We start from the raw sequence: 1,153,433 nt of genomic DNA, 5'->3' as shown, positions 1-1,153,433 counted from the left end.
CTTGGTGTTCCTCCCTTCTGCGCATCTTACTCCAAGCTTCACTCTGCATATCCTAATCAGGGGAGTTTCCTCTCCCAACTCGCTCACTTTGCGGATTTGTTTCAGGGCACTTGTGCCAGAATGCAGACGCCCATGCAAGGTTCTGAATAGCAGATTACTATTGTCAGAGACAATAAAATGAACATATCAGCTCTTCAGCTGTCCAGGGCACTGCTTCATTGCTTCCATGTGCTACTCTTGCTGTATTCATCTCTTGGCTCTTATGCTTATGCTTTTGGGAGCATGGATTGAAGTTGTTGTTTGTACAGAGTCCAGCACCGCACGCCTATGGACCATGGTGGTGATAGTTGCCTCACTGTAACGACTATAAGAGCGCAATCCTGTGCATGTTTGAACCAAAAAAAATATATCCCACCATGCCCCAGTCAGCATGGTTGGCTGAGGGAAGCTAGGAATTGTAGGACTTTTTCCATCTAAATATGTATAGGTTTGTACTTTAAACCAATTCCTAAGCAGATTTACCTGGAAGCAAGCATCACTTAATTCAGTGGTACACTTCCCAATAAGTATTCTAAGATTGCAGTCTTCATGTGCCACATGTACACACATATAAGTGTGTGTGCATACTGGGACTTTAAAAGTTATTCATATTTTAGCTTTCCAGAGTACACCCAGCAGACCCAAAATATTCATGGTTACAGTGCAAGATAACCCAATATATTAACTAGCATTCTGTTCCACAAATGGCAAGTCAGGACTCACAAGTAATTTATAGGCACTACATGAGTAAGTAGATTGCCAAGTGCCTGGCGGTTGCTTTGGAAAAAATATATATGGAAGGGCCTCCCATTTAGGACAAGAAGTGGGATTGATTCATTCCTCCTAAACAAAGGTGTAATTTGTTTATTTTGGGGATGCAGGCAGCTGAAGTCCTAGTTCAGACTGCATCTCTAAACTAAGTATCTGAGAAACAGCTTCCATGTGAGCAATTTGGTTGGTGGGCAGAAGGTAGAGCAGGTTCTACTATTAGTTTTCTGGTGATTTGCAGTGGATCTGCAAGGCATTCTGACTCCCAGTTGTTTGACAACAGCAACAACAAAATGATTGTTTCCACCTATATTGGCTCCTGAAATGAGGAGAGCTTGAGGTGACTAGGAAGAATCTTCTGTATGAAAGGATATTGAGCTCAGTTCAGTTCTAGTTCAGAAAATAAAACAATTCTTAGGCTCAGAATGTGCCCAGAGGCACCCTGGTCTTTCATTCTAAGTGTCTGTCTTTTGCAACTGGCTCTGGCTGGTAGATCTTGGGAGTTCTAGAAAAATAAAAAATGAAGTTGATCTCACCAGCCTGAAATTTGCCCACTCCTGCTCTAGGCTAGTAATAGAAAGTATATTAGTTGCTCCAGCACAGGGACATCTTAAGTCCCATTGTATCGGTGGTAGCCAAACCCTCTTGGGACACTCTTGATAAGTTTTTGTGCCATCAGCATCCTAGGAGATCAATAATGCTCTTGTAGTGAGCAAATTCACACAGTCCAATTCTATGATTCTATGGGTGGATTCCTGCATTGAGCAGGGGGCTGGACTCGATGGCCTTATAGGCCCCTTCCAACTCTACTATTCTATGATTCTATCCACCATCTAGCTAAGTTGAAGTACTTGGGTGTAAACTGATATAGTGCCACAAGAGTCACTGCCAGGAATTCAAGCTGCAAAACACATGAATGTCCACAGAAAAGAATGGTAGTGTCAAAATTCACACTCACAATACAGTGGGGAACACATGGGCAGGAGTGCAAGGAAACATCTGCTTTTAGTACAGTGGGGCCTACACATGGTAATGGGACATGTTCTGCTTATATTTTACAGGCTTGCTTAAGGATAGTAATTGATACCGGGCAAAAATTCTTTCCCCATCAATGACAAATGAAATCAGAACAGAAATGCACAGCGTTCAAATCCGCACCACTGACAACGCAATACTGCAATCCCAAGCACGCTTGAAGTTATATTCAGACCTGTTGAAGTTATTTGTGAGAGTTACTTAGCAAGCACAAGTCCATCATTTAACAATGTGCAGTGTAGCAAGGAGATTCACAAGCTTGCACTTAGGTGGACATTTGTGCCTATCTTTTGATGATTTGTTTGGGGCAAATAGGCTGAGCTATTCTGGCGCCTAGAATATTTAGACTATAATCCTAGCTTCAGAATGGAATGTTTCTTTCCAAGGGACCCTACTCCACAAATACCTTGCAATGGGATGCTGCAGTTGTGAATGGAGGCTGACCCCACCCTTCCCAATCCCACTTGCCAACAGGTAACACCATGCATCTGCAGAAAGTAGACTGGGATCTACTGGGAGATCTCGGGGAGATTAGAGGTTTTATTCACCACTTAGGGTTTTTATTATATGAAGCGGTACGTTAGTGTTATAAATAAATAGATTGGCAAGGATCTCTAACTACCAATTGTTTTAACAACAGCAACATTGGGATCTAAATTAGTATGTAGTAACTAAGATGTAGACCTGTATTAGTCTACCTAGGACATGCCAGTGCCTGTATGACTACATACAGTCATGGGTATGTAGTCATAGTCATATGTAGTCATGGGTTGCAGTAGATAATTGGCTCTAGCCCCAAAACACCATTCTCTACCTGGTTCCAGGGTGATAGACCTTGGGGTTCTAGCAAAAAAAAAAAAAAGGGGGGGGAACCTAGATACTGAAAGCCTGACACCTACACCCTCCTGTTCTAGCTCACAAAAGGTCATGCCATAATAAATGTGATAGTCTTCATGCTGCCCCTAAACCCTTTGCTGATTTACTTAGAACCACTGTCATCAATCACCCTTCAAAACTGTACAAGCCCTTTCTAGCTCTCCCAGGCCAGACCAGGGATTCCCAGTCATAGAAAAGTAGAATCTCCCCAAGTCAATTTTTAAGTGCTTGGATATCTTCTTTTAAGTGGAAGGCACTGCAAGACTCTAACAAGGAGGGGGTGAATGGGGAATTTCACCCACCTTCTGCTGTTCAGAAGCAGCTGAGTCCACAACAGGCTGGTGCAGGAAAAGTTGGTGGGGGGGGGAGGGGGAGGGAGACCTTGGGTGTCAACTCTGAACATGTGTCTGCATCAGGGGGTTACACACAAGACAGGGGCCAGATGTGTCCTGGTGATGGATGATGTGTTAGTGCAGGGGACAACGGGAGGTAGTGGTGGCTGGGAAACTCAGGGGAGTTGGAAGTGGGTTAATTAAATCAACTGGAGGTGGGGTGGAGAAAAACGGAATTTCAAGTTTGTGTGAGAATATGCGTGCAGGCTCCTGCCTAGGAAGAGATCAGGAGCAGCTTAGAGAGCGATGAGTTAGGCAGAAAGTGCCGGGATGGTCCAGGGAAGGAAAGTTTGGGTTTTCAGGAATGTGGAAGGTGGTGGGATAGAGTAGGAAAGAGGGAGATTAGGATGATCTCACCAGCGGCTAAAGCGGTGTGGGGAATCCTTCATTTGGGGGTGGAAGGCTCTTCTGAGGGGACCACAGCGACCAGAGCCCGGGAGGGGGGATCTAGAAGGCGGGGAGGGGGGTAATTTCTGGTCTGTGGACAAGCAGGATCCGTTTGGAGGAGAGGAGGCAGAATGAAAGTGGTCCATCCACCGTCCGAGGAGTGGATGGGTGGGGAGCTTTGCCCCAGGGTGGTGCCCATCCTCGCCGGCGTTGCCGCAACGCGGGGCGGGCAGAAGGTGGGTGGGTCGGGGGGGGTTGCTTGGGAGGGACCGAGGGAGAGGCGGGCGCGGGGCGTGGGGGGAGGCGGGGCGGAGGCTTGCTGCCGGAGAGCCCCCGGGATCAGATCGCCTTCCTCCGACGCGACCCCTCTGCGCTACACTCGGCGCCGTCTGTTGCTGCTGCTGCAGTCCAAACTCCGGCCCAAAGTTGTCTGGGGGTGCAGACTCTGTGCAGCAGCCAGAAAAGCGCGCGCAGACGCACGCAGGCACACACACACGCACGCACACACACACACGGTTCGCCAGTCGCCGCGGGCGGCAGCGCCGGCGAGTGCCTCTTGCTGCCCCTGTTGCTGCTGCCCTGGCCAGCCAGAAGCGCGGCGACGCCAGTGGCTCCGATACTGCCGTTTGGAGAGGCGCGACTAAGCAAGCGGAGGAGGAGGAGGAGACGTCGGCGGCGGCAGCAGCAGCAGCAGCGACGGGGCAGGTCCCCGGCGACTTCTGACTTGACCTTGCCTGGCCCGAGCGCCCTCCACGCCGCCAAAGGACGACTCACCTGCAGCCTTGCGCAGCGCCGGGACTAACTTGGGGGCGAGAGACCGAGAGGAACTTGCCGCCGTCTGCGTCGCGGGCTTGGGAGTCGCGCAGATGCAGGTAGGGGGCGCCCCTCGCTGGGCACGCGCCGGAGGGGGGCCGGTCGCCGGGCGGGCAGGTCCCCGCCGCGCTCCTGTCATCATGGGCCGGGCTTAGGGAAGGGGTGGCGGGGGGGGGAGCCCCGGCCTGGTCTCGAAGGTCCGTCGTGGTTGCGGGAAAGGGTCCGGGTCGTCGTGGCTTGAGGAACCCACGTCGCCTCAGCCTCCCCGCCTTCACGTGTTCTTGCCCCCCCCCACTTTCTGAACACCCTCCCCCCGCGAAATGAAACACGTGTGGCCGCTCGCTTGGGTGAAACGCCTCGTCCGGACAACGGGTGGATTTGTTGTGGAGAGTTGCAACAGTCTTCGGCGCAGGAGCTGCCGCCCATTTAACTTTTTTGCAGGGACTTATTCCTGAGTAAATATACGTAGTCGGCGTGTTATCCGGGGCCACAGAGTAGCTTCGGGATCTGCTTTCTGTGTGTGTGTGTGTGTGGTGGGCGGGGATTACCCTTTGAGTATTTGCGAGATGTAGTGGGGAAAGAGTGCCATGGAGGTTGTGCAGAGCGCCCTTCCTTTGTCGAGAACGAGGTGTCGCCACAACGAGTTGCGGAGGCTTTCCAGTAGCACCTCCCCCACCCCCCAGTTAAGGCTATAATCCTGTGCATGTTTCCTTGAGAGTAAGCCTCATTTCATTCAAAAGGGACTTTGTTCTGAGGAAACAAGCATGCATAAGAGTACACTGTGAATGTGTAAATCCTGGTACATTGTGAATGTGTTAATATTGGTGTGCTCTTGTATGGCCAGGAAGATTGGGCTTTTAGGGAGCAAGATACAAATCAGAAAGCAGTTGAGTGTGTGAGGGATCCTCTCTCCTCACAGCCTCTGGAGCAGCTAAGCGGGAGTTACCTCAGCATTCTCCAAAGATAAACTACTTAGTCATATCCACTTCACAGCCTTCAGCTGGTGTATGTACTATCTTAGGCTTTCAGGAGAGCTTTTCCTGTCACATTACTGCAGAGGTGGGCAGAAGGTAGTTCTCCAGATGTTTGGAACATCATCTTCCAGAAGCCCCTGCCAGCATGGTCAATGGTCAGGAATGCTGGGAGTGGAAGCCTAGAGATCTACTTTCTGCCTACCCCTAAAGTAGAGGAGAGCTGAGTAGGACTCGAAATAGATATTTTTCTGCCTGTCGTCCTCCTCACTGCAACTCAAGGGGCATAGTACCTGAGGCCAGCCAAGTTCTTTTGGTACCTCTAGCAGAGAATCTTATAAGTACCTCTTTCTCTCTGTGGCAGTAAAAATGCAACAATAAGGCATTAAATAACAAAGTGATGCCCTTTCATGACACCCCCAGAGCTTCAGCTATGGGGCGGTATATAAATGTAATAAATAATAATAATAAATCAGGTGCCTGAGGTTGTGCCGGTTCTGTGCTCCCTTCTGGCTGGTTGGTGGAGCTGTCTGCTGATGAACAGTTTTGCCCTGCTCAGCCCTTTCCCAAGACAGGACACTTTGGGTGGTCGCTGAGCAATTTCCAGGACTTTTAACATGGTGGTGACGTGAGTGCCTAATCGGATGGGTAGGAGCAGTGCACAACCTGGGAGGGAGGGCAGCTGTTTGCTTCCTATCCTGAAGGGATGCTCATGGTTCTGGTCATATCAAGGCATCATGGAAGGAGAGTGCTTTTAAATCTCTGCTGCCATCCCCCCCACCTCCACCCTGAACTTTAATACCTGATATTGGTGTGATAGCCCTGGAAAGTGGGGATCTCCATCAGCTTTTGATGGAACCTCTGATTTCCTGGCCTTGGAAGATGTATGGTGTGTTTGTTCAGAGTCCCAGAGATATCTCTCTGGCCACTGGTGAAGACAGAATGTTGGACTAGAATGAGCCTTTGCTCAGTTCAAGCAAAACAATGTATTGGGCTCTTAGGGATGAGTAGCTCTGGATTGTTTAATTGTTGGAAGGATGCCGTGGGAAAGTGGTGGTAGGGGAGATTCTCTGATGTGTCTAGTAATAGGATCCATGGTAAGGGCTGGGGAATACCCCTGGCCTGTGGTGTAGGCTGCTGATCAAATTGGGCGAGGGGAGCCAATGAGAGGTTAGTCCTCTTGCCCAGTTAGGCTCTCTGATATCATCTCTCAGATAACAGTCACCTCATTTAGAGTCGGAGGCTATATTGTTCAGTGAGGAGCATGTCCTTTGATTACAGTAGGTTCTTAGTTCATCCCTGGCATCTCTTGTTAAAAGCATCTCAGGTAACACAGCTGAGAAGAAAATCCATTCTTACAACATGCTGCTTTTGTTTTATCTGTACTTGCACACTTTTTTTTCATACAAATTAAAAAATAATATAATGCCTATATTGTGCCAGCTACGCTGGCTACCTGTGTGTTTCTGAGCCCAATTCAAAGTGCTGTTTTTGACCTTTAAAGCCCTAAATGGTTTGGGATCAAGCTACTTGAAGGACCACCTTCACCTGTATCAGCCTGCCCACACTTTAAGATCAAAAAGAGAGGCTCTTCTCACCTGCTCACAAGTGAGAGAAATTAGGTGGGTCTCCACATGGGAGAAAGCCTTCTCAGCAGTGGCCCCACACCTGTGGAACAAGCTCCCACTGGCGGTCCATCATGCACCATCCTTACAGGCTTTTAAGAAGGTCTTAAAATGATTTATTTTACAATGGCCTTCTCATAAATGAATACTATTTTGCTGCTACTACCTTTGTTGTTTTTATTGTTAGTTACCTTTTATTGTTTTCAACTCATATTTTATATTGCTTTTAATGTTTATACTGTTTTATGTATGGTTGTAAGCTGCCTTGGGAGGGATTCTGCCCTGAAAGGGGGCTATGAAATGTTTTAAATAAATAAACAATAAAAAATGCATATGTGCTAGTACTCTATGTGTATTCTTGACTGCATTGACCTAACTGTAAACACTGTGGTTAATGCCCCATGTAGGAATTCCTTTATAGGCGGCGCTTGCTGTGTGCTGTAGATGCAACAAACTTTCCTGACAGTGAATGAGAATAAAAAGTACCTATTGCTTCAAATGAAGTTATTGGAATAGTTTAAGTTGTTAGGGTCTTCAGTCCTCAGTTATATTCTACTTACACTCCTGGTTGACATAGGCCAGCCTTCCCCAACCTTGCACCCTCCAGATATGCTGGCTGGGGGATTCTGGGAGTTTGGAGGGCACCAGGTTGGGAACTGGTGTAGGCTCTTGCTACGAAAACTCAGACCACAATTAGTCAGTTGAGCCTAGTTCTCATGGAGGTGGTAAAACTGTGCTTGGGCTGCATCACATCTGACTGAAAGTGTTTACAGGACTGAATGACCCTCTTTACAAATATAGCTCCCTGCAAAACCGAGCTGCAGGTTTACCATGTCAGAGAGAACTAGGTCTAAACCTTTTTATGGTATCTCAATATTATTTGTCTTGCATTCATGAAATCTTTGTTTCCACTCAGTGTTGCATCTTCAGTGCTCCTGGTCTGCAGCCTGTTTCATAATATAGTTGATTGCCAGTGTGTGATGTTGGGGGAACTGTCTACACCTGTTTGATGGAGGAGTAAGGGTGAGGTTATTCCTTTGGAGGTTACATAAAGGCTAAGATGGCCAGGAACTCTGGAAGGATAGTAATCTTGGAGCTTTCTACCACCAGAGAAGTGTACGGTTAATGGCAGAGGACAGAATCAGGTTGCAACTTCTACATGGAGGGGAAACATCAGGGTAATTCCCTCAGGAAAACATCCAAGATCCTGCTATGCTTGAAGTTGCTCTTGTCTAGTGGTGTTCACTAGCACCTTTTCAAATGTTCAGCCCAGTCTCTGTTTATTGAGATGTTGCAAAGCCAGTTATGTGAATAATGACTGGAGCTATCTTTTTCTGGATATTCAAGTGCTTCAGGACCATACAAGCTACTAGAGTAATTGGCTCATTGGTCTGCTGGCTTCCTTATCCACACTCCAGGTTATAAGCAACCAGTTAAATACTTATACAATGGCTTTTACCTCTGAGCAGTGAGTGTATGGCTGTGATATTGTCTGGTGTGGTGATAATGTGTGTTTGGTGGAATCATACGGTTCCTTTTTCAATATCATATGACAAAATGAACAAGTACAGATGCTTGGCACAAGAGATGTGTATATGTCATCCATTTGTTTAATATAGTTCTATAGTGAAGTCCCAACTCTTTTGTATATTTCCCCCCAAAAAAGCCAATTAATACCCACACTTGCCAAAACTGACCTGATGCAACTTCAGCCATTTGATGGGATGAATTGTGAGCAATTATCATGTCATCTGCCTGCTCTTAGATGTGTTTGATTAGTGTTGTCTAATGCTCAGGATAATTCTCAGAATAAAAGTGTGAAAATCTGTATATCTTGCATCTCTCTGGAATTGGGATTTGCTTTCCCTTTTCCAATTTCTATTGCAGATGTGCTGTTTTATCAATTAAAATGCACATTGATGTTATCTGCCTCCCCAGCTTCCTCTTTCTGTGCATGTTGTATGCAAAAATATACTTAGCTCATATATTTGTGTTCTGATCGCCTTGTAATGGGGTGGAGGTGGGTCAGGTGACTAGCCATGCTCTTTTCCCCAAAAAAATATTGAAAAGGGGATGGGCGGGTACTGTAGTGCGTAAATAGATAATATATATCCATCAAAGAAATCTTGACTGTAGTAGTACATCAGGGGAGTACACAGAACTGAGGATATTTAAATAAAACAGACAAACACATAAAAGTTTGCAAAATATAAAACACAGGCTATCATTAATGATATTACACAAATAGTTTATAAGTGTATTATGATGATGATGATTACTACGATTACTACTACTACTACATTTATATCTTGTCTTTTTTTTCACCAAGGAACCCAAGGCGGCATACATAATCCTCCTCTTCCACTCCATTTTATCCTCACAACAACCTTGTGAGGTAGATTGGGCTGAGAATCTGTGAGCTTCCATGGCCGAGTGGGGACTAGAAGACGGATCTCCCGACTCTTAGTCCAACACTTTAGCCACTATACCACACTGGCTCTATAATGCTTGCACAATCATATTCCATATCAAAATAACAGTGGATAATGAAGAAGAATTGGATTTTCACTAGTATAGTGCACCAGTAATGAGAAAAATGTGATATGCCTGCCACAGAAATGCAACTGGTGGGAAGATATTTTGACTATGCACAATCAATGGATAACAGTCCTTTTAGTTGTACTAAAAATAAATGGTCTTGAAAGGCCCTTACACAAATTATATTCTTCTGTTTCCATGTTGGGGCACAAGGGTCCTGATACAACAGCCTGTGTGTGCAGTGGCTTGAACTATGTGTGTGTGTAGGCCTGTTTAGAAAAAAGTTGAAATCCTGTCAATCACCTGCTTGATTGGGAAGTGGGAGTTGAATCCAGCCCCTGCTCCCTCTACTGATCAGCTGATTGGCAGCATGCCAGCACTGTTTATCGGGCTACACATGTACACCTCTGGCTGTGGGCTTGGGAACCATATGCACAGCATTCAGTTACATATGATTCCTCATCCAGCTAGGGATATATGTACAGGGGCCTACGTGTAGCTCTTATTTGGATTGGAGCAATTCACTCTGTTATACACTTTCAGGGGCCATACTAAATTTCACTATGGGCCAGAACAGGCTCACAGGCTGCCAGTTGCCATCCATCTTTTTCAACATCGCATGAACTTCTCATCCAAACTAGGCTGTTCATATGAACAAGCCCTAAATATCTCCTTATGTAACAGATAAGCCCATGTGGTTCATGTCAAGCTGAAGTGTATAGAGTTACCAGGAGGTGAAATGCCCCCCCCCCCAAAAAAGAGGGAAAGCAAAGCTGTGCATGCAGAAATTTAAGGGTTTGGTACGGAGAGAGTATGATTTAAAAATATTTAAGTATGACCATATACGGAACATGGGAGTCAATGTGCCAGCAATTAATGAAAGCAGGTTTTCATTTCTTCTGTCAAAGAAATTGGAATAGTATACGAAGAGAGAAATTTTGTGAGATCCAAATGCCAATTCAGAGTAGGAGGCAGAATTGGACAGGCAGACTGGCCTTGCTCCAACCCCAGATTTCCTGCGTTCCCAGGCTTCATATCTCATGTTTCTGTGCCCAAGGGTGTCAGAAAGAGATTTCTCTCTATTAGAAAGGGGTGCCTTCCCAGTTCATCTGGTAGATGTAATAGTTCTGTTTTTTCATTTTATTATATTAACCCTTAACTACAATGTAGTTATAAAGGATTTGCTTATTGCTTCTCAGTGCCATTTTTGGGGCATTCTTTGCACTTTTGATCCCCCATTGTTTTTAGAAGATCCAAAGGCACTTCCTATTCTTAGTCAAGAATAGGATTTTGCAAGATGTGGGAGAAGTCTTACTGTCGAAATTACAAGGGTGGGCAGGCTTCAGGCTTGTGGGATCTACTATGTGTTTTACTGCAACCCCAAGATCCACCAACTGCAGCCTGGTGCAAAATAAACAGAATTAATGAGTTCCTGGCCGAATAATACATTTTGAGTACTGGAACTAAATGGAGCTCAGAGCCCTTATAAAAATCTACTCCTGGTAACCTCACATTTTCTTCATTTCGTCAGTATAATTTAGGCTGTGGGTGGGTGTGTTATTAAAACAATTAGGAGTCAAAAATCCTTGCATATCCAGAGGTTTAGTAGTAGATCCTAATCTACCTTCTGACTGTCTCTGAGATATTAAGCCAAGTTGGGCCCTTTCTGCATATCACTCTTCTGTTGCAACACATGCATTTCTACTTCACATTGAATGTGTGCACTGTTTGCATGTCTTCCTTTAATGCAGTGTTTTTGTAGCAGACATATTGCATTTTTCAGTAGTCACTATCCTAGCAACGTTAAACATTTGTAAGTCCTATTTATTTCAGTGGACAAATTAAAGTACAGTATATGCTTCAACTTCTCCCATTTAAATCAACAGGATTTTACAGTGCTTAAATTTTACAGTGCAATTGCACATCACTTTATTTTGTAACAATTCAATAGTCCTTCATCCAAGAGTGCATTTATTGCTATTGTGATGTCAAGGAGATCTGCTGGATATTCATTGTGATGCAATTACTAATTAGCAACTCTGAACCATTTTGTGAAATGTGTGCTTTTTTAAAAAAAACTTGCTGATTTTTCCAGGGTACAATAATTTTCTGGAATCTATATTCCCTAGTGTGCAGTTGCTATGTGGGAGTGCACATCTGGCCAGATGTTTCATCAATGGGGAACTGCAGGAAGGTGATTTCCTTCCCTTGTAAGAGTGCTCATAGAATTCACTAAACCTTTCGTTTTGGATGGGTAACTTTGATTAAATTCTCTCTACATCTCCATGTGGGAATATGTATGTATCTATCCAGATTGGGACCAAGAGAGCAGAGAAGTCCTTTGTCTCCACTGCAGTCCCAGTCCAGATCCCCCCTTTTCTCATGTGGCCGCTAAGCAAAAAACAATTGTCCCACTGCCAATTGTGTGATAACTGTCACATCTAGTTTAGTCCTACGTCTGTATTGCAGAAATACCCAGGGAAACAAAGCCATGCCCCTCCATACCAGAGGTGTCATCAAGTGTACTAACTATACCTCTCTATAGTGTTATAGGGCAGAGCTGTTGATATTAAATGTGGCTCATGTTTGCATACAGTACACAAAATGTGCATTGATTTTAACCTCTCTGCAGGTAGTGAGACTGTCCCTGCTTAGCACAATAAGTTCAGAAAGATATTCTCTAATATGGAATGATATTTTTTCATCCCAGAGCTTTCTTCAGGTTTAAGAATGACATGCTTTACACCTCTAAGCATCCTTGGAATTTATTTTGCTTTCTGGGAGGAGGGGGGAGCTTTTAAAAACAACAGTTATGTAGCAATATGATGCAAAGCAATTAAGGACGGAATATAAAATTCCATTCAAAAAAGCACAAGGACATAGTAAGGAAGAACTCATAAAACATTCTGGAAAGGATTAAATTGAGTTTGTACAGAAAACATTTCCCCCTCAAAGCAACCAGCTTTTATTGCTCATATAGAAAATGCTTCTAAAGGGGAGTGGAAGTGTAGCTTTATGTGGAAAAGGTCCTAGATTCAGCCTCCCCAGTCTCCAATTAAAAGGATCTCCAACAGCAAGATTGGGAAGGATCCCATTTGCAAAATAAGGGGAAGGGACCCAGGGCTCTGTGATCTTTTTAACATGTCAGCTTCGTCTTTAAGGGAGTCTCCAGGATGCCAGTATTTATTGCTTGCTTGAACTTCCACAGCTGAGGACCATTAGTTAATCTGACTACTGAAAAGGAGGAGAAAGTATTTTATGTTAAGCTTTGTAATGCCATTTACTCTTTCATTCTATGCTAAATCATGCTGCTGTATTCCCTGTTAAGATGCATGGAGGGCAAGAAAAAGAACAATTGATGTGGAAGCCCAGACAGTCAGACTCAGGCCTACTTAGACATTGTGGGGATCTGTTACTGCCACAGACCCACATGTTCCCCATGTGTCTGAGAGGAATCATTACTCACTGGCTGAACACGTTTTGCATTCCAGGTTTGGTCTCAGGCATCTGACAGGTTGGAGGTGATAGGAAAGACCTCTGCTGGAGCCCCTGAAGAGCCCCTGTTGTCAGAGTAGACAATATTGGATTAGATGGACAAATAGCCTGAGTTGGTAAAAATCAGCTTCCTAAGTTTCCCTCTGGCAATTGGGGCTAATTATAGGGAGCACATGACTCCAATTTTACAACAGCTTCACTGACTACTGGTCCATTTCCAGGCACAATGTAAAGGAAGTGCTGGTTACAGCCTATAATTTGAAGGACCACATTCTCCCATATGAGCTTGTCCAGGATCCTTGGAAGAGGTCCTTCTCTCCGTCCTCCCATCATCTGTGTCATGTTTGGGAGAAATGTGAGAGAGGGCCTTCTCAGTGGCTGCTCCCAGGCTTTGGAATTCCTTTCCAAGGGAGTTCCTTCCATCTTTGATGTCCTTACACAACACGTGATGATGTTTTTATTCAGACAGGCTTTTGGCCTTTAAGCTGACATCCAATTTGCTGAAGTAGGTTTTAACTGATGGATGCTGTTTATTTATTAATTTTTATCGATGTGTTTTAATTTATTGGCTTTTATGTTGTAATTATAATTTATCTTGTATTTTATTGTTATTAGCTGCCTTGAGGACTGTTTGTCAGGGAAAGACCGGATGAAAATGTAATAAATAAAGTCTTCTCAAAGAAATGCATGATGTTTTCTACTCAAAGAAATGCATGATGTTAAGCATTTTCTAACCTCACTTTAGTTTATCGGCTGCTGCTTGCAGTGGGTGGGGAAATCCAGAATGTGTAGGTGTCACATTTCTTTGAGTAGACATCACATCAATGTTTGTCCCTCAGTCCTACATCTTTCCTTCCCATCTCTTTGAACTCAGATGCGGGAGGGTGTAGGTTCTATTCTGTCAATAGCCTTGTTGATTAATTCCTCCCTACCACCCCGGTCTTGCTACCTGGCTAACCCTAAATAGATGCCAACTCTTCTTTCTTGCATGTTTACCTATCTAAATTTAAACTCTCCAGTCAGTATTCTGCGTCCCTGGCTGACATGTGGTGAGGCTTGGATTGTGGTTCTGGCTACTCCTGAAGCATTTCCTGATCTGTTTTGGGCAGACCATGGTTGGCTGCTATTCACACCTTTTCCACAACAGATGTAACTTAGATTTTGGTTCCCTTGAGAACTTTGGGAAGCCAGTTCTCCCACTCATGGTTGGGTTTGATTATCCTTTTAAAAAACCAAATGCCCTAGACTGTCCAAAAGAATGACTAAACATCTCTCTGGACTGTTCTCTGCCTCCAATTTGCTAACTCCATCTCTGAATAGAGACATCACAATAGGATCTGGAATCCTCCCACATGCTATTGGGGATCTATGGTAACTTGTGATCCAAGCATCTGATTATTCTAAAAGAATCTCTTGGGAAAATCCTCAAAGGGAGTAATGTCCTCTCTCCGCCATCCCCACCAGCACTTAAGAGATGAGGCTTGGCAGATGGTTGACTCCGTGCCTATCATTTTGTAACTTGAGATTTTGTTTCCTTCTGTTGATTGTAGCTTTTGAGTTTAATGGGCAAACCTTTACAGCTACTTCAAGGAAAATGTAAATGTTTCTCTGCTTAGATCTTCTGTTTCCTGGGGAACCTAGCAATTGTGCGGCTACTGCTGTGGTCTACTGTGTGGGATATGCTGTTTGATGCCCAAGTCTGGTCCATCATTTTGTTTTGGTGTTGTGGTTAATGTAACTTCAAGTTAATGAAATCAGCGTCCAGCTTTTGAAAATTACTTGTCATTATGTTAACTGTCTGAAGGTGGGTATTCATGTCATTTTTGTTTTTTGAAAATTAAGCTCCTTTCGGGATGTCTTAGATTGGATCAGTAATATCCCAATTGCAAACAGATTGCTTGGAAGTTAAGCCCCGTTGAAATCAGGAGAGAGGGTTAGTATCAGTTTGTAAAAGTGACTGTCTTTCCAAAAAAGTTTCATCCTAACAGTCTATTAAGAGAGCAACTAAATTAATCTAGACAACCAAGAAAGCTGAAGCAGTCTCTGTTGGAAGAGAGAAGCTAATAATTACTGTGCTGTGGGTCCGTTTAGCTCAGCATTCCGTCCACAAATAGCAGCCAGCCCGGTGCCACAGAGTAGTTCACAAGCAGGGCAGGCATGATGTTGGTTCAGATATACTGCTTCTGAGAATGGAGTGTTCACTTTTCAGCTTGGGTATCATGACCACTCGCCCATGGACCTGTCCTCCCATGTAATTCTGCAATAGCTTTTAATAAGCTACTCATGATGGTGACTATCACAACATCCTATGGCAGTACGTTCCCTCATTTCGCTATATCTTATATGAAGAAGGCCCTTCTTTTGCCTGCCTTAGACCTTCCCTTCAACCCTTTGGGTTTTGCTAGTGAATATTTGTTTTGCCTATAACTCAGTATGTTCTCTGTTGCAGGGGGAGGCTAAGTGGCATTCAAACCAGGGTCTTCCTGATTCACAGCTCAGTCTCTTGGGCCCTAAGCTACACCAGTTCTCAGCTGTTGTTTGACCTCTCTGCCTCCCTTTTTCAAACTTGTGGCTGCTTAAACAAATTCGCGTGAAGTTGTTTAAGCAGCACTTGCAACATCTAATCAGAACAATTCTACATACTACAATTGCTGTGGAAATACTTGTGGTTACACAGTCTTTCCCTGCAGCAAATATGTAAAGTATGGGCACCGTATATATTTGCATCCATTACTCTAAACATCCATATACATGTGACTGGGAACTTTAACAGGGGTCAGCTCCAGACATTACAATTACTGTGATATTACATAGATGTTTCCTGGTGTACACATGAAAGGTGAGGACATCATACATATGTATACACATCTTTTTAAAAAATGCCTGGGAACTCTGTTGACTACACTCAGTGGCTAATTCAGGTTTAGACAAATGAAGCCCGAAGTATTTAGAGGGAGTGAAAATAGCTGTTACAAAATTTAGGGAGGTCTTTTTCTGACTTTTTGTTCTAGATGTTTCATAGTTGTTCTGGATATGATCTATCTTATTATGATCTGTCATCAAACTTATTGGGGCTGCACAAGCTTCAGAGATGCATTGGTTTTCTCTTTCCAGATTTTCAGTTATTTCGTCTGTTTGTCATATTTTAATCATACTTTTTGGACAAATATCTTCCAATTAAAAAATGCCCCAGGTAGGCTTACAAACGGGGCATGGGGAGCAAAACACACAAGTGAATGGGTGGTAGAGGAAGGAGATGAATTTGATAATGCCATATTGTAGTAGTGGGTTGTAAACACCCATTTATATCTGTTTGGTGGGCAAGCTGATCTTCTCTGACTGGTGATCTTTCTTGGGTCACCACCACTTCCTGGTGGCCCTTACTCCTCTAGCCAATAGCAGAGTGTCCTTCCTCTTGATTCAGCAAAGGTCGCAGGGCAATTTGCAGTTAGAACACAGTTTTTCTGGCAGGGATGTGGCTAGTAAGTTCTCCAGCCTGGCTCTTGCTACCAGTTAGTCTTCTGCTTTCCAAAGCCAGAATTAAATATCATTTTCTCCAAAGTTCACTATCAAGATTCTGTTTTCAAGAGCACAAAGGGGATGAAAATCCAGATGCCCACAATTCCTCAAAGGAATTTTTCAGGGGAATCTAAGCAAATGAGTGACTTTGGACATTAAGAAGTATTGCTAGCCAAATCTGAATGTCGCTTCTGTATTTGTCCGACAGCACTCACGGCAACGTTTTGAAGGGGAGCTTATGCAGGCTCCGTCTGCATATGCAACCTGTACAAGTTCCCCTGTGAATGTTTCTGTAAGTACTGCCGAACAATTCAGAAGACGTTTGGCTGGTAGCATTTCTTAAGTGACATCTGGAGTTCTCTGGGCTTCATAATGTCTTCGTGCTGCTGGAGTATTGCAGCTGAATTGTGTGCCAACAATGGCAAGCATACAGAGAAATTTTTGCATCAGTAGCTTGACTCCCATCAGTTACTTTAAATTCTTTCAGGGAACAGAAATCTGTGACCTCTATGAGTTCAATCAAAACTATACAAACCAGGTGAAATTTCAGATAGCATATACTTGCACCATCACTTTTGTGAATAATGTATGGATCAGGAATTGCCAGACAAGAATGGAAACATTAGAGAAATCGTAGGGCAGGAAAAGTTACAACTAATCAGATAGCATGGGACAACAGTGTGCATGACCCTGCTGATGAGTGATCCTGGGTTAGGATAGTATTGTTTAGAAACTGCTGAGTATTTGCTTGCCTCTCTATTGGTGCCATGTATGATTAGGGCACTTGAGTCACATTCCTGAATGTTGTGACTTCAAAAGTCTGACTTTTGATCTGGTCCTAAAACCTGCTGTGCTTGCATATAAGGGCTTAGAACAGTGGGTATCACTTGCACCACAAAACATGGTGTTAGGTGCAGATATGCTCTTAGGAATCAGCTGCAGCTTTAGTTTTCTCTTTGTCCTTCCTCCCATATTTAGTTTGTAGCCAAATCCTTTTGCAGCTCTACAAAAATGGTCCGCTATGCACAGTCTAAGAGTGTCTGGCAGTCAAGAACATAAGAAGTTCCATGCTGGATCAGACCGAGGGTCCATCTAGTCCAGCACTCTGTTCACACAGTGGCCAACCAGCCGTCGACCAGGGACCAACAAAGCAGGGCATGGTGCACATAACCATCAGGGCTAGTAGCCATTGATAGCCTTCTCCTCCAGGAATTTATCCAACCCCTTTTTAAAGCCATCCAAGTTGGTGGCCATCACTACATTTTAATTAGTGAATTCCATAATTTAACTATGCGCTGTGTGAAGAAGTACTTGCTAATATTTGTCCTGGATCTCCCAACAATCAGCTTCATGGGATGACCCCGGGTTCTAGTATTTTGCGAGAGGGAGAAAAATGTCTCCCTATCCACAATCTCCATACCACGAATAGTTCTGATTCGTCCCTTGTTCTATCCTTCTTTGAAGAGCTCTTGAAGACATGTAAGGTGAAGGCAAGGCTTCATTTGTATCAGGATTCATCTATTTTGAACACTAAGGATTCACGCTGGAACATATGAAATTAGAATGGGTGAAAATATTCCTGAGTACGTGCAGAGTGCATTTCCCTTACCACTGAGAAACTGTAGAGAGTCCCAGCACACCTGGTATTAGGGGAAAGAGCTTCTGGAACAGAGGGTGGTATTTCCAGGTGGTCTTGAGTGGTATTTCCAGGTGGTCTTGAGTCTGTTGCTTAGAAAATAAGTATCAGGTCCACTTTGTTCTAAACAGCTGGCTGCAGGCTCTGTTCACACAACCCAAAAAGTCAGACAACTGGCTCTGCAAATGAGCACTGGTCTAATTTTTAATTGGCTTTATAATCTTATCATTCAGCATTCAAAACAAAAACCATATGATTGGCCAGTTTTTTCGAGTTGCTCAATCTGCTATGCCCCTCATTGCACTTTAGGAAAGCTGTGTGGTGCTAAATTTAGTAGAGCTTTCCCTGGACTGTAGCATGGATCAACATGTCGCTCAGCAAAATTTACATGGAAAGTAAGGTGAGCAGCCAGCTCTTTATTTTCAGCCTTGGGGTTGTGTGTGTCCTCCCACGATGTTGTATTTAGACCAGCAGCTTCCCTTCCAGGAAGAACATCCAAGCTGTTGTGTGTATACGCACACACAATGTTTACTATTGCTATGACAAAAATATAAATGAAGGACAGAGCTCTTCCCCTCTTCAATAGTAATGTCTGGGGGGGGGCAGGTGAACGTGACGCTTCAGTTGTTGGGCTATATAGAAATTTAATAAATTAAACATGACAGGTCAGACACATGGTTAAAATACACCTCTGCCTCCACATATTAAATGGAAGGAGAGGAGCGGTTTGTTCTTTATGTAAGAAGGAGCATAAAGTGTGTGTGCGGGGGAAGCCAGGCAATAGGGGTAGGCATGATTGGGCCCTGCCAAGGGCCCATAATCCAGCAGGTCCCACTGACAGCCCTTGGAGTTGCTCCTCCTCTTCACCATTGCGAACTGCTTTTTCACTTGCCTCTTGCTCTGGCCAAGACAATGGTGGTGGTGAGAAGAAGGAACAGTAGATGCCACTGACTTCTTGCCTGTCAGTCAAGCAAATGGTAGAAATGATGAGAAAAAGGAGGAGCAATAACACTGGTGACAATGGCGGTGAGAAGGTAGACTCACTGAGAGAGAGAGAGAGGCCCCACTGTGTCTTGTCCAAGGGCCTTCCAACACCTGGAGCCATCACTGGCAGGAGCAAAACTCAAGTTCTCCCCCATGGCCCTCCACAGCTTTAAGCAGTTTTCTTTCAATATCAGAGCTAGGCATGGAGAAAACTCCTTCAAGCAGCAGAGCGCAGGAAGCGAAGGGAAGGGAGGGGGTGGGTTTTGCTTGCTGCCCCCCTGCAAACTCCTCCAGTGTTCAGGTGCAGGGACTCTGGTGTGCCCTTGAAGCTTTGCATGGACAAGACCTACTTCATTCTTTTAAGGGCCTGAGAAGGCTTCATGCCCACGATGCTGTGCATGTGGATTTTTTCCTGGTATTAAAGAGAACGGGGCATCCTCGGCTTGCACAGAATTTCATGTGACAATTGAAGCCTTGCACTGAGGAATCAGTTGTGGGCCAATTTACACAACTGTTTTAGCTTGTGGTACCTGTGGTTTGCAGGCGGCGGGCGTGTGCTTTTGCCACATGCTGAACTCAGCCTGGATTGTCCTTTGGCATAACACTGCCAAACGCTTCTTCCAAAGCTATGTTTGTTGTACTTGCTAAGGGACAAACCACATCCTGAATGTACTGTATGAAAGTCCCAATTGTCTTCCCCCCCCCAAATGGAAAGGGAAGTTCTCTCTGTGTGTATGTGTGTGGGTGTTTTAGAGTACAGGAATGACAAGTGTTGGTGCTTATTTATTTCCCAGACAGCTGTTTTCTGCTCCAAATTGACCCTAGAAATGCACAGATTGAATGCTTCCCAACATCAAAAGGAAAATCAGCATTTCAGGGGGAATTGCCCTAGTCTTCTTCCAGAGGTACTAGGTTTCTATATGCAGGCAGATTTATATGCAAGAGTATTAAAACATACTCTATCCCCTGACCAAAGTCATATAGCCCAAGGAGGGCTGTACTACCTACCTTTTGGGGATGTACAGATTGTCTGTGTGTCTATATCACTGGGAGGTGAGAGGGATGCTTCTGTGCTTGCTGCAGAGCTCTGTTTTGATTTTAACTGGCAGTTGTTGTTTTAAAGAGCCAGGAAGAGGGCATGAAGAAGAGCTATGCTGTTTGCATGCATTCACAGTGGCAGCGGGATTGATGAGGCTAGGACTGTGTGGGACTCCTCTGAGTACACAACTTAGTGAAAAGTATTATGTACTTCACGGCCAAGCTGCTCTTGGGTAATCTCCCTTAAGTTGTTGGAGGCAAGCTAGTAAGCAGAGCTACACGCTCCTTTTGGACTTTCCCCTAACTTAACCCAATGCTTGTGTGTTTGTGCTAGGAGACAAAATATATCATCACAAGCAGGATCCGACCAAACCTCTCATAGCACCTCACCGTCTATAGTGGCATGGGACTACACAAGACTATGTGTAGTCTTGTAGGAAATCTGGAAGTAAGCAAGCAAAAGGGGCAACTTTTGCCATTTCCATATTTCCTATTCCTACATTCCAAGGGTGTTGGACTTCAGGGCCTGGGTTCCAATCCCACCCTCCAGGGTTCCCCAGATGCACATTACCTTTCTCCCAACCACCAATTATTCCTGGGTTTTGTCTCTCTCCTCCCCCCCCCTTCTAAAAGATTGAGATGCTTTTCCTAAGGGCTTTGTTTCTTGCAGTAAGAGCTTTAAGCTAAAATAGGAGGATATTTTTTGCATTTTAGGCCCTATGGGTGATGGGTGCTTTTGACCCCACCCATCATGGAAATATACCTCCTAATAGCTTTTCCAAAATGAAATTTGGTCCTCGGATGAAAGAGGTTTGACACCCATACTATATTCCTTTCCAAATTCTTATTCTCGTATAGACAAATTCATGAAAGGCAGATCTGTTACTCATAACAGCTAAATGGAAGATTTCTGTACAGAGGCAGTATATCTGCCCAAACCACAGGATGGTCTTACCTCCAGGCTTTGCTCCTACAGGCATCTGTCTGGTCACTGCTGGAAATAGAATAATGGACTAGACAGACCTGTGGTCTCATTCAATGGGCCAGTTCTTGCTGTCCATGTTTGGACTCAGGCATGTACCCTACGGCCCATGACTCTTCTCATGTGGACAGCTTCTGTTCGCATACATTAGTACCCATAATGAGCCCTTTCTTACGCTATCCAAACATACAGATGGTGGGAAAGCATTTCTGCTGCAGGGAAGGGCTATCCCAGGAGCATTTCTATTGTGGAAATTGCGTGTGCATGCGTGTGTGGTTGGACTGCACAACAGCAGTGGGATAGGCAGGCTTGGCAGGGTTAGCCCACACAATGCCATCACCCCCTCCTGTGTTCTTTCAATGGTGTGTATGAACTATCCTAAAGAAATTAACTAATGCCAAACAGGCACAAGTGTCCCATTCCAGGACTCTGTACAAAATGAAAATTGTTAAAATATAGCAAGAGTTTGATTCTGTGTGGAAATCAGTTTTGGAACACAAATGTGTGTGGGGGTTTTCTCTGGTGACCACCCCCCCATCCCTGCCCCAGCCTGCACATCCCCTTGCATTCACAGCAAACAGATAGAAAATAATTGAATTCATTAATAGTGTTGTGGGGCAGGGTGCGGGTTTTGATGCTTGAAGAGGCTTGTCTGGATTGTCAGCAAGTTTAGAATCTCCAAATTTCTTACTCTAAACTCGCTAAACCAGCCTCTGTCATTTGGAGCTGTAAAAGTATTAAAGTTACACAGATCACATAACCAAACTGAGACAACCACCAGGGAGCATGCCCTGCACAGAAACGCCGGTTGAAGAAAGGTTAGAAAAGCTCAGCTTAATAACCCATCAGTGTGAGCCCATCAGTGTGTTTAAAGGAATCTGTTTCTTTCCCTTGGGTATCAGTCTCTGACTGTGAAAGGGATGTGATGCTGTCCAAGTAGAACTCATCAGTTCAATGGGTGTGTGGCTTTTTGGTTCCCTGGGAGGCAAGCCCCTTTCACCAGTTGTAAACTGGAGATGTAGAGATCTACAATGCCTCTACCCCATCATCATGATCGATTTATTTGTATACTGGGTTTTTTTTTTATGGTAACCAAAGTGGCTCACAACATCAAAAAAGTTTTACATAATAAAATATAGCAACGTTACAAGAAAATCCATATTTTAAAGCCATAACGAAATATTAATATACAAATATTAATAGGCTAATCAAAACATCTCATATTTATAAATATACACTAAGATGAAAGAATCCTGTAAGAACATTAGAAGAGCTCTCCTGGCCCTATTCCTGCTAAGGCCGATCAACAGAAATATACAAACAGAGTCCACATAGCAGCAAAACTTCCTAAACAACCCCTAAACCCCAGCATCAACCCCTAAACAAGAAGCCCTAATGATCTCTGCCATCATCATCATCATCATCATCAGCAATCTTTGTAGCGGGAATCAGTCGGGTTCTTGCTCTTCCAGCCAGGTAGAGATGAGTCACACAGAGGAACGCCAACCAGGTCTTGCAGGAGTTACAGCTAGATGGAAAAAAGTTAATCCTTTCTCCATGTCAGAAATGTGCAAGTTAAGCACATCGCTGGAAGTCCGTAACTGGAGGGATTCATGGTCTGATCCAGCAGGGATTCCTTATATGTGCTGCCCCAAGTTCAGACAAAGCATTAAGGCCACAGTAGAAATGGAGAGACTGTAGCCTATTTCCTACGTTAGAACTTTTAAAAATGTGTAGTTGTAACCAACATGTTGTTCACCAATTAATTATATATTAACAGATGTTCAATAATGTATGCCTTTATTTTTGTTTGCTTGTTAGTACCTGTGATCCCTTTACATTCAAAAAAGACTTCTCTTTGTGATCAATGCATTATTCATAGAATCATAGAATACGGTAGTAGAGTTGGAAGTAGGGTAAGACAGTACCAGGTGTGGTATAACTTGAAAGTGTGCATATACATGTGTGAGTGCAGTTGATTTTAAAGGCAGAAAATCACAGCTAAGCACTGTTCTTTCTCAAAGATTCACCCCCCTTTCTGGATTTTGTTCCCTTTCTGACTCATTGGATTGCTTTAGTCAGTCGTCAGCAACGTCAGAATGGATGGAGCTACCCAATCTATGCGAGAAACTCCGAAGGAATGCCCATAAGACTGCAGGAAGTGGCTTTATGCCACTTGGGGGGTGACTCAGGCGGTGTGGCTTTTGCCCCCCCTGTGCTAATACTGACTCAGCATCCTCTTGTGGAATTGTATAGATTCTGCACTTCTGGAGCACCCCCTCCCCTCTATCAGATAGTAAATAAAACTAGAGATCAGGGCAATTAAAATTCCAAGGGTGTTTGGTGACCTGGCCAGATTCCAAGATGAATTATAGCTCTAAATGCTTTCTAAAGCTTTTAACAAGATAATAGTTTAAGGGGAGATCTTTTTGTTCTGCGTTGTAGGACACTGTGCAACAGCTGCTTTTTGACATCCCAATAAGAAGCAATGAATACAAATGTCCAGTATAACATGAAAATAGTTTGAAAATGGTTCATTGCAGGTTTTCCCATTTTATATGGACGGTATTAGCAAGAGATCAAGGTGTGTGATTTAGGTCTATGTGCCTCTTTTTTGGAATAGCTCCTATATTTCAGAAATACTAGGTAAAAGGCTTCTATAGTGAATAAAGAAGCCATGTCCTCTATAAAAGTGGTGAACAATTAAGAGAGAATGCCACATTTTGTATGATCCAGAAGGATATTCTGCAAAACAGAATGTCACTAAGATGTTTTGTAATAAACACAGTTAGATATTTGAAAGTATGTCTACATTCTATGGGGAGAATATATCTGGAGCCTGAACCATTGATTGTTTGAGGCTAGAACTTAACCTGGTGACCAGTTTTACATGTGTTTTTGAGCCTCTCCCCTGCTGTTGTTGTATGAATGATAGAAATGCAGTTTTAAATTCATCAGGGTTTTTTAAAATAGTCTTTATTTTAAGAAATTTCTGTATCATGTTTCTTTAAATGGGCTGATAACCACGCAGCAAGCTAGTTAGATTTACAATCACATTTCAACATTCCTGTCATCTTTATGTTGCCTGTGAACAGACCATTTTTGATCTGATGTGCATTTCTAGTCTTCCACTGATCATTTGTTCCATCAACATGTATGCACCTGTTTGGTGTGTTTTTTTTTAAAAAAAACCTTTTAAACGTTCTGTTTGGTCACTATTGACATGAATTACAATTTAGAAAATCAGGCTGCTACCTTTTTGCTTCTCTAACAATGGATTCTGGCTGCAACATCTTTAGTTTGCAAAACTCTTAAGGAGGGAAAGAGTGGGGGTGGGGTGGGGTGGGGTGGGGTGGGGTGGGGAGCAGATGTGGGGGGAAACACAACTGCATTGAGCAAAGGAGAAGGAAACACAGCAGCAGAGGCTGCAAAGTTTCCCTGATGTGGGTTTTGTCTTCCTGATAATACCCGCCCCTATACATGAGTCACACACACATACATATGGGTGTTGCTAGATCCAGACACAAGGGGTTACACCCCGAATCTATTTCCCCAGGACCCCGAATCTATCTCCCAGGGCCCCAAATCTATTTCCCCGGGCCCCAAATCCATTTCCCAGGGCTCTGAATCTAGTCCACATAGCCAAGGCTGCCCATTAATGCCAATGGAAGTTTTTTCTCCCCTCTCAACTTAATTGCCATGTAAGGCGCAATTTCCAAGGAGGATTACAGCTGAGAGGGAAGGCTTAACATTGCCCTTCCCACAACTTGCAAACAATCCTCCCCCTCTGAAATCTTCCCCTGTATGGCAATTAAGTATAGAAAAAAATGTTGTCCATTGGTTTGGAATAATCTCAGTCAGGGTGCAATTTGACGTAAGAATTTATTTTACTTGCGATGATCTGGATGAGGATTACTTGACCTTTCTATGAAATCTAAATAAACCCTAGTAATTAATTCTAAATTTGAATATCTAGATATAAATTAGCACATAAAGGTTTTATGCTAATTTGTTTCATATGGTTCTGGGGACTTAATCTATATTATGCAATATAATATAGCAGTGCTATATTATTATATTATATTATATCCTAGGAAGCAGCCTTATACCAGTTCAAGCTATTTGAAGAGGCAGCTGGACAACCATCTGACAGGGATGCTTTAGGGTGGATTCCTGCATTGAGCAGGGGGTTGGACTCGATGGCCCTTCCAACTCTGCTATTCTATGATTCTATGATTCCTCTAGCCTAGTATTGTCTGGTATGACCAGGATCTCAGGCAGGGCTCTTTCCCACCTATATGTTAATGACAGCCAGTTCTAAAGATGCTAGATTGAACCTAGAACCTTCTGCATGCAAAGCACTTTGGTCTGCCACTTTGGTCTATATAGTGACTCCCACCTCCCTCTGTATCCCAATCCTCAAGTACTTTTTAATTCTTACTTTTTAAAGACTTCTAATGTTCGAGTAGATAGCAGTATTCTGTTTTTCATTTTGTGGGCTATACTGACAAAGCACTGTGGTGCTGACATTGACAAGAATGTATGACTTCTTTAAAGGGAATTTACTTTGTGCCTGTTGGGGCAGATAACAATCAGGTAATGTGGACAAAATGGGAGAACAGGAAGTTATGGGCAGTGGACAAAGGACAGTTGTATATGTGTGTGCCAGATCTGTGTCTTCAAGGCAGGAGTAGGCAACCTTCCTTGGGCTCCTCGGCACATTTTTCAATTTGAGAAACAGCATTGGACACTACCACAAAATGACTGTCATGGGAATAGTCCCAAGGAATGAATAACCTGCCCAAAAGTCTGAATACAAGGGTCTGAACCCCAACACCCTAAACAACTCATTTGAACACACTATCTCTCTTTAATGCTGATTTATGTTGCTGCTTTTAAAAACAATATTTCTAATATATTTTATTATTTGCTTTTATTATGTATGTTGACCTGAGAGCTTCAGCTATAGTGCCATTCACAAATGGAATAAATGGAATAGATGAATGAATTAATAAAATGACACACAAGAAACCTATTTTACAGAAAACAAACACTTTTTCCTTTCTCATGCCCCACCCTCACACACACACACAATGGAAGTTGGTGGCTCCAATGTCGGGGTGGTGAATCCGCTCTGGGTTTTAGTCAAAACCAGCCAGAAAGGAGCTACTCAAGGTGCTTCTTGGATAGCTTCTTTGGAGTTTTGACCAGTTCTGACTGAAACCTGGAGTGGATGCACCACTCCACCAACATTGGAGCCACCAGCCTCCACTGGACACACACACACACACACACACACACACACAGGTCCTTCCCTTCCCCTCCTCACTGCAAGCAAAAGAAAGGTGGGAGTGCCTCACTGGTGCTTGCCTGCCCGGCTGGTTGCCTAACCCTGCTTTAAGTTACCACAAGTCTCCCTGCTTCTCTGTGTATCCTTACCTGTGTCCCTTATTTCTAGGCCTACCTAGAAGTAGGCTTGTGGATATCAAGGCATTTTTGTGGAGCTTGCAAGTTCTTTGTGGAGTTTGCAAGACACATTTTGTCTTTTTAAAAAAGTAATTGTAGGGGCACACTGAAAAATGTAATAAAAATAATAGTTATTTTCCATTTTCATCACTGTGTGTATTTTTTTGCTTGGACATTAGTTCCACTTAAATGATTGGGGCTTATTCCCAAATAAATATATTTAGGATTGGGCTGTAAATCAGGTTTTTCACACTGAAATTAACAACGGCTGAGAATATTGTAGAATGTATGCAACATACCCACCCATTGTCACTTAGCGCCCACCATGTTGATCACACGCTACTAAGATTCAAATTACCTGGGCCATGCAATTCATTGTATAATTTATGAGGCTGTCCTCCGTGGGAAAGAAGTTATCTACCATAATCTACTCCAATTGTTTGAGTCACCCCCTTGTTTTCTCGAGTTGTCTAGGGGGTAATAGTAGGCCCTGAGAGCTGAACTTCTCTATCGCCTTTAAGTGATCTATCTGGGTTGTTGTTGTTTTAAGAAATATAATTAGTTTAGCAAAACTGAAAAGTTGTGCATTTGAAACCAGTCCATAATGTCCTAAAATATAAGCAAGACATAGCTTTTAAAAAAAAAAGAAAAGAAAAAAGAAGTGAAGGCTGATGCATTTAAAATACTCATGTGTCAAAAAAACGCAATCGCCGTAATTCAATTAAAATCAGTTCTTGTTAAGAAGGTTCCTAGTTCTTGCATCAGGTTGCTTTGGGGATTGTATGGCTCTCCAAAATAATGATAATTTTTGGTGATCTATTTGGAAAGTTAACCATGGATCACAATTCAGCATAATCTTAGAACCAAACTAGGCATGACATTTGTCAGGTAGCTTTTCCTCGCATAATTGCAAATAATAATAATAATAATAATAATAATAATAATAATAATAATAATGATGGCTGCCTTGGGAGTGCGGCATAGAGGAAAGGAGACTAAACCCCACTATGGTCCCAGTCAGAATCATCCCTGCATTCCACACTTGCTATTTGCAATAAGAGTAAAGTTCCCACTAGTGCTTTCCTCCCATTGCGCCTAGCACGTATGCAGGGAAGCAATTTTGAACGGATTGTGGTTGTGCCAAAGGCTTCAAGCCCTCCTTTCCCAATGGCAAGGCCCCTTATCCAGTTCATCCTTCTGCACTTACCCTTTATTTTCTAAAATTCAACGATGCAAAGGCAAACCACAGCTGTGTGATGCGCATTGTAAAAATTCAGGGATAGTGGAGGAAAAAATTGTTTATAAGCACTTCTCAACAGTACTTGCCAGCTCTAATCTATTTAACACTAAAAAAAACAAAAAACTCACCAGGATTCATTGGCCTCAACATATCAAATGTTCTTGTGGACACCAGTAGAAAGACCAAATCATTAAATTTTCTAGAAAAATAGTTATCATAAGGAGTACATGTCACTTTGATTTAAAAGCTTTTACCCTAAAGGATTCCAGAATGTTTTGCCAACATACATTCAAAAGAGGCTATTAAACTTCTCAGATATCTGAAGCCTTAAAATGACAGCAATGACACTATCACTTTACTGGCAGAATACTGTCTTAAACTGGGTCAATCCCTCATTTCTAGCTAGTCTGGAGATACGCTACCTGCCATAGTCAAATAACCAATTCCAACTAGCGAATTATTATTATTATTATTATTATTATTATTATTATTATTGGTAATGCTTTGAATTTATCTCTCCCCCACTATGGGATGGGACCACCATTTGGATTTTCTATCTCCAGCCCCAAAATGTTCCACTGTGGTCAAACTAAAGTAAATTTGTCCACAGATTTGCATATAGGTCTCTGTGGTGTGGATTGTTCTGGATAGCTGCAAGTTAAGTAAGCTTCAGCTTGTTGCTAAACCATAGTAAATATCAGTGTCCTTGGAAATAAAGTGAAGAATAACTCTCTCCTCAATGCAAGTTTAGGAAAAACTTTGCAAGGAAAATATAATTACCAGTGCAGGCATTTGGCCTTGTTAATGATCAGCTCTATCTGTTCCTCCCGGCCATGAAAACTGACTCTAGTTCTTATGACCACAAGCGGTCAAGTGTCCTCATTTCTCTTTTGGAAGAGCGAGACCACTTCCTAGCATCATACCGTAGCACTGATTCAGGTCTGACTCAGAAAGGAAGCTCAGCCACTAGTTAAGTCACCTACGTCATCACTTCCTGTAAACCTCCCCCCCCCCACTTAAGTTTGACTTGGCTAGTTAGGAAGACCTTGATTTGAGACAGACCAATACAGCAAGGTAGGAAAGAGCAACTTACAATAGCGGTAAGAGTTTGTCGGGCTTTCTTGTTGTTGTTTTCTTTAACAATTGGGTCTCGGATTACACTTCAGTCAAATCTTCACAAAATTGGCAATGATTGCATAGTTTAAAAGCTCCTGTTTGGCCACTGCTGACTACATGCTTGCACAATTATCCCTGGCCTGGAAAAAGATCTAAACCACAATGGCTAAGTATAGAGGCTTCTAAAATATCTTCATATATACAGTGCCTGAATACACAAACATTACCAGTCTCTTTTCTGCCTACAAGAGCAATATTTTCCATAGGATTCATATTGACATAGGTTTTTGCCCCTGCAGTCTTGCTTATCTACAAAAATAAAGCCTCCGGCATTGCATGCCCCTGGTGAACCCAACTTCACCTTCACCTGAAACCCAATATAAGCAGTGGGTGGTTTCTGTCAGCCCCATCTAAGGTGTGAAAAGAAGCATTTTCCTCCTGGTTCAGTAGCTTCCAGTAGATGCTCATTTAAAGACAATGTGTGGTAGCTTCAAATTCATGGGCCAACTAAACCAATTACAGGATTCGCACATTAGGATTTACACTGCAAACAATATAAACTTGTATAAAAACCTTGATTTTATATCAATTTAATTGTCAGGTCTCCCTCAATGAATCCTGGGAGATGTAGTTTGTTGAGGGCACTTAGAATTTTCTCTAAGTTTTCCTAGGCCCACCTCTGCCACTGGTGTGCATCACCCCCTTCCAAAATGGGCTTACGTGCATGATAATGTAGGAATTCCAGTTGCGAGGCAGGGATCATGATTGGACTAGGATTATCCCTCAGGTGCAGGAGCCCTGTGTGCATACATTGGTGGGCACATAAAACCCTCCACATGGCTGATGGGGAGAGTGGCCAGTGCACAGCTCAGCAGTGGGGGCCAGGCAAAGCCAATGCAACCAGGCAAAGCGGGGGATCATGTGAACCCCCAATCATGACATGCCCTACTCCCATATGTGCAAATATGCTCTCAGCCATCAACTCTAGTTGTATTATTTGGATGGACTGCCTACAGAAATTGACCCTTATAAAATGCTGAATTCCAGACCTGTTAATGACCCTGTTCAGATGACACACTAAGCTACAGTGGTTAAGCATTTTGAGCTAAACATGGCTTAGTGTATCATGTGAACCATTCCTAACAATGGCGGCTACATAACCACGGTTTAAACACACTCACTAACCATCTGCTACAAAAGGGTTAGCGGCCTAACCATGGCTTAGCATGTTGTCTGTACAGGCCCAACCTATATTTATATTTGTAATGACAACTGCGCTCCTTTGGCCCTCTGCTCCTTTCCTGCATGACTGCTAGCTCTGAGAAAGTATAGGCACATAGGTCCTTTTGGGGTCAGTCAGTGGTGACACAATCATCCATAGGTGGTACAGTGGAACTGGGTTGCAGCTTGGCCAATGACACATGATTAGATCTCTGGCTCATTGTTGGTAGTGGGGTAGTGGAACCAGGGCTCACAGGGTCAAAGTGCTGGGACTTTTTTATCTGCAGAGATGATGGCATCATCTGCCACCTCGCTCAGGCTTCCCCATTCCTTTTGTACCCAGCTGCAATTTTCCCAGGAACAATAAATTGCTGTGAGTATTTTGTGGAGGTTTGGTCTTGAATGGGAAATTGAGACCCATGAGCTTTACAAAAGACCTGCTCCTGGTGGAGATAAGAACTACTAGAACTAGTTTGTTGAAATGCATCAACTCAGCTGCCTGAATTTTTGGACTCTCTTTGGGGGCATAATGGGGACTGTCATGATGAATGCCTGCACTTCAAACTTACCGCTAAACCACAGGTTGTTGGAGACCAAGGTTAACTTAGGCACCAAATCCCTTAGCTGTCAGCAAGCTCAAACTTTCATTCAGCCAGCAAGTGCTGCACCAAACCTGAACAGCTTGTGTGTATCATTTCCCTCGTGCTGTGACTTTTGCGCGACAGATATATAACCTATTCCAAGGTCTGTGAAATCCCTACCCTAGGGTCAGCGAAGCAGCCCTTTGTTTTGTGTGTGGCTGCATGGAGGAGGTGTGTAACGCACCGTCCCAGCACTAAGAATAGCATCTTGGCCCATCGGCAGTTCCTGTACTATGGGAGTGGTACTCTGAATGCAGGCCCAGGTTGTCTGCCTGAAGGAGCAACACCTGGGTTTGTACTTGGACTGTGGATTTTCCCATAGACGTAGGTGGTACTTGGATGTTTCTCCCTTCTGTGCTATTACAGTACTTCCCTCAGGAATGTCTGTTATGGCCATGAGTTATAAATACTGGCATAAAATCAGGACAGGGGGAGTCCACCCAGGTTTAGGATAATGAAGCCTTCTTCTCCCTCTTTTTGGGGCCAAGAAATGTCTGTGTATGTTTTCGTTCTTGTTAGGTATCTGAATATGGGAAATTTCTTATTTTCTACCCAGTTGCTCAATAAAGAGCAAAGCTGTTCTGGACAGTGAGTACAAAGGCAGTAGAACAGTTGAGAACTAGTGGGGTACTTGATAATATGTTTTGTTATTTTTAATTAATTAAATTGTTTAATAAATTAACGTAAACATATTGACTAACTTGTATTTAGGTTTTTGCTATTTCACATTGCCTTGCAATAACCTTCCCAGTATTCCCTTATCATCCCACCCCAATAACATCAACATTTTTGAGTACCCTTATATTGATCAGATCAAAGGGCTTCTTTCAACCCTAAGTAGTCTGTTGCTTTCAACATCTTCAGATATTCGTTCATCCTTGCCTCCATGTCTACAATTACTACTTGAAATATCTGAGAATATCAGCTTATGCTTCTAGCTCTCATGGCTGCTATTATAAGCCTGTATGGGCAATGCCTGCTGAAATACCTGAAGCCAGAGAAGTGTCTGAATCCAATGGTTGGGGATGTGGATGCAAATTGCCACTTTTCCCAATTGCCCTAGTAAGTGCTAGTTGTGTTGAGCAAGCATCGGTTTATGTTAGCACAATGTCCAGCTAGCACTGGAGCACAGTTGGATACTATCTGTGGGACTCCTTGCAAAGTCCCATCATTAGCAAAACCAGAATAATTTATGCAAAATAAATTTAATTTCTCGTTTTGTTGGTGCAGACATTGAATTTCCTGGATAGAGAATTTTATTTTATTTTTAGTGCAGCGTACCTATGAACTTGACTAGCTTTTCTGTGACATTTCTTGTTTACTTCTGTCTGGATCCAATTTAGTGGCTGTTCTCTCCCACTTTCTGCAGATGTCCTGGAGGACTATGTGCCTAGTCCTCAGCAGGCCTCATAATACTTGTGCTTGTCCAGTCATAGGCTTGCTGAAGTAGAGTGCCTGAGACCTGAATCCACATGGGTACTGTGTCTATTTATTTAAAACACTTCTATTCTGCCTTTCTACCAATATAAGCAAATGGTAAAAGAAAACACCACATCATAACAAAATATCAACAGAACAGGTACAATTTTTGGACTGATTGCTGCTGGTTGAAATGGATCAATCCCAGCAGCACAACAAGTGGGATGCAAATTGGTCTCTCTTCGTTGAGGTATCCTTCCTCCCCACCCTGCCTCCACTACAATTTTGTATTTAGCGCTGCTATCACAGAGGAAGAAGGCATTGAGATGTGCTCTAATGTTTCACTTTTTATTTCTCACCTCTCCAGGCTCTGTTGCTGTTGGATATCTTATTGCTATCTCAAATTGAACACGGTGAAAACAAACTCCTTCAGCATATGCACACCACAAATGCTAACTGATGTAATAGTCACTTTCTCTTCCCTAGGGAACCCTGGGAACAGTAGCTCTGTGGGGGGAGCCTAGGGAATCTTTGAGAGAATTCGAAGTGCCCTCAACAAATCATTTCCCAGGAGTCTTTGGGGAGACCTGACAATTAAATTGATATAAAATCAAGGTTTTATACCAGTTTATATTGTTTGCAGTGTAAATTATGGCCCATATCTTTGTCCCTTATAAGGATGAACCAGGCAGGTCTAAAAATGTTTTTATACGCGGCAGGAGCATCAAGGCCCCAGCCAGCTGAAACCCAACATGTCAATAGTGGTACAGTTGGAAAGAGTTCCTACAAAACCATTGGGGAACAGTCCAATGTATACTTCCATAGGAACGCATCGGTTGAAAAACCTTCTGGATAAATATGCATAGCTTTGGACTATGACACTATTAACTCCCTACTTCCTGGGTCTGAAACATGGGGATGTCTTCAGCTTTGCCTTTTCTTTCTTTTATATCCAAGTCCTTGACAAGTTGTCTACTTAAACACCTGCAAATTCAAGCTTTCAACTCACTCACTCATACTTAAGGATAACTCAACTGTTGTTTTTACCTCTATGGGCCACAACCTTAGACCAGCCAGGCACCACCTGGCTATGTGTTTTCTTCTTTTCCCCATTGCTTTGTCTCCATTCCCAACTTTACCTGTTAAATGTTTGCATGTCAAGTTGCTGTTAAAGCCCCAGGAACTCGCCAGTTAAAAAATCTGGCAACTTTCTCTCCAGCCATCTTTCTGTTCTTTGGAGAGGTGGGACAGTCGCGACTAGGATGCTCAGTTCCTCAGCTGCAGAGGTGGAGGGTTCTTGCTGAATCTGTTTAAAAGCAGCACAGAACAAAACTTGGAGAGAGACAAAAAGGAAGGGGAAGAGTGCTAAGCACCTCCCATTCTCTCCTGATAATCCCTTAAAAATAATTGCAGGCCCAAACTTCTGGCCTCCAGCAAATTTTCCAGTCGATTAGAGGCTTTTGTGAGGCTGGGGAAAGAGACCCGCAGACTCGCACATTGTGGTGTTGCCTGAAACTTCCAGCTGGGATTTCTTTCCATCAAAAGGGGATTTTAGTAAAACCATTATAAGGGGCTTAGCCACAGAAAAGCATCTGAGATGTGAGACAGGGGTAGATTAGCATCAATGGGCTTGTTTTTGGCACAGCGGACGAGAAGAGAAGTTGCACATTTGATTTCCCTGTAATGGTTTGCCTTCTTGATGGATGAGTGAGAAATATTCTGGTGCACTGACACGTATACCCAGCAGTGGAAGGCAAGGAAGGATGTGAGAAGGTTCGGGCTGGCAGGTTCTAATACAAACTGCCTGGAGATTAGACTGAAGTTATTCCTTTTTGGTATCCTGATTTACAGACCTGAATAAAAAGGATGGGCTGATATGTATACTTTGCTGGCAATTTTAGCCATATTGTGGGTAGAAAAATTAACTGATGGCTGAGTTTAAACCATGCAAGATAAAGTTAGGTCTTCAGTGGGAACACCCAAGTTCCCTTCTCATGTTACTTTTGCAGCATGAGACAGAAATGACAGATGCTCACAGACATGTGGGAGGAGCACAGGCTGCAAAGATCTGAGCAGAAGAGGCCAGCAGTTTGATGTTGCTGGTGTCATAACGTCTGTGTAGACTTTATTGCAACATCTAGGGCAACCTCCCCCAACCTACAGCCTTCCAGATGTTTTTGACTATAACACCCAGCATTCCTGACCATTGGCCATGCTGGCTGGAGTTGATGGCAGTTGAAGTCCAAAACATCTGGAGGGCATCCGGTTGATGAAGGCTGTCTCACGGAAAATGGTTCACAGTGTGTGTGTGTGTGTGTGTGTGTATTTTAAATGCATGCATGGTGTTCTAGCCAGGCCCTGTGTTTTATGATCAGGTTTCCCTACAAAAGAGCCAGAACTCTGATGTCACTCTACATATGCAAATAGAACTTGATTTAATGGGAGAAGTGAGGCCAGCAGGAGTGTGTGTGTGTGTGTGTGTGTGTGTATGTATGTGTACATTCTTGCTGTTTGTTGTGCCTGTTTCACAGCTGGGTTGCCAAAAAACAAAGTCCTTTGCTCATAGAAGTCAACATCTGAACTGGTTTCTCAGTGCTAGAACTGCACAAAGGAGTAGCTGGAAGCATTACTGACACATACTGAATATGTTGTCTTCAAAAATAGACTTTACAGTCCCTACAAGAGCTAATCCAGCACTAACTGCACCTTTTCTTTGTATTTGAAAAAATGCATTTCCTTTCCTCTCCCAAAAACTACACCTAATTCTATTGCCAGAGTGCTGTAGCAGTGATTTTGCCTGCATTTTTATCTGTCTGTGTCAAATCAGTTGTACTCAGTACTCCTGTCTCAATCTGTAAACTGAATATGGTTATATTATACCATATTGCCTTGCAAGTAATCGTGGAGTATGAAGGATGCATTATTTGCCAAGGATATTCTAAACAGCCATTGATGTTCTGAAATATTCTGAAGCTTTCTGGGGTCTTCCTTTAATGCTGATTTCCCTGGGATACAGAGCGATCATCCGGTAGAAGAAACTAAATTAGATTTGAAACCCAGCGACTACTAAGAAAGCACAAACTACGCAGTAAGGCACTTCCCAAGTTAGTTCCAGCAACGAAGTGCTAGCAAGAATGCAGTGTGTCATTTTAGACATACAATATGAAAGTATTTTATAACTTAGGAACACAAGAGAAATCCACCAGGTTTACAACCGCTTTGTGCATTGGTAAGGTAGCCTTGTCTGCCCTATGTTCCAATAATTGTGTTCATCTTTAAGATGCCACAAGACTCTGTATTATTTTTGCTTGCCACTACATTACAGAAGCGGTTAGAATGCTAGAAATCCTTTCATATCCTTATAGCTTGTTCATTTAAATTAAGACAACTTCTCAGGTATGCACATAACTGAGCTGTACTGGTTATATGGGTAGTGTTATTTTCATGTGTTGCATAAAATAAAAGCTATGCTGTCTGAAAGCCCAGGAGATTAAAACCTTGCTGTAGGGAAAGCAGCAGTTACATGTATTTGACCCTGCCTATAATGACTCCTGCTGGCAGAGGTTGAGCCTGGAAAAGCCTGAGGTTTCCCTTTACGGCAGTTAATCTCTTGCAGGTGTGGTTTACAGACAATGTGAGAGGCTAATGTGCAGTCTTTGGTGTTGGAAAGATGATGTTTGAACAGCAAAATACTAGAGTCTGTTCCAGGCACTGCTACAAACCTGCACTGCGACCTTAGGCAAGACTCCCTGTTTCTTTGGCCTTTGTATTGGCATCTTGCTACCTTCCTTTGAAAGCTAGCAAGGGAAAGTATTAGGTGGTTGGATGGTACTAATCCTTTACTAAAGGCTATATTCATCGTAGTTCTGCCATGTCAGAAATGTTAGGCTAACAGGGCTTTAGTGGCAGTGCTAATGCCCCTCACCAGAGGCTCCTAAGCAAGCTTAGCAGTCATCAGATAAGAAAACTCCTTTTATAGATCAGTAACTTGTTGAAGAACTGAAAGCAGAGAGCACGAATCAGTAGACAGTTCTTGAAATGGAAGGATGTACGGTCCCCAAATTATCTGGCTTGGGACCAATTCTTTTTGATTTGTTCAGAAATGATCTGGAATTACGGGTGAGCAATGAGATGGATGCCACCAGATTATTCAAGGTGGTAAAAACAAAAACGGATTGTGAAAAGGCACAAAAGGATTTCTCCAAATTGGGTGAAGGGGCATTAAAATAGCAAATACAGTTCAGTGTAAATAAGAGAAAATGCTGCATATTGGGGTACCAAAAATTGTACATATTTACGTATGGGATCTGCAATGGAGATGATTGACCAGGGAGGGGATCTTGGGGTCATGGTGGATGTCTCAATGTAAAAGTTGACGCAGTGCGCAGCAGCTGTGAAAAAGCAAATGTCATGTTAGGAAAGGAATTAGTTCTGGTCACCACATCACAGAAATGATATTGTAGAGCTGGAAAGGTCCAGAAAAAGGCAACCAAAATGATTGGGGTCTGGAGTACTTCCTTATGAGGAAAGGTTACAATGTTTGGGTCTTTTTAGTTAAAAAAATATAGTGATGTATAAAATATGTATCGTGCGGAAAATGTGGATAGAGAGACTTTTTCCTCCCTCTGTCATAATACTAGATCCTGACATCATCCAATGGAATTGAATGGTGGGAGATTCAGGACAGGCAAAAAGAAGTACTTCTTCACACAGGAGTGGACTAAATTATGGAATTCACTTCCATTAGATGCGGTGACGGCTACCTTCTTTGACTGCTGTAAAACAGGATTAGACAAATTCATGGAGAATAAAATTATCAATGGTTAAAGGAAGTAGTATGATGTGGGTGAATTCTGAATGTAACTTTTCTTAGGGCTAGATGTATTCCAGAGCTCTGGTAGTTAAGTGTATGAAGGTGCTTGGATCAGACATAAACTTGCCTGCTTGGTTTATGAAGCTAGAAATAAACATTGGTCCAAAATATCCCCCCTTCCCCCCCCCCCCCCGGTTTGGGCATGGAGATCTTGACTTGTCTTAAACCAGAATCCCCATTACATTCAGAATGGGGAACCGTAGTTTAATGTCTGTTAACTAAGCAGGATATTACGCTAGGATTTCATCTGATCATGTCCTGATTTATGAGGCCACAATGTGTACATACATTGAAGCACTCTCTGCCCACGTGTGCCCATGAACCAATTTCTGCCCACAAATGGTCGTTTGACAGGCAAACGTTTATGCAAGTGGTGCACTGCCCTAGGGAGCTCTTATTTATTTATTTGTTTTAGTACTTTTATCCCGACCTTTAGCCAAAAAGGCTCTCACGGCGGCTTACAAAAATATTTAAGACAGTCCCTGCCCACGGGCTTAATAACATCACCCCCACCAGTTATTTTTGGACTACCATCCCCATGATCCTCAATGGTCAGCCATGTTGGGGGCAATGGGACTAACAGCTAGCTTGAAAGGCCTGCCCTTATTTATTATATTCAAGATTAAATTTCTTTTGTGCAATGTATTTAAGAGCATTTTTGGCTGCTTTTTATACCTCTCTATTTAAAGAGATACATAGATGCTGCTCCAGAAGAATAGCCACAACCGGTTGTTGATGTGGTATGAAAATAGGAAACAAAAAAGCCAGGTGTGCGGCGTTGTTAGCGCGGCCTTTCAAGGCGAGAAACCGATTTGGGACGCCTCACTTGTGAACACCCCCCCCTCCCCGGTCCCTACCCTAACATCGTCTCTGCCGCCAACCCCCCCAATTGGCAGGCAATGCTGCCGCCCGCTGGCAAGGAAGGGTCCTTGCAACGGGCCGCCGAGCGCCAGAGAGGCTCCACCTCACGGGGCTTTCGAGCGCAAACCGCGCGAGGCGCAAGCAAAAGCCCCAAGAGCCGGTCACGCTGCGCTGGTGGCGCGGGGGAATTCTGGCGTGCAAAGAAGCAAGCAGCAGCAGCCGGCGCCGGCGCGGAAACCAAGATGCTGGGCTCACGCTTCTTCCTCGGTGCCGCTTGTTTTTCTTTCGTTTCAATTGCATTATGATCAGCCCTGATTGCCGTGGCTGCCGGGAGTGGGGAGGGCAACGGTTTCCTGGGGTTGCGGCTGTGATGTCGCGCCTCAGCCTTACAGGCGGGGGGGGGGGGCATCTGGTTCATTCTCTCTCCCCGCCTCTTTCTGGAAGAGCAGCGTCAATGATAGTGCAATGAAAAGCGCAATCCTACGCATGTTTAGACAGAAGCCCTACAAGTCATAGAATCACAGAATAGTAGAATTATCGAGTCCAACCCCCTCTGCTCATTGCAATGCATTCCCTAGCTAGCACAGCTGGCTTGAGGAATGCTGGGTGTTGTAGCAGGGCTGCAGCTGGGGGTGGGTGGGTTGACTCTCTAAAACACATTTTAAAAACTGTTTGCAATTTTGCCTTTAAAAGGCCTGCAAACCAGATGAACTGCCCCCCAAACTTTTTTGGCAGCCCTCCCAGAACCTTTAGGCTGGCTATGGGCCTGAATTGTAGGACTTTTTTTTTTTTTTTGTCTAAACATGCATAGGATTGTGCCCTCAGTAATTCCTTCCAGGATATACTATAGACACAGCCTTTCCCAAACTGGTACCCCCCAGGTGTGTTGAACTACAACTCCCAGCATCCCCCAGCCAGCCCTGCTTAGGAGTTATCGTCCAACACATCTGGAGGGCATCCGGTTGGGGAAGGCTGCTATAGAGAGCAGGGGTGGGCAGAAAGTAGATCTCCAGATGTTTTGGACTTCAACTCCCAGCATTCCTTGCCATTGACCATGTTGGCAGGGGTTTCTGGGAGTTGAAGTTAGAAACATCTGGGATCTACCTTGTGCCCAATAGACAATTTACATTTCCCAACTGGTAGACTCTCCTTAACATAGCCCAGTAAAAGATACTCTAGCCATTATCGCCTCTTTGGTGTGTGGGGTTTTTTTTTTTTCATCAGCATAGTAGCGAGTGATACATGCACTCAAAGTTGGGGTGCGTTTTACTCCCCCACAAGAATTTTAAAATAAAATAAAATGGAGTGCCCATGGAGTAAGAACATTCTTGGTGAATGGATCCAGAATAATAACAATCTTGGTGGCGGTGTCCCTACGTGCACATCAGTGTGGAAGTGAAATGGGACTACCCACAGAAAACATTTCTGCATACTCCTCTAAGGAATCCCTAGGTATGCAGAAGTATATTAAATTATTTTTTGAAAGCAGGGAGTGGGGGGCAAAACAACCAGTGAGAACTGGTATACTCAATAGTTTCCAGGAATGTTAAGCTTATTGTTGGGGTGGGGAGGGAATGGTGAGCCCCTAACAGCTTGTCTTAGTGTCGTCATGAGGAAATGTTGAACAAGCTTCCCTCCATGCAATATAGCAAAAGTCTTCAAGAGTGAAGAAGGATGGGGAAAATACATATTTTCATTAGGGGTGTGCACGGACCCCCCACTCTGCTTCACTTTCAGATCCGCCATTTTCGGATCGGGCCGCTCCGCCCTGCCCCGCCCCCAATCCGCCTGTGCCCACTCCGCTCCGCTCGGAGATCCGGATCGGAGATCCGTTCCCCCCCCCCCCATAGGGGGGTTACCGGGCCCTGCTGCCATAGCCGCCCATGCGGCGACGGCGGCAGAGCCCGGTAAGGGACCAAGGGAGAGGGGGACCTTACCTGCCTCCGTCCGTGGCCCGTCGCCGTCTTCAATTGAGCCCGCAGTTCCACCAGGAAGTCTGGGCTGCAAGCGGCCCAGACTTCCTGCTGGAACCACGGGCTCAATTGAAGACGCTGACGGACCGCGGACGGAGGCAGGTAAGGGAGAGGGGGGCGGGGGGACAGCGGCAGGGCCCGGTAAACCCCACTTACCTTTCTGGCGGAGCTCCGGATCAAGGCGAAGGATCCGCCTTCACCTCGATCCTCTTCGCCACGCTCCGCCAGCCCCCCAATCCTCTTCGCCTCCGCCTTAAGGGCAGGCGAAGCCCCCCGCTCCGCTCCTGCTTCTACGGTCCGATTAGAAGCGGAGCACATCCCTAATTTTCGTCTATCCGCTTTCCAGAAACACCCCTGCACCACATAACATAGCACCTCTGGGGGGACCAGGGGCGGGGGACTAGCAGCCAACTTTGGACTTGAGCCTTGTTTCTGAGAGGAAATTAACATTATAAAGGTCCCCATTTCCTTTATAATAGAAAAAGCACTAGTACCCTGAAGAAAAACCACTCGTATTAAACTCTTACTGAAACGTTTTGTTGTGGACCTCCATTACTTACAGTATAGTGATGAATAAATAGGACTAGCAAACAATTTGAGTCAATAATCTACCTTTGAAAGAAATCAAATTTGAGTATTGCCAAAAATTCTTTATAGGTGTCTTTTGGGGTGGTGGGGAGGAGATGTTTCAAGAATGCAAGATAATGTAACAATTTAATAAACAAAAGCTTCCATTTGTTATCATGAATGGCCACGAAGTCCCAATATAAAAGTTGTCTATAGCTGACTGAAATTGCCCCTGCAGATTGGGCTGGATGAAATTAAAGAACATTAAAGAAATTAAAGAAAAATAAAGAACATTAATTTCACATTAAAGAAATTAAAGCTCGTAGTCCTGGTTATTAATTTCTATAACACTTTCTGCATGCAAAAATGATTGACAAGTTTTAATCTCTAGCCCCCAAACCACAGCAAGAGATAAATGGAGGAGGTTGGAAGCCTTTCCAGCTGCTGGGAAACACCATTGTTTACTCTTCATACTATGCTATGCACCAGTAGTCCATATCCAATGTCAGTGGCTAGGGCTGATGCTACTGCCTAAGGTCATTTGGGGCATCCATATATTTAGAGGCATTTTTGAAGCTCCATGCAGTCTGGGAGGCATGGCAATGTCACAGAGGATCCTGGGGCACAGCTCTGGAATTGCAAGCAGCCATGCATAAACTGAGAGTTATATTTATTTATTTATTTATTTATTTATTTTATTTAAGGATTTTTATGCCGCCATTCAGCCAAAAAAGGCTCTCATGGCGGCTTACAAAAGTATTTCTTGACAGTCCCTGCCCACAGGCTTACAATCTAAAAGACATGACACAAAAGGAAAGGGGATTGGGAGGGAGGAGGAGGAGGGGGGAAAGGAAAGCAAATTCAGGCACTACAATCTTAGTTGGAAAGTTCAGCAGTTACAGGTGACAGCAGGAGGGAGGGGGCTCTCAGCTGGAGCTGGACCCAGGCACGGTGGAGAGGTGCCTGGCTGCTGCTTCCTCCCTCACTGGTGGCCTCTGCAGAGACAGTTGGTAGCAGGAGGGAGGGGGCTCTCAGCTGGAGCTGGACCCAGGCATGGTGGAGAGGTGCCTGGCTGCTGCTTCCTCCCTCACTGGTGGCCTCTCCAGAGACAGTTGGTGGCAGGAGGGAGGGGGCTCTCAGCTGGAGCTGGACCCAGGCATGGTGGAGAGGTGCCTGGCTGCTGCTTCCTCCCTCACTGATGGCCTCTCCAGAGACAGTTGGTGGCAGGAGGGAGGGGGCTCTCAGCTGGAGCTGGACCCAGGCACGGTGGAGAGGTGCCTGGCTGCTGCTTCCTCCCTCACTGGTGGCCTCTGCAGACAGTTGGTGGCAGGAGGGAGGGGGCTCTCAGCTGGAGCTGGACCCAGGCATGGTGGAGAGGTGCCTGGCTGCTGCTTCCTCCCTCACTGGTGGCCTCTGCAGAGACAGTTGGTAGCAGGAGGGAGGGGGCTCTCAGCTGGAGCTGGACCCAAGCCCGATGGAGAGGTGCCTGGCTGCTGCTTCCTCCCTCACTGGTAGCCTCTGCAGAGACAGTTGGTGGCAGGAGGGGGGGGCTCTCAGCTGGAGCTGGACCCAGGCACGGTGGAGAGGTGCCTGGCTGCTGCTTCCTCCCTCACTGGTGGCCTCTGCAGAGACAGTTGGTAGCAGGAGGGAGGGGGCTCTCAGCTGGAGCTGGACCCAAGCCCGATGGAGAGGTGCCTGGCTGCTGCTTCCTCCCTCACTGGTGGCCTCTGCAGACAGGACTTCTGTGACACTGCACAGAATCCAGGGTATCTGAGACTTTGGCCTTAGCTAGACCTAAGGATTATCCCAGACAAATAGAGGGGTCATCCCTGCCTGCTCCCGGGATCCCCTGTGTGTCATTTGGATGCACAGGGATGATCCCGGGACGATCCCGGGATATAGGCCTGGTCTAGCCATGGCCTGTGTAGTACAAGCATTTGGGGGCAGCAAGGTATCTTGTGCTATCTGTCCAATGGCACCAGATTCCTTCTCCATGTAATAATACATGGGGAAGATAGCTTTGCTGCAGGCAGGTAGATAAGTATATTGAAGCTCATGGCACAAAAGCAGCTAAGTCCTATAGCACCACACAACCACCTTGTTGCAAATGCAGGTCAGCTACAAAATAGAGAAGAGGATATATCCTTTTTTCTTTTTCTTTTACTGTTTTGTAAAATTTTCATGTATCACAGAAGCACTCAACATCTATGAGGGTGATGAACAGAAATAATAATAGACAATCATTTAAAATTGTTCAACACTCCTTTAAATCATGTATGTACAAGATAATCTATTGATACGTATAAAAGCCAGTTCCACTTCCCAATCTGTTGTCACACTCTAGCATCACCATCTAGCATGGTGGCTATGAAATAAGACCAGGCAGATGAAGGGAAGTGAGAGGCAGTGCAGTGAGGGGCTGTGGCTCAATGGGTAGAGCACCTATTTTGCATGCAGAAAGTCCCAGGTTCAAGCTCCGCCATCTCCAGGTAGGACAGGAAAAAACTCCTTCTTGAAACGAGCGCTGCTGCCAGTCAGTGTCAACAATATCTGGCTAGATGGAGCAATGGTCTTGTGTTCATATGACTCACTTCTCAGATATCTCCCATGGAGTTCTATGGGACATATTCCATCACTATAGAGTGATGGCCACAACTTTGGATGGCTTTAAAATGAGATTGGACAAATTGATGGAGGATAAGGCTACCTATGGCTACTAGTCCTGATGGCTATATGCTGCCTCCAGTATCAGAAACAGTGTGCCTGTGTACACCAGTTGCTGAGGAATTTGGGGGACAGGTGCTGTTGCAGTCATGTCCTGCTGATGGGTTTCCCATGGGCAGCTGGTTGGCCAGTCTGAACGGAATGCTGGACTAGATGGACCCTTGGTTTGATCCAGCAGGGCTCTTCTGTTCTTATGATTACAACTTTTCATCTCTCCCATCCTTGCAGGTCCATATCTGGGATACAGCAGCTTAGTATCTGAATTAAATTAGTAAACTAAATTACTTTAAACTTACCAGAAATAAATTTAGGTTTTGGAGTTTCTTTCACTTTAATTTATGATGGTGAGAGATGTAGGCCAAAAATTGGGAGCTGCAGGCCAAAAAATAGGGAAGGCCACAAGTTGCCCACCCCTGCTTTAGCTAGTCATATAGATAAAATCTAGTTTCTGTGATCTGCCATACCCTAGCATTACCAAGGGACAGAACCCAGGGCAGGCCTCAGTAAGTAGGATCAGGAGCAGTTTCAAAATGGCTTCCATCAAATTCTATGGTCCAGAGTAAATAGGTTGTAGTCAATGGGTTGGCTTCCTCTATCCATCACAGTGATGGCCATTTTGCTGGATATAGGACAGGACAATGTTTCTGAGGGAGAACAGGGTCCATGTGTCCCATTTCCTCTGTTCTGTAATTTGGGAAATAGCGTGAATATCAAAGCTTGCATACTTTTCCATGATAAAAAAAAATCATTAAATGCCAGAATTCTCTCAATTTCAAATGTTCAGGTGTAAGCGCTGTTGCGCTAAGAGCCAGAACAGAACCACCCATGCACAAGAAGGAGGTTTCAGCAGTGCCAGGGGAAGCCCCACTACTTGTAGAAATACAAAAAAGTTTTAGCAAAAATAAATAAATAAAAGTCCCTAAGTGTTTATGGGTGAGAGAGAACCTTCCCACTCCAAAAAAAACCAACAACCCAAGGAGAGGACGGAGCATGCTGAGTCCCCTAATATTAATTGACCATTGATTTGGGTGGGGGTAACAGAAAACCAGGTGGTAGGAGGTATGGAATGGAGTCCTGTGGAGGAGGTCATGGCTTGCATGCTGGAGCACTCCATGCTGCAGCATTCTGTTGCACGTGCCACTTGTATTTTGTATTTCATGTTCTTTCAGACCAAGCATAGCAATAACTCTTTGTTAATAGTAATCACTGTTAACAGAGAACATGGATTTTCCAGGCTAGGTTATGCTGACTTCGATCCTGCAAACTGCCTCTCCTTCCCCCTTACCACAAATCCAAGAATGTACCTTTGAGACAGGGAAAGTAGGGACAGAGGATACTCCCAGGCTTTGAGCAGAGCATCTTTTCTTGCAAGGGATTAGGGCTACCCATACCAGAATCTCAAGCAGGAAACTGACACTATCTTGTCATTTCTGCCAAGGATTCTGAAACTGGTAGCTTCTATCCGTAGCGGGAAAGGGCTCTCAACCAGGGAGAACATTGAGAGCATCCACCACTGCCTTCTCCTTCCTAAAGGAAAGTCCATGTGTTTGGGAGAGGGGTTGGTGAGTGCTTTGTGACTGCCTTTAAGCCTTTTGCAAGTGTCTGATTGAAAATGCTTGCAAAAACTCAAGCCCTTTTGGGGGCAATCCATGGGATGCTCCAGGCTTCCTTAGCAGGGGGGGATGATCTGGATGCAAGATGTTACCTGCTTTGTAGAGAGTCTGGCCATGGAATTTCTGACTGCAAACGGATTCTAAACTCAGCCCGTGCACAGCTAATTGTGGAAATAATGGAGAGTGAAGGGATGTCATCCCAGAGTCTGGACTGGGGTGCCTGGAAATACTTTCTTTCCATTTATCGGGTGAGCCCAGCTGGTGCTCTATGCGCATGTGCAATTATAAGAACTCCACAACAATTAGGCTCCCGCTTTTGAACGAGCGGCTCAGGGACTGTGGTCCATAAATCACTCAGCCCATTTCTCAGCTGCGCCCTTCCTGTCAATATCTGTTACCAGTGACTGCTGCCACCTGCTATCTTTCTGCTATTATCCCGTCCTGTACACCATCCTCCTGCAAGCTGCCCTATTACATGCAGGCTGCACGGTATGATTGTGCAGTTTGTGCTGCTTTCGGCATGTTTTAATTTGCATCACTTGCTCCTTCCTAGGCTCTTAAGAACATAAGAAGAGCCATGCTGGATCAGACCAAGGGTCCATCTAGTCAAGCACTCTGTTCACACAGTGGCTGACCAGCCATCGGCCAGGGATGAACAAGCAGGACATGGTGCAACAGCACCCTCCCACCCATGTTCCCCAGCAACTGGCTCCTTTATTAAATACATATTCTCTCTTCCTTTTTACTGTTTGCATATTTAGAGGTGTTAAAATCCTAAAGCAATAAAAGGTATTACCTTCCCTACTTAGAATCAGGCATGGCTGCAGTGCTGCCCCCAAAAGAATGAGTCGAATTGACAGTGCAATGTCCCAAACACAGCTGCAGAATTTGGGCCAGCTCTATCTTTAGGCAATCTGTGGCCCGCTTCAGATGACAGTTTCAGGGTACCACTAAAGCGCAGAAATGGCAAATTATTTAGTTTAGGATTGTATTTTTACACCTGAGGCATCAATTGGATTGTCTGCTTCAGGAACTTTAGTGAAATTTGGATCCATGACACAACTCTGTAGCCCAGACAAAGCTTTGGTTTGGGATTACAAAAAAGAATGTGTCTTGAGGGAATGTAGTCTCCATTTGAATGGTGAGACCTTTTTATTAGACGAACTACTAAAATCCTTATATCAGTAGGATATAATCAGGTGCAATTGTTTTGTAGACTCTAGCCTTAATGAGATTTACTCTAGTTCAGACTACTGCTCCTGCTGTCTTGACAGTATCTCTTAGACCTTGAAAAAATATAAAATGATTGTATTAGGAAAATGATAACAATGCCTCTTCAGATGATCCCCTTTAGGAATACAGGGAACTGGCTTATACCAGATTAGAGTAATGGCCCATCTAGTTCAATATATTCCACACTGACTAAGCAGCTTTCCAAGGTTTTGGACAGGATGCTTCCCAAGTCATAGAATCATAGAATAGTAGAGTTGGAAGGGGTCGATAAGGCCATCGAGTCCAACCCCCTGCTCAATGCCTCTTGAATGCCTTGAGTGTAGGAGAGCCCACAACCTCCCTAGGAACCTATAGGTGTCAGCAATTGAACCCGGATCCTTCTAGATATGAATCACAATCACTGAGCTATGGTCCCAGCCACCAATAATGGATACTCATATTTATAAATGCTAATTTCACTCTGTATGAAGATAACCATGTATTATAATACTTTCCCCTTTTTCTTACCATTTTCAAAGGAAAAAAAGAGACAGAAGTATTGATTTAAATTAGCATGAAATCTTAACAAAGCTATTTTAGGTTCAATTTGCACGAGGGCCTGTTTTTACCAGCTAGATTAAATGAAATGGGGAGAGGGAGAAGTGTGGGGAGAGAAATGCACTAGCTACATTGCAAACAAATGTGGGTTGAATCGAACCTTGCCAGAAAAGCTGAAGCTCCCCCTCTGCCTTTCCCCGCCTCTCTCTTTCCTTCCATGCAGTTTTAAGGCTAGAGAATTTGACAGGAAGAACTCTGGCTGGACACTGCAGGGAAGCATTATGCAATCCTGCCAGCAGCTTTGGCACAGCGCCTAGAAGACATCCTTAGGGGTCTTCAGACATAGCCTCAGCTCTTCCAGTAGAGTTTATCGATTATCTTTTCTTAACAGACAGCAGTATGAAAGAGCAGCTGCCTATAGAAGTAGGCTTTTGCTGGAGGGAGGGAGAGGGAAGAAAACACAAAGGCCCCACTTTGCTGGAACCAGACTGTGCCTGTTCCTGAGACCAGCAGATTTTACAGAACACATTCCTTTGAAATGCTAGCACTGAGGTGCATTGACTTCTATTTTCAATTCTTTACCCCCACCCCACCCCACCCGCTCCCAAATGCCTCCGACTTGTGGCGAACACGTGCCTCCGTAACTTCTCACTGCCTCTCTGAAGCATGAAGAAACTGCGCACATTACAGCCATTTTGCCTGTAGAATCACAAGGGTTGGCGTATGCTGAAAAGTAGCATCTGTGGGATGCCATTTCCCCTCTAATTTTGGACAGGTCGAAAAGATGGTACGATGCAGCATTATTCAGTTCTCTAAAGTTTTGCTCTCTACTTTGTGCATTGGGGTAATACAAATACTACTACTACTAATAATAAAAATAATATTTCGCATTTAAACTTCACTTCAGTGCCGCTGAACTGCGTTGAATTTTCTATCTCAGTAAACCTTACAACTACCCTATAAAGTAGGTCAGCTACATTATCCTCATGTTGCAGATGCAGGGTGGGGCAAAGAGATTGCAGTCTGCTTAAGTAAGGTGACTGTATGAAAAGGAGGACAGGGCTCCTGTATCTTTAACAGTTGTGAAGAAAAGGGGATTTCAGCAAGTGTCATTTAGATGCATGCAGCTCGTGGTGAAATTCCCTCTTCATCACCACAGTTAAAAGCTACTCTAGCTATACTAGATTGACCAGATACAAAAGATGACAGGGCTCCTGTAGCTTTAACTGTTTTGATAGAGGGAATTTGACCGGGTGCTGCATGCTTACAAATGACACCTGCTGAAATAACAATACAGGAGCCCTGTTCATGATAGCTTAAGGTCATTTTGTGGCTGTGGCAAGATTTGAACTGAGGATTTCCCAGCCCACACACTTAACTATTACACCACACCAGCTCCTAGCAAGCCCAAGTAAGATTGCACATTCTTGGACTTAGCCTATCAAACCCAGTGGTTCCACAGCCATTCATTTCAATAGGGCAGCTTACCTTGAAATCCGTTCACAAGCAAATGCTTGGATGTCCTTCTCATACTTCCCAGTCCCACACTGCAACAGTTCCTGGTTTTTCTGGGCATTGAACCATAGTTGGGGTATTTCTTCTAGAAACAGGTCTATGAAAACATTCTAGGTTTTCCTATACTCTACCGTGTAATTGCCAAACCGAGTCAATAGTTATGAATTCTGCACTGCCCCGCATGTCTGTTTAGTAGCAGCAGCTGGAGGGCAAATTCCCTCCCTTATTCAATTAGGAAATAATATAGTAAGAGCTTGTTCTCGTTCTGGCTGGAGGAGAGCCGAGGGAAATACAATATTTGTAGTAACATCTAATACAGAGATCAAAGAACACTATTTGGGCACCCTTGAAGACTATGTATGAACATAGCAATATTGGAACTACAATACTGTGTTTTTAAAATTATTCTTCCAAGAGTGGTCCTGTTCAGAAGACACCTTAAACCACGGCTTTAGCCATGGTGAATAAGGCTTTTTGCCTTATTCACCATGGGTAAAGCCGTGATTTAGTGTGTCATCTGAACAGGGCCAGTGAAATGCAAACACATTCTTTGCTGTATGCAAGTACCCCCTCTTTGACAGCTGTAAGAGGCAACCTCCAGGTAAATAAAGAGTCAATGCATTACGTTTGTACAACTTAAGGTGCAATCTTTTGCATGTTTAGACAGAGAAGAGTCCTACAGCTCCCAGCATTCCCTAGCTGGCTAGGGAATGCTGGGAGCAGTAGGATAGGGTGACCATATGAAAAGGAGAACAGGGCTCCTGTACAGTTGCATAGAAAAGGAAATTTCAGCAGGTGTCATTTGTATACATGCAGCACCTGGTGAAATTCCTTCTTTGTCACAAGTTAAAGCTGCAGGTCCCCTGCCTTCTTTTGTATCTGGTCACTCTAGTATAGCTAGAGCAGTTTTAACTGTTGTGATGAAGAGGGAATTTCGCCAGGTGCTGCATGTATACAAATGACACTTGCTGATACTCCCTTTTCTACACAACTGCTAAAGATACAGGAGCCCTGTTCTCCTTTTCATATGGATTTTTTTTGTCTAAACTTGCATAGGATTGCATCCTTAAACGCCAAAAGGCAAGGAAATTCAAAGTCCAGCATAGTGTCCACAGTGACCAGTTTTAATCTGAGCCTTAAAGTAAGAAATGCAAGAGAGTGTCTTTAAAGCAGCTCAAGCCCTTTGTTAATTGGATGCATCATTTAAAGTATGCAAATACACAATTAAATGAAATCATGGGTTAAGACTGCAATCCTCTCCACACTTACCTAGGAATAAGCTACATTGAACACAGTGGGACTTCCTTCTCTGAAAGTATGCATAGGCCTTTGCTATAAGGGTAGAAGCTTCACCACAAATATTTCAAAGATTTTAGTTCAGTTTGAATTGCCACATATCATGGCTTGTAGGTGTTCTCTTGAATTTATAGAAGGCTCAATTCCATGTGGCATAGACATTGTTAAGACTACCATGCTGGTCAAAAGCCACATCAGGAGCTGCTCAATTTCACATTTGACATTTAAATTCTTTTAACCTTATCCCAGCTTTCCCCAGCCTAGTGCCCTCCACATCTATTGCAGCTGACTGGGGATGCTGGGAGTTGTAATCGAACACATCTGGCAGCCTTCCCCTTGTCCTGTAACATTGCACTTAAGAAATATTCAGAGGATTAATTCCAAAGACTCAAAGAGTATCTAGTACTAATGACAAAGGTAATGATACAGATTTTTGCATGTTATCTGTCGTATTATGTTCCTGGCACTAGAACATGACATCAGTTAAGAAATGGCTTTTCCTTCAGGCTATTGTAATCTATTCCCCATGCTTTCACTGTCGCCTCACTCTTCTTTCCCCCCTTGGCTTCTACACTCCGCACTTCATTCTCAGCTCTTTCCCAGAGTGAATACAAGCAACTACATACCATGTGGCAATCCGGCATGCATGCAATCTCTTGGCAAGCAGTTTAACTTCTTGCCAATTGAATCCTCCGCTCTGGAGTTGGCGTTTAAAGTTTCTTCTGTGTATCATTTCCAAGTGAATATAGGCAGTACTGGGAAAAAGGCTGGATAATAATAATAATAAATAATAATAATAATAATAATAATAATAATAATATAATTTGCTGCTATGGGATAACCCACCCACCCCCAATTTAGGGTGTCCCAATTATAGTAGTAATTTTGCCATTCTTCCCATGCTTCAGGTGGGCTGTCAGCCTAAACTATTCCACCGACCCAATCATCTGGCATCTTTATCTGGCTAAACACTTATTCGCCACCTTTTTAAAAACATGAAACATTGTTCTGGATAAGGAGAAAGTGACTGACACAAGAACCAGCCAATCAACATTCTGCACAGCCAGCTTCTGCTTGAAACTGGAAGAACTGGTAGCTTGTGAGTGTGTTAGTTCGTATCTGACTAAAAAGGGTTGAACGCAGATCTACAGAGAGCTCATCACGCCTTTTAGTGATATCTATACACAATCTTGTTTTCAGAATAGAGTTTGTTTTGCTTCAGTTATTCAGAAAGATATTCTATTACTCTCAGGGGTACAAGGCATCTGTCTAGTGGATAGAAATGTTGTCCGTGGGCTTGTTAGACCTAGATACAAACTGCCGCTCAGCTATAACTCAGTGTGCCCTTGTGTATCCTGCATTGGTAAGAGACATTGTTCAAGCCTATGCGGCAGGGTCTTGCTATTTACTGTTTTACTCTGTACAGCACCATGTACACTGATGGTGCTATATAAATAAATAATAATAAATAATAATAATGTCACAGAATGAATGGAGGATTGAAACTGCTCTGTAAAAAGTGCTTTCTAGATAATTAACATAAAAAATCCCAATACATGCACACAAACTCCAAGACAGCTGATGTTTATTAATATTGACTCCTAAAAGTTCTTTGGTTTCAGTGTGTGTTTTTTAAAAAATCTGTTATCTGTTTGCTGTACCAAGCAAAATATTAGAGTGCTTTACACAAGTGCTGAATGAGATGAACACTGTTTTCAAATATTGTATGTGTGTGCTGCTTGGTTGGGTAGAAGGAAATGTATTTCTGGTTGCTGGGTATTTTAAGAGAACTTGGCCCCTGGATTGTCTACCACTCACTGAACTGTGCCAAATGGCCAAACATTCCTGTTTTAATAGGGTTCATATTCTTGTCAGTCATGAACCTATTATAAAAATTTAAAAAACAAAAGGCAAATGTGGGGGGAGAGAAGAAACATAGACGCAGACCTTACACCTCCCTCCGAAGTAAAAGAAGATGGATGTAGTGTCAGGCTCAATTAGATCCAATTGTGCTGGCTTTTGCCAATGAGAACAATGCAGCTTTTGTGACCAACTCCCAGCAGAAAGCATGAAAGGTTTTAAATAAAAGCAGCAATAACAGTCTAGGTGCTGGTTTCCTCTTGAGGGCACAGTGGAGGTCCAGTAAAACCTTACTCTGAACAGGAAATACAAGGGTAGCCCCCTCCCTTCTCCTAAAGCAGAAATACCCCCTTATTCTTTTCCCTATGTTAAAACATGAAGGGATTGCTTTTATTTTAGATATTGAGGAGAAAACTGCAATTGTTGGTTACACTACAGCTGAGCAAGAACTGTTATTTTGCTAGGAGTGCGTTGCGGGGTTATTTTACCTGGAGTACATGGGGGGAAGACACCAACCAGTAGAGAGAACAGTTTGAATGAACGGGAGTAAGGCTAAGGCTGCTACAGCCCTGGAAGTGCTTGAAATGCAAATGTAGAGGAACTCCGGACCATCCCCCCACCCCTGCCCTACACATGGAGGAAAAGCAGCTTAAATACAGCCAGGCCTGGAGAGGAATGTTAAAAAGAGGGGAAGAACCACCCCTCCTCCCTTCCATAGGGACCCTCACACAGCAAGATTCAGTATGCATGACTGAACAAGCAAGCAAGCAAGCAAGGACAGCTCCTCTTTTAACTTCCCTGAACAATGGCTTCGGCTCCTTCCACCATTTCACGTTCTCCCTACCCCCCACCCCTCCTTTAATAAGAAAAAGGGAGAGAAAGACATGCTGCATGACTTAGAGGGAGAAAAGCTTTGTTTTATGCCCTATAAGCACTGCTTAACCCCTCCCACCCATCCTGTCCCCAATTAAAAAAAAAAAAACTTCAGTGGAGAAGTTTTAAAAAAGATCACTGGCAGGGCAAAAGTCAAAGATGAATACAACAGGAAAAACTCCCACCACCACCGCTACTTCAGGCTATTTTTAACATTGAAGTTTGGCTTTCACTTTTATCCCAAAGCCTAGATGACCAAACTCAGTCTCTAACTATTCACTTAATTTGTAATGCACCAGTTCAGAACTGTAGCTTGGGCTACTAACTATTTTGGAAAATGAAAAACCACATATCGTTCCTAACATCTGTAAAAACTTTTTTAAAAAACTACTTCTGTTGCGCAGTAGAGACTTGCCCAACACTATATTGGAAGCTATTACTGGGCAGGTTCAACTACAAATCACACATAGAGAAGGATAAGCTAGGACTTCTAACAGATCCCTCCAATGAAACCAATTGCTCTGCTGTGAACTTCTAATTTTGGAGTTGCTCAGCCTTCTGCCTTGAAAGGACAAAGCCTTCCCATTCCTTTGATTCACTGGACCAAATTTCTCATTGGCAGAGAAAGGACACAACAGTTCTGTAATGTGTATCTTCTCAAATCTTTCGATCAAATATACACAAAGACAACACAGATGCAACTTTTTTCAAAAACATACTTCATATTTCCTCTTTTATTATATAAATATCAGTTTAACCTTTTACTGTAAGAATATAAAATGTTTTAAGAGGATCTTTAATTTTATACAAATTCACAAACAGTACATTTATTCCATGATGGGGTTGTGTGTCTGAGCTTGTCTGAATCCCATGACCTGCAACTGTGGAGGATTGGAAAATCTGCACAACTGCCCCTTCTCCCCTCCCCCCCATCATTTTTGCTTTCTTCAACGCTGTCTTATTCCTCCTTTTAAAGGCCAGCATCAAGAAGTGGCTTTACTTTAATGACAGAACAGAAACACCACATGAAATTGACTTTTCCTATTCATGTTGCAACCACAAGTCAGTCTGTTCTGCTTGCTCCTCTTTCTACTTCCACACAGGAAGCTTCTTACTTAACCTAGGTAATTTGAGAGAAGGGGAGGTGGGAATTTGCATATATTTAAAGAAACAGAGTTTCTACTTCACATTTCTTTTAACCATAGCCCAATTATCAGTTTGGACGTTCACACATGTTACACGTTTTTGTGCTACAAGAATAGAAATGCAAGAACACTGTCTCAAAAATAGAGAGGGAGAGGCACAACGATAATGTATTGGTGGGACATAAGGGAAAGAAACTCCAACCAGCCTTTCCTTTCCTTTCCTCACCCCGCCCCCCTCCAAATCATAAACCCAAGGGATATCTTTCCAGTCTAGGCACAAAAATATTTCAGTCTCTTATCTTTCTTGTAAAAATTCCAGAGCTGGGGGCGGGGGGGGGGGGAGAACAAATAAAAATCAAAAACCCGAGGTAGCCAAACATTTATATAGAGAGAATATATTCAGCAGAAAAAAAGTGTACTTAAAATCCACAAGAACAGCCACTTCAAATGTCTTTCAAAATTAAACCATGTACGAAGATGAGTATGGAAGAGAGAATGAATTAAAAAGCTGAGATCAGTCACAAGACTTTAGGAAAGAGTAAGGGAGGGGTGGTGTGTGGGTTATGCATTGCTAAATAAAAGCCAGTCACAGTATCTCTATTGAAACTACAAGTAAAGATTATTTCTATTGTTCCTGTCTCCAATCCTCCAAATGGAAGAGGCGTGTGGCTAGATATGTGTTTTGTTTAAAATCCCCAACTACGAGGGCCAAAAAGATGAAATAAGGAAGGGAATAAGCATATGGGAAATGATGGTAAAATATTTGACAAAGGTATCTTCAACCTCTGTAGAGGTTTTGGCAGCAAAGGAAAGATGGTGATGAAGTGGGTTGGATACAGCATAAAATAGGTCTCTGGGAGAAATACTGTGGTTTGATGCCCCCTCCCCAGTCTTCTCCAAGCAACAGTGAGCAAAATGAGTGCACTTCAGTTGACACTCCAATTACAGTGCCGTGTCAAAGGAACATCACCTGCTCAGGAGGGAAATATAAAAGGCTTTACGTTTCTAGCCTCAAGCACAGGAAAAAGGGTAGCAGGAAGGACAGAATGACAGAGGATTCTGGCCCAGAAGAGAGGTAGAAGGATAGAGCTGGGAAAGACTCCTGTTTGAGGGCCTGGAGAGCTGCTGCTAGTCAGTGTATACTAGAGGATACTGAGCTAGAATGATCACATCATCTGACAGTATAAAGCAGCTTCCTCTGTTATCTACAGGTTGTTTATATACTGCATAAAGGGTGACTGCCTACAAAAAGCATAGCAGGAATTGGTGGACAAGCGTAATGGAAACAGACTGGAAAAGGAAGAGACTTGTTTGCTCTAAAAAGAGCAGGTCTTCAGGGTTTGTTTTTTTAAAAAAAGATGATAATAATAACGGGCTAGGTTTTCTTCTTCCATCCCTAGTGCAGAAGGGGGTGGAATCAGATTTGGAGAAAGGGGCTGTATTCATCCCCAGTGCATAAAAGATTGAGAAGCTGCATTCCCAATAGAAAAGGTAAAGACAGTGATACTGTATCCATCCACAGTGAAGGCTGATATAGAGTGCAGTTCTCCCTCCAGTGCAAGGGAAGGAATTATGAAAGAATGGTGGATGTCCCCTTTTCCTCACCTCCACTGTCTGCAAGGACAGGCAGGCAAGTACTGGGGATACTTTCTCCTCCCCCCTCCCTCCCCTCTCTCTCTCACTCTCTAGTGTTGGAGGCATATCCTCCTTTCTTTCTTTCCTCCACTGCAGCAGTCAGTTGGCGAGTCCCTCCGGAGGGGTGGAGGTCTCCGGGTGTCCCCTCCTCTCACCTGACCTTTTCGCTCTCAGTCATTTGCCAGAGTCCCAGGTTGAGCACCTTGAGGCAGGGCAGTTGAGTGATGCGCTCCAGGCCCCTTTTAGTGATGCGGGTGCAGCCGTAGAGGTCAATGCCCGTGAGCTGACTGAGGTGCTCGGCGATGAGCTCCAGGCCTTTGTCGGTGATGCGGACACACTGGCCAATGTTGAGAGTGCGCAGTCCGTGCATCTGGCGCACCATGCGGTTGATGCCCTCATCGCTGATGTGGCAAGAGCAAAGGGAAAGTGAGCGCAACCCATCGAGGCCCTGTGCAATATAGGCCAGGCTTTGGTCCCCCACTTTGTCACAGAAGGAGACATCCAAGCCTGAGAGGCGTAAGCTGCCCATGGCCAGGTGCATGATGCCTGTGTCACTGATGTTGTCGCAGGAGCGCAGGTTCAGCGTGCGGAGGCTGCTCATGTGCGACAGGTGCAGCAGCCCCGCATCTGAGATCCCCCCACAAAAGCTGAGGTTGAGCTGGCGCAGGCGGGTGAGGCCGCGGGCCAGATGCTTGAGCGAGAGGTCACTGAGCTTCTGGCAGTCCTGCAACGTGAGCTGCTCCAGCCCCAGGCAGCCCTCGGCCGCGCTTCGGGTCATGCCCGCCAGGTGCCCGATGCCCACGTCAGAGAGGTGGCGGCAGGAGCGTAGGTTGAGGCTCTTGAGGCGCTGCAGGCCCCAAGCGATGAGCAGGAGGCCCGTGTTGGTTATGTTGCTGCAGCCCCCCAGCTCCAGCACCTCCAGGCCCTTGAGGTACTGGGCGATGCGGCCCAGGCTGCTGTCGGTGATCTGTTTGCACAGGCTCAGGTTGAGCGCCCGCAGCGAGCTGATCTCCGCCACGAAGGCGTGGCCCAGCCCGTTGTCGGTGAGGTTGTAGCAGCCGCTGAGGTTGAGGCTCTCGATCTCCGCCATGCCCTGAATCACGTAGCTCAGGCTGCGGCGCAGCGACAGGATCTGCACCCGCCGGATGCCCCGGGCAGCCAGGCTGGGAAAGAGCGACGGGTTGGCGCGGCGCAGGTGCAGCTTGGCCTCCACGCCCCGCCACACCGACCGGTGGTAGGCGGCGTCCCGCCAGGCCGTGCACACCTGCGCCACCCGGCCCTTGTCCCGCACCTCCAGGTACCCGAAGATCATGGCCAGCAGCTCCGGGAACAGGCACGAGATATGCGTCTCCATCGCCCGGGCCCGGCTCGCCTCTGCTGCGTAGCCACCCGGGCCCGGCGGCGGAGGGGGACGCCGCTCCCGCCGGGGCCCTGCCGCGGCGGCGGCGGCTAACGCGGCTCGACCCAGCCTCCGGGCCTCGGCACCCGCAGCAGCAGTGGCGGCGCCGGCGGCGGCGCCAGCCCCGGCCCGCTCGACGCGCTCCTCGTCGGCAGAAGTCTGTGGCGCCCGCCCGCCCGCTCTCTCGGCCGCCGCTTCCGGCTCGGGCCTCACATCGCCGCCGCTCCCGGGACAGGCAAGGAGGGCGGTTCGGCCTCTGACGCTCTGCCGAAGGAAGGTCTGCCGGAGCCCGGCCTGTGGGGCGCCGCCGCCGCCCTCCTCCTTTACCGGCTCCACGCCAGGCAGGCCGCGTTGCCGCCTCGCTTCTTTCCTCGGGCGGCCCCGCGCCGCATCGCGCTCAGTCCGGCGGGCGGGTTCTCGCTCCGCCACCGCCGCCGCCTGTTCCTCCTTTGTCTCGGAGCCGGCGCAGGCGAGGGCAGGGCGGCCCACACGGCCGAGTTTCTTCTGCCGCCGCCGCCGCCGCTCTGGAGATCCGCCTCCCCCCCTCCCCGCTCTGCTCGGCAGGCTCGTCCGACTCACTCCCTCGCGCGCTCGCTGGCTGCCGGGGCTCCGGCGCCACGCTCAGGCCGGGCGGGGGAGGGGAAGGAGGAGACGACGACGGAGGCGGCTGGGCCGGGCCTGGCTCTGGTGCGCCACACCTCCCCGCGCCGCCTGCGCAGTGGTACGATCCGGAACACTCGGAGCCGTCGCCTGGCAACAGTGCCCCCCCTCTATTCCCCCCTCCTCCTCTTCCTTTCGGCAGCCCAGTAGGATTAACCCTTTCGCCGTCGCGCTCCACCGAACGAGGCTCTCTGGGCCTTCCCTCGAGTGGCCGGATTCACACGCGGCACTGCCGCGGTCCGTCAGGGAGTTGTTCCGCTGGCACTCCGAGCAGGGGGGAGGGGGGATGTTAACTGTCCTCACCGCAATGGGACCTGTCAGGTTAGGATTAGCAGCATCGCCGTTGCTAAGGAGACTTCCCTGAAGGGATGGTGCTAAAAACATCCCCCCGGGGGAGGCGGGGAGAAGTGAAACCTAAGCCCCTTTCCCTCCCCCCACGCCTAGACCACCCTCAGTGGGGTTGCTTGGAAGAGGGTGAGAAATAGTTATTTTTAGTAAGGCTAAAAGGGGTCATTTCTCTTTCCACCCCCACCCCTCGCCGAATCTTCCTCAATGGATTGATAATGACGGACCTTGCTTTTGGATTAAGTGGTTTGAAAGAGAATATTAAATATAATCCCAACGAAGGATATATGTTTTTGGTGAAGGTATTTAATAAAGCAATTGACTATCATGGCCACCCCTCTGGAAATTAATAAAGGAAATAAACTATTTTTTCTTGTTTCCTTGAAGTGGTACTTAAATGTAAATTTGCAGCAGACAAAACCTTCCAGTAACATTTGAATGAAAACAACAACCTACAAATCATGTGTTGTCATTTGTTGATTAAATGAATGAAAGGCTGCCTGTGTGTAAAGTGCTCTTACATTGAGAATGGCACCAAATATTGTTTCACAGGGAGCACGGAGCACCTCTGAATAAAAACCCAGTCAAATAGTTAATGTAAATATTGGGGAAAACAATGCCATTTCAATCACAGCTGTTTTCAGCCCTACATGGATTTGTTGAAACTAAGGGGCTTGCTCTAGTGTTTGACTTGCCAGAGATCTCTGAACCCAAACTCTGATAGCATTCTCAGACTAATATAGACTTTTATGAGTAGACAAATGGCCCAAATCCAAATTGCCTGGGTCAAATTTAGATAGCACATCCTCTTGAGGTGGGGATTTTACCAACTTTTTGCCATCATATATGACTGTTTCACCAAGTCCTAATAGCCCCTAAAAATCAGATTGCATACAATTGCATTTCATTACGAGCTAGTTAGCAAGAAATGGCTTCCCCATTCTAGGCTTCTCTGCATTGCTAACTGAACCATTTTAATATATGTCAGTAATGTGTTTCACCAATGATAATATATATACACACACACACACACACACACCCTATTTCTTCGATTCTAAGGCACACTTTTTTCCCATATAAACATCTCTAAAAATGGGGTGCGTCTTAGAATTGCGGGTGTGTCTTAGGGTTTTTTTTTTCTGTTGGTGGTACTGAAATTAGTGTGCGTCTTATAATCGATGGCGTCTTAGAATCGAAGAAATACAGTATATATATATAATCACATTGGTAATCTGGGTACAGAGAGCCTCTCACTTAAAGGTGTCTGAAGCTCATGCTAAACTGCAGTGTGGAATATTCCATTAACTGGGTTCCTATATAGACAAATCATTTACCAAGCGGTAACTTATTTTGGTGAGCAAATAACAACTTCCTAAACTGGTTGGCCTGCCAAGTAGTGAGGAAAACCTCACCAGTCACCACACTTCTGCACCCAATCAGCAGGGGAATGTTAAGATTCCACTTGGCAAGACAATGTAGGCAACTAGCTTACCAAGTGGTTACATGCGGATTGCATTCATCCTGTGAATGAAACTAAACTGAAAATTGTTTCAAAAAGATGTTTCCATGAAGTGATATTGAAGGTAAAATGTTAATTGACATCACTGCTCCCCAATAGCATTTCAAGTAAAAGTGCTTGAGATGTACATTGAGAATTATTATTATTATTATTAGTAGTAGTAGTAGTAGTATCCCACCTTTTGCCCAATGCTGGGCCTCAAGGCGGTATTGCGAAGTTTAAAACATAGGGGAAAAATGTTTTTTAAAAAAGTTTAAAATACACATCAAAATTATAAGTCAGTAGGGGGAAACAACAAACAAACAAGGGGACAGGCCCTCATCTTGGTGTCGGCCCCTTCGGAGGCAACCCCACTGGTGGCGGACCCGTCTCCAAAGAAGCCTGCCTCTTAAGCAACCAGTCCCAAAAAGATGTTGCAGCTGGGGGTAAGATGGTTCTGTGCTGGGAGCCTGAGTCTGCTTGGAGGCAGTTGGAAGGTTCCGCAAACTAGGCAAACCCCCAAGGCATTCATTTACAATTATTCCTGCATTGACTAGGGGGTTGGATTGGATGTAGGCCCCTTCCAACTCTACTATTCTATGATTCTATGATTTTTCTCAGTGATTCAATGTTAGAAAGTAGGACCTGTAACAAAATGTTGTTGTGTGTCCTTACCTCCTAACAGGAATGCTCCTGTTCAGGGTTTCAGCCAGTCAGCTTGCAATGCCCTCCTCCTCTGTTTCTCTTTTCCAACTGACACTCAACATTCTGTGACTACTGAGTATGCTTAATCCTCATTGGAGTATTGGGGGGGCAGGGATGTGTGCATCTCCTTCAAGATTTTTTAAAGGTTCCTTGACCATACAAAATACCTCTTTGTTGTTTCTCATTGGTGGCATTTTGTATTAATTTTTGTTGAGTGGAGAGGACACCCACTGAAAAGTTCTTCTGCAGGAGCCCTAGAACTCTTGCAAAACTCCCATTAGTTTCAATGAACACAAGAGAACTTCCTGATGATCATGACCACTGAGAAGAGTGTGTATTTTATAGTCAGTGTCATTTCTTTTAAAATGATGAAAACTCTTTTGTGGGTTTTAGAACATTAATTACCTGTGTATATATGTAGTACATATTTTTGTAAAGACTATGATCTTGTTAAAGCACAGATGAAGCATTCTAAACACATTGTAAGAAACACTCATGAGTCTTCAATAAGCTGGAAAAAATTATCCCCAAATCCCTAGTTCATCCAAAAAGGAGGGCTAATTCAGATTTCAGTGGATTAACTGGAAGCATGACTAAGGCCCCGTCCAGACAACACGCTAAACCATACTGCTTAACCACAAAATGGTTAATCCATTAACCATTTTGTGGTTAAGCAGTATGGTTTAGCGTGTTGTCTGGATGGGGCCTAAGGGTTGTATCCAACTGTGTCATTCCACTAGCACAAATGATGTTGTGCCAATGTAAACCAAGTTCTGGATTTTGCATAAGGGGAGAATCAAACTAAAGTTCCATTGGCCCAACTGCGTTCAGACTACAAAGTTTACAAAGTGGTCAACTAGTACTTGTGCAACAGGAAAAGTTGCATTAAATTTAGGTCTACTTCTGGATTCAACTCATAGTATATTTTAAAGTTTGGTCTTATTGGGTTAGTTTTTCAACAAACTTTAACTTGCATACTTATTAAGGATCTCTGTGGGACTTCATTCCCATTCGTATGTATAAATAAATAAATAAATAAATAAACTTCTGAATAAATGTGCCTAGGATCAAACTAAATGGCTGTGCCTTGAATCAGGACTTTGGCTATTGGGCAGTATAGAAATGTAATAAATAAAAAATATCAGTGAAAGAGCCCTATGGAAGTTTTTTTTCTGAGGCTGCAGTCCTCAGAAAACTGATGGCAGCTGCATGATACAGATTTGCTGAAGTGAATCTTTCCATTCATTTCCATTTAACTCTGTGGTAGAAATTCCATATTTTTAATCTGTTTGGCTTGATCAAACATGCATTAAAAAACCTGTCTAAATATTCACTTTAGCTTAGCTCTCTGTAACACCAATATTCCTGTGTGATATCTGGGTTTGTGTGCAACTTTGTAATTGTTAGACAGTCTCTACCACATCCTTGTTCTTAAGAATTGGGCTATTAATACAACTAGTTACATTGATTTTAGTTGGGTTGGCCTCGTGCATATAGTGAAATGCAATGATATTTAAGGGAAGAGATTCCATGTGAAGTAGCATACTTGCATTTGAGCATGTTTTAATATCAAGTCAGTAGGATTTAAATTCTAGTACACTGTTTAAAGTTGGGATTGCAGCCTCAGGCTGCAAATTTACCACTAGGATTTGGAGCAGAGCCACTGATGTTGGAGGGTGAACAGTTTGGTTAGAGAGATGATTTATGGAATGCATGCTTTATGAGAGATCTGAAGTTAGATCAACTTGGGTGCACCCTAATGCCACTGTTTAGTACAAAAAAGGTAGTGATGGGCTAACTTCACTCATTACTCAGGATTGACATTGTATTAACATTACTCATAACTGGCACAAGATCAAGGAAAATTAAGCAAGTCAGGCTGAATGAAGGCCAAAAAAATCTTTATGTTGGACTAGTGTGTGTTGGCTCTTTGCAAATGGTGTGTGCGTGCATTACCTACCATACCCTAAATTTTTCTTCTATTAGTAAGCTTGATTGCTGGCAGTAGTTGCATTAAGAAGAGGGAAATGATCACTCTTGAAGGCCTGAAATTACTTTTAAGTTGTTATTAAAACAAAATTTCTATTGGTATATCCCATATTTACCATCCAGGGCTAGAAAAATGTATCCTCTTCTTAGAATCAGCCATTTGCATTGAGGTATGAATATTGAAATATTCATAGATGATTTATTTACAACAGGCACACGCAACAAAGCTGAAGCTACTAAGATGCACAGTGTGTGAAATGCAATGTCTACATATTGTAGGCTAGAGGGAAAGCGAAAAAACTGCACACACTCTTATACATGTCTACATGATGTGAAGAAAGTAGATAGGGAGAGGTTTTCTTCCTCTAATAATAGTAGAACCTGGAGTCATCCAATGAAGCTGTACTCCAACACACCAGCAGGTCCATTGCCACAGCAGTAAGCTGACTTGCAGCAGCGGGCAGTGCCATTGCAGTCAATGCTGAGACACTGTATGTTGCACATCATTTTAAATTCCCACAGTGCCCTCACATTACATTACTTGGGACATTAAGGGAAATTTAAAGTGGTAGGCAGCTTCTGAGACCCAGCTGCTACTGCCAGAGAAGCCCATGGCCAGTGGAACTTGCAGGCAGAAAGGCTAAAGTGGGCCTCACTAAGAATTGGCCTTGCAAGGCACTTGGGCCCTACAGATGCCTGAGAGTGTTGGGTACTGACACTGGCTCTGGAGATAGGGCATGCAAACTAATAATTAGCTTATGCTGATTCTATGTCATGGCCTGCATGGTCTTCCAGTCCATAGCAGAAGACTGATGAAGATAAGGCACAGGCTTCTACCTTGTGTGGAAAACAGTCAGTGCCTTATTCTGGTTCCTAGAGAACATAGCCCTGCCATTTCCCTCTGGCTCAGAAGATGAGTCCCTGGAAGAACCTCCATCTCCCCAGCCTCTCAGAAGTCTCAGGCTACAAAATCAGACAAGAGGCCTTTAACAATCCTGTCAGCTCTTCCAGGAGGGGTGAAGCAGACCACGCTATAGTTCTTGTCAGACTACACAAGGCTTCAGTTGTCTTTGGCTCCCTGCTGAGACATTATCCTCCTATTGTTCTAGCAGGAGAAAGTTCCAGCCAGCCAGCAGAACCCATTTACAGCTATCCAAGTTTCTCCTTCCTTCCTTCCTTCCTTCCTTCCTTCCTTCCTTCCTTCCTTCCTTGATCTTGCTACCAGCTTCTCCTGCTGTCCTCAAGGAACCACAGAACTGAACTCTCTATAGTTTTCTCAGGTTGGCTGTAACGAAAAGCACCCAGACTGTTGGGGCCCTTTGTTGCTTTTGGAGCCCTGGAGCCCTGCCATTGTCTTCTGTTGGAACTCCTTATTTTGAACTCCTCATCTCTACTGCTATACAGCAAATACAATAGGGCCATATTTATTTATCTAAATGCCTGCAGTGCTGCTAAATCATTCAGAGGACCAGATATTTGAATAAATGGATTCTGTAGTGCTTGAAAAAAGGCAGAGTGGTTTCATTTCAAAATAGGCCAAGCTCAATTACATCCAGTGAAAAGAAGTAGTGTGGATTTAGGTCTACCTGATGTGATGTGTGATTGGATTCTGTTTCTATACTATCACAATCACATAGACTGCATGGGCAAACATTCTGGATAACTAAAGTTCGCGTATTGAATTTTCTATGGAACAAAATATCTGCTCACAAGGTATCAAACAAGTTATCAAGGCTTAATAAGACAAATTGGACATGCATGTATTTTTCTCTACAAATTTTTATTTTCAATGAAAAGCATCCTCAAGAGGTGGTGGTCTTGATTATACCTGCATTTGTGCGTGTGAGCTTTAACCTTTGCTCTCCAACTGTTCTGCTCAAAATGCCATGACCATGTGGGGAAAAGTACATTGGTAAAGGCAATTTTGATCAGAAAACAAGCTGGTAGGGAAAGGGTTAAGTACCTTTTGCCCCACACTCCTCTTCTATTAAAATTTAGGCCCTCCAAAGACTGATACTCATTTTTAAAAAGTTGGGAGAAATTTGCATGCATTTGTGTGTAACATCTAGTTTGCCTAGAAGGCTAACTCCAGTGTGGAGATCTCTATATATTTTAGTCTTGTGTTTACCATATGTTTTATAGGAATAAGGAAAAATGATCTGTAATAGGATTTTGTTTTATCCAAATAGCAGCTGTTTGCAATTTTTATGAGCTTCCAAAAAGTTAGGATACAGATGGGGTAATCAAAATTTATATTATCAATGCCATTTATCATGGAGATGTTCATTTCGAAGGCCTTGTTCACCATGACCTGAGCAACATTTCCTAGGCTCCAGGGCAAGCTAGTAAGATTGGCATCTATCCCATTAGAAACACACCAGATAACGTAATAAAACTCACATTCATTCCAAAATTGTAGAATTTGATGGGACCAGATAGTCAGTACCACTTTACAGCTTCTTCAGGCCTAAGTTGTAAAGTTCATGTTGGAAGAGTGATTTGCAATCTGATCTTGAGCTTCAAACCTCCTAGTAGGGTTCCATATGTTTTGGCTGGGCTTAGCCAATCATTGGCTTGGTTCACATGTAACAATAGACCAGATTTATTTCACTTTTTTATTCTGGGTTATCCTGAACAAGGCAGCACACTGTTGCACGCTGCCCAACTGTTCACGCTGTTTACCCAAGTGGGAGTGGCTAAACTGCAGATCTTCCACCTCTGGTTTGGCTAGTTGTTATGTGCAAACCGGGAACTCTGGCTTTTGTCTCCCCTGACAAGCCAGACAAAAAACCCCAAGAACTAACGATGGGTTCTTTCTCTAGCTTGTCAGGGGAGAGACAAGCCAGAGTTCCTACTTCACATGTAATGCTAACCAAACCATGGACGCTGCTCCCACTTGTAGTGACTGGGCAGATTTTTTTAAAAAAAATTGGTGGTTGTTATGTGCAAATCAAACCATTGGCTCTAATAAGCCAGTCTGGCCTGACTTTCTAACTTCCTGCTCTACACAGGCAAAGTGGGTGAGTGGGTTTTACAGGGGAGAGGCAATGGGCACTGTATGTAACTGTTCAAATGTATTGCTAAACGATGGCTTGGCAGTATGTCAATGAGCCTGGAATGAGCCTCAAGTGTGTGCTTCTTCCTCTCTTTGAATGCTTTGATTTCCTTCCTCCCTCCCTTTCCAGTTTGTGACAAACCATAGTTTGCTGTTACATCAAACTGATAAACTGTGGTTTGTACTGCCCCTGCAAAACCAGGATTGTAAACCAGGGTTGCACAAGAACTGAGCCTGTATATGTTGGAAGGATCAATTCTTCTCGATCCCATGGTATTAATACTACATCCCTGGACAAGACACAACATGGTGCCATTTTGAAAGAGGCACTCATCATCTGCCTGAGTTGTTGATGGCTTTTATAGTATTTATATTCTTATAGTGGAATATAACATAGGTGTTTTCTTCTGGTCATCGGAATTACATTTCTGCTCACCAAATATTATTGCATTTGTGGACCCCTGCATCCTAGGTAACCTGAGAGACCAGACTAATGCATAAAAAGGCTGCTTCTGTTTTAATATTGGTTCTGACCCCTTTCTGTAAATTTCAGAAGATTTCATTATGTATTGGACAGTACATGATTTATTTATTTATTATTTATTTAGAATATTTATATACCGCTCCCCATTGAAAAATTTTGGAGCAGTGTACAAGGTAAAATGAAAATAAAAACAGAATAAAACAGTTAAAACAAAATTTAAAAAGAAGCAAAACAACAACAACACAGAAATCCAAGGCTGCATGTTAAAGAAAGGCTTCTTGGAATAAAGATGTTTTCAGGAGGCGCCGAAAGGAGTACAAGGTTGGAGCCTGTCTGACCTCCAGAGGCAGGGAATTCCACAGGAGGGGCGCCACCACGCTGAAGGCTCTTCCCCTGGTGGATTCCAATCGGAAGATGGATCTAGGTGGAACCACCAGGAGCAGGCCCTCGGATGACCTCAGTGACTGGGCAGGTTGGTAAGAGAGAAGGCGCTCTCTCAGGTATCCTGGTCCCAAGTTGTTTAGGGCTTTGTACACAAGTACAAGAACCTTAAACCTGGCCCGGTAGCAAATAGGCAGCCTCATATCTATGATGAGATAGAAACCTGCTCACTGAAATTATATCAAATACTCAAATGCTCATATTGTAGTGTGTTGTTTTTTCTGTGGCAAGGGGCCTATTTAGGCCTTTGGAATGCTGAATATACACATTCTGCCCCCAAAACCCTTTACTGGGAGATTACTTCATATAGTATTGATAATTATGGTACGCTATTCTGGATAGCAATAGCCATGTATGGAAGTGGTAAATTTATTTATTACATTTATATACCGCCCCATAGCCGAAGCTCTCTGGGTGGTTTACAAAAGTTGTACTTATCAAAAATTGTACTTATCACAACTCTGGTACTGATTTTCACCAGTCCAGGACTTGCCACACTAGCTGATGGAATGACCATCACTGGCCAGATCTACACCAAGCAAGATATAGCACTATGAAAGTGGTATATGGTATGTGTCAATGGGCCCCAACAGTTGTCAGTGCACTTCAGTACCGCTATAAAGCAGTAGTGTGGCTCCTGCCTCTTATATACTGCTTTCATACCACTTTCATAGTGCAATATCCTGCTTGATGTAGATCTGGCCACTGTCATTCCAATCCCCTGAATAATTTCCAAATGATAAAGTTGTTGTAAAGAGTTTATCGTTCCCATGTTTGTTCTTCCTGCCTCCCGCCCCTTATCCAAATAACACTACTCTTCAAGGGAATGGGATATTATTTATTGGCAGTTATAATCATCTTAGTTTACTTGTGAGTAGTTCAGGCGGATTGAATGATGCCTTCACACATACTCTATGACATATTGCTTGTGTGGTCATCATGAGGTAATAGATATTCACCTCATTTAGATTCAAAACTTCAAGCCAATTGTCATCAGTGAAACTACTTCTTCATAAGCTGTTTGAGTCTGTGGGTAAAACCCTCTTGCTCTCAACGATAGGTGCCTAAGGATGTGTTTTGAAGTATCTACAGCCGACATTCATTGGATGAGTTGTGAATTCCTAGCTTGTCCAACAACTGTTGACAATTGAATCAGTTGTGTTGGATCCCTTCCCTGTTAGAGCCAATTCATATGACCATTTTAAAACCTTATCTTTGTCATTGTAGTTTACATTCTTATGCAGCAACTGGTTGCACCTAGAGATACAAATTTTCAGAAATTTTGAAACCAAGGCGGGGGGCAGCATGTTTTTTCCCTGAGGATTTTCGTGGGAGGGAAACAGAAATTTTGGGGGAAATGGAAAAATAAGCAATTTTTTTAGTGCTCTTTATAGATCTAAACTCACTTTTTTCCTTTAGGACAGCCTTCCCTAAGCTGGGGCCCTCAGTTTGATTATTAACACAGTAATAGAAGCAAGACTTATATGGCTCCTTACAAAGTTGACATTAATTGGAACTTAACCAGTATAAATTATCTCCCTAAGATGAACTTGTCCAGCTTAAGAAGATATTCATCTAGCCCATGATTAAACTTAAACATATTAAAAAAGGGAGCAAACATGGACTTATTAGGAGATGCCATATCATTTTGAATTAAAAAAAAACACCACTTCACTGTTTATATAAAAATTGAAGTTTTTTAAAACATGATTTGGGCTTAATTGTAAGCCATGTGTAAAAGTGGACCTCAGGGGCAAACTGATGGTTTGTCCAGCACACCATACGCTATATTTGTAGAACTTCTTTCAGCTCAGAGGGCAAATTCCATTTCAAAGAAGCTCAGGGGGGGGGTGCACTTCACTGAGGGGCAGGGCAAAAGGGGTGGGGCTAAAGGCCAACCAGTAATGCTCTTACTGCCAGTAACCATTTTGAATGGGTGGTGGGGCCTAAGGAAAGATGGGTGGGGCCTTCTGAGGAATCCTGGAGAACTGGAAATGGAACACCTGGAGGACTGGATTTGGTAGGGTGACCATATGGAAAGGAGGACAGGGCTCCTGCATGTTTAACACTTGTATAGAAAAGGGAATTTCAGCAGGTGTCATTTGCATGCATGCAGCACTTGGTGAAATTCCCTCTTCATCACAGCAGTTAAACTGCAGGAGCCCTGCCCTCTTCACCAGATGCAAAAGACCTGAGGTTCTATGGTCCTGCAATACAGTGTCATATTAGCACTGGGGCCTACAACGTGGCATCTGCAGGTACCATTGCACCCACAAGGCCAGGTTGAGTTCTCAACCAAGCTGTTTCCCACTCCTACTGCAAATGAATGGACTGATTTCTCCATTTACTCTTATGGGAGGGGGAGGTTTCCTGTCAAAAAATGGCTGGATTGGGGAGTGAAAGCAACAGGGTCCTTGGCAGAGGATTGGCTACCCTTCCCCTACACACCTTCAGTATATTTTCAGTAGGGTTCCCCACTCCCTATTTAAGTGAATGGATCAATTCCTCCATTCACTTGAACAGGGAAGGGGGGAAAGCCCTCCATGTCAAATAAATAAATAAATTGCTGGAGGGTGGTGAATCCCACCACCACTACCAAGGACCCTTAAGGTGACAGGGTTTTTAGCGAGCTTCTCCCCCCACCCCCAATTGCTTTCCCCCTCCTAAAGCTGCTTTTCAGCAGGATTGCTTCTCCTTGTCCCATGAAAATGAATGGAGAAATTGTGCCATTCACTTGCATGGGGATAGGGGGAGGGAGGGACAAAGAGAGAGAGAGAGAAGCCAAAGTGGAGTGAGAAGCATGCACACAGGGTACGCATTGATGTGCACATACAAATACAAAGAAGGGGGAGTGCTCCCAACATTTTGTGATTGGCCACCCCACCTCCCAAGAAAACAGCCAATCTGTGGTGGTACCCAGGGCATTTTTTTTTCAAATTCAACAGACCCACAAAAGTTGGGGGACCCCTGTGCTAGCACTTGGCAGCAGATAGGCTGGTGCAAATGTTTAGGTTTGGAGTGTACATTTGGTGTTTTTTAAATTCATTTTTCCTTCTGGAACCACGTTACATGGTTTTGCTCTTTCTCGCTTCTTCCATCTACCTTCTCAGAGCAAGAGAGACACTTATTTTGTTGCAGCCTTGGGAACTATTTTGGGTAAGAAGTGGGATGAAAACATCAGAATAAAAGATGGTGCAATCCAACTCAAGTGGAACACTTTGAGATGTTATTGATCTCAGTGGGAGAGTTAGGTATTTGCATGTTTCCTTAGAACTAAATCCTACTGTATTCAGTGGAGGTTACTCCCAGGTAAATGTGCATACGATTGCAGCGTAAATCTCTTGCACTGGAACCACTAGGACGTTGGAGTACTTAACCTTGGCTGCATTGTATCTGTAGTGACTAGGCCAGCCTCTTCTCCTTCTCCCTGTTTGCCAATCAAACCATTTTCTTTCCCCAAAGAACTGCCGGGGGCGGTCAGGCGGGGGAGAGAATCCAACTTAATCGAATCAAAACTATCTTCCCAGCTGCTGTTACTGTCTGTCAGTATGGCTGTTAGCTGCTTGATTTCCAGGCAAATAATCGTATAGAGCTTACTGGGCTGTTTCAAAAGTTTCTTATCTGTTTTTCCTCTTATTTCCCCTGTTAACTGCAATTTAATGACAGCTTCAGTCCCTCGACTGTTCCAGTGCCCTTCCTCAGTACCCCAAACTGTAATCCAGTTGTTCCGATGATCCCTAGGAAAATGCTGATTTGAATGATAAGAAAATAAGAAGAGCCCTGCTAGTTCAGAGCAAAGGCCTATCTAGTCCAGTATTCTGTTCTCACTGTGACCAACCAGATGCCTACGGGAAGGCCTCCATCAGGACATGAGTGCAACAGTACACACACACACACCTGTTTTGTGTTCCGCAGCAACTGGTATTCAGAAGCAACTGCCTCTGATAGTGGAGAGAATATATAGCTGTCTTGACTCATAGCCATTGATAGCATTATCCACCATTCATTTATCTATGGTAGAATCCTATGCATATTTAGACAGAAAAAATGTCCTACAACTCCCAGAATTCCCCAGCCAGCAACACTGGCTTGGGAATGCTGGGAGTTTTAGGACTTTTCCTGTCTAAATATGCAGAGGATTGCACCCCTAAGCCCCTTTAAAATCTGTCTAAGTAGGTGGCTCTCACTATATCTTCAGATAGTGAATGTGATACTTTGAGTATCCACTGTGTGAAGAAGTAATTCCTTTTGTCTGTCCTGGTGACCATTCAGCTTCATCGGATGATCCCAGGTTCTAGTATTATTTGCTTTTTCCACACCAGGCATAATTTTAAATATCTCTAGCATGTCTCCCCCTTACATGTCTGTTCTGGAAGCTGTTGTTGTTTATTCGTTCAGTCCTTATAGGGGAATTAGAACATAAGAACATTAGAGCCATGCTGGATCAGACCAAGGGTCCATCTAATCCAGCATTCTGTTCACACAATAGCCAGCCAGCTGTTGACCAGGGACCCACAAACAGGACATGGTGTAACTGCACTCTCCCACCCATGTACCCCTGGAACTGTTATAGACATACGGCCTCTGCTATTTTGTCTTTTTCACAGCGCTGCATGCTGGGTTGACATTTTCATCAAGCCATCCAACATAATCCCAAGATTCTGACCAATCACTGCCAGTTCAGACCACATCAGCGTATATGTAAAGTTAGGATTTTGGGGGCAATTGTATATCACTTTACACTTGCTTATATTGAGCTGCATTGGCCATTTTAATGTCCACACCCCTCAGTTAGGAGAGGACCTTTCAACTGGCCAACCAGCTATTGACAAAGAAACAACAAACAGGACATGGGTGCAACAGCCTCTCCTGCCCATGTTCCCCAGCAACTGGTGGTGTACAGGCTTATGGTTTCCCTGTTTTTTTACATCTAAAACATGAACTCTCTTTCCTTCCATTTCCACACTCTCTAGTGTTCTGGCTTGGAATCAGTTTCACACAATCATCAGAATCAAGTGGTAATTTTTTGGGGTACTACATCACTTTAGGCTGCTACTAGGGAAGGTAGCATGTTATCTGAATGCTGTTCTACCAAAAAACTCTGCATGTAAAAACAACAACACACATCTTGTAGAATGCTAGTCTACTTCTTGCTGATATTCTAGTTTTTTGTATGCAGGGAGGTATTTATAGTGGAAGAGCAGTTGAGTCTATGTATTTTAAAAAATATGTAGGGGAGGTGGGAACGGGAAACTTTTCTTCTGTGAGCTTTGCTAAGTAAACGTCTTAGAATATATAAACTAATCATTGAGAGGGAACTAGATGAGTGGCTAAGACCTACCTTATTTGTGCTACCCTTAATCAGCCTAACTTACCAAGCGTTGGTTATGTCTCTGACTGATGGCAATGTCTATGATTCTATGATTCTATGATTCTCCCAAGCCAGTGCTTCTATCTGTGACTTTTCCTGACACTAATGCTGAAATGATGGGAATGGAGTTTGTTTGGGGCAATTCATTTGAAGGTCTGCTCTGCAGTGGAGAAATTAATCTGCCAAAATGTTAACTTCACTTTAAAAAGGGTTTAGTTAGGCCAATTCCTTTCCAAACACACATACATACATACACACACACACACACAGCAAGGTACAGTGAACAAAAAAATATATCTGGAGTAAATCTGTTCTAGATCAGAACCACCTCCAACAACATTTCATGGGATTCATTAAAAATGAATTCAGTTCTTAGACATTGCTTTGTGTTCAACGGCCGTGAATTCTGCCCAAGAAACAAAATAAATCTAAAAATTGGACAAGTAAAGCCAAATTTTGTGAGCATAACAGATTGTGCAGATGGAATTGACTGGGGTAATTTGTGAACTTGGGCCCTACATTCCCGTGTCGTGACTTCTTTTAGAAGATCTGAGCATATGCCAAATTATTTTTCCTCTTACAGAAAGCAGCTTTTTAAAGAGTTCAAAAAAGATTTTTTAAAAGTACAGGGTGCACCTGAGCACATGTGTAATGTCTCTCATTGATGGGTGCTCCTTCCCTTTTCTTTAAATTACAACACATAGAAGTTAAGGAAATAACAAGTAAAGCTCCTGAACATACAGATCTTTTGTGCTTCCCATCCTTCCATTCTTACTATTTATCAAGAGGATGACATTTTGACTGGGCCTAAAATTCGAGGTAGTTGGCATATTTGTCTGCAGTATATACTTAGGGATCTTTGCACCGTGGCAGAAAAGGTGAATGCAACACTGGACTGGACTGTGCTTACACTGAACTGTTTCTTTATCCAGAAGATGCAACTTTCTACTCAAGTATATAGGTTAAGAATCCTACCTTCAGTTGTATGGAGCCATAGTGATACAGAAGGATATGATCCCCCTGTTCCACGGACACAACTGGGCCTCACCAGAAGGAAATGACAAGCTAGGGCTGCAATCCTATACTCATGTACCTGGGGGTAAGTCCCATTGAACTCAGTGGGATTTATTTCCCAGTAGGCATGCATAGGATTGTACTGCAAAACAGCTGTTCAAAGGGATGGATTTCATGATACTTTACAAAATATTTTTAAAGCTCTTGCAATATATGTAGTTGTTCCTTTTAACTATTAACTCTGCCTTTCTGGAACAGACCCTTCAGTTTATTTTCAGTGATTAGGTCACGTTCTAAAATAGGCAGTGCACTAAAATTTGACAGAATTCTGTCTCTTGCCCTATAAATATCTACTCCAATATCTCTGAGGAACGCTTGAAACAAAACTTTACTTGGAAAACTTGCTGTGCTGATAGGAGTCCCAGTTGAACCCAGGGTGAGAGAAGAACGATTGCAAACTCCAGAGAAAGAAGGCCAAATAGAATTGGCAATCAGCTAGAGTTGTTGGCCAAGAGAAGCTACTTTAAGTAATAGTCCAGAGACTCTTGAGATGTAGTTGACTAGACCCATACAAAATACACAAGGTGTATTTTCTGATGTTTCTACTGTATACGAAAATATTTTGGAGGGGAAAATATTTCATGGAAAGCTGGCTCTTTGGCCTTTAAGTGTGGAAAGAGTTTAGCACATGGATGCCAACATGGTGTCAAAAAATGCCATCACTGTCTGTAAGCATTTATTTTAGGGAGTGTGGTAGACAGGGGTGGAATAGCTGGTTGGTTTTTTTGTTTTTTTATTTTAAAAGGAGGTGGCAGCTATGCCAGACAACCTTACTGTGCAGGCATGAATATTCCTAATGTCTCTGTGTGGGTTTGGTATGGTGCTGAACCCCCTTCCCCCACAAGTCCTGGTTGGAAACAGGATACTCAACTAGATATAAATCTTTGGTGTAATGCAGCAGTACATTTGGTATGTTCTTATCCTAACCCTTAGCTAGCCCAGATCCCATGCTCACATTCCTGGAGTCTTTTATGTGCTCCTAGCACCTCCACTGCTCTAGCTTCTGTAATCAGTGGGCCCATTCATCCTGCCTCCCATATCTTCTCTCCCAGTCTTACCTGGGCCAGCCAGCTAGGGCAAGGAGGAAGGCTTCTATCTCCTCTAGAATTGCCACCTCCCCTTTGCCACTTGTTAACAATTACATAGCATGACTATATTCAGCAGATGTAGCAGTTGAGGGAGAAACATGCATCAGTTGGATTTCTGTCTGCCATGCAGCTGAAAGCACAGAATCCCTATCAGGCTAAATTCTGGAGGGGCAGCCTTATTAATCTGTTGCAACAAAACCCACAAACACACCTTAAAGAAGGCACTTTGATGTGGTACCCGTGGGCACCTGCAAAAAAAACCCTCCCCCACCCCATTTTTAAAATATACTTACCTGGATTTATATATGTCCATAGCAATGAAGACATATGAAATGCATATATAGCTTTCTAACAATTATACATAAGCTCCAACAAGAGTGGACCAAATATTTATTTGAAGGTAGCATCTATATACCACCTATTCAAATATTGAAAGTATTGTACGTTGTAAGGCCCTCAGTCTGTTGCATTATAGGAGGCAAGTGTTTAGCCTTCCAATGTTGTAATATCAGTCCTTTAGCTGTCAAAAGGGTATGGAGAATCCATTTACGCTGTCCATCTCTTAATTTCCATGAAGCAGGTAAGTAATTTAAAAGAATGTGTACATCAGTGAATATTAAAGACTGTTCCAGTACAAAATTTATCTGTGTAATAATCTCCTCCCCAAAAGAAGCAACTATTGGACATTGCCAAAACGTATGTTTAAAAGAAGCATTTGCTGCATTGCACCACCAGCAATCAGCCAAATGAGACAATCTCTTATTAAAGAGACATTGCAGTGTCCAATAGATATGAAACAAATTTTTTTTGCTGAATAAGACACAGCCTAAGATCCATAGACACAATAGGGAGGAAAATGACATCATCACCAATTACTACTTTGATCAAAGTTGCGTGTTCTTATCTTGTAGAGCTTTTTATAAGAATGTCACAGATATGTGATGTGGGAGATCACATCGGATTAAGTCCATGGTGCTAGGGAATGAGCTGAAACCCTTTCCCCTTTTGAAGTTTTCCCAATTCACTCCTATTTGCCCTGTTCAGGAAAATATACAGGCATCAGATTTCTTTTTTATTTATTTATTTAATTTATTTTATTACATTTCTTTACTGCCCAACGAAGCTCTCTGGGTAGTTCACAACAATTAAAACCACACAATGCATCATAAAATACAACATAACATTTAAAAGCTTAAAACTCCGATACAAAAGTAAAAACCACAATAAAACCTAGCAGCAATATAGAGATTTAAAGTAGAATAACAGATTTAAAACAACAGTGTTTCCGCTGGGCTACTTATGCTATTGCCCAATTTCCCCTAAAATATCCTATTTTTTTTTTCATGGCAGCTTCAGCCCAGAGCTTCCTAGTCTTCCTTTTACAGCCTTGATATGGAGTTGCCCATGGCGGCCTTTCAAATGTTTTAAAATGGCTCTGCTGAGTTTGTCACTTGCAGCCCTTTGACCTCGTCCACCTCACTTAGTTTTCCTGTCTTTTACGTGCCTCGTGAGTAAAAGAAAACACAGATAGTATTTGCCCACTGTTCATAAAACACTTTTAAGTCAGCGTATGGAAGGCATTATATAAGTGCTAAGTATTTTTATGACTGGTTTATTACAGTCCATCTTCTCTGGCCCCAGCATGTCTGAGCTAGGTAACAACACTGCTGACTTTCTTGGTTTTCCTCCTCCTCCTCCTCTTTAACTGATCTTAGCCATCCTGCTTTTTACACTGTTGCCTTTGCTTTCTACTCTTCTGGCTGTATACCCCAGAGATAGCTGTCATAAAGCTGCTGAAGACCACCAGGTATATCTTGGCATTTCCTGCCGCACTACCTCTGACCTTAGTGACAGTGATCCCCAAACAGTGCTAGCTGCAGAAAGCCTGGAAAAGCAATATAATAAGACAGCGCTGAGATAACTGGGAAGGGCAATAATATGAAGTGTTGCTGACAGGTGGAAAGGATGCAAAAAAAGGGGGTCTCTGAGCTTTTCAGGAGAGCAGCTGCTACGTGCTTAAGGTTCCAATCCTATGCACACTTACGAGGGAGTCAGCTCCACTGAACTTGGTAAATGTGCATAAGATTAGGAAACAGCTAGATATGAAACAGCTCGATGAGTATCGCTGTAGTTTTAAAAAAATGAACATTAATGGCAGGTCTACTCAGGGCCACGGCACTGGTGGAAGTGGAGTTAACTCCCCTCTCCATAATGTTCCTCCAATTTTAATCCCCACCTGACATCTGTAGCTGCTCTTTGGTAACCTAACAGCTACCATCTCGAGTTTAAAAAGAGGATCAGGTAGCAAGAGATGTGATAGACCTCTGCCTGAAACCCTGGAGAGCCGTTGTCAGCCATAATAGGCAATATTGGGCTTGATGGGAAAATAGTCTAGCCTGGTCTAAGGCAGCTTCCTATATTCCCACAGTACCTAAATGGAAGATCTGTCTGGCTCGGGAATGCTGGGAATTGTAGGACTTCTTTCTAAGAACATAAGGAGAACCATGCTGGATCAGACCAAGGCTCCATTTAGTTCAGCACTCTGTTCATATGGTGACCAACCAGCTGTAGACCTAAACATGCATAGGATTCTGCCCTTAAAATACAATATGCTGGTAATATTGGCTTTGGCCCCATCCTCCACTGGAATGCAGCCCCTGAGTGCTTCTCCAAAATGGAATTCAGAGTGCTTGGGCTGAAAGGGGTTCATGGCTGGCTGGAGAATGCTGGAGGTTTTAGGACTCTTTTTCTGTCTAAACATGCATAGCATTGGGCCCTAGGCCAGGGCTATAGCTGCAGTGTCTAATAGGGCTGTGCAAATCTGTGCTTCAGATTCGAAAAATGAATCCCCACAGCCATTTCATGACGGATCTTCCTCTGCGAGTTCAGGCCGGCATCTGCGAGATCAGGCTGATTTCACAGAGGCCGGCTGATCTCGTGGAGGCCGGCCCGATCTCAAGGAGGCTGGCCTAGTCTCGCAGAGGCCGGGCTGGAGGAGCGGAAGACAGCCGGAGGAGGCTAATCTCAATGGCAGAGTGGGCAATGGTGCCAGAGAAGCAGGCGATGGCAGCAAGTAGACGTATGCCCATTGTTTCTGGGCCCCGGTAAGTACTTCCTTCCCAGGCACTGTATGCTGGGAGTTGTAGGCTGTATGGGGGCCTAGGACTGTGCATTGAAATTGTGGATCTGTCGTGAAATGGCCGTGGGGATTCGATTTTTTGAATCCGAAGCATGGATTTGCATAGGCCAGGTGTCTAAGCCTTAAGAGAGCCATTTCAACAATTTTAGAATGGGGGGGGGGGAACTGCACAAAAGCCACAAAACCACCAAATGAGTGTTGGTCTGAGAAAAGGAGGTGGGGGGAAGGGAAACCTGGATGAGGTTAATTGGGACCCAAGGTGGGCCAAATTGGGTAGCTGGGCCGAAGTCCTGCACCCCCGCTTAAAATGCTCTGAAGCAGTGGGAGAAGGTACAGCATGTTGCCTTGATCCTTGACTGTTTTCGTCATCCACCTTTATTCCCTGGCTCTTATGGAGTAGATCTGGAGTCCTTACTACAGCGAAGGAGGAGGGTGAGTTGCAAGGCGGAGGAAAGAATTGGGGCAAGGTGGCAGCATAGTCTCCTGCTGGTCACAATATGTTTCACCTGACTTTATTCTTTAATGTTTATAGTTCTATCGTCTCGGAAATAGTCTGTGCTAATCTTCAATCCAATTATCCAAACATGGCTAGACAAACTGGACCATATAGATCATAGTGCATGATACAAGCTTAAATAGTTTAAATAGTTTAGCACACTAGTGAGTTGTCCTTTTAATTGAATTAAAACTGCCATCAGGCAAATCTTGGAGGCAACTTTGAAAACAGATGGCATCAAGAAGGAGAAGTAGCAGCTGTTTTCAGACTACTGTTCAAGTGTTATCTAGATTACACAGTTTTGGTGGGTGGTTCTGGTTTAACTCTAGCTGAATTGCTCAGTAAAAAACCCTACCTGCCCTGAAGCCTTTATCTAAGCCCATAATGAAATCATAAATGAACTCATCTTGGGGGAGAATCACTTTTCAGATTTTAATTGGGTTAACCTCAGTACAGTAAGCTGTCTGTAACAAGCAACATCCTGGTGCTGGAATCCTACTGATGGATTTCTTGCAAACTCCTCTGAGTCATCTGCTGTTCGCTTTTGATAGAAATGAGAATCTGGAATGGAGCAGAGGCACAACTGGTCCAACCCATTGTGGTAATTCCTGTGTTCCTAAGCTTCTGGCATCCAATCCTAAACAGTTGCGCTGGCATGTCTTCCTACAATTCTCTTATACTATCCAGTGCCAAAAAAAGTGGTGTTATTAGGCATTCAGATGTTTTTAGTATAACACAAGGCTATTGTTGTTTCCTCTCATCCGTGAAGCCCTTGCTTAACTCCATCGACTTCATCCCCAACTACAATGACGACTAAGTACTTGTAAGAGCATTTGCTGACATCAATTCATAGCTATTATTCCACCACTCCCCTCTCCTTGTTATCTTCCCCTGCTTTCAAACTTTAGATTTTAAACTCCTTGGAGGCAGAGGCCTGAGTTTTTTGGGTTGGATGAGTTATACTGCCCTGTATAAACTGTTGCCTACAGAAATGACGCAGGAAACAGTTTACACAGAGCAGCATAACGCCCCCCAAAAACTCAGGCCTCTGCCTCCAAGGAGTTTATAATCTGTATGTATAGGATTGCAGAAGGCTGCAATCCTATACACATCCATAGACCTCTGGGATTAAAACAGCAGTATCTCGCTGCTGTTCCATGCTTTTAAACACTGTTAGCTTAAAAGAATCGGAGATATAAGTGAGCTCAAGTTTAAAAAGATGGCTCATCTAAATCTGTATTGTGTACCCATACTTTACTCTCAAGGGTTCAGCCGCCCAAACACACACATCATTGCCAAGGTCTGCCAGATACATCATTCCTGGATTGCTAACCAGAAATAACTACAGCAGAATGAATCCAGGTTAACAAAAGGGTGTTTTCACAGTAATATTTTCTTCTTTTGTAAATTGAATGAAAAAGACTTGATTAGAATAGAAGTTCAGATTTGTAACGACTCATTCCTGTTTTCTGTTCCGCATGAAAAAAATTCAGACGTGATGCAGTTGTAGACTAAGGCCCAATCCTAGACTCGCTTACCTAGGAGCAAGGTCCGCTTAACAAAGTGGCTCTTACTTCTGAGTACACATGCACAGGATGCAGTTGTAAGGCTGCCATCCTATACACACCTCTTTTTTTTTTTTTTTTGGAATAACTATCACAGGACACAGCAAGGCTTACTTCTGAAAAAACTTACGTAGGATTGCACTGCACAAACAATAAGATCCTGAGAAGACATTCTTAGGTTATAGTTTGAGGAATACTAACTTATGGGTATATCTCCTTAATGTTGGCAGCAGATGGGTCGGGGAATGAAATCTTCTTTGTTCATGGCAGGTGGCAGAGTCCAGGCAGGAGCAGAGGGTGTGAACTGATTACTTCAACATGATGTTCTCACAGTTGAATGTGTTTAGAACTTAATTTAGCCTGGTATTCCAATCCTAAACTCTTGTATATGCCACCATAGGTGCCAGCTAGAAGCCCATGCTCTGCATTGGCAGATTATTGCTTCTCAACAGCCCACCCTCGTTCACAGGATTGTTATGAGGCGAATGGCACAGGCAGGGAAAGGAAATCTAAATAATATGACTTAATAGTTGTGCCTGACATACTGGTGTAAACACCCTGCTTTGTGACATTGCGCTGCCATAAATGTTGGCACAAGTTAGGCTAAACACTTATGGGCTGGCTGGCACAGCCTGGCCTGCAACCTGATCCTAAGCATGTTTATTCAGCTATAAGCCTTTGCTGACTTTAATGAGACATGCATACAAGTAAATGTGTGCAGGGTTGCAGCCTTTTGATCAGGAACTCATTATGCTCAGCTCTGCATGTTTCCACCCCCCAGAGTGTCCCTTTCCAAGTGCTCTAGTTCGAGCCATGAACTCCAGTCTGATGTGTATCATATAAGCTTGTCCTGTTGGCAAGCAGTCCCACTAACTTCAGAGGTTCCTTGCTCCCAAACAAGTTGCTTGTGATCTGAAGATCTCCCAGCCTCCTTCCTGTGGTCTAAGAAGGCTCCGTTATGTATACAGTAGTCAGAATCTCACCCACTGTGTCTCTGAATATGTGCATGCGTACAGATGCCTATAGCCGGGACTGGCTGGCGATATTTTTCAGTGACGTTACACCATCTCCGAGCAGATGCAGCATTTATCATGGAAAAACCATCCATCCACACACAACTTCCTTCCTCCCTAGACAGGCAATCAGAATTTTCCATTCTACCCATCACTTCTTCAAAAAACTCACAGCAGAAAATGCACCGTTCGCCTCCTCCAGCACGTGCGCATGAACGCACACGTACGCACACACGCGCACATACATACACACAAACAACAAACGGTAGAAAGGAATGAGGAGGTACAGTATATATATATAAGATGGGGAATAATATAGCCCTGTTTTCTTCAGGTGTGGTTCCTGCTGTGCCTGAATAGTGTGCCTTGCCTTCCTTCAGGAGAGCTGGGCCATACAAGGCATGTTTTTTCCTGAGGCTCTGTCTGGTGCTGGAAAGGCTCACATCTGCTTGCCAGGTGTAACAGGCCACCAGGAGCAGCAGGTACACCACATTGGAGGCAGCGAAGGAAGTGAAGCGTTGGCGCAAGCCAACAGTGGCTTTGCTGCAGCAGCCTATAGGAACCTGAAAAGAAAAATGTTTCAGTGGCCTCTGAACCGCTGAGCTTGGTGATTGATGATCCCTGCTGGTGTTTATGAGCTTATCTATGAAAGGTGGTTACTTGCATACCTTGGAACATAAACAAATCGGTGGCAGAGCAAGAATCACTGGAGAGGAAAGTGGGGTGGCATGGGGTGGGGGGGTAGAGGGACGACGACCAGCAGGCTTGAACCTGCTGGGACCCAACTTGCTTTCACAGAACTATGGCCACATGTCCGACTGGAAGAGGGAGGAAATGGTGCAGAGGGAAGGAAGGAAAGAAAGAGTGCATAGAGGGCCTAGTTTGCAGTGTGTGTGTGTGTGTGTGTGTGTTGGCCTGACTTGTAAAGGCAATAATGGAGAGAAATGCCACTTAGGAGGAGCTATTGGTCTTCCATGTATCAGAATACCTGTGATGGAGCAGCAACATTTTGGCCAAATCATTGCTTCTGTACACCAAGAGCCAAACTAGACATGAAGTGAAAGAGCCATGCATGTCCAGTTTTAGTAAACAGCAGCCTTAGGGATGTGTCTCTCTGCATGTGTGTGTGATAAGTGCTTTGGGTCAGGAAGGACTGTAGAACTGGGCAAAGGAAGGGTTAACTCTCCTTCCTCCATGCTATTTCCCAATTAAAATCCTCCCCCAGCTCCTATTTGTTCCACAGAGCAAAACATACAGGTTTCCCTATGCTATCTGTATAGCATGTGGAGGAGGAGGATTAAATTGGGAAATTGGCACAGATGAAAGGGTTAGAAGAGGTTAGAAAAATGCCACAGGCACTATGGTCCCAGTCAAAATCTCCTCCCACCCACGGCAGGAGAGTTAAACCATTTTATGGCACTTTCTCTAAGCAATGTTGTCTTGTGATGTCATTGCTCTCCACCAGAATGCTCCATTTTGCTATTCTTCCGCATGGTGCTTCTGAAGTGGGCAAGTTGCTTCTTGTCCAGTTCCTCACCACTCTGGGTAATGCCAACAGGCTTGAACACCAACTCTGAAACCCTGATGTCTCCATTAGCTTGTGAGATGGAGATGATTTGGAAATAGTCCAATGGAGAACAGGCTGCTGCTAGGGAAAGTGGAAGGCAAAAGGAAGAGGGGCCGACCAAGGGCAAGATGGATGGATGATATTCTGGAGGTGACAGACTTGACCTTGGGGGAGCTGGGGGTGGCGACAGCCGACAGAAAGCTCTGGCGTGGGCTGGTCCATGAAGTCACGAAGAGTCGGAAACGACTGAACGAATAAACAACAACAATCCATATGAATGTAAGCAAACCCCACAGTTGATATCTGGCAGAAAACTTTGGCAAGAGCTTCATACTAGATCATATAAGGTGTGCATTTGGGAAGGAGTTTCATCAGAATGAACCTTTTTCAAAATCTTAGGTGTCCCAGAACTGGTTGCTCCTCCCATCTCTAAGTGCACATGTAGCTGTGGTAGAGTCCTGCAGTGATAGATTGGACTGTACCACTTCAAACTGCAAGTAGGAGAATCATATTACTGAACGATCTTCTACATTAGAAAAAAAATCCTCTCAAGTAGAAAGTTATCACAGCAAGGAATAGACTGATTTAGGACCTTGCGTCCTGGTGTGGAAATTGTTGTTGTAACTTGCAGGGAACATTAAAAATGTCACACCCACCCCCTGCAGCCTGAGATGGTAAAACGCTTTCTACTGCTTGAGGATTCTGCCATTTCATTCGGCTGCTGCAGGCCTTGGAGTGATCCAGAAACTTGGCTAAAATGCTAAATTAAAACTTGGCTATAAAGCTCACAAGGTGGCTTTGAGGAAGTCACTACCTCATAGGATTGTTGTGAGGAGAAAACATTGCTCTGTATTCCTTAGAGTAAGGGTGTGCCACAAATGTTGCAATCCACAATAAATACGGAAAAGCCGTTCATGCAGATTACATGCAGAAACACTCTTTAAGCATACTGTTTCTACAGAATTACTAACATGGGGTTGAAAATGTTAATTTCCCCCTACTCTTTCAGTGACCACTTATGGTGAAGTAGGGGTTTTAATACACATTGCTGACTGTGAATTCAGAACCAGAGGTTGTTAGTTATGATTTAATAAATAAGGATATGCTGCCAAATCTGGTTTCTTTCAATTATTATTTTTTCCAACCTTAAATTCAGTTTGCATGAGACGCGTATGCATTTTTGTGCGCACTTATTCTGATACATGCATTTTTGCAAGCAATCTCCCTAATATAATGCATTTTAATGCTATCTTCACTAATATACACATCCTTGTGTGCACTTTTCCTTAATATATACATTTTGATTGCAGAACTCCATTACAAAATTTGAAGAAGTGTGAATTGCAAAGGATATCTGTGTAGGTTGAAAAGAGTGAAATTTGATAAGTTTGTATTAAATTGCAAACCAAACACATTTCGCCCCCATCCCTAATATGACAGGTAGGCTGAAGCTTGGAGAGTGAAAACTCCTGTTCCCTGACTGTCCTGTTATTGTCACAAATGGAGCTTCAAATGTTTGGCTTGCAAAGTCATGAAGCTTGAGTCAGGGCCAATGTGCGTTGCCCTTTTGGAAGCTTGTCTCAGACTGGGTTTAGTTACTTTCTCTCTACCTCTCTCTTGCTCAGCTCAGGCCTAATCTACACCAATGAGGATATTGCACTATGAAAGCGGTATGAAAGCAGTATATAAAAGGCAGGAGCCACACCAAGCAGGATATAGTGGTATGAAAGCAGTATATGGTGGGTGTAAATGGGCCCCAATAGTTGTCAGTGCCCTTCAATACTGCTATAAAGCAGTAGTGTGGCTCCTGCCTTTTATATTCCACTTTCATACTGCTTACATAGTGCAATATCCTTCTTGGTGTAGATTAGGCCCGAGTTTAATTTAGCAGATCGTGACTAGCGATGTAAATTAATTAATTGAACCCACAGATTGTCAGAGTTTGTTTGACATTCTTTGTCATATGACTACTAATGAGTGTACTGGTGAACTTATTATCCACACTACCACCCGTCACTGAGCACCAATTCATAGAATAGTAGAGTTGGAAGGGGCCTACAAGGCCATCGAGTCCAAATTCAAACTGGAATGGCAAAGGAAAAGCCCTGAGCCTAAGAATGCAGTTTGCTGTAGTGTGGTGCAGAATTCTGCTCAACCATTTCTGTGGTTGCCATTGTGGTGTAATGGTTGGGGTATCAGACTAGGGCTCGGGAGACCCATCTTTGAATCCCACTTAGCCGTAAAGCTCACCGGGTGACTTTGGGCCAGTCACCAACCCAGTTCAGATGACACGCTAAACCATGGTGGTTAAGCATTTTGAGCTAAACATGATGGTTTAGCATGTTGTGTGAACCATTCCTAACCATGGTGACCACATAACCTCATTTACACATGTTCACTATTCATTTGCTGCAAAAGGGTTAGCGGCCTAATCATGGCTTAGCGTGTTGTCTGAACAGATCCAGTATCTTAACCTAACCTACCTCTCAGGATTGTTGTCAAGATAAAATTGGAGGTGGTGAGGAGACAGAACTTTGTATGTTAGAATAGGTGATGGTGATGACTACAGAACAATGGTTAATTTTGAAAAAGAAAAAGTGCTACAGCTGAAGTTTTCCTGGAAATCACAGCCTCTTACATGGAATCCTTCTCCTCTGGGTCCCTTTGGGCCCCTCTGTGTAAGCTTTTCTCAGTGTGACAGAAATGCATTCTGTGTATGTTCAGGTGTGCTGCCATCCCAATTATTAGATACCAAGTTGTAGGGCTGGCATTGAAAAGAGTCCCAGTGCTGGGGTTTGGAGATTCTACATCAAATTAAGCCCTGCTGTAAAAGTGGAATGTGCCATTCATACACTTTAAAAAAAAGAGAGTATAGCATTGGATCTACCTTTACTACGGGGCATTTGTAGCCCAGACATATGTCATTCCTCCTTCAGCAATGTTTACATAGAACAACACTTTCACAGATCAAACAATAAAAAATTGGCTTTCAGGGCTTAATTTGAGCTGAAGTTTACTGGAGTCAGGTCTTAGATGTTGTTTTATAACCCTGCAATGTTATCCTCTGGAATTTGAGTCTTTTGTATCATGCACTAGGCAGTGCTGTTTTTTCTCTGCACATGAACCATCTAGAGAAAAGAGAAAACTTGCAGAGAGTGCCTTCCCCAATTTCCGGAATCATCACAGACACCTTTGGTTAGGGGCACAGCTTTTTTCAATGCAAGCTTCTGCCTTGCTGTCACCTCCTAAACTATAAGATAAAACCCAAGAAAAATTGTGATTTTGGTAATGCTAGTAGTAAGAGTTTGGGGCTTTGACTTTTTTCTACATCATCCTTCCCCAACTTGGCACCCTGCAGATGTTTTGGACTACAGTTCCCAGCATGGCTGACTATTGACCAGGCTGGCTGGGGCTGATAGGAGTAGAAGTTCAAAGTATCTGGAGGGCGCCAAGGTGGGGAAAGCTTCCTTTACATGGTTGTTTTCTCTAAGCCAGAGCTCAAAGCAGGTTTGTGACTGTGGGTGCAACATTCAACCACTTGAAAATATGTGAACTGATTATTAAAAAGCATGGCGTTTTGAGGTTATGTAAGGCTTTAGCAATGTTGCTTGATCTTTGATGGCGTATTACCAAAGCCAGTGTGGTGTAGTGGCTAGCATGTTGGACTGAGAGTTGGGAGATCTGGGTTCTAGTCCTCGCTTGGCCATGGAGGCTCACTGGGTGACTTTGGGCCAGTCATAGACTTTCAGCCCAGCCTGCCTCACAGGGTTGTTGTTGTTGTTGTTGTTGTTGTGGTGAGGATAAAATGGAGAGGATGATGATTATGGGTTCCTTGGAGGAAAAAAAGTGAGATATAAATGTAACAAATAAATAATAAACTCATCACTTGATGCCACAATCATCAAGTGACGAATATTCAGGTATGAACCAACATTAAAGCTCAGCTCAGCCACAGGATCATTTCTTCTGTGCCACGGATCAGCCATGAAGATGAGAGCACCTTGGAGTATGTGCAAAGTGCAATTCCACTCAAGAATCACAATTGGTCCCTGTGCGTCTTAGATGGGACGTCTTTCAGATTCTCAAGCAGACCCTAGGACCTCTCTTTTTAGAAATTAACAGCAGGATCTGTGCCAGTTCAGAGAGCGGAGGCGACATTAGGAAACGGTGCAGCAGGATCGCTGGCTGCGCTGGCCTGCTCTGATGTTTGGACAAGAAAAGCCTTTGAAGTTTTCCTCTTCCCTGAGCCAGCTCTCCCCCTCCATAAAGCCATTAGACTCTGGTGGTGCCAGTCCTATCTCTGCTCCATCTTGGCTGCTTTCCCCACTGCCACTTACATACACAGACCTCCTGCCCTAAGGGATGGAAAGAGGGGCGGGGTTGCGAGTGAGGGGGGTTATTACAGGGAGTCCTTTTGAACAGAAGGTTTATTTTTGGGAGGAGTTGCAAGGGAGCTGTTAGTCTTCTGCCATAGAGGACGGCGAGGTCATTTCCGGGAAGGGTCTGCATGACAAAGGGTGATAGCTTCTCCCTTTGATCTGCCTTCACTGGACCCTAAGTTACACACCTGCTGGTGAGCCACGGTCCCCACCAGATACAGGAAACGGAGCAGGAGCGTCTCTGGGGCGCCCCCTGATGGGCTAACACCGAACGGCTTGAGTTAAGGGTTCCCCCTCAAGTGGGGGTTGCACACTGAAAAAATATTTGAATATGGAATATTTATTTATTACATTTATATATTCCATCCTTTTTCCTCCTTAAGGAGCTCAAGGCAGAATACACAATCCTCCTCCTCTCCATTTTATCCTCACAACAACAACCCTGTGAGGTCGGTTGGGCTGAGAGTCTGTGACAGGCCCAAAGTCACCCAAGTGAACTTCCATGGCCGAGTGGGGACTAGACCCCGGATCTCCCAACTCCCAGTCCAACACTCTAGCCACTACACCACATTGGCTCCCTTTAGGTAGATACTCCTTCGCCTACTTTTACCACCTTTTATAAATGTATGAAGCCATCTCATTCCTAATCAGACTATTAGTCTATGTGGCCCAGATCTATCCATTCTTTCTCTGGCAGTGGCTTTGCCAAGTCCTGCTTCTAGAGATCATTCTAACTGGGGTTGCCAGGATCCGAACCTGTATTCAGAGCATGTCTCTGTCACATAAGAACATAAGAGCCATGATGGATCAGACCAAGGATCCGTTTAGTCCTGAATTCTGTTCACAGTGGCCACAAGCGCAACAGCACCCTCTGGCCCACGTTCCCCAGCAACTGGTATACATAGGCTTACTGGCCTCTGCTACTGGAGGTAGCACATAGCTGTCAGGACTAGTAGCCATTGAGTTGCAGCCCCTCCTCCTTTACTATTCACACAGTGGAATGCTAGGGATGTTTACTGAGACTTTAGTCCCATTGAGTTCAGTGGGATTTACTCCTCAGTGTTTCTTTAATTTATTAAATGCCTCTTGAAATAAATTTAGCTAAATATTTTACAAAAATGATAAAAATACAAATAAAATCAACAATATAAAACTAATAGATGTGCCCACACAGCACAGAACACAATATCACATTGCAGAGACTAAAAAAACTACTAAAATATTTGAAAAGACTTTGAACATTATTTTAAAGCCTGGGAGAACAAAGAAATCTTAACCACCAGAAAGACAGCAGTGTAGGGGCCTTGCAAGCTTCTCTTGGGAGAGCATTCCATAGGTGCGGGGCCACTACTGAAAAAGCCCTCTCTTTCATTGCCACCCTCCAAGTCACAGGATGAGGGGGCACTTGAAGAAGGGCTTCTGTGGATGACCTTAAAGTATAGGCAGGTACATATGGGAGGAGGCGGTCCATGAGGTCCGAAGCCATGTAGAACTTTATAGATGTATGAGCTGACACCAGGTGATATGAAAGCTCCATGTGTAAGGCCTTGTTCACACATGCAAGTCATCATCACTCAGTGCTGCTGTCTATGAAGTAATGAATAGGCCCTTGGTCTCATATGAGTATGGGCGGAAGAATTGAGCAGCTCTTGGCTCCCTAACAGGCAGGCTCTTTGCCCTTCAACTCCCACTTCTGGAGGTGTTTTGCTTGCTGTTGAGGAAAGTCAGAGATCTCGTTGAATATTCTTTGAGAGCAAAAAGTAGTTAATGGCATTGTGGTTGTAATAGCCCAAGTCCAGAGTTAAGGAATGCATGAGGCTGCAGGTATATAAAGATAGATTACTTTTTGTTGGTCTAAGTTTTTTGTGATCTTAAAAACATGCAGACTCTTGCTCCTATTTATGTTGAACCAATTGAATATCTCTTGACACCTTTTGCATTCCATGTCTCTTGGGCTAATACAGCAACCATTATTGACTGAGGCTTGTGGGCTCACCAGTATTTTTGATCACCTGAATTGGGTTTAATTTATTTATTTATTTATTTATTTATTACATTTTTATACCGCCCAATAGCCGAAGCTCTCTGGGCGGTTCACAAAAATCCTAGTAAGGATGTCCATCACCAAGAAATCCAGCCCTTTTGCATCTTGTCAGATTTCCATGGCACTCCTGATAGATGAGCCGTGTTTTTCCCCAAAATCCAGGAACATTTCCCTTTTTAATTTTTTTTTTTTTTTTTTTTTTTTGCGTAAATAGAAATTTGTGCAAATTGCAGTCACAGTTATGGTAACGGGCACAAATTTCAGCCACAATTTGCATAATTTATGCAATTTACACAAATCACATCTGAAATTTGCACATATTAATGAAATTGTGGCTGCAATTTGCGCAAATTTCTATTTAAGCAAATAAAAAAATACTGGAAAATCCACAAACTGATCCAACTAGATGCAGATTGAGTTGGGCCAGATCATGGGATATGAGCCAAAGTCTGGGGGGCTGAGCTGATGAAAGCTTGGCGATCTCCATCCCCTGGATGGATTCTTTCGACATCCCTAATTCCTGGATGGAAAGGGTCTATTCTAGCCTGTGTTTTTTGCTTGATGATCGCAAAACATCACAAAGGATCCAGCGCCACCTGTTTTTGTTTGATTAAGAATGCACAGATCTTCAGCTTCCAGACAGATAGCCATGCTAGTCTGCTACAGCAAAAACAATGTAGGGTCTTCTGGCACCTTAAAGACTTAACAGATTTATTGTAGCATAAACTTTCGTGGACTAGAGGCTTTTTCATCAGATTCCTGCTGACAAAGGACAAGATTTTTAGAAATCTTCAGATACTTTTGAACAGGCCTGAGATAATTTACCAAGCTTTCAAATACAATTCTCAAGGTCCTTTTGCCAGGATGGCCTGTTTTTAATATATAGATGGTATAACCCTCAACACAAATGATAAGAGATGACAGCCGTACCAACAGATTGTTCTGCAGCATTCTTGACAAAAGGATGTGCCTTTCAGTATGGAACAATGGGGGTGGGGGGATGAAAGCCTGGTTAATTTTTAAACAGAGGGCTCATGAGTTCCTGGAACTTGTGTCACTGCCTTTTGAAAGGAAAAACCTACCCTTCTAATTTCAGCTGATCTGGCTGTGCTTACTAGTAGGGGGAGAAAAACACTTTGCTGATACTCAGACATGCTCTCTTCTTTATTACGAATTATTGTTTGTAATAAAGGGCTTTCTCTGCTGTGGAATGCCCTCCTCTTTGAGGCCCGACTAGCACCAGCGCTGACTTCACTTCAGCGACAAATAAAGACATGGCTTTTTAACAAAGCCCTTGATGGCTAAATTCACCAAGCTTGCACATTTATTTATTTATTTACTTCATTTTTATACCACCCAATAGCTGAAGCTCTCTGGGCGGTTCACAAAAATTAAAACCATAATAAAATAACTGTTTTAATTGTTGTTGTTGTTTTACTGCTTTTAAATTCTATACTGGTTTTAGCTTGATTAATGGTTTAATTTGCTTTTAGCTGTGTATATTTATTTTTTGTATAATTTTATCTGTATGCCGCTCTGAGATCCTAGTGATATAGGGCGGGATACAAACATTTTAATAAATAATAAACAAAACAATATTGCGTTCTAAGTTTTTGACTGTCCTGGCATTTTAAAATAGCTTTCAGGGTTGAGCCTTTGCCACAAATTTTAAGTCCTGACAGTAGCATATCTTTGAAAGGAAGTGAGCAAATTGTAGAGAGATCTGGTTTGGAAAGATGATACCTTTCCAGCTTCCCTCTCCTCCATATGTGTTTTGGGGATGGAGTTGATGATTAGCCTGAAAAGGAACAGGGGAAGTTTCCCTTCTCCCCTTCTCCATTTCAGAGTACTACTCTTCCTCCTCCACTTCCTCCTCCTTTCCTCTGTTGGTGGCCATCTGGGCAGCTCCAAGCATAACCCAAGAGGTGCAGTGCTGCAAAGCATGCTACTGGGGCACCCTCTCTCTTGCATCTCAGCATCTTCTGCAACACTGCAAGGGAGCCTGTGGTGCTTTTGAAGTACAACACTAAAGATGTTGCCATGCCGAGCCACTGCTTGGGCTTCTTTATGCAATCAGGCCAGAAACTGATTGTAGGATTTAATCCGACCTGGGACTAAACCCAGTGTCTGTTTGAATCTGATGAAGTGGACTCTGCTCCATAAAATCCCTTTCCCATCTTCTCTCTGGCTCTTATCTCTCCCCCCTCCTGGTGGCTCTATGCTATATACCTCCAGTATAGTATCAGAGGCTGTATGCCTATGTACACCAGTTGCTGGGGAACATGGGCTGGAGGGTGCTGTGGCTCTCTTGTCCTGTTTGGGGGTTTCCCTTGGGCTGGTGGTCAGCCACTGTGTGAATCGAATGCTGGACTAGATGAACCCGTAGTCTGATTCAGTGTGGCTCTTCTTGTGTCTTTATGTGTTAGACTTTTAAGGTGCTACAAGACTCTGATGTTTTCCCTACTGCCAGTGTTCAACTCTGTGATATCCATAGTGATGGTGGTCAAAAAAGTTCCAGGCAGGTTGAGGGATTTGTGGGTTTCAGGGCGTACTGAATCTGCTGGATACCCTCCCCCCTCCCCATTCCCCAAGTTTGGGACTGTGCTAACCAGCATGCCAATTTCTTAGAACAATAAGTGCTGGTGGCACAGCTCAAAAACTGATCTCTCTCCCCCCCACACACACACCCATTTCCCCTTCCTCAGTAGGTCTAGTCACTTGGAAAAAGAGCACTTTTGAAGTGTCCCGAGCAGCTAGCTCCAGGGGTAAAGAATCTGCAAAGCAAACGGCAATGAGTTATGTGTAACTCAAAAGTGGGCACTGAACATTTCAGCACCCGCGGCAAAAAAGAATGCTGTGTAACTTGAAGACTGTCTGGCTCTGAGACCATCCAGAAAGGAGGTCATGCTGGGAAAGGCCTCCTTTTAATCTTCCCCGTGTCACATATTTTTAACTAATATCAGATCTCTTTTTACCACACACAGAGAGACACCCTTTGATGTGGGTCATACTTTACAAATGAGCTCACCAGCCCTTGATCCGGATATGAGGAGTTGCCCCTTTTGCTCTCCGTCTCTAGTCATCACCAAAAGAGAGAGTGCCTCTGAGCACGTGCAGTGTGCGGGACCTTCTTTGTGGAGAAAGCCCCGCCACCCGCCCTCTCCCACCTCCCTTCCCGGGACGCTCTCGCGCGGTCGCTGGGGGAGAGAGGAGCGGGGAGGGGGCTCCCTTGGCCGGAGGGAGGGGAGGGGAGGGGAGGGGAGGGGAGGGGGCGCGCGCGGCCAGCTTCCCTGCTGAGCTCCCTCCTCCCCTCCCACCTCGCCGGACTCACGCTGCTGCCCCCTCCCTCCCTCCCTCTCTTCCCCTCCTCTCTCTGGTTCTCATCTCTCCCCCCCTCCCTTGTCTTGCAGGGAGTCCCGATGAGTCCCAGCCTGGCCGGGCAAAGGCGCGAGAGCCGCGGGAAGCGCACCATGCCAGGGACGCGGCTGCTCCTCAGCCTGGCTCTCCTCGGCGGCTGCACGCAGCTCCTGGCCGAGGCCAGCTCCTGGTGGTGAGTGACCCGGAGGGCTCTGCCTGCCTGTCCTCCTTTTCCTTTGTCTTTTTTTTTTTTTTGCCCCGGGTGGGGGGATTGGATCAAGACACAAAAAGGGACCCCCCCAATCCCCAGAAAGGCAGAAAACGCATGTGGGGGTTCCTTTGCGTGCGCCTTTCTCCTCTTCTCCCTCTCTCTCTGTCTTTGAGAATGTGTGTCTTACTTTTACAAGAAAACTCTCTACTTTCTCACTCGGAGAAAACCCAGAGCCCGTGGGGGTAGAATTGATGTCTTTTATGGACCGAAATTCTCTTTCTAGAAAGGATCCTTTAAAAGTACAGCTGAGGGAAATTAATAATAATAATAATAATAATAATAATAATAATACAATGGAGAAAAAGCTAACTGAAAAGTTACCCCCTCGTTATAGAAGAGATGCTTGCTAAGCCTACCTCTTTTTGCGTTTTTTCTCCTCTTTCTGTCCATCACTAATCGCCATCCCCAGTCCCACACGCAATGCCTAGAAGTCAGTTCCATTGAAACCGGAGGGATCTACTTCCAAGTTAAAAGGGACTCCCCGATTTACAGATGACTGGCTTGGAAGCAGGCTCAGTAGCTGCTGGAACAGGGATCATATCACTTTCTGTGCCGCACCCGGCACTTCTGTTATTAAATAAATTGTGGGCACAGAGACTGGATTTCCCAGAGAGACAAGGCAGGTTTTGCCAGAGTATCATGATGAGCGCCTAAATCATGGTGGGATGGGAGGGGGAGCCTAAATCGTGGTGGTGGGATGGGGGGGGGGGGGGCTCTCTTCCTGATAGTTTGTAGAAAACTGTTTGCTATCTTGGTATAATTAAGCCCAGAAGAGCGTCTGTGTTAGTTTATGCATCTGGTGGAGGAAATTGTTCTCCCCCCTCCCTCGGTCAAAAGGCAAACCAGTTAGCCACTTTTAGTCCTCTTCCCTAATTAAGGAAGTCTCAGCCTCTTTGAACCTGAGTGGTGTCTTTGTGGTTTATCCAGCCGGGGTCTCTCCCCTTCCAGAACACTCTTGGTTCCTGTTAGAGAGACAACGCTTCAGAAACCAAAAAGAGACAGGGCAAGAGAGAGAGAGGGGGCTTGAGGTCAGATCTCCTTGGGCTTTCTTGCTTCATGGTGTTTTTCTCCTTCCAGGTCCTTGGCTATGAACCCAATCCAGAGACCTGAGATGTACATCATCGGAGCCCAGCCGGTGTGCAGCCAGCTGCCAGGGCTGTCCCCGGGCCAAAGGAAGCTGTGCCAACTTTACCAGGAGCACATGATGTACATTGGTGAGGGGGCCAAGAATGCCATCAAAGAGTGCCAATACCAGTTCCGGCAGAGGCGGTGGAATTGCAGCACGGTAGACAACACGTCTGTGTTCGGCAGGGTCATGAGCATAGGTATGTAAGGGGTAAGGGTGGAGTGGAGTGGTGGCCCTGGTTCTGAGGATTGCGGAAGGAGACCACGGGGGCGGAGGAGGTAGGAAGGATTGAGAGCAGGGAGAAAATGGAACTTTCAGAGCAGGGATACCAGAATGAGAGGGTTGCATGGGAAACCTTAGAGCCAGGGGAAAGTGGTTGAAGTGGGTGGAAAGGGCTAAGACTGGAGTCAGTTTGAGGCTCTATGCACATGAGAATGGGAGGGCAGGAAGGCGGATTGTACACAGGTACAGGGATGATGAATCCCTAAGAAGAGGGAGAGAAACCAGGTGACAAGAGCATCATAGGAAGAATGGTGTGCCGATTAAAAAGTCAAGGGGAAACTATTTATTTGCTTTATTTGCCTTTCCACCAAGAAATAGAACTCAAAGTGGCTAACAAAGAAATAAAACAAAAAAATAAAATGAAACTTGTTTGAAACAATACTGAAATAAAGAAATTCTGTAGAAGAGCGGTTCCAGGAGTAGGGACCAGGGGAATCCTGCACATAGCAAGGGGACCCAACTGGTTTCTCAATGGTGTTGGTCTGTCAAAGGGAAGGAGGGAAAATAATAATAATAATAATAATAATAATAATAATAATAATAATAGCAGCAGCCAAGGGTTGGGTGGTAGAACCAGGGAAACCTGCATGGGAGAAAAGGATGACGCCTTCATGTAGAGCTCAAACAAGTGAGAAATGTCAAAGAGAAGAAGAATCATAGCAAGAGATGTTTTCAAAGGACAACTAATCCCTATTTTTTTTAATTTATTTATTTATTTATTACATTTCTATACCACCCAATAGCCTAAGCTCTCTATTAATTAGATCTCCAGTGCCAGGTTTAAAGCAGATCTGCCTGCCCACCCCCAGTATCTATCTAAGCATTACAGTGACCTCAGACTTTGCTTTTAAGGAAATCTGTATAGGATATACACTTGGAATTACAGTTTACCACTTGATGAATACAAAGGATAAATTGACCAAATTGAAACTGTGAGTCATTGCAACTGTCTGTAACCCCTTGCTGATCAATGTGTCATGTAGTGGAAGTGTTAAAGGTTTTCTGATTAGGGAGTGTCTTGTCTGAAGTGATGTGAACATTTGAATTGATAACCCCCTTTGTTCTCCCTAGTAGCCCAGAACATTTACATCTGCATTCTGCCTGATAAAGAGTTTAATCTAACTCAGGTGTTTCTTAAAGAAACTAGAAAGTTTTTGTAAGAAAGAAGCTCTCAGCAAAGCAGGACATGCTACAGCAGCACACATTACAGTGGAGACACCTTTCTTTCTGCACTGAGGAGATAATCTATGTCAGAAAATTCTGGATTCATTTAATGCATTTCTTAGCTGCCTTTCAAGATTGCAATCTTTCTAAATTGTATTGTGAGAAGTGGCCAATTACAAAATATCACTGCATGGGCTGCTTGCTGTCTTACTTCTGTGTCATATCACTTAGATGCTTATTGGTTGGTTAATATTTAAAAGCATATTCCTCACATTATTTAAAAAGAACTGTGCCAAGGCTCAAACTATGTAGAAGACATACCCTCTGCAGTCACATCTTATCTCTCATTCTAGATGGGTGGGGGAAATGCACTTTGCCTATGTTCAGAGGCATTCCTGCTTGATGTGTGCCAGGGCTTTGCTCTGGCATTGAAAATTGTTTCCAGGATTATACTTTGGCTTGTTTATTCGGTGTTAAAAGTTCCTGGAAAGGGGATCCTGGAACTTCCCTGGTTCCATTCTCCATCTGCCTAGAAGGTAAACATGCACCTGGAATTCAGCAGGGCAGGAACAGGTTTTGGGGTGGTGGTGGAGGAGGAAGTTGTAGGAGAAAAGCAGTGTATGGGGAAAGGGTTAAACATACAAAACCACCTTTTCGCTTCCCTGTTGAAAATCCACTCCTACCCCGCCTGCAACTTTCTGTAAAAAGCTTTATGGTGGTAAGAAACCCCTCAACTGCTCTTTAAGGGCCCAGAAGGAAGGAGGAAACTGGTCCAGAGATGAAGGTGTGCATCACACTGGCATGGTGGCCAGTTTCGGGAGTGGCATGCTGGCTGGCTGTGATGGAAGTTGTAGTCGAAAACATCTAGAGGATATCAGGTGGGGGAAGGCTGGGCTAATGAGCTGCCAAGGAGTGTGATCCCCACAAGTGAGGTCTGCGTCCAACAGTTCCCTGAGTTCCTTTCCTTTCAGGTGTCAGTCTAGCCAAGAAACACATCACGCTCTCCATAGGAGGCCTGCCCAGTTGAGAAATGCTGCCTCTTCGCTGTTGTGTTTTTTTAAAAAGAGCACCTGTGCTGTACCTGCCTCTTCCCCTCCCCTCTCCCAAATAGGACACACTCTGCCTTGCTTCACTTGGCAGGGAAGGAACAGAACCAGAGAATCACTTTTCTTTCTTTTCCCTGCCATGGAGGGAGTTTCTCATCCTGCCCACCACAGATGATAATACAGGGCTTTCCCCAGGGTCCCATCTGCTGAGCGGCAAAGAGGCTCATTGACAGGTCATTGCTGTACTTGAATTGAGGTGTGAGCTGGGAGACATTGTCCCAAATCCTTTTGAAATGCAATCTTCCACTGGCAAGAAATGGAGAAATCCGGCTCAGGTTTGATGTGCCCAACTGTGAGGATAATAAAGGCAAGGTGCTAAAACTGCAGCAACCTCCACAGCTCCCCTCCCTATTCCACCAAGGCCTGCAGAAGGCTCTTCCAAGGCAGTAACAGATTCCCTCAGAAATTCACCGTACTATTTAGCGATATTGAGGCACGTTTTGAGAAAGGCTTGTTTTAGTCTTTAGATTTTTTCTTCTTCTTTTAGATAAACTCTGTCGCTGTAATCCCTTTCCTGGTCCAGAGCCAGCCCTACTGTTAGGCAGAATGAGGCGTCAGTCATGAAAGGTCAACAAAAGTATACTTTCAAATTGATTATTATTGTATTTTTATTCCCAAAGAGAGTTGTTTATGGGATTTTCTGCCTCAGGGGCCACAATAATTTGGCCAGCCTTGAGCACTATGCACTTTGAGTTGGCAGTGGGGCAGGGTGGGGGAGGCATTTGATGTTCCAGCTCAGGTAACAAAATGTCTTGGACTTACTGTATATTGGATGGCTGGCTGCAAAGGGCCACGTTTCATTTTAGTGGATAGTTTAAGGAAACACCAGTTTAATATACTGTGTTATTCACCGTTATTGATTATTAATATTAAGGGTGCAATCCTGTATGTACATAACTGTGAGTAAGTCCCACTGAACTTGGTAGGACTTACTTCATAGGAGACATGATTAAGATTGTGCAGTTACTTCTGAGTCTACTCAGAAGTAAGTCACATTGAATTCAATGGGACTTCCTCCTAGGTAAGTTTGCGTAGGATTGTGGCCTTAATCACTTATATTCTCTATCATACAAGAGCCAAAAATGGATTACATTTACAATAAAAAAGACAACCAAACCAGTAAAACAAAACAATCCTATTATTTTAAAACATCAAAATATTTTGCAATTTGCAGTTCAAGCATTGTAAAATGGTACATTTAAAATGATTTGGTTTTGATTTTTAAAAAAAAGACATTTCAGTATATTTTAAGGGAGTTGTTTGTTTGTTTGTTTTTGAAATCAACTGTTCACACAGCTCATATTTTGCTTTCATTTGAACCATTGTGAAGGGATGAAGAATGTGGCTAGTTCAACAATACAGACACATTTGTTTATTCAAGACAAAAGAGAAGAAGCTGACTCCATGCCTTTTATGTAGTGAGCAATTCAGCATAGGTTGAGGATGACTTGAAAGGAGACATATTTAGTTTGGAGTTCTATGGTTAGTTAGGGTTCCCTTTTAATTGGAGACTAGGCTACAGTTTACATGAAAGCAAGCTTAAGACAGCTGCAGCATTGTTTATGGTGCGATCTATAAAGCCCTAGAGCTGGTGTACAATGGCTTGGCTCACCCTGCTCCAACCTGGTGCCCTCCAGATGTTTTGGACTTCAGCTCCCATCAGCCCCAGTCAGTATGACCAATGGTCAGCAATGCTGGGAGTTGCAGTCCACAACATCTAGTGGGTACTAAGCTGAGGAAAGAAATCCAGTTGAGCTTGATGGGATTCATGTCTGATTAAGCATGTTTAAGACTAGGCGGTTTTACAATGCACATTTAAATCTGTTTAATGTTATGTTGTTGTTAATGGATTTTTACTCAGATGTACTTCATTTTATGTCAGCCTAAAATAGGGTGGGGATCTTGTCGAGGGCTGCATTTCCTTGGGGGTAATCTGTTGTGGGTGGCGGTGAATGGGGTTGAAGCCAGCAGTGGGTTGGCCTACCCCTTTTCTCTCCCTCTTTCTACCACCCCTTTTCTCTCTCCCTCTTCCTCCTCACCTACATGACTGAGCTGATGGTTTGCAGTGGGCCTTTGATAGCTTTTGAAGCTAGGCTGAGGGCTGCAGGTTGCCCCCACCCCCCAAATATATGGTATAGCTATTTGTCCTTAATCCTTATTTGGAGATAAAATGACTAGGGCGATGATCCTAAGTGCATTTGCTGGAGGGGTAACTAGGGTGAGACTGAGGCACAAAAGGGATATCAGAGGTCATATAGATTAACAGTTACTACTACAATAACATTACATTACATAACATTTTCCTTTTAGCTTGGAATCATGAAACATGTTTACAGAGTAATAGATGAAAAATATCAGATTGTTTATTATTTTATTTATTGAAATGTTTATATATTGGGTTTTGGTTAAAACACGCCACATGTTTGACAATCAAAAGTCCCTCCGAACATAATATTTGAGTAGCAGTACCCACCAGAAACAGTCTAAAATCAGAAAAAATCAGAGAAACTACCCAATAACAGCAGCTACCAATCATTAAAGGGTGTTGTAAAGGCCTTTAAATAACACTTTAAAAGTTTTGAATGACAAGGTCTTAATCTGTTGTCTAAATGATAAAAGTATGGATGCCTGCCAATGTCTGCCTGGGAAGAGTATTCTGTTTACAGGTTGCCACCACTGAAAAGGCACTCTCCTTGATTAAGACTCACCTAACTTCTGCCCTGGAGTTTAGCCACCACCCCAATTTCTCTTCTACCCCCCACTGCTTTGGATGGTCTGTTGTTTCTCCCTACCTTGAGTACAGTCCACCCAAGAGAATCTTGTTCATGTCCCCATCTTTTCAGAAGAACACATCCTTGTGCAGATATCCTGCCTTTTTTGCATGAAATAAGATTGCAAAAAAAAAAAAAAAAGAGTTGCATGAAATAAGATATAGGTGGCTAACTATTCTTAAGAACATAAAACTATGAGTTCTGCTGGCATGGGCATCCACAGGATTTTTTCCAGTGGGAGGGGCAAAGTTGCACAGTGGTGTGTGGTTGTAATTTGCACACAAGCATGTGCTGCTACAACTCACCTGTGCATTTCCCTTGTGTGTCTATATGTGCTTCGTTACTTAGAGTCATATTTCAGGATATTTAGAAGCCTACACAGAGAATCAGTGGGAATTTGACATCACTAATGCAGAAGAGCACTCTAGTCAAGCTTCACAGAAGAGGCATCATGAATTCCAGCTAAACTTTATTTGGAAAAGCCCTAAGAGTAAGAGGGGGGGGGGAAACAAATGCACAGACACAGAACAGCAGTCTTAAGAATGTCATACTAGATATTTTATGGCATCACTGTCCTTATGTAGAATCATAGAGTTTGAAAGGACCTCAGAGATCATCTAGTCCAACCTCCTGCTCAATGCAGGCTCTACACTACAGGGAGAAGCTAAGTGGCATATTTTCTCCCAGAACTGCTCATTTTATATATGTAAAAACTCCACAAAATTGTACAAGCTTTTGAGGGCTCCAGAACTAGGTGGTATAAAAACCAGGGAACGGTAGAACCAAGTCCCAAAATTTGGCCAGTTGTTATGGCTATGAGGTCTGTAGTTTAGATAGACCCAGTCTCAAAATGGAGATTTGCAGTCTGAATGATTTAGTCATTGGTAGAGATGGAAACAGAGGAAGATTTTCTACTACCTAAAGAGAGACTGCACTAAGAGCTCCTAATGCACCATCTAAGATTAATCTCTGACTTTGTTAATACAAGCAAATGTAGATACAATTATGATGAACTTTATCTAGAGTAAAGGCAACCAGGATGATCAGGTGTCTGGAAACAAAGCCCTATGAAGAGAGACTGAAAGAACTGGGCATGTTTAGCCTGGAGAAGAGAAGATTGAGGGGAGACATGATAGCACTCTTCAAATACTTAAAAGGTTGTCACACAGAGGAGGGCCAGGATCTCTTCTCAATCCTCCCAGAGTGCAGGACACGGAATAACTGGCTCAAGTGAAAGGAAGCCAGATTCCAGCTGGACATCAGGAAAAACTTCCTGACTGTTAGAGCAGTGTGACGGTGGAATCAGTTACCTAGGGAGGTTGTGGCCTCTCCCACTCTAGAGGCCTTCAAGAGGCAGCTGGACAACCATCTGTCAGGGATGCTTTAGGGTGGATTCCTGCATTGAGCAGGGTATTGGACTCGATGGCCTTGTAGGCCCCTTCCAACTCTGCTATTCTATGATTCTATGATATGCTTATATCCGTACCCAAGACCAGCCTGATATACTTACATCTATACACAAATGATATATATTTATGGGTAATTTAGATAAGGGTAATTGTAAGGGTAATTTTTGAAATGTTTACAAACTCAGATTTATTTATTTTTTAAATAAGACCTGAGTTATAAAGATCTTTGTTTCTACATTTTCTTTTTGGGTAGGAAAACTACTGTCCTGTCTGACATATTCTAAAATCCTGGATTTCTGATTTGATTTTTGTTGAGGTAGCAATCACTTCCCACCTTCCTCCCACCCCCACCCCCCAAGCCTTTACAATGAACCTGGAAATCCTTTTTCCAGGCAGTGGTTGTGTCAAATGTTATTGGCTAAAACATTGGCTAAATAATAATAATAATAATAATAATAATAATAATAACAACAACAACAACAACAACAACAACAACAACAACAACTCTGAAAGGCAGGAACAGACTGTTTTTGGTTACAAAAATAATGAGCAGAATAGTGGCTGTGTATTTTGCTTCAAATCTCAGGTTCTACAATGACTAGATACTTGCTTTTAAAAAATAAATAAAAAAAAGAAATCAGGGAGATAATGGTTCATCCAAGGTGGTGCAACTCTCCCCCACCCCGCCACTTCTTGCAGACACCCATGTCTGTGTGCCATAGCCCAGTGTGATGTAGTGGCTAAAGTGTCAGCCTGGGAGTCAGGAGATCCGGGTTCTAGTCCCCATTCAGCCATGGAAACCCACTGGGTGACTTTGTGCCAGTGATGGACTCTCAGCCCAACCTACCTCACGGGGTTGTTGTTGTGAGGATAAAATGGAAAGGAGGAGGATTATGTACACTGGCTTGGGTTCCTTGGAGGGGGAAAAAGGCAGGATAAATAATAAATAAATAAATAATAAATATGAAAGCATTCTCTTTCTAGCAGCAGCCTTCTGGAAAACTGGCATGCACTGTATGAAGGCAACAACATTTCCCTGTTGGTTGCCCACCCCCCTCCGAATCTGTATTCAGAAGCTATTAGCCTTGATAGGAACTCTTTCAAATCCCTGAGCAACAATTTAAGTGTTTATTTTACTTCTGCATATCCTGCAGGACATACTCCCTCCCTATCTTTGCTCCTTGGGGCTGCTGAGAATGGGGCAAACCAGTAGGAGCCACAATAAAATTGCCATACGAATACACGCATTTGAGTGTGATGGAATCTTGATAGGAAGTCTCTTTCAGCCAGGGCTATGTACTGCGAATAATAACATAGATCTACGCAGCCCCCGGCATATATAGAGGGCCCAACCCACCCTTTGTTTGAATCCAAAGCATGGAGTCAATAAAAGTCCCAAGAGGAGTCAACTCAAAGGAACAAAGGATATGGGAGTGTCTAATGGAAGTAAAGGAATCATAAACCATCTGTCTGCTCACAGCCAATTCCACCCAAAGATTCCAAAACCATGAGTAATCCTGAAGCAAATTTGCGGGGCTGGGTTGCCACATTTTGGGTCAGTAAAACCAGTGCATTTTTAAAAACAGCTACGTTGAGATTGGGTGGACTCTGGCCTGATCTACACTGAACAGAATATTGCACTATGAAAGCAGTATATAAAAGGCAGGAGCCACACCAAGCAGGATATAGCACTATGAAAGCGGTATACGAGATGTGTCAGTGGGCCCCAATAGTTGCCAGTGCCCTTCAATACCTCTATAAAGCAGTGGTGTGGCTCCTTCCGCTTTCATAGTGCAATATCCTGCTTGGTGTAGCTTAGGCCTCTGCTAGTGAAAGAGACAGAACCCTGTTATGGTGTTCCTAGTGTGTGTTCTGAGGTTCCTGTGCACGTATGGGATTCCGTACCAGCTGGGGCTGTGTGGAGGGTAGCCCATGCACAAAAGTGGCTTCATATGTGGAACGTCTTCTGGCATTCACGTGAAGCTCTACGCTGATGCAAAGTTTTGGATTGGGTGCTAGTGTCGTCATTAAGATTTTGATGATGATCGTTATTGGATGTTTGTCAACTGGATACCTGCTAGGAGCAAAATATTCCTTTTCTTTTTTTTGGGGGGGGGAGCTGTACGGGAGGTGGAAGCAGAAGCTAGGACCTAGAGCCAAACTGGACATGGTGCTGTCAGATTTGTCACAAACCTTGTAGAAATTGAGGACGAGGTGTCTGATTTGAGGAGTAAAAGAGACATGAGGGCGGAGTGGACCCTCAACTCTCACATCTTTCTCACGTATTTGAGGGCCTGGCTGGGAGAAAAATGCCTGACTAAGAGAGGGGCACTGGGGAGAGGAAAGCCCCAGGAAGAGGGAGGGTTCTGCATTCATCTCCCATGCACCAGACTCAGACTGGAGAGCCTCAGGATCATGTCCCTGCACCCCCACAGCCCCCTTGGGCCAGTCACTGTGTCTCATCCTAACCTACCTCACAAGGTTGAAGATAAAATGGGAGGGAGAGAACCTTACAATATCACACGGGGGTACGCAATTCTTATGAATGTGTAACAATTCTTAAATTACAAATTACGTATATATTCACACATATTTATTCATACTGCTTTCAGAGCTTCGGCTATGGGGCGGTATATAAATGTAAATAATAATATCACTATGACAGTGAGAAAAAGTAATACAATTTTTATTACCAAGCTTCAACAGCAGAGTAAAAGATATATAAAACAATTAGTTAATCAAGCAATGAATAAAGAGCAATCAGATTTCAGAGTTAAACAAATTTCTTCAGTGTTATACACGACTTTTACAAAGGATGTTTTAATCATGTATGCTATGTTTTTAATCAGTTTTTAATGTGTTTTATATTCACTGTTGTTCCCTGCCTCGATCCAAGTGGAGAGGCGGGTAAGAAATAAATTGTTGTTGTTGTTGTTGTTAGCAAATTTCTTCAGTGTTATTAATGAATTTATATTAACAAGCACTTTTTCTTTTACTCTAGAATAGGCACAAGGGTCCCAATCTGGATTAGGACTCTAACATGGGAGGTAGAGGGGCTTTTATGATGTGGAGTGCCCCCCTGTGCCTACTCTCGAGTAAAAATTTAAAAAGATGGAGCTGTTAGATGCAGATTTACAGTAATGTCTTTTGGCCTTAGTTTAGTCCTTAGGGGAGACTGAGCAATCTTCTGATCTCAGAGTTGGATGGAGGGGAAGATATCTCATTATATATAAAGGGTTGTCTGTTTGTGGCGCTTTTGAGGTATAAAGCTTCAGCTAAAGGCTCTGCAAGGTGTGCCCATCAGCTCTTAGATGGCCCAATGAAGCAACCTCTATTCCCTGCCATTGAGGCCTGCCCCTTCTTGGGGCAGGTTAGGCAGGGAAGGGCTCTGTAGTATTTGTGGCTGTTGCTTTTAAAGACAACTCCCAAGGAATCTCTCACAAAAGGATCCTTAAGTGAGATGAGCTAGAAAGTGGGAAGGAGCCCTTTGCATCATGAGGCCTAGTTGAGGCCTGTTGTTAGTCTCTGTTATTAGGTTGTTACATTTCTGTTAAACATCACCTCTCCCCATTTAATGGAACTCACCACATGGAATCCTGCCATCTCAGTACCTTGTTTGTGACTACCAATGGGGAGGAGGGAAACTCAAATGTGAATAAATGTACCCACATGAGGTGTGGGCATGGGGATCTCACCAGTCCCCTTGGATTCTGTAATGATCAGTTTTCTTCAAAACAAATAGCTGCCCCTTGCCTTGATTCATGATCCTTTGTGTTCTTGGGTTCTTGCTCTACACTGCCGCCGGTCAATGTAGAGCAGTGATCTTGAACAGGTAGGTGCTCCATTGATTGCAACAGAGGAAGAAGGGTCATATCAGTGGTAGAGCTTTGTATGCAAAAGGTCCCAGGTTCAATCCCCCATATCTCCAAATAGAGCATGTCTGAATCCTTGGAATGCTGCTGCCGGTCAGTGTAGAGCAGTGATCTTCAACTAGTCTAGACCTGAGACCCACCTTGGATCCCTAACCTGCGACATGGGATCCACTTTCACAATTTCCTCCATGCCCAACATGGCAGCAACAGTTTTGCCGCAACACATCTGGACTGATCTCACAACCCACTTTTAGGTTGCGATCATAGAATCATGGAATCATAGAACAGTAGAGTTGGAGGGGGCCAATAAGACCACCGAGTCCAACCCCCTGCTCAATGCAGGAATCCACATCAAAGCATACCTGACAGATGGATGTCCAACTGCATCTTGAATGCCTCCCTAGGTAATTGCGATCTACCAGTTGAAGTCCACTGGTGTAGAGTTTAGACTGTAGACAATACTGAGTTAGATGGACCAGTGGTCTGATTTTGTATAAGCCAGTCGGCAGCTTGCCATATTCCTAACACATGGGCCAAATCCATATTTGAATTTTGTGGCCAGATCATGTCCCTCCATTGAATTTAATGAGGAAGTGCTTGTGGGTGGGAGAATTCTTTCTGAGCACCATTGCTCCCACACCCATAAGCAATCTCTGGATATACGTGTCTGATTTGGGGGTACAAAGGATGTGAGTGGGATTCCAGATGGTAATGAGCAGGGAATGTACCATATTTTTCAGTAGTACAGACTAAGGGAGTTCAGTCACCATGTATTTCCCCTTCTGCCTACACCTGGCACAGTCAGGACCTTTCTTGAATGAGAACATTTGACAGCCACTAGTAATGGTATGGAAGAAAAAAATCTTTCTGTAAAAGCATATCTCTGCATTTTTAAAGGGGAAGATAACATAACAGATGTAAAGTTTTAAAAAACGCTGATAGGGGAGTACAAGTGGGACCTGTAAGAAAATCTTGTGGTGTGGAATGCGTCTGTTCATGCCCACTTGCTGAAATTCCCTCTGCAACACAACTAATTGTTAAAGCTGCAGATGCCTGTCCTCTTTTGCATCTAGCCACCCTCTAGCAGGTTCAGCCCTTATTGGGTTGTTTTGGAAGGAGTCCCCTGCCTTAGGGTTTTTTTTTCTAAAGGCCTTTTTTATATATATACTTTTGCAAAACTTGGCTTTCCCCCCTCCCTGTTGTGGGTGGGTGATGCTGTTTTGGCTATATAAGGATAGGATAGGATAGGCACTTGGAGAATTGAATTCACTATTAGGGTTTATATTCTGATAGGACTACACAGTCAGTTCCTTTCCCCCTAATCCTTTCCAGACTTCCCTTGTATTTTCCAGCCCAACCCTGCAATCATGACAAAAAGACTCACAATTGAAAACATTTAAATATTTCAGCTATTAACATTAAACAGCAGTGTTTTTGTAGATTTTTTTTTTTTTTTTGGTAAGTGTATTCCCCCCCCCCCCCCCCCAGTTCATGTATTTTCCCTCCTGGTTCTTTGCCTTGTTTTTCGTCTTTCTCCAGAGAGGATCCTCAGCTGGGTGAATGTTTATACTAATCTTTTTAGCATCCTAAGTACCTTCGGTGTCATTTCTTTCAAGGAAATGTTTCTAGCCATCATGGTTGTAGTTACGGTACACATAGCTTGGATTTTTATTACAATATTATTTAGTAACTGATATCCTATTCTTTATTACAAGGTGTATTCAAAGGGTCTATAAAAATAAATACAATATAAAATTACATAGTAATAAAATAAAATACAACAAAACAACATCAATCATGGAGGTAATAGCGCTAAAACCTCAAAGTCTAAGAAAACTGGAACTTGGTAAACCTCCCTCAGGAGGACATCCCACAAAATGGCTGCCTGCCATGTCTCATTCAGCGGTGGTCCTAGGATCCAGGCCTTAGATGTTGAATGGAGCATGCAGGAAGGAACCTATGGAAGAAGGAAGTCTTTATGTATCCAGGCCCCCAGCCATTTAGGGCTTTAAAATTCGAAACCAACATCTTGAATTTATTTATTTATTAATAATATTTACATACTGCTTAATATATTTTTTAAAAAACCCTCTTAAGTGGTTCAGAAACAACCAACCAGAGGTAGCCAATGCAAATTGAACAAGATGGAAGTGATATGTTCTGAACATCTACCTCAGCCTTCCCCAACCTTGTGCCCTCTAGATGTTTTTGGACCACAATTCCCAGCATCCCTGACCATGATGACTGAGGCTGAGTTGAAGTCCAAAACATCTAGAGGCAGATGTTGGGGAAAGCTGATCTAATTCCAGCCAACCACATGACAGCAGTATTTTGCTCCAGTTGAAGTTTCTGAATGATTTCCAAGGGCAGCCCCACGTAGAGCATGCTACAGTAGTCTAGCTTTGCAGTAACTAGAGCATGAATGACTGTGGCGACTTCCAACTTTTAAAAACATATATTAGAAGCACATATGTTATGATTTCAACTCTCTATTAGTTTGCAGCCCAGTTTATGATTTGAGGAGCTATAGTAGGATTTTGACCATTTAATGTTTGCAATATTAGGGTTTAGAAAGATTCAATGAGTATGTCAGAGATATGTGCCTTATGTAGAGTTGCTGTCATAGGTGTTTACAGAAGTGCTCATCTTTTTTAAAGTAGGAATATCAAATTAACAACTGTTTGAGGATGCTGTATGCCACACTTAAAAGGAATGCAACTCTTAAATGTGAAACACTGCATTCAATGGACTGTAAATATTTCAGTATTTGTTACCTAAAGTTGTTGATGTTGCTTCATCTGGTCTTTCAGGCATCAGTTGTTGCTCTGCATAGTTTTAATAATAATGCTAATTTAAGCAGCTACCGAGTGGTGCATAGCAAATTTCTTTCCATGAACTCTTCCTAGATGGGGCTGCGGTTATGGGAGGCTGGATTTTAGCATCCCCAAAGACAGGACGTGCCTGCTATTTTTGACTGCCATTTTAATTTCACATCAGAAATGGAAAAACAACATTATAGAGGAAGTGTTACAGATAAACAAGCAGCGCTTAGATACACACATCACACTAATGTACATTTTATGGAAATTGTATTTATTGCGCATTTACAAATTATGAATTTGTTGCAGCCTTTCTGTTTCCAGCAAGCTCTAGTTGCTGAACAAATTGCCCAGTCCAGCTGTAAACCATAATTGAACTTAAATCACTACAAATTTAATTTTATAGCCATATGCAGTTCCCTAATTTCTGCTTAAATATTTCAAATTCCCTGTTGTACATAAATAAAAACCTTTGACCAAAACCAACTATACAAAGATGGCATATAACCCAAACCTATGCATGTTTACTCATATGTAAGGCCCACAGTGTTCAGTGGGACATACTCCCAGGTAATTGTGCATGATTACAGTCACATACATGTTTACTCCTCCTGTTTTACCAAGTACAAGGTTTGAAAGAAACAGGATTTTATTATGATTTCAGAAAGGAAAGAATAAATCATTGTGCTTGAAGAGCTTATAAATGTAAAATGGAATGGTTAGAAATAGGCATTTTTGGGATCTTCATGAGGCTTGAGGTGTGGGACATTTTTGGAGACTTGTGTAAAGATAGGGGGAGAAAGTCAAGAATTTCACCACTGGCAGAGAGCTCTCACTCATATCTCCTTCTGGTTCCTTAGAATGTAGAGCAAAAATGTTCAAGTATTTCTCCAGTTTTGTAGTTTGAATGCTGCTCTTTTTTTTAAGGAAGTTAAGATCCTTGAAATTCTGAATAGTCTATGAGGTTCTGAATAGTCTAGTGTGCGTAGCACCATGTGCCTAGAGAATGCCACCACAAAATACCCACAACTCTGCTGTGGGGTAGATTGGTGTCTCTGCTGGGCACTACATGATGATGTATGCAGACATGTGAAATACTGCATGGCAAGGATAACATGGCTACAGAAAGTAAGCTGGTTCAGCAATCTATGAGCATATCTCTGATCCCACCCTCAGGGAGGAGTTAAAGCCAGGAAGGAAGAGAATATGGGCTTCTCTTTGAAGTGGGTAATGACATGATGCCTGCACTGTTTCATTTGTGTGAACATTAAAGTAGCAGTGGGTGCTTCTCTTCCCAGAGTGCCCCTGTTTCACAGTGAACAGCTACATGCGCTGAAATTCCTGAACCAAGAAGAATTATATGATTTTCCCACACGGAATACAATCCTCTGGAGCAACCCTCCCCAACCTGGTGCCCTCCAGATGTATTTGGGCTACAATTCCAAGCAATGCATGCTGAGGCATGCTGGGAGTTACAGTCCAGCACATCTGGAGTGCACCAGGTTGGGGAAGTCTACTCTAGAGACATGATGGATGGAGAAATAAAGTATGTGTGAGCAATGCATAATGCTTGTGTTGCAGCATTGATTCCTAGACCTTCAGTGTCTGTATTAAATGAAAATTATGGTGCTATTGCACTCATGTCCTGCTTATGGGTTTCCTGTGGGTGGCTGGTTCACCACTGTGTGAACAGAATGCTGGACTAGATGGGCCGTTGGTCTCATCCAGCATGCCTCTTCTTAAGTTCTTTTGTATTCTGATCATCTCCCTGTTCTCTTGCCAGGTAGCCGAGAGACTGCATTCACCTATGCCATCAGCGCCGCAGGGGTGGTAAACGCCATCAGCCGTGCCTGCCGCGAGGGGGAGCTCTCCAGTTGTGGCTGCAGCCGGACAGCCCGTCCAAAGGACCTGCCTCGGGACTGGCTATGGGGTGGATGCGGTGACAATGTGGACTATGGCTACCGATTTGCCAAGGAGTTTGTGGATGCCAGGGAGAGGGAGAGGAACTATGCCAAGGGATCAGAGGAGCAGGCCCGCACACTCATGAACCTACAGAACAACGAGGCGGGTCGCAGGGTAAGATCATTGCTAAAACTTTCCCTTTGGGAGTTTAGACCAGGAGTCCCCAAACTCTATCAGTCGGTGGGCACATTTGAAACGCCGAGAGAGTGTCATGGGCACTCTCACAGAATGCTTGCCATGGAGAGGGCTTGCCCATTCATAAAATGGCTGTTAGGGTGGTAATAACTGGTCACAAAACATTCATTTTCCTGAAAATGAAAGAAAAATAAGTTGCTCAAGAACCTAAGTACATGAAAAAGGTGAGGACTGAGCTCCATAATACAAAACCACTCTTCTGAACCCAAATAAAGAGGGCACTGGAGGGCAGCCCCTTCCTTTGAAGTTCATCAGGCTCCCAGTTTTAAAATAATAATTTAAAAAATCTTCAGAAATAGAATAGAAATCAGGAGCCAAAAAAGGTATCTGTAGGCACACTGGGGACTATTAGCACCATGTTGGGGACCTCAGGTTTAGATTATAAGCAGTGCATTGTTGAATTAATAAAGAGGCCAATTTAAGACCAACGATTTGATCCTAACACTTCAGGATCCAAATCCCATTTATTTCAGTGGAATTAAACTACACCTGACACCTTCCAGGTTATGTCCTTTGCTTTTTCCAGTCATTGTGGGACCATTCCCAGTTAAGTACTCAGAGTGACTTCCAAATCAAGGAAAAAGCAATACATTTCCCACACATATAATTGTATGAATGTTCAGATGACATGCTAAGCCACGGTGGTTAAGCATTTTGAGCTAAACATTATGGCTTAGTGTGTCATGTGAACCATGACTTGGCATGTCGTGTGAACCATTCCTAACCATGCTGGCTACATAACCACGGTTTAAACATGCTCACTAACCATTTGCTGGAAAGGGGTTGGCAGCCTAACCATGGCTTAGTGTGTTGTTTGAACAGGCCCATTATTCTACACTTACCATTGGTCCCCTTGTTTTGTGAGTTCCTGTTCTTTTAGCAGCTGTATGGCAGGCAGAAAACCAACAGGCAAAGCTTTGTTCTTGACATGAAAATGAAGGTGTCACCAGTTGAATTTCTGTTGTGACATAGGGCTGTTAACATGTGAATACCACAGATGGATCAGGGCACCTGGGAAATGTTATGAGTGGTATGACTAGGCAATGTAACATATGAAGAGCTGAGGGGTCAGGTCTGTTGAATGATGGGTGTATGTGTGTATCTGCAGTGCACTTATACTTGGTTTCAGCTGCCTTGTTTCCTCAGAGGGTTTCACTTTTGCTTTGAGGTGGGAGTAACAATAAGAGAATATGTGCAAAACATATGCATATCCGTTTTCCATCCCCCCCTTTTCCAATTCCACAGTTGTTGCTTTATAGGCTCCAGACATCTCATAATACTAGAACCCAGGGTTAGCCATCTCTCATAATACTATAACGGGGGGTCATCCCATGAAGCTGATTGGTGGGAGATTCAGGACAGATAAAGGTACTTCTTCACACAGCGTATAGTTAAACTCTCTGCCAGTATAGAAAAAGGGCTATCAAGGGCTACTAGTCCTAATGGCTATATGCTACCTTCAGTACCAGAGGTAGTATGCCTATATACACCAGTTTCTGGGAAACACGGGCAGGAGGGTGCTGTTGTACTTGTGTCCTACTTGTGGGTCCCTGGTCAACAACTGGTTGGCCACTGCATGAACAGAATGCTGGATTAGATGGACCCTTTCTTATGACATATTTTCTTACAGAAGTTGTTCTGTTGCAGAGAAACAGCATTCCGCCAGTACAGAATGTCATTGGGCTAACGCAAATAGCGTTGCACTAGCATATGGGACCTCTAGCACATTACCAATAATATTAGCGTACTCAATAGGATTCTCGGATTCTCCCCCTGCCAGCTAGCATGTTCATTGCAATAGTGAGCGCTGCGTGGAATATGGTGGTACGGAGAACACGTGTAGATACGAGTCTGCTGCCTTATATTGAGACAAACGTCCATGTGCCCCAGTGCTGCCTGCTGGGACTGGCATCAGTTCCCCAGGGTCTGAAGATGGAACTAGTTGTATGGCAGGACCACCCCCACCCCCACTTGCTCCTGCATTGCTCCTTACCTCAGCAAGCGCATGTCTGCCAGTTATGCGTATTGCTGCTGTCAGATGGCAATATTTACTGCCTCTTCTGCCTGGGATCCTTTCAGGCAGAGGTGCTACAGACTGAACTTCTGTCTCCAAAGTATGAGCCATGCTCCTTTCACCCTCACCCCTCACATTCCATAATAACTTGACATCACTGCCTGAGCCATTTTTATCAGTTCCTTTTATTAATTTATTTTGAAAAGATTGACGGAGTTTTGCTCAAATCCCGCCTCATCCCACCTACCAGTAGTAGAGAGGGAGACGCGTGTTCTGCTTACCTGTGTCAATGTATTTGTGGATTTGCCTGTCTTGGTTCCTTCTGGTTCATGGACCAAGATCTGTTGCCATTGGCATCCTTCATTCTTGAGTCGTATTTGGCACCCAAGAGAGATCTCCCTTCCCCCTTCTTTGGTGTCTCTGCCGCCTCAGGACAGGGAATTCTGCCCAACTCCGGTTCTCAGGAAGAGCCGTCAATCGGTGGGAACAGAACTGTGTTTGCTTCAGTTTTAGACACGGTCCTGACCCCATCACTGCTCCACTGCACTCTCAAATTTTTCAGGACCCTGACGTTTAGCTTTATTGCCCCTATTTGTTTGTCTTTGACGGTTATCTCAGCTTGCCCTTTCCTTCCATCTGTCTCTTTCTTCACTCGGTCCCCATTTCCCCCTTCTTTCCCACCACCCTGGTTCTTGGGCTGAGGCGCCCTGCAACATTGTTTACCCATTCAACATGTAGCAGGCCTCCGTCATCAGTCACTCCACCCCGTACCAAGCGAAGCTGAGAGGAGGCTTTCTTAATTAACCACATAGGAATTCTCCATTATTTTCCTGTACATCCCACTTCTTACAAGGGAAGAAGAAGACAGGAGTTCCAGGTGGAGAGGATAGATTTTAAACAAATCCAACAATCAAATACTTGCCGTCTGAGCCAATGTACGGTCTATTTTCCAGGCACAGATGTCTTAGCTTACTCTGGAGTCTTTTACACTTGTCCATAGCTTTGCCAAATGCCCCTACTCATGGCTATTCCCATTTCACAAGGAAAATACACAAGGAAGCCATTTGTTGTGAATGCACTGCTATCCCTTTTAATATAGGCATACAGAGTTGTACACATGATTTGGAAGAAAACCCCATTGAATGCAGTTGGACTGGGATTCCAGGGCAGTATCCAGTGGTGTCATTCTGCAAAATCAAACAGCACCAGCAGAACTCTGCTGAATCTTTCTGTTGTGCAAGTGGTTGCTCATTACGTGTGCTCAAGCAGTTGCACAAGTGGAATGCGCAACCCGTCGCCCAGTGGTTTGCACAAACATCATGCACAACCGCTTGTGCAACTGCACTTGCACGAATGCAGCTTTAGTTGGATTCTTCTCTTGCTCATCGTTCAGAACCTAGTTTCCACAAGTCCAATGTCATTTGCACTAATGGAATGACACAGTTGGATACTGCCCCAAGTAATTTAGCAGCATGGCATAATCCCAATATAGCTGTCTCACTGAGGAGCCAATGTCTGCCATGCCAAATTTACTTCTTAAGTAATGTATTTGTTGTCCTGCAGCTCTTGGAGGGAGTCTAAATTCAGTCTGCAGCTGAATTGTTTAAAATTATTGCTAGGTCCAATTAGCTAGGACAGGGACAAGAATCCTCTTAGGGCCCTTCCACACGCCGTACTGAAGGCGCATGCATGCGCCCCAAGTACGACCCCCAAACGATAGTGTGTACTACAGCCAGAAGAGACGGAGGAGGAGGAGGCTGGGGAATCCGGGCGCGTCCTTGCCGCCGCCGCCTCCCCGCCGGCCTCCTGCTGCCTGGGTAAGAGCGACCCGGGTCGGAGAGCTCGGCTTCCACCTCTGCCGAGCTCTCCGACCCGGGTCGCTCTTACCCAGGCAGCAGGAGGCTGGCAGGGAGGTGGCGGCGGCAGCAAGGACGTGCCCGGATTCCCCAGCCTCCTCCTCCTCCGTCTCTTCTGGCTGTAGTACACACTATCGTTTTGGGGGCGCATGCATGCGCCTTCAGTACGGCGTGTAGAAGGGCCCTTACTCTTTGGAACTGGACCTCTGGGCCCTGCTTTATGCATGATTGGAGCAGACACTCATTTAAAGAGATGATCTGACACCATCACATCTAGGTTGGCCTCTAAATACCCTATGCCACCCTTCTCCAACCTGGTGCTCTCCAGATGTACTGGCCTACAACTCCCGGTATGCCCCACACGTCTGGAGGTCACCAGGTTGGGGAAGGCTGCCCTATGTCGTCAGGGTCCCAATATCACAAGAAGCTCTTATGGAAAACAGCTTATAGATTTTAAAGGTTACTCATTTTTTTATTTGTGACTGAAACTTATCCATCCAAAAATCTCATCACACAGTGTCTGTTTGAATATAGAATATAATTGTTGACAGATCTTATCCTGTACGTGTATTCTGCCAGTGAGCTATACAATGACATTTTTTTTTTATAGAACACAATATGGAAACTAGCGTAAATCTCACTTGCCTCTTAGTTGTGGTTTTTCATTTGGTGCTTAGGGCACCCATCTGCTCTTTGGGTGTTCCCTAAGCACCATATGGTTGGGATGCATAGAACTGCTTTGCTACCTAAGAGGGTCATTGTTAGCTTCTCTAGTGTCCTGCTCAGTGGAATGATAGGTTAATGAAATGCTGGATCTTAACATAAAAGGGTAAAATGCCTTTAATAGATGGCGCACTCCAAAGATTTTCCCCCATTAATAGGGCAAGACTTTTGTACTTGCTCAAGCAATAAGGGCCGGATTAGTTTATATTCATGTGTGATGGATCCCCTTTCCATCAATTCCCCATCTTCTCACTACAGCTCTTTTCTTGGCACTTTAGTTATTATTTTATTTCTTCATTGACTAAAAATATTATATGTTTGTCAATCTAGTGGTGAGGAGTGCTATTGTTGCTTAGGATGGATGAAGGGTTGGTGCGATCATCATTTAATTTGCTTATATGAAAAAGAGCCTGGGAGGTTTTTTCTTTTGCTGATAACCAAAATCGGTCAACTGAGGCTTCCAACCCCTTCAGTTAAAGGGAAGAGGCATCAGGCACAAGCCTCCCTGGAAGTGACATCCTTGCTTTTTGGTGCAGAACCCCTTCACCCTTATCTCAGACATGTATGGGCTGTTTATTGTGACACAGTGGTGAGGGAGTGGCACTCTGCACATGCTTATAGAAACTCAATCAGTCAAAATATTTATATCTTCCCTTTCTTTATATATATATATATATATAAAAACAAAGGCTGCTAACAATGCTTAATAAAAGCAATATATCAAACAACAAAAGAAAATCTAAATGATGACAACCCCTCCCCCTGCAGTATGAACAACAAACAAAATCCACAATCAGTATCAGTCTTCTAGAGTCCCCCAAAGCCCTCTGAAAAAGATGCATCTGAACCATGCAGTAAAATGAGAACAGTGATGGAGCCAGACGAGCTAAGAATGTCATTCGAGAGTAAAGGTGCCACAACTGAAAAGGCCCTGTCTTTAGTGCCCACTCCTGTCAAAACTCAGCTACTAGGATCCCAGATATTTATTTATTTATTACATTTTTAATCTGCCCAATAACTAATGTTCTCTGGTGACTTGAGTATTCAGGGGGGCACATGCCAAAGGAGGAAGTCTTTAAGGTATCTTGGTTCTAAGTTGTTGAAGGCTTTAAAAGCAAGAACCAACTTCTTGAGGCATGCTTAGAAATGAATGTTATCATTATTTTATATCTACTCTGGCACTGGAGAAAAGTCCCAAGGCAAAGCCGTGAGAGAGAGCTTGCTTAAATGATACCCTGAATTTAAAAAAAGCAAGAGGAAAATACGCTTGGGGTTCCTGGCTCTGACAGAGCTGCAGGATTGAAGAAGAAAAATCCAGAAAGAACAGCAGAATATTTACTAGTAAAAAAAAGAGAAAAGAAAGAAGTTCCAATGCTTTCTTAAAGCCAGAAGGTTCATTTTCAGGGCACATCGTATATTTCTTTATAGAGAGAAAGAATGCTTCCCAGAATGCCTGTAAAGCCAGAGTGCCACTCCATTTTTGGATGTGCCTCTTTCGTGTGTGCGTTACCAGTTCCAAGCCACCCAGCCCTACGTTGGATTGGGCCCCAAGTGTTTTATGCGCACCATTCACCTATCATTCCAAATGGATTTGAAGCCTGTTCTCATTATCACAATTCTGTTCGTGATGGATTTAAGCCACACATCACACCATAGTTAAATGGAGCAGACTGTAACTCTGCCAGAGAGAGATTGTTTCAATATAGCCAAGTCAGCTCTCCTCTTCCCTGAGGTGGGTTTAAAAAGCCTCCGTGGCATTTGCTCACATTTGGATTGATGTCAGTTTCTTTATTTAAAAGCAATCATAAGAATTCCAAATTGAAACACAGATTTTTGAAAAAGTTGTATGCCCACCATGAGGCTAATGGACTTTCTTAAACAGTAAGCATCCAGCAACTTACCACGAATATTTCATCTCTGATTTAAGTATCATTTAACACCAAGCAGTCGAGCTGAATTTTTTAAACACATTTTGTAGTTTTTGTATTAGAATGGTGTAACGTTGATACTAATTCTTGTATCTTGTGTTATTCCTTGGAAATGTTGTAGCATACAGTCCTATCCGATCCATCTTGGATACTCATAACCCTTCAAACTCGGAGGATTACAAATATCCAATGCACTCTGCATTTTAGCTAGACAGGTATTTTTGCCCATCTAGCAGAGGCTTCCAGGAGGGATGCTGGGGACGGCTGTAGATCCCTGCGCCTCCATTCTTCTCCCCTGTTTCTGGCCTTGGATCAAGGAATCCAAAATATCCTATGTCCCCCAGATGCTGTCTAGAGGCCATAGGATTGTTTTCTCCATCTACAAACACACACACACACACACACACACACACAGTTTCTATCTTGCCTTCCTTTCACAATGGAGATCAAGGTGGGATATGAAGGATTTCAGTGGGATCCCAACGAGGCACTGATTATTTTCCAGGCCCAGATGCCTTAGCTTCCTCTGGAGTCTCTTAGCCAAATGTCCCTACTCATGGCTATTCCCATTTCATAAGGAAGATACTCATGGAAGTCATTTGTTGTTAATGCACTGCTATCCCTTTTAATATAGCCAGGTACTGACCAGACCTAATCCTGCTTAGCTTCAGCAAGGTTGCTATACCCTGTGCCTTCAGACTACTAGCTTGGCTATTCATGCTTCACCTATACCAGGGGTGCAGAAGGTCCAAATTCCATTTCGGAGAAGTTCTTGGGGGCCACATTCCAGTGGTGGGCAGGGCCAAAGGCAAAAGAGATGGGGGCAAAAATGCCAGCATATTTTAAACTTAAAGATCTTTCTGTCTGTAACTAAGCTTTGGGGGAGGCATTTCAAACTCTTGAAGGAAGGAAAGGAACCTCTCGTGCAAGCACTGAGTCATTACTGACTCTTGGAGGGACGCCAGCTTTCGCTGACGTTTTCTTGGCAGGCCTTATAGCAAGGTGGTTTGCCCTTGCCTTCCCCGGCCGTGATTACCTTTCCCCCAGCTAGCTGGATACTCATTTTACCGACCTCGGGAGGATGGAAGGCTGAGTCGACCCGAGCCGGCTGCCTGAAACCAGTTTCCGCTGGGATTGAACTCAGGCCGTGGGGAGAGTTTCAGCTGCAGAAACTGCTGCTTTACCGCTCTGTGCCACACGAGGCTAATCCTTCAAACTCTTACAATGGGGAAATACTGCACAAAAGCTGGGAAGCCCCAAAACAATTGGTGGTTGAGAGGTAGGAGCTGCAGCCTTCTGGGAACTCCAGAGGGCCAGATTGAGATCTCTAGAGAGCTGAATTTGGCTGCCAGCTCTGTGTTCCTGCACTCTCTGCTCTATACCATTTAATAATTCGTTGCACATTCCAACAGCTTGGAGGGAAAGCATCAAGGCCCTTCCAGTTTGCAAAACCTTTCATGCCTAATTACCTGGACAGATTTTTTTTCTTCAACTCATGACAGGAGGTAAAGAAACTCGTTATTTTCAAGCCTAGTGTGCGTAATTATCACGGATGTGTATGGAAATGCATTTAATATAAGGAAACGTTCTGGCTTGATCCGTTTGGGTGTGCGTGTTTTTATCGGTGTTGAAAGTTGTATTTATTCTCAGGATGACTTCATATGTACAAAATCTCTCTTATGTAGCAACAAAACTGAGCTTGCATTGAGTGCACACTTGACAGGGAGCTGCAGCCAGTTCTGGATCTTTGATTAGTGTACCCATCTCACGCATATGTTTCCAAACATATATTTGTCTCATTCAAATATTACATGTTTAGACACATATTGTTGTTCTTTAAATTACACTAAAAATGTAATGTATGAAAAAGATACAACAGAGGAATAAATATCTTCCTTGCTTAGATCACTTGAACTGAATGAAACCCACATTTTCAACAGAAGGTTTTGGTCTTGGGCTTCTAACTTGCAGCACTTACTTTCAAATATTCAGTCCAAGTATGTTGATTCAAACTTCTTCTCAAATATTCAAAAACATATTTCAGTCTTGGATAGAATCTGAAGCTGTTGCTCGACTGGCATTCTGTAGCCACTGTTAACAAAATTCATAAGCTGATATTCTTTGCAAGACCTGAAAAAAGCAACAATGGGAAAATGAGTGTAGACAAATGATTGACCACCAGGTGGCGAACAAGAGGCAAATAGTTGCTGCATCCACGCACTTGTTGATTGTAACTATACAATTACACCCCCAAAACTAAATTAGACATGAAGGTGGCATGACCCAATCCGAGTTCTGCCAATTTCCTATAAAAACGTGTGCAGCAAGGGTGCCAAACCTTTCCTTTGTTCACATTCCCCACATGTACTACCTCCCATCCACACTGTTTTACTCCTAGTGGGAATTTCATTCATTATCAGAGTTCCACTAGGAGAAAAAAAGCTGTGGAAAGACAGTGTAATCTTGAAACCTTGGACTGTGAGTGCTGAAGAAATGCAGTTCTCAGAACAAGGGGTACTGGTTGCAGGATCAGTGCTAGGGCTCGGCATTGCTGGGTACCTGCCAATGTACCCAGCAATGTAGCTGGGAGTCCATTGATGACCATCAGAGCCCCTTGGCCCTGCTACAGCGCCTCCTCCTTGTTGTTGCTGCCTGTTCACCTGCCATCTCCAAGCAGGTGGAGATAAGAGCAAGGAAAAGGAGGAGAAGCCTCCACTGGCCAGCTCTCTTCTTTCTGGGCAACAGCTTGGATTGGACCCAGAGGGAAAGGGGGCAAGTGAATAACAGTCGTGACAGTGGCTAGGAGGTAGGTTCACTCAGGGTATCTTGGCTAAAGGCCCAACCAAAACCTGGAATCAACACGGGAAGTGGCTGAATCTGTCAAAACAAGTGGGCCAAAATGACACGTTCCCTGAGAAGTGGAAATCTTGTCTGAAAAGGTCCTCACCTTTCTGCTACCTCTGCTCCAGATATAATCACCTCCAAGCCATTCTAACAGTAAAAAGTAGAAGAGTCGCCCAGTAAAGCGGTGTACATCAGCTGCTGGAGAGCATGGGTGGGAAAGTGCTAATGCTTGTGGGTTCCAGATCAACAGCTGGTTGGCCACTGTGTGAACAGAGTGCTGGACTAGATGGACCCTTGGTCTGATCCAGCAGGGCTCTTATGTTATTAAGCTGGCCAGTCTTTGTACTGCAGTACAGATTCCCCAGGAAAATGCTTTGCTTCTTAGCAGTGGAGGCTTGCTTTGCACCTTGGATAGCTCTCTTAGAGTTCTGACTGGTTCTGTCTGAAACCTGGAGCAGATTCACTGCCCCACTGACATTGGAGCCACCAGCCTCCACTACTTATTAGTAGATGGGATACTTGACGCATTAAGCTCACCGGAGGCCTTTGGGTAAGCCTCTTCAGCCTCTCCCACCTCACAGTGACATAGTGAGGATGAGATGGAATAAGAATGTATACACTGAGTTTCTTTGACTCCCTGGGATAAGACCGTGTTGAAATCTACCAGGTAGCAGAGAATGGACAGAGAGCCAGCATAGCATGTAATACTCAGAATGACAGATCAGGACAGGGAACGTGAAGGTTCCTATCTCCACTGAGCCATGATGTTCAATAGATGGTCTTGGGCTAGAAATCCTCTCTCACCATCAACAGAACCACCTGGAGAGCAGAAGTTATATGGTGGCCATAGAAGTACAGTAAAGAAGAATAGTAAAATATAAATAAATAAAACCTATCTTATCAGATTGTTGTGAAGATTAAGTGTGGTGGCGGGGAACTACGTATGCTGCCCTGCGCCCCTTGGCGGAAGGGTGGGATAACATATAAACCTAATTATTTTTATTTTAAAAACTGCAGCAAATGGATGTAAGCTGCAAATCCTATGCCTGTTCACCCATTAAAAACAGTGGGACATGCTTCTGAGTGAACAATGTGTAAGAGTGCATTGTTAACTGGTTATGCCAGATTTTGATGCTGATGAAACCGTCGTCTGATCCCACCTTCGCCTTTCCCTTCCCTAGGCAGTGTATAAACTGGCTGACGTTTCCTGCAAGTGCCACGGTGTCTCTGGTTCCTGCAGCCTCAAGACCTGTTGGCTGCAGCTGGCCGACTTCCGTAAAGTGGGCGACCTCCTCAAAGAGAAGTACGACAGCGCCGCCGCCATGAGGATCAGTCGCAAGGGCAAGCTGGAGATGGTGAACAACCGCTTTAATCCGCCGACTCCGGAGGATCTGGTCTACGTCGATCCCAGCCCTGACTACTGCCTGCGCAACGAGACCACGGGCTCGCTGGGCACCCAGGGCCGGCTGTGTAATAAGACCTCGGAGGGCATGGACGGCTGCGAGCTGATGTGCTGTGGCCGGGGCTACGACCAGTTCAAGAGCGTGCAGGTGGAACGCTGCCACTGCAAATTCCACTGGTGCTGTTACGTCAAGTGTAAAAAGTGCACAGAGATTGTCGATCAGTATGTCTGTAAATGAAAGGCCTGCGAGAGCTAGAATTCTATATTATATAAATCTATATAAATATATTTTATATATTTGTATAAAAAATAGATGGTGATGTTGTTGTTGATGATGATGATGATAATAATAATTAAAGAAGCTTATTTAAGAGACTTTTGGGGGCGGGGATCTAAAATGTTTCCGTTAGAACAGCTGGCTGGTTGGGCCGCTCCTTTTTAAAAATTATTTAATTGGGGAGCGCCATATGAGGGGGAGGGAATGCGTATGCTGGCGATCTTGACACAATGCAGCCAGGATAAAAGGGGAACTTGAGGATGAGTAGTGAACGGGATCTGCCTACAGCTCCTGTATCGCAAGAGCAGGAAGATGGGATGTGTTCCCTCTGCTACCTTACAGCTGAAATTCACATTGGGAGTTATATGCTTCTTGGGCACAGCCTAGGAGAGTGCCTTGGACGCTCAGGTAGATTTCCAAAAGGACTCGGGGTCGTTTTCTGCTTCTTGTCAAAACACACTGTGGGATACCCAACCGCAAGGCAAATTACCTGTCTTTAAGGTTGAAGAATGGCTTCGAAGACAGAGTCAGGGCTCAGTGCGGTTGACGTGTGGATTGAAGAGAGACTGTTGCATGATGGCAGATGGTCCCCCTGCCTCACGTGGGTGAAGGAAAACATTACCTTTGACCTAAAAGTGCTGCTTTACCCTTCTATTCTGACTGAAACTCCAGCATCTGGTTCTTCTGGATTTTGTGGAATGCACGGGTGGGGGTGGGGGTGGGAAGGAATCTACAAAAGCTCTGAAAAGGCAAAGTGGAATTCTTTTCTTCTGCCATTTGGTCTGTTTTCTCCTTGTGGATGAAGAACTGGCTACTTGTCTCTTGGGCCTACACGGATTGTTTGGGGAAAGAGTCCATGTTCTATGCAAGTGTCTCTGGACTTGAGAGAAACGCAGACACCCACGGGATTCAACAAAAACACTACGCCTCAATCTCCACATGGATTTGGACGGTCACGTGTCCTGCGCTTTTCTCACCTTCCTTGCCCCTGCCATCGATGTACAGTTTCTTTTAAACATTAAATATCCCTTGTTCTCGCCCTTGCCCTCATTTTTGTGAGCACATTTGTCTTGTATTGCTGCTAATGTATTTCACAGCACAGGGACTTTTTGCCAAGTTGGATTCTTTCTTGGTTTATGGAAGTCAGACCTGATTCTCGTGTTACGTTTTGACATGGCAAAGTCACCAAGAGGTGATTTTTTAAAAGAAATGTCAATGTTGCCTGAAGTCTATTTGATTTGTATGCTTCTTCACATGGTGAGAGCTGGGTTGTTTTTTTTTTACCATCCTGAGTTAAATTTATAATGGTGAGGGAGCATGCCCATGAGATACTCATCACACAAAATGAGTGTATTAAAGTTACCTTGTGAGACTTAGATCTCAATAGGGATTCATTTAGAATAGAATAGATTAAAAATCACCATAAAATGCATTAAACGGATTAAAAACATATAAAACTGATACAATATTAAAATAACAATTGGACATGTTAAAAAACATCTGGGTAGGCCTGCCGGAAGAGATCAGTCTTTATGGCTTTCTTAAACTCGGCAAGGCTATTAAGTTGACGAATCTCTCCCGGCAGGCCATTCCACAGGCTGGAATTAAACCTTTTAAAAAACAGTATTTTAGAGGTGTCCTCTGAAGAGGTTCACTAATGAGACCCACTGGCTATTGCTGTGGGGTGATTGGTGAGGGGGCAAATTCCAATCCTTACCCGTAACCATTTGAAGGAGGAGGTGCAGTCAGCACCATGCAAGCATAGGGTTGCTGACTGGCTAGCCACCATCACTGACATCCACTGCCTGTGGCCAGTATCCAATGGGCTGCTTATGCCCCTTCTGATTCTTCTTCACCCTGCTGATTCCGTTGTGCAAGTGGCCCTTCGCCGTTTGTGCAGTAGTGATTTAGCACTTCCGTGGGCATAAAGGAGCTCCACCAACCTGCCTTCAGAAATGATCATTTCTGCTCATTTGGGGACTTCCTTTAGAAAGTGCTAAATCTCCTTTGCATACTATAAGTGTTGGGTCCCACTAGTGCAATGGAATCAGCAGGAATTGGTGGGGTGGAAGGGAAGCAGCGGGGGCATAAACACCCTGTTGGACACTTCCTAGTGTCTGTACCAGGAATGGATAGCCAGTTAGTAATCACATTCTTCTATGGTGTTGACTAATGTCACATTCCCCAACCTGGTGCCTTTCAGATATTTTGATCCAGCTCCTCTCAGCTCCACATACAATGGCCAATAGGAATGCTGTGAGTTGAGTTCTGAAACATCTGGAGGGCACCAGGCGGGAGAAAGCTGAATTAAGCTGTCTGCCGCCTCTTCACTGCTACTAGTAACAGCAGGAGTTCCTCTCTTTTTTTATTGTTCCAGTGACTGACAGTTCCCACCAGAGAAAATCTTTACCAGCCACGCTAATCTATTCTGTGCCCCCTGGACTTATAGACAACAGGGTTGGCCACTTGGGTTGAATATTAATATTGGCATTGCATTTGCCCCCTTTGGACAAATGTCATATCTTTTAGTGTTAAGCAATTAGATATATTTCATAACAGATTAAATGCTACAGTTTAGCTGATGCTAAAGACAGGCACTGATTTAAGACGTACAGGTCATAAGGCAAAAGATGAATCAGGTCATTCCTGAAATAATTGTCATTAGTTTTAAGGTATGGTACGAGGAATCTCAGAGAAAATTCTGGACTATAACTCAGACCCACAAACTGGCTAGAAAACTGGATGAAAATACAGCAGAGTGAATTTTGGTAAAGACAGAAGTGTGTGCAAAGGAGGCCTTAGAAACTTGGTATGGGAGATGAACAGCTGTATTGTTCAACTAGAGCAAACAGAGTGGTGCCAAGTGATGATTACAATGGGGATCCCCCCCAACAAACATTCTCTGTACATAATAAATTCGGAAGTCACGGGAAGACTAGGTTAGACTCCTTCTCCCTGACATAGTTTTCTATGTTCAAGGATTTATTATGGTGATGATTTTGGCATGGAGGAACATCCATTCAAATGAGCTCCCATCTGCATCCAGAAGTGTTTCTGTTTCTGCCCACACTAAGGTTCCTGACACCTCCTTTTTGTGAGAAATATGCTTGAGAACTGCTGAAGAAAAGCTGTATTCCTTAAATAGCACGAATCCTACATATAGTTTGCCACCATGACGAACATATACACGTGTGTTTTCCATGAAGTTTGAGATGTGTAGTGACTTCCTTCCATATGAACATGTGGGGAGATAGATGTATCTGCATTTATCACAAATTACATGTAGGATTAAATGTGATTTCCTATAAGGGAAATCTTACAGTGCCTTGGAAAGAGGCAATAGCAAAGCAGTGGAGGCTGGTGGCTCTGATGTCAGTGGGGTGCTGCTCCTTCAGAGTTCTGACTGGTTCTTACTGAAACCCAGAGTGGATTTAGCACTCCACTGACTTCAGAACCACCTTTCTCCACTAGGAGAGCCTGCTTTGCATTCAGAGGGTCCAAGTTTGAATCCTTGGCCTCTCCAGTTAAAAAAGGATCAGGCAATGGGAAAGTCCTCTGCCTGACACAATGGAGAGATGATGTGAGTTAGGGTAGACAATAGTGGGCTAAACCAGTGGTCTTCAACTGGTGGGTCACAACCCAAAAGTGGGTCACGAGATCAGTCCAGATGGGTTGCCACCATGTTAGGCATGGAGAAAATTGTGAAAGTGGGTCCCATGTTGCAGGTTGGGAGTTTGAGGTGGGTCTTGGGTCTGGACCAATTGAAGACCACTGAGGACAAATAATCTGACTTGGTATAGAGCAGCTTCCTATGTTCCATGTAGGAAATGTTATCATGAAATGTTATATGAAGTGGTCCTGACCCTGCCTTCAAGGTCAACTAAGGTTCTTTTTCTTCATCAATTAACTCATTAGCAAATATATGTAATAATCCTACTTCCAATAGGATTATTTTCTTAACTTTCTTGCTAGCGAATGGCGGTTGGAATATATTTTCAGTACATACAGGCCTAGAGATCACTTGCAGTCGAGCAATAACCAGAAGGCACAGCCCAAAACAGAAAATGTTTACTGACAGTATTCTTATTATTTGGAACACTTGCTTTATTAGACTTAAAACCGCCGTATGAATTTTTTTTTAAATTGCCAATGCATAGAAATGAGCAAGAAGAGCCCAGTAAAATACAATTCTGGATTTTTACAAGTTCCGTTTGTGTCCAAAGTTGTTGTTTTTTTAGCAATTTGTTACAGTTCCTGCAGCCAAAGGTATCAGTAATTCATATCTCATAGATAACAATTTGAAGGATTCAGAATACATAAGAGAAGAACAGAGTGCCTTCTTTAAAATACCACTTCATAATTTTTTTTAAAAAAAACACCCCATTATTGTAGGATTTTAAACAAATTATTAATCCATGCATTGCTTGGCATCCTAGGGAGAAATTTCTTGGACTATACTAAGTGAACTGGATTTATGTTCTTTTTATATAAAATCCAAAGCCAATGGTACAGTAATTCAATGCAATGAAAACTGTTTTCCACTCATGGAAAAATTGAGAGGATAATGGCCTTATCCAACTCCTTTAAAAACTCGCCAGTAATTGGAACTATACCCAAATCCCATGAAATCTATGAGCTACATATTCCTGGGAGGGATATAGGATAATTTATTCTAAAACAGAAAAATCATATTTTGGCTTCTTTTGAAGATCTCATATCTCACCTTTTCTTCTGCAATGACTGTACATTATATGATAATTAGTTATATTTGAACCATAGCCTCTTTCTAGATTTTTAATTATAAATGAATTTTTGATTGGGAATTAAAAGTTGGGTTTTAGATCAAGGAATAGAAATACCTGAAAGGCTGGGATATAGAGGAGTGGTTTAACATAGAGAATAATTATCCTTGGTTGAGGAAGGTATTTTCCCATTTCAACCAATAAGGAAACCACTACAAGTCTTCTGATAACCCCATTTATTGAGGTTCTTAATAAAAAGAGAAATGTTCCATAAAAATGTTGATGGGATTTTCAGTAGTCCTCTGAAAATGTTATCTTTTAATGTCTACCGCAACCTTCTTCCAAAATAAACTGAGTGGAATTTTTGCTTCAAAACAAATCTGTGAGATAGCTGAGTTTAAAAAAGTTACTGGGTTCATACGGTGCAGTTTATTGTGAATTATTTAACATAACTATGGTCTGTTCTAGGATTATGTGAAGATTGTTTAAACTCGTTGCATATCCAACCCCCACTTGGGGGTTGTACAACCCTCACATAACCCATACCTGCTGGGTTCACACGACACAAGACCTCCTGAATAGGGGTTGGATATGCAAAATGGCAGCCGCGTGTGTCATGTGAACCAGCAGTGCCTTGCTCAAGAACAGTCCATGAGCTTAACAGCAGAGCAGGGATCTAAACCTAGATTTTTCATATCCAACCCCAAACTCTAGGTATATGCTCTCTTTATTTAATGCCGATAGTCCATGAGGCACTGTACACAATGTACTATTGACACAAATTGTATCCAGATGGTCTACATTCAGTGTAAACATGGATGGGACAAAGGTAAAAAGTGAGAGGGAAGGCTGATGAATGAATAGCAAGGACGGAGGTGGGTGTTGGAAGTGTTAACAGGCAGTGTTGGGTGGGTGAATCATTCACTGGTAGATCAGAAAAGACTTTGTAGATGAAAAGGTTTTGAGGAACAGTCTAAAAGAGGAAGAAGATGGGGCTAGCCCAGATATACTCATAGGAATGGAATAGATGATGGCATGAATATCAAAGGGTGTGTGAACTCATGCTTCTCTTTTTATTTGTAAAAGAAGAAAGTAAATTGATCCCAAGTAACTGTATCTTTGACTTTGATCTTCATAATCTTTTCTCCGGTTCTTCCTTTATTCATGATGCATCAGCGTATTTGCAATGAAGGGAAAGGGTGTATTAAGCCAAAGGAGGCCACATAGCTAAAAGGAACAGGTAATTTCCAAAATGGATGAGAGAGATCACTGTGGAATTTAAATTGTGCTCAGTTAGGTACAATTGCACATGGCTGTGAATAAGTATTTTTGAGTTTTTCTGTTCAACTCTTATCCCTGCTGCTGCACTGCTATGCCACCTTGGCTGAGCATGTCAACCTTATTATGCAGTGAAGTGAGGGAAAGGGGCGGATCGTGTCACTATCCGTACCCACATGTACTGCAGAGGTAAGTGAGATATTATAAAAACTTTTTAATATACTGATAAGTTACACTAGTTCCCAAAGTTCAGGTGCACTTCCACTGTAAAGCTGTATATTATATCATTAAAAAAGCACAGACAAGTACTCAAAGACCATTTACAAAACACTTAAAGACCAAAACACTTAAAGACCATACGTGTTTCGACCCAACAGAGGTCTTCTTCAGTGGTCACATGAACTATATATGCACATGAAAAAGCTAAGAATTATTTTCAAATTGCCATTGCCTGAAAGTCAAGAAAAACATAGAATTAGCAACATTCATATCCATGCTAAAGCCTCTTGCCCATAAACATGTCCTTCAATTGGTTTACCTAAAAAGTTTTTTTAAAAAACCACTTACCACTAGATGTTACAATCACTTGCCTTTTGGAATGGATAGTGGGCTACTATATTTTAGCTAGTATCCAAAATTTGGAATGAGGCTGCATGTCCCAACTGCTAATATGGTATTTTGTTGGCAAGGAACCTCTTTTCTAAATTCAAATGTGCAAAAAGGCACATTTGAATTTTTTATTTATTTATTTATTTATTAAAAAATAAAAGTTGTTTTTATAAAGCCAAAATACGATAATATATATACAAAGCTAAAATACTTACCAGTAGCAAGGCTAGCACCATTTGCACTAGTATTCTCACATGTACTTCTGTTTGTTAACAGGAAGCTGGATGCTACTACCAGCCACCTGACACATTATATAGTACAAGAGGCTGAGCATGTCAACCTTTATTGTTTTACTCTGTACAGCACCATGTACATTGATGGTGCTATATAAATAAATAAATAAATAAATAATAATAATAATAATAATAATTATGCATAACATTCCCTATAACACATTGAGAATAAAGATATCTGCCTTTATTGCTGGTGTTTTATTCGACATACTCCAATGTTACGACTTTATATTCTAATTTTAAAGCTGCAATCTTATGCAGACTTACTTGGGAGAAAGACTTGTAGAACTCAGTAAGTCTTACTTTTGAATAAACAATAGCCTAGGCTCAAGTTGCAAAAGACCACATGTTTTCTCATGTGTCACAATCAGCATTACATTCCAACCCCATTGATTTTCTTTTCATCCTGACTACAATAAGGATATACAGGAGTGAACTGTATTCAGGGTTGGCTCAAGACATGTTGATGTCTCGAGTGGCTGCTCTGGATTGCACCATCCATGAAGTTTGCTCTCCATACTCTTGGAACATTCCAGATGATGAGGCGCAACCCTTGGACTATGCTAGTTCATTGGCACTCCAAAAAGAAATTGCTGCTGCAATGATCGCTTGAGCAATACAGTCAGTCTGCCCTGGCTGTATTTCTACTTGAACTTTGTCTTTGTTCTGGATTTTGTCTAGCAGCAGGCAGCCTGCTTTTACTGTTTGTGGTGAAAGGTCACGGGCACATGGAAGATTTGTTTGCTGGACTGCTGATGATACAACAGCTCACTGGTAGAGCCACATCTTTGCATGCAGAAGGTACTAGGTTCATTCCCCAGTATCTCCAGGTAGGGTACAGAAAGAATCCTGTGTGAAACCCTGGTAAGCCACTACAAGGTAGTGGACTGTTGTGGCAGCTCCCTATGTTCCAGTACAACAATGCTAGGAGTATTACAGGTTTAGACTTAATAAAAGCATCTCCTACACATTTAAAGCAAGGGTGCAGAACCACTTTCAGCCTGAAGGCCTAATTCAACTTCAGATGCGCTCTTGGGGGCCACATTCCAGTGGAGGGTGGGGCCAAAGACAAAGGAGGCAGGCCCAAGGCCAAAGCAGTGGAGCTCAAAATACAAAGAATCATATCATAGAATCATATCATAGAATAGCAGAGTTGGAAAGGGCCTACAAGGCCATCCAGTCCAACCCCCTGCTCAATGCAGGAATCCACCCTAAAGCATCCCTGACAGATGGTTGTCCAGCTGCCTCTTGAAGGCCTCTAGTGTGGGAGAGCCCACAACCTCCCCAGGTAACTGATTCCACCGTCGCACTGCTCTAACAGTCAGGAAGTTTTTCCTGATGTCCAGCCGGAATCTGGTTTCCTTTAACTTGAGCCCGTTATTCTGTGTCCTGCACTCTGGGAGGATCGAGAAGAGATCCTGGCCCTCCTCTGTGTGACAACCTTTTAAGTATTTGAAGAGTGCTATCATGTCTCCCCTCAATCTTCTCTTCTCCAGGCTAAACATGCCCAGTTCTTTCAGTCTCTCTTCATAGGGCTTTGTTTCCAGACCCCTGATCATCCTGGTTGCCCTCTTCTGAACACGCTCCAGCTTGTCTGCATCCTTCTTGAATTGTGGAGCCCAGACTGGACACAATACTCTAGATGAGGCCTAACCAGGGCCAAATAGAGAGGAACCAGTACCTCACGTGATTTGGAAGCTATACTTCTATTAATGCAGCCCAAAATAGCATTTGCCTTTCTTGCAGCCATATCGCACTGTTGGCTCATACTCAGCTTGCGATCTACAACAATTCCAAGATCTTTCTCGTTTGTAGTATTGCTGAGCCAAGTGTCCCCCATCTTGTAACTGTGCATTTGGTTTCTATTCCCTAAATGTAGAACTTGGCATTTATCCCTATTAATTTTCATTCTGTTGTTTTCAGCCCAGCACTCCAGCCTATCAAGATCACTTCGAAGTTTGTTTCTGTCTTCCAGGGTATTAGCTATCCCACCCAATTTTGTGTCATCTGCAAATTTGATCAGCGTTCCCTGCACCTCCTCATCCAAATCATTAATAAAAATGTTGAAGAGCACTGGGTCCAGGACTGAGCCCTGCGGCACCCCACTCGTTGCCTCTCCCCAGTTTGAGAAGGTTCCATTGATAAGTACTCTTTGAGTCCGATTCTGTAGCCAACTGTGAATCCACCTAATAGTTGTTCCATCTAGCCCACTTTTAGCTAGTTTGTTAATCAGAATATCATGGGGCACTTTGTCAAAAGCTTTGCTGAAGTCAAGATATATGACGTCCACAGCAGTCCCACAGTCCACAAGGGAGGTTATCCTACCAAAAAATGAGATCAAATTAGTCTGACAGGATTTGTTCCTGACAAATCCATGTTGGCTTCTAGTAATCACTGCATTGATTTCAAGGTGTTTACAGATTGACTTCTTTATAATCTGCTCCAGAATTTTCCCAGGGATGGATGTCAGACTGACTGGTCTGTAGTTCCCAGGTTCCTCCTTTTTGCCCTTTTTGAAGATAGGGACAACGTTAGCCCTCCTCCAGTCGTCCGGCACCTCACCCATCTTCCATGATTTTGCAAAGATAATAGACAAAGGTTCTGAGAGTTCTTCCGCTAACTCCTTCATTACTCTAGGATGCAGTTCATCGGGCCCTGGAGATTTAAACTCATTCAAGGAAATTAGGTGTTCTTTGACCATTTGTTTATCAATCTCAAACTGCAATCCTCCCCCCTCAACTTCTGCTTCACTTTTTCCAGGGGGTCATAGACCCGCTTTTGGGAGAAGACCGAGGCAAAGTAGGAATTGAGCACTTCAGCCTTTTGTTTGTCGTCTGTTATCAATTTGCCATCCTCATTAAGCAGTTGAACCACCATTTCTTTCCTCTGCCTTTTACTACTCACGTATCTGAAGAAAGCCTTTTTATTGCTTTTAGCATCCCTCGCTAATCTCAGCTCATTCACAGCTTTAGCCTTCCTGACGCCATTTCGGCACTTCTGCGCCACTTGTCTGTACTCTTCTTTTGTAGCCTGGCCTTCCTTCCACTTCCTATATGTATCCCTTTTTGTTTTCAGGTCATCTCTAAGCTTTTTGTGGAGCCACATTGGTTTCCTCTGTTGTCTTCTATCTTTTCTCCTTGTTGGAATTGTTTGTAACTGTGCCTTTACAATTTCATTTTTAAAATACTCCCACCCATCCTGCACTCCTTTTCTCATTAGGCTCCCTTGCCACGGGACCTTACTTATTATAGTTCTGAGTTTATTAAAATCAGCTTTCCTAAAATCCAGAGTACGTGTATGGCTACGCTCGACTTTTGTCTCCTTCATAATCAAGAATTCAAGTATGACGTGGTCACTTTCCCCCAGAGTTCCCGTAACTGCCACTTTATCCACTAAGTCATCCCTATTGGTCAATATCAAGTCAAGGATTGCCGATCCTCTAGTTCCTTCCACCACTTTCTGTAGGAGAAAGTTATCACCCATACATGTCAGGAATTTCTTGGAAGGGCCGCTTTTGGCAGTAATGGTCTCCCAACAGATATCAGGGTAATTGAAGTCCCCCATCACTACTACATCACACTTCCTTGAAACACTGGCAATTTGTTTCTCAAAAGTTTCGTCCTCGTCTTCTCCTTGATTGGGTGGTCGGTAGTAGACTCCGATTATCATATTCTTTTTATTCCTAGCCCCATTTATTTTAATCCAGATGCTCTCGACGGGGCTCCCAGTCTCATCCGCCTGTATTTCTGTGCAGGGATAGGTATTGTTAACATATAGTGCAACTCCACCTCCCTTTCTATTTCTTCTGTTCTTTTTGAACAAGTTATATCCTTCAATTGCTATATTCCAGTCATGGGAGTCCTCCCACCAAGTTTCAGTTATACCTATCAAGTCGTATTTGCCTTCATGTAATAAGAGTTCAAGTTCATTCTGTTTGTTTCCCATGCTCTGGGCATTAGTATATAGACATCGAAGACCATGTGTTTTATAGTCTGGCTTTGTTCCTACCTTGTTGCAGACACTATTTGGGGACACTGTTGGAGCTGTTCTCTGTACTGTGGTGCATTGGCCTTCATCCATTGTTGCCTCGAAATTTACGTCTCCCACCCCCGTAAGATTCAGTTTAAAGCCCTCCTGATCAAGTTCTTCATGCTGTGGCCGAACTCATTCTTTCCAGCCCTTGTGAGGTACAACCCATCCCTTGCCAGCAGTCCATGTTCCAAGTAGCGTAGCACGTGGTCCCAGAATCCAAAACTCTCATGACGGCACCACCTTCGAAGCCAGTCGTTCATCCGGAGTATTTTTCTTTCCCTTTCTAATCCTCTCCCAAGAACCGGGAGGATGGATGAGAAAACTACCTGGGCCCCAAAGTTTTTCAGTTTCCTTCCCAGAACTTCAAAGTCTGAAATGATTTCTTCGTAGCTCTGCTTGGCGACATCATTTTTTCCCACATGGATGAGAAGAAAGGGGTATGTGTCCGTGGGCTTTATGAGCTTCGGTAACCCTTCAGTCACATCTCTAATCTGTGCTCCAGGGAGACAGCACACCTGGCGAGTCCATGGGTCTTCACGACATACTTCGGTTTCAATCCCACGCAGCAGGGAGTCTCCCACAACGACTACTCTTCTCTTCTTCTTGGTTGACCTACCTTCTGCCTCTTGGTCACTGTTGCATGGTTTTGCCTATACTTCTTCCTCTGCAAACTGTCCTTCAGCCTCATTCTCCAGAAGCTGAAAGCGGTTGCTTAACTCTAATGGTTCCACCGGTGCAGAATGCCTTCTAATTCTTCTGCTCCTAACTGTCACTCTTTTCCAGGGAGTTTCCTCTTCATTGGCTTTCCTCCCCTCAGCATACTCCACTTCTGCTTCAGCTGGCTGTTGTTCCCTGATCCCTGGAAAAAGGCAGGTGTAGAAACGGCCATAGAAAGCTGCCTTATAGTATATTGACTGCACGCAGCTTTCTCTCTGCTCTCCAGGCCTCTTCCCTCCCCTGCACCTGAAGCTGTGCCCGTCTAGGCAAAAATGCAGGGCGACAGGAGCATGGAGGAGAGGATGCCTTCTGTGATCCAGTGGCTGGCGATTATCCAGAAAGGATTGCACCCTAAAATGATCAAGGGGAGGGAAGGTTGCAACAGCTGGGATTGTGTAGCTTGGAAAAAAGGAGGCTAAGGGGAGACCTGATAGGGATGTACACAATTATGCATGGTGTGGAGAACGTGGAAGGGAGACATTTTTCTTTGGCTGTTTCTACACCTGCCCTTTTCCCCGGGATCATCCCTGTGCATGCAAACGACACACAGCGCATCCTGGGAGCAGGCAGGGACGATCCCTCTATTTTCCTGGGATAATCCTTAGGTGTAGAAAGGGCCTTTCTCTCAAAATACTAGAACCTGGGATCATCCCATGAAGCTAATTGGCAGGAGATTCGACAGATAAAAGAATGTATTTCTTCACACAGCACATAGTTAAATTATGGAATTTGCTACCCCAAGATGTAGTGATGGCCGCCAATTTGGATGGCTTTAAAAAGGGGTTAGATAAATTCCTAGAGAAGGCTATCAGTGGCTACTAGTCATGATGGCTATGTGCTTCCTCAGAGTAGTAAGCCTATGTACACCCGTTGGTAGGAACAACGAGAGCCCCCTCCCTCCTGCTACCAACTGTCTCTGCAGAGGCCACCAGTGAGGGAGGAAGCAGGAGCCAGGCACCTCTCCACCGTGCCTGGGTCCAGCTCCAGCTGAGAGCCCCCTCCCTCCTGCCGTCAACTGTCTCTGGAGAGGCCACCAGTGAGGGAGGAAGCAGCAGCCAGGCACCTCTCCACCGTGGCTGGGTCCAGCTCCAGCTGAGAGCCCCCTCCCTCCTGCCGTCAACTGTCTCTGGAGAGGCCACCAGTGAGGGAGGAAGCAGCAGCCAGGCACCTCTCCACCGTGCCTGGGTCCAGCTCCAGCTGAGAGCCCCCTCCCTCCTGCTACCAACTGTCTCTGCAGAGGCCACCAGTGAGGGAGGAAGCAGCAGCCAGGCACCTCTCCACCGTGCCTGGGTCCAGCTCCAGCTGAGAGCCCCCTCCCTCCTGCTACTAACTGTCTCTGCAGAGGCCACCAGTGATGGAGGAAGCAGGAGCCAGGCACCTCTCCACCGTGCCTGGGTCCAGCTCCAGCTGAGAGCCCCCTCCCTCCTGCTGTCAACTGTCTCTGCAGAGGCCACCAGTGAGGGAGGAAGCAGCAGCCAGGCACCTCTCCACCGTGCCTGGGTCCAGCTCCAGCTGAGAGCCCCCTCCCTCCTGCTGTCAACTGTCTCTGCAGAGGCCACCACTGAGGGAGGAAGCAGCAGCCAGGCACCTCTCCACCGTGCCTGGGTCCAGCTCCAGCTGAGAGCCCCCTCCCTCCTGCTACCAACTGTCTCTGGAGAGGCCACCAGTGAGGGAGGAAGCAGCAGCCAGGCACCTCTCCACCGTGCCTGGGTCCAGCTCCAGCTGAGAGCCCCCTCCCTCCTGCTACCAACTGTCTCTGCAGAGGCCACCAGTGAGGGAGGAAGCAGCAGCCGGGCACCTCTCCACCGTGCCTGGGTACAGCTCCAGCTGAGAGCCCCCTCCCTCCTGCTACCAACTGTCTCTGCAGAGGCCACCAGTGAGGGAGGAAGCAGCAGCCAGACACCTCTCCACCGTGCCTGGGTCCAGCTCCAGCTGAGAGCCCCCTCCCTCCTGCTACCAACTGTCTCTGCAGAGGCCACCAGTGAGGGAGGAAGCAGCAGCCAGGCACCTCTCCACCGTGCCTGGGTCCAGCTCCAGCTGAGAGCCCCCTCCCTCCTGCTACCAACTGTCTCTGCAGAGGCCACCAGTGAGGGAGGAAGCAGCAGCCAGACACCTCTCCACCGTGCCTGGGTCCAGCTCCAGCTCCAGCTCAGAGCCCCCTCCCTCCTGCTACCAACTGTCTCTGCAGAGGCCACCAGTGAGGGAGGAAGCAGCAGCCAGGCACCTCTCCATCTTGCCTGGGTCCAGCTCCAGCTGAGAGCCCCCTCCCTCCTGCTACCAATTGTCTTTGGAGAGGCCACCAGTGAGGGAGGAAGCAGCAGCCAGGCACCTCTCCACCGTGCCTGGGTCCAGCTCCAGCTGAGAGCCCCCTCCCTCCTGCTGTCAACTGTAACTGCTGAACTTTGCAACTAAGATTGTAGTGCCTGAGTTTGCTTTCCTTTCCCCCCTCCTCCTCCTCCCTCCCAATCCCCTTTCCTTTTGTGTCATGTCTTTTTGATTGTAAGCCTGTGGGCAGGGACTGTCAAGAAATACTTTTGTAAGCCGCCATGAGAGCCTTTTTTGGCTGAATGGCGGCATAAACATCCTTAAATAAATAAAATAAATAAAAAAAATGGGTGGGAGGGTGCTGTTGCACTGGGGTCCTACTTGTGGGTTCCTGGTTGACAGCTGGTTGGACATTTATGAATACGTATGCTGGACTAGATGGACCCTTGTTCTGAACCCACAGGGATCTTATGTTCTTAACAACCTTTAAAGCCAGTTTGGTGTTGCTACATGAGGCATGGTGATTCATGTTTTCTAACTCAAAGTGCTTTGCCTGACAGGAGTGGGTGAGGAAAATGACGTTGTATACATCTGGCTGAGGCCATGGCTAGACCTACTGGGTCTAGCACGATGGAGGGGGAGGATCTTGCTATATGGTTATAGCGAGATCTCTCCCTCTGTCTGCATGCAGCGCGCAATGTCCCAGGTGGAAGAGGACGTCACACCTGCCATTTTTTAAAAAGGAGAAGGAGCGCACGAGCGTTCCTGCGCAAAAGGTAGGTCTTTTTATTTTTAAAAAAAAAATTCCTCGCTCCCAACACCCCACCCTTGATGGACACAGTTACTCGCGAGGAGATGGGACAACCCACAACAACCAGCAATGCCCGGCCACATGTTCTGTGAGACTGCAGAAAAAGCGGGTTAAAAGGGTAGGGTGATATCCCAGGCCAAGGTAGGGATCGTCCCTTCCTGCTCCCGGGATCCCGTGCATCATGTGAACGCACAGGGACGATCCCATGGTGATCCCCGGATATCGCCGCATCTAGCCATTTCCTGACAGCACAATTGTAAAGAAGGTTTTTTCAAAAGTAAGTCCCAGTCTATCGAGTCAATTCCATTCAGTCTAGTGAGACTTCTAGGTCTTCTTCTTCTTCTAAGCACAATCCCACCCATGTCTACTCCGAAGCAAGTTCTGAGTAGGAAGTAACAGATCTTTTTTCCAGGGAAATGGCAGAGAGTAACAGCAGAAAAGCTCCATCACAGGGGGGTTAACACGTTCCTACTTTCTTTTCTCAGCTGGTGTTTTCCTTCCTCTTTTCAAAAGTGGAAGTACAGAAGGAGCAGGAGACCCATTGAGGGAGGAAGCAGCAGCCAGGCACCTCTCCACCGTGCCTGGGTCCAGCTCTAGCTGAGAGCCCCCTCCCTCCTGCTGTCAACTGTAACTGCTGAACTTTGCAACTAAGATTGTAGTGCCTGAATTTGCTTTCCTTTTCCCCCTCCCCCTCCTCCTCCTCCCTCCCAATCCCCTTTCCTTTTGTGTCATGTCTTTTAGATTGTAAGCCTGTGGGCAGGGACTGTCAAGAAATACTTTTGTAAGCAGCCGTGAGAGCCTTTTTTGGCTGAATGGCGGCATAAAAATCCATAAATAAATAAATAAATAAATATTGAGTCTGGTGTTCTAATGGCGCTGCTTCTCCTGTACGCAGCAGGAGAGTGCAGCAATTCCGAGTTTAAAAAAAACCATCGGACTTAATGAGGGATTGTTTGTCGCCAGGCCAGAAGGGGCGGAAGGCGCGCGGGAGGCAGACGAAGGACCTGAGCAAACTCGTCGGATGGAGCTTTAAGCGTGCATTGGATTATAACGTTGCATCACAGCCTTATTTATGCCTGTCTTCTCAGAAGTGAGTCCCATTGAATTTCATGGGACTTACTCTAAGGTAACTGCGTAGGGCAGCAACCTTAAATCAAATGTGGGCCACGAGAGATTTCCGTGCCATTTATTGCTCATATTTTGAAATCTCTAAACCGCGCAACCGTCAGTTTAAAACCGCCATTCGTGGAACAGTTCTATAACCGTCTTCCGTCCGTCTGCAGCGTTCATCTTTACGCATTTTGCGTAAGTATCTCCACACAACAACTAACGCCTGGTAACGAGGGGCAAGCGGCGCGTCCTACTTTTCCACCAACGAGGTGGCGCCCTCATAACTAGAGCACGCCCTCTCAGCCCCCCAAACTACATTTCCCAGGGTGCCTTTGGCCGAGTATACCCCTCCTTCCTCCGAGTGCGTCTCCCCGGCGTGGCTGACGCGTGCGCCTCCTCCGACCGGGACGGTCCCCCATTGGCTTGTGGAGCCTCTTGCGATGATGACGCTCTAGGGCAAAGGGGAGGCGAAGAGGGAACTGGAGGAGGAGGAGTGAAGGCGGCCACCACGGCGGAAAGAAGGTGGAGGGGGCGGGATTCCCGGAGGCGCCGGCGGCACCGTGGGGACTCCCTCCCTCCCTCCGACCCCCCTCAGCGTCGGACACAGCTGGACGCCGGAGTGAGGAAGTCTCTGGTAAGGAGCAGCGGGGAGCTCCGGGCTGGGGTTGGCATTTGGCCCCCTGAGGAGCGGGTGGTGGGCCCTTGGCCGGCTGCCCTGACGTGACCTAGGCCTCTGTGCCTGACGGAGGTCCGCTTGCCTCAGAGTCTCTCTAGGCCACGAGGGTGTTCGCGTACGCGCTTCTCGGTGCCTTGACCTCGATCTCCTCCTCTTGGGCTCTTGCTGCTGACCTTGGGCAAGTCACTTATCTTCTCCAGGGGTAGTGATAAGTGCCTTTAAAACACGCGCACCCCAAGAGTATTTTTTTTAAAAAATGTTCTAACCGTCACTTTCAGTAACTAATACACCTGTATCACCTTAACTCTTCGAGTGTATTGAATTACCTTGATATAATAAACAAAAGAAGTAGGTAATGCCCTCCTTTGAATGAGTGTTTTTGTGCTTTAAAAACATAAAGCAGGAACAACCATGTCTTTATGGCACGTTTGAAAGACTTGACATGTTTACTTAGTATATATAATGCATATATAACTTAATATATTGCAGTTTCTAAGCGATTTACACTAAAATACATATATACGATACAATATAAAGAGAATACATTGTTACGGCATACATTTTTGTGGGCTCTAGTCTATCCCAATGGAAGTTAAAACAAAACAAACTTTAAAGCAAATAATTCTTCCTCCCTCCACCTCTAAAGTAACCAAGGCTACAATCCAAAACACATTTTCTCAGGAGTAATCTCCATTGGGCAGTGTGGCTTACATCTGAGTAAACATACTCACAAATGAGATGGAATAATGTATACATGAAATCCTGCAGGTGTTATTTTCCCCACTCATCAAGAAAGCCTTAATTGTGAATCATCTCCTTTGCCAAAGGGTGACAGCAGTTGGCAAAAAGCGCTAGTTATATTTGTGAAGTACTTCATAGTTATTAGCTTGTGGCTGCAATCTGTTTGTGTGCTTACTTGGGAGTAAGACCCATTAAATTCACTGTGACTTCTGTGTAAACATAGGGTTGTTATCAATTTTTGAGTTAAAACAGTTCTCGGGGTATGTCTTGCAAGGAATGTCCATCGCCCAGATACTTTTGTATACTTCATGTAACAGTGATAAAGTGAAGCAGCAGCAATACTGGATGGCTTGGGTAATAAATTGAAATTGTGTGAGAAAATGCTGATGTGACTAGAGAGCTGTTTTAGTGGATTAAGTGTTCAGAATTGGTTTAAAATTGAGCTCAGTTATGGATTCTTTGACTAGCTTTGGGCATGACTTAGTATCAACAATCTGGTATCTACTCATACGTCTGTCAGTAGCACAACTTATATACATGGGCACGATTTATAAATTTCAACTGCTCAGATATATTCCTAAATATGAAATACTACTTTGCCCAGAAACTAACACGTGTAGTGAGCCTAAGTGTCCCTTTTGTAAAGTTGGCATTATATTCTAAGTGTATAAACATTTTGGAGGAATAAATTTAACTCCATTGAACTTAATATGAGTAAGCATGTGTATCATAAACAATAAATTATCCCACCCAATTATAGGTAAGATTGCATATTTCATGATATTACTCAATTTAGGATGTAACAGTAGAAAGGCAGTGCTAGTGGGACACTTTTAAGGGATGAAGGCTTCAGTCCATTGTATACTTGTACAGTGGAACTTTGCATGTATAGGATTGCACTGTAGGTGGCTTATTAAAACATAAGATTTTAATGAGATTTGATGGGTTAATTTGGACAATACACAGGTGTAATAATTGTATTTAATTATACTGTGCCTTTCGTCCAAGGAGTTCAATTCAGTATATCCTCTTGCCAAACATTTGCCTGTAGTATAAGTTAAGTAATTCTCTCTAAGGCATAATTCTCATTGAGGTGACCCACATGGCTCTACCATGTCACATTGCAGAAGAGGGTTATCTTGATTGAATGTTCCTCTATTTAAAAATCAAAAACACCCTCCCCCCCCCAAAAGTAAATATTTACAGAGAGGTTATAGTCTAACCTTCTCTCTGAGATACTACCTTTTTATGCATTAGGATTTTTTGTTTGCAGGAGTATTCAAACATGAGAGTTTGCACCTGCAATGTGAAGTCTTTCTTTCTTTGTTGCATTTATATCCTGCTTTTCCTCTGAAGCGATTAAGGCAGTGTACATGATCCTTCTTCTCTCTATTTTATGCTCACAATAACCCTGTGAGGTAGGTTAGCCTGAGAGTCAGTGACTCTCCCAGAGTCACCCAGTGAGATTCATAGAAGAGTGGAGAGTAGAACCCGCATCACCCCAGTCCTAGTCCAACACTTTAACCACTATACCACACTGGCTCAGACCAGGCACAGGTTTACAAACTTAGTAAGAAGTAGGCAAAAAGCAGCCCTCCAGATGTGTTGGAATACAACTCATAGCATGTTCGAAGTTCTATTTCAACACATCTGAAGGGTACCAGGTTGGGGAACACTGGTGTAAAGTATTGTTAGGACAGAACAGACAGTTACTGGGGAGGTATAAACTCCTGCCAAGGTGCGCTCTGGTTGCATTTTCTTTCTCTTTCCTTCTGCTCCAGATCTCATAAGGAATGGCATATGTTCTGAGTTGTGTCAATAATTAATGCTGGAGACAGATGTGTGTGTTTCTCTACAGTAGGTTCTTCCCTTTAAATGTATGCGTCTTGGTGGTGCCTGTAACCAATCCCAAGATAAGAGTGAATGTTTCATCTGAATTAATCTGAACAAACAAAATTAATATAGTTATATATTTTATTAAAATATTTTATACTGTTCTTCTAAAGCCAAAAGCTGTGTATACCCAATTCCCCCAAACAAAATAAAACTATACTTAAAACCTCTATACAATCATACTTGAAAGAGTGGTCTCTTAAATACTTGACAAAACAAAAGTTATTACAACTCTTGTGAAATAATTTCTTCAACTATGTCTATGCAGTGGATTGCAGCATAGGTCTGGTGGCTTTTTCCACTGCATACATTTGGTGCAACTTGAATTTCCAGTATCTGTCGCTGATATTTGTGTGGATTGGGTCTTAGGTGCACAAGAGATGCCCAAAATATGGGTTGGTTCAGAATGTCTCACATGTTTTGAAGATCTCTGGTAAAAACTGGGCTAATGGAATCTAAGCCTTGTGCTTCAGTTTTGACATTTAACTGTATCAATACAACACTCTAATACCTAAAGATTGATATAAGTATGCAGTTTGTATACTAACACACTTACTGAAATGTAATTTCTACTTATTTCAATATAACTTCTTCCTGTTTATGTGAGATTCTCCCAAAGCTGGCATCCAATCATATGTGGCTCTATTACCAAGAAATAAACATAAGGAAGTTGCATAAATTATTATTAAATTAAATTAAAATAAATATTATTATTATTATAAAGGGTGGTATTGGATGTTACACAAAGTAATGGCAGGAAGTATGAATGATCCACGTCTTTCCCCTCTTCTCACAGTAGTTTAATAGCACTGATCATTTTCTTCTTTCTCTCCTGACTACCATGCCAAGTTGGTGACCAGGTAACTAGAATTTTTCAGCCCATATTATAATTTTAGTGTTTCTGTATTAGACATCTAATACAGAAGTGCAATGGATTTGTTTTTGTAGGTTTACTCCTGTTGAGTAAAAGCTAGTTGCTGTTGGCCATGACTTCTGGGATGTGCTGGCCATAATTGTAAAAGAAGGTGGTAGAGTAAGTTTGGAAGAAGTTCGAAAAGTATGAGAAGCTATTTGTCATAATGGTATCTTTACATATTTAAATTGCAAAACCCTAAATGTGTTAAAAGTGGTTTCAAGCCTGTGTGATTTTGTTGTCAGAGAATCCTGCTTTCTCCACTGCTGATAGGGTGAGTCAGTCTTAAAACTGAAAGAGATGAAGGATTTCATTATGCATCTTTTGATTAGCATTATGGTTTTAATGACAAAATTGTTGAGTCAAATGACCTACATTCTGTTGACTTGAAGGGGGGGGGGGGAAGTAAGATTGCTAAGGATTCCTGTGGTTTTGTTTCACAGTCATAGGGCTATATAAAGTGTTAATTCGTGAACCCTTTGTTTCCTTAGTGGCCTTGTTTGGCAAGTACTTGAGTATGTGCAGCCAGGAAAAGAGACTGCTGTGGCATGTATATAGAACAGCTTACCAGTAGTACTGAAGTCTAATTGGGGCAAAGTTTAGAAGGAACATTTGTTGAGTCTACTTCTAAAAAGTTTGCTTTCCATTGTACACTTGTGTTGCGTTCATTTTTAAATAGGCATTTCCATTTGCAAATGCTTTCTATAAAAATGTACGGGCAATCTTGTAGCTTTGGGAGAAAATTCTCACCCATTTTTTAAAAAGGCCGTATTGGCCCACTGTTATGTCCCACTAAGTAACCACTACTTAGCCATGTTAAAAGTTTATGGCTTTCTGAGCTGTTCAGTCTAGATTTTAGTTCCTTCTTTCCACTGTGAGATGTCTTTCGTTTCTGAAGGTGGCCAGTCTGCCTAATGTCCATCTCTTTATTTTTCTTAGATAAAGTTGAAATTAAAGACCTCAAAGTTCTTGTTTTATTTGAATTTGAAACTTATTTTGGCTTGGCCATCCCAAAGGCTTAGGGTCAAGTAACAAATCAGTTAAAGCAATAAGAACCCAATTACAGTGACTGACAGTGCAGTCTTGTGCCTGTCCATTTAGAAAAGTCCCATTAAGGTCAATTAGGACTTATTCCCAAGGAGGCTGAAATCCTTGATGCACTTAAACTAACTCCATCCCTCCCCCTTTCTGGCCATTGTCAATGTAGATAACCACTGTCTACTTTATATAGTTCTGAATTGGGCAACTATGACACCTAGCTCTATTGCTCTTTGTCATCTAACATCAAGGAAGCAGTCAAAACCTTGAATATTGCCTGGCTTCAATAATTAGCTGGATGAAGGTGAGCAATTTAAGGCTTCACAGGTATGAGACGAAGGTGTTGGTCAGTAAAAAGCCTGACTCAAGGATTGGGATTCAGCTTGTTCTGGAATGGGTTCTGCTTCCCCTGAAGGGTCAGGTCTGTGCCTTGGAAATACTCCTTGAAACAACATTGTATCTAGATCTTCAGGTGGCGGTGGTGGAAAGGAATATGTTGGCACAATTATGTTTGGCGTGGAAGTGGCAACCCTTCCTCAGTTGGTCTGACTTGGCAACAGTTACTCATGCCTTAGTTACATCATGCTTAGACTACAATGTTCTCTACGTGGGGCTACCCATGAAGAGAATCTGGAAGTTTCAATTGGTGTAAATTGTGGCAGCTTGGCTGCTGACTAGTGCACAGTATTGGGACCACATTATATCTGGTCTTGAAAGATCTGCTCTACTTGCCAATTGCTTTCTGGGTGTTGACCAATAACCATAAAAGCCCTAAGAGGTATGTGACCTGGCTATCTACGGGACTTCCTGTCTCATTGTGAATCTGTCCAGTTATTAAGGTCAGCAGGAGAAGCCATTTTGAAGGTATCACTACCCATAGAGGCCTATTTATGGGGCAAGTGTGAACGGATTTTCTTTGTGTGGCTTCCACACTCGAATGTGCTCTCTTATGAACTATGATTGGCCTCCATTCTCTTAGTTTTAAAAAAGGTGTGAAGACACATCCTTTAAATTTAGCCTTTTAAATTATGCAGCTAATGTTTAATGTCTGTTTCTAATGCTCCTGGTTTTACTGTTTAAATTGTACACCAGCCTTTTAGCAAATAAGGTGTATCTAATTCAACTACTTAGACCAGTGATGGCCAACTTTTACATTATTTGGAAACACTTGTAGATGATTTTTTTCAACCCTTAAATTTTCTCACGGGAGATCTGGCTAAAGCGGGGAATCATATAGAAATAAGGCTTCACAGGTATGAAACATATGAGCTTTGATGGTTGAAGTTCACAAATTGAGGATGCTGAAGAATACATGTGGTTCCTGAAAGGTATTCTCAAGAAGCAAGTTGGTAATAATCCTTTGCCTTCCTGGAACACAAATGAAACAAAAGAAATAGACTTACAGTTCAGCCCTCTGCATGGTTACTTGTAAGCCCCATTGTGTTCAGTGGGGCTTCTTTCTATTTATTTATTTATTTCATTTCTATACCGCCCAATAGCCGGAGCTCTCTGGCGGTTCACAAAAATTAAAACCATTCAAAGTATAAAACAACAGTATAAAACCATAGGTGGGACTTCATCAGCTTGCTTCAGGGACCTAGTCTCTAATTGGTCATCCTTGACAAACATTTCTAACGGCATATAGCAGTCATTCAGTGAGGAATAATAACCATAAATTTCAAAAATAATGCATATTTTTAAATTATTATTTAAAAATAATGCATTTTAACGGGGCCATTAAGTGTGCAAGAAATATTTCTTTTCTCCTTCCTCAGTCTCCAATGCTGAACACTAGCACGGAATTATATTATTATACTCGCTTGAAAACACACACACATACACACACACAGAGGTGTAGTTCAGTACTATAAGTGATCCATGCTGCAGAGCATTCCCTGTTGGGCTAGGACTGGAGAGACACAAGCTCAAAACCCCACTCCCCCACAAAGCTTGCTCAGTGACTCTTGGTTAGTCACACTTGTATCCTAGCCTACCTGATATGGATGTGGTAGGAATAAAATGTGAAGGAATGAACCATGTATGCAGTCTTCAGCTCACTGGCTTTCTAGTTCTAAATTGTTGAGTACATGTTAAATTTTGAAAAACAACATTCTCTAATTTCAAAAAGAAGAAAAACACTGGCTACAGCTTAAGAATGTATACTCATGACATGCTTCTTTTCATATTTGAAAATGTTTCCTGGCTTTAACTGGCCTTACATATTAAAATATACTTCATAAGTAGCTGGGCATCATTAGCTTACCTAGTCATGTGATAAAAAGATATGCAAACAAATACAGGTTTTACATCTCATCTCACTTAAACTATCCTGTTGGGCAAGTTCTACCTGTGTTCTTGGAGCAGAGTGAGCAAAACAGGATTTCTACAATGTTCACTTATATGACTGTTGTACATGTGCTTAGTTTTATAAGCTTATGCTTTAGGATAGTGTCACCTTTGGACTGACTAAACCCACATGTATTACATGTTTTGTAAGTGTCACTTTTAATGACTGTATAATGAATTATTTAGTAAGCATTGTAATAAAGCAAATAATTATTGGATTACACAAGTTTGACTTGGAGGTGTAGCTCTGTTTGAGGACTTTGATATTTAACAGGCGTGTTACAAATGGGTATTGTACAATATGTTGCAGGGAAAAGTCAGCTTGGCAGCCAAAAAGTCTTGATGAAGGTAGGCGGAGTTTTGGCTTGCATCTGGTGAAAAATTGAGTAATAATCTTGCCTACATAGTGAATGCCAAGCTCAGTTTTTCCTGAAGTGGGTTAAAGTCTGACATGTCGCTGGTGTTCCACTTTTCAAGGTAGTCACGGTAAGAACACCTGAAAATTCTACTTACTAGGATGTGTCTAGCAAATAATAGATGAACTCTTCTTTATCATGTCCTCTTTTGTCTTGTTTCACTGGAATTTAGTATTTAGTCTGATTTAATTTCTTAAACTACAGCCCTTGGTATCCTTACCATGAAGTCAGTTTTGTCGAACTTACTTCCTAGTTGATGTGGATAGGTTTGGATTGTTAGAACAATTTTACCTAACAAATAATTAAAACCACAGGATAGGTTTTAAAACCTGTTCACTTTACATACTTTGATGATGAAGTAATGGTTTTGTATTGCCATTTAGGATTTGACTAGAATCATAGAATCATAGAATAGCAGAGTTAGAAGGGGCCTACAAGGCCATCGAGTCCAACCCCCTGCTCAATGCAGGAATCCACCCTAAAGCATCCCTGACAGATGGTTGTCCAGCTGCATTGTCCAACTACATTGGTCTTTTGAATTATGAGGCTGCTGGGGTGGTATTTTTCCCTTCTCTCCACCATGAACTTTTATTCTGCACTCTTTGAACCATGCTGCTATTTGATATCCTTGCAAAGGAATCCTTTTATGGGGTATGTAGATAACATTTTGTTTGTATGTCCTTCAAGGCCACTCCTGCTATTTAAATGTTCACTAGGGAGTAAATGTGATCCTGTAGTGCTCTAATCTAGGTCAACTATCCTTATTTTTCTTTATTAGCAGCCTGAAATGCTCCCTACATCGTATAGTCAAAAACATCCTATTCTGAGATAGGCTATGCACTGTCCTAGCCCTGGTTCACACATAGTGGCAAATCTTGGATTAAATCATTTGTATGGAATACATGCTGTGTGCAAACCTTTTCCACTTTTTGTAAATGACCTGTGAACACCCCGATTGTAGGTTATGAGTGTGTCATCTGAACCCAGACACCCTGGATTGTAACACACAGTAAACTTACACTTAGGTTAGTGGTAAAAAGCTACTTCAGTTCTAATATTCTATGTTCACGGATAGATTTTTCAAACTGATCCCAGGAGTGCCTCCTTGTGAATTTTTTGTAGCGTTTGTAACATGGGATTTGTGAATTGGGTCCTCAGTGGTAGTTTGGCCCTGTTTACAGATGCATCGGAGGAAGCTTGGAGGATGGCAACAAGGGAGAGGGCCTTTTTGGTGGTGGCCCCCCTGACTGTGGAATGATCTCCCCGATGAGGCTCGCCTGGTGCCAACACTGTTATCTTTCAGGCGCCAGGTCAAGACTTTTCTCTTCTCCCAGGCATTTAACAGCATTTAACAACGCTAAGTTTGTTTTTTAACGGACCCCAGAACTGTTGTTTTTAAATGGATACTGTTGTTTTTATACTGCTGATTTTATGTTTCTGATGGTTTTTAAATTTTGTATATTTTTTAATGTTTACTGTTTTTAACTTTTGTAAACCGCCCAGAGAGCTTTGGCTATGGGGCGGTATATAAATGTAATGAATAAATAATAAATAAATTTCTTATATATGAATGAGACTGATTTTAATGAGGGAAGTGCTCACTTACTCAAGTCATGTGAATTACATCTGATACATCAGCAAAAATTCAGTGTCTGCTTTGAAACTCTGAGTGAATACAAGCTTTAACTATTAATTCTGGCACTCTGCTTGTCATATGTGAATGGTCAGAGTCTCACAACTGCCAACAGTGTGAGTATAAACATCTTGTTATATATCTGTGAGGAGTTTCTGGGGCTCATCGCCTCCTACAGTGCTCCTGCTAACCTGGACTGGGCATTTGGGGCGGGGGGGGGGCGGTTCATGGCTGGTGACAGCCCGATCTGATTAGGTGGATGACCATCGCATGTCTGAGGGCCGGTCTGGCTGCCTAAGACACAGCTGCTCAAGACAGAAGACCAAGATAAGAGGAAGGAACAGAGAAGGGGATGAAAAGAGCAAGAGAAATTAGAGGAGGAAGGAGGACAGATGGAAAGAGGATGGGAAGAAGATCAAGGGAGGAATGGAAATATAGAGAAAAGGAGGAGTGAAGAGGAAAGACAAGCCAGAGGGGAGGGATGCAACAAGGGAAAGAGATGCAGAAAGGGAGATAATTCCTGCATTCCCCACAGACTTGCACAGACTTGCACCTCCACTTGTGGGAACAAGGGGAAGAGATTTTTTTCTTGTCCTGCACAGGCTGATCCTGACTGGGCTTTTATCATAGTAGCTAGCACTGAGCAAACAACACAAACTAATGAGCCAAGCCCACTGTTGGACAGTGCAGACCTTAATCAAGGCTAGAGATACTAGCAACCAGACAGAGATTGGCTTCTCGAGAAGAAGCATCAAGGTGAACTCCAGGAGAAGGAACTAATTGCATATGGACTGACCCAGGGAGAGTCCCAGGGAGAGGAAAGGCCAGTCAGCTTCAGCGGTTAATGTTGAAGAGGTTCTATTCCTTAAACTCTGCAGGGTACTGAAGGGAAATACCTTTGCTGTGAACCTGACCTGTTGAATGTTTAAAAGCCAGTAACTTGTCAGAGTTTAATAAAACAGTTGTATTGATTACCAAAGTATTGATCACTGAATCCATGGGTTAGGCATATATTCTTCCCTAGTGACCAGGGCACAATATCTTTAAGCCATTTTGACAGACTAGCAAGACCAGTATGCTGCTTGAGGATCATAGATGATTGTCATTAGGGCTGTGCTCTGTTCGGGATCCCCGGATCTGGAGTGGATCAGGCTGATCTGGACCCCCTAAATTCAGATCTGAATTGTGTCGAGGGAGGTTCGGATTGATCTGGAGCTCCGGACACCATTTTGGATCAAACCGTGGTTTTTCCCCCCCATTGACATGCATTGGAAATGCCTATAATTTTTTTTCAAGATACACACATGTAACTGGGCACTATGATTAGCACTTCAAAGGCAACACAGTGCAAAGGGAACACTGTGTTTCCTTTGAAGTGCTGTTGTCATGAGATGCACTTTCATTACCCCTTCCAATACACATTTTATTTCTGAAGGATATTGTGGTTGAGGTTTAACTTTAAAAAATTGCTAAAAATCAGGGGATAATCCCATTTCTTTCAAAATGGCCATGCCTAAGGTCCTATGTGGAAGCTATCATGGTGTCCAGTTACATGTGTGTATCTTGAAAAATGACGGAGATCAATGCAGTTTTGTAAATAGGAGGAAGCTTTAAAAATTCCCTAAAAATCAGGGGATGATTCAATTTGCTTCAAAATTGGCATGACTAAGGATCTATTTCAAAGCTATCGGTGCCCAGTTACATGTGTGTATCTTGAAAAATAAAAAAGTTCTAGGCATTTTTCTTTTCCAATGGTAGTCTATGGGGGGAAATCCAGACCTCCGGATCTCGTTTCAGATCCAGATTGGTTTGGAAGAGGTCCAGATCTGTTCAGATCGGTTTGGACCTGATCCGGAAGGTCTGGATCAGGATCCAGAGCGGATTGGGGGTGGGTGGGTGGGTGGGTCCCTGCACAGCCCTAATTGTTATGCCTTACTACCCACAAAATGCCCAGGTAATGTGACATTAGAAATGATGGTTGACAACAGTTTTTCTCCTGTTTTTATTGTTTATGTGATTAGTTTTTGGGATTCCTTGAGCCAAGCTGTAATCTTTAAATTAAAGCCAATATATTTCCATGTGAAGACATTCTAGTTGCTTTTTCGAATGACCATGTATACACAATTAACAACTCCCACGTAACTCATGGTCTGTTGGATTTTTAACCTTCAGTCTCTGGATTTGCATTACATAACAAGCTGTGACCGGGTGTTGAATATGCAAATCCTGCCTGGCACTTGCCACAGCCCATTGTGGCTTAAATAAGCCATGGCGAACTGTATTGATTACGCGAACCAGTGCATTGTCTTTAGCAACATATAACAGTACCACTCTCTCTTCTTCTTTTAGACAACCTTGCATTCTTAAGGGTTCACTTTTCTCTGGTTTGTGGGACATTTCAGGCCCTGATCTCAAGGTGGCCATATTCTTCAACAGTTTAAATATGCCTGTGACCACAGTGCTATTCTTACTTAACCTTGACAACGCCTTCACTTTTAAACTCGTCACATAATCCATATCTGGAATTTTTTCATTTAGAAAACATGCAACAGTAATTGATTTCAATACATCTTTACATTCGTTTTGCTCTTGATGTAACATATTTCATGCTTACATTACAGTTATTACAATGTGAATTGCAGAATGTTATGCTTGACCTAATAGGAGGTGATGGCTCTAAATATTTTTGTATAGCTAAACAGAGTGGTAATACTGAACTTCAATCTCAATCTTTAATTGTTTGCCCAACTGAATTATAAGGCTTCTGTCTCTGTAAATCTCCAAATTTATTGATCATGCAGTTAAATAAGGACAAATGGGTAACATCCATTCAAAACAGTATTTCTATATCTAGATGTCTGCACATAACTGTTGACATACTGAAGCAGGAGTTTGGATAGGAGAGGAAGCAAAGGCTGTAAGATTTAGAGAGTTGAAACAACAAGCAAGATGTGTGATGAAGGCTAGATGTATTGTTAACTAAAGATTCTTTGTGTTTTCATTTTTAATAATTTGGAGAGCATAGCTGGTGTCTTCCTTGAAATGCTTGTAACGGAAAGGTAGGAGGTATATATTCTGACACACACAACAAACATAGAAATGTTTCTTGCGCAACTGCAAAGTTTGTGTATATAAAACTAGAGAGCTAGAAATTGTTGAGGAATATTGCTAGACCATGACTGATCATTTTCCCATAGTGTCATTTTATTCACAGCAATTACTGCTATATTTATGCTGGTTAAAGGGCATTTATTTTACTTTGCTCAGTGATGCTTACCTTGATATGGAAAGTGGGTATGGGGCTAAAGTTCAAATAGCATTACTTCTTAGCTGTTCAAGGATGTGCTAGTTAAAATGAGTATTTCATGACTCACTCTGAACTGGTGGACATGTTCTCCATTAACCTTTGCAAGCTTCTGCATTTGCCTTAGTAATTCAGTCCTCTTCTCTACAACCTTTTTAGCTATCTGAGAAATAGATTATATAAATCATGTATCTTTGGTTGTTGTGTGACTTTGGTGTGGTGCACTGTTTTTATGTAGCTTGTCCCGGGCAATGGTGAATTTGCAAGCCCTGTGAGAGCTCTTTCATTTCCCCACTTTACAGGGCTTCTTAAGTGAACAACTGGGTTCCTCCTATCCTTTAGTATTATTTCCTTTGCTTCCACCCCTGGGTCCTTATCAAATGTGGGCTGATTAGGCTATCTGCAGTCTCATCTTGTCAATGGCCTTGTATGTTATCTATTCCACTTTGCCATTCCCATTGACAGCTGCAACGTACAAGGACATTGACCAGGCAAGGCGACACATACCCCTCAGGTGAAAGTGCACTCTTGTGTACTTGTGTGAAGGAACAGTTTTTGTTCTAAAGGTGACAAATGACAAGGGCTAGTGATTGGAGCCACGAGGGGGCTGGGACAATGAGAGAAGCAGTAATGGGAGCTGCAAAAAGAGGGGGATGTAGATCTCTCTTGAAAGGACTTGTTGTTGACTCAGGGAACTGTGGGTGCTCTACTTCCATTCCACAAGTGGGGATAATTTTGTTTAGTAGCCTACTTATTATTGTCAATGGCTGTCAAAACAGCATATATGCAGTCTCATATTGTCAGTTTCCTTGTATGTTTTATACTGTACTTTGTTCCCTTTGACAGGTGAAACATACAAGCACATAAGGCAAGGCTATATAGATTTGACAGCTGCAAAGGCTAATAAAAACAAAATTACAAAGACATTTGCATGAATTCCTAGGGCTGAAAACTTAAGGCCCCATTTGTACAAAACTCCAGGGCCATTTTTAAAAAAAGGGGGGGAGAGACAAAAATAGGATTGCATGGGGAATGGGATGGGATGGACAGACAAGAGTGTTTCTTCCACGCAAGGGTTATCGGGTGGAGAACCAAGGGGGAAGGAGGGGGAGAACAACCCATGTGAGCTAATTGTCTGTTGTGTCCGCTGTGTTTTTTTCCTGAAGATAACCTATAGTGTGTATCTAATTTGGAGGGTGGGTTGTCATGTGGTGTGAACTCACCAAATAGCTTTTTAGCTTTCAAAAGAAACTTCAAACACTGTTAGCTGGTTTACTGTCCATATTGCCATAGCATTTAAAGAGGGGAGTCATGTTGCATGTGATTTCTCTGTGCTGTAGAAAACTGTGGAATTATAATCCCCAACTTGCTTTATATTGTGTCTAAATGCTTCATTGTCTGCCTGGAGAACCTGCTGTTGAAAAGCTTTGCTACTGTTCGCATGAACAGTTTACAGGTAACAAAAAGCAGCTGTTGGGGACAAGGATTCCCTCTGCTGGTGTCTCGGTGTTGCTGATTTCTTTTTGTTAGCAAAGTGTTTAATTTCCTCCTTTCCTGCTGATAAAACAGAAATGTACACACACCATCATTGTTAAACTATATTGACAGTGACCTCCAAAGGATTGTTAAATGTATGTGGTTCTTTCCACAAAGCAGAAAGACCTGGGAGTCCTTGCTTTTAGTATGTTGGGTGTGTGAAGAACATTATTCCCTGGCACTAAAGATTTCCAGAGGGGTCTGGTCAACAAACACTTTATTTGCTGAAGCAAGGCTGTTGGGTTTTAAAAAACAGTTAACTGTATTGGCATTAGCACACATTTCCCAAGGCTTGACTTCTGCTTTCAGAGCATGATGTTATTTTCCTTTGTCCTCTGGTTACAGAAGCTTCCTGCTGTTAGAACACTTTAAAATGTAACATAGAATGAAAGCAGAAATACTTTTGGGGGGGGAAAGTGTTGGCCCTCAGTTTAGACTACTGTGACAATAAAAAAACCAACAACCTCAACCCATCCAGAGCGCTCTTGCCTTCACACAACACAACTGATCAATTGTCCAGAGTTCCATCCATAGGACATGTGCATGTTTGTGTATATAACCAGCCAACAATTAAAATATTGAAATATACAGATAGGATCCCTTTAGCTTTCATAGGAAGTTTCAGAATTTGCTGCCATTCCATTTAAGTCCTTATATAAATATGCTTAGGATTCTAATTTTGGCTTTAAGGGTATGTGGACAGCCTGAGTGTTTTCCCCCTTGCTACAGAGATACAAAATGCAGTGTTTCCTGCTATGGAACAGTGAATGGTTTGACAATTGTGAGAATAGGAAATTTTAATCGTTAGTGCTTGTATAAAGACTTTCATGATATGGGGGAGGGATTAAATGTCTTGTCTAGTTTTAAAATCTGCTTGTGTACTTTCAAATTTCATTGAGAGATAACACAAAATAGGATATTGGCTACAAAATTTGCCAGCTGCTACTGTGTCAGCACTCAAATTTATGGGAAGTCTCTTGGGATTGATGGGCCCATTTTCTATCCACTCTTGAGTTAGCAACTCAAGGGCTGGGTTTGGCTCTATGGCCTCCAGTTGCTGACCCTTGAGATAATCATAACAGTTCTGCTTCACAGAAAACATTTCATAGCTTAGCTTTGTCTGCTACTCAGTTTAATACATCTTGAAAACAACAATGTACATGTGTTTCTCTACAGCAAAGAATCTAAATATGAATCAGGCAATAAGGGCAGTGCTGAATCCGTGAGGAAAGGCTTCTGTATTCAAGCTTTTAAAATGTGCTAGCCCTTGTGGTAATTGTTTGGAATGCAGTGGACCAAGCTAAATTTTGGTGTAGGATGTCACAATTGCATCATAAGATAAATATGAAGTCCTCCCTTAAGAGCTTTAGGGCACTGGTGAATATTCCTTTCCTGGGCAAAGTCTTTGAGTGGCTGGTTTGCCAATCAGTTTCAGATGCTCCTGGAAAAGTGTGTTTTTCTGGATCATTTTCAATTGGGGTTCAGGTCAAGTTTTGGCATGGAAACAGCTTTGATTGCCCTCTGTGATGACCTATGCCAGGAGAGAGATGGGGAGTGCAACCCTGTTGAATCTTCTTGATCTCTCAGCAGCTTTCAGCACCATTAACCATGGTATCATTCTGGGGTTAATGGGGCTGGGAGTGCATTGCAGTGGTTTTGCTCCTACTTGGATGGCTGGGTCCAGAAGCTGGTGCTTGGGGAATATAATCTTGGTCCTGTGGATTCTCCAGCATGGGATTCCACAGGACTTGGTTTGTTCCCCCTTGCTATTTAACATCTGCATGATACTATTGAGTGATGTCATCTAGAGTTTTGGAGTACATTGCCATCAGTATGTATGCTGACTCTGAGGCTGGGTTCGGACGACACGCTGATCAATGGTTGTTTCCCATTCTATTCCTATTACCCCCACCCTCCAGTTGATTAGCGTGTTGTCTGAACTCAGCCTATTTCTCCTTTTGATCCTAATCAGGTGAGGTTGTGGATGTCTTAAATCAGTGCCTGGTTGTAAAATAGACTGGGATGAGGGCTAATACACTGAAGTTTAATTCAGATAATACTGAGATGCTGTTAGTGGGTGGTTCTTTTGACCAGGTGGAGGGTATTCACTCTGTCCTGAATGAGATTGCGCTCTCCCTGAAGGAGCAGGCTCATATCTTGGGTTTTTTCCTGGAGTCCTTATTGTCACTTGAGGCTCAGGTGGCCTTAGTGGCACAGAGTGCCTTCTACCACTTATGGCCCTATCTATACAGGGATAATTTAGCTGTGTGTGCTGTGCTGATCATCTGAGCCAACCCAGTATCTTAAAGACAGATATTTGTTGGAAAAGTTTACACAATTATCTGCTGGCATGTTTATCAATGTCAACTTGGTTTGCTTTTTCAGAATTAGTCAACCTGTCACCACCTCTTATTGGAGAAAATAAGAGCCTTTCTCTGGAAGACCCCTGGTCTCATGAATGAATCAACGGATCTCGGGAATGCCAGCATTCTGGAGCCAGTGCTACGGCTCAGGAAGGGACACGTGCCCAAGCCTGCTGGGCAGGAAAACCATGAGAGTGACCAATCCAGTGAGCAGGGCCCCCTCTTAGTGGAGTCACCGACAACTTCTGAAAAGGAAAAGGTAAAAAATAGTTACCATGAAATGTAGCCAGTGAATTGCGTCAAACCTTGGTTGATGCGTTGGGCCCATGGGCACAGTTGGAATTCTGAGAAAGTGCTGTAGGTGCACCAGAGAGTGGCTGCCATTGGGTTATGTGGCACCACTAGAAATAAATAATAAAAAACATTCTCAATGTAACAAGGAGAGGAGGTTTTCAGGGCTCCAAAGTACCCTGCCCACTGGGTGCTAGATGGCAATAAAGGGCAAAGCTGAACACCAGCACCTGTTCCTTGAAAATTTATGGAGTTGTGCAAGTGGAAAAGGGGAAATGATTATATCTATGCTGTTTGCAAAGCCTTCTCAAGCTTATATGTTGCACAAGCTGGAGAGCAGAGGCTGTGGCAAGCCCTGTAATACAGGATTATAGCATGCCAGTTGTGTGATCCAAAGAATCTTGCTGCAGGGGTTTCTCCTTTCACCCCTGCAAACTTCATGGCCACTGACATGGTTGTAAATGGAACATCAAAGGTGTTGAAGCAGCAAAATTCAGGGGCTGGGTGAAGATTTTGAGATGCCAACGCTCATTGAAGGAAATGACAGGAGTGAATTGGGTATCTTGCATTAGCACAATGGGGTTTTGTTCTCTGTGAGGCTCAGCGGGGAGGTTGGTGTATTTGAGATGGAATCTAGGAGGCTCAAAGTTATGTCTTGGTGGGTGACACATCACTTGCAAGTGATATGTTGGGCAACGCAGGTAGTGACAATAAGAAGCTTATAAAATGTTTCTGGCTTTCTAACCAGTATAGGAAATAACTCAACTCCCATGCCCCCTGTCACTAATGATATTTTAAAACTTAGCTACTTGATCCAGAAGAGCAGGTTAGTGATAACTTGGAGATCACTCCTCTAAGTCTTGGACAGCGTATGGGCCCCTGATTCCCCCACGTCTGGCCTTATATGTTGGCAAAAATAAATATTGCATGGATATGGAATTTCATAAACTTTGCAAAAGCAAAAAGATAACATGCTACTGTTTCTGCTTCTGCCAAGCATCTAATGCCAGTGCCTTGAGTTAGCATTCATTAAAACCTTGTTCTTCTAGGAAAAATAAATAAATCACTTTTTGGCAAATGCGCTATTTTAAAAACTTCCTCTCCTTGGAAAAGTGTAAGAGGGTAAGTGTTCTCTGGCTAGCTTCAGCTTTGTAGCTTGTGCACAGAGTACATAAAACTTGCTAATGTCTGCTGCCTAAAATGAACACTACTAGCGTGATTGCAGTGCAGGCTGAGATGGCTGCTCTAAACAGAATTTGATCAGCCAAAACAATCCTGTCAGTATTTAGGCTGCTTACTTGCAAGATGTGGTGGCGTAAACGGAGTGGATGTGCCCATTCTTTCCAACAAATTGTACAGCTACAGAAAGAAATAAGTGGATTAAAGTACAGGAAATAAACACTGAATATAGCAAGCAAATTTTCAAGGAGGAAGGATGCTTCAGGGCATCAGCTACATTTCATAGAAATCCTTAACGTGAAATGCTATAAGTTTTGTGTCATTGCCACACTTGTTGTCGTTGCTCTTTTTTTAAACATAGTGATGAAAAGCTCTTTTATCAGAACCTTTCCATTAGCTTGTATAGTTGAGATTTTTTTCCATTAATATGCAGGCACCTTACAGAATGCTGTGAAAATGGAAATGACAGTTATCCACATTGGTGTCATGAAGTGCTATGATATGTATTTGCATTTGGCATAGCTTGCATGTTCAGTGTCCTTTTTAAGGGGAAATTATTTGGTAAGCCTTTATTTTGGAGTCTGTAGTACTCAGTATAATTGCTTAAGCTCTGTTCTGAAAGCAGTAAGACTTCTACGTATAAGACTGAAGGAAAAGGTAACTCTCTATTCGGGGGGTGGGAGAAACACATCCATATATTGTACAGAGAATGGCAGAATTATCTCTTTCACAAGGGATAATAAGAGTTGTAATGCTTGTAAGAAGAAAACACAAGAACTAGGCATAAGATGCCAGGTATAAATTGGACTATTCTTGTCAGGAACGCCAATAGTAGCTGAATCACTCCTTGTAGAAATGTTTACTTTCACCTTTTTTAAAAAAAACTTGTGTCCTCTAGTGAATATTCAAGTTTTCATCAGCCATTGCTATTTCTTTCTACCCTGTGCCGGACTGTCTGGCCTCCTTCATGGCATTTATCTCTCTCTGCCCTTTGCTATTTGAATGGTTAGAGTGTCTTTGTTCCCCCTGCTGTTCCTCAGTCACTGATATCTCCTAAAGAAATGCCTCTTACTGCGACTTTGTCAAACTGACACAATCAAATGCATGTGACTTTTATCACCTGATGAATGGGGTTTTTATGTACAGCCCTGAAAACCTGCACTTGACTCTCTGCTTCCCCCCCCCCCCCCCCAAACTATAATCCTCCAGTGACAGAGAAGGAACAAAAGACTGTTTTCTTCACATTTTTTTCCAGCTATTATTGCCCTGTGTTATTGATTGATGGTGGGTTTTGTCTAAAGTTCCTGCATCTGTGGTGCTCTGCACATTTGCAGTGTGTGGCCTAAAAGCGTGTCTGTGAAATTTTGGATCTCTTGCTCTGAAGCATTTGGTACTGTGCATAGAATAATGGAGCACAGCACTTGACTCTTCTTCATGGCAAAGGCCCAGCTGGAACATTTGTCAAGCAATCCAATCCTCAGTGACTCCTGAATTCAGCTGTTTGACCTTTTGGGAAGAGCCTGTCAGTGAGCTTGCTTTAAAGTGAAAAATTGTGCTTGTGAATTAAGTGCATAATAAAAATAGGAGGAAAAAGAGCTGAAACCAAAAATGCATACTGACTACCAAGTACTAATGAGCACATTATTCAGAGTTCATCTCTAAGGAAGGGCATGGACTATTTTACTTGTTTTAGAGTAGTGGTAAAGAAAATACAGCTCTACTTGCTGCATGTTAAGATGTAAGGGGTCTGTGCTTAGAAGCATCTCACTTTTGCATCTTAGCTTTTTGTACTTGTGTAACTGTCATGACCATATAGTTATCTTCATTCTCTGCTTCCACCCCCCAATCTCTACATAGCAATGCCTGCCACATTTGGGTTATAATTAAGAGAGCTTCTCCTTTTCCAAATCCCCATCTTGCATTATTTTAAAATAATACACTGTTCTGGACAGGCATACACTTTTTTTTCCTGTTTCTGCTGCCCCTCTGTTTTCCATTTTATTTGCTAACTGATAAGGACCTGCTTCTGCCTCCAATTGTCAAATATATTCTTTAGGATTCTTCTCTGAATGTTAAGATGGTTTTTAAAAGCCAGCACCTGAACAGTAACGGTGTAGACACAGTGTATGGTTATGTCAGTATCAGCCTCTTGAAGAAAGGAAGGTAGTTGACATTGCCAAGTCAGAGGTGGGAAACTTGTAGCCCTACAGATATTGGATGCAATTCCCATCATCCCTAACATTGGCTGTGCTGACTAGGGCTGATGAGAGTTGCAGTCCCAACAACATCTGGAGGGCAGTGACTTGCCCTGCCTTAAATAAAGAGACCTCTACCTGGTGAGGCAGGCTGCTGCTTTGGATACTCTTTGCCATCATGCTTACTGTCCTTGTTGTGCACTCCCATAAACCTTTTCACTTTATTTATAAAGCTGTGCTGTCTATTCCTACTTGTTGTGTAGCTTGGTCAAACTCTATCATTTCTGATTGCTGTACAAGGTTCCTGAGGCTGTCCTGCAAAGCCTGATCTCTGCCCATCAGCTGATTTTAAAAATAAACCCGCACTTGCTGAGATGCATGCGTGGCTCTTGGAGAATGACAAGAAAGGCTTTTGTTTGTTCACTCCTGCAGTGTTCAAAAAAGAAGGTCCCACTTCACTGAGCAATTCTTTTCTGAGATCACATTTCCCTTATCTGCCTATATGCAGGAGGAAGATGAACTAGCAAAGGTATTTCAATAACTACTGGGTGTTTGAACTGATGTTTCTCTTCTCTTTTTCTCTTCTCCTTCTCCCCCAACTTTTTCCCTTTGCACATGGAGCGTAGCTTTAGTTAGCAAGTCAAATGTCAGGCAGCCTGTCGCTCTCATGCACAGCTGCTTTTGGAATTAGCATATGGACAAAAGAAGTGGGGGAAGATCTTTTGAGAGCCTTCTGGGGCAGGTGCAGCTCCTCGGTCCGCCCAGTGTCAGAATGTCCAAATCATTCTCCGCATAAGATGCACACCCAGCCGGCTCTGGCACTGCTATTGAACTCCAGCAAGCAGAACGGCAGTGGTCAGTTATGTGTCTGGCTGAAAGCATAGAAGGGGGAAAATTGTAATAAAAGAACTTGAATTTGGCTTCTTAAAGCCCAAATGTGAAAGTTCATGTAGCTGGTGGTGTAACTTAAGAAAAGGAACTAAACCTCTGAAATTTGTAATAGTCTGCCCTTCTAAATTCTGTTACTTTGGAAACAAATTCTAGTGGTGTAACTTAAGAAAAGGAACTAAACCCCTGAAATTTGTAATAGTCTGCCCTTCTAAATTCTGTTACTTTGGAAACAAATTCTAGTGGTGTAGCTGAGTTCGTCTGTTACAACAAACACAAGTCCACAAAAGCTAATGTTACAATAAATCTATTAGCCTTTAAGGTGCCATAAGACTTTGTATTTGACATATTTTGAAGAGTAGATCCATTGTCAGCACCTTGCAGACCAGTGCTGCTTCCTTTTTCCTTTACCAATATGACTTCTGTTCAGTGGTATTTATATCTTACTGTTTAACAGGGAATCAAGCAGCATAAAAATCTAATTTAATGAGGTCAGGTAAAATGCAATATATATTAAATATAAAGATTCTATGACATCATGCTGCCCCTTGCTCCTGCCTTTGTCCTTCACTCTGCTGCTGTTCCTTTTTCTATCACAGCGATATGTTCATCCCATCAAGCCTCCTCTTCCCCACAGGTCCCTCATAGCCACATGATTTTGGTGCTTCTTTGTTCCTGGCTAACACTTTCACCCCATCTTTCTCTACCTTATGTGAGCCACCCAGAAAGCTTCGGCTATGGGGCGGTATACAAATGCAATAAATAATAATAATATTCCTTCCTTAAGCCTTGTTTTCTCACTTCTTTCCATTTTTCTTGGATTCTGAACCTTCAGGAGAAGGGCAGTATCTGTTCTCTATAGTGATGTTGGTGCTTGGTCCCATGGTGGCTGTTGTCATGGTCAGTTGTGTGTCTACTAATGGGACTACAATGCCCAAGTACACATCCCCAGGCTTTTATCATGTGAGGCAAAACAATCTTGATTGGTATGATAAATGTCCACTTTTGGACTGCCATTTCCCCCACACTTCATCTTTATGAACTATAAGCAATTGCAAGCACCAAGCCCTCTCTTCTTGTCAGTCCTGCAGCACAATAAAACTTATAAAGTTGATGTCTTTTTGAAACCTGTAAAACCTAACAAACCAGCAAGTGAAGTTTGGTGTATAGATTATTGTAACCTTGAACACTAACTCGGAAGGCAAAAAGTCTGCGCTTTATTGTGTGTGTTTGACTTCAGAATAGCAATTAACTGCATCCAGATGGCATGCTTGCAGAGGGTCATGTTGCCCACGTCACCTCTATTGTGATGAGGCTGCAGCGTCTCTGGAGCAAGAGCATGCCCATGTAGTCATTTGGCAGCCATTCAAAATATCCGTGTGATCAATTAGCTGAACAGCTTCCTCCCAGAGTTGCATTGCTGCAAGATAATGCCATCACTGTTGTAGCTTTGGAATGTTTCACTTCTCTTCTCCCACCTCTCTAAAAGTAAGCTACACTTCATTCCAATAATGTTTCTGGAAATTGCAATATTTGGCCAAGAGAACAAGCCATATATGAAATATCTGTCCATTGCTTTATGGCTCATCTAACCAAGTTGCCTCTCTAGTTTTACCTTGTGTTGCCTGTTGTGGATGAAAAGATGGAGCAGCATGTCAGATGTTGCCATGAAGACAAAGTTAGGTTTCTGAATTATAAATGTCCCTAGAATAGTAGGTCTCCAAATATGATCGCCTTTAATTAAAACTTGCATCTTGGTCAGGTTTTATTACTTAAATGTTTTGAGCTCCTTTATAGCCATAGCCATTTAAAAAAACACTACTAGAAGGATTAGTACAGTCTAATTCCATAGCTGAAGCCAGTAGAGCAGAGGTAAATCCTCCAAAATGGAGGTTGTGGAGTGGGTGTTCCTAAACTGACAAAAGGAATATGCTTACTGCTGAACTTGCAACATAGAGGTGCTTATTTAACATTGCTTAAAAATGCTGCTAGGTTCTTGGTAGATAAATTCACTGCAGTCTGCAACTTGTTAAAGGCTTTCCCATGCAAGATCGCTTGGGTTAGTTAACCTTTAACAAATGTTGACAGCTGGATCCAAGTGTGCAGGGTCAAAGAAACATCTTAATCTTATACACTGTAGATTACTGTAGCCGCTATATTGGCAGGTTTAATGTATATGGGGTCATGTTTCCATATACTGTAGAAATCCACTTACCATCAGCTGGGAAACATGCTTTTGTTCCATAGTGAGATAAAATATTATATATAATGAGACTTGAAACTTGTGATTTACTTAAAGTGCACAAGAGCTCAATTCATTTGTTCCCCCTCATGTGAACAGGGAGTGCTGGGATGCACCTGTTGGCCCCATCTCCTCAGTACGCTCCTAAAGGCCCGTCCCTGCAGCCTGTTATTCAATGGATTTTCACAGTGAGGAGCCTACCCTATGCATGGATTTCCAACCCTGCCTGATCAGTACAGTAAGCTTGCTGTTGCAGAATTTCAGCCCAAACACATGAAGGACTGCAGGGACAGGCCATTGGGAACACAGTGGAGGAGGCAGGGCCAATGAGCACATCTCCTCCACCCCCCTTGCACGCAGGAGAACAAATAGGGCTACAGAGTCTACTTTCTCAGAAAATGCTTGCAGGGTTTAACCATTCTGAAATAGACATATATTAAAATTAAAATTGCAGCCTTGGACAGCCTTCCTTTGTGCATTGGAGGAAATGGAAAGGGTATGGGAAATTGTAGGCAGGGCACTCCACCGTCTTGCAGACTTAAACCAACAAGCTTCTTAAATTGAGTAGATTGCTATAGTCAAACCATTACAGATGGCTTTTATAGAAAATCCGGATTGTAATTTTAGGACCCATAATGGTCTCAGGTTATTGTTTATGTATTTGCTACTAAACTCTGATACAGTAAATTGTATATTTTTTCCTCTGTAATAAGTATGTTTATTAAGTTCTTTATAGAGTTCCATGTGCGTTCTGTTGGGTCATTCGTGATTTTCTGGGGATGTCTTAAGGGATTATACTGGTTATGTGGAGATGAGTGGAATTCTGCATTCTAACGTGACTAACGTAATGGTGTCATGGCCCTATTAAAAGTACAGGTGGTACTGTTGCTGCTTTGGTGTGAGGCTTTGAATAATACAGAACCTGTAAGCTGAGTTAGTGACCTGTTCCAGTGTCCAATTTAAAAAACTGCTTGCATCACTTACACAGCTTCTGCGTTCATTCTAGCAGGAGACAAGAATGCAAAGGGAAGGAACTGTCCCTTCTCATTTATTTTTGAATGTGTTATTTTCACCCAGATCTTTAGTAAAACCAAAAGAAATATATTGACAGATGGGAAGATTGCCAGACTGATGTGAAGGCGCGAAGTCCTTAAAAATTGAAGCAATCTCTGTTTTTTTTAATCTAGGAACTTGCTTTAGTATGGTAATAACGTATCCTGCTAAGACCGCATGTGTTTGCTCTCAATTACCTGACATAATTTTTTATTGTAGCTCAAGGATGGTCAGCTTTGGAGGGTTTTTGAGGCCAATTCCCACCCAGCTAGTTTTCAGCAGCAATTTGGTGGTGAGCAAAAAGCCACGTTTCCCATTTAAAACAAAGCATGTGGAGGGGTATCAGCAGCTTGTTTTAATGCAAGATTGCACACCCAAAAACCCTGGGGGAATACAATTACGCATTAAAACAAAGTGCACACTCCATGCAGACCTTGTTTTAAAAGAAGTGGCTTTTTTCTCACTGCTGCTGTTTACCAGCAAAACTGGGCATCACGGTGGCAATTTGTGGTCACCAAAAAGGGACAGGGAGCACATGTCGCCTGTGGGCCACATATTGCCCTCTTGTGTTGTAGCCAATAACTGGATTCTCATAAGCACAAAAGGCATGAACAATTCTTTTGAGTTAATTAGTTGTTTGTTGCTGGATTTCATGTAAGCGCAGCAAATAGCAGAATCCATTCATGCTATGTTATCAGCCTCGTATTTTACCTTTTAAATAACTTTCAGGATTTTGTTTTCCTTTCCAAAAGATGTTGGTCCCAGATGGTGGGAGGGAGCTGTATCATAATATTCTCCTGCCTGCAACCCATTGCAAAGGGAGGGCTGTTACCTCCAGTGTATTTCTCCTAAACTATATCTGACAGAGCAGACATTTTTGGAGTATGAAGCCAGAGAACCTGCCCGTTGTGGACATGTGTGGGTGTTTATCTGCCTTCACATCTCACACGTACATTCTGTGTCCAGCCCCTGTTTTAAAGCATCTTTTTACTCACCCTTCTGCACTAATTTTCTCTTTCAGAGTTCTGACAATGATGGGGGCAATGGTTCAGCTCCGGAAGATGAAGGGTTTATGGGGATGCTGCCTCTCCTCCAAGCCCACCATGCCATGGAGAGGATGGAAGAGTTTGTATGTAAGGTAAGAGGCTGCAAAGCAAAGGGCCATCATGCACTAGTGACCTTCACACAGCTGGTGGGTTCTGTGGCTAGCAGTGCATGCACTTCTGGCAACAAAGAGCCAAGTCACAGTGGGTGGCCATCAAGGAATTCTGTCGTCTTGGGATGTGTGTGTTTGTGTGGGTGTTGGGATCCCATAATTGGATGAGTTAGAAAGTTTAGCACGATGAGGATTACATGTTGAAATGTGGGATTAAACATGATGGTACAACTGTTGAGTCTCTTTTTGGAAACATCTGTGGAAGTCCAAGCAGAATAATGCTCTCTGCTTCTAGTGTTTCTGGGTCAAAGAGCTTTAATTTACAAGGTCACCTTTTTTTCCACACTCTCTCTTTCAGGCCTTGCAGATCTTTGTTTTCAGATTACCATTTGTCTCCCTTGCGTAGCAGCCTCATTGTGTCCATCACCCAAGTGAAAAAAAGCAAGTTCTATTGAAATGCCACCCTGGGCAATTCCATTGTGGGCTGTGTAAATATTACCGGTCTTGACTTTCCATTTCTAATTTAAAGGGAAATGGTTTATACTGGTGTCTGACCACTGGGGCTAACAAGAATTAGAACTGAAAGTAGTCCTTCTAGCCTTGTTTTGCTGTTATTCATCCATCATTCGATGGAGAACTCTTGAAACCCAGGATATCCAACAAAATTTCTACTATTTCCATAAACCCCAATTTAGAAAAGTTGCCATTTAAGCATTTTTTTATTTTCATCCCTGAAGTTTAACAAAAGCATATATATAATGTGGTTTTTGGTAGTTCCTGTTTGGGGACGACGCAAGCCATCTGTAAGGGTGTAAGATCCGGTTATCCTTGCTGTCATAGTTAAGTATAGTGTGTACACTAGAGGGAGCTGCAGCCCTGCTGAGTGTACAGTGGTCGCATTCTCACTTCGTGTTTAGATTTTTAAATCCTAAAAAGAAGAAATGCCATCCTTTCCCCATAGAGATGTATTTCACATCAAGAAAATTGTAGCTATGTACAGCAGTAGATTGTTTGATCTTGGCAATATCATCGAGCATTTATTTATCAATTAAAGATATTTAATCAGTCAAAGTAGGTACAGTAGAGCAGGGATAGGCAGAAAGTAGGTAGAGATCTAACGGTAGATCTCTGGGTGATTTGCAGTAAACCATCAATGATTTTTGACCCCAAGCTGTTTAACAGTAGCAACAACCTTCTGCACCTTTCTGAATTAAGCTATTGAAAGAACGAAGGCTTGGGGAGAAACTAGGATTTTTTTTTTTTTCTGAACGGGATGTGAACAAGGTTCTGATACTGAAAAAAAGTTCTTGGATTGAGATGCACTGAGAGGTCCCTTGTTCCTTAATTCTAAGTGTATTTTTACCCATCTTTCTTAGCTGCTATTTTGCTCATGGCACCAGTTGGTAGATTTCAGGGTTTTAGAAAAATAGATCCAACAACAACAACAACAACAACAATAATAATAATAATAATAATAATAATAATAATATATTTATTTATTTATTTATTTGTTACCCACCTCTCCCTCTGGATCGAGGTGGTGTACAACACACATGCAAACACCATAAAATACATATAATTGATTAAAACATATAAAACTAATACATTATTAAAAGCAGCACATTATTAAAAGGCATCTTAAAATTCAACTGGGTAGGCTAGCTTGACATCAGCCCAGTCCATATGCCTGAAGTGCATGATTTGTGCCCTTCAGCATTATTAGATGATGGGAGTGTAGGCCTTGTTGAAGATGGCCCTGAATTTTATTGGCAGCTGTTTTCTTGCTCTACCTTTCTTCTGTGGAGAAGAAAGGTAGAGTTAAAAACTGTTTAATGTATCCTAACTAGAGAGGAAATTATGGTCAGGCAACTCTGCAGGTACATATGGGAGTTCAGATGCACATATGGAGCTCCAGCTTATGTGGAAATGTTTGATTCAATGGAGGGACTTCTCAGCATTCCATTGTCCATTCCATTCTACTGTGGAACTGTCCTACAGATGAGGTCCCACGTTCTCTCCTCAAACGCGCTGGACAATGAGCTTGGAATTGGAGATACCTTGCTTGGAGTATTCAGTTATCATGGAGGACTTGTAAAGCCAGTGTCGTGGCTAACATGTTATCAGGCTTACCTTGTACTTCGCATCCTTAAATGGTGCTAAATTGTGACTGCTTCTCAAATAAGTGGATTGCATCGGCATATAGATGGCTTTTGTCCCGTTAGAGTGATTTGGTTTCTTCAATTTCCTGGGGCCTATTTCAGGCGGATATCACAATGTTTTGTGGTGGTAATGTGGAACATATGGACAAGTGCAGTGTCTAAACCATTCTCTGAAATGCTTATTCCCCCTTTTAATTGTTTTAATTATGTCATGAATGTCTTTCCGGGAATGCTGCTAACGGAGAATCTAACAACCCCTTATTTCTCGCCTCAGGTGTGGGAGGGCCGATGGCGTGTCATCCCCTTTGACGTCTTGCCTGATTGGCTAAAGGACAATGACTACTTGTTGCATGGGCACCGGCCGCCCATGCCCTCTTTCCGGGCATGCTTCAAAAGCATTTTCAGAATACACACAGAGACTGGCAACATCTGGACACACCTATTAGGTATCAACTTTGATGTAAACATTAAATAGTAATTAACCTTTTATGACTAACATCAGGATGAGGAAATGGATTTTGGAACTTTGCTATTGCTCTTGAGCAGATTTCTTGGGAGAGAACTGATAGAGGACACCCTACTATATTTAGCACAGTGTGGGGTAGTTTTTGCCTTCCTTTGTTTTTGAGTTATACTGGCATAAACTGATCTGGAGAAATGGTGGCAATGGTATTTCAGTCTTCAACTATCTTATGAAAGTGATCTCTCCATTAGAATAATTTCCCTTGGTTCAACAATCAATTTGTTGTTTAAATCCATTAATCAGATGTGCAAATCCCTGCCTCTTTCTCACCTCTGGCTGGTAACTTTTTGAGAATTGCTAAAGTTGACTTGGCAGATCCATGTGAATGGTCACACTCCGCTTCATGTTGCCTCGAAGGAAAATTCGGATTTCTCTTCCAACCAGTACTCTTGCTCATTCCCAGCTTCTAGGATGGAGGTGCATCTTAACATTTCAGATGCATGTGCTGAAAATTGGGGACACCCCTTCTCTCTCTCCCCTCACTCCCCCCTTAACAAACAGAAGGAAAATCACCATGAGTAGAAGTGCCATTGTCACTTCATTGCAGCTATTACTGTTGTTGTCCATTGGAGGTGGCTTATTTATCTTCCCCGCATCGTAAGAGCGTGCTCCAAGGCATCCTGTGCTTGTCAAATGTTGTGTCAAGACTCTGGCTCAAGGCCTCAAGCTGGGACATCTGGATTACAGTGCTGCAGAAGAATTGCAAGCTTTGCACTTTTCTGGGGCTGAATTACTGCAGTGTTGCCCTTGAAAGAAGCTGAACAGCCTCTTGCTGGCCCTTGGGGCTAATGGTAGAACAGGTAAAAAAAGCTAGCATGATTTGGCATTGCAGTGTCTAAATCCATGTTGGTTCCCTGGGGAAGACTAGAATTAAACCTGCTGAGGTTTTTTTTTTAAGTATACAACTGTTTTGCTTGGCCGAACACTAGGGTCACAGTAGACCTTCCCCAAGCGATATGGCTCATTGGTTGTTCATGTTTGTGCCAGCCCAATTTCTGAATGCCACACTTCTATGCACACAGTTTGCTGTGCAGAATGCATAAATGTAACAAAGTGAACTTGGTTCCAGCTTTGCGTCAGGTCTCTCAGAATGCTGCTGCAGTTTTCAGCAGTGTCTTTGAAAGAGCTGAATGAGCAGCTAATTCCTGAGAGAGCAAGTGAGCTCCAGTGGGATCAGGTCAAACTTGAGAAGCTGCTTGAAAATGCAGAGTTAGGATCTTAGCACTGCTGTGAATTTTGTTAAATAGCTCTGGCAAGCCTTTCTGACTCGTCTGAAAACAAAGCCAGCTAGTGGTGAGTAATATTGAGAATATATAACCCAAAACAAAATCAACACAAAAAGTAGGTCATTTTGCGAGATGCAAATGTTACCTTGAAAGATTTAGATCACCCTTCCCCCAATTTGGACCCTCCAGATGTGTTGGACTGCAACCCCTAGCATCCCCCAGCGAGCACTGGCAGGGGATTGCTGGGAGTTGTATTCCAACACATCTGAAGGGCACCAGGTTGGAGGAAGGCTGATCTAGACTGATGTGGCAGATGCCTCTTCAGAGCTCTGAATGAGACGCAATGCTTGTTTTGAGTTCACTCTGCCCTCGCCTTGCCATTTGGTCGGTCTGATAACGTTGCTTTTCATTGCCTAGGTTGCGTGTTCTTCCTGTGCCTGGGAATCTTCTATATGTTCCGGCCGAACATGTCCTTTGTAGCACCTGTGCAGGAGAAGGTGGTGGTTGGATTGTTCTTCTTGGGAGCCATCCTCTGCCTCTCCTTCTCGTGGCTCTTCCATACGGTTTACTGCCATTCAGAAGGCGTCTCGAGGCTCTTCTCCAAGTAAGTCCCATAATGGCTCCATGTAAGCTCGGAGCCATAAAGCCCCAGGTTCAAAGCTCACCTTTGTTATGAACTTCTGGGTGGGTTTGAGGTTGAAAGAGTCACGGGTTGCCTTAACCTGCCCATCTTGCAGTGTGGTTGTAAGGATTGCTGAAGGAATGTATGTGAAGCGCTTTGAAAAGTGACAATGCCGGGGGTCAGAGTGGGAAACTGGGATTAGCTTGTCAGCCTTTCCCAACCTGATGCCCTCCAAGGGGCTGGGGATGATGGAAGTTGTAGTCCAACACATCATCTAGAAAGCATCGGATTGAGGCTGGCATAAGAGCTCTGCTTCAGGAATTGGTTGATTGATTACATTTATATACCACCCCATAACCGAAGCTCTCTGGGCGTTTTACAAAAGTTAAAAACAGTGAACGTTAAAAAGTATACAAAATTTAAAACCATCAAAAACATAAACAGTATAAAAACAATGGTATCCATTTAACTGGGTCCGCTTGTGAAATGACGGTGAGTCGGCCAAGCCTAAGTGTTTGGAGGCTTCGCTTTAGAGATGGGCTACCTTCTTACCTGTGCACAAAGAGACAGCCTTGGTCTTGTTAACCAGCAGAGTTATTTCAATAGGAGCCCAATGCATGTGCAACCAGAGCTGTGAAAGGTCTGCAGTCAGTGAGAAGGCTGTTTCTCATTGACAAGAGAGCTGGGACATGTGAGCTGTCAGAATCAGCTTTCCTTTCTCCCCCTACTTTAGGCTTGACTACTCTGGCATCGCCCTCCTCATTATGGGCAGCTTTGTCCCATGGCTCTACTACTCCTTCTACTGCAACCCTCAACCCTGTTTCATCTACTTGATTGTGATCTGTGTCCTGGGCATTGCAGCAATTATAGTTTCCCAGTGGGACAGGTTTGCGACCCCTCAGTATCGAGGAGTACGAGCAGGTAAGAAGCATTGGGTGGCTTTTGAAATGTTCTCCCACACACGTGCACATGAAGGGGGTTTGTCTGAAAATTCCAGTGATTGAATTGCAGCAATACCTAGTATTGGCAGTGATGATTTTAAAACGTAAGTCTTGAACAGAATTTGTATATATTCTCGAATCAAACTTTTGATATTACCAAATTTGTCACTCATACTTCGCATAATATCTAATTCCCGGAAGGTAGCTATGTCTGTCTCTATAGCAAAAAATCTTGTGGCACCTCGAAGAGAATAAACTTTATTATGACATACATTTTCTTGGATTAGAAGACCCTTCATCAGATGTATGAAGTGTTCCCTTCCAGTAGTAATATTTATTTATTTATTTATTATATATCTGTACCACCCAACAGCTGAAGCTCTGTGGGCAGTTCCCAAGTTGAAGTATAAAACTCTACAACATAATATGTAAAAAAATGTTTTAAAAAACCTTTTAAAGCTTAAAACAACAATAGAGTAAAACCAAAGTAAAGACCAGAAGCAAGGCAAAATCTAAAAAGTACTAACTCAGATTAAACCCTAATGTGGCACCAAAAAGGCAACATCACAGGCACCAGGTGAGTTTACCTGGGAAGAGCATTCCACAACCAGGATGCCACCAGTGAAAAAGCTCCCCCACAGCTCCCTATATTTTTATGTGTGCATAAATACAGAGGAAAACCATTGTGGCCATAAGGCAGTGAAAGCCTTGCTGTTTATACTCCTGAATGCCAGCTGTGGATAACACTTCATGCACTTGTCAAAGGTCTTATGCCTGAATAAATTCGTTAGTCTTCAAGATGCCACAAGTTTCTTTGTTCTTGCATCCTTTTTCTTAAGGTGAACTTGTAGCATTCATTATGTGGCATTTTGTGTGTGACAATAACCTAAGGAACTTGGCTATAAACGCCAAGCTTGTCTGATTCTCTAACTGCGTTCATGTCCTTAGCCTGTTTCCTTCTTTCATAATGCAAATAGGTATGAATTCTGGCAATGCCTGAGCAGGCCATTTATTTGAAAATAGAAATAGTTCACCTATTAGTGTAGTAATTCTCAAACTACCCTATTTCTTCGATTCTAAGATGCACTTTTTTCCCCATATAAACATCTCTAAAAATGGGGTGCGTCTTAGAATCGCGGGCGTGTCTTAGGTTTTTTTTTTCTGTTGGTGGTACTGAAATTAGTGTGCATCTTACAATCAATGGCGTCTTACAATCGAAGAAATACGGTTTGTGCTGTGAGAATCACTGACTTCTGAGGGTCAAAAACATTCATCTATCCATCCACAGGGGAAGCTGTTTGCTACCTCTCTGGGTGTTCCACTGCTCTAATCTGTATTGACAGTATTATGCAAATACTTAGCATTTTCATTGTCCCCTGAATTCTCAGTTCAGATTGTGGACTGAAACAACACCTTCAAAATGTATTTCCTCATGAATGGCCTGAGTGCTCCCCTTTCTCTGTTAGAGGCATGTGAAGGCCTCGGTTTCTTATAGCTCACTGGCTATTTTTTTTCAAGCTTGCAATCAGTGTGCTTAGAAAGTTAGCAGTAAATTAACATACTCTGAAGAATTCTTGGCTAGTGTACATTTTCAGGGCACTTGAAAATGAAATTACATTTGCTTCACTTGGAACAAATGGGGTGGGGGTTGTCTGATTAAAGAAATTGTAGCTGGTTGTTTTACTTTTAATAGATGTATAATAAAAGCATATGAACACAATAACTGTGTACTTCATTTTTAGACTATGCATATATGTGCTGCAGCAGGCACAGGCCTTGTCCACACATAATATTTAACCATGGTTTACCACTAGCTGCATAAGCAAGAAGAAGCTGCCACAAATCTTGGACTAGTATAATCTCTCCTTCCCTTTCCTCTTTCTCCACAGCCAGGAGGACAACTTTGGCAGAGCGTAGTTTTGCTTATGTACAAGCTTAGGGTAATAACACTCAACCACAAAGATCACTTAGAGATGTAAAATAGATGTAATATATTAGAGATATAGGTGATATATGCAACATATATATATACAGTTTGTAATCAATCTACAAAACAATTTCTCCTAGCTGGTACATGTTCTTAAACCCCTTTAAACAAATCCAACAGTGCAAAACCTCCACAATAAAAATTAATAAAGAAAAACAAAAACAGAAATAATGTCCAATGTCCCAGCACTGAAGTTCACAGTAGCAAAACTGTGCTTACAAAACTGCCTAAGAGCAAAACTTTTAGATAATAATAGTTCAGAAGTATATCACTGCACACATTCACAATGTCAAGCGTCTAAATGACATTCATAAGGCGTCTATTAAACATTCATAATAAGGCGTTTAATAAAACAGTTGTCCGGTATATATCCTGTTTCGAAGTATCTTCATCAGTTGGACGCTGTAAACAATACAAAAATATCTCTCTCAACATTGGTAACCAATCACATGAGTTGTCATATACTACATCCAGTACTAAAAACAATACAAAGAATCAGAATATATTGGCCTCACCAACTTGTTCATAAAGGGAGCCGTGGCTGTACATTTAGGGTGGAACCCTCCAACATTGTCTATGGGAGAACGTAGTAAAACTTGTAGTTATAATTATAAAATACCCCAAAACTTAAACTACTTGGCATTATCTGGCGTTCTGAAACATGAATAATGATATGGTGGTAAGCCCTAATAGTTTTCTGTACAGTTTTGTATAACCAATTTAGGTTTTGGGGTATTTTATCATTATAACTACAAGTTTTACTATGTTCTTCCATAGACAATGTTGGAGGGTTCCACCCTAAATGTACAGCCACGGCTCCCTTTATGAACAAGTTGGTGAGGCCAATATATTCTGATTCTTTGTATTGTTTTTAGTACTGGATGTAGTATATGACAACTCATGTGATTGGTTACCAATGTTGAGAGAGATATTTTTGTATTGTTTACAGCGTCCAACTGACGAAGATACTTCGAAACAGGATATATACCAGACAACTGTTTTATTAAACGCCTTATTATGAATGTTTAATAGACGCCTTATGACTGTCATTTAGACGCTTGACATTGTGAATGTGTGCAGTGATATACTTCTGAACTATTATTATCTAAAAGATTTGCTCTTAGGCAGTTTTGTAAGCACAATTTTGCTACTGTGAACTTCAGTGCTGGGACATTGGACATTATTTCTGTTTTTGTTTTTCTTTATTAATTTTTATTGTGGAGGTTTTGCACTGTTGGATTTGTTTAAAGGGGTTTAAGAACATGTACCAGCTAGGAGAAATTGTTCTGTAGATTGATTACAAACTGTATATATATGTTGTATATATCACCTATATCTCTAATATACTGCGTCTATTTTACATTTCTAAGTGAATCTTTGTGGTTGAGTGTTATCACCCTTATTGTGCTTTGTTAATTCAACCACAGCCTTCTATCTACTCTATTTCTAAACAAGACAACTTCAAACTACGGTTTATGAAGCTGAAAGCGAAACTAAATTCAGCCGAAGTCAATGACCTGGCCATGGGAGAAGAGAAGGGGGCTCCTTCCTGCTTATGCAAGTAGCGCTAATTTATGGCTTAGTATTGGTGTGCAAACCGAGCCAATGTCTTTAAGCATCTCTTGTCTCCTGCTTGTGACAAAAGGAAGAATGCCTCTTCTGAAATGATGCCTGCCACGAGATTGATCAGGGGCACCTCTTTCGTTTGTCAAAAGGGTTTTAGCGTGACCAATGAATGAAGTGTTGTGGCCTTAAAAGATAGAAGTCTTACTGCTCTGTTTTGAGATCTTGGGCTTTGGCAGTTTGTCCTCGTTTCTGCCACTGGTTCTCTTGTGTCCCAGGCTGAATCTGTCACACTTCCCTTATCTCCTAGGAGTGTTTCTGGCTCTGGGCCTTAGTGGGGTCATCCCCACCCTGCACTTTGTCATCTCGGAAGGGCTCCTCAAGGCTGCCACAATGGGGCAGATAGGCTGGCTGGCACTCATGGCCTGCCTCTATATCACTGGCGCCGCACTGTATGCTGCTCGCATCCCGGAGAGGTTCTTCCCGGGCAAGTGTGACATCTGGGTAAGTATGGCTAATAGCCGCCAGACACATGGCAGGGTGTGGGAGAAGCATTAATGCTACCCCTGCTGTATATCTGCAGTGACAAATTAAAACAGCTGCAGGTCTGTGGCAGGGAACCGAAGCAACAATGCAGCTCTCAAAATGCCTCGTATTGCTCAGTTCTGGGCTAAAACCGAGCCCTGCTGTGCAATTTAAAACCTAGCGGAACTCAGTAGCCTTCTCTTCATAGGCTTTACAAGAATGAAAAATATTTGCACAAAAACTGTCTTGGCATATCTGGTCCGCAAGAGAAGGAATGGCGCACAGCTGCAAAAATACAGTCATTCTGATTCAGGGCTGATAAGGCTGTGCTTGTGCATGTGCGCACACATCCTGTTCTCCAGCCATTTATGCCAAGTTGACTGGGGTTGGTGCTTGCAAAGCCAGGTCACACTGGGAAACCAGCATTGTTTCCTAACGAGCAAGTTGGTGGTTCATTCTTTGGCGAACTGGTCCTATGCACTTCTATTGCTAGCCTGTAGCACTGTCCTCCTGTAATGCTTGTTCTAGAGAAAGTGCCTGCTCTCTCTCTCTCTCTCTCTCTCTCTCTCTGATGATTTGATGTGATGTTTTGTTCTTTTTCCTCCCGCAGTTCCACTCCCATCAGCTGTTTCACATATTTGTAGTGGCTGGTGCATTTGTGCACTTCCATGGTGTTTCAAACCTTCAGGAGTTCCGTTTCACAGTTGGGGGAGGCTGTTCGGAAGATGAGATGCAGTAAAACTGGCCGCGTGTCAAGGATCGTAACCAAAACAGAACCGTGGGAGTAGCCAATCCATACCTTGCCCAGGATGGTGTGGAAGCTTCGCAGGGAATCTTAACTTAACGTGGAAGAGAAATTCATACCTCAAGCATTGGAGTGAATTGATTCTGAAGACCTGGAAGTTCTTAAATCCTAACTTATTCCTGGGATCTACCGCCTAAGCTACAGAAAGCCCTTTCTTAATCAGCTTCTGTTCAATGCCATATTTATTTGTAGAAAACAAGAGGGTTTGTCATGGGGAGGTGGCTTAGGATTTTTTTTCCTTTTTTTTTTTTAACAAAAAAAAATCTAGCTTAATTAAGATTTGTATCTTGTTCAGGTAAGTTGATTTTTAGATGCTCTTTTGGGAGAAAAAAATGTAAATAAGATTTCTAACTTTCTGTTTAATTAAAAAGTTTATATAAATGTTTTAAAAATCGGGGGAGGGGAGAGGGGGAGGGGTTTTGTATAGATTGCAACATGCAAGTACCACACACTGTTTCAATTTTGCACGAACTCTTTTAAGTGCAAGAAGGCCAGGCGAAACCCCTGCAGAGTTGGGCATCCGGGTCCTGCGGATTCTTCCTAGTGCTGGTGTATATTGGACAGCTAGATCCAGTAGGGCCAGTCTGCACACAAGGCTTGAGAGCAAACAAGCGCTTACAATGTTGTTCAAGCCCGCGGGTGTTCAACAGGTGAAGGCAGCAGGCCCTGTGCAGCTGAGCTCTGCTGCTTCCTTTGCAGGGTCCGCCTTCCATGCTCTCTGCCCTTTTGTGGACGGGTTTTTTTAGGAGGTCGTTCTTTCACCAGCCTTTTGCTGTGTTGGCATTTGATGGCTTAAGGCACAATGTGGTATGTATCTCGACCTTTTGGAGGTCTCTTTTCAGTGTTTCACTATTCAGTCGGGCCTGCCATCCTCTTTATCCAAGTGCAATTGTTAGTGTTGGGCACCTGCCCTCTCGGTGACTATCGAGAAACAATGGTCTCAAGGGGGCCGGGAGGAACACACAAGAAAGCACCTTTGTGCTTGAGGGAGGAAGACTGGCTGGCTAACTGATAATCTATTCTGGATTATTTTCTGTGCTACCGAACTACAGTAGCACTAAGGTTGCCTGTATTAAATCCACTGAACTCCACTTGGCTGTAATGTAACACTGCCGTCCCTTCTGGTATATAAGACAATGCTGTGCATTATTTTTAAAAGGGCAGGGATTGGGGAGAGGTAAACAGCCCACAGAATATACTTGGATGCAACAGCTTTTCCTTCCCTTGTTAAAGTAGTGCTTGGGGCCCAAGGGAAATTTGCTGGCTCCTTAAACTCTTCCTCAGATAACTTAACAGTGTGTGACAGCAGTGCATTTGGAGAAGGAAGACTTTTTACTAAGCAGAAAACTCAATTGGGTGAGTGAGGAGAAGCATAATTCCTTCTTCCTGGTTAGGATTGGTGGGGTCATGTTGGGTCTGGAGAGAAACCTTCGGGCAAAATGTAGAATTTGTGTTTAGGCAGAGCATTTCACAGTGAGGGTAGTTACTTTGGCCAATAGTGAATTAAATACAAGTGTCAAGAGTTTTATGGGATGGGTAGATTTGGTCACATTAAAAAAGAAATACTTTATAATAAAGAGCTTGGTCTTTGCCCCCCCCCCACCCCCATTTTCCTGGAGTTGATTCCTTGAACTTTACTCCTTCAAAACAGAATCTTCGAAGTGTTCAGACCTACAAGAGGTGCTTAACTGGTACTTGTAGGCAACTTCAAATGTGTGTGTTCTGAGTAGGATCATGATGTTGACTGCAGAAAGGCCAGAATGTCAGCCTAATGTGTTTGGGTAACACAGAACAGTATTAATTGAACCCCTTTAATAAAACAGGGAATTCAGTGATGATTGAAAACCTCCCAGTGGCATATATGGCCACCTGGCAGAGGGATGGCATATGGTGATACATATCAGACCTAGATCTACCTGTCTGAAAAAGCACTTTCGGGGGGTACCGCTGAATCTGTACCAGCAGAAGCTGCATCTCCCTGTTCTGGATCATCCCATGCTTACTCCTAGAATGGGGCAACCTGGTCTGACAGCACAGAACCTGTACAGAAACACAATACTCCACTTGCTGTTTTTAGCCCTCATTGGTCTCTGTTTAGGACATTTTAGGACATTTTGTGTCCTGATAAGATACTGCTTAGCTGTGCACTTTTCCGTGGTGCTTGCTGAGACTTCTTCCCAGGTTGGCACCTGAATGCCTTACTCTCAGCAATTGGAGGTTTGCTTGCTTTCTCTTTATGTGTGTGCAGGTTTTCAGCATAGTGTAGTTGAAATTTACAGCTTCTTTTCCCCCATTAACTAGTGGCCTTGTTCAGTATTTTCTTTTTAAAAATTGCTTACTGTTGGAGGCAACAAAGCACATCTTGGACTTTGGAGATTGGGGTCTCCGGGCAATGGGATCTCATTACATGTTGTATTCTTAACTTCTAATAAAAACAACAAAAGAATTGTAGGCTTGTTTTTTTGTTTGTTTGTTCCTGTTCCTATCAACGTGATTAACAAGATGTCGATGGATTTGTGCAAGGATGACTAATATGGGGAGTTTGGCCTATGAAATCTAGAAAGCGGTCTGTGTTTAACAGCAAAACTAAAATAATGAAAGCTCTAGAACGGGCTTTCATTGTTAGACTTTTTCAGCTGAAACGTTCTGTCATAGAATTAGAAACCTGAGCCGGTGGAATATTTGGATGTTCCATCATATGACAGCAGTTCAACCATGCCTGCACTGCAACATGAAATCTAATTTTTAGTGCAGAATTAGATGGCATTGGGAAAGTTCTTTCGAATCTATTTTGCCTTTTTAACTTTTTAAGCATTTAAGATATTATGACCAAGCTACACTGCAGCTTAACCCCATATAATGATGCCTCTTTTCTCAGTGTTGGTGTGGGATGGATGTATATATGTATATAAAATCCAGTGAATATCCAACACTGTAGCATTGCTGAAGACAAGTGATTGTGAACCTAGTTTCTCTACCTCCCTGTAGAGGCATTAGACTATATTCTCTCAACAATGGGTGAGGTGTGAAGAGGTTTATCCCAGACATGTTCAGGAGGAGCTATTTCACTGTCATGTGTAAAGAGTTGCAGTATATAAGCCGCTGCTTGAATCATAACTTAAGCATATCTGCTTAAGCAATATGTGAAGGCGTTAAAATGTTCCTCTTTCTTGTTTGGCATAGTTTAGCTATGGTTGTGACACATTGCACACAATAGCCAGGACCCAAGAAACACTTGAAACGTAGTAAAAATGCCATATTTTAAAAAGCGGCCATATGACACACAAATTTCACAAAAAGCAAAACAAAAACCTTTTCTTTATTCTCATACATTTCTTTTGAGGACTTGCTTACTGAAATACTAACATTGTCAAGAAAATGCATTCCAGCCATTCTGTTGTTGCACTGTAGGAATATGGCTTTCATCCTAACATCTTTCTGAGGGGGAATGTCCAACCTGACTCCAGTTTTGAGGGTCTTAAGGTAAGATTACCTACTGTTTGTCTGGGTTTTATCCTGTGGCCCCAAACTGGCATTTAGACTCCTAGGGACCAGACACATAAAAACTAAACCAAGGTATGGTGAAAATTTTGCCCATAACTTCTTTCATAAGGCAAAATGGTTTTCAAAAGTTGAGAGAAATTCCACATCTTATTAATGTATCTTTCTTTGGGAATTTGTAATCCCCTCCTTGTTAATTATTCAATACTTCATTATGCAGCTTGCCCATCCAACTATCAATTTGTCTGATAAAATGCACTTTAGAATAAATTGGCTACTGGAAGGTCACAATCTCTGACTTATTACCCTGCGTCATTCAATCTGGATTGCATTCTAATTTTTGTGCATCTATAGGCTCCAAAACAGTCTAGTTTTAAATTATAGTAACTGCCAAAGCTATTGCATAAGATCAGTCTGACCATGGTTAAAGTTGTTAATTTTGTAACCTACACCAGGAAAATAGGGCTCCTCCCCTTTTCTAAACTTTCTTCTCTGGCTTTATGAGACTGAGGAAGTTTGACAAATGTAGATGCAAGGAATATTGCTAAGCCCCGACTGGAAAATTCATAACTGAAAAAGAGAAAGGAGCCAAAGTAGTATGCCTCTTGAAACCAAGCACATCATTGAGATATTTTATACCAATCTAGCCCTTCTAACCATTGTCTTTATCAGCTGTTCCATAGCAAAGCTGTGTTAGTCAGTTACATTTTCAAGAGGTAGGGAGCCTGTGGCTCAAGCCCCACCTACCAATCACAGTGATGCAATGATTGGAGAAAAAGCACCTGCAACAACTTCCAAGGGGGAGCCTGACCTGGAAACCTTATTCTCCAGTTCCTTGATGACTATAAAGCAGAATTGGTGCTGGTGTCCCACTGGAACATTCAGTTCTGTTTCACAGGTAAAATCTGCCCAGTGCCTCCAACGGGCCAAGTTACTCCTCAGCAGTTCTGCGCTGGCTTCTAGTGTTACTTAGGAGACGGTAAAGAGAAGCTTACATTTCAGAGAGCACTGAAGAAGTCCGTGGGTCCCTTTCTGTGGTTGGGGAAGCTAGTGCATTATAGAGTATGTGATAAGATAATATCCATTCCAGCAAGTGTCATCAACCATCACTGGCTCCATGTAAACTCAGTACTGCTGAGGCAGGAAGAATCAGCTGTAAGACTGATCACACAGTTGGGCTATCCTGTTTGGGCCATATATACAGTGCCCCCCAATCTGAGTTGCAAACTCCTTGAGGAAAAGATGTTAGGACATTTTTGGGAAACAATGTAGTCCAAATAGTGACTGGGCCTCTGCCGTTTTGTCCACATGTGAAGTAGTTGACTGGGTGCCCAAGTAGTGTCCTCTTCAAAACACCTGGCCATGTGCCACTCTGGTTCAAAGTAAGGACTGTGATGGATTTTGTCACCGCAGGAGGAGAGCTGTGGTTCCCAAGGGAAGGAGGAGCAGTATCAATGAGGCTGAAATCTCTGCAGCTCCTCCACAGTCCTGGGCATTTTCCTGAAAAAAGGCAGAGTACATGAGTACAGAGTACAGAGTTAGCGAACCTGACATTAGAGCCACATCTGAATAATACTGTATAAGATAGCATTGCCAGAAGGTACCCAACAATATCAAGGCCAATGGAAATTGCCATGCATTGAGGAGAGGGAGTAGTATTTCAGAATTAAATTATCCAAAGCAAGGGTGCTTCCAAGTGAAGTTTTATTGTGCCTGATTCATAGAATTTGGTTTGGGGCTGGTGGAGGGGGATTCCATCATCAATTTTAACCTTCCAGTATTTTCCCATTGCTATCTTTTTTCTTTATCAGATAAAATCTTAAGGTAAAAGACCATAATGCATAATTGCATAATGCCCTCTGATTCTTCGTAATAGGAGCCCCCTGCCTGGAACAGTTACAGTGTACAAGGTATCCTTTGCAATGGCTGACCTACTACCGTAAGTTGGCAATTCTTACGAAGGGCTGGCTCCTTGGCAAGTTAATTCAGATAAGCAAGCAAAGTATTTTAAGAAGTCATGTACCAGGAACTTAAGGCCAGATTTTCGTAAAGAAATCCAGTTTCTTCTTAAAGTAGCGTTAAACTGGAATTTTTAAAGAGTTGTTACTTTTAATGTGATTTATAGAATGTAATATAAAAGGTAACAAAAATAAAAACATGCCATGGTTTCATTTTAAGCTGGGCCAGATAACAGAGTTCTTGATATACAGAAGTCTAAATCCACTTCTTGGCAACCATCACCAATTTATATGTTTACCAATGTAGAAATCTTGTATATGCAGAATGTGTGTCCCCCACCATGATAAAAGTAACACTGGACATTTGCATTATATGTACACTGATGCTGTATATGGACAGGCGTGAGCCTGTGTCCCACCTTCAGGGCTTCTACATTGATGAGCCACAAGTGAGGCAGCTAAGTGTTGGTTTCCACATGTAAAGTTTCCTATTTTTACTTAGGCTATTTTACTTGTGGCTGCTAGAAGACCGAGCCCACTTTGTCAGATGCAACAGATCCCTTCCTCCTTCCCTACCTCAGGATGGAACGCATGGCAGGTGTCTGGTCGTCGTCTCAGTTTCTGGGAGCGCATCCTGTCGCACTTCACTGAAGCATTATGTGCATGGTGGTTAAGGTTAATAGCTGTTTTGGGGAAATGGAGCTCTTCATTAAAATATGTCTCTCTGTGAGCAAGAGTTCTAATTTCCAACTAAGGATACACAAGTGCCTGCGAGGATACATTTCTGCTGCATGCACTAAAGCTAAGCAGGAAGCCTCTACTCACATGGAGCACGTGCACATGCATAGCAGCATGTATGCCCCAGAGGGAGAGGATTAGGACTACAAATTCAAGCAAAGTGGTCATAGACACAAGGTCTACCCAAAATTATGTCACATCTGTTACGCAAGTGGTCCCTACTAAGATCAGACAAAATAGTACTTAAGTCCCATGAGTTTCAATAGGATTTAAATTAGTCACAACAAATTTGCCCCTTTGATTACCACTGACTTTGGCTTGGAGCCATCATGGGGGGCTGCAAATCCTGGGTGCTCTCATGCCTAGTCATCACACTTCGTAAGCCCCAATCCGGCTGAAACAAGCCCTATTGGTGGAAAAAGAGCTTTTGTAGGTAAAATCTAGCTTTTACTTGGGGTGAGGTCTGCATGTTGCTTTCAGTATTGATGTCTTAGCTGCAGAGCTAAAGTTTGTTCATTCAGGACCAAACTTGCCATTAGATGAAATCTTCATATTTCCATATGTTGTTGTTTTTAAATTCAGGGCCAGGGGAGCTGATCCAGATAGGGAGTATAGTCAGGCTTATTCCTCCCCTGCCATAACACAATCTAAATTAGTCTTTCTCAAAGCTGTGCATCTTTGCCATAGTCCTTAATCAGAATGCCCCTCCCCCTGCAGATGCTAGTTAAAAACACACACACATACAGAAATGTGACGATGTAACATAACGAATAGTTTGGCCCTGACTGCGGAAATAAAAGGTGGAGTATCTTACTGTATCGTTTTAAAGTCATAGGAAGCTTCCTTATACAGAATCAGTCACTGGTCCAGTTTAACTTATCAAAAGCCACCTACCTGGAGTTGCCAGAGACTGAAGGTGGGCCTTTCTACATACAAGGCATGTACTCTATCACTGAGCTGTGGCTCTTTCCTTTGTAAGGCTTCCATCGTTGCAGGTGCTAATGCAACAAACTAAATCTGCACAGGCCCACAAGTTTAGAGACTTCAAAGAGCAGATTTAGAAAAGGGAAAAAATACAACAGGCTTTTGCAAAAAATAATAATTTTTTTTTTGGTAGACTAATAGGGTTGCGGTGAGCAAAACTGTTGATTAAAAAAGTAGGGCTGTACATGGACCCTCCAATTTGGTTCAAACCCCAACTTAGACCTTCCAAACTGGGCCCGATTCAGTTTGATTCAGACCTCCCCCAATTTGCTTCGGATCTGTTTTAGGGAGGTCCGAATCACCCCAATTCACTTTGGATTCAGGATTCATATCTGAAGCAGTGCACAGCCCGAGAAAAAAGGTTGAGTTGACACATGCTCAAACACCAATTAGAAAGAAAAAGCTTTGCTAAGGTGTTCATGTTTTGCACCTGCACTAATAAGGGATGCTACGAATGCTTTCACTCGATGCCTGTTGGTTTGGGAAGCCATAACAGTAAGCAGGAACCATGCATAGATGACCATACTTAAGTTCAAGGAATATGTATTAGGGAGGTATACGACAATCAAAATAACATGCCCAGATGGTACACCTTCAATGAAGTTTTAGAAAACTGTCAGATTAACCTGTTAATAATAGTGCCAGAGATGTTCCTAAAACACACGGCCCTAAAATGTGAGATAGTTGGGGAATAGATACATTACTTCTGATTGATGAGCGGGTGCTTTCACCATCCATCCACCCCATTTTTATCGAAAGATGGTTATCTCACCACTCATTTGGGCCCCCCATCTTTGACCATAACACATGGATAAAAGCACAGGTAGCAAAAACTCAGCATCATTTCACTCACTGGACCCAAACATGGGGAACTATGGGCCGTTTTAGACTCTTATACTTCAACTTGCAAATAATTTTAATGTTTACTTTTTGAAGATAGGTTTTCAAATATGTTCTGAACTTCGGTCTTTGTCTTATTTCTGAAGATGGGACTCAGAATCATTTCCAAACTTAAAACCATCTTAGAACCTCACTTGATTAACCCTTTTACTCCTAAATTCAATTAGTGACTTAAGTGCCATTAAGTTTTAGGTTTTAAAACTGGGTGCAAAATTTAGATTTAAGCTCTAATAGTTAGTGCAATAGTTCTAATGCTCAAACTACTAGAATTAACCCCTTAAATCCCAGAAACACAGGAACAAAGGATGCTTTAGCTTAGCTTTTTACATTCAAGTCAAGCGCAGGAGGATGCTGAGGAGAAGTTCCATTAGCCAAGCAAACAACATGAGGAGCTCACTTTGCTATCTTGTTTCTAGTGCCAGCTTTATCAATTGCAATCCTTTTACTTAACCTTAAAGTTACGTTACATTTTCTTTCACTGCTAATAATGTCATCATAAAGAAGCTTCCAAATTATTCTCATGTAACCATCATAATAATTTTCTTAAGGCATTTAATGTGTATCAATTTACTTTTGAGTGTTTAGTGATGTTTGCTTGCTTGGCTTGGCTAAATTGCCTTTTGGGGTGTCTCAACTGGTATAGGGTCTGAAGGTAAAAGAACCCAACTAACGTTTTCCATTATAAGGCAGGAAGTATTCCCCCTTCACCCCGCCCAGAGCTGAAAAAACAAACCCTCTGAATCTATACTAATTAACTATTGGAATATGTGACCAAGGAAGTGTGGAGTCCAGCATAGTCTTTGCCAGCAGAAAGATATATTTGACTTCTTTAGGTTGCAGTAGAACAGGTGGGAAGGTGCTGCAGTCACAGACGGCATCTGCAACCAGGAGCAGGAGGTTGCTGTTGGTAATTTGCTGCACCACAAACATCCTGTAGGGATGAGAAGATTCCCCCCCGCACACCACAAAAGAATCAATGCTCAAAACAAAATTATACATGTATTTTGTTTTTTAAAAAAAGTCCCCTCCCTTCACCACCCAACACGGATGACCTGGGTTCAAGGATTAGGAAGAGCAGGAAAGACAGCACAGGGAAAGGTGATAAAGGGTGAAAGGTGTTTAGTTAAGAAATGAATTCATTGCTGTTTCAGGTAACTCAGAACTGAGTTGAAGACTGCCAATCCTCGCAAATGCAAATATGTTTTCCTTTGTGGGCTGTACATTTGTGTGGTTATAAAGGGGGGGGGAAACCTGATGTATGATGAAGTAAGCTGTTACAACTCTTGTGTGCTTATAAATGAATTTATGTGACACCTGACTCTGGGAATGCAGCTTCATAAATTATGCATTTGTATGTGCATATAAGTAAGCATGACTACCTGAAATTCAGAGAATCATAGAATAGCAGAGTTGGAAGGGGCCTACAAGGCCATCGAGTCCAACCCCCTGCTCAGTGCAGGAATCCACCCTAAAGCATCCCCGACAGATGCTTGTCCAGCTGCCTCTTGAAGGCCTCTAGTGTGGGAGAGCCCACAACCTCCCTAGGTAACTGATTCCATTGTCGCACTGCTCTAACAGTCAGGAAGTTTTTCCTGATGTCCAGCTGGAATCTGGCTTCCTTTAACTTGAGTCCATTATTCTGTACATTATTTATTATTTATTTAGTCCATTATTCATCGGTTGTGGGTTTTAGTGTGTTTCTCTCCAAAGAGACTCTCTATTATAAGCATGATGATTTATGCACATACTAATGGGCAAAAAAATGTGCACATTTGTATGTGGAAGACCTAATTATGTGTCTGTGCATGGGACACCCATCCATTAAAGGCCATTGTCTTAATTATGCTGTAGTTAAGTGTGTCAAGGCAGCTTTGGATATTCTGGGTATGTGTCCCAAGATATTGTAAAGGGTGAATATGTGTATTACGTCATATGAATGCATGATGAGTCCTCTGTACAACTTTGCACAGGAGTTCTATCCAAATTCAAAGTATGATTATAAAGTCCCATGTACCTTGCAATTTCTAAAATTGCCTTCTGCAGCCAGAAATAGAGAACTATAGTACTCCACTGCCCTCTGCTGGGAGCTTGTGGGTGGTAACTACTTCACACACTGAAATATTCCCTCTTAATATTTAGCGCCTAGGATTTAGCTTTTGGATCAATGCCTTTCCCTGGGTGGAGAGTTCATTCAAACATTTTTGCAGCTTGTTTGAAGATCTTCCAGCCAATGTCATCTACCTGCGAACTGGGCCTGCGATAAATGGATTTTCTAAAAGCTACATGCAGAGATAATGTGTTTACAAGGAACATTTTCTAATAATATTTGATGTGCATAATGTCAGGGCTGGCCTGGTTCAAACATTACCTTCCCTACATGGGTGCTAACAAAAAGCACCGAGTCATACACTTGGAAGGTACTTTGAAGGTCGTCTAGTCCAACCCCCTAGTCAATGCAGAATCTGCAATGCAGCATCCCTGATAAATGGTCACCTAGCCTCTGCTGAAATGCCTCCAGTAAAGGAGAGCCCACCACCATCTGTTCCATTATCAGGACGTTTCTCCTAGACTCTATAAGAGGTTAGACAAAGTGTGTCTACACTTTGTCACACAGACAACACACTAAACCATAATGGTTAAGCATTTTGAGCTAAATATTATGGCTTAGTGTGTCATGTGAACCATTCCTAATCATGGTGGCTACAAAACCACGATTTAAAAATGTTCACTAACCACTTGCTACAAAAGGGTTAGCAACCTAACCATGGTTTAGTGTGTTGTCTGAACAGGGCCTACATTTGCTTTCCTGCCTTTTCCATCCATTAGTTCTGGTCCTGCCCTCTGGAGCAAATGAGAACATGTCTGCTCCATCTTCTGCGTGACAACATTTCAGATATTTGTAGACCATATTGTGCCTCTCCTTAATATTCTCTAGGCTCAACCTGTCCAGCTCTTTCAACAATTTCTTGTAGGATTTGGTTTCCAGACCCACCTCCAGTTTGTGAATGCCCTTCCAAACCTTTAGCCATCCAGAACTGGACACAGTAACTCCAGATCAGGCCTAAGCAGTGCAGAGTAGAGTGGAACTGTTACTTCTCATGATGTGGATGCTACATTTCTGTTTATGCAGCTAAGGATGCATTACCATTATTATCAGTCATATCATACTGTTGTGTCATGGTTGGCTTTATGATCTACTAAGAGCACAATCCTATGCATCTTTTGACAGAAAAAAAGTCCTAGAAGTCCCAGCATTCCTGATGCTGGCTGGGGAATGCTGGGAGTTGACACATGCATAGCATTGTGCCCAAAGACACCGATATCCTTTTCACATGTACTGCTGCCAAGCCACGTCTCTGTCATCCTGTACTTGTGCCTTTGATTTTTGTGTACCTGAATTCAGGACTTTATACTTTCTTGAATTTCATCTGGCTGGTTTTGGTTTTGTGTTTCAGCCTGTCAATATCATTTTGAATCTTGATTCTGTCTTCTGTGGTGTTAGCTTCTGCTTCCAGCTTCTTGTCATTTGCAAATGTGATAAGCTTCTCCTCTACTCCTTCATCTGAGTCATTTATAAAAATATGGAACAGCTCATGACCCAGGACAGGGCCCTGTGGAACTCCACTCAAGACCTCCCTCCCAGTTAATGCAGAGCCATTAAAAAGCACTTATTTGATATGGTTGTTCAAGTGAGCTGGGGATCCACCTAACAGTAGTACTGACCAGCCTATATTTCACCATATTCCACAAGACTTTATCAAATTCTTTGCTGGAATCAAGATATACTATGTTTTGACATACCACATGTTCTCATTATCTACCAAGCTAGTAATTCTATAAAAAAAGTAAATAAAATTAGTTGGGCATGATGTATTCTTGATAAACCATGCTCGATCCTAGTAAACAATGAATTCTTTCCTCAATGCTCACAAACTGCCTGCTTAATCATCTATTCTAGAAGTTTGCTCAATATCGACATCAGGCCGACCGGTCAGTATTTTCCCGGATCTGTCTTTCCCTCTATTTTGAAGACAGGGTCAGCATTTGCCCATCTCCAGTCTTCCAGCACCTCTTACCTTCTCCAGACTTACACAAAACTGCTCTGAAATAATGTCTGCAAGCTCCTTTAGGATCTTGGGATGTAATTCATCTGGCATAGGGAAGCTGAAATCCTTTAAAGTAACCAGATATTTCCAAACCATCTCTATACCTATCCTGGGCTGCACTTCCCTCCTTATATCATTCGTTCTACTTTCCCCAAGTTGAACACAATTCCCATTATGGGAGAAGACCAAGGCAAAATAGGAGTTAAGTGTCTCCACCTTCTCTCCCCCCTTCTCTCTCTGAAGCAGCAGAACACTTTCCGTTTGTTTTTCTTCTTGCTCTGAACACAGCCAAATGAGGGTTTTTTGTTTTTTGTGAGTATCCCTCACAGACTTTAGCTAATTCTGGGCTTCAGCCTTCTTGGTCGCATTCCTACAAGACTGGCATATACTCATTTTTGGTTATATGTTCCTCCTTACATCCCCTACACATATCCTTTTAAAGTTTTGGCTCCTCAGAGTGCTCCAAGAGCATTCACACTGACTTCTTTAGCTATCTCCCCCCACCTTTTCAAGGGGATAGTTTGTAATTATGCCTTCAGTATTTTCATTTTTCAGGACAGTATTGTTATCTATACATGCAGATTGCGCCGGGGTGGGGGCTGAGAAAGAGAAAATAGAATCATAGGATCGTAGAGTTGGAAGGGTCCTATAAGGCCATCGAGTCCAACCCCCTGCTCAGTCACTCACTGAGTTCCTGGCTGAGCTGAGAAATGAAGCCAGAACTTACTGTCTCGTTCTCTTAGCCCCTACACTGATAGCAGCACCCATGGAAAATGCTTCAGATTGCAACTTTATCTAGGCTAAATGCTACAATGGAAATTTTACTTTTTTGAATGGGGAAAAAAAGTCTTACTTCTGACAGTCTCCACATTCAATGATGCCGTTGGTCTCTTTGATGGCAGGCTCATACACAAACACCGGGTATTCTGTGTCACAGGGCTGCAGCATGTCATGCTTCTTATGCTTGTGAGCTGAGAGAAAATCAGTCAAGAGAAATCAGCAAGAAGGGTGGAGGGAGAGAGGAAAGATCAGCAGAAAGGCATTAGCCCCGAAACAAAGTGCATGGAAAGCAACAGCCACTAGGTGGTGTGGGAGGACCCAGCATATGAGGATGTCTGTGACAAGGTGTTCATTATTACAGAGTCACTACTATATATGGGGTTAATAACAAGAACAATTAGTAAGTAAGAATCCAGTGTCAATTATTCAGAAGTGCTCTTGGTCAGTCAAAAGGCAGATCAGGCAGTAGGGATTCAGCCTGTGCTAACTGGTGTTACATTTTCCTTGAAGAATTGGGTTCACAGTTTGGGTGTACCTTTGGATTCAACCCTGCACCTAGATGCCCAGGTTTTAATACGGGCGAAGAGTACTAGCTAAGGCTAGTGTACTAATTGCCAATTCCTGGAGATGATGCATCTTACCACAGTGACACATGCCTTTGTGCCCATTTGGACCACTATAAAGTGTTGCCTTTGAAAAGTGTTTGCAAAATTCTGCTAATCCAGAACACTCTGTTGAGCTAATCGACTACAGCTAGGCATAGGGAACTTATGACTCCCATCAGCTTCACTAGTGATCAGGCCATTTCCAGGAAGGATTAAAAGGTTAATGGTTATAAATCATAAAGCCCTACATTGCTTGGGGTTAGGCTATTTGAAAGACCACATTCTATCATTCTGTGCCTGCCTTGGTTTTAACAATCTCAAAAGAAGCCCTTCTCATGATCCCGCTACTTCTTAGTGGCTGTTTCCAGGCTGTAGGACCAACTTGAGAAAGAGAACTTTAATATTACTTCAGACGTGTTACAATGTCAAGCAGGTGCCTAAACTTTCATTAAAATCACAGTAAAAATTAAAGCAATAGATAAATGCAACCATAATTAATCTCCCATTCATTCAATGATGGAGAGAAAGCAAACTTTTTATGTTTAATGCACAAACAAAATACCCTAGAACGTTTTTTTAAAGTTGGCCAATCTGAAATCAAAACCTCCGCCACTTTCATTTGCAGGGAACAGGGTGAGCAATTCTTATTTTTGAAAAAGTGACATCCAAACCTTTAATTATGCACAAATAAAATGTTCCTTGATACAGTACGATATAGTACTACTAAACAATTTTTTAAACACGTTGCATGTCAACATAAAGATGTCACTGCAGCCTTCTGAAGGGCGACGTAAGTTGTTCGGACTTGGGAGTTGCTGAGATCATGCGTGGATTTGTTTGCTGGGAGTGAAATCACCTCTCAGACAGTGAGGGAACTGGTGGGTTGGGATCAGTCATCGATTGCAGCAGAAGCTCGTAATTTGATAATAATAACCATGGGGCTGCTATTCAGCAACCATCCTCTAAGAGTCTAAGGACTTCCCATAAGAGCTGATGAACAGAGGCTGCATGCTAGCCTCCTGGAGAAAGGCAGTGCCAGTGTTTGCTCTTTTTTATAATGACAGTCCAGAGGGTTGAAAGTATTGCAAAGGCCACATGGCATTTATTGTATTGACAGACCCTCACTGTGAGGTGAAGCAGAGAAAAAACTTTTTAAACCGGGATCTAATTTTTTATCCCCTCACCTTGGCCACTCTTTCCTCCAAGGAGCTGCAGGTAGCAGCATACACGGTCTCCCCATTTATCCTCAAAACAACCCTGTTGGGTTAAGGTCAGGCTGGGAGGAAGTGACTGACCAAAGGTCGCTCTCTGAGCTTTGGGAACAAGCAGGGAACTGGACCCATTTCTTCCCCAGTCTAGGTCCAACTGGCTGTAGATAAAACTAAGAATGGGCCTATCATAAAAAGTGGCCATGTTGCAATCATGATAATAACAACATCATGCAATGTCACCACTCACAAAATGAAAATTGTGTAGCAAGTGCTACTGGGGGGTGGGGAGATGCTCCCCTTTCCTTGTTCCTTCCTGTTGAGGCGCATGTATTAGAGCTGCCAACAGGGGTATGCGCACCTCCAGTGTGGGTTGCAAATGACTGATTTGCTGCTCAGTGCACCAGTCACAATCCCATTCCTCTGGAGGAGCCCCTACTCTTCTTTGTCTGTAATGCTCTTCATAAAGTCTCCCTAAAACATAACTATGTAGCAGATTCCCTGCTCTAATCTTTCAAATATGAAGGAAGCAGCAGGCTATTTTAACACAACCCCCCTAGACTGGGATTAAAACAGAAATAAATTTCTGCCAGATGGTGCAATGTGCATTGTAAACAGCACTCCCCCAAAAAAACTCTAGATTTCAATTAAGTCTTCCAGGCTATAAGGAAAGAATTTGTCCAGGCCTGCAAATCTCACCCTGATGTTTGCCATTACTCCCTTGCCCTAATTTGGTTTGGTTTTGCCTAAGCTCACCTACCGAGTTCATGGCTAGCCAAAATTTGAACCTGGACAATGCAGCTCACTAGATCAGTAGATATGAATAATGATGATAATTAAACAGCTGACAGTGTGTGTGTATCTTAGCTAGAAAGTAACATAAATAAGATAGACAGCACGGGGTCTCAACCACAGTGTAGTCTACTCAGGCAAGCCAGTAAGGGCACAATCCTATGCATGTTTAGACAGAAAAAAGGCCTACAACCCTGAGTATTCCCCATGCCCCTAGCATGCTCCAACTGTAGGCATTTTTTGTCTAAACATGCATAGGATTACACCTTAAGATAGGATGCAAGGATGCAATGGAGGTATTGCCTACTGCAAAAAAAGCAAACAAACCCCAACCCCCAGAAAATATCCCTGCGTGCAAAAACGGCTAGTTACAGAGTTATAAATCTAGGACCTGATCACCATCTCAATTTACAACTGCATTAATGCCATGTGAATGTAAGAGAAGAGAGAAGGGGCACAGGATGTTGTTGGGCATCTTATTAAAAAAGGGACACCTGTCCTTCAGTCTCCTAAGCACATATGGTGTCAAAGTCAGAGAGATTCATTTTATGCAGGATCATTTTCCTCTGTCTGTTAACTGTACTTTAAATTAGAACAGAGATTAATTTCCCCAAAACAGACTGGGCCTGTTCAGACGACACTTCAGGCTCTGTGGTTAGTGAAACAGGGGTTAGCACTAACCACAAGCCGTGCTGTCACACGCGACACTTTAAGCCACGGTTAGAGCCGCTAACCCTGCTGCAGGTGGTCTGACTGTGGTTAGTGAGTGAGCAGGGTGTAGCAAAACCCATCGCACAAGACACCTTTAACCCTGCTGCTTAACCAAAAGCTTTAACCAGCGGGGTTTAAGGTGTCTTCTGAACCAGCCCATAGAGTAGCTTCTTTTACACAATAGCAACAGTAATAAGACTACACATAGCAGAGCCTGAAGAGAGGGAAGAAATTCAAGTCAGCTGCTAATGATGGAGCAGGACACAGTGCAGCCAGCCTCATACCATGGATATCTCTAAATTTAATACTGGTGTAAGAGCAGCAAAAGTGAAACCCCCACCCTTTAAAAAAGCATCATATGCTGAAAAGGTGGAAATCACAGAAATGACATTGATGTGGAAATGACATTGATGTCGGTATCCTTTATGATATCAAGGCATGATTTTGAACCGAAGGAGGTTCAGTTCATTGTCAGCAGGGTGGCTCCAAGATGTTTTGCCAACCCCAGCAGATCTGAGATTTGCACCTCGGTATCCTTTTTGATATTGTAGGGGATATTGTGATATTATGATATTGTAGGGGATCCTGGCTTCATGCCCTTCTGATTGGACTCCATCAAAAAGGCTGCAAAGCCTCGTAGGTCTGAAATAATACTGTGGCCTTAAGAATAATTATAATTAAACAAGCTTTTGTAATTGTTATTTGGAATATGATGTAAAGAAAAATATAGCATCTTGTCGGGAAAGGTTTAGGTAGTTTTTCTTTCTGCCTAATGATGTGTTGGTAAACCAGATGACTTTGGATTCAAGTCCCACCATTCTGCAACTCTTTTTTGTCTAGTCTTTTAACTGCACACCATTTAGCTAGCTAATCGTGGTGATAAACTGTGTAAACCATGCAGAGAGTTAAAATAACATTTATCTTGGTTAGGCATATCACATTAACCAACTTAAAAGCACTCCCTTTATTTCTTCCTAATATAGACAATCCATGTATCATTGTAGTAGTTGTATGAATGGAGGAGGGAGGCAAAAGAGCCAGGGGTGGAGGGAGGGAGGGAGAGAACCATAGCTGCTTATTAAGAACATAAGAAGCACCATGCTGGATCAGACCAAGGGTCCATCTAGTCCCGCACTCTGTTCACACAGTGGCCAACCAGTTGTTGGCCAGGGACCAGCAAAGCAGGACATGGTGCAACAGCACCCTCCCACCCATGTTCCCCAGCAACTGGTGCACACAGGCTTACTGCCTTGGATACTGGAGGTAGCACATAACTATATTCCCTTTTCTATACAACTGTTAAAGATACATGAGCCCTCTCCTCCTTTTCATGTGGACACCCTAAGGATACCAACGTGAGATTGTAGATGTTGGTAGGTCCATACTTTCATGTGATGTGCAGATATATTTATAATGAATGGAAATATATAATGGATGGGACATTGGGAAATCCACCGAAAAACCTTTTTCAAATACTGGTTTGTTCCTTTTTATATTAGATTGAGTTTGTTGGAATATGATTATGACTCCAGGGTCAAGATTTGCAAAGATCAAAAAAGATTCATCGCCACCATGTTTAGCAGAATCCCCACCTTCCACCCCTTTCCCATTATCCAGTCATGAATTATTCGAATTGATATGGAGTCTATAGAGACTAATCCTCTGTTCTTGTACTACCTTTATTCATTTTAATAAGACTTGCACATTCTACATGTACATCCCTGCAGCTATGGATATTTTTATGTTCGAGGTCACAACTGGAATGACAACTATGGAAACATTGTCATGAAGTATACTACTCTTGCAGCAAGTGATAGCATGATATTTAAAAAAATAACTGCATGTCTGTTTCCATCTGCATATCTATAACTACAGAAATGTCTCTTTCCACCTGCACAGTCTTATAAACTGTTATTTATCTATCTGTGTTACTGTTCCTCATGTTGACTGTTCTATCAGTCAATGTTTGTATGATTTTATTGTGTTTTATTGGTTTTGTACCCTACTTTGCGGTTTTATATTTTATAATAAAAAGTAGGTAATACACTTCACAAATAATATAATAAACTAGAAACTAAACAGCTGTGATGTGGAAACTTCATTCCAGAGTTTCTGCATAAATCTGTCATGGATGTTCTCCTGTTTCTAAAAGAATGAGCTTTCCCCCCCCGTATTATGATGATTCTACTTACCATGATGGAAAACAGACTTGGCTGTGTAGGTCACATGGCATAAGATATGATGAAATGGATGGATCCATGATGGCACGTTCACAAGATGGTGGCACAATGTCATTGTGAAGACATATGAATGGGAGGGATAGTACATGAAGAAACAAAGAGAAAGAATGTGACATGATGGTGAAATTATGAAGGTATCTAGACTCTTCTCTCTTGATGATTGCAATGATGGGTGGAAGACTATTCATCCATTAAAGTTAAAAATTCAAAAGCTTTCCAGTTAACCAAGTGGCTGTTTCATGGGAGATATACTTGGTTGTCTATTTTCAGTGCTGTTTATGTTTTCCTTAGAGAAGGACTTTTGTAAGCCTTTGTGAAGTGTATGCGATACACTTCAAGAAGGCTGGAGGATTTGAGACTGAAAGCTTCGAGGTGCACAATCTTGCAGTTCAGAGGTGGGCAATGCTACAATGGAAGTACACACTGAACTAAAGGGACACAACTATTCTGCCTGTTTAAAACACAGGTAAATAAATTATGTGATTATTATGAGGGTTGCCAAACCCTAGAGGACAGTATCATGGGTTCTTTTGAAGTTGTTTTTGCCATTTGTTTAATGCACTTAGAATTAACGTTATGTGGGACATTCAATGGATATACTTCTTAAAAGTTAGCCTCTGGGTTTTCTAGTTTTAACTTAAATTGGCATTATGTTTTCACAATGATCGCTACAATCATGAGGACTAGCATTGTACCATTTTTTAAAAATGAAAGATGGGTTTTTCATAATATTAAGAGTCATAGACCAAGTGAAACCTGCTCAGACTACAATATTATCTCTAGATCACATGCATTAGGAAAATATATCCTGTTTTAGGCAAAATACCATCAACTTCAGGTGTCTTACCATTGACAACCTCCAGTCAAAATGCTGAGAGGTGGTAGGCAAATGGAATTGATGAATTGCTTCAGCAGACAGTTGTCAATGGTCTTTCATCCACCTTGTGTGACACCTTACTACAGACTATGAGTTGCCGCAGTAGCCAGTGACATTATACCTTGCCAGTAAATTCCAGTGCGTCTGTACACAGGTGATATGGAACTATGTTTTGAGTGTCAGCAGGGTGATGATGCCTTTGGACTGTACTAAATTGCATTACTATGTGAAACTCCTTCATCCAAGCCTGGTGGCTGTGTTCTGGCTATATTCCTGCATACTCACCAGCTGCCAAGTGGTCTGTGTGCCAGAAGCTAGATATATTAAACTCCAAAAGGAATCTGTCAAAAGAAGAAAAAGATGTATTTTTCGCTAGCCCAGAAGGACAGAGGTGTTACAGAGGCAGGCAGTTGTTGTGACTTGCTGTACTCTGATTTACTAGGCTATAGGAGCTGCCTACAGCTTAGCTTGCAGTTCCTTTTTGTTCATGCCTGATCCAGTTACTGAAAAGACTCTATGTGGATCCAGGAACTGCTTTCCTCAAGAGGAAGGGCTCTGCTTGAGGCAGATCTCTCCATATGATTTTTTTGGGGTGTGTGTGTTCCACTTCCTACCCCCACAGCTCACCCTATTCAGTCCTCTGACTCTCTTTGTAGTATTTTCAGGGGACTGGATGAGGTGCCATGGGAAGGGGATGCAGAGAAGTCCCTTTCCACCAGCAGAGTTGACCTAGCTTAAATCTGGATCCAACCCTTCTTTTGTTACTACAAATTCCTGTGGCAAAATGCTCATTAACACTGTGCTCTTTGTGGCTAGGAGGGAAGTGTATTCAGGCACCTTGAAAGCCATCTGCTCAGCAGCTGGCATTTGGTGTGCAGCAACAGCTGTGGTGGGTGCCAGTACGTTAATCTCTACAAAAGTCTTGGAATCTGGCTCTTCGATCAAGTTCAGAAGTGTTTGGATCCAGCACTTCAGTCTAGCCTAATATAATAACTGATCTCTGCTGTACCAGATGTACTCATGGATCTTTATTTCTTGCTGAAGTCCCCTTCTCTTCCATGATATATAGTTCAATCTGATAGAGATGGCTGGTACGGCCCACAGATTAATATATTTCCTAATAGGAAAAGGATTGCCTCTCCTCCATAATTTGTTTCCATTCAAATTACTCAAAATTCTTAATTTGAGACAGGAAGGTTAAGCCTAGTGATCCAGGGATACATCTTGCTCACACTTATACTTAAGAGGTATGTGCCATATGACATTGGGAATTTAACACACAAAGCTGATTCCACAAGGCATGGTCTCTGGAATAACCAGCAGATATTTAGTGAGTGTACATCTTTTCTAGACAAATGTGTGCTTGTGTCTGCCTTCTCATGTGAATGTATCAGAATTTCTCATTTCATGCCTTTAGGGCTCTTTTCCCACACTTATTTTACTCTTATTCAGGTTTCTCCACATGATGCTAATTCTGCGGAGAGAAAGTGGGGACGAATTGGAGAGGGACTGTCTGCAATGGGAGCCTGCTCCACTCATATAGGCTATACATGCACAATGCTGTGCATGGTCACTCTCCAACTCATTGACGGCCCCATGGATGGCAATGGAGATGGCAGAGTGGACACACTCCTTGTTGCTTCCTCTCCATGTGGTGTTGTTACCATGGAGAAAACAAAGACACCTGAATAGGACTATTATAAATGTAAACACCCATGCCTTAATATGTAGTTTTGCATATTAAGCATGGATGTTCACTCAAAGTCAGGAAGTCTGGACCCCATCTCTGGTTCCATCACAGATGTTGCATTGCTATGATTTTGGACAAATCATCTCACCATGTTTCCTCATCTGCAAGATAAAAAATAATTAAGCTGCCCATGTGGTAAGGCTCTTGGAAGCTTCTTGGATACTATTGGAATGAAGGCACCATAAAAATGCCTCTATTGTATAGTATAGCTGCATGGTTTCTCTCTCTCTCCCAGAGCTCAAATCCCATGTATGTGGTGCCTCCGCGTCACATGGCATGCATGCATAGACTGTACTCCTTCCCTAGTGGTCTGAGGCAAAGTGCGGAATTGTCAAGGTTAGCATGACTAGCATAGACCACTCTCGAAAAAGATGTCCAAACATGGTGGCATTTTCAGCAATGGGGAGGAGTGATGTCTCTTTCCGGTGCATTTGGCATTTCTGCTGAAGCACTGACTCAGAAGAGAAAGAGGAACAGGTGCAGTTATTTACTTACTAAAATAGGGCCCAGATGTTTTATTAAGCAGGCCCAGTGGCAGAATTGTGTCTTTGTTAATATGACTCTTCTGAGACTGAACCCAAAGCTGAAATGAACCAAAGCTCCCTTTTACCTGACTATTCCGTTGTCCTGCACTGTCCCTGGTGCTTATTGCTAGCAGCAGGGGGCTTAGGGCTTTTCTGCAGTACAAACATGTATCAGTTTCACTAGAATGGTTTCCCTAGAGATCCCTAACCTTCAAAGAATTACAGTTCCCAGGGTTCCCTGGGAAGGGGGAATTCGTTTGTACCAATAGTTTTTTGTCCTCAGTTTGCCTCGGTTTCATGGCCCTGGAAATCCATTAACATCTCTCAATTCTGTATTTTGGAATAGCTGGTTATATACATTGTGATTCCATAGTGTTTCTATTAGATCTCTCAACTGCTTCAAATCTGCTATATTTTCTCATTTATTAATTATTAAAGTAGAATACATGAATAAAAATAAAATTTAAAATGTGCCTTTGTTTTGAAGCCCCACCCGTTAACATTTGCCCACACATTAATAAACACAAACATTCATTGAGTAATGTACAGACTCAATCTACAAACATTTGCAGTCATAGTTCCTACTGATGTTGATTTCTTCCCAGAGCTCCAATATGTTTGTACTCACATGAGGAAATCAGTTATCAGCCACTTTAATGCTGCCAATAAGGCATACACTGGCTGTTAAAAAAGAAAGATGAAGTTTCAGAAGAAAAGTAGTATCTTACAGAATTCACAATTCCAGCCTTTCCCCCCAAAGCAATCAACAAACTAGGAGGCATTTTGCAGGAAGCTGGTCTACCTTGCTACCACTAATAATTATGAAACACCTATCTGGAAGGGCCAGGAAGTTTATCAGGAATAGGCAAGAGACTTTGAATATGTAATTACTTGACTAGCTCTCTCCAGTTGGAATAGCCTCATCCGATTTTAAAAAGAAAGAAGCTAAAGCTATTTCTGGAGCTAGACGTTTACAAACATTTCTGTTCTAATGATCGAAAGGAAACTGTGTTTGCTAATCTAAATGTAAGAAAAAGCAAAACACTACACGTGTATGGTGTGCAATATGACCTTTGGTAGCTACCGCACAATACAGAGAATTCCAGTTTTTAAAAATGGAATTTCTTGACCACCCAATTGTGTTAAAAATGCTGATAGTGTGGGCAGTTTCTTCTGAAGGCTTTTGGCAAGTCTGCTTTGAAGTAAACATAATCTTTTCTGTTGTGATGGGGATGTGATATGTAATGACCTTTTAGGACTTATAATAGCAATAGGCTTTATCATAAAAAAGCCCCGCTGGATCACATCAAATGCTGATTTACTCTAGCATTCTGTTTGCCCATTGGCCAACCAGATGCTGATGAGAAGCCCACAATAGGACATGAATGAAATAGCACCCTTCTACTTGCGTTCCCTAGCAACTAGCATACAGCTGCATACTGCCCTGATACAGAAGGTAATATATTGCCATCACAACTAGTAACATTTCATAGCCTTATCCTCCATAAATTTGTGTAATCCATTTTTAAAGCCATCCTAATCGGTGCCTGTCATTACATCTTGTGGTAGTGAATTCCATAGTTTAACAATCTATTGTATGAAGAAGTACTTCCTTTTATCTGTTCTGTATCTCCTACCATTTAGCTTCATGGGATTACGCCACTTACAAGTATTATAAGAGGGAGCGGGGGTGGGGAATCCCTATCTACTTTCTCCACACCATGCATAATTTCATACACCTCTATCATCTATCCCTTTACTCATTTTTTCTTAAGCTAAACAGGCCCAAATATTGAAACTTTTTCTCACAGGGAAGTTGCTCCAGCCCATTGATAATTTTAGCTGCCCTTTTATATATCTTTTCCAGCTTCACAACATTATGAGGTACAGTGACCAGAATTGTACACAGTATTCCAAGTGTGGTTATGCCATAGGTTTGTATAAGGGTGATGTAATATTGGCAGTTCTGTCTTCAATTCTTTTTATAGTTATGTTCACCATGTAATTTGCCTTTTTCACAGCAGCCACATACTGAGCTGGCATTTTCATCAAGCTATCAACCACAATCCCAAAAAATCTCTTTTGGTTAGCTCTGCCAGATTAGATCCCATCAGTGTAATGATTTTTTTTTTTGCCCCAAATGCATCACTTTACACTTGCTTATATTGAACAGCATTTGCCATTTTAATGCCCATTCCCCCAGTTTGGAGAGAGCCTTCTGGAGCTCTTTGCAATCCCATTATATTTAACCACCCTAAACAAAGTGGTGTCATCAGCAAACTTGGCCACTTATCCCTAACTCCAGAGCAGTCATATGAATGGTTTTGGCCTATTAGTGTTAAGGAAACTCTGATCAATCTACTTCATACAGTTTACTCCTTTAGCCGGAGCTTGCTGGTGGCAAATTGCTGCATATACATTAGGCTGTCCTTTAAAAGGAAAAGACTAAGGGCATGTCTACACCAGCCCTATATCCCGGGACTGTCCCAGGATTGTCCTTGTGCATCCAAATGCCACACAGAGGATCCCGGGAGCAGGCAGAGAGGATCCCTCCATTTTCCTGGGATAACCCTTAGGTGTAGAAAGGGCCTAAGCCTCCTTAAGAGACAAGAGAGCATGTATTAATGCTAAGACCTTCTGTTTACAGCAGTTTACAGTACAACTCTTAACTAGCGAGACCTTTCCATATTTAGCTAATACAACTTTAATTACGTAATCCGATTCCAATCACTCAGCCCCAACCAGATAAAGTTAATAAATTAATCCAACTCTAACAAGCAAATCTTATTCTGACCAATCAAAGGAACCCAACTGGAAACATTCTTGATGTTAAACAGTACTTTTTTAGGATACAGAGATAGCAGACTATAATGCAATATCTGGAATTCACATACAAAATTGGCTCCAGAGTGGTCCAATGTCAGGTGAATTGGGGGCTTATTTTGTGTATTAGCCAAAGATGCCACAGACCAATTTCAAGATGGAAGTGGGATAGAATGAACAAAAAGTTCACATAAACAGGTAGAATAAAAATTTCCCTGCATCTTCTCTCTCTCTCACTCTCACACTCACTCTCACTCTGTGTGTGTGTGTGTGGTTGTTGCTGCTGCTCTTCGTCCAATGCAAATAGCATGAAACAAAACCCAAGATCAACCTGGAATGCTTGGCCAATTTTATCTGAATAAAAATGCTCCCCCTCTCTTTTTGTTTTGTTTTGTTGCTGCTGCTATTACAGAATTAAAGTCTAGAACTGTTTTGCTTGGTCTTCCGAGTCCATCTAGGTATCTGTGTGAAGAGGAGTAGTGGTGACTAAATTAATTTTCACCATGCATGTGTCAACTTCCACCCACCACCCACATGAGCGTATGGACTGTGGGTGAAAAAGGGATAGAAAGTGAGGGTCAGGGACAGCCACACAGATGCATGTCCATGGTTTTATCCAGTCTTCATAACCACTTTCCCTGCTGAGTACAGGGTGGTGGTGGAAAGGACATGAGGGCAGAAGTGCCTTAGTGTCTTCTATCCTTACATAGCCCCCTAAGAGCACAGAAAAGCAATCAGGAACATTGTAGAGGAGAAAGTGGTAGGGATGATTCCACCCTCATTGAACTCAACAGAAGCAAAGGCATTTCTACCCTCATGTTGTTCTGTCTCCGCATGGCCAGGGATAGTCTAAGCAGAATAGCTTAGGAAGTAAATCACTGCTGTCATGTTATATTATATTATATTATATTATATTATATTATATTATATTCTTTCTTTCTTTCTTTCTTTCTTTCTTTCTTTCTTTCTTTCTTTCTTTCTTTCTTTCTTTCTTTCTTTCTTTCTTCCTTCCTTCCTTCCTTCCTTCCTTCCTTCCTTCCTTCCTTCCTTCCTTCCTTCCTTCCTCTTTTCCTTTTCCTTCTATTTATTACATTTATGTCCTGCCTTTTTTCTCTCCGTAAGGAACCCAACCCAGTTGTACACAGTCCTCCTCCTCTCTATTTTATCCTCACAGCAACAGCCCTGTGAGGTGGGTTGGGCTGAGAGTCTGTGACTGGCCCAAAGTCACCCAGTGAGTTTCCATGGCTGAGTGGAGACCAGAACTCATGACTACCAGTACAAAACTCTAACCACTACATGCTTCCAGATCAGTGAGGTTTTTAACTGTGATAGTAGGTACTGCTGACGTGATCCGGAGATACTTACACTGAGAAGAGGACGAGCACCGCTATGGTGGTGGTGGGGCATTTTACACATGGCTTGGTAATCAAACATTTTCACCCTGAAGAAACATGGAAGTGACAAATGAGCCCACAGGCAGAACAGACAAAGCTGCCTTATGTTGAGAAACCATCAGCCCACCTACCTCACTTGCCGTCTGCTCTGACTGACAGTGGCTTTTCAAGGTTTTAGTGGTCTTTCCCAGCTCTGCTACATGAGATGATTCCTTTTAGTGGAAATACCAGGGAGTGACCTCAGACTTTCTGCATACAAAGTGAGTTACGGCCCATTCCTCAACACAGGTGCAGACGTAGCCATTTCTCCCTGCATGGATGCTAGCCTTAATCTGATTTCACATGCAGAACAGCCAGACTTCCTTATCTGAACCATTTAGTTCAGTTTGTGCTTAATGTTGGATATTTCACAGCAAGTTCTAAGCCCACACAGACTATGATTGACTATGCTGTATTTGAGAAAGTAGTTTCTTACTGATTTCATAGAATGCCCCCACAATATGAAAACACTATATATGATTTACTTGAGTAATCCCAGCTGCTATTTTTATTCACGCCAAGGTCCTAAAAGCTGGTTTTCTGAGCAAAAACTGTCTTGTGCTAGCCAGATACAAAACTCAACTGCTGTATTTTGTTTCTCTGGCCAAATTCAAACTGCATGGACTGGTCCTTCCAGACATATCTCGCTAAGCTCCTGGGATCTCTGGTACTATTTGTATCCTTCATGTGCTCCATCAGCAGCATGGGAGGAACAGAGGAAGCTGCTTTTACGTCAGACCGCTGGTCCATCTAGCCCAGTATTGTCTGCACCAGAGCTGGGAGACAGGTCTCAGGTGTGTGTGTGTGTTGGTGGCGGGGTGAATGCTGCTGCTACTAAATAACATGGAACTGACTCACATGTCACTGCCCTAAAGTAGGAAAGGAAGCCTCACTTCTGAATCTCTGCATTAGAAAGACATGTCCCTGTACCCATTTTTCGACATCTATTTTTTTTTGGCCATCTTTCAATGTGCATTTTCAGAACATGAGCAGGAAAATATAATGACCTGTGGTCCACCCAACATGACAACCCACTATGGCTGATCACCCTTGGTGAGTTGTCATGTTGTGCAAACATGGCACAGTTTCTTCAGCGTGGCTTACTTTTCACTAACAATCCACCCTGAGAACCCACGGCTTGTTTTAAGGTTGGCTTATTGTGTTGTCTGAATACAATAAGCCACCATTGGTATAAACAACCCTAAAACTTCATTGTGAGTTGACTGAAACATAAAATCATAGAATAGCAGAGTTGGAAGGGGCCTACAAGGCCATCGAGTCCAACCCCCTGCTCAATGCAGGAATCCACCCTAAAGCATCCCTGACATCTATAGAGCAGGCTGGAATGTGGCAGGAAACAAGCCATGGCAAGCCCAACAGTTTGTCAGGTTAGCAAGTGAACAACCAACCCATGGTGTGTTAATCACAGGATGGCTTAGCATGGTGTGTGAACCCACCCTATATGTAATAATGGGTATTTGCTCACAAAATGCATGAACTGGGTGATCACAGATGTAGCAATAGTTCTTATGATCATGGCAAGACTCCCCCTCCCCAGCTGCTGCAATCATAGAATTACTGCTGACCCATACTCATGTTCATGCAGTTCACACATTACATCTTCCTGCAGACCACAAATGTGTTATGTGAACTAGCCATAACAACCGAGGCAATATTCCATACCCCACTGCCTTCATCCTCTCCTTTCATGTTTAGCTGTAATACTTCTCACTGGAGAGAAGGTATTTTGCTTCTACCAGCCTCCTCTCTGAAAGGAGATCAATGGAAAAGAGACGATGACACTTACTGTTTGAACATTCCCATATTTATGAGCTGGGTCATAATAGAGCCATCCACTTCCCCAAAAAATTTTCCGGTCTGCAAGCACAGGGAGACATAAAGAGAAAAGAGCAAAAGCTGTTAGTGATAAGCCTCCTCAGCTTTTTATCACTGTGGCTAATCCATCCCTGCTACAGGTCTGAAGTATTTACTGATTACCACTATTATAAAACAAACCCTTTAAGCAAATGATGTTCTGTTATGTCCTCAGGCTGTTTTGAAAAAGTGTTACAGAGCAGTGTGATGTAGACAATATCTCTCAGTCTGCCATCTGCATTATTGGGATAATAATACTAGCCTACTTCGAAAGGGTGTTCTAAGGATTATGGAGATAATGCATGCAAAGTATTATGAACACTTGAAATACAGCATGTAAATGTCGATACTGCTGCTGCTAGAAGGAACCTTTGCATTCAGAATTGTTGATCTGCTCAAACCTCCTTATATTTTAAAGTTACTTAGCCCAGGGAAACTTCTGCAGTTGGATTAGTCAACATGCTTCCTACTTAGTTTTATTCCATTTTGTGGTTCCCGATGTTGGGAAAGTAGTGCTGCCAGTTCCCTTTACTTTTAACTCTTTTTCTTTACTGAAACTTCCACTTTGTTTCAGGAAAACTTTGCCTGAACCTTATTTCAGCCATAATATATAGAAAATTGCTGCAAAGTGTTTGTATGTAGGGCTGCCTTCAAAGACTGTTCAGAAATTTCAGCTCATTTAAAATATGGCCACAAGACGTTTTACTTGGATCAGTCAGTGGAAATCCTGTTTTGGCTTTTTCATGGGACAGTTCTCATATTACACAGGTCATTTCATGTTGGGGAATGTATAATGTCATGTGAGAATAGGTATGGTAGGGGGGCTCTTTTCTTCTGATACATGGATCTGATAGCCAAGGATGTGGACTGGCTTCCCAGTGTGTGTGTCAGAAGTAAAACAGACATGGTGGGTTTTCTTAGTTAGAGGTTTTGCTGTTATGATAAAACGAGTAGCACCTTGTTGCACAATGACTGCATTAATTGCTTACAGACAATGTGCTGGATCCAGACAACTACAAGTGGGATTTGGTTTATAGAACAGGGGTTTTCCATGTAGAACTTTCCCACCACTCTTGAGGGTTGGGAGACCATCTGTGGGATGTGGGACTGCAGCTGAAGCAGAGCAGGGGCCATGGGAATTGAGGACTCATCCTTGCATGAATGGAAGTGCCTTCCTCAGCCCTTTGGATCCATCCCAGTCAGTGGGATAGAGAGGAGAAGCAAGTTGGCTCTTTGCTTTAAATGAGCCAAGTTGACCACAACGCCTGGTCCATAGGCCAGGATTTTTGAGGCATGTACAGAAAGGAGAAATTAGCATCCTAGGTTGAAATCTATAATAAGGAGATGCAGAGAAACAGATCTAAGATTCTAAATTAGAAAAGAAGCAGTCTAAACAGGCCAAGAGTCAGCAGGACTATCCATACAACTAGATGAACCTAACTAGATTCTGAAGGTACCAACTTGTAAGGGCCAACATGTTCATTACAACTGTGGATAGAAAAGAGTTTCTATTCCAATAGTCCATTGGAAGATGCACATCTGTTGCTCAGCTAAAGCACAAAGCACAGGAATGATTGAGGATTTGGTGCTATAGGAGGAAGGAAGGCCAGGGAATTAGGAAATTGATTTCAATATGGATGTAATTGAGCAGCAGTAGCACCAGCTTGTTAGGAGCAGTTTATAGCAGAGAAAGAGATAGGGAAGGAAAGTGCTGGGACTGGGTCAAATTGAAAGACACAGAAATACTACCCTCAGTCCAGAAGCCAAACTTTCTCAGCTGCAACATTAACATGCAAAGATAAAGTTTTCAATATAGGTACAGCTTAAGTTTGGGAATCCTGTATTCAAACCACTGCTCAGTCACATAGCTTGCAGAGTGGTCGTGGATGACACTTGTCTCTTGACCTAGCTTGGCTCACAAAGTTTCAATTCAGCTAAATCTCAACTCTGAACTTGTAGGAAGGGCAGGATGTAAGTTGAATGAATGAATGAATGAATGAATGTGTCTTTGGCAATTTTCACATCTGCACAAAGTCTAAAATGTGATTCTAGCATGTATTCACTGTCCCTCCGGGAAAAACTTGCAACTATGCTCATTTAAGACTTCTCCACTTTGCTCCTTCCACTTTTATCAAGTCCTTCCTCCACCCTCAGCTTTAGAAATGGGCTAGGCACAGAAAGCGGTGCTCTGCTCATTTATTAATTCATTCTTACCTGTTTGGTGACTTTAGAAACAAGTATGAATCCATTATTATCAATGAGGAAGCAATTCAGATTCTGAAGAGAAAATAAGACAAGAATTAAGAAGGAATTTCAGCTTTAACAGGTCAACATTGCCTAGTATACATGTTTCTGACCTGCTCAGTAAGATGTTTGGCTTTTGCTCCTATGCTTGTTTTTTTTTTTTTTGTACTTGACTTTGCTGTTTTGTGCTTCTAGTAACATGTTCCTTGGAACTGTCATCAGAGGGCCAGGATCTCTTCTCGATCATCCCAGAGTGAAGGACACGGAATAATGGGCTCAAGTTACAGGAAGCCAAATTCCAGCTGGACATCAGGAAAAACTTCCTGACTGTTAGAGGAGTACAGCAATGGAATCAGTTACCTAGGGAGGTTGTGGCCTCTCCCACACTAGAGGCATTCAAGAGGCAGCTGGACAACCATCTGTCAGGGATGCTTTAGGGTGGATTCCTGCATTGAGCGGGGGGTTGGACTCAATGGCCTTGTAGGCCTCTTCCAACTCTACTATTCTATGATTCTATGATTCTATGAGGATCAGTGGTACTATTGTAGGGCTACATTCTCTACTGTTCTGCCCACAGGGAGGATCATCTTAACTGAAGTCATGTGAGGATATTCCAGAATCCTCCTCTACTTGGCCTCCTAGAAAGGAAGTAGTTCTGTCTATAATAAAGATGGGCAACCTGCAGCCCCTGACTTAATTTCAAAACCTTTCTGAAAGTGATAAGTTCAGATGTTTGGCAAGAACAATCTGTGCATATGCAGGCAGCTTGCTGCTCACAGAGGAAAGTGGGGGGAGAAAATGCTTTGGCCTACAAATCCCATCATAATTATTGGTTATGCTGGCTAGGGCTGATGGGAGTTGTAGGCCAAAGATCTGGAGGGCCACAAGTTGCTCACTCCTGGAATAGACCCTTTCACTTTATATGTGAATGGAACTCACATGGGAATGGCTGCCCCACCACATCTACTTTAGGCAAAGGATTCATTGAATGGCTCGCAAAAGTAACCATCTCCTAGGCTCAATTTCCTCAGTGGTAAAAATAAAAATCATCTAAGCAAGCAAAAAACCATACAAGAATAATAGTGACCTTGTGCCACAGGTTTCGCATAGGGATAAATTTAATAAGTAATCATTACATATTCTGGTCTTGAACCACTGAGCTACAGATCTGAAAGAAAAAAAATCCTAACAACTTACATCATCCTGACAGTTCAAAGGACACAGCCCATCCACACCACTGCACTGGAATAGAAGAAAAAGAATTTAATAGTGTCACACTTTAGACTGAGTTTACCTGAACAGCATTAGGTACTTCTATAAGAGTTATGGAGTAGGTCTGTCTTATTCTGATACTACTCATACTCCACAGGATGGGATAAGGTGAGCTTTGGGTGAGGGGATAATATTCACATGAACAAACAGTTAAGGAATTAGAGTGCATATACTTGACGAATAAGGCAAGTCCTCCTTCTAACTAGAACAAGAGTTAAAGCTTGTTAAAGGTTTGTTAAATTTAAGTAATGCTCATATAAGCATGGTGTTATACTTAATCTTAAGTAGGCTTAGGTAACTTCAGACATTGCAAAAGCAATGTCTCTCCATTTTTCTATGGAGTGCTGACAATGTCTTTCCCATAACGTTTCAGACTGAGACATGAATATGCAAACATGCAGGAAACATAAGCCTGGGAGTTTAGGCCAATCACCACTCCCAATGGCCGATTTCCCATACGTTTGCATACATGTGCCTCTCCCTTCAAATGTTACAGAAAATACATTGTTGACATGCTATAGAATTCTGGCCTTAATGGATAAATGAAGACAACAATTGACCAAGTGGGATGCATATAGCCACTTGGTAAAATGGTTGTTTCTATTATCTTGTTAGGCGGTGAAGAGAATTTTATCACTCCTCTGCTTTTCCAGATTTCTGATCAGGTGTGGAAGTGCAGTCAAATTCTCCCCTCTAGGTAGGATGATACAGAGGCAACTAGCTCATGCACACTGTGATACATTGCCAGTGTTCACCCACTGTTAGTTTCTTCAATTAGTATGTTTAATGGGGAATGAAGATTATTAACAGCATCAAAGCAATTTTTGGTCCAGGTGAGCATGACAGAACCAGATTTCCTCATTCTTAGCAGCAAAGATTGCTACACAGTGGAGACAGTAGTGATAATACTGGCTGCTTTTCATTTTCTGGTAACATTTTGACACATAATATATGAACAGTGTACAGAGGCCTTGGGCACTGTCCATTTGCTTCAGTTAGAGATTTACAGTGAACCTAAGCTGACGTCTGTCGCAATGCTGAATGGAACAGGACACTGAAGAGTTAAATAGTGAATAAGAAAATCCTGCCAGTGCATGTGAGTTTCATAATTATCTTGCATTCTGTGTTTACTGCTGTAGGTCTGTCTCATTGTATTACTTTGCGATGCTATTTTAGTTTTTTCTTTAAATCAGAGCGCTGGTGGTATTTGAGATGCACAAGGGAAAAGATGACGCAAATCTTGTTTTTCCTAATTCAAGAATAATAATAGTGGAAGAAAACATGGAGATTGCTAATGTGGATCAGCCATGTAGTTTTTAAAGCATATATTAGCCTAGGACACATAAATCAGCTCTGTGGTTGACTCAACAGGTTGGGAAAATACAGTGGGAAGATGCATAGATAACTGAGTTATAATGAATGGGATAGAAAGGGACAGGCCCATATTCATTCTAAGTGGGTGGCTTAGTCAGGGCAGAGCTGTGCTAGGAAGAGGAATGGGCCATGAACAGCAGCCAAGGAGGCTTTTTTTAAGTGATAGAGAAAGAAAATAAGTAAGACCCCTAGCCACCTTGTCCTAAAAAGAAGGTCCACTCCAAAGATATGGCATATATATTTCAATGCAGGTGCTTCAGAAGGCAAGTGGGGAGGGGGAGGAGAATCTTGTTACAGCAGGAGTATAGATGAGTTGTGCCACAAAGGCCCCTGTGATATGTGCTGGGAGCAAGCGGGAGGGTGAAGGGAAAACAAACCATGACAAGTCGGCGAGTGCCAGATCATGGGTTAGTGAGCAATTAACCAACCAATCACAGCTTGTTTTCAATGTGGCTTAATGGGCTGTGTGAACTGGTCCATTATGTATAAAGCCAAAGTGTTATGGCACCCAGACAACTAATTTGAGATGTAGATTCAAAACAGTACTTCCTGTATCCCACTCCTTTGATTAAGCTGTGCTCTCCTTTCAAACAGGAATGCAAATATTTCCTGGAGACAAGAACTGATTGTGATAATCAGATTCCCACTAGTCTGTTTATGATTCCTGTGCCATCTGCATATTAATTAAAAAGCCTAGTGGGCTGCAGAAATTTCAGTAAACACTCCTGAGTGATTTTGCACCACATGGTTTGTCATATTTATCACATGGACAAACAAGACTATTACCCATATAAAAGCTGGTTTCCCTTAGCATAACTGTATTCAGTTGGGATTCGTTGTACCTATGCTTTCATTGGCACAAAAGAGGATAGCAGAAGGAGTAGATTATGTAAAAGCAGGCAGGCACCTTGCTTTTTAGAAGCCATGTACTAAGTAAAATATGGACTCAAGGGTATTCAGCCTTATTGTTTGCCTTCAACATCTAACCTAACATTCAGAGGGAGATTTGTTTAAATGTTTTGTTTCATTTTTTTAAAAAGGGTGTATGGATTTTACATTAGTTCCATGTGCATCTATATATGTTAAATAAGTATCTTAACCTACCTGGATATAAATATATGTTAATTAGAGTGACCATATGAAAAGGAGGACAGGGCTTCTGTATCTTTAACAGGTGTTTTGAAAAGGGAATTTCAGCAGGTGCCATTTGTATGCATGCAGCACCTGGTGAAATTCCCCCTTCATCACAACAGTTAAAGTGGCAGAAGCCCTGCCTAGCATGACTGAATACAAAAGAGGGCAGGGCTCCTGCCACTTTAACTGTTGTGATAAAGGGGGAGTTTCAGCAGGTGCTGCATGCATACAAATGACACCTGCTGAAATTCCCTTTTCGATACAACTGTTAAAGATACAGGAGCCCTGTCCTCCTTTCCATATGGTCATCCTAATGTTAATGTGGTGCTAGTGGTGTTTGGTCCTCTGCCGTTCCCTGTGTTAAATACTTATAAACGGACACAGTCCTAGTTGTTTGTGGAGAGCAGAAACTTCCAGGAAACATGGGAGCCATGTTTTTGTTTTTTAAAAAACTATTAGAGAACACCCCCAACCACACACACTTTTATTCAGGTTGTCAATGTGCCACAAATAATTATCACAGGTATGATTAGGTTAACAATGTTTGTGGACTTTTCTGCAGAACTAGTTAAAAGTCAACCAGGACTGAACCAGAATATGAGCTCAATTGCTTCAGCACATGGATCTAATAGAACACTTCATGTTATTGCTACAGCCAGAGGCCTGCTGGGTTTGGTAGCTTAAAGTTTACTTCTCCATGGAATATGTTAAAGCTCAACACTGTTAGGTTAGACCACAGCTGCACATTGGCTTAGCATTCAAGCCATTTCCGAATCTTACATCCTTTCCCATTATTCAAGTCACCTCCTTTGGCTGGTAAGGTTCCCAGTCCTCAGTAACATGTGGTCTGCTTTGTCTGCAGTATTTAGTTATACCCAGAAATGTATTCAAGTCAACACCTGACACACAAATAATGTATGACTATCAAAGCTTCATGAAGCACAAAGGCAAGGGATTCTAGGAAATATCCCGGCCTTCAGAGCTCTTTACTTACATCAGTGTCATTGGGCTGAGAGATGATAAATGGAAGAATCAGCACGTTGCAGCACATAGAAGGGAAATGGGGAAAAAGAGGCAAAATGTCCATTAGTGACTCCATATTGAACCACTATTGAGAGCCAGTGAGTTGAGAGATGGCTTCTTACACATGAGTGGGTGTTGGAAACAGAGCCTGACATATAAGCAAATGTTTCTTTTCAATGGCCTTAATCATCACTTCTTTACCCCAAGGTACATTTTATACAATATATGAATATATACATACAAGTTCAAAGTGATACATTTCTAAACTGTGGCTCTCAAGAGAGCTGTATAAACAGCACAGACACACCTCATTAATTAAACTACTCATTCATGACTATCTCCACCCTGTTTAATCTGCTCCCTCTTCTATAGGTCCAATGATATCAACAAATTGTCTCACACAACTTCCTCCTTCCAAGACTGCGCACTCAACCTGCTTATTGAGAAGATGTGCATGGAAACTGAAACTAGGGCCAGGTCTACACCAAGAGGATACAACACTTTGAAAACTGTATATGGAGTGTGTCCTGGACCCCAACAGTTGTCACTACTGTTATAAACCATTTTTAAGCAGTAGTGTAGATCCTGCCTAGCTAAGCTCAAGGCAGAATATAGAGAAGGAACTTCTGTAGACTCAGCTGTGAGACTACATTGTGGGGCAGTTCATACGACATGACAGTGCCACATGAGTCATTTTTCACAACCAAGCCCTACTTGGGGGTTGTTATGTTGTGCGAACCCAGCGAGCGTGGGTTATGCAAGTATTAAACAGTCCTCGCACAACCCTTGATCAGATCATGAGCCATGCCATATTGTGCGAACCAGGTTTGTGTGTGAGTTTTCATTTGAGTTTAAAGAAAGGAAGTAAGGAGAAGTGCCATAGCTCCAGGGTAGAGCACATGCTTTGCATGCAAAAGTTCCATCCAGGTTCAATCCCTGGAATTTCTGGGTAGAGCTAGGAAAGAGTAGCTACTACTGATACAGATTTTTTAAAGGTAATTTGTATTCAATTTTGAGCACGCTGAGTTCGACATGTGAATTATAATTTCATAAATAAATTGGATGGACTAATTGTCTATCTTAATACGGCAGCATTATATGTTCATTTTGTGTCAACAGGATATTATGCAATTGGCTTTGACTGAAAACTTTCTATTATTATTATTATTACAAAGCCCAAAACGAATTTGGGACACTTTGAGCTGACTGTTTGAGCTGACTGTTTGAATATCCCTTGCACCTGACTGTTAAAATATCCAAATCAATAAAAATAATCTGGGGTACTCCTGCTTTCCTTTGTAAATTTTGATCTGCCTGATAGCCGGAGTGTAACAATATATTATCATCACCATCATTATTAAATGCAAGCTACTAAATTATTCCTGTCAACTTCTGCCAGGGGCCAAACATGATGTGACATTAAGGCTGCAATCCGATACCCAATTACCTGGGACAAAGACCCACTGAACTAGATGATACTTACATCTGCAATGCATAGGATTGTACTGTAAATATGCGGGGGCATTTTATATGTGTTTTTGTAACATTCAGAATAAATGCTGTGTGGATGATTTTTTACCCTTTCCCTCAACACCATGGTCCTGGCAAAATTGTGTAAAGTTACTTTTTCCTCTGGGAGGGAAACTGCCATTGATGTTGAATGCAAACAGTAGCTTGGATGGGGGAGGGATTTAAAATGGGACCATGATGTGGAAACAAAGGGTTTACCTCCCCTGTCTATGTGCCGTGATCCTGACCTTTACTGACATAAATTTATGTCTCGTTTGCCCCTTGGTCTAAACTTTAGATTATAAAGCTCTATTTCAAACTACGATATTCAAGGTTTGTTTACTAGGGCTGTGCTCCGCTTCTCTTCAGTTCTTAGAAGTGATAGCGAAGTGGTGTCTTCGCCTTTGTTATAGGCGGAGGAGAAGCGAGTCAGGGGGCCAGCGAAGCATAGCAAAGAGAAGCGACCACGAGTGAATTGATCCGCTTTTCGGGAAGCGCTCCGCCAATTATTTTGGATATTTTTCTCCATAGGATTGCATTGTGGAAAAAGTTAGCGTATAACTTTTTGTTTTGAAACCCACATCCCTGAAACTCACTGTGCTTAGAGAGTGGTGGTTGGGGGTCATTTGTGGCGATTTTCAGACTCTTTCATCATGCGGTTTGCTTGCTATTAATTTGTTTAGAATGGCTAAAAGCGGGAGGGGGTAAGGTTTTTTTGAAGCAATGAGAGGCAGATTCAACTCCCAATCATGATCACCTGATGAAGCATCCTCCAATCCCCATGTTGGAGGGGGGGAATAAGCAAAACGGGATACTTAGTAACTTGGGATACTGGGTAACTTTTCTTTCTTTGTCTGAACAGATTTTTCCCAGTGTTTTTTGAAACAGTAGCCCCACCAAACGCACAAACACAACCTTAAATCATATACTACTAAGTAAATAAATAACAGATAGGAAACACAGCACTGCTACCCACCCAAACCTTGGTGAACAACTGAATAGATGTGGTGCAAGGGGATGATGTCCATAGGGCATGTGGACATGCCTAGTGCACACTCCTGCCCTTGGAGGGTCATCAGAACCCTCCAAAGGGTAGCCAGTGGAGAAGCCAAGGAGCGCCACAAGTTGAAGTGTGATGCAGCTCCTCAAAGATTGGTACCTAGACAGGACCAGTCAAATTGGCACAATAGTCCCCCTTCCCCCTGGGCACGCCCTCTTTCCTCTTACTGGTAAAAGACAGACATAGCCTTTTTTTAAAAAAAATCTTCTTGTTGTGTTTCAGCAACACTGCTGCTTTTAATTCCACCCCTCCTGTGTTTATTTATTTATTTTTAAATTTATATAACACCCCATAGCCAAAGCTTTCCTGACTTTCCCTCTTCAGTGAAGTCAGGCAGGCTTTAATTATGGTTCAACTTCTTATTGTTGTTGTGATTATTATTCTTATTATTCATAATAATAATAATAATAATAATAATAATAATAATAATAATGCCATTATTAACGTTATTATTGTTGTTGTTGTTTAATAATGGCTGTGAACACAGTGCAGTCAATTAACTCTGAAGCAAGGATCACAAAGCTTTACTCTTATCCTCCTACCCCCCTATTAGTTATGGGATGCGAAAGAAAAGGCATCTTTCTGTGCTGTTCCCGCCTCACAGGGATGGTTTGAAGCAATCCTTGCCTCACTTACTTGTGCCCCCAGAAATGTCCGCTGCATGCCTGCCTTCCCACCTCCACCTGGGTGCTGTTGTTGTGGGGTATCTGCTGGGACTTACTTCCCTATAGATTTATTTATTTATTTACTTATTTATTTATTTATTGCATGAAGCTCTCTGGGCGGTTTACAAATCTATGGCATAGTCATACATCTCTGCCTGCTTCTCTGCCCTCCTGGTGCTTGAGAGATGTACCAGATGATGGGCTTTGTCGTTCAACCCCATAAGCCTCTGGCATGCTTGCTCCCACTGCTACAGGGGCATGCTGCCAGTCCTCTGTGCCTGCCCCACAGGGATGGTTTGTGTGTGTCTTGCTTTGACTCAGGGTATCCTTCCTTGTGATAAAAGGCAGCTGCATTGCGCGCTCACCCTGTTTAAAATTTCTTGGTGTGTGTGTGCATTTTTGAAGTGTTTCACCTGAGATGAAGATCCTTATTTAGAAAAAATCTTTATTCCCCCAAATCATCTTTCCTATTGATTGCTATGGGCAAGCGCTTTGCATTGGATCCTTATGGGCAAGTATGGAAAGATGTCGGAACTATTCGCATTTCTGAAAATGGGATGTAGGATTTTCAAAAATTCCCCCAAAATCACTGGAGGCTCGGATTTCCTTCCAACTGGGCATGAATGTGGATACATGGATAAGCTCTCATGGTGCCGATTTTGAGGTTTGTAACGTGAAAACTGACTGAATTTTTGAAAGGGGTGTGAATTGGGGTTAGGGGGTGATGCTTAAAACAAACAAAAAAAATTGCTAAAAATCAGGGCATGCTCGGATTTGCTTGAAACAAGCCATGAATGTGGATCTAGGTGGCATCTGTGAGGTTGCCCATTTGCAAGTTTGTATCTGTAAAAATGTCGGAGTAAATCCCATTTCTGAAAATGGGGTGTAGGATTTTCAAAAATTCCCCCCAAATCACTGGAGGCTCGGATTTCCTTCCAACTGGGCATGAATGGATAAGCTCTCATGGTGCAGATTTTGAGGTTTGTAACATGAAAACTGATGGAGTTCTCAAAAGGGGTGTGAATTGGGGTTAGGGGGTGATGCTTAAAACAAAAACAATCGCTAAAAATCAGGGCATGCTCGGATTTGCTTGGAGTTTGGTATGAATGTGAATACATGGATAAGCTCTCATGGTACCGATTTTGAGGTTTGTAACGTTAACAGTAAAAAAGTTATAGGCATTTAAATTTCAATGCAAGTCTATTGGGGGGAAAACACGGAGCTCCAATTTGGATCTGGAGCTCCGCAGCGGAGTAGAGCAGACCATGGCAGATCGACGCGGGGCGGAGCGGACTTGATCCGGAAGTTGCGGATTGGGATCCGGAGCAGATCAGGGGGTCCGTGCATAGCCCTATTGTTTACAATGCACCATGAGTGCACTAGAATCCTGATTGCCATGTATGTGTAACCATGCACTTTTCTCATTATCTGAAATCTAATTGGATTTCGTTATCTTCAAGTAAACTAAGAAGAGGCAAATGCTAGAGGCAATAAGTTCTAAATGCTCCAGAATTCACAACGTTAGATTGTCTCAATAAGAGTGTTTTGAATGAAACCAAATGAAAATGGTCTGGGAAGAACAAATGGCCATCTAGATGAAGCTGAAGCAGTATAATGAAGTGAAGTCCAATCAGGTTGGTAGAGGGAACAGGTAGATATTCTGCCTGAAACTGAAGAGGATTTTGAATGGCTGAATCGGTACAAACATAATTCCACAAGTAAATGTGTCAGCTGCAGTGGATTTAATGCCATGTCGGGCTTGTGACTTTTAACAGGACATTCTGAGAACAGACTGGCAGCTGATGCAGCATTAAAGTTATCAAAGGATTAGCAAAATGTGTAATTTTAAAACTAATCTATTGCACGATTCTGTTGAATACACATTTCATGAAGGTTCTTGCAGAAATGTGGCAATGAAAATATTAGCTGTCCTATCAACATACATTTCATGAGACTAGTCAAGGGAAATGACCCCCCCCCTGGTTTTCACATTGTATCTCAGCATAAATCCCAGCATCCCTACCTGCTGTGTAGTCATCCACAACTTGCGTTGCAGTAATTCCAGTTTAATTTGCACACCTACAGCTATAGCAAAACAAAACAAGAAAGGAAGGAAGGAAGAAAAATAGAGATGTGTGTTAGGGACAGAAAATAAATATGTCCATGGAGCCACCAGAAAAAATCACACCATTTCCAAGTGTGAATGACAGGTAAGTGCTGAGTCATACCATAAGGTGAGAGTCAGGGGTTTAACAAGGTGGTGGAAACGGAAGCGTCAACTGCTGTGCTGAAATACTGACACCTGCCTCCCACTAAACACTACCAAGATACAAAAGGCTGCCAAAACGCTTTCCCCTTTGGTTGGTGTATAGGATTATAAAAGCCGTTTAATATCATCATGATTCAAAAATTAAATATAGGAGAATCTCGGGCTGGAGACAGACAATGGAGCTGAAAGTGGTTGAAAAGAGATATTACTTCCCAGACTCTATAAACATATTCCTTTTCCCACTGTTGCCTCTGGACTACAAAAAAGTGTTTCCCAGAGGCAAAAGTAGGATGAGAATATGCAGTATGTATAGTGATCTCATTTTCAAATTACTTTCAGGGGTATCTGCACGGCACAGCATTGAGAATCACTTTCAGCTTTTCCCCGCTTTTTCCTGAAAACGGCTCTGGTCCCTCAGCAACACACGAGGCAAAAGCAGCAGGTATACAGCACCTAAAAGTGATTTTCGATGCGTTGCGTGCTGTCACACAGGACTTGTAACATTAGGGTTGGGTGGGTGGAGTCTGGGTGGAGGGCTGAATGTCATCAAGACCTGAAGTGCGGCTCAGCAAATCCCGTCCCTGGCTTCCCTCTGCTATTGCGCTCTTTATGAATGTAGAAAGCAAGAAGTGCCCAGTCTTGATGGAGAGTAAAATCGCTGTGCTCTCCTCCTTCAGCTGAAAATCTCTTATCTCCGATCAGAGATAAGAGGTTTTCTTGAATCCTTGTTTCCCTGCCACACTGTACTTAGGCTTATTTAAAAAGCCTAATTGCAATGCGAGGGGGTATTTTCAGGGAGTTGATTTTTGGGAGGAAAGAACTAACTCTCCTCTCCCCAGTGCTGCACTCCCCCCCCCATTGAAAAATCACCCATCCTGCACTGCAATCAGGCTGTAAACTTAATTGAAGGGGGCATTTTCAGGAACGAGTAGTATGAAGTGGTGTGTGTGTGTGAGAGAGAGAGAGAGAGAGAGAAAGAGAGAGAGAGAGAGAGAGAGGGAATGGTTTGTTGGTAGAGTTATACTTTTGGGTGTAGCCATGACCACTGCTGGCATGCATCCACCTATGTGCTTGCTGGAAGCCAATTCAGACCTCTGTTTTAGAACCCCTTCCTTATAATAAGAACTCTGTAAGGTATGCCAGCATTATTACGCCCATAATGCAGCAGACATGGGCTGCATCAAGAGAGTTCAAAGATGGCCCCAGCCATAAATATGCTGCCCTTGCCCATTTCCTGTCCCTCCTCCCTCCACCTGGTGAAATTTCCAGTCATGCGGTTGGCTGCCTGGAACTCAGGCAGAATGTACTAAATGGTTTATGAGTAAGTGACTTACCTCTTTGCTAATAAACTACTTGGTATGTTCTACCTCGGTTCCAGTCAAAATGGCTTTCTCCAGGCAGTGCCAGCATTCAAAGAGAAGGTACTAAGTGGTATACTAGCAAAAGGACCAAACCACTTATTCTCATAAACCACTTGGTGCATTCTGCCTGAAGGGGAAAAGAAGCATGGATGGGTTTGATGTAATATGGAGAGAGGTACAGGGGGAAGTCTCAGGTGGCAATATTCCAGACTCAGGGGTGTAGACTTCTCAAGTTATTTGGGGAGAGCATGGGGCTAAACTTGGAAAAGTGGGGTAGGCTTATTTGTTTACATTTATGTGTATATTTCTATTTCTGGAAACCATCCTTCATCAACAATGGATCCTAGGGTGTTTAAAGCCAGTGTTCTTCAAACTCCCCCCCCCATGACCCAGTGCAATAATATCGTATACCCTCAATACCCTATTCCTGTACTTAGTCTGAAAATGTCTGACATGTAGTATGCTTTTGACTCATTAGTCAACACGTACTGTATTAATTAAGGAGATTCTTTATAATTAAGCAAGTCCCAGTGAGCTCTCTGGAAATTACTTCTAAGTAAATATGCATTAGTTTAGGTAGTTAAAAGACTTTAATAGTAGCTGGATTGTGCCATTATGTGTGTATATTATATATTGTTCAGACATATTTAAAAGGCAACTCCCCCCCCCCCCCCCGACACTGTAATTCCTAAATGGACAGACTTTTTCCCCACAAGGCTTGAGGGAGCAGGAGGAAATGAATCTGGGGAAGGCGAGTGGCTTTTGTCTTGCAAAGAAATCTGCTGGGCAGTTGAGGAGGAAGCAGGGTTTGCTTGGAGGTAATTTCGACTGACCCCCAAATACATAACAATACAGACAACTGTAGACTGAATGAGGAATCTGCCCAGTCAGGCTGTGAGCTTACTGATGTTACCTGGTTGATTGTTGGCCCCTCTGGGAAATCCCGGTGGGGGCTTGAGCCCTGCTGCCCTGTGGTTTACGCCCCTGTCCAGACTGACACCCACCTCTTGCTTCAACTTACTGCTACAAGCCTACCTTTGAGGCTGCAATATTTTGGAGCTCCTGCCACTCCAAGGCACTTTGGGGTCTCCAAAGGCTGAGAGACAGTTGCCTGCCTATATTAAGGCCACCTATTGTGTTCACGGAAGAGGTAAGAACGTAGTTCACAGCTCTTAAGACAACATGTCACACTAGCCTCTAAACTCATTGATTTTAATGCTAGAACAGAGCTTTGAAGAATCCAAAACCGTGGAGGAAATCTACTTCTGTGCTATCTGCGCATTGAATCTAGCAGCTGGCACCAGGGACACAGTACATCATTTCTGCTCTTAGAGCCTTGGTGTCAGTGTCCTTCATGTCATGTTTCTATTGCTGGTTCATCTTATAGCATCCTTATTACAAAATGAATCTGACTGCTATGAAAAGAGGAAGGGAATTATTTTCTACAGCTGCCTTCTCCCTGAACTCTGGAACATGTACAACCAGACAAGATGCAAGGTTCTTCTGGATTTAGCTTCTAAGAATGCAATGGAATTAAAAAAGATAGGAATTAATTTTGCTATGGCATTCTTTGGCTAAATATTCACTGAGTTACTTTGGGGATGCACTAAGGATCTTAACAGATAATCAAAGGCAGAATTCTGTCTGAGTGCTAAGCAACATCTAGCACTGACGGAGCACTAGCCTAGCCCCATGGGATGGAGCTGGGGAGCCGTACAGGAGGTGAGGATAGCTATGAGAAACAATTTCCTGCCATGTTTACAGTGCAAGCCTATGCATGTTTGTGAGGGGGGGCGGCGGATATTATAGGCTGCAAATGAGGCTGTTTGTTGATTTTGTCTGGAAGGCAGTTTGCCTTTGTACACAGAGTAAATTTCCTGTTATCCTTTCAAACCATTCCCTATCAGGGCCAGAGAACCTCATGGGAGTGAGTGTTAGTTGGGACTTGCAGTTTTCATAAGATTCTTGAGAAGTTAATGCCAGGACAACTAATCTTGGAAGCACAAGGAGTCACTAAACGTCTCATGTTTCCACCAGAAGTCTAAATCCCCACAAATTGTTCAAAGGGAATGAAAAATATGGTAAGAAATCCCATTTCTGTACATCCTACAGAAAGCACACGTAACTCCCATTGCATTTAGGAATTAGAAGGTGAGTCAAGCCAAGCCGTAACAGTTATGACAAAATGAAGATTACTTTGAAATTAATGTGTTCTATATCAACATATAGAGAAGCCAGATAAATGGGAAGAAAAACAAACAAACAGAAAGATACATTTGGGTAAAGAAAGGAAAGGGTAGTTCAGAGCCAACCATGGGGGTCTGTTCTCTCACTCAGCAATTTGTGCTCAGGCTGGAGATTGAAGATATTGCAGATATTGCATCTATCACTGTTTGGGGTGCATGCATCTATTATTTGCAGCTTGTCCCTTGAAATCCCTCTTTCCCAGTCGAAAGGAACAGATGGTACACAATACTGAACTCTTCAAAATGTTATTTAGACCCTAACAGCACTGCCAAATTTAAAACAAGATGTGGGAAAATGTTTGCCTAGGGTTTCACGGAGTGTTCTCCTGGATTCAGTCCTGAACCTGAATGCCCAGTACTGGCAGTGGATAGGAGTGCACCTGCACAGCTAAGGCTAATTCACCAAACTCTGCCCGTTCCTTGAGGTTTCAGATGTGGCCACTATAATACATGCCTTAGTTCCATCTCATTTTGGACTCCTGTGCTGTGTTTTATGCAGGGCTGCCCTTGAAAAGTATTCAGGAAACTTCACATGGTCTAAAATGCTGCAACTAGGCTACTGACCAGTGCCGGTTATATGGAGCATGTGATTCCCTTATTACAACAGCTTCACTGGTTACCAGTCTATTTCTGGGCACAATTCAAAGTGCTAGTTATACTAAGCTATAATAATAAAAGAGAATATGTATCTGTGTGACAATAACACATTGCTAAGACTGTGAAACAGTCACTCGAAACTTGGCATACCTACTATAGGTGTGCACCTCAGAGTTATTCTGTTTTAAAAATACATTAATTTTAATGCACTTAGGGGTTCATCAGACAAGCGTTTTATTGCCTGCCTGCTACTGCCCACTCACGGTTTTTCGTGCTTCCATGACACAACACTTTCTGCCTCTCATGCACCTCCCACTCCTTCTTGCCTTTTTTCTGTCACAAAATGGACCCCTTTTAATCTGACTTTTTTTTTTTTTGAAACAGAATGTGTTGCCATTTCCTGCTGTGTGCAGGAAAAGCGGCGTAATAAAAATGGCCCCTGAATGGGGTATGTAATCTTTGTTTACTTCCTCTTTCTTATCTGGGAAGAAAGAGGAAGTATTGTGGGACAGGAGTGGGGGTGGAGAAGCTACAGTAGGGAACTGAGATTCCCTCCACCCCCATCTGATGATGCTATTAAAGGTGTTGATGTGTTTGAAGCTTGCAGCAGCACCCCTAACCAGTGCATAGTTTTGCAGCTGATACAGTCTGAAGCCAAAGACACGTTTACATGGCTGCCCCCTCCCCACTGCTTTGGGGCACCCCCACCTTAGGGAAATAGAGTTCACAGATCCTTCCCTCAAGGGGCCATAGGAGTTTACCATTTCAGAGACTGTGCCTAGGAATTCACTGGGTTCACTCAGATGGGGAGACATAACGTGTCCAACACTGAGAGCTAGATAGATTTGCTTGGAGGCTTCAGGGTATCAAACTAAGGGCTATTCCAATCTGTGCAAATCTGGATCTGTTTGGTAGTTTTATTATGGTTTTAATTTTTGTGAACCGCCCAGAGAGCTTCGGCTATTGGGCGGTATAAAAATGTAATAAATAAATAAATAAATAAATAAATAAATAAAATAGTAATCTGTAAATCCCTACATGGCTGCAGACCAATCTATTTTAAAAATAATTAATTATATTGTTTTTTAAAAAACAAATAAAACATTAATAAACAATAAGACAACCTGGGAATACATTGACTACCATCTATCATCAATATCCTACACAGAATCATATAATAGTAGAGTTGGAAGAGGCCCATAAGGCCATTACAATACAGAGATTGCCTAGGCCTACATTCCATTCATTTATCCTCCTCCCTTCATATCCTACTATCCTCACACATCTTTCCATAATTGATTGTGAATATGTGGTGGTTTTAATGTTTCCAGAGACCAAGCTATCTGAAAGACCACACTCTCCTATATGAGTCTGCCTGGCTTTAATATCCTCAGGAGAGGCCTTTCTCTCTGTCCCACCATGAGAAGAGGCAAATTTAACAGGAACATGAGAGAGGATCTTCTTGGTGGTTGCTCTCAACCTTTGGAATTCCTTGCCAAGGGAGGCCAGGCTAGCTCCATCTCTGTTGTCTTTCCTCCAGCAATCAAAGCCATCTTTATTCCGATGTTTGGCATCTAGGCTGAATTGGGGTTTTAATCTGGTGGATGCTATTATTTATTTCTTACTGGTGTGCTTTTTATCTGTCGTTTATTTTTATTCAAGTTTTATTAGATGTGTTTTTATTGGATGTGTTTTTAATTGATTGGGACTCAGAGATCTTAAATGTTAATGTTTCATTAAAATATATCCCCATTGTACTTGTACTATCTTGAACACTCAGATGACATTTGAGGAATGTGAGCATATGGGATAGGAACATTTCATTTATAGTGCCCCAGCTGTAGAATGCCCTATTTGGGAAGACTCTACCTGTCTCCATCACTGTTTGACTTCTAGCAGATAGCAAAAACTTGATTAATTCAGACAGTCTTTGGGGAAAATACTGGGTGACTCACTTATTTCTGTCCCTGCTGCTGATTTTCTTTTCTTTTAATGGTATGTTTTCTTTTATATTGTTTTTAAAATTATGGTTAACTGCTTTGGGGGACTTTTAGATAGAAATGTGGGTTAAAATGTTTTTAATAAATAAAATAATAATAAATATCTCAGTTGGGTTTGTATGTAATAGCCCAGGCATGATTGTCTGCACATGCTCACTATCAGGAAAACCTTTACTGACAAGAGGCTCCATTTTTAAAGACCCTGACTACCACCTATTGTGAGAATGTTAATTCCTTCACTTTCTTTGGTTTCTTTCATTTATTATTATTATTATTATTATTATTAATAATAATAATAATAATAATAATAATAATAATAATAATTTATTTACCTGCCTCTCCCTCTGGATCGAGGTGGGGTACAACACAAATCCAATGCCATAAAAAACATATAATTGATTAAAACATTTAAAAATAATACATTATTAAAAGCAGCACAGTATTAAAAGGCATCTTAAAATTCAACTGGGTAGGCCTGCTGGAAGAGATCAGTCTTTATAGCTTTCTTAAAATCTGGAAGACTGTTAAGTTGACGACTCTCTCCCAGCAGGTCATTCCATAATCTGGGAGCAGTAGAAGAAAAGGTCCTCTGGGTAATAGTTGTCAGCCTTGTTTTTGTTGACTGGAGTAAATCCTTCCCAGAGGACCTGGGTGTGTGAGGCGGACTGTACAGGAGAAGGCAATCCCATAAGTAGCCTGGACCCAAACCATGTAGGGCTTTAAAGGTGATAACCAACACTTTATACTTTGCCCGGAAACTAATTGGCAACCAGTGAAGAGATTTTAAAACTGGTGTAATGTGGTCACCCCTAGGTGTACGAGTGACCAGCCTAGCTGCCATATTTTGAACTAGTTGAAGTTTCTGGACTAGGCAGAAAAGTAGCCCTATGTAAAGCACATTGCAGAAGTCGAGCCTCGAAGTTACCAGCGCGTGCACTACCGTCTTTAGGTCTTCCGACTCTAGGAATGGGCGCAGCTGGCGTATCAGCCGAAGCTGATAGTAGGGACTCCTGGGCCACCGCATCTATCTGGGCTGTCATTTGAAGCACCCCCAAGCTGCGAACGCAGTCTTTCAGAGGGAGTGTAACCCCATCGAGAACTGGTTGACACATCTCCAAACCCAGGTTATGGCCTTTGACAGCAATAAAACTAATTAAATAAAATACACTTCATATATTCAAAGGAAGGCACGTATATCATTCAATATAATTTATTATGTAGGTATACATTTCAATGATCTAACAGAACTAGAAATATTTTAGAATTTTTTTTATATAGAGAGAAAGATATATTAGAATGTAAGCCTATGCGGCAGGGTCTTGCTATTTACTGTTTTACTCTGTACAGCACCATGTACATTGATGGTGCTATATAAATAAATAATAATAATAATAATATGCACAATTTATGAATGTTTTAAAAGGTTCTACTGCATTTTGATAGAAATTGTTAGAATCTTTTTAGAAACAGTGAAAGTTTAATAGTTCCAATAGCAATTTGGAGTTGTATGATTTACATGTTTAGGGAATTTTCTTCTGTTAAGTTGTTATCTAAAGCTTCCAACGTTTCCCCCCAAATTAAGGACTAGTACATTTCGAAAGAGAGAGACAGATGAAGAAAGCCACAGTCTGTCGAAACTATTCTGCTTTACTGTTTGGTCTTTATATAACAACCCCACTAGTGGATTATTTCAAAATTCTGCTTCTAGCCAGACTTAAACACATTTTGATATTTGCTCCCCAAAAGGTTAAACTATATGGAGAACTTTAGCTGAACCAGCACCTAAACCTTTTCCTTAGCTGATATTGCTGCCAAATACTTACCTCATCCAAGCCATCTGCATTCTGTTCTGACCTCTTAAACCTTCCCTGCTTAAGAAATTTGCTTCTAGATGTTCTTTCTTTATCCTTAATATGGTATGCAATGATCATCTACCCATGTGTACATATCTTTAATTGACCTAAGTAAATATTAAAGCTTGCTAGCCTAACACTTATACTTAGGACTAGAAGGAGGGTCATTGCTTCCAGAATTTACCTCACAATGACAGGATTAACTAATCATGTTGGAAAGGAAGGCTTCATAGGTTACCTTCTAATTTGGGTAGGCTCCTATTGGGATGTTATGGAACAGAATGGACATATTATGGGAGATAATTCTTGATACTACTTCCCCATATTATGATATAGAACCTTGGGCTCTGTGACTGGAATATTTTTTTCATTCCATGGAAATTGTCCATCATCTCACTGTCCCAGACAGCTACACCCAGCTTCTGCCGTGCTGTTCTATCTTTTTGAAATAGGGAAAATGAAGCTCTGCCTCATAAGATGGTTCCTTTGCACCATAATGGCTGAGGCCTGGTCCGAGTTATTACAAGCTTATACTTCTAAATACATCAAAATCAGAATCCATATGCCTTCTTGAAGCACCACAACATTTCCTCATTTAGGCTGGCTTTTGAAAAGCCAGTGTTAAGCAGGAAGTGGTAACTTTAATAGAATTGGGTATTTTATTTTATTTTTTACTGTTTGGTTTTTAACAGTTGTTACCCATCTTAAGCCTTGTGAAAGTTAGGACAGAAATAAAATAAAATGAAATGAAAGAAGTCTTTCCTCAGCATATTGTTGTTCTAACTTTAATAAGCCTGGGAGATCCGAGACTATACTTGGCAAATAATTTTCACTTTGTCCATGCTGTGAATTCATTACATGCCCGGTCTCATTATACTGCTATGGCAGCTGGCTTGCCAATTTTTTTTTTTAAAAAAACATTCTTTCATAAAAGAGCACCTCAGAGTAGCAGAAAGACACCTCTGGTCTCTTTTATCCTTTTGTAAGTGAAATATGTCTGTCCATCAGCTCTCCTCCCTAAGCGCTTGCCCTATTGTTGCTGAATGTTTAAGAGCCATTTAGCTTAAAAAGTAACTTTCGGGCAGCCTAAAAATGATTAAAAAAAAAGGAATGAAAGCGAATTCAATCTGTCAAAAAAGAAGCGAGGAGGAGTTGGAGAGAAGGCAGTTAAAGTTGATAAGATGAAGAATAATTCTTGCAGGATTTAGCTTTGGGAGTGGAAATTAAGGGCGAGAGAGAGAGAGAGAGAAGAGTTTGATCAGAAAGTAACATTCGCAGAAAACAGAAAGGACACACCATATAAGAATTCTTAGAGGCAGCTGCCCAGTTCCTGGACTGAGAACCAACCTACACTTTATAAGGTGGCAGACTGGGGTAGCAGAATGATTGCAGGAACGTTTATGTGGAGATTGTATTTCTGCATAATGTGCAGGCTCAGCCCACAGCCAGGGCTGTTTCTTGGGGGAGGGGGGTGAACAGGGCAACCACCTTGTATGCCAAATTCTGGAGTTAACAAATAACTCTGTGGAGTTGGTGGCACCGACAGCAGTCATGTGGTGGCAGTGGTGGTGGTGGCTGGCAGTGGCACTCTAGGACCTCTAGCCAGTGCCAGAAGCTGCAGCCATACTCCCCTTTGACTGATGGGCCAATGAAGGGCTCTCAGAGCAGGGCATTGGACTGCCTGGGTGCTCCAGAGAGCTGTGCTGAATGCTCTTCTGCAGGAGCGTGCAAGGCACCGTGCTCTGTAGAGCAACCCTCCAATGGAGCAGGCTCTCTGGAGAACCTGCCAGGGCCTGCACGGCAGCAGTCCAAATGCCTCACTGAGAGGGGTCCTTCCTCATAACAAGGCATTCTGGAGGAGGTGGACTTAGCAATCACCTGTGCTTCATAGCATGTGAGGCAGTCTGGTAGTGGCAGCCAGGGGGGAAGTTGAAAGAGTGGAGAATGGTGGTAGCAGGGTGGGTGGATAGAAGGGAAACAGAAATGGAAGAGGAGGCAGCACTGGGTGGTGGTAGAAGCTGCTGTGGTTGGGGGAGGAGAAGGCAAGGAGGAGGGTGCTGGTGGGCAGCAGTTGCAGTGGGGTGAGCAAGACAGGGCAGCAGTCTTATTATTATTCCCTTGCTTAGGGCACCAAAATAGACTGATTACAAGCTCCATCAGACGAGCATTTTATTGCACACTTGTTACTGGGCAGTCGCAGATTTTCGCAAGTCCCTCTCACAACATTGTCTGCCTCCCATGTGTCTTCTGCCCCTTCTAGCCTTCTTTGCGCCACAAAAAACAAAACAAAACACCACCCCAGTAAGTCCGACTTATTTTTAAAGATGGGAGTTGCCGCTATCTCCTGCCGTGTGCAGGAGAAGCAGCGGGATCAAAACGGCCTACTGAATGGGCCACATGCAAGTTGTTTACTTCCTCTTTCAAAAGAGGAAGTCACGAGGGACAAACGTGCGGGTGGAGAAGTGATGGTAAGCAAACACAATTTTTCCCTGTGTGATGATGCTCATAGTCCTGCCTGCAGAAAAAAGAAAATCTCAGTCCATTTAAGGGTCACTCCTGTGTTAGCAGTGGTGTGAACGTCAAATTTAGCCTGAAACCTCTTTGTCCAAGTTTTTATTTATTTATTAATCTATAAATGCACGTTTTGGATAGCTACCTGTCCTTAGCCTTCAACCCTGAACTGCCTGGCATAATTTTCTTTGAAGCGTGCATACTTTGCTATCAATCTCTAAGCTTCACAGTAGCCAAAGGGACCCTCTTCCTATCAAACCAGTGTAGCTAGCCTTCTACCCAAAGTCCAGTGTTTCAGCCTCCCTTTGACACATTAACTGTATTGATTCTTTTCTGCATTCCAGGTTACCAAAGAAGCCGAAGCTGTCTTCCACTCTGGCACCCTGATCCTATTCGGTACTTGCCTCAAGCTCTGCTGAAAAACTAGCAGGCACACAAAGCTAACCCCTTCCTTTTTACTGTGGTTTTTATTGTGCACAGGGGGCCTCCTCCCCTCCACAACCCCACCCCACCTTCATAAAAGGGGAAGAAAGGAAAGGGGATACTTAAATCCCTCCTGATAATCTGCTGTTCCTTGACTCCAATAGGTCTGTTTCAAAAAGGGGTGAAGGCAGTTCAAGCAATACAAAAGCACCTGCTGTTTCTCTAGGAGGAGATGAGGTTAATTCTGAGCATTGAAGCTCCTGCCAGACTCTGAGAATGTAGATGTTTTGAGAGTGGATTCTGCCTGCTTGTCTGGATCGGTTCCTTCACAGTGGGTGAGCCTGTGTGTCTGAATGAGTGTGTGTGCTTGTGTGCGTGTGCGTGTGTGTACTGCTGTCATCACAGATGTACCCCCAGCTGTCACTCCACCCTGCTCAGTCTCGCTCTCGCTCTCTTCCCTACTTGGTGCTGTCTCGATTTTTCAGCAGACTGCCATCCTCTTTCACACAGCCATCTCGCCTTTGCTCCTTCTCTGTGCTTCCGATGGTTCTGGCGCCTAGGCACCATGCATGGTGAGGGGGGCTGATGTCAAGCGGCGTCCTGCGAGCGCTTGCCCGCCTGCCTGCCAACTGCTTGCGCGAGGACATTTGGATATCCATGAGGGGCTTTGGCAACTCTGAAGAGATTCCATCCCAGCCAAAGGATAACAGTAAGTGCTGGGTCTTATCTCTGTGAAGCCATCAGACTGCTGCAAAAATGCTTCCACTTGTGTTTGCCCTTTGCCATTCTATCCAGTGGGTACCCGCTGTCATAGGCAGGAACTTGCCAGGCTGACAGAACAGTGTGTGTATGTGTGAGAGAAAGAGAGAGAGAGAGAGGGAGGGAGGGAGGGAGGGAGGGAGACGGTGCTTCTGAGGGAAAGCCTAACTGGATGAGGACACAAGGCAGCTGTTTGATTGACAGAGTGACAGATGATGATGGGTTCAACACAGCCACTTGGGGCTAATCCAAGTCAGATGATGAGGGCTGGAAGAAACAACGCCTGCCGGCCATGGAGAAGGCACAATCCTTTCTCTGTGGCAGAGACACCTCGAGTTTGAGAGCGCAGCCACAAGCCTCAATAGTTTGTGTTTAGGTCAATATAATTATGAGAAGCTCACCCTTCCTTCACTCCCTGCCTCTTCCTCAGGGAACACGGGCTCTTCCTGCATCCCCATCAAGAACAATTTCATATGGTAAATTGCCCAGAAATGGAAGGGTAGGAAAAGAGTACCACTCTATTTATTTATTTATACATTTGTATCCCACCCTATATTACTAAGATCTCTCTCTAGTTAGTCACAGTTTTATGGGCACAGTTCCTTAAGTTATTTCTTTAAAAGGAAAAAAAAGCCACCTGGGTAAAATGAAAATGTGGATAAGGAAGATAATGGAAGAAAAGTGTGCATGCTTGTGGAGGACTAAGGGCCTGTCAATAGAAAGTTCATTTTCCAGCAAAGAGAATTGTAATGTGATAAGGCACTTTCTCTTTGGTTTGTTTTTTCATGCCTCTATTCCAGCGATGCACCACAGGAGGATCACGCCTCAAAACATAAACCCAGAGAGTTTGTGTCACAGGATGAGCCAGAAATAGTTGTCTAAAGAGACATCCTTCCCCCATTGTTGCCCTGGAGGGTGGTCCCTGAGATCAGTGAACCTTTGTGAAGGTGTCATGCTAGTGAAGGAAGCAGAAGGGGGGGGGAAGCCCTTTTGCCATTTTTGGTACTTAGGAAGGATTTGCTAAGGAGGGAGGATGCTCTGAGAAGAAAAGGGAGGAATATAAGGGAAGTAAATACTTCTTCTTTGTGTGCGTGTGTGCATGTGTGTGTGCGTGCGTGTGCGTGCATGTGTGTGTGTGTGTGTGTGTGTTTGTATATAACCATGTCTATGCTAGCAAAAACAATGTTTATGCTGAGTGAGGCAGAGTACATGTATACATGCCTTTCTAACAACAGTTCACCACAATGCAACCATGTCACTGTTTGCCTTTATTTATTTTTAATCAAACGTAAAAAGCATAGGCCTCAGCTGAATGCTGGGTTGAACAGTTGTAGTTTGGAAATGCACTTTGGCTTGGTAGAACTACTTCTACAATCATAAACAACAACAGCACTTTAGACCCTCACTTCGCAGTGCCTCATGCAATTTATTTATGTAATCATTACAAAAAACTGATGGGAAGGCTAGTCTTATTATATGGATGGGGTGGCTAAGGTTAAGCAATGGAGGCTTGTTTTAGTAAACTCATGTTTCAGGCAAGATTCGAACTGGAGCTTCCTAGCTCACAGCTCACATTCTTAGCCATACTGCCTCTCAGAAATCTAGATATGAACTTGCCCCATACTTTGAGAGTATTCTGATAATGGTTCCTGCCCCAGTAATAATAAACCAGGTAGCAAAGATAATGGTTCCTGCCCCATTAGTAATAAACCAGGTAGCAAACAACATCAGTGTTTCTTATCTTGAAAGACTGTTCTGCGACTCATACATTTCAGAAAAAGAAATAAGAATGGTTTTGATAAAAGCTAAGGTAGCTGCTGTCCAAGGTGCTGTTACACAATTCGCAAGGAAGGGTTTTTAAAAAAACCTTAAAATTTATGCACAAATTTGAAACAAAGGTCAGAAAACCGGGGGCTTTTTTTTTTTAAAAAAAAAATCAGCTGAGTTCATTCCAGATGCAGAAACTACTTTGCTCTGGAGCATTGCTGCTAGGGTCCATTTTGGGAGACTGGATTGTTCTGCAACTGCCAAGGGTGAGCAATGATTGCTAGTGAATTATTCCAAGTGAGTGAAGGGCCCGAGGGAATTTATCCCAGATTGACATTACTGCAGACATTATAAACAGATACCATTCACCCAAGGCAGTTAAAGATAAATCCAGGAAAAATATTTGCAGGCAGAAAAGCTCAAACAATTTCTTAGTCTCAAGTAGCACACCCTTGCTCTTCACCTGAGTGATGCCTCTTAGTGCGCTGAATTAGTTCTGATTCCTTAATATAAATATGTCTCCCATTCATCATTTCAGACCTTCGTTGTTATTTTCTAAGACCTCCACCACCCAGTTACTGTAGTAGGAGGTGTGAAGCTGTCAAACTCAAATATGGAATGGTAGCTGATGAGAAAGCTAGATGAAAGCATATGGTTTATGATGACAACACTGAAGGAACAGAGGAAGTCAGTTATTGCATGCGTGAAGCTGCAATGGCCCCATCAACACCAAGCAAGTCCCTCTGTTCCCTGAGACTAGCATGAGAGAGGCCCTCTTTTGCTTATGATGGTATTGCAGGTTCCACCCCCACTGTGTTAGAAGAATCTCCTCTTGGCTACAATCTGTCCTGCTTCAGTTTCTCTAAATCAAACAGTGAGCATAGTCAAAGTCTTAGCCCACCCTCAGTAGTTTCCAACAGAAACTCAGTGGTGGGGAAGTAAGACTCCATTTTTTGCTCCTCACGCTGCCTGCATCCATTTTGTCTCTTCAAAATGGACTCATTCATCAGAGTTGACAAAGTGTGACCATCCTGAGGATTCTCAAAATAGAATAGAAAGCCAGTTCACAAACTTTCTTTGAAGCTATGGGCTGCAATGAAAGAGAATCCCCTTCAATGCACCATATGGCACCATATGACAACACTTTCCATTTTCCTGATGGCCTCTCAAATTTCCTTCTAAAATAGTTTGGTTTGTATCACATGTGCTTTGCATGGGCATTTTAAGGAAGATCCTGGGAGCCAAGAATATCCCCTGTGGAAACTGCTGGAGATGCTTAAGGGCTTCTTCTGAGTTGTTGTATGCAGAACATTTATACACAGTGGTTAATCAAGTGAAGCAAATTCATGAAGCTAATTGAGGCAGAAAGAAATAAGCTGAGTTCTGTATAAATATAGTGCAGTTTAAGGAGGAGGGTGAGCCTTCCTCTGGGATTTTTGCTAGCAGATGTAAATGCAATTTCTTTTTGTTAAAAAATGAAACCTTAGGAATGAAGAGTGGTTCCCATATAACTGTTGACATATTTTGCTATTCCATATCCTTATGTCCATGATGACTTTATGCACAACAGTCCACACAAAACATAGAGGCAACAATTCAGCCTCAGCAATTCTTCAAATCCTATGTGTGCCCTTTCACTATTCCCACAACTTTCCCAAGCTTCCTGTCTCCCTGGCTGGCAAAGTGGCTCATAACAATTCAATCTGTTGATGCTCAGACAAAATGGAAGACAGAAGAGGCAGGGTCAATGGACATGGTCAAAATGCACTGGAATCATATTATAATAAATTAGATTGCTTATGAAAAGTGACAGGATTTCCCATCATACATTCTGCTCCCAGAAGTGAAAATGACATATATAATGAACAATCATTTGGGGCTCTCCATGTGATTGGGGTGGGTGGGGAGTAGGAACAATACTTGCTCAATTGTGCAAAAGTTAAGTATCTAGGTGCCTTTTTTAAAGAACATATTCTGCTTGTAGGGATATTCAGATTAAAATATTCTGTCACTGGGAAATTGTAATGTTCGTGTAAGCATAATTAATAAGTGGATGCATCATAAACATGGCATATTTTGGAATGGCTGCCTGACAATGCAATCCAATACATATCTACCAATATGAGTAGAAACCAATGAGTTCAATTGGGCTTTATCCCAGGTATAGGACTGCGGCCTAAATTTTACAATCAGAATTTGGAAATGATGAAATTGTAATATTTGATCTTAATTGGGGTGGGAAGAGGATTGCATTTCCACTATTATCCCAAGGCCAAGATTGGGGCACCACCGCTTTTTGATGCTTACTCCTCTGTTTGTTGTGATGACTTATGGTTCAGATGTAAGCAAATATTATTGGTTCTCTGATTTAGAGACCACAACTTCTTCTCTACAAGTTATCCCACACAGAGAGGGGCTGCACACATAGCCACATACTAATTCACCTCCAACTATTCCATCTCCTTCCATTCAAGTTTCCAGCAGTTGTCTGTCCTATGTTCCTGTCCTGCATCACAGTCAGTGTTCTGTATGTACTCTGCTGCACCCTATCAATAGGCTGGCATGAACTGCTGCTTTCATTTTGGGCACAGGTTAGAGGAGGCTTTCCTAACTCTAGAACTGCTTGGCCCCCTGAATGATTTATTAAGGTGTTGTCATGGAAATCCATTCATTTGCCTCTAGCTCAGGAACGGTGCCAACAGTCACAGTAGGAATGTTTTTTTGTATACAACAAATGTGAAACCGGGCAAAGGTATGGCCTAAGAGTGTGCATGCCAGGCAACAGAAACTAAAAGGGCAAGTATTCTAACCCAAAGCCTGATATCATCAAAGTTGTAGAGTGAGGCTGTGCTCCTTTTTCAAATCTATCCTCTCCATTCACCGCTTTCTACACGGGCCATTTTTCAGATCTCTGAGCACTTCTGTGGTACATTGGAAGCCTCTTTCCATTCTCTGTGTCCATGGTGGACATGACCCACCACATCCCCATCTGCACTGCAGGCAGGTATGACTGCAGTCCCAGTACAGCAGGTGCAGTATGCATTGTCATAGGAATACATAATTCCCGCTATTTCCCATATTCTGGTTAAGTTAGTGACACAGGAGAGTGAGGACACATGAATTGCTGTGGATCATATTACTTTTATATTCTGTATAGTCAAGAGCACACGGTTGAGTGCTAAATAAATGTCAAATTGTAGCAACACAAGTGAGACTCTATTTTTCATTCCTACATTTTCCAGCATTTGTCTGTTCTATCTTTCCCAATTTTTGAAGCTCAGAAAACTCTGCAAAGACATGGAATAAGCTGGGCTAACATCTCCTGTCAAGCACAAAAACCTCTACACCCACCTCCACTCCACACACTCCATCTCAAAACATTCAGCTTTTGTCTAGCATGAAAACTTCCATCCTGTATGTTAAACTCTTGTTAGTTCATCAAAAGGTTTCATCTCCCTTGCTTTGCATTTCTTGTTCTGTACAGCCCAAATTGCTAGAAAAATGCCTCTAAAACAGTAGCAGCAACAGTATACAGAAATATGTTACTGTCAGAAGTCTGGAGGCCTATTACTTTTTAGAAGCTTTATAGGCTGTTTCTACACCTGCCTTTCCCCCCAGGATTGTCCCGGGATCATCCCTGTGCATCCAAATGACACACAGGGGATCCCGGGAGCAGGCAGGGACGATCCCTCCATTTTCCTGGGATAATCCTTAGGTGTAGAAAGGGCCATAATCTGAAAATCGCAGTTGGTATTTACTCCACCACCCCTTCTCCCTGGTTTCCATTCATTTTCCTACTTAGTAGTAAGGAAATTATTCTTAGCATTTTCAGAGCTATGAACTGAATACAGTTCTGTGAGAAAATGGTATCACCACTGCCAGGATTCCCAAGCAACAGTCCTTTTGTCTAACTGCAATATATAACACCTACCTCATCCCCATAGGAAGAAATGTGGGCAGGAACTGTGTGTGTGCAGAGCCTTCCAGACAGATTCATAGGCAAAAATGGGAATGTGCAGTACAAAGAAAGCCAATATCTTCATCATTTTTGCTGAGCTCAGAACGGACACAAACCTTCTGTCAAGGGGCTAAATAAGAGGGGATTAGAGGCCTGAGCCACTACTGTCCATGAGATTAACCTCTGCAGGAAATTAAAGTGCCTGTGGAAAAGGCCTTTTCCTCTGCATTTGAAAGAGTCAAAAATTGGGATTTGGATTAGAATTGCCAAGGCTGGTGTGCTAAGCAGCCACCCACATGCAACTGTTCCTGGCTGGATCTGCATACGGTCTCTCCAGCTTCACAAGGAATCCCTCTCCTTGCCTCACACTGAGTTTTGATTTTTCTCCAAAACAAGGATGGAGAGAATTGTATTTATCTGCATTAAAGAGGAAGGCAAAGTGGTAACTTGCACAATCCAGCTGCCTCCGTTCTGCTCAGTTAAATACATATGATCTATATACTCAGGAGTAGTACTGTCTCCTTCATGCAACCCTGTAATGTTACTGTGAGTTTCAGTCACGGCAGAATCAGATATCCTCAGTGTGATCCCCCCTAGCACACCAGTGTGATCGCCCTTTTTGCCCTAGTAAAGAGGCTTCTTCTTCACCACTATTCCACATCTTCCTCATTAGGCTCTGTGGCATCCATCTCTTTCAATAACTCTGGGAAAAGTACTCGAGAATTTCTAGAACTGGAGTCCCAACATCTTGAGATACATTCAATGATAAACAGCCGAAGCTGGCCTTTTATAGAAAATGCCTGATGGGGTATACATTTTTGTGAACCGCCCAGAGAGCTTCGGCTATTGGGCGGTATAAAAATGTAATAAATAAAATAAAATAAAATAAATAAATAAATACTTTAGTGGGTTACTCCTTAGAGCACTTTCAGACTGCAGCTTCTCCAACAATGTGAGCACTAGAACAGAAAGCAAAACAGGAAGTACTCAGAAAAGAGGTACCATTTACACAGTAGGTTGGCGGTACTGTGATGCTTTACAGTTTGTTGTCAATTTATATAATGTAAGTATTTGTGATGTTTTAATGATAGTTGTCCTTTAAGAAGTGCTGTGCGGACTGCAAATACAAGGTTTGTAAGTAGTTAAATCTAGTGGGATTGAGTGGAGAAAATGCGAAGTGAATGATGATTGGCTGATGGTTCAAAGGTCTGGATTGGTTGTTAGTAGTGAGGGGGAGGAGTTAAGGAAGGAGTAGAATTGAATGAATGTGAATGAATGTTTGTTTATTTCGGTCATAGACCAGCACAACAGAAAACATCATCACAATAATATTAAAAATCCCAATATACAGGGTCTCGCTATTTACTGTTTTACTCTGTACAGCACCATGTACATTGATGGTGCTATATAAATAAATAATAATAATAATAAAATACATAAAACGTGGCAGTCTAAGGTGCAATAAAATTCTTCAACATCAATTTCCGTCGGCTTATGGCAGCCGCACAAAAACTGGCCACTTTTAGAGTAACCTGAGGATTCTGATCCGATAGAAGATGTTTTATGTAATATTCATCTGATCTACCGGGAGTTCGCTGCAAGATAGAGGTTATAAATGTTTGGCGCAAATCTTGATAAAAGGAACAATACAGTAGAACATATGTGTGACAGTGAGTAGCCCTGTTCAGAAGACACCTTAAACCATGGCATTAACCACGGTGGTTAAGTCAAAAAGCCGGGCAGTGTTCAGAAGTCACCATAAACCATGGTTTAACCATGGTGAATAAGGCTTTTTGCCTTAGTCACTTAATCCTAAACATTAAGGGTTAGAGATTTGTGTACTTTTGATTTTTTTTATTATCATAACCTGTCATACCCTTTAACGCACTGTAACATTCCTAAGGTTGGTGTATGCCAACTCTCCAAATCTGGGTAACCTAACTTGACGTTATGTAAGCTGCTTGCTAATTATGCAAGTCAAGTACATTCATTTGGGCATTTTCTATCAACTGTTGTACGTTTACTTCTGGCATATATCAGAAAAGTTGTGAAAATTGGTCCATGACAGGAAAAAGTGCTCTTTCTCATTTGTTCTGCCTACCTTTTGTTTCTGAATCAGCGAGTGTAACATAGGCTATTGGGAACAGAAATGGTAGGATGCCCATGTCCTACTGTCCCCTGCTTCTGCTGCTTCAACAGTACATGCACCTACGCATCAGTAATACACAAGCAGAAATTGTGAGAAGCGTCTTCATTTTCCTCCTGAATCATGAAGCCTTTGCAGTTGTGCTCTAACAACAAAGCAATCTTCTTTAGCTTTTAGTTTAGCCTGGTTAGGAGGAAACGTGATGGCTTCTTAATCAGCAGAAGTAATATTTAGGTTGTAACCCTATGCATGCTTAGCTGCGAGTAAGTCTAACAGATTTCTGGAGCTGATGTTGTTATCTTTTCGGCGCCAGGTCAAGACTTTTCTCTTCTCCCAGGCATTTAGCAATATGTAATTAGCTTGGGTTTGTTTTTGTATGTTTTTGTGGTTTTAAATTGTATGTTTTTGTGATTTTAAATTTTTGTATATTGTTTTTAAGTGTTTTTATCCTATGTAAACTGCCCAGAGAACTTCAGCTATGGGGCGGTATATAAATGTAATAAATATTATTATTATTAATTATTATTATTATTATTATTATTATTATTATTATTATTTCAACAATGATTCAAAATAATTACAAACCAAGGATCCCCAATTGCTTTTGATTGAGGGGCACATTTAGCATTTTGTAGGTGCTCTCACAAAATAACTGCTAGAGAGTGGTTTGCCCATTCATAATGGCCATGGCCAGTCACAAAATACTCATGTCCAGAGAGGAAAGGGGAGAATCCTAACCCTATCAAAAAGGCTTTATTGCTCCTTTGATAAAATTCGTACGGATCACAATAAAAAGGACATGGATGTGTCAATGAAGACTAGACTGCATTATGTATTATTTCTGCAAACATGAAACAGATAAATCTGGAAGGGTCATGAAGAAGCTTCACCTACTGAACTGCTTCCCTGCAGGTAATCACAACCCACAACAAACCCCCAGGTTCAAAAAATCAATTGAACTGTCTCCCTGCACTTCTTGACAGAAAGATATTACATGACTATAACTCCTACACAGAGTTGAAGGCCTAGAGTTGAATTTCCCCCCCTGACCAGACACCTATGCCTTTAACAGTTATTTGACAGTCAGAACTTAAGCAGCTGAGTTCTTCCAATCCACTTTTCTGTGAATATTATTCTGGTTTTGCTCAATCTGTGCTGGTTACCAGCTTGTTTCCAGGCACAATTCAAAGTGCTGATCATTACTGATAAAGCTTTATAAATGCTTTGGGACCAGGATATAGGAAGGATATTTGAAACTCTTCTCCTTTATTGGTCAGTTAATCAATCATAACAGCAGCATGCCCTCATAGTCTAGAAGGCAGGAAAAATGTTCTTATTGAACAATTGGCCAGAATACTATCTGAATATTTTTCCTAATATATTTGAAACTACAAAGATGTGTGTGTGTGAGAGAGAGAGAGGGGGGAGAGAGAGGGAGAGAGAGAAAGAGATATAAGACCCTAGGTAAGACATTTTATTTTTTTATTCATTAAATTTTCCAGCTGATGGCCTACACTGGCACCAGGTGGCATGCCTAGATTCAGGGGTGGGGGTGGGGAGGAGGAACCTGGATATCCAGCCATACTGCAATTCTAAATGCAGTGTGATGTATCAACATAACCTTTAACCGAATCACTGGAGGGTTTTTATTATTATTTCCCAGCTACTAATGTAAGTATGAAATAAATAACCACAAAGCAAGAAAGGGCTAAAACCAGACATTTTAAGATTTTAAAAAAAGACATTATTATTATTTGAGGCAATATTTGTCTGGGAAGATCTATGGGATTAATTCATTCCTGAGCCTCTTACCCACAGGGATTGGAAGGAGGTGTGTGTTGTAACATTTTTGTTATCACAGTGTTTCCGCTTTAGCAACCTAACTCCTCTAAGATTAGTGACATACTAGTGTTAACCTAACATGGAAAATAGGACTCATTTTAAATTTTCAATTTAATGTAGGGTGACCAACTGTCAGGATTTCCCCGGATTTGTTCTGGTTTTTGTTCTTTCCATGGTGTCAGGGGGGATTTTCAATAATTTTCAATAATGTCCTGGAATGACACACCTTCCCCTTTAAGGCTGCCATTAGCATGGCAGGAGTGAATGACATGCTTTCTTGAGGCACATCATTCCCCCACCCCGAGCTCCAATTGAGGTCTTAAAGGGGAAAGTGGGTCATTCGTGGACATTATAGAAAAGGCCCCAATTGGAGTGGATGGTGGTGGTGCAGAATGAAATCCTTTCCCCTCCTCCACTCCAATCGGGTTCTTTAAGGTGGCGGGGGAATAAAGTACTTTCTGCAGGACTCAGAAAGCTGCTTCCCCACACACACACTAGGTGTCCTCTTTTTTGGTTTCCCAAATATGGTCACCCTAATTTAATGTCTTATTGCTATTTTTATTAGATCAAGATCATCTCTTCTCTCTCTTCCCCTTTTCTCTCTCTGTTCATCTAATTCTTTCCCCACTCTCTTAGCTCAAGTTGTGACCCAAATTAGATCATGACCCACCAATTGAAGATTCATGTCTAGATGAATGGATAAAAAAACAGCCCCCAGTCCCTTTATGGAAAAACATGTCTGAACTTCCTAACTATAAAAGGACACTCCAAGGATTATTTTGAGGATCCATTCCGCAGGCTCACTTCATCATGTTGCCTGAAAACATGCTAAACCATCTCTGGGCATCCTAATAATGCCCTACGAAGGGCAAAGCACTTATTCTCATGTGCTGAAAAAGGACTTCACAAACCTACCCTGTCTCCTGTGAATGGATCTGGGGTTGTCTTGATGCAGAAAATGCAAGGAAGAGTATCCAAATACTCTTTTGCACACACATGGGGGGAGGGGGAGAAAGACACTGGGAGATAATCTCCTTAAAGCATTCTCTATCCCTTGCCTAACTCTGCTGGATTCTTGAAAAAAGACTAAAGCAACTGAGAAGGACTTTAGTGTTACTCTCTGATGTGTGTACATATGGTCTCATGTACTTAGTGTTATATTATTATGTGTGTGGGTGCCTGACTGTCTGAATACCATCTGAGTGGATGTCCTTATACTCATGTTTTATTTCACAGCATGATCATAGTTTTTTTTTTATTTTTTAAATCTAAAGTATGGAGAAAACCCATGTACCCATAAGTGCAATCCTGCAAAAGTGAAACACATTTATGACCTCAATCCTAAAAACATGGGCAGCACGTACTGAAAACTTTTACATATAAGCAAATCAGTTCAATCACTATGACTTACGCTCTAAGGATGGCAGCCTTAATTGGAAAAGATCTCACTGGACTCAACAGGACTTGCATCTGAGTAAACATGTTTAAAATCAGGCTATAAATCCCACTGAACCCACAGAACATTAAGGGCCCAAAGAGCCCTTAATCAAATTCCATGTCCAAAAAGCAAGCTCACACAACTACCAGTTCCCACACTGATAAACCTACGCATAATTGTATTTTAATTTCATTGATTTCAACAGGAAACTGATCTGACACACATTTATTCAGAAGTAAATCCCACTGATTTTAAGGGAGACTACTTCCACATAAATATGTTTACGACTGCAGCCTTATGTTGTACTTTCTTCAGATTTATACCCTATGTCTGTTCAGGGACATGTGACTACATATTTAAATGTCACTGCACAGCAATGCTTAACTACAACTTCAACCATTTGAGATGGCAGTGCAGGTTAGAGCTTTTAAGGCCAAAATCCACCCTGTGCCATGGTGTGTGGTTCATGCTGCTGTATCACTAGTCTTTATTGTATCATAATCTAACACCTAATCTAGACGCACATTTCCCAGAGGTAAGACACACCTCGATATGTGCCCAGCATGGTTTGATTTGAATTCTCACATTTGTGAAGGGAGAGGAAGGTTATACAGAGCAGCAGTGTTCAACCATTTCAGACCCAGGTTCTAGCTTTAATTGCAACATGGGACCCTGTTTTAATTTTTACATCCATTCCTGACCATCTTCCTACGTTTGCCTCTAGGGTTGCCAGATGTAAGAGGGGGACAGGGCTCCTGTACTTCTAATAGTTGGAAGAAGATGGAATTTTAGTAGATGCAATTAACCATAAGGGGGTGAAAAAAGTTGTGGCAGGATCTACACTACTGCTTTAAAATGGTTTATAACAGTTGTGACAACTGTTAGGGACCAGGACACACTCCATATACATTTTTCAAACTGTTTCCAAAGTGTCATATCCTGTTTGGTGTAGATCTGGCCTGTGTCTGTTGAAAAGCTGTGCCTCTTGGAACTATTTAAGGTACAGGAGATCTGTCCTCCTATACATATTGTCACGTTCTTGCTATCTTTCTCTTTTTTCGAAATAAAATGATAGAGACACCTCTGCTGCAACCCACCCTAGGTCAAGTCATGACCCACTTATGAGTCCTTTCTGACTCACCAACCAGAGACTTGTGCTCTGTTCCAGAAGTGGACAACACATGAGCCACATGAGGCCCTTGGGCTTGTTTTATGCACTCCCCAGGGTCACCTGTACCTTCCCATACCAGCTGCTGCCACAAGGCGAACAAGAAAGTAACTTGGCAGGCACATGTGTGAGCTTGGAGGTCCAACCATGAAATGTAGTTGCTACAGCAATGTGGTGTCATCCAGTTGCCACACTCCATGGATGTGCCTCCAAGCTCATGCTTGCACCTGCTTACTTCCCAATTTTGCTCTCCTTCTCCTTCTGTCAGTGGTGGCTGAATTGATATGCATCAGAAGCATGTGAGGAGTTGGCGAGTTTTTGGCAGGGGGTAGAAGCAAAAGTGCGGTGGCAGAGAGAGAATAGTTGAGAAGACAGAGAGAAAAGGAAAAGGGGGGAAGAGAGAAAGGGAAAACAAACCCTGTCCAAAGGAATTGTAGGCATTTTAAAGAGCACCAGCACAGCAGTGCAGAAGCTGTGTGTGTGCATGTGCGAGAGACAGACAGACAGACAGAGAGAGGATGGATGGAGTTTGAGTGAATGTGTGTGAGAGAGAAAGTCTGTGGGTGGTGATGATCTTAAGATGATCTTTCTTCCTTCCTCCCTCTCCCTCAAGATTCTTAAGACAGAAAATCAGTGTGGAGTGAAGTTATTTAGTGAGAAAAAGAACAAGACAATGAACTGGTTCACATGATTGTGGCTGGGCTTATTTCCCCCACTGTGGCTTATTTCTCCTGCTATGCATGTCGGGGGGATTAACATAATTATGCTCGGCAGCACAACTTGTCGTGTCATGTAAATCCAGGCAGAGTGGCTTGTTGCTGTGTATAACAAGCCACCAAGAAACCATGGACGATTGTAGGGTTCTGGCTGGCTTGTTTACCCATGGCAGCAAGCCACCCTGGCTGGGTTCACATGACACAACAAGCTCTACTGCCGAGAGTTATGCTAATCTCCCCGGCACGTGACTGGCATATGCACGGCACTCAAGATGCCACCGTGGCATATTAACCACCCTTTGATCATGCAAACCAGGTCACTGACCTGGTTCTCATGATATGAGAACTCGTGATGGGTTGTCATCCATGTTTGTTTCAAGGTGGCTTATTGTGACATCCAAACCTGGAGCAATTTCCTCAACATGGTTTGTTAATCATGCACAAGCCATCCTGAGAAGCTATGGCTTGTTGTTGTGTTGTTCAGGTTCACTTGTTTCCAGAGCTTGCTGTAATGTGCAAACCCAGTAGAACGGCTTATGCATGGCTTGTTGGAAAGCTGCCTCACAAGAGCAATGAAAAACCCTGGTATTCCTTGTAATCTTGCTAGTGCCACTTCCTGCCTCCCTCCTCCCTTACCGTCGGTGCCTCTTCTGATACAACATCACCTCCCTAGACAGTGACCCCTTCCCCCCCCCCCCCGCACTTTCTGGGAGACTTGCACATGTTTAACAGTTTTTTCCACCTTTGAGAAGATCTGCATATATTCAACGTTGTTTTTGTGCAGATTTAAAATTATTTTTTCCTTCTTTGGGGAGATTTGTACAAATGTAACTTTATTTTCTTTCTCACTTTTGGGGAAATTGCACTTATTTAATGTTATTTTTTCACCTTTGGGGAGATTTGTGCAAATGTATGTTTAAAAAAAACTTTAGGAGATTTGTGCAAATTCGCAGTAACTACTGCACTTTAGTGAAGTTGCACAAATTTCTCCAAAAGTTAAAAAAAACGTTAGTTATGCACAAATCTCCCCGAAGCTCAGGAACTTCTTTTTTTTAAATATTTTTTGCAGAAACCTCCATGAAGGTGGAAAAAATAATGGTAAATATGTGCAAAACTCCCTGAAGTTGAAAAAAAATCTATAAAGTAAACTCTACTCTGCTAATGAGGACATTTGCACTCATTAGCAGATTAGCGGATTAGGCTCCTGAGGCTGTAGCACAAAGACCCAAGAGATACATGCTGGGAGCAGGCAGGAGGACTAAGGGGGAAACACGCCATGGCAAGCTTCAGAGCACCTGATCATATATCGGGAGTAACATGGGTTAGCAATTTTCAAGGTAGCTTATCATGACATGCAAATTGGTCCAAAATAAAAAATGCGTTCCCACACCTGCTGTATTCCTTTAGCTTGCCTCCAGTGTAGGATGAGCAGGAATTCAACAGGTGCAGCTTTCCCTAGGATTGTATCTCAATCAAAAAAGGGATATACTTGTTGAATTCCTTCCTGTGCTGTTACTATTAAAGGCACAGAAACGTTCGTTTTCTGGAGAAAAGTAACTAGAATAATTACAGATACTTAGTTTCCTTTTTATCCATTTTGATGAGGCTTCCAAAAGTTGGAAAGCAAGAATATAAGAAATAGCTCTAACGCCCAAAGCACTACACAAATAGTCACTACACAGTTTTAGAAGCAAAAATTACTTCTTCAACTAGTAAAAAAGCATTGGTTATCTTTAGCATGATTTGAATTGCCTATCTGATCAAATTTAGAGATGGTAGAATTCTAATGCCTGATGGATTAAAAAGCTGGGATACATTTGTTGTTTTCTGATATATATGTTGGTCAAAAGATTGTCAGCCTAATTCTCTATGAATAATTTTAAGCAGCTGTATAATAATAGTATTATGAATGATAGATGAAATTGATGATGGATGTAAAGATCTATTAACCATAATGGAAATTTATCATTCCCAAATGATTGCTAATTAAGTATAATGTGCTCCAAATAAGCCATTATTCCCAAAAGCATCCTGATGTTTAAATAAATTCATACTTTTTTTATTTTTAAAAAGGCATAGAGGCACTTTCAGGAAAAGCATGCTAACCCTATAAAACACTATTTTAAATTTCTAGAAGGAAAGTTGATGGGGATCAGAGATGTCTGGAAGTCATACCCACCAGGCTGGAAGTCCTGCCATCCAATCAGAGAGATATTGGGGTGTGTGTGTGTGTGTGTGTGTGTGAGAGAGAGAGAGAGAGAGAGAGAGTATGTGTGTGTGTGTGTGTGAGAGAGAGAGAGGAATATATGTAATCCTGTGATGATGTAATAATGCAGGAAATGCACTTTGCACATACTCAGAAGCAGCTTCTTCGCTGTTATTTCTTCACTTGATTCATAACTAGCCCCTTGAGGTTGGGGGCAACATTCAGCCATGCTGGGGATTAATTTGAGCAAGGATTCATGAGAACTGACTCCTGGAATTTGTTTTTTAATGCCAAGGCACAGTCCTGGAACATATGAAGTAATTATGAAGACAGTGCCTTAGAAAACATGCAGGGTGCCTTCCTTCTGTTCATGTACATCATCAGCTTTTTCTGCACTTGATTCCTGAATAATTGATGGATGCTCTCCCCAGTGAGGTCCGCTTGGCTCCAATACTGTAATGTTTTCAGTGTCAGGTTGAGACTTTCCTATATTCCCAGGAATTTTACTGCATATGATGGGCTTTTTTATTTAATTGTTTTGATCAGAAAGTAGTATTTAATTTTTAATTGTTTTTAGCCATTTTAAATTGTTTTGCATTTTTGGTTGTTTTAATTTTTGTTGTAATATACAAGTCCCTTTTGAGACTTTTTTCTGAGGAAGTTTTCCTAAGAAATTTAAATAATAATAATAATAATAATAATAATAATAATAATAATAATAGCTGAATGTGTGAACTAACCCACTGAAAAGCACCATGTTCAATATAATGTGAGATCATACAAAATCTGCAACTCAGAGCGTCATCACACAGGAAAAAAAATCACATTTGCTTAATTGCTTCTCCGCCCAAGCATTTGTCCCTCATTACTTCCTCTTTTGAAAGAGTAAGTAAACAATGTGCATATGGCCCAGTCAGTGGGCCATTTTGATCCTGTTACTTCTGCACACAACAGGAGATAGCGGCAACTTCCATCTTTAAAATAAATTGGACTTACTGGGGTGTTTTTTTGTGGCGCAAAGAAGTCTAGAAGGGGTGGAAGGTGAGCAGGAGGCAGATGATGTTGTGAGAGGGACCCGCGAAAATCCGTGAGTGCCCAGTAACGAGTGTACAATAAAACACTTGACTGATGGAGCTCTGGGATATGCAATCTGTAACAGCCTATTAAAACAGGGTTCTTCCAAAGAAGGCTTTTATTGTGCAATTGCCCTGCCTCATTCATGGAATTTTACAGGGGGTCCAGATGTTGTTGTCTTCCAATTGTAGCCCTCCTGTGTTTTCCCACCACTGCTACTATCTCTTTTATTACTGGGGGTGGGGGGAATCTAGTAAAGAGAATAAGATGGAATAGCTGCACAATGCCTTTTGATTGGTAGTGCTAGGATCATCTGTTTGGAAGCACCCACTTGTAAATTACCATGATCCTGCAATCATCGAGAGATGAACATGGATGTACGAACCAGCCCTAAGTAACAATAACAGCCTATTTTCACAGAATTCAGGGAAAGAAGTTCCAGTTAGAGGCTGTCATGGTTTCCTGTCAGGCTTGAGTGGCAGCACCTTTCTTTTTTTTGGAAATACAGACACGTTCTGCCTTAAAGTTCTCAACACAAGCAGATTGGAGGGAGCCTTACGTTGTCCTTTTGAAAGGTGTATTTCTTTTGCTTGTACTTGAGCCCAGCCATACAGGTGCGTCGTCCACAGCATCAGAGCCAGCTGTAATAACAACAACCCAAGCAAAACCAGACTGAGTGATGCGGGTGGAAATGAAAGAGGCAAAGAGAGTGGCAGGCAGTTCCTAATACCTCAGGGAAAGGAGGACGGAATCATTCCACAACAGGATTTGAAACTGATCAACTCTGTCGCCCCAGCCAGCCAGAGCAGCCGGTTAAGTCTCTGTGGCTGTCAGCTTAACTCCGCCGCTGGTTCCTGTGGGGTAGGGGAGTTAAATAGGACACAGTCTCAGAGAGGAGCAAGCCTCTTTGCTGGGAATAAACGAGGCAGAGAAAGAGAGGAAAGAAGGTAGAATTTGGCAAGAGCCCAGGCGGGGAAGGAGAACAGCTCCAGGTAAGTGCTGCTGCCTTGGCTTAAGGAAGGGGAGGAGGTGGAAAGAGGATGACCGAAGGGTGCTTCAGGGGCTGGTTAAGAGTCCTGGGGTGGGAGCACTGCACTCTGGCTGGCAGAAAGGGGCTTGAGGCTTTGCCTTTTGCAAGAAGGTACAAGGACAGATTTCAACTCATTTTTATTTTTGAAGGTGGTGTGTGTGTGTGTGTGTATTGTGGCAGCGGCAGTGTGTGTGGGAGCAGATCTTTTATAAATATTCTTAATATCTTTCCCCTCTGCATCCTCGTGTCAGATTATCTCCCTCAACAGCTTTCACGAACCGCACCAAATCCTCTCGCCCTCTGTGCTGTGCAAATTTAAGAGCCTTTGGGGGGATTTGATTGCCCATCAAAATAAATGAATGAAGGGAAGTGGGGGGGGGGGGGGAAGGAGAAAGTGATAGATGTGGACCGCGCTTCGGGCACATTGTACAAATCTAAAAACGAAAGGAAAGGGGAGATATAACCTTTCCAAGGAGCGGACAGGGGAAGGGGGTGGGGGGGGGGAAGGGGGTCCGTTTCTAGTGGGCATTCTCACCCACCTGAGCCAATGGTGGGTGGGTGGGTTGCAAAACTGCCCCCTGAATGAACCTGAAAGAGCAAGAGGAGGAGCTGTAATGATGCTTACCAGAAACAGCGACCCCCTCCTTCCTCTGATTTTGGTAGCTGAAGGGCAGGGGGAGGACCTGTTGTCATGGTGTCTCATTATGATGATCAGGGGACAAAAACGATGGTCACGGAGGTTTCCAATTAAGATGCATGCATAGAAATGGACGCACACCGCCTTTAGCTTAAAATGAAATTCCTGCCATTCCCCCACCACTTCATAACCCTCTCCTTTCATTCTCCTGCTTTTCAGCTGCTGCATGATTAAGATTTCGATACTCCCCGCCCCCACTGGAGATGGGCATCCCCATTGCAGCCATGAAATCCACTCTACCATCCTGAAGGGATGAGGGGGGAAGGGAAGTTTGTCAGCACAAAAGATCCCCAAGCTTGTTCCTAAGGGAACGGCCACGCAAATTTTATTTACTTATTCCCCCCTTCCCCCCCCCCCAGGATCTGAAGTATGGATTTCAGTGCTTCTGGTCCCTGCAAGCCACATGACGTGAATGCGTCGCCACAACTGACCACGGGGAAATCGTTGGATTAGGTGGCACATTTGGGACTCACCAGTGTTTTTTTGTCAAACTTATTTTGAATGCTGGAGGCATGTGAAGCAGCCCAGGACCATGTGAAAGATTTATAGCATGTACATCCCTTGATTTTTGTACACTTGATTACTGTACGCTGCTTTAATGATTGAAGAACATTTTGTTTGAAGTGACACTGAAGTGTCTGTCCGTGATCATATAGAAGATCACTTGGTGTTGTAGTCATCAAAAAGGATGCTTATATGTAGTCGGACCATGGGTCCTCCTAACTCAGCATACCCTACACCAACTGGCAATGGCTCTCCAGAGATTCAGAAAGGAGTCATTCCCAGCCTTACCTGGAAATGACAAGAATTGAACCTAGGACTTCCTTCGTACAAAGCATGTGTTCGACCACTAAGCTACAGTGTGAACTTACTTCGAGAGTGCTACTAAGCATATGAAGAGTTATTTCCTCTTGCCAGTGAGTAGTGAACCACCCAGGGAGCTTCGGCTATTGGGGTGTGTGTGTATAAAAATGCAATAAATAAATAAATAAATAAATAATAAATACATAATAGTTGCGCACATCTCAGATTAGAGAGCTGGATGTTCAGGTCAGAAGGTTTAGCTTCCACACAGGCTCAAACCTGTCTGGGACTTCTCTTATTACTAATTAACTGAGGTACAAGGTGTTTGGATTGAACTAACAAGGCACCACTTACTCAGAGGTTGCTGTGTGTAAGCATGCACAGGAGTGGGGCACTCTTTGTGGTTAAAAAGATGAGTTTGGTTGGGTGGAAGATTCCTTCAATTGGGCTGGGGGAAAACTTCCAATCAGGAATGCCATAGTATCAGCCCTACTCTGAACTGAACACATAGAAAAACTACATGCAAGACAAGCACAGGACAGATTCAAATGCTCCCTAGAGTCTCCCCACACACCCTTCTGTATGATGTTGCCCATTGAGTGGACAGGTGACTGCCAACACTCCTCCCATTAAAAGTACCAGGGATAGAATGAGGAAGGGATGATTCAAGCCTTTCTGCACAATCAGTTGCCCCCTCCCAATGAATGTACATGTGTTTCTTTATTGCTGCATGTAATCCGCATATTTTCCCTCAAGGCTGCTCTTCTTTTGGCAAGGACATTGTATTTTTTCACCTCTCAAAACTGCTATTTTGTAAATGCAATACTTTCTCCAGGTAGCACATTTACTGCTATTGCAATTTTTGCATAGAATATAGGTACAGCCAGGGAATGACAGAGATACATACTGGATAGTGTTTGTTATATGTTTAGTTACCAACAATGCAATACAAACCCTGCCCACCCATTTCTATGCCTAAACTTCATTTTATTTTATATTTAAACTATTTGTAGGTGTCTTCCCTGCTGCAGGACTCCAGTACACCTGCACTGCTCAAGCAATGAACACTACTTGTTCAGTACACCTTGGCTATTTCTGCTTATTGTTTGTGGCACATTAGAATTTGGTTATCATATCCATGGATAGGCAGGGCTGGCATTAGACTTTTTGCTGCCCCTCCTACCACCTACCCCTCTTTTTCCTCCACCAATGATTGGGAGGCACTAAGGTGTTACCATACCTGCTCACTGCATACAGAATTCCTAGACTGATTGCTGGGACTGCTTTAGGAAACTTGCATTAAGTACATCAACCTAGCACCATTTCGGAGGCATTCCTACTGCCTGCAAATCCTCTGTGGGTACCTTTTAAACAAACTTATTAAAGTAGCCTCCCCTTTCCTATTAGTTTGCACAGCTAACTTCACTGAGGTCTCCTCCAGACCTAGGTATAATTCTGTTAGACACCTGACAGCCATATGCTTTTTGCTCTGCTTTTGTCTTCTAGATTGGCCAGATTGCTGTTCAGTCCTGCAAGAACGTGTGCCAGCCTGGCTGGCAGGCATAAGATACCGTGGGGAAAACAGCAACCATCATGTTGTCTCTGAGTGGAGGCTACTGGTGGAGCAACAGGCTTTCCCTGACATGGAGAGAAACTAGCTGTAAGTACTGTTCAGATTGCTTGCTAAACAGGAGGCCGGCCCCTCATTCTCAAAGGATGGGAAAGAAAAAACCCCAGAGTGTTTTATACTTTCAAAGGGAGGATCGTGATCTAGCTGTCAGATTTTTTTCTATGAGAGTGAGAGAAGGGCAGAAAGGTGGGTACTGTCTTGCTGCAAATGGCAAAAGGATACACAACGTGTATGAGAGGTTCTATCACCTTTCACAATCAATGCTTTTTAATAAATAAATAAATACCATGTCTGTATTTTAACATCACAACAACCTCCATTATACGTTTTCCAATGGCAACCCAACCCCCCACCATTCTGAAGTGTAGGGAAGGCTGCACACTCTGAGGTGTGTGCTGTGCTATGCTTTTCTTTGGAAATGACAGCTGACCAATAACACACACCTAGGAAACCACAACTGTTCATCAGAGCCATGTCCTATGTATTCAGTAGGCCGTCCAAACTAAATAGCCACATTTCTAAGGGCCGTGCCCACATTTTGCGAAGGTCAAAAGGAAAAGGACAGGTGGTGCCATTTGTGAACTGTTCTTTCTGGTGTTTCTGGCAGTGTGAGGGAAGCTGTGATGTGTGATGGGGTTAGGGAAATATATGTCATCAACAGTACTATACAGCAAAATACATGCATGGATACTCCAACTACTCTTTTCAACTAATCACTTCCAGTGGAATCTTGTTCACCTTCTCAGTAAAGAATAATTGCTGGAGCATCAGCTCCAAAATCTGGGAATGTAGAGACTCCAAAGCAGGAGCCGTGGAAGTAAAAGGCAGGCTAAGTGTACGGCAATGAACCACCAAGCAATCTCTGCTGTGCATTATGAAAAGAGTTTGTTAATGAGGATACATGCAGTTAAGCTAAGCAGGGGGCATAGGCTCTAACAAAAAAAGTGTGACTAGGGGTCAGAATACAAGATGTCCATGAAATTTGCTGGGGGATTTATTTCCTTTTGCCTAGGAGCCTTGCCTTTGTTATACACCCTTGCCTCTAGATTGCTATTATAAATTATTTATTCTAAATGCCACTGAGCCCAGGCCTAATCTTATATTCCTGGATCAATTTACTAAAGTTCTGAACATCCCACAAAGTAACATTACCTTTACTTGACATAAGAGCATACAGTATGTTGAATATTTCACTTAGACTATTGTTTAGTAGCTATTGCTGCTTTTCATGGGATGAAAACTATCTAGCTGCTCTGCTGAGCATCCACAAATAAAATGGCTTTTGAGATCTGAATACTCGTATCTGTATCCCCACTAAATCACACCATGGCATTACTATTGTTTTTGCAGAGTTATAAAATTGGGGTCTGTGCTTCCTCAGCCACTTAAGTAACAGGGATCCCCCCTCTCCTGGCCATTCTTCCAGCAGTAGAGTTTTGATGTAAATTAAATTCCTGAAAGAATCTAGATCTCTTCCAGCAGTAGAGTTTTGATGTAAATGAAATTCCTGAAAGAATCTAGATCTTTGGAAGAGACAGCAGTGTGCCATCACTAATGGTGATATCACACAAGTGCTCAGCCAGGGGCTAGCAGACCGGAAGGCATTTGATTAAACATAGAAGAGTGTCACCCATATAGCCTTACTTGATATATTCTCACCTTTCTCTGTACACAATGTAGCTAAATGTTCTCTCATCATCACAGATATCACTGTATTATTAATATGGTACTTCTGTCAAGCACCCAAGAAAGGCAGGATCACTTGAATGACTCATGTCACTTTTCCCTCACTCTTGTTCTTTCAAGCATCACCCTACATCCATAGACGGAGATGCCCCAGAGTGAAACTAAATACTTCTAGCCAGGCAAAAACACCAGTTACAATAGGATCTGCTTTCAGGGCACACAGCAACCATTGTAACATCTATGCTATTGACCCTGACCCCTGCTTGAATGGAAGGCAGCAAGAGACCTGTGGGTCCATAGCAAACCTCCCCTATTTTGGCTTCGCTACCTAGCCTGGGGTCTTCCAACATGACGCCCATGGCCTCAATGTGCCCATGGACACCTCCCTTGGTGCCATCCAGGCTCCTTGTCCCTCCTGATTGATTTTAACCATTTTTAATGTGTGAATGCTACCTCGTTTGTTTGTTTTGGTGTGGTGTGTCTTTTGCCTCAGTTTTGTGTGTGTGTGTGTGTGTCTTTTCCCTGGTTGGATGTTTGTTTGTTTTTTGCAATGTGTGTACGTGATGTTTACTTTGCCTAGGGTGTGTGTGTGTGTGTAGGGTATATGCAGCTTTTGCCTGTTTGGGGATAGGGTGTGTTTTACTGGGTGTGTTTCTCTAAACATCACATTTGCCTTCTATGCAATGGGTATTTTGTTGTGCGCTGTGTGAGCAAATATGTGATTTGGCATTTGCGGTTGAGATCCTACCTCTGCCTTATGCTAAGTTTCTTGGCCAAGTTACTTGTCTCTGAGCCTCATCAGTTTGTCTTCTGTGAAGTGGGTACAGGAACAGAAAACAGAGGATTCAAAGGCATGTTTTTGTGTTTTAGAACTCAGACCCTACCTCTGCCTTGTACTTAAGTCATAGGAACATTATTTTTCTTTTAGTCTCCCCAGTTTGCCTCCTAGGAAATGGGAGTTTTGTGACTGGGTACATCCACTATGGCAGCCATTTTGTGAGAGCACCCCACAACATTCTCAGAATTCCAAATGTACCTGCAGACCCCCAAAAGTTGGGGTACTTCAGTTAGGAGAGTTGGTGCAGAAGCACTAACCAGCATCTGCTGGACATATGCAGATGTGAATTCACTTAACTGAGAAGTAAGAAGATAATTAAGATCAGGTGGAACCCTCTTTTTCTTATGGTTCTGTTATTTCACTGTGGGAAGTTGATGGCAGGGCATTCATTCTCTTTAGGGGATTATATCTTTGGAACTTGGTGCTGCTGTGCTCCATCCTGTGAGTCCTTATTTGTTGACCTTCAGGAAATGGTGCAAGGCTTATCTGGTAGGCTGCCTCATCTCACTTTTTGACCTTAATTTAGGTGTTAGTTATTTAGTATGTATTTTGGTAATTTAGATGTCACCCTTTGGCTCTAATTAGCTGCATCTTAGAACTGAGAAACAAAACATACATTAAAATAAAGCAGCGGGAGTAAAAAAAACCCACCCGTTTATTAAAAATACTATTCTAAAAAAATACATTGAAAGGCTAATTTTTTTCTCTAAGAAGTTATCAAATTAAATATTACCAGAACTATTCCTTTTTTTATATACCACCCAATAGCCAAATCTTTTTGGGTGGTTTATAAAGATTAAAAACCTTAAAAATACAGTATTGTACATAACATAAAATCCATTTACATCCAAACGTATAAACTGACAACACACACACACACACACACACACACACACACACAGAGAGAGAGAGAGAGAGAGAGAGAGAGAGAGAGAGAGAGAGAGAGAGAGAGAGATTTAACCATCAACAAGTAATCCCAGGACCTGATTAAAAATCTTTATCATATGTTGCCAAATGCCTGAGATTAAAGGAAAGTCTTAACCGGGCACTGAAAAGATAATGTTGATGCCAGGTGGGCCTTGCTGAGGAGATCGTTCCATAATCAGGGGGCCACCATTGAAAAGGCCCTCTCCTTTGTTTCCAGCCTCCAAACCTCCCTCAGAGGTGACACCTGGAGAAGGGCCTTAGATGATGAGCATAGTAGATGGATAGCTCTGGATTATTCTCCAACCATTCTTGATGATATTGGAGCACTCTGGCATTAGGCAGCAAAGCCCTCTGGAGTACATTGATGTTTCTTCCCTATGATACTATAAGGATGTATATTCCTTAGCCCTGCTAACTCATAAAAGGCTGAAAGAAAGCTCTCAGTATGGGACTCCATCTGGCAGAACAAGGATTCATCTGTGGGAAAGCTCATTTGGCTACCAATCTGATCATACTTCCTTCTTTAAGAGGGAGAGGTGTTGTTGTTTTTAAAGTAGAAGCTTGGATGTCTATCTGAACAGATGGGGCTAAACATACATACATACATACATACATACATACATACATACAATCATGCAACTAGTGATGTAAAGCTAGAACTGAGTGTGTTGAAAGACAATCCTGTGGGCCAGGAGGTGGATTCTTTTTATTGGATACTGCTAAGATGATGACACTTCTGCATCAGGCTGCAATGTAAGGCAACATTCCTAAGTGAAACTGTGTGTACATCTAGTTACTGAGAATGATTTAATATGTGTTCATTTCCCCCTCTTCTCTTGTGTAGTGCTTGCCTATTGGCTTTCATTCTGTGCAGCAGAGTCCCTCCTTACTTGCCCTTCCTCTTGCAAATGCAACAGCGGTACTCTGGAGGTGGACTGTAGTGGCTTGGGCCTTTCATCCATACCCCTGGACATTCCTACAAATACCAGGACCTTTCTTTTCTTCAACAACCAGCTAAGTATCGTACCAGGGCAAGCCTTTTCCAACCTGTCTGCCCTCCAGAGACTGGATCTTTCCAACAACTTCTTAGACCAACTTCCTGAGAATGTTTTCAGAGACCTAGTGAACCTCACTGAGTTACAGCTGAGGAACAACAGCATCAGGAGTTTGGACAAAGACCTTCTGCAGAACACAGCTCTTTTGCGTCAGCTGGATCTCTCCATCAACGGACTTGCTCAAATCCCCTCAGGCATCTTTGATGACCTGCCCTCTCTCCGCTGGCTCTCCCTCAGGTCAAACCGCCTGCAGAATTTGGACAGGGTGACCTTTGAGCCATTAGTTAGTCTGCAGCAGTTGCAAGTCGGAGATAACCCCTGGGAATGTGATTGCAACCTGAGAGACTTCAAATACTGGATGGAATGGTTCTCTTACCGAGGTAGGTACCATTTGAAAAGGTCCAAATATCAGTACTTAAAGTAATTCAATGCTAGTTTTTGCTGGCTTTAGAGGGCTGAAAAAAGCAGCTAGATAGAAGAGACACGTTGGACAGATCAGATTGACCTAAATTTTTGTTCTTGAACCAGGAGAATAGTCACAATGCATTTTAATCCTGCTGTGTGTGTTGTAGTTTGGATTGCAAGTGCTTTCTCAGCCAAAGTACTTTTTGCAGATGCTGACAGCAATTCAGTCTCCCTGAAGTAAATACATTTTTGGGGGGGGGATCAAGAAGGGGAAGGTATCAAGTCCTTTAGATCATTTTACAGTTTCTGAACTCACTGATCGCAAATCACCACACTAGGAAAAATATCGCTAGAATGAAAAAATAATGTCACAGAGCAAATTCAAATATTTTTTTCACTGGTGCTGAAGACCAAATTACTCAGGGAAAAGACAGCATTTATTATGAGGTTTGGCTTTTGAACTTTTAAGATTTGAGCTCAGCTGTACCACTTTACTGTGCCCAGGGTAAACTTTGGTTTCCACTCTTTTAATGGTGATTCACTATTTACTTTAATGGAGCTAGGACACTGGCCAGGATCATTTTGTGTCCAAGTCCTCCCATCTGTAAAAATGGCTCAATAGTATACATCTCAAAGGTCACTGATAATGTGCTAATTGACAGTCACATTTGGCAATGTGTTTGATATTACTGGAGGGAAATGTTAAGCATTTCTAACTGCTAGTGCACCATCTCCTGCATTAAAATAAGACCTGTAATTTCTGCTACCATTTTTTTGGGTACTGGTTAATCTTCTTCATGTATGTGATTTTAATAATTAGAATTCAAGTTCTTCTTCTGAGTTACCTAGGGTGCCCACTTTTGAGTGAAAGGCAAATTAAAGATCTTTATAAATTGTTACTAGAGAGAAAAATCATGAGAATTTATGGGACATACACCCTGCATTGTGCTGGAATAGAAAGCAATGGATGGCTCAAAGTAAAGAGATTTCTTAGAGCAGCAAACAATATTTCTTAGCTGATGGATAGAGGGGTCTCCCATTTTAGCCACAGATTATTCAGGAGTTTCTGATCTGCTAAAGATCCCTGGCTTCTAAATTGAATGGGTTAAAATCTCAGTGCCATCAGAACTGAACTGTTGGCACCACTGATAGTTATAAGGCTGGGGAGGACAGCGGGGCGGGAGGAATATAAAGGCTAAGCTGCCATTTTCCATTTCCAGAGGCATACTTCACAAAGTCAACTTTCCTGATAACCTGAGATTGTCAGAAGTCTCACACCTAGGCCCTCATTCACCTAGATAAATGCCCTCTATCTTTGAAATACATTATCCTCTGTAATACCAAGTTTCTTTGTAATATTATGAATTGAGGGTTACCTGAACCCAAATATAACATTCGTTGTAGGTCTTCTAGTTGAGCCCCCAGGTTCTAGACACTGACATTTGGGCTGAGGTTTCTTCAGATACTCTAGCAAGGCAGTGCAAACCCTGAGAGCAGTGAGGAACTGTTTGTGGGTCAACAAAGTGAAATCAGTTAAGGCAGAAGTACTGTGAGATCAGTTGATCCAGGGAAAAGTGTAGAGTCTGCTTTAGATGGAGCTACTCGCCTTAAAACATAGGTTTTCATGTGGGGGATCCAGTGCTGCTTTTGGATGTTCATGTGGCAATGATTCCTTTTAACCTGCTTAAACTAGTATGCTGGCTGCACCCAGGAACCTCCAGGAAAGTATCTCCAGTATTCCTGGAGAAAACAGACCTAACCATGATGATAATAATAATAATAATAATAATAATAATAATAATAATAATAATTTTCTTACTCGCCTTTCCCTCTGGATTGAGGTGGGGTACAACACAAATACAAAACACCATAAACAACTTCCAGATGAGATTACTGTAATGTACTCTACATGGAAGCTACCCTTGAAAAGTGCCTGCAAACTTCAATTGGTCCAAAATGCTGCCAACAGATTATTAACTGGACTGAGTTAACAATAACTCTAATATTGTTCCACCTTCATTGATTGCCGTTTTGTTTCCAGACTGGTCTGAACCTTTAAGGCCCTAAACAGCCTTATATCAGATTACCTTAAGGACCATCCTTTCCCATATATATACTTAATTTGGTTTAATTTGTTTTTAGCTGTGCATATTTATTGTTTTATATTGTTTGTATGATTTTTTGTGAACCGCCCAGAGAGCTTCGGCTATTGGGCGGTAGAAAAATGTAATAAATAAATAAATAAATAAATAAATAAATAAATTTATCTGTACGCTGCCCTGAGATCCTAGTGATATAGGGAAGGATACAAATGTTGTAATAAATAAATGAATAAATAAGTAAATAACTTCTGAGGTTCAGTGGGTGGATAAAAAAGACAGGGGCTTTTTAGTTGTGGAATGTTTATGGAATGCCCCCCACAAGGAAGCTCACCTGGGACAATCATTGTTCACTTGTTATTTCTTGGTGAACACCTGGCTCTTTTGGAAGGCTTTTGATGCTAGTCTAAACTGAGAGTTTCTCCATCATTTTTGTTGCTGTTGCTGCGATTGTTGAATTTAAGTTTTTGTCCTTTGTTTTCATTTTTTATGCTTTTTATTTAATTGCTTTTTCTTTTAAAAAATGAGAGAAGCCTGGATGAACTTATTGAAGCGAATAGCAAATGTTCACTGTAACAATGATTCAGTCTATAATCCTGCATTTTTTGACCTATGATGGGTAAATATTTAACTAGAGACTACCCTATATTTCAGTATACAGCCGCAACAGCTGCATAGAAATGGATTATTGCAATGAACATGGTATAGTCCAACACCAAGATAAACTACTAAGTGCACTTCTTCTTCTTTCTTGTGGGATAGGAGGAAAGATAGACCAGCTGGCATGTACCCTGCCTAAGGAGCTGCGGGGGAAGGATATGCGCATGGTGCCCATGGAGATGTTTAACTACTGTTCCCAGCTGGAGGATGAGAACAGCTCTACTGTGCTGGACAATATTGGCCCTCCTTGCAATAAGGGAAGCCCAACAGCTCCCAAGCCTAAAACAAGCCCTGAAGTAGAAGAGGAGCCCAGCGTGGGTTGTCCCCAGAAGCAAAGATACCGGCCTGTCAGTGTGCGCCGGGCCATTGGCACAGTCATCATAGCTGGGGTGGTTTGTGGCATTGTGTGTATCATGATGGTAGTGGCAGCAGCTTATGGTTGTATCTATGCATCCCTCATGGCTAAGTACCATCGGGAGCTGAAGAAGAGGCAACCATTAATGGGTGACACAGAGGGTGAACATGAAGAACAAAAGCAGATCTCCTCTGTGGCATGAATACTGTTGGAAATTAATAGTAGAAGAGGACAGGATGCAACAGAGGCCTATGGCTGGGCCTTTCCACAACTTCCCAGATCTACAGGTGGACCGTGCTACTATTCGATTCATCCAATTAGTAAAATGTGCTTCTGGGTTCAAGACGCCTGGCTCTGGGTTTGGTTCCTCTCATTTCCCTCTGCCCTTATGTAGTTCCAAGCAAATAAACTGTAGTCAGACCTCAAGTGCTCATCATTTCTCCTCTTTGCACAAGATTCCCCACTAATGCTCTCATCTGGGGAAACTCAACCAACATGGCATCCTCCCGTCTCTGCTTCAGTTCCTGACTTCTTTGCAAATTCCTATAGAATCTCAAAATGAGCAGCCAAAGCCACCAAAACAACCCCTGTTAAAGTGTCTAAATTTCATAGGAGGGGTCACTGATAATACTGCACAACCATCTCTCCTTTCTCCATCATCTGTATTGGTTAGAGAAACCCAGTTCACAACCACTCTAGAACCAATGCAAGGTCTCTAACTGAGCCCAGATAACATGGTTTTCCTGCTTTTAACACTAGAAAGGAATGAATATTTTTTAGATAAAAAAGCAGCATGGTATGCACTTCATCTGGTATATACTGTAGTCTATATAATAGAGGGTGCACTGCAGATACAAACATATTAAGACAGGCTCATCATCTCCATACAAACCTATTCCTATACACATCTCATCTTTTCCTTTACATATCATCTGTACACTATTTGTAGAGAGCTTAAAAATGTACTAGCTACCTGCATCTCATATGGATAGTTTAGATCCTTACAATGAAGGGCATTTAAAGATATTTGAAAAAAGAAATAAAACGAGGGAGAGGCAGGATGGGCCATGACTATTAAAAGGGCGGTCACTTCAGAAAGGTGAATGTGCATCCTCCAAAATCTGCAATATTAGAGAATTAATCTGAACGGCTCTTATAGTCTTTGTGGCAGAAGTGGGCCTCTTGGAGGATTTAAGAGAACTGCCTTTCTGAGCACCTCAGAAAGAGTATTTTGGGGAGGAGCATGTAGATGGTTATAAGGAAATTACACAAACTGGAGGTCATAGCTACCATCACTGGCGTAGGCATGTGGCTGATCTCACATATGCAAGGTAACAGAGTGGATTAGATAGGGAGGATTAGGGAAATTTGTTTACACCCATGAATGAAACATTAAGGAGTCTCAGTGTAAAATGTGTAAGAAAGGAGATGCAGTTATGGATCTGAAAATGTTGATCAGCTTTTCATGTAAACACCTTGCTGATATAGGCATGTATGTATATATGCTGAGAATCCACATGAGGTTCCTACTATACATATGGATAGTATCATTTATGTTCTGAGAAGCATCCATGCATATAATGCATGCATATACTCAGACAAAGACATACATGAATACATACGTGTGTGTGCACACACATACACTGAATATATAAATTCTTACTCTGGGTATGTTTCCCAAGCCCACAGCAGGTCACATTAACCTCATCTTTTTTCAAATTGATGGTGGGGGTGGGAGCGGAGAGAGAGAACCAACCATAAGGACTCATTTTATATCACTGAAAGTGGGATAAAGTGCTGTCTCCAGGGGAGAGCACATATTGCCATGGTAACCTGCTCTAGCCCGTCACAGCGGGTATTCCTGGGATAGGAAAATGACACGAGAGGTCGTGCAGCCGCAGTTTTTGTGGATACTGTGATCCTTGCAGTCATGAAACATCCTGGCAGCTGGCCTAGATTTAGAGGTATCTCTCCAGCAAATCAGGAACAGAGCCAGCAATCACCTTAGCTGGGCATGGACCAGGTCATCAGAGTTCTTCCTTTCTTTGTTGTATTCAGATGCTTTTAAGATGATCCGCAGTCCTTTCCTTAGCTGCTGCTGCTGGTTTTGAATGGAAGCAATGCTCTCTTTCTTTTAATTTATCTCCAAATCTATCAGCAAACAGGAACACTGCGAAGGACTTGAGATTTCATCTTAGGAGCAGCAGTTCAATCCTCTTTCATTCTACTAGCAAAAAACTACTGGATCCATAAAGATGGAATAAGCTTCATGTAGAGGTGATGTGACAGAAAAAAATTCCTATGGAACATTAGGGAGGCCACTGTGGGAAATGGGATTTAACTGTGGCATCTTACTTCATGAGTTATTTGCATTAAGCTAGCATCAAGGCAAGGGGCAAATTCCAAGAATGGAGGATAGACTCTTTCTCACTATGTACCACGTATGTATTGCAGTTCCTCCAAGTACTAAACAAGTACCCAACTCCACTTCTACTTTTTCCCAGACTGATGTGGGGCAAAAGTAGGCTGCTAAAGACTCCAGCCAGTTGATGTGTATGTCTGTATTGCTCCTACTACATATAAACCCAGCAAATGACCACTAGTATTCCGCCTGCTGGATATACAATTCCAACCTTACTGGCTATATAATCTTCCCAAAGGAACTTACCTCTGTAACATACTGGGCAGCACAATCATACTTGAAATGGGACTTATGTCAGAGTTGTATATTTATAGATCTCTATTTTACGTGTTAGAAATAACGTTGACATGATTGCACAAAACAAATGATATGTGTATGTGTCTTTAGGGGATAAGAAGAACTGGGGAATGAAAATACAAAGAGGACGAAAGTGAAAGAACCCCCTTCTTCTTCTCATCCCCTATTATCACATTTGATGGGTTTCCCTTTGCCAATAACATTTTGTTTTCCATGTTGTGAGTTTAATTACAACTTAACCTTTATTCTGATTTCTCACTGATATAGCACAGGGTTGGCCCTGATACGTCCAGGTTTAGAAACCCACATCTGAAAAGGGGAAGTGAGTGAAGGGACAAAGAAGGAGCTTTGGAGAAAAGTAGAGGATAATGGATGGATATTGGTTAGTCCCAAAGAAAATGCAGCACTTTGGGATTACATTGAGCTACTGAAAAGCTGTTGAGTTGACTGAAGAATCCAATAAGCCTGTCTGGGCAATGTCTTTGTTAACTGACCGGGAAACTATGCCTTCAGCTGTGACAGGAAGGTCTGGAAAAATACATAATTTAGCAATCTTAAACTAAGATCCTGGAATTTCTAGCAACCCACAGAATGAATGTAACATGTTTTGGATCTCATCACCTTGTCACATAAAGCTGGCCAAAATCCACATGTTGAGAACACAGGGATTTAGAACACCCTTATTCTTGTATAGTTGCCAGTAGGTACTGTAGTTGTGGACAGCACAAAAAAAACTATAAGGAGAGAATTTTGGACTTACCAAATTCACATTACTTATTCAATTTGAGAAGGTCATGGGTAGAGCATTTCAGAACTGCAGTTCAAGTGGAACTAGGCAGATAAATACCTAAGCCATGGGGCCCTTCAGCAGAGTCAGTATACTCCTCCTAGTATGCATGGCTATACCAGACTACCTATGTATAAGACTGAAATACTACCAGACGTGCATGGATATGTAACATATATTAAGGAGATAATTTTGGAGTTCAGTGATATGACTCTACTGTTAGAACTGGTATACACAAGCACATAGGGTGTTTTCACAAATGGCATAAAGAGTGCATGTTTCTAATTAACATGATATTTCAGTACATTGTTTTTACAGGTCTAATATAGGAAATAACCCTGACAACTTTAAATCAGCAGTGGGCAACTTGTGACCATCCAGATATTTTGGCCCACAAGTTGCCTACCCCTGCTTTAAATAGATATCCCTAACTAACCAGCTATTAATTGTAATACTCTTACTGAAGCTTGTTTCCCATATGTATAAGTAAATCTTGTTTTAAAGACAGATGCCAATGTGACATCACTGAAAATGAAACAGCCTGGCTCTCCTTTGGTCTTGACCTGTCCCAATTAAAACTGAACAGAAGCTGATTAGAAATGTGAAAATGCTACAATGTGAACATCCATAATGCATGTGCATGTGACATCATTGCAAAAATATGCACGAATAAAATTTACGTAGAGATTTCTACATGATTTGTGAAAACTCCCTTTTTGTGCTTGTGGGTATCATCTATGGCCTGCAAACAGCTAAGGAGAAACTATGCTAACAAAAAATGTTCTTGGTTGTTGGCAAGAAGCCATCATGAAGGACAATCTATTCTACTAGGAAAGGTGGTATAGATAAGAAACGTGCTTTCCTGTACTGGTAGGTTAATATAGCAACCGAGGACATTTTATCTTATTTGGTACTGTCAGAATGACCCAGGAATACAGTTTCTGGTGGAAGGAGAAGGAGGGTGGATAGATGGCATATACAATTCTTTTTCTTTTTGTTAGAGTTTAAGGGAGAGCAACAAGGTTTTTAAAAATATATATATTAAAAAAACAGCTAAAGGTATATTATATTTCTGGCTTGTTGTTTTAGAATAATAATAAAGAATGTATTTTCCTATGTAACTCATGTTTTAAATTTTATTTGTGGAAATAACCCACTTTTGCTCCTCTGAAAATTTCCTACAGGAATTCCATGAGAGCAAGAGGTTCTCCAACACAGAGATAAATACAAAAGAAACAGAAAGAACCACAGATGGGTTTGAGACGATTATTTAATATGGATTAGATCATGCCCCTGTGAATACTGCAACAACCAAGAGAGATAGCCAGGTTAGCATATTGCAACAAAAACAACTAAAGAGCTTGTAGATCCTTAAAGACCAACAGATTTACCATGGCATCAGCTTTGACAGAGCGTCATTAGATGGGTGGATTTTCGCGTTCCCGTCAATATGGCCTCCTGCTGCTGCTGTCCCACAATAGCAAAGCTCTCTTTACACAGGGAGAAAAAGAGGAAGCAGCAATGACTACATGGCCCATTCATGGGTCATTTTTATCGTGGCACTTTTCCTGCACACAGCAGGAAATGGAAGCACATTCCGTAGGTTTTTTTTTTTTTAAGATGGACTAAAAGGGCTCTATTTTGCAATGGAATAATGAGCGGAAAGTGCACATTAGGCAGTCATCATCGTCTAAAGGACACCGAACATTCATAAGTGGGCAGTAGTGAGCATGCGATAAAACACTCATCTGGTGACGCTCACAGAATACACTTCATAAAATATATGGTTCTCCTCAGCTGGCATTCACATGAGAATAAAGCCACCACTGTATACAATTTCTCTCTCACTCTCTCTTTCTCTCTCTGCTGTATATGTCTGCCAAGTGAGGAGAACCATACATCTGATAAAGTGAACACTAGTCCACGAAAGCTATACCACACAATAAAAGTCTTTAAGGTGCTATAAGACTCTGTGCTATTTTTCTTTTAAATAATCCAAGACTTTATAACCATCTGAAAATCACTAGCTTAATTTAAATACAAGACCCTTCGTAAAACCATACTCCATCCTGACCTATGTGTCCATAGACATCTAGGCATTCTGAACCTGTCACATCATAGCTACATTACACCTGTCCTCCCATCCAAAAAAACCCTCTTATTTTAAAGGACGTTTTCTCATCATAATACTGCTGGAAATTCAGAGCTACAGCATCCTCTCCAGATGACTTTACTTCCAGCGAGGGAGAGCCCACCAGCCCTCTAGGTAATTGGTTCCATTGTGAAACTGCTCTTACCATCAAGATATTTCTCCTAATGATCAACTGAAATCTATCCTACTGTAATCTAAGCACATTCAATCTAGTCCTGCCTTCTGGAGAAACATGGAGCAATGCTCTGCTATTCTTTTCACATGTACTACTGTCAAGTCATGTGAAAAGGGCCCCAGGATTGCACTCAATCACCAGCTGAATGTGAGTCAAAAGTGTGATGTGGCTGCGAAAAAAGCTAATGTGATTTTAGGCTGCATTAATAGAAGCACAATTTCCAAGTCATGGAAGTAACAGACACACTTCATTCTGCACTAGTCAGGTCTCATCTGGAATACTGTGTCCAGTTCTGTGTGCCACACTTTAAGAAATATACAGATAAACTGGAACAGGTTCAAAAGAGGGCAATGAAGATGATCAGTGAGATCACACCTCACAAGTCCTTCTCCTACTTCCCACCACGTGAGAATGACAAGTTAAAAACGCATATGCAAAATGTGTCCCACTCCTGAGTGACTACAGAAATCATATTTCTAAATCTCTTCCAGAGTATGAGATTCTTCCTTTCTCGTTCTTTATTCTTCTTCTTCCTTTCATCATTATAATCTCTCTCTCTCGCCTCTCCATGAGCAACTGCTCCTCAGATATTCCTTTCTCTGATCTTCTCAACTGTCACTTTTCAGCCATCACAGATGATTCCAACCCCCACATTCCATCTGCTTTCTAAAAGGGTCGCTCTCCTACACAAGCAGTGGCTCTTCTTTCGCCATTCTTTTGCTTGACACAAATCCAGGTCACTTGAGACAGAGAGACACTATGGAGCCACTGCTGGGATCCAAATTTAGTTGCAGGATTGAATTTAAATTGGTTAGCCTTCAGGGATATTGTAAACCAGGGGTGTGAAGCATGTGAGGAAAACAACATGTATTGACCTAGGAATTGAAAATATGTTCATTGAGCCCTGTGGTCCTTAATATGAAAAAGTTGGAATCATTTCCAGCACTATAAAGAAGTATTACAGAGAACTTGAGCAGGATGCTTGGCACAGGAGAGCCTCTTACTGCTCTCCACTTCATTGTATATCACCTGGGAACAGCCAGAGCTCAGACTGCACAAGCTCTCCCACCCTCAGAATTGTGAACTACAGAATAGAGACAAAGGAGCGAGACTGATCAATCAGGATCTTTCAGCAGAATTCCCAAAATAGGAATTGTGAACGGTGTTGTTCACTCCTTTTTTTTAACATAGTGTTTGCCCCTGGTATCGTTTCCCTTGCTTCTGTCACCTGGACCACACATCCTGGTTCAGTCCCTGGTATCCCCAGCTAAAAGACTCTTAGGTAGCAGCACTTGGAAAGTCCTGTGACTGGGGACTTGGAGACCTGCTGCCAGTCAGAGCAGACAGTACTGGGCTGGGCTAGATGGACTGATGAATTTACAGAGCATAAGGCAGCTCCATATGTTCAGAGAACAGGTAGAAATGTCCTGCTTGATTCTAAGGCACTCCCACTTTCATACATTATTTCAAATACATATTTTTTTAAAAGCCCTGAGAATTGTGTCTTCTATGCACCTCATCAATCCTCACTAGCACATGAATATGTGATCTGCTCCTGTTTTCAGAGTTGAGAAGGGGATGCAATGTACACACTCCTCAAACACTACTACCACTATAAAGCCAACATTTTTTAAAAATAATAATAATACACTGCTATTTTAAAATAGCACAGGTTGGTTTCTGAGCAGAAATGAGAAAGCTGTCAGAGAGGGCGTGGAACTAATAAATATGTCCAGGGCTTACTAGCACAACCAAAAAACAAACCAACCCAAAACACCTCAACACAATGCACTATGAAAACATTCTTCTACATTTGAACCCTTCCCCAACCTAGCGCCCTCCAGCCAGCCCGGACTTTGGAAATTATGGGAGTTTTGATCCGATACATCCGAAGGGCATCAGATTGGGGAAGGCTTCACCATTGTACCAGTTTATGCATGTATAGACTGCCACTCTATTAGAATCCAGAACCCCAAATATGCCCATCACAAAAACACAACAGAGAAAGACTTAAAACAGATAGAGAATTAGATCCACAGACCCCTAACATTTCCAAGATGATGCACACTGCCCCTAACAATAACATGTTTACTGAGTCCCTGGTACGTGGCTCATGGGCTTTTTTCAGCATGGAGGTTCACAAGTTGTGCAGCAGGCCTGGCTCTGGCACAGGGCAAAACTCAGAAAACTGGAAAGGAGGAAAGGCTAGCACAAAGGAGTTGCATTTCTTCTGGAAACAGCTGTGCATGCTACCTTTTCAATCTTAAAGCAACTCCATGAATACTTGCTTTTTCTAGATGTAGCTCAGAAGTGGGCCTCTAGAAAAGAGTGAATATGGTGGGAAGTGCCAGGAAAGGGCTATCAGGAATTCCAGTTCAGGCCTAGACAACTTGTACTCAACAAAGCCAAAAGCAGTCCATTGTCTCTTTGGGTAGCCTACTACTTGATGAACCATTTTTGCTGTCTGCCTAGGACTGCATGAACAGTGTAGGCAGGCCACAATTCATGGCAGGTCAGCTGCATTTGGCTTGGGGATCTCATGCTGTGTGGGTCTGTTTTACTTTCTGAATATTAAGGTGGGTGGTAATATATGGGTCAACAGGACTTCTTTTTGGTTTTGACAGCCAAGCCATACATTCAGAGGACATAGATGTGTCAGTGAGTAAAAATGTGGAATCTAACTGAAATGCACACCTTTTTTCTGTTAAAATGAATACATACACATATTTCTTTCTCCCAAATGGCATTTGCAAAAAATATGTAACATTTAGACCAGCCATCTCAGAACATCCAGTCTGCATTCTGTGACTCAGCATTCAAATCTCTGTCCATTCACAGCATTTTCTCAGTAAGCAAATGTTCTCTCCAGTGACATATGACAGAGGAGACATATGACAGAGGGCAGGCTTTTCATTTATTTATTGTATTTATTGTATTTATATCCAGCCTTTTCCCTCCAAGGAACCCAAGGTGACATACACAATCCTCTTCCTCTCCTTTTTTATCCTCACAACAACAGCCCTGTGTGGTAGGTTGGGCTGAGAGTCTGTGACTGGCCCAAAGTCACCCAAGTGAGCTTCCATAGCCGAGTGGGGACTAGAACCCAAATTTCTCAACTCCCAGTCCAACAGTTTGACCACTATGCTACACTGGCTCTGGAGAACAGTATGGGCCTAATTGTATGGGCCTAAGTGTTAGAATCCCTCGGATTCTAAACAATGTATGGTTGGAGGAACTTTCCAGCAATACGCCCACTTGCCTCAGCAAAATATTCCCCCAAGTCCATGAGGGCTCCAAGCTCATATCAGACTTCAAGGACATCCATTGAAATGAAATGGCAGTAGATTCAAGATAGACTATATATACATTTCCAAACACTTTTTCGAATGCACTGCCACAGTAGTTAGTGATGACCATTAGCTTAGATGGCTTTGAAAGGTGATAACACAAATTCATGAAGATCTATCAATAGCTATTAGTTATTTGCTAAATGAAATTTACGTGTTCGGAGACACAACATACCCCTGAATGGGATGCTGAGCAGCAACAAAGCAAGAGGGTTATTGCCTGCATGCCCTACAGGTAGATCTGCAGTCCTATATTTCTCCATATATGATGACCAACATATAGTTTGCATTTACAGAAAATACAGACCTACACAAATACACGCCTTCACATTTGTGCACACAAAGAAAATGCACAATCTATATAACCAGAACATAGTATGTAGCTTCATGTGGTTGTCACTCATACCTAGATCTATGCCTTGAAATACACTAGGGACTCATCATACTGACAATGCTATGGATGTATAGTTGTGTTGTTGCTGTGTCCAATTGACGCTATTGATGTGACTTGCTTCTCAGGGGAAATGTACTTTCTATACACATTTCAATAGGATTGGTACTAAATGCGAGTTAATACCAGAAAGGAAGGAAAGGAAATTAAAAGTGAAAAGTTGAAAGCCCAGCACATGACTCTTCCTCTATCACATCTGTGAATCCTGGAGCGTGAGAGTAATTGTCTGAAATGAGTCAGACCAAAGGCACAAGGAAACAGTTGCCATAGCAACCACCCTCACTGCTCTAATTCCACTTAGAATTAAAACGATATCAAATAATTTGGGAGCAAAGGGAATTGGCAAAGTCTATGGACGCCCATCTCAAAATGTCCTACAGTACATGGGCTCCTCTGAGCCGTAGTCAAGGGCTCCTTTCTCTTCAAGCGCAATAACAGAAGCAATCAGAAGGCAAACTAGCAAGGACAGCAGTGAAGAGATAACTCCGAGCTAGACAGTGTCTGCTGCGTGGGAGATTAAACCAGCTCCCGGGCTGGAGTCCCAAATCTGGAATGGGCTTCAAGCCAGTGAACTGGAAATGTGGATTTCCCATGAAAATACCAAACAAATCCCAGGCAAATCCCAGAAGAACTCATTTTCAGTAAAGCAGCCACATTGGAAGAGTCCCATCCCAGGGAAGCACAGGAGCAAGACACAGCAATTAAAATCTAGAGTGAGCTCTTGCTCCTTTACACAAAGCAGCATTTTGATTTTTGGTTTGCCCTAAAAAAAAAGTCATATACGGTAACTAACAATGAACAGAGAAACAAAAATTTGCTTCATGATGACAAGGAACGATAAAGAATTCTAGCACAGTTATTTTTGAATAAATTTCTCAGCACAGACTGGAAGGACCACAGCAACCTACAACACGCCCACTCCCAACAGTTAACAATTAACCTACACATCTCAACAGCACAGGAAAGGGACGGCTCAGCAACTGGGCCCTGCTGGAATTCAGCTACGTTATCATGTAGCTACACTACCCCACACAGACTGTCTGCACTAATGGCTCCCAATGGCCCAGTGCAGAAGACAATAGGAGAAAAGGCAGCAACAAGGCCTTTAAATCAGGAACAGTGAATTTTCTGCACTTGTGGCATATTGTGGAATATATACAACGGTTTATATATATGAAAGAGGTCTTCTTCCTTACAGCACTTCCCTACACTTTGTCATAAACTACTTTTGAAACTCACCTGAGCTCAAAAGTAGGATGCCAAGTGCTATGCAAGGCTGCTGCTTGGGAGGAAAAAAATCTCAGAAGACCCTCGCACTGATTGTTGTTTTTATTGCTCAGTTAAGGGAAGGCACGACCTTTGGTGCAAAGAAAAAGGTGGTTTGCATAACGGCAAAACACAACATCTTCATCTCTAGAAATCCCTTGTATTGGGGAGGGAAGGCCTGTCCATGCTCTGGTTTATGAAGCCATGAAATAAAATAATAATAATAATAATAATAATAATAATAATAATAATAAAGAATAGTATTTGTTACCTGCCTCTCCCTCTGGATCGAGGCAGGGTACAACACCAACGAAAACTTGGTCCTATATGCAGCAGCAATCAAAAGCAACTCATTAAAACAAACACACATGTGTGAGTGCATGCACAGGGGTTTGTTCATGCTTTGAATTATGATTAGATTCCAAACAAATAACTCATCTGAGAAGGTCGTACAATAAGAGAGAGATCATATACACAGACCAGGAAGACAGCAGAACCCCAGCACAGATTCCAGCAGTTTCACTGGGACTTTAAATCTGTCAGCAGCTGCAATGTAACTACAGCAGTTTCTCCCGAGTGAAGAATAAAGCCCCAGGTTATTGACTCACATGAGAGAACAGTCAGTAACATTATTTGGGGCAGTGTTAGGAATTTCTGATATTATACAACTTCATGTTTGTCGTATGTTGAGAACTGATTTTCCTAGCAAAAGGCTCTAGGCTTATACCACTGGAGATAAAATAACCTCAATTAAACTATAATTAATAATTATGTCTTAGTTAATGTTTGAACAGTGATCAAAAGCTGTTAGATGCATGATAATAGCTAATGGAGTTCCTAATTCACTAGAAAAGGTACAGTATTGTCTTCGGCAGTGAAAGCTAGCCCCATGTGGTTTCCTCCACAATGAAAAGGGCACAACCTACTCAGAGCTAGCATTATGGGAATAATATTCAGTATTCAGGGAGATACACAGTCCCAAAGGAGAAGTGGTTCTCTTTTCTTTTCTATTCAAAACCCAAAGCAAATATTTGGCTAGATATTTCAGATCAATGTATATGGCATTTAATGTTCTCCACCTTCTTGACCATCCTGTTCCTTCAGTCTCTGTCTCTTCCAGCCCACTGCCTACACAGACCTAAGCAAGGCACAAGAAGGTCTCTCTCCACCTCCTTGGCCCCCTTCATTCCTCAACTCCTTGCTTTTCAAAGCAGCTTCGGATTTTACAATGAAATGCATTTAAGGCTGTATTGGTATCACCAGTCTGTGAATGTCTCCCATACAAATTCTGCTTTGGACAAATATGTGCCATCAATAAAACATGCAACTGTTCATTTAGCTGTTAGCACTTCCTTGAAATATCTAAGGTCAGCATCAGCTGCTATTTTTTCCTTTAGCCACCTCTTAGCTCTCACCCTCAAAGTCTCTTTTGTCTCTTGAGCTTTTGACCTGCCATTCGCCAATCCCTATGCTACCTTTACAAAACCTCTGATTTCAGCAAAGCCATTTTAATGGCGCGTACACACACACACACACACACACACAAATACAGTTATATGAATGTTCCCAAACCACACACAGCACAGTTTTTCCGACATACAATAAAATCTATGCCAGGTCACAGTTTCACAAACATCAAAGGCTGTAGACAGATCTGAGTTGAACATTTGTAGGTTTCAGTTTTTGCTCTGAAAATTGCCCTTCAGATAAGGTGAAACCTTTCATTGCTAAAGCAAAGAATGAAGGCTTTTGAGGGTTGATATTTATGTAGAGCAGCTTTTAGGCCTTTCTGCCTAGGCTATCCAGTTTCCCCTTTCAGAACTTCATGGTCCCAGATGTGAAATAACAGAGGTTTTTGTTTGGGGAAGGGGATGGCAGAGGGAATAGGACTGAAGAACTGGCAAAAAAATAATAACCCAGAAGAGGTTTGCTTAACACAAACATTACCCTGAAACTGTACATGTGACTTTATCTCAGGCCTAGTTTTAACAGGATGGGTTCATACAATAATTTTGCCCAGTCAAGTGAGGGGACCCTACCAGTTTCCACCAGAGATCATTTCATGCTGGGAAGAAAGTTTTCCCCATCCGTATCCCCAACATTATGCCTCAAGTGTATTGAAATAAGCACCTACCTGCAGCGATGCCTGTCTTCCCACCCACAGTCACAGCCACAGACGTGCTCACTGTGACCGCCTCAGGCAGACCGCCTTCTGTCAAAAGACAAATACAACAATTTCAGTACCTGATCCTGTATCTCCGTTATTCCCGGGGAAGAGGATTTCAGAATCAACTCTTTTTACAAATCACTCACAAAACTGGAGTACACAGTTGACGATGGCCTCACAAACAGCAGTTGAAGCAGTACACCTGTGTCTGGATTGCACCTCTTCAGGCTGCAGGTTCTTGAGGGGTTTCACCTGACTGAATGCTTCTTCAGAGAGAAAAATCCCTGTACTTAAAAAGCTAAGCTGTCAGGGAGACAGGTAGGCTGGGTCCTTTCTCCCTGACATCTATGTTAGGAATGTTTTCCAGGTGTAAGCTTTCATTCATATGTTGCCCCACCTATAGTCTGAAGTGATATAGCCCAGACACCGCTTTACTGCCTCAGCTGCTATTTGTGATATATATCTATATCTATATCTATATCTTCAGAAGTAGCTCCCTGCATTACTGATCATGAAGGAACATTACCTCATCACCTACAATTAACATAAAACGATTTCCTAATTTTCAAGACTAGAGAATTATATTTATGACTGAATTATGTCCCAAACCAAACAATCATTCCTACTGAAATATTGAAGCAGCAGGCCCATGCATGGTCTTTTGCTAGAAAATAAGGATGTGAGAGGTGGGAACGTTCTCACCTTCAGGAAATAGCACAAAGATATCCTCCTTGGTAACTAACATCTCTCTTTGCACATTTATGTATAGTGAACTCTCAGATTGGCTGTGGAAGCTTATGAGAAATAAACATTGTGAATGGCTTGAGATATTTATCATATGCACTGACATGGGACCCTAAATATTCTTAACAGAAAACTACTGTGAGTGTGAACTATTGTTACTAATGAAATTTCACAGTCATAAATACCACAGGCTTTAGCAGGGAGGGATGCCTATAGGTCCAAGTGGTTGCTAGGGACAACCATAGAATGTTCATTCAATTGACTGCAGCTTGTACGGTTACGGCCTGTACACCTTCCAGTGGTAGCAACTCCTCCCTTACTGCATGCGTGATCCAAGTCCTCCATATGAATATATTCAAGCTGGTGCTTACCTGCTTACTAAAAAAAGGGCTGCTGCTGCAATTGTGGCAAGTGTCACAAGGTATACATGTACTTCTCATTCACCCACTACTTTCAATATGGAAATATAAGTAAGCCTAAGGTTGTTCATATAAAGGACTTTTACTGGGAGGGGTTGCATCTGTTGAACCATTCCAGTGCATCAGACTGGTTCAATAGCCTCTCTATATTTTTCCCTGTCCCTCCAACAAAATGTTAATTGGTCAGGATTTCTCCCCATGTCTCCAGTGGTAGGATTAAATCAGTTTGAAAAATCCCTTTGTCGATCAATATTCAGTTTGTCAACAGAGGGCCAAAACAGTTTGAGCTCTGCAATGCACCTGACCCACCAGTGGAATGAACTGGCTCTGTGAGGGGTGATGGTTACAAATTAGTCAAATGACTGTTTTGTTTGGCCTAAAGGTTCATGAAAGTTTTTGATTAATTGGAGATTTTAGAGAAATTAATGACAACTCATCTGCAGCAGTCATCACATTTAACATGGAAGAGGGTTACAATTCCTGCCACGAATGAGTACACCAGAATATCTACATTATATTGGAGACTAGCAGACGAGTTATTAAACCTGATACTGCACTGTAGCAGTTCAAATTACAGGTGAGAGCTCACATGACTGAATACACAGAAAACTGTCAGGGAGAAGATTACGCTGGAACTCTTCTTCCTGCCATCTAGCTTTCTATGTGCAAGTTGTTGTTGTTGTTAGGTTCATTCAATCATATCACTACCTACCTACACTCTGAAGTGGTAGTTGAGAAACAAGTTCACCCCCTTATCTGCTATCTGGGAGAACTGGGCTTTGGAATCAAGTGGAGGCTAACTTGTTTATATTTCCTTGTACTGTGCAACTGTTCCATTTTCTGTGGGACATTCTGAAGGTCAGGATTTTTCAGATCATATTTGTTTTATGATTTTTATTCCTTCCCAGCATTTTGCCTTACTGAATGTTCTGTCCAAACCTAAGGGGGTTTCCTTTCTCTTCCATTGTCACTGCTTTTTATTCTTGGCTCAATCAGCAGCGCCCAGTGTGTCCTGAACATGACTTTGCAGCTTCGTTCAGTTTTAGCCTCAGGTCTTGTGCAGATTTCCCCCCCAAAAGAAAACCTTGAATTAAGTTGATTCCTGGAAGGGCATTGCACAGACCTAAGGGAGCACTTCTTCAATTCAAGGACTCTCTTTCTGCATAGCATTCATATGCCTCAACCATTATCCCTGTGGCATTAAAAAAATACCCCCTCCCCTTCTTTGTGCAACTTTGGAGACAGGCAAAGGACACCCAAACCCTACAGCAAGATGTCATGTGACTTCTTGGTGAGTTATACATATCCAGCACAAACCCTAAGGAAATGTGAGCTTTCAGTTCACTCACTGGACATAGTTCTAATTCCAACTTCTGACCTTACCTTTTGCATATAACCCTTCAGGGAAAATAATATAGTAAGAATAATGTGATTATTCTTAATATAATATATAGTAAGAATAATGTGACCCCATGGATATGTATTCTAATATACAGTATTTCTCATGATTACATGGAACAGGAGTTGAAAATACCCCCATGACCCTCACACCAAGATTGGAGGCAGACAAGAGTTTTAAAGAGAGTTCAAAGTGGTTTGAGGCAGGCAGCATTTCCACAGTGTAGCTAATATTTTATTTATTTCTTCCCAGTGTCAACTCTGGTCAATCATGTTTTGTAGGTTGAATTCAAAAACAAAAAACCCTGCAAAACCTGTTTGCCAGAGGTAAAAGAAACGCACATGTATACAACAACCACTGTTGCCTGCGGCATGCCTCTGCCCACAGTTTCTTCTGCTTCTCATCAATCTCCTCCTATGTGGATTTAATTCTTGCATCCAATATTCAAATTAAAGGATGTCCTGAAGATATTCTGTCCACAGCCTTCTTCAGAGGTTTCTGAAGAAATAAGCTGTGTGTGGTTTTTATTAAACCCCATGGACGATTATTCCAAGATAGCATTTTGTACTGAGTGGTGAAACCCGGTAGAAAATATTATGAAATGGATCCAGTCACTCAGCATACCTACGGTGATGTTCAGCGCTACTGGAGAATGAATGCAGGTGTGGATTTGGACACCCGCATGAATACCTGTCACTCAGGGCTGAACCAAACCTGCATACTCACCAATTTGGCTACAAAGTAGGAATGAGGGGTCTACTTTTATCACTAAATGGAATCTGTCCCTCTCCCGCAGCTTAGGAACGTAGGAACCTAGGAAGCTGCTTTATGCCATGTCAGCTCCTTGGCCTATCTAACCCATTACTGTTAGCAGTCATTGGCTCTGCAGGGTTTCAGGCAGGAGTTTTTCCAACCCTACCTGGAAATGCTGAAGACTGAACCTGTAACACATGTTCTTTTCCACTGAGCCACACTTCCTCCCTGCACCCACCCCTGCCCAACTCCAATACCCTCTGTGGAAAAAGTCTTCAAACAGTGGAATGTGGGGAAGTAAGGCCGGGGAGGGGAAGTTTCACTCCCATCTGACCCCCATGCTCCATCTTTGATAAAAAAAAACCCATAGCATGCACACACCTCCACTTTACAACTCACTGCTCCCTCTCACTCACTAATTAGGTTTGTTCACACCAAAAAATAAAATAAAATAAAATAAAAATGAAGGGCAAGTTGTTGCCCTGGAGTAACTATTCTGAGGTAAATTTTTAGCTAAAGAACAAAGAAGGCATGAAGTAGCAGCTGTCCTAAAAGCAGATACTAGGGTCCGTATGATTTAAGCATGTCCAGGCATCTCCTGAGGAATTATAAGGGCTTCCAGATCATCAGGAAGTGTGAACACATGAAGGGAGTCACTGATAAAGGATCAACAGCTACAGGAGCCCGATCAAAGCTCCTGAAGGTTAGAGAATAAGATTTCCAAGCCTTACACAGCTCCCTGCATCCTTTCATGGATACTAGCAGTTGTATACATTTTGGCCTCCCAGATTTTTCAGGGGCCAATTTGGTATGCCCTTATACTTCTAACACAGCTGAGTCTCCAGATTGATCCAAAGCAAATTCATGGGGGATGAACCTATCAACAGCTGTTAAGCATGCTAACACTAACTGTAACTCCTGTGTTCAGGGACAATATGCCACTAAATACCAGTTGTGGGAGAGAGAGAGGCAGCAGCAGAAGTGGGCTACTGGTCTCATGTTCTGCTTGTGGGCTTCCCACAGGTATGAATTGACCACTATAGGAAACAAGAAGCTATACCAGGTAGATCCTGGGTCTAATCCAGCAGACCTTATGTACTAACTCCTTGGGGGGATCCGCACGTTGCTCCCAGAGCGCTTCTATGCGACCCCAGAGCACCCCGAAAACGATAGTCTGACTTCCCTGTAAAAGAAACGAGGAAGAGCCGTCCATGCCGCCGCCGCCGGCGACGAGGAGAGCTCTCCGCCGGAGAGGAGAGCTCGGCAAAAGAAGGCGGGGTGGAGAACGGAAGAAGCTCTCTAACCCGCCTTCTTTTGCCGAGCTCTCTTCTCCGGCGGAGAGCTCTCCTCATTGTCGGCGGCGGCGGCGGCATGGACGGCTCTTCGTTTCTTTTACAGGGAAGTCAGACTATTGTTTTCGGGGTGCTCTGGGGTCGCATAGAAGCGCTCTGGGAGCAACGTGCGGATCCCCCCCTTGTCACAAATATTGCACACACACTCAGCAGGGCTGGAGTAATTCCATTAAATACTAGAAGCAAAGTAGGATGAAGATGGTAAAAGTGAGAGAAAGGGGCAGATAAAGCAGTAGTTAAAGGCATAAGGACTGAAGAGGGAGTGAGTAGACAGCCTAAGAGAAGAAGGCCAAGAGAAAGTGGGGGCATTATCCATGAGCATCCCTTCATTTTCAGGCCCATCTCCCCTCTGAAAGGGGTGCCCAAACTAACAGTTTAGGATATTGGCAGATTGGTTTTGGGAGTTGTTTGTATCATTATCACAAAGTGTGGGTGGTGAAAATAACCAACAAGCATGTTACGCAATTTACAGACAACCATAAAGTACAATGTTATGGGGGATGACGAGGGTGGAGGAAAAGTGATTCTTCCCATCCCTGCTGTATATTCTTTCTATTAAGGGATAGTTGGGTTAAGCAGACTTGACGATGTCTATTTGGAAATTAAAATACCATCCAGGAACAGCGCCAAGTTGGGACTTGCAATGTCAAGGTTGGAGCCTGGCAGAATCAATCTGGCTGCTCAGAGTGGGGAAAGGCTGGCAGGATTGGACAGGTCAGAGGTAGAGCCAGAATGGAACAGGGTAGGGTCAAGTGCACGCACGCACGCACGCACACACACACACACACACACTCCTTCATCTGGTTCATTCTTGTTTACAAGTTTTCCAGACCCAGCTGACAACTTTACAAGTAACATAAAAGGAAACAACAAGGGAAGGCTTTGACACATACATTTTTATATCCTGGTTCACCTTCTTCTCCTCCCCGCCCCGCCTGCCCCTCCTTCTTAGCTGTTGACTTCTCCACCCACCCACCCTCCTACTACAATGCCAAAAAAAGCTTGGCATCTAAAGCATTGTGCACCGTGACGACAGTGCCTACATGCAGATGGGTTGAGCAAGAAAGCAGAGACAAGAGTTTCAAAGTCATTTTTAGCCACCATGTAGTTTCCAGAATTTACATAGCCTTTTCTCTATTGTGTTGTTGATGTCGATTTCGCAACACAGTCTATTTCCCCCGGCCCTACAACCTTTATGAGAGTGACAAGGATTTCGAAGACTTTGTACCAAAAAACAGCGAAGACTGAAGTTACAAAAGTGACACCACTAACCCCCACCCCCTTCTATCACAGGCATTTGCATACGGTAAAACCAATTCCAAATTGAGGAAAGGAAAGAGGTTTTCTGATGGTTTCCTGCCTTGTACAACCTCGGGGTAAACTCATGACAAATTAGTAACTGATTGATAGACTGGCATGTGCCGTTCCTCTTCACAGAGCTAGGAGTGCCCTCTTGCACATCCATCAACTACCTTCGTGCAATTTCGACACACCTACTGTGTGATTAATGAAAGCATATGGCACAAATTGCCCTCAGAACGCTTCTGCGTTGGGCTAATTTTGGCTGCCTTAAAGTACCCTTCTGTGTGTCGTTTTTCATGGTGAACAGAGCCCGCAGTACTGCACTGCCATGGCAAAGGGCAAGATTTGATGGTGACCAATACAGCCTTTGTTTAGCAAGCGGGCTGAAATGGACGCTACCCAGTTTCTGAGCTACACCATGAAAAACCCAGTTCTTGTAAAACAAGTTAATAAAATCTTCCCCTCTACACAACATGCTGACTACTAATGACTACAAAATGATTTATAGGCATGCCCTCAGCTCTCCTCCATTTCTGCAGCTCCAACCCCTCATCTGACAGCCTTTATGCATACAAGTGTTCTCATTGGGGAGTGAATGGGATTGTGTCAACTGACTGTGCTTGACCTTCATGGGTTCCAAGGTTCTGGCTGCTCAAACCCCTCAGTACCAAACAGGCACATGTTCCCTAGGCATATGCTGTACCTCCTTGTTGTTGCAGGGTACAGATTGCATGACAGGCATCTGCACATGTAGGCTACTGTGCAGACAGGTTTGGAATGTGCGTAGACCAGGTGTGGTGACAGATCAGGGGGCCTGATCTTGATGCCTTTTCCCCTGCATTCGTTTGTATCCAAAAACACTGGCTGTACTAGGGATGCACATAAGCATTCCTTCATTCAGTCCAAAAGAGGCTTAAGCCTTTCCATGCACTCCAAATGTGCGCAAACTCTCAGGCTTTGGAGTTCCTGCCACTGACTCAGCTGCGTGCTCTGCCTATCCCAGCATCCCACAAACCTTATCTCAGTCAGGAGGTGAAAACTGATGTGGTCATTTTCCTAAGAGAGATACTGAGACGTATATTTCCAGTTCCTTTCCTGGTCTGGAAATAGACACTCCAAGCGGTTACAGAATCATAGAATAGCAGAGTTGGAAGGGGCCTACAAGGCCATCGAGTCCAACCCCCTGCTCAATGCAGGAATCCACCCTGTCAGTATCTGGGCCAGTGCTGCCTCTTCCTTCTGCCCCAGGTGATGCTTGTGGGTCTGGGTGAGCAATGGAATGGGGGACAGTGGTGGAGAAGGCAGATGTTTGAAGGTTCAGCCAAGTAGATCAAATTTGGCCTAAACTACTTTTGAGGGATCAAAGAAGGGTGTTTGCATGCACCCCAACATACCCCTGCCCCAGTTATGGGCCTCCAATTGTTACCCCCAGGACTGCAGGAGCAGAAGCAACAAAGGACCCATGCCAAAGCCCAACACCTGAGACACAACACCTATCTGGCAGCTGAAGGTCTCTGCTCCTTCATTCTTACTTGGTGGCCTGTGGCTGGGGTGCACACTCCAGCACATGCACAGGGTTTTCCTGAGCTCCAGGACAGTTAGGTTCATTATAAAACTCCTCAGTCTCTTCCTGATCGTGACTGATGGAACAGCTCTATGGGGACATCGCCCTTTCTGAATATCACAAACCCAACTCCTTGGCCCAGCCAGACCTCCTTGCTCATTTCCTGTTCCTGATGCTCAGATCCTGCTCAATAGGTACCCTGGCTGCTCCAGGACCCTTTGTTCACTATCTGTTCTGTTACTTGTGTCCTCCCACATCACTTGGGGTTGACAGACAAATGTGTGTCCCCGTTTTACCTATGCATTTCCTTTGAAGGCTTGCATACAGATGATGTGCTTTTTCAAGGTTTCTGACTTACGTGAACTAAGCCCTATAAACATACACAGGAAGTCTCTATGCAGACCTTCACATGAATGCATGTCGGTTGGGGGCAGGATTTATTACTGCATTTCCCCACTCCCAAGGTTCATTGTAGACAGACTGAAGATCCGAAAAAGTCTGTCAGTAAATTTGATATTTGTATAGCACCGCCAATATTTCCCTATTCTATTTTGTTATGGCACAACTGGGAGCTTAAACAAAACATTGCAGTGTGGAGTGCTCCAGCTCAGGGTGCCAGCCAGCCAGCTATGCCCACTCTCAGAATACTCTATTCCATTCTCCCTCCCTCAACTGGGGTGTGTGTGTCCCTCAACAGAAACTTAGCATTCTGTAGCCCTGGATATGCTCAGTACTCAATGGACAATTTTGGAATTACTTTTCCTAAAATAAGTACTTTTCCTGTATGTCTGCAAACCTTGGAATTACCTAAGCATGCTGATGCCTTCCTTTGGTGCACGGATGGTACTATTTTGGCCACATAAGGATCTGCACTCACCTCCAATCACCTATGAAAGTATTTGGGTGACTTTCCCATGTTTTGCTCCACCCAGTATATGCCCATCTGTGCTACATCAAGTTAAAGAATGTTTGAATGACTGCAAAAACAACATGGACTTTACCATTGAAGAATTTGGCGTGAAGCATTGCTATTGCTTTGCTGGGTTAGGTAGGGTAGTGAAGGTTTAAAACATCCTAACTTTCTGATCCTTCATTTGAACTAAGAAGCTGTCTTCTGACTGGCATAACATCCATTTTATTCAAAAACACGGGCTACATGGAATTACCTGCAATTTCTTCAAAAGAAATGCTATAAACAAAGCTCCCCGAGGGGTGTTCAGCTGCTCGGCGGTACCAAAGCGGGAAGTGGTCCATGGTGAAAATGCTCTCCTTATCGTCACTGGTCAAGAACTTCCTGAAAGAAGAAACACAAAGCATCTTTCCCCCCTTTATCTGGAAATCTAGCTATTACACTTTAGAGTGTTCTTCAAAACACTTCACACACACTTTTAAAAAATTGCCTGGATCTGATGGAGCACTTTGCTTGTGCACGCACACACACACACCTTCAGTTCCCAAGCTCCACAGCCTGTATCAAGTGCAGCAGCTTTTAACCAAAAAGAAATCAAGTTTGGCCCTTTCTTTTCTTTTCTCTTTTCTTTTCTGACTTTCATTTTCTGTTCCCATGATGCATTTCCCCTCATTTGCTCACTCTCTCTCTCTCTCAGTCTCCCCTGCACTGATGGTAGTTGATGGAAGTTGTAATACAACGCACTTGGATTGGGGAAGACTGCTCTAAGATTATTATTTTTTAAGGATTTGTTTATTTCTGATTGGAATTGGAGGCAAACCCTTAAAAAATGTGTTTTGCTTCCCAAATCTTTACTGCTGCATTGTTGCTCTCTTTTCTGTCTACATTCTCTCCTCTATGTATCTACCCATTGTTTCCTGCACTGTGCACATGGACCTCCACAAGCCACATTGTATACACTCGACTACTCCTATTCAGCTCCATTTTCAGGACTTGTCACCTCCTAGATCCTGAGTTTCATGGGGCACCTCAAAAGAGGGAGCACGCCACAGGTCACAGGAAATGTTGGGATGAGAAAAACTAGGTCCCTACTAGCAGAGATCCAGGAACAGCCACTGTGAAGGACATAGCACCCTTGAATCCGACTGAATCCAGGGGTGCTTGGGTTACCCTATGCCACATAGTCTGTCATGATCACTCCCAAGACCCCAAATCTTCTGGAAGGTAGATGGTGGTAAAAGCCTGGGCAGAAGCTACCATTGGACAGTGGAGAGGTTTTGAGACAGCAAAAGGTCTCATTTCACCAATTTCTACTCCAGAGGCTGATAAATCCTTTCAGGATCAGGGCTCACACTCACATACCAGGCTTCTGCTGGTGCATTGTGCCCACCCTACCTTAGCTACCTTGCAGACAGTTCCCTTGCTGTTTCGACAATTATGTCCTAGAGCCTGGTTCCAGTGCTAACCTGCCCTTCTTGCTGGACAGCTCCACCATTTTGCTTGGAAGTTCCAACACCTGGCCCACCAGCTCCTGTGTCGACAGGAACATGACAACCATTCTCAGCAAAGTATTATCTCAATATTCTAATGTTGACCCAAATATTAGCATGGGACCATGCTGGCTGGGAAAAATGGGAGTTGTAGTCCAAGATGTCTGGAGGGGATCAGATTGGGGAACACTGGTTTAGAAAATGTTATCCATTAACCCCTAAACCCACTCTGTTCAGCAGAGTGGTTTTCCTGCATTCCTACAGAAGAGAAACAATCTTGTCCTCTCCATCCATCTGTTTTTGTGTCCAACACATCCACACCCATTTGACTAATATAAGGAGTGACATTACAGATGTGAGTTTCATGGCAGAGACAAAATTTGTGCCAGACACACCCTGGTTTACAGTTCATTCTCTTAATGTTACCATCCCATGCACACTGACCTGGCAGTAAACTCCATTTGAACAAAGCACTACTTATGTATGGGTAAACATGCATAGGACTGCACCGTTAGTTGTTGTTTTTTGCAACCGAAATTCCTATTTATTACTGTTTACACCCCACTGCCTCCACCCCCAGAAGAAGGCTGCTTAATGAGCCACCACAAGTATAATGACAGCAGCTACAGGGTGAAACAAACCTCATTTGTAGAGCATGTCTTGCTTTAAAGGACTCCAAGGCATTTTGTTTACAAACTGTATACTTACTGTACACAGGTATGAGTGTGACTTTATCATCCGTCACAGAACCACTACAGAGAGGGACAGAGCTGTTGTTGGGTTGTTGTGTTTTACAGCTCACAGCTACGCTATACAAACATTTTAGGACATAACATGAATCGTGCCTACCATGGGAGCTTTAGAGAGATACATTAAGCTCTCAAGCAGGTCTTTGGCTGAGTAAAAACGTCTGCTTTCCTCTTCTTCCCAGAAATAGCCCTCTGCTATTTCAAAAGCACACAAAGCAATTAAGGTAAGAAATCCGAACCAAAATGTCCAAAATATTTTGTTTAAACAAAATGTTGATGTATGGACTATACAGTAGAAACTCCATTATCTAATTCTGAGTTATCAAAACTTCTAGTTAGCCAGGGTGGCAATGTTTATATAAACATGTAAATATACAGAACCTCTGTTTAGTTATACCCATAGTTATTTGAATGTCTGGAAGCCCTACAGACTCTTTGAAGCAATGAGAACTTACCATATTTACTTGCTCCTATCCTTATTGCAATAACGTGGTTTGGCAACAGAAGAAAAATAACCAGACCCATCCATCTCATCATACTATATTCATGCCCACCCAATTCTTGGGACATTCTTGAGCTTTATGTTGAGAACGATAAATGGAAACATCAACTGTGTGAATAAATTCTAGGAAATGCACGCTGAACATATGATGAGTAAATCATGAAGTGATTGCTTGCATGTGTGCATGGACTTTCAGATCTCCTCACATTCGTCTCCCAAAAAATGATTTTCAGTGGAGTTAATTCATCCTATCAGCCATCAACTAGTGTACGTTCAAGTGTGAACCAAGACAGGTTCCTCATGGAAAATGTATATTTATTTAAAAGATGTATAATTCGCCTAGTTAGATCTATAAGGTGACTCGCATTAAAATTTAGAGCCTATACAATAATCAAATATGAAGAAAACCAAATAGTCTAAAAACAGCAACAGACCACAAATCAGTTCAACGTGTAGCCTCTAAATACAACCAATTAAACTAGGACCTTCTCTGGGTCAGCATCCTGCCTAAAGCACTCTCTCCAAAAGGAAGTTAGTTTCGTTCCTTCTTCATTCAGTTTTAGGCAGGCTGTTGATGGTTTTTTATTTGCTTTTTAGTATTTCAAATGCATTATATGCACACTGTTTTAATATTCTCTCCTGCATATGGTGGTGTTTTAAAGCTTAGAAAGTCTCTGAGGGGCCATAAGACGCTGGAGATTCCCCCCTCTAAGGCCATATTCAAGGCTGCAACCTTGGAGGGGGAAATCGACAGGTCCACAGTGGCTTCCTCACCCATGGTCAGTGTCGTAACCTTGGGAAGGAGGAAACAAGCGGACAAGGAGGGGGGAGAGGCCATGGATCTGCTGGATCCACAACCCTCCCAGCTCCAATACCTGCCAACTGTAAGGTAGGTGAACTAGATAGGCTCAGAGGCTCATCTAGCTAAAGCAGCAAAGGGTGGAGAGGATCAGAAAATAAAAGCCTTCTACAATTATCCGTGCTGAAAGCTTGGGTAAACCAAACAAGGTTTGACCTGGTGCCTAAAAGATAATGATGTAAGTGTTAGGCAGGTATATTTGGGAAGAGCTTTCCATATTCAGGGTACAAAAAGTGTCCAGAGCAAGCCTTCCGCCAATGAACACGGGAAACATGATCTCAAGGCAGATCCATTTTAATCCAAGACCCTTGTTACAAGGTAGCTTCTGTGAGCAGTACTGACTCCATTTTAAAGTGACCCAAAAACCCACCTACAGACTGAGAGCATTCACAGAAGGCCTAGGTCAAGTAACCATTTCCTGATAGACTTCTTCAAATGCATTCCCCAGAGACAAAGGTAGGGGTAAAACTAAGCAGAATATGAATGCTGGATGGCAAGAGTTTTACCTGGTCATACACATGCTAACGTAGCCCTGTTGCTGGACTCCAGGCTGCATCAAGTACAGCCATCATCCCAAATCACCCTCTTTTGTTCCCCATAGCCAGTAGATCTTTAGATAAGATCATACAAAAACCCTCAAGTTGGAGAGAAGAAAAATAGGCTAGCTCTCTCTGTCTCTTGAACCAGAAACACAGGGCATACTACAGAAGCCAGCTTGCGAGAGCAAGCCACCAGGAGTGAGTGCTTTGCCTGGCTGTATTCTTTTCCTCTTCACCTAAGACCAAGAGTTGCAACTCTCCCCAGTTCTGGTCTACAGGAAAGGGCTGCAGCCCAAGGAAAGGTATACTGCCTTTAAAGATTCCCTCTACTCTTTCCCCTGTTGTCGTGTGTGTGTGTGTGTGTGTGTGTGTGTGTGTGTGTGTGTGTGTGTGTGAATGCTCTTAAGTCTCAAAAAGTCTATTTTTCAGTCTTGAAACTGCTTCTAAGCCTCTACTTGCTCAGCTAATTTCCCCAAAACTAGCTTGTACCTTTGTATTTGTTTCAAACTCAATAAATGTGCCATTGTGGCGTTATCCCCTTCAGTGCTGTAAATTTCTTGAGTAAGAATCACCTTACTTAGCCACAGACGCTCTATTGCCAATGTCAAAAGATTCCTTATAAGCGGGTGTAGGTCTCATTGGAACATGTGCAAGTTTGTACATGGGTCTAATGAGAGCACATCACGTAACACCCTTCTATTTTTTGTCCCTGTTGCAACTAAAGTTAGTCATGCTTGAGTGTCACTGAAATCAAGCAGAGAGTGTGATTGGATCAGACTTTCCCATCTTGCAGGAAAGCTCAGTAACTTGCTTCCATCAACAGAAATGCAAAAGATTTTCCCTTTAATTACGCCCAGAAAATAAATCCATGTCAGAACACAAGTGCTTGAGGGGCAGAAAGGGGAAAAATTAAAGGCTTGGGCTGAATGGTAGTAAATGTTTGTTAATTAGACATTTGTCAACAAGGAACAAAAGAAGAATTTATCTTTAGTATGAGAAAATGAAATGTTTATTGATGTCTCTGCACAGAGTTAGAATGGCCCTCCTGTATTTATACCTGCAGATTGTAAGTGCTTTCTGTTTGAGGAACATAAACTATCAGGCTATCATAGGAACACCAAGATGAAGCCACTGGGAGGTAGAGTCTACTGTAGGGTAAATTTTGGGTACAGACTGCTGCATACGGGTTATGCATGGGGTAATGTATGAAGAAACGCACTGGTTTCTGCATTGCTAGGTGTGGTCTGTGGTTCCTTACCTAGTAGCCATTCTTGTTTCTACATATAGATTGTGTTTATCCAGCAACAATGCAAGCAAACAGACTAGACTAAAAATAAAGCTTCTTCAGAAAAATAGAAAACCCAGCAAAACAGTTTTAAAAATCACTACGTATATCTACTGTTAGAAAAATAGAGGCACCATGCCTAAGCCTGCCAGAATCTAAGCCCCCGCTGGGCTGCAAGCCCAGTTTCTAGTACTTTTTCCCCACCAGGTGGAGCTGTTGTCCACACCAAACAAGGCAGCTTCTTCACATCCATCACGTAATGGGCAAGAGGTTTCAGATGGAATTGAGCCCAACACACACAAAGAAAACAGAAGCACGGAGACTGCAAAAACACAGCTCTATGGGGTGAGCCATTTGGGTATAAACGTTCACAGTGTGGATTTGGAGGTGTTTCCCACACCACTGTTAACCACTCCCCCAAAAGGAAGGCACTGAGGTGGCGCGGTGAAAACTGTTTGCATCCACATCACAAAGAGATGCACATAACATGGTTTGCAATGATGGAGCAGCCTCCAGACAGCGACATTTCAAGCGGCTGGCATGCTCACCGGCCAGGTTTGCAGTATCCTATCCATCCATGCACATAAATATGCCAGAGAGAGGCACACTGCTTTCACATCTGTCTCACCTGAGCAAACTTCAACTTTTTTTTAAAATGTCCTTTGCCAGCTTGCCAAGAATTGTGTGGATCGGCTCGCACACTGAAAAGTGGGACTCTATTGTCCAAGGCAGAATGCTTGGTCTTTTTTATGTGAAACTAGCTGTAGCAATATCTGTTACCCAAAGGGATTCTGTTACTAATGTCAGGCACCATGCATGCACGAACAGATGTTGGCACAACCAAGTGGAAGGGATCTGGGTCAGACTGCACTGTGCTATCAGCAGGTGTCACATTCTAGTTGAGGAAGATACAGTTTCTCCAGACAATGGCTGCAGCACGATGTCTGGACTGTCAGGCTCCATGGCTACTAGCCCTGATGACTGTGTGCTATCTCCAGTGTTTGAGGCAATAAGCCTGTGTGCACCAGTTGCTGGGGAACATGGGTGGGAGGGTGCTGTTGCACCATGTCCTGCTTGTTCATCCCTGGCCAATGGCTGTTTAGCCACTGTGTGAACAGAATGCTGGACTGGATTGACCCTTGGCCTGATCCAGCAGGGCACTTCTTATGTTCTTATGGTGCAGCTGAAAAGCATCCTTTTAGGCTGCTGATTCAAATAGCCAACCAACAGGTTGGCAATTATTTCCTTGCTGCCTCTAGCAAGGCAGTATTTGCAAAGAGAGACAGAGAGATCAAGCCTGCCTGGAAGACAAGCGCCTCGGCACAGTAACTCAGTTGCCCCCAGGACCGGATGTAGGTGATCCTTTTTGCCAAGGATGAGCCCTATTTTGTACTGCCAGTCACTGGGGAAACACTGCCTGGTTTTGTCCCTGTTTTGCCTTGTACAGTTGCCTTTAAAAATGTTGTTAGTGTGCAGAATTGCTATACTTTAGGCTTTTGCTCTGTCCCCAGGGTCTCTAGAAGCACATACGCGTGGAACAGACCCATCCTGATTCTAACTGTACACACACGTAAATGCACATGCATGGACACCGATGTGCCATGTACCATAGGCTGTCATTTCACAGGCTGCAGCTGGCAAGATTAATATTGCTGCTCAGTAGAATAATGTATTACAGGAGCAGGAAGACTCAGGTTCAAATCCCCACCAAGTGATGGAGCTTACTGGGTAACCTTGGGCCAGTCACCACCTTGCAAACTCTCCATGGTCCATGAAGCCATGGGACTCTCGAGCTTAACTTTGCCCAGTCACCATCTCTCAGTTGTTATGAGAATAAAATGGGGAGAGCTTGTACAATGCCCAGAACAGCAGCCGCACATCCTTATCCTTATTAAATGTTATTTGTTAAGAAAACTTTAATTTTTTAAAAAAATGCTCTTTCTGCTTTGAAATTAATGCAGGATGGGTTATTGCAGAATAAATGCACGCAAGGCTTAGAAAGGCACTTTCAACAACATGTAGTAGTGAATAGATCCTCAAGCAGAGATGTTTAGTAGGAGAAGAGGGGTGATACAAGTATATGGAAGCATCCATATATATTCATATGGATATATGCTTCCAAATGAGCTTTTATTATGCAATTGCCCAGCCTCACTCACAGAATTTTACAAAGGGTTCAGACAACATCGGGCCTGTTCAGACAGCTTGCTAAGCCATGGTTAGATCACGATCCGTTTTGCAGAAAATGGTTAGTGAACATGTTTAAACTGTGGTTATGTAGTCATCATGTTTAGGAATGGTTCACATGACATGCTAAGCCATAACATTTAGCTCAAAATGCTTAACCATCGTGGCTTAGCATGTTGTCTGAACAGGTTTATTATATACTCCTCTCATGGTTTCCCCTCCACTATGTCTCCATACTTTTTCTTACCAAAAAATATCTGCTAAGGAAAAAAAGATGGAATCACTACACAGTGGCTCAATTCAGACAACATGTTAGTCAACACAGTGTGAAAACTCCACTCAACCGTTGAGTTTTTAGGGGGTACTCCCCACACATCTTCTAATTCCACCCTTGTGAGAATGTGTGCTACTGTGGAGTTGAGTAAAAGTCAATGTGACATTTGATTGACATTTCCTCCACCCTCTCTCCTCACCCGGTCCTCCCGATGGTATCCCATCAGCCATTGCTGTGAAAAAACAATCCCGGCGGCTCTCCTAGAGCGGCACTCCCTCCTTTTGCCACTCTTGCCAGAGAACTCTGTACCCAGTGGGAAAAATCAACTTAAAGCAATGGAGCACTCCATGGAGCCTGCCACACAACATGCAACACAACGGTTGTGCAGGAATTCTCCTCTGCACTGCGTGGACATTCTGCGTGCAGTGTTTCCCGAAAAACCTCCACCATTGCATGGGGTTTTCCTGCCAGGCAACACGTCCCTCAACGGTGGTGTAAAAACTCCACCGTAGAGTTCTAAAACCACTGTTGGCTATCCTGTTGTCTGAATTGAACCAGTGCCTTTTGACTGGTAGTGCTATGAGTCACCCATCTGGGAGCACCCTCTGTGCCTTTATTTTTGCCTTAGAGAGGGGACACAGATGTGTAGGGGTAAGGATTAAGACACAATGTACTGTCTTGTACAGAGCTGTGATCTGAAATGGCTATAGGCTCCCTCACACAGCCCTGGGCATTGGACTGAAGGACAAAACCACAAGTGTAGCTGCTATTTGTGTGCATGGTCCCTCACCTAGCTAGAGATACCCATTTGGAAGCCCGACCATTAGCTAGATCAGGACAGATATATTTATGAGCCAAGACTACTTCTTCAGCTTTGGGGGAAGCCCTGACTTTTAAAACAGGTTCCGAAGTCAATCCTGACCTTTAAAATAGATTCTGAGGTCAAAGCAATAGTTAGTCCTAGGAGTCAGACAAAGTCTGGATCTTTGGGGACCTTTTACACATTCCATTAGTTCTCCCAGTCAATATGCTGCCGCATCAGCTCAAAAGCCTGCAGCACTGCTGCTACAAAGCTAAACCAATAAAGCTAGACGGGGACAGGAGGGAGCATGGCCTATCTGGCCGGAAAAGCCTGGCCCCTGCCCTGAGTTCCTGTGGTTTCCCAACCCAACAGCAACGAAAGACACCTTCTCTCTCCAGCTGATTGGAGCTTTTTCGCAAAGCCCACAGATAACCTGGAGCAGAGGCAAAAGTCACTGTAAATTGGCACTTTGAAACCTGCAGTTTAGGAGGGGAAATCCCAGTGTGGCTGTGAATTGACGGCGTCATTTAAACAACGCAGCACCACTGCACAGTCACTATGGGGTTAATAGTGTGTATAGACACCCACCCACTCCGATTCATATAAAGGGTCATGGGAGGGGTTTCTGGCACTGTTTTTGTAACAAGTAAAATCAATAAACATATGGTAAGGAAGATAGTGACTGGATGTTGTGGGTAGCTAAGTTGGCTCCTTGTTTTTCCAGAGAGACCATAACCACCTGCTACTACAGTCTACAACATTTGTGATATTTATTGGTTTAATGCTTCATGAAATCACCATCAGGGGTCCTGTGCTAATTTGGCATAAAGGCAACATTAGCCATTTGCAAAAATACCTTTCGCCCAGAATTCAGCATTTGCAACAGATTCAGTTGTAGGGTTTGACAATGATAGGAGGTGCTGTTTAGGAAAAAGTGCTGTCTGTGCTGCCTGTTCCTTTGCAGAATGATCACTCCGTTCTAGTCCATTCTGATCTCAGCCATCGTAAACTACACAGAGGGGCAATGGAGGTGGAAAGTGTCAGGATGGGCATTTAAAGGACTCACCAGTTGGAAAGTTTCTCCGAGCCCACATACAGAGCACTCCTCATGAGACCAGCCCGAGTTCCCATAAAGGCTATTTCCACTCCCCCTTCAGTTTCACTGTTGGACACAGTTGCAGAGAGAGAGAGAGGACAGGGAGAGGTGGAGAGAGAGAGAGAGAGAGAGAGAGAGAGAGAGAGAGAGAGAGAGAGGGATCAGCAGGGTCCATTCAATATTCTTTGCACCATATGAACTGACATTAGGGGAGAGACCATAACGTGGTGTGGTAGTGCACATGCTTTTCATGAGTAAGGTCCCAGCTTCAGCCCCCATCATCTCCAGATATGGCTGGGAAACACTCCTGTCTCAAACCCTGGAGAGCTTCTGCCAATCAATGTGAAGATAATGCTGAGCTAGATGGACCAGTGGTCTGAACTGGTACAAGGCAGCCTCCTCTGGGACACCCTGCTTGCACCTGGGATCCCTTTCAGTGTTGCAAAAGGCAATGAGATGCAACTCTCAGTTTGCACACAGCCATGACTGGCCCACAGATTGGCACCCTGCATCCTCCAAGTCTGCAAGAGGTTCTTCCCTATGAAGAGAGGCTAAACCACGGGTGCAGAACCTCAGGCCCATGGGTCAGATCCAGCCCTCCTGGGTTCCCCAATGACCATGCCCCTTCTCTTGGCCCCACCCCTTTCCCCCTAGCTGCCAATCATTTGGTGGCTTCCTGGCTGTTGTGTGTCCCCTCCCCCACCCCCAATTCTAAAAGGTTGAAATGGTTCTCCTAAGGCTTAATGACTCTCAGCAAGAGCTTTAAGCTAAAATAGGCTGGTATTTTCTGTATTTTGGCCCAGTCACCTTTGCCCCTGCCCTGTCTTGCCTTTGGCTACGCCCACCATTGGAACGCGGCTCCTTAGAGCTTCTCTGAAATTGAATTTAGCCCTCAGGCTGAAAGTGGTTCAACACCTCTGGGCTTTTTAGTTTAGGGTGTGGGGAGATTATTAATGAAAATGATAAATGTATAAATTTATGCACGGTGTGTAGAAAACAGATAAGCCTCTATCTCTCATAATATTAGAACTCGGGATAATGTGACAGCCACCAGATTATTATTATTATTATTATTATTATTATTATTATTATTATTATTCCGCCTTTTGCCCAATACTGGGCCTCAAGGCGGCCAAAGGAAAGGATTAGTCAAATTCATGGAGACGAGGTTTATAAGCGGCTAATAGACATGATGGCTCTATGGAATCTTTTTATTTAGGGGCTCCATGCCACCAAAGACCAACTGATGGGGCAACCCAGGGATAAAAGCTACTGCCTTCATGCTCTGCTCGTGGGCCTCCTGAAAGCGACTGATGAACCACTGTTGGATACAGGATGCTTACTAGAAGAAACTTTTTTTATTCTCCCAGAATGTCCTTTCCCTCACGCCTATCAACCACATCACAGATTTATTACATTCATTTGTTCATTTGTACAATTTCTACACTGCATCTTCGGCAGAACAAGTGCTCCCAGGGTGGGTTATAATAAAAGAAGAGAATAATGCAAGAAGTCTGGCCTCATAAACCCAATAAACAAAGCAGTGGGGCAGGGGGGAGGGGGAGGGGAAGACCCATAAACACAGAAGAGAAAAACATCCACAGAGACCTAAAAGGTTTTAAACATTTTAAAAAGCCTGGTCTTGTCTGGTGCTGAAAATATATCAAGCTAGATGCTAGAGAGAGCTTTACTGGGGACAGCATTTCAGAGGTGGGAGACATGACTGCAGATGCCCGCAGGACACACAGAACAGGGCCCCTTGATAGGCTGAAGACGGCAGGCAAGTTCTTATGGCCGGAGCAATATTGGTGTTATATTGCTATTAGAATTATTGGTGTTAAGTTTTCTAAACCACCCAGAGATTGCCCAGTACAGAAAGGGAAGGAAAGGAAAGGAACCTCTCGTGCAAGCACTGAGTCATTACTGACTCTTGGAGGGACGCCAGCTTTCGCTGACGTTTTCTTGGCAGGCCTTATAGCGGGGTGGTTTGCCATTGCCTTCCCCGGCCATTATTACCTTTCCCCCAGCTAACTGGGTACTCATTTTACCGACCTCGGGAGGATGGAAGGCTGAGTCGACCCGAGCCGGCTGCCTGAAACCAGCTTCCGCTGGGATCGAACTCAGGCCGTGGGGAGAGTTTCAGCTGCAGAAACTGCTGCTTTACCGCTCTGAGCCACACGAGGCTCATCAGTACAGAAAAGCAATAACTAAATAGAAAGGTAATAAATAAATAAAGTGAGACAATCACAAACGTGAACTCCTGTCAGGAAGCTCGCCCTTGCATCTTACACCAAATAAAGTTCTTGAACCTTTTTTAAAGGCCATCCCAAGGAGAGCACATTACAGTTGTCTAGCCTGGATGTAGCCAGGGCATGGGTGACTGTGACAAGGTCTGTTGTCGCTCATGAAGTTTGCACTTACTCAGACAGGTTGAGGGCCAGTGCTGTCCAGTAGGCTTCCATGGGTGCTGTTACTACAGCATCAAAGAGCACTTCTTGAACTAACTCTTCATCACCTGAGCATGATAAAGAATGAGGGGATAGAAAGTAAACCCTTGTACAAAGATTAAACACATTTTTTAAAAAAATTACAGAGCATCTTTTTAGCAGCCACTGCCTTGCATTTTTTAATTTTTAATTTTTTGCAGAGAGAGCAACCTAGCTCTGCAGATATGCACAGATAGCCCATAAAAGCTCAGGGAGTCCCACTTGCAGGAGAGCTATCAGCCATAAATGAAAGGAAAATGATGTTCCTTTGCTAACAGAATAATGAACAAACATTGGGGTAAGGGAAGGAAAGGAACCTCTCGTGCAAGCACTGAGTCATTACTGACTCTTGGAGGGATGCTAGCTTTCACTGACATTTTCTTGGCAGGCCTTATAGCGGGGTGGTTTGCCATTGCCATCCCCTCAGGGCCGGTGCCAGACTATTTTGCACCCTAGGCAGGTGAGCTGCTTTCACACACACACCACCCCCACCCCAGCGTACCTGGGTGCGGGGCGCCATCTCGCCTGCCCAGCCGAAGCGAAGCCAGGGCCCTGGGGTGAGGGTGGGTGGCTTCGGAACGGCGCACCCGGCAGGAAGCCACTCTGGAAGAGCGACTTCCAGGAGCGCCGTTCCGAAGCCGTCCCCCCAGTGTTCTGGCTTCGCTTTGGCGCCCACCCAGCTGAAGCGAAGCCAGGACGTTGGAGTGGGGCATGGCTCCGCTTTGGCTGGGTGGGTGCCCAGCCGAAGCAAAGCCAGGACACTGGGGTGGGCAGGTGGCTTTGGAACGGTGCGCCCAGAAGCTGCCCTCTCAGAGCCGCTGTGGGAGAGTGGCTTCCGGGTGTGGCGTTCGGCGCCCCCGTTACCTTGGTGCTCTAGGCGGCCGCCTGAGTGGCCTCTATGGTAGCACCGGCCCTGCTTCCCTGGCCATTATTACTTTTCCCCCAGCTAGCTGGGTACTCATTTTACCGACCTTGGGAGGATGGAAGGCTAAGTGGACCCGAGCCGGCTGCCTGAAACCAGCTTCTGCTGGGATCAAACTCAAGCCGTGAGGAGAATCAGCTGCAGAAACTGTTTATTGAAAACTGGTCTATTTTTTATTATATATTGCAACAACAAGGTGAAAGACAATGCACAACCATATATAAATTATTGGGATTACTATTAATATGTATTAATGATATATCAACAAAGGAAAATACTCTGAGTATGTGAAAAGTATCCTTCCTTCAAGTAACCATGAAGACATATAGCCACAAGGACCTAGTGAAGAGGCAGGTGGATGCTCCCTCCTCTATATGTTTACTGTAGAATAACTGTCTTGTTAGTGAGGCACATTTATGTCCCGTGTCCTTCTTCATTCATACCTTTGGAGACATTTGAGAAGGGAGATCTCTAGAACACCCCTGCCTAGAGAAGGGCCAGAAAGCTAGAGGAAGGAATCTTGAACTGCAGCAGCCATGAAAGCATGAGTTCCTGGTCTCTGTTTGGGATATTATTCTCTAGGCAACAGTTGGCATTTTCCATGTCAGTTCCCTGTTGCCTCAAAATCACCCGTGCTCTTTTCTCTCCCTCTCTCAGTGTGCTGAATGTACCAACCAAGCAGTTTATCAGCCGAGGGGGTGAAGCTCACAAATCTCTTAGTAGTACATTCCACCTGAGTTCCTGCCAATAGCTAAGGGCTTGTCTCGACGAGGGGTTTGCCCCAGGGTGGATTTGGAGTGGCAGCAGGTCATCTACATGATGCAGCTGCCATTGCCAAGCCATCCAGGGGCAAACCCCCAGAAACTCCCCCGATTGGTCACCATCAGCTGGGCTGAACAGGGAAGAGGGTGGACTGGGAGCTCCAAGTCAGGAGAGCCAGTTGGGAGAGCCAGTCAGGCACCACACAGCCCTGTAAATAAATAAATAAATAAATAAATACAGGGGGGAGGAGAGGAACAGGGCGGTCAGTGGGAGGAGAGCCTATTTGGGTGCTGCACATCCCTTTCTTCCTCCCCTTCTGGTTGCCCCATTGCTTCTCCACCCTTTTAAATTTATTTTTATTTTTTTAATCTGTAGATGCAAAGGTTCTCATCTACAGATTTTTAAAAAAACTGGGGGGGGGAGGAGTGTGGCAACCAGAGGGAGGTCAGAGGGAGGAGAGCTGGCTGCCCTATTCCTCCCCCTCCTCGGTGCTTGGCCTATCGGCAGCAACTTCTGATTAACGCTCCTTCCCATGCAGATGTGGCGCCATCAAGACAGCTAAGACAAGCAGCATGGCTGGGATTGACATTCTGCCATGGATTTCTGCCAGCTTGAGGTGGGGTGGAGAGGAAAAAGAGGCAGAAGCAAGTTTCCAAGCTGGCATTTCCTCACTAGCACTACCAAAGGAGAGCCAGAGAGGAGAAGGAGAGGGCAGTGAGGGACAGAAGAGCCACAAACAGTTTATTTATTTGCATTTCTCAGCTGTTTTTCAGGAGTCTTCCCAAGTTGGCTTACGGACTGGAACAGAGCAAGAAAGACGAGCTGTGGAGGGAAGTTAGAACATAAAGGAGGAAGAAGCCATGGCAGTGGGAAGTATGAGGTTAGAAAAAGGTTAAATTCAGACAGAGAGGAGAAACACCACAGCAGTAGTTGCTAGCCATCAAACCATGATAAGACAAAAGCTCAACTTTCATTCCCAGGAACAGCAGCATGAGTCTGACTAGCTGAACAAAGCTAGGACATTCATGATAAGAGCTGGATGTCACCATCTGCCTAGGAATGGGCTGAACCTGCCAGTTCCAATTTGCAATTAATTTAAAAACCAAGTCAGAGTCAGAATTAATTATGACTGGGCCATGGCAGCATGCTGATTACATAGTTCAGTACGTTTAACCCGGATGAGAGATGATTAAGAGGCAATATTACTGACACTTTCAAATATCTGAAAGGCTGTTACAGAGATGATGGAGCAAAGACCCCCCACCAATCAACAGGTCTATCTATCTATCTATCTATCTATCTATCTATCTATCTATCTGGGATTAGACTAAATATTAGGAAGAATGTCTGGACGGCATTGGCTGTTGAACAACGGAACAGACCATCTCAGAATGTGGTGGACTCTCCTTCATTAGAACTTTTGAAGTAGAGGGTGGGTGGTCACTTACGGGGCTATTGCATCTTCTCATCAGCAGGGGGTTTGACTAAGTTACCTTTGAGGTTCCTTTCGTTTTTATTTTTCTATATACTATGGCACATGGGGGTGGTGTGGCCTAGATATCAGGAATCATCATCATCATCATCATCATCATCATCATCATATTTATTTGTATCCCGCCTTTTGCCCAATACTGGGCCTCAAGGCGGCCTTACAAAATTTAAAACATATACATTTTAAACCTAGGAAAAGAAATGTACAAAAAAGTTACAATATCAAAACATTAAACATTTAAAACACACAACAATTTTACAAGACCTTAACATAGATGGAGGACCAGATTATTCTCCAAACAAGTTTTTGCCTGCTTCCAAAAGGGAGCCAGCCTAGCTTCCCCGGGAAGAAAGTTCCAAAGCATTGGAGCAACCACTGAGAAGGCCCTCTCTCATGTTCCCACCAAGCGCACCTGTGAAGATGGTGGGACTGAAAGAAGGGCTTCTCCAGAAGATCTCAAAGCATGGGCAGGCTCATAAGGGAGAATATTTGGAGATGAATAGGTGAGACATAAGCAAATATGTGGAAGAAGTGGCAGATTTGTTTATTATGGCTGGCAGTCATACTGGATATGGCATGCGGGTTAAGAACCTTGACTGCCGACAGTTTTATACCTTTGGATGTTAAGATCTGGAAGCAGAGGACTCCATTAAATTTGCTATTCTAACAAGGTTGTTCTTACGACTTATGTAAACGAGTCCAAGAGGACAGTAGCTAATATCTTCACACTTCAGTACTCACATTCTAAGTCAGCTTCTTCTCCTGTGAGGAAACGAATCACAGCTTCCAACTGGCTGAGCTTCCTGTGATCAGGATCAATATCAGTAATGCAGTAAATCCTAGAGGAAAGGGGGGGGGAGGGAGAGAGAGAGATATCTGTGAATCACAAGTTCCTCTGGGCTACTTTTCTGCACATACAGGAGCTGTCCTAGTAGACCTGCATGCTTGGGACCAAGCATAAACTCTACCAGGAGCAATATCCATGATGATCTATGTATATTTCAGGAATTAAGGAAGTTGCTGTGGTTGCGATCTGTGAGCTCTCAACTCACATGCTAACATCACTCACAGTAATGGATACCCTTGTGTAGGACATCTCCCCTAACTGAAAAAGTGTCCCAGACTAACATCTGAACCATCCATAGCACTCAAATCAGTGCACTAGGAACAAATGCAGGAGGGAGAATCATATGAACCTCTCCATAGCTTTGCTAAAAATAAGTTTTAAAAAGCCTTGAGAAAACAGTAACATGTACATTGATGGTGCTATATAAATAAATAATAATAATAATAATCTCCTAGGGGGTTGTCTAAACTTTTTCTAAAAATAAATAAATAGAAGTTCAGTTAATTTATTTAGCAACTAAATAAAAAGTGAAACGCATCACAGTGTAATTGTTGTCTGGGGTCAATATTGTTGGTTGGGATATGGATACACATGAACAGAACAGATGAAGCTGCTCTATACCAAGTCAAGCCGCTGATTTGTTGAACTGGCAGCAAGCTCTGCAAGGTCTTGGGCAAAATTCCTTTCCTCCAACTCTATTAAAATCTTCTAACTGGAGATTGCAATAACTGGAGATACATTCTGCATGCAAAATATGTGCTTCGCCACTGCACTACAGCTCTTTAGATGAAAGCACCCTGTTTTCTCAAGGTCTTCAATGGCGAGCATCCAGCAACTAGTTCCCATCCTTCCCAGATGTCCAGATGTCCAACAATTAGAAGAACTCCTGTTACGTACCACTCATTGGCTAAGGTCAAGTCTGGCTGCAGCAGATCATGCAAACCTGAAAGCGAAAGGCAAACCATACAGTAAAGGTTCATTTCTTCACAGGCTCAGGCTGGGAGTACATTCAAAGAATTTAGGGGGGCACAGGGCAATCCTTGTTTATACATTATCTTGTTCTACACACATAGAAGAGCAATGTCTGCTGTGGAAAGAAAGTCAAAAATTCCTGTAGGCCCAATGTGGTTTAGACCTGACATAAAGTCAGGGTTTCTAGAATTCTGAGTAACCAAACCCCTAATTCTGAGACTTAAGGGTCAGATAGTTGGAATAACTTCACTCCCCATCAGCCCCAATCGGATTTTGAAAGAATGAAGTGCAGGAAGAGGTGCTTCTTTGCTCTGACAAAAGCTTTCTGTATGTTTTTCGGTGGGAATCATATGTCCTGGTCTATTTCTCTTCTAATGGCTAACAAATTGGCTAAAGTAATTAGCTATTTGAACTACTACTCCACTTCACAGATCTTTTGATATGGAGGCACATTGTGAAGGAAATTCAGAAGCAGGAGCCCAGAAGGTTTATACTCAAAGAGATCCCCTGCAAAAAGTCCAATCCTTGTAGGGCCTTTCCAGCCAATTTTAATGGCTGAAGATTTGGGTAGAGGTGGAGATCATACAATTTTTGGGATGCTGGTTTAGAATTGCCATATTTTAAATTAATTAATTTATACATTTGTACCCACCCTTCAATATATACAAAATATATGTGAATCAGGTGTTTAGTTAATAGGTTTCTATTATCAAGCTATCGATTCAAGCAGGGAAATACTTAAGCGAGACAAGAAGGTAGTGTCAAGGAAAAAAATAATAATTTGAGATATCATTAAAGACCATCTGCGGCATAACAAGGGAAGTGCTCCATCAATTCCACATAATTGTTTGATAAGGAGTGCTATTCAACCTACCTTCTTCTACTGAAGTGTTCCCCAGTAGGATATATTCACCATATCCTCGTGATAGAACAACTCCCAGACTGTTGGAAGATGAAAAATGAAAAAATGTTTGCTAGCAAGAAGACTTATAAAGGTGATGCAGCTACTGCTGTGATAAATGTTAACCTCACATTCAAAATTCAGGCATTTCCTCCCATTTCCTCATTGCAGGATTCAAATTCCAAAATATATAAAGTCCCTCAAAATTGGAATTTTGATAGTATGAGTTGAATACTGCATTCTAAATTTCAAGTGTTGGTCATGAAAGCTCTGTTTTTAGTGGTGGGACCCAAAAATTCACCTCTGAAATTTCAGTTTCATCACAAAAATTGAACCCTCATTATTGAATCACTTAATTTTGTGAAGTTCCAAATTTCACAGTTTCTAAGGCTAAAAAGAAACCAATAATGAACAAATTCCTTAAAGGTGAGCAAATATCTCAAATATCACATGGTACAACTTCAACTATAGCTCTTCAGAATCAAGGTGGCAGATTAAATGAAGACGGGGGGCTGCAACTTAATATTGCAGTGTAGAGTGCTCCTATTCAAGGTTCCAGCTAACCAGCCATGCCCTTCTCCTAGGATATTCCCTTTCATTATCCTTCCTCCTTCTGTTTTTCATTTCGGCTCCACTACAGTCAGTGTTTTGTAGTCAGTGAGTGTGCCCTGTCCCCACTGGGCTCTTTGGGGTTTTTTCTACCTCCCCTTAAGGTTTTCCCTAAAGTGTTGTTGGGGGGGGGGGGAGTTGGGAGGGGAGGTGTACATCTGCAAATTTTGGAGTTTCCCTGAATCTGCCGATACTTCCCTCTTGAGTGTAGATTATGCCATTTTGGATACATAAAGATCCACACCCAGAGAACGAGGCTGTTATTAGTACACAGCACACATTTTCTCCAATGTCAAAAACTCCCTCTCATGAAAAGTTAGCCTCATCATTCTCCCTGATATCCAGGGGCTTTTGTTTGTTTATGGGAGATCATGGAATCTCCCACCTGCATTTTGAAACATATAGTCCAGGAAAGGCTGTATCACATGATATTTCTGAATATGTCATTCAGCTCAAAGGCAGGCCTCCAGACAACAGAGAGCAGGACATCATATTGAACAAGATGCCACATCCCAACATAGCAGCACAGCTCAGGAAGTAGCTTAGTCAAACAATCTAGGTGTCTCCCTATGTGGGCCGAGATGAGTTGACTGTGCCGATGGCTCCCAGTTGCTAGCTGACATAATCTGGGCAGTGCTTAATTTTTAAAATTAGAGATGCTGGATCTGTAACCTGCCAAGACAGCAAGCCTTCTACCTTAGGTGCCCTTTTCTCTAATCCCGAATGAAAGGAGGTAATTTGTGGCCACCTTTTTAAAGACTTGTTCCAAGTTAAGTCTTGGCTAAAACTGGTGAGCTCCAGTTTGAAATTAATGCACAGATTGGGGAGGTGGGGAAGAATGCTGCCACTTTTTTCACAGCAGAGACAATATCCCCCATCTTCCAGACCAATTGCCTGCATGCCAAATAAGTAAGCCCACTGTTTCAGCATGTGGGTGCAGAGCTGGCCCAAGACATAAGGGGAAAGGTGGCACCTCCTCACCCCCATTCCACATACAGAAGAAACTTATTTCAACAGTGGCAATGGGACAGCATCTAAGATCATCTTCCTGGCCTGCCGCTCTGACCATGTTACTCCGCTTCTGAAATCTCTTCATTGGCTCCCAATTCACTCCAGAATCCAATATAAACTTCTCCTGTTGACCTTCAAAGCTTTTCACGGTCTAGCTCCTGCCTATCTCTCCTCTCTCATCTCACACTATTGCCCCGCTCGTGCTCTTCGCTCCTCTGATGCCATGCTTCTTGCCTGCCCAAGGGTCTCTACTTCCCTTGCTCGGCTTCGTCCATTTTCCTCTGCTGCCCCTCATGCCTGGAATGCTCTTCCAGAACACCTGAGAACTACCAACTCAATCACAGCTTTCAAAACACAGCTAAAAACTTTTCTTTTCCCTATAGCTTTTAAACTTTGAGCTTGCTCTGACTCTATACTGTTAGCTTCACCCTTCCCGGTGCCTGTTTACACTTCCCTGTGCCTGTTTGTATTCTCTTTCCCTCCTTATTGTTTACTACAACTTTATTAGATTGTAAGCCTATGTGGCAGGGTCTTGCTATTTACTGTGTTATCTGTACAGCACCATGTACATCGATGGTGCTATATAAATAAATAATAATAATAATAAATAAGGGCAGTAGGCTAGGTTTGGGATGCCAGGCACACACCGTATGCCACACACTGCTCTGTCCTCCACACAACCTGATGCGGGTCCCAACCCCCCAGCATCTGCTGCCTTACTTTGCCTAATAGTAGGGCCAGCCTGGAGCAGGCACGGGAATAGAGCAGAGGCAGAAAGAGATACTTAGGGGAAATGGTGGAAATGAATCCCCATGGTAACACATGCCAGGGCTATCAACCATCATTCTTTTCTTTTGTCAGGCCTTTGGCTCTCGGATTCGTGCTATGTTGGTTATATGATGCAGCCACCGGGGCAAAGAGGTAAAGATGTGCAGCAGAAAAGCTGGGACTTACCCCAATTTTTCTTGGCTGAGCGAGGTCAGCGTGGCTCTTCTGCCATCTGTCCTTGCTCTGGTGCTGCACCAGGGATGTTCCCAGGCATAACACGTCCTCTCATTGGTTACTAGAAGCTGGAGGAGTGGGAGGGGGCAGGCTGGCAAGCCTAATGGTCGCCAAAAAGCAGTGCTGCTTCCTCCAGTGGAGATTATTGGCCGCCACTGTGCAGCAGCACTACCATGGTGTTTGGAGGCGGAGCAGCGCTAACTCGGTACTGTGAAGGCAGCCCCTCCAGGCAGTAACGGAAACGAACACTTTAGTCCTATTCCAGTGGTGCAGACCACTTGCTCTCTATAAATACACAGAAGAACAAGAAGCTACCTTATAGCAGCCTACTGGGTTATCTGCTCAGATAGGAAACAGCTCTCCAGGGTGACAGGCAAAAGAATTGCCCATCTTACCTGATGCAAAAGATTTAATCTTGCATACTATCTTCTGCATGCAAAGCAGGTACTCTGCCACTAAGTTATGGCTCTTCCCAAAGCCAAGGTCAACTTGATAAATACATAAGCACCCCCTGAAGGTGCACCCCCCCCAAAAAAAAGAATCTGCGCACTCACCTAAAGGGTGTGCCACTGATATCCGTGAAGAAGTAGTCATTTGTGAGGAACAGAACTCGTTTCTGGGAGGTGGCAGGGGAAAGAAACAAATGAATAAAAATCTGTAAGGTACTTCCTGAAAGGAACACTATATTGTAAATGCAGAGAAAGGCTAAACTCTATTACAGATAGATAGAGAGAGCTATATATAATACAAATGGAAGTGTGGTTCGCCTCTTAAATGGTAGCTGCATTTCTAAAGGGGCAGCTGACATCTCTCCAAAGGGCCTCCTTACACATCTACAGACTAGCATCATCTGATGGGAGTTGAAACCGGGTCATGGTACATGCGTTAAGAAATCTCATTACTAGCACAGACACGTGATTAAAGAAATCTTACAGTACAATCCTAAACATATTTACTCAGAAGTCAGCTCCACGGAGTTCAACAAGACTTACTCCCAACCAGCTAAGTGTGTATATGACTGCAGCCTTAGTCAATTAATTGCATGAATGTTAAGTGATTCCTTTGACTTGTTAATGATGTTAAGTGAATCCTATACCCACTTACCCAAGAATAAGTCCTATGGAACTCAATGTGACTTACCTCTGAACAGGCATGCAAAAAAGTGTGCTGTTAATTGACTGAATTTAAATAGCACTACTGAAGAAGGAAAGCATGCTTTCTTTGTTGCCTTGATGCATACATGTATCAAGCAGGCAGCATCTTAGAAGAAGCATTCTTGGGGGGGGGGGGGAGTGTGTGAGACAGAGAGGGGGAGAGGGAAAGTGTCTTCTAGGATGGTCTCTCTCTCCCCCTCCCTGTATCACACACTTCCCTACACCAGAATGCCTCTTCTAAGATGCTGCCTGCACAATTTTCGTAAGTTCTTGCATTATAATAAACTTAAAAAACACTGCTGCCGAATTAATTGGGATGCCTTTTTTGTCAGTCAAGAAGGTTCTTTTTTAATAATCCAGATGCATGTATTTTGTAATGTAATGAAAGATGGTTCCAGTTATCAATCTGGCTGCTGCATTTTGCACAAGCTGCAGCTTCCGAACCGTCTTCAAAGGCAGCCCCACGTAAAGCACATTGCAGTAATCTAATTTGGAGGTTACCAGAGCATGGACAACTGAAGCTAGGCTATCCCTGTCCAGATAGGGGCGTAGCTGGGCCACCAACCGAAGTTGGTAAACGGCACTCCGTGCCACCGAGGCCACCTGAGCCTCAAGGGACAGAGATGGTTTAATCCATGGCTTACTTGGCTTGTTCCTAAATCCAGTACTGACAACAGGAGAAAACTGAATGGACTGGCTGGATACTACACTATCAGCTCCCACCAGGAATGATTATTATTATTATTATTATTTATTTATTTATATAGCACCATCAATGTACATGGACAAGATACCTCTTGCCTATCTGGGCGTCTCCCATTGATGCAGGAGCCTTCTGCTGCCTGCTACTCTATCCCCCTTCTCCAAGGTGGTTTTTTTTGTGTCTGTCCCTGGGTTAAGGGTAGCAGGCAGCAGCAGGCAAAAGTACCGGCAGAATTGAGGAGAGGGACTCAATTCTGCTCCCATCAATTTGATCGGGGGTGCTTGCATAGTTGAGCATGCCCTGGAGAACGCTTATCCCATTGCTATCTTGCAGCTTGTGCTAAGGGGAACTTTTTCAAGCAGGGTTATGTGTGGCAACAAGGCCTCAAAACTATCTATGGTTGCCCCGCACTTCTGTTGTAGGTGGACAGGTATGTGGCTAGGGTGGCCACTTAACCGTCCTTTCTATCCTCCCAATGTTACGCATTCCTCTTGGGAAGAAATGTAATGCATTTCCTCCCAAAAGGAGGAAATGCATAACAAGGAAAGAGGATGCTGATTTGCATAAAATTTGCATGTGCTAATTCATACAAATAGATGCAAATTTAGTAACGATGGCTATAATTTAACCAAAAACACAGTACATCTCACCATAGCACAGAAGACTGTGACCAGCCAACCTTTGTGTCTGCCTGTTCAGTCTGAACTGGCAATGGGCAACAATTCTTTATCTTTAAACTGGAAATGAACAGAGCAGCCTTTCATATACCGGACCCCTTCGAATAGAGGGCGGTGCTCTGGCAGCCCATCAAACAGAAGACTGCCCTCTGGGAAAGAGGACACCTGGCCACCCCACCCTAGAGAGTGCCCTGCTTATAGGAGAAACAGAGAATTAGAAAGGAAAGACCACTGGCACCAATGTCACTGGGCAGAATGATCTGGTCTTCCTGGAACACATCTGAACGTTGCAAAACCCTGCCCAACCTTGGCTGTGGCAGATCTGCCCACTCAGCAGATGGGCTAAATGTAGTTACAGATGGGGTTGGGGTGGAGACGAGAGAGAGAGAGAGAGAGAGAGAGAGGGAGAAGGTGGCAGACAGAAGGGTAACGGTCTCCGTCCTAGTGGCTCATTCCCACTCCTGCTGCAGTCACATGAGAATCTCTCACTGCCCCTCCTCCTGCTGGTTAAGCACTAATCCTCAGCGTACTGGAGATCCATCTGGCACAGTGACAGCAGGCATCAAGGGGACTCGAGGCGAAACTGTCCATGCTTCACAAAGACAGCTTGGTGCTGTAGGGGAGTTTTGTAACCTGGCTGCCAGCTGAGCATTTCAAAAATATCTCGGCCAGCTTCGTTAACTGGCCAAGCGTGGCCAGCCCAATTGCCCCGAAGGGAGAACTCTATACATGCTGCCACTTAGCCCTGGTGGTTTCTCTGGTTCCACCCTCCTGTATAGCAGAAGGAAAAGACCAGGACTCAACCAACAGCCACAATACGTTCAAGGCTCCCCCACCCCCCTTAGGGGTTCTGGTTCCACCTTGATTGTTGTAAATATTTTATTTATTTTGAGATATCGACCCTGCTGAACGGCATATGGAATTACACAAACGCTGATAAAACCACAAGAGGAAACGATATATACTGAAATCCCACTCTAAAACTACATTAAAAGAGACCCAAGAACAGTAACAGCAGACAATATTGATTTACTATCACTATAATCTTTTCATCGGAATTGTAATGAAATGCCTGTAAAGGCTTGCTGGAATAAAACAATGTTTGTGAGTTTCCTAAAAGTAAAAACAGAGCTAGGACCATCAGTGGAGTGGAGTGGAGTAGATAACAGGCAGGATCCTAACAGGTCTTTTCCACCTCCTTCCTGCAACCCCTTGTGGTCTCTGAGAAACCAGTCAGTGGATCTTCTAGAACAGCCTTCCTCAACCTGGGGCGCTCCAGATGTGTTGGACTACAACTGGGGCATTCTGGGAGATGCAGTCCAACACATCTGGAGCGCCCCAGGTTGAGGAAGGCTGTTCTAGAATGTGGTGTGTGTGTGTGTGTGTGTTGTGTGTGTGTGTGTGTGTGTGTGTGAGAGAGAGAGAGAGAGAGAGAGAGAGAGAGAGAGAGAGAGAGAGAGAGAGAGAGAGAGAGAGAGAGAGTGTGTGTGTGTGTGTGTGTGTGTGTGTGTGTGAGAGAGAGAGAGAGAGAGAGAGAGAGAGAGAGAGAGAGAGAGAGAGAGAGAGAGAGAGAGAGAGAGAATCAGCAGAAAATCCACCTCCACACAAACGCACAGTATGTTAATAAAGCAGAAAATGACAGTTTGGAGCGGGAGGGAGAAAAGGGCCAGAAGTGATTTAGACGGCCGCTTAAGTTTTGTAAACTTAAAGGAATTGGATTGGGGGGCATTTTTATGTTTTAATGCTGCACATGAGCCAACTGTGGTGGGTATTTTTGCCTTGAAAGGCAGCATAGAAATCCTAGTAATAATTATATTAGATTGCTTTTAAAAGGAAAAATGACACTAGAAGAAACGGATGATGAACTCTGTTTTGCTAACAGTCTACGATTAAGGAAGATGTTTTAGAATTGCTCAGAGAACATTACACTGCAAAAAGTAATCTTTACACTATTTATGTTTATATTAAACATTTTTGAGTTTCTGAGTAAACTTTCTATCAGACACTAAAAGCTACAAGATACGCAAGACTATAAGCAAAACGTAATATAATATATATAAAAATATATTTAAAAAGAACTGCTTTCCCTAACTTGGTGCCCTCCCAAACAGTCCAGCACAGCAGGTAGACACAAGGTTTGAATTACTGTTCCCCACTCTGTCCTTTTCTGTTCTCTCTGTTGATTTTGTTTGAGTACTGATCTTAACTGTTGAAGCAAATGCAGCCTATATAATCTGCATGGATTTACACAGAGGATTTGATCTGTCTTCTCAATATCTCAGCTCCAATATTTAATTAATACAGGCTAAAAGGTATGATAGCTATTGAGTAAGTTAAAAAGGTTTGCAAGCACAAAGTAACAGCAAATGAAGTCTGAAGTGTGTGAGAGAGGTAATACAAGTAACGCATAATAAGGATCTCTGATGGGACCCTCCTTTGCTAGCTTTTAAAATAGTTTCCACTATGATCTGAGAGAGAAAAGGAATATACAGTTAGCTAATTAAATCCACAGCTCATCCAGAATTTGAAAGAACTGCATATGTCACCCAGGAGAAGAACAATTCATAGGAGTAAGAAAGACTACTAAGGCTGAAGACAGACCATTGTTCTTTTCAAGAGAATTGAAGGCACATTAGAAGAGGGTTGCTGTATAGGGCACATACAGTTTTCCAAAATTCACTTGTGGTTGAACAGGGTTTGCAGGTTTTTGTAAAAACAAAACAAAAAAACTGCAAAATCTCTTTAACCAGAGGAGGCAGTGAGGCACAGAAAAAAAGCATGCATAGGTTTGTGAGTGTGCACACCATGAGAAGCGATCTCTCTCATCAAACCACTTTCCGGCCCTTTAAAAAGCTGTCTGTCTCCAGCCCAAGATGGTCAGGAAAGAAGAAATGAGTTTGACCTTGGAAAACATGCAAGCTGGTGAAAAAATAATCCAAAACAGAGTTCATAATGAGAAAGAAAACCCTGAGGAGCAATCATGGGGGGAAGAGACATAAACATGATGGCCGGTGCAGGAGAGTTAATTAGTTACCTACAAACGTCATACGGCAATTAGAAATGAAACATTGTATTGTGCTTGGGGAGCCTCATGACAAATGACTCTAAACTACTGCAGTACAAATGTGCACAAAATGCTTCAGTTTTACAGGAAAATGGGTGGTAGTGTCATCTGAAGAATCCCAAATATTTATTCTTTTAAAAAAGAGACTCTCCAAACCACAAATGCAAGCTTAATAGGCGGGGGGGTGGGTGGGTGTCTTCATGTTGCCACAGCAATGCAGCTAAACCCTGCACTTTCGCTGCTGCGGGGTGATGACAGCTAATCTTGATGGCAGGAGGCAGTGTGTGCTTTTCTGGTGCCATTTAGCTCGCTGGGCCCCTGTCACTGACCAATCATTGGAATGCCCCCTGAGTGACACTGGAGCGAGGTTAGATGACAGAAGAGCCATGGTGATCTCATTCCATCATAAAAAGTTGGGGGACGTCCCCAACTTCTTCTCCGCATAGCTTCATCGATTTGTCCTGCGGTGTCACCGAATAGGCAGCTGTGTCATATAAAAACGCAGCGCCAATTTGGAGCCACCACAGGGCAAAGATGACGTATAGTCAGCCCCCAGTAGAAATAATGCAAAGCTGGAAGCACCCTTAAGATAATCCAGTTTGACTGATATAGTGGGGCAGGATTCATCTATGCCATTCGGCCCTGAGCATGCACACCCAAAGGAAACCTCCCACAGCCTATGCCTGCAAAACTTTAGAACAGATTTTCATTTTAGGTTACACGTTGTCCATCCACTACATAATAGTGCCCAGTTTGGCTTCTATTAACTCTGTCCCTGGGCACCATCTAGAATTGCTAATATAAAGTTTGCTATGTTTTTCTTTACTTCTGTTCTCCACCTCCTAAGGGACCTGGAGTCATGAACCAAGTTATTACTAGACTTTATTTTTTTCAAAAAGGGGGCACAGGAATGTGGTGGTCCTGCCCTAAGGTAAATAATATCTGGATATCAGTGTTCCAAGAGACTACTAGTTCCATAGGTTCCATGGGTGACAGTAGGTTCACCCATCTCCACACCTAGCCTTGCTAAATTTATATATAGGATTAGGGCCTTAGCTAGACCTAAGGTTTATCCCGGGATCATCCCGGGGTCATCCCTGTTAATGTAAATGACACACAGGGATTCCCGGGAGCAGGCAGGGACGACCCCAGGATAAACCTTAGGTCTAGCTAAGGCCTAGGTATCAACATTACTATCTTTTTGGCGTCAGGTTAAAACTTTTTTCTTTTCCCAGGCATTTAGCAATATGTGATGAGCTTCATTGATCCTGGATATGATTTTATAGTTGTTTATAAAGTTGTTTATAGTTGTTTTTAGATGTATGTTCCTGTGTATGTTGCATGTTTTTGTCGTTTTAAATTTTGTATATTGTTTTTAATTGTTTAAATCTTATGTAAACCGCCCAGAGAGCTTCGGCTATGGGGCAGTATAGAAATGTAATAAATATATATTTTTTAAATGTGGGGTTTTACTTTTTAAAATAACTACTGTATCATTTATCATTTTGCTTTATGAGAATTTGGTTTTATTCTGTGCAAGTTGATTTGATCCAAAGGGGTGTATAAAAACAAGCAAACATATAAATACTCACCCCTTTATCCATGGGCACCTTCACATCCATCGAGAGGTAACCTGTTTCTCCATTGATCATGGCTGTTCGCAGCTGCAGAACAGGACAGAATTGTGTTAGTGTCTCTAGGGAGGGTCATGGCTACCTGCTATGAGGTACCAGAATTTCTACTGGTAGCAGCATTTGATATAGCTATTGCTGGCGCATTTTTCCTCCCCATTCTCTAAGCATCTCTTCAGCTAAACATAACACACAGTGGACTGGCCTTAGAGGGCTTAATTGATTTCACTCCTCCAGGGATTATAATCCAGGGATTATTTCGATTAAGCATAGGAACTGTATCCATCAGGGCCAATTCATATTATAAGCAGCAGGTGTGTTTGCCACGTTCGTGTTTGCTGTGCTGAACGTGTAAGGCAGGATGGAAAAATGTTTGGCGGTGGCCAGAGCTGTGGAGGCAGGGCCTGAGCTGTGGAGGCAGGGCCAGTATCCCCCTCCCCATTCTCTCTCTCACACACACCCTCTTTCACATACACCCACAGTGTGTCACTGTCTCTGTGGGCTGTCTACCTGTTTTAAAAGCCCCGCAGTGGCATTGTGCCAGTTATACGATGCAGCAGCCACCGCAGGGCTTTCCCACGAAGCTGCATATTAAAAAAGTCGGGCACTTACCCTGACTTTTTACAATGGTGCGAGGTGACCGTGGCCCTTCTGCCATCCGACCTCGCTCTGTCATCACAGCAGATGCATTTCCGGGTGGTTAGAAACCCCTGATTGGTCGGCGGAAGCCTGGGCAGGGGGCAGGCCCAGCAAGCCAAATAGTCTCTTGGGTTGGGATTACCCGCAGTCATTCCACAGCAGCGAAAGCAGAAGGGTTTCCCCAAAGTGGTGGCAACATGACACCATCAAGGCAGCCGCCCTCTCTCTCTCTCTCTCTCTCTCTCTCACACACACACACACACACTCACTCACTCACACACACACACACACACACACACAAGTTTAACACTCCCTCCCTTCAATGCGTATTCCCCTCCCTCAGCCTACTGAACAGCTGTTTTGGCGGGTTAAGAAATAATAATTTTAAGGGGCAGGGCAGTGTGTAGGAGCAGCTCTCCATGTGTACAATCCTCTTGTCACAATGGCCTCATTCAGAAGACACCATAAACCACGGCTTTAACTTTAACTTTGACATGGGGGGATGTGGGGATGTGCTCTGAAATCCCAGTTGAGGCACTTACTGTTTCATCTGTGTCTTCCCATTCCACCTCAGAAAGATCAACACTGTTATAGTTCGGTTTGGGCTTCAGCTTCTTCCCTTCTTTATACTGGAGTTTAGAAGAGAAACAGAAACATGCCTGGCATTGCTGCTTACCAAGCCGCGTTCTAAAATAAATATTCTTCATTTCTCCTAGCTGGCTAGACAATGGCTGGGTTCACACAACATAACCAACCCAGTGTGGGTTGTTGTTGAACCGTGGCTTATTGGGTTGTCTGAACACAGCACTTCTTTTCTGCAGGGTGAATTATCGTGTTGTCTGGATACAGTGCTTTTTCCACAGGGTGGATTATTCTGTTGTTTGAACACAGCGTGTTTTCTATGGGGTTGCGCTTGTTAACCATGCAGCATAGCTTGTTGGATTGTTTAGGATGGTTTACAAGCTACACTGTGCAAAATAATAGTCCTTGAAAAGTCTTGATACTAGAAACATTGTGCCCAAATATTGGCTGAGTTCACACAACACACTAACCCATCATGGGTTATTGTATTGTCTGAACACAGTGCTTTTTCCGCAGGGTGGGTTAACTTGCTGTCTGAACACAGTGCATTTTCCGCATCTGATATTACATTGTATAGTTTTAATTGTTGTGAACTCCCCCAGAGAGCTTCAGCAATTGAGAGGTATAGAAATGTAACAAATAAATAAATAAATAAATAAAATAAAATAAAATAAGCATAGCAAGACAATTAATCGAAATCAGATCTGCACTGGAGCAAAGAGGAATATTCAACAGATTTATGAGGGTACACGGACAACGTTATAGTCGTATAGTCCCCTTAAAGTCAGCGTGATGGGCAGAGCAAGTCTAACCCCGTCAGCTAGGCAGCTAAGTGGGGGTTACCACATAGCAGAAATGCCGCTGGCGAAGAAGGGCTCCATCGGCAAGGCAATTTAACTGCCCTAGAAGCCCCTGGCTGGTTCACCTGCGGAAAGCTCAGTGGGCATGGGAGTGATTCCATGAGCAACATGTCCTGGAACAGGATGTTCTTGAGGTGGCCTTGGATCTACTGAATCTAAACCCCTCTCAACCCACTGACAGGCCCCCAGTTTGGAACTTCCACCCACGCCAGCCTGGATTTGGCATAGTTACTTTCACTCCCATTAGATTCAATGGGATGAAAAAGATTAAACAAGAATTGTTCAGAAGAAAAGGGAGTGGGGACACCCTTCACCTCCCACTCTGGCTATTGTGAGCCAACAGGGCTCTGCATGCAGCAGTGGCTCTACAGCAGATTCCCACCCGCAGTACATGATTGCTCTGCACATGTTTGAGTTGGAGGCTCTATGGAGGCACACAATATACAAGGATGCCTGAGAATTCAGTGAAAGAACAAGGAGACTCAATGTCTCCGGGTCACTTACCAATGGCCGGAGGTCCGGGTGAGATAGAATGTAGCCATTGTTAGTGTTTAGAAAGGCATATCCATGGACACCCAGCTTTAAACACAATGAATTAGAATAATTAGTTTTATTTCCCTTACATAAGTCTCTGTACAAAAGGAAAGATGACAGAATCCATTCCACAAAACTGGACACCTATTGGCTAGCAACCATATCATCATTCCTATTTACAGAATTCAGATACGAGCAGTTTTCAATTAGAGTGGTTGCCAGTATCCCCCCACCCATCCAAAATGGAATTTGAGTATAATATTGCAGCATTGTCACTTCTAAATCCTGGTGCAGACTTCTTTTATGGCTTCTCCTGAATCTGAAATGCTTTTGACCAAACACTGGACTAGAATTTCTCACGACATTTTTTATCCCCCAAAGCATGTCCTGTACTATGGTCCCACTCAGGGAACCACAAATAGAACTGAAAACACAAAACTCCCCCCAACAACTCCAATAATTTCTTCTTCAGTCCCCAAATACTTTAATGTTCTTGCTAACTGTAGGGAAAATAAGGTGAAGTATCAAGTTATCGAGTACATGCTCATGCACGAATGAATTTCTAGGGATGCAACGTATTTTCTACTTGACTTGCACAGGAATTCGAGCATACTCAGGCTGAGCCTAATGGTAGATCCTCTCATTTAGAGGCAGAACTGATTTTTCTCTCATGTTTGTGGACTTTCCATACAATAAAGTGGTGGGGGAGGAAGACCACTATTTTAATCATTGTACTGAAAAGGATTTAACCTGATAATTGCCTCTATTTCCTATAGCACCACCCCAGCCACTTAGTGGCTGCTTCCCTTCAATCTGTTTTCAGGGAAGCTTAACATAAGAATGTAAGAACAACCTTGTTGCTGTTGGGAAAATTGCAAACTCGTCTGCAAGTTACAAGTAGGAGGCAGTTTGGCATTTAGCTAGTTAATAATGGAATTCTGGGCATAGCTAGCCTTAGGATCTCTATAGCAGTAGTTTCCTGCTCCGCCCCTTTCTTCCCCTCCTCCTCTTCCTCCCTCTCTGCCTTCCTCCATTGCTGGGTACAGATGGCATGTTCTCTCTCTCGCCTGCCTGAACACAAAGAAATGGACTGAACAAACTCTTGTTTTGAAACTTGAAGCGGTGCCTGCATCTTAGGTGCAAGAATGTACGAGTGAAGCTGTTTTCTTAACTAAAGAAAGAATGTGGTCTCTTTTTATTAAGATAGCTTTGCGTGTGCACGTTGGCTGCTTGGCCTTTCTCTGCTAATTGCCTTTTAAGCAAGAGGCAGCAATACCATATAAAACCTATTACTTATGTCAGGTGAAGGCCCCATGGGATTCCCAACAAGACTGGTTGGCCTGACACCTCTGTGAAACTCAAAATATGTAGGGATGGCTTTAAAAGGGAGTTGGAAAAATTCCTGGAGGAGAAGGCCATCAATGGCTACTAGTCCTGATGGCTATGTGCTACCTCCAGTATCAGAGGCAGTAAGCCTGTATATACTAGTTGTTGGGGAACATGGGCAGGAAGGTGTTGCACCGTGTCCTGCCTGTGGCTCCCTGGTGAATAGCTAGTTGGCCACTGTATGAACAGAGTGCTGGACTAGATGGACCCTTAGTCTGATCCAGCATGGCTCTTCTTATGTTGTTACATTCTCATGGGGTGCCCAACCCTGGTTGTTTGTCCTTATGCTCAAAGTTATATTGCCTTGATACAAGGAGTTTCCTTTTAGGTCTAATGGCCAATAATTGTTGATAGAGCTATCTTCCATGAATTTGCCTACTCCAGGGATCTCCCAACATTTCCCAACATTGGACACGGTGCAACACCTTCCTGCCCATGTTCCCCAACAACAGTTGGTTGTTTTATGATGGTTTTAATTTTTGTGAACCGCCCAGAGAGCTTCGGCTATTGGGCGGTATAAAAATGTAATAAATAAATAAATAAATAAATAAACATTTCGGGAGCACATTTCAAATTTTGAGAAAGGGTATTGTGAGCAGCAACACCAAACAGCTGCCGCATAGGCTGTGGACAGTAATAAAAATTATCCTCATGCCCTCTGGCTATTAACATTCCCAGAGGAAATTGGCTAGGCACTACTACAGACAACCTGCTGGACTAGATGGAGACAAGTGAATGGCCAAAGACCACAACCAAGTACAAGGCAGAGGTTGGAGCTGAACGCCAAACACAGTTTTTAACTCTGCATATTTATTGTTTTATACTGTATGCTTTTATCTGTACACCGCCCTGAGATCTTAATGATATAGGGTGGGATACAAACGTTTTAAATAAATAAATAAACACACATATATCCATCCAAGTATGCAGGGGGCCTGAGGGAAATAGGTATAGAAGCAAACAGGTTCATTTGAAGATGGGAGGGAGGAGCAGTGAGCGTCAGAAGAACCATGTCATATCTCTGAAAGCGCCTCATTGGCGAATGGTGGCTTAATCTATCTAAATTCTGCCTTGAGTGCTATTTTTCTCGACAGAAATGCAGGGTACAACTCAAACTCATGAACACCTCCACATCTTGCAGCAGCTTGCAGTTGTACAAAAGGCAACACTCGGTAGGGTGGTTTTGTCATTGTAATGGGGCTTTCCTTTAAGGCTGCAAAACTTTGTAACAGTTGGATTGCATGATCCTGATTCTTACCTTGTATCGCGGAGCCAGTTTAAGGAGTTCTCTCAGAGGAACATCTGAGCCTACCACACCCAGGAGAATACCATGAGATCTCTGGAAAATAATAGAGAGAAATGAAAAATGGCAACATGCTACCCCATTCTCCATGGATTAAAGAAGCTGAACCTCTTTCAGGTCAAGGGCTGAATTCACTTTCAGAGGAACTCGCAGGGGCTGCATTCCAGTGGTGGGCGGGGCTGAAGGCAAAAGGGAGGCGGGGCCAAAAGCAAAAGAGGTGTGGCCAAAACACACACAAAACACAGCATATTGTAGCTTATGCTAAGCCTAAGGAGAGGCATTTCAACCTTTTAAAATGGGGGAGGGGAATCCATAAAATTAGGCCAAGAGGCACATGAAATTAGGCCAAGGGCTACAGGTTGCCCGTCCTTGCCATATATGTTAGATCAAGGGGCAAACTTTAGCCAGTCAGCTATCCCAGGAAAACTCACAAAAAGGGCAACAGCCATCCCGTTGTTTATCATCCATAATCAGAGCAATACTGCTTCTGAACATAGTGCTTTCACTTCTAGCCAATGGCCTCTGACAGATCTATCCTTTATGAAATCCTTTTTTAAAGCCATGGTAGCAACCACCACATGGCATGTATCTTTCTGGCGACCATATTAGAGCTTCCTAGGAGGCACACATTTCACTTACTGACAACACAATCCTATGGTTCCTCAAAACTAAGCCTCATCATGTGCAGCGGGGCTTTTACTCAGGTGAGTGTGCATTAAACTAACAAGGTCTTCTGTGAAGATGAGAAAAAAGTCATAGCATTGAATATAGTACCATCCACCCTGACTAGCAGCAGTCCCCTAGGGTATCAGACAGAGATTTGCTAGGCCTCTGGGGAGATTCTCACTCTCTATTCTGTACTAGGGTACCTCAGTTTAAGTGTGAAGGGCATGTGTGCATGTAAAATTTAGTCTATGCCCCTTTAAATATACAGAAGTTGTAGCCTGAAAAGCATTTTGAGAATCTGAATGGGACATATTCCAAATTTTAGAAAGGCACTTGATGAGCAATGTGTGCTTTATACTTTGGTATTCACCTGAGTGTATAAAATGTTAGTGAGAACCAACCCCTGGGAAAGTAGAAATGGAACATAATAATTCAAAGTATGCGCCATGCCACTGAGTTATGGCACATCACCAGTGTTCCTGGGCATCCCGAAGGACAGCTTAGCATAAGGCCGCCATAACTTTGAAAATGCTGTCAAGGATGGGATCCTTAAATCAGCAGCACTGAGAACTAGCAGCAGAACATGCAAAGAAAGGAACATCCATTTAAGAAATGTGGCAGTGCCTATGAGAGCCATTAAATGCTACCTAGCCTTTATCTGCTTTCCATTTTGCAAACCATAACATTATCCTTTTATCTACTCTTGCTCTAAGTCAGCCTTCCTCAACCTGGAGCGCTCCAGATGTGTTGGGCTACAACTCCCAGAATGCCCCAGCCGGCTGGCTGGGGCATTCTGGGAGGTGCAGTCCAACACATCTGGAGTGCCCCAGGTTGAGGAAGGCTGCTCTAAGTGAAGTTTAGCAGTTGCCTGAAAAGACCAGCCTCACCGTTTCGTTCTTCTTGCTGAAGACTGGCATCGCCACCGTTGTCATGAGCAAAAGGCTTTGAGCTTGAGAGGCAAAGAGCTACCAGGTAGAAAAAGAACAGCCCATTAGCAAGAGGAACAGCAGTAATAGAACAAGGGGCACCAACCACTGAAAATAAATAGCAGGAAAGCATATTGAAGAGCACACTTTAAACAATCTAGAGGATGCTAGAAACATGGGTGATGAAGCTGAGCAATGCTTCATCCAAGATGTCATGAAGAATTCCAGACTGAGGAATTTAAAGAGATAGGAAAGACCAGACCTATGCATGTTCAGGTTAACATGGCATAGTTAGATACACAAAGACATAGCAAAAAGTAGGTGACAAGCTTAATATATGTCAAACCTACATAAACGTCTACAAGGAACACCATGGGGACCCATGGAGAATGGGGTGGAAGGGAGAATACAAAGGGTTTATTCAAGTAGGGTACAGCATTTACATGAACATGGAACATCTATATTAGAATACCAGAAATTCAGATAAACAAACATTGCGATCCCACAAGGAAAAACTGACATGGAACTATAGAACAGGAAATGGGAGATTGCATGAAATGAACACAGACATTACAAATAACAAACAGATATCTTTATGTGTGTGTGTGTGTGTGTGTGTGTGTGTGTGTGTGTGTGTGTGTGAGAGAGAGAGATCTCCATATATATTCTGAGAGAAAAAAACAACCCATTTGGCTGGGTAAACAAGCTCTCCAACTATTTCAGGGTGTGGGGACCTTAGGAAACCAGTCATGCTAAAGATCAACCTGATAAACCAGTGCTGGAAATTTGCATCAGACAGCTGAGCAAACGTTGATATCTGTACTCTTCGTGATCAAATTTTGCACAGGAACAGATGAAACAAAAATGTGTATGTTACAGAGAAGTGGATGTAAGAATGCTTTATCTTAGGGGAAATTGCCTGCAAAAATGCATGCATCTTGAGAATTCCACATGGAAATACATACGCATTTTCATGTGGAGTTTTTCTTTTTTTAAAAAAAGCAAACTGATACAGAAATGGGACAGATTTAACTTAACTTTGGAAAAACAAGTGAAATGAAACGAATTCATACATCCCAACACAGTACTGATTAAGCTACTATATAATTCAGAGGCGTCCTGTATATTGTCTCAAACAATCAATACTACTATTACTTGAGAACCTGAGCCTTTTTAAAGTACTCATAGCACATCACATATATGATGTCTGTAATCCTTACAATTACTTTAAGTTGAAGCAGTACCATTATGGATACAGCTGAGAGATAATGGCTTGAATAGCAGCACAATCCTATAAATGTGTATTCAGAAGAAAGCTCCATTGATTTCAGTGAGACTACTCACATGTGAGTGGGTGTAAGATTGCAGACTAGGGCCATCCAGTGAGTCCATAATTGAGAAGAGATATGAACCAGGGACTCCCTGTCCAAGGGCCGTGCTTTCTACCTACTATGCTACAATACAGTAGTACAGCACAACTTCTCAAATACATCCAGAGGTATATGTTTCCTTCCCGTGCTGCACAGCTTTATCATGGCTGCACTGCCGCCTCTTTCCCACCCTGGATGTACAATTTAGCTACATCTAGATAAACTAGTACAGAACATAGAGACTGACACAAGAGAAATAGTTTGTGGTCACACAACACAGGGCAGGTTGTTACCTCCTCAGATTGTGGCAGCTAGTGAGAGAGGTGGATGACAAATGAATGTACACATTAGTGAACAGACGGATGGCTAAATGGATGAATGAATACACACACTAATGAAACATGCAGCAACCAACAGAGACAAATGCAAGCAGGAAATGTAGCAGGAACAAGCTGATCATTAGTGAGTAAAACCATTGCACAGTTACTTTTAAGATCCCAAAAAGTACAGAGCCAAGACACATAGAACAAAGAGCATGTTGCACAGTGGATAACCTCTGGTACATACTAGGCAGAGCAAAACAGAAGTCTACTGGAACTTAATGCCCAGAAATTCTCAAGTCTACTCTCTAGATTAGGGAATGGCTGCACACTTTGCAGGGTCAGCTCCAGGTCTGAGAGGGTCCTGGGCAAAGTGTGGTGGGCCCTCTTCCCCTACTAGTGGGCTTATCTTGTGAGCAACAGCCGCAGCAGAACCATTCAAAGCTCCAACCAGGGTCAGACAGTTGGATTTAGCTGCCATTTCAGCCATGCTAGAGACATTAAATGAGTCCTTGCATTTAGCATGCATATTAAAAATAAAAAAATGAAAATAGCTGCTGTGGAGGTGGGGGAGTGATATTTATTGGGATCATAGCAGGCGGAAAGGGGGAAATCTAACACTTTATGCCTCTACTGCAGTCTTGACAAAAAGTGCTTGTTTGGAGCTATTTGCACTGGAAGTCCTCCATTTGCTTCAGAGGAGTGTTTTTGGCCATGACTACAGGAGGGGAGAAAACCCCTCCTGTGGTCCCCCCCCCCGGCTTCCCACCTGCTGTGATCCTGATAATTGACCCCACTCCACCCCCAGCAGCTGCTATTTGCTTTAAAAAACAACAACACCAAAAACATGCACATTAAGTACAAAGACATTTGATGTCACCTTTAGTTCGGTTCTTAATCTCCCACAATGCCCCCATTGTAGCATTGCTCCAGTAAACTGGCTCCTGTAACTTTTATTGGGAAAGAGGCAATATCATCCACTAACAGGCTTAAAAAACTACCACAGTGTTTTGTGTAGTAGTGGCCACCAAGGAGAGGACTTGCACTCGTGTAAGTTGGGTTCAGATTCCAGTGACATCGCACACCTTTTGGCTTAGTAGAGACATACTTACAGCCAAGGTACCCATCACTTCGTCTACAGTGGACTCTTAGGCGGTACTATTCTGGCTTTACCACACAGTGACGGTGATAAAAATGTCTTAAGCACATTGACACTTATATACTTCAGCCAGTGTCAAATATGAACCTAAAGAAGGGACATGCATGTGCAGGAACTGCCATGCAAGAAGAACTTTGCTTTTTGCTAGAGATGAAAACATTTCGCTACTTTTATAACATATACTTCCAGGTTCACTCAAAATTCCTCTGATGTTTAGCCTGAGGAGAAACCTCTAAATTCAAATTGAATTTCACTTTAGTTTAAATTTCAGTGGCAACATTACTTTTATCACAGGTGTCCCATTACCAAAGAGACAAGCCACTGTTCAATTTTAGAAACAGCTTGTCTCTTCAGTAGCAAAAAAAACCTGCTGCAGTGAAACGAAAAGCAAATCTCTGGCTATATGTGTGGTTCTTAAACAAATACTGTCTTTGGATCCTGGCCTAGGTAATTAAGGACAATACTCAACACCTTAATTTATGTCAATTCTCCCTGTGTAACAGATAACAGACTGCCCTGCTGTAGCCCCACCCCCACCGCCTTGGCTGGAGGCTCAGTGACCCATTTCCTGAGCTAAAACTAATCTATTTTCCTGTGGGTAATCCTTTATAAAGTGTCTCTGCAGAGTTAACAGAGGACAGAGATACTACTTAAGTCATGCTATGTGATTCGCTTTAAGTCCCTGGATCATGGTGGAACCTCAAAGACATCACACAAAATCAAAGTGTGATAAAATGGTAGATATGGTTGCAAAAGGCAACAACAGCTGCTGCTGCTACCCACTTCCATACTATGTGCATATTTCAGAAAATACCCCTCACCCACCTTAATTTCTGGCAGCTAGAAGCTTATCTCAAAATACTTACTGCACTGTCCATGTAGGCTTCAGTCCATATGATGTCATGATCATGGTTGATAACCATTGGTCGACTGAGTACATGCAAGTATTCCATTACATTCTCCTGGACGTCAGCCAAAGTGGATATATGTGTATAGTAGCCTGACACAAAGAAATACCCCCACCCCAAAAAGAGAGTTAACATCACTGAATTGGCTTTCCAGCTCTGATGTATCCCAAATTGCACTGGATTCTGGAAAGGCTGTTCATAGCTCAAAAACAGGGTTCAGTCAATATAAACATGGTAAAGTCCTTGGTGTCTGTCTGCAGCTGAGGCCTAGCACAGCCTTGGGGGACAGTCCAGAAAACCTTTAAATAAATTCTGATAAGCCCAGGTTTTAGTTTACTTGGGAACCTATCAGGATGGAATCCCAAAGTCACAGCCAGGTTTTGGTGGTGTTCCTACGTTTTCCTAATTTCATGAGATAGGATGAATGTGTCCCCGTGTGGTGACAATCTACCACATCAGTGAAAGACTTGAGAACTATTCACCTCCCAGACATTGTACATGCCAGCTGTTGCCATACAGGAAAACGTTCATAAGAAATACTTTCTTTGAGAATTCGGCTAGATAAAACACTGTTTACTTTTACTATATCAAAAGGAAGTGTATGAAAGGGATGCAAAACAGAAAGCTAGCAATGCTTGATTGAAATCCATGGGAAGAATGCAACTGCAAACTTAAGTCCCATTGGAAACAATGGGACTTGGAGACAACTACCTTTCACTAGTTTACATGAAGGAACATTCTAGAAAATGTGAGGCATACCTCAGCTCCATAGTAATTGATTGGAACAGTTTCATTTGTTCTGCAATACCAGTAATTTTTACTCTTTTGTAAGCCATTGTGGGAATGCCAATTGGCACTGAAAGGGGGGATACATTTTAGGAAATAAATACATAATTGAGTGAAACCACAGTTTGTTTATTTCATGAGAAGTGGCAGATCTGGAGACATTATTAGAGTATTTCCTTTTCATGTATTTACCTCCACCATCCTTTATTCCATGCCTCATAGTGTTCCTCAAACATTTAATTTTGAAAATGGATTTAAGGAAAAACAAATCCCAATCAAAACTCCTTCCATCAACACTTGCTTCTTTCATTCCCTTGAGATGCAAAACTCTGCTAATTCACTCCCGTCTTGTATTCTCCCCAACATTCCCACTGTCACAGGCTAAAAAGTAGCAAGACCTGGGAATCCATTTTCTGACACTTCTTTGGAGCTTTTCAGGATTGAATCAGGCTTGCAGATTGCAAAGGCCACAGTCCAAGAATGGATGATTGCAGTTCGCTTATGTTAAATCACTTGCAACCATGGATGACGAAAAAGGATTGCTCTTTACCTTTGTTGTTACATGCTATCCATTTCACATTGCTTGCAAAGCTGACTTCCCTCCCAATAAGATATGTAAAAACTCGGACCTGTGAAATAAGGATGCAGACACTGGAATTAAGTGTTAAAACGGTAAATGCATGCTCCCTCTACAACATGGCTATTTCTCCCTGGGAACATGGTATTAAGCGTTGTTCTGGACTGACCTAGGAATCCATTATCACGAACTTTATATCTCAATTTTCATCATCACATGGAAAGGCCAATAGGAAGACTTCTCAATACATTAAGGGGTCACCCCATTCCCTGTGCTATTTGCACCTTTTCCATTCAGGAAAGAGACATTGCACATGATTGCTCTGCTTGTAGAAACACTTTTCCTTCTTGCGCATGAAGTTCTTATTGGTGGGAAAGAGTCATGTCAAAAACCCTTGTCTGGATTGTGCAGTGTTTTGCAAAATTGCCGGATCTGCCAGTGGTGAACAAGGGTGTAATCATATGCATATTTACACATACAAAAACTCCCACAACACCCAACATTCCCAAGCCAGCCAAACTTGCATAGGATTGCACCTTAAATTGGATACCTGCTCATCAGAAACATAAGTAGTCACTATGAGCAGAACAGTCATGGGCATCGTCAATTGATTAACAGAAACAAATCAGCATGGTTGCCTCTGAAAAATTGATTCTACATGATTGGATCTCCCCACAGCATGTCTGAATTAGATTTATTCATTTATTGCATTTTTATACTGTCCAATAGCCAAAGCTCTTGTTACACATGTTTGCCAGATTATGCAGGAAGTTCTCTGGCCATCACTGCTGGCCCTACGGAAATGTGGTGCTGATGCAATTCAGCTGATCAAAGTGGGAAGCTAAATCAAAACATCTTGTGAACATTTGGAGCTCCAGCCATATGGAGCTATTCTCAGCAGTAATCCCACTATGGTGGGACCACAGAATTGGCATTTATTCTGAAATCCCCTTGGGACTTTAGTGTTAGTTTGTAACACTTGCAGTCGCAATGCTTGAGATGCAAATACTCAGTGTATCCAACCCATTTTTTTAACCAGGAAACATAGACATAGATATATCCCTAGAACTTTGACTCTAGAAACTTCCACATTGCCCAGGCAAAGTATGTCAAGGAAAAGTTCAGCTGTGCAGTGCAATAAAGATGTATGTGGGCTGTCCTCTTTTGGTACACACAACAGATGGGGCTTCCACTTTTCTGCAACAAATAGAGGACCTCAGGATATATGTGAATGCCTCAATTTCTGCCTCACTCTTATTGTAACTATGCCATCCCAGGCACAGCCCTTTTAATTAACCTCCATTATGCAAAAAAGCATTAACACACAATAGCAAGTTTTAAATTTACGTATCCCCACCCAAGGTATCCACATGAAATCCCTCTTGCACACCATATACCTTTGCACTAGGCACTCATGTCAAGAAAGCTTAGGTCATCCAAGTACCCTAGATACTCCTTCATCCCTCTTTTGATCCTAGGGGAAAACCCTCAGTTTCCCAAGGTTTGAAAAAGGATTTATTTCCAGTAAATTTCCAGGATTTATTATTTTCAGCTTCATCTCCCATTGTTAGCTTTCCCCACATAGTCTAGGGGAGGTGGAAGTGAGGATTATCTTCCCCCTCCAGCTGTACTTTCATAATTTTGTACTCAGAAAGTTAGGGCATCACCAGCCCTCCGTCCTACATAATTACCTTTCTGTTCCTCAAGAGAGTGTGCTTTGAGGTCTAGGATACATAGGGATCCATAATTCATAAGGAGCAGTCCCTGTAATTCTGGTGTTCTGGTCCACAAAATGAACTCCTGAATCACAATAAGCCTCCACAGAAAAATATTCTTTTATACTCTGTGCCTTGCAATAAGTAATATTTGCATTTCAATCCCTTCTCGTTAATCTGTCCTTCCTTCTCCCCACTAATGCTAATGAGGTTTACAGGTCAAGGTATTTGCGTTCAGGTCCTTATCTCCACCCAGTTAGAGCCCTTATGTGTCCTTTTTGCACCCTGTCTTATTTGGAGGCAGCTTCTCCTTTTCCTCTCTCCCAAAACAATCACATGCTGCTCTATTCATTTCAGTCCTTCTCTCCATCCCAAGAATCTTCCATTTAGTTAACTAAATAGCTTTCGATCCCATTAGAATGTTCCCCACGTACTTACTTTCCCTATTTTTGTAAGAAACTATATTCGATTCCTCATCTTAGGGAGCCCAACTTCAGGTCTGTTGCTTGTCTGTCCCTGTCCCCCCTCCCCACTTCCCCTCGCTATCCCTGGGCCCCCTGATTCCTGACATGGCGCACTGTGGCTGTGTCCAAATACATGTCAAGTGGTACATGTGTATGCTTGCATAGGAGAACACATGGTAACAGTTCCATTTTGGTCTAAAGAATTATTTGGGAAATGTGTATTAATACGCTCTTTTTCTTTAGTGAGGAAGAGAGTTATAAAAGTGAACAAAAGAAAGAAATCTAGGATACAATACATCTTGTTGGTGTCTCTTTAAAAACTGCTTCCTCAAACTCTTTGTTTTATACTGTGTTTGTCCAAAAGACAAGCATAGTATAAAAGGATGACCCTCCCCTTTATCTTCAATCATGTAAAAGCAACTCTAGTGACATGTTGCTAAAACTCTGGGATCACTATCAACCTGACCTGGAGGAGAATTCCATCCAAATCTCAAGTACAGCTACTGGGTTCAGAGCATTCGCAAGACCCATCCAATTAGTCATCTCAAGGGAAAATTGGTTGGAGCATGAAAAACTGCATGCTACTCAGCATTCTGTCATTAGTTTTGCAGCTCATGATTCATATCACATCAGTCAGTCTTCTTCACCAGAGGCGGCTCTATGTTTGAGCAAAGGGAGCAGTGACTCCCTGCCTGTCCTCCTTGTGACAGAGAGATCCCCTCCACAACCAGGTACATTTGCTCCACTGCTTCCAAGTGCCACACATGGTCTTCACCTGGACTCCTCTGGCAATCTCAGTAGAATATTGACCATCTGCCCTGTCCTCTGTCCCACCAGCCCCAATGGGCACCAGCCAACACTGTTCTTCACTCTTTTCCATTTGTCAGTTTAGATACTAACCTTACGATCAGGCCAGTTGTACTTTTCAAAGACATATTCGTAGTCTTCCATAGCTCCATCAGTGATCAGCATGATGGCCTGGTTACAAAGGCCCCCTTGACCAGCACCTCTGAACTACAAACAGAATGGAGCCACAGTGATCAGTATATACAGAGCTCAACATTTCTCCGAAAAACACAAACAAGGATTAAATACGTTTAGATGGACAGGTACAGGCTTATTAAGCACATTTGCTAAATTATAGCCTTATCTAAAAGTCCTTAAGGCAAAATTCCCATCTGAGTGAGAGTTCTGCGCAGAAGCACAACCTTGAAAAGAACTTCATGATTCAGAATGCACTAGCAAAGGATCGAGACCAGAGGTTAATTTGCAAAATGAGAGGTGCTGGGATTCAAGCCTTTAAAAAAAAAAGCCCTTTCTCCAATACCAGTAATATGAGGTCTTCAGATGATTACTACTTGTGGTGAGAGGAAGGAACTCTCCACATGCTCAGAGGCATACTTCATAACTATTTCATATGACCCATATGTATTTACTTTGGCACAGAAAATAGATCCTGTGACACAGCCCTGATCCTGTGACACAGCCCTGATAAACTCTGGCTCAAATTAAGCCATGATCCAGAGCATCAAATTGTTACTCTTTTTTTTTTTTGTAGAAGGTCCACATGTCCTTTCTCAAGGTTGCGGTTCTACTTGAAGCACAATATTTTTATTTATTTATTTATTTATTTATTACATTTTTATACCGCCCAATAGCCGAAGCTCTCTGGGCGGTTCACAATTTTTGCTCGCACGACTTAGAAAAACAGCTTCCAAATAGTGCATATGTCATGTGTAACGTATTCGTGCAAGGGTAATAGGCACCTGTTCAGTATCCCAGTTAGCAATGAGCAAACTTTGACATGTTCACACAGCATTCTGTGAACTTTTTAAAGTTTTTACATATCACAAATAGTTCTCTAGATGGAGAATAGGATAGATGTACGTGACCACTAACTATCTTCCCAACAACTCAAGAACAGGAACAATAACCTTGCTGGGTTTCATCTATCAGTAGTCAAAAGAAAAGAAAAAAACTGAAACCAAAAAAATGTTTAAGTCTGAGGAAGACAAATGTTCTCCCTACCACATCTCTCCTCCCATCAAATACTGGAATATTATTATTCTTTAATATAATTATTTAATGGGTTTGCATTAATTTTCCTATTGTGGAGGCAGGCATTTTACTGATAATAAATTTATTGAAAATTGGACTTTCTGAAAATAAAAATAGGACTTTTGCCAATCCCAAATGTAAGGAATGTGTTGCTTTTGCATGGGTTTACGGCTTGCTGGTACTACCATCATTATCAACTCTGCATGTTTATTTGGGGTGGGGTTTTTTTTGGTCTTCATAGCTTCCCAGTAATGCAATTGTGCTGTATGGTGCTGATGAAATGTAATACCCCTGGCTTGTCTATTGCTAGCTGAAACACCACTTGCTAAGGCTACACATCATCCAATGGTGCAGAAGGATTGTATTTTACTGGTGCAAAGCAGAGCATTTCCAAGTTAACTCATTCCATTCACTCAATATGACTCCAAGGCTTCGGGTTTTATTTGTGTAATGAGTGAACTTGACTCAGGGAATATATTCAATTTAATTATGTCATTTTCGGGCTTCACATTAAAAGGCTCTCATTCTAATGCCTCCATTCTAACCCCTTTCACCTCTCCTGTCATTTGGAAAGCAGACACAATCAATCATGTTATACTCTCAAACCACGGAAAAAATTGGCATAATGCTGAAAGACGAAGGACAAAGTTCTGATTAGATGCAATACCCAACTCAACAGTATCACCACTGAGGAAACAGAGTTCTGCATGAGACAAGACCCTGATCTATTGGGGTCACCTCTCCTCACAGAACCTTAGCTACATATTTTACTTTTTGACTCCACAAGGCAGATCTGTAACCCATCGTTCTTTGTTGTAATGACATCACTGCTGTCTTGAGTCAAACACTTAATATATATGTGTATATAAATCAACATTCCTAAAATAACAGTGTCCAAACATGTCACTATCATCCGCTCTGTTGCAATTTCAGCCAACATGCTCATCAGCAGCTTTTGGCGCTGTCACAAAATGTTTTTGTCATCAGTATCTAGAGCATTTCCTTCCTTCTACTCCAATGAGTTGCCAGAATAGTCACAATGCTGCAGGACACAGAAGAGAGTATGCACTAAAAAAAGAGAGGGAACTCCTAGGCCCACAAAATGTCTTACCTCCCTCAGGATTCTGAAAGCTTCTGTCAGGGCTTTGCTCACCGTCCCAACCCCTTTTGGTTGTAATTCGTCCACCAGCTGCTTGAAGTGCTGAGCGAAGACAACAAGAACGATATTATCATAGCACCAATGGGAGCGTGAGGCAGAGAATAATGCAGGGATGACAACACACTGGAAAAGCCATCCAAAGAGCTCATGTACAAGTAGGTTTCCCCATTGACTTCAGCACTGGGACAGCTCCATGCTTGGAAATGGAGGAGTGCAATTCCTTTAAGGCTGGTGTTATGTGGTCTCTGTAAAATGTACCCACCAGCAGTCTAGCTGCTGCATTTTGCATTAGCTGCAACTTCCGAGTCATCTTCAAGGGCAGCCCCAAGTAGAGTGCATTGCAGTAGTCTAATCAGGAAGTTACCAGTGCTTGCACCACTGTGGCTAGGTTGACCCTGTCCAGGAAAGGCCGTAGCTGGCGGATCAGCCGAAGCTGACCCCAAGTACTCCGTGCCATGGAGTCTACCTGGGCCTCCAGTGACAATGATGGATCTAGGAGTACTCCCAAGCTACATACCTGCTCCTTCAGAGGGAGCACCACTTCATCCAGAACTGAAGATAGTAAGAATCTTTTGCTTTCATGGGAACTGCATGCAGACTGAAGCTCCCATAAGAAGTTGCTGTACCAGGCAACTGGTACAGGACCCAGTTTAAAGTAGAGACTTAGGTAATCTAAGTTAACCAGGACACTGCCTTAAACTATGTTATTTTATTTGTTTTAATGTATAAAACATCCCCCAGAATTGTTGTTTTTAAATGCATACTGTTGTTTTTATACTGTTTTTTATGTTTTTGATGGTTTTTAAATTTTGTATACTTTTAATGTTTACCATTTTTAATTGTTTTAAACCGCCCAGAGAGCTTCGGCTGTGGGGAGGTATATAAATGTAATAAAATTAATTAATTAATCCACTAGAGCAGTGCACGTAACATTTTAAAACCAAAGCAAATATAAAAGCCGTATAATTACAAATTAAAAGGCAAAAAAAGAAGAAGCAATGACAACTCTTCAATCAGCAAACAAATCAAAAACACAAACAATTCAATTTTTAAAATAAAATTACATTAAAAAATTAGATGTTAGAATTCTATACTGTTAACATGTTAAAATGCCTGGGCAAAAAGGAACAAAGAATACAAAGCCGGCACCAATCGTATCTCCTTTGGGAGGGCATTCCAAAGTCAGGGTGCCACCACAGAGAACACCCTATCATTTGTAAATACGTAGTGCATTTCCCCCCCACTGATGGCACCTGGCAAAGGGCCTCCTCTGAATTGCTTATAAAGCATGGGCAGAATATTATAGGAGGAAGCAGCTATTCAGGTGTTGGGGGCCAAACCCTTTAGGGCTTTAAAGGTGATAGCTAGCACCTTGAATTGCCCTGAGTAGCAAAGAGGGACTATTTTTCCTTCCAGCCCAGTATTGCCGACTTTGTCTGACAGCAGCTTTCCTGGGTTTCAGGCAGAGAAAGGTCTTTCCTGACCTGTTTCCCCCACTATGTGTCAAGTATTATTGCCAAGGTTTTAACTATTTTACCATAATCGGATTTTATTATGGTTTTATTGGTATTTGTATTATTGTCATGTGTAAGCGGCTTTGTGCTCCTGCTTTAGAGGAAGAGAGGAATATAAGGACTGTGAATAATAAAATTAAAAATAATTAAAATATTGCTGTTAATACATCTCTGATTTTGAAATGCACTATCACATCTATCAAGGAACAACAGAACAAACAGCAGTCTTCAGCTTTTCCAGATCTGGAAGTCATTCTGAACCCCAATCTCCAAGATGGAAGTTCATTTGCTTTTAGATCACCAGTCCCTATATGCCAGGATGCAATAAAGTTGTCCCTTCAAGCCTAGTACTTACTTCTCTGTTATCTCTGTCAGCTTGAACCAGGATCCCCTTAAAACAGGATTCAATGTAATGAACATAATCATTGTACTGCAAAGACAAAAGGGAGAAAATGTGGCAACTGTCAAAGGAACTTTTGAAAAGAGCTATAAAAGCATTAGCAGATATTGTCATGAATAAAGAACAGCCTCTACAGCTGCACAATGTCATCATGGCTTTGAGAGCTCAGCATAAATTTTAAAATGCAGGATTCAACAAAATACCTTCCCATGCTTTGGAGAAATAAATCTAGATAAGGATGCATACTAGGCATTTCTTTCACTAAAACTCCAACAATATGTAGTGGCAACAAAAAGCAATTTAGGACCTAGCTAACCCTGGCTAACAATGTCCCATTTCCTTCCCCAAGATTTGAAATTCATTTTGTTTTCCAAAAGGAATGTAAATCATGATTTGTCTTCCTCACCCATTCATGCCCCCTGTCCCTTGGCTGAACCAAGTAGCCTTGTTTACATTTGAAAAAGTTCAGAGTGGACATTTTCTTCCTCAACTGTTAGTGGCCCACATGTTGTTGCTGTTCCTGATAGTAATATGATTTTATACTGAGAATATTTTGCAAGCTGCATTGAGAACCTTTTGAGGCTATAAAGTGAGATATAAGGATTCTGGATAAATCAATAACCAAACATTGTGACAATGGTATAATCGCATTACCTAGTCCCATCAAATTAATTATTTGATAATCAAGTATAGAAATGGAAACCAAAGTGCTAATGGTTATTCTAGTCTTATAATTGTAGATAGAATACTCTGGCCACCCAACTCTTTCACGTAGGACCTGGAGCTGTTGGGTGCTGCCTGCTTGCTTGCATAAAAATCAGTAGCATCCCTAAACTGATGAGACAACAATCCAATTCTCTGATTTGGACCCAGAGATAAATAAATAAAATAAATAATTTGCTACAGACATTTCTTAACTCAAAGCATACTATTTATGTAGCAAATGTAGATCGTGCTGAAAAGTGACTCGCTTGAGAACAGAAGCTTGTAACATTTAGGAATGCCAGCAGAATCTGTTTGGGTGTGTGGGGAGCTCAACAAGTTGTCATCTGCTTGCCCCCCTCCCCAGACTTTGGTCCAAGTGGAGGAAAGAGAGGAAAAGCACCACAAAAGCACCCCCCGGACTTCGGTCCATTTGGACATCCCCACCATTCTCATTCCAGGTGTTTCTCCATCCCCACCCCTGAGTGATCAGTTAGCCGCTTTGCCCATTTGTATTCTACTCTTTTGGAAGGTGGGGGGATGCAAGGATTCTCTTGCCTTTTAATCCCATGAAAATTGCTCTTGAGGGCAAATACTCTGTCCAAGCCTGTTCAAATTCTTAATCTGATAGCGAGGACTATTTTTAGCAGCTGCCATCAGTTCCTGGTACAGATAACCAAAGCCAGAGATGCCTTAGGGTAAATACTCTAAAGTAATTTCTGTCTGAAACAAGCACAAGCCAAGGGAAAATTTTTGTCAAGACCAGATTCATCGCTGTCTCCCTGAGTTCTGGGGGTATGTGGGCATAAGGCCCTTTGCAAGAAAATGTGAAGCGAAAGCAATCAAGTTAGTCTCTTTCATAAAGCAAAAGGGCAATGTTAAATTACATCTGCTTAGGGGTTGAGTAAAAGCATCCAGCCCTGCCCTTCCTTAGACCAGCCTTCCTCAACCTGGTACCCTCCAGATGTGTCAGACTAAAATCCCCAACTTCTCCCAGCCAGATGGGGATACAGTCCACAGGATAGACTGAACAGCTCATGCAGTGTAGGAATTACACAGAAAGGTCAAAGGGCTATTTCTGCAACGACTTGGAACCAATCAGTGGAAGGAGGCTTTAAGAAGGCAGGTTGGCTGTCAGAGGTGCGAGGCAGCTGCCCAGCCAAAGCTCTTGACAGGATCAACTAAAAATCTAGTGGTGACTCCGAGGGAGAGGATGTTTGCAATGAGGAAAGGTGCATCACACTCACGGCAATGACATTGACAAAGTCATTCTCTCCGAGCGTGTCCAAAATGGTGATGATGGTGTGTTTGGCAATGGTCAGTCGCAGACCCTTCATGCTCCCACTGATGTCCACCACAATTACAATATCTTTGGGTGATGTAGCTGCCTGGATGTACCTTGACAGGAACAGAAAAGGAAAGCAGTAAGAATAAAGTAAATGGAAGAGTGGGCGAAAGGGAAGATTCTGGCCATATCACAGAACACCTCCCTAGGCTGAGAAAGTGATGAATACCTAAACATATGGTACAGTCTGGGGAAGATATATGTTCTTTTCCAATTTGACTTAACACTCCTAGAATTGTTTCCTGCTAAAAACATAACTGAAGCTGTGCTGCTAACAGACTGAAATCTTATATACACCACCCTGGAGATAGTCCCACTGAATTCAGTGTGACTGTCTTCTAAGTAAGATTGTACTGTTATTAGATTTTCTTTGTTGCTCCAAGAAACAGAAGCCGAGAGTGCTGCGGAGTTAACTAATGTGAAAGAAGAAATTGTAAATCTTGACTAACTGAAAGCTGAGATCTACTTTTAACAACTCTGATCTTGTCAAGATGCAGAAATAATGTATACATGCTTTTATAACCTTGACAATCCATGTCCACTTCTCATATCACACTGATGGCATAAAACCCATGGCAGGAGGGCTCCTTCCCATTGAAAATGGTAGTGCAAGAAGCCTTGTGGGAGGAGCTCATACTATGGGCCCTCCCAATACCAGCCTTACTTCTCATGAAACATCCATCACTATAAAGCACTTCATTATTATACATTTTTTTCTCCAGGGTAACTTGCATTCCCCTAATCTTTGTAGTACACGACTATGCTTTTATTTCTGGCTCCTGCAAGGAAGGTGACCAAAACATCAGACTTCAGGGGGGTGAAGGACCACCTGCCATGATAAGGAAAGGCTAAAACTTTTGGGCAAGACCAAATCTGATATGATCCCCTTATCTGAAAGCACAAGAGGAGCTAAACAGATAGAACAACTGAAGCTAACATGATTGTCAAGAAATTCTGCCATCAAAATGACTCCCCCCCCCCCCGCCCGAATTCCTCTTTTTAATTTTTTTTTCTGTTTAACATTGTTAGTGGATTACAGGGAGGTGAAAAGCTGACCTGATTGATAATTTCATCTGGAAAAATAAATGGCAAAGAATAGAAGCCTACATTATGCCGCTGCTTTACATAATGGAGGTTTACCTGTCCTTAATAGATTTTCAGGCTTTTCAGTTATCTTAGATGGCAATATGGTTCTCTGGGGATATTAATCCTATAGGGCTAAATCCAATGTTATGCATCGGGCATCCACTCACGCAACAGGAGTTTTCCTTTCCCTCCTCCAGCCTGAAGTGCCTGTATGCCCCCAAATCTTCTTCAGTGGGTCCCCAAACCCTCTGGAGCAGATCTGGGGCACACATGGTGTCGTAAATCACCAGCGTTAGCGAGATAAGCAAGCTGGAAACATCAGTAAATAGTCTGAGGTCGAAAACCAAAAGTATTCATCAGAAACTGCGTCAAACAATACTGGGTTCAGGAAAGCACCAAAGAGTAGTCAGACTCTGGTCCAAGATCAGGTTATGTTCAGGAGCTGGTATGCAAGGAACAAGGGCAAAGGCACAGAAGTACAACAATTGCTTCCAGCACCACTGAGGAGCAATGGCATGTCTTATATTGGGATGGTGGAGATTAGGAATTGTTGTCAGCTGCATTGGCCTGCAGCTGGCTTCTGCCTGTTCCTGTGAAGGGCCACTCTCCACACATTCCCAGGCTCAGCTGTTCCTCCTTCCCTCTTTATCCCGAGCTGAGGCACAACACACAGGAGGGTACAGGGGAAAGCGGAAACTCCATGTGCAAGTGTATGTGTGCATGCACGTATATAACACACACACACACACTTACTTTGAAGGGTTAATTTTAACATTATCCTTAGAAACAGTGACATGAAAAAGGAGAGAATAAAATAGAATGGAGAATTCCTTGAAAGCATTTAGGGCGTGGCTCAGATGGAAGTGAACAGTTGGAAGGCAGAACCATCTTAATCCAATGTGTTAAGAAGGCAACTTTAGCTACCTAAGCACTTAAATCCTGCATGCCAATGAGGAGAATTAACTACATCTCCACTGAAAAGATGCACGGCAAGGCTTGTACACTCACCATTCAGAGTTCCTTAAATCACATTAAAGGATGAAGAGGGGGCCACTGAGTGTAAGCTAAACAGCTACAGAATACTGCAGGACCAGGTTAAGCCAACGTTGACAGAATAAGGAAGAATCAACATTTAAGGACCAAGCACAAAAGCATGAAATCTTTTCAAAAACTCTCACCAGCCTCGATTTCTGCAGTCAAAGGAGAGGACTCCATTTTCATCAGGTGTCCATTTGATTCCTGAAGAGACACCAAAAGAATTTTGCTATTGGTCTGTTGCACAGATCAAAACAACAAGACCAACAATTGAATCATCAGAAATGGAGTCCTTGCTCAGAAGCTTCCACAGCATTATAATATCACTACAGTTCCATATTCTCAATATTCTTTTCAAGATGGAGCAACTGGAACTGTTCACAATATCCCATAGTGTGTTTTCAATTTTTGTTTTAGTCATTCCTAATGTTGAATGTGTTTTTCTTCACCACACTGGCACTTTTAGTGCAGCTAGCATCTCAATATCTCTTCCATGGGAAATCTAATTGCTATTATTGATGTCTTTATACACCACTGTCGATGCACATGGTGCTTTATGGAGTGACATATAGAAGAACAGGCCCTTGCACGAAAATAGTGTGTGATCTACCTTTAGGGGAGGGAGATGGAATGAGCGTAGTGGGGAGGAGAAGCAAAGATAATGTCTTCCACCATATGGAAAACCTGATGGCATCCTGGTAATTTAGGGGATACATGACAGGCTTCCTAAAGAAAGAAGGAGTAAGCTAAAGTCTTCATAGAAGCAGGGGATTTTGAGTAGGGACTTGGGGGGTGGAGGGAGTTACAGCCAATTGAAATCCTATTAGAATAGGATCCTATCAGGACCAGCTGAAGCCATTTTGCTGCGTGAAGAAGACAAGATGGTATTCCCCAACCCACCCCCACCTTCCATGTATAGAAACCAACTGGATTGGCAGCTGAAGCTTAGTTCAACACTGGCTATGGGACAATGTTCTCCACCACATAGTAAACTTAAGAAAAGCATGGTAGTTTAGGGGATGCAGGACAGGCTGTGTGGCATACCCAGCTCTGTCCTCCAATGGAAAGGAAAGGCCAGTGGGCTCAGGAGAAATGGTTACTCCTTCTGGCCTCTTTGCCTAATGGTAGGGCCAGCCCTGGTCATATGAGCATGGGAAACTACCTTATACCAAGTCAGACTATTTGTCCACCTAGCACAGTATTGTCAATTCCAAGTGGCAGCAGTTTATCTCATTACTTCTTACCCAATTCCTTTAACTGGAGAAGCTGGGACCTTCTGCATGTGTTCAATCATCAGCTATGTTTCTCCCCTCACTGGGCATGCCACCACAGAAAAGGAACAGTTCATTGTAGGGTTGGGCATGGGAGTCAGGGCCTTTTTCATGGAGGCCCGCAAATTAAAGAAAGTTCTCCCTGACAAGAAAGCCATCAAACACTTTCCTCTTTTGCATTTAAGTGGGGTCTTGATTATGTGCGTTTTAATTGTGATCTAATGGATTTTGAAGTTTTGTGTTTTTTATTTGTTCTATGTGTTGTCAGATGCTTTGAATATTTTACAGAAAGGTAGGATAGAAATGTATTAGATAAATAACCCAGATCCTGCAATGTAGAGCAGAACAAAATCTGTAAACCTTGAAGTCACTATTTATTGTCCAGAAAACAACGGGGGGGGGAATCATATTTGTAAAACAAAATACTGTTCTGAGGCTACTGCAATCCCATAACACTTATATGAGATGGGAGTAAGTCCAACTGACAAAGAGAAATAGATTAAAGGGTCATCAGCTATATGGGCAGGCTTATAATCTTATTAAATTACTATCTATGCTTCATATGCAGGAAACAAGTACAAAGAAAGGAAAGTGAAACACTTCTGGGTCCCATTTATTTTAGCAAGAAATACTTAGGCGTCCACTTAACTCTTCCATGAAAACCAGTAGGATTTGCAGCCATATCGTAGACAAGTTGCTAACAAGCTTCCCCACTGAGGTTAATATGCATAGTGCAGAGGTGGGTGGAGAACATGGAGCTTCCAGATGTTGGTGGACTGCAACTTCCATTAGTCCTAGTCAGCATAGCCAACAATGAGGGATGCTGGTAGTTGCAACCCAACAACACCTGGAGGGCCACACATTCCCTTTTGCTGGCACAGAGGATCACAGTCACAAAGGGGTTTGATACTGACTGATTCATCCACTTTGTGTGTGTCAATAGCAGCTACCAAAACCGATTCTGGTTTAGTGTGCTCGTTTTAGAATGTTTTTAGGATGTTTTAAGGATTTTTTAAATCATGTATACTATATTTTTAATCAGCTTTTTGTGTGTTTTATAATATTTACTGTTGTTCCCCACCTTGATCCAAGTGGAGAGGCGGGTAAGAAATATTATTATTATTATTATCATCATCATCATTATTCCTGGCATCATTTTTTTTTAAAAAAATCCTGAGTAAAGGCCAAGAAGGAATGAGACCTTTTACCTGGGTAAAGCCTGAAGAATCCTGTAGAGCTGCCAAAGTATTGCCAAGTGAGAGTTGGATCTCTTTCAAAATTTTCCACAAACACAGGATTCAGTGCTTCAGACATATAAACCCCATTCAAAATATCAGGGTCTGTGACAAAAAGAAGGAACAACAATTTTTAACAAAATGAATGAGGAAGAAGTAAAAGAACTGTAGAGGTTACAGATGCACCAACAAATTCTTCCCTCTGCAGTCATGATGGATAGATGCCTAAGATATACAAATATTATGAAGCTGCTTCATACCAACTAAAGCCTTTGATCCATCTACGGCAGCCTTTTCTATGACTGGCAGCTTCGTAGAAGATCTTTCTCAGTCTTGCTATCTGAGCTCATTTAATTAAAGACACTAGAGACTGACTCCAAGATCTAAAGCCAAACTGCACATTACACTGGGGGAACCTATGAGTGATCTTGCATTGTTGTGGTTAGTTGTTGTTGTTGTTATTTATTCTAAATGCAGCTATGGCCTAAAGCCAACATAAGGTTAGCAGGAAAACTTGCTGTGCTAGGGGAGCTCTGCTGCCTTTTCCTGCTACACAGGTGGTTGTGCAAGCAGTAGCAGGCCACTTTGTAAACCTACAATTCACAATCAGTTACACAACTGGTTGCACAGCTGGAACTTCGGTTAGATTCTCTGCTTGCACCTAGTTCAGAAATTGGTTTCTTTTAGCACATAAGTCACTTGTGCTAGTAGAATGACACTGATGGGGATACAACCCCAGTGTTTGTGTCTGTGCCCTAATTTGAACAGGGAAGTAGTGTAGCACTTGGAGGCTTTCTTGCCTGCTCTATTTACCTGATATAAATCATCAAATTCCTGCTGTCATTTGCAACATAGGAGGAAAATACAGGAGGCTATATACTAGTTGTATTTCATATACACACACACACACACACACACACACACTTCTAAGCAACAGCAGCTGGGGGATGGATTTAGATCAGGATAATGGAGTGGGGGGGGAAGGGTTAAATGTGCCATCTCAAGAGCTACTTCCCTGATTGAATTTGCAGCTCCTGCTGCCCCACAATAATACTGAACAGTCAGTTACAGATCTTTTGGCCCAGCCTGCCCAACCCGGTGTCCTTCAGATAGGCCGGACTGCAACTCCCATCATTCCCAGCCAATGGCCACGCTGGCTGGGAATTGTGGGAGTTGCGGTCCATCAGGACACTGAGCAAGAAACCATGCCACAGAGTAAATGCATACAACATGCAAGCCTATAGTCGAATCCGCTTCTCTTCCTCCGTTCCTAAGGTTGCCAGCTGGGTTTTGTTGCTTCAGCTGTGGTTTTGTTGCCACCTTAACAATAGAATCAAAGCTGTACCTTTGTTGTAGACATTCGTTGGAAGCTGTATATCACTGTATGTTGTGTTCACCAGCAGGTTGTTGAAGTGCTCATTTGGTTCCAGAATGAATTCATCACCAAGCTCCACATAATTATCTTTCTCATCCTTTTCGTTAATGCGAATAGCGTTGTAATAATCAAACTGGCAATGAATAAAAAATATACATGAATAAAGGATATTCAAAAAGGGGGAAAGTAGCAGGAAGCATATGAGATTTCAGCAGCTAAACCTCATGTTGGTCATTAGACAGGCTTTGGCCTGAGAGGGCCAAGATAGTTCCTGGATTCAGTTCAAATCAGGAATGTGACTGGCAATAATTGAATCACCATAAACACAAGGATTTCTATGTCAAATTACAATGCTGTTCTATGCAGGTCTATTCAGAAGTATGGGCCATTATGTTCAATGGTGCTTCCTCCCAGGAAAGTTTGTTTAGGGCTGCAGTCTGACAGTGCAATCCTATACATGTCTACCCAGATGTAAGGTAAGCGTGTTTAAGATTGCAGCTGAAATGTCCTGGCTTCACTTAGTGACTAGTTACATAACCATTCCATTGATAGATCAGACTACCAAGTCTAGTGCTGGAAAATGTCAGAATGGGGTCCTTCAAATGTGTATAGAAAGAGGGAGAGGGAGTCATGAGGCTTCAAAACTTGATTAGGTTATTCACAGGACTCACCTCGAAGAATGAATGAATTAATATCAGCCATTTCTTACAGACAGAAGCTCTTGTCAAGCTTCTGACCACGATACAAATGAACATACATAGGGGGCTGCCTGAGGCAGCTCCCACTGACTCTCACTTCCATGTATTCACTTGTACTGTTTGCACATAGATTATACACATATATCCAGGAGAGTCTCGTGGCTCCAATGTCAGTGGGGCAGTGAATCCACTCTGGGTTTCAGTCAGAACTTTAAAGGAGCTATCCAAGGTGCATCTCAGGACTTTAGAGTTCTGACTGAAACCCGGAGCAGATTCACCACCGCATTGACATCAGAGCCACCAGCCTCCACTGCATACAAGTGAAGCGCGTATTGTTGTGATCAATTTATATTTCTATCCCATCCTTCCTCCAGGGCCGCTACGCAGTTCTGCCCACATATTATTACAACAACCCTGCAAGTAGGTTAGGCTGAGCCATAATGAGTGTGTGCCGAATCAACTGGCAGATCCATGCACTCTGTTTCCCTGCCACTAAAGGCCCAACTGAAGTAAACACGAATGGGCTGCTAGGAAGGAGCACTACTTCTGAGTTCTCCCCACTGCTTTATAAGCAGCCAATGGAATGGCAAAGCAGGAGGAGCAGTCCTGGCAGCTTAACACCGTGAAGGCTCAGGAAAGAGCTCTGGGGAGCAGTAGAGGTGAGGGCACTCTGAAAACAAGGTCTTGGAGCTTTGGGAGAGGGACCCCTTTTCTCTATCCCCCATGATGAACAGGGCCTCTCTGCTCTGGTATGAAAGGGAGCTCAGTTCAGTCCTCCGCAACAAGAGGAAATGGACACACAGCTATGAGAGTATTACAGGCTGGCTGAAAATCACCCATGAACTTGAAGGTTGGGCAAGGATTTGAGCCTAGCTATCCCTGCTCCTAAGCCTGACACTACTAAATTCTGTAGGTTTATGAACATCTGATTTAAGATCCTCCTTTTTCTAGGGTCTGGATTGCACATAGTTACATATATGTAGGCACATCAATTCCATGCAAATAGTATACTTGAATGTATACTTGGGGAGGGGCCCAGGACATAGCCCTGATTAGCTCCATCCATGCATTCATGTTAACACAAATGAATAGGGCTTTACATATCAATAAACCATATAAATCCACTTTCCAAGTTATATGATTTGGTTGATAATAAAATGCATATAATATCTGTTCACCTGAATAGCCCAAGGACAGACTCAAGGATTTCAACCAAATTCCTAGATTCTGGATTCCTCAATTCCAATCAAACTGCTGGTTTTAACTGACCTGAAGTCAGTTTCAGATTACTACATAAAATTATGAGAGCAATAGGTCAACTTTTTAATGTAACGTATAAAATGACTGATATTAAACCTATAGATAGGGTGACCATATGGAAAGGAGGACAGGGCTCCTGGATCTTTAACAGTTGTATAGAAAAGAGAATTTCAGCAGGTGTCATTTGTAAGCATGCAGCACCTACTGAAATTCCCTCTACATCACAACAGCTAAAAGTGCAGGAGACCTGCCCTCTTTTGTAGAGTGACCAGATATAAAAGAGGGCAGGGCTCCTGCAGCTTTAACTGTTGTGATGAAGAGGGAATTTCAGTAGGTGCTGCATGCATACAAATGACACCTGCAGAAACTCCCTTTTCTATACAACTGTTAAAGAAACAGGAGCCCAATCCTCCTTTCCATATGGTCACCCTACTCATAGACAACACCTAACACCCTCTCTCCAACAGAGGTTGGATATTGTATTTGAGCTCAGGGATACTTCTTGGATTTTTGGCAGGTGTACCTTGTTTCATTCACAGATGAGATAACTTACTCCAGCTGAAATTTCCCCTTCTATATCACCGTTAAGGGTGCAAAAGCCCTATTCTTTTTTGAATCTATAAAAGTGGAATGAGCCACATGGTTTCTGCCTGTGCTGCACATTTCTTGCAGATAGGGGGATTCTGAATTACCTACATTCTAAGACCTATTTTATATTCTACTGGATTTACCGCTGATGACTGTCAAACGTATAGCTGAATTTCAATCCTCCAGACAGCCTTGGCAACACAGAATGCCTAGGTAATTGGCACTTCTGCTAACTGGCTATCTACAGTTGCAGAGTGGCATCCTGGGAGCTCATTAGATGCCACAGTTCAAATATCAGGACTATTGATAGCTGGGATGAACGATATATTGCATTTATTTGTAGATGCTCTTAAAAATGACCTCTACAACAGCTTCCTGCCTAGACTCTCCACATCCATGATTTGTACTCTTTGGTAACAAATTGAATCATCTATTTGCCACTGGCTCAGATATTAAACTAGTGAACAGGGGTCTGTATCAAAACAACTAAACTCAAAGGCCACCTTGGGATCCTGTTTAATAAATCAACTCATTACCTTGACAGTGTTATCCAGAGAGATCTGATTGGTGGGGGTTACCAAATTATTAGACAATTTCAAACATTTTTTTGTTGCATCTTTCATAAACGCACCATCGCTTACAGGGAATGGAGTTCATAGCCAAATAGCAGCTCAAAATAGAATTACGCCTTCCTTTTTCCACAGTCCTTCATTCTGAATTCTTTTGATTCTCCCAACCACCCAAAAACCTCACTTCCTTCCCCTACTCCCCAAACAAGTCCTTTTGTCAGGATTCTTCAATACTCAGTAATAATATCATATAATTAACGTTTATACAGAGCATTCAAAAATACTGGCAATTTGTACCCAACAAAAAGACTTTGACAAAAATAGGACAGTGTTGGTTGTTGTTTTTAGCAAATTGCACTGGAGCTAAGCTCAAGATTAATTTTATTCCACAATCATTTCACTGTAAAACGCAGGGCCCCAATCCACATATGTAAAGTATACGTGAATTCAGTCATAGATGCCTAGGCTCCATTCAGTCCTTCAGGTGAATGCCTGAAGAGCAGGAGAAGGGGCAATGAGCACATTCCAGACCCTTTATCCCAACATTTCACTGAACATGTGAACAGGCTAATTATGTAAACACAATTATGTTAAACTAGGAATATTATCCCTTGTATCCTGCTCTGCTGGTGCTTGAGGTTCACAACTCACAGGGTCATGTCAAAGTCATGGCCTGGCTCTCAAGCAGAAATCAGCACCCTGAAAAGCTCCCGGTGAGCCCGTGAAAAATATTCCAACAGGGAGCTGAAGCCACCTGAGGCCTTATGAAAGCAGGCAAGGCCTGTTCTGCATTGGGCCCCACCAGCTTGAAGAAGCCAGCGGTGTTGTAGCTTAAAGGGCCCTGGCTATATTTATTTATTGCATTTCTATTCCACCCAATAGCTGAAGCTCTCTGGGCAGTTCACAAAAATTAAAACCATGAAGACAATTCAAAGTATAAAACAAACAGTATAAAAACACAGTATAGAAGTACAATATAAAAGCACAACCAGGATAAAACCAAGCAGCAATGCAGAGATTAATACAGACTTAAAATGCAGATTTTAAATAGCAAAGTTTTAAAAACTATGATAAACTATTAAAATACTGGGAAAATACAAAGGTCTCCACCTGGCGTTGAAAAGAATATAACATAGGTGCCAGGCATAGGCCCTCCTCCTGGAAGCCACCTGCCTCACTTCCTTTGGCAGGGGCTCACAGAGAAGGACCCTTGAGGATGATCTTAGGGTCTGGGCAGGTACATATGGGAGGAGGCATTCCTTCAGATAACCAGGCCCCAAGCCGTTTAGGGCTTTGAATGTTAATACCAGCACTTTAAATCTGGCCCGGACCTGAACCGACATGATATGGTCTCGTTGGCCAGTCCCTGTTAACAAACGTGCTGCCCTGTTTTGCACCAGAAACATTTGGATTCTGCAAAGTCTAGAACAGGAGCAGGCAGATGGGTGTCCTCCAGATGTTTTTAACTATAGTTACCATAATCCTTAACACTGTCTATGTTGACTGTGGATGATGGGAACAGCAGCCCAAAATATCTGGAGGCAGAGGCCTAGAAAGCGGGGGGAGAGATGCTGGGCCTATCCTCTGAGTCCGAAGGTCAGAAGGTCATGGGAGAAGGGACCCATGGTTCTCCCTTGGGAAAAGTGACCTGAATCTTGTCTTCATCTGAGTTTTCCTCAGACCACTGTGGGACCCCAAGGTCAGGGGCCAAGACAACCAGTTAACCTTCAACAAAAATCAGTTTCATACTCAGCAATTTCTCTTACATCTTTTTGATATAGGGAGTTTGAGAAATGATAAATGCTGGAAATGTTTAAAAGCAACTCTGGTCCATGTGATTTGGAAGTGCACTATTACCAAATCGTTATGGAAAATATGACATTAACAGAATCAATTAATCCTGTACTCTAATTTAATCACCTCATTTTGGGATATATTCCAGCAAGCTAGAATGTTTCTGCCGTACTCTGGATTGTCAGAGCATTGCTTGTAGCAAAGCATATTATTTTACAGTTCTAGAAATCACATTCTGTGTCAATAATTGAAAATTGGATGGAACATTAACGTTTAGACCTGTCCATTAAAGAAGGAATCATGTACTACAGGAGAGATAAATCAGAGACACTTAAATACAATTTGGCAGCCTTTACTAGAATTGTTCACTAATTGAACATTATTCTTTGGCTGAATCAAAAAGTTCCCCTCCCCCATTTCCTTTAATTTAATATTTTCTCATTACTTTAGAACTCTTGTCTTTTAGAAAGCCAATGTTGACTGAGTAACAGAACTAAGGGGCAGAAATTTGCTAAATTGGGAGATAACTAAACACTCTCTCTGATTGTACTACTGAAATTTGTACTAATCTCTTAATGTTCAGTAAAATATTAACAAAATAGTGCTTTGGCTATATTTAGTGCCAAAATATTTTACTCCCAGTAGGTAGCTGCATATTATAGGTGGATATTGTATGTATATGCAAGTTTCCAAATCACGCAGGAGCCCCTGTCTTGTCCTACTCAGGCAAGTCCTACTCAGGTCGATAAATCCTACTCATAAACAAGTTACGAATATAAATTATGCAGGGATGCAGGTGCTGTGGGACTTGGCCAGTGCTGGGTTTGTGTCTTTATGGGAAAGACCATCAAACCTGTGACATTCACATGACAAATACACTCCATATTACTGTCCTGCCTGGCCTGTAGGATGCTCGAAGGTGCAGATCAGGTATAAACAGAGAGATGATCAATCCAAGGTCAGAACACATGCAGTCAATCAGTCCAGAGGGTCAGCCAATAATAGGAGTAGTCACAAAACAGGCAAAGGTCAAAACACAGGTAAACAGTCAGTACGTTACACAGTCCGGAGGCAGAGTCGGTAGGCAGTTCAAAGGTCAAGAAACAGGATATCAGGCAGAGTCACGGTACAGGAAACCCAATACAAGGTGGGTGGACCAAAGTTGTTCCAACACTGGCTGATTCCAAATGCAGGCTTTTAAGCCCAAAGCCTGTTGGACCCCACCCAGAGCTCAGCTGTAGTAATCAAAGCTCTCCTTTCAGAGCCCTGCTCCTGAGGAGACCCTTTCTCCCTGAGGAGACCTTTTCTGCAGGCGAGTACTCCATCGCACAGGAGCCTTACTCGCCTGTCGCTTGAGGCGACGTCACTCCCGGGGGTCAGGGGGGTGCTCAGCCTCTGCCTCAGAGCCAGAGTCCCTTTCTCCTGGCAGGGATGGTCCTGCAACTACCTCCCCTGAGGGCTCACGCTCCTGTGGGTCTGATGGTGGTCTTGGGTCTGGGGCTTCAGCTTCTGGGGTACCCTGGGCTTCTGGAGCCTCTAGCTCCTCCTTCAAGGAGGACTCCTCAAGTAGGGGCATGACAATTACACAGGAATGGCATTTGCTTTGCTCAACAGCACACCATGAAGCCTTAGTTCACAAGGCTACTTACTGATCTCCAGTGGAGGCTGGTGGCTCTGACGTCAGTGAGACAGAGAATCCACTCCCGGTTTCGGTCAGAACTCTAAAGGAGCTATCCAAGCTGTGAAGGTTTACCAGCTCAGAGAGAACTAGGCCATAAATCAAAGGTGGGAAAGCTGTGGCCCTCCAGATGTTTCTGGACTACAGCTCCCATCATCCCTGACCAATGGGCATGTTGAATGGTGCTGGTGTGAGTTGTAGGGCAGCAGCACCTGGGGGTCCATAGCTTCCCACCGCTGGCATAGAGGACTAGGTGCTTTAGAGGCAGGCCTTTCCCTTCCTGCTCGGCACGGCAGATCATATAAATTAAGTCCTTGTCATTAGAGGATATGAATAATAACATATTTATTTATTTATTACCTGCCTCTCCCTCTGGATCGAGGTGAGGAACAACACAGAATACAAAATATTATAAAATACATTAAACTGATTATACATAAAACACAATGAACTTGGAATGAACAGTTGAATAAATGAACTTACCACCAACGATGAGTTGAATTCATGATATAGATCTGCGTCTTCTGCTGCTTCAACCAACCGCTAGAAAACAATTTTTGAAAATCACAGAAGAAAAATGAAGAACCACAGTGGACATAAAGGACATGACTCTCTAAAAGCATTACTAAGAGAGGGAAAGAAAACTGAATTAAAAATAACGGGAGGCCAAGTGGCTCTTGTTTAGGGGAACCACATTTTCTCCCAAGGAAGGCTCTGTGCCTTTCACAGGTGCAAGAAAGGCACATGCCAGGTCCAGCTTTTCTCAACATGGAGATGTGGTGGTAAGGAAAGCCTCACCTGTTAAATTTCCATGGCAATTCTGCCTCTGCCCTCCATACCTTGCTCACCCCAAACTAAAGTGTTACAGAAGGGCAAAGAGTGCTTTATAATTCTATGCAAATCTTTCTTGCTAGATGGATAAATTTAGCAGGTTGCATTCTCGACCTCTCAGGGTTGGCTCCAGCAGTCCCTTTTCAGGCTTACCGAGCACGTGATTTACAGAGAGAAAATAAATATAACACAGAAGCAGCATCGAAAGTGCATTTTTCTGTTGAAATGGAACCCGGAGGAAAAACGTCTACTAAGTTTACCAATATGAAGGCATTAGGCTGTTAACACAATCACAGGTCCGCTGGGTAGGAAAGAGTCTGACTGAGTTCATTAAAGCAGCAAATAGCCATTTATAAACTTTGCCAACAGTACAAACGGAGCTACCACATGTGGAGGGGAAAATATTTTTTGTATCTGCACAGGTAATCCAAATCTTTCAAATGAAAGTAAATTACACACACAAACACACACACACAGCACAACACACTATTTTAATTCATAAATATGTCTAACTGATAACTGAGGGAGAGAGTACACATGCTGTGAGGAAGCAGTCTTTTCTTCCTAAAATGAAAGCCAACCACGGGGAACTACCAATATGAGAATAGTGGTGAGGACAGAGGAAGCTGGTGGCTCTAACGTCAGTGGGGCAATGAATCTGCTCCGGGTTTCAATCAGAAATCTAAAAGAACTATCCAAGGTGCAAACAGCTCCTTTAGAGTTCTGACTGGCTCTGACTGAAAGCTGGAACTGATATTGCAGCCACCTGCCTCCACTGGGTGGGGGAAGGGAAAGGCGTATTTAACCCTTTCCATCTGTACACTTTACAAAATTAAAACTGCCCCACCCATCAAAACTGCTGTTTTTGCCCTGCAAAGGGAGGGGAAATACCTGTGGGACCCTCTTGAGGTGGGGTGTACATGGCAGCCAATAAATAAGCACTGGGAACAGGCTTCTTGCACACATGTTCCTTTCCTGTTCCTGACTCCATGCATAGGCATGTGCTGGGGGTGTGCCTAGGCACACCCCAATGTCTCATGAGGATGCCATACATGCTCCCTGGCTAGGTAGGTGGCTCTTAGAAGCTCCCTGCTTGGCCTGGGCTCGTTCCTCCTGCAATATGAAGGAACAGAGACAAGCAGCAACAGCACTGAAATTCATACCACATTTGGGTCGCTTCCCGCGGGATTCATCGCTGCAGTGGTGAGCTTGGCCCTAGTCGAGCTGCAAGCGCTGTGACAGCAGTAGCTGCTGCTGTGTTGCTCCAGGTCCAGCCTCCCCACCACAATGGTGGGGAGGGGACCAAGCCCTGGCCCCTCTCAGGGAGGAGGATGGGTGAGGAGGATGGGGAGACTCGCTGGCGGTTTCACAAGAGGAGGTGGCGGGAGATCCCTTCTCTCTCTCCCCACATAACTCAAGACCAGCATCAGCTCGCTTGCTTGGAAACATGGCTTCCCTAGCAGCACTGCCACTCACGCCTCATCAGGGCCCGGGGGTTGCAGCAGCATCGCTAGGCACCGGTGGGGAGGAGAGGGCCAGGGGTCCTTCACTCTTGCAGCCTTCTCCCCCCACCCCACCCAAACTGCCCCTTGACTCTGTCAGAGTTAAACACGATGTGATCCGAGGAATTAAACACCTGATGAGCGACGTCTCATTCTCTAGGACAGGAAGATGAACAAACTTTAATCTGTTTTGGTCTATTTGGATTAGCTCATTATGTGGTTATAGTTAAAGGTTATGAAAATGGACTGTATCTTTGTATGCGCCTGGTTATCACTGCAGCAAAAATTTGGTATTTTGTGTCTCATTTTTTAAGCTTGTATTTTTAAAGTAAAGTTTAGCTGTTAATTTTTTAAAGAATAAGCTCAATTAAGTTTTAGCTTCTTTAGTTTGTTTGATGAATAATGTCCTTTATGATTTAGTATCCAATAAACATTCGCCTTTAAAAGACATAATATCCCTAGGTACATATCTTAATGAAATGTGCTGCGCATAGCTATGACTCCATGCTAGCATGGCAAAAGGGAAAGACTATTAACTCAGTAGGTCTGTACAGGGTTTGCATGAAAAAGGACCCAAGGTCACTCCATGGCATCTCCAGTAAAAAAAGAATCAGGAAGAAGGTGCAGTTAAAGGCCCTTGCCTAAGATCGCAGAGAGCTGCTCCCAGTCATAGCAGACCATCCTCGGCTGGAGGACCAGATAGTCTGACCTGAATTAAGGCAGCTTCCAATGCTCCTGGGTGCAGATAGGTAATAACGAGGGTAGGTGGGGTAGGAACTGGCCACATTCATGGTAACAAGAGCAGCAGGGGAAGGCAGGAGGCACAGCCTCAGAAGCCGCAGTGAATGCCATGAGACCAGACTGCAGAAACTACACACATTCGCTCTGAGCAGATCGGTGATTGAAAAGCCCACCTGATCTGTAGTTGTGTGGAAAGGGCTTGAATTACATCCAGATCTCTGGAATTTGGCTGATCTGTATACAGGGCGGCCAGAGGAAAAGGTAGCCAAGTCTCCTACACCGCCAATTGTTGGTGGAAGAAGGAATATTGGCAGGGGCAGCATGGTGTGTGGAGGGGAGAAATTCTGTGCAGCTGAAATTTCATCTTCTAGACAATGATTAAAGGCAAAGGATCTAATATACCACATTGTTTTGAGAAAACAGAGCATACGAATCATAGACCCATGGAAAGCTGCCTTATACCAGGTCAAACTAGAGCTGTGCACAAGCGGTGTCTCAAAATTCTCCACCCTATTATTGGGCAGAGAAATTTGAGGGACAATTTCACTGAATTTCTCCAGGGGGAGGAGAAATTCTCCAACCATTTCTCAAAGATAGGTATCACCATTAGCAAGGATCGAAGAACAGCTTCTTTCTCTTTCTTTCCTAAGGGTTTTTTTTTTGGGGGGGGGGTTGTTTCTCTGCACTGCCACTGTAAGTGGCAACAGCATTAACTGCATTGGCAGCCTGGCCCCCATTTTGCATCCTCCACAATGCCCCATAAACCTAGCACCACACCAGAGCATTGAGGCGAGGGAACACAGCCACCACAAAAAGATAATGGTGAAGAAAATATGGAGAAAATCCTGAAAATTGTCCTTTTATTTCTATGGGGTAAGAAAAAAAAAAACCTCAGGAATTTTCTGAAAGCTTTCTTTCCCCATGAAAGGGGCTTCCATTTTTCTGCCTCATTCACAAGGCATTTTATAATTTATTTTGAATGTGTGTTGGTGGTGTTTTTGACCTTAACTAATCACTGTGAGGTGGCTGAGGGCACTGTCTATATTTTTCTTTTTATTACACACCTCACCATTGCTCTACAGTCTCCCAGGCTGCCTGCACTTCCTGATTTGAAAAGGCCCTATTGGAGGAATAAATTCATGACATCTTCCCCTGGGCAGGAAGTGTGGGAACCAAGGAAGCTACAGGCTGTCAGAGAGATGAGTGTACAATGAAAGACAGGACACTCTCACACACTCCTTGGTCATTTCATAAGTGAGGTAAGCACAAGAAGCCTGAACCAAACCCATGAGAATTTCTCCAAAATTTCTCCACCTTTGAATTTTTTTTTTGAAGGCCATTTCTTTTCTATCAGATTGAATGAGAATGTTTGGAATTTTCATTGGTGAATTTTTCAGCACGGCGCTAGGTCAAACTAATTGTCCATCCAGGCCAGTATCATCTACTACGACTGGCCACAACAGTTCTCCAGGGCTGTTACCTGATTCTTTTAAGTCAGAGGTGAGGAACTTCAGGACCAGGAGCCAAATTCAACCCTCAAGGGGTCCACAGGTTGCCATGCCCCCTTCTTCTGCCCCCCCCCATCCCTTTTCCTACAACCACCAACCATTTGGCTGTTTATTCAGCTTTTCTGCAGTCCCCCCCCCCCCCATTCTAAAATGTTAAAATTACTCCTAAGGTTTAGTTGCTGGCAGTAAGAACTTTAAGGTGAAATCCTATGCTGTTTAAACAGAGAAGAGTCCTACAACTACCAGCATTGGGAATGCTGGGAGTTGTAGGATTTTCTCTGCACCCTAAAGCTACAGTATGCTGGTATTTTTTGATGTTTGGCCCCACCCATTTTGCCTTTCGCCCCACTCACCACTGGAATGCAGCCCCCCCCCCCCCGAAAGCTTCCCTGAAACTCAATTTGACCCATGGGAACAAAGAGATTCTCCACACTTGTTTTAAGTAGAGATACTAGGGGTTGAATCTGGGCCTTCTGCATACTCTGGGCTCATCTACACCAAGCAGGATATTGCACTATGGAAGTGGTATGAAAGCAGTATATAAAAGGCAGGAGTCACACCAAGCAGGGTATAGGACTATGAAAGCGGTATATGGTATGTGTCAATGGGCCCCAACAGTTGTCAGTGCACTTCCATACCTCTATAAAGCAGTTGTGTGGCTCCTGCCTTTTATATACTGCTTTCATACTGCTTTCATAGTGCAATATCGTGCTTGGCCCTCTGTTTTCATTACTCCTGTTTATTTCTTCTTCAGTTTTGGCCGGGAGAGAATTGGGAATGAAATAATGTTTACCTCAACAGCTTCTACTTTTCTCCGCAGCATGCTTTCCATCTCTTCAGAGAACTTCTTCACCAGCTCCAAGCCATCCACCACTTTGATCTTCAGAGTTGGTTCCACATCTTTATATTTCTGTCAAAAGAAACGAAGAAAATGATTGGTGAAGAAGCAATTTCACAAGGAATGTGATGGGTCAATTGTGACTAAAACTGGTTACCACAGCTGTTGTGTGGTTCAGATTTCAAGTGCAATCTTGTACAAGTAAAATGTTGGAATCTCAATTTGGTAAGCCGCCACCATCTAGTTCCAATGGTGGCCTTTCCCGTAGGGCATCTGAGGAAACATCTTGACATGGGGGGAATGGGAGAAGAAACATATTAAGCTTGAACTCAAAAGAAGAGAAATTGCAGTAGAGAAGAGGAGCAGGCCATCAAAGAACAGCCCAGCCCAGAAGGACACTAGATACAGTGCAAAACTGAGTACAACTTGTTCCAGAATAGGAACATTCTCATCCATCTGGACACCTGAATCACCAAATCCTTTTTCTTGTAGCTCATGGTGTATGTGTTTTACACACAGGGCTGTATTTTATTAGCTCTCATCCAGCCCATTACAGTCTCCAGGCACTAGTCCATCACCTTCACAGCCCCAGCTAACTCTGACAAGGAAAAGTAGAGCTGCGTATCATCAGCATACAACGTAAGAAGAGCCCTGCTGGATCAGACCAAGGGTCAATCCAGTCCAACACTCTGTTCACACAGGAGCCAACCAGCTGTCAACCCCTGCAAGATTGCCTCTATCTTGCAGGGTTCTACTTTCAAGCCTTCTGCTATTAGTATGTGTTGACATGTGACCTCTTTTTGCTTCAGCTGTATTTTTCTGTGTTTAATATTTCCATCAATTTAATATTTTTGTCTCCTTTATTGCTGTAGAATGGCCTGGAATTTCCTGTTATGGTCCTGCTCAGCTTCTGCATCATCACATCCCTCACCTACTATGAGGGTATTGTCTGCTATTATTTTCACTCCAGAAAGCCCTGCCTTCTCTGAAACATCTCTGGGGCCAGAATGATTCACGCTGGCATAGAAAGCCATCTGAAATGAAGAATGTTGCCAAGGCAGTAAGCATACTGAAGTTCGCATCCAGTCTTACATGCCAAAATCCATTCTTTAAATTACAGACTATAAAGCAGTAGTGGAAGACCTTTTTTTGAGCTCCATCTGACGAGCATTTTATTGCACGCTCGTTACCGGGCACTCACAGAGTTTGCCCAAGTCCCTCACATGATGTCATCTGCCTCCTGCATGCCTTCTGCCCCTTCTGGCCTTCCTTGTGCAACAAAAAAATCCCTCATTAAGTCCGATGTTTTTTTAAACTTGGAATTGCTGCTCTCTCCTGCTTTGTGCAGGAGAAGCAGCGCCATTAGAACAGCAGACTCAATGGGCCTCGTGCTCATTCGGTACTTCCTCTTTTGAAAAGAGGAAGTAACTGAGGAACGAAAACATCGGCTGAGAAGTGAAGGTAGGGAGCGTGTTAACCCCCAGTGTGATGGAGTTTTTTGAGGGCCAGGATGTCTGGGGCAACACTTCATCAATGGGCGGGACCACTGCCCAATGTGGGTGGAGCCACTGCTCACATGCACCCCTCCCTCACATTTTCTCACATAGACACAGACTCATCCAAACACACCCCATTTTTACACATACACGATCAGTCCCTACTATACACTTAATCTGTGATTGGGGCACACACAGATTTAAATAATTAGTCTGCCATCACTCTTAGTTTGGGCCTGAGAAATAGCTTAGCAACAGAGAACCCAGTCTGGCACTGTACTGGACATTCTTGTGCAAGAAATGAGTTAAATTCAATTGCTTCGGAAGGGAAGCATGCTAAGCTCCATAAGAAAACATACAAGCAAGCTCCGTAGCAAAAATGTTACGGGCTTCTCTATCAACCCCTCTGATAGTTACGGCAATAAAAGGATTTGCTATAAAACAACAATCTGATTTGTTGCTTGCAGCATCCAACTCTGATGATCACAAAGAAATGAGGACAACTGCAGAGATGATATATGTTGCTTCCCCCAAACCACCTACGTGGGATGCTTTAGTCCCATGATGAAATTTAGCAGCAAGATAATGGCAGAGAAAGTGAATGATTAGCTTAGGAAAGGCAGTTTAATAGAGCAATATTTCTACCTAAAGCCACTTTCATCTCCAAGCTGAAATAGACACAAGTATAGTACTGGAGGATTTTTGACAGGACTCACAGGCTCTTCAGCATTGATTCATACACAGATGGTCTAGCACCCCCCAGAAAGCTTCAAGCGCTTATCCCTTCTACAGAATATAATGTGTCAAAGGACAAACAACCTTTCTGGGACTTATGAAGCCCTTACAAAATTGAATCAAAAGCGAATCATTTTTAATAGAGCGCCATGGACCAATAGAAGCAGCAGCTAAGCGAAAATAAGCTTCCTTAAAACCAACCCCTGAAAGGGATAACATTCTGCCTCCTTGGTTGTGCCACAGTTAGCTGAGTAACGCAGTGGCTGGATAAGGACTACAACACTTCCATACACATCCCAGTAGGCATCCCTGCTCCACATGAGAAAGACTAATGAACTATATAAGTAATGAAGCGCCACAGCCATTTATCAGGCGAGTCCTACAGGAAAGGTACAAGGAGAATTTATGTTCTTGCTTCATACTAAAAAAAAGTATATGTCTGGAGAAGATGGACAGGTAGCTTTGGGGGCCTTGGCACTGCAGCACTAATAGTGCACCAAATATGCAATAAATAAAATTGAAGAGTGAGCTGAAATCGTTGTATTTCATGAAAATGTTTCCCTCCATTGAAATGTACCCAGCTGTTACAGTAATATTTCTCTCTCTCTCTCTCTCTCTCTCGCGTGTGTATTATATATAGTGACAAATATGTTCACCCGAAAAAGTCATCAGTGTTTACACAGTCTCTAATTGGTAACTACACTGATGTCATCTAATTGGCTGGATCATAGAGTGGCTCATATATTTATTTATTTATTTATTTATTTATTTATCATATGTATACCCCGCTCCTCAGCCAAAAAAGGCTCTCAGAGCAGCTATTTTGATATAGCAATCAAAAAGAAGTTTCTTTTAAAAACAAAATAGCATAGCTGCTTCCAAGAGGGGACATGAATGAAACAGTGTAAGAACGGTAGGCTTGTGTGTGTGGGGGGGGGGGTCTTTCAGAAAATATTTCACACACACCCCTAAAACTTCCTTTTTAAGTTGAATCATTTGGCAATGAACATTTGGTTCAGCCATCATAAAACCTACCATGTAAAAGAAGCAGGACACTAAATATAGAACTATCTCACCAGTGTTAAAACAGTACAAAGAATTTTAAATGTTGTCAACCATCCATTGTGTACGTTGTGCATTTGATTCTTCTTCTGCATTCTAGTCTACATTAATGAACATTGCTACTGAAAATGTCAAGAAGCTAATTACATTTGCATGTGGTGCCAGTGCAAAGCTGCACAGAGGTACTGAGCAATATTAACATCCTAAACTATCTAAAGTTTAAGCCTGTCAGTGCAACAAAAACAAAAACAAAAAAAAATTTGCAAAGAAATTAAAAATGTCAACTAAAATTGGGAACGTATAATGAAATATGGGGAGTTTTCTATCCAGTGGAAAAATAGCTAGTTCAATTGCAATTAAAAATGGCATTGCTACTGGGGATTCATTTAAGGATATTGGGATTTTCTCTCTCAAATATATTGGTATGGCTATAGGGTAGGGTTTTCTTAAACACAAACAAAATGACAAAAACACACTTTTCTGTATCACATGTCAAAATAGTTTTTTAAAATCTGCAAAATCCCAATTGCATCAGGCTATTCGACTTGTATATATCACTACAAAAATTTACCAAAAGGAGATAATTTCAATTTTTGGTGGTTGGGTTAAATTAACTCTTTATTTGCTCAAGAAAAAAAATCTCTGCCTGTCCACGCAACCAAAAGAATGCAAGTCTAAAAGGCCAGAATAATAATCCATCTGGTTTCATTTCACTAAAGATAAAATGTATAATGGGTTAACAGTGGGGGATAACTGGGTAATACTGATGCAGCCAGCATGACAGCATATATGAAAGAGACCAAAAGGATCCCCTGGGCAAACCAAGAAGGGAGACATTTAGGGATTTAACAATAAAAGCATGAACCTGGACCATCTTGGCACAACACAAGGAAAATGCCATGATTGTAATGGGGAAAGACTACACTTTGGGGGCATTTTGTTGATTTAATTTAGATTTGTATTCATTCCCAATCTTTTTTTCGTATGCTTTGTTCTGTCCTATCTTAATAAATGTAATGCTTCAATTCATTCTAATTGGCCACAATGAATTACGGGTAAGAAACTGGGGTAAGCTAGTGAACACTGGAGGATGTTCCATTCTCTGTAAGGCGTTGTTCCTTTTCTAATTCATCTCATGTGATGTGAACGGATGGGGTACTCCAGAGAATAAAGTTCAGGTTAGCCTGAAAGCCTGAGATGATCTGTCTTGGGCAGGAGCCACACTACTGCTTTATAGCGGTATTGAAGTGCACTGACAACTGTTGGGGCCCATTGACACATACCATATACCGCCTTCATAGTGCAATATCCTGCTTGGTGTAGATTAAGCCCTACATCTTGGAGAGGTAGGAGCACCAGTATAAGCTTGCTCATGCTGGTTTGAGAGCCAGCAGAGCTCACTCAATTTCAGGATTCCTATTTTCAAATTTGATAGGGGTACAGCTATGGGGAGTTTAATTTCATTTCTTCTAATTGAGGTATGAAAGCTTCTAAGGCTGACACTAGATACAAATCTTCCAAAAACTGATTGGGACAAAAGTTTTGAGGTTACATTTTTTAAAAAATATATGTGTGCAAAAGTAATGAGACCACCTCCCCCACAATATTTACAAATTCAAAATTGTGTATCAACAAAGAATCAAATTTTCACAGCAAGTAACAATTAAACAAATATTAAACACTGTAAAAGGGTGAAAACAAAGAAAATCATATTATCCTGATAATTGTTGCTCCAATAGTTGATAAATAAAATCCATTTTTCAAAACAAAAAAAAGGTAACCATTGTGGTTTTCTCTAATTTTGTGGTTGTTATTGTACATTGGTTTATACAGGCAGGCAATTAACAAAACTGACCCCATCAAACATTGGTGGTGGATTCTGAGATTTCCATTTAGACACTATACATTTCCTAGTTGCTAATAGAAAACGAATGACCATCTTCTGATAAAAGCAAACTTTTAACATAACCAAACAAGACCACTTTCAGGCTATAGAGTAACTCATAACTTGTAATGCTTGCAAGACCATCCTTCCAAGAAATGTGTGATCCAAAACACCCCCAAAAATGTGATAAATGAAAGCTTTGGGATGTTTTTTGTTGAACTAGCAATTACAGGAAATCACACCAAATAAAGGTCCAAGCTAACACCTTGTTCTTAGGGTTTTAAAAACAGTAGGTGCAGTGGTGGGTCACTCAAGACATAGAACTGATTAATAGCTCTGGATGCAGTGCCTCTTGTGTGCAAACAGGGGCAAGGGTTCACATGGGGGGAGGGGAATGTTGCCTTTCAGCCAGACAGAGAGAAACAAGTGTCCTTTTTAGTCTGAATTTCTTGTGTATAAAAATACTAGCATGTTCACTATATTTGATAGTGGTAGTGGTTTCATTCTGTTAGAAGCCTGGTCTGATTTGGTCTACTGATTCATACTTCTGGCTGCTTAGCCAGGGATCTATCTGTTTATAACTCAGTAGTGTTTGTCAACCCCTTCACTTTCTGGATCCAGTCTGCTTTATGCATCCGTTTTTGCTAACAGGTTATGGCCCAGAAAATGCTGCTGCTGCAGCCAGCCAGTAACTGAATCCATGAAGAAGGTTCAAAGAAGACCCCTAGGAAAATGGAAAAGGTACTTCAAACTGAGAAAAGCAAATCTGAATAATGGAGATTACCAGCTATGGAAGTTTAAGATAGAGATGATTTCTGTGAATTATTTTAGCATAGACCAGAAGAGAGACAGGAAACTGGGACAAAAGGAACAGGTAAGCAAAGGGCATGATCAGCCTGCTTGCAGAAAACCATAATAAGCTCATCCACATCAGAAGGAGAGAAACAGCGAGAGGAACGTGGGCCGCGTTGCAGAGACTGATTGAGTGTGCAAATTTAATCAGCAGGCTCCATAAGCTGTATGAAATGAGGCTGCATAGATGCCAGGAGATGCAGGAACATGTGGGATCACTGCTGGAAATTGTAAAGCAGTGACACGGAATAGGGAAGGAAATTCAAGACAACCATGGTGGAGTGCTGCTACTGCGCACTCTCCTCAAGTCATTTGGTGCCCTGATTAATCCCTTTGAGAGCAAACTAGAACCAGAACTGACACTAGAGTGTCAAAGGCAAACCGATGGATGAGTTACAGCCATTGGGGGGGGGGGCGGGGGAGGACCAGGGCAGGCAAAGAGACTGGAGACAGCTCTCAGGCAAAGACACCAGGCAGAGGAAAGAACCAAGGTTGTACTTTTGCTGCAAGAAACCTGAATACCTAAAGAAAGTCTGCTTGATCTGGAAAGCCAAGCAATGTAAATAAGGACCCAGTGTGGCCAAGGACAGGGCCAAGGCAGCCACAGACAAAGCTAAAGAGGGGGAGTAGACCAGCAGCTGCTTCTAAGTGATCCAGAGAAAATAGATCATCATGCTGGTACAGTGACTCAGGCAACAAGCCAGATGACCAGTGACCAAGATTTCTGCACAGAAATAGACTAGAGCACAAAAGGCAAAAGCTTCCTCACCCAGAGGAAGATTCTTACTATGGAGGGGGGCAGACAGCGATTTCTAAACTGCACACCACCACCCAGAGGTAGAAACAGGATCCTTGTGAAGGATGTATTGGCCTACTCTCAATGAAGCAGCTAATCAGCAATAGAAGACAGAATGGCCACCCAAACTATCCATGACAAGTGCACATATCCATAAGCAGAGGCCTTAGGGCACAGAAACTATGAGGCAATAAAAGAATTTGTGAAGAAGGACCTGACGCAGGATTTGAGACTATCAGCATATCCCGTACTGATGAAATGCGTATGTTGTTGCATCAAGGCCAAGGTGACAAGCGCTCCACTATCTCGCTGTGATATGTACTACATGGGTTAGGAGGCTCTCTAACAGTAATAAGTAACAAATTATACCCAAGATGTGCTCTGTTAGTATCTTTGCCATATTTCCCTGGCTCGGCTGAGAACACCCTTCATCTCTGTACATCTGAACACAGTATGCAGGGTCAAGGATAAGACGTCATGTGGGAGGTCTGTGAGGAAAGCATCTTTAAAAATACACCACAGAATCCACTGAATATTCAAAATGGGGCTTATTTACTCATAAGCAAAAAGGCAGATATTTCAGAGAAGAAACAAGGATTAACTGATATAGAACGTATACTCAGGAATAAAAGAATCAAACTTCTGCAATCCCTAGCTACATTAACTCTAATCTCAATTAATTTAGAAGGTAGTACAACTATATATGTCTGTGACAAAGAAAGGTTTAGATCAAATCCACCACCTTCTCTCTTTCAGGTTAACTGCCTTGGGATTTGACAAGGCCCAATTGTCAAATCCCCACTGTCAATTAGGCTGACTTTTGTCCTTCTCCTTCTTAATTCTGTCATGGAGGAGGGATCTCCTACTTAAAATACAGCTCCTCAGGCAAAGCTGATAAGTTTGCCAGATCACTTTGACCCTGTTCAGACAACACGCTAACCCACTGCATTTTGAACTAAACGTTGTCTTAGCATGTCATGTGAACCATTCCTAACCATCGTGGCTACATAACTACAGTTTAAACACACTCACTAACCATTTGCTACAAAAGGGTTAGCGGCCTAACCATGGCTTAGCATGTTGTCTGAATGGGCCCATTGTTACTCTAGCCAAAAACAGAGAGCTAGCCAAAAGAGGACGAAGCATCCATCGCTAAGCAAATATCTTTATTTTCCCATTCTTTTAAACTTTTGAGGAGATTATTGTATTTTATAATACTACTGTTCATCACCTCGAATAACCCATAGAAAGAGCAAGGTATAAATGTTCAAAATTATTATTGCCATCAGTAGCAGAGCACCCATAGGAAAGGCATTCATTATTTTCCTATGGGTGCTCTGTGTTCCCAAGTTTAGGGGGTAAGAATTTGAAAATAGATCTAAGGGGTAGTGAACACTAGATGAGTATCCTGATACCTCCTTTTTCTATAACAGGCCTTTAAAAAAGGAAGGAGGGGAAAAGTACTTATGTGGGGTGTGTACACGTGTGTGTATATTTACAAGTAATTGCAGCTATATGTCACTTACCTTCTGCAATAAGAGAGACCCAGAATACTTTGTGACAATGTAATACAGGTCTCCACCAAAGGCATCAGCCCAGGACTTCACTCTACATGGAAAGAAAGAAAGAAAGAAAGAAAGAAAGAAAGAAAGAAAGAAAGAAAGAAAGGTTAGTAACTCCAGGTTTGACACACAACTGAGTAGGAATGACCTATCTGGTCATTCCAGATGCTGCAATTTCCCTCTGCCAGTGTTGGCTCCAGATTTTGGGGTGCACTTGAGCAAGATACCCTAATTGGAGTCCTCCATTTATCATTGTCATTGGTGCCCATTTGCTTGCCCTCATGCTCTGCACCCAAACACAAACCGAGTTCAAGTACATTATCCAGCGCAAAGCAATGATGACCCCAGCCTGCTCAAATTGTTGTGTGTGTCATAGAATGCCAGTATATAGAAAGACAGTTATAAGATGGAAGTACAAGACCACAGACAGAGGAAATCTATGAACTCTCTGAGGGGAACTGCACAAGTACATAGGAATTAGCTTTCTGACTGGACAAGGCCCATAAGCATTCTGTTTCCAACAGTAGTCATGTAGATGCCTCTGGGAAGCTCACAAGCAAGACATGACTGTGGAGGCAAGGCCCTGTTGTGTACCTGTGTTTGCCTAATGACAGGGACAAACATTTCTGAACATAGAGAGCCCTTTTCGCTATCATAGCGAATGTCTTATCCACCATTAATTTTCTTGCCCTTTTCAGAACCATCTATGCTAGTCACCGCCACCATAAGTTTGAACAAATTGTCTATTGGTTTCATTGGATCATCTTGGATTCTAGCTTTGTACGCAAAAAAGAAAAGTACTCATTCACTCACATAGTTCATTATTTATCAAACCACTATCATATCCCCACCCAATGTCTTTCTCCATTCCCACAAAGGAAAAAGCTGCAGATTCCAACCTTTCCATGTAAAGATGAGGAAACTTCCTCAGCCATTTTAGTTGCCCTTTTCCAGTCCTTCTCCAGCTTTACTCTCCGAGATGGGTCAACTAGAACTGTGCATAGTATTCTGAATGTGGTTGTACCATTGATTATATAGTGACAACGGTTAGATAGTATGATGCTCCCTCTCCATGAAGAGCGCCCTTTTGCTTCCTCCCTCTGTGTCCCACATTTCCTTCCCTTTTTCCTAGTCTAATTTCTGCCTATCAGAAGAATTCCAGGTATGACGGGCAATTTTATTGGCTTTAAAAGGGGTTGGAAAAATTGATGGAGGCGAAGGCTATCAATGGCTACTAGCCCTGATGGTTGTGTGTTATCTCCAGTATTTGAGGCAATAAGCCTGTGTGCACCAGTTGCTGGGGAACATGGGTGGGAGGGTGCTGTTGCACCATGTCCTGCTTGTTCATCCCTGGCCGATAGCTGGTTGGCCACTGTGTGAACAGAGTGTGCTGGACTAGATGGACCATTGGTCTGATCCAGCAGGGCTCTTCTTATGTTCTTAATTTACAGTGCACAGAAGACCAGGAATAAGAGATTCAGGAGGAAAGGGATACTGGGAATACCTATGCAATTTTCTTTGCCATATACAATCTGCTTTGCCATATTTTCACATTGCTCAGTAATAACTGGAGAAGAAACAATAAAGTTTAAATAGGAGAAATCCACAGAGTGTATGGCTTAATGTTCTTATACTGCAGTCCTGCACACAAGTTGGCTGTTTAAATCCCTTGACTTCAGTAAGATTTAAGCAGCTTAACATTCTGTAGGATTGCAGCTGAATTCTTCCAAGCCTCATAGTTTTTGAGGCTAGGTTGTGCTTCTGTGCAATATTTATCCTTCAAGGCATAAATCTGTTCGTTAGTTTTAATCAGTCTCAGAATACAGCACTGTGAATTGTTCCTTTCTTCCCCTAACATACACCAACACACATATAAGATGTAGAAAGAAAGTGCTTATTTTTCTTACAAGATTCTTATCGATTGCACACTTACTGCAGACCCCTGGGACACTATACTGAGAGCAGTGGAAGGTTTAGTTGTAATAATGATTTCTTACCCAGATGTTTGGAATATAAATCAAAAAGGAAGAATGTCCATATGTTTAACAGTCATCAAACACTGGTCTGCCTCAATCACATCCAAAGCAGGGAATGGGGAATATGGGTTACCCTATTCAGTCGTCTTTCCCTCCCCACAATTACTATCACTTGAGGGGGAGAGCAGGGACAAACCTGTTGGCCCCACCCCCACCACACATCCCCATTGCATTCCTGCAACCTTCTATATATTGAGGGTTGAACATCTGCAGCAGGGAGGCCTTCAATTAGGCTCCCTGTGTGGCCGGATCTACACTACTGCTTTAAAGCGCTTATAACCGTTATAAAGCGCTTTAACTGCTTTAAAGCGCTATAAAACTGTTATAAAGCGCTTTAAAGCAATAATGTAGATCCGGTCAGAGTTGCTGATCTTCCAGGGTTCTCAGCCGCACAGGGAGCTTATTCCAGCAAAAGAGGCTCCCGGCTGCAGAACCTCAACCCCCAGCAAGTGGGGGCTGCAGCAATGATGACAGGGATCTGTGGGACAGGACAGGGCCCCAGCCCTTGTCTAAGGCTCACCTGGTATTGGAGCCCAGCTGGGGTCAAAATGGAGTTTGGGGGCTGAATGTGGGTGCTCCTTGCCTCTGGAGGTCAGGCAGGTGCCAACTTTGTATTCCTTTCGGCGCCTCCTGAAAACTTCATTATTCCAGGAGCCTTTCTTTAACGACCAGCCACAGTTCACTGTACATTTTGCTTCTTTTCAAATCTATTTTAAAGTGTTTTATTCTGCTTTTTAAAAAAAAATCTTGTACACCGCTCCGAAATTTTCAATGGGGAGCAGTATATAAATATTGTAAATAAAAATTATAAATAAAGAGCACAACATCTTCTCTACCTATCCCTCTGATGTACTAGATCGCACTAGACCCCTCCTTTAGATATAATTGGGGCATATGCACCCTGGCCTGGTCCCAGAGAATAAAATAGACAAAATGAGTAAGGGATACCTTTGAATGGGTCTGTTTGTCAAGGATGCACATGATGCTGAAGTCTGCTTGAATGGTTCAGGAATAGAACTAGAGCAGAAACTAACATTTGCAAGTATACAAGATTTGCCAGAATTCCCAATTTCACTACTCGAATTTTTAATTTGGAATTTTACCTCAGAGGTCAACATTTGTTGGCATCTCATCAAATGTGAAATACTTTATCCTGTTGGCTGGCGTATGCTGACAGATCCTAACTATCATTACATGCTAGTACTAGCAAATACTAAATATTGTTGCATGCTAATCCTCAGATACAGTCAACTGCTAAATATCACTGCATGCCCATTAGTAATTAATGTTAACAAATACTAAATTCCACTTTATAGTTGCAGTCCTTTGCAGAGGTGAATTTGAGGTGAATTTTTGGAACAAAATAGTTTTTCTCTTAAACACCCTGTACAAACTCACCAGCAGAGAAATCATTTTCTACATTTGATCAGTTTAGAATCATGTGGCCATTAGAAAAACTAGAAATAAGGATCCATAGATTCACAGAATAGTAGAGTTGGAAGGGGCCTACAAGGCCATTGAGTCCAACCCCTAGCCCTCTCCTTACACAAGTCATTTTCTCTGACCTGGTTCACACGATCACTGCTGCCCACCATGGCTTGTTTAAGCCACAGTGAGCTGGGGCATATGTCTGTGCATTTGGGGTGTTTTTTGGATATAGCTAGAGTGACCAGATACAAAAGAGGGCAGGACTGCTGCAGCTGTAACTCTTGTGATGAATAGGAAATTTCACCAGGTGCAGCATGCATATAAATGACACCTGCTGAAACTCCCTTTTCTATACAACTGTTAAAGATACAGGTGCCCTGTCCTCCTTTCCATTTGGTTGCCCTAGGGTTACAAGCAGATATTTTAACTGTCTATTAAGAACTATGGCTTCAGATTTAGTACCAGGTATTTGTTTGACTAAATCAAGTGTTTTGAGCTTGAAAGTTTTCTTACATTTATTTATGTTGACCTACAAGCTGACCAGGCTTCACCCCTTGACCCAACCCTGTGTCTTACTAGAGGGCAATATTTTTAAACGTAGCCTGAATGTAGTTTTTTTTTTTTTACAGTGCTCCCTTAATCCTCTTCTTCTATTATTCTGGTAGAGTAAGAACAGCAAGGGACTCTATATGCCACACAGAGAGACAAATTCTGGTCTACTCCTGGCATTGGCTGATGGCACAAGACTGGCACAGGACCCAAAAGGGATATTGCCAGGGAAGTTGCAAGCACACTAAAGGTTGCTGAAATTTCCTGCGCACTCCCCTATCCAAATACTCTTACTTCAGAAAATTGGTTTTTAATAAGATGTGAATTATTGTGAGTGAGGAAAATATGTAAATGTGTAAACAAGATGAACGGGGGTTGCCCAGTCATACCCAGCACCAGATTCAGAATGAGTGTGTGTGAGAGATTGCCTACAGCACACATATATGTGATTTACACTTATATCAAGCAATATAAAAAGTGGATGGTCGGGTGAGAAGACTGTTCCGTGAAAGGAGAGAGAGAGGGCCTGTTCATGAGAGGATGCACAGAATAGCAATAGAGGAGACAAAAGGCTAAGCCACATGGACAAGGGGGGCAAGGCAAGGGTAGGCCACTTACGTTTCGAGGGGTATCTTTGTCTGTGACCTGGTAAAGGGCAAGAAGCAGCTGAGTGAGAGAAAGAGCCGCAGGAGGCCACCTGGCAGCATCCTCCACACCAAAACTATCAGCAGCAAGATCAATTGCATAGACGCAGAGGCTACTGAGCAGCTTTCTCTTTCTTAGGAAGGTCCTGGGATCGGATAGGCAGGCCCCAGCATGGTGCTCTGCTGGGGTAAGGGTGAGAGAGCAAAAACCTGGAAACATCTATGCCTTCGTCCCGTTGTTCTTATGTTGCAGCTTCACTTCTTCCCACCTCTTTCCAAACAGGTCACAACTTCCCAAAGAGACAAACATCTGAAATTCCACAAAGAATTTGCTGGGTTCAGGTTGGTTTAGATGGGGAAACTCCAGGAAATCCACCAGCCCACAGCTGTGAAGGACAACAGAGCCCAGCTTCTGTGCCTTGCAGGAATGGCAGGCGAGGAGGGGGACTCTGCAAATAGCAGAAGCAGCAGTATCTACGTAATCCACTGCCGGCCCTTTAATCCCCTCGTAGAGCAGCAACAGCAGCAGATTTAGGGAACTGGAGTGGGATAAAATCAGCCAGGATTACTCTGATTTCGGAAGACAGGCGTCAGTCCGTCCAATCAGAGCTTGGAACTAGCCAACTCCGAGCCGACTTTAAAGGGACACGGCATCACGACTTCAAAAATAAAAAAAGCCTCCTGACCTTTGATCTCTAGGGAGCAGCACTAGCTCCTGATATCATAGAGGGCATCAGCACCAGCGTGCATGCCTACCCTCTTCCCTGCTCTGCCCTCCAAATCCAATTTACTTCTTTGTTTGTGGCAATTCCCCATCTCCTTGGGAGTATTAAATATACTGAGCCAAAAATCTTGTTCTCCATGAGATGCATGCAGTCCCAATGAGACCAAAGGAGAGAATTTAGATCATGGGGATAGAAATAGACCTCAGCTAGCCATTATATCAGAAGTATCATTTGCATATTATGTTGTGAATTATCAGCATCTAGACTCCAGTTCCTCTTCCAAGCCATGGGAAATAATGCTGCTCCTATTGTTTGCTTTATACAATTATATCCAAAGGCTTTCTAGATTAGAGACAGGCAAACTTCCATTTGACTCCAAGACCCAGACCAGTTATTTTTTGAAGCTGAGTTTCTTAAAAGGAACTCACCATAGGCTGCCAAATACCGGGAGCTGGTTGGGCCTGCTCTGCTACCAAGCAGTTTGACGACACTACGTAACCCTGAACCAGAGACACCTAAGCGGGTCCACAACTGAGTGTAACCCCCAACCAGACATGACAGAGGGACTAGCATATTCACCATCAACAGCCTTACGTGCCACCATATCTGCTCATCATTTTGGACAAGGTACATGGAGACAATAATGGAGAGGCAACAGAGTGGTGGGCTCGAGGCCAGAGGGTTGTCCCTTTAAGGCTCTCTATTTTCCATCAAGGAGGTGGTGACTGTGATGTGTAGGGGCTATATAAGGGTTCAGCACTCCATGGAGCATGTTATTGTCATGCCCCCACCTCAAGGAGTCCTCCTCTGAGCAGGAACTTGACTTACCTGAGTTCTAGGACTTATCTTCCCCTAAGAACATTCCAGAGGCAGTATCTCAGGAGGGAGTCCAGCTTGCAGCTGCTGAACAGGAGGCAGGCTGCTCTGGAATGCCCAGTAGAGCCCTCCCTCTTCCACCTCCTCTGAACGATTCAGACTCCAAGCCAGAGATAGTGTGACCTCCCAGTCCTAGCACTGAGTATGAAATGCACAGCTCAAATCCTAACCCTTTGGTGAAGCATCAGTCTGCAGTCAAGGAAGTTGGCCATGTCAGGCCTCTCCTTATAAAGCCTGCTTCACCAGAAATCTCCTTAATGAGTTGCAGCTGGGAGTTGGGTGTGGCCAGGCTAGTCCTGCTTAAAAGTCCTGCTAATAAGCAGTGGAAGTTTCTGGAACGCAACATCTTTTTTTGGTTTCTGGTGTCCATATAGTCCTTGTTCTTGATTTCTTGACCTGGGATTAAGCTTTACGTATGACTCTGGAATTAACTTGATTTTGTTTTGTTTAACCCTTGTTTGGGCAATTCACCCTGAGTTCTTGCTGATTTGAATTTTGGACTGTCCGACCATTCCTATCTGTCTTGCGCTATTGGCTACTGTAAGAGCAGCCTTATAACTGTTATCATAATTAGTTACTCAGCTGGCTGGGCTCCCAGCTAGAGAAAGTTGCTTGTGATTGGAAACAGGACAGTTATCTACTCTTTGGGACCTATCCAGGTCTCTGAAGAACTGTCTCTTGACTATCCTTATTTTCTGATCCTGTTGTTGACCTTTGAGTGGGAACACAGGTCCTGGTTGTCAGTTCCTCCAACTGGAAACAGATAAGGGATCCAGCTGTGGCCATGTCTCCTACTTTTCAGGGGTCAGCCCCCTATTTTAAGAGCTGTCTGTTCCAAGTCCAGTTTAAAGAAAAATGCTAAAGAAAAAGACCAGAATAAGCTGAGGTTGGTGAGGAATGTTAAGAACAACAAAAAGGGCTTCTTTAGATACGTTCAAAGTAAAAGGAGGACCAAAGTAATGATAGACCAGCTGTTCAGTGAAGATGGCAAAATGCTGACAGGTAACAAAGAAAAGGCAGAACTGAACTGCTATTTTGGCTCAGTCTTCTCCCAAAAGAGGATATGTGACACATCTTGTATATGTGACAAACAGGCTGAAAGGGTAGGAGTGCAGCTTGAGGTTGATAGAGTGATAGTCATGGCATATCAAAGCCCCTGAAATGGGTTCAAGTCCCCTGGTCAAGATGAATTGCGTTCTAGGGTATTGAAAAGGCTAATGGATGAACTCTCTGAACCTCTCTCTATTATCTTTGAAAAATCTGGAGGACTGGTGAGGTACCAGAAGAAGGGAAATGTTGTTCCTATATTCAAAAAGGGCAAAAAGGAAGATCTGGAGAATTATAGACCAGTCAGTCTGACATCAATGCCTTGGAAGATTCTAGAGCGGATTATAAAGCATTTGATCTATAGGTACCTTGACCTAAATGCAGCAGTCACTCAAAGCCAGCATGGATTTGTCAAGAGCAAGTCCTGCCAGACTAATATTATTTGATTTCTCCATTGGGTAACTTCCTTAATAGAATGTGGAAATGCTGTGGACATAATACAGTATATCTTGACTTCAGCAAGGCATTTGACAACGTGCCCATGATATTCTCACTAGTGAGCTAGTGAAGTGTGGGTTGCTTCCATCAGCCCAGTTGTGTCACCTAAGTCTATATCCAACACACTGATGTGTTTTGTAACCATGGGTTTGTTTTTTTAATGTTCTTAATTGTGATAATGTTTATTGTGAGCTGCCTTGGGCATAGTTTACAGCAGGAAAGGAAAGGAACCTCTCGTGCAAGCACTGAGTCATTACTGACTCTTGGAGGGACGCCAGCTTTCGCTGACATTTTCTTGGCAGGCCTTATAGCGGGGTGGTTTGCCGTTGCTTTCCCTGGCTGTGATTACCTTTCCCCCAGCTAACTGAAAGGTGGAATATAAATAAAGTAAACTCTTGCTATCTGCCCCCAGCCCATCACTACTACATTTTCCTCCTAATACCATCACGGGCTTATCCTAACCAGGACCTGACATATATAACTTTCCAGACCATTTCCTGCCTCTGATGAAATAGGCTGTAGCCTATAAATTTTGTTGATCTTTAAAGTGCCACAAGACACTTGTTTGACGGCATCAGGCTATATGGCTACTCATCTCTGATTGCTGCACAAAAGACAAGCTCTGTTTTGTTTGCTCCTCTGCTTGCGCTAGCTCATTTGCAGCCCAAAAGAAAATTAATTTTTTAAAATTGCCTCCACTGTAAGCCCTCTGTACTTTGAAGACTGTCTGAAAGGCAGACTGGAAGAGTAATAGTCCGCAGCAGGAAGTAGAGTTATTATTATTATTTATTTATATAGCACCATCAATGTACAGTGGGAAAGCATACAGGGAGGCACGGCAGTCATCAGTGTGAAATTCCTCTCATTTAACTTCCTCATCAGTCTTTTGGAACAGAGAAAGAAAAGGCATGTTAATGAAATTCAAATATAAGAGGAATTGAAAATACCATGCACAACAGAGAACACGGGTTAGAAGTGGGGGGGTGGGAAATACAAATGGATTTAGAATATGTGAATGCTTTTAATCCAATGTATGCATTTGTACATATTGGTGCAATTCTCAGTCTGAGCACCTTAGAAACAAAGCAAAATCCAGTTTAATGCAAGTAAATATGAAAAGGAATTCTGCACAGTGGAAAATGTATTGCTATTGTGTAATACATTCGCATCATAGAGCCAGTGTGGTGTAGTGGCTAGAGTGTCACACTGGGAGTTGGGAGAACTGGGTTCTAGTCCCCACTCAGCCATGGAAACACACTGGGTGACTTTGGACCAGTCACAGCCTCTCAGCCCAACCCACCTCACAGGGTTGTTGTTGTGAGGATAAAGTGGAGAGGAGGAGGATTATGTACGCCGCCTTGGGTTCCTTGCAGGAAAAACAGTGGGATATAAATGCAATAATAAATAACCATACTGCTCAATATATTGTGTAATATTGTGTCAGTGTGGCTTGAGGAGGCTCTAAATTCCTCCATTTCAAAAGGAACCACAATTAGCATTCTATCATGGATTGAAAATCTCTTCCTGTTGCTCACAAGTCATTCTGGCTTAGAGCTGATTCACATAACGCTATTTTTATGGGGTATGTTGAAAATGTAACACATAAGGAGGGACAGACCTGTGGATCATAATCGTTAGGAAACCAGAAGTGGCTGTGGCTCTCTCAGCCAAATAACACGCTATGGCACACATGAGGTTGCTGCCTAAAATGGCTGCCCTGTGTCACATTTTCCCTCCATCTCTGGCAGGCTTGTGGATGTGGCAGGACAGCAGCCTATAATGCGGAGTAGGGATTGAGACACACAAAATGACAATGTAATGGATGGGGTAGGTAAAACAATCTCATATCTGCAAGTGTGACAGTGCCAAATTTAAACCCATACTTACCATCGCTTATGTGTAATATATTAAAAGGCTCATAGCAGTGATAAACTGAAATAGATGAGCCACAGCAGCAGTCCAAATTTGAGGTGTGGGAACAATAAGGTTAAAATCATATCTAGAGATAAACTTGATTTATTTAGTTCAAGCAGGCCCACACAACTGGCCTCCTTACTGGATACATGGGACATTCCTCCTATATTCAATGGTGTACTAATTTATACTGAATTATATCCAAGATAATAGAGCTCCTAAGTCTAAAGAAAAATGGAATAAACATGGCAGGGATGTGGGGACAAGGGACTCAAGCAGATAGATGAGGAAAAAAATGGGAAGGAGAGGAAAAGGTTGTGTGTCTTTGGAAAGGAGAATCTGTTGATTTTCCATTTTCCATTTACTCATTTTCCTCCCCTACCAGATTTAACAACAAACAACAAATAAGAAATATTTCTGATTTATGTGCTTCATATCACTCACAAACTCTAAAACCAACTTTTTGCTATACCCTGCATCAGTGGAGGCTGGTGGCTTTAATGTCAGTGGGGTGATAATCTGCTCCGGGTTCTGACTGGTACTTGGAGTGGATTCACAGACCCAATGACTTCGGAGGCACCTGCCATCACTGTCCAGCATCTGCTTACTAAACAGGTTTGTGTCCCCACTTCCTACTTTTTAAATTGCTTTTGTTGTGATTTAAGAATCAGAGTATCTCCAGTATCAGATGCAGTATGTCTATGTATGCCAGTTGCTGAGGAACATGGGTGGGAGGATGCTGTTCCACTCATGTCCTGCTTGTTAGTTTCCCATTGACAGCTGGTTGGCCACTGTGTGAACAGAATGCTGGACTAGATAGATCTTGATCTGATCCAGTATGGCTCTTATGTTTTTAGGCTGTGAAGCTAATTGTGGACTGTCAAAATGTTTTCCCCTGATGGCTAGAAGCTGGTGTTGCAATAAAAGGTGAGTGATAATACAGATAGTGATACAACTTCCTTTTCAGGGTGTGAACCGCAATGGTCAGTTGGCACATCTTTATTCTATTTACATATGTTCTTTCCCTGTAATGCAGATGCCCAAGGATAGTACAATTTTTTTTAATGGAATATCAATAAAGAATCAATCCAAGAAGCTCTCCACCCATAGCTAACCCATAGCAAAGGAAAAAGAGAGTGAGAAAGAGAATAAAAACATAGGGGAAGAGACCTTGATTAAAGAAAAGAGATTGCCAGCTCTTCACTTGAAGGGCAAAGAAATAGCTAGACATCTTCCACACTTCATCAGTGCAATAGTTGGCTTAATGCCTCACTTCAATACATCCCTAAAGAGTTCTAATAGGTTTTGTAAAAACTCCTCACTTAACCCTCCTGATGTAGGCCATCTGCTTGTTTCTCTCCTCTTGTATAGCAGAAATATATTTAGGATTATATCTGCAATGGAACATATCCTTCTGGACCCATAAATGGTTTTGGTTGGCAGAAGAAGATTGGTAGCTGGGGAAGGAATAGATGTGGGGAGGGGATAATTTCTATTGGCGGGTGGAAAATGTTGAATCTTCAGCAATCAGTTAATTAAAACTAAACAAAACTCTCCAAATACATCCATCTATGTGGTTACCCTTTGTAATGATCATATGATCCTGATCATATGCTAAGCCACGCTGGTTAAGCATTTTGAGCTAAATATGATGGCTTAGCGTGTCACGTGAACCATTCTTAATCATGGTGGCTACACAACCATGGTTTAAACACATTCACTAACCATTTACTGCAAAGGGGTTTGCAGCCTGACTTAATGTGCTGTCTGTGATTCCAGTTACCCTATGAAACGTGTATAAAGACACTTAGGTGTGGGATAGGAGTGAGCACTTCTTGAATTGGTCACAGTGGCCAGCATTTGCAGTGACCCAAACCTCTGACAATGCAGAGAGCCAGTCCCTTAGCAACAGTTTTAGTCTGGTTTCCAGCACTGCTACTATACAAAATTCCACACAAGATAACAGTGGCCGTGTCATTTCCCACCTCATCAGGGTGGTAGAAGTGGCCACCAGGTTCTCTGGCATAACAAAATTTTGACCTCTTGGTAGTCTGGCCAATGAAAAGACCGTATGTTTTGCGTATAACCATAAGACTTGAGTTAGCGTAAATCGACCTTGGTTGATTTACGCTAACTCAAGATACAGGGATCAGAATAGGACAATGTGTCTTTCAAATTTTAACCTATCTAGCAGGGATCTAAGCAACACAACTGCATTTTCTTTCCAAAGATCTATTTTATTATCACAGAGCAGACATTAATCTGTATTTAAAAACACACACAAATAATTTCCCCTAAGCCATCAAATTCTCTTTTAGTTATGTTGACATGCAGTGAAAGAGATTGGGTTTCGCACTTTGCATGCATGGATAAGGAGAGCAAATTATTGGGTGGGGAGGAACGGGGGGGGGGGCTCTGCCTGACATAGCATGTAAAAAGGGTTTCTGTTTACCCAACCGAGGGTGGGGGTATGAAACATCTGCTCTCATTATTTATTAAATTTTAATTTTAATTCGGCTAATGATAAGAAATGCTTCTTTGCTCCCTCCGTACTGTGCTCACTGGGTGTCTCCCTCCCCCCTCCCCATGCATTTTGCTCTGGGCTTCCTGCTGCGGCTGCTAAGAATAACAGTGGATATCCTGGTTTGAAAATGCTGCGGGTGAGAAAATGCCTGCTTTATCCCAGACTGCTTCAGCAAAGCTAAATTTAGATCATAGTGGGGAGGGGGGAGCACCTGCCAATTGACATTAATTGGTCTGGATTCCTTGAGGCTTCTTTCAAAAACCTGGAGGAAAATCATGCAGTTTACCAGAAAACAATACACACAAAATAAGATGAACTCTTATTTGCAAGTTAGAAAAAAAAAGAAATGGTATGTTAGGGTAAGTCTCTTGCTTTAACTGCATTCAATTCCATATCTATTTCTCTGAATTTGCCATGAATAGGCAAGATGTAAACATTAGATCAAAACTTGCCTTCCATAGTGATATGTTTAGTCATGGGTAAATTACTGTGAAGGCTGTGGATTCACATTATTGAAATAAGAAAGTGCCCATTCTCAGCACACCCCTAATCTACACCAAGCAGGATATTGCACTATGAAAGCGGTATATGGTATGTGTCAATGGGCCCCAACAGTTGTCAGTGCACTTCAATACTGCTATAAAGCAGTAGTGTGGCTCCTGCCTTTTATATAGCGCTTTCATAGTGCAATATCCTGCTTGGTGTCAATTGGGCCCCAGTTGAAGCAAATCTTTAAAGGTCCAAACTGAGAATGGGTCTGAGGAATATATTAAAATGGAGACATGTGGGTAGCTTCCCAGTCAGAATTACCTGACATAAGCTCCTGAGAGAAGAAAAACTTCAGCTCTAATTCACAACATTATCAAGTAGTTTGGAAGAAATTCTGCGGTCCTTTACATTTTTTAAAATCCACCATAGATGGCTACCTGAAGCTGCTAACTAAACCCATGCCACAAAATTTAAAAAATAAAATTCAGGACTAAATGCCATTTATTATTAGCAGTCTGGCCTTTGTACCTGTGGATCATGATAAGAAATGGCAATAAATCACTAGGGGAAAATGCATAATTTCATTCCAGACTGTGCTATGCCTAAAGAAAATACACCCACATTTTTTTTCTTGATTTAGTAAATCACATGGAACCATATAATTAATGTATGAAGTAACAAGTAATTTATTATTTCCGAAGGAAGAGAGGAAGTAACTAAGAATCTTTATAGGTTGTATTTGACAACTAGTTAAAAGATACTACAAATGGCATCTACTGTATAAACCTGGGTTCAAGATTATCTCAGCTGCCACAGTAACTGTGGCAGCCATCTTTCACTCACCCAGTTCAGACACTGGCAGACATATAATTTAGCACAGGGTCTGAGTGGTGTTGTAGAGGGCTCCAGTTAAAGCTGCAGGAGCTATACTAGAGTGACCAGATTTAAAAGAGGGCAGGGCACCTGCAGGTTTAACTGTTGTGATGAAGAGAAAATTTCACCAGGTTCTCCATATATAACACCTGCTGAAATTCCCTTTTCAATACAACTGTTAAAGATACAGGAGCCCTGTCCTCCTTTTCATATGGTCACCCTATTGTCTACGACACCACTCAGACCCTGTGCTAAATTATATGTCTGCCCCATTCATATATAAAGATTAAGGTGGATTTAATTTTAACATCAAAGCGATATGTAGGGTGTGGAAGGTCTGCACCCTCTGTCACCATTCCCCACCCCCACCCCAGTCCATTAGTTCAGGCATCCCTCCCAGCCTGACTCATTTCCAGTGTCTGAACTGGGTGAGTGAAAGATGGCTGCCACAGTTACTGTGGCAGCTGAGATAATCTTGAACCCAGGTTTATACAGTAGATGCCATTTGTAATATCTTTTAACTAGTTGTCAAATACAAGCTATAAGGATTCTTAGTTACTTCCTCTCTTCCTTCGGAAATAATAAATTACTTGTTACTTCATACATTAATTATATGGTTCCATGTGATTTACTAAATCAAGAAAAAAAATGTGGGTGTATTCTCTTTAGGCATAGCACAGTCTGGAATGAAATTATACGTTTTCCCCTAGTGATTTATTGCCATTTCTTATCATGATCCACAGGTACAAAGGCCAGACTGCTAATAATAAATGGTATTTAGTCCTGAATTTTATTTTTAAAATTTTGTGGCATGGGTTTAGTTAGCAGCTTCAGGTAGCCATCTATGGTGGATTTTTAAAAAATGTAAAGGACCACAGATTTTCTTCCAAACTACTTGATAATGTTGTGAATTAGAGCTAAGGCTAGGACAGTCTCACAGACAGATGCAAAGTGATGGCTAGTCTGCCAACATAATTGCTGGTGTTGTTACTTGCATTGACAGCAAAACACAAATACATACCAGGGGGTGGAACTGTGCTTCTGCCACAGCTAATGGCTCTCCACCTCTGAAAAACTGATGGAAACATTATTTTCCAATGGAGAAATTTGGCAAAATGGTCATCCTAATTCTTTGCCTCCAGATGAGGTAGAGGCCATTTGTAAACAGCTCTATTGTAAATTGCTAATTATTGGATGCAAGGTTTGGTTCTTAATAGCTGTCAGCTCAGGACCAAGAAAGAATTCAGGAAGGGTTGCATCAGCATTTCTTCTTCTTGGGCTCTGATCACAAATTCTGTTTTTCACCAAGTCTCTTATTAGTTAAGTCACCTGCCAGCTTCCATACAGGACCCATGCTTTGGTCTGCAATTGACAATGTCTGTTTTGGAAGAAAACGTTCACATAGATTTACTCATCCTCTGCTTTTGAGTCTGACGAAGATGCCCTTAAGGATTAAAATACAGTATTGTGTTTTGGTGCTGTGCATTATGAAAAACATCGGATCACAAGGCTAAAAGCCCACCTGAAGCATGGAATTGCTTGCACTTGGGTTCACTAAACCTATACTCAGCTGGCTGGTGTCAATCCATCCTTTTCATAACAACTGCTAGAAAAATACTTAACTTTTGTTAACCTACACCATTCTTCCCCAACCTAGTGCCCTCCATGCTGGCTGGGAATGATGGAAGTTATAGTCCAACATGTCTAGAGGGCATCAGGTTAGGGAAGGATTTACTACATATTACCTTGGTAATACACAGTCCCAGGTCTGTGCTTGCTGACTATGTAATCAAATGCAAATGTGGAAATTAAGAGGCCAACGTATGGGAGAATTTGTGGGAAGGAGGACTAATTGCTTCCTGTTTCCTATGCCACTAATTCTAGCCATAGACAGATGTGTATCTTCAGCAATAAAAAATAAAATAAGAAAACATTGTATAGCCCTCTGGGGCTGTACCACTTCAAAACACAAAGAGAGGATGCATGTTTGAATTCCACAGAGAGTTGGTATGTCAGAGATGGTGGATCTAGCCTAACCTTCTTTCTGATGTGCTAGCTTTCTATGTGCAGAGTTGTTGTACATTCATGCAATTTCCCCCCGAAGGGCTATACTATCTGACTGTTCTGAACTTAACTCATAGTTCCAGGGCTTTCCCACTTAACCAGGAAAGGCATGAGCCACTTTTATTTTAGACTTTGTGTAATATTTCTGCAAGTGCTGTCTGTACATACTATGAGGGGGGCATACTTAGATAAACATACAAAGGTGCCTTATACATAGGCAGGCATTGATCTAGTTAGTCTATTCTGACTAGCAGCACCTCTCCAAGAGGGTTTCCCAGCTCTGATGCTTGAGAACTTTTAACTGAAGATGGAAAGGATTGAACTTGAGGCCTCATACATACAAAGCATGCACCCTATCGCTGTGTTATGGGCCCTCACCTTGCTCTGTGTGTGTGTGTGTGTGTGTGTGTGTGAGAGAGAGAGAGAGAGAGAGAGAGAGTCCTGCTCCGTGCAAGATACCTGTCTTAATGTTAGCTTGCCATTTAAAACACACACACACGTGATTGTACATAGTCTCCAATCACATTTTAAAGAACACCTAAAACTTTGTGGGAGGGCAGAGGAGGGTAAGTAACTTTCAAAAGTAATTCACAATCAAAGCCTTTGATTGCTGCTTTCATTACTTTCCATTTCCTCCAAACCTAGCACAAATAGTGGGAGCTATGCTGTCCTTGGCACAATGAAGGAGACCACATCCTTCTTCACTGAAGGAAAGAAAACAGTTTTACTCACAAATATTCTTGCATATACAATGCAGGTACAATGCAGTGTTTCAAAAGCATTTGTACAGTCCATTTTGTGATCCATTACACAGGTAGAAGTGAGAGAGCAAACACATGTAGTGGAAGTTGCAGGGAAGAAGAGAAGGAAGGGGAAAAGCAGAAGGAAGAAATCACAGGAAACCACATTGTAGGCTATAGAGATCCTGAAGCGAACTCTGGTCAAAATTCCCATGAACTAACTGCAACACTGCTCCTTTACAGTAACTTGCAGACGAGGTTGCAATATTCCCAACAGTTCTTAGGAGTGATTTGGTGAGAGGCATAAACCTCTCATCAAATGAGGAATGTTGTGATCCACAACAATAATCCTCTGATCCACTGTTGGACTGCTCCTGCTGATAAAGCACTGATCTTTTATTTAAAAGCATCTCTTAGATACCTCAGTCCTAAAGGATACGAGGAGTCAAATTTCACTACCACTTTATGGATAACAAAAGATCTCAAAGAAAGATTGTCCATATAACAGATAGTATATGAAGTCCTATATTTCTCAATGGTTTAGAGAGGTACCAGAATCCACCCTTCAAGAAGTTATGAACTTTAATCTAGAAATCTTTTTTCCACAATCCTAAACATGCAGCAAGCTAGCAGATGAGAGTAGCTATTCAAGTGGTGAAGGAAAGTGGCTGAGTGCAAGTTCAGAGGCATTTTCTTCAGTAGTAATACTTCACATTGCTCCAAAGAAGAGCCTTGTCTTTGAAAGTAGCTGCTAAGGGTATTAAACCTTGATGAGCTCAGGCACAAATAAATTCCTATACCCAAAGGAAATGTGGCCAATAGGAATCAATGAATCTCTGATTTTTATCTTAACCATTTCATAGATGTCTTAAACTAACAAGAGCAGTGTTTTGTTTTCCCTCAGAATTTGGCAGGGATGTCAAAGACCGACAGCTGCATAACCAAGAACAGAGGTTGAAGAGTATGCTCTAATCATTTATGTTGATTATGTGTCTCACCCCATCCAAAGGTACAATGTTTGGGTATTTTTTTCCATTCTCATAATCCCTGTGGCAGGCTGTCTCGCTCTGTCCAATGGTGGAGCCGGCACCAATTCTGATATTCAAAGCTATTGTGCTAACCATTGTACCACACTAATGCTTCCTCCTACTTGTGAGAAGTTAAACCCCAAACCCATCAATTCACCATAACTCAAAGCAAAAGAAACCAAATGGAATACCATTTAATTCTGGGACAAAGTCCAAAATAATTTTCCATGTGTGGTCCATCTGCTTGCCTTCTAGTTAACAAGTATGGCATTCATGGGTGGTGTTAACATAGATGTGGGCCAGATGCTTCTTTTAAACATCTAAATCTTAGTTTTAAATGGAAACCAAGCTATTGTGGCCACAAGGAATCCTTCATACCAATTCTGCTGTGCACAAGCATGCATAAAAGCAGCCTGTCCCAACCTGGGGAAGCCCTCTAAATATATTAGACTACACTTCCATCATCTCCATCAGGGAGTCAGTGTGGTGCAGTGGTTAGAGTGGTGGACATGGACTCAAGAGATCCAGGTTCTAGTCCTCACTCACCCATGAAGCTCACCGGGTGACTGTGAGCCAATCACTGACTCCCAGCCTCACCTACCTCAAAAAATGGTTATGAGAATAAAACAGAGAGGAGGAGGACCATGTAAGTCGCTTTGGGTTCCTTGCAAGAGGAAGAAAGGTGGGACATGAATGAAATAACAACAACAACAAATGTTGTTGAAAAGGAAGAGGAAAAGAGAGAAAAATATACACCACTGGTCATGGAAGTCAAAGAACTATGGCAACAAGAAAAGGTCACTATTATTCTATTAGTCACATCAGTAACTGGCATCACATAAAAAAACTATTCAGAAACTGGGCCTACTAAAATACATCCACACCACCATCCAGAAAGCAGTCATAATTAAAACATGCTCAATTCCTGAATTAATAAAAGACAGCATGACTTGGCAATGCCCGTCATGTCTGTCTAGAAACACTGCCATGAGTGAGAAAGAGACAACAACAACAACAACAATAACAACAACAACACAGTGAGCATGGCCATAGGTTGAGGAAGGCTGCCTAAGGCTCTGGCACAGAGTAATGGCTTTGCGTTCAACTCACATGTACAATATTAGGATTAATCAGTATAATCTATGATGAACCGTTCTTTGTCTTGCTGCTGACTGAAAAAAGAGGCGAAATCTGAAAATGAACAAGAAAGGAGAATGTCACCTGTCTCCCCAGGTGTATTTTGCTGAATGGGTATTATTTTCTGATGGCATCTAAGCGACTTTACATCTGTAGAGGAGCTGAGATGACAGGGCAGTAAACGAGAGAACGGTGGTGCTTTTCCCCTTTATGCTCAAATGTTAATTTGGATGGAACGCTGCTTGGGAGAGCTAAAAGGGAAGTTAAAACTCTTATCTTCTTTGTTCATTTTCAAAGCTGGCGTTCAAATAAGGAATGAGGAATAAAACAAGAAGAATGTGATGGCGGCTGAAAGCAGACAAGCTTTACCCCGCGGAGAGAGCTCTTGCCTGCATAATTTAGACAGGCAGCCCCCCTACTACTCAGCTTCCTTGGTAAATAAATTTAGAATAAGATGGATTCTGTTTCAGCCATTGGGCACAACCAAAGAGTACACATTTATGACAAGGCATTCAAACATTAAGATGTTAAAATCAGGACACGCAATATGATGGATGATAAATAAAATCAAACTCGTAAGAGACAATAAATGGCATCAAAGCCGTTTGGTGCAGGCTAAAAGAAGTAACCTGTCAAAGCAAGTCCATCTGGGTAACGTATACTAAGAAATGTGTAGCTTGATCTGACCAGGGCAAGAGCAAAGATTTCTACTTTCTGAATTACTCATTCGTTACAGTTTGCTAAGAGCCTGTTAAGGAAGCTTGTAACACCCCTTGGTGGAATATAGCTGTATGAGCATGTCATATCAACAGCATTATTATTTGTTACATTTGTGTCTGCCCCTTCCTCCAAGGAACAACCTTTCAGGGTAGATTGGGTTAAGAGGCATTATTATTATAATTATTATTATTATTATTATTATTATTATTATTATTATTACTCTTTTCTCACTCTTGGTATTTTTTCTAGATGGACATGACAGACTTTGCCAAGTCATGCTGTCTTTTACTGTTTTGGGAATTTCCTGACTATTGCACATGTTTTTATTATTGTTGTTGTTGTTGCTGTTATTTTTTATTATTATTATTATTATTATTATTATTATTATTATTATTATTATTTCCCTACATTTATAAGCCAGCCCATTACAAGAGTTCATGTGAGGAGTTCAAGAACTTTCCTTACATCTGAACCAGACATAGGGCATCTATACAGGAACGATTTATTGCATGCTCGTGATTGGCCGCTCATGAAAGTTTGTGGGACCATTACACAATGTCAACAACCTCTAGAACATCTCCCACCCTTCCCCCTATTTATCCTGCTTTCAAAGAGATCGAAGATAAGCAGGAATAATAATAATAATAATAATAATAATAATAATAATAATAATAGATATCGGCAGTGTGAAATGCTGGCATAGTGCTATAATTCGGTCACTAGATGGTAACTTTTCATTGAAAATATAGAAAGCCCTGGTAAGGCTGCTGAGAAAGGGCGTTTCCAATTCCATGTCAGGTGTTCAACTTCTAAAGGAGCCTACCCTAATCATGCTATGGAAACAGAGGCCTTCGCTAGACAGAGCGAAATCCGGGGGCGATCCTCACATGACTCACAGGAGATCCCGGGATCAGGGAGGGATGATTCCTCCCTTGCCCCAGGATCTTGCCCTATACTTTAGGTTCACTTTTTCCGTGTTCTCGGGATGATCTCGAGACCGCAGAACATGTGGGCAGGCATCGCAGGTTTTCCCAGTTCCTCGCGAGGAACCAGGACCTGCGCATGGGGCGCAGAACTCTTCAGGAGCTTTGCGCCCATCAGGGGTGGGGTGGGGGGAAATTAAGTATAAATTTTAAAAAAACCCTACTTTCCTGCACATGTTTGTGTGTTCTTCTTCTTTAAGAAAATTTTAAAAAATGGCAGCCGCGACATCGGCGCACGCCACATGTAAACAGAGGGAGAGACCTTGCGATCTTGTTTCTTAATCATAGTTTTGAGTAACCACAATTTATCCAAGTTCAGAAATAATGCTAACCTGTGGTTAATATAAACCATGAGTTAAAGCTTCCAATTCCTACTTATAGCTGTACCAGAGTAGAGGGGAAAGCATGCAAGCCTAATGCTCTGTCTGAACAAGGCCATGGTTATGCCTGACATGTGTCTTTTAGCAGCAGTAGTATTGCTGCCTGCTGATGGAGTGTTCTGTTGATTTAAAGATTTCATAAATTATAACATGTAGAGTTGTGCTAACACCCATGTGAGGATAGACACCATGACTTTATAGATTAGAACCTGAGGTCAGCAGCAATCAATAAAGCCAGATATACTGGTATTTGAATCCAGATGCCTCAGTCCAAAGTCTGGAATAGACATGTTCAAAAACAGAAAAGGAACAATGAGCAAACTGCACCAAATCAAAATAAAGCAAACACGGTATGAGCCACAAAACCTGGTTTAAAAATTTAAATTTATATGAGAACCGTGGGTAAGATCATAAAGCATTCACTAAGTATATTTGAATTGTAAATATACTGGCAGAAACAGAATTAAGATCAGAGATCTTTTAATACTTCACTGTCATTTTGGTACCATCTTCTGAGTCTCGTTTAATGCATGCAGAGCATTGCAGGAAATATGTCAGATAAGCACTGACACTATACGTGCCCGCGAACGTTAAGACTGAGACGTTAAGCAAATAAACATACCTGAATCATCCCTCTCAACTCAAACAGTAAACCTTATCATCTGAAATTAGACTAATCCCATGTCACCAGACCTCGGAGTTTTGAAAACTTCTTTGACAAGCATGAACAAAACTGTCTCAGGCATAGTGAAGTGATAGGTTGCAGATGGAGCTTGATTTCATCACGGATAAGCAAAAATAAAATAGACCAGAGGAAGGAGACAGTTGGACATAAGATCAGGAGCAAAGGAATCCGCATTTTTATTTAATGTACCAAATTGTTGTCTTGGAGTTGTCTTGGAAAGGGAGGTTTTACCTAGCCAAAATTCAGATGGCTGGAAGCCCTGGTTTGAGACACACATACCAGTGCTTCACTGAAAGCTAGTATGGTGAAGATGATGGAGTGCTGGTCTAGGATCCCTGTTTAGCCATTTCCTCTATGACCTGTTTGGATAATTATTTCTTAATATTCCAATAACTGTAACAATATACAAAAAGATATAGTATGGAGAATAGTATGGATAAAGTGTATATTGCTTTATTAGCTGTAAAATATAAAAATGGATACAAGAAAAATAAAACTGCTTTCTCTGAGCAACAAAGCATCTTCTGACATGATAACCTTCTTCCAGGAACCCATGTTTGTGTAATCAGGTATATTTGCCAATAGGCAAGACCATCGTAATCTATACATTCAACAAACACTTGAGTACCTCCCAAATGACCTTCACATTTGCCTCCATCGCTCCTTCCAAAACAGGAACTGACAGACAAGAATTCCTGAAAAAGAACTAGGTGTACAAAAAAAGAGCCCTTTTCATGTTTTATTGGCTTTATAGATACATTCTTGGACTTTTAGATATGTCCTTTTTAGTAGCATCTTAGCCACACCTTGCCAGGACCAATATTCCTGGCAAGGTGTGGCTAAGATGCTACTAAAAAGGAGAAGGTGGTGTTTCAGAGGTTCATGAAGGCCCTCTTACCATTTTCTCTAATCTAACAAGCACAATAATTATGCACAACAAAATACATGTTCCAAAATTAGGGAGGACAAGTTGCACGGAAGATTCTTCTCCTGATGCCTGGTAATTCTACTCTCCTAAGTTAAAGGGACCATGCTTCAGTGATAGCACATGTGCTTTGCATGCAGAAGATTCATTTTAATGACTGCTATTCCAGTTAAACAGATCAGGAAGCAATGATGGGAAAAATTCCTGCCGGACTCTGGAGAACTGCAGCTAGACAATAATGGCCTAGAGATCAATGGTTCCCAAAGTGGGTGGTATTGCCCCCTTGGGGGTGGTGGGATTGCACAGGGGGGCGTTAAGAGGCAAAGGGATGCTAACAGGCAAAGGGACGGCAGGGGGGGCGCTCAAGGTGGTCTCTCCAGAAGGTCCTAAAACCCAGGGACTGAGCAGGAAAGAGCGGCAAATTCAGCTGCTCTCCCCACACCGCTCCTGCTCAGGAAGGACTTTCTCACTCACGCAGCCGCTCTCTCCTCCTATCTCAAGCCCACAGCAGCCCCACCAGAAGTAGGGGGTGGGGGAAGCGCCCACAGGAGGCAGCAGAGCAGGAAACAGCGGCGAATTCAGCTGCTCTGCCCACTCTTCTCCTGCCTAGGAGGGCCCAGGGCTTCTCTCCTGCTGGAGCCGCCGCCGCCGCCTGCTCGCTCGCTCAGCCAGAGCTGCTTCCTCCTACAAGCTGCTCCAGCAGACCTCTCGGGATAGTTGCTGCACAAGGCGGGAGCAGCAACCATGTGGCGGAGAGGAAGGAGCATGTGGAGGACGGCAGGCGGCAGAGCAGCTGCCAAGAACAGCAGTCAGCCGGCAGGCTGGGTGGGGAGCAGGACTGCTTGTGCTGCTGCAAGGTATCACCAGGCTCCCTTCCCCTCTCAGGAGTTGCAGATTGGGGCCATCTCCCCTCTGAGCTGCTGCCCTCCTGTCGTAATCAGCCTGGCAGCTATTGTGAGGCTTGGGGGGAGGGGTGTTGGAGAGAGGGGGGGCTTGGAGGGAGGGGGTTGGATTGAGAGAGAGAGAGAGAGAGAGAGAGAGAGAGAGAGAGAGAGAGAGAGAGAGAGAGAGATGCTGTGTGTCTCTGTGTGTGCTCCCACCCCCAAAAAAATCTGGACTACAACAGGATTGGGAGAGAAAAGAAAATGGGGAGGGAGAGAGAATTGCAATTCCCCAGGTCCTTCCTGGCTAAAGAAGATTCAGCAGCACCTTTTTCCAGAGTGCTTGCTGAAACCATTCCTATCTGCCCTTGCTTATTTCAGGGTGTCCAACCCCCTTTTTTCAAGCGTTCTTTTGGTAAACATGGTATGTGTGTATCTTGTGTCACCATAAAAACAGAGCTGCAACACAATCCTAAGTATGTCTACTCAGAAGTAAGCCCCACTGAGATCAATAGAACTTACTCTGAGGTAAATGTGCATAGGATTCATCCTGAAAACGAAGACAGGGTGAAGAAAAGACAGGAGAAAATGAATTGTAGAAATAGAATAGCAAGGTAACTGTGGGATATTTAACCATATTTAAAGACAGTAAGTACAGTTAAATTAGTGCCCCTCTACTTCAGTCCCAGCCAGGTTTTCCATAGGAAAACTCTGTACCAGGTGGCAGATAATTAAAATACATTATCCTTTCCTATAACAAAATGGTGCTAAGTAAGTGTGTTCCACTGAAGAAGGAAATCCTATTTGATTCCTGTATTCATGCTAGTGTGACATGATAAGTTAAAGGCACAATTTTATGCATATTTAGACAGAAAAAAGTCCTTCAACTCCTAGAATCCCCTCTAAATGGGAAGCACCCGCCCCAGGCTTGCCGAGGGAGGGAGGGAAAAGAGAGCGAACGCCTCTGTTTGCAGCCAGCATGGCAGGGCACACCAATTGGATTTTGAATAAAGTATTCAATTAATTGTTACTGTTTTGAATTTTATTGTTATTATCTTCCTTGGTGGGTCGTTGAAAATCACTATTCTGAATAACAGTAGTAATAATGATTTTTATAGTGTAGGGTAGGGGGGCACTGGGCATGAGTTTGTGGAACCAAGGGGGGCGGTGACCTGAAAAAGTTTGGGAACCACTGGCCTAGATGGACAAATACTGACCTTGTATAAGGCAGCTTCATGTGTTACGAGCCTCCCCTCTGAACTGCTCTATGACTTCTTAAATTTCCACAGGCATTGCCAGAAATGTTCAGACTTTACAACTATATGGGTAGAAATTTGATTTTGCTTGTTAAAGAAAGTGAAGTTTCTCAGAAGGCTGAATTTTGTGACCTGTATAAAATGTTTGTGTAATGTTTTCATGGGATCACAGTTCTGTTTATAGCTAGTTCAGAAAGGGGTGAGTAGAGTATATAGGCAAGGGACATTTAAAGAAAGGAAAATATGAGGCAAAGAAGTGTTGGCTTGGGGGTAGAAGCACTGAATGTCACATACTGATTTGAAACGGTGACTCTTTGGCCTCATGTTTCTACAGGAAAATCAAACCAAGTCAGTAAACGAAATGGAATTAGCCTCTCCTCACTTAGGGCTGCTAAATACTGAATATATACAGTTGGCAAGCACAACATTATATTCCTCCCCCTTTTTTGTGAACACGTATTTCCTTTTGGGCCTAATGACAGTCGATTATACCCTCTGGGTTGTTGCAGAGATGAGTCAATGCTCTTGTCAGCCGCATCAAGCATTTGGAAATATGGAGGGTGCTGCATAAAGAAGGGTGCCTGGTGAAGCTCTCACAATGAGTTGTTCAGACTGAAAACTGAGGAAAAAATACAGTAAGCTTTAGAGGGAGGTTTGGCATATTATAGGTGTCTGTGGATCACCGGAGTTCCAGGCTCTGATGAGGCATGTCAACGTATTCCAGAAGTAACTCCTTGCAGGGCTGAAGTTCTTGCAGTTCCTCCTTGGACATATTCCCAGCTTTACACCTGCACTGGCCTTTACATTCCCTGCTGTAATCAAAGTTACTCAGGTCAGATTATCCCAAATACACCAAAAGATCCTTGTTTCAAAGCCCTCTGTAGTCTTGCCTCCCTTACCTCTCCACACTTATATGCCAAAGCACTCCTGCCTATGACCTTTGTTCTTCCTGCTCTATGCCCTCTGTGATCCAAATGTCTCTCCCCCTTCAAATAGCTCTGCCCTTTCATCCTTGCTGCCTCTTATTCCTGACACTGCCTCCCAGAATGCTTGTTGAGTTGCCACACCATTGACTTACTTCAAATCCCTCCTCAGAACCAATCTTTTCCATGAAGCTTTTGGCATGGCCTCTTAATCTCCATACCCTACTGTAGCTAATCCTAAATAAGTGTAACTGAAGTAAATGAACATTCTTCCCCTGTTTTCCCCCTGCCTTTATTTCCCTCTCCTTTGTTGAGAATCTGTTGTTAGTAGCAACACAAGTTCTCTTCTTAGAGCAGAACACTGTCCTAGACAGAATTCTTTTTCTTCAAGTAGGGTGATGAACTCTGTAGGCAAATAATCTACAACTGACAAAGCAGGCACAGAATTCTATTTCACAAATCTAAATGAAGAATGCTACATTTCAAATTGCTGCTTCTCAAGTGATTCCAAACTGTCTTGTACTAATGAAAGGAATACCTTGTGCTGTATTTCAATTGTATTCATGTTTGAAACAAGTTAAATTCAAATCTTAAAACCATAAAACCTGAAAAGCATCCATCCAAGCCCAAAATATTTAGTCCCTGTGGTAATAATTTGAATCTAAAGCACAATCTGTGTACTCCATTTTATTTTATTTACAAATGGATGAGTGAAACCACTGTCCATCTGCTCATGGAACAACACAGTAAAAATGAAACTATTTATTATTTTCGCTACTTTTAACAGAATAATTAAAAACAATGCAGCTACACAGAAGTATCACAGCTTGGTTCTGGCCTAAATCTACATCAAAAGGCAAGAACACCAAGGAACAAAATACCATCTTTTAAGGGCTGTAATTTTATCATCTGCTGGTATGAATATTCTGGTCACAAAATAGAAAAATATTTGCTTACAAAAAGAGGAGTTTTGTTTCTTTTAAAAAAGACAAAAATCTTACATCTCTCATAGTTAGCAGACAGTAGGTAAACTGTGTCTATGTGAGCATAATCCCGAGAGCAATAGAAACAGTGCCCATTGATTTTAATGGGAATTTTGTGTGCCTAACTTTCTCTGGCAAAACATAGTAGGGGAAGTACGAACAAGTGTCTGTTTCCAAGAAGGGATTAGGTATGCCAATTCCTCTCTGATTCTTGGCACGCACAAGACTTTTGCAGCAGCAGGGCCTTTGGTCTGACCCTTTCCACATTATCTTTTTAGGCATTGCTCTGATTTGTGTCAAAGCATGACATTATAAAAACTTACATGAAAAGCAGCCCCCTTGCTGGCATACTGCAATGGATGGAGACAGAATATAAATATATATATATATATATATATATATATATATATATATATATATATTCTCAGAATTGGAGATGATATGAAAGAGGCATCATTGCCATAGTGTATGCACAAATTTCTTTTGTCCAGCTGTCATCTCTGTTCAAACAGGTTTTGTAGGTTTCTGAGCAACTTGCAAAATCTGTGTACAGAGATGATAGTGGGCAAATAACAGGCACCAATGGCTCTCTCATGACATTTTCAACTCTCTGAAAAGCGGTCTGTCTCCAGCCAAAGCTTTCACATATTTCTAAACAACAGTCCTAGCTTGCCACCTGGTGGTCAGCAACAAGTACCATGTTTTGTAAATAGTACTAAGTAATACAAGGACTTCCACCTCTCAAATCCCAGCAAAGTGTCTAGGTAACTAATGTCCAATGTGTATTTCAAAAAAACAAAACATACACACCAAAGGATGAGAGAACCAAATAGAAAATATCAGGCTTTATACAAGCTGGCATATATTTTAATTTTGTCATTATACCCATCCCACACCCAGGAAGGCACTATCAATTCCCACCCACTATTCTCTTAGCACAGCACATATTTGCCAATGAACATTGCAGAAAGCCAAAGAATTTCTTTCATATGATTATTATTATTTTTTAAAAGGCAAGTTCATGACATCACATACATTTAATTTAAAAAAATATGCTTCACATCGGCTTTTTCAGGGCGGCTTTTCTCACGCTGACAAGGTAAGCATCATAAATGATGTTTAGGAAGTTGTCGTCATTCTGGAGAAAAATGTATATAATTGGTTAATGAAAAACAGCAACAGAGAAATTAAGATTCCATATGTTTTGAACTTTTCGGTATTAGGGTCTAAATTACTAGAAGTGGCGTGGTGCAGCAGCAGCTAGAGTGCTGGGACACCCAAATTCAAGTTTTTGCTGGTTTATGAAACTCGTTTAGTTGTCTCATACATGTCACATGCTGTCATCCTAACTCTCATAGTTTTTTTGTGGACTAAAGTGCTGTTCTGAGTATCTTAAAAGAAATGCAGGTAATATCACCACAATCAAAAGCAGGATCTGTATTGCTATTTCATCTGGTTGGCAGCATGAACAGCATTTGGGCATCAATCCAACTCCCAGCATTCAATATTCACAGGAGACTAATGGAGATGTTGATACACTGCATCTGACCTGTTGATAATCTGACCAAAGTGAAAGCTGTGGTCAATGCAACATGTCTAGGAACTTGCTGCTGGTGGGATATTTGTAGGATATAATTTGGGAATGGGGCACAACAGTCCACCCATTTCCAAAGTAATGATTACAATGCGGTTATCCAAGAGCAAGTACTTTCATAATATCCAAACTAGCCGAAGAACCAAATTAGCAAAATATTACCTTCTGTAATAAAATAAAACATCATGGACCATCTACACAACACTGCAAGATGCTTACTGGTGAAAAAAATCACTCCAAATCTTATAAAAAAAATCTTATCCCTCAGGCTTACAGATAGTTATTGAGAGAGAGAGAGAGAGAGAGAGAGAGAGAGAGAAGGAGAAGCAGATGAGAAATGTTGAAGTTCTACCTGGATCAGATGCAGTAATGTTTCCTGTAGCTGCAGCTTTGTTGGCGGGTTGCTGTTTGCCATGGGTGGTTCTGGGTTCTGCATAGGCAGGAGAAGATTAGCTGAACTTGGAACAGCTTCTTGGTTTACTACTGGCAACCATCCACTTTCATTTGGTTTTGGTGGTGCTGAGGCAGAATGACTGAACACCATTGGGGACATCAGTAGCGAGGGAGCCACTGTAGCAGGAATTCGCTGCGGTGAGATGACCTGCTCGTAACACACAAGAAATTGTATATTATATTTAATTACTACATGTATCCAAGTCAACAACACATATGCAAACCAACCCACCCCAAAACCTGAGGTTGCATAAGATGGCTTTCAGTATTAGAGATAGCCAGTGTTGCATAGTGGTTAAAGCATTGGCCTGGGACTCAGGAGATCTGGATTCTAGGGGGGATCTACACTACAGCTTTAAAGCGCTTTATAACAGTTTTGACAACTGTTGGAGCCCAGGACACACTGCATATACAGTTTTCAAAACGTTTTCAAAGTGCTTTAAAAGCAATAGTGTAGATCCCCCCTAGTCCCCGCTCAGCCATGATGCTCACTGGGTGACTTTGAGCCCGTCACTGACTCTCAGCTTAAACTACCTCACAGGGTTGTTGTGAAGATAAAATGGAGAGGAGGAGGACCATGTAAGCCGCCTTGGGTGCCTTGCAAGAGGAAAAAAGGCAGGCTCTAAATGTAATAATAAATAAATAAAAATAGGTATGAGGTGGCAAACAGCTTACTGCTTTGATAAAAGGCAGTCAACCCCACTCAAGATGGTGGTCATCCGGACATGGCAAACACATAATTCTACAGTAGCAAAGTTGATTTTGGATCATGGGGTCCCTTCTGGTTTGATGTGGTACCTACCAGAGGCCATGATGAAGATGGTGGGATGGTACCAAGGAATGGATCAAGAGCCAAAGAACCTATCTAGCTGCAGAAAGACTGCTTCTCAGTGACCAGAACATCTGAATATAGGTTGGATATATATGTGCAAGGAGCTGAACAGCTGGAACCCAGAGGAGGTTGAACCATTTATTGTCAGAATTGGGTTGCTACTGCAGTCTTGACAGGGAATTCTGCCAGTTGTGGCTCTACTGTTATTACAGTAGTGTGACCTGCCAACCCTAAAAAGGCCAAAGAAGGTGAAAATGCTGTGCTGGGGGTGGTTGGGACATAGAAGACTGAATCGCGCATACTGATTTGAACAAACCAGCAAAATCTTGGGCTTCAGGCTTGTAATCAGGAGTGTTGTTGGATTTTGGCTGGAAAAATCTAACAAAGTGCAAAGGCTCTGCAAGAACAAAGAGCCTCCCCATCTCAACTTCATCATGAGCCAGGCTACTGTTGTGATCCTCTTAATAAAGGCCACCTGTGCACTCTGTCCTAGAACATTTAAAATCCTGTGCCTAGGTGATCCAAATTACATGCCAGAAAAGCTGGACTCCAAGAACTGCATACATTTGCTAATTTTGTCATTTATTCTACATTTAAACACATTTGCCAATTATGCGGAAGGCTATGAGCACTGGCCTTCCCCCCCCCCCCAATACTTCTGTGACAGGTTTCTGCAAGCATCACCCCACCACTTTCGAGCACAGCTTCATAGCCATAAGAGCCCCAAACCCTGTTGTCATTTTGAAAACAATAAAAACTTGGTTCTCAGAAAGTGGAATTCTGCAAACAAAACCATATTCTCAATTGCAGCAGACACACAGCCCTGCTCTTATTCAGATATGACACTGATTTATATCAATACAGGAATTTTCTCTTGATTACATATAGGTATTTTTATATATCCATGTATACTTGCTGCTATTAAACAGTGGTGAAGGAATACCTGTGAAGTCTCAAGAACTGATTACAAAGTAGGTCTGAGGGCACATGATGCGGTCACCTTGCTGAAGGTAAGCAGGATGGGGTCTGGCCAGTGCCTGGATAAGAGATCACTTGGGAACCCCCTGTATACCACCTTAAAGTCCATGATGGAAGAAAAGAGGGATAAAAATGTACTCAATAAACTAATAAATCCCTGCATACAATAATTACAATACCCTTTCTGGATCTGGATTCACTCAGGGGATTCATTCTCTCTGCACTTCCTTTTAGCAATGCTGTGAGATTTTGCTTTGTCTGTAAAAGCCAGAATCTCTCAGATATAAGAGACTGGGGATTTACGCAGGGCTTGTGCTGCAAACAGGTGGAAGGTTGCTGCATTCAGTCTCTGAGTCTAAGATTCCAACCTTCAAGCTACATTAAATATATGTCAGCAAACAGAAAGAGAAGTTGCATTAAAGATATAGCTGCTGAATCTGGCCTTTGCTAAGCAGTGCAATTAATTAGAGAGCATTTATTCATTGTATCTAAGGCCCGGGTGAACTATATGTCACCTGTAGTTATACACTTTGGCAGCAACCATATATTATAACCTGTGGCCCATTTTAGAGCGCAGGCTGCACATCACACCACATTACCATGGTCAGAAAGATCTAGGGCGTCAGCCTCTAACGGCTGGGAATACTGCAGTTCAACACCAGACACATTTCCAACTCGCTGTGCTAGCCTCTCTATTGGCAATGCACATGCTTTTTATTAAAAGAAAGAAAAGCTGTTATGCAGCTTGAGTAGCCTTTCCCTCTATCCAAAGCCAGAGTTTTTAAATATTATTTTAGTGAAGAAAGGAAAATTATGCCTTAACTGTAGTCAAATATGCTGACAGATAAGAAATAACATAGTTTATTATGAGAATCTGGGTCGGAGGCAATAGTATTAAAGAGAGTGGAAAGAGTCTGAAGGGAGGTATGAATTCCAACAGTGTAGACACAAAGGTTAGGTGAAGGCATAATACTCCTGGCCCAACAAATGAGCACTCCTTCTTCCCACTTCAAAAAAGACATGCTGGCATGTTAAACCACAATTTCCCTGAACCAGGAATTTCTGAACCAGGAAACATTACTTTAAGCACTAGCTGCAGACCAGGATCAAGCCCATGATGAACTTCTCAGAAGCATCTGGTTGGCAGCTATGGGAAACACAATGCTGAGCTAGACAGGTCTTTGGTTTGATCCAGTAGGATTCTTTTATGTTAACAAAGCAGGACGTCTCCTCCGCAGCCAGGCATGAGAGGAGGAGAGAAGGGAAGGGATGAAGCAGGAACACTCTAGGGAGCTTGTTCCCATTTCAACAAACCATGGTTGTTGCCATTGGGAATATTATATCTGAACCTAAACACAGGCCTGGTTCACACGTAGATTGCTGGGAATGAGCCAGCATGCTAGTTCGTGCAGTTTGACTACTCTCGCTGCCAGTGGGAGTGGGAAAACAACCTAGGGAGGCTCCATCACTGGGTTGTTTAGCATGATGTATGAACTCAGGACTCTGGCTTGTCTCTTACCTGATAAGGGTTACCTGGGTCCCAACTCTTGCTTGTATTTGTGTGCACAGAGACAAACCAGAATTCTAAGGCCATGCTAGACAAGCCAGAGGGTTGTTCATTCACTCCAGCTGAAGGAGCCAACCAGGAGCAACCAAGGAGCATGAACTAGCACAGTGGCTCATTCACAGCAACCCCAAGTTTAAAAAATACTGGTTTGTCATTATGTGCAAACTGGGTTACAGGTTTGGATCAAAAGAGCCCTTTTGTGGGTGAGGAAGGCACTTCTGCTTGCACACATGGTGGCATCTCTCGGTTGCACTGACGCTCAGGACAAGCTTTTCAGGGGGGTGCAAGTGGCCACAACAGGAAAGGGGGAGGAAAGAGCACTGCACAGGTAGTGCAGACCCTTAACCTTCTATATATAGTTCTCTGCATCCAGGCCATATTTCTTTTATATGACACTCTAACAGATTTTGTAGGGTAATTGAGCATACCACAAGCAGCAATCCTACTTTCAAACTACCTTCAACTCTCTGATAGGGGAAAAACGCTATCATGTCTTTCCTACTATAAATGTCAAAGAGCCTTGCTGAAATGGGGATTTAATTAACAAACAAACAAAGTTCCTGCTTGTTTATTCTCTCTCTTCCTCTTCTTTTGGCTCTGTTTGTTACTTCGTTTGCAATTACCTCCATGCATTTGTGGGGAAGCCTTCCTACCATTCTGGAAGAGGTGCCCTTAATATTTTTGTGAAAGCCTATTTGTTCTGTGGATTATTGTTCTGAAAACAGCCTGCTGGAGTCTGCTCTTCAAACTGCCTCTGAACAGCTCAGGCTTGATCAGGCCTATGTGTTTTCTGGGTAGATTTAAATACAACTGTGTTCTACATTTGCTAATTGCTTTGGTAACAAGTATTTCCTCTCCACTGAACCTCATACTGCAGATTACAGCTTTAAGCCATATGGAGATGCATCAGAAGCCAACTAGACTGATAATAGGTCTTGTCTTAAGGAAGTGCAAATTGCAGAATCCAGTTACTGCAGGAACTTACGACGACCCTTTTTAATACATGTTTGTTCAAGTCTTCCCCAATATTCAAAATGTTGTCTAGGTGACAAGCTGTATCTGGTGGGGTCTTCTAAAATTTGGTCCACTGTCCTTTGTAAGATGGTGGGAGCAGATGCAATACCAAATGATAAGCAATTCTAGGGAACAGACTTTTGGGTGCGTTTATTATCAGGATCTTCTTTGATCTGGTTTGCCTGAACATCTGCAAGTGTGACTGTGCCAAGACTACTTGATTGAAATGTTTGTCCTTAGCTACTGTGACAAACAAGTCTTCAGCCGGCTGGCAGCACATTAGAGTACAGAGTAACAATAATACTTGTCCTGAATAGAGATGTAAAATTTCCATAAATTCCAAAGCCATGGGGGGATTTTTTTTTTCCAGATGGAGAGAATGTTGGAAAAAATGGAAATTTGGGGAACTTGAGAAATAAGCAATAGTCCTTTTTACATAACTAAAGTCATTTTGTTGTTTTAGGACAGTCTTCCATAACCTGGTGCCTTCCAGGTATTTTGAATTTGAACTTCCATCAGACTCGGGAAATATGGCCAATTGGCACTGTAGTCCAAAACATCTAGAGGGCACCAGATTGGGGAATATAACAAACATGATAATTGTCTGAGCAAACCAAGTAATACATCCCATCTTTTAGGTTCCTATTTTATGTTTGACCAGAGGAAACCTCAGCAAGTAGTCCCTGAAACATGTGGATCATCCTAGAAGCTAGAAGAAGCAGGAATAACTGGAGGCAAAGGAAGGTTTGTGTCTTATTACACTAATTTAGAAATCATTGTGGGGGGAATAAAACCGATCTTAAATTCTAAAATAAAATATTTCATAATCCAAGGCTGCTCATTTTTTTTCCAGTTTTTTTTTTTGGAAAAAACAAAAATAGTGCTTGGGGGGAAAATGGATAGGGGAAAAAACATCCCCCCTCCCTGAGTTTTTCCAGTTTACTTCCGGGCCTTCACACCTCTAGTTCTGAAATCTTTACAGATTTATATCTTTTTGTATAATGGGCACAAGTGATATAGCTGAAGTTTGGAAGTTGAGAGTTTCCAGTACAAACCTTCCCAGTTTGGAACTTTGGAGCTAATTAGGAGCTGAGCCCAAACCTCTTCAAAGTTAGAGCTCAGTTTGTAATTTGTTGAGCCTTCACATTAGCCCTCTCTGCAGCTGCAGCCCTCATTATATAGTAGCACTATGGGCATCAAGACACCTGGCAAATGTAGTTCCCTAGAGCTCCTAAGTTCTTACGCTCCAATGAGACCTATGGACATTATGCTAGGTAGATCTATACTAGAATGTGACAAAGAGACAAAGCTAGGAACTAGCTATTATTAACAGGAGACCTAGAAAACTATATCTGAGGAATCTTGGAACGAAGGACATTTTCATAAGCATACTCAGCAGTGTTCCAAGTCCCTGGGGACTGCAGTTTTCTAAGTACCCTGACAACTACAATGTAGGCTGGCAAGAAGACTGATGTTCAGGGAAAGCTGTCTGAGCATGCGGAAGGATTCGGGAGGGCAATCAGTAGCACAAGGGAAGAGAGCTTAGGTACTGCAGAGTTTAAAAGCTTCAGGGGGTACTCAGGCCTAAGAGAAAGGAACTGGAGGTTTATGGTGGTGGTGGTAATGAGATTTGGGATGTAAAATGTGTAAGGATGGCACATTTGGGATTAGATGATAAGTGGTAATATTTAAAATTAACCATTGTTTCTACCACTGTCTTCATCTAAACTGGTGTTTTTTCTCTAAAAGTGTTTTGAGCCCCTGGGCATATGCTGAATGGGAATCTGGACCTTTGACTCTGACATTACTGCGTGAATCTGACTCTAACACAGAGGTAGACAACATGTGGCCCTCCAGACATTTCGGCCTGCAAATTCCTCATCATTAGCTCAGCTGGCTAGGGCTGATGGAAGATGTAGGCCAAAATATCTGGAAGGCCACAACTTGACTACCTTTCCTCTAACACAACCATAAAACAGAACTCATGGGAGGGAGGACCTATGCAGACAGGCACAGGATAGTCCCTGGTGACTTCCATTATGTTCTGTGGAGCAAAGTAAACTGACTCAAATCAGCAACACTGTTCAAGAGAGAAAAACCCTGCTTCCAACAAGAAAATGGTATCATCAGGGGTAGGATTTAACTTCCACTCTCTGGTCTCCCTGAGTACACACCTTTACTTTCTCCTGTCAAAATGAATGGCTCCCACTGATTTCTATGGGGAAAAGTGCTGCATTTGGGGATGCAGCTGTGGTGGGAATAAAACCTGTCCCCTACCTCTGGGCAGCCCAGCTTCATTGAGTGGAATTCCATATGGTGTGAAAATGTCTCCTACAACCCCCTGCTAGTGATCCCTGAGCTATAAAGGCCTTCTCTAAGGATTGATTTTCCCCATCATAATTGTGGGCACATACTAGTTATGTAATAAAACAGCCAGCTATTTCAATCTACGCATGGGCTTTGCTGTCCATGTCGTGCATAACATCAACAATCTTATTAAAACTTCACATCACGAAGCGATTATCAATTTCTGTCCCAAACTGTTGTTTTCCCATCTCATTTTAATCCAAATGTCATAAGCGTCAATTTTTTTATTCCTCAAACGCAGGGCCAATGAGTCATCAATTCCAACTTTTCTTGTTTTGACATCTCTCGCATTTTCACGCTTTCTATTAGTTCAAATTATACAGCTTAACAATAGGCTTTACTTCCAGTTTTATTTAATAGTGTGCTTGGCAGAAGTCTGTTGAGGAGGAGCTGAGGAAATGGCAGTCTGTATGACAAAAGAAAAAGCCAGAGGCCAGGCCCTCCCAGCTGCACAAATCCAATTTGCTCAAGTGTGAGATTTCCGAGGATTATTAAAGAGATGATTTAACTTTGGTGGGAGGTGGGTGCAGAGGGAAAGCAATCCTGTTATAATTGAGAAATGCCTTTTAAAAAGATTCATGTGGATGCAATGTGACAGCAGCAAAGTATGCAACCCAAGAAAACTGTATAACTAATTATAAACCAGTTAAGAAACCAATGGGATAGCATAACTATATTCCATACATATAAGGCTACGAAAATCCGGATTTCCTTCTTTATGCCTATATATGCTTAAAGCAGTCTGAATTCACTAAGATGGCACATTGTTTTAACTGTTTTAATTGTTTTTACTGCTTTTAAATTATATATTGTTTTAACTTGGTTCATGGTTTAATTTGTTTTTAACTGTGCATATTTATTATTTTATTCTATATGCTTTTATCTGTATGCCACCCTGAGAACTTAATGATATAGAGCGGGATACAAATGTTTTAAATAAATAAATAAATAAATAAATATATCTTCCTTCCCCAAATTGGTGTCCTATAACTCCCATCAGCCCCAGTCAGCAAGGCCAATGATCAGGGATGATGGTAGATGTAGTCCAAAACATCTGGGGGCCTCAAGGTTGGGGAAGACTGACATATATGACATCTTTCACATAAGCCAAACAGGGACTGAAGGGGCCAGCAACCCACTTTAGACCTGTGAATGGCCATTATTGGGCATGGCCTAACGATGCTAATGAAGTTCAGCTCAAAATGTGTAGTTCTTCCACCTGAAAAACCATGCCCCATTTCTTTCAAGAACTCTAGATCTTTTGAATCAGGGGCTGATTTGAAATGGTGTTCGCCCACAGCCTTGCTGCTAAAAGCCCTTTCCTGCTTGTTCCCTCTCTTATTTTTTCCAAGGGGGGAAAACCCTTACTTGAAAGGAGGGGGCAGGAATCACAGCAGAGAAGGCACAAGGGCCACTGCCTGTCTGCGTTTAAGCATGCATAGGATAATTATTTTTGTAGTTTTCTCTGAAGCATGATTAGGGGACTTCATTCCTCAGGTTAGACTAAGACAGGCAAGTACAATGTTTTTGAAATCTTCTTTCTGAATACTTGAGGAGGGGGGGAACTAAAGCTTAGCCCAAATGGTTGCTGAGATGAACTGGGGAGGAGGATTCACAGATCAGTAGTATGGGCCAATATTTAAGCTATTGTCTTGCTACAGAAAGAGAAAGATGTAACTTTGGTTTTAAATACTGAAAGTAGACAAACAAATAGCCTGTTGATCAAGATTCTCGGATCCTACCAAATCTATTGTTGGTTTACCTGAAAAAGAGGAGGCTGCTTTTCTGTGCTTGAAACCTTGTCCATCCAGGAATCCAAAGGTTTCAGAGCAGTTGTGCTCTGAGTAACCACAGGAAACTTAGCTGCCAAGGTTGGCCGACTGGATACATGTAACTGTTGCTCCTGCTGCACTATCTGGAGTTTCTTTAATAACTCCTGCGGTGAAATTACTCCAGAGTTGCCAGGCTGGTTCCCAGAGAGAGGAAGCGACTGCCCAGGAAGTTTGGGTTGTTCTTTACCAAGGGCTGGAGGCCCCAGAGTCTGGCCAGGGAGGGAGCCATTGAAGTACATCATATGTGGCTGGGTGATGCTCTTGACCTGGGCCACTGAGGAGGCAGCGGGAGTCATGCTGAAGACTGATGCAATTGAACTTGCTGGCCCTACATTGCTGGATTCCATTTTTGTCATCTGTACCGACTGACCTTGCAGTTGCTGCAGTAAGCTCTGAGTGCAGGCTGCGTCCTGGACTGGATGAGATGTCCTCATGCTATGGGAAGTCACGGGCTGGAAGAGTCCAGTGAAAACTTCCCCCACAGAAGGGATGCTGCCATTCTCACACAGCCGGTGCTCAGGGAGTTCACAGACAGGGTGAAGCTCTGCCCCACGCACCATCAGTTTTTGAATGGCCGGACAAAGCTGCTTCTCTGCTGTGGGAGAAAGTCTCCCAGGTTCCTCATAGGACAAAGAGCGCACAACGCCCTGCCTCAGAGGAAAGTGTTCTGAGTGACGCTTCTGTGGCTGCTCTAAGGTATCTTGGTATATGCTAGATTTTTCCTGCTTTCCAAAGAGTGTTGTTAGGGATAGGTGCTGTGGTTCAGGGTCTATGTTCTGCGGAGGAGAAAAGAACACTTGTTTAATAATAGTGAAGGCAAAATAAGGCTTGGCTAGCAGCATCAAAGGAAAGGATAGAACAGCCGATACCACGGTCTGTTCTCCAAGAGCTAAACAAATGGATCTTCTACAGCCTTCCTGTCTGCAGCAAAAACATGAGTCTGGAACCCTGGAGGATTGAAAAGTGGTCAGAGGACAGTTGCAGGGGAGGTGGTGTGGATCGGGGGCAATTGCTCCTGCATCATCGTTCTTCATCACCAACTGCACCCACCTGACACTGTTTATAGAGGAGAAGCAGCGGCTGGGGTTTTGGTACTTGAGGTGGTGTGGTAAGGTATGCTTCTAGCTCTACTAGGAACTATTCTTAGCCATTCAGGAGCCACACACTTGCATGGTGCTGAGCTAGCGGCTCCTGTTCCTCTGTCATTGGGTATTGGTGCCCTCACTTACACAATCACCACCCAGCAGCAGCAGAAGCCCCTTTTTTAAAATCTCCAGTGAACCACCGTCAACAGCTGCCAGTGGTTTTGTTCAGTGCATTTCTCTTTATCTGGAGGTAGCTGAAGGCGTAAGATTAGACAGAGGTGTACAAAAGATCACTTAATATAGCACAGCTTTAAATAAGCATTAACCTAGTGTAAGGAGCTTCAGTTCAATAGCTTGGAAGCATCTTTACCCAAGCGTAGAGAATGTGCTCTGTCTTGCTTACTAAAATACTGAGGGTAGGGGTTGAATTCAGCCTGGTAGGGTTGAACTTTTTCAATGGTCTAGAGTCCCTGTGGTCGGCATTTGCTTTTTAACATTACAAAGCAAGAGTGCATACTCAGTAGACCGCTAAATTGTAACTAATCTGAGTTAGGTAATTCATCTGTCCTTGGGCTGTAAAGGAGAAGCTGAACTATAGATAGCCTGGTTATGATAAAAGTTTGCTTGGCATTCGGTTGGTAAGAGTTGTATGTTTTCTAAATAGTTATGTTTATGATTAAGAGAAATATATAGTGAAAATTGTATATTTTTGCAGAGGACTTTGATGATTGGGAGGATTCATATTATCACAGAATAAAGAAGGTTTGGACTTGGCAATGACACATTCAAAGTAGAACAGATTTTCCCCAGGGATTTAGAATGTGGACTTGGGAAAGACTTTGTGTAGTGGAAACAGTCATCTCCTGGTACTTCGTATCATCATCATTTCTGTACTGCTCAATAGCCAAAACTCTCTGGGCAGTTTACAACAATTCATGAGATAATAAAATACAGCATAAAATACAGCATTAAAATATAAATATACAAAATTTAAAACGATTTAGATATCTAAAAAGTAGAACCTTGAATTGGGCTCGGAAGCATACAGGTTGCCAATGCAAGTGTGCCAGAATTGGTCTTACACTGAAATATCATACACTGAAATATGTTCTCATTTGTGCATTGTTACTGGGTATACAAATATGTATGCTTGCATTCTAAAACACTAAGAGTAAATTCTATGTCTATGTATATGGAGTTTTGGCTGTGGTGATATTTTAAATTCAGACAGCCCACAACTGGCAGTTTTGAACATAAAGTGTACGGTTGAATTATAACAAGCTCTCTTCAAGCATTCACCAAAAGTTTTGCAGTAAGTATGGAGGGACCCAGGGATGTGTGGTCCAACCTTGCAACTCCACTCCTGACCTCGTGTTGACACATAAAGTCATCAAGGGGAAGTGTAATTGTCAGGTACCTTTCATTCTGTCATCCTCCCATCAACAGCATTGGAATTTATTTCAGTTTCCAAACTTGCACAAATGCGAATTTGTGCAAATTCACATGTGTACGAATTCCCCCAAAGTGCACATTTTCACACTTTACCCTATGGCAGAAATGCACATTTTTGGCTGGGTATTTTTTTTATTTTTGCATATTTTTTCTATGACAAAATTTGCACAAAATTCCCAAAGGTTAGGAAAATGGTCCACAAGTCCACAGACTCCACCTGAGACAGGGAAAAAGCAGGTCCATTGTGGAATCCCCAGGTTGGATTCATAAAAATCCAAACTCATTTGGTTCCATTGCAGATTTCTCCAACCTCCCTACTCTTGGTTGGTCCCCGCTAACCCAGATCCCATGAGGTTATACTTGAAGTTTGATTATTTTTTTTTGCTGCCCCCTCCCCCCTGGTAGTTCTTTGATTTCACCTGCCCATCCAAAAGTCACTGATATCACAGGGGATGATTTGCCTCACAGCAGAAACAGCTATATGACTATCTGTGGCAAAGATACCCACGACCACTAGGACATAGGAAACTGCTATCAGGCTGGTGTGAAAACAGAACTAGACATGATGACAGATATAGTTACCAAAGTAACTTTTTTTCATGGTGTGGAAAGGCTCTTATGCAGACTGTCTCGTAAGCCCTTTAAGTCCGCAGCAGTATGAGTCAAGAGCGCAAATAAACTAGCATACCTGGACGTGTTCGGATATACATTGGTGCGGAGTTTCACTTGGCTTCACTGGAATTGGTTTGATCAAGTTGGGGTTGCTATATATAGCAGAAGAGCTAGTTATCTGTTTTGGCTCTGAGCATGTCATACACTGCAATACACAAAAACAATACATTTTGTTTTCCAGAGCAATGATCCTTCCCAAGAACTCCGTTATCATGAAAACAAATATAGTTAAATGGGAAGAGAAAACACAACTGACAAATTGAAAAATGGCCATGAGGATCAAGGATGCTTGAAGCGAAGACAATTTGATTTTCTAGGAGCATGAGGCACATGCAACGTAAGTACAGAAAAGATATATGTGAGAAGCTTTTCATACACTATTTAAAAGCAAAAAAGTATGTTTTAACAATAGAGGCTTCAAATTCTAGGTTGTATTTGATATTAACAGTGGATTTTTTGTTTTGAACTTGCAATAAAGAAGAGTTGTGAATTACCTGAAATAACAAAATTTACAAACATACCACATGCTAACGATTACCACATTTCACAACTGCATGAATTGGACAAACAAAACAGTTACATAAATTGCTGAGATTTTCTATTATTGCCTTTACCAGAACGACACCTGCCCCTTTTATAAGCATCAGCAGCGGAAGATCCCACCAGTTCTGAGCCTACAGTTCTCAATGTCGTAAGCAAACTGCCAATGCCACTAGACCTAACCCAGGGTTTGATCAACTCTAGATCCAGGTCTACAGGTCTATCAGGAGGATACATTTCTTGGGATGTCCACTCCATTGTGGGTTCTTCAGCTGCCAACCAATGTAGGCATTGCATTTAAACAGGCAATGCGTACCATATTTGGAAAGAAAAAAAACATACCACTGGCCACTGTTTGATCACGCATTTGGAAGTTTATGTGAAGACCTCCTGATCACAGGTGTCTAAAGAATTATCTCAGGCATGAACTTGTTGTCTGAAATTGATGCATCTTCATGCACTTAATAAAAGGATAATTAAGCACAATCCTATACTTGTCTACTCAAAAGTACGTCCCATTGAATTCAATCAGTCTTATTCCCAGGTAAGAGACTGCAGCTTCACTGTCACTGTGGCTCTGGGCTTGTAGGTTATGAACATGCCTGAGACAAAACTCAACAAAGTTCTTTCTGCAAACAGAGAAAAGCGGTCATCAAAAGATTCTTGACTGAAAGTTGCCATTATGAATGGCCACCTGCTGAGGGGAAAGTGCAGATTGCTTGCAAATATCTGCAAGAGCAATTGGGGTCAAAATAACCCCAAAAGCCAAATTAATAAGTATTGTTCAATATGAAGTCTGCAAAGAAGATGGGGGGGGAATAAGTTTGCTGGGTCACAAAGGATGTTATGAGAGAAAACGATTTTTTTAAAAAATCAGGCTTGTAGAAGGAGTCTGCACACCTGTGGAGTTCTATTGACCCCTAAAACCATTTGTAGTGATATTAAGAAAAGTGAGTAATTTGTCTATTATACAATTGGACAAAATATTTTGTTTCCACCATCTGCGCCCCCTTCTCACAAGAAATGAAAGGAACAGGTCTAAGCATATACAGGCATAAAGAGTAACTAATAACTGCACAGCATTTTGTGAGGTCGCTTTGACCCATAGCATCTTCTGCATAGTTGTTTAGTTTCCTCAGTCATTCCAATAGGGGTAGAATTGACCCTAAAATCTGTAAGAATAAAAATGTATTTTTTCACTAGATTTTGGGCATGCTAGACCATTCGTTGTCCCGGGATCGTCCCTGTGCATCCAGATGATGCACAGGGGATCCCGAGAGCAGGGAGGGATGATCCTTCCATTTCTCCAGCCCTTTTAGCCGGATTCTTCTCGTGGTCTCAGGATCAACCTGAGACCGTGGGAGGTTTGGGCAACCGTCCCGGCTTCATCCCACATCCTTGTGAATAAACGCGAGGAGGCAGGAACAGAGCACAGGGCACACAGCTCTTCAGGCACTCCGTGCCCATTGGGGGTGGGGGGAACAGGAACGGGGATTTTTTAAAAACTCACATTAAGTTTGAGTGCACATGCACTCATCCTTCTGTAAAAAAAAGAGGGGGAAAGAAAATGGCGGGTGCGACATCCCGCCTTCCTCCCGGGAATCTCACGAGCAGAATATTGCGAGATCATCCCTCCCCTGGTCTAGACATGCCCTCAGGAAGGGTTCCTGAAAAACCACATGATGATTCACACCTCATCATACTTGAGGAACATCTGGAACACAGGGTTGTAGAAGACTGATACAAATGGTTTATTCCCTTTTCGCCCACCAGTGTCGTGGTACATGTACTCCCACCTATCACCTGAGGGCTTAAAAGCATAAAACAAATACAATAAAATATAAAATTAAAATAGCAAAAAGCATGATCATACCAACCATTAAAATTGAGCAGAACAATAAAATACCATTAAAAAAAACAGCTATACAAGTTTGAGCTAATAAAACGTCTTCAGCAGTCACCAAAACCCCCCGAAGTTGGCACTAGGTGAGCTTCTCTTGGGAGGGAATTCCATACATGGGTCATCACAAACAAAAAGGCCTTTCCTGGTCACCATCTGCAACCATCTAACATCAAATGATAGAAGAACGTGGAGAAGGGCCTCCAAAAATGAAGGTAAGATTTGGGTAGCCTCATACAGTAGAAGTTGGCCTTTCAGGCACTGAGGTCTCAAAACCACTGACAAGGGAATGCAAGGAATAGACTTTTCCAACTGATCCATTACAGTTCTCATCCATTTCACATTCAAGGGGCTACGTTACTTGATAAAATTAAGAACCTGAATACATAACTTCTTCTGTACATGGCAATCTGATACTCATCACCACCAGAGAGAAAAATGGAAAGATATTAAAGGATGCACTGAAGTTACTGAGCATGTCTCACAATCAAAGGGGTAAAGGAACAGACATATAAACAAGAACTATCATTCCCAGGGGTGCACAGAGGAGGAGGAAGAGCAACTGAAAGACAAAGAATGACAAAATAAAACTCCGGACTTGTCTCCTACTTCCTGCTGAAGAATCCACACTTGCATAACGTTTTAGGCTTTATAAGTTTCTATAGAGTGCTCATCCTCCAAATTCCCTCCTTATTTTTTGCTGACAAATAACAAATATCCCCTCAATGATCATGATGCACAGTTGAGTTTGAACTGAGCACAAGGGCAGTGGAACAACTCAAGAAGACACTTATGCTAAATCACTCATTCCAATCGTATTAAGATTTTCTATGTAGAAATGGCCATAGTTATAGAAGAGATATATGCTTTGTGAGATACCCTGGAGAAGATGCTGATGCTAGGGAAAGTGGAAGGCAAAAGGAAGAGGGGCCGACCAAGGGCAAGATGGATGGATGATATTCTGGAGGTGACAGACTTGACCTTGGGGGACCTAGGGGTGGCAACGGCCGACAGAAAGCTCTGGCATGGGCTGGTCCATGAAGTCACGAAGAGTCGGAAGCGACTGAACGAATAAACAACAACATGCTTTGTTAAAGATGAGACAAACACACCCACGCCCACACCGATCACTGCTTGTGCATTCAGGCTGCTCTCCAAGGTGGAGTGACAGTATACCAAGCAGGGCTGTCACGGTTACAAAAAACATAGCTGATTAATCATGTGAGCTTTAATTGATTGAATCTGCATAAACTTGCATATGAATACAATGGTTCTGAAGGAAAAAAAGCATCTTCTCTTTGTTTTTAGGTGATTTACACTTATGTCACAGCAGGCATAATCTTTTATGAGGCATTACCCTACCAGAAAGAAAAAGAAGGATGCCTCTTCTAAGAAGGTAACAATTACCCATGGATCTGTAAATACTTGCATTACAAATCATTAACCATCTTTTTTTTTTTAAAAAAAAAAGTGAATTAATCAGGGAGGGTGGGACCTTTTTAAAAGATCAAAAGCTTTTTAAATCAATCAATGTAAAATTGCAACCCTAATCCTGTGCGTAGGAAGCAGATCCTGGCAATATACAGGGCCATAGAGGGCCTTCCTGATCGTTTAACAGGTTCATCCTAAAAATCAACCATACCACAGAGGGCTTTGTTTTAACGGTAAAATCAAGGAAGGGAATGGATCTAGCTTAAAGTTCGCCTGATGGCTGTTACTTATTTATTAAAAGTATAAATGCTTTATACTTTTTCGCTGTTCTATTTAAAGTCTCTAGAGGAGGCAAAATCATTAAAAAAATCAAACTACTTATCAATACAAATTAAAACAATAAAAAACCAATGACACAACTGCAAAAGGTACAAGTAGCTGCAATAACAAGTTCAATTAACAAAAACAGTAAATTGTATTCCACAGTGGACTCACTCCTTTATTTCTCTGGTTTAACTTTTAATGTCTCTGTATCTTTTCTCTCTCTCTTTTCTTCACAATGAGAAGAGAGGCTAAGCAGGATAGACAAGCTGATTCCAGCACAAAGAATTTTGATTCAAATGTAAAACAGCTATTTTGAGGACCATAGTGGGCCGGGGGTACATAGGTATTTGATGCAAAAGAAACTGTAAAATGTGTCACCTCTGCTCAGCCTAATGCACATGATCTCCAGCTTTGAGAAGACAGCTGTTCTTGTACCTCATCGCAGCTTCGAAGATAAAATTCTCTGTGACATAGTATTTCCTTGGCAACAAATTATGATAAAGAAATGTAAGTGGCGGCGTGGAGGGGAACTAAGTAGCAGGAATGGCCTGACTCATCCTTCAAATATATTGTTTTCAAACAAATGTCTTAAATAGTAAAGACAGAAGAAGGGAAATCACTTTAGTATGTTTACATTCTTCTATACAATCTTCTGTGCAATAAAAAAGACAATTAAGTCTCTCTATAGAAGGCAACCACCCATCGTGAATTATTTGATCAGACATCAGTATTTTTCAAGACTTTCCCAAAAACTATGATTCACAGGTCTTTCAATAATGGCAGCTCAAATTAGTTAAATGGATTTTAATATGAATCAAACAACAAACACTAGTATTGTAAATCATTATGTCTGACTCTCTTAGCTTGTGATCCTAAGAATTCTTACCTGGAATGAAGCACTATTGATATCACTGGGATTTACTTCCAAGCAAACTAGTTTAGGTTGGAGATGTTCAGCAAGACAGGGATAAAGCACACCAGGCTTCAGAAGTAGTTTTGATCCCAACGAATCATTTCATTTTTAAGTGAGATTTATTTATTTATTTGGCTTATTCTTTGGGACTGCCAGCTTTGATTGGTTTTATTACTCAACTCAAAGCTTAATCAGTTGGCAGCCAATTTTAATCAGGGAGGGTACATTTTAAAATAGTCTGGCCAAGGATGCATCTTTTGTTTATTCAGGACATTTTGGTTCTGGTACCTTGTACAACAGAATGGAAAGGGAACTATTCAACTGCATGTAGATGGTAGTTCATTGCTTATATGGCATGGAAGTTAATTGCCTTGTTTCAATTTTCAAGCTTTTGGGCAAATTAGTTACATTTTTAAACACCTTGTCTTAAACCAAAGGTTCTTTTTATCAACACCTGCACCAGATAGCCAGGCGGCAAAGGGATTTGAAAGCTCCTCACTGTGGCGCAGAGCGGTAAAGCAGCAGTTTCTGCAGCTGAAACTCTCCCCACGGCCTGAGTTCGATCCCAACGGAAGCTGGTTTCATGCAGCCGGCTTGGGTCAACTCAGCCTTCCATCCTCCCGTGGTCGGTAAAATGAGTACCCAGTTAGCTGGGGGAAAGGTAATAACAGCCGGGGAAGGCAACGGCAAACCACCTCGCTATAAGGCCTGCCAAGAAAACGTCAGTGAACGCTGGCGTCCCTCCAAGAGTCAGTAATGAGTCAGTGCTTGCACGAGAGGTTCCTTTCCTTTCCTTCCACTCTTAAAGAATCTTAAGCTCTTGCTTTCAAGCATAAAGCTCTATAGGTCACAGTGCTATAAAGACAATGAAGCTAACTGAGGTAAATCACCAACGGCATTTTTATATTGTTGGCCATATAATCACTCTTGGTGTAGGCAAGCTTGATTTCTCGCAAGAAAACAACAAGAACTTAAGACGAGCCCTATTGGAGCAGAGCACTTACCCATCTAGTCCAACTTCTTGTTTCCAGTCATGGCCAGCAGTTGCCTCTGAGAGGCCTAGAAGCAGGGCATGGAGGCCACAGCCCTCCTCCAGGGCTTCTTTGTCCCCAGAATCTGGTATTTAAAGTTATATGCCTTTGAACATGGAGATTACATTCAGTTGACATGACTAATAGCCACTGACAGACCTATCCTTAATGAGTTTCTCTAATGCCATGTGGCACTTCCGCTCCTGGAACTGTCTCATGTAGTGACCACGGTACTTTAATTTGCTTATTATTCTCTTCTCTCTGTCCTTTTTTCCTTTTGTATTGTGGATATTAAAAGATAAGCCATTATTTTAAAATTCATTAGCAGAAAGATGGTATATAAAGATACTAAATAAATAATAGATATTTTTAAAGCCATCTAAGCAAACGGCCACCATCACCTTTTGATTCAAGTGCTTCTAGCATTAGGGTCCCCACTTAGGCACATGGAAGGATGGGGCTGCAAGGCTTGCTAAAGGAATCGCCAGTTGCTGCTTGTCAGGCACAACACCTACACCGCCCAGTTCTTTGCTTCTTACTGTGCCTCCGCTGTGGACAGCTCCTCTGCAGTTTCAATAGTTGTGTCCAAGCACCTGGCTCCAGCTTTGAGTCCTGCTTCCTTGCTAGAAAAACCCCAGATCTCATTCATAAACCCATGTTTCTAAGCCCATTGGCTCCTACATCAGCAGGAATGGGACCAGCATCAGCGGTCAGCATGGGCGGGCAACTGAGTCTAAGAAGCTCAGAAGGGCCATGATTGCCACAGCTACCACCATAGTTCTCCTCACCCACCCACCCACTCACCTACCTGACCGGCTCCACTGGCAAAAGGAAGAGACACCCCATTTTAAAAGATTCTTTTAATTTACATTTTGAGTAGTAGTGATCTGAACCAATCAGATGCTGCCTTTGGGTGAGACTTGGCCAATGAGGGCACAGGAAGGACTTGAAGACTACTCTGTGCCCTCAATGGCCAAGTTCCCCCCAAAGGCAGTGTCTGATTCACAATGGCAGCCACCTAGCGCTCACTGGAGTTTCAGAAAAGGGGGCCAAAGGCCCTCAGCCGCTTCCTGTTGATGCCAAGCTGGGCCCCACTGCTCCCGCATCCTGGGCGCTCTGGCTTGGTGCCAACGTGTGAATGTTATGGAAAAATAAGAAATTGACCTTTTAGATAGCTGCATAACTCAAGGAATGGTGGATCTAACAGACAAAAAGAGAGTATAGTATGGATTTATGCATGATAAGTCTCACCTTGGTATATTCATCTTTGGCTTTAGTGAGCATCCGTAGGATATCCACTTCTTTGCTGTCACCCAAATTCAGGGTTACTGGGGAAATTCCTATGCCGGCCCCCTGCTGCGCTTTCAGTTGTTCTTGCTGAGTTAAACTGGAAACGAAGGGTGAAGTCAGAAATGAATGAGAAAATAGAGCTTGTTCCCAAATTGCTTCAAATTATTTAGCAGACATTAGGAATGGTTTTAGTATTTCTTTCCCCATTCTATCCTAAATGAAAAAGTAAATTTTGCCTAAGGTTGATAATGTGTTTTCTCTCATTTTGAGCATGCTGAGCTGAAAAAGACTTGAATATCTCCAACTCAATCACAGCTCGTATGGCCAGGAGGTACATTAAATTGCAGTTCATTTTATGATTGTTGGTGATGGTAGCGTGGCAAACACACGCAAATAAGTCTTTAACTGCTAGTAAATGACCAATTTCTTGCCCCAACTGTTTTATAATTGCTGCAAACTGCTGAGTATTCTAACACATAGTATCTTGGCCGAACTACAGTGTAGTTTTAACTAGATAAAATGCTATTATAACTGACTAAACATGGTTTACTGTAATACAAACACCCTACAAATTAGTCTTTTAACTGAAATAAATTAGGAGTCTGAGAGTCATTTAATCACCAACAACTGCAGGGTGAGCTGAACAAAATTTAGCTGCCAAGAATGTATGGTTTCTGAGAGATGATTTCTCCCAAAATCTTATGTAAACTATTCCTTCTTCCTGATGTACAGTATCTATTGCAGTGTTGTTCATGGTAAAAAAAACAATACTAAAATATAAAGCAGTCCTCTTTTCCTTCCTCAGATATAATTCTATTGGACAAAGTGGATGGAATATGTTAAGAATATGGGTAAAAGCTTCTAGTAGAGTGGAAGGCACTCTCCAGCCCATGGGCCTGATTTGGCCTGTGGGATGGCCCAATCCGGTCTCTTCCCAAGTCCTGCCTACAGTCCTTGGGAAAGGAATCCCATGTTATCTCCAAACTCTGACCTGAGAAAACCAGAGGATTCCCCCTTGCGCTCTACCACTGGAAGAGTAAGTAGCGTGAAAAGGAATTCCTTTGCTATCTCTGAGCAGCATGAAGAGGATTCCCTTTGTTATCTCTTCAAACCCTAGCCAACTCTCTTCCTGCAGCACTCATGCCCCAATAAGGACATGAGCAGCACAGGAAGGTGGCAGGTGATTCAGACGGGGCTTCCAGACCAGGTCCTGCAAACACCAGCCAAGTCCCTTCTTAAGCCGCTTGTGCCTGTTTGGGACACGAGCGGCATGGGAAGGACTCAGCCAGCACTTGAAGGAACCAGTTTCTGCAAGTGCCAATCAAGTTGCTTGCTCCATGCCTCTCTCTACATGGAGAAAAGAAAAAGTAGGTCAGGCTGGTGTGATGATGTCATGGGAGACAGAAGGGCTTTGGGTGAAGCCCCACCCCTGTGCTGTCTTCTGGCCCACCAGCTTGGTGGGGGAGATCCATCACCTGGACCAAAATAGGTTGACTGCCCCTATCTAGTTCTGTAGTATCTTAAAGACTATATTGTGGCATCTTTATCATGTGGTACTATTTAACTTATTCATAAATGACCTGAAGTCAAGGGTGAGCAGTGAGATTGCCAAGTTTGTAGATGAAACTAAATTACTCAGGATGTGAAATTCAAAGCAGACTGTGAGGAACTCCAGCAGGCTCTCTCCAAACTGAGTGAATGGACAAGAAAATGGCAAATTACATTTAAGTAAGTGAGAGCAAAGTGTTACACATTGAGACAAGAAGTTCATATATGGGATGTGTTGAAATCCTTGAAGGCCTGCTATGCATTTTGAGGATAAAATCACTCATAATCACTCTGATACAGACACTTTCATTGATAGTTCCAGAAGTTGTGTGCAGAGCACCATTTGGTCTAAAACTTCCTGTTAGAGCAGTACGACAATGGAACCAATTACCTAGGCAGTTAGTGGGCTCTCCCACCCTAGAGGCATTCAAGATGCAGCTGGTCAGCCATCTGTCAGGTATGCTTTAAGATGGATTCCTGCATTGAGCAGGGGGTTGAACTCAATGTTCTTTTAGGCCCCTTCCCACTCTACTATTCTATGATTCTAGGGTCTGATTCAATGGGATCAGTTTTAGTTGCTGCAGTCTGAGGGTGTAGACAAGGTGCTTGGAGAAGTCAGTCCAAACCCTCTGTATTGTTGATTGTTGCCCATCTTGGCTTCTTACATCCAGCAGAAGGGGAGTGACTGGTGAGTCCAGGAGGTTATTAATGCCTCATTGAGAGGTCCTGCCTGGCTTGAAGCTGGCTGTTGTGAGGTCACTTCTTAAGAAAGCCTCGCTGCACCTAGAAGCTTGTAACAACTATCGCCTGGTCACAAATATCCCCCTTTTGGGTGGTCCAGGTCCAGGCTCTTTGAGATGAAACAGATTATCTGGATTTATTTCAATTGCGGTTTAGGCAGGGGGGTTGGCACTGAAATAGACATGGTCACCCTGACAGACAACCTCTGTCTGAAGAGTGACAAGGACAGCACAACCCTGTTGATTCTCCTTGAACTTTCAGTGGCTTTTGATATCATCGACCACGGCATCTTGCTGGACCAGCTTCAAGAGTTGGGGGTCATGGAGATATGGTGGTTCCCCTCTTATCTGCAAGGTCGATTTCAGAACGTAGTATTTGGGGACCTCTGCTCAATCTTATTTGAGTTGTGGAACACATGCTCCCAATGCTCTTTAACATATGAAGCTGCTGGGGAACTGGAGGAAGGTGTCATCAATATGCTGATAACACAAAGCTCTGTTTCTCATCTGAATCAGGTGAGGCTGTGGAGGTGATGAACCACTGTCTAGACTCAATGATGGGATGAATGAGGGCCAATAAACTGAAACTGAATCCTGAAAGATGGAGGCACTCAGGATTGATGGCGCGCAGCTTGGGAGTGCTTCTTGATCCAATATTGTCATTAGAGATCCAAGTGGCCTCAGTGGGTCAAAACACCTTTCAGCAGCTGCAGCCTTTCCTGGATAAGGATAGCTTTGCCATAGTGATTACTTGTTAACATCCAGGTTGGGTTAATGTAATGCATTATATGTGGAGCTGCACTCGAAAATGGTTTGGAAGCTTCAACTTGTGCAAAATTCAGAAGCCAGAATTCTGACTGGTTCATCTCAATGAAGCCACATTACCACAATTTTTGAGAAATTACATTGACTCCCTATTTGCTACCAAGCACAATTTAAGGTGCTGGTTAGCACTTTTAAAACCCTAAACAACTTGGGGCCCAAATACCTGAAGGGCCACCTCTTCCCATTCATTAAGATCTTCAAAGGAGGCCCTTCTCTGAGTATCATCAGTGGAAGAAATACACAATGCATTTTAAAAAGAGAGGGTCTTCTCTGAAGTAGTAGCACAACTTTGGAATGCCCTAACAAAGGAGGTATGATTGGCACCAACTTTTCTTGTCAGAGTCAAATGAAAATGTTCCTTCTGGCCCAGACATTTAAAAATGTAAAAGTTATATAAAGTTAAAATTTTCAAATGTTAATTTTAAAAAACGTAATTGAAAATTGTGTTTTTATTTGTTCTGTTGGCTGTTGCTGCTCTGTTTCCCCCCTTTTTTCCTTTTAATTTATAAGTGTATTAGGGGGGTTATATTGGATTTGTTTAAAATGTTGTGTACACAACCCTGGGATCCCTTGTGGACGAAAGATGGTTTATTTATTTCAAATATAAATAGCTAAATAAGGTGGGGTTTGAATTGGCTGTGACTAACCCAGGAAAGAGACCTTTGAAACATGGTAGATAGCTTACTGAAAATGTCAACTCAGTAAGCCATTGCAGTCAAAAGGCAACGGGGAGAGCAATCCTATGGCCAACAGACAGCGTCTGGGGGGCATAGGATATTTCAGGTTCCTGGATCGGAGGCTGGAGACAGCACTCCAACCTTGGGGGCCAAGAAACCAAGCTTCCCCCCTTGCAGCCAGGGGTGAAAAGGGGACTGTCAGTTGATGGGGAGGGGAGGAGACTAGGGAGTCGGGGATCTGAGCGCTGTCCCCAGCCTCCTTCCCTTCCCCGAAGCCTCCTCTAGATGGGCAAAAATGCCCATCTAGCTAAAACACAGAGCAGGAAGCACATGCATTGGCTACATGTAAGCCTCTGAGTTTGGAGGCTTATGAGTACCCAGAGCAGATCCAATAGGACTGTGCCATTAGTGTTGGAAATTATTAGGAAAGGACTTAAAACTATCAACATCATCATGACTTCATATAAACCTATGGTGTGGCTCCATTTGGAATACGGGGTACAGTATCTCTCAAAGAGGATATAATAGCAGTAGAAATGGAGAAACCAAAATGATCAAGAAGCAACTTCCCCATGAGGGTATTATTTGTGGCTTTTTAAATTGGGAAAAATACCACTTAAGGGGAGAGATGGCAGCGTTTTAAAAATTATGAATGCTTTATGGGGTGAGAGAAAAAATTTTTCCTTCTCATAATACCAGAACTCCGGTTCATCCAATCAAATTGATTGGTAGTAAATTCAGAACAGAAAAAGAACTTTTGTAAACCAAATATAATTAATTTATGCAATTAATCAAAAGATGTGGTGATGAACACTAACTCAGATGATCTTTTAAAAGGGTTAGAGAAATTCATGGAGAATTGGTCATGAGGAACATTTTTTTGATGGAAAGGTGGGGTATAAACATAAGGAATAAATAAGTAAAACAATTAGCCATGATAGTAAAATGATGCCCCATTGCTCAGAAGTAGTATGTCTCTGAAGGCCAAATATTTGGGGGTGGGAGGAGAGAGATGTTTCCTTCATGCACTACTTCTGGGCTTCCTGGACAGATCAGACTAATGGATGTTCAACTTTCTGAACAGTCATCATCTGTTGAAAGTACTTCAGGTGATTGTAAGCCTATGCGGCAGGGTATTGCTGTTTACTGTTTTACTCTGTACAGCACCATGTACATTGATGGTGCTATATAAATAATAATAATAATAATAATAATAATAATAATAATAATAACAACAACAGGGCACTGGACTAAATAGAACCTTGGAGTGATCCAGCAGGGTGCTTCATGTGTTCGTATCTCTGTGGGCCATTTCCCAAAGAAGTTGAGTAGAGACTTTGCTCAAACTTTGCATGCGGGAAATAGTGAGGCTGATTTGCTAAGGATTAGGATTTAGGATTTAGATCAACCTTCCCCAGCCTGGTGTTCTCCAGATATGTTGAACAGCAATTTTCATCAACCTCAGCTATAGGCAGCTGGTTGGGGATGGTGGGAATTGCAGTCCAACACATCTGGAGGCCACCAGGTTGGGAAAAGTTGATTTATTAGAACATAAACAGGGTATTATTTTGTGAGTATTTGGTTTTAATGTTTTTTAGAAATGTTTACTTTAATGTATTCTAATCAATTCTCTTTGTAAACCACTTAAAGATATTTTAATATGGTAGGTGGTATATAAATCTATTAAATAATAATAATAATTTACTGGACTTTACCTAAACAGCTTTAGAAAGTTATAGCCCAAACATGCTCTATCTGACCAACTGTAGAACATGACGTTAGATACAGAAAGAAACATGGGAATCAAAGTAACTGGAAGGCTCATGCACGTGGCCCAGTTTTCATTACCCCACACATATGGCAGCATGATTCCCTCTTCCCTTTCTTGTCAGTGCATTAAAACCAATCTCTATGTATGATATTAAGCACATATATAATCTTTATTGAAAATGTCTGGTCCGTGATTTGGTTGTATAATTCAATTTTTATTGAAGGTATTAAAGCATCTGTTTCAGCAGGTTAATTTAAAATCACCCCTATTTGAAACTGTTAGGAAATAAATGTGCCTGTTTTTGCATTTGCCAATCTAAGGAAGGGCAACAGCAATTCAAACCATGCAAAATAAAATGCCTAAAGAGATACAAAAAAATTAACATTTACCTAAATTTGTAAATACCTGGCATTTTTCCTCCCCAAAGTGATTAAAATAATTATGTTAAAGAAAATAAAGCTCTCCTCCTCCAATAAAGAAAACTTTCACTCAACTACTCCAAAATATATTTATAAAAATTAAAGAACGTATTACTGAAATCAATGAGACTTACTTCCATGTAGGACTTCAGTCTTAAGGCACAATCCTATACATGTTTACACAGGGGAGGAAAAACACTATAACTCCCACCAGTCCCCAGTCAGCATATCTGGCCCTTATTGTGCAATCCTAAGCATGTTTAGACAGAAAAAAATCCTACAAGTCCCAGCACAACCTAGCCATTGAGGGAATGCTGGGAGTTGTAGGACGTTTTTCTGTTTAAACATGCAAAGGACTGCAGCCTTAGTTGATTTTCTGTGTGATCTGAGAGTCTACGTTGGCAATTTTAACCTAGAGAGACTTAATGATAAAATGTTCACTACAGTAACAGTGATATAACATGCAAAATACAAACAAATAAAATCCCCAAAGGCCTTCTTTGCCCATCAACACTTACTTTTTCATGAGCTCTGCAATTCTTTGGCATTCTTCCTTATCATAAAACCAAATTCCATAAATGGACACTGTAAATGCACATCAAACACAAATGATGAAGAACACAGCATCATGCCTGCCAGCAGCCCTCTTTTGCAAGGATAGCCAAATATTATTTACAAAGGGTTTTCTAATGCTTTAAAAATATTTGTAAGACTGAAAACAGTTGCATTTTACCTTCCCTTTTACTTCTCCAACAATCACTTCCTATATGATGCAAATGTATAGCTAGGAAGTTTCCATCAGCCTGCTCTAGCTGTTCGGGTTAATGCTCCCCTCATTCAACAGCTCAAGATAAGCACATACACCCCTGATGTGTCTTGTGGCTTCACTGGTTTGCCAAACAGCCAGTATTTTACTGGTCTGATCAGTAAAACTATGTTTTCTATTTAACTAGTAAAGGGTTATATCTAATCTTGGTCCTACTTAGAGCAGACCAACTGAAATAAATAAGATGAGTTAGACTAAGATCGGATACAACACTGGATACAAAGCCAATAAACTCCAGGTTCTCCACCCATAGCTAACCATGTTTTGCTGTGGCTAAGTCCTTGCCCCTAGCCCCTCCCCTTACCTACTAGATACCTTGTTGGCTCTACCGTGACCAGTCAGGTATTGCCCAGGCTGTACTTGCCATAGCTTTGCTTCATAGCCTCAACAGAAAAGCCTGCATTTTTAAATCAACAACTGAAACTTTAAATAACTTCAACATTTGACTGCTGGAAACCATTCCCATCCCTTGCATGACTGGGCAATGTCCACCCAACAGCAAGACTGGGAGCTAGGGATACTTTCTGAACACTAAGCATTGTCTAAGAGATTGGAGTCTTATGTTTTCTTCTATGTCAGGGGGTGAGTAACTGGCGACCCTCCAGATGTTTTGGCTTACAACTCCCACCATCCCTCGCCATTGACTATGTTGACTAGGGCTGATGGGAGTTGTAGGCCAAAACACCTGGAGGGCTACAAGTTGCCCACCTTTGTTCTACATGATCATTGGGGTGGGGGTGAGGGAGTGCTGATAAGGAGAGCTAAGATGGAAATTGGAGATTCTCATATCACTGGAAAATGATGAAGTCTGCTAAGGGGTTACTTTTGAATATGGAGGCATGATCTTCACTACAACTGCACAAACAGCAGCAATGTTTAAAATGCTGTGCCCATTTTTTGTAGAACATTTTCTAATACCCTCCCAGATTTTTGTATTACTTGTCTAAATAAAGCATTTAACACAATAGGTTGCAATGGCTCCAGGATTCCTGTATACATAACTCAGGAGGTGCTGTTGGTTTTAGATTGTGCAAATATGTCCACATTTTATACAGAAAAAGGAAATTAAACCTTAAAGCATTGTGGATATAACACAAGCTAACAAACCCCACCCCAGAGACATTTAACAGAAAACCTATTGAAAGTGATGACGAGAGTAATTTTAGTTCTCATATTGTCTCTCTCTGTGTGTGTGTGTGTATCTATCTATCTATCTATCTATCTATCTCTGTGTGTGTTTTCAAGCAGAATATGAAAATATACTTCATTCTCAGTCCGCATGAAGACAGAATTTAATCCCACATCTTCAGTAATGGCATTTTAGGTGCTTTCCACAATTAAAGTTTGGTTTTTGGACACCCAGAGCCTAAACACATTAACTTGGATGTTAGTTCCACTGATGTCAATGGGACTTACTTCCAATTAGGAGGTTATAACGTTTATCAGGACGTTAAATGGCACTGAGTTCAAACGGCATTTTCTTGCCTGCACCTTGCTGCAGTTGCACACCATGCAAGTAACAATTCCACCCTCTCCAATGACCTCAAAATGGGATAGAAAGGGAATGTCTGCTGCCACATATCAGGGCTCTCCCTCCCCAACCCTTTCCAGTTTCCCAGTCCTCTGAAGGTATCACCTATAATTTAACCATGGCAATCTAATTCATGATAATTATTTAGCTCTCCTTCTAGGTGCTTTCTGTGTTTATTTTTAATGTTTCTACTGGTTTTATATGTTTTATTGATTTTATTTCTGTAAGTTACATTGAGTATCTGCTTCAAAGAAAAATGTAGATAGATAAATAGGATATATACATACACACACACACACACATATATATACACACACACACACATTTAAAAGGGCTGAAGATATTGTATACCAAGGAATTTAACAGGTTAAGAATGCAACCCACAGCCAGTCTTTTGTAGTGCAATCCCAGTAAAATCAATGAAACTATTCCTTAATCAATGGAAGTAAACTTGTCAATTACAGTAAACTTGTCAATTACAGCTAGAACCTCAAAATCTGTCTGAATGGGTCTCCTCAACAGAAACTTCAAAGATTTAAAAAAGAAGGAGCAATTACTTCTACGCCATCTTTATGGATATCAAAATGAGAGATCTCATCTCCTGAAAACATAACTGTGATGGATATAACTGTGATACATACTATTAATACAAGCATGATCTGACATTATCTGGTACATAACGTCCACGAAGGCATAGGGTTAGGGAGCAGGAAAGTATGTATTTTTGTTAGATCTCACTCCTGTGAAGGCAAAGACAGAGGCAAAGAAGGCAAAAGCAGCCTGCAGAAAGCAAGCGTAAGTTTCTTCATTGCTCATACAGCAAGAAAGCCTGACCCAGAAGCTTTTATCAGAGACAGAGAGTATCAGCTAAATCTGATACTATTGGCGCAGAGAGGTCTCTTTGGCTAATGAGGCTAGTCTCCCTGTAATTCTCCTTTGGCCTGAGTAGAGTAGACATGTACAGGCAAAATCCCCACCTTCCATCCCACAAGTCACTAGTATTCCATTCCTAACATCATACCTTATTTAAAAAGATAAGTAAAGTATACATTGTAAACTGCCAAAATAAAAAAAAATACTTCATCTTTTCTTTAAGAAACACCACATTCCCCAATATGGCACACTTCACCTCTATTTCACATAATGACAGACCATGTGACTTCACAAATGTGCACACACATGCATTGAGGCTGGTGATACCTGCACATGTGTAGGGTGTGGGACCTCAGTTGCCTACTTAAATATCTCAATCCAAAAAGAACTGCCTAAACCAGATGCCTCAAAGCAAATGAAATCCATCTCTATCCCAACATGACCAGTTATGGCTTAGTATTGGCAAGAGCAGAAAACTCTCTTTGGTCCAAGAAAACTGTGATTGATTTCGGGTTGAAAGCAAAAGGATTTATAACTCCATCGTAGTATTTATTACTGGTTCCTTTCATTAAATAAAAACAATGGTGCAAATGCCACAGGATCACCAACTCAGAAAAAGAAAAATGGCACTTTAAATGAGTACAGTAAAGACAGAAGCAAGTGGGAATTTCAACAGTACCTTGAGCAGTGTTATGACACAGTAAGGAATGTATGTTTACAAAAGGGGAAGTCTCCTGTCTGGAAGAGACTAGTAACCAGATAAATTGTATTAATCTGCATAAAGTCTGAATATAAAGTGAAGGAAACACAGCCATTAAAGCATGCTGCTCCTGAATGATTTACAATCCCAGACACAAAAAGTGAGCCTCTTCACCCATCTTCTGAGGCCAATCTGTGGAGCCATTGGCAATTTCAAGATTAATTTCACTGGAAAGGTTGCATAGTTACAGGGTAGACTGCATTCCTTTCCTTTTAAGGAGATGCTATCCTTCACTTATTTGTTGGAAAATATGTGAAGGCTAGTTTTAAGAACAGACACTTTACATGAGTCATATTATATGTAGATGAAAGGATCCAGACATGCATTGCATGATCTGTATTGCATTAGCTTCATGTGTTTATTACCATTTTGTAACTATATTAGACTTTTCTCTCTCCCCCCTCACATATATATATAGTTAATATCTCTGGAAAACAAAGTTTTCTTGTTGACTGAAGCCCAGAATGTCCAAGAACCCCTTTAGAAAGACATTTTCCTCCAAACACAAGAGTACGTTATCAGAGATGGTGGTGGTGATGATGTATGAAAACCAGAGACCTCCATGACTCAGGGAGGTGATGAACTGACAGGCAGATGGAGCCCATTATCTTCACTTCTCAGTCCAAGATTTCTGTAAAACTAACGGAGGAGGAGAGGGATTTTAAGCAAGCATAAGGCACAGACTGTAAGCAAAAGACTGGGAGGAAGAACTGAAAAAGAAAAGGGCAACACATGAGACATTGCTCAGATTTAAAGTGCTTTCCTAAAAACTCTGCATTATGGCCATTTAACGCACATTTGCTATCTTCACATATTTTGGGGTGATTAGGTTTGAATACTTCTAAGCTACAGTGCCACCGAGGAGAGAGTTTACTTTTGCTATTTATCTATTTGGGCTGTGAACATTCATTTGGAAGAACAGGATGTTTCAGACCATTGTTCGGCAAGCTACTTCAGCATATCGTCCACTCCCTAAACACCTGCCGGGGGAGCCCGGAGTGAAGTATACTGGCAAGATGGTCCATGAAACCCAACTCAGCTGCTTCTACATTCCGCCTGGAGGTAAGGAGATAATTCTTTGAAAAGAAACTCTATTTTATGGCATCTGAAATAACGTAGTGAAATGTGAAAACTGCAGATGAAGTATTCCAACATTCTGTTTCTAAATATATGAGAGAGAGAGAGAGAGAGAGAGTGCTATAGAATTTGCAGGGCCCTTAAAGAGATATATATGCAGGTTCAGCAAATAATGTTGTATCCTAAGCACCTAATTAACGTCAATGCTTTTCCATCTAGAAAGGTAAAATAGTGAAGGAGGCGGGGAGCAAGGGAGATATACAGTATCTAGAGTGCAGCACAAGATCTAGGAGCAGGGAATGTAGAACTGGAGAGAATATTGCAATGTACCAGAAGTCAAAAAGTGCTGTGCAGCACCTCCAAAAGATAATCTGTTGTACTAGAGACTAGCTTTTATAGGCTACAGCTCAATTCATCAGAGGCACCTTAATTTATGCATTTGTAAAATTTCATAAATCTCAACAGACATTTATCTACGCCACACCACACAACCTGGGCATTCTTTCGGAGTCTGTCACCCTCCAAGCCTCCCTTCCTCTTCCCTGTAGCCCCAATGAAATCAATGGGGCCTATGCATAAGTAACTTGGCAGAGGATAGATCTAGCCTTTTAAAACTCTGCTAACAATACTGATTTCCAAATGTTTAGCTTATGTGTAATTTGAGTTTTCCTATCCCTCATTATTCAAAGGTTAGTACACAGTCACACAGGATTTTGATTGACTTTATCTGTTTGCACAAAATCAGAATACAGAACCTCTGTCAGTGGGTATTCTGTAACAGGAAGTAACAGGAATAGAAAGCACTTGAAATGTCTCTCTTAAAAAAACACAACCAGTGTCCCAACTTTTAACTACTGTCTACTTGGTGTGGCTTATCTTATCTCGAAGAGATGTCCAGAATTTCCAGTTGGCAATGTGCTCTCAACAAGAAATGTCCAGACTAGTCTGTTGCCCATGTTCAGAACCCATAAAGGGAAACTCTGCTATTGTATGGTGAAATGAATTAGTTACTTTTATGAATTACACTCTCATCCTCAGAAAGCTCCAAAAGTGCCTTGAGTATCCCCTCTCAGATACATTTCCCCTCCCACTCCAAATTGGAGAACAACCCAATGTAAAATCAGCACTAGATGCTGACAGTCTACATAGCACTGCTATCTTAGGCACTTAAGTCCATCTCTTTTCACATACCATAGCTTTGCTTTGATATAATATTGAACATTAAAATGTAGACTGAACCTAATATAGTTGTGAATTACACATGTATTCATGTGGTGGTTGCAGTGAGAAACTGATGTTTACCTGTACACTTGCAGGAGAATTAGGCAGTCCCATTAGTTATGTGAATCATTTGAAGTAAAATTATTTTTACCATTATACAAACAGCCCAGCTAGCATATAAACTTAACAAAATTGCCTTACACTGAATCAGAGACCATTGGTTCATTTTGCCCAGTACTGTCTGCTCTGATTGGCAGCAGCTCTCCAACACCTGAAGCAGAAATCTTTCTGATCCCTGCTACACGAAATTCATTACTTTGTGATGCTGGTAACTGAACTTGGGACCTTCTCCACACAAAGCATGAGCTCCAGTACTGAGCTATGGCACCTGCCATGAAGGCTGCCACAAATGACAGGTGCTATTTGCCTTGAAAAAAGGGATACCGTAATGGAGGCAAAGCATACGCTGCGCTGCATGTTAAACTTTAGTTTATGCTTAACTTTAGAACTTTTGCTCAAAAGATATTCACAGCTAGCATTTTCATCAGTCACTATTCAGCGGTGTGTTTCCTGGCAGGAACGAAGGTATCTTGTGTATTCCACCTATTTTGCTTCTCTGGACTCTCAACTAGGATCACATGATAAAACTATCACATGTTCTGTTATAAAGTCACATGTTCTGACTTTATACTGCTAGTTTTACCCTACCCTGTGGCTGTTTGGTGCATTCTCTTCCCCTCCTTATTGCTTTATTATGATTTTATTAGAATGTAAGCCTATGCGGCAGGGTCTTGCTATTTACTGTTTTACTCTGTACAGCACCATGTACATTGATGGTGCTATATAAATAAATAAATAAATAATAATAATAATCTGGAATCTAGATGATATGTTTTTGAAATGATTCCATCTGTCACATGAACAACAATTCCCCACAATTACTTTTGTTACTCAAAAGGTCTGATCTGCCAATGAACTTTATTAATGGTTGATACTACACTACTTGGATTAATATTTTTGAGAGAAGGAAAGGTGAATCTGAAAAGTCCTTTGTAACAAATAAGAAAAGAGAGCAAATAAGAAAAGATTTTTACTATTATTATTATTATTATTATTATTATTATTATTAACTATATTTATATACCGCTCAACTTCCTAACACAGATTCCAGAGCGGTGAACATAGGTATAAACAGTAAAAGAAAAAAAGATTTAAAAAGCAAATTAAAATTGTTCAATTTAAAAACAAAGGAACCAGAAAAACAGTGGCTAGTCAGTTGAGGACGGCTTATCGAAACAGAGTTGTTTTCAGGAGGCGCAGCCTAGTGTTGGCAGTCTGTCAGTTGGTGTTAGCATTTTTATCTTGTTCTTTATCTCTTTACGTGTATGTTGGATGTGTATTGGTACAGCTAGGGCTTGACCTTGAGGCCAAAGTCCAGGACCTTGGAGCCCAGGAAACCCTTTCTTGCCTACCAGCAGGCAAGAGAGGGCATAGAATCATTGAATAGTACAGTTGGAAAAGACCTACAAAGCCATCAAAGCTAACCCCCTGCTGAATGCAGGAATCCACTTGAAAGCATAGAATGGTAGAGTTGGAAGGGGCCTATAAGGTAGCAGCTAACAGGCCCAGCATCTGGTTCACCATGGGTATACTGGGGTCCATTGGATTGATACTGGTCGCCTTAGCAGCCTTTCTTAATATTTTTAATATATATATAGTTAGGACAATCGATCAGGCATATACCTGATAACAGATGCTCATTTTATTATTTTTACTTTAAAATATACTATCCTTTTCTACAACAAAATGTTGCTAATTCCCAAGAAAATGTGTAGAGTGGCAGGACAGCAAATTCCATTTTAATCGCATAATCAAGATGGTGCTATAATTTAAGTTTAGTTAGTTTAGTTAAGTTAAGTAAGTTTAAAAGTCAAAACTGCACATGCTCAAGAATTTATTTATTTTTATTCAGTATTTTTGGCCCAGTATTGGGCAAAAGGCAGGATACAAATCATCATCATCATCATCATCATCATCAGGGCTGGCAAACAGGTTTTGTTGTTCTAGTAAAACATGAAATAATGCAGTGTGTGTGTGTGAGAGAGAGAGTGAGACTGGGAATGAATTGTGTTCTTCACAACTGAGGTAATACACAAGGCCATCAAAAAGGGCCCCCTGTAAGACCACTAAATCCAGGGTCTAGCATTATCTAGTTGTACCACTGTGTATGTGCATCACTACAACTGTTGTAGCAGCATGTGCTTTATGCATACACAACCCCACCAACTCCAAATTTTACCAGCTGCCAATGTAGGCGTTATCACAAAATTGCAGAATTGAAGATTTGTATCCAACATTAGTCCTACTTAGAGTAGACCCACTGAAAAAAAAGAAAACGTATGTTAGGCATGAAGCTGCATCACACCGGGGGTTAACATGCTCCCTACCTTTGCTTCTCTGCCCGTGTTTTTGTTCCTCAGTTACTTTTTCTTTTCAAAAGAGGAAGTACAGAACGAGCACGAGGCCCATTGAGTCCACTGTTCTAATGGCGCTGCTTCTCCTGCACACAGCAGGAGAGAGCAGCAATTCCAAGTTTTAAAAAAATTGGACTTAATGAGGGTTTATTTATTTATTTATTGCATTTCTATACCACCCAATAGCTAGAGCTCTCTGGGCGGTTCACAAAAATTAAAAACATTCAAAGCATAAAACAACAGTAGAAAACCATAATATAAAATACAATATAAAAGCTCAACCAGATAAAAACAGCAGCAATGCAAAATTACAAATTTAAAACACCAGTTAAAATTTATTTATAGGCTGTTAAAATGCTGGGAGAATAAAAAGGTCTTCACCTGGCATCTAAAGGCATATAATGTAGGTGCCAAGCGAACCTCCTTAGGGAGCTCATTCCACAGCTGGGATGCCACAGCAGAGAAGGCCCTCCTCACTTCCTTTGGCAGGGGCTCGCGAAGAAGGACCCCTGAGGATGACCTTAGGGTCCGGGCAGGTACATATGGGAGGAGGCGTTCCTTCAGATAGCCTGGCCCCAAGCCGTTTAGGGCTTTAAATGTTAATACCAGCACTTTGAATCGGGCCAGGGCCTGGACTGGCAGCCAATGAAGCTGGAAAAGGACTAGCGTGATGTCACGCAAGGAAGGCCAGAAGGGGCAGAAGGTGCGCGGAAGGCAGATGATGTCATGTGAGGAACTTGAGCAAACTCCGTGATTGCCCAGTAACGAGCGTGCAATAAAACACTTGTCAGATGGAGCTTTAACACTGGATACACGCAAAATATTCCAACCATTCTTCTAGATTAATACTTTTCAAACTCACTTCAGGGAACCCCTTCCTATGTGTGTACCACAGAACTCCAATATCTTGCAGATCGTTGTGGGATGTGTCTGGAGGCATGAACTTGGCCGGGCTTCATTATTTACCTTATGAGACTGCACCCTAAAACCCACCCAAGACTTTCTTGCGACTGCACAGTGTAGAAGACTGGTAATGGTTGTCAACCAATCTTGCAAAAAGTTTGTCCACTATTACTTATTCATTATTTATCAACAGTATTCATAGGCTATCCTACAGCAAGGGTTCTCAGGGCGTCTCACAACTTGAAGAACTTCCTGATAATCTTCTTTTTAAGGTGCATTCTCCTATCGAAGTTTAGCTATCATTATAGCTATTTTTGTTTTTGACACTGCTGCTTTAAATAATCGTGTAGAAGTACAGCTATACCATTCCCTCAATTCTTTAGCTATGATGTTCATCTTCTTCCCACTGATCTTTTTCCTTCAATTTTCCCTTGTAAAATACCTTTCCACTGATGTTTATCCCAGCTGTTTGTTCGGCGAGTACTTCGTTAAATAAAACTTCGGAATGCAATTTGAACAGTACAGGTGATATAACGCAACCCTGTCTCACTCCTCTTTGGATTTGAACTTCTTCAAATAATTCTCCATCTATACAAACTGAGGCTGTTTGATTCCAGTACAAATTTTCTATAATCCGAATACCCCGGCTGTCAATATCAGTTATTCTCAAATATGTCAATCAATCGCTCATGAAAACTTCATCAAATGCCTTCTTCTGAGGAACCCAGTTTTCCAAAACATATTTTGTAAATCATTGATATAGTACATTCTCCTGCTCTCAGGTGGAAGACTGCATATACATTAATTAATTCACGCCAGAAATACCATCTAAAGATTTTTTGGTGCTCCAGTACTAGTCCACCTCATACAATAATTTTGTCTATATTTGTGACAGATTTTGAGCCAGCATCTCGGCATTTATTGGAGAACAATGATATTTCCTTGTACAACATAGGAATGTTTTATCTCTCAAAAGCAAAACTTTTGAGTCCCTCGCTGTTACAAATAGATTTCAGTTTCTTTGGATACCTGCACCATGAAATCAAACTGGTTTCAAAGTTTGTTTAATAGAACGTTGCAATTATCAACACACTTCAAAGGTTTTCATTTAATTCTTCAGTCCTCCTACTTGACTTTCAAAATTATGATATTGCTAGAATTGTGTTTAATAATAGCAAGTGCTCATTTTTATATTGTACAAAATAGCTTAACCAGCATTAAAATACAGACAAAAATATGTTATTCAAAATCACACATAACAGAAAAATAGTTTATAGGTATTCAAGGAACTTAAGTAACAGCCAGTGTAATGACAATGCATAAAAAGGTAATTTTCTTACAGCAAGCACTAATTTTGCTTCCAAGCTATGGTTAGCTGGGCCAAGCAAATAGCTATTATTGAATTTACTCATGCATGTAGTTGGGGTCATGAAACGTATTTGCCCCTAGAATGGAGATGCTTTTGACTAAACATTTGAATTGAAGAGGGGATGGAAAAACATTCAGTTGAAGGACAAAAGCAAACAATGCATTCATTCAGATGATCATATCTGAGCTCATTAAGAAGAGATATGAATGAGCCTTTTGCCTTGTGAGCAATCAAACCCAGAAGTATCTAATCAATCATAGTTTCCCATTTCATCTAAACTGGTTACCAGGTTTGGAACAAACCGAGATCCAAAAACAAATTCTATCAGTGGTTTAGGATCCTGGGGCAGGATCAACAGGGGCATTCTGTGCATGGCCAGCCCCACCAGACCCAGTGCGCGCACAGCCCCTATCTCTGGCCACTGCAATGTAGCACTTCTGTGGGCAAGCCTCCAAAACGAGCAGAAAAGGTTGTTTCTGGAAGGGACGTGAACTGCCCCTTCCAGAAACGAGCATTTCCACTCCTTTCGGGGCTTGCCTGCAAAAGTGCTACGACATGGCCGCCAGTAGTAAGGGGCCAGTAGGGCTGGGCCAGTAGGGCTGGGCATGTGCAGAAGGCCCCCATTGGATCCTGCCCCTTGTTTGCTGGATTGCAATGTGAAGAGGCTGTTTGCATAGGGGAAAAGCTCATTTGTATTTCATCTTCATAAGCAATGATATAATGGTCTGAACCACTGTGTGAGGATGAACTAAAACAGTCAGCTTATTTTAGAAAGTATTAAAAGGAAGCGGAGAAGTGAATTGGGTCGATTGTCATACACATGCCACATTTTACACCTAGAGCACTTCCAATGCAAGTGCTAAACACATGCTTAGTTTCTCCTACTGAAATCAAAAGGGGACTTAAAAGTGCCTCACCTGAATTGGATGGTACTCTTATGTCAAACATTTCATTTCATTTCATTTCCTAGTTTGCAGTCTCCTATCTCATCATGATAAAATAATGTTGTAAAAACTATTCATAGTCCACCATCACCAAATCTAGCAAAGACTGAAGAGTTAGGAATAATAGGCAACAACATAATAGACAAAAGAATGCTGATGAATGCTGTATTGTTAAGGATGCCATCTTGCTCAGGCTTCCCAACTGGATGGCAAGCAAGAGAAGCAGAAATTAATTCTTTTTATGGAAAGGGGAGGGGAAGGAATGTCCTGCTTCCTGTTCTTTGTCAATTATAGCAGTGCTTTTGTTCTCATTGGCCATATTTTTATATAAACTCCAGAAGAGACACCAAGATTATTCAAGTGTCAGCAGAACAATTGCAACAAGCCAGTTATAATTATTCATGAAGCTATGGTAGCAGGCTTAATTCAAAGTATGTTTCATGTGACTTAGCCATGTGGCTTCAGTTCAAGGTAAGCCTTCACCATGCTTAGGGCCAGTGCTAATGTTTTCTTAACATTTATGGCTCCCAATCGCGACGATTATAAAGAGAAAGCCAATGTTACATGTGCATCAGTCCCAAATCCTAAAAGTGCCCTGATTCTCACAAAGAGGGTATCAATACTTTTAAAAGAGTACCTCGCTCTCTATATTTCCTTGAGCCCAACATGTAAACCTGAGGGGAAAATCAACTCTTGTGATATTACGTGAGCAATCAGTCTGTGTACAAACATTTATATCACAAAAAAACAATTCAGCTTTTCTCATCGCTTTCATGTGTTTGTTACGCCTACTAGTCTAATTTAATTTTAAAATATAGAGAACTCTGTAATATCTTAGGCAGATGGATTGTTTATTAATATACATTTGTGAAAGTCCTAGCATAATAGAGCTACAAGCTGTTCTGTCACTAGTTGCTACTGTTACATAAAAACTAAATAAGGGGCAATTGCACATGACATACAAATAAACCTCAATGCCACACTTAAAAAAAGCAGCTTCAGGAGAGGGAAATTTAGAATAGAGAAGGGGGCACTTAACCCTTTGTGTTCCTGTTGCTTCTCTGCCCAAAATGCCCCCTGGCTGTTTTTCCCACCATGGGGTTCTAAACCAGTATTTTCCTCATTCTTTTGGCAAGTCTGTTCTTGCTGTGGCCAGGCTGTTCTGTATTTTGGATCTCTGGATAGTTAGATGGCTAGGAGGAGGATGAACTTTCTTCCTAGGTTTGATTGTTGTCAAGATCAGCAGGGAGAAAAGTCAAACCAGCCATCATTAAGGGTGACTGAGCCCCCTAAGACGTTATTCAACATAGTTAAACCCTTGCTATTATACCAGTAACTTGTCTAAACATATAACTCAATGGGAGTTACTGGGAGAACTGAGCCCACTTGTCTGAACATAGCCTTGCCCTTGCATTTCATTTCTTGATCATGCTAGAGAACCTGGAAATTTGTGATATAATCTATGTAAAATGATGCATTAACTATATTTAATGTACTTCCTTAAGAAGGAAGAAACTTTAAACAACACTTTTTCATGTTTTGATGTACATAATACTGAAATTTCCTCCTTGATATGGAAGTTTCTGAAAAAGTTTCAGAACACATATTAGGGTGTGTTATTAACTAGATGAGATTTTCAGAAGGAGTCTACAAGAACCATAATGTTACCTCAAAAATAATTCTATCCCATGCATAAAAGAGTTACTCACATCTGGCATTTCTGTAAAGCAGAAAAGGGTCCTGTAACTGGAAATCCAGATCTTTTGTTATAGGTTCTGTCCGATTCTCCATGCTAAGCCTATTCATGATGGTGAATCCATACTTCGGTGAAGCTGACCTGCAAATTATCAAAGCCAAAACCACTGAATCAAATAAAAAAAATCTGTACTAGATTATGATAAATACATTAGAACACTTTGCTGCATAGCTAATGCTATAATTTTGTAAAAAGATACTGTACCTTCTGAAAGCCTTAGGAAATGCTTGTTTCTGGAGGAAGAGGGGTAATTTTCATTTTCTTTACAAACTTTACTTCAATTCAGTTTCTCCATGTTTACCTCTTTGGGTAGCAGCTTCCATTTGGATGTTATACATCATCTTTTAATTACTGCTTCTGCAGTTAACTTCATTCAACATGAAGTATTCTGTGAAAGTTACCCTGAATACTGTTACTGACTATTAAAAATACTATAGGGTGCAATCCTACACATTTAGACAGTAAAAAGTCCTACAGCTCCCAAGATTGTAGGACTTTTTCTGTCCAACTATACATATGATTGTGCTTTTAAAGACTTACTTTGTAAGAGTTTGGCAAGAATGCTCCTAGGAAGAGCTCAACTTCTCAGCAAATTAGCAACTAACATAAGTGAGAACAGTTTTACAAATGTACTTGAATGTTCCCAAATTTACACTTCAAGAATCAGAGGTCTGCTCCCACTTTATTAATATCATATTAGTTCGACTCTCCACAAATGCAGCATAATGCTATACATGTCATCTCAAATGTAAGATCCATTAACTTCAATAGGACTTACCCCCAGGTAAGTTTTTATAGAGTGCAGTCTATCGTGCTGAAACAAGGGCAAGCACTACACTAAAGAAATTCCATTTAGTGAAAAAACTCATTCCACAGAGGTTCTTCATTACCATTACCTCTCCCTTACCACTACAGAAAAGAGCAACTATGAAATGCAATCTCAAGCATGTTTAGACAGGAAAAAAAACCTCCTACAACTCCCAATCACCCTATCCTCCACATTATGCATAATTTTACACATCCCTATAATGTCTCCCCTTTCTTGCCTAGCATGGCTGGCTAGGGAATGCTGGGAGTTGTTCAGATTTTTTTCTGTCTAAACATGCATAGGACTGTGCCCTAAAATGTTCAAGGGGCTGGAAGAGCTAGGACTGCTTAGCTCAGAAAAAAACACAAGGAAGGGAAGACATGACAGAGGTGTATAAAATTATGCATGGTGTGGAGGAAGTGGAGAGGGAGAGTTTTTCTCCTTCTCTCACAATACTGGAACCTGGGATCCTTCCATACAGCTGATTGGTATGAGATTTGGAACAAATAAAAGGAAGTACTTAACTCAGTGCATAGTTAAACTATTTAATTTTCTACCACAAGATGTAGACCCAGCTCACACATAACAGCAGCAAGTCCTAGGTTAATTAACTCACGATTTGTTGTGGTGCATCCTGGGTTCATTCTACACCCATTTTAAATATTCAATCCCCAATTGGGTTGATCTGGAGTTATTATGCAAAGGCCAAACCCGGTGATTGTAGGTTAATCATGGGTTAAACAACAGTACACCTCATGGTAATAGGTAGATTAACTGTGGTGGCTTAACCAATGATTAACCTATAGTGTCCTGGTTCTGATGTCATGTAGCAATCTCTGATCAGCCTGATCAGCAGTTGACTATTCAAAAAGTATGGGGAATGAGACTGGCACACACTGCAACAAATTTTGGATTAATTAACCCATGATTTGCTACCGTTACAGGCAAACAGCACTGCAGTGATATCCACCAGGATGTAAAAGGGGATTAGACAAATGGGTTTAAAAGGGGATTACACAAATTCGTGGAGGATATCAATGGCTACTAATCATGATGGCTATAAGCTACCTCCATAATCAGAGGCCATTTGCCACTTCATACCAATCACTGAGGAACACAAGCAGGAGGGTGCTATTTCCCTCAGATCCTGTTTGAGGATTTCCTGCAGGCAACTGGTGGGCCACTGTGTGAACAGAATGTTGGACTAGAAGGTCCCTGAGTCTGGTCCAGCAGGGCTCTACTTAAGCTCAACATTTTCTTTGTTCTTGTTCAACACATGGTTATTGAAATTGATGCATATGGACCATTCAAAATTAGAACCTGGATGTCGAGGAAAGGACACTAGGTAAATTATCTTGGAGACAATCCAAATTTGGTAATCCTGAGAGGATGTCTCTGCACCCTGAGTTACTTACTAGAATGTGTATTACAGGAAGGGAGGTAACAGAAAATGAAACAAAAGATGGAAGTGAGAGAAAGCAAACATGATGACAATCAAAGAATTATCAGATGAAGAGCTTGTTCAATTCATTTTACTGTTAACTTCAAGAGGAGGCTTACTTTTGATATTTTTAAACACATTTATTTCCCCCTTAATAAAAGGCTATAAATAAACCAGTTTAAGTAAAAAATTGAAATAATAGAATCATAGAGTTGGACAGTTCCTCAAAGATCATGTAGTCCAACCTCCTGCTCAATACAGGCTCTGCACTGCAGGGTGCAGCTACAGCATTCCTGAGAGATGGCCACTCTGTTTAATACCTCCAGTGAAGGAGAACCCACCACCTTCCGAGGAAGTCTGTTCCACTGCTGAACAGCTCTCACTGTTAGGAAGTTTCTCCTAATATTTAGCTGAAATTTGCTTCCCTGCAATTTCCACCCATAGTCCTGCCCTCTTGAGCAACAGAGAACAAGTCTGCTCCATCTCCTGGCATGACAACCTTTCAGATATTTCAAGAGTGCTATCATGTCTCCTCTTGATCTTCTTTTCTCCAGTCTAGACATACCCAGCTCTTTCAACTGTTATTCGTCTTCAAATATTACAAAGTCACATATAAGTGAATCTGGAGGAGACACTCTCTAATTTCTGTTCCTCGTTTTACTTCTTAACAGTCTGAAGGAGTGATTTTTAAATATAACCTATGAATTTTACTAACATTTATATCAGTAACGAGCATTACAAAGATGCTAATGGAGAAATAAGAGTTGGCATAGCACAGTTGCTAAGAGACTGCCATGAACCAGAAAGACCCTGGTTCAAATCTCTGGAATAAACTCGCTAAGCAGTAGTCCTAGGCAAGCTACTGTTCTCTTATGATGGCCAAGGCAGAAAACGTGGGCGGGGAAAATATATTTACCAGGCTTTTATTTACCTACTTTCTCAGAATTCCTCCCCCGTCTGAAACCAGTTTGGCAGGGGGAGCTGGGAGAATCAATCCAGGCCCCACGCAGGAGAACAGAAGGGCTTTGTATGCAACAGATTCAAAGCCACCTCTGCCCACCCCAGGAAGCTCTGAAAACTGTGTGGCTGAGAAAGGAGAGGCCTAGGGGATGGGAAAACTAGGTGGCAAACCAAACATGTTTTCTAATCGTAGGCTGCAGAAGATCTGGTGAGTTTAGAAGAGAGTACAATTTCATAAGAACTAGTTTACATTTTATGCTGCAAACATATTTGCTGTGGACAACATCTCAACTGTGTCCATATTTACAGACATGGATCTTCCGGCCACACTTGGCGTTGATTCCAAGCAAGCACTATTGAGAATTTTTATCAAAGTACGAGAGGCTTTGCAGGGCATTTTGGGTTTACAGACAGGTGCACATATGAAGAGATATAAGCTGCCCAACATCTGCTAAAGGTGCTACAAACCATGCTGTAAATAGAAGCATGCTATATTGCTTTGTGTTTGTATGCATGGAAAGGGGCACTAGGCAAGGCAAAAGAGCAAAACACAGTAAATTAACACAATGTTATTATTAGAGGAGAAATAGGATACTGTCAGGAAGCAGCAGCAATGGATCAACTGGGATGAGACAGTGTAGAAACTATGTAGCTGTGAAGGAAGAGAACCAGGAGATACAGGAATTGGGTGGTAAACCTAACATGGCTTCTAATCCAGGAGCAGCAGATCTGGCAAATTTAGAAGAGGATGTAATTTAGTATGATCTGAGAAATGTTGATTTATCAGGATTCCTTGCTGGCAGACTGTTTCCACTTGCATTGCTATTTTGTTTAGTCTGCAAAGAAACATTTTCCTTACACCCTACTGAATTTTTTTCACCTTATTATCGTTGGGGAAGGGGAGGTAATAAGAAGCCTCTTAACCAAGACCCATCAATTTATAGTCCTTTTAAAAAACAAAATACTACTTTATCATGTTCACATCAGATTGGGCATCTTTTGTAGTATGTGCTTTGAACATTCACACCTATTCAAGATGTAGTTCAGAAATGTGCACCTGTTGATCCAAACCAAAGGTATCATTTCACTTGCTCTGTTTTTCTGTTCTTTGAGAGTGGCATAATTTTAAGGGGTTGATCTTAAAAATAATAATTTCTCACCTTGTGTAAACAAATAGCGTTCCTTCCACATCAGTCTTCTCCTAAAAAGACACAGATTGAAAGAGCGTCAGTGTTTTAGTGATAAAATAAAAGCCATCTAATCAAACTAACAGAAAGTATATGCAAGTGGATAAACTAAACTGCGGACTGCTTCAAGCACTGCATGAGATGACATGTATTTCTGGATCCTCAACTGATCACTGGCTTTCAGGTATGTACATATCTTTTACATCACTGTCCACACCTTTATAAAACATACATACCACACCCACCACCCACTAGTTTTATTATGTCATGTGAATTAACTCCTCACAAAGAATTAATTGTCAGCTCATTTGTGATAACATAGCCACCTCCCCATATTTTGGTGAAGCATATGTCTCTTTTACTGAATAACAATACTCGCATATTCGTTAGACACTCCACACAAGCTGCCGTTTTGTGCTGAAGCAAGAGCGAGCACCAAAGAGGCTCCACGGAAATGCTTCATTAATTTTTTTTAATCTTTTTTTCTTTTCAACACATGGCTTCTGAAACTGGTCATACAGGACATACTAGCTACCTACTGGAACTAGTTACATACTGGAACCAGTTACCTAGGGAGGTTGTGGGCTCTCCCACACTAGAGGCCTTCAAGAGGCAGCTGGACAACCACCTGTCAGGTATGCTTTAGGGTGGATTCCTGTATTGAGCAGGGAGTTGGACTCGATGGCCTTATAGTCCCCTTCCAACTCTACTATTCTATGATTCTACTACATTTGAAATGAATTTATAAAAATAATAAGTTATTTGACATTATTCATGTCAATTTGATAAAGCAAAGTTGCCCAGTATCAATAAAAATTGTGACAGGAATTTGCAGAAGCCACAGCAAAAGACACCACACTGCAGCAACTAATAAAGGTATTGCTCCAATCCAACCAAGAAATACAAACCTGCTCCATATTTTTAAATTTAAAACAAACCTATCTGTAATGGATTTGTTCACTGATTGAGAGAAGCAAAAGCACATATTTCAGAAAATATATGAGGGACACATGGGCATTGAAAATGTTAATAAAGAGCCGGAAATCTGATATATTGGCCACAAATAAATCTGCATAGTGATAAGATGGTTTAAAAAAGGCCACCTGCCCCCACCCCAAATACTAACCTAGGCAATAGAAAGAGCCATTGTGAAGAACTGATGGTAGATTAAAGACATTAGTAGAAAGTGGATGTTGATATCTTTATATATTCTAGCAAATTTGTTTATTTGTCTTAGATTACTATTCCCACTATCCTGAAATAGCCTTGTAAGAATATCTGACAGCATACTAAATCCATCTTTTTAAGATTTTATTTATTTATTTATTTATTTATTACATTTTTATACCGCCCAATAGCCGAAGCTCTCTGGGCGGTTCACAAAAATATGTGGCATACTATATGTTAATGTCTGATTCGGTTTACAATATGAATTCAAAATTTTTGCCAGTGACTATGGCTTTCAACATGTCACGTCCAGTTCAAATATCTGCAATCAAATGTTCTTGTGAGAAAAAGGTCAGGTTAGTCAAAATGTTGCCAAAGAAACTCACACATTGACAGACAAATCAGTATACGACAGTGCTGAACTTCAGAGCACTTTCTAGCACATGGAAAATCCAAAGCTGAAACATTGTTCCACAAAACACGGAAAACTCAGATTTCCAAACTTAGTAGATATGGATCACTGTCTAATGTATTGAGACATGCAAAAAGTGCAACCAATGTTGAAGAGCTCTGGAGAACTCAAAAGCCTGCTCACTATTTTGTGACATTTTGATTAGTCTTAATAATGTTATTGCCCAACCATGGACCAATGGAGCTTCATTTGTTTTTACGTCCATTGGAGTCCACCAAATGTAGCCACTGGGCTACACTATATCAGGGCTGCAGAGCCTCAGGCCTGGGAGCCAAATCTGGTCCTTCAAGGGACCCAATCCAGCTCTCAGGGATTCCCCAGAAGGCCATGCCCCTTTTCCCTAACCACAAATTGTTTATTGTTTCCTGGCTTCTTGTGCAGTTTCCCCCCATCCTATAAAGATAACATGCCTCTCCTACCACTTAGTTATAGGCAATAAGAGCTTAAAGGTGCAATCCTATGCATATTCACAGAAAAAAGTCAAGCAACTCCTAACACTCCCCAGCCCGCAGTGCTTTCTTCTCTCTAAACATGGATAGGATTGCTCCCTTACACTAAAATTTGGAATTGCAGCCTGCACTAGATAACGCTATGCAATTTGGTTTAACTGACTATTATATCCAGAACACTACCTAAAATTAATCTCCAGTCTTGTAAATATAAAGACTGTCATGTTTCTCATTACTTCTGCTATATGACTATCAAGGAACCTGCATGCTTTGGTTAAGGCTGATTTGGGTAACAGCTGAACTTTGTTTTCAAAATGGGGGTCAGCCATTGTCCCAGAATTCTAGGTGTAACCTCATACCTGCAGCATCTAGCAGAAATGCAATCAATCAGTAATCTCCATCTTGAGACCGAGTCTAGATGCAGACCTTATGGTTACAATATCAAGCCAACTTTTTGTTCTTTTTTGTTTCCTCCCCACCTTGCTTTGCGTAACATCCAGCCTGAAGAGTTCAGGAGAACTCAAAAGTTTGCTCATTCTTTGTGACATTTTGGTTGGTCCTAAGAAAAGTACAGCCCAACAGTGGATTTTGGAACAATAAAAATGTGTGTACATGCGCACGTATGCTAATGACAAAGGGCACAAGTAACTAGGTAAGTTGTTCCACAGCCATATAATGTGATAATATCCAATACTCATATTTTGGGATGTAATAGGTGACAGCTTTAAAGTGTTCAAGAAAGGGAAAGAAAATGAGGAAACTTAAGTTTGGCTTGGCACAAAGGAGGGGGCAGAAAGGTGTCAGGAAAGGACAGCCCGTGTAGTATAGTGGTTGAAGTGTTGAACTGGGATTAGGGAGGCCCAGGTTCTAGCCCCATTTGGCTATGTAGCTCATTGGTGACGTTAGGCTAGTCATTAACTTTCAGCCTAACCTACCTCACAGGGTTGTTGTAACAAAATGAGGATGATGATCATGTACACCATGTTGGATGGGATATAAAACTAACAAACAAATAAATAAGGAGCACTAGGCAGCAATCAATAGAAAAAAACTGCAACATCAGTCAGTGCCAAAACCACCTTCAGCATTATACATTAAAAAGTGATATATGAATAAAGTTGTTATTGACAAGAAATGTAAAAGGGGGTCCAGATATGCAGTATGTTAACTTTTGCGGAGCAAAGAACTCTGTAAAAACTAATGACATTTAGAATGTGGATACATTATTATTTGTTTAATACTAATTTATAATTGGTTTTCCTGGTTTGATGCAACAGCTGCAAGTCATTTCTTTGACAAGGCGTTGGGAATGTGGCAGAGTAATCCTAAATGGGGCCACTGGGGAGCAACGAAGTGGGTCTATTGCCTCATTCCCAGCCCTGCTGGCTCACCCCAGCCAGAGCAGAAGGTAGGGGCAGTTTCACTGGGCTGTTCAGCCTGGCAGATCCATGTATTTACAACCAGAACCCGAATTGACAGCAAGCAGAGATTAACTACGAACCCCATGACTGGCATAAGTAACAGGCCCAGATCAGACTTGCCTGGTCGAACAGGCTTTCTTCTTCTTTCAGGGGCTACTGCCACAGAAGAGCCCCACAATCTCAGCACTGGTCTCTGCTACCCTTTACCCAGCTACCATCCTAACCTCCTCCAACCATCTACAGGGGTTGGGATTGCACTCTTAAGTTTTCGCTCTAAAAACAAGTTTACTTGACTCACAGCAGAATTACCTTGTACATAGAATGGAAGTGATTTTAGTTTGAAGTCTAACCCATCCCGGTTAAGCAGAAATGATGGTATCAATAATTGCTTCTACCCAAAATGTATGTACAGACGAGGAATAAAGGGGCTGCGTGTAAAGCACTTTTATCTCTTCAAACCCTCCCTTTCACACGTTTGCTTTGGCTTCATCCTCCAGCTCGCCCTCCCCATTTGCTAGTGCTGAGGCTGGGTACGTGAGCGGAAGATCAAGTTAAAAGCAAAGGCGAAGAGTCTCCTACAGAGTACGGGAACCTCCCACTTAAATGTACGCAGACGCTTTTTTTCCCGATTGCCCTTGCACTACAGAATTTACGGCACGAGAATGACGTTGCACTTTTAAAGAGATAGCTACTTTATTTCATCCTCTCTCCCATTTCGACACCCCCACCACCACCACCCCGGGATTACACTCGCTCACGCACCCACTCGTTGGCGCGGTGCCCGAAAGTGTAGAGCGCCACCTGGCTGGCCACGTCCAGGATGCTGCAGATATAGGGGTCGTGCCGCTGCAGAGCCGCCAGACTGATGTCCAGCCCCTTGCCCAGTGGGGCGGCCCCGGCCACCGCCGCAGCCATCTTGCCTCCGAAAAACACAACACCTAGAACTCGGGACAGACGTGGCTAATCCAGAGCCGAGAGAAAGATAGAACGCAACGGCCTCTTTCCATTACTTCAAAGGAAAATTCAAAACCGGGCAAAAATCAGGCATGGTAATCGACCACCGAGACCGGGGAGCGCGGGATTGTTGCCATTGGCAACAGGTCCAGCTCAAAGAACCGGGGCCTGTGGTTTGTACCTCACTTGATGCAAAGTTAAAAATAAATGAGGAAACATAAAGTCTAAAACTTTCTGGCATGCAGTCCTCAAAATAATAATAAAAAAACACCCCATCAACATAAGCAGTCTAGGAAATAACAGATTCTGTATAAAATACCACAAAATAACTTTGTTCTTATACCACAGAGAATCTTGTTGCCAAATTTTTAAATTTAGCAATTCAGCCACAAGGAGATTTTGTGTCATAGTAAAACAGTCGACATTGTTACCACTTTTACTCAAACATTTTAAGAACTATGAAACAAGTTCCTAAAATCGTTTGAGTGTTGGCTTATTTTTTTTCTCCGTCAAGCCTCCAGTAATTGCATCATATGCACAACTTTCACAGGGAAAGCTTTTATTAGTATAGAAAAAGCTTTGTTGAAAGTCAACGTGTCATATAGTTGTTAAAGGCAGGGGAAACCTGCCTCACTCAGCTCCTTTAGTTTAAGAACTACTTTCAGTTTAAAGTATTTTAAAGGTACAGAGAATGTTACAGTTTGCTTAGTGAGTTTTGTGGGAAAGGGAATACATTGGAGCCACAATTTCAAACTTCCCTGTTGTGACAAGGCAAAAAGCTTGAATTCATAGTGCAGAAAATCCATAATCCAGTTGCTGAATGAAGTTTTAATTGGTTAACTTATATTTATTTTATTGTGGCATTTTAATTGGTTTCTTATGGATCTGTTTTCTTTTAATTAAGTTTTTTTTAACCTGTACTTTATTATTGTTCGCTGCCTTGAGCACCATTTTTGGTAGAAAAGCAATATATTATATTAATTTTCTATGCTAGCTTTATAGATTTCAGTGATCATAGCCAATACACCCTCCACATTTATTTATATTGACCAACATAGTTTTCCTGTTTTAATACCCAACCTCAATTTTCTCTAATTGTCTACCCACAATTTATTAAGAATATTAAAAACCCTAAAACATCAAGGAACATATATATTGATCTCAAATATCAGATTTTGGTACTTAAGGATGTAAGAGTGGTCATTTAATAGCTTTGGGGGGGAGTGGGGAGGGGGAGATGAAATCTCCAGGGTGCACAAAAATAAAGGTTCTATTGCCCCAACATTTTTTGAAATATGTTTCTTCTTCGGCGCCCTTAAAAGCAATTCATTGTGTTCTCTAGTGTGCTTTGTAATAAGAAAAATGACAAAAAATGCCCCTGTAGAAAAATATATTTCAAAACTCACTAGACCAGTAAAATCTTTGTGTGTGTGTGTGTGTGTGCATGTGCCCACACCGATGACATTTCATCTCTTCTTTTTCCCCTTGTTATTTGGGCCTTCCCTTTTCTGGTTTCTCATTTGTCTGCTTTGCCACTCACTGAGCTCATTGTGTGCAGAACAGTGGACAGAGTGACTGATAGAGCAATCAGATGACAGCTTAATCAATCATGCTACTTATTTTAGTAAAAATTGGCTCAAGTCACATGCTGGCATATGACAGTTGTAGGGTATATGGTCCTCTGCTTCAGCCTGAAAGCCTATTTTAAATTCAAGACCCTTCGTTTTCCTCTCTTCTGGTCCCTTGAATTAAACAGTCTATTGAGAATTTTCTAGTCAATCCAGTTACAGTTATTGAACAACTATTCTTGGAGACTAGAAAAAAGAAATTAAACAAAATACATATGTAAATGTGTAACAATGCCCTCTAGTGGAATACTGTTAACCACTCTGACTTAAAAAGAACTCTAGTACTTCTTGAAAACCTCTGCTTAAAGCCCTAGGAGAATGAGTATTTGTGTACTTTGATACTAGTGGCCACAGTTGCTTGCTGACTGATTATCTACATTCATCATAGCCATATGTTCTTTTATCCATGTGTTTATTATGCAAAGTTTTGGCCATACTGAAACCAAGAAATGAGACAGGAAATATTTTACAGTAATTTTAGTAATGTCAACCCAAATGCCTACAGAGTCCTGGACCCTCAAAGAATCCTCACACTCAACTAGCTCTGCAGAAATAGGAAGGCTTAGCTACCATTTTCCTCCCCTGCCCATGTTCTTTCTCCATTTTTTCTTTATTCCCCCACCCCAAACTTGCCATGAAGTTGCCATTCACGAAACCCTTGGATTTTAGTACCGAGTCAGACAGCAGATAATCAGCATATAGAATGAGGCAGAGTCTTCTGGATTGCACTGATTTTGAGGGGTTAGGCTGCTATAATTTTTGGCACAGTCAAGAGATGCATTAGAAAGAATCGGAAAATTTGCAGAATGGGAGGAAGGCATACCTCCCTTTGCATACCACAAAATAAATCTATCTTGTGCCCTTTGTCACAAACAAATTCTGGAAGGTTGTCCAAACATAGACTGTTATGGTCAGGGTTTTAACTGAGATCAGCAGATATGTGGTTGTTTAGAGTGTGGAAGTAGTGTATAGGGGTAAACCAAGGTCTGGAATAACTCTAGAAGTATACAGAGAAAATAGACTAAAATAAGAACAAGAAGTAGAAGGCAGGTGGACAAAATTCCACCAGAACTCCTAGACTTATAAAAATTATATAAAAATTCTAAAATAGTGCTGTTAACTGGCGGGGGTGGGGGTGGGGGAAGGTTAGATCTAAATGACCTTTCAAGGATCCCACACACAACTTTGGCATTTATTGTTGTGGAAACAGCCTAGAATAAGTCAAACCAATTGGGCAAATTGGCAGATTCCCTACTCTTATGAAGATTCTCTGAGTGATGGCTGTCTTAGAGATAGCCCTAGGTATACTGTTATGGAAGAGGACTCCTCCATCCCCCAGGATTATGCTGATGCAAAGATCTCTGACAACAATAGAAACAAGCTAAGTCTGTGGGTTTGGCTATCTGCGCTGGAACTGGATCTGACAAAGAGGTAGAGAGCAGACTTTACTCTCTGAAGGAAATCCTATGGAATGATGGGCACCCCTAGAGATTTGATGGGGGGAAAGAATCTATTGGGGTGCTAATGCTATGAACTATCATCTTATGCTCAGCCTGTAAATATACTTTATATCACAGAAACGCTATAAGTTGCCAATGACCTTCCAAGAAAACTGAACACTGGGTAAGTGCTGGAACCCCCGAAACTTCTCACCACTAAGAAGTGGTTGCACATGTGTGACAATATGTAAAGGATATATGAAGGCCACTATGCCTGAAGAAAAAATGCAGCTGCACTAGTCAAGTGTGCAGAAAAGGAAATGAAACAGACACACCATCATATCTGTTTCAGATAGCAAGGGGAATATATGCAGGCAAAAAGATAATCATTGCAATTTGCTTTCAATACTATGCTGAATTCATTATATTCCTTGACAAATTAAATATGATATTCAAGCAGTTAGGACTAAATTGTGACATTTCATTTGAAAAGTCTATTGCTTTTCAACATGGTTGATGTAGCTGTACTGGGATTAAATGAAACACCATAATATTGGCAAATCTGCCCCATCAGACCTTCTTCCTATTGCCAACCCCATAGTCAAAAAGGGGGTGTACATAAGCACCATTACTGTCACAGGATTTTGATCACAGGCCATTTGGTGTTTGAGATATAGGGCTTTGGGCTACTTTCCCTTGTCCTCTTTTAAGAGTGGCCCATCAGTCAAACAACCATGGCCCTAATTTTCAAAATGTGCAGGGTACATTCCATTCCATTCCAAGTTCTGACCTGGTTTTGGACCAGCAACTGCCTTAGTCACTCAACTGGATAACTTGCACTGTAGACTGGATGGTAGGAGGGCAATTCTTTTGGTTCTTCTGGAGCTCTCACTGGCATTTAACACCACCAGTCATTATATCCTTCTGATCCATCTGCCTGGCCAGGACTTAAAAGGCACAATATTATAGTGATTCCACTGATTCCTTGATGGTCAATACCAGACGGTCCTGATGGCTCATTTCACATCAGAATATGAAGGCTACATTATCCACCAACATCTATAGTTGGTTTGTCTTATATTTCAGCCCTAAATACTTGTATAAGTGTATTTTGCAACAATCTCATCATAATGTCCCCCACAATACTGGGGTAACATTACATTTTAAATGTTGTGCTGCCACAGGAGTTGATAAATTACCCGTCCTAAGCACCTCTTTGCTGGTGCGGCAGCCACTATTGCCTCTGCTCCCTTGATTTAGGAAGCCTCATGTTGTGACAATATGTGAGAACTTCCATCTTAGAGATACTTTAACTGATTCATTAGTCCGTCAAAGCGCCACAGTAAATCAACTAAAACAATCTTTAATTAATTGGCATCCTTACTAAAAATATCAGTAGGCTATTTTTTTTAGAGTGACTTCCTTTTCAAATTGACAATGGACACTCTGTTACATTTCAGTGAGCATCACAGCTATGATTCATAATTTTCTGTTTGCCATGAATACTGATTCAACATGTTGAAAGCCCTAGGATTGTTTTCACAGAGACCAGGCAGTAGAGACTGAACCACGACAGATCTACCTTTAAAAACATGATTTGCCTAAAATTCTGAACTTCCAACTATGGATGAATATTTTCAACATGAGTTGTGACATCTATTCAACCCTGTATTCCTTCATCTCTACAAAAAAATAAAATATACCACCTAATCACAAGATAAGGCAAGAGCAGGCATCCTCCCAAGAAATTAATGAAAGTAATCAATCAAAACTGGGTGATTTGCTGTACAAAATGTGTACTTTTCCTACTGTAATTGTGGTCCTCCTTAATTTCTCAAGGAGAAAAAAGTTGTGGAGCACCTCAAGGTTAATTTCAAACTTTTTTTAAACTTGTGTACATAAATGCTATATATGTACTAATAAAATGCAGTGTGTGCACATATCAAACATGTGTTATGAATCACATATATTTGCAACAGAGCTGTGGTCACCTACCGGACCATGCTATAAACTGGGACCCTTCAGTTCTGCGTATGGCTGCCCCATGTGGTGACCTGTGAGAACTGCAGTTTGGAATAACTGCTATGGCCTGGCTGTACTCACCCAGGCTGGCATTGGCCCCTCCTGGACAGGAAGGGCTATAAAAATCTTGCTGGGAAAAAAAAAGATCTTTCTGGCACTGGAATGTTGCTGTGTGTTCTCTGACTCCCGCACTGACCCTCAGCTCTATTTTTCTGGCTCACCTCTGACAGCTGTCTACTGCTCAGCCTTGACACACATTGGTAAATACATGCTTGCTATTGTATAATGGATGAAGTGGCCATGAACACTGTTTAGAGTTTGTACAGTGAGATGCTACAGTTCCAAATTGTACCATTTTACACTGCAGTTAGAGGAAGTCTTATATTCTTGAATGCCCCTCCCCCACATAAAAATAAACAAGTCTGGTTGCAATAAACTCACATATCGGGGACAAAGGTTTAGTGCAGGGGTGCACAACCCAGCAGCCACAAGTAGGCCCTTAAGTCATGTTGTGCACCCACCCTATGTTCTTCAGCTATTAGCATAAAAATCCCCACATTGCTGATAACCATGCACCATGTCCTGCTTGTGGTTCCCTGGTTGACAGCTGGATGGCCACTGTGTGAACAGAGTGCTAGACTAGATGGACCCTTTGTCTGATCCAGCATGGCTCTTCTTATGTTCTTATGTTAACCACGCTGCTGCTCCCACTGCCAATTTCACTGCAGCACTGCGTATTATTCCATGGTGCTGAACCTGACGTTTGCCCCCTCCTGCCACTACTACTGCCAGTTTGCTGTGTTTTCCAAACTCACCCCATCACACACACTGCTGAGCACTCTCTTCTCCTAGCTCACTTGCCAACTCTTTTCCTGAAAAGTATCTTTCCATGTTTTAGAGGACACTCTAAAATTTGGAGTCTGAGGAGAAGAACCATAGAGTTCTCTATGGGTGGCTGCCAGATGGTCTTCCGATCTCGCAGTTGCTGCGGCTTCTGCCAGAAGGCAGAGAGGGGCATAGTTTTCAAAAGCATGTGGATGCTGGTGGCTCCGATGTCAGTGGAGTGGTGAATCCGCTCCAGGTTCTGACTGAAATGGATTCACTGCCCCATTGGCATCGAGCCACCAGCCTCCAAAGTATATATGAAGGTATGTGTGTGTGAAAAGGGTATATCTATATGTGGGTGGGTGTGCATAAGTGTGTGCACTGATGTATGGCTCCCAGCTCTGCATCCAACACCAGATGCAGCCCTCAGAGTCAAAAGTTCTGTACCCGTGATTTAGTGTATCTGTTGTGCTAGATTACTACATGCAGGAAACATTTTTCTAGTAGTGCATTGAAAAATATGATCTTTCACCTGTAGTCTGGAGTGGTACAGTCCAGAATTCTACCATCTCCGTCTGCATAATCAGGACTGGCTTCAGAGGTAGGCATAGACAGGCACCTGCCAAGGCAAAAACTCCTGCAGAGGACACATTGGCAACCTTTGATGCCTCTGCGGCTGTTCCTCCTTGCTATCAATTTGTTCACCTGTCCTCTCCAAGCATGCAAGTTATGACAAGGGTGAGAAAATAGGGCAGCATTCTTTGTTTGCCTTGTGTTTTCCCTGCAGGCAGTTGTACAAATTGGGTCCAGGAGGAGCTGGCAAATGAATGGGCAGCATACATGGAAGCTAGAAGGAAGTGGACCCACTTAGGCAGTGGGCCTGTTGAGGGCATCTTGCCCAATCCTCCTCCTCCCCCACAAACACCCTGGAGCTGTCTTTGCATAACGTATAGGAATTTTTACAGCAAATTGCATGAAATCTCAGCTAGATTTGAGAGCTGCTTCAAACATGACATTTTGTTGCATGGATATAAGACAATATCTATATTTTGTGCACCCTATCTGTAATGTGTGTGCCCATATTTGGAAGCTGCCACATGCAGCTGCAGCGTCTAAACGCACATACACAAGGCAACAAAGATATTCAGGGTTTTCATTCATGATTGTGTTTCATAGGGTTTACATATTTGCCCTCTACGATGGGTACAAAAAAAGTCAAGTGTGAATTGGAGCTCAGTGAGCGAACAATGGGAGGATTGAAAACTTGCAGAAAGATTTTTTTTCAGATTAAAAGCTAAGGATATTAACAGCCCCCCAAACATCAATGGGCAGCTGACAGAAAAGTCTAGGCTTAATCTATTTGTGTGAATTTGTTTTCCCTGGTGCGCTTTGAGTGCCATTGGATTGTTTGGCAGTCACTCCTCCACTGTCTGATTTTTTTTGTCATTTTCAAGTGAGGCTGTTACTGTGATATGTTTGCTGTCAAAAGGAATTTACAGGCACATTGCCCTGCCTGATGGCTATAGCACAAGGATTTCCTAAGGAGAAACTTTCATTCAAAGTGCACAATGTTTCTCATCTTTCTTTTAGCTGTGCTCTGGCATATTCCCAACACTATTAGTTTCATTATCACTGCAATTTAATCTTGGAATAATAATAATAACTTTCCCTGAGAATGCAGAGAGCCTGGTGCAGTCTTTGGGCAACAGGATTGCAGACAAGAGCATGGACAGAAACACATCAGCCTCTACAATCACATGCTGAATTTTCAGGTGGTTAATTTTAACACCAAAAGGGTTTCTTAGTAGGTTCAATTGAAAAATGCCAATATTCAAGTTCCACTATTGTGGTCTCTGTGTGTGACTGATAGGCAACAGAGGCCCAGTGGGCTAAATCTGGCTACCATTTGGTCCATCCTTCAACTATGATTGGAGGATTTTAGCCTTCCCCAACCTCTTCTCAATTGAATTCAGGGAGAAATGGCAGCCTCTCAACCCAGGACAGGCAGGTAGCATATACTCACCCAGCTATGCAGATCCTGTGATAGAAAGAAGCAGAGAGGAGGAACTTGGACCAACACCCCTGTTTGATGGTCTATCTAATTGCCAACCACTGCTTTACCACTGCATGGTGTTTTGAAAAGTTTTTGTCCTTTGCAGTCCCCACCGTAGATAAGTAACACTACTGGCTCTGTGGTCTACGTGATCAAATCATAACCATAAGCAGGAAACCTAAGGAAAAATCGTTCCTGTTTTTCCTAGGGAAATCAAATATTACCCGTTTAAAGTACTTATGTGGGAACCACTGATGTTAAGTGGATAGAGTTGAACTTGAATCTGCAAGATTTGGGTTCAAATTTCACAGACTTGCTTCATAGCCACTGTGGACTTTTCCACCCATACATTCGCAAAAATAGTTTTAAAATACTTGACGACTATCAGCCAAATGTGTAAACCATCTCTATTGAAAACACCATGTTTTTACTGTGATAAACAAAAGTTCTATTTGTAGTGACTAATCTGTGATAGCTCGTTTACACATGCAAGCCATCACTTGATGTGGCAATCAATGAGTAATGAACATACGTGTGTAAACAGGCCCTCTTTCTAGCCTCAATTCCACATATGTAAATTGGATCGATATTAACCTAATTCAGAGGATTATTATTAAGAATTATCACAATTAAGTGTTTTAAGGTTTTTGCAAATTAAGAGTGCTGTATAAAAGATAACTAATCGCATTGAAAAGTGGTGTATGTGCTACCTCCAGTTTTTCTAGTGATACTTTTAAGCAGAGAGAAAATGGCCACATATGTGCATCTTTGTAATCGTCGACAAGACATGTGAATAGCAGAGAAAGATATGTTCAACATTTTACAGCTATCTGACCGCTCTCATGTGACAAAGATAAATGTATCTGTCCCTTTCTCCATTGGTTACTTAACAATGTTTTCAGAACAAGCAACCCAAACTCAAGTCAATGGGAAATTGTCTTTATTGCGATTTTAGTTCGTAAAAATTGATATCTTAATACCAGGTCCCACAATACTGTGCCACAGTATCATGATGAACTTGGTTGCCATGGAAATGGGTCTGGTAAAACAGCAATTCAAAGCTGTCCTCAAAGAACACTGAACGTAATGTACGGGAAGAAACATATTTAACGTACTGGATACATTGTGGAGGGTTTGTGATATATCATGTTGGTTAAGTGTGCAGGACTTGCTTACTCTACTAGGTTCATTGCTCTACTTCAGTTTTAGAAAAACAACATATCAGTTATGTTCAGAGAGCAACATTATTGATCAGCTAGCAGCTTTAGAGAATCAAAAGTCATTGGTTGCCCCAGGTGAAGATCCAAAGGAAACTTGCAGTGGCTCCCAAACGTTTTCTAAGGTAATTGTGTTTTGGTGTGAATCAAACTGGAATTAGTCCAATGCCTTGCATCCTGGGATTGAATGCTGGATCGTAAGGAAGGAGGGAAGAAACACAGATGAATACAATCATCTCACACATAAACAGGCAGGCAGAGGCTGGAAATTTTTCTTACCTATGCAGTACAATCCTGCTCTTGGGTGTAAAATCCCACTTGGTAGGAAAAAATGACAGGCAGCTAAAGTCTGATTTAGTATATTGACAGATGGTGCATTGCAGTCACATCCAATTTTAATGTTAACTGTATTCAAATAGGATATAGAGTACAGCTTTCAAAATGTTTTGGACTTCATAGTGCAACTTGGGTTATTACAGTAGTCACAAGCCAGCTCTCACACTTAAAGTGCATGGTCAGTTTTACTGCTTTGAACAGACCCATGCCCAGGCCTTCTTGCCCATTACACTGACTCCCACCTTCTGTTCAGTCTGGGGTCAGCAATGTGAGCCTCCGTGGTTCACGCCTACCATGCTGTTCCAGGCTGCATTTGAACGTAAGGGAAGGCAGGGAAAAGCAAAGATGTAGTGACGGCCCAAATAATTTTGATACCTGCAGTCAAAAAATCAAATGGCAACCCATGTGGGTAGTAAAAATATAATAATCAACTAAACAATGGATGTCCTTTAATGCTACCCCCATATTTGTCACCTGAAGTGGGTAGCCTCATGCTCTGTAATGGCAAGACTGGACAAGCCTTACAAGGAGGCTGGAGAACCTCAAGAAGGCTCCTTAAGCAGCATGGGCAGATGAATAAGGGCCTGTGTAGACCAGGGCAGGTTGTGTATGTGTGGGTGTGTGGGTATTCTTTGTCAGTACTGTATGTCTTAGGTTGGTAGCTTCACCTTTCTTCTTTTAAGCATGCAAATTTAGTGCCGTGCCCTTTGACCTATGTTTACTCACCTTCTTTTTAAAAACAACAACATAAGAACACGACTCTTCATATGTTCTTTAAAAATACACCAGGAGAGCATAGATGGTTCCTCTCAACAACAACAACAACAACAACAACACTTTATAGTCACCACAATCCTGTGAGTTAAGACAGGCTGAGAGAGAGAATGATCGACCCAAGGTCACCCAGTGAGCTTCATAGTTTAGGGGTTTGAGCCTGGATCTCAAACAACACCACTCTGGTTCGGGCACCTCCAATGGTGCCCATGAGTGGGTCCCAAATGTGGTGCCCATGGACACCACAAAATATATTTTTAAATATTTTTATTTATTAATCCTTCCTTTTTAGTATACATATATGGATTTGTATGACATGCATGCAGCTGTCTAGCAATTATACATGGGCTTCAACAAAAGTGAACAAAACATCCAAATGTGTCCATTTGAAAATGGCGTCTATATGCCACCCTTTCAAATATTGAAAATATCATAAGGTCCTCGATCCGTTGCATTATAGGAGTGTTTATCCTTCTAGTGTTGTAGTATCAGGCTTTTAACTGCCAAAAGAGTGCAGAGAATCCATTTATGCTTACCATTTGTTAATTTCCATAAAGTAGGTAAATAAGTTTTTAAAAGCATGTATATCAGTGAATATTAAAGAGTGTTCCAGTACAATTTTTTTCTATGTAATCACCTCTCCCCAAAAAGAAGCAACTACTGGACCTTGCCAAAACAAAAGTTTAAAAGAAGCATTAGTTGTATTGCACGCCAGCAATTAGATGAATTAGAAAATCCCTTATTAAAGAGATGTTGCCATGACCAATAGACACGAAGCAAATGTTCTTGCTGAATATAACGCAGCCTACGATCCATAGACATGACAGGTAGATGCCAAAGCAGAGATCCACTGATTAGGCATTTCGTGGTGGTGCTCACAACAGTATCTAAAATTCCTAAATGTGCCCTTGGGTCCAAAAAGGTTGAGGATGCCTGTTGTACATTGCACAGCAAGAGAAGACAACCTCTTGACTTGCATCATAACAGTTCCCTTTTTAGTTCTTCCAGGTAAGTCTGTAATGTTTAGTCACACAGTGAATCTGATTGTACTTCATAGCAACAGCTCTAACACCTTCAGCAATAGGTGGTGGGCCAGTTCACACAAAACAACAGCTCACCATGGGTTAATTAATCCACAGTGAGGTTGCGGCGTGCATGTGGCCACCATTTCGAATATGCAAGCCCCTCTCATAACAACCCTCACATAACCCATGCTCACAGGGTTCACATGATACGACAACACTCAAGCGGGAGGTGGATATGCAAACTGGTGACTGTGGGTGCCACAGCTTATCAAGGGTTAAATAACTCACAATGAGCTGAGCCATGTGGTGCAAACTAGGTCACTGTCTCAGGTAAACAGGAACAATCAGTATATGTTGTAATAACTGTATTACTATTTCAATACATTCGCATATTACCAAAACTTCAGTATAAAAGCCTTTGTGAACCCCCCAGAGAGCTCCGGCTATTGGGCGGTATAGAAATGTAATAAATAAATAAATAAATAAATAAATAAATTTGTGGAATATGGAAAGAAGGGTATAATTGCTCATAAACTGAGATGACATGGGATTTAATAACCTGTGTTATTAAATATATGGAATATATTTATATATATGGAAAAATGCATAGGGAGGCAATCTTATAATCAATGACTGTGAAACATTAATGTGCACCAGCTTAGAGTATTCTGGCTAATGAGTGCAAGCTATACTGTATTGACTGACAAGCTGAACACGACACAAGCATTGATGCTTATTCAAATGTATTTGGTTAAAAATATTTATTAAATAAGCTATAATGTGAACAGGGCAGTAAATAAAAAATTCAATCAACTGTTCAACATCAGTAAAAACAAGATAAAATCTAAACATAAGTATGATCAAATTGAGAGTCATAAAAACTATTTCAACCAGCAAAAGCATACAAATTGAAATTTGAAAAATAAAATGTCTGATTGAATAAAAAAGTGGCACCAGGAGTATCTCCTGCGGGAAGGTAATCCAAATTGGGGGGCCACTACGGAGAAGGCCCTCCATTTTGTTGCTGATGAATATACTTCTCTTATAGAAGGAATATGAAGAAGTTTCTGCTCTGATGTTCTGGGCAGGTTGATACAGGAGGAGCCACTCATTCAGATATTTGAGCCTTGAGCCATGGCTTGGTAGTGAGAAGTAAGCACTTAGTATATTTCCTCCTTGTGAAAGTGAGTGTAGTGGTTAGAGTGTTGGACAAGGACTGAGGAACTCCATGTTCAACTCCTGAATACCTACTACAGATAATAACAAATTTTGTTCAATTTAAGGAAAGTACTCTTTAATTCCTCTCCTCTCCCCATGCCAAAAACACTATGATGGTGTCTGAAGAAGCTTATAGCAAAACGGGTTTATTAAGCCGGCAGCCTGTTAAACAAGTTTCTTACTAAGCATCTTGCAACTATAAACAATTTTTTGTTTAACTGTGAACAACTTGATGTTTCATTGTTTATCAAGTGTCCCGCAATTATAAACTTCCTTTGTGGTTGTTATCACATGCCCGACATTGTCAACAACCTTCTGTTATATTGTAAATATATTGTGGTACTATTGTGACATTATATAAAAAAAGTTTCTTTAAATCATTTACCCCATTTCTGTTTATCATTCAGTATTGCAGTTTGTAAGCTGGTTAGTACTACTTTATGTTGTTCATTTCAACTGCTGCCTTCTATATTGAATAACAACTCCCCACTCTGCCATGAAGCTCACTGAGTGACCTTGGTCTAGGGATAAGCACTGCCCTTCTACATAACCTACCTCACAGGTTTGTGATGAGAATAAAAGGCAGGGAGAACAGGAGAATCATGAATGCCACTTGGAGGAAAGGCAGTATATAAATGGAATAAAATAAACACATGTACACCAGGGATCAGATAGTAATCCTTGCGGTAAGAATAGCAGTGGAGGCTAGTGGCTCAATGTCAGTGGGGCAGTGAATCTGTTCCGGATTGCAATAAGAACCAGTCAGAACTCTAAAGGAAATATCCAAGGGATTTCCTTGGATAGCTCCTTTATAGTTCTGAGTGAAACCAGAGCAGATTCAACACCCCATTGACATCAGAGCCACCAGCTTCCACTAAATAATGGGCATTATGAATCCATGTGGCCCTTATGTGAAATACTGAAAAGTATATTAAAGCTAGATGATTAATCCACTAAAAAAACTTTTCATGAATTGACAGCCCTAGTTTCTTTAAACCTGCTCTAGGGTAAAGGGGGGGGGGAAGCAGCATTGTCCTAGAAAATAAAATTGACAAGGAATAATCCTTTTTTGTGTGGCCTGATATACTTTGGCATTTTGTTAAATGTATTCTGTTATTATGGCCATTTAAAATGAATGAAATGACTTTTCTTCTGGAGTCTGACCTTCATTTAGCAAATCCATTTTGCTGTGTTTGAACGAAGAGCATTTGGAGCGTGCCAACTTTATACTTTTATCAATCTTGTGTCTGCTCTAAGAGTCAGGAATCATTATACAATAAGGAGAGATGCATAAACTACTTGGTTAAATGCTAACTTTTGCCTATTTCTTAGGTAATAAAAAACATCAAAACTTTTTACTGTTGAACAAAATTAGCTCATTCTTTATATCTGATGCACCTTGACATTTTCTATTTCCATATTATTCACACACACACAAATCTAGTTCATGCAGTAGAATGCATCAAAGCACTATCAGCTTCAAGGGAATTCCCACTTTAAATTTCAGAGAAAAGGGCCTTTGGATAAAGCATCCAATCATATGAATGATCATCTAAGCCAATTCTTTTGAGATTTTCCCACTCTTTATGTGACTATTAGGTATTGTAGCACCCTGGCTTGTAACGGAGGAGGGAATCAATATCTACAAAAGTATATCCAAATTGATTTATCTTACTCCTAATTTACTAAAAAATAGCAGGGCCACTATGTCTAAATTCAGAAATCCTCTTTTTGTAGATCTGCACTATTACGGGACAATCATGGAAAATTCTTGTGCAGAGTTGCTTGCTGCTGAAACGCTCAGCCATGATGTTTATTTGTGTAAATTTACATGTGTGTTTTGTCGGTATCACCATAGCACCTTGTCTAATAAGACTTTTGGTCTGGAAAAGGCTGCAAAGCACCTAAGATCAAAAAGATCATGATGCAGCTACCTCCCTTCATTGTAATTGAAGTTCATGTCCTATATATGGCCTCCCCTCATCTCACATCAGTCCGCTGGTCTCTGTCCACCACTCTGCCGCTAAGATCATCTTCCTGGCCCGCCGCTCTGACCATGTCACTCCGCTTCTGAAATCTCTTCATTGGCTCCCAATTCATTCCAGAATCCAATATAAACTTCTCCTGTTGACCTTCAAAGCTTTTCACGGTCTAGCTCCTGCCTATCTCTCCTCTCTCATCTCACACTATTGCCCCGCTCGTGCTCTTCGCTCCTCTGATGCCATGCTTCTTGCCTGCCCAAGGGTCTCTACTTCCCTTGCTCGGCTTCGTCCATTTTCCTCTGCTGCCCCTCATGCCTGGAATGCTCTTCCAGAACACCTGAGAACTACCAACTCAATCACAGCTTTTAAAACACAGCTAAAAACTTTTCTTTTCCCTATAGCTTTTAAACTTTGAGTTTGTTCTGACTCTATACTGTTAGCTTCACCCTTCCCGGTGCCTGTTTACACTTCCCTGTGCCTGTTTGCATTCTCTTTCCCTTCTTATTGTTTACTACAACTTTATTAGATTGTAAGCCTATGCGGCAGGGTCTTGCTATTTACTGTGTTATCTGTACAGCACCATGTACATCGATGGTGCTATATAAATAAATAATAATAATAATAATAATATATATCTTCTGTTGTAACGTATGAGTTGCCCTCATGTGACTGGAAAAACAATGGCAACTCAAGATAAAGCTCTGGATTGCCACCCTAGTCAAGCAACACAAGGGGCAACCTGCATTTACAGAGCAGTTACAGACCCTACTATTCTCTCCTTGCCTTTCTGCCTCCTCGTCCCCTTCATTCCTTTTTGAAATTCATCCTTTCTGCTACTCCTGGTTTGACTTCTGAGCTCCGTACATATTAACATTGTCGTCATCATCATCATCATCATCTTCTTCAGAGGCATTAGGGAGGCTATATGCAGAGACCTCCCCTCCTCCTTCCTCCCCCTTAGCTAAAATGCAGAGTGGGGGGGGAGCAGAGGTGGACATTGCCTCAGTGTTACTTCCACTCTGTGTAAAATTTCTGTCACTCTCCAAGTTTGGAGGCTAATGGGAATTGTGATAGACTTGCGCCCCTAATCAATCTTCTGACCTGGATGGTCTGTCCCCTAGTTACAGATTTATTTATTTATATGCTGCACCTTCATCCCAAAGATGATTTCAGGGTGGTGTACACATAGAAATTACATATTCAATACAATAAAACAATCAAAAATCAAGAGGCCAGCTTAAAAACACCCATTTCAAATTAAAAATAGAATGAGAATCATTTTAAATGTCTGTGCAGATAAAAAGGTTTGTTTTTACCAGGCATAGGGAGAATACACTGATTGCACCAGGCGTATCTCCAATGGGGAGACTTTTTATGGTTACCCAGCGATATAAGAAAATCACTCTGCCTATGTTCCCTGCTACTCTACTCTATTATTACTCATAGAATCATAGAATAGTAGAATTGGAAGGGGCCTATAAGGCCATCAAGTCCAACCTAGGCCGAAAGAATAAATATGTTCCTGTGCTGAAAAATAAGGGATAGACATATACTCTGTATAGGATCAATGGGTCACTTCACATTAGCAGTTGTATCTGTAATGCTACCAGAGCAGAAACAACAAGGGCAGATCGTATTCCCTTTTGGTACATGTATGTGCCATAATTAGAGTTGCTAAGTGATTAGAAATCAAGCAGCCCGTGCCCTATAGCCCCATGGGAAATGTAGCCCCTTTAAGCAGTTTCTCTTGATGTGAATATGATAGGGTGCTACATTTCACCACTACCACCATTTTTCCTTCCCATGGCATGAAGCATGTACAGTCACAAAAGAGGTAGAAACTCAGCTTTCCCACCTCCTGTTCTAACATCTGGGGCCCATCTCTGGATCCCGCACAGTGGGTTCACCTCTCTCCACTATCTGAGCCTCCGCCTTCAAGCCCTGCTTGTCCTGTGACTTTTTGTAGACACGTTATCTGGCCACTGGGATACAGACTGCTGTGGTTGTAGGGCCTTTGGTCAGATGCAGCGAGTCGGTTCTTACAATCTTAGAACACATGCATACAAAGGGTGTATTCCATCCACAGCTTCACGCAGGAGAAAAAAATATATGCTGCTTCAGTTGCGGTCATTTTTGCCAAGAAATTGCAGCTGTATTGGTGGAGACTCCAATTCATAAGAAATGCTCTTTGAGTACAAGTACATCCCTGAGGGCACTTGGACACTATCATGTGAACACCAAATTGATTGTGTGAATTATATAAAACACTGACAAGTTCTGTAAATGGTTGGGAACAACATTGCCAACGGGTTTTGGGGGGGCGGTTTGCCTGTGTACCCTCCTCCACCGCACAGATGCCTGCTGATGAATATTTCCTGCCTTCCGAATGCACGGAGTATGTTGCTTTCCAAAGGAAGGGCACTGACACAAAGTAGGACATTTGTTCATCCAAAGGACCGGAGGAAAACAGCAGCTTCCTGAAAATAACAGTTCAACTAATTGGGTCGCCCTGGGAGGGGGTGAGAAACCTGCAGGAACCTGGCGTGCCCGCTGAGCTTCTGATCCTCTGCAGCCGATCATTTATATTTTCAGACTGAGTTTTTAAGGAACGCCTTCTGAGTTTTTTGTTTCTTGATTGTTTCTTCCTGGACTTGAAAACTTAAGTCAAATAAGATGAGATGTTTCATATGTTGGCTCCCAGGAGCTCCAGACTAAGACAGGAATTCAGGTAGTGCTCCTGATGCCGTTAGTGCCGGATGAGATCCAGAAATGGAAGTGAAATATTAATATCTCATTCATAAATGATATATGAGTTTTTGTAAGTTAACCTTAAACCTTGTCTACAGGGCAGTCAGGAGGGAGTTTTGCTACTTATAAGCAACACCAGCGGCCTAGGAGGAATCGAGCAACCAAAGACAGAAACTTTCAGACTGGTAACCACTTTAAGTCTGTAGCTGCAAATCCAAAAAGTCTCTTGTAGCACTTTAAAGAACAACAATTCATTATAGAAAAGGTTTTCATGAAAAAGTTTTCGTTAAATGCATTAAGTGTATCCTTAGTTGGCAGGTGTTTATGTGTGTGTGTGTGTGTGTGTGTTTGTGCATGCATGTACACACACTGGTACACACACACACACATGTATATAGACAGATGTAGAAAAAAGAAAATTGTAAACAGTGGGATCACATTGCAATGAAATGCAAAAAGTACAGTCTGTGACAATTCAATTAAAGCTTAAATATATGCAAAATAAGCACCTTAGCATTAAATTAACACCTGTAGTAGAATATAAAACCATCTGTATGCCAACACAAATAAATAAAAGACAGAAAAGTTTATTTTGAGTACAGCTGACAACTGATTCAAGAATTTGTAGTTGATGCTGTGCCTCCAATCAATTAATCAGTAATCAATTAAATTTAAATTACCTACCTATTAACTACATCTCAATATGTCTTTTTAAGATATTGAAAAAGGTGGGATATAGCTTTTGTTTATTTGAAGTTAAGTTATCAGTCACTGTTGGAAGGGAAAGTAATGTCTAATATTTTCTATTTCATGCCTTATATAACATTCACACACCAGAACTAAATAGCCTCCTGTGCCTGACACAGGAGGTCCGAGGCAATGCAGGAGCTGTGGAGACAAGACATGCATCTCAAAGGACAGAAACTGGAAGGGGTTTCAGCAGGGTGACCTGGGTGGGGCCAAAGCGAAGCAATGGCAGGGTCTGAGAAGGGGTCAATCAAAGAGGAGGCCAGAGAAGAGGAGTGGCGTCAATGGCTCCTGGATATATCAGGGAGGTGTTGGAGAAGGAGGACATGGAGAAGTGAGAGAGGAAAGCAAGTTAGAGAAGGAAAGGGGCAAGGCGGCTTGCTGGGACATGTGAAAAAGGCAACAGCCACCGGGCTCAGGGGAGGAGAAGGAGGCTGGAGGAGGAATGCCACTTATAGCACCCTAAGAGTGGTTGGAGAAGCAAGATTCTACAGAGAGCAAGAACTACAGGCACGTATCTCCAAGAGCTTGAGGGGCTGGTACAATTCAGAACTATAAGGAAACTAGGATACAGTTGCCATGGTGAATGCAAGAACTGCTGCTGTATATAACCACTAAATAAACCATTTGTTTGCTGCACATGCCTGAGTGCACGTCCTGTTTGTTGGCCAAGAAAAACTCACATGGAACCATGTGATGTAGTACTGCTAGCTCCGAGTTGACACCTCGAAGGAAGATTTGCCCTTAGCTTACCTCCCTGCCCCACATCCCAATTTTTTTTTTTGAGAACTTGATTGAATTGGCCCATACTGATGAGTTAATGCAAGCTTTTAATGGATTGATCTAACAACTACATCTTTCTGCATTAATTCTGAGCAATGTGAAGTGATTATTTCAGTCTGTGGGTCTATATTTGACTGTGGAAAAGAGATACACATGCTAGAAATAATGTTGCCTAAAGGAAGTGGCCCTGAGTATGTGAATACCTTCCAATGGAGAAAATATAAGTATGTTTGGTGTGCCCACCTCTTCCCTTGTTGAACCTTTAAGCACAGGCCCTGAGTGTGAAGGAGAGGGGACGAATGCCTGTTCAGGCATCCTGAATGACAAGCACTGGTCCAGGCTGGTTCAGTGACTCACTGATACATCATAATGATCTCCAAGCAATAGCCAGCAGCACTGACAGCACATGTTTTTCATTAATAAGGCTCCAAGTTCACTCACATGTACCTCTGGAATGCTTCTACCTCTGGAATGCTGGAAACATCTGGCTGGCCACTGTGGGAAGCTAGATTGATGTTTGTTCTGATCCAGCAAGGCTGAATTGCCTTCATATCTCAACTAGCAGGGTGGGAAAGACCTCTGAGTCTGTCCAATGGCTTGTAGAACTGCTGCCAATCTGAGCAGTTAATGCACAGCCTGATGGGCCAACAGTTGGCACAAGACAGTTTCATAGATGAGAGTGGTTTGGGGTATTACAAAAGGGTGTGGGGAGGAAATGCGAATGACACCACTGCACTTTTGTAATGTCCAAAACCCGACTTTTGCATCTTCCACTGTAGTCAAATGCATAAGCCAGTTGGCTTTTGAACATTACAAAAAACCACAGTGAGCAGGATATGCAAGTGACTTGTACTTCCTGCCCCACCCCCAGGTTCCCTATAAGGCAGGAGTGGGCAGAAAGCAGATCTCCAACAGTTTTGGACATCAACTCCCAGCATTCCCAACCATTAGCAATGCTAACGGGCTTCCAGGACTTGAAGCCCAAAACATTTAGCAATCTGCCTTCTGCTCACTCCTGCTCTAAGGTTCCCTTCACATGGACTCTGTGCTGCATGAGAACCATTTCTCTGTGGAAATATCCCACATAATCACAGTATGTCTTCATGTGTGGATATTGCAAAATGTGTGCAGGACTTATCCCGCAGGTCTTCCTTACAAAGCTGGCCTCCTCCCTTGGCAGAAAGACTCTTACAATCAGCCCTCTCCATATAGTTTTAGTACTCGCACATCACAGTAGTGTGAAATATTCAGAGAAGCAGGCTCCCACACAGCCGTGAACAAAGTCTAATGGCCAAATTAGACATTAATTTAATGGTGTGTTTAAATCCTGCACTTGGGAGTCTTTACTTCTTTTTCTTTACAAATGCAGCCACATGGGTTACCAGTTCAGATTGTGAGCATGGTATGGAGGGAGGACGTTAATGGACCACCTGTGATTTTAAGGCTTGCCTGTGAAGCATTGTTTGTGGGCCCGCTATTAAATTGTATTATAATGCCAGGCACTAGAGATGCAGCCTTTTCAGTGTTGGCCCCATATTTATGGAAGTCTTTTTCTGGACTGGTGGTTTTTAAATGGGCTTTGAATACTTTTTGTTCCAAACTGCTTTTAATTTATATTTTAATGCCTGGTATCTAATTGCAGCTGCTTCACATTTTAGTCTGTTTCCTTCTGCCTATACTATTTTTAGCTGCAACTGCTGCTATTATATCTTTGTGATTTTATGGTTTGTAATTTGTTATGAATTTTGTGAGCCACCTTGGAAGGGGTAACCCTGAAAGACAGGCTGATAAATACTGTATTTATCAATGTATTTATCAGCCTGCAACAGATTTATTGTAGAAAGAAACATGTTGAGGACAGACTCAAAACTATATAAAAACTTTCAGGGACACCAGAGCACCCAGGCAGGCTAACCGATAAGACCAAAAACAGGAATTCATAGAAAGTAGCAGGCTCACAACTAAAGCTCACAAAAAGTTCAGGTAAAGCAAGAAGAAACAAAGGTTCAAAAGCAAGACAAATCGAGGGAATTGAAACATCCCTTAGGGGACAGTTAACTTCCTCTGAGTAAAAGACAAGCCAATCAGAAAACTTTTGCTGATCCCATTTGCACGGTTGGTTGAAGGCAGGTGCCAAAGAAGCAAAACAGCCGGACTAAGCCCAGTTGTTCATAAGAATCAGGTGAGACTCTTTGTCCATGTCACTCTGTATACACTGACCACCACCAGCTTTCCACAGTCTCAGGCAGAGACAGGTCTTTCCTCTCACCTGCTACATGATCCCTTAACTGTAGAGCAGACTGGGACAATCATGAGGAGCTTTTTCTGACATGGGTGTGGTGGAGATCCAGGAGCAGTGGAAACTGGTGGCTCCGATTTCAGTGGGGCTGTAAATCTATTCTGAGTTTCAATCAGAACCAGCTAAAACTCTAAAGGAGCTATCCAAGATGCTGATCCCTACTCCAAAATAGGTTCAGCACCTTGGATATTTCCTTTAGAATTCTGGTTGTTTCTCACTGAAATCCAGAATGGATTCACAGCCCCACTGAATCGAAGCGACCACCTCCGCTATCCAATAATTAGGCAACCCTAATTATTGAAAAGGTTTAACAGTAATTAAGGGCACAATCCTATGCCATTTAGAGAGAAAAACAACTCTGTCCGGGAGCCAGCCAGATATCCCTTCCCTATTAGATGTAATAAGTCATGACAGGCATGGGTCAAGCACACAGATGGTTGTCTGGACTGGGCCAAGCCCCTTGTCTGCATCCTTGGGCCTCAATAACTGAAACTCATCCCCAAAAAACCTGAACCAGATGGTGCTCTGGACACCTCTACAAATAGAACTGCATTAACCGTGGTGTTCAAGTCATGGTGAATGCGAGTGTCTCCATCTTCAAAGTGTCATGCAAACTCATCACAGTGTGTTACCAAGGTTTCCACCATCTCTCTTCCTGGCCCAGATTGCAAAAGGTCATGAACCACTGAGAAAAGCCCTGCTGAACGAATCTGAGAAGAGGCAATGCTGATGGAAAAGAACTCTCTCTTTCACACCCTCACTGCCACAAAGTAGGCTTGAGAATGAGCTCTATGGTTAGATTCAACACAAGTCTTCCACCACCTGGGGGGAATCCGCACGTCGTTCTCAGGCCGCTTCTAAGCGACCCCAGTGCGGCCCCAAAGCGATAATGTAACTTACCTGGAGAAGAGCTGAGCCATACCAGCAAGAAAATCCCCCAGAGCCTTCTGGAATTCATCATAATCCATTAGCCTCCGAGGGTAGACAAATAGCCCCCACACACACACCTTTGCAGAGGGAAAAGGCTGACAAGAGTCTAAACTTCAGTAGCAAGTAATCTGATCATGACATAAGAATAGATGGAAATTCCACGACTTTCAGGTCCTCCTCCTCCTTCTGCCCAATCCAGAAAACCAGATCAAATGTGTGTCCTCCTACATGCATTGGGGCAGCCCCATGGATGACAAGGTGGCCATGAAGTCCTGAGCTGCCCTGGATCTGATGGCCCTGGTATGGAAGTTGAGATACCCCAGAACCATCATCCTAGGGGTCCTCAACACCAAGTCCAAGACCACTTCAGTGAGGCAATACAATGGCAGAATCCCTAATCTGTCCTGGGTACTCAAGATAAGATACAAACATTCAAGATACAAACACCCATTAGTTGTCCACATATAGAGGCGATAGATCTGCTAAAAGAACATAACTGGAGAGAGGGGGGGATATATAGTTCTGTATGAGGCATTCATGTGCTAATTTCTGCATGTTTCAATAATAAATCACCCTGCACTCCATGAACCTCATTTCCCCCCAGCTGTGAACATATCAGCTTTCACAGTGTCTCACAGATGGAGGGGGGAAACATGGAGAGATATGAGCACAAAAGTCCTTATTTACTTTGCCTGTTGGCTTCAAAGTCGAAGGTGGAATAAAGAACAGATTTTATAAAACAGGGTATAAACAGTGCCTTTAAAGGAAGGTATTGATCTTTTGCTCTTTATGTGCTTTCAATGTTATTATCCTGGGCTTGTTTACTCAGAAGCAAATCCTACTGGGTTAAACGGGACTTAATGCAGCCTAAGGCTGCAATCATATGCAGTTACTTTGGAGTATGATGCATTTTTCTCAGTGGACATACTCTCAAGTAAATATGCATAGGATTTGGATGCTAGACAGCAATCCTAAACACACTAAGGACATAATCCCATGCATATTTAGACTGAAAAACATGTCTAAACATGCATAGGATTGCACCTTAAGGCTGGCTTCTGAATAAACATGCTTAGGATCGTGCTGTACCATAGCAACCTTCAGCACAATACAGGTTGCCTATACTAGGTTGCCTTTCAGCTGAAGCTTCTAAGGTGGCTCACTAACAATACAAAAACAAAAGATTTTTTAAAATAAGTAAACAACTAATAGCAAATTCAATTCTTAAAATGACAACACCAATAAAACAGTAGCTCAAAATTGAAGTAAAGGTACCAATAAAACTAGCAATAAAGTTCTGTTTTTTTTTAAAAAAAAAACAACAACCAGGAGAATAAAAACATCTTTACCTGGCCCTGAAAAGTCACAGATGGTGCCATCTGAGAGTCCCTGCAGAGATACTGAAGGAAATGTAAAATAACAAAGACAATCTAATTCTGAGTAGAGCAAGGTGCACCTTTGCTCATTCAAATCAGCATGGTTAAGAAGGCAAGCAATTTAGTTGACAATTTAATAAAAGCTACACACAAATGTGAAAAGGAAGGCAGTCTTTAATATTGTCATTTGCATTTCCTGTTATAACAACGCACTGGAATAGCCAGTGTAAAGAATGATGGAAATTGCAGTCCAATATCATTTGGAGGGCCAGACATTCCCATCCCTGAATGAAACCATTGAAACTTTTCAGCCTTATCGGTTAAGTGCGAGTGATTCAATAGCTCTTTCTGTGAAAACAATCACCAAATCCCAATTCGATTTGTGCAAGAAGCCTTCTGTATATTGTTAGGAGGCAGTACCAGTTCATACATACACAGAGGAAGAGCCAACTATCATGTTTGGGAGATTTTGGATTGGCCATGGAAAAGCAGCCTTTTTTTATCCATTCGTTTTAAGAGTGCTGAATGTGGGCACATTTTCTTCCGTTTACACTGTTTAGCCAAGGAGCTTCTGCAGGTTTTTGAAACAATCTGCAATCCTGCAATGCCCGTTTAGTGGAAGCAAGTATGGGATCCGATGAGGATACATCCCACAAGCAGCTTTCAAACAGATTTGTTTCTTTCAAGTAGCCTTCAACTTATCAAAAGCAGTCCAACTTCAGTCTTTGATGTCTTTGCTCCCTGATGTCATGTGGACGGCAGAGTTAGGCAAGGCAGGGGGTGCCAGCCAGAGTAGAAAGAAATTGCTCTGTATTATTCTTTCCCTGTAGCGTTCTGCTGGTTTTCTGATGGACATTTTAAGTACAAAGCCTGGACAGAATTTGGCTTGAAAATTACCTATGACATGTGTTTTATATCCCCAGCTATCCAGTTTAATTATCTTATAGTTTAACCAGAAAAACAGGATGTGATAGACTTAAATGCAGCAGTGGGGCTAATCAGATGTATCTCCATCGAATTAAGTGGAAATGTGCCCAGTTACCTGGGGCTCAGTATGGCCTGATGGCTATCAGAGCGTGCAGTGAAAGTGATAATCATGTAATCCCTACTGGTTAAATTACTAAGCATTTGGTTAGATCGCCCCCTTCACTTTTGTTGTTGTTGCAAAGTAAAGACCGAGTCAGAGCCTGCTCAAATAAAAGATCCGGTTAGCTTGTTTTGCGAGCTTGCGTCTGGTACGCACCACAGTCAGTGTAGTAGTCCGGTTTAAACTCAAGTGACAGGTCTGCCCCAATCATATAAAGCGGGGAGAGGACTGAGTTTTGTTTTGTTTTTAGAGCAAAAAGGGTGTGTGAATGCTAAACCTTCCCCAGGAAGCTGGGCCCTGGTACAGGAGCATAGGTGTCCATAGCACGTTTCATTAGGGTCTGCACCCAGGGATTCTTTTTTTTTTTTAAAGGCAAACATTTACTGAATCCCCAGTCATAAAGGACATTATTTTTATTCATTAATTTATTAAATTCTGTAGACACTGATGCCCTGCTCCACATTTGGCTTGCCTGACCATGGAAGGGCTGTTGCAGTTGCTCAAGCAGAGCCTAGTGGCCGAGGGGGTGCAGCTCCTGGCAGAGAGGCTCCCAGCAGAGCAATTGCTTTTCATTCCTGCTGCTGGGTGCTCTTTCGGAGGCAGCGTTTCTTCTGCGTGGCCTTTCCACTGTGTCTGGATCCTTACTCAACAACCCCCTCAATTCGGCACTTATTGCTTGAGACATTAGGGTGTGCCTCAGCACACCCAGCACACCCCTTGCGCACACCTATGTACAGGAAGAAGTGAAGTCAAGTGGGAGGGGAGAAAGCATTTGGCCTGGAAAGGGGTGAAGGAGAGGTTATGGAGAGGAATGGGTATGAGGAGGGTCAAGCTCCCTCATCTCTGCACCTCTTTTGCTCTAAAAATCTAATGTACATACAAATACACACACCTCACTCTAGGGCCCTTTCTATACCTAAGGATTATCCCAGGAAAATGGAGGGATCGTCCCTGCCTGCTCCCGGGATCCCCTGTGTGTCATTTGCATGCACAGGGATGATCCTGGGATGATCACTGGAAAAAAGACAGGTGTAGAAACAGCCTATATGTGATTGGGGCAGGCCTGGGTTTAAACAGACAGATCTGCCAATGTCCTGTTCCTCTTTTTATGCACAACTTGCAAAAGCAGGCACATTTCACCCCTGTTTATTAGCGACCTTGTCTTCTCCTCTGAATTATGGGCCGTCTGCTTTGATCATGAGGAAATGCTAGCATGATACGGTCATTTGGCTTTTGGTTTTGTTCATTTTTTATTTATTTTTTGGCAGGTGAGATAATGGTGAACATTTCCTGGGCCCTACTGCAGTCATAAATTTGAACAGAGAAAAAAGGAATTATGAGTGGCATTTATAGAAGCAGGTTGTTGTTTTTTAAATTTCAAAAATAGAATGTGTACACGAGAAGATCAGATGCATTACTCCAGTCTCAAAAACAAGTTTTAGCTGATATTAAAAACAGCAAGTGTGTGAAAATTGATAACATAATTGAATTGAGAAGACATTTAACCCTCTCTACTGAGAGGTACCTTGCTTAATTACAAGACTAAACACTTTAAAATATCATAAAACGGTTAAGTAGGTGGGAGGGTTTCTTTTGTCATATGTCTTAGGATTTATACACAACCAAATCTAATACACAACAAAGCACTGGCATACTTTTCCTCTATCAGTAAGAAAATATTCCTGAGCCAACAGGGGGAAAAAACCAGAATTCCTTATTCAAAATAACGTTGAATCACAAGCTAGACCTGCAATGTTGTTTTAGAAGTTATGCAAAGTGAACAATCATTTTTCCCTCTGAAAGACATGTGATTTTTAAAGTAAGGGAAGGCCTTGTAAAATTATGCTATTAGGAGCTCAAAGTGGGATGCTTATGGTTTTCTAATTTTATGCTTAGAACACTCCTTCAAGGTAGGTGAGGCTGAGAGACTGGCCTAAGAACACCCAGTTAGCTCCGTAGCTGAGTAGAGATGTGAGTACAGGTTCCAGCCCAACACACTTATGTGTTATGGGTTTTTTTTTACAGCGGACAGTCCTCTGTTTAAGAGCTGCAGTGTCCAAGTCCAGTTTAAAGATAAAGAACCATAAGAAGGGAGAGTAGGGTCCTAGACGTTGCCTGTTAACACCTGAACGGCAGACTGAGCAGGCACACACATTGTGTGTGGGATGTATTGTATTTTTATTTCAATTATAATAATTATTTCTAAATTTGCATCTATAGTTATGAATCAGAATATACCAATTTTATGCCAATCCTGTGTCCTGTTTTTTCCTCTTTTTTTGTGATGCATGAGTGGCCAACCAGTCCAACCATTTTCTGGAATCCCACCAAGAGCAGCCTTAGCCTTTTTGTTGCCCAAGGCAACAATCCTGTCAGTATTCCACTCCCTCTGCTCCCCAGACATTATCTGCTACCACTAATAGCACCCAAAATTGCTTCCCATCCATGTTCCTGCTCACTATGCCTCATGGTGCAGCTACCTCTGAATCCTATATCCCACCTGATGAAGAACATAAGAGACATGCTGAATCAGACCAAAGGCTTGTCTAGTCAACCATTCTGTTTGGACAATAGCCAACCAGATGCCTATGGGAAGCTCACAAGCAAGACAAGAGTGCAATAGCATTCTCCCACTCACATTCCCAGCAACTGGTCTTACTACCTCTGGTTCCGGAGGTTATATATAGCCATTGTGACAATCCCCACTTTATACGGCTCCTTTATTCCTTTCCTGAACCAAAGGACCCAGCGCAGGTGCAGGTGTCAAGCGGTTTGGAATGCTGCAACCGTCTCTGTGACATGCCTTTCACTTCTTAGGCTCCTCAGCTATACAGTTCAGCACCCCCACCCCAAATTCTTCCTTTTGCTGCCACCATAGACCTGTACCCTTCCCAGGTACTCCAAGGTCTACACCAGTTATAATGAAATATAATTTATTAACAAGTAGTTAGTGCAGGTACAAAAGCTTAACGGTTTCCTCAGTTCTCAAGTGTAATGGTTATAAAGTACAATGTATAATGGTTTCAGTCAGTTCTTTCTCTTAAATGTTTCACAATATATCTCCAGGTTCTCTTGCTTACTCCACACACTAATCTACTCAAACAACAAAGCACACAGACCCTTCCTATCTCTTGTCCCTCAATCAAACTCTCTTCCAAACTCCAATCCAAAACTCATAACTCTCATATCCATCATAACTCATCATACCTTCTGTCCTGTCAGCAGAAACATATATACTCACACAGTCCTCCCATTCTCTTGGGCCAATCCAGATGCTCCACACAAACATCTAATCAGCACTCGCCTTCCATCCGGCACTCACTCCCCTTCTAAGGCTTTATACTTACTGATCTGCTATAAATACATGGTGAGTACCTTCTTTAAACCTTTTCATCATTCTTATTGATTAATAAACTTTTATATCAAACTTAACATCACAGCCTAATGCAGTAGAACATCACAGCCATCACGACTAGTAGCCATTGATAGTCTTATCCTTCATGATTTTGTCTAATCCTCTTTTAAGTCATCCAAGATAGTGGCCATCAGTACATCTAGTGGTAGCAAATTTCATACTTTAACTATGAGCTGTGGTTGATAAAGAAGTTGATTTTGTATTAGTTTCGTGTGACTAATAGACATGGGCAAATAGTTTATCTCACTGCACTGTTAGCAGAGCCTGGGTCCTAGTGCTAAGCTCTTTGTATCCACACAAAGGGATACTTCATGCCCTAGCCCTCCAAAAATGCCCTAGCCCTCCAAAAATGTCCACTTGCTACAGCAGAGACTCTTGGAGGGGTGGGATGGAAGGGGGAAATGAGGTAGTCGGAGTTTCCGCTGAGTTGATAGGGGCTATTAAAGGCAAGTGAGGGCACAGCTGCATCAGGCTGCCCATCAGTCTTTGGCCCCATCATAACCAAGGTGTGAGCAAGCAGCATTTGAGTGAACCTGGTGTAGGGGTGGGCAGCTGTGTCCCTCCAGAAGTTTTGGCTTACAGCCCCATCATCCCTCAGCATTGACTTAGGGGCAGAGACATCCCAGAGCATTTTGACGCCCAAGGACAAAATTCAAGCGCTCTCCCCACCCATGGTGGTAAAGATAAAAGAGGAAAATTAAATAACTTTTCCCTCTTCCCTCCCCATTCATTTTTCCTTGTACGTTGTGTCTTTTTAGAATGTAAGCCTGTGGGCAAGGACTGATTATATATAAGCTGATCTGGAAGCCATTTTGGCTGAGGAGCGGGATAGAAGTATTAGAAATAAATAAAATAAATAATAAATCATGTACAATTGGCAAACATTTAATGCAATGCTGGGGCACCGCCAAGCCCGTGGGCCACATGCAAACCTCCACCAAGCCTCCCAATCTCTACCTTCAGACTCTCCCCAGGCCATGCCCTCTCATTGGCTCCGCTATGGGTTATTGATATTAATTTGCTCCCCACCCCTGACAAAGTAAGTGCATCAGAGGCCCATCTAAAGCAAAAGGGCTTTTTGGAGTACAGAGAGGCTAAAAAAGCCTCTGATGTTCCTCCTGCCCTTCTGGGCTCTTGCTAACAAGGTGTTGGATATCTGTAGTGCTCTGACATCAGAACTCTCGATCAGTCAGGTGTCCATCCTGTAGGACTGTGTCCTGAGCAATTTAAATTCTGTAAAAAGGGCATTAAACATTTGCCTTGAGAATTTGACTGCAAAGTGAGAGGAGTGTTTCAGAAGGTTCTGAATCCCCAGGCGTGTGGGTGCTTCTGCCACTAGTAGACAGTGGGGAAGTACCCACCCCTGTCCCATATTCGTTCCTTTTAGATACGTGGACTGGCAAGTTGCTGATGTGGGCTGAAGGTGGTGGTGGTGCATGCTGAGCTATGTGAGATATTACCTGACTAGTGTTGCTGAGAAGCATCTAAAACGGAAGAGGGATCTTCTTCACGTATCGGCATGGGCCACTGGCTTCTCCCCAGTCCCAGATAATGGGCAGGGCAGAAAGCTAACATCTGGGGAGTTTCAGCCAAAGACATTTTTCTGTCTGAAATGGAGCCCAAATGGTGCCCTTTACAACCCTCACTAAGGCAAACAGTTAAAAACTCCTGCTGCACCATTCAAACCCCAATCCCTGCCCTCCAATACTTATGGTTCCATCTGAAGCAGGGCACTTCACCTTGCTACATGGCAGGGCCTGCCCTGAGCCTTAAGAGGAAAGGAGGCAGGCAGTATTACAAGGGCAAATATAGGCAGAAAATTAGAAAAGCATGATAAACTATGTTAGTATTTACTACTTTGTACTAACAAATTATCATGCTTAATTATGCTTAAAATATATGCTTAGAATATTGTGCATCACCAGCACTTTGGAGGACAAGACTCTTAATCTTTCCATTTCAGACTGCATGACATACTACAGAGTTGATTTATTCATACTACATGAATTGAATGTGTCTGTCTTCACTACGACACCTAATTTTTAATGAAAATTATCCTCTCTTTTGTCAAACTGGCTGCAATTTTATATGTGTGGCCAAGTGCATGCTGTGTTAGATTTGACTCTTGCTTCAAAATTGCTTTGGAGACAATAGACATATTGTGTTCAATGGGGCTTACTTGCAGCCAAACAGTGACAATATTGGTGTTTTATTATTATGGCTAACTTTTCAGTGGCTATAATAATCCTACAGTGTGACCTACTTGTCAAGGTGATTATGAGTGATGAATCTAACAAAGACCGGATTGCAAGTTTTGTTGTGCCTGTGGTTTTTTAACCAGCCCTGCTACTGTTGCGCTTGTACCTTTGACAGCAGCCTGGCACACAGAAATTTAGCTGATAGGAAGAGCTTTATTTCCACGCTAAAAGTCTAGGAGCAGGGACAGTACAAAAGTGGTCAGCCCTTGATAAGGTCTGCATAGTTACAGCTATATATTAATTCAGGGGTGGCAAATCCTGTGTCGCCACAAGGACTAGTAGTTTAAAAAAAGGTTGGCTAAAAATACGTTTTCCCGTTTCCCTTGTGTCTGGAACAACTTTACACTTTTAAAATAAATGTACTACGAATAAACCAACAAAACAAAAAGGTGTGCTTTTTCAAAAGATCGCTAGCATTTCTTGACGGTTAAGATCGAAAACATTAGATGTAAGGTTTTTCTCTTTTTTCTCCTCAGCTTCTCTTCCTCCTACTCTCACCAACCGACTTGTCTTCAGCCCCTGTCCTTTCATTGGCCCAGCACTCTTAACAGCTAACAGGAGTAAGCATTATTACATGTACATACATACTGTGTCGCATGTTACATTACATGCACAGTATGGGGCATATGCAACATCTCATTTGCCTCATCCCTTCTCAGTTCCTGAGCTGCCTAAAGCTTGAGCTTTGAACTTTTTCAAAGTTTCAAAATTTTCTGCACATCTACACTTGGCACCCCAAAATCTGGAGCCAGCACTACAATTTTAGTAACTGCAGTAGGAGTTGAGTGTAGCCCCTCTCAAGTCAATGAGACTGGTTGATGCCAATGGCAGCTTTCTTCCCAGGGCAAATAGCAGATTGGGGGCAAGGTTTTTCATTGGAAACACAGTGCGGGGGGAAAGGGTTAACCTCCCCTCCACTGTACCATGCTCCTGATCTCCGCACCCTGTGGCTGCATTTCTATTTTAAAACATATATGTGAAATCTTGTGTTTTAAGTATCATCTAGTAGTGTTTGACCTTTGTTCTCCTAACTGCCCCTTCCCTAGGAACAAATGCTGGCCTTGACCCTCTGAGAAGCTCAGCCAATGATAGCCAGAGATTCTTCTACCCACCCTGCCTCTCCATTACATCCAATCACAGGGCTTGTCTGTATTCTCTAAATACCACATTGTAGCTGTGCAGTTGCACCCCATTTTTTAATGATGCAGCCGCCAACTCACAGCAACATCATGCTATTCCCTGCGAACTGCGCTTTTTCAATGTGTTGTTTTACCATGACTTTTTATATTGCTCTGATGTCACCATAGTTGTTTGTTGTCTGTCAGTGGTGCCTTCAGTTCGGATAAAGAGAGTGGACATAGTTAGGGGTGGATCCTAGCACAGGGCAGGCGCAGGAATGAAGGGCAGGGGGGGGGCCTAGTAATGGCTGCCATGGTGATAGTAAACTCTGGGGAACGAAAGTAAGGGCAGTTATGATTACTATCATATATATTCAATGAACTGTAGCAGTACAAATGCGCTGCTACAGGTTTCTAAGTTACGCAGAGTTGCCAGAAAACAAACAAACAAACAAAAGGGTTTTTGTGGTTTTCAGTCTTTTGATATTTGCTGCCCATTACCGCCATCTGACAAGTTTTCCTGGCTGGATAGCCTACACTCACTCCTCCCAGATTACCCTATTGAGGCCACTTCACAGCAGTGATCCTGCAGGGTTTGGGGGGAATGAGTAGGCAAAGTGGTGTCGTATAGATGGCCCCGCTGTTAAATACTTCAACAGCACCAAATCCCTTACTACGTTACAGCATGGATTGTTCTTATAATGAAATTTCCCCTTCTCTTGGGCTAAGAGTTCTTTTCTGAGACTTAAATTTAAAATGGGGTTCGTTTTGAGAATATATGGATTCATTAGCCTCTTTGACGAAATACTGCTCTCTCTCTCTCCTCTCGTGCCAAGAGATAATTCCTGCATTTATTTCTCACCATTTGTTCAATAGTTAGCTAACATTGTAGCATCTGCCTCCCTTCCATTTTGATGGCAGAAGTTTGTGATCCATTTTATTTTGTTTTCAACATTTTTTCCTGATGAATATTTTCTATGGGCCATTGAAACCTGAGTTTTAAATACTTCTCGTTGGCCCAGTAAATAGCATGCTTCCCCTTCCCTGAGCAGTGAGGAATTCAGAGCAACCTTCACAAAGTCAAAAGCCACAGTAGGATAATAGTAATCTTTGAATGAGGGATCAGCAAAGTCTTCTGGTACCTTTGTGAAAAATCTGTTTATCTACTTAGGCTGAGCAAAAACAGAAAGGAATGGATTCAGCACAGCGTTGTACCTAAGAGCCTGTGTGTGGCTCAGGGATGCATTCAAATTCCATCTCTGCCATAGTCTCGTCTTAGGCACGTCACCTCTCTCTCTCTCTTTCTCCATTCTCCATCTGTAAAATGGAGATTAATAAAGGTATCTGGTATGGCTGAAATGGTAATGGCAGGGTAATGGCTACCATTCCACGTAGTTGCATTAGTGAGAGAGATGAGACAACACAGCTCCCTCCATTGGCATGGATGGATCAATGGCCATTTGGCTTTTGGCCTCCAAGAACTGCCCCCCTGAGAAGCCATTCCATCTGGTCATTATAACATTTGTGTAAATTTATCAAGAACAAGCTCATGAATTTGCTTATTTTCCTCATTCCTTTCCTTCTCCTTTTGCCTTTTGTATCGGGGTTTATTAGATTGCAAGCCTGCAAGCAGCACTTCCTGTGCTTTTTAGGCCTTGAAGAGCACCTAGAACATGTTAGGTGCCTCATTATATATCATGGATAATCAGTGTTGCAGGATAGCTCTTTTCCTGGCCTCACCAGTCTCCTCCCCTTTCTGCCCATTGAAACACCCCCTTTCCCTCCTCTCTGAGGTTGCTTTTCCAACCCCAGAGAGCAGCCAGGGCAGTTATTTCTGTGCCAGCTGCAAGGAGGAGGGGGAAGGGGTGGAGCTCCAACTCCCCACTTCTGAGGTTGGAGCCCTGTCTCTGACCTCAGAAGGCGGATTCCGCATATTCCCATGGCCTCTCAGATGATATCTAGGGGCCATAGGATTGCTCCCTAAGGGAGTTGTCGGACTTTTCTCTGTCTAAACATGTGTAGGATTGTGACCTAAGTCCAGGGTGTAAAATTACCTAGCTGCCCCGCTGTAAATAATAATGATATCTTTTATTTTTCCACAACTGATTTGTGTATCAGGAAAAAGATTTACCTTCTAGTTTTCTGTGTGTTGGGCTAAAGGGATAGCAGCAAGAACTCTAATGAGAGGGGCTCATGAGGGTATAGCTTAGGGTGACCATATGGAAAGGAGGACAGGGCTCCTGTAATTTTAACCGTTGTATAGAAAGGAGAATTTCAGCAGGTGTCATTTGTATGCATGTAGCACTTGGTGAAATACCCTCTTCATCACAACAGTTATAGCTGCAGGAGCCCTGTTGTCTTTTGTATCTGGTCACTCTAGTGTACCTATGACCCCCTCTTTGCTGGCATTTAGGGGATTTTAAAAACATAGGGTGACCATATGGAAAGGAGGACAGGGCTCCTGGACCTTTAACAGTTGTATAAAAATGGGAATTTCAGCAGGTGTCATTTGTATGCATGCAGCACCTGGTGAAATTCCCTCTTCATCACAACAATTAAAGCTGCAGGAGCCCCGCCCTCTTTTGCATCTGGTTATGCTAGGCAGGGCTCCTACAAATGACACCTGCTGAAATTACCTTCTCTATGCAACTGTTAAATATACAGGAGCCCTGTTCTCCTTTCCGTATGGTCACCCTATATTTATTTCCAGTATGCACTTGGTTAACTTTAGTATATTGTGCTTTTAACCAAGGTTTAACTATTGCTTTTATGTTCATTGTTATTTTAATTATTTGTATATTTAATATTGTTTTTGTGGCTTGATTATTAATTTTGGATTTTAAAGTATATTGTAATCCGCTTTGTGAAGGGTTTTACCCTGAAAAGCAAATTATAAATCTATTAAATAAATAAAATAAAATGTACCCTTGCACAACTATATTTCTCTGCATCTGTAAGAAAAATGATGACCATTTAAAAACTGATTTGCACTAGTGGTACAGGTGAATCCTAGTTAAGCAAAACTGCTTGGAACATACTGTCATCTCAGAATTAGTATTCATAGGCCCAAACGATCATGTAATTTTTTTGTTAGCGCAATGCTAAGGCAACTTATTTTAAATAAATGGCTTGCAGGAGGGCCAGGATCTCTTCTCGATCCTCCCAGAATGCAGGACACGGAATAATGGGTTCCAGTTACAGGAATCCAGATTCCGGCTGGACATCAGGAAAAACTTCCTGACTGTTAGAGCAGTACGACAATGGAACCAATTGCCTAGGGAAGTTGTGGGCTCTCCCACACTAGAGGCCTTCAAGAGGAAGCTGGACAGCTACCTGTCAATTAGGCTTTAAGGTGGATTCCTGCAATGAGCAAGGGTTGGACTCAATTGCCTTATAGGCCCCTTCCAACTCTACTATTCTACAATTCTATGATGGTTTTGCATGCTATGTTTCAAGAGAATTTGAGTTTATTAATAAAATAAGAACATTTTTGGGTTGCCTTATTATATCATTTGAACAAAACATGTATTTTTCTTTATTGCATGCATGCTCTCAACATTTCTATAACACTTTTTTGGAAAGTCTCAGTAAATGGGGCATGAGATGTCCTCGGAGAATAATTATTCAAAGTAGCAGCATAATAAAATGTACACATTTACAGTCAATGGTTTAACCAGTCCAATTAGGGACTGTGTAGCAGTTGCTTGTGGTGTTTTGATGATGATTTTTTAATGGTAACAAAAAGAGTTATTCTGAGTAGTATTATCACAATTAATTTTATTTTAGTGAACAATTTAGAAAACAATAGCTTTAGGTAAAGCTTTCAGTACAGCAATGGTGAAATGCTGGAAATTGCTGGAAAGATACTGGAAAAACTGCTGGAAATATACATGTGATCTAGAAATCACGACTCAAGTCAGGTAATGACTGAAATAAAAACAATACATGGATCTTTTAACTGAGCTGCCTTGCATCACGAAAAGTTATATATAAAACTAAATAAAAGTTTAAATAACCAAACATTTATTCAAGTCTACTTGAATAAATAGACCAACTTGATTTATTCAGCCAAATCGACTAAGAAAACCTAGTCTGCTTGCTCTGATGTTACGCCAAGAATTGCTTCACCTGAAGATAAATCTTAAAATCAGGGTTGATGATTTACCAGGAATACATACCAGAAAACATGGCCTGTTCCTGATAAATACAGCCTTTTGAAACATATGCTTTCCTCACAACTACGTAACCATTATATCTGGGGTCAACATTATCTGGGAATAATTTAGAAAGTCCTCCACGGCTGAATGTTAGAAAGAAAGCACAGATGTCAGCCCCATAGGTTCAGAACACCGTGGCTGCAATCCTATACATTCTTACCTGGGTATAAGTCCTGTTGAACTCAATGGGACTTACTTCTGAGCAGACATGATACATGAAAGCCCTCTAGATGTGCCTTCATGGAAAGAGATTGGGAGCTGGCTCATGGACTCTTTCTCCCAGCCCTATTTACCATTCACTATGTGAGGTTTGGGGACAGGGGATTCCAAACAACTGTTACGGTCAACTGTGAGGAAGCTTATTTACAGTTAGTAATCAGATGTAGGTTACATGAAGTTGGGAAGAATCTCCTTTCGACTGAAGAATAAAATTGAAACCATTGCACCTTTTTTCCTTAGGAGAATCAACTGAAGTCAATAGAGTATGACTCATCTGAAGTAAATACCATGTGGTCACGCAAGCAAGAATAATCATAGGCATCAATGTAGAGGGAAGGAATACTGATTAGAGAATAGTATCACAGAGAAAAGCCCAAGGGGTATAGTAAATTATAGTAAATTATATACTAACCCTGAATTAACAGTGCTGTGTTGTCACAAAAAGGTGGCAAACATTACACTGAGCTGTGTTATGGGAACCGTACATTCACTTAGCATATTGGTAATTCTGATCCTGTATTCATTTCTAGTTAAGTAGGACTAGGTTAAATTCATGAAACCAGATCAGGTTTCTGCAGCACTGAACTGAGTATATTCAAAGGGCACAGATTGGGAATAACGTATTTAAGGCAATGGTGGACAACTGTTTGGGAAAGTCAAAGCATGACAGGGTGATATACGAATGCACTGCAATACCCTGTTCCTTGATGAGGTTTTATTCTCTGCCTGTATCATGGAACATGTTCAGCACAATGCAGGAATACATACCTAACTATGGCCATAGCTAGACCTAAGGTTTATCCCTGGATTGTCCAGGGGTCAAACCTGTTCATCTAGGTGACACACAGGGGATCCAGTGCTCAGGCAGGGGCGAACCCTGGATGATCCCAGGATAAACCTTAGGTCTAGCTGTGGCCTATGTCTGCAGGTGCGCTGTCTGTATGCTTTGAAAACCCCACACTGGCTTCGCGGTGGCGCTATGTCGGTTATATGATGCAACAGCCACCTCGCAGCCATCTTGGGGTTTTCCTGCGAAGCTGCAAATTTAAAAAGCTGGGGACTTCCCCCAACTTTTTCTCTGGAGCAAGGTGAATATGGCGCATCCGCCATCTGACCTTGCTTCAATGTTGCAGTGGAGGCATTCCTGGGAGAATGCAAATACTTTAAATAACTCTCTGTGCCAAATTAGAGCTGAGGTAAGGCTGTGAAGCAGGTAAGGAGAACTTTTCCTGGACCTGAACTGTGGGACTGGGATGTGGACGAAATTGTAGATAGAACCATTTGGGATGACTGTCTGGAAAAGCTGGGGGACCTATGCGAGATATTCTGAGACTTCTAAAGGAAATGGTGTGGACAGTGGAGGCTGGTGTCCCTGATATGAGTGGGCCAGAAAGAACCAATTAGAACTTTAAAGAAGCTATCCAAGGTGTGAAGCACCTTGGATAATTCCTTTAGAGTTCTGACTGAAAATCCTAGTGGATTCACCACCCCACTGAAATCACCACCCCACTGGGAGTTGGAAATAATATATGGCTGATATGAAGGGGCAGGGATTGTTTACATATCCAATGCACCTCTACCCCTCCAATCCTTACAGTGTCTGGGTTCCTTTGCCATTCCTCCACCTGTCTGTCTGACTGAGAACCAAACTGCTTGCACTTGACTCTAGGGTTGTTTTCAGGAATTACCAGCATGGGGCTTCCAGTCTGGATCAGGGTCCTAGCTTGAGGGTCCTTTAACCCATTGTCTCCCGTTGCACTCCTGATCCAAAAAAAGCTCCTATTACCCTCATGCAAGGGTCTTAATCGGGAACAGTCTTCTGTGTTGGCTATTTGTGAAAAACAGCACTGTACTCAAGAGCAGAACTTCTAGTTACATGTAGTTTGGCCATCTGGAAGAAATGTTCTAGCTCAGCCAATTCCCTAGTATGTTACTTTTGTACTTGCAGATCACTTTTTTATATGGGAGTATTAAAAATGTTATTCTCCCCACTCTTGTCTGTAGTGGCAAAATCCACACAACCACCTTACCACCTCAGTGTGGTGTAGTGGCTAAAGTGTTGGACTGGGAGTCAGGAGATCTGGGTTCTAGTCCCCCCTCAGCCATGGAAGCTCACTGGGTGACTTTGGGACAGTCACAGACTCTCAGCCCAACCTTCCTCACAGGGTTGTTGTTGTGAGGATAAAATGGAGCAGAGGAGGAGGATTATGTATGCTGCCTTGGGTTCCTTGGAGGAAAAAAGGTGGGATATAAATGCAATAAATAAATAAATGACTCTTATCACCTCATTCCCATCTCATTGTGCCGCTTGTATAGACCTAACCTGACACTTAAACTGAATGTGTGAATTGTTGATTCACCTGTGCACTTCAGTCCTTAAAACAAGATTCATTGGGATTATTATTATTATTAATTATTGTTATTATTAATATTTCTATAGCACCCAATAGCCAAAGCCCTCTGGGTGGTTTACAACAGGTTAAAACCTTAAAAATACAATATAAAACTCAGTGTAAAAATAATTTACATACAAAAACAATGAAAAACAATTAACAATAGAAATCCCAGGACTGGTTAAAACATTATCATATACCATCAAATGCCTGGGAGTATAGGAAAGTGTTAAGGATAACAATGAAAAGATCACAACGTTGGCACCAGGCAGACTTCACTGGGGAGAATGTTCCATAATTGGGTGCCATCCTCTAAACCTCCCTTGGAGGAGGCACTTGAAGGAGGACATCAGATGATTATCATAATATATGGGTGGGTTCATACTGGGAGAGTAACAGCACAATTTTATATTTGTCTAATTTCTAAACTGAGTTCACTGGGAATTACTCCCAGTTAAGTGGGTATAGCATGACTTCAGCCAAAGTCTCATTGAACTGAATGGGATTTACTTCTGATCAAATATGCTTAGGACCAGGCTGGGTTTTTTTTTTATGACCCTGAAAAAACTCATAACAACTTGGTATCTATATCCCAAGATACTTTGTTTTTCTTTTCTTGTGTGCGTGTGAAACATTTATCCTCTTGTGGTGTTATAATATAAAGAATAACTTCCCAACGAAGAGTGTGAAGATAATCTACTAAAAATAGACTTAGGAAGATTAAAATATGCAGTAGACATATGAAAAACTGCTGTGGGGGAAAATATTTAAGGAAGGGAAAAGATACTTACTTTAAAAATAATAATAATGGATCTTTACAAAAGAGCCTTCCCTGGCTTATTTATTTCCCCTTTTTCCAAGCCTTCCATTGGGGTGGTTTCACATATCACCTGGACTGATGATGAAAGCAGGAAAATTGGAGAAAGGGTTTAGACAGCTACTACTGACATTTTGGCACAATGCAATAGTAGCTCTGTCTATCATGCTGATCCTCTTAGTCCATGTGGAATAGCATATGAAACTATTATCATCCCTGCTCCAAATGTGCATTTGGGGTGGGGTGGGGTGTGTGAATGGCAGTGCATTGTGATTCTGAGTATAGTTTACCCAGAGACACATTTGTATGGAAGCAACCTTATGATGTCAGCTCAAGTATAAAAAGTTAGAACCATAATAGCTAACATGGAGAATGCTAGATGTAGTAGTCTTACCTCAAGTTGTCAGCCACACATGTCAGGAATTTCTTGGAGGGGGCAAATTTGGCAGATATCAGAGAAACTGAAGTCCCTCATAACTACGACATTGCACCTCCTTGAAACATTGGCAATTTGCTTTTCAAAAGTTCATCCTCTTCTTCTCCTTGATTGGGTGGTCGGTAGGAGACTCTGACTGCCATGTTCTTTTTATTCTTTGTCCCATTTATTTTAATCCAGATGTTCTTGATGGGGCTACTAGGCTCATCCTCCTGTATTTCTGTGCAGGGATAAGTATTTTAACATATAGTGTGACTCTGCCTTCCTTTTTATTTCTTCTGTTCTTTTTGAACAAGTTATACCCTTCAATTGCTGTATTACATTCATGGGAGTCATCCCACCAAGTTTCAGTTATACCTATCAAGTCGTATTTGCCTTCATGTATTAAGAGTTCAATTTCATTCTATTTGTTTCCCATAAGAAGCACCATGCTGGATCAGACCAAATGGTCCATCTAGTCCAGCACTCTGTTCACACAGTGGTCAACCAGGGACCAACAAAGCAGGGCATGGTGCAACAGCACCCTCCTACCCATGTTCCCCAGCAACTGGTGCACATGGGATTACTGCCTCAAATACTGGAGATAGCACACAACCATCAGGGCTAGTAGCCATTGATATCTGCCATATTCTGGGCATTAGAATATAGACATCGAAGACCATGTGCTTTATAGTCCGGCTTCCTTCCTACATTATTGTGAAGACTATTAATGGGTGCTATTAGAGCTGTTCTCTGTTATGGTGCATAAACCTTTGTCCATTGTTGCCTCCAAGTTTACATCTTCCTCCCCCGTAGGATTCTGTTTAAAGCCCTCCTGATGAAGTTCTTCATGCTGTGGCCCAACACATTTTTCCCAGTCCTTGTGAGGTGCAACCCATCACTTGCCAGCGGTCCATCTTCCAAGAAGTGTAGCCCATGGTCTCATAATCTGAATCTCTCACGTTGACACCACCTTCATAGTCAGTAGTTCATCCTGAGTATTTTTCTTTCCCTTTCGATTCCTCCTCTAAGTACTGGAAGGATGGATGAGAAAACTATCTGGGCCCCAAAGTTCTTGAATTTCCTTCCCAAAGCTACAAAGTCTGACATGATTTTTTCATAGCAACACTTGGCAGTATAATTTGTTCCCACATGGATGAGAAGAATGCGATATGTGTCAGTGGGTTTTATGAGCACTGGCAACCCTTCAGTCACATCTCTAATCAGTCCTCCAGGGAGACAACACACCAGGCGAGGCCATGGGTTGTCACGACATACTTGGGTTTCAATCCCACATAGCAGGGAGCCTCCCACAACAACTACTCTTCTCTTCTTCTTCTTGTAGGCCTTGGTATCATTGCTTCTGCTTGACTGACTTTCTGCTGTTTGCTCGCTTGTTTGTGTTTCATTATCGTGGGCCTTAGCTAGACCTAAGGTTTATCCCAGGATCGTCCCGGGGTCATCCCTGTTCACATAAATGACACACAGGATATCCCAGGAGCAGGCAGGCATGATCCCAGGATAAACCTTAGGTCTAGCTAAGGCCTTAGTCCCTGAAAGTGTGGTTTACCTCCTATACCTGATATTGCATTTTTGCTATATGGGCACATTTATTAGGTTTATATTGGTGATTTTATTTATAGCATTATTTATTTATTTATTTATTTATTTATTTATTTTTGTACACCTAGAAAAAGGTATTTATCAGGCATTTAATAAATTCAGTAAATAATCTCTCCCCCCCCTCTATATAAACATATTTGCAACAAACCAGTGGGAAGAGTAGGCTGACAGGGAGTGTATTCTACAAGCCCCTTCCCCGCCTGCCTCCCTGGTTTGTGCTGAAGCCACAACTTCCAGTCCTACACCACATTGACCTGGTTTGCACACAACAACAACCCATCGGTTAAGCAGGATAGAGAAAGCACGCTGCCTCCTATGCAACTGCCACTGCTTTTACTCCACCAACCCATGATCAGCTCCTTTGTAAGTTGTTGAGTGTGATGACTGAAACCAGACTGATGGGTTGTTGAGGGGTTAAATATACTACCCAGCTTAACCTATGGTTTGTTCTTGGGTTAACTGATGGATTGTTTAGCACCTAAAGAACCTGTGGGTTCAGGTTCAGACATCACGCTCAACAACCTATAAAGGAGCCAATTGTAGGCTGTTGAATAAAAGCAGAAGTGGAGCGTGTGCTGCAGGCAGAATTCCCATTTGTCCATGACAGTCATTGGTTCATTTAACCAATGGGCTGTCATTATGTGCGAACAAACTCATTGTCTTTACAATATTTGAATAGATTCAACTACTCCATCATAGTGAACATGACAAAGCAGTGTCAAAAACAGCAATTGCAATTGCACAGGTGTACATAATAATACTATTCCATAGAGTACAATATGGGATAACATCCAACTCCACGCACCTATTTCTATTATCAAGATTGGACATCGAATAACAATTAGCACCGTACAAATGAGGCTATAAGAGTGAAGGCCAATGTGAATAATTTCTTATGATTTCTGGTGGGGTTTCTTTTTTCTTTTTTGTTACTACATTATAAATGCACATTTGGCTCAACTTTGTAACTATTATAGTAGGTTACTGACAAGAAATGCTGAATCAGGCAATTTAATTTTATAATAAAAATGTCTTTGGGCTAAAGTAATTAGTGCCTACTTTAAAAAAATGCTTCCTGTGCTGTTTTTCTACCAAGTCTTATTTTCAGTAATTGGACCAAATTGTGTCCCATGGTGGGAATTTGGCAGGCAAGGAAGCATGAGGACAGGAGAGAGAGATTTGTAGGTGGTAGGGACAGCTTGTGTGTATGTGTCTATGTGTATGGGATTTGGCAGATAACAGTGCTATGGTGGCAGGTAGATGACATTTGACTAGTGCTGTCCATAAATTTGCTGGTTCTTGAGCACGTAGCCCCACTAGATATCAAAAGAGCTTTGTAGATGCCCTAAAAGGTAGCTAACTCCAGTGTAGTAATGATCAGTATTCTCTTATATGCTTCTTGAGTGAGCATATCTACGCAATGGACAGCTTTCTCGGTGAATCATACTTGGAATTCTCTGTTGACTCATCCTTTAAGACAAATGGAATTATACCAGCCCAAGAAGATGAAGAATTGTGTGTGCACAGAGAGAAAGTGAAACAAAAAAACAAGTTCCTATTATTACATTTTGTTTGTAATAAAGCTGACAGTCCGGAGGAGATAGTTTCTTTGAAGAGAGAGGTGTATTTTGGAGAGAAAGATCAGCATAATTCATCTTAAAGTTCTTACTGCCATTAACACAAAGCTCCATCCGATGAGCGTTTTATTGCACGCTCGTTACTGGGCACTCATAGAGTTTGCTCAGGTCCCTCACATGATGTCATCTGGCTCCTGTGTGCCTTCTGCTCCTTCTGGCCTTCCTTGCACAACAAAAAACCCTCTCCCGCTTCTGTCCCACAATACTTCCCCTTTCTTTACACCAGGAAGAAAGAGGAACTAAACAATGACCACATGCCCATTCAGTGGCCATTTTTATCCTGCTGCTTCTCTAGTCCATGTGTGAACAGAAATAATTGGAGTGAGATAAACTAACACACACACAGGGGTTTGAGCTAACAAACTTGGTAGACTAACAGCATCAGGTAGTGCTGGACTGTCTGTCTCTGGAGATCTAGTGCGTCATCAGAAGAGTGTTTTATCACACGTTCATTATTGGGCCCTCATGATTTTTCGTGGGTCTTTTGATGATGACGCCCACCTCTTGCACATCTCCCACCCCTTCTGCTCATTTTCCTGCCCCCAAAATAGACCCAGAAAATCCGACTTTCTTGGCTGTAGCGAAACGTCAAGATTACATCATCCTCATATGAGAAGGAGGTCTGCTTTCATCCCCATGGAAAACACTGAAGGAAGATAGTCTAACAATTAGCTCCCATAGAGAGACATCACTTGAATATCCTAGGCTATTAACACTTCTTTGTCAAGCCCAAGACGCTGACCAGCTATTGCCTGGTTTAAGGCAACAGATAATGACAGTCTAGTCACATAAATCTGACCAGAAGCCTATTAACTATATATATTGATTTGAAAATTCTTTGGCTGCAGGTTTTAGATCAGCTGGTAAAACAACTAATGCTTTAGGGCACAATTCTATGCATGTTTAGACATGTTGACTGAGGAATTCTGGGATTTGTAGGGCTTTTTGGGGGTGTGTGTGTCTAACTATGTATAGGATTGCCCCTTTAGTATCTCTTCCCCTCCTCATAAACTATCGAGAACACAATGCCTCTTTCGTTCTCCTCTTTCAAGAGCTACTTCCTGGCCAAACTCTGACATTCAGAAATGCTTTAAGACAATACTGCAGAGAAAATGTTGAGAAAGCATGTGTAATGGGATTAAAAATAACAAGTTGGGCAGAGAACGGGGGTGGGGGGATTTGGACAGTTAACCGTTGCTTTGCTTTTAATTGACCAGTTAATTTCCTATTGATTTTTTTTCCCATTTCCCAACCTGTTGTTGTTGTTGTTGTTTTGTGTCGCCGACTGTTCTGTGGAGTTGCGCCGTTTCACCCACCGCACTTCCCTAAATGGCTGGCGGGAAATGGTCATAGCGAGGGGACGTCGACGGGCAAACTTCGCCCAGCCGAGAGTTCACGTGTTGTTGTCATCATGTCTCCGAAATTCGTAGTTCTCCCGATTGCTGTTGCTTATATTCTCTCCAGCCCCGCATCTCGCAGTGGCCTAGAAAATGCCCCATTATAGCCCACATCCCGATTTGCAACCCCAACGTTAACTCCCCTTTCTTTAGTGCTGCACTAAAGGGTTTAGCCCCTGTCTACACAGTGTCAGCAGTTGCTATTTACAAAGGCGGACGCTTAGAATAAGCGCGCCTGTTTAGAATAAATCACGCCACACGCCTGATGTCTGTGAGTTAATCTGCGGTGTCCGGTTCCCCCGCCAAATAAAAAATATTCCTTAATCAGAACCTTATTCATTATTATGAAGCGAGCCCCATTACTCCTGAGTAAGTGTGCCTAGGAGTGCAGCCACGCAGACCCAATCCTATGCACTTCTACTCGAAAGGAAGGAAGACGGTGTTCAGCGGGACTTAAGTCCGAGTAAACATGGATAGGATCGGGGCCGAATGTGTTCGTCCGCGTTTTGGGAGACGCGTGGAGCTCCCTTGCTGACCCGAAGTGCGTAAACGACAGCAACTCGGATTAGCTTCTCAAATCGGTGCGATTGAGCGGTGGCATTGGGGGACGCGACATACACACATACATACGACGGGAGACACGACCCGCTCTGCATCGCTTGGTTAACATGGAAGCAGCCTTGCCAGAGCCCTAGATAAGGCGCGCCATACGCACTGACTGCTTGCTTCCCTTCCCACTGGGTTGGAAAGAAGCCACCATCGGGAAAGGTGGAGACGCCTAGCAGAGTGGCCCAAACGAGCGATGGATGGGTGGGGTAGGGAGGCATCCCCCCCATCTCCCCTTTTGGCGTGTCTACCGTGGATTTGGAAAATCTCAGCTCAAATAATCCGTTTCAACATCTGTGCCTCCTCTGCTAGTCGTGCGTGCGTGCGTGTGTGTGTATGTGTTCGTGTACATCCAGCCTCTCGCTAGGAATTGATTCAATTCCACACACCAGCAACGTTTTTTATTGTTATTGTTACTTTTTGGTATTGGAGGGGGGAGTCGTCCTTCTTTTTAAAATGCCGCTCTAATAAAACCAGTTTATGGATGCCCGCAAAATTATTTTCGCTCTTCTTTAACATGCAGATCACAGATGAATTTCAGTGGTGGAAAACTGCAGGCTCTCCCCCCTCCCCACTTTTTCTTGTGAGCGAGAACGAGAGAGCGAGTGAGCACAATATTGACAAATCAAACGGAGGGGGGATGTGTTCCCAGGGGAGGGGGCGACCTGCTTTGGGGAAATCTTCCAAAGCTTTTCGACTCCCCTCCCCCATATTTTCGGTACAACACCCCCTCCCCACTTTTCCAGGCAAGCCAGATCCAGCTTGCCTTCTTGACGTCATGTCTGTAGAAAACGTTTCAGCAGCAGCAGCAGCAAAACCCACCACCAGGCGCAGTGAGCAAAAGGGAGGGAGAGAGGGGAGGGGGGAGAGAGAGAAGAAGGCATGTTAGTTAAACTTTCAGATCAAGTCCGCCGGTTCCTAAAAGCGAAGGGAGGGGAGGGGTTTGCTGCTGCTGCTGCTGCTGCTGCCCCAGCTGGAACATCTGGAACTGTTCAGGGTGTCTGTCTGTCTAAGCGAGGAAGGAGGGAGGGAGAGCGAGTATTATGCTGAGGGAGGGGAGGGAGTGAGGGGCTGGGACTAGCGCTCTCTCCCTCTCTCTGCAGAAACAGCTCCCTGCCAACAGAACGCACGGAATTGGCTTTGAAGAAGAGAAGCAGCCGCCTTTGAACATCTCTTCTAGATTGCACCCCCCCTCTTGCTTTCCTCCTCCTGTTGGTGGATCTAAACAAGTCAAGAGAGACATTTGAACCCTCCTGAGATTTCCCTCCCCCATTTCCCACCCTTCTTGGATGCTTATCACTCTCCCTGCTCCATTTTCTCCCACTTCCCTTCCTTTCCTGATCTTCTCCCACCAGTCTCCTCTTTTAAAAATATAAAGATCTAAACGAGCCCCTTCTTTTTGTTGACGGCGTTAGCAGCAGGCAGCCAGCAGCAGCTAGCAGCCAGAGGTGCTGTGCTAAATTCTTTGGCAGGGGCCCGGATGTTCTCTGAGGATGCTTTGCAATTGTACTAAAGGAGGCAGTAGTGGAAAGGTTCAGTTTTTGGGCTTTGATGCAATCATGGGAATCAGGTAATAACCAAGCGGGGGAATTTAATCGCCGCAGCAGCTTCGGTTTCTTCCTTGAACTGCTCACCTCATCTGCTGATTTGTGTTTCGGTTCTTTTTGGATTTGGAGGAATTAAAATCTGAACTCCTGCTTGGGTGTTTTGTTTTTTGGTCCCTCGTCCCTCTACTTAAATGGTCAATGAAAACAAGAGGATGTACATTCCAGAAGAAAACCACCAAGGTAAGGCTGTAGGGAGCATCAGGATGGAGCGAACCTTCTTCCATCCTCTTCTCTCTCTCTCTCTCTCTCTCTCTCTCTCTCCCCACCTCCGCTCCATTTCTTTCCTTCTGAAGGTGCTAGAGAAGCTAACGTGAAGAGCAGGAGGAGACGGGTGGGAGTCTTGCTGCCACCATACAGATAGGACTGCTGATGGTATTAGGAAAGAACTGATGCAGTGATTTTGTTCATACGGGTGGTCGCTCAAAACAAAACAACTAATAAACCCCCAAACCCACCCGCCCTCAGCCTTGTTTTTGGCAGGCAATATTAATCCAGGCAAAGTTGCTTTTGATGGAAGAGAGTGTGAAGCTAATAGGGAGACGTCCACGAGTTTGGAAGAAGGAGGGTTGCTTCGGTGTCTTCATTACTTCTCCCAAAGCAAATTCATCTTCCTTCTACAAATTTCAAGTTCCTTTTGAAGGCATGGACAAGTTTGGGGCCATTTTATCCCTCTCTTCCCCCTCCCCATAATGCATACATGATTTTGCAGCATGTTTAATCAGAAGTAAGTTCCACCAAGTTCAAGGAGGAGTCGATATATGGTGCCGTCTTACATGGGAGAAAGCCCCATTGAACACAATGGGACTTACTTCCGAGTAAATACTATAGACTTGCGCTGTTAGTGGAGGAAACGAAATACTTCGGACAGTTGGAATAACCCCCCACCCCCACCCCCACCGTATGGAAGCAAAGCTCCGTTTTAACTATCGACCCCAGCACTCCAGATTAAAAAGAACTCGGTTTTATGATTGTTCTCAAAACCCTTGCCGAGAGGCAACGTCTGAGACTGCAATCCTATATCCACTGAACTCAATGGAACCTATTTCTGAGTAGCCATGTATAGGATCGCGCTGTTACAGCCTCTTCCTCCCCATGCTAAGCACTGCTACCCGCAAGTCAGAGGACTGTGATCTCCCTCTCATAACCAGAAGTGAGATCTTGAAGGCAAAGAAACATTGGGGTGTTGCTGGAGGTGTGCATATATTGAGATATCCAAAAGGCTGAGATTCTCATTTGGTGCTGCTGCTGCTGGTGGTGTGTGTGTGTGTGTGTGTGTGTGTGTGTGTGTGTGTGTGTGTGTTTAATTTAAAATGGGGAACTCGCAGGTCAGGCCAACCACATATAGATGTAGGTGCTTTTCTGAACAGTACACACACGTACACATTTTTTTTTTTACCTTGAACTCTTCCTATCCCGGCAATCCCCACTAAACAGGTTGCCCTTTGAACCCTGCGCGGTAGTTTCTGCTGCGTGGTTCCAACCCCGCCCCTCTTGCTTGGATGATCGTTTACCGAGGGACCATCATTGCCTTGGCTAAGGGAGAGAAATCTCCAGGCCGCCGCAAGTGTGTCTCTGTGTGTGTATGCGTGTGTGCGTGCGCACGCATCTTCCTGAGAGCCAAGTTCTTTTTCATCCCTACCAACTTTCTCTACTCTTATATTTCGGGGGGTCAGAGGGTAACTGGCTGGTCTTCCCTGAGAAGTCTGCCCCCTACCTTTCCTGTTGCTGCAGCCTGTCATTTCTCTCTCATCTCATCCACTAACATGGAACTTTGAGATTCTTGGTGCTGTATGTCATGGGGTGGGAAGCGAGCAATCTCTCTGTGTGAGGTCATTTGCCCTGGATTACTCAGGTTCAGTTTCTGACACCTCCAATTTTGTTGTGTTTTCAAGAAAAGAAAAGAAAGGATCTGAGGTAGCTGGGCTGGGAAAGACCTCTGCCTGAGAGCTCAGAGAGAATTTTTTCAGTCAGAGTTGACAGCAACCAACTAAATGGACCAATGGTTGAACTCCCTGCGCAAGGAAGGCTCATGTGTTCATTCCATTAGGATGGAAAGGACATGTACTTGACGTGTCTTCCCACATTTAATGGAAGAGGAAATCTAAGTATATATAAGGATGCACTTGATTGTGGCCACCATAAAAACATCAGTTCCAGTGGTCAAAACCTTCCTGTGAGACACAGAACTGAAAAGAAATGGTCGTAACACCCTCAGAAGTACCCTGGAGGAGGGCAAAAGCTGGAGCCGTTTTGCCTGTGGTGCACTGTTCCATTTCTGTCCTCTTAGCCATGTGCATCTGTCAGGCAAGATTGTGTGTGTTTCTCCTTCATTGCTGCCAACGCTACTGATAAGTGGACCAAAGCTCAGCTTCCATAGCAATATGCCAAATACTATGGCAACCTGAATCCAGCTCCCTGCTTACCAGCTGCAGTGATTATATAATATATACGGAGTATCTCGTGTCTCTCTCTCTCTCTCTCTGTGCAGATTAATTTCTTGTTCCTAGGCATAAGAACAACACTTCTAAAGCATGGGGGAAACGTAGAAAGAAAACATCGCTGTTTGCATTAATTGAGTATGTTTTCCTTCACGTGAAGTCGTGGCTAAAGCTGAAAAAGATTACAAAAAGAGACCATCCATAAAAATAAAAAAACATTCTTTGGTGAATTTAACAGACAAACAAACCTCCACCCTCACTTGCCATGCATTGTCCCATTTTAAGCAATATCTTCCTTTGTCGCAACTTTGCTACTGTAGGTTTTGTAGGGATTGTTCTTAGGTTTTCAAAACCTAGACATACTGGTTTGTGATGATGGTGATGAAGAGCAGAAGTTAAAACAAACTAATCCTGGGATATATTGGTGTAATTAGAAGGAAAGTGTTGAAAAGAAAGGATTAGAAAGATTAGAGGGAGAATCCAGATGCCATTAGAAAAGTCTGATTGGAGAGAACTACAGTACCTCTCAGGTTATATTTTCCACCAGTTTTTTGAGGGAGAAGTTATTCCTTAGATTGTCCATGAAAAGTTGTGTAATAACTTTGCATTAGAAGCAGAGTAGGCCTCACCACTCTTTTGTTTCTCTTCTCAGCCTCATATGTTCTGTCAGTCAATTTATGTGACTTTCTGTACTGGGATTTGGGGAGCCAAAATGCCACATCATAGAAACTACATCATATAAAGAGAAGTGTTTGTTGTGATCCATCTATACTACTTGTTTTCTTAATAACCAATATATACATTTAAATTGTTCTTCAGTAGCATATACAGTAGATGTGTGTGTGTATATATATAATTGTGAAAACTGCTTTTCATCCACTGGATTTAGCTGTGTTCAATACAATTTCCATGACTTGTTCTATTGCATAGAACAAAAAGCTAAGAGAAGCATCCCAATAATAAATAGCATTTTCTTCAAAATCAATAATTCATGTTTACTATTGAGCCTATATGGATTTAATGTGTGTGCAAGCGTGGGGAGGAATGACCCAAGATGCACAAGTAACTCTTTTAAAATTAGTTACAACATATTTAATATACATGTGTGGGTTTCAGAGTCATCTTAGTTGGGCATTTTATTATATTATTATGAACAGTTTGCACTGGTAAAGCTCTATGGAAGTTCACTTGGGGACAGGAGTTTGATTTGCAATCCTCTAAGTGTAACAAGGATGGTCTGCAAGTGAGCCATCCAATTTGGGCTGGAAACCACAATTTCAGAGTGATAGGTATGTGAAGTAACTTGTTGGTCCAAGAAGGAAAGCAACAAAACTTTCCCTTAATTCATGCCCTATTAGAATTATGAAGAGGGACGTGGTGATGCCTAGTGCTGTGTGAGTTCTGCCTCTGCCAAAAGGTGGCGCTACAGGGCTATGGCGTGAAGAAGTTATCAAAGTAATAGAGCATACGTATACCTCAAACTTAAATTGGTTAAGAGTCATGCCCTCATCCCCAGGGAATCCTGGGGAAAGTACTCAGGAAGGGGCTAGGGTTCTCTAATGGAATTCTCAATAGTCTACAGCTCCCAAGAATCCTTGATTATGATAGGGAGCCCACAATAATTGAAGTAGTATGAAGCCACTATAAGTTCATAATGTAGATGTGCCCTAATTGGTAGGAGGGGACACTCAAGGTTTATCACTCTGCCCTTTTCTTTCCAGCTGGAAGATCAGTTTTTCAATATGTAACTAAAAACAGCAAGATATATACCCATTCTAGATTAATAATGATTAATATAAAAAGGCTCCTGCAGCTAGGCCATCTATTCCTTGTAGACAGCATTTTCTAAGTGGCATACTGATTAATGCTAAAACATCCAACCCACTTTCTGTTCACTGTTGGGCATAATTTCAGCAGATTTTTACTGGCTCCTCATGCTATCAAAACTAGGTCTTCTTATGGCCTCTTTCTTCTTCAAATTGTTATTTATCAAGCTTTTCTTTCATATTTCATTATTAACCTTCTTAGCCATGTTACGTAAGGGAATTTAACCAGGATCCTACAGGACTGTGTGAGGGTCAGGTTACTTTCCTCTTTTATGTGAGGTTTACTGAATCAACTGATACATTCTTGACAGAAGATAAGTTAGCTATTCAAGCATGAATTATCTTTATCCTTAACTTCATATGTAAAATTGCTAGTGTTCATATTAAAGGTAATATTTTGTGACTGACTTGTTTTACTCTGTGTCACAACACAAGCTCATTAGAAATAAATCTGTCCATTAATTCACTGCGGCATTTTCTACTTTTAATTTGATGATGCCTGACATTTTTACAACCTAGTCTTAACATATGCTTCATTCCAGCATATAAATGCTTAGGGTGAGGCATACCTACAGCTAGTCATTGTCATGACATCACATAACATGTTATTCATATGCATCAATGCAGGTGTTTAGAACTTGGGGGTGACATGTTAGGCTGAAAATCTCTCATCCTAACGTCTTTTCTTCTTTCTTGCATTGCTGTAACTAAAAATCTTCACAGTGTGATATATTTTAGAAACCGCTTTTGTCCTTACCTCTAAATATTTGCTTGTTTGAAGCTGGTTACCATGTTCTCAAACTAGACAGTGTCTGGGTATCTTATTTTGGGAGAAATACATTTGAAGTGCTATTTTGTGTTTTAAGTTGCAATACGATAAACACTTATTCCTTAGAAATAAGCCCAATTGAATTGAATGGGAGTTACTCCTAAGTAAATATGTGTAGGATTGCATTGCATGTCCAAGCACAACCATATAGGGAGGGCAGCAGCACCTGTATTTCTCAGAAGTAGCCTATATCTCTAGTAATAATGAGGTGTTAAAAATAACCATGACAAATGCTTTTGAAACACACTATTTGGGGGCAATTAATCTTGACTAGACCTAGAACTAGGCCTTTGAACCTTCTTTGCTAATTGAATGGAGGGGTGCAGCTGTAATTTTATAGCTGACTATTACTTAATATTCAGCTCCAAACCATAACAGCATTTGGGTTGGGAGATTAAAAACTGATAGCATGCCTAGGAATCCCAGGAAGAGGGCTCAGGGGGTGGGATGGAAACTGAAGAACACAGAAAGGACAAAAGAGGTTGTGTATGTATTACGTTGATCTTTTGGTGATGGAGGATAACACCAGGAAAGGGTTAATATAGTTCTATCCTCTGCATTTGTAGTTTCAGCAACAGAGCCACTGGCCCAGTTTGCATGTAACAAGAAACCACCATGAGTGGATTTCCTCATGGGGCTTCTTCTTGTGGTAGTGACTGCCATTATGAATATTTGAGCTGCAGCACGGACACATTGTACCTTATTGTTACGTGCAGACTTGGTGATGGTGGGTTGTTGGGCTGTGTTATAGAGTTGTAGGTTGCTTGTCAACCACCCCAACCAACCACACTTGCTGGGTTTGCACATAATAATAAGGCTCGAATATTCAAAATGGTGTCCACAGCCCCTGGGGAAATTAACCCATGGTGGCATGCAAATCAGGTCAGTGTCAGTATCATCATCATTTAGCAGAACATAGTTTAAAGGAAAAAGTTTAGACATGAAAAATCAATGTTGTGGGATGGCAGCAGAAGTAAATGGTAAACCTGTGTCTAAACCAAAAGTGTCCTATGTAAGACAATTTGAAAAGAGAGTTGAAGTGTCAGAGTTCAAGTGAGCAGCAGCTGAATTTCTCTGATCCATCTGAAATCATGGATGTAAAATAACATTTATGCAGGCATAGGCTGACAGCCGTGAACAATCCAAGGGGTATTCAGGGACATTCTGCTGCCCACTAACCTTAAAAGGAATTTTTAAAAGATTGCCAGCTTAGAGATAGAATCTTTATTTAGGTTAGGCAACTGTCTAAGGGTTTCGTCTAATTGGTTCTAGCAGATTTTATCCTTTAGTGGCTATTCCCTTTAAATCCCTTAAGGCCTAATGAAGAGCTCTGTGATGCTAAAAAGCTGCACATAGGCAGACTTCCCAACAAAAGGTGATTACCTTCTGTGTTTTGTCTTTCAAACAGTAAAGGCCCTGGTTGTTTTGTAGAATAACTAATTGAATATTTGCTAACAGTTCAGGAGCAGATACAAGTACTTGTCTTTTAAAGGGAATCCACAGTTCTGTTCACTCCTGATTTTATTCCCCTTCTAGAATATCTGAATTCAGATATTCAGGAAAGACAGTATCTCAAATGTTAGTAGATTATTTATCAGCAGGATAGATCCTATGGATGATCTAGGATCACTTGATCCTGTAGAGTTCCTGAAACTAAGTGGAGATGGACCTCATACCATCGTTGGAAGACCATTGATAATTCCATGTCAGAGTATGCTATAAATATATTAAATACTCAGGGTATGTGGTGTGTGTTCGTGTGTGTAAGATTCACAGAAGAGGTTGTTTAGAGATTGTCTACACCAGAGCATCCCATAAATATAACCCATAATGTCTGTAATACTTGAAACACTTACTTAAAAAACCCTGTATTCTTCTAATCATTTATTTAGGTATAATTCAATTTAATAATTGTGTTGAATCATTTATAGAGTGCATTATGAGTATCCAAAAACCTTCACATACATTATTTGTGCCCATAGGAGGTTCTCTCCCAGGGCAAATAGCAGTTTTGGGGTGCAATTTTTATTAGGAAAACTGTGCAGGGGGGGGATAATTTTTAATTTTTCCCCACACTGTATTTCTAATCTAGATTGGAGGCCCCTACGAGTGCTGTCTTTTAAAAATAAAAGATATGCAAATACAATAATGTATTTAATATAATGTCTAGTTTGAACCTCTTTAATCCTTATAACAACCCAGGAAAGTAAGTCAGTATTCTTATCCCTAGTTTGCAGATGTGAGGGATGGTGCTTGAGGCTGAGAGAAAGTGGCCGGGCAAATCACATTATGGTAATATAAATTTTGTTTGGGAGTAGTAGGGGAGACTCCAAAGTAATATGAAGGCTGTGACTTTCCTGTATCCTCAAATACTACAGATATGGCAATATGAAATTCACCCCTTTCTCCTTCTTGATGAAGGTGGCTAAAAGATACATATTTTTTAAAAAGACTGAGTAAAAAGATTTCAAGTTTGGGACCCGAATATATGGCTGAGAGCAGACGCTGAACACAAGATTCTTTGGTTTTTTTCAGAAAAATCTTTTGACTGAACTCCAGCATTCTATCTTCTGTATTTATTATAGTGGCTCTCATTTACTGGCATTTGTGAAAAGTCTTTCTAAAATAGGAGCTGGAAATTGATGCCCCTGAGCCAAATCTGGCCTCTTCAGGGATGATGCCCAACTCCTAATTGCAAACCCAGAGGCAAAAGAAAGGGATGTAGAGAGGGTGGCAGCTGTAGCAATAGGATTTAATGTCAGGGCATTTCAAAGGAGTGGGAGATCCCCTTGCTAACCAGTACCATTTTCAAAATCCCCCTCACCAAATTCGCTGTTGTCCAAGACTCTCAGAGCAATCCTATGCATATTTATTTAGAAGTGTACAATCCACGTTACTCTCTAGTAAGTGTTCTACAGCATTAAATATGTTCAGAGACAGATTTCTAAACTCTTTAACTCCCGATATACAATGGCCACCTTTGAGTATTTTGAAAAATAAAACATTCAGAAGACTGAACATGACACCACAATTATAAAACAAATGTGGTCTAATAAAGTTATTAAGCCAACATTTCTTCCTGTGGGCATTACAGGGAACACGCTGCCGTCATGTTGCTGATCAAATTTCAGATAGTTTATTCAAGAGAAGAAGAAAAAGAGAGAGGAAAAGATGTCTGTATTTCTCAGAGGGATTTAAAAGGGCATTTAGAAAGCCTGCCTTTAAAAATGTGATGCTTTATTGGTGCACAAGTGATGTTCACTCCTGCAAATTTCATGTCCAATTTTGTCAGACAAAATAAGCTTTTAAGATGTATGAAGTAACTATTGGAGAATTTGTCTCTTCAAGGTAGTCTGGATATATCATACGAAGGCTGTATTCTCTCTCCTTCTTGCATTATTGACCACAATACTAGTTCTGAAATTGTAACCTGTCTTATATTATCTCATTACAAGCACCATAGTGCAATAATTGTAGATAAAGGGGTAGCTCTTTAAAGAGATGGAGTTCATGTGACTTCACATGAGGTTTAATTCAATACCAAGAGAGTCTCTGTGGTACAAGGTTTAAGTGCCTGAGTCGTAAGTGAGCTCCATTGTGGGACCCACTTATAGTTCTGTGGCTGCTATTCATGTGTTCAAATTCCAGACCCATATATGGGTGCAGCTTGAAGCTCATAAATGCGAACCAGAACATAAGAAATTGCTGTTCCAGAGACAGGAGCAGTAAATGGAGGGGAAAGAAAATGTTTCAGGGGTTGACGGGAAGGGGTATAGCTACTGGGAGAAGTGATTGTGTTGTAAATGGGAGGCTGGTGGTGGGAAGTACACACTGAATGTGGAAATCTTCCTTGCCCTTTCTGAGCACTGCGCCATCCCTGCCATTTCTCCCAGCTCTTCATTTTCTCTCTATCTCACATGTCTTCTGCATCTTTATTGATTCTCCCTACTTCTCCCCCTCTGAATCATACTAGTATTCCCCTTGTCAGTTCTCTCATTCTCATTTCCTGTTTTTCCTCATCCCTGCCCTCCTACCTTTCTTTCCTCTGTTCGTATGCGTTTAAATTTCCCCACTTTTTAGTTCTCACTTTTACTTTTGTTTCTTTCCCTACCCTTCTTTTCTTTGCTTCCTGATTATCCTGGTTTTGTTCACACCTTCTTCTTCTTCTTCTTCTTCTTCTTCTTCTTCTTCTTCTTCTTCTTCTTCTTCTTCTTGTTAACTATTGGATTGGAAGTAGAAGTAGTGTGGTGGCTGTTATCTGAAAAGGCCCTAATAATCTGAATGTCTTAGATATTTAAAAGGCCATTTTGAATAAAATGCTTAGTATTTATCTATCACTTTTTCTGGTATGTTATGTTATTTACTCTTGCAACAACCTCTAAGGTAGGCCAGTGTTGTTATCTCTATATTATACAGGGGAGAGTTGAGGCACAGTGGCTTGCTCAAAGCCATTCAGTGAGTTCATAGATGACACAACAGCTCTGTCTGAACAATCTCATTCTATACCACAGTAGCAATCATCTTCTGTTCATTCTATAACTAATTAAGCAGTACCTAATAAGAGCAAAACAGTTTAATAATATAAAATGTGGATAACCCTGACCCTCAAACTGAAAGAAATGGGCATTTCAGAATATTTTTAAGTGGCATGAGTGACCCCAATAATTATTACCTTGTCTAGTCATACTGATATTGATTTTGGACCAAATTAGGCAAATTACAATGGGACTTGGTCAGCAAAGGGCAGAAAATGATTAATGGTAATTAACAAGGTTACATATATGGCAAATCAGTATCACCAAAGAAATTTGATTTAGCTTTTTTAAAAAAATTAGATTACCTCTTTATTAAAGCTAGCTAGGTTTGATGCAATTTGCATAAAAAGTGATCCAGTGATCACTGCGAAGGGCCAGAGGCACTTAGGAGAGGAGTAAAAAATAAGCCAAAGGCAGAACCGCCCTTGCCTTTGGCTTATTTTTTACTCCCCTACGGGGTTTCCTTCTTTTCGCACTTAGGAGAGGTACACACACATCCGCGTTTGTTATAGAAGAGAAAAACTGCTTCGTTATTATACCAACTCCCTAGCACAAGGATTGGGTCTAATAAACCTAACTAAGAGATAGAGAAATTAGCTCTGGCCTACTAAAGAGCAGAAGATGGCACCATGGAAATGGCAAGTCAAGGATTGAGAGGTTATGTGACCAAAGAAGTTTGGATGCTAGTGACAGTGGTGGGCCGTGAGGGTGGAAATCGATAGATTTAAAAGGCAAAGAAAAGAAATAGAACATAAGCTGTTACAATTACCTGACGTCACTTCTTGGTTGGCTGCCAACAGTTAGGGAAATGCTGTGGGCTCAAACTCCAGTTTCTCAGCTTTTAGCTACAAATGTAAAAAAATTAATTTAGCTCAAAACTTTTAGTAGCTACTTCCAAGTGCCATGGGCTCTCTGCTTGACCACCTCCCTTGGACAGAGACAACCATTCCTATGAAGAGGCTGAGCTGAATTTCTGCATATGGAACCTGGCGACTCCATGGGGCCTTTATCCAGGGGGGTAGAGTTTACACTCAGGGTATGCAATGGAAATGGGTATTTCTGGTCAAATGTGGCAACAAGCTAGTTCAGTAGGAAACCTGAGGGAACTCTAGCCCTGGAAACATGGGAAAGTACTAGAATGGAATTGAGAATCATGTTATGAAGGACTCAAGTACAATTATATTAAAAGACAATCAGATCCCAGGTTACTCCTAGAGCTGAGACCCATAAGTGTGTGTTCTGCTTTGGCTGGGTAAGTCTCTATGCGAGGCAAATACAGGGATGAATCCAATAGGCAAGACAGTTGAGCACAATATTTCCAGACGAGTCGGTGGTTTCCAGATGAGAGGTTTGAGACAAATAAACCAAACAAAGGGACTGATCTCATGCAAGATATCAACTGACAATAGAGATCTTGGATTGAATTCTCTGTAAAGGCATGGGTTATAAAGCAGGGATGTTGAACCTTTGTTCTCCATTTGGAGAAGCTCTTAAGGGCAGCATTTCTAATGGTGGGCAGGTCCAAAGACAGAAGGGACAACTCAAAATACCAGCGTATTTTAGCTTAAAGCTCTTACTGCCAGTAACTAAGACTTAGGAGAGGCATTTCAACTTTTTAGAATGGGAAAAAAACTGCACAAAAGTCAGAAAACCATCAACAATCGGTGGTTGGAGAAAGTGGGGTGGATATAGGGGCCGTCTGGGGAATCCCAGCGGACTTAATTGAGACCACAGGAAGGCTAGATTTGGCTCCTATTCCTGAGGTTTTGCACCCCTATTATAAAGAGTTCTTTGCACCAAAATGCGCTCAAGTCAAAATATCTTCAGGAGAACCATAACCACGTCCAGGCTATCTCTGTCCAAGAGGAGTTGCAGATGTTGCACCAGCCACAGAAACTAGTTGGCCTACTGTGACAAAGGTGGATCTATCAGCACTTTGCTCCAGATTGTGAGGTATTCATCACTTACTAATTGCAGACACTTGATGCGACACTTCCATTGTCTCAAATGAATCAGGTTAATTTTTCCTTATCACATTACAGAAGAGCAGAACGTAGCTCCAGCAGAAGACCTACCAACTGCATAACCAACATAAAAGGCCAAGCACTTTCTGGATTGTAAAATTTTAAGGATGAGATAGGCTGGAGGCGAGGAGACTGTGTACACTTGTGAATATGAATATTTATCTCACCTGTATCCCACCCTTTCTCTAAGACATTCAGTGTGGTGTACATGAAGATTGTTCCATTTTATCCTCCTGAGAATCCTGTAAGAGATGTTAGGCTGAGATTTGAGTGACTGACCTAGTTTTAGCCCATGAACAAAGTGGTCTGAGTCTCTCCCGCTGATTCTCTACCCAGTACACCACACTAGCTTTTTGTGATAGCTGATAAAAGAATGTGTTTTACTGATCCAGGAAGGGCAGCTGTAAACTACTAATATTTGTTTAAAATAAATGTGAATATAATTATTTGTTTTATTTACAATTGGAGAGAGACCATAGCTCAGTGGTAGAGCACATGAGAAATCTGAATGAAGAAGAGGTCCTGGGCATCTCCAGTTAAGGGAGCAGTCCTACGCATACTTAGAAAGAAAAAAAGCCGACAATTCCCAGCATTATGCAGCCAGCCAACGGACAATGCATCTGACATGGTATTGGGCAGCCTTCCTATGATTTATTTTTAAAACACAGTGGCCTCACAGATGGCCTAAAAAGTGTTTCTGTTTGGCCTTGCCAGATACTGAACATATCATACAGTGTCTCATTCTGAGATTTCTTTATGTTCATCCAACATACAGTGTAGGTTTTGACTGTCCATTGACCTCAGGCCTTTCAGGTCTATATTCTATAATGTGTTGCAGACACTGCCATTATATTCCGTGTGTGTGTGTGTGTTCAGTAATGATCAATGAATTTGCTTTTGTATAAACAGGAATTTATATTTTTAGAAAAGATCTATAGAGCATGTCCTGTGCATTTGTGTTCGCCCAGTGCAGCAAAGGTCACAGAGAAACTGGTTAAAGAGTATGTTTGTATAGATTTCTTGTGACATTTTTCAAGATTGCACATTACAGCTCCCAAGCTAAAATACAGGACAGGCACAGACAATTTGATGCATAACAATGCTCCTGAAGAATCTTTTCTTACCATTACATTCTCCCACTTTTTTTATTGCCCTCAAATGTGCATGTTAGCAAACTCTCCTCCTCCTCCTTCTCCTCCTTCTCCTCCTCCTCCTGTTATTATTTAAACATACTTTATTTATTTATTATATTTATATTTTCCCAACTGTTGAAGCTCTCTGGGCAGTTCACAACAATTAAAACCATAAAATACCACACAACAGAATCCTCAAGGTAGTTTTCAAGTTAAGATTCTTTATCAATACAATGGGGCTGTCCTGACAACATGATAGCCCATCTCGCACTGTGACACGTGTGGGTGCAACTCCCGCTCAGGTGTTGTGGCTTTGTACAAACCCAATGAGTCTGGGATATGCGAGGGTAAAACAACCTTTGTGTAACCCATGGTCTGTTTTAGGGTTATGTGAAGGTTTTTTAATGTCACATAACTTATGCTCACTGGGTTTACATGACACAACAATCCCCAAGCGGGGGTTGAATATGCAAGATGGCACCTGCAGGTGCCATGGCTTGTCATGGGTTAAATAACCTATGACAAGCCACAGCATGTTGTCCAAACCCAGAACAAGTTAAATAGCACCAATCCCTAGACAGATGCTTGGGGGATCCCACTTCTCACCTCATTTCATTGTGAGAAGTGCCTGTTTACCCACTTAATCCTCAGTTTAGTAACTGGTTGAATAAGGAAGCAGAGAGAGAAAGTAAACAGATAATTCTTACAATGGAAGTAGATAAGAATTGCCCCCTGCCCAATTATCTGTATCCTTTCAGTCTCCCCAATGTTGTAGCCAAGTGCAGTACATCAAAACCTACTCCTGTATGCCAATTTTCAATGTGTCTTGCATCCTAATATGGTACCTTAAATTGACCTAATTTCCAGACAGTACTGAGCTTTAAAAATAAGCCTCTCTCATGCTGATGAGCATACAAAATCGTTAGTTGCCTCTGGGAAAATGTAAAATCAATCAATCATTCATTCACGATCATCTTAGTTGCTAAGGCTGATGAAGAGCTCTGACTTATTTATTGTAGGTGCTTTAATGATATTTGGTCTGAAGTATAGGGGCCATTGGAACTGAACATATTAGCTAACTTTAATTACTGTTGTCAGTGAACAAAAAATTATTGACTTGGTTTCCATAAAGATTTCCATGGGTTTTCTTGATAATGTTCTGGAATTCCAAGGTCATGTATGATTCTACTGTTGACTGCAATTGACTGCCGTTGATTTGGGGGAGGGGCGCTTCAAGCTAGGAGCCTTTAGTAGGTGTGCAAATGAAGAATGCTCTGACACTTCATCAGACCTTCCTGGGTGCTCAATGCAAAGTGAGAATGGTGGCACAATTAATGGGCTATTTAGATGGTGGCCCCATTGCTGGGACTTGGGGTCCTGGTAAAAAGATTTGGCAACTCTTGCAGTATTCAGTTATTGCATGTTCTGACAAATCTCCTTTCAACAAGCAGTACTTCTGATATCAGGGCCTCTAATGTCGCATAGTTGACTACAACTATGCCAGACTCAGAAAGCAGGAAGCTTACATTCAGAGCAGACCACTCAAGAAAATGAACCAAACAACAGACTTTAAATCAAACAATGGACACATATGCATTATATAAAAGAAGTAAGCATCATGTGGGAAATATACAAATATGTTCTGTCAAGGAATTAAACATGGTTGGACAGAAATTGTCAGGCTCAGATTGTGCCCGAGACCTCCCCACCTACACCTCAGGAGATGGCTCTGATCTGGACTGGTTGTTACATTAGAACTTCTCCCTAAGAAGAGATCAAGCAGAACTCTCCAGACTGTTGCTTCTTCTCTTCCTTGGACAAGTGAACAGGGAGGTAAATGTTGGGCTGGTGGTGGTCTCATCTTGCATAGGTGCCAGTCCTGCAGTGGGTTGAGAACTACAAAGGGAATAATTGGAAGTTCTACTTTTTCCTGGCCCTAAGCTATAAATTGCACCATCCTGGTTCTGTTCTGATCAGTGCTAAACAGTATTGTCAGAAAGGAATGGCCAAAGTGGAGCAGTGAAGCATTCTTCATCTGGACCAGACTGGATGTATTGTATGAGAAACATGATCATTCCCACAAACATTTGAAATGCTTATTTTGTCTGCTTATTCCATTGACTTTACTGACACTGGTCTTCTGCCCACTTCCTCTGAGAGAATTCATGCACTTGACTTCTTTGACTGCAAACAGTATCTTGTCCTTAATTGACTCCAATATCCTCTGCCAGGACATGCTCCACAGCATTCTTCAGGATTTGATAATGCACCTTCTATGTGGGAGCTGCTATAAGCGTGTTAGTTGCTATCATGTGGATCCCTGTGAGGCCTTCCAATGTCTCACTATTGTTGTTGTTGAAATATTTCACTAGCTGACCTAATTCCACATGGTAGATAAGAAAACCTGTGTATGTCCCATGATATGTATTGAAAGTACATAGTCTAGCAGCCTCTTCATTTAGGCTGAGTTACCAATATCCATCCATCAGACAGTTGCATCTTTCTATGACTTGGTATTTGTTTCAGATTGTATGCAGGTAAAACCAGCCATCAAGTGAGCTTTATAGTAATGTCCCTTATGGCTCCAGTCAATAATTCTACCATGGTCAAGTAGAATTCACACTTTGACCACCTGGTGAATTGTGTCTATGAAGAGGTAGTGTTCAAGCTTTGGACAAGGAAATTTAGCTATGTTTTCTTGGGTGGGTTGGTTACCCTATGTGCAAGAGGCAACCGAATGTAATTTTCTACATAGTATTTTGAAGGAAAGACAGGTTCTGGATGAATGTATCTTGCTCTTTGTGGGAGTACTGCTTGCTCCTTGAGCCTGATATGCTTCTCTGTGTTATAAGCCTGCACAAACGTGTCACCATGTGACTGAGGCATAAGCTCAATTTGTGCTTGTCTGACTTCAGAGGCATTGCAGATGTCTATTGCCTTTCATAAGCTCTGCCCCAATTCCCTTAGCAATTGCTCCTTTAGTGTTTTATCAGTCGCAATGAACAAAATAGTGTCCTGTAGCATGTAATCTTTAGTGTCCCCAAATTCCCAATTTCTTGCTTTCTTCCTCAACAATTATTAATCATATTTATTTGAGTTTCTGCTAAATTAGGATGAGATAAGAACCAGTATGTCTAAAAAAAACAACCACATTATTTTGAGAGTTACAAGAATTACTCATTGCTGGTATGCATCATGCTTTCTAGGTTCCTCTGTACTTTTGGGCTAGGGTTTTTGTAAATGTCTACATCCAGAATTGCTCCCATCATGTGACAATAAAATGACAACCTTTATATTTTCCTTCTCTCTCTCTCTCTTATGGATAACATAGCTTATTATAGAGAAGACGGAACTGACCACTTGGAAAATCTATTGTGGAAGGGTCTTTAGTACTCCCTTATCCCTCCACCAGTCTAGCTGTTGATTCTTGCTGTATCAAGGTCAGTATCCAACTGAGTCATTCTATTAGCACAAATGATGTTGCGCTAGCAGAAACTAGGTTCTGAACTATATACAAGAGGAAAATCCAACTAAAATAACATTTATGCAGTCCTTGTTATGCAAGCTGTGGTGCAACTAGTTGTGCATTACAGTTGTGCAATCAGTTGCATTACTGGTTTCACATTACACTTGTACAACCCATTGTGCAACAGGTTGCACATTAAGCTTGCATAACATGTTGCGCAACGGAAAGACTCAGCAGAACTCCGCTGGCACCATTTGAGTTTGCAGAATGACACTGCTGGATACTGCCCCAAGATGTATTTTCTGGTTTTAATTGTTCTGAACCACCCTGAGAGCTTCGGCTTTTGTGTGGTATAGAAATGTAATAAAATAAATAAATACGTACATAAGTCACTAAATCAATGGTTTATGGACAGATGACTTATCCCATCAAAAGATATAATAAATAAATAAATAAATGTAATACAATTCCCTTTTTATGGCTACATTTTATCATTTACATTAGTGCTAGCTTAAATTGAAGTTGCTGCTTTTGATCTTTTATTTCATTTCTAATATATATAATCACAGACTGAATGTTTTGCATTGAATTTCCCTTGGCCCATTCCCCTCACTGGCATATCATATGCATATATTATCATAGAAAGCCTAGAGGACATACTAAACAGGAAGTCAGACAAGAACTTCATTGTCTGTCTTAAACGAGAAGAGAACAGCAGCAGGAAATTCCTGACTACGTCTAGATATGACTCAGGGTGCTTCCAGGCAGATGGCTCCTAACACTACCAGTCAAAAGATATTGTGCAGCTATTCCATCTTTCCCTCCTTAACTGATTTGTTTGTGGTAAGAAAAACAAATAAACAGAAGAAGTGGTGAAAAAACACAGGACAGTTACATCTTCTGGACTCCTTGTAATATTCTGTGAATGAGTCAGGGCTATTGCATAACAAAAGACTAGTCTAGAAGCACCTTAAGTCTAGTGCCACATCGTTACTATACTGTAGGATAGCACTATTCTTACTTATGTACTTGCAAACTGAGGCTAACATTTCATGCTTCTGCCAAAGCACACTGCAGTGAGTATAATAAACAGATTTATTGTAGCATAAGCTTTCATGGACTAGAGTCTAGTCCATGAAAGCTTATGGTACAATAAATTTGTTTGTCTTTAAGATTCCAAAAGACTCCTCTTTGTTTTTGCTGTGACTGACTGACTGACTAGCACAGCTATGTCTCTGGAAATAGTTAATTCATATTCTGTCATACATGGAAAATCTAGATTTTGAATGATGAATGGCAAAGGCGAAGCTCCTGCACACCAGAGAGCTAATTTATGCATCATTACATGTGCAGACAGCTGCATATGTGAGCAGGATAGTGTAGGAGGAGTGAATTTGCATGAGATCACAGATCTTTTATCAGTGAAATTGATTTCCTGCAGTAAAGCAGAACAACTGGGTTGGGTGCACTGGTGACAATATATATGACAATAATAGCAATAGTGATGACAATAGTAATAAAACAATTAAAATTATTAATTTTTATGTGTAATATACATACACAAACAAACAATAGAAACAGATGTAGAATATATATTGAGCCAATAAAAACGAATAATATACCAAACGTGTTTCGAACTATGGTCTTCTTCAGGGGTAAAAAGAACATGCACAATTATGCAACATGATCATATGTTACACTGCTCACATAAGAAGATCTTTTACATGGGTAGATATTTTTTCAGCGAACATATGAATTGGCTCTTCAAAATTCTAGCTGTCTGTGGAATTATTTTCCCCACCCCAAACCCATGTGCCTTGTTTCACCTTCTCCTTCTTCTATTTGCCATTTGCTTTGTACTTTTTGCTTCTTAATTTCAATCTCCAGGTTACATTCCCTGGACACTGCTTGGAGAAAATCTCCCCCTAGATTTGTGCACTGCACCATGGTGGAGTTAATTTAATAGAACTTTAATTATTTCCTTCAGGAATGTGTTGCAGTACAACTTGTTGCTGGCATTGACTTTGTGTATCCTTAAAAAACACCTTTCTGTTTAATGTCACTAGGACTTAATATTGTCTTTAAAATTAGAATTTGTGGAGAAGAAAGCTCTACCAATATAGTTCACTGCCAAGTGATTTAGGAAGTGCATGCGAGTACTCCTTGGGATTACTAGGGGAGAGTGAGTTTGCAGTCAAATGCATGAGTACTATTTGTTTTTACTTTTTCAGCAATCAGTAAAGCATAATCAAGCCTAGGATCACCTCATTACTATTTGAAGAGAAGTCAAGCATGGTTGCTGATCACTGCCTTTCATGTGCTCCCACATATTTTGGGCATTCAGCTATAGCAAGGAAATTATATAAACCTTCTGACTCTTCAGCTTAGTGGAACACTCTTCCTAGCCCAGACAAAAAGGGTAAGGAGCCTCCCCGTGCCGAAATATAAGGTGTTTCTACTGATTGTAGAGGATGTTAGAAAGAAACTCATACAAAACAGCTTGTTAGATTTTGAGGGTAGCATTGTCTTTGTTTTGCTGCTTTTCTAACTTCTCAGTTCTCAACTTGCATTTTGAAAACAGATTTTTAGACAGGACCCCATGTTCCTGTCTTAAGAGCAAACTGACTTTGCGGAAGTTGCCCTGAGTTTCACATTGGGTCTGTTCACATGATCATGGAGAGGGAAATAACCCACAGTGGCTTATTTCCCCCACTGTGCATGTGGCCGGTCACATGCCAGGGAGATTTGCATAATTACCATCATCGGTGCAGCTTGCCATTTCGTGTGAATCCGGTGAGGGTGGCTTGTAGCCATGGTTAATAAGCTACCCCAGAATAGCCCTCCCTCACCAGTTTTGCACAACACAGCAATTATGCAAAGCCCCCCAGCACATGACCAGCACAAGTGCAAATCCAATCACTATATGCAGAGGAAAAAACAAAACATTATATAAAATAAAATAGCCTCTCTAGAATTGAATATAGCCGTATTGTCACTGGGAATTGCATTTGGATCTATGAATCAGCTGTAACTGCATAACAGCTTACCCAAATTAACAAAGTATACATGTACATCCCTCTCCTTCAGTTTCCACTAGCGCTGTGTGTGCTGAATAATGTTAAGGAATCTGGGTCTCTACTTTGTCAAATTTAATCTGTTCTAAAAACCTTTGTTTTCATACATAATATACTTGATTATTTATGTCATTTATAGGCAATTTCATTTCAGCTCTGTATCGTATTGGTCCAAGTCACCATCATTCCCACATGGCTAGGATATTCGCACTCAGTCCTCAGTGGCCTGAGATCACACCGCAGGATAGTTGTGGCTCCAATGTTGTTGAGTGAATGTATGGAAGGGGAAGTGTTGGCAAAATAAACAGTAGTAATTCGAGATATTGCAGAAGTTATAATGCCATGACTCCTCACCCCACGCCATGCATAGAATGCTCCTGTTTACACTGAGGCTACTGAAACAACAGGATAGTATCAGGTTGTAGGTATAAAAGTGATATTTGATTATATTTTTATTGTGATTTTTTAAATTTTCCATTTCTTCTAATGGGCTGTCACATTTAGCAGATCATATGAAAACTACTTAGTGGGCAGTATTCAGAAGAAATGGGCAGTATCCAGTGCTGCTGCTCTGCCTACACCATTCACGAGTGCTAGCATAAGCAGTTTCTAGTGCAGTGCCAAACCCATTGTGCCAGCATACACTATTGGCATTGTACAAGAGGTTGCTTATGCTTATGTCAATGGTGCCACCAAAGCGGCAATGTTGGATATAATTTCTTCCATTTCTTTTGAATTATCTTTTATGTAAAGCCAGATATGGATCGGTTACCACAGTTCTGACTTAATGGGGAACATGTATAAGCAAACCCCAATCAACCTATGTGTTTCCCTTCTCCCTCCCATCCTGCAATATCTAAGACAGACAGTGATAGCTTACAAACCTTTCCAAGAATTTGCTTAGGACTCCCAGCATGAGAGCCACAAAATTCACCCTTACCCTCTCAGCAACAGTAGCTAGCTTTATTTTAAAAAAATATTAAGGCAGGATCTACAGTACTGCTTTAAAACTTTTTATAACAGTAGTGACAACTGTTGGGGCCTAGGACACACTCCATATACAGGCCATACCTAGACGGGGCTTTATCCCGGGGCGAACCCTAGGATCATCCCTGTGCATCCACATGACACACTGGGGATCCCAGGATCAGGGAGGGATGATCCCTCCCTTGCCCCGGGATATAGCCCTTCCCTTTGGCCCCGATTTTTCCGCGGTCGCAGGCTGAACCTGAGATCGTGGAACGTGTGGCCAGATGCCGCGGGTTGACCCTGCTCCATGCGATTACTCGCGCGGAGCCAGGAGCCGCTCAGGAGCACTGTGCCCATTGGGGGTAGGGTGGGGAGGAGCGGGGAAAATCATTTAAATTTAGAAAAAAATACTTACCTTTAGCACACGAGTGTTCATGCACTGCTGGTCCTTTAAAAAAAAATGCCGGACATGACGCCTCTCCTGCTGAGGTCATTGCGTGTCACGTGTAGACAGAGGAGGGATCTCTCATTAAACACAACGCGAGATCTTCCTTCCTCCGTCGCGGGATAGTAGGTAGGTCTAGCTAAGGCCACAGTTTTCAAACCGTTTTCAAAGTGCCATATCCTGCTTGGTGCAGATCTGGCTTATGTTTACTGAGACAAGGATTACTCCATATAACTAAAATAACATTTTAGTCCAATGATAAAGAAGCTTAAAACTAATAATGAAACTGATGGGCTAGGGGAGGGGACAGAGCACAAAGTTATAGAAGAGATCATATAATATATCGAGCCAGAGTAAGTATCTTTGATGGCTAGCATCACCTTGCAGTTCTCTCTGGAGACAGGTGATATTCCTTAAATCAAAAGATAAACACACATACATACCACCCAACTGCTCAAAATGGCTAATGAAACTAGCTGATCCTTAGGGCTGTGCTGAGCAAGATAAAGGGGGAACAAGTGCTTTGACACAGTCCAGCTATCTCTCGTTGTATTGGCCTCTGGAGAGAAAGGGGGAGGAATGGGGAAGCATAGATATAAAATTATCACCTTACCTATTTTGTGTGTATGGTCTTCTGGGATCAGCATGGCAATTAACCTCTAAATAAGATAATGCTTCTGAGGAGTCCCCCAGAGATTTTCGTTTTTTATAATGAGTACAAAGAATACACTGGGACAGTTCACATAGTACTTTTTTTCATAAGCATGAGGAGTCTCCCCCTCCCACCCACTCGGTGGCATGGTACTATCCTTGTGCACCTGCTAATGCTGAGAAGTACAGTGTGTGTGAACTTGTGAAGTGCCAATACAGGCAGCCACAATTTCTATGATGGCAGCACTTTCTTAGGCCACCGCTACTGAAGACATTGCTGTTGAACTATCTGCTTCTGTTGGTTCACATATTACTTTTGTCCACATGAGTAAAAAGAATAAAGTAAATAACATTTAAGAACAGCATATATAAAGTGTATGCTTTAAAAACGACATCAAAATGGGCTAATAGTTTGGTCTTGGTTGACACATTTTGCTGCCTTAGGAAAAGGACAAGATCCACACACACACCCAATTCCACGTAAAGAAGCCAACCGGATGGAATAGCATTTGAATCTTACTTCAACACTGAAAATAGGAAAGCGTTCTTCATCTCACCTGAGGGCAGCAGACTAGCTTAGGGGACAGAGGGAAGACTGGGTGGCATACACAGCTCAGTCTTCCAACATCTCACTGCTGTTCTGCATTCCTCGGTATCTACTGCACCGTGATATCTACTGCCTGAAGTGGGCGCTTTACTCTGTCTAATGATGGAGCTGGCCCTGATTGACAGCAGAGGCTCTCCAGGGTTTCAGGCAGGATTCTTTCCTAGCCCTGCTGGAGTTGCTAGGGATTCATAGAATCATAGAATCATAGAATAGCAGAGTTGGAAGGGGCCTACAAGGCCATCGAGTCCAACCCCCTGCTCAATGCAGGAATCCACCCTAAAGCATCCCTGACAGATGGTTGTCCAGCTGCCTTTTGAAGGCCTCTAGTGTGGGAGAGGCCACAACCTCACCAGGCAACTGATTCTATTGTCGTACTGCTCTAACAGTCAGGAAGTTTTTCCTGATGTCCAGCTGGAATCTGTCTTCCTTTAACTTGAGCCCGTTATTCCGTGTCCTGCACTCTGGGAGGACTGAACCTGGGGTCTTCTGCATGGAAAGCATGTGCTCAACCACTGAGCTACACCCCCTATCCTTTGAAGGGTGTTCTTTTTCATTCTTTCTTTGCCACACTAAAGGCAGACAAATTAAATCATTTTGAGAATACAAAACTGATGAACAATGATGTGCAAAAATATTTTGCTGATTAGTATGTGTTCTTGTGAAAGTTTATATTTGTAGCTGTCTGTGATTCAATGATGTAAAGATTAGGGCTGTAATTTTAAATAAATGAATCATCTGTAAATTTACTAAGGTTGCAATCTTATGCACACTTAACTGGGAAGAAACATACTTCCAAGTTAATAGGCTTAGGCTCTCCTATCCACACTTACTTGGGAGTAAATTCTGTTGAAGAAAATGGGACTTCGGAGTAAACTTGCGTATTAGTTTTTTTTTTAAAAAATCCTCTTCCAGTCAATTAACTGTGGCTGAAACTGAAGGATACTTTCCCTGTCAGACAATACAGATATGCTCTACTTCCCTTATGCCAAATTTGAGTGTGTGCATGTGTAATTAAAAGATTAGTATTTCCTTTTTATCTGTATCTAGAGTTAGCAGATATGTTTGGTTGCTTATTTGTATGTAACAGTTTCACGTAATTCTTCTATAGCAGTATTCAAGGTAGTGTACAAATTACATTACATTTGCATTCAATGGTGAAACCTCTATGGCTAACATTGCTTGTAGCAAGAAGAACTGTAGACAATTGAATCTGACAGTGCTAAGCTGAAATCAATGTCAATATATCTTTTTAGTCTGGATCTTTCAAAAATACTGGTGAGATTTGAACTGGTTCTTTTTGTTGTTGTTTCGAAAGCCATTTTGGCTTGTGTGCTACTTTAAAAAAAGGAACAGTCTAAATTCCAGATTCTCACATTGATGGGGGTTGAAGAGGTGGGTTTACGTATGCAGTACGACAATGGAACCAGTTACATAGGGAGGTTGTGGGCTCTCCCACACTAGAGGCATTCAAGAGGCAGCTGGACAACCATCTGTCCGGTATGCTTTAAGGTGGAGTCCTGCATTGAGCAGGGAGTTGGACTTGATGGCCTTATAGGCCCCTTCCAAATCTACTATTCTATGATTCTATGAAATGGCCTAATAAATTAGTGATATTATTAGGGCTGGATCCTAGACCATCCCACCTTGTAGGTAGTACATGAAAGAGGTAGGAACAAGCCTTGATCCTCCTCTACTATGTATGGGCTCTTTGTTTATTAAATTGTAAGTTATTTAACATTTAAGAGAATTTATACAGTTCCCTCCAAGATTCACAGGAGAAAATAGGGGCGCATAGGTATGTAGCATCTATATCCTCATACTAGGGTTCACTGTTCAAGGCCTTTCTTCCCCACTATTGCATATTGCTGAAGGCTCTATCGGATATATGGTGTATTCCTTTACTATGTAATAGCTTGTCCTCCTGTACCAATATAAAATCTGGGGTTGTTAGCTCTTCAGCTTCAAGGGGCCCGTCTACACATGTCTAGATGAAACGTAACAAGTTGGCAGAGATGACGTCAGCAGTCACGTGATGCTGTTGTTGTTACGTTTCTTCTGACTTTTAAAACCGTTCCACTTTCTGTTGAAATCGTTTTAAAACTAACAATGTGCCCCAACCTTTCGTTGTTTTCAATGCCGTCTTTCAAAGTCATGTCTCGTGACCATGGTCTTTGCTTCCTGATTAGGACAAGTGAGGGCTTTTCTAGACGAGGGGAGGGAGAGCTGGCACAACGCGATGAGGGGGAGGGGGAGGGGGAGGGAGGGCGGTGAAAGAGGGGACAGAGGCTTAATTTTTTTAAAAAACTGCTTATCTTTCGGGGCGCCCTTTAAGACGCTGCAGGGCTTCCCTCATCCCTACGCGTCGCCCCGCCTCCCTGCCGGCTTATCCCGGCAAGTCTAGCTCAGAGTCACCGGAAGAAGGAGGTTTACTTCAGAGCCGGTATGAGCATAATGAAGAACGTTCTAAAGAAGAGTGTGCCGGGGTAAAACGATAGAAGAAAAGGTATTTTGATTGACTGGGCTCAAGTTGCATTTTGTAACGTAGCAAGGGAGGACGCAACAATGCACTTAAACAACGGTGTAATGAATAGTGTAGGTGTCTCTAAGATGTACTAGAAAAACATTTTTATCCTGTGCTTGCTACATTCTGACGGACCAAAATCAGCATCTCTAAGCTGCAGAGCGTGAAACTACCTAGGGCCTTAGTGTTCATGTATGTGTATGTGCTTGCATGTGCGCCAGAAACACTGACAGCCTGTCAGCGTCAGAAAAAGAGTGGAGCACAGAAGCGGCAAATTCTGTGGGGCCTCAGGGGCAAGCTTTATCTCACAGGTTAGATTTCTGAAAGAGACAAAGAAAATATATCAGTGAATGGGTGGGAGAGAGAAATTTGTATATGGGGTGTGTGCTGCCATTTCCCCTCTGTTGGTGCAGCATAAACCTCAAAAGATTATATATCATCCAATCAAAGATTTAGCAGTTGAAAACTGGAGTAAACTGAATCCTGAAGAATGGCAACTCTGACAACTCACACTAATTTGATGATGATAATGGGATGTGAGAGTTGTAGTCCAATACATTTTGAGGGCATTAAGTTGGGGAAAACTGCAATAGCCCCAACACTTTAGGCGGTTCACAAAATAAAGTTAAGATAATTAACTTAATTATAACCATAATTATAAAATGTCTGTCTGCCTGTCTGCAGCACCATCGGACAAAGACCATGAAAACTAGACTTGTGAAACTTTGCACGGATACTAAGCTAATCCTAAGTGTGTGCACCTTGGAGTTATTTTGTTTTTTAAATGCCTTAATTAATGTGTCCATGTGGTTGAAGTCCGCTGTAACATCTTCAGCCCATAGAGGCAGGCATTCGTAACCAGTATGTAATATGTATATGTGTATATATCTTTATGAAGCTGCAAGGGTTGGTTTCTCTTCCCATTTCGGAGGTCTGAATGGGGCCTCTCTTCGACTCCCTTTACGTTAGGCCTCGGAGCTGACACAGTCTTGTTAGTGTGTGGCTCCTCAGGAGTAAGTCTCCTCACATGCATATAATAAGGAATGACGTCATGAGACCTTTGGGGTCTGTATTGCTTAGAGAGCAAGGCCTATGGGTGGGCTACAAATTGAACAGGTAAGCTCACTCCCACATTAAACATGCCTAAGGGCCATTACACTGCACATAGCTTTGCAGTCTATACATTTTGAAGCCAGGGAAGATTTAGCAGGTGAAGGGACAGTGCCCTCTCCTATCATATTTGCCAGCTTTGCCCTCAGGGAAATAGAATGAACAGACCCCTCCCTCAGGGAACCAAAAAGATGCACCATGGCAGGGACTGTGCGTAGAGGTGCCATTGGGCATGCTTTCACTTGGACTGGGTGGGCACAATGTGTCCAACTATTGATAGATGTGCAAGTTTGCTTGAGGGCTTTGCTGTATCAAATAAGGGGCTCATCTACACCAAGCAGGATATTCCACTATGAAAGCGGTATATAAAATGCAGGAGCCACACTACTAGGGTGACCAACTGTCAGGATTTCCCTGGATTTTTCCTGGTTTTTGTTCTTTCCATGGTGTCAGGGGGGATTTTCTATAATTTTCAATAATGTCCTGGAATGACACACCTTCCTCTTTAAGGCTGCCATTAGCATGGCAGGAGGGAGTGATATGCTTTCTTGAGGCACATCATTCCCCCACCCCGAGCTCCAATTGAGGTCTTAAAGGGGAAAGTGGGTCATTCGTGGACATTATAGAAAAGGCCCCAATTGGAGTGGATGGTGGTGGTGCAGAATGAAATCCTTTCCCCTCCTCCACTCCAATCGGGTTCTTTAAGGTGGCGGGGGAATAACGTATTTTCTGCAGGACTCAGAAAGCTGCTTCCCCACACACACACTAGGTGTCCTCTTTTTTGGTTTCCCAAATATGGTCACCCTACACACTACTGCTTTATTTTTGTATACTCGTTTTTATCTTAATTTTTTAGAATTTCTGTAAACCGCCCAGAAAGCCCTGGCTATGGGGGCGTTATATAAGTGTAATAAATAAGTAAATAAATAAATATAGTGGTGCTGAAGTGCACTGACAACTGTTGGAGCCCATGACACATCTACACCAAGCAGGATGTAATACTATGAAAGTGGTATGAAAGCAGTATATCATGGGTTCCAACGTCACTGCACTTCAATACCACTATAAAGCAGTAGTGTGGCTCCTGCTTTTATATACCGCTTTCATACCACTTTCATAGTGGAATATCTTCTTGGTGTAGATGAGCCCAAGGTTTATTCCTTATAATAAAAACAAATTAAAACAGCCATAGATTAAAACAGCCCTCCTCAACCTGATGCCCTCCAGATATTTTGGACTTCAGCTCCCAGCAATGGTACAGCAACTCCCAAGAATCCTGGGAGTTGTTGTTCAAAACATCTGGAGGGCACCAGGTTAGTCTGGAATAAAACCAAGGTAAAACAAATGGCAGAGGACTTCAACAGTGCTAGTACCTATAACATTTTTTAAATGGAAAGACGTTTTAATAAGGCAAACCTCAAAGGAAAAATAGAGATTAAACAGTGATTTACCAAGTACAGGAACAAGAAAGCAGAGAATGATGTCCCTGCTAAACATGGACATTTGGAACATATGCTAATGAGGTTTGGGTGGTATGAAATTACCTTTAAACAAATTGATTAAAAATCAAGTAATGAATCAAGTAAATAACTTTAACTGATTGACAGCCAAAACAGAAACAACGTGCAATCCAAAGAAATTTAAGGAATAGTGGTTGAGTCTAAAATACCAGCTTTCTGGTCTTTTCATTTTTAGCTATTGCTTGACATTTTTAGGAGCTCTGCTAGGCACACCCATTGTGTCTATAAATCCTTTGAATTATACTTGGTCAGTCAACAAGAATTTAAACTATCCAAATGTCTTGGAGTTTATAAAAGCTGCTAAGATCTGTGAAATTTTGTGATATAAATATTTGTAGAGAAATCTGTTTGAAAGTGACAATAAAATATTATTCTAAATGCATTGTCTCATCCAAAGTGTGCACTTGTGCACATACAACACACTTTTTAATACACCTTTTAATACAGTTCAGAGGAAGCCTCTTTCATATTTCACATGGGTGAAGGTTATATCTTATAGGGACTTTGCCAGCTTAAGCCTGAATCCAGAAGGTTCTGAGGTTAACTTTCCATGCGGAGTTTCTGAGTCACCACTTCCTGCTCTCCACTCCTCCCGACAAACTGTCCCCCCTCAAATTTGGGTGAAATTCAGAAGCAGCCCCAAACACAAGGCTACTAAGACAAAGAGGTCTTTAATTATTATTATTTAAAAACAAACAAACCTCTGTATGTTCAGACTTCTCTAGGGCCAGTTCATATATAGACTGTGCAAGCCATAAGTAGAACCATGTATGAATTTATTTTATTGTATTTCTATACCGCCTAGTAGCCGAAGCTATTGAACTGAGGCATGTGTGCATACATCTGTACATATGTCTGCCCCACTCACATAACCCACTTTTTTGTGACTGATTGATTGTATGCACAGAACCTATATAAGGATGTTTGTATGCACATGCATATCTTGACTCAGATATGTCATTCTACATATGATAGTGAAGCACATATGAGCCCAAGATTCACTCTCATGCCTTACCACATGTTGAGCTTCATCACACCAGCGTTATACTGTGCAGTCATTGTGAATTGCGTGCAAAGGACTCCCAAGTTTTCCAGTTTATAATCTGCTTTTATTGTGAAGTACTCTGAAGTTTTCCAGTTTATAATTTGCTTTGACTGTGAAGTACTCCCATGCATCCTGCTTTAATTGTGCATCAAAGGCAAAAGACCTGAGCTATTTTGGTACTACTTTTGGGGCGAATCATTTGTTATTTTCTGAGCGGCCACTGGGGGCACAGGAGCAGGATTTGATATGTTTAAAGAAAAATTAAACAAATGCTTACATCTGCATAAGTTTTAAAGGTGACATCAAAATTGGCACAGTAATAGATATTAAGGAGAGCTTTAAGCATACCAAATTTGAATTGGATTGGGTCATCCATTGATTTTTAATGATTTTTTACATTTCTCCCCTTAAACCCATTTCCTGGTATGCAAAGGATCTTAGGAATGCTGCCGCCCGGGGTGTGATTTAGCTAACAACAACAACAATGGTGACAGTTTAGCACTGTAGGGCATAATTCGAGGGAAACAGGTACGTGGGACGAAGCTAGTTGAATCTACACCCTGGCAGGCCTGTATAAAGTGATCCAAAGAATGCTGGCTAGGTGGTAGTGTGCTTTAATTGAGAAAAATTGTGACACACATGGATCTTTTAACAGGTCATTCCTAGAAGAAGAAAGGAATCTCACAGGTTTATAAAATGAGGAATTGCCAAAGGAACACAGAACCTAAGAGGGTTATGTTTATATAGGTTGGGGATGGGGAATGTGTAGCCCTTCACACACGAGGAGGGAATTGTAAACAGTGAGATTAGAAACCAACAGAATACAAAATGTACAGACAGTGATAATTGCGTTATTAACACTGAACATTTTCTTCCAACTTTCTTTTTGGATGTTTGCAGTGAGAAGGAGTGATTAGCTTAACCTGGTCCTTTTTCTTCCTACTATGTATGCCTTCTCATGCCAAAACAATTAATTCTACTCATGCCAATATGTCTTTAATAGGATGCTTCCAGACAGCTTCTGGCAGTGAGAGTAGCATCAAACATGAAATAAGTTAATATTTCACCAAAGAGATAACTATCATGGGTATCTGGTGGTGCCACTGCTATTTTTGTGATATTTTGGTCAACAGTCACATTGACCCACCAAGACTCCAAGACTATTGTTTATGGTAGCACTGATCAACCCAAAGATGCCAGTTTCTATTCAGTCTGCCTGCCAGTCACAGAAGTCCCCTGTCTGGACTCTTTCTTTGGTTTCTGTTGTCTATTGAATAAGCCCTGCCTTTTACCCTTGGGAGAACTCTCTTAAACAAGGTATTATCTATGTTTTGAGTTGGGTAAAGCAGGCTAACAGGTTAATTACTGTTTGGAATGGTGATGATAAGGGGGAAGAGGTTTAGAGTGAGGGAAAACCCTGGATAGTGATTGGCCACTAATCTGCCTATCAAAGCCAGTGAGGAGGGGGATCACAGCACCTGCGATGTTGCAGCTTGAGCTGCAGAAAGCTAAATTAGCCGGTAAGTGAGAATGTCATTTGCCTTTACCGCTAGCACAGAATCAAGCCCCTGCTCAGTGAATAGTTAAATTTAGGTTTTGTGGTAATTCAGGAAAAACATGTTTTTTGTTTTAAACTGAAAAGCAGCCTTCCAGAGCTATCTCATCTGAAAGAGACAACAGAAAAGAAATCTCGGGTCTGATACAGCTTCTTCTTCCCGCTGTGACACTGCTTGACTGGTTGCTGGTTTTGTTTGGAAGAAGAGATTATTCTAATTTTTATTTTATTTTTGTTTAAAAGAAGGAATCTATTGAGTATGAGAGAGGCAATAAATTCAACATTGGATAATCTTGCTGTGTGTAAAAAACCAGGGATGCAACATTTTGGTGATGCTAATCTCCGTGTTTATCTGCTTTCGATGCTAAATAATTAAATACTAACAGAAACCGTGACACTGTAGCTTTATGAGGATTAGAGGAAAATCCATTAAAAAGGAGAGTCTTTTATTGTCAATAGGAATTACATTGTATGTATTGTATGTAAAGATTATTTGATGTTCACTGTTCCCTTTCCATCACTAAAAGATTATTGTGCATGTTATAATTTTCTTCCTATCGATCTAGACACAATCCATGGTAGTGTTCTTGCAAAACCTCTATTTATTTCAGAGGGGCTTCCCTGTGGATTGTGCCTTTATGTAACAACCCACCCACCCTGATAATTGTGGTTGCACATGTGTCCACTTCCCAAACTACCCTAAAGGTGTGAGTTTTTATCTTGACAGCATGATAAGAGGATGGACTGTAAAAATACATAAACAATTAAAAATATGGTAAAATAAAACATGACATTTTATTTATCAATATCCACAGTGATATGCATCTACTCTGAAAATTACAGGTGAGTTCATTAAGGCTGCCACCTTTGAATTCCAATTTTCCTAGACATCTCAGAGGCTAGCTACATCTTTCCTAGACATGAGCTTAAAGAAACTCTCGTGAGAGGAAAATCAGTGGAGTAGTGGGGTGAGTGGACTTGTAGTGGGAAAGTGATGTGAGAAAATGGCTAAGCACCTATTTCCCCCATTTCCCCCACTGATTCCCTGTTGGAAATCACCCCCCATGAAGCTTTCCCCCCCTACTAGGAGTGTCAATTTGGGGGGTTTCTTACACACATTTGCATGTAACATGTAGCTAGCCTCTGAGATGGTTTTTAAAAGGGATTAAGTAAATCTATAGAGAGACAGGTCTATCAGTAGCTATTAGCCAAGATGACTAAATGGAACCTTTAAAAGGCTGTATATTACTGAAACCAGATGCTGGGGATAGAAAACAGGTGTAGGAGGTTGCTTTCATGCTCTTCTTGTAAATGTTTCAGGACAATCTGGCTGGCTGCTGTTGCAAATTGGATGCTGGACTCACCAGATAAGACAATTGCTCTGATCCAGTGGCAAGGCTCTTCTTGTTTTTAACTCAGCAGCCAGCCCTGTAGAAGACTTTGCCCATGTCAATCCACTCCTTTCTTCTCCAGACACCTTTCTCCCCTTATTTTCCTAAGTGGAGCACACCAGCGTAAGCACAATCTCTGCCATAGGTAAACCCAGTGATAGCAGAAGAGGGCTGAATGGAGATGGGAAAATTCTCACCTAACCCATTCTTTTCTGTTCTCCAGCGAATCCTAGATGTTGAGGATCTGAATCAAAGGTTTCTCTGCATGCAGATTTTCAGTTGCCCTATTGTCCCAGTGAAATATAGACAGGTGGCATGAATGTTAATTTCCAATACGTTGGTAGCTCTTTACCGTGTTTTACTCATACAGTGATATAGAACAGCAGTTGATCCAAATGCTAATTGGTGGATTGATGCTGTTCTTATGGATCTCAGCCTTCCTTGCTTTTGATGATTTTAGGGCTTGTTCCTTAGAGAAATCTGAATGGGAGATAAAAGGTATTTTAAAACCCTGTTCCAGTTAATCTCTTGCTGCTTCCCTCACCTGATAGGATTCAGCTCTTCCAAGAGCTTGTATTAGGAGCAAAGCAAGCCATTACTACTTCTACTGTAACTCTACTGATCTCCCCCTCCCTCTATGTTCTTCAAAGGCAGAAGAATAACACATCATGAAATCCTTGCATGTGTAGACAGAAAAAAGACCTTCAATCCCCAGAATTCCTGGCTAGGGAATGCTGAGAGTTGTACGGCTTTTTTCTGTCTAAACATGCATAGGATCGCACCCTTTATACAATCAAGCTTCTAATAGACCCAGGTGGTCTTTGAGGTAATCTTGGTGCTTCTGACAGGATTGAGGTATTTTCCCGCCATTTCTTCCATATATGGTAATTCTATATAACTCTGCGGCACGTCTAAGCACTTGTTTTTGTGGATGTTTTGAGAATTCCTAGTACTTTCATAGAGATCCTACGATTCCTTAGAGCATGGTAGTTAAACTGATATGAACTTAGTTTAAATGTATAATGTAGACAATTTATTCTCATTTTTGGGCAGAAATTGTTTTTTTAACCATGTGGCTATCCTGGATCCTATAATATTTTACTTCAGACATTAATTACTTTTTATATAAATCTCTTGATTTCAAAAAATGTGTACCTTTGTTAAGAAGTATTGTTAAGTAAAGTACACAAACAAAGCTAATTGTTGGCTTTGTAAGCTCAAGATTAATTTTGGAGGCATGCTTAAGCTTTGTTTCCCTTTTAACCTTTAAACAAAAAACAGGGGGAAAGCACAAATGAAATGGTAAACTGGGTAATTCTCAGAGAAAATCAGGGGCGGGCGAAGAAATCCTAGACCTACAGAGGTAAGATTAAAAGCCAAGAATTGAGGGGGAATATGACCGACATTAATTGTTGGCTTTGTATTTTTAGGATATATAACAAAGGCTGTAATTCTGTGCATACTTACCTTGATGCAACCTCCATTGGACTCAGGGTGAGATTTACTTCTGAGTAACATGCAAAGAATTGTGTTGTTAGATATTTTACACAACATTCTATGACTTCTTTTTTTATACTGCACATTACCACAGCTCTTTTACATTCTCTCCCTTTAAAAGTTAACTAAATGCAAATTGCTGAGGCACTGGAGAACGTTTATATTGCAAATAATGAAATAAAGTCAGGAAATATAAACATTACTGTTCTCGTGGTAGCATTAGTTTGCAGTGGTTGAACTCCTAGTTTTAGCTGCTATAACGCTGGATTTAATATAATTAATATATAATATGGCATATGCTACATTAATTATTTGTAAAAAGCTATTGTAAAGATTTTATAGCTGGTGTATGCAGTATTTTGGATGACTTGGCTGTAAAATGTATGCTGTAATAAGGAGTTTCTGCTGTGTGGCTTAATTCCTGTTAGAAACAGCTGAGCTTTTACATTTTCTGACATTTTGTTTTAACTATTAAAACTGTGCCAGTATGTCATATTCAACAAAATACTTCACGTTTTCCAACATTAACCCCCCCATATAAATCTTTTCCCCCCAGGGAAACTACAATTTAACATCTGGATTCATGATACTGTTAAGCTGAAGGCCAGCACTTGAATTTAACCCAACTGGCACCTCAGTACTATAATTCTTCATTGGCCAACCAAGCTGCAGCAACATAGTAACTTCTCTGCAAAACACCAATATAATATTGGTGTCATAGTTCATACACTCCCTAAGAGTTTTTATTACTGTTACATCAGGTCTTGGAATCAAGCTATTAATTGACCTAAAATCAATGTACTTTATATTAGATTATTGGCAGAGAGGGTTTACTCTATAGGGGTTTGTATATATAACTGGGGAAATGCTTTAGCTATTGGGTGGTATAGATATGTAATACATACATACATACATGCTTGGGAATATACAGTATATAGGAGGGTGGCAAGAAAAATGTTCTGTAGCTCAGTGGGTAAGAGAGTGCTAGATTCAACAAACCTTCCGAGCCGTTCTCATCCCATCTTCCTATCCCTTGGCTTTGGTTTCCACCCTCCCTTCATCCTTTGGTATCTTAGCTATGTTTCATGTCTATCTAATCTCAGATCCCTCTCCTCTTGCCCATAGCCATGTTGGAGGGATGTCCTCCAAAGGAAATGTGTACAGAAACTTGGCTAGAGAGGGTGAGTCCTTTCATAATTAGCAAAGACTATTTATTTCATAGAACTGAAGGACAAAAGACATGATGATCCATCCAACCCTGATCCATCACCCTCCACCTTGCAGTCAAGCTCTTCTCACCACATTCACATCCTCTCCATCATAGATCAATCTAACTCACAATATTTCATCTTACCTGACTAATTAAATCAAGTTAGTTAATTGTTTTTATAAATTTTTTGTCCTGCCCATGCATGCACAGAAAATGGTTCCTTACAAGGGAAGAGGATTGTGTGATTTTTACTTCTGGGTACATACTTCTACATTTAAATGTCCAGGCATATATACTGGATTCCTGCAGGGCTAGGAAGCAAGGAACTCTTACTCTCGCTATCAGATTATACTATGGCACAAGTAAAAATATAGATCACCACCTATACAAGGCCATTTTTGGCTTTATGGAATATTGGCCATGGTCAATATAATATGCAATCAATTGACAGTAGGGTTTTTTGTTTTGTTTTTTAGACAGACTTCATCATTGGTCTTTTATGGTTCTTTTGTATTTTTTAGACTTTGATTAGAATTCAGCCTTCCCCAACCTGGTGTCCTCCAGATGTGGTCCTCAAAACATGTGGCCATTAAATGTTCATTATCAATGGTTTTGGTGTCTTTGAAGCACTCTACTAGTTCTGTACAACTTTGGAGATACGGCTTCCTTGTGGAATTGGCCAGTTTCCTTCCAGTTTCTGTAGAGTGTTTCTAATTGAAGCCGTTTCTATAAACTGCCTGGGGAATCAAGTCATTTGTTACTGCCTATAGTTATTTAGTATGGTTAATGTCTGGAGACTTGGATTCTCATAAAAGAGACAGGTCCTTATCAGTAATCAATATTTACAATATTTGTTCATATAAATCCGCCATTAGTGACTGATCATTTGAAATTAATTTAAGCCAAAAGACTCTATTATCTTACATGCTATTATAGTAGAAACAAAGATGTCCAACATGAGTTGTACTCTTAATTATCAAGCAGCATGTAATGACTGAGGTTCTTTTCCAGGGCAGGACCTACACTACTGCTTTATAATGGTTATGGTTTATAACTGTAGTGACAACTGTTTAGGCCCAGGACACACTACATATACAGTTTTCAAAATGTTTTCAAAGTGTTATATCCCGTTTGGTGCAGATCTGGCCCAGGTAAGTATTGCTCTAATTTGCAAGTGTTTTACACATGTAAGCTAGAGCCTTTCTTGCCTTGCAAAGTACCTGCAATGAAATATATATCCCATATATTCCATATATGGTGGAGTTAGGACTAGATGGCTGAGGCTTTTATTTAATTTCTTTAACACTTTAAAAAAAGCCTCCTTGGCTGTTCCTTGCATCCTGTCCCTCTTCCTAGCACAGCTATGCCTGTATACTAGGGATGTGCTCCGCTTCTAATCGGACCGGCGAATTAGAAGCTGAGCAGGGTGCTTCGCCTCCCCTTAAGGCGGAGGCGAAGAGGATTGGGGGGCCGGCGGAGCGTGGCGAAGAGGATCGAGGTGAAGGCGGATCCTTCGCCTCGATCCGGAGCTCCGCCGGAAAGGTAAGTGGGGTTTACCGGGCCCTGCTGCTGTCGCTGTCGCCCATGCGGCGACAGCGGCAGGGCCCGGTAACCCCCCCGCCCTCCTCTCCCTTACCTGCCTCCGTCCGCGGTCCGTCGGCTTCTTCAATTGAGCCCGCGGTTCAACCAGGAAGTCTAGGCCGCACTTGCGGCCCAGACTTCCTGGTTAAACCGCGGGCTCAATTGAAGAAGCCGACGGACCGCGGACGGAGGCAGGTAAGGCCCCCCTCCCCCTTGGTCCCTTACTGGGCTCTGCCGCCGTCATCGCACAGGCGGCGACGGCGGCAGTGCCCGGTACCCCCCCCCGCCCTCCTCTCCCGGCCTTACCTGACACCACTCACCTCCACTGCGGAACTCCGATTCGGAGCCAGAGCTCCGCGGCGAAGAGGAGCGGAGTATGGGCGGCACGGAGCGGGCCGATCCGAAATTTTCGGATCGGCCCGCGGGGCGGAGTGGGGGGTCCGTGCACACCCCTACTGTATACATGATTGACTTACCTCTGGATAAGGCCTACAATTCAGGACCATTGTTTTCATGCTGAAATCCACCCCCCAAGTGGGGAGTGGTTAAAAAGAACAAAAAATTAGACTTCCCCCCTTTTGGCATGAAAACAGGAAGGGGGAAAGCACCCTTCTGAATTAAGGACATAAGAGTCATGCTGGATCAGACCAAGGGTCCATCTAGTCCAGTACTCTGTTCACACAGTGGCCAACCAGCTGTTGACTAGGAACTAACAAGCAGGACATGATGAAACAGCACCTTCCTACCCATGTTTCTTAGCAACTGATGTATACAGACTTATGGCCTCTAATACTGGAGGTAGCACATAGCCATTGGTAGAGTTCTCCAGGAATTTAACCCCCTTTTAAAGCCATCCAAATTGGTGGCCATCACTACATCTTATAGTAGCAAATTCCATAGTTTATGCACTGTGTGAAGAAGTATTCCCTTTTATCTTTCCTGAATCTCTCACTAATCACCTTCATGGGATGACCCCAGGATCTAGTATTATGGGAGAGGGAGAAAACTCTCTCTGTCTACACATTCTCTTCACCATGCATAATTTGTACACCTCTATTATGTCTCCCCTTAGCCTCTTTTTTCCAAGCTAAACAATCCCAGCTGTTGTAACTTTCCCTCATAGAGGAGATAATCCTGCCCCTTGATAGTTTTAGTTGCCTTTTTCTGCACTTTTTCCAGTAAAGGGAAACTAAAATGATCAAGGGGTCCCGAATTGGGGGAATGCAGCTTACCCAGAGGTACACCAATCATGCATACACACAAAGCTGTGCTAACTCAGCTCACAAGAGGAGAAAACCAGTTCCAGTCAAATGAAGCACCGAGCTGGAGGAGGAGGGGTGGAGGGCACTGTGAGGAGTGCCTGGGTCTTTTCCTGTTCTTGCCAGGTGGCTCTGTAGCCATTTCCGACGAAGCATGCGCAAACCAGTCTGCTGAGTTCAGACATCATAACAAGGCACCCTGAAAACAAGCTACCTTGAACAACCTAGCAGTAAGCCATTGGATCTCAGGGTGGCTTTGATCTAGATGTCATAACAAGTCACCCTGAAACAATCAAGGGTGACAACACATCGTGGGTTGTGATGTTGTGCAAACCTGGTCAGACTCTGAACAAAAGAGAAAAAGCAAAACTCTATTGTTTTATCTCACTGTAGATTTGGTAGCAGGCAGAGCAGCGCTTTCCAAACTGTGTGTCACGACACGTTAGTGTGTTGGCTGCAGTGTGTAGGTGTGTCCCGCGAACGTATTACAATTTATGTGTCTGTATTTATTTATTACATTTTTATACCGCCCAATAGCCAAAGCTCTCTGGGCAGTTCACAAAAATTAAAACCATAATAAAACAACCAACAGGTATCTCTTATAAGGGGTTAGTTTACCCTCTGGTTTGCTAGTAAAACTGAATTACTGTGTCGCGAAATGATGCATGTCTAAAAAGTGTGTCACCAACATGACAAGTTTGGAAAGCTCTGAGGTAGAGTATGGACCTATGATGGGCATTTCAATGATGACATAGGCTCTGTCTAATAGGTACATTCAAATCGGTGCAGGTAAGCATTTGAATAGGGCTAGTCCAGGGCCTGAGGATATAAAGCATCTGGGCAGATGCTGCAACATGAAGTTCAGTGGCTTATGACATGGGCAGCTGCACAATTGCAAAGGCTCCCGGTTTGAGCTCCAGCAGCTCCTGACAGTCTACCACCTAGCCTTCAGATTGCATTTCATGGAAAGAGAAAAATACATTGGAATTGGACCAAAATTTTCTTTATGATTTTGGAATGATTTTCCAAGGAAAATGTTGGTACTAAAAATTGAATAAAGCCTGTGACAACATTGGCTGTAGACTTCAGCATAAGAGGGAGGGGAGCAAACCAGTTAACATAGTCAATCCTGTGTTTTTCATGTATTTATTTCCTGGCTGCCTCTACTTTCACTCCTGTAACTTAGGGCTCATCTACACCAAGCAGGATATTCCACTATGAAAGCAGTATATAAAAGGCAGGAGCCACACTACTGCTTTATAGTGGTAATGAAGTGCACTGACAATTGTTGGGGCCATGACACATCTACACCAAGCAGGATATAACACTATGAAAGTGGTATGAAAGCAGTATATGGTATGTGTCATGGGTCCCAACAGCTGTCAGTGCACTTCAATACTACTGTAAAGCAGTAGTGTGGCTCCTGCCTTTTATATACCGCTTTCATACCACTTTCATAGTGGAATATCTGCTTGGTGTAGATGAATCCTCACTTACACAGCCAACTCACTGAACTCTGTAGTATAGCAAGGCAATTAAAAATGGTCAGAAAGTCAAGTTATCAGACCAAGGTTAAACCAACAACAAATTTCGATTTTACAAAAGGTTTTGAAAAATAAGTCATGATATTTCTAGAGGAAAAACGATTTTTGAAACATACTTTAGCAATTAACAGTAAGAACAATTAGGATATGAAATAACGTGAGAAAATACATCTATCTAAACCTATTCTAGACTGATTCCCTACTTAAGCTAGGACATTAAGTACTTTTGATGTTAAGTATCCTTCTGGTGGGGCTGGGCCTTGAGGGCATTGTATTGCATTAGTTCCAGTCCTTCCTTTCAGGTTGTGTAGAAGGTGGTGTTGGGGGATTATCGTTTGGCACCGTACTCTACGGTGCCTCACAGGATTCTGTTCTGTCCCCTGTGTTATTTAACACCTACATGAAACCGTTGGAAGAGGGAGGCTGCCTAAATGTCATCTTTACCCTGCAGTGGCTCCAGATCAGCACTTCGTTGGTTATAAGATGCAGCCGCTGATTCTCTGCCACTGCGGGGCAAAGAGACGAGCAGTGGAAAATTCAGGGACTTACGCCAACTTTCCCTATTGGAGCAAGGGCAGCACTGCTCTTCTGCCAACTGTCCTCATTCAGGTGCTGTGCCAGGGGGCATTCCTGACAGAAGGCGACCTCCCATTGGTTGCCAGAAGCCAGGCAAGGGGGAGGGAACAGACCCGGCTAGCCAAATGGCCGCTGGAAACCCCACGCTGTCTCCCTTCATCTCGATAATTCACCGCCTGGCAGCAGTGAAACCTTTTGAAGATACCTCTCTTGCAGGAATCCGCTTGAAAGGCACACAGGTCAGGGCTTTCTCCTATGTTGTTGTCCCCAAATTCTGAAACATCCTTCCTTTGGAGATGCAACTGGTCTCCACTCTCTGCATTCAGGAAGCAGTCAAGACACATCTTTTAAATTTGGCTTTTAAAATTGTGGTTATGGTTTTTAAGGTGGTTTTTAAAAATGTTTTACTATGTTTTATTTGATTATAGTTTTTAATTTCTGAACTTTTTGTAAACCACCTTCATTGACTTTAGGAAGGTGGTATAGCAATACAACAAATAAATCTGGATTTTCAAATCCAGCGTAAAATTTTCTACATCTATTCCTCAATGGAGTTACAAAAACACACGTTAAAAAAGCACATCATGCATAGACATTTCAAAAGGATTATTGATGATTGGACAATTCACCCTGCTGAGTGGAAGGAGTGTTTTGCTTAGAGCAAGGGAAGAATATATGCATACTGTGTTTCTACAAAGCAAATCATTACTCCTGGCTCGAGGAATTGGCTTCCACAGAGGGAAGTAAATTCTGATGGGTGATGGATGTGTGAATCTAGTTTAAATTGAACCAGGCTTAAGATGTCTGTGGTCTGTCTCTGGACAATATGTGAACACATGCCAAATTACTCCAAAAGAAGGATCTTGTTACATTGGATTCAGCCTCAACAATCCATCCTAATTTTCCTAGATTCCCTTTCCCCCTTTAGATACTGTGCTCTTTGATTTACTTCTAGTTCTGGATAAACAATATGAAATCAACAGTCATCTAAGAAGAACTAGACATTCTGTTCGTTTTCCTTCAATACATATTAATCTCCTCTCAAGTTGCTTTCCTGGCTTTGGTCTCTTTCCCGTTATATATTGACTCACAGGACTGCAATTAATCTGCCTGCATAAAATCACTTTACTGTGTTTGGCTTGTAATCCTTTTGAAAATCAGGGCACAATCTGTGCAAAACAGTGAGTTCGCTTTTCCATGGGGGATGACCGCCTCCTATTTGGGAGCTTCCTTCCACTTTACCCCGCATTTTGAAAATATGAGCCACAACAACACCTTTTCTGAGGTGAACGGAACTGCAGTCTCAAGGGCAGCCAGTGCTCAGACAAATGGAATAAATTTCTTGTGTGCTGTGAAGGAATAATTATAGCTGGTTCATATCTACACAGCTACAGGCAATCTAGCTTCCTAATATAATTATTACCAAAATACCACAACAGGAGCCACAAGCTAGTTCATAGATAACACACGCACGCACACACACGCACACACACACACACACACACACACACTTTCAGGATATGTGACAGAAGAAATCTAAAGTGGGTTGTTGGTGAGTTGTTTTCTCAGCCAGTGGCTGATTGGTATAACTTTAGGTAGGCCTGATAATTTGAAAATTTGTGCTTTTCAAGTACATGGTCTATTCCCTGCTGTGAAAAGTGTTTGCTAACACAGTTGAGGTCGTCCTGTACGACCTCTAGAATATCCTTCTCTCTTCTCTAGTATTGTGAAGTCTGAGTGTGGACTTTATGTGGCCTTTTTATTGATTACAAAGTCTAACTACAGGAGGGCTAGCACTGGAACTGTTTATACATGTTTGACTCTGAAACTTTAATTGATCTTGTTACTCTCTCTCTCTCTCTCTCTTTTACACACACACACACACACACACACACCTTTAAAAATCTAGAAATAATAATAATAATAATAATAATAATAATAATAATAATATAGCACCATCAATGCACATGGCATTGTACAGAATAAAACAATAAAACAACAAATCTCTGCCACAAAGGGTTACTTTCTAATAAAATCACAAAATAAAACAAAAAGAAACAGAAGGGAATGCAGCAAACAGACGGGAAACACTGCAAAAATGAACAATCAGCATTACCAACAATGACTAAAATCTAAATTAAATACAAGAAACATATCTGCATATTTGTTAGGGGGTGCTGATACCATCTGCACCCCACTGCTACAACAGGTCACAGTAGACACCTGCCCAGGAAGACAGTGAGCTTTACTATTGTGTTTCCTGGCTGCTACCTGTGGGTGCTGCAGAGAGACTTTCTAGGGCCAGAGAACAACTGTCTGTTTGCAGGACCAGACTCCTGACCCTGCACTCTCTCTGGGGGATCGTCTGTCACTTTGCCAAAGATTGCATCAGCTTCTGTTGCTGGGCTGGTGCATAAAAGGTGGAGAGACTGGGGCTGGGAAGGAGAAAAAAGAAGTACCTCAAAGACATTGAAAACCTACAGCTTGCTTTCACATCTGTTTGATTTTATTGATTGATTGATTGATTGATTGATTGATTGATTGCACTTATATACCGCTCCCATAGCCAGGGCTCTCTGGGCGGTTTACAGAAATTCTAAAATTAAGATTAAAACGAGTATACAAAATTTAAAATCCTAAAACACAGAACATACATACACAGATTGTGGAACAAGACTTCCAGATTAGATGCCTCTTGGTAGGGTTGAACTTGGCGCTTCTCTTTCTCAATTAGCTGTTGGGTTCCTTAGTACAGAATGCACCAAATAGTGTTGCCACTAATATTTTTTGGGAGGGTCCTTCTTGAGTAAAACATCTGTAGACATTCCATATGTCTACAGATGTTTTACCCAAAAATAATTTCAGTAAGGCTAACCAAGTTTCTTAGGAGGATGGCATCAGTGGTGTGGCTAGAGATGAACATTGGGGCCCAAACCAAGTCCCTTGTCCCCTGCAGTCACCTCTCTCTCTCTCTCCCTGCCTCCATTCCCCATCTGTAAAATGGAGATTAATTATGATCTACTTCAAAAGGTAGGTGGTAATGCCAGCATTCCACTTAGTCGTGTTAGTGAGAGAGATGAGACAGCACAGCTCTCTCCATTTTCATGGCTGGATCAATGCCTATTTCTTTTGCTTTCTGCCTCCAAGAACTATCTCCCTGAGAGGCCATTCCATCTGGCCATTATAACATTTATTTAACTTTATCAAGGACAAGCACATGAATTTGCTTTTTTCCTCTTCCCTCCCCATGCCTTTTGTTTTTTGTAGCAGGTCTATTAGATTGTAAGCCTGCAGACAGCATGTCCTGTATTTATTAGACCTTGAAAGTACCTAGAATATGATAGGTGCCTTATTATAACTAATAAGGAATAATCAATGCAGCAGCGAAGGCTGGACCTTTGGGTCAAAGTCCAAGGCCTTACAACCTGGCCCTCCAAATGATCACCCAGAGAGCAGTAGGTGTGATACAGAGCAGCAGACGCAAACTCCATTGTATTCCTGTAGTCATAATTTCTGCCATGATTCAAGTGAGTTTAAAATGCATTTGCTCAGAATTTTTATTTTTTAGATCAGGGTTGGCAAACTGTTTTGCTGTTGTAGCGTATGAGGAATGTAACGACAGTTGTAAAGCCCTCCACTCACCTGCCAGCCACTACTGTAAAATTATTTAGTCTAGAGTTTAAAATTACTTAGCTGCACCACATGAAGGGGTTTTTCACACACCTCTAAATTGCCACCACATTTCAACTAAAACAAAATTTGAGGTAAAACGCTTGTAACGTTTTGAAGGGAAGCTAATAGCTCCTAAATCAGATTATCACAATTTCTCAGGACATAAGAACAAAAGAAGAGCCATGCTGGATCAAACCAAGGGTCCATCTAGTCCAGCACTCTGTTCACATAATGGCCAACCGTCAACTAGGGACCCATAAGCAGGACACGTTGCAATAGAACCCTCCCACCCACGTTCCCCAGCAACTAGTGTATACAGGCTTACTGTTTCTGATACTGGAGGCAGTAAGACATGGTTGTATGTCAGTGCATGCATGCTACATTTATGAATACTTGCAGAAAAACGGTGCCAGAGGATGATAGCGACTGGGTTTGGATGAAATGTTAACTCAGAATGGGTTAAATAAACCACGATGGTTTATTTAACCCAGGATGGCTTAACTTATTGTCTGTAAGCTCTTGTTCCCACCCACAGTAGGTTATTTCCCCCAAATAATTTCCCCAATGGTCTGCAGTACAGGTTATTTTACCTTGATGGGTTAGTGTGTTGTCTGTTGTGCCACAGATTCTGGAGATCGCCTACAGAGCTGCTCAGGAAGAATGCCACCACTCTGCTCTCAAGTGATATCTGTTCCATTGCAAAGGAAGCTGGGATACCTGCCCGGTCATGTGATGGTGCACAGTAGGTTATTTGCAAAATAACTTACTGTGTGTAGTTTATAAGTCACCATGGTTAATATGATGTCTGAATAGCCCCTTCCTGTAAATGACACAATTTATCGTAATAACGTGCCTTTATATGTACAGGTTCTTCCATCAGAATACATATGATTTCGAACTTAAAAATACCAATGTACTTAACAAAAATCTGATCTTCATCAAGCCAAGTTTATGCTGTTGGTAGAAGCCTAGTTTTTTTATTTAGAAAAAGTATGATAAAATAGAGGAAAACATTAGAGGGATGTAAAGGCATTAGGTAGATTTTACTGTCATCGGATGATCAGGTGTACTCACTCTTAAACTGTGTTTTCCAAGGTTGTAGAATCATAGAATCATAGAATAGTAGAGTTGGAAGGGGCCTAAAAGGCCATCGAGTCCATCCCCCTGCTCAATGCTTGAGTAATGTTTGAGTAATCCTGTTTATACAACCTTCATGAAGAACATACTCATAAGAAGGAGCTCTAAGTAACTTGTGCAGACTTTTGTGAATAAAATAAAATGCAATGGATGTATTTAAATGCTCTGACCATTGGCACTGTATTTTGGCTTCAGCATTGCTTAATGTTTTAAGCCTTTACCTCCGATGTGTTTCTTGTTGTTCAGTCATTTCTGCAAGTCTGATGAAAAACCCAGTTATTCACATACGTACGTTTTTATCTATGTCATGAAGATGTTTCTTTTCTGTTTTGTAAAGCATTCCGAAATCTAATCACAAAGTGCATTGTGTAAATTAATAAATTGAAGTAAATGTTGATTTGCAAATTGAATTTGTGGAATGATGAGGATTTGTTTCCAACTATTTAATAAATCTGCAATTTTGAGTTTGTTCAATTTAAAGAATCATATCATACAAGCTGTCGATTAGTAGGTTTGCGTTGGGTTCTTAACTAACTTCGTGTAATTTGGTTTTCATTAACTGAATTGTTATATAACTGAATTCAATTCAGTTTCAGTGGTAAATTATCTTTTGGTGTGTCACTAGAAGCATTGCATGCCTTTTAGGCATAACTGGGTGTGCATAGTGCTTGGCTTCTGACCTTGAATATTACATTTCTGGAACTACTTATAGCATTTATAGGTTGGGGGGGTGTTTGGTGGGGGTTGGTTTTCTTTAATTGTATTTATAAAGGAAGCATCAAGGAAGTTTGCCTTATATGTAAGTTTTAGCTGATATATGCACATACAGTTTGACAAACATTCAAATCACTTTGGCTTTGAAGCGGCATGCAGTTAAACACAGGGAATTCGCACTGAAAGCAATGGGACTTTGTACAGGATTGTGCCCATTAGATACAGTTTTCATTTTAAAATTATCATTAAAATAAAACAGATCTAAAATTAAAAGTAAAATATAGAGCAACAAACTAAAAAAATGCCAGCTTGAAAAAAGCACACTTTTGCTACTTATTATTATTATTATTTATTTATATAGCACCATTAATGTACATGGTGCTGTACAGAGTAAAACAATAAATAGCAAGACCCTGCCGCATAGGCTTACATTCTAATAAAATCATAATAAAGCAATAAGGAGGGTAAGAGAATGCACCAAACAGGCAGTATAAAAGTCAGAACAATTCAATTTTTGTTCTTCCTGAAATGCAACCATCAAGATTGCCTGGTGGGTCTCTCTTGGAAGGGCATTTCACAATTAAAATGACATTACTAAAATTTGCATTTCCAGTAGTTATTATCAAAACAGGTATTTATAAGGATTCTCAGCTAACAAAGAGCTTGAGGCCTTAACTAGATCTAAGGTTTATCCCAGGATCATCCTGGGGTCATCCCTGTTCATGTAAATGACACACAGGAGATCCCGGGAGCAGGCAGGGATGATCCTGGGATAAACCTTAGGCCTAGCTAAGGCCTGAGAGAAATAAATGCTGGGTGAACACTTGATTGGTGAACACTTTATTAGTTCCAAAAATTATAAATGGTTCCTACTTATTTATAAAGTTATTGCCGATTTCCTCCTGTTTCTACTCATCATCAACTCAGTCTGTTTTATTAGCTGTGGAACATTCCATTTGTTTTCCATTTGTGTTTGAACATCTGGTATTTTCCAATTTGGTGTTTTCTCTGTTTTTCTTTCTTTTAATATGCTTATTACTTTTTCATTACTAGTCCCTTCAAATAACCCATCACAAAGACCAAGCATCCTAGCAGTAAATGACATCACTAAGGGTGCTTTTTATACTGTATTTTGTATTTGTAATTTTAACCTGTTGGTTGTTTTATTATGGTTTTAATTTTTGTGAACCGCCCAGAGAGCTTCAGCTTTTGGGTGGTATAAAAATGTAATAAATAAATAAATAAATATTATTAACTCTCTTATTACCAGTGCTGATGGAAGGGACTGATGAAAGTTATACGCCAAAACATCTGGAGGACCAATCTCTGTCTTACACTCTCTACCCTTGCATCAAAGTAGCAGTGGTAGCTTTAATCAACAGAAAATATCTCTTTACTGGCCTAATCACACATAAAAACTTTCACTCAAATATTCACTCAAACCTTCAGCCTTGATGATACAGAGTGATTTATCCACTCACTCAGCTATAGCTCATCATTGTAATTGTATCTCCAAAGTTGGTGGGACTTCCTCTTGTATTTGCATGATTACTGTAGTACCACTAGTATTTGAAATTCTATAGAACAAACAGTATGCTGGGGGGGAGGGGGCTGAGAAAAAAGGCATCTTGCCAAATTGTATTTACTTATTTTTTTTCTTTTAAAACATCTTCCCTTTTTTGCTAAATTATTGGCTTCTGATAAGTAACTACAGCGGAGATATTATTGGGTTACATTGAGGGATAATACCAATTATCTTCCCACTTTCACTGTCTTTCTTTGGACATGTCAGGTCAGTTTTTCTCTGACAGCTTATCTGTGTTTATGGTGTTTCTCAAATTCAGCTAGTGTTACAATAGATTTCACTCTTGGTGAACCAATAGCCATGCTCACCTTTGTGAACTTTCCTATTTGCGAATGAGGAGAAAGAATGTACTTTGCAGTGTCAATTGGTTAGAGACTGTAATGATTTAAGATTGCACAAAACTGGTATGTGGTTTACATGTGAGGGGTGAATGACACGGTAATAGCAATCAAATGAAACACTGAGCTGAAGCATAAGGATTTTATTAAGTGTACTAGCAAAGTACTGATAGTTACAATGGCCAGGGTATTCTTTATTTATTTGTGGCATTTGTATACTGCAGAATATAGTAAAGTCCCCCAGCGATTCACAATATTAAAACACATTAGACACAATATTAAAAACACAACATTAAAAATGCAACATTAAAACAACTACAGTAAAAACTATTTAATGAGCAGCAAAATGCAGTGGCATGATTAGTTTACATACAGCACACGGAAAGCCTGGGTGAAAAGGTGCGTTTTTAGGAAGCCATAGTATGTGTAGCAGGAATATGTAAGGCTCTAGGTTGGAGAAATGTGTTTCCAGAATCATAGAATAGTAGAGTTATAAGGGGCCTATAAGGCCATCAAGTCCAACCCCCTGCTCAATGCAGGAATCCACCCTAAAGCATCCCTGACAGATAGTTGTCCATCTGCCTCTTGAATGCCTCTAGTGTGGGGGAGCCCACAACCTCCCTAGGTAACTGGTTCCATTGTCGTACTGCTCTAACAGTCAGGAAGTTTCTCCTGATGTCCAGCCGGAATCTGGCTTTCTGTAACTTCAGCCCGTTATTCCGTGTCCTGCATTCTGGGATGATCGAGAAGAGATCCTGGCCCTCTTCTGTGTGACAACCTTTTAAGTATTTGAAGAGTGCTATCATGTCTCCAACTCAATCTTTTCTTCTCCAGGCTAAACATGCCCAGTTGTTTCAGTAGTATCGTGCAGGTCACCCAATGGCAGGAGTGGGAGATTGGTTTTAGTACAAACGTTGTCCCAAGGATAGTGCTTTACTTTTCCTCATAGGAATGAATGTAATAATTCCGTTATATGAGAATTTTAAAAGGGTCATTCAGGATCATCAGTGTGATGGTAACAAAACCTGCAACTTGTTCATGGTCAGTCTAGTGTCTGAGACAAGGTGTAGTGAGTGCTACCAACTTGGATGGCTTTAAAAGGGGGTTAGACAAATGCCTGCAGGAGATGGCTGTGAATGGCTACTAGTCCTACTAGCTATATGCTATCTCCAGTATCAGAGACAGTATGCCTATGTACACTCGTTGCTGGGGTACATGGGTGGGAGGGTGCTGTTCTATTCATGTCCTGCTTGTGGGTTTCCCATCGACAGCTGGTCGGTCACTGTGTGGACAGAATGCTGGACTAGATGGACCCTTGGTCTGATTCAGCAGGGCTTTTCTTATGTTCTTATGTCTTACTGGGGTCAGTCCCTATACTTTTTAATTTCCCAAATAAATCACTACCCCTATGTTGTCCCTATGTTTGCTTTTTGGGGAGGCCTTGTTAACATTTTCTTAATGGAGAACTGTCATTTTTCAGTCTTCATCTGCCTCTCCACAATTTATTTATTTATTTATTGCATTTCTATACCGCCCAATAGCCGAAGCTCTCTGGGTAGGTCACAATTCCCCCCCCCCCCCAGAAGTTCAGTCTCTGTGCGGGAGTGGATGAAACTTGTCTCTAGTGGATACATATAAATGTGTGTGCATGAACACTAAGGCATGTAGTGCACAGCTTGCCAATTCACATTCTGCAGCTCTTAAGTTCTGAATTGCAATAACATCTTATTAGACAATTGTTTTTCTAATATATCTGTTTTATTAATAATATTTTTAAAATGGGTTAAAGTTGTTTAAAGTAAAAAGCATTAACTTGAGTGATCTACGTATTAAACAACGACCCTGTTCAAATGACATGCTAGCCAAGGTGGTTAAGCATTTTGAGCTAAACGTTATGGCTTAGGTGTCGTGTGAACCATGACTTCTTAGAGTGTTAACATAGACCACTGTTTCTTTTCTTATTTCCCTTTTCTAATGTAGCTTTAACCAAAAGAACAAACACTGCCTTGGCTTTTAAATGAGTGGACAATGGGGCTGTAGCAGAGTAATGAATGTATCATACAACAAGGAATTATTGCCTTCAGCAATGCTTAATGAGAGAAGGACTTCAACCTGTGATCCTTGGCATATTTTAAGCATGTCCCTATTTTTAATGTTGGAGGGTATATTTATCTTCATAGTCCCAGACCTAGCTTCTTGATCCTTAGTCACACTAGAGTGTGACTGAATATCATGAACCGGCGTTTTATATACAACCTTCTACATTGGTTAGTAGACTTTTTGCGAATTCTGTGCTACTGACGATATATATTGTATTTAATCTCTTTTCTTCCCCTTTCTTCTAGGTTCCAACTATGTGAGTCCCCGTCCAGCTCATGCCAACATGAATGCCAATGCAGCTGCAGGACTTGCACCCGAGCATATCCCTACTCCAGGTGCAGCCCTCTCCTGGCAGGCTGCTATCGACGCTGCCAGGCAGGCCAAATTGATGGGTGCTGCTGGCAATGCAACAATATCCACCGCTAGCTCCACACAGAGGAAACGGCAGCAGTATGGGAAACAGAAAAAACAGGGTACCACCACAGCTACACGTCCTCCCCGGGCACTGCTGTGTTTAACACTGAAAAATCCCATCCGGAGGGCATGCATCAGTATTGTTGAATGGAAATATCCTTTTTGATCTAGTAACATGGAAATCAGTAAGTTGTTAGTATGCATCAGATTTGATTTATATATATGAATAAACATGTGCATTAGACTGAATGGGAACACTAGTAGGAATCATTTTAAACTAGGTAAGCAGCATATGAACAGTCTCTGTCTAGATTCTCAAAGCTAGAAACATGGAAATTGCTATGGGACGCAAGAGTTCGCACACTCAAATGTTGTCAAATATAGCTATGGATGATGGAAGTTGTAGGCTGAAACATCTTGAGGGCCACAAGTTGTCCACCTTGGTTTATGAAGCTGGGATTGAGCATAGGGGCCTAGTGGTCCTCTCTTGCTCCCCTTCCCCTCTGATCCCCTCTAATTCTCCTCTTGTCCCCTCATGTATTAGCCTTGGTGCTTCATTCTGGGCTTATGTCAGAACTGATGTCAGCTAACAAACCAAGATAATAAGCCAGGATGTTAACTGATATTAAGTAGAGTTCCTGGTTTCTACATAATGGGGAACTCTGGCTTAATAGAAGACAGGAATAAAGCACCAAAGCTGATACATGAGGGGAGGCACGAGAGAGGAGTGTTTGGCCCTAATGCTCATTACCAGCTTCATAAGCCATAGCTTATCAGTGCATCAAGAGTGGTTGAGTGACCCAACTGCACTGGATGACCGATGTGGCAGAAAGGATTGCCCACATTCTGCATAGGTTAATTGGAAACAATGGATTATGCAGAAAAGCAGCAAGCAGCCCCTGATGATAGATAATTTTGACTTCTCAAGAGCCTTTAATTATTTAATTGCACTCTGCTACCACCATGGTACACAAGCAGTTCTTTCACGGCACTTGAGGATGCCCCCACATACCATTCAGGGACAACTGATTGAAATAAATTTAATATGCCAATGGCTAAGTTACCTATCCATGTATAGAGTACAGAGTCTGGGACCTGACATCCTTAGTTGAGAAGGAACTGAGGGCTAAGCTAGATGTGACCATGGCAGATCCATGAATTGAAACCCAGACTATTGGAGTCATTAGGACAGGAAAGGGGGAAAGTGTGGCCTCCCAGATGTTGTTGAACTGCAACTCAAAGCACCCCTCACCATTGGCTATGCAGGGTAAGGTTGATGGGAGTCACACGTTCGCCATCCCTACACTAGGATATGTGTGTCTCTCTCTGTGTGTTTCTGATTTAAGGAGTAAAAAGGGTGCATAGGAGGAAGCTGGCTTATACCAGGTCAGACTCTTGGACCATATTGTCTGCATTGACTGGCAACAGCTCTTCAAGGCCTGAGCCAGAGGAAATGTGCCCAGCTGACAGAAAAGTGCTTGGCGAGAGGGTCTTCTGGGAGGTTATCCAAGGAAGGAGACAGGGCTCCCTTTTCTCCTTAAATCAGACTCCTCTACTTGGATGCAGCAGGACTAGGTTTAAACACTTGGAGTCTGGTGCTGTCCTATCAAGTTTGGCCCTGAGGTTAATCTCTGGTTCGTAGTGTATTCCCAAGAAAGCCTGAAGGGACAAACAGAAAGATGGATAAAAAACAAAAATACTGTAATTCTCTCAGATGTTGCCGAAACAAATTTTGTTTTCAGGATGGGGGGAAAGGATTAAAAATGGGCTTGTCATCAAAGGGTTCAATAATGTCCTCCAGCATCTCCTTTGTCTTTTTTTCTGGTGCTAGTTTTTAATCCTCTCAGTTAGTTTTATTTCTTCCCCTCCCCAATGCAGGAGCTCAGCATTTTGGCATGCCATGATGGATGACTGACTTAGAGGGGACAAGCTCATATTGCTTTACTTGCTTGGCATCTCAGCAACCATGCATCTTTAGGTAGAGCACACAAGTGAAGGTCTGACAAATGTATGAGATCCGTGCTGGCTGAACAGATTGATGTGTTGTAAAATGGGAGGCTGCACTGATGAGATCTGGAAATGACTGAACAATGCAGTTAAGTCAATCTCTGAGGGATGATAGTCCTTTTGAAAACACACAACAAAGAACAGTTGAAATCCTCCCAATGACTCACCTCAGATACCAGGATCCTAAGCCAGAAACCCCATTTACGGTCACTGTCAGCTTGCTGCTGAAAAAAATGGCATCCCTTTGATGAGTCTACAACCACCCTGCTGTAATTTATGTAATAGCATATTGTTTCATGTGGCCGTCATGTTAGCTAAGAATGGAATCTCATCGCCATGGTCAAAGGAAGTGCACCTCTGATTGCCAGATCCTGGAGAACAAGAACTTCATGCCCTGCTTGTGAGCTTCCTAGGGAATATCTGGCCAATCACTTTTGGAAACAGTATGGTGGACCACATGGCCCTTTGATCTAATCCAGCCAGGCTGTTCTTAAAGTTTCTTAATACATAATTGAAAATGCTGCTAAGCAACACAATTCTCCTTAATGCAGGGGTCCCCAACCTTTTTAGACCTGTGGGCAATTTGGGAATTTGAGAAACTGCTGTTGACACCACTACAAAATGGCTCCCATGGTTATACAGAGGCTGCTGTTGCAGCCTGGGTCCTCAAGAGGTGGTGGAGGAGAAATAGAGAGGCAAGAGGCTGGAAGGGAGGTAAAGGAAATGGAAAGAGTTGCTTCCTGCCCTGCCCGATTTTCTTCCATGCACAGAGACCTTTCCCTTTTGCGTTCTCTCGCTCTCTCCCCCTCTCCAGTCCTAGCCTCTAACCTCCTTATTTCTCTCCCCTAGCCCCTTGTTTTCTTTGTTCTCTCCCTTCCTAGCCCATAACCTTGCTTTTTTCCTTTCTCTCACCCTTCTATCTTGCTGTTTCTCTCTACTCTGCCCTTGCTATTAATCTTTCCCCACATTTTTACCTTGCTGTTTCTCCCCTGTTCTATCCTCGATCTTTCTACCATTTTGCCTTGCCTTCTCTTCCTCCCTGATGAACAGCTGATCAGTGATAGGTTGAGGAACAGGAAGGAGAACCTAGCACCCTAACATTTTAAAATTTGTTATTTAATTATTATTTCTTTGAAGAGGGCAGAAGTACAGAGCTCTGTGGGTCCCCTGCCTTAAGGGTCACCCTTTGAAAAATCTCATTTTATGTGCAAAGGTGACATTACGGAACTCTACGGCACCGAAAAATTTTCTATTTAAAGAAAATAGGGGAAACATGTTGCTACATAGTAAGTATGGTTGCATATTTGCTGCTGCATACTAAAGAAGATCTGAATATAACAAAAAACAAACAAACACTTAATTGGATCAAAGGCCCATCAAGTCCAACATTCTCCTTCTCACAATGATTCTTTGGGAGCTCATAAGCAGGGCATGAAGGCAAGAGCTCTCTCCAGCTATTGCTTGCTAGTACACTACATATAGGAACATAGAACTAGGGATCTACAACTGATTTCAAAGCACACAAACAAACTTTATAAATATGTGTTAGTATATGTGTACAGCATATCTTAACAGTTCTCAAACCAGGTCATAGTGAAATGTGTCAGCAGTGTGTACTCATTTCCCCCAGCATGTCCACTCATTCTCTTATTTTCCACGTGTTGTACTCAAAGGAAACCTACATTACCCATTTAAAAGTCGTTCCTATGAGAAATTAAAAACTTAACTATTTTAATAAAAAAGGACAATGTTTTGAACAGATGTTTTTAATTCTTGATGTTTTTAACAATATCTTATGTAGGTCAACATAAAATTGTGACTGAAGCAACTTGGAGAAAACATGCATCTGTAACCAGATGCTAATTGTTCTTTCTATAGTTGAGAATGACCCAATTTTCTATATTTCAATCTGATCATGAACTGTACTGTAAAAATTAAAACTTGCATTGTCATATGCGAGCAAAAGCCTATTTTACATTTCTTATTCTCTCTGGCCAATAAAGCAACAATTGCCTCTATTAAACTATAGTGTATCTTTCTAGGACTCAGTCTATATATGTAAACTATGACAAGGCAACACAACCACATGAGGGCCGCTTTGAATTTAAAAGGTTCATATAAAGTGGCATTGGCGCACCACATGGTTCCATTAATTTTCACCATGTAAACACAACATTACATTTATTTCTTTGCTTGCTTGCAGTTTGTGTTGGCATGGTGAAATGTCCAGATCTGTGTGGGGAGCTGCTTCACTTAAATTCTTTTTCCACATGGAGCTACCTCCATGTAGTTGCATTTCCAGGAGCTAACATATTACAGTTTATGTATGCTATATTAATCTCTACTATACATATACTATATACTATAGTGAGGGAAACCATATTTGAACTCTAGCAGTGGCAGGTTTGTATTGCTCAACTCTACCATGGGTACAGATCAAAATCAAAAGGGTGAAACAGGGCTTCTGTGTATTTTAATGACCCTCAAGAGAAGGGGTATGTAACACATAACTCACATTGTACATCTGTCCTGCCAAAACATTTTCCTCCATTACATGTAGCCACTGTAGCACCTTCCTGATAGGTAGGATATTCTATAGGAAGCTTTTGCAGACTGGGTGCATCAATTCAATTTTCCCAACAGAGGAAACAAAGGGGAGGGAAAGACCCAGAAATAAATAAGGGTGTAACTGCATTGGACCTCAGTGCTGTCCATCAGCCCAGCAAGAGTGTGGATGTAATGATAGTGGAACTAATATTACAGCAGGAATACAAGCACTCCCACTGGCTTTGATCATGATTTCCCCCAGCTCAACCAAGATGCAAAAACTGGTTGTAGGGAATTTGTTCTTCTTTAGGAAACTCTGATTGCACAATTTGAGAACTAGGGTTATTAATCAATGTTGGTTCTGCATAGAGTAGACCCATTGAAATGAATGAGATTTAAGTTAGTCAAGATTTACTTGTCCCATTCATTTCAATAGATCTACTCTAAATAGAATTAACATTTGATACTCTGCTCTAATTGGCAAAAACGATATATATGCACTCCTGGTTGGAATATTTCCAGTATTGGATGAGTTTATACAAAGTAAGCCGCCACATATTTTAACAAGGTTGATTCTGTCCTTTAAACAACCTCTAGTGTATCTGTGTGTGTTTTATCCCTTCTGGGGTTAGGATGAAGAATACGTTAAAAATAACCCCTCACATAACTTTTTAAAGACCTTAGCGCTTTGTATATTCCTTTCTTAAAATTCTTTTTAAAAAGTGACAAAAGAGGCTTGAAAAATGCTGGAGCATTGTGTAGAATGATTTGGGAGAGATTTTTTTTAAATGACTGCAATAGTAGATAGAAACTGTATTGGAAATGTAACAAGAGAGAGAACTGTTTTGAGGTGGGCTGTCTATAAAATAACAACATAGTCCAAGTGGAGAAAATAAACTTAAAATTCAATCTAAATAAATAAAAAATATTTTAAGAAATCTGTGTTTACTCTGGCACGCGACTGACCTACCGTGCTTTTGACATATTAGGAAGAAACTTGGCTGGGAGGGTTGAAAAGCACTTTAAAAGGCATATGTTTCTTTTCAAAATACAAGGGATTAGGAATGTCTTCTTTAAACAGAATTCTTTTAAATCCTTCCCGCTTCCAATGTAATTGCTCTATGTGATTAAAAATAATCTACCTTCCTTAACTCCATTCCTCAGACCATTTGAAATTATTATTTTACTCACTATTTTTGCCAATTGTGTGGCCTTAGCTATCTATATCCCCTTTCCAGAAGATGATTCCAATGCTACCAATTCCAATCTGGTAAGTCCTTGCTTTTGCTTACTACTTCATCATTATATCTTACTATACCTTTACTACTGGCTGCAGGCCTTGTTCAGAACTCAGCACAGAGGCTGTTGGAAGGTATGCAGGGAAAGCCACATGATCACATTGGTACCAAAGATGTTTGCATTTCAGGTTGGTGAAGTCTTGGATTGTATGTGATTTTGATTAGCAGCTGTTTTATCAGGACTAATTCTAGAAAAAGATATGGGCTTATCTACACTATACACTTATATTGGTTTGTATTATCCTGGCTTCTCCAAAGGTGTCCTGAAAACTGGGTGAGATGTTGAAAATGCTCTTAGAAATTCCTAGCCTTGCTCCCTCCAATTACAATTCCCAGACTCCCCACAGAAGAGGGAATGATAATTAAATAGTTTTAAGTCTAAAGAATAGATTCGTCCTGAGTATTTGGTCTCATGGTTATGCTGTTTTGTCTTGGGTGTTTTTTGTGGTGACAACATGCCTGAGTATGTTGTGAAAGTGTATATATATATATGGCAGGAGTGTAATTCATGAGTTATTTCTGTTGAACCTGTTTTCTGAAGGGATATTGTTTAATTTACTGGGCCTTCCTTATAGGTGATGGACAGCTTCTGGGCTAAACTCAAGGATATCCCGGCGTGTATTCCATTACACATTGGCCCTTATGTTTATTAAAAGATGGTGCCTTTTTTTCTTCTTTAGCATGGAATGATTTCTGTAAATGCAAACAGTACTACAAGTATTTCAAAATAGGCTTGTCTGCTGGGAAGGATGATGGCAAATATGTTTATATTTGACTTAGCATGATCATAGAAAATATGTGAAAAACAACAACTTAAGAGTTGGAAACTGGAATGTAATCCATAATCATAAAATGAAATATTTCCTTTGTCCTTTCCTGAAAGGGGTTGCATGAGCTCAAAACTTTTATTCATCAGGCATTGATAAGGTAACTTCATGAACCTGTTTCTAGTGAACAGAAGGATAAACAATGGCTTCAAAATGTGACTTGAAAATAGATTTTGGCTAACAAGTTGAAAGCTGTTGCTGTTTTGCTCTGTGGTTTCTTGGAGAGAAAGTGTGTGTGTGTGTGTGTGTGTGTGTGAGAGAGAGAGAGAGAGAGAGAGAGAGAGAGAGAGAGAGAGAGAAAGAAAGATATTGCTCTGTTTTATTGCTTTTGTTGTAATGTTTTTAAGGTATTTATTGATTTATACTGATTTTATTGGTTTTTATATTGTATTATATATGTTTCTATGTAAACTGCTTGGAGAACTTGGAATGTCAAATGGTATAGTAGCTTAAATAAATAAAATGTATACAATAAACCATAGGCCTTTTTTATGATGACTTTTTACAGAGCTTAAAGGCTGGAATTGAAGCATAGACTGTTGACAAAGGACAACAGTTGACAAGACTGCAGTGACTATTGACATGAGTGCAGATTGTTGTTCTGACCACAGGTCCAGTGCTAAACACACACAGAAATACAAATCAAGGTGTTGTAGAAATAACTTTTGTGAACCGCCCAGAGAGCTTCGGCTATTGGGTGGTATAGAAATGTAATAAATAAATAAAATAATAAATAAATAAATAAATAAATAAATAGAAATGGGATTCCTTCGGGCAGGTACTAAGCAAAAGTGATAACTTAATATCCTGAAATGCTTGATTTGTGTGTGTTTCAATCTCTAAAATTAAAACATAGAAAGGAAACTGAACAAATATAATTGTTCTATAATTAGATATACAAGGAGCTCCTTAACATCACATTATGATGATGGTAACGGTGATGATAGCTTTGTCATAGGCAATATTTTGTCCACTGAAGGAGGAGGTTTCAGAAGACCAGACAGTAATGTGATAGATACAACCATCATGTGAAAATTGTGGCTGTGTAAATGACTGAGAGTAAGGGCTGCTGCACCTATTGCATAGGAGCTGCAGCCAATCCTGCCTGCCTGTCGAGCATCATAGTGTGAGAGCAGCCTCAGAGCGCCATGGACCATCCCTACCTGCTCTCTAATGCTGTGGATGCTGGTTTTGACCACATAATGACCTGTTTGCTATATCCTAGTTTTGTAGGCATTCTTGTAAAACATATGAAGTACAAACCGAAAATACATCTGTGGTAGAGCTTATGCTTTGCATGCAGAAGATTTCAGGTTCAATTCCCAGCATCTCTGATAGGGCTGGGAATGACGCCTGTCTGAAACTATAGAAAAGTGATGTTAGTCAGTGTGGCTCAGCCTTCCCCCAACGTGGTGCCTTTTAGATGTTTTCGACTTTTGGTGTCACTTGTGAAAATTTTCTTAGCTTGCAATCCTATACACACTTATCTGGAAATAAATCCACTTGAACTGAACGGTGCTTCCTTTTGAGTAGACATGTATAGATGCACTTTTAGCCTCTTTTATGGGCCCTTATTATAGTTTCATATCCCCCCTCCACCTTTTAGGGCACATATAACTAAAATAGGTATGCCTGGAAAGGGAGACTTGTAGCAATTTTTCATGGGCTAGTAACTTTTATGTAACATAATTTGTAATGCATATTTATAAAAAGAAATAAATATTTATCGATAGCAATATTTTAAAATCTGTTTTATTAGCTTTTATTAGCCTGTCTGGGAAAATGTTTTGATAAAAATCTTAAAATATAAAGATAGTTCCCTAAAAAAACCTTCACAACGTAAATTCATCATTTTTGCTTTAAATCATCATAGGCCCTCAGAGTGTCACTTACGCTGGGGCGAGGTAATAGAAGATACGAAGACAACTGTGATGAGATTTCTGATATTTTGTCAATATTATCCATGTGTCTGCATGCCTTGAGTGGAAATAATAATAATAATAATAATAATAATAATAATAATAATAATGAGCTATCAGTGTACATGGTGATTTATAGAGTAACAGGACCAAAAAGACAGGTCTCTGCTCCAAGAAGCTTGCAATAATTTCAACACAGGAATAGAGAACAGAGGTAAGGGGAGGGGAGGAAATATAGACAGAGTTAAAGGTAATGGAAACATATCAGTTGCCTAGGCACAAAGGTATTTGATGCTGGGACCTTCTGTTTCTAAGAGCTTAAAATATTTTTCCAGCCCTAACAACCAGTGTGTATGTGTGTATATGTATGTATGTTTTTAATCGCATTGGATTATTCATTCAGTTTGTGTACTCAACACACTTTTGTGACATTCGCCCTGCTGTAAATTAGATTTGCCTTGAGATAGTTATCATCCATTTTCCTTGTTACAGTAGAGAGAAGTTGCTGTTACTTTCTGGTAGAACTCCAGTTAGCTGAGTGTCAAGTGATTAGTTCATCTTTGGAAAACATTGGATGAGATGGTGGGCTGAGATAGAGAAAGCTGCTTCAGAAATGGTACATCCTGCAGAGATGGAAATCGGATGCACTTAGAAAGAAGAGCCATTTTACTGAAGAAAATTACCCCCAGCCATTGCTAAATGCAGCAACTAGTGTGTGCTACAATAACCAAGGGAGTAAAATATTGTAGTTCCAATCCAGATTTATGCATGTAAAGGAACATTTTTCCTTTCTTCTCTAAACTGCAGCAACCTTGTTTTGTATTACAAATGATTTTTGAAGGTTAGCTTGCAATACAGTACAGAGAAGAATGGAAAAACCCTGCCACGCAAAGGTAAGCCATACAGAAACAAAAAGCAAACAAAGCTATCTATAGCTCTTGGCTCATAGGTAAGCCTATGATCTTGCTAGATTACAGAAAACTGGGAAAATCTGGCAGATGGTAGTCCTATTTAAACCAGACTGAAGTAGGTTACAGCTAAGTCCCCTTCTACTCCTTTCTCTGGAATGTCCAGTGTGATCCTAAACATGTTTTCTGAGAGAACAATCCCTCTTTGTTTCTTGGCTCTTACTACCTAGTAAATGTGTTTAAGGTTGTAACCTTAGTTGTGATTGACTTGCTGATTTGCACATGCATGTACCCTTGCATGCACTTTCCCATGTAGGCAGGATGTGTCTCCACTATGGTTAAAATGCTTAATTGCATATTGGGGGGAAATCATAGTTTGTTATTGCTTGAAAGTGAGGCTTATTCTGCATTCCATACTGGAATCTTGAAGTTAGATCCAATGGGGTGGGTGGGGGTGGGAATGAAACGTCTTTTAAAAATCAAGTAAAGTGTTTGGCTACATTCAAGAAGTTTGCAAGAAACACTTCTATTGTGCGGTGTTAGTAGCCTTCCAAGATGAATTTTAATCTTGTGAGATGTACCACTTGCCCATTCGACACTCTCCTGAATAGGATGGGATGTTTAGGGTTTAATTTTAGATCTTGAAACTTTAATCAGTTGATCATATCTGTTAAGGTATTTAAACAAAGAACTGATGAATTCTGGTAAGCTGTTAACTGTAGCTGTCTCTGATGAAAGAAACTTTGAATCTAAGACCCTGTTATAAACCAGTCGTGTACAGCTTTTCAACATGTTGAAGATCATTTCTCCAAACTGCACATGACCTGTGTGATTTATTTAATCAAGATCATTTTTTGACTTTTTGTTTTTGCAGTTAAAACCCTCAAAATATATTAACTGCCTTATACTGAGTTGGACCATTTGTTCATTTAACAAAATATTGACCTGGTTTTGATAACATGGCAGCCCATTGTGGGCTAATTAACCCTTGAGGAGCTGTAGTGTGGGCCACCCACCATTATAAATATGCAACCCCCAGACAGGCGTTGTCATGTCATGCGAATCTGAGCGGTGGGGGTTGAGGGCTAAACAACCCTTGCACAACCTTACAACAGACTGTGAGTTATATGAGAGCAGCCAGGTTTGTATAACACAACACCTTTCCCCCTATTGAGGGTTGCCTATTCATAACGGGAGCCAGCACGCACCACAGCTCCTCAAGGGTTAATTAACCCACAATGGGCTGCCCTGTCATCCAAACAAGCTCATTATCTACTGTGACGACAAAGTCCAGGCAGAGATCTTCCTCATCCCTTTCTACCTGATTCTTTTAATTGAAGATGCTGACGAGTGAATGTGGAATGTTCTGCATGCAAATATGTGCTTTAGCTTGGAGATAATGATCCCTACCTTAGTACCATCAGCATTATGGCACCATTAAGTTGATGTCAATGGGCTGTTCAGCAAACAAGTTATTCAGCTAAAATAGTTCTGCAGCTCTATGAACTTTTAAATATCTGATAGTTATGTTTTGTACAAAATGTTTGTTGTAGCATGTCAAAGTTTCTGGGTTGGAAAATGGCGTAGTAGCCTAGATTATATTAATAAGGTTAAGGGCGATGTTTGTAAATGGTGGACGCAGCAGAGAGAGGAAGTTGCCACACTTAACGTTTGTGGCCAAAAGGAGATTAGCAACGGAGTGAAAGCAGAGAGAATTGTGGTAGTTAGAGCTAGAAAAAGCAAAGGATTAAGAGATGAAGTTTTGCTCTAAAAGGAAATATTCTCTGTGGAATGTTTTGCTTCCATACAAAGAAACCTGCATTCAAATTCCTCATTTTTTAGGATACTTAATGGAAGAGGGTGGTGGGAGTGGTGGGATGTATTCTAAAGTTTTGCTGGAATTTTAGAGCCTTTCCAAGCAACAGTTTTTAGCGCAAATAATGAACACTGGCTTTATAGTGGTTTTTTTGGGGAGGGGTGCAGGTTGGATTAACATATTTTACCTCAAGCTGTTCTTTTTGTTACAGAGAAATCAGTTTTATTTTCAGCAGCTAAGCTGGAAAAAGTTGCTGGGAAAATAAATGCAGGTTCTACTTTTCTTTCCTCTTGACATTTCCATTGCTTTCATCATAAGTACATCATGTGGCTTGCAGTTGCACTTGCTCCTTTGGATAGGGCCAGTGACATTACTATCAAGTGACAAAAATCTTTTCTCATGACCACTCTATTTTGTGTACCCTTAAAAACACCCTAATTGTGTTATCTAATCTTTACAGCAGGAGTGGGCAACTTGTTGCCTTTCAAATGTATTGGCCTACAAATCCAATCATCTCTCACTATTGGTTATGCTGATCTGGACGGCCTCACCGCTGTACCACTCTCCTCACACTCTCCCCTCTTTTAAAGTGATCAACTCCAGCCATCAAATGGGAGTAGAGTTACACTTCCATTGTCAGGAGATGGGACTTACTTTTGACATTATTATTTTTGTTCCTTCCTGTGAAATACAACAGCCAGCTGTTCATAGGAAACAATGAAAAATGCAGGACTTTTTAAGCATACTTGTGAATGGGCAGCAAAAGACAAGAGTTCATGCATTTTTCTAACTTGGGTCTTGTAAAAAATAAGAATCGATTTACATGCTGATTTTCCTTTCCGCCAATATAAAAGGAAATATCCAAGTCACGTCTGAAGCCAAGCTATATGTGTAACTGTAGTCCAACTCTATAATTCCAGCAGAGTTCCTGCTATTGCAGATTGGAAATGCAATATTAAAAAAAAATAGAAGACTGTGTGCTCCCCTATTCCTTCCCCAGACAGTAAATATTCTTATCTGTTTCACTTCTCTGCATTTGAAAGAAATGTACTTAAATTGAAAGTGCTTTAGTAGGGTCATCTTTCCCCTACCACCTATAGCCCTACACACTGTGGGGGATTGGATTGGATATAATACTGAGAGGTACTTCGGAAGGACCTAGAATGTGGAAAAATGGCCATTGGGTGATGCTTAGGCAAATCCTACTCCTAAATCATGTATTGTTAAACGGGGGGGGGGGGGGGGATTGTGTGCCTTTCTTAAGGGGAAAGAGAAGACGGTGGAAGTTCGTCCAGCTGTCCAGATTTGCTGCTCAAGGGAAACCTTCACTTGGGTAACAAGTCTGGTTTCAAATTCACTTTGCAATTTAATTTTGGAAGGGGCAAAAAGGAGTTGCCATAGCAACTTCTACAATCCTAGTTTCCAGAGACACGGAGAACCTTCTTCAAGAAGTACATTATCTAATATGTGATTTGTAATGCCTTTAAAAATGGTTTGAAGAAGAAAAAGAAGTGTTTATAGCTCACTAACCAGATATATTCCCCTTAGATGCTAAATACTCATCGTGGAGAATATGGAATGAAAATTTGCACAGGGTTTTAAAACAAGAGACGGCATGTTGTAGTGGTCTAAGCATGGGGAGATTCAGGTTCAGTTCCCTGCTCATTGGGTGACCTAGGGCTAGTCACTAGTTCTTCTTCGTGGTCTCTATGCATCACACATATGGGCTTTGCGCCTGCGCAGAGACCAGACCGGAACCTTCTATAGCTGAGTGGAACGTTTTTGGCGGGAACCCCTCCCCCACGCTACTGTGCATGTCCATGGGGTTCCCGCCCTTACCTCAGTTCTTCGTCGTCCGCCATTGTGCACAGACCTGTTTAACCGAACCTCTAGCGTTTTTCTTATTAACTTTATTTTCTCTTTTACGATCTTCTTCGTTTTTCGATCTTTTTCTAAGACTCTTCTTACTACTTTTCTTATATTAAAAAAAAAATATATATATTGTAGATAGTTTTCCTCAGCGACTTCGGTCGTGTGAGGCCTGTATGGCAGTTGAAGCCCCGTTTACGAAGTGTGTGAAGTGTGGGGCCAAGCTTCCACCTATTGACGGACACTCCCTCTGTGTCCTTTGTTTGTGCTAAGGCCATATCGTTGAGGCCTGCCATCATTGCATGTCGTTTACAAAACAAACGAGGAAAAGCAGAGCTGACGACCTCCCTCCATCTTGGGGGGAAAAAGCTCTCAGAGCCACGGAGGCTCCTACTATGGATAAAACGGCAGTCAGTAAGTCCCTTACCGACAAAACAGCAGCGAGTAAGTCCGTTACCGACAAAACGGCAGCCAGTAAGACCGTTGATGACCGTTGCACTGAGGTGCCTGAGAATTCCAGAGCGGCTAATAGGGCTCAGATACCCCTAACGCCTGGACGGTCACTGGTGAGTTCCGCGGCCAGGAAAATCTCCAAAAGGGCCCGGACTCCCAAATCTTCGATGATGGACAAAACGGCAGCCAGTAAGTCCGTTGATGACCGTTGCACTGAGGTGCCTGAATATTCCAGAGCGGCTAATAGGGCTCAGATACCCCTAACGCCTGGACAGTCACTGGCGAGTTCCGCGGCCAGGAAAATCTCCAAAAAAGGCCCGGGCTCCCAAATCTTCGACGATCGACAAAACGGCAGCCAGTAAGTCCGTTGATGACCGTTGCACTGAGGTGCCTGAGAATTCCAGAGCGGCTAATAGGGCTCAGATACCCCTAACGCCTGGACGGTCACTGGCGAGTTCCGCGGCCAGGAAAATCTTCAAAAGGGCCCGGACTCCCAAATCTTCGATGATGGACAAAACGGCAGCCAGTAAGTCCGTTGATGACCGTTGCACTGAGGTGCCTGAATATTCCAGAGCGGCTAATAGGGCTCAGATACCCCTAACGCCTGGACGGTCACTGGCGAGTCCCGCGGCCAGGAAAATCTCCAAAAAAGGCCTGGACTCCCAAATCTTCTTCGGAAATGGAGCGGCGGAACCGGCTAGGAGTCACTCTACTCCTGCTGCCATACCGACCGCTTCGATACCGAGGCCTCCCTCGGTATCGAGATTCCAGCCGCTACCGATGGCTACGGTACCGACGCACCCTCCCAGTCTATCGGAGGGCGAGTTGCGGGATTCGGTTTCAGCGGCCTCTTTCCGAGAGCCTACCAGGCCGTGAGAGGTTCAGGGACTAATCCCTCTACCGCCTTCGGAATGGGATCGATATCGCCCACTTCCAGGGTGACCACCAGTACCCTCAAGAAGAGTATTATGCGCACCCTTCGCTTACATCGAGGGTGTGTCATCTACCGCTGCCTCCACCGCCCGCCCACCAATGTCCACAGTGTCGACGCCTTGACACCGTACACAGCCATCGGCATCGACTGCCGCGGTTACCACGATACCGACGGAGCATGTAGACCTCCAGGTGGTTACAGTATCCTTGCCTGAAGAAAATTATTCATCGGATTCTGAATTGGGGTTGTCGGCTACTCCATCGATGCCTTCACCATAAGATGAGGTTCATGACAACGACCCTTCTTCCCCTTCCGACGATATGGTCAGATCTTCTGACCATATGCTTAGAATGGCTCAGGCATTAGGACTGGTGATCCAGCACCACATGCTTTAAAGCAAATGGCTCAATTATTCTGGAAAACACCGGCTATGTCTCAAGCCACATCGTAAAGGCTAGAGACCCTCTATCGAGTCTAACAAGAAAATGTACAGTTTCTGGTCCAACATCCCAAACCTAATTTGATCGTAGGGAGTCGGCTCAAGGCCGCTCACAGAAGGCACATTTTGCACCCGTGGACAGAGAGGGCAGAAAGTTGGACCTTACGGGCCGGAGGATTTACTCCTCTGCTTCTTTGGGCATCAGCCTACGAGGCTACCATGGCACGATACCAGCTCTTCCTCTGGGAGAAAATAGGATCACTATGTGAACATCTCCCAGAGGACAAAAAAGAGCGGGCACGAGTCTTCCAAAGTGAAGCTTCAGCCATAGCCAGGCAGCAGTGTCGACAGCGCGACACCAAGTTGACTGCCATTCCAAGTCGATGATGGGACCCGTGTCCTTGAGGAGACATGCTTGGCTCCGCTCCGCTAATCTGGCTCATGACACCAAAGCCAGGATTGAGAACATGCCTTACGATGGCGAGGGCTTGTTTAATAGCAAGACGGACAAGACCTTGGACTCTATATACAAGGCTTGCACAACAGCCAAGAAAATAAGTTTCTCTGCTCAGCCTGCCCAATACAAGCTGAGACGGTGAACAAGACCGCCTGCTCAACAACAACAGCAGCGGCCCTACTATCAAAGCCAACAGAGGCAGCAACAACAACAACTCCAGAGTAAGCGGCCATATCAGTCTACATTTCAACAAGACAAGCGTCAGCCTGACTTCACCAAGAAGCAGCGACTTTGACTTCTTTGTCCCACGTCCACCTCCCTTTGCGAACCGCCTAGCACCCCATTACCATCAATGGGAGTCAATGACATCAGACTCCTGCGTGCTCACTATCATCAACTCGGGGTATGCCATCGAGCTCGATGTCCTTCCTCCTTCTTCGGGGGTGAAAGTAACGGCGCCATCCCTTCCTCTGCTTCCGGAGGTACAGACCTCTGCTATCGAAGAGAGCCATCTCTCCCGTACCCGCAGAGGAACTCAACCAGGGTTTTTTCTCGTGCTACTTCACGGTCCCGAAGAAATATGAGGTCTTCGGCGGATCATGGACTTAAAGCAGTTAAACAAATTCATCATTCCAAGGAAGTTCCGTATGACAACGGTTACTTTTATTCTGCAGCTCCTACACTTGGACGATTGGCTTCTGGTAGCAGACAGCAGTTGCACGCTCCAGAAGGACATTTCAACCACCTTCAACCTGTTGGGCTTGTTGGGTTTGTGGGTCAACGAGGAGAAATCCATCTTGACCCCACATCAGAAGCTCGACTTTATAGGGGTAACTCTGTCGTCTCGAGATGTGAGAGCATACTTACCGTCGACCAGAGCGAACACCTTACAGCAGTTAGCCATCGATACCGAGAGCCGCCGAAAAGTTTCGGCATGGACAATTCAGAGACTATTAGGCTTGATGCAGTCATCAGGTTTGCAAGACTCAGAATGAGAATATTGCAAGCCTGGGTTTTAAGAACTTTCGATCTTCGAAACACTCCTTCGGTAACGATCACAACGGATGCATCGTTGATCGGATGGGGAGCACACTGCGACTCCCTCACAACTCAGGGCCGTTGGCCTCCTTCACAGAGGGAACATCATATCTACCACCTAGAACTGCTAGCGGTGGAGAATGCAATAAGAACTTTTTCACAATTGATCGAGGGCTGAATCGTCCTGATCGCAACAGACAACACCACAGTAGTGGCGTACATCAACAGACAAGGTGGGACAAGGTCTCATCCTCTGAATCGATCGGCACTCAGGATTTGGAACTGGTGCATAAAGAGAAATACTCACCTGACGGCGACCCATGTAGCGGGCAATGAAAACATCATCGCGGACGCCCTCAGCAGGTCTTTCCACGTCGACCACGAATGGGAGCTCGATACCAAAGTAAGAGATGTTCTCTTTCGGTACTGGAGCCTCCCTGCTGTCGATGTCTTCGCTACCGAAGAAAACGCAGCTTGTTCCAGGTTCTGCAGCAGAGCAGGAAGAGGAAAGCACTCGCTAGGAGATGCTTTCACCAGAACCTGGAAAGGAAATCTTCTTTACATCTTTCCTCTGTTTCCACTGTTGACGAAGGTGCTGGCCAAAATCCAGTCGGACAGGTCGGACTGCATCCTTATCACACCGTGGTGGCCTCGACAGACGTGGTTCTCCACGCCCTTCGACTGTCGGACGGGAATTACATCAGACTCCCGCCGATACCGACACTGTTGTCTCGACACCAGGGCAGGGTTCGACACGCAAACCCGTCGACCCTCAAGATGATGGCATGGAGAATATCATCCACTCCTCCTCTCGTATCAAAGATTTATCTGTAGACCATATATTTTTGGCATCACTAAAGCCTTCAACAAGAAAATCTTTTGCGGCAAAGTGGCAAAGATTTCAAACTTTTGCCTTGGAAAACGATCAAGCACCTGAATCTTGCCCTTCAGCGTTAATCCTCAAATACCTACTGACACTTTATCAGCAGGGACTCGAACTCACTTCCATCAGAGTTCACTTAGCAGCTATTACGTCTTTCATCGAGGCATGATTGGTTTTAAACCTTTTGTGCATCCAACATCGAGGAAATTTTTAAAAGGGCTTAAAAATATGATACCGACAGTAAAGAGTATCGTTCCACCATGGAGCCTATCAGTGGTGTTACAGGCATTGACAAAGAAGCCCTTCGAGCCCATGGCCTTATCTGACCTTAGGCTTCTAACATTCAATACTGTCTTTTTAGTAGCCATCACTTTTGCTAGACGTGCAAGTGAGCTTAGAGCTTTCAAGATAGTTGCTCCTTACACTATCTTTCACAAAGATAAGGTTGTGTTACGCACAGACCCTGCCTTCTTGCCTAAGGTAGTGTCAACCTTTCATCTGTCCCAATATATCACTCTACCAGCTTTCTTTCCGAATCCTACATCACCTGTAGAGTCTGCTTTACATACACTTGATGTAAGGAGAACTCTTGCCTTTTACAAGGCTAGGACAGGGAATTTTAGAAAAACAAAGCAATTGTTTATTTGTTATGGAGAGCCTTATAAGGGACTCCCTGTTTCATGCCGGCGTCTGTCACGCTGGATTGTAGAGACAATTGAACTTGCCTACTCTATCTCTAAACTAGAACTGGTGAAACCTGTGACAGCTCATTCTACCAGAGCCGTCACAACATCTGTGGTTTTCGGCAAAGGTGTTCCTTTGACAGAAGTCTGTAGAGCTGCAACGTGGTCCACTCCATCCACGCTTGTTAGGCACTACAGTTTGGGCACCCGTGCGAGGCAGGACTGCTCATTTGAAGGACAGTGCTCTCGGAGATCTTCAGATGATGCACCAACCCACCTCCAAATATATGTCAGCTTGCTACTCGCCCATATGTGTGATGCATAGAGACCACGAAGAAGAAATGCAGGTTGCTTACCTGTAACTGTAGTTCTTCGAGTGGTCATCTATGCATTCACACAACCCACCCACCATCCCCACTTGGTGGTGTGAGACTTATAAATGACACAGTTATATGTGGAATGTACTTGTATTTTATTTACACTCATGTTTATGGGGGCACAATGTCGGACTCCTGTAAACTGAGGTAAGGGCGGGAACCCCATGGACATGCACAGTAGCGTGGGGGAGGGGTTCCCGCCAAAAACGTTCCACTCAGCTATAGAAGGTTCCGGTCTGGTCTCTGCGCAGGCGCAAAGCCCATATGTGTGAATGCATAGATGACCACTCGAAGAACTACAGTTACAGGTAAGCAACCTGCATTTCTCAGCTATCTCACAATATTGTTGTGAGGATAAAAATTATATACGTCTGTGTAGATGAGAAGCTTATGCATCAGTCTCAACTCCTTAGAAGAAGCATCAAAATGTTATTAATAATAAGAAATCTCTGCTGATACAGTAGGAAGGATGTTATTTGGATATGATAATAAGCTTTTATATAGCATTTTAGTGGACAGAACTCTTCAAATGCATTGTTAAAGCCCGCTATGGTCAGTCAGTATTATTATTTTTGGATAACAGATGAGCTTGGAAAAGAGTGGCTTTTCCTGGAAGAGGTTTTCCTGGAAGAGGTGAAATATGAACTGAGGATTTCTTGCTTTGCAACATCATTATTATTATTATTATTATTATTATTATTATTATTATGCCACATTAGTTCTCAGGAGGCTACTGGATAAGGAGATATGAAGAAGGTGTTCATGGTGAAAACCAGGTGTTTTTTTCCTAGGCAGTCACTTTTCTGTTTTATAAAGCAAAGCAAAATGAGAGCCACTGCTAAGAATTTAATTACATAGGAAGGTGGCTTATACGAGTCAGACCATCCATCTGTCTTGCTCAGTATTATTTACATGCACTGGGAGCAGCTCTCCAGGGTTTCAGAGAGGGGTCTTTCCCAGCCAAACCTGGAAAACGAATGGAATTGGGACTTTCTGCATGTAGCAGCACTCTATGGCTGAGCTACTACAGCCGCTTTGAATTTGAGACATCAGTCTCAAACCATTTCCCTAGTGGTATTGCGGAAACCAACAAAAGTTTGTGGAGTTTCTTAATATACTTGTGGTGGGTTTGTATGAGGTTGATCCTAGCCATCGATGCAAACAAAAAATTCAATTTCAAAGCCATCCCATCTCTGGTTGCAGGATAGGTAACAACCCAAAACAATAGTGCATTAAACAAACATGATAAAGTACATAGTGCCTTTTTCAGGTGTAATAATACAGCATAGAAAGGCTGTTAACTTATTTATCCAAATAACAACACAGTGAGGTACAGTAGTCTCAGGGCGGACTTCAGCAGCAGATTACAGGTACCATTAATTGATCAAATGGTTAGTTGTTTTATGGGGGTGAGGTTAACACTTAACACTGAGGTGAGGTTTTTATTTTATATCTCAAGCATCTAAATGCCTTATTCAAGGCCCGTGAGCTTCATTACTGATCTAGAATTTGAATTTAGATCTTCCATTTTTAATATTTATTCACTGCATTGCACTGACTATCCTGGGCCATCACCAGTTGTTATTATTATTATTATATTTATTTGTATCCCGCATTTTGCCCAATACTAGTTGGTGTGAAAAAGGAGCCCTTTTGGAGGCTGAATTGGTCTAAATCCAGAACTGTCTTTCTCCTTTTCACTAGCTAGCCTATAAAGACTTTTTTTGTGGAAGCTTGAAGGTTTGCATTTCAGGGCTTTGTATTTTAAAATATGTCATGTACTTCAGTTACACCCCTAAGGGTTCCTTAGAGAATAATTAGTTGTCATAACTGGCAAGGAAGTAAATGGCCTGGTTGTGCCATCCATCTCTTATTAACTAGTAAAATTGTTGTTTTGCCAAATGTGTTCAGTATAACAGAGATAAGTAGACTTCAGGCTCATGAGATCTATTTCATTTTTTACTAGAATTCCGAGATCCACCAATTGGAGCCAGGTGGAAAGATGGAAACTTAGAATTGAAGAATTCTGAGCCCAGAAATTTGTTATGAGTACTAGAAGTGGACTGTGTCCGTAGCTACTTTCATTTCAGCAGTATACTGGGGGAGGGATCATTTTGTTGTACTATTGTTAAACATTTGACAGTCAGAAATTCTTGCTAATCTAGTGCAGAGATTTACCAGCAGACCTTGAGCTACCTTCTTCTAACCCTGCAGTATAAGAGGAATAACTTAAAAAAAACAAAAACCTTCGCTTCTAATTTTCTTCCTTTCTTGCTTGTGCATGTCTTATAGGGATGTAAGAATAATTGGATTTTATATAGTGCTTTAGTTTTCAAAGCGCTTCAAATACATTATTACAGCCCATTAAGGTAGGTGCTTCAAGTACATTATTACAGCCCCTTATGGTAGATCAGTATTATTATTGCCATATTGCTGATAGGAGCCTGGGAGAGAGCAGCATTTGAATCTGTGTATACCTTTGGAATTTGTATATTTCTTGAAGTCATGTTAAAATTGGAATGTGAGATCTTTCAGGCAAATGTCAATGTTGAAGAAGTTCTGGACATATTATATTCTTATTTTCTGAGCCCTCCTTAGGATGTGCCTGTTCATCAACATTGTTAACAGTTTTTAATGCTTTATGTGTGTATGTTCTGTGTTTTAGAATTTTAAATTTTGTATACTTGTTTTAATCTTAATTTTAGAATTTCTGTTAACCGCCCAGAGAGCCCTGGCTATGGGAGCAGTATATAGGTGCAATAAATAAATAAATAAATAATTTGTTCACTGATTGTGCTGCATCAAGAAGTGATGTATGTGTGAATCAGAGAAACAGTGTTTTTCAGTGGAGTCAGTTCATACATGGAGCTGAAAATCATTAAGTGTTCTCAAGTGAGGAACACTCACATTTTTAAAAAAACACACATGAATGCAGTACACCCTGAACCGTTCCATGTTCTTAAGTGCAGCCATTGTGTTTCTCCTCTAAAAATTTAGCTGCATTTCTTAAAACTCTTAGTTGGAGGAATTTCGGTGATGTAACTGGAATTACAGGCAACTTATTTATGGCTATTGACCTTTGGTGCAGATCATACTGTCCTGGGAGGTTATCCATTAACTTCAATAAAGGAAGGTCAATCTCTTCTTGTACTGTTCTAATAGAAGTATGGAATCAGCCATTTCTGCTATGGTATTTTTCTATCTATTTCATCTCCACTAAAAACTTATTACACACACAAACAGAAAGGGATTTTACTAAATGCAGGGCTGTTTGGAACTAATAAATTCCACCACGAGTTTGCTAAAATTTCACAAATGAAGAAAGTTTGTACACATGTGTGACCTTGTGCAAAGAATAGCAATGCACATTCTCTTGATGCTAAGAGAATGGAACTATGAACATTGGAGCTAGTTTTAGGGGAATTGAAGCCAGCCTGTATGAGAGGGCCATAATTGATACAGAGTCTTTCTGCTTGTTTCCCCAGCAATTATGTGTTAAAACGGAGATAATGTACCTCCACAACAAAATCATAGCTCCCTAAGATAGGAAGTTGAGAGGAAAATGTTTTTATCTTGTCTGAGTTGGATTTACAAAATGGCACAAGCCTGGTCAGTGTCACACCATGGTGATAACATAATGAGGTTAGGACTATGGTTTACAACACATACCGTGTGGTTGATAGTTTATGCCTCACAAGGCAAGAGGAAATTCCTGTTTCAATTGCTCAACTTTTTTCCCCTTCTCCTTGTACTAGTGACAAAATCCTGTTTGCAAAACTTACATTAAAAATGTTTTTTTGCATTCACATTTGTACATCTTTACAGGTAGATGAAAGTTATTTATTTTCATTCATTCTCTGAAAATTGAACCGTGCCTTCTGAAACAAAGAAGGTGGAATTGTTATGTCTCCATGGAGGTCTGCTTACTTTCTGGCTGTGTCTGGATGGCTATGAAAGAGCAAGCAGAACTATGTCTGGCTTGATAGCTGGTGATTACTTTTGTGCCCAGCTGAAATGTCTGGTCAGTATTGGCAATGAAGGAGTGTATTTTGGGGTTTGGTATTAGATTAGTGATGTGGATGGATATATAGCAAAATCTATGAACTGACAAATTCATTGCATTTAACAGGGAAATTATAGTAAAAATGATTGTGTTAACAAGTTTACATAGCATTTCTTTCTATAATCTTATCGTCTTTCCCACTTCTTGTGATTGGTGAATCAGAGAAACATCTGTGGATCCTTGGAGTTTAATGTAGTCTTAATAATAGTCTAAATAATTCTAGTTACACCAACAATTGTGACATATATATGGGTGAGGAATTGACTTAGCTAAGTGATATGTCTGCTTAATATTGCCTTTGTCTCTTTGCCCTTGGCCACTTGCAAATAGCAGATTTGTCTATAACACTGATGGGGTCTGAGAAATACATAGAGGTTTTGGAAACGAATTCACTGTGCAACAGTCTTGTCCTAATTACAAGGATTTGGCTTAAATACCTACGTTTTGGTTCTCTTGTTAGCATGACAGACCACAGAGGGTTGTACTCCACCTTGTTACTGGTTCTAACTGGCTTTTTCCCTTCTGAATGTTGTCCGCTGTTTCAAATTAAGCCAAGAATATGGGATAATATAGAATAATCATTTAACATGATTTTGTGTAAAGTTGCAATAGAATAGGCCCCAGCTTCAATTATTCCTCCTTTCTTCTTCTCATGCACCCTTGTTATGATACATTTCCCAAAGGAATAGTGTGATGTGTGTGTTTTTAAGTGGTTGTCCCAGCAAGATATGAATGGAAAACACACTTGGAAGGAAAGACAGAATAACTCTCAAACTGGTTTGTCCAGTCCATACCTGGGTTGGAAAGTCTAACATGAATGCCCATTGCTGTATGTTCAGGAACAGCTTTAGAAATTAGCAGAAAACAGTGGAAGTAAGGAGATACAAAACATGATAGTGCATTCATGGCCTCATAGCTGTTGTGGATAATGTTGTGTAAAGACATTACACTGGCTTCTCCTCTTTAGAAATGAGAGTGACTAATAAGAGTGCTGTAGTAATAAGAAAAGGTAATGGGCAACTCGGCTACCTTCCATTATTGATTTGGTCTCGGAGACACAATAGTTAGATGACAGTAACAAGGCTTGTAAGGGAACCTCCAGCAACCAGTCACGACTTATCTCTGTTGTGAGATTCTACATCATTTTGTATGTCTGATGTTTCTACTTCTTGAATTTTAATTTATGTAGATATACATGCTGAACCTATCCAGCCTTGACATTACACCCTGACCCCACACAGCAAGTATACAACTTGAATGTTGTATCTGGGTCACCTCTTGTGCTCGGTGAATGTAATGCTTCAGATCGTAGCTTTCTATTCCCTCCAACTGCGATGTCAACACCTTTTGCCACATGGACTATATTTGGCACTAGCAAGGTCCAGATGCCTGATTCCTACAGTGTGCTCTTTCCAACTACAGCATTTCTGTGATTCCCCAGTTAGTTGTGTTGGCACCTATGCAGCTGCTTTTTGATCTGCCTTGTTAAACTTGCACTGATGGAAAATGTTGGGATTTTGGAAGGTTTCCTGCCTGTCTGCCACAAGCTCAGTGGCTGCAAAGCTTGCACGCAGAATGGTGGAGAGAGCTGAAGTGGAGACCATCTGTGTGTGATAGTCTTTATCTAGCTTGCCAAAATAGCAAACCTATTTTTTTTAACTGTTGCCCTCCCTCATGAAAGTTTAACGAACTTGTGTACTCACAGTTGTTTCAGACCTAAAATAATGAGATGGACACTTTAACAGCTTTTGTAGTCACATTTTAAGACCTTATGTTATTTTTAATAACATAAAAATAACATAAGGACTAGGCTTCCTAAATATTGCTATTTACTTGAAATGATTTTGTTTGTGCAAATCAACTTGCAAAAGACAACCCGTTTTCTTTTACATACCGTTTGTCATTTGATGCTTGTCCCAATGATCCCCAATTTATGTTTTATTTTTCTTATGTGTTTTTTTCCTTTTCCTGTTTTTTCTTGACTTGGTAGAGATTTAAACTTATCCTGCAGACTTGTGGATCTGTACCTGCATTTTTCAGGGTATAGATTGCATCGACAGAGCTGATGCATGAACAACTTGTACATGCTCTGTGCACCAGGTCCAACCAATGCATAGAGTTTGTGGGTGGGGCCTGGTAATGCAATCCCAATCACCCTTCCATGTATTAATTCTACCTAGAACATAGGCACAGAACTAGTGCTTGTCTTTATATTAAATTGTTGAGTGTAGAAGGGGGTCATAGATCAGTCGCAAAGAATATGCTTTGCATATACGTAAAATCTCATGTTCAGTCCCTCAAATCTCCAGTTAAAAGGATCTTGTGTAGCAGGGCTGGGAACTATGAATGTCTCAGACCTTGAAGAGCAAGACAATAATGGACTTAGGAATTCAATATTTGCATTTTGTGATAGAAACTGATTTGATCTGCACGTCCTGGACTAATGCCTGGATTGGAACCTAATTATCCCCACAGTTCTCAGGACATTTTTTTTTAGAAATGTGTATTTGAGATCAAATATGTTTTAAAATATGCATTTACATGTACATTTTATGTCGATTTTACAAATAAACAGATTAATGTGGAAATAGAATGGAATGGATTTATGGGAAAAGACATGAGAAAGTGACACAAATTGGGGGGGGGGGAGAATACCTTTTTACCCATCCCTAACTGTGCAGACCAATGGTCTTTTTTCAGTATGAAGCATCATCATATGTTTTAAAGTGTGGTACTTTTATTTTGAAAGTGCTTCAGAAATAGTAAATTTCTCAGGAGGGGTATACATTAGGTCATCCCATTTTATTATCACTGTAACACTATGAAGTAGATTAGATTGAAAGATAGTGACTTGTGCAGTGCCTTCCACATTGAGTGGGGTTTAAACTCATGTTTTCCCTGTGCAAGTCTCAAACTTTGTCTGTTAGAGCACCATAATTTCTACTTTTTAAATGTACCTATTCTTCTACTCTTCAACAGGACTCTCTAGTGAGATCAGCAGAGTTGTTTGAAGAGAGAGAGAGAGAGAGAGCTCTATGAAAGTTTAGAGATGAATCAGTTTACTGTCACAGAGGTGTATTTTCATAGGCAACCATCTGATACAGTGTAGTTTATCCTCTTGCCTGCCTTTATTATAGTGACCTATTATGAGCATTATCATTGCTTGGAAGAGAAGGGGATTGGGAAAGAGTAGATGTGTGCAGAAGACCCTAGAAAACATGCTGTTAAGGAGGAAAGTCAGTGGATGAATTCTGCTTTTATACTCACAGTGTAAGACCCATTTGACCAAAAATTGGCCCTAACTGCATGGCAAGTTCATTGTGCATTAGAGCTGCTACATGACCATACAGTCATCTGATTGCTCCGTCACATTGCTAGATTGATTTTCAGCACACAACGAAACGTTCTACACATGGCCCAAAAATCAATTTGGATGTATGGTATACAAAACAGGCAACTGCAGTTTGTATTCAACTTAGTACATAGACTGGGACAATTTTCAAGCATGTGAACTAACCTCCATATTCAGAAAATAATTTTTCACTTGGCATGGAGTAATTAGTGACCTACAATAAATTCAGGCAGCTCCCAAAGCTCACAGAGCTGGAAAGGAATCAGACTTGTGCAGCAGCAGCCATACTATAGAACTGAGATTTCTTTGCCAAGTGTGAAAGATAGAAAGAACCACTTGGTGGTTGCCTAGTTGTAGTATTCATTTGGTATCAATTTTCAGCACCAGTCAATGAAGAAAATATTCTTAAGGTGCATATACAAGACTACTTAATGGATTAATTAACTCAATGCCATTTAACTATCATGTTGTGCCCTCAATGGTTAGAATTTCCATATATTTTCACTGGCCCTGTTCAGACAACACGTTAAGCCACGGCTGTTAATCTTTTGAGCTAAACATTATGGCTTAGCATGTCATGTGAACCATGACTTAGTGTGTCATGTGAACTATTCCTAACCATGGTGACTACATAACCATGGTTTAAACATGTTTACTAACCATTTGCTGCAAAAGGGTTAGTGGCCTAACTATGGCTTAGTGTGTTGTCTGAACAGGCCAACATATTTATATTTATGGCTGAGTGGCAAACCTAATTTGCATTAGTAATTGTGGCTGGTTGGCCACTATGTGAACAGAATGCTGAACTAGATGGTGCTTAGTCTGATCCAGCATGGATCTTCTTATGTTCTTACAATTGTATGTTTGGAAGGAGGAGGAAGTTTTTCATGAAATCCATCATGTCAAGTAGAACTCTAAAATCTTGAGTATGGTACTATTATGTACGATGCCTTCATCCTACCCTAAAAGTGGCTACAATTCAAATTCTTTATGTAAAATGTGCTTCCTTTTGGAGCCTTTTAAAAAAAAACACCTTACGAACCCAACAGGTACTATGGCCTAGGCGAGTAACCCTGTTTTAAGAAATTGCCTTATACCAAGTCAGACCATTTCTCAATCTGGTTCTGTGCTGTTTACTCTGATGGGCTACAGTTCTCCAGAGTTTCAGATAGACATCTTGCCCTGCCCTGCTTGGAGATCTGAGGGATTGAATCTGGAACCTTTTTCATGCAAAACATGTGCTCTGCCACAGCTCTCCCCTATTTAAACAACTGATTTGTAAAATAGTAAATATCTTATTTGAGAAATTGAATCTTTGGAAAACTTCAATCATTTATGGTAGAAAAGCCTTTGACAGCAGTGGAAATACAACAGCAGATGTGCTGGGGGTAAATCTACTGTTTGCTGACAATTCCTTTCAGGAGTGTTTACCCTTTGCTTTAACAGGAAAGGTTGTCTTGAAAAGGGATACCACAGAGATATTGAACTTGCTTGCATGTAAGGAGTGCTCACCGTTTGTATTCAGGCTGCCATAACTGAAAAGCAACCGATGTTTCTTTCTCTGTTCTATTCACCTGTTACTTGAGCCTTTCTTGGAACCAGGTGGAGATTACATTGTCAGGCCTCAGTGTGAATTTGGAATAGTATGTTTCAATCAGTGGGTAGGTTTTATTACGGCTGATCTCCCACCTGCACCCAAACCTGAGCTAACATGGCTTTCTGAGTGTGACTGTTGTGTGCAGGATACAAAACTGGGCTTTGTTGAACAAATCCCTATAGTATCATGAAACCCACTCTTAAAGGAATAACCAATTCAGAGAGGAATACTGAATCTGAATCATAGGGTGTTCCCAATGCTAAGTGTTCTGAATCATAGTATCAGTCTTCACAATCCACATGTTAAGAATGCTGCTTTGTCAGTGTATGGATTGCTTTATTTGTTTATTATGTTTATTATTTGCTTGCATTAGTCTCCTTCCTACAGAAAAAAAACCTGCAAAGGCAATTCACAGTAATAAAATATGCAATGAAATAGAAAAATAAACACAAGACTTAAACCAATGCATAACATGAACAAAACAGCAAACAGCGGGGATCATTTTTAAAAAAGTGAGTCTGTTTGTGGGGAAACTTCAAGAAAAAACGTAGAAGGTAAATAGAAGCATTCTCTCACTGACTTCCTCAGCCAGGTCATTCTAGAAAGGCTGTGCCACCACAGATACAGCCCTGTTTATAGCCCAACCTGTCCCATATGTTCAGAGCATATTATAGCAATTTCATCCAAATGATTGATAACATTGCTGTCACCAAAAGGATCACAATCTAAGTAATGAATATAAAGGCTTGGGGAAACATAGAAAGGCAATCCAAAAGGAGAAGAATACATAAAAATCGTCATACTGTAGAACCTGGGCCTCCCACATCAAAAGTCAATGTTTAAGAATGTAAGAAGAGCCATGCTGGATCAGACCAGAGGCCTATCTAGTTCAGCATTCTGTTCACACAGTAGCCAACCAGCTGCCTGTGAGAAGCCCACAAACAGGACAAGAGTTACTCTGGGTAAATAAATGCACACTGTCAGTTCCAAAGGAATACTATTTTTGTTGTTGTTGTTGTTTTAGGATAACTATTCACATATTTAGGAGCTGGCATAAAATGGACAGCAGTGCTATACAGAACTGGAAAAAATGTTTAAAATTCCTTGATGACAGATATCTGGGATTTTCCAAGCTTCGAATTAAGCCTCATGATGACATTATGATATAGGCAAAGTATTATATCTGATTTGTAGATAGGAAACTGATTTGCACAAAGACTTTTAAGCTTCACTTAGAAAGGGAAGAACTAGAAGACATCAAAAGTGGTAACCTGTATATCCAGGTTCCTTTTCTCTCTCCATAGTTTAGTAAGGAAAACATGCAGTGTGATGTCATCAGATCATGCGCTTTTCTATCTCCCAACAGAAGTGAATAATGTAGGTGGAAAAAATGCACTTCATGATGGTGGCCTGGTTCAGACAACACGCTAAACCATGCTGCTTAACCGCATAATGGTTAATGGAATGCACTAAGGTCAATGCATTCGTTAACCATTTTGTGGTTAAGCAGCATGGTTTAGTGTGTTGTCTGAACCAGGCTGATGTCTAACTAATTCACACCTAATTCCTCCTTAAGTTGGAATGCCTAAAGGTGAATTGAGCAATATGGATAAGTCTTTAACACGGAGAGAGTCTGTCTAGTTCAGTGCTTCCCACAGTGGCCATCCAGTTGCCTCCAGGAAGTCCACAAGCAGGTCATGAAGACAATACCTTTTTTTAATTGTTACTCCCCAGCAAATGATTAATTTGACTTATTTCATTTATATACCGCCCCATAGCCGAAGTTCTCTGGGCGGTTTACAAAAGTTAAAGGAGAAGTGTTTTAGCCTAGGGGAGTGATGTGTGTCTCTTAATTGTAATACCTTTGCCCCAAATTCTTGGGATGTTGTCTTTTTTTGGGCAGTTAGACACAGAGTTCCTTCTCTCTCTCTCCCCTCTCCTCTCTCTCTCACACACATCACAGGATCATAGAATTGAGGAGGATGGGTAAATTCTAGCTCAAGAGAGCACCACTTGTCACAAAATGAGTTTAAAACCTGGGCTGGATGCCAGGCTCTCAGGGACAGTTTTGCATTGAGGGCTGCCTCAAGATTTATGTATGTCTTTGCTTTTATCCTAAAGAGTGCCAAGAAATAAAAATGGAAAATAAAAATGAAGTGAAATATCCTTATAGGGGCATCCATGTAAAAAATAAAATAAAATCTGTTCACCGCCATATATATTATCCTTGGTAAATATAAATAAAGGATTCCAGTCTTGTCTGAACTACTGTGTTCTTGTATGCAAGAAAGAAAGCTAAGTAGTTTTAATTTGGGAGATTTATTTATTTGTATCCTGTCCTTCCCCCAAGGAGTTCAGTATAATATTTTAGCCTAACAGTAAGCCCGGAGGCTAGGCTGAGATATAGAGATTTGTCCAAGACCACCCAGTGAGTTTCATGGCTTAGTAGGAATATCTGTACACACTGCAACAGACAGGCTTTCTTTTCAAATGCTAAATGTATCTTCCCCAAATGGAAAGGTCCAGCAAGGGAGCACTCAACCTCTAAAATTCTGAAAATATATAAAACTAGAACATTCCAAAATGGTAGTGAGCAGAGTGGATGGGGGAGTAGAGTTCCTCATCACCTTTCATGTCAGTCATACTCAACATACATTGGTTGTCTAACTGTGACACCTGCACAAATACACGTTCCACATAAATATTGCAGTAGCAATGGGTGTGATGTCTTGGAAAGGAATAGTATTTTAACAAGTTCATTGTGTTTTTAATCCTTGGAAATGCAACTTCTCCTCACAGAAGTACTGCCTTGCAGGAAAAAAAATGGGCTGCCTGTAACAAATGAGTAACAACTATGCATTTATTATGCTTCACCCACAAAATCCCAAATCCAGGGAAAATCTCTAAGATTTAGAGATGCCAAAAGCATGACATTGTATATGCATAATAATAAAAATAAATAATGCAAAATTAGCAGAATTTGTCTGGAAGAAGTTTGTGGGAAATGTTATATTCCTTTAAATATACTGTCTGTTCTAAATAGAGATATTTGCTGTGATGGAGTATTCTTAATTCCGTTCTTAGAAAAATGCTTTTTTTCAGATTTCCCATACAGTTATGCCACTTCGCTCTTGAAAGGTCAGACCTTATGAAAATGTTTAAAGTTTAGATGGCTCCAATTTATCTTGGAGATGCTCAAGGCTCGACTCTTTTTATGCACATACACAGTGAGCTGATTCCATACTTGCACGAATATGTGTTGATTGCCTTTAAAGTACGATACACTGAGCATGCCTAAAATTGCTTACATGACATTGTTAGCTTAGTAGCTTTTGAACAAGTGCCCTTATTAGAAGTGTGCATTACTCTGACCATACTTTGAACTTTACATATCCAAAAAATGCTTGGTTTGGGGAATGCTTAGGAATCCTATTAACAATGTGACGTGTAATACCTATTTTGTTGTCTTGTTAATCCCAGATTTGTGACTCTCCAAACTGTGACCCAAACTGCCTCATTCACAAAACCACAAAATATGAATACCTGTATTTTTGCAGATTGGGTCTAAAAAAGGTAACTGAGATGGATCATCATGAAAAAGATACTGGCTTATACCCTAAGATGTTATGGAAGTTCATGGAAGAGACATTTCCTATCTCCACTTTCCCATTACTGCCATCTGTATGTACCCCAAAGCAGATATGGAAGGTTGGGGGCCATTCCTGACTATTGAGGCTTGATCAAGGTTCTCCCATGCCTCATTGTTCATGCTTCCTCTGGGACTATTTTTTTGATGATACCCCCAATCCCAAAGCCATATAGGGTGCTCCCAGACAAATGGTTCCAGCGCTAACAATCAAAAGACATTTTACAGCTATTCTATCTTTCCTTCCTTAATGGATTTTCTATGGTAAGAAAAGAGACAAACATAATGGTGGGAAAAGATGGGAGGGTTACAAATGCAAGCTGAAAATATCTGGATATAATTTATTAGGAAAACAGTGGAAGCATTGTTGTAAACTATAAATGAGTCAGGATTGATTGTGCTTTGAAAGTCAGGCAAATTAAGTTGAGCCTGATTTTAAAGTACATAATACTAATTTCCTTCTTTTGGCAGCTTTGAGCAAAAGGTATGAAATATGGTACTTTAAATAGCAGCACAAACTTTAGGTGACTCAAGATTCCAGATAATATTGAAAACATGATCCTTAAGGCTAGCCGTAATTTCATGATAACCAATCCCAACTCGAATAATCATTCACATTTTATTTTTCAATTTATCTGAGTAATGAGCAGCCAATTTCATCTCATGGAGGCAGGAAAAACAATCTATTTTAGCTTTAATCAAGAAAAAGTAAGGAAAATAATTGTGCAGTCATAAATCATAGTAAGATAAATGGGAGAAATGCTAATTGTTTTACACTGCTTGCCTCTGCTCCTGTTGTCGGAATTGGTGAAACTGATTAAGCATGCCACCCCTTATTTAGCAGTTACATTTGCACAAATAAGGCTACAGCCATCAGAAAAAAGGACTCACAACAAATCATGGGAAAGTAGAAGATGAAAAGACCAGACCTCCATTTTCATATTTACCAAATTACAAAGTATTCATTTAAGGTTTGCAACGGTGTCTTTATCGTTTTCATAATAATCAGCATAATGGTTTGAAGAAAAACTGTTGAGCTCTAATAAGAACACTAAAGGTACTAATTAAACACTTGACAGTGTTTTAATAATCTTTCATAATTTATGGGACAAAGAGAGACTCACGAAAACATTGATTGACTCCTGGAGTTGTAGGTTTCTAGTGAGTGATTCAATAGACCTGTCCTGCCTGCTGCTGAAACAAATAAATAAAGTGTAAACTATTGCATTTTTAAACAGAATTATGTAAATAAGGCTGCTTATATGACATGAATGAGTGGTTAAGCATTAGCTACCATTTTTTTTTTTATAATAAAACAACAATTTTCAAAGTGTGAGACTGGCCTTCCTGAGACGATGGCACTGATGCACTCTCTTGTGTGCGTCAGTTTATAAGCAGGAGTGTAGATGCTAAGTTCATTAATAATTACTCTGTCTTAGCCATGGCCTTTGACCTTTAGACAGCCAATACATCAAACCAGGGCATCTCTGTTCTTTCCTCTTGGGCTGTTGCTACAAGCTGAGATACACCCCTAAACAATTCTCCTCCCCTGATGCTCGGTTCTCATATAAGATTTCACACAGGTAATACTTCAGAAATCGGCTCAAGGCCAAAATGCAGCTGAAAGATAAGTCATACATACTCTTTCAGATTTTATCCCTCCTTTTGCCCATAATAAGTTGAGAAATTGAACAGTGATACACTCTTGTGGCAGCCACCTTCTCACAGATGTGTGGAATGCTTATTAATGCTTATTAAAAGCTGAAGCCAACATTGATTCATAAGCAACAAGGCCAAATCCTCACACTTTTGAGAAATCCGCTGTTTTGTTTCAAGTCATCACCTCTGTAGTCCCTGACCCACCACGGTCTGTTCTCGTATGTTTCGTTTTATCTGTGTACCTTTAAGGTCAAAGGATAGGTTCCAGATGCTCAGCTCAATTTTATTTTTGATGTATAACTTTCTACTAAGCTCACATTGACATACTTTGAAAACCTCAATAATAAAAAGTGGTAGAAGAGAACACATATTCAATTCTTATTAACAGCGACAGTGAATCCTTGTAAAATATCACATCTGAGGCAAAAACTGGTTGCAAGTTAACCTTCCACTCTGCAGCCATTGACTGAACTGCTGTGACATCACGTAATGTTCATACAAACATTCTAACTGCTGAAAAAGAAGTGGCAGTCATAGAGTGTTGCCAATCTGTGTAACAGCAATCATGTGGGAAGGGAAGTCTGACTTTTGGAAGAACATGTACAGGAAGCAGAGTAGAAAAGTTGTGGAGCTAGGGAGATAGTGGCTCAGTTCAGACAACACATTAATCAATGCAGTGTGAAAACTCCACTCAACGGTTGAGTTTTTAGGAGATACTCCCCACACCACCCTTCAGTAACTGTGGGCTACTGTGGAGTTCAGTAAAAGTCAATGCAATATTTGATTGACAGTTCCTCTGTCCTCTCTCCTACCCCAGTCCTCTCAATGATATCCCATCAGCCATTGCTGCAAAAAACAAAACAAAAAAAACAAAAAACAATCCTGGCAGCACTCCTACAGTGGCACTCCCTCCTTTCACTGTGCTTGCCAGGGAACTCTATAGCCAGTGGGAAAAGTCAATGCCAGTCAAAACTCCACCAGACAACCACCTTTCTCAACGGTGGTGTAAAAACTCCACTGTGGAGTTCTAAAACCCCTGTTGAGAAACGTTTTGTCTGAACTGAGCCGGTGAGATTTGGGAGCCTAGGGAATAGGAAGGCTGAAGGGGAAAATGCAACTGGGGGAACATGCTGGGGGTGCAGGGGCCAGGGATACATGTGTACCTAGTGATATAGAAACCAGCCAAGCCTTAAGTTGCAGATCTCTGATGGCTCTTTAGTATGATCAACTGGAATCATTCACCGCTAAGAGTTTCAATGTCAGTGTTGGATTTATGCTCTGGTATGTAATAGGAAAGGGAGTGAGTATTCAAAGATACATTGAAGTATTTCCTATAAATGTAGATGTCTGTGTAGCTGCTGCTTGGAGACACATCACAGCTATCAATAGTTTTTCATCCAATTTTTCAGGAGTGTGTGAATGTGGACATATTGTTTTTCCCCTCCCCCAATAACATGCATATTTGATCACCCTGCTAACATGGTACCTAAGCTTTAAAAGATTAAATGAGATAGATTTGACCTCGGATCATAATATCCCCAAATCAGGGGGGTTGAATGGCCATGGTTTTGGATGGTTCGCACTGATGCTAATTTTTTCTTAGTGATTCATAGGGTCCATTAACAAATGTGCAAATTCTGTAAAATATGGATTTTAAGACTACTCCCCCCTACAGTTATGAGGAAGTATGTCTTGAGGTATTTGGAGTGCTTAGGAATAGATTAAAGTAATATGATCTTGGACCGCCTTCCCTTATATACACCCAGGCGACATTTATGATATTCAGAGGAGGCCCTGCTCGTCATTCCAAGATGGAGTGAATGTCGTCATGAAGAACCTCAACAGCAGGCCTTCTCTGTAGTGGCACCCACCCTCTGGAAAACCCTTTCTCGTGCAGTTCGGGAGGTGGAAAATGTAATATATTTTAAACGCCTCCTAAAAACATAACTCTTTAGACAAACCTTCTGTGGACTGTAACTTTTTATGTGATTTTAAAGTTTTAAATTATGGTTTTAGCTGTAAACTGCCCAGAGAGCCTAGGCTGTTGGGCAGTATAAATATGTAACAAATAAATAACAAGGTTCAGGGAGATACAACAAGATATAAATAATCTTTTGATTTCCTGTGACTTGTAAAATCATCAGTGAATTGTGACTAACATCTTCATGCTCATGGAATAATAAAAACAACAACAACAACAAACAGTAATCAGTAGAAACAAGACAGAAAAGAGCTGCATGATAAAGCAGCTCAGATAAGCAATGCCCCAATGCTTTTAAAATGTCCCAGGAGGGAAGAGTTTATAAAGGCATAAGCTTCCATGTTTGCAAGGTGAAAGGTGGTCATGGGTTTACAGCCTGTTGTGTGGTTTATCTGCTTTGTGTCACTGAAAGAATTTTTTTTTTTTTTTTAAAGTGCTTATTGCCCTCCACCTCCTTCAGGGAATGATTTCTGTCTCATTGTGGCACATCAGGCTTTAAACAAAGAACAGGATGCAAAGACATCATAAAACAAATGTCAGAAGTTGACTTACATTCTGTTTTTCTGTCAAAAATGGCACACAAGGGGGATAGCAGTAATAAAATACAGTTTTAAAATAAATATTAATTAAAAAAATAACATAAGAAGACATCCATAAAAATGCAGTTAAAACACAACAGTTAAAGAAATAGACAGCACCCAAACAATTAAAAACCCATTCAATAATAGACCAGCTTAGACACTAAAGGCCTGCCTGAATATAGACATCTTTGCCTGCCAGTGGAAGGACATTGGAGAGGGGGCCTACCTAACTTCTCTCTGAAGGGAATTCCACAGCCTGGGAGTGGCCACCGAGAAGGCCCTCTCTCGCGTCAGATACGCCTCTCATGATTGCAAGAAGGGCCTCCCCTGAAGACATTATAGGCTGGGTAGGTTCCTATGGGAGAAGGCAGTCTTTCAGGTAACCTGGTTCTAACCCATATACAGCTCTGGGGGTCATAACCAGCACTGGAAACAGATAGATAGCCAGTGAAGCTGTTAAAACAAGAGAGTTACATGTTTCCTGCAACTGGTCACGATCAACTGTGGAAACAGCATTCTGCACCATCTGAAGTTTCCAAAAAATTGTCAAAGGCAGCCCATGATGAGCATTTTACCTAGAAGTGGGCACAATTGCTGCACTAGCCTCAGCTGTGCAAACACATTTCTGACCGCTGAAATCTGGACATCCAGGTTCAGGGCCAAGCTAAGGAGTACACCCACACTGTCAGCCTGACACTTCATGGGGAGTGTAATCCCATCCAGCACAGGTTGAATCCCAATTGCTTCATCTGCCTTTAGACTAACCAGGAGCACGTGTCGGCTTCAATTTGAATGCCCTCATCCAGTCCATTACTGATTTCAGACACTGATTTAGAACTAGAACTAGCTTCCTTGGATTTAGATGGAAAGAAGTGATAGAGTTATGTGTTATCGACATACTGGTGGCACTGAACCCCAAAAGTCTGGATAACGTCTCCCAGCAGTTTCATGAATATGTTTAATAGCATGGGGGACAAGATGGAACACTGAGGGATAGCACAGGCACAGAAATCCTCCTGCACCACTTTTTGAGATTGCCTCTCCAGGAAGGACCAGAGCCACTTTAAAACAGTACCTCTAGGTGCCATCCCAGATAAATGTCTTCGTAGGATACCATGGCTAAAGGCCAAAATATTCCTCAGAATCAACAGGGACATACTCCCCTATCCAGTTCTCAGTGTAGATAATCCACTTAGGCAATCAAAACAGTCCCTGCTCTATAACCAGGCCTGAAGCTAGATGGAAATGGATCAGAGGGGTGTGTGTGTGTGTGTGTACAGCGCCTGGTGGGATCCAGGGGTATGAAAATTGGCCCTGGATGCCACCCCCCCAAAGTTGCTCAACTTGATCTAGCTATCTTGCCTCATATAGAGAACTTTGGAGCTGAGATGCCATCAAACACCCAAGCACCTTGCCCATGAATGGAATATTGGAGACTGCTGGAAATTATCCAATATGGTGGGGATCAGGGACTTTGAGTTAAGGTCTGTTTTTCTCCTGTCCTTTTTAGGCAAAATGGTATCATACTTTGCCATAAAGAGGCATTCACCATTGCCCTTACTCACTGAGCAAGTCCCCCCACCAACCGCTTATATAAGCCAGGAATGGCGAAGTCCAGCACACTGGCCTCATCTTGAGCTGTACAAACTGAAAAATATCCATTATAGCTGGACAAGGAGAAGTCATATCTACATCCAGCAGACCTGTATCGATTATTGCATCCAAGTTGGCACGAATATGATTGATTTTATCAGCAAAGTGTTGCGCAAATTGGTCACAACTGGCTATCAAATGATCCACATTTTCTTCTTGTAGGCCAGAGTATAATAAGCCTTTTGAGTACCTGCTTCTCCCATTCTGGAGGTCAACCAGCTTTTCAACAGAATCACCAGCTGAAGTGACAGGAAAAATCTCAAGCGCCGCCCTCCAGGCGCTGGACCATCTCAGTTGGTCCCCCGACCAGTTAAAAATATCTTTAAGTGGTGTCATTTAGGCACCAGATAAAGATATGCTTATTTGTTTAACCTTTTGGGATATGGGCAAGTGCTTCATTCATTTTTCTGATTGAATGTGTTGATGGTTTATTGTATTTTAGTTCATATTTTGATATTAGAATTATGGTTTTAATGTCGTTTATGTGTTATATTGTGGTTCTTGTAGGTTGTTAGTTATTTTGGGTTCTTTGTGACAAAGTGCAGGAAATAAAGAAAGAAAGAGGAAAAATGACAGCTTCCTCTTTTAAAACAAAATTACTTGCCTCCCAACCCACCCCAAAACCAACCCAGTCAGCAATAACTGGTTTGCAGGTTCTAAGCAGAACTGAAAACCTTTCAGTTGAGGTTGCTGTTATTGCAACGATCCCTCAGCCTCAGTTCTAGACATACTGTTTGTGAACTGTGGCAAGCAAACCATGACCTACATGATCCTGTTTCCTCAATTCTCATCCTTCTTTACTTGCACCTTGCCTTACCACAGATTGCATCACAGGTATACATTGATCTCATTTCTTGCCTAAATAGTGATGGAAACTGTCTAATCCCTAAAGAATGAACCAACTAAGTGGACTATGATGCACAAAAGGAATCCCATGGATCTGTTCTGATGCACCTGGAATGTGGTATTTTTTTCTCTAGAAAGGAGATGAAAACTTACACCCGAGAAAAATGAATGCTGCAACATGTTGTAATTTGTATTACAAAATGTTGATGTAAAAAAGGAAAGAGGATGGGAAGACTCAATTAGACAGAAGAATGATTCAAAGTAGATCAAAAAAGCAATAAGTCACCTCCTTACATTGTGGTGAGTCACTGTCCCAAAGACTTTCTGTTCCGTCAGAGCAGCGGCTCAAGGCAGAGAGACTCCTCCATCTTTTCTTCATGCACAAGAAGTCATCTGGAAGAGCTGTATAGCTGGCAGAGAAGGAAGATGAGCACATCTTTCTCCTTGGTAGATCTGGCACACTTCCTCCAACACTAGGTAAAATTAATTGGCTGAATCAGACAGCTTGTCGCTGATGCCAACATAAGAGGGAACACCTTTTGCATGATTTAGCGGCTAAATACTCTATGCGCTGCAGTCACTGGGATCAATAGAGGAATCATTTAGCTGTGATAAAAATAAAATAAAATTGTTGACACAGTTAAAGTTTCTTTTTAACCCTCCACAATCTATGAAGAAATGCAGATAATTCAGAGGACCGTCAAGCATGAGACCATCAAGCCCTGATGCTCACTGGGTGACCTTGAGCCAGTCTCTGACTCTCAGCTTAACCTACCTCACAGGGTTGTTGTGAGGATAAAATGGAGAGGACAAGGGTCATGTTGACCACCTTGGGCTCCTTGCAAAAGGAAAAAAAGATGAGGTATAAATGTAATAATAAATTAAAAATAAATAATAAATCATGAATTAAAATATAAAATCATGCTACAAAGTACTGGAATTGGACTGGAAGATGGCCAATGTAACACCAGTTTTTAAAAAGGGGTCCGGGGGGGGGGATCTAGGAAATTACAAGCTTGCAGGTGTTAACGTCTTTAATGCTGGTTGAAAGCACTATTAAAGATATAATTAATAAGCATATAAAACAACAAGCCCTACTGAAAAAGAATCAACATGGCTTCCACAAAGGTAAGTCCTGTCTCACTAACCCTTTAGAGTTCTTTGAGAGTTTCAATAAACATGTAAAGGGTGTAAGCTGGTCAAAGAACAAAAATCAGGAGGGAAGTAAATAGAGGGGTCCCGTCAGGGATCTGTATAGGACCAATGCTTTTCAACCTGTTCATAAATTATCTGGAAATAGGAGTGAGCAGTGAAGTGGTCAAGTTTGCCAATGACACCAAATTATTTAGGATGGTTAAAACAAAAATGGATTGTGAGGAGCTCCAAAAGGAAATTTCCAAATGGGGAGAATGGGCATTCAAAGTAAGTTCAAAGTAAGCAAGTGGAAAGTGATGCATATTGGAGCAAAAAATCTGAACTTCAAGTATAATATGATGGGACTCCAAGATCTCTTTCTCAACCAAGAAAGAGATCCTGGAGTTGCGGTGGAGAGCTCAATGAAAATGTCAACCTAGTGTGTGGCTGCTGTAAAAAAAAAGGCAGACTCCATGTTAGGCATAGTTAGAAAAGGAATTGAGAATAAAGCTGCCAGCATCATACTGCCTTTATACAAATCTATGGTGCAACCACACTTGGAATACTATGTACATTTCTGGTCACTATAGTTAAAAAAAAGGATATTATAGAGCTGGGAAAAGTGCAGAAATGGGCAATTAAAATGCTCGAGGGTCTGGAGTATCTTCCCTATGAAGGAAGTTACAACACCTGGGATTGTTTAGCTTGGAAAAAAGGAGGGTAAAGGGAGACATGATAGAGGTATACAGAATTATGCATGGTGTGGAGAACGTGCATAGGGAGACATTTTTCTCCCTCTCTCAAAATACTAGAACCCGGGGTCATACCATGAAATTGGTGGGAAATTTCAGACAGATAAAAGGGAGCACTTCTTCACACTGTGCATAGTAAAACTATGGAATTTGCTACAACAATACATTGTGATGGCCCCCAATTTGGATGGCTTTAAAGGGGAGTTAGAATAATTCCTGGAAGAGAAGGCTATCAAAGACTACTAGTCCTGATGGCTATATGCTACCTCCAGTACCAGAGGCCGTAAGTCTATGTACACCAGTTGCTTGGGAACATGAGTGGGAGAGTGCTATTGCACCTGTGTCCTGCTTGTTGGTTGGCCACTGTGTGAACAGAATGTTGGAGTAGATGGATCCTTGGTCTGATATAGCATGGGTCTTCTTATGTTCTTATGTACTGTCTTCTCTAATCAGCTGGATGCAGAGGTTTCTCTCTTCCAGTGATCGACCAGGTTATACAGAAGCATTCCCTCCCAATTGCTCCTTAACAACCTAAGTGTAAAGCAAGCAAGCAAGCAAGCATATGCACCTATATAAAGTGCTATTTAACATAAATTGCATAGTGGTTGTCATGTGGGAGATACCCCTGTTGCTAGCAACATGTTTTTTCACCTCTGTTTCAACTAGAGTGCTATGCCAAATATTCCGGGCCCATTTTCTTAGGGTTTAAACTTATCAGAAGAACATGGCTAGATGGTACACTCTACATGGAATGGGTGCATCCAGGGCCAGATCTACACCAAGCAGTATATGACACTTTGAAAATGTTATGAAAACTGAATATGGAGCATGTCCTGGGCCCCAACAGTTGTTACAGTTGTTTACTGTTTACTGTTACTGTAACAGTTGTTTACTGTTATAAACCGTTTTAAAGCAGTAGTGTAGATCCTGCCCTGGTGTGTCATTTTGTGTTGTGTCCTTAATATTAGGATACTTATATTGTGGCTTAGTTTGTTGACAGAAGCATAGTTGACATTTTGAATATAGCAAATGTTTTGTCAAGTAGCCTATAATTATATTTTGGGGAATTGTCTTAATAATGCAGAGGTCTATTTAAAGAGGGATATACATGTTCCTGAGTCTAGTACAGGGATGGCCAAATTCTGTATTTTGGAGGCACTCTCTATTCTCCAGATAGAGCCTGAAGAGCGTGCAACCTGACTCTCTAAGTCTCTGCTCCTGGGATTTTATCTGCAGTTTGATTTGCAAAATTATTAGGTGATCATGTTCCCACGTTGTAAAATGCTGTTTACAACATACCACAAAACCAGGCAGGACTGGTGTGTGTGTGTGTTTTCTCCCATGGCAGTGGGCAACTTTGGTTGTAGTTTTGAAACAATGATCACACCTGGATCCACCAGGAGCAGCAAACAACAGAACAGAAGGTAAACTTTGGGTGGGGCTCAGGGAATATTTTGAGCCCCTCAAAGCCCCATTATACTGGTGGTGTGTGTGTGTGTGTGTGTGTGTGTGTGTGTGTGTGTGTGTTTTGCCTTCCTACAGATTGATGCATCACTAATTGACACAGCCTCTGTGTCCTTACAATGTTGAGTCAGCTGTCCAGAACCACAATTTCTAAGAACCACTGCTGAGTTGTTTGGGACAACTGCGTAGGGGTGATGATGAATTCCAAAATGGCAGTGCATTATCCTAAAAATGGACATCTGGAGATAATGAAACCCAGACAAGATTAAATTCCAGTGACCCCGACGGGGGAGGAATACAAAACTCGTACTGCGTTTTGAACAACTTGGACAAAGCTGTCTTAATAGTTCAACCCATCTCTTGATTTTAATGAGATTCTCTGTTCATTAGGACAAATATCTGCATCTGCCTTCAAGCCTGGCTCATTGCAGGCCTCTTGTACATCACTCGGTGCCTAGCAACAGTGAGCAAAAGTCCAGTATTTCCCTCCTTGTTCCATTTCAACTGGTTGTTTTAAAGGTTCTTTTTCCTAGTGTTGAAAACAACACTAGCAAGAGACATGCTGGAGACATGCAAATCTCTGTATAAACTGATGAGTGATTTTTACATATTTCAGGAGGGGCTATCCTGGGAGGTAGCTTTTAAACACCACTTCTTATTATTGTAATATTATTTCAAACCCTTCAATTTAATCTTAGAAGCCTTTATTATGTACCTATTGGAATGTCTGTTTTATAACTCAACTTGCACACAAATCATGGATTTTTTCAAGGTAGAAGAAAATACGACACAAATTAAAGGCCTTTTACTGTCGAAATTGAATTGCAGGATACCATCAAAGAATATGGCTTGCATGTCAGAGAGCTTTCAAATAGAGTGTGTTTCTTTAAATTCTAGTCTTGTAGAATATTCATCCTGGTTAAATATGTCACAAATTTTCTGATTTCTTGTCTTGGAATTTCACCCCTGACAGTTTATAATGCACTCTTCAAATTCAAAACAAGCGTTACAGCACTGACAATTCTTTTCTAGCTCAGAATAGAAAATGAATTTCTGCACATGTGCAGACAGTACTTTTAAATTTATTGTGCAAGTAATGCTCTCATAGAGCTAAACTACACTATCTGTATGTTTTCTTTGTCTGTGATGCTGGGTGTTTGATGATTCTATATTTGCAGTGCATTCCCTCCAATGACGGTCAATATTAAACTGATCCATTTTTGGAAGGGTAGGTAGACACAGTAGGGGTTTTATGTTGCAGCAGCATCTAGACCATATTGGGCCATACAGATGGTGACAATTCAAGCAACGGCCATTCAGCTCTGTTCTTCTTACAGGAGCCAGATCTCATCAGTTTTGAAGGTTTTAAAAGAACAAATAAGCTATTGTATTTGTAAACACTCAAGTTTATATCTTCACCTGGAAATAAAGCTAGACCCATGTGACACAAATCTGATGGCTAGAGTGGTCACTTGCATGACACCAAAAATGAGGAGATGTATCACCAGGAAGGGGAGGGGGGAAGGACACAGATTTGCATAAACTTTGCACATGCTAATTTATATGTCTAACAAATCCAACCTTCTCCTCCACCCCTTTTCTAGAAATATATTTGAACAAAGAACATACCAGGCATGGTCAGGTTGTGATAAATCTGCTTTTGTATACACATTCCAGGTCAATTCAGCATTAAATAAATAATAAGAACTGTAAAAATCACCTGGAGGATGCATCATCAGCTCCTCTCAAGCCACTGATAGGTGAGAGTTTAAATTTTCCTCTCTGGGAGCTGACCGGCCTTCATCTGTGAAGGAAACTTACTTTGTCTTTGGGGTGGTTGGCAAAGAGTCAAGGCAAAACTCTTCCCTACCTCTCAACCTGTAACTGTGGAGATTAATGGATTAGAGGCAGGGTTTGTTTCTCTCTGCCCTTACTCCCATCCTCACATTTCAAGGCTTTTGCTGTTCATTTGTTTTGACCTGTTTTCAGTCTGCTGCCTCAGTGTTGCACCAATCAGAGCGCAGATTGTTGTTTTTAGCAGGTGTGTTTATGTGAATAAGGAAGAAAGGATTACAATCTGTTTTACAGTGAAGGGCTGTCTTTTTCTCTGTTTTGTAGAAGTTCTGAAGGAAGATGTTTTGTGGCCTCTCCCTTTGAGAGGAAGCTGTATTTAACATATGCCTTTCTTACATCTTGAATATTATGCATAGAGCTCGAAGCCAAAGTCTTATCATTTTCATGTGTGTAGGTCTACTTCTTTATATATTTATCCCCCCTTTTTATTTCTCATAGCCATAGCAGCCTGACTTGAGATGATGCATGAAAACATTGTGTATGTTCATTACCCTAAATGGTCAGGTGAGATATTCTTGTTTCCCTTCTTTTCCTCTTCTTCTCCACCCTACCCGCATTCAAGCCTATCAAGTACTCTTGGTACTTAAGTCGGTTTTAAAAACTGCATATTGAAGGCAGGTGACTCAGGCGACTTGGGGGAGACGTGACACAACTGTTGAAACAAAAATAATATAAACAGTTCATTTTCACTTTCAAAGCTGGTAACATTTATCTGTGTGGCCAGGATTGTGTTAACATTTGTGTTTTGTTTTATAAATTCATGGAAATTGACAACATCAATGCTCATTCAACATATGATATGTGTGTGAGTGAATTTGAGCCATGCGTGAAATTTATCATCTTATATGACAGGAGTTGAATCATGCTTGCAAATTGTGAATTAAAGTCATGAAATGAGCTACAATGCAATCAAAACCAAGATTTTCAAAGGTTGAACAAATGGAGCGGAGAATGATGCCACTTTCATCCAGCCTCCATGGGTGAGTTTGACCCAAGGCACTGAAGACTTTACTTTGGGCTGGGCTGTTCTTCACAGCACTTGGGACACCATTTGGCCTTGCTTGGGACACTGTTGGTCCTGAGGTTAGCCCTACCAGTGGCCCACCATTTTTCCTTTTCAACTGGACAGTTGTGTATGTGTCTAGGTCTTCTCAGGGCGTTGCTAGACGAGGCCTTAGCGCACTTTGAGAGCCGGTTTCCCTGCTGTGCGTCCACATGACGCACAGGGGAATCCGGCCCCAGGTCGCACTGAAGCCTCCTCTAACGCGCCATAAGAGAAGTTGCTTATGGTGCGCCTTTTCAGCAGCTTCCGTGGCTTTTTGCAGCTACTCGCTTACTCACGAGTAGCCGCAAAAAGCCACGGACTGGGCACAGCGCTGAGCGCTGTGCCCATCGGGCCAGGTGGGGGGATCCCGGGGGGCGACACGGGAGAGGGAGAGCTGGCACAAGGCGACGAGGGGGAGGGGGAGGGGGAGAGAGAGGGCGGGGAAAGAGGGGGCAGGGGGCTTAATTTTTTTAAAAAAACGCTTACCTTGTCCGCAGTCTTCGGGGCGCACGTGGCCCCTTTAAAACAAAAAAAATGGCCGACGCTGCAGGGCTTCCGTCGTCCCTACGCATCGGCCGTCTAGGAGGCTGGGTGGCGCGTGTTAAAGTCAATTTGTGCTTCTGTACCTTCTAATCTAGACACTTTAGGGATTTAATTATTGTTTAATGTTCTGTTCTGTTATTACAATCAGTTACTATCTTATATGCTAACAGATTCTTAAAAGCCTGCCTTTTCACTATCCCAGATCTAGTCTATATCATGAACATATCCTGTGTCAAGGTGCTCCCCACACTTCTTTTTTAGTCATCCCGCTTCATATTTATTGGTATGGTTACAATTGTGTAAATTCATAGTTGAATAAGAAAACATCAGAGCCTGCAGTTCCAAGAGGACAAAATACATATGCACAGGAAACGTGCAGAGATTAACTCTAGGACAACAAGTGTCAGTTGATCCAAGTTGTGGGAAAAGCCAAAGGTGGTCAGTTTTGCAAGGAATACACCAGCAGAGGCTCCTTGTTGATCAGATAACTGAGCCAGCCTAACATGGAAGCTTTTACTGGGGCCAAGGAGAATTTCATGATCAGCATTGTCCTATTATGGTTAAGAGGATTCCTTCCGGGTCTGTCTTATCTTGCTGTCATTTCCTCCTGTGGTGGCACATAGGCTTTGGGCAGGGCCATAGAGGATATGCCTTGCATGTAAAAAGGCCTAGATTCAGTCCCCAGAAGTTCCATATAGGGACAGAAAAGACCCCTGTCTGCAACCCTGGAGAGCCAATGCCAGTCAGTGTAGACTAGGAGTGCATAATAACGCACAGCCCAGGGGCTGCAAGTGCCTCCACAAAGCCTGAATTGTGGCCCCTACAGGTGCCTCAATCCCCCACTGCTGCAGAATTCCTGCTTCCAGCAATCCTGATACAGATCGCGCGTTGCTCGCTTGTAGTAGCATTGAAGAAAGAGCGATATGTATCAGGTTTGGTTGGAGAGAAAGCTGCACTCTCCCCCACCCCTTCCAATGATCCTCATATAAATAGCTCCTTCCCTGCTGTTGCTAGCAGCGAGGAAAAAATGATCTGTATAAGGATCGCTGGAATGTGTGTGTGTGTGCATGTGTGTGTTTATATATGTACAGATTCTTGTCCTGGTAGCAAGGGACAAAAGTGTAAGGAAATGCAATGTGATAAATATGTGTCAGTTTATTAGTATGGGGTAGCATAGAATCCAGAATCCTGGGTCCACAACTAGGGCTCCCTCCCTCCCTCTCCAGTCATAAACCGCAAGGTATGGCATGCAGAAGACAGTATTCTCTGAAGAAGCTTTGCAGCTAACTCCACCTCTGAGTGCTATGATTGGTTCCTATAAATGGTTTGTAGTCAGCTTTACCTTAGCAACATAGCAGTGACAGAGTTAGCAGAACTTGAAGCTTCTTATGTGCATACTGGGGGCTACGGTAGTTGCAGAATATAGAGATAACATTTCCCCCATGGATCTTTTATACTCCATGACCTGGCCTGGGTTATAAATACCTGGGCAGTACCTATCTTGGTGTTGCCTATGTCTCTCTCTGTGTGTGCTTTGAATACCAGCCTGGGCTTATTTGCCTACTCTCCACCTGTGTGCCGCTTCCCTGCACCCCATTTCCAGCCTCCTTGGATTAGTTTGACCCTAGGCAGCGAAGGCTTTGTTTTGGGCTATCCTTATGACACAGTGCCTGACCTTGCAGCAAACTGCCTCCAGACCTCCTTTGGAACAATCCTACTAAAACTCTATCCAGATCTGCTTTTGCTACCCACACTCAGTGGTGACACGCAGTTACTCATGCTCCCTGTTACTTATCAGCCTGTCTTACTTCTTTTTAATTTATTTATTTCAAATTATTTCTATCCCACAGTATAAATTGAATGAAAAATACTTGCCAGAATAAAAAAGTTTTGAAAGCCTTTTTAGTGAGAGAGGAAACTTATTAGATCTCTCTGGGATAAGAATTCCATAACTGAGGTGCCACTACCAAGAAAGCTCTGTCGTTGGTACCCTCTAACTGAATGTCCAATAGAGATGGGCAGGGCTTTCAGTGCCGATCTTAGGACTTGGACAGATTTATACTGATAAAATACCCTTAGATATCCCCTCCTGGTCCTTGTTCCCAGCTTCTCCTGGATGGGTCTTTTGATCCCACCTTGAACCCTGATAGCACCTGGTTTAACCCTTTGAATTGTCAGCCCATATGACTGTGGAGCTTGCTGTTTGGAGACTGATCCTAACAATTCCAGAATCTGATTCTTTATTACTACAAAATAGCAAACATATTGGCATATGAATAAACCACACACTTGCAGGGCATAAGAGAACCGACACTTTCTCTCTGTTATGAAGTTCAGTGGACGTGGGTTGTCAAGGGAAACAAAATGTTAACTTTTGAAATTATTTTTATTTTTTTGGTGTGGTGCTGGTGAACACTTAATTAATTAACACTGGCAACCGAAGAGGCATACACAGCAAGTAGAGCCTGGCAGATCCAGCGGATCTCGAAGGCTCGCCAGATTTTGTGTAACCCCTTTTTTATTTCAGGGATGGATGGCAGACTGAAAGAGCAGGTCACTAGGGAGGAGGACAGATCTGAGGAATGAGTCATTGCAACAGGACTAGATGGAGTTGTGAAGATTTTCCACTCTCGTGCTATTTTATATCTGTTATTATGTTGCTGGAGGTAGAGAAATGGAGCCTTTGCTATGTGATGAGACTGTTACCTTGTGAGCAGTTATTCCACCAAGGTGACTGAACACAGCAAGATGCAGCTCTTAATGAATGAGAAGTGAAAAACGAGATATGAAGAGCTCTTCTGCCTTGGTTAGGAAATAATTGCTTTGTATTTGTACCTATGGACACGCGTGTGTGTTTTAGAGGAGGGAGGTGGTGCTTCTGTGAGATTCTTCTTTCTAAAATATGTATTACAAATGAGGTGGGGGAGGCGGAGGTGACTCATGTAGGCTCAAAGCCACCATGATGTTCTCCATTCCCTACCTGCTGCATTTCTGTCTTCAGGAAGTATGACAGGGAGGAAGTGGAAAGCGCTCCAAGTTACCACAAGGTTTTGTTTTTTAAGTTAAAAAATTAAATGCTCTCCTCAGCTACCTCACTACAGTAAGTCAGCCCCGTCACAGTTCTCTGAAATGTCTCCCCAGCCCTTGTTTTCACAGAGTGTGAATGGTCCTTCGAAAGTCTGTGTGGGGTGAGAGTTTGAGACAGCTCTAGTTCAAAATAAGGGACTACAAAACCAGACACCTATGATTAAATGCTGCAGACATCTTCCTAAGCTATTGACAAGCCTTGGGGCCAAGCAACCTGCCTAACGTAATAAATACGTATTTAGCACTATCTTTTTATACAAGAAATCCCCACCCCCACACCAGCCTAGAGTGCTCCAAACCTCTTCCCCAGGCTCTCAGAAAAAAGCCTTTGGCACACCTTTGCAGATAATACATTTGGTGACACATCTCTCTTTAAGTTCCAAGGCGGGATATAGGTTGGGAACAGCCACGGAAAGCAGTCTTTGTCACCTCTACAATCCAAGTCCAGCGAGTAGAAAGCATGGTTCCAAGCCCTGTTTGGGAATAGAAAGTAGGATCAACAAGGTAGTCCTCCCTTTGGCACTCTGTCCTATATACGTGTATGTTAAAACTGGCTTACATTGCTAGCGACCTATCTTGATGGTCAATCCTGCAACTTCCTTTACCATTAGTGTCTTGAAGAGGCCTTCCAGTGCTGATTGGGCAAACCTCTGCAAATGGAACTAGAGAGCACGGGTTCAAAAAGTGGTTCATTCCACAATGCTCTAAAGCAGGTGATGACAACTTGTGGCTTTCCAGATATTTTGGCTTACATCTCACATCAGCCCTAACCAGCATAGTCAGTGGTGAGGGATCATGGGCATTGTCTCATACAGATATTTTGGCCTACAAGTTGCCCAATCCTGCTCTAAAGTGTAATTGCAACTATATGGATAGTTAAGTCTGCTGGCAGAAAGACTGCAACTCAGGGGTGCAGAACTGTCCCCGGATGCGTGTTCTGTGGCCCCTGTATTCTTCACTTGCTGCCAAATTTCTCCCTCATCAATTGCCATGGCTGCTTTTGAGCAGCTACTGAGGGCATGAAAGCAATGATGCTGGTCAATGTCATCAGGAGGATGAAGAAACTAAAGCCTCCTCCTTCCCCTGATAATTGCTGTTGGCATCACAGCTTCTGCACCACTGATGGTGGTGTGAAAATGGCAGTGTTAGTTGCAGCTGCTAGCAGCTGGAGGTGAAGCAGACTTTAGCCTCCCCTTCCCTTGAAACAGCCTTCCCGCCTCCAACCCCAGTATCCATGTTTATGTGTGCATGCATCCATGAGCACGCAGTTGTGGCCCCTAGACCCCTGCCAATGCAGCCCTCAGAGCCAAAAAGATTATTCACCCTTGTTGTAACTGAACACAGAAGTATGATTCTAAACATAAGGCCTTTGCATATCCTGAATTCTCCTGCTTTGCCCCTGTTGTTGTCATCTCCCTGCTCCAGCTTATTTTAGACTGCAATCCTATGCTCACTTATTCCATTGAACACAGTGAGACTTACATGTGAGTAAACATGCGGAAGATAGGGGCATAAAAATAGTTTTAGTCTTAGAGTGCAATCCTATAAATGTCTACTCAGAAATAAGCACTATTAAATTGAATGGTATTTGCTCCCAGATAAGTGTGTATAGGATTGAATCCTTAAAACATAGAAGAAACCCAGATGTTTTTGGCCATTCCCAAAGAACCCATGTGAATTGCATTGGCTTGGAAGATCAGCCACTGTAAGGAATGATGGTGTTTAGCACTCAGCGAAACAGTGTTGTGGCAGAGATGGTAGCTGCAGTTGCAAATCAGCTTTGCCTCATGAGACTCATAAGGCGTTTGTGTATTCAGCCTGAAAAGCCTGACATCGAAAATGCTGCAATCTGGTTTCTTGTGCGTGTAAAATTTGTTCTGAATTACGTTCACCTGTGAGAGAAAGATGGAGGGTATGTGCTGGCTGAAAAGACTTCCAATTTGTTCTAATTGGCTATGTTCCTTTTTAGAGGCATGCTTCAATCTCCACGCTCCTCCTCAGGTTTTAATATTGTATGGCAAGACAGGTAGACAGCTGACCAGATTTATAGCAGATAAAAGGAGAGGCCTCCAAGAAACATTGCATCAATGAATTTGATAACAATTACCGCACTTGCTTTATTTTTGGCGATTATTTATACAGTGCCGTTTACATACACAGAGCTTTGCAAACAACAGCTCCAATATGCTGACCAACTAAAATAGACACTCCGTAGCACTAGAGGGATTGGGGTAAATGGAAACATGGGTAAGTGTACCATTGTTACAGATGGTGCTTTGCAAATTAATGAAGCAAACAGGGCAGACCGCTGCCCTGAGGAGCTTACACTCTAAATGTTTACAATAGGGGAACAGGAAGTTGGGGAAGTAATCAAAAGTTGTCTGTTTTCTTTGCATTATGCAGATAGTCTCTATTCTCTTTTTTGTGTTTGTGGATTTGTTTATTTTTTATTGGTACCACATTTCCATTGGGTCAGTTTCTGCCCGTTACTAGAAGAGCAATCCTATGGTCCTTGGGCCAAAGAATTGTTCAGATTCCCCTTTCGAAGGGCAGAGACAGTGCTCTTACTTCAAAAGAGGGAGACAGAGATCCACGCCTGCTTCCTTGCCCCATTGCATCCAACTCAGAAAGAATTGGTTGGAAAAGTGACCTTGGAGGAGGAGGAAAGGGGGCTTTCCAGTGGGCAGGGAGGGGAGGAGACTGGAGAAGCCAGAATATGTTAACCTGAGCTTCTTCCAGCCTCCTTTCCTCCCCCTCTGAAGTGCCCTCAGTAGACGGGCTAAAAGTCTATCTAGCGAAATCTGCAGTAGGGTGGATGGAGAGATGAAGATAGCCTCTGTTGCTCCTCCCACCCTGTGCTGGATGATTGAATGCCTCCAAGTTTGAGGGCACAACTGATAGGATTGCATTCTAAATTGCATAGTGTTAACAACACGGAATTATTTGGAACATGTTTAGCTAGTGATATGTTGAATTTTCATGCTGTTTGGTTTTTTTTTTTTATGTGAAAGTTGTCATTTTGAGGGTGCAAAACAAGTTCAATTAAAAGAAAATTCCTACCTTGCACTCTTTGACACATTTTCCCATCTGTTCATAGCTATTATTTCACACATCTGCTGCTGCTTCAGCACTGTTTTTAAACTTGAAAGGGCTTTTTCACTAGATGATCCCAACCAGTCCAGAACGATGCAATGAATATGATGACTTCATGCAACCAATCAAATTTGGCAAGATGTTACAGGAGCAGTGGGGTGGGGGGACAGCAAAAGGAAGGCCTAGAAATTATTATATAAGGCAAATTAAAGAGGGAAAGGAAGAGGAGACTTATGCTGGCCTGAAACAGAGGGGTGGAGAGTTGTTGGAGATCAATCCATGGAACTACATATATTGCAGATACCTACACTGATAAAATTACGCCTGGTTTGGAAAAGGTAGATAGAGAATTTTGTTCTCTCTGTTTCTCTTTCATAATCCTAGAACCTAGATACTAGGATCATCCAATGTAGCTGAATGGTAATAAACAGACAAATGGAAGTACTTCTTCAGATGACAAATAGTTAAACAGTGGAGTTTGCTACACCAAGAAGTGGTGATGGCTGCCAATTTAGATGGTTTAAAGGGGGATTAGACAAATTTATGGAGGATAAGGCTGTTAAGAGCTAGTAGCCATGATGGCTATACATGCTAGCTCCAGCACCAGAAGAAGCATGCCTCTGAATACCAATTCCTGGGGAATAACAGAGGGAGAGGGCTCTTGCCCCCATGTCCTGTTTGTGGGCTTCCCATAAGCATCTGGTTGACTACTGTAGGGAACAAGTTGCTGGGCAAGATACTGTACCCCTTTGATCTGATCCAAAATGTCAGATCAATGCTCTTACACTGGAAGGAGTCTAGTATCTTCCTTTTGAGGTCTGTTATCCTGTGAGAGAAGAAACATGGGCCACAGCTAGACCTAAGGTTTATCCTGGAATCATCCAGGGTTTGCCCCTGTCTGAGTACTGGATCCCCTGGGTGTCACCTAGATGAACAGGTTTGACCCCTGGACGATCCAGGGATAAACCTTAGGTCTAGCTATGGCCATGGTTTCTCTTTTTCTTACTTCCACCTCAACTTGCAGAGGAATCTGTTTTTGAGATGCAGGTTTCAGTCAGCACCCCCTTCCTGTGGGACTCCAACTTTAATTGCCTGGTTTGTAATGCTCTACTTGTCTTGCTGAGATCAGTTTCACTCTGGAAACTTGTTCTTTGTACCCACAGCTCTTTTTATGTAATGTGTTTTCAAAATTAGGCATTCCTTGGTGGAAACAGGTCTTGTCTTTATGTGAAATTTATAAACCCATTACTGATTTTACACCCAAACATGCCTTTGTAACAGGGAAAATAGCAGGAGAAATGCTTCCTTTGCAATTGATAGTACACAGTAACCCAGCTTGTAGCTTTTAATAGTTTGTATCAGCCACAGGCAGTGCAGGATTTAATATGCCGGCTGCAGGACTGTGTCGTGGAGATATGCTGAAGGTCCAGGAAACTCTCATTACACAGCAAAGAAATGCAGTCAGCCAGTCACTGCACAAAGTGGCAAAAGCAAAGAGATTTCACTTTGAAAATGATTTCAGCATGATGTGCCTTTTGTTAAATGTGTTCGCTTTCACTGAGAGTTAACGTGATCCAGATTTGGAGGTGGGTTCAAATCCCTACTCAGTCAAGGGCTCACTGGGTGGCCTTCGGCAATCCCTATCTCTTAGCCTGAGGGCACGTCTACATTGCAGATGTTAAAAACCAATTTAATACTAGTTTATCTGTCAATGGCTCCCAAGCAAGGCATTCTGATGCTTCAAATTCTATGAAGGGACTAAAGCTTTCTCTTAGCTTCAGGACATGTCTTCATTACAGATTTAATGCAGTTTCAAACCTGTCAGTAGCTCCTATCCAAGGAACTCTGGATTTTTAGTTTTATAAGGAACAACTACTATCTCTCCACGCCAAGACTTATACTTTAAGCCATTTGCAGATCTATCAGCACTTCTGCACACTAAGGAATTTAGGGGGGTTGTAGTCTCAAGGAGCTAAAAATCGCAAACAAAGAATTCCTAAGATCAATGCAAAATCACAGTTCCCAGGGCGCCCCATGACAATTACTGTAAGTTGGTTTGAAAGCACATATGGTATAGTTGTGCTTTCAGTTCCTCCTCTTTAAAATATGGGATTATTCATATGAGGCTGAGCCAACTAAGAATTGTAAAGCCCTTTGCATTTTAAAAGTGTTGCATAAATGGTTAGATGTAGCTGTGTATGAGTCTGTTTAGAATTGTGTTGAGACTTTGCTAGCAAATACTATGTATGCATTCATGCTATGAGGAATATTTGCATGACAAAGTATTGTGTAGGAATCTTAGGGTACAAAGTATTTACAACTCCAGTTTCGCTCATTTTCACAAGATAAAGTTGAAAGATGGTGATTTGCCTGTATTTATTTAGGGTTTCCCAAATAAGCATAATATTTTAAGCTATTTCCATCATTCTGCTATGGTATTTAAGTTCCAATCCAACTTTGAACATTGGATAAACAGAGAAATGTAATGAAAATGTGTGGGAGTCTTACTCTTGCTTGGGATGGGGAGGTTAGCTTTGCCCTTTAAAAAGATTTTAAGTATGGCTCCTCTGGTGCTGGGAAGAAAGAAAATTGCCTTTAATTTATTTATTTTTGCAAATTACAGGGCAAAAATGCATGTCCTTGCTTCTCTCCACCCCCTTTTAAAGATAGCTGTAAAGAATTGCACAGAGGTTTTTGTTTTTAATCTCAACCATGAAGACCATAGAGGCAATCCAAAGGAAACTTTTTAAAAAATGATGTGGGTTTATGCCTGGTGAATATGAAGGATATTTTTAAAGACCTATTTCATTTGATGAGGGAATGGTACCCCACAGTTGTCTTTGTTGGGATGATGCCTGTGGGTTGCCTCATACAGACATTTTCAGCTACTTTTTCTCCTTGAAATCCTGTCCTTGTGGTCATAGTTGCGTGGAGAAAATACAGTACAAACCACTAGTATGTGGACACGTTTTACAGCTAGGGAAACCCCTGAGAAACGTCTCTTGTTTTATCAAAACTGTTTGCTTCTTCCCTTGAACTTCTCCAAATACTTCTCTTTAGCAGGAATTTTCAAATTTGCCTTGAAGCTTTGCTTTAGATAGAGTTTGGTGGCAACTCTAATCCCAGGCCATATCAAAACTTTGCCTACTTGGGTAAAATTTCTTCACCGGCCTCAGACACCTGACAACAACATCTGTAGCTGATGTTCAGAGGCAGTATATCTTTGAACACCCATAGGTTTTGCTCCTTTGTTCTGATCCAGTAGGGTTCTTATAAGGCAGATGGCACTCACAGCCACAGCTTGACTAGTAACCTGAATTAACAGTTTCCACATAGTATTGTTTGAAATTTCCAAACCAGAAAATGTTTATTTGTAGTGGTGCCCACAATTATAGAAATCCCTGTGAGATTTATCCATCTCTTCTCAGTTCACGTGATATTTCCTCCAGGTAGTTGTGGTCACATGCATTGAGGGTTGAAAGACTGCAACCCAGAGATTTCCCCTGTACCTGTGCAATTGCCACTGAGTTTGAAGATGCATGGTAGCTTTTCCTGCCCTTTCCCACCCCCTCCCCTATTCACTATGCAGCACCCGTAGCATCCTTTCATTATTTAGCTGCTGGGATGGGGGCTGCCAAAAGAACTGGGATGAAGGAGGGGGCAAGGAATTCTTGGAGGGAAAATCAGTGGCATTAATCACAGTGTGTACTGGCCCTGTGAGTTGTGTGTTTATATTTCAGATGTTTCTATTAACAGTCTATGTCCTGAGTGGGTACAGCTCTCTGTCTGGGTAGCACAGGAGAATCTGCAACAGGAAACTCATTCAGAGGAATCATTTCCTTTTAACTAGTCATATTTTATGGAGACAAATGGAGTCTCGTGCATGGCACAAAGAACAGAATGTCTTTATAAAGGCATTTCCATTTTACTTTTTGCACATCTTTATGGGAGTTGCTAACTGGCACTACCATATATGCAGTTATTTGGCTGAAGCTAAAGCCGCCCTAATTATGTTTTAGAAATACAATTTGGAAAGTGCTGTCTAAAATAACCCTCTTTAAACTTCAGCAAACATTGTATCTCTGGAAACCATCTACTAGATGGATATTTCTATTTCCCAAGGGGATCCAGCAAAGGGAAAAGGAACATCAGGTATTTTTAGTGTTCAAGGCTGTGGCTTCGTTTACGGTTATCCTTGTTATTTCTCAATGTTCCTCCCTTTCTGCCCCCAGAATAGACAAAAATCAGACTCCAGGCTGAAATCAGAAATGGCAGTTATTTTAAGTGCCATTTGCTTTGCTTTTAACGTGTGTGTTCAGCTATGGTTACTTAAAGAATTCTTATCTGATACTTAAGAAGCACACTAGCTTTTACTGCCAGCTGAGGGATTAAGGCCACTGGAAGTTTGCACTCCCTGCCTCCCAGATAGATAATCATGGCAAGGAGAAGATCAACCTAGGCCCATCCACTGGCTAGTCAAGGAGCAACTGCAGAGAGCTTCCTTCCTTGCTCTCTGTCAGAAAGAACACACTGCTCTAAATACCAGTTGCTCTGAGACTGAAGAACCAAAAGGAAGCATGCTCTGGCTCCATCCATCAGCCTGAAGGCTAACTGCTTCTGGGTCATAGAATCATAGAATAGTAGAGTTGGAAGGGGCCTATAAGGCCATCGAGTCCAACCCCCTGCTCAATGCAGGAATCCACCTTAAAGCATCCCTGACAGATGGTTGTCCAGTTGCCTCTTGAATGCCTCTAGTGTGGGAGAGACCACAACCTCCCTAGGTAACCAGTTCCATTGTCGTACTGCTCTAACAGTCAGGAAGTTTTTCCTGGTGTCCAGCCGGAATCTGACCTCCTGTAACTTTAGCCATGTCCTTCACTCTGGGATGATCGAGAAGAGATCCTGGCCCTCTTCTGTGTGACAACCTTTTAAGTATTTGAAGAGTGCTATCGTGTCTCCCCTCAATCTTCTCTTCTCCAGGCTAAACATGCCCAGTTGTTTCAGTCTCTCCCTTTGTTTCCAGACCCCTGATCATCCTGGTTGCCCTCCTCTGAACATGCTCCAGCTTGTCTGTGTCCTTCTTGAATTGTGGAGCCCAGAACTGGACGCAATACTCTAGATGAGGCCTAACTAGGGCTGAATAGAGAGGAACCAGTACCTTACACGATTTGGAAGCTATACTTCTATTAATGCAGCCCAAAATAGCATTTGCCTTTCTTGCAGCTACATCTCACTGTTGGCTCATATTCAGCTTATCTACAACATGTGTATGTGCGCACACATTTGGGTGTTGTTCCTTGTTCCTTTTAAGCTGTCTTGAGAAACATTTGATTGAAAGGCAGCTTATAAAACATATAAATACATACATACATACCCGGCAAGTCAGGTTGTCTAAAATTCAGAGAGAGGTTTTAGAAGAAAATGCTCCGCTTTGGTTTTCAGCTGCTCTTCAAATCAAGAGGTACAAACAGCAAAAGATGGTGAGTTCTTTTATGGAGCAGTCTTGATCTCTTCCCATAGTGTCTTTTTTTATACAACCTGCTTCAGCTTATTTTGCAGAAAAGATTCCCTTGCAGAGATCCATTATGACTGAACTGGTGTTGATTTAGAGATATATACATCCTTAGGCACAGTAAAAGCTATTCTGAGTTTCCAGTTTGTCAGGGCTTGCATTAAGCTTTTATCATAATATTTGTTTTTCTAAACCATGTATCTTTCATGGCTGCCCATGACATGCCCTGGAGAAAGATGAACCCTTTGAGATGCTGTGTATATACAGAGTCAGAGAACAGGGCAGAAATATTACTTTCAAAATATCAACAAGAAAAGGGTCAAGTTGAATTTAAGGACAGTTGATACCTAAAATCTGCACACAAGACAAGGCCCCTCCTGCCTATTGATATATTTCTTCATACAGTCCATTCCATGACATTTAAGGAGTAGGAGTTCATGGAAATCTATTAGCCACAACTGTTTTAAAGACTGGAAGGAGGCAAAGGGTTTGAAGGCTCTGCTGGGAGTAGGGAATTAATATGATGTCAGAAGCCAGATGCTCTGGGTTGTTTAGAGTATTCGCTAACAACCTATGAACAGGGCAGTGTGTCCATCTAGTCCAGCATTCTGTTCACACAGTGGCCAACCAGCTGTTGGCCAGGAACCCACATGGAGAACATGGTGCAACAACACTCTCCCATCCATGTTCCCCAGCAACTTATGTACATAGGCTTACTGCCTCTGGTACTGGAGGTAGCACATAACCATCAGGACTAGTAGCCATTGATAGCCTTCTCTTCCAGGAATTTATCCAATCCCCTGTTAAAGTCATCCAAATTGGTGGCCATCACTACATCTTGTGGTAGTAAATTGCATAGTTTAACTATACGCTGTGTGAAGAAGTACTTTCTTTTATCTGTCCTGAATCTCCCACTAATCAGCTTCATCGGATGACCCCAGGTTCTAGTATTTTAGAGAGAAAGAAAAATGTCTCCCTATCCACGTTCTCCACAACATGGATAATTTTTACACCTCTATCTTGTCTCCCCTTACCCTCCTTTTTTCATGCTAAACAATCCCAGGTGTTGTAACCTTCCCTCTTAGGGGAGATGCTCCAGCCCCTTGATCATTTTAGTTACCCTTTTCTGCATTTTCCAGCTCTACATATCTTTTTTTAAGTATGGTGACCACAACTGAACACAATATTCCAAGTGTGGTTGCACCATAGATTTGCATAAAGGCAGTATGATATTGGCGGTTTTATTCTCAATTCCTTTTCTAATTATGCCTAACATTTGTCTTTTTTTACAGCAGCCACACACTGGGTCGACAATCTCATCAAGCTCCCCACCACAATCTCAAGATTTCTTTCTTAGCTGGTCATCAGTAGCTCAGAACCCATGAGGTTATACCTGAAGTTGGGATATTTTCCCCAATGTGCATCACTATACATTTGCTTATAGTGAACAGCATCTTCCAATTGGATGCCCATTCTACAGTTTGGAGAGATCCTTTTCGAGCTCCTCATAATCCCTTTTTGTTTTAACCACCCTAAATAATTTGGTGTCATCAGCAAACTTGACCGATGCACTGGTCCTAATACAGATCCCTATTTACTTCTCTCCATTAGGAAAATTCACCATTTATTCCTACTCTACTTTCTGTTCTTCAACCAGTTACTGATCCATAAAAGGACCTCTCCTCTTATTCCATGACTTCTAAATTTATCCAGGAGTGATTAGTGAGGGACTTTGTCAAAAGCCTTTTGGAAGTCCAAGTAAACAGTGTTTACTGGTACCAAGCAAATAAGTTGTTAATTGAAAGTGAAAGTGACGAGTATGCCGGAGGCAGTGCACTCACTCTGACTAGATTCTGGCAATATGTGGGTTAACCCATGATTGCGGTTATGTGTGAATCAAGTCTATGACCTTTTTAGATGTAGTGACAGCGAACAAATCATGGGTTAACTTGGGGATGTTTAATCCTTGCACAACCCCATATGCCCAGGTTCGGACTTCATGGAAACAACCTACAAATGCTTACACATGGCATGCGGCCCTGCAATTCATGGGTTAATTTATTAATCCACAAATTACTGCCAAATGCTACTATGACATCCAATCAGGGCTAATGTCAAGTTAAATGATGTCATATTCTAATTTACATTTTTCAAACAATGAATATTAAATTTCATAAGCGCTGGTCTTAATTCTGAATACATAAGTGTTGTCAGTGAGACAGTCTTCCAGTTTAGAATGCATAACATTTGACTGCAGCCACAGAATTCCAAAACAGTAATCTGAATTTACTTTAGACAGTTAGAATGTATCTATACCAGACTTAAACCGGTTGTATAATCATTTTATCTTCCTAGAGATCTTTCTTTATGGAGCTGGTAAGAGTTTGAGAGAGTTTTTTTAAAAAAAATAAATAAATAAATTAGGATTGGTAATCCTAGATAATTGAGCTTGGTTGTTATTATTATAACTTGAAAGAACTTTTTCCTCCTCAAAATGTATCTGAATAGTGATTTACTAATAAATATTGTCCAGCATTATCTTGGGGTTTGCTGACTTGTTCATCTCCTGATTTCCCAAGTTTAGAAAAAAAAATATAAGCAGACATTTTCTTTGGTGATATCATCTATCTACTTTTAAACCTCAAATGGAATGTGTGAACAGGGGGTGGGGTGGGGGAACAATAGGAGAGAGACTCTAATAGTAGAAACTCTTGACATTTGCTGCCAAATTGCAGGGAGTTGAAACAATGCCCCACTTCCTCCCCAAGTTCCCTCAAATGTGATGGGTTGAATCCCTGGCACCAAGCCTGCTGCTTGCTTCCTTTCAACCAAACAAAAGTCCCTGCAATGGATTTGAGGCAGAAGGAGGCTTTGAGCTTGCTTCCCTCATCCATCTTTCTGCCCTAAGCTCAGGGCCTTGGACTCATGGGAGTAATGTGACTTGCTGCATTCATCCTCTGACCCCAAGAAAAAAACACAGACACTGGTCACAAAGGCTAAGGTAGGGTGACCATATGAAAAGGAGGACAGGGCTCCTGTATCTTTAACAGTAATGTAGGAAAGGGAATTTCAGCAGGTGTCAATTGAAGAGGGTGAAATTCCCTCTTCATCACAACAGTTAAAGCTGCAGAAGCCCTGCCCTCCTTTGTATCTGGCCACTCTACTAGTGTAACTTTAACTGTTATGATGAGGAGGGAAATTCACTCACTTCAACTGACACCTGCTGAAATTCTCTTTCCTACATTACTGTTAAAGATACAGGAGCCCTGTCCTCCTTTTCATATGGTCACCCTAGCTAAGGGAGCAAGCTCAACCTTCACCCACTTTTCACCCTTGTTCCCTTTGTAAAGGCAAGGCAAGAGGTCTCAGAAGGTTCAGTACCAGAGACCTCTAGGGACATGACCAGAAAATTCAGGGAACACCTCCTGATTTCCATGGGCTTTGCCAGGCAAATGAACTCTAATAAGGTCAAATGTCACATCCAGCAACTTCTGCAACTACAAACCTCCCCAGGTGGGAATCTACACTGGTGTTATTCTAACGTTTTGAATGGGTTACTGTGACGCACAGCGTCACGTGACCCTGGGTCTCCAACATTGCAAATGAGTTGTACTTACAGGTTCTATTTCTTAGTTCCAGCGTGGCTACAGGTTTATGTGCCTCGTTCTACCGGTAATTTTCCTCTCCCTTTCTCAGAGCTGCTGGGTTTGCTTCGCCTACTTCCTCTTCTCCTTCTTTCGCCCCGTTTGCTATCTTATCTGCTACAGCAGATAAATCACACCAGCATTATACTGTGCAATCACTGACAATTGCATACAAAGGACTCAGAAGTTTTCCACCTTAGAATCTGCTTTTATTGTGAAGTACTCCCATGCATCCAGCGTTAATTGTGCTCCTTTTGCAAAAGATTCGCCCCAGCCGCTGCTGTGGGCGCAGGAGCAGGATTTTAAACAAATGCTTACATCTACGTAAGCTTTATAAAGACACCAAAATTGGCACAGTAATTCAAATACCAAATTTGAATCAAATCGGGTCATCGGTTGATTTTTTATGACTTTTTTTAAAAACATTTCCCCCCTCTTTGCAAAGGAGTTGTGGAGTGCTCAAAGGATCGCTGTAGCTCCCTGCAGGAAAATTAACAAGGGTCCAAAGTCCAAAACTCATGACCAGCGGAGCTTAAATGGGGCTGTTGCTAAAATGTTTCAATTTGGTCTCCCATCCAAACTCTGACCAGACCTAGCGCTGCTTAGCTTCAGCAAAGTGGTTGGCTCCTACACATTCAAGCAATTCCCTGGGACTTGTGTTAAGATGTTTTGGGAGGGGGTTTGTATGTGCTTATGACTATTACCCTTCCGGCTAGGAATGAGGCAGGCAGTGGGTGGAGCAAACCCAGCAGCTCTCACAGAAGAGGGAGAACAACAGAAACAATTGAACCATGTGCCCTGAAGTTCCGTTGCAGCGAAACGTAAGTCACGCTAGTGTGTCCCGTGATACAGAGAAACGGTACAGAGAACCACGTTAGAAAGGGACACTAGCAACGTTATAAGACTAGTGTAGATCCGGCCCAGGTTTCCCTTAGCTGTCCAATGAGGGACTAGTGAGAGAGAGACGGAGAGGACAAAAAGAAGACAAAGTTTCTGCTCTCTTACCTCTCTACTCCTGGAAGTTCCTTACAAGTCCCTAGGTCTGGTGTCTAGTGTAGGCCTGGTTGGGCTCCTGCCAAGGGGCCACACCACAGCAGGGGGCTACTGACAAGAGCCCCCTGGACTTGCTCCTTTCCTTCATCGTTGTAACTTGCTTTTTGATGTGCATCTTGCTGAGGGCCAGACAATGATGGTAGTGAGAAGGAGGAGGCATATAGATGCCATTTCCTTTTTTCTCACTGGCTTCCTGTCTTTCAAGCAAGCAAATAATAACCCTGATGAGAAAGAGATTGGGAACAATAGCAACTGGAGACAATGGTGGTGAGAGGGTGGATGTCTTGCCAGGGCCCCTCAAGAAACTAGAGCCAGCACTGCAAGTCTCCACTGATGATTTATTTTATTTTTAGAAGGGCCATGCTGTCCTTCCATAGATGTTTGGAGCAATAATTAAAAATTTGGAAAAAAACAAAGGAAAGGGACGCCATAATTATTTTTTTTGTTATATACAGGGACATCTTTATGGGTCGTGGGATGGTTGTTGTTTTTTAAGCTGGTAGTTTTATTTTTAGGCTTTGCTAATTCTCACTCTTCTCCTACTTCCTGGCTACCTGGCAACAGCTTACTGTCATGGCAACACAAATGTTAATGAGTGAAGCGCTCAGTGTGTCTGTTTTATCTGGCTCTTTGTGATATAGATACAAAGCTGTTATGTATTTTTGTGGTTATCACAAGCCATAAGCACAGTTGAGTTTCTCAGTGGAGAACTATAGGCAGAGCTTTGAGGCTGAGGTAGGGATTGAGCAGCTGAGGAAGAAAGTGTGAATGTGATTAACAATCATATTCTCTGTCTGTAAGGTGGGGCCTTGGAGACAGGGATCTATTGTGTAATAGATGCGTTGTGGTTCTCAGTTTCTCATCTTCCCTGAATTTCTTGGCTTCTTTTCAGATGTCAATCCCTTGTGCAGCTTTGTCTGCATTGTATTAGACTTGAGTCTTGTCATCATATTATAGGGAAGGGGTGCACAACCTTTTCAGCCCTGAAGGCTGCATGTGATGCTGGCTTGGGGTGGGGGTGAGAGGGGGCCAGGGCACCCTTGGGATGCAGGAAAGACCTGGAGGGACGACAACATGTGCACACCAGGCCACAAGATATGCACCCTACTGCAGAGAATAAGTATAGCAAAGTGGGTAAGACCTTCTGTCAGATTTTCGCAGAGGGGAAATCAGCTTGACCTTTTACTTTGCATTCAGTCATCAAACGTAAAAAGGTTTATGTTGATACTTGTTCTATACTTGGGATAATATTCTAAAAGCCATTTACAGTTGACTGCATATTTGGCTTCACATGCTCGGTAGTTCTTAAAAGGCTAGTCAGTCAGCGTAAGAGACGGTGAGGGGAAAATCAGAAGGATTATGGGTGGTGATGACAGGGCATTATCAGCAAGGTGGATTCGGAGTTTACTTTTATGTCAGAGTCTTCTGCCCACAGTTGTAGATTCATTAAGTATAAGCAGAGGGATGGGACTTCCTTGAACTAAGGCAATGAGCCACACCACTGTAAGTCTCCACTGGCCACAGCAAATGTAAATATCCACAAAATGGGAAGGCAAAGCCTCAGAAGAGGTGCTTGAAGTAGAAATGTATTGTTGCACAAGGTATGCTCATATGGTAAGATAACTTGGAAGCTCTAGTTGGTGCAGAATGTGTGGCTAGGCTTTTGACTGGCTCATCTAGGTTCATGCATATTTCATCTACATTCAGATATATTAATTGGCTGCCTATCCATTTTCAAGCTCAATTCAAATTGTTGGTACTTACTTCTAAAACCTAAATAACTTAGGACCCAAGTACTTGGAGGAGTATCTACTTCCATATCAGCCTGCCTGTGCATTAAAATCTGCTTTTGAGGCTCTTTTTTGTGTGTCCCTTGTTATCAGAAGTTCATTATGCAAATACAAGGGAATGGGCTTTCTCAGATTGGGTGCCCCAATTATGGGATGCCTTTAGGGTGACTTTATGAAAAGGAGGAGAGGGCTCCTGTATCTTTAATACAGAGGGCCTTCTCTGCTGTGGCACCCCGGCTGTGGAATGAGCTCCCTAAGGAGGTTCGCTTGGCACCTACATTATATACTTTTAGACGCCAGGTGAAGACCTTTTTATTCTCCCAGCTTTTTAACTGTCTATAAATAAATTTTAACTTGGTGTTCTAAATTTGTAATTTTGCATTGCTGCTGTTTTTATCTGGTTGAGCTTTTATATTGTATTTTATATTATGGTTTTATACTGTTGTTTTAGACTTTGAATGTTTTTAATTTTTGTGAACCGCCCAGAGAGCTCCAGCTATTGGGCGGTATAGAAATGTAATAAATAAATAAATAAACAAATAAGTTATATTGATAAGGGGATTTCAGCAGGTGTCATTTGAATGCATGCAGCACCTGGTGAAATTCCCTCTTCATCACAACAGTTAAAGCTGCAGGAGCCCTGCCCTCTTGACCATATACAAAAGAGAGCAGGGCTTGTGCAGCTTTAACTGTTGTGATGAAGAGGGAATTTCACCAGGTGTTGCATGGAAACAAATGACACCTGGTGAAATCCCCTTTTCAATATGGATAGTGTCCTCCTTTTCATATGGTCACCCTAGATGCCTTCTCCAAAGAGGCAACCTGGAACCTAGAATCTTTTCGGCACTATTTACTAAAGGTTTTATTCCATGTTCTTGTTGTAGCAATTCACTTAGCGCAGAGTTGGAAAGATTTCAATCTCACAGGATCTACTTCATTTTTTACCAGCCAGAACCAGGTGCAAAAGGCATGCAATTTGAATTAAAGAATTCTGAGCCCAGAACTTGTTTTGAGAACTAGGACTGAACTGAGAAATAGAAGAGGTTGGTGGGGGTTCACTAAATAAGTAGCATGGAGGCTGTTAGGGAAATGACAAGGTGATCTTTGGGGTATAGGCATTAGGAAATAATCTGAGTTTCAGTGGCACAGGGTGCAACATGCAAGAGACATAATAGATAGATTTAGAGCAATATCAGGAGAAAGAAATGAAATCAGAGTAGGTATATTTACTTGTTTCAGGGGAATGAAAAAACAAAGGGCTTCCTGGTTAGTTATAGTTACAGAAACCACTTGGTCTGCAAGCTTCTGGTCATGAAACCAGCATGCATATAATTCTTTTCCCTTCCCAAATGAGCAAAGGCTACAAAAGGGATGATGAGGGACCGAAGGCAGGCTAAGTCTTTATTACGAACCTCTGAGCCCTGTATAGTGCGGTATGCAGTTTAAAAATAGAATTTGGAATGGAGTGCTGTGATGCAAAATCTCTCCTAGGTCTCTGACTAGCCCGAGGAAAATCACAAACAAAAGCAAGGGAACCTGGAAAGAAGGAAAGCCAGCTAAGTTTTGTGTGTGGCTTATGACCCTGGAAAAGCTCAGCATGATGCCTTAGGTTCCCAGCTTGCCCAGCGGAAGGCAAACAACTGAGCTTAAAAGTTTGCAACTGTAACAGCCCCACTGCAAGTTCTATTTCCTCATAGGTCGAAGAGGGAAAGCCACCAAGATCTGCAGCCACATGAATATAGATGCACACACAAAGTGGTGATCCTTTCCCCTTTCCTTTATCCACAAGCAGCCAAGCTCTCAACGTAGGTCAGCTACTCCACTGAAATGGATATGGTCAAAGCGCAGCAGTTAACGTTTCATAGGGTGTGAAACTTTATCTGGAGTTACAAGGCAATTGCTCTATCTGTGCATACCTGGCACAGATAGAGGGAAGACAAGATCACAAGAAGTGGACAGCAAGCCACATGAGCCCTGGGTAGATCTTGGAAACTTGAAGTAGAATGTCTGTCCATGGTGGGTCTCCTGATTACGCGCAGAGCAATTGTTTCAAGAGCAGTTATTTAGTTTAGGCAAAGAGTACTAAAGTGGCAATGACTTTGGGCATAGGATGAATTTAAAGGAATCAGTAGTTTAATTCCTTCCAGAGGTTCCTGCTTTCTTGACTGAATTAAAGTTAGTTGGCTAAGTGTTACCAAAGCCATGCTTCTGAGAGGACAATCAGGTTTTAGAACAAAAGGGACAGGGGGAGGGGCACGTGTATCAGATGGTACTCTAATCTGCTGATCTATCTTGAGCTGGGAACACTTTAGGATAGGATCTTATTTCCCACCAAGGCTTTAGATTGGCCAGTTTAAGTTATCCTGCAGATCACTTGACTCGGGTAACCTGGAAGTCAGAAAGGCATTTGCATTGAGCCAAAATTCTCATACTTTTCTTGTTTATTTATTTATTACATTTCTATACCACCCAATAGCCGGAGCTCTCTGGGCGGTTCACAAAAATTAAAAACATTCAAAGTATAAAACAACAGTATAAAACCATAATATAAAATACAATATAAAAGCTCAACCAGATAAAAACAGCAGCAATGCAAAATTACAAATTTAAAACACCAAGTTAAAATTTATAGACAGTTAAAATGCTGGGAGAATAAAAAGGTCTTCACCTGGCGTCTAAAAGCATATAATGTAGGTGCCAGGCGAACCTCCTTAGGGAGCTCATTCCACAGCTGGGGTGCCACAGCAGAGAAGGCCCTCCTCCTGGTAGCCACCTGCCTCACTTCCTTTGGCAGGGGAAGAGCAGCTCCTTAACTTAGGCCAGATCTACACCAAGCAGGATATCAGATTTTGAAAGCAGTTTGAAAACGGTATATGGAATGTGTCAAGGGCTTCAACAGTTGTCAGTGCACTTCAATACCATTATAAAGCAGTAGCGTAGATCCTGCCCTGGTTAGGATATTTCAGTTACAATACGGGTGGGTACAATACAAAATCCATTCACTCCTAGCTACCATTGCTTATGTAGCTTTTCCCAAAAGAAAAAGCACATTACACACATTAGATAATGTGCTAGGATGATGCTAACAAAAATATAAAATACAAACTACATGTGTACAAGCCATCATAATAAACAAACCACACTTGTACATGCCATCATATAAGCATCTCAGTAACAGTAGTGCTAAATACTTGTTAAGCATCTGCTGTAGTATTACTGGTACGACTACTGATACTTACTATTAATAAGCTAACTCATTCAGGCAGCCACATTGCATTATTTCATTTCAGGAGAAGGTCCCATATGTTACTTTTTGCCAGATGGATTTACACTGGTGACATTGTAGATGTGTTTCCCCTTTGACAATACACTCTCCTCTGTTCAGCTGTCATAAGTGAAAATGCCCTTGTACAATTGTTCTTCCAGCTGGGGTATTGCACAGTGTTTTTTGTTTTGTTGTTTGGGTGCCTGACCAAATTTCTCTGTTAGCAAGGACTTGAAAATTCTTCATATATATATGGAGTGAATCCATACAGTTTAGTGCATTTCTTCCAACTTAAAGACAGGAGATGGACAGATTTACAGGCCAGATGCTAACCGTATTTACTTGGAAATAAATTTCATTAACAGTGAAATCCTATACATGTGTACTTGGAAGTAAACCTGACTGAATTCAATGGGTTTTACCTCCAGGTAAGTGGATATAGGATTGCAGCATAAGTGTTTGTAGAATTACATCAAGGATCTCTGACGTTAGTAGAGCTAAGAAACACTCTGTATAGTCACCACATCACAAAGTAAAACTATACTATGAAGGAGGGGGGATTGCACATTTGAATACTTCACTATGGTGGAAAACAATTCCTGCATGTAGAAAACTGGCACATCAGAGATAAGGTTCTCTAACACATCTATTTCTCTGTGTATGGACATTCTTTTTAATATGAGTGGGCCATTCAATCGTGACACACACACCCTCCTGCAATCTGAAATAGTACATTTCAGAATGAGCTCTCTAAGGAGGTTCGCTTGGCACCTACATTATATTCTTTTAGACGCCAGGTGAAGACCTTTTTATTCTCCCAGTATTTTAACAGTCTATTATTATTATTATTATTATTATTATTATTATTATTATTATTTATTTATTTATTTATTTATTTATATAGCACCATCAGTGTACATGGTGCTGTACAGAGTAAAACAGTAAATAGCAAGACCCTGCCGCATAGGCTTACAATCTAATAAAATCATAGTAAAACAATAAGGAGGTGAAGAGAATGCAAACAGGTACAGGGTAGGGTAAGCAGGCACAGGGTAGGGTAAAACTAACAGTAGAAAGTAACAGTAGAAGTCTGCACAACATCAAGTTTTAAAAGCTTTAGGAAAAAGAAAAGTTTTTAGTTGAGCTTTAAAAGCTGCGGTTGAACTTGTAGTTCTCAAATGTTCTGGAATTTATAGAAATTTATAAATTTAATTTATAGAAATGTTCTATAAATTAATTTTAATTTTGCTGTTTTAAATTTGTATTTTAAATGTGTATTTTTGAATTGCTGCTGTTTTTATCTTGGTTGTGCTTTAATATTGTATTTTATATTATGGTTTTATACTGTTGTTTTATACTTTGAATTGTCTTAATTTTGTAAACCACCCAGAGAGCTTCGGCTATTGGGCAGTATAGAAATGCAATAATAAATAAATAAATACATTCCGGGAACACTTTTACCATATGACCTGCTGTTTGTGTTGAGTACCTCTAAGAGCCTAGCTATACTATACAGTCATCCTGTCAAAGGTTAATAAGGGACAGAGAAAAGTGCCCAGCAGATCCAGCATTCCTGTGCAATCCCTTCTAGTCTCTTCTGTCTGCCTCTGTGGGATCTTCAGAATTCTCACCATTCAGACTTGGCTTACTTGTGATTATCTCTGATGTGATGAATGCAATGTATAACCACCAGCCAGGCTTTAACATCAACTTCATTCCAAGCGCTCGAGCTCAGATGGATTGTGGATTGCTGTCTGAGAACTGGTTTGGCTCACAGGTTTGTGCTTGACACACCATTAGTTTGCTCAAAGCATTGCTTTTCAGATAAAAAATACCTTAAGAGCTGTGTTGGTCCAAGAAACAAGACAAATAAAATAAAATCTTATATTTGGACCAAGTTTAGCAGGATGCAAGATTTCAGGTTGCTCAATCTTCTGTTTAATACTGCCTCATCTGCTCAGTGTTTATACTGTATGAAATTATAAGGATGGTAAAGAATAACTGTGACATCTATGTGTGCATGTGGCATTTGATCTTTCCTTGACTATTGTAAATGAAATCAAGGGCAGAAGAATCTGTCTGCAGTGCTGCAGCTAAAATCTTCTTTCACAAGATTATCTAACACGATGGAGTTAAAAGTACTAACGTTTAAACAAACATTTTTGGCATTATCTAAAATGATATGGATAATGATTTTTGATGATTTTTCAGCAATTATTTTGAAAATATTTCCTATTCATTAACATTGCCATTTCTTGATGTATCTTTCAATTGCCCTCGTTTGCCTACAGAGATGTCATCACATAGCTAGATCTGATTGGCTATGTAGTGTCATGATGTCATTATATTCAATATGTGATCTCTGATTGGCCAGTTATTTCCCATGTGACTAACCCAGAAAGGATAAAAAAGCAGTAACAAGGAGACTAAATGATGCAGAGACAACTAGGGGAAATAGTAGTACCTCTGAGGCCAGGTGAAGACATTTTTATTTCTTCAGTATTTTGGCAATTTACTAACCTACCCTTTTAACTCTGCTATTTTAAACCTGTATTTTAAATCTCTGCATTACTGCTCAGCTTTATTCTGGTTGTACTTTTGTATTGTGGTTTAATATTATTGATTTAAGCATTCATATTATATTTTATGCTGTACTTATGGTTTTAACTTCTGTGAACTGCCCAGAGAGCGGTATAGAAATAAATAAATAAATTCACTCTTAAGGGTTAGTGCTATAGTTGAGGGCACTGTTGCAGTGAAGACAAAATCTACTCTCCACCCCAGCCATTACATTGTCTGACCCACTCCAACAGAGAATTGTGTAGTGGATGCACACCTTGCCCATCATGAGGATTGGGAATTTGCTACTGTCTAAATATTTATTTCCTCTTATTAATGTTATACTGCCCAAATTCTCCCTGGCCCTCCATACATTTTGGTCAAGAGAAAGAGACAGAACTCCCCATTACTCAAATAATCAACCAGTTATTCAAAACACACACACCTTGCCTTGATAATGAGGTTGTTAAACACCAGAAGGAGCAGGGGAAAATACACTGAAGATGTTGTAGTGGAGCAAGTTAATAGTAATAGAAGACCCAATGGATTTCCCTGCAGTAAATTATGATTTTCTTCTTTTTTCAACAATGTGCAAGAGTGAGATTTCACTGTCTGCAATAAACGTTGCTGTTGACTTCAGTGAATTAAGAAGTAAAAATGATAGTGGCATCCCAAACAGGAGGCATCAGCGCCCTTTGTAATTATTTCATTTCTACAGAGTGAGATGTTGCTGTTTATGCCACTCTATGGAACAACAAAATGACAAGCCAGTTTACTGGGGATTTTAAACTTTCAATTATGTAGAATGCAGTGAGTGGTGGTGAAAAGGGAGATTAGAGGGAGAAAGGAGGTGTTCAAAGAATCATGATCATTTTATAGCTATATAGCTGCTTTGAGGATAGATAGATAGATAGATAGATAGATAGATAGATAGATAGATATGGTGGATTGGTTAAAACAGTCCTCCTAAGGTTCCTGATGGATTTGAGTGCTTGAGGAGTTTCCTACCTCATTTGCCAGTGGTACTGTGAAAGGCATAATTGAATATAAATTGTCCCAGGTGGTAGACACTATTGTTCCTAAACGTCCTTTCTCCCCTGGTAGAGCTAGTTCAGTTCCTTAGTTTAACAGGCTGCTGAGGACAAAACAAAAACAAACCCCCAAACCAACAAAGAACAATACAGGAGTGATGATGGCTAGGGCACTGATGGAGGACAAATTGGTCAGAAGTCTAAAGTCCAATTGGAGACGTACTCTGGTAATGAGGGCAAAGAAGAAAGCATAGTTCTCTGCTGCCATTGTATCTCCACAGAATAGATCAGTGATGCTTTTCTGTACTGTATGAGGCTTCTTTGCCAGGATGCTAGAGATGAGGAGCCAGAACTGTCAGAGGTTTGCTGTGAACAATTTGTTTAAATTTTCATTCAGTTTCGACTCCAATATTGGGGCACATCATATGGATGTAATGTTGGCAACTGCTGTCCAGTTGGTTTGGATTCTTTTCAGCTGGTAGATTTCAAGAATGTGAGCAGGGTATCTGGAGATGTGAAGGCTACTACCTGCTTAATTGACCCTTGCCCTTCCTGGCTAATTAAATCAGCTAAGACAGGACTGGCTCCATGGTTAAGGAGAATAATGTCTCCTTGAAGGAGGACTGTTCATTTTTACTTAAGGAGGCAGTAATAAGTCCTTTATTAAAGAAACCATCCCCTTGATCCAGTAGACTTGGAAAATTGTAGGTCAGTCTCAGAGATACCATTTTGGAGCAAGGTGATTAAGAAGATGGTGGCCTCAAACCTCAAGATACACCTGGATGATGCTGATTAACTGGAGCCTTTTCAGTTAGGCTCTCAGCTCGATATGGAACTGAGACTGTGCCTTGACAGATGAGCTATTCCAGAAAGTAGATGTGAGGAGTACGGCCCTGCTAGTACTCTTCTCAGCAGTTTCAATACTATTGGTCATGGTATCTTTCTGGACCCTCTGGCAGGGTTTGGCTTTGGGGGGGGGGGGACTGTATTGCAGTGGTTCTGGTCCTTCCTGTTGTGTCATGTCCAGGAGGTGATGCTGGGGTACTACTGTTCGGCTCCACAGCCATTGGCTTAAGATGCTCCATTGGTTCTATCTTGTCCCATATGTTGTTTAATGTGTATATGAATCCACTGGGAGAGGTCATCTTTAGAGTAAGGTGTGATCAATATGCTGAAAGTGTTTGCAAGAGTTAAAGGGAGTTGGAAGATGCTGATATCCCTCTTGAGATCATAACCCAGGGGGGTACTCCAGTTGAGGAGGCTACAGTGTGGGAGGCTGGTTCCATCCCTGCTCCAGACCCTCCAGGATCACCCCCAAGATCCCAGGAGCAGAGGCAGCAGCATGGAGGTCCAGAACCAGAGGTGCAATGAACATCTGGCAACACATCAAATATCATTGAGCCCTACTCATGAGGAGGAAGCATGCTTTAGATCCAGGCCCTCCTGACAAGCCAGGAAACGGTGGGGTGGCAACATCACCTAAAAAGGCACTCAACTGGAGCTTTGTCCCTGCTCATTCAACATCTCTCTTGCTGTGTTCTATGCTGGATAGCTCCTCCGCTTAGCTGAACTTATTATTGACCCTTTGAACTACTTGTTGTAAGGTAGGGGTTTGACTCACGTGGCAAGTCTGACAGAAGTGTGACAGTAGCTGAGAGTACTCCTTGATCCTATGCTGTCCCTAGCTCTTTAAATGGTGGTGTTGGCAAGGAGTGCTTTGCACAACTATGTTTAGTGTGCCAGCTGCAACCTTTCTTGAGTCAGTCTGATTTGACAACAGCCCTGGTTACATCATAGTTAAGTTATCTACATAGGCCCACCTTGGAAGACTGTCAATTGGTGCAAAATGTGGCAACTTGGATGCTAATCAGTGCAGAGTATCTTGGCCATATCACTCCCATATTGAAAGATCTGTTCTGGTTGCCAATTGTTTTCTCAGATCAATTTAATCTTTATAGCTTTAAATGGCTTAGGGCCCAGCTGTGTAAGGGACTGTTTGTCTCATCACAAACCTGTCTGGTTATAAAGATCAGCAGGAGAGGCCTTTTTGAAGATACCATTAATTACTGATGCCTATTTGATGGGCATGTGTGAAAAGGTGTTTTCCTACATCTCTCCAAAACCATGGAATGCATTAACTTTGGTCCCCACTGCCTTTGCTTTTAGAAAGGGTGTCAAGATGCATCTTTTAAACATAGTTTAAAATGGGTTTAGTGGTTTAATGCTAATTTTAATTATATTATGACAGCTGCCACTGTTTTTAATGTTTTATGATAACATTTTTCTTATTACTTTTTGCATCACTGTATACCACCTTGGTGGATTTCAGAAGGCAATATAGAAATACTCTAAATCAGGGGTCCACAACCTGTGTCGCACAACTGCACGTGACTCCAGAAGGTCCGTTGTGAGTCCCTCATGCTTCCTCCATTGGATTCCCACCTGCCCCACTGATTGGGGTCACTGCTTCCACTACAGTAATGATGGTGGGAAAGCAGTGATCAGAGATGCTAGAACAGGCACCCGGAAGCAGTGCAGATTTCTGTGCCATTAATGGCAACAGGGAAGTAGCATTGCTGTGGGGGAGGCATTAGCCTCTCACTCTGTTAGAGATTCTAAAGCACCCTCTCCCCTCCTCAGCTATCTTGCACAGGATCACTGTAATGGGAGCAAAATTAAAGCCTCTCCACCCCAGTGATCCTGAGCCTCTTCCACCCAGTGTGTGTGTGTGTGTGTGTGTGTGTGTATTTGTGCATGTGCCCCTCAGTCCCCCAGTTGGCATTGGCTGTAGCCTTGGGGCTGAAAATCCCTGCTTTAAATAAATAATAAATTTTGGAAGAAAGGTGGAGAAGCTAATGATGTACAGTTCACACATGAATGTACAGAAATAGATCCTTCTACCTTTTGCATACAAAGATGATCTTCAGTGACGTTTTGTGGGGATCTCTTTGGTTATAAAATATTGATTTCAACTTCAGTAAATCATTGTCCTTGTAAATGGGAGACAACCTCTTTGAAATAAAGTACAAGGCCCATGTGGCAAGCTTAATAATGGTAGAATGTAGAAACTTCATAAATATTTGATGATGATGAATTGACCTCAATTCCTGCTGGCCTAAAGCCATATCTGTGATATATAGTCCGAAAATCTAAGAATTGTGGAGATGAACTAAAGCTGAACTACATGATCAGAAAAAGCATGCGATGCAACTACATAAGAACATAAAAAAATCCTGTGTTTTATCAGACCAAAGGCCTATCTAGTCCAGCATTTTCTTCCTGCAGTGGCTAACCAGATGCCTTTGGAAAGTCCACAAGCAGGATATAAACCCAGTAGTGCTCTTCTACTTGTGTTCTGGAGGTAAGCTATAGCCATCATGACTAGTGGCTCTCTTGAAATTGTACCATTTCAGGATCTAAGTGGGGTCAAATTATTTAAATGATGCAAGGAGTGTTTTTGTTCATCATGTTTTACACATGAGGGGCCCCTCCTGCAGTTTGAAGTGGTATAGCTAAGCCAAATCAACAACATATCATTCTGGTGAACATACAGCTTGGGTCATAAATGTATTGGTTTGAATGAGTTTTTCACATACCTTTAACTTTTACTATTTGATATGAACACTACTTTCCTTCTTATTGCTTAGGTATATATTAAATTTCTGGCATGTATTAAATTTATCTAATTATTCAGCCTGCTTCATCTTGAAGGTTCTATAACAGTAGTTTAAACAATAGATTTAAATATCCCAATGACATTATCTTAAAATCCTATTGAACATTTAATAGTATTAACACTCTACTGCCATATTTGTGCTCTTGTATGTCTAGATAGGTACATGGTAGCACTTCAGTGTTGATTTCTTTCAGAGTTGTCTTACAAACCTTGGTATATGATATTAAATCTGAATGAAACTAATAGTCATGATAAAATGCAAAGTATTGTTATCCTAGAATGTAGGTCCTAGATGATAACATTACAATCCGCCGGATTTCACAATCTAAAAAATTCAGTGTTTTGTTTTGTTTGTTCTCTCTCTTCTTTTTTTCTAAGGCATACAAATTGTTCTATACATATTCCCTTTTTCCTCCAGACCATTTTAGTTCTAAATCACTTGCCTGGTTTTAACCTATAAAGCCCTACATGGCTTGGGACCACAATACCTGACGGAACGCCTCTCCCAACATGAACCTACCCATACACTGCGCTCAACATCTAAGGTCCTCCTCCGTGTGCCTACTCCAAGGGAAGCTCGGAGGATGGCAACAAGGGAGAGGGCCTTTTCAGTGGTTGCCCCCCGACTGTGGAATGATCTCCCCGATGAGGCTCACCTGGTGCCAACATTGTTATCTTTTCGGAGCCAGATCAAGACCTTTCTCTTCTCCCAGGCATTTAACAGCATTTAACAACATATGCAAAAGGTTTTTTTTTTAATGGACCCAAGAACTGTTGTTGTTTAAATGGATACTGTTTTATACTGTTGTTCTTATATTTTTAAAGGTTTAAAATTTTGTATACTTTTTAATGTTCGCTGTTTTTAACTTTTGTAAACTGCCCAGAGAGCTTTGGCTATGGGGTGGTATATAAATTTAATAAATAAATAAATAAAGATCATCAACAAGTTGCACTCTGTGCTTCATTTTGGAGGCAAAGCTTCCACTTTACCTGATCATCCTAATAAGAAGCTGGAATAAACAAGATACTGGAATATGTGAAGGAAATACTTTACACATAATTTACATAATGTCCATTGTTTGTTTCCCCTAAACAAAGAATGGCATCAGAGGCACAGACACCTGTCAGTTTACATTGTGGACCTTGGAAAAGCAATTGCAACAATGGTCATTCCCATCTTATGATGTGGATCCCTGCTGCAATACATATGATATATAAATGGCCTGCCATATATTGCCTCTTGCCTGAATCACTTTCTTGCACAATGGTGCACACCTGATGTTCAGATGACCTGTATTTGTACCTGTGCAGATGTACCCTCAGACTACCAATTTATCCATTTCATCTTCCACTGCTGGTTCTGCATTGCCATATTTTCCTATTATATCAAACTATCCTTTCCTGATTGTCCTTGGCTCTGTTCTCTGAGTGAGCATTAGAGAGAGTTCAGCTCTCCCTGCCATTCTAGATTCCTATTGTGTCAGTCATCCTACATTTAATTTCAGCTGTCATCACTTTAATGCTTATTCACCATAAATATCTTCCAATTCAGTAAAATGCAAATGTACTGTGTGCTTAAAGTTATGCCCCCCTGAACAGTCACTTGCCTGGAATGAAAAGGGTTGTATTGATGTCTCAACAATTCATTGTAATTTCTTAGTAATAGATTAAAAAAAGGAAAGATGAGACAGGACAAACATCAAACTCTAATATTGCAGTAAAATCGGTATTGTGCAGAAATCCCATCAATAATTACTGTAAAACAGAACTAATTTTCCATTTGTACACCTTTATCTTTTTCTTTATTTGTGTAATATTATATATGCATGAGGAATCTCCAGCCTTGTAAAACAAACAATTTTGCTTGTACTTAGATAAGCATTTGCAGCCATGCACTGAAATCTGAGAGTAACCTGATCTTACATAAAGATTAGATTATTCTTAGTAAACTGATAGCATCTGGGATTAGAAGTGCTTTTCCATTCATAGGAAACAGTAAAAGAAATGTCCTCTCATCAGCGAAGATGGCTGCTGTGAGTCTCTTTGATATATTGCCAAGCTGAACTATTACATAAATCCATCAGAAATAAATCTAACAAAACGATACACAGTGAATACCTCCAGTGGAGAAGAGAACCTGCAAGGGAATTGGAATTTTTCTCATAGGAGCACATGAGTTTTTTATAGGCTGCAAGACTTAGGATCTGAACTGTAACCATATTTGGTTATTACAACATGCATGCAAATAGAATTGCTGAACAGATGGACAAAATATAAGTTGTTTTAAGGCTGAAATCTGATGCTGTTAAAAATGAGTAGCATGTTGTTGAGTAAATGTCTTCCATACTTATAGCAGGGATAGGCGACCTGGTGGCCTTCAAAAGTTTTGGACTACAACCCAGTGTGGTGTAGTGGCTAAAGTGTTGGACTGGGAGTCGGGAGATCTGGGTTGTAGTCACTGGGTGACTTTGGGCAAGTCACAGACTCTCAGCCCAGCCTACCTCACAGGGTTGTTGTTGTGAGGATAAAATGTGGAGGAGGAGGATTATGTACGCCGCCTTGGGTTTCTGGGATGAAAAAAAAGGTGGGATATAAATGGAATAATAAAATAAAAATACCCACCCACCCTGTATATCCCAGCCAGCACAGACAAATGGTCAGGAATTATGGGAGTTGTAGTCCACAACACCAGGTTACCTATTCCTGCTTTAAAGCCTTTAGTGCTCAACTAGTCCAGATGTCTGTGTCTAGGGGCGTTACTAGACGAGGCTCTAGCGCGCGTTACCTTCCGCAGTCACGTCGAGGCTTCCAGATGACGTTCACGAGGATCCGCCGTTATCCCGCGGTGAAGCCTCTTTCTCCCGACTTTAAAAAAGTGAGTTTTAGGGCGCCTTTTCCTGCTGTCCCGCGGTAATTCGGAGTACATGTGGGAGGATGTGAGGTCACTGCGGTCGGCACTGGTCAGGAAAAGGCGTGCTAAGGGGGAGTGGTCAGCGGCTTCGGTCAAGCCGCCTCCGCCATTTGCGCGCAGTCCGCCAGCTGGGGCAGCGCGGCGGAGCGGCTTTTTTTTTTTATTTCCCCAGTGACAGTTTGCGCAGGACCGGAGGACCGGAAAAGTGGCTGGTGACTCCTTGCGGTGGGCAGCTACCGTGGCCGCATAATGGCGGTGCTGTACGCTGCCTGTTAGTGTGGGTACCAGGCTGGCAGAGGGCAGAGCTGTTTGTGGGCTGCTGCCATGGCTACGGCCAGATGTGGGTTGGCTCCTTGGGATGGGGCACAGGGCACAGAGGCGGTCATCGCCGCCGACACCTCAGAGGCATGATGGGAGATGTAGGCACAGAGTGGCCATGCAGACGATTGACCTCGGGTCATATGACACCCGCCACGACCCCCATCAGGAAGTGAGCGCATCAATGTTGACCCTCAACAGCACCAGCAGCACTTCAGCTGGCACTGGCACTGCCGCCGCTGCCGCCGCCAGGGCCGGCGGCGGCATCGCTGACAGCTGCGCAAGTTTGCGGTCTTTCGGACGTGCGCAAACCGTGCAGCGAGCGAAAAAAAAAGCCGCGGCAATCAGGCCGGTGTGGCTGCGCAACCGTTCTCGCGGCGGCAGCAGCACAACCGGCGCAAACTTCCGCCACAAATCGAAGGCAGGTGTGGAGCATGAGGCGTCACGGCTGAACGGGAAAAGCCGCTTTCACCGCTCCTCAACGACGGAACACCCGGTAGGTCTAGCAACGCCCCAAGTTTCACCTGTCACTTCACTACCTTACAAGCTGAAGAAGTAGACTCTGTCACAGGAGGGAGGGAGGGATGGAAAGGCAGGATCCAACCCAGAGACTCATGCTCTATCACTGAGGGAAAGGGATGAAGGAGTGATGGCTTCTTTTGCTCAGTTTATGCCTGCCCCGCTCCCTTAGCTGCTGGCTGGCAAACTTGGAATTCTGCTCCCTACAGTAGGCAAAAGGGGAGAAGAGCAAGAGAAATAGAAGGAAACATGAAGAAGAAGCCATTGTAGCTTTCTCTTTTTAGCAGGCATCTTAAAGATGTGTTAACCTCTAGGCTGCAAACTGGTAGACTTAAGAGATTAGGAGCATGCATGGCACTGATAGAGGGCTATATTGAAAGTGTGTCATGAGATGGAAGACCTCAGTTTGCATATTTGAATAAAATATGCAACCTGGTAGGAGCTGTGGCAAGATTCCTCATTGCTGAGTCCCGTAGCTAGCTAGACTCTTCTTCCTTATGAGAACAAGTACTCTGGCATAATATATCTGTCTGTCTGTCTGTCTATCTTTTCCTAAAATGATCAGGAAGTGATCATTTTAGGAAGTTTATTAGGCATGACACCAGGAGGTCTGCATTCGTAATCTCTTTTCAGTCATTCACAGAAAACTGTGAAACAAACATCCTCTCATCAAACTTTCTTCTTATAATGATAAATGAGTTTCTGCCTCGGGCTGCCATCATGTACAATGGGAATACTGATGACCTTCCACAAATGCTTTCAGGAGGAAGAATTAGACAACAGTGGAAAGCGCTAAATATGCAGTATAAATGATAAAGATTAACACATAGTATAATGTAGTGATTAGAGTGTTTGACTGGAACTCAGGAGATCCGGGTTCTAGTCCCCACTTGTCCACGAAGCTCACCAGGTGACAGCGAGTCACTGACTCCCAGCCTAACCTACCTCGCAGGGCTTTTGTAAGGATAAAATGAACAGAAGGAGGACCATGTAAGCCACCTTGAGTTTCTTACAAGAGGAAAAAAGGTGGGATATAAATGTAATAATAATATGAGTTGGGGTTCTCTATCTTGTCTATGCAGCACTGAGTCCCCTTTTAATGTCAAAGCTACTATCTCTTCAACGTCAACATAAAACACTGTTCAAACTAAGGAAAAATGACCCACAGACTGCCTAAGTGTCTTTGTCCATAAATTGGCACGTACTGTTCTTCTCTGATACCTTATTCGCCTTTCTTCCTCCCCCCCCTCTCTCCCCACCCTTGCCCCTCCATCAAATATGTCAGGAAGTTTGGCTTCACCACAAGTATTCATCAGCTATAAAAGGTTAAGGGAGCTTCCTTCAGAGCTCTGTTTATTTGATTCAGTAACGCTCCTGTTTTCATCACTAGCTGTCATTGCTAGAATAAAGCTTTGCCTCTGGCAACTGGAGCAAAGTGTTCCCTCCTGCCACCCTGGCTCCAACTCTAACTTTCTTTGTGGATTTTGGACATATCTTTTAACTTGTTTGCCTTTATGTGTGTTGGAGATAAAAGTGTCCTTAGCTCTTATCTTACAGAGTTTCTGAGAGTGAATTTAGTTAATGCCTATAAAGGTAGCAATCTAATGGGCTCATCTTAAGACTCACAGCTGCGTAGGGTGTAGTGTTTTGCACATCTCCATAAGGGCAAAAGGAGAAATCAGGCAGGAATAGCTAAAGGTGCAATATTCTGGGGGAACTCAAATCAGAGACTCTTGCACCACTGAGGCAATGAAGGCATTGGATCTAACCTTTCCTATGCTGCACTGCCACCCATATAATTACTAGAGATGATACAAGTGTTTATTAGTCCAGCTGAACAAGGTGACCTGATGAGCTAATAGGGGCCTGGCTGGCTCAATAAAACTGTTGCTTCAGGCTGTTACTTTCACAAAATGCATTCTTTGTCCCTGAGAAAATCTTCTGAACAGACCTACCTACCGTATCTCCTTAGTTTAGCCCTTGACTGCCACCGTATCCTCAACCTCAACTTCTGCATTTGGCCTTTCTGATCTTCTCTGCCTGGTTTGGAACATAACCCCCAATCTGTCTTCAGGCACATCATCTGCCTCTGGTCCTTTTGACCTTGGTCTACCTGCACCAGAACTATTTTCTGTCTTGGAGCTTGGCAAAAGTCTGACAATATGAAAGAGTGAAGGCAAAGTGAGAAGGTAGCAGCAGCTTTCAGAAATGCTGGTTTCCCTTACAGAAGCACCCTGCAGTTTGAATGGTAGAAGCAGGACATTTATATTTATATATTTTTTATTTATTTATTTATTTATTACACTTATATACTGTTCCCATAGCCAGGGCTCTCTGGGCGGTTTACAGAAATTCTGGTGGGGATTATAGTGGGGATTTGGGCTGGGAAGAAATAAAAGAAACTCACATGACCAAAATCTTTGCTGCAATGCCTACAGAGCCAGTTGAAGAACGTTGCCACTCTCGCCTTCCAGATCAGGATGAGTGTAGCTTATAATGAAGTTCTGCTGCATGATACCCTTTTCTGACTGGCCTTGTGTATGACTCCCTTCCCACACTATCCATCACGTTTGTATAAATCCAGGAGAACTGGGTCTATTCTTCTATTGGTTAATGTTCTGTTTGACTGGAGATCACCTTTCTTAGAAACAATCCATGCCACATCAATCCATCTTTGTAGGTTTTTATTTTGAAAATTTGTCCACGAATCTGGCTGCCCTATCTGTATCTGTTTTTAAGTACATTTTTTAACCTGAGGTTCTCCCATTTGCATCGCTCTGTCACTTTAGCCCGTCTCCCAGTTGCTTACTTGCCCAACAGTAGTTAACACCCCCCCTCTAAGAGAGCAGGCCAGTGGTTAATTGCACTTGTGCCATTTCAGTTAGTTTCACTGTCAGCTGCTGAGCATCTCCTTTCTTAGTCTAAGGACTGTGGCTGATGATAGTAAGGCTACAGCACAACAGGAGCTTGGGGGTTGTTTCACAATAGACCTTTGACAGACACATAACAGAATGACAGGAGAGAAAAAGAGCAAAGCCTGTGGGGGAAATATATCGATGTGATCTTCCTGCAGCTCTGCAGGCTTATCCACATATTTAAAATCCAGGCAAGGAAAGCACATTGATTTATGAAACAGCAATGCTGCGCATGAGCACGGAGGACTGGCGCATTGCCAGACTCTGCCAGCGCTGTAATTAGTCAGTGTCTGTTAAACAGCCGTATGTGGCATCCCTTTAAATCAATGCTAAGTCTCGCTCTTCTGGAATGGCAGGTGGCAGCAAAGAGCATGAATGAAAAGTGTCAGCTGCCTGGATACTGTAAAAAATCCATATGTGTGCATGTTCATGTTTCCTTGTCTAATCCATCTGAGTCACATGCATCTTCCTGCCACCATGGAGATAAATGGCTGCATGTTAGACTTCTTTTTTTTTTTTTACCAAATGTTGCTTGTTAGAGTATAGCCAGATGCAAACATTCCTGTGTTAATGTTTAAACCCTAAAAAAAAATGTTCGTTTTTAGTATACTGAGTAGATAAGTCAGCATAATATATGTCCCTCTCTTCTTCCAGCCAAATTCTTTGAACAGCTTCCTGCTGTTCACTCAACGTCCTATCTAACAATATTAAACTGTATATATATGGAAAATCAATGATGTGATGCTTATCACTTTGAAATATTTACACAGCAGTTTAAAGACCACCTTTCTTCTAAGGACAGTTATAGTGGAACTATGAACATCTGCAGATCAGTAGCCCATATAGGTCAGTTTTGCCTACTCTGGCAGTTCATAGTCTCCAGGGTCTTTCCCAACATTTGCTACATTAGCCTCCCCCACCCAATGTGTTGGACTATGGCTCCCATTATCCCGATCCCTTTAACTAGACACACTCTATTTCTGTGATCTATTTATTATGGGTTTAAAATAGAGCAGCAGAGTTTAATTGATTTATTGGCCAGAATCATCAATGTATAACAAATTTAATTGACTAAATAGGTGCCCCCAATAGGAAGCAAACTGCCAATGGCAAGCACCAGCTTAAAAGAGGCATCTATCCTTTTATCTTACATAAGAGCCCGTGTGGTGTAGCGGTTAGAATGTTGGACTGGGATTCAGGAGATCAGGGTTCTAGTCCCCACTCAGCTGTGAAGTTCACCAGATGACTTTGAACCAGTCACTGACTCTCAGGCTAGCCCACTTGACAGGTTGTTGTAAAGATAAATGGAGAAGAGAAGGCCTATGTAAGCCACTTTGGGTTCCTTGCAAAAGGAAAAATGTGGGATAGAAATATGATAAATAAAATAACAAATAAAAATAGGAGGGAATGCCTCTTCTAAGATGTTGCCTGCTACGATGCATACATTTCACCAAAACTAAAAATAAAGACTGATTTATTGCTTCAGAAGCATTTTTTATACCCATGCAAATTTATACAAATGTAATCCATGAATCAACTAAAACTCACTCAATTAATCAACTTATAACATAGTCTTAAGATTGTTTGCTCAAAGTTACTTCTATTGTGTTCAGTGGTTCTTATTACCAGTCAATTGTGAACAGGATTGTGCTGCAAGAGTTGTTTGCTTGGGTGACAGACATAATTTAAAGCATTATTATCAATACTTTTCTAGTGGTTTATGTTAGATAATTGGTATTTATGACAGAAGTTAGAGTTGCCTTCTTTTTAACTGACATCTGCTGCTGTGTTTTTAACAATTTGATTTCCAGGAATTAGCAAGCAAAGCTTTTCATAGCATGGAGATAAACATCAACACCTGCTGATTGCTTCATATCAAGCTGCTGTTAAAGGCACAACTGCAGAAATCTATTAAAGTTGGCAACCATAGTAGACACTAAGTTTGATTTTTCCTAAATGAAATTCCATATGGATTTGAGATGAAACTTGATATGGCAGGTTGATTTTTGTTTTGGCAAAGGAGACTCTGTTTGGGGGGGGGGGTTTGGTTTAGTGCTATAATACGCATTGATTTATTTCTCAAAGTACAAAAAGTATGCAACAGATTTTTAAATCATACCCACATGCTCTACCATTTTAATGGTTAGCCACAGTATGATTTGGAATAGTTGGTGGTTTGATCTATAAAAACTCTGCTAACACAGCATGCAAAACACAAGTTCCTTATTAACTCCTTCAGTCCATCTGGACTTTTGATTGAAATTACTATTTTCAAAAAAATAGATAAAATAGAATGTTTTAGTTTCCTATAGTAACCATGATCTTTATGATGTGTTAGAAGGTTGTTCCTCCGTATATCTTTGGTGCTATCACAAATAAGCAGTAGAAACAACAAAGTCTTGCTGACTTAAGTCTGATTATCTTGAGTTTTGGTGTGGGAGATGATCTATCCATGTATATAAGTGCAAGCATGAACCTGTTATTGGTAATATGCTTAGGCTACCATTCTGTTGAAAAACAGTTCTGTGGGACAATTTTTCTATTCAAGCTGAACATAAATATATTGTGCATATACTTCTAAATAAAGGCAAAATCTGAGCTGAAAGAGAGAGCTCAGCTTGGTGAATAAATTCTCAAATGTTGAAATAGGGCGCTCTATTTTGATTTATTTCATTGCTCCCTGCTGAAAAGTTCACTGCACTTCAGTTTCTGCTTGCTTCTGGATTTTTCTTTCTGCTGGGAATGTTATCATCATGTAATGACACAATTATATGCAGTGACGTGCTCCACAATTGTCTAGTCTGATGTCATGGGATGGCTAGTAAACGTGCAAAAGCCAGAACTAGTACTTCTATCACCAACCATCTAGAGTGAAGGCAACATGATTGACTTTGTTTTCCGTCACTGACTTTATCAGTATCACAATAATGTGATTCCTGATTGGATGAGAGCATGTTATCAGGGAAGTAGAATAAAAAATGGTGTTCAAGCAGAACATTGTGCATGCAAGCCTGCAATCTGTTAAGGGGGGAAAGGGCAAATTAAAGGTAGGGATTCTTTTGTGGAACCTTTACTTTCCCAAAGTGCTACATTTGAAAACTTGAGATAAAAAAGCACATGATGTACTACTACTGCTGAAGCTAAGCAGATACGGCCCTGAGATTTCTCCCCACCCTTCATTCTGAAGTGGTGCAATCCAAGAAGAACATATCACGTGCCATTTCTGCACATTTCAGTCACCACAGATCAAGTGTATCAAGAGAGCAAGTATATAAAAAGAGCAGGTACAGAGCTGTAGGATATGTGTATGTGGAGGTGTTGGGGGCAAAGCTATGGTCATAATGGCAATTCTTAAGATGCATAAAAACTAAAAGAAAACTGTTCCAGGCAGATGTTGTTATTTAAGATGATTCTGCTCCAGAGAAGGTAGTATGCTATACAGATCAGCAGGTGACAAAACAGTTTGAATCTCAGATGAAGCATCCCTTAGCAGGTTTGGATAAAGATCTGCTAGGGAGGTATTTTCATTTATCAAACCTAGACCTGATGGAGTTGAGATTGAAACATCAATATGTCTTGTCACACTTGTTGATGTGTGCTAGCCACACAGGCACTACCTCTGTTGAAAGTTGATGGGGGAAGCAGATTGGGTAACAATTACTCAGCTTCACAATGACATCGTGTTCAGAATGACATAACCTGCATTACAGATGACCTGGGCTGTGCCACTTCTTACTGTAAGTGGGGTCTCGCATGATTGAATACTCCTTTGTTTGAGAAATTCCCTCTACATAGAAAATTTGTCTTGGGGAGAAAGTTTATATTCTAGCTCTCTCCTTGATATGTTAGTTTTTTGTATGTAGGTATAATTTTTCATGGGCAAGCATTCTACCATGTGAGCCCTCACCTGCAATCTGATGTGTTATACCCCACCTCAGGGAAAAGGAGGACCTTTTTGCAGGCAAGTCCTTGTATTGAGTATATTGAACATAAGAGGCTGCCTTATATCAGGCCACTTCTGTCTAATCTGATTGGCAGTGGCTCTCTCAGTATTTCCCATCGCCTGCTACTGCTTCATCCTTTTTAACCGAAGACGTTGGGAACTGAACTTGGAACCTTTGGATGCAAAGCCTGTGCTCCCCCACTGACCTGTGGTCCCCTCTACATTTAATCAAAATGGCCGAATCCAAAGAGCCACGCACACAATGGGACTAGTTGTTTGTATTTCTTGAAAAGTGACCCTTACCCCTATCCAGTGGTGTACAAACACTCAAGGGAGGTTTGAAAGCATTTTATGATATGACATTGGTATCTGCTATTCAAAGTGGGGGAAAGTCAAAATTCCACAAGCACGCCCAAAGTAGCTCTTTGAGTTTGGGCCAGTATAGCTGGAACAATCTCATAATTTTTACTGCTGCAATGCTGAGCTGACAATGCCAATCAGGCTGTGGCAAGGAGATCCTCATCTGATTTCCATTTCTTAGTTATTACAATTTTTTTGCTTTGTAATATGATATAATATCTTTGATACTATGGGCCTAATATCTTGGACCCAGACCATTTAGGGCTTTAAAGGTAAATGATCTGACTCAGTTTAAGGCAGTTTCATATATTCAGTTTCATATCTTAATGGTCATCTGGATAGCTAGAAATAAATAGCCTGGATTGTTAGTTATTGACTACACCTGACAATACTACGGCAAGTTGAAGATCGCTATTCTTATTTTTTTAACAGATTAAAAATTCTGTATCAACTTCTGCAAATGCTAGATTAAGTTTTTTTTTTTAAGTTACTGTTATTTTCACAGAGCTAATCATAGCAGGATCCAAGGTCTATAATATTGCATTTCCTCTTTGGTGAATGTCAGCCTAGTGGTATTATCTGCACTGAATAAAGAATGCTTGAATGCTCCAAGTCTCAATATACTTAATGGTAAATCCACAGTTTTAAAAGCATTCCTTTTTAATGGCTGGAAAAGGACACTCCTGATAATGTTTTCAATTTATTTCTAATCTGCAAGAATGCAGTCTGGTGAGTCTTTAGCACCCTCAATTTCCATTGATTTAAGTGGCAATCAGCACCCTACTGGAAGGACCAGCAGAAAACAGTACAGGCAGCTGGAGCACAGAGCTGTAAACACAAGCCTGATGGAAACAATAGGTGGCTTCCCAAGAAATATGCTTTACGTTATTGAGTTTGGCCTCACTCCCTGAGCTTAGCCTTGAAATGTAAAAGAGATATACTAGGAGTTAGAGAGCTTGACACTGGCGTTTGGGGGTCAGGGTTAAGCATGCAGTGTGGGTTTATGTGGGATTTTTAAATAGAATTTTAGACTGATTGAAGTTTATTCTGTTTTGTTCTGTGTTTGTTAGGCCCTTTTAATGCCCAAGCTTCCAAGGAAGATGTGATATCTATATATGTATCACTTGGAAAAGTAATTGTGATGAGTTGTGTATCAGGTAGAAAATGTTATATTATTTTTCAAAACTTTACTTGAAAACGGATTTTTAAATATTGTGGAAAGAGGATAAAGATCAATATTAACTAAGGACCACTTCATATATAAAATGTATATTTAAGGTATTTGAAATGTACAGCTAAATTGTACATTTAATGTTCACAGCGTATGAATGCAAAAAATAAGTCTTTGCAAATGACTTTTATTTTCTCAGTATTTTAACACTTAATTTTAACTTACATTTAAATTTTACTGTTTTAACTCCGTATTTTAATTTTATATCAATTTTGCTGCGTGGTTTTTATTCTGGTTGTGCTTTTTATTTTGTATTTGTGCTTTTAACCTGTTGGTTGTCTTACTATGGTTTTAATTTTTGTGAACCGCCCAGAGAGCTTCAGCTATTGGGCGGTATAGAAATGTAATAAATAAATAAAATAAATAAATAAATAAAACATATGCTAATTGAGGAACTATGACAGGCTGTTGGTGCAGCTCCTTGTGAAGTTTACACTTAGGCAAACCTAGGCATGGCTCTTTGTAATGTCTGAAAGAATAGAAGATGGATAAGATACGTTGTCTTCCACGTTGTTGCAGAGTTCCAAGTTTTCCTATTGTAGTGGAAATACAGATAAATAACAAAAAAGCATAGTTTTGTTTTTCTTGCCATTTTCCCAACTTCTTTATCACTCACCAAAATATACTTTCTGAGGTGTAAGAATAATTAAAACGATACTTAGAATTTATACAGTGCTTTGGAGTGTTCAAAGCTTTACATACATGTAGCCCAAGCACTTTTGTTGCCCATTTTGAAATATGACTGGCTGCAATGAGCCCTAAATACCTTCTGGGTGTCTTCTGCTATTGACCTCTCCATACAGAAAAAGCCTTCCATGTAGTATGCTGGAGACCAGGTACAGGATGTATGTGGGGGCAAGGAAGCATATAATATCATTTATTAGAAGCTTGAAAAAGAAGTCAAACTAGAACATATTTCTCTTCTCTCCTACCCATTCTTTGCATTCTTTCTGAATTAGGTTTATCATTTCCTTTCATTCCTTTCCATGCATGACAGAAATATTGTAGTGCTTAGGTGGTGGCAGTTTCATCAGTAATTATATGATTCTGTACTTTGCAAGAATGCTCAAATGCATGAAAAAAAAGAACGTCTCAATTACTTTCCTTAATATGAGTGCCAACCCTAGAGATATTTTAATTAAATGACCTAGATATATTAATAATATCAATTAAAAGTAAATGGGCAGGATCTAATTCTGATTTTAGTTTCCAATTGGGAGCTTCTTTTTAGCTCACATGGGGGTGGGGAGAGTCCTCTCTTCCCTGCCATACAAGAATAGCGGATATTGTGGGCTCCGCCCTTGCCCTTTTGTTTTGTTGTTTGAGATTGGAAGCTACCCCCAAATTGGACCTGCAAATCCAGATTATCTCAAATTCAGATGTCTGTGTTTATTAAGCCAAATGGATAAGGACTACAAGCATAAAAAGGACCTCAATTCAATGATTCACTGGAATGGACCCTATAATGTAATGGCCACCAATTGATGGGTTACGATCCACACAACTGGGTTGCCTTGAACATCATATCCTAAGGTGGTCTGCACAAGAGTAAGAGAGACAAGAGCAGATTGGGAAACCTGTTACTCTCCAGGCGCTCTTGGACTACAGCTCTCATCATTCCTGACAATGGGACATGCTGGCTAAAGCTGATGGGACTCTACTTCATGGGTGAGGAACCTGTGGCCTTCCAGATGTTGTTGGACTCTAACCCAGTGGAGAAATAAAGGGGGTGGGACAGAGAAAGGAAGGGAGGGAGGGAAAGAGGGATATGGGTTTATATACAGTAAAAAGTGTGCCTAAGGTTGCCAGTTGGACAGCTTAATCTAAACTATGTTTTAGCCTCCTTCTCAGGGTATTAAAATCTCACGGCGAGGATAGAGGATAGAACCAAGAGACAAAACTATTTTCTGTTTTGCTTCGGAGTTTTTCATGTTAGCTCCTCCATATCTTTCAGGCTCCATTCTGAGCCACCAGCCACAGCTGGGCTCTGCTCCCTGACCTACCAAGTGCCCCCTATCTAGTCCCAGTTTTCTACATGCACTGACTTATGAGGCATCAAATCTTTGCTCCCAGATTCCACTCTTTGAGTCTTCAGGTCTGGGCTGATGGAGGCAGGGATCCAGGGCCGGAAAAGGGAGGCCACTGCTATACTGAATAGAATCTTTTCAAACTCCATTTCACAACGGTACATCACTCTACAAATATAATCGCTGGGGTATTAATCCAGCTACTTTTTTATCCAGTAATCACTTGGGAATTTGAACCCAGTACTATGTGGTATGATGAAGTCTTAAAATATAGGAGGATACAGAATAGTTTACCATGTAGCAAAAAGGCTTTTGTTAAGAAATATGTCCACTTCTACAAATTCCTTCTGCACTTCTGACTGCCTCAATGTCTGAAATTTTCAGGAATGGCTAGTGATGGTAGTGATAAGAGACCATTCTTAAAAGTGAATTACTGGAAGTTTTTTCTTCTTTCAAAACTGCTTTATTACTCATAAAAATTGTCTCAATCGACAGTGAGAGCTAAATTACTGGATCAGTGGGAAAAATATTGTTGCAGCTAAAGAATCAATGCTAACTGGATCTTAAGGGCAGTCTTACAAACAACACAAATAGCTGAGGATGATAACTCTTTTCTTGTCTTGAGCTATATTCTTAAAAAATTGTACTCAACAGTCACAATAGGTTATATATATATATATATTGCAAATGTATCTGAAACAAAACAAAAAATGAAAAGGGTTGGGGGTGCAGAAGCCATGAAAAAAAAAAAAGGAGGAGGAGGAGGAGGTGGAGGAAGAGAAAGAAAGAACTTAACATAAAACATTATCAGCTCACAATAATCCTTCACAATACCATTAATAAAAGAAAGGGTGAAGGGTGGAGAGGGAGGATTTGCCACTTTTGTTTCAAATATATACATTAATATAAGCAGTCCATATGTCTTAAATAAGCATCCATATAAATTGCCTGTAGGGTTAACGTTCAAATGTTGTAAGGGGAATAAGATCTTGAGACCATTGAATGATAGGTGGTGGGTGTTTATCCTTCCAAGCCTGAAGTATGAGTTTCTACAACTGTAAGGGCTCTCTCTGTCCATTTTTACTGTCCATCTGTTAATCCCCACATCACAGGAATATAGTTTAAAAGTGCATGATCTACAATTCTCATAGGTTTTCCAAGAACAAAATTTATACGAGCAATGACTTCCAACCAAAATGAAGACACTACAGGACATGGCCATATCATATACCTCAATGCAGCATTGGCCCTGTTGTAATGGCAGCACTTGGCAGCAATTTGTGGGTTAATTAACCTGGGCATCTGGGGTTGTTCGTGGGTTAAACAACTCCACGTTAACCCAAGGACAAAGCAGGGGGTTAACGTGGGGTTGTTTAAACCACATAGAATCCCAGGTGCCCAGGTTAAGATGTAGCAGAAGCAACCTATGAATGCTGGAAACTGGAAGCAGGTTAATTAAGCCACAATATCTAAGCTGCAATAATGAAATGGTTAAAACTCAATGTCCGATCCCATTAATTGATCTAAATTCCACTATCAACCTAATTCTTCCAAATAAAAAGCATTTTCTCTATTTTAAAGACTGGATTCTGCCATAAAGTTAATTGACCCTCAAATTGCTGCTGAATGCCACCTATGTCCGAATAGTGCCTTGTCTGCATTACATTGCCAGTATCTGCCAGAGTTAGCCATCTTTTTCTTATCAAGCCTCTGTGGTATTCAGTAGACACGAAACATCATTTTTTGTTGAATCAGCCTCAATTTAAATCTACAGAAATAATACTTATGGAAGCTAGGGCAACTTTCCATTGATTAGGCTATATAGAGCTTTCTAATTCCCTATTCCATTCATCTCTGACAGTCTGAACATCTATTTTACTTCATTCCAAAGGTCATTTATATACAGCTATTGTAGGCTTAGTTTTCTGTAAAGAATCAGTTAACTCCTCCCAACAGTATGTTGAATACTGAAGCATTCATAGGTGATGGCACATATATAGACTTCAACAGATGGTATAACTGAATATATTGCTAACCAGAACTAGATGGTAAGTGTTATCCAAGTCTCAATTCTGAAAATGGTAAAAACTCATTGTCTGATCCTATTAATTGATCTAAAAGTATAAATCCCACTATCAACCCAATTCTTCCACATAAAAGGCCCTCTCTCTATTTTCTGGGCTGGATTCTCCTGTAAAATTAATTTAGCATGGGAACTTGGATCATACTGCAGCTGATGAGACATTGTATGCCAAGTCTCCCTAGTTACTGAAATTGCAAGTGGGGTCATTCCTTTCTTTTTGAATATTCCTAGATTCTAACACCAGACAGACAGAAAGAGGTACCAAAATAAGTTGAATACCCAAGGAGGAGTATCAATAGATTCAAAGTGATCATAGTTTACAACCACCCTTTCTTTAGGCTGTACTAGTAGTTGCCTCTGTTTCTACTTCTTTCCAGCTAAATTAACATGATCACATACTTGGCTTAAAGGAAACCTGCCCAACATTTTACAAGGGTTGCTTCCCCAGTATAGCCAGTTAGTGCTGGTAAAGGTTGGTTCTGCACAGCACTTAACCATGCTGTTTGGGGATGGGGGGAGTTGTAGTTCAACACATCTGAACACACCTGGTTGAGGAAGGCTGTGCTGTAGTATCCAGGAATCCATGGCCATGATTCTTCTATAATGTTTAGTCAGAAATAAGCCCCATTCAGCAAAGATCCCTTCCAATATTAATTAAAAGCTTCCTGCTTGCAGGTTCAGCACATTTTATTGCTTCCTAGTTAGTACACCTAGGCCTAAGTGATAAATAATCAGCTTATTGAGCTTTGAAAAGCTTCTCCTAATTGCCCCTTATTGTTAGTTTGTATTGCTACTGTGATTTCTTCTCATTTTATTAGGGGTTCTGCAGTGGACAAATTGCTCTGCAAAAATATTCCCTGAAAGTATAAAGTTGGAAAATCACTACACTAGGGGTTCTTGATTTTTCTGCATGAACACTGAAAGCATTACACAGACAGGATACCAGTAGGGACTAAATATACTTTTATTTGTAACTACTTTCACTGTATATGTAAACCAGAAGGCATATAAAGAGTTCTGTATAACTTGTAAATATGCATATACTCCTGTGCAATAAGAGTATCAAACATAGTCTGATTTGCATTAGAGAATAACATATTCCTATCCAACCAGCTTGAGCTAAATTTAGAGTTGCAGGGTCTGCATGCAGACATTGGACCCTGGTATATTGAAAGAATCCTCGTCAGGCTTCTGGATAAAATCTAGATGTAGAAACGGCTTTTACAGAAATTACACAGAGTTATTTAACATAGGAATGCAGAAGGTTAAATTAAAGTGTTGAGTGCTATTTGTTTATGTATTGTTTTTATCCCACCTTTCCACCAAATAACTCAAGACAGCATAGATGCTTCCTACCCCCACCCTATTTTATCCTGTGAAGTAGATTAAGCTGACAGATAATGACTGGTCTAAGATCACCCAGTGAGCTTCATGTCAGGGTGGTGTTTTGAACCCAGGCACCCTGATCGAGTCTCTACTTGAAGAAAATAGTCTGTTGGTATTCCAGTTATCCCACCTTTCATTCAGGAAGTTTAAAGCATATTAGGAACAGAGGAATGTTCTTTATATTGAGTCAGACCATTGGTCTATCTGGCTTCATTTTGTCCACTCTGACTGGCAGCAACTTCCTCAGCACTACCAGATGCCAGGGATTGAACTGGAACCTTTTGCATGCAAATTATGTGCTGTACCACAGAGGTACAGCTCTTCCCAGCCAGTTTAAAATCCCTCCACTGACCAAATGAGACCTGTTTGGTTTTAACACAGGGACAGTGTCATATGGCCTTCAGGCGATAATGGACGGCTAGATCTACACCAAGCAGGATATGACACTTTGAAAACATTATGAAAACTGCATATGGAGTGTGTCCTGGGCCTCAACAGTTGTCACTACTGTTTTAAAGCAGTAGTGTAGATCCTGCCAGAGTCATGTTTTTACAAACTACCCTTTTCACTTCTTATGTGGGACAATTTAAAACAAGCACCCCACATGAAAACTGAGGTGGCACAGTCCCATGAGGAGAGTGTACCACATCCAACACTACATGTTTTAATCCGTTATTCGTCACAATGGATAGTGATTGTAGTGCACTTATCTTGTTTTTTTGATACATATACTATTTACAGCTCTTTTGCACATAGAGATAACCCTCTTCAGACTGAGAGACTCCAGTCTGATGGATGCAAGATTGAGAGATCATGTCTCTCCAGCCTTTTGACCTTTATAGCATTCATTATGTTCTAGCAAAGGCAGCCGAAAAATGAGGGCTGCAAACTCAGTGTATGCACAAGTGCAAGATAATTTTCTCATAAATGCTTAGTTGTTGTTGTTGTTGTTAAAATGTATTTATAATTCACTTTTCTGCCTAGTAGAATCTATTTAAATATACAACTTAAAATTATACAATATATAGAATAACACAATCAAATCACAACAGAATAAAAACAGAAACAAAATGTTCTTTAAAAGAGACCAGACACAACCAAATCAAACAATCCATCAAAGGCCTGACAAAAAAAAGTACAGGAACCAATCTACATGGAGACGCTTTCTGAGGTGATTCAGTTTAAAACCAGATTTGCCTGAATTCCCTGTTACATAGGAACTTGGGGAAATGCAGTCTATTCTAGCTCAAGTTAATTAAACCAAGATATCAAACCATAGTTTGTTTTAACCAAAGACTTCCTGGCTCACAGCTTTCACAGTCCTATTTCTGAATACAACAGATCATGCTACAATGTACTGGAGAAAGTAAGATGAGATAATCTAAAGATTACCATATATTCTTGCCCAGTACCAAAACCAGTTTTACAGCACAATCCTATGCATGCATGCATGCTTAGAAGTAAGCCCTATTACTTTCACTGGGAATTAGTGTCAGGTAAGTGTGTATAGGATAACAGCTGTAATCCTGGATGTAAAAATAACCTGGACCTAACAACTGTATAACAGCGTAACTTACTGACACAGACCCCTGCTTTTGACGGTTTATCTACATAATATTCACCTCCACATGTATGTTTTTTAAAAGATACAATACCACATTGTCCATAACTATTTCCATTTGAGTTGCTTTATTTACTCTGCCCAGAACCTACATTAAATGATGCTTTTATATGGCCCCGTTTTGTAATTGGGAATTGTGAACTAGAGTCTTTTGATCACTAACTTCTGGGAAAACTCTCTGCTTCACTTTCCCTATTTCTTCTTTTCGTCTGCACTCATTCAATTATTTCTAACACATTTTAAATATATTTATACAGCATGATCAATGGGGGTGAGTAAGGTCCTTGCCTCATGGATATTTCAATCTATAGTTTAACAGAAGCAAATCAGCAAAGAAAGGATTTAAACAAATGAAATATGTGGTTAGTCCAGGCTTCTCCACCTGGTGCCCTCCAGGTATTTTGTACTATGGCTAAAATAAACTCCCATCAAAATAAAATAAAGTCCAAAATAAACTATCAGCCCCAGTCAGCATAGCCAATGGTCGGGAATCCTAGTAGTTGTCATCTCAAACATCTGGAGGGCACCAGGTTGAGGAAGAATGAGTTTACCATTCCTGATGTCACCGGCCACAGCAGAGGCACCAAAATAAACAGTGACCTTGATAGTTCCTCATTCCCTGTGTTAGAACTCATCTCATTTCTGCCTGCAATAGTAGCGCAATTACAACATATTCTGCTGTTTTCTTGTGTACCTAGCAGAAGTAATAAAATCTCTCACCTTCTTTTACGGTGCAAGGAAAGGAACTGCTAAATACTTAGGTTCCCCTCTATCCATCTCTTATTCTCCTCTCCTTTTTTTTTTTTTTTGTAAAAAGGAAGCTTGTTGTGTGACATGAGATCACCTTTCTATCAAGGTGACCCTTTTCTGCACCAGTAGAAGGTTTGAAGATGTTTGAGAAAGTGTGTGTGTGTGTGTATGTGTGTATGCGTGTGTGCATATGATCAATTGGTGAGTTGCATGAAGCCTAAAAAATAGGTCAGAAGAATGACAGAGCCCACTGCCTGTTTTGTAATTCTAAAGTTCGTTCAATGCATTAAGGAGATTAATGAGTGAAAGGGCTAGGAGCCAGCAAGGGACTGGAGAGCACCTTCTGAGGCTGGAGCGTTAATGTAATTTCATGGGCAGAACAACGCAGCAATACAACTACTTTCCTCTCCCCCTTTCCTTTCACTGTACTGTTTTGTATTCACAATGCCAGTCCTGCCACAACCTTTCCGGGCTGTTTGTCTGCATGGCCGATACATCAGCTGGGAAATTTGTAAAGTGCCTTTTCCTTTTGCTGCCCTTCCAATATTTCTACTCCACATCAATGTGCCAAATGAGTGGTCGCCAAATGCCGTATGGCACTGCGGATGCTCATCAAAGCAGTCTACATGAAAAGGATGTGATCTGCAGAGATGACAGACAGACAGAGAAATCATGTAGTGGCAGAACCATACCTTGTCACCTTGAAATTCCAAGTATTTTTCTGCCTAAAATAAGGAGAGCGTAGATAATATATTCTGGCTGCTAGTAGCCACTTCTGGGGTGAAGCAAAGCAGTTATGGAAACAATAAGACATAATCCAGCAGAAGAAAGGGATAAAACAGGAAAGAAATAAACAAGAAAGAAATTACCTATGTTAAACATTAGATAGGATGCTCAATTTTAAAACTATTACGGTCTAGTATGGAATTCCTATGGAATTCCCTGCCTCTGGAGGTCAGGCAGGCGCCAACTTTGTATTCCTTTCAGCGCCTCCTGAAAACATCATTATTCCAGGAAGTCTTTCCTTAATGACTAGCCACGGTTTACTGTACATTTTGCATCTTTTAAAATCTATTTTAAAGTGTTTTTATTTTATCTTGTACACTGCTCTGAAATTTTCAATGGGGGCGGTATATAAATATTGTAAATAAATAAATAAATAACCTAGCAAAGCAATTCTAATTCTCTTACATTCTTAACTCTACTTAATTTAAATATTGGTGAGAAACTGTTTAGTTCTCCAGTTTACATCTCATGGGCTGAATGATTCAGGGGCAGACCCTCCCCCAAAGCACACCGCTCCTCTTAAGCCACTGAAAAAATAGCTGACTTTCTCTGTGTGGGAAAGGACATAGACAATCTCTCCCGCCTCTCTCTGCACAGACAAACTGCTTTTCTAGTGAGAATTTCTCTTATCTCCTATCAGTGATTGTGAGGGGGAGGGACATAGAGGAGAAACCCCACGGTTATTTACAATCAGAGATAACAGTGGGGATTCCTCTCCCTGGTAGCCTCCAAGGGTCAGGGCTTGGGAAGGCAGCAGGGCCTGGAGGAAGGAGCTGGATAAGGTCTACAGGCCAGAGGTTCCCCATCCCTGATTTAAAAGATTAAACAGGTAACAATGAGATGCTGTCTTGCTGCAGTGGCCCTCTTAACTATTTGGCTTTTTGAGGGCAGAGGACTGAGAAGTGGAAAATCTTTAAGAGAGTGAAAATACATGCACAACATGCAGGGTTTTGATTAAGCTAAACAAATAGAAAGTAGGCAATCATGGGACTGCACATGGAACCAAGTTAATTTCCAATAAGCAATAGATCTTTTCCAAGTTGTCTGCGACTGGTGAAACAGAATTGATGAAAATTCCTCCAGTGAATTTTGCCCATCTCCAACTTGGAGATGCATTGATGGGGATAGGAACATTTGTTGACTCTCTGCTTGCCATACAGCAAGCTAAACAGATACAATTCCTCTATCAAGAGAAAAAGTAATGTACAATTAAGTGTGTTTACGATTGCAGCCACAATCCTTTAGCCAGAAGGGTTGTTATGTGAGAAAAGCAGGAAAGAAGCATTCAGTAAAGATGGGAAATCTTTGGAGAAACTACATGTTTTATTTGTATCTGTCATCACTGCTAAGAAATTGTATTTGGTTCTCTCTTCCACCCTACGTCAGTCTTAGAACAGGTAATAATAGTAATGTATAAAGCAATACATTATTTAATGTCAAGCTGTGCTATAAAATCTCATTAAAATATAGAGGTAAAACTCCGCACACATGTATTGAGATAAAATAAGCTGAAGAGATTCATACATCTCTGACTCCCCCTCCCTCACCTTGCCCCCGGTAATATATCAAAAGAGCCATATCAATTAGTACTAGCAAAGAGGTTTTAGAATAAATCAACAAACTAAACAGTAAAGAGTCACTGAGGTCTGAGGGCTTCCATTTGAAAGACCAGTACTTAAAGAACTCAAACATCAAATTGAAGAATTATTAACTAATATACATTACTTATTAAAATCTTCCTCTATACCTGATGACTGGAGTGTGACCAATATAACACGAATTTTTAAAATAGAATCCAAAGAACGAATGGCTTGTCAAATACAACCTTTCCCTGGAACAGTGAATAGAACACATCATTACAACTAGAATTGTTGAATTTATCAATGACCATGCCATGTTGCAGAAGAGTCAACAACTCCTTCAACTGATCTCTTCCAGCAGGCCTACCCAGTTGAATTTTAAGATGTCTCGCTGGTTGTTATTTTAATAATGTATTAGTTTTTATATGTTTTAATCAGTTTCATGTATTTTATAATATTTTGTATTCTGTGTTGTTCCCCGCCTTGATCCAGAGGGAGAGGCGGGTAATAAATAAATAAATAAATAAATAAATCTTATTATTATTAACTAACTAATATTCTTTGAGTGTGTCAACAAAGATGCAGATCATGGTTTATTTATTTACTTTACTTTTAAACTGTCCACAAGGAAATCTACAAACTGTAAATGAAAAGAACAGACTATCCCATGGAGTTCTAACTGGTAAAAAAAGGAGTAAAATTAAGCATCGACATAAATAGTGTTCATGAGTGAGAAAGGCAAAATGTGCAGTGCACACACCAGAGCTAGTGTGGTCATGATGTGAGATTAGGCCCAGGGAAGCCCAGATTCAAATCCCCACTCTGCCCTGAAATGCATTGGGTGACCTTGGACCTGTCATGCTCTCTCAGCCTAGCCTACCTCATGGGGTTGTTGTGAGGATAAAATGAGGTTGGGGAGGACTATGTACACTGCCTTAAGCTTCTTAGAAGAAGGGCAGTTTGAAATACAATAAACAAACAGGCTGTTGTTGTTGTTGTTGTTGTTGTTGTTATAACTGTATTAAAATTATAATAAATTTTACTGCTTACAGATTTCCTCTGCCACCATCATCTGCATAGGCCTTCTTTGTTTCCATGTAGATTCTCTTGGTTATGTATCTCCTACTCTGTATCCTCACACAGAAATAAAAAAATCCAGACTTCCTGATTGATTATAATGGTATTTTTCATCTCTCTGGGGGCTTCTTTTATTTCTTTAGCAGAGCTTTGAGTAATTTGATCAGCTGCAGCTCAGAATGATGGAAAGGACCGAGAAAGCTAGAGTTGTGGTCTGGGGGAAACAGAAGGAGCTTAATCCCATTCAGAGCTTCTGCCAGCACTGCAGTCAAATGTATTTTTAGGCAGAAAAAATGTGCTTTTTTCCCTGGATTTTTTTGAAAGAGGAAAGCCTGGTTTATAGGCAAATCTTGTTGATGTAATCAGAAGAGACCTGACACTAACCCAAATGACTCAAATCTTCCACTAAAGTAAACTAGCTATGATGTTATTTTCTGGTTTCGCTTAACTTGATAAATTCAGTGGAATTGGATTCTCATTGCTGCCAGGCTATTGCCTAATAGGAGTATAATCAATGCAAAATGTTGTAGCCTCCTATATTGGTTTTGATTTTGAATTATGATAGATGGCCATGTTAATGGGTAGCCGAGATTTCAAATATGTAAGAATATCTATCTATCTATCTATTATAGTCACATGTAACCCACACGTCAAAACTTTTCCAGGGCAGCTTACAGCACAGTTATATAAAAATACAAAATATAATAAAAATAACATACAAAATAGAACAGTCTACAAAGAACAAAAGAGAAAGAGTAGCAGAAAACCAACAACAGAAATTAAGTGCTTATAAGAGAAAAACAAAGAGGTCCTCGCCTGGTGGTGAAATAACATAAGAGCGGGCCACAGATAAGCATCACCAAGGAGAGAATTCCACAAATGGGACACCACTGCCAATTGCTTAAATGATATAGTATCTTACTGGTCCTACCTCTTGGGCAGGTTCCAGATGGGGATGCTTGGGGATAGCTGCTCCTCAATGAAGGAGCTGTTGTATGGTGTACCACAAGGCACCATCCTATCCCCAGTGCTGTTTAACATCTACATGAAATCGCTGGGAGAGATCATCCAGAGGCATGGGGTGTGGTGCTATCAGTATACCGATAACACCCAAATATACTTCTCTATGCTTCGGCTATTGGGCGGTATAAAAATGTAATAAATAAATAAATAAATAAATATGCTTTCAACAACAGCATCAGCTAAGGATAGTGAGTCTCCTCTGAATGAATGCTTGGAGGCAGTAATGAACTGGATGAGGAAAAACAAACTGAAGCTGAATCCAGACAAGACAGAAGTGCTTACTGTCAAAGGCCCCAACCTGGGTTTGGAGGTGTGTCAACCAGTTCTGGATGGGGTTACACTCCCCCTGAAAGACTGCATTCACAGCTTGGGGTTGCTCCTGGATCCATCACTCCAAATGACAGCTCAGATAGATGCGACAGCCAGGAGTGCCTACTATCAGCTTCAGTTGATATGCCAGCTGCACCCCTTCCTAGAGTTGGAAAACCTAAAGACGGTAGTGCACATGTTGGTAACTTCGAGGCTCGACTTCTGCAATGTGCTGTACATAGGGCTACCTTTGTGCCTAGTCCGGAAACTTCAACTACTTCAAAATACGGCAGCCAGGTTGGTCATCAGTACACCTAGGGGTGACCATATTACACCAGCTTTAAAATCACTACACTGGCTGCCAATTAGTTTCTGGGCAAAGTATAAAGTGTTGGTTACTACCTTTAAAGCCCTGCATAGTTTGGTTCAGGTTACCTGCGGGATCGCCTTCTCCTGTACAATCCGCCCCGCACACTCAGGTCCTCTGGGAAGAATTTACTTCAGCCAGCAAAAACAAGATTAACAACTGTTACCCAGAAGTCCTTCTCTTCTGCTGCTCCCAGACTGTGGAATGGCCTCCTGGGAGAGATCCGAATATAAAAAAGCAATAAAAACTGATCTCTTCCGGCAGGCCTACCCAGTTGAATTTCAAGATGACTGGCTGTTATTTTAATAATGTATTAGTTTTTTTATGTTTTAATCAGTTTTATGTATTTTTAAATATTTTTGTATTCTATGTTGTTCCCTGCCTCGATCTGGAGGGAGAGGCGAGTAATAAATAAAATTATTATTATTATTATTATTATTATTATTATTATTATTATTATTCAGTATTTTACAGCATAGATAGTATACTTACAGTATATATGGTAATTTAAATGGATGGATTCTGTAGATTATTTCAGTTACTCATTCATGTAGGATGATTGCAAGAGCCTCAACATAGCAGCAGGCTCCACCTCTGACCTCCACACATTAATTAGGATGACTGTGGGACGTGTCTACTTGTAGACCAACCATGGAAAACTTTTTTTCTGTTGAGGGAGGCATTCCCTTGGGCCACAAGTTGTCCAGCCATGATCCCTTCTGATGTTCTAATAAACATGCATAGATTGATAGGTGAACTCTGTCCCCTTCTACATGAGTTCATTCTACAGAACTGAATAACTGAACAGGGCTGTTATCTAGACTCCTTGAAAGTTATTTTTGTGGTTAAGTATCAAGCACATAAGAATCCAGAATGGATTACTAGCTTTGTCATTTTACAAAAGAGGCCTTGCTGGTTGTATGGCAACCTGCAGATTGCCATCTGATGGCAACCCGAAAGCAGATTTTCTTCATGGTAACACCCACTTTGTGGAAAGCCCTCCCCTTTGATATGCAGGAGACACCAACTGTGGCACATTTAGGGTCCAGTTAAAGACCTGCCTTTTTACCCAGGCCTTCCCTGATTGACTGTGCTGTCAGGTTTGTTGATTGTTACTTCTCTGGTTTTAAATGCTTTAACTGAAGATGTGTATTTTTATGTTAAATGTTTTTAACTGAGATGTTTTGTCTTTTCTGTTTGTAAATGGTTTTTCTTGTAAAGAACCTGTGGAGCACAGCCATTTACAATGCAGTGGCCTATTATATATGGTGGCTTCTAACCATAACAAAAAAGTTAAAACTGGTAGCCATCTGCTCTACATGGCAACGGGGCTATCGTTTTCACTTACAGTAACGCTTTCTATTTTTCAGAGCAGATGCATGTGAATATAGCTGTTGCTATACTGCAACCTTGAAATGTGCCATTGTTCTGACTGACATCCTGCTAGGCGAGAAGAGTTGTGGTAAGATAATCCAAATTGAAAAAGGATTCATCTCTTCAGCTCCACATTTGAGAAAGGGAAGGAAGAGAGACATAGTTAATACTGGTCAGTTTCTGCAATTTAGAAACAGATTCTGTCTTCAGCTAAGTGCATGCCACTAACCTTGTAATTGAGCGACTGCGCTGATCCTAGAATTATTGTAAACCTGTTTGCTTCCCCCACTTTACTTCAGACTTTCCCCACCTTCTTTTCCTGTTAGTAAGCTGAGAGGAAATATTTACTGTGAGTGGGGTGGGGTTATTTTTGTTATTATCCAAAACCAGCCCCCTTACTTTCCTTTTGTTAATCAAACATTAACAAATCAATAAACTGCCCAGAGAGCTCTGGCTATTGGGCGGTATAGAAATGTAATTAATAAATAATAATAAATAAATAAATAATAATTAATAATAATTCATAAACATGGATCCCCATTATATTTTAGTCCTGTGCCTTTTCTCTCTAAATTTGACCATTTTTGAATGTTAGTTACTGCAGTCTCAGTTCTACACACCCTCCCCTGTTTCCGCTAACCTTTGATGTTTCTATACTGTGAATTATTGTAAAATCAAACACAAGTAGGGAAAGAGCCCCTGATTATTCTGGGGGGTCGTTTCTTCCTTTGTCAGGCAGGCAGAAACTGCTCAGAGGTAGAAAACTGGTCACAGAGAAAGAGGATTTGGTGGCTTTGCATGTCCAGACTGAGGAAAAGCAGCAGATCTAGAAGCTTTACATCCATCAGTGGCATCAGATTATCCCCTTTATTGTAGTCACCTGACTTTCCAAGGCTGGAGGATTCTATACTGTGTGGTATGAGTACCACCACTGGAACTATTATAATTCCCTCCTTTAATCAGTAAACCCAGTGGTGTAATGAGCAGGAAGCCAGTGTCTGATGATCAGGGCTCCCAGTTCTAGACCAGTGGCACATGACAGATTTTAATTTGATTCAAACCATGATTTACACTTACATTGTGCAAAGAAACCAGGATGAAGATGTGAGCTGTGCTAGTTATTTCAGAGTAAATGATTACATTGACCAAGGTTAGGCAAGGTATAATATCTGTAAAAATGGCATTAGTGCATATTTAGATCTTTGCACTTCTGTTGGCTTTTATCTTGATTATTACTTTGGTTTTATTTTGCTTTCAACTGACAGTTATATGTCCTTGGATTTTATTGTTTTAAGCTTTGGCCTTAGCTAGACCTAAGGTTTATCCTGGGATTGTCCCTGCCTGCTCCCGGGATATCCTGTGTGTCATTTACATGAACAGAGATGACCCCGGGGATAAACCTTAGGTCTAGCTAAGGCCTTAGTCTCAAAAACCTTGGATAATGGGTGATATAAAAATGTAATAAATAGTCAGCATCTGGTATACCAAGCCTTTCCCCTCTCCTAGCTGTTTGCTTTATAAAAGAATTATTGGCTTTCATTTGATTATGAATGTATTGCTTCCCACCACGAAAAGCAGTCTCGAATCAACTTAATACACACAAATACAGAAATCCATAATGAATAAAACAACCCCAATCAATATAACCCATAATAAGCACAGTAATACAAGTAAAATAAACATTATTAAAATGTAATTTTAAAGCAATACAGTACAAAAAGTAATCATTCATAATACACAAAATTTCTCCCCGCCCCGCCCTCACTCATTCACAAATATTTCTATTGGCATTGGTGGGCCTTACATTGCTTAATACAAATATAAACTAAATTAATTTAAATATATTCTTTCCAGTTTTCCACACCCACATTGCAGCTTTTGGCAGGATGTTCCTTTTAATCACAGGCACTCTCATAGGGACCTGCCATATTCCATCTAGCCGAATGTTACGTATATTGATTGTCAGTGGATCTCCAGGCAATCAGGCAAAGGTATTTCCCATATCTACTCTTTGATCCTTCTAACTGGATATATTAGAGATTGAACCCAGGTTCTTCTACATACAAAGTATATGCTCTGATAATGAGCTATGGTAAAAATACTAAGGGCTCATCTACACCAAGCAGGATATTCCACTATGAAAGTGATATATAAAAGGCAGGAGCCACACTACTGCTTTATAGAGGTATTGAAGTGCACTGACAACTGTTGGAGCCCATGGCACATACCATATACTGTTTTCATACTGCTTTCATAGTGTTATATCCTCCTTGGTGTAGATGAGTCATGGGCTCCAACTGTTGTCAGTGCACTTCAGTACCACTATAAAGCAATAGTGTAGATCCTGCGGTGCACTTCAACACCACTATAAAGCGGTAGTGTGGCTCCTGCCTTTTACATACTGCTTCCATAGTGTAATATCCTGCTTGGTGTAGATGAGCCGTAAGTTGGAATTTAACTCTTTGGAAGGCTTTTGTTTTGGAGCTCTGCTTGATTCACTGTCTATCACATTGTATATTCTTTTTCAAGCTCCAGGTCCCCTCTCACCCTGTAAGCTATATGGTGTGTTATTTTGGGGAAAAGATAAATCTAGCTGGTGGCCCTCACCTCCACCCATTGAGATCAATCCTACGCAGGAGAAAGAACAAGCCTGGTTTTGATGCTGGGGGAGGAATGCTTGGAATCTCTTTGATGTGTTTCCAAGGAACATTTCCTCCTAACAAGGACAAGTCAAGAGGTTTTTTTTAAATTCTGCTGTATAATATAACGGTTCCAGCTCTGTGTGCACTTTTTGATAAATCAAGCCTAAGGGCAGTCCTTCAATAGAACTGAATAAAGTAGGGCTGCCCTTGAAGCTAGTTTTTGCATTTGAGAGCATACTGCAGTAGGAGTATGCATACTGCACTTCCAAATAAGCATTCATGCTTTCTTGAGAGCAGGGTTGTAAAATCAGCAAACCTCAAGTTCATCAAAGTTTTCTGAATTCTATCTCGAAGTTCTGACTTGAGTCCGTATCAGATTGCGAGCTCTTTTTTGTTCTTTTCACATGGAAATCTGTGTGTATTTTCATGTATATTTTTCCAAATGTACACTGCACATCTTTGAAATGTACACGATGTACTTATAGACCTTATAGGCCCCTTCCAATTCTATTTTATGATGCTCCCAAAGGGTCTTTGTGTGAATTTTTCAAAAGTAGACATGTTTTCACGCACATTTTTCAAAATTTATGCATTCTGGTGAACACATCAGTTTTGGTCTCTGAATCACGTTGCAACTCAGCAAAGTATGATTGAGTCCGAGTCCATGTCTGGTCTGGAAGGTATGAACTGGGTAAATCCTGATAAAAAAACAAATTGAAACAAATGTCTCATGTCTCCTTATGTGAGAGCAGGATTATAGCACTGAAAAGCATAACTCCATGCTGGTTGCTTAATGCTTTATCATATAATTATTTACTACATTTAAATGTCTCCAAGGCATTTTACATTTTCCGTCCCCAAGGCAAGTTTACATACAAAAAAACGAATTAAAAATTAAAAAGTATTAAGTGTTTAATGTCTTAGCCTGACATGTAGCTTTTTTAGCCTTAGGAAGAAGATTATTATTATTTACTTGGATGGTGCTTAAAATAAAAGTAATGCTCCACAAATCTTTTTGAAATCTTTACCTTAAAATGAAGGTATTGACAAGATGCAAGAGGAAAGTTGACAAAGCATACAAAAAGGAGATAAGGACATACCACATTATTGATGGGAGTTTAGTTTAAAAATAAAATCTAGTGATGAATGTCTCCAATAGATGTACTATATGAGAAACAGATAATACTGTAATGTTTAGATCTTCTCTACACATAGGAAAAATCCTGTAGTATTACTGTAGGGTGACCATATTTTGGAAACCAAAAAGGAGGACAACATGGCTGGCCCCGAAGGGGGCATGTCCAGCACCAAGGGGGCGTGCCCACCCGAAAATAGCCTTGGTCACATGTCTGATTTTACACCACACATTTAAGACAAATCTGTTCTACATAACATCTTAATGTTAAAATCACTTAAATAAAGAACAAGTGAGAGATTCAATGTCATTTTGATTTGTGGATGCCTTGCCTCTGCTGAGCTCCAGGTACCCGACTGCCCACCAAATCTGCAACAGGAAAGGTACCCTGCTTGCCCAAGACTTCTTACCTAAAGACTGGAGATCCCCTTAATGCCAAGGGCTGAAACTGCTCAATGTGCAACACCCCAAAGAGGAGGTTTGACAACCTGAGTTTGAAGGATATGGCTCCAGCAGTTTTAAAACACAATAATTTTAAAACTTTGAACTTTTAAAAAAATCCTACAAAAAAATGGATGAACAGATCTGATTCAAACTTGGCATGGCTAAATCTCTCCTTAAGAGCTATCATGGTGCCAACTTTCTGCCCTTTATCTTTAAAAATGTCATTTTTAAAAAATAATTTTAAAACCTCAAACTTTAAAAAAAATCCTAAAACTCAATGGATGGACAGATCTGTTTCAAACTTGGCATAGCTAAAGTCCTTGTTAAGAGCAATCATGGTGCCAAGTTTCATCTCTTTAGCTTTAAAAATAACATTTAAAAAAATTAAATCCTCAAATTTTAAGAAATTCCTAAAAATCAATGGATGAACAGATCTGTTTCAAATTTGGTGTGGCTAAAGCTCTACCTAAGTCCTATCATGGTGCAAAGTTTCATCTCTTTATCTTTAAAAATGACGATTTTAAAAATAATAATTTTAAAACCTCAATTTTAAAAAAAATCCTAAAAAATCAATGGATAAACGGATCTGTTTCAAAGTTGGTGTGGCTAAAGCTCTACCTAAATCCTATCATGGTGCGAAGTTTCATGTCTTTATCTTTAAAAATGACAATTTTAAAAATAATAATTTTAAAACCTCAATTTTTAAAAAATTTCTAAAAAATCAGTGGATGAACGTATCTGTTTCAAAGTTGGTGTGACTAAAGCCCTTCCTAAGAGCTACCATCGTGCCAAGTTTCATGTCTTTATCTTAAAAAATGATGGAGTTATAAGCATTTTTGTTAAGTCCCATTAGAGCTGCTCTTTGGAAAATCCAGATTTCCCCTCCCCCTCCCGGATTTGCCATCGAAAACCCTGGGCAAATCCGGGCAAATCCGGTCATATGGTCACCCTACAGAGGCTTTCATCTTCCACAGTCTTTCCGCATTCATGATGTGCTCCTTTACATGCGACCATATGATTTTTAATTGAAAACTTCCCTTCTCAGCAGGGCTCCATTGTGTTTAATGAAAGAGTGCCATCTAGTGGAAAAATTATAGTGCAATGCCAATTTTACACACTGGGGAGATCCCACCCGCAATATCTTAGTGATAACTTTAAATTCTACATTATCTCTGATATTTTTTAAAGCAAGATTACCTGAGGATAGTGCAGAAGTCATCCTGGATGTTGCCGATGTTGTGTAATGAACCTGCAAACTTCTGTGAGCAGCCAATCACGAGCATGCAATAAATCACACATTTAGAGAAGCCCTTAAAGTTGCTATTTGCTATAAGAGAGAAGCTGCTCTTGAGGCCAGCGTGTGGTACAGTCCATAGCATAACAGCAAATATTGGCAATAGTCACATCTATTTCCTAAATTCAGACCCAGAGCTCTAAAAAGGAAGATGTCATTAACATTAGCATCTTAATTTTGCACATAAGGGAAATTGTGTTACAGGGAACAAAACAAAACAGGTTTTGAGTGAAATTTAATTTGATTCAGGTTGTTCTCAGACTCAGTCCCAGAGCCTGTATTTGAACAAACAAAATAATAATAAAACACAGATTGCCTCTGAGTATGGTCAGAGTATCTTTTTCATTTCCTTATGACTAAGTTACTCAAATCTGCCCCTGCCCTCTAAGATAATAAAGTATGATTTCCAGACAGGCCTCTCTCTTCTTAGGCATTAACCATTAGCTTGGCAAAACTACAGAGGATGCTTCTGATAGTTCAGAAAAAGCAAGAGACCATCTTGTCCCCTAGCTTTTTATAGGCAGTAGGTAGTTCTTATGTTTTGCAGTGAATGAAATTGAGCAATTTGCCCCCTGTCAGTTCAACCATTATTCTTTTTGCAGTCAGAGTTCAAACCCCTTGCATGAATTGAGTCAGCACAGCTATTGCAACTGTTATAGTTATTACTTTTGCTGTAGATAATTAGAGTTTATAGCTAAAGAGTGCTATTTATACTAATGTGTTACTGGATCATGAGTAGTAGTTAAAACACTTGTTTTCAGTGAGTAAATATCTGAGTATGAAATAAACCTTAAGCACAAATACAGGTTTGCTTGAGTATTTAGACTGCATCCAAGACCACTTCTTGTCCTCTTTTAATGCCATACCTGAACTTTATATTTCAGCAGACCTGAGGCATGGCTGTGAAGGCTTTTTCTGGTTAACAAGCATGCTATTTAGCACATAAGACTCCCTGCAAGAGATTGTTCCTGTGTTCAGCTACTTGCCTATGTTCCCTGATTGCCTGCATTGCAGACATGCCAATAGCTCAGTGGTAGGTTGTGGTAATTTACATGTAGATGGTCCCACGTTCAGGCTCCATGGATGGGAAAACATCTGCTGGAGAACTGCTGCCAATTAAAATAGATATTACTGAGATAGAGGCACCATTGCTCTGATTCAGCAGTATAAGTCAGGCCTTGCCTTTGGGAGGAGGGCAAGAATAGTAAAGGAGTGTTAACTAGGCTTGATTCAAATGTTTTCAGGTTCTGTTTTCAGGTTCAGTGTTTGGTTCAGAAATAGTGATTTTACAGCAGCCAAAATACACCCCTGAAATCCCTATAATCCGATCTCTTTTTGTGCCTGTTCACAACCACTCTCCCCACTCCACTTTTGTATGTGTACTTTTGTAGCCATTTTTCTTTCAGCTTTATTCCTCCTCAAATGTTCCCAACTGATCAGTAATCACATAATAATAATAATAATAATAATAATAATAATAATAATAATAATTTTATTTCTTACCTGCCTCTTTATCCTGATTGAGGCAGGGAACAACAGTATGTATAAAATACATAAAATACTGATTAAAAACATAGTATACATTGTTAAAACTTCCCAAAAACATCCTAAAAGCATCCTAAAATTCCACTGCATAGGCCTGCCAGAAGAGATCAATCTTTATAGCTCTCTTAAATGCTAAAAGACTGTTCAGTTGACGAATCTCCTCCAGCAGGTCATTCCACAGTCTGGGAGCAGCAGAAGAGAAGGCCCTCTGGGTAATACCTGTCAGCCTAGTTTTAGCTGGTTGAAGGAAATTCTTCCCAGAGGACCTGAGTGTACGGGGTGGATTGTACAGGAGAAGGTGATCCCGCAGGTAACCTGGACCCAAACCATACTAGATATAGTGTAATAATGTCTTGTAGCGCATTTAGAATAAGGGAAATGCTTCCTCTGCAGGTTACATGGCAATCAAAACTAGAGATCACAAACCATCAGGGATCATAACACACTTTGAAAGTCCTTTTGCAACAAGCCCTGATAAGTCCCTGGAAGAGAGGGTGATTCAGATGAAGATTGGGTCCTTGCTTTAAGCTTAGCCAAGTGCTGGCACTAAACACAGTGTTGTATCTGCCATCATGTACTGGGCAATAATGAACCATTGAACCCAAAACATGATTAGCAAATACCAAGGTCATATCCATAAACTTCTATTCCCTAAGTGTGGTAGAGTGCTGATCCTAGTCTAGTGATGTAATGATAAATTTCAAACTCCTGGAGCTCATCATGGCTACATGTTATACACACGCATACACGAAAGAGCAGCAGCATATAGCATAATATTCAGTTTATTAGGATTTAATATGACTGCACATTTATGCTGGGAATAATGTCCATTGAACTCAGTTGTGCTTACTTCTGACTGCATCGCTTCAACTTGTAAAACAAATGAACTTCAGCCAGTTGAAATACAACCTTTACCTTTTAATTAGGAAGGCAAACAATCTTGCAAAGAATTGTTACCATTTAAAATCCTAGGGTGAAGTAGGGATACCATTAAAGAAAAGGAAAGGAGTATCCAGTTTCTGCTTAATTATTTTCCACATTCTCAGACTTCTTATATGCTAAACTGTCACTAAATATATGCTAAACTGTCACTAAATAATAGTGAAACTTGAACGCCTTATTATCACCTCATTCACTTGATAGACTATCAGTTACACTTCAACAGATGACATCACCACTCCTCCTCTGAAAAAAAATTCCTGGAGCTGGCTGCATTCCCCCTCCACTATACCACTGACACCCAAATATTCAGCTACATATTCCTGTTGTTTCTGTCATCACAGAATTCCCTTATTCACACTATAGAAAAGAACCTTCTGGCTATAAAAACAATTGTGTGTGGCTACATCCAAATATTATTGCAACAAATCCTTTTTTGTCTCAGTCAATATTGTGCTGGATGTGCAATCATTTAGAACTTTACAACTGCAGCTGGGATAGAATCACACATACAAAACTCACATATTGGTTTCTGCCCCAAAGCACAAGGCACACGAGTCAAAGGGGAGTTTCCATTGCAAAGGGATTATTATTCACGGCTGAGCAATGTGAGTGTTTATTGGTAGGCAGATGTGGTGTCAAGTACACACATGCTATGATTATGGTAGCATTATAAGCAATTGGTTTTGCTGCTGAATTCTCTGTCGTAACTTAGTCTCTTACATCATGGGTGTTGAAACATGATTTATTACTTCTTTTCTCCAACAATCTGTTTTTCTTGGTCCCTGTACTTGCATTAGGTCTCAAGTGTTCGCATCTTGCTGACACCCCATTTTTGATTATCTGATACAGCCAAGAGAATTGGGCTTTGAGCCGATGGTGTATTGGTGCCAAAAGCTCAGATGAGCTTTCCAAATAGTGCTAAAATACAGCTGTATCAGGAGGTGGGAGAACAGGAGGGTATTAAGTGTGGTGGGGATGATCCTACTTTGATCTGGGAGCTGCACCACATCCTGCTGAACCAGAAGAATACGAAGCACTATGTAGATTATATTTTTGTAGCTTTGTATTGTGCTTTGTTCCTTAGCTTCCTACGTGATATACAGAGACTTCAGTGTAATGCAAGAGTAGTGGATCAGTTCTGAATAAATTGTTGGTATAGAAATAACTTCTTTCTCCTTTTAAAATGCACGTGATTTGAGTCCCATTCAGTGAATTCTAATTTGTATTATAAATAAATCTCTACATAGATAATACTCGACAAAACTAGCATGCTGTCTGTATGCTGTATCCATGAATCTATACCTACAGAACATAAGACATAATTCTGCTAAAGGTTGAGCACAACCTTGATCTAGGGAAGCCACAACATGTTAAGTAACCAGAAAGACAAGTGACACACAACTTTTATTATAGGGTGATTAAATGAAAAGGAGGACAGGGCTCCTGTATCTTTAACAGATGCATAGAAAAGGGAATTTCAGCAGATGTCATTTGTATATATGGAGAACCTGGTGAAACTCCCTCTTCATCACAACAGTTAAAGCTGCAGGAGCTATACTAGGGTGACCAGATTTAAAAGAGGGCAGGGCACCTGCAGCTTTAACTGTTGTGATGAAGAGGACATTTCACCAGGTTCCCCATATATACAAATGACACCTGCTGAAATTTCCTTTTCAATACAACTGTTAAAGATACAGGAGTCCTGTCCTCCTTTTCATATGGTCACCATATTTATTATAATGTTTAGGGCAGCCAATCAAAGAAACTTTGATTTGGCCATTGCTTAACTCTATAAACGTAGATTTTAGGCAAATCCGAGTTGTTGATGCAACTGAACGCTTAAGGATGAGCTTACAAAATAATTTAGAATGGCCAACTTCTGTTTTCATGGGAGCTACTTGCTTCCCCGGTCCCTATTTTGGGGCTAGAACTCTACAAGCCCATTCAAACTGAATGGTCATGCCCTATAATAAAGTTAGCATCACCTGACATCAAGGGTTGAGTTGATGTCAGGTGATGCATGCACTCAGATTGTATATTTCCATTGCTTGGGCTAGTTTTATGAACTGTTGTCCTTCCTGACAGATACCCTCAGTGTGGTCCTTTGCCTTTCCTAAATGTATATGATGTAGCATTACTATATACAATGTATTTAAAATTCACATATAGACTCAGTGGTCCGGATCAGACATAATCCTAAATCACGGTTTTATCATGACATGAACAACAAGCAGAGAGCCTCCGTCCAGCTCAATGCCCTTTGCCCTCCCCTCTGGAGCTGCTTCAGGGAACGGATTGGAAGCATCGAATTCAATTTGCTGTTTAAAACTAACTAGAGCTTCTTGTGATGTCTGAAATGGGAATTCTGCTTAGAATAATAAAACACAGATCTTGGCTTGTTTCAACAAACCAGCATTTAAACTAACTACATTTTGCCCTTTTTGGATGTAATGATGAACTGCGAATGGTTAAAACCTAAAAAAAGGGGTACTCCCTTTCTCCTCCTTGTGGCCAAGGAGGAGGAGGAGAGATGAGGGGTGGGCATGAAGGCCTGAGGCTTGTTTACGTAGCACTAAACAAATGTTCAGCATTATGTCTGCAAATGTTGTTTCTTTCCCTTGAAATTAAATTAAGAGCACATTTTTAACAAAAATTGATACAGCTCAATCCTATACATATCTTCTTAGAAGTGAGCACCATAAAAACCATAAAACAGAAGATCATAGAACTGAGATGGGATTCTCATTTAAAATAAAATAGTGGGTGGACATTTAAAATCCAGTCTGTAGATAGACTTTGCCGTGTGATGAGAGAAGCCTATCTACATTCACCTCTAACTGGATCCACATAGGTCTGCTTGCCAATTTTCACTTGGGATGGTGTGAGTTTTTGAAAAAGAGTTTTTGAAAATATGAACCACCCTCTCAAATAGGGCAGCCTCAGTTGAGGTCTGTTATGTGGCTTTGATTAAAAGTGGTTAGCATGAATGAATGCCTAGGTAGCCCTCATGGATTGACTTGTTCCAACTTTGATGCAATCAGCATTCCTCCTAATATGTGAGTGAAGCATTTGAAAATGATGATTTCCCCCCACTCATGCATGCAGTACCCAAGACCTCTGCACACCATAGCACACTTAAAAACCCTCCCATTGTCTGCACTGTTAAATACAAAGCAATACGCTGCATCAATTTATCTAGACAGGAATAAGTGTGGAATTACGTTTTTTGGGAGATGTTAACTTTAAATTTTGGTTAAAGTTTCAGAGAACTGGCTGGACGTTGCATGGGATATCATCTGCTCCAATCCCCTGCAGGGAGCTTCAATCCTGTTTATGAAAATATTCCTGTTAGATTAGCACAGATCAGCTGAATGGATTACAGTTTGCCATAAGCAGTGTAATCATGATCTAGTTCAGTGGCTGGGAATAAGTAAAGGTCTGGTGGCTACTAGGAATTCTGGATTTCCCCCCAAATGTAGCTCTTATCTCAGAAGTGATCAGACTGAACTCCCCTTCCTAAGCTTAATGAACTTTCTACTTTGTTTAGTTGATGTTCCAGGTGCTTTAAAGTAAATTGAGGTGGCAACAACCCCAGATTTTTCCAGGAAGAAATCTTTCTTTCTTTCTTTCTTTCTTTCTTTCTTTCTTTCTTTCTTTCTTTCTTTCTTTCGACCATTGTTCTGTAAAGATTCCTGTATTATCACAGTAGTCTTGAGTAACTCTTGGCACAGAAAATTGGCTTGGAAATCTGTGAAAAATATTACCACCGTTCTGGAACAAAAGATTTAAAAAATTAGCAGGTTTGATACCTTTCTAGTGGACTTGTAAATCTGGAACCCATGGAGTGAAACAATTGTAGGCACTGATAAGTAGAAGAGTGATGGAATTATTACAAAATCCAGACTGTGTACAGTAGAAGAACCCAGTTCAAATTACTGTAGGGTCATGAAATCACTAGAAGGCCTTTGGCAGAAGGCCTTTTTGCGATCTCTGAACATGATTTTCTCTTTGAGGCTAATGTTATAATTCACTGTATTGCTTGCTGAGCAAGAGTGTGATAGTTAAAGTCTGTAAAACACATCGTGAAAACAACCTTGCTGCAAACAGGAGCATTCAGGAGAACTGCACGCAGACGCCCATTCTCAGGAGATAGAAGTTTCCATCTGGAGGCTCACCCACATCTCCATCGTCAGGTAATGGGGAACACTTCTCTTCTGTTCCTTATCTCTTTTGCCCAAGCGCAGTAAGACCTCCTAGCGATAGGCAGCTGGGCTATCTGGAGCCATCGGTTTTTACTAAGTTTTCCTGCTTTGGAAAAATTTGAATAAAACCAAGAATTCAAGGCTTGCCAACATTAAACAAATGTCATTAATAGAATAGTAGTTGGAATAGTTCTTCTGCTTAGGCTATTTTGCACTATTTCTTTATAGAGTTAAATTATTTTGTTGGTTTAATCTAGGACTTCTTATGAAGGGGTGTTTGGTTTGTGTTTTTGAAGATTGTTGCCTTTGATTCTCAGCTAGAATGCTGAACCATATGGCTTCATTTTTTAGTGCTGTACAGTGTGTGCTTTTTCTCAATGGGTGAGTGTTTTTTATGGGAATCTCATGGAATATTAGCTCATTCTTGAAGGTTTTGCTTTCAGAATACAGAGGAGAGGCTGTTTTGGTTTAAAAGGCAACATAGAGCAGGGGTCTCTAACGTAGCACTCAGAGAGACCACCAAGGGCACTCACGAAGCTCTCCGCTCACTGCCCCCTTCAGTGTAGTGGTTTTGAAAGAATTGGCCTGTTCTATAGGCATGGAGACATCTTGTACATCTTAAACATACATGGAACAAGATTCTTGCATTAGCGCTGTCCATGATGAGGGCATAAATAACAGCGTTTAGAGAATTGGTTAGTTAAATCTTTCTAGATCTACACCACTGCTTTATAGCGGTATTGAAGTGCACTGATAACTGTTGGGGCATAAAGTTCTATCACACCTTGGAAAAAACACTGGCTACCATGGCTTCTCCGCTCCTGGTTTTGTCGCTCAGTTACTTCCTGTTTGAAAAGAGGAAGTAAACAATGAGCACGAGGCCATTCAGTTGGGCGTTGTAATCACACTGCTTCTCCTACACACAGCAGGAAAGAGCAGCAACCGGACTTTTTCTGGTTTTTCTTGCTGCACAAGGAAGGCCAGAAGGGACGGAAGGTGCACAAGAGGCAGGCGACGTCATGTGAGGGACCTCCGAGAAATCCGTGAGTGCCCAGTAACGAGCATGCAATAAAACAGTCGTCGGATGGAGCTCATAATTCACATTCCATATACCACTTCCATAGTGTTATTTCCTGCTTTTTATTCCACATTCGTAATGATTTGACACAAGGTGTCGATCTGCCCCCTATCCCTTTTTATCAGTTTGGAACTGACTTTTAAACTGCACAGAAAATGGAGCTCTTCTTCCCCACCTTAATTGTGCATGCTTTCACTTGTGGAAAGAATACATTTTAAAAACCTTGTGAAGCTTCTTCCTTCTTTGACTTGAAGACATGTAGGCTTTAGTGCTTTTGGCTGGTAAAGAAGTTTACTGTGCGGCAGGAAGATGGTCTATAATTAAATGCTCATATGCTGTCACAACAGTGACAGTTACAAAATGCTTCAGCTGCTAACTCATTGGAGAAGTGGGCAAAATTACTTCCAACATGTGTAAGAAATTCAGGGGGGAAAAAACCACCCGAGAGAATGCTAATACAGAAGCAGAATAGTAAGGATTAGTGCTTGATTTATGGTGAGGCTACATGGAACCAACTAGACTAACCTGCGTTGTTCTGCCACCTGTGTGTGCTTGCTGAGAAGGAGGCTCAATTATATATTTTTCTAATAAAGAGTTGAAAGAGATGCACCCTTCAGATACAGAATAACATTTATTTATTTATTTATTTATTTATGTTATTGCATTTTCATACTGCCCAATAGCCGAAGCTCTCTGGGAGGTTCACAAAAATTAAAACCACGAAAACTCTTGAAAATATAAAATGAATAGTATAAAAGCATAGAACAAAATGAGATATAAAACACAACCAGGAGAAAACCAAGCATTATTTGCCCATTATGTAATGACCTATCAAAGACTGGGAGCTACACCCAGAGGCATGGTGGAATAGTCAGCAGGGAGATTAGTACTGTCTACTATACTAGCAGGCTGAATTGCACAATGTAAGAGTACTAGTTTGTCTGGAGGATGTCAAGATGTTTTTGTATGGTTGTGGTTGTTTTATGCCAATAAAGATTGGTTGATTGATTGATTGATTGATTGAGGTAGAAATTAATACAAATTTAAAATACAAATTTAAAACAGCAAAGTTAAAATTAATTTGATAAACTGTTAAAATGCATTGTCAGTCATGTTACAAAAGAAATTGTTAATGAAACATACATAGGTTGCTCTCCATTATTCTCTTATTTATTTATTTATTTATTTATTTATTTATTTATTTATCATATTTATATCCCGCTCCTCAGCCAAAAACGGCTCTCAGAGCGGCTTACACTTAGCAAAATAGACAGTCCCTGCCCTCAGGCTTACAGTCTAATAAAGACATGACACACAAGGAAAAGGAGTTCAGGAGGGAAGAGGTAAAGAAGATGCTCTTCTGCTACAGATGCTGTATTTGATTTCCAGGCTTGCCATAAAAACCAGTTACTCCTCCAAATGTCAAAATTTCCTGAATGGCTAAATAATATCATTCTGGGAGCATTCACACATAATGCTAAACCTGCCTTCTCCAACCTGGTGCCTTCCAGATATTATGTACGTTAACTTTGATAAGTCCCAGGCAGCATGGCCAATGGTCAGGAATGCTGGGAGTTGTCATTCAAAACATCTGGACAGTAGCAGGTTGCAGAATTCTAGACTAAACCATGATTCACCATCCTGAGAATGAATTGTAGGGATCCTTAAGTTCATGTACCCTCACTTCCTCCTCTGGTAGCCACAGCTTAGCTTTATGCCTGAACCCTAAACTATGTTAATCTTAAATATGGTTTGTTGAAATAAGTCAGCTTCTTTAACTATAGTTCAAAGTTGACTTGTTTCAACAAACCATACTTAAGATTAATCACAGTTTAGGGTTTGGACAACACAAGCTACTGAACTCCTCTTTGTGGCTGTGCCATCCCAAAGTTTACTAGTACTCATTCTCATAATACTAAACTATGGTGTAGTCAGTTTTTTGTCCCCACCAGACAAGTGTCCCCTCACTCAATCCCGTTTTCTCTGGACACAAACTTTTCAAAGGTGCAAATGCTGCAATATCGCTGGAAGCAATCTTGATATTGCCATACCTGGCAAGGTATACCATAAGATGAAATGAAATGTCTATTTATTTATTATTTATGTATTTATTTATTTGTTACATTTATATACCGCCCCCATGGCCGAAGCTCTCTAGGCTGTTTACAAAAGTTAAAAACAGTCTATAAAAAGGAGGGCATACTATAAAAAACATGCTTTTATAATACATGTCTCCTTTTTGCTGCATCTATTCAGTATATTGGACATATTCGAAATGAGACATATAAAATAGGTTGTACTGCAGTATTTTTGTGATAGCTTGCTACACAACAGAGAACATGTGTTTCCTTCAGTATCTTTGGATCATTTGGTCTCTGTGACATCTTCAGAATGTGAGGTAGGGGGTGATCCAGCCAAAGTTAAGAACATCAAAGCCCCATTAAAGTTAATAACATCTTCTGGGGTCAATCTAGAATGGAGAAAGAATATGGGAGGAAAGTATTACACCATCTCCCAGAGTGCTACTTCCCCCAGGTTCCAAAACAAAATATGTGGGAGGTCCTCCACACCAATCTCTATGAAATGTCTTGTTTAGTCCTTACTCCCATGCTTGTTGTATGCTTGAATAAAAGATATATGGGTCTTCTTTGACTGCATCCTTTGCCACAGTATCGCAGTTTCATATAGATTCTATATTATAAAATGTTACCAGGATGTTACCCCTGAAAATTATAGACATATAAAGTGGCGTATGCAGAAATACTTTTGTATGCAGAAATGCATACGCGCAGCAAAGTGGGGGCAGGGAGGGAGAGCCCTTAATATATGGGCTCCTCCCCCCTCCCCCCATGTGGTCCCATACCAGCGCCAGCCAATGCTGGCAGCACACATCTCCCCTCTCCCTCGCCCACAAACGCCTCCCCACGCCCAGGCTATGCCGGGCGTGGCAGAATGGCTATTTTGTATGCAGAAATACTTTCTATGCAACAGAATCATCTGATTTTTTGTTTAAATTTCTCTGGATCTCTCTGGTTCTATGATATCCTTCCTAGACTTCTAGCAGCTTGAGAATAAAGAATAAGTCATTCTGTGTGATTTTGATGGATTTCCTTATTTTAGAATCATGAAAACGAAACACTAATGGATGTAACTAAGAGAAAATGAACTTTGCATTAAGTCCTAGTAAAGCCAGTGGGTTTTATGTGTCTCGTTGTGTGCTTAAGAACATAAGAGCCATGTTAAGAACATGAGAGCCATGTTGGATCAGACCAGGGGGCCATCTAGTCCAGCATTCTGTTCACAGAGAGGCCAACTAGCTGCCCATTGGAAACCCACAAGCAGGACTTGAGTGCAACAGTACCCTCCCATCCATGTTCCCCAGCAACTGGTGTAGATAAGCATACTGCTTCTGGTTCTCGAGGTAGCATATAGCCATCAGGACTAGTAGCCACTGGTAGCTTTCTCCAGGGATTTATCTAATATTGTTCTGTTGATTCTGTCAGAGGCAAAAGCAGGGAAAGTGCTATCTCCTTTCTCTTATGTGACCTGCCCTTCTTTGCAAGTAGTCCATGGCAGCTAACAGCCCATATAAAGACAATAGAACACATGAACAGCTTTACAATTTATTTATTGCATGTTTATACCACCCAATAGCCGAAGCTCTCTGGGCAGTTTACAAAAATTAAAACCATGAAAACCATTCAAAATATAAACCGAACAGTATAAAAGCATAGTATAAAATGCAATACAAAACCACAACCAGGATAAAACTGAGCAGCAATGCAGAAATTAATACAGATTTAAAATACAAATTTAAAACAGCAAAGTTAAAATTAAGTTGATAGACTGTTAAAATACAGAGAAATTTAAAAGAACTTCACCTGGCATCTAAAAGAGTATAAAGTAGGTGCCAGGCGAACCTTTCCAGGGAGCTCATTCCACAGCCGGGGTGCCACAGCAGAGAAGGCCCTCCTCCTGGTAGCCACCTGCCCCCCTTCCTTTGGCAGGGGCTCACAGAGAAGGACCCCTGAGGATGATCTTAGGGTCTGGGCAGGTACATATGGGAGGAGGCATTCCTTCAGATAGCCTGGCCTCAAGCCATTTAGGGCTTTGAATGTTAATAATAATAAAAATAATACCTTTAAAATTACAAATACTCAATAAAATGCAATCAAACCATCAGTACAAAACCAGAAAGCAGATAAAACACTTGCCTATACCCCTGAAACCTGTACAAATACATATGTCTGCATCCATGTATTTTCTTTTTCCTCTAGGCTTTGTATAAAAATTGAGTTGATACTTATTTTCTAGCAGGGCTCTTATGCCACAGTTTTGTAGCATACAAAAATTCAATACTTAAGGACAGTATAACTGTTATTGAGATGCAGTAACAAGAAAAGCTTCAGGTTCAGTACTTCATTGCACAGCTGTTAACAGCATAGCAGCCCTGCCAGAAAAATGATGGCAACTCTGCTTGGACCATTAGTAATAATCTTCAAAAAACAAACAAACAGAGCTGTAATCTTTGACTTGGCGAGACTGGTGCAATCATTTTGCTAAAAGCAATTTTTAAGTAAAGGGAAAAAAACCATTGAGTGCTGGCACCATTCTGGGAAGATTATTATTATTCCCCAAATTGTTAGTCTCTTAAACCATTTCTTTAAAAGCTTCTAGTAAAATACATTATAAAACTGTGCACCTCTGTAGTAAGGCTGAATTTTCGTACTCTGATAGAACATACAATTTTACATTAGCAATATCCACATCCAGGTCAATATTATTATTATAGCTCAGACAACCCCCACATCTCTGAGGTCCCGTCCCCCACCAATGGATCATGTAAATACATTTGAGATGGAAATATATCCAGGGATTCCAGGCCTAGTTCTGGCACCAGTGTTTCAACAGTATTTGGTAAGACTGTTCTGCACATTCTGTCATCGGCTGTAAAGAATAGGCACACACTATGGTCAAGTAGACAACTAGGGGTCAGTATCTAGAAAGGCACTGCATTGTATAAGGAAGGAGCACAGCGATAGTTGAAGGGAACTGGTGGTACTCGGTTGGAGGGAACTTGGGAAATATATAGGGGGCTGGCCCATTTTCCTGAGGTCTCGGCTGACCTCAGAGTAACTAGTTGTGAGTTATTGTCAGAGGTATGAATATGCACTCACCAAAGTTTTCAAGACCAAGGAGATTTAGCCAGTCATGGGTGGTATTGGATGAATTAAAAAAAATCCAAGCTCCCCTAGTCATGTGGACTGAGGTGAGTATTTACATGGGTGTAGGGCTGTTTGCATGAGTATAGATTTTCTATATGTGGGGCAATTACTTCATCCTTCAAACTGTGGTGTACATTAATTATGACTGTTCCTTAGCCAAAATTAGACAGTGTACCTCTTCCGGTTTGCTAGATTTAGCTTTGGGGCCAATGTCTGTCTCAGGATGTCATCTCAGATTATTTTCAACTTTTTGCATATGAGGAGACTTTGGCCATAGCTAGACCTAAGGTTTATCCCTGGATCATCCAGGGGTCAAACCTGTTCATCTAGGTGACACACAGGGGATCCAGTGCTCAGGCAGGGGCGAACCCTGGATGATCCCAGGATAAACCTTAAGTCTAGCTGTGGCCTTTGATGTACCCCGCCAGTTCAATGTAGTTTTCTACTCTGGTTTGCTTCTCTCTTCCATTTTGTGTCCCATGGCCATTCTTCTAAAGTGTACTTCCCATGGTCCCACAGACATTATTCCACTTGGCTGATGATTAGCGCTGCCTAGCCACTGTTTGAAAGGTTGTTTGTGGCAGCAATGCCTCACCACCACACCAAGGTGTTCTAATTCCTCATAGTAAAGTCTTAAAAGGCAAGAATATCTTAAGGTTTCTTTGATCTACTTGAATAGTTCTGAGGAGGGAACCAATAATTGAAAATACTTGAAATTCAGCTGAATGATGTTGTAGGCATCTTTCCTTGCCCTTCCCTTGGGGAGGGGCAATTTACTATCAGTCTCTCTTACATTGTTAGACTCATCATTACCTGTTGGGCTCTCTAACCAAGTGGACTTGGAACATCACTTACTACGAGTTGTAGTATCTGAGTTCAATAAATGGACTGTAAAAGAGGTGATTTCTGGACTCACCACTGCTTCTCTTGTGACACTACTTTCTCTCTAATAAACTGTAAGCATATTTTTGCTTGCTTAGCCTTGATAAATTTTGATCCTCTGTCATCTCTTTGTTCCTCCTGCTTATTATGAGATGCCCACCTATGGTGTGTAGCTGAATGGGTGGGTTATCATTCTCCTTCCATCTCTCCATCGTTTGGACCTTCACCTCTGCTCATTGCGCCATTTTCACAGTTGCCTCTTGGATTCCGTTTAGGTAAGTCATGGGGAAACTTGTGGCCTTCCAGATGTTTTGTCCTACAACTCACCTGATCCCTCACTACTGCCTCTGCTGGCTAAGGATGATGGAAGATGTAGGCCAAAAACACTTGGAGGACCACAAATTTCCCAGCTTGCTTTAGATCTTGGCCCCTGTTATGGGATGTTTCTGCATCAGTTAACATGAGAGAATATGAGTTGAGGCAAATGTTCAGGAGCGAATATTTTTGCTGTGAAAAAAATTACTGTGAGCTCAAAATGTTTCCTGAAAGAGCTCCCCAAACCTACCTTACTGCATCAGCTCACCAGTGTTTGCAGCCTGCAAACTGAACCATTTTAAAGCACCCCTTTCTTCCTAATGAAATTCATATAGACATAATCAGATTTGGCTACTTGATGTCACTGAGGGCAACAGAATCTGAATTTGCTTTGTTTACTCTCAAACTCTGATTCTCACTGTGATTACATAACTGTTACTAAGCAGAAAAAGGACTCTTTTCAAACAAAAATGGCATCAAAGCTGCAGTTGATTGGAGCTGGAAAAAGTTCTACACTCTGGTGCAGCTGCCTGGATGTGAGGTTTTCTTGCCATGCAAAGCACTTTTACCACACTCAGTTCCTGTAAAGGGGAGCATTACAAGGGGGAAGAAATATGCATACACCCCAATAACATTTAAGCTCAGCTTTGTTGGTGAGTACGGAAGGAGAATATAGTCATATTGACTGCCTTTCACCCTACATTGAAAGCTTGATTTCAACTGGACATTTTTGTAGGTGAACGTTCACAGATATTCCCCAAATTCAATGGAGTATTTCTAAATCCTCTCAGATTTCTGACAGTACTTCTCCCACCAATGACAGTGAAACAGTTCAAGAAGAGAGTATGGTGAAAAGACAAATTATCTCCCGTATCGGAGGTAGTAAGCCTATATACACCAGTTGCTGGTAAACATGGGTGGGGGGAGGGTGCTGTTGCACACGTGTCCTGCTTGTGGGTTTCTGGTCGGCAGCTGGTTCGCCACTGTGTGAACAGAGTGCTGGACAAGATGGACCCTTGGTCTGATCCAGCAGGGCTCTTCTTATGTTCTTACGTTTGCACATGCACAAACATTTGGGATATTATTATTATTATTATTATTATTATTATTATTATTATTATTATTGATATCCAACTGGTTGAAAGTTTATTAAACTAGAACTAGGTTCAATTATCTTTACATGGCTGGGTAGAAGAATCTCTCCAGTTTTACGATTTGTTCCATCATTACATTATAGCTGGTTTTAGATTCACTCAATTTTAATTGTATTCAATGATAGAATTTATCTGAGGTCCCAAAATGGATTTGTTTTGTTAGCTTTTCTCCTCTGTGGCATATTAACATTTTAATTACCAAAATTATCATATTACCTGAGCCATTGAAAGAGAGAAGAGAGCTAATGTGTTTGTGAGTATGTCTATAATACATAAACTGAAAAGCACCATCAGCCTTTAATTTGTTGACAATATTGTTACTTAAAACATCATTGTAACTTGTATTATCATCTGTGATCTGATAAATACTGAAATGTGTGTACTTAGGGTGACTGGTATGACTGGACATTGTGAGTGTGTATGTGTGCGAATAAAAACAAAAGATACAAGAACAAGCTTTATTTGGGGATCTTTCTGTGATTAAGCCTTGAGGCCTGATATGTTTTGTGTCCTTTCTACAAAAAGGGAATGGAAATAGACTCTAAGTTGAACTTAGCCCAAGGAAAACAATTTTGCAAACAGAGTTTTAATCATCCAGAAAATTTCTCATGACTCCAAAGAGCAGCTTTAAATAGGAACTGTTTTTAAGCCATTAGATGCTTCTCTACGACAAGAAGGCTAAACAGAACAAAGAGAGATGACACATCATGCAAGCCAAGAGTAAAGGAGGATTCTGAAAATTTAAACATAAAATAAACACTTGATTTGTTCAATTAATTTCAAAAAGTCAATCGACCATGGGGAAAGGCTGTCACAAGAAACTATGACAGACTGGGGCTGTTCAGACAACATGCTAAGCCATGGTTAGGCCGCTAACCCTTTTTCAGCAAATGGTTAGCAAGCGTGTTTAAACGTTTTTATGTAGCCACTATGGTTAGGAATGGTTCACACAACATGCTAAGTCATAGTTCACATGACATGCTAAGCCATAATGTTTAGCTCAAAATGTTTAACCACAATAGCGTAGCATGTCATCCTTATGACCATAACTGTGTCAAGTGTTAATATTCACAGTAATGAAAAATCATGACATTATCAGTCAGGAATAGCTGTTTGCATAAAGCAAAATCTGTGAACATTCATCTTTAAAAATAAGAATATTTCTATCCCTCATGGATGCAGACGAAAATGTGAATACCTTTGGGTACATCAGAGCAGTAAAGCAGCAGTTTCTGCAGCTGAAACTCTCCCCACGGCCTGAGTTCGATCCCAGCAGAAGCTGGTTTCAGGCAGCCGGCTTGGATCGACTCAGCCTTCCATCCTCCCGAGGTCGGTAAAATTAGTACCCAGCTAGCTGGGGGAAAGGTAATCATGGCTGGGGAAGGCAAAGGCAAACCACCCCGCTATAAGGCCTGCCAAGAAAACGTCAGCGAAAGCTGGCGTCCCTCCAAGAGTCAGTAATGACTCAGTGCTTGCATGAGAGGTTCCTTTCCTTCCTTCCATATAATACTTTTTCTATTTGGTGGTGAGTTTCTGGACACAAAGTATACACAAACAGCATATTTTATGAATGGTGGACATGTGTATAAATTGCAAGTGACAGCAAAAGTTTGGCAAGTGAAATCCTTATCAGGCTACTGTTTGTTTGTATCTAGCTGGCAAAGGCTGATGTTTATGTACATGTTTGCCACTTTTATGTGATAATAGCCCTTCACATGGTCTTCCAAAGATGTTGGCTGTATGTCTGGTAGGAGAATGGAATCATTCCACTATTCCCACTCCTGACCCCCTCTACATTGACTATGCCTATTTACAAATAGCCTACCTGTGTACAACTTATGAATACATAGGATATTTCCACACAGTTGAAAACCCTGCGAAAATAAAGAGTCTGTTGTGTGAAGGGAAGCTAATGTGTACTGCTTCTATGCATTCAGGCTCAGCGCTCACAGGGATAGTCAGCATGGGACAGAGGTGGTGGTGGTGGGTGTCTGCTGTGAGGCCAGAACGATAAATTTAGATGGTAGGAGGGAGTGTGGGCAACTAGAGAAATAGTTGCAAGCCCCTGCCGAAGGAAGTGAGGCAGGTAGCTACCAGAAGGAGGGCCTTCTCTGCTGTGGCACCGAAGCTGTGGAATGAGCTCCCTAAGGAGGTTTGCTTGGCACCTACATTATATTCTTTTAGATGCCAGGTGAAGACCTTTTTATTTTCTCAGTATTTTAACAGTCTATAAATTAATTTTAACTTTGGTGTTTTAAATTTGTATTTTAAATTTGTATTTTTGCATTGCTGCTGTTTTTATCTGGTTGAGTTTTTATATTGTATTTTATATTATGGTTTTATACTGTTGTTTTATACTTTGAATTGTCTTAATTTTGTAAACCGCCCAGAGAGCTTTGGCTATTGGGCGGTATAGAAATGCAATAAATAAATAAATAAATAAAATAAATAAGAAGGAAGCAAGTTTGGGCTGAAGAAGAAAGAGCAGCATGATTGAAGGGCTGGGAAGGAGCAGGCAAATGCAAATGCCAGTTCACACTACGCCGCCAAACTTCTCTTCACCCCACCCCACCCCCTTATTCCCTTCCTTCAGTTCCTTTCTCTCCCTTCCATCAGTTCCTTTCTCTCCCTTCTGGATTTGTTCACCCTGGACTTGTATCTGCCCCCAATGCCCACTGGCTTAACCTGAACTGAGACCACCACTGACAGACTGAGGCCATGGCTAGACCAAGCGTATGTCCCGGGATTGTCCTGGGATCATCCCTGTGCATCCAAATGACACACAGGAGATCCCGGGAGCAGGCAGGGATGACCTCTCCATTTGCCTGGGATAATCCTTAGGTCTAGCTAAGGCTTAAGAAACAATGAGGTGTCCGCAGAGCAACTAAAAAGACTGCCATAAAAGGACACCATGAAAAAAGCACAGTTTCAGGAGTAATACGTGGCTGAGGCCTCAGCTAGACCTAAGGTTTATCCTGGGATCATCCAATGTTCGCCCCTGCCTGAGCACTGGAACGCCTGTGTGTCACCTAGATGAACAGGTTTGACCCCCTGGACGATCCAGGGATAAACCTTAGGTCTAGCTATGGCCAGAGAGTTGGTGGCTGTGTCACATAAACAACCCAGCGCCACTGTGCAGCCATAATGGGGATAACAGAACATTTAGGCTTAATCTACACTAAGCAGGATATAGCGGTATGTAAGGAGATCGTTACCTTGTCATGGTGCTGGAGCTTGAGCACCTCAAGGATGCCGTGAGCTAAACCGTGAAGGGACACCCAAGACGGGAAGGTCATGGTAGAGAGGCCAGGCTAAATACGATCCCTGGGGAAGGTAATGGCAACCCACCCCAGTATTCTTGCCATGAAAACTAAATGGATCAGTACAACCAGAGATATGTCGATATACCATCGGAAGATGGGACCCCCAGGTCGGAAGATGGTCAAAATGCTACTGGGGAGGAACAGAGGATAAGTTCAACTAGCCCCAGATGTGATGACGCAGCTAGCTCCAAGCCGAAAGGACGGCTAGCGGCTGACGGTGCTGGTGGTGATCGACGAATCCGATGTTCTAAAGATCAACACACCATAGGAACCTGGAATGTAAGATCTATGAGCCAGGACAAATTGGATGTGGTTATTGGTGAGATGTCAAGATTAAATATAGATATATTGGGTGTCAGTGAACTGAAATGGACTGGAATGGGCCACTTCACCTCAGATCAACACCAGATCTACTACTGTGGACAAGAAGATCACAGAAGAAACGGAGTAGCCTTCATAATTAATAATAAAGTGGCTAAAGCAGTGCTTGGATACAATCCAAAAAAATGATAGAATGATCTCAATTCGAATTCAGGGTAAGCCATTTAACATCACAGTGATCCAAATATATGCCCCAACCACAGATGCTGAAGAAGCAGAAGTAGATCAGTTCTATGAGGATCTGCAGCACCTACTGGATAATACACCAAAAAGAGATGTTATTTTCGTTACAGGAGACTGGAACGCTAAGGTGGGCAGTCAAATGACATCTGGAATTACAGGTAAGCATGGTCTAGGAGAACAAAATGAAGCGGGACATAGGCTGATAGAATTCTGCCAGGACAACTCACTGTGCATAACAAACACTCTCCTCCAACAACCTAAAAGACGGCTTTATGCATGGACTTCACCAGATGGCCGACACCGAAATCAGATTGACTACATCCTTTGCAGCCAAAGGTGGCGGACATCTATATAGACAGTAAAAACAAGACCTGGAGCTGACTGTAGTTCAGATCACGAACTTCTTATTGCACAATTTAGAATCAAACTAAAGAGAATAGGGAAGACCCACAGATCAGTTAGATATGAGCTCACTAATATTCCTAATGAATATGCAGTGGAAGTGAAGAATAGATTTAAGGGACTAGATTTAGTAGATAGGGTCCCGGAAGAACTATGGACAGAAGTTCGCAACATTGTCCAAGAGGTGGCAACAAAAAACGTCCCAAAGAAAAAGAAAAGCAAGAAGGCAAGATGGCTCTCTGCTGAGACACTGGAAGTAGCCCAAGAAAGAAGGAAAGCAAAAGGCAACTGATAGGGGGAGATATGCCCAATTAAATGCAAAATTCCAGAGATTAGCCAGAAGAGATAAGGAATTATTTTTAAACAAGCAATGTGCGGAAGTGGAAGAAGACAATAGAATAGGAAGGACAAGAGACTTCTTCCAAAAAATTTGAAACATCGGAGGTAAATTCCAGGCAAAAATGGGTATGATCAAAAACAAAGATGGCAAGGACCTAACAGAAACAGAAGAGATCAAGAAAAGGTGGCAAGAATATATGGAAGATCTGTATAGGAAGGATAATAATATCGGGGATAGCTCAGACGGTGTGGTCAGTGAGCTAGAGCCAGACATCCTGAAGAGTGAGGTTGAATGGGCCTTAAGAAGCATTGCTAATAACAAGGCAGCAGGAGACGACGGTATCCCAGCTGAACTGTTTAAAATATTGCAAGATGATGCTGTCAAGGTGATGCATGCCATATGCCAGCAAATTTGGAAAACACAAGAATGGCCATCAGACTGGAAGAAATCAACTTATATCCCCATACCAAAAAAGGGAAACACTAAAGAATGTTCCAACTATCGTACAGTGGCACTTATTTCACATGCCAGCAAGGTAATGCTCAAGATCCTGCAAGGTAGACTCCAGCAATTCATGGAGCGAGAATTGCCAGATGTACAAGCTGGGTTTAGAAAAGGCAGAGGGACTAGAGACCAAATTGCCAATATCCGCTGGATAATGGAGAAAACCAGGGAGTTCCAGAAAAACATCTATTTCTGTTTTATTGACTATTCTAAAGCCTTTGACTGTGTGGATCATAACAAACTGTGGCAAGTTCTTGGTGGTATGGGGATACCAAGTCATCTTGTCTGCCTCCTGAGGAATCTGTATAACGAACAAGTAGCAACGGTAAGAACAGACCACGGAACAACGGACTGGTTTAAGATTGGGAAAGGAGTACGGCAGGGTTGTATACTCTCACCTTACCTATTCAACTTGTATGCAGAACACATCATGCGACGTGCTGGGCTTGACGAATCCAAGGCTGGAGTTAAAATCGCAGGAAGAAACATTAACAATCTCAGATATGCAGATGACACCACTTTGATGGCTGAACGCGAGGAGGAGCTGAGGAGCCTTATGACAAAGGTGAAAGAAGAAAGTGCAAAAGCTGGGTTGCAGTTAAACCTCAAAAAAACCAAGATTATGGCAACCAGCTTGATTGATAACTGGCAAATAGAGGGAGAAAACGTGGAGGCAGTGACAGACTTTGTATTTCTGGGCGCAAAGATTACTGCAGACACTGACTGCAGCCAGGAAATCAGAAGACATTTACTTCTTGGGAGGAGAGCAATGACAAATCTTGATAAAATAGTTAAGAGCAGAGACACCACACTGATAACCATGGTCCTCATAGTTAAAGCAATGGTATTCCCCGTAGTAACCTATGGCTGCAAGAGCTGGACCATAAAGAAAGCTGAGCGAAGGAAGATAGATGCTTTTGAACTGTGGTGTTGGAGGAAAATCCTGAGAGTGCCTTGGACTGCAAGAAGATCAAACCAGTCCATACTCCAGGAAATAAAGCCAGACTGCTCACTTGAGGGAATGGTGTTAAAGGCAAAACTGAAGTACTTTGGCCACATAATGAGAAGACAGGATACCCTGGAGAAGAGGCTGATGCTAGGGAAAGTGGAAGGCAAAAGGAAGAGGGGCCGACCAAGGGCAAGATGGAGGGATGATATTCTGGAGGTGACAGACTTGACCTTGGGGGAGGTAGGGGTGGCAACGGTCGACAGAAAGCTCTGGCGTGGGCTGGTCCATGAAGTCACAAAGAGTCGGAAACAACTGAACGAATAAACAACAAGTGGTATGAAAGCGGTGTATAAAAGGCAGGAGCCACACCAAACAGAATACAGTGGTATGAAGGCGGTATATGGTATGTGTCAATAGGCCCCAACAGTTGTGAGGGCACTTCAATACCGCTATAAAACAGTAGTGTGGCTCCTGCTTTTTATATACCACTTTCATGCCACTTTCATAGTACAATATTCTGCTTGGTGTAGATTAGGCCATAGATACACCCAGGAAAAATAGTGACATTCCATTTCCCCTTACATGCATTCAGCTGACTTGGTTGGGAGATTGTGTGTGTGGACTCGATGGGCTTATAGGCCCCTTCCAACTCTACTATTCTATGATTCTAAGAGTTACTGTTTGCATTTAGTCTGCAAAGGTCCTGCAGATATGTTTTGCAACTAATAATATGTCTTATGCTAGTATCTCTTATATGCATTTTCTCCTCCAAAGTCTTGCTACTGTTCCTTCGATGTGGGTTGAATAGTTGAATAGATAAGTAATTAGATTTCTTGGACACCATGAAAAATGGAATTAAAATCTAACTTAGGATAATTACTAGCTTTTCCCGTCACAGCGCATCCACACTAGGAACCACAACACCTGTTGAATCTGCCTATCATGTACTATTTAAAAGCACAAAGTCCCTCGGAGAGTAAAAGTGTGGCAGTCATAAATGAAACCTCACGTTTACTTGGTTGCAGGGGAAAATAAACCCAAGTGAAACGCAGGTGGCTTTCTAGCTGTAGATTCTGAAGCGCAAACTGAAATAAACAGACTCCAGTCAAGTACCCCAATCCAGCTAAGGAAATCCACATGCTTAAGCAGGCTTCTTTCATATCACTTACTGGATCAGGAACAATGGGAATAAACATAATACACATCTGAGTGTACTTACCCCTATCTGTACTGCATTATTTTCAACAGGATTTGTATTCGAATATGTACCCCATTCCCATTCTGGTGCATCTAGTTGAACTAAATACCTTTTAAATATGAAACTAGAGCTGGATTGGGGTGATATTCTGCTAGTTCTGCAAATTAGTTTCAGTGTCTGGAAGGCTTCCAGTGATGTTCTGTATTGATTTTTGTGGTCAGCTTTAATGGCTGGCAACTCTTGGGAATTCTCTCTTTCCCCAAATGCTTGTAGACACTATTTGTGTTATTTATTCATTAATGTTTCTGAATTATTTAATCTTCCAGAAGTGTTCGCTACAAATATGAAGTTCTTTTCCTAGACACTGAATCAGAAAGTTTAACAGGAATATCTATTAAACTACTGCGTACATATAGTGATTGATATGCATTGCCCCACCCAGAGTACTTGCTGTTTTCTACCCCTTACTGTTTTGTCATTTGCCAGTATTTTTCATTTGGATCTAATGTCAGATTCGTGTTAATGCCTTACACATTTTTGAGAATTGGGGACTTAAGGTTATTTCTTCCGTTTTTCACTAGTTTAGGAAGTGTGTAGTATGTGTCTACTTCGGATTTTGCTCAGGCTGAATAATTAAATGTATAGACCATTTTCTAGTTCCATTTCTTTTGCATTCACCCAAGCCTTGTACCACTTGTGACAACAGTATTGATGGCTGAACTGCCCCTCAGTTTGGTTAGACAAGCCCTAGGATTATGGCCCCAGTGGCCTTTGAAGTCTTAAAAAATCCTCTTCATGGCATCTGCTTAACTCAGCGTGAGTAAAACATGTTCTAAAAAAAATAAGATTAAGGGTTTGTTTTGTGTTTTGGCTTTCTGATAGTAATATTACTGAGTTTTAGTTTACAGCAACAAAACAAACACAGCTATAGCAACAAAAAAGGGCTGGTACAGGGTGGAGGGATGGGGAGAAGAAGGTGTGTGGGTCAATGTTCATAGGTTTTGCTCATTTCCCAAATTTCAGTTTATGGGTTGTGATTAAAAAACACACTTTACCTCTAGCTACAAAAATAGTTACGTTAAAAGTATTTCGTATGAAAGTGCATGATCTTGTTTTCCATTCTGAGTTGTGGAGCAACTCTGGAAAATGATGTTCAAAGAGTATAGCTTTCAAGCGTTATTGAACTAGACAAATTCGTATTTTGAATCAGGCTGTTAAAAGTATCGATGACATTACCAGACCAAAGTACACTGCAGCCATATGTAGCAACTTGCCAGTTCCCTGCCAACCCCCCATCCCCATTTTTGCAGTTGCAGACAGGCAGCACATGGTGCACTTTGGTCTGTGTAGGAAGAATGTGTGAAGCAGCCCTAAATCTTCTGCTTGAACTTGTAGTTTCATACGTGGCCTCAAAATTATTCAGCAATTACCCCTCTTCATTTTAAATTATGGAGAAATCCCAATTCACTCATGTTAAAAATATTTTAAAAGTAAAAGGAAGACTGAAGATCTTTTAATACAACTAAATGAAAATCGTTAGTATGTCCTTTGTAAGGGTCGGATTAATAGTGGCTATTTAAATTGAAGGGATGACTTCAAGTTTTCTTGAGAAACAGGATCCTCCAGGAATAGCCCTATCAATTTTGAGCCTGTGGAGGAAATGGGCCCCGTAGGTTAGCTAATAGCACTTCTTCTGATTTAAACAAGCACATGCTTCTTAAGGATTAAACAGAATGACCCCCACACCTCCAGACACACACACACATTTCTTAAGAATTCAACTGAACTACACCCCCCCCCAACTCCACACACCCCACACCCCCACACCTGCAAGGGAATGCAGCCCTTGACAGAAAAAAAATGCATTTTGCTTCAAAATAAGATTAGATAAAATCCTGGAGGATAGGTCTATCAGTGGCTATTATCCATGTTAGCTTAATCAAGCCTCCATTGTCAAAGGTAGTATACCTCAAAAGTAGTATTCACTGGGTTGGTTCACAGTGTTGGAACCAACACTGAGGAAGGGCTATTCCCTACATAATCTGCTTGTGAGTTCCTCAGAGTTTCTGGGTGGATGCTTTGGAAAGCAAGATGCTGTACTGGATGGACCTTTGATCTGTTCCAGCAAGGCTCTTGTTAGGTCTGCTGCTGCTGCTGCTGCTGCTGCTGTTGTTGTTGTTATGACGATTATTATCCCACCTTTTCCATGATACTGGGACTCAAGGTGGCTTTACAAATTTAAACATGTACAGTTAAAACAGATATACACAAAAATTAAAAAATAATTAAACATGCTACAATATTAAAACATTTAAAATATGAATAATTTAAAAAAAACAATATATAAACAATGCATAAACAGAGATCCAGACTACCCCCAAAGGCCAGCTGGAACAGAAAAGTTTTAGCTTGCCTCTGGAAATACACCAGGGTGGGAGTCAGTCTAGCTTCCCAGGGAAGGGAGTTCCAGAGCCCTAGGGCAGCCACTGAAAAGGCCCTCTCCCGCGTTCCCATCAGGCGTGCTTGTGATGGTGATGGGACCAAGAGAAGGGCCTCCCCTGAAGATCTCAGAAGACGGTCAGGCTTGTAAGGGAGAACAGGTCTTTCAGATAACCTCGACCCATGCCATATAGGGTTTTATAGGTCATAACCAGTACTTTGAATTGTGCCCAGAAACAGACTGGAAGCCAGCTGAGATGTTTTAACCAGCACTGGTCAACAATCTGGCTGCAGCTCTTTGAACCAGCTGAAGATTCCGAACACTCTTCAAAGGCAGCCTCACGTAGAGCGCATTACAGTAATCCAAACGGAATGTAACTAAGGCATGTGTCACTGTGGCCAGATCAGACATCTCTAGGAACGGGTGCAGCGGGCGCACTAGCTTTAACTGTGCAAATGCATTCTTGGCCACCACCAAAACCTGAGCATCCAGGCTCAGGGCTGAATCCAGGAATACACCCAAGCTGCGAACCTATGTCTAATGGGGGAGTGTAACCCTATCCAGCACAAGCTGAATTCCTATTCCCTGATCTGCCTTTCGTACACTGTTGGTTGGTTCCTAATACGGACCTGAAATGTTGTTCTATAATAGTTCATGATAAAGTGACCCATAAACCCCCATAAAGTTTCTGCTCTGTCGAATAACTATGGGGCTATCATATTCTTAAAATGCATCAGGGTGAAGAATTGAAAATATTGTCTCACAGGTTATGTGAAACATGTAGTTTGCTCTGGCTTGCCTGTTTTTTTCTTTCTTTTTCTGTTTCTTTCAGTATATGAGGCAGTCCTTTGTTACAAAACACATTCATCCTTGTATATGAATGTGGAATTGCATGTAGGAAAATGCAACGTGGAAATTGACCTTTAAAAATGTGTCACTTTTATCATGCTTTTGTTCTTAAAGGCCTCCTGGTACTTCCATTTATGTGTGGCACTCAGAAAATTATTATTTGTCTCCTCCACTCTAGTGCAGGTGTTCATTCATACAGCTGCACTATGAATGTGAACAACTAAACGCTTGGGTATGCAACTAATATGCATGCAATACATATTATTCAATCCTTTGCAGTGTTAGTGAAAATATTATTTTGTATACTTTACTAGGACTAATAGAGCCCAAAATTGTAATATATACGGCAGTGTAAAGGTGGACAAGTAATAAAAGGCAGTTTTAAAATTAAAGTCTGTTGAGCATATTAAAAGCATATTTTAGAGCTTTCCTGTAGAATACAGAACAGAATATATGCAAGCATTTTATAACTGATATCAAAATGTGGTATTATAGGGCTGATTCAGACATGAGCTGGACCACGTGCAATTGTTTCAGATGTGCAGATACCATTAGTGTGGATAGATGCTGCCATGCAAATACTATACAGCCACCCCCCTAGTTTTCACACACTCCACTATCATGGCAATCGGGCCAATCCCATCTATATTACCAGCATGGAGGCATAGAGACAGCCAATAGAGAGAACCATTTAAAAATTGTTTCCTTGTGGCAGCAGAGGGCATGTTACGATTTGAAACAGTGGTTTTCATTCCTAATACTACAAGCATGTGCATTGTGTCCCAGGCCAGATATAGCTGCATTTGTGATGAGACTGGAGATCCCATTATCCAGCTGTACCTGTAAGAGTGCTCTTGAATTTTGATTAGCTTGTTAAAAATGCTAAGTGCTGTAAATGGACAAAAGAAAACTTACTAGCATGCACTTTGCTATTTTGTATGGAGGAAATATCTGTTTCTCCTACACTCCACTTCTCAACAATGATTTAATAGCAGAAAACTGCAGTGATTTCTCGTATTACAATGACTTCATTACATTTCTGAAAGGTGCCTGGAAACTTTTATTAGTTCATTATGAAGTATTATAAATAACTGGGATTGAAATCTAGTTATCAAGTAAATGCTCGATAAGGATATTCTGTGAGACATTGCCCTTGCTTCAATTCAACATTGTTGCTTGTTCACTTACAGGTAGCTTCAGGAAACAGGCTTTGGTGTGTGTCAGTCAATCTTTTATTTATAATCCAATGTCCACAAAACAATAAAATACCATAATATAGATAGTAATTATTTGCATAAAATATATAGACTTACAAAATTAGTAAAATGGAACATCATATTCACATAAGAACAATTAGGAAGCAGCCACAAAAAGAGTGGGATTACAGTGGCAAGACCCCACTTCAACTTGTCCACATGTCACAAACAGTGAACCTGTTCTATCTTATTGGTGCCTTCTACTCAGCTCTAGGTGAGTACCTTTGCTGAGCACCCTGGCTATTCTACTGCATGGTAATGTCTCATAATAGAATTTCACAAACTGAACATTATAATATAGAATCAGTCTTCTGGGACTAGAATGCTCAAATACTGAAGATTAAAAAAGAAAAGTTTTTTTTTCTTTTACAAAAAGGTTAAGATGGAGGTGAAATTGTTGGGTTGCATTTCTCAAAAATCTTTACCCCCTATGAGATGAAACACCCCATTTCCGATACTGGGGTATTGGATATTGAAACAGGGTAAAAAAAAAAGTTATCCATTCAGGCTCATTTGGGTTTGTGCCATTATCATGTAATGAACTCAATGATGCAGTATATGCTTTGTACACAGAATATCCCAGGTTAGATTACTGGCATCTTCAGATAGGACTGGAAAGATCCCTGTCTAGAACCATGGAGAGCTGCTGCCGGTCAGTGTTCCCAACACCAGTCTGATGGACCTACGATCTCACTTGGTATATGGCAGCTTCCTACTGTCCTATGTTACCAAGTCTGATTGGTTACACATTACTGTCAGGAAGCCATTTTAGAGAAAGGGCAATGCTTCTTACTCGGTCTCTGATTTGACTCCTTGATGTTATTATGTAGCCAAATCTGATTGGCTGTATGCTGACATCATATCCTCACATTACTTATCTTATCTCTGATTGACTGAGATTGCTCAGGAGGAAGCTAATTAAAAATGAGAGAGAGAGAGAGAGAGAGAGAGAGAGAGAGAGAGAGAGAGAGAGAGAGAGAGATCAACATTGTAGATTTGATATCAAAACAGCTGTGAATAGGAAAAAAGTTTGCCAAGGAGGTGTTTTCGAAAATGTTTATGAACAAAAACTTAGTACAGTCCTAATAAGGTTATGTTGACACAGGGAAAAATATAAAATGTATGCATAACCAAGTTATTCAAATATAAGGTTGCTTTGACTTTGTTTATTTATTTTAAACTTAAGGAAGTTTTTCTTTTCTTAACAGAAATAAATGGATGTTAAAAAGCCTGGTTCAAACCAGTTATATTTTTGTTCGTTGGGATACAGGTGAATAAAATGATTAAAGGATGTGAAATGTGAATATATTGCATTTTATTTTGACCTGGCCAACAAATAACACAAAGTATGCAAGTCTCTTCTTAAACATACATACATACACACACACCACACACCTTTTTTCAGAAAGGAGTGGGAAGTACAATTGTTACAGGAAGAGGAAAAGGCAATGAAGTATGTCTTTAAAAGACAAGACTTCCTTTTTATGCTGCACACTTAATCCAAAGAGATTAATAGTAAAACGTGAATTGTTGATTTATTTTAATGCATTTAGAAGAAATGAACTATGTGTATCCATTAGTTCACTGATGAACATTTAGGGGTGGGGGCTGGCAATTGTTGACTGCTGTATTTCTTTACAGGTGTAGTTAGGAGTAGAATCAATTAATTGGAGATTATATAATTCTTCATAGCTGTACATTATAATTAGTCTCTCTTCCATAATTTCAAAACGGGCTGTGACAAGTTCTGCTGCATATGCCCTTGACTTGTAAATAATATAAAGTCATGCCATATAGTGTAAAAATCAGAAGTCTTAGCTTCACCCTTAGCTAGTTTGAGTTGATGTGTCAACTTTTCTGCCCTACCTATTTGCCACAATTCCATATACCAAGATTCTAAATTTAACAGTTTCTCAGTTTTCCAATTTCTGGCAATTACCCTTTGAGCAGTCATCAACATGAATACTATTAATTCTTTAGACTTAACATTTACACTTTGTTCCATCCAAATTGTTAGTAATGCTAATGCTGGTTTAAGATTTATATTTTGATGTGTGATATTTTTGTAAATATCATATTCCAAAACTGTAACACTATAGGATAGGACCACCACATATGAAAATATGAACCTTGCTGATTACATTTTCTCCAGCATTTTGTATTACTTGTATTCTTTATTTTTGCTAGTCATATTGGTGTCATATACCATCGATGTAACATTTTTAAAGAGTTCTCCCTGAATGTTGTCGATACAGGTTTTTTTGACTGAGTTGTCCAAATTTAATTCCATATATTTTGTTCTATTGATATCCCAACATCCTCTTCCCATATTATTTTCTATCCATTTAACGTATTTACATCTATTTCAATAAGATATGAATAGATTTTAGAAACTAATCTCTTTGTATTAACCATATGTTCCGATATTATCCATTCAAATTTCGTCATGTTTCTCGTCATGCTTTGTCTTACTATGGGATTCATAATAAAATAGTGTATTTGATGAAAAAAGATCCAAGTCTCTTGAAGCATTTCTTTTAGTTTTAACTACTGTGAGAGGAATGTTATTTTTGTAAAAATCTCTCATTCTATAAAGTCCTTTTTGTTTCCATTCTACGTAATATTCTTCTTTATTCTCATAATAAAACTTTGGGTGTAGCAGGAATGGAAGCAACGGGGATATTTCTGGGATTCATTTATTTTTCCATTTCTTCCAAATTTTTAATGTACTGTACAAAAAGGGGTTGTCTACCCATTTTAAATCATCTATTTCCCCCCCTCCAAATACTGCTCATTCAATTAACTGTACAAGTTTCCTCGTTGCCTCCATACCTATCCACGGCCTCTCTGAAGTTCCCTCCGTATATGATACTATGGATCTCAACTATGCCAGATAGCTGACAACAGAAGGTCTCTTGCATTTACTGAACACAAAGAATATCAAGGACTGCAAAAATTCTAGCAATATCTGCTAGTCTTTCAAATTAATTTTACAAATTAATCTTTCTGATTTATATATGTGAGATGTAACTTCTTCAGAGTTTGGAAATGTGCATATATACATGGTACTCCATTTTAAATGAATTATTCTCCTTTCCCATCTGAATAAATATATTCATACTAGTATATTAATCCACAGCCAATGAATAACCAGTCTGCTATTCTGTCATTATGAGTTTGTGTAAGTTAGGGAAGGTCACATCTCCTCTTACTGCCATTGGCTTAATTGTTTTGATGTCACAAAGGGCATGGCCAGTCTTAGACCAGCAAGTGAGAGATAAAAGTAAAGTCTTAGAATTGAAATTCTAAGGTCAATAAGCACCCCATTAATGTAAATAACATACCTATTTATCTATTTCTATATTTTTCGCCTCATAAGCATTTTGTACACAGCTCAGGCTTTTGGACTATCATCAGTCGGGGGAAAATTGTGTTTCCTTACTGTCACTTTCCTCCCCACTTCTATCCTACAATACTACCTCTTTCTTCACACAGGGGAAGAAAGAGGAAGTAAACAATGACCACATGGCCCATTCAGTGGCTGTTTTTTATTGTGCTGCTTTTCCTGCACACAGCAGGAAATGCCAGCACATTCCATTTCAAAAAACAGAAAGAAGGCAAGTTGCGGGAGACACATGGGAGGCAGAATTATGTCATCAAAAGGACCCATGAACATCTATAAGTGTGGAGTAACAAGTGTGCAATAAAACACTCGTCTGATGACGCTCTTGAATTATATACTGTAATTTCGAGTCTTTAAGTGAAAGCCGCTGGATTGGATCCAAAGTTTCCTGTCTGTGAATGGAAGGAGCTTCCATTCAATAAAGAGAATTGCACTCACAGAAGGAGTCTTCTGTAAGTGCAACTTCCCTTCCATGAATGAAAGCTCCTTCCATTCACAGACAGGAAACTTTGGATCCAACCCATTGATCAGAAACAGGTGACCATGTTTCTACATATACTCATAATAATACTGGCCACAGCTAGACCTAAGGTTTATCCTGGGAACCATCCAGGGTTCGCCCCTGCCTGAGCACTGGATCCCCTGTGTGTCACCTAGATGAACAGGTTTGTCCCCTGGATGATCCAGGGATAAACCTTAGGTCTAGCTATGGCCACTGATAAAATTGATTGATTGAGCAGCCAGTGTTGTAGGGTTCATTGTGACACGGATTTGGGTTGATTTCAAGCAACTGGCTAGCAGGTAGAGAGTGTTGGTTCTTTGAGGAAATCGATAACTCTTGTCCTAACGTACTTTGCAGGATTATTGTGTGGTGGCTTCTCAACAAGCCTGAGCTGCTTGGGAAAGGGAGGGACAAATATGTAACAAAGAGCATGAGTGGCTTCCTCATGATGGAAACACAGGACATCCACCCACAGAAGCTACCGTAGATGACTTTCCAAACTTTCCAAATATGTTGAATAAATAGAATTACAGTTTATAAAAGGATATAATAACTGCCTAAGGGAGAAACACCCTTAATTCTTGTCATTGTATGTTTCAAATAATGGGTGTATTACTGTACTGTACTCTTGAATATCATTGGAACCATGCTGGTTTATTTATAGTTTTATGTTTTAGCTGTTATCAAGGGACATGTTTTCCCCCCAGTGAAACAGATCACCAAAGATTACTGTAGCCTGAGATAATGTAGATAAATATAGGAAAGTTATCATACTACTCAACAATGTCAATATGTATTTCTTTCAGTACCAGTATTTTAAATGAAAGCGCAATTATACTTTTTTCGGGAGAAGCAGACTATCCTTTCAAAAATGTGGATAATAACAATAAGAAAGAAGAAATATGCAATATATGTGTGCCTTCCCATTCTCTCACCTTTTTCTGTCTAAAGGATCTCCTTGGTAACACTTCTTCTTGAATAGTTTTTGCAGGAAGTGTTAGCTGTCCTATTTTGTGGGATGTATTTGTTTTTATGCAATTAGCTCTTCTGTGCAGTAAAAAAAAAAGGAAAAAATATTTTCTATAAGGACAGGTGTCTTCTGGGTTATCAAACCCATCTCCATTTTATATATCTATTTACTTATTAAATCTGTATGCTATCTAGGGCCTTCCTAGACGAGGCCTTAGCGCGCATTCTGTCCCGGCTTCCCTGCTGTGCGTCCAGATGACGCACAGGGGAATCCGGAGACAGGCCGCGCTGAGGCCTGGTCTTACGCGCCATAAGCGAAGTCGCTTATAGCGCGCCTTTTCCCCAGCTCCGGCCTCAGGCCGGGGCTGGGGGAAGTGTGGAGAGTTCCGCGGCTTTTTGCAGCTCCTCGCTTACTCGCGAGGAGCCGCGAAAAGCCGCGGACCGGGCACAGCAAGGACCAGGCACACGCGGGCCAAAGGATCACAGGGTGGGTGGCAGGGTGGGTGGCACGGGGGGAGGGCGAGTGCGATCGCGCCGTGCGCCGCCCGGGCAGTGCCGCCCCATGCCAGGCATTGCCCGGGCTCGGGCAGCGCGATCGCACCCGGCCTCCCCCCATGCCACCCACCCTGCCACCCACCCTGTGATCCTTCGCCCCCCCCCCCCCCCCGTAAAAAAAACAAAAAAACCCACTTACCTTGTCTGCCGTCTTCGGGCCGCACCCGGCCCCTTTAAAATAATTTTTTTAAAAAATGGCAGACGCCAGCAGGGACGCGATGTCGCTACGCGTCCGCCGTCTGGTAGCCTGGGGGAGGCGCGCCAACATCAGCACGCCTTGGCCCCGCCTCCCTGCCGGCATAAGCCGGCAGGTCTAGCAAGGGCCCTAGATAGATCAGGGAGGCTCAAAGTGGTAGCAAATGGTTCTATAACAAAACACATCCAGCAGAAGCTAGTCACACAGGCATGATCAACACTAGATGACTGCATGTGTGAACTGGCCATCACACAATACGTCACGTTCATTATTTCATTTCTCATCACCTTAAATGCACCTTAATGCACATGGGAGTCATAACGCATTGAGAGAACACATGCTTGCTTTGCATGTAGAAGTTCCAAATTCAGTCCCTGAAGGCTCCTGCCCTCTCCTTGAGTGTATTTTTGTGTCTAGGACATCTGAACATGGGACATTGATGAAAGTGGAATGAGTCTTTGAAAGGGGTCGGTGTGTGCTCAAATTGTGATGAGTCCAGCCCCTTCAAGCCAGTGACTCAAAATAGGGCTCACACCACATCTCTGCCACTCCCTTGCCCTCCCTGCCAGTTCCCCCATTCTGCCTAAGGTAAAAACCCTTTACCTTGGAGAAGGAGGAATGGGTAACTGGCAGTAGAGGGCATCCTCTGACATTGAAGAGGCTTCACGGGGAGCCTCAAACCTCATATTTCCTAGCACAGCCTTCCCCAACCTGATGCCCTCTAGATGTGTTTGAGTACAACTCCCATCAACCCCAGGCACCAGGGCAAATGGTTATGGGAGTTTTAGTCCAAAGCACTTGGTTGGGGAAAGCTGCCCTAGCAGAAAATGATACTCTGTCCATCATTAGAAGCCAAGCCAAGCATTGCAGAGCCTCTCCTGTCTGGAAGGGACAGAGTGTCATCTAACTTCTGTTTCCCCCCACTCTGCTTTCCCTTTCTGCCTTTGTGGGGGCATTTGTTGATTAGGTCCTGTATTCATTTATTTGTGCAACATATCTACTATTATCTTTTACATTGCTTAGTCTTTTGACTCCACTTGCTAACAAAAGATTTCTTTGCGCCCATGTATTCCAACCAATTTAGAAGACCCCCTCCCCTATCCACGAAAGATTGTGCAAAAATTTAATAGTTTTTAAGGTACTGCATAGGACTCTTTGTTTCTTAAATCCAACCATTAATACTTATAAAATTCCATCTCATTTTATTAGCTCAAAGCAGCTAACAAATCAGAAAACATCACACAAGATGTGAAAACACACTGAGCACTTTTAATAAGAACAATCATGAAACCACAATATCGACACAATAAATCTAACCTTCCAGACATAGGTTTACTAATATGGTACTGTCTAGTCTCTAGCAATGTACTTGGAATTCTTTCCCCATGTGCAGAAGGATCCTTGTGGGGATTGCATGAAATGAAATAGATGTTATGTCTACTTATCTCCTTTACCACATTTGGGGAAGGATTGCTGGATCAGGACCTCAGCTCTGGTCCTTACAATGGAATTTTCATCCATTTGATGCGCCTTGAGTGATACTGCAAAATTGCAAGGCTGTTTGTATATTCATACTGTGTATTTTTCTTAGCACCGCTGAGTCTAAAAACATACAGGAAGGAGAAGTGGGTAGAAGCATTGCAACTGCCAACAGGCATGGAAAAATGAGTGACTATTAGATGTCGTAAGAACGGATGATTTGCGCCATACATCTTAAAGCAAGCATGACAAATTTAGGCAGAAATGCCTGAAGGGAAAGAAACATAAATAAAACTTAGGGAACTAGGAATCCCATCTTTGCTAACTGGTGTGACAAATTTGAGATCTTAGATAATTCACAACTTAGATTAGAGAGAAAAGTTGCAAATCTCACCTGTGCCTACACACTGATGGGATTCAATTTTTTGTGTGGTCATTAATAAAAGATCATGAAGCTTTACCAAGGAATTGAAAGCAGTCTGGGGGTGGTTTGCTTAACAAATATATTATGACTTGTTTGTGCTATTTCTTGGAATATCAGCTGAATGGTTCTTAGGCAAGATCCCAACTCTTTTGGGCTCTAGTGCTAAACAGGTAGAATTTCTCTGCTAAGGAGCAGAAGTGGCAATGGAATGAGGAGTTCTGGGAACAGGAAATTAAGCAAACCTACCTTAATCCAACCATATTCCCTAGTGCTCCTGAAGCTTAACTGTTGTTGCTACATTTCACCTTTTAAAATGTTTATTGTCATTTACGAACCAGGGTATGGGGAGAGATGAACTCCACTGGATCATACCAAAGGCCCTTAAGAACATAAGAGGAGTCATGCTAGATCAGACCAAGAGTCCATCTAGTCCAGCATTCTGTTCACAGTGGCCAACCAGCTGCTCATGGGAAACACACAAGCAGGACACGAGTGCAAAAGCATCCTCCTTTGTAGTCCAGGATCATGGTTCCCACAGTAGCTAGCCAGGTAGACTCCTCTGTGAAGCCAAAACAGGGAGCTACCATCATACCAGCAATCTTATGAAAGAAGGTTTCGGTAATAATTTATAGTTTTACTGCAGGAAGTGGGAATGTGTGTTCTTCTATTTCACAACCTTTCCTTTTTTATTAATCTTTTTATTGTGATTTTAACAAAACGTAACAAACCAAAATACCTTTCTTTCTTTTTTGCAAGAAAGGGAACGTGGAGCATTCAGATGTTACAGCACAGTTTGGGGTGACAAGTGACTAAGCTTTAGCTTAAAGACCTCCTTTTCATATGGTCACCCTAACTAAGCAGAAATTGCTGCTGCATCAACGTAGTTATTTAAGGCACAATGTCAGCTACTGTAGCACAGGCAACAAGTTTGACCTCCCTTAAAATTATGTTAATCCAGTGGGGAACATCGTATAGATTTAGCCTGTGCAAGAGACAAACAGAACTGGGTCTTCACTCAAGAGATTTACCTGGAAGAAGAGAGATAACAGCAGCAACATGCTATGATCTCTGATGTATGCTGCATTTCTGTATATGTTATGGACAAATTATTCCAAAGACATTATCATAAGGAGGTTTAGCAAGGAACAAGTAGGCAAAGGAGTACCTCAGGCCTGTGGAACTTATAGGTGTTCTGGGAGAAGGGATGGGCCAAGTCTTGTCTAGGACAAATATGCAGTTTTTGAAACAATCCTAAAGAACTGCACAAGATTTAAACTGCTTTTCCACTGCTTTTTCTTGACTCACAACACCCCATTTATTTTAGCTCTACAAATCAGCATCCTAGCAGGAAATGGATGCTAATGCCATGTAACTGAGGAACAGATTTTGGAAGTGCTACTGGGAAACATTTTAGACACTTCTTGGAGAACTTTAGCAGAATAAGATTGTGAAGCCATTTTATAACTGTTCCACAACAGATTTAAGTAACCTGTTCTGCAACCGTTTTAGCTGTCTACTGAGCCATTTTTTGCATTGCTTCAGAAATCAAAGAGGAAAACAATTTTCTAAATCTGTTTTGGAAAACCATTTTGTGACACTGGGTATTTGCAAGAGGTAAAAGACACACACACACACACACACACACACACACACACACACACCTGTGTTGTGGGGAAAATGCCAATTAAGGGTGATTAAAATAATAAAAGTGTTAGAGGGTTTGGCTGAGGAACTATACAGTGTTGTATAGTACGTGGAGAGCAGGGTTTCTAACCTCCTTTTAACCTAGTTAGAAATGTCTGAAATAATAAGACAAAGGGAGAGAGCATTAACAATTGGTATGAAATGGGGCTAAAGTTTTTGTATTTTCAAAGAGCTCTCAGAGAGCTAAGTATTCCTAATGCTTATTCTATTAAGCATGCATGATATGAATGGCCTGAACTGTTTCCCAACGTTTGTACCAGAACATCTTCAGGAGGCAAAAGAAGTTTTGCTTTGTTTTTGAAATTGGGCCTCAGATGAATGTGGAGGTAACTTAGAGATATGTCTAGGAATATATTAGGTGGCCATAGGCACAATGCTATCACTCAACTTCAGCCCGCTCCTTCAGCTGTCCTACCCAATAAGCATCATGTGGATAGTACCTTTGGTTCCATATGGTTCAACTGTCCTTATTTACTTAGGATAGTCCCTGTTTTCTGGTACCTGTCTCTCTGGTGACACTTATGCATCACTACTGCTCCAAAAAGAAGAGGATGAAAGAGGACACAGATTTGCATGCGCTGGTAACTTCGAGGCTCGACTTCTGCAATGCGCTCTACATAGGGCTACCTTTGTGCCTAGTCCAGAAATTTCAACTAGTTCAAAATATGGCAGCCAGGCCGGTACACCTAGGGGGGACCACATTACACCAGTTTTAAAATCTCTTCACTGGCTGCCAATTAGTTTCTGGGCAAAGTATAAAGTGTTGGTTATCACCTTTAAAGCCCTACATGGTTTGGGTCCAGGATACCTGTGGGATCCACCCCACACACTCAGGTCCTCTGGGAAGGATCAACTTCAGTCAGTCAAAGTTAGGCTGATGGGTATTACCCAGAGGACCTTCTCTTCTGCTGCTCCCAGACTGTGGAACGGCCTGCTGGAGGAGACTCTTCAACTTAACAGTATATTAGCATTCAAGAAAGCTATCAACTGATCTCTTCTGGCAGGCCTGTCCAGTGTAATTTTAGGATGTTTTTAAGATGTTTTAACAAAGGATCTTAATTCAGTTTTATGTATTTTATATTTATGGTTGTTCCCCGCCGCAATCAAAATGAAGAGGCGAGTAAGAAATTATTATTATTATTATTATTATTATTATTATTATTATTATTATTATTATACCTGCATATGCTAATTTATATGTATAGACACAGATTTAGAAATAATTATTATAATTTAAATGGAAATACAGTACCTTTCAGCATAGTGGGAAAGATTGTGACCAGCTGCCCTGTGTGCCTGCTCTGCTCAGCTTGCTATCCAGCTAGAATTTCAAGGCCCTAGTTCTCCTTTCTTCTGTCTGTCTCGGCTGGGACTGGACAATCCTTCAAATAGCAGACACTTTCAAATAGAAGACTGTCCTCTGTAAAGCAGAAGACATGTCCACCTTATTGTATCTGGTCAGTCATTGCCCCCATTTTCCCCCCTTTTTTTTTCCTTTTGGGGATGCCTTTTAAAAATTTTTGGATTGAGTTGCTAGAGCTGCAATTCAACAGAATTCAATTTCCTCTAACCTCAAAGTAGGAAATAGATGTATCATCTCTTGTGTCAGTGCATGCACATGCTTATTTTATATATGTATTGTTAAAGCCCTTGAATAAGGCCTAATAAAAAGCAAGAGGCCAAAATGCGTTGGGCTTTTCTCCAATAAATTTGTTTACAGCATCCTGAGACTATTCTCTCTCTCTCTCTCTCTCTCTCTCTCTCTCTCTCTCTCTCTCTCTCTCTCTCTCTCTGTGTGTGTGTGTGTGTGTGTGTGTGAGAGAGAGAGAGAGAGAGAGAAGGCATGCACATTAACAGTAAGGCTACATGCAGTTCACAGCCTGTTATTTCACACACTGCAGCTTTTGAGGTCTATGGCAAGCTGTTGTTAATCTATTTTAGGATAGCTGTGTTGATTCTAGAATATGTTTAATAAAACGTCCTTTTGGCATTTATATTGATGGCTGGTGCAGAGCAAATGAATAAAAGATTATAGCAGGTGTCGCACAGACTTCAGCAATATGTAATAGTAGGTGGTGGATCTCCAACTATGGGTTCTGGTGCTTACTATGAACATTGGCATGCCCCTATTTTCATTACTGAAGAGTTGGAGGGTATGTGGTTCTCCCTTACAAAATTATTCCAGTGGTTCCCAAGATAATTTATGTGAAGTGCTTTAAGCACTCACGGAAAGTGCAATATAAAAAGTAATTAGTATTATTTACATATTTACCTATGCTCATTAAAAAAAATCCTCATAATTTGGACCATTGAAGTAGCCTCTTGAGAACACATTTATGTTCCAGTCATGAATTCTTCTTCCCTGTCATAGAGCCCCAGACAGCTAGCTGTATCACTGTGCTCCTAACCAATGCCAACTCCTCTCTTTTCGTTTAACAAAGGAGGAAAGCAATTAGAAGAAACTACTCTATAGCTTTTCCTGTCTGCTGAATTCCATCCAGGGAGCATAGTGCAAGTCTGTGGCAGGCATTTGCAGAATCCTCTCAACTTCCCTGCCCTTCTCACAGGCTGCTCCTTCAAGGATATATGGATTATTATAAATCTGAATCTATATCTTTCTATCTACACACACACCTACACTTCTGCTTCTAGACGCAATGCTTTGCTAAAGAGAATTGGACTGAGCAAAACTCTCTGCTCTGTCACCTAAAATTGCTCACTCTTCATGAGTGTTGTAGCTTTATAAAGTGGCAGATGCTTAGTCAACAGACAGCACTCAAATTAACGGGCAAAGCAGACATGCTCTTGAAATTGAAATGAGCTTAGGAATGGGATCACTGATGCTGCAGATAAAGAGTACAGGAGGCAGGACAAGGCAAAGCCATGTTGGTTTGTGCGTCATCAGAGATGCAGGGAGTCAATCAATATTTGCCAAATGGAATAGAAAACACTGGGCAGGGATGAAATGTGTCTTTTATGCATCGCAGAGAGGAAGCAAGTGAAAAATTACAAATTCATATTGCTTAACACACTAGGTGGGATAGTATAAATAAATGTCTCAGTCTGTGCACAATGGCTTGATCAGTGAAGAGTACTTCCAAACTGAGCTTCTCCTAGCAAGTTATAACACCAAAAAGAAATCAGGGAGCGTAGTACCCCTAAGAAGAGGTGTCTACTAGCACTGGGATTTTGCCACTATTTATTTATTTTATGTAAAATTATTTTTAGGCTGCCTTTAAAGGTAAAACCCCTCTTGAGTTGGAATACTCATAAAAAAATAAAAAATAGGCAATAAATATACAGTAAAATAGTATAAAACATAAAAAAGACAAACTGTCACAGTTTGCATAGAACAGTTGCATAGAAAAGGGAATTTTAGCAGGTGTCATTTGTATATATGGAGAAATTGGTGAAATTCCCTCTTCATCACCACAGTTAAAGGTGCAGGGACTATACTAGAGTGACTAGGGCCGGATCTACACTAGTCTTATAAAGTTGCTAGTGTCCCTTTCTAACGTGGTTCTCTGTATCGGTTCTCTGTATCACGGGGCACACTAGCGTTACTTACGTTTAGCTGTAACGTTACTGCAGGGCACATTGTTAAATCCTTTCGTTGTTCTCTTGCTGGGTTTGCTCCGCCCACTGCTTGCCTCATTCCTAGCCAGCAGTGCAGGCCAATAGTCATAAGCACACACAAACCCCCTCCCCAAACATCTTAACACAAGTCCCAGGGAATTGCCTGAACGCATAGGAGCCAGCCACTTTGTTGAAGCTAAGCAGGGTTGGGTCTGGTCAGGGTTTAGATGGGAGACCAAATTGAAAAGTTTTAGCAGCAGCTGCATTTAAGCCCTGCTGGTCATGAGTTTTGGACTGGGACCAAGAGACCCTTGTTAATTTTCCTGCACGGAGCTACAGCGCTCCTTTGAGCGCTCCTCAGCTCCTTTGCAAAGAGGGGGGAAATGTTTTTTTAAAAAAATCATAAAAAATCAACCGATGACCCAATTTGATTCAAATTTTAAGGCAGGATGCATGGGAGTACTTCACAATAAAAGCAGATTCTAAGGTGGAAAACTTCTGAGTCCTTTGCATGCAATTGTCAGTGATTGCACAGTATAACGCTGGAGTGATTTATCTGCTGTAGCGGATAAGATAGAAAACGGGGCGAAGGAAGGAGAACAGGAAGTGGGCGGAGCAAACCCAGCAGCTCTGGGTTGGGAGAGGAAAATTACCGGTAGAACGAGGCACATGAATCTGTAGCCACGCTGGAACTAAGAAATAGAGTGCTCTTGGATCCAGAACTGTCACTTGAGGCACAGGTGAATTCAGTGGCAAAGAGCACCTTTTATCAGCTTAGGTTGATATACCAACTACACCCCTATCTGGACAGAGATAGCCTAGCTACAGTTATCCATGCTCTGATAACATCTCGTTTGGATTACTGCAATGCGTTATACATGGGGCTGCCTTTGAAAACAGTCCGGAAGCTTCAGCTGGTACAAAACAGGGCAGCCCGTTTACTAACAGGGACTGGCCGGCGAGATCATATTACGCCAGTCCTTTTACAACTTCATTGGCTGCCAGTCCAGGTCCGGGCCCGATTCAAAGTGCTGGTATTGACAATTAAAGCCCTAAACGGTTTGGGGCCAGGTTATTTGAAGGAACGCCTCCTCCCATATGTACCTGCCCAGACCTTAAGATCATCTTCAGGGGCCCTTCTCCGTGAGCCGCTGCCGAAGGAAGTGAGGCAGGTGGCTACTAGGAGGAGGGCTTTCTCCGCTGTGGCACCCCGGTTGTGGAATGAGCTCCCCAGAACGGTCCGCCTGGCACCTACACTGTACTCCTTTCGTTGCCAGCTGAAGACCTTTTTATTCTCCCAGTATTTTAACACTTAATTTTAACTTAAATTTAAATTTTACTGTTTTAACTCTGTATTTTAATTTTATATCAATTTTGCTGCGTGGTTTTTATTCTGGTTGTGCTTTTTATATTGTATTGTGTATTTGTGCTTTTAACCTGTTGAGTGTCTTACTATGATTTTAATTTTTGTGAACCGCCCAGAGAGCTTCGGCTATTGGGCGGTATAGAAATGAAATAAATAAATAAATAAATAAAATAGAACCTGTAAGTACGACTCATTTACAACATTGGAGACCCAGGGTCACGTGACTCTGTGCGTCACAGTAACCCATTCAAAACGTTAGAATAACACCAGTGTGGATTCCCACCCGATTTAAAAGAGGGCAGGGCACCTGCAGCTTTAACTGTTGTGATGAAGAGGAAATTTCACCAGGCTCCCCATATATACAAATGACACCTGCTGTAGTTCCCTTTTCTATGCAACTCTTAAAGATACCGGAGCCCTGTCCTCCTTTTCATATGGTCACCCTACTCATCACTAATCATTGCTAGTTGTTCAGACTAGCTGTGTGTTGCTGTCTGCTCTGGTTCAACTTGCCTGAGTTATGCAGAACCTTCTGTCTGGAAGTGTCCAAGTCCATGATGACTCTCTGATGCTGAAAGTACTAAGCCAAAATCATCCTGGTTTTGTTTTCCAACTCTGCTGTACCAGTATACAGCTCTTCAGGGCACTGTACTGACACCCCCAAAGCCTCAATCTTGAGAAATCTGAGGTCCAGAGACCACACACCCAAGCCTTGCCACAACTAGCTGTGATTCTGAGGATGGGGGTGATTAGAAAAGCCCCCAATGAGGTGCTGCAAGCTCATCACCCCCTATTTCTTGGCTGGGAGTGGTTTCGACTGCCACAGACAGTCATAGCAGCCAGGCTGTGCAATTGCCAGCCCCCAGGTAAGGTTTGCTTGAGGTTTCCCACGGGACAGTTGCCTGCACTGGCATTGCCATAAGGGTTAGGAACTTGCTGTTTTAAACATTAAAGCTGAGATTCTCAGGATGCTGAATTTGAAGCAGTTGCCATTTTATAGCCAAGACTCAATTCAGCAGCGTTTCTGCTCTTCTGTGGAATACTCACAGGCCTGAGTATCAGGTTCAACACACGCTGTGTGTAGCATGCAAAGGTAAATCCTGGTAACATAACCAATTCCACCCTCCTAGACCAACAAAAATGATTTAGCTGAAAGTATCAGAATTGCCCGTATTTTTCCTGTGAAACAAACTTGGCCGCAAGTATCTCTAGTTCTCTCCCCCCAACCTCGGGTAAACAAACTGATGCTTCATCAACTTCATGCAGCATATATGTTCATATTCTATAAAGAATTAAATAACAAATAAAAAAAGCCTACCAAAATGTGTTCAGTTCTATTTTTAGCAACCTGAACATGTTGGCTCTTATATAAGAATCACTCACTATATATAAACTATTCAGTAAATAAACCCACATATGAAGGATTTTTTAAAAAATGCATTTTGTTTCTGTCTTGCACATTTTAAAATAGAGGATGGAAGCATTTTGGATAGATTTCTGTAGTGGGTACCTGAAGGATGATAACTGTGACTTGATCTTGCTGTGCTTTAGCTTGAAAAGTCCCCACAAAAACTGGTAAACTCGCATCATGTTTCTGAGCTCCATCACACCTGGGAAAAAACACTGGCTACCGTGGCTTCTCTGCTCCTGTTTTCGTCACTCAGTTACTTTCTGTTTGAAAACAGGAAGTAAACAATGAGCACAAGGCCCATTCAGGCAGGCATTGTAATCACGCTACTTCTTCCACACACAGCAGGAGAGAGCAGCAACCGGACTTTTCTGGTTTTTCTTGCGGCGCAAGGAAGGCCAGAAGGGGCGGAAGGTGTGAGAGAGGCAGGTGACATCATGTGAGGGGCCTCCGAGAAATCTGTGAGTGCCCAGTAACAAGCATACAATAAAACGCTCGTCTGATGGAACTCTCAGTAAAAAAAAATCACCAAAAAGAAGAGCACAGGCTTATAGGTGTTTGGAAAATAACCCATGTTGGGTGGCAAGCTACACTGGGGAGACAGTTATGCAACCAACCCACTGTGTTCCTGTCAAATGATCAAGCAAACAAGCTACACAGAGTATTTTTTTTCACCCATTCACCCCTCCCTCTCCAGTAGTCCTACCGCCCAGCCAGGCAGATATCCCAGCTTCCTTTGAAGAGAAATAAATATTGCTTGAGATGAGTAGAGTGGCAGCAGTGTTTTTGTTTTTCCCATCAGCTCTATAAGCAATCTCTGGAACCCATGCTCCGTTACAGACAACACACTAACCCACTATAGGTAAAATAACTCTTACTCCAGACCGTGGATTCTCAGGGTGGCTTATTTGGAGAAAATAAACCACTATGGAAGGGCAAATATCCTACAGACAACACGTTTAACCGATCATGGGTTGGCCTGCCTTCACTAAAGGTCACATTCTGATCTTGGAGCCTGCCTTTAAAGTAAAAAGGGATTTTGCTAAGCAATCTCAGGAGCTTCTGACCCTGATTGTCATTGAGTCCCAGGTTTATCAGCAGTTTATTTCATAGTTCATACAATGTGCTTCCAGGAGCGGATCTACACAGATATATGAAATGTCATTTTTTTTTAGTCATTAAATATATTATTTTATTAAGCTTTTATACGTCCCTGGGCACATGTATTTATTAATACGTTTCTTACCATTGTGTTGTCCGTAGATATCTGCTGATCTGGACTACACAATGTATTTTTATCGTTGTTTTCTCAAGTCCCCGTCTGCTTATTGTTCCTCCCACTTCCTCTTTTCTTCCATTGTCCCTCCTCCGAGAAATGGTGAAACGTGGTGGTGGAAAGATTTCCCCTCATTCCACACCTGGGAGCTTTCCCTAAGCTTGAGCCATGGAGGGAGAGAGGGAGCCTTCAGGCAGGGTTAGGGGATTTACTTTACTCAAATGTAAATACCATTGATTTCAACTGCTAACTTGACCAGCTGCCTCTTGGTCTGTGCTTCGAGGGGAGAGAAACAGAGAGAAGGGGGGCTGGAAAGATTTCCCCTCTTTCTGCACCCTTTTCCTAAGCACAGACCAAGGGGCAGCATGTCATGTTCGCAGTTGAAATCAATGGGATTTACTTTTGAGTAAAGTAAATCCATTAACCCTGCCTGGAGTCTCCCTCCCTGCTTGCTTGCATCTTCAGGTTCATGAACTGCAGGTGTGCTGGTTCCCTTACTCAAAAGTATATCCCATTGATTTCAACTGCTAACATCACATGCTGGCTTACCTTTGAGGAAAGCCCATTGAACAGAGAGAGTCTTACTTCTGAGTAAACACATATAGAATAATGCCCATACATGGAAGGGGGAGGGAGGTTGTGGCTGCTAAGAGGAACACGAGGCAGGACTGAAAAAATGGCTTCAAAAAACGGCGCGGAAAGAAAAGGAACACGCCTCTAGGAAGCTGATTGGCTTTTAAAAAAAATAGAAAAAGAAAGAATGCTTGGGAACGATACAATTGGGCACATAACAGATCATACTACGACTTATAAGAATAACATCACAAAATAATACGACAGGAAGGGTAAGCGATAAAACGATAAAAGCCAAGCATCATGTGGTGGAATAAGACGGAAAAACACCATTAAAAACGTTTATAAGTGGTTTATCCACTTATGTGTAAATCCGCTCCAGGTGAGGCTTTTATTTATTCTGCCTCATTCATGGAATTTTAAGGGGGCCCCAGATGACATCGTCTTCAATTTGTAATCTTCTCATGTTTTCCCACTGCTCCTTCTGTCTTTTTCTTACCACAGAAAATCCATTAATGAGGGTAAGATGGAATAGCAGCACAACGTCTTCTGACTGGTAGTGTTAAGGAGCCCTCCATCTGTAAGCACCCACAGTTTACAGTAGAAAGTTTTGCCGGTTTTGCCTTCAGAAGCCAGTTTTAAAATGTGCTTAATGTTCCTGTCTGAAGACTATATGAGGCAATAAATGTTTTTTTGTGGGTGGTTAAACACCGAAGAGAAGCTGAAATACCAAGGCCATGAACATTATTTCTGTTATAGGAGAGAGGTACAAAGGAATCAACAAACCAAATGATTAAAAAAGGAAGGATATATGTCCTTTGCTTTATAAAGGTATACTGCTAGTGTGTGTGTTTTCCCATAATCCACAGTTTTTTGATCAAAAAGGAGACTGCTGTCAATCTCATTGTTTTCATATTTTTCTTATTCTCTGTGAAGGGAACATTGGTTTTGTACACACATGATATTTTGTGATGAAATTCACTCTGCATGACAGAAATTCCAAAGAAAGGAGGAAAGAATCATAAAAGTATTGGACTGTGAGGACCTGTATTTGTAAGATGCTGCAGGCCTCCTGAGAGATACTGAACTTGTCAGATCTTTGCATCTTAATGAGAATTCTCCTGTTTCCACTGATGTTTAACAGAAAACTTTTTCATTTCCTTTAAAAGCAGTTTATATTTTCCAGCTGAAAAGGCAAGTTCAAATGCTTACTAGGTACCCAAGCATAAAGCTATAAAAGTGAAAAGTCTTGATCAAAATGTTTAATTATCTTTTCTAATAGCCTCTCCTAGATTTTACTAATCTCACAAAGTTTGAAAAATAATTATTGATTTGCTGATGTTGCAGTAAAGTTCATGAGCAAAGTGACAATGTCTTGAGAGGGTTTTACCCTTTAAAGGTGGCCTAAAAATAATTTTAAATAAATAAATTTATAAGCCAATTGTTTTTTCTTGTGAAATTGTCCAGATAAGGGCTGGGTTCAGATGACACAATAACCAATGGTGGGTTAAGTAGTCAATGGTTCATTATTGTGTCATCTGTCAAGACTTTTTCATACCACGATTGGTTATCTGGCCAAAATAACCAACACAAATAACCAATGCTGTCCCGAGTTGAACTACAGGTGGTTATTGTGTTGTGTGTTGGGCGCTGTTGACTATTTTGTTGCACACAGTTGGTTATTTTCAGTGACTACAGAGTCCCCTGGTAAGAGTAACAAAATCAGCAGCTGCTGCTCTACTCCAGCCAGCAGAACACACAATGCCTCATGGGATACTAGCAGGAGGACTGAGGGAGGGGAGAGGGAGGGGGATGTGTCAATCAAGCACACTGTTGACTAATAATCAACTCAATGCTGGCCTTAATCTACACCACAGTTGATTATAATCGTGTGGGGAATACCCCCTTGCTAATCAACCTTGGAGTTGACTGTTAACCCACTATTGTGTTGTCCGAATGAAGCCAAGATAAAACTAGAGATGTACCACAGCAAAGTAACAGCTGCTTAAAATTAAGTAGCTAATTTCCAAGCAGTGAATTTTAACCTACAGGGAAATAGGCAGCTTGTTTGCATTGCTAATCCTAATAAATTCTTAATTCTATTCAATATAGATCCACATTTTTTTAAAGCATTGGTATACTTTCTGGTTAGATTTCAGAGTAGGCCTTTTATTTTCTATACAATCTGCATATCGTCACCCATATCATCACGATAATCTCTGATTAAAACTCACAGCCATTCTTAACACACTCTGTGTCAGAGGTCAGTCTGTATAATAAAGCCATGTTCTTGGACCATTAAGTGAAATTGATTCTTAATTTGGTAAAAGTGATACGGCCACTGAATCCCAGTTACTTTAGCAGGAGTGGGCAACTTGTGCCAATCAAGATGTTTTGACCTACAACTCCCATCATCTTTCATCATCGACTATACTGGCTAGGCTGATGGGAATTGTAGCCCAAAATATCTGGAGGGTGACAAGTTGCCCTCACTTGCTTTCGAGTTTGATATTTTGGGGAAACAGGGTGGGGCGTGGGCAGGATAGTTCTACAGACATATACAAAATTAGTTTCTTCAGCTATGTGCTACATAATAATGCTTTTATCTGTACGCCACCCTGAGATCTTATTGATGGAGGGTGGGATATAAATGTTTTAAATAAATAAAATAAATAATCAAAAGATTATGAGGAGTTGGAAAAGGCATTTATTACCACTGTAAGCAGATGCTTAAATTAAGTGGGGAAATGACTGCAAAATGTTCAGTCATCGTAGTGAAGTTTAGCATCAAATATTTATGTAAGATTACTTTAATCTGTAAATTATTTTACATTTGAAAGAGAGGGATAAAAAGCACTAGTAAAATTTAGTTAGATGGTAGGAGGGCTTTCATGCAGTAGTGTATGTTTGTAAGGAACAAAATAACGAAGCATTCCTCTGTCAGCTCTGTAAAAATGTTACGAAGCTGGTACTTCACATTATGAAAAGTGCCCTGTATCTGCTGCAACATGAAATATGTTTGTGCCTTGGTATATTAATAACACTGCAAATCTACCCCCGTTGAGGTCACTATGTATTATTCAAATCCGCTCACAAGACCCATTCGCAAAAGCAGAAGGCTTTTATGTAATAACCATGAATCAGTCATGAATATGCCACTTTCCTCTAGAACAGATTGGCATTTCGGATATGAACCAAAATTGCACATGCTCAGTTGTTCATTCATGGGTCTTCATTTCTTCTTGCTTTAAGTTATTGCTGTGTAAAAAAATAACATCCTGTCATGCACATGGGGAACCTCCAGGATAGGAAGCATCAACTTGGTGATTTAAGCTTAACTGCTATTCCCTTGAGGGCACTGGCTAGGTACGCTATAACATTTTAAATTACTTGTTCAGAAAACAACAAAATAACAGCTCCTTTGTCCATCGTTATGACGAATGCTGAAGTATTCTCAGTAGTACACTATGAGGCTGAATACTCCCTGGGTACCATAACGACAGAGTCTCTATGGACCCTCTTTTACCAATTCACTTTTATTTGTTTTTATTTTGGGGGAACGAAGGCAGGTAGAATGGACCACAGTGAGGATTTCAGCTTCTGCTTCTGTTTCTCAGGCCTCTGGATAGAAATCTCATGCTTCTGCCATAGATATACTAATCTAGTATATCTATGGATTCCTGAGTGTGTTGCATTAAGATGTACACAACTTCTTTGTAGAGTTTTACAGGCACGGAAAGGTGCTTTATACAAGGTCAGAGTGTTTGTCCATGTAGTCCTGTATTATCTACTCCAGTAGTCTTCAACTGGTCCAGACCTGAGACCCACCTTGGACTCACAACCTGCAACATGAGACCCACTTCCACAATTTCACAATTGCCCAACATGGTGGCAACAGCTTTGCCGTGGCCCATCTGGACTGATCTCGTAACCCATTTTTTGGGTCGCGACCCACCCGTTGAAGATCATTGATTTACTCTAACCACCAGCAGCAATTCATGATCTCGGGCACATGTCTTTCACATATACCTAATCCTTTTTAACTGGAAATGCCAGGGATTGAACCTAGGACCTGAATGCCAAGCATATGCTCCAGACCCAGCATCAGGGGTTGGTATGGATGGGCAGCTGCTGCTGGCCACGAGCTCAGAAGGCCCTTCCCTGACTTTGGCAACCCTGCCAACGCTGAGCTTTCCACAGCCACTTTGTTCCACATCAACTATGCATGTACATACTTATACTTATGCATATAATGCAAGCAAGCACATTTCTCCAGCCGATGGTAGTGGTGGGGCTTCTGGATGACAGCTGAGTTGGGCCAGTTCAGCCCCCATTCAGAAGCACCCCTACTGCTACCCCACTGGAGAAACTTGTTGGAGGAGGTGAGAAGATAAGTGACTGGTGATAGCAGGGCATGGTGGTGGCAGTGGCAGCAGAGGGGGGTACTGAAATTTGGTGCATGGTTGGAGGGACTTAGCACTAATATGCTTTAGGCTCACTGGGTTCCCTGATTTGCTTTATCACTGTGTAGCGGAATATGCATTGTAGTGTATAGAATTGATAAGAATTTATTGTATGTTGCAGGTATGACTAGTTCTGTACGTATGTGTTGTGAGATAACTATGAGGAATTGAATATATTCTTGGAAATGGTGGGAGGCTGCCACGAATAGGTCAGTCAAGTGCTGGAAGCAGCACATAGCTTAACTTAGCAGGGATACCTTCATCTCTGTGTTACTGGTATCAGTGGCAGACTCGGCTGCATTGAGAAAATGGGAATAGTGATATGACCAGGTCCGAAACTGAAGTCATTGTCATGGCATCATTGGAGTTATAAAAGGTCAGGGTCTAATCTGAAAGAGATTCTGGGAGAACAAGAAACACGCTGTAAATGCTTAGGCTGGTTTCGCCCACCACGCCTTCCATTTAGGTAAATATGAACCTTTGATATTGACTGTTAGATTGAGAGGAACCTCAGTTTTATTATGTTATCGTTATGCTTGCTACTATCTTCATTGTGCTTTTAGTGATTATAACTTGCATGTATTTAGGAATGTTTGTGATCTGCTGCATCTTATCTAAAACTTGCTATTCTCTTAGACTGTTTTAGCAATAAAAATGTATTCTTTGATACCATATTTGTGTTGTCTGGCTTGAGAGACATTTCAGGGACCACTACCCAGATACATTAATTCTTGAAGCCCAAAACACTTGGTAAAGACTTGCAATTCTGTCACTGAGTAGGGCCTGTCCTTTAAAGCCGTTGTATTCTCTCTTGGGGCTCACCTACACCAAGCAGGATATTCCACTATGAAAGTGGTATGAAAGCAATACATAAAAGGCAGGATCTACACTACTGCTTTATAGTGGTACTGAAGTGCATTGACAACTGTTGGGGACTGTGACATGTTTTTTAACAGTGTATACTATGTTTTTAATCAGTATTTTATGTATTTTATGCTTGCTGTTGTTCCCCACCTCGATCCAATCAGAGAGGTGGGTAAGAAATAAATTATTTATTATTATTATTATTATTATTATTATTATTATTATTATTATGCCAAGTGGTATGAAAGTGGTATGAAGGCGGTATATGGAATGTGTCATGGGCCCCAACAGTTGTCAGTGCACTTCATTACCTCTCTAAAGCAGTAGTGTGGCTCCTGCCTTTTATATACCGCTTTCACACCACTTTTATAGTGGAATATCCTGCTTGGTGTAGATGAGCCCTTGGTCTGGTGAATCTCAGCTGCACCTGTTCAAGTCTGGGAAACAAGCTATTCAGATGGAGTGAGTTACTTGCCTCAACTGAGCTGTGGCCTCTCTCTCAGCTGATGGCTCTGGGTACTTGCTTGTCAGCCCTGTAGTATGTAAGTGCTGTAAACATTATTAAAGATAGAAATGGAAATAAGAATGACAAACTCCTTTTGCTCATTCCAAATCAGTAGAGCATGGGGAATTCCCACATTAATCTCTCATGGTTTCCACATTGATATCATGGTAGCTGTAGTTACCCCTTCATGACCACAAAAAGCTAAACTTGATACATCAGCAACCGCTTTGATTTATTCTCTTTCTTCACCACAGTGTGTGTGTGTGTTTGTATCCTTCCTCAAGTACGCAAAAAAAAAAAGCCATCTGCAGCTTTTTGTTTTTGAATATATATAAAACCACTTGTGGAACCCAGGTGGGCAGATTTCTCTAAGCTTCAGTGGAAAATGGCTGTTGAGTTGGTTATTACACCTTTAATTTAGAGCAATGAAATCACTGTAAATATGTGATTAGGGGCTGTAAAATCAGATCTTTCCAATACTTTAAATGCCTACTGCCTGGAGTCCTTTATATCCCTAATGCTTCTTATCATATTATGAGGTTCAACAGCAGCTCACAGCAGCACTGGAAATATTTCAATAGCCATATGGAGCGCTATATTGTAAATAAATAAATAAATAAATATGCAAGTAGCTTGGCCAGTTGCTGTCAGATTCACGGAGAACTGAAATTTTGTTATACTTCTAAGGCCCCCACTCAGTGAAACGGCCATATCCCTGTTTTTCCTGTACAGGAACAGTAAATTTGTATGCATGTGGTTCAAGAAAGACAGCTGTTACAATTGTGTATAGTTTGTAACAGTCACAGTACATGATTTTAGATGCATAGGATGTTTTGGTTGGGATTCATGCTGTCTTGGCCACCAAAAGTAGCAAACACAACCAAGTGTTCTGTAGTCCTGTTCTAAGCTCTCTAAATCTCATTCTATTTGCCAAGACAATTAATTCCACAGGCATTACACTGCGGGTTGCATGATTTTCAGGGTAATCAGTTGTCACCACTGTGACCGGAACACCTCCCTTAATGAGGCAGTTTGAGGATCCCTGCAGAGATATCAGATCTCCAAATAGAACCCATAATGAGCGCAGCACCAGAAGGAGTGCAGTGAGTTAGACTTCCCTCTATTCTAGACATACCCCATTTTAGGCAACCTTGCAACTTCACAAACAATGTTTACGATATTTTTTTATTTATTGAAGGGAAGGATTGATAGTCTCTCTCCTGTCCGTAGCAAGAAAGGTTCTGCTTGAAAGGTCTTTCCTGTCCTTCCTGCATTGCAGGCAGCTACAAAGGCCTTTTATCAAATCTGAATTAATGGGCTTGAAAGAGGGAGGTTTTATTGTCAGGTTAGATCACTTCTTAAAGAAGCATTCACAACATCTGAATGAAGTGACTTTCCATTCTTGAATTGGCCATTTGGGAGTAAGGTGGTGGAGGATAGGAATGCAAGAGCATCTCTATTCTTGTGCAAAAAGAGGTAAAGACTTGTATGCATTCCAAGTCAATGCATGGGAAGCTCTCAAGGGTGCTTGAGAAGTGCTTGTTCCAGTGCTATTATTGCCACCCCCAACTGATGGCAAATAAACATACCTTGGGGTGTGTGAAAGGGAATACAGTCCCTGGCAGAGCATCCTTTCCAACTGGGGAGAGGTTCAAGCATTACCGGAATCCCTATCAGAAAAATGGCACTGGCCCCAGGGGCCTCCCCATCAGCGGGAATGGCTTGTGCAGTATCATTGGATTCTGGAACTGGTAATCCCAGTGATTGGTCTGATGGAAAATCATTCCAGGGTTTTCAACCTCCCCCCTCCCCGTCCCCAAAGGCTACAGAAATAGATGAGACTGTGATAATAAATCAAAATTCATTGTTTAGCCAAAGACTATGGCAATCAAGAACATTTGCAAAATTAGACAGAAAATGAAAAATACAAAGGAACCACCATAAATAATACAAAAACATATCAATCCTTAGCTGTACAATCAACAGCATTATCTTTAACAAATCAAAGTCTGATTTTAGCTCCTGTTACTACAGACATGAACTTATGTCACAACAATTTGTGCAGCAAGTACACAATCATTTAGTAATATCTCTCCAAAATCGTACACATTCTTACTTCATTTGTTATCTTTGGGGTTTATAATTATTTGGCATCTACCATAGCGTTGGCAGTAGCACTAAATAAGTTAAGCATCTGTGGTAGTGGTAAACTCAAATGGGAATTTAAGGTAATGCTTCCCCATTGTTGTGAATACTGAAAATGACTAGAATTTTAGATCATTTGTAAAATGACTGAGTGCAGCAGTAATTTCATAATAAAAGTAAAAACATCACACATTTTATTAAAATGAAAATCTATATCCTTTGTATTCAGCCCAGTTCACTAATCCATAGATAGGCAATATAAAACAATGTTTCTCAAATGTCTTAAATGGGTTCCTACTTCTAAATTTCTTCTACCTTGTGAGGCCCCTACCTGATGCTAATAATCAGTCCCATATGTGAGTGTGTGGAGACTCATATGTACCACAGCATTTAATGATGTGCGGACTGAACTACTAGTTCACCATGTTTGATTCCATTTCCATCAGTGCCTGAGGCAGAAGAGCACACATACTTCTGTGCTCCCAGCCCAGCACCTTTGAACCATGTTTTGTGCTGAGCCTCCCAATGTATTGCCACTCTCTGAGGAGCAGTCTCTTTAGAGTGCTAGCTAGGCCCAAATGCCTGGCTCTGAGGGGTCCTTCCTCAGAGTCAGGCATTGTGGTATAGGTATCCTTGGAGATTACCTGGACCTGGTTGGCTCTCTGAAGAACTGGGCTGGCCGCTTTTCCAGCTGACGTGGCTCTTCAGAGATTATGGCCTTAGCTAGACCTAAGGATTATCCCAGGCAAATGGAGGGGTCGTCCCTGCCTGCTCCCAGGATCTCCTGTGTGTCATTTGGATGCACAGGGATGATACCGGGACAATCCCGGGATATAGGCCTGGTCTAGCCATGGCCTCAGAGTTTGTGGTAGTGGTGGTGACAGCAGCAGCAATGAGAGGGTTGGGGAATTTTGGGGGGGAGGTGTGGTGGCGATAGGGAAGGGGTGGGAAGTGTGGTGGCAATGGAGTGGGGGAATGGTTGGGGCACACAGCAGAGGCAGGTCATGTGTGTGTGCAGAATTCACCACCACCCCTCATTAGAGGACCAGACCTAGTTGTTTTGCAACATGCAAGATTTCAGTTAATCTCCTGCAGTGCATGTTCATAAGAGATTATTTGTTTCTTCATTACCCACAAAGAAAAGGTGTTGCTGCTTCCATGAAGCTTTAATCTAAATGGCTACCACTTTCAGACCAAAGTATAAAAATAATTGTTTGAACCTGATACAAAAACATCTATAACATTTATTGTATACATTAGTGCCAGATTTCAATACATACATACACACACATATACTCAAATCCAAAGCAGCAGGGTACTAAAATCATATACACACATTCTCTTCCTTTTTACAAAGGGACAATAAGGTCATCCAGGGTTAGGAGCAGGCAAAGCAGGAAGAATTCTGCGACCATTCCACACATTAAGTATTCCCAGATGCTGACCCATGTGGATGAGGCCAAGAAAAATACAAGAGAGGCTATTAATGTTTGAACAAATTTGATTTTATGATCGGGATACCCCACTGAAAAAATATTTAATTTATTAATAATACATACATTAATAATTTATTAATAATACATACATACCAGTTAATATAATAAGTGTTCTCCACTATTTTTCAAGTGGGGGTCAGTGTGAGAGACTTACTACTAAATTACTACTAAAATTAACATAGAGTAATCAAGTTAAAGAACAAAGTGTAACTGGGTGTCAAAAGTGTGTGTGCTGCCCCTTGATTTTACTTTGCATCCACCTTCTCTCCCTTTCTCTCCTCCCCTCCTCATGCAAGTGGATCAATCATGAGTGAGCCTCAAGGGCTGCAATCCTGTGCATAATTACTTGGGAGCAAGATTCATTGAACTCAGTAGGCTTTGCTTCTGATGAATCTCAGGGAAGATTAATTATAAGCCAGAGAAAGAAATTATGAAAGATGTTGGATTTTCTGTAAATTAGAGTTGCTGCTTAATTACATGGTCCCCACTCAGATAAGGTATCTGTGGAAGTTAAAAGATACTCAGTGAGCGAAATTTTCTCAGGCATGTTTCGCACATCCCTACTCTGGGAAAGAAAATAATTTTAAATAGAACTAGGGAAGCATAATGTCTCCATTTTTAGCCACATGTTCTCCTGATCATGCAGAATCTGAGGAGAATCATTAATTTCTGTCCTTTTTTCAGTCTAGGGTGTACAGTTCCTATTTTTAGCAGCCATGCAGTATTCCTAATCTGAAACTTTGACTATCTAGTGAGTCAGAAGGTCTGACTGCCCAGAGGTACATGAGTCAGAGAGGCAGGAATAGTCTGTTCTTCAAAGTACCAAGGGATACGGTGATTTAAAGAGGCTTGACTCGCAGCAAGGTATACAAAAGAAACCATCTTCTATCAATACAGATCTTCATAACCTTTAAGTAGATATTTTTTCCTGTTGGAAACTCTTGCCCAAAAATGATAACACCTTAATTTCTGTGTATGTGACAAAGACTGACATGTCATTCATTCCTTGTCATTCCCATTCCTTGGACGTTAGGTAATGAAAAGCTAGGTCATATTGCCTTCTCTTCTCTTTGTGACATAATCTATTCCCCTGGTATATAAGAAGAGAAAGGGATAGGCTCAACTGACAATATTTTAATACATGGTGGTCCAAAATTGGCCATGCTGTCAATTGCTCATTCCAGAGGAGAGCTTTTACTCAGATTCAGATTCAGTAGCAATGTCATAATTCTGTTATAATGTGCCTTCTTCCGTTTGAGGAGGTAGGTCACAACAAAACACGAAAGACAAAGTGGCTGAACCTGGATCTCCTAAGTCCCAATCCAACACTGTAACCACTACACCAACTGGCTCTCTTACCATTATCCTATCTGTTGGACAATTTTTTTATCTATCTGACTGTCCAGATACTTTTGTATGGCTTATAGGATGGATATTCCAAGGTGTGGGATTTTGTGAGGCAGGAAGAATGGAAATCAGTTCAAACATGTCTCCGGTAGCATTGGGGAGAACACCAACAGAATAGTCTTGTTTTTATGTCTGGGCTTTGCTAGGCATGATTTTTTTCATTGTAATGAATACATTTTTTATTCATTAAAATATAGTTACGCTTAATAATGTTAGATCTGAGTACATGCTATTTATGAAATTAATACATGATACCCTTGTTCAAGGAAGATCTCAACATACCGGACATTATTCAAAACATCTGATATTATTTACAATGATTAGGCAATTTAGTTTTAAAATTAAAACTGTTCTGTAAGGTTGAAGCCATACAACCTGCACAACTAGCTCTGAGCAAGGAAAATGGAATGTAAGTAGTGTGTGCGCATGTGCGTGTGTGCATGGACATGGACATGCACGAAGCTGATTACTGTATATGAAATTGATCACAGATTGAGTGGAAGAGAGCCAGGCTGAAAAATCTTATATATTATGTTAAACAGTAGCAATACAAATATTACGTGTGCCACAGCCAGGGTTTTTTAAAAGTTGAGAAACTGTGCCCTAAAATGAGGAAATGAATAAGCTTTGCAAATGAACTCCCTGGAGAGGCCTGAGTAAGTTTGTAGAGTTGGGGAGATCTGCTGTGACAAAGTTTGAGAACTTCTGGTCTGGAGAAACAAAGACTTGTTGCAGATGATGACGAGAGGATTTGAGAGAATTATGAAGAAGTGGGAGTAGCTTGCACCTGGCTCAGGACAACCTCATTAATTCTCACCCACTTTCTCCCCTGCTCCATTTGTGCAAAAAATAAATAAAAAAAAATAGTAGACAATAAAGAGAACAGGACAGTGTACAGACCCAGTTCTGGCAAAAGGTTTAGAAAACGTCACTTTCCTCCATTGATCAATGTCATTTGGATCCTGAACATCCAGCTCTTTCGTAAGAAAACTTATCCCTCAAACAAATACCAAGTGTGGTTCAGGCCATGTCTATAAAAGTTTGTTTTTACAAGCTTCACTGTGCCAGAGCCCTACTCTAAGTCTACCCACCACTACTACTATTAGGTGAGGTAGACATTGGTTGATCCACTCCCACTTGGTCTGTGTCACATGTAGTTTGGGTCTTATTCAATGGTGGAATGGTTATTGTGAAAGCAAGATTCAGCTCTGGTTAGCTTTTCATAGAAATAATATGCACACACTAATAGCAATCTCGACTGTCAAAACTGTACTGTCCACACACAAGAGGAAGATATCAATGGGCTTGTGGGAACCACAAGATTTACGTGTAAAAGTATGAAACATCTTTAGGGGGGAAACCCTCATTGGGTAAATCCCAAACAGTCTAATGAAAGCTGAACATGCTCAGTGGGCACAGAGGGCTGGCTGAGTGTTGAAGGGAAGGTAACTGGAAAACAGGGGAAAGGAGAATCAACTGGAGTATCTGGAATCCTGAACAGGAGTGCTCCATGTTGCCGCATTCCATTTCAGGTCCCACATCTCTACTATTGATTAAGCTTGTCTACTTCAGAGTATCATGGTAGAGAACAAACCAGGTTAGAATGTTACTTTCATGCCTTCATTGTTGATTTCCCTTGAGGAAGAACTTCAAAAACATCAGGAATCAGCTTGGCAGTAAATAAAATGTTGCACCCAGCGGTTCTGCCTTCTGTAACATTTCACTGAATTGGGCCCAGACTCACAATAATGCCAAGGGGACATTTGCCAGTGGCACTTACTATTGCGTTTATCTCAGGAGCAAATAGCTCAAAAAAGGGAGAGAAAGAGCACTGAGAAAAAGGCTGCCTCAGCTCATCACTACATGAGAAAAACTCACACATAATGGCAGAATGATACTCTGTATGACTATGCTTCGTCATTGGGAAGGGTTTGCAGAGTGAATTGTCACTCAAGCCCCTAGCCCAACCCAAGTGAAAAATGGGTGAGGTCAGCGTAGATGTTCCACTTGTCCTAATCAAATTTATTTATTTATTTATTTATTACATTTTTATACCATCCAATAGCCAAAGCTCTCTGGGCAGTTCACAAATATCCCTAAGGAGGTTCATCACACACTAAGAACCATTAATTTCCATTTTAAATGCCATTATTCCCATGTCAAAGTATATAGAGCTATACGACAACCCAAAATCCTTACTTAGGAAGCCATAGAACTAAAACAGAGTAAAAAATACTGACAGTGCAGTCCAACAAGTAGCTTTAAGGTAAGTCTATGTATTAGAAGACTTTCAAATGCAAGATTAGTGGTATAGCTAGAGTATAGCTAGAGTGACCAGATACAAAAGAGGGCAGGGCTCCTGCAGCTTTAACTGTTGCTATGAAGAGGGAATTTCACCAGGTGCTGCATGCACACAAATGACACCTGCTGAAATGCCCTTTTCTATACAACTGTTAAAGATACAGGAGCCTCATCCTCCTTTCCATATGGTCACCCTAAGAAAGAACCAAGGGGTGCCCCCACCCACTGTTGGCTCTGGTGCTGCTCACCACAGGCATGTGGCCCCCAGCAGATTACCCCCAAGGAAATGTAGTGGCTGACACCTTCGGTCTAAGAAGTCCCAATAAGGTGGTCAGTCGGGTCTCCCAGGGAAAAGAATCTCACATTCTGGGTTCCATGATTGCCCCAACCTTCAAACCTCAGAAGGTTGAGGGATGCAGAGAAAGGCCTCTCTCTATGACTGTAGTGTGTGGTGGATAGGTTCATTCTGAGGGTTAGGCTGCCAGTATTGTAGGGTTTCTAAGGTTGGAAATGGGGTGGTCTTGCTTTCTTTTGTGACAAAAGAGCTTTTATATTTCCAAATATTGTTCAAAAGAGTTCTTTAAAACAGACTGGGCACATTTCCAAATAATTGCATGGCCTCAGTTTAGATGCAGTCCCTGCTCTATGAAATATAAGCATAATAGTTAATCCATCGCTGATTCTGTATGTGATCTAAGAGTAGCAATTGCAATCTCTCATATTATAGTTATGGTGAAAATGTGTTTGAACTACTGCTTGGTGGCTTGGGAATGCTTGTTTTGGTCCTTGTTAAAAAAAAATTGCAAATGTACTCAAATGGTATATTGATAGAAATGCTGAGTAAAATTTATTCAACTGTGAAGTGACCTGGAGAGACCATAGTAGAGGCTGCAGGTAATCAGGAAAGGCTTAGTATTAATAAAGTCCAACCCCTACGGAGAGGAAATAAAAGAGCTAAAACTGTGGTGCATCGTGTTCCTAAAAGGTGAGGCAAAGACATTGGAAATCTGATGTTTATGCAATACAAATTGATGTGACCCCCCTACTGTGTAGTAAAGCAGAAAGACTGAATCCAATCCCCATGTCATTTATATAATTCCCAAGATATAAAGGTAAATATAATGCAAATTATACTGTGAAATTGTGGCTGCAAGGCTCCTACAAAATTAATATATGCCCTCTGTCTAGGGCCCTTTCCACACTTAAAGATTATCCCAGGAAAATGGAGGGATCGTCCCTGCCTGCTCCCGGGATCCCATGTGTGTCATTTGCCTGCACAGGGATGATCCCAGGACGATCCATGGAAAAAAGGCAGGTGTAGAAATGGCCTAGGATGATAAAATAACATCACTGAATGTTGCTTAGGACAACATTGACAAACTGAGCAACCTTGAGTTGAGTTTGCAGGGAGGTTGAATAGAGGAATGTTCAATATTTACCAACAGAACTAACATATTTCCTACATAGGAGAGAGATGGAGGCTGATTACTCCTCTGAAAGGGACAGAGCCCAAGAATGTTTGAATGGCTGCCAGGACTGGGCAGAGGGGGGCCAGTTGGCATGGGCCTATGATTTTGAGGGGGCCTCCTCCAAGTCCCCCTGGGCAAAGTTGCTTGATTTTTCTGTTGTTGATAATGAATTTGCCAAAAGAAAAGCCCGTAAAGCATTTCTGAATGTAAAGAAGTGTTGTCTAATCTTGAATAAAAGTGCTTGCCATTACCTTTTTTATAAATCGTTCTAGTTCATATGTATTTAGAACTGATTAAAAAAATACTTAATGAGCTGTTTGAAATGGGGCCCGCATTTCCTATCTGGCCCGGGCCTATTACCAGCTTTGCCCGGTGGCTGCTAATGCTATGTCAGCGATCCCCAACCTGGTATCCTCCAGAGGTTTTGGAGAGCCATGTGGCATAGTGGCTAAAGTGTTGGACTGGGAGTCGGGAGATCCGGGTTCTAGTCCCCACTTGGCCATGGAAACCCACTGGGTGACTTTGGGCCAGTCACAGACTCTCAGCCCAACCTACCTCACAAGGTTGTTGTTGTGAGGATAAAATGGAGAGGAGGAGGACTATGTATGCCACCTTGGGTTCCTTGGAGGAAAAAAGGCAGGATATAAATGCAATAATAAAAAATAAAATAAAAATAAATTCACATTAGCCCCAGCCAGCATGGCCAGTGGTCAGAAATGCTGGGAGTTGTAGTCCAAAGCATCTGGAAGGCACCAGGTTGGGGGAAGGCTACTATAAAGGACAGAGTTGCAGGTAGGCTGGCTCTCAGTAAGGACTTGCTTGGCCAGCCTGCTGCTTCACCTGATCAAGTGCCTGGCCTTGCTGACTCTCAGAGGCTAAAGGATGCTGGACAAAGCCAAGCAAGTTTGTGGATATGAAGAGCCGAATCTGATACCTGTATATGAGAGCTACCTAATTCTCACAAGTAGAAAATGTGCAAACCTGTGTATTTCCTGCACCCCTCCAGGTTGCAGTTGAGGGCTCACATGATGGAACACTCCCTCGCAAACCCAGATTCCTACTCATAGAAAACTAGTATGTCAGGGGAAAGACCATACTAGAACTCTTCTCTCCCTGTATTGGTTTTCGTCATGGAGGGGATTCGTTTGTATTTGTTTGTCATCACTGGAACATGCATTTATCCAGTCATTGTGGGAATAATTGAAATCGCCCATTATTACAACACCTCATCTGGATGCCTCCCTAATTTCATGGTCAATGATCTCCTGTTTTAACCATAAACTACTGGAGACAGATTTTAATTATTTATTTGAAGCATTTTTATGCCACTACTTGGCCAAAACGGCTCCCAGAGTGGCTTATGTATAATCAGTTAAACAAGAACGTCTTTGCAATCTAAAATGGCATAACACACAAGGAAAAAGGAATGGGGAGGGGAGAGGGGGGGAATTATTTATTTTGATTGATTGATTCAATTTATATCTCACCTATATTCAAAATAGCCTAGGTAGCAACTTTTAGCAGGGCTAAACACGGAATGACCGTGCTCCCCCTCTCATCTCAGCCTGCTGGCATGGCTGCTGCTGGTGACATTTGGGGGAGGAGGCGCCTTCACGAAGGGGGCCTTTCAGCAGGGCTGGTGGGACAGCCCTGCTCTTTCTCTCATCTGTGAAGTGGTAGTGGGCACAAGCTAATTGGTCGACCTTGCAATGGATTTTAGGCAAAGCCTGGAGGTGGACAGCAACACCCCACCACAGTTATTTCAAAGTGGAGGAGACTTTGCTCAGTGAATTGTCTGTTACTGATGTTAGAACCATGAAGGCGTGCAACCATGCCTTCTCCGTTACGATGCCCGCGCTTTCGACTGCTTTGCCCACTGGAGTGCGTCTGGCTTCATCTTTGACAGCCTTGCACTGTCAAGTCAAAGAAAGCATCACTTTTTTGAAAAGCGGATTTACCGTCATTTGATGCTGCTGCTTTTTCTCTTGGTTTTTATCTGGCTGTGCTTTTGCGGGATGTTGTAGCATTTGTTTTTGGTATGTCATTGTTACCTTTGTGCTTTTATTGTGCTGCTTGTGGCAGAGAATGTGGGGTATATAACTTGTGCAATAAGCAAATAAATTTAAAGGTCCTTCTATTAACATCTTCCCTCAGGAAATATTCCTCACTGTTCATAAAAGAGTGCTTAGCTCCCCTGAGTGAAAGAGGTAAATTGAGGGTTGGCATAAAAACTGGCCATAGGGGAGCTGCCTATTTACCAGGGGTGCAAAAGTCCAGGCCTCGAGGGCCAAATTTGGTCCTCCTGAATGCCCCAGGTGGCCGCTTCCCTTTCTGCTGCCCTCATCCCCTTTAACCCGGATGTCTATTCTTTGTTGATTTTCTTGGTTTTGTGCAGTTTTCCCCTCCATTCTGAAAGGGGGAATGCCTCTTCTAAAGGCTTAGATACTGGCAGTAAGAGCTTCAAGTTAAAATATGCAGGTTTTTTTTCCTGTTTTACGGCCCAGACCTTTGCCCTTCAGCCTTACACATCACTGGAATACCACCCCCCAAGAGCTTCTCTGAAAAGAGCTTTTGCATCCCTGCTATCTACTAGTAGTAAACTTGGGCCTTAGCTAGACCTAAGGTTTATCCCGGGATCGTGCAGGGGTCATCCCTGTTCATGTAAATGACACACAGGATATCCCGGGACCAGTCAGGGACAACCCCGGGATGATCCCGGGTTAAACCTTAGGTCTAGCTAAGGCCTTGTTCTCCAAGTGTCAACCCCTTATGTAGCCAGGATGGCACCACCCACACACAAGAGGAAGGTATCACCAAGTTTGGATATCTTCAAGATTTGCAGAAGTACCCTAAGGGGAATGACCCCCATACCACCCAATGGAGACTGAGCATGCTTACTGGCCATAGAAGGCTGAGGGTCAAACTAGACAAACTTGCCTCCTTCCCTCCTGTTACCAACTGTTATTGCTGAGGCCATCAGAGGGGAAAGGAGCAGCAATCATACATCCCTCCATCATGCCTGGATCTATATGAGGCTGTTAGAGGGAGATTGAGAGGAAGCAGCAAGCCCTTTTTACTGTGTCCATGACTTGCTGAACTTTGTAAACATCAGTGAGTTGGTGGGATGGGGGATGCAATTACAGTTGGGGCCACATTGTGGAGCAAAGGGTTAAAGCTCCCCTACACTGAAGTCCTGGCCTAAATTGGGCCCCTTGTGCCTAAATTTGCTTTCCTTCGCCTCCACCCTCCATATCCTCTTTCCTTTTGTGCCATTTTTTAAAAGATTGTTATCTTTATGAGCCACCATGAGGGCCTTTTTGGTTCAAGGACAGGATAAAAATGCTTAAATAAATAAATAAATAAATAAATTGTAGGCACATGGGGCCCAATTTGGACCCGGATTTTGGTTTAGGGGAGCTTTAATCCTTTGTTCTACAATGTGGTCACAATTGTAACTGCACACCCCACCCCACCCTACTCCACCCAATGTTTGCATTGGGAAAAAGCTCACATTTGAGCAAATTGGAAGTCTTTTTCCAATTCAAATAGCAGGTGCAAGGTGCTCAATGTATACTGGGTCCACAGCAGGGGACAAAGTATGAAAGCCCTCCTACTTCTTATGCCAGGGCCCTAAGCCAGATCAAGTTGTCGCAATTTACATCAACATTATCATCATCATTATTATTTTATATATGGGGGGAAAGGCGGGATATATATATATAAATAAATATAATAATAATATATAAATTTTAATAGCTGACAGCATGAATGCATCTCATTTGTTTTGGTCCTGAGTGTCTGTTGAAAGGAGTGGAGAATGTGGGTTGCGGGTTGGGACAGGGAACCAGAATGGGAAAGAGAATGAAATGGAGTAACCTAGAAGAGGTCATGGCTGGCACTGTGAACAGAACAGCAAAATGTTGGTGTAGATCCCACTTGAACAGTATTAATTTTCCATTGAATTTCCTTTCCATATTTCTCCTGCCAGCCCCCCCCCCCCCCAATTTTTATCTGTTTTAATTGCAACTTTCCCTTTTGTATCAGCATTCAACCCCTTGGCTGTAGGAGGTGGACTTCTGCGTGAACCATCCATCTATGTTTTCTCCCATAGTGGAAGTGATGCAGAAATAGACACCACCTGCATTTAAAATCCTTCACAGTGAGCAGATGTAGTGCATTATTCTATCTAAAGACTTCAGTCTTGTACACAGCTGCTTAAATCCTATTGACTTCAGTAGTATTTAATCAGCCTAAGTGTGTACAGGATTGCAGCCAAATACTGCTAAGTAATACCAATCGTTTTGTCTGTCAGCAGACAATGGAATTATTTATATATGTTTTACTTGTGGTTCTACTGCATATCTATAGGATATTTGTCAGTGCTGTTTTACTGATATACTGTAACTGCAAAAGTTTTGTGTAAGAAAAAAAGGTGGGGTATAAAGGAAGATTGGCCCCAATCCAACAAAAGGTAATCATGATTAAATCCATTTGAAAGAATTGGTCAGTGGTGTGATAGTAACTGTTGGAGGGGTTCATCTTGGCAATGTGCATACATATACACACAGACACACAGACAAAGGGGAGCAGTACAAAGCAAAGCAACTAATTTATTTGGATCAGGATGACTGCAGTCCTATGCATAGTTACCAAGGAGTAAGCTCCATTGAACTCACTGGTGCTTGTTTTTGACTGCATATGTTCGACTTGAGCTTGAGCTTTAAGATATCCAGCCAGCTGAAATGCAAGCTTTAGGTTTTAAGTACAAATGCAAAGAAGTGTTATCCTTTAAACTGCTGGCTTATAAAGGAAGAACCCCAACAAACTAAAAGAAAAGAGGTACCCAACATCTGCTTGATTATATATCTCATTCTCTGACTTTCTCTACTTTAATCTGCTACAAACAATAGGAAAACTTGAAAGCCTCATTGTCATCATATTCAATTGTCAGAGCAAAGTTACCATGGCATCCCTGCAGATTATGTCACTCACTGCTTCTGCTCTGGGGGTGGGTGGGAAAGACCTGAAACTGTGCTCCCATTATGTTGCCTCTCTACTACACCACTAGCAGTGAGAGTTAAATTACTGGTGGCTAACCTATGTCATTGGTTTCAAACAAAGTACTCACAAATAATTTTAGGTGGATCAGAGCCATTACTATGTATAGAATGCACCACCTCACTATTTAGCAATGCTTATTTTCTGAGTGATTTGTATAGTAAATAAAGTTTTTATTGTTTCAAATTAGTCCTTGATAAGGCTAATGAACTATTTCGTAAGGTAGATAAGTTTGCATAACACAAAAGGTATTTCCTTTATTCAGGACAAAATGATGCTGTTAAGTAGGACAATATCTGTTATCTGAGCAAGCCAGAGCCAGCGTTACAGTAGAGATTATAGCAGAGGATATGGCAGTGTATAGTTTTTGTGTCTATGTACATATATGTATGACAGAGTTTGTCCTGTATATTTAGGAAAAGTTGGATATGTTTTGTAGAGAAAAAAATATATGAAGGGCTTCTGACATGTGCAGAAATTGTTTTAAAGCCCATTGTATGCTTGTGATAAAGTAGGCTCTTTCCTTTGAAAGCTCATGCCACACTAAATTTGTAAACCTTTGTGTTGCTACAAGACTATTTTGTTTGGAGTTTTTGTTTTGCTTTTTTAAAAAGCAGTGTATTTTAAAGAGCAGTTGATGTGGTTACTTTTTATACTTTATAATTGAAGTATAGATGCTCCAGAAGAATAGTTAGACGTTGTCTCAGAATATGGATGGGTGACTTCCCAGCCCTTCTAAATGGCACCCATGCACCCATTTCACCCAAATTGGAAAGTATGGCTAAAGCACCCAGAAAGCCTATAGCTCAATCAAGATTTTAATCAAGGGCTTTAGTCCAGGTTGCACATGGTGTCCACCAGATCACATACACTTTCTCTGTATAGTTGCTCCCAATCACTTCTGGTATTGAAGTAAGATTTTGGTGATGCTTGCTTTGTTGGAGGATGGTCGCATGAAGCTCCAGAGGTGCTGTTTCTTCTGTTATTTTAATGCCCTACTTAGGTTATTCAGAAAATGGAGAATGGGGTTGGTAGCTTGATCACGTGCATAGTCCATAGCTCATTTTGTAACCCACAATTGATCAAGATAATTCTGCAGAAAAGGTTGAAACAATACGATTTTTAAAAAACACACACACCAGGAAATGCCTAGATAAGTAAAAATGAAAATTAGGTGATAAGTGCCCAAGTTTTTTTTTTTTTTTTTGGCTTCTATCCTTCCCTGAATCAGCAAGCTAGCAAACGTTTACATAGGGAAATATGCTGATCTGACAACAAGCTGAAACCTCCCATTGCTCCGTAGTGCTACATTTCCCCAGTGCCTTATGATATATTTCTGTAGTCCCTTTTTCAGGAAAGTAGAACAGAGCAAGAAAGCAAGGGGAAGAGTTACAGAACAATGCAATGCAAACTGTACTCTGGTTTTTCATTATATTATGTAAGGGTTTTCAAGCTGTTTTAATAAACTCTATTTTTGATCTTAAAAAAGAGAGCTCCCATTAGCTGCAACTATTTCTACAGCTTGCAATTGTTAACTGAAGAATAAATCAAACGATACTTCTTACTTCTAGACGGAAAGACCCCAGAAGACCTAGGGCTTCTTTAAAGAAGTGATTTATAGCAGCACATTTGTGAGTGGCCACTCACGGATGTTCATGGAACGTTTTGATGATGCCGTGAGCATCCTGTGTGTCTCCTGCTCCTTTCCCCAGTTTTAGCATCAAAAATGAACCTCAGAAAACCTGATTCTTCTGAGATATGTCAGACTTGTCAGGATTTCCTGCCATGTGCATGCACGTTAGTGCTATAAAATGCCCGTTAGAGGGTGCTGTTCCTACTGAATTGTATGGGCCACGTGGTCACTGCTCTCTTCTCTGTCTAATTCTGCTCATTTCAAATGCAGAAGAGAACCAGGAAGCAGAGCGATGGTAAGGAAACACGATTTCCCCATCTGAAAATCCTCCTAGGTTCAGAAGACTAGATGCATGTAATATATCATATTAAGCAACACTATTCTTATTTAGTAGACACCTCTAACTGAATGCCATCTCCAAAGTACAGTTGCTACACACTGACCCTGTTCAGACGACATGGTGGTTGGGCATTTTGAACTAAACATTATGGCTTAGCGTGTCATGTGAACCATTCCTAAACATGGTGGCTACATAACCACAATTTAAACATGCTCACTCACCATTTGCTGCAAAAGGGATAACAGGAGGGTGACCATATGAAAAGGAGGACAGGGCTCCTATATCTTTAACAGTTGTATAGAAAAGGGAATTCCAGCAAGTGTCATTTGTATATATGGGGAACCTGGTGAAATTCCCCCTTCATCCCCACAATTAAAGCTGCAGGAGCTATACTAGAGTCCAGATTTAAAAGAGGGCAGGGCACCTGCAGCTTTAACTGTTGTGATGAAGAGGACATTTCACCAGGTTCCCCATATATACAAATGACACCTGCTGAAATTCCCTTTTCTATGCAACTGTTAAAAATAAAGGAGCCCTGTCCTCCTTTTAATATGGTCACCGTCCGGTTCAGTTTTATTGGATGAGTTTCAGTTATTGAGGCCTGAGGATGTGGACAAGGTGCTTGGCCAAGTCTGGTCGACCACCTGTGTGCTTGCCCCTTGCCCCTCATGGCTCATTACATCAAATAAGGAGGGGATCGCCGGCTGGGTCTAGGAGGTTGTAAATGCCTCCTTGAGAGAGGGAGTGGTGCTGGCCTCTTTAAAATAGGCGGTAATTAGACCGCTCCTGAAGAAGCCTAACCTGGACCCGGAGGATGTTAACTTAACAACTACAGGCTTGTGGCTAATATCCCTTTCCTGGGCAAGGTGCTTGAGCGGGTGGTTGCAGGACAACTCCAGGCACTCTTGAATGAAACAGATTATCTAGATCCATTTCAATCAGGTTTCAGGCCTGGTTTTGGAACGGAAACTGCCTTGGTCGCCCTGTGGGATGACCTCTGCCGGGAGAGAGACGGGGAGTGAGACCCTGTTGGTTCTCCTGGACCTCTCAGTGGCCTTCGATACCATCGACCATGGTATCCTTCTGGATAGGTTGTCTGAGTTGGGAGTTGGAGGTACTGCGTTGCAGTGGTTCTGCTCCTACCTGGATGGCCGATTCCAGAAGGTGGTGCTGGGGGATTATTGCTCTGTGCCGTGGCTCCTAAGCCATGGGGTTCCACAGGGCTCTATCTTATCCCCTATGCTGTTTAACATGTACATGAAGCCGCTGGGGGAGGTTATCCGGAGATGTGGACTGAGGTGTCATCAATATGCGGATGATACCCAGCTCTACCTTTCCTTTTCATCAAACCCAGGTGAGGCAGTGACTGTTCTGAACCAGTGCCTGGGCATGGTAATGGACTGGATGAGACTCAATCCAGACAAGACGGAGGTACTGTTAGCGGGTGGTTCATCTGTCTGGCGAGATGATGTTTGCCCTGTCCTGGACGGGGTTGCACTCTCCCTAAAGGATCGGGTCCATAGTTTGGGGGTGCTCTTGGATCCAGAACTGTCACTTGAGGCACAGGTGAACTCAGTGGCGAAGAACACCTTTTATCAGCTTAGGTTGATATACCAACTACGCCCTTATCTGGATAGAGATAGCCTAACTACAGTTATCCATGCTCTGATAACCTCTCGTTTGAATTACTGCAATGCATTATACGTGGGGCTGCCTTTGAAAACGGTCCGGAAGCTTCAGCTGGTACAAAACAGGGCAGCCCATTTACTAACAGGGACTGGCTGGCGAGATCACATTATGCCAGTCCTTTTACAACTTCATTGGCTGCCAGTCCAGGTCCGAGCCCGATTCAAAGTGCTGGTATTGACATTTAAAGCCCTAAACGGTTTGGGGCCAGGTTATTTGAAGGAACGTCTCCTCCCATATGTACCTGCCCGGACCTTAAGATCATCTACAGGTGCCCTTCTCCGTGAGCCCCTGCCAAACGAAGTGAGGCAGGTGGCTACTAGGAGGAGGGCTTTCTCCGCTGTGGCATCCCGGTTGTGGAATGAGCTCCCCAGAGAGGTCTGCCTGGCGCCTACACTGTACTCTTTTCGTTGCCAGCTGAAGACCTTTTTATTTTCTCAGTATTTTAACACTTATTAAATTTAAATTTTACTGTTCTAACTCTGTATTTTAATCTTATAACAATTTTGCTGCGAGGTTTTATCCTGGTTGTGCTTTTTATACTGTATTTTGTATTTGTGCTTTTAACCTGTTGGTTGTTTTATTATGGTTTTAATTTTTGTGAGCCGCCCAGAGAGCTTTGGCTATTGGGTGGTATAAAAATGTAATAAATAAATAAATAAATAGCAGCCTAACCATGGTTTAGCGTGTCATCTGAATAGGCCCATTCTCATTGGTTAAGCAAAAAGCCCACATTCTCTGGGATTTTGTATATCATGGCAATTAAAGATAGACTGTGGCCCTGTTTGAATGGGGCCAATAAGATCATGAGTTTGAGTGCTGGTGGAATTTGTGTTACACCCAGTTGGCAGAGCAGGGGTTGAAAGGAAAAGTTTTAACGCTCTTCAGTTTATTTATTTTTTATTATTATTGCATTTCTATACCACCCAATAGCCGGAGCTCTCTGGGCGGTTCACAAAAATTAAAAACATTCAAAGTATAAGACAACAGTTTGTTGTTTATTCGTTCAGTCGCTTCCGACTCTTCGTGACTTCATGGACCACCCCACGCCAGAGCTTTCTGTCAGCTGTCGCCACCCCTAGCTCCCCCAAGGTCAAGTCTGTCACCTCCAGAATACCATCCATCCATCTTGCCCTGGTCGGCCCCTCTTCCTTTTGCCTTCCACTTTCCCTAGCATCAGCCTCTTCTCCAGGGTATCCTGTCTTCTCATTATGTGGCCAAAGTACTTCAGTTTTGCCATTAATACCATTCCCTCAAGTGAGCAGTCTGGCTTTCTTTCCTGGAGTATGGACTGGTTTGATCTTCTTGCAGTCCAAGGCACTCTCAGAATTTTCCTCCAACACCACAGTTCAAAAGCATCTATCTTCCTTTGCTCAGCTTTCCTTATGGTCCAGCTCTCGCAGCCATAGGTCACTACGGGGAATACCATTACTTTAACTATGTGGACCTCTGTTGTCAGTGTGGTGTCTCTGCTCTTAACTATTTTATCAAGATTTGTCATTGCTCTCCTCCCAAGAAGTAAACGTCTTCTGATTTCCTGGCTGCACTCAGCGTCTGCAGTAATCTTTGGCCCAGAAATACAAAGTCTGTCACTGCCTCCACGTTTTCTCCCTCTATTTGCCAGTTATCAATCAAGCTGGTTGCCATAATCTTAGTTTTTTTGAGGTTTAACTGCAACCCAGCTTTTGCACTTTCTTCTTTCACCTTTGTCATAAGGCTCCTCAGCTCCTCCTCGCGTTCAGCCATCAAAGTTATTATTATTATTATTTATTTATTTATTTATTTATTTATTTATATAGCACCATCAACGTAGATGGTGCTGTACAGATTACACAGTAAATAGCAAGACCCTGCCGCATAGGCTTGGTGTCATCTGCATATCTGGGTGTCATAAAGTGGTGTCATCTGCATATCTGGGATTGTTAATGTTTCTTCCTGCGATTTTAACTCCAGCCTTGGATTCGTCAAGCCCAGCACGTCGCATGATGTGTTCTGCGTACAAGTTGAATAGGTAAGGTGAGAGTATACAACCCTGCCGTACTCCTTTCCCAATCTTAAACCAGTCCATTGTTCCGTGGTCTGTTCTTACCGTTGCTACTTGTTCATTATGCAGATTCCTCAGGAGGCAGACAAGATGACTTGGTATCCCCATACCACCAAGAACTTGCCACAGTTTGTTATGATCCACACAGTCAAAGGCTTTAGAATAGTCAATAAAACAGAAATAGATGTTTTTCTGGAACTCCCTGGCTTTCTCCATTATCCAGCGGATATTGGCAATTTGGTCTCTAGTCCCTCTGCCTTTTCTAAACCCAGCTTGTACATCTGGCAATTCTCGCTCCATGAATTGCTGGAGTCTACCTTGCAGGATCTTGAGCATTACCTTGCTGGCATGTGAAATAAGTGCCACTGTCCGATAGTTTGAACATTCTTTAGTGTTTCCCTTTTTTGGTATGGGGATATAAGTTGATTTTTTCCAGTCTGATGGCCATTCTTGTGTTTTCCAGATTTGCTGGCATATGGCATGCATCACCTTGACAGCATCATCTTGCAATATTTTAAACAGTTCAGCTGGGATACCGCCGTCTCCTGCTGCCTTGTTATTAGCAAGGCTTCTTAAGGCCCATTCAACCTCACTCTTCAGGATGTCTGGCTCTAACTCACTGACCACACCATCTGAGCTATCCCCGATATTATTATCCTTCCTATACAGATCTTCCGTATATTCTTGCCATCTTTTCTGGATCTCTTCTGTTTCTGTTAGGTCCTTGCCATCTTTGTTTTTGATCATACCCATTTTTGCCCAGAATTTACCTCCGATGTTTCTAATTTTCTGGAAGAGGTCTCTTGTCCTTCCTATTCTATTGTCTTCTTCCACTTCTGCGCATTGCTGTTTAAAAATAATTCCTTATCTCTTCTGGCTAACCTCTGGAATTTTGCATTTAATTGGGCATATCTCCCCCTATCACTGTTGCCTTTTGCTTTCCTTCTTTCTTGGGCTACTTCCAGTGTCTCAGCAGACAGCCATCTTGCCTTCTTGCTTTTCTTTTTCTTTGGGACATTTTTTGTTGCCACCTCTTGGACAATGTTGCGAACTTCTGCCAATAGTTCTTCCAGGACCCTATCTACTAAATCTAGTCCCTTAAATCTATTCTTCACTTCCACTGCATATTCATTAGGAATATTAGTGAGCTCATATCTAACTGATCTGTGGGTCTTCCCTATTCTCTTTAGTTTGATTCTAAATTGTGCAATAAGAAGTTCGTGATCTGAACTACAGTCAGCTCCAAGTCTTGTTTTTACCGTCTGTATAGATGTCCGCCACCTTTGGCTGCAAAGGATGTAGTCAATCTGATTTCGGTGTCAGCCATCTGGTGAAGTCCGTGTATAAAGCCGTCTTTTCGGTTGTTGGAAGAGAGTGTTTGTTATGCACAGTGAGTTATCCTGGCAAAATTCTATCAGCCTATGTCCTGCTTCATTTTGTTCTCCTAGACCATGCTTACCTGTAATTCCAGATGTCATTTGACTACCCACCTTAGCGTTCCAGTCTCCTGTAATGAAAATAACATCTCTTTTTGGTGTATTATCCAGTAGGTGCTGCAGATCCTCATAGAACTGATCTACTTCTGCTTCTTCAGCATCTGTGGTTGGGGCATATATTTGGATCACTGTGATGTTAAATGGCTTACCTTGAATTCGAATTGAGATCATTCTATCATTTTTTGGATTGTATCCAAGCACTGCTTTAGCCACTTTATTATTAATTATGAAGGCTACTCCATTTCTTCTGTGATCCTCTTGTCCACAGTAGTAGATCTGGTGGTGATCTGATGTGAAGTGGCCCATTCCAGTCCATTTCAGTTCACTGACACCCAATATATCTATATTTAATCTTGACATCTCACCAATAACCACATCCAATTTGCCCTGGCTCATAGATCTTACATTCCAGGTTCCTAAAACCATAATATAAAATACAATATAAAAGCTCAACCAGATAAAAACAGCAGCAATGCAAAATTACAAATTTAAAACACCAGATAAAATTTATTTATAGATTGTTTAAATGGTGGGAGAATAAAAAGGTCTTTACCTGGCGTCTAAAGGCATATAATGTAGGTGCCAAGCGAACCTCCTTAGGGAGCTCATTCCACAGCCGGGGTGCCACAGCAGAGAAGGCCCTCCTCCCGTCTAGAAAGAATGAGAAAACAGGGTGACAGTGGTTTTCAGTTCCAAACTGGTTGGAGAAGGCTTAGGAACTATGTGTGCTTGCTTGTTTGCAAACAGATATTGCAAAAACACTACAAGTCTCCAATATTTTCTACTCAGGAAACTAAGCTTGTAAAAGGCTACCCTTCCGCTTCTCACTAATCAAAGAGATTGTAGATAACTCCTCAACCACACTAGCAACAGAGATGTAGGGAAGATTTTTCAGAAATGATGATAAACCTTCTAATAAGATAAAGAAGAACAAAGTGTTATTTCCAAGGACCGTAATATTTAATTTAATTTATCACTGTCTGTTACTTTTTGAGAAATATTACCTTCATTTTGAAAAATATTACCTTCAACACAAAATGAGACTTGATTTCCATAGATTCATTAGTAAAGCACAGATCCATTCTGCTGGCCATATTTCACTCTGCAGTTTGGTCTGATGTGTGCTTTAACCTTATTAGTCATTTGGTTTAACAATTTGATTAAAGATGGTTCTTGGGAAGTATGAAAAGATAACGTTTTAATTGATGTTGTTGGTTTGCTGCAAGCGCATATCAACCCATATTCTTTAACTGGTGATTCTCAGTACTTCCCAAGTTATGTTTGCATTTAGGTAAAGGCTTTCTGATTACTGCTAATTGTATAGACTGCTCCCCACCACAAACAAAGCATGTACCAGGGGCAGTATCCAATGCAGTCCACATACTAGTGGGACCCAGCACTAGCACAATGTCATGATAGTAGATCATCAAGCAAACAGAAACGAGTAGAAACGCTAGTTTCAAGAATAGGGCAGAACAGTGGAGCTTGCAGAAAAGAGCTGCGTTGATCTGTCCCATTCTATAAACAAGCATTCCTGTTTGTCCTCGGGGTTGCTTTAAGAAGTGCAACAAAAACAGTGGGAGCATAGTGGCAGTATTGGATATTACCCCAGATGTCGAAGGATAATCACTAATTAGTCTGTAGTTAGCCTGGGAGCTGTTTCACACACATGCTGAAGCACACATCTTCTACAGTGGGCAGATTTGCACGTGTCAAATGGAATGCAACATAATGTGTAATGATTGTGTTATGCACATGGGGACTTTAACTGTAATATTGCTATTCCAACTGTAGGTGGCTCTTTGACTATATTTATTTATTTGTCTCTGAGATGGATTAAACTAAAATAAGTAATCATGGGAATGAGGGGTTGGGGAGAAATTAGCTTGGTTTGCAGACAACTGTGTTTTGGAAGCTTCAAGCCCTTGTAATCATAGAATGATTCAGAGGCTTTGCAGTGACTTAAGTGCCCTATATCCTTACTCTATTTGCCATGAAAATTGTATTGCTAATTACCATGTAATGGACATACATCCATTTGTACCTATCCCACCCCAGTTTTCCTTTGTCTCTCCTTTTCTGGTTTCCTATGTGGCATGTGGTGTATATACACACACACACACCCTTCACCGCCAATTCCTCATGACTAACTAGCTGCCTTGGCATCTGATACACGTGTGAGTATTTTTAGTGTCTCTTGAAAAAGTCTGAAATAAATTCTTGCTTCTGATCATCTGACACTTCATTTCCAATAGCTAGTACCCAACTTCCATCCCCCCTCTCTCTCTTCTATATTTCCCCCTCCATCTGTATTGCTCAGTCCCTCTCTGTGTTCATGTGCTGTCTAAGGTGATCTTAATGATACACCTGCTTGAATATACAGAGAAAAATTTCTCTTTGCTGTTCAAGGCAAAGTCCATGAATTCAGTATGGACACCTTGCTCAGCAAGACTTTTGATTTGCTGTTTTAAAGCACATCTAAAAAAAAATCTTTCTTTGTGTGTTGCCATAGTGACAGCAGGGTGTTTACTGTGGTCCCTGTCATGGATTTTGAGTATGCTAGAATCACCATTCTCCTTTGCCTGTCTTCCTGTGCCATTAAATTAATTCTGACAAAATAACATGTCTATGTGTTCAGGGCAAGGCAATATTCTTTTTAAATCTTGGGAAGCTAAACAACTACACTATATGTGTGTGTGAGAGAGAGAGATTGCTTTTTGAACAAGAACAGGCTTCAGGGTGTGTTATTTTTTTTTAGACTACCACAGTACATCTTATCCTGATGCAGTAAATGCCTTATATAGAAACCCAGCCTTCGTAGCTTACATTCGCAGAACATTTTCTCAATTTTCAGAGGGAGTCTGCTGACAGCACAATATTGTATTCTGTAGTCTTTCTTCCAGTCTTTCTCCTTGCAGTAAGATGTGTGCTAGGATAACACAGGATTAAAATGGGAATGAACTCCTAAATTTTAAATAATCCTTTTTACCTCATTCTTCTGGAATTTTCCCCAGGAATAAACGTTCATGGAAGGTACTGAAAGGGAAACTTCAAATGACCTAAGGCCCATTTAACATTTGTCTCAGAGACTTTTGAAGGCTTTTCAACTAGGGCTAGGAAATGATTTTATATAAATTTTGATTGCATACGTGTTAATTAAGTAAACATAAGGAAGTTCGCTTGTTATGAAAAACTCAATATAGGTGCCTTTTGAAGTTCCGGAAGGGTGAAGATTTCCGATTTCATAAAAGCTGTCACTCATTGACAGAATGTGTGTTACATTCAGGCAACAGCGAACTAGCCACACTGTCCTCTTAAACACAACCCAGCTTTCATATCCTGCCCATTCAGATTCTGCCCAGCATTCAGAAACCATGCTGCAGGTATGTAGTAAAAGCCCTACCAGGGAGCTGTACAGTACTGTGTTAATAAACTAGCTAAGTTACCAGCAGCTGTGTAGAACAGTGGTGTCTGATTTCCATGTTCAAGATTCAACAAACAAAGAAAGAAAGACAACCTTTAGTGTTTTCTTTTTCATTCCATATTACTGTAACACAACAGAACCAAAATAGTTTCAAAAAATAAAATATACCCTTAATTCTCAGGTTCACTGATTAAAATTTGCCCTTGCCAATGGGTCCCCATTGATTAATCACATTTTTCCTGTTTAACCATTTAAAGCTTGCAGTTTTCAACTCACTAATTTCCATTCTTCACAGTTGAGTAAGAAAATATTGTCCTGTTGGTCTCTTCACAATATAAGCAGATTCATGCAACAATACTGTTCATGGCTAGTCATTTCACCCTCCCTCCTCATGCATGGTCAGGCATGATTCAGTTTTACTTTTCCCAGTTTCTGGCTTCTCGTTACGTACAAACCAGGATTTGGGGTTTAAAATAAACTCTAGTTTGTTAAACAAGCCAGTAAAACAATTCAAGGGGTGTTATTGGATTGTTCAGCAGTTTACTAGAGTTTGTTTTAAATCACGATTCCTAATTTGGACATAACAACAAACCAGGGATTGGGGAGAGTGAAACCAAGGCCTTAGCTAGACATAACTGATAGTCCACGACGGAGGAGGGAAGATCTCGCGTTGCGATTAATGCGAGAACCCTCCTCCATTTATACGCGAGGCACAACAACCTCAGGAAGAGAGGTGTCACGCCCACCATTTTTTATTTTTAAAGGAAGAGCAGCGCACAAACGCTCGTGCGCTAAAGGTAGGTGCTTTTTAAAAAAAATAATTTCATTTTCTTCTCCCCCACCCCACCCCCAATGGGCGCAGCTCTCGGCTCCGTGTGAGTAATCGCGCAGAGCCAAGTAAAAACCGCAGCAACGGGCCACACTTCCATGGTCTCAGGTTCAGCCCGAGTCCAAGGAAAAACCAGGCCCAAAGGGGAGTGCTCTATCCCAGGGCACGGGAAGGATGATCCCTCCCTGATCCTGGGATCCCCTGTGCGTCATGTGGACGCACAGGGACGATCCCGGGGTTCACCCTGTGATAAAGCCTGGTCTAGCTAAGGCCCAAGTCATAGGGCTCATCTAGACCAAGCAGGATATTCCACTATGAAAGCGGTTTGAAAACAGTATATAAAAATCAGGATCTACACTTCTGCTTTATAGTGGTACTGAAATGCACTGACAACTGTTGGGGCCCATGATACATCTACACCAAGCAGGATATACACTATGAAAGTGGTATCTGGTATGTGTCATGGGCCCCAACAGTTAGTGCAGTTCCATACTGCTATAAAGTAGTAGTGTGGCTCCTGCTTTTTATATATCGCTTTCATACCACTTTCATAGTGGAATATCATGCTTGCTGTAGATGAGCCCATAGGTTATTTTACCTGGCTGTGTGGGGGAAAAGATAGAAGAGGAGAGAGCATGCAAGCTCAATGCATCACATCAATTGGGCTCCCAGAGGCTCATGCTTTAGGGTTATGTGTGAATGTAGCCAATGCCTCTGAAGAACTCAACACTGTCAATCACATTGTGATTTGCTGTATAATCTTGCATGCTTTCAAGCTAAAGTAGTTTATAAGGAGAATGGATTTGCATTATTCCTAATAGAAAGAAATTTGAGAGTTTTGTAGTGGCGTCTTACAATGAAAATGTAGTGACATACAGATCCAGGTGAAGTCAGAGGTAGCCTATAATGCTTTAAATTAATTCAGGAGAATAACATTGTAGACAATAACATTGCTTGCTTAAAAACACTAAGGAAGAAAATATTTAAGTTTATTTAAGGTTTTCTTTTACTTAAAAAGTGTTTAGTGGCAGAGTAAAATGGGATTTGCAATTTAGGCCAGTTCATCCATTTTAAGCTCCCATTTGATGGGAGATGAAATCCCCAATATACTTAACATTGAACTCTGTGAGACTTCTTTAATGTGTTTAGGATTGGGCTATTGGGTTAAAAGTTTCGCAAACATTTTCACCCCTATGAACTCTCCCTTTCAGTGATGGGGGGCAATGATGTAAGCTTCCTCCTTGATACCCATCCAGATTAAAGGCAATGCTCATTTTTGATATCAAGCTCCACCAACTTTAACAGCCAAATATTCAGCACATTCCTAGTTATTCACTAGTTTCTGTGAGCATCACTAGAGGCAAAGAGTGGGCATGATTCTCTGGCTAGTGTGTCAGCACACCTAGGCTGTTTCTACACCTACCTTTTCCCCCGGGGTCATCCTGAGATCATCCCTGTACGTCCAAATGACACACAGGGGATCCTGGGAGCAGGCAGGGACAATCCCTCCATTTTCCTGGGATAATCCTTAGGTGTAGAAAGGGACTTAGAGAGGACATCTCAACTCTCCAAGTGATCTTTGGCTGGAATTTAAGTGGTACAATAAGCAGAAGTGTGGGTGCTTGTGGGAATGGGGGGGGGTATAGGGGATTGTTCCTACAATACATGGGATAACTGTCCTGGATGCTGACCATATGAGGGTACTGTGTAGGAAGGTATGATCTGGCCATTTTGTCAGGTCAGGGATTCAGCAAATGCCTGATAATGACGAGGTAAAGACTGTCATACATTCCAACATGTGGTAAAAGTGTTTTCAACATACATTCACAGTATTTAGAAGCATTTCAAATGAGATAAATGTGAAGTCTTCCATTTAGGTACAAAAAAAGAAAGGCACAAATATACGATGGGTGGAGACCTGGCTTGGCAGTAGTACATGCGACAAGGATGACTTATTGCCTCACAAGCTGAATATGAGCCAGCAGTCCAGTGCAACAGCTAAGAAAGCTAATGCAATTCTGGGCTGCATTAACAGAATCATGGGAAGTAATAGTTCTACTCTATTCTGCATTAATCAGGCCACAGATGGAGTACTGTGTCCTATTTTAAGAAGGACATTGAGAAGTTGGAGTGTGTCCAGAGAAGAGCAACCAAACTGGTGAGGGGTCTGAAAACCAAGTCCTATGAGGAATGGTTGAAAGAGCTGGGGATATTTAGCCTAGAGAAGAGAAAATTAGGGGGAGATGTGATAGCAGTCTTGAAATATCTGAAAAGTTGTCATGCCAGGAGATTGAGCAGACTTGTTCCTTGTTGGTCCTGAAAGCAGGGAAGCAACTTTGCTCCAGAAATTCCAAAGAAGCAGATTTCAGCTAAACATTAGGAGAAACTTCCTAACAGTGAGAGCTGTTCAGCAGTGGAAGAGACTATCCCAGGAGGAAGCAGGTTCTTCTTCGCTGGAGGTATTGAAGCAGAAGCTGAGTGGCCATCTGCCTGGGATGGTGTTGCTGCATCCTGCAGTGCAGAGCCTGCATGGAGCAAGGGGTTGAACTAGATGATCTCTGAGGTCCTTTCCAGTTCTGTCATTCTGTTATTTATTTTCAAGTCACAGTGGGGAGGAATTCATTATGATGACATCCATTGAAGTGGAAGCATGGGAGGCTGAGTAGCTGACCGCAAGCCTGGGGAGGACACAAGGCTAAAGACTGAATAGCAGAGGGCCAGGTGGGTAGCAGTGTTGGGTCTGGGGATGATGGAGGTATCCTTCCATTGCATTCCAAATCCTGGAATGGTCTCTGCCTGGAGGAGGGATGCAGGCTAGTAGTACTAGCACCCTCCCTTCTCCTGAAGGAGATAGACTTTCAAATACTGCAGGGTCCCCATCTCTAGAGCCTCGTGTGGTGCAGAGCAGCAGAAATTGAGGACCTTGGAGCACGGAGCCCCACAAATAATTACCCAGAGAGTAGCAAGCGATAGGGACAGCATCAACACCTGGGCCACCTGGTTTCCAGCTTCTACTGGTTAGTAAAAACATGGCATTTAGGAAGGCCTTTGGGGAAATGGCAAGAAATGGCAAGAGCCTCGTGTGGTGCAGAGCGGTAAAGCAGCAGTTTCTGCAGCCGAAACTCTCCCAACGGCCTGAGTTCGATCCCAGCAGAAGCTGGTTTCAGGCAGCCGGCTCGGGTCGACTCAGCCTTCCATCCTTCCAAGGTCGGTAAAATGAGTACCGAGCTAGCTGGGGGAAAGGTAACTGCAAATGGGGAAGGCAATGGCAAACCACCCAGCTACAAAGTTTGCCAAGAAAACGTCAGCGAAAGCAGGCGTCCCTCTAGGAGTCAGCAATGACTCAAGTGCTTGCACGAGAGGTTCCTTTCCTTTCTTTCCCCATCTCTACTAATTCCTCTTTTTTAATTTATTTATTGCATTTCTATACCATTGAATAGCCAGAGCTATTTATATTTATATGAACTTTAATGTGCCTGACGTATTCTTAGCTATAACATTATTGAAGTTTGACCTTTATGGGGCCTTCTTATCTCAGCGAAACGTCACTAGCAGGGAGATTAAAGGTTTTTAGGCCATGGATCATATGGCTGAGGAAACTTTTAAAATTAGTCTCCTTCTTGCCCTTCTTCCTGTCTCTGTCCTTGAGTACAACAAGTCTGCTTTTACATAGCTATGTGTAACAGCTTACAGGACCAATTTCATGTGACCACTTGAAGTAGTAATTCCTGAACGATAAGCTTATCAAGTCCCAGTTTGCATCCCATTGACAAGTATTGCCTTCACTGGACAAAAAAGGCTCTACCCATGGGAGTTTATCTGTGATAGCTGCTTCACACTTACCAAGCTATCACGTATTATTTGCAAAACAGCCTACAATCTGCCAACTTAAAGCAGCTTGGGATGTTGCAGGAAAGCTACAAGAAATGATGCTTGACTAGCCTTGCACATCTTTTTTCCACATATTATGGTTTTTGTTTCATTGTTTATTATTTTGCCTTTTATGTTTTGAATTTACCTGTACATCTTCCAGAGCTCTGCTTATCAGGCAGCCTAAAACTGTAATCAGTTAATAAAAATAGTTGGGAAAATGTTGGAAGGATAAAAATGAGGTTACATGTCACTATACATCGTTGCAAACCAACCAGATTAAAAAAAAATTCAGCCGAGCTATTTCTTTCCATGGCTTGACATTTTTCTTCTCTCTGTATGTCTTTAGAACTGCAGAGAGAACCTACCTGGTGGCACAGTTTGTTTGTTTTTAAGAGGAAAGCCCTTTTTAAATAAAATAAAATAAAACTAGGCCTGAAGTGCCATCCACAGGTAAGTAGGTGATTTTTGACATTAACATTTAAGATAATTAAATATCAACTCCTGCTATTTTTATTGCTCAGTAAGACACTATTCATCTCAGAGAAGAGGTTATACTGTGATGTTAACAGCTAAAATGCCAGTCTATAAGATTTTATTTTGCCCATAAGTACAGGGTTGGATCCAGACTTAATCAGGCTTAGAGTAGACCCATTGAAATCAATCAGACCTAAGTCAGTCATGAGAAGGCAAAGTCCAAGTTCAAGGTAGCACCTTGGCAACACACCCTCTTCAGGCTGTGGAGGTGGCAGCAAGATAGGCTGCTCATGCAGAAGAGCTTCTGGGAAAGTGGGGTCATCTGGGGTCAGCACTGAAAGCAATTCTCTCTTCTACTCTGATGCTTCTTCCGATTCCATGACTTCATTCCCCAAAGAGAGGGGTGGAGGTCTGACTCCAGGGTGATGACAGTTCCCGGTTCTGCACAGCCCCATCTCCATTCACATTAACCCACCCTTGATTCCATTTCCTTTTCATAGAATCATAGAATAATAGAGTTCAAAGGGACCTATAAGACCATCAAATCCACCCCCTGCTCAATACAGGAATCCACCTTAAATAGGGTGACCATACGAAAAGGAGGACAGGGCTCCTGTATCTTTAACAGTTGCATAGAAAAGGGAATTTCAGCAGGTGTCATTTGTATATATGGCAAACCTGGTGAAATTTCCTCTTCATCACAACAATTAAAGCTGCAGGAGCTATACTAAAGTGACCATTTTAAAAGAGGGCAGGACACCTGCAGTTTTAACTGTTGTGATAAAGAGGAAATTTCACCAGGTTCTCCATATATACAAATGGCACCTGCAGAAATTCCCTTTTCAATACAACTGTTAAAGATACAGGAGCCCAAGTCCTCTTTTTCATATGGTCACCCTAACCTTAAAGCATACCCAACAGATGGCTGTCCAATTGCATCTTGAAGGCCTCTAGTGTGGGAGAGCCCACTACCTCCCTAGGTCATCAGTTCTATTGTTGTACTGCTCTAACAGACAGGAAGTTTTTCCTGATGTTCTGCTGTAATCTGGCTTCCTGTAACTTGAGCCCATTATTCTGTGTCCTGCACTCTGGGATGATTGAGAAGAGATCCTGGCCCTCCTCTGCGTTACAATCTTTCAAGTACTTGAAGAGTGCTATCATGTCTCCCCTCAGCCTTCTCTTCTCGAGGCTAAACATGCCCAGTTCTTTCGGTCTCTCCTCATAGGGCTTTCTTTCCTCCTTGCTTTCCTTACTCTGTCATCCTGCAAAGCATTTGGTTCAAAAGCTTCCTATATCACTTCCACAGTCAAACCTATTTTTTTGTGAGTAGATTTGCATCAGTTAGGTTTTAGACCACAGTGGCTAGGATATATTAAGGATTCCTTGGGTAAGTGGTGGTTTTGTACAGAAATTCTAAACTGCATATGAAAGCAATGTTTGTTTTATAAAATATGAAGAATCTTAGAAAATGATAAAATGGAATTTAAGAATGTCCTCACTGCAAAAAGGGGGAGGGCAGAGTATCTTTCACTCTGTCCTGACAGTACCTCTATTTAAACAAGCTAATTTGACAGAATCCTGAGTTAATTGGTTTTTAAAAAGCAAAACAAAACACAAGAGCTCTCAACTGTAGGGTGTACAAGAGGCTTTTCATAGCTCATACTGGAGTCAGTTACCATGGCATTGCAAAAAAAAAATATTTTAGTCTCTATAGCAACATTAGGTCGACTTGTCACACCTTAAATCTTATGCAGACAGAAAGCAGAAGCTTGTTTTTATCTTGTGTTAATATGAATGCTAAGAGATATGTTTACTTTTAACCACTTTGAAGAAAGAAATTTGTCTTTTAATTATTACTAACCATGTTAATAGCATGAGAAGTAGTAGTAAGGGGTGGAGCACAACTAAGAGAAGCTGCTTTTGAACTAGTTGAAGAAAATGCAATTTGCAGCTCCCTTTATTTAATTTGGAATATTTGTGTTTATTTAAAAAAAAATCAATATCCCTCACTCCGCACGCCATATATATTCACCTATATGTTCTATTGTTATACAATACATTATTATCATACTCTTAATATTTCTCTAGAGGCTTTATGTTCAAAATTGCCACCTCCAAAATTGAGAAGATTGTACTATCCATCCATAGATTTATGAATTAATTTCTTCCCTTTTATTCTTACCAAATAAGTCCATTTTACTATCCCATAACCTGTCACCCTAGTATCACACCTCTTCTGCAAGAATTTTAGGACAACATACATAAAGCTAACTCGTTTTAAACTTACAAAAACCCTGTGAAGCGGGGGGGGGGGGGGAGAGAGATTGAGATTTAAGCAAGGATTTGAACCCAGGTTTCCCAAAGACTCTTGCTACAATACATAGAGTATATACTAATTGATCTTGATTGCCTTCTTAAAAAGCATTGTGGGTCTCTCGGTCATTGTGACTATCTTTTTATTTGTTTTTTCACCTACTTACTATATTTATGGGCCACCTTTCATTTATAATGGCTCCCAAGTTAGCTTACAATAAAAAACCAAATTAAAACAATTCAAGTCTAAAAATAAATCCAAAGATCATGATTGATGTTATTCAGCAGGGCTTAATTGGGAGATATTAATGCCTGGAGGAGCCATCAGTTATACAACATAATTACATATTAAAGTGTAATAAAACACATTGCATTCTAAATTGTTTCTTGTTTTGTTTCTGAACAAGGACAGATGAATCTACATTTTAAAAGAAAGCTTGTGTGCTAATAACCATTTGAAATCAATTAGATTTACTTATTATGGCCCAGGTTAGCTATAGTAATTTATCTGTCTCCCTTATGCAGGCCATAAAATGCTGGAGGTAGTGGACAGCACCTTTCTTGCTTTTGATTAACATGGATGAGTACAATTAATGTAATTTAGTTGTAAAATTTCTTAGTTGCCTTTCCAGTAATCCAGTACTTAAGGTGGCCTATGACATTCTAAAATGATAATATAAAACAACTTATGGTGCAATTCTTTTTTCTGTCTAACATGCATAGGATTGCACCCTTAATAAACTAAATACAGCATTAGAAACAGGTGAACATCAGCAAAATCCAGCAAATGCTTTGACAAATAAAAATGTCAAACATCTGGAGAAGCTCAAAGTTGTTATTGGCGTACCCTATTCACACACCCCTCTCCGAATGTTTGCCTTAAGGATTGTTTCAGAAAAAAGAGCCTAAAGCTTCTTAACCATCGTTCAGCTTTAAGTGTGTTTTTGGACTCTGTAACCATTAAGCTTGTCTACCGTGTGATTTCCTCAATAAAAGAAGACTCACTGATGTGAGTGTCTCATGTCGGCTTGCCAGCATGTGTGAATGCCAGAGGGAACAGGCTTGAACACGACAACCCCCACCCCCATGCTGATGATCCCATCGCCATATATATCAATAGGAAGCCTCCCCACTATTTCTTTCTGTGAGATGCAAGGGTGGACAGAACCTACCAGAAGAGTGCCTGCTGGCCATCATTGTACATGCCCACAACTCACCACTGTGTTGGGGCATTGTGGACAATTACAATGATGGTCACTTGACTCTCCAAGAAAGGGAGCCAGGGCAGCAGCAGCAGCAATGGTGGGCCCTCAGCAGCTATCCAAAGGTACCACCTAGTGATGTGGAGCCTGTCTCCGGATAAACTTATTGAGCAAAGCCTGAAGTTTCTCACAAAAGTGTGCTGGTGGTGGTGGGGAAGCAACCACCTACTGTATCACTATCTGCCAAATGTTAATTCATCTCTATGGATAGGAATTTGGTGCTCATACCAAAGTGAAGGGGTTGGCTGTGTGTTTGTGTGTGTGTGATAGTATTGCAGAAAGGGGTTCCTTGGCAGGAACAGGAGATAGCCAATAGTTTGGTGGGAGGCTGGAAAGGGCTGAATAGATTAACTGAATAGTGGTCTTCTGGACATGTAACAGTGCACTGAATATTGGGCTGAGGTGGCCTTCGCAAGTTACCTGGTTGAACTGACCCTTTTGCAGCCTCACTCCCTCTCCCTCTCCCTCTCCCCCAACCCCAACCCTGCTAGTATGGGCTGTGACGCCCTCTTCTATGATCTGCCTCTTAACACTCATAGGCTGCAACAAGTGTTGATCAACTGTCCTGATCCTCAACTCACTCTAACCTATGTGCTTGTGTGTGCATCAGGTGAGTCTTGAGTGTAAGCTGACATTTGTGAGTTTCCTTGGTAAAGACCTGGAAGTGAATGTCCTCTGTTAAATGGATGTCCTTAAGTGAAGGCAATAGTTTGACAATGTTTGACAATAGACCTTCTGGAAGACAGTTGCTTTAAAAGGCCAGCTAATGCATTTGATTGGAGATGACAGCCTTTTAGTGGCTAAAAGAGGACTTTACACAAATATATATCTTGGTACACGTTGCATTTGGAGATGTGCGTGCAGCAGCAGCAGCAGCAGCAGCAGCAAAGGGAGTGAGGAAAGATGGAGCGTGCTTAGTTTTCTGCCTGAATTGAGATGGATGACAGTAATCACAGAGACAATACGCTGGCCTTTTCGGCTGTGCCCACCTACTGATGATGCTGTCATGTTCTTCACTAGGCTGCCATCCCCCTTGACAGAGGAGCCTCCATTTTGGCACTGCTCAGAATAATTAGGGGTGGCATAACTTCACAGCTGTTTTGGTGTTAAAGGGGTGTGTGTGTGGGTGCAGGCAGAAGGGGGAGGGGGACTGAAACAAAGCCAAACAAAAGAGGGAATTAAATGTGCTGTCATTAAAACCAATAGTTATGTTTCCAACTACAGTATTAGCAAAATATATGCAAAGAAGAAATGCCTGTAAAATTGGTTCAGGCTGTAGGAAGTGGAACCATTACAAATAGCCATTGGCAGAATAAATTCATAAGGGGTTAGCTTGCACGGGTGAGATTTTAAAACTTTCCACATTTTTTTTTTAAAAAAACAACCCTAAAAAAGATACTGATATTTCTACAGGAAGTTATGCTTAGGGTGACCATATGAAAAAGGAGGACAGGGGTCCTGTATCTTTATAATAAATAAAGAAAAGGGAATTTCAACAGGTGTCATTTATATGCTTGCAGCACATGGTGAAATTCCCTTTTTTATACAACTGTTAAAGATACAGGAGCCCTGTCCTCTTTTTCATATGGTCACCCTAATTTATGCTTATCTATTATACTTTAACTCCTTCAGGATAACCATACACTACCCAAACAATGCTCATGGGGTGTCCAGATAGTTAATAGCTAACTTGAATTAGGAACATAAGAAGAGCCACACTGGTTTACACCAAAGGCCTATGTAGTCCAGCATTCTGTTCACACAATGGCCAACCATCTGCCAGTGGGAAGCTCACAAGTAGGACTTGAGTGCAATAGCAATTTCCCATTCATGTTCCCCAGCAGCAACTAGTATACAGACAGAGGCGTAATGGCTCCAATTCTGGAGATAATATATGGCCATCATGACTGGTAGCCAATCTGGTGCTGACCCGATGTTTTTTATTTCAGCTCCCCATCCAATGCAGCCTATGGTCAGAATGCTAGCCTGGGAAGCCCTGAAGTTTTATACCAGTGCTGGTGTTGACATATAAAGTGCTAAATAACTTGGGTTGTACTTATCTCAGAAATTACTATTTCTATCATGCTCCATCACAATCTCCATGCCAGTGGATCCCAACCTTGGGATCTCCAGATGTTGTTGCCTGACAACTGATAGGAGTTGTAGCCCAACAGCAACTGGGGACTAAAGACTAGAAACCATAGCCTGTGCCTCCTACAAAGTGTATGAACAAGCCCCGGGTATTTTCTGGAGCATAAAAACTAATTCTTAATGGGCAAGAGTTAGCATTTATGTGGATATTTTAATGTATTTTTGTGTCAAATATGATATATTTGGCCTTTTGTAGTTGGTTTTTCTTGATTGATATTTTAATGCATTGTTTCCCATTCTTGGTTTTCTAGATGGGATGATATAGACATCCAGGTAAGGTATATGTGAGTAGGGTGCTGTTTGGGGTTCAGGGGGCATGACATATTTGTAAGTGTGTGGTAACACTCTTCTAATCTACAGTGCAGGTCTGCTTCATTTACTAATAGCAATATTGCCAAAATTTGGATTTTCTGTCTCAGAAATACAATTCTCAGTGGCTTACAATGCTTACCTCAAATATGGTGAAAGTATTACACACACACCCAATTCTTCTCCAGCTCTGATTTTAACCTGAAATCTAGAAGAAATCAAGTTCTCCCTGCTTGACTCTCACATGCCTCACATACTTCTCCCCTCTTCTCACCTACCACTCACCTTCCTTGTTCTTTCTTCCCCACCCTCCCTCAGCACCAGGCATTCTCTTAAGGCTGCAAGCCATCTGTCAAGAGCTCTGAGAGATACAATTTCCCAATCCGACTGACATCTGTCTGTAATGCTTGGAAAACTACATTTTCCAGTGCCCTTGTTGCTACCCTTGCTGTGTCCTTGATGTAACAGTGTAGTAGGCACCAGAGAAAGGAAAGAGATACCTACCTACTTTCCTCCATTCCGCCATCACCTCTGAACCAATAAACTAGGTAATTGGGAGGGAGGAAGAGGTTATCTGGAAGACTTTGTGGAGTGCTTGGAACCGTCACTGATGATGATATCATCAGTTTGGCTCAGGACTGGATTTAGAATAAACTGAGCTATTTTCCAGTTTTTGAGGATCACTTTTTCAAGCCAAATTCAGAGTCTGTTTGGAGGAGTTCATCCAAACACGACTTGCAAAGTAATGCATCAATTATTATTGCACGATATTAAGGATCAGGTTATCTAAGAGACTACCTTTTTCTATAGAGGCTGTCCCAGGAGGTTTTACTACCATACCACAGCCTACTGATTTTCACTTTTTTGTAGTGCGAAGGAGGGCCTTCTCTGTTTTGGCACTTAGCATGTGGAATTATAATTCCATTGAGATCAGGCAGGTGCTTTAGTGTAGAGTGTTTCTGCTGACAACTAAAACATATCTGTGTTCCCAGGCATTTTTCTGACTGCTAGTATTGCCAGCTACCCTTGGTTATTTTAATCCAATATTTATTTTGATTGGTTTATATATTTTGATATTTTGTTTTTGATTGGTTGTGTCATATTTTGTCATCATTTTACTTTGTGAAGCACTTTCAGGTGTGTGTGTTTTTTTATATAAAAAAAATGAAAAGCATTATAGATTTTGTTTTTGAAATAAATAATAAAATTGAACACAGGGCAAGTTCCAGAGTAATAAATAACAAAATCGCACAAGTAGGTTTCTCTATCAAGGAGCTCAGAATTTAAAATTTAAGACTAATTGAGACAATGGAAAGAAAGGAAAATAGAGGTGCTTTGCTTATGTTACCCAAGCTGTTATTCAGACCTATTTCCACTTCAGCACTCTAATGTGGAACATTTCTATCACGTTATGTCCTTATGTGGAAACAGATGCTGGAAAATAGGGTTTTTCTGAAAACATAATTTGACACCTTGGGTATCCGACATAAAGCTGTCCTGCTGACTTCAGCTTCTGAGGAATGACTTCAGTCAGCAGTTAGCCCACATGCATGTGAGGAAGTACCCAGAGGAGTGTGATGTTGGCAGTAGTTGATGAAGATAGTAACAGAACTGGAGCCTCTTCATAAAGCATCTCCATGCATTATGTTTTTAGATGCACAGCTAAAACATTTTATATGTGGATGTGACAAAAATGTGCTTGCAAATGTAAGTATCATACAATAACATTCAGCAGGAGACAGAACTGGCTGAAGATCCAAGTTGAGCAGGTTCTGTGATGTGCCCTACATAATGCCCTTAAATTTAAGGACACAGGATTATCTCTATCCTGTGTCCTTAAATTTTTCCTTCGACTAAGTGATACCATTGACTCTTATTTGCTCAGAAACAGTGATAGGATAGAATTTTTAAAAAGGAAGGGTTGAGACACCCATCTGTCCAGTCAGATCCAATTAGGATTGAATCCAGATAGCTCCAGAGCCCAATCTAAATTGGATCTAGTTCAGCCTGTCCCTACCACAGTATTTGATGTGAGCAGTCCTTGCCCCCTTTCCTTAACGAACCAAGGCAGGGGTATACCTTTGGGCTCTAGAGGCTGCTGAGAACATATGTGGCAGCATCCAGAGATCCCATGGTTCTTCAGCTTCCTTGGATGTGAGACTTCCCCATTGCTCCCAGTATATTAGTAAGTCAGGGAAAGACAGCCGGGAAGAGGCTTAGTCAGCTGTTAACCCGGTTTGCAATGTTCAGCAAAGTAATCCAGGTTCCCTAGATTATTTCTAGATCAGATTAGCGCCTGTTTACCCTACCCTGTGCCTGTTTGCATTCTCTTCCCCTCCTTATTGTTTTATTATGATTTTATTAGAATGTAAGCCTATGCGGCAGGGTCTTGCTATTTACTGTTTTACTCTGTACAGCACCATGTACATTGATGGTGCTATATAAATAAATTAATAATAATAATAATAATAATAATAATAATAATAATTAGGGTTGAGGTTGGCTGCCTGCCTACCACAATTCTTAAATAAATCCAAGGCGGTTCAGTGGACCTTTCTACTTAGAAAGTGAATTTAGGAATTTCTGATGAGCGAAGTATCTCCCATCTAGAAATATAGCACTAGGTGCTGTTATTGCTAACTTCATATTCCTGCCATCAATAGTGACAGCAAGGGTATCTACGAAGCTAGGACTTTTCTGGGAAAGTATAGGAAGGAGTAATATAGCAAAAATTTAGTGGGGTGAAACCCTGACAGCCCCTTTGGCACTGCAGTCAGCAGCCCAGCCTTAGTTCTTGTTTCACACAGTGCCCACACTGTACACCAAATAAACACTGTTTAAATGGGGTGGTGGTGGGAAAGGAAATATTTTTTTAAAAAAATCCTCACAGTGATGATTATCTCTGCTGGCCTTATTCTAGCAGGCATGCCTGCTGCTTAAAGGCAGGTGAATAATGTCTTCATCAGAGACGCTACAAATCTCTCAATTCAAATATGACATTTTGGCGGCACCCATTAATCCAAGCTATAGACTGAGCAACTTTAAACAACGATGATAAATGTCAGAAATTATTTATGTCCGACAATTGCCTGCTACACAACTATATTATCATTGCTGTTTCCTTCTGTTAATTAGCTGTCATGCATGCACGGTAACAACCTGTCATTTCATAGCAAGTTAAAAGCTTACTGTAAAGGCTTAGGAGCACCTTGGTTTGAGATAGCATGATGTTATTTGTGAACATTACCAGAAGCTGTGCAGGAGGGTGGAAGAGTCAGTAGCGGCAATCTCAAATGGCTGTTTCAGCATTTCAGAGCCTTAAGGACCATGAGGAACATACGACTGTGCTCCTTTCTCCTTGCTGGAAAAGGCACCATATGATCTCTGGCTGCCTGACCTGGCTTTAAATGTGGCGGGACAGGTAGTCAGGATGGGGCAGCAGGAAGGTCGCAGCAATGAGAATGGACAAGTAGTAGGATGTATGAGGATGTATGGGCAGGGGCAGTATTAGGTGTTGGCATTGTCAGGTGCCTGACGAGGCTGATGACTCAGCAGGGATTCACTGCCAATCCCTGGGGCCCTTTGGTCGGCCCTGCTGCTTCTCTGTCTTATGCTCTCTACCTGTTCACCTGCCCTCTCGGACGGAGCAAGCAGTGGCAGATGCAGCCGCAGCAGCCTCCACTTGCCTAAGCATCTTTATGTACCTGGCTGTGCGGATTGGGCCTGGAGAAACAGAGGATGTGAAGAGATGAACACACTGAGGGCATCTTACTCCCCAAAACCTAGATCCAGCACTGTGTGTGGGTATGTGGATCTAGGAGGCAGGAGGCTAGAAGATGAGCAAGTGGTGAGGTAGGCAGATGCCCAGAACTTTTCATATTTTTTTACAAGGCTAAAGTATTCACATCCTGATTGTTGTCTTCCTCTTGAATTTAATTTATGGGCTGTAGTCCACAAAAGTTAATGCCAACCTTCCTCAACTTGGTTCCCTCCACATGTTTTGGATGACAATACCTATCAGCCCTAGCCAACATGGCCAAGGATAATAGGAGCTGTAGTCCAAAACATTTGGTTGGGGATGCCTGTCTTATGCCATAATACATCTGTTAATCTTTAAGGTGCCACAAGACTGTTGCTTTTTGCTGCAACAGACTAACATGTCTACCCACCCTGGTAATTTTCCTCAGTAGTTTTTCAGTAGTATTCAGAATAACAGAAATAGTACCTGATTGGTTTTAAGTCTATCATGCAAATCTTCCAACTAGAAAGCATACTTTCAGACAAACGCTGAATCATTCCCTGGCACATTTCAATAATCACATAATGGAGCTCCTTCGTTTTGCTTTGAGAGGATCCTCGCTTTGTGTCTGAGCTTGAATTTAACATGCCATGAAACCACTGTAACATTTTCAGCACTTTGAAGCTACTGATGCTCCAGTCTTTTCCACAAGACTGGTAAAGCTAATGAGAAACAGTTCCCTTCTCTCTCCAAGTGCAATATCTTGCAGGAGATTGTATTGCCACAAAAGGAGCAAAAAGAAAAAGAAGAAGGTAACCCATTGTTGAAGGATCCTCTTTTATAGTTCATTCTGCTTTGACAGGTAAAAGGAAGACACCCTTGCTCCTGAGGTACAACTCATTCATACTTGTGAAAAATCTTATTATATGATGGAGACATTAGAATGCACAGGCTATAATCCTATACCCACTTACCATGAGTAAGCCCCACTGAACTCACGAGGACTTATGTTTGAGCAAACACACATAGGGTTGCATTGTCAGTGGCTCATTACTGCCCTATGGATGCCACATGCATGGTTTCTGTTATGCTATGCTGTTTCTTTTCATTTTTATCATTTGGTTTATTTGGATTGTATTATTTGATGGATGTTTCATTGGCATTTTGTTTACTTTTAATTTGTAATTGATATGAAAAAGTAGTATACAAATGGTATTAAATAAAAAATCATTTAAATAAAATACATGGTTGCACTTGAACCCTAAAGATTGTACCCTATTTGGGACATCTGTTATGAATTTGGTCATGCTTTTATCTGAGCTTCATAGCCAAAACAGGATAGGCTATATCTAGTCTGTATAAAATAAAATTAATTAAATAAAAATAATTCTGTGCATAGGAAACAAAAACACACATCAAGAATCATTTGACAATGTGTCCTGTATAAATTATGAAAATGAAATGATCATATGTTTCCCTATTTTGCATAATTCTATTCTTCAGTTAGTCATTGGGAGGGGGAAGAGGCAATGAAGAATCTTCACCCTCTAACTACTAAACATCCTGCTTAGTCTGTGTTTTTTGCCATCTCCACAGGCATTGCCCACACACTTTCAAGTTGATCTTTGCCAGGGCTAGAAACTTTCTTCTCTATTTAAACACAAAACCAAACAAAAAACAAAAAACAAAATGAAAGTTTACTTTCTGAGTATACTGATTTTTATGCACAATCCTGGCTCTGCATACATGGTGCTTGTGCTATGTGTACATTAAATGTGTCTTCTGGTGCACACAGTATAGGCTAATCCAAATATAAATGCATGCTGCCTTCTATTTTTGTATGTACATGCATACTTTTTTGTAGTACATGAAGAAGTACAGCCACCATGCTCATGTGTGAATAATTCCTGTGATGGCCGCAGTGCCACCTGTATTATTATTTATTTATTTATTTATTTATTTATATAGCACCATCAGTGTACATGGCGCTGTACAAAGTAAAACAATAAAACCTGGCCAATACTCCATTGTCCTTGCCAAGAAGTTAAGGTAAAAGTGACCAAGGAGGGCAAGAATGTGGCAGTGGAAAGAATTTAGAAAAAGTGAAGTGCAGCGATGAATTCCAGCCCACTCCTACTTGATTCTAATCTCATTGATACTAAGAGAAGTCAAACTAAATGGAATTAGCTCTTCTTCCAAAACTAAGCAGGTTCCCCAGGATGACACACACACCCCGTTAGATATACCTGCCAACACCTCCAACTCTTATGCTATTCTTCCTTATGCACCAAGCTCCTACATCTCCCTGAATATGAACCGCTGGTTGACTTCTACATTCTCCTGCTCCAGCCACGTGTTCCCTATGGCTTCTAAGGCCCATTACTAATATTATATATAAATCTGCACTCTCCCTAATTTATCATATCACCGGCCTGTTTCTGAAACATTGTTTTTACATAGCTCTGTGAACTTCCTACAGGTTGATTCTGCCTTTTTCTCTTTTGTAACTACGGTTGGAGTGGCACCCTGTGTTCGTAATTGCTGTGGGGAAAGGCTTCACATTTAGATCTAAATGTGATACACAGCTCTAATAGCAAGAGAACCTTTGTGCATTTGCATGTGGTACATTGTTGCCAGAATTGAATGAATAATGTTGACTTTTAACAATGTTCTCTGATCAGTGTTTTCATCCAGTTAAGCATAAATATTTTCGTAGACTCTGATTTCTGTCAACATTTATTAGGCAAAAATGTATTTGTTCTTTGATCAATTGAAAACCCGTTTGCATGCATGTTACCTAAATGTGATGGCGCTTCAAAGCACAATGTGAGTGACAGATGCATCAGAGATTTACAATAATGGCTTCTGGTTGCTAAGGGAGACATAAGCCTCCAATAGGTATCTTGATTGAGTCAGGAGGTACATGATTTAATCAGTTGTGTCCTTTGCACTCTTTGGGCAACCAGTTGTCATGGAAATCCTACATGGATAGAGAGCATCTTTAGGATCAGGCCAGGAGAAAAGGTATATCTTGATAGGGATAAGATTTGTCAAGAGGCTGTGCATCATACTCTGAATCAAAAACAAGAAATCAGTTAACAGAAAAATCCAACCAGAGCAATAGAATGGTTGCCAATCTGCAATCTATTGCTCTGACCCATTACAGTGTACTGTAATGTCTCTGTACTCTACTGGCCTGTGTTTCCTTGCTCACTTCAATGCAGAAGGCAGTACAAAGAGGTGCAAGTCCAGAACTCCCCTATGCATTGAGGTGTGTGGTACAGCACAATACACAAAACAAGTCCAGTTGTACATTAGAGTGTTAATGGAGCACTGAATCAGGGTGCATGTATTCCCAAAATACTAGGATGAAATGCTAGCTATAGAAAATAAAACTGGATGCTGGAGCTCAGGAGAAAAGGACCGCTTGACTTGTTCACACATGCAGATCACTTGATCGCTCGCAGCTTGATTGCTCAACACTTCATGACACTCAGCAGAATGCACAGACAGTATCCACTGCATTGTGTTTGAGTATTGTGGTTTAATTTCCCTTTCTAGGTGCTCTATCTAGTTAATCTCCTAATTTCAATTGTTTGCATATCTGATCAGGAGCCATTGAGACAGATCTGGGATTTTTTGTGTGTACCATCCACTCCAAAGCCCAACAGCGTCCATCTTGAGCCAGTGGAGGGAGATGAACTTGGGAATAGTGGATTTGCTGAGGCCCCCTTGTCTGCAGCAGTTTAGGATTTCATGGTTGATATCTGAGCCCACACATATTGTAGGGCACACACTTGATGCTGGAAAAGATTATGATGATCTGGCAGTAGTGAAGTTAGCATTAACTCCATTGACATGGACAGATCAGTACTTGATAGGGCGGCCTTCTCCAACCTGGTACCCGCCACATGTTTTGACTTCATTCTCCATCAGCCCCAGCAATATGGGCAATGGTCAGGAATGCTGGGAATGGTATCCCAAAACATGAGATGGGGAAGGCTGTGATAGGATATAGAGTTACTGGGGCTTCTAACCTCTGCAGGGGCAGAGGGTGAGTTAGGATGGTCTATTCTTAGAGATCGTTGGATCTTGGCTGCATAGTTAGCCTTGAGAGGAAACAATTTTGGCGTTTGACATACACTCCCAAGCACCTTCTCCTGTTGTCATGGTCCCAACCTCAAGCTCAGAGGAGGATGAGCTGGCTGCTTCCAAGGTTGCTGAGGAACTGGACCAAGTTTCTGATACCAAATCTACATTGTTGGGCAATGTAGATCTACATTGTTGGGCAATCCAATTTGCCTGAGGAATTAAGTAGCATCTGCTCCACTTCACCTGTTCAATGGCATAGGGAGCATGGCTGGTGGCAGGTCGCCGAAAGGAGAAAAAGTGCTTGCCTTCAACAAAGGGAGGTTGGCTCTTTAAAGATTCACTCTCTTCAGGCAGAGGAGGGGTAGGCTGAATGGACGGATTCATAAAACCTGAGTTCACCACCACCCTTTGTTGAAGCAAGTATTTCACTTGGACCTTTCCTTGGTGCTATGCATACTGGCCTGCCTTGCCCTGTTGTGCTGCATGGACTCCTTGTCAAGATCAAGACAGGATACCAGTCTGCAAGATCTCAAGCTCTTTAGATTTTTGAGGAGCTAGCTGGGGATGACAAAGTGACTGGGGTGGAGGAAAACCTGTGATGAATCTGACTGAGCATGTTCTCTCTAGTGTGGGGTAACGGGTTTTCTGGGGTCAGTTGGATTCAGAATCAGGAGAACTAGGAATTTACCAGCCAACCCAGGAAGCAGGGGAGGAGATTCTCCAAGATTCAAAGAAGAATCTTCCTACAAGCTTATTTTATTTATTTATTTATTTATTACATTTCTATACCACCCAATAGCCGAAGCTCTCTGGGCGGTTCACAAAAATTAAAACCGTAATAAAACAACCAACATGTTAAAAGCTTATCACAGAGAATGCAGACAGGTCAGAGACCACCCCACCCTCCCCACACACTCCTGAGAACTCAGCCTCTGTCTGAGGGAGAGTGGACATCAGAGTCCAGATTCGTTGGCTTAATACTCTCTCTGAGTGTAAGACAGCCATAAAGACTAGTCTCTTCCGGCAGACCTACCCAGATGAATTTTAAACCTAAGAATTGTAAGATGTTGTGATTGTTATTTTAATATTGTATTGGTTTTTATATGCTTTTTTAACTAGTTTTATGTATTATATTGTATTTACTGTTGTTCCCCGCCTCAATCCAGAGGGAGAGGCGGGTAAGAAATTAAATTATTATTATTATCATCATCATCATCATCATCCCAGAGTCCGCCGCAGGGTCAAGTGAGCAAAGGTGAGAGAAGATGGGAGGCGGTGTCTTCGGGTAGCAGCTTGCGAAAGGCTCCTCCCGAAAGACCCTCCCTGAGCTAAAGTGCCTGTTGGATGAAGGTAACAGTTCTGCTTTAGTTGAAAGCAACTGCCTAGCTTTGTTAGCCAAATTAGGTTTAGAAGATAATTCCTAGCATTCACACTCCCTTCAGGTGTGAAGAGATGTTTATTTGTTGAATACAGCCTTGTAGATTACACAGCAAACATCTTTATTGTCTCGCATCAGCGGGAGGGCTTAGAATCAAGCAGTGAGAGTGGCAAACAAATCTTACTTCTCCACCACCATTGCATCAGCACAGTGTTGGCCAGCCCAGCCTTTTTGAGTGATTTTGGGGTTTATTACATTGGAACCCTCAGAGGACCTCTGTGGCCAGCTTGCAAAACACTTTGTTGATAAAGTGACTCTCATCCAAACAAGGTTCAGCCTTTGAGCATTCAGCAGGCTTCCCTGCTACAGACTTCCCCTGAATTCATGGACAACATGGGAGCAGGACTGGTGGGTGATGATGGCGGGGCTGGAGCCATTGGACACAGACCTGCTTTCTCTCTCCACATGATGTTAATTATTGCATGGAGATTAATAACTGCATTGTATTGTATTTTACTCTTTTAAATATTTGTATTGCATTTTATTTTTAACTGTTTTAAAAATAGTGGTTTAGCCTTTAACTGTTTGCAATCTGCTCAGGTTACATTAGCTATTGTGCAGATTAGAAATGTAATCAATAAAATAAACTGAAAGGGGCTGGTGAAGAAAGCTAATTAGTCTGGATGGGTGTTGTGTTGGAAGTTGTGTTGGGAGTATCTTATAATCTCATAGCTCGTCTCTCTTTCGTTCATCATTGGTAAGTAAAGAACTAATAGCAGGTGTCATGTTGTTTGTTATTGGTAACACCTCAGGAAGCAGAGAGCAGATAACAGATTTTCCATGGGCTGTTTGGCTCTAGTGCACAATCTCTTTGTAGAGTGCTTGCTGGTGATGTGGCTATATGACACATACCAGCGGAAACAAAGAGGGAGGGTTAGTTAGGTAATACCATGGCAAGAAATTATTGCCTGACAGGCTGTAATGCCATGAACACTTGACCCAAGTGCCTGAAGCTGAAGTAGATGAAGAAGCAATGTTGCAATGAAGATTAGGAAGAGAGGAGGGGGAAAACAACAACAGAATTTGGCTTGGGTCTATCAGAAAGCAAAGTAGAGACACATCTGAACTATCAGATTCTTGAATGCAAATTCTGAGGGTCATGGAAAAAGTTGGGGATCTGTTTAATTTCAATGTCAAAGTCCAAAACTCATTAGTAACACAGAATGCTATGATATTTCCATGAGAGTGATTAAAATACATTCTTTGTCAAACTAGGGGTGGGCATCCCATAGTCACTGAGCCACATGCAGCCCTTGGATTTATTGTATATACAGCCCACAGGGTCCCTAGCATTTCCCATTCCTTTATTCTATCCTGTGCTGTCATCAGAAGAAATAAGACAAAGGAGATTGTTAGGCAGCATATGTGCAAGCTTGGAGGTCCAACCATAGAGCATAAGGCTAGAGTGTCTTATTGTCCTTCAGAAGGATGTTCTAGCCACCGGATACCATGGTCAGGCCTCTGAGCTCATGCATGTGCCTCTCACCTTCCCAGTCTCTCTCATTCTTCTGGTGGCAGAGTTCTTGTTCTCACACCAGTGGTGGCGGCTTAATTTCTGTGGGCTGGAGGCATCAGACGAGGTGGCAAGTTGTTGGTGGGGGAGAAGCAAAAGCGGAGTGGAAAAAAAAGAAAGAAGGTGGGGAAGAGAAGGGGAGAAAAAAGGTAGCTTTGAAGCACTAGCAGTTGTATTAAATGATAGGTGTTAAGATGATGCATGAGCCTTCATCAAATGTTTCAATAATTCATTGAAAGTTTGAAATAATAGAACTGTCATGTATTTCTACACAAAGAAAATTAGTAACAAGGTAAGGAGTAATACTTTAATAGACACCCCTCAGGTGTATAAACAACTTGAATAGGGATTATTTGCCATTTCAAAATTGTAATAACTCTTAGAGCTTTTCCCTCTCCTTCCAGTTAAATCCACATTTTCAAAAACCTTTCATAATCTTCCCTTACTTATCCTGCTATCATTCGCTTCCTCCTGCTGCAGCCCTATTTCTCCCCATTGAATCTCAGCTCCATGATAAATCTAATTCTTACGCAAGGACTGTACCATGTAAAAATGAATCTAAGAATTATGCAAGGACTGTAGTGCCTACGTTTCACTTGGGAGTCATTTAAATTAAATGTTACATTGAAAATGTATACATCACAGAGGAGGCTAGTTTTTAGAATTCCGCTATCCCATGTGCTATTTTCATTTTTTCCACTCATGCATTAGCTTTATTGTTGAATGCAAACTAGAGTAGCTGTTTAAGTACCTGCTACATAAAGTTGATCCATCCACAGAAACCTATTTCTGTGCAAGGGCATATGGACAGCCCTTGCTGGAGTGCAAATGTGGGTGCTTAGGAATGGGGCGTCAAGTTTAATTTTCAATTCAGGTCCAAAAGAAATGGAGATTCTAATATTCACTGTTAAATAAAAATTAGCATTTTTGCTATTCTTTGGACTCGATTCAACATGAATCATACTTTGGCAAGCTGGTATCCCCAGCCTATTGCTTATGCTAAATATAATGAATACTTTACAGCACTTTTAATATCTGAGCATCCCAAAGCCCTTTAGAATGGACACGGTAGCTAAAAAATAGATATTTTTGTCCGCTTCAGAAATGAAGGCTCAACTGTGATGGAATGCAGTATTTTCTTAACAGTGCAGAAAGTTGCTACTAAAGTAAAAAGTGGAAAACTGATTCCAATTGAAAACTGGGGTGGGTAGTGGGGGAGAGATTTAGTCTGGTAGGAAATTGGCACAAGATTCTCGAATAGTCTAGAAGATCACTCCTACTGAAGAGCCCGAGATATTCTTGTGTAGTAGCTTTGAAAAATTCCCACTCCATTCATATCTGAAATTGCATTTAAAAGAGGCAGAAGCTGCTGAAGTGGTAGAATTTTCTAGTGTGACTTTTTTTTTTTAGTGAAAATGAGAGCTTTTTATTACTCTTGGTAGATATTCTCTGACAAGATAATATATAGATGCTTTACTGACATATAATTGAAACAAACACAGTAAATAACAGATGAAAAACTGTTTGTCTTGTTTTAAATTCCAAACTAATTATTTGCGGAAACCAAATATTTGGTAAGAGGATAATTGTGTTGTGTTGCCAAATGGCCTGGTAACTTATAAAGGAATATGTTTTTGGGACGAGGATACATAAGAGATAAGATCATCTGTAAAATAGTCCTTAAAACAGTGCTGGTTTGGGGGTGAGTGGACCTCAGGCAAGATGCCCTCAGTGTATCCTCTTCCCCACTGTTATGCACTCACCCTCTTTATGCCTGTGGGCTCAATGCCCACAGATTCCCAGGGGGGTAAGTGAGCTACTCTTCCTCCTCCTCATCCCCATCAGTCACTCGTCCTCTAGAGTGGAGGGAGAGCAAGTAGCAATGGCAAAGAAAAGCAGCAGTAGGAACAAGACGCTCTGATGCTCAGCTATGAGACTCTAGCTGAGACATGGCCGCAGAAGCTGCCCGATAATGCCAACATGCTGGTCTCACCCTCAAAGAAGTCGCAGAATCCAGAAAATCAGAGCATCTACTGTCATCTCTCCCCAGAGAACCCCGGGAACTGTGGTCCCATGAGGCAGGCTCTAGGAAGCTCTAAGAGTGAATTTTCTGCAACCTCATCAAACTGCAATATCCAGGATTCTTCGAGGGGACCATGATGGTTAAAACATTATATACCAACATGTTCGTAGTAGATAGGCCCTTTCAATTGAAATAATTATATCAAGCCATTCAGCTCATTTGACCACTGAATGAAACATATATACATTTACTTTTTTCTTTTTAAGTTAAGCCCCATTGCTCTCTATATATTGACACCCTATGTGCCTATATGAGGCATGAGGAGTTTCCCCCTATTTTGTTACTCAGGAACATAGGGAGCTGCCTCATATTGAATCTTACCATTAGTCCATATAGCTCAGTATTGTTTACACTGACTGGAAGTGACTCTTCAGGAACTCAGGCAGGGGTCTTTCACAGCCCTACAGAAAGCATATGCACTACTACTAATCTATGACATTTCCTTTATTACTTCCTTAAATTACTCCTCTTGAATCTATCCATACACAATTAGAGGGAACTTTCAATTCCTTCTGTCCATTCAGTTCATTTGCATCTGTTTCCCCTCGATGTTACTGATCGACACCCATGGTTTGAGGATAAAACGTTCTAAACCGCCCAGGGAGCTTCGGCTATTGGGCGGTATAGAAATGCAATAAATACAATAAATAAAAATAAAATAAAAACGGAAACTTGATGTGAGTGTTTGTATGACCCTTTCATGTTTGTTTGTTTTGCAGTACTTGATCATATGCACATAAGTAATGCAGGGGAGCGGGAACGGCATTAAGAAACCAAAGCTCTGGCAAATTGCATGCAGAGTGCCTCTGCATAGCATTCAAGGTGGTTTTTTTTTGGGGGGGGGGGAACAGCGAAAAAATTGTTTTGCCTTAGTTTCACTTTGGAAATAAAATCAGATGTTGGAAGTTCCAAGATCTGGGAAGAAATCGAGACAAGGAAAAAATTGGGAGCATCTCTGGCCAGTATCTTTATTTCAGAGTTTAAATTTATAAGTATGGGAAAAATCAGTAGCGGCACCACCAGAGTTGAGGGCACCATGGGCCGGATCTACACTAGTCTAATAACGTGGTTATTGTCCATTTCTAACGTTGCTGTCTGTGTCAGTTTTGATAATCACGGGGCACACTATGGGGATCTAGCGGTACTTACGTTTTCCCTTTACGTTATAAATTCATTAATCCAGGGCACACTGTTTGTTCTTCCATTGTAGCTGTTCTCTGTCTCCTCTGTGTTTAGGCGAGCTTCTCAGTTTGCTCCGCCCACTTCCTTTTTTCTTCCCTTCCTGTCCCCCCTTTGCTAACTCATCTGCTCATGCTCGTAATTTCAACATGTGGAAACCAGGGTAGCAATTGGCTGATCACTCAATTCAACATTTTCGGAGAAGAGCTAATGTCGTTAGAACAGGGCACATGATTTCTAAATAAGCGCTAGTACTCAGCAACAACGAACTGGGACAACGAAATCAAGGAGGTAAGTACAACTCATTTACAACTGAAGATATAGAGGGTCATGTGATGCTTTGCATCACAGTTGCTGATTCATAACGTTATAATAACAATAGTGTAGATTCCCACAAGGGCAAGATGCCCTTTTGGAGCTCGCACACACAGTCCTGGGCAGCACACACACCCTTCCACCATTCTTCCCTTCCACTTTGGTGCAGCGCACTTTCCCTGTCTTTCTTCCTCCCAGTGCATGTTCAATCTCTACTCTTTCTCTCACCCCCTCCAACCCTCTCTGCTCATTCTTCCCCTTCTACCCCAGTGTCACTTCCCCCCTCCCTTACCAGGCAGCAGCACCTTTCCCTTTCTTTTTTAACTTTTAGAAAAGCTGAAATGTGCTGCAGAGCAATGCTGCAGTTGCACATGGCAGGCTTATTTCCTTGGTATGCCTCTGGTCCCACATGGCCGTCTAGAGGCCATCTGGGGAAACGAAGATGCTGAGCGCGATTGCAGCTTCCTCCATAGTGCGCATCTGACCTGCTTCAAAAGTGAAAAAAGAAGACATGAAGGGGGAGTGAGTGGGGAGGAAGCAGAAATAATGTGGGGTGTGGTGGGGGTAGCAATTTGGGGTCCCTTTAAGCTGCATAGTCTTAAACCAGTTATGTGGCCTTAGCCTCATCACTGAGAATAAATTGTTCATTTTATTTTGTTCATTTTAATCTTTTTGTTTAGAAAGAAAATGACTGGAGTCAAATCGCCTTAGAATGATTTCTCTAATGGAAGAAAACTTGGATGAGATGGCTCATGCCAACTCAATAGGTTCCAGATTGGTACACCTTGTTAAACACAAATGAGAAACTAAAATTTTATTTAATTGTCTTGATACTTCCAATGCACACTGAGGAAAATTACAGAAACTGCCTCTAGAAGGCTTTGTCCCTTTCCTTTTAGTAGCTGTTGGTACCCTATAAATTTAAAAGATTCAGAAAAAACAGGAAGAGCCAGCAGGATTTATAAAATAAAGATGTTATGCTTTTCACCTGTCTTTGTGCTATTTGCATCCTGCTACGTTGAGTGTGCATGTCCACCACCAGTCAAAAATGTCTTACTCAGGTGGTAGCAAACACACAGATAAATTTACATATGAATCCCTAGGTTTCTAATATATAGCTTTATTCCTGTTGAGTAGCCAGATGATCTCTATTTAAAAAAAAGTATAACCGCAGTCCAGTCCACAAGAACAATGGAGCAGCAAAAGAATAATAGCTCTTTCCTAGTGTTCTAATTAGCACCAGACAATTCTTGTTGGTGTGAAATGTGTCATATATTGGCCTTGACTCTGATCCCAGTTACAGCTAAGGAATGCCTGTCTTGTTAAGTGTTGGGTTGCGGCAAGCTGCTGTGAGGAGTCTCGGAGCACAGTTAATTTGCAACAAATCATGTGCAACATAGGAACCACTTCACTGGACGTGAACCTTGGAGCTTGACTTCCTTCCCAACGGTAATAGAGGGAGAGCAGCATTTAGCCTTCTGAAGAAGAAAAGAAACTATTACTCACAATGGGGTTCAGTACATTGCAAAGTCAAGGCAGAATTCATCTTCCAATCTGTCATATTTCCTTTCAGAAGGAAAGATGGCTCAGTGGAAGAGCACATACATTCCTTGTACAAGGTCTCAAGTTCAGTCCTTCATAGCCTCAGTTAAAGAGGTAATCTGGTAGCAGAGACTTTTGCCATGGAAACCTGATAGACAATGCTAGGCTAGATAAATCACAGTATAGGTCAGCTTTTATTATTTGCTTGTATGTTTGTTTGTTCAGTTTATAAGCTACCCTTCGGTAACATGGCTTTCAGGGTGGAGTAAGAAACATAAAAACCAAAACCAAGAGACACAGAAGCCACAACAAAATCCAGCAAAACTATAAAATGACACTAAAAGTAGCTAGCAACCAGAAGATGGTTCATCAAGTAGGCAACCAGCAACCCTTATCTATCTATCTATCTATCTATCTATCTATCTATCATCTATCTAATGAGCTGAGAACAGAGGCTGCCTTTTTTCTCTCTGATTGGTACCCAGGCCAACCTTTGGAGGAAGTTAATTATTCATACTTGGGTTTGTTGAGAATATTGCCAGCTTGTCTGCAAGTTACTGGAATAGTGTTGCAGTAAATTAATTCATGAGAATGTTGACCAGAGCTAGCCTTAGGATCCCTACAGCCTACAGTATGGTTTCAGCTTTCTTCCTTTTGCTTTTCCCCTTCTTTCCCTCCCCCACTCCTTCTCTCTCTCTCTCTCTCTCTCTGTCTCTCAGACTTCCACCATTGCTGGGGGCACATGTGTTTGTTCTTGCTCCTACCTGTGTAATGGAACACAAAATGGACTGAACAAACTTTTGACTCTCTACGAAGTACCTATGTTATATATGCAAGAATATTTGCGAGTAAATTGTTTTCTTTTTTCCACCGAAGAAGAGTGTGGTCTTCTGGCAAACACTCTTTCTGTTTTGCCTTTTTTGCTAATTGCCTTTCTAACAAGAGACATCATTACTAATTAATCCCATCAAAGTTATGGTTAGATGTCACTTCTTATGTTACCATAGAGTTTTTCTATACATAGATTTACAATGTTCATACTTTTTTAAAAAAATTGATTCCTTTTTCCTGAGTGGCTATAATCCTATAAAACATGGGCTGATCATGAGAATAGTAGCCACATATTAAATAGATGAACAAGGATGTCTATTTCATGCATAACTATTTGAAGAGCTTTATTAATTTCATGCTAATACAATTTTAGCTCTATTTAAGTCCTAGCTACGTGAGGCGAATCCGCACCACCAGCTAACCTTATTTCTAATCTGTCCGAACCTTAGGAGATGCATTCTATATAAAGACAGTTGCTGATCAGTAAGGGCTGAACTTACTTATCCTGCATCTTGAAAACAAGAAGTTAAGCCTGTTTTCCAATATGCTTCTGCTTCTGCTATTGCTGTTGAATGTGTTGATTTGAAGCAGGCAGACATGGAAGCAGCCATGCCTGGAAGGAGCATGTGGGTGTATTAAGAGAAGCTTTTTGGAGACTATAAATCCTAAACCCTGTAGGGTTAGAATTATATCAAAATTGTAGCATATGAGTAAGTGAGTTGCTCTAGGTATGCTCTCCAGAGCACATTGCTTGCAGACTAGACATCAACAACTTTTTCAAGCAGCTCCACTTTTCCATTTCCGATTCTAATCCTTCCTTCTTTAGCCAGGGAAAAATATATCTTGCAGATCTCATTTCTAACTACCTCCGCAGTCAGCTAGCCTGGGCTCATGAGTAGTGATCCTAATTGGGGCCTTACAGCAAATGTTCCTAGGTTATAATACTTTGTGCCACATAGAAATCCATGCTGCCACTAAGTGTCAACATACTGCATAGACGTAGTGCTTAAAGTTGCCGTCTGTCTCTGTGTCTCAGGACCACCACACCCATACTTGATGTAATCATTCTGTCTCAGTGTTAGCAAATGGACACCCTTTCAGTTAGCCTTGGGAACAGTATCCACCTCTACCATGCCTCCCTATTGATATGATATTTTCCCAGCCCATACGCCCCCGCTATTCATAGAATTCCCTCTTCCGTCATAAGGTTAGAAGAAAAAGAAGTCAAAACACATGACCACCATATTATCTTAGTGTTTCTGTAGCCAGAGGAACATAATGTAGTGCTTAATGCCAGTCTTCTTTCTTTCTCCTGATCTCAAAATAGAAGGCACACAAAACACACAAACACATGCACATAGGTCTAATCTACACCAAGCAGGATATTGCACTATGAAAGCGGTATATAAAACTCAGGAGCCACACTACTGCTTTATAGCTGTATTGAAGTGCATTGACAACTGTTGGGGCCCATTGACACCAACCATATACCGCTTTCATACTGCTTTTATAGTGCAATATCCTGCTTGGTGTGGCTTCTGCCTTTTATATACCGCTTTTATACCTGTTTCATATTGCAATATCCTGCTTGGTGAAGATTAGACCATAATTCTCTTGTTTCCCCCAAGTCATGGAATCACCATGGCAGCATGCGTGCCCCACTTGCAAAGATACAATGGCTGGGATGCAGAACAGGGCATTCCCAGTTGCAACACCCCAATACTAGAATTCTTTTCCAAGATAGATCCAGTAGGTACCCCCATGGTTTTTAGATGGCAATCAACACATTCTTATTCTACCAGGCCTTTTAATTTCCCCCCATTACAATTTTTTGTTCAGCATTTTTATTTTAATATATTCTGTTCTTAGTTTTTGTACTGTATGTATGATTTCATTGTTGTAAGCTCCCTTGTGCAGATGTTTGGAGGCTAAAAAGCAGGATACCAATAACAGATAAATAAAATACGAACAGCCTTCTTCACAAATCAAACTGGATACCTTCCCTTTAAAAAATAATAATTAGAAGTTAGTGGCCAAGACTTTCCCATTCATAAATCTGTCCCAAAATCACCAAATGGTTGGGTTTGTTTTTGTTTTTTTTATCAAATAAAGCTTGCCTTGGGAAGGAGCATCACAGGCGATTATTCCATCTGACCAACCTATGACACAACAGTTTCAGCCTCTGAATCCTGCTGTGTTAATGGCTTGAGAAGATTAGCTGCACACTTTGGATTGATTTGTAGATAGAACTTGTATTTCCCTTTATAAAGCTCCCCTATGGAGTTTGAAGCCTGAAGGAAAAAGTGGGCTTCATACGTGCTTTAAAACAATCCAAGGTCAGAAGGAAAGATCTGCTTGATAGCAATCTGTGCTTCTTAGTGGGATACAACCACCACTTGAAAATATGTGAATTCAATTGCAGATTTGGCATCACCATACCAAATTATCAGTATATATTTTATTAATCTTGTCACATTGTGCCATTATCTTGTTTTACATCATGGCATTCATTCTAGAAAAGGCTTTTGGTTTGTTACTGTATTCTTTTCTGCCCCACTGCAACCACTGGGACATGTATATATCTGAAAATAGAATGGAGACAAGCAATACTTTTAAAGAGAATTGAAAGTGGTTTGCTTCCCCTGATTTATGCGGGTTTCCTGTGTGCTATTATCTCCTGGTCAAATAGGTTTGGGAGGGTTTTGAAACAATACAAAATCTCAGCAACCTCTTTACTGAAGACAAAATTGTTTTTAACTTTTGTAAACCGCCCAGAGAGCTTCAGCTATGGGGCGGTATATAGATGTAATAAATAAAATAAATAAATAAAAATAATGAATTTTGCAAGCAGTGATCCCTGTTTGAAACCATCTAGAACTCTCTAAAACAACCGACCACCTCCAACCACAATTTCTTTAAAATCAAATTCACAGACCTCTTGCACAATCACAGAGAAAGCATAAACAGTTGCCACAAGGTATATTCCCTTGTAGTCTTTTTTTTTTTTTTTTGAGTCACTGAAAGAATACAAAAACATGTTTGGAATGTTAAACCAAAAACTGACATATGGGCAAAAATCACCTGAGAGTCAAATATTAACCATATAGCATCTTGTGAATAATGAAACACTCTTGTTTGGTGGAATGGTTGTTTTAACGAAACAGAATTCTAGACATGTTATGTAGCAATAAAGAATAATTCGGTTTGAAATGCTTTGCTTGACCATTACCTGTGTTTGTATTACACATCAATGATCACATGCCATCAGCTGTGTGCACAATATGCATTTTGGTGTGCACACATTCCCCGAATGTATGCAGATATCAAAGGATAACTGAGTTTTGTTTCATGTATTGGTTTAAAAGTGTGAAATTAGGTACATTCACATTAAAATGCAAACCAAATGTATGTTCTCCCCATCCCCTGCTTTCACCCTCTTACTGTATTCACACACAACCCCCACTAACGTAGGTTTATATAATAGGGAAGCATCTCCTCTGCAACTATAGGTGTGTGGGGGGATGTAGGAGGCTATTTTCACAATTGGGTCCTCCATGTACCATTCCCCTTCAGGGTTTCCTTCCACATTCTCCAAATCTCTGGATGCACACTATGCGTTTTGTGACAATGCATTACAGTTCAGAGTTGCCAGGATATTTTTTTCCTAAATCTGCAGGTACACTTTTAAAATTGATTTACCCTCATGCTATGCTGGTGGCTATTACTTAACTCTAGCCTACAGTTCAGTGAATAATTAAAGGCATTCCTAGAAGTGAGAAATTGTTTCCAGCCAGGTGCTAACAGGCAATGGCAACTCCACCCACTTCTCCATCCAACACTCCTGATAAGACAATGCTATTAGTCCCGCTCCCTGAGAGGCAGTCTTTTACAACAGGGGAGTACAACCTTTTCGGTCATCAGGGCCTCATGTGATACTAGCTTGCATGCATACTCACACAGATGCACATGCACATCTGCACATATATCCTCACAACTGTATGAGGATCTCTGGGGGTGGTAGCGGAGAATCTACTTTCCCCCTTATTCCCCTGTACCACACTGATGCGGATGACTTAATTGATTTTTTAAACAGCATTCTAGACAGTTCCCTGGCAGGGTTCTTAATACAGGTCTGTAGCAAGGTAGGCCAAGGGAAGAGAGGGGTATAATCTGGAAGCCTAAAGGGAACAGCCTACAGTTGATCTACTGTTCCTGAATACATCCCCAGACCAATCTTCTTCCCTTACTGTGTCCTGCATCTACAGAATCATACCAGGGGAATGCATATGTATTGTAGTGCACCTTACAATGGCTTTGCTGAATACTTTAGGAATTGATTTGTGGCATGCTTATCAAAAGGGGGTAAAGGGTGGTTTCAGGTGGAATAAAGTATGGCAGTGAGATCTTACGAGACGCTTCTCCACTGTTCTGCCATGGAGTAAATGGGGTGTTCGGCTGGGGCTGCCCCGAGATGTTTTGGTGGCTGAGGCAAACCAGCACATGCTACCAGTCAACTGCTCCTCTGCTCACCCTGCTCCCGATCTCCCTCCATCATGCAGCTGCAGAGACTGCTGCTTGCTGCTGCTGCTCCTCCTCCTCCTCTACAGCATCCTGCCCTGGTGATGCAACCATCCACCACCTCTCTAAGGACAACTCCTAACATCTTTTCTCAGAGCAAGGCATTGCTATAGTGGTGACTGGGCGAGATGGCCCAGAGAGGCTGGAGTGGAAAAATGGCAGCTCCTCAGAACTATCCTGCTCCACAGTGCCTTGTTCTGAGGAAGTTGGATGTTGTGGCCATAATGACCTTGGAGAACACCAGCCATAGGAGTGCAGCTGCCTGCTTTGCTTCAATGGTAAATTCTGGCTGAGTTCAGACAACACACTAATCAACGGTGGTTTCCCATTCTGTTCCTATTACTCCTTCCCCCCCCCCCCATTGATTAGCATGTTGTCCGAACTCAGCCACTGTATGTTCTTAAACTTTGAACAGTTTTTGCCACTGCAGCAAAGTCAAGATGGTGCCTGTCATGACTGGCAGGCACACCCAGGACCCAGTTCTCTTTTGTGGTCAGAGGGAGGGAAGCTGGGCAATGGCAGGGGAGCAGGCCGGCCTATGGATGGCCAGCAGCCACAGGGGATGGGCACAGATCAGCAATAGCACCACCACAGGGGGGTTCAGTGTGGGGTGCAAACTGCCAGCTCTCCTAATTTGCCACCCGAACCAAGAGGGCTGGCCCTGGCTTAAATACAGCCCCAATTTCCAGCTGTATGTACTTACATTGGGTAAGGAATTGGAATAGCCCTATTCTCAGGACTGGTCAATAGGTATGATGCACCAAGTGGCACTGCCACCCCACCCCCCGCCAGTATGTAGGCAAAGATAGCAGAAATGATGTTACAAGTTACATTCCTTCCATGTTAAGTTGTCAACTTTTGCAACCAGAAAATGAACAGCATTTGTTTAACTCCCAGAAACATCATGTTCCTTTTGAAGACCTGCTGCATAATTTCTGCCCCAGACAATGGTTGCTGCATAGCTGTTTCCAGTAGGGATTCAGTAATTGCATGGAGTTTCCATCAGAAAGCCAATTCTCATCGCATGATGGGCGGCTGACTCTTGTGTTGCAGTTCTTCTGCTGATATAATCCTTTCCTCCCCATTAATTAATTCCAAGGAGATCTAGGCATTTTCTCATCAGCCTGCCCTGACCTGTAAGGTTCTTTATTCTGGAAGCAGATAACTGATTAATCATTAGGCTTTTAAAAGTGATTTTCAGAGTTGCAGATCTCACTCTAATTTACCAGCTTGGCCTGTACCATTGCCAAGAGTTTCAGCCTCCGAATAGCATCAAGGACATTAACAAAATGAGTCCTGCTTGTTATCAGGCAGCACATGCAGATGTAGGAACCCTTCTAGCTAAACATGGATTACTAATTTCATGTCATATACACTCAGGGCCTCTAATCCTTTCACTTTACATGCAAAAGCAATGATGTTACATGGACATAAGGAGAAACGTCAACCCATTTTTCTAATCATTCAATGAAACAAATCCTACAGAGGTTTTCAGCATATGCTACTACCTTTGTTCAAATAAGTGAGAAATCTAACTATACCAGCTATATGACATGAACATGGAATAAACATTGGAATGAAAATAAAATATATGAACGTACAGTTACACAGACATTACACAGGAGACATATGTAACAGGCTTCCTCCAAATCCACCACTGATTTGAGCAGAAGGGAGAATTGCATAATTCATTGCTCTCTTAGCAGGTGTGAGGAGCTATTTACTGTGTTTGCCTTTCAACCTTTCTGCAGTTAGTCCCTCCTCAGTTTTTTTCCTACTGGGGAGGGGTGGGGAGTTATCCATATTTTTATTTTTGCAGGTGGAAAAGCAGCTTGGGAGATTTGATTTGTAATGGAAAATTGCTGGAGGGGAAGGGGTTAAGCAGCATCTCCTTCCCAACTCAAACCCACAGCTTCTCATGGTTAGTTTTGGCCATTGGACTCTGTTTTAACTGGAGTTAAGGACCAAGTGTTTAAGCCAAAGGCTGCACAGGAGGAGGAAGAGGGGGAGGGTTTTCAAGGGAAGGAAAAGTGGAGTGGCACTATGTTGTTCTGGGAAGACATTCTAGGCCTAAGAGAGAGGGAGGGAGAAAAGAATGGAGATTTATTTATTTATTTAAAAGTATTAATGTTTATTTATTTATTGCATTTTTATACCGCCCAATAGCCGAAGTTCTCACTCTTCAGCCAGAAAGGCTCCCAGACCCGCTTACATATAAATAAAAACAAGACAATCCCTACCTTCAGGCTTATGTACTAAAAAAGACATGTCCCAAAAGGAAAAAGGGATGGGGAGGGAAAAGGAAAATGCAGGTGCCAATTCTTAATGTTATAAGGCTCATAGGAACAAAGGAAACTGCCTTATACTGAGTCAGAGCATTTGTCCATCTATCCCAGTATTGTCAACCGTGACTAGCAGCAGCTCCCCAGGCTTTCAGGCAGGATTTCTAACTAGTCCTACTTGGAGATGTCAGAGACTGAACTTGGGACTGTCAAGCACATTCAAAGCATGAGCTCTACCACTGAGCTACAGTCCCTCCCCTCTTATAATGACCAGCTATAATGCAGCTATAATGTTAGTCTTCTTATCATGACCAGCCGAAATGAAAACAACTCAATGAGAAAAGGGGCAAAAAATCGCTAGTCTCTCAAGTGAGCTGATAGTGTGGTCCTGCTTCCTCTCTTTCTCTCTTCGACAGACTTTGGGTGGCTGAAGATGGTAGAACTGGAAGAGTGAAAATCAGAGGCAGGGGTACGGTTTTATTTTATTTATTACATTTTTAATCTGCTCAATAACCAATGTTTGGTTGAGATGGGTAGCCAATGTAGGGCTTTGAAGGGGAGCATCACATGATTGGAACAAGGCAAGAAGTGAATGATTTTCAGATTGGAAGTTTGGAATTTGGATAGACATAAAAGGGCTGAAGTGTGATACGGGAAGGCCAAAGAAAAGATTGCAGTTGTCAAGAAGGTAAATTACTAAGTCAGCCTTCACCATCCTGGAGTCCTCCAGATATTTTGGACTGCAACTCTTAGGATTCTTGACCATTGGCCATGTTGGCTGGGGCTGATGGGAGTTGAACTTCAACCTGGCGGGCACTTGGATTGCCCATAGTTTTTTTTGGGAAATATAAGGAGTTCAGACATAGTATTTTGTGTCACACCTCTGACAAATATATGAATCCAACTTTAGTCTTCTGGTCTCAAAGTGAGCTGGATTTAGGATCAGTTTACAGCTACCAGACAAGGAATGTCAAATCTGCATTTGATGAAGGATCTGCTTTTTTCCCTCTCAAGTGGTCTGGCATGCAAACACAGTGCTGGCTTATAGGTGAACTGTTTGGTATGTATGAGTTTCCAGAGTCTACTTTGTAGGGGAATCTGCCATGTTTGTACTGGATGCAATTATGGGCTAGGACAGGGCTAAGAGGAATTGATATCACAAAGGTAATGCTGTTACAATGTGCAATTGAGCCAAGGAGATTTTATTTTGAGCCTAATCTGTCCCCTTTGCCCCACTCCTGACTTAAGCAGTCTGTGATACTATATGCTATTTTGGTAGTTCTTATTTTCCACAAAGTGCTAGAATTTGGAATTGAACTCTGAATCAGTAACAGCAGAAAAATGCTATTTGCAAGCTATAGGTATTCATCTTATTTTCTCAGAAGACTCAGTGTAGAGTTGCCACATATTTACAAGTTTAGGGACTGCTCATCTGATCTATGTCCATGGCTAGTGAGAGGTGAGAGAGATTGCTCAAAATACATTTTTGAAAGTGTTGTGAAATGCCTCACCCCGTATATCTGCTGTACTTAATAGCAGAGAGGTTAGTTTTATGCCAATTGGATACTATATTTTAAAGATCATCATCATCATTATTATTATTATTATTATTATTATTATTATTATTATTATTATTATTATTATTATCTACTACAATAAAATAAATAAAAGTTTAGAGAATGGCCTTCCTAATAGGTTTGGAAGCTATCTAGGAGTAGAAAGGTGTTATGGGCAGAGTTTGACCAATTTGTTATGAAAGTGAAATCTTGTGGGTTGTGCCATCATGTTTTCTGTGTGTGTGTGTGTGTGTGTGTGTGTGTGTGTGTGTGATGCTCAAATGTGACTTAAATGGAGTTTACTTCCAAGTAAGTGCGTATAGGATTGCAGCACCATCTATCACACTGAGGGGCCATAACTCAGCGTTATAGAGCACATGCTTTGTATGCAGAAGGTCCAAGGTCCAATCCCTGCTCCATTTTATGAGTAGATGGACTGTCCATAATTTGCCAGATTTAAAAATCATAACTCTGGGTTTATTTGGTTTGAAAATTCACTTGTGATTAACAAAAGTTCTGGTGAACTTTAAAGATAAAGTCTCAAGATGCTCTTGAAGTGTTTCTCAATGTGAAGCTTATTAGACTTGGCTTTTGGGAGAGAGATTTTAAAACACTCAAGAGCTTAAGGCTAAACTGGACATGTTGCTATTTGTTACACAGCTGACATATTCTACCTATTTTTCGTTCAAGTATCTGGTCAAATCCCTTCACAGTTAAGGAGTACATGGATTGGAACTAATGCTAATCAAATATGAATAGAAATATCTACTCCAGTTGTCAAGATCCCAGTATATAATCCCTTGCTTGGCCTGTAGATTGATTGAAGATCAGGTTTCAGTAAAGAACCATGGGTTAGGCAAGAGAGACCTTTCCAAGTCCTCATTCTCACTGCCAGCTCCATTAATTCACACCATTTTGGGAACTAAAAACAATAATTATATATACCTTCTTTGTGTCTGGTCACCCTTTACACACACACTTCCCCCTCCCGCAGGAGCACTCTGTAGTATTTTTAAAAATTAGGTTGTGTGTAACTTCTCCACTGGAGTGATCCCCCACATTTTGCAAAATGCTCCTTTCCCTTAGGTGTTGTATGCTCCCCTCTTTAGTAAGATAGTACACATATAAAATTCAAAGTGCTGAACAGATGGTCTTCATGCCCGATAGCTATTCTATATGAAACTTAGGGAACCCCGCCATCAATTATATGGGGACAGGATATTATGCATGGTAATATTTTATACAAGTCAGTGGAGGAATCTGGTGGTTCAGTGACTGCATGAAAAGTCCCAGGTGGCTGCGCCTGAAAAACAATGCTGTAGTGCAAGGGTAAGTGACCTGGTGTACTTCAGATGTTTTGGACAACAACTCCCATCAGTCCAAGCCAGCATGACCAATAGTCAAGAATTGTGGAAGCTATAGTTAAAAAATCTGGAGCGTGCTCAGTTGGCAAATCCTTCCCTAGTGTTATTGAAGAGTTAGTGATTACATTTCATAGTTTCTGCACCCTTATATATTCGATCAGATCAATGCAATCAGTCAGATATATCAAGAATAGGCCTGATGCAATCAGTGAGATATAACAAGAATAGAGATGGCTTAAAGGAAGCCAGATTCCGGCTGGACATCAGGAAAAACTTCCTGACTGTTAGAGCAGTGCGACAGTGGAATCAGCTACCTAGGGAGGTTGTGGGCTCTCCCACACTAGAGGCATTCAAGAGGCAGCTGGACAACCATCTGTCAGGGATGCTTTAGGGTGGATTCCTGCATTGGGCAGGGGGTTGGACTCGATGGCCTTGTAGGCCCCTTCCAACTCTGCTATTCTATGATTCTATGATAAATAGCCAAGCCTATAGATTGGGGCCCTAATTTTGGCTGGTGCAAAGACTATGCCCCGAAATATTTGTCAGAATCTTGGAGATTGTGATTCAATTTCTATGGTTTATGGGAGCCTGGAATCATGACAACTTTGCAGTTGTGTTTACATAGAAGTAAGTCCTACTGAGTTAAATAGGACTTCCTAACATGTATGCATAGGATTGCAGCCAAAAAAAGAGAATGAGAGAGGAGTAGGCTTATATTTTTTACACACGAATGTGTTTAGGAAATCCTGTTATTTCTAGTTCACATTTTAATCTCAAAAGCTTTTAATCTGTAGTGTGACGATACTAGTTTTTATTATTAGTTTTATTGTCCCCCATGCTGGTTGGCCTTTCCCCTCCCTGCTTGTTTGTTATTTTGATTTTAGAATGTAAGCCATATGGCAGGGCATTTTGTATTCTGTTTTATTTTGTTCTGTACAGCACCATGAACATTGATGGCGCTATATAAATAAATATTATTATTAATAATAATAATAATCTTCACTGGAGTCAGGGATGAGCCAGGAAGAGCCATGTGGTGCACCTGCTGGCTGCATTGTCTGAAATGGCCTTGTCCCATTGCATGTATGCATGTGCAATCTCACTCACTCTCTCCTTTCTTTTCCCACCCCCAGCCCTGTTTCTCAAAGCTGCCACTGTTAATACATGTGAGAGATTAGGTCTTGAGAAAATCTGTAGATCTCAAGTCACAATTCTAATGACTGAGGCAGACACAGGGAAACATAAGAGGCATCACCAGCTCATTCATTAGGTGGCACAAGAAGCCATTTTAATGAAACTAAAGCTTTTCATTTAGAGGTTAGGCTGCTAAGTTTCTCTCCTCCTCCTTCCCTCCCTCCAGCCAGATGCATGTGTTATCCAAATGCTTCTTAAGGGGTAAAGATTCAAAATGGTTTAATTTGGTATGAATTGGTAACATGGGATTCATTTAATGTACAGGGTCATCAGTATAAAATGTCAAGCATCTTCTTCCCAGCAAAATGCCACTATGTTGGCTAGTCTGCATTTTGATACAGTAAACATTAACTTGCAGAAATATTCCATAATTGTAAGGCAAGCCACAATACTAGTAGTAAAGACATGGCTCAGTAAAGCCATGTAAAGACATGGCTCAGTCATATCAGATTTTGCTACTGCCTTTCCCCATTTTATCCAATAATACAGGACCAACAATATTATAGACATAGCAACACCCCATTCAAAGAAGGGCACAAGATGGGGAGGAAACAAATTTCACACTGAGAAACATAAAAGCAATAGGAATTAACCAGCCAATATCAGATAGCGTAGATATAGCCAGCTAATGGCTTTTGGAAAGTATTCAGCTCATCATGAGTGTTCCTGCTCAGGACCCCCACCCCCATTATCAGAAGAAGGAAGGCTGGATTCACATGCCACCCAGAGAGAACTTCTCATTCAGAAGTGGATCTCCAAGCACCAACAATGCCTTCATCCTCTACCTAAGGAGCTAGCTCTGGCCCACTCCTCTGATTCAGAGGATTCATCCTCAGAAACAACCACAGCTTGGGACAGCCCCACCACCCCACTTCTGCCACTGTACATCCAGGAACAGCAAGAATCTTTTGAGCCCTGCTGGAGTAGTTCACCTTGAGGACAGGGCACAGTCCCTTTAAGCCCAAACAATCTAGTTGAGTCCTGACTGTTGTTAGAGGAATCCTCTGAGTATTCTAGTTGTCATTATTTGCCATTGCCTTGCATCCAGCTTGAGTATGTAGAAAACAGCCACAGTGAGCTGTCCATGGTCCTGACTCCTTGTAGACCATCCTAGATTATTACTGGGTTTGGTCAGGCCAATGACAGAATTTTGTCTGCCCCCTCTACAATAATTCTATCCTAGAGTGACCAGATTTAAAAGAGGGCAGGGCACCTGCAGCTTTAACTGTGGTGATAAAGAAGGAATTTCACCAGGTTCCCCATATATACAAATGACACCTGCTGAAATTCCCTTTTCTATACAACTTTAAAGATACAGGAGCCCTGTCCTCCTTTTCATATGGTCATCCTAATTTCTTCACCATGTGAAGATGACACAGGGCACAATCAATGTATGTGTCCTGACGAAATATGACAAGAGATTTGTAAATCTAGTTTTAGTAGGTTTCTTTAATTATATTGACCACTGTTATAGTCTTTTGTCTAAACAGTAAACTAATTGTACTGTTAAAGCCAATAGGGAAATGTTCATTTCTATTCAGTGAAGACCAATGATTAGTCTGTAATATTTCAAATATGCTGCTTAGAAAAATAATATGTTCATACATTTCTCTAAACTGAAGTAAAATACAACCCACTTAATTACCAGCAGATAAACATAGTGATTCTTCTTCCTTGAAATAACCGAACATGTTCATAGTTAGCTAATTAAACTACCACATAAATGATTATTCAGAATAAAGAGAGATTGAGGGGATGGGAGGGAAGCAAAAGAAGTGAATTGTTAGATGCACAGACGTCGCTTTCTTGGGTAATGAGTCGTTCCAGAAGAAACAACTTGTGGAAAATTATAAGGAAAAGAGCAGCAATTAGCTCAACAACGTCTGTTGCACCAAACCCACCTCTTTTGTCTAGTTATCAGGAGGCTGTTGTATGTGTGAAAGAGAATGTTCAGCTGTTTTTCAACCCACCACAGATAATAGGATCATCTTTGGTTTTCTAATGGCTAAAGCAAGAGCGAGGTGCTCTGTGCCCTTACTTGCATCTCCATCTGTCCTGTTTCTGGTCCCTGTTGATGGTAAATTACTGTTCCTATTTTGACCCTGTTTTTGCCTTTTGGGGATGCCTTATTAAACGTTGCTGACGTGAGTTGCTAGAGTTGTCATCCTTCAAGGTTCAGCCTATTCTTCTGTAATCTAAGAACTATCAGTGCAAACCTCTACATATATACTCAGAAGTAAGTCAATGGGGCTTACTCTTAGGTAATGGGGTATAGGATTGCAGGCAGGATCTCTGAGTGGGAAGATGCATCTTGCCTCTAGCACACATGCATGATTGTCAATACATGAACATTACGGCCTACACAGCCTAACATTGCTCTTGGGGAGGTTGTTTTGGATCTGTTGATTTTAATCTGTTAATGATCTGCTGCGCGGTGATGATGTTCCTCTAGGACAGAGGTGGGCTGCATTCCCTTGTGGGTAATCTATCGGTGGCCCATGTCAGTGATAAGTGGTGCCAAAGTCAGTGGTGGGCTAGGGATGGGTCATCCCTTTTCTCTTTTTGCCACCCCTTTTTCTCTCTCTTCCTTCCCATACATCAAGGATAGGACAAATTACTCTTGCCAGAGTAAACTGATTGCATGCAGAAAGTTTTTTTAAATTACACTGAGGGCCACATGAATACAGCCTTACGGTAGCATACGGCCTTACGGTTGCAGGTTGCCCTCCCCTGTTCTAGTATATATTAAGCTCAAATAATGAACACAGTATGGTGTGCTATTGCATAGTGAAGAAGTATAAGGTGTAGATCATGGACTAGAGCCTTCAGGGGTGCTGTAAGTTTGTCCCTATTTTCTCCTTTGAAATTTTGGAGCGTATGAGAGCATACATTGCATGCAAATGCAAGCAACTGACCCCAGTGATGTTTTTATAAAAATGAAAAGTCACTTTTGGAGGAGGGATTTAAAGCAGAGAAGTATTCATGTATTTATTTATTTATTGCATTTATATACCGCCCCATAGCCGGAGCTCTCTGGGCGGTTTACAAAAGTTAAAAACAGTAAACATTAAAAAAGTATACAAAATTTAAAAGCCATCAGAAACACAAAAACAACAGTATAAAAACAACGGAGAAGGGCACTACATTTTGCCCCACTGAGTGATAAAGTTACTCTGCCTAGCAATTCAAGGCACCCATTTACTTATAATTCCTTTGCCGTTTACACTAAGGTTTTAGGGAAGAAGGAAGGTTTCAAGGGTGGCATTCCCCTTCTTTTGTAGCGTGTTTACTGTTTATCTTTTCTAAATGGCTGTGCCATGTTCTAGTACATTGCAACTTTATAGAGCATTATAGACATCCCTCATTTCAATATAAGACACCAGACAAAACAACAACTCTGCTGTGTCCCTTAGCTTTGACATTTGAGAGACCAGCATGTTGTTTTTCAGCAGGAGGAAATATGAGAGAGAGAAGAGAGAGATGGGGAATGTGGAGGAAGGACTATTTTTATATTCCCTTCTGTCATCTAGTTAGTTATGGTGTCACAACAGTGTGTGTTTATCATCAATTAAACTATGACAATATCCCCACCCCACCCCACAATAATTGATGGCATAGCTCATCCAAAAAGAGAGATCTTGGTGGGTTTTGATGATTCCTGCTATTGTTAACTATTGTTAATCTCTTGGTTAACTGGATCTTTCTGATAAGGACTGCTGATTAGAATTGAGGAACTGTAAGCTTGGAAAGGAGATTGAAATTATCTGGTGAAACTACTGCACATCCATAGAGGCAGAGTTCTCCACATCTTAATATTCCTAACAGATTGAAGATCTGCCAGCATTTCTGTGTGTCTGTGTATTTGTGCCAAGACAAACAGTGGAGAGAGACTGGCAGTTGTGGAGAATGATCAACTACTACTGCTGCTCTCCTCAATTTGCTTCTCTATGCCTCTTGTCTAGCTGGAGGAGCTACAGAGACCTCTCAGCACAGAGGCCAGAAATAGTTGGTCTTAGGCTCAATGCTGTTAGCAGGTCCATGAGCTTGGTTTCTGCTTCCAGTATTGTAGGTGCCATGCACCAATTTGCAAGGGATGGGGTTTGAACACAACTCTTGTGTTCAGATACTGCGGTAGAGGGGTTTCCAACTCAACTGCTTCTGCAAAATTTAATCAAAAGAGGTACCAAAGTGTGATAGCTGAACCAGACAGATTGATAATACTGTATCAATTGTATGAGCGAGCCGATGCTAGGGATATATTGATATATGACAGAAGAAGGAAGAAAGGCATTGCTCAGTCTTAATTCAAACAGGAAGTCTTTCCTTTCTGAGAGGGCCCAATGGTCAGCCTGGAGAGTTTCCCCACCCTTCTATACACACTGGAAGCTCACATGCATTGCTCAGTTAGTGAAAAATAATATTTCACAAGTAGCACTGTTCAACGTTTGGCTGGGGAAACAGACCTGGACCTTCAGGAATCAAAGGCACACAGGCCTAGGGTACAAGGGATCTTCAAGTAGGCTGTGAATTTCTCTTCCTTAAACCAATCTTTCTTCTTCTTCATGTTTGTAATTTGACAGAACACAAGTTATTTCTGTTTCTCATAAGTGTAATTGAGCGGGGTGTAAAAAAAGTCTTGTGTTTTTTCATGTTGGAAATATTGTTCTTTTTATAGCTAGTTGTGCTGTACAAAAATGGCAACGTCTCTGGACAAGGCAAAGTAAAACATATATACAAGCCCTCAGGGTTTTATCGCCTGAGAATATGACATGCAGCTTGCAGGCCTTGATAACCAGAGTAAGGCAATACATTAATGTGGCATTCTAGTCACCAAGAATTTTTATTTTTATTTTTATTTTATTTATTACATTGTTATACTGCCCAATAGCCGAAGCTCTCTGGGCGGTTCACAAAAATTAAAACCATAATAAAACCGCCAACAGTCTAAAAACACAAATACAAAATACAATATAAAAAGCACAACCATGATAAAACCACGCAGCAGAAATTGATATAAGATTAAAATACAGAATTATTTTAATACAGTAAAATTTAAATTTAAGTTAAAATTAAGTGTTTAAATACTGTTTGCTATTATAGTGTATTTTTGTGAAGTTTGTAATGCTGAATGTTTAGGGGTGGGGAAACAGAAATGTGCTTTATTTAGAAACTATTTAGTAAGCAGAGAAAATATGGGCAAAATACTGAAGATAAAACAGAACATGATGCATGTGTTGCATTTACGTACAGTGAATTAACTGTGTGCTGTACCCTTAAATATACCCAAAAATCCAAAATCGCCCTCTCCTCCTTTTCTTCTTTTGGACTAGGAGAAACTCTGCTGCAGTCCTCTTATTAAGAGCCCTGCCAAGGAACTCTATATAACTCTGTTAATAAAAAAGTTAGCAGAAATACCTGTGTGGTGCCTGTGTGAATCAGTAGTTGAGGTTTAACACATAACACAGGGCACACATTATGAACGCTGCCTCATAAAAGTTCACTCCCTGAGCCCTAAATGGAGGAAGAGCTTTGTGATTGCCTTTGGTTTGTTGCACAGGTTCTCTGTGTCAAGGAACCTAGTGAAGAAAGAGCAGATATCAAGCGAGTGAGCTAGGCTTAAACCCTCCAGCCCATGACACATTGGCAAGGGATGCTCAGTTTTGAACAAGTTGTCTAGCCCTATACTGTGCAAAGCCAGAGAACTCTTGATGCACTGACAGAATAGACAGGAAGGAACCAGCTTTCTTGCTACTGAAGTTAAACTGACCTATATTTTAAAATGTGCGATAGTGAGAAAAGCTTGGAAGAGGCTTTGCTTTGATGGCGTAAGAGTACAGCAGGAGACATGAGGAGGCCGCAGACTGGCACATGGGCCCTGACTCTCCAATGCGCTGGGCTGGTTTGCAGTAGAGGATGCGGCAGCTTTTCTAGATCTAGGTCAGGGTTGATAAATGCTGCATTTGTACTGTAGAGAATATACAGCAGCGTCCTCCAATGCCTTCCTTTACTTGTACAAATAAAATGTGTATTTAGAACTACAAGCACCAAAATTGCAGCTGTCAAGTACTTTTTCTTAGCCAGACCTAACATTCTGCAGTTGGAGCCAAACACCTGCACTTAGAAACAGAAAAATAAGTTTAGAAAATGATGTTGCAGTGCCCAGCCAATTGTCCCTGCTATATTAGCCTAATACGGAAACTGGTACTTGTGCCAGAGGAAGCTGTGGTTCAATGTTAAGATGCTTCCAGTCACAGAAACTACCAATCAAAGCACATTGTGCAGCTATTCTGCCTTTCCCTCCCTAATGGATTTTGTGTAGTATGAAAAAGGACAGAAGAAATGGTGGGGAAATTTGGGAGGATTACAAATGCAAGACAATATCATCTAGACCCTGGCCTGATCTACACCAAGCAGGATATTGCACTATGAAAGCGGTATGAAAGTGGTATATAAAAGGCAGGAGCCACACGACTGCTTTATAGCGGTATTGAAGTGCACTGACAACTGTTTGGACCCATTGACGCAGACCATATAGAATAATAGAATACCCTATTTCTTCGATTCTAAGACGCACTTTTTTCCCCATATAAACATCTCTAAAAATAGGGTGTGTCTTAGAATCGCGGGTGTGTCTTAGGTTTTTTTTTTTTCTGTTGGTGGTACTGAAATTAGTGTGCGTCCTACAATCAATGGTGTCTTACAATCGAAGAAATACGGTAGTAGAGTTGGAAGGAGCCTATAAGGCCATCGAGTCCCGCTCAATGCAGAAATCCACCCTAAAGCATACCTAGCAGATGGTTGTCCAGTTGCCTCTTGAATGCCTCTAGTGTGGGAGAGCCCACAACCTCCCTAGGTAACTGGTTTCATTGTCGCACTGCTCTAACAGTCAGGAAGTTTTTCCGGATGTCCAGCCGGAATCTGGCTTCCTGTAACTTGAGCCCATTATTCCGTGTCTTGCACTCTGCGATGATCGAGAAGAGATCCTGGCCCTCCTCTGTGTGACAACCTTTTAACTATTTGAAGAGTGCTATCATGCCTCCCCTCAATCTTTTCTTCTCCAGGCTAAACATGCCCAGTTGTTTCAGTCTCTCTTCATAGGGCTTTGTTTCCAGACCCCTCATCATCCTGGTTGCCTTTCTCTGAATACGCTCCAACTTGTCTGCATCCTTCTTGAAGTGTGGTGCCCAGAATTGGAAGCAATACGTATACCACTTTCATAGTTCTATATCCTGCTTGGTGTGGCTCCTGCCTTTTATATGTATACCGCTTTCATACTGCTTTCATAGTGCAATATCCTGCTTGGTGTAGATTAGGCCCCATTGTAAAATGAGGTCATGTGGAAACACTCTTGTCTGATGCATCCTTATGGAGCAAGCCAGCACATGTTTACTTGGAAGTAAGTCCTGTGGAGTTCAATGCAACTTCCTCTAAGGTAAGTGTGTATAGGAATGTAGCCATTATTTAGGGTGACCATATGAAAAGGAGGACAAGCAGGCTTTTCACAACTGCCCTTTATTGCTTTGCAACCTATCTAGAATAAACACCATCACCACAGTTAAAGCTGCAGGAGCTATCCTAGGGCGGATCCGCACGTCGTCCCCAGAGCGCATCTATTCGACCCTAGTGCACTCCGAGGACGATAGTCTGTACTTGCCTGTAAAAAGAAACGACGAATGAGATGTCCTCGGCGGCGGCGCTGGCGCCGCCGCTACCCAGCTTCTTGCTTCCCGGCCGGCTCGGAGGGCTTTTTTCGAAGGAGGTGGGGGAGAGAGCTTCTTCCGCTCTCTCCTCCGCCTTCTTCCGCCGAGCTATTCCTTCCCGGGTGGGAAGCAGGAAGCTGGGTAGCGCCGGCGGTGGCACCGGCGCCGAGGACGTCTCATCGTCGTTTCTTTTTACAGTCAAGTACAGACTATCGTCCTCAGAGTGCACTAGGGTCGAATAGATGCGCTCTGGGGACGACGTGCGGATCCGCCCCTAGAGTGACCAGATTTAAAAGAGGGCAGGGCACCTGCAGCTTTAACTGTTGTGATGAAGAGGGAATTTCACCAGGTTCCCCATATATACAAAGAACACCTGCTGAAATTCCCTTTTCAATACAGCTGTTAAAGATACAGGAGCCCTGTCCTTTTAATATGGTCATCCTACGTTATCATCATCATCATCATCATCATCATCATCATCATCATCATCATCATCATCATCTTTTTGACCTCCTGTAGTTTACTTGCCGCAGTAGTGGCTTATAGATGGTGTTTATTCTAGATAGGTTGCAAAGCAATAAAGGGCAGTTGTGAAAAGCCTGCTTGATCTCTGTCTATTTTCACATGCAGTAGTTGCAGTTCATTCTTGGGGATCCATATGAAATTTGTCAGTGAAAAGGAAAGAGCAGATAAGGAGTACTTGTGACTTCTGCTATGGAAAACCTATTGTCATGTACGTCCCCAATCATCTATTCCTCAGCAAACCTGTGCAACTAATAGGGTGACCATATGGAAAGGAGGACAGGGCTCATGTACCTTTAACACTTGTATAGAAAAGGGAATTTCAGCAGGTGTTATTTGTATGCATGCAGCACCTGGTGAAATTCCCTCTTCATCACAACAATTAAAGCTGCAGGAGCTATACTAGAGTGACCAGATACAAGCCCCCATCCAGCAGACCCAGGCATGAGCTCTTCCCCAAACCAATGCCCCCAGCCTGGGCCTCCCACCTCCAATACCCCCCTCTGGTATGAGCACTACCCCCAGGATGAACTATTACTTGTAGGGAGGAATGTATTGTGATTACGGTAAATTATTGTCTTTTGGCGTGGTGGGCTGGTATATCTCCATGCTCTAAATGTGGGGGGATCTTCTCTTACAACTCCAGTGCCCAGCACAACAAAAATTTAGCAGTTTGGCCCCCATTGGGCTGCAGCAGCATGCCAAGGACAAACAACGCCCCCCACCCCTGCCACGCCTCCACCCCATTTCTACCTGCCTATTCGAGTGCAGGAGTTAATTTCAGGCAGCTCCAGGCTCTAGCTACAAATCATATTGGCTCATTGCTGATGTTAATGGGCTATCAGTCTCTGAAGATGTATTTGTAGTGGCCTGTAATTAGCTGGGGATGCATTTTCAGCTACAATGTATCAACCAATTGTTGACACCTCTTAGCTACTACAGTGAGTCCTGCCCTTGCAATTCTATATACTGGTAGCAGCTTCTGATGATGGCACAAGATTGGGAGAACTGGGAAAAACGGAGAGGGACAAGAGGGATTGTTAATCCCTGTAGTAGTGGTGCAGCCCAATGGGGGCCAAACGGTTACTTTGTACTGTTGGTCACTGGCTTTCTCTCTATATCCCAACTTCGGGCTCATCTACACCAAGCAGATATTCCACTATGAAAGTGGTATGAAAGTGGTGTATAAAAGGCAGGAGCCACACTACTGCTTTATAGTAACACTGACAACTGTTGGGACCCATGACACATACCATATACTGCTTTCATACCACTTTCATAGTGTTACATCCTGCTTGGTGTAGATGTGTCATGGGCCCCAACAGTTGTCAGTGCACTTCAATATCACTATAAAGCAGTAGTATGGTTCCTGCCTTTTATATACCACTTTCATAATGGAAATATTTTCTTTTAGAATTTAAGACAAAATATTAATAATTCAAAGTTGTCCAATAGTAATAGTAATGCTGCCTTTCCTCCAAACAGCTCAAGGCCATGTACAAAGTCGCTTTCTCCCCATTTTACTCAACAACAATTCTATGAAGTAGGTTAGAATCATAGAGTTGAAAGAGACCTTGGAGATCATCCAGTCCAGCCCTGCTCAATGCAGATTCTACACTGCCAGCTAAAACATCCTTGACAGATTAAGAAATAGTTGACCCCATTCACATGCCACAGCTACCCAGCCCACTCACTCCCACTGAGCAAAACAACCAAGGGAAGCAGCATCCCTGGTTGTTGTTCATGACGTCTGAACTCAGAATTGTTGATTATTGGTAGAGAGACAACCAAGAGTTAGAATCCATGGTTTGTTGCTGGGTTATAACTCTTGGTTGTCTCTCCCCTGACAACCCACAATTCTGGGTTTGTATGCCATGGACAATAACTAAGTGATGGAGCATTTCACTCTGTCCAGCTGCAGCAGGAGCAATCTAGTGGTGACAGCTAGCATGCTTGCTTGCTCCTGCTTTAAACTCCGAGGGAAGCTCGGAAGATGGCAACAAGGGAGAGGGCCTTTTCAGTGGTTGCCCCCCGACTGTGGAACGATCTCCCTGATGAGGCTCGCCTGGCGCCAACATTGTTATCTTTTCGCCGCCAGGTCAAGACTTTTCTCTTCTCCCAGGCATTTAACAGCATTTAACAACGTTAAGTTTGTTTTTAATGGACCCCAGAATTGTTGTTTTTAAATGGATACTATTGTTTTTATACTGTTTTTTATGTTTTGATGGTTTTTAAATTTTGTACACTTTTAATGTTTACCATTTTTAATTGTTGTAAACTGCCCAGAGAGCTTTGGCTGTGGGGCGGTATATAAATGTAACAAAATAAATAAATAAATAAATAAATAAATAAATAAAACAATCCTGGGTTGTTATGATGTGCGAATTGGGCCATTGACAATCCAAAGTCATCTAGTGAGCTTGATGATGCCTAAATGGGGACTTGAATCCTGATCCTAATCTAATATGACAACAACTTCTATACTGCACTGATTCTCCATACATTTTGCACTTACCCTCTTAAAGTGGTAAGCTCTTATAATATACTACCATTCTACCATTATAATAATAGCAGAAAAGGTATTATAAGGAATGTTGCCCACTACGTTTTGGAATTAGTTTCAATGAGCTGTTCTATTGCTCCTATCAGATGTTGTAATATAAGAGGAACCTATTATTTTGTTAAGTCCTTGACCACAAGTGAGGACAATGAGTGGGTGTTTGTGTCAAAACATATCATTCATTTTAGCAGGATACAAAAGTGCATTTGGAGCTTATATTTATTCATGTGTACACATATAGTTCCCTCTGCACAACTTATGAACACGTGGAGGTTAGGAGCAAGACCAGCGAGCAAATTCCCATTCCCTCCAACCATTCTTTTGTACCCTTGTTGAATGTCTACAGTGGACTCAGTAATGGCCACTTTGAGATCCTTGATGGAATTGTCAGAAAGGCTGAATTGTTCACCCACAGGTTAAATACTGTTTCTGCTCTTTAAGTTGTATTTGTGACTGGCCACCTTCTTTCTTAAGCATGACTTGGTCTGGCCTGTGTAGACTATTGCTGGGCATGCTGACAAGAAATAATGCTGACAAGAGATCATTAGTGGAAGGCATGGTTGCAGGAAACTTGGATATAATTGGTGGTAGTTTTGGGGTCTATGAGAATGTTAGTATCGATTCAATATAGAGGGAACAAAAGGGAAAGAAAGGAGAAACACTTTTCAAGATAAATGGTTACTCTTTCTCAATTCAGGGAATAATAGATACAGACTGAATGCATTACTTTATTAATTAATATAGACATCCTAAAGGAATTACCAAGACATAGCAGTGAAAAATTCATTTTCTTTACCTTGTAATGGTTTTTATTTTAGTATCAAAATAAGATCATGTTTGCACGTGGGTTTATTCCAGGGTTCACGTTGGTGTTCTGTAGTAATTTGATTGCCTGTGAGTAGTAGGCTCAGTCTGAGTAGGCGCCTTCTACCTCTTGCTTCTCTTAAGGATGGGATGTAGGGTCCATGCAATTAACTATAGTAGCTTAAATATAACACACAATCTCATTAAAAAGGTTAGGTAGATTAACCCCTAGTTTTGCATCATTTGAGGGCATCCAGGGGACCAATACTCAAAGGAACATCAGAGCATTCTAGATGACATTTATGTACTCATCTACATCTGGAATGAATTTAGTATCTCTCTAATCATCAGCGTAAAATACTAGGCTGTTCTTCTTGTTTCTGTTTTCCATATGACAGCCCTGGCTAAACCGAGTCTCTAATACAACACAGCTAATGGCATCCATTACTTGTAATTGAACTTTTTATTAAAGGAATGATTGCAGAAAGAAAAACTAATTAGAATTAAAGAAATTTGTCTGATTGCTCTGTTTTATGGCCTTGTTGTTGAAGGCCAATTGAATGACAGTCTAAATTGTTTATCGTGCGTCAGCATCTCATCGCTGAACAGGAAGGCAGGAATAAAGTAGAGAGAGTGAGTGAGAGAGAAAGTGATCAAATATGTAGCAAACAGAGGCAATAGACAAGAAAGCAATGTATACGATATTGTGCATTAAAGATAGATGGTATCTTCCCCTCCGCCCCAACCAGAGGAAAGTTGATAATAGGACAAATGTGATGGTGGGGGTGATGTATGTCTTAACCTGATGTGTGTCTTATCCTCATTCCAGGATCTCAGGGTGATGACCCTAAGTCTAAGGGTTATCGCACTTTTATCTTCATAAGAACTGGGTGAAGTTGGTTAGGCTAAGACATCTTTGTGACTAGCCATAGTGATGTTTATGTCCAAGCAAGGTTTTGGACTCAAATTGCTCTGTTCCAAATCCACCACATAAGAATATAAGAAGAGCCCTGCTAAATCAGACCAAAGGTCCATTTAGCCCAGCTTCCTGTTTCCTATAGATGCCTCCAAGAAAACCACACTGCTGTTCTCCAGAAAATGGGACTCTGGCATGCAGGCTCTGAGTCGGTAAGGTGGATTTAACCATCTCTAAATGCCACACTACACTATAAGACATACGAATTTGGATTAATTCATTCATTCATATGCACACAGGTGGAAAATATCTACCTGACTGGTTCCTTCCCCTTAGCCCTTTAAGGAAAATTTGCATTGTCTGAGAGAGAGCCTGATTTTGTCTCTACTTCTGGCCCTCACTCCTTAACCCAGAACCGACAAGGAAAATCTGACCTCTGAAATTTCTCCAGGTGTTAATTATTTCTGTATAACTCCTTGCACTGCACATAAGTGCTTGCACTGCAGGCAAACCTGCACTATTGTTTCTGAGAAGAGTGAGAAGAATGAAAGCTGAGCATCTCCAAATTCTGTGCCCAATACCAACTCCCACCTTCTGCACTTCTGCAAATACAGAACTGCAGAACACACACAGTCTCGATAATGGTGCCATTTGTTAGCAAGCAGAGAAGTCTTTTGCTTCAGGAACTATGGGGTATGTGTACATTCAGCCCTGCTGGTGCCATGTTGTTGACATGTAGCATATATATAAATAATATATAATATATTGCTCCATATATTGGGCCAAAAGCCTCCATTGGGGAACAGCCAGCTAATTTTGACAATTTCTTAGTGGATCCCTACCTAGGCCCAATCTTAATGGAAATGTATTCAGAAGCGTTTTCTGGTTTTATTCAGATTTTCATGAAATCAGCTTTGGCCCGTCAGCAGCACACAAAGCAAGAAAAGTAGTGTATACACTACCTAAAAACCTGCTTTCACAGGTCAAGATGCACTTTAATCTGCCTTAATTTGAGGTTGGGTGGACAGAGTCCCTCCAGTTGAATTGAATGTCATCAACTGCACAGATGCTGCTTAGTGAATGAGAGAGGTTTATTTCCTGTCCTTGTCCATGCTCCCTTGCTCAGGGAGGTTTTCTAGAAGCACTGAATTAAACGCCTGAGGTTTACCCTACACTTCTCCCCTCTCATTCACCTTGTGAAAGGTGAATGGGAAAAGAGGCTATATATCGTGAATGGGAGAACAGGCTACTATGCTATTGTGAATTCACTATTGTGAATGGGAAAAAGAGACTAGATAATGTGCATTGAATAGAATGTAAGCCTATGCGGCAGGGTCTCGCTATTTACTGTTTTACTCTGTACAGCACCATGTACATTGATGGTGCTATATAAATAAATAATAATAATAAGAGCAGGCTATTGCACAATTGTGAATGCTTGTGAATAGGAAGTAGTGCTATGAGGGAAAGGAAGCCTGTATCCAAAAGCTCCTACTGTGAATGGGGAAAAGAAGAGAATGGAGGGCAGCCCCAACCCTTGACTCAAGACCCAGAAATGCCCCTAGGCGCACCCAGGAGTTAAAGTGGAGGACAAGGCAAACTGCAGGGGAAGTGCTTGGGAGATGTGTTTAAAGAAAAACAATGTACTAAACGACTCTGCAAAATGCACCTTTTCCAGAGGGAAGCTGCGGGGATGCTGTGGATTGGTGACATCCCACACTAGAGGCCTTCAAGAGGCAGATGGACAACCATCTATTATGGATGCTTTAGGGTGGATTCCTGCATTGAGCAGGGGGTTGGACTCGATGGCCTTGTAGGCCCCTTCCAACTCTGCTATTCTATGATTCTATGATTCTATGTCAGGAATGATCCCGATGTGCTCTTGCTCCACATTAAATTGGCTGTATAGATTGGGCCCTAGTATTCTCAAAGTTATGAGCCATTTGTTCTGCCTGTATAATTTCCATTGAAGTCACTGGGAAAGGAGTAAGGCCTTCAGACTTTGGTTGGCTTGTCACTTATAAAACGTGTATCAAAATCTAAAAACAATACACACCTGGCTTAAATGTCCTCTAAGTGCCCCCAAGGCACAATAAATATAATAGCTTTAACCTGCTACAGTGGTGGGATTAAGCAAAAGTATTACATTTGTCTGATCCTCCTACTCTATTGCAAGGAGTCAGAGTTTGAAATATAATAACCATTGTGTGTTTGACTGGGAGATAACGGTGCGATAGAAGTGAAACAAGACAACTAGCTTTGATGTGCACAGCCATGAACTAAAATGTACAAAATGAAAAAGGGGTAAACAGCAAGAAAATGGCATGGGATAACATTGCACACCACTTGGAAAATCAGAAGTAGGCATGTGTGGAAAATAATGTAGAACAGAGGATATTTTTTAAAATATGTTGATCCTACCCCACCTCTGTTTTTCCCCTCTTCTGCAATTATGTTTCTGCCCAGATGTAGAAACATAATTTTATTTCTCCCATACTTCACATGTCTCCTATTCAAATTCTAAAAAATATTGTTCAGTACTTTATAGGCTTGCACCATAAACCTCATGGTATGTGTGGTGGGTGCTTCTCTATCTTTAATAGCAGCACAACATGGAAATGTCTAGCAGGTGCATCTTTTCTCATCTTCCCAATACAGTAGTGACAAGGGAGCTCACACATCTTGTCACAAATTTATTAAAGGCACAGAGACCAAAATGTATAGCAAATTAGATATCATGTTCTATCCACTTGACGCTTGGTCATTTTCTTCCATGAACCAAACCTAGCTCAAATTACTCTTCCAGAGATCGGTTAGGGTCTGAACGGGCTTCAACCTTCTTCCTTTTTTTATGTGTTTTTTGATGAGACATTGAAGTGAGATGGAGGCGAATCAGAAGTCAGGGGTTCTAGATTTGCTTCTGTTTATCCCAAGAAAAGCAAGCATATAGACAATGCTCACTTGCTCTTTCTGGTGAGAAGTGTACAGCTCTGTACAGAAATGTTGTTGCCTGGAAGCAAATGATGATTTTTTACAGGCTGAATGTCGTGTGCCAGATAGCCAGGATTTTGGTGTGCCTGCCAGTAAAGTGTAACAATATGAAAGAACTGCTGGATCTGGACTGGATGGGGCGTGCTTCCTGCGGGGAGCCAGGAGATAGTTCAGGGCAACACCCATTGCTTCTGGCTTGATGAGAGAGGGGCCACAGCCTGAGAGTCCTCTGTAGACTGGCCGACAAGACCACATCACACCAGTCCTTTTCCAGCTTCATTGGCTGCCAGTCCAGGTCTGGGACCGTTTCAAAGTGCTGGTATTAACATTTAAAGCCCTAAACGGCTTGGGGCCAGGCTATCTGAAGGAATGCCTCCTCCCGTATGTACCTGCCCAGACCCTAAGGTCATCCTCAGGGGTCCTCCTCCGCGAGCCCCTGCCAAAGGAAATGAGGCAGGTGGCTACCAGGAGGAGGGCCTTCTCTGCTGTGGCACCCCGGCTGTGGAATGAGCTCCCTAAGGAGGTTCGCTTGGCACCTACATTATATGCTTTTAGACTCCAGGTGAAGACCTTTTTATTCTCCCAGCATTTTAACAGTCTATAAATAAATTTTAACTTGGTATTTTAAATTTGTAATTTTGCATTGCTGCTGTTTTTATCTGGTTGAGCTTTTATATTGTATTTTACAGTATGGTTTTATACTGTTGTTTTATACTTTGAATGTTTTTAATTTTTGTGAACCGCCCAGAGAGCTCCGGCTATTGGGCGGTATAGAAATGTAATTAATAAATAAATAAAATAAAATAAATAAATAGATGTCTGTATAAATAAAGCTTGGAGGTTTGTTTATAAAGCAGAGTCTGTTGGGTTCTGTGGGGCACAATCCACCAATATTGAAACAAGTGGAATTGTGTTGTGTCCGTCACTTTTGGAAGAAAATGGTAAAGTTCAGTTCTTTGCAGGTTCTGTCCATGTCTCACCAGATAATGCAAGGCTCTGCCCATAACTATTTGTGGGGGAAACTTTACGGCAGGAATAATGTGTGAATATTGTTATTTATTCTGCTCCTGGATCTGGTTTCGGGGGCAGGTGTTTCTGGGTCATGGTTAGTCCTTACCTCACTGCCATGGCCACCTCAAGAGTTGAGAGGGTCCTCAGCAAGCAGCCATCTGCTGGGCTCTGCTGAGGTTCAATCTCAAGCACTTACATGAGGGCAGGAAAACGAAAGACTTTGGAGAGCTGCCAGTAGCCCTGGACTAAATGGACCGATTGTTTGACCTCAGTATAAGGCGACTTCATATGTTTATATGCTAGCAAAGCAGATGCCTCCTGGTTCCACTCCTTTTTCATAGGAAAATAATAAATACCTGTGAGTCTTGTTTGATGTTGAGCTTGAAGGACAGGGGGAGGGGTTGAGGACAGTGTAAGTGAAATCACAGAATATAGCATCTTATCTTCATCAAGTTAATGTCTTTGAAATCCCAATCCTTTTGCCAGCCTGGAGCTGTTTTTTCAGTTTGTAAAGAAGGAAATCTGCCAACATTCCTAGTGAAAGTTTCCCCAGCTGGGAGTGACCTTTTCACCCTCATGCGTAATTGCTGGTTTGCTTGCAACTTTGCCAATTAACACAGATTGTTTAGAATCTGCAGATGACTCTTGGTTCCTTTTTTAATAACTCATAGCTTACACAATAGAAGGGAAATATTACTAAGGCTATACGTGGGTGGTGAAGGAAACATTCTGAAAATAAGCCAGAAGATAATGAAGTGCTTTGATTCAAAATTTGGAAATCACTTAAGGAAATGTGGTTTGTCTGATCAGCAGCATTACTAACCTATTAAAGCCATGTGCTTTGCTTTTCATTTTAATTTTTCATGATACAAAACTAAAAGATAGACTTGTGATAGCTAGTAAAAACAGAGATTAGAACCTCCCATTATCCAAAAATACTAGTTATATAAATTAATACTGAGTATCTCATATTGTACTCTTGTGTCAATGAAATCTTATTAGCACTTCCATTTACCTGAATTATCTTAAAAAAACACCATTTTGCTAAATTAAGTTGTAGTATTTACATAATTACCAGCAATGTTGTTATCCATGATGAATTCACATCTCTGCTTATTTTCCTTTCCTTGATTTATTTATTTACTTATTTTGCCGTTCTTATCTTATGCCTTGCATCCTCTAAATTCATCATATCCAAAGGCAGAAGTTAACATAGCATTACAACTCTACTCTAGACTCAGGTTTCGGATTATAGACACATTTCATTCTGGCTCCGCTTTTGATTTTGGGACTGACACAGCTGTGGTCATCTTGGTGAATGATGTATACCAGGAACTAGACAGAGTTCCCTATTGGTTCTGCTGGACCTTCCAGAGGTGTTTGATACCATTAACCATGGTATTCCCCCCCCCCCCCCCCCGGATCACCTAGAGGGTCTGGGAACACCGTTCCGCAGCTTGGTTCCAGTAATTGATGTTTGGTGGACTCTTGTTCAACTTGTTGTATGGCGGCCAATCATGCTGGCTGGGGATTATTATTATTATTATTATTATTTATTTATATAGCACCATCAATGTACATGGTGCTGTACAGAGTAAAACAGTAAATAGCAAGATGGTGGGAGATATGGTTCAACACATCTGAATGGCACCAGTTGGGTTGGGGAACCCTGTTGTATGGTGTTCCCCAGGAATTGATTCTGTTATTTATGTAGAATTGCTGGGAAAGGTTGTCATAAATAGAGCAATTCTATTTATGTAGAATTGCTGGGAGAGGTTTTGTAGCATAATGTCACCAACATGAAGGTGTCACACAGCTTTGTTTAATTTTCATCTAATTCCAAGGAAGTTGTTTGGGTTCTAGACTGGTGTCTGGAGGTAGTAATGGGCTGGATGAGCGCTAACAAATGAAGCGTAATCTGGACAAGATAGATGTGCTCCTAGTCAGGAGGGAGACAGGTTCTGGAATAGGATTCAAGCTGTTTTGGATTGGGTTGTACTTCCTTTGAAAAATCTGGTTTGCAGTTTGGGGATGCTCCTGGATTTCACATTGCATCTGGATGATGAGGTAGCAGCAGTGACCAAAAATGCCTCTGCCTAACTGATGCACTACCTGCACCCAATCCTGAGGAAGTCAGATGCGGCTACAATAACACATACCTTTGTCATATCAAGATTGGATTACTGTAACATACTCTATATGGGACTACCTTTAAAGGGTCTTCGGAACCTGCAGGTTGCCCAATATGTAACAGCAAGGGTGATGGTGGGCACATGCCCACAGGATCCTGTTAAATCTATCCAGCAACATCTGTTCTGGTTGCCAATTTGCTTCCAGGCAGAATTCAAAATGGTGGTTATAACCTTTAAAGCTAAATGGATAGTTCTGGATAGCTAAATTATTATTATTATTAATAATAATGATAATAATAATATGATATAAGATAGCGAAATGGATAGTTCTGGACAGTTCTGGATAGCTGAGGGATAACCTCCTTCCATTCCAATCTCACCATTCACTAAAATTGCAGTTCTCTGTGTCTTATTTAGGGTGGAGGCACGGTTGATGGAGAGAGACAGGGCCTTCTCAGTGACTGCACTACTGTTATGGAACATTTTACCCTGTGAAGGAGGGGCCAATGCTCAACGGTAGAGCACATGCTTTGCATGCAGAAGGTCCTAGGTTCAATCCCTTGCATAAATAAGTTAAAAAACTTATCCTGACCCCTTACAATTAAGACGATGAGGTGGGAGAAAGGGGTGGATATACTGGTGACTATACTGTCAATAGTCACATGTAATATGAAGATACCTGAAGTATTTAAAAAAACTTTAATATAGCAAAATAGCTACTCTGTATAGTTCAAGTATATATAAAAACTATATGGTATTACATTAAAACATCAATAGAAGCGATAAAGAACAAAGAGACAATGAAAAACCAAACGCGTTTCGACCATGCAAGGTCTTCTTCAGTGGTCTAATAAAATATACATATACAAAAAGTGTAGAGAGTTATTTTTGAATTGTCATAGCCACTTCACACCCTAGTCTGTTTGTCTTTTAAAGGCTCAATATGGCTGTAGCTGTTATCAAGCTTATGGCTTTTGGATAAGCCCTCTTGTCCCAACTGATGGGGGTAGTTTTTAAATGGCAGGGAGCTGTTTTCTTTATGTAGCGAGTCCAGCACAAAATTGTAGCGGTTTTCCAGCGTGTTGTTCAAGCTGCTTTCTCCCATCTCATCAATCCCTAGCATATCCACATAGTAGGGATGGAAAAATTCTGGCTTAAAACCCTGGAGAATGCTGCCAGTCAGTGTCAACAATACTGGGCCAGATGGACCAATAGTATAAGGCAGATTCCTATGTTCCTAAGTCTGGGTGGCCTCCTCTTTATTGCCGGTTGCTGAAGACATTTCTTCTCTGGCACACTGTTGCCTCTGTATTTTTATTGTAATTTTTACTGAATGTATGGTTTTATACTGTATAGTGATTTTAAACTGTTGTGAACTGCTTTAAGTGTTGCATGGGTACTAGAAGGGCAGGATATAAATTTCTATATAAATAAAACAAATAAAGCTACTAATTGGTTTCAAAACGAGACTCGGGATAGTTAGAGCGTCAGATGAGGATGGGGAGAACCAGGTTCAAATCGCTATTCAACCATGAAGCTCAGCCTCACAGTATTGTTGTGAGGTTAAAATGGGGTGAGAATAATGTATGCTACACTTAAAGGGTGGGCTATATAAGTGTAATTACATAAAACCTCCAGTTTAAAATCATTTGTATTAATCAATATTATTTTCCATGATACATTCCCCCATTCTGAGTTAGGGTTGCCATGTTCTGACATGCTTGTAACTTGAGTATCCCTTAAGTTTCTTAATGCAATGGAGGGCTCAATTTCACTCCTTTCTCCCCATTTTTTCCCCCACAATCATGTCATTACATTGCCCTTCCTCCTGTCCTGGAAAGTGGGCTGTTATAAACAGTCTCAAATGGTCTAACTAGTTAAAGAGAGACTAGTGTTAGTGTGATGGTGAATCTGCGAGGACTTCTTTATTTTTCATTCCCTCTAGTTCTGTTTTTCCCCTGTCTGCAAGGAGCCGCGTGAACAGAATGTTAAATATGTCCTTATATTACTCATGGAATGAAAAGGTCACTGGAACGAGAAAAAAGACCCACAACCCCAATACAGAGTAAATGAATGAAGCTTTAGGGGCTGTAAGATAACCTAGAGATTTTGAGAGGGAAGAGGTTACGAAAAAACATAAATTACATTTCATTTATAAATAACCTCCTGCCAAGACATTTGTTCCGCTGCACAGAAACAATCGCTGGGGAAAAATCTCTACAGATTAAAAACATAAATTAAAAACATCATAAAATACACAGTAACATGAGAGATGAAACTGCCTCTGAGCGATCAAGAAATGGATGGATTGAGCTGCATACTCAATAGGGGAAGCTCTTTAGCAACAAAGACTGAGACAGATTTCACACGTGCCACTTATGGGGCTCTCTCCCACCATTACCGTGCATGTGCAAAAGACAGAAAAGGGGTTTTAAATGTACTTGTAAAACCTAATTACAAATTTGCTGCAATTTTTGGGTTACCTCTTAACAGATGTGCTCTATGAAAAGTAAATTTTTAGTCCTTTTCGATTTCTATAGTTATATATATCTGAGAAAGGCTTTTTTAATTTTTATATTTTAACTTCTCCTCTCTGCCTGGAAGTGTCTCTTAGGTCATATTTAAGACATTGTATTTTAGAAGTTATATTGAACTAAATGAGGTTTTTTTTACTGTGTTTTATGTTTTTATTTATTATTTTAATCTTTAGATTTTTTTCTCTCCAGTGATTATTTCTATGCACGGAACAAATGTCTTAGCAAGGGGTTATTAATAAATAAAACATAATTTATATTTTTGGTAAGCTCTCCTCTTTTGAAGTCCCTAGGTTACCATAAAGCCCCTAAAGCAAAATTCATTTTTTCTACATTAGGGTTTTTCCTGGTAAGGCTGTCCTGGAACTTTTAGGGCAGTTTCATGTATTGTATTGAGGCAGGGGAACATATTATTCCATAGCAAACATATTTTCCCAACCCTGGTGGATAAAAGTCCATTATTGATGTATTCTAAGAGGCAAGTCAGAAGTCCCAACATGAGCAGTCCATGTGAGTGAACAAGGAAGAAATTTTGCATGAGATACCTTTATGAGTGGTTTAGCCTACAAAATCTCCAAAACAATCCTGGCCTAGATGGACCAGTAACCAGTAACAATTCTTAGTTAAGTTGCACTTGTTCCCTCCCCTAGGATGACCATATTTTGGAAACCAAAAAGGAGGATACCCAACATGGCCGCCCCCTAAGGAGGCATCCCACCCCAACATGGGCTTGGACACATGTCTGATTCTACAACTCACAATTAAGACAATTGGAAAGGACCCCAAAACCAGACGAATCCTGGGATTATTTTCTGGTCATATGGTCATCCTCTCTTCCCCCATTCCCTCTTAGTTTTTCTGCCCTAGTTTCCCCCTGTGACTTGTAAAAAATAAAGAGTTGACTTTTTGGAAGAGGTCTGGTGGGTGCTGCTGTTCTCACATGTACCATACCCGTAGGGGACTGTTGGCACACCTGCTGCAATTGACCTTCCCAGGCCATTTTCCTTGCAGCTTGGCTTACTTCTATGTTGGAGTCCGGCTGAAGACAAAACAGTCTAAAATGGCCTGGGGTGTTTGCATGAGAGAAATGGCAGGCAGCAGAAGAGTTAAACATCCCTTCCTGCCTGCCAGTTCACCTTCACAAGTCTCTCTTCCCCAGCATTTGGAGGCAAACGTAGCCTCGTATTTGCTTTGCAATGTCTAGGTCTGCCCTCCGGCATTCCTGAAATGGAAGCAGCCCAGAGGCACACCAAGAATACAGGAGCTTAACATGCTCTCTGAGCCAAGAGCAAACAGCTCCCAGGGATTATGTGTGTTGCATTGTAGTCTGGATCACTTTGACCTAGGCTGATTCCAATCAGTGCAGTGCCAACTAAGCATTGTGAATACAGCTTGCTTTTTAGTGTGAGCTAGTTTACTAGTGGCAATGTTTACAAGGTTAAACTATTATGTTTTTATTTGGTCTGATTTTATTGGATATCTTAGATGTCATTTTATTATTGTAATCCTGCTTGAGCTGCAGGGATAAATGTAGACTAGAAATGCAAGTAAGTAAACCAATGAAGAGAAAAATATTTTGACATTTTACTGCTGCTGCTTCCTGTCACTCTGTAAAATAGAAGCTGGCTGTTGTCCTTTATATAAAAGGTTATTCCGTGTTTAGAGCTGGCTACACTGCACAGTCACCCCATCCGTTTGGGACACAATTTGGTAGGGGTGTCAGTGAAGCAGCATGTGATAGAAGATGGGAGTCCTGAATCACTTGCAGCATTGTGGAGAATACTGCCATGGATTTCTTGAACTGCATGCAAATGGCCAGGGCCACCCCTTCCATGAGGCTGGGCGAATTGCGCACTCCCCCCACCCCCGCCAGGAGTGCCCACAGATTACCCAGAGAGCCCCTCTGACCACTCTCCCAATGTGGAATTTGCCGGAATGGGAGAACGGAGCCAGTAGGGCTTTCTGGAGTAGCCATCCGCTCAGCAACACTACTGGGTGCTCTGGAGAACCCTGCTGGTCCTGCTTTTCCGCTGTGGCAAATGCCGCAGCAAGAGAGTGCCTGACAGAGCTCTCTGGAGCAGTCACCAATGCACTGATTCACTGCTCTCAACCGCTCTCCCTTTGGCTCTGGCGATTTCCTGAGACACCCTCCTATGCATTGTTGTGAGGAAGGGCTACCTTAGAGCCAGGTATTTTGAAGAGAGGTGCTAGCCACTTCTTCTGACTGACACAGCTTTCCAGAGAGCCTACCTGCCCTCTGTCTCATGCTGAGAAGATCCAGAGGGCAGAGGGCAGATGGTGGTGAATGATGCAGTGGTAAGTGAGTGAGTGACACGATCTGGCAGCAATAAAAGGGGGGAGGAAATGGTGACTCCCTGAACAGTACATGTGCTTTCCCACCCCAAGTGGCAGGATAGCATGTGGTGAGGCTGTGACTGCCCATAATTCCATAATCAGGAAGTGATACACAGGGCCGGTGCTACCATTAGGCCAACTAGGCAGCCGCCTAGGGCACAGACCTCAGAGGGGCGCAGTACTGCCCTTTAAGGGTCACAGTTTTATACAAATTAGCTGTTTTAAGAAAAATAATAATAAAAGGAAAATATAATAGTTCAGAAACTCTTCTTGAACAGCTGAATTGAAGTTGGCAACTTTTGGGTGTGTGTGTGTGCAAGTAGCTCACCTTGCCTAGGGCACAAAGTAGTCTGGCCCTGGCCCTGGATACAGCAGGGCCAGATATACACTAAGCAGGATCTAGCACTATTAAAGCGGTATGAAAGCAGTATATGAGGCAGGAACCATACTACTTCTTTATAGCGGTACTGAAGTGCACTGACAACTGTTGGGGCCCATGGCTGTGTCTACACCAGCCATTTCTTCAGGGATTATATCAGTCATCCCTACTGGGCTACATGACGTTCACCTACTCCTACAGTGATCTCGGGGCGACCACTCAGTTATTGCTGACTGGTTTTGTAGCAGCTTTTCTGTCTCTCTCTGTAATCCCGAAGTCCGTGGTCAGTGCGACACACACACCCCTTCACAAAGCTGTTGCTGCTCAGTGCAAGCTCCTGACCCAGTGAACAGCCAATCCACTGTCAGGGGAGTGTGCATGGGCATCAGTGTGTTTCATCGCCAAGTGTTTCTTTTTCTTTCTTTTTTTACACAAGAAAAATCCGTGCCCTTTACCCATTTGTCCAGTCTCTCCCACTTCTCCTGATACATATTCAGAAATGCCGTCATGGGGCACACGTCCTCCCACAATGGCTCTCCTTTGCTTGCGGGAAACTTCGCTCGCGTGTGCCCTGTGAGCAGGCAGGAAACCTCATTGTGAAAGAGCTGTAGGTGTAGATTAGGCCGATGACACATACCTTATACCACTTTCATACTGCTTTCTAGTGCTATATCCTGCTTGGTGTAGATCTGGCCCAGGAGTGCTTCCGGACAGCCTGTTCCTAGCACCACCTATCAAAATTTATTGTGCAGCTATTCTGTTTTTCCCTACTTCACTGATATGATATGGTAAGAAAGAAGACAGAAGAAGTGGTGAGAAAACACAGGAGGATTACACATGCAAGAGGACATTCTCTGGACCCCTGTAACATGTTTGAGGCCGGGTGAGTGCACAATAAAAGCCTCATCTGAAAGCACCCCAGGTTTCTCTGCAACATTGAAGAGGGGATCTTATTTCTTTATTTCTTTAATTTCTATGCCATTCAATAGCTGAAGCTCTGTGGGTAATTCAGAACAATTAAAATCGTAAAATAGAGCATGATATAACAGTTAAAACTATAATATAAAATCAAATTAAAAACCAACAGCAGTGTAAAGATTTAAAAATACAATAGCATGTTTGAAAGCAACAAAAAATGAACAATTAAAATGTCTGGGTGAATAAGAAGGTCTTCACCTGGTGCCCAAAAACGACAGTGTAGGCACCATGCGAGCCTCTCCAGGGAGAGCATTCCGCAACTGGGTTGCCTCCCCTGAAAAGACCCTGTTGGGATGCCCCTATTAAATTGGGAAGTGCAGTCATTCTAGGAAGAAATCAATGGGCTTAGGTGTGCCTAATAGGATCAGGCTGTGAGTTTTAAGGATGCTCTGGCATGGTTACCCCAACCCTGTTGTCATCTTTCACTTTTTCATTAGAATGTCAGTCGTTGCATCTACAATGATACAAGCATAATTCAATAATATTTTTAAACAGAAGTAATTAGGATTAATTATTATAGAATATTGAAATGTACAAAACAGATTAAGCAATTATATTTAAGATAGCAACCCTATACACAACACACTTAACTAGCAATAAGTCCAACTGAATGTCTGATGTATAAAATTGCATTATTAATCTCTGGCAAGTGGAAAGGGGGAAATTGAGAAGTGGAAAAAAATAGATGAAGGAATGGAAAAAGAATGAAAGGAGAAACATCAAAGTGAAACTGTAGTGAAGCTATTTTGGTTTGGACACCTAGTAGTAGCAGTGCTGTTATGATGGCATACATCACAGCACAGTGTTTTACATAACTGGTTTCTTACATGACAGAATGATTTAGAGATGGGGCCCAAAAGTCATGAACGAAGGTGAACTGATTATGTGATGCATACATCCACTGCTCCATATCTATAGTGCAACAACCTATTAGGACATCCACTAACTTAAAGGATTGTCCCTCATTCCAGAACATCACTGCCATATATAATGTACTGGATGTGCCTTATTTCTGACACAACAGCTCTTGATTTCCCCTTGGTTTTCGACACTCTTATCTGATGACTCTAGCTGTGTAAAGTGGAGAAGCCTACTGTGTTGGAATTACAAATATTTTATAAATATGCTTCTAACAGGGTGAGCTGATTCTTCATAGATTGATATTGTTGATTGTCTTGCTCTTGGTCAGACATGCAGCTTCACTGGCAGTAATTTTCCAGCACCATAATTTAGAAAACTATATAGAGGTTACAAAAATAGAGGACCCAAATATACTGATTTATATGGAAGCCTGGGAATATCTATAATTGGATGGCCCAGAAAATTCCTAATGCAGAGCTTGTATTTGGGGGAGTTTACATGGACACCTATTTAGCTGGCAGCCCAAAACAGAGTGCTTTGGAGTGATTACATATAAACCTTCACATATTCCTTTGTTGTGTCATATGAACAGTTGTGAAATGTTTGAAGATTTTTTTAAGATGGTAAAGGATAACACGAGATTGAATAAACATCGGACATTTTACAGCAAAAAATCTGAGGCCTTATCTGGGAAAGGAAAGGAACCTCTGTGCAAGCACTGAGTCATTTACAGACTCTTGGAGGCACGCCAGCTTTCACTGACGTTTTCTTGGCAGGCCTTATAGCGGGGTGGTTTGCCATTGCCTTCCCCGGCTGTTATTACCTTTCCCCCAGCTAACTGGGTACTCATTTTACTGATCTCAGGAGGATGGAAGGCTGAGTCGACCTGAGCCGGCTGCCTGAAACCAGCTTCCGCTGGGATCGAACTCAGGCCGTGGGGAGAGTTTCAGCTGCAGAAACTGCTGCTTTACTGCTCTGCGCCACACGAGGCATAGCTAGACCTAAGGTTTATCCTGGGATCGTCCCGGGGTCGTCCCTGCCTGCTCCCAGGATCCCCTGTGTGTCATTTACATGAACAGGGATGAATCCAGGACGATCCCAGGATAAACCTTAGGTCTAGCTAAGGCCTGAGTTTGCCACCAAGTCTACATTTAACAGGGAATTGCAGTCAATTGTTTCTCTCTGTCAAGTGTATCTATGTGACATGTGTTTGGCACATTTACACATTACATGTTGGGGTGTACATTTGAAACCTCTTACAGAGCAATCCTAAATGGGGTTGGTGGGGTGTGAAGAGGTGAATTTCTTCCAAAACCTTGCTGGCTTGCACTAGTCAGGGCAAGTGATGTGTGGATTTAATTTTGTTCCTTCCCTGATGTTTCTGCTCCCTCACCCCCCTATTTTCTCTTCATTGAGTCTGATGAAAGGAAAATTATTCAGGCTGGTGTAAAACTGATTTGGGGCTACACAAGGAATGGAGGGGGCTTAGATTCAGTGGAATCAATGTTGACCCTTCCTTGATTTTGGGGCCTACTACTGGCAGAAAAACTGCTAGTGAATGTTCTACACCCCCAGAGCAATCCTGAGGTGTATCAGAGGACCTTCGAGGTGGATGTGCACTCTTTCCAGCAGAGTTTTCCTTCACCAGCAGAGGGGCACCCCTCAGATGAGGTAGTTAGGACTGCACTGTAATGTGTATAGCTATTTAATTGTGTAGTAGCCCCTAGGGAGAGTATAGTTTACTCAAAGGTTCCATTAAAATTCTCTTCACACATCCAGTACAAGCAGAGTGTCTCAGAAATAATAATAATAAAAGATTATGCCACGGGGAATTACTTTTTGTTGTTGTTTTAAAGTTTAATTAATAAAAATGATGGGCCAAAATGTTTTATGACTGGCATTCTTAGCTTATTTGACAACATCAGTGAACCCAAATACCTGAGCATGAGGAGCAGCAGACTCATAGGGAGGGGAATGAAACATGATACACGCCATGGTGATCTATTAGATGTAGCTGTCATATCAAAGCAGATTTTGATTTAAACGAATTCCTCTGGTATTCTCTCCCATAAACAATGGTAGATGTGGCAGATGATCTCAGTATGACTGGAAATTGTTTTTCTAACCTTGGTAAATTCTTGTTGGGCTTTAATAATGCTCTTAACACAGGAGGCCTTAAAGCATGCCTGCATGAGATCTTGCATACACTATTGCTTTGGCTTATTAGCACAAGAAATGGAAATGTGGACTCTTGTTTAATGTGGCCTCTATAAGAAAAACAGATATGATGCAGAAGGCTGTCTCCTGGTGAGTTGACTTAGCTAAGGGACAAAGTACATGTAATTAGCGTGTAACTTTCCAGTGTGTGTGTGTGTGTGTGTGTGTGTGTGTTTTCCAATGGGAAATTATTATATATTAATTAAATTAAAGCTAATACATTAAGTGGTATATAAGTATAAATAATAAATAAATAAGCAGACATATTCTGCTACTGAGAACAAACTCAGAGGCACGTTGTTCCTTAATTCTAAGGGTCATACTAGACATAACACTTCAAGTTTAAATAGAAAACATGCCAAGGTTTAAACAAAAATCAATAATGGGAGATCATTTGGACAGGGTGGGGAGGTTTAACCCTTTTATCCCCAGCTATGATCCTGACAAAAATTGTCCCTGGTACAGCTATTAACCCTAGGGCTAATTGCCCCTCTCACCGTCTGCTAGTACATGGGGGCAGGAAACAAAAACAAAACACATGATATGTTCTCTAATGGCACGTTTAACATCACATCTAGATGAACCTAAGTGTATATTCTCCCTCCCCCACTTCCTACTGCAAACTTTATTTTCTACCTGGCTCCAGTTGGTGGATTTCAGGGTTCTAATGAAAATCAGACACACACATATACACGACTAGACAGTGAGCATGAATGTGCCAAAAAGCTTGTGCAGAATTGAAACACACCTTCATATATTTTATTATCTACTTCTTTACAACCTGTTGCCCTTTTGCCCTTTTATTTTTCCTTGCTTTCTTCCTTCCCATTTCCCCATAGCATCCTAGGAAGTGTAGTCATGAGAACCAGAGTGTAGAAACTCTAGAGGGACAAACTTATAAAAACGAACAAAGGGATAAAGTGCATCTGTTAGGGTTTCCCAGCTACTGTAAAAGTTGTGTGAGTAGCTCACTTGTATCAGGAACTCTATTTTCCAGAGATCCAGAGATCTCTTGTTTTATAATACAGAGAAGTGTTATCCTCATGATGGCTTATATAGGCCTTAGCTAGACTGGGCTTTATTACAGGGCAATGTGTAGATATTACATATTGTTATTTCTTTTTATAGACTTCCTAATTTGGATCTCATAAATGTGTAAATTTTTATTATTGCTCAACAGTTCAGTTTCCAAATACTAAATAGGCCAGAGCTTCCGTATTCAAGATATGCTTGTATAGTTGGTAGATCTGATTTCTAGTACAGCTCCACTCTCATTCAAAAGCACTGCTGTCCTGTCAGGAAACTTGTATGGGAGTAGGGAGGAGATGGCAGCAGCTGAAGTGGAGTTGCCGCAACAGGTGCAAAACACATGAAATGTTGGAGATGGCGGGGTGAGCAGTGAGTAGGGGGAGGCAGATGGAACTGTGGTAGTGGTGGCAGTGGGAGGTAGGTTGACATGGTAGTGGTGGCAGCAGCAGCAGCAGCAGCAGCAGGGGAATGGTGGAGGAGGAGGGGCAGGCACGAAGTGGAGTCAGGTGCATTCTTGGTTCCCGAGTGCCACTGCCCATTACCAAGGAAACCTTCCATGGGGCAAATGATTATTAATTCAGCCTGCCATAAGGCTTGGCATGGTCAGAGCCCCTGGAAGCTGCCCTCTATGTCAACCCCTAACTCTGGACCCTGGTATAAAGCTCAAAGACAACTATTTGTGACCAATTCCCCTTTCCTGGCTCTTCTTGTTAGATTATGGACCCCCCCCCCTCAGTTGCTCCAAGCTCTTCTTCATGGCAAAAGGAAAGTCCTTCATTTACTACAGTGAGGCCGAATCTACACCAAGCAGGATATTGCACTATGAAAGTGGTATATGGTACATGTCAATGGGCCCCAACAGTTGTCCGTGCACTTCAATACCGCTATAAAGCAGTAGTGTGACTCCTGTCTTTTATATATAGCTTTCATAGTGCAATATCCTGCTTGGTGTAGGTTAGGCCTGACAATGTACTACAATAGTACTTGGTTAAAAGTTGAAAACATGCAGAATCCTCTGTAGAGTTGTTGTTGGGTATTGTTTTGTTTTTTAAATAATGCTGGCTCATACTGGTATATGGTCACATCAAACTGTCTCCTTAGCAATGAAGTGTGTTTTGGAAATATCAACAAATCTCTTTCAACAACTGCTTTATAGATTTGATCCTATAAGCATGCACCTCTGACTCTATAGTGCTAAAGATCAATGTTATTAATGCTAACTGCAGCCTTGAGTTAACATATTCACACAGTAAGGTTATTTCTGTTATGGATTTGTTGATAACCTATAACCAAGAAACCCAGAGCCTTTCACACTTAATGTTTTTCTTAGGCTACTGTATCAATTGTTTAACATATATAGGCTTCTTCTCTTTGAGTAGTACAATGCCTGTCATGAAGTTTGGGAAGCTGTTAATAAACACATAAGAAAAGTTGTGCTGGATCAGACCAAAGGCCTTAGTCCGTTTTGTTCCCACAGTGGCCGACAAGATGCCTATGGGAACCCCAGAGGCAGAACATGAGTGCAATAGCAGCCTCCTGCTATTGTCCCCAGCAATTGCTGTTCGGTAATTCAAGTTGCTGTTGGGTTGAATAATTAAATCAGTTATTTGTAATATTCTCTCAGAGCATTTTGGAAGAACTGGAGCTTGAATCAAGTTTGGGAAACATACCTCAGCTTTTAGGTTCCACATTATAATTATATAGGTGAGCTTTCAGGGAACATATAACACTAAATTCATGAGACCAATTATTAACATACCCTTGAGTAAGAGACATATGCACACCAATATTGATTGTAACATACATTAGACCTTGTGTGTTGTGCTGACTTTTGGTTGAATGTACCTGCTGATTTAGTCTGTGTGGTTTAGACTACCACCTGGAAATTGCATGGGTAAATCGGATTGGCAAACATGGAATTAAATGATTGTACATTTTGATATTTTAGCCCTTAGAAAATATGATTTACTCCATAGGGGAGAGAATTGCAGAGTAAGACTGGGAGTAGTTCTTGCAATAAGGCAAGCTCCTTAAACCCTTGCCATTTTTAAGATGGAAAATGGATTATTTTGAGATTTGATACTGTAGGAGAGGTGGATTTTCTGGAAATTACAGTAATACGGATTGATGTTGCAGTATTTTCTTTTGCTGCACCCACATGCCTTTTGTAAAGCAGGGGTAACTGAAAGAGTTTGTCCATCCAGTTCCTCCTAAATCACTACAGTAATAACATATTGAACAAATAGTTGTGCAGTTAATATGGAATAGAGTGAGTGCACAAGGAACATGTAAGAGCAGGAAAAACCAAAGGTATCTTTACTTTAAGGGGGAAAAAACCACATCCTTACTAGGGTTTCTTCCTCTGGAATCATTCTGTGTTTACGACTGCCTTCTTTAGATGGCAACTACATGATTTTGAATTGAAAATTTTTCCTCTCAGCAATGCTATTACGTTCAATGAAACACCACCATCTAGTGGCAGAATTATAGCACTGCACCAACTTTACACACTGGGGACATCACACGATACTTTTAAATACTGCATTATCTCAGAGTTTTTAAAAAGTGAGATTACCGGGCAAAAGCGCAGGAGACGTCCTACAGACAATGTCATGTAAAGGACCCACAAACTGGATGAGGAAAGGCACAAGGACACTGTCAGCTTAATCATTACAACTTCAGGATTTCCTTTCTCAGAGAACATAGTTTAGATTTGAGTCTTGGTGCCCGAGCCCTAAAAGGGCAGGCACTAAAGGCTTTGGAACTGGAACAGGTCAAAGAAGCCTAGCAAAGCTAGAATAGGGGTAAGGAGAGGTGCATTTAAACTTGAACAGCAAAATTATGGAAAGTTGAACGTCACATATTAATTTAATCATCAAACTCTTTGTTGTAGGCTTCTAATAGGAAATTCAGTTGCAAAATTCAGTTCGTTTCTGTAGGATTCCTCAGAAGTAAATTGTGTGCATGTGCAGTTAGATAATCAGCTCTCAGGAATCATTAAGATTCAGATGATCGGTGATAAGGTTCTTGATCTTGCCAAAATCCCTGGAAATACGTCAAATACTATTTAATTAATCAATGCAGAATTGCACAGATTTAAGTACAACATTTGGACAGTATTAAAGGCCAGTTCCTTAGTTAGGGACAGTTAAGTATATTAATGTAATTGGCTGAACAATCTGGATAGTCCATGGCTTCTTCTTTTTTTTAACATAACAGGAATTTTGTTAGCTTGTATTGTGCTGCTAAAAAAGAACATTAATCTTAAAAGTATAGCATTAAATGAGGCAATGACTTCTTGTCCTCATATTATTTCAACTAAGGAAAACTGTATTGTGTGCCTACAGAAAGGCATTCAGGCAGGGATAAGTGTAGAATTATAGTCTGGAACACAGATGCGTAATATGGCAACTTCTCTACTGGGCATGCAGAGCATCTGACTGAGCCAAAGATATACTCTTTAATTGTTCATTTCTAAATATAGAGGCTAAATTGATAGATGTGATTTTTAACATCTAAATCCATTATTTAATCTATCAAATGGGCTATTCTTATCCCCCACCCCACCACTCCTCTTCTCTCACACACTTCATTTCCTCTGTCTCCCACTGCTATTGCAGTGGTTTTCAAATTTTATTCTAGGTAACCCTGGTGTTCATCCTTATCTTATGAGGGGTGGCTCATTTAAAAGATTGGAAAAAGTGAATATGTTTCTCTGAAAGACAGCTTGTATGTTACTACTGTTCTTCCCTTGCAATATACAGTCACAAGAAAATGTTGCTTGTGGTCATCAAGAAATGTTGGGGGGTGTCGGACTGCATACTCCATGCACACGTAGTGGCGGTGAAGCCCCCAGGCAGTGGTGCAGCTACGGCTGGTCCTTGCAGCAGAAATTGAGGACCTTGGAGCACGGAGCCCCACAAATAATTACCCAGAGAGTAGCAAGCGATAGGGACAGCATCAACACCTGGGCCACCTGGTTTCCAGCTTCTACTGGTTAGTAAAAACATGGCATTTAGGAAGGCCTTTGGGGAAATGGCAAGAAATGGCAGGAGCCTCATGTGGCGCAGAGCGGTAAAGCAGCAGTTTCTGCAGCCGAAACTCTCCCAACGGCCTGAGTTCGATCCCAGCAGAAGCTGGTTTCAGGCAGCCGGCTCAGGTCGACTCAGCCTTCCATCCTCCCGAGGTCGGTAAAATGAGTACCCAGTTAACTGAGGAAAGGTAATAATGGCCAGGGAAGGCAACAGCAAACCACCCCGCTATAAGGCCTGCCAAGAAAACGTCAGTGAAAGCTGGCGTCCCTCCAAGAGTCAGTAATGACTCAGTGCTTGCATGAGAGGTTCCTTTCCTTCTTTGGGGAAATGGCAATTTGATTATTAGTGAGCTTTACTGCTGAGTGTCTCTAGCATGGTTTCTTGCAGTATTGTGGTTTTAGATTGGTTTATAAAACTCTTTTTTAATGATGGGTATTTGTTTTAATTTAATGTTTGTTAGCTGCTTTGAACCTCATGTTTCAAAGAAAAGTAGGATATATTATTTTAATAAATAATATATAAACCTTGCAACAATCTTACAGGTTAGGTCTGTATTACTGTCACCATATTTGTGGGGTGGGGATGGCACTAAACCAGAGAGGGTAGCTTGTCTAAGGCCACTAGAAATTAAATTTAAATTGGGGGGACTTCCTGCTTAATAATTCAAGTCTTTTAGCCCCTACTCAATCTGTTCTCTATGAAGGAAATAATGGAAATAAAAAGCAAAGAGTTCCGGAATATAATTTCTATTTGTTCTTAGTTGACTGATTTTGGGGGGGGGGGAGTGAACTAGATTCTAAGAAAATTATTGTATGGATTATGATGATGATGTGTTTAGATGGTTTATGTTTAATTTCTTTGATGCCAAAAAATTAAATATAATTGAGTGAAAAGTATGTTAGATTTTCAGTGTGATTTATAAATAGTAGTTTTTCTTGTTTCCGCATTTAAAGATATAAGAGCTTAATGACCAGACATAATCCTTTTTCCTCTCGTGATTCTGATGTGTATAACTTGTGTGCATTTGTAAAAAGGGAGAATTCCCCAAATGACCACTCTTTTCCTAGGACTGGAGGGTGGAACTTCAAAACACCACAGTAAGAAAAAATCTCAGACTGGCCCAGCAGTTTGCAAACTCTGGCACCATATTGACTATGGTGCTGCTGCTTCATTGAAACTAGACCCAGAATTGAAGTATTACCATAGTATACTTGGACGAAAGTAGCACAGTCTAGGAGCTACTTGGTTTGGGGTTGAGAAGAGCAGCAGGAAGCCTCACAACCTCATATGGATATCCTGTGAAAATGGTGGTCACCCTAATCTTGGAACCTCCTCCCTTCCCATGAAATGAGATTGGCTGGGTTCAGACAACGTGATAATCAGTGGCCGGGGGGCGGGGGTTGAGTTGTTTATTGTGTCGTGGAGGAGACACACAACGCACACACAACCAAGAGTATACATATTTTGCTCCATTGCTTATCAAATAATTGATTAAAATGTCGTGTGGTGGGCTCTCCCCCTCCGTCAAGTGCACTATTCCATTGGCCATAGAGTTCTCTGGCAGGAGCAGCCAAAAACACCCAGCTGCTCTTGTATAGCCAGCACATCTCACAATGGCTGATGGGATGTGGCCGGGAGGAGGGAGGGTGGAGCACCACCAGTCGCATGATGGGGGGAGGGGCAACACGTCGTGCGAGGAGTACCAAAAAATTAATGAACCGTGAGTGTATTATTCCCCCCTCTGTTACCTAATATATCGTCCGAATGCAGCCATTGTGTTTTACTGCCGTTTCCCCATTACATGGAATTAACTGCACTGTTTCATGTTTTCTTTTCTCTGCAGGAACAAGTGGAATATCTCTTTCTCATAATTTTTACAGTGGAAGCATTTTTAAAAGTAATAGCATATGGACTTCTCTTTCACCCTAATGCTTACCTCCGCAATGGCTGGAATTTACTAGATTTTATAATTGTGGTAGTAGGGTGAGTATCTATATCTCTTTCATGTGTGTATTGTTTCTCTGTATACACAAAACACCCATTTCTGGGTACTGGAAATTCTGTCAGTATAATGAGTTTATGGATGTCTTACTTTTTCTGGCAGGGCTCCTGTACCTTTAAGAGATGTCTGATTTAATAATAATAATAATAATAATAATAATAATAATAATAATAATAAATGTATTTCTTACCCGCCTCTCCTTTTAGATCGAGGCGGGGAACAACATTAGAACAGGAATCAATACATCTTAAAAATTCATGATTTAACATTGATCTGGATAGGCCTGCCGGAAAAGGCTAGTCTTTAAAGCTGCCTTAAAATCACACATAGAGTTAATTTTACGAATCTCCTCTGGCAGGCCATTCCACAATCTGGGGGCGACAGAAGAAAAGGTCCTCTGGGAAACTGATGTCAGCCTAGTTTTAGCTGACTGAAGTAAGTTCACCCCAGAGGACCTGAGTGTGCGGGGCGGACTATATGGGAGAAGGCGATCCCGCAAGTAACCTGGACCCAAACCATTTAGGGCTTTAAAGGTAATGACCAACACTTTGTACTTTGCCCGGAAACTAATTGGCAGCCAGTGGAGTGATTTTAATGTTGGTGTAATGTGGTCATCCCTAGGTGTACCAGTGACCAACCTGGCCGCCATATTTTGAACTAGTTGAAGTTTCCGAACTAGGTACAATGGTAGCCCTATGTAGAGCGCATTGTAGAAGTCAAGCCTTGAGGTTACCAGCGCGTGCACTACTGTCTTTAGGTCTTCTGACTCTAAGAAGGGGCGCAGCTGGCGTATCAGCCAAAGCTGATAGTAGGCACTCCCGGCCGTCGCATCTATCTGGGCTGTCATTTGGAGTGACGGATCCAGGAGCACCCCCAAACTGCGAACACAGTCTTTCAGGGGGAGTGTAGCCCCATCCAGAACTGGCTGACACACCTCCAAACCTAGGTCAGAGCCCTTGACAGCAAGCACCTCTGTTTTGTCTGGATTCAGCTTCAGTTTGTTTTTCCTCATCCAGCCCATTACTGCCTCCAAGCATTCATTCAGAGGAGACACACTATCCTTAGCTGATGCTGTTACTAAATTTACAGAAATTTAGCATATGAAACTTTTCCAATTTAATGCACTCTGAGCCGCTGGTGGTTTTTCAAGTAGGGATGAAAGAGAAATTTGTTTGGTTAGCATTTTAATGCTAACTTACCTAATTTTGCACTTTCAAAACTGAACAGGAACCAAAATGCCAAGCTGTGACAGGAGTAGTCTGAAAATACAGGTGGGTAGGTGTCGAAGTAACCCCATTTTAATAGTCAGACCATTTCCTGGTAAGATTTGAACTCATTACCCTCCTTACCTCCTTCAGGAGTGGGCGGAGGGGCATTTGGATGGTCTGTACTAGGAGACTGATGGAAGTAGAGTCCATTCTACTCCTCGGTATACTGGGGAGCTGCAATCAGTGAAACTGACTGTATGTTGGCCAGAATGCAAATGGCTTAAGACTTGAAGTGAAGATGACTGAGCAAGCTCTATTCTAGAGCACATAATTGAGCCTATTACATGGCAGTGCAGGCAGCAAAGAAGTCTTGTTTTGCTGCCTCCTTGGGTAGCTGCCCAATGGAGCTCTTTTGGGTGGTCTGGGGCTGTTAACACTCTCCCCACCAAATGGTGACCTTTTTGCATCACACTTTGAAGACAAAATTGATGCTGTTGTTAGTGCAGTTCCACTCGTGGTGGATGAGGCAACCATCTGCCAGATTTTGTGGGATCTGTTTCAGTTGCTGTGGCCTGATGACATGGACAAGATGTTTGCAAGAATGCGACTATCATGAGCCCTCTTGATCCTTGCCCCTCCTGGCTAATAAAAGGGTCATGACTGGGTGGGTCCAACAAGTGGTAAATGCCTCCTTGTAGGAAGGAGTAGTTCCTACTGTCTTTAGTAGAATTTTAGGATATTTTTAGTATTTTGGGGGATGCTTTTAGGATGTTTTTGAACAGTGTATACCATGTTTTTAATCAGTATTTTGTGTATTTTATGCTTCTTGTTGTTCCCTGCCTCGATCCAATCGGAGAGGCGGGTAAGAAATTTATTATTATTATTATTATTATTATTATTATTATTATTATTATTATTATTATTATTATTTAAAGAGGCAGTAGTGCAACTACTCCTGAAGATGCCCACTCTGGACTTAATGCTATTAGACAACTACCACACAGTTGCAAATACCTCTTTGTTTGGGAAGGTACTTGAGAGCCTTGTGATGGAGCAACTGCATGCACTCTTGGTACTAGACACTGATGATCTCTAGACCAATTCTAGTCTGGGTTTTGACCTGGTTACGGGACTGAATCAGCCTTAGTCGCCAGACCTTTATTAAGAGAGGGCAGGGGGAGTGCAATCCTGATTAGTCTGCTCGATCTTTCATCAACTTTTGATACCATTGACTATTGTATCCTCTTGGAGTTCCCCAACACCATTTCTGAAATCATTCCTCCAAGAAGGACTGGAGCCACCTTAAAGCAGGGTCTCAAAGTCCCAACAGAGCCAGGAAGTCCAGAAGGATACTATGGCTGACCATCTTGAAAGCCACTCAGAGGTCCAGCAGAACCCACAGAAACCCCAACCCTAACCCTGTCCACTTCCTGACATTGGTCATCTACCAACACAACCGAATCAATCTCTGTCCCATAATTAGGCCTGAAGTTAGACTGAAATGGATGTAGATGATCCACCTCAGTTAGGAATACCTGGAGCTGGGAGGGCAGCACACACTTCAACATTTGCCTAAAAATTAGAATATTAGACATTGGCTGGAAATTATCAAGAACGATGGGGTTCGGGGAAGATTTTTTTTCTTTAAACGAATGTCTCACAACTCCCTCTTTTAAGTACAATGAAATCACACCTGTTGTAGAGGTGTTCATCACTACCTTTACACACTTGGCTAGGGCTCCTTTGGTTTTATGAGCCAGGAAAGTCAAGAGTTAAGCACACATATAATAGATCTCACCTGTCCAAGGATAGTGTCCACTTTCTCAGGCTGTACAAATTGAAAAATATAACTAGACAATCTGAAGCTGAGGTTACATCCACTCGACTTGTACCAACTATGGCATCTAAGTTGGCACAGAAGCAAGTGATTTTATCTGCAAAGAATCTTGCAAATTAGTCACAACAGGCTGTTTATTTATTTATTTATTTATTACATTTTTATACCATCCAATAGCCGAAGCTCTCTGGGCGGTTCACAGCTCTCTGGGCGGTTCACCCACTCACATGATGTTGAGAGATCAACACCATTTTCTCATGGGCCAGAATGTAATAAGCCTTTACCCTACAAAAAAAAAAAAAAGCTTTGCTAGACAACTCCGTGCAGATACAATGGTGACAGAGAAGAATACCTTTGCTGCCATCACTACCACTACAAGTAACCCTTCAAATGAGCTAGAGCCTGTGTGTTTGGTTCCGAGTGTTTAACCAACATTGCTTTAGCCATTGTCCTTTTTATTTCATAATTCCCAACTCCCTTGAAAACCAGGGAACGCGTTTAGCTGTACTCAACATGAGAGGACACTTGGGAGGAATAGTATCAACTACCTGAGCCATTTCCCATTCCAGAGGTCAACCAGAGTTTAGACAGAATCATCTGCTGAAGTGACAGGAAAATCCCCAAGCACTATTAGGAAACCATTCAGATCCTTCAGCCTCCTGGAGCAGATTATCTTAGTTGTTCCCTAGCCCTGCAGAGGCATTGAATCCCAGTAAGACTAAACCCCGCCAGGTAGTGATCTGTCAATGGCAAAAGTACTATAGAAAGTTCCCCCATACGCAGCAGGTCCAGCTTTTTTTGCTGCAAGTGCAAAAAAAAAATAGTCACATGTATTATACCTTAAAATTTAATTCTTAGATCCAAAGTCTACGAATTTGCAGTGCTGCTCAGTTGCTTTTGAGATTGGTATATGTCTGTATGTTAATGTCATAAATGCATTCTGGTTCCTACTTTTACACTTCATCTTTAGCAATTCCGTAGCTTAGTAGCAGAAAGGGGAGAGAGAGAGAGAGAGAGAGAGGTACTTTCCATTGCCATTCAGCCCCTCCCCTTTCAGACTCTGTCGGCAATCATCTACTCTGCACGGGACAAAGGGAAAGAAAGAGACCCTACCATTGTTCTTTTTTGACAGAGCAGGCTTTCCCTCACTGACTCATCTTCACATGTACTCTCCTTCCTTTTCCTCCCTAATGTATCATGTCTTTATTTTTAGATTGTAACCCTGAGGACAGGGCCTTGTTTCTGATTTTTGCATAGCACCTAGTAATTTTAGGTGCAAAAGAAAAGAAAGCTATTGAAAATATATCTAAGAGGTATATTGTGAAGGACATCCCATATTTAGCTCATCTCTAAGTGTAGAGGGGAATGAGTTCCTTTTGAAAACCATCAATGTAAGATAGATCATCTTGAGAAAAATGGGGAACAATATGTCCTCATAAAGAGCAGCACTTGATGTATATCTTGGAAGGTGGCTTATGCTCTCTTTTCCAAAGATGACTTATGAGAGAACAGTCACCATGGTTTGTATTGCAGGACATTTTGAAAGAGTACTGTACATGTGCACATCTACAGCCTTTCCATCTAATGAAGAGACCGCGTAGGAAATATGTAGTCTCCCACCCTAATTACACTCTAGTGAAGATCCTTAATTTGACAGTCCCCAACATAAATGTAAGGATGGAATTAACCATCTTTGGCATGGCAAGCATTCTTCCATGCATTCTTTCAGTTATTATTTTGTTTGCCAGATTCTGGCTTTGAGTTATTTTATTAAAGTTGTAAAAAACAAGTATCAGATAAACCTTTTATAATGAACTCTGCTTCACAGGATCCCAGAAGACTGGGATGACTGTGCAGATTCATCAGTCATCATCTGTGTGAGGATTATATTATGCAGAAAAGCAGAAATATATGAATAGGAAGCAGAACACATTCCTAATGCCTGTTCACTGGACTGAAAGAAATATGCAGGGGCAAATTTGGTGTCTGCTGCCTTTTTAAGTATCATGTAATTACAATGAAAAAATATGTTTTCTGTGCAAGAATCATCTAATAAATTATGAAGGAGTTTTATATTTGTAATGTGATTTAAAAGCTATATATTTCTCTTTGGTTCTTGCATCATCTTCAAAACCAGTTCAGTATCATGAAAATCACAAGCCCTAAGTCAGGCCAAAGAGAAGCACCTCTTTTATTGATATTTTTTTAAAGGAAAAACTAGAAGATTACACAAGCATCCTCTTATGCAAATCATGGCCCCTAGTCAAGGATCTTCTTAACCTGATTGATAATTTGTCCCTAGTCAAATCTACCTCTCTTACTGTCATCAGAAAAAAATAAGTGAAGATCTATTCAGTTGTTCCATGATCTTTTGATAGACCACCTGAATAGAGCTTGTAGAAGACCAGTAGTCCACTGACCATAGTCTGAGATTAAGAACCTGTAGTCTAAGGGCTCATCTACACCAAGCAGGATATTCCACTATGAAAGTGGTACGAAAGCGGTATAGAAAAGGCAGGAGCCACACTACTGCTTTATAGTGGTATTGAAGTGCACTGACAACTGTTGGGACCCATTGACACATAACATATACCACTTTCATACCGCTGTATCCTGCTTAGTGTGGCTCCTGCCTTTTCTATACCGCTTTCAAACCACTTTCATAGTGGAATATCCTGCTTGGTGTATATGAGCACTGAGTCTTTTACTATACTGGCGTAGCCATGATCTTGAGGGTCTGCAGTGCCTCGGGCACACATGACTTCCCATTGCTGATGTGTATTGAAGTAATAGAAGGGGACAGTAAATCTCTGCATTTAGGTAAATTTGGATTACAGACACTAGCTTTACAATTAATTTTCATTATTGTTAAGGTTGTAAAATCAGATAGGTGCTATTAATCTTTGTGCTGCTGCCTGTGAAACTCTGGAGCTCTTGAAAAACTCCAGAGCTTGTGCAGCACTTATGGTGTTACTTATGGTGTATCCGATATACTTTCTAATTTATATCTAATGGTATGTACATACATGCAAGCTTAATACTCACCCCTTACATATTATTTGTCTAGCTATATCTGTATATAATCTGAAATGTGAAAGAGGTGAATGACTAACCCAAATTAAGAGCATGTGGCAAAAGTTACAGTCAGTTGCATCTGTCAATCTGCAGCCGTTTCTACACCTTCCTTTTCCTCCGGGATCATCCCTGTGCATCCAAATAACACATAGGGGATCCCGGGAGCAGGCAGGGACGATGCCTCCATTTCCCTGGGATAATCCTTAGGTGCAGAAAGGGCCTGCATGTCTTAGATGGATACAAACTTCTTCTAATTTCCATGTCTTATGCATAGTATATGGAATATTCATTTTGATCCATGCAGTTACTAACAATTTATTCCCTTTTTCTACACCCCTCCAAGGCTTTTTAGTGCAATTTTAGAACAAGCAACCAAAGCAGATGGGGTAAATTCGATAGGAGGCAAAGGTGCTGGATTTGACGTTAAAGCACTCCGGGCTTTCCGAGTATTGCGCCCCTTACGGCTGGTATCTGGAGTTCCTAGTAAGTAAAGTTCACATTTTTCTCTTTCTCACTTGTTGTTGTTTATAGTAGAAGCAAATATTGTGAGAGGAAGATGCAGAAAGAGATGTTAAAAAGATGCTCAAGCCTGAACATGATAATAGATTACAGGGTGGAATATAAAGCAGGTTACTGTTTCCATCAAATACTTTAAAATAATAGAATCCAATGTGAGATAGAGAGAGAGTGGGGTGGGAGGGATTTCTAAGAGTGGAGTTGCAATACAAGGCATGTGTGATTGAGCTATCTCTAAGTGATATAATAGATCAGGTTAAAACAACATGAAATGAATATGTAATCACTATAATGAATCTAATATTAATTAAATCAATGCAACGACTGAGTTGCTGGCTCTGACTTTGATGTCTGTTAGTAGTCTCACATATGGCTGACTTGATGAAGAAGCCCTCCCATCGACTGAATGCCTGTTCTCTTGAATGGCAGTTACATTCTCCCACTGTTCCTCAGAAGGCTGAACGTCAAGATTGGACAATCATTGTTAATGAAGTGTAGGATAAAAGCATGGTTTCCTATAGCTTTCATTTCAGGGTCATCTTGGGTCAAATAGATATTCCAGTATTTTGAAGCTTTGCAAAACCATATAAAACCCGTGTGAACAGAGGTGATAGTGGGCTGACTCTGTGTACCATGGGAAATGATGCCTTCATCCAGGGATGGTGTCAGCATCCAGTACTTTCAGGCAGCTTCTGTAGTCCAAAGACTCTAGCAAGGTGCACCAGTGCTGATGCTTAGTTCACTTATCAGCCTATTCTCCCAGCTGCAGGTTTATCTGGCAGCAGCAGCTGAGTCTGGAAAGTCACCCACCATTTAAAATGCCCTGGAGTGATACTACATCCAGGCATTGTGGTGATTTACAGTGACTGGCAACTCAGAATGCTGTTGCTGTCTGCTGTAAGCCTGCCAGGGGAAAGCCCAGTAATATCAACAGGGAGCTAGTGGTGTTGGTGGGGCCCACCAAATAGCGCTTGTGAAGGCCCTTAAACTTGGAGCCAGCCTTGGTAATCCCTAGACCTTATTTGGATTATTGAGAATGAGTCCTGAGCACATGTGATCCCTCTTTGTGGTTGCAAGGAGGAGAATAAAAGCATTCACTTCTGCTTACAATTAAACACAATTTTGTGTTATGTCTGAAGCCTAAACTATGGTTAATCTTTACTAGGGTTCATTGCCACTTTCCTCATCCCGGAGCCCTCCATATGTTTTGGACTTCAACTCCCGTCAGCTCCAGCTAGCATGACCAACGGTCAGGAATGATAGTATAAAATATCTGGAGGATGCCAGATACTTAGGGAAGGCTGGGTTTCCAACCTCGTAGCCGGGAAACTGAACAATCTTATGTCCCCCAGCATAGAATTGCTCTCCCCAAACTTGTAGTAAATTTGATCTCTTTGAATACTAAAATAATGGATTTGGCTGTGGGTATTTTACTTTATGCTGAGAAAGTATTGACAAATTACACTGGAAGTTTATGTTTGTAATTTTGGAAAAAAATAGCATTCTGCAGGACTTTTGTTTAAAGAATGGCACAAGGTAGGGCTTTCCTCTTTCTCCATTGATATTTTATTTGTGCTTAGAACTTTTGGCATGCTCTCTTCCCAGCTTTTCCTTCACAAGGTTGCCAATTAGGGAAGGAGGATTTAATTTTCCAGTTTATATCATAAGGCTTATCTTGTACGATACCTGGAAGATACCTTTTCCCTTTAATACTCCTCCATGGATTGTTTTGGAGTTAAATCATTGACACCTCTTTTCAAGTATACAGCCCTAGGATCTAGGCACAATAAAAAATCAAAGGAATGGCTCTACCTGCAATTTCAGCAGCAGAGAGATATGGCATATAATGTCTTGTCAGTTGCAGTTTGATCCATATTCTCATGCTAAATTGACTTTATGGGGGAATCCTGATCTGTAAATAGAGAAACAGCCTTTTTTGTGGCAGAATTGAGTTGATAGTGGAATTTATGGACAGTATCCAATGGTATCATTCCGCAAACTAAAACAGCTCTAGAGGAATTCTACTGAATCTTTCGGTTGCACAACTGTTTGTTATACACTAAAGCTACGTTTGCAAGCATGGTTGCGCAAGCAGTTGTGAATTATGCTTGTGCAGCCTGTTGTGGAAATCATTGTGCAACCCGTTGCGCATAGGTCTTGTGCAACCAGTTGCACAAAAGATGGCACAAGAGTTTGCACAAGAGTTATGTGCAATGGGATGCACAATGGAGTGCACGATGGACTGCTTGTGCAAACGTAACTTTAGTTGGATAACTTTAGTTCTGCACATAGTTCAGAACCTAGTTCCCTCTAGCACAACATCATTTATGCTAATAGAACAACACAGTTGGATACTGCCTCATACTTTAGAACAGTTAACAGGATCGGATGATATATTTTTTTACTATTTTAGTAGATATCACTTGTCATCTAGTGGTGAGTGGCAATACATTGAGTTACAGCACTTTTTGGTGTCTATATATAGGGCATCAGAGATGAGTGCTTCAGCACCTCCTATATTGTTGGAGGAATTATTTGGTTCTTTACAGAAAGCTAAGCCCACAATAGCTGTCTATAAATGTCCTTTGGAATGTAATAAGGTGGATGTTCAGCATGCCAGAGAGGAATGGAATAGGGAATTGGAATTTTCTATACAGCCAAACCAATGGAAAGTTGCTTTAGTTTCAATAAATACTATTTCTGTAGATTTAAAATTGAGGCTGATTCAACTGAAATTGATGTTTCGTGAATATTGGACACCACAGAGGCTGGTTATGAAGAAGCTGGCTAGCTCTGTTAGATGCTGGCATTGTAAAACAATGCGTCACTGAGGCATATGATGTGGGCATTATTATTATTATTATTATTATTATTATTATTATTATTATTCATGCACTTTTAAATTATAATCTTGTGATGTGAGGATTAACAGATGGACAACAAAAGTGGTCTTTGAGAGCCCTAACAGTTGCAAAGCCTAGAAGGATAAACACCCACTACCCTTTATTCAGTGGACTGAAAATCTTACGGCTCTTGCTGCATTTGAACATATATCCTACAGTCATAAATTTGTTTGGATGCTTATTTAGATAAATGGTCAGCTTATATATTTGAAACAAATGTCAAATCTTTTCTTCTCTCTCTCTTTAATTCATTGTGTTGTGAATAGTTTTTGTGGATAGATATGCTTTTTTGTTATGTTCCTTGTATTGTTGATGGTTGTTGTTTTTCCCCTTTTGTTTGGTTTTGTTATGATAGGATTTTTTTTTAATCTTCCTAGTAATTTATTGGTTAAATCCCAAGTTACACAAGTGAGCTTTTACTCACATAATGGGAGTTTCCATTTCCCTCTCCTCTCTTACAGCCCTCCGCATTCCCCCCCACAACCAAACCAGCTCTATAGAGCAGATCTCGGTAGTGTGTGTTGGCTGTAGGGGAAAGGAGAACTGGATCCTCCAGTAGTGTCTGTTCTGCTGGTTGAAGGACAACATCAAGTACAACTGTATGATTTAATATTAACGCTTTAATTCTTCTTCTCCTACTTCTTGTTCTTCTTCCTCTTCTTAATTTATTATTATTATTATTATTATTAATAATAATAATAATAATAATAATAATGTTAGGCCTTTATTGTTGAATAGAATACTTCTTTGCCCATGTTATGTAAATTAGAAATTTGAAAGGATGTGAGACTTTTAAAAACTGTTTGGTGACATATTGTACTGGTGGAGGTCAAAAGACAGCTTCAGATGTTCTTTGACAATGGGAGAGCATGAAGCAATATTTTAAAAAGCCCTCTCTCTTGATGACTGGAAAGGACATTCTGGTACACCCACGCACGGTACTGACTAATATATGTTTGACTTATTAAATTTCATCTTCATCAACTTCTTGCTAAAATAAATTAATACTTCCTGGTTGCACAATCTCATTGGGGTGCCCACTCTGTTTACTCTGCATTTCGGAAGTAAAACTGCTCTTTAAAAAAAACTATCTTCCTGCATATGATGTAAATATTTTTGTGATGTAAACCTCTCTCTTTTCATTGTGCCCCATCCTAAAATCCCAAAATTCACTAGTCTGAATTTATAATAATTTATATAAGTCTGAGTTGATATTGGTGTGTTGCATTAATATGACCAGCAAGAGCATTTTCCGGGTGAGAGACAAGTAATTTGCCTCTGTGAGAGACAACATTGTAAAGAAGTAGATCACCCTACTCGTGGGCATATTATCACTCTTGATGGGTAAAGGTTGCAGTGAACAACCTTACAGAAAGTATTGTTCTGAATGTAGGTAGCTGAAAAGTTTGAGTTCAAGGATACAATTAGACATGATGGATACCTGTAGGGTTAGGGTTAAGGTTAGGGCAAAGAGCAGCTTCATTGTGGGGGCTATTTCAACAGAGAAAAACAACAACCCAAGAGCATGGGACCTCCAGTCATGGTTCTCCTGCCATCTAGTCTTGTTTGGGCCTTGGCAGATCTCATGGAAAAACTGTTACTAGACAGAATAGTACTAGTATTCAGAAATAGCTCTATTTCTCCTATTCATCTTCAGCAGGAGAGGCTGTGGATGTGTTGAATCGGTGCCTGGCTGTGACAATGGACTGGATGAGGGCTAATAAACTGAGACTCAATCCAAACAAGACTGAGATGCTGTTAGTAGGTGATTCCGCTGACAGGATGGGGGGTGTTCTACCGGTTCTGGATGGGATTGCACTCACCCTGAAGGAGCAGGTTCGTAGCTTGGGGGTTCTTTTAGACCCATCATTGTCACTGGAGGCTCAGGTGACCTCAGTGGCACGGAGTGCCTTCTACAAACTCTGGTTGGTGGCCCAGCTACGCGCCTATCTAGACAGGGATAACCTGGCTTCAGTTGTCCATGCTCTGGTAACCTCCAAGTTAGATTACTGCAATGCGCTCTACGTAGGGCTGCCTTTGAAGACGGTTCGGAAGCTGCAGCTCGTGCAAAATGCAGCGGCCAGATTGATTTCGGGAACCAGAAGGTTCAACCATATAACACCTGCTCTGGTCCGCTTGCACTGGCTGTCTGTATGTTTCCAAGCCCAATTCAAGGTGCTGGTTTTGACCTATAAAGCCTTACACGGCTTGGGACCACAATACCTGACGGAACGCCTCTCCCGACGTGAATATACCCGGTCACTACGTTCAACATCTAAGGTCCTCCTCCAGGTGCCTACTCCGAGAGAGGCTCGGAGTGTGGCAACAAGGGAGAGGGCCTTTTCAGTGGTGGCCCCCAGACTGTGGAATGATCTCCCTGATGAGGCTCGCCTGGCGCCAATGCTGCTATCTTTCCAGCGCCAGGTTAAGACTTTCCTCTTTGCCCAGGCATATGGCGGCACATCCTAATTACCCACATGTTTAGCTTTTAATCGGTTTTTAATGCTTTATGTATGTATGTTCTGTGTTTTAGTGTTTTAAATTTTGTATACTTGTTTTTACCTCAATTTTAGAATTTCTGTAAACCGCCCAGAGAGCCCTGGCTATGGGAGCGGTATATAAGTATAATAAATAAATAAATAAATAAATAAATAAATTTAAATCAAGTAGTGACTTGCATGATTGAATGCCTCCCTTATATTAAAACAAAAACAACAAACCAACTTCCCTGTTCATAGAAAGCTAGAAATTTGGGAGAAGTGTTCTAGCCTAGCCTTCTCCCTGACTTGCTAGTTTTCTATATATAGGACTCCCTCCACACCCCATAGAGCAGCATTCAAACTTGTGATCTCCCCCATGTATTTGGTGAGAGAATCCATGCTGCAGGCATAGTGTTTTTATGCAACAATTATGCATATTGCTTTAAAAGACTCTACACTAGCTCTGTACTTCCCTGAGGCTCTTCGTACTGGCATGAGAAATTACTGCATGGAGTAGTGAACTCACATCATTGTTACATGCAAACAGTACAGCTGACGCACTTTAGAGGTAAAAAGGTCCATACAATATGACTATGAATTCTTCTTTTGAAAGATGACACTATGACGGACTTCTTGTCATAACTTTGATATTTCAGGGATGTCAATGAAAACAATTATTCAGCCTTCCCCAGGGTCTTTTTTTAAAAAATTGTGACTAAGGGTATCAGCTAACATTATCATTTATCATTCCCGTACACACACTATTGATTATTAAATCTGTATTCTGACAGATCAGCAGTGAGTAACTAAATAAGCCTTTATGTGGGCAGTTATTTAAAAATTTCTGTTTAGAACAAAATTCTGACACTAAATTGAGGAACAGCTAAGGGCCTTGCATGTTACAGCAGGCAGAGGAGTAGGGGAGTTGTATGAAGGTACAATGATGTGGCTAAAGAGGAGGAAATCCATCATTTGATAAAGGAACTCCCTACTAGAGTGAACATTTACAGCAGTGGTTCCCAAAGTGGGTGGTACCGCCCCCTTGGGGGCAGTGGGATGGCATAGGGGGTGCTAAGAGGCAAGGGGGCAGCAGGGGGCGCTAAGAGGCAAAGGGGCGGCAGGGGGGCGCTCAAGGTGGTCTTTTCCGTACCAGGAGTTTGGGTTACAGAAGGAAATTTCTGATCGCTATCCAGCACTATGGAGAGTGTTTCAGAAGCTCCTGGTTGCATTTCCAACATCATATTTAGTGGAATGTGGTTTTAGTGTGGTCTGCCTACTTCTCTCCAAGCAAAGAAATTGACTCCAGATTACTAAACATGGTGATTTAAGTCTCATGTTAAGTGACTTTAAACCAGACATTGGGAAACTGGTATCACTTCATCAAGCCTATCCATCACATTAAGAATTTGCAGAATAGTGAGGTACTCTACCCTAGTTACTAAATGTTATATCTAATAATAATGCTAAATGACTATCAGACTTTGAAAAGATGATATCACTGGATCAAGTTCATCAATTATGTTTAACTGAATAAACTAAAAAAATGTAATTGGATTTTGAATAAATATTCAATTAATTGTTACTGTTTTGAATTTTATTGTTATTATCTTCCTTAGTGGGTCGTTGAAAACCACTATTCTGAATAATAATTTTTATAGGGTGGGGTAGGGGGCACTGGGCATGAGTTTGTGGAACCAAGGGGGCGGTTACCTGAAAAAGTTTGGGAACCACTGGTTTACAGTATGATAACATTGGCTCCTTGTGAATCTGGCAACCTGATAGGGTTGCAGAAAACAAAAGAGGTGTAGTGAAACATGTTTCCATACCTAGGGAACCTGTGTGTAATTTCAATATCCATTTGATATTAAGAATTGTTCCAGAAACAAACCTGTGTTTCTTCCACATGCAAACTTGTAATTGATTTGATTGGCAAGGACAACTTTAATTAGTGAGATTCAAGCCCATTACTTCGTGTGTGTGTGTGTGTGTGTGTGTGTGTGTGTTTGTGGAGTGCTAGTATGTTAAGAGGGAATGAAAAAGAGGACATTAAAGATGATACCGTATTTCTTCGATTGTAAGACACCATCGAATCTAAGGCGCACACTAATTTCAGTGCCACCAACAGGGGAAAAAAGCTTTGATTCGAAGAAAAAAAAAATTCTCCAATCAGCCAGCAAAGCAATTTTACGGTACATACACGCAGCGGAGGGGGAGAGGAACAGGGAGTGAGCGAGACACAGACACGCGCGCGCGCACCCACACGCACACGCATAGAGGCAGGTTACATGAATGGGAAGCAGGAACCAATCGTCCCCTGCCTGGGAACGGACAGCCACACATGCATTCAAAAGCTGGTCTGCACCATTCACACGGACGGGAGGGGGTGGGTGGGCGAGCCCAACCAGCGCTGCTCAGGTGATTCTTCCGCTTCCCATCTCCTTAACAGAGGCGAGGCTGAGCTCTTTGGAAACTCGCTGGCCTGCCGGAGCTGGGGTCCCTCCCAGCCGGCTCCCGGCGGCAACGTTTGAGATGCTCCGAGACGTTGCCCCTTCCCCCCCCGCTTCTCTCTCCACTCCCTTCTCTCTCGCTCGCTCTTCACCCCCTACCCTCTTTCCCCGCCTGTCCCGCTGCAGACTCGACAAATGTAATTACCGTATTTCTTCGATTCTAAGGCGCCATCGAATCTAAGGTGCACCCAATTTTTAGAGCTGTTACTTTAGGGAGAAAAGTGCGTCTTAGAATCGAAGAAATACAGTATTTCTTTTTAAAGAGTGATAGAGCCAGTGTGATGTAATGATTATTAGACTAAGAGAGGGGAGACCATTCAATCATAAAGCTCACTGTTAGCAAATTCAAGATTTGCTTCCATAGCAGATCTTGAGTTCTGTTTCCAACAAAATTATAATTGATTAATGTGTACACAATAAATTCATAATAAATATTAAAAAGTTATATAAACGTATGTGATAGCAAGCCTACATCAGGGTGTGATAAGTATTGTTTCAGCTATTACACTTATTACCCATGAAAAACTTGTCTAGGAAAACCATGAAATCTCATGAGGTCTCTCTCTCTTTCTCTCTCCTCCCTCCCCATTTCCAAAATGCTGTAGATGTAGTCCAAATTGTGCACATTTGACATTTTGTTATCTTGCCTAATTTCATAATACTGATGGAAATAAAAATACATATAATACTTTTTTATATATCACAGAATAGGCACAATGTTACAAAGGGGTTAAGAAGATAATAGGAATGGCTGCCATCCTCCACAAATTCCAATTAGGAAACTGTTTATTGGGAATAATACCTGTATTGGCACCAGACGATGACTGAGAAAACTCAATGCCATGCTTGTTCAGCAGCAGGGAATTTCTAAAACATTGCTTTCCAGCTGAAACAATGCCAGATGGCTGATCATTCCAAAAGGTTATCAGCACTTCTGTTTGATCACTTGCACTGGGCACTTAAACATGGCATTGTAGCATATTAATTGGCAGCTGATTTATCTTCTGGAAGGTAATGGTATGACCAGTGCAAAAGAATAAACTGGAGCTGGTCATTGTAGCTGCATGAGTTAAAGAAACTGATACTAGAAATGATCACAAATCAGAGCAAGCCTACACTGGCTTTATTTCACCTAGATCTCTGATGCATCAGCACCAAAACTACAACTTAATTGATCTTGTACTCCACATGGAGGAACCACAAGGATTGTGCACATGGCAGAGTACTAGGGTGACCATATGGAAAGGAGGACAGGGCTCCTGTATCTTTAACAGCTGCATAGAAAAGGGAATTTCAGCAGGTGTTATTTGTATATATGGAGAACCTTGTGAAATTCCCTCTTCATCACAACAGTTAAACCTGCAGGAGCCCTGCCCTCTTTTTTTAATTATTTGGTCTACAGGGCAGGACTCCTGCAGTTTTAACTGTTGTGATGAAGAGGGAATTTCATCAGGTGCTGCATGCATACAAATAACACCTGCTGAAATTCCCTTTTTTATGTAACTGTTAAAGATACAGGAGCCCTGTCGTCCTTTCCATATGGTCACCCTGCAGAGTACACATGTGCACCCTAAACTTTGCAATGCTACCATTTTCAAATTACCATACTTGAACTTTTGATTTTGTTTGCAAACATTTAACCAAGAGAACGTATTCCTCCTGTGTGCCTTAATGCCCTGTTTCAGGAAAAAGTACCACATCTTGTATTTCTTTTAAGTATTTCTACTAGGGTGTCCTCTGACCACAAGATTCCATTTGGATTTCAGTTTGGTGATTCTGAAAACAGCCTAATTCAACTTGGCCAATTTAGAGGCTACCTGATTCAACTCGGGACTAAATCTAAATCTCAGTCCAGAAATCCAAAGCTTTGTGCTTCTCTTTGACTAACACTGGAACTCAACAAACAACTACAACTTTTTTGCCATTTGTCAAAATTGAATAGAATTGTCAGGTGTTGTGAAGGAACGAAACTTGTCATTTATTTTAGACAAATGGGTGCAGGGGTGGTTTTTTGTTTTGTTTTTAGCTTGGCCCCTTTAATTTGGATTCCCCCCCCTTAAAATAACTGCCTGTATTTTGTGGCAGAGGTGGATGGGAACTGAAGGCATAGTTGTCCCTTCTGAGAGAAGCAGGTCTGCCAAATTTCAGATGAATAGATTCAGGAAGGAGTTCCACAGCCTTAATGCCATGCTGAAAATGCCTCGTCTCAAGTGACCTTTTGACACACTCTATTTATACATTACATTTATATAGCGCCCCACAGCTGAAGCTCTCTGGGCGGTTCACAAAAGTTAAAACAGTAAACATTAAAAAGTATACAAAATTTAAAAACCATCAGAAACATAAAAACAACAGTATAAAAACAACAGTATCCATTTAAAAACAACAGTTCTGGGGTCCGTTAGAAAACAAACTTAGCGTTGTTAAATGCTGTTAAATGCCTGGGAGAAGAGAAAAATCTTGACCTGGCGCCTGAAAGATAACAGTGTTGGCACCAGGCGAGCCTCATTGGGGAGATCATTCCACAGTCGGGGGGCCACCACCGAAAAGGCCCTCTCCCTTGTTGCCATCCTCCGAGCTTCCCTCGGAGTAGGCACTCGGAGGAGGACCTTAGATGTTGAGCACAATGTACGGGTAGGTTCATGTCAGGTAGTGTACGGGTAGGTTCATGTCTCTATATGGCAGAAGAACCTGGGGCAGGGTTTCGGAGGAGGGTAGATTCATATGAAAGAAAGCAGTCAGCAAGGTATCCAGGGCCTAGGCCATCTAGACCTGGGATGGGGAACATTGGCCTCCTGATGTTGGACTGCAACTTCCATCCTTCCATCATCTGTTACCATTGACTGTGCTGACTAGTGCTGGTGGGAGTTGTTGTCCAACAACAACTGGATGGTCACACGTTCCTCACTACTAATCTAGACTAAGGGCCCATTCAGGCAATAGATTGTAGTAGAAATACAGATATGAAATTGGCTGCTACAAATGTGTGCTAATATAAAGTGTGCATCATTCAGGTCTAACCATAGGTGAGAGCAATGCATCACCACTTCATATGCTGCATGTTTAGCAGGGATTCAGAAATATGGTTCATTCTGTCAGCTCTTAATGTGGGATTCATGTCAGCCTTTACTGGAAGTTATTCCAGCATTTATTAGTAATGGGTTAATAAGCTCTTTTAATCGATTTCAATGGCAGAAAGGGCATGTCTAGACAGGGCGATATCCTGGGGATTGTCCCGGGATCGTCCCTGTGTGTCCAATGACACACAGGGAATCCCGGGAGCAGGGAGGGATCATCCCTCCCTTTCCCCAGGATATTGCCCTACCCTTTAATCCCAACTTTTCCAGTGGTCTTGGGATGATCCCAAGACCACGGGATATGTGGTCTTGGGATGATCCCAAAACCACGGGATGTGTGGCCTGCTGCCCCGGGTTCGTCCCGGCTCCTTGTGAGTAACCGCAAGGAGCCAGGAACTGGGCATGGGTTGCAGAGCTCCTGAGGAGCTCTGTGCCCATCGGGGGTGGGGGGTGGGGAGCAGGAGGGGTATTTTGGTTTGTTTTTTTAAACTTACCTTTGTCACTTGAGCACTCATGCGCTCTTTTCTGATAAAAAAAATATGGCGGGCGCAACATCCTCTTCCTCCTGGGATGTCGCGCGCCGCGTGGACACAGGACAATGATCCCGGAAGTAGGTAAGTCCAGGATCGCCCCTCTCCACCCCTCTACACCCATAGATGTAGACATGCCCAAAGTTACAGCACAGTTCTATGCATGTTCTATGGCTGGTAAGCATGTTTAGGATTGAGCCTTACACATTACTTAAGGCTAAAATCCTCTACACACTTACCTGTCAGTAAGCTCTAGTGTGATTTACTTTGAGAAAAGCGTATGGAGAATTGCACTGCCCATCTCATGATGAGATCAATGGAATTTAAAGGTGCATATCTCTGGCTGGATTATGCCCAATGGTTATTGTTTAGAACAAGGAGCATTTTTTGTTGAGAAGTGTTCTGTAATCTTTAACATAGATATGATGATATTATATGAGAAGAGCTAGGAATTGGGTAATTGTAGAAAAAGTATTTGAGTCAGGTTATTTTTACATTTGTTGTAAGTTATCTGTGTAAGTGGTATAGATCTACTAGGTGGCAAAATTATTTTTCCTTCATTTTCTTGATAATATAATCTTCCATGAGTTCATCCTTTGCGGTTTTGTTTTGATGCTTGCTGGCCTGTAAAAAATGTATTGGAACATAGCCAGCACTTTATTATAGCATTTAATAAAGCAAAACACGGCAGCAACCAATGCAGTACCTTTGCTCTTAGGCCTACAGTTTATAATCTACAAAGTCCCTTAGAAAGATCTATTTCTGTATTTTGCTTAAACATGTCAATAATAAATCCCACAATCTTTTGTCAGAAAATAAAAATTGCCATAATATACTGATCTGAGGATGTGCTTTTACACTTGCAAGATCACTTGTCTAAATTTGTCATGCTTTTATGTGCTGTAAATCTTTGAGCAAGTGACAATTGAAGGGCTACAAGGGGAAGCCATGTTTCAGGGTGGGGTGGGGGAAATATGTGAGGAAGCTATTCTTGTCGTAGCTGCATAAAAGCTATTACCTGCTCTGAAGAGCCACACAAATGTGGAAATCAGAGCACACCATCAGATCATACAAGCCTTGCCATTTGGCCAAAAGCACGCTGACACTATTAGTTCTTGACACTATATCAAAAAGGTAAACATTTCAGGGCCAAGCTGAGGCTGAAGGCAATTGTTGTCAATTCTGGCGTTGAGTATGCTCACCTATGCACAGTCTCTAAGGTCAAATGCTGGCACTCTAGTGAGGAGAGCTTAAACTAAAAACTGGACCCTGAAGTGCAGCAGGCAGACAGCACTTTCTATTGACTAGGCAATGCCAAGAATTCAGGTTCCAAGTATTATACTAGACCTGCCCAGTCCAGAGGTTTCATTCTGTCCGACAGTCATAGAGGCTGCTTTTGTTGTATTTCCCTCCACTGCAGAAGAGTGCCCTGAAGAAACAGCATATACTTTCCATGATAACTCATTATGTATTTGGCTAACCATTTTTGGAAAAATTTGGGGCAGATGGGGTAGGGTGGGGAGTGATTGACCTGGGAGTGTGAACATTTGCAGGGTGTGTGTGTAGGCTTGGGAAGCAGCAACTTGAGCTTTCAAAACTCCACCAGTTTGCCAGACATTTTGCACAGAAAGTTGTTTATATCTGCACTCACTTAGGGCCTTGCTAGACCTGCCGGATAAGCTGGCAGGGAGAAGGGGCGACGGCATGCTAGAGCTAGCTAGCGCCGTCGCCGGCTTCTAGATGCACCACGCGATGGGGCAACGGGAAGCCCCGTAGCGTTGGCCATTTTTTTTTTAAAGGGACCATGTGCGCCGGGGAGCCGCCGGAGAAAGTAAGTGCTTTTTAAAAAAACAATAAAGCCCCCCCACTTCCCCTGCCCCTGATTCCCCCCAATGCCTGATGACCCCCTCCCCCTCGCTCGCCCGTCCTCCCCCCATTCCCGATGGCCGTTGCCCAGCCTTCTCCCTCACTACCATCCCCGATGCCCGGCCTTCTCCCCCCCCACACCATCCCTGGAGCCCGGCCTTCTCCCCCCCACCATTCCCGATGCCCGCCTTCTCCCCCCCCACCATCCCCGATGCCCAGCCTTCTCCCCCTGCACCATCCCCGATGCCCTGTCCCCGGCTCTCCTTCCCTTGCCCCCGATGCCCGCTCTCCTTCCCTCGCCCCCGTCCCTGATGCCCGGCCTCACCCCCCTCTCCTGCCGGGTCCGGCCTTCCCCCCCCTCTCTCTCCCCCCGCCGGGATCCCCCCCGGCCCGATGGGCACAGCGCTCATATGAGCGCTGTGCCCAGTCCGTGGCTTTTCCCGGCTACTCGTGATAAGCGAGCAGCCGCAAAAAGCCACGGACCCTGCTAGACGTTCCGCAGCCCCGGCCTGAGGCCGGGGCTGCAGAAAAGCCGGGCCATAAGCGAATTCGCTTATGCCGGCTTAAGGCAGGTTTTAGTGCGGCCTGACCCCGGATTCCCCTGTGCGTCATCTGGATGCACAGGAGGGAAACCGGGCCTCACACCACGCTAACACCTGGTCTAGCAAGGCCCTTAGACACAATTGTTTTAACAGAGTCAGAAATGAATGTGACCAGAGTGTCATCTAGTCATATAATTATGGATATCTTCAGACATTGCAAGGCGCCTACTCCTATATCAACCTGCCCGTTCTTTGAGATCAACGATCTTGGGATTGCAATAAATCATAAGCTGAAAATGAGTCAGCTGCAAAAATGATATGATATGGCTGCAAAAAAGGTTGATGTCATTTTAGGCTGTGTTAATAGAACCATTGTTTCCAAGTCATGAGAAGTAAGAGTCCCACTTTATTCCGCATTAGTCAGACCTCATGTTGCATACTACAATCAGTTCTGAGCCCTGCACTTTCAAGAATAATGTAGACAAATTAGAATAGATTCAGAGAGGATCATAAAGACGGAAAGGTGCATAGAAAACTAGCCCTATGAAGAGAAGTTTAAGAAACTGGGTATAGCCTGGAGAAGAGAAGGCTGTTGCTTTTCAAGTATTTAAAGGACTGTCACATAGATTATTCAAGGTCTTTGAATGGCCTTTCACCCATGTTTGATAGGTTCATCGCAAGTTCTTCTCTAATGACACTCTAGCTGGTGCCCCTCCTGTTTCGTTGCCCTCAGCTCCCTGTTAAACCAGGGAGCTGGTTTACTAACAGGAAGGAGAGAATGCTTAGGAGAGATAGTGTCAATGGCCTGGGCCATTTTTGTATTCTACATATCTGCCAGGTCTTCAGCAGTACCACTGATGGGGCAAGAAAATCCCCAAGTGCATTTAGGAAAGCATTCGAATCTATCAGGCACATGGGGTAGACCATTTTAACTAGTCCTTCACCCCTGTTGAGGTATATACTGGCAGCCGGTCCAAAACTAACAGATAGTGATCTGACCCTGACAACAGTCTCATGTAATTTCTCCACCTTCAGAGTACCAAGTCCACCAGAGAAGAATACCAGATTGAGAGTGTACCCTGCTGCATGCATAGGGCCAGATGGGACAGGGCCATGGGACAGGGCCATGGCAGACATGAGATCTTGAGCCACATACACCAAGATAATCCCTACACTGTCCTGGTCAGCAAACCACACCTATATGCACTCAAAATTAGCAGACTTGCTAAATGAAGCATCTGGTTAGGGAGAAAGCTTTAACATATTTTATAGATCTTTACTTATTTAATTGAGCAAATTTTATCTGTTTTAAAGCTTTATTACCTTATTTTTGCATATATTTGCCCTGAAAATCTGACATGATGCCCTGAAAAAAGCATTTGCCCTGAAATGAGATATGATGAAGAGCTATATAAAATGTTTTTTAATGCATTAAGTATTCAAAATTCTGGCTGAGGCAATCTTATTTAACTCTAATTACATATGATGTATCGTTAGTAATACATAATAAGAACACTGAAGTCTTAGAAGAAATTATAACCAGCTATTTTACTTCTTACATTAGAAACAGTTGCTGAACATTTGAATAAGTGCAGAACAAATCCACAATAAATGTAAATCATCATCATCATCATCATCATCATCTCCTTTAATAGTACTGCATTTTCCTTCAACACATTTTGGATGTCTTCAGTGAGCCATATGCTGCTATACCATGATTTTAGTATAGCTTCTCTAAACATAGGACTATTAGGACACAATGTAAAGGAACAGCCCATCATTTCATACATATTCCAATGTTGCTTCAGGGATTTCTCATACTCTCTGTGTATTTTGATATTTATATTTATTTACTTATTATATTATACATCATTTTTCAGTCAAAATGGCTCCTAAGGAGGTTTACAATAACAAAATAACTTAAAACAAGTCACACAATGAAAACAGGTGCAATCCTATAGTCCCTGGGAGGGCAGCCCAGGAGCAATATGACATTGCTCACCCCCTCCTCTCTGCAGGTGGAGAATGGGAGGGGTGGACGGAGAAAGAGGCTTTCTTGTAGTGGTGGATGAATCTCCTCTTGCCATCCCTCCACTAACATTGGTGCTCCAGTGGCAGGGGATGTAGCCATGGCAGGATCCACAGGATCTCAAGCCTTCCCACTCACCTAACATGCTCCCATCATGGATATGCCTGCTGCTAGCATACTTATTTTCCCCCACATCCACCTCTCCACCCTGTCTCGCCTTTACTCTTTTAGGCCCCACAGCCCAGCAACCTAGCCCTCAGTTCTCCTTTCCGCTGCCACCATTAACTGTACCCTCTTCAGGCACTCCTCCACAGACCACACCAGCTGTTCAATTTAATTGGAATTTCTTAACAGAAGTAATTGCATGTAAGCAAGCTTAATGGTTTCCTCAGTTGCAGTGTATGTGGTCACAAGGTTTCAATGCATATAGGTTTCTGTAAGTTCTCTCTTAAAAGGTTTCACTGTGGAATTCTACTGTTCCTTATCATAAATACCTATATTCCCAACACAGTATCTCACATAAATCTTTCCTATCCAGTATATGCCTCTCAATCTCTTCACACCCTACAATACAACACTCTCTCTTCCTTATCATACACTCTCATATATTCATCTACTACTCAGCTCCTGTCAGCCAAAACCATACAGTTCTCCTCCCACTCTCGCACTGCCATCCAATCCAGGCACTCCGCCACCACCATCCAATCAGCACTCAGGCATTCACTCCCTCCTCTTCTACCCTATACTTAACAGACTAGTAAACACAAACTGTAAGTACATTTAGGGTTGGAACTCTATGCATTTTAAACTCTTTTAAAGACAAGTATTCAAACCTGCGTAATCCCCAGTGAGTCATCAGAGGGTCTGAAATTGATTACAGTATCAGAGCTAGAGAAGATGGTCCCCTACCCAATTTCCCCAATTTAAATCCTCCCTCACGTCTGAAGCTGCTATTTGCTCCAGGGATGTACATCAGGATACTCCTCAAGTCATTTTTTGCTGGGGTATATGGGAATTGTAGTTTCAATGCCACAACCAGGAACAATTAAGATCTTTAGCATCTTACAGGATTAGGCATATAGTAAAGTGTAAATACATGTAAAAAGTTAATAAAACCACCTCTCTTTCTGTGGCTCCTGCTGCCTTCATCATTCATCTTATGGTTCCTTCACATGTACCATCTTTTTAGCATATATACCCTAAAAATGTAATACACATGGAGGACAAAATGTGTTTTAAAATATGTGATCACTATGTTAAAATGTGTGTACATGCATCCAGGAAATCCCATTGGCTGAGGTATTTTACCATTGTATACACATATCTTCAAAAACTTGCATTTCTGTCCCATAATATCTCAAACACCTCTAGTTCTGAGGCACCTGTGGAGCCTGAAACCACAGAGAAGTCCCTATGGGCCTAGGAGAGAAGAACAAATTGTTTTGGCTTTCCTTCTTTGGGCTTATGCCATAATGTGCTTCTGAACCATGTAAAGAAAAAGAGTGGTCACAAAAAATGTCTATGCTTCTACAGAATAAATATTTTATATATGTTATCAATGTAAATAAGTACTATAGCCTGTGAGCTCTGTGAAGGCAGTTAACACATTTTGCTTACTGAAACATTTATGGGGTTGGTTTCAGCCAACAGCAGGCAGCTACAGTTATTTTCTTTCGTTCTTTTAAGATGAACCGATATGCTTTTTATATAAATGTGGGGAACTGTTTTAGACCCTAAATTATTAACGATACAAAAGAGTAGACTAAAAGATTGTAAATAATGTTTTTGATAGCTCTATTTCCTCAGTCTCTAGCCACATGTCCATCTTGAATCACCTTCAAGTTGGATATATATATATATATATATATATATATATATATATATATTATTTTGGTTTTGGGAATTTCAGATCTGATTCTTAGGCTTTTGCTAGACCTAAACGAAAATCCAGGTGAAAGGAGAGGAGATCCCGCGATGCAACTATCGCGGGATCTCATCGTAGGCTAGATGTCAGGCGCAACGAGCTCTGGAGGAGAGCTGTTGCGCCCGCCATTTTTTGTTCTGTTTTTCAAGGTAAGTTTTTTTAAAAAAAGTTTTCCCATCCCCCACCCTGCCCCTGATGGGCGCAGCTCCCAGCTCCTCACGAGTAATTGCACGTGGAGCTGGGGAAAACCGCTTACACGAGACCACGTGAAATACTGGGCCAAAAGTTGTGCCCATTATCCTGGGGCAAGGGAGGGTTGATCCCTGTCTGAGCCTGGGATCCCCTGTGCGTCATCTGGATGCACAGGGGCGATCCCGGGTATTAGCCCAGGATAACCCCTCCTTTAGCTAAGGCCTTAGTTATTTTATCCATATCAATGATGTTGTTAATTCAATTGATCAAGAAGAGAATGAAGAATTTTCCATTCTGCTGATTTTTTTTTTTTTTTTTTGCCTTCTTTATCTCTGTTTTTCATGTCGCGTTGAGTCCTTACAACTGCAATTCTAATGTTCCTGAGAGGGCATCTCAGGAACCATAGGATATGTTGGAACTTCCCTCTAAGGGCGGAGAAAGAGGTTTATTCTTAGATGTGGAGGTCCAACCTGGGAATTCCCTTCCTAGCCATTGCAGAAACCTTTGTGTCCAGTACCTCTCTGATGTCAGTACTCTTAACATCAGAGAGGGAGGAAAGGAGATGTCCTGAGGGGCAGGGCCACAGATCCACAGACATACCTCCAAACCAGCTTGAAATCCATGGGAAGGAACTTGTACAAAGAAAGAAAGAAAGCCCAGGGAGGTGGGGGGGAGCAAAAAAAAAAAAACTCCTCTCCCTTCTGGCATGAGCCTGGTAGGTCTTTTCATATGGTGGTTTGTCTGCCTTCAGATCTCCCCAATGTAACAGGTAGCAATGCCCTGCCCAAGATATTTAGATAGATCATCAACAATTGTAGGGGAGTAGGAATAAGCTTTATTTAAATTAATAGGACTTGGTCTGAGTAGACATGTATTCTAAATTAGCACTGTGAGTATTCACAATAGCAGTAATATAATGAACAATGTTATCTTTTTAAGAATACTAGAACATTTTATTTTCACATTTCAACTCTGATAAAAGGTCGTTTGAGCTGACATCTTAGTTTGCCTGCACTCACCGTTAGTCAGTATCTGCAGTTTCTTTTCCCCTGTGCAGTTTCCCTTCAAATGTGATAGATTCTGCAGTTTTAAGGGACAAAGATCCACATTGCCTGCTTACAAATACTGTCAACCTATACCTATCTAAGAGAGTTGGTTAAAAATAAAATGTATATGGGTTGTAATCAGCTCTGGTACTCAACACCTGGATGTGGTGTCATTCACCCCTTGCAAAAAGATTTGTCATGTTTGCTGGATCTCTTTAATGTGCTGTATTTGAAGAAGTCTGTACATTTTAGAATTTCTCTGAATATCTGGATAGTACTGTTCAGAGATTGTAACAGCACATTCAGCTCATTAAATAATGAATTTCTTTGGATGTGAAAACAGTTTGTGCTAATGGGTCTCAGCAAAGCATCCACACTCATGTATGGTGCCATTTTGCAATAATTTTCCTCCTCTTCAGAGTTGGTTCATTACCTTAGGGAAGCTTTTCTAATTAACCCCCTTCCCCCCCAAAAAACCCCATGAATCTCTTGGTGCACTTGTCCCTCGGTGTTTTGTCTGTAATGCCATCTCCAGTTAATGAAAGCATTTGATTTGTATAACCATACGTTTGTAAGCCCAGAGGACCACGATTGGGAGCCGCCATTGTCTGCCTTGTGCCTCTGTAGTACACTTGAGTACTTTAATGGAGTGGTTAATAATGAACATACATTTGTGCACCTGAAAAAGCAAAGTGTTGTTTTGCATTCCTTAATGCCTTCTCAAATGCTGTGAAAGGATCTGATCATAAATACTAAATCAATTAATCATGAAACTAAGCCCTTGAGGTGCTTGCTCTCTATGTTATAGCTGCATTTAAGATTGATGTCTCCAAAACACTCTGAAAACTGAGGACTTCTTTAGTTTATTTCAAGCATCTTATAGTCACACAATGACTTCCAAATGCCCCCCTCCCAATGAAACAAATCTCAAGATTTAGAGACATTCAATCTGGGCATCATTGCCCAAGGTTAGCCCTAGTAATGGAGGGCTATATGGAGAGCATATGAGTGCTCAGAGACTTCTTCAAGCATTGAAATGAATAGTGATGTACAACGTTGGATCTCTGGCAAGCAGTATGAAACCTCTGGGTTGGCCAGATTTAAAATATATATTAGGAATTTAGTCTTCTTACCTGGTCAACATAATAGTGCTTTTTGCAACTCATGCTCCAGTCAACTGACCTTAAGGAAATCATACCTCCCGAATAATAATTATAGCCCTGGACCAGCCCTGACATAATCCTTCACTGGCTTTGCGAAGTCCTACATACTGATGCAATTCCCAGGCTGTTACATTTACCCTTTCTAATGTGGATATGCGTCAGATTTGGATGAAGCACAACCAGAATCAGGACATTTCAATACAGATGAAGTGTATTTCCCTCTGAAGCCAAAAGAACCAAAGCCACTCCAGAATGAGACTTGGTTAGTGGCATTTGTTTCAGAGTCACACAGTCTTAACTATTATTGAGACCCATGTAAATGCTTTGAACATTCTGGAAAAATAGTTATACAAATATGTATTCACATCAGCATTGTCTAATAACTAATGTTAAGCAAGGGAATTGGACAAGAATTCCTATAATGGAAGCTGGGAAAATCAATTGAGATGGTCAGGACCATCATCCTAATGGTTTCTTGGGACTTGTCCTTATGGGTAGCATTCCAAGACTCAGGTTTATATCAGGCTATATTCTGGGCAGGAAGCTAATGACCTTAGCATGGTAAAGTTGTCCTCCCTCTCCCCCCACCACCACCAGCAGTGCACAACATGGTATCTCCCTTGATGCCTTACTGTAAGAGCTCCTTCCTCAGAGTGAGGCATTGGCAGGAAGGTGGCATTTGTCTCATTAGCACAGGCCATCTCCAGAACCACCTCCCCGCCAATGCCTCACTTTGAGGAAGGACCTCTCACAGTAGGGCATCTGGGACGATCTCTCTGGAGAGCTGTGCTGGTTGTTCTTTCTTCTGAGTGGCTACTGGGGCTTCCCAGAGAGCCTGCTCACCTGATGCCATGCTCTGAGGGGTCCTCAAAGCGAAGCATTGGGTGGGTAGAGCTCCAGAAAGCTGTGCCATGATAGAGCACCAGGCAGGCCAATGCATCACTTTGAGGATCCCTCAGATCATACCACTGGCCTGCTGTGCCAGAGAGCTGCATCAGCTCCTCTCCTTCTGCAGCAGGAGAGAGGCTGGTGCAGCTCTCCAGAGCAGCCAGCTGCCCTCTGGCTACTCACCTGATGCCATGCTCTGAAGCCCTCAGAGTGAAACATATGGTGGGTGGCCACAGCTGCTCCAGAGAGCCATGTGTAATAGCTGCCCAGATTTTTTTGGGGGGGGCAGGGGGGTTACCTAGTACAATCAACTCCATTGCTGTTGCTTGGATTCTTCTGCCAGTAGGAGCAGCTAAACAAGCCAGGGATGTCCCGTCCTAGGCTTGGTTAGTGTTATGTCTGAACCAGGAACTCTGGCTTGTCTTTCCCCCAACAAGCCAGAACTGTAACCTACCCTAGCATGTGGGTTGTGTTACATGTGAACCAGAACTTAAAGTCAGGCAGCAAGTTTTATGACCCCAAAAATGATAATTTGTCTTGCTATTTTATTAATACTTTCAGCTATTATTTTATTTGTCAAGCAAATCGCTTTGCATAAGGAATAAAACCTATTAAATATGAAAACACATATTTCACAGAATATTAGATGCCTACCCCAACCCAACCCTTTCCTTTCCCACCTTTACCCCCATAAGAAACAGAAATTTGAAACCCAAGTTTAACTTGGCCAATTAAATAAAATATATAGAAAGGTTTCTTGACTTGAAGAGCACTTTTGCCAGTGGGCACGGGCAGGGGGAGCTTCCTAAGAAGAACCATGCTGGATCAAACCAAAGGTCTATCTAGTCCCACATCCAGTTTTCCACATTGGCCAGCTAGATGCCTATGGGAAACCCACAATTGGAACAAGAGCACAATAGCCTGCCCCAGTGCCCCGCTGTCGTTCCCCTCCATGAATTTGTCTAATCATCTTTAAAAGTTATAGAAACTCTGAAGTAATCCTGGAAGTTCTCAAGAGGAAGTTACGCATGTATCATTCAAGATTGTTTTATATATGAATTGTGTACTGTGAATATTATATGGAAAATAAAGGAATTGGGAAGGTGATTGTGCCAAATGACACATTGGGATCTGTGTGATTATATCGAAAAACTTAGTTATATTTTTCTTAGCCTAGCTTTGTTAGTACTGAGATGTTATGATGTTGGCCTGTAACTGTGATGACCTCAGTGTCATGTCAAAACAAATTGATTCTGTAGTGAATGCAGCATGTCTCAGTTAATTTTTCACCAAATGACAGTAATTAGTTAAAAATGCCATATGGCAATATTTTGAGCAATAACGGGATTAAATAGATGCTTCTGTTGTTACTGCTTATAACACACCATCAGTGTGCATAATGCTTGTGGTGTGAGGTCCTAGTCTCAGAGGTTTATAGTTTCTATAGTTTATAGAGAAACAAGACGGCAAGACAACATGGAAAAAGAGAAAAAGGGTGTCATGAAGATTGCAAGCAAATGCATTATGCATGAGTTACAGTACAGCACACTTTTGCATTACAGCATCAGGATTAAAGTCACAAGGGAAATTGTAAAAGGGATGTATTCTAAAGGTTGTAGGCTTGAAAGATAAGAAAAGGAGAGATGGCAGTGAACATGTTCTGAGGGGCAGAACTAGTGGCAGATTTCATTTCCAAGAGTCAAAAGAGGATCATGAAGGCAGCTAGAGGCAACAGGAGATCTCAGAGTGAATAAGAAATGTGGGTAACGCCACAGTGATGCAGCTTGTTAGTGGAGATCTTGGGCAGGAAACTAACAAGAAGTGTATTAGGTCTAAATCAGCCTTGGATAAAGCTATATTATGGGGTGGGAGTGGGAATTATGTGCTAGATTAATCAAAAGAAGAATATCCAAAGGCTGTACTGCTCATTCACAAATGTTAAAGCATTCACTAATTTTGTTAAGAAATTAACTGTAATCACTAATATGTATGCTAGTTATTTTAAGATCACTGTTTTCAAAAGCGGAATAGAACGACTTGTTCTTAAGAGTTTCTGTATGAACTTGCTCAGTTAGTTTTTGTATGAAGCAGAAGCTTACCTTGGGGCAGGGAGGACATTTAAACATGCGCTGAATCATAGAATAGTAGAGTTGGAAGGAGACTATAAGGCCATCAAGTCCAACCCCGTCCTCAATGCAGGAATCCACCATAAAGCATACCTGTCCAGCTGCATCCTGAATGCCTCTAATGTGGGAGATCCACTACCTCCCTACGTAATTGGTTCCATTGTCATACTGCCAGAATGTGTGAATGGATGTACTGGAACCATATCATACTATAATTCTCTCTAATGGTGAATGTAGATGGTCAAGTGCCATTTTAGAAAGTGAAATGGGGCTACCTAAAATAAGGTAGTGATTTCCTTAGAGGACTCCCTATATGCATCAGAGTATATAAGTTTGTAAATTAAAAGAAAAATATTTTTTTTCTTCACATTACAATACCAACATGGCTTTGTGAAATTCAGGGACCTGTAGAATGTTGAAGACATAGAGATAATAAAATTCTATGGTATCAGATCCTATTATCCCCTTGGTAACTCTCTAACTAACTGACTTCCTATCAGAAATGTCAAGCTACAACATGAATTTGGAAAGATTACTTTTACAAAGTTATAAATTATCAATATTTTTTTACAATTGTTCATCTTATAACACTTTATAAGATTCACATGCATCAAGTAATATGATGTCCTGCCATCTTGATATTACAACTTGGTTGCTGCCACGCTAGCCCTTTTCTCTGGAATTGCCATCACTTTTTATGGACCATCCACATGATGATATTATTAACTGTTGCATTCAAGTATTTTCTAAATAATCTTTCTGTGATTTCAGACTTTATTTATGGCAAATATTTGGATATTAAAACCAGTGTGGAGAGGCAAAGTGCTAGCAAAGCTTTTCAGGGCTGCTGTACCTTTAAATTGAAATGTCCACTTTACAAATACAGGTCATAGTAATGCTTTCTTTTATTTGAGCTGGAGGAATTATTATGATTTATTAAATATATTCATTTACCACTGATTAGTGATGAATAATCTCTGATTTGGCCCTTGAATAACCTCTGATTTGCCCCAATGTCAATTTCTCTTACTACCACAGGTGGGCGATAGAGGTGAATTGCAGGTTTCCTCTCATGATCTGTTTCTTTAATTTCTTAAATAGTGCAATTTCACCGTTTGTACTAGGGTGACCATATGAAAAGGAGGACAGGTCTTCTGTATCTTTAACAGCTGTATTGAAAAGGGAATTTCAGCAAGTGTCATTTTTATGCATGCAGCACCTGGTGAAATTACAATAAAACACATGAAATATTAAAAGCAATAAAATATTAAAAATATTAAAAACAATAAAACAGCAATAAAAAAATCAACAGTAAAACCAGCAGGAACAACAATAGCAGCAATAATAACAATAACAGCAGTAACAATACTCATCATGCGTAGGCCGCAGTAAAATAAAACTTGTAGATCGGTTTCTACTGTTAAAGCCATGAAAGTGTTCTACTGAAACCATGTAAGCGCTGTTTATAAAGAGGATGTGTAATATGTTAGTCACTTTCATGAACAGATTAATAAATGTCAAAGAATTAAAAAAAAACAATTTGTATGTTTATTAAATGAAGTAATTGCTGCATACATTTGCCTTCTAATTCTATGTTAGCTCACAGTATTTTATTTCTCATTGCAGGCCTCCAAGTGGTTTTAAATTCCATTATCAAGGCCATGGTCCCTTTGCTGCACATTGCCCTGCTGGTGCTGTTTGTCATAATTATCTATGCCATCATTGGACTGGAGCTCTTCATGGGGAAGATGCACAAGACTTGTTATGTAAACGGTAAAAACCCAACAGGTAAAGGATTCCACCCTTAATGGTGGCCTAAAAATAATTTTAAATATATTTAAAATTACAATGAAATTAAAAACAACAACAACGTAAGCCTATGTTTTATAGCACCATTCAATATCTTTGTAAAGTGGGTACAATGTGTTTTATAGGTTGTTAAGCTGCATACAGAAATAACCAATGGAATTCCAGTTTGATGAGCCCATGATGGGCCCATGGATGCTGCTCTCCCCACCGTATGAATAATTTACCATGTGGAAATGCCACCATTTATTTATTCATTTGACAGGCAAAACCTAAATGTGGGCTAAACGTGGCATGAAAAATTGAGGCACTTGCTTTGAGGAATGATTCCATAGCTACTACGTAGTCATGATAGCTATATATTATCTCCAGTATTAGAGACAGTATGCCTCTCAATACCAGTTCTGGGAACATAAACAGGAGGGTGTTATTGCACTAATGTCCTGTTTATGGCTCCCCAAGGGCATCTTGTTAGCCACAATTGGAACCAAATGCTGATCTAGATGTGCCTTTGGTGTGATCCAGCACAGCTTTTCTTACTTTCTTATGTTGTTATTCAAATGATCCATGTGTCAAAGGAGTGAGCCATGATATATTTATTTATTTTTATTTAGTTAGTTACAATATTTATATACCACTCCCCATACAAAAGACTTTGGAGCAGTGAACAACAAATAGAATAAAGGAATAAAGATGACATATTACATTTTTAAAAGATCATGAGGAAGGGAACTGCTCAGAGCATAAAATTCTGGAGCACTGACTTTCACTACTATTTTTTGTTGTTTCCTTATTATTACTTGTGAGCTGCTGGTTTCGCAGGCTGTTTGCTTTTTTTCTTTCTTTGGTAAAGGAACACATCTTCCTTTGTGTTTAAAATAGTTTGTTTCTTTTAAAGCATTAGAGTAGTTTGGGCTAGACTGTTGGAAAAGGCTATAATCCTTACATGTATCCTTCTGCATCATAACAAAGAGAGGTAATGGCCAATGGTCATAAACATATGCTGTAAATTGAAAAGCCAAAGGAGAATGATTGAAAAGGAAACAGAATGAAAATGCCAGTTTAGAATTTCTTCACAATAGTCTATTCCTTTTTTATTTTATTTTCCTGTTGTGTTCACCAGCTTTCAGTTGGATTGTTTCTTTATTTATGCCGTCTTTTTGGCTGCCATAATTTCTTTTCCTAGCTCTCATTCTTCAGAGTGTAAAGGAAAGGAAAAGCAGCCGCATTACATTTAACCTTGTGAATCAAGGAATAGCACTGACTGGCCAATAATAAAGAACACAAACCAATAATAAAGAACACAAGCTGGTTCAGTAGCGCTCTGTGGAGTTTTTAGATGCCTTCTAACAGCCTTCTGAGAGATCTGTAGATGAACATCTGGAGACTTATGGAAGCTGGAGCAGGCAGAAAGGTCCACTAAATAAAAAACCCAATATTTTATTGGCAAAAGTCAGGTGAAAAGAATGAAAGAACCTCTTTGGAGGATGACCTAGAGCTTCCTGAACGGAACGTCCTGGAGTTGTAGCCTGTTTGTATGAATCTTCAGGTAGATCAGAGGGATCCTCAGCCTTTGAGGGAGACAGCAACCGAATCTTTCCCTCAAGACATGAAGAGCCCCCTCTCTTATTCAGAGGTGGAAGCTGAGTGACCACCTAGTCGGAGGGAATACAGGTGCCTAAAGGTGCAGGTTTGGTTGACCGCCAGGCCAAGAACTGCCAGCCTGAGGAATAAAGATTCCTCACAGGTAAAACTCACGAGTAAGACTCTCCGTGAGTAGAACTTTTTGTGATGGCTTGCAGATGTGCCCTGGGTAGGGCTTTGAAGATTCAGGCTCAAAACCCTTCAATTCTAGGTGGAGCATTGCTGGAGCTGGCTAGCTTGTTTGCCGTAGAACCCTGTGTGTTTGGACCTTGCTGGTTTCTATCTTCGCTGTCTTTGCACTGCCTGAAGCAGGACAAACATTAAAAAAGATAAAATCCTTAAAGGCAGACTAAGATTTACACAGATTAAAATGTTAGGGGAAATAATAATGTTTTCGCCTCATGTTGAGAAGATTGCAATTCTGGTGCCAAATTAACCCCTGGGGAGAGTGTTCCACAACTGGAGCACCACGGCTGTGAAAGCCTTCTCCTGTGTAGATGAATAATGTATCTCTCTGATAGAAGAGGCTCATTGAGAACTGCCTCAGCAGAATATCTTAAAGCATGAATATTTCCTATGGAAAAAGAGGCTCCTACAAAAAAATTGGGTCCCAAGTTATTTACAGCATTAAAAGTAAGTACCAGCAATTGGAATTGAACCTGGATGCAAAGAGGCAGCCAATGAACTTTTAAAAGTGGCACAAACATACATAAACTGGATCATGCCAGCGAAAATTTGGGGAGCAGTGTTCTGTACTAGTTGAAACTTCTGAGTTGTTTTCAAGGGCAGTCCATTTATAGTGCATTTATACCCCATCCCTTTCCTTCCCCCAAACATCTTCAACAGCAAAGTTCCATTTCAACATGGAAAAGCTAAGTCTTCTATGACCACAAACAGAACTTAAAAGTACTTAATTTTGGCTGGATCTTGCCAAATGGACAATTTAATGTCTTGTCTTACCTGCACATTTTCTATCAGTTTTGCTTTTTCAGCAATTTTCCATATTCTGCACAACCGCTTTTTAATAGGAGAAGAAGGTGGCCAATATCACTGGTGGGCTGGAAAACAGGTCAGCAGAGGCTGAGCCAAAGGGTCACCAGAGGCAGAGTCATTGTTGTGCAGAGGAGCTTTTCAAGATATAGAAGTTGGTCATCTAGCTGTCCTGCACAGATTTTTTTTAAAGATATGACATTGTGAAAATGAATTACAAGTCAGTTTATGATTTATCCACATTCACAAAAGCATTATGAGCCATCCCATGGCTTTTTCCCACATTCACAAATGCGTTATAAGCCAGCCCTTAATTTTTCCACATGCACAAAATAATTAAAAGCTAGTCCATGATTTTTCCAGGTTCACACAGCATTATAAGCCAGTTAATCATTTTTCCAGGCTCACCAAGGTATTATAAAGTAGATTCACAAATAAATTATGTAAACCATCCCCTATTAAAGCACATTGACATAATGGGATTGTGTTGTACTGGCTCCTCAAAGCAAACAGAGAAATAGCAACCAACTAAACTAAAACTTTCTCTCTCCCTCCCTCCCCGCTCCTTCTTTTCCACCTATTTTCCAAGAATTTGATTGGCTACCTTGGCTCGGCCAATGAATCAGCAAGCAATGAGCCCCTGGGCGGCCATCCTGTCACCCAGTTGATCCCTTCCCTTGCAGAAGGGGATCCTATTGCTAGCTCAGTGTAAAAACCTGAGCTGAGCCATTTTTTAATTCCGCTGATCCAAGGGAGTATGTCCCACAGGAAGGCCTTGAAAAGCCTTTTTAAAGCCTGTGGGGAAAGGCTCTGTGAGTTAGCGCACATGCACTTACAAAGTCCTAAGAATGATGCTGTTGTGCCAGATCAGGAATTCCTGAGCTGAGCATGGCAGCACAGCAGCAGCCACAGTAAGAAGCCTGCAGTGTTGTGGTGGTGGTGGTTAAATACAGGCAGACATGAGGGTACAGGGAAAGACAGGCCATCCCCAGTCCTGCAGTTGGAACTGCCCCTGGAGGGAGTAAAAAATATGCCATTTGTTGGCAACTGGTATATTTGCCTCTATTAAAAGATTCTAAGGCAAGCCTTAGTGCTTTTTAACTATTCCATTTAAAAAGCCCAAAAGAATAGCAGTAGGGTTAAATGGAATGTAATAATCTGTCATCAGTTGAAACATATAATTTCCCCCCACAATTTTCTAACTTTGAAGCATCTCCAACAGATATGATACTATTAATTTTGATTGCTATAAGTGGCAGTTTCAACCTCCTTTGGAACAAGATGGGAACAAGAAATTGCCTTCCTAAGTCACCTTCAGCCAGTAGTATTTAGCTCAAGAATGATCTGACGTCACATATTTTTTAATTATTTGAAACATTTTTATAGCGCTTTTCAATCAAAATGTTCCAGGGTTGCTTACAATATGCCATAATACAATAAAACAATAATCCATACAACATTTAACAACAGTAGCACATTACGCCAGTCCTTTTACAACTTCATTGGCTGCCAGTCCAGGTCCGGGCCCGATTCAAAGTGCTGGTATTGACATTTAAAGCCCTAAACGGTTTGGGGCCAGGTTATTTGAAGGAACGCCTCCTCCCATATGTACCTACCCGGACCTTAAGATCATCTACAGGGGCCCTTCTCCGTGAGCCCCTGCCAAAGGAAGTGAGGCAGGTGGCTACTAGGAGGAGGGCTTTCTCCGCTGTGGCACCCCGGTTGTGGAATGAGCTCCCCAGAGAGGTCCGCCTGGCGCCTACACTGTACTCCTTTCGTCGCCAGCTGAAGACCTTTTTATTCACTCAGTATTTTAACACTTAATTTTAACTTAAATTTAAATTATACTGTTTTAACTCTGTATTTTAACCTTATATCAATTTTGCTGCATGGTTTTATCCTGGTTGTGCTTTTTATATTGTATTTTGTATTTGTATTTTTAACTTGTTGGTTGTTTTATGATGATTTTAATTTTTGTGAACCGCCCAGAGAGCTTCGGCTATTGGGCGGTATAAAAATGTAATAAATAAAATAAATAAATAAATAAAATAAAATAGTAGCAGACAGTGCTAAAATACATAAGCAAAAATAAAAATGCATCAAAAGTTATTAGCCTAGAGAAATAAAAATGGTTTTCACCTGGTGCCTAAAAGATATTAGTATGTCTAAGGAGAGTTCCACAAGCAGGCTGCCACAACTAAGAAGGCCACCTCTCAAATTGCCACTTGTAACATGAGATGACAGGGCAGCCTAAGTACGGCCTCCATTGAAAATCTTATTATATTGGCAGGACAGTATGGAAGAAGATATCCCCATTTGTATAGGACTGTGGAAGCACCAGTCCTTTGAATTGTACTTGGAAACAAATTTGAAGACAGTGAAGCTCTAATATGATTTAGTTGCTGAAGCTAAGGAAGCCTTTAAGCCATGGTTACATATTTACTGGCATGGTTCCAAAGTTCCATGAACCAAATTCCACTCATATTATAGGGCTTTCCTCCCTCCTTCCCAATTCAGCCCCTTTTGCTTCAGCAGTCAGGGTGCAGGGTGGCTTGAGCTTTCTCTGTGGTGGGAGAAGACACAGTTTTCTTCCAGCATGAAGAAAAGAAAAAGGAATAAAGGGAAGGGACATCCGGAGCAGGGCAACACTCCTGATGTGGTGTCAGGGGACAGGGCCGTGCCTCGTGATGACATCTGGCCTGCAGGATGGGGTGCAGTCCGACTCCCCACCCCATGCACCCCTGGGGTATGGCATGGGGAGCTGTAGTGGGAATCTGAAAGACTCAGGAAACCCCTCCCCCTTGCACAAGTGGAAGCGGCTTGCATGTCCAAAATGGCGCATTTGGATCAAGCCAGCATATAAATTGCCCTGAGCTCCATGAAGCACAAGCAATAAATAAATATATCAAAAAGTAGGACTTACAAAATGTTGGTGTGTTCAGGATTCCAGCCACCACCACCCTCTCCCTGTTTTTCCAGATCTTCTTCGTGGTCTCTGTCATTCACACATCTGGGCTCTGCACCTGTGCGGAGCCTCATTTGGGAAACTTCCATAGCTGAGGCGTTTTGGGTGGGACCCCTCCCCCGCTGCATACTGTGCATGCCTGAAAGGGTTCCAGCCCATTCCCCTCAGTTCTCCTTTGACCGCCATCGTGGCAGCATCGTTTGGAACTTCTCCAGGTTTTACGAATGGCACAGGCCTTGGGCCTTACAGCGCAGCAGGCAGCTCCTACAATTCAGGATCCTGGTTTTGATTCAGTTACAACAGATGCTGCTCGTCCGGTGTCCATACCAATGTTATCGGCGCTGCTAGACACAATTAAACAGTCTTGGAAGTCACCTGCTTCTATGCCTTCCACTTCCAGAAGGCTTGAAGGTCTATATAAGGTACAATAAGAGGATGCCAGCTTTCTTTTCCAACACCCGGATCCCAATTCTGTGGTGGTTGAGGCAGCACAAGGGAAGACAACACACCAGCATTCATCTCCTACAAATAAAGAAGGCCATCGCTTAGACCTGCTGGGAAGAAGAGTGTATTCAACTATCAGGCAGCTATGTCTGGCTACCAGCTTTTGGTGTGGGAAAAGGTTATGGAACACCTTCCTGTTGACAAGTGCAACTTGGCCTGCTTATTTCACAGTGAGACAGCTCGTTTGTCACGGCAACAGATTCATACTTCTCGACATCAAGTGGACTGTAGCTCAAAGACTTTGATTGGAGCAGTCACACTTAGGAGGCATGCCTGGCTCCGAACTGCAGGCCTGTCACAGGAGGCATCCTCCAGGATCAAAGATTTGCCATTCAACAATTCAGGTTTATTTAATAATAAACACCGATGAAGCTTTAGATGCAGTGCAAAAGGCTTGCAGCCGTTCTACCAACAAGGTCTCATCCTTGTTTCTCCTTCACACAATCTTAGTGGCCTTGTCCCCAGCAACAGCAATCTATTTACCATCAGCAGCCTCCACATCAAAAGAAACAGTTTCCCGCCTTCAAGGATAAGAATTTCCCCAGGAAATTTGAAGGGGCTTCTCGATGTCGATTCTGACTCCAGAACCGCCACCCTTTTTCACTGACAGATTGGCTTCATTTTTTCCTCTGTGGTTGACAATTATGTCAGACACATGGGTACTATCAATCATTCAAATAGGTTACAGACTTTCAGAGCCCTTTCTCCTCTGGGCACTGTGAAAATAACCTCCCAAAACCCTACTCAGTAGACTGAGATCAATATGCTCCTTCAGAAGGGAGCCATAGAGCAGGTTCCTTGGAATTGTTATCGAGAAGGGTTTTATTCAAGGTATTTCATGGTGCCCAAGAGAGACAGAGGACTCTGCCCCATCTTGGACCTCTGTCTTCTTAATACTTACCTCGTGACAAGAAAATTCTGCATGATATCACTCGCTTCAGTTTTGCCACTTCTTTCAAGAGGGTTTGGTTTGCTTTCATCAACCTTCGTGATGCTTACTTTCATGTAGCCATCAACTGTTCATATCGCAGATACCTCCGCCTCATCGTAAGTGACAGCATGTACCAATATACCATTCTTCCCTTCAGCTTTGCAATGGCCCTGAGGGTTTTCTCTAAGAGTATGGCTGTAGTATGTGCTAATCTCAGGCTAAACAGCATCGAGGTATACCCTTACCTTGACGATTGGCTTCTTGTGGCATCAACAAAACAGCGGTTCAAATGATCAGTGGAACTTACCTGTACCCTCTTAGAGAAGTTGGACCTTTGCATCAACTACGAAAAATCTTGTCTTTCTTCCCAGAAGTTGATCCAATTCATCAGTGGCGTTCTGGACTCAGTAGCCTTTCTGCCAGAGGATCAGGCCCACAGGATAATAGACCTCGCGATCAAGCTCCAAAGGATTACCATCACCACAACCTTCTTGATACAGAGAATGCTAGGACTTATGGCTTCCAAGACAGCAGTCATATAAGATGCAAGGCTCAGAATGAGGCCTCTACAGAATTGGTTTCTCCGAAACTTCGATACCAAGAACGACGCTCAGCAGATGTGGTTACGTGTAGCTTCACGCATCAAGATGTCTCTAGTATGATGGACTCAGAGAAGCAATTTATCGGCCGGAGTCCCATTCCAGCCTCCGCCCCCATCAGGGAACTTAAGTACCGATGTGTCGCAACAAGGCTGGGCCCACGTTATGCAGGGTTGACAGTGCACAGACATTGGTCAATCCAAGAGGCATCAGAACACATCAATCTCTTGGAGTTCAGGGCAGTCGAGAAAGCCCTTCAAGCTTTCGCGTCCAGCCTGCTGGGCCGCCTGATCCAAGTGGCTTCAGCCAACACTGTGATGGTGGCCTACTTGAACAAGCTAGGGGGAAGCAGATTGACGTGACTTCTAGAGTTAACTCTAAACATATTCAAATGGTGCACTTTGCAGCAGGTCTGTCTTTCGATGGTGCACGCTGCGGGGGTGGACAACACTAGCAGATCGACTCAGCAGAACGCTACAGTGCTCACATAAGTGGGAGTTAAACAGAGACACCTTGAGGAGCCTTTTCCATTGATGGGGGCAGCCTGATATTGACCTTTTCACTACCGACAACAATGTGATCCTTCTGAGTTTTTGCAGCAGAGCAGGACGCAGAAAGGGCTCACTTGGAGACGCCTTTACGATCCGATGGAGTGGGACCCTATTTTATGCTTTCCCTCCATTTCCACTGATCTCCCAGGTGCTTACAAAAATCATACCCAACGGGACCTCATGCATCCTGATAACACCATGGTGGCCTCGACAGAAATGGTTCTCATACCTCCTGAGCCTGTCGGTAAGCAAGTATTGCAGATTGCAGGACAACCACAATCTTCTTTCTCAACAGCACGGTCTAGTCAGACATCTAGACCTTACTATATTCAGGATGACAGCTTGGAGGATTTGCCCTCTCCCGTAAAGAGCATTCTGATGCCTCCAGAAAACCTTCTATGCAGAATTTTTATGCTAAGAAGTGGACTGTTTTTTCTGATTTTGCTGCATTGCATAGTTTCAAGCCTGAGCAGACTTCATTACAACACATCTTGTTATTTCTGCATGGTCTGTTTCAAAGGGGTCTATGTCTGTCATCTATACAGGTTTACCTTTCAGCTATTTCATCAGTTTATCCCCTCATTAGAGTTTTTATAGTTTTTTCGCATCCTTTGATGAAGAGGTTTCTGAAGGGCCTAAAGAACCTCACTCCAACGGTTCGTTCAATTATACCAGCGTGGAATTTATCCGTGGTCTTGAAGGCTTTGACAACCGCACTGTTTGAACCCCTAGCAAAAGTTGACTTCATGTCACTTTCTTGGAAGATTGCATTTTTGGTTGCAATAATGTCAACGCGTCAATCGAGCAAGCCATGTGCTCTCCGTATTGATCTTCCTTATCTGACTTTTCACAGAGGTAAAGTGCTTCTTAGACCTGATGTTGCTTTTCTTCCTAAAGTTGTTCCTGATTTTCATTTGAATCAGGATATCGTACTGCCTGCCTTTTTCCTTGCTCCTTTGTCCAAACTGGAAACCACTTTATACAGCGCAGGACATTAGCTTTATACAAGGACAGAACAAGCTCCTTCCGAAGGTCCCCTCGTCTATTTATATGTTATTCTGGACAGCATAAGGGCTTGGCACTCTCTTCTCAGCGTTTGTCAGCTTGGATAGTGAGAACGATTACTTTGGCATACGAACTGGCAGTTCTGCCCCTCAGGGACCCAGTTTGTACCCACTCAACCCGAGCAGTAGCCGCTTCAACAGTGTTTGACAGGAGAGTCCAGATCCCAGACTTATGTAAGGTGGCGACCTGGTCAACTCTATCGACGTTTGTCAAACCACAACACCTTGATCTGCGGGCCTGAGCTGACTGTGTATTTGGAAGAGCAATGTTGTCATCCATTCTGGCATAGACCCTGTCCCAGGGTAAGTCAGATGTGTGAATGACAGAGACCATGAAGAAGAAATGCAGGTTGCCTACCTGTAATTGTAGTTCTTCGGGTGGTCATCTGTGCATTTACACAACCCACCCACCATCCCCGCATTGGTGTCGATGACTCTCTTGGTTCCGGGGCCACGATGTTGGTCTCTGGGAACTGAGGGGAATGAACAAGAACCCTTTCAGGCATGCGCAGTACGCAGTGTGGGAGGGGTTCCCCCCCCAAAAAACGCTTCAGCTATGGAAGTTTCCTGAACGAGGCTCCACACGGGCACAGAGCCCAAATGTGTGAATGCACAGATGATCACTCAAAGAACGACAGTTACAGTTAGGCAACCTGTATTTTTCACCCCAACAGTTAGCAATCTGTGGCCATTGAGCTGTTCTTGGATCTCTTTCCCTGCTCCAAGGCTTTTTCTAAGTTTTTTTTTTTTTTTTGTATTTCTGGAAACTTCAGGATTTCCCCAAGTTTGCTAATACCATACTTTTGTGCATGGATGGTGCTTTTTTTTGGCTACATAACAATGGCACTCACCTTTAAACATCTGAAATAAGAAGTGATAATAGATTACTATTGGTAACTTCAGATACCGGATATTGGAAGCATTTAACTCTTGCCTTGTCAGTAAATTGCACAGACTTTAACAATTCTTTTTCTCTTTTTCTCTACCCTGTTTAAGATATTCTAGCAGAAGAGGAACCCTCTCCTTGTGCACCTGCACCTGCGCATGGTCGGTACTGTCAGAATGGCACTGAATGCAGACCAGGATGGGAGGGGCCCAAGCATGGCATTACCAACTTTGACAACTTTGCCTTTGCCATGTTAACTGTGTTTCAGTGCATCACCATGGAGGGCTGGACGGATGTACTGTATTGGGTATGTATGTGAAAACACTTTGTAGCAATAAGGATGCAAAATGTTTCAATCATGCTTAAAACACGTGGCTAACACTGCTATGCTTCTCACTGTATCATGCACATGGAATGATAACTAAATAAATAGTTCAAATTAATGTAGTGTAGAATGACAACATTTCACTGTTACGTACTTACCTTTAGCTTTCTATTCACATTTCATTATGAGAGGTAATATTTACATTTAAGATCTGCACTATGCTTTTCCTGATCATTTTGTCTTGGGGTGAAGGTGGTGGCGGCTTTCTTGCAGCTCACAAATCCATACATTCTTAATTTAATCAAGAAGCCCAATTTCTTACTAACCAAAAAATTATATTTCACTTAACCATCTTACAATCATCAGAAGCACTGGCTTCCTGAAATATTATGGATAAAGACACTTGGATCTTACTCAGTGACAACTGTATCAGATTTTAGAAAGCTGATATTTAGTATGCAACAGTCCAAAGCACTCTGACTGATAAAATGTCTGAAAATAGGAAGTTTTTATTTCAGTCACTCAAAACCCAGGCCATGAAATCTTCCTCGTAACAGCAGCCAGTACACCATTACAGTGCAATGGAAGGCACAGATGAGAGCAGCCGGAAATGTATCCATGCTTGCAGAATTCAAACCATATTTATTAGTACTAGTATAAAAGTCACAGAGCTAAAAGCAATATCCATAATTACCGTGTGTGGCCTTAATGAAACAGAATTGACCTAAACCCTGCATAACATAAATGTATCTAGCATTCGCTTATGTTTAAGGCCTAAGCAGTTTCAGAAAAAGAAATTCTACTACTTCACTAAGTAGCCTGTCACCTTGTCTAAAATGTACTAACAGAGAAGATATCTGTAGTATTCTTTGAAATCACAACTTGCACTGCAGACAATGTCGATAACTTCAGATGTTCCTAGTTTTCTGATTCCTCTTGTTTCTTGAATAATAATGCGTGAAGCAATTTTGTGATTTTCCCTTACTTCACTAACATAGACCCTGCACTAATCAATCAGAGCTGCAGGCTTATAGTGGGCATGGCCTAGTGTTCATGTTTGAACAAGGCACACTGAACTTCAGAGGTGATTGTCTTAAGATAAAGTTCAGCTGCAATTAAGTCATAGACTGATTGAAATCTTAAACCAGGTATAGGAAACCAGTGATATATCAGTTGTTTTGGACTGCAACTCCCATCATCCCTGACCTTTGGTCATGCTGTCTGAGGTTGATGAGAGTTAGAGGCACACAACATCTGGAGGGCCATTGGTTCCTCACCCCTGCCTTAAACACCAGAATCAGATGGGCTACATAAGCCCATGGAGCTTTTGTATTCACAGGCTTGTAAAGCTCCACATGGCAATTATTTTGTGATTTGCAAATTGTGTACTCTAAGAGGAAGTCTTTGTGGGCTGTGGAGCTTGATGTATACAATGGAGCTCGTGTTCATAAGGAATCACTGCACAGGCATATAGCTTTTCAACACAAGTGATTTATTGCATGCTTGTGATTGGTCACTCATGGAAGTTTGCAGGTCCATCATCAACCTCCAGGACATCTCCTGCACTTTTCCCTGTTTATCCTGCTTTTAAAAAGATTGGAGATAAGCTGAAATAAAAATTAAGGTGGCATATTGGCAGCCACTAGATGGCGCTGTTTCATTGAACATATAAAGCATTGTTGAGAAGTGAAGTTTTCAATTCCAAATCACGTGTTCACCATCTAAAGGAGCTATCATAAACCTGGATAAACTCCAAAAGAAGAAAGTCTCGTAAAAGTGAGGGATTTTTGCTTAATGTAGAGAAGCTCTTAATCTATTGTTTGAATTCATCCTCATCTGTTTTTAAAACATAGAAACATTCTAATGGTTAGATCTCATCAGTCCAGTGGGCATAGCATAATGCAGTATAGGGTTCTGAGTTAGCATCAGTGCATTAAACAAATAATGGGTTACATTTCTCTTTTATTGGACCATTTCTAATATATTTTGGGTTAGGGGCACGTAAGAAAGATTGGATTGAGAGGAAGAATAAACTTCATATTTTTCCATCCTACCTCTTTTCTATGGCTTGGCATGGGTTTGTAATTTTAGAAACAGCACTTATTGGAAGTAAAACATTTGTTAACATAAATATATATAACCACATACCATTGAAAGTTTAATTCTAGACACCAAAAACTGACCTTAATGAGGGTTTCAAATCCCCTTGACTCCTCTCCATCTGCTACCAAGGCCTTGAGAAGTTTCCAGAGAAAAGGAAGTCCACTTCAGATTTTATGCAAATCCAAAGGGTTTGCTCTAGCATCCTCTGTGACATTGTAAGGGATCATGTGGGATGCTTCTCAAATTGCTTCTTTTTTAAATCTATTGTTGGCTATTGCAGCTGCCTGGGTTGCTTGTTTGTGCATTATGCTGGCCCTGTTGCTGAGTGGATGATAACAGCCCATGGGAACAAGGTAGCAAGCCTGCAGATCTGTTGTAGCAGGTATAGATGTGCTGACCTGTAAAAACCCCTTCCATCCTCCAACATGTTTGAAATTGCACTCTTGAGCTTGGATGAAAAAGCTTGGAACTGAAGCTCACAGTTGCCCTGGAAACTCCAGTCAGGAAATCAAATTGGGGAAGAAACCAGGCAATAGATATAATTTACTTTGCTGACAGCCTTGACATGTTTTGTGAGCTTCTCTCGTCCCTCTGCAGCCTGTTGAAGCCCATTGAGGAAGATGTGATGAGGAACACAGTGATATTGCCACAAAGTTTTTAAAATGTTATAAGCAGAGCCATCACCCCACAATTTTCGCCAGCTGTGTTTGTGCTTTCTCACCCTTTATTCTTAAGAATACGCAGGCTTGAATTAGCATGGCCTTTCCACACAAGGGAATGATCTGTTTCGCAGAATGCTCTTCTCTGCATGCTTCCTGTACATGTTATTTTTCCCCCAGGAAAAAAACTGATGCCTTGTTTTAGGTTGGTTGGTTTTAAAGTGGGGGTGGGGGGATAACCACAGCAGATTTTGGAAGGATTCTGAAATAAGCAAAGAATAAACCCAGGGAAGGGGAAAAACACAGTCATCTCTAATTCTAAGCATCTCTTTGCAAATAATAAAAAAAGATGGCAGGTCTTGGGTGTCCATGTTTTGAGCCAGTGAGGAGCCATGATGCGAAAACAATTCCTGACAATTCTAGAGGGCATAAAAAACCACTAACTGCTGTTCATTTATATATGCTACAACATTTTAATTTGTTCAGATTTCAAAGTGCCCATTGAGGCTAAGCTTTAAAAAACAGAGGCCATGTGGCCAAAGACCAATCAGGACAATTTAACATTAGTCAGGCTACCAAGATTTTCTTTCAGTGTGCCTATTATTGTATCTTCTATAAGATAAGTAGAAATCCATAGCCCAAGCAAAACTCCAATTCTTAAAATAAATGGGAAAGGCATAGGCTTCTCACAGGCTCACCGTGATCACCCCACCTGTATAATATGGAAGACATTTGACAAACTGTAGTTTGTGCTTGTCTTGCATACCAGAATTTGATCTAGTTTGGATGTAACAGCAAACTATGGCTTTCCATAAGTGGTAGAAAGGAAAATACAGTGCCTAATAGGAGACGGGAAGGGGAGAAGCACATTATCCCAAGTCTCATTCCAGGCTTGTTCATCAAGCTCCAAACTATAGTTTGGTATTACATCTGAACAGGGTCAGTGTAATGAAATGAGAATTTGCTTAGGAGTGGTAAAGAAGGAAGCCTCTGTCTAGTGTCCTGCCTGGAAGGATGTCTTTAACATTCCTGCTTTTCTCTTGACCTTTTTATTTCATTCTTCATTATTTTGCTTCATTCTTTTCCTAACTGATGGTTTTGCCATTACTGAGATTCATTCCCCAAACAATTGTTCCTAAATAAGGAAAAGAGAATGAATAATGGCAGTAGTCTTTTAAAACAAATATCCACCAATGATGGTATGGTGAGGGGCTATAGTTCAGATAGAAGAGGCATTGTTTATTACGTGCAAGATGCTGATATGGAAATAAACTGGGATTAGACACAGTTATGTTAGGACATCAACATCCTCAGGAAGTTGTATATAGACTCCTCTCCAGTATTTGCAATATTGGGACATAGTTTGCAACTCAGGTGCAAAACGTATCCAAAATGTGAATTTACCCTTTAAAAAAAGAGAGACTATGGCCACAGCTAGACCTAAGAATAATCCTGGGATCATCCAGGGTTCGCCCCTGCCTGAGCACTGGTTCCCCTGTGTGTCACCTAGGTGAACAAGTTTGACCCCTGGACGATCCAGGGATAAACCTTAGGTCTAGCTATGGCCCAAATGCCCTGTTTTTTCTATCATGGCTTCACAGTGGTGAGGCATTGTTTATATGATGCAGCTGCCAACTCGCAAACATGGCAGGCGTCTCCCCTAAAACTGTGCTTTTTTAAAAAAAGTTGATTTACTGCGACTTTTTTCTTTGCTCTGAGGAAACCACATTTATTTATTTATTTTATTATTGCATTTATATCCTACCTTTTTTCCTGCAAGGAAAAAGTACATAATCCTCCTCCTCTTCTCCACTTTATCCACACAACAACAACCCTGTGAGGTGGGTTGGGCTGAGAGTCTGTGACTGGCCCAAAGTCACCCAATGAGTTTCCATGGCCGAGTGGGGATTAGAACCCGGATCTCCCGACTCCCAGTCCGACACTCTGTCCACTACACCACACTGGCACCACATTGTTTTTTTCATGTATCAGTGGTGGCCTCCGCTTGAGTTATAAGAGTGGGCGAATCGGTAAGCATTTCCTCATCAGGGCAGGGGACAGACTTCACTATCCAAATGGCTGCCAGTGCTGTGGCTTATAGCCTGCGCTCCTCCTGCCGCCTAATATTAGTGCTTCTGCCTTGCAGCAGTGATGCTGCGGGGTTCTGAGGGAATGAGACGACAGTGCGACGTCGTATAGACACCCGTCTGGGAGCCATTTTATCTATATCTTCTGTCTTGATCAGTATATTCCGCTGAATTGAATGCACTAAGCTGTATTCTAAGAGATGCCCGAGTGCCTTTTGTGTTGCAGTTGGAAGTCTGAAAACACCATTACTAAAGAGAATGGAGAATTTATGGTATATATTACTGCTTCTTATGATCTTTATTTTCAAGCATTTTAATTGACTATGTAAATCCAATACACAATATATATTTTCTTGCTGTTTTTTACACACAAAGTGAGACAGAGAGAGACAGAGAGTTGGCAAATGGAAAACTCTGGGCTTGCGAGGTGAAGGAACAGCAGATCTCTTTTTTGATAATTAGCATTGTAAGCGTAAATATAAAATAAACAGAAGTAGAAATGGAAAGTCTTAAGTCTTCGAATTAAAAGTAACATTTGGAGACCCAGTGTTTTGAAGGATACTTTCATACTTATGTACGTTATCCTTTTTGGAGTGAATTCCCAGAGTCTTTAAAAGATGAAAAGATTTTTAAATAATTAAAGTTACTAAGCAGCCTAGATAGAGAAATGGTAATGCTATAGAGCTGCCAATGAAAGAATACTCAACCCTCCTGTGTAAATAGTCTCTGAGCCTTAAAAAATGTGTGTGTGGGGGGGGGGGGGGAAGCAATCAAGCTTTTCTTTTAAAAAACAAACATGCTGACTGTATTGGCCAAGGTGACCCGCTAGGCAAATATGATCCAAGTCATTTTGAAGGTCCTTAGGGAATTTGTACAGGTCACACAAAATTAATGCTGAAATAAAATAGAGTGACATAGCTGACTGGGGCAGTGAGCTAACACAGCTTAAAAATATCCTGACTCCTTATGAGAATTAGGATCCATAGGGAATTGAGGACAGAACTCAATTTACACCAATGTGCCATTTATGGAATATCACAAGATACTGTAGCTAGGTTACGTGAAACGGCTACCAAATTGCAAATCCTTATCTGTAATTTATTCTATTATTGTTGTGTTGTGGTTTTAATGCTGTTTTAGTGCATTTGTTTTATTATTGTTTCAATCAAGTTTTATTTATGATTGTAAGCCTAGTGAATTCCATAGTGTGAAAAAGTACTTAGAATCATAGAATCATAGAATAGCAAAGTTGGAAGGGGCCTACAAGGTCATCGAGTCCAACCCCCTGCTCAATGCAGGAATCCACCCTAAAGCATCCCCGACAGATGCTTGTCCAGCTGCCTCTTGAAGGCCTCTAGTGTGGGAGAGCCCACAACCTCCCTAGGTAACTGATTCCATTGTTGCACTGCTCTAACAGTCAGGAAGTTTTTCCTGATGTCCAGCTGGAATCTGGCTTCCTTTAACTTGAGCCCATTATTCCGTGTCCTGCACTCTGGGAGGATCGAGAAGAGATATTTGCCCTCCACTGTGTGACAACCTTTTAAGTATTTGAAGAGTGCTATCATGTCTCCCCTCAATGTTCTCTTCTCCAGGCTAAACATGCCCAGTTCTTTCAGCCTGTCTTCATAGGACTTTGTTTCCAGACCCCTGATCATCCTGGTTGCCCTCCTCCTTTTATCTGTCCTGAATCTCCCACCAATCAGCTTTATGGGATCATCCCGGATTCTAGTATTTTGAGAGAGTGAGAAAATGTCTCCCTGTCCACATTCTGCACACCACTATCATGTCTCTCCTTAGCCTCCTTTTTTCCAAGCTGGTGTAGCGGAGATGTTCCAGCCTCTTGACTGTTTTAGTTGCCCTTTACTGCACTTTTTCCATCTCTACAATATCTTTTTTAAGATATTGTGACCAGAGCTGTACACAGTATTCTAAATGTGGTCACCCCATAGAATTATGTAAAGATAGTATAATATTGGCAGTTTTATTCTCAGTTCCCTTTCTGGTTATGCCAAACATGGAGTTTGCCTTCTTTCTTTTTTTACAGTAGCTGCACACTAGGTTGACATTTTCATCAAACTGTCCACCGCAACTATTGAGGTCTTAGATTTAAAGAAGGCTATGTAAAACCTGAACATTTATTTCTTGGGGTTACCTGTTTTTCCACGTACGGTCTCTGACATCTGTGGAACCCCTTGAACTGCTTTTGGGAACTGTGGGCACAAATGAGAGGTGTGTCCAAATGCAAATCTATATGTGAATGCTGCCTATATCTTTCATGGGATGTGTAGGCCCGTTCTTAAACCCAAAGTGTTTCCTTGTAGAGGAAATATAACAAATAAGTAATAGATTTAGAGAGAATTTTGATCAGAGGTCTAGATAAGCAAGATCTGTATTTTATTATGAAATGCATAGCCTGTGCATTTTTGTTAATATTTACGACCATGAAAGCCTGAAGTTTAAGTAATTATTATTTAAAGGTTAGAAGTAAGAGATATATCATTCATCACTTATCCCCAGAGTTTACCTAGGAGCGTTAGACAGTGATAAAGTTAGACACTGAATTAGTCATACCACAAATTATATAATTCCACATTCCAGGCAACTGAAAACAAGAAGAGAGCTAACCCACAATGGGGCAGGTCTATTGTCAGATATAACTAAGGTTTCTGAGACAGACGGGAAATCCCAGAGTGAGAGGGGGAATGTCAGAGCTGCCTGTCATGGCAAGCTTTTTGCTTACCTTGATTGGAAGCAAGAGCTTCCCAAGCAAAGTCTGCATGCTTTGTAGAATGAAAGATGCTTCTGGGGCAGCCTAATCACCAGTGGAACTGAATCACAAAGGTTCTGAGAATAATTTCCTCTTTGTGTCCAGAAGAACAACCTGACTTCATCATGTTTACTGTGTTTAAATTAAATTTAAATAAATTTAAAGACAACCCACGCCCCTTACAGTCAAAGAAATAGAAGCAGCTGGGAAGTGCTAAACAGAATGGTATATATTCCACAATTCTGTGATCTCAATGTGCAAGTGCAAAAAATGGAAAGCATATTCGTGAGAATCTTAGCTATCATTAAAAAAGAAAATAATCTTGATAACGTGAGTAGTACCAGGAGGAATCTCAAAAGCCAGCATTGGAATTGAGCAGGATCCCCATTGGTCAGAGAGTGGGGCCAGATCTACACTAAGCAGGATATAACACTTTGAAAATGTTTTGAAGACTGTATATGTAGTGTGTCCTGAGCCCTAACAGTTGTCACTATTGTTATAAACCGTTTTGAAGCAGTAGTGTAGATCCTGCCTGGGACATCAAAACAGATGCAAATTTGCTTCTGTGGATAATTCATGTAGACTGTAGAATTCAATGCTTTCTTTTATTCAGGTTTTGGGTGCAGAATGTATATTTTATTGGCACAGAGCATGTGTAGCCTTGCAAATAGGGTACTAACTCTCCTGTATTAGGGTTCTTGCACAAAAAGCTGATTGTGGGTTTGGAAACAGCATTTCAGTGCCCCCTGGTTTCCATGATCTGATCTGCAAAAGATAAGAAGCACTTTTATACATGATGAATATGTTTCTCACAAAGGAAATCATTTTAACAATGGATTGCTCTGGGTAGAGCACACATTTAGCTAAAGCACTGTAGGAATTTGAAATACCTTAAAATGCCTGAGCATCACCTTGCCTGACCTCATCTCTAGAAAACAAATGAAGTGTGCCATGAACAGGATGGTCTGAAAATAGAGGAAGATTATTTATGTATTGATTTCATCTATAATCCCACCTTTCTTCCATGGAACTCAAGGCAGCCTAAATAGGTTTCCAAGGTGGTCTCCTATTCAGATCCAGACCTACTTAATTTCAGCAAGGTGGCTGCATCATATCCCTTGAGACCATACTCTGATACTTAGACAATTGCTTGCCTCCAGGAGGGGATCTACACATCGTACTGAAGGCGCTTGCGTGCGCCTCCAGTGCGCCCCCAAAACGATTGTGTAGATCCTGCCCAGAAGAGACGGAGGAAGAGGCGGAGGAGGAGGCGGCTGGGGAATCCGGCCGCGTCCTTGCCGCTGCTGCCGCCGCCCACCTCCCCGCCGGCCTCCTGCTGCCGGCAAAAGAGCCACCCGGGTCGGAGAGCTCGGCGGAAGAAGCCGCCGCCCCGCCTTCTCCGACCCGGCGGCGACTGCTGACTGGCGGTCCAAGACAAGCCCAAACTAAGAGCTCTAAAGAGCAAAACATGCTCCCACTGTAATAAAAAGCCCAGACCTTTTTATTACTCTCAAGGTTGCAGCAAAAATCCCACCCCCCAAGATTGGAGTTCAGCAAGCAAAATCTAACAATATTCAGGTGAAAAAATGAGGGTTTATTTTTGTTTTTTTAATAAATAAATAAATAAATAAATAATAATTTTTTTATTTGAAAAAGGAGAAAGCTTTGTTACCTCTTCAAGTAACAGCTCGACTTCTTCGTGGTTTTTATTCTGGTTGTGCTTTTTATATTGTATTGTGTATTTGTGCTTTTAACCTGTTGATTGTTTTACTATGATTTTAATTTTTGTGAACCGCCCAGAGAGCTTCAGCTATTGGATGGTATAGAAATGTAATAAATAAATAAATAAATAAATAAATAAATAAATAAATTCAGCAGCCCAGCAACATTCCTTTTGTAATTTGGGGCATGCCTGCCCCATGGGAACAACGCTACATCATGATGAAGCGTATTTCTACAGGCATTTTTGCGGGAGATATGTCTGTTCCCCAAAAACATCCCTCCGCCTCCTTGTCTTTAAAATAAGCCCACCCCCACCCAAAAGTTCTTCAAATTCTCCTGACCTTTCCAAAAGACACTGATACCCATTCCCTGCTCACAGGGATGAATGACCTACAAAGGCAAGTGGGTGGCAGTGATTCAGCGAGTCTTAATAGGAAGGACGTGATTTCAAGAGGGGTGGAGCAAGACAAGGGAATTGTAATTGGAAATGTACTCTTCTTGAGCCTGGAGTTGAGACAAGGACCTGTTCTCCTTTTTCCTGTAAAATTGCTGAATGTTTACCATATGATGATAATAGATCTGAGGACTTGGTCTTTTCACAAATATTTATCAAACTTGAGGGCAACAGCATCCCTGTGGGGTAATGTACTGTTTAGGAATTCATTGTGGGCCATCAGTGATTCATGGAAAAATTGTGGGCTCCTTGGCATGGTTCTTCTCTGTTGTTGAATGAAGGTTTCTGACATGGTGTTGTTCTCTTTTGGCTTGTTGCTCTTTGAGACTGAAGTAGCTATATTGTCTGGAAAGGTGGCTCTCTTCCAACTCTGCAGCTATTCCTGGAAAAAAGCCAAAGTAGCTCGCTGGCAACCTGGCTCCCTTGCTTTTAATTTGCTGGCCTCACAGAGTCTCAGACAATATTTTTACCTGGTTTTCTCTATCCAAATAAAAAGCATTGAATAATATGCTGTCCTGTTTATTGATTACGATTACCACAAGTTTAGCTGGTGTGCCCGTGCCAATATTTTCATGGATGTGTCCATTCCTCTCATGTGAATTCCAACAGTGTTTTTCATTGGTTAGCAATATATTACACAAAATAGCATTGTCTCCTTTAATGGACATCATTTAAATGCACTGAGTAACACATCAGTCATGCATTAATTATTGTTAACCTGCAAAGATTAAACCACCTCACAATGAAGGAAATAAAGAATGAAACAATTAAAAAATCAGAACAAGCTTTGCAAAGGATATGAACCTATCCTGGATGTCATAAAACTACTTTCTACCTTGAAATCTGGATATATTTTTCTTACCTTGACCTGGAACTATAGTTCCTTTGCTCATTTCTGTTCTGGGCAACTGCAACTACAGAGCAAAAAGTCCTGGGCCTGATCTACAAGGCCAATTTAATGTGGAAGGAGAGAATAATGGGGTTATTTGCTACAGATGACGCTGTTGCCAATCCACAGCAACCCCTCTGAAAAAGGCACATTTTTTGAAAGACATTTTAATGTATTGTTTTTCCTTCAATATGGCTCTTGATAGTTCTGCTGTAGTGTGCCCCATCTAGAGATTGTAGAACTCGTAGGGTGGGGCTCACCCTGTGAGTTCGCCAAGTCCTGCTTGATTGGTCCTGTTCCAGGGAACGCTTGGTGAAGTGCACTTTCCGGGGCTTCCGGAAAGTGCACAATTTCCCCGGCATGGTATTAGCGTGGCCAGGGAATTGCACACTTTCCAGAGGCCCCAGAAAACACACTTTGCCTTCCCCTCCATGTGCCAATTGTGACCTTAATGGACCTCTTAAAACCTTGGATTAAGAGGGCCTTTAAGGTAGGGTGACCATATTTGGGAAACCAAAAAAGAGGACACCTAGTGTGTGTGTGTGTGGGGGGGGAAGCAGCTTTCTGAGTCCTGCAGAAAGTACTTTATTCCCCCGCCACCTTAAAGAACCCGATTGGAGTGGAGGAGGGGAAAGGATTTCATTCTGCACCACCACCATCCACTCCAATTGGGGCCTTTTCCATAATGTCCATGAATGACCCACTTTCCCCTTTAAGACCTCAATTGGAGCTCGGGGTGGGGGAATGATGTGCCTCAAGAAAGCATGTCATTCCCTCCTGCCATGCTAATGGGAGCCTTAAAGGGGAAGGTGTGTCATTCCAGGACATTATTGAAAATTATAGAAAATCCCCCCTGACACCATGGAAAGAACAAAAACCAGGACAAATCCGGGGAAATCCTGACAGTTGGTCACCCTATTTAAGGCCACGATTGATGTGTGGGAGGAGGGGAGGCAAAGCGTGCTTTCCGGGCCCTCAGGAAAGTGTGCAGTTCCCCTAGCCACGCTAATGGTGTGCCGGGGGAATTACGCACTTTCCAGAGGTTCTGGAAGCGTGCTTTGCCTCACCCTACCAATCGTGGCCTTAAAGGCCCTCTTAATAGCGGGCCTTTAAGGCCATGATTGACACGGGGCAGGGGACGTGATTTTCCCAAGGCTGATTTAACTATCAAATGGGCCAGAGGCAATAGATATAAGAGTCATGTTGGATTCAGCCAAAGGCCTATCTAGTACCACATTCCGTTCCCACTATGGCTAACCAGGTGCTTATGGGAAACGCCCAAGCAGGACATGAGTGCAGTTACACCTTCCTACTTGTATACCTCTGATACTAGAGATGAGTAATGCAGCTAGGTGATTTTAGACCCTAGACCTAATGGTGTTATACCCTCCCCCCCACCCCCCACCCCTGGCCATGTGTATTACTTCATTTGAGAAGCACATAGCTATTATTTCTTTCCCCTGCACCCACCATCCCATGCTTTACAACTACTACATTCCTGAAATGTTAGATCAAGGGGGTGAGAGGCGGGAAATCTGTTTGCCAGCCTTGATTTTTAAAAAATGAAGCAGTACTCTGAACATGTGCAGTTTCATATTTTAACACCTAATTTAACTTAAATTTAAACTCTGCTGTTTTAATCTCATATTTTAACCTATATCAATTTTTGCTGTGTGGTTTTATCCTGGTCGTGCTTTTTATATTGTATTTTGTATTTGTGTTTTTAAATTGTTGGTTGTTTTATTATGCTCTTCACGGTTTTAATTTTTGTGAACCGCCCAGAGCGCTTCGGCTATTGGGTGATATAGAAATGAAATGAAATAAATAAAAATGAAATAAATAAACCCATTTATATCATAGCAGCATCATGACTACAAGAGTAAAATCAAGTTTACTTCTGCTGCCCGGATGCTAAGCAAAATTTTCTTGTAGAAAGGGATAATATATTGTAAAAGTGAAAAATAATAAAAGTAGCAAACCTAACCATGTACAGGCTTGTTGCCTAATTGCTGGAAAATCTTCTTTAAATATAAGAGCAATGTCAGCCTTGGTTGGTTCTAGCATGCCCATGCCAGGGCAGATGCTGACCCTGGGTCTGTTTGCTGTTCCCCAGTTACCAGCTATTCTGTGGGGGTCCTGGACTTTGGCCTCGAGGCCCAGTTCAGCCCTAAATGTATAGTTGCCAGAGATAATATATAGTGATCATGACCAGTAGCCACTGATGGCCTTATCCTTCATTAATTTGCTTAGTACCCTTTTAAAACTGTCCAAGTTAGTAGCTATCACTGCATCTTGTGATAGTGAGTTCCATAGTTTAATGATGCACTATATGAAGACGTATTTCCTTTCATCTGTCCTGAATCTTCCACCACCTAGGAATGACCTTAGGTTCTAGTATTATGAGAGAAGCAGAAGAATTTGTCCATGTACACTTTCTCCACTTCATGGATAATTCCGTACATCTCCCCCCCCACACACACACACACTTACTTGCATAATTTTGTATACCTCCCCACTTCCTTGCCTTTTCTACAAGTAACTGTCACGGGTGCCTTAAAGAGAGTTTTCATGCCTTCCAAAATGAACAGTACAAAAAACATCCTGACAGATTTCAGGGCCCAGCCTTGCTATTGTGCAGGCTATGATTTTGTTAAATCTTACAGAGAGTTTGTGCAAGTTCTTCACCTGAGTAGGATAATTAGGAAATACTAGACTTTATCAGACAAATAAGTGCAGTGAAGAAAGCCCCCAGCTGCTGTCAGGTATTCAGGCTTGTGATGAATGGCATATTCAGTATTGCTTTGACAAACTGCCAAAAAAACACTTTTTTTTTGCATGAAACAGATTCAAGGTGCTCCTTTTGATAAAAGTAAAGTAACATTCTGTGGTTATCTCATGAGACAATTGAAACAAATCCTCCTTACAAGAAATCAAAGGTACTTCGTGGCCAGCAGCTTTTCTTAGAGGCTCTGTGTCCATAAGTAGTGAATTAGCTACTGTAGTTCAAAAGGAAATATGTAATCGTTTCTCAACCTTCTGTCACAAGTCCCATAATTGACTCCTCCCTGTCCCATGCCATGCTAAAGGAGGCATTATTGATGTCAGTAACAAATAGCAAACGTTGGTATTGTAAGCAAAATTTAAGAATTAAGACAATTGTTTCTGTGGAGCGGCAAGAATGATTTCCTGTTTACGGCTTCTATGGCAGATGCTCTAATCTAGCTTTGGTAGCCTGATAACTGTACAAATATATTGAACAGAAACTGAGCCTATCTGCCGGGAGAAAGCCTGATGGTTCTGTTGTCTTCATTGCAGCTGCTTTTCATAGTCACATTCAAGTCCCATACCTGAAGGACCATTTCCTCCTGTATGATCCTGCCGATCCACTGAGATTTTGTGTGTCCCATCACTGCTTGATGGGATTGATGGAAATGTGGGAAACTGCTTGGGCGTTGCAGCACTCAAGTGTGAAACTTCCTGCTCTAGCAGATCCATCTGCCTTTCTCTTTACTGATCTTGGAATGCTGATTGTATTGAGTATTCGTGTTGTTTCGGCAGCCCTTGCTGAATTTCCGTTATCCCCTGTTAATGTCGACTTGCTGCTGCTGCTTTTTTGTGTGTATGAAATTATTATATTGCGTACATTTTAAAATTAAGTATGTTAACTGATATGAGCAGTTAACATCCCTTTGGAGAGCAAAGGTAGAATAAAAATCTTGTAATAAAAATAAGTAAAAACCCTACAATGGGAGGGGCCATAGCACAGTATAATAGAGCGAATGCTTTGCATGCAAAATGTCCCACGTTCAATCCCTGGCTTCTCTAGGTAGGGCAAAGAAAGGAATCCTGTCTTGAAACCCTGGAGAGCTGCTGCAAGTCAGTGTTGACAGTACTAGGCTAGATGGACCAATGGTCTGATTCAGTATAAGGCAGCTTATTATGTTCCTAAAATAAAGCTACAAAGTGATTCGTGGACATATAATGCCAGACGGCTTTTCTGGGTGCTTCCTCTCAAGTCATCGGAATTTCCTCTAAGGCAGAGCGATCTTAAGTGGGGCCAGGGAGGAAAAGACTGATGGATCTCCAGTCACATACCAAGCCCCTGCTGCCTCATGTCGACCAGAGCAGAACATGTGGAGGTGCTGATTTCACTGAGGTTTTCAGCTTGGCAGGTCTATGCAGTCTAATTTTTCTCCAGTTGAGAAAGGGGGTGGTGGAGGCAAATTAGTTACACCAGCTACAGGAATCCAGGTTGACATCTCCTCATTCCACCTTGCCCTGAGAATGCCCTGTTTTGGGGCTTTCCACCACCTTCTATCTGTGAGAGAACTGTAGTACCGGCTTTATGCCCACCTGGGACGAATGTGGACTCTGGTACAGTGTAGCCCCCTCCCCCCCCATCAGTGTTCCTTCCCAGGATCAGGAGCCAGAGGAGAGCCACCAACATGCCATACTAACGCCCTCCAAACATTCAACATTGGGAGCTTAGTTATTCCTAAGAATGTGTACAAAGAATTTGTTACAGCCCCATGGTTCCCTGTTGTCATCCTGTGTTGTTAGTTTGTGTGTGCGCGCGTGCGTGCGCGCCAGTTCATAGCAATTTTGATATCTTTTATTGCAATAGTAGCACAAATGTTTTGTTGTGAATAGGCATAGCACTGTTGGGCAGGATCTACACTATTCATTACACCGTTGTTTAAGTGCATTGTTGCGTCCTCCCTTGCTACGTTACAAAATGCAACTTGAGCCCAGTCAATCGAAATACCTTTTCTTCTATCGTTTTTACCCGGGCACACTCTTCTTTAGAACGTTCTTCATTATGCTCATACCGGCTCTGAAGTAAACCTCCTTCTTCCGGTGACTCTGAGCTAGACCTGCCGAGATAAGCTGGCAGGGAGGCGGGGCGACGCGTAGGGACGAGGGAAGCCCTGCAGCGTCTTAAAGGGGCCACGTGCGCCCCGAAAGATAAGCGGTTTTTTTAAAAAATTAAGCCTCTGTCCCCTCTTTCACCGCCCTCCCTCCCCCTCCCCCTCCCCCTCGTCGCGTTGTGCCAGCTCTCCCTCCCCTAGAAAAGCCCTCACTTGTCCTAATCAGGAAGCAAAGACCATGGTCAGGAGACATGACTTTGAAAGACAGCATTGAATACAACGAAAGGTTGGGGCACATTGTTAGTTTTAAAACGATTTTAACAGAAAGTGGAACTGTTTTAAAAGTCAGAAGAAACGTAACAACAACAGCATCACGTGACTGCTGATGTCATCTCTGCCAACTTGTTACGTTTCATCTAGACAAGTGTAGACGGGCTTTGGAGATGAGTTTTGTAATGTAGTTGGTGACACAATGTAATCTACTTCCTTTACTACCTGCCTGCCCATCCTTCCATTTCCATATGCCCCGTTTCTTTTTCTTTCTATGCTTGTTTGGTTAAAGAGTCTGGACTTTATAGAGGTAGGGATAAATTCTTTACTCTGCCTTGCAAGTTTGATTTTTTAAAAGTTAAATATAGTGCATGCCAGTGCTGTAGAAAGGAAGTAGCAGTGGTAGCAGCTGCAGAGGATAGGCTCAACTGAGCTGCATTTCTTTAGAGCTGTCAGGATAGGGGGAGTTATTTCCATAATAAGGCAGGTTTTGGGATCTTCCATGAAGTCTTTAAAAATTAAAAGATTTCATTGTGCTGCAGCATTAGTGTGCACACATGCCTTCTTGAAGTAGAAACTCCCCCTCCTCAGAGCAGCAGCAGTAGCAAGGGAAAGAATGGTGAATTTTCAGTGGTCACTTTGTCCTTTGCATAGGATTAAGGATAATATAACATTAGCAAAAACAAAACAAAAATATTTTGTTTTGTTATTGTTATCTGTTGGTATGCCCTAATTAGATTTCTTCTTTGATATATAGTACAGCAGCCCTCCTGAACCAGATGCCTTCTAGATATGTTGGACTTCAATTTTCCATTGTCCCCAGCCAGCAGGCACATTCTGGTTGGGCATTATGGGAGTTGTAGTACAACACATCTGGAAGGTAGCAGGTTGAGGAAGGCCAAAAACAGAGTACAAGTGTTATTAGTTTGACCCAACAGGGGATGTCTTTGTGGTACAAAAACTTGTCCTACATATAATACTGATAATCTTCCCTTTCTTTTTGTTACTCATAAGATTCTACACAGTACTGAAACTTCCAGTATTCATTATTCTTAATAGGCTTGCTGATATCAGTTTGCTTCAGAAGTACTGCCATTAAATTCTATGGAGTATTCAGAAGCTGAGGGCCAGCCTGTTCAGTTGCCACTTGGGTCAGTTTGACTTCAATTCCCATTTATTTATTTATTTTTATTTAAGTATTTTTATGCCGCCATTCAGCCAAAAAAGGCTCTCACGGCGGCTTACAAAAGTATTTCTTGACAGTCCCTGCCCACAGGCTTACAATCTAAAAGACATGACACAAAAGGAAAGGGGATTGGGAGGGAGGAGGAGGAGGAGGGGGAAAAGGAAAGCAAACTCAGGCACTACAATCTTAGTTGGAAAGTTCAGCAGTTACAGTTGGTAGCAGGAGGGAGGGGGCTCTCAACTGGAGCTGGACCCAGGCACGGTGGAATGATGCCATATGAAAGAGTGCTGGCTTTAGGTGTTTTTGCACCTGAAATGAAATCCCAAAATCATATTTCTTTCCCTGTTCATTGTTTAAATGTGAGACCTTATTTAAGGTTGGAAGTTGGAGTCATGAAAAATTGTGTTCTTTTAGGAATGTACTGCTTGAAGCCATTGCTTTGTGTCATTCTTGGTAATGTTCAGCCTGGTGTACAACACATCTAAAAATAAAAACCAAGAGCAATAGGTTGAACTGTAACAATATATTCCCAAATGTGAATTCCTGAGTAATATCAATAAATGCTTTGGATTTGCCCCCTGGGGCCAAAGGGATGTATGACCAAAAGAAAAAGTGCAAATGTACATTCATTACCCCAGGACAGAAGGAAACATAGGAAAGACTTGCAGATAATTACTGGAATATACATACAGAATGTGCTTCAGTACGAGTACAGTGGTAATTCTGCTAATTTCCTTGATTGTGGTCTCTTATTTGGTCCTTCAGTATTTAACAGTAAATATACATGTTTATCATAGACTAAGGTTCCCTAATGAACGAAAATGCAACTGGCTGCACAGGACAATAATTTATTTATTTAGATTATTAAGTACGTCAACATATAAAAAAAGAAAATACAATTATAAAATGTAATGTAATTATAAAATAGTTTTGAACAATTAAACATACATTACATTTTAATAGCAAGAAACATTAATTTCATATGTTGTACTATGGAAGCAGGTGGTTCTATTGAATATAGTAATGATTAGTGGCACATCATTCATCAACAACTTTCCAGTTTTATTTTTGTTACTTTTAGCACAACCATTTTTCTTTTTTTCAGAACAACCCCATGTGTAATATCCCAGGTCTTTGAATTTGATTAAGCTGTCATGGATGCTTTCTCTTTTTACATGGTATTTTAAGCCATTGTGTCTTTAAAACAGCCAAAAATAGATAATTACAAAATGTGTCCGACTATCTCAGTGAACCATGGCCTTATTTGAAAACCCTTCTGTCTTCTTTCCCTAATCAGTTCTGCTTTCTGTCTCTGTCTTCTAACTATCCTCCATCTTTCCAGATGCAGGACGCTATGGGCTATGAGTTACCCTGGGTGTACTTTGTCAGTCTGGTCATCTTTGGATCCTTTTTCGTTCTTAATCTGGTACTTGGTGTGTTGAGCGGGTAAGCTGCTGGTTTTGGTGTTCTTTTTCCCTCCCTCTCATGTTGCAGGGCAAGACTCCAGAAACAGAGTTCTTTCATGTCACCAGAATTGCTTTACTTATTACAAACAAAACCAAAGGTTATCTTTGTAATGATTCTACATTGGTTCTCCAGTTAATAATATGACATATCAGTCACATTATAGTCTAACAATACTGCGAAGAGGAAATTCATTTGCAAAGCCAACTAAATACTTAACTCCATTTAGACTTGAAAACTTAGAAAATGTGCATCACAGTTGATTGAACAAAACAAAAATATCAGCATTGGTGACTCAAGTTCCCTTCATCTGGAATCTTGCAATGCTCACGAATGGAATCTTCCTCACTAATTATCATTCCACTCTTCCAGGTCAATGATGCCATAGGAAGGGACTGGCCCTGGATCTATTTTGTTACCTTAATCATCATAGGGTCATTTTTTGTACTTAACTTGGTTCTCGGTGTACTTAGCGGGTAAGCAGTACCAGGAAACATGTTTTTAATTGTTGTTATTGCTTATTTACATGAGTTTCTGAGTTGATGTTTCTATTCTTTTACTTCAGTTGTGGATATGGGTCTTGATCCAACATATTCTCAAAGTCACCTGCTAATGTCAGTGGGCTTTGGTTCAATCCTATGAAAAGGTAGTGATAGGAAACATAAATTGAATGTATTTATTTTGTGGTACAGTGGCATCAAGCAGCCCAAGTAATGATGGGAGTTTTCTCTCAAAAGCCAGTAGTGCTAGGCCTGGAAATACATTTTCCTCTAAAATACTCTAAAGGAGTTGAAACTTCACCCCAGCTGTGATCCATTACCCCAGATGGAATTAATATAGCAATTCACATGATCACAGCTTATTAGTATCATTCAATACTGAATTGTTTATTTGAGGTTACGGGGGAGGGGTGGTGTTGAGAGGCAGGGGTATAGCCACATTGACTGTTGTTGGCTTCTCTGACATCACAGAGGAAAACCGTAGACCATGCACCCGAGTGCAACAGAGGACTGGGGCAACTTAAAATGTGAATTCTGAGCCCCCCCCCCGAGTAATGTTTGTTTATATTAAACCACATAAGAACTTCTTCCCCAATGATGCTTGATTCAACCATGGAAAGAGAGGGGGGGAATTTCCAATCAAATAAAAGTGGTTCTAAAAAGTAAAGACTTCCATGCATATGTCTTTATATAGCTGTATAAAAAATTCTTACGACAGCCAGTAAGCAGATTTCAGGATTGTCCACATAAATGAAAGGGTGGTTTAGTCAATAGGCTTATTGACCATTGGCTCTCTTGGTATGACAGTTAACAAGCAGAAATAATTGCTAGCCATTGTAACATTGTGTGGGACTGAATGGAAATTGCAATCATTCCACAAAATGACGCCAAATGGGAATCATTTGGAGGTGATTCTTGGTCACATGTTGATATTGACTAGATTCAATTTATCACCACTGTTGGAACATTTCTAGAATTTTATTAGATATCCCTAGAGAGACCATTGCCAGATACCAGGTTTTAAGGTACTATTTATTTTACTGCATCACCTTTAATCTGATAAAAAGGCTTTAAAAAGCACAAATATTGTCAAGCTTAGAAACAATCTTAAGTCTACTTTATACATCATGCTTTCTCTACAAGAGTGCACATTGGTATACAATAAAACCTTATGTATGCTGGTTTCATGTGTGAAAATTCACACTATTTGCTGGATGTACACTTCTAATCATGTCTTCCTTGCAATAGCTGAATGGTATTGCTCGTGATTTGTATGCAGGAAGTCTGAGTTGTAGGTTCTGGATCTCCAATGAAAAAGATTTCAGGTAGCAGAATAGGAAAATGTTTACCCTGGATCTTAGAGAGCCATTGCCAGAGAGAGTACATAATCCTGGACTAGAGGGACCAATGATCTGATGATATAAGGCAGCTTCATATGTACTTTTAAAGCCCTCTCTTGGTGTTGCGAATAAATGTGCCATCAGCTTATTTCCAAAGGACATTGCTTTAATTTTTGTTTATTATCTAGCAATGTAAATAATACAATTTAGGTCCCATTCTTTCTAGTTGATACTTTAGGAGCAGTAAATACAAAGCAGCAATGAATATGATCAGTCTACCTAGATATGTATCAGACAAATATACAATACTAAATCTTTCTGCTGCTTGGCATTGATAAAACAGTGTTAACTACATTCAGTCCATCTCCAATATGTAAGAATGTTTGTTAAGTGCTTAGGAGAATGACATCATGACTCTTGAATGGATTTCTCAACATCCATCTTTTGTTTACGTTTCCATGTTACAAAGCTTCAAGTGTAAGAGTTCTTTTGCTTTTTCCACATTTATCATATCTTTGATGTATCCATCTACCTTATGGCAAAACTCTCTCCTAGAACTGATTAAATGAGCTGCTCTTGATCCTGAGGGTTAAGTGGAGCGTCTTGCAAACCTCCACTTTAAAGTCTTCATTATCAGCTTCCTAAGAGAAGATGGAGGAAAAACCTGGCAAGATGACAGATGAGAGAAATACTTTGGCACATACAGTAGCTTTGAGTGTTTGCCTTGAGTCAAGAAACATTTTCTTTACGTTCCTGCAGCACAAGTAATAGGTTGGGCTCATTCAAGATCTATTGGAAGTAGTATTTCTCCTCAAAATTTAGCCAACTTGAAACATTTTATAAGAAAAAAAAAATCCCTCCTTGAGTTTGAAAAGAGATTTTAAATGCAGCACAGGGAGCTGTCATTAGCATCTTAAAGATATATCGATATAATGAAAACAGAAAAAACACATGTGTATTCAGATGGCTTGAAATTAATATGGGCAACTGAGTTGCCATAGTAGGAAACAACACTTCCAGTGCAATTCAAGCTAATTGTCTTCTCTTTGTTTTGCTCCCCTGTTCTTATTCCTTTATCCTCTCCCTCTTGGCAGGGAGTTTTCTAAAGAAAGAGAGAAGGCAAAAGCTCGGGGCGACTTTCAGAAGTTGCGGGAGAAACAGCAACTGGAGGAGGACTTGAAGGGATACCTGGACTGGATAACTCAAGCAGAAGATATTGACCCAGAAAATGAGGATGAAGGCATGGATGAGGAGAAGCCCCGAAACAGTAAGCACCTTTCCCCTGTTTCTTTTTGGGTTCCTAGCCAGGGATGAATGTTTTAAATGGAATGTATATATACTATGCTCAGGAACCGAGAAGGTGACAAAAATCCATGCTAAGAAAATATGCTTGCTACATAAAATATGGTGGGGAGAGAGATTACATCATTAGTATTGGTTTCAAAAGAACTTCTGTTTGCTGGACATTATTATTTGAAAACTGGCCTATACGGTCTTCTAGAGGCCTCCTGTTGGTCTATTGAATTACAACTAACTTTGGCTAATTATTTTGAAAGCAAAGACGAGCTGACATAGCCATTACCTAGAGCTAGTGTTTGTTTGCTTGTAACATTTATATTAATCCTTCAGCTGAAAAGTTTTAGACAAAATAGAAAAAACAATAAAACCAGTATAGTGCTTAGTAAGTAAATATACAATAACTACACTGGCACTTCAGTCTTGAATAAATACTCACCAGTGTTTCTGTTTGTAGTACAAGAGTAATACCTCTGCAGTATCAAAATAAAAAATGACATCAAAATAACATTATGTTTTTGGACTTCACTCTATTATTGTTGCAGTGGATATGCCCTACCATAAGTATTGCTTTGCTGGTATTATGGTTTCTGTAAGTGAATGCAATTACAATTGCCTGTTCCGAAACAAAGCTGAACCTTGAGAATTTACTCAAGATACTTATATTCATGTACTTCTTGAACTGATAGAACAGCAGGAATTAACCAGATTAATCTGCCAGAGAAGCAGAAACTAATTGGTTATATGTCCTGTTAATATTTTTTAATATAACTGTATTTTTTTCTTTGCAAGCCTTTAACTTTGGTTTGGTTCCCAGAATTTCTCACTATTACTTCAGTCTCTGTTCATTCGCTCCTTGTCATGATGGTTGGGAAATGAAATTATAGGTTCCATCCCTCATTCCCTTTGCACTTCTTACCAGAGTGTTTCTGATGAATAGGACAACTAAGGGATCCTTACAAGAGAGGCTCTGGGAAAGGATATCCCTTATCTAAGGCTACCTTGGCTTTCTTTCTATGTAGAGTGCCCCACCTTTTTGCAAGATTTCCCTTTCAGCTTCAATAAAGTTTCAACAAGGTAGTACATTGACCCTAGGACCAGGTTAAAGAATGGTTCCCTTCCTAGCCTCTGCAACCTGTGCTCACCTCCTTGTTTTGGTATGGGAGTGTTGCTTTTAGAGCTGTGACTCTGATCACATCTTTTAGCAACTAATGAAGGTAAAGCAGAGGTGAGCTGACAGTCCACTGAATGCTGCCCTGTGTCTGTTGGTTTCTCTAGCCTCCCCTGGGGGGAACTGACATTGATCAATGTAAAGAGGCACTTAAAATGGATGTCTCTGAAATTCCCTCTCTTTATAAAAAGGCATTTAAAGACTTTTCTGGATGCTTAATTCTCTATTTAAAGCTCTAACTACATTGCTAATTAATGATAAATGCTGATAGAAACTTATGATACACTCATGCTTCTTGCAGAAGGCTTAGAATAAGGAACTAGAGTATTAGCATGCCAGAGGTGTGCTAGATCAGCTGTAACAGGTTGGTTGGCTGAAAGATCTGATAAAATGTAAGTTTTCAAGGGATGTTAATGTGTAGGGTGACCATATGAAAAGGAGGACAGGGCTCTCCTGTACCTTTAACAGTTGTATTAAAAAGGGAATTTCAGCAGGTGTCATTTGTATATATGGAGAACCTGGTGAAATTTCCTCTTCATCACAACAGTTAAAGCTGCAGGTGCCCTGCCCTCTTTTAAATCTGGTCACAGTATAGCTGCAGTATAGCGCCTGCAGCTTTAACTGTTGTGATGAAGAGGGAATTTCACCAGGTGCGACATGCATACAAATGACACCTGCTGAAATTCCCTTTTCTGTGCAACTGTTAAAGATACAGGAGCTGTCCTCCTTTCCATGTGGTCACCCTATTAATGTGATCATCCAGACAATTGCATGCTTAAAAACAAACAAAAAATTGTGCTGCTTTAATGTGTCCAGTCCTACGCATGGTTTAGCTAAGCAGGGGAGGGGGGTGGGCATGATGAATGAGAGCAATGGAAAGCTGCAAAAAGAGCAAACTGGGATGCACCAATCCCAAAATTATTTACAGAATTATGTATGAACAATCAGGCAGAGCGGAACACAGCCAATCTGTGAAAGACTAATGAAGGAATGGGGAACTCTGTCCATCCCTGGGCACTGGTATTTGGAGGTGCTTCAGATAAAGAAATGTGATACCGAGAATCTTCCCTTCTTGCACTCCCCTTTTTTTTTATCAACATAGACAGCCTCACCTTGTTGTTAATACCTACAGCTATTCCTATAGTGATTTTAGTTATATGACTACGGAGAAATCGGTTGCAAAAAAGTGAACAAAGTTTAGAGAACTAAGCACAGGAATGCATTATTTACTTATTAGATTTCAACCTGCTTTTTCTTTGGAAAGTTCAGAGCACTCTAATTCTAATATTATGAGGTTCTAAACAGATTTCTCTATTAATTTCCCCTAAATTAAATCACCACTGAATCACTTAAATGAGTGGCTTACATACAGAAAGAAAAGATCCAGTTGAGAGAGTGTTAGACCTACCCCTCACCACAGATATAAGGGTCCACAGGTAGGGAGCTTGTTTAACCCACATCCTAGTGGTGTCCCTAAAGTGCATTCCCAATATAAGTAAATGTTTGCTATTCACTTCTATGGGATGTAGCATTGTACTTGGGAATACTAATCCAGCCCTCAATGAAAGTGTTTCCACAGCATGTTTCTGTGCATTACATAATACACTCCAGCCTCCAGCCATATCCTCCACATAATAGTGGTTATTTTGCTAGTTGCTTATTAAAAATACACACTCTATTTAAAACTACAAATAGCAGGCAGAGTGCTGCAGAACGTTACACAAATCCTATAAGAGTTGCTTCTTGTTTCCTCTTTTAAATCATTGATCAATATAACATCTTTGATATTATAGTTCCCAGGACCAGTCATTGGAGCAACAGCTTTTAACCCATGCACTTCTGAAGAGCAACTATACCGCGAGTCTCTCAGTTTTCTCCATTTAAGTGCATTTAATTCCACAATCAGATTGGAATTGGAAGCCAGCAGCTAAAATATCTGATGCTGAGAAGCAAAAACACACTTTTACTGATAGAGGGCCTTGCTAGACCTGCCGGATAATCCGGCCGGGAGTCAGGATGACAGCGCGCTGCAATTAGCGCGCGCGTCACCCTTTCCCACACGTAAGACGCGATGGAAGCCCCGTCGCGTCCGCCATTTTATTTAAACCTTAAAGGGCCATGTGCGCAGGAGCGCACCGCCACCGGACAAGGTAAGTTTAAAAAAAAATAAATATAGGGTCCCCCGCTCCCCCTGCCGGTCCGTGGCTTCTCCCGGCTACTCGTGAGTAAGCGAGCAGCCAGAAAAAGCCACGGACCCTGCTAGACCTTCCGCAGCCCCAGCCTCAGGCCGGGGCTGCGGAAAAACCAGGCCATAAGCGAATCCGCTTATGCCGGGTTAAAGGAGGCTTTAGCCCGGCCTGACCCCGGAATCCCCTGTGCGTCATCTGGATGCACAGGAGGGAGACCGGGCCTCACACCGGGCTAATGCCTGGTCTAGCAACGGCCAGAAACTGTATCAGGAAGGTAGTGTCGTCTCGTCTCGTCTCGTCTCCTCTCCTCTCCTCGCAGGGACACATTCAACTTTTATTTCACCCTCAGATGACATCTTAGAACAAGGGTGGATGTAAAAGTAAGAGAAATACTGTCTCTTATAGGATGCAATCACAAGCTAGCAATACTGGGATGCAAAGGTAGGCATCCTTTTGGGGCTGTGGGAACATTTGGCAATTTATTTATTTTATTTATTTATTTATTTATTTATTTATTACATTTTTATACTGCCCAATAGCCGAAGCTCTCTGGGCGGTTCACAAAAATTAAAACCATAATAAAACTACCAACAGGTTAAAAACACAAATACAAAATACAGTATCAAAAGTGCAACCAGGATAAAACCACGCAGCAAAATTGATATAAGGTTAAAATACAGAGTTAGAACAGTAAAATTTAAATTTAAGTTAAAATTAAGTGTTAAAATACTGAGAGAATAAAAAGGTCTTCAGCTGGCGGCGAAAAGAGTACAGTGTAGGTGCCAGGCGGACCTTTCTGGGGAGCTTATTCCACAGCCGGGGTGCTACAGCGGAGAAAGCCCTCCTCCTAGTAGCCACCTGCCTCACTTCCTTTGGCAGGGGCTCATCATCTCAAAATGGCCACCATGGGAGGTATGGCAAGGGCACATAACCTTTCTAGAAGACTAAGCACAAGGCAGAGGTGGAGTCTAAGCATCATTACACTAAACAATTACTTGGCACTCACAGTTTCCAGCACCAACAGAAACCTATTTCATAGCAATCCCAGCTGCTGGTAAGAAAAATGTTATTTAAAAAAAAAAAAAGTGGGAGGCGGAGTGCACCTGGGGAGAGGGGTGCCAAGAAAGGTGCCCATGGATATAGTGGTGCCCATGAGTGCCATGTTGCCTACCCCTGCTTTGATGGGATTGATGCCCAGAGTCACTCAGATCGTGAGGTAGCTGAGCTGGAAAAACAATGGAAATCTATGTATCTCCCATCGCAACTATGTACAAATAGCTGAGAAGTATGTGAGCTGGTGACAAGTACAAGAGTTTACGCTGCATATCAGGGCTTGTGTCTGAATAACAATGGGAATGAGATGTAAGGGAGCCTGTATGAAAAGAGAGAGAGGGGGAGAGATTAGAAAAACAAACTGATCTAACAAAACTAGTTCAAACTTTAAATTCTTCTTTGTGGTCTCTGTGCATCACACACATGGGCTCTGCGCTTGTGCAGATGACCACTTGAACAACTACAGTTACAGATAAGCAACCTGCATTTTTAAAAAGTAATTATTTATTCAAAAGCAACATTATTTTTATGAATGGTGACATAGGGTTTTACTGAAGTTTTGAATAACCTCAAATCAAAATTAACATTTTCCATTCTCATGGAACATCCGTAGGCTTTTTCAGAAGTATGACGCTTGCTTTCTGGATTTCTTCTCATCTCAAGCAGCCTCTTTGTGGTTGCTGAAATTCCCTTTTCTTGTTCGTTGTTTATTCGTTCAGTCGTTTCCGACTCTTCGTGACTTCATGGACCAGCCCACGCCAGAGCTTTCTGTCGGCTGTCGCCACCCCCAGCTTCCCCAAGGTCAAGTCTGTCACCTCCAGAATATCATCCATCCATCTTGCCCTTGGTCGGCCCCTCTTCCTTTTGCCTTCCACTTTCCCTAGCATCAGCCTCTTCTCCAGGGTATCCTGTCTTCTCATTATGTGGCTAAAAGTACTTCAGTTTTGCCTTTAATACCATTCCCTCAAGTGAGCAGTCTGGCTTTATTTCCTGGAGTATGGACTGGTTTGATCTTCTTGCAGTCCAAGGCACTCTCAGCATTTTCCTCCAACACCACAGTTCAAAAGCATCTCTCTTCCTTCGCTCAGCCTTCCTTATGGTCCAGCTCTCGCAGCCATAGGTTACTACGGGGAATACCATTGCTTTAACTATGCGGACCTTTGTTGTCAGTGTGGTGTCTCTGCTCTTAACTATTTTATCAAGATTTGTTATTGCTCTCCTCCCAAGAAGTAAACGTCTTCTGATTTCCTGGCTGCAGTCAGCGTCTGCAGTAATCTTTGCGCCCAGAAATACAAAGTCTGTCACTGCCTCCACGTTTTCTCCCTCTATTTGCCAGTTATCAATCAAGCTAGTTGCCATAATCTTGGTTTTTTTGAGGTTTAACTGCAACCCGGCTTTTGCACTTTCTTCTTTCACCTTCGTCATAAGGCTCCTCAGGTCCTCCTCGCTTTCAGCCATCAAAGTGGTGTCATCTGCATATCTGAGGTTGTTAATGTTTCTTCCTGCAATTTTAACTCCAGCCTTGGATTCGTCAAGCCCAGCACGTCGCATGATGTGTTCTGCATACAAGTTAAATAGGTAAGGTGAGAGTATACAACCCTGCCGTACTCCTTTCCCAATCATAAACCAGTCCGTTGTTCCGTGGTCTGTTCTTACCGTTGCTACTTGTTCGTTATACAGATTCCTCAGGAGGCAGACAAGATGACTTGGTATCCCCATACCACCAAGAACTTGCCACAGTTTGTTATGACCCACACAGTCAAAGGCTTTAGAATAGTCGATAAAACAGAAATAGATGTTTTTCTGGAACTCCCTGGCTTTCTCCATTATCCAGCGGATATTGGCAATTTGGTCTCTAGTTCCTCTGCCTTTTCTAAACCCAGCTTGTACATTTGGCAATTCTCGCTCCATGAATTGCTGGAGTCTACCTTGCAGGATCTTGAGCATTACCTTGCTGGCATGTGAAATAAGTGCCACTGTACGATAGTTGGAACATTCTTTAGTGTTTCCCTTTTTTGGTATGGGGATATAAGTTGATTTTTTCCAGTCTGATGGCCATTCTTGTGTTTTCCAGATTTGCTGGCATATGGCATGCATCACCTTGACAGCATCATCTTGCAATATTTTAAACAGTTCAGCTGGGATACCGTCGTCTCCTGCTGCCTTGTTATTAGCGATGCTTCTTAAGGCCCATTCAACCTCACTCTTCAGGATGTCTGGCTCTAACTCACTGACCACACCATCTGAGTTAGAGATATTATTATCCTTCCTATACAGATCTTCCATATATTCTTGCCACCTTTTCTTGATCTCTTCTGTTTCTGTTAGGTCCTTGCCATCTTTGTTTTTGATCATACCCATTTTTGCCTGGAATTTACCTCCGATGTTTCTAATTTTCTGGAAGAGGTCTCTTGTCCTTCCTATTCTATTGTCTTCTTCCACTTCTGCACATTGCTTGTTTAAAAATAATTCCTTATCTCTTCTGGCTAACCTCTGGAATTTTGCATTTAATTGGGCATATCTCCCCCTATCACTGTTGCCTTTTGCTTTCCTTCTTTCTTGAGCTACTGCCAGCGTCTCAGCAGACAGCCATCTTGCCTTCTTGGTTTTCTTTTTCTTTGGGATGTTTTTTGTTGCCACCTCTTGGACAATGTTGCGAACTTCTGTCCATAGTTCTTCCGGGACCCTATCTACTAAATCTAGTCCCTTAAATCTGTTCTTCACTTCCACTGCATATTCATTAGGAATATTAGTGAGCTCATATCTAACTGATCTGTGGGTCTTCCCTATTCTCTTTAGTTTGATTCTAAATTGTGCAATAAGAAGTTCGTGATCTGAACTACAGTCAGCTCCAGGTCTTGTTTTTACTGTCTGTATAGATGTCCGCCACCTTTGGCTGCAAAGGATGTAGTCAATCTGATTTCGGTGTCGGCCATCTGGTGAAGTCCATGTATAAAGCCGTCTTTTTGGTTGTTGGAAGAGAGTGTTTGTTATGCACAGTGAGTTGTCCTGGCAGAAATCTATCAGCCTATGTCCCGCTTCATTTTGTTCTCCTAGACCATGCTTACCTGTAATTCCAGATGTCATTTGACTGCCCACCTTAGCGTTCCAGTCTCCTGTAACGAAAATAACATCTCTTTTTGGTGTATTATCCAGTAGGTGCTGCAGATCCTCATAGAACTGATCTACTTCTGCTTCTTCAGCATCTGTGGTTGGGATACAGGAGCCCTGTCCTCCTTTTCATATGGTCACCCTAATTTATGTGCACTAATTGCCCAGTGGTTTGTGTTCTTCTGCTTCAGTGGACTAATGGGGGTACTGCAGGTTTCCCTGGAAAAGTCAGCTTCCTTTTGGGGTGGAAGTTGTATGTTCAGATTTTCTCAAGTCCACAACATATTTCTGTTCTATTTCAGTCTCCAGATACTTAGGTGGATGGAAAGGAATTGGTGCTAGTATATTTGGGGAGCTCTTTCACTTGTTGAATTAAATTTAAAAAAACAACTATCAAGACACACACACCCAGTGGCAGCCAAATTTCCCTGCCTGAAAATCATAAAATAGCACAGGATGGGAGCCAAACCATTTATTAGTTAATCCCCTTTACTTCCCAGTTGAGCAGCTGGAGAACAGCACCATCCAGTCTGATTCCTTTTTGCTTCTCAAGCATGGATACCACAAAATAAAAGGTGATGTCATGAAATTATTTATCATCTGTCAAAAATGGATTTAAAAGGTAAGGAGGGAAAAAGTGCAGTAATGTCTACTTTTATCTTTCTCCACTGAAGTGGAAAATAATTGCCCAGTAGCTAAGGAAAGATTAGCTACAAATTCTAACAAGTGTAGGCATTATGCAAGGGAGCCTGACTGAAGCGCCACAGGAACAGCAGTTCCTGTGATAGTAGAATTCACTCTGTGTGTGTGTGTGTGTGTGTGTGTGTGTGTGTGTGTGTTGGGGACAGGGGGAGAATTAGTATCATGGAAAAACTTTCAAATCTCCCACAGCAAAGAAACTATTGTCTGGCACTGAATCATTAGTTAAGCCTCTAAGGCTGCAATCCTATACATACAGTACTAACTTGTCCTTCAGATGGTACCAATCTGAGATTAGGGAGCTGGTCTTTCAGGACTAAGGATATGGTCGTCAAACAGGCCTGATCTCCAGGACTTCCATTTTCAAAATTTAACCAATAATGTTTGTCCTACATTGACTTGGTCCTGCAATGGTTTGGAAGAATTAGAAATGAATGATAGAAACAACAGTCACTGGCACTCCCCAGTTTTATAGCTTCTGTTTTATAAATTCTGCAATATGTGAGTGACTCTTATTCCCTGAGCTATCAGAAATGGAGAGAGAATCATCAAGTTTGTTTATAATTAGTGACATAATTAATGTCTCTGGTGTCTTTCTCTGGCAGCAGTAACTTTGCTTCATTGTTACATAGTTTTCATTGCCTCCCTGTTTTCCCTCTCTCTGTGGTTCAAAGAACCTGTGATCATGAAACAAAATGGAAGTTGAAAAAGAAAGCAACAACTTAAAAACCCCAAAATACGTCCCACCCTTTCATTCTTTTCTCATAGTTACTATCAAGGGAAAGTAAATGCGGTTTAGCTGAATGCAAAGTAGGACCAACCAAAGATAGTCAGACAGAGAGGACAAAAGGAGAAGGACGAGATGAAGGAGTTGTTGGGCTGAGAATCAGGTTCACGTTTGTTAGGGATTTTAGTAAACTCTTTAACAACGAAACTGACCTAATGGTATAGGATTCTAACTCTAGAAAGGCTCAGTAATTGCTGCTCCTAGTCCCCATTCCATTGTCTGAATTTTGGATCCAAAAATGAATGCCATATTTCATATATGACCTTACTGTGGTTCACAATTCTCCTTCCACCAGCAGGGAAAGACCTTTTTATTCAAGCACTCCAAGATCTTTTTATTTAAGCACGCCTTTGATGTAGCAGGTCTGTTGGGTTGGATGCAGTTTTTATTCTGTTAGTATTGTGTTTTTAATTGTCTTTTAATGAATTTGTTTTATTATTGTTTTAATCAAGTTTTATTTATGATCATAAGCCACCTCAAGTGCTATTTTTCTTAGTAGAAAGGCAGTGTACAAATCAAATGAATAAATGAATAAATAACCCCCAAGTAAACTGGCATAGCTGTTACAAGCAGAACAAACACTGCAAGATTCTTTTGCCTTTCAAAAATACTGTTTTTAAAACAGTTTATATGCCACAGGTTTTTATGTCACAGATCATTTTCATTTTAGAGAACCACTTTGAGGCTCCACTCCTCCTTCAACGCCACCCCCCTCAGATGCTACCCCTGCTTTTCTTCTACACGGAAGGAAAGAGCACACGGACTGAAATTTAAGAATCCATTCTTAAAAATACAACTAAATGTTGGTTTACAGAATAAAGAGTCAATTTTAATAATTTGGAGGAAGGCTTCATGATGAATTCACCTATCACCAAATAATAAATTGCATCCACACTGTTAGCTACTTGTATGAAGGGCTGCCCACTTGGCTTAAACAAACAATGACCAAACCAAGGAAATAACATAATTTAGTGGCTATGTAATTTGCTTCCCCGTGGCAGCCACATTGTAGCATGTTGTGTCCTATCTCTGTAAGATCAGTCATATAGGACCACATGGGGAGTAGTTCCTCAGGCTGAAAGAAAGGGCTTTTAGCAGGGGTGCATGAGGACCCAAGTAACATCCTATCTCAAAGGCATCTGTGTATGTAGGTCCCATGATCTGTTGTACCCCTTCCTAGAGTGTTTCTGTCCATCATACAAGGACTTTTCTTGAAAGCTTAATAGATAAGAACTTTGGGATTTTCACAAATAGTTTCACTGATGACCTTTTTGGGGAAAGTGTGGATAATATTAGATAAAGAGGAAGGTTTATCATCTTAAACAACCCATACATTAATACCATGTGACTATATTTTTTTGAAACGTATTGCTAAGGAGTCTAAACTTCAGCATAATCATGATTGTATCACAAAGAACATATTATTTATCCTTATTTATTTATTTATTACATTTATATACCGCCCCATAGCCAAAGCTCTCTGGGCGGTTTACAAGGTTATGTGGAATTGGATAGCTGCCACAGAATCCTGAAGATCAGAACATTATATCATAAACCCCTAAGACCAGGAATGATACATACAGAGAGGATGAAGAATCAGTGGTACCAATGAAGGAAGTGCCAAGTCTGAGCATCACCATAGGTCAGGAGACTTGCAGACCAAAGATGCTGGAGACCCCTGAGCCTGACATCCCTGAGCCTGGAGCAGAGACTGCAATCCTAGAGTCCAAGCCCTTCAAGGCTTCACAACCCACGGAGCTGGTATGTCAACACAGGCAGTGTGCCCAGCATGGGCGCTTGGAAAGATGAAAAAGTGCTAGGCTCCAGACCAGAGGCCCGCCCTATTAAGGCCTTCCACATTTCAAGGCTACAGTCTGTTCCCATATGTTGTTAGAGCAAGTTGTTCTCTAACAGTTCTCCTTTATAGTGTGACATCTGACCTGTTTTGCTGCACTGTGCCTTCCAGTGTCCGCCTCGGAACCAGAACAGGACACCTTGCTCCAATCCACTGCATTAGTACTGTCAACTGTGTGGGCATCTGAAAATCATAGAATCATAGTATGGTAGAGTTGGAAGGGGCCTAAAAGGCTGTCGAGTCCAACCCCCTGCTCAATGCAGGAATCCACCCTACAGCATACTTGACAGATGGTTGTCCAGCTGCCTCTTGAATGGCTCTAGTGTGGGAGAGCCCACAACCTCCCTAGGTAACTGGTTCCATTGTCGTACTGCTCTAACAGTCAGGAAGTTTTTTCTGATCTCCAGCTGGAATCTGACTTACTGTAACTTGAGCCCGTTGTTCCATGTCCTGCACTCTGGGAGGATCGAGAAGAGATCCTGGCCCCCCTCTGTGTGACAACCTTTTAAGTATTTGAAGAGTGCTATCATGTCTCCCCTCAATCTTCTGTTCTCCAGGCTAAACATGCCTAGTTGTTTCAGTGAGCCAGTTGACCCACTGGCCCCTTGAAGGGAAGTGCCCACTTCCACAGCAGCCCCTCTGCCCCCATGGGAACAGTGTCCACTGAGTCCTCCAGAGAGGTTTTCTGGGGACTGAGCCTATTTCTCAGCTTTCTGGTCTGGTGTCAATTATATATGGAACTCCAACTAAGGACTTCCCAATTATTGAGTCAAGATATGCATCCCCATCAATCTACTAAAGGGGAACCTCTAGATGAGCTGTGCAATATATGTTTCAGTCAAGTAGCTCCTGAATGCTATGAAGGTTTCATAGCTGAGATGAAACACACCTTTGTCCTGCTAAAGGCGAAATCACCACCAAATCTAATGCTTAGTCCTGGAATATGCAAGCTCTTTCTGCATGTAGGCACTGGAACTAACTTGCCCTTGTCAACAAAGTCTTGGATGGGCTAAAGGATGTGGTCCTGGATGAGCTGACTTGAGTTCTCCCATCAGGAATCTTCCAGACCTGATCAGTTTATGTCTCCAGCTTGAAAGACACCTTGACACTCAGTCTTGGAGCCATCTGCAAGTACCATTACAATCTAATTTCTGCTACTGCTGTCAACACTGTTTGCCACTGCTGATGGAAGAAGCGCCAGGACTACTGCAAAACCAGGGATTCTTGAGCCTGAGACAACTGAGACCCCAGAACTGAGTCACTAGAGACCCCCAAACCTGAGGCCCCTGACCCCAGCCCAGACACTGCTCTGAGTCCAAGTCCACCAATGGGCCTGCAGTGCATAGCTTCCTCCAAGGGCCTCACAATCCACAGAGCCTTCTACTTTTAAAGGAGGGAGCAGAGCCTGAGGCCTCAGCTAGACCTACCAGTCTAACGCGACGGAGAGGTGAAGATCTCATATTTTTATCGTGAGATCTCCCCCTCTGTTAACACATGGTGTGCAATGACCTCAGAGGGAGAGGACGTTGCGGCTGCCTTTTTTTTTTAAAGAGCGCACAAATGCTCGTGCGCAAAAGGTAGGGTTTTTTATTTTAAATTAATTTCCCCGCACGCCCCAGCCCAAGACCGTGGAAAAAGCAGGCTCGAAGGGGAAGGTGAGATCCCAGGGCAAGGGAGGGATCATCCCTCCCTGCTCCTGGGATCCCCTGTGCATCATGTGGATACACAGGGATGATCCTGGGGATCGCCTCGGGATTTCGCCCTGTCTAGCTATAGCCTGAGAGGTGACTCTGGATATGTGCAAATTGAGAACTCTCTCATATTGCATCTAACCTTCTTGGGAGCTCTGCAGAATAAGAAAGGCAGTGCTGTTTTGATTGTGGATCTTTGCCTATCTTGAAGCCCTTACAAATGTCCAGTGTCATCATTGGTTGCCACCTTCTGGAGTCAGTCCTGGACAGCGGAGGCTAGAGAAAGTGCAGCAAAAGAATAATGGGGGTGGGGAATAGAAAAAGGAAGTTTGGAAGAAGAAGTGGTCCTGAGGAAAGAGGAGATGGCTAGAGGGGAAGATTGAGAGGAAAAGGAAAACATAAGAGAATGAACAGAAAGAACAGGTGGCCATGTTAAGGTGACAAGAGCTGAAGTTTGTTATGAAGTAACCAAGGAAATCTTGGGCTGCAGGCTTCTAGAGTAATTCTGTTTTCCTCAATCAAGATTTTAAATGTAAAGACACCCCTCCTCTCCTCTAAGAATTTGTCCTGATTAAATAGGTCTCGTTATTAAAATATTTGAAGAATCTAGATGAGAACAGTAGGGGATATTTAAGATTAGAAATTAGTTTACTTTGACAGCTGTGCCAGGGAAGCTTGCATAACACCTGCCCACACAAGGCCTAATTCAAGGTAATGTTATCAGTTCCTTACTGCTATGAATGCTTCAAAAAGTATTCTCAATCTAGAAAAAGTGACTATGGCAAACCCATTAAATATGCCTGTTTTTACATTTTAGTTTGGTGCAATTTATCCATTTTCAGTGTCTGAAGAGTGTCTGAGGAGATGCAAGGGCTAAAATAATGGGCTTGCTTTAAGAGGAAAGCCAATCCTATTCATGGAGAAATCCCCTTTTAACCTGATTCTAACACTGCATGTGTCAAGAGTCTGTCTCCTTTTTCTGCCCCATAAAATTTTACAATAATATAATATATCCAGTATCATGTTTGCCATTATGTTATCAAAACTGCCTGAAGGAACATTCCTGTGGAGAACTGTGTTCAAAATTACAAAATATATTTAGCAGACAGTAACCTATGGTAGCTGGTTAAGAATATTGAAAGGTATTTTATTCTCATTTCAGACTGCAAGCAGGGAGTCTACATAACAATTTAGATTTAAAACATAATGTTTAAAATCAGAGAAATATAAATACCTTGGGGTTATAAGCATTTTGGGAACTGAGTTTGGACCTGTGAATATGTTTAGCACAATAAAATGATAATGCTTTTTCTGGATAGTACTATTTCAGCCTGCAGGTGGGAGATTGCATGTTTGAATGCTTCCTCATCTAAAAAACAAACAAACTCCTAGTCCTGCACTTATCAAATTTGCAAATTATGGAGAAAGGTTCGGCTAGCTTTCTCATTTTATTTTTCTATGGACAGGGAAGTTTTGTTTTGTTTTTAGGGGAGAATTAAACACTGCAGTCATACATGGTACCCTCCACGGGCAGCTTTGCCACTTGATTCTGCTGAATGAATAAACTGACTCTTCGTTTGGAACTCTGAAACGTTTATAAGTGAAACAGAAGGACTGCCTCCCCTTCACTTTTCTTCTCATGAAGAGATGAATGGTGATTCAGAAATAACCTAGTAACACTGATATGCAGTGACAATACAATTGATTATCACACAATGACTAGGTTTACATAACACGATAACCCACACTCAAAGGTTGAGTATAGGTTAAGTGTGTGTTGTTATTGAACCATGGGTTGTTGTTGAAATGTGGATTACCACATTGCCTGAACCCAGCCACAATAACAAACAATGGGTTGTTAACCATGAACAACCCACAGTTCACAACACAACAACAAACCATGGGTTCTCTTCATGTTTTTTTTTTGTAGTTAACAAACCATGGTTTATTTAGCACACCTGGGTTCAGACAACATGATAAGCCACATTTCAACAACAACCCCTTACTCAGCCAGTCAATGTCTGAGTGTGGACGTAACAGCAAGTACAGTTAGTGCAAACTGAGTTTCACCGCCCAGCATCAAACTGTGGTTTCAGATGCTGGTTTGTTGGCTGCTGGGTTAGGTTCAGATATTGTAAACAAACCATAATTCAGCAAAAATGTATGGTTTTTAGTGTTGTGTTTGAACTGGGTCAAAAATAGTCTTATGTAGATTTTTAAATCAGAGTTGAGCACCAAAGATAAAAAGGTTCAAGGTTGGCTCAACCTATATCGTTTTCATACTGAAATTTACCATTAAAGTGGCTCATTGTACTCTATGACTTGCCAGATAATAGATATTTCTGAGGAGGTCAAACAGGGACTGACGTGCCTTTAGTTTCATATCCTAATTTTAAATATAATTTTATGGTTTTGCACTACAACTATGACTTTACTACTAATTCTAGTTCTAAAACTCAGCTGTACTCCGAAAAGTAGTGGATACACACAATAATTGCCATTTTGATCCTAGAGAACTTGAGAAGTAAAATAAGAATGTAAGAATTGTCATGCTTCTGTTTTGAAAAGTGGCCAGTCAGCTGGCTTTGGGTTGTTCAGAAGTATGTACTTTGTGATCTTTATCAGAAGCCCTGTTATATGTCCCAATACCAAGAGAGGCTAGGTTGGTGGGTACACAAAACAGGGCCTTTTCTGTAGCAACATCTTGAATATAGAACTCCCTCCCATAAGAGATGAGGTTAACTCCATCACTATTGGGTTTTAGATAGGCAGTGAAAACCATTGCTTTGGTTTTGGCCTGTTTTTAAAAAGTTGTTGTTGTTTTGGTTTTATTCTGTTTTGATTTTATTGGATTTTATATAATTGTAGGTTGCTTTGAGAGCCCTGGTGGATAGAAAAGTGATTAATAAATGCTACTAACTTCAATAATAATAATAATAATAATAATAATAATAATAATAATAGTAGTAGTAGTAGTTTGTCCATAGCATGTGGTAATAGCCTTTTACATGGAGTTTTACATGGAGTTTCCATTATTAGCTGTTAAAGCTAATAGCCATTGTTAGACCTGCTCTCCATAAATTCATCTAAACTTTTAAAAAGCCTTTGCAGCTAGTGAACATCATCACATCTTGTAGAGATGAATTCAATAGGAAAGATCAGAGGTTTTTTTGTTTTTTTTTAACCAGGTTATGCTAGTGAAACCTCATTAATCCTTTCTTCATAGTGCCATTTCACAAGAAAGGCGATCTAGGGGAAAAGTCTTTGCAAGCTTCCCACTTACAGTGATAGAGTCTCTTGTGTTCAATATATACTAAGATCTATGTGAGCAGAAGGGAAGGAAAACTGTACACAGCTGGCCTGCGGGTTACTCACTGGTGTAGCTTCTGCAGACTCTTTACAAATATGGGCTTAGCTGTTGATTATTTCCAGGGCACTCTAACACTTGACTAATACATGCAGCAGAATGAAAGTCTCATTTCATTTAAACTAATTGATAAGATGGATGAAGGCAGCATCCCCATAAACCAAATCGTCACCCTAGGTTTCCCTCACTCCTTGTGAAGATAAAGGGTCAGTTCTAAATGTGAATTCACAACTAAAAACTCCTGCCAGATTTTTGCTAGTGATAGTCATAGGACTGATGTGCAGGTTTGGCTGGAGTTTTTCAACCAGTGAACTATTATTGTATTTTATTTATTGGTAAGGAAATAGCTGGTGTCAGGTGAGCATTGACAGATTTTTATCAAAATGGCTTCCCAGATGAAACACAACTATCAAGTGCTCGTGTTTGTTTACTTATACATTCATACCACCACTTCTTCCAAAATGCTTCAGGCATCTCACATTATAAAAGCATAAAGTATTTTTTTTTTAAATCCAAAACCAAGCATGACATTTAAAAACAAACAATAAAAACCAGGAGTTGTGCAACAGCAGAAGAAGAGCAAGAAAAGTAACAGCAATATTTGCACGAACATCTTTTTATTGAATTGGTTTTACTCCTAAATAATACTTGTCTCTGTTTCCACTGTGCTATTCTTGTTTAGACTGTCCCTGTGAAGACTGGGCTAAATCTATAAAACAGGGGGCATGTGTCAGGAGGCACTACTGGACCAGCCTACTTCAACCCTCTGTCCTGTCTTAGAGAGCCATTGTGGTATAGTGGTTTAAATCCAGATGCAAATCCCCACTCAGCCATATAGCTTATGGAGTGACCTTGAGCCAGTCACATTACAGGTTTCTGTGGGGGGAAATCATCACAATTAAATGGGGTTAAAGCTAAAATATGTTTAGTTGCAGATAAACATTGGGTGACATCAACATGCCTGACCTTAGATTTAGGGATGTATCTTGACAAAGAAGCTATACACATAGAGATTGATTCTCTTGGTATATCTGTAGCTTCAGTTGAACAGCTTGGTGTTTCTGGAGTTTTCTGGTTTCAGATGTAATGCACAGGAGAACCTTGAAGGAGACAGCCCTCTCTTTTGTAATGTTTCACTCTTCCACATGCCTTTGTTCTTCATTTTTCATTTTTAATTCCCATTGTGAAAGATAGAGGTGGCTGTCCTACATGTAAGCTGAGTTCCTTGTTTCTTTTTCTTTTGACCGTCCCTGGCTGCATGTTCTCTGTTGATGTCTTGTTCCTGGTTCTTGACCATCTTGTCTATGAAAGGAAGCGTTCCAGCTGGCTTGCCTGATAAGAAGAAAGGAAGGTGTGCTTGGTTTAGTCACTCCACAGAAACTCATGGTAATGTTACAATGTACTTTGTGTCCATCCTTTGTATGTATGTGTATGTTTTTGTGTAGTAACCGTGTAGTCTGTTGGTGCATGTATATGTCCTTTTCTATTGCTTCTGCAGCGTTGTGCACCTACGGTAACACCTAATTATGATCTCTCTCTTGTTGATGTCTTCTCATGCTGCCAAGCTCAAATATATCTCCAAGATGCTCCATGCAATCTTTGAGTATTATTGCTCCAAATAATTATATTTTGTCTCCCTGGAGCTAACATGTACTAAAATATTAAGCATAATATAGTTTTGTTTAGCTGTTTCTTCTACATCAATCTAGTTTTAATTTTTTTTTCCTTAGGTGGCTTCTATGAGCACATATATAATATAAATGTATTTGGAGGTACTAGAAGGCGATGTAACAGCCAGCGAAATGTTCCAGATGGTATAGATCTTCTAAAAAGCAGATTACACAAACTGGCAGTAACTGGTGAAAGAGAGGGGGTTGATTTGAGATATTTCAATCCTAGTTTTGTAGAGAGAATGCAAGCAGTTTGTATAATCCAGCTCTCCCAACCTAGTGCCCTCAAGATGGCATTGACTGGGGATGATCAGACTTGTAGTCCAACACAACTGGACAACACCAAGTTAGAGAAGGCTAGTATAATTCATCAAACTTTGCTGCTATGCAACCTGCCTTTCAGTGACCTACACTCCACCTGCCAGACAGCTCCTAGTGAAATCCATGATGGTTCCACAGCAGCAGAACTTAAGACAACTGCTCTCCATGCTTGTATATTTTTTTCCATATACATGAACAGATATTGTCAAAAGGAGAGTATTTAATTCTGCTAATGACCAAGAAATATGTATACAATTGCTCATTAGGTTTCTGACTAGCTTTAAATGGAAACAATGGGACATAATGGAACATCCCTGTTTCAGCCTCTATGAAATGGTAGATAAGAATATTTGCAGTTTCTGGTGTGGTGGTGCTTAAAGGAGGGAAAGAAATGAAGATTTGAAGGAAAATATGGGATAAACTTTCCTAAACTTAGACCAGAAAGCAAAGTTGACAGCTCTACTTTTCTCCCTATTGTGCAAGAAGACGATTGTGTGAATCCATCCATAATTGATGAATTCTTATTAAAATAGGCATTGCTTGGTGACACATTAGATATCCTTTCAGCCCTTAATACAGGGCATGCTGGGAAAGCTCATAAAGTTTTGTGGTCTGAGGAACGGTCCAAATTATCCGACATTGTGTCACCCCTGACTAGTTATTTCATCATGTTTAATTCATTTTGTGTGCCTTATTTAGAGAATAGGAAAGTATTATGCTGCATGGATTTAGATTGTAAACAGGTAATTTGGAGGACATGATATTCCATGGCCAGTACTGTGAAAACCACTGATGTGGGTATGATATTCCCAACTTAAAAATCTGAGAGCCATTTACTGCTGAATAGTTTGACAGCCATCCAGTGTGAGGGCAAGTGAATTTTCAATCTGCAGTCTTCTGAAACATAGTGAAATGCTGGTTATGAACTTGGTATAAAGCCCTACGTGACTTGGAACTGAGTTATTTGAAAGACCACTTTCTTCCATAGGACACTCCTGTGTTTCACAATCCTTGGGACAGGCCAATATTGGAAACATATTAGGTGGGAATGCAAGGAAGTAGCTGCCCAGGTGTTGGAAGGTCAGATAGCTCCATCTCTATTGTCCTTCCACTAGCAGGCGAGGACATATTCATTCCAATGAGCTTTTTGGTTTTTAAGCTGAAGTAAGGTTCATTGTGGTGGGTGCTGCTATTTCTTTTTTATGGCTGTGCTTTTATTTGATATGTTTGATATGTTTTAGTTATAATTCTGTATTTTCCTGTATTTTATTAGTTGCCTGGAGTACTATGTTTAATGGAAAGATGGGATGTAATAAATTAATTAATAAACAAGTACCTTAAGTTGAACTGGATAAGTATCAACTAGGGATGAATAAGATCTAAACAAATCTTGCTACAGTAAAAGTCAGACTCAATGAACCATCCAGTCTTGAAAGTCCCTTTCTGTCATTAAATCACTGTTCTAATTGTTTTCACATAATATCCCTAATCAGATACCCAAAAGCTGATGACATCTTGCAAGACTGGTAGATTCAGCTATTACATCTCCTTCCTTCATTGTCCCAGGCTACGGTATAGAAACATGATGGAGCAACATAGCCCATTTGTTATTCATTTCTGCCTTCCTCCTCTTTTTGTGTATGTCTTTGTCCAGCCTTTATTTAATAACATTCCAACCTCTTCAGAGAAGATTAATGAGTGAGAGTTTGGCCTCCTTCAAGCATAAACGAACATTTTGTTTTGACTTCATCAAGTTGAATATACCCTAGCACTATCACTACCAACGAATGTATTTGCAAAGAACACTGGGCTTTGAATTCACTTGAGGGCATTGGTTATGTTAATGTGCATAATAATTGTAAGCAAATGTGCAATACTTACGTCTATGTGCCTCAACAAGGTTTTTGTAGGACCTTAGTCAGCAATTAAGAGGGGGGCATATTTAGAATTGAACAAGAACTGAAGGGCTAGCAACATTGTTTATGTCCATTGATTCCTGTCAGCAAAAGTTGAGGCATGGGCAAAGGAGCTCCTTATTTGGGTTAAAGAGCCCATTGCTTATTCCTTGTGACTGGTATGAGAGAAAATGGTTGAGGTGCATCATAGGGTGAGGTGTGTTTGGAGTCTTGAGGGAAAATGGGATGCCTTTAGTGTCTGAACTAGTTTCCCAGAACCACTAGTTGTCTGTCTTTACTGTAGGAATATAGTATTAAAGGTTTGGGGCTTCCAAATTGTTTAAGCAAGCAACTTAAAGAGAACTGCCCTTAACCAATAATTTGTGTGTAGGGTCACATACCTCTGATAAGTTCATGATACTGGAGGATAAAATTAATGGAATGGAATGATCACTCAGTATGCAAAAATAGAAGTTGCTGACTTAGCATCATTTCTTTCTTTCCTATTCTTTAATGTCTTCCCTTTATATTTCAATCTATACAGAAGTTCACTTTGCTGCAGGTGTCTTGAGTATTCAGCAAATAGAGTTTGGCCAGCTTGAACTAGGTGTTCTCCAACCCTTCTTCATGAGGGCATTGCCATTGCAGTCCTCTATACAAATCATACAGGGTATGACTATGCATACCTAAACAGCAATTGAGACACATTCATAATTTTATTCTAGAAAGGTCCTTGTGCTTTCTCTTTAATTTCTAGTCCTCTGGGTTCATATATGCTTTCTCTGAAGTTTCTGGATTCTTCATTATATCAGAGCCTTTAGATGTTAGGCATGGAGTGTAGCAGAGAGCAGCCATTAATTCTGATTAACTTCTTAATTAGTCTCTTTCAGTGCATTAGAAATAGTCAGAAGCTATCACCCTTTTACATTTCATGTCTATTCTACTTTCCAAAACTGACTTTTGGAAAGGGCCCAATAAGGGTTCCACAATGACACTACCATTATTTAAGAATGAAAAAGAGACTGTTTGTGTAACCAGTTCCCTCAACCTTTCAGCAAACCAGAATTTACTTTGACCTCTGTTAAACTGGAGTGGTCAACATTTGCTTAACTGTGCAGATTACATGTCAGCTCATAATGAACTCAATTGAAAAAAGAAATACACTAGCTCATTGCCCAGGTGATTGCCCAGGTGATTGCCCAAGTGTTGAAATAGTAAGAGAATAGCTTCACATTGTGCACAGAACCATGTGTATCCACATCCTAGCTTCTTATGGAGGTATGAACCTTACCTAACGGAGACATCCTATAAATGTCTCCATTGAGCTCAATGAGACTTACTCCCAGGTAAGTGTGCAAAGGATTGCAGCCTAAATCTCATTTTCCTCACTTTTGCTCCACACCTAATTGTGGATGAAAATGCTTTGGACCTTGTCTGCCCTATCCAAATCAGCGTGTGTAGAACAGAAGCAAAGTTAAGTCTCCTACATCCTCAGCTTGCCAGTTTAGTCCTCTGGATTGTTCCTACATTATCCCAGAGCAGTTTTGTTATCCCAGTATGTGACGACAGCATTGCACAAGTACCCCTGCATTGTAGTTCTTGACAATCACATTTTATTTGGTTTGTCTCTGGTTGTCCCTCAATGTTCATCTTCTGCTTTTTGCTCATTTTCTGTCCATGCATGCATTTTCATATTTGGAGTATTGGGTTGCTCTTTGAATCAGGATTTTTTAAAAATAATCATCATAATCATAATAATAGACTGGATAAAGCCCAAGACAGCTTTGCATGAAAACACACAAATATTTTGCTGGGCTGAACAAAAGCAAAAGGGGCATGTGGCTTTGTGGAATTTTCAAGGAACTGGGGCTGTGCAATCTCAGGAAAAATAACCACGTGGGGATGAGGACATAGAACTCCATCACACCAGTGTTTTATCTCACTCTTGTCATGCTTGGCTTGTCGTTTTGCAACGCAGTACTCACATGACATCATTGCTGTCCTGCACTCATCTTGCCTCTTCCGCCCCATTTTTTGTCTTAATTTGGAGTGGGGAAAGTCTGGTTTATTTCCTCCACCATCCTGCCCCCCGTGTAATTCCATCCATGCGCTATGTCCTTTGTTGGGGGCGTGTGCTTTGAATGGAGGTCTTGCTGATGAAAGAGGAGGGTGGGATGGTTCTCCTTCTCCAGCATATGAACGGAGCCCTGCTGCCCAGTTGGACCTGGAAGGCTGGATGGTTTTATGGGTTGGGATGGGAACAAAAGTATTTCCAGCTCTAAGCATCCTTTGGCCATAGACAGCAAGGTGGCTCTTCCTAGCCAGAGGGGCAACTGAGAGTGTTGTGTTCCTCCCCCTCTTTTCCCTCCACCCACCCCTGGCAGGGAGAATTGGAAGCTGGCTCTAAAATGCTTCTGATTCCTTACAGCCAAGACCATTAGGCTAATCATAGTAAAGGAAATGAATAAATGATTCCGTCTAACCAGGCTCAATCTTCTGGCAATAAAAGACAAGCACTGATCTCCTATGTTTGGAAGGTGGGGGGAGAAGAGACTGCTCTGAACAGATGCGTTTGTGGGAATGCAAGGAAGCGGAAGATGGAAGGAGGCGCTGGTGCCCCCATGCATGGGGCTCCTCCTCACATGCAACCCCCCACGCTTGCTCTTTCACAAAGGAGCGCAAATGCGGGGGTTTGAGGGTTCGCGGCACCATCATCAAGATGAGCCCTTGATTTGCTTGACAGGAGGGGCTTGTGGGGGGAGAGAGAGAGATAAAGGTAGGCGATTCCTAGTAGAGGTTTATGCCCTGCTTTAAGTTCCTTTGGATGTGTTTCCCAAGTGAGGCAGAGGGGGCCCAATGAGCCAAACTGGAGCAGGAAGGAGAAAGGGTGGGGTGGAGTGGGAGAGCAAAGAAGCAACGAAATGAAATAGCGCAACAATGCACGCACACTGTGCTAATGAAATGGAGGTCAAAATTGTGGGTACGGTGATGGAGTTCATTGCTCAGGAAATACATTATTTTAAACAAACAGGTACAAACGGTGTGTGTGCGTAATCTGATAGAGGAACAGTGGAATATCTGGGATGAGGCACACTGCAAAATATTAGAATGGATGTATCACATGTAGGCTAATACCTATTTAATAAAGCACCACCTTTATTGCTAAAATAACCCCAGATGTGTATAGAGGCACATGATGGGATGCACGCTGCGCAAGCTATTTGAAGTACATTCAAGTGCCAGTCATGTGAAAGGCAACAGGTGTAGATAAACTTGAGTAGTAGGAAGTATGTGTAAATAAATTTCACTTTAATTGCACAGACACAATATGAGTTTCAGTCCTCCTCACAACAGTTTTGTAAGGTACTTATTATAAAGTATTCATATCCGGGCTTTTAGCTATAATTCACAAGGCAACTTACAAAGTATTTAAAAGCAATGAGATATACAAAAAGAAATCAAAAGTATTAGAATATAACAAATCAGCCCCATTAGCAGCTGCAGGATCATTCAGTCTGGGGAAGCAACAGGCTTTTTAACTTGGTGTCTAATTGTCATCAGAGAAGGTGCCAAATGAATGGTCATGTGGAGTGTGTTCCACAATCGAGGTGGAGGGACCGTATCCTTTGTAGCCGGAGCCAGGCCTCCAACAAAGATCTTAAAATTGGTTGGTTCATATGAGAGAAGGCTGATAATCAAATATCCTGATCCCAGAGCAGTTAGGGCTGTATGTATCATTCGACTTAGGTTATTGTTATTCCCATATAGATAGTGGAATTATTAGTATAGACCTACCAAGGTAGCTCCCTCGAGCTAAGGGCTATGGTTGAGCTTAGATTTTTACCCAGTTCATGTAGATCCAAGACATATCCTTCATCCACTTTGTCATGCCCTTTCTTCATACTTAACCTGTGCCTTTTTGCTAAGCCAGTGCATCCACTGTCAGTAACTACTTACTTATGTACTGCAGAGTAATTAACAACCTTCTTTTCTTCCCTCTGATCCTTGCAGTGAGTATGCCCACCAGTGAGACAGAATCTGTGAATACTGACAATGTGGCTGGAGGTGATATTGAAGGAGAAAACTGTGGCGCACGGCTGGCGTGAGTTCAATCATATGTATACTTGTGTCCTCCTGATTCTACCAGGGACCGTGGCTGATAGAAAGAGATAAAACTTTAAGACTTACTTTTGCAGAAACTCTCCTTCTGCTGATGCAGAAAGAGATAACGTTTGGAATAACATGTTCTTTTGTTCCATGGGATCAGAGTTTGCATAGAACAGTGGTAGCAACCTCCAAACGCTTTCTTTGGTGCCTGCCAAAGTGTCCTACTCCTCCCGTTTAAAAATAAACAAATAAAAATATTACTGGCAGCTGAAATAGCTTCAAAGGAAAGTGAGAGCCTCCAGCCAGTGCCAGCTTCATTTCCTATGAATGCTGCTGTGCCACATATTCTTCGAAACTTAAGATGGCAGGTGGCTGCAAGCCAACCATTTCCTTTGCAGTATGCCCAGCCACCAAGAAAACAAAGGGCATGGGGTAGCAAAGAGAGAAGGGGGGGCTAGGGGGATTAGTGGGGGTGGGTAGGAAGTTAGAGGAGGGGATTGGGGAGGCCCACAAGGAAACCAGCAGGTGGAGAAAGGAAGGGCAGCGGGAACCAGCCAGGGGCAGGGGAGTCAGCTTGAGCAACTAGGGGGGTGGGGACGGAAAGAGGAAGGCTTTAAGGGTGATCTAGAGAAAGGAAGGGTTTTGGAGGCATCCTGGAAAAAAGTGTAGTTTTGCATGTACAATTAGGAGGAAAGGGGAGGGGTGTGGGTGCATGAATGATATGTACATGGAGTGCATGTGTGAACCGCAGAGATCTTCAGCTATTGGGCGGTATAAAAATGTAATAAATAAATAAATAAATAAATAAATAAATAAATAAATGTGTATTTGAGAGAGACAGAGAGAGAATGAGAGGGAGAGAATGGACAGGGATGTGTGACAGAGTGCATGTGTGTATGGGTGGTGATCTAGGGTGAGATGGGGGATTAAGTCAGCTGGCAGAGAGAGAGGGGGAGAAAAAGTTTCCTTCTGTGAAATAGTTTTTTTCTGGGTGCAAAAATGTCCATTTAAAGGAGTTGTTTTGAGTGTTGGTCCTCTAGACTGATTACTTGTCTTTACGATGAGCCATTAGAATGGAATAAATATTAATACAACAATTATAATGTTTAAGGCTTGGGAACAGGGCCAATGACAATTGTACATATAGCTACAAAAAATAACAAGATCTATTTTCAAGCTTGGAGTTGGCAAACCTCTTCACAAATGAGATAAAAACTAGCTTAAGAGAATAGGATCCAAAATTATTCATAACAACACATTTCCTTAGGCTAGCTGCATTGGTAAGGTAGAAGGAATTTGACATTCATATTTAAATCTTTAGAAGCCTTAGGCCTAGTTCACATATATACATCACTTTATTTCTCTGCACTTGATTGCTCTATACTTGACCACTGGCAGCTTCACATGTGAACTGACCCACAGTGTCCTGGAGTGGTGTAACCTCAGGGACAATGTGTGAAAATTAAAATGATGGTAGCCTGGCACCAGTTTGAGGGATATCAGTTGAAGAAGCGCCACTGTTGGGTAAGCCCACTGGGCTGGAGTGGGGTCAGTGGCACTGGAGGTGGCCAAGTGTTGAGGGGGCCCTTAAGCCTGGAGCCAGTCCTGCTCAGATTTCTGGAATTTGGCAAAGACCTACAATTACAGAGTACCAAAATTGATTTAACCATTGAAAAAACTATTGAAAAGCTTGCATTATAGATACGCAGTTTAGTGCCTTTTATTAACAAATGTATTGTGTTCTATCAACCAGAACACAATACAGGGTTGAAGCAATAGAATTCCAAATAATAGATAGCTTAGTGTGTGATCAGCTTCCAACAGAATGATAAGTTCTTTGACAATTTTGCTTTAGCTGGAATCCCCATTTGCAAAGAGTGCATTCCAGCTGACTTCCATAGTGGGAGCTCAAAACAATGAAACCTGGGAGGGGTGGGGGAAATAAAAGCTATTCTGTTGAAAATGCTGCATCCTGGACACCTTGTAAATAACGAAAGTGCTATCTCAGCACCAGCCACCAGACTTTTTTCGTGTATTTCCTGAGCAGTCTTTGTCTTGTGTTGTCTTAGCTGATGGAAGAATTCCTACAAACCCTTGGAACCACTCAGGATCAAAGTCTGGAGAAAGAGGAAAGAATTATTACTGCCCCGTGTGACATTTGCTGCCACTGCCACTATACTGAGGTTAAATAAGAAAGGACTTTATGTCTGTTAGGCTCCCTTATCTTCTTCCCGCTGCAAAATTCAGTGGGAAATGCACACAGTTGTGCTCATATATCATCCATAGGCCAGTCAGACCTTCTTCCCCCACACTAAGTACATTTGGATTTAACAATGCAAATAACAGTTTCACAAAGCAGCAGAGAAAGGGTGTAGGGGAGGAAGTGGGACCTGTGCTAAGTTAAAACCAAAACCAAAACCAGAAGCCCCTTTGATGTAATCACATTTCAGTTGCTTACAGGAATGGCCAGGTATATTCATAGTTTTGACTGTGGGCTTTGCTAGACCTGCCGGCTTATGCCGGCAGGGAGGCGGGGCCAAGGCGCGCTAACGTTAGCGCGCCTCGCCCAGGCTTCCAGACGGCGGAGTCGCAGGGAGGACGCAAGCCCTGCGGCGTCCGCCATTTTTTTGTTTGTTTGTTTAAAGGGGCCGCGGGTGGCCCGAAGACTGCGGCAAGGTAAAGGGTGTTTTTTAAAAAACCAGGGGGGGGGAAGGATGGCAGGGTGGGTGGCAAGGGGGGAGGATGGGTGACAGAGGGAGCGCCGCCGCCGCCCGAGCAAGCAGGCGAGCGGCGCCCAGGCAAGCGCCGCTCGCCTGCTTGCTCAGGCGGCGGCGGCGGCGCGCGGCGCTCCCTCTGTCACCCGCCCTCCCCCCTTGCCACCCACCCTGCCATCCTTCCCTCTCCCCTCTCTTCCCCCCCGCCCCCGGGCCGATGGGCACAGCGCTCATACGAGCGCTGTGCCAGGCAGGTCCGCGGCTTTTTGCGGCTACTCGCGAGTAAGCGAGTAGCCACAAAAAGCCGCGGAAGTGGCTAGACGTTTCCCAGCTCCGGCCTGAGGCCGGAGCTGGGGAAAAAGCGCGCCATAAGCGAATTCGCTTATGGCACGTTGGAGGAGGCCTCACTGCGGCCTGCTGCTGGATTCCCCTGTGCGTCATCTGGACGCACAGCAGGGAAAACGGGTTGGAAGGCACACTAAGGCCTCGTCTAGCGACGCCCTGTAATGATGAAAATTTTAATGTTCCTAGTTTTACAAATTTGATAGTCAAGGTTTAGGAGCCCTTTTCAGCTTTCAATCTAAAGAATATATTTTGGCTATGTAGATTTCAAGAACTTCTGTTTATAGCCATTTGGTAATGATTCACAGATCTTGCATGCTCCTGCCACATGCACCTGATCTGAGAAAGACTAGTGGTGCATTCTGTTGTCAGTGGCACTGTCAGGGCAGGACTTTGCGGTAGAAATCCAGGGTTCCTCTAAGCAGAATGAGCAGGCAGGCATCCAGACAGAGCAGGGTTTGCTTTTCATGATGTGAAGTAAGTGAAGTAATACACATTACCTGGAAATGTTTGACTATATAGGGACAAAAACATTTTCCAACACTTTTTGGAATAGGATGTTTAAGACTCAGTTATGTAATTCCTGTTGGTAGCTTGCACTGTTATATGATGATCTTTTTAAAGCTAGTTCAAGACTGTTGTTAACTATTAACAGAATTACTTCACATATATGAGCTTCTTAGCAGTGGCTCATGTGACTATTGGCTACAAGGCCCTTGGAACTCCTACCCATGCTGGCTCCTGCCAGCTGGTCACATCAGCTGACACCATCTGGATGATTGGCATTTGCAGTGACAGGCAAAGAGCTTAATCCTATGCCTGCTACCGGTTCCACATGACTGGCTGGCCATAGGCAGTAACCCTACTTGTAGAGGATTTATAAGCAGTTTTGCTAGTGGCAAGCTCTCATGCAGTGATTGTATGAATGAACTTCTAGAGTGAGCCCTTAGGGAAGCTGAATCTCCAACTCCAAAAGAACGTACTCACTAATCATTGGACAGGCTTTTTGAAAGAGAGCATGCATGCGATGCTTTTAGAACCTTAGCACTTCATTAAGGCAGCGATCCCATCTGTCTGACTGCCACCACATACATACACCCCTTGTTTGGCTATAGAGTAAGCCCTCAATCATTCCTTCGCACCGGTTTGTAGCAAACCTATAATAAATAATCCACAAACTATTTACAGTGGAGTATTTAGATTGTAGGTGGTTTGCTATTATTTATCAGCAACATTGATTGATTGATGAGAGAATTCAGTATCTGGATAGATCTTTCTTTCTCTTTCTCTCTGTCTTTATTGATTGTGTAGTAGTTAAGGGACTATGTATATGATTATGATATATTAATAAAACATCTTCTCTCTTTCAGGCACCGGATATCTAAATCTAAGTTTAGGTAAGCATTGCAACAGCTTTTCAAATCACTTCTGTTGATGCTCAGTATGAACACCCCATCTATCTTATTGTAAAAAATAATTGCTTCACACTGGTATACTGCTAGCTGAAGGTTGTGATTAGTACGCTACTGGGTCACTTCCTTTCCCATGTTTGCAAGTACGAGCAATTATTCTTGCTGATCATCTGATGAAAGGGAAATCTAATAAAGATTGGAGTTGTTGACAAGACTGGTCTCTATATAGACCTCACCATGATAAGACTACCAAAAAGCCTTTCCTTAATGACCAGCCACGGTTCATGGTACAATTTACATTTTGCGTCTTTTAAAATTCTATTTTAAGGTGTTTTATTTTGTTTTTATTTTATTTTATCTTGTGCACCGCTCTGAAATTTTGAATGGGGAGCAGTATATAAATATTATAAATAAATAAATAAATAAATAAATAAATAAATAAAATAAAATAAAAAACTTGTAGAAGCAGAAAGAAAATGGTCATTAGAATAGCCTTAAGAGTCAGGACCATAGCTGCAAGAGGCCTAGTCTGCTCAGAAATATCCCAGGTCCCTCCTTGAATGTTTAGGCTTCAGAAAAAAAAGACAAATCTTTTCCTTGTTTTGACAAAATGAAAACAATTTTTAAATATTTATTTTTTTATCAAATTGTATTTATTAATATTAAATATAATTAAACTACGTTAGACTGCTTTTATGTTTGTTAGGGCTGTTCTGCACTTGTTCTCGGTTCCCTTTGGCTCGCTGCTGGGCCTGTGTGGTAGGTAGGTGCAACATGTGCTCCCAAGTGTAACATTAGGTGTTACCTTGTAAAAGTAAGAGATGTAGAAGGGCATCCAAGATAAAATATTGCTGTAGGATTCAGAGAATATTCAAGCATATCATTTTACCGCTTGCTGATCTAGAATTATTTGTGCTTATAACTGGACAGAGATTCGGAGAAACAGGAATGACCAAAGAGAATCCACATCCCACTTTGAGCACAGAATGTACGAAAAAAAAGCCCCAAACCGATTAGCTTTATTGTCTAGGAGCCAAATGTTGCTTGGAAACTGGTTGCTAAGCTAGCTAAAATCTGAAGAGTACAAGATATATAATTAGCTTTAAATACTTTGTGTGGTTAGTAATTACCCTCAGAAATCACTGACACTTTTGAGGGGCTGTATGTTCTTGGAAAGCAAATCATAACATGAGAAATCAGCAAATAGTATCCCTAACTAGGTTCAACGGAGAAGATACTCATCCTTGCTAACACAGTTGCTGAAAATAATTTTGGACAAGGAAATTCCATTTTTTTGGGATATGGGTAGGTGTTAACCTTCATCATAAAATTCTGAATGGTTACAATTATATATCACAGAGATAAGATAGGGCCAATTTCCTCTTTAACTTCTTTGAGCAATGACAAAGTCTGTACCTATTCAGTAATTGGTAGATTACTTTTTATGGAAAAGAGAAAGGCCAAGAGGATATTTGTAGCTGCTACTAGATGGGAATGTGGTCTCCGAGTGACTATCGCTGGCTTCCCACATTTGAGCATAAGAATCTGGATCGCTCAGTTCTAAATGAACAACACAGATAAAAAATGTAAGGTTTGGATCAGTGACGTTGTACTCTCTAGATTTCCATATGAGGAGAAAACAAAATGGGAGACGAAAAACAGCCCCTTCTCCCCATTTCCAGCAGCATCTTCTTTGTTGGAGTTGTTCTGCAGAAGTTCCAGTGCAAAACAACTGCTGGTGTGTGTGTGTGTGTGTGTGTGTGTGTGTGTATACACCTGTGATAGAGAATGTTCATGCCTATAAATGTAAGTGCTCGTGTTGTGTGAGACAGTATGCATGCATAGTTTCTGCAGTCTCAAGCCCATTTTGCTACTCACAAAAATTGAAGTGAAAATCAAAAGTTTTAAGAAGGAAAATGCTGGAGAGAGTTTTGTCAGAGATGACACTAAAATACACCGTGGCTGACTACAAACCTGTGTACATTGCACCATTATGTCATCGTATCACAAAGCATCCAAAGAGCTATGTCAGAAACTGTGATCTGCCCAGTTTCAGCAGCCCGTGCTCAAAAGAGCCTTCTATAGAAATATCAAGGCGCTCTCCATGCCTTGCTGGCCCATTGGGGAACTACACTGAACACTGTGCGGATGTGTCTTCTTTTGTCTATTTCTTTGCAGTAAATTCCTTGCAGTAAATTTTGTCTCTTTCCTTGCAGTAAATTCAAATTAATTCTTGGGTGCATAAGTCACATCAGCGGTTTTGCAAACACCTCTTGGGGTCTACACTGCAATCATAATCCAGCTTGATTCCCATAATTTTCCCGCCACTGTTTCCCCCCTTCTTTCCCTTTTAAAGTCGCTACTGGCGCAGATGGAATCGGTTCTGTAGACGGAAATGTCGCGCTGCTGTCAAATCCAATGTTTTCTACTGGCTTGTGATCTTCCTTGTATTTCTCAACACCCTCACTATTGCCTCTGAGCATTACAACCAGCCAGACTGGCTCACTGAAGTTCAAGGTAAGAAGAGATTCTGGTTTTATTTTATTTTTTTCTACATTTATTACCGAGAGTGAACATAATGTTGCAGTTAATTAAAATTGTCCTTAGGAGTATACATAAACTGATCTGAACTGAATATACATAAATTAAAACCATTTGATTGCATAAGTACATGAAAGTGTTAATTACAAAATGTCAAAAACTATTTTATAAAGGGAGAAAGATAAGAAGAGCTTTGATGGGTCAGACAACAGGTCTATCTAGTTCAGCATTCTGTTCACACATTGGTCAACCTGAAGCTCACAAGCAGGACATGAGTGCAATAGCACCCTCATGCTTGGCTTTATTTATTTATTTATCAGATTTAATACTCTTCCAGACAGAGGGACCCTAGCACCACTAATCATACTTCTGTGCTATAAACTACAAGCAGAATTGCCGTGCAACTTTCTACACATTGGGGGAAATAGCTGCCACATCCTGCTACTATCTGTCCACACCAGTTGATGGAAAATGACAGGATACAGTCAAAGCTCTCTCCTCCCGTCACTGCTCCTTCCCACCACATTGTTTGGGCTGAGGATTTGGGGCGGGGGCTCATCCCCCCAGAATTGCATAATTCTGGAAGGTCAAAGGTTCGCTGTTGTAGCTTCAGTCACCCTGAATGTTTAAAATTCATGTAGCAAAAGCAGTGAGGTGAGCAAAATGGTGGTGGGCAAGGGGCAGGCATGAAGTGAGTGTGGGAGTAAAAGACAAGCATCAGCTACATGCATTTAAACCAGGAAGTGTGAAGGAAGGCACAACAGTGAACCTCTGATCTTCTGGAGTTGTCCACTTCCTAGAGAACAAAAAAAAATGTAATTTCCCTACATCACATAGCCCAGTATATTTGTGTGCAATTGGCTTTGTGCATTTGGGAGAAACGCTGGCTGGCCGAAAGTAATGAGCTCTCAGTGACATCACATTTATTTATTTATTTATTTATTTATTGCATTTCTATACTGCCCAATAGCTGAAGCTCTCTAGGCGGTTCACAAAAATCATTACACATCACAGCTACACACCCTCAAAACAATGCAAGCTCCTGAAATCAGGAAGCTACACCACTGGGTTTTTTTGCAAATCCTAGCAAGATTTTGCAAATCTTCCCCATTGTGAGACAATATGGGAGAAGTTCTACATTCTAGAACTGACATGATGAAATATTTAAACTAGAAAAACAGATTCTACCCAGCCATGATATCATCAATCTCTTTCCCAGCAATTTCGCCAGGGAGTGTCCATCCCCTCTTCCCAGATCAAGATGTTGACAGAGAATGTGTCTGTAAAATAAGAAATGGTTCTGGGAGAGTCACACATCTCTTGCAGGCACTCCTCTAATTGCTAATGCAGGGTCTTTGAGATGACATAGAGACCTCTGTGTGAACTCTCATTTAAGACAGTTTTGCATATGCTTTTAACCAAGTCAGTCCACATCCATAGACTAGGGCCACAGCTAGACCTAAGGTTTATCCTGGGATCATCCAGGGTTCGCCCCTGCCTGAGCACTGGATCCCCTGTGTGTCACCTAGATGAACAGGTTTGACCCCCTGGACGATCCAGGGATAAACCTTAGGTCTAGCTATGGCCTAGGACTAACTTGGTTAAAAGCAGCATGCGCAAGAAGAAGTGCCTTCAGGTATGGAAGCAGGAAGTGACTCTCCTGGCTCCACTGAACCTAATCATGATGAATTGTGAATATGAAGTGCTGCTCTGCTTCTTACCTGAAAACTGCCCCTCCCAATCAGAAAACAACAAGGATGTTTGCGAGGTAATAAGCAGTGGTGCACCTTGTACTCTAACCTGGGAGTTGGATGGTTAGCTATTCTTATTGCTTTCTTCCTTCTCTTTGTCACATTGACTTGTGTTCCAAAGAACTCCTGCATATCTGCTATGCAAGCCCTAAGTTGCAATGGGTTCTTGGGCATGTTTTAGAGTATATAACCTATTCACATGTAGCATGCCCAGTTCTCTTGGGCCTCACTGTTACCTCATGCAAACTTGATTGTACACCCTAGAAATTCTCCGTGTGGCTGCACATTGGAGGAGAAGATTGGTAAACTATCTTTCAGGAAAGTATAACTCATTAACTGATCTTCTTTTTGAGGAACCCATGGTAAGCTTCCTCAAAACACAATGTGAAAACCATCGTTATAGATTCAGTGACTATCCATAATCCTTGAATATCTAGTAAATCTGACTGATGTATAAGACACTGCTCACTATCTACCAATATGGAAGTGAATTTTCAGGATTGTGCAATTAATCACAGTAATTTACGATATATTTAGGGGAAGAAATACTATAGTTCTTTTAAGCTAATTTATCACATAACCTTTAACAGAAGCAAGATTGGATATGTGGTAGAATTCAGCTACATACATATCAGAAGAGTGAAAGTAGTGCAGAGCTAGAACAAAATTCTACTCAAATTTTAATTTTCAGTTTTAACACCAGTTTTTTGTTATCAGTGTTTGAAATTTTACCCTCCCCTCCCCAGAAAGCCATTAAAACAAGACATGGATTAGAAGTCCGTGAAAATAGATTGTTGGAGTACATTGTTCCAGAGGATAAAACCTAATTGTGCATTAAATATTTTGCTGGGAAAAGTTCTTGTGCTTGTGATATTTCTGTTGCACTGGTCTTTCAGTGCCATTATAATGATCATTATTTGTCTATTTATCTTTATGAGACACTGCCAATAAGGTACTGCTAGCTCTTTTCACGGCTGAGATGTTGCTGAAGATGTACAGCCTGGGTCTTCAGGCCTACTTTGTATCTCTCTTCAACCGCTTTGACTGTTTCATTGTGTGTGGTGGAATCTTGGAGACCATCTTGGTGGAAACGAAGATCATGTCACCACTGGGTATCTCAGTGCTGAGATGTGTGCGACTATTGCGAATATTTAAAATCACCAGGTACTGCTCTACTTCTTTTGATGTTTAATGTAGGTCATTGTAGGGAAAGATTGCCCATTCCTATGTGGAGATCTTGTGTGCAATAATATCCCAGGCAAAAATGACTTGCTGCCGTATTTCTTTTGCACAAAACTTTCTTTCCCTGAATCTTCCTTCTTGCCATATTCATGTGGTTGAGTAGATAATATAATTATTTATTTGTTATTTATTTGTCTTACAATATTTATAGGTCACCCTATAACAAATCCCTAAGAGCAGCTCACATGATTTTTTAAAAAATGAATTAACAGTAAATGAACAATGAACAATAAAGCATAAGAACAGTCTTAGAGCAAGAACAGCTTAAAGCTAAGATAGATTAAAAGGCTTCACGAAATAAAAAAATATCTTTATCTGGCACTGAAAAGACATGAAGGTATGTGCCAGGTGAGTAAGGGCCTTTCTCCCATAGTCAATTGCCGCATGTCATTTGTGGGAGGCACTTGGACAATAGCCTCTGAAAAAGATCTGAAGGTCTGGTCTGGTTAAGTACACATGGAGAGAGGCAGACCTTCAGGTCCCAAGCCATGAATGGCCTTAAAAACCTTCAGGTCTCAAACCCTGAGTGGTGTCCTGCCCTATTCACAAGGAGCCCTTTACCTCCAAGGAGCCTTTCTTTGCAACCACACACTTCTTCTCATAGGGGTCCTACTGGCTAGCCTCTTGAGATGATGTTCTTGGGGGCTCTGCTTGCAGCCATCTCCTGAGTGCCCAGTCTCCTCCTGGTCTCTTGAAATGGGCTGCTCCTTGATACTGTCTCTCTTTGGGAGCTCTAGCTCCTCCTATGAGAATGATTCCTTCAGCAGGGGGCATGTCAAAGGGCCTTAAATGTAAAACAACAACACATTAAATTGTGCCTGGAAGCAAACTGAAGAAGCTGAAGCACTGCCCAGTCCCAGATAGCAATCTTGCAACTATATTTTAAACTAACAAAAAATTAAGAACAATTTTCAAGGACAACCGCACATTGAAGTAGTCCGAATGGTTACCAGGGCACGGATAACTGAAGTAAGGCTATCTCTGCCCAGGTAGGGTCATAGGCAGCATATCAGGCTAACCTGGTAGAAGCTGTGCTGGGCTATAGAGGCTACTTGTGCCTCCAGTGACAAAGATGGATCAATGAGTGTATATTGATATAAATTTTAACTTGTGGCTTGCATGGATGGATTTGTTGTATCAGTAATCCATTTCCTAGCAGCATAAGCCAAGGGATCTCAGCTGCTCTGGCCTGAATATAGCAGCACTCCCAAGTCACCAAGAGTTGGGGATGCCTTCATTTTCACATCACAAGTCTCTGGCCCTGCACACTTCATTCAAGCATGATCACCGCTTCCAGCATGGAAAGGAACATGCACTTCATCCTGAGAGGCAAGGCTGCATTTGTTTGCATGAGCAATGTCATGCTCTGTCCAGTTGCCTGAAAGTTGCTGAGAGTCCCTCAGAAATGGAAGTTTTCACTTTGAAGCAACTTGATTTGCCCACAACAGGGGGTAGACGAGGGGATTGCCTCCGTTGATGGACCAGACCTTAGTCAAGGCTCCATTAATCTTACAGAGTTCCCATTGTTTCAAGAATTGTTGGTACTTTTTCCAGTACCTTCTGATTTCCCAGAGATTCTTCTATCTTTCTACTTGGCCCAGGAGAAATCTGCTTTCATTCATGGCATAAACAACTGTGAGGCATCACATTAGCAGCCGTTTTGCGACATTGGTCTTACCAACAGGATCACCTCAAATGCGCAATCAATTCAAGCAACGACTTGGAGCAACAGTATTTTTAGCAGTATCACTGAAGCTGCAATGAGATCCAAAAGATGTATCCAGGACACCCTGCAATATCACAGGAGTTCCATAGCCACAGTAGAGCAGCTTAGGCAGCAAAATGTCTTGGAGCAGTGCTGTTTACTCATTCCTCTCAAGACTGTTTGCATAATCAAGCGCTAGAGTAATAATTGAAAATGGTAATTATCCCATGCAGTGATACATAGGAAAGAGTTCCCATAACTCACGGCTAATATCAATAACCACATATGGCTTCATTAGAGATATGGACGCAACAGCACTGGAAGTCTTTATTTCTAGAAACAACAGGGTTTAATTTACATCAGTGGTGGTTATACTTGCTTGTTTATTTATTTACTAAATGTATATAGCTGCCCCATAACAGATGAGAATGTAAGAGCCCTGCTGGATCAAACCAAGGGTCTACTTAGTTCAGCACTCTGTTCACACAGTGGCCAACCAGCTGTCGACAAGAGACCCACAAGCAGGACAAGGTGCAACAGCACCCTCCCACCTATGTTCCCCAGCAACCGGTGCATATAGGCTTCCTGCCTCTGATACTGAACACAAGTTCTCTGGGTGGCTCACAAAACAAATACAACATTTAAAATACAACATAAAACAGTAAAGACTATTAAAACTAAAATATAATTAAAACACAGATTATAAACTGAAAATTCCAGACTATCACATGTTATTTATATTTGAATAGATGCTACAATCTGTGTAAACAGAAAATAGCTACCACACTGAGTATTCCATGTTCACAAATGATTGTGGACTGTGCATCCTAAGTAATCACAAAGTGGTTCCCCACATTTTTCCTTGTGACAAACTGGTATGTCTGCACCTCTACCTTGTGAGGTAGGACAGGCTGCAAGACACCCTTTGTTTCTTTTCCACAGAGGTAGGCTGCCACCCCCATGTATTAATAACTTGTATTGAATAACAATATTTAATAATGCATAATCACACTGAATATTAATATTCATCAACTCAAGCCTGAATATGTTGGAATCCAGGCTTGTGGTTATGTATGGAAAAGGATGACCCCTTTTTTCCAGAGCTTCCTTTAAACTCTTTAACAATGTGACTAGGTAAGACGATCAACTTCAGTTTCCAATTCCATATATTTATAAAAGAACCAAGCAGAGAGAAGTTCAAAAAAAGTCAGTTGCTTTTAAAAATAAAACATCAAAATAGCTCACTAATCCTTACTTATCAAGATGCTAAGAGTAACTCACAAAGTTGAGGTGACACCCTGGGCTGCCAGAGGCATGGAAGAGTTTTTCCTTGACTGTTTCTCAAGAGATTTCATAGTAACAGGCATTTCTATGGGGGCTGGACAGTTCCCAGAGATGGAAAATCCAAATGACCAATAAATAGCCTGGGACTACCTGATGGTGCATACTCCAGGTGATCTCTACAGTGCCTACTTAGCATGAGCTGGGTCATGGGGGAGGTGAAAGTGAAGAGTCAGTATGGAATGTAGAGAGAGGTAAATGTTGGGGGTCTGTCGCAGCCTTCTCAGTCTGGCTTGTTCTTTGTTCAAAGATCTTTCTAGAAAGGGAGGGGGAGGTTTGATTAATCACGCTTGCTCATCACCACAACTGGCACCTGGATACACAGTGGCAAAAGGAGGAGCTCTTGGCTCATAGTAAAGTAATCACGAAAATAAACTGTCCAGTTGTTTCTATGTTTGTCAAGCATGCCTATTAGCTCTCATTTTCATTATGATTTGCCATCTGGCTAATTGGAATTACTTGTGTGTACTTCCATGAAACTGTCTACCAGCACAAAGGAATCTTACAGGTTTTCAGTTATAGCATTTGCCTTCTGGTATTGGCAACAATGGTGCTTACCATAATTTTGGTATTCCGCTTTACCTCACTGTATCCACCCTGGAGAAAGAGGTACAGATTTAGTAACCTCTGGTAGCAAAAAACCCAAACACCCCCCACCCCCAAGAACCCTGCAGTACCTTAAAGACTAACAAACCTGTTATGCCATAAACTTTTATGAAGCAGTTCACTTCATCAGATGCATGAAGAATTATCATTTGACAGGAATACTGTATATACACATGGGTACAGAGAAAAGAAGTAAACAGTGGGATCCTATCTGTCATGAAATGCCAAAAATATTAACCGTAACAATTCAATTGAAGATTATTTGCAGTGCGCATAATAGCAGCAATATTTGGTGATAACGTAGGATGTTATTGTATGTTAACCACCATCTATGGTTTCCTATCCCTGTGCTGGTGTTAACTAGCTAGCTTGTAGTGTAATCGGATGCATTTCTACTCAGAAGTATGCCCCATTCAACTCAGTGAGATTTACTACCTGGTAGGTATGTTTAAGATTGCAGCCTTAGTAATGCTAAGGTGACTCACCAAATACTGCAACAATATTTCTTACCAGTTTTACTTCTTCTTTAGCAGTCTTCCCATTTATGATACTCTGTGATTGTCATGGAGAATTGATACACCTGATAAAATGTATAGTTGTTTTTTGTGAACCTGTGATGAATTCTATGAAGTATATTCTGAGACATCACTTGTAAATCCATTCGAAAAATCATCCTCAGTGGCAAGCTTCTGACAAAGGGGTGTGGTAGTTTTGCCTCAGTAGTGTTGCTGGTATCACACATAGCATGGGAAACATTTTGTGTGAAGAGAGTTCCATGTGGATTGGGTTAATTTAACTACACCAGTAAAACATAGCTGAGTGGTACAAGGTTCCAGCCTTGATTCTGGGCCTCTAAGGAAGGGCTAGGAAATAATTTGTCTTGAAACCCTGGAGAGCCACTGCCAGTCAGTATGGTCTGACTCAATATAAAGCAGTTTCTGTGATCCTATGTCTAAAAATGAATGCTCCTTGATCAAAACCACCCACTTAGCAGAAACAAATAGTTTTCTATGTAGTTTTGCTCCCATGTTGTTTGGAATTTCAGTTGCAACCATGACATTTAGGTAAAAGGAATTATCCTAAAAGAACATGTTCCATTTTAAAATGGATGACATTCTTGTCTTCTGCCACTTTGTGACCCAAAGTAGGGATCCTGATATTTGCAGGGAGATATTCTGATATCAACAGCTTTGAGCCTTGGAAAAGAGGCTTATAAACATACCAAAATACCAAAGGAAAGGATCTCTGAGGAAAATCTCAGACAGTTCTCAGTAGGAGTATGTACTGGTACAAGATTTGTTTTGGATCCCAATTTGATATTTTGCAAAACAACCTGATTCACCTCATAGCAATTCAGAGGCTGCCCATTTTGATGGGCCCAAAACTGGATCTGGATTAGAAATACAAAGCTTTTGGCTTCCCACTGACTATCATTGGAAATAACAACTACAACTTTTTGTTCTTTGACAAACTGGATGGAAGTGCCAGGCCTAGTGGCCCCTTGTGAAGAGATTAAACCTGCCAAATTTCAGGCAAATGGTTACTGCGTATTAGAAGCCTTTAACATTTGGATTTTTAAAAAGTGAACTACCTTTTTTTTTCATTTCTTGGCAGAATTGAATGAAAATTGCTGACAGGGATCACACCTGCCATATTTCAGATGAATAGGTTCCAGGGGTTTTGTGCAAGAGCAGACTTTACAGTGTGGGGTTTCCAAAAAGGGAAGCACTTATCCACCTCAACCTTTGTGGGCAATTGTTATGAAAATGGCTATGCTGTAGAGATGGCTGTGCTGTAAGAAACCTGCAAAATCTCAGAAAGATAGATGAATTTATTTTTTAGGGAAGGGGAATGTCTTCCTTTACTGGCGTATTTCCTTGAATAACAATTCCTGGCTATTTGGTTGATGGATAGGGCCAGAGTGTTCTTTCCTCTTCGTTATGTAGTCCCAGCGCTACAGGCAAGTGGAGCTGGGTGTTTTTCTGCCAGGGATGAGGAGAAGGACCCCTGAGGGTGATCTTAGGATCCAGGCAGGTACATATGGGAGGAGGCGTTCCTTCAGATAACCTGGACCCAACCCATTGAGAGCTTTCAATGTTAATACCAGCTTCCCTTCTGCTCTCCAGTCCCAGGGCATCTGTTAGTCACCTAGTCACCTGGGCAACACTTCCTTTCTCCCCAGCAGTTTATAGTACACTGCCAGAAGGGAGTGCCAGTGATGCTGCCTGCCTTCCTGTGCTGTATGCCATGTGTAGCGCCAGAAGATAAGAAGTCTGTGTATTGATTAGGCAGTTGGGTGACGTTCCTAATCTCCCTAGTGGCTCACACGCTGCGAGGAAGAAAGGACAGTGTTGGGTTGCTTCTGCTGCAGCTGCATGTGAGCAGCCACAGAAGAAGTCAACTAAAAGTATGTGAGGGAGGGGCACTCTGTGCTCCCTCCCCCCATGCATGCTGCTCAGCACTACCCAAAACCCAGATGTGGGGATGCATAGAAATAATGAAGAAAGTAATTACCCTGGGTAAAAAAAAAAAAAAAAGGTGCAGATTTTGAGCTACCAATGGTTCATCTTTTTCTCCAGCAGTTTCAGAATCTGAAGTAATTTTCAGGTTTCGGCAATGATGGTGGCTTGCTTAATCAGTGAGATCATTTTTGACCAATTTCACAAATATAGCAAAGTCAGGAAATGCATTTAGTTCAACCCTATCTTAATAATATGAGCTCCTTTGTGACGAAATCCACTTCATAGCACAAAAAGGACTGTGGGTTATTGTTATGAACTTTTTTTTGAGAACATCGTCATAAGCCCTGCTCTGAGTGACCCCTCTTACCTGTTAGAGTTTAAGCAGTTGCTGGCTGAAGATAGGGCCTTTTCAGGAGTGACACCCAGTTTTGGATGCTTGCCTGGTGTTATACATATTGGGTTTTAGGCACCAGAGTAAGATTTTCTCTTTATCCAGGCATTTAATGAATGTTAATTGGTGAGTTTTAGCTGCCTCCTCTTTTAGATTCTGTTGGGTTTTATTGTGCTGTTTTATCCTGCTGTTCTAGTGCTGTTTTATTGACTGTCTTTAGGGGTTTTATGGATTTGTACTCTTTTTATCGTTTTCATTTTTAGATGCCTTGGAAACTTCAGTTAAAAAGATGGAATATAAATGTTTTAAAAAATGAATAAATTGCAAAAGGTCTGAAAGTTTGTGTGTATTAATATTTGAAAGGTAAATTTGCCTCAGTATAAACATTTAAGGTGGCTCCCCATCAGTTCCCCTGAAAGCAGGAAGCCTGGCCTCTCCATCCAAGGAGCACACACAAAGCCTTTGATTCCAGCCTGTTGTCCCATCTGTTCTTGTCAGTTCTTACTGAGCCATTCTCTGGAGTGCGGTATCCTGGCTTACTCTGAACAGCTGTGAGTGTTGTAATGAGGTTGGCTAGAATATAATTCATTGAAGCAGTACCTACTAATCGCTGCATATTGATAAGTGGTGTGCTTGTTTTTTGTTTTGTTTTTAAGTAATCTTCCAGGCGTGCAAGTTGCAGAAATGGGGGAGGACTTGTGTGTTTTACACGTGTGGCTGTATAGATGTACGTGACTGATTCATTTCTTAACAGGCTGTTTGGAAAAGGCATGTTTATAGACATCAGGCAGCCTCCCTGAAGGTGAGGCAAAAAGCAGCTGCTTTGCGCAGTGGAAATTTAAGCCTCTCTCTTTTGACTCCCCAGGTACTGGAACTCGCTGAGTAATTTGGTGGCTTCTCTGCTCAACTCCGTGCGCTCCATTGCCTCCCTGCTGCTGCTCCTCTTCCTCTTCATCATCATCTTCTCCCTCCTAGGGATGCAGCTCTTTGGGGGCAAGTTTAACTTCGATGAGATGCAAACCAGGAGAAGCACATTTGACAACTTTCCCCAGTCACTGCTCACTGTGTTTCAGGTATGTGTTTTTTCTCATTTAAAAGATTGTAGATTCAATACCGTTGTAATACAGTCCATGATGCTCTCATGCCAATTGAACACAACACTGAGTTTAATCAAAAATCATAATTAAAATGCATTGAAAGCAAATTGGAGTCTGAAGAATTTTTTTGAAGCCTTTTTTTGAAGGCAGACAACAACAGACCAAAGTGGGCCTCCTTGGGGGAGGTCTCATAACAAAAGATCACCTATGAGAAGACCCTGCTCTATCTCTCACTGATTGGCCTTGCCTTAACAATGACACCTTTAGCAGGGCCTACTGTGGAAATCATAACGGAGGAGAGAGCTCATAAAGGAATAAGCGCCCTTGGGAGACACAGGGCCTAGCCACACCAGAACGCAGCTTACTTATCACTGCGAGACCTGAGCCTTTGTTGTGTACTAAAACTTTTTGCATGCAGGATATATACAGCTATTCACCAGTATTAGGGCCTTGTCATAAGTAATGCAGAAATTGGTCTTTGAATGCCACATGACTTACTGGGAATGCCGCAGACACTTGTATTCACACTGCAGCATTTTCCCACTTCTCCTTCCCATCAACTTTCAGATTGCCTTCAGGAGGAGGGCCTTGGTACTTCATTTGCAGTAATGCTGCTGCTGCTGCTGCTGTGCCTGTTCTAGGCTTCATTTATTCACACATGACTGAAAGCCCATCTCAGATTTTAAACATTAAATCCACCCTTCAGTTGTGTCCCCCAATCAAATTTAAAATGAGTCCCTAATGTGTAATATTTATGTCCTGAAGTGTCACTGAAGAGACTACAAGATGTTCTTAATGTCACTTAATGTGCAAAGACAAGGTATTGTTCGAACTAGTGGCCTGAGATGATAGATGATGATGATGATGATGATGATGCAAATTCCTATTCAGTAATGCATGGCAGATGCTAAGGCACTTCCCCATCCATACCCTGCAGTGCGAATGGGGATTGCAGTAGGTGACTTATGTCCTTAGTGCTCAGGAGGGTTTCTTCAAGGCAGAAGAGGATCGTGTTCTTTCTTGTAACAGGCTTTTTTGAAGGTTTTCTGCATGCTTTCTAACACTGTGTCCCCCCATTGGTGGGAATGTGTCATTTAGATCCTGACTGGGGAGGACTGGAATTCGGTGATGTATGATGGGATCATGGCTTATGGCGGCCCCTCTTTTCCAGGAATGTTGGTCTGTATTTACTTCATCATCCTCTTCATCTGTGGAAACTGTATCCTTTGCTGCTATCTTCATTTTCTTTGGCAGCTTGGCTGGATTGTGGTGAAGCATGAATTTCTGTAGGGCAAACTGGTGCCTTCCAAATGTTTTGAACGACAGCTCTCATCATATCATACCCTCAGACATGGTGGCTGATGGGAGTTGTAGTCAAAAACATCTGGAGGACACCAAGTTGCCTATCCCCGCAAGCAGCGTCAGCGGTTGACATGATTGGGCACTTGTTGAGCTCTGTGCCTGAGCAGAGGGCCCACTGCTCTTCCTTGTCAGTGCCAGCACCTGCTTGCTCACCTACTCTCTCCTGGCTGAGAGGGCAAGCAAGCAGTAATGGAAAGAGGAAGAGAAGCAGCCATCACCCTTGCTTGCTTGCCCTGTCCCACTGGGTGGTGAGATGGAGATTGGATCCAATCTGGGCCCAATTCTGCCAGTATCCAGGAGAGAGACAGGTGAGTGGGTGACAGCAAGTCCTCACTGCCACTCACTCCCCTGCTCTCCCTCTCTTTTTCTGGGAGGAGGATGAGCGAGTAGACTCAGCGGTGAGGACAACAAAGGCCCCATGTTACTTTTAAAACCAATATATTTTTGCTGTGGCATAAGCTTTCATACGTTGGAGTCTACTTCATCAGGTATTGAGGTTAGCGATGAGTGGATCAGTCTCTTTCTGGTTTCAGTCATTTTTTCATGTGTCTGTTCATAAGTCCATTCTATCCCATTTCTGCATCAGTGTGCAGATTTTCTAAAAAAAATACCTTCACAAACATTTGTATTTAAATTCATGTTTAAATATGCATTCTGACATATTTCCTCATAAAATACACATCCTAAATGTATTTGTTCCTCAAAGTATACATTTTTAGAAGTATTTTATTCTAAGTTATGCATTTTTATACACATTTTTGGTATGCTTAGTTGAATCAATATCTGCAAAATTCAGTTGAGTGTAAAATCCAAAAGATAACTACAATCCAATCCGCACGTTAGTCCTAGAAATGTGGATCAGGTCAGTTTGTATCAGAATTTCCAAAGAATAAATTCCTCAAGCATCCCTAGTTGAGGAGCAGAAGTGTTGAATTGCAGTTGTGGGGGGGGGGGAGCAGCAGCTCATAACAATGGCAGCAAAGAAGAAGTAGACCCACAGAGGGCATTTTGCAGAATTTTAGTAATTCAAAAACTGAAGCTGGCATTGGATTACTAAGGTCTTCATACTTACTAACCTTACCTCAAGTACTGAAATTAAGTGATGCCCATCTTTCCAAGTCAAGCTATACTTTCTCCAGTAACCCGCTTCAATTCAATTCATTCATTTGAGAAATATCTCTAGGCACCAAAGTTATAAAGTACCGAGATAGTTTATCACTTTGCAGACAACAAGCAGTTTCTTGATTCGTTTACCTTTCCACCAATTGCATCAGTTTCCTGTTGGGGATTCTGTGATTTGCAGTCCCAATCTCCATCAGAAAAGATGTTCCACCGGGGCCCTGAAAGCATCTGCCTCCACCAACTCTACTGTCTTCCCCTGTCACAAAGGTGTGCAGTGGCAGTTAGCAGGATCAAGGCAGGCAGAGTGCTGCTCCTCCTGCTTACAGGAGGTTGTGAGTAGGGCTGTGCTCACCTTGATCTTGCTTGCAAGCATTTCATTGGGGCTGCTCACTTATGTGGGGACCGCTGCATGAATACTCACAATGAAGCAAGCATGCGAAAAAGAAGCAGAAAGGGATAGGGTTATAGATGTTCCGATTATTGACCACATGAAACTAGCCAAAGCCACCTTTTGTTTCTCATTCTTTAGATTCTCATGTGTGTGTGATAGTTTTCATCTGAGGTTACACAGCTTTAGTTTAACAGTGGCATTGGAAACTGGACTTTGCAGTACATTAATCAAAATTCTTGGTGAAACAGGTCAGGTGATCCATGCATTTTTCTTTCCAATATATTATTAATTTTCATTTTCATATCTCACTTTCCGTTTCGTTCAAAATGGCAAACCATAAAATGCTAATAGAAAATTCATTAAAACAGACGTATTAAACAATACAATAAAGTACAGAACAATATTCACAATGCCAGTAAATCTAACTAATTCACTACACCTCCTAGAAGGATGTCTGAAGGGAAACATTTTGGTGGCTTTCTTAAAGGTCTGCAGGGATGGACTCAGGTGGTCTTCTGTAGATAAAGTGTTCTACAATGCTGGGGCCAGAACTGAGAAGGCCTAATTCCATTCCTTTAGTAGATCTTAAATCTGGAATGAGAGTACTCTAAGCAGGTGGGGCTCATAGAGGATGACCCTTTGTGCTATTCAATACACATTTTCTTTAAAGAAATATGTAAACAGATATCCTGCTGAATGTGTTTTTGGCCATTGCTGTCGACAACCTTGCAGATGCTGAAAGCTTGACATCTGCTCAAAAAGAGGAGGAAGAAGAAAAAGAACGGAAAAAACTAGCTAGGTAACTTCTTTGTCCCTTATTAGGTATTTTTAAAAAGTCCTAAGTTGGTTCTTGATAAAAACACATACAAACAGCAGCGTCCCCAGTTAAGTGTTGCCGTCACCAGCTAGGATCATAGGAACGTTTCCAGGGGAAAGCTTGTATCTTTCCACTGAAGTATTCTCTGCTTATCCCAAGAAGTCAGCCATTCAAATGGCAGAGTCCACATAGCCAATCATGTGGCCTCATTAGGGACCACCACTCCCTGTGGCTGGAATGTAAAGATCAGAAGGGCAAAAATGGTGCACTTGATCCCCAAATTGAAGCCAACAGTGCATGTGTGACCCGAAATGGGTAAGGTGATTATCTTTTAATGGGCCAACATTGGTTGGCCTAAGAACGTGCAGGTTTTCTGAACTCTCCACCAGACACCAAAGCATTCATAGTCTCTCTCTCTCTCTCTCTCTCTCTCTCTCTCTCTCTCTCTGTGTGTGTGTGTGCGTGTATGTATGTGCATGCATACATACACACACACAAATAAGGAAGCTTGAGCATCACCATCTTGAGGTGCTGCTGTATGATCATGTAGCTTTTGAGCAGTCAGAAATAAGTTCCCTCCTTCCCCCTGCAGCCCCCTGTGCCCTCTGAAAAAACTCTCTTGGGGGTCAGGAGGCCCTCACAAACAATATGGGATGGATCATGGGGAGCTTCAGGAAATAGGAAGTAAAAAGAAACTTACTTTCTATAAACCGCCATAAGTTATCATAGGATGCAAGCTTTTGGATCTTTGAATACTCTATAACTTAAGACATGCCACCAGCTTAGCTGGGTATGCCACTGCTGCCAAAGAGTAACCAGAGAAATGGTTGAGCCGATGACCTAGGAGGGACCTCAAAGCCATGCTTTTTGATATATTAATAGTTGACAGTCTCCTCCTTTGAGTAGGCATTTTTGTATTTTAATGAAACTAAATTCATCTTAATGAAAATGAAGTAGATAAAGCCTTTTTAAGGCCATAGGTACATTTGGGCTTTAAATAAAGTGTTTTAGGCACGGTCACAGAATGTCCTCCATTGTGTGTGTGTGTGGTGGTGGGGGAGGGATGGCTGAATCACAGAATAGCTGCAATGGGGTGTGGGCAATCACACTGCTGCAACAAAACACCCCATTCATTAAAAGTCAAGCTGGTGAGACTAGAAGACAAACACATGCAATACCACTATAAAGCAGTAGTGTGGCTCCTGCCTTTTATATACCGCTTTCATACCACTTTCATAGTGAAATATCTGCTTGGTGTAGATGAGGCCCAAGTCATTGACCCCAGAGATACCCCAGAGATACAGGTTAATTGGAAATATATATAAAAAAACAAAAATAGCTGCACCAGTCCATGAGTAAAAAATCCAAAATCTGAGATAGGGTAGGGGAATCCAAAATCTACAGTTAGGTAATACCATTAATGCCACAAAAGATTTTGCAAGCTTTTGAGTTATCTAGAACTGTTCACCAGGCTAGGTGGTATAAGAGGCAGGGGGTTGTGGGGGAAGCAGAAAGGTTCAAAAATTAGACCAGACCTTGTGCCATGAGTATAGGTTCAGTTTCAAAATGGCAACTGCAGACTGAATAAATTAGTCACTGGTAGAAGTTGCAGGTATCAAATTACACCTAGCATTTTGGGACGAAGCAATGTCTGGCCACCATTTCTGAAAGCATAAAGGGCAGCTGTTACTCAGATAAGGCTGAAACACAGGTTTCTGAGTGGGCAGATAGTTATTTGTTTCAGGTTTTTGAGGAGAGTAGAGTTTAAAGAAGGTAAGACAACATTCTTGGCTCTTGGGCCAAGAAATGATGCCAAATGCTTGTTGGCATGATGGGCTATTACACTATTTGCGGGTCTCTATAACAAAAAACACCATTCTGTATTTCATGAACATTTGCTTCTTCCATCTCTGCTGAATTATTAGAACTGCTAGTCCTGAAAAGAAACAGGAGCCTGAGAAGCCAGCTGTGGAGGAAGAGACCAAGGAGGAGAAAATTGAGCTGAAATCGATCACGGCTGATGGAGAGTCTCCACCTTCTAACAAGGTCTGCTGTTTGCTACCACTCCGCTTGCTTTATGATGATCATCTTTATGAATGAATAAATGAATGAATTAAAGCATGCTTTATTATGGAATCTTTCTTTCTTCCAGAGCAATATAGATGAATATCAGCCTAATGAAAATGAAGAAAAGAATCCATATCCTACTACTGAGACACCAGGTAATTCACTGCCCTGCCCACATTTTTTTAATAACTCAAGAAGCTGAGGCGTACGTGCCTAAGGCAGTTACAGCTGGATTACAGAGAGATCTATGTCATCCAGTAAAAAGGTCATTGGATGGTATTATTTTTGACAAGGTGGAAGCATTTCTTTAGCTGTAATGGAACTATTGCTTGGCAGAGTACTGGCAAATACCTTAATGTAATAAAATAACAGATATTGTATTATGCTGCATTATGTTTCATATATGGCCACAGCTGTGTGCAATCATGCTGCAGCTGTGTGCAATCTCAAGTTCTGCAGCCTGAATAAACTGCATATTAAGAAGATCTGCATATATTTGTTTATATTTTGTTGTTGTTTCTGCTAGCCAGCAGAGGGGGTAAGGATCTATTCAGAGCAGTCTTCACCAATCTGATATCCTCTAGATCAGTGGTTCCCAAACTTTTTCAGGTAACCATCCCCTTGGTTCCACAAACTCATGCCCAGTGCCCCCTACCCTACCCTATAAAAATCATTATTCAGAATAGCGGTTTACAATGATCCACTAAGGAAGATAATAACAATAAAATTCAAAACAGTAACAATTAATTGAATATTTATTCAAAATCCAATTAAATTTTTTAAGTGTATTCAATTAAACATTTCAATTCACCGTTAAAAGGACTCTTCTTAAACGGTATTAATACATGTGTGGATTCTTCCCCTATATGGCTTGGGACCAAACTACCTTCTCTCATAAAAATGTCCCTGGGTTTTAAGACCTTCTGGAGAGGCGCTTCTCAGAAAAGACCACCTTGAGCGCCCCCCTTCTTCCCCTTTGCCTCTTAGCACCCCCCTGCGGTCCTCTTGCCTCTTAACGCCCCCCTATGCAATCCCACCGCCCCCAAGGGGGCAGTACCGCCCACTTTGGGAACCACTGCTCTAGATGTTTTGGACTACAACTCTCAGCATTCATAACCATTGGCCATGCTGGCTGGGGCTGATGAGATTTGAAGTTCAAAACATCTGAACGGTTTCAAGTTGGGGAAGGCTGAGAGCACTGAAACCCTATTCTCTAGCCACTGACTCCAGAGATTTCACCAGGCCTCTCCCCATGATTTCAAAGTTACATTTGCAGTCATTTTTCATTTTCACAGAATGTCAACTGTTTTTCAAAGGTTTTGGTGTGAACACAGAAGATTCTTTTCTTTATTGAGATCATGTTTACCAGTTTGAGATACGCTATGCCTGCTGTTTTTGTTTCATTTTAAGAAACTTGAGGGTCTATTCACGCAACTGTTGGGTTTATGGGAACAGCAATTGAATTACCTCATGCATCACAACTCCCAGTCTGTTATGTGCTTGTTGTAGGTGCCTGCTAAAGCTCACAGTGTTTGCTTTTAGGATTTTTGAGGATTTGCTTTTAGCATTTTTAGCATTATTTCAGGCAATTCAAAGTTTTGTATAGAAAGTCAAACTCTGGTGTGCCAGTGACTTCATACAGCCATCATATACAGGGGCTACCATGCATTCAAATGGTTGTATGAATAAAACCTGAAACAATATGGTCCAGTGGACAAAGAGTTGGATGCACCATTAGCTGTCTGTCTCAGTTCTCCATCTCCATCTATGAATGAGAATAAGTGTGACCAGCCTTGTCAGGGTGTTGTAACTGTGAATTATATGAGCATAATAAGTATCTTTGCATATTCAAATCTACATAGAGAACATGAATAGTAATCAAAACATCTAAGTCTGTCTCTGTCTGTAAATGCCTGCCTAAAGGCCAAACTAGATATTGCATGTAGTTCTGTGTTACTTTCCTCTGCATGTTTTTTGCTTGGGGAGGCTCCTTAACCCTTTCTCCACTAGTCATTCTCCAACTCAAAATCATCCCCTAAAGCTGTTGCTTCTTCTGTAGGTAACAGGTGATTTGAGCTGAAAATAAATGGAGGAGAAAGTGTTAAATATCCGTTCTTCCACCATTCAGCCTGCAAAGCTTGCTTTTGGTTATAATAATAACGGAAAATAACACAGACTCCATGTACTGTCTAGTTTGACCCTAAGACATTTGCTTCTGAGAAACAACATCTGGGGATTTGCGCTGTACATTTGCAAGTAATTTTTCCAATCACTTCTATTTATTCGCTTCTACTTAGCTGCTCAATGTTGACTGAACATGATGGGCTCCTTGTCCTTATTAGCAGACCAAGTCTGTGGTACTGCAAATGTGGGCAATGTGTTCTCATCCCGTCCATCTGGAACAGAAGCTGACTTTAGACCTCTTCTTGTACACTGTCTGCAGGCAGATGCTCTTGCTGTGCCAGCCTTTGGCTGTATCCAGGTAGCATTAAATGTCATTATTTCTCATCTTGCATCAGCTGTTCCAAAGCCTTTTTTTGGCTCACAGCTTAATTTCTTATTGCCTGTGGTTCTTCCCCAGATAATATCAGCCCATCTTCTGGAAATCCCTTACTCACCTAGTCTCTGAAAATGTTTGCATTGTTATCTGCTGCTTGGAGCCTGGTCTTCTTCTTCAAACAGTATGCCCAACCCAATGGAAGAAGGATTAAAATTAACCTGCCCTGTTGGAGTCATGAATGTAGGAAGCTCTTTCTCCAAGGGCTTTATTTGGGTTTCTGTGGTCAGTGGAAATCCTTACACATAGATAGTGTTTGACTACCTTGCCATTCTCCCTTCTACAAGGGTCCTGGCTTTTTGGCATGCTTCTGCATCTAAACTAGGCTTGAGAAGAGGTTGCTCCATTCACTTCAAATGGGCAGTTGCTATTCTCAGTTCAGCATCAGGGCAGAAAGTTGCTTGCTCTGCTTGCTTGCCCTGGTTTAGTGTGGATGCCTTTTATAGTGTAAAACTTACTGGAGTGTTAAGATCTGCTTCAGGGGCTACGGTCCCTTGCTTAACACTGGTGAATATTATATTAGTAGATAGGCACTAGGGACAGATCCTGCTCAGTGGTGGCTCCACGATTATGGAATTCCTTTTCCAGTGAGTTTTGCGAGGCCTCCTCTTTATCAGCTTTTAGATGATGTTGAGAAATGTTTCTTCTGCAAGGCCTTTTTGCATTGCTTTTTATTTGGTTCAGTTCTTTAATTATATGCTGCATTTTAACTCAATCAATCAAAGTTTGTTATACAGTCACAGATGCATTTACATTTTAACTCCTATATCACAGTTAAAATGTAAAATAATTTTTAAAATACTCAAACATTTAAAAGCAGAGAACTAACACCCAACAAACTGAGCAGCACAATCGGTCAGGGAAGGCATAGGTGAAAAAGTAGGTCATTAACTGGTGCCTAAAGTATGCCACAGTTGGTGTTTCCTGCATGCCAAGGAGAAGGGCATTCCACAAAATGGGTGCCAATATGCTTCAGTATTGGTATAATATGTACGTGGTAAGGTGCCCACTTAGCATTTTTGCTGCTGCGTTCTGAACCAGCTTCTGGACCAAGCACAAAGGTAGCCCCATGTAAAGCTTATTTCAGTAATCTAAACATGAGGTTATCAATGCATGGAATAATTTTATAGTTGTTTTATTGTTTTATTTGCATCCTATCTTGGGAGATCTTATTTTTAAAGGCAGGATATAAATAATTAAAATGAATCATGTGCTGGGGTCCAGCCACAGACATGTTACTCTCGGCACCATTGTGGTAGCTTGCCGGATAATGGAGCTGCTGGCTTACTTTCTGCTGTGTTTCAGCACCTTCACTGCAGATGGCCAGAAGGTAGTACTGCAACTTGCCAGCTTAGCCCTGGTCAGGTTACACAAAGGGCTATCAAGACTTCCACTTAGTCTTATCAAGCCTAGCTCCTTCCTATCTCTCCTCTCTCATCTCACACTATTGCCCTGCTCGTGCTCTTCGCTCCTCTGATGCCATGTTTCTCGCCTGCCCAAGGGTTTCTACTTCCCTTGCTCGGCTTCGTCCATTTTCTTCTGCTGCCCTTTATGCCTGGAACGCTCTTCCAGAACATTTGAGAACTACAAGTTCAACCGCAGCTTTTAAAGCTCAGCTAAAAACTTTTCTTTTTCCTAAAGCTTTTAAAACCTGATTTTGTTCTGACTTTATACTGTTAGTTTTACCCTACCCAGTGCCTTTTTACCCTACCCTGTGCCTGTTTGCATTCTCTTCCCCTCCTTATTGTTTTATTATGATTTTATTAGAATGTAAGCCTATGCGGCAGGGTCTTGCTATTTACTGTTTTACTCTGTACAGCACCATGTACATTGATGGTGCTATATAAATTAATAATAAGAATAATAAGAATAAAGCCTCTGACTCTGGCTTCTCAGTCGCAGACTGCCTGCATGTCTGCCTGCCTGATTCCTGGCTGAACAATCTACCTGGTCAGTACTTGGATGCCTTTAGACTTCCAGCCCTGCCATAAAGATCCAGTCTCTCCTGCAGCTGGCTTCACCGCTGAGAATGTAGCAGAAGTGGGGCAGACATTTTTCCCACTAGATACATTAATAGCACATTCTGTCTTATATTATGCAGTGCAGCTGAGCTCTGCATAGTATCTTCCACTTGCCTGTCAGTTTCTCCCTTTGCAACTTAGCAGCACCCACCTCTTACACTTCTAATACTGGGATGAGGTCAAGCAAATCCAGACCCGTTATGTGCTCCACTCAGTCTTTTATAAGCTCACACTGCCCCAATTTTCTCATTAATCCTTTTTTCCCTGATACCTTTGATGTCTCCTCTTCAGACTGCAATGCTGCTTCGAGCTTCCCCCAGCGGCAAGCCCTCCAGGCACTCATTATGCAACTCACCAATCTGCCTCCTTGCCTTCTTGCAACCACCATTTAAGAGATCAGCTTGCAATGCCAAAATCCTGATCAGGAGGAGGAGGAGGAGGATGGTGATGGTGATGGTGTTGTATTCACTGAGAGCAGACAGGGTGCTAATTTTACAGTCTAGCTTAAAGACAGCCAAAAACGTTAAGGCTCTTTAAGTACATCGGAGAAGAAAGCGAGCTAGAAAAGATGCAACTATCTGGATGAAACTTCAGAGTAACAGTAGTTTTTCTAAAAAGTACAGAAACATTATTGTCATTATTAGTCAAATTCACTGAGCTTCTGAGTTGCAAAGTACTTCATAGTCTTTATCTTGTTCATCTTTAGACAGGGATCATGAGAGAAGAATGATAGTACAATCCAAGGTGAGCAGGGATTTTAAACCTAGCTGTCCAAAGTCCTGCAATATTTTTTTTTTGATTGATTGATTGATTAATTAATTAAAATATTTATAGAGCATCTTTTGGCCATAAGGTCCGCAAGGTGGAATACAGACTATTTAAACAATAACAAAGATTTAAAACAGAGCATTAAAAACCTTCAAAAGAATAGAATAAAACTATTGGTCAGCCCTTTAATACCAACAAACACTGAGTAGAACAGAAGTGTATTTATCACCTTCCAGAAGCTATGCAATGAAGGGGCTAATCTAATCACTCTAAGGAGGAAATTCCACAACTGGGGTGCTGCCACAGAAAAGGCTCTGTCCTGCATTCCCACTAAAATAACCACTTTTGCTGGGCTTCAGACGAGGATTGTATGTTATAGGCAGATTCATATGGAAGGAGGTAGGTTTTCAAACCATTTGGGACTTTATAGGTAAGAACCAGCATCTTAAATTGGGCCTGGAAACCAATTGAAAACTAGTGCAACTGACATAAGACAAATATCGATGGTCTACAAAGTTTACATCAGAAAGCAATCTGGCTGCAGCTTTTTCTGTCTGCTGCAGTTTCCAAACACTCTTCAAGGGCAGTCTAAGTGGGAAGTGACAAAGGCGTGCATCACTGTGGCTAGCAAGGGCTTATCTAGGTGACCTTTTCTCCTAAGTTAGTTTAATGTGCTAGCACCACACCAGAAAGGGGTGGGGGAAATTTTGGAAGACAAGGGTACTAATTAGCAGGGAGATCTAGAGCCATGGAAACCCACTGGGTGACTTTGGGCCAGTCACAGACTCTCAGCCCAACCTACCTCACAGGATGGTTGTTGTGAGGATCAAATGGAGAGGATTATATATGCCGCCTTGGGTTCATTGGAGGAAAAAGGCGGGATATAAATGCAATAAATAATAATAATAATAATAATAATAATAATAATAATAATAATATAGAACACTGCTGTAAATTTGCTTATTTAATTGCATACAAGACACATGCAATGCCCATATTTGGATTGCTGTAACTAAAGGAGGGTTTTTGCCTTCCCTTGTAGGCTTTGTGCATAGTTTCTTGTTCCTGTTCTTTTCTTGTGGCTAATGTGGGGGACGGAATTGCTCTGTGAAAGGACCCTGCCATACAGTAAGGGGCAGAATTGGATTACCTTCTGGTCCCTTTCTGTCCCGTAAATCTACACACTTAATAAACATTGGTGTTCTAGCAGTCTACAAATAATTGTGTTTAAGCACTTAGCAAAACTCCCTAAGATTAATTTGAGCCAATTTTTTAGTGAAGTGAGGTAGCCTACCTCTTTGCACCAACACTATGTATTTAAAAGGCTGCCTCTCTCCCTCCATGCAATTACTGCACAGTTAAGATTCAAAGATGAGCTGGTTCATCCATATCTAACAATTAGAAAGACCAGATATGAACACATAGTCACCATGGAATTGAGGAGGGAGTCTAAGATGCTTGCTTTGAGGTTTGTTGGCAGGTTGACAGAGTGATCTCTTAAAGACAGTCATTGTTCTGTGTCATCTTGCAGCATTTCTATTTATTGAGCTAATTGCTGGAATGGCACCTATGACGTGTGTGTGTGTATTTTTAAAGTATATTATTGTTGTCCCGTGCAAAAAGCCACATTAGACTTGCTGGTGCTTGAAATCCTCAAAGTGTTCTTTCAGCCTTCCCTGTATCCCCACAGGCATCTAAGACCCCTTCTTGGCATTTCTTCCTTGAGGGTTAGTCATAGATCTCCACAATGCCTGGAGCTCTCATTTTAAAGAACTTGGTTCAAGAGTTTTAGCCTTTAATTCTTCTCTCCTGCCTGAATTCTAAACAAGCAACAAGTCCAAGAATCTATTTCCATCACTTGTTAAGAAAAAGTGTCCCATCCCTAGGGGATATTCTGTGCACTATTCACTTGTCTAGGAAAAATAACAACAACCCAGGTCAACTCTTAACTCCATCCAGTGTGTATGGAGGGGAAAGAAATCAGTGTCTCACTTGCCCAGAATGTTCCTCCACAATCTAGTTATCTTTTATGATGGAAAGTGGTCAAAAACAATTTAATAAATAAACCATAAGTAAACTTGCCACACTCGGAGACCACGTGCACCATATACTACAGGGAAAGACAGAAAAAGCCCAGAGTCTCTAACAAATTTAAGAACATAAAATTGTCCAACTAGTTCAGGCCAAGGATCCATCCAGTCCAGCATTCTGTCTCCAGACATATGCTGTGAACTTCATAGATAGGGCATGAGGCAATAGCCGATGCCCCATAACTCCCCATCCCACCCCCAGTATATAACAATCCAGATAAGAGTTGTGGGTAGGCAGGGCTGGCATAGTTGGGGTACTGCTAAAGTCCATCCCTGGAGACTCCTGGCCCTCCTCCTCCTTGCTTTTCTTGCCTGTTCATCTGCTCTTCCTGAATTAATGAGTGAACAATGAGAGGAGTGAGCAGAGGAGCAGTAGCCTTTATATATCTTGCCCTTTTCCTCTGGGAAATGGTATGGATTGGGTCTATAACAAGAGGCAAATGAATGGGCAGTGACAACACTGGTGAAGAGAAGGAAGGGGGCACTGAGAACTCTTATCCATAAGCCCTGAAAAACATGTCACTGGCACTGTCGGTAGGCAGTTGACCTGGGGATAGATTAATCGCCTGTCCTGGATGAGGCCTAACTCACCCTAAAGGATTAGCTCTACAGTTTTAAAGTTGTCCTGGACTCAGGTCTCTCTGATATCCGTGGCCAAGAGTGTCATCTTCCAATATTGCCTGGTGCAGCGGTTGCAGCCTCTGCTGGATGACAAGGGTCACTGTGACACCATGGTAAACTCAGGATTACAATACTGTAAAATGCAGTAGCTAGGTTCCTAACTGGTGCCTATCATAGGAATTGTAGAATGTTGGTCCTCAAAAAGCTGTATTAGCTACCAGTTCATTTTTTGACCCAATTCCATGCTGGTTTTGACTTTTAACATTCAAAAGGTTTATATCTATCAATAAGTGCCTCCTCTCATATGCTCCCCTCATTCCCTTCATGCCTTCAGACCTGCCAGTGAGGCCTAATGAGGTTGTTCTTGGTGTTGGCAAGATGTTACCAGGACTAAGGCCTTTTCAGTGGTGGTGCCCTTGCACGGGAGGCCTGTCTAGCTGACTCCCATTAAGGGAATTTGTTACATTTCTCCAGTCCAGAAGGGCTTTTAGCTGCTGAAGTTGGGGTTTGGCATTATAAATGTGAGTCTGACGGGATATGTTTAGTCAATTTTAAACATGGTTTTTACCTAGATATTGAAACTGATTATTGATTTCATTTAATATTCTACTTTTATTTGCTGTCTCCTTTTGCATTTAATATTTGCGTGATACTGTGACAACCCACAGTTGGAGTATTGGTGGTATTTAGAAATAAATAATATCATGGAGGGTCAATTTGGTTTCTCATGATGAATGTCTACTGCTAGACCAAACTTCCATTAATTTGTCTATCTGAAAATGAGGATTGAAAAGTGAAATAGCCCAGTATTCTCTCATGCAACTGACAGCAGCTGTCTGGGGTCTCCAGAATGGGCCTTCCCAGCTTTTCCACCCGAGATCTCTTTCATGGGAGATGCCAGAAGTTGAAGTAGGACTTTGCACTGACTTCCAGTCTTTACATGTGGGGAACTTAATTTCCAATTTTAAAAACACAGAAACTTTTGTGCAGTCTTAAAATAAAATAGGGCCTGAAGTTATTAATGCAGGAATTTGAAGATTAGGTGCATGTTGGTCTTATGCTGCCTTGAGTGTCATTTTTGGTAGAAAGGTGGGGTACAGGTCAAATAAATATTGAAATGGTCTTGGATCCAGAGGGTTTGACCTATATACCATAGTCTTCCTCTTCCACCATAAAGAGGTAGGTATATACTGTATAGAGTTACATACATTCCCATGAATGCCAAATTCCAATGTAGCATGTAGGATTTTTCAAACCTTTGAGCTATGAAGCCTGAAACATGGTCTCTGTTACCTTGTCCTGTCATGAGGGAATGGACACCATTTTCGAACTATAGTAGGAGAATTTCAAAGGAGCCCAATACAATAATTAGAAAATGCTTATCCCTATTTACTGTACTACAGTATACTTCACCAGACAGTTAACCATATCTGTTGGAAGCAACCTAGTAAACTATTTCTGATTAATAGGATTAAAAACTGAACACGTTGCCTTTCAGGAGAGGAGGAGGAGGAAGAGCCTGAGATGCCTGTTGGGCCTCGACCACGCCCAATGTCTGAATTGCACCTCAAGGAGAAAGCTGTGCCAATGCCAGAAGCCAGTGCTTTTTTCATCTTCAGCCCCAGCAACAGGTATTTTGAGGTGGCTGTTTTGTGGTAACATTTGCCAACCATGAAAAGTAGATATAATATCAAGCTACTATGGAAGTCTGGAAGGCATGTGTTCAGAGGCATGTCTTCTTTCATGCTGGCCAACTGGAAAACTCCATGCTGTAGGGAAATGTATGACCCTTAAGGCTTTTTGTAAGAGACAAATCATAAATATTCTGGAAGTAGGAAGGAAAAAAGGCAAACTAGCTAGGCAAAATGGCCTAATGTTTACATGCAGTGCCTCTCTGCTTTGGTAGAAGGAAACTATATTTTGGCTCAGTAAAATCTCTTTGAACCTTCTCAGTGGGGCAGTAATAGTTATAGACAGCCCAGATGGTGATTATGGTAGCCATTAACTGTGGCCTAGTTCTTAGTAAGGTGACAAACCTGTGTCTGAGCTGTGCCACTTCAGACTGCAGGTGGAGATTCACAAAAAACACCAGAAAACCCTCCACATAGAGAAAGTAGATATGAGGGAGAAAGATCCTAGCCCAGCCTTCTAACTAGCATGCTGGGTTTCTGTGCAATGGGAATGTTTTGTACGGAAGAGCATTCCATCATGCAAGTCCTGGCACAGGTTTGCACCTGAAACGAGAACAAGAGACCTATGAAATCAATGGCAGGTATCAAACATGCCTTAGGTTTCATTTTCTCTCAACAATGTCTAATGGAAATGATTGTGTCTCTCCTTTCCTCTTTCTTTCTTTGCAGGTTTCGAGTCCACTGCCATCGCATCGTTAATGATAACATTTTCACCAACTTGATCCTCTTTTTCATCTTGCTCAGTAGCATCTCTCTAGCAGCTGAGGATCCTGTCCGACATTACTCCGTTAGGAATCAAGTATGCCTCCCACCCTTCCTTCCTCACTCCTCTAGCTTGTTCAGAATGAGGTTCATAGCCTGATGAGGAGAACTTACTAAGTTCCTCTATTCTGCCTACACTAAATTCATATACAGATTCTAAATTCTGTATAGATATGCCTACCAGCCAATGTTGTGTGCAAGCTGCACCCTGAATTGTGTGTGAATCAATCTCAAATTCTGCACTTAGCGATTGAATTACACAAGTTAAGTACATATTCACACTTTGACCTGGTATGATTCTATTTGGCTTCTGGGATTCAGAATTTTATTTGAGTAAGCTTTGCATGGCAGAAGGTGAGAGAGAAGATGAATGAAGAAACAAATGACACAGATGTCTGAGATGTGGCAAGGGGGTTGAGGAAATAGTACTTATGAGGGATTGTAGGAAGTTGTGAAGACAGCAAATGCTCATAATTTGGTTGTTGAAGGCCCAGCTACTAATTTCAAAGCCTTCCCTATATATTCTCTACATACAGCTAGAGGTGCATATTTCTAAACTGGCACTCATAACTTGCCTATTTCAGTTTCTGGATAGTCCTTCACTTAAGGTGTTTCAGGTAGAAAAGCTTTTCTGTATTTAGTCTGTACATATTACTTGTCCTGCCCCCTTCCTAGCCATTGACTTGCTCCTTTTCTTCATTTTGGAGCTCCAACCCATTTTTTTAATGGTGAATTTGTGACATCCATGTCACCTATAGCACAATCACCTTGTTAATTTACTCTGCAAATTTATTTGTAAGCAGAAAATAAATAACCCGTGAGTGCAGGAGGAAATGCAAATGAATAGGAAAAATGCAAACCCACGTATTTTGTCATATGTTATTGCCCAGTAAATATGACAAAGGGCATAGCTACAGTTCAATCATCTCTTTTTTAAAATATCACTTTAGTTGCCATATATTTCCCCAAAGATTCCTCAAAACTGCGGTTAGCTGAGGGTTCTAAGGGCCTTGATAGAGAAGTCTGACCCTGCTCGTGAAACTATGATTGCAATGGATCCCTAGGGAGAAGGATCATCTAGTAAGGCTGTGAGTCTGTACACACTTAACTGGGAGTAAGTCCCGTTAAAATCACAGGAGCTTAGTTCTGATGTATAGGATTGTACTGCAAAAATTTTAAGTCTATAATGTAGATACTCCCAAAGAGTGAAGGACTGGACAAAATATGAGCTTTTCTCTGAGACTTATACACTTGCTTTTTAAAAAAGAAAAGTAAAAAAGCTAAAATGTTCAGGACAAGTTCCATACTGGGCACTATGGGCAGAATACCCATAGCTCCGGCTGTAATTTCTTTGGGGGATGCGTGTCAGGTTTTGTGTTTCAAGTCCTCAGTCTGCATTGCAAATAGAAGAATACAGACATTAGGAAAGGGGAGTACCTTAAAAGACCTAATTTGGATTCCAAGAAATTTCTTCTATCTCCAAATCCCTCCATAGCCATTACAGTGTTCCTCTTTCTGAGATATCTGGGACCTAACTTAATCATGGTTCAAAAGGGAAGAAACGTTGAGTTTGTACCATTTACAGTGGGAGAAATCCAACAGACATGTAATTAGAAGCATCCTGCTTTTGTTGAATTCAGTTTGGGAAGTGTGTGTTAACTGTTTCTCTTACGGAGCTGTGGCAGGATTATCATGAAGACAGCTTTTGGCACCTGGTACTTCACACACTGTATTATTGAGGAATTTTGAATAAAATGGTAAAAATGTAGGAAATCCTATTTAGTGGCCTAATATAGTGCTCAGTATACAACAGAGATTACAGGTGCAAGCATACAAATAAATAGCTGATAAATGTGAGCATTTATGTGAGCAATCCTATTTCCATTTATTTGGGAATAAACATAATTGAACCCAGTGGAACTTACTTGCATAAGAAACATGCATAAAATCAAGCTGCAAGATTTTCTTCACCTTTGTGTATAGTTTAGCACTTCACTTCAATGGAGAGTTATTCTATCTCTTTAAAGATAAAGTAGCACAACATAATATTGTATAACTGTATTGCCAAATGAATCAAGTTTGTAAACTAAAAAGCTTATTTAATTATTTATTGCATTTTTATACCACCCAATAGCCAAAGGTCTCTGGGCAGTTCACAAAAATTAAAACCATTCAAAGAATAAAACAAACAGTATAAAAAGCATGATATAAAATACAATATAAAAGCACAACTATAATAAAATCAGCAGCAGAGCAGAAATACAAATTTAAAACAGCAAAATTAAAATTAAGTTTATAGACTGTTAAAATGCTGAGACTAAAAAGGTCTTCACCTGGCGTCTGAAAGAATATAGTGTAGGTGCCAGGCGAACCCCCTTAGGGAGCTCGTCCCACAGCAGAGAAGGTCCTCCTCCTAGTAGCCACCTGTCTCACTTCCTTTGGCAGGGGCTCACGGAGAAGGACCCCTGAAGATGACCTTAGGATCTGGGTATTTATTTATTTATTCAATTACATTTATATACCACCCCATAGCTGAAGCTCTCTGGGCAGTTTACAAAAGTCTCTCTGGGCAGTTTACAAAAGTACATATGGGAAGAGGTGTTCCTTCAGATAGTCTGGCAGATAGCTACCAGTGTTTTTGTGCTACAAAACTATGATATTAATAGGCTTTGAGTTAAAGAAAATAAGTCTTGTAATACAACTATCACAGCTGGAGATAAGGGAACAAAAGTACTATAATGATATATTTAGACTCCCAAAACACACTCACCCCAATTCAGCAACCTCTTTTGGTGCTAAAGAACACAGGGAGCTCCTGCATGTGAGGCCTTCCAGGTTCACTTCAATTGAGAAGACAGCTGATCTCTCCATTGAAATGAATGGGAAGCCAGTATGTGCATTAATTCTCTCTGCATGTGCATCAGTATGGATTCAGAGCTCTGAATCTGAGTACCTCTGCTGAGTATTTGCATAGAAAAAAATCTGTGATGACTGTGAGAAAATGTGCAGCTTAAGTCTAGCTACTCAGTTACGAGAATCATATGGTGCAGTTCACTTTGGTATGAAGGAGGGAAATCACATGTCTGAATGCTCCCCAATGCAAAAAGTTTCCTTCATATTAGCATTTTACTTTACTAATTTGTTGTTGTTATTATCATCATCATCATCATCATCATCATCATCATCATCATCTCTCTTTTCTCACTTGTGGTTTTTCTAGATGGACATGGTGGGCTTTGTGAAGTCATGCTGTCTTTTACTGATTCAGAAATTTCCTCACTATTGAACATGTTTTAAGTATGTCTGCTTTCTGGATGTTGGTGTGGATGTATTTTGGTAGGCCCAGTTTTTGAAGGTTTTCTGTATAATTTTTTGATGTGATACCAGTGACTGATGTGACTAATGGAATAATTGTGACCTTTTCACCTTGCCATAGTTCTTTAACTTCCATAGCCAGTGGTGTATATTTTCTCTCTCTTTTCCACAACATTTTTGTTGCTAGGTTTAGCTATGTCAATGAGGTAAGTGGGATTTTTTTTGTTTACGTCTGGCCGATTGCAAGGTATTGTCTTGTCCATATGTTCTGTCCCAGTATCTTTTATAATCCGTATTTATTTTATTTTATTTTATTATTATTATTCAATGGGAGAGCATTCAAACATGTGACTCCTTCACCTTCATTCTGGAATGAGCTATACTGTGTGATTCTCCTGACAGTGCACCTCAGCTCCAAAATACCATCCCATATTGCAGGTAGGCGAATGAGTTTCATTCCTGTAGAGATGGGAATAATGTACTGACTGCATTTATCCAGAGATAAAATAATTCTGGGTTTAATGGATTACCCTGCCTTCCCCAACAGTGACCTCCAGACATTTTGGATAACATGTTCCAGGATTCCTGACCATTGGCCATGTTGGTTGGGACAGCTGGGAATTGAAGTCGAAAACTTCTGGAGGGCTCCAAAGAACAGCTGGATTATCCTGTGCATGGCCGTTATTAACCTCTCCAAATTAAGCAGGAGGGTGTGTGGGGAACTATGCTCTATATCTCTCTTCATATGTAGAAGAATGGGTCAGTCATACTACCTCTCTCAGGCCTAGTTAGTGAGCTAATGCTACTTAAGTTGGCTGGTGAGAGCTCACACAACGGAATATGCCCTGCTGAAAAACCTTCCTATGCATAGAAAGCTAGCATATGAGGGAGAAAGCTAGGCTAGAACCCTTCTTTGTGTCATGATAGTTTCTGTGTGGATAAAGTTTTGTGGGTTTGGAGGAGCATTCAGTCATGTGAGCAGTCTGCAGTGGTATTGCCCATATGCAAGGTTATCCTCTCAGATAGAACTGGTTTCCAGAGCAGCGCTTGGACCAGCTTCCTTTAGTGTTCCTCTTGGGTATATGCTCCTGTATTACCTTCCACACTGTTCAATAACTTGTCTAATTCTTCAGTGTTCTCTTCATTCCTTCTGAGTGTGGCCTTTTGTTTGCATAGTAATTCAACTATGATTTAAATAAGAATAAACATGCCATCTGGTCTCCAACCTGCTGGTAAACAAGGCTGTGTATGCAGGTGCTCTGTAATCATTTCCATTCAACACACAATTTGTAATACGCAAAAGGCATGTGCTAAGAGCAGTTTTTATCTCCGATTGCCACCCTATACACAGCAGCAGCAGGACACTCCAGGGACAGGAAACAGCTGCAAACCCAACATGACCAGAGTGTTAAACTGGGCTCATTGGGATTATTGGATACAGGCACAGCTGTTAGAGATCATCTGTAAATGTGGCTCATAGGTACTGCTGATGGAACAAATTCCTAACAAAAAGCTTCCCGTTACAATATATAACACTAAGGTTACAATCCTATACTGTTTACCTGGGAATAAGCACTGCAGAATTCAATGAGACTTAACTTATGAGTAGATAAAGGATTGCATTGTAAACCTAAGTTACACTAGACTTTTTCTTGCCCTTTCAAAAGTTGCCCAAATTCTTGAAAAAGAAGCATAAAATTCCACTTGGGTTGCCATCTCCAAAACTCTTAATCAGGAGTTGTTTAGAAGCAGTACTGTAAAGTGTAGCATCCTTTAACACCTCCTAAAAACACATATTTTCACACAGGCTTTCCCTGGGCTGTAACTGCTGTTGGGTTTATTTTGGTCATACATGGTATTTTTAATTTTTTGAAGCTTTATATTCTGTTTTGATTTGCTGTGTTCTATAGTTTTAATTGTAAACTGCCCAGATGCCTCAGCTATTGGGCAGTATAAAATGTAATAAATAAATAAAACTCAGTGACACAGCATAGGAAAAATTCAGCCTTCAGTGTCTATGGACTTGACTGACTAGATATTCTTGACCCATATTATTTAACTTTTTAAAAATGTAAATTATTTGAATTGTATAGTCATTTAATTTGTTAGCTCTTCTACATCCAGTTAATGTGCCAAATAGTCTTGCTCTGATCTTACTTAGAGGTTGTAATTAAGAACTATTCCACTGAATTCAACAAAATAGCTTCAGGCTTGTATGGTACTATGCTCAATAGGACCTCAATCTGGTCATCTTTAATTACAACACCATGGAACTTGGCTCAAAAAAGTTAAAACTGGGAGGAAAGATCAATTGAGTGGCACAGCCTTTCTTCCTGCCTTGCTTAACGATTGCTCCTTAACGTATCTTTACACATGTTCTGTCCAATCGGCTTTTCATTTGTGAAGTGATGAGGTTTCTGTGCTTCCCCTAGAGACGATAACTCTGTAAGGTTTAATCAAACTAACTGGAGTTAAGCGAAGAAGAACACAATCACAAATTGTACTTCTAACAATGCAGTTAACAACATCCAGGGGACACAGGGTTTGATTGCTAACATAGAGGTACTTTAGCATCTCATTTGCCTATGGTGGAATGCTGTCCTCACTTGAGTTAATAGCAGAACTCCTGTTCACTTCAGTTGGAGCTAAGAAGTCTTGCAGCCTAATCCTATGTTTATTCAGAAATATGTTTCACTGATTTGAATGGCAAGTATGCTTAGGAATGCAAGCTTAGTTAAATGAAAGGAAATATGTCAAGATATGGAGTTCTATTTGAATGTTGCTTTACAGCAATCCAGGATCCATCAATAACTCTTGGGCTCCTTTGTACCTGAAACAGTGGTTAAATATAAAGTACAAGCTATATCCTTCGTCACCCCCATAACAAGTCACAATTTGAAGGCATATTTTCCTTCCATTTCTTTATCAATTGCAAGAGGGAAACTTGGATAAAAAATAGTGTCACATATTTCTTACTAGAGATCAAGTTTTAGTTTGGAGTTTAATTTGGGAAATGTTGGAAATGTTTGTTGTTTGACAGAAAAATACTTTGCTTTATCATGAAAATGCACATGCTATAATCATGAACAAAGAAAGAAATCATTTAAATGTGCTGCTTATAGCCTTATCATTTACTTCACCAAGATGTTGCAAAGCCACCTCCTCTGCGTCCCCTTCTTCCACCCTTGTTAAAACAGTTGTACTTTTTGATTTTGGACTGTGACTTGCTTTTACAGCGATCACTCACAGATCTCCCCTTCCCCTGCCCCCTACCCCCTTTTGTTTTACAGATTCTCTTTTATTTTGATATATTTTTTACTGTCATTTTCACCATTGAAATTGCTCTGAAGGTAAAGTCCCCATCTTCTCTTCCATTATCTTCTCACTCATGAGCCCACTAGTTCACTGCTGCTATCTGTCGCTAACACACACACCTGTTTGTCTTGGCCACGCTCAATAATCACTAACCCAACTGTGCTTATTTTTCAGATCCTAGGCAATGCAGATTATGTCTTCACTAGTATCTTTACATTAGAAATTATTCTTAAGGTAACCAATCTGAGCAATACACTTCTCTCTCTTGCCTTTGCTTTGTCTTTGTACCGCTTTAAAACCCTAGTGTTATCTCCACAGACAGGACATCCTTTGTAGCTCAGTAGTGACTGTGTATGCTTTTAAAAATGGTTCCATCTTAATATTAAACCCCCATTGCTTTGTATAACTCTTAGTGTCTTGCCATTTATTAACCCAAAGAAATTATTGTTTAGGAAGCTCAAGGAAGGGCAGATGTCCTGGAGCAGTCTCATCATTACAGGCAGTGATATCCGATTTTTGTAGTGAGCCTTCCCTGTGTAAATCATGCAGAAAACAATGTGGTCTTACAAAATACATGATGTACAGACTATTAATATTCTATGTCATTGCAACAGCCCACTTGGTATCCACACTATTTTCTACAGGTCTTTTGTACTCTTAGGTTGAAGGCAGGGAGTAGCATAACAGACTGGGCTTCTGCATCTTGAATAGTCCTTGACTATTAATCCCTAGTATTGGGGGAGAGCATAAGCCCCAAATTGGGACAGTAGCTCTCTTCTCTGTTTTCTCATAACTTTGACAGTTGTTTCTGCTGTCTTGCTAGAGAGCAATCCTTGGGAAAGATAATATTCAACTCACATACACACACCTAACATGCTATCACTCGTATACATGACTTCTCCTGTCTTTAATATACAGTTTTGTAAAATAATTAAGAAAATGGATACACTTTTGAAGCTGTGTTGTTGCCTGCAGTCCACTAGTATGTAAACTCCAAACACAGATTTACAAACAAGCAGATAAAATCATACTCCCAGTTCTTCCACTAATTGACGTATCCTGTTCTCTACTTTCTCTCATCATATTGCACACTCACCCATTTCCGTATTGGCTGTACAATTTAACTATACAGAGAGGCTATAGCAGCTGAGAGCACCTTCATCCCCTAACTGCGAGTTACTTACCTATCTCACATGGGCTGGGTAAGCATTTTTAATCAACTCCCATGATCCAAACATACAAGTGGACATTTTTTTAAAAAAATCCTATGGCATCACTGCTTTGATGCAAAAGTTGCAACCAGGTTATACAATTTGCTATGCCATTGAATCCCCTGGTAGGAATAGAGAAACACACCTTGTACAGTAATGAAATTCAACAGAGCTTCCCATTCTGATTTCAATGGTGTCTCCCCCTTCCCTATAAGATTGCCATACAAAATGCAAACACCGAGAGGCATCTTTACTACCTTTGTTATGGCAAGAACCCTCCCTTCCCCCAACCAATTATATCCTTTCGTATAAATTCTACTTGAACAGCAGAGTTTATACTTCCTTTCTGATTTATGTCTGATAGATCACTAGTTAGTTCTTCCTAACTTTATTTGGTTTTTGGTGACTTTATAAATTTAATTTATTTCCCACCCTCTTCAGCACATCTTTGATAAACACTGGCTGGAAACTGCTGGGTCGTTTTCAGGAATTTAAGAGTACAGATAAGGTGGTTTGTTCTTCACATTTTAACAACTGTTATTATGTGAGAATTCTTAGATCTGATGTGTATATTCAAACATAAGGGATCACACTGACGTCCCCTTTGCAGGAAATGCTTTCCTTGTAGCAGTCAGGCATGGCTTTCTATAAGAAAAAGAAACTAGTCAGATTGGCTGTAGCAATTAACTCCTTGGTTCATTTGGATCTGGTAAATAAATGTAAAACAAAAATGCCAGGTTTGCTGCTACCATTTGAACAGTGTGACATGAAAATCTAAGTGTACAGTCCTCCTATGCATGTTTGGTCAGAAAAAAAAGTCTGACAGATTGAGGAGAGTATTTTCAGTTGTCTTGCAGTGAGAGCAATGCAAATAATTTAGAGATTTCTCTGTGCAAAGAATTTATAGATTCTGTGCATTTCCCCATTTTCCAAAACATACATGAAGAAGGTTATGCTACTGGCTGCATTGCCACTCAACTTTTTCCTCATAGAGGAAAATATTACCTACAAAATAACCCTGGGAACGCTTGGCACTGCTCTGATTGAGTTAACATTTGGCGTTCCAAAACTTGAAGAGGTTGCAAATCTTGATTCAGACCCATCTCTGCTATCACTGTTGGTAAATACCAGACTAGAGATGCTTTTTCTATGTACACAAAGTGCCCTTTGTGATATGGAACAAGTATTAAGAGCATTAGTTTGATTTTTACTTAATTGTAGTGCTAAAACTACACTAGTGAGACAGCAGTAGTCTGAAGGATTTATGGTTTAAAAACATAAATTCACTCTGAAGGATTTATGGCTTAAAAACATTATGACAACCCTCCTAAAAACTGCAAACCTAGATATGTTCTCTCTTGGGAGAGAGTTCCACAGTCGTGGCATCACTATGAAAAGCCCTTCTTCATATTGTCATAATCAGCCTAAATTCTATCAAAAAAAAGAAGATTCAATTAAATGATAATATTGGTATATAGGGGCACTCACATTGAAGACGACACTGTCCAAGGTATTCTTGTATTGATGTCTATAAACTTAAACAACAACACCCAAATCTATGTTCCATTCTTATAGTCTTTCCTTAGAAGAGCTGGACACTATTTGCAACCTTTTCTTGCAGATGTTTTCCTGAAAAATATCTATTCCTTTCATCTTTCTTCTATGTAACTTTGGGCTAAAATGTTTGTAGCTATTCTGCAGTACCTTGTTGCATAGTCCCTCCTTCTGCTTGCTCTGAGAAGAGTTCCTGGCATTGCTAATGGCAAAGTGTTTGTGTTTCCATGTGATTGCCCACAGATGACTGCTTATGGGGCTTTCCTCCACAAAGGCTCCTTCTGCAGGAACTACTTCAACATCTTGGACCTGCTGGTGGTTAGCGTTTCTCTCATCTCCTTTGGGATCCAGTGAGTGACATATTTTCAGCTGGGAAAATCCAGTGCACATGGAGAGTGGGGAAGGGTGATGAAACAAAAGGGAAATGCCATGTATACCTGTTATAATGATTTTCATTGCAAATTACTGGACAGTAGCATCTGATATTCTTCTTCTTCCATTGCTTCTGTATAAGATCATCTTTTGTCTGCTCATACTGAGCTAGGTTTCACTAGGTTTCACTAGGGGCACTTTGACTGTCACTAGTATTTTTTCCTACATCCCTTCCTTCCCTTGGTGGAATCAGTCCTGGTTGTGTCCTGCATCCCATACAAAAATGTCATTGTATGTCTGATCTTAACTTTCATTGTGAAATCAGTTAGAACTTTCCATAATTGTGTGAAGTATAATTAACAAGTCATATAAATCCCACAGGGTTCATCTTCTGAGCAAAGGGAAGAGGACATCATCATCATAATTAATATAGTGCTATTGGTATGCATGGCATTTTAAAGGTGTAAGAACAGATCCTTCCCCAAGGAGCATACAATCTAAAATTCAACATACGGGAAACAACAGAGGAAGGTGAAAGAAGTGGAGGCAGGGAGTAAACAGGGGGCAGATCTACACCAAGCAGAATATGACACTTTGAAAACAGTTTAAAAACTATATATGGAGCGTGTCCTGGACCCCAACAGTTGTCACTACTGTTATAAACCATTTTAAAGCAGTAGTGTAGATCCTGCCAGGGAAAGAATATTGATTGTGTCTATTACAGGCTTAATTGCACTAAGGCAGGGGGACTAGTGGGATGAACCAAAGCTTCATGGAATAGATGGGTTTTGAATTTGAAGGAATTAACAAAGGTGGCATCATGCAATTGTTCTGGGGTGCAGTTCCAAGAATACAGAACAGCAAGGAAGAACGTGTTGACTCTTTTTAAGGGGTAGACTTTTGGATGGCTCAGAGTGTTGTCCTGGAAGAGCAAAGGTCACAGGGTATCAGAATATAAGAGCAGAGAGATAAGTGGGGACAAGGCTATGAAGGGCTTTGAAAGTTAGGGCAAGGAGCTTGTGCTGGATGTACAAAACCAGTGTAGGGATATATGGAGGGGGGCATGTGATAATGGACAAGAGAGGTGAATGGTTCTGTCAGCATTGCTAGTGGATATACATTAGAGGACCAAGGTGAAAGAACAGAAAAAGAGAAGACTGCAGTAGTCTAGACATAGACCAGAGTTTTTGTTGAAGGAACTTGGAAGTGTGGGATAAGGGAGATAACAAAAGCACAAGCAAATTGTGAAACAAGGAATCTTAATTAAGAGCAGGTAGAAAGGGTCATAGAGTAACAAAAAGGTTTCTTCAGTTCACTGAACCAGATCTAGCAAGCCCTTGAACCCAACTGCAACAGGTCAGCGGGGACTGAGCTCTCTCTACACTGGCATTCAGGGAACTTTGTGTTAGGTAGAAGCAAGCTGTAGGTTGAATGAAGTGTCTTTAAATTCATGAATCACTGGAGAATTAACTGACATGCTCCTTTCCCTGAATTAGCATTTTGGTGAAGTGGTTCTAAGAGTTCTTATCTTAAACTGTCTTGTGATGATTGCAGCTTGGCATCATTTTTGTAATGCATCCACAGAGAATTTGGCAACCTGTCCAGGCAAGGGAGTCCTCCATTCTTCTCTCTTAGTCAATACAATATTCTGTATTCAGTTCAGCGGAACAGTAGCCAACAGCTCCCCACCCCACCCCTGGTGATTTACTCATAAGTGAAGTATCTAAGCCAATGAACTATTCAGTGGCAAAAAACCCTCCATTACATATGAAATTAAGGCATAAGTTTTAAGACAATATAAATGTAAAAAAAAGTGAATGTAAATGTGAAGAATTCCTGTTGTCAGTGGTCAGTGTGGGTATATCTGCCTTGCAGCATGTGGTAGTAAAATGAATAAGGTCTGTTGCCAGCCCCATAGACTATTCATTAATAAGGTACTACATTCAAGGTTTATGCATAATTATTATATAGATACACATAATCCCCCTCCCCCAAATATTAATTGCATAGTTTTTAGCTGATGTAAATATACCTACTAACTTCCCAAGTTTATGGTACAACACCAAGCAAGTCAATAGAAATGTTACAAGGAAATGTTTATGAGTCTTTTGAAAATACCATTCATATGTTCTGCAGTCTTTTCTCTAAAGTGTAGAAGAGCGGCAGTGTGGGGTGGTGGATAGTGCTGGCTTGAATTGGTGAGATCAACCATAAAGAAGTCCATTTTCCCACGTGGCCAGTTTTAATGCACATTGAACTCCACCTTGCAGCCAAGGCCAATTTTCAGTCCATAGATAACTCAAAATAAGGATTGTAAAGTTTCATCTCCTGCTACTGTTCTTCTCCAGGTCTAGTGCCATCAACGTAGTGAAGATACTACGAGTCCTGCGAGTGCTCAGACCACTGAGGGCTATCAACAGAGCCAAAGGACTAAAGGTAGAAGACATCTCACAAATCTATAAGATTAGGTGCTAATTTGCTTTAGCGGCTTTACATAGCTGATCTAGGGCAAAATGAGCTTTTCATTCCCCTGATTTGAGTGGGTGCATTACATCTCTTTGTTGTGCAAGGAGCCTTAAGGAAAGGCATTCATGGTTGGTGAAGGCTGTTTTTATCCTCAAATCAATATTGTGCTCAAGTGCATTATTTTACTTTCCTTTATAAGTGTGAATTGCAGCCACTCATTTTATGGCAGAAAGTAGAGGGACTGACTTGAGGGCACTGTGTGTGTGTGTGTGTGTGTGTGTGTGTGTGTGTGTGCGTGTGTGTAATTTTGCTAGCCAAATTATATAATTTGGCTAGCAAAATGCCCAGCAGCATAACTTAATGGAGAGGGTGTATATATCTGCAGGGGCACATGTATAGACATACAAGGCAGTCTGAACCTGGCATCCTGTGTGATGGGGAGGGAACAGGATTTTTCCCAAACTATATTGTCCCATTCAAAATCATTTTGTAGGCCCAGTGCAGTGCATGGTTTGTCAGCCATTTGTGATTTAGACTGTTAGATGGTGGATTCTCTTCCTAAAAGTCTTAGCAACCACTGCTTTAGCAGATGTGTATCATCCAGCTTTTAAAACCTTTTGTCAGCAGACACAAATGTTAGAAATTTGATAGGGATGAGTGGAAACCTCTACCTATTGTGATATATCTGTGACTTAAGGACAGTGGTTGTATTAATTTTTGTTTGCAAGAGCAAAACCTACAGTCCATGCACTTTCCTTTTCCATTCCCCGTGAGACAATGTGGACGTGCAATGCAACAAGAATATTACTATTTATTTATTTACATCAAACCCTGAAACCATTTAAAAGATAACCATACAACTCACTCTTGTTTCTGTCTTTTGTTTGCAGCATGTGGTCCAATGCGTGTTTGTAGCCATCCGAACCATAGGGAACATTGTGATTGTCACCACGTTGTTGCAGTTCATGTTTGCCTGCATTGGAGTTCAGTTGTTCAAGGTAATTGCCATGGGACCGGTTTCCCACTTCTTCCTCACTGATTGCTGGAAAAGGAGGTGGAATGGTTTGGAGAAGTTTGGAGAAAGAGGGAAATGAAGAATTGCCTGGAGCTCTGTATAATCAATACTATCATTCGGAAATATTAAAATGACTGACCTATTTACCTTAAACTTGTAAAGCTAATGGAGAATCTGGATGCTCTTCTTTAGATCAAAACTTACAATGAGGGCTGAACCAAAATTATTCACTTTTCTTTCAACTTTCTTTTAGTATAGAGCAAAATGTGCTTCCCTTTTCAACCATTTTCTAGACACCACTTTGACAATGTTGTGAATGTCATTGTAATATTCTGTAGAAGTTTCTCCAAACGTTAATTGAACATGTGAACAGGGGAGTGGAGCTGCACCTGTTTCTCCAATGTCAGTGTGTTCCTGTCAGCTCTACAACCTGACCTCCACATGTTTGGTGAAAAGGGACACCCCCAAGAGAGTCTACAGTATAGATGCTACTATCTTGGATCACATAGACCTACATGCCAAATCAGATGCACAAGCAATAAAGATGGCATGTGCTTAATAGGGAGACACTTGAATCCTCTGTAAATGTTTGCCAAAGAGTGGGCACCAAGCCCTGATACTAGTAGTGTTTCTATCTAAATAGCTGCTTTTATCAGTGGCAGCAGTGTCGTTGCATATGAAGTGTGAAAACCAGGGAAGCATCCAAGTTGCTTTATAAAGTATCTGTATTAGAGATGCTACCATCTTAGGTGCTTGTGTATCTGATTGGGCCCATGTTATTTTATCTGAAGAACACAAAGTAGAGAATTGAAGCAGAAAGGTTATGAAAAATAGTACAAAGTTCTCAGCACACTCCCTCTCCATCTTTCAAGTGTGAGTACTGTTCACCCTATTCTTGAGGCAAAAATCTAAAGTTGTGAATATCCAGCTCTATTTAGAATCATGTGCCTTTGAAAAAGGAGATGTTGAGTTTTATCCCATATATGCCATCTTCCAGTTTGGGGCCATGGCATCCTGAACATTGTTTGTGCAGGTTTTCCTTTGCTTACACTCAGCATCTGCTTTCTCTGTTTCTTCCTAAGTTTCCATTATCTAATGTGCATTTTTTCTGTGTCTGAACATGTTAGTTTATGCCAGGATAATGGAGCGGTCTCTTAGGATGCTACTATACTGACCTTTACTATAATAAATTCCAAAAAAGGGCACCATTAAGCTCATTGCTGAGGCATTTACGTTGGGGCATGTTACATGCTAATAAGCCAGACGTGCACAATGTAGCACATCTCTACCTTCACTGGTCAATGCAGTAGCTTTAACAATGTGCTCTGACATTAAACCTGAAGAAAAGTATAATGTTCTCAATAGCTTGTCTCATAAACCTTTCATTTATTGGACACCAAATTGTTTACAAATCTGCCATTTTGTTTAATTTTTACACCATAAAATAAACTATTACTTAAGGAGCAATCGTATGTTCCCTACATAGCAACTGGAGGGACATAGGACTGTTTGGTTTCCTGGTCCCGAGCTCATAAACAGGGCTCCGAGCTTGGAGCCAAGAAACCTCACTCCATGCCCCTGCCCTTCATAGCTGGCACAGAGAGAACTGCGCCGGCTACCTCTCCGTACTCAGAAAAAGGAGGGCAGAGGGGTCATTCCTAAAGGCGGGGAAAGGACGAGACTGAGGTAGCTGCATCATGGCCATCCCAGCCTCCTTCTCTACTTCTCTGAGGCAGTTCTAATAGATGGGTGAAATCTACAGTCTAGCAGAAATGGGTGGGGGGGTGGAGCACAGAGGCTGATGAGAATCACAATAGGATTGTGCCAAAAATTAAACTAGCAAAAGTTTATGTGGTAGAACACATGTTTTACATCAGTGGTAGGCAACTTTTGGGGGGCTGTGGGCACATTTGGCAACTTGAGAAACTGTCCTGGTCACCACCACAAAATAGTTGCCTTAGGAGGTGTGGCTACTCATGAAGCAGAAGTAACCTGCCCAAACGACTGAACCACAACACACTAAATGTGTCCTTTGAACCTCAGTTTTCAGCACCTTTCACTATTTCTGCATTTTTCTTGTGGCTGGCTATACTGCAGAGGAAAGCATCAGTGCAGCCGCCTGCCATCTTAAAACCATAGAATAGTAGAGTTGGAAGGGGCCTATAAGGCCATCAAGTCCATCCCCCTGCTCAATGCAGGAATCCACCCTAAAGCATACCTGACAGATGGTTGACCAGCTGCCTCTTGAATGCCTCTAGTGTGGGAGAGACCACAACCTCCCCTAGGTAACTGGTTCCATTGTCGTACTGCTCTAACAGTCAGGAAGTTTTTCCTGATGTCCAGCCGGAATCTGGCTTCCTGTAACTTCAGCCCGTTATTCCGTGCCCTGCACTCTGGGATGATCGAGAAGAGATCTTGGCCCTCCTCTGTGTGACAAACTTTTAAGTATTTGAATCATGTCTCATTCTTACTTTCTTAAGAATGTCTCTGAGCCCCAGAGGCATTCATGGGAAATGAGTGTAGCATCAGCTGGGGCCTGGAAACTCTCACTTTTCTTAGAAAGTGATCCCAGCTGCTAGTAAGAAAATGTGTTCATTAAAAAAGGGGGGCAAGGGGAAAGACACTTTTGCAGGTGCCAATAAAAATGTCCAGAGCCACATTGGTGCCCTTCTTTACATGCAAAAGGTCCAGGATCTACCCCTGGAACCTCCAGTTAAAAGGAGCAGGGAGCAAGTGATGGGAAACGCCTTTCTCTGCCTGAGACTCTATAGAACTAGGTGAGAAGGATAAGTTCTCTGACCTGATATAAAGTAGTTTCCTAAGTTTCTAGCTGAGTACAACTGAAGTTCAAACAAAGAGTAGTTTCTTATGATATTTAGATATGTGCTGAAGTTAGTCCAAGTTGGTCTTTTCAGTGGATTTGCACATGTTGAAATAGTTTTGTGAATGGTTGAGCATGCCTTTATGATGATTTATCCCACTTAGGTTAACCTGGTTTTCAAAGATTTATAAGATCTGTTGAGACATAATGGACACATTTTAAAAACAAACAAACCACTAGTTGAATTTGTAAAGATCTACTGGAAAGGCCAAGTATGTTTTCAATATGTAAGCACTTTATTTGTAAAAATCTGCCCAGGCTTGTAAATCCAATCTGTGACAAAATCATTACTGCCACCCTATTTAGAACCTGCCCCTATTCATGCTGTGTTGTGTCTGCTTCTGACTTTGTGACTCAGTTTGTAAATCAGATCCCTGACAACATAAGGATATAGGTAGAGGCAAATTCCAAACAGGATGTGGTGGACGTTGGACAATAATTAGAGCTATTAAAAACTAAAAATGTCAGCATGGGAAGGAAACAAAGGACATGATTTCTTCATGAGGCACTAATTAAAACATAACTCAGTGTTCAGTAATTAAATGATCTGTGATTCTTCTGCTTTCATCCTCCTCCAGGGCAAACTGTACAGCTGTACTGATAGCTCCAAGCAAACAGAAGCAGAGTGCAAGTGAGTTCATCATCCCTGGCCAGCCTTCCATATGAACTGGACCTAATCCCAAAAAAGCCTTCATTTTCTTGTGTGTGTTTTCCCCTCCTTACCTTCCTTCTCCTAACAGGGGCAATTTTATCACTTACAAGGAGGGAGAAGTGACTCAACCAATGATCCAGCCCCGAAGCTGGGAGAATAGCAAATTTGATTTTGACAATGTCCTCACTGCCATGATGGCCCTCTTCACTGTTTCAACCTTTGAAGGCTGGCCAGAGTGAGTATATAGGGCTAATTTATACAATCTTTTTAAAAAATAAAATCTGTGGACTCAAAAGGAGTTTCCTTTTTCAGCGTATAAACTGGCATGACAAACCAGCCTTGTGAATTCTTGTTCACATTATCTCATCCTAGTTCAACCCTTCTTTCAAAGGCTTTGCAGGAGATAGAATTCAGTACTCATTGAAGCATTCACAATATTGGTTCAGTGTACACAAAACTTGAAAACTTTCTAATGGTACATTCCCTTGCTTCCACCTGAGTGCTATAGCATCCAATTGGCAATTCAGGAAATATCCTATTTTGTCCTAGGATACTTCCATGCTCAGACTGAGAAGCTGGTGACACAGATTGTACAGTTCATGCTAGTTTCCCACTGGTTTTGGTCAGGCCTTAGGACTGGCAAAGTCCACTGTGGACAGAAACACTCCTCTTGGTAGTGTACCCAATTTCTGCAGTTAGGGATGCCTGAAAGTGCCCTTAGTGTCTGTTTTGGGCTCTCTCCTTTTTTCTAGACTGCTATACCGATCCATTGATTCTCATATGGAAGACGTGGGGCCCATCTACAACCACAGGGTGGAGATCTCTATTTTCTTCATTATCTACATCATCATCATTGCTTTCTTCATGATGAACATCTTCGTTGGTTTCGTCATCGTTACTTTTCAGGAGCAAGGAGAGCAAGAGTACAAGAACTGTGAGCTAGACAAGAACCAGGTAATATAAGAGCTCCATGGGATGACTGAAGGAATAAAATACATCCAGTGGTACTAAGGCTGACAAAAGGATTCCTCTTACACAGATGTGGGGAATCTGTTGCTCTCCATATGTTGTTGGACCCCAATTCTAAGCCCCAGCCACCATGACCTATGGAAAGGGATGGTGGGGTTTGTATTCCAACAATATGTGAAGGCCACAGGCTTTCCATTCCTGTTCTAATAGGTAAAATATTTTCTCATTAGAGACTGACATGCAAGCCTAAATTCTGAAGCCACATATCTGTAAGCAGGTTGATGATCCTACTGTTGCAGGAGTTTCACAGGGGACATAACATTCCACATGGATATTTTGGCTTGAAGATTAGGTGTAGGGGTAGAGAAGTGCTAGAGAATTGCTTATTCTCTAATAAGCAATTAGAGAAGTGTTGATCTTCAGCTTTCTTTCATATCTTCTTGGGAGACAATAGCATTTCTGTGTCTGTGAAAATATTACTCCGTCTAATAGCAAACCCAGGAGGTGAGTGCCAACAGGATTGGAGTGCAAACACACCAAGTGAGAGTCAAGAGTTATGTATCAGCATGCTTGGGGAACACTGAGGTTTGCAGATGTATAAAAAAACTTTAAAAATAAAAACTAAGTGGGGAAAAGACCAGTGAAGACTAAGCTTACTCAGTGACCACTGAAAGTGGAGTGTTAGTTATGAAAATGAAACAGAAAATCGAGGGTAGAGGAATAGAGTATCCTGGCTGGCTGGAACACTGAATAGGAATACTCTGTTAGAAGGTGAGAAAATGCTGCAACATTTTGTTGCACTTCCTATTGTGTATTACTAAATGCAAAAATGCCCCAAACCCCACCAACATATATAAGCCAAATGAAAGATACTTGCTTTTCGTATTTATTTTTTCAAAGCTTCTATCATTTAGCTATGGTTAGTGATAGATGGTGTTTGAGACTGTGGGTGGGGTACCTCTATATGTATCCTACTGCCAAAGAGGTGCCTGCTGGATGCAACATCCTGTCACAACTGATTTTCTGTGTAAAGATCTATTTCAGTTTGAACACACTGTGAAGGTTAGTTTTTCAGGGAGATGACTTGTGAAACCTTCCTTGTAGCCAAGGAAAATATTTTAAAAACAAATGTTTGTTTTTAACAGACCCCAGAACAGCTGTTTTTATAAGAATACTCAGTTTTTATGCTTTTTATGTTTTTAAACTTTGTGTATTTGTTTTAATGTTTACTGTTTTTAACTTTTGTAAACCGCCCAGAGAGCTTCTGCTATGGGGCGGTATATAAATGCAATAAATAAATAAATAAATTTTAATTGGCACTTTGCTGATCAGTTCCAGAGAGGTAGTGGTGGTTAGTCTGTTGCAGCAAAAACAAGAGAAAGTATTGTGGTCCCTTAAAGTGTAATGAGTTTATTATGGTGTAAGCTTTTGTGGACTAAGTTTTTACACATCAGGAAGCACAGTGGTTCTCTGAACCAAGAAATCTTATTCAAGGGGCTGGGGGACTTAACTATGCTCTCAGAATCAGATCCTCTTCCCACCCAAACATCTGCAACACTAGTCTACCTTAAAGGAATGTTGTAAGGAATGCTGAGATAACATTTGTGAAGCACTTTCAAAACATGTAATGCACTGCATCATAGGCTGGGAACCAGTGGCCATGGGCTGGCTGTGGGCTGTGAGGCTTCCCCAGCTGGCCATGGGCTCCCCTCCTTGCCCCCTCCCCATGCAGTTTATAAAAGCTTCTGTTGGTGCCAACTGAAACTTTTTAGAAATCTAATTGCAGGACAGGGGATTTGAAGTGGTGGTGTCACTGCTACCCCCTGAACTCACCACTCCAGCAGCAAATAGGCTTGAAAAAGCCTCTGAACTCTAAGATAGTACACTCATTTATTTATTTATTTATTTCAAATATTTCTTGGCCGCCTTTCAGGGCAGAAGTCCCCCCAAGGTGGCTTACACTCATGGAATTGTTATGGACATTTTCTTGCCACAGATGGAGAATCTAACTCCCTGTTTTTCTTAATAGCGCCAGTGTGTAGAATATGCTCTGAAGGCCCGCCCCCTGCGGAGGTATATCCCCAAAAACCAGTACCAGTACAAAGTATGGTATGTGGTGAACTCCACCTATTTTGAATATCTGATGTTCGTCCTCATTCTGCTGAACACGATCTGCTTGGCCATGCAGGTAGGTCAGATGTTAGACAGTACTGAATTATGGTTGGATGCATTCAGTTCAGTTCAAAATAATATTTATGATCTAAAATCTGCTTAGTTGTTATTCACTATTAATCATCAGGCAAAGAAAAAGAAAGTAAAGGCTGAGAAGGCAGGCTTTATAGAAGATCCAAAATGTAGCCCATTTTCAGTAGGTGACTCAAGTCAGGGAGAATCTTTTGTTGTAGATGAGAACCAAATTCTGTGGTAAAACAAATTCCCTCTGTTCCACGAGAACAGAACAAATTGTGTTGATCATGCACATTCTGTTCCAGCAAGCTTATCTCCCCGGTGCAATTGCGCACTTGTCACATACAGAAACAAAATTGTTTTTCAAAGTCTCAAAATTGCATTAAAATCCTGTAAAAGTGTAAATTCTCTCACATTTTATGCAGGTTAAAAAATTAAATTAGTATATATTTAAGCAACATGTGAATTTTTCTTTAGCTATATTCCAAAATATTAAATTATTTCCCAAGTATTGGAACTGTGAATGTAAAAGTGAAATGGCACGTATCCACTGTGGCATTAGCAAGTACTTATATATTCTGATTAGAGTACTCAGTTGTTGCCTTTAATGATTATAGGATTATTTACTAGAAGTGTAATTGATGAGAACATAAAGACATAGGATATTTGAAACTGGGTGGGCAGCCATATAAGTATAGGTTCAAAGAACCAAAGTGGGGTGCAGACCTTCCCCATGACTGATGTGGAACATGGGCTTAAAGTGTATGCTGGGAAGATCCCAGTTACCCACTCCATAGTTCACTAAATAGCCTTCAGGAAGCTACTATTTTAAGGATTACTGAGAAATGGGGTGGGGGAGGAAGAGGAGAGCCTCTTTTAAAAACTGGCAAAAAGGGTAGGTTAATATGCATATAACCCAAACAATCCACTTTTCAAAATGCAAAATGTGGTGGCTTTTTTTAGCACTATGGTCAGAGCTGCATCTTCAAAGAAGCAATGAACATCCTTAACATGCTGTTCACTGGCCTCTTCACCGTCGAGATGGTTCTGAAATTAATTGCCTTCAAACCCAAGGTAGGTATTGTCGATCAGGTTTTCTCTCTGTGGTGAAAGGGAGGACAGGAGGATATGAAAGGTAACAAATTCAGCACTATCCCCCACTCTGCTCCATCACCTACTCAGGAGATGGACTTGAGCAGTTATTGTCTGGACTGGAGTCTCAATTTGTGCTTGGAGAAGCCTTCCATTTTTGAGTTGAGCATAGTCAGAAGAACATTCTCTCTCTCCCCCCCCCCCTCTCTCTCTCTCTCACACACACACACACACACACACACACTGCCACTTCAAGGTCTTTGAGTCCTCAACTCTTCAGAAGGGATGAATGGGTGAAGGATGTGCATTTCCACGATGGGTGGTGGTCATTATAACACTGCTTGTTGGGACTGCTGCAGGGGGAGCAAAAAGTTAAATCCTTCTCCCTATGTGCCCAGTCCAGATCATTGCCCCCATTTCCCATAATGGAAATCTTCAATGTTTCTGGAATCTGCCAGAGCTGTCTTTAATTAGGGCAATGTGGAACACTCCATGATGTACTTTTTCATTCTTTACATCTGGATGTTTGTCTCCTAAGTAATATATTGAACTGAACAACCTCCAAGCTGTTTTCTTGAAGTCAAACAGTAGAATCTAATCCTTCCCTTGCACCAGTCATGCCAACAGTGGTGCACATGCAACCCCTACCACTGGCAGCCACATTGTAGCACTTCCCAGGGGGAAGCACCACAACAAGCAGAAATGCTTGTTTTTAGAAGGTGTGTGACCGGCCCCTTCCGGAAACAAGCATTTCAGCTTTTTGTGGCGCATTTCCCCGGAAGTGCTAGATCGCAACTGCCAGTGGTAGGGGCCATGAGCAAGTATTATTTTGCCTTGTAAAAGTTGGTTGAGGGCTCTTTACATATGTGAGAACTCTTAAGTGTTCTTTGGATATGTAAAATAAAAAGATTGCCTTTCCATTTAGCCATCTCAATTGATAGACATAAGGCTTTTTTGCATTTGTATACTGTACTACAAATTATAGCTTGTAGCAGGTTTTTATAGGTTATTACAGGTAAACCCAATGACATGAAGTTTGCTTGGGTTTCACTCCTCATGTACAGTTCATTGTGCTCTGTAACACTGATATGCAGGCTTCTGAGAACAACTATCTTGGTTTTCTCTGGGATACTGCAGGGAAGGAGAAAATGCTGCTCAAGTTATTCATGTGAGGCTCTGACACATGGCTCCCAAATGAACTTTGAGTGTTTGTGTTGGCTGGACTGTATACAGTGAATAAGGAGGTGTTAATTAAAAGAGACAGTTTTGATAGGATGTTTCCTGAAAAAAAGGAACGGGTATGTTCTATATTTCTGATTTATGAAATGTCCTGCCACTTTTAAATGGCTTTGTTACAGATTCCAGAGGCCAATTTAAAATACATAACATATAAGCAATTGTGCTCATTGCCCCAATATACCCATATTGCACTACTTTCTTTTATAAAGGCCTGTGACATCTGGCTAATCAATCCTATAGCAGTTTTATAAATAATTTGGCAGGCTAAATCCAGCATGAAACAATGAGTGGTGCGGAGACGGGACTGTTTTTTCTACCGCAAATATATCCAGGGAATTGGTGGATTTATGCAACATTGTGACACATTTACTTCCAAACTAGTAGTTAAAAGTTTTAACAATGTCATTATGAATGATGCAAAAATGAGTGTGTGCAATGTAGTGGTGTGGGAAGCAGTAGATTAGCTATTATGCTTAATTATTTAATATTGAAAATTATTCACACCATGTTAAAAAGCCCAGTGGGATGATGTAGTGGGGTATTTTTTACAACTGTGCCTGTAGGAGCTCAGTTGATGTGCTGCACAAAAAGAGAATAGAGAAAAGGTGACTTACTCATCAAAAGGGAATCCCAAATTTGTGAGCTCAGGAATCGTCATACGGGAAGTATGAAACTTCACCCAAACAGAAGCAAACAGCTGGAGGTGTATCAGTTGGGAATAGCTGATACTCCTAATTCCAGTGTATGGACAAGTTCTCAAAACCGATGATATCGACCAGTGAAAGCTTTTTTTTCCACACTAGAGACACTTTACACAGATATCATGCACATAATAGTAGACTCCTGGTCAAGGCCAATTCTGATTGTAATATTTTTCCTCCACTGATATAATATGTGTGAAGAAGGACATATGAAAAACACTGCATCAGAATGCAAAATTCATTCAGGTTTTGCAAGGAAGATCCATGAGCAAGAGAATGTATGCAGTTGGCAGATTTTTGCTGCAAGATCCATGTAGACTTTTTCTTCCAATATATGTTTGCCATCTATGTTCCTGCATATGCACTTTTCTGTGGAGGAAAAATGTTATGTCAGAATCAGCTGTGGCAGTAATACTGAAAAGTGATTGCTCTGCATCCTGGCATCTCTGCTATGGAGTTCCACAGGACTGTGTTTTGTTTCCCATGCTTTTTACCTTTGGACCTGGCGTGAGATGTCATCAATATCAGTACTCTTGATATTGACTCTTGTCTTTATTTCTATTAATAATTTAAAATTACCTCTCAGAATCAGGTGAAGCAGTAACCTGGTTTGATTTTGGACTGGATGAGGGCAAATAAACTGAAACTCAGATGGAGATGTTATGGTTAGGTGGGTTCATCCCGTTCTGGATGAAATTGCACTCTCCCTTAAATAATAGATCCAAAATTTGGAAATACTATTAGATCCAGCCATTACTCTGGATATCCATGTTGTGTCAGTGGAATGAAGCTTTTCACCAGCTTAGGATAGTACACAAACTGTAGGCCTTCCTGTCTAGCCCCTCCAGAAGTAGCTTGGACACAGTTTTCAGTGCCCTGATAGCATCCAGACTTGATTTCTACAATATGTTGTACATGAGGCTGTATTTGAAGACCACTCAGAAATTCCAGTTGGTGGAAAATGCAGCTGTTATGGTGCTGAGTAGCATAGGTTATGCAGAACACATATTGGAATAGTTTTGAAATAGCTTCAATGGCTTCCTATGTTTTTCTGGGCAGAATTTAAAGTGCTGGTGCTAACTTATTAAGGTCTATGTGGTTTGCAACCAGGATATCACAAGGATCTGTTCCCTTATAAGCCTGCTTGGGATTTGAGATCACCTGGAGAATTCCTTCTTTGGATACTCCCACCTGCTGTAGCCAGATGGGTAGTTACTGGAGATCAGGTCTTTTAAGTGGTGACTGTTAGAAATATGGCAGGTTCTTGTCCCTGACCTTAGGTACGAAAGACAAGCGTAGAAAAACACTGCAGAGGACACCACGTATCAGTATACTGAGGTGCGACTCAAATAGGGTCGGACCCTGATCGGAGCTTGCACACCACTTTTATTCACATAGGGTCAGCTGACAATGGAAAAAGGGGAGTGGAATGAAGGGGGTGGGATGCACAAAGAAAAAGGGGAGTGGAATACATTTACACAACCTATGTGAGAGAAGTGGGATACAATTATAAAACCTGTGTGAGAGGAGTGGGCTAAACAGGATACCTTTACCTAATCCCATCTCCCTTCCCTGCCATTCCACATCTCTCTGGAATGTGTGAGTCAGCCACTTCCTCTTGCAGGGTCCACAGAAAGCACAAAGGGCAGCTTAGAGTTCAATTAACCCCTTCATTTCTTACAATCCCCCCTTTGAGACTCACTTCCTCTTTAAAATGATGTGAAGTCTCACTTATCTGTTTTACTCTCACGGGGTATTGTAGTGTATTCTTCTCTCAAGTCTCGATCTTGCTGGCTTAGGGCCATGTAGGTAACTCTTATTTGCTTTTGAGTGACTGACTCAGACACATTACGAATCAAAACAGTAAGGCAGGGAATACAGCATGGCAATAAAAGAAACAGTAATGACACCATGAGCACTATGGGAACCAGACCGCGAAACCATCTAATATCAGGCAACCATGACCATAGCCAAGAAAAGATAGAATCACTTCTTTCGTTCTTCTAAGGACCTTCTTGAATAAGCGTTTCCATATGATGGATAGTGCGGTCAATACTTGGTGCATAATCAGATATATACATACAACAATGGGACTTGATCAAAACACACACACCTCCTTTCGCGGCTAAAATAAAATCGAGGGCTTGGCGATTTTGTAAGGCCACATTCCTAATTTCATTTTGTTCCTTGGCCAACATTTTAACACTAGAAACTGTATCATTGAACAAACTCTCCGTCCAATTGGATAATAGGTGTAAGTCTCTATAATTAAAGGCAACTCCCACTCCTGGAATTATTCGTCTAGCAACCTCCGTCCCTCAATTAAATCTTAAGGGAGAGTTAACTTCCCTTCGATTACGAAGCCTTCTTTTGACTGTGACCTATGATGAATAATTAAAGGGGATAGCATGCATTACCAATCTTTTACTCCCCCCCCCCCCGGTGGAACATGCAGACACATCTAACAATCAGATACATTTAGGGTTTTTGACAATTGCTTAATATCTTGAAAATATGCATTTTTCTCTTATAGATGTTTTTCTTTATACTCAAGAACATATGCCTGGGAAGGAGTGGCAAAGAACAACACAATAATTCCCCACATTCTCATGATTTCGCAATTGCAAACCCCAATAGATTTTCTTGTGTGCTACTGTTCATAGGTACAGATTTTAAGCTTAGCTTTCCCAAGGTGCTTTGACGTGTATGTCTTTTCTTTGCTGGCTTCTTGTGTGGGACCTCTGTCAGCTTCCGGTACTGTGGCAGAGGGACCTACGTTGGTGTCCTCAGGGATGTATGGCTTTAACTTACAACAATGTGTCTATTTAGCCGATCCTAGCAATTTTACACAGGCATGCGTCACCAGTCCAACCACATATGGCCCTTCCCAAGACTCCCCCAAAGTCACTTTATTCTACTTCTTCAGCCACACTCGGTCTCCTGGCTTGTATTGATGCAAGGGGGCGTCTAAGGGAAGTGTCTCGGTCGTCACTGCATATTCTCGAAGCTGTGAAAGACAGGACTGCAAGCCAGTTAAGTGTTCTCGTAATTGGCTGTCTCCTATCTCCCATGTAACTCCAAATGAATGTGGCCGGGGAATGGGGGGGGTGGAAATCCAAAAAGCATCTCAAAGGGAGACACCCCCACCCTCTTTCTGGGCATGATTCGAGCTTTTGTCAGGGCTATTGGTAACGCCTCTACCTAAGACATCTGAAGTTCTATTTGTAATTTTTGCAACGTGCTCTTCAGAGTCCTATTCATTCTCTCAACCTGCCCTGAGGCCTCCAGGGTGCATGCAGCTTCCACTCAATTTGCAAAGCTTGTGCAAAAGCCTGTGTTACTTTTGAAGTAAAATGAGACCTTAAGTCACTCTCTAAACATTCAGATACTCTATACCTGGGGACAATCTCTTGTAACAGTTTAACAACCACAATGCGAGCTGTACAGTTTCTACAAGGAAACGCTTCTACCCACCCCGTAAGCTGGCAAACAATAACTAAAAGATATTTATATCCCTTGGAGGGTGGGAGCTCAGCAAAATCAATTTGCACTCGTTGGAAAGGGTAATATGCAAGCGGCCGACTACTTGGTGGCACCTCTTTTGCAGAAGGTCCAGCCTTCTGACATACTTGACAACTCTGGGTGACCCGCTTCGCTGCCATGGTGATCCCTGGGCAAAACATTTGCCTTTTAACATATTCAATCAGGGCTGTCATTCCCGGGTGCCCCAACTGGGCATGAATCATTACAGCAAGGGGGTGCACTAAGGCCTCTGGGATATAAATTCTTCTATCTGGGAGCCCCTTCCATCTTTCTGGGAGGTCCGTCACGGTCAGCTCTTTTTCTAGCGGCCTCTTGCGCTGCCTCATCTGCTAGCTGGTTTCCTTTTCGAAGGTATGGATCAGTGCTCTTCTCGTGTGCCCGCACATGCACTATGGAGACTTTTTCTGGAAGCTTGACAGCCAAAAGCAGTTGTTCTAGCAAACTCTGGTGTTGTACAGGCTGTCCATTTGAAGACACAAACCCCCGAGTGGACCAAAGTCTAGCATGGGCGTGGCAAACCCCAAATGCATACAAACTGTCTGTATAAATGTTCACTTCTTGCCCCTCTCCAAGTTCAAGGGCTCTCATTAATGCCACTAACTCATCTGCTTGAGCTGAATATTTACTGGGCAATTTCTCCAGGTACTTTCGAGCAGGTTTAATCATGATTACAGCACATCCGGTATATCTCTGTCCATCTTTAACAAAGCTGGATCCATCCACAAACATCTCAAGGTCTGGCTTCACAATTCACCTAGTCCCTTCTTCTGCCCCTCTCCTTCCTTCTAAAATGCTGCTATCATCTTCACAGTTCTCTTTTCCTTCGCCCTTTCTTCTTCTTCGTCTCTTCTCTCAAACACCCCCCTTGCTATCTCTAGTAAGGCCAGCAGGGGCAATCTCAGAGCTCCCGGAGTCGTTTGGAGCTTTCTCTGAATATCTGGGGCAGCCTGCCCGATAAATTGCATAGTCATTAAACGCAAATTCTCTGGTAGGCTCATATCAAGGTCCGTATATTCTTCGAACCCTGTCTTCAGCCTTTCCAAAAAGGCAGCTGGAGTCTCATTCTTCTCCTGCCTGATATCAAGGGCCTTACTGAGATTCGGGGCTTTCCTGGCTGACTTTCGCATTCCTTCTAGTAGCAGAGAAAAATATCTCTGGTGCCTTTCTCTTCTTGCATCACTATTCACGTCCCAACCAGGGTCTTGTGTAGGAAGGGCAGCTATAATTTCATTTTCAGTGGCCCCAGGCTTCTCGGACAGAAACTGCACTCTTACTCTTGCCAATCTCGTGGACTTAATCTCCGGCAGGCAAGAATTAAGGAGCGTTTGGGAGTCATGCCATGTGGGGCAGTGGGTACCAGCGAGAGATTCACTCTCCTGACGCGGATGCCATGGGGGCCGTGGGCATGGTATATGGAGGAGGCACAAGATCATCATCTTCTCCTTGCTGAAACACTTCCTTTTTCACAGAATGTTTCAATGATTCTTCTTGAGGTTTTATTCTACGGATCACCATGACAGGGTTGCAGGCAAACACCCATTTGGGTGGTGGCTTAGAGGTGACCACAGTCTGCCAAGGAATCGATATAGGGAAATTGATCTAGTCTCCTTGCGTCTGTCACTATAACATGAACAGCGCTAACAAGTGCCGGGGAGAAAGAACCCTCTTTTGGCCAAGAAGGACAGAGAACAGGCCATTCTTTTTCACATAAGTGCTGCAACCTATCCCTCTTCATCTTAACACCATAATCACCACAAAAAGCCTTAAAATTCTTTAAACAACATCCTAGAGGCGTTTCCCCTCCTGAACGGGACTGTGCACCACCCATCGTGACGGGGTCCTAGGGTCTGCTCCCAAACACTCTTGCCAATCGCTTTGCTCCTCGCCGGCCCTGATCCGCCTTTCAGCTTGCAATCAGAGAACCGCGGCTAAGAGCTCCACACTCGCTCGGACTGTCAGACCCTGCTCGGAAGGTCTCCTTACTGTCCTTCAATCAACTCCACACAAGCAGACCCTGCCCTCCCTCTATGTGTCTGGCGTTTCACAGATCACACTCACCGGGTCTCGGTGCACTCCTTCCGTTCCCTCGGCCGACCCTTTTAGGCGCGTCTGCAGTGGCTCGAGCCTCGCCCGTTTCCGACCAGTGGGTTCTACGGAGCTCCAAAGCGCGGTCCCACGTTGGAGAGACAGCTGAACTCAGCCGGTCGCGACTTCTCTTCCACCGTGCCTTCGCAGCTTTGGACTACCGCAGCCCACTCAGGGACGGATCCGAGTCCACGGCACCAGAAATTGTTAGAAATATGGCAGGTTCTTGTCCCTGACCTTAGGTACGAAAGACGAGCGTAGAAAAACACTGCAGAGGACACCACGTATCAGTATACTGAGGTGCGACTCAAATAGGGTCGGACCCTGATCGGAGCTTGCACACCACTTTTATTCACATAGGGTCAGCTGACAATGGAAAAAGGGGAGTGGAATGAAGGGGGTGGGATGCACAAAGAAAAAGGGGAGTGGAATACATTTACACAACCTATGTGAGAGAAGTGGGATACAATTATAAAACCTGTGTGAGAGGAGTGGGCTAAACAGGATACCTTTACCTAATCCCATCTCCCTTCCCTGCCATTCCACATCTCTCTGGAATGTGTGAGTCAGCCACTTCCTCTTGCAGGGTCCACAGAAAGCACAAAGGGCAGCTTAGAGTTCAATTAACCCCTTCATTTCTTACAGTGACACTCTGTATTTAGAATGTTTATATGTCCAGTATCCACATTAATGGGTTCCAGGTACAAATGTTTTTATTTGTTCAGGCCTTTTAACACAGCTTCTTCTTATTTTATCAACTTCTTACTTTTAGAGTTTAGTGGTTAGCAGCTGCTTTATTGACTTTTAGTTAGGTTTTAATGCTCAAGTGTTATTTCATCTTGTTTGTATATTGGATTTTTAGTTTAGTTTGATGTTTCAATTTTTAGTCTATGTTTGGTAAGCTGCCTTGAAATAACTATCTCATTAGACAGATATATTAAATAAATAAAACAGGTAGGAATGATATGGCCCTTGCATAGACTACTGTGGAAACCTTCCACATGTTTTCAGTGACTCTAATTTCTGATTGAGGAAAACTGCATGAATTAGATAAAGAAAGAACATAAAGCTATCTAAACAAATGTGAATGTCACTCTTAAAGGATGGGGTTGCTTTCTTCTTGGATAAGCAAAGAGAAGCATCATGTTTTTGGAAAACATTTGTGCCTTTGGGGCAGACTTTAGAGTTGAGAGCTTGTCTACTTTCCCTGCTGAAGATTGGGTTGAATAGTGTGGAGTGTATTTCATTCCCTGTGGCATAAAGTTTATCAATTCACAGAGTAGTCAAATTCCAGTGGCTGTTCTTTTTTCAAATTAACCCATCAATGAAGTGGGAGCTGATAAATACTGCTCCAGGCAGCTTTGCCCTTCAGGGTTCTTTTTCTCTAATTTCCATGTATGCTGTTATGGCTAAATTGTGTTGTAACTTTAATAGAACATGCATTATCTCAGCTTGATATCAATTGCTATTGATGCTCAATAGTATTCCACAGAATTTATGTCTTTGATTCTCTCAGGAGAGTGAGTCAGGATGTGTTGAGATTGAAATGATAGTATATGGGTGATTTAACTAGGATCCAAGATTTTTTCTCTGCTATACCACCCTGCAGTAAGACTTTCTTCAGTAAATGCTCAGAGATCAACCCCACATTCTATGTAGCCAGGGGTAGTTGTAGAGAGTAAGTCATGCTGAGCATGCAGATGTACTACACTGATAGCAAGCCACTTGGCTAGTACAGATTATCAGCAAGGTTTCAGTGGGCATCTTTGCCTATCAGTGTGGGACTTTTTGCTCTTCTAACTGCTCTTTAAAACACTGGATGCGAGTTTGTAAGCTAGAGGATGGTTCTTCACAATTTTTTATGTTCACATAATATTTGAAGGGCAGTCGCATAGATAATAGAGCAAATTTGGACGTAAACCAACAAGTTCAAATTACAAGAAAGGGGATTTAGACTAAGAACTTCCTGATGGTATGGATGCTTTGACAATAGGATAGTTTTTCTTAGAAGTTATTATTATTATTATTATTATTTATTTATATAGCACCATCAATGTACATGGTGCTGTACAGAGTAAGTTGATAGATTCTCCTTTGTTAGAGGTTTTTAAGCAAGGCTGGATGGCTAGCTATCAGAGATGCTGTAGCAGTGGATTTTTGGCATCACTAGGGATTTTTTACTAGATGGCCTTTGATATCCCTTCCAACTCTTTTGATTCTATGAACCTGGGCACTTCCTGAATAAAAAGCATATGCTCTACTGCTGAGATATAGCCCCTTTGTCCCCTATTTTCACTAGATCGAGAGCAAGGTTACATGGGAAAAAATTACATGCAATGCCTTCATCCTCTGCTGTTTTCTTGGAGTTGGAGTGCTAGCATCTCCAAAATAAGCTGAGGGAAGGGGAGGAGTAATACACCAGGGATGGGATTTGAGGTCTAAAGCCTCTGAACTACACCAGGTTATAGAAGACTGGTTTAGGGCTTTAAAGGTTAAAACCCACATCTATAATTGAACCCAGAAAACAATTGGCAACTATCGTGCAGATCTTTCAATATCAGGGGTAATATGATCTTGATTAGGGATGGATGTACCTGTCAAGTTTGACTCCACTCATTGTTCCAGCCTTAAGTTTGTTCTAACCTGTTTCCACATCAGTTTACAATTCTTTTCTAAAAATACACATGAAAACTTTCAGGTGCATTTCTCCTAATAAATGCATTTTTGTACACACTTTTCCAAACATAGGCATGTTCCCCAAGCAATTTCCCCTGTCGTTGTGTGCTTTTTTCTTTAATATATACATTTATGTGTGTACTTTCCCCTAATTTTGCCTGTTATATTTATTTATTTATTTATTTATTTATTATTTATTACATTTCTATACCACCCAATAGCTGAAGCTCTCTGGGCGGTTCACAAAAATTAAAACCATAGTAAGACAACCAACAGGTTAAAAGCACAAATACGCAATACAATATAAAAAGCACAACTAGAATAAAAACCACGCAGCAAAATTTATATAAAATTAAAATACAGAGTTAAAACAGTAAAATTTAAATTTAAGTTAAAATTAAGTGTTAAAATATTGGGAGAATAAAAAGGTCTTCAGCTGGCGATGAAAGGAGTACAGTGTAGGTGCCAGGCGAACCTCTCTGGGGAGCTCATTCCACAACTGGGGTGCCACAGCGGAGAAAGCCCTCCTCCTAGTAGCCACCTGCCTCACTTCCTTCCTTTATATACATTTTTGGTGCACATATTTTTAATTTCTGAACTAAATTACAAAATTTGGAAAAGTGTGAATATTGCCACAACTCTGCTCTGGTTCATTTGGGAAGTGCGAATTTCATTAAGTTCATTAAGACAGAAACTGTGGTGACCTTTAGACACATCTTGAAGATGCACCTATTTAGTCAGACTTTCCCTGTCTTACAATTGCAGTGCTCTGGTTTACTTTTTTTGTAATGGTTTTAATGTATTTATTATTGGTTTTTATTTTAGTTTTTATATTGTATTTTATGTATTTTTATATATAAACAACTTGGAGATCTTACGGTATCAAGCGGTATATAAGCAAAATGAATTAATGAACTTTGAACCTGCATCCATCCCAAAACTTTATATTGTGCTAGTCAGCCTAGCAGCTGCACTTTATACCAACTTCTGTTCATTCTTCATAGTTGAAGAGCACATGTAGAGCACATTGTAAGTCTACATATGATGTGACCATGGCATAGAAAACTTTTGCCAATGTAGAGGACACAGGCAAGGCTGCTGAGAAGTAATTCCCCCTGTTCTGGAACTTCATTAGCAGACAAGTATGGGTTGATATGGTTGCTGAATTGCTAGTAGAAGCTGCAGTTTTCATATGCATTCCACATACAAATCTATGTGCTTTCATTATTATTGCTTCATGTATTGTAGGACTGAGGCTTGGTACTGAAATATTATTTGCTTAAGCTCTAGATAACCAAGCCAACAGTGAAAACAGGTTCCAGGGCTAAATCTTAATGACCCTTGGGGAATGCATTTACATGCTTGCATGAGGGTAGGCAGAAAGAGGAGAGCATCTTGTGTGTCAGACAGATGTGGAGCCTCAGAATATAGCTAGGCATAAAGGTCTATATTTCCCTTTAATCCAGAGTTACTTACATGAATTCTTATGGCTAATAAAATTATTACTAATTAATGAGGTGGCCCTGGAACTCGCCCTAGCCTAGTTTGAATTAACATTCCTCTTCCCTGTATGTTCCACTGGATCTCTGTGCAGTGAGTAGACTAATTATTGAATATATTGATTACTTTCTCCTACAGATCCTTAATACAATTCCCAAGGGACTGTCTTAAAAAAGTCTCCAGTGGGTGATACCCCTTGCCTGACATCACACTTTGAGCTCAGTTTCACAGGATGTAAAAGCAGTGGCTCCATGACTATTGAAAAAACCTTGGGCTTCTTGCTAGCTGATCTCAGTAGGCAAGGAAACCAAGAGCGGTTTGGCAGGTGCATGCTCAGCAATTAGTGGCCAGCTTTCCTTGCACAAATGAGATTCCACACCAGCCATCTACTGCATATTTATAATCAGCATTTTCATTAACTAATTGATCATGGGGTGATTTATTCTGTCTTCTCTTTTCACTGGGAAAAAGTAAGTCGTATACTGTAGTGGTGGGACAAAGCTGTATTTCATGAGAAAACTATTCAGCCTCCTGTCCTCCATTAAAAGATTTCAGGGCATTGTGTGGCTTAAAAAAATTCCCACCAGAATGTTGTGAATATTCTCTTGGGGGCTTCAGCAGAATGATAACATAACCATACCTCTGACATGAAAGCAAAAGGGCTTCCATTGGGTGGGAGATTTGCTGTTACACACTAAATACTCCGTTTCAAAAATAAACAGTGCCATCTATTAGTTCTCAGTTAGGCCCTCTAACTCATTCTCTTGGGAGAAAAAGAACCCATAAGAAATTTTCTGGTGGGAAAATGCAACCTCCTTCTTAGATTGAAAACTCCTTCCTCAATTAGCTTTTCCTTTCGTAAGCCAGTCATGCAATAACAAATGTGGCTTAAAAGAGGTCTGTGTGGGCCTAGCAAACAATTTCCAGACAGGAATCTCTTGTTTTTAATGTGGTTTGGTGACTATTATAGCAATTCACCTTTTATAAACCAAAACAAAGACATTCTGCCAGAAAGTTTAGCTTTTTAAGGAAGGATTTCCGTGCAGGTAAGTCTAATACTTTGTAGGGTATTTCTGAAACTACAAAGCTTCATTATTTATTTGACCTGTATTGACTACAGAAACAAAATCATTATTTCAAGCCCTTCTTTTATCTTAAATATGGACCTTTTATCTTACAATTAGGGAATGTTTTTGAAATCATGACTTTATATTAAGCCCTGCCTGAAATGTCAGCAGGAGAGTTGGGTAAACTGGCAAAACTATAAGCTCTCTATTTGCAATCAAGCTCTCTATTTGCAAACAAGGTAAATGGGCAAATTGTGAATTCTTCTGGCATGTTAATGGTTAACAATATATTCCAAAGGTGAAAGGACACACAGTAGTAGTGAAGCACTGAAGCTGAAAGATGGAAAGATGGAAAAGTCAACAAAGATAGGATCATTTGGTATCTCCAGTCTAAATATAGATTGACTTCATCAATGATCAGGAAGCAATCTGAATCATTTTGGTGTAAAAACCAGGTCTAGGAGATCATGGTTTGGGGAAAAATGCAACTCCTGCTGTGTAAACCATATTCTGGCCTGAGCGTCAAGTACACCTCAAGTGAGCATCCATATTTGCAGTACTAACCATATAATTCCTATCTCCTCCTAGGGTGCACTCCTTCTCCTATAGCAATTGATGAAAAAAATCCTATTCTTCTACATTGAACAGAATTTCAGCTCTAGGACTGAAATTATATGGGACTAGAACTGGGTGCATTATCTTCCAGTGTGCACTTGAGGTTAAAATTTGGTCCCAATGGTTACCCTGCTAATTGCTGGCTTTGGTTGGTTTTCCTAATTAGCCATGAGCAAGAAATCCAGCAAATGTATTTGAGGGAATCCGCACGTCGTTCTCAGGGCGCTTCCATCTGCCCCCAGTGCACCCCGAAAACGATCGTGTAACTCGCCTGTAAAAGAGCCGAGGAAGAAGCGTCCTTGCCGCCGCCGCCACCCAACTCCCTCCTCGCCGGCTGGGATGGAGAGCTCGGGGGAAGAAGGCGGAGTGGAGAGCTTCTTCCACTCTCCACCCCGCCTTCTTCTGCCGAGCTCTCTGAGCCGGCTGGCGAGGAGGGAGTTGGGTGGCGGCGGCGGCAAGGACGCTTCTTCCTCGGCTCTTTTACAGGCGAGTTACACGATCGTTTTCGGGGTGCACTGGGGGCGGATGGAAGCGCCCTGAGAACAACATGCGGATTCCCCCCCTGAGTCACAAACTCTGCAGGATTCTAAATTTGATGCAACCTGACTGGAGACATATCCTGAAGTATACCTTTTAACAAAACAAAACATCTCTTCCTGCCCATTATCAAGGATTCAGAAGATTAAACAGGCATGGTATGGTTGGGTTGAGATTTCCAAACCAACCACTGGGCATGGACTCCTCACCTGCTAATACCATACCAGAGACATTTTTAAAAACAACCCTGCTTTCTGTTCTATTTGCACATCCTTTTTAAGTACAGACAATTATTTATGTGGAGCAACAGGAACAACCTCTCCCTTACCACCACTGTATTGCAGCGCTGATCTAGCATTAGTAGCTTAATAAACATACATGCATAATTGAGGAGGGTAAGTGCCTTGCTGTATGTCTGGAGGGGAGATTAATCACATCCTCTCTTTTCCCTAAAAGCAGACGCTTCACCTGGTCCCTTACAAATCAATGAACTGTATTTCAACTGGTTCCTGGTCTAGTGAATTTTACTCCTGGAGGGAACTTTGTAGATTTTTCTTACTATTTATTGGGCTATATTAGTGTATATGTGGCAATGCTCCTACTCTTACACAGACATTTCAATTGCTTAGAAATGTCTGAGCTTTTGAATATGGAATAGCACATTATTCATCACAGCCAATATTCAATTATTGTGTGTGACAGTCATACCAAAATATGCTCATTGGCTCCCGCAGTAGTGCCAGTCATGTTCTGGAAGCCCATTTTGAATTTTGGAAGGTACAGCTTGAAGTGCTACAAAATCTCACAAAACTGGTTTGACAAGAATCCATGGTGGGGCACAAGATGAATTTGTATACTGCAATGACCACTCTACAGTACCACACTCAAAAGTTATAAAAAATGAAGTTTGTACACAGCCTGAGAGGTAAACTAGATGTTATTTTTTCATGTAGTTTATCATTGCATGGCTGATTTGGTTTTTAAACAAAATAGTTGGTGCGGAGGAGGGTAAAGCCAGGTTGGGACCAGGGCATGGGGGGAGCTTTAACCCTTTCCCTCATTATAGTTCCATTTGGAATCGCCCCATGTTTACTATTCACAATGGGAGAAAAGCTCCCATTGGGATGATTCCAGTTGGAACCATGACAAGGGAAAGAGTAGAAGTCCCCACCCCGTCCAATGACCTGGTCCCAATTGACTTCCTCACCTGCCCCCGCCCCCACCAGCTAGCTATTTTTTTAAAAAAAAAATCAGGCACAGAATGGCAAATTATGCGACAAAGTTCTCATCTAAGCAATCTTTCATAGATGCTGGAAAGACAGTAATGAAAGGCAACATGGTTTAGCTACTAGTAATGAGAACAAGTTACCCTGACATCACTGAAAAAGAAAAGTCCTTTAAATGAATTGTCCAGTTCCTAGTTTACTCTGTTGAACTTCCAAGCTCTCATCTGTTCAGATGTCATGAACATATTTGTTCTGGTATGTGTAAGCGTCGAATGCATATGCTATGTTATTACTCAAAATATCTGTGCCTTTTAATCTACATTTTTTCTCATTCCCTGTGGTGTTAAATCTCTAATTCCAAATTTATTTCAGGTCTACCTAGTTCCTAGAGATGCTGCAGACCACCATGGCACTAATTTTAATGTTTTACTCTGAAACCTATAGGCCGGGTATTGATTTCCTGGACTCTCTCTTCCTTTCCCAATGTAGTAGGCTTTCTATCAATGGGATAATAAATTGAAAATTTGCCCTACATGTTTTAAGTGTTCAATTTTCAAACAAGCCTGTGTTCCATGGTGTATATGGAAATTTCCCTTGTGTACTTTTGAATATATTTAACTTCCTTCTAACTCCACCCTCTCTTCCTCCCCACCCTTCACCCCAACAAGGCACTTTAATAGTTACAGCAAATATTATGAAATATAAAACAGGCAGAAAGATGGTCAGTTCTGAGAGCTTCAGTTGGACTGCACTGCAGAGTTCAGAAGGAAGTTCTTGGTTAGTGTCTGGCCCAGTTTGTGGTTTATAACCACTTTCCTCTAAGATTCTTAAACCTGGTTTGTCTGTTGCCAGTGCTGGAATCCATTGCTCTTCCCTTGCCCTGCTTTTTTCTTTCTATAAACTTTCCTGAGAACTCAGGCTCACATTTTACTCATGACCTGCTCTTGCATGCACTAAGAATAGCATCACTATGCCACTTGGGTTCAGTCTCTTTGAAAACAGGCCACAGCTGGAGAAACAGGAAAGTCAGACTAGTACAAACTGTTAAACAACCAGAGGCCTGGATATATGTTATTTCTTAGAATTACAAAAACGTGTGGGGATCATTTTGGAAAAGAGATGTGAAGGAAGGAATTGTCTTGAAAACCATCTGCAATCAGTTCCCAGATTCTTTTTATTTTTAAAAAAGCAGGCAAATCAAGCTTCAGAACTCACTACAGTCTTTAGTGTACAGCCTGCCTTAGAGTGCAATCTTCTGCCCCCTAGACAGCATCTGGGAGATATAGGATTGTTTGGTTTCCTGACTCTGAACTCAGAGACAGGTTTCAGACTTTAGAGCCTGCACTCCCAACCCCTCCAACTCCCCCTCATAGCTGGCATGGAGAGAACCATACCACTCTCAGAAAATGGAATGCAGAGATAGGGGAAAGGACATGTTCCCAGGGGGAAGGAGATAAGGAGACCCGGGCAGCAGCCATAAGACAAATCCTTTGGCTGCCCCAGGCTACTTCCGTCCCCTTCCCCAAATCCTGTGCTAGATGGGCAAAAATGCCCATCCAGCTTAAATGCACTCTGAATAGAAATCTTGTAAGCCTCTAAATTCAGAGGCTTACGACTACCCAGGACAGATCTCATAGAATTGCACCCCTAATCTATTTTTAATTTGAGACAAAGAGAGGGGAAGCATTCTTTACAGAAATGGATTGGTTAAAATACACATTATGTAATCTAATAGTATCTACTTGAAAGATGCCACTCCTGATTATCTGTTCAGGTGGGAAATATGAGCTTGGTAGGACTTTTGAAACTTTATCAGCTTTTGGCAAGGATACATTATCCAGGTTCTTAATCTGGTCAATCATGTCCTGTCTCCAGCACATTCTAGAGACAACTGATTTCTGTCAATTATTTTATTTTATAATATAAAATTCCCTCTTTTAATTGGATCTGAGCACAGTGCCCATCAGCTCTCAGTTGACCCTCACCTCCATTGCTAAGACCCCATACTCAAAATAGGGAATGCTACCGTCTAGGCTATACATCCCAAAACAGATCCTTCTAGAGCTGTATACATATAGCTTTGGGAATACTCTGTTTCCTATTAGTACTGTTCAACTAATGAGGTCCTGAGTTGCCCACAGATGAATCTAGAACGCATTGAGGCCTGTAACCCTCACAAAAAGGAAAGGTAGGATACAACAGAACTAGAGAGAAGTGCTCCTTCATAGCACTAAGAATCCAAGAACCATTTGATCTTACAACTTATATTCACACAGGTGGTCTTTACATAAACATCTAATCCCGCTGGTTTCAATGGGATTGCATGTTTGAATAATGCCAACTTGTGTTCCTGTGTGGCAAAACATAGTCCCAGATGCTCTTCTAAAGCCACTGGAGGGTACCAGGGCAGTAATTCTAATGCCAATTTTGAACTGTTTTTGTCTGTCTAACATTCCTTTTTAATCCCCATCCTGCCTGCCCCTTCCTTATGTAGGGTTACTTTAGTGATCCTTGGAATGTTTTTGACTTCCTCATCGTAATTGGCAGCATAATAGACGTCATTCTCAGTGAAACTAATGTGAGTATTACTCTACCCTCCCTAGGATGCCACCAAATCCTCCTCCTCTTCTTCTTCCTCCTGTTTCCTTCTTTTTTCCTTCCTGGTTTATGTTTTCTTCCCTCTAGTCATGCTTTTATTGACCTTGCCGTCGTCCTTCTCCCAGGGGGAAAAAAAGGAGGGGGGTTGAATGCCTCCTTCTTTTTCACTTGTCACAGCTGTGACTGGTGAAAGCGCACAGAGCTTGGGGTACGTGTGCTTTTTTCCCTCCAAAAAAATAAATAAAAAAACAGACATGTGTGAGTGTAACATTCTAACTAACCAGGCTTTTGTCGATACCCTCCATCATGTTACAGAGGTATGAGCAGCCAGTACTGTAGAGTGGTAAGAGACTCTTTAATATGCCCACGTAACCTCTTTCTTTTCTTATTTTTTTCTCTTCTCTCCCTCTTTCATGCTTTGTTTTTTTATTTTGTTTTTTATTTATTTTTATATATATCCTCTTTTTCTCTCTTTCTCTCCTCTTTGTTTCTTTCTTTCTCTTTTTCCTCGGCTTCTCTGCCACATGCAGCACTATTTCTGTGATGCATGGAATACATTTGACGCCTTGATTGTTGTGGGTAGCATTGTTGATATAGCAATCACCGAGGTGAACGTAAGTAGCTGGCGTCTGTCCATGAATGTGCCTGCTCTTAACATCCATTTGTCTCTTCCGGTTTTTTTAATCTCTTTTTTATTCTCTTCCCTTCTTTCTCCCTCCCTTTTTATTTAAAGTTTGTTTTTTTAAGGATTGCTTTTTTGGGGTTGATCTGAATATTTTGTTTTTGCTTGTTTCTTTAACTTTTGGAACAACTTTGAAAACTTTCTAATTGTTGCATCCTTTTCTTTCCCTCATAACAAGCCTGGCATGAATAAAAACTGTATAGTAGGAAACCAATTATAACTATGTGGAGTGAATGCACAAAGAGCAGGTTTGTGTCCTGCAAAGTTGCAGAAGTTATCCAAATTTTATTTCATTTGGCAAAGTTATGTTAAACTTCCCAGGGCACTAAGATACCTGCCACTTCACAGAGATCTGTAGAGTAACTCTTTCGAGGTGGAATAGTGGGAACCACATGTGAAATGTTTTCTGCCAGGCCTTTAGATTTCCTACTTTTTTCTTCAGACATAAGCCTACAAAACCTCACAACATTCTAGAGTACATTTTATGTATCATATGGAGTCATACAGTTTGTTACCCTGCTATTTATGAAAAGGCTGTAAGGGGGGTGGGGGAGTTTTCTTATCAAGTTACACAAAGACCTGCTTTTGTGTATTGCTGCTGCAGGGTGGCAGTAAGTAATTATCACAGGAGGAAGCAGCGCAGGCTTTTCAGCAGCCATGCAGCTCACTGGGCCCACCCACTGTCCCTTGCCCAGCTTCCAGTGACCAATAAGAGGTTGCCTTCTGCCCAGAAACACCCCTGGTGCGACTCCAGAGCAAGGACAGATGGCGGAAGAACCATAGTGACCTTGCTCTGGCAGGAAAAGTCTGTATAAGTCTCCACCTTTTCCAGCATGCAGCTTTGCACGAAAGCCTGCAGTGGCTGATGCGTCGAATAACCAACACAGTGCCACCACACAGCCACTGCAAGGCTTTTAAACCCCCATTACATACAGACTTCCTGATTTGGAGCACATTTTGCCATTGCAAAATCTTTCAGCCTGACTTGCTGATTATTTGGCATATATGTTACTTGTGTTCGAAATATGTCATAAACAGAGTGAAGCCTGAGATGAAGAGCATGGGGTTTAAAAAGGGGGAGAAAATCTGTACAAGAAACAATATTGATGCACTACAGATATATACTGGAACAGATTGGGATGAACATATTGAGACTGTATTGAAGGCCCAGTGTTCTGTGTTCATATTTGCAGTAAATACTTAATATTTTGGGAACAATTTGCTCTGACCACCAGAATATATAATATTGAACACTGAAACATTCCCAATCCTTATGGATAAGGATTCAGCTCACATATTGTGTTGTTCAAAAGTATAAATGTACTACAAGAGATAAAAAAAAATCCCACTCCTCGAACCTCGGCCACACAAAGCAATCCATGCTCTATCAGGTCTGTGCTTGCATTCACCAGCTCCTGTCATACTGCTTGTTTGGGGAGTGAGGAACTTTATGCCCTCCCATGTCCAAAAGAGGAGGTGCACCAATCAAAGGTGATTGTATACACCACTAGTTTGTGTGCATATAGAGATGCTCACCAATAGCTGCTACAATGTCCAAATCTCAAGGATAGTGATATGTGATATATAAGCCGGTGTGATTAGATAAATCAAATATAGGAAATGGTGTCTGAAATATTTTTAGGCATACCTCCCAACTCTACCACTTTCCTAGTAAATAGGTGCTTGATATTCTGGAAGTGGAATATATTTGGTAAATCTCACTGAGCTGATTTCCATTCCAGATCAAATTCTGATCTAGAATTCAGATCATATAAATGAGATTTATCAGCCATAACTTCCCCACTTTTCATAGGTCAGTCCCATTTTTTATCAAGAAAACATAGAATCGGCAGGTATCTTTTAGTCTGTGTCCTTAAAATTAACCCACTGAAAATTAAATAAATGTGGTTAAATAGGGGAGGTCTGAATAGGGCAGAACTTGATCTAAATTCAACAGTTATTTGTATAGCTCAAAATCTGGCCAAGGTTGTCTTTCTTCCCTGCACAAAGTGCCTCTCCAAATTTTATAAGAGATATTGCTGATGGGTCCCTGAATCCCCTCTAAAGATTACCCTCCTACTATACAGACAATACAGACTTCTGCACATGTCTTTTTGTTACCTGGCATGTTTAAATTTTCTCTTTTGAACCTTTGCTATTTATTCCTAACATTTGTTATTAAGAAATTAATTGGTTTTGATTTTTTTTCTTGTTTAGTTTTTCCTTTCCTTTTTCTTTCTTTTTTTTTTTGGCACAATATCTGATGCACTGATAATTTATATCAGTTAAGGATGGAGTTTGTTCTGAATTGTTTGAAATCCTATTGCACATAATCCTGTTGAATAAGAGAATGAATGGTGCTGTACATCAATTTATCCCATCAAAATACTCTTGCTGCTTGTGGCATTTGGTATGAAACCCAACAGTTCCCTCCCACAACTGCCCCAGTAGACAGGCACTAGTAGCTGCAGATCAAATTGAAATGTTTTATTCTTCCTTGGCAGTGCAAAATGATTTGCTGATCTATTGCATCTCTGCTTCACCCTCCCCACCATTAGGATGGTGCTTTGCTCACTGTTTGTGAGCCTGACCAAATCTGCCTTGTGTGCCTGTCTGCTGGCTTGTTCTGCACCAGCTGGTCTGGAGAGGAGAAGAGGAAGACAATTCCTCATAAGCTCTACATGTTGGTAGATTTTAACTTGATTCCAAACCCAGGCATTGCATCATAGCATCCAGCTCTCTAGTAACTGGGCAAATTAATTTGTGGTAGAAGCCCAGACGCTACTGAGCTAAGAATGAATGGTAGCACTCAGATTTGTTCTACATTAAAGGTGAAGCTTTCTTGGCATGCTTTATTTTGTCATGAAAGGGAATAGATGGAATGAGCAGAACATGGGACTTTACCATTTGACTGGGAAGCACTTAATTGCCAGAGCATTAGAAGGCAAGAGTAGAGAACACAAACAATATTTTCTTAGGGGGGGGGTGTACCTGTGTGTGTGTGTGTGTGTATGTGTGTGAGTGTGTGTGTGTGTGTGTGTGTGTGAGAGAGAGAGAGAGAGAGAGAGAGAGAGAGAGAGAGAGAGAGAGAGAGAGAGAGAGGAAGAGGAGCTGGATTTCTTTTCTCACTTAAGAAGAAACACCCAGAGTTGGAGGATCAAAAACTTAACTCATTTGTAAGAGGGCCACAGATGAGCAAGAGAAAGCATCCACACTGAGGTTGGGAAATTAAAAGCAATGCTTTGGGGACAAGTCTAGGAAGACCTGGTCTTCCAAACCTGAAAGAACATTCAATTCCATGAACAGAGCAATAAGTATATAAGTCATCTTCAATTTCTCATGAAGCTTAGATTGTTTCTCTCATCTCATAATCAGCAACATACTTCACTACTTCTCACATGGCCACAACAATCCTTATTTGTGTCACCTCTGTAGAGAATTATACTAAATTCATTGAATTTGAACTAAATTTGAAGACAAAGCAAGATAAGGAGTGCAACTTCCTGCCTGCTTCACAGTTCTAGCTTGTGCTCAACTCCTTCCTTCTGGTTCACAATCAAATTCCAAAGCTGATTGGGAGCAGTTTGTCTGATCAATATTTTGATGCACCGATAAAAGAACATCTGCCAAGAGAGAAGGTTGTTCTGCAATAACTACAGCTTTCAGCACTATAAATACTTGCAGTGTAATCTTGTGCCCATCTACTCAGAAGTAAGTCCCATTGAGTTCAGTAGAACTTACTCCAAGGGAAGTATGTATAGTATTGTAGCATAATGTGTGAAGCATTAGGACAGTTGCAGTCATCTGAAATACTGCAGGTCAGAAAACACAGTTTGAAGTTTATAAGAGGGGTTGACAAGGACCATTGTCCATTGTTGGCAGATTAGTAGAAATTGACATAATTGCAAGAAAATTATTCAAAACTAGAATAATCAAAACTATTAATGAGATTTCAAAAAGAGAAGCATAGCATAGCATCAGGAGTCCAGAGAATGGTCTAAAGGTGCATATTTCTATCGAAGAAGCTAAGCAAGTCTGAACTCCTCAGATGGGACACTTGATATATTCATTCTTTGTGAATTCTGATCTAATCTGCACCTCCCAGACTAATGTGTGGACTGGAAATTATTATTATTATTATTATTATTATTATTATTATTATTATTATTATTATTATTATTTACATACCACCCCATAGCCGAAGCTCTCTGGGTGGTTTACAAAAATTAAAAACATTGAACATTTAAAAAACAATATACAAAATTTAAAAGCATAAAAGCATAAAAACAGACTATATACCAACTATCCAGGGATCAGTTAAAAAACTCAACATATGCTGTTCAATGCCTGGGAGAAGAGAAAAGTTTTGACCTGGCGCCAAAAACATAACAACATTGGTGCCAGTCGAGCCTGGTTGGGGGAGATTGTTCCACAGTTGGGGGGCCACCACTGAAAAGGCCCTCTCCCTCGTTGCCATCCTCCGAGCTTCTCTCGGAGTAGGCACCCGGAGGAGGACCTTAGATGTTGAGTGTAGTGTTCGGGTAGTTTCATGTCGGGAGAGGCATTCCATCAGGTATTGTGGTCCCAAGCCATGTAAGGCTTTATAGGTTAAAACCAGCACCTCGGAAATGTACAGACAGCCAATACAAGCAGGCCTGAGTCGGTCTTATATGTTGGAACCTTCTGGTTCCTGATATCAATCTGGTTGCTGCATTTTGCACAAGCTGTAGCTTCCAAACCATATTCAAAGGCAACCTCACATAAAGCGCATTGCAGTAATCTAACCTGGAGGTTACCAGAGCATAGACAACTGAAGGCAGGTTATCCCTGTCCAGATAGAGGTGTGGCTGGACTACCAACCAAAGCCAGTAGAAGGCATCTATGCCACCAAAGCCACCTCAGCTTCAAGGGACAGAGATGGTTATAGGAGAACCCCCAAGCTATGAACCTGCTCCTTCAGGGGGAGTGTAACCCCATCCAGAACAGGTTGATCACCCTCTATCTGGTCAGAAGAACCACTCACTGACAGCATCTCAGTCTTGTCTAGATTCAGTTTATTAGCCCTCATCCATTGTCGCAGTCAGGCACTGGTTCAGCAGATCCACAGCCTCACCTGATAAAGTTGAGGAGAGATAGAGATGCGTGTCATCAGCATACTGATGACAACGCACTCCAAAACTCCAGATGACTGCACCCAACTGTTTCATATAGATGTTAAACAACATGAGGGACAAGACTGACCCCTGCGGGACCCCATACTGGAGAAACTATGGGGCTGAGCAATGTTCTCCAAGAACCACCTTCTGGAGCCAACCCGCCAAGTAGGAGCAGAACCACTACAATGCAGTACCTCCCATTCCCAACTTAGCTAATCGTCCCAGAAATATATCATGGTTGATGGTATCGAAAGCTGCTGACAGATCAAGGAGAATCAACAGAGACACACTCCCTCTGTCTTCCGACATAGATCATCATACAGGACAACCAAGGCTGTTTCTATGCCAAAACCAGGCCTGCAACCTGACTGAAATGGATCCAGATAATCAGTCTTGTCCAAGAGTGTCTGGAGCTGGCCTGCAAGCTCAAGGACCTTGCCCAGGAATGGAACATTTGCCACCGGCCTATAGTTATTAAAATTTTCTGGGTCCAGGGAATATTTCTTCAGGAGTGGTCTCACTACCACCTCTTTCAGATGGCCTGGGACCACTCCCTCTCGCAGAGAAGCATTAATCACTTCCCTGGCTCAGCCAGCTGTTCCATCCCTGCTAGCTTTTATTAGCCAAGAAGGGCAAGGATCCAATACAGAGGTGGTTGCATGAACCTGTCCAAGCACCTTGTCTAAGTCCTCAAGCTGTACCAACTGAAACTCATCCATGAAAACAGGACAAGGCTGTGCTCTGGATAACTCACTTGATTCACCTGCTATAACACTGGAGTAAGTCCTGGTGGATGCCAAAGATTTTATTCTGAACGTGCCTAGCAATTTCATTACAGCAGGCCTCAAATTGTTCTACCATGTCCTTGGGACTGGCATGTAATAGCCCCCGGACAACTCTGAAAAGCTCTGCTGGGCAGCAGATTGATGATTTGATATTGGCAGCAAGGTATTGTGTGTGGGTTTTTTTTGTTCCCCTCACTGCCCCTGAATATACCTTACTATAGGCACTTAGCAGTGTTTGACTGCATCCACTAGGAGTTCAGCTCCATCTGCCCTCAAGCCATCTCCTATTTTGTTTCATCGCTCTCAGCTCTGGAGTATACCATGGAGCTGTATGAGCTCTACTCAGGAGAGGGCACTTAGGAGCAATCATGTCAACCCCCCAGGTAATTTCTACATTCCAAAGCTCAACCAGGGTTTCAACAGAAGCGCCAGCCCTATCAACCAGAAGAAAATCCAGAGCCCTTTGGAAACCATCTGGATCCATTAGTCTCCGGGGGCGGACCATCTTAATAGGTCCACCACCCTTGCAGAAAGGAAAAGCTGCTGTAAGTCTAAACTTCAGCAAGTAGTGATCTGACAATGACAAAGGGACTGATGTGACATCCCTCACTTTTAGATCACTATCTCTATGTCAAGTAGCGAAAACAAGGTCTAGGGTATGCCCTGCTACATGTGTTGGGCCAATGGCATGTTGGGACAGTCCATGGTTGTCATGGAGACCATGAAATCCTGAGCTGCTCCGGATAAGGTGCTCTCAGCATGAATGTTGACATCCTCCAGAACCAACAGTCTGGGGGATCTTAGCAGTACACCCAACACCAACTCCTCCAGCTCACCTAGGGAGTCTGTTGAGCAGCAAGGTGGGCGGTACACCAACAGAATCCCTAATCTGTCCTGCTGACCCAACACAAGGTGCAAACATTCCAGACCAGTAGTCACCTGGACAGGGAGCTTGCAGAGGGAGATGGAGTTCCTATAGACCACAGCAACCCCCCTCCCTGTCCCTCAGGTCTACCCTGATGCTGAACCAAGTACCCCAGGGGGCATAGCTGGGGGAGGCTGACTCCTCCTTGCTCACCCATCTAGGTCACGGTTATACATGCCAGATCGGCTGCCTCATCCACAATTAAGTTGTGGATGAGGAAGGTCTTATTATGCACCGATGTAGCATTTAAAAGGAGCATCCAGAGGCCAACACACCTGCAGTTGTGGGGAGGACTGGAACACGACACAGCCTTTAACTGTCTCTTACCTGGCAAGTCCTCCTCACAACGCCATATTTATTTATTTATTTATTTATTTATTTAAGTATTTTTATGCCGCCATTCAGCCAAAAAAGGCTCTCATGGCGGCTTACAAAAGTATTTCTTGACATATCTCCCTATACCCATCACTACACTGATTGGGGGCCCCTCAAATCCCCCACTTGGCTCTGTATCCTTTCTTCCAGGTACATAGCTCAGGACCCCACAAAAAGCCAGGCAAGAGGAGGAAAGGTCCCTCCTTCTGCAGCAGGCACTGGCTTTTCCAGGACACCTCAGCCAGCCTACTTATGTATCCCTCTCTAGGGAGGGGGACAGGTGGAGGATGTCAGCAGCAGCTGCCTGAATACCTGGGGGCCTGGTCCTGCAGGGCATGGCAGTCTGCAAAGCAGAAGTCAACAGGGAGAGTGCAGTGGTGGTAGCACAGCAGCAGCAAGCAAACAGGCTGACTGCAGCAGGTGGCTCTCCCTCTTCCCTGGGTGTTGGTGTTGGGGATATTGGGGGTGGTCCCGGTCCCCTCCACCTGCAGGCACTGGCTCTCCCAGGATACCTCAACCGACCAGCTTATGTATCCCCCTCCAGAGAGGGGGTCAAGTGGAGGATGTCAGCAGCTATCTGACATGCAGTTACCTTTGTATTTTGCACTTCTCCAAATTATGTGATGCAAGTCTTGCTCAAAAATAAATAAATACCAAAATGCTTATTTTAGAATAACTTTTCTATTATGTGAGGATAGCATATGGTACTACCATTGCTGGATCAAGCACAAATTAAACATTAGAGAAATTAGCACTTTTAAATAAATTGTCTGGAAGAGTTCAAAGAAATTAAACCCCAGAATTTTCCTCATAAAAGGTTGCTGGTTACAGTAAGAACTTGAAGATTTGTGCTTATTTTTAAGTACAGAAGGCTCTCAGGCTACAGTTTAAAACTGTATTAGAGAATAGCTACTAATGGTGTGTATGAGTGTTTTTGCAAACACATTTTTTTTAAATCATAGTTGCCTACATCTACAGCTGTATTTAGTGGGTGTATTTGTACAGAGCCAAATTGTGCATCTCTGGCTATTGATAGATGTGTATGTGGTTTTAGTCCCTTTCTATCTGTTGTGCTTTTCAGGATATTTCAGATAGTATGAATCCATTTACTCAGTCACATACTTTTCTACTTATCTGAGTGCAGGTGTATCTCTTAGGGCTTGTGCACACATTAACTTTTATCCCTTGGTTGCTGTACCAAGAGGGTAACTGCTTTGTTTACCTCTAGGTAGCAGCAGGCTAGCTCTAAACAGTGCCTAGAGCTAATTCACTAGAGGTAAGTAAGAATCCACCTGGTGAACTACAGCCCACATAGGACAGGTGCCATCCACCCCTGGGTAGATAATGTGTGCACAGGCCTTAAAAGTATCATTGAGCTTCTATATGGATGCATACACTCAAATGCCTACATTTCTTGGCATGTATCTCTGTTGCCTTGGAGATGTGGATGCATGTGTGTACATGATTTGTGCATGTGCATGTTTATTAGCATGACTTTGTGATTCTATGCTTGGCAATGTCAAGGTGTGAACACATGGGACCACTCCTAAGGCTACATTCACTTCATACAGACCCCATAGTTACAACTCCTACTCCAATGTCATAAAACCTAATCCAGCACTAGTTATGATATACCATTTTCTTACTGTATGTCTCTGAGTCAAATATCGAAATCACTACAGAGTGTGTTACCTCAATTACACTTCACAGCTCTCTAGTGATCCATGTCTCACATCAATGACTGGCACATCAGACATCTCATTTTAAAAATCTGAGATTGAATTTTGCACCAGAAGCCATATATAGCTTCTAATAAATTTATTATTTACTTGGCTTGGTTTCAAGCCTACCTTATTTATTATTTTTTCAGGAGTTTGAATATATATTTACAACTACATCCTATACATGTTTATTTGGAAGGAAGTCGAACTGAACATACTTTCAAATAAGGGTGCACAAGATCATTTTAACCTTTTAGACTCCTTAGGCTTAGCAAAAAAAAATACAACTACATTCCCAGTGCCCAAATATTCCTTGTCAGTTTACCCCTTTATTTGTTGGTTTCTTTTTACTTTCATACATCTGATTATATCCAGCCACTTCTTCAAGTTTAAAATCAGCTAGATCTGTTTTGTACATGATCACTACGTTTGGATGCTGGTAATGATTATTAGATTAACAGAAAGGAGGAAAGCATAAAAGCAGCTTGTAAAATCAAAGAATAGTAGAGTTGGAAGGGATCTATAGGGCCATCAAGTCCAACCCCCTGCTCAGTGCAGAAATCCACATTAAAGCTTACCTAGCATATGGCTGTCCAGCTGCCTCTTGAATGCCTCTAGTGTGGGAGAGCCCACGACCTCCCTAGGTCATTGGTTCCATTATTGTAAATCATGGGTGGGCATCTTCAGGAAGTCTGGGGGGCATTTTTGCCCCCAGACACTCCCCCCACCCCCATGGGTACTGAAAAATAAAATAAAACATTAAATGGTGTCTGTAGTGGCTACTAATTTTGCCTCTTGTGGTACTAATACAGGTGTATTTCCCCCAAAATGATAATTAAAAAAAGAATTTGAGGGCAATGTGAACTTCAATGGGCCTGCAGGCCCCATGTTGCTCACCCTGTTGTAAACAAAAGTTAATCCCAAGTACAAATTTTATTTTAAAGACAATATATATTGCTGTCCTGCCAGTGCCTCAGCCTTCTGATTTTCTTGATGAAATCAGGAAAGAGCTCTAGCCTTCTGTCAAAATACAAAAACCAAAACACACAACAAAAACAAATCCATACACCAACACCCATATTCTTTATGAAAGGCCTCTACAAGCCAGTCTATGCACCCATAGCTGGGACCATTCGTAAAACTAACCAGATATAGGTCAAGCCAAGAGTATGCCTCTCTGCAAGTTGCCACTCTCTTCCTCTATTTTGAGCTACAGCTGTAAATGAACAGCTCTCCATTCCGCCTCAACTGTGTGTGAAACCTCTCTGCCTATTATCATTGATAATTTCCTGTTTTCCTAAAGGTTCAGAATATGTTTTGAAATCTACTGGAAAGATTATATAACTAATAATTACTATTTCAACAATGGACTGAAAACCTTAATGTGTTCCACTTCAGTCTCCATTTTCATCAGAAGTGGTGGTAAAGCAAAGGAAGAGGAATTTCTATTTCTATTCTCTTTTGAGTAGCTATGCTTATGTGTGTGAAAAGTACAGGAGTGAAGTGCTTAGTCCTGTACAATTATTGAGGGGCTTTATGATACGTACTTTTGCTTTTTTTGAATGCAACTTCTGAGATAATATTTCAAGAGATTTGGTTATAGGGGCTGAGAATAACTTTATATATGGATACATACTTGATGTTATTTCTTTCTTTTAGCCCATAATGTTGCTTGAAAAATAATTCTTTCCCCTGGATGACAGAAGGCTTTCATTACTCTTTTTTTAATGTGTAAAGAAGAGAAAAGGGATTTGGATTTTATACGTGCTTTCTACCTTTATGGAATGGGAAAATACCAGCCAGCCAGCCTTCATAATATTAACAGTATATGCACACATACATCTTGGAGTTCAATGTTTAAAACTAAGCCAATGTACATCTCTAGTCTTTAGTAAACCTTCCTCTTGTTATCCTTCAATTTAATATCTGAAGCCTATCTGTTGCATCTGAATCCTCATTTGTCTGCAGATGCAAGAGTTGGAACATTACACATTTATTTGTTGGGATGTCTATGGCAAAACAGGTGGCCTTGTTCTTAGTTTTAATAGAACAGACGCTCTGCATCAGGAACATATAAAAGACCTCTACAGAGATGTTGAGGTTTGTGTATCCTTATATTCACCTAGATATGGGTGCAATTCTGTTCTCTGAAAGGCAAGTGGGGGGGGTTCTTTCACCTACTTATGCATGGCTAGCAATGTTTGTTTATGTGTCTGTGTATCTGTCAAGAAGCTTGAGAGGGATATTTCACATGTATGGATGTTTATGGTCATATTTATTTATTTATTACATTTATATACCGCCCCATAGTCGAAGCTCTCTGGGCGGTTTACAAAAGTTAATCAGTATGGTGTATAGGGTTTGACCATCTGGGTGCTAATTTTAAGGCATAGTCTATGTTTTACTATGAAAGGGTTTGCATGTATGAGTGTGTCTGTACACTTAAAGGAATAAAGGAAAGAATACAATGTTATCTTCTATCCTTACATTTCAGTGCAGTATCTGGAAGATTATATTTAGGAACCAGCCACTAGTACTGTAAAATAAGAATAACATGATTAGGGGAAGATTGAGATTATCACTTGCATGAATGAAGTACAGAGATGATTATAAGGGAATGATGAATGAGGGATATAAGAGGATGGTGCTGTCTCCCAGATTTCTCACTCAGGCTTTGCACATGCCATCAGTTTCTGGATGTGCTTCCCAAAAAAGTAGACATTGTTTTTCAAACCCTCAAGAACTTTTGAAAAATTAGCAGGTACTTGTGACTCTGTGCCAATACAGAGATGTCTCCATGTATTTCCCCATGACTGTTCTTATCCCTAGATACATAGTCACATAGTCATGCAGAGAACATAGTCTGTTACTTGGGTCACTCACAGATACAGCTGCAGTTTCCCAGCATTGGTTCCTTTTGGGGCAGAAGCTGAAAATTCTTCTGCCACAATAACAGAAATCAACTCCAGGAAATGTATCTGCGAATGTCCCAAGTAACACTCTCATTCCAAATATGTATCCAGAGGATGCTGAAGTCAAAAGCAATATGAACTGAGAGATAAACATACTTTTAGAGCGTTTGTCTATCTGCAGACAAATGAAGCTGCTCTGTAATGGACCAGGCAAAGAGGGGTTATCTCTTTTTTTAGAGACATATATGTTTTTAACTCCATTCGGATCCCTGCAAATGGTATGCCTCCTGTTCACATTCTCTGGAATATTTCACATTCCCTTTTATCTTGAGTGGTACACTTTCCCTTTAACTCTCTTCCTCCCTTTATCAATTCCCCACTTTTTATGCCCTCCTCACCTTTGTTCTTCTAGATAGGCCACACCTCTCCCAGACAATATTTCAGCAGCAAACATGTCTGAAGGCAGAGAGCTGTGGTTTGTATTATACAGTCCTTACTTAGGCAAAGAGAAAATATAAACTGGGGACTGGAGGGCATCCCTCTGTGTAAAAACTTTGAAATATCCTCAACAATTCTGGACCCTCTGTTTGGTGGGATTCAGGCTACACTCCTACTTGGAAGTAGGTTCTATAGAAATAAATGGGACGTGTTTTCATAAAAATAGCTTTGAGCCTGAAGTGCTAGATTTCTAGATAAGATGCTAGATAAGGTATGCCGGTTTGAAACTTTACTGTGGTTGCAATCCTTGACCCACCTACTCAAGAGTATTTCTAAAGTAATTCCATTGGCTAAACTGGAGCAACAGCATCTAGTGTGAGGATTGTGGTCTAAAATAAGCCCCGCCCTTTCAGTGGAAGAAAGATTGGTGGAAGGACGGCATGCACATAAGCCTTGGCCTTTGTTTCAGATTCTGCATCCATCTCTGTTGCTGTATTGATCTGTTTTCCTCTCTGTCGCTCTGTCTGATCCTCTAAACTTTCCAGCCCTTTGCTGATTTGCTGATATTGGAAACAAATCTTTGTTTTCCACATACATGTGATCATTTTAGGACTGCAATGTTCCAAAGGCAAAAACATGGAATGAGATTTTTTTTAAAAAAAAAGGTTTCTTCCAAGACTAGTGTGTGGATAGTGAAGTCCTCCAATATACAGCTAGCAAAGGGCAGGAGAAGCCCAGCAGCTTCTTTTAACATCCTGTATTATCCCTCCCTTAGTGTTGCCATCTTGATGGTTGTATGTCCCTATATTTGTGGTTTTGTGTGCATGTTCAATTTTGGTATTATTTTATAGGGAGAGTTGTTTACTGGGAATTTTTCCCTCCCAGTTTTGTATTGTTGTTTTTCAAATCAAATGCAATGCTCAAGCAAAGAGATTGGCATTAGGTGCAGAATTCAACATTGTGGGAATTTTGGCTTTCATTTTTCACAAAGCAAGTTTCTAACCCTCAAGGGCTTGCAAATCTGTGAGCAATGTCTCATGAAATATCAGAGGGAGCTGACTCGAATTTCCAGTGGTCCAGCAACTGGACTCTGCAGTGCTCTGCATAGCTTTTTGCTTCACTACATTTTCAATTATGAAAAATAATCAAAAAGAGGCAAAGTTACTTATTCTATTATTTATGCAGATCACAAAATCCAGGTTTTGGAGGGTGCAAAATTTGATTTCTTTACAGGAAAGAGTATAAATCACCAGAGCCCATCTTTGTGAATAGAAAAATACTAATATTTAAATAGGATTTTGAATAGAGTGTGGCAAACCAACTAATCCAGGGATAGTCAACCTGGTGTCCTCCACATGTTTTGGACAACAATGCCCATAGCCCTGACCATTTGTCAAGCTGGCTGGAGCTGATGGGAATTGTAGCCCAAAAAATCTGGATTCCCATATGGTAAAGCCATCATAAGGTGTCTCCTTGCTGCATACATGGTTACTTTCTTCTGAACTTTCTCCAAAGTTATAAGATCTGATATTATTATTTATTCGTTGTTTTTATTTATTTATTATTATATATACAACAATCAGTTTGCTGCATCAGACTAGTACAACATCCTGGAAAACCCAAATGCAGATCTTATATTAGACCACTTGAGGAAAAAGAAAGCTTCATCATATTAAATGAGAGTCATGCTAAGGTGGCTTTAAAATGTAAATGTGAAAAATGGTTCTTGGTGTTGCCACCTAGCTAGGAAACCTCTTTAAAAAAATCTGTCAGTTCTAGTTAGTGGGCTATTCTAAGATTACATACAGTTGTTTGGGAGTTCATGTTCCCTCTGTGAATGAAACATTTTTTATTCTGAACATTTGGTGTTAGATATTACAGAACACTTTCAGAACTCACAGGTGTATATCCGAAGATTTATTAAAATGTAATATCAGAAGTAGAATTTCTGCTTGTGCAAATCCCTGAAGTTGTTTGCAGAGTAGATGCAATGATTCTCTGGTACAGATCACTGTACATAACATTACTCTTTCATTAATTATAAGAAACAGATGTGACTCCTGTGTAGATTCATATTTTTTGAAAATAATATAAATGCCTTAAAACATTGTAGCCTTTAGAAATCAATTGTGTAAATAACATGGTTCAAGAACATAGGTGCATTGTTTTTCTTTTTGTTTTCTGTAGATGTAAGAAGGGTGATATATTACAGTCTACAACAATATCTATATGGAGTTATTTAAGAAATACTTTTTTTAAAAAAAGGAAATATAAGACAGTATACAAGTCTGTCCACGTGACTGCAGGATTCAATGCCAGCACAACAGGCAGTTAACAGTTAAAAAAAGCAAACAGAAACAAGCAGAAATGCTAGTTTCTGGAATAGGACAGATGAACGGAACTTGCAGAAGGAAGCTGTGCTGACCAGAAACAAGCATTTTCACTTATTTTAGAAGTTGCTTTTTGAATCGCTAGCTTTCTATTCTGCAAGTGGTGGGTCGCACTGGTGCAACATAATGAGCAGGAATGCAATGGCTATATTGGATTCTGCTCACAATAAATCATGCTGACTTCTCTGCAGACCCATCACCATATACTATGGGTGCTAATAATAGCAAGCTCCATAGTCACTATGCCATCAACTATTTATATACAATGAAATTCTAATTTTGTGGAAATTGTAGATGTATGTCATTTCCACCAACCACATCTTATTTATTTAAGACTATAGAATCTAGAGGATGAGACAACCACTTTTAATACATGATACACTTCATACAGTATCATGAAGAAGAGAAAACAAGAATAATTTCTGAGTAAGATAATGACATGGGCTGCAACATTCTCATTAAATTCAATTGGACTACTCCGTGGCATGAAGGTTATGGATCTCAGTCACAATAAAGAATCTGAGCAAATAGTTATGAATCTGCCTACCACTTTATATCTGTTGGCATCTGAAAAAAGAAGTGAATGAAAAAGCATGTAAGACTTTTCTCTTGTAGCAGGTAACAAAGGCTAGGCCATAGTATGATGGCTCTAAAGCAATTGCGTTTTAATAGGATTACTCCAGAGTAAAAATGTTTATGGAGTACAACTACAGGGAATAATGTTCCCATTAAAATTTAAGGGTATGTGTTGAAAATGTAGCATTTTAACTAATAATTGACTTGGATTTGAAGGCCAGACAAAGAGTAGCTTTTACACAGCATTTTTTTGTATTTAGGTTCTTGCTTTAAAAAGATAGAACTGTATTAGATTTCTATTTCTACACATTCTCTAGAGCAGAATGTTTCTGCTATGCACCACATGTATGTTAAGCTATGATACAAGCTTAGTGACACCAAATGACATAATTCCACACCATATCTATTTCTGAGACAGTCAAAAGTATGTGAAGATATTTACAGTTTGTTGCCCCACATAGATCTTTCTAAGTGATATGTACCAAGTTCATACCCCTTGTAGACACTGGAGTAACTTGTAAGAAAAATCCTGTGATTAAAATATGGGTATAATCTAGAGAAGCCCACAAATTGAACAGGTTGCAGAAAAACATCTCCCCCTCATTTCAATGGGACACATACAAAATATGTTCCCACTGGGTTTTGCACTCTTTCTATTTTATCCATTTTCTCATCTATAAAATCAGGAGATCAATGTGTCAAGATTTAATCAAACTGTACCCCTTATTTAATTTTATCTAAATATATATATATTCAAGAAACAGTTTTGCTGCAGTATTTTTTTTTAAAAAAAAATTGGTTAATTCCTCCTCCCTTCAGTCACATAAATACTTATGTGATTCTTATTTAGTTTAGGAACTGACAAAAAAAAATGAGAAAAACATAAAAGAATAATCTAACCAAAACCTATATACAAAAATATTTAACATTTCATCAAAATATTCCACAGCTGATATTTAAACTTTTTTGTGAAATACTTTGCCATATTCCAATTTAGAAGTGATATGTGACTTATTATTACTATTATTATTTATATAGCAACTGTAAATGGTGCATTTCTTAGTTCATAGTTTAAAAACATGCAGTTAAGCAATGCATTTCTGTATTCTTTATGCACAGAAACACATCCCCTCCCCTTAGGGCCCCCTGTGAGGGAACATCAGGCAACCAGATGCAATGCTTTATTTATGGCATAACATTTATAATGGTATTTCACTTTAATGGGGAAAAGTTAATCATTTCCAGTTGAGGAAACCTGCTCTCCCACCCATATATTGTACATCAGCCTTCCCTAGCCTGGTGCTCTCCAGTTAAGTTGGTCCACAACCCCTGTCATCCCCAACTAGAATGGTCATTGGCCCAATTGGAGGAAACCAAGTTGGGAAATACTGATGTACATGCTTAAGCCCACAGTATCAATCAGTCCAGCAAGGAAATTCCACATATAGAACAAGCCTCTGTATAGCTGATGTGATGCACCTGGATACATATTTCTACTGAAATGCTTATCTGGGTCCCACTGAACTACCTGGATGCCTCTTTGAATAAGGTTATGGTGATGAGTTTTCCCATTTGGAGCCACAATTTGGTATCGATGTAGAGCATAATTGAGGTCATAGAATACGATTTTCTATAAACTAGGGGCTTTATACCAAACAAAGTTCTGAATTATCTGTTTTCTTTCATGTTCATTATCATGTTCTTATTGCACTGCAGATAGACCCTTTCTAAGCAGAAGTGAGGGAAGACATCACCAATTATGCTCAGGGAACAAAGTAATGCAGCTAACAATTTACCTACCTGAGACAGCATTCCTTCTTGCAGACTTCTATGGCTGTTTTTTATTTTAAAAAGACCAAAACCCTATCAAGAGACTGTGACAACATCTGCCACGTATTGCCTAGCTTGGCCTTAAATCACTTCTTAATTAAATAAGCAGTAAAAAGACACAGAAAATGAATTAAATGTTAAGTGTGTTGCTTTCCAAATAAAAATTACCTGGCAGTAAATGATTTCTTTCTGCCTATCCATGTATTTGAGCTGAAACATTTTACTGTGAAAACTCTCCTCTCTGAAGACATCAAATTGGCCTTCTTATATTATTTTTCTGGAATATATACTCCATTTTCAGATTAATAAATGCTTTCTTTCTTTTCAAGATAAAAATACCTTCAGCATATATGCAGTGTACATTAAGTACATTGAAGTAAAATCAGACCCATACATGGAACAATGCTAGCCTTATTGATCCTGTAGGTGGAGACTGCACTAGGACACTTCCTTAGGCAACCCGGAACTTGGGAGCTATGCTGAATGTGGAGTACTGAATTCTGTCTCCTATGTAGCTGAGGACACTACCTGGAACCCAATCTCTCAAGCCAAGTAAACATTAGAAAATTCATAATTGACTCTCCTTCCTAAGGGTATAAAAAACGCCTTGCCAGGTCAGATGAACAACCCATCTAGCTTAGTATGCTCTAACAGCAGCCAGCTGGATGTACCTAGGAAGCTCATAAAAAGGGTGTCATTGAAATAGCCATATCATTGTTTCTAGCATTGGCTAAAATCCTGAATACCAAGGCTCAGTTTTAATATCATAGCTAATTTCTCTCTGTCAAAAACTTTGGTCCATGCTGTGGTGATCTCTTGCCTTGATTATTGCAAACTTCTCTTTAGTCCTCCTTTGTCTCACCTTGGTATACTCCCATCAAACCAGTCCCATGCTCACCTTTATGCCTCAAATTGACTCCCAGAATGCTGCTGTGAGATACTTCCTTTATTTCCTTCAGATCCATACTCCAGCTCACATTTTCCTCAAACTCTTTGGAACAACCCCCTAGAACCAATACCCTACTGTAACTAAGGAAAAATATATGTAATTGACATAATGGCAAATTCTTTCCTTGTTCACCTCACCTCTGTTTATCTCCCCTTTCCCTTGGAGTTTTTTAGAATGTAACATATTATGATTATAATAGCAGCTATGGATAGACCTATCCTCATTAATTTGTCTAATCCTCTTTAGATGCTATAAGGACAAGAGGCCATCATCACATATTGTAGTTTTAAAAAATCCATAAATTAATTTCATGTTGTGTGACAACACACTGTCTTCTGTCTGTTTTTCACCTATTGTCAGTTAATTGCACTGGATGACTCTGAATTCTACTAATTTAAGAGGAAGAGAGAAAACTTTCTCATCACTCATTCTACACCGTTCATAATTTAGGGAACCTCTATCATATTCCCCTACCACACTTAGATACATTTATTGAAATGAAGTGACTAGCACACAGTATTCTGAAGCGGATATACAGGAAGTTTCTATAATGTTATTGTGATTTCTTGCTGTTTCTTAGTAAGTCCTAATGTTGAATTTTCTTTAAGTGAGCCTTCCACTATGCCCCAAGGGATCTTTTCACCTCTCAGCGTTTGAGCAGTGTTCAATATTAGCACTTTCATTCTTCATAAACGGTTTGGTTTAGTGAGTTCCATTACTGTATTTTTACATAGCATGACAAGATGTTCCACTCATCTTGCCATGCTATGCAGATACTGCACTCAAGGAGATGCCCAACATTTTATGAATAATTATCAGATAAGTGAAGAACAGTTGACTTAAACTCTTAAACAAGGGAAGACAGAAGTTAGGGGGGAAAGAATATAAATTGTTTCAATAAGCTTAATTAATGCACCACTCTTCCCATCACAACATATGCTTGACAACATATTGATGCAGGGAGAGAAGGGAAACCCCATGAGGGAGTGAAAAAACAAGCCAAAGGCAGGGGTAGAAGCAAGAATAATCTTGCAAAATGTTTATATAGAAAAGGGTTTAATGAAGGATGCCTATGCGTTTTGGACAAAAAACATCCTTCCTAAAGGCTTACCTGAAAACAAAAAAATCTTTTGTAACAAAAAAATTACAATAGAAAACACTTTCCAAGCAACTATGCCTTGAAATACATAATATCATAATAGAAACCGTTTAAAATGATAAGTATAAAGAGACATACATATTAAAAACAAAAAGTTAAAATATATCATTATTCAGCCTGTAAATGTGACTATACGAAGTACAACAAACAGCGAAGAATCATCTATGTTACACAAATAACATTCAAGTACTTACTCAACAAGGTTTTTGCAGTTGTCTGCTCAATGAAATCATAGGTTTGACTGGATAACTAGGGATATTGCTGGTTCACCACTATGACTTACCAAGATGTTTTGATTATTAGGATCAAGATTATTAGGATCAAGTCTTTTCCAGCTGAAAAGCAGGGTAAAAATGTTTTATATAAGTATATTACAGATAGATTTGAGTATACTTCTATACCAAAATCTGGATGTTTGACTAGTCTGAAGGAATCTTAATTCTTCAGACCAGTTTGATTCACAAGTCACATCACAGCTATAAGCGTCAAAAAGCCACTTATTTGGCAAGTGCTTAAGATTTTTAGACAAAAAGCCAAAACTGCAATCAACTTGTTATAGACAGGAACATAGTGTGTCAGAAAACACTGTCTGATAACATGGTTCAAAAACTTTTGTTTCTTAGAGAGCTGTGAGCTCAATTATCCTACAGCATCTTGTCTTATTGCCTCTATCTAATAAGAATTATGAATACATTCTGAAAACTAAGAATCGCATATATTTAGCTCCCCATTTTTCTATAATTTCCCCCTGAAATTAAATTAAGAATTGAGCTCTCAACTATATAAAATATTGATCTTCCATAACCCAATCAATATGTAATACTGTGTGGAGTCATTTGCATAAACAGACTTTCATTATAATTACTTCAGAACTTGGAATGGTAAGATTATAGTCTGTAAATATGTGCTATTGAAATAAAGGTTGTATATAAGAATAATGCTAATGTTGCAATCATGCTAATTGCAGCAACTTCTAAAACTTACCAAAATCCATAAAAATGAGCATAAAATGGATGGCTTAAAGCCACATTGAGTATATAAACTACCTTACATGTTATTAAACATACTAAAATAGTGTGAGAATGTCTACATGGAGAGAATGTTTCTTTTCTAGGTATATATATAGAATCCACATATACTGTATCTACCTGGATAAGGAACTACACATGAAAAAGGTGCTTAGCATGCAGTCCTTGACAGCTACAAAGTCTCATCTAGTAAGCTGCTACATGTGCATAGTCCTGGTTAGAGAATCAGTGCCAATCATTTGTTCAAAAGGCAGAAAATGAGAATGAGGCACTGGATTCAGTCCTTTTCTCTGTGAGCAGATGAACAAGGCCATTAGTAATGATCCTGTCAGGGCTATTGCAGGCAAAATCTGAATGTTTGTGTCACCTGATACATACTACATAGCATGCTGTAACTGAAAAGTAATTTGTATTGACAAAAAGAGTTGCATTACGCATTATTACTTCTGACAGAAATAACACTTTTACTTAGTGTAAACATAACCGCACAGGAATCACTTCTGCCACAAGGCAAATCTACATGACACATGTTGCCTGCTGAAATGTTAGTTTCATTCACACTGCAATAGGAACATTTGATCCAGGTGTGTTTACTATCTCTCAACTTTCACACAATTTTTTTGTTTGTGGAGATTGTCTCACTCTACTGCTCTCTTATCTTCTCTCTTAACTGCAGGAACATATTTGTACATATTTTCTTCTTACCAGTCCAATGATCTTGTCTAATAGTGCAAATATATACTATTTACACAGAGAATTGACAACATGCTTCTGGTGTGTCTTCCTCTTGATGTTATAATATATAAGGGACTTATTGCTCAAGGGCCAGCTCCACAGTTAAGTGGGACAGTTGTCTTGGTGGCATGGTTAAAAGAAAACTAAATGACAGATCTTGAAGGATTAGAACCACACAAGAATCTGATTCAGCTTTGGAACTCATGTCATGACTGGTATTCCTGCAGCTGGTTTGCCCATACAGATAACTTGTTTCTTACATGGACTGTTGCATGAGGAACATAATCTAGGACGCTGTGGTGCCTCTTCTGTGATTAGAAAATGACGTGAGCCAAAATCATCTGTGAGTCTCCTCTTCCCACCATATATATTACGTTATATGGCTCACAGAATAGCACCTGCACTGTCTATTAGAGGCACAATCAGAACTCCATAGATAAGGCAATACAAGGGTAAAGGTTCAAGACATGGATCTAAACTAGCTTCAGGAAGACTCTGAATTTCCTATGCTTAGAGTTTAAGAATGAAAATCTGCAAGATGTGGCATACTGGAGGACTCCACAAAGAAGCAATCCAGATATCCATTCTGAAAAAAGACTGAAACCTGGATAGGGAACAGCCAAGGAGACAAAGGTGATCTCTGATACCTGGAACAAAGTATTTGGATACCTGGATACAAAGAGCAAGATATCTTGAGGTGAACACCAATTCCATCTGATGAGAAGTTGTCTTCCAATCTCATCTAACAAATCATATGTCCAGTAACAATCAATAAAATAACACAGGATATGGCAATTCCCAGTAGCTGAGTTCCGGGCAAAATTCAATCCTGATTTAATTCAAATCAGGACACTTACCTCAGGCTATCATCAGGCATGTTGTTGTGGATTTTTTATGCTGGACTGAGGCTTGCTGTACATCAACTCTCAAAAAAAGATTAATTACTACTCAAAGCAAGGAAAATACAGCTTGCTAAAATTGCAGAACTAATACTTTAAGCCATCAGCTATTTGATTTCTCCACTGATGTCACCATTGAGTGTATAAGGGAGCTAATTTCATTTTGCAAAAAAAGTGCATTTATATGTGATTTATGCATTGGTTCATAAGTTGTATTTATTTACTGTCTATGTGCCTGGGTGACTCCACTATGCCTGAAAACATAGCTAAGATGCTACCTTTTCCATAGCTGTTACATTCCCAGTGTTCCACAAAGCACCATTGTAAGTAAGAGGGCTAGTAATAGTACTTCAGTCCAGTCCATTCTTAAAGACATTTTATGATATTCACTGTCTGCTCCACTGGATATTGACCAATTTGGAATGTATAGGCTTCAGTCAAGCCCAAGTCTTCAAACAGTGATATTATATCTTGAGAACTGAAATCCATATAATGCATTGGCAACAGCAACAGTGGTGCAGAACACTAAGTGAGCATAGCTTCTCATTTTTAAAAGATAATATTAATGCAATGAGCTTTTGCAATTCACATCCAGAAGAAAACACAATAATCTACAACTGGTGAAGATTACCATGCTTGACAAATGGATCTCTTAAGGTCAGACCCTCACACAAGTTGTAGTCCTTGAATGCTGGATGTTCTGGAGTTCTTCCATAGACATTTCTCATATGCAGTTGAACTGATTGATCTCTGCCACAGACAAGGATACTGAGCAGCATGAAATATGGGGCTCATCTTTTACACAAATCCCAATGTCTTCAAATGAAGGTATTTTCTCTTAGAAGCCTAGATTTCAACAAAGCTCTCATAGTAGAGATGCACCATGTGCATCCTTTCAAAACATATGAATTATTTCATTACTGTATTAGTACTATGAAATACTTGGCAATGTTTACAAATCTTTTGTGTAGAAAGTACAATGCACTCTACTTTACCAAATACACTAGCACACATTCATTATGTCCACTATAAAAATGGGCTACTGCAATTTTCAGGCATTACTTTTCCCTACTCACGTTTCAAAAGAAAAAACAACACACTGCACATTTTTTTACTCACTGAATTTGAGAGGAATTCATTTATGATTTTTCAGACATTATGAAGATGTGTTTGATGGGCAGATTTGGACTCCCTTTCCTACATGTTTATTTATTTAAGCATTTTTATGCCGCCATTCAGCCAAAAAAGGCTCTCATGGTGGCTTATAAAAGTATTTCTTGACAGTCCCTGCCCACAGGCTTACAATCTAAAAGATGTGACACAAAAGGAAAGGGGATTGGGAGGGAGGAGGAGGGGTAAAGTTAACTTACTATTACAAATAAAACAGCATATATCACAATGCCATAACAAAAACTCTCATCCTTACAAAGCACAGCTCAATTCTTTAAATTTAATGCAGCCGTTAAATAACTTATTTCAATCACTGTTTGAGATAATAGTAGAAGAAGCTTGCAGGCCAGATAAGGAACCATGATGGATACATCTGGCCCATGGGCCAGAGGTTCCCCATTTGTGCTGTATACCATCTGAGATAGTCACCATCTCAAAAAAGATGTCATGGAGAAAGGGAAGATGCAAATATATATATATATATATATATATATATATATATATATATATATATAAAACACACACACACACACACACACACACACAAAAATGAAAAAGTGGATATCTTTTTAAATAGACAAACTGATGGGGTATAAATCTAACAATGTCCAATAGCCATGATAATTACTTCAGAGGAAATATACCTCTGATTGCCAGATGCTGAAGGCAAGTAAAAGATGGTTACCAACATCACGCCCTGCTTGAGAACATCTGACTGGCCACTGTTGGAGACATAGTGCTGGAAGGGTAGACTTTTTATCTGATCCAGGAAAGCAATTCTTAAAGTTTTACAAAGAAATAATATTGGAAGGTGCAATTAAATGTAAGCTAAATAGCTACCAATTTATAAAGTGACACAATCAACTGTCCATAGTAGACATGTATGATATAGCTGGAGAGTACATTCCATCATTTTACTTATTAATCTTAGAAAGTAGAAAAATATAGAATGTAGCCATACGATACATGTGAAACATTTTTAAAATAAATGTGCAATCATGTATATGTCTCCTCAGAAGTAAGCTTCAATAAGTTTAATAGGACTCCATGTAGGTATGTATAGGATTGCAGCCAATGTTAGATAAAATATTAGTAATAGTTATCAAAGTTATTGAAGACACAAGAAATATCAGATGGAGGAAAAGGTAAGGAAAAACAGACTTATATCAATATTGTACTCATCAAAACCTTTTGCTAAAATCATGACAAGCTGCTAGGAACAGAGTCCGAAGAAACGAAGATTCTTGTTATTAGATTAGGCCAATTATTTGATATTGAGTATCCTTATCCCTTTTCCAAAAAGCACCAAGAAACTGCTTATAAGCTGTTTTAATTTTCCATATAGCATTGGATGTTTTGGGCAACCAAAACTACGAGGTATATTTAAAATAGCAGTACAAACAAGTTTAACAATCTCCCAAGTTTCCCCCTTAGTGTGATCACCCTGCAAGAGTTTCGGAATGAACTCAACAGCAACATAAGGAACAATGCACTTACAAGTATATGGCCTTTGTTTCAATGCAATTAGGAAAAATGGACTGAAAAATGGTTTTACATGCCTGGTTAAAACACAGGTTATGTCATCTCTAACAACAGGGTGCTATAAATATCATTCATTGTTTTCCTGTTTGCATTACTTCGTTAAAGTAATGGGGATCAGGTTAGTAGGTAGCATGATACCATTATTTTTGTTCTTCCCAACACATGTCTGCACAGGGTTTGCATCCCATTCCGAATAAAACAGCTGCTATATATATAAGTTCATACTTTCAATTTAGCTTTGACTCATGGTGCAGCCAGACCTATAAAAGCAATTGTTAAAATTTCTGTCTACATGCTTCTAGAGAAGAGCAGGGGCTAATAGCATATATAAAATTTTAGATTTAGTTCTTAGCATCTCCAGTTGAATTTTCAATAAGTATTAGTCTGTGAAAGACTTGGCTGTGGCCCAGAGCAGAAAGAACTGGGTGGATTAGGTTGGCATTAGTCAGTTTAAGGCAGTTCTGTCTAGTACTCTGGTCCTTAAATCTTATACAACCATTTCTCTAGGAGTCTCTTTTGCTCCTTCCAGTGTGTACTAAAATACTAATTAACTCTTTTTTTTAGTACTGGAATTCCTAGCACTGAAAATGGGTCCAGATATTAGTAAAAAAAAAAGTTATTATCTTAGCAGTGGCATACTGAGACGAAGAATGGATTAGATAAGGAGAGGTCCTCTCCTTCCAGATTCTACATGCAATTTATTGTAGTTGCACTCCTAAAACCAATTACTTTAGAGTAATGTCATTAATGCCACGGAGACTATTCCAAGTAAATGGTTCCAGGCTTCCCAACTAAAGGAGCACATTTGAGAAAATAGGTATAAGAAACAAACTGGGAACTCCCAGATCTCTTTTCAGCAGATGACAAGTTGTCTATACATCTATAAGACAGTGGATCAAAATTCATACCCACCAGAAGTCTATGTATAATCGTGCATTCTGCTGTATTCAGCAGGAGGACTCATCTCTTTCACCATGGCTGAATTTGATCCATTGCATTCTAGAGAATCAGTAATGTATTTTCTATTGTGTAGTCATTATTATTATTATTATTATTATATTATTATTATTATTATTCTCCTCCTCCTCCTCCTCCTCCTCCTCCCTTGCTGTGGTGTGTTGTTGTTCCTGTGTTGTCCAAGACATAGCCTACTGGGCCTCTTCGCTAGATACTTATTACAGCTTATCTCTGTCTGCCTTTCTTTAAAGCCAGCTGAACATACTCAATGCTCTTCCTCTATGGTAAGATCTAACAGAACCCCCTTCCAGCTTCTTCTGTGACACACTTCTTAACCTCCTAATACACTCCTTATTCTCGCTACACCCTGATCACCTAGGTTTCTGTCTCCAAGCCTAGCCTAGATATCTCTGCATGACGCCACCATGTTGTGTATCCGTTTGTTGAGTCTGGTGTTCACATGAGCTGTTGATTATGCTGCACATGATCTGTATTTCTTGTGCATCCTTGAGCTTTCCTTTGGTCAAGTTAACTGTTGTCCTATCCTCTAATGAATTACTACTAAGAGAGAACTGGAATCCTTTTAAATTTCTTGTTTGTTCAAGTAATGAGCACTTGAAGCAATTGGATTGGCTTGCAAAATGAATTCAAACTATAAACAAGGTCTATTTTCATATATATTTTCCGTAAGAAACTTAACCATAGAGTAAAGAACCCATAAACACCAACAAAATTATGAGAATGGTGGCAATTTCTAGGCAATTGTGGCTCTCTAAATAGGTTCCAGGTGATGAACCCTACATTTCTCCCTTCAGGGCTGGATAGCTCCTTCTGCCCAGGCTGGCACTCACTCAGCAGCAACCTCACTACTCTGACTGCTCCTTGAGCACTATTGCAGTCCCATCTGCCAGGGCCAGGATTAATGTAGTCATCCCGCACTGAGCCTGGCTACTGGCTGGCCCTTGCTTTTATTCATGTTGCCATTATGGCTGTCACCCATGTCTGCCTTCCAGAAAATATTGATTATAGGCAAGTGGAGCTTATCACACATTATATTTTAGGTCATAATAATTCTGTGGACTGAGCTTAATATTAACTAGAAGCTGCTATGTTATTTTCTTTTATCCTACCGTAAGTTCACAATGGATGCATGTAAGTGGTAATAATTCTGTAGATGCAGCAACATAGGCTCTACAGTTTTCTACATTACTGAATATGACATGATGCATGCAATATTCCATCATTTCACTCATGATAGTTAGGGAGTAACTATCATCACTCCACTGAATTCAGTAATGTTACAGTGGCATTTTCCCTCCTCAGTCTTGGTTCCACACTGGACCATGGGGTTACTTCATTAATTCAGTAAAATGTGGCCTCCAATTTTTTAATTCTTCAAACTGGATATGGTGAACAAAATGAGTTATCAGTGTTGTCTATGGCACTAGATATATCACAACATTCACTTGGGATTTCTTCTGAATTGTCTGCCCTCCAACAAGCATTCCCTTCCCTGCTTGCTGTAACACAAGTGTTTTCATGCAGAATCTACTACAGAACATATTTAAATGATCAGAGCCCACCACTAAATTCTGCAAGTTTACTGAAAACAAATGCATTGTACAAAAAATAAGGCCTAATCCAGTGAAATAGAGGCAAAACATGGATTATGGGTATAGCATCTTAACACTGCCCTCTTTTTTAAAAAAAAATGAAAGGTATGTATTTATGTGTCAGAAAAGCTTATTTTGAGCTCCTAACAAGAAATCAAAGATTCTGTTCTCTCCTGGTATATGTAGTGGTGAGTAGCTCAGATTGGGGTATATGTGTGTGTTGGGGGGTGGGGTGATCTGCACTGTTTCCTGGTCATGTATTTCTTCATTATTTAGCCTCAAACTCTTGGCTTTGCAGCAATGGAAGTAGAAAGGGCACAGTAAGAAGGAAAAGTTTTATTTCCTCCCATGACATCAGCCTATGTTTCCAAAGGACATCTAGTAGAAGAACAGAACAGTATTTTAGGGCAATAGAAACCTGGCTCCTTTGTTGGTCTACTTTTGCATGTCTTGGTAACTTTATTGCCCAGTATCCTTACAAGCAGCTTGCTTGGCAGAGAGTCTTCGCACACAAGGCAAGGCAAACAAGCTGATCCTACTCAGTTCAGAAACTCTTGTCCTGGCATAAGTGCAGCGCTAGGAATGTTCAAACTAGTCACAGGCTCCATAGGGAATTGGATGGGGGAGGCAAAACTAAGGAACAAGGCAGGAGCTATGAGAGCAGTAGAACCCAGATGGTGTTGGGTGGGGGAGACTAAACTCTAGGGACTATAAAACCGTAGCAGGCAGGCCAAAATAACTGTTTTATCAGGACAATGCACAGGCTGTGGGAAATACCCAGGGGTCATGAGAAACATAACTAAGGACAGTGAGAACAAATGAGCATGTAGTGCAAAGCTACAGAAAAAACATAAGAAGTGGTGGGACTGTTAGATCCTGGATCCTTCCAGCCTGTCTTAGGTTTTGCAGCACAGGCCTCATTGAATGGGAACCACCATCCAAAAGCAAACTTTGGAACTGTTGATGTTCCTTAGTTTATCATTGACAGAGTTTAACTAAAGCTTATAGAGGCTTTACAGTGAATATTTTTCATGCAGAAGCAAACATCCATGGAACACATGAAATTTTATTTTCCTCCCCCAGTATAATTTATGCATCTACTCTTTTGGGTATTTCTCCAGAGAAAATAAATTTTCTTAACATTGACCACTAAGTCCTCCTCCACAACTTACACTGTGTGCTTCTTGCTATTTTGCTGCTGCTTACAGCTGAAGATTGCTGTCTCGTTTGGTTGGCTACTTTCTCCTACCATGTCTGCCATGGAGTGTCATTCACCAGTGAGACAAAGTGAAGCACATTGTTCTATAGATATTGCTTCTGCTGGACCTAAGCAGATGAGTTTCATTTAACTGCATGTTCAGCTTAAAGTTCCCAAAAACTTGGGGTTGCTTCACGAATATCCATTGGCGTGGGGAAAGGGAGTACCACTGAGCATGAAAAGGTTTTTTTCACAAACCTAAAAGGGCATATTTGAATGCTGGCCAAAAGAGTTTCTAGGAAGACCAGATTTCTGGAATGCTGGTCATTATTTTTCTTGTGGCTGAATAGAACATAAAATTTGTGAGGCGCAAAGGCCATGACTGTGTATACACGCATTTAAATCAATTAGCCAGCTGAATAAAAGTTGCACAAAAGTTCAACTGATGCACAGGACATGCACCTCATTGTGGGTTGTTTATGCATTCAACCCAGATCATCAAAGTAGCAGACTGTTGCAGTCTCAACAGCAATCATGCCACTAGGTGACAATGGTCTGTTTTGCACATAATGCTAACCAATGGTATGGTTACTGAATTCTGGGTTGTTGTGATATGTGAACACAGCTGCACTAAAAACATGATTTGTTAAACACAAACAGCCCAGAAAGAGCACTCATGGTTTGTTGTTGGGTTATGAACCCTGAGTTATTTAAATCATGGGTTGTAGTTACACATAAACTCAGAACCATGGGTTATTTATGGGTTGTTTTGTAACGCTACAAAGGTATCTTGCAAGACTGGTTTAAAAATGCAGCTGCTCTATATGCCAGTAGTACAGCACCATAAAAGCATTTGGGATACAGGGAGGAAGCATGTGGTGGAGGAAAACAACCCAGGAATTGAAAAAAAATTGTTTGTTCTATTGTCTGCCAGACAAGCCCTGGGTAGGGCAACAAACTATGGGTTAAATAAACAATGGGTTAGTGTTACAGGCGAACCAGACCAGTGTCTGTGCAGGGTCCTCCTATACTGTACTAGGTTTGCTATTAGTGGCTTGAAATGCCTCCTTTTTCCACAACATGTCCAAGTAGTAGTAAGAAGATACGAGCAAGGTTCAGACAAAATGGAATTGTTGCTGTAAACCCCCATACCAGTCTAAAACTCTATTCACAACTGTTTGGCCTAGTTTCTCATTCCAAGTAATTCTAAACCAAAATTGTGTCCTTTTGCCTCTAGTTAATTTCAGTTATGATTTCTCAGGAATAGGAGAAATAGTGTTTCACACTACCAGCAAGACCATTAAATATTTGTTATTAAAATTAGGGAAACAGATCTTTGACAGTGCCTCTGAAGAACCAAACAGAACTGCTGAGGAAGGGAAAAATAGGTGAAATACATTGATCTAATAGACAGTCAGTTTAGTTCTATATTCATCTATCTGAACTTCAGGGGCTAGTGGAAGATTAGAGATATGGAAGGCAGGGGAACAGTGCAGTGAGCTCTTCCTGTGAAGTAGCGTTTTCTGTGGCCCAGGTCTCTGTTCATCATCTGCTGTTGTAACTACTGCCCTCTGTGCCAATGGGTTCCAGAACGCAGAGGAAAACTCTCGCATCTCAATCACCTTTTTCCGACTCTTCCGTGTGATGCGTCTGGTGAAGCTCTTGAGCCGAGGGGAGGGCATCCGTACGCTCCTGTGGACCTTCATCAAGTCCTTCCAGGTATTCCTTCATTCCTCTTTATATGGCTTTGTCTTGGGACAATGGTAATGCTTCCATCACCTCTTCTCCTTGCTTTGGTGCTACACATTTATATAGGAATCTGCAATGGTCCCTGAATGGGTCACACTCTGGAGAGTTGATTTCCATAAAAAGGTATCCCAGGGTTAGAGTGGATGGGATAAGGCAGGGTGGAGTAGAAGATTTCAAAACCTGAATGATCAGTAAACAGCAGTTTTTGTTTGTCTCTTTGTTTGTTAGAATACACTAAGTGATTTTTAACATTTACACACTCCCCTCAATGTGGAATTTTAAGTTAATATTAGATTCTGAATTGGGATAATTGGATCCCACTCTGATAAATATGTTAAAATAAAAACAGTAATTTATAAGGTATTTCATAGTAATCTAAGCTTTGTAATAAAATAAAAGTGATGTACTCTTCCCTGCCCCAGTCAGATCACCTTGCTTATGATCAGCTTGCTTATCTTCTGGCACTAGGGAATCATGCATCTATGGCCACTACTAGGAATTAGATTCTGTCCAGAAATGGCAAAAGCCATAGCCATATCCTCAAGCTGACATGAATGAGTTATGGATACCAGTGCTAAATCCATGTCAAAGGCCATAAGACCATCTAAGACCATACTATACAGCCTGAGCAGAAATGGCCCAGGCATGACAAACAGCCCAAGCACCAAAGGTTCAATTGCTCTTTTGAAATAATACAATTGTTTTAAAGTTAGCAAGCTGACATCCCCCAAGTCCTGAAAAGAGGTCCCAATAAAAGCCTGTTCTTCAGTTCAGATCAGACTTGCCTCTTTCCCAACATATTAAATCTCTGTATCTCTCCTTCCCTTTCCATTATTATTACCCCTGCATCTCTCATTGAGTCCTTAATGCTACCCTCTATGATTCTTTATTATATATCATACTTCTTCATTATTCTGTACGTGTGCGCATGTGTGTGTGAGCACATGCATGACCATGTACAAAATTGTAAAGGAGTATTATGCCTGTGAGCGGAAAGCCAGCTGTCAATGAAAATAGAAATCCACCCTTAGATGCGATCCAGACAGTCATAGCAAAAGTGTTATGATTTTCGTAGACAGTAAGTAATAAGAAAATAGTGGAACTTGATCATTGAAGTAGATCAAAAAAGTGATAGAATATGTCATTGTGATTTGAGCAAGCTATATTTTTCCAGCATGTTCAAACATATTGATCACAGAGTCCATCATTCATTGGACTACTTCAGACAACACAATTCCACTCTGTGACATCCCATGCACATTGATGGCACTAAATAAGCAATAAATTAATAACATTTGTTTATCCCAAATCATCACTTATTGAAAGAATTAAGACACCCTATTTCTCCTCATAGTTTTATTGTTGGCCTTGTTTCAAAATGCTTTGTCTCCATATCCCTCCATCTTTATTTATTTATTTATTTATTATATTTTTTCACGCCCAATAACAAACATTCTCTGTGCAGATCACATGACACTAAAAATTAGAAAAGCAACTAAAATGCCTAGGAAAAGAGGAATGTCTTCACCTGCCATTGAAAAGATGGGCTTCAAGCAATCATCCTTGAGGAGGTTATCTCATATGTGAGGCACCACAATTGAGAAGGCCCTCTCCCTTGCAGCCACCTGATTAATCTCATCTGGCAATTATTATGTCTCCCTAATTTTAAAACTTTTGACCCTAAATCCTACTAATAAACTAATGTTAGGAATTAGTTGCCTTTTTAGTAGCCAATCAAAACAATGGCAGGCACATTTAACTTTTAAGTAGGAGAGAGGTTGTGATATAACAGGTCATTGCACTCAAAAATGCTGAAATTCAAAGAATAACACTGAAATTTATATTTGAATGCATTAAGAAGGGCAGAGATAAGCAGCTACTGGGAATTATCTGATGTTTGCTTACATACAACCAAAGCAATTTCACAACATTGTCCACTATGAGGGCCATTTCACACATTGCTTTTTTGGCTACAAATATTAATATTAATGTCAGAAAAACAAACATGCAAAGAAAGAATTAATGATGACATAATTGAAACAGTATGGTTTTGTGTGATAAGAGCAGGGCTGGTGTGGCAAAAAAAGAAAGAAGAAAAGATGGACCAGTAGAGGCATCTAGTGGGAAAATGAATACATTACATCAATTCCTTCCTTGTTCTCATAGTAAATGCAGAGTTATACATGTAGTTAAAAAAAAAAGTGCAGAAGTGAATCCATGTTTCTGCTTTTTGGCATATTGTCATGTTCAAAAAAAGGAACATACACATAATATCTGGGCTATGGAAGACGCTAGATTACATCTCCCTCTCGAGCGGGGATCATCATCATCACCATCACCATTTACATCCTGCCTTGACTCCAAAGAATGGAAGGCAGTGTTAATGGTTCTCTCCCGACCATATTTATCCTTAAAATCCTATGTGGTATGCTAGAATGAGAAATCATGTCTAACACAAGTTTACCCAGGGAGCTTCATAGCTGGGTGGGAATTTGAACCAGGCTCTCCCCAGTCCTAGTCCAATACTCTAAAGAATGTGCAAGTTCTTTTTTTGGATGTGACAACATGTGAATGAAAACTCAAGTATAAATGTTTTCACATGTGTTTTGTTGCACAATGAATAGGGCTCTGTCTCTTCCCCTCAGGTTGTTTCAGTAACATCAGGACTGTGGGAATAGCCCAAGTTCCAACAAGTCAAGTGGTCTTATTAAGTTATATACCATGATCTGTTTTTGGTTTTCCTTCAGGCTCTCCCCTATGTGGCTCTTTTAATAGTGATGCTGTTTTTTATCTACGCTGTGATTGGGATGCAGGTAGGTGACTTCCCAAGATTAATGTTTTTTCATCCAAACATATGTATGAGGGTCTATAGAAACTAGTAGGAAAAGAAACTCCTTGACATGATGTTTTTAAAAGTTACAGAAAAATAAAGTGAGTTTGTATTAAAAAATGATATATTGAAACAGTTGTGCCAATAGGGATGTACTGAGTTCACAAAGTAGCATTTTTAATCTATTTACCTAGTAAATCAGTGTGTCCTAGTTTCCAATAGCTATGGCACACTTTTTCACTGAATAAAATTTGGACACATACTTCACCCTGACACCTGAAAAGGTTCAGTTTTAGAATATACAATAATAATTCCCTGCTTTAGAGAAGTTGCTTGTTCAAGATGAAATGTGAGGAGAACCTCTCTAAGGCAGGTAAGTCTTAATCTTGCATACTCTAATAGTAAATGTTAACAAGTTTAAGAATGAAGAGTCTATCCAGTTTTAATTCAGAAAAAAACGTTTGTCATGACTATCAGAGATTCATGCAGAGATGCAAGGCAGGCCCAACTGAGGTTGGGTAATTCTCTGCATCAGGAATGTGTCTCTGCATCAGGAATGATTGAATGACCCAGGCAGCCTACTGGCCACTCATGTATATGAGAAAAAGAAAAGGTGTGTACTCAAGGGCAGCATCAAGACAGGGATAAACTTGGCACTCATTTTGCACTTTCTCCAATGGTCTTGTTTATTTGAGCCCTTGCCCCATGGAACTTAATGTGAGCCATTGTCAACTAAAAAAACATTCCTATTGGTATTCTTTGATCATACCATAATGTGATGCTTATGTGTATGAGAGGCAGAATTCAGAGTTCCCTTTTATATACGTGATAGGCAGAAATGCACTTGATTCATATACAGTATACAACTATCATTTTTCCCCCTGATGGATCTTAAGTTTTAGAAAAACAATGTAATACAAAATATTAAAGGTTGGAGCTGGGGCTTGGTTTTGGGTTTTTTAGGTGTATCTTAGTCATATCCAAAGTTCTTGCCTCAATCCATGTTTCCTATTTATCAAAATGAAGAAATTATTAGGAAAGGATCAAGCAATTTTCCTTCATATTAGGAGCCAAATATTTTTATTACATCATCTCTACTGCTTTTTTCTCCAAAGTTCCATCTCCTAAGCCTCTCAACTGTTGATGGGCATATAGGGTTTCGCTAAATATGAGGTATCCCTCACAATGAAGGAAATTTCAGAGATATGTTTGAACCTACTTGATGCAGGATTTTCTTTTTAAAAAATATACCCTTGCCACTGAGTCATTCATTTTGGATATATCAGAACTGACAATGACATAAGAGTTTTCCAGTTAAAGAAGAAGAATCCATCTTAACTGTCTCCTCTGATATAAAGTATCAGTGTTTAAGCTTCACCAACTTATTTGACCAAGTAGAAAAATACAAATTGATGATGATGAATGAAGCTGCTCATCTGAAGGTTCAACATGTGTGCTTAGAGAAGGAATCTCCTTTTGTGCCTCTTCTTCCTGCTTTCTATATACTGTGATTTGCAGATGAGTAAGATAAGATGCTGATTTTAGCCTAACCATTGCCCATAATTTTGTCTGTTATGTGGTGAATTTAAAAGAATAAAAGAAATCTCTCCATGTGGAAACATTGCCTCATAGTCTTACTTTCTGAGATGAAAAGTATGGCCTGCCTCTGTGTACTTAATCTGTCCTCCTGCAAGGGTAACTCCCAGCGCCCCCTCAGAACAGCTGTGACTGTCATTATTAACTAATAAGTGGAGGAGTCTGATCCTGGAGAATTCCAGAGGGCTCTTAAGGCAACAAACTTTGGAGAACTTCCTTGTGAAAGCTATTTTCCTGCTCTGATGATGAATTTTACTTCTTTCATTTTAAAAAGCATGGTATAATAAATAAATAAATAAATAAATAAATAAATAAATAAATAAATAAAATAATTAGTTTCCACATCGAAAGAAGATAGTAGCAACCAAAGCAACACGTATAGAGGTCAGCCAGAGATTCAACATGAAGTCAGAAAATATCTTACACAAGACACAGAGAATTGCCACCCCATTGGCACATCTGATGACAACTAATGGCTAACCTTGAATTGGAAAGCAAATTATCCCCTTTTATTTCTTTGAAAAGTAGTGCAAGGTTGCAAAGAAGAACCAAAGTCTTGCTGCAGTTCATAACCAACTCCTCTTTGAACAAGGAGTAACTTGTCCTCCTTCAAGATCTCTAGAGTACTGTAAATATTCACACTTTATACAGGACGCAGGGCTTTGGATTTATGTATTGTATAATAGCTATGCAAACATGAGGATCCCTGGAGCTGTAGTGGCATATTAGGGGTGTTGATTAAACACTACATTTCCCCTTCCATAATGCATCAATACAGCCTAAAATCTACGGACTTATAAATCCACTTTATATCTAAGTATGATGATTTACAGATTCCGAGTTCCATAAAACTTGCTCCTCTCTAAAGGAGTAGAGTCTAAGGGCATGTCTACACTGGGTGAAATCCTGGAGATCATCCCGGGATCGTCCCTGTGTGTCCACATGATGCACAGGGGATCTCAGGAGCAGGGAGGGAAGATCCCTGCATTTCCCTGGGATATTGGCATACCCTTTCTTTGTGGCTTTTCCCACGGTCCTGGGATGATCCCAAGGACTGTGGGTGGTGTGGCCGCCAACCCCGGCTTCTTCACTCTTCCGTAGCGGGGCCATCGGGAGTAGGGTGGGGAGTGGGGTTGGGGCGTCTTCTTTTTTGGACTTACTTTTGCGCTGGAGCACTGGTGTACTCCAGCTCATGTCTTTTTTTAAAAAAAAAAAAATGGCCGGCACGATGTCCTCCTTCCTCCCTGGATGTCATATCGCAAGATCCTCCCCCCTCCCTCCCAGAATGCAAGGAGGTGTAGACATGCCCTTAGTGTTTGTTACTGCTTAGATTATAATTAAAATACAGGAGTACTCTCAAAAATAAATTGCATGTCTGAAAACAAACCCAAAAATTAATCTGCAAAACTGATTCTGGAATACAAAAAGAAGTTCAGATCCCTTTTCTTACATTTTGCCATAGAATTAGTTATATCTGTCCTAGTTCTTAAACAACCAGAGAGCTCTTTAAGTTCAAATGTGAATAATTCATCTTCAAATGGCATTTTCTTTACAGCTGACAAAGGAAGGGAGAGAATTTCTTGGCAAATCTTTCCTAGCCTACCTAAACTCTTCTAGGATTGTATATATGACAGAAAGAATATCCCTGCTATTTCTTATATGCAGTACATGAGCTTGTACCCAGAATCAGTTATAGTAAAGTACTATATAGAGAGAATGTCAGTCAAATATATACACAATACTGAGGGAAGATGTGAGGCTGAGTATATTCAAATATGGAGGGTAGAGCTGTCTTCTATAAGAATATCAGTATGATAAGTGGCACGATGTACAATCTTACAAAATACTTCTTTCTACTAGGTGTTTGGTAAAATTGCTCTAAATGATACTACTGAAATCAATCGGAACAACAACTTTCAGACTTTCCCTCAGGCAGTGCTACTGCTTTTCAGGTGGGTCTTGCACTATGTATACCATATTGAATCATATCTTGGGAAAGTTATTTACTGTCTCTGTAATAGAAGTCACATTACATTTGCCCTGTGGTCCTACTGAATTTGATATCCTAATATCTAAGATCTGGTATTTCCAATATCTCATAAAATGCATCTGCTCAAAGTTCTTTGTCATGACTAGCTAACTGAAGAATTGGCTGGTGATCCACTAAGAATACTTTGGCTGCTTTTGAACTATGAGTTGCACTTTATATGGTGAAACAGATGTTATTGGCTGAGTTTTTAACTTTGGGTGTATTCACTGGTAATTATGAACCTTCTTCATCCCCACCAATCCACTTTTAACAGATGTGCTACTGGTGAAGCTTGGCAGGAAATCATGCTGGCATGCCTCCCAGATAAGAAGTGTGATCCCGAATCCTTGGAACCAAACAACTCTACCGAAGGCGAACATTCGTGTGGGAGCAGCTTTGCTGTCTTTTATTTCATCAGCTTCTACATGCTTTGTGCCTTCCTAGTGAGTAGCTATTGGTAGATTTTAAGTGTTGCACTTGTCTTAGGAAATAGGAAGCTGCCTTATACTAGGTGAAACAATGACTGTGTTCGGATGATACGATAACCCATGATGGGTTAATTAACCCACCATGGATTATCATGTTATCTGGTGGGAGTTTTTTAACCCACTATGGCTTATTTGGACAAAATAACTGATAACACACGGTCTGAAGAGTGGGTTATTTAACCCATCAGTGGGTTATTTAGACTCGCTACAGAACTGTGTGGCAAGAGTAGTCAAAAGAGCTGCTGCTCTGCTGTTTGCTGGCTTACTGATTAGAAACACTTTAAAGGGACCAAGCCAGCAGTGTAGAGGAGTCAGTCTATGAGGTTGGGTTCCAATCCTGCAAATTCCCAAGGTGTAGGCATCTCCCATTTTTGGGTGCACCTCAGATTTTCCCTGCTTTCAGTTAGCTCTCGGTTTTCATAGTGCATCAGGTGCCTCCTTAGTAGAGGAAACAGGGCATGAGGTTTTGTCCCGATTCTGCAAACCTCCAAGGTTTTCTAGGCATCTTCTCCTTTTGTGGGACCTTGGGATTTTTGCTCCTCTGGAATAAGTGTGCAGGGGCTTGGTGGTAGATCAGGTGTCTCCTGATTGGGAGAGGCTGTGTATGAAGTTTTCTCCCGATTCTGCAAGCCTCCAATGCTTCAGAGGTGAAACAGCACCACTGCTTGGATGAGAGGACTGCAGCAGGACAGAGGGGTGAGTCTAATTACATACAGTAGCTTAATAAGCTACCCACAGTAGCTTGTCTGATCATGCGGGGGATAACAGTAGTTTATTTTCAAAATAAGCTACTATGAGTAGCTTATTAACTCATCATGGCTTAAAGTGACATCTGAATGCAGCCAGTTTGTCATCTAGCTCAGTATTATCTACTCTTTCCATCACCACTTGGTCCTTTAAAAGAATTGGAGATGCCAGGGATTGAATGAGGTAACAAGTGGAGTACCGCATTTCTCACTCCTGGGCCCAGTGCTCTTCAACATTTTTATTAATAACTTGGACAAGGAGGTGCAGGGAATGCTTATCAAATTTTCAGATTACACAAAATTGGGTGGGATAGCTAATACCCTGGAAGACAGAAATAAACTTCAAAGTGATCTTGATAGGCTGGAGCGCTGGACTGAAAACAACAAAATGAAATTTAATGCAAAGTTTTACACCTAGGGGAAAAAAACCAAATGCACAGTTACAAGGCGGGGGATACTTGGCTCAGCAATACTATAAATGAGAAGGATCTTGGAATTGTTATAGATCACAAGCTGAATATGAGCCAACAGTGTGATGTGGCTGCAAAAAAATCCAATGCTATTTTGGGCTGCATTAATAGAAGTATAGTTTCCAAACCGTGCAAGGTACTGGTGCCCTTCTATTTGGCACTGGTTAGGCCTCATCTTGAGTAATGCATCCAGTTCTGGGCACCATAGTTCAAGAAGGATGCAAACAAGTTGGAGGGGGTTCATAGGAGAGCAACGAGGATGATCAGGGCCTGGAAATAAAGCCCAATGAGGAGAGACTGAAAGAAATGCAGGTTGCTTACCTGTAACCGTAATTCTTTGAGTGGTCATCTGTGCAGTCACACATATGAGCTCTGCGCCTGCACTCAGGAAACTTCTATAGGTGAGGTTGTTTTGGTGGGAACCCTCCCCTACCATCCTACTATGCATGCTCCAGTGGGTTCCTGCTCTCTTCTCAGTTCCTTGAGACCATAGTTGCCCTCAATACCAAGGGCTACAGATCCATAATCGTACCCAAAATTAAATAGAATTTTAATAAAGTCGAGCATGCACTCCAACCTCTGTTGGCACCATGCTGATTTATGGCGATGCTGAAGAGGGGACAATGGGTGGGTTGTGTGATTTCACAGATGACCACTCAAAGAACTACGGTTACAGGTAAGCAACCTGCATTTGTTCTTCATGGTTTCTGTGCATCACACATATGGGTGATTAACAAGCTAACTTACCAGAAGTGGGTAGGTTCACCGAGTAAATCACTGTAAGATTGCCGACAGCACTGCCCAATTGAAGTTGCAGTCTCACCTGGTTCTAATGTCCAACCTATAGTGGTTGACGAAAGTAGAGGCTTTAGACCAGGTAGCGCCTTTACACAAGTCTGGGATGGAAATCCCACGCCCAAACATGGTTGATATGGATAGCCATAAATGGAATGTGCCCTTATTGGGCTGGGGGGTTGTCTTTCCCTGCAATTTGATATGCCAACATTATAGTCTGCACAGGCCATGAGGCGAGCCACTAGATATCCTTTTTTACGTCCCCTATACCAGGCAAAGAGTTTGGGAGATTTTTGAAGTGACTGTGTCCTAGACTTATAAAAAGCCAATACTCTCCTGACATTCAGAGAATGTAACTTGGATCCAAGTGGATCTGAAGGAGATTGAAAAAAAGTTGGTAAGACAATTTCCTTGTTAACATGAAAATCAGACAATACTTCAGGAGGGAAAGACATATCCGGTCTTAAAACCACCTTGTCTCTGTAAAACTGAGTATATGGTGGGTCAATTCAGAGCGCACACAGTTCCAAGGCCCTTCTTGCTGATGAGATCACAACCAAAAAGGCATCCTTGAATGTCAACAGTCTCAAGTCGATAGTTGCCATGGGTTCGAAAGGCTTCGATATCAGTGCTATCAGCAACACTGATAAGCTCCATTGTGGAATTAGTGGTTGTACCGGGCAAACTAAGTTGTGTAGCCCTTTCAAGAACTTCTTTATCACAGGATGAGTAAAAACAGAGTATCCCTGAATCAGGTCATGTTTCACTGAAATTGCTGCCAGGTATACTCTGATTAAAGTAGGCTTTAGCCCTGAATCAAACAAAGAGTGAAGAAAATGCGGTACCCTATCAATCGCCCCCGTGAGTGGATCAAATCCTTGATCCTTCACAAAAAGATCCTCCCCTCATTTATTCTCATAGGAGGTGCAAGTGGACGGTTTCCTAGCCGCTTCCAAGACTTGCAAAATTCCCTGTGGGTGGTTCAAGTGTTCCCACCATGCCGGATTCTCCATGCTGTCAGTTGGAAAGTGCACAGGTCGGGGTGATATATTCTCACTCGATTCCTGGAAATGAGATCCGGTATTAAGAGTAGCCAATAAATTTCCCTCCTGGCAAGCCTGAGAAGTGGTGCTAACCACGCTTGTTTCAGCCACCAAGGAGCTATCAGGATTGCATCCACTCTGTCCCTCTTGAGTTTGGCCACAACATTTGTCAGTAACAGAAATGGGGGGAAGAAATAACAAAGGCCTTCTGACCATGGCCTCATAAAGGCGTCTCCTAGGGAGGAAACACCTACCCCTGCCCAGGAGCAGTACTTCCAGCATACTGCATTGCAATATGTGGCAAACAAGTCTATGATTGGCCTGCCCCAGAGGCTGAATAGACTCCACAGCATCTGAAGTGACATCTTCCATTTGCGAGTGTCGCAGAAACTGTGGGTGAGTTCACCTGCGAGGAGATTGTCTGTTTCTGCAATATACAGGGCTGACAAGAGTCCACTCGAAATCTCTATTGTAAGTTTGAGGAGTTGAGATGAGTGCATTTCCCCCTCCTTGTTTAAATACCATACTACCGTGCAATTGTCAGAGAGGACTTTAACATGGTGAATCGATCGATCTCGAACGATTGCAGAACTTTCTGTACTGTTAGTAATTCCAAAACACTGATGTTGAGAGTACTCTCTGCTGGACACTATAGTCCTTGCATAGTCAGCAAATTGTAATGAGCTCCGTAGCCTTTTGTTGATGCATCTGTTGTGATGATCCTTGTTGGCCCTAACTGTATGAATGGTAAGCCTCCTAGCAGGTTGTGCAATTTCAACCAACATCTCAGTGAGGTCTGAACATTTAGTGGTATGGATAAGTGTACCTGATGGGCATCCATGTTGTTATTGAACGAGTGCAGCAGGAACTGCTGCAAAGGCCTCATACGCAATTGCACCCACATGACTACATATACTGTCACAGCCATGAGACCGGGGAGTCTCTGAAGGGTGAATGCAGACGTTTGCTTGGTTCCCAAACTTCCAAGTGCTTGTAAATCTACACTTTCCACTAAATACAAACTAACCGTGTGTTTGAACACTAAGGGTATATACTTGATAAAATCATGGGAACTGTTAACATAATGAACTGCAGAAAATTCTTGTTTTCTAGACTTTCCCAGGGCCAAACTAGACATGATGTGGAAGGTCTGTGAACAAGATCTCCTCCTGTTTTAAAGTTAAAAGTGGTCTTGAGGGCTCCCAATTTAGATTGGAGCTGCAATGCAGGAGCGGGAGGGATTAAGCTTTCCTCCCACATAATTAAATCCTCCCCCACCAAAGTTGATATCTGCACTCTGTGAGGGGAAACTTACAGGTATCATACGTATCCCTATGTAGGGCAAATAACAGCTTGGAAAGGGTGATTTAAATCAGAAAATGGCATGGCCAATAGACTAAATCCCCCTTCCTCATCACCACAACTTTGATCCAAATCAACTTCCTTTTTCTGCAGGTGCAAGGAGTAGGGAGAACCTGTCCATGGATTTCCCACATACGAGGTGTTTGACTTTTCCATAGTAGGAAAATACAAAATATCTGTTCCCCACTCCCAGCAGAAGACCGTTGTTTTAGTTCTGTTACACATGTTCATCCAAGCATGAAGGGCATGGTCAAATCATGTAGCAGAAATGAAGCTCCTCTTTTTTAATATATGGAATTCATTTCAAATACTAATACTAATACTAATTTCTTACCCGCCTCCCCATTTTGATTGAAGTGGGGAACAACCGTAAATATAAAATACATAAAACTGAATTAAGAACATAATAAACATTGCTAAAACATTCTAAAAACATCCTAAAATTCCACTGGATAGGCCTGCTGGAAGGAAACAGTCTTGATAGCTTTTTTGAATGCTAATAGACTGTCAAGTTGATGAGTCTCCTCTGGCAGGCCATTCCGCAGTCTGGGAGCAGCAGAAGAGAAGGTCCTCTGGGTAACAGTTGTTAATCTAGTTTGTACTAGCTGAAGTAGATTCTTCCCAGAGGACCTGAGTGTGCAGGGCGGATTGTACGGGAGAAGGCAATGCTGAAGGTAGCCTGGACCCAAATCATGTAGGACTTTAAAGGTGATAACCAACACTTTATACTTCACCTGGAAACCAATTGGCAGCCAGTGAAGAGATTTTAAAACTGGTGTAATGTGGTCATTCCTAGGTGTACCATTGGCCAGCCTGGCTGCCATATTTTGAACTAGTTGAAGTTTCCAGAATAGGCACAAAGGTAGACCTATGTAGAGCGCATTGCAGAAGTTACTAGCGTGTGCACTACTGTCTTTAGGTCTTCCAACTCTAGGAAGGGGTGCAGCTGGCGTATCAACCGAAGCTGATGGTAGGCACTCCTGGCCATCACATCTATCTGGGCTGTCATTTGGACCGATGGATCCAGAAGCACCCCCAAGCTGTGAACGTAGTCTTTCAGGGGGAGTGTAACCCCATCCAGAACTGGTTGACAATCTAGGTTGTGGCTGCAAGCACCTCCATCTTGTCTGGATTCAGCTTCAGTTTGTTTTCCCTCATCCAGCCCATTACCACCTCTAAGTATTCATTCAGAGAATATGCAATATTCAGATTGCTCTAAAAGCACCTCTGTGTGATGTAACTGTTATTATGCGCACTATTGTCTATCCTTCAGATAACATTATGTAACATGTTTATAATATAATATATTGGTCCCTTTAAATTACACTGGGATCCTCGTATCTAGATCAAAGTGTAACTATTTTCACCTACGTTCCTTATTTGGGCATGAAATATTTTATCCAATTATTAATGTTCCTGTTTTTGTTTGCAGATCATTAATCTTTTTGTAGCTGTTATCATGGATAATTTTGATTACCTGACACGGGACTGGTCCATCCTGGGTCCTCATCATCTGGATGAATTTAAAAGGATCTGGGCAGAATATGATCCTGAAGCCAAGTACGTTCCCAGTAACATGTTTTAGAAGAATTGGACCGACTCTATCTGTTCTCCCCCGAAGTTTAGCATCCTGATATACTAATGCTGTAGTATAGCAACAGCAGCAGCAGCTTTTCAAGTGTCCAAAGCACTTCGTGGTTATTATCTAATAATAATCCTTGTAACAACGCTGCAAGGTAAATCAGGATTATTATCCCCCATATTACAGATGGGGGTACTGAAGCTGAAGGAGAGTGTTTGCACATTATATTAATTTTGACCAGAATACAGCTTAAGTAAATCTTGGTGAATGCTGAAATTGGAGAGCAGAAACTGAAGCTGCTGAACTTCCTTTTGTTCTAAAAATGTGGAAGTGTCTTTGATTTTGACCAGCATTTAAATTAATGTTCCACTAAGGGTGCAATCCTAGGGGGATGGCCATAATCTCTGAACTCGAAGGTTTATGGCCATCCAATGCAGAGCAGGAAGAGCAGTGGAGGCAATCTTTGCCTCTATGCTCCTTCCACTCTGCATTTCAGATGGACAGGCTCTTTCACCCATCTAGCTGAGGTGGAAAGGAGGGGGAGGGAAGGAATCTGGGGAGGTGGGAGGATTCCTCATAAGACAGCCTCCCCAGTCCTCTCCCCACCCCTTCATATTCCCTCTGAGGTTGCCCTTGCTACCTCAGAGAGAGGCCAGTGTGATTCTTTCCATGCTTACACTGAGGTTCTCCTCTTGCCAGCTGTCCCCAACCTCAGATCCAGGAATCTGAACTATCCTATGGCATCCCAGATGCTGTCTAGGGGCCAAAGGATTACTTCTTAAACCTAATAGGCCATGATTAATTATCTGTATCATAGTATCACTGGGATTGAAAAGACCAAAAGGTCTGGACTGAAGTCCAATACCAGAAAGCAATTATAAGAAAAGTGCACTTAGTTGCTTCTGTGATGCATGAACAAAACATAGCTAGTTGACTCAAGAGTACAAAATGCAGGTGTAAATTATAACCCAACACTGGATAACTCCGGTTTTGTTTTTCTTATGAAGTATGTTTAGAATGCTTGATTTAGAACAGTAAAGTCTGTACTCCTTTATAAACAGAATTCTACAGAGGCTTTCATTAAAATGGAGAAATGATCCCTAGTGTTTTTGAGGAGTAAAATTATAATCCATTTCCCTAGAGGAGGCAAACAAGCTTGTTCCTAGTATCCCATTTCTTCCTAAGGGTGTTTCTAGTCATGAGGGGATCCGCACGTTGCTCCCAGAGCGCTTCTATGCGACCCCAGTGCACCCCGAAAACGATAGTCTGACTTCCCTGTAAAAGAAACGAGGAAGAGCCATCCATGCCGACGAGGAGAGCTCTCCGCCGGCTGAGAGCTCTCCTCGGCGGCATGGACGGCTCTTCCTCGTTTCTTTTACAGGGAAGTCAGACTATCGTTTTCGGGGTGCACTGGGGTCGAATAGAAGCGCTCTGGGAGCGATGTGCGGATCCCTCCCCCCAATTTCCTTCCCTGCAGCATACCAGTGTGCATATTGCTACATCATGGATTAAGTTTATTTATTTATTTATTTATTACATTTTTATACCGCCCAATAGCCGAAGCTCTCTGGGCGGTTCACAAAAATTAAAACCATGATAAAACAACCAACAGGTTGTTCCATAGAAAGGCGGGGAAGGAAGGACTATACTTTGATTTTTTTAAATTGAAATATTAATTATTTGTTATTGTAAGGTGCCTCATATTGAAAATGAGGCAAACAATCAATCTTCAAAACTAATCTATCCAAAGAAATCAGGAAAGAATGTGCTGACTCTGCAGTCAGGCTGTGTTCATATCATCTTGAAGTGTAACTCACCTAGTTCGCGATGAGTAAGTTCACTAAATCTAGTTGTTTTATTACCTGCTCCAGTGATTATAGTATTTAATTCAAACAACTTAATACAATATGTTCCTAACTGTACATGATGGGTCCTTTTTGCTCTTTCTCCTATAGGGGACGTATCAAACACTTAGATGTTGTGACACTCTTGCGTCGGATACAACCTCCACTAGGTTTTGGGAAACTCTGCCCTCACCGAGTGGCTTGCAAGGTATGGCCTTTTTTCTGTTTTATACAATCTTTTGCAAACTAGGGTATCCAGATGTTGTTGGATGACAAGTCCTATCATCCCTGACCAGTGTGCATGCTGGCTGGGGATGATGGAAGTTGTAGTTCAGCACCACCTGGGTACCCTAGTTTGGACAAGATTGTAAGGAGACTCAGTAACAGAATTTAATCTTTGTTTGAGGTCTATCTCCATATCCAGACATAATCCCTACTAAGGAATCTAAGGCCTCAGTAGCGCCTGGAGTTTAGGGGCTGGCATAGCACTGGTACTGTTGCCTTACAGCTTTAATGTTAATGATAATTCTGGCAAGAATTTCCAGAGAATATTCCTAATCAGATATACCCTGATCAGATCTGCACACTATGGAAAGTGGACGAAAACTACAGGAACTAAATAGATAAAGGACGCAGCCTGAAAGTTATTGTCAGGCTCTAAAGTTGGTATTAAAGGGGTTAAAATAAATGGGAAAGCTAACACTGTCCATGTGATTCCAGCCACCTAAATACTAATCCTAAAACATGACAAACTTTCAAAATGTATTCTTCAGGTGATCCAAATTCCCTCTTTTGAGATGTGAGCAGGATGGGGGTGGGGGTCAGCAGGAAAGGAATTAGCAGCTATCACATATGAACTGAAAGATTCTGTAAAAGAACAACACAGAGACAGTGTAACAGTGTGGGTATGACAGGGATAATGAATGGAGAACGAGTACAAGTACACCAAAAGGTTAGACAACACCAACTTTAAAATCTCAAACTTTTCATAGATCTCCTCTTGTATTATGCTATAATAATGGGGTGACCAGACTGAGGAAGTGGGGATGTACTTGTAGGGATGAGACTTTCAATGATCACTGATTCAAGGAATTAAGGCTAGAACCTTCAATATAAAGTATATGAATGACCCATCATTTAATTGCATCCTCGCTGCTGTCCTGAAGCAAAGAAACTAAGGGCCTTCCTAGACGAGGCCTTAGCGCGCTTTAAGACCCGGTTTCCCTGCTTTGCGTCCAGATGACGCACAGGGGAATCCGAGCCCAGGCCACACTGAGGCCTCCTCTAACACGCCATAAGCGAAGTCGCTTATGGTGCGCCTTTTTCGCAGCCCCGGCCTCAGGCCGGGGCTGCGAAACGTCTAGGAAGGTCCGTGGCTTTTTGCGGCTACTCGCTTACGAGTAGCCGCGAAAAGCCACGGACCTGGCACAGCGCTCTTACGGGGGGGGGGGGGAAGAGAGGGGCAGGGAGAAGGCCGGACCCGGCAGGACGGGGGGGGAAAGCAGGCATCGGGGATGGCAAGGGGGGGCCTTGCCCGGGCAAGCGCCGGGCACCGCCGCCTAAACAAGCAGGCAACCGGCGCTGCCAGGGCAAGGCCGGGGGCAGGGAAGGGGGCTTTGCCCGGGCAAGCGCCGGGCGCCGCCGCCCAAACAAGCAGGCGACCAGCGCTGCCAGGGCAAGGCCGGGGGCAGGGAGGGGGGGGCTTCATTTTTTTAAAAAAACGGACTTACTTGGTCCGGAGTCTTCGGGCCGCACGTGGCCCCTTTAACCAAAAAAAACCCATGGCCGACGCTGCAGGGCTTGCGTCGTCCCTACGCGTCGGCCGTCTAGGAGGCTGGGCAGCGTGCTTTAAAGTTAGCGCGCCATCACCCCGCCTCCCTGCCGGCTTATCGCGGCAGGTCTAGCAAAGCCCCAAGGCTGGTTTGTGCTTTCTCTTCATTGTGCAATCTAGTTATATCCTTTATCTGATTGAGTTCCAATCAACAGAGTTTATGATAGGAAATAGAAACTAGTTTCTTAGGGCACATCCAGATAGCAACTTTTGGTCTGTCATTTGATCAGAGATATGAATAATATCCTAGGAAAAGAAAGCATTTCCCTAGGGTGACCATATGAAAAGGAGGACAGGGCTCCTGTATCTTTAACAGTTGCATAGAAAAGGGAATTTCAGCAGGTATCATTTGTATATATGGAGAACCTGGTGAAGTTCCTGCTTCATCACCACAGTTAAAGATGCAGGAGCTATACTAGAGTGACCAGATTTAAAAGAGGGCAGGTCATCTGCAGCTTTAACTGTGGTGATGAAGAGGGAATTTCACCAGGTTCTCCATATATACAAATGACACCTGCTGAAATTTTCTTTTCAATACAACTGATAAAGATACAGGAGCCCTGTCCTCCTTTTCATATGGTCAGCCTAATTTCCCCCAGTGAGCTGCACAGCCCTTGGTGGCTGTCAAGTAGGGACCACCACAGATTTAAATGCCAAGCCCATCTGGCTTTAGGCACAACTGATAATTTCACCTGGCTACATCAAAGAGAGAGGTGAGACTGCATGGCCACTTTCCTATAAGAGAAGGCTATCAATGGCTACTAGCCTTGCTGGCTATGTGCTACCTCCAGTATCAGAGGCATAATGCCTATGAATACCAAATGCTAAGGATCATGGGCAAGAAGGTGATTTTGCACTCCTGTCCTACTTGTAGGTCCCTGGTCAACAGCTGGTTGACCACTGTGTGAACAGAATGCTGGACTAGATGGACCCTTGGTCTGATCCAGCATGGCTCTTAAGTTGGCTTCTTCCCTCCCACAACTGTCTCCCGTAGTGGCCATTCTATCAATTTGTTCTCTTCCTCACTCCATCCTTTTTTACTTTGGTCTCATGGTTAGTTTGTAAAATATTAGTCTGTCATAAATCACCAGTGTTAGCAAGATAAGCAGGCTGGAAACATCAATGAACAGTCCAAGGTCAAAAGCCAAAAGTATCCATCAGAAACCAGGTCAAACAATACTGGGTTCAGGAATGCGCCAAAGAGTAGTCAGAGTCTGGTCCAAGATCAGGTTATGTTCAGGAGCTGGCATGCATGGAACAAGGGCAAAGGCACAGAAGTACAGCAATTGCTTCCAGCACCACTGAGAGGCTCTGGCATGTCTTATATTGGCATGCTGGTGATTAGGAAATGCTGTCAGCTGTGTTGGCCTGCAGCTGGCTTCTGCCTGTTCCTGTGAAGGGCCACTCTCCACACACTCCCAGGCTCAGCTGTTCCTCCTTCCCGCTTTATCTCAAGCTGAGGCACAACATAGTCTAGTTCTTGATGAATCTAATCTCCAAAGAATACTCAAGAAGGAAAAGGGATGTGGGTGTAACAGTCTTTGAGCTAATCTTAGAACTGGCAAACATATGAATGAATATGATTCAGTATATTTTCTTTCTATTTTCCATCTCCTATAGCGCCTTGTCTCCATGAATATGCCACTGAATAGTGATGGAACTGTCATGTTTAATGCAACCTTGTTTGCACTGGTCAGAACAGCACTGAGGATAAAAACAGATGGTAAGACACGGAAGATGTAGCAGAATCATGTGGGATATGTTTACTTATAGCACATCTGTAGATGAATGAAAGCCAAGCTCAAATTTGGGCAGGGACAAATTCAAAAATTGCATACAAATTCAGGTTCAATACTACATTGGAAAGTTTGCTTTTGAAAACTTTTTGCATTCACATGTTAAAATATGGATGGTGGTTTTTTTATAATATTCAGCCCACAGTAGAGATGCCAAGAATATTTTGAATATTAAAGCCCAGAAATTCTGAATACATTCATAGCTTAGACACTACTTCCTCCCTTAAATCTTATTGTGATCTCTGAGGTCAACTGAGGGTACTAATATACCATTTGTCCAACAAGTTAAATTGATAAGGTTATGCACATAGGCATTCTTGGTGATCACTCCCCACTTCTGAAAATCACCATATCCCAGACTTGAATACTAGGTTGCTTCCCATATCTATGTTAATATGTTGCATGCATCATAGTTAACTTCAGTTGCTTCACCCTGTTCAAATTCACACTTAAACCTGCATTTACCAAACCACAGGCAGTTATAGTGCTGTAATAAATCTGAGGCCATAATCAGTCCCATTGACAAAGTGTCAGCAACCAAGCGAGTTGAATGCAAATTTAGCATCAGGGCAAGGAAGCCAGGGCAGTCAACTCTTCCCTCCCTTCTCACAGGAAGTAATTGTATATAAATATAAATAAATCCCCTAGCTTCAGATTTAATATGTATTTAAGTGGGAAATTGCCTAGAAAGTCCAACACAGTCACATTTGACTTCAAAAGAGGAAACTTTTCTAAAATGAGGCAACTGGTGAAAAGGGAGTTAGAGGGGAATCAAGAGGATTAAGTCCCTTCAAAATTCTTGGAAATTACTCAAAACCACAATAATGGAAGCTCAACTAAAATGTATATCACAGGTTAGGAAAGGCAGCACCAAGTCCAAGAGGTCACTGGCTCTTGCCCAAGTGAGGAAAACAAAATGGAGCCCAAGTTTCCGCAAAGGCGATGCAAGCAGACAACAAGAGATGCAAAAAAGCTTTTTGAACAGCACAATATCGTCAACAATAAAGAATTCTTTAAATATATCAGAAGCAGGAAACCAGCTAGGGAAGCAGTTGCATCACTGGATGACAATGGAGTTAAAGGAGTACTGAAGGGGGACAATGAATTTGCAGAAAAGCTGAATGAATTATTCTCATTAGTCTTCACCTCAGAAGATATAGGATAGATGCCTGTGCTTGAACTGATGTTTTCAGGAAGGGAATCCGAGGAACTGAGGCAAATAGTGGTGACAAAAGATTATGTTCTCAACTTCTCGATAAATTGAAAGCAAATAAATCACTGCACGCAGATGGTACCTATCCTAGAATTCTCTAAGAACTCAAACATGAAATTGCTGATCTTCTAACCAAATATGCACCATGTTCCTAAGATCAGCCTCTATACCTGCCAATGATGGCCAAGATGGCCAATGTAACACCAATTTTTAAAAAGGGATCCAGGGGGGATGCAAGAAATTACAGGCTGATTAGTTTAATGTTTGTTCTGGGTAAATTGGTTGAAAGCATCATTAAAACTAAAATTAGCAAGCATATAGAAGGACAAGCCCTGCTGAAAAACAATCAACATGGCTTCCGCAAAGGGATTTGTATTGGGACCAATGCTTTTCAGCCTGTTCATAAATGATCTGCAATTAAGAGTGAGCAATGAATTGGCCAGGTTTGCTGATGATACCAAATTATTTAGGGTCATTAAAACAAAGTGGGATTGTGAGGAGCACCAACAAACTGGGAGAGTTCAATGTAAGCAAGTATAAAGTTATGCACATTGGAGCAAAAAATCCCGACCGAGTATAACCTGATGGGATCTGAGCTAGTGGTGACCAACCAAGAAAGAGATCTTGGGGCTGTGGTGGACAACTCGATGAAAATTCAACTTAGTGTGTGGCTGCTGTAAAAAAAAGGCAAACTCCATGTTAGGCATAATTAGAAAAAGAATTTAGGATATAACTATCAATATCATACTGCCTTTATACACATCTATAGTGTGACCACACTTGGAATACTGCATCCAGTTCTGGTCACAATACTTAAAGAAAGATATTGTAGAGCTGGAAAAGGTTCAGAAAAGGGCAACTAAAATGATCAAGAGACTGGAGCATCTCTCCTATGAGGGAAGGTTACAACACCTGGGATTATTTAGCTTGGAAAAAAGGAGGCTAAGGGGAGACATGATAGAAGTGTACAAAATTATGCATGGTATGGAGAATGTGGACAGGGAGACATTTTTCTCCTTCTCTCAAAATATTAGAACCTATGAAGCTAATTGGTGGGAGATTCAGGAAAGACAAAAGGAAGTACTTCTTCACACAGCGTATAGTTAAACTATGGAATTTGCTACCACAAGATGTAGTAATGGCTGCCATTTTGGACAACTTTAAAGGGAAGTTAGATAAATTCCTGAAGAGAAGGCTGTCAATGGCTACTAGTACTGATGGCTATGTGCTACCTCTAGTAGCAGAGATAGTAAGTCTATGTATATCAGTTGCTGGGGAACGTGAGTGGAAGCGTGCTGTTGCACTTGTGTCCTGCTTGTGGGTTCCTGGTCAACAACTGGTTGGACACTGTGTGAACAGAATGCTGGACTAGATGGACCCTTGGACTGTTCCAGCATGGCTCTTCTTATGTTCTTAAAACTATAACTGGCTGTTCAGTAAATTAATCATACACCTGTTATGAGTGCAATGTAAACCTGGACATACTCAAACTTTATCTATGTTAAAAGGCCCTCAATCTCTAGCTAAGAAGCAAGCTATAAAAGTGTATAGAAAGATTGACTTTATTCCTATGGTGTCTTTGCTGCTCTTGAAGCTTCCTCCTGCTGAATGGATTATTTGCAATTTTTCTTCCTGGGTAACACTATATCAGTGCAATAGTATAATTACATTAGGCCTAGTTTCATCATCTTCATTCTTTTGTGGCAAAGAACCACATTGGCATCTCATATCATTCACAAGAAAATATTGTATCATGTTTCTTCCTCCCTCGTTGTTCACTCTCAGATTTTCTGGATTGTCCTTCACACAATCTTTCCACTGAGACAGGAGTATTCCTTAGGCTGGATTAATATGCAGTGTTTCCTCAAATGTATTTTTCATGGCTTTCTACTTATCCATATATAGCAGGTATATTTCTCCCACTATGTTTTCTGTGTCATAAGAGACCAATGAAGAGACTTCATTGATTCTTCTTGTCCTGTCTTCATTTTCTTTACTACAATCAAAGATGTTTCTGACAATCCTGTTTTAAAATGACATTGTCATTCTTACATGGCACTGCAGGATTAGTATATTACAATGTTATATAAACACTGGTTTAATTCCCCTAGTTACTTCTCTGACTGCTGCTTTCTTTGGCAGGTAACTTGGAGCAAGCCAATGAAGAGCTGCGTGCAATCATTAAGAAAATCTGGAAACGCACCAGCATGAAGCTGTTGGATCAGGTTGTGCCACCAGCAGGTGGTGAGTGCACCTTTCTTTCAATTTTCTATTTAATTCCAGTGTCAGTTTGTAACACACTTTATGATATCTTGGACAGAAGACAGGCGATTAGCTTTTAGTGTAACTAGTTGCCTGGCTGGACTCTACCATCAGCAAATACCTATTCATGAATGACAAAAGCAACACATAATAATCCTTTCAGCTTCTTCTTGTTGTTTTTAAAAATGTCTCCCACCTAGATGATGAGGTAACAGTTGGAAAGTTCTATGCCACGTTCCTAATTCAAGAGTATTTCCGGAAATTCAAGAAGCGCAAAGAACAGGGCCTTGTTGGAAAACCTTCACAACGAAATGCTCTTTCTCTCCAGGTAAGAAATGGGCACACAAAGTGAGGGCTGTAGAGATGAAAACAGTGGGCTTCCTTTCTGCATATTGCTTAAAATTATAACACTGATTCACTCTATCCACCAGCACTGTCCATTACCATCCAATCTAAGATTTAGCACGGAGATTCTATAACTGTGAGAAAGACCATGCAAAAGAATTTAGTTTAGTTGCCAAGGGAGGTACAAGCTCCTACCTGATAACTCCAAGAACCAATTTAAAATGCTTTCTTATTAGTCCTTATCAGAACTCCAGCTTTTCCCACACAACGATTAGGATATGACTACACCAAATATCTTTTAGTGTACTTCTTCTTGATTACATTGGGATCCAGCAGTACAAGGTTCAATTGTTCATGTGTTTTGGGTTTCCCTGAAACCTTGATGCATGTTCCCATTTATCTGTCTGTTCCAAAATTAGAATGTTGCTGCAGTCAAGTCATCTGTCTTTGCTTTGGCTTAATTACTTGGGGGAAAGTTGAAATTGTACCTTATTTACTAAAGGGTTGTCACTAGGATAAAGATCAGGATAATTAGCTGGGCTGACTTGTTAAAGAATATATTTTTTCTATCTGATCACAGTTAGCTGGAAATAAGTTCCACTGGTACCAAAAGAACTTAATTATAAGTAAATATATTTTGGATCAAATTCCAAGGAATGCTTAAGCAACAACATAATCCTGAATTATGAGTGAGTGAAGCCATAAAGATATAAGCTCTATTGAACTCAATAGGATTTACTTCTGAGTAGATAGGTATAGGATTGCACTGTCAGTGTATAATAGTAATTGTTTTAGATATTTATTTATTTAACTATCAAACACCAACTTGCACATACAAACCCCAATTGGGGGTTATCATGTCACCTGAACTAGGCTATCTGGCTTGTTGTAGGATTACGCCCTCACCCCATTGGTGATATGGGAGGTAACAGAACCCTTTGCATAACCCCCAATAACTGCATTTGGACAACACGACAACCCCCAATCAAGGACTACATATTCAAAATGGCAACCATCACACAAAGCAACTTGAGGGTTAATTAACCTAAGATGGTCTCTTGTGTCATGTGAACTGGCCCAGCATGTCCTTGGAGGTCCCATTGTAACTAATGGGCCAAAAGTATGTGTAATTGTCTCTGGATTGCTCCTTTCATGCACCAGATGCAGAGAAAGTACTGTTCAGGACTCCAGTTTCTTAGGAGCTAAGGCTGGTTCAAGGACTGTGATTAAGTTAGTTTAGAATTGCAAAAAACAACAATGAGTCTCTTCCCACCTTTAGATGTTTTAGGATGCAATGCAGGCTGGGAAATGCTGGGAGTTGTCAATTAATCAATTAATTTGTGAGATGGGCACCTGATCTAAATCTTGGCATCAGCACTACACATCCCATTTCACTGAAGGTCAGTTGGTTTTAGGAATATTTTAGGCACTGTTAAATATTTCTTAACGTGTCACTTCTATTTCTCTTAACTATCAGTGAATTGAATTATACTATTTTCCAGGCTGGTCTGCGCACATTACATGACATTGGACCAGAGATTCGACGGGCAATCTCTGGAGACTTAACAGCTGAAGAGGAATTAGACAAAGCTATGAAAGAAGCTGTTTCTGCTGCCTCTGAAGATGATATCTTCAGGGTAAGATGCTTTTTCTATTACCGACCATATTGCCAATGGGGTGAGGGCATATTCTAACATAGCTCTCTAACAGAGAGCTTCGGCTACTGGGCGGTATAAAAACGTAATAAATAAATAAATAAATAACATATAGGATCACAAAAAAAAAAGAAAAACATTTGATATTGTATTTTACTAATTTCAGAATTTGAAAGAGAATTAACTGACAGTTGCCTACAATTTCATGTAATAAACATATCTGATATATAGGAATGGGAGAATTTGTCCAGTTCATACCTTTATGCAAATGTATCAAATTGCATTACCCAAACCAGTACCCAAACTGAAATGTGGTTAAATGTTGATATTCTCATATTTGCTATATCCAGCAGGAAACCATGTCCCCACAATCTTGTCTGATAAAGAGCTCACACTGTATACCTTATTATGAGGCAAGGAATCTAACTTCTCATACCATCTTTATATAAGTCTATCCTACAGATTAAGAATTCTCTGCCATACAGAAATGCATTTGGAGATATTCCTCTTGAATGCCTTGTTTCTGTCCATTTCATCCCACAATGAGAGTCATCAGACAAGCATTTTATTGCACACTCGTTACTGGCCACTCACAGTTTTTCATAGGTCCTTTTGACGACGTCTGTCTCCTGTGCTTCCTTTTCTCAGTTTTAGGGGCTCATCAGAGTGACGAAAAAACCCTGTTTTAATGTGACTCTTCTGAGGTTGCGCTATAAATTGCTCACTAGAGGGTGCTGTCCCTATCGAAATCCATTGAAATCTAGAGGCCATGTGGTCGCTGGTCTCTTCTCCGTGAAAAGTGCTCGTTTTGAAAGCAGAAGAGATCCAGCAAGAGAGCCCGCTTTAAGGAAACACAATTTCCCATGATTCTCCCCACCCACCCACCCGTCTGATGAGCCCCAATATCTACTACTGTATTATTTAGGGTGCAATCCTATCAGTGTTTAGACAGAAAAAAGTCCCACAACTCCCAGCATCCTCCAGCCAGCATAGGGCATGATGGGAGTTGTAGGAGTTTTTTTGCACCTTTATTTAAAGTATTTTTATACTGCTCTTCAATTATATTACCAATATTCAGTTAAATTATAGCTGTTTTGTTATACTGAAATATAGACCAAAACTCACCTCTCATTTCACTCTAACTCCTGAGCAAGAAGAACTCCAAGAGTTGCAGGTTAATTTTCTACCTGAGAGGGGGGCAAGTATCAGCTAACTCCCCAATCATTGCTGAATGAATTCAGCCTGTTCTCCCTTTATTTCTCCTTGGTCTAGACATGTAGTATAAAAGTACAATCTGGGACTCAGGGGAAAGATCCTTGAGTGGTCAAAAGTATACAGTCAAACCATATGTTCCAAATTAAAAAGCTTTATTGTGGTGACATAACAGAAAACAGAAAGGTAGAATTAACAAAAACAGTTTGCTCTCTAAGTAATCTACGCTAAACACTCATTGAGAGGAATTTCAGATTTACTCACAAGGAGCAAGGATTAATCAAGATGTTCAGTGGATGGCAATGTTTCATAAAGAATAATCCCCATTGTTAATGCTGTAGAATCAAGAGACGGGTTAATGGTGTGTGGGTGTGGGTGTGGGTGTGGGTGTCTGTCTGTCTGTCTAATCAAGGATGGCCAAGTGAGCTTGACATACTTTTAGGGACAGAGTTTTGGACTTTGGACATGACAAGTCCAACACTTACATAGAGAGAGAGATGGTCTATTGGCGCCCTCAACAACCCATGAAGGTAGAAGTAGAATGTCAAAAGCTGGAAATATTTCCACTCTATCTGTGACAGACCAGGCCTGTGGGCCAAATCCGTAGCAGAACATCAGGTCCAATACGGACGTCTGGGGTTCACTAGATGGCTATGTCTCCTTCCCCTGACCTTTCCCCCCACCCCCGAGTGCCAATTGTTTGGTGGTTTAACACCTTTTGCCTCATTCTAAAAGAGAGGAGTGCCTATCCTAATGCTTAGCTATTGGCACTTAGAGCTTTAAGTTGAAATGTGCTGGTATTTTGGTGCCACGCCCTTTGCCTTTGGCCTCACCCACCACTGGCATGCAACCACTGAGAGTTTCCTCACAGACTGAATGAGGTCCACCCCCCCTGTGAAAAACAGAAGCATTGGGCAGGGGGCACAGGTTCCAGCCTTTGTGCATAGAGAATACTTGAAACGTGACAGTAGATTGGTATTAAATGAGGAAACTAGGATATTGTGCTAAATACACCGAATTTTTAGAGAGGTAGGCATTTTATTTTCGGACCTTTCTCCACAAGGACCTCCTCCTAAAACTGGATGGATTGATTAATGTGCTTAGTGAATTCATATTTCATTTTATTTATTTACAGCAGTTTTATTCTACTCTTCAGCCATGAAAGCCTCCCAGAGCGGCTTGCAAAGATTTGTTGGTGTGATTATTGCCTTTCTTTTCGGTCTAACTTGGAAGAAGGGAATGAAATCCTCTTTCCCTCATCCCTTTAAACTTAGATGTCCTGGGAGTTCTGGATCCTGTAGTGAAATCCTGAATTTCCATGTTCCAGCTTTTTCGCTCCCTCCCACTTTCTTTATAGTATTTTTTTTCTGGACTGTTCTTACTGATAAGAGTCATGGTGTTTTCTATAACAATATTTGTTCAGGGAAAAGTTTGAGATAAAGAAAGATCTTGACAATGAGATGTCTATGTTTGCAGCCTTAACCTAGAGATGCTAATACAAATATTGGGAATTCTCACTTAAAACAATAGTGCACTCCTTGCAGAACATAGCCATATCTGAGTTGCCCCTTTGACTTATTCACTATTAATATGTTTTTTATTTTGCTGACAGAGAGCTGGTGGCTTGTTTGGAAATCATGTCAGCTACTACCAAAGTGATGGCAGAAGTTCATTTCCTCAGACATTTACCACTCAGCGCCCTTTGCACATCAACAAATCTAGCAACAACCAGGGAGACACTGAATCCCCATCCCATGAGAAGCTTGTAGATTCCACCTTCACTCCAAGCAGCTACTCATCATCAGGTTCCAATGCTAACATCAACAATGCCAACAACACTGCCTTGAGCCGCTTCCCCAGCCCACCAAGCTATCCCAGCACTGTCAGCACTGTGGAAGGCTACAACACACCTTTGTCACCCACTGCACAGATTCAGGAGGTTCCTTGGAAGCTTGGCTGCAGAAGGTAAAGCATAATGGAAGTAGTAGTTCTTCTGTTACTTGCCATTAATATAACACCATAATTATGTATGTGTCTTTACAGAGCAAGCAATATACAAAACAGGTTATTGTTCAGCAACCTGAGCCCATATGTTGTAACAAATATTAATTAACTCGTTACGAAGTCTATTCTGTATATTTCAAAATATAAAACAATCATTTCAATTTTAAATTATTGTAATATAATTTGAAATATAGTGGATATGCACTAGCAAAATAAACATTAGTGATAAGATAATTAGCAATCAACCTAATGTCCACTTTGGGCCATTACAGAGCAAAACTCTTCTGTAGCTTAGTGGTTAAAAGTATGAGCTGAATCATGACCAGCCCTTAGCACTCAATATCAGCTCTAGCTCGACTCCTCTTACCCATTTATAATATAGGAATAATAATATTGGCTTACTTTAGATGTTTTAAGTGTTATTGAGACACATGGAAAGTGCTTTGGGCATTCCGGAAAAATAAATTAGGCATATTATTAATATCATCATCATCATGTATAGTGCATCAGCTCATTGCCCATTCTTTTTAAGCACAAAGCACAGAGAGGCAAGTATTGATATGTGAGTATGAAAACTACAGCAAAAGCTGTGCCCACACAAAAAACTCCTTATTTGTTTTTTCCTTACATCCTCCCACCACCATTCCTGTGCAACCTGCAAATTATAGGCAGATAGGAGCACATGAATTACTTCTAAACACTGTAGCCTGGCATCTGATCTAGGAAGTTTAACACCTGTGGTGGATAGTAGGCAGGGAATTGATACTTATCGAATTGAGATGAAATGGACATTACTTTGTGAAGAAATATTGGAACCTGGGCATCTGCTCCATAGAAAATTTGGCCCTTCAACTAATTTGACATCTCTGCTTTAAAGCTGGCCTTGAAATCTTAGATAACATAATATTTTATTTAGTACAGTGATGCAGCAAATGCTGGGTGTATAGAACTGTCTGTAGTTCCAATTAATCTTTTTAAACAATTAATTGCTTGTCAATAAAAACCTATGTTAATTGTTGCGATTACTAAAGAAATGCCAGTTATCATTAAAATTTAATTCACTTTTGCATGTTTAGATGTGTTTATATCAATGTAACTGAGACTAGAGCAGTCATGTTTGCCATATGATCATGTTTCCTGAGAGGCAACACACACATGCTATCCAAAAAGGGCTCCTCCATTTCTCTGCTTTCTCCTGAAAAAACAAAATAAATTCAAATCTGTGTTTCTTCCTTCTGTTCCATCTATATTCCTGAGTCTATCTTCTTTTCTTCCTATGCTTCCCTGATGAAGTAGGACACATTATTATGAAACGTTGGGGCGGTAGGTACTTATCTTGGCATACAAGTTAATTTATGAACTGGTGTTAAATTTATACCATTCATTTTCAGCGCTAATGGGCCTATTGGGAGAAGGAGACAATGGGCAAGTTTGTGTTGGGTTATTGTGCCAGAACTTTTCTCTTTCTGGAACTCTGTTTGTGCTCAGAAACAAACACACATCACACAGTTCTTACACAGCAGAGCTGGTTTATTTTCTTCAGGCTTCTGTGCAGTTCAATTCAGATCAGTTCAGATCAGCACACTGAGGCATACACAGAGAGCAGTGATCAGAGAGCAGTGATCAGTTAGCAGTGATCAGTTCCATTTTACAAAGTGAGAAACTATATACACATCTTACACAATTCTTATCTACATTACATACAGCTGTGATGAGGCTAACTTAGAATCTTGGCAAGGTTCCCAGAACAGCCTCTATCTCAAGGTAATTGCCCACAGATAGACTTTCTCTGTTTAACCCTGAGATAGCCATACACACACAATTTTAATGACTAAGCAAGTATTTCTTTTCATATACTTAACAGTCCTCCTCTTGCGCATGTTGTTTAAATTGTGTTACAATCTGAGACCCAGCTTTAAAAGCATCTCTTTGTGTTTTACCATTGATACTGGTTTTGTGAATAAATCAGCCAACATCATTTCAGATGGACAATATTCAAGCTTAATCCAGCCCTTCTGAATTATATCTTTCACATGAGAATAACGAACATCCACATGTTTAGTTCTTGGTTTACACTTTTCAGATGTAGCCATACTAATACATGCCTGATTATCCTCAAATATGGTTACTGGTGTCTCAATTTCCAACCTTAGATCAGCAAATAATTGTTTATACCACTCAATCTCATTACAAGCCAGAGATAAGCTGATATATTCTGCTTCTGCACTAGAGGTTGCTACACAATTTTGTTTGCTTGTATACCAATCAATCAAGGATTGATTGTAAAAGAATGCTGCTCCACTGGTAGACTTTCTATCAATTGCGTTAGCCCAGTCAGCATCTGCATAAACACAGAAATTTCCATCTTTGTGTGTAGATATTTCCAATTTGTGATTGATTGTACCTTTTAGATATCTCAATACACGTTTTACAGCTGTCCAATCAGTTACAGAAGGTTTTGTCATTTTTCTGCTTAAAAGATTTACAGCAAATGTAATATCTGGTCTACTTAGGTTTGCTAGATAAAGTAAACTTCCAATCACACTCTGATATTTCTGTATGTCTTCCATTTCAGTACTGTCTGTCTGATTTTGAAAATCAGTGACCATAGGAGTGGCAACAATTTTACAATTCTCCATGCTGTGTTCTTCCAGCAATTTTTTAATTTTGCCACTTTGTTCAATCAGAAATGACCCTGTGTTAGAATCTTTTGAAATTTGCATTCCCAAATAACTTTTCACTGAACCAAGGTCTTTTAACTCAAAATGTCTTTGCAGCTGGTTTACAAATGTGTTTTTCTGTTCTTCATTAAAAACCAGTAACAAATCATCTACATAAATCAGCAAATACACTACATTTGAACCATCCTGTTTTGTGTACAAACAATGATCAGCTCCAGTTTCTTATTCCAACACCTTGCTGCTTGCCTCAAACCATATATGGATTTTTTTCAATTTACAAACTAACCCTGGATTTTTAACAAAACCTTTTGGTTGAGTCATGTAAATTTCCTCTGTTAAATCTCCATATAAGAAAGCTGTTTTGATGTCAAAATGAAATACATTCAATTGTTTTTCTGCTGCAATTTTTAACAAAAGTTTTACACTTGAGTATTTTGTTGTAGGTGCATAAACTTCTTCAAAATCTATTAGATATTTTTGAGCAAATCCTCTTGCTACCAATCTTGCTCTGTAACGTTCCACCTGTCCTTTCTCATTTTGTTTTACTTTGAATACCCATTTACAGGTAATGGCTTTACGACCTTCAGGTAAAGGTACTAGCTCCCACGTTTCATTTTTTTCCATTGCTCTGATTTCCTCTGACATTGCTTCATGCCAGCCCTGAGCTTCTGTAGGTTCCATTTCCTGAATTTCCTCAAATGAAGTAGGTTCATAGGCTATTAGCAAAGCTCTATGAGAAACCTGTTTGCTTTGGTATTCATCTGAATAACGAATTGGAGCTTTGTGTTCCCTTTCTGATCGTCTTGGCATAGTTACAGGCATAGTTTCCTCCTTTACAGTTTCTTCTCCCTCCCTCTCTTGCTGAGATTGTTCAGGAATTTCTTCTGTTTCTACAGCTTTCTGTTCTACAGGCAAACTTACATACTGTTTTGTTTCCTGCATTTGTTCATGAAAAACTACATCTCTGCTCACAATTACACTTTTGTGATATGGAGACCACAAACGATAGCCTTTTGTTTGTGTATCATATCCCAACAGTTTACATTCCAAACCTCTTTGAGCTAGCTTTCCTGGTCTGTTTTCTTTCTGAATATGAGCAAAACATTTACTTCCAAAAACCCTTATATGTGACACTCTAGGTTTTCTTTTGTAAAACATTTCATATGGAGTTTTTTCATGTACAGAGTGGTAAAGCCTGTTTAACAAATAATTTGAGGTGGACAAAGCTTCTGCCCAGAACAGATTAGACAATCCTGACTCTTTCAATAGAGCTCTTAACATGTTCTGCAAGGTTCTGTTTTTCCTTTCTGCAACTCCATTTTGAAATGGTGAATATGGAGCAGTAAGGTCATGTTGTATACCCTCATCACTGAGGAATTTTTTTAATTGGTTGCTAAGAAATTCACCTCCCCGGTCCGTTCTTAGATTAGCTATAGGTTCTTTAAATCTATTTTTACTCCACTTAACAAACGCTTTGAACTTTCCAAAAGTTTCACTCTTCTGTTTTAACACATACACAAATCCAAATCTACTGTAATCATCAACAATAGACAAGAAAAATCTGTTTCCTCCTTGACTTGCCTCAAAAGGACCTGCAAGATCTGCATGAATTAATTCAAAAATTCTTTTTGTTGTTCTCTCACTATGTTTTGGAATGTTTGACTTATGACACTTGGTTTCACTGCATACATTACATTCTACATAGTTAGAACATGGTTTGATTTTCACCCCTTCACACAATTCTGGAATCTTAGAAATTGTTTTATAGTTAGCATGACCAAACCTTTTATGAGTTAAATGGATGCACTCTTGGTGTGGTTTGCAATTGGCTATTGTTTTTGTTGTGACTTTGCTAGCTACAACTTCATTTTCTGTACAAGTATTAATCACATACAAAGATTCTTTCATTATTCCCTGCACACACACCTTGTTTCCCTGTTTTATAGTACAATTTTCTTCAGTAAAACAAACCTCATACCCCATTTCTGTTAACTGAAACACACTTAGAAGGTTTGTTTCTAATTCTGGTACATATAAAACACTTTGTAGTTCAACTCCCAGACAATCAAAATATACATTACCCACACCACAAATCTGGATTTTTGTTCCATTTGCAAGGGTAACACACTTTTGCTCTGAAGTAGAAGTTTCCAAGGTTACAAATGAAAGTTTGTCTTTTGCCATACTTATTGAAGCCCCAGAGTCCAAAAACCAAGGATTCATTGTCTCTTTGACTCTTGCTAGAAGACACTTCTTTGTTGATTCAGCTTCATTCATGTTGTTTTCTTCTCTCCACTTTGCTGTCGACTGCTTTTTCTTCTTCTTATTGTTGCAATCCCGCCGTAAATGTTCTGTGGAACCACAATTAAAGCATTTCCTTGCCTTTAATGCAGCCACCACATCAGAAGATTTATGGCTTTGTTGAAATTCAGCCACAGGAAGTTTAAGGCTCTGTTGTTTTGAAGCTTGTCTTCTTTCATAGGTTTCCAGTAGTTTTCCAGCTACATACTCGAGGGTTAAATTTTTCTCCTCTTGACTTTCCATCATGGTGACAACCGCGTCGTACGATGAATCAAGACTTGACAAAATCACATAGACTTGGTGTATAGTTGTAAACTCCATCCCTCGTGCCCTGAGTTGATTGAAGATTTCTCTCATGCTTTTCAAATGGTTTGACATAGACTCCCCTGGTTTCAGCTTCATTCCATACAGCTTCCGGGTTAGAATTATTTTACTGCCCGCTGTTTCTCTTTGATATACAGCTTGTAGCGCATTCCAGCACTCTTTTGATGTATTCAAAAACTGAATGAAGGAAATTTGAGAGTCTTCCACAGCTAATGCAATAACTGCCATTGCTTTTGCATCGTCCTTAAACCATTTAGCATTCTGTGGATCTGCTCTATCTGGTGGATCCTCTATGACCACATTTCAGCCTGAATCAGATACATTTGCATTTTGTAAGACCATAATGCATAGTTAGAGTCATTCAGCTTTTCCAACAATTGATGCAAACCAGACATATTAGCTCCTGCCATTTCCTCTGCTTTAGGAATTGGTATCTCACCGTCGTCCTGCTCAGAGTCCTCCTCAGAGTCAGCCGACTGAGATTTTTCCTCACTTTGCAGCACTGGCTTTAGCTTGATGTCTTCCTCCATCAACAGTTTTCTGTTTTAGCAGACTCCTGGTTCTGATACTGCACCATTCCCACCAAGTTCTGGTTCTTCTGCCTGGGTTAGGCTGGCGTAGGCTTCCTGGACTGGACTGGGCCCATAACCTTTGTTGGGTTATTGTGCCAGAACTTTTCTCTTTCTGGAACTCTGTTTGTGCTCAGAAACAAACACACATCACACAGTTCTTACACAGCAGAGCTGGTTTATTTCCTTCAGGCTTCTGTGCAGTTCAATTCAGATCAGTTCAGATCAGCACACTGAGGCATACACAGAGAGCAGTGATCAGAGAGCAGTGATCAGTTAGCAGTGATCAGTTCCATTTTACAAAGTGAGAAACTATATACACATCTTACACAATTCTTATCTACATTACATACAGCTGTGATGAGGCTAACTTAGAATCTTGGCAAGGTTCCCAGAACAGCCTCTATCTCAAGGTAATTGCCCACAGATAGACTTTCTCTGTTTAACCCTGAGATAGCCATACACACACAATTTTAATGACTAAGCAAGTATTTCTTTTCATATACTTAACAGTTTGCATGTCACCATAAGCCACCCTGAGCATAAGCCATGGTGGGTGGGTTGTTTGCTCGCTAACACACGTTACTCTCAACAGACAATCAGACGCTTTGAGGTTTGCCATGGATTGTTTCCCCTAGTTCTCCAGCTTGCTCCCTGTGCGTATCCCAGTGTCCTTTGAGGCACAACCCCTCTTGTATCCTTGTCCCCACAGAGGGAAACTTTTCCAGCTTCCTGCTCCACTCCAATTGATACCCCCTTTTTTGCACATTTTAAAAATCTGTTTTTCTGTACTTCAGAAGTACACAGTGGGTTCTTTAAAAAAAAAAGTCATTCACAAGTGTGCACATTCACCTGTGTGCTATTTACTTTCCTTTGTCTTATCAGCAGTATAGATCAATATCCTTTCTGTATGTGTTGAAATCCCACTTGTCAGTTTCATCCTCTCACTGTATATGTCTTGAATTGAGACTTGTTAGTTTCCTTCCTTCCCTTGACCCCAAACTCTGAAAGCAGTGGAACAATGAAACAGAGCTACTGGGGCAGGAAGGTATAATTACTGCTGGAGGATAGGTGTACTTACTGCCGGAGCATGAGTATACTTACTGGTTCAGGTTTTTAGATTTATTTTTCCGTTTATCGCAAGTCCATTTGCACAGTAAGTACACCCATACTCTTGCAGTATTTACAGCAGCCCACTCCATTAGCTCCATCTCGTTCAGCCACCGCTTTCAGACTTTGGGGTCAGAGAATGCCAAAGTGGGGGAGGAAACTGACAATTCAAAGCATAATACAGTCAGAAGATAAAATTGACAACTGGGATTTCATAGAATCATAGAATAGCAGAGTTGGAAGGGGCCTACAAGGCCATCGAGTCCAACCCCCTGCTCAATGCAGGAATCCACCCTAAAGCATCCCTGACAGATGCTTGTCCAGCTGCCTCTTGAAGGCCTCTAGTGTGGGAGAGCCCACAACCTCCCTAGGTAACTGATTCCATTGTTGCACTGCTCTAACAGTCAGGACGTTTTTCCTGATGTCCAGCTGGAATCTGGCTTCCTTTAACTTGAATCCATTATTCCGTGTCCTGCACTCTGGGAGGATCGAGAAGAGATCCTGGCCCTCCTCTGTGTGACAATCTTTTATGTATTTGAAGAGTGCTATCATGTCTCCCCTCAATCTTCTCTTCTCCAGGCCCAGTTCTTTCAGTCTCTCTTCATAGGGATTTGTTTCCAGACCCCAGATCATCCTGGTTGCCCTCCTCTGAACACGCTCCAGCTTGTCTGCATCCTTCTTGAATTGTGGAGCCCAGAACTGGACGCAATACTCTAGATGAGGCCTAACCAGGGCCGAATAGAGAGGAACCAGTACCTCACGCGATTTGGAAGCTATACTTCTATTAATGCAGCCCAAAATAGCATTTGCCTTTCTTGCAGCCATATCACACTGTTGGCTCATATTCAGCTTGCAATCTACAACAATTCCAAGATCCTTCTCGTTTGTAGTATTGCTGAGCCAAGTATCCCCCATCTTGTAACTGTGCCTTTGGTTTCTATTTCCTAAATGTAAAACTTGGCATTTATCCCTATTAAATTTCATCCTGTTGTTTTCAGCCCAGCACTCCAGCCTATCAAGATCACTTTGAAGTTTGTTTTTGTCTTCCAGGGTATTAGCTATCCCACCCAATTTTGTGTCATCTGCAAATTTGATAAGCGTTCCCTGCACCTCCTCATCCAAATCATTAATAAAAATGTTGAAGAGCACTGGGCCTTCAACATTTCAAGGTGTTCATAAGGGATAGTGATGTGTACTGCTTATAAGACAAACAAAATTAGAGGATGGGCAAATGTGTGCACCTGCAAATGGCAGAAAAAAACCTAGAACCCATTTCCGTACTGCCAAAGCACTGAAAAATAACATTTTAAAAAGGTTGTAAAAAGTTACAGACATTCCAAGTGTCGTTGGAGGGGCAGACAGCACTGATGAGGGAGGCGGCAGTTGTGACGTGGTGGGGAGCCATGTTTTTTGCCACTCTTGCCAGGCAACTCTGTAGCCATTTGGGAACAGCCACTCACAAGCCATCATGCCAGGTTCACAAGCCACCCTGAAAACAAGCTACCCTGAATAACCCAACATCAAACCATGTTTATCAGGGTGGCTTGTGCATGGTTAACAAGCCACATTGAAGAAACCACACCAGGTTTGAATGTCCTGACAGATCATTCTGAAACAAATGGGTGATAACTCACCAAGGCTTACTGTGTCATGCAAACCAGCTCATTGTTACTGTCTATAAAACAGATAAATTATTGATTTGCACTCATATAGGTCACAGACTTAAATTATTGTGGTCTACATTCCAGTCACTTTGTAACCAATTCAGAGAGCATCCCACAGTCATAGGATTGTTCTGAAGAAACCCTCCAAGGTCTTAGACACATAGATAGATAGATAGATAGATAGATAGATAGATAGATAGATAGGAAGTATACAAAATAAATAATCATCTTTTTAATACATAATTTCTAACAGTTGCAAAACAATGAAAATAAGCAGCATGGCCACATGCTATCCTGGAATTTATCATTCCAAAATGTAACAAAGGATTTTCTCCCTGTCCTGTTTTTCTGAGCAAAATTACACATACAGAGCAACTATTTGCCCTGTGGTGAGAAAAAAAAATAGGTACCTGTACTTCCCCCCCACAGGGCAAATAGTAGCCTCCTATGGTTGCATTTCAGATTTGTTTTTGTAAGTGGGAGATCAATATGGGTTTCCACCAGAACATGTAGTTTGGCCCGAAAATTACTGGATTTTTCTATTCTTTCAATGCATCTTTAAGTATGTAGTAATGAGCCAGATCTAGTCTAGTGACAGTGATTTCAGAATAAGGCAATGGTAGTTACTTCATATTAATTCATAATAAAGTGGTGTGATGTTGTTTTCCACCATATGCTGATGATTGACCAGTGTCTGCACAGGAAGAATAGGAAAGTGCTTTCGCAATAAGTTTAGGTTGTGGGGACCAGTCACAGTTCACATTAGCCTTAAGGAAGTAGTTCAGCAGTTCCATCTTGGTACATTATCAATAGGAAAATGTAATACCCTATTTCTTCGATTCTAAGACGCACTTTTTTCCCCATATAAACATCTCTAAAAATGGGGTGCGTCTTAGAATTGCGAGTGTGTCTTAGGGTTATTTTTTTACTGTTGGTGGTACTGAAATTAGTGTGCGTCTTACAATCGATGGCATCTTACAATCAAAGAAATACGGTATGTACATAAGCCCTGAGCAAAGCTGAGAGGAAATTTCATTGATCAGTCAATTTATATCGGTAGTCTGTTTCACCAAGGTTGAGATTTTTGTTGTATCCTGGAATTTTGATTTAGAAAAGAGTTCTCACTTATGAGTGCTTATAGGAGAGGTAAAAATTCTATTCCAGAAGTATGGACAAACATCGGGAATAAGAAGCATGCTTAATCAGATGTCTGATTGTTAATATTGTATCAGTTTTATATGTTTTTAATCAATTTTATGCATTTTATGGAATTTTTGTATTTAATATTGTTCCCTGCCTCAATCCAAAAGGAGAGGTGGGTAATAAATACATAAATACTACTACTACTACTACTACTATTATTATTATTATTATTATTATTATTATTATTATTATTATTATTTTGAATATGCTTCCTATCCTGTCCCCCTCCCCATCTCTAAATCTATGCGCAAGAACTGTATCACACTTTTTTCATACATTAAATTTTGTGTGATGTCTTTCCATGGGTGTGTTAGCAAATAATGCAAAATAATTTGTTTTTCCTGTTGCATTTCTAATTATATTAACTAAGTATAAATCATTATATTGCTTTCGCTCATTAGATCCTGTTCGAGAGACAGTCAGGTGGCTATTGTTTGTGAAGAGGAGGCTTCTCAGGAGGAGGAAACATATGATGAGCAACTGAATGAAGAAGCTGAGTACGGTAGTGAACCAAACCTACTATCCACTGAAATGTGAGTTTTCCATTATTGCAACCAAGTAGCTTTGAAGTTTTTACTTACTAGGATTGGAGTTGCAGGATGTTTTCCCTTTCATAATTCCCATATATTCCAAGTCAGGGAATAAGACTAATGAATGGTATGTCTACGCTAGTTCCTGTCCTATCCTTCCATAGCACCAGTTCCTGATCATGATTTGTTAGTTTGGATAAGGAAATCACCATGCAAAAAGGGTGGGGGAGGGGAACACACAAATCAAGGGCTTCTTGAAGCTCATGCTTGTACAACCAAGCTATGGTTCGCATTATATTTGAAACAGCCCAATAATTCAAAGATGTGATAAAATAAGAATACAAACATGTGTTTTAAAACTAACTTATAATGCACTTTTTTCATTACAGGCTCTCATACCAAGATGATGAACACAGACAGCTAACTCCACCTGAAGTCAACAAAAGGGAAGGCAGCCAACACTCTCAAAAGATTGGGTTCCTGCATTCCTCATCAATAAGTAATAATTCCAACTTTGTACATTGGCAAATTCCATTAAGTGTTGCAAGTTCTACTTGTTGTTATTTATGTACTTTGCTTCTTTTGAAAAACATGAAACTAGATCTGTACAGATTTTCTACTTGTGTGTATATTCACTATTTCTTTTATCTATGTGTATGTTGGAATATATTGGAGCTCTGTCAATATTCTACAACTGTGGCATTTGTTAGGTTTGCTAGTGATTTAAAACCTTTAAGTAGTATAGACCTAGGAGCTGTCTTCACAGCACCAGGTTGGTGCCGCTCCACCACCACACTATCCCAACTTGGTGACAAGTTGTTCTAACGAGGGGCAATAGTGCGGGCTTTCCAGCAGCCATTAGGTTCACCGGCCCACTCCCTCAGCTTCTGGAGACTAATAGGTCACTTTCTACCCAGGAATGGACCAGAGTGGCTCCGAGCAAGTACAGACCAGCAGAAGAGCTGGGCTGACCTCTCTCTGGCTGGAAAAGTCAGAGTAAGTCCCCGGTTTTTCATCCACACATCTTCACCTCTTTGCAATGGGGTGGCTTTGAATCTGCAGCTGCATCATCTAACTGACACAGCGCGGATTTGGAGCCACCCCGGTGCAAAGATGACATCAAGACACCCCCCTAATTCGCACAAATGGTTGTGAATCACCTTTCATCATGGGCTGAGATCTGGGGTTTGTCAGGCCCCTTTTTTGCATGTCTTCTGGTACCCAACTGTTTTCACTGGCTTTCCAATAATTTGTGGGATAAAGTTTTTATTGGTGTAATTTGTTTTTACAGTTTTGTAGTATTTTATTGTATGTTTATTGCCTATTTTTGTATGGTTTTTATTCTGTACACCACCTTGAGAGGGTTTTACTCTTAAAGGCAGCCTAAAAATAATGTCAAATAAATAAATAAATGCACAATCCTATGTCCCCTAGACAGCATCTTGGGGACATATGATTTTTTGATTTCTGGAATGTGAGATCAGAACCAGGTCTCTGATCTCAGAGCCCAGAAGCCATGCTCCTCCCCCTTATAGCCAGCTACGTCTCCGCGCTCAGAAACGGAGCACAGAGAGACCAAAAAGGGAGTGATCCCGGGGTGGGGAGGGGAAGAGACTGCAGAAGTTGCTTTATGCAGCTTTCTATGCACCATACTGCCTCCCCAGCTCCCACTTTGAAGCTCCCCAGCTAGACAGGCAGCATCACCTGTCTAGCCAAAAATGCATTAGATAATCATTATCTCCAAGTTTGGAGGCTGACAACTATCTCCATAGGATTGCACTCTGGGTAAATAAAATCTGTTTCTTAACCATACCACTTCAGGCAGCAGGTGAGGGCTTACAAGGCAAGGGGGGAAATCCCCTTTAGAAACAGAACTTCCTATCATGCAGACAGGGTTCCCATCTAGCCTTCTTCCTGACATGCTGATTTTCTATTTCTAAATCAGTTGAGGTGGTGAAATGTTCTGTCATCTAAGCCCCCACGTGCATTCTGATGCGATACAGTCCAGATATAGGTTTACCATTTTAGTGAGAAACAGGCCATACACGATAACTGATTTACATCAGTGATTTGATCCCAAACCAATGTTTGTCAATATTATGTGAAGGTGGAGGCAGGAGAGGACAAATTTGTAAGGAGAATCAATTGAGGTTGCTTAACCTTATATGTGCCTGCTGATTTTCTCCTGCAAATAACCCCCCTCCATTTTATCTTGGGCTTATTTGTGGTTGGATAAAAGTAGACTAAAATTAATATGGTCAGGAGTGATAGTTGCAGGGAGTAAATGCTGGGCAGGGAAATAAAGAGCATTCCCTTCTGACTCCTCTGCAAATACTCTAGTCCCTCAGTTATACAAGGCAAATATGGTGTTTATGTATGCCTCATAATATGTGATTCTACTGCCAAGTGGGATTCTGAAGAAGCCTTAAATTAGCATCACACTTCTATGTAATTGGTTTTGCAGGTCGAAGAGCATCCTTTCACCTGGAGTGTCTGAAGAGACAGAAAAATCAGAGTACAGAAGTCCCACAGAAGACAGCACTACCCTTGCATCTGGTACATCATCAGGTGAGCCTTCATCTTTAAATATCTAACCATGGGATCACAATCTACCTGAATGTGCACAAACTGGGGGTACTTTTGAACCCAGTTCTCTACCTGGATGGGGAGCCAGCAGTGCTAACCAAATATGCTGATTTCTCAGTTTTATCTTGTATGTCACCTGCATCTTTTCCTGGTAAACAAATACTCAGCCATGATATGATTACATATGCCTTGGTAATTTTTCATTTCAACTAAGTACTGGACTGTATATAATGCTATAGATGAAGTTGGTTTTCTCCAGTTTCACTAGCTCCAGATGTTGTTGAACTCCAACACCTATCAGATTCAGCCAGGATGGCCAGTGGTCAGGGATGATGGGAATTGTAGACTAACAACATCTGACACACTATAAGTTCCCCACCCCTGCAGAGCCCCATTTGAGAAACTTCTATACTTGAGGAATTTTTGACAGGAACCGTTCCCCCACAATCTCAGTAGGCATGTCCCTAATAGGTTCCCACCTATTCCCTCAGTTTCTTGAGACTGCCCATTGCAGCCTCAGAACCAAAGCCGAGCCTCGGTACCAACATTGATACCGACATCAGCACTAAAGCAGGGATGGCAGGTGGGTTGTGGGAATGCACCAATGACCACTCAAAGAATTAAAGATGAGCAACCTGTTTTTCTTCTTTGTGGCCTCTGCACATCAGACATCTAGATGAGTAGCAAGCTGACTTATCAATGGCAAAGCACTGCCCTACTATAAGACAGCAGAAAAAATGCAACCAAAGGAACAGTCTGCTCTAAACTGTCCATCAAGTCAGTAATGACTGATGAAGGTCGACAGTTTTGACCACATTGCCACTCTGCAGAGTTTAGGAAGAGTGGATCTTCCCCTAATTTATTTATTGCATTTTTATACCTCCCAATAGCTGAAGTTTTCTGGGCAGTTTACAAAAATGGTACCTAATGCCACTGACACAACCATGGCATGAGTGAAGTGAGCTCAGCTTGGATCAGAAAGGTTGACGGCAGCTAATTCATATGCCAACTTCATAATGTGGACCACCCAAGACAACAGTCTCTGCAACAACAGTGCATGTCCATGCCACTGCCATAGTGGCACACAAATAAGAAAGGGGATTAGTGAAAGGGCTTGATTTATAGAAAGTCAATGCCCTTCAAACATCCTGGAAAGGGTCAACGAGCCCTCCTCATTGTCACTTATAGTGTGTCAAGGTCTGGATGCTGTATCTTACCTCAATCTCCTGTGATCAGGTTTGTTAACAATGGAAGCTTACAGAACTTCCATGTTTGATGGTTTCCACTAACAAAGGGAGTAGAGGAGTTGCCATACGTGTGAAAGACTGCAGTGACATCGAAGGCAGAATCTTGAACTACAGGGGCCACCTGCTGAGTCTCTAGGCCCAAAGCCTGTGCCATTCTGAGAATTTGTTTGGAGAATTGTCCCAGATCCATGGCCAGGGATATGGCTTCACTGGAGCCAACAACTGTGTCTGGCACAAGACAAGACAATTGAGACATCGTATCTGACTGGTTCCAGACACTGGAGACTTCCCTGAGGGGAAGTGACATGGTAGGCGCTTCTCCCTTAGTTCCCTAGGGCATGACTGAGTGCCTCCCGTATCAAGCTGCACTCCAAAAATTAGTACCGTCGGTGGCTAAGTAGCTGACAGAGCAGGCTGTAACTGTACAGTTTGTGGATACAGTTTATTGTGCAATAAAACACAACTGAGTCATCTGTGGTTGCTGGACAGATGGTAAGGTTGGCTGAATCTTCAACTATTAAACTGGCAGTGGCTGCTGAGCCAGCACTACTCATAGCACTAAAGGGCAAGGAATTATGTTTTTGGTCTGGTGCTCTCAACACCGTAACTGATGGATGTTGATGGTATAGACTTTCTCTGACAAAGGGAAAATCAGGATGGCAGGAGCACTACTGACTGTATGGCTCATTTCAGTAGTCTGCTCAATCATAGGGTCCCTGTATCGTATGTCCAAAGCTGAATGATTGTCCCACTCAGAGAATGGCAACTTAGACTGTTCCAGATATTGGCTTCACTTGTAAAAAGTTTAGGGACAAACTCTTGTAGTGGAGGCACATGACCACACAGAAACCGGTGAACATGAGTGTCAGTCACGGTCTATGACAGTGATGTATTGAGAGTAAAAACTGTTGTGAAACTGCTGTGTTGAGACACATTCTACAGCACCCTTCACCGGGGGGGGGGGGTCTCTACTTCTGTCTGCAACACCAGTGAGGGGGCCATTCTTTTGAAGGAACTGACAGGATGAACAGTGTCAAACTCAATCCTATAACTCTTCTGTATGATGTAAAGGACCCAGGAGTCCAACATAATACATACCTAAGCCAGTGGGAAAAGTAGCCAGATGAGTTTTATAGGTGGAGTGACAGAAGGACAAAGAAGGAACTGGGGATAATCAAAGATGGTGTTTACTACTGCTGTCATGCTTTCTGGAAGGACTGCAGAACATGGGTGGTGGATATTATCAATTCGGTACTGATGGCTTACAAAAGGAATGACCAGCTGGGGACCGTGATTGCTGATAGAATGGTTGATGAAACCACCTACACTGTTTGTAGGTAGTGGCCTGTTATCCCAATGCTGTATGCAAAGCAATATTTTTCACTTTCTGCATTGAGTCCCTGGCTTTGTCCATTCTTGAATTAAACAGACCCTCCCCATCAAAGAGAAGGTATTGAATGTGGGACCTGGCTTCTTGAGAAAACTAACAGAATGGAGCCAAGCATGCCACTTCAAGGCCATGGTTTTGACAATCACCTTGGTGTCATAATTGATCTGATGTCTTGCCGTGCTTATTTGCTGGCAGGGGAACTGCATGGCTTCACCTTGGAAAACCATTGCCAGTTCCCTCTTCTCCTCACGGAGGTGCTCAAAGAGGGTTCCCACCTTTTCCCACAAGAAGTGTTGAGTGGAACATTGCCACTTAATAATTAGAGACTCATAAGTTCAGCAGCCCATGAGATGCAGGCATCTGTCCTCCTTATCTATGGGGAAAGAGTGAACTCTTTGTGACTTCCCTGAGAAGTGTCCACTGTGAAAAAGTTAGGAGGCGGATGTGGAAATAGAAAGCCAGCATTTTTATCTTTCACTCTATACATATTTCCAGCCTTTTCAGCATTGCAGCCATAGTGGAGGGAGTCTACTAGAATTGCTGGATGGCTTGCAGCAAAGTCAGTAAAAGTGGGTTCACAATAGGAGTTGATGCTTCTGTGCATACCATGTTGAACACAGTTTTTCAGCCTTGCAACTGGTTGCTGCACTTCTAAGTCAAGGGACTATGCCATACAGAGTACCTGCACTGAAAACTGCCCTGTGTCCTCTGAAGACAAAGCCAGGTCATGATTACCCATTGTTACATCCAGTGATGAAGTGGATGGTGCCAGGGAAGAAAAGGACATTGAGTCTAATCATCTTCCCTGACTGTGGGGATACCGTTGAAAGTGACTTGGGATGTACATCAGATAATGGTCAAATGAACAACACCACAATCTCTGTCTGCTGTGGCTGATGTTATCACTCATTGAACCAATGTTGGTATTGACTGGTGCATTGGTGGTGCCATGGCAACAGGACCAGACGAGACACTAGAGCACTTGTTTTTTAAACCTCTTCTTCAGCCATTCATTTTCTCCTTGCACTGCACTGGGATGGTGAAGTAGCCCCGCAGCTTCATCTGCATGGAAAATCAGGGGAACTGCTTGTCATTCTCAGCAGTGTTCAGGAACTCCTGGGCCTCTGTGCTGATCCAGAAGTCGATGAAGGCATCCAAGTTTAGCCTTAGTCCAGAATGAACTCTAACTTTCACTTGTTGCCTCTTGCCATCCGGCAGCATCCCAATCCCAGTCCCATGATGGCTGGGTGGCAAGATCCTCTGAGAAGAGGCTTGACGAGAACTTGCTGGCTGCCTCTTCCACAAGTACCGTTCTGGGATCCAGTGACTAAAGCCAAGATTGGAAGTTCTGGGCTGAATAATCGCTCTACCCTGCCATGCAGGACAAGGCAAAGACAGCATGGATGTGTAGAGATTAGGATGTGCAAGGCAAGCCATCATTGGGAAACGTGCAAGGAGAAGGGGTGAGGTGGGATTAAAAGTGTCCAAAACCCAACCAAATGACCTGGAAGTTGCTCTTCCCATTCCCATGTGAGTTTGCTGCCAGATGCACTATGGAAAACATTTCTATATTGAATTTATAGGGGGGTGAGGTATCTAAAACTCAGCCAAATGAGCTGGAAGTTGCTATGCATGCTTTCTTTATAATTCTTTACAAGATGCATTGCCTCAAAGATGAAAAGCACCAGGAAGGGAAGCTTAGAGTGCCCAAACCTCTGCGAAATGGAAGGAGAATTGGTATGCATGTTCCCCTAAAATTCTCAACAACATGCTTTGCCAAACATATACAATCCTTCTTCTACAATTACATGCTGGGATTTGTGTACTAGCAAAACGTTGTTTAGGTATGTGGGGGACCTGGAATTGCTTATTGCAGACACAGCTGAATCTGCCTGGATAACAAGGCTGCTGCACAGATTAAACCCACCTGCCAAGAGAAACACACATCACAAACAGGGGAGGTGACATAATGAGGGGGAAGGTGAGACGGCCAAGGAAGGCATGAGGATAGGGGAAGAGAGTGCAAACTGTTGCTGGGCAGACTCCAGGAAGCAAGATTGTTCAGTGGTAGCAGTGTTTGGGCACTTTTGACACACAGCTCTGTAGCCAATCACTTTAATCCACAATGAAATTGCTGTCTGGGTTCAGATGACATGCCAATCCATCACGCATAAGACAACCCCCCAGAACAGCCCACATGCTGGCATGTTTGGAGGAAAACAACCTACCCTTGCGTACAGTTGTCTGGGTTTTCACAACATATTAATCCATTGTGGGTTGTTAAAACAAACAAGCCACAATGGGGTAGCATGCGTACTAACCCAGTTATCACCTCGTTAACATCCACTTTCCAGAACTACTAGCACAAAGACATGTGGGTGAGATCACCACTGGTATCAGAGAATTATAGGTCACTTTATATGTAATGGCAGCTCCATCATGTAATTGTTTGAGAAGCATGTAGGCTTGTACCTGGCATTTTGTTTTTGTTGCTGCTTCAACTATTACTTTATTGGTTATAAAGTTTATGAAGTATCAAAACTGGTATAAAATTGATGCAAATTATACATATCAAATATACAAACACAATTACAATCACTGATTACGTACATTATCTTAATAGAGAAAAATAAATACTATACGTATCAGAAATCTTTATTTAATGTCAATTTGGCAATTAGAATTTACTGTAGTCCAACTATAGGAATCTCATTGGTTTAGTCCAACTCATTCCAACTAAATTAGAATTTCTCAAATAATTACAGTCTTTACTTCTTTCCTGCTTATTTCTGAACCTGTAAATTAATTTGATATGTTTAACTGAAGTCCAATTCTTAATCCTCATACCTGGCTTGTGCTTGCATAGGTGTCATCTGAACCATGTGAGCAGTTAATATGCAGTGACTGAGATTTCTATTACGGTAATACCATCTTAGAAAGTATAGTAGCTATTTATGCATCACATATGTGAAGGTGCTAGTTCATATAAAAAGGGCCTTTAGGCAAGCACAATGATGTCCCTGTGCGAGCTCCAGCAGACAAGCATTTTATTAGATGCTCATTACTGGGCACTCATGGATTTTTGTTGGTCCCTCTCATGACATCGTGTACCTCCCGCCCCTTCTAGTCTTCTTTGCACCACAAAAAAACCATCCCAGTAAGTCCAGTTTATTTTTAAAGACAGAAGTTGCCACTATCTCCTGCTGTGTGCAGAAGAAGCAGCGTGATCAGAACAGCCTACTGAATGGGCCATGAGCATGTTGTTTACTTTCTCTTTCAAAAGAGGAAGTAATGAGGGACAAACGTGCAGGCAGAGAAGCGATGGTAAGCAAACGCGATCCCCCCCCCATGTGATGATGCTCAGTATATCTAGGACAATCAGAGGACCATCATCATATTTGGACATAGTTTGACACCAAGTTACATTTTAATCTATTTTCTACTTTTCAGCAATATAGAGAAGACATAATGGTTTTAAATACAGAATATTAGTTAGCAGAATATTAAAGTAGTTCCATTAGCATCCTGCAGATCACAACAACCAATTTCCCAGTTAATGTTGAAGCTATTTTCAAGACACCTTGTACAGTTTCTTTCCATATTCTGATTCAGTCTCCTTTCTCTCTGTCTATAGGCACTAGCAACTGCAGGTCTGAGTCCTCTTCTTCAAAGAAGCCATTCATCCATAAGATCTTCTCGGTCATGTGCCACTCCCCCTCCTACACTCTGTACACGAGATTGGCTACAGCAACCTATTAAAACCTTGCGGCTCAAAGGAGAGGAGTCCAATGAGAAACTCAATAATAGCTTCCCATCAATATACTGCAGCTCCTTGTATTCTGATAGCACCAGTTCTAGCAGCACTCGGAAAGCCAGGCCAGTCTCCCTCACAGTTCCCAGCCAGGCCAGTGAGTGTGGCAGGCAATTTCATGGCAGTGCTAACAGCCTTGTTGAAGCGGTGAGTTGATGTGGTGTCAATAATAGTTTTAACAATGACAGTAACAGCTAAGCATGGATTATTATGTGATCTTCTAGTTGCCTAAAATTTAGAGATCAATGACGCAGACACAGCTTCGCAGCCACTGTGGGGCTTTCCCATGAAACTGTACATTGAAAAAGTCAGGCACTTAGCCTGACTTTTTCAATGGGAGCGATGTCAGTACAGCTCTTCCACTGTCTGACATCACACTGTAGCCAATCCGGGAATGGTCCATAGTGGAAGGTGACTAGCGATTGCTCGTCTTCCACCAGGAAGAGGGGGGCAGCTCTGGTACCCAGAAGGCCTCTGAAACCCCCATACTCTCTCCTTGGCATCAGGATTACCCAATGCTACTCCAGAAGACAAAAACCGTGGGGGTTTGGAGGGAGGCGGTGTCAACCCAGCGTTGTGAAGACAGCCCCCAAGCCCCAGTTATGTGTATAATACACACACATACACACTATATTGCTGAAGCTACACTTTACTTTTAGATCAAGGCAAGATTCTAAGAATTCTTAGATAAACCATTAATTTGAACAAAATTAATTTTCATCCCAGTCATGCAGTTTGAGACCTACCTGAATTCTTTGCCATTTCCAAATGTGATTAGCAATAATCATATGGATGGAAAGTAATTCAACAGGGAGATGAAGTTTGCCAGATAGAAACTAGGGAGGTTAGAATTGAGGAGTATAGCAAGGTTTGATTAATATGCTTGGGTAATTGTCCAGGGCCCCTAATTTCCCCACTATTATAGCAAATCAGAATTGCTGTTCTTTTAACTAGAACACTCCATAAAGCAATAGCTTTATCTCCTGGCACAGTTAAAGAAAAAGCCACAGTACCTGGCAGTGTAGTTTAATCCTATTAAAGCTATTCCATAAACTAAATTGCACATTACTGCAGCCAGGAGGCTGCCAGGAGGTATGCCTATGTGTTGATGGCCCTGGGGAAGAAGGAAACAGCTGATCCATAGGCTCTAGAGTGCAGTTTGGGAGCAAAAGGAGCCAAAATAAGATTCTTCTAACCAACATAAGTATTACATCATTTTTCTCTATGTTGCTTCTTCATGTAATGGGAAAGATTTCTGCCAACTCCCCCACTAAGTCTCCAGCCTCCTACACCATTCCCAGGGATCTCCCAACACCCACAAGCAGATTTTCAGGGGCTGTAGAGGGAATGGGGAAGCCCCTTACATGAAGACTGGGTTCAGACAACACAACAACCAACAGTGGGTTATTGTGTCATCTGTTGGGACTTTTTATACCACTGTTGGTTATTCAGCCGAAATAACCAATGCTGTGCAGAGTTGATTATTTGAACAACCATTGGTTATCGTGTCGGGTACCATTGACTATTTTGTCGACACAATTGTTTATTTTCAGCGACTACAGAGTCCCCTGGCAAGAGTGACCAAAGCAGTGGCTGCTGCTCTAGTCCAGCTGGCAGAACTCACAATGGCTGACGGGATACCAGCAGGAGGACTGAGAGGGGGAGGGAGGGTGGGAGATGTGTCAATCAAACACACCTTTGACTAATAGTCAACTCAACGCTGGCCTTAATCCGCATCATGGTTGATTATAATCATGTCATGCAGGGAGTACCCCCTCAATAATCAACTATTAACCCACCATTGAATGCTGTGTTGTTCAAACACAGCCAAAGTGTTCCATTTACAGAAAGTTAGGATCCAAGCCATTGTGCTGTAATGTTTTCTTCACCAAACTTTTACTGCCAAGCAGCTTCGCTGATGTTGTTTTAGCCCTTGTTACCATAACAGGTAATATTAATACTGATTTCCACTTTTGTTCCTTGTGTTTGATCTCTCGCCTCATTAAAGGTCTTGATTTCAGAAGGACTGATGCAGTTTGCTCAAGATCCAAAGTTCATTGAGGTTACGACCCAAGAGCTAGCTGAGGCCTGTGACTTGACAATAGAAGAGATGGAGAATGCTGCAGACAACATTCTCAACGGTAACAGCAAGCCAAGCCCCAATGGCAACCTCTTGCCTTTTGTTAATTGCAGGGACCCAGGGCAGGACTGTATGGGAGAGGAAGCAGCCCAGAACCCAGATTGTAGAAAAAGTCAAGAGGAGCCTAAAGACAGCAGGATTTATATCAGCAGCCTGTAGTTGCCAAGGCTGAAAGTGATGCTGGTTTTTTAATTTGTTTCAATGTTCCTAATGGGTTTGTTTCAGAAGTGCCTCACTGTTCTCGTGACCTGGAGTAACCAGAACAGCGTTCTTCATTCATTTCTGTCGGGAAGAATCGCAGAGTTGGGTGGTGTAAAAGAGCTTTTCAGGAGTGAATATACAACCCCAGCATGTGTCCATGAAGGAAGAATGAGAAGTAAAAAGAGGAGAGTCAGCTCCCTCTTTTTTTCTGTCCCTGCACAAGGAACAACAGCTGCTTCCTGAATGTGAAGAAAAACCTCAGCTTCCTGTGGATGGCCCTAGCGAAAAGGACACTTCATCAAACGGGTGTCTTTCAACTTTGCTTGTACAAAAAAAAAAAAAAAAGAATCATTTTGCACATATTCTGTATGAGCCTCACCGTCTCCATAAAGCCAAGGCCCTTTTGATCTACAAGTGGAACAGAAGACTTCTGCAACAGATCCCCATACTTTGCGGAGGCAGAAGCTGCAAGGGTACAGCAGAGGCAGGTGGCAATATTGCAGATGCTTCTTGATGGAAATGCAGAGACTCCCAGGCAGTTTTCTCTGCCAAGCAATCAGAGCTCAGGCAGTTTCCCCTGCCAACCAATCAGAGCTCTGACAGCTAGCTGTGCCAACTGCTCAAAGAGCAGGAAGCCAGCTCTGTCAACCGGAGTTCAGGCAACCCGCCCATTTCGAAGAGAGGTGGTGATGGGCTTATGTAGATCTCTCCTTGTTTTTGCTGTTTGATATTTCCTTGAAAGCATGTTCTAATTTTTATTTTTGAATACTTTATTTTATTGTGTTTTATTTTTTGAGGGAGAGGGGTGAAGGAGTGTTTACAAAGTTTTGTAATCACCTATATTTTGGGCTTTTCCCACCTTTTCAAATGTTTAAAATTGGTTTGATTTGATTATGTTGTACTATTTAAATTTTTTGTTTTCCTCCATTGAAATCTGGTAGAAGCTAATAATGATATTAGAGGAGTTTTGCCAACCATTTATGTACACCAGAATTTGTGATTTTATTTGAAGTAATGGGAAATTCCTTTTTTGTTGTTGTTTTTATAATTTAAAGATAGTAGGCAATGCACTTGATATAGTCTTGCACATATGAGTGATCGATCTGGATTCTTTATAGCGCTGGGTATATTTGTGGGTGTGTGAACGAGTGAATAGGGCTGAGTGAATGAGCGAATGCATGCCTGAAAGTGTGTACGTTCATACAGTTCTCCACTTCCTGGTTATAACTGTGGGAGAGCTGTATTTGGGGTTATTTGAGTGTGCAAATAAACCACTGTCTCTGCTTTTGAAAGGGGAATCAGTAACTCTTTGCATTTTCTGTTCCACAAGATATGCAAAAACAATGCAATAATATTAATTTTAAATACAATTTGTGAATTGTGTTGGCATTAAAACTGTATAGAAAAAACAAAACAAGGGGATTAAAACAAACAAAACCAAGTGAGAAGGAGTTACGTTTCGATATATTCTGTGTGATGTTTTATTGCATTGATAATGTTTCTGTTGAAGAAACCGTAATACTTGAATTCAGGTCAGTTTCAGTATTTTTCAACTATTTTTTTAAAATGAATTGCGATTGTGCCAAGCAAATATAATGAATTAAGTTTGTTTAAGGGGAAAATAACAATTCTTGTATATTTTGCTGCATGTAAAGTAAATCATTTCGTATTTGGAGTGTGCCAAGCTTTACCTTTGAACTTTTAAGTGCTTTTCTACGTGTGGTTAGGGGAAAGGGTATACTTTTTTTCTTACTTTTTTTCATTTGTACAATGTACAAAGTGTACCTGGTGTTAAGTAACTATTCTGCAACCCACTGACAGGTTGAACGTTAACTGATTTTGCATATCTTGTGTTCACTTTCCTTTTTCTGCACTTCCTTAAACATGCCTGATAATGAATTCGGAAAAATATCTTGCTTTTGGAAACTGGGAGTTTTTAATCCAGATTTCACCCCTTTGCACAGTTTCTCTCAATGGTTCCCCTCACTAAAGGGTGGCAAACTCTACATTGCCAGAATAATCAGGTAGACCTATTCCTATAAACTGAGCTGGCATCAGCAACTTTGGGAATGAGGCGATATCTGATTTCTTTTACTATACAGAAATAAAAGAATAAAGAAATAATGTATGTAGTGACATGAAATTATCTTCAGGAGTTAGTCACTGGGTCAGTGCCATCTTTATATGAGGAGGAGTGTACAGCACTCTTAACCAAATTTTGACATTTAGAGGTACTGCAAATACTATAGAAGACAAGCTAAAACATTTTTACATTTTTAGGGTAAACAGGGCAGGAAACTGATTACAGAAAGATAGAATTAAATAAGAGTGCAACATATTACCCACAGAAAAGAAGAACCAGATGCACATGTATAAGATGGACAACAACTCATTAAGCAGTAGTTGAGCTAAGAAGGATTTAAGGATTATGATGAATAAAAATTAAAATACAGTCAGCAAGTATCATTTTAGGATGCATTAATTAAAGAACTTTATAAAACAGAACTAGTAATTGTCAGTTTTAGAACCACTTTACAAGAGCATTGACAAACTATAAAGAATTCACAAAATGATAAACAAGGACAAATAATCTGAAAGAATTTGGTATGTCTAGTCTAACACAGAAAATTACTAATGGGGTCAGGGAGGATATGACTGTTTCTAACTAGGTATCAATTGTTTACCATGGCCCCAATGATACCCTCCTATTGCTTGCATGTATGCATCTGAGCATATCTGCCACAAACTACTAACTGATCAGCATCATCACCTTTCAACACCATTCACTTGTTCAGGAGGGAGAGACTGGATTCAGCCACACCAAATAGGCAACTAGCACTATTCTAACTGAAAGTGCTGACCACAATTAGGGTGGTGCGCATTGTTTGCAATTCATGAACAGGAAACCTGTATTTAGCAGCAGATGCTCAGTGCAATAATATAGTTCTGAGAACTATGTAAACAGCACCCTTTTGAGTACACAAGGATGCTCTCAAAGCCAAAGGAAATGCTCACACAAATATTGGTGCATATCAATAGAGAATGATAGGGGGAAATTCACTTAAATTACATTAAATGCATTTAAATTTAATTATGACAGCAGTGTTTCACGTAAAGATGTCTATGGAGGCTATGGAAACTCCTTTTTAAAAATGCTGGACAGGCATTTGATGGGGATGGTTATAAAGTATCCTCCTCTAGGCAGGAGGTTCAGCAACTAGATGATGTGTAGGTGTCTCAAATCAACTTTTAACATGCTCAGGCTCTATGAATGTTCAAGGCACTTAAGCAGAGGGCTTCCAAATCAAGGTAATTCTGCTTTGGAGTATGTGGTTTTTGCATCATACTATATAGGACCCCAACATACAAGTCTGGAGGAAGACAGAATCTTTGGCTAGCTAAGTCTTCTTACATATATTTGGTTCCACCAAAGTCCCACAGTAAATACTTCCAGATACATACACAGAAAAACTGTTGCTATAAGCCTGTACCTTCACATCTTGCTTTTCCCTCAGAAGCACAAACTGGGATTTCCTCTGCTGCTGCTGCTAAAGCCCATGCTTATAAGCACTTCACCTCCCGTACCCCTGCCTCAATCCAGTAATGTGGGTTTGCTGGAAATTTTTGAACAGAAAAAATTTCCAATGCAAATTAGGTTAATATGCATGGGGTCATTTACTTAGGAAAACTTCAAATTTGCATCAGAAAAAAATCTGGTGCCCTAGGGAAGATTTAATTTAGCATGTTTATTTTAACTGTATTTAGTAAACAATAAAACTAAAAAAAGTACCCCATGTTAATTTTTAGTCCTAATATACCGCAGCTATTTGAATTGAAATATTTGAGGGGGTGGGGAATTAAAGCATACAACATGACTTAAATGTTATAGTATGCATATTTTTATTGGAATACTTGTAAAAATATAAAGACAGAGAGACTGGTTTTGCATGAGATGACAAGGCACAGTGGGTTGTCATGTCGCTCAAACTGAGACCAATTCCCGCAGAATGGCTTATGTGTGGGCAACAAGCCATCCTAACAACCCATGGCTTGTTCTTGGGCTACTTTAACCCATGGTAGATTAGCAAATTGTCTGAACCTGGACATGCCAACCCATTGTGGGTTGCAGACACTGGGCAGCGAGCCACTTGGCAGGAGCAGCAGAAACCCCTGTTGCTCTTCCCAAGTGCAGCGCAATTGCTCTTCATGTTTTCTACTTCCAATTCCTCTTGCCAGTGACAGTCCCTCCAACTGTGCCGAAACAGCACTTTGGAGGGGCAGTTACTGCTCCAGCCAAGCCCTCCATTCCCATTCTGGCACCATTGGAGACTTTTAAAAACATTTTTTTTATATTTACACAAAAATGGGCCGAATTTTATTTTATCGGCCCTGCTAATGTGTGCAAATGGTCATGTAAAACAACCATTTTTGTTGTTAGATTTGCATATGTGTGCAAGTCCAACTGTCCAAAATAGATAGGCTTGCCTTGACCCGTACCTTGTTATATTTCAGCTGTCAAACATGCCAGGTAACTGACAAGAGGAGACTGTATGTAGGCTGATTTTACAACCTTTTACAGTTGACGTGTGGAAAAGGGGTGAAGATCACCCCCTTAGCAAGGTGATTCCCAGGGTTTTAAGTATTGCCTTGACCCTTGGGGATGCTCTTTCTCAAATTCCCCTTCTCCAGCATATTGTTTTCATAGAAAAATAAAAGCCAAAAAATAACCTCATTTTCCGCACCCTTTCACATTAGCCACGGTTACATTTGACAGGTGGCAAAGGAGTTGTCAACGTTTGCCATGTTTAGTGCAAACAAAAGGGGAAGAGTGTAGTTTTCTGTGAAAAATGGTCTCTTTGCCTTAAAAAAAACAATGAGGAAGGGGGCTTGGCAAATCTCCCTATAGAGCAAGTTCCATATTCACAGAGCTATCTGAGAATCCTCTGAGAAATATCTTTTGACTTGTTCTGTGCCTTGTGCTGGAGTCGGAATCCTTGCTCCCAATCCTATGCATTTTAGCGATGGAATGCCAAGGCATCGGATGAAGGTTGCAAGGCACTAACTTATTTAATAGATTTTTATCCCACTTTTCTACAGTACTTTAAGCAACACAGCTAACAAAAGTATTATAGACTGCATATATTTTGTTCTCCAGCACATGCCAATTTATTTACATATTACAGGGGGAAAAAACTTGTCTTGCTCCTCTTATTTTTACATATTTCTCTTATCATGACTATCACATTCCAGATCTTTCTCAACCCTCCATAGAGGGTTCCAAGATTCTAATAAAGAGTACTTGTTTTTAAGTAGGTAGAACCAACTATGGAAAAAAATCTTGCTCAAAGATGATCGCTGGAGAGGCATTACACAATTGCATGCATACTAAACCTTCTAGTGCAGATTCCCCAGAATTACGTCCTGCCCATTAATCAATAATCATACTGCCTATAGAGCAAAGATCTAGAATCTGTCTGGAAACAATTTCTGTGGATTTTTGTTTTTTGCTTTATACTTCACTTGAGAAGACAAGTCACAAGAAACTTTATACGGAACTCCTAGCTCTAGAAATTTATAAACTATATCATGCACTTTCACTTGGATTTTATTAATCCAGAACAGCTACTAGTCCTTGATACTTTACTCATAATCACCATGGGCCAATTCATACTTGAATATTCATCAGCAATGCTGCAAGCCTAAGCCCACTTACCCGGGAGTAGCCCCACTGAACATAATGAGTCTTACTTCTGAGTGGACATAAACAGGATTGTGCAGTTTATGACTGCAGCATTGAGTGATAGACTGCATATATAAATGAGATTTTTTTCCACCGAAAGCCATTTATATAACCTCACATCACCTAAAACTTAAAAGGTCCATTATTGTGGGAGCTACAGCAATGTGAATCCTTTCTGTGCCACAAAGGTAATGATTGAACACTGAAACTACATGAGAGGAGTCAACAATATGGCTCCTTTCTATGTCAACATATGAGAAGCTTTCAAACAGATGCTCCTGCTGTGGGAAGGTTTGGGGCTTCTGATGTTACCTGCATAATGTAGGAAAGAGTTGAACTGCAGGAGTTTTTATGCTACTCAAGTAACATCAGAATGGGTCCAAAACTTTTCAGTGGAATTAGTTCACATATTCAGCTGTGAGCCATTAAGTACTGAGTAATCAATTGATGAGAAATTCTGATACCTGTAAATTATTCTTCATTGGTCATGAAAATATTACAGGAGAATAAGTGAGGATATGCAATTGCAAGATTATCACCAGAGGCACTATGCTCCCGTACAAAAGTTAATTCCACTGGCGGTATAATATCAGTAGTAGCTGGTGTATATGATGCTATTATCTTGCAATAGAAATTATCTCTCTTGCGCTTCCATCATAAACACTGCACTGCTTTGTCATGGATATAGTGGAGGGAATTAGACGTAAATTATGACTGCACATTTATGAAAAAGGCGTGGAGAACATACATGTGATAGTATAAGTAATGGATATGGTATGGTGCCAAGCCTACATACACAGCCTTCAAGTGATGTTGAAGAATGTAAAGTCAATTTCATATATGACCTGATCAAAATGCAATAGCCTCCACAGACAGACACTGCATATTAAGCAGGCAGTAAAAAATCTAACCTATATACATCCCATTTATGCTGCCATTTATGTACATTCTCTATACCATGTCAATGTGCATAAAATAACTGCCTATTTATGCAAATTCTTCATGCAAGTCACAATGATCACAACATACACACATCTCACAAGAGAACAATGCTTTTTTTAAGTATATCCTGGTGCTATAATTGCTGTCAAAACAAATGGTCACATATTAAAGGCCCTAGATTTAGGTATTAATGAACTCATTTACATAAGGTATACAGCATCTTTTGTTTTTACGGGATCAGTTAAAAGAACTGAGTGTTCAACAAAAGAAACAATTTATTCAGAGCAGATTCTTCTGCCATTATTTGTGCATTTTGGGTATTAGTTACATCTCTGATTAGAGGAAGAAATTTCAATCCTGCTTTTGAGTGCCAGAGTACAATACTTTCCTCCATTATAAAAGCTATCAATAATATCTCAGTTCTCTAACATATTCTTAGTTTTCAGTATATTGGGTATAATCACTGAGAAAAAGGTGCCCTGCAGATACTTGTAACTCAGAAGTTGGTGGATAATGGCTAGAGTTTGCTGGTGCCAGCACAGTTTTGCTGTTGAATGATTGCCATTTCAGCTCAAGTTGCCGTGACAGAGATACACACAGAACGAGAGAGACTTCCATGGGTCTGAGCAAAGAGCTACTGCCTCCTTTAAGCGGGGCAGTCTGGGGCATTGTAGGGGGAAAGTTTGGTTCCATAAAATATCCTCTCTTTTCCCTTTGTGTTGGGCTTGCATGCTGGATATAGTCACTGCACTGCAGATGGAAGCTTTACAGAAACTAAAGACTAGGTTGTGTTTGTCCACTTTGGGAGCTCAACAACTCTCTACACTGCAGACTAAGGACATTTATTGCAAATACCAAGACTTCCATCTTCCCCCACCACCCTTGGTCATTCCACCAGACCGATTGTTTTGGATGTATTTTCCTTTTCCTCCTTTATTCTGAATGATTTTAATTATGGGTGGAAATGTGGGATTAATGATCCAGAGCTGGGGTTCCCTTAGCCCCAGAACCTGTCTGCATCGTCTGCCTCTTCAGGTGAACATATATGATGAAGAAGTTGATGATTATGATGATGCAGATGTTGCTGCTACTGCAAGGGATCCAACCTGTTTTATTACCCCAATCCCCCATTGTCTGAAGGGACAGCCAAAGGAGCACTATGTACAGGACTGCATCTATTTCTGCTTTGTTTTCTAACCCTAAACCTAGCCCCACCCAGTTGATGACTATGACAACAACAACAACAACAACAACAACAAAGGGCAAATGCATTTTTTTACATTTCTTGATAATTTCTGAAGCAATGTATCATTGCTTTCTTTAGACTGATGCCAATATAACAGTTGTATGGGTCTCAGCCAGGCTCCTGTGTCTTTTTCTGACTGAGAGTTTGAGATCATTCTGTGAGACATATTCATACTTGTGTACAGATATCATTTGACAACCAAGGGGGCAACGTCTGAAGCAAATACACAGTTCACTAGCTGGTCTGAATTGCTGAGATTTTATCTTAGTAACAAGCAGAGTAACAAGCTACTTAATGAGCATTTTAAAAGAGTCATATTCTACATGATTTTACATTAAACATTACAGTTCTGATACATGTCATGGAAAATGAGTCAAGGAATCATACGGCTGGACAGATGAATGGTAGTTGTCCCCAATTAGTATCTAGTAGATTAATAAAAATCCTAGGTTGGGTTCTGCATTCACAATGCAAAAACAGGATCTTTTCATATGTGACAGTCTCTTATGAAGATTAGTAGAGCAAAATAGTCCTTTACCTACAGATTATCAAATTATATGGCTAGATGGAACCTCCAGTGTCATCTAGCTTAATATTTTTAATTAGCAATAAGCAAATGCAGAAGGAACTGGTTGGGGATGAAACAGCAACGTCAGGGGTATCATGGCATCTTTTCAAAAAACTCCCATGAATTAGTAGTAGATACACAATGAAGCAATGTCCTGGGTTAGCTTATGACTTCAAAATAAAAGAAGGTTGCCTCATATGTTATAGTTTCCTATATAGAATTAATAAGTAGTCCTTTACACGCAGTGTAAAAAAGAAATTTACCACACTTAATATGTTACTACACTCCATGCAATCTTGCATAGAGATTGCATTCCATATAAGAAATACTACCTTTAAAACTGAGGCCCTATAATGACAATGGGGGTGGGGGTCGGGCTCAGCCTCTCTTCTGCCCCTGAAATGATTTCTGTTGAGGATGGGGGCATTACCATGCACTGCATCAGATTTTTTAGCATTGCATGCACAATATGCTGCACTATCAGTTCCATTCTGAAGTGATATAACACTGTATATCAGTATGGAGAGGTTGGGGGCAAGCTGCAACAGCCCCAAACTTGAGCAGTATACGAGGGGATGATTTATTTATTTATTTATTTTGCCTTTAATCTCCCCCTCTTCCTTGTGCTGTCTGGGAGAGGTTTATTTTCCTTATTGAGCAGAAAAAAATCTCCCTATCTTACAGCTCTGGGGCCAGTTCATCCTCTTACTGTTCCCCACTGTCCAGGCTTTTAATGATTTCTGACTTTATGTTGTTAAGTGAGGGCTTCGCAAATGGATTTGCTTGTTGACAATATTTTTGGTCTGTTTTTTCCCCCTACAAAATAATATTTTTCTACATACCTGAGAAACCTCCATACAGAAACCCCTATATTGTTCATGGAAAGCTCCATTTCAGTGTTTTACATGTCAGCAGGGAGACACCAACTTTGCTATTAGGAGCAACAAGTGGCACCCAAAGCAAAATGTTACAATATAGTTTTCCTCTGAAAAGGAATGCTCCTGTTCAGGGTTCCAATCAGCCCTTCCCTCCAAGCAGATAATTCCACTCTCCCCACTCTTTACTGAGCTGTTTAAGGGGGGGGTGTTTTTCTTGGTGGGGTTTTTTTTTTTTTTTTTTTTTGCCCCCTTATTATTTCTAAATACTTTTTGTGCTCCAGCAAAACATGCTGAAACTTCCCTCTTGTTTCCCAATGATTTTGTTTATATACTTTCAGCACTCAATGTGTGAGTTCACTATTAGAAGGAGTGATGATATTGTGGTGAAGCACAAGGAGCTGCAGCAGTCAGTGATGTCACTCTGAATGTTTTGATCATAACAGGTTCTCTCCAGTATCCTAATTGATGACCACTGAGAACAAGGGTGCAAGCTATCAAAATCTTCTCTTGCCAAAAGAGAAGATCCTGATAAACAATGCTGCACATATTTGGACCATCTATCCCAAATTTGGGGTATTGTAGAAAATCAGAAATTGAAATGAATTAAGAAAGAATAAACCCAATTGGATCTTATTTCAGGAATTGACAGTATTCATTTCAACAGAACACTTATTGCCTTCTGGTATTATTGTACACATTCTACGTAGCATCTTGTACTAACCACTGCTGGAGATAGATACTGATCATAATGTACTAATGGGTCTAGATTAGAGATGTGATGCCTCCGGAAAAAATGGGGAAATTAAAAACACACACATTTTTTTCCAAGATTCAGTTTTCCAAAAAACTGAACAATTTTGGATTATAAAATATTTCCTTTTAAATGAAATGTTTAAGACAAGGTATTCATATGTAATTGCCCAACCTTTACTCCCCAAAATGATTTCTAAAAACTACATAGTAGGAATTCTTTTATATAAGAATAGAGAAAAAAAGTCTGGAAATTTTAAAGCAATGGAAGAAAATTGCTTATAATCTTCGCTGTAAGATTTTCAGCATAGTTATTATTATTATTATTATTATTATTATTATTATTTATTTATATAGCACCATCAATGTACATGGTGCTGTACAGAGTAAAACAGTAAATAGCAAGGCCCTGCCGCAAAGGTTGTTTCTTCCATTCCATATTGACATGATTGATGTAATGTATCCTTTATTGATACGTATTTAGGAATACTCCAAGTCATGCCCAGTTGCCTAATATGTGACTGGATTAATCATATAATATGTGGGGAAAGTGTGCATTCTCGTGAGAATCATAGAATAATCTATGTCAACCTTTAGCATACTCAGTCATTTGTTTTAATTTATTTTAACTTTATATCCTGATTTTCAAAAATATTTTTTCAAGCAAACTAAGCCCTCATGTAAAAACAACCCAGTGTTTTCAAGGACTTTAACATAAATAAACAGGCTGCTGTAGTCAAACAGGCTTTGTGGCTCTCCCAAGGTTATCATAGGTCTAAAAAGATGCAATGACAATAGAAGCTGCAGTTGACAATGTTTCCTTTCTATGCTACTCTTAAAGGAACAGCAGCCCTATCGGGGTCTGAATTGTACACCTAGCAACCTATGTCTCCTTCTTGCTGACAGTGCACAGCCCTTCTATTTCCAACTGCACAGTCCCTGTGAGAATCATAGAATTGTGGAGTTGGAAGGGACCACAAGGATCATCTAGTCCAACCCTCTGCAATGTGCAGGAAAATCAGAGATGTAGAACCCACAACTTAAATAGGAAGACAGTTCCACTATTGTAAAGATCTTACCACCAGGAAGCTTTTCCTTATATTTAATCGAAATCTAGGCAGCTGTAATTTATATCCATTATTTCGGGTCCTAATTTCTGTGAAAATGGAAAATAGTTCCTGACCATCTTCCCTGTGGCACCTTATTATGTACTTGAACACTGCTAACTTGTCTCCCCTCAGTCTTCTTTTCTCCAGACTGAACATCCCAATTTCCTTCAGTCTGATCTCATAGGGCACGTCCTCAAGTCCCTGTATCATCATAGAATCATAGAATAGCAGAGTTAGAAGGGGCCTACAAGGCCATCGAGTCCAACCCCCTGCTCAATGCAGGAATCCACCCTAAAGCATCCCCGACAGATGGTAGTCCAGCTGCCTCTTGAATGCCTCTAGTGTGGGAGAGCCCACAACCTCCCTAGGTAACTGATTCCATTGTCATACTGCCCTAACAGTCAGGAAGTTTTTCCTGATGTGCAGGTGGAATCTGACTTCTTTTAACTTCAGCCCGTTATTCCGTGTCCTGCACTCTGGGAAGATTGAGAAGAGATCCTGGCCCTCCTCTGTGTGACAACCCTTTAAGTATTTGAAGAGTGCTATCATGTCTCCCCTCAATCTTCTCTTCTCCAGGCTAAACATGCCCAGTTCTTTCAGTCTCTCTTCATAGGGCTTTGTTTCCAGACCCCTGATCATCCTGGTTGCCCTCCTCTGAACACGCTTCAGCTTGTCTGCGTCCTTCTTGAATTGTGGAGCCCAGAACGACGCAATACTCCAGATGAGGCCTAACCAGGGCCGAATAGAGAGGAACCAGTACCTCACGTGATTTGGAAGCTATACTTCTATTAATGCAGCCCAAAATAGCACTTGCCTTTCTTGCAGCCATATCGCACTGTTGGCTCATATTCAGCTTGCGATCTACAACAATTCCAAGATCCTTCTCGTTTGTAGTATTGCTGAGCCAAGTATCCCCCATCTTGTAACTGTGCCTTTGGTTTCTATTTCCTAAATGTAGAACTTGGCATTTATCCCTATTAAATTTCATCCTGTTGTTTTCAGCCCAGCACTCCAGCCTATCAAGATCACTTTGAAGTTTGTTTCTGTCTTCCAGGGTATTAGCTATCCCACCCAATTTTGTGTCATCTGCAAATTTGATAAGCGTTCCCTGCACCTCCTCGTCCAAATCATTAATAAAAATGTTGAAGAGCACTGGGCTTCATCGTTATTGCACTCCTCTGAACCTGTTCTAACCTGTAAATCTCCTTCTGGAAATGTGGTGCCTAGAATCATACACAATACTCCAGGTATGGTCTCACTAGTGCCAAGTAGGGAACAATAAGGACTTCACACGTCTTTGATATAATGCTTCTTCTAATATATCCCAGAACTGCATCATGTTCAGGTTGCTGACGACAACCACACTCAAATCCTTTGCTAATGTAGTGCTTCCAAGCTATGAATCCCCCATCTTGCATGTGTACCCTACATTTTTCCTCCCTAAATGTAATACTTTACATTTTGCCCTGTTAAAGGACATCTTGTTCCTCTCTGCCCAGTCTTCCAACCTGTCCAAATCAGATTGCAGTCTCATTCTGTCATCATGGGTGTTGGCCAGACCTCCCAATTTTATGTTATCCGCAAATATGATAAAAAGCCCATCAATCCCAACATGCAGGTCATTAGTTAAACTGTTGAATAATACTGGCCCCAAGACATAATCCTGTGTTACCCCAGTGATTACTGCTCTCCAACTCAATGCAGAGCCATTAATGCTGACTTTCTGCATGCAGTTAGCAAGCCAATTATGGACCCACCTTACTGTAGAGCCATCCAAGCTGAGCTTTAGCAGCTTGCCAATGAGAATGTCATGTGGAACCTTGTCAAAAGCTTTGCTGAAGTCGAGATAGATCATGTCCACAGCATTTCCTTTGTCTGCTTTATTACCTGCACTAATAGCTTTTCAGGGATTGATGTTAGACTTACTGTTCGATAATTACTGGGGTCCTCTTTTTTCCTTTCTAGAAGAGGGGAATTACATTTGCTCTTCTCCAGACCTCTGGCACCTTCCCAGTTCTCTTCAAAGATAATTGACAGAAGTCCTGACAGCTTTTCAGCCAAATCCTTCAATATTCTAGGGTGTATTTTATCAGGGCCTGGGGACTTGAAGGCACTCAAATTGGCTAGAAGTTCCCATACCACATTGTTACTGATCTGCACCCCCCACCCTTGTGTTCCTTCTCAGTCTATTCCACTCAACTCATCATTTCCTTTCAATGTAAAGGCAGAGGCAAAATAGGAATGCAGCTCCTCTGCTTTCTCTTGGTCATCTGTTAAGATTTCTCCATGTGGTGTAAGCAGTGAGCCCACCATCTCTGTTGTCTTCCTCTTGCTGTTGACGTATTTGAAGAAACTCTTGTTGCTGGATTTTACCTTCCTTGCAAGCCTTAGCTCATTTTCTGCCTTTGCCTTCCTGACCTCATTGATACATTTCTGGGCGAAAGCTTTGTATTCTTTGTAGAGGTTTTACCTTGAACGTGCTTTCTTTTTGTCTCCTCCTTTCTTTAACTCCATCTATTCCACATGGATTTCCTCACTGTTTTCCAGCTGTCTACTTTATCCCATCTTTAGCCAATTTATCTGTTGGACAGTCCCTAAAATACCTTCCACTCTGCCATGGACACAGGTCCAAAGCCCCACTGGCTGAGGGCCCCCCAAAACCAGTCTACTGGTAGTAAGGCCTCACTTGCAGTAAGGTCAAGTGTGCTGTGGACTGATGCTCCATACAGTTGAGCTCCCCATGTTCATTCTCAAATTCCTAGAGTGCTCCTGGGCTCCAAATGGGCAGCACATCTGAGCTGAGTGTAAAAACTTTTTTTAAAGGATCTGCTACCGCCTCATTATCACCACCTGGTAAAGAAGAGGAGCCTAATTCCATACCGGGAAGGATAACAACAAGTTCCATTTCTTTTTCCAAAACCTTTTTACAGAAGTTTTTGCCAGGTGGGTGGGGTAGGGAATTGTTCTCCCCCTCACTGGTGTAGTGCCTGATGTATATTCACTTGCTCTCCTCCTGCGACTTAATACACAGTAAGAGAATAACAAATAGGTCCTTTCTTTTTCAAAAAATATTTTACAGAGGCTGTTGTTGGGCAGCAAAGACAACAACCTCTGCCAAAAATTTTGGAAAAAAGAAAAGAAAAAAGGACTTGTTCATTCCCTTCCTGACACCTAGTAAGGTGGGGGGCGGGGGAGGTTAGCCTGGCCAGGGTGGTAATGGAGGAGTGAAGGTGTGGAAAGAGGGAGCTGCCAGAGCAATGGGAAAGAACCCAGACAGCATCTTGCCCAAGCCTGACTACACCAATGCTCCTACATCTCCTGTCCATCACACTACCATATAGCCCCTTCCGACCTTAATTTCTAACACTTCATTTATTACATTTAAATTGTGATGTTTGTTTTTTCAATAGTTTCAAGGTAGTGTACATGACCCTTTCTCCCCCCATTATCCTTAAGTGCTATTACCTTTCTTCAGAGCCCCTTGTTGTCTTAGTTCCCTGTCTCATCTCTAAACATACTTATAGCATTAATTTCTGGGCAGGTAAGAATGTTCATAAATTAGTCTATTCATACCAGCTCAGCTACTCAGTGTCAGAGGCTTCACTATCACATGTACATTATAAAATAGAAGACAACACTTTTCTCAACCCATGCCATGCATCTAATCCACATAAAACCACATCACATTAAACAAATTAGACAAATAATAGGGTCATAAATTATAGACTATCTGATGCTACCATCTCACTGTTACCAATGGGCTATTATTTGGGAAACTTCTGTCAATAAAGGCTAGTCTTTCAAATAATACTTATAACTTGATTATTTATCTTCTTGATCAATCATGTACTGTACATCTAGGAACCTACTAGAAATCTGCAGTTAGTTCCAAACAAACTAGTGGGTAAAGAGATTATCTTACAAACCCTGCACATTTGAAGAAATGATGTCCAGGTATCAACATTGCACATCTCTAATTAAAATACCTACACACATAAATACAGAATCAAAAGAGAAGATGCGGCCCCGTAACCTAACATACCCATAACTTCTACATTCAACATCCTTCCATGAAATGAACATGTTGCATGTCCCTATCAATAGATATTATTAAGTTTTATAATGCTATCTCTATGTCAAAGATGCCTCTACTACAGACAAGTTTGATGGTTTCAAAGTGTCTGGATGAATGAGGCTATATTGTGCCTTGGATATGTATATAAAAGTGAGAAGATTCATTCCTAAAAGAGTGAAACTCAGCAAGGAGAAAGAACTCTTGAAATAATACTTACTGTAATCCTACTCAAAAGCCAAGATAATTTAGAGCATGGTACTGAATTATTTAAGTTATATTCTCACTGATCTGAACAATCACACACTGCAGGAACAGACAAGCTAAGCATACTTCTAGGATATGTTTATCTTTATTCCATTAAACTGAGAGGGTTGCTTATTACAAAAATGAGTATTGACACTTTCTGATTAATTTCAGTGCGAGGTGGGCCCTAACATAACGTTCATGATCTATCTACCCCTTGAACTTTACTTCTTCTGACCATCAGCCTAAAATGTTTATTTGATACAATACAGACCTTTGCATGTAACTTTCTTTCTAGTTGCTGGATCTGTGAATGAACTGAATATTCAAAGGCATAAATCAGTCAAGCTGTAAACTCCCCGTTTTCCTCCTCCCAGACCTCATACTATCTGTCTTAAAGGCATTCCCATATATAACTGTTTACCAGATCCCACAGTTTTAGACCCAATTTTAATGAACCTACTGAAAATGTAGAAAGCTGAATTGCCCTTGTAAATAAAATTGTACAGTTTGTAACCATAATGTAAGCCTGCCATAGGTAAAAAAAACCCAACCCAACCTGTCTCACCCTCTTCTCACACGTTTTAAGGAGAGTGAATGACCCACAAGTGAGTTAGAGAATTGCCTTGGTGTGAGACAAATGTATATACCTGTAAGATTGCATTTTTATCTGAGGAATTATGTTATTTTAAAATTGCTAATAAATTTTTTAACAATGTCTAGATTGTTTTATCCTAACTCCTTTTATACATATCCCTTTCTCTTGACACCAACTGTAAACAGGCCTACTTCTACATTCCTAGGCGAGCAATCCGATAATATCTGGGAAAGCATCTCAGGAAACACAGAATTGTCTGGAGTCCACCGTCCCATGGCCACTGCTATGACCTTGGAACGGGGGCTGAGTTCCAATCCCCTCCCCTTCCAGCTGCCATGGAAAGAACACTGGCTACTTCCCAAGTTTGCAAATGCAGCCTTGGAGGGAGGGAAAAGGGGGCGTTCTGGTGTGCAGGGAAGGAAGGAGATAGGAAAAGCAGGGATATGAGAAATCCTATGGCTTCTCTAGCTCCAATTTAGTCCCTGGCAGTGCACCTTCTCTAAACAGGCTCAAAGGCCTTTCTAGAGGAAAAGGAGAACAGAGAGACAGAAATCACCTGTGTCGCTCCTCCACCCTGCTGGCAACAGCGTGGGAGGGCACTGGATACTAGAAAGCTTCCAAGATTGGAGACATCTTTCTAAAGCCTCTGGACTGCATTAAAAATGTACATCCCCAGTTGCTTCCTATTCCAGCTACACTAGTGCAAGCTGTGTTTATAATCCCAGCCATAACTTACTCCCATAAGAGTAAAAGTGGCTGCTCACATGACTGTAACAGAACAACCCTGAGATTTGCAGAACCAGCACACATATGCTTAAAATGGTGTATATTAACCACTACGTTATTATCCAAGCAGTATTATACTACTATTACATAAAATGCAAACAGAACAATTATACTGAGACAAACTGCCACTTAGTCCAAAATTATCAACATCCTCATGGCCCCTTTAACTTACTATCCAAAAGCCTTTTTAACCAGAGATCCTAAAGCCTAAATGCAGAATTCAGAATCTCCACTAAGCCACTGTTGCAGGTAACTATGCTACAGACAAATATCATCAGTGCAAATGTAGCAATATGTTGCAGATCTAAGAGCTCCTTAAGGTCCCTTTAACTTACTATCCAAACACATTTTTAACAGAAGATCCTATTCCAATTCATCCAATTCATGTATCCCTAAAATTAAGGTCTGTTCAATAATGTATTCCTGATCCTGAGCTTTAAGGATGCTCTGATATGCACAGAAATTGCCATGCATATAGGCATAGAGAAGGTGGAGAAGGAGCGAAGTCAGGTACACTCTCCGCAGGCAGGTCCAGAAGATAGCTGAGTCCCAGCCCTGGGACTCTTACAGTTCCTGGAGAGTGCTTTGCTCTTCCTCCACTTTCCCCATTAAGGGAAGTCAAAGGAGGAGCAAAGCAAATTCCCCGACCAAAGCACTGGCTGGAAGAACCCGAGTCAGCACTTCAGCTGGGGCCTCAATAACATCAGACAGTGGGGGCCTACCCTGATCTCATGAGAAGAGCCTTGTCCCCTGATGTCATCAAGCCCACAGGAGGGGGGAGGGGGGCAATCCAGCCCCCAAAGCAAAATAGTCCTGCTTCTGATTTTCCAAATATGTGAATTCATGCAGAATTTCGTAAGTAAAATAAATAATCTAGATATTTTACATTGATCATTGAGGTAAATGTAGTATGTATCAATGTTAGAGTAGTTTGCATCACACCACTTTAAAAACTACTACCTCTTACTATAATACAGCTATGTACTTACCCATCTGGCTGAGTTGATGGTTCCTGTGCCTCCCTTGCCTTGTATTTTGTTCTTTGACTATACACCTGTCAAAAAACATATACATCAATGAACATGGTTTTCACCGGCAAATGTTTTACAACACATATTTTTTTACAATTACAAATGTGTGTTGAAATTAACACAAGTTAGGTAGCAGTGCACAATTATAAACTTCTTCCAAGACTTAAAAAAACTCAATATTATCTAGAAACTTGTATCAGGCAAACCAGCCCATGCATCTTCTGGAGAGACAATTCATCTAACACATATTTATGCATGGGGACACTGCAAAAGGTATAAATGCACACAAACTGACACTAAAAATGCAAGTCAGATTCGGAAACAGGTTAAAGCAGAATGACCAAATCCATAGGTTCAATCTGTCATTCTTATAATCTAGCGCATTTTGAGATCCTAAGCATTTTTTTTTAGCATTAAACATTTCTTTCAGGACAAAGATAGTAAGAAATTCAGTGGTCACACTGACAAATGTTCTCTCAGAGGCAACAGTCTTATTTTTCTGTAGGATTTCATTTTGTCATATAAAGAGCTTAATGATATATACATATAATATCTCAGGATTCACTGCCATTACAAAAATTACATATTTTTTGCAGCATTACTGAGAGATTGAAAGCACAGGCTTGCAAACTGGAGCTGTGCATGCCTACCAATTCTATGAGACACACCAGCCTTAAAACTATAAGATGGTTGTTAGCAGCTACCTACTACAACACTTTCTAGGAGGATTCAGGTTTTTTTTACTGCAGTAGCAAAGGTAAGGACTTTCCTTCTCTATTAATATTTTGATGAACATTCTTCTCCTGCTTAGGAACAGCCATGTCAAATAAGAGATTCAGGTTCTATAATAAAAAGGAACAGTCATGTCACAGAAAAGAGATTCCAGTAAGATTTGCCGATGAGAAATTTAACATGACCAAGAACAGGCACCTGAAAAATCAGTTGATGAACAGCAAACTCCACTAGAATCCATTAAGTCACTGGACAGGTTATAGTTCTTGACACAGCTTTTTCTGCTATTTCTAATTGCTGTTTTTTAGGTATTCGTTGCTCTTTTCAGTTTGTATAATTGAATTTGATGGCTTTGGTTTTAATTTTTAATTCTTGTGCTACATATTTTTCTAGCCACTGTTGATTCCAACAATGATAGAAAGGTGATATATGTTTTTTAAGAGTCCACAGATCCTGGAGTCTACTTCCTGTGCTGGCAGGAAGAACTTTGTATTTCTCTGTGGGTGCCAAAAGAGCTAAATAGGCATGACACCAGTCTGGATCCAAGTTCTCCAACTTTTACTTCTCCAGAGTCTGTGAAGAACATTTCTTGGTTTTAACCTTGGAGGAATGGGGGACTACATGGTGAAGCTGAAGCAGCTGGTGTGCTCTGTCAATTCCCCTCTCAATTCCCCTCTCAAATCTTAAGAAAATCCTGCTTCTACAATAGCAAATTATACAGCTTCATTTCAAAATGAGATATGCTCATTAGGTCTACCTTAGAGATCACACCCTATAAATTGGAAACTCTCCCCTCCCCTCCTATGTCAATTGTATGAACAGCATTTATGAGAGAGTAAAATAGTAAATGCATAACAATGTAATTATTGTTCTTAAGCTAGCTTTGTATTTAAGCACTTTCATAGTAGCCATAGGTCAGCCTTCCAGAACCTGGTGCCTTCCAGACATTTTGGACTTCAAGTCCTATAAGCCCCAGCCAGCAGGGCCAATGGTCAGGAATGCAGGGAGCTGTAGCCCAAACATCAGTGGAAGGCACCAGATTCAGGAAGGCTGCTGGATACTACCCATCATCTCCCAAAGCAGCTCACATCAATAAAAAAAGAGAGAGAGAAATAGGCCTTGCCATCAGATGTACAAATTAAAATGACAAGACACACAGTAAAGGGAGTGGAGGGAAAAGGAAGAGGAAGGAGATCATATTTCAAGGCCAGAACAAGTTATAAGTGGCCATTTAGATGCACTTTGGGCCAGGCTCATCTTCTCTTGCTGGTGTCCTTGCTTGAATGGGGCCCTTGATCCTTAGGTCAATGGATGGGTCCAAAGTGTACTTTCCCTACTTCTGCAGCCCCAGGGCTACTGTGAGTTCTTTCCAATTCCAGGGCAACTTTATCCCACTTTTCAGCCAAAACTGTTCTGCAGTAAATCCCCTTTAGTGGGCTTGCTTCTTAATAAATATGCATAGGATAGACCTCTACACACTTTAGGATACAATCCTATGCACACCTCCCTGAAGTAAGTCGCATTGAAGGGAATGAGACTCACTTCCAAGTAATCAGGCACAGTTTTCCACTGCAGTGCTAAGACATTTTGTAGGTCCCATTTCACTCACCGGTTCTAATCTTCAAAGTCCTAAATAGTTTAGAACTAGGATACCTTAAGGATCACTTCTTCCATATGAATCTGCCCAAATATTAAGTCCCCTCAGATAAACTTGAGGCCTTGCACCATATGAGGGGAGGCAGGGGTAACTTGCCTTTTCAGCTGTGGCAGGTGCCTTTGGATTTTGTTCCCCAGGAAGGCCTGACACCATCTCTTATTTTTTCAGCACCCACAGAAGACATTTATTCACCCCAGACATTTAGAATGTTTCATTTGACTGTGTTTCTCTGGCTTTTTAAAAAGCTCTTCTCCTACAGTCATCTTGCATTAAATTTTTATTCATACTAAAGTGTTTAAAAGAAATTGTAAACCACTTTGCGAGGTTGACTACTTGAATATTGAAAATAATGACCTTCCACAGCTGTAAATATTAAGCAAACATTTACCATGCTACATAACTTCAATTCTGCTCACCACACTCACTATGGCAACTGTGGCTCCTCCTACTTTGAGGAGCATGATGAGCAGCCAGCCTTCCTCCAAACTTTGAAGCTATGGTGGTGGGCAGAGAAAGTCCCAGCAGTTGCACACGGATCCCTATTATTATTATTATTTATTTATTTATATAGCACCATCAATGTACATGGTGCTGTACAGAATAAAACAGTAAATAGCAAGACCCTTGTGGGATGTTTGGCAGCTGAATGGTCAACAAATACAGGGTTGTTTGGCAGCTGTACAGCCAACACAGGCACAACCCCCATTAGCCTTCATCTGCATCCAAACACCTACACCTGGTACTGACCCTTCCCTCAGAAAAGGCAGGAGGATTTTCCTGGAGAGGAAGGTCATGGTCTGCCCATGTAAGACCTAATCACCTTACTGAAGCTAAGCAGCGCGTGTTCTGATCAATCCCTTCATGGGATACCAAAACCTCTATGAGGGATGTGTGATAAATTGCAACTTTTGGATTGGTTAGCAAGACCATCCCCACATGGTAGACCCCTCTAATGTAATACACATAACGCGGTTTATCATATTCCCCACCCACAAAACAGCTCAATGAGGGAGGTTAGTCATTTCCTGAGGCAGAAAAGGAGCCAACTATACATAATATTTACCTGGGAGTGAGTCTACTTGAACTCCACAGGATTTACCGCTTTATAAAGATGCATACGAATTACACTGCAGGTTCGTGAGGGGGGCTCGCTTGAGGGAAATGTCTAGCTAATTCTTTTATATTTGGCACACAGGAGAAACGTGCACAGGAACGGGACAAGACGAAGCCTACTGCAGCCGCTCACAGCCAAATAACAAAAGCCGCGCGAGGAAGAGGACGCGAGCGCACGCCTCAACAGCTCCCTCGCTCAACCGTCCCTTCTCGCGCCAAAGCTGCCGCCGTTCAAAGCATTGAGCCACACCCCCTTATCGTCACCGAGACCAGCTCCTCAGGAGAAGGGCACTGACTTGAGGAGAGCGCACGCGCCCCACGCTGCCCTTCGGCTCCTCTTCAGGTTAATCTGCATATTCCCGCCCTCTTCTCCTCCGCTCCCCCACCCGTCTCGTCCGGCCTTGCTCCGCCCTCTCCTTCAAAGCCACACCCTCCCCCTTTTGCTCCTCCTCAGGTGAGTTCCCCGAAACGCCGCCTTTCAGGTTTTGGGTCCCGGAAGCTGGAGGCAGGGGAAGTAAGGCAAATGTGGCCGGTGGTCTCGCTTCGCTAGCAGTGCCGGCCGTGGCGAGGATGGGGGCAGCCGCTTCGCAACTCTTTGCGCTTCTTCTGGGGCTCGTGTCCGTCGTGTCAGGGCTGAGGCTTCTCCTCAACGACGCGCCGCTTTTCAACTGCTCCCAACCGGTAAGTCGGGCAAGGGGGAGCCTTTTTTCCGGCTTACTCGGGAGTAAGTCATTGTTTTCAACGAGCTCACTCCCAGGTAAACACGTATAGGATCACAGTTTTAGAAACGCAGCTACGAATCCGGAAGGTCTTCGTTTGGATCTCGCTTTTGCCATGAACTTACTACGTAGGTAACCTTTGCCGAGCCACTTTCTCTTTCTCCGACCTCTCCCCCACACCCAGCCCGTTTTTGAAAGTAGAGAACGCAGTATTCACCCACCTTGCAGGGTTGTTGTAACGACCGAAAGATAATATATGCATCGCGCTTTGAATATTCTGCTTTTTTTCCCGGAGGGGTAGCAGTGTTAGCCACTTGCAGCAAAAACAATAATAGGCTTATGGGGCTTTAAAGGCTAATAGATTTATTATGGTATGAGCTTTTGTGGGCTAGGGTCTGCTCCGGCTGAACTTCGCTCTTCAAAGAGCCCTAAGGTATTTATATTTTGTTCTTCGGTCCAAAAGGGGCCCTGTGTTGAAGCACTATATAAGTGAGAAGTATTATTTCTGACCCAACTCTGGGAGAGAAACCTCAGGTAATCAACTTGTTATCTGACTTGCACAGCAGGCACAAGAGATCAGTTATGCTCCTAGTTCCTAAACTTCGTTGGGTTTTTTTTAAGAGAAAGGTGTCAAATAAATTCAATAAACAATAATGATAAATAATAACTGTGGAAGATGCAGATGTGTGGTTTGAAGCCACAGTGCAGGGTGTTGTGTATTCCCTAAGGAAGGATTCTTCCTTGTCTATAAATACCTTTATCTACTGCTTTGCTACAAAATAGGCTTCAGGTGCTTCATAAAAGACACATTTCCTAAAATAATAATAATAATAATAATAAAAAAGACACATTTCCTTTCTAGTTACTAAAAAGGGTATAAAATACATTCACTGTCATGTTTGTAAAACAACAACAAAAGCTGTAGTATTTCCAGCCACCGCCTCCTTTTATTTAGGTATGTTTGTAAAACATATATTGTCTATTGCTATTTAATCTATTTACATATAGGTACAAAATGTCAGGCACTGTATAGACATTACCAAAAAGTCATGCATTTCTCCACAGCCTCTCAGTCTAAAAAATATGAAATAAAAGGAGGTGAAATTTTGTGGGGTGAGGGGAGGAGAAACTTTCCACAAGCTGGAAGAGGGTGAAAGAAGTAAAGAGTTAAGATAATACATAGAATCATAGAATAGCAGAGTTGGAAGGGGCCTACAAGGCCATCAAGTCCAACCCCCTGCTCAATGCAGGAATCCACCTGCAATTTTCTCATTTCATAAATTGAGACAAGGATGACTTAATCTGACCATTAAAAGGAAGTGGGCTCAACATATAAGGGACCATGCATGAAAGAAACCAACTAGAAACATGTGTCTGTTCACTGCACATGCAGCAGGAAAGTAAGAAGAGTCTTGGCTTCCTGCCAAATGCAGACAGAGTAACAAACGGTGGTTTTGCTATTTGAATATGTTTCTCCTTGCATGGTGATAATATCCAGGTAGGAGGGGAAAGGCTAGTGACAGCTGAAAGATTAACATATTTATTATAGGATAGGTTTTCATGGACTGTAACCCGATTCATTAGATGCACAAAATGTTGTCCTGAGTTACAGATTAGTGTGGTGGCAGGATTATAAACAGTGACATCGGAGAGAAATGAAACACAGAAGGTAAAGACTATGAAAGTTATATTATTCAGTGGCCATTCACAAAACAGTTGTTAATGATAACACAGACCTCCTGATATTGGTAAACTAATTTTACCTGTAATGTGTTCTCTTCTTCCACTTTACAGCACAACCCACAATCAGCTCCTTTGTAGATTGTGCAGCATGACATGCAAACCCAGACCGCTGGGTTTTTTACAGGCTGTAATGACTGAGTTGTTTAGCCTAGGTTCACACATCACACTGCACAACCTATGAAGGACCCAATCATGGAGTATGCATTAAAGTGAAAGAGGTAGGCCAGACAACCCATCATTTTTTAAACCAATGGGTTGTTGTTGCATGTGAACAGCGTCACAGTGTGATAAGCAAACTTTATATTTAATGGATAACCTGTAACTCAACAATACTTTATGCATCACATGAAATGGACTGCTATCTTTGAAAAACTATGTCATAGTAAAAATTCGTTTGTCTCTAAGGTGCCACAAAACACTTTATTGTTTTATCTGCAACAAACTTACTTAGCTATGCCTCTGGAAATTGTTGCATGGGAAAAAATATTTTGACTGAAGTAGCCCACAGAGTAATAGTTTGAATAAAGGTCTTAACCTCTAGGGGTAATTATATGAGTCTGTAAACTCCAGTCAAAGCACTCCATGTTGAAACTTCTTGTGTGCTGATTTGTGATAACTCTTATCTTCTTTAAGTAGCATATGAAACTGTATTTGAATTTACCTCTTGAAGTAATCTGTGTGAAGGCCTGTGTACTCTTTCACCAATAGTGATAATTCAATAAGAGACTCCCTTATTTTTATTAAATACCAATCCTATGGGTGTATGAAAAAGATTAATGCTGCAAAGGTATTCTTCCCTTATTTAACATGCTGTGATCTGCTTGATGCGTTAGTGTTATTACTCGTAGACAAGCTTCAACAATTCCAGTTTCATGATAAGCGTGGCCTATCCTCTGGTGAACATGATAAGTGGCCAGCCCTCCTCTCAGAGGTGGGCAGAGATTGTCCTACTAGTTGTGCAATGATCCCTGCCACCACCCTAACCGCAAAGTTGGGAGGAAAGCTGTGGGTTCTTTGACAAGCTGCATGGCCAAGCCACATGGAGAATCTTGGTCACACTGGATCAAATCAATCCACACATCCCACCAGCCTTTTTGTGCTCTGGAGCATGATGATTGTACATTGCTTGCTGAGGCACTTGTGACATCTACAAGCACTGAAAATTTATCCTGCCAGGTAGACTAGAGTGGCAGCCACCTCTTTGACTGCTCTTGCCTTGTGGCTGACAAAATAACCAACAGTGGCCAAGGAAATAACTAACAGCGCCCGCCACACAACATGATAACCAATTGGAGTTCTAGGACAAAACGTGTGGAGGGCCTCAAGTTTCCCATTCCTGTTCTAGGCTACAAAATAATTCAAATGCAAATGCATTTATGCAAATTAACCTAATTTGCATAGGCAAATTTACAGAAATGTTTCTAATTCAAAAATTTCTGGAAACCCCACATCACTAGATGTCAGATTCACTAAACATTCACATTAACCTCAGAACAATTTTAAGAGCTTTTGATTAATGCAGATGGAATTGATGATTTTTAGAGTGACACATTAAAATTAGTATGAGCTCAACTAATGCCAGGCTTCCTGACACACTAGGATTCCTAAATGTTTAACCTAACATTTGTCTTGTATTGCTCAATAAAGGGCTCAAATTTGGTTTTCTGTTGCTTGAGTATGGAAGAGCTGATGCTGATCATATGCCTATTTGATTCTTTAAAAAGAATTATGCCCTGCCTTGAAATCTAAATGAATTTCAACATGGTATAAAATAGATTGTAGAATTCAATACAAAGTTAACATATCTTTGCAGTATAAGGCAGATGCTGCAGGAACACCATATTCAAGCCTTTTCCAAGCTCTTTGATGTGTCTGCCAGTGCTGCTACTATTAGGAGCCTGCGGCAATCCCATGTAACTGTTACTTGGGAGTGGGCTTTTACATCATCACAAATGTTCTTGTTTTGCGTAAATTCATTCAATGTGCATACTTGATTCTGAACCTGACATTTTGAGATTTTTATAGAATGTGACAATTCTTGCATTGAGCTAACAGGAGCACAAGTCACTGAGTATAGATAGGTAGGGGAACATTGCAGAATACATGAAAGAAAGAAGAGTGAAGAGATGTGCAGAAGAAAGCAATCCCTCACTAAATGCTATCAGTAAAGATGCAATGAAATTTCTAAGTGGATAGACAATATTTTTCTCTCCCTTAATTGTTAGAACTGGTTTGACCCAGCAAAATTGATTGGCACTAGATTTAGAACAGAAACAAGAAAGTACTTTTTCACACAAACCATTATTACTTCCCCGAATTCACTGCCACAAGATACAGAGTAATGGCTGCTAGCTTAGATACCTTTAAAAAGAGCTATTAGCCATGATGGCTATATGCTATTTCCAGGTCCACAGGTAACATGCCTTCATGCTTATGGGCTTCCTAAATTATTTGGCTGGTCATCGTAGGAAGTAGGATGCTGGAATAGAATGACACTTGGTCTGAACCTAGGAGGACGCTTCAAACATTTTCTTTCACGTAGTTCTGCAAACTTTTAGAAAAAATCTATGACTTTACTATGTTCTCTTATCTGCCAGTGCAACCCTAAATGGATATGTCATTGGCAGTTTCACAACCAAGAATAGTGGCTCATACCGTCTTTCATCATGATAGTAGTTGCAAAACAATCTCTGTGGCAGAAATTTCCTTTTTCATAACTCCTGCTGAAACCACAGTTAATGATACCAGTGGCTGAGACCAAGTTATGCAGGTTAAACTTTTCACAGTTTAAGGAAGCTGGTACAAGTGTGTACAGGAAGTATGTGTCGACTGAGAACTGTGACATTTTAATAAAAACTCAAGAGGTTCTGCAATAAACACAATTCATGTTAATTGAATAACATCTAATTGGACACTGTACACTGGTTTGGAACAAATATAGCAGTGGAAAAACATTCCTGGAATTTACAAAACATTTTTGACTACACTCTAGAAAGGTGTCTGTGGCACTGTAGGTTCTCCATGAGATCAGTCGTAGCTCTCAAACAGAAGATCAGATAGAGAAATCTGGGTGAGGAGATGTCCATGTGAAATTGGATCAAAGTGGGATACTACTGACAATGGAAATAAATCTGTACCTATCATCTTTGCATAGTTGCTTGAGCTTGATTCTTTTTTTAATGAAAATGTTTAGTCACTTCTAATTAGTAGTACAGATCATCATCATCATTTTATTATTTAAATAAATAATAAAATCATCTCCCATTAAATAATGCTCTGTCCAGAATTTCATACAGACTGTTTATTTATTTATTTAGAATATTTATATACCGCTCCCCATTGAAAAATTTCGGAGCGGCGTACAAGGTAAAATAAAAATAAAAACAGAATAAAACAGTTAAAACAAAATTTAAAAGAAGCAAAAACAGAAATCCAAGGCTGCATGTTAAAGAAAGGCTTCTTGGAATAAAGATGTTTTCAGGAGGCGCTGAAAGGAGTACAAGGTTGTTATAGCTTGACTCTCTAGATTAGTGGTTTATAAACTTTCTGACTTTAATGAACAGTTTTAACCATTGACAAGCCTGCTGAAGAATCCCTTCATGTTGCAGCTGATTTTAGCACATGTTCTAGGATATAAATTCAATCTATGCAGGAAAGTTGCTGCAAATTGGGACTCATCATCACCCTGCAGTAAATGAAAAAACTCTGTATTGAAAAGAAAGATTACTAGTGACAGCAAAAATATTATTAAAAGAACCTTGTCTGCCATTGCTGTTCTTCCTCCCAAGCTCCAAGTTTGAAAACCACAGGTCTATATGGAAATACCCACGAGCTTGTAGAAGGTAACACTTGAGGGTTTCTTAACATAAGATATCAAGATTCTTGTATAGCCATCACATTTCATTTATCTGTTAGCATAAAATTCTTAGTATCTTACGTTAAGAAACCCTCAAGCCTTTCCATATAAGAGTTAATGCATTCATCTCTTGAAAAAACACCTTTCCTATCCCCCACCCTGCAATCTAGATAATTCTGGGAGTTGTAGGACTTTTTTTCTATCTAAACATACATAAGATTGCTCCTTTATTTACTTTTAGTTTTAAGAAGTCAGGTAATGAGTAAAAAGTAGATTTTTTGAGGTGGACCGGAAGGCAACTCTGAAGCTAATAAAGCTTTCCTTCTCTCCCACCTTAAAGTTTCATTCAAGACACAAAGCTTTGCAAGCTTTCAAAATGGCATGCAATACAAGAGTGGGACATTTACAATGTTCTCAAGTAAGCTATCTTATGCAAACTGTAGATCACTAATAATATACTGAAGTTTGTTACCCCGATTCAAATAATCCTTAAAGCAACTTTGTAAGGTAGGCCAGTATTAATATGTTTGGAAGGACTGAGGCTGAGAATAGGAGCTTGCCTAAGGTGAGTTCGTGGTTGAGAAGATATTTGAACCAGGGACTTTCAAGCACATCTTCTAAGCCACTATGGTGTACTAGACTTCTTGATCGTGTCATCCTCCTAAGTTTTCCTTCTATAGGTCTTCCCTTCTGCATTATAGGTTAACACATATGGTATGATTTGCCTAAATTGTACCCATCCTATGAGTACAAATTACTTTCTGAGAACAATCCAATCGTACAGCTCAGTGAGTCATCACAAACTGCTACTGGCGATCACTCGTATCTGAGTAAGATTGTCTTCTGAGTAAAATTGTCTACCAAGATTGTCTTCCAAAGTTAGAGAGACTTTAATGGTGGGTCTGCAGATGACTGTGAAGGCCGCTCCTAGATCCACACAGCTTCCCACAGTGAGAACACAGTTTGCCAGATGGAAGGTGGTCACAGTTAGGGTTTGCTTGGCGTATTTTCTGCTTAGCTCATTTATCCCTTTCACTCTGTCTGTGCCCTTCTTCAAGATCCATAGCACCTTTGGTGACAGCTGACCTCCAGTTGGGACACTCCTGGGCCAAGTCTTCCCAGTTCTCGATACTCATTTTACATTTCTTCAGATTAGCTTTACGGACATCCTTAAAACTTTTTTGCTGCCCTCCAAGGTTACGTTTTCCATCCTTAAGTTGGGAGCAGAGCAGTTGTTTTGGAAGATGGTAATCAGGCATTCAGACAACATGCCCAGTCTGGCAGAGTTGGTTTTGGGTGATCATTGTTTCAATGCTAGTTTCAATGCTAGTGGTCTTTGCTTCTTCCAGGACAGTGACGTTGGTTCATCTATCTTCCCAAGTGATTTGCAAAATTTTCTGTAGACAAAAGCAAACATCGACGCTGAAACAAATTGTTACAAATTGTGATAGTACATACAAACTATACCAGGATCATCAAGAGTTTACAAAGGCATTTTTCACCTCTACAGTGTTGTGGAGGGCAGTTAACTAGAGAGTCAAAGAAAAGATTTGAAAAGAAAGCTTAGAGAGAGAAATAATGTTTATTGACAAGAATCAAATAAGGAGAGACTGAAAGAACTGGGCATGTTTAGTCTTGAGAAGAGAAGACTGAGGGGAGACATGATTGCACTCTTCAAATACTTGAAAGGTTGTCACACAGAGGAGGGCCAGGATCTCTTCTCGATCCTCCCAGAGTGCAGGACATGGAATAATGGGCTCAAGTTACAGGAAGCCAGATTCTGTCTGGACATCAGGAAAAACTTCCTGACTGTTAGAGCAGTACAACAAAGGAACCAGTTACCTAGGGAGGTCATGGGCTCTCCCACACTAGAGACATTCAAGAGGCAGCTGGACAGCCATCTGTCAGGGTTGCTTTAAGGTGGATTCCTGCATATAGTAGGGGGTTGGACTCGATGGCCTTATAGGCCTCTTCCAACTCTACTATTCTATGAAGGATTAAAGGAAGAGGAAATAAGAATTGAAGGAAAAGGAAATGAATGGACATTTATAAAATCAATAAACAAATCAAGCGTTTGTTTAAATAACGTATTGCTGTTTATACAAAGAGTTTATTATACAGCAGAGTTTAAATTCATTAGTGTTTTTATATAATCCAAGTGCAGAAGTAACAACTTTTACCCAAAATAAACTTTTAGGTTGGCCTGCTGTAACTTTTCTTACATTGCCAGTAAAAAATATGTACCGCTCTGAATTAGGCAAAGCCCCAAACCCTTCCTCTCTAGGCAAGCCACCCCCACCTTTTATGAGGGAAGGGCCAGTGGGGAGCATGCCTTGATGGCCACTGCTGCTTGAAGGTGACCCAACTACTTCCACGCAGTGGCATTCCAACACTCTGCTGACCGCTTTTCCTGCTCTAGAGTAGGTAAAGGGCCAAAGGTTATCGAAGTTCCTTTGTCATGCAGCCATTACACAACACTCACCCTTCCTGACAACTTTGGAGCAGGGATCACTGCACAACTGCCAGGGCAGTCTCTGCCCATCTGTGTGGCTTAGAATTTGGGAGGTAGCCTGGCCATTTGTAACACTTGCCAGATGGCAGGCCACATTTGCCATGATTGGCAAGCAGAATTGTTAAAATCTGGCCTTCTTGGATAAGTAACTGGGCCTACTGTCAGCAACCTTGCCAGGGTATGCTGACTTAGGATACTTAATTAAGCAGTATATATCTTATATTTTTCTTGAACCTGATGGGAAGAACCTTCTTGAAAGCTTGAGATTTCATAGCAGTATAATTTAAAATGCCACTTTATAATAGGAGAGTCTATAATTGGGGGCCTGTGGACTTCTATCTGGCAGCATGAGAGATGCTGCTGGCTCCTAGTTACCAATTTAGAAGGAATGAAATTGGCATCTCTGGTTATGGAACATGAAGTTAAGCCACATCAGCGGGCAGGGTTTGATGCGCTATCCTCATTTTTAAGGGTGGGTTTCAGGAAAACTTACCGACTTAGTTTGCATTACACAGCAAACTCATCGAAGGTTGTTTAACCCACAATGAACCACGGTGTGTTTCAAGTTTGTGTGGATGAGATTTCAAATATGCAACTCTTGTTCGAAGGTTGTTGCATCATGCAAACCTGGCCACTGAAGGTTATTTGAGGATTAAACAACCCTCGCATAACCGTCAGTTTGTTATTTAATGACCATGGCTCAGTTTCCATGACATGGCAACCCCCACTAGAGGTTGTATATTCAAATTCTCACCTGTCTCGAATTAAATAACCTATGGTGAGTCAGCGTGTTGTGTGAACCAGCCCACTTCCTACACTTTCGACAAATATGGGAGAAAGCATTGAAAGCTTGTAGGTCTTCAATTACACTTTTCTTTGAGACAAACTAGAATCATAGAATAGTAGAGTTGAAAAGGACCTATAAGGCCATCGAGTCCAACCCTCTACTCAATGCAGGAATCCACCTTAAAGCATTCCTGACAGATGGCTGTCCAGCTGTCTCTTGAATACCTCTAGTGTGGGACAGCCCATGACCTCCCTAGGTAACTGGTTCCATTGTCGTACTGCTGTAACAGTCAGGAAGTTTTTCCTGATGTCCAGCTGGAATCTGGCTTCCTGCAACTTGAGCCCATTATTCCGTGCCCTGCACTCTGGGATGACTGAGAAGAGATCTTGGCCCTCTTCTGTGTGACAGCTTTTCAGGTATTTGAAGAGTGCTATCATGTCTTCCCTCAATCTTCTCTTCTCTAGACTAAGCATGCCCAGTTTTTTCAGTCTTTAGCTTTGTTTCCAGACCCCTGATCATCCTCATTGCCCTCCCCTGAACACACTCTAACTTGTCTGCATCCTTCTTGAAGTTTGGTGACGAGAACTGGACACAGTATTCAAGATGAGGCCTAACCAGTACTGAATAGAGGGGAGCCAGTACCTTGCGTGATTTGGAAGCTATGCTTCTATTAATGCAGCCCAAAATAGCATTGGCTTTTTTTGCAGCCACATCACTCAGCTTCTGATCTACAACAATTCCAAGATCCTTCTCATTTGTAGTATTGCTGAGCCAAGTATTCCCCATCTTGTAACTGTGCATTTGGTTAATTTTTCTAGGTGTAGAAATTGGCATTTATCCCTATTAAAATTCATTCTGTTTTAATCCCAGCACTCCAGCCTATCAAGATCACTTTGAAGTTTGTTTCTGTCTTCCAGGGTATTAGCTATCCCATCCAATTTTGTGTCATCTGCCAGTTTGATAAGTGTTCCCTGTACCTCCTTGTCTAAATCATTAATAAAAATGTTGAAGAGCCCTGAGCCCTGCAGTACCCCACTCGTTACCTCCCCACAGTTTGAGAAGGTTCCGTTAATAAGCACTCTTTGAGTCGATTCTGTAGCCAACTGTGGATCCACTTAATAGTTGTTCCATCTAGCCCACTTTTAGCTAGTTTGTTAATCAGAATATCATGGGGCACTTTTTGCTTCTCCAGTCTAAAATGTGGAAAAAACCAAACCCCACAATATGTGCAGAACCCAAGTAGGACTCTTACAGTCTATATTCAGAAGTTAAATCCCACAAAGTTCAGTAGATCTTATTCCCAAGTAAGTGTGCATCTGATTGAAGCACTAGTTTCCTGTGATATGTGCCAAAAGGTTTCTAAGGAAAATATAAAGCTTAAGGAAGTGGTTAATGTCTTGTTAGAAAAACCTATATTAACAAAGTACATTAATCAATGTCTTCCTTGATTTCAGCCAAACTATTTCACTTATATACACACTGTGTCTTCTTCTTTTTCTAGCAATAGTGTTTCACCTATCCACACAAATGTCAATCTTCTAGATTTCAACTCTACGAAGTTCTTATCCAGACGTTCTTTCTCTTTGTCACAAGTTGACTATCAATAGGAATAAGAAGTGTTTTTTCCCTAATGGGCTTTTGTTCTTTCCTGCAGGGTCTACACTGCCTTGTGCGAAACAGTAAGTCCATTCTTTTTCTTAACTTGCATCTGTCTCCTGTTCATTTTAGAGCTGAAGTCTTTTGCTAAGCTTTATCCCCTGTATAAAGCTCCTTGCAACTAAAAAACACTCAGGTTTTCACACAATCCACCTGCCATCCCCTCTTCAGTGTCATGCTCAAGTTCGATGTTGGTACCAAAAGTTCTTCTCAGTTTCAAGGCTACAATTTCAGTCTCAGTGAACTAAGAAAATAAGCATTGAGATGGTGGGAGAGGGTTCCCGCCCAAACTCCTCAGATAGAGAAGTTTCCCAAATTGAGACTCCACACAGGTGCAGAATCCATATGTGTGAATGCGCAGAGGCCCACTTCAAGAACTACAATTACAAGTAGCAACCTGTATTACTAAATTATCCAAATTTATACCCTATAAGACAGCTGTAGCATGTGGGCCATTATGTGTTTCTTAAAGCACATCTCATTGTATATCTGTCTCTTACCATGCCTCCTATTAGCAAAAGTGTATGCATTAGAGGGAATATCCCTGCCAAGAAGTTCAGGTGTTTTACTGAAGATTTTGAATGTATAGCATTGACACTAATTATGGTTGAGCTCTGCCTGGCTCTCCCTTAATTCCAATTTTCATAGCTTTCTTTTAAAGGCCATGGTGACATAGCAAGATATTTTTGGTGGAGTGTTCAAAGCTGGAAGTGTGGGAGGCACTGGTCCAAAGGGAAATCAATTGCTACCTCAGAAAATGGCTTAATTTTTGTTTTTGTCTTGCTTGTTTTAACTGGCAGGTACCTGCATGGATCAGAGCTGGCTCAGTGTTTTCACGTTGACTCCCTCAGCCCCAAGTTCTCTTGATGTTGGTATTGATACTTTCTTTGGGGAGGAGGGGAAACTACTCCCCGTGCTAAAGATAGAGTGGAAGGTGGCTACTGATGGTAAGTGCGGCTCAATTTAATATACATCTGAGTGGGCTGATGTCTGTCAAAGGTGTCTAATGAGATAGCTAGAGCTATCTCTGAAATGGTTGTGTGGTTTGGCAGTTGTTTGATGCTCTGATGGCATACTTGCAACATTTTACTAAAATTCCTACCTTGGGCATCTTTCAGAGGCAAACGCATAAGAGATTAAGAGCAGATTCAGGGATGAATGCAAATGGCAGTATTTCACTTCAAATACAGAAGAAAGAATGAAGTACAATCTTGGTATTGAAGAATTCTGATTATCACCTTAAAACACTGGAACTGATAGGATCTAAGTGCATATCTTTTTGTGGTTTAAAAGCAAAATATTTGACAATATGAACATATGAAGCTGCCTTATTCTGAGTCAAACCATTGGTCAATGTAGTTCTTTACTGTCCATTGTGACTGGTAGCAATTCTTCAAGGTCACGAGTGAAGACGACTCTGAGACCTGAGGTTATAAGAAGAGCCATCCTGGATTAAATCAAAGGCCTGTCTAGACCAGCATCCTGTTGCCCATAGTTGCCACTGAGATGCTGGTGGGAATCCTCAAACCAGGACATGAGGGCAATAGCCCTCTCCCACCATTGTTCCTCAGTATCTAGTATTTAGAGGCATGTGGCCTTTCTGGTCCGGGAGGTAGTATGTAGTGAATAACTGGTAAGGAGTCCAACTGCATGAAGAGGAGGCATCCCAAATAGGCGGCCCCGTCCTGGTTTTTATTAAGAACTAAGTGGTTACATTTCTTGTATACAAGCTATGATTGGTTGTTAAGTACAGCATGTTAAATGCATGATTACCTCGTGCACAGGGGGTGCACAGGAGGTGTTGGTTAGTGTGTGTTCAGCATGAATATACCATATAAGGGTTAAGGAAATACGTGATCACAGCATAGTGTCTTCAATACTGTATTGTATTCTGTGGCTCTTGAGTCAGTGCGTCAGCACATTCCAAGGCATTGGCCAGCAAGTACCAAGATGTTTCTTAGCAAGGCTTTATCTTAAAAGTGTTATCCTGTGTTCTAGCACATCTCAGCATGGTATGCCAATACTGAAAGTGTGCCAAAGAGAGGGATAACAATTTCCCCTACATCTCCCCTTTTATTCTTTTAATTGTAAAGCCTTGTAAGCATAATAAATTTGGCGTTTGCTTGGTTTTGAAGCCTTGGGACGGCAAGAGGGAACACACCATGACAGTAATCTTGGGATACATTGTATGAAACAGCAGAAGGTGATTAATAAAAATACAATCAATACAGCATATTGAAATATAGTTTTGTACCATCTTGTTGGAAACCAGGACCACAAAAACTTCCACCATTCAGGTGCAATATCTTGTTTAACTGCATGTGCATATTTTTTAAGTAAGTCCAGTTGGTGTTGAATTTGGTTACTATTGTCTGTGAGATTGAAACAGCACATATTTTCCACAGCTTCGCAGCCAAGATGTCTTTGTAACAACAAAAAGTCTATTGCAGCTCGATTGTCCAGTATAGCATGCCTTAAATCTTGTTGTTCTTGAATCAAAAGTCCAATAGCAATGGAAGTACTATTAATTGTCTTTGCTAGTAAACATGCCAGATGCCTAAGTTGTTTGGCATTTCCCACAGCCAATCCAGGAACCCCGACAAGGCTCATAGCCAGGGAGATATGTTCTGCTGGACTTAAAACAGTAACATTTCCATCACAAACTGCTTTCATAGTCTCAGTCTCTCTTTTCTGTCGAGTGCTTTTAGTAGGCCGGGGTGGTAGAAACACTGTCAAGCGACTAAGACAACATTGTGTTAATGTTATATTAGCTGGTACATAATTATAAGTACGAGACCCACATGTGAAAAACCATCCAATTGGCAATATAATGTGTCCATAGTTACTTGTTACATTTTCTATCTTTGAACAATTCCACAAAGAAGGTCCTGGGGACAAACAACCTTTTAGTGGACGGTAAATAGAGCAATTTACCATTCTAGCACATGTGTTATTCTTGTGGTTTACAACATATGGGGTGTATAACTGTATAGCATCTTGGGGTAACTGGTATGTAGCAATTCCCCATTGGGCCATGGTATGATAATGAATCTCACTAAAGTTCAGAAATTTACTCAACCCAGTAACATTACCAAGAGAACCAGGAGCTTTGCATATGGGAATGAGACATGTACTAAGTAATCCATGCATATCTGGAGCATCAGTAAGACAGAAATCAGTGGTGTTTACTATTTTTGCTAACTTTATCCATACATTGTACTGCATTCTGTCATGTAGTGGAGTGCTTATAACTGGACAAGTTATACAGCTAAATAACAGAATTATTGTCAGCAAAGAATTAGCATTTAAGCAAGCAAATGTAGCAACTAGAAAATTCTCTGGAGTTGGATCAACGTGCTGTTGCTCCAATAATTTTTGAGCTTGGAAAGATAACGCCTTTATCTCTCCCCATGTTGGTTTATGTTTTTGGACGGGCACCCTGCCACGTGCTTTCAGGGGGTCCTCCTGAAGTTGTAGGGAGAATTCTGGAATCGGGTTGGTCAATCCTTGATGCCACGACATTCTCTTTCCAGGGTTTCACACACCGTGCTGGAACCCACACTGGTCCTGTTGGAGTAAGTACAGCAGCATAACCCCGACCCCAAGTGATCAAGGGGACAGGCCCGTGCCAGACAGGATTAGGTAGCTGCCAGTACGTGATCAGCGGCTGCGGCAGAGGGGTATGCATTTGGAAATGTTGTTGTAATCGGGTAGTATTAGTTGGTAGGAGAACATTCAAATGGTTAATAGTGAACAACACTTTTGCCAGCCATTCCTGGCGGGAGCCCAAACCAATGGGGATCCCTGCTTTTTGTTTTTGTTTGTATAAATGCTCTTTCAAGGTACGGTTGGTGCGTTCAACAATAGCTTGACCAGTGGAATTATATGGAATGCCAAAAGTATGTGTAACCTGCCAGGTTTCACAAAACTGTGCAAAAGAAGTACTGCAATAAGCAGGTCTATTATCTGTTTTTAAGGCAGAAGGTATTCCCATTACTGAAAAACTTCTAATGCAATGATTAATAACATGTTTTGTTTTTTCTCTTTTTTGACATGTGACTCAAATATATCCTGAGTAAGTGTCTACTGACACATGAAGGTATTTCCATGGAGTGAAAGGACTAAAATGAGTAACATCTATTTGCCATAGCTCATTGGCTACTGTGCCACGAGGATTGACACCTATATCAGGGGCTGAATGTACCTTTGTGCACTGTGGGCATGATTGGATAATGGCGCGTGCCTGATCTAATGGCAGCTGAAACTGTTTTGCTAAGGCTTTAGCATTTTGATGATGAAACGCATGGCTTTCCCATGGAGTTAGTTTTTGCACAGCTAGAGCTCGAAGGGATTGATCAGCCACTTGATTACCAGTGGAGATCTCCCCGGGGAAGGGTTGATGACTACGGATGTGAGCAATAAAATATTCATTGGTGCGGTGAGCCAACAGAGTCTGCAAGGTTATAAAGAGACCTAAAAGGTTCTTATCTATGACTGGGGTTACATAACTTCCTGGAAGACCACGTACTACATTGTTAACATATAAACTGTCTGTTATTAGGTTTAGTGCTTGAGGAAATGTGCGGAAGGCTAAAATAACTGCAGCTAGTTCAGCTCTTTGAGGTGATTTCTGGGGCAGTGTGAACATGGTTCTCTACTGATCTTCCTGTTTCCAGGCCACTACTCCTCTCTTTAGGCTTCTATCAGTGTAAACAGTAAGGGCTTCCTTAATAGGGAAGTCATTTTGTAAAGGCTTGATTTTAACAGACAATTGACTTAAACATTGCAGTCGAGGGTCAGCAGGAATAAGATATGTAACTTGTCCTACAAAGCCTGCTAAGGCAGCTTGCAATTCTTCAGAAAATGACACTGATCGTTCCCACATCTGAAGAGGCATGGGAACTATCAGAGTTTCTGGATCTTGGGCTAAAAGTGCTCTTGTACGCTCTCGAGCTTTAATAATCAGATTGGCATACATAATTGGTTTTGTAGAGATTGTACAGCTAGGGCTATGACTGAGATACAGCCATTCAAGTATGTGTGTGTGACGATTGCAGGTCTTAGTGTTGCAAGATCTACTCCTGAACTGAGTGTCACAGGTTTCAATACGTGTCTGTGTAATAACTGCATATGGTTGACTTAACCCTGTAAGTATAAGAACTTGACAAGGTTGATCTAACACCTGGCGATCTACCCAAATTTCTTTTAAACATTCATTGACTAAAGACAAAACTTGCAGTTGATTAGTGGTTAAAGAAATTTTATCAGCTGGGTGTTTACCTTGTTTTAGGGCGGCAAACAAAGGTGAAAGTTCATCAGTTGTGAGCTTGCAGTAAGGTCTGAGCCAATTAATAGCTCCTCATTGTTAATTTGTCTCTGTAAGGCTTCCTTTGATTGTAAGGCTCAGTAGGTCCATGGTGTGTGATAGTAAAGGATTTTGAAGGTTTTCTAGACACTGGCACCCTTTGAAATGCTTTTATGATGCAGCGGTTAACGGCCTGAAAGGTAGGCATAGGTAGTTGCGCCTGCGCCTCTATCCCTGCAAACTGTCCACTGCCATACAACTGCTCTGCTGTTATCACTCCATTAGAGCTTAGGGCTATATGGAGCGACTCCTTTCTGTATTCACTGTCCCAAACTACATATTGGGCTGGACTTAGGATCATGCGAAATAAATCTTTCCAATCCTGAGGAAGCATAGTGTATACATTGCCAATACTCTCCACCATGCCTTGGGCATAAGTAGAGCGTATGCCTGTCTCTTGAATAGCTTTATTCAATTCTCTAAGTACTGAATAAGGCAATGATGTCCAATTGACAACTACCTGTCCTTGGTCATTTTGATGTGAGGTTATAGGATAAGCTGAAGGAAAGTTATTAAGACCTTCAAACAGCTCATCTGAGGTTAATGTTCCTTTCCTCTTTTCCTCTTCAAAAGCCTCACGGACTTTGCTAAGTTTTGGCAACACTTCACTATTTGCTTCTTCTCTCAGCTGTGAAGCTGATGCAGGAGGCACTAACTGGGGATATGGGAGTGATGTTTGAGAAATTGGAGCGATAAAAGATAATGAGCTGGAGGATGCCTCGGTTCCTACCTTCTCCAGCGCATCTTTGCATCGCTGCCACAGCAACAAGTGCTGTATGGGAGCTCGTGGTTCAGTGTATAGGTGTGTACCTATTTTCACCCAATCTGTGAGCTGAAGTGTCCCTGCCTCGGGATACCAAGGGCATTGCAACCCTATTTCATTTACTAGGTCACTTACATGACTGAGGGATACAGTTGTACAACCTTGCTGTTTTAAAATTTTATGTAGCTCTTGTGCATGAAGCTTCTGCGGAGCTGACAATTCCCCCCCCCCCCATACTCACGATAAGGGAGCGTAGTAACGCTGAGTGGTACCAAGGCTATTACAGCCAATGAGCAGGGGGTTTCCTGGATCCGATCACGTCGGGGTCACCAGATGTAGTGAATAACTGGCAAGGAGTCCAACTGCATGAAGAGGAGGCATCCCAAATAGGCAGCCCCATCCTGGTTTTTATTAAGAACTAAGTGGTTACATTTCTTGTATACAAGCTATGATTGGTTGTTAAGTACAGCATGTTAAATGCATGATTACCTCGTGCACAGGGGGTGCACAGGAGGTGTTGGTTAGTGTGTGTTCAGCATGAATATACCATATAAGGGTTAAGGAAATACGTGATCACAGCATAGTGTCTTCAATACTGTATTGTATTCTGTGGCTCTTGAGTCAGTGCGTCAGCACATTCCAAGGCATTGGCCAGCAAGTACCAAGACGTTTCTTAGCAAGGCTTTATCTTAAAAGTGTTATCCTGTGTTCTAGCACATCTCAGCATGGTATGCCAATACTGAAAGTGTGCCAAAGAGAGGGATAACAATTTCCCCTACAGTAGTATATATTATATAGCCATTATGACTAGTGGCCACTAATAGCCTTATCCTCCATGAATTTGTTTATTCCCCTTTTAAACAGTCACTTCTTGAGGAAGTGAATTCAAACGTTATCTATACACACATCTATGTGTGAAGAAGTACTTCCTTCTTCTTGTACTGATTTTCTGTATGCTACGACATAGGGAAAAACCCAAGCTATTCCTTCATACATATACTGCAGACTAAAACAGTCTTACGTGGAAAAACCTGAGCCTGCCTTTTCCTCCTCCTCTGTACCTAAATCAGTGGTAGATATTTTTCCCTCTATAATCAGGAGCTCAGACTGCAATGTGAACATTGCATGTGCGAGGCTCCTAACAGAAATAAAGTATTTCTTTACCAGTCCTGTTTCTCTTCTCTCTCCCTAACCACCAGCAAGCATTATGTATCTCAAAGGGGTCGAATTGGCTGTGCTGCAGGTGACCAGTAACCAGCAGGTCTGTGCTCAGTTCGACTTTCAGAATAACCTGTCAATCCAAGTCCGTCCAAATGGTGGAGGCCGGGTAAGTGCTCATGGAGGTATTTCAATTTTTTTACTTTATGCCCTTCCCAGAATCTGACAGCTTGCTGCCTATGTCAGGTATAAAATTTCCAATGCAAAAGGAAAGGCTTGTACTTACGAAAAGCCTTGTATTTATGCCCCATTACCTGCAACAAATAAAAATTACTTCAATAAGGCCCCTGCTGAGTGTGAGCTGTGAGTAGCCAATGCAGAGCAACCACAGTGATCCACTTTGTTTACTCAACTGAGGAAATGTAGTGGAGCAGAATGGCTATACTCTGTTCCCAACAGGAGAACAAAGAAACACAGAGTTCATACTGGGAGCAGCCACAGCATAGGGAAAGAAAGTGCAGCAGCATTGAGAATGGCTACTGCAAACTCAGGAAAGCAATATGTTTGCTGCTACTACCACTTCGGTTTTTTTGCAGAAGCAGCAACCATCTTGCTCAACAGTAGGCAGTTGCAAGAAAGATGTGCAATGCTTGTTGCTGACACTTCCACTTTGACAGGTCTGCAGCATTGGCTGTAAACATCGCTAGCTATCTGGGTGGGAAAGCGCAGTATTTCTTGACAGTCCCTAGGGATGGAGGTGCTCTTCTCTTCCCTGAACATGTCCATTGTTTTTACTAGCCTGTAGAACTCTTTCTCTCCCCATTTAGCATCTGTTTTCCCCCAACCGTCTGACTGCCAGCTGTGTTATAGCAGGAGTGAGAGAAGAAGCATTAGCAGAGCTTGGGGAGGGACAGTGAGTGAGCAGTAGCAAAAGGTCCTAGGTTCAATCTCAGTATCTCCAGGTTGGGCTGGAAATATTCCTGCTTGAAATTCTGGAGAGCCACTGCCAATCAGATTGTAGACAGTACTAAGCTAGATGGGTCCATGGTCTGGGTCCATATAAGGCAGCTTCCTATGTTTATGAGCAAAGGGATGATCCTTAAAATCTTATTTTAAGGCTGTTCTAGACACACTAACATTGATTTAGTGCATGCAGTGAATTATGCACAGTACAGAAAGTATAAATAATAATCCATGTTCCTGTATCTTGTTTGTGATTTATCTTTTTGGCTAGTGTAGCCCTAATATAGCTGTCCAGTAGGAGATCAGTTTTTAATTTCAGTGCACTGTGTATCTGTTAAAAAGATCTCTCATCTCATTTCAGTGGAATTTCTCTTTCAACCGCTTTGAAGTACAGCCAGGTCAGATGTACCAAGTGACTGTCCATCACCTGCCCAAATTAAGTACTCCAGGAGACCATAACCTGAAATCCAGGCGTTTCACAGTACCTGGTAAGGCACCCTCTTGTCATGTTGGTGATGGGATTGGTTAGTGGACTTACTGTGTTGCAGGATTAGACATAAATCAATATAGGTGCTGATCATTTTTGTAGTTTATATGGCATTACAACTAAGAGATGTACAAAAATGACAAAAGTACAAAGCTTTAACTACATGCTCACAATCTATATATAAAGACAAATCAGTGAAAGAAGACTCCAGAGGTAACATGTGCTGGAGGAAAGACCTGCTAGGATGGGAATGTATGTGACTTTTAAAGCATTTCTTTACATACAGGAGGCAACAGAGCACTCCAAATGTCAGATGAGAGATAATTTCAAAGAAAAGCAACTGAAAGAGAGATGGCAAAGACAGGAAATAGATGAAGAAATCATAGGTTTGCAAAATCACAGAACCAACAATAGCATTAGCTCACTGATTCTAACACAGTTGGTTTACATTTCAATATGACTCTTTTTCAAGTGATCTGCAAACTCAGTACTATATGTTTGCATTTTCAAAGAACTCTGCCCATGTGTCAATATTTAGGCTAGACAGTAAAAATCTCTCTCTCTCTCTCTGCCATATTGAAATCGCTTTGTGTCAGTGCTGAGCACTTTTTTTTTAGAATGTTTTAGGATGTTTTAACAATGTATATTATGTTCTTAATTCAGTCTTATGTATTTTATATTTACTCTTGTTCCCCGCCTCGATCAAATGGAGAGGCGGGTAAGAAATAAATATTATTATTATTATTATTTTATTATTGTATTTTAAATGGCCTCACTGGCAACTTTTGAGAGTTAACCTGAGTTCAGGCAAATGGATTTCAATATATAAGCTGGTACCGTTCTGAGTTAAGTGTTTGGTGGTGGTGGTTCTTTTTTAAATTCTGCTAACATGCAAATCCATCTTAGTAGTATGTCTCATATGGGAGTCTTGTGAATCCATCCTCCCTTAAGAATACTGAACGTCCATTGGCATCATAGCATTTAAGTCTATTTTATAGTTACCTCCTATGTAGACATTTTCCTTGAGCCTGTGATAAAAGTCATTAATTTTGATGGGAGAACCCTTCAAAGTCCAGGAAACTCCCAAGAGTTCTCTTCCTTGTATAGGTTGCCGGTGTTTACCAGGCACTCAGACTTATGCATCCCTAATGATACTCAAATTCTAAATTGATGAGGCAAGTTACTTTTTAGGACCAGAGTTTTAGTGACTATGGGCAGTGTTTATCTCTAGTTACCCCAAGAGACCATGAAAAATAACTTAATGTAACCCTCTCAAGTAACTCTGTGTGTTCATCCATTTTGTCAGTCCAAAGCTAATAATTTTTTTCTTTTTGTTGCAGACTGCACAGTTCCTATCGTAAAAACAACAGCACCATGTCTGCAAATAGGTAATTTTTGTTAGTCGGTTTGGGTGGAAGTGTGGGAAATGCTGTTTCAAGTTCTTGATGACCTTTCTATGTGCAGGCAGTCTGTGGGAGCCCAGAATTGAAGGTGAAAGACTAGGTGATGATTCTCTGTTGGTCAGCTTTAATCCAGCAGTGGAGCCAGCCAGTTACATCATCCACGTGACCAGTTATCAAGAAAATGAAAATGAATGTAAGAAGACCACACACAAAATATCCGAGGTAATCCGCTCCTCTCCCTCTCTTTTTGAGACACTTCAGAAAGTAGGCTCATTCCCAAAAAATTAAAATTCCTCTTCGGTTATTACTTAGTTCCTAATTATTAATGCCACTTAGATCTGTCCTTCATTTCCTCTCAATTTACCAGAGCTGTCTGTAAAGTGTCTCCCCTGCTATTCCACAATAACACAGTCTTACCTGGGTTACAAACAGATGGCCTGGAATTCTGGTCTTTAAAAACACACCCGAATCCCCCAGTTCTGAGATGCTTTAACTACAAAATGTAAATTCTGCATTAAGATGAAATTATTTCCTTTTGACAACTTACTTACATTCACATGCTTCATGGAGTTTTGGTATTTCTGCAATTTCAGAATGTGACATTTTGTGTTAAAGTGCAGGAATGGGCTTATAAAACCAGAAAGATAAACAGCTGAAAGCCAAAAGATGGGGTTGAATGCTATACTAAATAGAGGCCTTCTTTCTCAACCATGGTTTAAAATTGGCTTCTGAATCTGGTTTGTTTGGAAGCCATAGTTCCCAGTCTTCACATAACAGGAACTCATGGTCAACTGCAGCTTCTTGGCTCCTTCACTCATATAAAAGGAGGAATGAATCTGCAGCAAAGGGGCTGCATGCATGTGCACACAGCTCATACTCATTTGATTGTCCAAACCACACCATGGTGTTATCACACAACTAAAATGGGCCAAAATTCCTCAAAACCAATGTCAGGGACTGACCAACAGTTACAGGAAGCACTAAATTGAAGTCATTGCTGCTCAAGGAGGTGCTACCAGGTACTTAATCTAACGGTTTACATACTTTTTCACACATGGATATTGAATGTTGAACCAGTTGTGGATAAATAAATATTTTTAAAAACAATCATAGAATCATAGAATAGCAGAGTTGGAAGGGACCTACAAGGCTATTGAGTCCAACCCCCTGCTCAATGCAGGAATCCACCCTAAAGCATCCCTGACAGATGGTTGTCCAGCTGCCTCTTGAATGCCTCTAGTGTGGGAGAGCCCACAACCTCCCTACGTAACTGATTCCATTGTCATACTGCTCTAACAGTCAGGAAGTTTTTCCTGATGTCCAGCTGGAATCTGGCTTCCTTTAACTTGAGCCTGTTATTCCATGTTTGTGTGAAACTTGTTTAACCAGGTTATCTGTTGTACTTTATCTAGGATTATGGGATTAGATTAAGCTCTAATAACATTTTAGGTTGTAAATAAGTGACAATCCTAAGGAGATCACAGACTTTTTCTCACCACGGTATGCTTCCTTAGAGACAATGTATTTGGTCACAGATTCACTTCCTCCTTCTTAGTTTTGTTTCTCATTCTCCTGATTTCATTCAAACTCTTTGTGATTTCAACTTGTTACTCCACCTTGTATTTTGTTTTTTTGCAGGAGGGGCTGCAGCAGCGACAGAATGTCACAGTCAAACTAGAGAGAAACTTGGCGAGTTGTTGCCAGTACCAAGTTCAGGTAAGGGTTTAGGGTACATTTCTTACTAAAATAAGAGGGGGGCGTGGTCCTGTATTCCATGCTCATGGTCATACTGCAGTTATTCTTACACAGAAGGCTGGGGAGCCACCCATGAATCAGAAAAATCTTGGGCTGCTGACGGCATTGAAATAGTCTCTTGCTGCTTCATTCTTCCCCATGGCTGTAGTAGGGATTCAGCTATCTTTGTTTCACCTTAGCTACACGGATGTGGTGATGTTTCGCTGTAAAGGAGATTGTAGAATACCCACTAATTAATGTTCATATTGGATACAAAATAAATTTTAAAAGGCTATAATTGATTATTCTTTGCCTAGAAAAGTATAGCAGATACAACATATGCAATATATACAATATTTTAAGTCATGCAAGATAACATCATAGAACATTCATTAGAGCTTAATTATATAGTCTAATACCATTACTAAAATATGTCTCAGCCTGGAAGTTGAGCTTTCCTGCAGCTCAGCTGAGTTGTGTAGAAGCTACTTTCCTTAAAATTAAAGTAGGTTTATATAGCTTTCTGAATCTAAGGATTTCCCCCGAACAAAATTTGTTGTTCTGGATATTACACAATGGTGATAACATGGCCTTTATACTGTACTTTGTTATTCTGGGAGTTTTCTAATTGCCATTTTTACATGCAAAGTTAAATATGAGCTAAGAACTTCTTACCGAATTCTTAGACGCTACTTTCACACAAGGCCAGATTTGAACTGAGAACAAGTGTCAGCTGCAGAGCTTCTGGAGTCAACATTTTTCATAATGTTACAATTTTAATTTGTTTATAAAGCCCCCACCCATTGTTCACACTTCATTTTGAAATGACACTTATTTTTCCCCCTTTTTAAAGAGTATTTTGGCTAACACCCCCAACGTGTTAAGATAACAGTAATCCTTGAGTTTTGGTTTGCTAAGTTTTTGTAGAATTTTTTTTCAACCTGCGGCTTCATGATACTGGGAACTCAGAGTTCTGTGAATCTGGCTTCTGGATTGTCCAAATGCATCACTTTTCTTCTTGTTTTCATCATATGCCTGGATCTTTAGATGTGTAGTAGTCCTTTTTTACTCCCTTTAGCCTGAGACAGCATGTCAAGGGATACATGGCAGGCTATAGCAAAGATAATTATGATAATCCAGTTATGGATCTGCCTTCCTTCTCTCCTTTTTGGGCACCTGTAATTTTTTAGCAGAGCAAAGGCTTAATCTTAAAGGGCTAGGAGCCAGCAAAAGAAAGACGTATCATTTGACTTCAGGGGGTACCATTTAGAGAAGTCACCCTCTGTTTCAGACCACATTAACTTAACTCCACTTATTACAAGGTAGAAACAAATTCTTTTAATGATCCTGATATCTTGACATTTCATCTTGAATATATCCAACAACTTTGCTGTGAATCTTCCCTCCCTGCTCTGCTAGAATGTCTTCCTCCCTTCTGATGCCCGAAATGGTGCCCATGTATGGTTTTAGTTACTGACCCTTCTTGACCCTTCTTATGTTTGGAATGACAATCTAAAGAGGGGGAAATGGAATGGATGACTTGTAGATCAAGGAGCTGTGAGCAAACAAATAATGCTGTTAACTTGAATACTCTTAATAAAAGCTGAAGTGTTTGAGACTAAAGCCAGCAAAAGCACTTAATTTGGGTTTTGCTCTTGAAATGTTAAGTGATGGGGACTGGAGTCACAAATTAATTGCTGAAGTTGCCCTCTCCTTTCTCTTCCCTCCAGATTCAGCCATTTTTTACAGCTTGTGCCACAGATTGTATGAGGCATTCTGTTTTCATCCCATGTCCTCAGCCTACTATCCAGCCATATTATGACAGAACAAACGGAGATGGTATGGTCTTAATTTCAACTTGTGTAGCTAAAGAACAGTTGTTGGGATATTTTTGCTAACACAAAAAAAGGCACAATATTAGAACTATTTTGCCTACTTTTGCACAAATGTTGCAACCAACATAGGTGATACCTAGAGGATTGGCAGTGAGTCCTTTCCTCTAAAATGGGTGGGGAGCCATAATACTTTCAAGGCCCAGATTGCCCCCCCCCCCCAAAAAAAACCCTCACCTACAAGGTAAATGATGTCAGGAGGCAGGGCCTCGCCTCCTGATGTCATCAGGTCCCCAGCCAAAGTGCTGGCTGGCTGGTACATGGGTTGTCCCTCACTTTCCCCGCACAGGGAAGGTGAGGGACACTTAACCAGTGTTTCCAGGGCTCTCCTAAAAAAGCGGGCTGAGCACACTGCCAGCTTTGCCCACCTTGCTGCTCAATTGGGCTGATGCGGGACTTTGGATACTTCTCCCCCTCTCAATTAGCATGCTAAGTAAGAGGAATCCCTTTATTATCTCCAGTCTGTGATTGAAGACATCAAGGGGATTCCTCTCCCTGCCTCTTCCCCATGTCCCTGGTAGCCTCCATGTCTGGGTGCGGGGCTTTGAGAAAGGAGGGGGTGGGTCTGCAAAGGGAGCCCAAACCTCCAGAGACAAATGGGGAACCTTTGCAGGCCATCCTGCTCTAAAGGACAATGCTTCAATTTTCAATTCAGGAACATTGTGAGCAGTAACTTCAGTGTAATAATTGAATGAAGACAGACATTGTCCTCCCTCCAAAGGATAGTAGATGTGACTCTGCTGTTGCTCTTGTACCATAAAGATGTAAACTAGGGGCAAAGTGACTTGTTCAGTTTGAAGGGAGAAAAGATCATGACATAATAAAGGCGCTGGGCCCTATTCTAGACCTGCTGAGGTGGGAAGATGATTGCACAATACTCTTTCTGTTAAAAAACATTGTGGATACAACACTAATAATGTGAGGTATGTCCACACCTAACCTGGCCCACGAGTCTTCAGTTTTATTGAGCTGCTTTTGTCTGATAAACAGGATTAAAAATATAAGAAAAATACACCATGTGTTACATCTGAGGCAGAGCAAAGTTCTTCTACTGTTTCTTGGTTCATTATTTGTAAGAACAGAGCTTTTCCTATCCTTCAAGCAGTTCAGTATTGTATTGTTTCGTGACTGCAGCCCTATGGCATTTTCTTCTTATGTTGCAGATTATCTTTCAGTGGTCCTGCCCTGGAGCCTCACTGTCACCTGCATTTTACTAGTTTTGTCAGCTGTCGCTTTCGCGATTTGCCTCGTTCGGAGGCCAAAAGGTATGAAATATTTATTTATTCTTCATTGTTTCCCACTTCACAGCTTCAGTTGTACCTTCCTGGAATAGCTTGCCACTGGTCACTGAGTCTTCAACCCCCTATCGGGATTAATGTAACACACTGATACAGAATGTTCCAATAGGAATGCCTTATCTAGCCCATGATTAGTTAAGTCCTATTATGTATGAATACATGCTCAGCCTGCACAGAAATTCATCATGTAGTTGTAGGAACATTTCAAGTTTCCTGGAGGAGGAACTTAATTTCTGTGCTCTAGCCAAAATCCTGCCATACTAAAATATTATAATATGTAACGTTTGTATTGCACTTTGGGGTGGGGAGACGGCCGTTGCTCAGTGGTAGATCACATGCCTTGTATGCAGTCCCTGAAATCTCTAGAGTAAAAAAAGGGGGGGGGGGGAAAGGATTCAAAAGTAGGGGATGAATAAGACCTCTTCCTATGCTCCTAGAAAGCCACTGCTAGTCTAAGTAGAAAATACTGGTCTAGGTAGAGAAATAGTCTGACCTGGTCCTATGTTCCTATGCTTCTTACTGTTCAAAGTGCTTCACATTTATTTTATTATATTCATCAGTAATCCTGTAAAATATGTCAGTTTTATTATCCCTATAGTGCAGACAGGGATTGAGAATGACTTTAAGGCCTCCTTACAAGATCATGCCAGAGGTGAGATTTGAACCAGGGACTTCATGAGTTTCTTCACAATGCTTACTATCAAGCCCTGCATTAGACATGTTCTGATGGTCTTGTCATTTTCTTAACATGTGAAGTTGCCTGACTGTATCTCTTCCCCCTTATTGTACTATATTTAATTTCAAGTGACTTCTGCTAACCAAAGTTAGATGAAGCATATAAGCTTCTCTTGCCATCCTCATGGAGTTTGTACAAGAGCCAAATGCATGTTTCAAACTTCAAGGAAGTTTGGGCAAAGTAAATTGCTAAGTCTTGGGAGAGAAGAGTCATAAACTGCCCACCCTTCTCTTCCTGCATGTACCTGAGCCTCAGGGTAAAGGTGGTTAGCAGCTGGATCCAGGAGTTGCTGTCTCACCAAAAATATCTGTTATTCCTAGATCATTACAACTTCTAATATGTATTTGTGTGTTCTTCTTTCTCTCTTATTAGCAAATTCTGGAACAAGCAGTAGTGATGGTACACACCATGGTAAGAGAACCTTTACTTGTAGTTATTCAGTGTTGTCTTGCAATCTGGGAACCTCTGTTGGGTTCAGCTGTGAGAGGGGACAGCTTTCCTAAAACACATGTGTACAACACAGAGAAAGCTACCAAATGCTGTAACACTTTATGAGTTACTGATAACTTTCACTCAGAATTCCCAAGCTGTGAAATCTTTATATTAGCATCAAGAGCTGTTGCTTTGTGAAACAAAATCCTGTAAACAGCATGGGATTTCTGCACATAAGATGAGGATGGGTTTAATTGATTTGCCTATCATGTTTACCTTGAAGCAACTTTATTAGCTAAAAAAAGGATTTGGACTTCTACGTTAGTGAGGTTTGTAATCTGTACTATTAGGCAGGGCACTGCATAACTTTATGATGGGTATAATTATACATTTGTCAAAAAAGTAAATGTGTGGATTTGAAGTATTTGTAATGTTCTTAGCTGTGGGCTTGAACTTGAAAGATGAAAGAGAAGGTATGAGAGAAAGGAATAGAGAGTGCACAGATCTTGCATTCTTGATGACTTAACAATTAGCCCTCCATGCACCCTTTTTTGGGCACTCTCATTGCACAATGAGCTTGAAACCTAAAGAATGCAAATGCATATTCTGAGTCGAATTTGAGGTTGCATACCTGAGATCCAACAATTCCTTAAGACCCTGTTCAGACAACATGCTAGGCCACAGTAGTTAAACATTTTGAACTAAATATTATGGCTTAGCGTGTCATGTGATCCATGACTTAGCATGTCGTGTGAACCATTCCTAACTATGGTGGCTTCATAACCATGGTTTAAACATGCTCACTAACCATTTGCTGCAGAAGGGTTAGCGGCTTAACCATGGTTTGGCGTGTTGTCTGAACTGACCCTATGACTATCATGGAATATTTATTTGTTTATTTATTGTATTTTTATACCACCCAACAGCCGAAGCTGGTTCACAAAAACTAAAACCATTCAAAGTATAAAACAAACAGTATAAAAACATGATATAAAATAAACATTAAAAACGGATTAAAAACATACCATACATGATTAAAACAGCTTTAAAACATTAAAACATCCTAAAAACATTCTAAAATTTCACTGGATAGACCTGCCGGAATAGATCAGTCTTTATTGCTTTTTTAAACTCTAAAAGCCTGTCAAGTTGACGAATTTCCTCCGGCAGGCCATTCCGCAGTCTGGGAGCAGCAGAAGAGAAGGTCCTCTGGGTAACAGTTGTTAAACTAGTTTGTACTAGCTGAAGTAGATTCTTCCCAGAGGACCTGAGTGTGCAGGGCGGATTGTATGGGAGAAGGTGATCCTGCAGGTAGCCTGGACCCAAACCACGTAGGGCTTTAAAGGTAATAACCAACACCTTGTATTTCGCCAGGAAACTAATCGGCAGCCAGCGAAGAGATTTTAAAACTGGTGTAATGTGGTCACCCCTAGGTGTACCAGTGACCAGCCTGGCTGCCATATTTTGGACTAATTGAAGTTTCCGGACTAGGCACAGAGGTAGCCCCATGTAGAGCGCATTGCAGAAGTCAAGCCTCGAAGTTACCAGTGTGTGCACTACCGTCTTTAGGTCTTCCAACTCTAGGAAGGGGCGCAGCTGGCGTATCAGCCAAAGCTGATAATAGGCACTCCTGGCCATCACATCTATCTGGGCTGTCATTTGGAGTGACGGATCCAGAAGTACCCCCAATCTGCAAATGTAGTCTTTCAGGGGGAGTGTAACCCCATCCAGAACTGGTTGACACACCTCCAAACCCAGGTTGCAGCCTTTGACAGCAAGCACCTCCGTCTTGTCTGGATTCAGCTTCAGTTTGTTTTTCCTCATCCAGCCCATTACCTCCTCCAAGCATTCATTCAGAGGAGACACACTATCCTTAGCTGACGCTGTTGTCGAAGGCATAGAGAAATATATTTGGGTGTCATCAGCATACTGATAGCACCCCGCCCCATGCCTCCGGATGATCTCTCCCAGCGGTTTCATGTAAATACTAATTAGCATTGGGGAAAGATGGCACCTTGCAGTACGCCACACAGCAGCTCCTTTTTTTGAGGAGCAGCTATCCCCAAGCATCACCATCTGGAACCTGCCCACTAACCACTATCCCTAGTTCACCATAAGTAACGTAGATCTTAATTAGCAGCTCAGGTCCTTAAATAAATTGAAATGTTCTGGAGAGACAAAAGAGACACCTTTTACCACCTTCTTAAAATCATCAAGACTGTGTGTTGGTGATTAAATTGTAATTAAGGCCTGGCTAACCCGTACTAAATTATCTTGTACATTTGCTCCTGAATTCTCTGCTACATAGAATGCATGTACAGTTCTGTTTCTTGAACTCCTGCTTTTCATTTATGGAATGAAGTAACTATAACAGAGTGTCTTTTAAAATACAATATTTCAATTTTCCAGATCTCCTGCCTGTATCACAGCCTCCTCCACCCCTAAAGCCCCGTAAGATTTGGATTGTGTATTCTGCTGATCACAAGCTCTATGTAGACGTTGTGATGAAGTTTGCTCAATTCTTGATGACCGTCTGTGGTACTGAGGTAGTCCTTGATCTGCTGGATGAGCGCCAGATATCCAAGATGGGGTCTGTATGCTGGCTTACTCGGCAAAAACAGGAAATGGAAGAATTGTCTTCAAAGATCATCATCTTGTGCTCCCAGGGTACTCGAGCTAAGTGGCAGTCCATGCTTGGGCGTGACAAGATAGCTGTGTGTCTCAAGCAAGATGACCTGCTGCCAATGGGGGACATGTTCACTCCAGCACTGAATCTGATCCTGCCAGACTTTAAGCAGCCAGCTTGCTTTGGCATGTACCTAGTCTGCTATTTTGAGGGCATAAGCAGCGAGAGAGATATTCCAGATCCATTTAACGTCACCTCCAAGTACCAGCTGATGGACAAGTTTGAGGAAATTTACTTCTTAATTCAGGATCTGGAAAAGTTTGAGCCAGGGCGAATCCATCAGATTCCAGAGATCTCATATGAAAAGTACACTGAAAGCTCCAGTGGCAGACAACTGAAGGAGGCAATTCGGAAGTTCCAGAAATTGCAAACTGAGGACCCTGATTGGTTTAAAAGGGAGAATGTTTGCTCTGAGGGTGAGGATGACCTACAGTCTCTGAACGGGGAACTCGCTGAGGAATCAATACCAGCTGAGGGAGGAATTCTAGAGCAGCAACCACTTCTACAGGAACCTGACCCCAATAGCTGTTGTGTGGTCAACCTCTTGATCAGTGAGGCTGACTTAGGAGCCTGTAAGCTGCTACCACAGCCTCTACCATCAGAAGATATAGCATTCCAGACCCTGGTCATTCCTACTGATGAGACTTCTCAGGTTCAGATGGTAATGCCGGTTGTCCCTGCAGAAGAGATAAAGATACTCAGCCATCAACTGTTGACCAATGAAGATTGGCTAGAAGGAGTACCCCTGATGGAAGCTAGCATCCCAAGGAGAAACAGCGTCATACTTCAAGAAGACCTGTCCTCAAATCCCCAGCCGCTGCCAGTTGATGTGAGGCAGCAGCTGGAGGGGTTGATGTATTCTCTCTATCAACGAAGCATTGCCCCCTCTGATCTCTCACTCTGCCAAGAAAATGTTCATGAGCAGCAGCAGCTAGTTTTTGATAAATCTTGCAAAGATCAAAGACAGTCAGTGCAATCTGACCAGGGATACATCTCCAGATGCTCCCCTTTGCCTCCTGATAGCCCTATGGAGGAAGAGGAAGACCAAGAACAGGAAGGATATGCGTTTGCTGGGCACCTCTCCCCAGATGTCTTGGATAGTCTAAAAAGTCTTCAACAGCAGCTGCTTTTCCAGGATATTCAGCAGAACTTTAGCTAGGGACACATGAGAGGGAGGAGGGAGATGATCTGGATCTCCACCCAGAACCTGTTCTGTGTTTTCCAAAGAGGAAGGAAATGTGGACATTTCAGGTGCTGTCTATCAGGCAACCTTTTGCATCCTTATAGCACACACCTTTGTGAAGTCGAATGGGTAGGAGAGCTGACTGACAACATCCATTTGGCTGCTGGGATAATCTTCTACCCATCCATCCATCTGTTGGAGCATCCTAGTGTGTTGTCAGAACTATTGACATTGCATCCTGCAGATTGACACTATAAGCTGCCACAAGAACATTCTCAGAGAATCAGACGAATGGTCCAGATATCCCAGTAGTGGCCTGCAAGATATATTTCAGAAGTTAAAAGTGAAAGAACACAGGGAAATATTGGCACAATCCATTTTTCATAACAAATAACTGTTTGTTATAAGCTAGATATAAAATTATTAAGATGGAAACATAAAAGCCCTGTTGCATCAGACAAAAGATCCATCTAGTCCAACATTATAGCACACCTGATGCTTCTAGGAAGCCCACAAGCAACAGCCCTACCCTATTGTTGCCTGCAGAAATAGTAGCCAGTAGCATATTGCCTCTCGAACTAGAAGTTCTATATAGCTATGATGGCTAATCTTTCTTTAAATGCATCTAAACTAGTAGCTGTAGTTATATCTTGTGACAGTGACCCTGTTCAGATGACATGCTAAGCCATGGTGGTTAAGCATTTTGAGCTTAGTGTGTCATGTGAACCATGACTTAGCATGTCGTATGAACCATTCCTAACCATGGTGGCTACCTAATCACAGTTTAAATATGCTCACTAACCATTTGCTGCAAAAGGGTTAGCAGACTAACCATGGCTTAGCATGTTGTCTGAACAGATCCAGTAAATTTTTTCAGTTATGCATTGTGTGAAGAAGTACTTTCAGTTGTCTGTCATAAATCTGTTCCTGATGAATTTCATTGCATGATGTGGGGGTGGGTGAAATCTATTCACTTCATATATAATTGTATAAACCTCCATCATGTTCCTTCTTAGTCATCTTTCTTTTCTAAACTAAAAAACCGAAAGCACTTTAGCCGTGTTGCAACCTTGATCATTTGGTTGTCTTTTCTGTCACTTTCCCAACTCTTTGGATATTCTTTTTGAGTTTAGGTGACCAGAACTATACATGGTATTCAAAGTGCAGTCACCAAACCTAGATTCATATAAAGGCATTACAGTACTGGCTGCTTTATTTTTAATCTCGCTTTCCTAATAATCCCTAACATGGGATGTTCCTTTTTCACTAACACTGTGGTAAAATTTACACTGATAAATCCACCACAACGCCAGTATCTTTTTCCTGAATAATCTCCACCAATTCAGACCCTATTAATATACATATGGTCAGAATTTTTGGCCCCAATATGAATCCCTTTACATTTGCTAACTTTAAACCTCATTTGCCATTTTGTTGCACATTCCCCCTTTTTGCAGAGGTCCTTTTTGGAGCTCTTCACAACCCACTTAGATTTTCAGCCACCTGTATAATTTGATGCTATCTGCACATTTAGCCATCTTGCTGCTGACCCTCAACTCCAGATCTGGAATGAACTCCAGATAATTTACAAATGATTAAGACATCAGGACAAAAGTGTTAGGTCTTCTTCCTCAGCAAGCATTGTGCTTTAAGCTATTTTAATCTTAGGTTCAATTAAGTAAAACGTTCTTGTATTGATCTGAAGTCCTGCATTAAGTAATTGCTCTTTCTAATTACAAATGCTACAGTGATCAATTTACTTTCATACCACACACAGTTCCAGCAGGTTATCTGGGTTTAGGGATTTTCAAGCAAATTGCAAATGAGATGATAATGGATAATCAAAAGTGCAAAAACTGATGGATAATCAAAAGCGCTGAAATTATCTTCAGAATACACTTAGTTTGATAATGGAGATGCTTTGGCTCCCTATAATGCCAAGAGAAGAAACTCAGAAAATCTAACTTGGAAGGGTATATTAAAGACATTGAAACAGAGAAGAGTTGTTGGTTGAACTTAGATATAGGAAATTGCAATCATGTGCTAATTTCTTGGTTTCTGATTCCATCCATAATAATATGCCTCTACAGGGATGCTATTTGTAACAGCATCTTCATGGCAAAAGTAACATGTGTGCTGCATCTGAAACATAGATGTTCCTTAATATGTCCCCACTCCCCAAACTTCAGGCTCACTGTTCATTCTCTGCCCGCCCCCTTCCCCATGCACCACAACAGCTAGCTTCAAGCACAGGCAAATGGAAGCAAACAGCTGAAGAGTGTAAGGGAGAGGGCATGCTTGGGAGGAAGCAGTCGGAGACTTCTTTGCCAGTGTCTTGAATAGTCCAGGAATTATTCAGTGGGCGGAGCCAATGTTGTTGATCTTTTAGCTGCAGCTCAATTCAAAATATGACTATTTAAAAATTAGCTGTAGACAAGCATCTGAGAAAAGATTTTATGCATTCTAACATGTACACGTTTTGCCAAGGAGAAGTGGAGAAGAGAGTAAAGCCAGCAAAAATTAGGTGTAAGAAACAATTGTCAAAGGCACTGAGAGTCACCATTTAGTTCCCTAAATATGAGCAAAGGAACAAGGTAAACAATTAGCTTGACTTCTCTGGTGAAGTCTATACTTCAGCATAAAGTGTTAAGTGTTAGTGATTGAAGTGGATTCTTCAAAGTGAAATACTCTTGAATAATCCTGTATTATAACTATACAAGCTAAGCTATTCTGGAGACAACTCAACAATATCCTTCAATATTCAATATCTCTACCTTTTCCAATTGCAGCTTTTAATAACTTGATTATGCAAGCTAATAATGTATATTTTGTAAGCATTTTGCTGGCTCTTCCTACCATTTGAAGAACACACTCAGAAAGGTAGGGAGCAGGCAAACATTTGATTGCCCACCTGCAGTCTGAAGTGGCATTGCTGATTCTACTGCCTCAGCACTTTGTCACCTCACTGCTGCATGTGCATACCAAGCCTAAGTAATTAAAACGGGTGGGCAACTTGTGGCCATCCAGATGTTTTCTGCTACAACTCCAACTAGCCCTGGTCAGGGTCACCAATGGTGAGGGATTATGGCAATTGCAGGCCAAAGCATCTGTTGGGCCACAAGTTGCCCATCCCTGAATTAAAGAAACCATATTTTAAGTTGTCTACCAATTAAGCTCTTTTTGTTCTGTTTTGCATTTGTAAACAAGATACTTTCTTCCTAGGAAAGTACTCTAGAATTGAATTGGTAGTTGAATAGGTGCTAAAACCATTGTCGACAGGAGTACAGTTTTTTACCCAAAATATTTATGTAAAGGAATCAGCTGTGAGCAAGTCAAGCTATGATACCCATGGCCAAATTTCTGTTGCAACTGAGCTCTAGTGGTCTGTTGTTGAACTTGTTTGTCTACATAAAATGGGGGTGATTACCTGGATGATTTGACTGTATTTTGTATTTCACAGATTCTGTATAAATCAAATGTTTTTATACTATATAATGTAGAACATTTTCTCTGTAAGCACTAGGATGTTTTGTGTACATTTTCTCAGAAATCCTTACAGCAGTCCTGCAACTTCCCTGTATTTTATTTTATTTTGCGGGGGAGGGAAGAAAAGCTATAAGAATGTGGTGGTACAATACCACACCAGCAGTAAATGTATGACCGCTGGTAACTATAGGGCTGTGTTTTGTAAGTTTGGTATGAAAGTGTACTATCCCATCAAATACAAAATTTACCATACTGAAGAATCTTAACTTTTACATATATATTTAAGCTATGGTTCTTGTTTGGGTATTGCCCATTTCTAAGGCTTCAGTGGAACATGAGACATTAATGTCCTGCATTTATTTTTCATTCCTCTGCCATAGTTAGGATTACCTGCCTTCTCAACTTCCTAACCCCATAATCACATCACCAGTGCATTTCCCCTCTCCTATCCCAGAAGAATTAAAATTCCTTTTAAATCCTGCAGAGGGGAGGGTTAATTTTTACACATTTTTTTCTGATTGCCTTCAAATCTAAGCAGTGACTGAGCTGAAGTTAAGAGCTTTTAAAGCCCAATTATTTCAGTGAGAAAGAACACATACATAGCTTTGAAATGAATGACTTAAGTAGATTGTAGCTCTGGTCATCCTTTGTGTTGATGAAACTTTGAATCATGGCAGGTGATAAAGTAACTGTCAAGATAAAAGGAACAGTATAATTGCATGCCAGTAGTAGGAAGCCATCAATGGTGCTTAAATCCTTCTAGAAGCCATTGGGGGAGGCAGGGGGTCCGCTGAATTTTCAATAGCTGAAACCAGCTTGTGTGTGTGCACAGAATAAGTTGAGAATGACCTGGTAGAATGCTGAGCTGGCATACTGCACAGCACCATTTCAGTCTTCAGCTGGGAGAATCTAGTTCGGAAGCTCCTCCAAATAAAAGCTCTTGTGCAAATAGGAAACAAGTGTAGCAAGGATAAAACTTAAATTTTCACCTACAAACAATGTTTTTGTGTTTGCAGGAACTTCTTAATGACTGGGTAGCACACACACATCTGATCACCCACCTGCAGTCTAAAGTGGCACAGCTGATTCTACCACCTCAGCACTTTTCACCTCATTCTGCAGCATGTGCAGACCAAGCTTAAGTCTTTCATTTGAGCTTTTCTGCTTTTAAAATGTTGAGTTTCGAAACTATCATCAGAGTTAACAAACAGACATCAACAAAATTCAGTTGCTTGTTTTTATTTTAAGAACACAATGTTTTTTAGAAAAGAAAAGCTCTGTTAAACTTATGAAGATGCTAGGTTTCCTTGTCCTTCTCTTTGCCAGATGTTTTAATTTTCCTCAGGACAGTTGCTTTTGTAGTTGCTGTCTCTATAGTTTCTGGCTTGCCCTAAAAAAGGAAAGTTCAAAGCTTCCTTCTGTAGCCGAATGCTCAGCCAGAACTTGCATTCCTCCTCTCAAGCTTTGGTCCACTGTGGTCAGTAAACATTCTTAATATGCTGATTTAGGCTAGTACAATTGCATAACAAAAGAGAAATGTGTAGAAGTTGATTAAACGCTTAACAGAACCCATTTATGGGAGTCTTAGTTATTCAAAATCTGTTAGCGCAAACACAAACAATGTGCATCCTCCCACATTTACCATTGGATAGCAAAGACGGTGCAAAGGATCATTCATAAGGCCAGATAGATTACCCTAATTTCAACTGCCAGCACTTTCAGCAACAAAGGCAGTGCACAGTATCTTTAAAATGTACGTTATGACACAATATGATTGTTAATACTCATTTTCAACACTAAAGAAATCAGCATTGGTGAAACGGTAGAATACTGATGCTGCAGGTTAATAAACCCAGCTGTTTCAAAAGGCAAATGCCATTGCTTAGTGCCCTCTTAGAAAAGCACTCACTGCATCCATCTGGTATTTGGGAGCTGGGGGAGGGACTTGAATTTGGCCTGTTCCTTACTCTTGCTCCCTCTTTCCTTATCTATAACTCAAGGGTGGGGGACTTTTTTCAGCCTGAGGGCCAAATTCAATTTTGGAGAAACTATTGGGTGCCACATTGCAGTGGTGGGTGGAGCCAAAACTCTAAAAAGCATACCAGCAAATCGTAACTTAACGTTTTTACTAGCAGTAACTAAGCCTTAGGCATTTGAACTTTTTAGAATGGGGCGGGGGAACTGCACAAAAGCTAGGAAACCACCAAATGTGGTTGGGCGAAAGAGGGTGGGGCCAAGCAAGGGGCCATGGCCATCTGGGGAACCCTAGAAGGTTGGAGTTGGGCCTCAGGAGGGCTGGAATTGGACCTCAGGCCTGAGCCTCCCTACACCCACTATATCTGATAGGTGTGATTACTTCTTTATGAGGGCTCTGTGTATAAAATGTCGGCAACTGGACCAGGAGGAAGAACTCTACCCACAGCACTCATCTGTGCGCATGGTTCTTCATCCTGCTAGGACTTGGTGTGCAGAAGCCTATTTCCACACATTTATGTCCCTACTTAGATTGTGGTAAAAGTATTGTACTTGGATTAGGACCTATGTACAATAAATTCAACATAATGCAACCTGAACTGTTTTTAACTGCATGGCATAAAAGAGCTTTCAGTCTAGCCCTTCCAGCCAACAATATTCCTTAATTTAATAAATATCTGATAGCCGATCACAAGTGAAAAATGTTCCCCTTCACCCACTTTATAGCAGCAGTAGTATTGTGGCGGGCATAAAACCCATAATGTACTTAATGTGCAATTTTAACTTATGATGGGAGTGGGCCTGTTGAAATGCAAATACTGGCTCTAATTATTTGTAGCATTTGATTATTGTGCAGCAGGATGCTTTATAACAAATTCTCTCTCTTTGGAAGGAAGTGAAGGGCTGTATATACACCTCTTCTTTTTCTCTGGTTAGGAAACTAGCATCCCCACTAAAAGAATCTCAGAGCTCAGGGAGAAAGTCCACAGTACTTAAGTTTTACAATCACAGTCACAGCACCAAGATTGTCCAGACAAATAGAAAGGAATTACTGGAGGGAAGGCCTCTGGCCAGAATTTCATACAATTATCTTTCAAAAGCTCGGTTTTGGGACCAGAATAAAGCTCTGGTGAGAAAGTGAAACTATAGTCCTCACTCCAGTAACAGCAATGGACTGACTTGAGATCACTAAGCAGGTGTCTCAAAGTGACTATGGAGTTAAGGAATGAAGCACCCAATGAAAATCACTATTCTGTAAGTGAGTATAAAGAGGAAAGGCAAACACAGTAGTATAGCAGTGCTCGGAGACCAGTTTTTTTTATCACCGATTCTGGCTTTTATAGCATTCCTCCATAGTGCAATAACTTGACTGCAAAGAGGAGTGTGTGTACCAACTAGGGAAAAAACATCCCCTGGGACATTCTCTCTCACCAGAGGTTTCATCATCATCAGAGGTTTTGTATAATGGTTGGTCAGCACTCTGATCTCTTTCCTACCGAGGTAGCTTGGGTGGGGGGGACTTGGCATTGTTTAATACCATACCCAACAACTGGAACCTCTGAAAATTCAAGTCTTTAAAAAATACTGGGTAGAGGTGGATTCAAGACTTCCTTATTTGTTCAGTGCCACCTGCCTACATCTAGAGCAACATATTCATTAACAGGTTAAAATCAGCTCATGAAATTTTAAAACCAAAGGCAGCTTGAGTCCACCAAAACAGGCTGTTCTCAAAAGAGCATGCTTCCCTCTCCCCCAAACAGTGTTGGAGCCACATGCAAACCGAGAAGCATGGCCATATGGGGAAAGCATTAGAGACCATGCCAAGATACCAAAGCTGCTGCCTGTCACCTCTGGTAATGTGATTTCTCGCTGCCAGTTTTTGTTCCATGTTAAATTGGATTTATACATACAGCACATACCAAGCAGCACCAATAAATACCTAGGAACAAGGGAATGGGTTAGTTTCTTTTTTCCATATTTGCTCTACTAGATGGTCTGTTTGTTTGCAAATCAACCACTGTTGACTCCATATATCTAAGGCTGTTCTCAAAACAGTACCAATTTCTTAAAATCATGCAAGTCTATCCCCAAGAAAAAAGAGAGCCTCTGCAAATAGAGATTGCTGATAGACCCTGTTATCACCGGTGAGTTAAATGTCTCAGTTGAGGGGGGTGTTCAGGCCCCTCTCTGGTTAAAGTCAGACATTTGCGCAAAGTCAGCACATGATGCAATGAGGTTCAAGCACAGAGGTAGAAATGTTCAGCAAGGAAAAAGACGGCTTCTTCTTAAAAGATTGCAGATACCATCCTAATCCTAGAAATGTCCCCCACATGGGATTTACTTTATCTTGGAGCTTGAGGAGCTTCTGGGAGCCTTTTTACAAGATACAGGAAGGTTAAAGGGGACCTCTTATGGTGGAAGAGTCATATTCCAAGGCCTGACATACTGAAGCCATGTCCAGCACAGTCTCTTCCTAAATCACCATTGGGAACCATCAGTACCGCACAAGTTAAAACTCTGTGTGGTGATGGAGCACATAAGTGCTAATGGCAAAGTGAAACCTACAAGGGACACCAGTGACTATGCTAAAAATATGATTTGGCCCACAAAGGTGCAGATGTGGCTGAATCCCGAGGCACTGTGCAGTTAAAAAGAACCTGCAGAGGAAAAAGGTGACCTTTCCTGAGAAAGGGGGTTCTTGCTGATCTATCTATCCTTTCAGATGATTTTGATCTTTTGTGTTGAATTTTCCTCTGAGCAGTTAACAGAAGGAATCTAGAAAAGGAAACAATTAAGAAAAATGGTGCCCTTGATCTGCCCTTGGCTGAAACAGCTGGTACAGCTACAGCACCCTGAGCAATAATGCTAAAGAGAGGCACACATTTTTGAATGGCCAAGGCTTAATTTTCATTGAGGTGACACACCTGTATCTGGGCTGTACCACTTTAGCCTACAGGTGGGAAGCTATGTTAGGGAATGCTCCCCCATACCCAAACTCCTAAAATACCATAGACAGAAAGTTGGCACATCAGGAAGAAGGTAGGCTAGAACCTATGCCCCTGATGTGGAAAGGCATTTTAGTATAGCGGAGCATCTGATCATGTGAGCCCTTACCTCCAGTTTGAAGTGGTATAGCCCATCCACAGATTTACTAAAGGAACTAAGATCAACTTAGCACCAGCAGTAGTTCTTGTCTCTGTTATGCATTGGCATTATGGCTGGGCTACCATCTGCTCCATGTGAAGCAGTCCAAGGTAGATATAGAGATCTTGAACAGCTTACAATTCAGGTGGTGGCTGTCCCCTCTCCCCCTCAATAGGCAGTAGTGATAGGAGGCACCTCAGTAAGAATGACAGGTCAGAGAGTGAGGCACCTGGCCAAGGCTAAGAAATGGGAAGGTAAGAAGTAATATTTTTTTCCTTCCCTGTTGTTGAGAAGACCAGCTCATGAAAATGAAGGGGAAAGACAATCAAACTAGGAGGTGCAATTAAGTAGTTAAACAACACACCCCTTCCATCTTCACGTCTGTAATCCTGCATGACAAACTAAACGATTAAAAGGTCTGAAGCCATCACTTGTTAAATGGTCTTTAACAGAGAATCTACAGAATAAATAGGAATGATGTGGTGGGTAGGTTATGGGGCACCAAGTAGAAGCAAAAGTTTATGGGTGTAAGGATCCAGGCTTTCGGATGAGGAATATTTTTTAAAATAAGCTTATTTCTGCCATCATTAGGGCCCAGTGGGAGATTGGGGAGTGCCTCGTGCAGCAGCATTAGTGAGGTTGGGTAGCTGATCCCTTAGATCATTGGGAGCCTGTTTGAAAAAGTGGATTATAAGCTTTATTTATTTAAGCTGCCATTATTAAAGAGGTTCAGGAGAAAATGGGTGTATAGGTCGGGAAGAGTTTTAAGGCAAGAGCAGCATAGGGAATGCATCAGAAGACTTACAATTAAAAAACTAAGCTACTTCGTGTTATTGATGCTTGCCGCTGGTAGGAATTGAAACCACACGGGCACTTCCTTGTACAGTCAGCTGCTTCAATGAAGCACTGGGCTACTTCTAACTGTGCCAGGGAAATGCTTTTCATGGGCTGAATTGGCTTAAGGAAGCACACACTGCTTCACTCAAGAATATCTGAAGAGAGATGCTCATTATGCAGTTGGGTCCTTGGTAGAAAGTGCATCATTTGGCTAAACTGCCTTAATCTTTGAGTTTAGCGTAGATGTATGAGCAGTGGGAGCCATCAAGCAGTGTTTGATATTTTAAAAAGGGCAGGGGAGCCACAACATAGGTACAAATTGGAGTCCCTGGATGGATTTTCTAGGGCATGGGCAGCACACACTGGAACTCATCAATAAAGTTATGGGGTGGTATGGGAGGAACTGGGTCAATAATTGTCTACTAATGGGCCTGGGTCCATCTGAAAATTGGAGAACTATAAATGGAAAATAACCACAGTACAGGGTTGGGTACCTAAATTAGACTGATAAGGAATGCAACTGTAAGGTAAAGATGGGCACTCAGCTATTGGGAAAACTCAACCCCCCCCCCAAAAAAAGTGTCCTCCAGATGTGTTGAACACCCCCCACAAGTCCCAGCCAGTTTGATTTAATGGCCATCTTAGCTGGGAATTGTGGGGGTTGTAGTCCCAACACAGCTGGAGGATGCTAGCTTGGTGAAGGCTAGGCTAACTGAAAGGGCAAGCCTCAAAGACGGTGCTGGCATGGGTGCGACCCCCTCCCCTTCATCCTCAGCTCTGCGCAGTGACCGCCAATGTGTTGACGTAGCCATGGGGCCCCATGTCGTTCTCGGAGATGCAGTGACTGAGCTGGCCCCCGCCAACGCCAGCAGAAGGGGCAGCCGCGTTCTTGGCGTGGCTCCCGTGGCCGCTGGCCGAGTGGAGGAGGCAGCAGCTCTCCATGGCCTCCAGCCCCCGGCAGGCCAGGAAGAAGAGGTTTTTGAGCATGAAGACGGAGAGGGGCTGCTGGTAGCGCACCAGCAGGAGGCAGCGCAGGGCCAGCAGGGGCGCGTCCAGCAGGCCGGCGGGCAGCAGCCAGTGCAGGGCCAGGCGGCCAGCGCCGGGGGCCCGCGGGGCGCTCAGCTCGTACAGCCAGAGCACGGGCGACGCCAGGCACAAGAAATACACGGCGATGAGCACGTAGCGGACCGGCGGCGGCAGAGGCAAGGCCGGCCGGCCGGGCTGCAGGAGCAGCAGCTCCAGCAGGGTGAAGCTGTCCAGCAGGTCCAGGCAGGTGGCCAGGAAGGCGGCGGCGGCGCGGTGCTGGGGCGGCGGCTGGGGCGGCAGGAGCAGCTGGCCCGAGCCGGCCCCGGCTTCCGTGCCGATGGCCCGCAGGAGGCAGTAGAGCAGCGGGGCCGAGAGCGCCAGCGTGATGCGGAAGCCGGTGGCGCCCAGCGGGAGGCGCAGCTCCACCAGTTCCAGGATGGACGTGCCCAGGATGAGCGCCGCCTTGGGCGTGAAGGCGATGGCGTAGATCAGCCAGGCCAAGTGGGCGTAGGCGAAGTCCCCGCCCCGCGGAGCGCCCCCTGCCTTGCCGCCTGAGGCAGCGCTGCCGCCTCGGCCGCCGTGCGGAGGGTGGCCCAGCAGAGGGTGCAAAGGGGGCGGGGGCGGCGGGTGGCCTCCTCCAGCCCCGGACGGGCGTTCCCGGCGGCGAGCGCGGCTGTTGCGGCAGAAGAAGATGCCCCAGCCGGCCGCCAGCACCAGGTCGGTCGCGATCCAGCTGCACCAGTACAGGTCGGTGACGGCGATCAGGTAGAGATCCAGCAGCGCGCCCTGGCCCAGCAGCAGCACCAGGGACAGCGCCTTATAGCCCCAGCGAGACCCGCCGCCGGAGCCGCCGGCCCACAGCAGCCCGGCTGCAGCACCCCCCGCCGCTGCCGCTGCCGCCGCCGCCGCTCCCGGCCCGGCCATCTGAGCCCCGTACAGCTCCCCGGCGGTCATGCTGCAGCCAGACGTGGAGGAGCTGCTGGAGCCCGGGGAGGCGCAGGCGGCGGCGGCGGGTGTGGCGGCGGCGGCGGCGGCCGAGGCGGGCTCCTGAACTGGCACGAGGGGCTTGGCTTCTTCCTCCTCCTCGTCGTCCTCCTCACTGCTGCGGCCGCTGCTCGTGCTGCTGCTCCGGGTGCGGGTGGAGGCCGAGCTGGAGACCGAGCCCCGCCTGCCCCGCCGGGTGCCGCCGCTCGAGCTGCTGGTGCTGCTGATGCCGCCGCCGCCGCCGCCCAGGAAAAGGGGCTGCAGGTCCGCGGCAGCGGCAGGGGGAGGCGGCGGAGGAGCCTGGAAGGAGCCCGAGGAGGAGGAGACCGAGCGCTGGTTGGAGACCACTCGGTGCATGGTCGTCCTCCCCTCGCTCCCCGAGACGAAGGGCGGGCGAGCCACAGCCCTCCCGGCCGGGCAGCGGGCGAGCGAGCAACCTGCCCCTCGCAATCCAGCCCCGGCGAGCGATGGAGGCTCCGCGAACGGTGATGGGCGAAAGGGAAGAGGCGGGTGGGCAGGGGCTGAGCGACAGCCGAGATCCGGCCTGGACCTTCCCCTTCCCCGCCGTCGGAATCAAAAGAAACGCGGAGCGGATCCAGCGGAGGACGAGAGTCCGGGAGTGGAGCCAAGAGAAGAGGAGAAGGATGCTTCAGGTGATTGGTGGCTCTGGCAAACAGAGAGGAGGCGCAGCCTGCAGAGGAAGCCAGGCCAGACCCGGCCGCGAGAAGAAAGGCGGCTGGATCTTGTGCCGGGAGATGCCAGGCTGGGTACCTGGGGAAAGGCAGGGTGCATCTACAGCTGGGGTTGCCCGCGAGTGTGTGTGCGTGCGTGCTCGTGTGTGCAAGCACCAAGCTGCTGCTGCAACGTTTCTTCTCTTGGATGGAAGTGTCTGCCAAGTGCTGGCAAGCCAGCAAGGGACAAGGGAACGGATTTCTCGTGAGTCAGGAGGATACCTGGGCACAGCTGCTGCTTTGTTGCCCACCCCCTCACAGCCAGCTTCTTGGCAACTGGGTAGGCGGCCTGATACAGCAGCAAATGAGTCACTTGTCTGAGGAAGCAGTGGGAAGCTGCTGTTGCCTAGGAAAGGAAGCTCATGCCGCAATGTATGTGCCTCTCAAGGGGACAACTCCAGGAATAGTCACACACCCTTTTTAACACCCTTGAATCCTGCCTTCTCCAACCTGGTGCCCTCCAGATGTGTTGGAGTACAACTTTTGGCTGGGAGCTATAGACCAACGCATCTGCAGGGCATCAGGTTGGGGAAGGTGGCTGGAACCACCAGGCAAGGGAGGCTCTTGCACCCTTTCAGGGCATACTTACAGGTGAAGTGGGCTTTTGTATTTGGGAAAGTATTATTATTATTATTTATTTATTTATTTATATAGCACCATCAATAGCACTAGTTCTTTGCTGAATCCTATGCCAAGGTCATGCTATTTTCATATTTACTGAAAGAAGCTAAGCGCAGCTTATGTACAGTGAGTCTTAAGAATAGTTGACCAAAAAAAACCCTGCAATATAAAATACAAGTATAAAATAACAAACGCATTGACTTTTAAAAAGGTAGTATGTAAATGTTAACAAGAAAGAAAGAAGAATGGCATTTTAAAAATCACTAAACATGAGCCCTAAGAGACCTTCCTCCCAGCAGGGAAGCACTGGGGCAGGATATGTATATTTTCATTATGTTTATATTTCACCTCTCTTGTAAAAGGTAACATAGATAAAGGTTTCAAGGCAGTCTCCCATCCAGAACTTCAACCTCCTTCGTTTCAGCAAGGTTATTGTTTTAGGCCATGCCCTGGCATGAACATTTTTGTGTGGCATAGACAGTTCTTGGCTTACTGTCCTACAAAAATACAGGGAGGACAACTGGTTCTGCTATTTCAGGAAAGTCACTGGAATTTCACTATGGATCTAGATCACACATCTCATTGCAACAGTGTTAAGTATAAATACTTAGTCGTCCTGTAGTGTATTTCAAGTGTTCAAAGTACACTTCAAGTGCTCCATGGACATTTAAGACTGCAGTCCTTTCTACACTTAATTGGGATTAATGCCCACTAAATTCAGTGTGACTTTGTATTAATATGCCTAGGATAAAGCATATTCAGTCATCCTTGTAGCATCCCTGTAAGGTAAGCTGCAATGTTTATGCCCACATTACAGACCCAGAGCTGGGGCTTAGAACATTCGCTTACCTAACGCCCCTTGGAGAGTTTCACATCTAGAGTGACATTTGAGGTGGGATTTCCCAGCTCATTACACTACACCAAATCCAATAGAATCACATGATACTTACTATCATCATGTGTAACCATTTTAGTGTCCCCATGGAATGCTTATAACTTCAAATAAATCCCCAGGCATGTATAGGGCAAGGGTGGGCAACTTGCAGCCCTCCAGAAGTTTTGGCCCACAAATTCCATCAGCCTTATCCAGCCTAGCCAATGGCAAGGGATCACGGGAGTTGTAGGCAAAAACATGTGGTGGGGCACAAGTTTCCCACCCCGGTATAAGGTTATACATATTACCATAATTGAAACCAGAAGGTGTTCTTGTGGTGGTAGGGACTTTTCTCCAAAATATGAAAGCCACCCTAACATTGTTGAAGTGTTAAAGAAGCTATATCACTACACACTTTCTGGATCCAGTTTTCCTGAATAACGAACAAATCCTATTTCAGTAGTCCACAGCAGATCTAGTGGATGGATTCAAATGCCCCGATCCTACTAAAGAAGGAGCAGGGCATTTCACTCTAGTCTAGATCAGGGCTTGATTTAGCTCTAGCCATGCACGATTTCCCACCAACAACATGGTCCTGCATGGGAATGAGATTCAGTAAAAGCCAGATCTTTGGATTGGATGAGGAGCACAAAGTGAATGTGCATGTTTACATCCACTTTTCCTGTGAGCTTCCACACATGGTTCTTGTTTGCTGGATCAGTGTGCCGATCTAAAATCATTATCAACAATAAAATAACAGGACAGAATAGCAACTAAAAGATGGGAATACTCATAAAAGTCAATGATACTTTTTTAGACATGGGAATATAGTCTTGCACCAGGGCTGCAGAACTTCTTTCAGTCCAAGGGATGAATTCCATTTCAGAAAAGCTCTTCGAGGCCACATTCTAGTAATGGGCAGGGGCAAAGGGAAATGATTGTACAATAAGATGCTCAATAACATGAACGGTAAACAAATCATGAAGGGATTAAGAGACCTAAAGTTAAAAGTAACCCAGTCAAAGTTTAGTTATTGCTCTGAAAGGAAGCCTCTGTCTGTGAAATTTAATAATTAAAAGTCTCTGTACACCTTTAGTTAAACTAAACCTTTCGTTATTTTTGATTTTTCTCCACTAACTGCGTTCGTGGGGGACCAACTTGTAAAGTTTTAGGAGAAGCACTTCAACCTTTTAGAATGGAGAAAAACTGCAAAAAAGCCAGAAACTACCAAACTCTCCATGGTTAAACAAAGGAGGTGGGACCAGGGGGATGGGTGTGGCCTGGGGAACTGTACAGGGCTGGATTGGGACCCTGAGGCCAAGATTGTGCACCCTGGCTTTCATGTAGATCCAGAAGACTTGTTCTAATTGCAAATAAATGTGGGCTAGTTCTAGCCCCGATCAAGAATTAAAAGTGATCTGCACATGATCAGAGGCACTATGTTCTTCGTGAATACTTTATATACTTCAGGGTTGAGCTATGACATTATTATTATTATTATTATTATTATTATTATTATTATTATTATTTTAAAAAAGAAGTTTCTAGGTCTGTCCTGATTATTGTCAAAACAATTGCCACTTTCTTGGTATGTAATGCATGATTCAAATTACAAGAAAGCAGTAGCTTCTCCTACAATACTACTTGGCACAATGCAATGGAATTATTAAATGAATGTCTTTCACACACTGGAATGCAAAACCAGAATATGGAATAAAAAACCAAAACCAACTGGACATAACTGCAAGTATCATAACGTTGCTTGAAAAAGCAGGGGAGAAGTCATACTTTGCTCCCCAAACCAGTAAGAAGAGTTTGCCCTTAGAACACAGGGTGTTGGGTGTTTTTTTTTAAGTCTGGTGAGTTTAAGTGGGGAGGAAGGCTTAAAATAAAGCACAGGAATGAAAAGCTTTAATTATGACTTGCAGGAGCTGTCAGGAGTCTGCAGCTGCAGAAGGGAAAGACAAAAGGAGGATAAGTCAGATTTTATGGGGGAGGGGTTTATAGTGCAAATTGCCGTTTGAGTGGGGGAGAATGGATGACACACTTGAGATGGTAAGCAGCTCAGCAAGCCTGAATTAACATGCCAAGATGCTGAAAATGAGGGATAATTTTAGTTTGGATTATTTCTTGTCTCATTTCCTGTAATGCACTTATCTCTGATCTCCTAGTTGCTGGTCTCCATCCTTGTTCCTCTTTTGCATTCCATGCCTCATTTGGTTTATTCTGCATCTCATTTCAAAGTCTTGCTTCTTCTGGCTTCTCTTCACCACCTCTCTTTCTTCAGCATGTGAACATATGAAGCCGCCTTATACAGTGAGACGTTGGTCCATCTAGCTCAGTGGTTCCCAATTGGGGATCCGCGTAACCCACCCAGGGGGTCCGTGGCACTACTCACATATTCACCATTCATTTCTGGAGTCCACTGATGACGAATTCCTACCAGAAGTAAAATATAACATCACTGAGCACCTGCGTGATTTAGCGACTAGCTTCAGAGATTACTTCCCTGCACCTAATCCTGAAAACTCATGCATAAGGAATCCTTTTAAATGTGGTGATGTACATCTAACAACTCTATCTGCAGAAGAGCAAGATGCACTTGTTGATGTGAACCGCCCAGAGAGCCCTGGCTATGGGAGCGGTATATAAGTTTAATAAAATAAATAAATAAATGAATGAATGAATGTGAAGTGATGGTTCATTGAAATCATTTTTCAAAGAATATAGACTGGACCAATTCTGGGTGAAGGTTTTTCCTGATTATAAGAAGTTAGGTGAAAAAGCTTTGAAACATCTAGTTCCCTTTTGTTCCACATATCTTTGTGAACAAACATTTTTGACATTTTGTTATATGAAGAACAAGCATAGAAATTGGCTTGATGTTGATCCAGATTTGAGATTAGAAGTAGGAAATATTGAACCGGATGTGGAAGGGATTGCTTGTGACAAAAAGAGGCATGATTTCTCCCATTACATTTAGGTTTAATAGCTGCTAGACATGTCATAATTTGTTCAATTGTAAACTACATTGTTATTGTTTATTCGTTCAGTCGTTTCTGACTCTTTGTGACTTCATGGACCAGCCCACACCAGAGCTTTCTGTCGGTCGTTGCCACCCCTAGCTCCCTCAAGGTCAAGTCTGTCACCTCCAGAATATCATCCATCCATCTTTATATTCCTAACTAAATCATTGTCATTTTTGCGTGGTAATATCACAAATTTTATGTTCTGTTTTTTAGTATATCTAAAATCCTTTGTTTATTAGGGGCTACCCCTTTTCTCCAAAAACTTGCTTCGCACAGGTAACTACCATAGAGATAAATTTTTCAAAAGTAGGGGGTCCATGGCTTGGCATTTGAAAAACAAGGGGTCCCCAGAACTTAGCTAATTGGGAACCACTGATCTAGTTGACAGGGAGAAATCCACCTCTCCAGAGTCTTCCAAATAGCCATGCCCCAGTGGTGGCTCCTGCAAAGGGCCAAATAGGATTTGTTCCCACATCATCACACCCAAGAAAGTAGAAAAGGAAAAAAATGCCCTTAAAGAGTTAGTATGAAGTCCTATGGAGATTGTTGTCAGCGCTGAACTGGGAGGCTGACATCTATCCAAAGGAGGGGGGTCAGAGTACAGAGGCTATCCTCGCAGCTGCGTTCTGGCTGCTCTGCATTTTTGGCTTGACAGGCAATTTCACCTGTCTCATCAGGGAGCTTCGAAGCACGAATGGGGGAGGGTGCATAGGAAGCTTCCATGGTCTCCGCCCCTCCCTGCCCCTGGGGCCACACTCCCATTTTTGAGCGCAGAGACATAGCCTATATGGAGACAACTGTGCCAGCTAGGAGAGGGAGGAGGCGGGGAGTGTGGTTTCTGGGCTCCAGTAATATTAGGAATTGTTCGGTAGGTACAACTTTTATTTATGGCAGTACGATGAATAGGTAGCCACACTTGCTGAATCTCTTCCATGCCACACAACCTGTAATATCACAGGAGCCTGTTTAGCAACATCATCTGACGATATGCAACACAGGACAGCCTGTGGGGTATTAGTGGTGGGTACTGGACAAGGAGCAGTGAGACTCAGGCCTCAGCTAGACCTGCGGGTCTAGCACAACGGAGGGGTAAGGATCTCACGATATTTTTATCCTGAGATCTTTCCCTCTGTTTACACACCGCACACAACGGCCTCGGAAGAACAGGACGTTGTGCCCGCCATTTTTTTTTCTTAAAGGAGACAAGTGCACAAGCATTTCTGCGCAAAAGTTGAGTTTTTTATTTTTAACAATTTTTCCCTCTCCCCCCACCCCATCCCCGATGGGCACAGAGCTTCTGAACAGCTCTGCACCCATGTGGTTCCCGGCTCCTAACGAGTAAGAACAAGGAACCAGGACAAACCGCGACACCCGCCCACGTTCTGCGTTGTCGGGATCATCCTGAGACCGCAGAAAAAGCTGGTTGAAAGGGTAGGGCAATATCCTGGGGAAAGGGGGGGATCTTCCTTCCCTGCTCCCAAGATCCCCTGTACATCATGTGGACGCACAGGGACAATCCCAGGGATCGCCATGGGATATCACCTGGTCTAGGTATGGCCTCAGGTTCAAATCCATGTCCATCCATAAAGTTCAGTGGCTGACCTTGAACCAGCCACCATCTCCACCTAATCCTACTCAGAGGATTGCTGTGACGATCAAATGTGAGAGGGGTACTCTTGCTTGGAGAAAAGGCAGGATAAAATGAAGTAGAAGTACGCAGTTTTTTGGCAAACATGTATTTCTTTCTTTTGCAGTGCTCTTTTTCTGAAGCTTGCCACATATTAAACTATTACTAAAAGCCAGTAGTTCCTGGGCACAGGATGTTATGTGTCACATTGTGTCTTTCTTCTGGATTTGTTCATGTTTGCTTGCTATAATCTTTTATTTAGATGTTATTTTTGTACTTGCCACAATGCATGTTTTATTTTTCTCTTGTTACATAAATTCAGTTAAAAACCATTTCAATGAAATAAAAAATAGGTAAGTCATGAGAAGGAAGCACAAGCAATACAAGGATGGGAAGGAACCAAATTTATAGATTTCCCTACATTTGCCAAGAAAAGATTTGGGATTAGTCTTCCTAAAATGTACTCATCCTTCTAGTAAAGCTAGGAAATCTTCAAGAGGGTATGAGGAAGAAGGGAGCGAAACCCAAACCTATCCCTACAACACAAATTCTTCATTACAAGAAGTGATATTTAATTTATTCCATGAGTGTAAGAAAATATGGATATTGCTCATGTTACGGAGTAGTAACCTTCCCTATAGAAATTGATAACTTAAAGCCTGTCCTTGTATATAGAATAAAAAGGGACAGGAATATCTTGTCATCTGTGAATAACATTTCAGTGAATAACATTTCAGTATGTCACCAATTACAGTGGTATGAAAATTAAACATTTTTTTCTGCTGCCTTGGCATTGTAACCCTGTGGGTTCTGATGGAAGTTTTCAGAAAAGGCTTTACATAAAAGTGACCTGGAACATTTTGCATTAAAGAGAACTAGAGATAAACACAGTTCAGCTTTTAGACTTGGCTGCCCAGTACACAGAGAAGCATACCTCTGCACAAGCCAAATTGTATGCAAAGGCACTGCTGCACACATCTCTCTAGATCTAGGCCAGCTAGCTGGGGGATGCTGGGAATTGTAGTCCAACATATCTGGAGGTCACGTTTGGGAAGGCTGATCTAAGCTAATGATTTCTAGGGGAACACTGTTTCCACAAATAAGCAGGCCTAGATACAATAGTCAAGATATGTACCCAGCCCTGAGCCCAAAAGGGTGCTAGAACACCACATAGAAATACTGCAGGAGAATATTTATTTGGAGAGAATATTGCCATTTGGAGAAGACAAAGCAGAACAGTAACTACTCCCAAATTATAGGCTTGTTTGAAATACTTCATGGCAATTAAAGCCATTTGTTTTAGGATTTGGTTAAACATTTTTTATTTCTCTGCGACCCAAATTTCTTTAAAAGGGGCAAGTGTTAAAAATTAAGAAGGATCCCTATCCCACCCCAGGAGATGACCAGACAGTTAGTCTCTGATTTTCCCCTGCCCCCAACTACAACACCTTAAACCTCTGGACACGAGTTTATCTTGGTTCAGATCATGGGCCATAGCCTACAACTAGAACTCAATATTCCAATCCTGCTCTAAGAAGAGGTTCTGTTCCTCCAGGTACAATATGTGCCATAAATCACATTATGGGACTGATTTAGCATTTGCACACTTCATGTACATCCGGAAGAGAGGCGAGAGCCCAAAAGTAGCCCTCGTGATGCTGTGATAGTTGACTGGATGCAGACCCTTTTAATAGGAAGTCCCTGTCTCTCTCTGGCCAAGCACACTAGCAAAAGAATGGAATTTCCAGCTGATAACTTCCTGGGTTTTTAAATCTAGGTAGGGATAGAGCCCTACCAGGCACCCTGTTAACAAAACATTACAGGGTGTGTTTTTGTGTGTGCAATCCTTACAAAAAAAAACAAGTAGAGAACTTCCCTTTACTTTAGCATGGGTTAAACAAGAAAGAGCACAGATCTGCCTCTATTCCTGCGTCTCCAAGATTAGGTGCTGGTGAAAACAGACTGGTCAGTCCCGTTTCCAGTTCTCCTTCTCAAGGACAAGTTCCACAGCATCATTCACATCATGCACAACATGAGAGGCCTCCACTAAGCTTGGATCAAAATGGAAGTCCCTATGCCCATGGAATACAGTCTCTAGCAGGCTTTCATTGCAGTCAGCTGGCATGTCTCCGTGGGGATTATAGACCCCAGTGCAGACTAGTATAGACTGGCAGCTCTCTGCAGAGCTAATTGAGACACTGTGCTCTCTCTGTGCCTCAAGATGTTTGTCGCTCTCTGCTACCATAGCAGTTACGTTTACTTCAGCCTGAGCCTGGAGGTAACGGTTGTAGAGGTTTGCACCATAGATGTCGGCCATTGGGTTGTCCCTGTGACAAGCCAACAAACAAATGAGGAAACAAGGTTAAGTACCTAAATTGGGGCAGTACTTAAATTTTGGCAATTGCCAATCATTAGACCCAGGGTGTTGTACCTCAGGCCCATGGACCAAATCTGGCCAGCCTAAGGTCCCTAGCTGGCTACTCCCCCTTCCCCTAGACCCACCTCTTCCCCCCCAGTTGCAAATCAATTTGTGGATTCCTTGTTTATGTAAATTTTCCCCATTCTTAAAGGATGAAATGCCTCTCCTAAGGCTTTGCCAGTAAGAACTTCAAGGTGAAATACTATGGTATTTTGGTCCGAGCCATTTTACCTTCCCCCCACCCCCCCGAGCTTCTCCAAAACTGTATCTGGTCCTCAGGCTGAAAGAGGTTCTATATCCTGGCATTAGACCAAGATCCCCCTTATCTAGGAAGAACATCCATGGTCACTACTGCTATGGGGGAGCTAGTATTGTGCACACTAGCTTCCCCATAGCAGAGATGACAGTAAGCTCCCTTGACCCTTTTCATCCTTCTTCATGCTGGTGCTCGGCTGCTACAGCCAAGACCTTCCTCTCACCAGTTCAAGGAAGAGCTGCTTACCCAACAGCATAGAGTTGGTGAAGAGGGGCTGTCCAGCCACAGCTTTGCATCTGCTGTTTGATCACATGTTCAGCATAACGGTAGGTGACGGTGCTGGGCTTGCCTAGCAGGGCCTCATACTTCAGCTCCTTTCCAGTCATTTTCTTATAGATGTTCTCTAAGCACACAAGAAAGGTACCATGGCCAAATCTGACCAGGAGGAAAAGAAAAAAAGAGCCATCAACATGTGGGCTTACTGGAACGTAAGAAGTTGTGAAATATCAGATGGCAATATTGGACAAATAGAGACGGCCAACTTTACCATGTAATAAATGTGGGGATGTTTAGCACAAATGTAAGAAATGATTAAAGTGCGTCAATACAGACATGGCTAGCTTTCAAGTATTTTGTGGTTACTGTTGCATGACCCCTTTTTACTCACTTGCTATGCTGCTATGGAAGAAAGACTTATCCCTCCCCGTATTGCTGCAGCATTTCATACTGTTGTTCCCCGCCTCAATCCAATCGGAGAGGCGGGTAAGAAATAAATTATTATTATTATCTCAACTTCCTGGTCCTTTGCTGAGGGACGTAGACGGTTAATCTGATCGTGGAGTCTTAAAAGTTTTATTCATATTCAAAATGGCATTTCAAAAAGGGCTCAGCAGAACATTTTCCTCCTCTTTGGAAACTTTATATTTTTACTGAGAGCTTGCTGTGTACTGCTGAACAACAGTTCATTAAGAGATTCTACTCTATTTTCTGTGGTTTGAGCAAGGACAAAGGCGTTTTTTAAAAACAAAAAAATAATCACACTACATGTGCTAAGCAGCTCATCAATGCAATGATATTTGTGTTAGCGCCCAGCATTTTGTGAACAGTCACTGTTAAGGAAATTCTCACTCTGTACTTTCTGCATTTCCCTCACACCTTACAGTTTACAGTTCTTTTCCCCTCCAACATGTGTATATTAATCTGCCAACTTGAGGTTAACCCTTCATGCATGTGATGAAGTGAACGGTGTCCATGAAAGCTTAAGCCATAATAAACATGTGAGTCTGTTGCAGTAGCAGCAACAAAGAGTCTTGTAGCACCTTCAAGACTAACACAGCTGCCCCCCGCCCTGGAAATTGTTACATCACCTTGGCATCTTGGCTTCTGCCATCCACAAGAGGTCCATATTACAGGCCAGGATAGGTAGATGTGGGTATGGCACAGTAGCAAGCTCAACCCCTAGATTCCCATGGCTCAGGAGTACATCAATAATCAGCTGCAGGGAGGTTTCCCACCGGACTGGCTCTCCCAAAAGAATTACTCCTAGAAATTGAGAAAGGCAGGGTATTTTTGTTTAATGTACTTGAGAGACACTGTAGTGTACTGGTTAGAGTATTGGACTGGGGAGGTCTGGGTTCAAGTCCCCACTCAGCCATGAAGCTCACTAGGTGATTTTGGAACACTCAGCCTACCCTACCTCACAGAATTGTTGTGAGGGTAAAATGGAGAGGAGGAGGAAGAGGATCTTGTATGCTGGCCTTGGGCTCCTTGAAGGGAATGGTGTAATATAAATGTAAAGAAATCAATCACTGCATCATACAACATAATTCTGCTTACTGCAGTATGCTTCTTTCAGAAGACAATACACAAGTATGCTTCACTTATCGACAAGTGGGTTCCAACTCCACACATACATACATACACATACCTCTAATTATTTAAAACTGGTTTTGTTATTATTGGTGTTGTTTCACAAGTTCTATTCTGGGCAATCCAATCAAAGCTACAAATTAACCGACATATGAAAAGTGGAACAAAATAGATGGGTCTACCCCTTGATTTACTAAATATTCACGGGTTCAACATTCCAAGTGACTACTAGCCTCTCTCACCCACCCGATGAAGAAGGTTCTCTCTTGAAAACCTTGGGTGCATGGAATTATTATAGAGAAGTTCATTTTAATAATTCTTCATAAAACAATAGGTTTTGGATACAAAGAAGTACTGATAGCTTTATTCTGCTCATTTCTGAATGTCTATTGGCACAGTATTTTGCCTTTGCTTTGTACAGTGGAGCTGCCTCCTTGACATTCATCAAGCAGTTTGGGGACAGTATTGTTTAAAGAGTGCTATAATCTTCTTTTTGGCCCGAATGAACTGTTTGGTAATGATGCATTATGCCCAAGGAAAATGGAACCAACACTTTGGGACAAACAACACAGTTTTGATCATCCCCTTCAACTTGTATCATTCACAACAAATTCATTTACAGAGCATGTCTTTCTCAGTTGTCTGCAAACTAGACTGGTGCTAAGCCAGCACTGGGAACCCAATTTAAGCTCTGGTTTACAATCCTGGGTTGAAGCCAAGCTATGATTTACTAGTTTGCCCAAATTGGACATAATGACAAACTGAGGTTATTGCAAGCCAGGAAGTGAGGGAGGGAATCAGAGCCTGTTATAGCATGAGAAAGATGGCTAAACCATGATGCTCTCTCTCTATTCCCATTAACTTGAGAATGTTCAGTTCAGCCCAAAGAGAAAGAAGACTCTCAGAGATCTATATTTTTTGGTTTCATGCTGAATCTATCCCACAGCTGTGCTCATATTAAAACACTTTTGAGAAGGGGGGGAAATGACTTACCTTCTATAGTGGGGAAGTCAATGGTAGGAGGAGGCTGTCAAAAGGGCAAAAGAGAAGTTAGTCACTTTACAATGTCAGAGAATGGGCCTCTTCCAATGAACTTAATACTCAGTATACAATTGCTAGGCCTTAAGGGCTTTTTGGAGGATGTGGACAGTTTTGAAAGGAATTCAGAGTTTTGAAAGAGCTTTCTCAATAATTTTATCCTGCTTACTTGCAGAACTTGACTTTCCAAGTTGCAGAACTTTGGTCTTTAATATGCAGGAAATCAAAAAACCACTTCACTTTGCATAGGAAGACATTCCTACAGATAGAAGCCCTGATCAGTCTGAATGACAGAGTACATGACAGAGTACTGACAGAGTACATCAATACGTGTAAGAAGCACAGGCCCAAATAAATTGGTGCCACCCCTTCCTCTGTGAGAGGAAAGGTCTAAAGGGGGCTTCTACTAGTGTTCGCTTAAATAAAAGTAGAACCCTCCACAACACAAGGAACCCTGATAAGGCAGTTCTCAATCACACAGAGCCTTTTACTCAAGTGAACATGAGCAGAAGCCTTCATACTTCTATGATCAATGCAAGAAGGCCGAGCACTAAGGAAGCAAGGGCACAGGAGGCAGGGCAGGCAGGCACGGTCCATGGCCCTTAAATGCACTGCAGCAAAAAACTTAATTTACAAGATTTATATACTAAACGTATTTTAAAATATCTCTAAGTGGTTCACAAAATACATTATAATACACATTAAGGTGCAATTAAAACACATAGAAATTGCTAAACCATTTATATATAACATAAAATACCGTAATTACAAACAAACAAGAACGGGCAGCACATTCACTCAGGGAAGGCCTGGGTAAAGAAATGGGTCTTTAATTGGCGCCATACAGTTGGCACCCCTCAAATACTAGGAGGGGGATCATTCCATAAATTGACCGCCACCTTAGAGAAGGCTCACTTCCTGTTAGCTGTGTGATAGCAATCTGCAGGTTGTGGTCCAACCAGCAGGACCTCCTCCAATGATCTTAATGCTCACACAGGTCTGTATTGGGGAGGACGATCTGCCTGGGAACCTGGTCCAAAGCTGTTCAGGGCTTTACAGTCCTTGCTCTTCGCTCACTAGCTTATAGGTAGACAGTGCAGTTGCTTTAATACCGATGTAATATGTGCATGGCCAGGGACGCCACTCAGCATCCTGGCTGCCTCATTCTGCATCAGCTGCAGCTTCCAGACCAAGCACAAAAGGAGCTCCACATAAAGTGCATTATGGCGATCTAAACGTGAGATTACCAATGCATGACTACAGTGGCCAGGAAAGGGCATAGCTGATATACTAATTTAAGTTGGTATTAGGCACAGAAACCACTTCAGAATGATGAATCCAGGAGCACCCCCAAACTACACACTTGTTCTTCCTGAGGGAGTGCTACCCTGTCCAGAATAGGCAAACTCTCCAGTCCCATACCTGGGAACCACCCACCCATACAGTCTCCCTCTTGACAGGATTCAGTCTTAGTTTGGTGGCCCTCATCCAACCCATCACTGCATCCAGGCACTGGTTCAAAACATGCACGGTCTCTCCTGATTCATGGTACTGAGAAATAGAGCTGGGTAATCATCATACTGATGACACCTTGCGTCCAAACTCCTAATGACTGTCCCCAACGGCTTCATACTGCTCTTATAATAGCAAGAAACATGCTTTCAGTCAATCACGTTTTCTTGTAGTCAGGTTAAAATACTTGCCAGTTGTTTTGGCCTCCGGCTTTGATCAACCATATCCAGCAAAGGAAATGCCTTCCTCAGGTCTTCAATGGTAACAACATGCTGGAATCCCAGGCTATTTCAGACAGTCAAGGAAGAAAATCACTTGCCATCTGCCGACTGAAATGTGCAAAAAATAGCTCACGCATTTAGTAGCAGGAAGCCACACAAAAAAACTATCATGAGACAGCAAACACACCTTTTTAAATCGACCACTTCCCTGTCCCATTCAGAAGGCCAAAAGCAGAGCAAAACACTGTACAAACTGTTTTCATTTATGACATTATACCCCATCTTTCCTCCAAGAAGCTCAAGGGAGAAGTGCACGTGGCCTGCTCCCCACCTTTTATCCTCACAACAAATATGTGACATAGGTTAGACTGAGAAATAGTGACTGGCTCAAAGTCATTCAGTGAGCTTCATGGCCAAATGCAAACTTGAATATGGATCTCCAAGACTCTAAGTACTACAACATGCTGGTTCCCAATTATATCAGTACTAATAAATTCTGCAATCATAGATCAATACTGCTACTAATGGGAGAAGACAACTGAATTCCCACAGCCCAACATTCTATGCCATGTGTTTTTTCTCACTCTAGCTTGCTGTCTATCATGAGATTTGACTGACTGATTTGTCCCATTGTCAGAGTCTTTTCAATTAATTAGGCTAACTTGGGCAACTTGTGTACCAAATTTCAACTTGTTAGCAAACATAGGAGAAGTGTCACTATTTTGATATATTTTCCTCTTTCGGCGTATTCTAGTAAACCGGCTGTCTTGGGCTAGAAGTTTAACAAATTTCAGTTAAGCCACATAGAGGCACTCTATCAATTTTAACACCCTCATGAGTAAGCAAGGGCCAAGTGTCTTATTTATTCTATAATAATCCACAAGTGCCTCCCAAGGGGTAATAGCTTGGGGAGACATGAGCCCTGCCATCATTATTTAGTCTTGATTGGACCAGAACCAATCATTCCCCCCTTCCCCTCCCAAAAAGTTAGGTTGTGATTTTATCACATTACAATAAAATGATCTGGTTCACATATAACAGCTAACTCTGGGTTGTTTAACCCATTGTTAGTTGTGGCTGCACAGCAGCAAGCACAGTTGTCGCTTCCATTTTTCTAAGCAAACAAGGAATCCCCCATTCTTAGTGCTACCCAACAACAAACCATGGATTAATTCTGGGTACTGTAACCCCTACACAAGTCATGGTTCCCCAATTCAGACAGCATGATAACACCCCAGGTTTTGTTCCTGGATTATTTAGGAAAGTGAAAGTGAGTGAGGACTATCATGCCTACTTGTTCCCATGGTTTGTTAATCATGGGTTGTTTGTTTGTGAGAACTGAGAAATAGGTCAGGCCAAGAACGAGTGGACTTGCCAAGGCCATCAAGTAAGCATCATGGGATTTGAGCCTGTTACCTCGCCCTGTTCAACATCCCATCTACTGTACAACATATTAAGGGAAGGTGGAGAAAGGAAGAAAAAATATCTGAAGGGCGAAAGGATACTCTCTGGCATTCTTCTCGACGGGACCTTGTCCACACACAAGCACACACTTGTCATGGAACTGATGGAAAAGACGCAGAGGGCTGTGGGAGAGGATCACCCATTCAGGAGACACCTGAAGGGAAAAAAGAAAGAAAGGTCAGCAGGATAGCTTTACCCTTTCCACACACAATATTTCTAGCTGCCAGGTGCTTTATCCTGCAAGCCCCCAAAGACACTAGCGTTGGTGACAATATTAGATTAACCCCATAAGAATATTTATTTATTTATTTATTTATTTGAAGCATTTTTATAGTGCCACCTCACCATTTCTGGTATCGTGTAGCTTTACAATCACATTTAAAACAATTCCATTAAAAATATCAGCACCTGTCCTCTTTTGCTCAGACATTACATTCTAAAAAGTTACGATGATAACTTTTTACCCTTGGTAGAGGGACATTCAGATAGTATTTGAACTTGAACAGTAAGAATGCAGTGAACCAGAAATAGGACTGAGGAGTGAAAGGCATACAAAAACACATGTAAACCATTTTTATATGCTGAAGTTGGGTTCACACACACAACAGCCACGTAATTCTTCATGAATGTGTGGATTGCCTCCATCGTAATACATTCTAAGTGATATGAAAGCACCATACATGCCAATTGTCGCTTCCAGAATGCGTTGCATATGCTTCAAGTAAAATCTTTCCGAGTGACCAATACTAAAAACAACATACCATGACAGCATAAAACAGTAGCAGCTGGGGTGGGGGGACGGGACAACACCCTGAGCCAAATTAAGGGCTAATAAAACCGTCTTCACCAAACAAAATGGATACCCAGCTTAGCACTAAGTGAGGCTCCATGGGAACAGCTTCCTAGGGTTGGGGAACTCAACAACTGAGAAAACCGCATTACAGGGAGCCATCTGCCTCACCTCTGAAGAATGATTTTAGTATCTGGGCAGGTTCATGTGGAAGAAGGTGAACCTTAAGGTCACTAAATTCCCAAAGTGAGGATATGTTTACCATGTGATCATCTCCCAGGCTTGGGTTGTTGTTTGTTGCTTAGATATAGTAGTCACAGACGGTGTGTGTGTGTGTGTGTGTGTGTGTGTGTGTGTGTGTGAGAGAGAGAGACAGAGAGAGACAGAGAGAGAGAGAGAGAGAGAGAGAGAGAGGATGATCCAGATTGGCATAGCAATGTGAAGACTAATCTTCCATCTGCTTTGTTTTCCAACTGAAAATCCCCACCCCCACCCCGCTCCGAGATGTTATTTGCCTCTGTTGCAACAAATGGCACCTTCAGGGCAAATGGCTTAGGGGGAGTGAATTGCAGAAAAAAAGGGTGCAGGAAAAAAGGTCAACCCCCCAACCCCAACACAGCAATCTCAATGTGGATCTCTTTCCCCCAGCTGCATTTCCAAAGCTTGTGAGAGATGATAATATAGTAATTGTATTCAGGGCCAGGATAGTTTGCACATAATAAGTCAGAACTGCTGTGAATACTGGCTTACAATAAGAAGAAGCATGCTGGCTCCTCTTTCCAGGAGGAGCAGCTAAGCAACAGAGAACATCTTCAGCTTTGTTTAGTGTTATAACGGAATCACAATTCCTAGCTTGTCACTGTCAGAGCATCTGAACTCAAGATTTGTTCTTGGTTTCTGATTTGTGCCTTGTTTAGAAGCAACAAGCCAGAAATCTGGGTTTGGATGTAACACTAAACAAGCCAATGCTAGATATTCCTTTGTTTGTTTAGCCCAGTCTTCCCCAACCTGGTGCCCTTAGGATTCCTGAGCACTGTCCAGGTTTGCTGGGGCTGATGGGAATTGAAGTCCACATCATCTAGAGGGCATCAGGTTGGGGAAAGTTGATTTAGAAAGTAACTCCCATTGGCAGGAAGAACCAAGCAATCGGGCAGAGTGCACAACCACACCTCGTTACCAATAAGCCAGAATTTTCAACAATTCTGGCTTATGTGTGAACTGGGCCAATTGCTAAAGCAGCTTCATGTGGCATCAGGAACAATATCATAAACCACGACATTCACATATCCACATTTCAGACAGGAATCACAACAATAAGGAAGATACTAACTGGTAGAAGAATCATGTGTTTTGTTTGAACTATAGTCCATGTAGTGCTGGGGGAAATTATACGTTGAAAACATCTGGAATAACGTGAAACTGCAACATTAAATCTGCTAAAAACTGTGTGGAAAGGATCTGAACTCTACAACCAAAAAGGATCACAATTGTCTTCCTGGACAAATCCCACACAAAATACGGATGTGCATCTTGTATTTAGAGCAATTATAGAATTCTAATCTCACCATTTAAGTACACCAGTCAGTGACCCAATGGAACAGAGATATCCTCAGTACCTTAAATCCGAGCGCTGCAGACAATTCCTCAGCCTTGTTGTCCCGAGAGCAGTTCCCAGCATTGGTTACAAATGCAACTGGCACAATGAACTGGCCCTTTGAATCCGTTAGCTTCTGGAAGGCCTTCTTAGCAGCAGGAATAACTAGCCGGCCTCGTAAAAGCACTCCATCAATATCGAAGAGGAATCCAAAGGTGGGAGAAGTTATCTACAGTGGACAAAGATTCAAAGGAGTTGAGCTATGCAATACTGCCTTTTAGGAATAACAGTGGTGAGAAGGAATGAACAGAAATAGCTCTAAAAGGAACTATCCCCTACAAAGGAAAGGATAATTCATTATTTATTTATTTATTTATTGCATTTCTATACCACCCAATAGCCGAAGCTCTCTGGGCAGTTTACAAAATAAAAGTGTTGCCATTTTCCAGTCCTTTTCTTTAACATATTTGAATTCCACCTCACCATAGGCGGTTTTGAGCATCTTTAACAATAAAAATCTAAAAGGATATGTACAAGCAATGTGTGCTTCCAAATATGTTACTCTAGCACTAATTTTGAGATTTGGGGTGGGTGGGGCAGGGGACATCAAACCAAACAGCTATCCAGTAGCAGGGGGATTTGGTTTTATCACCACTAACAATAAAGTAGTTTTGTGACATGTTAAAAGACACACAAATTTATTGTGACGTGAGTTTTGTAGGCCAGAGCCTATAAAACATACCACAATAGATTTGTTGCTCCTTGTTTGTACTTGTTACATTTGATAAATGTATTAGCACCGAGGTAGACCAGCACAAGTATACTGTTCTGGAACATATACTACTGTTATTTTAACCATTTGTACCATACCTTTTTGTTTTTTTAGAAATGGCATCTTACAATCATTTAAAAAATAATAAACAAAATCAAAATATATCTGAAAACATGTAGAGTGGCAACCAAGATGCAAAGGGTGCATCTTGCCTAAACACTTTAAAAATAATTTCTAATTATTTAAACGCCAATAACATAAACACCTACAAGATGTGCCCAGAGGATGCATTCCATAATCTGGATGCCAACACTAAAAAAAATCCTGTCGCCACAATCTCCCTAACCAGAGCAGAGCCTCCACAGCCAATATTAACATACAGATAAGTTCAGAAGGGTACAAATGGTCCTTAAAACAGCCCCACCACAGCCTGTTGAACCAGCCTTTTGAATTCCACTCAGAAATAAACTGGAAGCCAGTGAAGTTCTTAAAGCACGGGCAAGACTAGACTAGTTCTATGAGACTCAGCCAGCAGTGGAACTACTGCATTTTTATCCAGTTCTAGCTTCCAAACAGTATTCATAGACAGCCCCACGTGGAGCACATTGTAGTAGTCTAACTTGGAAGTTACCAAAGCATGGGTGTCACTATGAACCTGTTCACACAACACACTAAGCCACAGTGATTTCGTATTTTGAGGTAAACATTATGCCTTTGCATGTCTTGTGAACCATTCCTAACCACGGTGCCAACATAACCACAGTTTAAACACGCTCCCTAACCATTTGCTGCAAAAGAGTTTGTGGCCTAACCATGGCTTAGCCTGTTGTCTTAACAGGCCCATTGTCAAACATCATTTGAAGCACCCATCACATTTCTGGATAGTTATGCACACAGAGTTCCCTCCACAAACCACACCAGCCGTTCCGAACTTGGTACTCTCCAACTCCCATGATCCCCACCCAGTACGCCCATTGGTACTAAAAGGTGACTGTGATGGGAGTTGTAGTCCCACACATCGGGAGGGCGCCCGTTTGGGGAAGGCTAAGGAACACCATATGGCTCCACTTAGCACCCCTCTTTTCCCCTTCCGTGTCTCCCGAGGCCCCCAACCCAGCAAAGGCAACCTGGGCGAGACAAGAGAGACGCGTGTCAGGAGCATCTGGGCAAAGCCAAGGGGAAAACTGCACCCCTGAACCGCCAGCTGCCAGGTTTGCTTCGATCCCCTCCCAAAGGTCACTAGAGGCAGGCGGACCAAAGGGCACACGAGCCCGGAAGGAGATCGGGGTTTCTCTCACCTGGGTCACCCCACAGGCTCCCCCCAAAAGGCGGCTGTGGCACCTGCTCCTGTAAGCGGGGCAGCCCCTGCGGCCCGCGCCTGGCAGCAGCCCCTTTCTCAGCGCTGCTCTGCTCGCGTGGAACAGGCAGCACAGAGCCATCCGCCAGCTTGCTGCGGCTCTTCCAATTAAGGCGACGGCCCTATGCCCGCCCCCTGCTCCCTCTGCGCAGCCAATCGGAGCCCCGAAATTGGGGATCACGTGGGCCGAGGAGGCTGTGCGGGAGGGATTCGGGTCGGAGGTGAAAGTCAGAAACTGCAGCGCCCGGTTTCTCAGAGGCAGCCGCGGGGTTAGCGGGCCACGCAAAGGACAGAGAGCTTTGTAATGATTTCCAGAGGGGTAGTATCTTGTCACATTTTAGGTTTAGATAGCAAAAATGGCCTACAACTCCCAGCAGTCCGCAGACAGGCTGGGGGATGCTGGGAGTTGTAGGCCTTTTTTTCAAAAAGGATTGCACCCTTAAAGACTAATAAATTTATTAGTATTTAAGGCAGCTTTCCCAACATACCTGGTGCTCGCCAGGTATGTTGGATTACAACGCTTGGCACTGGGAGTTGTAATCCATCACAGCTGGAGGTCACCAGGTTGGGGAAAGGCTCCTTAGGATGTAATTGTAAGCATGTTTGGTCAGAAAGAAGTCCTACAATCCTAGGCATGTTTAGACAGAAAAAATCCTACATGCTGGCTGGGAAATGCTGGGTGTAACAGCCTTTTTTCTTTCTAAACATGCATAGGATTACACTCTTAAGATGCCACAAGACTGCTGTTTTTAAAGAGCCCTAAGGCATCTTAAGGATGCATGTTGTTGCATGTACGGTACCTCACAGAGTTGTGAGGATAAAATGGAGAGGAGGACCATGCAAGCTGCCTTGGAAACCTTGCAAAAGGATGAAAGGCAGGATAAGAATATAATAATAGACAGATAGATAAAATGAATAACATTGCGACAGAAGTTTTCGTAGAGTTCATCTGTGCTAGTCTTTAAGGCAGTGTATTTTTATAGTTCCCCCGAAGACCAAAGTGAGAGAAAAATTGCAAATGAGGTATCCATGTTGGTCTGTGCCTAGACATGGGTCTGTGGCAGGGAGAGGGGTCCTTTATGAGGACTGGGGAACTTGTGGTCTTCTAGATGTTGGACTGCGACTCACATCAGCTCTACCCAGCATAATCAACATGGATGTTGCAGTCTAACAGCATCAGGAGGGCTATATGTTTCCCATCCCTGCTTTGTAAAGACCAACTAAAAAATCTACAGCAGTGATTTTTTTTCCTAGCTTTACAGGGCTCTTTTCTCAGGGACAGTGTTAAAACGAAGAGGGTGCAAAGGGGGAGGGGATCTTTAACATCTTTTTCTCCCCCTCTCTAACAGTTCTGTGAAACTTGAAAGCTAGCCCGCTGCTGTGGTTTTTAGTTATGAGTAAATCTCAAAATGTTCCAGAAGTTTAGCCATGTACATGTTGTGGCAGAGAAAGTTTCATGAATGTGAGCCCACTTCATCTGAAGTTCATGAAAACTTAGACTACTGTAGTCTTTGTTAGCACCCAGTAAGATGCCTTTCCCAAGGCATTTTGTTACTAGTAGTTCCAGCTTCTTCTTCTATGGCCTTAGCTAGACCTAAGGTTTATCCCAGGGTCGTCCCTGCCTGCTCCCAAGATATCCTGTGTGTCATTTGCTTGAACAGAGATAACTCCGGGACAATGCCGGGATAAACCTTAGATCTAGCTAAGGCCTATAGCTGTGGCTACTCCAAAACTTCATTTCCCAGAATGCAAAGGTTCTTGCTTGGAACGGCTGTAAACAGATGGTCAGAGCTTCTTTGACTAGTTCCAAAGGACAAAACGTGGAGAGTGCTGAGAATCTCCTCAAAAGCCACTGGAAAGCTCTGAAATAAGCTATAGTTGCTCTATTCTGTGCTGGTGGGATAGTTGGATAGTTAGGTGCCCCTGAACTTATGCAGAGTGCCTTTCCATCAACACTGAAGTTATAACCTTAACCTACACCACACCCCATCAAAGTTGGAGCATGAAAAACAATTGCCCAGTTTAACAATAGAAAGTTACATTTTCAGTTTGTGTTTTGGGATTATTTGAAATACATTTGCTGTGGGATACCATGTTATCTGTTACATTTGAAGTTGTTTGACTGTATAAATATATTATAAATAGCCTAGGATGTTTTAACGCTAGGGGTCTCCATATTCTTAAGTGAGTTGTGCTGTTCCTTTGAGGAAGATAATTATTTCATTTCATTTAAGGGTTTTATACCCCAGATTCCCAGAGCAACTTAAAAAAAGTCACAATTACAATATAACTAATTAAAGCAAAAATATTAAGGCTGCAGTTCTGTACACACTTACCTGAGAGTAAGTCCAGTTAAACTCAATATGACTTCTGATTTGAAGTGCATAAGATTGCACTGTATATCAAAAACATTAACAGCACCACAAAACAAAGATGAGCAGAATTTACCTTCATGCTAGGCACCACATCACATGAGTAAGTTATGAAACAAGTGATTTTTTTAATTGCCACTGCCAATTTTCTCTCCCATCAGGAATTCCTTCCATAATGCATTTTATAGCACATCCTCTATTTCCACCTTTACATTCTATGAGCTTTATCACACCAGCGTTATACTGTGCAATCACTGTGAATTGCATACAAAGGACTCAGACGTTTTCCACCTTATAATCTGCTTTGATTGTGAAGTACTCCCATGCATCCTGCTTTAATTGTGCTTCAAAGCCAAAAGATTTGCCATATTTAGCCCCTACTTTCTGAGCGTATCTTCTGAGCCGCCTGCTCCTGAGCTGGGGTGCAGGAGCAGGATTTTAAACAAATGCTTACATCTGCATAAGCTTTAAAGATAAAGACACCAAAATTGGCACATTAATAGATATTAGAGAGAGCTTTAAGCAACCAAATTTGAATTGAATTGGGTCATCCATTGATTTTTTTATGATCTTTTTACATTTCCCCCCTTAAACTCACTTCCTGGTATGCAAAGGATCGCTGTCGCCCGCTAGCAAAAACAACTGCGAAAGCTTAGCGCTACGGGGATAATCCAAGGGAAGTAGGTACGTGTGATAAAGGGACACACTGGCTATGGTTAATTTTCCCTTGGCTTACTACTCACACTAAGAGCTAGTGTGGTCTAATGACTTATGGGAATCCTAGTATTGCCCTGAGACATCATTGTCTGTCTTGACCTCAGGCGTCTGAGGATTGGGTTGGTCCTACAATGGATCGATAATTTAAGACATTTTAAAGGGATGTTTCACTCTACAATTTGTAGATAAATCTTTTGATGCATACACCTAAAAATATATGAACATGTTTGGAAATGCATATAATCATAATGTGCCAGGGAAACAGGACTGGCTTCAACTCTTTACTATATGCATATGTGGGGACAAACAAATGTTTGCCACCACATATTTTTATACCAAGCGTTTCCTGATGTCAATGCACCCTCATCCCCACCAGATTCATTGTTACATCTCTTCAGACATTCAACCCCAGTGTTCTTCTGGCCTGCCAGAAGAGGTCACTTTTGTACTGCAGGAAAACAATGAGTCCCTGATGCCACATTGTGCATTATAACAGCTCAAATTGGCACACTGCTGTTGGTGTTTGTTTTTTAAAGCCCAGAAAGTACCTAGTCCATGACTAAACCTATTATCTTCTCTTACAGTCTTTATGTTAATGACTGTTGAATTTGGCTATTGGGTTGAAAGAATTTCCCTGCCCTGTCTTAAAGGCAAAGTTCTTGTTTTTATTTTAAGAATTAATTAACAATAGTAAAATTTGTTTGTCATTTCTAAAATGAATATCTTACATTGCTTAAAGCAGTTTAAAACAAATTTTGGTTGCTGCAGTTTTTCTTGTAAGCAAGAACTAAACTGGGAATTCAATGCAGTCAAAGTTTAAAATCTTATTGATTTCAGTTGTAAGTGATTTAAGTGTTTCACAATGCAATCCTATGCATATCTACCCTGAAGTAAGTCCTGCTGAGCTCAATAAGACTCATTCCCAATTAAATGTGTATATAAAGAAAATCTCATTAAACTTGGTGGGACTTACTTCCTAGTGAACATGCATAAGATTGTGCTGTAATTTTGTATCTGAAATAAAAGGTACTTCAGTATGGCTTAACTTTGGAAGATGCCCTGTATTTAAAAGATTTAATTGTAGACAGGTATGCTGATAATAAAAGTTATAGAAATTCCAAGCAGATTAATTTCCTATTTGAAGAGTTGTCAACCCCAAGCATTATAGAGCAAGAGTAAATACCTATACATATTAACCTAGAATCCTAATCCTTTCTTTAAAGTGTTGTTCTTTCCTTTCTATTTGTCATCTGATTTCAGATCTTTTAGAATGGACAGATGCTCACAATTTCCTAGTTCTATTGCAAGAAATTCAGATGAGGAAAAGAAAAGCTTTTACCTGTATCATCCCAATTTCAGGTTTTCAAACTAGGAAAGACCATGGGATTAAAATGCATCCCAAGAGTTGGTTACCCTATCAAGATGCATATTTTCCTTGTTGTTAGAGAAACGTTCAATTCAGCCTACACTGTCTCAAACATTTACTGCCCATGGATCACATCAATAAAAATAAATGGAATTGGCATGGGGTAACTCTCCTCTGAGGCTCCTAAAATGCTGATCTGGAATGGCTCCTTTGATGTCTGAAGAAACAGCGGAGGGGGTGGGATGCTTGTACTGTACTTGCAGGGTCAGGCTGATTTCATTCCCATTACTCCACATGACTAATGTGGAGTTCAGCCTTCTCAGTAATGGAGGTCGGGGCCATTGAGAGAAGGAGCATCATTTTCAGCAGAGTGATTGCATTTGGAAGAGCTCTCACAAATCATGGGTATTCTGACCCGGATCACAAAACAGTCTTCTTATAATGTTGGGGGAAGGAGATTATATTTATTTATTTTCAAAAATAAGCTGACCCAGTGAGGCAAGTTATCATTTTTAAAACACAGCCAAGAGGATACACAGTCAAGCAATCACCACTCTCTCGGAAGACTGGCTTAACACAATATGGTTAGCAAAACCCTGCAGGTGTACTTGAAAATATAACGCTCAACCCTGCTGGGTTCTAAAATTATGGGCTAGGAGGGACAAAGTGCCTTGAGGAGAAAAGAATAACAAGGGACACAAAGCATTCTAGAAGAATCTGAATGAAGCCACACTTCAGTGGGTCAGTGGGTCAATTCACACAAACCATTGTGGTGTGGTTTCTGCTTCTGCATGATTGGATTCCCACACTGTGGTGATAATGTTTATAGCTAAAAATGAAGTGGGATTATGTGGTTACTTCTTTACAGCACAGGGGGGTGGAATTAAGCATATAAATATTCCATCAAATCCATTTGGTACCTGGCTACAAATGTTAACACTGTAGTATGAGAAGCTGAGCACACAGAAGCAGCAATGACACAATAATGATCCATATAAACTGCCCCTGAGTATAGGGTCATTTGGGGCAGTCCAGATGAATAAAGACTGTTCTACAGGTCTTTAGAAATCTACAGTTGGCTGTTCTTTGTGTAACAAATGTTCTGAAATAAAAGCAGACACTCGTAAATTGAGTCACTCAGTTTTCCTTACTCATGGCAGTAGCCAATTGTGTCATTCCACTAACTCAAATTATGTTGTGCTAGCAGAAACTACGTTCCAAACTATGCGCAAGAGGAGAACCCAACTACAGTTATGCTTGCCCAACCTGTTGTACAACCCGATGCATGAGCAAAATGCACAACAGAAAGATGTGGCAGAACTTCGCTAGCACTATTTGACTTTGGAGAATGACACCATTGGATACTACTCTTGGTTACCAGGATTCCAGTGGGATGCCATAAAAGTAACAATATTAAAAGGCTATCTACATCTGAAGACAATAAAATACAAGCAATAAAGAAATACAACATATACATAGCTTCACCATCCCAAAATACAGTAGCATTTATTCTAAAATAAAATATACATACGATGTCCTTTCAATCTTAATGAAAACTTCTGAAACAATCCAGCTAAAGTTAAGATAGTTATGCATGTAACAGCCAGGGCTATGTATGCATAGTTCCATAAAAGAAGTTAAACTCCCATCAATCAGATTTTTGGCAGGGAAGCAAAAGTAGGAATTAAATCTATCACCACCACCACCATCCCACACACACACACCATCGCCTGAACAGCTAATTGGCAAAATCCTCATTTTGTTTACCAGAGCGCGCTCCAGTTTCTAGACCAGATTGAAGAGCTGTGTGTGTTGCAGCTACACAGCAGCATCCCCTAGAGTTTTTGACATTACCCTGCTTATATATATTCTGCATCCTAGGAGTACAATTTGCTTTAAAAGCAAGGCATGCGCTCCCCATGCACCTTATTTTACAGCAAAATTGCCAGTTTTTTGTGGCTGATTCAGCACCATGGCAAAGGACAGATAATTGCCACCCCACCCCCACCCCCAAGATATTGTCCACCCCTACATCTAAAATAAGGGTGGAGAACTGGCGGCCTTCCAGACATTTGTTGCTGGACTCCAAATCCCATCAGCCCCAGCCAGCATGGTAAATTATCAGGAAAGATAGGACTAGGGGGAATCCGCACGTCGTACCGAGATCGCTTCTAAGTGACCCCAGTGCGGTGTGAAAGCGATCGTGTAACTTGCCTTTGGAAGAGCCGATGAAGAGACATCTTTCCCGCCGCCGCCACCCACAGACCTCCTCGCCAGCTGGGACGGAGAGCTTGGGGGAAGAAGGCGGGGTGGAGAGCTTTTTCCGCTCTCAACCCCGCCTTCTTCAGCCGAGCTCTCCTCGCCAGTCGGCGAGGAGGTCTGTGGGTGGTGGCGGCGGCGGGGGGAAAGACGTCTCTTCGTCGGCTCTTCCAAAGGCAAGTTACACGATCGCTTTCACGCCGCACTGGGGTCGCTTAGAAGCGATCTCGGTACGACGTGCGGATTCCCCCCTAGTTAGTGTTCCATCAGCATCTGGAGGGCCACAGATTCCCTACCAAACAAAAGTGACTTCAGTTTATCTAGTCTCACCCACCTTTATTTCAGATTTTATTTCTCTACTCTCCACAGCGCCTATCAATTCTGTGTCCATCTCCAACATTGTGGGCAGGCAACATGGTGCCCGCGGGTCACAATGTGCCTCTGGACACCTTTCTTGGCACCCATCCAGGTGCCCTTCCCTTCCCACTTTTTTTTAAAAAAATCATATATTCTCATACTGGCGGCTGGGATTGCCTATGAAATAGGCTTCTGTTGGTGCTGAAAACTGTAGGTTCAAAGGATTTGTTTAGTGTGTTGGGGCTCACACCACACCCCTGTCTTGTACTCAGTCCTTTGGGCAAGTTACTTGTCCTTTGCCACACTTCCCATGGCAGCCATTTTGTGGTGGTGCCCAGGATGGTTTCTCAAATTGCAAAATCTGCCCACAGCCCCAAAAGGTTGCCTAGCCCTGCTCTACGGCTACTGAAGTTGAGGCCTACCTTACCTTATGGTCCAACTCACTCTTTTCTTCCATACTACCCTGAGATGTGAATCAGTTACTCATCTTCTTGTTCTCCCTGGATAATTTGCATACACATTTTGATTGGTTGTAAGGCACAATGATTCTTAAAAGGGTAATAATCATTTCTGTAATAATCACTATGGGTTACAGTTATTATAACAGCGCTATTTTCTGAAGCAGTAGTATTTTATGTACCGGTTTATGACATTGTCAGACTTAAGCATCTTTTGCAAGAATAGTTTTTTAATGAACGGATTTCAAAGAAGCAGAACTTTAACTATATATATTTGTAGCTAGTATTTAAATTTTGGACTTTGGTATGGTTAGGATTTTGGCCAATGAGTGCATGTCACATTGACATTTTCCCTGCAGTTATATCTATAATGCACACCGGTTAGGACTCAAATAAATTTATTTACTATTTATTAATTTCTATCCTGCCTTTCTTCATTACATACCCAAAGGTAGCTGAAAATAGTAAAACATGAAATTACAATATAATCAAATGACAATATAATTAGAAAGTATCAAGAACATGAAAAGGCAGCAGCCACTAACCCCAGCAGCAGGAAAAACATCAACCAGAACCAGGAAAAAGTAGTCAGTCCAACATGCCAAAGACCAATCTAAGCAAGAAGATCTTTGCCTACCAACAGAAGGTCAGCAGAGAAGGCACATGGACATTCCTGCGATTCCAGAAAGTTCTGTCTTTATTAAAGAGAGAGCGCGCTCTTTTGTTTCTCCACCGAATGCTCCTATGATGTTGGCTGAACACAGGGAAGCACCTGTCCTAAAGGTCTTAATACCCACCCAGACAGGTAATATTGGACAAAACAGTCCTTCATTCTATTCTCAGACTCCAGGAAGTGCAAGAGGGCAAGCTGCTCAGGGCAAAAAGTAGGATGGATGCTGCTGACGTGGTATATGAGGGAGTCATTTGGGGAGGGAACAATATGGTCTGCTAGCATGCTTACTAGCAGGCCTTGCCCATGGTGCTAATAAGCCAGACAGGTAAAATCACATAGGTTGCTCCATACCAGAGCCTAGCTGTTGGCCAATACAGCATTCCCTCTGACTGGCTCAGGTTCCCATCTCTCAGGTATCCCTGAGTATAGAAGCCTCCCTTGCAGGAAATCATATCCTGAAATCGAACCTGGGATGTTCTGTATGTGAAACCTAATCTTTTACCAGATTAGGGCTCTTTTGGCAGCTGATGTGGTATACAATGGGATTTTTAGGCTGTGGGAGGATGAATGCCCCTTGATGTATCAGTTCTTGATGTATGAATGCCCCTTGATGTATCACCGCTCTGGCACCAGAAAGGCCTTCTCGCTATTAGCCACCCGCTGCACCTCACCTGTCAGGGACAACTGGAGAAAGGTTATTGTGCCAGCATAAGAGCTCCTCTCCCCCATTGAAAATGGAATGGATTGATCTGCCCTTTAGTCTTAGGAATGTGTAATGCTGCAAAGTAGAGGAGACAATGCTCGATTTGCACATCACAACAACCTGGGTTATTATGATTGAGGCAGTGTGCTGCCCATTCACTCCTGCTGTGAACAGGAGTAGCTAAACAAATGCAGTAGTTTTGTATGGTAGAGCACATGCTTGGCATGTAGAAGCTCCCAAGTTCAGTTCCCAGCATCTCCAAGTAGAGCTCTGAAATGCTCATGCCTGAAACCCTGGAGAGCCACTGCCAGTCAGTGTTGATAATACTAGCCTAGATGGACTGATGGCTCTGTTGTGGTATAAGGCAGTTTCCTATGATGACTTAACCATGAGGAGACAAGTTGCCAGTTTCTGTAGCAACTGAAGCTTCTGAATAATCTTATAGAGCAGCTCCACATAGAGTGCCAAAATCTGGCATTCTTGCTTACAAAGCCAAAAATGACATCCCCCAGGTCTGGAGACAAAAGAAAGCATCACAGCCTTCCCAGCAGATAAAAGTTATTAAAAAACATTCCCTACCAACACTGAAGTCTGCCCTGCAGCTCTTGGCATGAGCAAGGGATATGGGAAGGGGGAATCTCTTTTACGTCTCAGGACAGAAGAATCATTCACCATCATCTCTGGTGTCTTGTCTACCATCAATCCATCCCTTAGTGTTTGAATAGTTTATGACTTGTGGTTGAAGTCCTGGCCTTGAGTCCATGTCGAATACTAAAGTTTCAAATGTAATTACTCTAGGGACAAAGGTTAAGCTTGAATGCACTTGCAGAATAATTGACTACACTTCAGATTCAAAGACAGCTAAAAAGGAGCCCTTCTATTTGTTTATAAGAGTGCAGTCTAGGTTATAAAATACATTTACCATGTTAAAGTCAAATCCTTATTAGTAATACTTATATGCAGCAGTGTTCGTATATGACCAAAGTGTGTGGGGGCAATAAACTTTATAACTGCTCACAATTAGGGGTAGCAACATTTATAGATTAACCAGTTAGATTGGATTTAAAATCTCTTAGTTGTTTAAGGTGTTTTTAATTCATCACACAATTTTTTTTTGACGAAAGAGTTATTTTTAGAATGAATACTTTCAAAACCTTTGAGTGACAGACACCCTCACAGAAGAGGCATCCCTCCTCCTTTGACACTTATGAAGGCCTTTTCTAAGACAGTGCCTGCTGCAAAATATGCCAGCATTATCTAAAACCCAAGGGAGAGTATTTTTTTCTCCTTCAGAACAGGTGCTTTATTTATGTGCAAATGTATGCAGACTGAAATTGATTAACCAAATAAAAGTCATATGAGTAATTGACTAGGAAGACTTTAATCAGATGACAGCTCAGTTCACAATTCTTTAGATTTTGACATCACAATTCCAGCGTGATTCTGTGGTGCACCTACTAAGCCTCTCGATTTCAATGAGTTTCTGCACCTAAATCTATACAACATCAGGCCACCAGAACTGATCTTGTATAGATCAGGCTAGAAATTTGCCTTTTGAAATGAAACTCGAGATCTTTAGGATTCCAAACATAGTAACCCAGTACCTAATTCTGCACATGCCTGGTAAATTGTGGAAAGCACACAACCCTGTAGCTTTCTAGCTTGAGAAGGAAGCATTTGTCTCTCCTCCAAGCTGTTAAGGCACATTTTATAAAGAAATATAGCCACAGACAGAGTGAGTACCCAGGGCTAAAAGACCTTATCTGTGCTAAGTATCCACAAATAAGGAGAAGGGATCAGGACCGCAACAGTTAATGGAGTTCACACACATTTAATTCCTCCTTTTAAGGAGTGCATTTTGTCTTCAGTCATTTTCATCATTGGCAACATAATTAAAAGAACTCTTTGCTCAGGAACTGAAATGGACAAAGGACAAGACAACTGTATATTGCACTTAGCAATCATCTGATCAAAGTACCAGGGAGAAGGCAAAAGATTCCTGCTGTGCCTCTAACTCCAGCTTGCTGCAGCCTTAAGAAAGAGCAGCCTCTTCTTTCTTAAGAGCTCCCTGGACTAATGTCAGAGACCCGAGCTATGAACTGGTCCCACTTTGTTTGCCAGATCTGCAGAGCCTTTTCTCTCTCCGTGGGTAGCATGCTGCTGTATCTACAAATGAAAAAGAAGACTGGGTCAGAGAAGGAAGGGTAGGAAAAGCTGCTCCAGGATTTCACTGATGAGGTCAAAAGCCAAGAAAGAGCAGGAAATAAAAACTCAACAAATTGAGGACTTTTGTTACACTGGGTGTGTGCAGCCTAGGAAGAAAGCCTTGCTGAATTCACAAGATGTGCTTCCAGGTAAGTATACTTAGGACTGCTGCTGATGTCATCATGGCCACAGCCTTGAGCTGAGAGTCAGACAAGGATGAGCTGGAAAATATGGAACATCCTAGGATTTTGGTGACAAAACAATTGTCCCTGACTTCAAGGATCTTCAGGCTCCGAAGTGTGTGACTGGACTGGAGCGACTTTCTAGGCAGAAGCAAGTGGGGGAGGAAAAGTACTATATAATTGGGAAGGAGAAGGAGAGTTTATTCTATTGTAAAAAGTAATCTAAAACCCCTTTCAATAAATAATATATTTATTTTTTTAATTGCAGATTTTATAGCTATTTTCCTTTAGGCCGCTAATCCTAAACTTGCATGCAGCCCAATCCTATGCCTGTGTACTCCGAAGTATAATATTCCCATAATACTTGGCATGTATAAATTCTGTTTGCAGACAGTTAGCAGGTGTTTTACTAAGTTTGGCATTTGCACTAAAATCCAAATTGAAATTTCCTGCAGTGGCAGAATATAAAGTTCTAGCATTCTCCAAATCTGCAACATCTTCCCTCCAAATCCTCCCCCACCCCAATGTGCATCACTTATGCCATTCTAAGCAGCAACACCGCAACAAATGCAGCTTCATTAGCTAGAATTGTATACATCATGTATATTTGTTGCATTTCCTACACTAGCATAATATGAATCCAGAGCTAGTTCTGCCAGGCAACAATATGAAGCAGATTGCTTCAGGCCCCATCATTCTCAAGAGTGGCCGGGCAGCACCTTGGCTCAGCCCTGCCTGTTCCCTCACCAGCACCAGCAGTCCAAGAGGCAGGGAAAATGCACTGTGGAAAGAGGAGCCCATGGGATTTGGATTCCTTATAGCAGCTACACCTCACCAGTAACATAAAGCAGCTGAGTTTTTACATATTTTCCTGATGCATTCCTTATGCTTTGTTGTTGTTTATTCGTTCAGTCGCTTCCGACTCTTCGTGACTTCATGGACCAGCCCACGCCAGAGCTTGCTGTCGCCACCCCTAGCTCCCCCAAGGTCAAGTCTGTCACCTCCAGAATATCATCCATCCATCTTGCCCTTGGTCGGCCCCTCTTCCTTTTGCCTTCCACTTTCCCTAGCATCAGCCTCTTCTCCAGGGTATCCTGTCTTCTCATTATGTGGCCAAAGTACTTCAGTTTTGCCTTTAATACCATTCCCTCAAGTGAGCAGTCTCGCTTTATTTCCTGGAGTATGGACTGGTTTGATCTTCTTGCAGTCCAAGGCACTCTTAGAATTTTCCTCCAACACCACAGTTCAAAAGCATCTATCTTCCTTCGCTCAGCTTTCCTTATTGTCCAGCTCTCGCAGCCATAGGTTACTACTCTTGCCTTAAATCTCTTCCCTACTGACACAAGCATTTTCTTAAAAAAACAACTGTCTTGATGCATTCTCTGTGCTCTTGCCTTAAATCTCTTCTTACCTACACCCCCATCTGCTCCTGAACCCCTTTAAGCATGGCAGCTTTTTTAAACCATGGGTTCAAACTTTGGGTTGATCATCCCCAATAACCCAGAGTTCTGGGTCAGGATGTCAGGATAAATAGAGTTCCAGGTTCGGACATCACAATAAACAACCCAGGGAAGGAGTGGCCCTAAGTTATTTATTGGAGAGGGGGTGAGCGGGCACACGGGAACCATCATGCACACTTGATCCCACAGCATTTTCTAAAACCAATGTTAACAAACAGTGGTTTGTTGATGATGTCCAAACTAGGTCTGTTTGTGTGTGAGAGAGAAGATATGCAACACAATCCTAGGCAGATCTACTCAGAAGTAAGTCCCACTGAGTTCAATGACACTTACTGTCTAGTAAGTGTGCATGCAATGGCAGCCTTAGAAAGAAGGAAAGGGGTGGGGTGGGGAATAGATGAAAGCAAGAATTGATGTATGAATAGCTTAAATGGGTAGGTGGAGACTCGATTTGTGCTCCACTTCAGTTATCACAATGCCTTGGGCCAGCAAAGTATTTTTCCTTTCTCATAGAAGATAGTTTTCTTTATTGCAAAGTCTGGGACATGGCTATGCAGAAATGACAGGTATCCTAGAGCACGATAGGTAACACAGAGACAGATGTGGTTTCAAATCTGGACCTCTAGACCATGTGTGAGAGTCTACAGGCTCCAAACTTCACCACTATTGTTGCCATGCCTGAGGGACCATGTGTGTATGCATACATGGGGTTCTCCCTCCATATATATCAATGCATAAGAGATATAACACTTACTGAAGAGAGTTTAGTGCCAGTTGTTTCAGAGTCCTCAGATCAGCGCTCATTCCTCCAATGCCCATAAACACCTCATAGAAGTCATACGACACTCCCTTTGCTCCAAAGATCGCCGGATCGTCAGAGGCAACCACAATCCTTTGACCCTCTGACATCAGAAATGCAGCAGGATGGTTTCTCAGATCTGATACTAACATCAGGACCTTGAAGAAACAGGTTCATGTCAGAGAGAGAGAGAGAGAGACTGCCACTTAAAGAGAAAATTGTATATTCTTTCGTCAGGCCTTTAGTAGATCACGTTAGAAAAAAGGAGAGAAACAAGTTCTCAGGATGCAAAAAGTAATTGCCTCTTATGATAATCAATTATCTTGCCAGAAATATTGCTGCAGACTTCTGCTAAAAAAAACCTGATGAAGGCCTTTGAAAAAATACAGGTCAAAACGTGTCAGGCTTTGAAATAAAACATCTTTTGCATCCTGAGAACTTGTTTCTTCCTTTTTTTCTGACCTGACTTAGATGCTTGCCTCCTTTTGGTTATTTGTTAGTATTTCACAACTGAATAGTGTAGAATTTTGAATCTCATATGTCTCAGTGTTCTTTCTTTCTCCCATAAAATTCTGCCTCTCATGTGTTGCAGACGAAAGACAAAATCCAGACAAAATGAAACACTTGTGTGGCTCAATCCTAAGCATGCTTATCTGAAAGTAAGTCCGCTGAGTTCAATGGAATTTCTTCTGCATCGATGTGCATAAGCAGCAATCCTATACACACTTGTGAGCAGGTCTCATTAAAATGAGTAGGACTTCATCTAGGTATACATCCATACAGTGGAGGCTGGTGGCTCCTTTTTTTAGTGGGGCTGTGAATCTGTTCTGGGTTTCAGTCAGAACTCTAAGGGAGCTATATAAAATGATGAAACCATTTTGGGGGCAGAGTTCAGCACTTTGGTTCTGATTGTAACTCAGAGCCGAAGCACAGCCCCACTGAAATAGGAGCACCAGCCTCCACTTCAGGGTCTCCAGCAGAGGTTTTCTCCATCACTTGCTACCTGGTCCTTTTAAATGCAGGTGACAGGGATTGAACTGGGAATGTATGGCTGCTATATTAGAGAATATGCTCTACTACTGAGCCAGGGTCCTTCTCAGCACCATGCTTCTCGCCTTCTGATTTTTTACCATCTCTCTGTGTGCCAAAATATTCTGAACTCTATGAACACCAAGGTACTCAGCTCATACTTCAAGAGATAAAAACTGGAACTGCACACAAAAAAGAGACATAGAAATGAATAAATTACACAAACCATGTCAGTTTATGCAAAATACATATTTTTTCCAAGTGCAGAATTATTATGCATGGAGCAGTCAATGGGATGCAACCAGTTCTTATACATGTTTATTGCCCCACTAGGTTCAAGTCAGCTCACTCCCAAATAAATGGGCAGAGGCCCATGTGCGGGGAGCTCTGCAGCACTTTTGGGGGAAAATAAAAGCTGGGCTGGAAGTGATCTGGTGTTGTTGGTATGAAAGCACTGTACAGAGAGATGAGAGGGGGAAGCATAGCCATTCCACTAGCTCTGATGAAAGGCCTCCCTCATGAAAACTCCTCCTCCCTCAACTGTCACCACCAGCAGCCACTCCAGCGAGCTGAGCTGATGGAGCAGAGAGGGAGAGCAAGGCTGAAAGGCCTCCCTCATGAAGTCTCTTCCTTCCTCAACTGTCACCATCAGCAACCATTCCAGCAAGCCATACTGAAGGAGATGAGAGGGGGAAGTGGGGCCATGCCACCAGCCTTGCTGAAAGGCCTCCTTCATGAAGGCTCCTACTCCCTCAACTGTCACCAGCAGCAGCCATTCCAGCAGGCCATACTGAGGGAGATGAGAGGGGGAAGTGGGGCCATGCCATCAGCCTTGCTGAAAGGCCTCCCTCATGAAGGCTCCTCCTCCCTCAACTGTCACCAGCAGCAGCCATTCTAGCAGGCCATACTGAGGGAGATGAGAGGGGGAAGTGGGGCCATGCCACCAGCCTTGCTGAAAGGCCTCCCTCATGAAGGCTCCTCCTCCCTCAACTGTCACCAGCAGCAGCCATTCTAGCAGGCCATACTGAGGGAGATGAGAGGGGGAAGTGGGGCCAGGCCACCAGCCTTGCTGAAAGGCCTCCCTCATGAAGGCTCCTCCTCCCTCAACTGTCACCACCAGCAGCCATTCCAGCAGGCCATACTCAGGGAGATGAGAGTGGAAAGTGGGGGCATTCCATTCCAATAATTAATTTTGTTGTTATGTCTTTTTAGATTGTATGCATGCAGGCAGAGATTGCCTCGCTTTTACTGATTATATGTAAGCTGTTCTGGGAACCTTTTTGGCTGAGGAGCAGCGTAAAAATACTTCAAATAAATAAATAAGGGATGATTTAAACAGACCCCCCAGGCAAGCAGGATAGCACTGCCATCACAACCACCTCAGCAACTGCACAAAGAGCCACAGTTTCAACCTCAGTGGCAACAATGACACTTGTGCGCATGAGCATGAGCTGTTCACTCTGCCTGAAGACACCCACATGGGTTTTTGTAGACAGGGTGGGACCAAACTTGCCCATAGCTATCCTTTGACAGTGCATTCACACAGACTACTTTTTTACCTGATTGCAAAGCACTAATGCCTCTCCCTTTAGGTATTCTAATTGTTCATGACTTCCCTCCTTATGATCTGGTCTGGTCATAGGAAGCTGCCATATACAGAGGCTTGATCTACACCAAGCAGCATATTGCAATATGAAATCTGTATATAAGTGGCAGGAGTCACATTACTGCTTTATCATGGTATTGAAGTGCACTGACAACTTTTGGGGCCCATTGACACCATATACCATTTTCATAGTGCTATATTCTGCTTGGTGTGGCTCCTGCTGTTTATATACTGCTTTCATACCACTTTCATACTGCAATATCCTGCTTGGTGTAGATTAGGCCTGAGTCAGACCATCCAACACAGTATTGTCTACACTGTCTGGCAGCAACCCGCCAGGGCTTCAGGCAGGATTATTTCCTACTACTACTTGGAGATGCCAGGGATCGAACCTGGTACCTTCTGCATGCAAAGCATGTGCTCTATCACAATGAGCTATGGCTCGTCCAAACAGTCCTCTACCATGGATACATACCATCATCATAGAGAAGAGGGTATGCCAGTGAATAAGACCTGCCCACCAATCTCAAATCACTGCTCCTAATCCTAGATGTGCAAGGCCTGACTATGGTTACTCAGGTTAGACTACAATCTCTCTTTTTTATTATTCATTTATTATATCACTACTACAACTAATTTATAAATACTAGGTGGAGTCCTGCTAATTAACAGTTTCCAGGGCCATGCTACCTCCTATTTGAACAATACCTGGTTAGAAACAGGGCAGATTTCTATAGGAATATCCATCTTTAAAGCCAACTCCCTAGCTGCTGGATGTTTCGCAAGGGCAAATCCATGGCCAATCCGGCTGGTGTTCAACAGCAGAGCATCCAAGACATTTATATCTGTAGGGGTGCCTTCCCAGTCTGAGTGATACAGAAAATTCTTACATTATTCTATAAACACAAAATGGTTGCCATGATATTTACTCTGCATATCTGTTTAGACATGGAACAGTATATAAATATTGTAAATAAATATTCCCAAATACATACAGATAAAGTCCCAAATAGGTTATTTCCTGAAGGAGAAAGTGTTAATGCAGTCTAAAAAGGCATCACCTGAGCATTTCTATATCCTAGGCAAGAATTTTCACTAGTGGGTTGTTGTTGTTTTAGAGTTTTCTTTCTACTATATATCATGTTCTCCAAACAGGTCAGAATATATTAAACCCTCATTGTGTCAACCATGCAATACTGAAATAAAATCACATGCCCACAGCTGTCACGCTAATTGCAGAATAATGCAAAGTTATGACTCTGAATCTCCCAGGTCCTGTCTTTTGCATCACACTGGCTCTCATGAGAAAGATATAACTTCTATGTACCTCAGGAGGACGATATTCAAAATGGCCTATCCACCATTTTGTGGTCAAGCATTTGGGGGCTGCTAAAGTAAAGTAGCCATTCACAGCAGCTATAAGCAGGAACAGATGTCACACAAACACAGACTAAAGGAGAGCTGTAGCAAGAGATTCTGAGGCTGCTTATGGAAATTATTCGGGTTTCACTTGTCCACCAATCTGGAATCTCTGCTCCTGATCCTAGATGTGTGAGGCCTGACTGTGGTTACAACCAAGTTCCACCAAGACCAAGACCATCACTGCAAGGTGAAAGGAAAGGCTGCCTCTTTTCTGTTTTTATTGTTTCAAGCTTTCATTGGCATAGTACTGGGGGGGGGGGATTCAGTTACCAAGAACCATACCTCATTATAACCCCACAGAAAACAGCACTAGGACTGCACAAAATTGACCATGTGACCTGAGTTCCCTCCCAGAAAACTTGACATGCCCCTGCTGGAGGAATCCTCCTCCTTCAAGGAGATAGAGCTCCCAGAGACAGATGGCACCATGAAACCACCCATGTCAGGAGATCTGGGGGAGCCTGGACCTTCAGTGGAAAGGATCACAAGTCCATCCCTGCAGGAAGAGGGGAATTCTGCTTCAGAGTCAGAGGCTGAAAGACCACCCAGTCCTAGAGAGCATTGTTGCCTTAGGAGACAAATCGATAGGGCTCCTCTAAGAAGAAGCACCCAACTCCAAACAAGGACTCATCAAGAGGAGGGAACTCCTCAGGAGCAAGCTTTTAATATACTGCAGCTTAGCCTAGGGTGATGCTCAGAGGTTCTGGTGACATAAGCCTGCATGCTCAGTCTAGCCGTTGCTGGAAACAATGCTGTTGCTGCAGCACCTGTATTTTGTACCCTGACTTGTGTATGGATCATAAGGTCATTGACCTTTAAACTTTTGATGTTGCATTTTGGAACTCTGACTATAATTGACTGATATCCCGTGCATTTGAATATTTAAATAGCAACCTGTTTTATTTTTCAACATATTTTACTCTGCGAAAGGTATATCAGAGATGGGCAACTTGAGGCCCTCTAGATGTTTTGGCCCACAACTCCCATCAGCCTTCAAGCTAATGGTGAGGAATTCAATCTGCTGTATATTGATTGTACAACAACAATTAGTATTATAACAGGTTTGGGGGTTGAATGGTTATGCTTCATGGAAAGGCTTGGAGCAGATTTTGTCTTTTACAACTGTGGTTCCAGACAGAGGGTCCTTACTACTAAGGACTAATAAATAAATTAGTAGGCATTGTGAAGCTATTCCACCTTTTCTATCTTAACAGATTATCTATGGTAAGAGAAAAGAATGGAAGAATCAGTAGGAAGACATGATAGGGTTATGAGTAGAAGATAACATTGTCTAAACCCCCTATAAAATGTTGTGAATGAGGCAGGGTGATTGTATCATAAAAGCCTTGCCTGGAAGCACTCCAGGTCTATGGAACCAATACATATATATTTTTACAAAAAGCAAAGCACTGCAGGAAATGGGTATGCATATTCTGGTCTACTGCAAGACAGAAGTGTGCAGCCTCATCCAAACTGTGCATGGCAGATGATAAATGTATGGAATGTCTCGTATTTAGATCTGTATAACGATATGGATGCATATCCAGGAGACTGCCACACATCATCTGTGTTGCAGGTCCTAGTCTAGCATGGCTTCTGTATGCAAAAGCCCATTTTCCTAGGTAGTTCTCCCTTGCTGGATAATGACATATGATTCAAATATACTTGAAAGACCTATCCAATCCAATCCAATCCAAAACATACTTGAAAGATTGCAGTCCTCATCTCTTAGTTAACTATTTTCCTTTAAATCAGCACTGTGGCACATTAATGCTTACCAGTCTCACCAGCATGAAAGAAGTATGGCAATTTATCTTTTAGAGGTTGCGGAAAGATCAAGGCATCCTTCAGCTCCCAGAGAGAGTATCCTCCATCTTCCCAGCCAACCTGTGAAGAAAATTGCTCTGGATAAGCACTCAGCGCTTAGATCTTGTCTACATCAAGAGCAAGGACAGCATTGAAATGACAGTATTTTAATAAAAAATACTTTAAATTCAGTTGGTGAAATAAGATGGAAATCATTTGTAACCATAACTCCGAGGCAGAGTTATGAGTTTTGCTTTGCTTTCTTAAGTGGGCACAATTGCACACAAAGCTTCAGCATGGGTAACCAGACCTTGCCCTCGTTAGGGAAGCACCATAGCCCAGATGGAACATTTTGTACTGAACTGCTCTGAACCCTATTTGGTCATTTAACTCAGGACGTTTTCTATAGCAACCATCATCATTGTGAGTGTATACTCTTGCAGAGTAAGTTATGTCTCTGACCACACTGGAGACAGAAGACAACTGCAAGCTTTAAACAGGACCATTATTTAATATTAATTTCTGGTTACAACTAAGACAGCCGAAGCACCAAAATTCCCTACATGCATTAACCATTTTGGGTGCAATCCTATGCATGTTGATAGAAAGAAGTCCTACAACTCTCAGCGTTCCCCAGCCATCATGGACTTTTTTTCTGTCTGCATAGGCGTTGGATCCAAAGCTTTCCTTGTTCTGGCAGCCCAGACCCACCTGGTGGGGGTTGGGGTTGGGCTAGCCAGCCCCACAAGCAGTAGTGCAGCAGCCCCTACTAATGGGTGCAATGTCATGCTTCTGGGGACAAGCGCTGACACGAATGGAAATGCTCATTTCTAGAAGGGGAAGGTTGTACCATTGGATCCAACCCTAGGATTGCTTCTTAATCAGTTATTTCTCCCTCCATACAGTAACTTAACTAATGACTGTTGCTTATTCCAACACACACACAATCCCCAGGGGGTCATCCATTCATTTGAATAGGTTCCAGTTTCTTCAAGCTAGCCTGAGGTAATAGTAATGTGATGGAGTTACTCACTTAATCAGAAATTATTAGAATTAGCTTTCAAAAGGGCAGCCATATTACCCTGTTGTAAGAATAAAACAACAATAAAATCCTGTGGCATCTTAAAGGCTGCAATCCTATGCATATTTAAACATGCATAAGATTGTACTGCATAATTTAGAAATATATTGTGACATAAGATTTTTGTAGCCTAAAGCCTACTTCAATAGATGCAACCCAAAACATTTCAGTGGGACTTGCATAAGAAAATCCTGCTCCTCTCCTCAAGTGGATTATGCCTTTAATAACATGCAGCTTGATCTTATTCTTGTTTAGATGGAAGTAGATACCATTTCTTTCAATAGGACTTATTTTGGCATGTATTTTTTTAAATATATATATATATATATATATATATATATATATATATGGCCCATCTTTTAATTAAAATTTCAAAGGTGGCGCATAAGAGTACCTATGGCTGTAGTTTTCTTTTCCTGGTGCATTTGGCATGATATACCTTGATTACCGTTCTCTGTTTATAGCAAACTCTGTTATCTGGATGACACACATTAATCCTTAGGGGACCAATATGGGAGGATCTTGCTTTTTGTCATGGCTCCTTCAGATCCCTTCCAGCTCTTCAGTTCTAAGATTGCATTTCCCACTTCATAATCATTAGTAGTATTTTCTATGGAGTGCCATACATCCATTATATTCTACCCCAGATACTGCTGAAATTGTTCAGAGGCTCAGCTGTTGGCATTAGAAGTTATGTTGCATCCCAGTAAAGCACTTGTAGCCCAATTACAGCCCAAGGAAAAAAAATAGTTCAACAAATATATCATCTCCTTGTTCCCTGTAATCTTTCCAACATAAAATGCAAAACCAAGTAAGAAATATTGGAGATTACCAAATCAAACCCTGCCATGGTGTCTGGAAATTCAGCTCTGAGTGCCTTTGCTGTGCGGACAGCTTCTTTAATCTGGGGGACCTTCTGCTTCCTGGAAATTAACAGAAAGAGAGGAGTACCAAGAGGTAAAACAGGCCTCTTCTGTTTAAAAATACTATTTTTAAACCCTGAATCAGCTTCTGGAGATATAGATGTTATGTGTAAAATGCATTAGTTAAGGTGTATACAGATGTACATCATTTTAACACTGCACTCACTGCTTTTTGTGTACACATATAACCATCTAACCTGGATCAAGCTCTGGGGGTGGAAGTGGGGAGCTGTTCTTCCTTTTCATAGAAGAAGCTTGATTTGCTCAATACTGATTGGATGACCCTTGTGTCAACCAGGAAGCGAACGAATCCCATTTTCAGAGCAGTTTTTCAAGGTTTTATTCTTGTTGAACAAGTGCTTGACCAGATACAAAACATGGTCAGCCCACCTAAAGAATGAGGAAGCAGCAAAGACTAAAAGGCAAACTGCTGTTGATTCAGAAGCTGTACACATGATCTTTGAGAGGCAAAGGTAGGGGAAAGCAGAGCTCACTCTGCAGCAGAAAACCCGCAACCAGTCCTGTTTGCAGATATGTTTGTACAGAACCTAAATATCTCACATTAAAACAGTATAATTGGGTGGCGGGGCAATGGGGAGTATTACTGTTGGGATTGGCTGTATTCCCACTGCTGTGGGCCCTATGGTTTAGAGTCAGAATCTGTTTAAAAAGTAGACTGAGGTGGTTTACAACCCAGTTCAGTCCTAAGAAGTCCAAGGCTTGTGAGCCCAGTTCGTCATCTGATGGCAAGTGCAGGGGTTGGTTTGGGCCTATTCAGGATGAGGAACGTTAGAAAGATGAGAACATTCATTCTGCTTGGTTTTACAGAGGGGGTTATGCAGAGGGAGTTGACCGCTCCTGACCAGCTGCAAGTTTTGACCTTGAATGACATGTCTACAGCTAAGAAAACTGATATCCTCTCTGTGGGAATACAGCAGGTGGGGAAAGACTGGGCTAAGGAAGAAGAACTTTCAAATCTGTTTCTTGGCAATAGAAGTACGAAAAGTAGAATAGAAGTGCCTTTTTTTAACATACTATTGATTTGTTAGAATCCTGTCAGTTATATCGTCAGAAGGAGGGCTCTAGCAGCCCTTGCCTTACATTTAAGCTTGTGCTGAGGCGATGGAGCTTTGCTGGGAAAATCTTTTCTGTCCAAAACCCTTTCTGCATGGGATTTCAATCATCTGAGCTACACTTTCTCAACTGGATTCTCCATCAAATCTCAACCCTTGTTTGTTAAAAAACCATGTATTGTTAAGAATGTGCCTGAAACTATCCTGAGTCCTAGACTTAATATGCCTAGGAGCATGGATCGTAGAGGTCCTGCATAGGAAACTCTCTACTGCCCAGTGCTCTCTCTCTTGCCTGGACTTAGCAACTTTTTAATTGCCCAAGGTACTGACTTGCTTGAGCTTATAATGAATTATGAACTTAAGAGCCTTGTCTGTCCTGGATCTATTACCAGGAGCTTGAGCAAGGGCTGGTGAGTCTGCGTTGGAAATGTCATCTTAAAAGCCCATAATGCTTCCTTGTCTGGACTGACCTAGGTCTGCATTGATACACATACCATGGTAATAGAACTGTTGGACCAATCTTTGCCTCTCTGTGTGTGTAAATTCTACTTTTATAATTTGCTCTTGAACCATGTCTTGAATTGCCTGGAATGTTTCCTTGCCTTGTATTGTGAACCATAGAGATCCTGACTTGGGAAACTATTGTTGGACTGCTTTCTGACACATTTGTAGTTATTATTATTATTATTATTATTATTATTATTATTATTATTATTATTATTTATTTATTTATATAGCACCATCAATGTACATGGTGCTATTAGTCTTGAACTGGTTCTTGAACTAAGCAATGTTCCTATAGCTTCTGCTTTAGCTATATGATTTATAAGAACTGTTAAGCTTTTGCCATGACATTTGTTACCATTTAAAAAGTCTCACTGACTTTGGTGTTCTATACTGAGTTAAACAAGGGTTATGTAAGACTTAAACAACCTTTGCATTAGCCTCGAACAATTTAACCCTTGAATAACCCACAATAGGCTGATTTTCATGACGTGCCACAATTCCCAATCATCCCAATGGGGAGTTGCATATTCAAAACAGTGACCCCCCCTACACTCTACAGCTCATTGTGGGTTAAATCACACATGATGACCCAGCCATGTCATTCAAACTAGATCATTGTATATGCGAGAGTAACATTGTTGAGGATTGCCTCTGCTATTTGTTCAACTATCCTATTTATGAAACTGTTAGAACAAAGTACTTAACTCAGAATTTGACTACATTGTAAGTAATTATTTATTTATTATTATTTATTTATTACATTTCTATACCGCCCAATAGCCGGAGCTCTCTGGGTGGTTCCTGGATTCTGCAGCAGACAATAAAAAATTTACTTGATAATATTAAAGAACTCCAAAGCTCAAAGTGTTAATTTTGTTGTTGTTGCTGCTGCTACAGTGCATAAACGGTCAGAAATGCTTACATGATAATAGTGATGGGCAAATTCCTCCATGTGCAAATGGGATCGATTTATGGGGGGGCAAAGCCAAGCTATTCCCCCATAAAATAGGCAAAAATCTTAGCTTAAGCCAAGCCAATTCAACGAGATTTGGAGCCCATTCCATGCCTGACTGCAGATGTGACAAGGTGCAATCCATGCCCCACTCCCTATGAGCTTCCATGCCCCCTCTTCATCCACCTGCAAGCCTACAATTCCCATCCTGTCTTTCCCACCCAACTCCACTTTGTACCCACTTAATTGGCTGTTGTTCCAGCAGCAGCAGTAAGCAGGACAGAGGAAACCCTTCTCTCCTTCATCCTTCTAGCACATGGTGTTCTGCAACAAGTTAAAACCTGAGCCAAAAAAGAATTATGCCTTGTATTTGAGGTAAGCATCATAAGCCTCCAAGGTTCATATTTCTGAGCCTGGAAATATGAGAATCAGCAACATCAGTAGATGCTAATACGATAGATTGGTACAATGAGCAGGAATCCAATGGGATCTTTTCATACAATTTTCTGAAGTTGTGTTTGTTTGTTTTTAAACTCACTGCAACATTTTCCTTTCTAACATGACCTATAGTTTCATCAATAAAATGATATTTAATTAAGTTCAAACTCTAGGGCTTGTCCGTGCTGGCAAAGTGATCTAGACATCCCTTACCTGTGAGTTGTGTATATAACCTTTGCACCCACAAAATCAGGGTGGTCCTTTACAAACTGTCTGGCTACATCTTTGTAAGCTGCTACAGACCAGGATTTGTCATGCATGGTTCCATCCAACTCGTATACCTGTGGGCAGAACAAGCACACACAAAAATAAAATCATGTAAGAGGTCATCAGCTGCAAATAAAAACAAAACAATAGGCACCATCTACCAGGAGCTCCTCATTTATCAGTCCCATTGAAATGCCAGGATCTTGCACAAGAACACAATGGAATGGTCTATGCACAAGAAGTGAATTTTATTGAACTGGGCTCTTTTTTCCTTTTCTTTTTTTTGGGTCAAAATACTCAAGGGGTAGTGGGAAGGGGCAAACTGAGGATAATAAATAATAAACAAATAAGGTTAGAAGGAAGCCAAGAAGTTAACTCTTCTTCAAGGTAAGAAGAGATAGTAAAGAAACAAAAAGAAACAAATGCATGAGGGAGTTTGTTCTAGGTCAAGAGTTGGTTATCATTTCAGTGCCCCCACCCAAAGAAACTTATCAAGAAAGCTTTACTTTAAGAGGCTGCAATCCTATGCACACTTATTTGGGAGGAAATTAATAGGATTTACTTCTGAGTAAATTTTCATAGGATAAAGCTGCATGGATGCAATTCTAGATACCACTTCTCCCTATATTGGCCAACATGACGATTGTGATCAGGTGATCAAGCCTTTGTTTGTGTGACCTCATTGTGAGAGATTAGAATGGTGACAGTGAAAAGCAGTGCTTTTAGTGTCATGGCCTCTTGCTTTGGAATGACCTGCATTTCAATTTGGATTTCAAATATAAGTATCTGAGACTATGAAAACTAAAATCAGGGCTGTATTGCATACTAAGCTCTAGAAGTTGGAAATTATTCACCAGTTTCATTAAAAGTGAATGTATGAACATCTGAACTGGATGAATATCCTATAAGCAATGATCTGATTATAGACTTTAACGTTTTTTCTAAACCAGTACATTTTCTCAGACAGTGGAGGCTGGTGACTCTAATGTCAGTGTGGCTGTGAATCTGCTCTGGGTTTCAGTCAGAATGGTAAATGTGTTGTCCAAGGTGCTGAACCCAATCCCTAAAATGGATTCAGCACCTTGGATAGCTTCTTTAGAGGTCTGACAGGTTCTGACTGAAACTGAGTGGATTCACAGCCCCACTGACATTGGAGCCATGAGCTTCCACTGCTCTCAGAATACACTAATATCAGCAACTGGTGACATGGAGCAAATCTGGCCTTGGTGGAGTACTACCAAGTCCCATCCCTAGTTGCTAGGCCAGTGGCAAGAGGGACATATAGAAGAATGTTGGCAAGGGACTACCTGGTAGTCCAACGTGGGAGATCAAGTCATGAGACCTTGACCTACTATCCTTCTGAAAATATTCTTCCTACTAGGACTCGAAATATTTCTAAAAGAGACTCAGATTGTTTAGGCATAGAGAGTAACCACTTTCCACGGATTTAATTAATAACTAAACAAGGTCTGAGCAGAGTTTATGGGAAGATGTTAGTGCCATAGCTATTAACCTCTGAAAAACAGATTTGGGCCCATTCTCATTACCAATAATAATAATAATAATAATAATAATAATAATAATAATAATTTGAAATCATACAATAATGTGTTTCCCCCACCCCCAAACCAAAAAACAAAAACAACAACCCATATTGGCCATCAGAAAATGTCTCCCAGGATGGAAAGGGGAGCCCTGAGAAGCAAGGATGTAAGATAAGAATGCATTACCGGTGGCAGCATAACCCTTATCTCAACATATTGTACATTATCTTCATAGAGCTCCAACAGCCCCTGATAGAAATAGGCCTTGAACACAGGTGCATAGTTGATAAGGCCTGAAGCTGTGATGAAGGCGTTTTCAAATCTCTTCCAGATGAAAGCCTGAGTAGAATAGGTCACCTCTGGAGCATCCGTTACTAGTGTTAGGTTCTTCAGCAAACTGGGGAGGGTGAAAAAGAGAGAGAGAGAGAGATACAGTTTAATAATGCCTGTAAGACTTTTACCTCTATGGCCTGAATAGACAGAAAACCATAACATTTTCCTATGGGCTTCAACCTCAAAACCAAGCCTATTTGTGCTTATTTGTCTTACTTATCTCCACTGACACATGTGTAACACAATCTTAACTAAGCATGTTTATTCATTAGTAAGCTCACTGGTTAAATGGAGGGATTAGAAGAGGTATAAAGCAGTCAAGTTTTGCTCCAGGGGAATTTGGTGGTACTTCAGAGGGAGGGAAGATTGTCCTTCATGGATGTACCAGTACTTAGCAATTTAATTGACCCAATGCTATTGAAGAAATGAGGTATTTTTGTGATTTCATTCCCCTAGAGGAATCTAAGGACTCACTTTCCCCCTGGTCTCTGGCCTCTCTTCAAGCTGCAGCAAGGCAAACCCTCCTAGACCTTGTTGACTTGGCCTGTTTGATCATATGTGAGAGCCAGTGTGGTGTAGTGGTTAGAGTGTTGGTCTGGGACTTGGATATCTGGGTTCAAGTCCCCACTCAGCCACAAACTTCACTGGGTGTCTTGGGCCAGTCTTCAGAGAGTTGTTGTAAGGATAAAAAGGAGAGAAGGCCTTGTAAGCCACCTTGGGTTCCTTGCAAGAGGAAAAAAGGTGGGATATAAATATAATAAATACATAAATAAATATGTAACAAGATTTAACTAGAGACCATTTCTCATGAATAGTTTGACAATGTCATACATGTGGGTCTGCAGGAGAACATAAAAAAGGTGATTAAACCGTGTCAAGATTTATAAGGAATACTAATAATTATTATTATTATTATTATTATTTATTTATATAGCACCATCAATGTACATGGTGCTGTACAGATAACACAGTACATAGCAAGACCCTGCCGCATAGGCTTACAATCTAATAAGTTGTAGTAAACAATAAAGAGGGAAGGAGAATGCAAACAGGCACAGGGAAGTGTAAACAGGCACCGGGTAGGGTAAAGCTAACAGTATAGAGTCAGAACAAACTCAATATTTGAAGGCTATAGGGAAAAGAAAAGTTTTTAGCTGAGTTTTAAAAGCAGTGATTGAGTTTGTAGTTCTCAAGTGTTCTGGAAGAGCGTTCCAGGCGTAAGGGGCAGCAGAAGAAAAAGGACGAAGCCGAGTAAGGGAAGTGGAGGTCCTTGGGCAGGCGAGAAGCATGGCATCAGAGGAGCGGAGAGCCCGAGCGGGGCGGTAGTGTGAGATGAGAGAGGAGAGATAGGCAGGAGCTAGACCGTGAAGAGCATTGAAGGTCAGCAGGAGAAGTTTATATTGGATTCTGGAGTGAATTGGAAGCCAATGAAGAGATTTCAGAAGTGGAGTGACATGGTCAGAGCGGCGGGCCAGGAAGATGATCTTAGCGGCAGAGTGGTGGACAGAGACCAGCGGACTGATGTGAGACGAAGGAAGGCCAGAGAGAAGAAGGTTGCAGTAGTCCAGCCGAGAGATAACCAGTGCGTGAACGAGAGTCTTGGCAGAAGAGACCGACAAAAATGGTCGAATCCTGGCAATATTATATAGGAAGAAACGACAGGATTTAGCTACTGCCTCAATGTGAGGAGTAAAGGAGAGCGAGGAGTCAAATATAAAGCCAAGACTACGAGCTTCCTTGACCGGAGTAAGCGTGACATCGTTGACAGTAAGAGAGAATGAGAGGTGAGGAGAAGGTTTAGGAGGAAAAACAAGCAATTCAGTCTTTGCCATGTTAAGTTTCAAACGACGATGAAGCAGCCAGGCTGAGATATCTGAAAGACATGCCGAGATACGATCGTGAACATCTGGAGAAAGTTCCGGAGATGAAAGATATAATTGTGTATCATCGGCATACAGGTGATATTGGAGGCCGTGAGATTGAATAAGCTTGCCCAAGGGCAGCATGTATAGAGAGAACAACAACGGGCCAAGCACCGAGCCTTGAGGAACCCCAACTAAAAGGGGAAAAGAGGAGGACGAGCTGCCGTTAGCCGACACGCTGAAAGAGCGACCCTCTAGATAGGAGGCAAACCAGTTATAGACAGAGCCACAGAGTCCAAGGTCATGGAGGGAATCTAAGAGAAGATCGTGATCCACCGTGTCAAAGGCTGCGGTTAGATCAAGGAGAATAAGAATGGAATAATGGCCTTTAGACTTGGCAGTAAGAAGATCATTGGTGATCTTGGTAAGGGCTGTTTCAGTGGAATGCAAAGGACGGAAGCCAGATTGAAAGGGATCCAGAGCAGAGTTATTAGAGAGAAAGTCAAGACAACGAGAGTAGACCAGACGTTCCAGGATCTTTGAGACAAAGGGCAGGAGGGAGACAGGTCGGTAGTTAGACAGTGATAGTCGATCAAGAGTGGGTTTTTTGAGAATGGGAGAGACTGTAGCATGTTTAAAAGCAGAAGGAAATGAACCAGAGGACAGAGAAGAATTAATGATGTGAAGCAAGGACGGGAGGATAGCGGGGATAAGATTAATAAAGACGCGAGAGGGAATCGGATCACGGGAACAAGTGGAAGGCTTCGATGAGCGCAGTATTTTAGACAGTTCATCAGCTGAGACCGAAGGGAACGCCGAGAGAGTTGAAGGAGGAACTGACAGGTGAGGGGCAGGAGCTGGAAGCGGAGCAGAGTTGGCTAGATCTGAGCGTATAGTTTGGATTTTAGCATTGAAGAAAGAGGCAAAGTCGTTGGCAGACAGAGAGGCGGGGAGAGATGGCGGACTGGGCTTCAGAAGAGAATTGAAGGACTTGAAGAGCCGCTGAGGGTGCTTAGCATTTGACTGGATCAACGTTGAGTAGTGCTGCTGTTTGGCCAGTGAAATGGCAGAAGAGAAGGAGGAGAGAACAAATTTGTAGTGGACAAAGTCCGCCCAGTCCTTGGTCTTACGCCACAGGCGTTCGGCTGCCCGGGAACAAGAGCGAAGGTAGCGGAGGAAAGAGGTGAGCCACGGTTGGGGTAGAGAGGGGCGAACTATCCGAGTTGTAGATGGAGCAAGATTATCAAGAGTTGAAGATAAGGAGGAGTTAAAGGAGGAGACGGCTGAGTCCAAGGAGACGGCTGTGTAGACAGAAGGGAGAGAGGAGGCTAAAGACTGAGAAAAAGCCTCGTAGTTGATAGAATGCAGGTCACGACAAGGGCGTGAAGCGGGACGTGAAGGAGGGGGATTGTGAGTGATATTGAAAGAGACTAGATGATGATCTGACAGAGGAAAGTCAGCAATAGAAAAGTCCAGGACAGAGCAGTTCCGAGTGAGGACAAGATCCAGACAGTGTCCAAGGGAATGAGTGGGTGCTTCAGAGCAGAGCTTAAGGTCGTAAGAGGAAGATAAGGAGCGAAATCGTAGAGCTGCAGCATCGTGAGGGTCATCCACATGGATATTGAAGTCACCCAAGATCAGAGTAGGAGAGTTGTCAGAGAGGAGAAATGAATGCAAGGGCTGACTTAGGATGGCTATTTGCCAAAATAGAACTATTGAGAAGTGGAGGTATCAGGGAACCTCAAGATTTGCAAAAATAGAACAAATCTTTTAGGGGAATAAAAACCTTTGGGGGGTGGAAAACACCATATAATTCAAAAGAGCCCAATAAAGACTAATCATTCTCAATGACCACAGAATATTGAGTGTCTGTTGGGGATGGGAGCGGAGAAATGGAATGGAGAATCCTGACACACTAAATAGGAGCTCTCCGTGCTGCGGTTTTGTTTCAGGTCACACTTGAATATTGCACTAGACAAGCCACACACACATCCCTACATGTATTGGTGATAGATGGATGCAAAAAGGAACATTCAACCAGAAATAAATCTGATCACAGGTCTTGTGTTGACATGCCTACTGCCCAGCAGGGAAACCCAAATCAAGCACTACACAAGTGTCCCGCTCTGTTCTCCATGATGTATATCAGAGAGAGAGAGAGAGAGCATTTTGCAGGTGGCATCATGTCCCACCCACTTCCTTAATTCTTCCTCAAGAAGAGACAGCCTTATTAGCAGCAGGCTGTGCAAAGGTATAGGGCACTAATATTGGCTGACATTCATGTGGGGCTGCTTCCTTCTTTTCTGGAAGTTTGGGTGTGAAAGACAGAAGAGTTGCATTCTGAAAACTGCCTATAGAACACTGCACATTCTAGACCAGGTGTCGGGAGGAGGTAAATCACCAGATGTTTTGGGCTTCAACTCCCAGAAGCCCCTGCAGCATGGGAAATAGTCAAGAATAAAGGAAGTTGAAATCCAAAATGTCTGGAGATCTACTTTCTGCCCACATCGTTCAAGAGTTATATTGTCTACTGAACACACACATATGCATGCACAAAGATGCAGCCATTAAATAGAGCTCATCTTTATAATTCTAGTTTTCCTGTTAGCTGATTCTTGTTCATGATTAAGAAATGAGTTTGCTTACTTAGTTATTTATATTAAACACTCAGAAATATTTTTAATGGCCCAAAATAATTTGTTTTATAGTTAATGATTTCTATGTTCATTTTACATTGTTGTTGTTCCTTGCTAGGGACTATACAACACTTTTCTCATCTGGAGTTAATCATTCCAGAAACAGCCTGCATCAGAGTAAGAACAACTTGCCCATCAGCTGTGGCTTGGCACATATTACACACCCATGTGAATAATATGCAAATATGCTCATTGCATGTAACAAAATATGCAAATTGTGTCTGTGAGACTCTGGCTCGTGCTGTTTCTCCATCAGAATCCTTAATAATGAACAAGTTGCTAGCTCCTGGCCTAGGCCTCATTCCTTCGCTATGACAACAGTGACCACTTCCAACGAGTAGTTTATGTTTGATGCCTTGCCTAATCACAGCCCAAGCAATTAAAAGTACACATCATCATTGCACATATGAGATCTGGATTGAATTCGTACTTATTAACTTTGTCTAAAAATCTTTATTGTTCATCAGGAAAATTGTGCTCCTACAGCTTGCAAGAGAGCGTTGCCAATTCTCATAAAACGAAGGAGCACAGGCCCTGGTCAACAGATGGGATGGGAGAGCACAAAATGGAGCCTGTTTGCCACAAGTTTAATATGCCAGCTGCTGTTATCCTACCTAAGGAGTCCTATGCTTTGGACTACAGTTATTTTTCACTCCATTTGGTTGTTTATTACATTTATTAAACAGAACGAAGGCTAGATTGGGGGAGTGAGGAATGAAACGAAAAATCCAGTAGTCCTACCTCATCTAGGGTGAGGTGTTTTTTTTTTAAGTACCCACCAGTCGAGGAATTCAGAGTTAAGGTTTCCACAGCAACGTTAACTCTGCCCTCTTGTGCATGACAATGGGGCTTTTTCGTTACATTAGCAGACAAAAGATCAGGCATTGCAAGAAACTACTCCATAAACAATGCAACATAATGGAAAGGAAATGAACCATAGCTAGAGAAGGACACACACAGCAGCATTTTTCTTAGTTTATGTGTGGTAGTAACTGGCATTTCAGGCCTATTCTGAGAAGAACTGCTTATGTGGTGACATAGCAAGCGTCACCCTAGAAACCAGGAATGAATGAAGTGCCAGAGGCATCTTTTACAAACTTATCTGTCCTACAACAGCTAGCCAAAGAATGGGAATTTAAAAAGATAGGATCTCCTCCAGCTCAGCAGGGGTACATTAGAAAGATCTTGTGAAGAAGGCCAGGGTGGGGGGAGGGAGGAGGAACCTGGAATATGTCTTTTTACAGAAGCCTTGGCAGTTTGAACCTATGGGGGAAGGTGCTTGATCCAATGCATATTTACTCAAAGTTAGCCCCAGTCTCATCAATAGGATTTACTTCCTGGTAAGTGTGCATAGGAGATTGCAGTGTTAGAACTGATATGTGCCAAGTATACAATAGCTATTCGTTTTCGTATTAAGATTCTGCAGTGTTCACATAGTAAAGTTCTTGCAAAACCAAAATCCCATCCTCCATATACACTGCACATTGGAAAAATTAGAAGGTACCTTAGAGACAAAAAGGAAAGACAAAAGGGATGTTTGCCCTGGTTATTTGAAGTAATTGCTGCTTTAACATGAAGAAATGTGAAGCAATTGCTATGGTCTGCAGATTCCAGAGGGGGGCACCATTTTCCTGCCTCCCAACCTTCATCTCCTATAACCCAAATGTAAAATGTGTACTGTGCATTTGATTTAAAGGGGCTCTCTTCTGCTTTCTATCTTACATTGCATTTGCACTTGTACAAAACAGCTCGAAAGCACTTTTTATGCTGCCATCCTAAATATGTTTACCTGGATGCAAGTCTTTTGGACTTCAGTAGGACTTACTTCCAAGCAAGTGGGCTTAATGAATCAAGTTCAAATTGTATAGAACTGAAAGGCCAATGAAGTGGTTAAGAACTTGAGCTGTGAGATAATAAAATTATTGCTTCAAATCTCCCTCTTCAGCCATTAATTCACTGAGTGGCCTTAGGTAAGCTACTAATGTTTAGGCTCATTCTTCCAACCAGTCTCTACATCTGGTCTTCATTAAAGGGTTGTTGTAAGGATAATGTGAGGCACTTTGAACAGTTGGGGAAAGCATGATATAAATGCTAAATATTATAATTATGACAGAATCAACATAGCCTTTCCTCTACTGAGAAGTTTTAATGAGTTCTAGACTAACAGGTCAAGATGGAGGTTTGGAAGGAATATGCCTGAAGTACCCATACTCTGTTTTTAAAGACATCAAGCTGTTGCTCCAAAGGAAGAGGCAGTATAATAGTGTGGTTCGCCTGTAACTAATCAGAGAAACTTTCACCCACCTGTTATCAAATTGAGTCACATTGTTCAAATTCTTGCGGTAGGTCTCTAGCAACACCCACTTAGAGCAATCAGGAGGAGCATCCTTGGGAGGAAAAGGCCTGGAGAACTTGAACTGGACAGTCCACAAAGGGCAGAAGCAGATGTAACAGTCAGGCAGGTAACTGGCATTGTACACCAGCCAGTCAACACTAAGGATAGCATAGTCATGCAGGTGTAATACACCACCTGTGGAGACGCAGGAGGCAAATGTAACAAAGCAAAAAAAAAAAAAACAGTGCCTGGTAAAACTGAAAACACAGTATATGGGAAACTAAACTGTAATGCAATATAGGGATTTGTAGTAGTGTTGGGTATGGAGCCTGTGGCTCTGATTGGCTGAGCTGGCCCAAACACGAGAAGGTTAAAGAAAAGGAGAATGAAGAAAGGCATTGAGAGACATTGGATGTGATTCCATTCACCCTGGAAGGAACAAATGAGGATGTGCATTTCCATCAAACTCTCTAAGGGCCTGTTCAGACAACACGCTAAGCCATGGTGGGGCCACTAATGCTTTTGCAGCAATGGTTAGTGAGCATGTTTAAACTGTGGTTATGGTTAGGAATGACATGCTAAGCCATAATGTTTAGCTCAAAACGCTTAACCACCATGGCTTAGTGTGTTTTCTGAACAAGGACTAAGGCTACTAATCACATGCAGAACATTGTTAAACATGACTATACTTAGATGGGAACCAGAGAATTTGGTTCTCCCTAGTACAAATGAAAAACATTTTGAACCCCGGGATGAACTTGACTGCACAAGTTCCAAGCATGAAATATAAGCACTAGTCAAGATATCACATTTATGGGATCCAATGACCTGGTTCACACATAATAACAACCCATCAGTTAAATAACCCATGGGTTGTCATGCACAAGAAGGAAAGTGAATGCCTCCTGCGTGCCTGTCACTTCTGCTTTTACTCCATAACTCACAATCTTCTTTGTAGGTTGTTGAGTGTTAAGTCCAAACCTGGATTGATGGGTTGTTCAGGGATTAAACAGCCCAGCAGTTAACTCATGGTTTGTTGTTGGGTTAACTGCTGGGTTCTTTAGCCCCCAAATAACTCAGTGGCCCAGGTTTCAATGTCACACTGCACATTCTACGAATTATGGGTTGTGTGGTAAAACAGAGGAGGCAAGCACGTTGCAGGCAGCGTGCTTGTGCACAACAACTCAGTGATTTTTAAACCAGTGGGTTCTTGCTATGAGCGAACAGCCCCAATGAAATTCTGTGATAGCCTGAGGTTGTAGTACTACTGAAGCTAAGCAAGTATGGATCAGATCTGTTCTTTGGTGGAGAGACCACTACAAGCTCTATGTAATAGCCTGGTATACGTATGAGAAAAGCTTTAAAATTTAATTTAAAAGTTACAGTGCCTTTTTCACTTTCTAGAGTGATCTTCAGAATTAAAGGTATTGCAGAATGCTGGGACATTTCCAAGTAGTGAAAAATGACAAGCAAAATATATGATTCAAATCAACCTCACAGGCTATATTACCAACACTGAGAAAAGCTGACGTGTCTTGGCAAAGGCTCAGTCCACACTAATAGCCTGAATGGAAATTGGGCCATAGCCCCTGGGAACATTTTCCTCTTACACAGATGAATTGTGCTGCAAATGGTCTAGCAGGCCACTGTCCTAGGTTATTTGACCAAAGTGCTACAGCAAGGCATTCTGGGACTTTTAATGGAAATTAGTTCATAAAGTAAATTATGACAGGAAAAACAGCTTTATTGTTCTTATAATGCTCTTATAAGCCAGGCATCCAACATTCCTGGAAGATTTTGAGAAGCACAAACTCCAAGCAAAACCTAGTATCAGAACGATAAAGAAAGTCACCCTTCTGTTTTTTTTCACTGTAAGAGAACCAACTGCATAAAAATGGACAAACATTCTAGTGTTTCAAAGCTTTGTTAGCAGACAATTGGTAACATTTTTTTAAAAAAAAAATTAGCAACAAGCAGACCTCAAATTAACCTCAGACATTTAACAGTATTGCCACTTTGCAAAGGTGATTGCAAAGGCTATGTGACCCATGTTCCTCCCTATATCCATATCTTGGTAAGAGTTGAGGGGTGCTTCCAGACAGAGGGTTCCTAGTGCTAACAATCCAGACACGTTGTACAACTATTCTATCTTTTCTGCCTTTAAGGATTTTCCGCAGTAAGGGAAAAAGGAAGCATCAGTGGGAAAACCTGAGAGAGTTATAAGTGGAAGCGGTTGTCTGGATCCCCCACAAAAAAAAATATGTAAATGAGACAATGCAATGGCATGATAAAGGCCTAATCTTAATTTACCTGAGAAGACATGGATGACTGAGTGAAAGGTGGCAAAAAAAGGGTCTGGGGGTATTGTTTTGCTACACTGATGGATCATGTAAGCACTACCATCCTTCCAGAGGTCTCTTTGAGAAAAGGTTATTTGGCAAAAGTATCCTGGGCCTGCATATTTAAATTAGCTATTTACATCAACTGTGATCACTAGTGCTAGGAATGATCCCATCCATTTGCTTGTAGAGTGAGGCTGATTCTTTCTTTGCTAAGAACCTTTCCAGGATGATCTTCCAAAGATATTGCATTGTTCTACCTAAGGGATGATCCTCCCATATTACTGAGAGGGTTGCAATTTTCTTTTCTTTTCTTTTTTACTTCCATGTGTAATGTGGGGGGGGGGGGGGAGAGTTGTCGATCTCCTTTTAAATATATGTTTTCTTTAATTGTTCTTAACTAGTTCTATCTGATCTTTGTCTCAATAATCATTCATTCATTCATACATTCATCCACTAGAAGCATGATCCATCAAAGTAGCATAAGAATGTTTCCAGAACTTAAATGTTTTCCAGTATCTTATTAAAGAAGACTCGAAACGCAGGTGTTTGTTAGAATCTTTTTGGATCTTCGGTAATTGTGTGAATCTACTTAAGGGCTAACTTTAAAAGATCCCATTGTACAGGAAGGCTGAGGATAGGTCCGGGGAGAAAATTTTGTCAAAAGCCGCAGATGTTGGCATAGTTTGTGTGTTTAATATTGACTGTGTTTTCTTTTCTTTTTTTGAAAGTGAGAATTATTACTACTGAAAAGAAGCAGGTATCAGTATCTTCTTTTACAAGTACTTTATGCTAGAGTTCCCCAACCTGATGCCCACCAGATGTGTTGGACTGCAATGCCAATTATTCCCAGCCAAACACATCTGGAGGGCACTAGGTTGGGGAAGGCTGCTTTATACAGTAATCATATGAATCTCTATAATAATCTATTACCCTATCCACAAAATGCATAGGAATACCACAGGAACCCAAGTTGGAATCACTACCTTTTGGCATCTCTTTTAAGATGCTGAACACAGCACTTTGATCAATGAGGACTTTGGCCTTGAAGAAATGCATGCTGGGTGGAAACAGCCCTGTCTGCTTCGCTTTAGCCACTTCCATCTCTTTGAGGTTCATGAGCTTCTTGTTCACGCGCTCTTCCAATTTTCCTAGCACAAGGTTGCCACCTATACGACGGGCATTCTCCTTTTCTAATAGTAAGTCCCGTTCATCCAATAATGGGATGGGTACACAAATGGAAATGCAAGTGAAAATGAGGATCACTTGCCAGCCTGTTCTTTGAGCAACTTGAGGCATCACTTGAGGGATACACCTAGAAAGCATAGACACAATGCAAATATATATAAAAAATGAAACCTTAATTATCTTCACTGCAGGAATTGATTGATGAGGTCCAATAAAGCTCATCTAAAAAATATACTCTCCATCTGAAGCCAAATAATTTATCAGGATAGAATAGATTGCTTTTCCTTTTTTAAAGATTTCTCCAAGAGATCAGTCAATCTAAAACCAAATTATGCCCATGAATCCCTGACAAAGGCTGAGCCAGGTTCATATGTTAGGCTTAAATTTACATATTTTCAAGTCAGAACACAATAATTAGAAGCCTGTAGGGCAACTTCTTGCAAAGCATGGGCCATATACATATAAAGTATATCAATAGTTTTCATCAAATTTTAATAGAAATGTATACTATGCCTATCTGAAAATTGGAATAAAAAGGGTAAATATGTCAATTTTCAACACATTTTTAACTTACTGTACCTGTAGAAATTTTTATCAGATCACTTTGAAATCTGGAACAACTGTAGGCATCATTGATTACATAATTGATGCCAAAATGCAAGTTATTGGGCTTTTCTGCACTTGTCATTCCCTACTCACGGTTGTTTATGGTCTCTTTAGACATTGTTGAGACCCTCCATTTTCATTCCTGTGTCTAAAGATCACGTTCAGTGAGTTTTCTTAGAGCAAGGAAAGTGCATTATTTAATTGTGAAACCAAAAGAAAACCTTTTTACTTGTGTATTTCTGTTATTCCACTGTACCACAGTGCCATCTAGAGGTAATTTAGCAGAAAAGAAGAAATGGAAACGATAGTGCTTGGATCTCAATTCTTCGATGAAACCAAAAGTAGATACAGCAGATTAACAGCTGATTAACAGCCTTGTGTAGAAAACCTCATTAGCTAAAGAGTTGTCATTTTTACAAGCTATTGAATTTTGAGACTGATAATGGCAGAACATTTTGCGTGTGTGGTTCACCTTAACTAAAGGAGCACTACCATGTCACTTTAATACTGTCATCCAATTTATGCTACATATACTCCAGAATATCTTATAGAATTATAAATACATTTTTGGAGATAAAATTTCCATCTGTTCAGCTGGCGCTAACTGACATTTGGCTCCTTTCCTCCAACAAAGGTCCACCAACAATCACTCCACCTGGCTGCATCTGAGGGTGCATCACCCCCCTCCATTAGTTGGGACCAACTACCATATGACTGTCTCCTAACCTCCCAGAACTGTCTCCTACAGTGATTATTCCACACAGTCATTATGTAACAGCATGAAAGAATTTGAATCTCATTCTCATTCCTTTTGTATTTTGTCTCTGAGTCCTTGGCACATTTCTTGGGAGAAAGCTAACATTTAACTCATGTCTTCTATATTGTGGCCTCATGTGTACTTCAGTAGTTGAGCTCCCTCCTAATCTTTTCCATGCTGCTACTGCCCATCCCACTTTCCAGCTAATGGCTATCCAATCCAGTACCAAAGAGAAAACTGACTCAGAAGCAAGCACAAAGTATACTCATTTATGGAAAGCTCACCCTAGTTGTGACCCACAATGACAAGAGAGCCTTGTGGGGAGACATCCCATTGATTTACTCACTGTTAATTTTTTCGTCCTTGTGTCCAGCACTCAAAATAGTGGCAAAGGCTATTTCTCTATCAAAAAGTAAAAGGCTAGTCAGTAAACAAACAGTCAGGTTTGTCTGGTGCTACAAAACTACTCTACTAATAAGGAACAAACTGAATTCAAATAGTTCTAGTTCCTGTATTAAGAGTTTCACTGTAAATAGTTGATTGTCACTGTATTTAAGACACACCTCACTGCTCAAGCAAGGGAAGCAGAGACAAAATAGGTTATGTGATAAAGAGGAACTTGACCTTCCATGTACACTTAATTAGGCACAAGTGCCATTCAGTAGGATCTATGTATAAGTACACACATAGAGAATTAGGCTATGTGGGCTTTTACAGACGACAGCCTCCCCCTCTCACCCACAAAGATGCCAAGAGGTACCTTTGTCCCAATCATGCCCAGGAGAAGGATTCATGCTGTAGTGGCAATACAGCCTCTCTGACACTTTTCTGCTTTTAAGAAGAGAGACATGGGATACACCCCTAGCTACTTCCTAAGAACTAAAGGGGGAAAGAAATTTAACATGTTAATAAAGTACCAGTGCGTTGCTTTGAGGGGAGTTTCTACATATGGTGATGTAGGATACTGTTGTTTCTATTTTGTAAGAGCTTCATACTGGACAGATATAAAGAAGTAAAATTGTGCAAGCAGGGGTCAGTCATAACAATCATCCACAATGATGTCATGGATACTAACCAATAGGTTCCATGACAGATAATCGTAGTACAAACTACACAAACTATTGCCATAGGTGTGCTATCTGGGAAGAGGAAGGGAAAATGCATTTTCCCAGTGAAAAATACTGCCTTTAGAGTGCAGGAGTAATGCAATCTAGATTCTCCACAATACTGGAGTAACAATTGCACATTTATCATGTGTGTGTGCGGGGCCAAAAAAGCCCAAAAAAGCCCCAAAAAAGGGACGTTAAGAAGCAGAAAGCTCCAAGTAATAGCACCTTTCTGGAGGAAAGCTAATAGACTGATAGCAGATTCAAATGCGGGGAGAGGGGGTGTAGAGAAACACATGGTACAGCCTTTTGTGTCACCTAAGAATGCACATGAAGGTTGATTTGTTTATTTATTTATCACAAGAATTTTATGGGTCAAGAGCTCTCAAAGTGGCTTACACAATGTAAATGTTGCTTGTTAGAATGAGCATATATTGAGGCCTTAGCTAGACTTAAGGTTTATCCCGGGATCATCCTGGGATCATCCCTGTTCATGTAAATGACACACAGGGGATCCCGGGAGCAGGCAGGGACGGCCTCGGGACGATCCTGAGATAAACCTTAGGTCTAGCTAAGGCCAAAGTCTCCCTGCACATAAACTTTCACCATATAGAATGATTCTAATGCCAAGGTGCTTTCAAATTCATGATTCCTCATGTGCATTCTCAGGTGGTACAGTTCTCTGAGCAGGCTGTACCTGTGCCCTGCCATGAACATTATAATAGGTTCTAAATCATCATCACAGACTACCAGTTTCCTGCAGATGTGTAAGACCCAGGCAGAATAAACTACATAAGGATATGCCTGTGGTTAGATGCTGAACCATCCATGTACACTTCGTACATTACTCTAGCAAATATTTTAATTGTATGAGTCTTTCAATGGCATTAATAATAAAATAAAATCTTCAAGATCTCTATCAATTACTATTTTATTATTATTATTAATAATACCATCCTTCCCTTAGGTTCTATCAGGCACCCTTAGACAGATGCTTTCTGTAGCTACTCCTCATGTATGGAATTCCTTTCACCTGGAAGTTCCCAAAAGCTGCAGCCCTGAAGCTTGTGATGCATTTCCAGTGGCTTACTGGAGCTGCACAGGTTGCCAATGTATATGCCTTAGGTATATAATTTCTTGCTTGAAGACAGCAGGCAGGACTAGATGCGCCCTGTTTGCCTTTCTGATACAAAGGTGTGTTTTATTTTCTTAAGCTTCTCTGCTGACCCAGGAATCTTACCCTCACAGAAGAAGCTAACAATGAGCAAAACATCCTTTTGAAGTTGGCAAGGCAAGGCAAATCTAGCCATGGTTTCGGCATTGTTGCCACAGACAAGTCCTCTGGAGATCCTTGTTCTATATGACAACAGAAGCCATTTTTGCCTCCTTCCACTCTGACCCCGCTCAGCAGATCTGAACAATTGCTACCTGCTGGCATGCAACACAAGAGGGCCAAGGGAGCATGACACAAAGGCCTCTTTCACATGATGGGCTTGCCCTAGAGCAGCCAGGCTTGGAGGAGGCTGAGTGAATAGTCCCCCTTTCCAATCCCCCTGCCTTGCATTTCAATCAAAGTCAGCAATCAGTTTGGAATCCCCTGTACCCTGCTGTTTTCACATTGTGCGGCTCATCCTACCTGCCGTCCCCTGGTTACCAGTTTCACATTAATATGTTCATATTACTACTGGTGAAAGGAAAAGTGTAGAGGAGAGGGCAGAGGTTCCAAACTAGTCGTTTATAGCATTTCATCCAGAGTTAAAGTGGAAGGAGAAGATAGGTAAGAATAATAGTGCCTGCGTTCAGTATCCTTGACCTAAGCAAGTTAGCATATAAACAAGCCATTACTGGGCAGGGTGTATTTACACATTATAGATTAAAGTGGACGAACAGTGCTTCATTCCTTCTTCCAAGGAACCCTGGGAGCTGCAGTTTGGTGAAGGGGGCAGAATCCAACCATCCATAATTTTCTGGTGGAAGGCAAAATTATCAAACTGATACAAAACCCAAAAAAGGTTTGTGGTGTAAATACGCCCTCAGATTGAAAAAGAATGTAGAAGAAATGTTATTAGGGGGCAGAATCCAATGGGTTGCTTATGCCCCCACTGATTCCTTTCTACCTCATCAATTCCCTTCCACAAGTAGTGGGTTCTGCCAATTTCATTGCGCAAGCAGGACCCACCATTTATGCAAGGGAGATTTAGCGCTTCCCAGGGGAAGCCACAAAACAAGCAGAAACACTCATTTCTGGACGGAAGCAGTCTGGCAGAGAAAGCTTATGCATGCTCGCTCCATTGATCTGCCTCCTTCCAGAAATGAGTGTTTCTGCTCGTTTTGGGTGCCCGGAAGCACAAAATCACTGTTGCATAAGTGGTGGTGCCCGCTTATGCAACACAATCAGTGGGGAAGAAGAGAATTGGTGAGGGCGGAAGTGCCCCGTTAGATTCTGCCCTCTGTGGCCACTTATGCATCACCCCCCAAAATAAAAAAGGACAAAATATGTGCAAATTTTAAAATCACTATTATAATTTAAATAGAAATACAGTATATCACTGAAGGTGCCCTGGCTCGGTGGTAGAGCACATACTTTGCATGAAGAATGTCCCATGTTCAATCCCTGGTATTTCCAGGCAATACAGTGTGGCTAGATGGACCTATGGTCTGACTCAGTATAAGGCAACTTCTTAAGTTCCTATAATGGCTAAAGCTGTGACCAGGTGACCTGCTTAGTCTGCTGTTATCTAAGTGTTAACTGTTGATGGGCAACTTCAAGGCTAATGCCTGCTCTCCCTTCTTATCGTTATCTTTAAATTAGGCATTGCATTCCCTTAACCATTTTGTGGTTAAGCAGCATGGTTAAGAACCAAGCCTTAGACTTGGACTGGGCAACCCTTCAAACAGAGGACTCCTTCAAATAGTGGACTGCCCTCTGTTAAGTATCTCATACAGCCCTACTTTACAGAGGGCAGGCCTCCAGTCCAAAGTGTAGGATCACTGCCAGAGAGTCCCAGCATTCACACCTCCTATAGGAATCTCATGGCCCCCAGCGGGTCCCAACCTATGGAATTAGCAACTGGATTTCACTGGGCCAAATCTGCCCCTCTAAAGGGTACTACATGGCCCTCTAGTTATCAATTCAGAGCAGAAGAGGGATGTAAATGGAGTAGCACCTGTGGCAACAGGGCTTTGCCAATGGAGTAGGAGGGACTTGGCTCTCCATACCAACTCATTCTCAATAGTGGCTCTCCAAGAAACCTCGTTTCTGACCAATAACATAGTTCAAAGGTTATTTCAGTCCTGCGATTTCTTTCACAAGTGACAACACAGGCTCAAGTAGTTGGATGTCTAATATTTCACCCAATGGTGCCAAATCCTAATGCATTTGGGGTTCATAAACTATTCTGCAGGCTGGATTAGGAACAAGTGCTCCCATCTACCTCTTCTCCAGTGTTATGAGTATCAGTCTTTGGGGGCTGTACCCAGCCTTATTTATCATGTTAGTACCCAGCATTCCTCTAAGAGCTCAGGAGTACTGCCATGAGCTTCTCATTTCATCCTCACAATAATCTTGTGTGGTAGGTTAGGCTGAGAAGTAAGCCCTGCAAAGGGATTCAGAACTGGAGATAATGACCATGTGGGGGCGGGGAGAGGACAGCAGAGGCATGTTCTGCCCCCAACTTTTGCAAGTTAATTGAAATGCCTGAAGAGAGTCCCCTTATTCTTGTCTACATCTGTATATGCAGGAGTCCTTCTCAGATGTTCTGATTAACATGAATAGACAGGGACAAAGCCTGTTCCTGAGATGCCATTCTTTAGGCCTCCCTGACATCTGATGTGAGAGAGGACCTTCTCAGTGGTTGCACCCAACTGTGAAATGCTCTTCACAGAGAGGTCCAGCTGGTGCCTACTTTGCTATATTTTTGATCCCAGGAGAAATACAATTTAAAACAATTTCCCAAGACTTTTAAATAGTTTTACTCCCTCACAAGTTGGCTTTCTTCTGTCTTTTATGCTGCTTTTATTTCTTTATGACTTAATTTAAACTATTTTGTACTTTTGATTAATTGTATCTTATTGTTATTTGTAAGGTGGGAGAAATCTTTCTGAAGGGCAAACTATAGATTTTATAATTAATAAATTATAAAACACATTCATTATTCAATTTTGAATGCCTGAAAAGGGCTATAAGGATTTGCTGGAGGCTACTCACTGCATGGCTAAGCAGGGTTTTTAACACAAGTATGCAGAAGGAGGAAGCCTTTTTTGTTGTTACCTGTTTATTCAATGCTGATAATACCAATGTTGTTCTGGTAAATTATTTCATAAAGTACATCCAGTGCTCTTAAACATACCCTGCTTTTTTCCATTAACCTTAAATATATCCAACTATTTTTGAGCTTTTTTTTTTGGCCTAAATTGAAATGGAACTAATCTCACTTGGAACTTGTCATTTGCAGAACTCAACATTCATGGAACTGCAACGATCTAAGAACCTTCTGGATAAACATGTAGCTGTGGGCACAACTAGACAAGATGTGGGAATCTGATAACCAGGATCACCCCCACTTTCTTTTAAGTTAAATGCAGACTTGGGGGAAAGCGGTTGAACCAGATTGGAGTCACAGAGTCAAAGAAAGGGGAATTAACCTTTCCCCTATGCTTACCTTCCATGACCAGACAGATCCCAGAGGCAATCTGTAATAGGTTTTGCACAAGTAAGATTCATACATCACTCCTGAGATTCATACCCCCCAAAAAAAGTTAATTCCACAACTTTTACCTGATTTTGAAAACATTTCTGTGGTCCTGTGACCTAAGAAATGTTTCTGATATTCAAACATGGTAAAGGAAGAGTGGAGTGCCCAAGAAATAACATATCTGCAAACCTAATCTGCTCTCAGTCCAGTCTGTAAACACAGCAGTAGGCCCTGGAATCCAAGAGAAATACATAGAAGCATGGTAAAAATGACAAAAGAACTTGGATACCAGGTGCTGGTGGTGGAAAAAGAGCAGGTACCTGTTTAATTTCTTGTTCCCCGACTTGGGGTGGGGGTCCTATATATGGTGAGGAGCAGCTCATCAAGTGTAGTTTCTACTGCTGAAGTCGCCCTTGCCCCGAAACTGTTGAAAGCACAAATAAGAAGCTCCTGCTTGGGAGCCCAAGAGGAGGAGCATGACAAGATCAAACCCTCTTGCCTAGCCTAATATTGCTCACTCTGGCTGACAGCAGCTCTCCAAAAATGTTAAACCTATGTCGTTTTCAACTCTGCTATTCGAGATACATTTTGGGCAGAGATTGGGAACTTATAGTTACATGTGTTTCGCCAATGAAAAGGAGAGAAAAACTCAATGGCCTGGTTTATTTATTTATTAAATTTATATACCGCCCCATAGCCGATGCTCTCTGGGCAGTTTACAGAATTTAATGGGCAGTTTACAAAAGCTGGACAGGTGAGGATTTAATGACATATCATGATAACCCAGCAGATCGCTTGCTAGGTCTTTAATTAAGCTCATGATGTTTTTCACTACCCAGAAGGATGTATAGGCCAATGCTTGCAGTGTTTTAAGACATGTTTGCACCCAAGTATTATTTTACTTCCTCCGTGTTTTTCATAGTTTCAGACGAAGTCTTGAAAATATAAACATGGTAAGCATATGCAGACAAAAGAAAATAGAAGAAAAAGGATGCCAATTTTCTAAAGATCAAATCTGGTGAATTTTTAATGCCAGACTTGTGGTTTTCAGAGGTCTGGCTGATAAAAAGTTTCAAGATGCAAGTTGAAAATTCCACAACTGCAGACCCTAATTTGCTTCAAATGAGATGGCTTAATGTCTGCCAGGACCGCCTGTCCCTGTTAGCTGCCTCAATTAATCACAGAAGAGGACAGCTGCAGACCGCACAGCACAGACCTACTTGGATCACATCTGGCTTGCAAGCACATTACAGCCACCATGTGTTCCACTGACATGAGCCCCTCATTGTTTTACTTAGTGACCTTTCTCAGTGAGGTTATTGCATACACAAGCCAGAAAGAGTCCCTGGCAGTAGATCTGTTTCTATGATGTTGCTGGTGGGTTAATTGCTGGAAGTTAGGACCCTTCCAGGCAACTGTCTTGTGACTGCACACATTGAAAAATACTGCTGCTGTTACTCAATACTTGCAAAGAATTTAGATCTGTTCCTTTAAAGTAGTGCTTCTCTGGAAGGAAAATTCCATTTCCTACAATATTTTATAGCACATAAAGCTGAATAGCCTCCACTCCTCTCAAACTTTGTTTGTGTTTGCATGATCTAAGTGAGTGCTTTGGGGATTGATTACGTGAATACCTGGGATACCACCAGAGGTAAGCGACACAACCCCTTCCTACATGCCTTGCACCATATTTTGTACACACATAGGTTGAGTGTTCCTTTGCTGTACCACTCCAGCAAGGAACTGCTCACTTAGATTTTTAAACAAAAATATAAAAATGGCAAATATCATCAAGTATCCTCCTCTTTCTGCAGCAATGCCCCTGCCATTTCATGGGAGCTTTATTTTGTTCTATTAGAGTATATTTCTTAACACGACATAGTTCCTCTTCCACCTGAAATTGCATCAGACTGAGAAGAGAATAAAAAGCAACCGTTATTAATGAGTTCATATTAACCATGTCTAAAGAAGGGTTTAATCCACCAAACAGATAATATTACCAACAACAACAATAACATCAACAACATCTACAGCAGCTCCAGGCTGGGGGAACAGAAAGGTTTAAGGCTTGGAAACATAAGCTGCACTTGGCATAGCTTTGGCGGGTCAGAATGCTCCTGTTAGCCTGAACCAGGGTCCCTGGCCTTCTGGCTGGCCCCAAAGGGTATTGACAAGACATGGAGACTGACAGATCACAAAGCTGCCTTCAAGTGCTCCTGGTAGGCACAACTGTCCCACCCTAGGGGATGTTGCCTGCACATTACCATGTGCAGAGACTAATGTTCATCTAAGAGACCATTGCCAAAGCTCCTGCTGGCACACAGCAGGGCATTTGCAGGGGGAGATTATATATATATATATATATATATATATATATATATATATATTCACGTGGCAAATGCCTCATGGCCCTATTAAGACACATCAGACATCCTGTAGAGTAATACACTACTGTAGCGTGGACCAGAGGGCAGTACCAAGGTCCTCCCAGAGAGAAAGTTAACCCCCACAGAGAGCTCTGTAAAGGCCTGTGCGCTGAGCAGACTGCTCTCTGGTTGCTGTTTGTGCTCTGGTTACAAACCTGAAAGGTACAGTCTGAGAGAGACCCTTGATTTCCTTCCTCCTGCCAGCTGCCTTTGCCTGTCTCTGTCAAGCCACACACAACAGCTGAGCAGATAAACAACTTGCCACCTGCTCCCACCTCCAACCCCGCCTCCCCTCTAAATTGGATACATTTCTCCACCCACTTGCCAGAAGCTCGGCCCTCCCTGCCTCCCCCTTCCTCCACAGAAGTTTTCTGCTGCAGCAGTTTTCCTGTTACGACAGCACATTGCCAGTTGTAGAGCTGCCTGCCAGTTCTTAACTCCACTGCAGGAAAATGAGTGTAAAATAAGAAAAACAAGTTCAAGGTTAGAACCCCAGATGTGGACATGCTTTCTCATTTGAATACAGCTCACTGAAATTGGTGGAAAAGATTGGAGCCTAAAACGGGCAGAATGCTCTGTTGCTCCCTCTTCTCAAAACAACAAGCAGGCTTGGAACACCTAGTTGTAATCCCTAGAAATGAAAGAACAGAAAGCAAAGAATGGAAACCAGAACAGGGAGTGCTAAACTAGATATATTCATTTTCCCATGCATGTACATGAAAAACAGTGGAAGCTGCTTTACATTGACTTTAATTTTGTGACTTGGAAATACTGTGTGTTTGTGTTGGGTGGTATGATTTGGGTGGCAGGAAGGGAGCACTGCTCTAAGTATCACCAGTTTTTTACTTCTGGGAAATGGGCATTTTTATAATGTAAAATATCTGGTTTGGCATTTGGGGCCCAGACAGGACCTCTGTCTTGTAATCAGTTTCTTGGGCAGGTTAATTGTACTTTAAGAACAGAGCCCTGATGGATCAGACCAAGGCTCCATCTAGACCAATGCTCCATTCACATAGTGGCCAATCAGCTGTTGACCAGGAAACCACAAGCAGGACACGAGTGCAACAACACCCTCCTGCCCATGTTTCCCAGCAACTGGTGCATATAGGCTTACTGCTTATTTTTTAACTAGCCAGGCCCCCATTGCAGACATTTTTGTGGTAATACCCACAATAGCTTCTCAAATGTTCCATAGACCCAAAAAGGTTGGGGACAGCCATCATATAGGTACCTGAACTGTTTTGCCCTGCAACACAAACAGAACCATGGGAACACAATTTTAATTGGGAAAATGGTGCAGGGGGGGAAGGGTTAACCTTCCTCCTTGCCCAGTGCCATAATTCCAATCTGAACACACCCACCCACAGCTGCTATTGTTGCTTTTAAAAAAGCAGATCCTATTCACAGTTCTCCTGCATCATAACTAATTTGGCTGACATTCAGAAGGACCATATTTATTTAAATATTTGTAAGCTTTTATTTTTTAAATTTATTTAAAGTTGCAGAGGAAAAGCCCTGACCAGGTGGCTTCCAACAATCAATATACATTATATATAATAACAAGCTTCAAAAGCAATAATACTATTAGCAGGCTAAGGCAGGCACTGTAGGCTCCTGAGAGAGTTGGCAACCAGGAAGGTGGTCACTTTAAGAAATCCTTGCCGGAAACCAAAACAGGGAAAAAGTGACAGCAAAATAAGATTGTTTAACGACTCTGCTGATCATGTATGCAAGGTCAAATTTGGAAATACCAATGAAAGCAAAACTGTAAAATATGCAATAGGCTTAAGATAAGCAACTATGTAGGCATTTGCCAGCCGGAAGTGTTTTCTCAATGCGTGATTAAAGCACTCTCCAGGTATGGACTGAAAAGTTTTCTGTGTTACAAAAAGAACCCAATCTCTGAATAGCTGCAGGCTCAGCACACTCTTTGTTGAGCGGCCATCTCACCTCACCTTCTCTTTTACATTTCAGATAGCTCTGGCAAGGAGTTGTCTCAGCCCCATTCTTTCTGCCTGGAACTACTATCAAGGCCACCCTGGAGTCATTTCCTCTCCTCTTTGTATTTTTGTCTTGCTAAGTATGACATATTTTGGTCCCTCTGAAACTTTTGTTCTAACAGTTTATGAGCTCCAAGCGCTGAGCACTCAGTGTGCAGGCTCATTAGATCAGTTCCATTTGTAGCTGTTGGACCAGTACCATCTAGGTCACCTTGGTTTCCTTGCCACCCCACTGGCAGAAGGAATACTGCTCCCTTATTTGGAAAAAGACAATTCTGGATTCCTGTGGACAAGCCAGTGAGAAACAAGGGTGTTGAATACAGTGGTTCTGTATTTTAAGATCTGAAAGAGAGGGCCTTCTCATTTGCCCACCTGTGATCACATGTGAGAGGTGGGTGATCGCACATGGGAGGGTTTTCTCTGTAGTGGCCCCACACCTTTGGAACAAGCTCCCATTGGAGGTCGGCCATGCTCCGACATCTCAGGCTTTTAAAAATGGCTTGAACACATATTGTCCATGTACAGACTATGGTGGTTAAGCATTTTTAGCTAACATTATGGCTTAGCATGTCACGTGAACCATGACTTTGCATGTTGTGTGAACCATTCCTAACTATGGTGGCTACATAACCAAAGTTTCAACATGCTCACTAACCATTTGCTGCAAAAGGATTAGCAGCTTAACCATGCCTTAGGGTGTTGTCTGAATAGGTCCATTATTTTACTGTGACCTTGTCATGATATGACTACTATTGTTGCTGCTATTACTGTTGTTGCTGCTGGTTTTATTGTTGGCTTTTATTGTTTTTTTACTGATATTTTATTGTGTTTATGTTTTTATTGCTTTTAATATTTTAACTGTTTTTATGTATTTTATTGTTGTAAGCCGCCTTCCGAGGGTTTCTGACCTAAAAGGCTGCCAAGAAATGTTTTAAATAAATCTCCACCATGTTTTGTCCATTTTCAAGCAAGCCTAAGGCAAGCCTACCCACAAAGCAGGGCGAGGCTCCCGAATCTGGCGGTGAACTGGGAGAAGCTGCAACATTGCTGCCCTGCCTCCTCCAGCGGGTGCTTTAGAGAGCTCCACCAGCTGCTCTCTATAGAGCCATGTGGTGGCAAAGGTAAGGGAAAGGGAGTAAGAGAAAAGGGGTGGGGGGGATGCAATGTGGTGGCTGCAAGGTGCATGATGTAATGGGGGAAAGGGGTGTGATGTGGTGGTATGTGTTCTTTCCCACTTCAGATGATGAGAGGGTTTGCATTGGGGCTGCTGAGCCTGGCCGCGTAAGTTCTCACATGGGTCCCAGGGAGAGGGATCTTCTATCTGCACTTCTACCCTATTTCCAGGAGGTTCTTGAACAATTGTAGCCTCCTCCTCTGTATCCTCTTTCCTATGGGGTGTGTGTGTATGCAGGCCAATTTGATCTGATTTTGGATTGTATTTGGTCAGAGCCCCAGCCACTTCTGCAGTCAACTAGTGGAAAGGATTGTAGCTTGGGACACTTTTATTTTAAATCCTCTGCTTGTTTACTCAGAGTAGGGCTGGCCTTCCCATGAGGTGGGGGATGTGATATAGAAAGGGGTGGGGGTGTTATGGTTAAGAGAAGGGGTACGTGGCATGACACAACATCAGGAAGGGGTAGAGGGCACAATGCAATAAAAGGAAGAGGAAAGTGGTTGTGAGTGTCACGATATGGAGGCCCATGTCCTCTCTTGCCTCAGGCAGCGGGGGAATCTGTGCTGGGGCTGATTCAGAAGTACGTCTGACTGTGTTCAATGGGTTACCTCTAGTAAATGTGTTTAGAATTGTAGACTTATAGTGCAGTCCTAGGTCTGTCTAAGGGATGCAAAGTATGTTCTGGAATTATTGCAGTTAGTTTAACATCAATTTAGATTTAGTGGCTGGGGTAAGGCTACTAGAGAGGATGTCTGAATTTCTGACATCTTGAGCAAGTTGTCATTCTGGCAGGCCAACCAGCTGATTCATTCTCTTGATCCCAACGTGTCCAGGAATCCAGCAGCAAATTATATGATTGTTTTTCATAAAAGCAATCTCCAGTTGAGAAAAGCTAATAGAAAGGAATGGATATGAGTTAAACCAAAAACCATTTCTGAACTCAGAGTTAGAGTATATCTGCACTACAAATGATTTCTGGTTTCATTCCACATTAATTGTTAAAATAATAATGGGAATTGTCATTTGGTGTGATGCTGAGAATGCATAGTTATCCCTCCTTTACAAAACTGCAATTCCCAAGTTTTCTTGGGAAGAGGAAATAACAGTGGAAGCTGCTGACTCTGGTGTCAGTAGGGCGGTGAATCCACTCTGAGTTTCAGTCAGAACTCTAAAGGAGCTATCCAAGGTAGTTCTTTAGAGTTCTGACTGAAACCCAGAGCCGATTCACCACCCTACTGACACTGGAGACATCAGCCTCTACTGCAGTTATCCCCATTGCAATCTGTCGTGTAGATGTGCCCTTCACTTCTGTAGCATATTGTCAGGACTACGTTTTTACGGAATGGGTTTTTGAGAACAGATGGTCTGTCAGATCCTCAAAATTCTTTGCAGAGTGCACGCAAACCTCATTGAAACAAATGGCACTTGCACCCAGCGGAGCACTCGGAGATTAATATCTTTAAAATGACACATTCATCGTCTCATCTGTGGAAAGCAGAAAAGGCTTAGCCCACATAAACTTGACACTTCCCTGTCAGTCAGCCAAATGATGACCTCGTATGCAGAGAGCCTTCTAGTCTCCAAAGGGAGCAATTAATGCAATGCGCAAGGTTCTCCAGATGTGACAGGATTGTTCGTTCCCATGGGCTGGAGTACCACAACATTCTATTGCTTTTATAATATGCCTAAACATGAATTAAACCTTTTAAGTAGCCTCCAAACCAAAATAAATAAAGGATTACCTTTAGTTTCACAGAAGGAAATTGCTTGCTCTATCTGGAGCAGAACAGAGAACAACCCCATGTAGTCATGACAACTGTCAGTGGCATATTAACACTAACAGAGCCTACATCCATGAAGCCTTATCCTATCATGTTTACCCAGAAGACTGTCGCATTGACTTCAGTGGGGCCTACCATCAAATAAGTATGCAAAAGATGGCAACTTTTGTTCTTTTCAATCCTTCCCTATTAAAAAAATTAAGAGTAGGTTATCTCAATATTTCTTCAGTCTTGTTCCTCTTTTTCCAATAACAGATATGACATTGACTATATCAGAAAATTCACTCATAATTTTCAGAAGGCACACGCATATTGTGGAACTCCTACCCTAGAGAGGCCTGCTTGACCATTTCTTTGCTGGCCTCTAAGTGACTAATGGAAATGTTTGATTTTACAAGCTGCTCTCCTCCTACACCCCCTTTGCAAATGGGACCTTTCCCCCCCTAAACCTAACTGCCATGTAGAGGCACAAGTGGGGGGGGGGCAATGTGCAGGGATGAATAACATTTCCCTACCCAGCTGCCATTACTCTGAAAATCCCCCCCATCCCATGTACAGCAATTAGGTTTAGGGGAGGGGGGAAAGTCCTATTCACACATATTGCAGAATACGGGGAGCACAGATTTCAGGGGGTGGCATGGAGATGAGGATAAACCTTGCCTCTCTAGCTGCCAGCTTTGCAAAATCCCCTCCTTGGCTTAGAAAAAAAGGTATCATTTGGACCTTTTCCACTCTACTCCAAGGCAAATTTCTGTGAGAGGGGTGGGGCAGAGAAGGGGAGGTTGTGTTTCAGATACAAATGCTCTGTGGGCCACATCTGACTCATGGACCAGAGGTTCCCCGTCCAATTAAATGTTATCCTGTGTTTTTTTATTGGTTTCAGGTCTGTTTTATGGTTGCATGCTCATTCTTGCAATATTCTGGTACTGTTCTATGGTGAGATGTATTTTAAACATTGTAAGCTGCCTTGGGGGCATTTTAGACTGAAAGGTGGGATTTAAGTGTTATTATAAATACATGCATTTATACTCATGCTCATCATCATCATCATCATCTTTATTTGTATCCCACCTTTTGCCCAATGCTGGGCCTCAAGGCGGCTTTACAAAATTAAAACATATACAGTTAAAAGCTAGACATAGAAATATACAAAAGTTAAAAAATATAATTAAATAAGTTTGGATATTAAAATATTTAAAATACATACATTTTAAAAGTCCCAGGCATAGATGGCTGTCCAGATTATTCACCAAAGGCCTGCTGGAATAAAAAAAAATTACCTGCCTCCAAAAACACATCAAGAGGGGAGTCAGTCTAGCTTCCCTGGGAAGGGAGTTCCAGAGCACTGGACCAGCCACCGAGAAGGCCCTCTCCCGCATTCCCACCAGGCGTACCTGTGATGGTGGTGGGACTGAGAGAAGGGCTTCCCCTGAAGATGTCAGAAGATGGGCAGGCTCGTAAGGGAGTATACATTTTTTCAGATAACCTGGACCAAAGCCATATAGGGCTTTATAGGTCATAACCAACACTTTGAATTTAGCCCGGGAACAGACTGGGAACCAGTGGAGTTGCTTTAACAGAGGAGTTGTATACACCCAGCACATAAAGAGAACCAATATGGTAAGATGGTTAAAGTGTGGGCCTTACAACAGGGACTACTGGGCCAGATCTACACCAAGCAGGATATAACACTTTGAAAGTGCTTTGAAAACAGTATATGGAATGTGTCCTGGGCCCCAACAGTTGTCAATGCTGTTATAAACCGTTATAAAGCAGTAGTGTAGATCCTGCCCTTGAGTCAAATCCCTGCTCTGCCATAACGCTTACGAGACCACTCATCACATTGTCTCTTGGCCAAACCTATCTCACAGGTTTGTTGTGAGGATAGAGAGTGGGGGAAACCTATATATCACCTTGATTTCTTTGGAGGGAGTTGAAATAATAATAATAATAATAATAATAATAATAATAATAATAATAATAATTCATTTACTATTAAATGAGTCAGATATATATAAAACACATCACAACATTAGAACCTTGCTGAAATTGCCACTCCCCCATCGGGTGGACTCTTTTACATTAGATTTAAAAGCAGGGAGCAGTTCTCCATTCCAAAGATGTTTGCTCTCTCCAGTTAGTGGTTATTCCCTGAGCCCAGCTGATGAAAGACACAGATGTGCTTACAGAGAAGCTGCTCTCACTGCCTCCCTTGTTCCCCAGAGCCCTTCTCAGCCAGTTTGATATCTAAGTGGAAAGGAAGAAAATAGGCTGTCAAGTGAGGTTGCCACCCAAATGATTTTCTGAATTGATTAGCTCCTCTTCCCCCGCCCCATGAGCCCCATCACAGATCCTGAGATTCTACAAGCAGGGATCCTTGCAGATCTTACAGGCTAAGTAAAGACACATGGAAATGGAACTCTGGGGAAAATCTAGATGGGCTTCCCCGGTATAGAAAACGAGACAAAGGGAAAGGCAGGGAGAAAAACAACCCAAAAGAGCCACTGAATAACTGCCAGAAAGAAGCACAGATTGTAACAGTCGGAGACCACCTTGGGGCTGCAGCTGGTTTTGTCTCTCTGACTTAAAGGAGAGGCAAGGCGAGCATGCTGGGAAAAGACTGCAGACTGAAGAGTTAATTAATAAGGGATGGACAAGCAGGCGGAGAAAAGGGAGGCTTAAATCCTCAACTTTTCTGTGGACCAAGCCTCTGAATAAAAGATATGCTAAGCAGGAGCCTGTTACAGAAGCTAGTTATGGTCAGCAGTTGTTGTGCTAAGGCTGGTGCACAGAGCTGGCATAAAATGCCATTTAGAAAAGCAAATAAATAAACAAAACACACACACACACACAAACGCAGCGAACATCCAAAGGTCAACATTTGGAAGTCCAGCTTGCATAACGTTCTGTCAGTTCTTTCAGCCATAAAGTTAAACCACTGAAGTATTTTTTTAAAAAAATGTTTTTACTAAGTGCATGTCTGCAGAGACTTCATTGCAAGTGCCAGGGAGGATTGGCCTATCTCAGTTTCTGCACGCTTCACACACACAGAGTGCCCCCAACCCCTCCAACACAACCGATTATCAATCTGTGTGTTCAAAAGCAGTGGGCTACTGAATACTAGTTGCTGTGGAGCAACAGCAGGGGAGAGATATTACCTGCATGCTGGACCAGATGAAGCTTTGATCTGATCCATCAAGACTATTCTGACGATTACGACAGGTGATCTAAATAGCCCCTGACATCGGAGCATAAAGGAAGGATGCGTTCTTCTCCTATATCCATCAGACCAATGTATTTTTTGTGTTTTTTCCCCAGTAAGTCAAATTACAGCTTGTTGTGGGGTGGGTAGTTAAATTGGGAAAAGAGTCAATAAAGGATTAATTGTCCCTCCATCAACATCACAGCACCAACCCAATTTGGCCCCCAACCTGCAT

The 1,153,433-nt window shown here is 41.7% G+C and overlaps 11 protein-coding genes across 19 annotated transcripts; 5 read left to right on the top strand and 6 right to left on the bottom strand.

Moving 5' to 3' along the window:
* Positions 1-52,842: 52,842 nt before the first annotated feature.
* On the bottom strand, positions 52,843-56,260 carry FBXL14 (F-box and leucine rich repeat protein 14). Its single transcript, XM_063134902.1, has one exon. The coding sequence runs from the start codon at positions 56,258-56,260 to the stop codon at positions 55,058-55,060; it is 1,203 nt and encodes a 400-aa protein (XP_062990972.1). The 3' UTR covers positions 52,843-55,057.
* Positions 56,261-89,697: 33,437 nt separating this feature from the next.
* Positions 89,698-118,639, top strand: WNT5B (Wnt family member 5B). The gene is made up of 5 exons (XM_063134901.1): positions 89,698-89,740; positions 90,633-90,768; positions 91,924-92,171; positions 107,179-107,471; positions 118,099-118,639. The coding sequence occupies exons 2-5, from the start codon at positions 90,638-90,640 to the stop codon at positions 118,555-118,557; spliced, it is 1,131 nt and encodes a 376-aa protein (XP_062990971.1). The 5' UTR covers positions 89,698-89,740; positions 90,633-90,637; the 3' UTR covers positions 118,558-118,639.
* Positions 118,640-134,930: 16,291 nt separating this feature from the next.
* Positions 134,931-173,110, top strand: ADIPOR2 (adiponectin receptor 2). 2 transcript variants are annotated; one of them, XM_063134899.1, is made up of 8 exons: positions 134,931-135,087; positions 151,335-151,571; positions 160,182-160,298; positions 162,750-162,921; positions 164,642-164,828; positions 165,580-165,767; positions 169,648-169,841; positions 170,473-173,110. In XM_063134899.1, exons 2-8 carry the CDS (start codon positions 151,404-151,406, stop codon positions 170,599-170,601), a joined length of 1,155 nt encoding a protein of 384 aa, XP_062990969.1. In that variant the 5' UTR covers positions 134,931-135,087; positions 151,335-151,403; the 3' UTR covers positions 170,602-173,110. The 2 variants fall into 2 exon arrangements, with proteins under 2 accessions (XP_062990969.1, XP_062990970.1); XM_063134900.1 differs by lacking the exon at positions 134,931-135,087 and adding an exon at positions 142,453-142,546.
* A 2,462-nt stretch (positions 173,111-175,572) lies between these two features.
* On the bottom strand, positions 175,573-353,325 carry CACNA2D4 (calcium voltage-gated channel auxiliary subunit alpha2delta 4). Its single transcript, XM_063134531.1, has 38 exons — positions 353,198-353,325; positions 348,531-348,612; positions 340,134-340,250; positions 335,242-335,301; positions 328,142-328,304; positions 326,770-326,901; positions 324,434-324,494; positions 322,072-322,222; positions 320,078-320,152; positions 318,161-318,250; positions 315,892-316,005; positions 312,786-312,864; positions 311,408-311,541; positions 307,654-307,731; positions 306,056-306,136; positions 303,382-303,456; positions 301,978-302,064; positions 300,758-300,829; positions 294,122-294,183; positions 290,919-290,986; positions 289,970-290,015; positions 288,967-289,064; positions 284,985-285,078; positions 282,534-282,629; positions 273,037-273,164; positions 264,305-264,382; positions 210,777-210,838; positions 201,914-201,958; positions 200,687-200,749; positions 198,405-198,475; positions 196,530-196,605; positions 192,970-193,022; positions 190,353-190,408; positions 189,143-189,163; positions 183,708-183,825; positions 179,567-179,679; positions 176,703-176,785; positions 175,573-175,668 (listed from the first exon to the last, which is right to left on the bottom strand). Exons 1-38 carry the CDS (start codon positions 353,323-353,325, stop codon positions 175,573-175,575), a joined length of 3,306 nt encoding a protein of 1,101 aa, XP_062990601.1.
* LRTM2 (leucine rich repeats and transmembrane domains 2) lies at positions 222,580-251,688 on the top strand. Its single transcript, XM_063134898.1, has 4 exons — positions 222,580-222,722; positions 243,125-243,278; positions 247,544-248,134; positions 251,021-251,688. The coding sequence occupies exons 2-4, from the start codon at positions 243,212-243,214 to the stop codon at positions 251,473-251,475; spliced, it is 1,113 nt and encodes a 370-aa protein (XP_062990968.1). The 5' UTR covers positions 222,580-222,722; positions 243,125-243,211; the 3' UTR covers positions 251,476-251,688.
* Positions 353,326-375,305: 21,980 nt separating the features above from the next.
* Positions 375,306-424,683, bottom strand: DCP1B (decapping mRNA 1B). Of its 2 annotated transcripts, XM_063134896.1 has the most exons (9): positions 424,531-424,683; positions 420,233-420,273; positions 415,817-415,944; positions 402,648-402,714; positions 396,111-396,246; positions 388,737-388,865; positions 385,442-386,287; positions 376,821-377,069; positions 375,306-376,012 (listed from the first exon to the last, which is right to left on the bottom strand). In XM_063134896.1, exons 1-9 carry the CDS (start codon positions 424,681-424,683, stop codon positions 375,932-375,934), a joined length of 1,830 nt encoding a protein of 609 aa, XP_062990966.1. In that variant the 3' UTR covers positions 375,306-375,931. The 2 variants fall into 2 exon arrangements, with proteins under 2 accessions (XP_062990966.1, XP_062990967.1); XM_063134897.1 differs by lacking the exons at positions 420,233-420,273; positions 424,531-424,683 and adding an exon at positions 397,730-397,839 and having other exon boundaries at positions 415,817-415,905.
* Positions 407,011-1,016,452, top strand: CACNA1C (calcium voltage-gated channel subunit alpha1 C). 6 transcript variants are annotated; one of them, XM_063134894.1, is made up of 47 exons: positions 407,011-407,181; positions 519,531-519,854; positions 525,420-525,523; positions 773,843-773,982; positions 780,465-780,604; positions 805,537-805,698; positions 815,961-816,157; positions 834,523-834,626; positions 837,579-837,751; positions 861,601-861,691; positions 866,123-866,149; positions 868,521-868,681; positions 871,395-871,620; positions 879,069-879,276; positions 880,399-880,519; positions 882,860-882,974; positions 884,918-885,038; positions 885,145-885,214; positions 894,615-894,747; positions 895,477-895,606; positions 902,175-902,234; positions 905,208-905,314; positions 907,685-907,772; positions 908,693-908,800; positions 912,277-912,329; positions 912,439-912,585; positions 913,103-913,304; positions 915,349-915,507; positions 916,470-916,580; positions 934,916-934,999; positions 960,866-960,898; positions 965,016-965,144; positions 967,922-967,987; positions 971,461-971,552; positions 971,904-972,072; positions 977,966-978,093; positions 980,071-980,167; positions 983,411-983,513; positions 986,942-987,043; positions 987,262-987,389; positions 988,909-989,043; positions 991,886-992,238; positions 1,002,531-1,002,662; positions 1,003,049-1,003,158; positions 1,005,124-1,005,227; positions 1,011,517-1,011,840; positions 1,013,702-1,016,452. In XM_063134894.1, the coding sequence occupies exons 1-47, from the start codon at positions 407,043-407,045 to the stop codon at positions 1,013,990-1,013,992; spliced, it is 6,501 nt and encodes a 2,166-aa protein (XP_062990964.1). In that variant the 5' UTR covers positions 407,011-407,042; the 3' UTR covers positions 1,013,993-1,016,452. The 6 variants fall into 6 exon arrangements, with proteins under 6 accessions (XP_062990964.1, XP_062990965.1, XP_062990963.1 ...); XM_063134895.1 differs by lacking the exon at positions 934,916-934,999 and adding an exon at positions 934,282-934,365; XM_063134893.1 differs by lacking the exons at positions 407,011-407,181; positions 902,175-902,234 and adding exons at positions 470,770-471,113; positions 902,374-902,433.
* Positions 1,016,453-1,035,972: 19,520 nt separating this feature from the next.
* IL17RA (interleukin 17 receptor A) lies at positions 1,035,973-1,070,621 on the top strand. Its single transcript, XM_063134870.1, has 12 exons — positions 1,035,973-1,036,183; positions 1,046,774-1,046,798; positions 1,047,576-1,047,722; positions 1,054,103-1,054,230; positions 1,055,386-1,055,512; positions 1,056,852-1,056,899; positions 1,056,976-1,057,136; positions 1,058,553-1,058,630; positions 1,060,379-1,060,487; positions 1,061,704-1,061,805; positions 1,062,947-1,062,985; positions 1,065,416-1,070,621. Exons 1-12 carry the CDS (start codon positions 1,036,073-1,036,075, stop codon positions 1,066,849-1,066,851), a joined length of 2,511 nt encoding a protein of 836 aa, XP_062990940.1. The 5' UTR covers positions 1,035,973-1,036,072; the 3' UTR covers positions 1,066,852-1,070,621.
* A 6,466-nt stretch (positions 1,070,622-1,077,087) lies between these two features.
* On the bottom strand, positions 1,077,088-1,078,683 carry TMEM121B (transmembrane protein 121B). Its single transcript, XM_063134700.1, has one exon. The coding sequence runs from the start codon at positions 1,078,681-1,078,683 to the stop codon at positions 1,077,088-1,077,090; it is 1,596 nt and encodes a 531-aa protein (XP_062990770.1).
* A 6,263-nt stretch (positions 1,078,684-1,084,946) lies between these two features.
* HDHD5 (haloacid dehalogenase like hydrolase domain containing 5) lies at positions 1,084,947-1,098,593 on the bottom strand. The gene is made up of 8 exons (XM_063134869.1): positions 1,098,442-1,098,593; positions 1,096,394-1,096,600; positions 1,094,029-1,094,141; positions 1,092,494-1,092,587; positions 1,090,746-1,090,779; positions 1,089,251-1,089,425; positions 1,088,130-1,088,318; positions 1,084,947-1,087,535 (listed from the first exon to the last, which is right to left on the bottom strand). Exons 1-8 carry the CDS (start codon positions 1,098,580-1,098,582, stop codon positions 1,087,175-1,087,177), a joined length of 1,314 nt encoding a protein of 437 aa, XP_062990939.1. The 5' UTR covers positions 1,098,583-1,098,593; the 3' UTR covers positions 1,084,947-1,087,174.
* A 10,174-nt stretch (positions 1,098,594-1,108,767) lies between these two features.
* On the bottom strand, positions 1,108,768-1,145,295 carry ADA2 (adenosine deaminase 2). 2 transcript variants are annotated; one of them, XM_063134868.1, is made up of 11 exons: positions 1,145,197-1,145,266; positions 1,137,162-1,137,217; positions 1,135,251-1,135,579; positions 1,131,895-1,132,120; positions 1,124,886-1,125,096; positions 1,123,102-1,123,229; positions 1,119,828-1,119,918; positions 1,117,887-1,117,995; positions 1,115,395-1,115,552; positions 1,112,007-1,112,209; positions 1,108,768-1,109,571 (listed from the first exon to the last, which is right to left on the bottom strand). In XM_063134868.1, exons 3-11 carry the CDS (start codon positions 1,135,561-1,135,563, stop codon positions 1,109,463-1,109,465), a joined length of 1,548 nt encoding a protein of 515 aa, XP_062990938.1. In that variant the 5' UTR covers positions 1,135,564-1,135,579; positions 1,137,162-1,137,217; positions 1,145,197-1,145,266; the 3' UTR covers positions 1,108,768-1,109,462. The 2 variants fall into 2 exon arrangements, with proteins under 2 accessions (XP_062990938.1, XP_062990937.1); XM_063134867.1 differs by lacking the exon at positions 1,137,162-1,137,217 and having other exon boundaries at positions 1,145,197-1,145,295.
* Between the last annotated feature and the right edge of the window lie 8,138 nt (positions 1,145,296-1,153,433).

This window comes from Elgaria multicarinata, chromosome 9, assembly GCF_023053635.1.
Source record: "Elgaria multicarinata webbii isolate HBS135686 ecotype San Diego chromosome 9, rElgMul1.1.pri, whole genome shotgun sequence".
NCBI lineage: Eukaryota > Metazoa > Chordata > Lepidosauria > Squamata > Anguidae > Elgaria > Elgaria multicarinata.
The sequence above is the reverse complement of the archived record's forward strand: the minus strand, read 5'-3'. Positions and strand labels throughout refer to the sequence as shown.

Excerpts from the sequence above, each read along its gene's own strand:
- FBXL14 (XM_063134902.1), bottom strand. The coding sequence starts at position 56,260 with ATGGAGACGCATATCTCGTGCCTGTTCCCGGAGCTGCTGGCCATGATC.
- WNT5B (XM_063134901.1), top strand. The coding sequence starts at position 90,638 with ATGAGTCCCAGCCTGGCCGGGCAAAGGCGCGAGAGCCGCGGGAAGCGC. Across the intron at positions 92,172-107,178 it reads CGGCAGGGTCATGAGCATAG|GTAGCCGAGAGACTGCATTC; the intron begins GTATGTAAGGGG and ends TTCTCTTGCCAG. Across the intron at positions 107,472-118,098 it reads ACAACGAGGCGGGTCGCAGG|GCAGTGTATAAACTGGCTGA; the intron begins GTAAGATCATTG and ends TCCCTTCCCTAG.
- ADIPOR2 (XM_063134899.1), top strand. The coding sequence starts at position 151,404 with ATGAATGAATCAACGGATCTCGGGAATGCCAGCATTCTGGAGCCAGTG. Across the intron at positions 165,768-169,647 it reads GTATCGAGGAGTACGAGCAG|GAGTGTTTCTGGCTCTGGGC; the intron begins GTAAGAAGCATT and ends CTTATCTCCTAG. Across the intron at positions 169,842-170,472 it reads CGGGCAAGTGTGACATCTGG|TTCCACTCCCATCAGCTGTT; the intron begins GTAAGTATGGCT and ends TTCCTCCCGCAG.
- LRTM2 (XM_063134898.1), top strand. The coding sequence starts at position 243,212 with ATGTTGTCTCTGAGTGGAGGCTACTGGTGGAGCAACAGGCTTTCCCTG. Across the intron at positions 243,279-247,543 it reads GACATGGAGAGAAACTAGCT|TGCTTGCCTATTGGCTTTCA; the intron begins GTAAGTACTGTT and ends TCTCTTGTGTAG. Across the intron at positions 248,135-251,020 it reads GGAATGGTTCTCTTACCGAG|GAGGAAAGATAGACCAGCTG; the intron begins GTAGGTACCATT and ends CTTGTGGGATAG.
- CACNA2D4 (XM_063134531.1), bottom strand. The coding sequence starts at position 353,325 with ATGCAATTGATCTTGCTGCTGATAGTTTTGGTGTGGAGGATGCTGCCA. Across the intron at positions 300,830-301,977 it reads GGGAAGACACAGATGAAACA|CTGCGAACAGCCATGATCAA; the intron begins GTAAGTGCCTCA and ends CCTGTTCTGCAG. Across the intron at positions 190,409-192,969 it reads CTGATAACTGATTTCCTCAT|ATTCCTTTTGGAGTTTAATA; the intron begins GTGAGTACAAAC and ends TTCTTTTGACAG.
- CACNA1C (XM_063134894.1), top strand. The coding sequence starts at position 407,043 with ATGTTTCAGACCATTGTTCGGCAAGCTACTTCAGCATATCGTCCACTC. Across the intron at positions 894,748-895,476 it reads ATCTTCAGCCCCAGCAACAG|GTTTCGAGTCCACTGCCATC; the intron begins GTATTTTGAGGT and ends CTTTCTTTGCAG. Across the intron at positions 916,581-934,915 it reads TAATTGCCTTCAAACCCAAG|CACTATTTCTGTGATGCATG; the intron begins GTAGGTATTGTC and ends TGCCACATGCAG.
- DCP1B (XM_063134896.1), bottom strand. The coding sequence starts at position 424,683 with ATGGCTGCGGCGGTGGCCGGGGCCGCCCCACTGGGCAAGGGGCTGGAC. Across the intron at positions 420,274-424,530 it reads GGCACCGCGCCAACGAGTGG|GAGAAGACTGATGTGGAAGG; the intron begins GTGCGTGAGCGA and ends GTGTCTTTTTAG. Across the intron at positions 388,866-396,110 it reads CCAAAGATGAATATACCAAG|TGTATGACATGCTCAGAGCC; the intron begins GTGAGACTTATC and ends TGTGTATTGCAG.
- IL17RA (XM_063134870.1), top strand. The coding sequence starts at position 1,036,073 with ATGGGGGCAGCCGCTTCGCAACTCTTTGCGCTTCTTCTGGGGCTCGTG. Across the intron at positions 1,036,184-1,046,773 it reads TTTTCAACTGCTCCCAACCG|GGTCTACACTGCCTTGTGCG; the intron begins GTAAGTCGGGCA and ends TCTTTCCTGCAG. Across the intron at positions 1,061,806-1,062,946 it reads CCTCGTTCGGAGGCCAAAAG|CAAATTCTGGAACAAGCAGT; the intron begins GTATGAAATATT and ends CTCTCTTATTAG.
- TMEM121B (XM_063134700.1), bottom strand. The coding sequence starts at position 1,078,683 with ATGCACCGAGTGGTCTCCAACCAGCGCTCGGTCTCCTCCTCCTCGGGC.
- HDHD5 (XM_063134869.1), bottom strand. The coding sequence starts at position 1,098,582 with ATGGCTCTGTGCTGCCTGTTCCACGCGAGCAGAGCAGCGCTGAGAAAG. Across the intron at positions 1,096,601-1,098,441 it reads GAGCCTGTGGGGTGACCCAG|ATAACTTCTCCCACCTTTGG; the intron begins GTGAGAGAAACC and ends TGTCCACTGTAG. Across the intron at positions 1,087,536-1,088,129 it reads CACCAACTCTATGCTGTTGG|GGACAACCCAATGGCCGACA; the intron begins GTAAGCAGCTCT and ends GGCTTGTCACAG.
- ADA2 (XM_063134867.1), bottom strand. The coding sequence starts at position 1,135,563 with ATGCCTCAAGTTGCTCAAAGAACAGGCTGGCAAGTGATCCTCATTTTC. Across the intron at positions 1,123,230-1,124,885 it reads TAAGGGTTATGCTGCCACCG|GTATACGAGTTGGATGGAAC; the intron begins GTAATGCATTCT and ends TTCTGCCCACAG. Across the intron at positions 1,109,572-1,112,006 it reads CTGGCACTAAACTCTCTTCA|ATACAGCAGCATGCTACCCA; the intron begins GTAAGTGTTATA and ends TTTCATTTGTAG.